The 1,153,433-nt window shown below is 45.2% G+C and overlaps 9 protein-coding genes, 5 long non-coding RNA genes and 1 other non-coding gene across 40 annotated transcripts; 6 read left to right on the top strand and 9 right to left on the bottom strand.

Annotated features, from left to right (window-relative positions):
- Positions 1-469: 469 nt before the first annotated feature.
- Positions 470-85,553, bottom strand: LOC131518948 (uncharacterized). Of its 2 annotated transcripts, none has more exons than XR_009265372.1 (4): positions 85,417-85,553; positions 16,738-16,796; positions 5,804-6,209; positions 470-882 (listed from the first exon to the last, which is right to left on the bottom strand). It is a non-coding gene; the product is annotated as an uncharacterized LOC131518948 (long non-coding RNA). The 2 variants fall into 2 exon arrangements; XR_009265373.1 differs by having other exon boundaries at positions 470-885.
- Positions 85,554-96,080: 10,527 nt separating this feature from the next.
- SYN3 (synapsin III) lies at positions 96,081-566,158 on the top strand. Of its 2 annotated transcripts, none has more exons than XM_058741475.1 (14): positions 96,081-96,210; positions 138,114-138,574; positions 157,409-157,466; positions 190,764-190,855; positions 252,016-252,172; positions 255,650-255,739; positions 489,736-489,798; positions 536,632-536,774; positions 541,489-541,563; positions 545,894-545,996; positions 550,346-550,480; positions 551,319-551,406; positions 557,222-557,513; positions 560,458-566,158. In XM_058741475.1, exons 2-14 carry the CDS (start codon positions 138,264-138,266, stop codon positions 560,588-560,590), a joined length of 1,740 nt encoding a protein of 579 aa, XP_058597458.1. In that variant the 5' UTR covers positions 96,081-96,210; positions 138,114-138,263; the 3' UTR covers positions 560,591-566,158. The 2 variants fall into 2 exon arrangements, with proteins under 2 accessions (XP_058597458.1, XP_058597459.1); XM_058741476.1 differs by lacking the exon at positions 96,081-96,210 and adding an exon at positions 103,065-103,251.
- Positions 257,784-317,224, bottom strand: TIMP3 (TIMP metallopeptidase inhibitor 3). The gene is made up of 5 exons (XM_058741492.1): positions 316,808-317,224; positions 271,579-271,661; positions 263,622-263,733; positions 262,794-262,915; positions 257,784-261,709 (listed from the first exon to the last, which is right to left on the bottom strand). The coding sequence occupies exons 1-5, from the start codon at positions 316,926-316,928 to the stop codon at positions 261,512-261,514; spliced, it is 636 nt and encodes a 211-aa protein (XP_058597475.1). The 5' UTR covers positions 316,929-317,224; the 3' UTR covers positions 257,784-261,511.
- LOC131518947 (uncharacterized) lies at positions 361,926-374,090 on the bottom strand. 2 transcript variants are annotated; one of them, XR_009265371.1, is made up of 5 exons: positions 373,674-374,090; positions 367,900-367,962; positions 365,546-365,647; positions 362,531-362,585; positions 362,037-362,177 (listed from the first exon to the last, which is right to left on the bottom strand). It is a non-coding gene; the product is annotated as an uncharacterized LOC131518947 (long non-coding RNA). The 2 variants fall into 2 exon arrangements; XR_009265370.1 differs by having other exon boundaries at positions 361,926-362,585; positions 373,674-374,078.
- On the top strand, positions 374,468-382,489 carry LOC131518946 (uncharacterized). Of its 2 annotated transcripts, none has more exons than XR_009265369.1 (3): positions 374,468-375,071; positions 375,255-375,373; positions 376,411-377,431. It is a non-coding gene; the product is annotated as an uncharacterized LOC131518946 (long non-coding RNA). The 2 variants fall into 2 exon arrangements; XR_009265368.1 differs by lacking the exon at positions 376,411-377,431 and adding an exon at positions 382,334-382,489 and having other exon boundaries at positions 374,469-375,071.
- LOC131518950 (uncharacterized) lies at positions 548,285-549,990 on the bottom strand. The gene is made up of 3 exons (XR_009265375.1): positions 549,693-549,990; positions 549,210-549,450; positions 548,285-548,495 (listed from the first exon to the last, which is right to left on the bottom strand). It is a non-coding gene; the product is annotated as an uncharacterized LOC131518950 (long non-coding RNA).
- A 527-nt stretch (positions 566,159-566,685) lies between the features above and the next one.
- FBXO7 (F-box protein 7) lies at positions 566,686-588,805 on the bottom strand. Of its 2 annotated transcripts, none has more exons than XM_058741477.1 (9): positions 588,547-588,805; positions 584,661-584,955; positions 579,752-579,979; positions 578,300-578,441; positions 576,091-576,174; positions 572,453-572,548; positions 570,513-570,689; positions 568,359-568,396; positions 566,686-567,378 (listed from the first exon to the last, which is right to left on the bottom strand). In XM_058741477.1, exons 1-9 carry the CDS (start codon positions 588,666-588,668, stop codon positions 566,989-566,991), a joined length of 1,572 nt encoding a protein of 523 aa, XP_058597460.1. In that variant the 5' UTR covers positions 588,669-588,805; the 3' UTR covers positions 566,686-566,988. The 2 variants fall into 2 exon arrangements, with proteins under 2 accessions (XP_058597460.1, XP_058597461.1); XM_058741478.1 differs by lacking the exon at positions 588,547-588,805 and adding an exon at positions 588,357-588,504 and having other exon boundaries at positions 584,661-584,803.
- A 187-nt stretch (positions 588,806-588,992) lies between these two features.
- Positions 588,993-643,666, top strand: BPIFC (BPI fold containing family C). 11 transcript variants are annotated; one of them, XM_058741481.1, is made up of 20 exons: positions 589,654-590,044; positions 591,668-591,769; positions 591,864-591,920; positions 597,676-597,776; positions 603,067-603,160; positions 610,111-610,234; positions 614,147-614,267; positions 618,284-618,412; positions 619,553-619,708; positions 619,832-619,895; positions 621,765-621,825; positions 625,568-625,659; positions 626,660-626,836; positions 628,010-628,063; positions 628,804-628,974; positions 629,652-629,719; positions 638,771-638,813; positions 641,241-641,304; positions 642,300-642,376; positions 643,085-643,666. In XM_058741481.1, exons 5-20 carry the CDS (start codon positions 603,143-603,145, stop codon positions 643,205-643,207), a joined length of 1,542 nt encoding a protein of 513 aa, XP_058597464.1. In that variant the 5' UTR covers positions 589,654-590,044; positions 591,668-591,769; positions 591,864-591,920; positions 597,676-597,776; positions 603,067-603,142; the 3' UTR covers positions 643,208-643,666. The 11 variants fall into 11 exon arrangements, with proteins under 11 accessions (XP_058597467.1, XP_058597464.1, XP_058597468.1 ...); XM_058741485.1 differs by having other exon boundaries at positions 591,671-591,769; XM_058741484.1 differs by adding an exon at positions 588,993-589,101 and having other exon boundaries at positions 589,905-591,920.
- LOC131518949 (uncharacterized) lies at positions 614,684-621,094 on the bottom strand. Its single transcript, XR_009265374.1, has 2 exons — positions 620,622-621,094; positions 614,684-614,922 (listed from the first exon to the last, which is right to left on the bottom strand). It is a non-coding gene; the product is annotated as an uncharacterized LOC131518949 (long non-coding RNA).
- Positions 643,667-645,365: 1,699 nt separating the features above from the next.
- Positions 645,366-668,224, top strand: RTCB (RNA 2',3'-cyclic phosphate and 5'-OH ligase). The gene is made up of 12 exons (XM_058741494.1): positions 645,366-645,550; positions 648,578-648,656; positions 649,844-649,911; positions 651,465-651,564; positions 654,573-654,729; positions 656,055-656,211; positions 657,455-657,614; positions 658,730-658,905; positions 659,399-659,587; positions 660,538-660,648; positions 662,258-662,377; positions 667,110-668,224. Exons 1-12 carry the CDS (start codon positions 645,458-645,460, stop codon positions 667,215-667,217), a joined length of 1,518 nt encoding a protein of 505 aa, XP_058597477.1. The 5' UTR covers positions 645,366-645,457; the 3' UTR covers positions 667,218-668,224.
- Positions 668,225-690,884: 22,660 nt separating this feature from the next.
- Positions 690,885-692,495, bottom strand: ASCL4 (achaete-scute family bHLH transcription factor 4). Its single transcript, XM_058741495.1, has 2 exons — positions 691,960-692,495; positions 690,885-691,715 (listed from the first exon to the last, which is right to left on the bottom strand). Exon 2 carries the CDS (start codon positions 691,576-691,578, stop codon positions 691,057-691,059), a length of 522 nt encoding a protein of 173 aa, XP_058597478.1. The 5' UTR covers positions 691,579-691,715; positions 691,960-692,495; the 3' UTR covers positions 690,885-691,056.
- Positions 692,496-708,229: 15,734 nt separating this feature from the next.
- On the top strand, positions 708,230-756,498 carry PRDM4 (PR/SET domain 4). 7 transcript variants are annotated; one of them, XR_009265376.1, is made up of 13 exons: positions 708,335-708,496; positions 708,698-708,964; positions 711,087-711,220; positions 714,216-714,401; positions 716,449-717,243; positions 721,153-721,302; positions 722,240-722,358; positions 723,356-723,441; positions 724,053-724,180; positions 725,016-725,330; positions 726,787-726,955; positions 738,165-738,254; positions 754,978-756,498. XR_009265376.1 is itself a non-coding variant. In XM_058741498.1 (13 exons), the coding sequence occupies exons 2-12, from the start codon at positions 708,954-708,956 to the stop codon at positions 727,301-727,303; spliced, it is 2,166 nt and encodes a 721-aa protein (XP_058597481.1). In that variant the 5' UTR covers positions 708,335-708,496; positions 708,698-708,953; the 3' UTR covers positions 727,304-727,348; positions 733,086-733,229. The 7 variants fall into 7 exon arrangements, 6 of the variants coding, with proteins under 6 accessions (XP_058597480.1, XP_058597481.1, XP_058597483.1 ...); XM_058741498.1 differs by lacking the exons at positions 738,165-738,254; positions 754,978-756,498 and adding exons at positions 727,231-727,348; positions 733,086-733,229; XM_058741497.1 differs by lacking the exons at positions 708,335-708,496; positions 738,165-738,254; positions 754,978-756,498 and adding exons at positions 708,230-708,328; positions 733,086-733,429.
- PWP1 (PWP1 homolog, endonuclein) lies at positions 753,938-778,521 on the bottom strand. Its single transcript, XM_058741503.1, has 15 exons — positions 778,317-778,521; positions 775,762-775,820; positions 774,969-775,153; positions 773,295-773,380; positions 773,098-773,194; positions 767,607-767,717; positions 766,619-766,749; positions 765,939-766,000; positions 760,343-760,439; positions 759,619-759,680; positions 758,071-758,182; positions 756,407-756,497; positions 756,195-756,316; positions 755,083-755,188; positions 753,938-754,297 (listed from the first exon to the last, which is right to left on the bottom strand). Exons 1-15 carry the CDS (start codon positions 778,386-778,388, stop codon positions 754,188-754,190), a joined length of 1,503 nt encoding a protein of 500 aa, XP_058597486.1. The 5' UTR covers positions 778,389-778,521; the 3' UTR covers positions 753,938-754,187.
- Positions 778,522-798,722: 20,201 nt separating this feature from the next.
- On the bottom strand, positions 798,723-1,116,132 carry ABTB3 (ankyrin repeat and BTB domain containing 3). Of its 5 annotated transcripts, none has more exons than XM_058741504.1 (17): positions 1,114,419-1,116,131; positions 931,728-931,877; positions 915,124-915,328; positions 877,548-877,700; positions 849,831-849,996; positions 847,110-847,199; positions 845,075-845,176; positions 843,030-843,123; positions 842,778-842,913; positions 841,837-842,057; positions 839,877-840,055; positions 824,764-824,869; positions 819,843-819,945; positions 817,457-817,538; positions 810,667-810,735; positions 808,786-808,899; positions 798,723-800,887 (listed from the first exon to the last, which is right to left on the bottom strand). In XM_058741504.1, the coding sequence occupies exons 1-17, from the start codon at positions 1,115,554-1,115,556 to the stop codon at positions 800,678-800,680; spliced, it is 3,318 nt and encodes a 1,105-aa protein (XP_058597487.1). In that variant the 5' UTR covers positions 1,115,557-1,116,131; the 3' UTR covers positions 798,723-800,677. The 5 variants fall into 5 exon arrangements, with proteins under 5 accessions (XP_058597487.1, XP_058597490.1, XP_058597488.1 ...); XM_058741507.1 differs by lacking the exon at positions 1,114,419-1,116,131 and adding an exon at positions 934,539-934,722; XM_058741505.1 differs by lacking the exon at positions 845,075-845,176.
- LOC131484147 (U6 spliceosomal RNA) lies at positions 1,090,288-1,090,393 on the top strand. The gene has a single exon (XR_009248058.1). It is a non-coding gene; the product is annotated as a U6 spliceosomal RNA (small nuclear RNA).
- Positions 1,116,133-1,153,433: the final 37,301 nt, after the last annotated feature.

Consider the following 1,153,433-nt stretch of genomic DNA (forward strand, 5'->3'; position numbering starts at 1 on the left):
AATTTTCCTATTATCACATGTTTTCATGAAGATTCATTTGTTCATGTATTTTGTAATCTTTTTCCCTAGTAAACTCAAGCTTTGGCAGAATGTTTTTTACATTTCCTTTTTGTTTGGGAATGGGAAGAGCAAATTATTACCTTGTATTGTGAAAATGTTCCCTCGGGGTAGTTTTACATTTAATCCTGCTTGAAACCTGTCCTATGGTTTCAATCATCTTGGGCTAATTTTATTTTTGGATTCTCAACTTGGGCCTCTCGTCACGCAGGTTTAATTCTTACATCCATGCATAGTAATGGAACTTTGCTATCTCACAGGTGACTTTCTCCCCACCTCCTCTGCCTACCACCAAATTATCTGGACAGAGAGCAAACTTCCTCACCACTGAGGGCTGGGCCTGTAACATGTTTATATGGTAGTGAGTTTCCTGTTAGTGGAGGCATATGGTAGAAGGATTTGACTCTAAGCATCCGTAATAATCTCTGCTTTTATTTGTTACATCTTTCAAAGCGTGTCCATATCCACTGTCTCAGTTCCCAATGAAATGCCAGTGATTCCATGGTCTTTAAGCTTCAAGCCTTAAATCTCAAATTCCTAGGTAACGGCTGAAGAACAGCTTCCTGAGGCATGTTCAGAAGACACAGGAGACTTGCAGAAGCCTCTTCAGTGCTTGGGACACACTCCATCTTTTCAGACCCATGAGTAGCTGTCAATATGCCCAGGTCCTGTGGTCTTCTAGCTTTGGGCTGGGTTGGCCTTGGTGCTTTGTGTGGAGAAGTGGCAGCAGCATCCACCAACCCCTTGGTGATTAACTATGGTTCCTTGATCTCAGCCACAGCAAGAGCTCAGAAATTGTCAAAGCTGTAGCTCAATCTTTACATCCTGCTGAGAAAAAGTTTGAAATTCAGTCCGGCAAAAATAACAGTGACACTCACGGGTTGAGGTGTAAGCTGTAGCCCTAACCCAGGGAAAAGAATGTTGTTGGTTTGTTCACACCCCAACACTTTCCAAAGAAGATACTGGAAGATACTGGGAGCCCTACAGCAAGACACACACACACACACACTCACATAAACATAGAACATACAAATTCTTAAAGGAAGAAGAAACCAACCTGATAGCTCCTGAGACTATTACCCTGTTTGGGGTATGAACACTAGTAGCAGGTGGTATTTTTCCCAGGATGGCCCTGATAATATCCGCCATCATTGTTTTTCTCTTCAGCAATGTGACTGTCACATTCCTCAGAAGGAGGAGTTATTTCTCCGCCTGTTTCTTAGTTTTCTAAGGCTGCTGTAACAAATTACCACAAATTGAAAGTCTTAAAACAACAGAAGTTTATTTTCTCACAGTTCTGGAGGTCAGAATTCCTAAATCAGGGTGTCTGTAGGGTGGGTTCCTTCAGAGAACTCAGGATGTTCCCTGCCTCTCCCAGCTTCTGGAGGCTGCTGGCAATCCTTGCTGTTCCTTGGCTCCCAGTGCATTGCTTCCATCTCTGCATCTCTGTCTCTGTGTCTCTCCTCTAATATGGATGCCAGTCACTGGATTTAGGGCTCATCCCACAGTCCCTGGATTTAGGACCCACCCAATCTGGTATGACCTCATTTGAACTTACCTAAGCACATCAGCAAAGACCCTACAAGATATGGTTACACTCCTGAGATTCTGCATGGACCTGAATTTGGGGGAACACTGTTTAACCCAGTTTAACCCTCTTGAGTTGGGCCAGGCCTTGTCATTTCTTTGACTATTAGAATATTGTGGATGTGATTCTGTGCTAACTCCAAGCTAGTTTCTGTTTTCTGCCTCTTGGAATGTTTAGTCTGGGACATTCCCTTTTGAAACCCCACTGTCATGCTGTGAGAAGTTCATGCTACTCGGAGAGGCCATGTGTGATATGGAGAGGGCATAGGTGAAGCCCCAGTTCAGCTGCCAGCCATATATATTGAGTGAACCATCTTGCACATCCAGTCCAGTGGATCCTTCATTGGACTGTAGCCTCAGCTGACATCTGACTGTAACTACATAAGAGGTCCTTTCATTTCCAAGCTTATCTTGACCTTGAGGCCTTGGAACTAACTGTTCTTTTTGGGCCAAATGCCTTTTCCTTCAAACATTCACATTGGTGGCTCTTTCTTGTCATTTGTGTCTGAGCTCAAATATCACCTCCTTAAAGTAGCCCCTTTATCATGTAACTCTCCATTTTCTTTTCATCATAGTATTATTATTACTCGATATCTTCTCGTTTACATAGTTGTTTCCTTGCTTTTTATTCTGGGTCTTCTTCCCTTATCCTAATTTAAGCTCCATGCAGGAGAGACCTTGCTGTATTCTCAACTTCATTATAGTGCCTAACACATAGTTGGCTCACAGTAGGTAACTGTAAAATGAATGAATAAATGACAGCATGTGTTTTAAAACTGGAAAGTGTTGGAGCCAGGCAGACAAGGGTTCAAATCTTAGCTGTAGTATTTGGTAATGTCCTCACGCAAGTTACTTACCATAGCTCAGTGTCCTTGTCTATAAAACAGGAATAAAATATCATCTTAAAGTGTTTTATATAATTATTTGATGAAATAATTTAAGTGTTGTATATATAAATATCATTTGAGGAACTCAGGTATTTTTTAAATACAATTACTTAATGTTATTAGAACTTGATTTTTTTATTATAAGTCCCCCATGTCAGAAGCATCATCTCAGAGGGTGCTTGGGTGTCTCAGGGTCAGTTAAGTGTCCGACTTCAGCTCAAGTCATAATCTCATGGTTTGTGGGTTTGAGCCCCATGTTGGGCTCTGTGCTGACATCTCAGAGCCTGGAGCCTGCTTCAGATTCTGTGTCTGCCTCTCCCTCTCTGCCCCTCCCCTGCTTGTGTTCTCTCTCTCTCTCTCTTTCTCTCTCTCAAAAATAAACATTAAAAAATAGGAAAAAAAAGGGAGCATCATCTCAGAACATGTAGGATTCTCAGCTTCCATGTGTTGTCACTAAGTGCTGGCCATGTGGGTTGCTCACCAGTGCTCTGTGCCAAACATTTCTACTTTCTTTCTTTTAGACACATGTAGGATTGGCCCCTTTGAAGATAGGCATGACCCCGTGATTCACACTGTCCACTGAAATGTATGTGGACATGACATATGTCACTTCCTGGTAGGAGAATTAAGAGTCAGCATTTGATATGCCACAGTCTGGTTCTCCCTTGGTATCTGTGTAAGCACACCTTAGGGTGGAGGCTTAATCAGCTGGGCCCCTGAGTGACTATGATGAGCAGAGACTCTTTGCTGACACATGCTGGACACGTAGCATGAGCAAGACTTTTTAGATGAACCCACTGGCTGTGGGGGCTGTGGCTACAGCTGATCCTGAATGATGTAATGTTTCCAAAGTATTGGTGGGGACATTCTGGCCCACAAGAGGCAATATGATACAGGGGTATAAGGCAGGACTAATGTTCAAGATATTTAAAAACCACTATGTGGTTTGTATATACAATGGAGTACTACTTGGCAATGAGAAAGAATGAAATCATGCCATTTGCAGCAATGTGGATGGAACTGGAAGGCATTATGCTGAGTGAAATAAGTCAGAGAAGGACAGATATCATATGTTTTCACTCATATGTGGATCTTGAGAAACTTAATATAAGACCATGGGGGAAGGGAAGGGAAAAAAATAGTTACAGAGAGGGAGGGAGGCAAACCACAAGAGACTCTTAAATACAGAGAACAAACTGAAGATGGATGGGGGAGGTGGGAGAGAGGGGAAAATGCGTGTTGGGCATTGAGGAGGGGAACTTGTTGGGATGAGCACTGGGTGTTGTATGTAAGCGATGAACCATGGGAATCTACCCCCAAAACCAAGAGCACACTTTACACACTGTATGTTAGCCAATTTCACAATAAATTATATAAAAAAAAAGAAGCACCACTATGGCACTGGGTCTCATCAGTCTGAATGGGACATGCAGAGCTGGAACAGGAGTCTGGCAGACCCTGGAATTAATTGTTAATGTAGGGATTCTGTTCTTGGGGTCCCAGGGGAGGGGTCTTGGTGGACAGGGCAGCAAGAAAGCATTAAGGAGTATTGGACTACCAGTTGTACGCCAACATATATAGAAGCATTTGATATTTTTATAATCAGTGTGGATATATTGCTGGGTAGTGATTAATCTTTGTTCTGGTCAAGAGCTTGGCCTATGGCTTGAATTCTGGTTCTTCACTTCCTTGTCTGTAACCTAGGGCAAGTTCTCTCTATGACTCAATTTTCTCATCTGTAAAGTGTGAGTAATAATAATAGCTATTTTGTAGGATTGATGATAGAATGCAATGATCTGATTCAAATGAAGCTATAACCTATAACAGAACCTGGCATATAGTAAGTGTTACACAAATGGCAAGATTGGCTATCAACATCTATACATGCTGATATTCTCTGAGATGTCCTTGTTCGTATCTTAGGTAGAATGCTATTGTTTCATTTTCCCTTTTTTCTGATGACAGAGTTTTTTAGAGCCTCCACCTATCTGTGCTTTGTCTGACCTGCTCTTTGGGACAAAGGGCTTGGCCACTCTGGATTTGACAAACTTTGTGAGGTGAGCTCATGCTTTCCTGCATAAATACAACACACAGCCATTTTTACTATTGGGTCTTATTGCTTTGCTATACTATTTGGGAAGACAATCTAGCGAATCCTCTGTACTTTCCCCTCTTTCCCCAAACTACCTATGGTTTTGTTGTGCTCCTTGTCCCTGAGACCATTGTTATGGGCTGAATGATTGCCCCCCAAAGTTTGTACGTAAAAGCACTAACCCCCAGTATATTAAAATGTGACTGTATTTGGAGATAGAGTTTTTAAAGAGGAACTCAAGTTCAAATGAGGTCATTAGGGTAGACACTAATCCAAAATGGCTGGTATCCTTACTAGAAGAGGAAATTAGAACACAGACACACACAAGAGGAAGAAGACACAGGAAGAAGACAGCCATCTATAAGCCAAGAAGAAACTAACCTCTCTTCTGGGAGGCCTCAGAAGAAACCAACCCTACCAACACCTTATCTTGGACTTCTAGCCTCTAGAGTCAGAAAATAAATTTCTGTTGCTTAAGTCCCCCACTGGTATTTCATTATGACTGCCAAAAACTTAGTGAAAAAACTAAGATAGCCAGCTCTCAGGGTGTCCAGCTAGAAGACTCTTTTCTTAGAGACCCTCATCAATACCAAAGCTTTGTGTCCCTTCTGAAACTCTCCCTCCACTCTAGTCTGAGAACTCTGTTTTCATCTGCAACCATACCTCTATCTCAGAAAACCTGATCATGTATTCTCCATGGTCTGACCCTCCCACAAACCAGACTTTTCAATCCTGAAGCCTAAAATAAAAAACAGGTAGGGGACTGAAAACAAAGTATGTAAGATGCCAGAGGCAGGAGAAAACATATGACACCTGTTGACATATGACACCTGTTGCCTATGAAGGCTCTTGGCATGGACTTGGCATAGAGTAAATGCTCTGCAAGTAGGAGGGGCTATTACTGTCATCGTTGTCATCGTCATCACCATCGTCACCACCACCACCATGTAGGCTTCTAACAGCCTGCCGTAGGCAACTCCCTTTACCTGGAAGTTTACCACTCCTACACCCTCATTATGCTCTCTCTCCCTAGAGCCTCTCAGAATTCCTCCTTGTCCCCTTTGTCTGCTAAGATGCTGGACCTACCTTAGAAAAGCAGCTCCCGATAAGATTTAGCAACCCTGTGGAAAATGAGAATTTGAATGAGTTGTAATAACTCAGAATTCAAAGCACATCCTACCTTTGAGGCTCTGCAGAGGTTTCCGAGGCCTGTGAATTCCCCAGCCCAGATGATGGATCGTGCACAGAAATGCCACATGAGGCATGAGCATGGGCTCCTGCTTCCTGCTCTCAGAAAGGTGGGTTATATTCGGTGTGCAGTCACTTGCTCATTTTTCTCCATCATTTTGAAGCACAATTGCCAAGTTCTAAAAGACTTATGAGTCCATAAGTCCTGCACCTTGCAAAATGGCTACCATCACTCTCCTGTTTTTCACACTGCCTTGTGAATAGGCCCCATTTATCTGTGGCTTCCAAGCTGCACACACAGCTTTCTTCTCCCCTTTACTGCTCTGAGTTCTTGTCAAATAGACGTCAGTGAGGCTCTGATCTCGGGATGCACTTCATCAAAATAATTACGCCAAGAGCTGGAACAGAAGAGCCAAAGTAAGAAAGCTGAAGTTTCAAGGCTTTCCAAATACCAAGAGGAAGACAAGACTTATCTAATCTAAAACTAATCTTCAGGCCATCCTCTGCCAGATTTCCAGCCCCATGGTGGTTTTATCTTGGTTGTTTTTTTTGCTCCCCTTTTCCCGGCAGATGAGCCTGACAGAGATCATCCTTGCCCTTGGTCCCCAGATGACGTCCACAGACTTGTCATTTGCAGGAAACATTGCAAGTCAGGGGGTGCACTCCACTTTGATGCTGTTAGAGTTCTTGGAACAGAGGCATCTGCTGGGTGTAGAAAAAGCCATCAGCCTGTGCTTTTTTCTAAATCATTAAAACTCCACTGGCATTTTGACAAATTGGCACCAATCATCAGGCTCAGCAACTGGGAACAATCTGTTTTGCAGGCTGAGAGAAACAGCTGTAAAACTGGTAAAAATCTGTTCTATTGTGCTCCAGTACATTTTAGGTAGAGAGGCAGGTTGGCAAAGTGGAAAAGGTATGGCCTTGAGAGCTAGCAGGATCTAGGTATGAATCCTGACCCTTCTGCCCACTGGCTGTGAATTTTGAACAAGCTCTTTAGCAATTTCCTCATCTGTAAAATGGGGAGAGAAATATAATTCTTGCAGAGTTGTTATAATGACTAGAGACTCCTTTTTTTTTTTTTTTTGAGAAAATACTTTTTTAGAGTGTTTGGCACAAGGCTGGTGCATCGTAAATGATTTCTACTGGGGAGGAAGCAATGATAACACAACAGTGGCATTAGTTATGGTTGTGATAATAGCAATGGTTGTCAGGTAAGTATTATCAGTGGAGTTGTTGTAAAAATAATAATGAAATGATGAAAGTGCTGGTTATAAGCCAGGAGACCTGTATTATACCAGTGATAGAGTTGATAGAATGAATGGTAGATTGAGGACCTGGTATCTAGTCTCAGTAGTTACTCCATATTTTGAGAATTGGTGTAGAATTATAGGAAATTGGAAGATTGCATGGTCCTCTCCAAATCTTCATTTAGATGCCCTTCTCTTACCTGCAATAATATATAAATCAAATAGCAGATGTTTCTTCCTTGTTCTGCATTTAAGCATTAATAAAAATAATGGCAATGCATGCTAACTTATATTAAGTATGTGCCAGTTATCAGGCACATTTTAATTTTACATATATTGCTTCATTAAATTCTTGCAAGTACTTTATGAGTAACGCCTTAATTTTATTCCTATGGTTTGCTATCAAGACGCAAAGAAATTAAATATCTTACCCAAGGTCACAGAGCTAATAGTAGAATGAGAATTAGATCTCAGGAAATCGGTCTCCAAAGCTGGCATCTAAACTTCTGTACTATACTACATGCTTTAACGAAAAGTTGTTGCAACCTGGAGGTTAGGTCACATGGCTTTATAACAGAGATTTCTCTTTCTATGTACAACCTGATTTATAATCTGTCCACAGCGGTTTAGCACAACTGAAATGTCAAGACATAAGGAGATCTGAATTGCTTTTGTTACTCAACCAGTCAACTAATCAACCAACAAACAGCCCATATTTATTTAACATGGGACTTTAATTAAAATGGGACTTGTTTTCAAGGGTTAGTGAAGAGTCCAATCATTTGGAGGGGAGTGTTAGCTTGGGGAGTAGTGAAAGATTATTTTGGAGAAGTTATGACAGGACATTATGGTGAAAGACATAGACTGTCAAGCTAAGTCTGAACTACAGACAATGAGGAGTCGGCGTCTTCTCTCTGAGTGGCCATGGCACCCCACTTCCCACCTTTAGAGCACACCCACTTTTTATAACAATTATAAACTTATCTACTTCATTCAGTATCCAATAAGCTCTTGGAAACTGTGACAATTTCAGAGTTTTCCTGACCAATGCAGACAACTATGTGTGTTTTCCATCAGGAATTCTCAGGCCAGTTCAATCACCTGCCTGTAATATGAACCCAGCTTGTCTTGGAGATTTGCGTTCAGAGGCTGGAGTAGGTTAAGAACCTAAAATCAGTCCTAATGGATTTCCCTTCTTTTTCTAGAAAGAAAAAGATGATTCTGTTTTCTTTTGGGAAATTCTAAGTCCACGAATATTGGTTTACAGGGATTCCCAGCATCCTTTTAATCTGCTGCTCCACGGGACCAAGGCTTGGACTTAATCATTCTAGAATGCTCACCAATGTAGTGTTTCACCACTGCTCTTGAATATGAGAGCTGGCACTGAATTTCAGGATGGCAGTTATTTTACTAAGAACTTTGAAGACATAATTTTACAGTTCTTTGGTTTCTTTTGCTGTTTATAGGAACTCTGCAGTCAATCTAATTCTAATTCTTTTGTAGGGTCATAGGGTCTTCTTTTTCTCTCCCATTGCTTTTAAGGTTCAGAAGTTTTACCATGGCATGTAAAGGTATAGGATGGTTTTTATTTTCTCTTCTCAGGACTCAGTGTGCCTTTCAAATCGTCTTTGAAAAATTCTCAGCCATTATCTCTTTATATATTGCTTTCTTCTCATCCTTTCTATTCTTTCCTTCTGAAATCTTTATATTCACTTTCTGAAATTTCTATTACATGTACACTTAAACTTTCTTCTTATGTCCTCATTTAAAAATGGCTTATAATTTTAACGTTTATTTATTTTTGAGACAGAGAGAGACAGAGCATGAATGGGGAGGGTCAGAGAGAGGGAGACACAGAATTGAAACAGGCTCCAGGCTCTGAGCTGTCAGCACAGGGGCCCGATGCGGGGCTCGAACTCACGGACCGCAAGATCGTGACCTGAGCCGAAGTCGGCGCTCAACCGACTGAGCCACCCAGGCGCCCCAAAAATGGCTTATAATTTTATTTCTCTATGACATAATCTACTTTATTTCCTGAGGTTTCTCTTCTGGTTTATTGATTCTCTTTGCAGCTGTATCTAATCTTCTATTTAAATTCAGCTTGCTGTTTTCAATTTTAATGTTATCTTTTATTCTTCAAAGTTTTATTTGCTTTTTTTCAAATATGCATATTATTTTGTTCATACTCCTTATTTTTAATATGATTTCTGATTCATCATTTTGTCTCTATTTTACATATTATCTTTTTTAAAGCTTGTTTTCTTTTTTTTTCCATGTTGTGTATTAATTCTTCTTTTTATTACCTGCTGGATTTCCCTGTGATAACTTTGTTTTTTAATTTATAATTTAATTGGGAACTTATGTTCAGAGATATATATATATTTTTTCCCCTGTGGGAGACCCATGTGTCCTGGAAGTATCCTTGCAGAGTGGTTTTGAATTTTTAGCTGCTAAGATCCTTGTGGTCACACTAATTCCAAAACAAATTTTGCCTCTATTTACTATTTGGGGTTTTTCTGAATTACGATAATAACGTGAATTCTGGTCATCTACTACACGTGCTTCAAGCTTAACATTTTTCTATTTCTTATGGTGACTTTGTTTTCTCACTCACGGTTATATAGAAACTTACATGAGATGGAGGATGAAGTTTTATCTCCTTTTTGTGGATTCTTTTTATGTTCCTTTTTATAGAATAGCATCCAAAGTTCCCAGCCTTATGCATGGGGCTTAGTTACAGCTCAATCTCTCTCTCTCTCTCTTTCTCTCTCTCTCCAAAGCCAAGTCTCTTGCCCTTGTGTGGTTGTAAAAATCTCAATCACTAGCTCATGTGACCTATATATAAGACCAGTAATCCTGCGGATGAGTACAGCATTATCTCTTAATGCTTTTGCCTCAATTTCTTATTTTTTTTCTAGCACCGAGGTATTTCTTTTTATACCGTTAGCACTCAACATAAAGCCAAGCACATGGCTGATGTGAGAAAGTGTATATATTTAAAAGACTATGTATTAGTTTTTTTCTAGTTTTAATTTAGCTAGGATTTGTTGCACTAAGGAAGTCCTGCAACATGAGCTCAGTCTGACATATTGTCAGAAGTTGCCCTCTCTCAACATCATGGACTCTTAATTTTCACCTAGAGCCAAGATTGAAAAAATATGCAGATAACTTCAGCATTGCTTCCATAGGATCCCTCTGATTTTGAGGCACTGGTCAAGAGACCGAAAACCATGCTGGGTAAAGTTTTACTCCCACATAACATTTGCTTAACCAAGTAGCAGTCATAGTTAAGGATGCACGTTCATCTCAGTTATGATTTAACTTGAGTTGCGGTCACACTACATTTATTTTTTATTTGTGTCACAGTACCTACTGTTATGGTTGGCAAATTCTAACTGTAACAACTAACATTTATTGAGCTCCTACCTATATGCCAGGCACTGCTATTAACACTTTACATATGTAATTCCGTTTTATCTTTACAACAAAGAATTGAAGCACAAAGAGGTTAAATAGCTTGCCGATGGTCACATAGCTAAGAAATGGTGGGCTCAGTATTCAAATCCAGACATCCTGATAGATGAGCACTTCCAATGAGCACCTAAATAAATATCCACTGGATGAACAGGGCTGTTGAAGGTATTATTATTACTATTGTCATCACCATATTTGGAGGAGATGAATGCCTTTGAGAGAGATCCTCACTGGCTGTGAGTGAATGGGAGGTTGATGGGCAAGAGAACCTGGAGGCAGAAAGCATGCTAAGGAAGCTGTGTAGGAATGTGCCTGGCCCAAAGACTTACACTCTAACTAGAACTATGGCAAGTTTCTTTTTTCCTTCACACAGAACTCAAACACATTACTTATGCAGTTGATCATTGCGTAAGCTTTTCTTTGAAATCTAGTTTTTCTCCTTCTGAACTCTTCAAGTCTTACTTAGCATTGTACGTAAAAGATTTAAAATGAGGAGCGCCTGGGTGGCTCGGTCAGTTGAACATCTGACTTCGGCTCAGGTCATGATCTCGCAGTCTGTGAGTTCGAGCCCCGCGTCGGGCTCTGTGGTGACAACTCAGAGCCTGGAGCCTGTTTCGGATTCTGTGTCTCCCTCTCTCTCTGACCTTCCCCCGTTCATGCTCTGTCTCTCTCTGTCTCAAAAATGAATAAATGTTAAAAAAAAAAAAAATTGGGGCGCCTGGGTGGCGCAGTTGGTTAAGCGTCCGACTTCAGCCAGGTCACGATCTCGCGGTCCGTGAGTTCGAGCCCCGCGTCAGGCTCTGGGCTGATGGCTCAGAGCCTGGAGCCTGTTTCCGATTCTGTGTCTCCCTCTCTCTCTGCCCCTTCCCCGTTCATGCTCTGTCTCTCTCTGTCCCAAAAATAAATAAAAAACGTTGAAAAAAAAATTAAAAAAAAAAAAAATTAAAAAAAAAAAAAGATTTAAAATGAGTCAAGTTAAAAAAAAATACTATCTTTAGTAGCATCATATAGACACAGTGCTCTGTACGGTGGAGAGAACATATTTTTTTATTTATTTTTATTTTTTATTTAATTTTTAAATTAAAAAATTTTTAATGTGTATTCATCTTTGAGAGAGAAAGACAGAGCGTAAGTAGGGGAGGGGCAGAGAGAGAGGGAGACACAGAATCTGAAGCAGGCTCCAGGCTCTGAACTGTCAGCACAGAGCCCGATGTGGGGCTTGAACCCTCAAAGCATGAGATCATAACCTGAGCAGAAGTCAGAGGCATAACTGACTGAGCCAGCCAGGTTCCCCTTTAAATTTTTTTTAATGTTTATTTATTTTTGAGAGAGAGAGAGACAGAATGTGAGCGGGAGGGGGGCAGAGAGAGAGGGAGACACAAAATCCAAAGCAGGCTCCAGGGTCTGAGCTGTCAGCACAGAGCCCAACGTGGGGCATGAACTCACCAACCTCAAGATCATGACCTGAGCCGAAGTCAGATGCTTAACCAACTGAGCCACTCAGGCACCCTGAGAACATACGTTTTTTAAAGTCAGCCAGGTTTGGGGTCAAATCCAAGCTCCACTGCCTACTGTGCCTCAGTTTTCCCAATTGTAAAATCAAGAGAACATACAACGAATAGGGTTGTTATGAAAACCAATTTGGATAATGTAACTGGGGGAGGGGCTTTAAGACAACAATATTTCTGAACCCTTGATGGTGGGAAGAGGGGACACACCGGACAGCAATTCTTTTCTTATGCCCCACTGTATAAGCTTGGGCTTGTCTTTGGGACTAGGTCTCCCTCAGTGCAGATGGGGACCACTGCAGAGAAGTATGGTCAAGTAGTTAAGAACCAACTACAGAGCCAACTGACCTGGTTAAATCATGCTCTGCTCCTTGCTGGCTGTGTGATGTCAGACAAGTTATTCACTCTCTCTGTGCCTCAGAGCCCTCATCTGTCAAATAGGAGTGAAAGTAGACACTATCTCGTATGACTGTTACACAGATTAAAGGAGCTAATCTTTGCACAGTACAGTGCCTGGCACTCAGCAGGTGTGATGCAGGTCTACTAAATAAATGAATACATACATAAATACAGAAATAATTTAGTCATTCAGAGGTAAAGGCAAATGGCAAGATTCAAATGCATATACTTTAGACAGGATGGTCAAACTTCCTGTTTAATAATTACAGGGCTGTCTTCATCACAGGTGATCTGTCTCTAGAGAGTTGTTTTTACCTTTTAAAAATTTTTTCTACTTCCTCTTGTGGGGTCCTGAGGATGGGGAAAAACAGAAGGGGGCTGGAATTATAAATATAGGAATTTTGAAGGAGGATTTTTGTCTGGGTAGATAAGTGAGCCCCTATGTCATGCCCTGAGGTCAGCAGCTATGGGTGACAGTGACAGTGACAGGAATGGGTACCTGGGAAGGGGCAGGGCTGATGTGTCCTAGAAGCAGTGACAACAGATGTCCAGCTACAGTGTAGTGTCCTCATGTCATTCCTACACTCTGATCAAACACATCTGGCATGGCAACCTTGTGTTTGCTGTGCTTTGGGGCTTCAAGGAGGACCCTGCATCTACTCTGGTGGTGAGGTGTGTGTGTGGCAATGTGCAAAGTGGTCTGAGAGACTGGACTGTGGAGACATGATTTCGACGCAGCCAACATGAATGAACTTAAATTCAGAAGGCACCCCAGAGGAAAGCAAATGGGTTTTGGGAACATAAAGCTGTCTTTGGGAACTCTCAGAAATGCCTGGGAAATTCCCTGGCCTTCCAGTAAGTTCAGGATGAGTGCTTTATTATTTGGTTATTTACAAATAAAGGCTTGCTCTAACATTTTGTAAAAGATGGATATACAATGTCTATCCTTACAGCAGCCAGCACAGTGCCTAGCACATTTTCTTCCCCTTATTTTTCTGATATTTTTGGTGGACTAAGGTATGTCCAAAGCACCGCACAGTTAGAACCAAGAGGGCAGTGTCTCCTCTAGCCCTGTTCCTGGGCCCAGAATGGCCTCCATAGCTTTGCTAGGCAAGTCAGCCTCACCTGCCTCTCCTGACTGGTGTTTATCACACCCAGGGCAGTACCACCCAGAGACACCTGTTCCCTGACAAGGAAGCAGATGTAGGAACGCAGTGTCTTCTGTCAGGATGCTGAGCAGAAGCTTTCTCACTGAGCCATCGGACAGCCCTGACAACTGATGCCAAGGGGACTTCATCGGGAAGTGCAGAGTCTGGAATTATCTGGGTTTCCAGACAGTGACTTGGCAGGTGCTAGCCTGCCCAGCAGGGTTCGTGCTTACCTAAGCATTTCCTGCAAACTAAGAAAAAAGTCTCTTCCCCCTTCCAGACAAATGACTCTGAATAATTGTTCTGATTCATTTCCTCTGGCTGGCAGGCGTGGCTCTGGGTTTTTTGTTTTGTTTCATTTTGTTTTGTTTTTGACAGGGTTGACAGCTTGCAAGCCTGTGAGCCTATGGCCAACCTCTCCTGGTGCTACCAGCTCTCCCTATCCTATTGCTAACAAGTGTCACAATGTGTACTGCCTTTGACAAGGCCTGCAGGTTGCATTATTCAGCTGGCATCTGGGAGTTTGTTGGATCTTGATTCAGCTCCTGGTGGACCCCAGGACCTAGGGCAATGCTTCCTGAGTTGTGATATTTGCACAATAGTCACTACACAACATGTTTTTCAGTGGTGTGAGGTTTGAACATTTTACCATAGCACAAAGATACCGAGATACTGTTTTTCACTCGATGAGGATTTTTACTCAAAAGATTTAAGGGAAAAAGTGAGCCAATTTAAAGAACACTAACAATATAATAGTTCTGGGAAAAGGCACAAAGGCGATATATGAATGAATACATTCTAGACAAACATGACTCAGAGAGGATGCTGTACTATGTATACAAATGAGGAATTTATCCATTCATTTATTCGTTCACCAGCTTTTTGAGTACCCACTATGCTAGGCTGTTGTGGAGATGGGGAAGACTGAGTGGTGACTGCACAGGAATCCTGGCCCGTGGCTGGCCTGCATAAGCATTAGTGAATTGTTTGGGGATTGGGTGACTGGTATTTAACAATAACAAGCTGTAGGGTCAGGTGCTTCTAAAAAAGATCTGGTGTCCAAGACCTAAAATAAGATAATGTTAGAGGCTGGTTCGTACAGAACTCAGATATCTTCAGATAGCTATAAAAGCATGGTTCCTTGAGCCCAAACTGAGTCACAGACAGGGCAAGACCAATCCAGTAAGGAGCTTTGAGGGCCCTATTTACTCGAGGGCTTCTTGCACTGAGTGAGGAAAGAAGGAACTTGGTGTATGGGTGTCCCCATTTTCCCAATACGGTGTGGGACACCAGCATTTACTGGTGCTGCCTGCAGGACAGGTAGCGCACTGCACAACTCTGGAGGGCACCAGTCTCATCTTAGACATCCATTTGCACCCAAATGTGGCAATTTCCAGAAGAATGATAGTCAACTGTCTCATTCTATGCAAATCAGCATCTTATGACCATTTTCTGGTAGATGGAAGTACAGTGTCTTAAGGAAGAGGCACCTTTGGCAAATGCCCAAGCAGTTTCACACCAGGCATTGTGTTCCTTTTCCAGGTAGACCTGGATTTGGTCTACCATCAAAATTCTTGGCCCATTTTCTGCTCATGGCTCTGCTTTGCCCTTTTAGCAATGATTGTTTCGAAGTTTTAAGAAGTGATTAAGCAACAGTCTGCTTTCTCCCCCTGAAAGATGGGCAAAAGAGTCAGGTAGATAGAGATAAAACTATCACCTTTATTACCGATGAAGCTGGAGTAAAACGGACCAGGCCTGGTGTAACGTGGTCTTGCTAATTAACCCTGAGTCAGACGTGCTTATTTATCCTGACACTGGCACAAATTGGTCATAGTCACATGCGTCCCCTGATAGGGGCAGCAGAGAGCAGATGAGAAGACACAGGTGGACAGATCCCAAGTAGCAGAGATGGGGGGGTTTGAAACCTCCATCACAAGTCATTTTGCCTTCTGTGGGGAAAAAGGCCGGGAATGTTGTTCCAATGTCCCTACTATACACAGTGATGTGCAGATTCAATGTCATCCCTACCAAAATTCCAATTGCATTTTTCACAGAAATAGAGAAGACATGGGGCGCCTGGGTGGCGCAGTCGGTTAAGCGTCCGACTTCAGCCAGGTCACAATCTCGCGGTCCGTGAGTTCGAGCCCCGCGTCAGGCTCTGGGCCGATGGCCCGGAGCCTGGAGCCTGTTTCCGATTCTGTGTCTCCCTCTCTCTCTGTCCCTCCCCCGTTCATGCTCTGTCTCTCTCTGTCCCAAGAAATAAATAAAAAACGTTGGAAAAAAATAAAAAATAAAAAAAATAAAAAATAAATAAATAATAGGGGCGCCTGGGTGGCGCAGTCGGTTAAGCGTCCGACTTCAGCCAGGTCACGATCTCGCGGTCCGTGAGTTCGAGCCCTGCGTCAGGCTCTGGGCTGATGGCTCGGAGCCTGGAGCCTGTTTCCGATTCTGTGTCTCCCTCTCTCTCTGTCCCTCCCCCGTTCATGCTCTGTCTCTCTCTGTCCCAAAAAATAAAATAAACGTTGAAAAAAAAAAATTAAAAAAAAAAAAAAAGAAATAGAGAAGACAGTCCTACAATGTGTATGAAACCACAGAAGACCCTAAACACCCAAAGCATCTTGAGAAAGAAGAACAAAGCTGGAGTGAACACACTGCCGGATTTCAAACTATACAAGAAAGCTATGGTAATCAAAACAGTATCTTATTGGCATAAAAAGAGACACACAGATCAATGAAACAGAATAGAGAGCACAGAAACAAACCCATGCATATACATATGGTGAATTAGTTTATGACAAAGGCACCAAGAACATACAATGGACAAAATATAGTCTCTTCAATAAATGGTGTTGGGGAAACCAGATGTCCATGTGGAAAAGAATGAAACAGGACTCCAATGTTACACCATACATAAAAATCAGCTCAAAATGGATTAAAGTCCTGAATGTAAGACCTGAAACCATAAAACTCCTAGAAGAACACAGAGGGGGTCAGCTCCTTGATGTTGCTGTGGGCAATGATTTTTTGAATTTGACATCAAAAGTAAGGGCAACAAAAGCAAAAATAAACAAGCAGGACTACCTCGAATGATACTCCTCTTTTATAATTAACATCTTTTTTCATACAAAGAAGAAGCAACATTTTTACCTCAAAATTATGTCCTGACCTTCACTCGGCAGGTAGCTCCTTGCAGGAAAGTATCAAGACTGGCAGGGGAGAGAAAGAGAGAACATAAGAGAAGAAGAGAGGGCACAGTCATTTCCCCTGGACATTCATAATTGACCCTCCTAACGATGTGAACAACATAATATTTGCAACCAGAATCGTATGTTGAAATAACCTTTTCACTTAATTCCTTCTTGCTCTCCCCTCTCTCTTTTCAACAAGGGCAAAGCCCTGAGCAGAAGAGAATACGTTGTAATACGTTTCCTAACAGTGGGAGGATGTCCCATACTTCTACTTCTAGGGGTTTGTGGTGGGGAGCAGAAACCCAGAGGTCCCATGGGACAACGTCCTCCCTGACCTTCCAATTTTTCAGTGTCTCACCCTCGTATGGGAGAGAGAGAAAGGAGAATGGGGCAGATCAGAGTCCAGAATCCTTGTTCTTCCCTCACAAGCCTGGGTACCTCTGCCCCTAAATAGCAAAGGGATTACATGCAGCGGTGTTTCCTTTTTTTCCTTTTTAACGTTTATTTATTTTTGAGAGAGGGAGAAAGCACTAGCGGGGGAGGTGCAGAGAGAGGCAGGGTACAGAGGATCCAAAGCAGGCTCTGTGCTGACAGCAGAGAGCCCAATGCTGGGCTCGAGGGCTCAAACTCGCAAACCGTGAGATCATGACCTGAGCCGAAGTCGGACACTTAACCCACTGAACCACCCAGGAGCCCCATGAGGCTGTATTTCTGACAGAGCGAGCATGAAGGATTCAGCTGAAAGCTTTTCCAGGAGACGCTGAGACACAGAGGAGGGCAGCCGGCATGGGCCGGACAAAGGCACAAGTCCAGAGATTTATTCTTCTGTGGCTGCACCCTCTGCTAGACAGCATTAGACTTACAGTAGTCTCTGGGGGGTCTCAGTGTTGTGCTCAGGCAATTTACAACTTTCTGAGATTATCCCTCAATACCTGTTTCAGGCTTAGAGGAAAGAAAAAACAGGGTCACTGACAATTTGGGGCGGGGTCAGGACAGTGCAAAGCTTACACACCGTACTCTCTTCAAAGGGAAAAGGAGGGAGGCAGGACCTAAATTCTCTTCCCCGTTCACTCTACCACATTCTCTCATCTGTGAATATACTCTGCTCACTTGCTCTTTGCTGACTCTCTACTCCCCTCCTTTTCTTTCTTTAGTCTTTTTTATTTGGTGCAATTTTTCATCTCCCTTGATTTCCCCACATTTTCAACAACCATTAAACCAAAACGAAAAATAAAGCTGACAAAAGAGCAGATAAATATTGTTTTATAACCTAACCTCTGAGCTTCTAACAATATTAGCATAATATCTCTCCCTTGAGAGACAGTCATTTTGAGAAAACAGCTTGAGCTGGCAGCAAACTCCGTAAATTCCATGCTGCCTGAGCTGTGCCTGACCTCACAAATCCAGAACTGGCCTTTCTTTGTCCCTTTCCATTAAGAGAGGTTAGAAGTTACCCCCCAAGAGCCCATGGTAGTAGAATTCAGGATTGAATTCAATCCACCATCAGCTGGATGATCCCAGGGGTTATCAGCCCTTGCAGAACGCTCCACAGAAATCAAGCTTAGCACAGACTTTTATTAGAAAGTAATCATAAAGTTGTCTCTCTTCTCAGGACAAAGGCTATTTGAGTAGGAGGATTTCACTCTTTTATGAAAGATGTTCTTGAGAACAACTGTCCCTGGTGACAGTGGGGAGTTTGACCTTAACTGCCTCTCGAAGCTTCAGGCCAACCACCTGCTCTGTGGACAGGCTGGGCAATGAGTCCAGCCGGTGTAGCGTCTGAGTTCTGGCAGCTTGCAGAAAAGCCTCCAGAACTGAGAACAGCAGAGGCCCATTTCCAACAACGGCTTAATGCCTTCCTAACTTAAGGAATCCCAAATGGTGCTCTCCAAGGGGGTTTAGGGAAACAGCACTGGATTTGGAATCTAGAAGATATGGAAGATGTGGGGTCCCTTTCCAAATAAATGCCTTATTGGCTCATACTTTTGTTCACCGACGTAGTCAATGCTTTTGGATCCCCATTCTGTGCAAAGCACTATTCTATTTGGACAGCATAACTTTAAAAAAAGCTCTCAATATTTATCATATACCAAATTCTCCTGAGGAGACTTGCTTTTAATTTTTTTTTTTAAATGTTTATTGATCTTTGAGAGAGACAGAGCATGAGCTGGGAGGGGGGTGGGGAGGACAGAAAGAGATGGAGACACAGAATCCGAAGCGAGCTCCAGGCTCTAAGCTGTCAGCACAGAGCCTAACGTGGGGCTCCAACCCACAGGCTGTAAGATCGTGACCTGAGTCAAAGTCGAACGCTTAACCAACTGAGCCACCTAGGCACCCCAAGCCTTTTTTAATGTTTATTTTTGAGAGAGAGGGAGAGGTGGGGGGAGTGGCAGAGAGAGAGGGAGAGAGACTCCCAAGCAGGCTCCACGCTGTCAGTATAGAGCCCAACATGGGGCTTGAACCCACGAACCATAAATCAAGAGTTGGACACTTAATCGACTGAACCACCCAGGTGCCCCTCCTGGGTGGGAGGGAGATTATTAATGATGCAGGTTCCTTGTCACAAATACTAGAGACTTTAATTCAGAGAAACTTGGGTGAGGTCCTGAGCTTACATCTGTTACAGACACCTCAGACGTTATCCCTTTCACAACTCTTACCATTTTGAGTTTTTAAGAAACTATTAAAATGTTAACAATAATTTCCCATTGTGTTAAAGCCATTTTTACTTATGCCTCTTCTAAAAGCCCTGTATTATCTATATCAAGTACCAGGCCTCATTCGGTTTTATACTTCTATATCCTCTTGTATATACTAAGTACTTAGGGTTGGCTATGTGGAACTGATCTGACACAACGCAAGGAAGCCAAATCAATGTCCAGCAACTTCTCGTTGTGCCTAAGCTTGGTGAAACCAGAGAAATTCATATGAAAGATGGGCACCGCTAGACTCTAGAAAGAAAATCTTACATGCAAACACTTCAGTAGGGAGCACTATCTGAAGTAAGTAGGAAGGAAACAGGGTTGTGTGACAAAGAAGAACAGAATGCATTACTGAGCTGGCCACAGCTTTTTAAGGGGCCAAAAGGTTACTTGGTCTCCAAGGTCAAGCTCAGAGAGGCTGCCTAAAATTACTGTGTCTCCAAATAGTCAACAGGGAAAAAGGGAGAAGAATTTATCTACTGGATTCCATCTCGCATATTAGCTAAACATGCTGGTCATTGGCTGAATTGTGTCCCCGCCTCCTTAAATTCATCTGGTGTAGCCCTGACCCCAAGTACCTCAAAATGACTGTATTCGGAGATGAGGCCTTTAAAAGGTGATCAAGTTAAGATGAGGTCATTAGGGTGGGCCTTCATCCAATATGACTGGTGTCCTTATAAAAGAAGAGATGGGGACACAGACACACACAGAGTGAAGACCATATAAAGACACGGGAAGAAGTCAACCATCTATAAGCCAAGAAGAGAAGACTCAAAAGAATCAACTGGACAACACTATTATCAAGACTTCCAGCCTCCAGAACTGTGAGAAAGTAAATTTATGTTGTTTCAGCCACACAGTCTGTGGTCCCTTGCTATGGCGGCCCTAGTAATCCAATATAATGCCCACAGGCATCAACTCCCCTACATTTGCTGGGAGCAGCAGAGGTATCGATGGAGGGAGGCACAGAGCATGAGGAGGGCCTTTGAGCACTTGAAAATCAGAGACCACCCCCACCCACACCCCCTGTCTGCCTGCCACCTGAGGGGCCTGGCCAGGTGAGCCATGTGCACACAAGCACTTAGTGGCAATGGGAGTGAAACAGGGAAAGCTTGGCATGCTTGCCAGGCTTGAGGCAAGGGGCTGTCAGGCTGTGCCTGTGAGTGATAAAAGGGCCATGAACAAGACCTCTTGGTAGGGTGGGCAAAGCACCCTGAAAGTGAAGACTGAGTTCAGCAGAGACCAAAACCTCTCCTCTGGTTTCCAAAAATGCAGTTCAGCCTGGTGATCTTCCCAGAATGTCATAAGTTACATGGGACAGAAAAGCACGGGTTAGCCAATGCAAGGATGCACACAGATCAGGTTCCACTGGTGACTTTCTCTTGTAATTTTCCAGGAAATGGGACAATTGACAAATTTATTTTCACCACTAGATGTCACCCTTGTGCCACCCAGGCTTCCGTCTTCACTATGGCTGTGTTAAACAGAGGGGCAAAGATCAGGGTCCCAGAGGCCTACGGAGGCTTGGGGTGGGGTGGGGTGGGGTGGGGGCAGGGTCAAGGACCAAGGATGAGAAGGAGTTAATGGGAAAAAGACAGACTCCTGGATTTGGAGCACACAGTTCTGGATTACTTTACAGCAGTGTTTCTCAACTTTGGCTGCATACCAGAAACTTCTGGAAAGCCTTAAAACAAAACAAAACAAAACAAAACCTGAGGTCTGAGTCCCACTCTCAAGATCCTCTGTGTAAATGGGTTGGGTGTGTGGGTGTGGGGAGCTTTGAAAGCTCCCTAGGCATTTTTTAAAAAATATTTTTAACTGTTTATTTTTGAAGAAAAGAGAGACAGAGCATGAGTGGGGGAGGGACAGAGAGAGATGGAGACACGGAATCTGAAGCAGGTTCCAGGCTCTGAGTTGTCAGCCTAGAGCCCGATGCGGGGTGAACTCACCAGCTGTGAGATCATGACCTGAGCTGAAGTCGGTCACTTAACCGACCGAGCCACCCAGGCGCCTCACCCTAGGCATTTTTAATGTACAACCAAGGTTAAGATGGGGAATCACAGCTGCAGACTATTATTGTGAATCCAGATATTGTATGTAAAGCAAATATCCATCAGTTGAATCATCGCTGAAATGCACTCTAGGAACTTGCTTTCATGAGCAAAACAGAATAGAGGAAAGTCAGTAGAACTGACCTTCACACTATCACATCTTCCTATGTTTGAATTCCACTTGAAAGATATCTAGTAAGTGCTTGTTTTAGGTCACATTGTGTATGGGATACACAACACACTATGGCTCTGAAGAGTACCAGTGGAGGAGGCAAATTACTACAGATTTCCATCTGCTACCTATGTAATCGTCAGTTCTGGAAAGCTGGGGTTGTGGACAAGAACCATAGAAAGGCACTTCAAACTGGGAACTGTAAAGAAAAGAGGTGACTAGATACACAGTGGTCTTTTTTGGGCATATGTTCTCTTGCCATTATTTTTCCAGAAGGACACTCGTAGGCTTCCAATGGCCATCACACTAGGAAAGTTTGGAATGCAGTGACTACAAAGAGTAAAGGTTACAAAGAACTACTACAAAGAATAACGAGGAAGAATAATGATGTAGTCACCATGTACTCCTCCTGTTACCTGCTAACTAAGGAGACCACACAGCTTCAAAATGCTGGATTGCTTGATACTTAAGACACACATGCAGGGAGAAGGGACAGACACATCCTTATTTTCCTGGAGCTAAATATCAAGAGACATCTTCCAGCCTGTTCTACATGGTTTGCAAAATTTCCTTAGATCTCATTTTCTTGGTCTTCCATTTCTAAGATCCTCACATTTAATTTCTTTTTTTCTAGACCATCTGCATCTATACAGGTATAACAGAAACCACAAACTGATGCCCTGAAACTGAGTGGAATCAGCCCTGAGCATCCTGCATTGTGAGCACTACACTCCTCTTCAGGCTTATTATGACGAGGCCCCTCCAGTACTATGATCAACACCCATCCATGCTCTCTCCTGTCTATAGAGAGAAAAGACTAAAAATTTGACAATGATTGCCTCAACTAAATGGAATTTGTTAGAATATGGAGTCATTGCTTTCAGGGGGAGAAAAGCTGTTTTTTTTTTTTTTCCTCCTCCCCTCTACTCTTTATGGTATTCACTCCCACCCAAGTCAAACTGGCGGGGGGGGGGGGGTGCTCTGAAAGGACCATTTGTAAAGCCTGTGTGTACCTGAAAGATGAAAGCCCAGCATCCCTTTGCCCTGTGGACATCTGTTGGAGTAGTGGCTTTGCCATCTTCCCTCCACATCTGCTTTTCCTCCCATCTTTATTGAGCTTTAATTGACAAGTAGGAATTATATACATTTAAGGTATATAACTTGATATTTTGATATAGGTATACATTGTGAAATGATGACCACAACCAAGGTAATTAACACATCCATCACTGTACATAGTTATCATTTCCTTCCTTCCTTCCTTCCTTCCTTCCTTCCTTCCTTCCTTCCTTCCTTCCTTCCTTTTGTTTGTGTGTGTGTGGTGAGAACGCTTAAGATCTACCCTCTTAGCAAATGAGTGCATAACACAAAATTGTTAACTATTGTCACCATGCTATGCATTAGATCTCCAGAAGTTATTCACCCTACAGAAGTGAAACTCTGTCCTCTTGACCAGCATCTCCCTGTTTCCCTCCTCTGTGTATATTTGAGTAAGGGAAAAAGGAAGAAATGGACTGGTGGCAGGGGGAAGAGAGGAGCTGGTAGCAGAGCAGCCTGCATCCTCACTACCTGGTGTGGGTCTCTTGGAAATCAAGAGTTGGCCACAGGTGAGACTGTCTTGCCAGCAACCCTCCTTCGCACCTGCATGGATCCTGGCCAACAGGTGAGGCTACCATAGTAATAAGGTACTCTGGAGTATGTATCCCCTGGGGCAGGAAGGAAGTGGTTGTTTGGAGAAGGTCAAGTCACAAGGTTCTCCCACATCAAGAAACCATGCAGTGAGGAGCCCCGTGGACTTCCGGAAGCTCTGAAATTGGCACCTCATATGGAAGTCCACCATAGCCAGGGAAGAACCATCAACCGACCTGTGAAGAAAAAATGATTTTACCACTTTCCTCGAATTCCTCCTTTCAGATCCTGATCTTGGAGAGGTCTGAAGCATCAGAAGGAAGAGAGAAGAGGCATGAAGGAGAAGCAAAAACAAAAGGGTCCAGTCCCCAATGAGCAAGGCAGGTCTTGGCTGATGGAGAGAGGAGATACTTTGAGTTGGATATAAGAATAAGATTTTAGACTGGCCTAGCTGGGCTGGACATTTTAACATGGGCAAGTGTCTGGAAAGCTGTGACATCTGCCCAGTATGCCACAAAGGAGCAGGAAAGGAAGAGCCAACAGCACTTGTTTGAAGACTGATGGGCAAAAGATAATAAAAAAATTTTCTCTTGTACCCCACCAAGCACAGACATATCTCATTGTATTGTGCTTCACAGATACTGCATTTTTTTTTTTTGTAAATTGAAGGTTTGTGACAACCCTGCATCAAGCAAGTCTACTGGTACCATTTTTCCAATAACATTTGCTTACTTTTGTGTCTCTCAGTCACATTTTGATAATTCTCCCAAAATTTCAAACTTTTACTTTAAACTTTTTTTCATCATCATTATTATATTTGTTATGGTGATCTGTGATCAATAATCTTTGATTTTATTATTTTAATTGTTTAGGGGCACCACCATAAAGTGTGCAAATATACAAGTGAACTTAATCAATAAATGGTATGTTCTGACTACTCCAAGTGTCTGTTCCCCCTTCTGTCTGCCTCCCCTTGGGCCTCCTTGTTCTCTGAGACATAACAGCATTGAAATTAATAACTTACTTTATTTATGTTTATGTCAATATAATTTATGCCAATAAATAACCCCACAAAGGCCTCTAAGTGTTCGAGGGAAAGGAGGAGTTGCATGTCTCTGGCTTTAAATCAAAAGCTTGAAATGGTTATGCTTGGTGAGGAAGACATGTTGAAAGCTGAGACAGACTGAAAGCTAGGCCTCTTGAGCCAAACAGTTAGCCAAGATGTGAATGCAAAGGAAAAGATTTTGAAGGAAATTAAAAATTTTATCCCAGTGAACTCACAAATGATAAGAAAATGGAAGAGTGTATTGCTGATATGGAGAAAGTTTGAGTGGTCTGGGTTTAAGATCAAACCAGCCACAACATTCCCTTAAGCCAAAGCCTAACCCAGAGCAAGGCCCTAATTTTCTTCAATCCTGTGAAGATGGAAAGAGGTAAGGAAGCTGCAGAAGAAAACTCTGAAGCTAGAAGGGTTGGTTTATGAAGTTTAAGGAAAGAAGCTGTCTCCATGATATAAAAGTGCAGGGTGAAGAGCAAGTCTGATATAGAAGTTGCAGCAAGTTATCTAGAAGGTCTAGCTAAGATCATTAAGGTGGCGACACTAAACAATAGATTTTAGTGTAGATAAAACAGCCTTATATTGGAAGAATATCCCATCTAGGACATTCATAGTTAGAGAGGAGAAATCAATGCCCGGCTTTGATGTTTCAAAGGACAGGCTGACTCTCATTCGGAGCTACAGCAACTGGTGACTTCAGGTTGAAGCCAATGCTCATCTACCATTCTGAACATTCTAGAGCCTTCAGAATGACACTAAATCTGCACTGCCTGTGCTCTAGAAATGGAACAACAAAGCCTGGATGGCAGCACATATGTTTACAACATGGTTTCCTAAGTATTTTAAACTCACTGTTGAGACTTACTGTTCAGAAAGAAAGATTCCTTTCAAATTAGTACCACTTGTTCACATTGGACCTAGTCATTCAACAGCCCTAATGGAGATATACAATGGGATTAATGTTGTTTTCATGACTGCTAACACAACACCCATCCTACAACTCATGGTTCATGGAGTAATTTTGACTTTTAAGTCTTAGTATTTAAGAAATACATTTCGCAAGGCTGTAGCTGCCATAGATAGTGATTCTTCTGATGGATCTAAGCAAAGAAAACTGAAAACCTTCTGGAAAGTTTTCACCATTCTAGATGTCATTAAAAACACTTGTGATACATGTGACCGACGTAAACAGGAGTTTGAAAGAAGCTGATTCCAGGCCTCATGGATGATTTCGAGGAGTTCAAGACTTCAGTGGAGGAAGTAACTGCAGATGCGGTGGGAACAGCAAGAGAACTAAGATTAGAAGTGGAGCCTGAAGATATGACTTCATTGCTGCCATTTCTTGATAAAACTTTAATGGATGGAAAGTTGTTTCTTACGAATGAGCAAAGAAAGTGGTTTCTTGAGACAGATTCTATTCCTGGTGAAGATGCTATGAAGATTGTTGAAATGACAACAAAGAATTTAAAATATGACATAGGGGCACCTGGGTGGCTCAGTCACTTGAGTGTCCAACTCTTGATTTCAGCTCAGGTCATGATTTCACAGTCGTGAGATTAAGCCCTGTGTCGGGCTCTGCACTGAGTGTAGAGCCTGCTTGGGATTCTCTCTCTCCCTCCCTCTCTCTCTGCCCCTCCCCGGCTTGTACTCCCTCTTTCTCCAAAAACATATAAAGAACATTTAAAAATATAAAATACTGGGGCACCTGGGTGGCTCAGTTGGTTAAGTGTTCGACTTCAGCTCAGGTCATGATCTCGCAGTCTGTGAGTTTGAGCCCCGCGTCGGGCTCTGTGCTGACAGCTCAGAGCCTGGAGCCTGCTTCAGATTCTGTGCCTCCCTCTCTCTCTTCCCCTCCCCTGCTCATGCTCTGTCTCTCTCTGTCTCAAAACTAAAAATAAAAAACATTAAAAAAAATTTTTTAAATAAAAAAATATATAAAATATTATGTAGACTGAGTTGATAAAACAGTAGCAGGGTTTGAGAGGATTGACTCCAACTTTGAAAGAAGTTCTACAATCCTATCAAACATCATCACATGCTACAGAGAAATCATTCATGAAAGGGAGAGTCAGTTGATGCAATGAACTTCACTGTTGTCTTATTTTAAGGAACTTCCACAGCCACCTTAGCCTTTAGCAACCACCACTCTGATTGGTCAGCAGCCATCAACATCAAGGCAAGGTCTCCCACCAGCAAAAAGATGACAACTCATTGAAAGCTCAGATGATGGTTAGCATTTTTTTTAAGCAATAAAGCATGTTTCAGTTAAGGTATGTATATTGTATTTTTAAACATAATGCTATCTTGCACTTAAAAGACTAGTATAGTGTAAACATAACTTTTGTATGTACTCGGAAACCAAAAAATTCATCAACATGTTTCATTGTACTTATTCACTTATTGCAATATCCGTTTTATTGCAATTGTCTGGAACAGAACCTGCAATATCTCCAAGGGAGGCCTGTATAAGTGTTCTGAGTTTTCAGTTAGTTGATAACTTTTGCTAATTATCCAAGATGTAACAATCTTGAAGTGGGTCTTATCATACCCTCCCCCTTATGATCACCCTAGTCCCCTCTACATTCGTGGCAGGAAAGTGGTTGTTCTTTAAGTCTACTGAGGGACAGGAGTGGTGTGGAAATTTAAGAGTTGGGTATGAAAAAACCCTGAAGATTAAATACTTGGAGATAGATTTTAGAATTAAAATTGCTCTCTGTGGTCCACTGCGCTTGAATGAGTTTTTCCCTCCCTTCTGATGACTGAGCAGGACATGTTGCCTGGACAGTCAGAGGAGGGAATTCAGGCACATACTTAGTCCTAGATCTGAGTCACTGGCATGTCTGGAATTCACTAGAGATTCATTGATGGCCCCACTGGAACACTGTCAACTGACTACCTGTACTCAAGAATAGAAGTGAATCTTTTTGTGCATCCTGCATGGCTCCCTATCTTCAGATACACCTGGGGATTTGGACATATAAGAGAACGCAATCAGAAAAGCGCATTACTAGGGAAGGGTGGGTTAAGAAAAACTGGATTCTCCCTTGCGTGTTCCCTCCCTCCACATCTCACTTGCTCCTGGCACATTCACTTTGCCCCAGCAGCTGCATAATGAGGAAAATCTATCTTCTTTCAAGAAGAGACAAATCCCTCTTCTGTCTCTAGAGGGTGCTCAGAATCCACTGATCTAGACTCAAGCAGCTTCAGAACATGACGTAAAGAACACTGAAGAGCCAGAGCAGGAATAACACAAAGAAGAAGCTGAGGGAGCCCCTCCCCCCCGCCCAAAAAAATCTCACACCACCACCAACAAAAAAACCCTCAAAAAAACAAAAAAAGACCAAAAACCAGAATATAGAGCAAAATCCTCCTCCTTCTGAGGAAAGAATCCATGACCATTGGTTCTCTGGTTTGTTGGTCCACAGTATTTCAGTGAGCACTTGGCCTTCACCCAGCAAGGAGCTTTGTAGACAGAAAGGATCTCTACATTCTTCAGTGCCAGACGCCAGCGGGACAGCAGTATGTAAGAATGGAATAAATATAACTACCATTAAATGTATATCCATTTTGTGTGTTACTCTCTTCAAGATGCTTTACCCACACACTATTTCTTATCCTCACAGCAACAAGGCGGGATGAGTTTTATTACATTCATTTATAGAGACATGGAAATTCAGTTGCAGAGAAGGTGAACAGCCTGCCCCAAAGGAACACAGTGTTTTGGTACCGGAACAAACTTCAAATCTACAGCCTCTCCAATACACCACTCAGCCCTTTTCTCAAGGTCTCAGGAAGTCCATAATTGAGTGAAGTAGGTAATGATTTACAGACATGATGCAAAATAGCAATACATGATAGAAATATTTAAATGCAGCATATGGAAGATCTAAAAGTAAGAGAATTTCAGGGCTACCTGACCTCAGAGGCCATTCAGTCCACAACACAAATCAAGGAGTCGATTTTCATCGCGTATTGTGAGGGGCCTCCCCAGCTTCTGTTTGAATGACTCTAATGAGAGAAGGAATCCACTACTTCACAAATATTATCCTTCCAGTGATGAACTACTCTGTCAGAAAAATCTGCCTCCTGTGAACCCAAATCTGCTGCTCTGAAACACTCAGCAATATGCTAAAGCCATCCTTTGTAGCCACACAGTACGAGACTATTCTTCATTTTAAAAACATGTTTGTTTGTTTGTTTATTTATTTATTTATTTAGAGACAGCGTGCTCATGAGCATGAGTGGAGAAGGGGCAGAGAGAAGAGAGAGAGAGAGAGAGAGAGAGAGAGAGAGAGAGAGAGAGAGAGAGAGAGAACTCCAAGTAGGCTCTGCACTGTCTGCTCTGAGCCTGATGCAGGGCTTGATCTAGCAAACCGTGAGATCATGGCCTGAGCCAAAATAAAGAGTTAGATGCTTAACTGAGTCACCCAGGCACCCCCGATCTTCATTTTCTATAGCAACATTTCACAGGCTGCATGCCTATGAAGCTGGCCCTACTCCTAGAATTTCTCATCTCTAGGTTAAAAAACAAAATCCAAGTTCCTTTTCTATTGCTCTTTATGGTTCAGGTTTGAGGTTTTCCCACTATTCTAGTTGTCTTACTCAAAACACATTCATAAAGGTGGCACCAAGAATGGGCAAATATCTATTAAATACACACATAAAACAACTCTTCTGTGTCCCACCCATTGCAACCCCTTCCCAGACACCCCTCTATGAGTTCCTTGTGCCTTTCTCAGAACAACTCCTCTTTCTAGAGCTAAAATGGCATTGTAGCACGTCTGGGTTGTAATTATAATTTCACATCTGTTTCCTTAACAAGAATTTGAAGGCAGGAACTCTATTCATCTTTACAGCCTTAACACTGTATCTGGAACATATTGGGTGCTCAGTGAATGTTTCAGCTGTCTTATGGCAGAGATTTTGTCTATTTTGTTCACTGATGTGTTCTCAGCACCTAACCAGAGCCTGGCTCTGGTTCTCAAAAAATATTTGCTGAATGACTGTGTGCATAACTCAACATAGTGTTCCAGAAAGAAAAAAAAAAAACATTAAATCATAAATTATTTAAGTGATATCTGCTGAGCATATACTATATGTGTAGCATTATTCAATTCAAAATAATTCTATAAATGCAACCAAACATGGCATTCCATTATTTTCACTGTTCAATATGTTCAACAGTCTATGTTGTTTACAATAAAGACAAGGTGTTAGTCTTTTTTTCTTTTTTTCCCAAGAGTCCTCGGTTAAGCCATCCCTCTCACTTACCTTCACAACAGTGTGTGGAGGTCTAGAGGCAATGTTTTAAATTTATTTCCAGCACAATTCAACTTGCTCTTTTCTTCCCTTCATGCCAGGCTATTGGTAGTTTTGTCAATCCCAATTCTATTATACAATCCATTTGTTTTTCCCTCAGCCTTGGTGCATCCTCAGATTTGATTAGAGGGCCATCAATGCTGTCATATGAGACACTGATAAAAATCTTGAATGGGACAAGACCAGACCAACCTGGAGCTCCTTCACAGAGATCATTTTTCTACGTTGACATTGATCCATTAGTGAGCATTGTCAGGACACAGCCATTCAGCTTTCATTCCACTCAACGATGATGCCATCAATATTTGGTCATTTGTTCACAGAGGCATAATGAGATTTTAGTAAATGCCACACTAAAACCCACATGCCCTGTGACTCTAGTAATCCCCCTCAGTAATTCATTTAGGAGCAAACAAACAAGGCAAGTTTACTATGATTTGTTCTTAGTAAACCTCTGATGTTTCTTTGTAATCACGGTTTTATTTTCTGAGTCTTTGTGTACTATCTTCTTGGTATTCTTACCTAGAAACTCTCCTAAAATTTCCATCAAGCTTATCAATGGTAGTTCATGACATCCATTTTCCTCCTGTATTTGAAAATGGAGACATTTTCCTGTATCTCCGGGAATCCAGTCTCAATACCCCCATGATTCCTAAGGCTGTTCAAACAAATTAAGCTTCCTTTGAACCTTTACATGTCAGTAAAAAAGGAGGGGAGGGGTATAACCTGAGAAAAGTATTTATAATATCCATGACTGAGGGCACTGTTTGTATCATTTGTCCAACATCCTCTCCTTTGATAATCTGCATCAGACTATCTGCTGGCAACTCAGTGCCATCACCTGCCATTTCCCTTCTGTGCTCTGTGTCACAGGGGCCAGAAAATGTGAAGGCAGACCACATATCCCAGAGTCCCTGACAACTAGTTTGTCAATGTGAGGAATTTTCACAAAATTTGGAAGACTGGAATGAATAGAAAGATAGATGATAGATAGATAGATAGATAGATAGATAGATAGATCATAGATAGTCACTGCTCCTTTGGAAACAGAAGATCTGTGGGCTGCAGCAGATGTGAGATTTTGAGTAGCCTCCAGGCATTTTCTTGCCACTCACCCACCACTGCACTGAAGATGTTTGTAGTCACCGCCAGCAGCTTCCTGCTGAGGTCCTGCGCCTTCCTGATTGCTTGAAAACTAGCAGCTTAACTGAAAACTAGCTGCCATCTTCCTTGGCTTTCTTCCCCTCTGGCTCTTACTGTAGTTTTATAAGCATCTAATTTTCTATATAAAATCCCTTACTGCTGGAGTGCCTGGGTGGCTCAGTAGGTTAAGCGTCAGACTTAGGCTCAGGTCATAATCTCACATTTCTTGAGTTTGAGCCCCACGTTGGGCTCTATGCTGTTAATGCAGAGCCCACTTCAGATCCTCTGTCTACTCTCCCTCTGCCCGCCCCCAAAAGTTAATAAACATTTAAAACCCCTTACTGCCCACAAAATAGGGAGTGTTTCCTGTTCTTCTAACCAAATTCTGATATAGGAAGCAATCCACCCCCACTCTATGTGACACTCATGGAATTGACAAGCAAGGAATCTTCTTTTTTCCTACCCCAAGAACAGGTATGTGCCTCAGACTTGCCAATGTACCCCATCGTCTAGTACAATGATTGATCTAGAGAGAAGTATCTAAACCAAGCAGAGAAAATCAAGAGTATTTTAAGTTTTGCTGTTAGGTCATTGGAAAACAGATTTCCCCTCATCTGCATAATGGACTGTATGGATGTAGGGCTGGGAGTGCCCGTGGGTATCTGACCTGCTTCACAGAAAGATCCTACCAGAAGATGAAGCCAACACAAGAGGAAGGTGGATCTAAAATATAGAAAGAAAAGTGTCCTGACATCATGGAAGCCCCTAAATCCAGATGATTCTGAAGCCAGATGTGTCCTGGGACTTCCAGTTTATATTGTCAATGCCCTCCGGCCAAAGATCCCCAGTGACATACCTGTAATTGAACAAGTTGGGGTTACTGATGATTGTGGTAGAAAATGAGGGACAGGAGGAACAGTGGACCTTTTCAGTAAAAGGACTTAGGAAGGACCTAAAAGATTTGGCTTTGGTTGGGTGATTTGGGAGGGTTATAAGGAAGTAGGTTTTGCTCTGAATTAGAGAAGTCAAGAAGCAGGGGTTATTTTCTGATTGGATATCTTAATAAATCTTATCTATAGGAAGGGAAGACAGGAGCAAGATTTAAGGGGTAATTGGAAAAGAAGCAGAAGTTACTCATATTACTCAGGATGTTTGGTTATTTTTGTAGTAATCCTTTTATCTTGTTCCATGATAGTTACAGAGTGACTTCACCTACTATTGGCATTTCTGTGAAATTGAATGAGTCCAACAGGCCTAGCTGTGAGTTTCAAGTTGGCTCCTAGAACATCAAGACCTCTCTGCCAGCACCTGGCCAACTCATAGACATCAGGATTGCTTTTCTTTTTCTCAACATGCACTCCAGTAACACATGATGTTTACTGAACACCAACTATATTACAGATACTCCTGGATATTGACATTCTCTGAGAGAGACATATAATATGTACACAAATAAAATGTAATCGGTAATTACAGATTTGGTTAGGTTCTATACAGGAAGGAACTAAATAGCAGGACCTTCAATTAGCAAGTAACTTCCAGTGGCCACTTTAAGTAAGATGGTTAGGGAAAGACTCATTGGGAAGGTGATGTATGGACTGAGACATGAAGCATGAGAATGAGGGAGATGTTTCAGGCAAAGGGAATAGTAAATGAAAAGTCCCTGGAGTGGGCAAAGCACTGGGAAGAACTCAGGAGCGACAGAAAGGAGATTCACATGCCTAGAGGGAGTATGGGGAGCAAGAAGGAGGGGAGGCCAAATAAGAGAAAGAGTCAAGAGGCCAATTATGGAAGGCCTTGTAGGTTCTCAGTAGGAACATTCCATCTTCCACCCCTGTGTCTCCACAGGATGCACCTGGAGTAATAGTTCTGGGCTCTTCGTCCTTCCCCCACTCTTCCTTAGCAGGAGGAGTGATTTATCCAATGTGTGACTTTTAGAAAATGAACCCCAGCCTTTACTCTCTCCTCTTTAGCATCTAAAGTATCTCCGGGGGAGAGCTATTCTTGGTTCCTCCTTGCCATAGATCTTATACAGTTAAACCCTTAGGGAAGAAGCCTGAGGTTGTCTACATCTGCCCATGAGCCTATAATCAGACTATTTCTTGGATGCTATCTTAGTAAGCCTCCTGTATTAGTGCCACCATAACAAAATATCACATATTGGGTGGCTTAAACAACAGAAATGTATTTTCTCACAGTTCTGGAAGCTGAAAATTCTAGATCAGTATGGTCACATTCTGGTAAACCCTCGGTTTGCAGATAGCCATCTGTTTGAGTGTGTTTACAGTCTTTCCTCTGTGTATGTTCATGTCCCGGTCTCTTTTTATTCTTTATAAGGAAGGGTCCGGCCCTTATGAATTCACTTAACCTGATTTAGCCTTTAACAACCCTGTCTCCAAATACAGTCACACTGAGAGTCAGGGCTTCAACATATGAATTTGGGGAACACAACTCAGTCTATAATTCCCTCAGATTTCAACTTATTTTTCCACATACTAATGCCATATACTCCAAACAAATGTACGAAAAATATTTACCTATAGCTTCATCAGTTCTGAATTCAAGTGGAGAATGAAAATAACATTTTCCAGACCACCAAAAACCCTCACACAGACCAAGGTAAGGCATAAGAACAGGAACATTTCATGCAGTGGAACACTTCAGAGTTTCAGCAGGAAAACAACACAATCTGATTTATAAGGATTACTCTGGCTATTGTGTGGAATATCTATTTTAAACCACTAAGTCTTTTTTAAACCTATGTGACAAAGCTCAGTTTTAAGTCTCTTAAATTATTGTATTTTGTCCTTACTACTACTCTATGAGATGGATGTTATTAGCTTCATTTTTGCAGATGAAGAAAGTAAGATGGAGGCAAATAGCCTACCTAACGTCATGTAGTCTATATACTACAACCAGAAATCACACCCACTACATTTACCCATAGCTAAAAGTGAAAATCACACAGAAACAAGTTCATATGCTTGTTTCAAAAATACAGAATGGGGCACATGGATGGCTCAGTTGGTTGAGCGCCCAACTTTGGCTCAGGTCTTAATCTCATGGTCCATGAGTTACAGCCCCATGTCGGGTTTTGCGCTGATAGCATGGAGACTGCTTTGGATTCTCGCTCTTCTCTCTCTGTGGCCTCCCCCCGCTCATGCACTGTCTCTCTCTCTCTCTCTCTCTCCCAAAAATAAATAAACATAAAATAATCAAAAAAAAGTACAGAAGAATGCAAGAGAAGCTGTTAACAATTTCTACCTCTGTGTTAGCCACCATAACGTAGTGTGAAGAAGCTACAAACAGCAGTTAAGAGCACATGTTCTGGGGCACCTGGGTGGCTCAGTTGGTTAAGTGTCCAGCTTCGGCTCAGGTCATGATCTCACCGATCCTGGGTTCGAGCCCTGCACTGGGCTCCGTGCTGAATGCCTGCTCAGAACCTGGAGCCTGTTTCAGATTCTACATCTCCTTCTCTCTCTGCCCCTCCCCTGCTCATGCTCTGTCTCTCAAAAACAAATAAATGTAAAGAAAATATTGTTGTAAAAGAGAGCATATGCTCTGGAATTTATAGATAATGAATAATGGACATCAACACTTAACTATTTTTCACAGCTGAGTGTTTTACAGGTGTTAGCCCTTTCATTCTTCAAAATAGATCTGCCTGCCCTTAAAATCCCATTCTTTTCCCTCTAATGAACCTTGCCTGGATAACTGACATTCTCCTAGCAAAATAGCCTAGGAACACTGCTACAACCAATAATATTAATATCAGTTAACAGTCACTATGTACCAGGTAATGTTCTAACCCCTTAATGTGTATTAGCTAATTGGATCCTCATGGCAACTGTGAGTACTAAAATGGTATTACCATTTTATAGAGGAGTCAGTAGGGCACATGGTTATGGGACTGTCCCAAAGATGTAATGTTATTGGAGAATCAGGTTTCAAACCAGAGCATGGTCCCATTGTTTGAATGCACAGATTGGTTGTTACCCTTCCTCAACAAGTGGAAACGACCAAGGCTTAGGGAGGAGGTGAAATAACTTTCCTCAACTAGCAAGTCATGGACATAGCTGAGTGCCTGTGGGCAAGTTGCTTATCCTCTCTTGGCCTCAGCTTCATTAGCTGTAAAATGGGTAAACACTACCTGTATGATAAGTTTGGGGTGATAATGAAATGACACAAATACATATAAAGCTCTATGCCAACTTCCTGCCACAAAATTAGTGCTCAAAATAGTCCCTATGGATATTTTGAGAGTTTTATAATGAACACACATTCCTTCAGAATTAGCAGAAACAATAAAAACAATCCCATGTTGAAATGAATGTCTAGGGGCGCCTGGGTGGCGCAGTCGGTTAAGCGTCCGACTTCAGCCAGGTCACGATCTCGCGGTCCGTGAGTTCGAGCCCCGCGTCAGGCTCTGGGCTGATGGCTCGGAGCCTGGAGCCTGTTTCCGATTCTGTGTCTCCCTCTCTCTCTGCCCCTCCCCCGTTCATGCTCTGTCTCTCTCTGTCCCAAAAATAAATAAAAAACGTTGGAAAAAAAAAAAAAAGAAATGAATGTCTAAACAATAAGACTTGTATGCATTTAACAGAACAAGACCCTCTCTCAACATTTTCTATTTCCTCCAACCAATTTTAGCTCCCACTCACCTGACTCAATGATTAATTTTCCTGACGGGGAGGACAGGGGCAAAGAGGGATCTGGTAACAGTTATGCTTCTTCTGTGGACTTTTTTTTCCTTAATTTATTTATTTTGAGAGAGACAGACACAGCAAGAGTAGGGGAGGGGCAGAGAGAGGGAGAGAGAGAATCCCAAGCAGGCTCCACTCTGTTGGCACAAAGCCTGATGCAGGGCTTGAACTCATGAAACTGTGAGATCATGACCTGAGCTAAAACCAAGAGTCAGATGGTTAACCAACTGAGCCATCCAGGCGCCCCTCTTCTGTGGACTTCTTGTGCCAAACTAAGAATAGCCTTCCTACCAACCTGGGTGTTTCTTCTTCCAGACCCTCTTCAAAGGGGCTCGAGCCTGCCCACCCCACTTGCCACCTTTTGGACACCTCCTATCTGTGTCCTACTTCTCAGGAAAGCTCACCACCCAGGTACGTTGACCTCCTTAGACAACAGCTCTCTCCACCTCTCGACTTCCTTCACACCAGAACCATTTGTACCTTTTAACCAGGATTTCATTTTCTAAAGGGCTTCTTCTTGTACTCATTCATTGGTTTCATCAGTTACATTCTCTGAGTGCATCCTGTGACCAGAGCTGCCACTGCTAACGATGACAATTACCCCTTCCACTTGCTATGTGGCAGACACTGTGTTGTGTCCTCTGCATGCATGATCTCATTTAATCCCCTAATAGCTCTGGGACAAGGCTACTTTTACTATCCTCCATAATGGTTGAAAATCAAAGCATAAGAAAAATGAAGGCTTAGAGGGGTTCGGTAGCCTGCCCAAAGTCACAGATCGAGCAAGCAGCACCGAGTTGTCCACTTTTCTCTAGACCCACCTGCACCTCCCCAGTCAAGCCTACCACTCCATCACTTGACTGGTTCCTCAGCCTCCTAACTGGGCTGTCTGTCTCCAGCCTTGACACTCTACAATCTATTCTCTACCTCAGCAAGGTGAAGCTGTACAAACATACATAAGCCATGTTGCTCCCTAGTTTCAAATCCTTCAGTGGCTCTGCAATTTTATGATAATGTGCTAAATCCTTATATGGCTTTGAACTATCTGGATTCCCTTGAGCTCTCCAGACTTAATTTACCTGCCCTCATTCTTAGTCTATGATCCAGCTCTATCAGACTTTGTTTGTTCCTAGGCTTTGCACGGTCTGTGCCCTCAGCTCAAAAAGTGTCCCTTGCCTTCTGCCTTCATCTCTGGGAGAAGATAAAGGCATCTCATTTGCTTCTCTGCTTCAAACTTCCTCCAAAAGCACATGAATTCCCAGGTAACTTAATGCATTTGCCAGATTTCTATTGCATCATTTAATTCATCCTCAACCCTCTACAGATGAGGAAACTGACGTCAAGTGACCTGCTCAAAATCAGAGTGGGAGCAAGCAGTAGGGTAAGTGTGCCAGCTCATGTCGGTCTGTCTCCAGACACTGATCTTTCCTCTGAGCTTTGTTGCCATGACGTTTGTGGAGGTTAGAAACAAGGGCAGGTAAACACAACTGGAGGGAGGGATTGTCTGTGAGGCTGGAACTAATCTAATAAATGGAGAGAAAAGGCATCTTAACCAATGCCCTTAGGGGTGGGAAGGTCAGGAATTGAGCCGCAGCTGGAGAGTGGGGTCCTGCTTTTTGACTGAGAGTAATTTCCTTGTCTACCTTTGTGTGGCTACAATGACAGGAGCTGATTTATTAATGCCGTTGGCAAAGCCCAGCAAGATTATCCATCCTTAGCAACGAAGGGGTAGCTGAGGTCGGTTCTAGGGAGTCAGAGGCTCAGCAGGGCACTTGCGAGAGAGCAGAAAGGAAATCTGCCAGGGAGGCAGGGATCCCGAGAAGCCAGGGTTCCAGAAATCGGCTCCAAAGAGTTCTTATCACCTCTCCTTCACCACTCTTTCACCCTGCACTCACTTACTCACTTGAAAACCCTCTAGGAAGGGTGGGTCCTCAGTATGCCACAAAACTCTTCTGAGTTCTTGCTATGCTATGGGACTTTCGCATGCCCCATCCCGCCAGCTTCAGTTTCCTCATCTGTAAAATATTAATAAAAGTGCTGCTACTGTAGAGGGTTCTTGTGATTTCCTTGAAATCATTATATTAAAAGGGACTATCACAGTGCTGGAACATGGACAGGCTTTTGTTTTTTTCTTTAACTTATCTATATGTTGCCACTGTCCTACACCTACAGAAATGGAATTAAGAAAATGCATGAGATTCCTGTGTAGGATGGGATGCCCAGAGCTTTGGGCCTAAACCTCCATCTAACGTGCCTGAAAGACCAGTGCTGATCTGAGCTCCCTCTTCCCCTATCCAAGTGTCAGTATGCTCACAACCACTGAGTGTCCACTATTTGCCATGCACCGAGAAAGACAGAGATGCATGTAACTGCTCATTGCCTACCAGCCCAGCAGATGGACAACTGTCCTTCTCATCTGCTAGGGCTCTTGAATCTATTAGGTTCCATGGGAACAGGAGCTGGGGGCGGGGGGGGGGGGGGACGAGCTTCCCAAGTGTCTAGGGAAATCCTTGAGATCTCAAATACAAAATTATTGGCTCTAGGGGCACCAATAACCTCAGTCGGTTACGTGTCCCACTCGGTTTCAGATCAGGTCATGATTTCACGGTCCTGAGATTGAGCCCTGTGTCAGGCTCTGTGCTGACAGCACAGAGACTGTTTAGGACTCTCTCCCTCTCCCTTTGCCCCTCTTACTCACGTGTGCTCTCTCTCTGTCTCAAAAAAAATTTTGTAATATATATGTATATATATATACATACATATATATATATACACACACACATATATATATATGTGTGTGTGTATATATATATATGTAGGGCGCCTGGGTGGCTCAGTCAGTTAAATGTCTGACTTCCACTCAGGTCATGATATTGCAGTCTGTGAGTTCGAGCCCCACATTGCACTCTGTGCTGACAACTCAGAGCCTGGAGCCTGCTTCAGATTCTGTGTCTCCCTCTCTCTCTGCCCCTCCCTTGCTCGCATGGTCTCTCTCTCTCTTTCAAAAATAAATAAACATTAAAAATATTTTAAAAAGAGCAGAATGGACTCTCCAGAGCCAAGCATACAAGAGGCCCACAGAAGAGGGTAGGAAGGGTGGAGAGGTGGTGGGTGCTACATGGACTGGTGGGAGGGAGCCGGGCAGTGGAGGGGCAGCCTGCCCCGCAAGGCAGAGCCCCCAAAGTCTGGCTTGCAAAAGTGGAGAGTTCTGACAGCCAGCGGGACCTAACATCTGGAATGTTAAAAGTCAACAGCTCTGCTCTCGGAGAGCAGGGAGGGCGAGAGGACGCCAGGAGGGAGAGTTGTTAAGTCCCGGAAGGACAGAGCTCCGCGGGGGAACAAAAGCGCTGGCCAGCGCCATCTCCCTCTCCCATCCCCCAGTCAAAATTCCAAAGGGAACCAGTTCCCGTCACCGAACTTGCTTGCACCATGCAAACGCCCAATGCTGTGCTTCTGTGGATCTAACCCTCTGACAGGCCTGCCTCCCTCCCGGTGCTGCAGGGCCTCTCCCGCAGGGGACCACCGAAGGCAAATCTAGCTAAGCTTGCCCCTCCTGCCCCTGTGCACCTTGTGGATCCACCCCTTCTAATACGCCCTTGGCCAGACAGATCCCATTGAAGCCGCACCACAAGCCTGGCAGTGTGCAAGCAGCCCAGACAGGGGCCACACCACTCCACAGTGAGTCCTGCCCCTGGGAGAGGGGAAGGTACACACCAGTCTGACTGTGGCACCAGTGGTGGGCTGGAGGCAGACATCGAGTCTGACTGCAGCCCCACCCACCAACACAAGTTTCTCCCGACAACACCAGGGAAGTGCCCTGTAGTTTGGTGCATGGTAGCACCACAGGGGCTACCTAAAAGGATGAAACGGAAGCATTCTCCTCAAAAGAAACCAGGAAGTAGCAACAGCTAACAAATTGATCAAAACCAACTTAAGCAATATAACAGAACAAGAATTTAGAATAATAGTCATAAAATTAATCGCTGGTCTTGAAAAAAGCATAAAGGACAGCAGAGAATCTATTGCTACAGAGATCAAGGGACTAAAAAATAGTCATGAGGAATTAAAAAATGCTATAAATGAGGTGCAAAATAAAATGGAGGCAGCCATAGCACGGATTGAAGAAGCAGAGAAGAGAATAGGTGAATTAGAAGATAAAATAATGGAAAAAGAGGAAGCTGAGAAAAAGAGAGATAAAAATCCAGGAGTATGAGGGGAGAATTAGACAACTAAGTGATGCAATCAAACAGAACAATATTCACATCATAGGAATTCCAGAAGAAGAAGAAGAGAGAGAAAGGGGCTGAAGGTGTACTTGAACTAATCATAGCTGAGAACTTCCCTGGTCTGGGGAAGGAAACAGGTATTGAAATCCAAGAGGCACAGAGAACTCTCTCCAGACGTAACTTGAATCCATCTTCTGCACGACATATCATAATGAAACCGGCAAAATACAAGGATAAAGAGAATTCTGAAAGCAGCTAGGGATAAACGGGCCCTAACATACAAAGGTAGACACATAAGGGTAGTAACAGACCTGTCTACTGAAACTTGGCAGGCCAGAAAGGAATGACAGGAAATATTCAATGTGATAAACGAAAAAATATGCAGTCAAGAATCCTTTACCCAGCAAGTCTGTCATTCACAATAGAAGGAGACAAAAAGGTTTTCCCAAACACATAAAAACTGAAGGAATTCATCACCACTAAACCAGCCCTACAAGAGATCCTAAGGGGGACTCTGTAAGTGAAATGTTGCAAGGACCACAAAGTACCAGAGACATCACTACAAGCATGAAACCTAGAATCACAGTGACTCTAAACTCGTATCTTTCAATGATAACACTGAATGTAAATGGACTAAATGCTCCAACCAAAAGACATAGGGTATCAGAATGGATAAAAAAACAAGACCCATCTATTTGCTGTCTACAAGAGACTCATTTTAGACCTGAGGACACTTTCAGATTGAAAGTGAGGGGATGGAGAACTATCTATCATGCTACTGGAAGTCAAAAGAAAGCTGGAGTAGCCATACTTATATCAGACAAACTAGACTTTAAATTAAAGTATGTAACAAGAGATGAAGAAGGGCATTATATAATAATTACAGGGTCTATCCATCAAGAAGAACTAACAATTATAAATGTCTATACAGTGAATACAGGAGCCCCCAAATATATAAAACAATCACAAACATAAGCAACCTTATTGATAAGAATGTGGTAATTACAGGGGACTTTAATACTCCACTTATAACAATGGATAGATCATCTAGACACAGAATCAATAAAGAAACAAGGGCCCTGAATGATACATTGGATCAGATAGACTTGACAGATATATTTAGAACTCTGCATCCCAAAGCAACAGAATATACTTTCTTCTCGAGTGCACATGGAACATTCTCCAAAATAGATCACATACTGGGTCACAAAACAGCCCTTCATAAGTATCAAAGAATTGAGATCGTACCATGCACACTTTCAGACCACAATGCTGTGAAACTTGAAATCAACCACAGGAAAAAGTCTGGAAAACCTCCAAAAGCATGGAGGTTAAAGAACACCTTACTAAAGAATGAATGGGTCAACCAGACAATTAGAGAAGAAATTTAAAAATATACGGAAACAAATGAAAATGAAAATACAACAATATAAATGCTTTGGGATGCAGCGAAAGCAGTCCTGAGAGGAAAATACATTGCAATCCAGGCCTATCTCAAGAAACAAGAAAAATCCCAAATACAAAATCTAACAGCACACTTAAGGGAAATAGAAGCAAAACAGCAAAGACCCCCCAAACCCAGCAGAAGAAGAGAAATAATAAAGATCAGAGCAGAAATAATATAGAATCTAAAAAGACTGTAGAGCAGATCAATGGAACCAAGAGTTGGTTTTTCGAAAAAATAGACCAAATTGATAAACCTCTAGCCAGGCTTCTCATAAAAAAAAAAAAAAGAAAGGCAGAGGACCCAAATAGATAATATCATGAATGAAGATGGAATTATTACAACCAATCCCTCAGAAATACAAGCAATTATCAGGGAATACTATGAAACATTATATACCAACAAACTGGACAACCTGGAAGAAATGGACAAATTGCTAAGCACCCACACACTTCCAAAACTTGAACAGCAAGAAATAGAAAATTTGAACAGACCCATAACCAGAGAAGAAATTGAATCAGTCATCAAAAATCTCTCAACAAGTAAGAGTCCAGGACCAGATGGCTTCCCTGGGGAATTCTACCAGACATTTAAAGCAGAGATAATACCTATCCTTCTCAAGCTGTTCCAAAAAATAGAAAGGGAAGGAAAACTTCCAGACTCATTCTATGAAGCCAGCATTACTTTGATTCCCAAACCAGACAGAGACCCAGCAAAAAAAGAGAACTACAGGCCAATATCCCTGATGAATATGGATGCAAAAATTCTCAACAAGATACTAGCAAGTGGAATTCAACAGCATGTAAAAAGAATTATTCACCATGATCAAGTAGAATTCATTCCTGGGCTGCAGGGCTGGTTCAATGTTTGCAAATCAACCAATGTGATACATCACATTAATAAAAGAGAAGATAAGACCCGTCAATCGATGTAGAAAAAGCATTTGACAAAATTCAGCATCGTTTCTTAATAAAAACCCTCGAGAAAGTCGGGATAGAAGGAACATACTTAAACATCATAAAAGCCATTTATGAAAAGCCCACAGCTAATATCATCCTCAATGGGGAAAAACAGAGCTTTCCCCCTGAGATCAGGAACACGACAGAGATGTCCACTCTCACCGCTGTTGTTTAACGTAGTGTTGGAAGTTCTAGCATCACAGACAACAAAAGGAAATCAAAGGCATCAAAATTGGCTATGATGAAGTCAAGCTTTCACTTTTTGCAGATGACATGATACTATACATGGAAAACCCAAGAGACTCCACCAAAAGTCTGCTGGAACTGATACATGAATTCAGCAAAGTCACAGGATACAAAATCAATGTACAGAAATCAGTTGCATTCTTACACACTAATAACGAAGCAACAGAAAGACAAAGAAACTGATCCCATTCACAATTGCACCAAGAATCATAAAACACCTAGGAATACACCTAACCAAAGATGTAAAAGATCTGTATGCTGAAAACTATAGAAAGCTTATGAAGGAATTTGAAGAAGATGCAAAGAAATGGAAAAACATTCCATGCTCATGGATTAGAAGAATAAATATTGTTAAAATGTCGATCCTACCCAAAGCAATCTACACATTCAATGCAATCCCAATCAAAATTGCACCAGCATTCTTCTCAAAGCTAGAACAAGCAATCCTAACACTTGTATGGAACCACACAAGACCCCAAGGAGCCAAAGTAATATTGAAGAAGACCAAAGCTGGAGGCATCACAATCCCAGACTTTCGCCTCTACTACAAAGCTGTAATCATCAAGACAGCATGGTATTGGCACAAAAACAGACACATAGACCAATGGAATAGAATAGAGACTCCAGAATTGGACCCACAAAAGTATGGCCAACTAATCTTTGACAAAGCAGGAAAGAGTATCCGATGGAAAAAAGGCAGTCTCTTTAACAAATGGTGCTGGGAGAGCTGGAAAGCAACATGCAGAAGAATGAAACTAGACCACTTTCTCACACCATTCACAAAAATAAACTCAAAATGGATAAAGGACCTGAATGTGAGACAGGAAACCAACAAAGCCCTAGAGGAGAAAGCAGGAAAAAACCTCTCTGACCTCAGCCGCAGCAATTCCTTACTTGACACATCTCCAAAGGCAAGGGAAGTAAAAGCAAAAGTGAACTATTGGGACCTCATGAAGATAAAAAGCTTCTGCACTGGAAAGGAAACAATCCACAAAACTAAAAGGCAACCGACGGAATGGGAAAAGATATTTGCAAATGACATTATCAGACAAAGGGCTAGTATCGAAAATCTATAAAGAACTCACCAAACTCCAGACCTGAAAAACAAATAATCCAGTGAAGAAATGGGCAGAAGACATGAATAGACACTTCTCTAAAGAAGACATCCAGATGGCCAACAGGCACATGAAAAGATGCTCAACGTCACGCCTCATCAGAGAAATACAAATCAAAACCACACTGAGATATCACCTCATGCTGGTCAGGGTGGCCAAAATGAACAAATCAGGAGACTATAGATGCTGGAGAGGATGTGGAGAAACGGGAACCCTCTTGCACTGTTGGTGGGAATGCAAACTGGTGCAGCCGCTCTGGAAATCAGTGTGGAGGTTCCTCAAAAAATTGAAACTAGATCTACCCTATGACCCAACAATAGCACTGCTAGGAATTTACCCAAGGGATACAGGAGTGCTGATGCATAGGGGCCCTTGTACCCCAATGTTTATAGCAGCACTTTCAACAATAGCCAAATGATGGAAAGAGCCTAAGTGTCCATCAACTGATGAATGGATAAAGAAGTTGTGGTTTATATACACAATGGAATACTACTTGGCAATGAGAAAGAATGAAATATGGCCTTTGGTAGCAACGTGGATGGAACTGGAGAGTGTTATGCTAAGTGAAATAAGTCATACAGAGAAAGACAGATAGCATATGTTTTCACTCTTATGTGCATCCTGAGAAACTTAACAGAAGACTATGGGGGAGGGGAAGAGGGAAAAAAGTTACAGAGAGGGAAGAAGGCAAACCATAAGAGACTCATGGGAACTGAGAATAGACTGAGGGTTGATGGGGGGTGGGAGGGAGGGGAAAGTGGGTGATGGGCATTGAGGAGGGCACCTGTTGGGATGAGCACGGGGTGTTGTATGGAAACTAATTTGACAATAAATTTCATATTAAAAAATGTTTTAAAAACTAGAAAGAAAAGTTAATGGCTCTGAAATATGAAAGCGGTATAATTTAAATTAATACATGTTTTGATTAGTGTTTCTGAAATGCATTATATCAATTTTTATAGTTTTATAATTTATCATATATAAATTCAATCTAATGTGGGGTGTGGGGGCAATTTAATATGTTTGAGGTAAGGAACCAAAGTCAGAAGGCCTAAAGTTAAAGAAGGCCTTAGAACAGTTGCATTAGGATCCCACAGTGGACAAACAACTCCATTTCCTGATAAGCCTTCACTCATTTGGTTTTCTTTCCAGAAATGACTGCTCCCTACTTTGCAGTTAGTGCTGATTGACACTGGGCAAGGCCAGTGCCCTCCTCCCCTCCTCGAAGGCTGTCCTCTCTTGGCTTCAACACCCCTCCATCACTCTGCCAATATGGTACAACCTCACAAACACTGGGTGTTAGGGGCTCTCTTTCCTCATGCAGAGCTTCTCTATCCCTGAAGATCTCACTGATGGGTGAGGGAAGTGGACAAAACCACACAAAAACACAGCATTAAACCAAACTTCTAATGGATGGCATGTATCCTCTCAGGCTTTCTCGGTCTGAAAATTACATGAACTTTTAGGACCTCTCATTAAAGTTCTTAAATTGAAGTGCCTGGGTGGCTCAGTCAGCTAAGCCTCTGACTGGCTCAGGTCATGATCTCACCATTCGTGAGTGCAAGCCCCACTCCACTCTCTGTTCTTAGCATGGAGCCTGCTTCGGATCCTCTGTCCCCCTATCTCTCTGCCCCTCCCCAGCTTGCGCATGCTCTCTCTCTCTCAAAAATAAATAAACATTTAAAAAAAAAGTAGGTCTAGAATCTCTCTTAGTTGGACCCATTGTCTTCAGAAGCTGTCTTGATTAGGACATTTCTCTGTAAGGTCCTCTATTGACAGGGGGAAATCAGGGAAGTTTGATAATAGCTACAACAAGCTCCTCCTAATTAATAATCAGGTCTCCAAGGGAACCTATCACACACTAGTGCGTGATAAAAGGCTCAGCGCCTTGCTCTGTCTTTGGCCCAATTCAGTTTAGCATTTTTTAAAACATGCCAGACGCACATCATACAGCTTTATCTTTATATAAGCCTTCTTTTTTAGCCGAGCTTTTTTATCTCTGCCTCACATGGAATTTTCCCCTTTGTTGTTTTTTATTATCTAAGCAATGCATATTTATTATGGGAGAATTAGACCAACAGATAAACAATGACTCAAACCACCATTACTTTGGCATTGTGACTGATGATCAAATCTGCCACTACAGCAGAATGCCAAAAGCCTTCTGCCAGATGGTAAACAACTTGGGTAGAAGAGCCATGCCTGCAGCCAAGCACTGTAGGAAGGCATGGATCAGGGAGTCGCCCTGGTTTGGACTTGCACTTGGAGCCCAGCTCTCTGTTTTGCTGGCTGTGCAGAAATTCTTAGTTGGACTGGTTGGAACAATAAGGACATCCATTGGCCCACATAGATGGTAGTTTCAGGGTTAGCTTCATCTGGTGGTCTCTGTGATTCTCTTGGCCATGCCCACCCCCTGCCATGGTCATCCTCAGGCTGGTGGTGAGAAGGCTACACGACCCCCAGACCTCAGACCCATACACAACGTCAGAGGACGAGATTGTCTCCTGTTGAGGATTTCTCGAAAGAGTGGAGACAACATTTGCAGAAGCTGCAGAAAATTTTCCCTCACTCCTTTTTGATCCAAATTACACTCATTTCTAAGCTAATCCTGTGGCCAAGAGAATGCTCTGCACTAATTGGCTTAGGACCGGGTTCTCCCTCTGGAAACTGGGATATGATTTCCATGATTAGCAGAGATGAATCAAGTGCTGCCCCTGCAGATGGTGTGGATTGGATGTTGGGAAGTCAACAGCAATTCTGTGGTCTTGGACAAGTTACTCAACTCCTCTGAACATGGACACTGTCACTTACAGAACTGGGAGAGTCATACACATTGTATGGTAGAGAGCACCTGAGATAATTCACCATGCTTGGCCCTTACTAGGGGCTTAATAAGTGAATAAATGTTTGATCAATCCATTAATTAATTAACCAGGGTCTTGAAGATGACAATGGCAAAGTAGATTCACATTCCCATTTGAAGCTAAAATTTGCAACTTATTCATAGTGTGACCTTGGAAATGTGACTCTCTCACCTGAAGCCTCAGTTTCCTTCTAGGTGAAATGGGTCAATAGTGGGTCAACACCCATTAAACATCATGGTTTGGACAGGCATTGTTGTAAACAATGTACAGGTAGAATCTCATTTAATCCTTTCTACAACCCCATCATCCTGGCACTTTTATTACCCCATTATAAAAGGAAGAAAACTGCATTATGGAAAGTTACCTGCCTAAAAGTACACATTTAACTAAGTGTGGAGTCAAGATTTTAACCCAGATGGTTTAGCTTCAAAGCATGGCTTCATGATAATGAAATTCTATGGCTTCTCAGTAATAATAGTATGTATCTTAGCAGACTTTTGTGGTGGTTAAATGATACAATGCACATACAGCGCTCAGAAGGCTCTAAAAATATCATGAACTATTATTATTTGTCACATGCAGTGATGAAATATATCTCTATGTAAGCCCCAAACTTCCACTCCACTGTCACAATCATCCCTCTAAATTTGATGAGCTTATAGGACTCTGATGATTCTCCTGTCCCTCAAGGAAAATGTCCCGCTCCTTCTTGGATTCTGCCCTCACCACAGTGCACCACAAGCCTGCTCACCAGGGCCTCCACACTCCACTCCTGGTGTTCCCTGTGGTGGAACGATCAGCTCCCCTCCCCCATGCTGACTGATGAACTCTGTCTGCTTCTTCAGATGAATCACTCCTTCCCCTAGGTCCTAGAACCAGGGCAAAGAGCTGTCCATTAGCAGAGACTGTAATTTATTTGTTTCATCTATTTTCATGTCTGTCTCCCTCTTAGTCCTGGAAAGGGACACCATGTGCCAGCCAGCTTCCTTCTTCAGTGCTTGATACAGAGCTGGCACGTGACACAAACTCGTGGATGTTTGTTGAATGAATCGCTAATCACAATTAGGATGAATACCTACTGAGCTCTGACTGTGTATGAGGTACCACCCTAGGTGCTTCACGAGCTGCATTACAGGTATGGTTACAGACAAAAAACATGTGATTCAGAGAAGCTCAGGAAAAGGAGGGGAATCTATAGGATGATATAACCTGACTCGTGGTTTTATATGTATACATACACATATACACATATATGGTTATATATATATATATATATACATACACACACATATATATGGTTATATATATATGGATACATACATGTTTTATTCAATCTTCTGTATGCCTGATATTTTATTCATTGTCCATAAGTATATATCAAATTTTTCTTAATTAATTTTTAAAGCATCAAAACATGGGGCGCCTGGGTGGCTCAGTCGGTTAAGCATCCGACTTCGGCTCAGGTCATGATCTCACGGTCCGTGAGTTTGAGCCCCGCGTTGGGCTCTGGGCTGACAGCTCAGAGCCTGGAGCCTGTTTCAGATTCTGTGTCTCCCTCTCTCTCTGACCCTCCCCTGTTCATGCTTTGTCTCTCCCTGTCTCAAAAATAAATAAACATTAAAAAAAAATTTTTTTAAATTAAAAAAAAAATAAAGCATCAAAACAAAAACTTGAAAGCAAAAAAAATCTCATTAATGAGAAAACCACAAAATTAAAAGAAGCCTCGCAATATTTGGAATATTAAAATATGTAATTAAATTTTACTACATGTTTTAAACGTGGTTTAAGATGCAATGTCTTAAATAAATGTTTTAAGATGACTGAAAGGCATATTGGAAGTCCTGGTTGTGGTAAGTGTATTGGATGATGAGCACAGTAGGACTAGAATCTTAACTCCTAGGCATTATGAAGTCTCCTACTCTTGGGCTTAAAAGTTTTCTCAGCTGAGGGGCCCCCATCACTGCATGTGAATGATTTTTCTCTCAATTTTGGAGAATTATCTCTTTGGGAATGGAAACCATCCTGAACTATTTTTCCTGTCTGGAGAACACTATATGGATATTAAAATGTTAGATAATCTGAAGAAAATGAATTTTGACCTCTCTGGTCATTTCGTACTGGGCTGTCTCTCATTAAAACCTTTGGTTGAGGTGGGGAAAATCTAGTAACAGATTAAAGCCCCCTTCCACTTGGGCTACCATGGACTGTTCCTCATTCTGAGCACTTTGTATATATCATACAATCAGGGCTTAGCAAAGCTGTGTGCTGCTGACAACCTTCTTGTCCATATCTCTGTGCACACCCTTATCTGCCGGACGGGTAGCTCATCAGGGAGACTTTCTCTTTCACCTCTCATCCCCAGCCGTCTCCCAGATGCCTGGCACAGTGGAGGTGCCCAATCAGTGCATGCTGATTGAGCCTGCTTCACATGAACAACGTCAGCCATTGGCCATGTGGGCGTTCCTTTCTCCACATTTAACATCTCACGCCCGTCCAGGAGACCTGACACTTGGGAAGCTGCTCAGATAACCTGAAAGAATTTGAGTCAGAGGGAAACTTGAAAATCATCTGGACTTACATTTTTATCTTGCATCTGAATAAAAGGAGACCCGGAGGGGTGAAGGGTATATTATCTGATTTGACATAGCTCCTCAGCAGTGAAGCTGGGACTAATCCTCATGTCACCTGGCTTCCAGCTCAGGCTCCTCCTCCCTTGTCACCAGGCTTCCCCAGCTCAGATGGATGCCCGCCCCTCCTTTATACTAGCATAGAAAGTTTCCATGCTATGAAGCACCCTGCTATCTCCAGGAAGGGGAGCTTGCTGCCACCCTGTCTTAGGAGAGCTCATTTCTCAGACTTACAGCTCTTGGCATAAACAACCCTGGGCCCACGGGGGACGTTTCTTACAAGGAGCTGCAATGCAGTGATTGTGCCACTCTGAAAGCTCTGACTCACCCCTTCCTCAGCCCCTGGGCTTATTTTAGCCCCACTTTCTGGAGGAGGAAATGAGAACATGATCAAGGATCCTGTGGGAAGAGCCTGGGGCCCTCCAGTTCTTATTGGGAGCCTCCAGCAGCAACTTGGCAGCTCCAACTTCATTAGAAATCCAACAGCCAGAGGCTCCTATAGAATTAGGGCTGCCAGCCTGGCCAGGTCACAGTGTCCCTGCTTTAAGAAAATCTGCCATCTGGAAATGAGAATTAGGCAAAAGGGATGAATGTGAGGTTGATCGTTGACCTAGCAAAGAGTTTCTTTTCTTTCTTCACTGAACATGGAGCAGTAGAATGAGCAAGGCTGAGACTGGGAAGGTGGGGGTGCGCAGGGAGGAGCCTTGCGCTGGTCTTGAAAGACAAGTATAGTGAAGGAGGAGAGGGAGGCACAGCAGGCGGAAGGGCACGTGGAAAATTCCCAGAGGTATGAAAGTACTTGACCTGTGCAGGGAATCATCCAGACCATCTGCAGCAAAGGGGGGAAAGTAGGCAGCATCCAGAGCACCCTTCTCCTCCCCAACATGCTCTTACATGTTTCCTTCAGTCAACCCCTTCACCTGGACGCTTTCTCTGATCTCTCCAACCGCCACATCCTACCATCCATGGCACGGTTGGGTCTCTTCTTAGGGTCTCACATGGCCAAAATCAAGGGGTCAGCCAGGCTGTGTTCCTTTTTGGATGCTCTGGGGCAAGAATTCACTTCCAAACTCATTGGAGTTGTTGGTCCTTGTGGTTGTAAGCCTGAGGTTTTCCTCATCAAGGGCTTCTCTGAGCTCCTAGAGGTCACCCACATTCCTCGCCATTTGGCCTCCAACATTGTTTGGTTTACAAGATGGCTGTTGTTTCTTCCTTAGGGCCAGAAGGAGCACATCTCTCTCACTTCTTTCTTAGTGACCAAGCAGAGAAAACTCTCTGCTTTTGTTTGCTTTGCCATATAGTTTATTATTTTTTTTAGTAAAGCACATTATAATTATACACATTGTATAATTGTACACAAATACACATTGTACACTATATAGATTATAATTTGAAAATTTAAAATTATATATATATACATATATATTAATTTTAATCTTTATTCAGTGATTTGTGTCTAAGAAGGTTATACCAATCCCTATTACCATTTGCAATGCTTTTTTTAAAATTTTTTTAATATTTATTTATTTTTGAATGGGAGAGATAGAGTGCAAGCAGGGGAGGAGCAGAGAGAGAGAGGGAAACACAGAATCCGAAGCAGGCTCCAGGCTCTGAGCTGTCAGCACAGAGCCCAATGCAGGGCTCGAACTCATGAAATGCGAGATCATGACCTGAGCCTAAGTCAACCATTTAAGTGATTGAGCCACCCAGGCGTCCCTGCAGTGTTTGAGAACATGTGTCTCCCCACATCCACACTAACTACTGAAGACAAGGGTTTTAAATGTTTTGTTTGGAGAAAAGTGACTGTATTATTATTTTATTACATATTTTCATTTTACTGTGAAATTTATCATTTTCACATGTTTCTTGGTTATTTGCACTTATTTAAATTGCCCATTCATCTTTTTTACTCATTTTTCTTTCGGGTTATTTATCTTTTCTTGTCCACTTGCTAGAGCTCATTTTTTAACTGTAGATATTAATCACTGAAGTCTCATTATGTGATCATTTTTTTCAACTTATCTTTGGTTTTGTTGGCATCAAACATATCTACATGTTTTTAATAACTTCTGGGTTTCCAATCTTGGTTAATATCTCCCCTGCATGAGATTATACACATAGTCTCTTAGATTATACTGTGAAACAATTTTATTATTACTACATTTATGTATGTGATATATCTAGAAGGTTTCTTTTAATGGTTTGAGGGCAGGATCCAATTTTATTTTCTTCCATTTGGATAGCTAGTTGTTAGGACCATGTATTAAATTACCCACACTTTTTGATTTTGTAAAATCACAACTTTAGTCAAATATTAAATGATCATATATGTGAGGATCTGCTTCAGGATTCTAAATTCTGTTCTATGGACTGATAAGTTAGTCCATCAATGTCATATATGTGAAAACCCTCTGCTTTTATTTTTATTTTTAATTTTTAAAAGTTTATTTGAGAGAGAGAGAGAGAGAGAGAGCAAGCTAAATGGGCCAAGGGAGAGAGAGAGAGAAAGAGAGGGAATCCCAAGCAGGTTCCACACCCAGTGTAGAGCCTGATGTGGAGTTCAATCCCATGACTCTGGGATCATGACATGAACCAAAATCAAGAGTCAGACACTCAACCGACTGAGCCACCCAGGCACCCTGAAAACCCTCTGCTTTTAAAGCACTCACTTGATTATATCAAGCTACCCCTGAGTGATCTCCTTCTTGAAATCAGTAAGCATGTAACACTCACCACAAGAGTTTGAATCTAACATATTATATAGTCCTGGACATAATGGAGGGTGTGTACCCCAGGAGGTGAGGATCTTTGGGAACACCTCAGAATTCTGTCCCCATACATTCCATGCTCTCTTTTCTATGGAGGAAGGAGTTTTGCCTTCAGGGTCAGTTTATAAGCTCTCCTCTGTAACCCGAGAACTGGAGAGATGTCCACCCAGAAACAGTGAGAGCTACAGCCACACTTCCTCTCCCAGCAAAATGTGGAGATGCCAGGAGTGCAGCTTTCTGGAAGGAAGTGGGCCTGTGGACATCAAGACAGGAGGAGGAGGAAGTCATAGGAAACCACTGATGAGTGAGGGATGGGCAGGTGAGAGAGGCAAGGTTTGGGTCTACTATGTGAGGGGGGAACAGCGAGAAGGAGGCAGGAAAGAATCATGGACTTGATTTCAGGTAAAGATTTGGTGGGAGATGAGAATGAGAAAGGGCATTGGGAGGAACAGGGAAAAAAAGATCCTAAGAAGCACTGTTATAAATTACATCCTCTGAGACATTCTTTAAGAGGAGCCAATAAAAACATGCATTTGTTTTTAATATTGTTAGTACTGGACTGTCTTTCCTTGACTATGACTCTGTGCAGAGACTGGGCCTGGTGACATATCTTCCAATTGCATATGTAGGTACCTTATCTTACTGGTTAAGCTACAAGCAAGGTTGCCCTACAATGTCAATGAAAATACCAAGCAGCGGAATAAAAGAGAAGCATAGATCTTCACAGAAATGTGCTATCTAACATCATGAGACATCTTTTTCTTATTAAACAAAGGACATAATATCTCATTCCCAAAGACCTATACAAATGCCAGACATCTACAGTTTTACCTGGGAACCCTTCAAGATAAGGATCACTACTGTATCTCCTAGTCCCTAGCATAGAGTAAATACATGGGGAAATATGCCTTGCAGCAAAACCTATTTGATTTATAAATATAATCACTAACACTTATAAGACACCTCCAGAGTTTCAGACATTCTAAGATATTATTCTATTTTGATGATAGACAGAAACTGAGGCACAGAGAGGTTAAGTAACTTGCTTAGGTTCACACAGCTAGTAGATTCTAAAGCCAGGAATTTAACATAGGCATTCTGATTCTTTAACCCATGCACTTGTCCGTAAGACATGAATTTCTAGTAAGGGACAGTGGGACTAATATGCCTCTACATCTTTTACGTTGGAGGGAGAAATAAGACCCAGGATGGGTGTGTGAGGAGTTACTGTAGAAGCTCCCTGGGCACCTCTCTTTCTTATGAGTACTGGAGAACATTCCCTGACTTCTAAGTCCCTGCTACTAAAGGTGGCTGGTGAACCAACAGCCTCAGCATCACTAGGGAGCTTAATAGAAAGAAATGCACATTCTTAGGTGCCACCGCCAGACCTAATAAATCAAAATCTGCTTTTTTAAATAAGATCTCTAGGCAATTTATATGCACATTCAAGTTTGAGTAGCATTTGAGCCACATTACCTAGGCTAGTGCAGTCAGAGCAAACTTTCTGCAATGATGGGAAAGTCCTATATCTGCACTCTCCAATGTAATAAGAACTGGCTACATGTGGCTAGTATGAATAAAGAAGTTAATTTTTTTACTGCTTTAAAAAATGTTTACTTATTTTGAGAGAGAGAGAGAGAGAGCAGGGGAGGAGCAGAGAGAGAATCCCAAGCAGGTTCCACACTGTCAAGTGCAGAGCCAGATGTGGAGCTCGATCTCAGGAACCAAGAGATCACGACCTGAGCTAAAATCAAGAGTGGGATGCTTAAAGGACTGAGCCACCCAGGCACCCGTGAATTTTTATTTTTACGTAATTTTGATACATTTAGATTTAAATAGCCACTCGTTGCTAGTGGTTACCTTTTTGAGCAGCACAGATTCTAGACTTGTTGTTCCCCTAGGTTTATTTCCCTGTGATCTCATAACCCTTTGTGAAGTCTCTTTAAAAGAGCCTTGTGTTGGGGCGCCTGAGTGGCTCATTTGGTTAAGCATCTGACTCTTGGTTTCAGCTCCAGTCATGATCTCATGGTTAGTGAGTTCAAGCCCCACATCAGGCTCCATGCTAACAGCACCAAGCCTGCTTGGGATTCTCTGATTCTGTCTCTCTCTCTCTCTCTCAATATGTCCCTTCCCTGCTCATACTCTCTCGCTCTCAAAAACAAATAAATGAACTTAAAAAAATAATCCTTATGCCAAAGTGGCATATTTGGGGGTGGCATATTTTGATCCCCTACAGATGCTTTATATTTTACTTGCTAATTTGTATGGTCTCACTTCAAAAAAGCTTCATGGAGGCAAATACTAAGTGCTAGGGATAGAAAAACAAAACATACATTCCATGGATTTCTTGTACCTAGTTATCTATTAATAGCTATCATATAATTAAGTTTGCCACTATATCCCATGACCATTTGAAGTACTTGACAAACATTACGTCATGTGATAATTTTATAGTAACTCTGAGAGAGCAGTGGTATTATTTTAGATGAAGAAACTGACAATCAGAATAAGTGCACCCACCTTCCTCTTCTTTGACCTAACCTCTTTAATTCTTTTTTTAAAAATTTTTTAATGTTTATTTATTTCTGAGAGAGAGACAGAGCATGAGTGGGGGAGGGGCAGAGAGAGAGGGAGACACAGAATCCGAAGCAGGCTCCAGGCTCTGAGCTGTCAGCACAGAGCCCGACGTGGGGCTTGAACTCACGAGCCATGAGATCATGACCTGAGCCAAAGTTGGATGTTTAACCGACTGAGGTACCCAGGTGCCCCACCTCTTTAATTCTTGAGTTGGCTATGCAAAAGATACCAAAAGATCTTCCTGTAGGAGGCACTGAAGCTCCTTATGCTAAGATTCAAAGAAAATGAGTTAATTCTCTTGGATAGAGGTGTCTTCAGAGGTCATTAAGATACAGTACTCTGTCCTGACTTATGCTTTTTTTGGGAAAAAGAATCAAGTTAAATTTGATTATCTCTTTTGCTGCCCCCTTCCTCTATGTTAGTAGTTTAATCTGCATGATAAGTGTTGGATGTGCACCAGGGGGCTGTTTACAGCAACTGGTGAAGTACTTAACATTCTAAAGAAATTAACTGTCTGGTGAAGAGGACTCCAGAGACAGAAGAGCAAGAGACAGAAAGACAGGATGTCTGATAATGCTGGTGTCCTTCTGTTAGGATGATAAATGAAGTAGCTTTCGCCTGGTTCTCCTCCAAACTCACTGACCTCTTTCATTTTCTTTCACTATTATTTCTTTCTTTGTTGACCTCTTAAATGTGGATGTTCCCAAGGTTTATGTCCAGACACCCCTTCTTCCAGTGCTGCGTTCTCTCCATGGGCCTTCTCACCTACCCAGTGTCTCAGGAGGCAAGGTTAGGAGGCTCAGGTAAAGAGCATAAAGAACCCGAGACACCTGGGGTGGCGTTTAAAGACACACTTCCCTCCCCTTCTCTCCCTTTCCTTTCCTTTCCTTTCCTTTCCTTTCCTTTCCTTTCCTTTCCTTTCCTTTCCTTTCCTTTCCTTTCCTTTCCTTTCCTTCCCTTCCCTTCCCTTCCCTTCCCTTCCCTTTCTCTTCTGTTCGTTTCCCCTTCCTTCCCCTCCCCTCCCCTCCCTTTCCCTCCTCCTCCCCTCCACCCTTTCCTTTCCTTTCCTTTCCTTCCCTTTCCTTTCCTCTCCTTCCCCTCCCTTCCCTTCCCTTCCCTTCCCTTTCTCTTCCATTCATTTCCTCTTCCTTCCCCTCCCCTTCCCTCCCTTTCCCTCCTCCTCTCCTCCACCCTTTCCTTCCCTTCCCTTCCCTTCCCTTCCCTTCCTTTCCCTTCCCTTCCCTTCCTCCCCTCCCACCCCCTCCCCCTCCCCTCCCCTCCCTTCCCCTCCTCTCCCCTCCCCTCCCCTCCCCTTATCTTTCATGTAGGAAATCCAGGAATTCCAAAATTATTAACCTTAAGAGAGTTCTTTGGGGGTGCCCCAGCCTTGCCCAAAACAGAACTAGAATCACTTGACTCCAGAAAAAGAACTGTGATCTGAATAGGGCCAGTCATCCCACTGAATGGACTCAGATACTTTCAAAACCCTGCAGAACTTCCAGAAGGCTACAAACCAAATGAGTCTAAAATCCGGACAGTTCTTGGGGATGCCCTGGCCTTGCCCAGCATAGGTTCTAAAACTTTGTCCTCCGAGTCTGGATGAACTGATAAAATATCACGAATAAGTGATGGATGGACAGCATGCTGCCACCATCTAGAAAGAAAAAAACATGCTTGGAATAAAGCCAACATACAGAAGGAAGCAGAGCAAGGAGAGTCGCAATAACAGCATCACTGGGACCCTTGATCTAGCCATGCTTGAAAAAGACTTTCCTAGGACTTTCTAGTGATATTGTTAGTAAAATTCAAAACTCCATCTTTTTGTTTTTACTGTTTTGTTTTAAGGTGCTTTGGATTGAACTCTCTATCCATTACCATCAAATGAATTGTAACAAATTTTTCATCTGTATGTAGATGATCTCCAAATGGACATCTACCTATGTCTGTTTCTGGAGCTTCCAACCTGGGTATTCAGTGACCTACTTATCTGGATACTTCTCTGGACATCCTTACAGGTCTCTCAGCTGTACATGGACCAGTTGAATCTGCCATCCCTTCTCCCCTGTCCTTTTGTCTTTCAGTCCCTCACTCCCCATCACCTGCTTCTGTGTCATTTATTGCCCCAGCTGCTGCTCATTTCGTTGCCCATTTTCATCTCCCACACACAACCATTCATTGGTTTTAGAATTCATCCTGTCCTCTTCAATCCTACTCATAGTTCCGTGAGTCAGTCTATCATCACCTCTTACTTGGCAAAAGCTTCTGAGTTGGTCTGCACTCTCCGGTTTTTCCTTCCTTTTTTTTTTTTTTAATTTTTTTTTAACGTTTTATTTATTTTTGAGACAGGGAGAGACAGAGCATGAACAGGGGAGGGTCGGAGAGAGGGAGACACAGAATCTGAAACAGGCTCTAGGCTCTGAGCTGTCAGCACAGAGCCCGATGCGGGGCTTGAACTCACGGACCACGAGATCATGACCTGAGCCAAAGTTGGCCGCTTAACCGACTGAGCCACCCAGGCGCCCCATGGTTTTTCCTTCCTAAGTGTAGCCTGTAATTATCTTACTCTGCAGATATTAAACTGTGTTTCTCTGACCTCACCCCACAACTTTAGAAGTGTTCCATGTCACCCTGTAACTCTCAGGATGAATTTAAAACCCTTTAGCCTGGCATTCAAAGTCACTTATAACCTTTCCAGTCTCCATCTCTGGCTACTGCACCCACCCATCCCCTCCATGCTTTGTGGTCTCGCTGTTCCCAGAATATTCCATGCAAGTTGGCACCTCTGTGCCTTTGCACAGGTAAAATTGCACCTGTCACCAGTACCTTCTCTCTGCAGGCATCTCTGACTACATCTCTAAATCTCTGAGACAGAATTAATTGTTCCTTTTGTGCTCCCCAAAGAACTATATGTGAAACTTCTTTAATGGAACTTTCCCCACTGGATTATAATTAATTTCTGTCCTATGTTTATCTCTTTCACTAGACTTCTGGGAGTTCCTTGAGCAACTGGACCAGGACTTAACCACTTTTGTATTCATGAACTTAACACAGTGTCAGACATAATAGATGCTCAATGAAAAATACTGACTTAAATTGAAATTGAGGGTGCCACTGACATCTGCTCTCAGCTTCTCCTGCTCCCTGTTCACAACCAGCCCTCATTTATTTGCCTGTCTTTGTATTAGGACATATACCTATTTGAAAAATTGTAATGTGCTATACATTTAGGGCAGAATCATAATTATAACTTATTAAGCAAAACAAAAAAAGAACATTGATCAGCTGAGTGTTTGATCACACTCTCAGGCCCTGCCAGAGCAGAAGGAATACTAAATAATATTTAGTTCCTGTACCATATCTACCATTTACTAGCTGTAGTAGATTATAAAGATAAACACAAATCTTCCTATCACTATATTCTTGCCCCGTTGTAAAGTGACCTTAAAGCTCCTCCCATCAAAAGGTGGATGCAATTTCCCAACTCCTTGAATCTAACTTTGACCTTATGATTTGCATTGACCAATGAAATAGTAGTAAATACAATCAATGCAAGCACAGGTTGTAAAACACTTGAACATTAGTTCTTCCCTTGTGGCTCTTGGAAATTCTGTGAGAGCTGCTATATGAATAAGCCTGGGTTGATCTACTGGAGACATGGCCCAATCATTATCACTCCAGCCAACAACAAGCACCAACCCCAGTTAACAACCAGGCATCTGAATGAGACTACCCTAAAACAACCAGTTCTCAACTCCATGAATGAGCCCAAGCAAGACCAGCAGAAGAACTGCCCAAAGGATCTTAAGTTAGAGTGTCAACCTGCAGGAACATCAGCTAATAAATGAGTGTTGGCCTAAACCACTAACTGTTGCAAGGGGTGTTATACAGCAAACACTAACTGATAAACTAGCCATGTGACTTGAGGAAGTCATGTTACTCTCCAAACCCAAGATTCTTTATAAATAAAAGGGCACAGCATCACCATCCTGGCTCACAGGACTGCTGTGAGGGTCAGCTGACATATGATTTTAAAATCCCTTTCCAAGTGAGGATCAATTTATAAGGCTAGCAGTTATTTTGATATATTTTATTTATTTATTTGTTTGTTTAATAGTTTATTTTTGAGAGAGAGACAGAGCACGAACGGGGGAGGGGCAGAGAGAGGGGGAGACACAATCTGAAGCAAGCTCCAGGCTCTGAGCTGTCAGCACAAAGCACAATGAGGGGCTCGAAACCATGAACCACGAGATCATGACCGAGCCAAAGTCGGACACTTAATCAACTGAGCCACCCAGATGCCCCTATTTTGATATATTTAATTAACATACATATTCAGCACTGCTTCAGGCTCTCTCTACAGACTCTGCAAAGTGTCTTAGAGAGTTCCCAGAAGCCAAGGCCAGTGTTTTATTTGCTCAGTAGCATACATAGTCTGAAGAAAGAGACTCATTAATAAGTGAGTATGGTACTAATGATGAGGTTTAGGATATCTGAAGTTACTGGACTCCAGTATGTCTAAACTCTGGGGCCTGTCTAGAAGGAAAGTGGGGTGTGCCATTCTTTAAGAGTCCTAAGGGAATATTTTAAAGCCTACTCTTGGTAGAACCACAAGAACAAGCACCAATATTCAAATGCTTTTCAACCAAGTGCTGGCATCATATTTGCTACTGCCTTATTGATCAATGTGAATCACATGGTCAAGGTGATGTTTAAGGAGCAAATGGTCTCTGCCTCTTGATGGGATCACCGTGCAAAGAAGTGAGGACACAGGGATAGGAAGAATATGTGTCAAAATACATTTTGAAAACTAAATAACTAAAAAATTACTTCCACGTCCACTATCTCAGCTACCTCAAGATTGGGTATTATCTCCACTTCACAAGTGAAGGAATAAAACTCAGAGCAAAATAGGGGTGAGAATTGGGGACTTGCTTCAAAAGAGTCTACAGGTTTATTCTCTGTATAGATGCAGAGAGTAAAACCCTCACTGCTGCTGAATGGGAGCAGGACCCAGTGATCCTGGGGTAATGGGGGTCCCAGCTGGATGCCCACACCCCTGAACTTACTGCCAGGAAGGTCCTCAATTAGTCATGAGCACTCTGGCATCAGAAACACTGGTAGATCTATTTAAAGTCCTTACTTGGGGTGAGCTGAGGACTGTAAAAGACATGGCCGGGGAGCTCAGGCACATCACGGGGAGGAAGTGATGGCAGGGGCCACATCTTACTCTCCTCTGTAACCTCAGCACTTAGCATAGGACCTCGCCTGGATGAAGGCACACAGGGAATGAGTGTGTATTGAGATGGCTTATTTTTCCTTTATCATTTATGCCCTCATCATTTAATGAACATTTTTATGTATCTCTTATATGCCAGGCAGTGACAATACACAAATACATAAAACCTAGCATTGTAGGTTGAATTGTATCCCTCAAACAAGATATTTTTAAGTCCTAACCGTCCTCAACCTGCAAATATGACCTTATTTGGAAATAGGGTCTTTGCAGATGTAGTGAAGTTAAAATGAGGCCATATTGCATACAGTGGGCCCTAATCCTGTGACTGCCATCTTTATAAGAGAAAGGAGAGGGAGATTTGGACAGAGGCACAGGGAAGAAGGTTATATGACAACAGAGGCAGAGACTGGAGAGATGCACCTGTAAACAAAGGAATGGCTAAGGATTGCCAGCAATTGCCAGGAGCTAGGAAGAGACAAGAAAGGATCCTTCTCCAGAGCCTTCAGAGGGAGTACAGCCCTGCAGACACCTTGATTTCAGACTTGAAGCCTCCAGAACTGTGACAGAATTAATATCTGTTGTTTTAAGCCAGTATGTGGTACTGTGTTACAGTAGCCCTAGGAAAGTAATCTCAGTCTTTCTTTTTTTTTTTAATTTTTTAAATGTCTTTTATTCATTTTTGAGACAGAAAGAGACACAGCATGAACAGGGGAGGGGCAGAGAGAGGGGGAGACACAGAATCTGAAGCAGGCTCCAGGCTCTGAGCTGTCAGCACAGAGTCCGACACGGGGCTGGAACTCACAAACTGTGAGATCATGACTTGAGCTGAAGTCAGACGTTCAACCGACTGAGCCACCCAGGTGCCCCATAATCTCAGTCTTTCTATTCACACTCTAGTGGAGGAGAAGGTGAACACATCATTGTAATACAATACACCAATTATAACGCAATGCAGCTATGTGAAAAGTGTTTTAAGAGCATGGGGGAGGGAGTAATAAACTCTTCCTGAAGGAACCAGGAAGTCCTCCTAAATAAAGTGATATTTGAGTAGGATCTCGAAAAATGGATGAGAATTCAGTAAGAAAAAAAAAAAGTGGAGAAGTTTATTTCAGGCAGAATAGCACATACAGAGGGTTGGCTGGGACTTAAACAGTATTTTTAGGGAATGGCAAATAATTTTGAAAGACCACAGCTAAGAGTGGGCTGGATATGAGGTTGGGAAGTTCCCCTGAAACCACACAGTTAAGTGCACAGGAGCCTCCTGATCACCAGGGGAGCTGTTGAGAGTGACGTCATAATCAGATCACAGAGACAAGTGAAGTGGAGAATGGAGGCAGGGCCCTGGTTAGGAGATTGCTAAGTACAATAGTCCAAGCAAGTGATGAGGAGCCTCTCAACCAGGATGGCAGAGAGAAAGGCTCAGTTTGGCTAAATACCAGTCCTCATGTTGGCCCAGACATGCTGCAGCCTTTTCCCCAATGCCCCACCTCCCACACCAGAATGGCTACAACCCTTAAGGGGCAGTGTCTGTCCTTATCCCTCAGCCTCAGATGGGCAGTGAAAGTCATATTCATTGCAGAGCTGTGTTCGTGGTGATGAGAGAGAGAGAGTTCTAGTTTCATTCTTTATATCATATTACAAAGAAAGAGCCTACTCTCCTGGATTTAGAATAAAAGCACATTTTATTTGTTACAAGGTTAGGCAGCCAGAATGTAGGTGATCACTCCATCTACTCTTTCTTATAGTACTTGCCCATGACCCCCTTGAATAACTCCCCAAACCACCTCTACAGCCTCTGAGGAGCTGGGCTTTGGGCCAATGAAACTGTTGTATTTATTAATTTTGGAAGGAAAGAAGGGGAAAAAACCTTAAAGACTCTACATATCACTTATTAAAGAACTAGAAAAAGAGCATCAAGAGTATTTCTACTAGGGACTTAGGAGGCCGTATTGTATAAGATCTGGCTCTGGGAATAAAATGCTACAACGGATGTGGAGAGAAAAACGTTGTCAAAGGCACAGAAGAGATTTTCAAAAAAATCAAACTTCACACCCTTACAAGGTGCCAGGCAACCATAAACTCATCAAACTACTAATTCTTGCAACACATCTCCAAGGTTGGAATTACTATCTTCACCTTACATATATGGAAACAAAGTTCAGAGAGACGAAACCCTCTCCAGAGCCACACAACAATGAAGGGGCAGTGCTGGGATCTGAACCCCTGTCTATTGATTTCAAAGTCTTTCTCCTTCATTACATGACTGCCAGGATGCAAGGCCAAGCCCTAAGCCAAGGATGGGATGGCTCTGGACTGTTATTCTCCAGCCAGGCACATCTGGGCTCCCTTCTGGCCATTGAATAAATAGAGCCAGAGCAGAATCAGAGGAGAAAGAGCAGGAATTGCATACATTTGTCATATGAGAAATGACAGGAGGAACTGGGTATTGGCTTCAGGAAGAGAAAACTCTAAGGATGTGGCAGCTGTCTTCAAATATTTGAAGGGCTGTCATGAGGAAGAAAAATTAGACTTATATTCTGAAAGGCCTACAGGGGGTAGAAATAAAGGTTATGGATGGCAGTGACAGACAGTCAGATGTCAGCTCGATCAAAGAGAAAATCTTCCACCAGGTAAAACTAGAAAGATGGATTGCCTTGGGAAGATGGGAGCTCTCTGTCACCAGGGTCCCCATGAAAAGGCAAGATGACTCTATGGTGACAATACTGTGGAAGGAATTCATAGATTGATGAGCAAGAAAACTCAATTCCCTTAAAGGTCTCTAATAGCTCAAAGAACATGCAGTCTATTTATACTCTCAGTGCCCAAACTGACTTGAAATCACTATGCAATTAGCAAGGCCAGGCCACACTCTTCACAGTGTCCTACAAGGCCATGTGTTATGGTCCCACCTCTGTCAGTCCATTCCAGACACATTGGCCTCCTTAGTGTGCTTTGAACAGGCCAAGTGCACTCCTTAGGTCCGTTCTAGTGGCTGCTCCATTTCCTAGCATTCTCTTCCCCCAAATAACTCTGTGCTTCTTTCCCTGACCTCCATCAAGTTATTTGTCCCCAAACTCTATTCTCAATGAGGTTCAACCTGAGAATTCTTCTTAAAGTTATTTTTCACCTCTATATCCTACAGTTCCAATCCTCCCTAGACTGTTCAATTTTTTTTCATGGTGTTCATAATTTTCTAACATACTGAATATTTTGCTTATTTATTATGTTAGTATTTATTGCCAGTCTCCTTTCACTAGGATGCAAGCTCCAGGGGGGCAGGATTTTTAAAAAAATCATTTTGTTTACAGTTGACTCCCAAGCACATTTAAATGTCTGTACACAAAGTAAGTACTCAATAAATATTTTTGGAATGAATGAATGAATGAGATTTTCCTTTCATTCTTATTTTGTCCTTCTTTGGAAGAGATTTTTTGGTAAGCCTTAGTAAAGAGGTAGAAACTGCCTAATGAGATAACACAGCTAAATTCAGCTATAAAATATAGTCAACATCAGCAGGAAGACTTAACATATTTCATTCTGCAGAAAATGGAAGACTTATTGTCTCCTCTAATGATGAGCTGGATCTTAAGGACTTGTGATTTTTTTTAAATCTTTTATTTTTTAACGTTTATTTATTTTTGAGAGAGAGAGAGAGAGAGAGAGAGAGAGTATGAATGAGGGAGGGGCAGAGAGGGAGACATAGAATCTGAAGCAGGCACCAGGCTCTGAGCTGTCAGCACAGAGCCTGACACGGGGCTCAAAGTCATAGACGGTGAGATCATAACCTGAACCAAAGTCTGACGGATGCTTAACTGAGCCACTCAGGCGCCCCTCTTTTTTTTTTTAATGTTTACTTTATTTTTAAGGAGGAGGTGGGTAGGGACAGAGAGAGAATCCCAAGCAGGCTCCATGCTGTCAGCACAGACCCCGATGAGGGGCTCAAACCCACGAACTGTGAGATCATTTCACCTGAACTGAAATCAAGAGTAGGACGCTCAACCAACTGAGCCACCCAGGTGTCCCACGACTTGCGATTTCTTAAGTTAGAACCAGGACACTGTGTGAAGGACAGAGAGATTAGGGAGGAGGTAGAGAGAGAGAAATCAGAAAAAGAAGGAAATTCCTGGAAAAGACAGTCTCTTCAATATTGGGAAAGCTGGTCAGCTACATGGAAAAGAATGAAACTGGCCCACTTTCTTACACCATATGCAAAAATAAACTCAAAATGGATTAAAGACTTAAATGTGAGTCCAGAAACCATAAAACTTCTAGAAGAAAACAAAGGCAGTAATCTCTTTGACATTGGCCTTAGCAACAATTTTCTAGATATGTCTCCCAGGGAAAGGGAAACAAAAGCAAAATTAAACTACTGGCACTACACCAAAAGAAAAAAAAAGAAAAAGAAAAAAAGCTTTTGCACAGCAAAAGAAACCATCAACAAAACCTACCAAATGGAAGAAGGTATTTGCAAATGACATATCCAATAAGGGGTTAATATCTAAAATATATAAAGAAGTTATATAACTCAACACCAAAAAGACCAAATAATCTGATTAAAAATGGGCAGAGGACCTGAACATTTTTCTAAAGCAGACATTCAGATGGCCAACAGACACATGAAAAGATGCTCACATCACTAATCAGGGCAATGCAAATTGCAAATCAAAACCACAATGAGACATCACGTCTCACCTGTCACAATGGCTAGAATCAAAAGGACAAGAAATATCAAGTGTTGGTGAGGATGTGGAGAAAAAGGAAACTTGTGCACTGTTGGTGCAAATGTAAAATTGGTGAAACCAGTGTGGAAAACAGTATGGAGGTTCCTCAACAAAATAAAAATAGAAATACCCTATGATTCAGTAATCCCACTACTAGGTATTTACGGAAAAGAAAAAATACTAATTTGAAAAGATATATGCTCCCCTGTGTTTAGAGCAGCATTATTTATAATAGGTAAGTTTGGAAGCAGCCCAAGAGTCCATCAATAGATGAATGAATAAAGAAGATGTGGTATGTGCACAGTGGATTATTACTCAGCCATAAAAAACAATGAGATATTGTCATTGGCAACAACATGGATAGATCTAGAGGGCATTAATTAGGCGAAGTGAAATAAGCTAGAGAAAGACAAACACCCTATGTTTTCACTTATATATGGAACCTAAAAAACAAAACAAATGAATAAACAAACCAACCAAAAAATGGACTCTTGAACACAGAGAAAAAACTAGTGGTCACCAGAGGGAAGGTGACGGGGGAGATGGGTGAAATAGATAAAGGAGATTAAAAGGTACAAACTTCCAGCTATCAAATAAAGAAGTCATGGACACGAAAAGTACAGCATAGGGTATACGTCATTAATATTGTAATAATGTTCTACAGTTGCACATGGTGACTACAATTACCCTGGGAGCACTGAGTATTATATGGAATTGTTGAATCAATATGTTGTACACCTGAAACTAATATTACTTCAATAAAAAAGAGTAAGAAGAAAATTCCTACGTGTTCATCCACAGTACACTTGGCATGCATGATAATTATCATTAACTATTTACTGAGAACTTAATATACGTCAGTCATTCTTTAAAACAATTTATATGGGTTATCTCATGCTGTAATCAACTCTAGGAGATAGGCCCTAATGTAACCCCCATTTTATAGATGACAAAACTGAGGCATGGCAAGTTAATTTATGTGCCCAAAGTCATACAGCTGCCAAATCCTAAATCCTAAATCTTTAAATCCCCTAGCAGCCGGGTAGTCTGCTAGGAGCTAGCAGGGGCCTGGACTCTTAACTATTTTCCACTGCTTGGAAAAAAAAAAAAATTAACAATTTAAGCATTAGTCTCTGAATTGTATGTGTCCCTGTGCTTGGCTAATAGTAAGACACCTCTGTGGTATCCACTGTGCCTACACATATTCTGCCAGCAGAATGGGTTTCCCTAGCTGCTTAACAGAGCTTTCTATTGACACAGATATTTTCTGATTGGTGTGGCATTCAGCCTGAGACAGATTTCCCACTGGCACAGACAAGACAAAAACACTAACATTTGGACAGTGTTTTAACATTTATAAATAGAAATATTTTTATTTGATCCTCACAGCAAATATGTGAAGTATTGAAAGCAGTCTCTTTTAAAGAGGAGTAATCTAGGGGTGCCTGGGTGGCTCAGTCAGTTAAGCAACCAATTCTTGATCTCAGGGTCACGAGTTCAAGCCCCGCATTGGGCAGGGCAGGAAGGAAGAAATCTAACACACCCAACTAAAGAGCTAGGGAGTGGAAACTACAATCCCAGTCATTTGGCCTTAAGTCTGATGATTTTCTCCATTGCACCATGCTGCCTTCAACTACACATGGTTGTCTATACTACTCCAACCTCTAGAATCTCCACTGGTCCGTTAAAACTTAAACAGTGTCTCCGTGCCATTGATCTTAGATTAGAGAGGAGTTGAGTATGATGCGACTCTGTGTAGGTCTTAACTGCCAAGGTTCAAATGTAAAGTTGGGGAAAGTTATATACCTGGGTCCATTAATTCAAAAGATAGTTGTTGACTGGATACAATGTGTTAGGTCTGTGCTGTCCAGGGCAGTAGCTCTTGGCCACATGTGATTTTTGAGCAGTTGATACGGGACTAATGTCAGTACTGAGGTACTGAATTTTTAATATTGTTTAATTTGTATTACTTAAAATTTTAATTTTAAAATGGAAATAATGTAAAATACTTTCTATTAAACACAGCTTTGTTTCAGTAAAAGAACACTTCACTTTAGCTTTTGTATTGCATAAGACAGTACTGTTGTATAGTAATGTATTTATTGGGTACATGGATTGTTTCCACTAATATATATAAACATATCACTGGTCTAGTTAAAGTTGATGGGTTGATTCAGCTTGAATGATTCTTTTTCTATACATGCAATATGGTAATGTGTTTCTTAGAATATTTTATGCTGACAGCTCCAGCCACTGTAAATTTCTTTGATAATTAAATTGAAATCTTGCTATTATTTTAATTGTAATACAATTAGATTTTTCAATATAAAAAAACAGGTATGGACAAATTTAAATTTTTTAAAACAAAAGCAGACTACTGATGCAGAATTAAGTGGAAATGCAAAAGCTAACACTATGATCAGAATAGAAAAGAAAAGAAAAGATTGGAAGAAAAGTTTACAATGAATGGCAATTGCAGTTTATTGCAGTAGAATAAAAAAAGATCTCTATTTAATTAATAAAAATAATAGACAATATTAGGAAAATTTACAGCAATATGATGAATTTGATGTTTCTTCTCAACAGTCAAAACATAACTGACTAAATTAGTCACCTAATATCAGAATTAAGCATTAATCAAAAATTTTTAAAGATTTTTAACAGAATCTGAGCTTGTAATTCTGGCCATAAGACAAATTCTTACACATACATACACAGAACTGTTTTTTGATAGGTAGTAAAATGAACTATTATTATACTTATGAAAATTTTTTTAGAAAATTATGAGGAAAATACTAAAAATGATACTTCACAAAAAATGGAAGATCTTCAATTAAGCCAGCAAACAATTGCCTAAGAACTGTAAGATCATTCTAACGGTATCAAAATCATTTAATCCAAAATTTGTAAAATTTAAAGTATTGTTTTCATCTTTCAATGAGTTGGTAAATGTGAGATACCGCCTAATTAATACTTTGGGTACATGTTGTCTCAGATTTACAATAAATGTTGTTAATACAGAACTGAAAATACGGAACTTATGGCATAGATCATTTTAAATCTTTTGTATCTGTCAAAGAAGAATTTTACTTAGATGTAATAAAAGTTCCTATTATGATGGATGATGCTCTAGCTTTAAAGTGTTTTTTAATTTAAAACACTTTATTTTTTTTAACTTTTAAGTTTTTAGAGAGAGAGCATGAGTGGGGTAGAGGGACAGGGAGGGAGAGAGAGAGAACCTTAAGCAGGCTCCATCCCATGATCCTGGGATTGTGACCTGAGCCAAAACCAAGAGTCAGACGCTCAACAGACTGAGCCATCCAGGTGTCCTGATACTTTATTTTTTTTCACTGTATGATATACATTAAAAACATACATAAAAAACATACAAAAAATGATATACATTTTTCACTGTATAATATACATTAAAAACATACATTAAAAAAATTAAGCTTCTAAAGCATACTCTATGAAAAGTGTTATTGTTTACAGTTGTTAAAATTCTTTAGTGCATGTATGTAAATGTTGTGAATCATTGCCAGTTTATACATCTGTTGAACAAAACAGAAGACAATGAAGTCAATTATCTGGTGGGGGGGTTTGCCAATACTTATCAGTTGAGTTGTTTTGTAAAAATCGACTCTATTGTTAACTCTAATTCAAGATTTTTTTGAAACAAAATTCAGTAAGTCAAAGACAAAAATGTCAGTCTGACTTAACTTTCCTAGCCAATATGACACTACAAAAGAACAGGCTAAATTTGAAGTTTAGTGAAAAGGAAAAGCTTATTTCTGACCCAGCATGACTAGTATGAGAATTTGCTGGAATTAAAAATTCCAATACACAGATCAATAATAATTTTATGTATTTTTCTAATGGGAGTCAATATGCAGAAGATTGTCATTGCAATTAACAAAATTATGTACATTGGCTATAAAAATGGCAAGAAAAATTTGAAGAATTTTTCTGTTACTGGTAAATTTAGAACTGCTTTTCAATTTATGCAATACCCTTTGAACCCACTGCTAACATTGAATTGACAGAAGAGTTGGTGAGTCTATTGTGGACATAGTTTTGAAATGGATATGCTTCAGCTTGAAAGTCTAATTGTTCTAAAAGTGATAAGCCAGTTTTGTCAATGTGGACTTGAATATTAAAGGAAGATGATATTTTTGTATTTATTTCAGTTTTTAGAAAACTTTTAAGTATGTTTGGAACAGTTTGAGCATGTGGTTATACTTTGAGAATAAATTTTGTAAAATCTAAACATAGACCAAGTATTTCTGATGGAAATTTAGTTTCTGCGTTGACATGGCTGTAAGCACAAAATACTCGCCAGATTTTGAAGACTTAATGTGATAAAAAGATTCTGAAACATCTCGTTGATTATTTTCTACATCAATTATGTGTTGAAATGGTAATGTTTTGAATATATTGGGTAAAGTAAAACACATTATGAAAATGAATCTCATCTGTTTCTTTTTACTTTTTAATGCGGCTACTAGTAAATTTTAAATTACATATATGGCTTGCATTATATTTCTATTGGACAGTGCTGAATTAGGCAAAGAGGATATAGAGGTGAATACGATCTAGTTCCTTGCCTCAAAAAGAAAATGAATCACAAAGATATCTCATGGTAAAACAGTATGGAAGTCAAGTGATAGGATCCAAAAGATGTGGAAGAAGTAACAGGGATTACTTAGGAATCTAACAGAAATCTAACTTAGACTGAGGAAAACAAGGAAGACTTCTCAGAGGTGGTGATAGCTGGATATGACCACACCAGGTCTAGCTGGTCCCTAACCAGAGGATTAGGGATTATATAAGTGAGAAAAAATTAAAATTGTTTCCCAATGTAGTAGTTATTATTAGCAAAAGCCTGAAGGGGTAAAACAGTATACTCATGTGGGGAATGAAAAGCAATATGGCTTATAAGGGTATAAAATGTGAAAAGGGTGTGGCCAGAGATCGGGCTAGAGAGGTCAGCTGGATCATAACGGGCCTAATAGAGCATGCTTGGATTGGGACTTATTTTGTAGGTGTTGGTACACTCAGCCAGTAAACTATGTAGACTCTAGTCCCAGGAGGTTTTTCTTTCCTAATCTGTTTCAATGGGGACATGGGAACGCTGATCATTTTTACTGGTTTGCCGAACAGAGTTAGTTGCAGGGACATTTCCTGAGAGATAAACTCTTACAGGGCAGCTGGTTTCATGTCACTAGAATATAACATATTTCAAACTCAAACAGCTGATGTATTTCAGAGCCTGAAGCCTCAAATTTCAGCATTTACTTATTCCACTGATCACTGTCTGATATATTATATATTTGCTTGTAGCTCAGATTTCCCCAATGGAATGGAAATGTCATGAAGCAGAGACTCTGTCTTGTTCATGACTATATCCCTAGCACCTATAACAGAGCCTTTCATATACTAGGTATTCATTAAATATTTTTGAATATGTAGTGCATTAGATAAGATAGTGGCACCTACTGGCAACATGTAGTATTGCAACCTAGCTCTATTGCTGTATGTAGATACTTGTGTAAGACACTAAAGAAGCCAAATTCCACCAATATGGTGTCATTATTTCTGAACGATGATGACTTTACTGGCTCAAAAAATTAATTTCAGCAAGTAGAAAGTCAAAGGAGGAAAATGCATATCTAGAAAAATGAGGCAGCCTAGTGTTGTGGAAGAAAAAAAACTTTAGACTCTGACAGATTTCAACTCTCAGCTCAGGCTTTTACTTGCTGTGTGACACTGTGAAAAGAAACTCACATCTCTGCGCTCAGTTTCTTCATCCTGAAAACTGGGTGATAAAACCAATAGCGTTTTGACATTGGAAATAACATAGAGTGTGTTCTTTAAAGGATAGCTAATATTAGCTTTAATAGAAGGCTGTAAGAGGTAAGAAAATGGAATGAATGGTTTGCTTATCCTCCTTCACGTTAGTCTAGGAGGATCCTTCCACTCATTCTCATGCATGTGGTTTTTCAGAGAAGGTAGTTTCTTTGCTCATCACATTATAGGTCATTTCCTGGCCTCATATGGTAAGTGAATAAGGAGACAAACAGATTGCTCAGGCTGCTGAGACCAGAAACCTCTCTCAGGAGGTTTTTCAGGCACTAGAAATCAATATCTATTGTCAAGCAGCTTCAAAGCTGATTATCTTGAAATGAATGGTCATGCTTCCTTTTCAGGTCACCATCCTCCTCTTGTTTAAAGGATTGGCTGTAATACATTAGGTTCCTAATTAAGAAAGATGATGCTTGACAAATGAGCTTTTTGAGCAGAATACTAAACCACTGGAAAACTCTTGGAGCAGGTCTTCTGGCATTCACACAGAGAGAACATATGTGGATAGAGTTGGTGCTGCCTTAATTGGTAGTGGTGTAGGGATTATATTTCACTGCTCTGCTGGGAGTAATAAAGACTGACGTTATAATCAGTGTGGCTGTAAAGAAATAGAAACAGAACCTGAGCTGCTCTGCTATTCAACTAGAGCGAGCTGAAAAGGAAATGGATACTGCCTCCGCTCGTTGAAAATACAGACCCTTCACCTAATAATAAAAATACCCTTGGCAGAATGAAACTGGACCCTACATCTAATAATAGTATCTCTGTTGTGAAGCCAACCTCAATTCAAATTCTTTGTCTGTCCTTTACTACCTGGCTAGCCTAAAGCCTATTGCTTAGCCTACCTGATACCTGGCTTCATCATTTATCAAATAAGATTTTGAAAAATATGATAAATAATTTATCACAACTGGCAAAGCTTCTGGCACAGAGAAAGCTTGCAAACAATGTCAGTTTCTTTCTCCCTTCTCTTTCCCTATGTGCTATTCAAAACATCTTTACATCTTCTACAAGTTTCCAAACTGTGGTCTAGACGGACAGGAGAGTTGGGGACTGTGAAACTCCTGATACTATATGTAAAATGTTCTGAGTGTTGTCTTTTCTGGTGAGCACGTCTGTGGTTTTCAGCAGATTACCAAAGGGGTTTTTAACCCAAAAACAAGGTTTAAAACTCACTGGTCCATATATTTCTTTTATGGTCTCATTCCTGCCTCCCTCTGCACCTTCATTACCTGCCATTTTCCTCTTCATTCATTATACTCAAACTACTCTAACCCGCTCTCTGTTCTTTACACATGCCATACTCATTCCTGCCTCAGAGCCTTTTGCTTATTATTCTCTCTGCTCCCTAGATGTGCACATGATAAACTCAGCTCAAATATTACTTCTTGAGATGGTCCTTCCCTGATCTCCCACTCTAAAGAGCACCTCTCCCACCCTGTGCCTTTCTATCATATATATAATCAGTCTATGCAGGATATAGACTGCTGCATAGACTGGGTGGCTTAAACAACAGCCATTTATTTCTCACAGTTCTGGAGCTGGGTAAGTCCAAGATCAAGGTGCTGGCTGATTCAGTTTCTGGTGAGAACCCATGGTTTGCTGATGGCTGACTTCTCACTGTGTCCTCACATGATGAAGAAAGAGTGATCTTTCTTCTCCTCTTGTTATAAAGCTACTAATTCCATCATGAAGGATTCATCCTCATGACCTCATCAAACCTAATTATTTCCCAAAGGCCCCATCTGCAAAGATTATCACATTGTGGGTTAAGGCTTCAATATATGAGTTTTAGGGGGACAAAATCCAGACCATAGCAATATCATTGTGTTTTATTTACCTCAGAGCATTTATCCTTGCCTTGTTCATTGATCCATTCCCTTATTTTATTTTTACCCAATGTTTCATACGGTATAGAGGAATGTACCCTCCACAAGCATAGGAACTTAGTCTTATTCACTACTGATTCACATCAATTAGAGCAATAATTGGCATGTCAATTGGCATGACAATAGGCATGTCAATTACTGCAAGAATGGATGGATGGATGCTTGGATAGATGCCTGGATGGATGACTTCTGAGTGTACCCTTGTGAGATACGGAAGAAAGCATTTTTCTCCCCATTTTTGCAGATGAAGAAACAAATTTAGACAGATTCAGTGCCTTGGAAAAGGTCTATGCACAGTTATTAAGAGCAGTCTCTGGAGCTGACCACTAGAGTTGAAATCCCAGCTTTACCATTTAAAAACTAGGTAATTTAAAAAAAATTTTTTTTAACATTTTATTTATTTTTGAGACAGAGAGAGAGAGAGAGCATGAACAGGGGAGAGTCAGAGAAAGAGAGAGACACAGAATCCGAAACAGGTTCCAGGCTCTGAGCTGTCAGCACAGAGCCCGACGCGGGGCTCAAACTCATTGAGAAGGAGAAGAGATAAGCAGAAGTCTTATCCCTACTTGCCAGCTGCCTCTGGTCCTAAGAAACCTAGTACTAGGAGGATGGCTTCTCCTGAAGACAAGTTCCTGAGCATTGGCCAGAGTGGGTCACTCTGGCCAATGATTTCAGTTTGGGGAGAAGGGCAGTGACTCGTTTCGATGGATTTTTCCTCCAGCAGAGCATCCATCCTTTCCTCTCCTTCTTTCCTTGTGGCCCAGAGTGAAACTGTGCCTTGAATGGAAATTTCCAAGAAGCACTAATTGCCTGGGATATCCTCAGCAGAACAGACAGTTCAAGGTTTGAAAGGAGAGTAAGGCCACTTCTTGCCAATTTGTTTTGTGAGGAAACTTGGTTTGGTAACAGTTGATGCCTCTGGATAGCTGGGACAGGCTTGAAAGGAGATGACAGTGTGTGGTCCAGTCTAGTTGGTATGATCTTTCATATAACAAGGAGAAACAGGCACCAAAAATAATAAAGTTTGTGGGTAATAAGAGTGATAACTAACTACTATGGTGTGCTTTTTAAATAAATATGCCAGGCCCTTCTCTGAGTGATTTGTGGACCTTAACCCATTTAATCCCACTGCACTATCAGGGAGTTACGAGTTTCGTCATCCTTCTTGTATAGATGAGAAACTGAGGCACAGAGAAGCTAAGGAGTTTGCCACCAGTCACGAGGTAGAGCCAGGATTCAAATCCAAGCAGTTGAGCTCCAGGGTCCGTGCTTCCAATCACTATGAGTTACTCTCACCTGTCTCATACTTCCATGCCTTTGCATGTGCTGTTTCCTGTGAATTTTTAAAACTTACATCCGGGACCATCTCACTGTGGAGCTGGCTCTGAGTTCTAATCCCATCCTCCCATTTGAGGGAGGTTTTCTTTCTTTACTTTCTCTTCTGTGAACTCTATGCCTTGATTACAATAAATTTCACATTAAGCCATGAGTGCCTTAGAGACTACATCTTAATAATCTTAGCATCTTTAGTATCTGGCACAGTCCCTGGCACAAAATAAAAGCTAATTTATTGTTAATGAGTTGATGTGCAAGGATTTGAAAACCATGAGCACATAGAAGACGGTAGAACATACCAATGGAGAGTATAGACTCTGGAGTCAGGCCACTTAGCCTCAAATACCAGCCATCAATTTTCATAACTCACAGGTATGACCATGGGAATGTTTGTGGGGTTTTTTTGTGTGTGTGCCTCAGTTTGTGTGTCTATACAATGGGAACAATAACAGTATGAACCTTAATGGGTCACTGCATGGATTAAATGAAATGATGTAGCAAAGAACTTAACCTGGGTCCTGGAACGTAATAAGTTAATGAGTGTATGCTTAATAAATGTTAGCTCCTTCTGCCTGAGCATCCTGGTACATGTCACAGTGAAGGTGCATTATAGCCATGCCTATCACTGACTGAAAAGAAAATAGCTCAGATGAACAAGGCTAAATGATGACAACTTGGCAGACTAAGGGGTATAAACCAATCTATCTGTAAAGCCGCTATACTCTAGTAATTTAGTACATGCCCAACAGCAATCAGCACATGCTTAACATTTTCCATTCAGATGGATGGAGGTTGAGCAGTCAAAAATGGGGAAAAAAGAAATAACCCTGAGAAAATTGATTACACCATTACCAGTTATCTTCTGGGACCATAATAATGTAGCTTTCATTATTTCTTTTATATGCCAGTCTCCTACTGCAAATTGAAAATAGTACATGCAATTCAGATATCTCTGAAAAAGAACCTCGTTTTGAAAAGAAATGGAAACAAAACAATGGTGTAAAAGCACATCCATCCTCATTGGACGTGAACTACAATTTATTATACTCAGCATGCAAGCAGAATTTCAGGTGAAGAATATTCAGTATTCAAGTTTACAATATTGACCCAATAAACTAAAAATGGGTCATTGAAATTATTTTAATAACTGGACTAGAGGTGAAGACAGTCAGCCAAAAAGCATAACATGTGCTAATCTCTGTGTCAAGATTAGCTGATAAGATATACACAGCATATGTTTAGGATCAACATGCTAATTGTGTTCATTGGAAAAGGAATGGAAAAAATACCCCTTCCCTTCCTATCTCCTCAAGGAAAAAAGACAGAAATGTTGGAAATTCATCATGTTTTCTGTGAGGTTAGTAGTATGGCTCAATACTGAAGGAAGATTTTTAGCTTAAAAAAATCTTTGAGCCTGCGAACTCTCTTTGAGCCATTACCTTCTCATCTACAGAAAATGCTGCTTCCAGACACAGACTGCCCTCCATATGACCAACTTGGGATATCAAAAATATTGAGAAGCAGTAAAGTGTTGTGTTCAAGGGTTCAGATTTTGGGCCTAGATAGCCTAGGTTCAAATCTTAGTTTTAAAATTGCTATGGGGCCATGGGAAAGTTACTTAGGTTCCTCACTTTATAATGGAGATAATAATAGCACTTAGATCATGGTACTGTCATAAGGAATTAGTCAATTAAAATGTTTCTTGCATAATAATCTCACAATAAATTTTAATTATTATGTGTCTAGAATATATTATTCATAAATATCCTCGACAAAAGGAATGAAAAGAAGTATAATAACAATAATAACGCACAGCACTTTCAAATAAACAAACATTTTTAAAAAATTTACAAAAAATAAAGGAGAGCCTGGGTGGCTCAGTCGGTTAAGCATCCGACTTCGGCTCAGGTCATGATCTCATGGTTCCTGAGTTCGAGCCCCACGTTGGGCTCTGTGCTGACAGCTCAGAGCCTGGAGTCTGTTTCAGATTCTGTATCTCCCTCTCTCTGCCCCTCCCCTGCTTGTACTCTGTCTCTCTGTCTCTGTCTCTCTCTCTCTCAAACATAAATAAACATTAAAAAATTAAAAAAATAATAATGCAGAGCACTTTCAATGTTACAGGTTCAGTTTTGAACAGCTTTTGTGTATTAACTCTTTTTTTTTTTTTTTAATTTGAGAAAGAGAGAGAAAGCATGCAAGCAGAGAAGAGGGGCAGAGGGAGAGAGAGAAAATTTTAAGCAGGCTCCATGCTAAACATGGAGCCTGACACAGGGCTTGATCCCACTACTCTGGGATCATGACCTTAGCCGAAATCAAGAGTTGGATGCTCAACCGGCTGAGCAACCCAGGCACCCCTGTATATTAACTCTTTTGTCCTCCTAATAGCCTTTGAGATAGTATTACCAGGTAGTGATGAAGCAACTTGTCCAGGGTCACACAGCTAGTGAGTAGCATACCAGGATGTGAACTCTGAGAGTCTGAATTTAGAGCTCCCATTACTTTCCTCACTTCTATCAAGGATTTTTATTTTTTTATTTTTACTTTTTAATATGAAATTTATTGTCAAATTGGTTTCCATACAACACCCAGTCCTCATCCCAACAGGTGCCCTCCTCAATGCCCATCACCCACTTTCCCCTCCCTTCCACCCCCCATCAACCCTCAGTCTGTTCTCAGTTCCCATGAGTCTCTTATGGTTTGCCTTCTTCCCTCTCTGTAACTTTTTTCCCTCTTCCCCTCCCCCATAGTCTTCTGTTAAGTTTCTCAGGATGCACGTAAGAGTGAAAACATATGCTATCTGTCTTTCTCTGTATGACTTATTTCACTTAGCATAACACTCTCCAGTTCCATCCACGTTGCTACCAAAGGCCATATTTCATTCTTTCTCATTGCCAAGTAGTATTCCATTGTGTATATAAACCACAACTTCTTTATCCATTCATCAGTTGATGGACACTTAGGCTCTTTCCATCATTTGGCTATTGTTGAAAGTGCTGCTATAAACATTGGGGTACAAGGGCCCCTATGCATCAGCACTCCTGTATCCCTTGGGTAAATTCCTAGCAGTGCTATTGTTGGGTCATAGGGTAGATCTAGTTTCAATTTTTTGAGGAACCTCCACACTGATTTCCAGAGCGGCTGCACCAGTTTGCATTCCCACCAACAGTGCAAGAGGGTTCCCGTTTCTCCACATCCTCTCCAGCATCTATAGTCTCCTGATTTGTTCATTTTGGCCACCCTGACCAGCATGAGGTGATATCTCAGTGTGGTTTTGATTTGTATTTCCCTGATGAGGAGTGACGTTGAGCATCTTTTCATGTGCCTGTTGGCCATCTGGATGTCTTCTTTAGAGAAGTGTCTATTCATGTCTTCTGCCCATTTCTTCACTGGATTATTTCTTTTTCGGGTGTGGAGTTTGGTGAGTTCTTTATAGATTTTGGATACTAGCCCTTTGTCCGATATGTCATTTGCAAATATCTTTTCCCATTCTGTCGGCTGCCTTTTAGTTTTGTGATTGTTTCCTTTGCAGTGCAGAAGCTTTTTATCTTCATGAGGTCCCAATAGTTCATTTTTGCTTTTACTTCCCTTGTCTTTGGAGATGTCTCAATTAAGGAATTGCTGTAGCTGAGGACAGAGAGGTTTTTTCCTGCTTTCTCCTCTAGGGCTTTGTTGGTTTCCTGTCTCACATTCAGGTCCTTTATCCATTTTGAGTTTACTTTTGTGAATGGTGTAAGAAAGTGGTCTAGTTTCATTCTTCTGCATGTTGCTGTCCAGCTCTCCCAGCACCATCTGTAGAGACTACCTTTTTTCCATTGAATATTCTTTCCTGCTTTGTCAAAGATTAGTTGGCCATACTTTTGTGGGTCCAATTCTGGAGTCTCTATTCTATTCCATTGGTCTATGTGTCTGTTTTTGTGCCAATACCATGCTGTCTTGATGATTACAGCTTTGTAGTAGAGGCGAAAGTCTGGGATTGTGATGCCTCCAGCTTTGGTCTTCTTCAATATTACTTTGGCTCTTTGGGGTCTTGTGTGGTTCCATACAAATTTTAGAATTGCTTGTTCTAGTTTCGAGAAGAATGCTGGTGCAATTTTGATTGGGATTGCATTGAATGTGTAGATTGCTTTGGGTAGGATCGACATTTTAACAATATTTATTCTTCTAATCCATGAGCATGGAATGTTTTTCCATTTCTTTGCATCTTCTTCAATTTCCTTCATAAGCTTTCTATAGTTTTCAGCATACAGATCTTTTACATCTTTGGTTAGGTGTATTCCTAGGTGTTTTATGATTCTTGGTGCAATTGTGAATGGGATCAGTTTCTTTATTTGTCTTTCTGTTGCTTCGTTATTAGTGTGTAAGAATGCAACTGATTTCTGTACATTGATTTTGTATCCTGTGACTTTGCTGAATTCATGTATCAGTTCCAGCAGACTTTTGGTGGAGTCTCTTGGGTTTTCCATGTATAGTATCATGTCATCTGCAAAAAGTGAAAGCTTGACTTCATCATAGCCAATTTTGATGCCTTTGATTTCCTTTTGTTGTCTGTGATGCTAGAACTTCCAACACTACGTTAAACAACAGCGGTGAGAGTGGACATCCCTGTCGTGTTCCTGATCTCAGGGGGAAAGCTCTCAGTTTTTCCCCATTGAGGATGATATTAGCTGTGGGCTTTTCATAAATGGCTTTTATGATGTTTAAGTATGTTCCTTCTATCCCGACTTTCTCGAGGGTTTTTATTAAGAAAGGATGCTGAATTTTGTCAAATGTTTTTTCTGCATTGATTGACAGGATCATATGGGTCTTATCTTCTCTTTTATTAATGTGATGTATCACACTGGTTGATTTGCAAACATTGAACCAGCCCTACAGCCCAGGAATGAACCCCACTTGATCATGGTGAATAATTCTTTTTATATGCTGTTGAATTCCATTTGCGAGTATATTGTTGAGAATTTTTGCATCCATATTCATCAGGGATATTGGCCTGTAGTTCTCTTTTTTTGCTGGGTCTCTGTCTGGTTTGGGAATCAAAGTAATGCTGGCTTCATAGAATGAGTCTGGAAGTTTTCCTTCCCTTTCTATTTTTTGGAACAGCTTGAGAAGGATAGGTATTATCTCTGCTTTAAATGTCTGGTAGAATTCCCCAGGGAAGCCATCTGGTCCTGGACTCTTACTTGTTGGGAGATTTTTGATAACTGATTCAATTTCTTCTCTGGTTATGGGTCTGTTCAAATTTTCTATTTCTTCCTGTTTGAGTTTTGGAAGTGTGTGGGTGCTTAGCAATTTATCCATTTCTTCCAGGTTGTCCAGTTTGTTGGCATATAATGTTTCATAGTATTCCCTGATAATTGCTTGTATTTCTGAGGGATTGGTTGTAATAATTCCATTTTAATTCATGATTTTATCTATTTGGATCCTTTTTTTTTTTTTTTTGGAGAAGCCTGGCTAGAGGTTTATCAATCTTGTCTATTTTTTCAAAAAACCAACTCTTGGTTTCATTGATTTGATCTGCTCTACAGTGTTTTTTAGATTCTATATTGTTTATTTCTGCTCTGATCTTTATTATTTCTCTTCTTCTGCTGGGTTTATGGTATCTTTGCTGTTCTGCTTCTATTTCCTTTAGGAGTGCTATCAGATTATGTATTTGGGATTTTTCTTGTTTCTTGAGATAGGCCTGGATTGCAATGTATTTTCCTCTCATGACTGCCTTTGCTGCATCCCAAAGCATTTAGATTGTTGTATTTTCATTGTCATTTGTTCCATATATTTTTTTTTTAATTTTTTTAACTTTTATTTATTTTTTTTACAGAGAGAGACAGAGCATGAATGGGGGAGGGTCAGAGAGAGGGAGACACAGAATCCCAAACAGGCTCCAGGCTCTGAGCTGTCAGCACAGAGCCCAACGTGGGGTTCGAACTCACGGACCGCGAGATCATGACCTGAGCTGAAGTCGGACGCTCAACCGACTGAGCCACCCAGGCGCCCCTGTTTCCATATATTTTTAAATTTCTTCTCTAATTGCCTGGTTGACCCATTCATTCTTTGGTAAGGTGTTCTTTAACCTCCATGCTTTTGGAGGTTTTCCAGACTTTTTCCTGTGGTTGATTTCAAGTTTCATAGCATTGTGGTCTGAAAGTGTGCATGGTACGATCTCAATTCTTTGATACTTATGAAGTGCTGTTTTGTGACCCAGTATGTGATCTATCTTGGAGAATGTTCCATGTGCACTTGAGAAGAAAGTATATTCTGTTGCTTTGGGATGCAGAGTTCTAAATATATCTGTCAAGTCCATCTGATCCAATGTGTCATTCAGGGCCCTTGTTTCTTTATTGATCCTGTGTCTAGACGATCAATCCATTGCTGTCAGTGGGGTATTAATGTCCCCTAAAATTACCACATTCTTATCAATAAGGTTGCCTAAGTTTGTGATTAATTGTTTTATATATTTGGGAGTAGAGCTCCCATTTTTGAGCATTAACTCTATCTTCACTTCTTTTGAGCACTATGCCTGAATTTATTCACTATTCACTCAAAATATATTCACTGAGAATCTACCCTGGGCTAAGTACCAACCCATTCTGAGATATATTACTAAAAAATAGAGACACAGAGTCTTTCCCTCACAAATATTTAATATACTTAATATATATTTGTTTCTTTTAGGTTTGTACATGTTCATTTTGTTCATATGGATAATACTATTTCCAGGTCTATAAGTCTTTATGAAGTCTAAACATTTGGTTTTATCTCTTTTACCTTTCCCCTACCAGCTGAAAATATACATTTGGAACCCTAATATCTTGAACAATTCAGCACCAGGGACAGCAGACAAAACCTATTAGAATTAGGAACATCCTTCCTCTCAGAATTCATAAAGATTTGATATTTCAGAACACACACACACACACACACACACACACACACACACACACAAATTAAATATCCAGAAAGATCTTAGGAAGAATCCTAGAAATTACCAAATACAAGTCCCTGGAACAGAGAGGGAAATTTGCATCCACGAGGCCACACATCTGAAGCCAAGAACTAAGTTCCTAGAACTAATCTAGTTATAATTCATCTCAAGTGTATTGGTATCACCAAGTAGAAAAATTGTGTATATATTCAGTGACATGCGTATGGCATGCAGTGACAATTCCTTAAACAGGAATCAAGAAAGAAGTCAGGTACTCTGGTTTTAGCTCCAAAAGATCCTGATTTAGTCAGTTAGAAGATTCATTTCCTAATATTGTTATTTACTATCTCCTATCCCCTATATCCTTCCTAATATATGTGAATTTGAAAGCATGGGTGGAAACAAGTTTCAAGGTTCATTAGAGGAGAAACAGATCCAAGTTACTACCGACCCCGATTCAGACACTGCATTTCTTTGACATCATTGAGTACATTAGAATTCTTTCCGGCCTATCAGTGTTTATTAGATTTGATGCTGCCTAATTCTGACGTCCCAGAGGAAGGTGACTCACTCCCAGTAAGCATGTTATCAGTCTCTAAGGACATGTCTAATCTGGATGACATCATCTTGTCTGGAAGATACATTTTAGGTAGATAGTTCTCAGAGCTGATGAAAGGAAAACTTTCCATTTGCGTGCTTCACTAATCCCATTCCATTAAAGCAGCTATGAGAGGCTGAAAGGGAAAAGAATGTGCCTCTGTGAAGGAATACAGAATTATAGATTTAATCACTGAAGACTACATTTATTATAATAGTCAGTGCAAAGGTCTTCAAGGAGTCTCTATTGATATAAATAAGGATCACCCTAAATCTTCCTCCTCCAAGATGCTTCCAACAATTATTCAAGTACTAGCTATGTAATCATGGAAAGTTACTCAAGTCCTCTGAGTCTCGGTCACCTCTTTTGTATAATGAGGACTGTCTGACTTGTGATTCCTCACTGGGGCACTGTGAGGAATAATGAGATAATTTGCCACCACATGGTATAAAACAGTGGCAGGCAGAAGCAGAGGAAATGGGGCACAGGTGACTTACTCCCCTAAGGGGGCTGAAATACATTTTTTTTAATAGAAAAAGCATGAAGGAAATCTCCATAAACACTGGCATAAAGATTTTCCTTGTCACTGCCAATGAATTTCTTCAACCGCCCAAATGTTAAAAAGCCATGAGATCTGAAGTCAGAATTAGCCTCAAATCTCGTATCTAGCATAGATTAGCTACTATTCCTCCCTTCTTTCCCAACTTTTACTTCCTCAGGCTACAAAAACATAATTATTGTGCTGGAATATAGCTAGCTGAGCCAGCTATGCCGGTAGAGCATACAACTCTTGATCTCGGGGTTGTGAGTTCAAGCCTCATGTTGGGTATAGAGATTATTTAAAAATAAAATCTTTTAAAAAAATTAAAGCAAAAAGAATCAATCTAGTTACCTGGATTAAAAGATGGATAATAATTCAGGGTCTAGCAGTGGTTTGGCTTAAATTCTGACTCTACCAGTCACAAGCTGAGCGACTTTGGGCAAGTATCTAAATCTCTCTGATCCTGGATTTACACATCAGTAAAATGTGGATAGTATCAACAACCATCTTATGAGGATGTTATGACATTGAAAATTTTAATAGGTATAAAGCATTGAGAACAGTATCTGACACATAATAGGGGCTCAATAAATGTCACAAGATAGAGAACATGCCAACCAGACATAAAGTAGCTAGGCCCTTCGAGTAGGTACCCCCTTTACTAACTTCCCAGACAGAAGACTAAAGACAGGATTTTTTTTTTCTCTTCTGTAGATCTGCTTATTATGAAACCATATCTTATTTTTCATTTACATATTTTTCTTAAGGCCATTTTGTGCAGTTGATAACTGTGATCATCAGTATGGGGGGAGATCTCATCAGAGATATTTTATTCTACATCACAAGGATGTGTGAAGGAGTGAATTCTATGGAAGAAAAGGAAAGGTGGGAGGCAGTGGGAGTGAAGGAGCAAGAGACCCAGGCATTAAAGAAAAGTGAGGAAGAAGGCTTGAAACAAAGCTTTGTCCTCTCCTCCTAACATTTACAAATGCTAACCTCAACCTTGGTTGATTCAGCCAGCTCACCATGCCTTCCTGTTGACATGAGTTCACAGCATAGAAACATAATAGGAATAGCTTGAATGAGCTTGTTTATGATGAGAAGGGGAGAGAGACACAGTAAGGAAGCCTCTAGTTAGGAGAGACAGGAAGTCCAAACGTCCTCAAGCTCTGTGGGACAATTATAGGAATACCATAGGAATATCATTACAGTGGCTGTCTATGGGACTATGATCTGTATGTAGTACAGATGATACCCCCAAACACACATGTGAAAGACACAAGATTTATCAGCATGTCTAGGTTCCCAGCCTCCATATGCTCTATATCACCCCCATTCAAACCCTTTTGTTTTTTTTTGTTTTTTTTTGTTTTTTTACTCTTCAGCAATTAGTTGAGTTTTGGCCTACTATTCCTGTTATTAGGGTTTTATGACACAAGTTCAGAAGAATTGAAAGAATGTGAATGGAGAGACGGATCTAGAGATCCAAAAGGAAGGAAAAGAGAAAAAAACTATAAAAGCCATAGGGGCTGGGTGTTAGGGTCTGAGGCATTTCATGAGGATGGATTCTGGAGCACCCATGGGGGTGAGACAGAATGGAGAGGAGGATTGAAGGGGATCTTAGAGAGTTGCTCTAGGTTGTAAAATGGACTCCTTTTATTGGTCCTCAAGAGGGCCAAGTATCATTTAAAATTCCTTTAAAATTACTTCTGATTGCTAGATTGGACTTTCAAAAACATGACTTTATTTAGAGATTAACCCACGGTCCAGTAATCAGGGTTATTTACAGGCAAACTTCAGTCTAGAACTTCACTCCCACTCACTAAAGACGTGGGTTGGGACACGCAAGCCCCTTTATTCCATTAAAGGCAAACCACTTTGCTCTTCTAAAGAAAGACTTGTTGGTGGGGGCACCAGAGTGGCTCAGTCAGTTGAGTGTCCGACTTCGGCTCAGGTCATGATCTCACGGTTCATGGGTTTGAGCCCCATGTCAGGCTCTGTGCTGACAGCTCAGAGCCTGGAGCCTGCTTCAGATTCTATGTCTCCCTCTCTCTCTGCCCCTCCCCTGCTTGCACTCTGTCTCTCTCCCTCTCAAAAATAAATATACATTCAAAATTTTGAAAAAAAAATTGTTGGTGAAGGCAAGTGAGAAAATATCAGCAAGTTTTATTTAAACTTTGGGAATAACATTTAAAGGGAATAAAACAAATCCTCAGTCTTTCCTTGAGCAGAAGGAGGAGGCATTTCGCTACCACCTTTAACTCCTAAGGGGAAGAAAAGCCAGTCAATAGATGACCTGTTTAAATTGGATGAGAGTTGACATGATGCTTACATCATCAGGGAAATTAACAACTCGAAGAATAGGAAACGCATATCCCTTGAGACAGTTGCAAGAAAAATTGCTCAGAAATGTCTGTGCTGGGGACTCATGGGGAGTGCAGCTGGAACAGAAGCCAGACCTGGAGTTTCCTAGACCAGTGTGTGACAGCCAGGATGGTGAACAGCCTTCCCTGGCACAAGCAGGGCCCAAAAGAATGAAAAAGGATCTGGGGTTACAAATTATGGTCTGGGATGGTGGACTTAGAGCTGGGCAGAGAGAATCAGAGCTGACCTCCTGAGAGGAGAAGGCTGTGCCTGGCTAGGAAGCAGTCCATCACCCAGCAAACCTTAGCCCAGCACCTGCTAGTCAGATTACATATCAGAATCTCTAGGGACTATCTTTAGAAATGCACATTCCTGCACCTTACCTGTGGAGACCCTGATTAAGAAGATCTCAGATGAGGCCTGGGCATGATTTTTCATTTTCACATAATTCTGGTGAAACTTATTAATATGCCAAAATTTCAGAACTGCCAGTTAAGGCAATCACAACTATTCCCTTTCTAACCAGACCATTAAAGCAATGATTCCACCTGTCACAAACTAGTCAATCAGGGACTTTTTTTTTTTTGTTTTCATTTCCATAGTAAACTCTTTTCAGGACAAAATGAAGAAAAGTCTCACAATCTCTCCTAAAAGACCATGCAATCTTCTTCTTCCTCCTCCTCCTTCTGCTGCCTCCCATCCTCCTCCTCCTTCTTTTTAATTTCACACCAAAAACAAAATAGAGCTATAATGTGTACACAACATACATCAAAACATAAATAGGTTTTGCCACATAGCTGTCTTCAAGCAGCTTTTGAGAGACAATCATGTAGACTCAGGAATGCATGAGGGAGTCATGAGTGTTTCAGAAAGAGTACTGAGAGGCGGAAACAAGAAGCAAACATCTCACTCAGTGTTTAGAGATGGTTCCCATTAGGATTTGGGCTATAAAGGACCCATAGCACTCCAAGCTCAATTCAGAGGATTCTAGCAGGATCAGGAAAGGCATGGTGGTGGCTCAGGGGCAATGAGACCGGGGGCTTTGAGGACCCAAGTGGCAAGAGTCAGGAACAGCCAGTGTCGGAAGGTTGGGGCCTTGATGTCAGCTGGCCAATCAAAGACACATCATCTGTGATTGACAGCATAGTGCTTCCCAAATACCAGCCCCTGGACATCAGAAGTAGCCAAGGAACTAGCTTAAAATACAGATTCCCAGGCCTCACCCCATTATGATCCTTGCCACTTCCTGTCTTATTTATGGTAATCATCTGCTCAGTCCATAAACATGTATAAAGTGCCTACTACATGCTCACTAGTCTGCTAACTGCATGACAACAGGAAATGCATCTGATTTGCTCAGCCTCCGTGGCTAGTACAGTGCCTAACTAAAAACAACATCCGTTTATTCAAAAAAATGCATGGAAGTGCTTACTATCTGCCAAGCTGAGCTACGCACTGGGCCACAATGATTAATAAGTATGCTCGCTATACCAGGTCCAGTGGGGGAGACAGCCCAGCGGTCAATAAGTCACATCAACTTGACAAGTGCTTGAACAATACACATAGATATTTCTTACCTTCTGAATCTACCCCACACAGGAGCCAAGGAGATTATCCTAAAACACAAATCCAGCCATGATACTGCTTGAAGAAAGTCAATAGTTCTCCTACGATTCCTCTTCCCAAAGAAGGTCTGTAGACTCCATGTAGACAGATGTCTAGAAAGGAAGTTTTCATGGTCAAATAACTGTGGAAGACTCTGGGATAAATTAAGTTAAATGAATCAAGTTTATTTTTTTTAAGTTTATTTATTTATTTTGAGAGAGAGAGAGAGAGCACGCATAAGTGGGGAGGGGCAGAGAGAGAGGGAATCCCAAGCAGGCTCCACACTGACAGCACGGAGCCCAATGCAGGGCTTGAACCCACGAACCATGAGATCATGACCTGAGCCTAAACCAAGAGTCTGACGCTCAACTGACTAAGCCACCCTGGCGTCCCTGAATCAAATTTTTTAAATAAAGGATTATGATACTAATGAGTCTTCTAAATCTCTAAAAGAGGGGATAAGTAAAAAAAAAGGGGGGGGGGAAGTAATATTCAGCACATTATCATTTAGTTGACTGTGGCCCTTTTTGGGCACATCTTAAATAACTGGTGCTTAGAGAACAGACTTTGGGAAATTCTGGCTGGCCACATCATGCCCAACATTCGCATTATCCCCATGACCTCCTGCACAAGCCTCTGCTTCCTGCTCTGGTTCTTGCACTTTACTAAAACCAAACTCCCTCTTACTTCTAAGACTTTATGCATGTTTCCTGCCCCCCAACACACACACACACACACACACACACACACACACACACACACACACACACACACACATTCTTCAAGCCCTGGAACATCCTTCAGGCGCACACAGAATTTGCCTGAAGACAATACATGTCCTTGAAGAGTCAGCTCAGACATCAGTTCCACCAGAAGTTTCTGCTGTTCAGCGGCTTCTTCTGTATGTCCTCAGAGTCCTCTCTCATGATTCCCACACAGCACTCAGTGTGCTATGTGATCATGGTCCTGCTAGACCATGAGTTTCTGAAGGGAAGGAGTCTTTATAAGGTTTTGTTTCTCTCCTACACCAGAATTTCTCAACCTTGGCACACTGGACATTGGAGCTGGGTAATTCTTTGTTGTGAGAGGCTGTCCTGGACACTGTAGGATGTTTAGTGGCATCCTTTGCCTCTATCCATTAGATGCTAGTAGCCTCGCTGTCACCTTACCCTCTTCCCCCAAGTCACAGGAATCAGAGATGCCTCCAGACATCGTCCGATATTTCCTGGAAGAACAAAACCATCCCTAGCTGAGAACGACTGTTCTATATCTAGTGCAGTGCCTGGCACTCATGAAACAAATATTTACTGAACATGTACCCCTTGTCAGGCCTTTTCCAGACACAGGTAATAATACAACTGTGAATAAAACACTTGCCCCACCTTTAAGCTGCGGGAGTCGAGAAGTAAACGGACATGATTACAAGTGTAATAATAAACATAGTTCTATGATGGCTGAGAAAGACTTGTCTATTTTGTTCATTTTTATACCTCCCAGCTCCTAGGACAGTACCTAGTACATCCTGAGAGCTCAAATAAATATTTGTTGATGAATCCTATTAGCTAAAATTTACAGAGCACTTATTATGCGCCAGAAACTGTTCTAAACATTTTATGTATATTAAATTATTTTAGCTCCATAATGAGCCTATGAGGGTCTATTACTGTACTCATTTATAGATAAGCAAACTAAAGCATAGACATTTTAAATCACTTGGCAATGATCATGTAATGAGTGCAAGGCAGGGTCAAGGCTTGAACTCTGGCAAGGTGCCTGGTTCCAGAGTCCAAGCTCAAGTGCCCCACATGTTTTTACCAAGGATGACCAATACTGATGGAAACTTCCTTTGGACAGGCTTAACAACAACACAGTCAAGTTATTTCTTTTATCTCATCCTTAGCACCATTTCATTTGAGAAAACTTGAAACACAGAAAGGTTAAGTAACCTGAATTCTCCCATAAATGGTAAGTGCCTGAGCTGACTTTTATGCTCTGACTGTGGGACCTGTGCCCTTAATCACTATGCTATACTGCCCTAAATATGGAAGCATAATAAGCATAACTGTTAGATGACTGAGGAACGGTCTACATGCCTTCTGCATCCCCCACACCACTACACAGAGAGCCTAATATATAGATGGTGCCCCATTAATGATTTTTAAATGAGGACAGTAAAGTATAAGGGATGGAATACTTGGTTAGGGATCAGATCTGACTTGTCCTGATTCTGCCTTGGAGTTGCTGTGCAACATTGAAGACTTGACTCCTACACAACCAGGCCCCCACTTAGCTACCTAAAATGGGAGGTTTGAAATTTCCGGAGTTCCCTTCAGCTCTGATGCTGATTCCAGCAGCCATAGTCCTGAGTGAACCCAGAGAGCCCTCTTTCCATCACCGAGGCCAACCAGGTAAAACTCCTCCCCTGACCGTCCTGATTGGTTTGCTCACCTCCTGATGCAGGTGCTGTTTTGGTTGCCTGGTAACATGATGATGGAGATTGCCAGTTCCCAGAGGAGAAATGAATGAATGATTAGAGATATTCACACCAGGAGCAGTGGCCACAGCCAGAGAAGCACATTGTAGATTTCATAACTCCACCTGTCTGGAATGTGCTTTTCATATAATGCTGATACAGCAGTCTCATGGGGAATCTGGAGGTGGCAAAAATCCTTATGCATGGTCCTATCTGCCCATAAGGACGTGACCCTATCACATAAATCATAAGCACAGAAGTGTATTTTAGTATCACTAATAAAAGATCTCCCTCTGCTCTCTTCCATGTAAAAAACTACTGTTTCCTGTGCTCCACCTGCCTTTAAATGTACATCTAGGTTCTGGATTACTGGACAGGTTGTATACAGTAGAACTGATCCCCATGATCACTCTGAAAAACAGGCAGAACTGAAGAACTGAACAGGCAGCAGATAGGGAATCCTTCAAAAAACTTAAGAGCGATGCTTCTGAAATAATGTAGATCTGGGTTTAATTCCTGGTTTTGCCACTATAAACTGTGCAACTTTGAGTGAGTTTCTTAGCTCCTCTGAGCCTTAGTTTCTCCATCTGTAAATTGGGGATATTAATACCTATCTCAAAGTCTCATTGAAAGAACTAAGTAAGATGTTAGAGGTTGAAGCACGAGACCAGATGCTGGTACATGTGCACACAATTTTTACCATTATTATTGTTACTGTTTAGGGTCACACACCACTTAAATGATAAAGCTGGGGTTTGAATACAGGTCTCGGGTAATGCCAAGGCCAACTTTTGTTATTATTACTTCATTCCTTCCCTGAAAGGAAAAGCCATAAGCATGCATTCTTTCAGCAAATACTTATGAGCCCCTATGTGATGGTGCTGAAAATGATACCTAACTCTTACACAGCAGTTTTTAGATCAAGCTGTGTTTTTGCATGGATCCTCTCACTTAATATGATGGTCATTTCCCTGATGTCTGGATGGAGATCGTTTTGGAGAAGGCAATGGTCTGTCAATGGTAGAAGTTAAACTCTACTCTTTTCTCAGGAGCTCGAAAGCCAGGAGGGGGAGCCCCATCCCCCAGGGCAGTGGAGCCAGCCCAAGGGCATGCTGGTAAAGGGCAATGAATTACCAGCTTAGGTCCCTGATCCCGTATGTATGAGATATGGGATCTTAGCAGGTTCATGTACCACTATAGGCCTCAGTTTTAATAATCTGTAAAATGGGAATGTGTTTATTATGCTTACTTCTCAGAGTTGTTGGGATAATTCAGTAAGCGGATGACTGCAGAATGCTCAGCCCAGTGCTCCCCATGGCAGCTGCCACAATGATGATGGCGATCACTATGCCATCCAGAGGCCTGCCTGTACTATGGGTACCTGCCAGGGAAGATGGGCCTAGGTGGAATGCCACAGCCAGCCCATAATCTCTAAGGGTCAGAGGAAAGAGAAGAAAGTGAAAGAGGGAGGAGAAAAGGACCACACTTTACTGTCTTTATAGCTGACTTTGAGAAGATAGGGACAGAGGTGGAAGCCACACACGGTGGATGCTGTTGTAAAACCCATGGTCCAATAAAGCAGTTGTAGTCTGGGACAAATAAGATAGAGACCAGTAGTGCTTAAGGCTGGGCTCCACACCTCCGGGGCACACTCCCTCATAACCCGGGGATCAAGGGGTCTGCTCATTGTCTGAGCTCTAAGTGGTAAGATTTATGTGTTTCTTTTTTGGGAAATCTAAGAGTTGATCATGTCAATGCAAATAAAATGGGGAACACTTGAAGAACACTTATTATATACCAGGTACTGCCCTAATTTGTATGTTTGAATAGATTTCATCCTCATGCAACTCCCGAAAGTAATTATTATTATTACCCTCCTTGGGTAGATAAGGAACCTAGGCAAACAGCTTGCCCAAAGTCAAAAACTAAGAAGTAGCAGAACAAGGATTCAAACACGGTATAGTTACAGCTTTCATGTTCTCAACAGCTACAGTTATTGCCTTCCCATGTAGTTAAAGGGGAAAAAAATCCATTCTCAGTGTGGCCTGGCTATTCCTCTGGTGATTGAGCTTGGCTGAAATGACCAGGGTCTGTTTAGAGGCCAACTGATGCAGCGTCATTATTATGTGGGATTTAAGATGGAAGGAAAATGACCTGGAAGGGGTAAGTTCTTTGTTGTGTTCCTGTACAGACAGAATCCAGACCCACAAAGTGGTAGAAATGGAGAGCAAGGGCGATTTTAATCGAAAAATTAAAAAATAAGAAAAAATAAAAAGTGGGTTTCCGAATTCCATGCTGGTTCTAAGTCAAATGCAACTAATATTGAAGTTATGGTGATGGTCAGGCACTTTCATGTTTAAGCCTCACAACTGTCCTGCAAAGCTAGTTCTATTACCTTATTTTATAGCAGAAGCACCCAAAGCTTGGAGAAGTGAAGAGGCCAGTCCAAGACCTCACAGCCAGACAGGAAGCTGGGGATGTAGGACTCAAAATCAGCTCAGCAGTGCTCAACCTTGACTACACAATGATGTCACCTGGGATGCTGACAAAATATATACCTACTAGTGAGAATATATGCCAAAATATATACCAGCAGTGAGAACTACTGCCTCGGTGTTTTCATTGCCCACTCCAGTGGACCTAGTACTCTCTCTGCCCTACTACAGCTGCTTCCCAGTGAGTTGTGGTGAGGGCAAATGTATTAGAACACTACCTTGAAAGTGACTTGATCAGCTAAAACCTTCAAGCACCCTTAACTGCAAAGGAACACCCACTGACATCTGCCTCCCCTTAAGGGGTACTCCAAGGATTTGGAAACTTATTTTTCTGGTTACCATGACAATTTTTTGCAACGTCAGCAAAAATGTTCTGTGCTACAAACAAGCAACCATAAAACCACTCAAAATCTTTAGCTCACAATCCACCTCAGCTCCAGACCATGCCATGCTCCTTCTGAGCATTTACCTAGGGATTCTAGAAAAGAACTGTAGATGTTACAGCATTCTAAGCACTCCCCTCATTTTACTAGGTAGGGCTCAGAGATGAACTGAATTGCCTCATGTCAGGAAGTAGATTAATATTTTCAGCTTTTCTTTTATTCTATACCCCACCTCCTCATCTTTCTAAGATGTTTTTTAATCCAAAGATGAAATTTATGAAACAAAAAAGTTCTCTCACTTTTACTTTTTTTTTAATTTCTTATAAGTCAAATTTATTTTTAATGCTTTTTAATTAATTTATTTAAAAATAAAAATTGTATCTATTTAAGGCATAGAACACGATTATTTGCATATACATAGTGAAATGATTACTACATCAACCCTTTTTGGATAGATTCCAGAGCCCTTTTATTCTTGCACATGTTAACACTTTGTGTCTTAACCCTCGCAGGCTAATTTGCCCTTGTACCCCCTAATCAATCTTTAATTATAGCAATTCATCTTTGTGCAGATTTTAGGCTCCCTGATAGGTAGAGAGGAGGAAATATTGCAAGATCTTTCTTGTGAGCTTAAAACTCTTGCCATGGATGGATAACAAAATTAACTTTGCCATGTTGTTGGCAACTGTGAAACTTTCCTGACTCAGGACCTAGGTTCCCACGGCAGCTCTGTCATTCACCAGCTGTGTTATGTGACACGAAGCTGTGCGTGTTAAAAGCAAATATGGCGTTCGTTGTCAGACAGAATTTTGAGTTCCCACCTCAACTATGTATCATCTAAGTGACTTTGTACAAGTCTGTTTCTTTCCCTATGAAATGGGAATAACATCTCTTTTTAAAAAAAAAATTTTTTTAATATTTATTTATTTTTGAGAGAGACAGAGAGACAGCACGAGAGGCAGAGGGGCAGAGAGAGGAGGAGACACAGAATCTGAAGCAGGCTCCAGGCTCCGAGCTGTCAGCACAGAGCCCGATGTGGGGCTTGAACTCAGAGAGTGCAAGATCATGACCTGAGCTGAAGTCAGCAGCTTAACCATCTGAGCCACCCAGGCGCCCCGGGAATAACATCTCTTTAACAGTGTAGGCCCGTGGGTATGAAAAGCATTTAGCACAGTGCCTGGTCACAAAAAGTATTCAATAAATGATAGCTACTATTACTCTAATCCATGAATACTATCTAATCTGCCTACCTCACAGGAGGGTATATGAAATGAGGGACTTTGCAAACTATAGAATTTACATAAAAAGGACTTATTGCTACAGTTGTTTTGTTATTATAAGAACTTGCTCATCTTTTTTTAGATAAGAATAGCAGATCTGAGTTCTTCTTATCAAAAATAAATATATTTTTTAGCCTCCACCACCACCACTCTGTGGGTTTGGATTTCGTACTGAGTTGTAAGACAACGTGTACACCTGTCACTGTGGGTGCATCCATATGCATGCAAATTCCTGAGCTGAATTGTTCCCCAGGGAAAAGATCCTATGACAATATATTTCTTTCCTTCCTGGACCCATCGGGAGGATTCTTGGTTAAAAGCAAGAGAAACAATGTAGGCTATTTAACACAAGAAGGGAATTTAGCAGAGATGGACGATTCACAAAATAAAATTAGATGGGGGACAGGGATGGCATGAAGGAGCAAGTTTGCGAAATGGGCAGAAATCAAAGGAATCTAGAGGTGTGCCAACAAGATTCAGGACTAAACAGCAATCACTGGTCCAGCCTCCTTAGCGGCGGCAGCTGCCGCTGCTGCTGCTGCTGCTGCCATCATTAGTCTGATCAATCTTGTGGTCAATCTCTCTCCATCCTTATCACTTTCTGGAGAGACAAAGTCCCAGGAGTGAAGATCTAACTGGCCCAACTCAGGTGACATCCCTCCCTCAAGTATTTTTGGGGACTAGGAGTTAGCAAGTCGTTGAAGGATCTGGCCCTGGGAATTTCCAGGTCTCCCCACCGTGAAAAACTCCCCCCAAAGAAATGTGGAGGCATAAATACAAATATCTTCTAGGAAGCCATCTTTGGTCCAGCTCTCATTTCATTGATGAAGAAGGTTCAGAGAGGTTATCCCATGACCAGGTGTCAAGTCTTCTGACTTCCAACCCACATTCACTCTCACATAAAAGTCAGAAATTTATAAAGTCGTGAGCTGTTTCTCCAGCTTGAAACACTATCTCAGGGCGGGGACAAAAGGGACTGACTATGGAGAGTCATTATCTGTTTCCAGGCTCTTTTCATTGCATAAGCTCAGCACATAAGAATAAATAATTCTGGAATGCAGCTGACCTCCAATACATGACGGGAGAATCTCATTACTGCTAAACCCTTGATGATAAATATAGAGAACTGGCTATGATACATTGAATTTTCAATAGAAACCACTAAGCACTTCTGCATCTAACTGCCTTTTATCCCCCTTATTCACAGTGCAATAAAAAATAATTTTCCATGCCATAATTTGCCTGGTTTCTCATCTACACTTTTATCCCACTAACCATTTCCTCTTTTCTTTCTTTGTTTAAAACTGATACTAGTGAAGGTTTTTGAATTTATAGGCCTAGACAAGAACATCCTTTCCATTTTTCTCCAAGCAACTCTCCTGTGCACATTTGAAGGCCAATATTCTTAAAAAACAACAACAACAAAAAAAACTACATATAAGTCCAAATCTTCGAGTTGAGAGAAGTCAGAGCTGTTCTCTGACCTCATTTCACAGGTAGGGGAGACAGAAGCTTAGAAAGGATATTCCAGGGTGGGTAGAGGCAGAGATGGGGCAAAAATCCATGCAGGGTTTATGAGCTGAGATTTTCTTGATCTTCTTCATCTTCTTATGTCCACTACTGTCATTATCCATGTCTGAATAGAAACTCAGGAAGGATCTGAGGTACTGCCTGATCCAGAGGTGGAAAGTAGTAGCCAAAGGGGCAAATCCTGTCTATGCATGGGTTTGATTTTGCTCAACAATCTTGGTTCACACAGTCCTTTACATTTTTTTTTTAATTAATCGCCAACATTTAAACACTTGCAGATGTAACATAATCTGAATTTTTCTTAATGAAAATTTAATGAAAATCAGATCATCTGGCAACTCAGGGTCCCTACTGCTATATGGCAAACACGAGTTGTTAAGTAACAGCCTGCCCCCTTAGGCAGATCTACGCACACCTCAGTGCACCACAGTCTCTACCCCGCCCTGTTCTATCACATCCTGCCAACTTCACTTATTACATTATTGCCCGTCCCCAACAGTATTAAAGTTTGTGACTCCTGAGCCAGTTTTCCTCCCTTGGTTACTGAAGTCGGGTTACTCCCTCTTATTGACTGAAGTCACTTACTAAGGGCCATGCAGTAAGCGGAGATGTTGGAAGACAAACTTCCAAGGGCTCTCAGTCCTTGGCTCTGCTTTCTTCTCACATTAGGTGGTCTCATATGGTCCCAGGTCAGAACACTCCCCAGTGCATATCTCCAGCCCCAGGCTCACATCTGTGCTTTCTACTTGGGTAACCAGCCCTCACTTTGGGCGAGTTGCTCAATCTTTTAGTGCCTTCATTTCCTCCACTGTGATACGGGAACAATGAGAGTCCTTTTCCACCACACAGTTACTATAAGAATTATGTATGCAATTGGTTAATATATGTAAAACAATTTGAAGAGAACCTGGCACAGTTGTTGTAGCTTGCCTAATAGGTTTCTCAAATGTCCATGGTGGAGCCTTCATTTCCATTCTGCTTCCAACCTGTCCCTTCCTAGTCTTTCCCCATGTTGGTAAGGGCACCATTATCTCAAGGATGGCTCAAGGTGAGCACCTGGGAGTCATTCTTTATTCATCTGTTTTCCACATTACTTAAAACCAACTCATCACCAAGGCTTTCCATGATATTCTAAAAATGTATTTCAGTTGGTCCACTCTCCCTATCTCCACTGTCACCACCTTGGTCTAAGTCACCATCATCTCTTGCCTGGACTCCTGCAGTAGACTCAAGTTACACACTGAACTATGCATCCCCCCCGCTCATATGTTGAAGCCCTAACGCACGACAAGATGGTATTTGGAGACAGAGCCTTTGGTGATTTAGGTGAAGTCCTGCAGGTGGGGACCTCATGATGGGGCTCGTGTCCTTCTAAGAAGAGACAGGAGAGAACTTGCTCTCTTTCTCCCTGCCTTATGAGGACACGGGGAGAAGGCAGTCATCTACAAGCCAGGAAGAGAGCTCCCACCAGAAGCAGGCCACGCTGGCACCTTGACCTTCACGTCCAGAACTATGAGAAAATAAATGTCTATTGTTTAAGCCAACCAGTCTATGGTATTTGGTTATGGCAGCGTGAGCCGACTAAGACACCTCCTAACTGGTCTCGCTGCTATTTCATTCCCTCTTCCAAAATCTATTCTCCACACAAGCAACAGTGGTCTTTTAAACATGTCGTAGCCTCCCTTCGATGACTTATTTTTGTTTTGTCCTTATAACGAACCGACGCTATTCAGGCTGCCCCCCCCCCACCCCCACCCCTCCGGGCTCTGGGGAAATCGGCCCCACGCACTCTCTCCAGCCTAGCGCACCTCTTCCTTGCTCAGCACTCTGGGCTATCCTAGTCTCCACTTGTGGCCTCAGAATCACGGTGCATCTACTGCCCCCTGCCGGCGATGCTCTCCTTCCAGTCCTGGAATCCCTTTTCTCTTTCAACTCTGTTCAACTATCACCTGCCCAAGTGGTCGCAAGAAACCCTCCTATTTACAACGTCCCAAGGCCCCTTTCTTATTTAAAATCACCTCTCCCTCCCATAACAATCTGACATATCTTCTTCGTGTACCTTCATTTAACCTGCCCCCATCCCGACTCCACGCAAACTACAGGAGGGCGACAGACTTTGTCTGGTTCCTGTTGCACCCCCCGCGCTGAGTGACCGGCACAGTACCTGAGACGCGAGCAGTGAGGCAGGGTTTCTCTGAGGCGCCTCCTGAAGTCCTGGAAGGTCAGGTGCCTTGCTCAAAGCTGGCTTCCAAGGACGCTGCACTCTTCGCACTCCCCAAGGGGCGTAGAGACGCTTTGGGGATCGGGAATGATCACTGCACTCGGCTGCCCGAGCCGGGGGAGAGCTCAGAGTCAGGAAGCAACTTTCCCGCGTGGAGACGTGAGGGGCGCCGTGGTGGGAGGCGCGGGGCGGGGCCCCAGGGGGCGGGGCCTGGCCGTCCGAGCCAATGGGGCGGTGCGGCGCGGCGGGGAGGCCGGGCGGCGGAGGGGAGACGCTGGAGCGCGGCCGGGTGCGGAGGCTGAGCTCGCGGACCCGGAGCGTATCCGCAGGCGGGCGCCGCGGCCGAGGCACTCCCCTGGCGCGGGTTTCCTGGCGGCTCGCACGGTAAGGGGAGCGCCGCCGCGAAGTAGACTTTGTGGGGTTTCCGGAAGCTGGGAGCCCCCCCGTCCCCGCCCGCGGCCCCTCAGACGGGGCTGCCGGTGGCGTCCTCGTCCCCGGCGCGCCGGCCCTGTGCCCGTGGGGTGCGGGCGCGCGGTGGGCCCGGGAGGGAGGCGACGAGCCGCCGCGCCACTCTCCCTCCACAGGCTGCCGCAGCCCGGCCCCGGCCCGACCCTGCGACGGACAGGTCGGCGCGCGGGAAATGCCGGGGGCCCGGGAGCCCCCGGCCGGACATGCGCTCGACCCAGGTCTTCGGACCCCTCAGGACCTGTTGGCCTGGGGCTAGGGGTCAGATTTGTCACGCCATTGCCTTTTTCCAGTCTTTCTGAGGCGCAGGAAGAAACCTCCGAGCGGCTCCCTGGCCGAGCTCGCAGCGGGGACTAGCCTTGATGCCGCGCCCCGTGTTTATTCGGCATTTATCGGCTCCCCAGCTGTGTGCCAGGCACTGTGCTGAGCCCTGGTGGCAGGAAGACGGGCTTTGGAGGGGCTCCTGGGGCCAAGAAGGACAGTAGGAGGAACAGTTTCAGAGCACCGTAGTACAGGAGACACGAGGTGTAGAGGAGGCGTGAGGCAGCCAGGACGGCTTTGGAGCGGAGGCGACCTTTGAGTGGGGACTGGAGGAGGCGGAGGGTTTGCCCCGCTGAGAGCTGGGGGGAGAGGGCCAAGGGGGAGGGCTGCTGGGATAGCGGGAATTCCAGAGGGAGGTAAGGAAGCTGAAAAAGTCTATTATCCCATTAAATAATCACGAAGGACCGGGGCTTACTGTGGGTAGGAAATGAGCTGTCGGCATGGCGGGGAACTAAACCATGCGCAGACCTTAAAATGCAGACTTTGACTGTCTTGAATTTTGTCCTGGGGTGGAGTGCAGTGGAGGAATTCTGATCAGTGACCAGGTAACTCTGGCAGCTCTCTGGAAAATGGATGGAGACTGGAGCATCAGAGAGCCGGTAAGTTGTAGTTGCTATTCGGACTTGGCTGCAAATGTTCTGGGCCCGGAAAGCAGCCCCAACTGCCCAGGAGCCCTGCTCCCTGGCCTCTGGACAAAGATTTGGGCCAGGAAATGTTGCCTCTGTGATACTTGCTTCTGCAACCTGCAGGTCATTTTTGTATTGTTTCAGGAGGCTTTGACCTCAACCTTGTCATCAGGCATGGACCCTGGAGGATTGGGAATGGTACCTCTCTCCTCCTCTTTCTGCCTTGCAGAGGCACAGTCTTGGCTGTTAGAGGCTGTAATAAAAAGCAAGGTGTCACTGGGGAGTCAGGCCAGAAAGTCACTTTAGCTGTGTGCTTTGGGGACATTAATCAATGTTTCTGAATGTCACTTTTCTGATTTAAAAGGAAATATCATAACTACCTTTAGAAGATCAAATTCCCTGGTAAAAGACTCAGAGATTCTGGGGTTTGTGTGTAGGGGGACTTGGGGGGAGTCGTCTCACTGTCCAAGGGGGTGACAGGTGAGGAAAACAGGATTGGGCAGAGGGAAGGTAGATCTGTGATGCAATGCAAAAGAGGCCTTAGTTGATCCCCTGAGGCCTGGGGGCCAGGCCTTGGAAGCCCCATGTTGGCCAGCCAGTAGATGCAGGGAAGGACATAACTTTGGTTGTCCCTTCCGCAAGACAGTTCCTGAAGAGGGACTCAGCCAACGGAACTGGCAGTAGGGCCCAGGGGAGGAAGGGGTGCCTCTGTCTTGGAGAGGGATTGAGAGCTGTCCCACAGCAGCCACCTCTGCAGGATGGGTTTGGGAAGTAAATGTGATAACTTGACAGAAACTGGTTTGCACTGAATCTGGTGCAGAGCAGGTATTTAAAAAGTGTTCATTTCTTTTGCCTTTAACCTTCTTGACTGCATCTGAAAGTAGATTTGGGAGTTAGAGTTGGGTAAATAGGCTTTAGAGGAAAGGATCTTTAATAATAATAGCTACAATGACTACCACTTCCTGTTATTGAGTGCCTATTATCTATATGCATTCTCTCCTAGTTGTCTAGTGGTATTCTGAGTCAAGTACTTTAACTCTTGTTTTACAGTCAACCCAGTCTTTTTTCTAAAACCCAACAGAGTATGTGTCCTTTTGCCATAAAATAATAGCAATAACAACAAAAGCAGCAATCAAAATGATATGATTTTTTTTTTTTTAATTTTTTTTTTCAACGTTTTTTTATTTATTTTTGGGGCAGAGAGAGACAGAGCATGAACGGGGGAGGGGCAGAGAGAGAGGGAGACACAGAATCGGAAACAGGCTCCAGGCTCCGAGCCTCAGCCCAGAGCCTGACGCGGGGCTCGAACTCACGGACCGCGAGATCGTGACCTGGCTGAAGTCGGACGCTTAACCGACTGCGCCACCCAGGCGCCCCCAAAATGATATGATTTTTTATAGTCTATGAGGTGATTTCTTTGGTGGTCTGATTAATTAATTAATTTATTTACCAATTATTAATTCAACACTGTGCATTGAGTGCTTCCTAAATGATAGGGCACTGTCCTAGGTGCTGGGGATACAGTGCAGTCTGTTAGGGGAGAGAGAGAGACAGACATTAAATGCTTTCATTCTTCAAGAGCAAACATTGAATGATAGCACATCCCATTGCCGAACCCTCTTGCACTGTTGGTGGGAATGCACATTGGTGCAGCCACTCTGGAAAGCAGTGTGGAGGTTCCTCAGAAAATTAAAAATAGACCTACCCTGTGACCCAGCAATAGCACTGCTAGGAATTTACCCAAGGGATACAGGAGTACTGATGCCTAGGGGCACTTGTACCCCAATGTTTATAGCAGCACTCTGAACAATAGCCAAACTGTGGAAAGAGCCTAAATGGCCATCAACTGATGAATGGATAAAGAAATTGTGGTTTATATACACAATGGAGCACTACATGGCAGTGAGAAAGAACGAAATATGGCCCTTTGTAGCAACGTGGATGGAACTGGAGAGTGTGATGCTAAGTGAAATAAGCCATACAGAGAAAGACAGATACCATATGGTTTCACTCTTATGTGGATCCTGAGAAACTTAACAGAAACCCATGGGGGAGGGGAAGGAAAAAAAAAAAAGAGGTTAGAGTGGGAGAGAGCCAAAGCATAAGAGACTGTTAAAAACTGAGAACAAACTGAGGGTTGATGGGGGGTGGGAGGGAGGGGAGGGTGGGTGATGGGTATTGAGGAGGGCACCTTTTGGGATGAGCACTGGGTGTTGTATGGAAACCAATTTGACAATAAATTTCATATATTGAAAAAAAAAAAAAAAAAAAGAACATCCCATTGCCTAGCCAGGAAGTGATAGAGAGTAATAGGCCCTTTTCCCAACTGAATCTTTTAGTATAATCTCCACAGCAAGGCCTTTTGGACCATCTTGTGTAAGGCAGGTCCCCTCCCTTTTACTCTCCCTTCATAGCACTTGTTCATTCATTTTATTTATTTCCTTGTTGTTTGCCACCCCCCCCCCCCATTAGACTGATGGCTCCAGGAGGTCACATATTGCTTTATCCCAAGAGCCCAGCACGGTGATTAGCACATACTTCTTGAATGAGTGAAATGAATGAGGTGTGGATCTGCTTAACAAGAGTGGCCAGGGAAGGTCATGTTGAGGAGTGATATTTATCCTGAGATCTGAAGGGTGAGAAGGATCCAGCAATGCTAAACAATGCCAGGATCAAGAGGCAGAAAGAACAGCTTGTTCAAGGACCAGGAGGTGGAGGAATGGAGCCCAGTATGATTGGGGAACAGCCTGAGATGAGTTTGGAGAAGTAGACGGGTCCTTGGAAGGCCATGCTGAACTTGGATTTTATTTGAAGTGCATTGAAAGGTCATTGAGGGATTTTAAGCCTAGTAATGACTTGAGGTTATACTATATATTTGTTTGTTGTCTGTCATGCCTCTAGGATGCAAGCTCCATAATGCAAAGTGTTCAGTAAATATTGCTAGAGTTGATGAATGATCTGGTTTATGTAGCTACCTGGTGAAAAATGGAGGAGGGAGAGGAATGGGATTTTGTCACCAATTAAGAGTTAGGTGAGAGGGATGTTGGTGTCTTGGCTGCAGAATAGCAATGGTATTGGAGGAAAGTAGAAGGATTAGAGTTATATTTGGTTACAAAATGGACAAGGACTTGCTGATAGATTAGATGTTGGGAATACAGTAAACGGAAGAACCAAAGATGACCCATGGGTTTATGGTTTAAGATTAGGTGGAGGGGCGCCTGGGTGGCGCAGTCGGTTAAGCGTCCGACTTCAGCCAGGTCACGATCTCGCGGTCCGTGAGTTCGAGCCCCGCGTCAGGCTCTGGGCTGATGGCTCGGAGCCTGGAGCCTGTTTCCGATTCTGTGTCTCCCTCTCTCTCTGCCCATCCCCCGTTCATGCTCTGTCTCTCTCTGTCCCAAAAATAAAAAACGTTGAAAAAAAAATTAAAAAAAAAAAAAAGATTAGGTGGAGCCAAATGTCCATCAACAGGTGAATGGATAAACAAAATGTGGTATATACTTACAATAGAATATTACTCAGCCATAAAAATAAATGAAGTACTGATACATGCTGCAATGTGAATAAACCTTAAAAACATGCTAAGTGAAAGAAGACAGACACAAAAGTTCACATGGTGTCTGATTTCATTTACATAAAATGTCCAGAGTAGATCAATCCATAGAGACATAAAGCATACCGGTGTTTGCCAGTGGCTTGGGGAAGAAGAGTAAATGAAGCATAACTGCTTAAAGGGTAAATAGTTTCCTTTTTGGGTTGATGAAAATGTTTTGGAACTAGATCGAGGTGGTGGTTGCACAACATTATAAATGTAGTAAATGCCACTTAGTTGGACACTTCAAAATGGTTCATTTTATGTGATATGAGTTTCATTTCAATTACAAAAACAAAAATAGATAAAAGCTTGGCTGGATGGGAGCACCAATAACAGAGTGGAGGAGACTAGGTGGGGAGCAGGTTGTGGTTCGGAGAGGAAATTCACGTGCTGTGTTAGAGATGCCTGTGAGATATCCACGTGGAGCCTGGGGTGGGGAGGAAGTCTGGGCTAGAGCTATAAATATGGGAGTTGTCAGCACTTAGATGTCAGCCAACAAAATGGATGAGATCTATGGAGAGACAGTATAAAGGAGCACATCACAGCCTAAATCATTCTTTAATTTGATCCTCATATCTACCTATGAGGGAGGTGCTGTTGTCTTCATTTTCAGATGAGGAAACCAAGCCCTCCCCACCCCCCCAACCCCCAGGACATGAACTTGCCCAAGGTCAGACACTATGTTCATGTGTATCCCTTGGCCTCCAGTGCTTTGCCATTCCCATCTCAGCATGATGCCATTTAGACCTTCACCAAGGGCCTTCCCTCCCCATCCCTCCTCGTCCTGATGGAGTACTCACATGTGGCAAGCACTGTGCTGGGCGTATGTTGGTGGAGAAAGTGGAAATGGCTCTAATTTTATGGAGTTTACCCACTAAGCAAGCAGCTGCAGTCCACTGATACAGGGGACCTTAGGAGCCTGGAGCAGGAGAATCTGCCCCAGATTTGGGAGTGGGAGGAGGCTTCCTAGAGAAAGTGACAGTGAAGCTGAGATTTGCAGCAGAAGCAGAAGAATGGAGCCTGAGAAAAAGAGGATTCTCTGGAGGGTTCTTGATCCCCGAACACCTACTATGGGAATTCACCATTCTCTTCATTCCACCATTCTTCATAGGTTACTGGCATTTTCCAACTCATTGAGAGGGTTTTCTACATTTTCTATAACCCTGGAATCAATAAGCAGGCAAATGGCTTAGTTTGATTTCAAGTGGGAGCTTCAGAGGGGGAATGAGGTAGGGTGCAAACAGCCGAGCTCTTAATTTTTTTTTTTTTAATATTTGATTTATTTTTGAGAGAGTGCAGGTGGGGGAAAGGCAGTGAGAGGGGGACAGAGGATCTGAAGCGGGCTCCGTGCTGATAGCAGCGAGCCTGATGTGGGGCTCGAACTCAAGAACTGCAAGATCATGACCTGAGCAAAAGTTGGATGCTCGCCTGACTGAGCCACCCAGGTGCTCCAAACCGCCTGGTTTTTAAAGCCAGGTCCCATCTCTGAGCAAGTGACTTATTCTCTCTGAACCTTACTTTTTATACCTATGAAATGTATCCAGTAGTGTTCATTGCTTAGTATAGTAAATAAATTAAATGATGCAGTAAATATTAGGTACATAATAAATGCTCAGACAACTGATTATCTCTTTTATCTTTTGGAGAGGAAGAGTTTCTGAATAGACCAGTAGTCCTCACATTCTGTACACTATTTAAAATACAGATATTCGTCTTCCCTCTGAAGGCTTTCATGGTTCTGGATGAAGCACAGAGATCTGTATGTTTAGAAAGCAGCCCACATGATCCTGATAAAAGGAAGTCCAGGAACCATTGGTTTGACCAAATACTTGAGTCATCGCTATGGTGAACATGAAAGGGTTAAGCACCTAGAAGCAGAATTTTGCCTTCTAGGAATTATTAGCCAATGACAGTGCTGACCGATGATGTAATGTCTTTGGCTGGCACTCCATTGGTTAAGTGTATTGTTTCTCTTGCTGCTTCAGCTGCGTGAGGAGCAAAGCTGGAGCCCAAGGGTTAATAATTCTGTGGCAACAGATCTCTTTTTTTTCCCCATTCCTCTTCTGCTAGGTGTGAGTATATAGCCCAGCTCAGCAGATTGCTGCCCTTCTCCTTCCAATAAACAGCTGCATCTTCCTCCTTACCTCCTCCCAAGCAGAGCACATGTCTCCGTAGTACTACAGAGGAGGAGGAAGGGGGAGAGGGAGTGGGGGAGGAAGAGGAGGTGGAGGAGGAGGAGGATCAGGATCGTTTAGGGAAGAGAGAGCCCTTTCAAAGTTCCACGCTGCAGTCTCTCCTTGCCACTGGGGACGGACACAGCCCCCCGCTGCTCTGGCCTACAAATGTCCCACTGGATGCATTGCTAAATTACCACCTGCTTCTGAGCATTGTTCAACCTGGCAGGATCCTCAGAACCAGGAGGTGAGCCCAGGGTTTTGGAAGAGGGAGTGGGCCTAGCAGAGAGGAGCTCTAGACTGGAGGTCTAAAGGGAGGGAACAGCTCTAGACTGAAGGTCAAGCATAGGCTCCATCCCATAGCCCTGGCACGTGGTATGAGCTCGGGCAGGACGGTTTCCCTCTTTGGGTCTATTTGCTCAAGTGCACAATGTGAGGCTTAGATTAGGGCCCTCTGAATTCTGGGAGACACTGACTGGGGAGTGTGCTGACCTGAAGCTGTAAACAAGCATACTGTTGGTGTAGCTTTCTGTCAAATGATCTGTGTAGATACATGCTTTGCTCTGGGAATCTTGGGCAGCAGGGGAGTGTCAGGTGAGAGCGGTCTCCTTGGAGCTAGCTGTAACCCAGGCTCCTCCTTATATTGTCTGGACTCCCTCTTCAGTGCTCCCACGTGGCCAAGAAGCCCTTGGTAGACTCTGGGCTGAGGTTTCTCCAGAAACACCTGAACGGTCTCAGGGATTTTGATCATGCCCTTTGGGAGGACCTTAGGGCCCCCGACCCTTGAGTTATCAGTGTGCCTTAATGAATTTGATTAATTGATTAATCGAATTGATTAATTCCTAGTTGTCCCATGCTGGAGCTCCTAAGCAGAGGAGAATTATTTTTGCTTTATCGAGTAACTTAGCTGTGACAGTTTTCTTGTGTGTGTTTAGTGGGGCATGCATTATTGCCCCAGCCTGAAACATCTCACCTTGTCCAAAGAGGGTCCTAATGCAAGCGTATTAGCCTCCGGGTGTAAACTGAAAAAAGGACAAATGGGGTGGGGTGAGGGAGATTGGAGCAGAATAACTGGGAAAGGCTGATAGCAAGGAAGTCTCACCTTCAATTCATAGGTAATTCAGTTTGAAAGCCTGCGTTTCACAGACAAGCTATGATGCTCCTTCTCTCTTGCAACACTCCAAAAAATACATAACTAAAAAGTTCTTTTATTTTTCAGAATTTAGTGATGTATGGGGAGTTACCAATTTCTTTAGGAAGAGTGGAGCCTGCAGTGTTCTCTTTGTGTCTTGTATGACCCTTGGTGCCTGCTGCCCTGTGTTCTGGGTCAGGCTTTGCTGCTGAAGAATATATGTATAGGTCCTTGGGCAAGTTACTGAGTCTCTCTGAGCTTGTTTTCTTCATTTGTCAATCACAGGGCTGGAGGGAGTTGGACTTAGCTGACTTTTAGAGCTCTCCTAGCTCTGTCTGTCTGTACTTTGGATTGCAAAAAGTCTTTGGAATCTGAGGTGGTTGATTAAGTGGGCTGGATAAAGAATCTTTGAATAAAGGAATATGCTGCATGTGCCCACTAGGTGTGAGGCTGTAAACATTTTAACATTTTGCCCCCTCAATAGCTCTGGAAGTAGGTGGTGTTTACCCCACTCTACAGATAGGAAATTACCCCAAATCATCATACAGTAAATGTTGATACTGGTATTTGTGCAGGTGATCATACTGGGATAGCGGTATGTGTCAGGAGAATGGAAGGGCTGGAGCTGGGGTCCTTACCTACCTTTGCTTCCATGCATGCTCTTCTTTCTACTATAAATCAAGCACTGATTTTAAAATTGACTAGTTCAGCCAGATTGATGTGAACTCTCCACATTAATATCTGAGACAGCAGAAGATTGGGGGACCCTGGATCTAAAAGGGACTTTACAGTCCTGTGGACCAGGCCCCTCAATTTATAGCTGAGAAAATGGAGGTCCAGAGAAGTTAGGTGACTTGTTTTCTGTCACTCAGTGAGTCAATAGATGGCAGGGGATGGAGTCCAAGACTCTGATTTAGGTGTTTGAAGGTGTATTATTATTAATGAGTTTGTTTTAAAAAAAAAAACCTTCATCTGAGAAATTTGGGATCATTTGAATTTAACTGTTCTGAACAGAACCTTTGTCTGTTCTCACCAGGCCCCTTTGAAATGCCAAAGGGTTGAAGTAAGAATCATTGGACACTTAACCCATGCTTGGTGTTGTGGCAGGTGTCTGAAACATGAAAGGAGGGTGGTAGGCAAGCTGAGTATGAGATGTGAGACATGGTCAGTCTCCTTCAGGAGACTCAGGATGAAAATTGTATTTCCTGAGAATCTAACTCACAGGTCAGCAGTCTTTCTTAGTGGATGAGCTGGGACTCTGACCCTTTTTCTCTATGTGTGACTGGCACCTAATTTATACCACTATAACCACTATAGGAATACTTGCTACACAGCACGTGGTCTCTGTTCTTTTTCTTTCCCACTAAGCTGCATGTTTCCCAAAATGTGGAACTTAATCAGTGGAGCTGCTTAATAGGGAGGTGGGTGTCAGTATCTTGGATGTGCAGAGATGTACACTCAGAAATAAACTCCATCAAATAATGATTTAAAAGCACAATGCAGATACTTGACTCCCTCCTTGATCACTGTAACATTAAAAAGGAATCATCTTAATACCAGGCTTCAAACATCCTAATGGTTATAGGAAAGAGGAGTTATCATTAGTTTGCAGGACTGAAGAGCAAAGCTAGCAGCAATGGGTGGAAATTGGAGGGGAGCAGATAGATAAATAGAGGTAGAGTGTACTGATGGTGGGGGCTTTGCAATGGGTAAGTCCACCTTCCACACTCTTGTCTTCAGAAGAGGGTGGTAACCCTTGGGGATTACTGCCCTGGCCAAGAGTAGCACTTGGTAGCCTCTAAAGCCCCTTCTAGACATAAGATTTGTTGATAATCTATCTACCAAGCAGGAGTAAATGAGAGGAGGCCTAGAGTATACCAGAGCTGCCTCTTAGTCTTAGTATGGGGTGGAAATCATTCACAGTCCAAACAACCGTTTAAAATATTTTAATTGCCAAAAAATTACATTACATATGTTTTTTGTGTATGCAATCCTGAACAGTAATTTGTATGCTAATTAGTGTGTAAAACACTGATTTAGGCTAAGAGAAGTAGCAACATAAAGCCTATATGCTGTTATTTGGGTCTTTCTACTGTTCTATCTTTAAGGTAACTAAAATTTCTCACTTGCATGGGGTAGGGGATGGAGAATTCTCAAGTGCCCTTGCTTCCTTGTATTATGCTATTCTGTTTGGTAAACAATCTCTAATACCATTAAATATGGTATTGTTTATAATAATACCATTAACAGGTTTTTTAAGTGATATTAAAAATTAAATGAGATAATGTATGTGGAAACCCCGAACCCAGGAACTGTTACAGACAGAGTAGATGCTTAGTACATTTGTACCGGAAGGAAATCAGCATCTTGCTTTAGCATACTTGTCTCTGCTGGTCTTTGAAAAGTTTTGGAGAAGAACCTGGCCACCTGTGTCCAGGCTGGCATTTCCTATTTGAGATTGGCATGTCCTGTTTGGCTCCTCTGCACAGTGCTCGCCCTCTTGTCCCTGACTAATGAGATCGTAAACTTCACAGACCTGAATTCAAGACACCAGCCCTTACCTATCATTCTGTGACATTGGCCATGTTACTTAACATCTCTGTGTTTGTTTTTTCACTTCTGAAAATTGGATCGGTAGGCCCACCCTGAAGGGTGGATGGGGGCTTAATTTAGAACCTTTAGAAAGGGACTGGAACATACATAGGGTAGGTGTTCTATAAATAGCTACTTTCTTTGTTCTCCACCAAAAGGTGTTACAGAAAGGTGGTTTTTTTTCCCCCTTTCACTCTCACCTCAAACTTATTTGCCCACATTAGTAGTATTTCTAGATACTTTTTTTCTAAATGTTTATTTATTTTTGAGAGAGAGAGAGAGAGCCCAAGCAGGGGAGAGGCAGAGAGTGAGGGAGACACAGAATCCAAAGCAGGCTCTAGGCTTTGAGCTGTCAGCGCAGGGCTCGAACCCACAAACCACGAGATCATGACCAGTACCAAATTTGAACACTTAACCAACTGAGCCACCCAGGCACCTCTGTTTCTAGAGAATTTTGTACAAACCTTCAGGAAACCTCTTGACATTGCTCTAAGAATGCATTGTCTTGCAGCCTTGTCCCCTTCTAGCTCATGTTCACGGCAGTCACCTAACCAAACACCAGAAAGCTGCACTCAGAAGGGAGATGTTGTGCTTAATCCATTTTTTTTTTAATTTTTTTTTAACATTTATTTATTTTTGAGACAGAGAGAGACAGAGCATGAACGGGGGAGGGTCAGAGAGAGAGAGACACAGAATCTGAAACAGGCTCCAGGCTCCGAGCTGTCAGCACAGAGCCTGACGCGGGGCTTGAACTCACAGACCGTGAGATCATGACTTGAGCCGAAGTCGGCCGCTTAACCGACTGAGCCACCCAGGTGCCCCCTTAATCCATTTTTTAAGTTTATTTATTTATTTTGAGAAAGAGAGAGGGAGACTGCATGAGTGGTGGAGGGGCAGAGAGAGAGGGAGAGAGAGAATCCCAAGCAGACTCTACACTGTCAGCACAGAGTCTAATGCAGGGCTCAAGCCCACGGAACCAGGAGATCACGACCTGAGCCGAGATCAGGAGTCAGACACTTAACCGACTGAGCCACCCAGGTGCCCCCATTTTTAAAACCCCAGTAGCTGATTTAAATATGCTTTACTCAGGGGTCAAGTGGACAGGTAATTTGAAGCGTGCTTCAGAAGCCAAAGTATGGCTCTGCATTCAAAGCATTAGAAATTTCACCATTGAATTTTCATCCCTTGGGTTTATTTATTCATCCATTTAATAAATATTTACGGAGTGCTTATGCTGTGATAGGCAGCATCCTAGGTGCTGGGGATATATCAATGAACAGTGTGGACAAGATCCCTACCCTCGTGGATCTTGTATTCTGGGGAAATAGAAAATAACCACAAAACAATTACATTGTGAGATGTCAGTGGTGAGGGCCATAAGAAAAAACAGTATAAGGGCATAAGAAGATGCCATTATAGAAAAGCCCATCAAAGGGCTCTAAGGAGTTGCTATTTCAGCAGCAGCATTTGAATGGAATTCATTTTAGCAGAGTGGGGAGGAGGAGGGGAGTTTGAGAAGGTAGAACTAGAGAGGTACCCAAAAGCAGGTCTGGTTGGGATTCATGGACTGTGGAGTGAGGTTTGGACTCTCCTCTTAGCTGGAGGTTTTGGGCAAAGAGTTTACATGGTTTGGCTTATTCTGTTAATTGGTTTTATTTTTTAAACTGCCATGTGGTAAAGTTGACTTTGTTTTGGTGTTCAGTTCTATGACTCAGCACACGTATAGACTCATGGAAGTACCAACATAACAGTGGGGGCACAGAACAGTTTCATCACCCAGAAACCTCCTTCCTAATGTCCCTGTGTAGTCACAGACTCCCCACTTGTAACGTTTGGCAACCACAACTCTACTTTCCATTGCTATCATTTTATCTTTCTGAGGACATGATACCAGTAGAATCATACAGTATGTAGCTTTCTGAGGCTAGCTTCTCTCCCTGAGCAGGATGCCTTTGAGAATTGTCCATGTTGTATCAATAGTTAGTTCATTGTTATTGCTGGCTAGTATCCCACTGTGTGAACATACCACCGTGTGTCCATTCCCTCACCCTTGAAAGACACTTGGGTTGTTTCCAGGTTTGGGCAGTTATGAAAAGAGCTGATATATTGGGGCGCCTGGGTGGCGCAGTCGGTTAAGCGTCCGACTTCAGCCAGGTCACGATCTCGCGGTCCGTGAGTTCGAGCCCTGCGTCGGGCTCTGGGCTGATGGCTCGGAGCCTGGAGCCTGTTTCCAATTCTGTGTCTCCCTCTCTCTCTGACCCTACCCCGTTCATGCTCTGTCTCTCTCTGTCCCAAAAATAAATTAAAAAAAAAACGTTGAAAAAAAAAAATTTTAAAAAAAAAAAGAAAAAAAAAAGAAAAGAGCTGATATAAACATTTGTGTTCAGGTTTTTGTATGAACACACATGTTTGGACCTCTAGGGTAAATACCCAACTGTTGGATTGCTGGGACATACAACATATTTACTCTCAACTTTATAAGAAACTGCCAAATGAGTTCCCAAGTGACTGTACCATTTTGCATTCCCACCAGCAGGGTATGAAAGTTCCAGTTACTCTGCATTCTTGTCAGCACTTGTCATTTTCAGTACTTTTTATTTTAGCCACTCTAATCGTTTAATTATATCTTGCCATGGTTTTAATTTGCATTTACCTAGTGGCCAGTGATACTGAATATCTTTCACATGTTTCTTTGCCATCCTTATATCCTCTTTAGAGAGGTGTCTGTTCAAGTCTATTACCCATTTTTAAAATCGCTTTTGTGTTTCTAACTGTTAAGTTTTGAGTATTCTTTGTATCTTCTGGATATCGGTGTTTTCTTGAACATGTGATCTATAAATATTGAACTTGTTTTTAAGGCATCATTCTGAATGCTGTGTGGGAGGGAAGCTCTAGTGTGGAGGGGTGGAAGCAGAAGGGCCAGTGAGTAGACCATTGCAGTAGTCCATGGGGAGAGATGATGGCAGTTTGAATGGAATTCATTTGGGTGAAAGTGGTGAGAAGTGGTCAAAATCAATGAAAAATTTAAAAGTAGAGCCATTTGAACTTGGTGATGGGTGGAATTGGAATATGGGGGAAAAGAAGAGTCACAGATAAGATAGCCATAGTGCTGTAGTGCTGGAGGGGCTGAGAATTTAAATGTAATTTAGGCATGGCATCTGCCCTCAAGAAGCTCACCATCTAGTGAGAGGAGATTTACTATAAGCAGTTCACCTGGAATACATCCGGGTGTGCTCTCAGAGGTCTTGTAGAAAGAACTGGGGGAGCTCAGCTGATGGAAAAATGACTAAGTGTAAGGTTTGCAAGGCCTGTGCTCTTGACAGCCACTCTCAAACTTTCATGTGTGTAAGAATCAGGTGAGGAGGTTATTAAAAATGTACCTGGCTAGGCTCCTGCCCCAAGAGTAAGAGGCCTGTGGTTAGCAACACCACAGATCATTGTGTGCAGGTGATTGGTTGACCAATGTGAGAAACCCTTGGAGGAACTGAGAGGACTTCGGAGAAGAGGTGATGTCTGCGGTCGACTTTCAGCGTTTAGTGGGAATTCTGACTTGGAGAAGGCTGTGGGAAGGGCAGCCAGGCACGGTACAGTTTTGTGAGGGAAGAGCGAAAGCAAAGGGTTGGAAGAATGATGGAGACTGGCTGGATCCTAGAGTAGCATAGGTGATGAGTGGGAGTCATGTGACTTCCTGTGCTCAATGAGTCTAATGTGATTACCACAACCTAGCAGCTCCCTGGTACTAACAAGGAGTCTGCCATGGTGAAATGGACCAGGCAGTCCAATGCTGGGTGTGCAGAGTGGCTGGCTTTCGAAGTCGCATGTGACCACGTGCGTTTGAGGAGAGCCACTGCCTGGGGAACAAGCCGGTTGGGGGTGCTGTGTGCAGAGGTTTGCAGAAGGATGCCCTGTCCCCAGGACCACTTTGGGCCTTCCTTGAAGTTCACAGACTCTGCGTCTCCTTTTCATACCTCATCATGCCTACTTCCCAAGGATGCTGAGCCACATCTTCCTGTGGCATAATTACTACTCACTGTGTGCCACACGTAGTTCAAAGCACTTTACATGGATTAACCCATTTAATTCTCCCAACAGCCTATGGATGAGATAGAACAGTTATTTCTGTGTTACGATGAGCAGCCAAGTCACAGACTGGCTCAAGGGCTCAGTGCTACAAAATAGAAGAGCTGGCATATTAACCCAGGTGGTTTTGACTTGAGCCCACGCTTTGAATTGTTATGCTGCATCCGCCCTCTAGGGGCATCTTTAGAGGATGAGTGGCTGCAATAACACAAGCACTGAACTTACTGCAGCCCCGTCACTGTTTTGCGGCCTTCCTGGGGTGATTCCCTGTAGAGACTATTTATTTATTTATTTATTTTTCTTATATATTTTTTAATGTTTATTTATTTTTGAGAGAGGGAGAGACAGACAGACAGACAGACAGACAGGGTGCAACCAGGAGAGAGAGGGAGACACAGAATCCGAGGCAGGCTCTAGGCTCTGTGCTGTCAGTACAGAGCCCTACATGGGGCCAAACTCACAAGCCGCAAGATCATGACCTGAGCCGAAGTTGGATGCTTAACTGACTGAGCTGCCCAGGTGCCCCTGGGGACTATGTCAATAATACACTTTTATGTTGAAAGATTTTTCTTTTTTGATTTTAGCTTTTGGGTTAAAACTTACTATTTTTATTCTTTCTTGCCAGGTTCATAACAATACGGTATATCTTTTGTGAGGTATGAAATAGCAACATAAGGTGTTATGGTATCATGATGCCCCTAAAAGTTGTTGTTATGTGTGGAACTTTTCGACCTTATGCTGAAATGGCCCTAGGGTATTATGTTTTTAGAGCTCTTCTAATTCTGTCTTTCTCCTTAACTTCCCCTGCTTCAAGCAGGTAGTGTACTTTCCTCTAGCAGAATTCTTTCTGATTTACCACATCTATTTGGCTGAAGTCAAAGAAAGCAGATGACCAAATATATGTGGATTGCTTCCTAAGGAAGAGTCAATAGGCTTGGACTAAAGGGCTTTTCTCCTTTTCTGTAAAGTTCAGAGAGAGGTGCTGCAGACTGATGGGTCTGGAGGCCTCTCCCCCTTATTTCAAGGTTCTCAACTGTGCTGGCATTTGTAACTTCAGGCTGCTGTAACCAATTACTGTAGACTGGGTGCTTAAACAACAGGCATTTACTTCTCACAGTTCCGGAGGCGGGAAAGTCCATGATCAGGGTGTCAGTGTACTGGGTTGTGGTGAGGGCCTTCTTCCTGGTACGCAGATGGCCATCTTTTTGCTGTGTCCCAGCATCTGGAGAACAGGGAGAGAGGAGGTAAGCTCTCTGAATGTCTCTTCTTAGAAGGGCACTAATCCCATCCCCATGAGGAGGGCTCCTCCCTCATGACTGGATTATCTCCCAAAGGCCTCATCTCCAAAGGCTGGGGATTAGGGCTTCAATATAGGAATTGGTGGGGTGGGGGTGGGGGGATGCACAAACCCTCAGCCCACAGCATCTGGGTAGCTGAGTGTGCTATGCAAGAGACCTCCAGACAGCGCAGAACAAATACAATGTGATCTAGAAGAGTTTTGAAGTTTCTTTTGGCAGAAGTAGAGAGGGAGCTCTAAGGAGGTTTTCGGAGCCTAGAGCTCAGTTTTGAAAGATGGAGTTCACTAATCCGGCGGGGGTGGGGAGGTGCTTAGAGAAGGATAAAACAGGATGCCATTCCAAGAAGCAAGAAGAGCATGTGCAAAGGCATATGACCACATGGCAGGGAAGCAGATACGTGTCAGTGAGTGTAATGGTGCCGGATGAGGCTGCAGCCCAAGCTGGCACCGATCAGAAAGGGCCCCCGTGCTGCATGGAAGGGCTTGGGCTTACATTAAGGAGCAGCTGCCTCGTTTAAGTAAGGTAGTGACATGGTCAGATTTTTGTTTTTTAAAAAATGTCTCTGACAGCCTATGCTGTGGAAGTGGATTTGGAGGACACCTAGCTGGATGCAGGGAGGCCAGGAGGGAAGGTTCTGCAGTGGTCCATGCAAGACATTACACTTTTCTGAGCTACAGGCTGAGAGAGGTGAAGCGAGTGTCAAAGCTTCCCTTTATTGAGTCCCACACCCAGAATAACCCCCTTTTCCCTGTGAAGGTGAATTTGATATGACCCTGTCCTCAAAAAGTTTATAATATAGAGACATCTCAGAAACCATTGGCAGTACAAGAGATGGGTTCATCAAATTTCTTTGATTCACAAATATCTTTTGAATGCTTACTGTGTGCCAGCCCTTTCTGGGTGGTGCTCAAGATACGAGAGTGAAAAAAATCAACAAAATTCTTGTCCTCGTGGGGTTCCCATTCAAGTTGGAGGGATCACAGAGGGGAGACACTGCAAAGGTAAGATAGATAATGTGTTAGATGGTAGTGGGCATTACAGACAAAGGAGGGAAGGAGGAGAGGGGTTTTGGAGGAGGGGCTGCCAGTTTTTAAAAGGCAGCTTTTGAATAAAGAGCTAAAGGGGGGAAAAGGAACATTATCCTAAGTATACAAATATAGAGGCAAAACTACCTACATGGAGGCATCACAGTGTAGCAACTTTGAACATGACCTTTGGGGAAAGGCAGACTTAAATCTGAATCCTGGTTCCATGCCATACTGGCTGGGTGACCTGAGACACATCATTTTACCTCACCTCCTTGAACATGGCTTTTCTGATCTCTAAAATGGGATAGAGGCCTGGCACGCTGAAAATGCTCACTATATGGTACATATTCATAATGGTGGGGATGATTCTGGCAGGGCATCACCAGGGCTTTACAGGAAAGGGGCCCTGGGAGGTACAGCAGGGGGGTTTGAAACAGATTTCCTGACCAGGAATCTCTGCTGTGCCTTTGCAGGCCCTGCAGAACCAAGTCAGGGAGCCTTAGGGGCAGAGAGGCAAAAGTCCCCAAACAGCCTCTTTGATAAAGAGGACAGGAGAGCCATGGGACCCAGTGTCATGCCTCGTGCTGTGGTCCTTGAAAGTCTCCATGCATCTTGGGAAGAATTCTGTCCCTAGGCAGGTCTCAACCCCCTGGGAAAGGATGTGAGAAAAAGCTTTTTGTGATTTAAAGAAATAATGGAGGTGAAAATTGGTGGGTGTGAAGGTGAGTCTGGCTTCTCACCTTCTCTGAAGGTGAGCAGTTTTACCTGTGAGCCCAACAGAAATGGCTCTTTTCTGCAGGGGCTGGAGGAGGCAGCTGCCAAGGCCGCCATTCCAGTCCTGGCTGTGAAAAAGCCCTTCCATGCCTGCAAGTGACAGAGGAGAGGGCTGCTGTCTGGAAGGAGTCAGCAGCAGCTGCTGGGGCTCCCTGGGTGGAACACAGCTCTGCTGCCCGTGGTGCTTCTCTTTCCTGTCATGTGTCATCAATCATTGGTGTCATGGTGCCTGCCTGAGGGGGCATTACTGCCGCCTGGCTAAGGCCAACCACTTCCCAAGGCTGCTTTTGGGGGAGAGTCTGGGGGCAGCAAGCCGCTGCCCAGCAGGGGAGTGAGTGAGAGCACAGCATTGATCGGGATTCCTGTAAGACGTTCCTTTTCCCTTTTTTCCTTGTCTGAGTCTTCTGTTTTCTTGTGTGTGTGTGTGTGTGTGTGTGTGTGTGTGTGTGTGTGTGTGTATTCAGTTTCATTATTTAATTCATCCACCCCCATTCTTTTTTTTCTTCTTCCATCTATCCTCATTTTTTTCTTAGATCTTTCTTTTTCTTCTCCCTTCTTTCCTTCTTTTCATCTACTCACTCATTTGTTAATTCATCATCCATCCATCAAGCATGTTCTCTGTGCAGCACTTAGCCCAGGGCACAGATAACACCTTCCCACACTCAGAAGCTTAGTTGCTGCCAGAAGAGGAGAAATACACAGGCAAAGCCTGTAGTAAGTGGTCTAATCTCTGGAGTCAGACAAACCTGGTTAGAGTTTGGCCACATCCTCAATGTGTTACCTTGGGCAAGTTACTGAACCTTTCAAGTGAGCCTCAGATGCTTCAGCTTTCAATCAGAGTACTAGAACCTTCTTCCTAGGATTGCTAGTGATGAAGTTTTGGGGTGATGTGGGGTTCGTGGTGTCCAGAGATGATGGCCAAAAAAGAATTCTGGTAGATGTCTTTGGTGCAAAAAGGTGATTTTATTAAAGCATAGGGACAGGATCCGTGGGTAGGAAGAGCTGTGCTGGAGTCCTGATGGGTAGCTAATTATATACCCTCAGGTTGGGAGGGGGACAGGGATAGAGTATGTTTCTAAGGAATTTTGTAAGCAAGTTTTCCAGGACCTTGAGGGGCTAGCTGTTGCTAGGGAAACACCATTTATCACCATTTAATAAAACCTCAGTCATGAGACCCCCCTCAGATGCATATGGGGGGGGCATAAGCTTGGAGCATGATTGCCAGCATATATCCTGGGGCAGTTGACATAAAGGAAGTAGACTTCTAGGATCCTTGAGGTTGGAACAATGTTAAGCCAATGTTCTCTTTTGCCCCCAGCAAAGTGTCATCATCAAGGGAGCTGAGCTCCTAGAGGGAGGTCACTCTGCTGGTTTCAAGGACTTGTCAATGGGCTGTAGGCAGTAAAGGAATTTAATTTTTCATTTGTCTTAGTTTCCCACGTCACCACGGCAAGCACTTAAACCCTCTTTCTTTGTTCTTGGGTAGCTGGGAGAGTCCAAGGAATATCACACAGATCCCACCCGGGGTGGGGGTTGGGTGCTAGCTTGTGCTTTGCCCCTCTGCCTGCCTCATGCTCCCTCATCACTAGGAGTATAGGAGGCAGTATAGGTAACATACTTAGCCTGGCATGTAGCAAGAATTCAGGCAATGTTGTTATGGTTATGAATACAGTCTAAGGGGCGCCTGGGTGGCCCAGTCAGTTAAGCGTCCGACTCTTGATTTTGGCTCAGGTTGTGATCTCACAGTTCATTTTGTGGGACCGAGCCCCACATCAGGCTCTGCACTGGCAGTGAGGAGCCTGCTTGGGATTCTGTCTCCCTTTCTCTCTGCCCCTCCCCTGCTCGTGCGCTCTCTCTCAAAATAAATAAATAAACTTAAAAAAACATATAGTCTGACAAATATTATTAGACATCTGGTAAAATTAAATTTCCTTATAACCTGCAGCCCATTGACAAATACTTGAGGCAGGCAGAGTATGACATTCCTCCAGGAACTTCCTACTGTCTTAATGTTAATGCTTTGTTAGAAGGAAAAACAACATTACCTTGACAATAGCTAGGCCTTCAGTATCTTGTGAGTCTTCTTTAGCATACGAAAATTGATACGGAAACTTCCCTTTGACTTTATCTTTCCCAGCTCGCAAGGATATAAATAGTCTGTCTTCACAATCCCCAGGGTGCTCTTCCTGCCCTTGGGTTCTGTCCCCGTGCTTTAATAAAATCACCTTTTTTGCACTGGAAAAAAGAAAAACAGAAAAAAAAAACCACATCAGTACAAAGGAAGGAAGAGAAAGAAACCACTTTTCTGTGTTTGGTTCTTAGTCTTGGAAGTGAGAATCGGAAATGTGCAATGGAGTCCCTCCCATCTGAGCCCCTCGTCTTATAGGTAAGTGAAGAAGCCCGTGGATAGAGAGGTGACTCAGCCTAGGGGGCGCTGATAGTGTGGAGTCCAAACCATCTGGGTTGAGTCCTCATCCCACACAGAATCATGGTGGCAACTGTTCAAGTTCCTCTCCCTTTCCAGGCCTCAGTTTCCTCTGTGTGTCAAGTGGAAGATAACAAACGATTACTGTTAGCACTAATTGGTTTAATATATGAACAGAGCTTAAAACGTGCCTAGATCATAGGAAACATTGTATAAATACTAGGTGCTGTTAACACCGTAATTAGTATTGCTGTCACTGTCACAACCACTGGTGTTAGGGTCACACAGTGGGCCAGTGGTGGTAGCCACCGACCGCCTTTAGTGGAAATGCATGCTAGTCTTGCCCACATCTGCCCCTTTACGCAAGTGGTGAGGCTGACAGCTTTCCTAGCCGACGAGAGGGAACCGTGTCCCTATAATCACAGCTGAGACCGCATAATTGAGCAGTTCCCAGAACCTTCGGAGCCAGTGCCTTCGGAGCCAGTGCCTGGGCTCAGGCTCTCCGTGGCGAAGGGCACTGCAGAGTCCATCACAGTGCTGCCCAGTAGGTGCCGGGTTACAAGCAGTATCCCACTGACGTTGAGCACCAGGAGAGCTGAGGGGAGGGTGGGCCAACAAGCCAGGGCGTCACAGTGGTTGAAGGGCTGCATCTGGGGATGGACTAGACTGATACAGAGGCAGGTTTTAATTCTGCCACTTACCTGGTACATGATGCTCCGCAGGTTGCTTCACCCCTTTCAGCCTCAGTTTTCTCATCTGTAAAGTGGAGTTAATGGTAGTACTTGCTTCGTAGGATTCTGTAAAGATTAATGAGACAATGCTTGTAATGAGCTCAGTGCTAGTAAGCAGTGGGCTGCATGAGGGCTATTACTTTCTGCTATTTAGGAGAAAAGTGCTCCCCATTTGGACAGGGTGAAGTGAGCAACTGGCAAGTATGCGCTGATTTCCAGAGAATCCTGTATTTTAATTGTGGTAATTTTGGAGTCAGAAAACAAAACAAACACACACTACCTGCAGACTCAGGAGACCTGCGTTCTGGGCCTGGCCTAGCTCTACTTCACGGAGTGACCTTGGACAAGCCACTTCCTGGGCTGTGCCTGGTCTCCCCATCAGGCAACAAAGTCATGGGAGCAGAGCGGCCACAGTGCACAGTTCCGTGTGTTTCCAGGGGTCCCCTCCAGGTCCAGCCCCACCAGGTGACTGTCTCTGCCAGGGCACAGCCCACACCCCCCAGAATCCCAGAGTTCTTCACTGGATCATTAGTGAGTGCCCAGCGTGCCAGTCTTGCATCCACATCCTGTACACGGTGCCAGGATGAGGCCTGGGTGGGCAGGGTCACCGGGGAGTCTGGCAGGAAGTGAACCCATTCTCAATATAAAGAAACTACTGCAGGATAATGGAAGAAGATGCGCACTGGGCCCCCCTTCCCGCGGTTTTACTTTCCGCAGTTTCAGTAACCTGTGGTCAACCTCCATCTGGAAGCGGATGGTCCTTCTTCTGAGGAATCGTCGGAAGTGCCACCGCAGCCTTTACGCTGCGTCACAATACCCGTGTCATCCCCTCCCTTCATCTCATCACCTAGCCGTTTTATCCTCTCCCATCATCACAAGAAGGGTGAGTACAGGACAATAAGATATTTTGAGAGAGAGAAGGAGGGACCATGTCACAAACTTTTATTACAGTGTACTGTAATAATTGTTCTATTTTATTATTAGCTGTTGTTAATCTCTTATAGCACCTAATTTATAAATCAAACTTCATCATAGGAAAAAACTTAGTGTAGAGAGGGTTTGGTACCGTCCGCGGTTTCAGGCATCCCAGACGGGATGTCTGGGAACAGACGCCTCATGGATAAGGGGGAACTGCTGTAGTTGGTGGGGGCCACTAGGGTCAACATTAAATGGAGTGGCCAGGAAGATCTCTGAGGAAGTAGCATAGGAGATGGGGCCTGAATGACAAGGAGGTGGCAAGGGGAAGAGAGAAGGCAGAACATTCTGGGCAGTGGGAACAGCAAGGGCTGAGGCCCATGGTGGGTGGGGCAGGGATACTGGAGAGTGAGGTCAGCTTGTGTGAGAAACAGAAGGGCCAGTTTGGGTGTAGAAAACGAGTGAGGGAAAGGGAGTCCAGGTGATGTCCCCCCACAGGCCATGAAGGAAGCTTAAATGAATCCAGAGCAGAGGGGTGTGAGTTGTGGGAGGGAAGGGGGTGCGGAGGCAGGGAGGCCAGAGGGGAGCTTCCTCCTTGGTCCAGGTCAGGATATCAGTGGCTTGGACCCTGGTAGTGGCTATGGAGTCGGAAGAAGTAGATGCACTGGGAGGCTGGGTTGGGGAGGAGGGTTGACGGCCCAGGGGTGGTGCTGCTGGAGAGGGAAGAACAGCCAAGTGCAGTATTTACTGAGATGGGAAGATGAAAAGGGGCAGTTTGGGGTGGGGGAGGACAGGAAATGGAGTTCTGTTTTGGACAGGATACATTTAAGATGCCTAATAGCGTGCCTTTGCTGCTCTGCAGAGTGCACTTGCTAAATTCCTCATTAGGGCGGCACCTGCCCGTCAGAAGCACCGCCAGGCTGGCTGTCTGCCCACGGAACTCAGGCAGGGGGCTGCGGGCAACTGAAGGGGATGAGTGACTGTGCAGCGCTCAGCCTGCTCTCATTGGTGTGTTCTCTTCCTGTGTGTTTCTCTCTGTCTCTCTGTCTCTGTGAATCTCTTTCTGTGTGTCCTTCTCTGTCTCCATGTCTCCCTGTCTCTCTTTCTGTGCGTCTCTGTCATTCCCTGTCTCTCTCGTCTTTCTTGTCTCTCTGTGTCTCTGTGTGTCTTTCTCTGTCTCTTTCTCTCTCTGTGTCTCTCTCTGTGTCCTTCTTGATCTCCATGTCTCCCTGTCCCTCTGTGTGCCTCTTTGTCTCTCTATCTCTCCCTGTCTCTCTATCTCTTCCTCTCTCACCTGTCAATAGCTTCATTCAGATGTTCCAGGTAGTCCCTCATTTCAGTCCTTCTTCCTTTGCCTGAGGGAGCCTCGCAAAAGTCTCCTGTGTCTCTAGGAAGAAGGTTACTTATTTGGCTCTGTGTGTTTTCTGATCTGGCAGAAGAAAACACCATGTCTGGTGCCTGGACCTTGGCAATGCTGGCATCTTTCTTGACTGGGTTCCCAGCTGTGTCTGCTACTGTTTCAACTCAATGAGCCCATCACCAGACATGGTCCCTCCCCCAAAACCATAGGGACAGGTGTGCACAAGGCTTTGCAGGGACACAGAGCAGCTCTCTAATCCCAGTTGGTTGGTGAAAGTAGTCAGGGAAGCCTCCGTAGGGGAGAAGGGAATGAGCTGTGTCAGAAGTAGCCAACTAAAGAACATAGGAGAGCAAAGGGAATGTCATGCCAGGTAGAGGGAACAGAGATGTGAAACCATTGCATGGGGGCCAGGGCGTAGGTAGCCAGGAACTCTAAGCAGCTCTATAGCTAAGCTATATTGTCAGCACCCAAGAAGCCAGATTCCAGGCTCATGGAGGCTCAAGGCACCATGATGTGATAGAAAATCAATAGGTCCTGGCCCCAGAAAGACCTGGGTTTGAATCCTAATATCATGAAGGGGCAGTGCTACCTAGTGATTAGGACCATGCCCATAGGAGCCAAGTTGCCTGGGTTTGAATTGAAGCTCTCCCACTAATCAGCAGTTTAACTTTGGGCCTCGGTGTCCATGTCTGTAAGTGTGGATGATAATAGCACACCTACCTCATAAGGCTAGAGGAAGGATGGCATGAGTTAATGTGTCCAGTGCTTAGAACAATGCCTGGGTGGCTCAGTCGGTTACGTGTCCAACTCTTGATTCAGCTCAGGTCATGATCTCACGATTTGTGAGAGCGAGCCCCAGGTTGGGCTCCATGCTGACATTGTGGAGCCTGCTTGGGATTCTCTCTCTCTCTCTCTCTCTCTCTCTCTCTCTCTCTCTCTCCCTCTCAAAATAAATAAAATAAACTTAAAACAAAACAAAACAATGCCTGACAGAAGCTGTAATGATTATTTACAAGTTGAATGATCACGAAAATTACTTGTCATCTCTGGTCCTCAGTTTTTTCCCTCTGTAAATTACGGTTGATGGCACTTTCTGAGCAGGGTATATCCTGCAGACGATAGCACAGTGTTTGGCACTTCATAGGTGCTCAATAAATGATAGCAGTTAGTTTTACATTGCAGACTCCTTAGAAGGGAGTTCTGTATGGAGTAAGAAATAGTATCAACTTCCAAGTCCCTTTCATATTCTAAATTAGTTTCTGAAAAAGCAGCTCTGATTTAATGGAGAAATGGAAAATAAAGAATTAGGAAGGGAAAGAAGGAAGGGAAGGAAGAAGAGATGGAGGAAAGAGGGAAGGAAAGACAGCTCAGATTTTAAGAAGGAGCCTCCGTGGCAGTGCTCTTTGTAAGTGGGACAAAGACAAGAAGGTTGGAGTTGATGCAGCCCAGATCAGAGCAATCTCAGAGCAGGTCCACATGCAAGATGAGGCACCAGGAACTCTGCTGGGGGAATCAGCAAGGATCCCCCACTGCATTCCCCTGCTCCCAGCCATACTCTGTTCCCCACTTGCATACCCAAACCTCAAAATTTCCTGACTTCATATAGAGATGATCCAAATGTTCTGTTTCTTGGCCTGTTGCTGCACAGTGAGGTGTGGGCAGGAGGACCTTCAGGCAGATGCCTCTTCAAGGGCATCATCACCGGGGAACACAGACACACAGTGATGTGTTCGGAGACTCAGATGTTCCCTTGGATACTAATTTTTTCTGATGTATACAACAACCTGGTTTTCTCAACAAAATCAGGACATAGGGGCTTTCTGGGTTTTCACTGGCAGGGATCAAGGGAGCAGAGCATTCTCAGCTCTGATCCTGGAAGTGGCTAGGACTTGGCTTTCCAGCCAGGTAGATGGGCATGACAGCCATAGTTCTAGGAGTTGGAGATGCTCTCCCAGGAGGTGGGAAGTGGATTCCCCTCTCTCCCCACCAGAGGTAACAGGACCCCAGCAAGGCCAATTTTTGAAGGAGGGCTCCAGAACTCTACTCATATATTCAAGGCAGACTGGATACTGGAGTCTTGTTGGATTTCTGGGGGCTGGTGAACCAGAGAGTCCAACTGGTCATAGAAAAGAAAATAGCCTAAACCAAGGTCAGCCCTTGCGCCACTCAGATATTTAATGTTAGGGGTAATAGGAAGTGGTATTTTGACCTCAGGATTCATACAGAAGCCTGGGGTACCCTTGGACAAGCTCTGCATATGACTGGCAGAAAAGGCGATCTGGGGACCCCAGGAACCCCAGCCCTTGAAGTTGGCTTTAGAGAAGTGAGTTAATCCTAAATCCTTTCAAAAGGGGCCACAGAGAGTATTTATTAGAATTTTTCTCAGGAAATAGAGAATCAATTAATTAATTAATTCTATTATTTACTGAGTTTGCATAAGGTGCTATGGATGCAGAGCTGAAATACAGCCTCTGCCCTCAGTGAGTCAGATCTAACCCTTCATCACTATAAGTAGGAGCCACTACTGTTACAAACAATCACAAACTCATTGGTATAGATGATAAGCATTTGTTTGGCTCATGCATCTTCGAATTGACTGGGAGCTGACTGATCTTGGCTGGGCTTATCCGGGTGGCTCTAAGGTACTGCTTGAGTCTAGGTCTTCTCCAAAAATATCCTTCTCGGATCCATGGGACATGTTCTCATGGCACTGGCAGAGGTACAAGAGGGCAAGTGGAAACATGGTGTCTCTTAGGTCTGTGGCTCAGAACTGGTGAGCTGTCACATCAGCCCAAACTGGTCACATGGCCAGACCCAAAGTCAGTGGGCAGGGGAGTCACTCAGCTACTAGTGGAAAGAAAGAACTCCAGAGTCACTTGATTTTGAACTGTGTAGATCCTGGGAGGAGTACAGAATTGAAACTATAGAACTGCTCACCCCAACATAGGTGTGTTCATCTATGTATAAACTAATAATACTTTACCAATATACTGTAAACATAAAATGCACACACAAAAAAGAAATTTAAGGGTGAGATTGAAAATAGGGAAATAAAAGTTCAAACAATTTTTTCCCTGCACTCCAGTGCATCATTTTGAAAAGCCCTCGGGGATGTGCTTCCTACTTTGGAGACTCTGGTCTGGAAAAGTATTTCTCAAAATGTGACACAGAGATCAACTGCAGCAAATCATTTGGATCATTTGGAGAGCTTGTTAAATGCATATTCTGGGCTACTTTTCCTGCCTACAAAATCAGAGCCTCTAAGAGTGAAGTCTGGGAATTTGTATTGTTAGGAGCTCCAGGGGAGGTGGGTGCATATTGGAGTTTGAGACTTGTAAACCAACAGAGCACTCAGCCTCTGATGGAAAGAAACCCAAGAGGGGTTTCCGAGAATACTGGAACCACCCCCCTTGCCCAGCCTGGAGTGTGCTGGGGGTGGTTAGGAAGGCCGTCCTGAATGAGGGGTGTGGGAGGTGAGTGCTGAAGGAAAGAGACACTTAACCATGATGTGTGGAGAAGGCTGTGCCCAGCAGAGGTCACTGCATATCAAAGAGCTGTCCTTGAGAGAGGACCTGCCATGTTCAGGGGTCCCCCCATGTAGTACATGTGGAGCAGAGGACCAGGGAAGGCATCCTGAAGAGTGAGTTAACAGACAAATAGGATGGAGCCAGAGAAAGGAAAGGAGCATGGGGGTGGGGACAGGAGTGGTCTATTCCAAGCTGGAGGGGAGAGGGCTGCAGTTTCCAGCCTGAATGTGAGGGACCTTAAGTTGGAGACCATGGGCAACCACAGGAAAATTTTCTGCAGGAAGTGACATGATCACGTCTAGTCTGAGTGCCCAAGAGGTCGGTTGGTGCCACGTGGGCAAGGAACTAGAGGTGGAAGCAGGTGTGTAGGATGTCACTCTTGCACCCGAGAGAGAGGAGGGTGGCCCGGCATTGCTGGGAGATGAAATTGGATGCCACGGCCATTTAGAGACCGAACCCATGGAGCACTGGAGAAGCAGCAGAAGCAAAACTGGGGAGGTATCTTCAGGGGTTGAGCCTGACTGGTGTGAATAGGAAGTGGGGAGGGAGGCAGAGCTATTCACCCTCAGCAGTGGGGCTTGCCCAGAGGGGCCTGTACTCTAGATGGTCACCAAAGTGGGCACATTTCTGGCCCCAGTTTAGAATGAAAATCCCTGGAAGTAATGTTGTGAAACATACCCCCAAAACCACATGTGGTTTGTTTTACAGTAAGGTAACATTGCTAAAAATCACCTTTATTTACTTAAGGGCCTATCATGGGCAGCCATCACAGAGGGGCCCAAGATGGCCATTTAGCTCCAGACCTCAGGTGATCAAGGGCTTCTGTTTAGAGTTTTGACATGACCTTCAGATGAAGGTCTAGATCAATCAGAGACAAGCCAGTGTGATTGTCAGATAACACTAAGCTTATGTCCCAATCCTACCTGGTGCTGCCTGGAGAGCTCTATAAATTATCTGTAAATAAACCCTGTGGTTATTTTGTGGATAACAGTTATAGTTGCTTTATAATTTTAGGTTAAAAACTTGAACTTATTTGGGGCGCCTGGGTGGCTCAGTAAGTTAAGTGTCAAACTTCAGCTCAGGTCATAATCTTGCGGTGAGTTGGAGCCCCGCATCGGGCTCTGTGCTGATAGCTCAGAGCCTGGAGCCTGCTTCAGATTCTGTGTCTCCCTCTTCCTCTGACCCTCCCCCACTTGTGCTCTCTCTCTCTCAAAAAATAAATAAACATAAAAAATGTAAAAAAAGAACTTGTTTGATGTAAGTGTTCATGTACATGCATATTTTTTATGACCCTATCTTGGCATTTCTCTGTTTGAATATATTTTGGATTGGGGTGGGTGGTCGGTCTCCAATAAATGGAAGATACTCACTTCTCTTGAGCCCTGGGAGACTCTCTCCCCTAAAATTTCCTGACACCCCAAGGTGCTCTCCAACAAGGGGAGGGGGTTGTTGGTGCAGAAGCCTGTCTCACCCACAAATCCTACCTCTGAAGCCTGAATCCTCCTTGGCTGGGGACCCACAGTGTCCCACCTGTGGGAACAAGAACGTTGCCACTCACAGGAGATCAAGGCCTGTGTGAGTGGATTTGAACTCATCAAAGACAGCACACACTTTCATGTAGATGTGGCTGGAGCAGAGCTCTGCAGATGAAAGGCCTGATGGGTCTGTCTGTATGTGGAGACAGAGCTGCTCCCTCAGCAGATGTGGGTTTGACCTTTTTTTCAGGAAGTTAAGTGTCTCTTAGCTTTGCAACTTGAGTGGCACAGCCTCTCGCTCCTTGGCTCACCCTCGACTCCCACACTGCCTGTGCTTATCAGTATATTGATGAGGTCCAGCCCATGTTGCCTGCATGAATTTTTAAACTTTCTGCTCATGCAGAAGGGGTTTTAGCAGCTGTTAACTACTCAAATGCTCGTTCCTAATGGGTAAGGAAAAGGAAAATCTTTTAACACACACTGAGCAGAAGATGGAGAGAGAATTTATAAGGCTTGGTGTGTTTCCGTGAGGGAGGAGCTCACTAGAAATTAAGTCAGAAATCCCTTTGCATTATTCCAGCTATGATTCAGCTTAGGCTTATGTGTCAGATGCTGTGATAGCTGCCTTCTTGTATATAATCACACATTTAGTCTTCACAAGCAAAAGGTAAGTGTGGTTTAATTTCATTCATGTTATTATATTTTATTTTTTTTAATGTTTATTTTGAGAGAGAGAGAGAGAACAAGCAAGGAAGGGGCAGAGATAGAGAGAGGGAGAGAGAGAATCCCAAACAGGCTCCATACTGACAGCCTGGAGGCTGATGCAGGGCTTAAACTCGCACACTGAGAGATCATGGCCTAAGCCAAAATCAAGAGTCGGTCACTGAACCAACTGAGCCACAAAAGCATCCCTATTTCATGTTATTTCATTTTATTTTATTTTATTTTATGTTATTTTATGTTATTTTATGTTATTTTATTCTATGTTATTTTTTGTTATTTTAATGTTTATTTTTGAGAGACAGAGACAGAGAGAGACAGAGCACAAGCAGGGGAGGGGCAGAGAGAGAGGAGACACAGAATCCGAAGCAGGCTCCAGGCTGTGAGCTGTCAGCACAGAGCCTGACGTGGGGCTGGAACTCACGAGCCATGAGATCATGACCTGAGCTGAAGTCAGATGCTTAATGAACTGAGCCACCCAGGCACCCCACTCATTCATGTTATTTTAAACAGAGTCACTCAACAAATATTTATTGAGCCTCTCCTACATGCTAGGCACTTTTCTAAGTGCTTGGGATACATCAGCAAACAAGTCAGAAAATGCTCTCTGTTCTTAGGGGACTTTATATCAGCAGGAGCAGAGAATCAACAAGCCAGGTAGATAAGTATACAGTTTTATAGAAGGTAGTGCATGCTATGGAAAAAAGAACAAGTAAAGGGCAGAAGGAGAGATCCAAAGTGCCAGACGGTTTAACATTGGGTGGTCAGGGGAGGCCTTGCTGGGAAGGTGACATTTGAGCAAAGATCTGAAAGACATGAGGGTGTGAGCCCTGCAGGTTTGTGTAGAAAGAGTGTTCCATGAAGGAACAGCCAGGGCAAAGGCAGCTGGTGAGCAGGAAGTTCAGTTGTTAAAATTCATCTTCATTTATTTTCTAAGAAATGTGCTGGGCCTTGAATGTTCCTTAGCCGATCTCCCCCCTGTAGGAGATCCACGTGTTAGCCCATGAAACATTATGCCATTGACATTTGCAGAGTACTTTAAAGATTAAAAAGCAATTCCATGGGGGGTGATGGAACCGTTCTGTACCCTGGTTGTGGTGATGGTTACATAAATGCGTTAAAATTCATAGAACTCTATGCCCAAAAGTCTGTTTTACTCTATGTTAACTTACAAAGTAAATATTTTGAAAAGCATCTTAAGGCATATTAATTTGATCTGCTCAAAGACCTGTGGAGTAGAAAGGGCAGGGATTAGTGTACTCCTGCTTTTTAGATCAAAAAACCGTGGCCTGGATGTTACTCAGCTGCAAGGATCTCAAAGTCAGATCCTTCCCAAAGCCAGTTCTCATATAAATACTGCAGTCCCTCCCACATTGCCTCCCAAACTAACACTGACCACGCTGCTCAGACCTTCAGGCAACGGGACACATACACTGTCTAAAAAGCAATCAGAATAGTAACAGCCGCTAACACAGATTGCTCATCAAGAGCCGGCACTGTTCTAAATATAAATATAAAGTTACTTAACACCCACAAGAACCCTATGAGGTAGATACTGTTACAATCCCCACTTCACAGGTGAGAAAACTGAGGCTAGATAGGTAGTAGGTAGCAGAGCTGGGATTAAGAACACAGGCCATTTGGCTCCAGGGTCTGTGAGCTTAACCTTCAGGCTTTACTCCCTCTGTCCTGCTGTGTCCAGCACCAGAATGCTGAGGCCATCATGGTTCTTAGCCTGGGTTTGGTAGCAGTCTTGCATTTAAGGACCCCCCCCCCCCCCGCTTTTTTTTCAGAAAGACATTTTTTTTTAGTTTAAGTTTCTCAACAAATTAAGGGGAAGGTACAGAGATTTCCCATATATCCCCTACTCACACACATGCATAACCTTCCCCACTATCAACTTCCCCACCTGAGTGGTACATTTGTCACAAATGATGAATCTACATGACACATGATAATCACCCAAAGTTGGTAGTTTACTTTATGGTTCACTCTTGGTGTTTTATATTCTATGATTTTGGACCAATGTGTAGTAATATGTATCCATGAGTATGGTATACAGAATATTTCTGCTGCCCTAAAAATCCTCTGTGCTCTGCCTATTCAATACCCACCCCCTTGCCCCAGCAACTCCAGGCAACCACTGACCATAATTTTGCCTTTTCTGGAGTGTGATATAGTTGAAATTATAATTATACCGTATGAAGCATTCCAGCTTGCTTCTTTCACTTAGTAATGTGCATGTCAGGTTCTCCATGTCTTTGCATGGCTTGATAGCTCATTTCTTCTTAGCACTGGATAGTACTCCATTGTCTGGATTACCACAGTTTTATCCATTCACTACTGAAGGACATCTTGGTTGCTTCTAAGTTTAGGCAATTATGAGTGAACATCCTAAGATAAATGCCCCTGGCAGGTTTTTGCATGGACATTAAGTTTTAAACTCCACTGGGTAAATACCAAGGAGCATGACTGCTGGATAGTACAGTAAGGGTGTTTAGTTTTATAAGAAATCACCAAACTGCCTTCCAAAGTGGCTTTACCATTTTGCATTCCCCTCAGACATGAATGAGTTTCTCTTGCTCCACATCCTTGCCAGCATTTGGTGTTGTCAGTGTTCCCTTCTAATAGGTGTATACGAGCATCTTGTTTTAATTTGCATTTCCCTGACGATATTCACTGTGGAACATCTTTTCATATACATATTTGCCATCCGTCTTATCTTCTTTGATGAGGTGTCTCTTAAGGTCTTTGACCCATTTTTATTTTTTTTATTTATTTTTATTATTATTTTTTTTAACATGTATTTATTTTTGAGACAGAGAGAGACAGAGCATGAACGGGGGAGGGGCAGAGAGAGAGGGAGACACAGAATCAGAGACAGGCTCCAGGCTCCGAGCCATCAGCCCAGAGCCTGACGCGGGGCTCGAACTCACGGACCGCGAGATCGTGACCTGAGCCGAAGTCGGACGCTTAACCGACTGAGCCACCCAGGCGCCCCTAACCCATTTTTAAATATAGCAGCATGTGAACCAACACTATGGTAAGAATAGTGGAGAAGAGAGGATGATATTAAAGATGTTGGGAGAGACAGCGTTGACAGGGTCTGGTGCCTGGGTGGCTGACATGGTGAGGTTCAAAAGGGAGCAAAGTAGGAGACTCCAGTTTCTGGTCTAAGTGAGTGGATGGATAGTGGTACTTCTGGGAGGAAGTGGGCGGGGGAGCAAGCAAGTGTGTAAACTCTTTTGAGAATGAGCAAGGAAGTGAATCTGGGGTGTCTGTGAGACATCTGAGCAGAGATGTTCACTCTGCTGTCCAGGCTGATCAATTGCTCATCTCTTCCCAAAGTAGCTAGCTGGTACTAACTACTGTGGAGCGGCTCTCATTCTTACGGAGTCTTTCCTGTTTTGATGCAAAACTTGTGTCCCTATGATTTACACTTTACTTCTGTCTTGTGGCTCAACCAACAATTCTGAGAACTATTCAATTTTTTTTTTTTTTTACCCTTCCCAGTAAAGTCTTGCCACAGCCTCCAAGAAGCAAGCTTGCAAAGTTGCTTTCTTTAAAATGTTTTTGTTGTATTTTTCCTTTCTTGTGTGGCCACTCCTGCCCTCTAGTGGCGACTATTGGGGCAGCATGGCCCACTAAGCTGGCCTACTGCATTGTCCCAGAGAGACTTCCTGCCTCACTCTTCTTTTCTTCCTTGAATCCCTCTCATCCCCACTTTGTCTCTCTATCACATTACTTTGGGCACTGAAGTGATATCCACTGTCTAATAGCACAAGTGAGTGACTTACAGAATAGGAAACCACCTTGCAAATAACATAATCCATCTCTCTTCTTTAAAAATTTTTTTTTTTTTCCAACGTTTTTTATTTATTTTTGGGACAGAGAGAGACAGAGCATGAACGGGGGAGGGGCAGAGAGAGAGGGAGACACAGAATCGGAAACAGGCTCCAGGCTCCGAGCCATCAGCCCAGAGCCCGACGCGGGGCTCGAACTCACGGACCGTGAGATCGTGACCTGGCTGAAGTCGGACGCTTAACCGACTGCGCCACCCAGGCGCCCCAATCTCTTCTTTTATAACCAAGGACCCGAAATGACTGCAACAGCCTCCTAACTGGGCTGCCTGCTTCTGTCCACATCTGCAGTCTGTTTTCCACTCAGTGGCCAGGTAGACTGGATCGTGTCTCTCTCTCACTCACTTTCACACTGGGATTAAAATCAAAATTATTCTCAGCATGGTCCTTCCTGATCTTGTCCCTCTACTTTTCTAAACATTTTCTTACAAAAATATCCTTCTTGTTTCCTGGTTGGGCTGGCCTTCCTTCTGTTCTCCAAATGCACCTAGCTCTTTCCTACTTCAGGGCCTTTGCATACATACTTCTCTTTCCCCTTATCCTTCACGTCTCAGCTTAAAGGTTGCCTTCCCTGCCCCACCGCCACGTTAATCTTTGCAACTGCACTCTGTGTATTCCGTACTAGCACTTGCCCCAATCCGTGAATATGTGTTCACTTGTTTATGATATGCCTTCCTCTGCCAGACTGTAAGCTCCCACTGGGGCCTGCAGTGGGGAGAAGTTACAGGAAGAGCCTTTGACTAACATTGGAGTTGGTCAAAGGATACTGAGGTGATTCTCCAGCAGGTGTGGAATTCCCACCAGCATAAAGATTGACCAGAGCTCCTAAGACAGGGTTGTTAAATGATCTCTGAAGTCCTGTCACCTCTAGTATTTTATTAACCTTTCTATCCAGTATTTTAAAAATGGAAGAGTTCAAACTTAGTAATGATTTGGTAGCTTGTGTTAGACTGAGCTCTCATAGATGATAATTACAAACTTGCGATAAAATATTTAAAAGAAACTAGGTTTCTCTAGGTTCCCAGAGAGAAGCAAAAAGTAGGTAGATTCTAGAGGGGATTTGACACTTGAAAGAAGCACTAGGTGAGATCTACATTTATGTGACTCTTTCTGAGAGCAATCCCCAATCCACATGACTTGGAGCAGCTAAACCAAAGCAGAAAGCTGCAGTTGTATTGGTTTGACAAGTCAGCAGAGTATAGACTAACAAAGTGGCCGGAAAATGAAGGAATCCAAAGAGATGCCCAGCTCCCTGCTCCCAGTGAGATTGACTGACACTTCTGTTAAAACTGTATTGCAGCTCAACTCATTTCTGCTTTTCATACTTGCCCAGAGTTGTTAATCTTGGGAGCATTCTCCAATAAACTTCCTGCTTGCAAATCACCATAGCGGGAGTCAGCTTCCTGGCTGAGGAACCTGACTTACAGCAATCTAATTGATATTTATAGAACATTACACTCAACAACTACAGAATATCCATTCTTTTCAAGTGCAGAGGGAGCTGAGCCATATATATACTGAACCATAACATTAATCTCAATGAATGTCAGAGATGTCAAAGGATTAAACCCTTATCGACTATGTTTATTATTCACAAATGAATCATATTAAAAGCAACAATAATAAATTATCAGAAGGAGTACTGGAATTTGAAAACTAAACACATGTTTAAATAATACATGAATCAAAAATAAATCACAAAGAAATTAAGAATTATTTGAATTGAACAATAATGAAAATAATGAAATGTCAAATTTCTGAGATGCAGCCAAAGCAGTGCACAGAGGGAAATACATTGCTTTAAATGATTATATTAGAAAAGAAAAATGGTTTAAAGTTAATGATTTATATTTTTAAGAATCTAGAAAGAAGAACAATTGAATTCTTAAACCCAAAGTAAGAAGAGAGAGAGTAGTAAACACCCCAATACAAATGAAATAGAAAACAAACAATGGAGAAAATTGAAAAGTCTGCAAGTTGGGTCTTCACAAGATTAACAAAATTTATAAATTCTTAGTAACACAGATTAATCCAAAAGACAGACACAGCAAATTTTCAGTGTCAAGAATATCTGGGAGGAGTACCTGGATGCCTCAGTCAGTTAAGCATCTGACTTCAGCTCGGGTCATGATCTTGTGGTCCATGGGTTCGAGTTCCGTGTCAGGCTATGTGCTGACAGCTCAGTCTGGAGCCTGCTTCAGATTCTGTGTCTCCCTTTCTCTCTGCCCCTCCCTTGCTTGTGATCTCTCTCTCTCTCTCTCTGTCTCAAAACTAAGTAAATAAACATGAAAAAAAAGAATATCAGAGAAAATCACTGCATATCCTAAACTGATAGGATAATAAAAAATGTTATGAATAATTTTATGCCAGTGTATTTCATAACTAAGATGAAATGGACAAATTGCTTGAAGTCACATATTGCCAGTACTGAATTAGAAACAGAGACTGTGAATAGATATATAAAATAGATTGAGTTCATTATTAAAAACTTTTCCACAAAGAAAACATCAGCCCCAGATGGCCTCACTGTTGAATTCTTCAAATAATTTAAGTAAAAAAGACAACACCAAATATTACATAAACTCTTTCAGAAAATAGAAAAGGCAGGAACACTTTTCAGTATATTTTGTGAGCTCAGTATTACACTGATACCAAAATCTAGCAAAGACAGTACCAGAAAAGAAAATTTCAGACCAGTGTTTTTCATGAACATGGATGCAGAAATCCTCAACGAAATAGTATCAGATTAAATACAGCAATACATGAAACTGGTAATTCACTATAACCAACTGGGATTTATCTCAGGAATGCAAGTTTGGTTTAACATTGGAAAATCACCACACTAAACAAAAACTATAGTCTTAATTGATTTAGAAAATCGCTGGGCAAATTCAACATCCATTCATGATAAAAACTCTCAACCAACTAAGACTACCAGGGAGCTGTCTCAGTCTGATACAGTGCATTTACAGAAACCTATAGCTATCATCTTAGTAATGTGAGATGGTAAACATTTTCTCCCTAAGATTGGGAAAAGAAAGGTGTCCACTTTCTATTCATTTCTATTCAGTGGTGGAGGTTTTAGGCACTGTAATAGAAGAGGTGAAAGAAAGAAAGGCACTAAGGTTGGAAAGATGTCTCTATTTGTAGATGACATGATTACTTAAAAAGAAAATCTTAGGAAATCTATAAACAACCACTAGAAGCAAAAATTGAATTAATCGCATCAGCATATTGACAATAATTGGCAAATACATGAATACATGATACTAGCAGCAAACAAATAGAATGTGAAACTTAGAAAATGGTGTCTTTTAAAATACAATAAGAAAAATACAAAAGAAATTATTAGGAATCAGTTAAATAAAATATGTACAACACTCCAAAGTTGGAAAATGCAAAATATTTCTGAGAGAAACTGAAAATTTATTTTATTTATTTACTTATTTTTAAAACTTTTTTTTTTTCAACTTTTTTTTTTAATTTATTTATTTTTTTATTTTTGGGACAGAGAGAGACAGAGCATGAACGGGGGAGGGGCAGAGAGAGAGGGAGACACAGAATCGGAAACAGGCTCCAGGCTCCGAGCCATCAGCCCAGAGCCTGACGCGGGGCTCAAACTCACGGACCGCGAGATCGTGACCTGGCTGAAGTCGGACGCTTAACCGACTGCGCCACCCAGGCGCCCCTAAAACTTTTTTTTAATGTTTGCTTATTTTTGAGAGAGAGACAGAGACAGAGAGCAAGCTGGGCAGAGAGAGAGGAAGACACAGAATCCAAAGCAGCCTCCAGGCTCTGAGCTGTCAGCACAGAGCCCAACGCGGGGCTCAAATTCATGAACGGCAAGATCATGACCTGAGCCAAAGTCAGACGCTTAACCAACTGAGCCACCCAGGCGCCCTGAGAAACTAAAGATTTAATAAGTAGAGTGCTCTACCATGTTCATGAAATGGAAAATTCAAGTGTTAAGATGTCACTTCTACCCAAACTGAGCTGTAGATTCTATACAATCCCAAATCATATCCCAAAACAGACTTTTTCATACAAGTTGATTTTAAAAATGCATATGAACTTAGGACCTAGATTAGCCTACACAATCTTGAGAAAGAAAATCTAAGTTGGAGGACTCATTTTCCATGATTTTAGGTCTTTCTATAAAGCCACAGTTATGAAGACTGTGTACAGACAAACAGATCAGTGGAGCATAACAAAGAGTCCAGAGATAGACCCATACAGATACAGTTCATCGGTGCCAATAAAGCCACCAAAGCAATTGATTAGGGAACAAATCTTTTCATAAATAGTGCTGGAAAACTGGATAAATGAACTTTACCTCACACCACTCAAATCAAGTTTGGGGGCACCTGGGTAGCTCAGTTGGTTAAGCATCTGACTCTTGGTTTCCGTGCAGGTCATGATCTCACAGTTCATGAGTTCCAGCCTAGCATCAGGCTCCAGGCTGACAGCGTGGAGCCTGCTTGAAATTCTTTCTCTCCCTCTCTCTGTCCCTCCCCCACTCACGTGTGCGTGCATGCATACTCTTTATCTCTCACTCTCTCTCTCTCAAAATAAATTAATTTAAAAAAATCAAGTTTGGAAGGATTATAGACCTAAACAGGAAAACTAAAACTATAAAGTTTCTTTAAGAAATTAAAAGACAATATCTTCATGATCTTGGGGTGGGCAAAATTTTTAAAAGCAGATACAGAAAGGTCTAATCATAAGAAAAATCTGGTACTTGGACCTCATAAAAATTTTAAATTTTTGTTTATCAAAACATCTGCAGATATATATATAACAGATTTCATATATGTACATATAAATATGTATACTTATATGTGTATATATACATTTTTGTATGTATATGAAAATATTCTTAATAACGAAGCTATGGAAGTATAGTCTTATCCTATGATACAATTTTTTTTCTCATTAGGATGTTTTTATTTCAAGGAAACAACAAACACTTTTTGTAAGAGTTATTTATTCTGTCAAACTTGTGTTCATGAAAGAAATGAAATGGCAAAGCAAACACTGAGAGAAAATGTTCATAGTATGCATATCTGACAAAGGACTTATATCCAGAATGTATGAAGAACTCCTAGTCAGATAATCCAAATCAATAATAAAAATATAAACAACTCCCATTTTAAAAATGGGCCTAAGACATCACAATCCTGTACTTCAAGCTGTATTACAAAGCTGTGATCATCAAGACAGTATGGTACTGGCACAAGAACAGACATTCAGATCAGTGGAACAAAATAGAGAACCCAGAAATGGACCCACAAACATATGGCCAACTAATCTTTGACAAAGAAGGAAAGAATATTCAATGGAAGAAAGATAGTCTTTTCAGCAAGTGGTGCTGGGAAAACTGGACTGCGACATGCAGAAAAATGAACTGGACCACTTTCTTACACCATACACAAAAATAAACTCAAAATGAATGAAAGACCTAAATGTAAGATAGGAAGCCATCAAAATCCTTGAGGAGAAAGCAGGCAAAAACCTCTTTGACCTCAGCCACAGCAACCTCTTACTCAACATGTCTCCGGAGGCAAGGGAAACAAAAGCAAAAATGATCTATTGGGACCTCATCAAAATAAAAAGCTTCTGACAGCAAAGGATACAATCAGCAAAACTAAAAGGCAACCAACAGAATGGGAGAAGATATTTGCAAACGACATGTCCGATAAAGGGTTAGTATCCAAAATCTATAAAGAACTTAAACTCAATACCCAAAAAATCCAGTGAAGAAATGGGTAAAAGACACGAATAGACACTTCTCCAAAGAAGACATCCAGATGGCCAACCGACACATGAAAAAATGCTCACATCACTCATCATCAGGGAAATACAAATCAAAACCTCAATGAGATACCACCTCACACCAGTTAGCATGGCTAAAATTAACAGCTCAGGCAATGACAGAGGTTGGCGAGGATGTGGAAAAAGAGGATCTCTTTGGCACTGCTGGTGGGAATGCAAACTGGTGCAGCCACTCTGGAAAACAGTATGGAGGTTCCTCAAAAAATAAAAATAGGACTACCCTACAACCCAGTAATTGTACTACTAGTTATTTATCCAAGGGATACAGGTATGCTGTTTCGGAGGGGCGCATGCACCCCAATGTTTATAGCAGCACTGTCAACAATAGCCAAAGTATGGAAAGAGCCCAAATGTCCATTGATGGATAATGGATAAAGAAGATGTGGTGTATATATATATATATATATATATATATATATATATATATATATATACACAATGGAGTATTACTCAGTAATCAAAAAGAATAAAATCTTGCCATTTGCAACGACGTGGTTGGAACTAGAGTGTATTATGCCAAGCAAAATTAGCCAAAGACAAATATCATGACTTCACTCATTTGAGGACTTTAAACAGATGAACATAGGGGAAGGGAAGCAAAAATAATATAAAAACAGGGGGACAAAAATAGAAGAGCCTCTTAAATATGGAGAACAAACAGAGGGGTACTGGAGGGGTTTTGGGAGGTGGGATGGGCTAAATGGGTAACGGGTATTAAGAAATCTGAAATCATTGCTGCACTATATGCTAACTAACTTGGATGTAAGTTAAAAAAATAAATTAAATAAAATTTTTTTTAAAAATGGGCCAAAGACCTGAACAGACGCTTCATGAAAGAAGATATATTAATGATAAGTAAACCCATGGAGGTTGCTCAATCTCATCGGGTATCAGAGAAAATAAATTAAAAACACAATTAGACACTATTTTACACCCTCTGGAATTGATGAGGGAAACAAAGGCAAGAGAAATGTAGCTCAAATTAAATCTCACAGCTGGCAACCCACTGAAAGACACCTGAAACATGACATTCCTCAAGTGACTCATGGCTGCCTTCCTTCCTTAATATTTTTGTTTTATTAAAGACTAAAAGCAAGCGTATCTTAATAGCAGCTAGCCCCTCAACATCCTGCAAGCCTTGCTTTGAAATTCCTTAGAAACTTAAGATATACCTCACCCCCCACTAACTTAAAAGTATATAATCAGTCACTCCTTACAAGCCCATTGCAGCTCTTTCTGCCCATGGGTCCTGTCCCCGTGCTTTAATAAAATCACCTTTTGCAACAAAGACGTCTCAAGAATTCTTTTTTCGCCATTTCCTCAAGAACGATCAGAATGGCTAAGAATAAAGACTGACAATGAAACGTTGATAAGGGTGTAAAGCTATTGGAACTTTCAAATAAAATGTGAAAACAGCATAACCACTGTGGGAAACTTTATGACAGTTTCTTGTAAAGGGAAACATGTTTCTACGCTATGATCCAACAAACTCACTTCTAGATATTTTCCCGAAGAAAAATATCCCTCTCACTCTCTTTCCCTCTCACTGTTTCTTTTTCCACAAAAACACTTAAATAAAAAATCCTTACAACAATTCTTTTCCTAATACCCCCAAATTGGAAACATTTCAAATGTCTGTCAAAAGGAGAGGGTATAAAAATTTGTCATTTATTCATCCAGTGGAATGAAAAACAGAATGACTCTTGATACATACAGTCTAGATAAGTCTCAAAACCACTGTGTTGAGGGCAGGAAGCCCTTCACAAAAGAATCCTACATATGATTACATTTATATGAAGTTCAAGATTAATATATGGTGACAGACATCAGCAGTGCATTTGCCTATGGGGATGTGTGGATTAACTGGAAGGGGGCACAAGACAACTTTCTGAGATGACATAAGTATAACAAATCTTGTACCGGTGTATTCATTTATCATAACTCAAAGAATTGTACACTTGAGGACTGTGCATCTCAGTTGAAGTAAATTTTACTTCAATAAAAATATAAAATCTCAAAAAAATATGAGGGGTCTAACTGCATCATTTGAATGATCATTTTTCTCAGTGGGATATTTCAATCTCAAATGAATAATCTGTTTGTTTTTTTTTTAACTTATTTTCTTCTGTTCAGAAAAGCTGTACATATGTGTATTAGTCTGCTTGGGTTACCATAATAAAATACCACAGACTGTGTGACTTAACAAATTTATTTTCTCACAATTCTGGAGGCTGAAAGTCTGAGATCATGGTGCTACCATGGCTGGTTTCTGGTGAGGGCATCTTCCTGGCCTGCAGACAGCTTCCTTCTCTCTGTGTCCTCGCCTGGCGGAGCGAGAGCAAGCTCTCTAGTGTATCGTCTTATAAAGCCACTAATCTCATCATGAGGGCCCCACCCCCATGACCTCATCTAATGTTAATTTTTTTTAATGTTTATTTGTTTTTAAGAGAGATAAAGTGCAAGCAGGGGAAGGGCAGAGAGAGAGGGAGACAGAGTGTGACCAGGGAAGGGCAGAGAGAGTGAGACACAGAATCAGAAGCAGGCTCCAGGCTCTGGGGTGTCAGCACAGAGCCTAACACAGGGCTCAAAGCCAAGAACTGTGAGACCATGACCTGAACCAACATCAGACGCTCAACCTACTGGACCTACCAGGCGCCCCCTCATCCAACTTTACCTCCTTAAGTTCACCATCTTCAATTAACAGCACATTGGGGGTTAGGGCTTCAACATATGAAAACTGGGGGGACGCAGTTCAGTCCACAGCAATATATATTCTAGAAAGTCTTGAAAAGATAGGTAAGTGGAAAAGAATAAAAAAGCCATGTAATTACATTACCCCAATGTAACTGTGGTTAACATTCCAATGTATTTTCTATTCAAAGTTATGTCATTTCATCTTTTATGTGGTTGTAGTCATTCTGTACCTATAAACTTGTAGCATGATCTTTCAAAGTACAACATGAAATTTTTTCTGTGGTACTAAAAGCTCTTTTTATGTTCCCTCTTTTAATAGCCACAAAAATTTTCACTGAGTGTGCTGTAGCTTATTTATTCATTATTTTGTGACTGAAGATTAAAGTTCCTTCCAATATTTTGCTAGTGTAAATAATGCTATGAAAAAATATATTTGTGCAGGAGGCTTTTTCTGTAACTGAGATTCCTTTCTTGGGGGGAGAATTCCAGAAAATGGAAATTGTGGGTTAAAAGGTTATGTTCTGATTACATGTTGCCAAATTCTTTTCCAAAAAGATGTCCCACTTTATACTGCCCCCAGCAGTGGGGCAGGAAGGCGCCATATCTGTTTGCTCTTACAGGGCAGAGGTCATTTCCACTAATGTGTGTGTTGGCCTGTTTCCACAGGTTAGCAAAGACAGCTGAAGCCTACTTGGGCAGGATTCCCCTGGCTCTTCCGGCTTAAGACCCTACCATCTCCTATCCCTGGCCGCCTGTGTTCTGGGCCTCACCTAGACAAGTCTGTGTGGGAACAAGCCACCTCTTCCATCTGTAGCCATGAATTTCCTCCGGCGGCGCCTCTCTGACAGCAGCTTCGTGGCCAACCTGCCTAATGGCTACATGACAGACCTGCAGCGCCCAGACAGCTCTACCAGCTCCCCTGCATCCCCAGCCATGGAGAGGAGGCACCCCCAGCCCCTGGCAGCCTCCTTCTCCTCTCCAGGATCCAGCCTCTTCAGCTCCTTCTCCAGTGCCATGAAGCAGACCTCAGCAGCCCCCTCAGGGCTGATGGAGCCTCCGGGTCCCTCTGCTCCCGTTGTTCAAAGGCCCAGGATCCTATTGGTGATTGATGATGCCCACACAGATTGGTAAGCCAGAATCTGCCTAGGGGCAAGAGAGGCGATGGGGGCTTATCTCACTCCTGGGGGAGGGAAGAGAGGGGAAAGCTGAGAGGTTTGATCAGAGTATCAGAGGCTGGCCAGAGGGCAGGAAACTACATTTACTATGTGGCTACTGCATGCCAGGCACCATGGCACCTGTTTCGTGCTTTACGTTTACAATCCCAATCCCTTGCCAGCAAATCCAAAAATCCAAAAAGCTCTGAAAACTGGAAAATATTTTATAATCCATGTGGCAGCAAAGCCTGATCTGAGGGAAAGTGAGACTCTAACAGTCTTCGTTATACCATTCACTGTGTGTGACCATAAATGATTTATGGCAATCTTGATTTACATCTTTTTTTAAAAAAATTTTTTTAAATGTTTATTTGTTTTTGAGAGACAGTGTGAGCACGAGAGGGGCAAGGAGAGAAGGAGACATAGGATCTGAAACACTCTCAAGTCTTTGAGCAGTCAGCACAGAGCCCGATGCGGGGATTGACCCCAGGAACTGGAAGATCATGACCTGAGCCAAAGTCGGATGCTTAACCAACTGAGCCACCCAGGTGCCCCCTTGATTTACATGTTAATACATTTGCAATGGGGTACTGCTCAGAGCTCACCAGAAGTGTTATATAATATATGGTATATATACCATATTACCTTCCTAAGAGTGGAAAACTTTAAAAACCCGAAATAACTCAGGCAAGTTGCTTAGCCTCTTTCAGCCTCAGCCATCCTCCATCCATTCAGTAAGGTTGTTATGAGGGTAAAAGAAATGAACAGAGACCCACAGTCCTTATCTAACACCCTTGAGACCAGAGTGCCTGAGTTTGTCCAGAACCTGTTCTCTTAACATCAAACATGGGCAGAAATGATATGCCTTCCAGTCTCTTGTTAGGCATGCTGATCCCTGGTAAGCTCTCCAGAGTCAGAGATTGGACATGTCAAGGTCATTGAAACTGTTCTACAAATAGTTACTGAGCACCAGTGGAGTGCAAGTCACAGCCTTAGGTGCTCAGGGAAGTGGTGAGCAGACCTTGCTCACATGGATCTGAAGTTGGAGGATAGGTCTCTACACCAAATATTTGGTGGAGAGGGTGCTAAATATTATCAGTCCTAGTTGGGGACATGGAATTTGCAGTCTAGAAAATAATGCCAGGTGTGGAGACCTAGAAGCACTCCATCCAGGGCGGTTCTGACAGTGGACTCATAAATGGTCATGGGGCTGGAGAGCAAGGTTGCATGCGTGTGTCTTCAAAGGCTGCCACGTAGTAAGCACATCACAGGCACCTGGTAAATAGGTCTTAGGTGAATAAGTTAATGCATTCAGTTCACTGAGCATGTCACAGGCTCTGTTATTCAAACATGCATGTGCACACTCACATTCACTTGAGAAGTTAACTCAGGTTGGGAATGACTGACCCTGTACTTTGGAATGGGAGATATTTATAGTGTATGATATTCAGTACAGTCAACATGGAAGCATGTTCAGCAGGTGTAGACAGCAGTCTTTACTTTCCTGCTAAAAAGTTAGTTCATCTTAAGCAAGGTGAGATCATGGGCATGGCCTCTGTTTTGATCCAGTCTGCATTATCTTCAGTGTTGCTGCTTGCTTGAAGCCGCTCCTCATGAAGCCTTGTTTATCTGTTTATGCGCTTATGTAAAGCAGCATCTTTAGGTTCTGAATTTAGTGGTTGATTTCTGCAGAGATTTTGCTTCCAGGCACTGCTGCCTGTGCAACCCTGCTGCTTGTCTGCCCACTAATCAAAATGCCTGCATGGCCTTTGCAGTCTTCTTGTTTCTTTTCAGCCCCATACTTGACCTTGGTTTTGACCGTATCGTGCTGACCATGTTTCCTTGGCCTCAGCCAGGGTTTGCCATGATATGGCTATGGTCAGGGGTTATTTAAAAACCTATTTATCAAGAAAGTTACTTTCTGTTTGGAGGGTGAGCTGATAAATGACAGCACCATACAATGGTGAGAAACACAGACTTCAGAGCTAAGTTGTCTATGTTCACATCCCATTTGTACCCCATAGTAGCCAAACGACCTTTGCAAGTTACTGTACCTAAATGGGAATAAAATAGTACCTACCTAGTAGAGTTAATGCATGTAATTGGGTTAAAATCTGAGTTAATATAAAAGTGCTTAGGATGTGTCTGGTAGACAGTAGATGCTACTTACGTGTGTGTTACTATTGCAGACTTTTGTGACCTATGCAACATTAATCATCAGCCCCTCATAATCATGTTTATTTAATCTCTTCATCCCCAATAATGGGCAGAGTGGATTAGGATTTATTCTATTGTGCAGTTTTCTATTGGTCACTTGTTCCTGTTAGCTCCTGAGTAATAAGGTTGGGTCTTATTAATTAATCTCTATCCTCCCGGTGCCCATGCGGTATGTAGTAGTATGGTGTGCGGGGACAGTGAACGAGGCCAAAATGCAATGGCCTCACCCAAGTAACGTTTATTATTTTAAGTCTTTATTTTAATTCCAGTTAGTTAACATACTGTGTTATGTTAGTTTCAGGTGTACAACATAGTGATTCAACAATTCTGTACATCATCCTGTGCATCATGACAAGTGCATTCCTTAATCCCCATCACCTATTTCACCCATCCAAGTAACATTTAAATTTGACTTGGTTTCCATCTCTCTAATCTGAAGACCATGTGTGAATGTGTGAATTTTAGGCTGTGTATGCTGATGGGGGGCATGATTTTGGCCAGAGGAGTGTCTCCCAGTCTGTGTCAATCATGCCTCTTATACCCACACTTTAATTAGGTCTCCAAACAGCAGTATTTCTCTTGCCCTTCAGTGAGTAAAAAAGGGGAGAATGGAGAAACTGAGGCACATTAACTTTCCTGGAAACTGGTTCTGCATCCACTGGATGTTTGTGATGGGGACTTGCTGCCTGCGGACACATCAGCTTCTGCAGAACTCCATCCTAGATTCTTCTTCAGCTTCCTAACCTCTCTGAATCTTAATACATTCCCAGCTTTCTCCAGATTGATGCTGGCTGCCTGGGAAATCCCAGTCGGCCCCTGCAGAGTTCCGAAAGATGTTTGTTCCCCACCACCAGGAGTGGCCAGCAGGTGGCGGGCCAGCCCCACTGTCCCGGGCAGCTTTGGCAGAGTGTGGGCTGCCTGGGTCAGCCCCCACCCGGCCCCTCCTCCATTGTGCAAACTGTCTCCTGAGAGGAAGAAGTTGTTAAAGGGGAGAAGCCAGCTCACAGGGCCCCTTTTTTACCCCCCTTTGAGATGATAATGAAGGGGGAGATAGCCACTGTCTGGACTGAGAGTGAACCCACCAGGAACAATGCTGCTCCCTTTTCTCTGTTCTCAGTCCCACATCCTCTGTCTTCCCATTCTGGGTCTTGGGCCTTCCTGCAGAATCAAGTTTCCTTGTGCTGAGGGAGTTTGCAGGAAGCCCTCACGCTCCCCCTCCTGGCAGAGGCCAGCTTGCAGACTCTCTGAACCAACCTGGGTCCCCCAAGGACTATCTGTTACCTGCTGAGTGACCCAGGGAGAAGGACTTCTCATCCTCTGAGGAGAAATAGAGGGCCCCAAAGCCACCTTTGCTGGGAAAAACAACTCATGGCTGAGCTTTGTAAGATCCTACCACCTTTTGGGATTGGCCATGGAGGTGAGCCCAGCTACAGCAGTGGTGTTTGGGGAACTTTGGGCCAGCCTCCATAAAGCCCCGTTCGGTAACAGGTCTGAACTCAAGTTGGTGCTATCCTCTGGGATGAGGGGAGACCAATCAATCTTGAAGAACCACAAGAACCAAGGGAAAGGAGAAATAAAATAAATGAATCTCAGGCTCAGTATTCTTCAGCCTTATTGCCTGTACACTCTTTCTCTTGCCTAGAATTTTCCAGCAGCTTCACTGGTCCCAGACCTCTAGTCTTGACCCCCTGGTTACCTTCCATGTTACCATCAAAGGGTCATTTTGTGAAACACAGACCTGATCAGTTTGCGCCCACCGTTCATCCCCTATTATAACCCTCTGTTGCTGCATCATTGTCCTCAAGTTCAGATTCATTCATCAGCTTGCCTGCCTCCCTCTAGTTCTGTCTCCAGCTCCACTTCCTGCTTTACAAAAAAACAACCTATGGTTCTCAAACACATTTGCCTTAGCACATTCTGCTTCCTGCTACCTGGAATGCCCTTCCCTATCTCATTCACTTGTCCAATTTCCATTCATCCTTAAAAGCCTGCTCAGGTGTCACCTCTTTTGTGAAGTCTTCCCTGACACCCTTGACCCTGCCAACATTGCTAACAACCACCTCCTTTATATAACGTAAAGTGTATTTCATGGTGCTATAGTAATTTCACACTGTATGATCATTGGTTAGCAGGTGGCTGTCTCTTGTGCCAGAACAAGGCCTGTGTCTTGTTCTTCCTCATATCCTTGGTGTTTAACACACAGTAAATGTTCAATTAGCATACCATTGCCCCCACTCCAGTCCAATGAGGATAACTTTTAATGAGCATAACGGGGCCTGAAAGTCACCTTACGTTAGGACTCAGCAGTATAATACATGCAGTCGAGGGGTGTCTGTTTTTACTCACCTATGTGTAAAATCTTGGCTCTTTATTTTCCAGTATGTGAGGATAACTGTAAGGCTGCTATTTGAGATTGTCTAAAAAAAAGTTGGCACAAAGTTTTATTATTGCCCACAGACTATACCAGAATTCCAGTTTTGATTTCAAAATCAAAACATTGAGTGTGACCAAAAAAACATTGCTCATAATCATGCTTGGATTGAGTGTACCTCCCTGCTCATGGTTTTACCTACAAAATCTCCAGAGGCTGGATGGGGTTGAGGAGCAGGGTGTTGGGGTGAGGGGGATAGAAGCGGCTAAGCCTTTGCCCCCAATCTCTCCCTCCAATGGCCTGTGGAACTCTGGCTCTCCTCCCCTCTTACCTCACCCATGGCCTTGTTCCCAGAATGTCTGCTATTCCATTTCAACAATGATCTATTGTTACCTTCCCTTCTATTCTCCACCCTTCCCTGCGTTTCTTTCTTCTTTTATTTGTTGGGGAGGAAATGAAAAGGTATTCTTGATTTGAAACACCCCTCTGCTACTATCCTTCCAGCCTGGAGTGTATCAGGCTATGCTGTCCTACTCAATAATGGTCAGTGGTACCCATCCAAGCACCTTGTGCATTTCTAGATTCACCAAGAAATGTTGTATAATAATTTGTGTCTCTCCTAGGACCACCCCACCTGTCCCACTCCCAGATGGTGTCTTTGTATCCCAACACCTACAACGGGGCAGGTAGTTTGTTAGGAAATGTCTGTTGATTGAGTGAGTAACTTTGGAGGTGATGAGTTATTAGTAATGACGGATGAGGATGGTGACAGTGACACTTAAGGAGTGACTTGAGTGACATTCTGAAATCCTCTTTTTCCCCTTTCATACTCAATCCAACAGAAAGTCACAGTGGCCACATGAGAGCATTTACACCATGGAAATTGGCAAATGCTACAAAATAGGGCTTTCAGTTCTCCCCAGAGAGCTGGTTATTAATCATTTGCCAACACAGCTCTGGTCTAATCACTTGCCAACATAGCTCTGGTCGTAGGCACTTCCTGTTTGGCCTGGAGGGCAATTGTACAGGTGAGGAAGCAGAACACAGAACACAGGCCCCTGCTCAGAGAACCAAAAACGGGTGGGTGGCTAGGTTGGTACTTGTTAAAGGCATTTCTGATGGAGCCACAGCTCCTGCTGACCCCTGCACAGGACTTCAGTGTTTGGCAAGAGATAGATGCTGAAAAATCTTGGTCAAAAAACGAATAAACACACAGATGAATAAACCATGAGCTCTTTGGGGTTGGGGTCATGTCTTCATCATTGTCATGTGGCAAACACTTGTGTACTTTGTACCACCAAAAAGGTTTCCATAGATGCTCTAAGTCAGTCCTCCCAACAACTGGATGGAGTACTTTCACTGCTCTCATTTTATACATAAGGAAAATGGAGGCCGCGAGCCCAAAATCGAAACAGATGTCAGTGGCATCTGGGAATCCAGCTCAGGCCATTCTGGACACCCTGTTCTCTCATCATTTTTCCCACCTGAGTACAAGCCCTCCAGTGCTGTGTGTGAGGGCATTGGCCGGCAGAGCCTGCTCAAGAGAGGGTCACACATGCACACACACCCACACACACCCCGTGTCTGAGAGCAGTGGGAGGAGACAGGGTGGCAGGACTCCATGTAACAGCACTGCAGCCAAGCACAGGATCCTGGTGACCTCACCCTCAGAGGAAAGTGCCCCACCTCAAGCCAGGCGGCCCCACCCTGCTGGAGCCCTGTGGGCAGCTGGAACGAGAAGATGCCAGGAGGAAAGGGGGTTCCTGTAGCCATCCAGACACTCCTGGTCTCAAGTTTGGGAATTGGATCCTTCACAGAAATTGCCTCTGGGCTATTTTCCTCAGTTTCAGGCTCCAACAGGATGTTTTCTGCTCTTTCCCCCTGTGTTTTGATATTAAATATGTGACTTCCTAACACATGTCAGACATGTTTCCTAAGAGAGTTAAAATGGGAAGGAAAGTAAAATGCAGAGAACTCAGGGCTGGCTGGTGGCAGGTTGGGGTTGAAGTCCCAGCTCTGCTGCTTACCAGCTCTTGGCCAAGCCACCTTACCTTTCTGAGCCTCAGTGTCCTCATCTGTAAAGTGGGGACCGTAATGCCACCACTGTCACCATACCAGTGAGCTCACAGGAATGTTCCAAGGCTCCAGTGAGAACACGCTGTTCCTCTCCCTTACAGGCGTTTTTCCATGTGTATGGTTTCTTTGCCTGTGCTGTGGTCCTGTGCTAGAGCATAGGCTCCAGGAGGGTGGAGTTTAGGCCTCCTTTGCTTGAACACCGTATCCTCAGAGGCCAGCACAGCACCTGGCACAAGGTAAGATAGGAAACACGGATGATTTAATTAACAAACAAATAGATGCTCTTGCCAAAGGCTGATCTTATTATTAAGGGAGAGTTCAGGATCGAGGATGCCCTCGGGGAGAGTCTTTCTCAGAAAATAGTCAATTGCCCTGGAATTCAGGAAGAGTACCTGATGCCCATGCTTTGCCCGAGCTCCCTCCCCACCCCCCACCCCTCATTGTTCAGCTGGTAACTCTGAGGCTCCAGCCTCCACTTGAGGAGCTGAACTGCTTCCGGCTGCTTTGAGTGAAGGCATGAGGACTTCAGGGCATGTTGGCAGGCCCCTCAAAGCCTTGCAGTGGGCCTAATTGGCCCCATGGTGACCAGAACATTCTGCTTCCTACTGTGTCACCTACAGGGGTATTTGAACGCCGAGCTGCCCTCACCGGCAGTGGCTTTGGGGCAGGGTTGCTGGATTCCACTCAGTTAATACTTGGATAAGCAATCAATTTATCCCCTGCAATATTTGGTATAGATTTATACTATCAAATTGTTGGTTGTTTATCCCAAATTCGAATTGAACTGGGTGACCCGTCTTTATCTAGATACGCTACTTATGGAGGATGGCAACGAGAGACAGTTGCCACCATCTGAGCCTGCTAACATGAGCCCAAGTGAGAGGCCGGTCTTTGCACTCTTGCTTCCTGGTCAGAGAACCAAAAGAGGCCCCTCAGTTGACCCCATTCTCAGCTTTCCCTGCCTGTGACAAGGACTGAGAGTTGTCAGTCACCAGCAGAGAGGAAATAAAACTAGTAGACAGTCTCAAGGCAGACTGCCCAGGTCTCTTCTCCCTCTCACTTACATGACCTTGGGAGGTCTGACCTCTGAACCTCACATTCCTGCCTGTGAGGCAGAATCATGGTATATCTTTTGCGAAGGGTCCTTGCCAAGATTAGAGATGATGGCACGGGTGGGGCTGGGACAGGGCTTAGCTTGTCATAACAGGCACTGAAATGGTAACTGTATTAACAATTAATTGCAATTACTAATTGCTGATGAATATAATAGTGCTGGAAGCCAGGGGAAGGAAGCCACTTGGCATGCTTCTCAGTTCAGCTGGATATGCTTGAGGGCTGTCTTCCAGAAGGCCTGGAGGAGGGGTGTCTGGATGCTGGTAAGCTGGCAGAACTCTACTGTGAAGATGACAAGATGGAGGCCTGAACTGGTCCCCTCCTCCTAGAGTTGCTCGGGGGTCTCACAGCTGAGACACACACCTTTCTGTTGGAGAGACTTGGCTCTGGGAAACAAAATCTTCACATCTGGCCCCACCACTTCCTCTACCCCCAAACCTCTCCTTGAACAAGGCAAGCCTTGGCTGTTTCCTATGGGGAAACACAGGGATGGAAGGGAGAGGAAGAAAGGGAAGGCCTAATGTCACCTTCCTCCTCACTTCATTCACCAATTCACACAGGCCACCCAATAGCACCTAGAGTGGCTCTGGATGTCTGGACTCAGACTCATCCCTCCCATTCTGGGCACCTGCCCTGCACTCCTGCCCCTCCCCCTTGCTTCCCTGGCCCTGGTGCCTGGGGGAGGGGAGGGGCCTTGGGCATTCCCCAGCAGCCTGCCTAGTCTCCTGGAGACAGGCTCCGTTTTCCCAGGCCCGGCCCCTTTTATCAGGGAGACAATGTACGCACACAGTGAGGGCCTTGTGTGGCACCCAAGCCCCAAGCCCTTTGACTTGAGGAATTTTTCAAGTGCTGACCTCTTTCCGTGAGGTCTTCCTGCTGTCCAATCCTGAGGCCTGGTGCCCCTGCTGCTTCCTACCCAGCTCTTTCAGGGAGAGAGAGAGGGAGGGGGAAAACAGTGAAGAGCTGTCTCTCGCTCTGGTAGAGTCTTCACCCTCTGAAACTGGCTAGAAAATCTGGGGGAAATGTCTTTGAGCAGAAGGGAATGTGGGGAGAAATCTGATAGATGCCGTTTCTTCCAGATTCCTTCCTTCTCTGTTGATGCTATGGGATCATAGTGGAGCCACTTTTCTCTTTGGGCCTCGTTTTTCTCATAAGTCAAATGATGATGGATTAAGATCATGTTCCCCCAAAGACCGTTTCTATCAGAACAACATTCAGATTCCCAGGAACCACCCTACACCTTCTGTGTTAGATAGAGTTCTTTGTTTGCAAGAAAAAGGAATAGACTTTGGCAGACTTAGGCAAAATGGGGATGTTTTGGATGTGGAGGCTCACAGAATCAAAAGAGAATATGAAGACTCAAGTCTCGGAGAGGCTGGGACCCAGGGCTCCCCTGGGATCTAGGAGGCTGGGACTTGTGTAGGCAGCCTTCTCTAGAGAAGCCAGCTCGTGTTTCCTCCCAGCCATGTGCCTCTTTGCTGACAAATCCAAATCTTGGGGAAACACAAACCTGGCTGGTTCCACAGTATGTCCTGGGACAGTTCCACCAAGACCCCGTGCAAGAGAGCTGCTTGGTTCCATCAGTGCAAATGCAAATGGAGGTGCTATTACTGGAAATTCAGATGGGTGCAGGACAGGCCACACTGCAGAGTGCCCTTGGAACTACTGACTCAGAATATCCAAAGTAGAGCTTGGGAAATTGTTTTTGTTTGTTTGTTTGTTTTTGTTTTTAATGATGATGAGCCAAACTTAGAAACCATTGAGTTACAAGACTTCTTTCATTACAAGACAAGACCTGGGAACAGTGGGGCCAACTAAGCAGGAGATCTATTTCAGCTCAATATGTAGAATGGAAAGTCATCCAAAGATCAAATGGGCTTCCTAGTGAGGGAATGATCTCCCCATCACTTGCAGGTGTTCAAGCACAACTGGGCTGGCCACTTGGAAGCAATGAGGCAGAAGAGGCTCCTACTATAAAGAGGTTGGCTTATAAGCCCTCGCAGGAGTCTTGAACTTAAAGCTTTTTGTTTTTTACTCTATGACTTTATGTCTCAGTCACTTCTCTGACTTTGCCTTGCTTTTCTCTGAAGAATTCAACTGTTTACCTTGTGAGTTTCTCCTCTTCCTCTAAAACGTGGTTTTCTCACCCAGGTCCTCTGAATGACCTTTCATGGAGTCCCTGAGATGCCATGACTTTCTTAGCAATAGCTGTTCCAGTGCTTGAGTCTACAGACTTCACCCCACCTGGTTACAGCCTTGCCCTGGCGGAGGCAGGTCACTGGGCAGATGCCAGCCTCATTACAGAACGTCTCTTCTCCTGGGGCCTGTGGAAGCCTGCCTAGGACATGTTTCCTTGGCAGGAGGGAGGCTATCTGTGATGGCAAGAGAGAAAATGGTGCTTTGTGTCCATTTTCCTGACCGCTCACCCTGGATGTTCAGGAAGGGTAAGGGTGTGGGTTTCCTGAAAATTTGCACTGAGCTGATTGCCATCTTCAGAATGGAATTAGTTAAATTAGGGGTTGCCTGTGCAGCTGCTCACAGGAGACAAGATGGTCTGTGAGTGAAGGGGCAGGTGGTAGGAAAAGGCACAGGCATAGAGAAATATTTCCCTGCTGTAAGGAAAACAACAGCACATGATTTATGACAAATGGTGTCTGCCACTTGGTTTCAGCTTCAACAAAATGACAGAACCATGGGGACTGTGTTGGGTGTAAGAACTGATGTCCCCTCTGAAGGCTGCAGCTTCAGTTCACTCACCTAGTTGTCACCATGCAGGAATAAGGGCCTGGTGTTGCTAAGTCATTGATTTTCCAAGGACAGCCAGAAATCTGAATTTTTTATATGAATCTTCTATTGTAAGTAGCCAATTTAAGTCCAAAAATAAGACTGTGGACTTCATGAAGTTTACCAGTTGGCAACTTCTGATAAAGAAGATAGGAGTCAGGATAAATATGTATTCTAGTTCCTCTTCTGGGTCTGTTTCCCAGATAGACTGTATATACTACAATGGCAGGAGGGCTGTTTTGTTTAGTGCAATACTTCGGGTCTAGCGCAGTGCTGGGCACATAGGGGACCTTGGGTAGATGGGTGGATGGATAGAAGCATGCATGCATGAGTAAGTGATTGGATGGATGGATGGATGGATGGATGGATGGATGGATGGATGGATGGGTGGGTGGATGGGAAGGAAGGAAGGAAGGAAGGAAGGAAGGAAGGAAGGAAGGAAGGAAGGAAGGAAGGAAGGAAGGAAGGGTAAATAAGTGGATGGATGGGAGTGAAGGAGGGAAGAATGGATGAAAAATAACTTCTTTCAGCCTTTTCCTTCTGTGCCCTGCCCTTCACACCTTGAAAGTCCTCATACCCCGTATGAGCATGCATGTTTCTATCCATCCACCCATCTATCCAAGGTCCCCTATGTGCCCAGCACTGCGCTAGACCATAGTATTGCACTAAACAAAACAGCCCTCCTGCCATTATGGTACATACAGTCTAGCTGGGAAACAGACCCAGAAGAGCTAGAATACATATTTATCCTGACTCCTATCTTCTTTATCAGAAGTTGCCAACTAGTAAACTTCATGAAGTCCACAGTCTTATTTTTGGACTTAAATTTTTCTATTTGTTTTAGAGAGGAAGAGAGTGTGCATATGGGGGAGAGAGGCAGAGGGAGAGAGAGAATCTTTCCATCCCACAACCTGGGGCTCCATCCCATGTGGGGTTCCAGGATCATGGGATCATGACCTGAGCTGAAATCAAGAGTTGGACCCTTAACCAACTGAACCACCCAGGCACCGCTGCCCCCTAACCCCCTGCTCCCCCTTTCTAAATCAAACACTCAATATTCTCATGGTCCCCTTCTCATCCTCCTTATACCATCTTTTCTTATACCCTTTTCTGGAATGATCAGATATTAGTCACTTGTACCTTGGTATGAATTATCTTTCAGTGTATTACCTTTCCATGGGCATTTCCCCAGCTTGGGCTCTTAGCAGATGCTCATTAAATGTTTGCAGGGGATGGGGGTGGGGAATGGCTTAGCCTTCTAAATGTTGACTAATTCTCTTTGTGTAATAAAGATTGTGGACTTTCAAATATATGTAGGAATGAAGGTGACACAGTGTAGTGTCTTTGGCAAGGAGAGGGGTAAGGACTGAGATGACATTCTAGCCCTATTTCTGCACTCATGATGAGTGGGTGGCTGATGACTTTGTGTACCCTAAAGGCCTATACTGGGGAGGAAGAGGAGATCCCAGGGAGAAGTCCAGGCAGGTTTCCATTAGGCTAAACATGAAGCAGGAGTTTCATTTAGAGCAAGGAAGATACTGCCACCTTCCTCCTCCTCTTGGAGAGAGAAAATGACGGGTCACTTCCCCAGGGACACACCCAACAGACTTCAGCCCTCTTCCCATCCTGGTGAAGGTCAGGAGAGAAAGAGGGACATTAAACATCTGCCATGTGTCAGGATATCATTCATGGGCACTTACAAATGAAACTGGGGCTTGGGAAGGTCAGTGTCTGTCTGAGGCAGTACAAGGAAATAAATAGAGCTAGACAGTACCTGAATCTGTCTCCAATGCTAGCAGTGCCCATCTACCTCTTTACCTGGAGAGGTGAAGTTCCACCCTCACAGCCCACCAGGGAGTAGCATACTTGCTAGCACGTTTTTGGCAGGTTCCCAGAGTCCTTCAAATCTGCATCCTTATGCTAACCTGTGGGTAGATCTTCCTATCCCTGTTCTACAGATGAGAAGGTAACGGCTTGTCCAAAATCGTGTAGCAGGTACCCCAGCTTCCAACTCAAATCTAGGTCTTCTGTACCATGCCTGCTACTCATTTTTCCTGCACATTTAGGACATGCCCCAGGAAGGTTTGTCCCCTCCCTGAGTACCCCCAGCATCTGCCCAACTCATTTGCCCTTGTCTGTGCCTTTCACACATACACACACATCCAGAGCCTCTCACAGTCATCTTTGTAGCCTTTGGCCTTGGCAAAGAATAGGCTCCAAATACTGGATTGGTTAATGGATGACCTGGGCCACTTTACCAAGGAAGTGGCTCCTGACCCTTAGACTAGATTGGGTGTCCCTTCTGTGGGCTGATCTGGATCTTTGGGCTGGTGCCCTGTGTGGTCATTGTCCATTTATGAGTCTCTCCCTCCTGTTAGGTAGTAAGCTCCCTGAGGCCAAGGACTATGTTTTCTTCATTACTTCCTTGGAGCCTATAGGCTCTGGCCCATAGTAGTTGATCAATAAATATGTGTTAAGCGTCTTTTGAAGAAGGCTTCCCTGACCAACCTGAGTCAGATCTCCCCTGCTCTTCACATCTTATCATCCATTGTGCATTTTATTCTTACCATTTGTGCATTTGTGCATTTTATTCTTACCATTTCTTTTTCACCTGGTTAGTCTTCTGACTTTTCTGGGAGCATGTGAGCTCCACAAGAGCAGGCACTTGTGGAGCAACCTTTCCTCTTATGCCTAATAGGGTGCCTGGTCTATATGAGGCCCCGGAAATGGTGGTTAAATAAGGGAGTGAATAGTGACCAGACCTACTCATGAAAATCTCCTTTTCTATTGCTGTCAGAAGCCAATGAGGGGCCATTTGTCATATCCAGTGACTTGGGGCTCTAGTTTCTTACCTGTAGAGATCCCTGTATGGGTGCAAGGGGCCTTGTCATCCTCAGAGGATCCCTCCCCTCCCTAACTCACTGGAGTTCCCTAATTGCAAGGTGGTATGGAGAGGCTGCCCCACCATTGGAAGGTCCCCGCTGGCAGTGGGAAGGGGCCAGGCAGGTTAGTTATTTTTTTCAAGTAAGTAATGGAGCTAGAATGGATCTCTGAATTGGACCTCTGTATTCAAAGGTCCTGCTTTTGCCACACCTCCATCCAACGGGCATGCCATGTGATTCTCATCTTGCTGACTGGGAAAGCCCTGAGCCTGTCTACCTTCAATGATTTCCTGCATGATCCATAGCCCATCTCCTCCTGCTTAAGTCCAGGCCACAAATAAGCAACCAATATGTTGCATCAGGAACATGAGACTCTCCTGGGCCAGATCCCTGCATCCCTGCCCTCCCTCCCTCCTCCTACAGGGGGGACCTGTGGGAAGAGGGCTGTGCCTGAGACAGAACATTCCTGACCCCTCCTCCCTGGGAAGGACATAGCCAAGGCCCAGCCACATTGACTCTACATCCCAGACACATTCATTAGGAGGGTGTCGCTTGGACACAGGTGGATCCTGTTTGTGCTAATTCTCCTCTTCCTTCTGCCCCTGCTGTCGCCATGAAAGAACTGAGTACCCGCTCCTCATAAATCTCATTCACACACCACATCCCGCCTCCCCAAACTTGGGATTTCCCACCCCAGGCAGCGCTGGTTTTATAATATTCTCCTTCCTGGTGCCTCTGATGTGGCAGTAAAATATGAGACCACCCACAGAGAAGGAAGCTTCCTGGAATCAAGAGTTTCCCCCACCCTCTTCCCAAGGCCAAGGCCTTGAGTGATTGGCTGGGATATTCAGGAGCTCATTATAAGAATAAACATATTGGGGCATTAGGAAGAAGTCTGCATTAGGGAGACAGCCTTCGGGCACAGTGAGGCCGTCCATTTTGCCTGAGGTCAAACAGCCACGCAGTTACAAAGGCAGCAATCCCAGCCCCCAAGGCATCTAGAATTCCAGACCATCCCTACCCTTCCCTCTGCCAGACAGAACTGTTCAGAGGCAGCTCAAGCCTGAATGAGCCCCCGGCAAGGAGGCAGCAGTCTGTGTGGCCTGTCAGGAGACAGACTTCTGACTCCCAGCCAGGCAGGGGGATGGACTGCCTGACCCTCAGCTTCAGCCCAAGTCCGTCTGCCAGGCTCTGCAGTAAACATTCCAGAGATGGGCAAAACAAGTGTTTTTCCTGGGAAGGTGAGGCCTTGTGAAGGCTAGAGCTGCTTGGGTGGTATTCGTATGGTATAAAGTGCTCTGGGTTCTGGTTAGAATCGAGTTGAGGGCTTCCAGTCATTCAGGTTGGACACTGTACAACGACCCCACACTGTAATCAGTGCAGATTTGTAAGTGTATTACAACAGTGTGCCAGTAGATGACAGTAAAGTGTCTTGAGGACAGGATACGTTATGGCTTATCCTTGGAAGACTGTTCATTTACCCAGTTAGCAAACATTCGTTAAACATGTGCCTTGTGCCCTGGCACTCTGTGCCAGACTCCGAATTCATTGAGCACTGACACACAGTATCAGGTTTCCAGGAGCTTGTAGACTAGGTGTATTGGGGCAGGGTACAGACAAACACTGTGCCATTACAACATGGACTGATGCATCCTGTAAAGTACAAGATGCTGTGGGAGCCCCAAGGAGGAACACCTAACCCAGCCTCATTAGGGGGGCACTTTCAAGGAAAACTTGATAAAGGAGGTGAGCGAGGATCTTGGAGGCAGCCAGGCAGAGAAGAGCAAGAAGCCATCCTAAGCAGAGAGAACAGCGGGTGCAAAGGCTCAGTGGTATAAAGTGTAGGACATGGCTAGGGAGTTGCAGGAAGTTGAGTGTGTCCGTGAGGTGGATAGAAAACTGGAGGAGAAATGGCCAATGTCAGCAGGGTCCTGCTGAATCCTGAAAATCTTGAAGCACAAGATCTAACTCACTGGTGCCACTTAGAGTTTTTATGTATCTTTGAACAGGGACTTCTCCATCTGGAATGTGTGGGGACTGATCCCTGCCCTACCTAGTAGGGTCTAATAGGAGGAGGGATATGAAGGTACTAGCAGGCCTTATATACCAACGATGTCTATTTATTATTATCATCATCACTCATCGCTCATTGCACTGATGGAACAGATCAAAAGGAGGTGAATCACATTTCTGTTTCGTAACCTCCATGAGGGTACAGAGAAAACACTCAATATTTCTTTGTTGTTGTTGATTCTGTTTTAGGCCCTGGGCTGTACACATTGGAGCTTACTATGTGCAGGAACTGTTCTCAGTGCTTTATACATCTTGTCTCAGTTAATCTTTACAACAATGCTGTGAGATAGTTACTGTTACTAACCCTACTTCCCAAATGTGGAAACTCAGGCACATGGAGGTTGAGTGAGTTACCCAAGGTTTCACAGTGAGTGAGTGGTAGAGCTGAGAGTCCATCCATGTGGTTGCCCTGAGTCTACTACCCTCTGTTGCCTTGTTGCATAGAGGATGAGGTGAATTGATCACTACAGGCTTGGCTGCAGATGTTATCACCGCTTGGCAAATGAGAAGACCATGTCCTAGAGGGGTTAAGTACCTTGGCTTAGAACATGTGGCGAGTGAGTTGTATGGCTCAGACTTTGCCCAAACCATGCTTTTTCCAGTATACCAGTGATTGTTCTCATTAGTTACTATTATGAGGTCCCAGGCCCACCTAGTACATCTTTTAAACCTAAGCTAGGGGGAACTTTGCCTTGAGCCACACAGCCTTGACTAGCTGTACCCCTTCTGACAGCAAAGGAGGGCCCTGTGCCAGGACCCCACAAATTGCACCCTTATACCATGCAGTGGATACAAAGAACCCTAGAATTCTTTGCCCAAAGGGACCCTGGCCCAATTCCATGCCCTGTGTAGGCCAGTTCCCTGGTCCATCCTTGGAAGGCATGGCCAAGGAAGAATGGTGGATGGGGGAATGAGTGAGGAGATGGAGTGTGGCCTGTGGGCTGAGCTATCCATGAGCCTGCACAAGAAGCCCAGGTGATTCAGGATTGAGAGGAGGGTGGGAGGAGAATCAGGGAAGACTGTAGGAACCAAGAGGAGGCAGTCCCCATGCCGCCTGGCTCTGGGTAGAACTCTAACAATTCCAAGAAGTTGAAGTTCTGACCCCTCCAGATCATGATGAAGTTGTCTTTGTCAAGGAAGGAAGACAGGCATGTTTTATTTAAATGTTTGCTAGCTTTGTTTATCAATTGTAAATATTAGACATATGATGCACAGGTGTCCATTTGTTCTCTTGCCCCAGGCCCCCACAGATATGAGAGGTGGACTTATCCCAGTGTCTGAAGTTTGCAGACACTACCTTTAAGGATTCGTGATAAAATTCACAAACTATGTGGAAAGGTTCCCTTTGTATGAGCCTCACTACACATTTTGTCAAACACCAGGTCTGGGAGAGATAACAAAACCATCCTTTCAAGTCACAACAAGTCACAACAGCTCCTATACCACTAAAGTTTTGCATGTCTAAGCCTGTCAACCTAGTAAGAAAAAATTATCTTAATATTAGAGCTATCAGTCAACGATTTGGGCAGTCTTGGAAAGAGGTGAACTCCACTGGCATTGCCTAAGTGTAGATAGAGACTCTTTGGAAGCAAACAGACTGAAGCTTGGTCAGAGAATCTGTAGGAAGGATTCTTTTTTTCACAAATGGAAGGCTGAAAAAATAGATGGTAACATGGATGTTCCAGGAAAAAGAATAGAGGAAACTAAGAAGATTCTTGGATGTACTACTTACAAATTATTGATTAGAACTCAGTCACATGGCCACCCCTAGCTGAATGGAGAGTTAGGATATTCATTCTTGTGTGTGTGTGTCCCAATCTGTAAACTCTCTTATTGTGGGGAAGAGGAGAATGGGTATTGGAACAAAAAGCTGTCTCTGCCCCAGAAAGGTTTATGGAAATGCTTAACACAGTGCTCGGTTTACAGCAAGTGACTAAGAACTATTAGTTTCTCCATACCAAAAATCCAAAAGAGCAAATGGAAACTTTTATTACTTTTGCCTTGTGTGTGGGAGGACATCTAAACCCAGAGTACCCCAACATTTGCTGCTTTTTTTCAGGGTTGAGCAAAAACATAGATGTGGAATTAGAAGTCCAGGACTCTAGTCCCTCAGGCAAAATATTTCGTTTCTCTGGGTTTCAGTTTTCTTTTTTATAGGATGGAAATAATAATGCCTTCTTCATGGTGGTGGTTGTAAGCATTAAATGAGAAAGGCTATATAGGCTCAAGCCTACAGCACAGTTTCTGGCACAGAATAAATACTCAACAAGTAGGTTTTTTTCCCCATCTATCTCCACTCATTTATTCATCCAGCAAATATTAATTGAGCTCCTACTCTGTGTTAAGCACTCTGGTAGGTATTGGGAGTATTTGTGCCTTACTCTAAGTAGTTGTGTTATAGTTTAGTGACACACAGGCATTAAACACAGTTACCAATTATAACTAACTGTAATTTTAATAAGTACTATGAAAGAAGAGTATGAAAAGAAAGTCTATATGAGAAGAGAGAGGAAGGGGGCCAAGATTATGGTGCTTACTGAGAAAAATGGGCATTTGGATAGATTTGGGAAATAACTAGAATGTAGAATCAATGGAGATAGGGAGAGAGAAAGGGGTAACAAGAATGATGTCTATGTTTCTGCATTGAGCAATGGGTAGATGGGATGCTATTTACTGATAATGAGAAGATAGAAGTAGGGATATAGAAGAAAGATGATGGATGGATGGATGGATGGATGGATGGATGGATGGATGGATGGATAAAAGGACAGATGAGGGCTGCTTCATTGGACAGATGGACAAATGGAGGAATGGGTGGATGGATAGATAATTTATGGAGTATGTAGAGTATAACTCAATACAATAATAAAATAATTCTGCATTATTTACTTTTGTAGGATTCTGTATGTATCTCATTTAATCTTTAAAATAGCCCTTAGAAATAAGTCACACAGATATTATCTTCCTTCTACAGATTATAAAATTGAAACAGGGTTGCCAAGTAGAAACAGAACCTGAGTCTCCAATCTTCCCATCCAGTATTCTTTCTCCTCTTGCACATAGTATATACAAATAATTAGAAAATCATAGTATATACAAATAATTAGAAAATACAAATAATTAGACAATAATTAGAAAAATAATTAGAAAAGTAGTCAAGGTGGGAGGAAAGAGCATGAAGTTACAAATGTGTCTGACATGTGCCCCTGGGGGTAAGGATTTTGAGAGAAGGGAGAAAATAATAAAGCAGTCTGCATCCTTACTCAGTAGTTTTCTTCCTCTCTTTAACAGGGCCAAATACTTTCATGGAAAGAAGGTGAATGGAGAGATTGAAATCCGAGTGGAGCAGGTAGGTTGGAGCTGGGTCTTTCGTGCTGTCACCCTGATGTTTTCCACAGCATGAGCCATTCCCAGGAGCAGCCTTGATCCTCATCTTATGTGGCTACCATGAGCCAAGATTACTAGAAAATCCAGGCTTATTCCTGGGAATTTTATTACATTTCTTTAGTTTAATGTTTTTTTGTTTTTTTGTTTTTTTTTTTAGCATCATAACCTTTCTTCAGAGGAAATCTCAAGTAGGAGCCCATTCTACAAACTAGAGACAAGTAGATGTTCTCTGACTAGATGGGCATGGGGAACCCAAAAGTCTGTCTGCTCCATCCTGCTCCACCTTCCCTATTCTCCCCATGGCCCCCAAGGCATCTCCTTGGAACCAGTTGGACTAGGGAACACAGTGGGTTTGAATCCCAGCTCTCTCATTTAATAGGTAATGGGCAGGTGACTTACTCGCTCTGTGCCTCAATTTTCTTGTATCGTTGTTGTTGGGATTAGATGATTTAAAACCTCAAAAGAGGCTAGAATTATGAATACTGACTCTTGTTGTTACTGTTAATATCAGCATCCAGGTACCTCATTTTATGGGGAAAGAAATACAGACTTGTTGAAGGCTATATAGGAAGTCAGTGGCAGAATTAGGACTAGAACTTGTGGTCTCCAGATCTAGGGCTCCTTCCGTTCATTCAGTGAACACTTGTTGGGGGCCTACTAAATGGCCACGCATGGTGCTCAGCCTTAGGAGAGCACATCAGAGCATGGGCTCTGGAGCCAGAGTCGAGGTTTGAATCCTGGTGCCACCCCTTGGTTGAGCAGTATTTAAGCTCTCTTCAACTCTGTTTATCTGTACAACTGATTGTTGTACAGCACCAATTTCATTGGTGTAACTCATTGGTGTAATAGCACCAATTTCATAGGGTGACTATGAGGATCAAATGAGTTAGTCCATGAAAAGTACTTGGAACAGCGCCTGGCACATACTGGGCACTTAGTAAATGTTATTCATTTATCATCGTCATAGCATCATCATCATCAAAGACAAATTGTTAATAAGATAGACAAGGTCTCTACTATAAGATGAACTCAGAAAAGTGCAATAAGAAAATAGAGGGGTGTGACATTTTCAGCATTCTTTGAGTTTGGTGTGTTGGAGGAACAGAAAACCTTTCTGAGCATCCAATTTGAGTTGGCTTAGTATTAAAACACCTTAAACTTGAATTTCAATTTGATCTTGTGGCTTTCAAGTCAGTCCAATGTCTACTGGTTTTCCTTCCATGGCAAAGAGCAGGTTATTTTTGTTCACTTAACAAATATTTGTCAAACGTCTGTCTACTACGCTAGCTAGCTAACATGGGGAATAAGGATATAGAGACAGAGGCTCTGTCCCCAAAATTTTGTGGTCTAGGAAGGGAGGCAAGATAAGTCTTCACAGAACCTCATTACAAGTGAAATCCAAGAAAGAGAGGTCCAAATTTGGTGCTATGGGCAGCAGAGACCACAACTAATTGAGGGAGTCAGGCTGGCTCTGAGGAGAGGGTGGTATTTGGAGGGCATCTTAAAGGATGGGTAGGATTTCCACAAGTGGAGGTGACAACATGAAGAGTACATGAGAAGGAAGCAGTGTGAGCAATTTTAAGGAGGCTGGAAGTACAGGTTATGGGATGGTAGGAGTCTAGTTTGGTTGACTTCAAAATAGGACACATCAGGGGCGCCTGGGTGGCTCAGTCGGTTGAGCGCCGACTTCGGCTCAGGTCACGATCTCGCGGTCGGTGAGTTCGAGCCCCGCATCGGGCCCCTGTGCTGACAGCTCAGAGCCCGGAGCCTGTTTCAATTCTGTGTCTCCCTCTCTCTGACCCTCCCCCATTCATGCTCTGTCTCTCTCTGTCTCAAAAATAAATAAACGTTAAAAAAAAAAAATTAAAAAAAAAAAAAAATAGGACACATCATCTTCCCCTAGCCCCAACCTACTTGTCCTCCCAAGTTCCGTCTCTCAATAAAGAGTGGCACCCTCTAACCTTCCACATTAGCCAGAAGCCTGTACATTCTCCTAGGTGCCTCCCCTCCCTCTGCCACTACACCTATTCAGGGACCAGAACCTGTTGACTCCACAACCCTGTCTCCAGTCCATCTACTTCTTTCCATCCTTACTATCTAGATCCTTGGCTGAACCATCATCAACTCTCATCCAGTCTACCTAATCAATAGCCTTCTAATTCTATCTTTTCACCCACTTCCCATTTATTTTTAGTATTAAAGCCAGAGTGATCTTTCTAAACAAGCAAATAGATTCTTTAAAGTGTTCACTTTTAAATCTCTTCCTCAAAGACTCCTTCTCTGAGCCCTCACACCTGGATCTAGATCGGCTAACCTGGTTATTCCCTATCATAACATCCAACTTGGCCTTCCTAGCCCTTATCCATATATTTAGGTGTGGGATGATTTGCATGAGTGTAGGGACAATGACTGTTTGGAACTCTCTTTGTTAAGTAGCACAGGGCCTGGCACATTCTAGAACTGAAGAAATATTTGCAGAATGAATAACTGATAGATTCCACAGATTCCAGGCTGCTTGTCAGTTTCCAAGGGAGATAAATCACTGTTTCTTAATCTTCTCTCAAAAATCTGGGTTTTCCATAAACCATCTGGTAAACGCTCAGTTGCCAATTCAGCTAGCCCTGTCTCCTCCCATTTGTGAAAACCCCAGAAGCATGTTTTAATTTTACCCACTTATCTCAGTGATGCCCCTAGACCCACTTATGGGTACAAAATCTATGAGTAGGAGTCATCAGGAGCATCATTGAGAATTGCCCTAAGAATAACTCACTCAGGGGCTCTGGGGACACTCAGCCAATCAATGAAGGCTACAATCATTCTGGAAAATGTTGGCTAATTTAGAGTCATCCTGATTTCCAGCCATCCCCCTCCATAGAAGCCGGAAGGGAAATTAGCCAGGCGACCAAATAGCAGGTTATTTGGGCATTTTTTCCCTGAAAGACATGCCTTCCTAAACCCATCTTAGAGTCTGAATTGTTTGCCTTTTTCATCTGGATGAATAGGTGGGACACATAAGCAACCCCCCAGGAATCTCACATGTATCCTCTCGCACTTGGGAAAAGTCTTAGGATGGAAGGCACTGTTTAGTCTGAGCTGGCCTCACATTTTGGAAGTCTGTCTCCCAACGAAGGGCCAAATTAACCAGATAATTGCACTGTCTGGGTTTTGCTGGACAGAGCAAATGAGTTAGTTGTGGTTGGCCTAGAGGAAGCCTCCGCCCCTTCTCTCCACCCTCTTCCCCCCAGTTCAAAAATTGCTTGCCTCAGCTCTTGCAGAGCCACGAATCAAGAAACTCTGAGGAGGCCAAAGGGGGGACTGCATCATGTTGCATTCTATTACCCAGAATGCCCTATTGACTCTGTGGGGCTTCACAGCAGTGTCCTCAGAAGGTCTGAGACGTTCCAGCCAGGGTGCCGGCATGTCAAATTCTCCTCTATTTATATTTGAGGCAAAGGGTCTTTTTCTCCACAGGTACAAGTTACCCCTCTGTGGGACTAAGCAATGAGGTTGATGAATGGATTAATATCAAACAGACTCAGTTCTGAGAAATTAGCAGACTAGGACTTGGTGGGACAGAGCCGTGGGTTTCATTCCTTTCTAATAAAAAAAGGCTGCAATTACAATGGTGAGACTTTCCTCCATGATAATAGAGGTACCAAGGCATAAGGAATGCCAATGTCTGCTCTAGCAGATGGAAAGAAAGGCAAGAGAAGGTAAAGAATCTGCCCTTGACTCTAGTGAAGGAAGCTGGACAAAGCCACACATTTACATACGAATGCCAGTGGCTCCCTTTGAGTCCTGCCTTTGTGTGATGTAGGAGTTGGGATGGGGTTAGGTGGATGTGTGTGGATCCCAGAAAAGGCTCTTGATTCAAGTCCTGTTCATCTTCTGCTCTTCATATATTTCCTCAACTCAAATGTCTTATGGAAGCAAAGGTGGGATTTTTCTCTTAAAATAGTTTAAACACTCAACACCATCATGTATATATTTTGCATACCCACGTCAGCCTTCCATCCACAGTTCTTTATGGGACAACCTTTCTTCGAATGGACCTTTGCTGTAGAGATTAACTGTAAAGACCATGTGACATTTCAAGAAATGATTATCAACAAGATAGAGAAATGAAGGTTGAATGTTAATTCAGATTGGTGAGTTGGGAACAGGCTGAACAGTACCCGGACTAGGAAATGATTACTTGGTAGAGATACACCTTGAGAGAAATACATGTAATGGCTTGCTTAAGGGCTGTGCCCTTGGCTTTGTTCTGTTCCTTAATAGAGACTTATCAAATTACATTTGCTGATGGCTTGAAGCTGAATGAGAGAGAGAATATGCTATATTAAATTAGATACAATCAAATTTCATATTGAAAACATGGAGTTTTCCCTATGGAAAGACTCAGCGGAAGAAGAACAAGACTAGAAAGACTTAGCTTACTAAAATCACGTGAGGAAAGGAAAGACCTAAGATTTGAACAAATTCTTAATATTTGTGGAAGAAGTATAGAGTGGAGGTTAAGACTGGCTTCAGGGTGGATCTCAGCTGTCTGGAGATGAATCTCAGCTCTACAGTATTTTAGTTGTTGACCTTCTATTTGTAACATCTCTATGCATGTTTCCTCATCTGAAAAATGAGGATAATAATATCTGCCCCCTAGAGTTTTTGTGTGGATTAAATGAGTCCGTGTAAATTACAAACTTAGCGTGGTTTCTGGCACATATATTAGGTTCTCGATAAACTACAGCTAATGGTTGCTGCTCCCCCAAAACCTGATGCTACTTCAGGCTACATTATCAAAGTACAGCATTTAGAACCCAGGAAGGCGATGGTACATAAGCACACATACGCACATACGCACACGCTCTTTCACACACGGCACATGCACACCCTGTCTCTGTCACAATACACTCTGTGACACACTCACACGTGCATGCACACACATACACACATGCAGATACTATGCTAGTCAGACTCTAGTGACAGATCCCATTTTGGTGTCACACCATAAGGAGGTATTCCATGGAATACCTTCTGAGGAGAGTGATTGGTGTAAGTGGAGTCTGACATCCCTGAGCAAAGTGGACCTGGAGACGTTTAGTGCAGAGGCAGAGCAGGCTTTGGTAGGATCCCATTTGCTTGCTCTGTGCAGAGTATCTGTCATCTGAAGGAGTAGGTGAGATAGTAAGTTACTGTATGTTGAATACTTGCAAGGTAAGGCTGAATGCTTTTCATTGTTGGGATGACACTGTCATTGCCTCCATCTTACAGAAACTGAGGCTCAAAGGGAATAAGTAGCTTTCCCAAGGTTGCCCGACTTTTAATTGGCAGGATCCTGTCTTTGAACCCAGGCAGCCTGACTTCGGGGCCCTCCTACTGTCTATTACATTTTTCTGCCAGTGTGCAGATGTCAAGGGCAATAACCAGATATGTTGGTTAAGTCACTTCACATGCATAACCTTATTTCATTCTCACCACCACCCTTTGAGATGGCTGCTATGAATGGCTCCCCCATTTGGCAGATGAAGAAAGTGAGGCTCAGAAAGGTTAAACACCCTGTTTGAAATGAGTGATAAAGGAGGAATTTGAACCCAGGCTTCATGTGCAGGTGTGCTGAAAAACCACCCTAGATTCTCTCGCTAGGATTAGAGTTCAGTCTAATAGTACAATTCTACAAGAACATGGATTTCAACTTGCTCTAAACAGAAACTATTAATCAGTAGAGTAATGATGACTGGGCCATGCCCCTTGGGTAGGTGGGGAGTTCCAGCAGAAACTGGGTGGTTATTGTTGGGAATATTTCACAGGAAATTTATGTACCTACTAGGAGATGAACCTTTATTATTTTTCTCTTTTATTTATATTTTGGGTAAAGGTAATATATACATATAGCCAAAAATTGAAAAGGTAAAAAATGGTATCTGATAAAAAGTCTACCTCCAACCTTGCCCCTACTAATCTGTTTTCTTTAGCCATTATTAACCAGTTCATTTAGCCACTAGTTTCTTGGGCAACTATCTGTTTTTTTCCAAAGTTTATTTTTTTTATTTTGAGAGAGAGAAAAAGCATGAGTTAAGGAGGGACAGAGAGACAGAGAGGGAGAGAGAGAGAATCCCAAGCAAGCTCCGTGTTGTCAGCATAGCCTCCAATGCGGGGCTTGAACCCACAAACCATGAGATCATAACCTGAGCCAAAGTCAGATGAGATTTTAATTTTTTTTTTTAATGTTTATTTATTTTTGAGACAGAGAGAGACAGATCATGAATGGGGGAGGGGCAGAGAGAGAGGGAGACACAGAATTGGAAGCAGGCTCCAGGCTCTGAGCCATCGGCCCAGAGCCCCACGCGGGGCTCAAACTCACGGACCGCGAGATCGTGACCTGAGCTGAAGTCGGACGCTTAACCGACTGAGCCACCCAGGCGCCCCTCAGATGAGATTTTAAATGCAATGATCAAATATACATATATGTGTATTTTCCTTTGTTTTTCATAAATAGCAGTTTGTTCAAAAAACATTAACCACTATAGATATTTCAGAAGAAAATTTAATGGGAGGATTGATTCCAAATGGTTCAAAAGGGAAAATCATATCCAGAGCCACAACAGCCCTGCATTCACTGCTGCTGTTGTCACTACCACTATGGCCAGTGGAGAACCCAGAGCCTGTGCTCCCACTGATGCCGTAGGAATTGCCACCAACCTGCTGTATCTGCTGAGGCTGTTGGGGAAGCTTTCATAACTACCACCAGAAGCAGAATGATTGCTACCTCCTTCCTAACTTCAACTCTTGCATAAATGGCTCCCATTGGTAGAAATTAACTGGAACCATGTGGCAAAAGAATCTGGGAAGTATAGATTTAGGCTTTCAGCCCCCATAGTGCAGGAGACAAGGATGGGTGTGGGACTGGGTGGCAATAGACAGTGAACAATAGTCTATCCCTTTAGCTGTTCAAAGTCCACACATACTTATCTGTTCTGTTCCGTACCCTTTCTCACTTAATGTATCCGGTTGTGATTCCGCAAGAGTATGTGCAGAGCTGCCTCATTCTTGTTAATGATTGCCAAGGGTGCTGTCATATGGATATCCAATAATTTATATTTCATAATTTTACTAATACAAATAATGCCGAACTTATGTCATTTCAAACATTTGGTAGCGTACCCGTAGGATTCCTTTCTGGAAATAGAACGAGCCCCAGGAGTATTGTATGCCGTGGGTGCTGTAATGCACCTTGAGGAATAAAGGACTTTCCCCAGCTGCTGGCATTGCTACCAGAAGCCAGCTCTCAGCAGTCAGCCCTCTTTTGGAAGTGCCTCAGGTGAGGAAAGCTGACTTGTCCAAGCTCACATCTCTTTCCTGGTGGCAGCCACATTCAGTGGCTGGACAGTATGAAGACCTTGCCCATTTACCTCAGTTTGGGACAACTCCAAAGGAGTTGAAGCTCCCAGCTCAGAGCTCTTTGGTGAGATGGCAGTGCAGCCTGCCTTCTCCTTCCCCCCAGTGCTGCTTTCTTCCTCTTACTGCCCATCCAGTGATGGTGATCCTCGGAGTGTTCCCTGATGGACCTCCCATAGGCTAGTGTCTGTCTCAGAGTGTACCTCCCAGTATAAGTATACACTTACCATTATGATAGCTATTGCCAAGTTGCCCTCCATAGAAGCTGTATAGATGATCTGTAAGACCCTTCTGGTGTGGAGTTCTAGGAGTGTGATTGATCCATGGTTTCTGGGGTCCTTCATGCACAGAATGCTCTCCTGGTTTCAGCCAAGCATTGATGCTGAACTCTGAAGTGCTCCATATTTTGCTCTTCCTATTTGACCTCCTTGTGTTTGAAATTCACCAGAGCTTGGCATTTCTCTGCAGGGCCTGAGTCCGGCAGAACCCTACCCGCTCTGATCCACTAAGCCTTGTTTTGTTAACACAATCCTGCAAGATTTATTTGTTTGGCTTGGCTTACCCTGACCTCAGACGTTCTGTTTTGTATTATTGTTAAAAGCGTGCAGGTCTCCATGGAGGCCTTTTTCTTTTCAAATCTAAGAACCAGCTGGGGGAATGAAAAAAGCAGGTGGGACACTAGGGAGTATTAGCTGAAACATAACTCATTAGAGGAGCAAGCGTCTCTCTTTTTAACCATGGCATTGATTAACATGGGTGAGTTTATCACCATCCTGGCTCTACATTTAGACTCACCAATTTAAGGCCGTAGAGAAATGGAGAAACAATAGGAATGGTGATGGTGGTTAACTTTGAACATTTTCTGTATGCTGGGTGTCATGTTAAATGCTTCCTGTGCCTTAACTTATTCCACACAGTGTGCCTGTTGGTGAGGAAGCTGAGGCTCAGGGAGCTTAAATAAATTGCCCAGCCAGGTCACATAGCTTGTATGAATGTCCTGCAGCTGGGATCTGAACCTGGGTCCAGCTGACTCCAGGGTCCTGCTTCTTAACCAAAGTAGATCTATCAGAGTATATGTTGGGTCTTGAATTTGTCTTCAACGAGTTTTTTTGTATTTCCTCTCTAACCCAGGTTCCTCGAGCACGTAATCCCACCGTCCTTTCCCATTTCACCCTACTCTTTTGATCTGCTGGGTAAATTACAAATTAAGAGATGTCCTTCCAGCCACACTCTTCCTTTCCTTACTAACCTGGATGGCTCTTACTTATCATTTGATGTTTCTGGCTTATTGCTGGATAGTTCCCCTGTTAATAGTTCTGTTTGTTCGTTGTTCCCCCCGCCCCAAGAGCAAATGTTTACTATTTGTCTCTAGGTGTAGCTGTACACTTTGGACTACATGAAGTGCATATTAGCTCCAACTGGAGCCAGACCACCTGGGTTTGAATCCCAACTCTGCCACTCCCTGAGCAACCTTGAGCAACTAACTTAACTTCTCTGTGCTTCAATGTCCTCATATGTAAGATGAAAGTAATAGTAGTAATAATAGCAATCACAAGATGTACCTACAGAGTTATACAATCAAAGTAAATTACCACATGTAGGGCACTCAAAGCAGAGCCTGGCATATAGAAAGTGCTAAGCGTTAGTAGCTAGTCTTACAATCATCTTTACATTGTTAAACACATCAACAGAATGATTTCTAGGTGTCAGTCTCTGGGATTATTCAGAAATGCAGAGTATATAATCCATGCTTAAAGAAGTTTGCTGTGTAGTTGGAGGGGTGGGATAAGAAATATAAAATGTCCATGTGTATGTGTGTGTTTTTTTATTATTTACATATATGTCCAATCATATTTCCCCAAAACATAATGGCATTCAACTGGGATCTGGTGCAAACTTCTAACTTTTCCTTGATAGCAAATATCCTGGTAGAGGTGTTCAATAAATGTTGAGTAGATGTGTGAGTGAATGGGTGGTGTGGTACAATCATAGTACGGTGGGGCTAGAAAGAGACCTTGGGGATCATCTAATCCAACCTGCTTGTTTAACATCTGAGTTTCAGAGCAGGGAAGTAACTGTACACAGCACACACATCACATTATGGCTGGAGTCCAGTGTAGAGACACCAGGCTCCCGTCTCCCATGTCACCATCTTTCCTATTACATCTCCACCTGCCAGTGTTATTTTTGTCTTCCACTTTTAAGAAGCCATTAGGCCCTTCTGATGGTTTTGGTAGCAAACAAGTTAATCTCATTCTCTAGTTGTGAAGTCTGTATTTTCCACATTTACCTGCAAAAGGCCTTCCTGTGGGGGCAGCCATGTCTAGGTTGGATGCTGAGCCACAGGGGATGGCCAAAGGCGAGCCCCAAATGAGGGCCGGGGCGAGCGGATATTGAGGGGGCAGGTGGATATTGAGACTGTGGCTGCATGAGCCCTGCTGATTCTAAATACAACACAGACTGCTTTATCACTTCGCGGCCCACCTCCCTGGTTTAGCTGTACTACTCAGCTCCTTAATCAACAATGAGAAGGCAGGAGCCATGAGAATGGAAGCAAGTCGATCTTCTCATGCTGGGCAATCCAGCTCATAGTTCTGTAGCCTCTACCTACTATGTGTGGTCACTTACCCTTCCTCACTGCCACCTCCCTCCATCAATATCTCCTCTGCCCCCTGTTAGTATCATGGATGAATGAGACTCCAGTGGAAATTAAGGAGCAGTTTTGAAGGAGAACTAAATAAACCCTTTAATTTCTTGAGGGCTGTGTATTAAAACAAATACACACAACTTGACTTATCTCAACCCTCTCCTTAATTCAAGAAACACATACTGAGCACTTGCTCTGCCCTTGGTCTTAATGACAGAGCTTTCCACTCTTACAGTGGAAAGATAGACAGTGGGGGGCAGTGACTGTAATGTGTCAGAGACCTTTGCAAAGCCTAGTGAGCACAGAAGAGGGATCACCACCCTTGCCTTGGAACATTCTTAGGAAAGGCTTCACAGAGAAGCTAATACTCTGTGGGGGGTTGGGGAAAATAATTAGCTTTGTATCAGGCTGCAAAGGAGGGAGATATCAGGCCTGCCAGCTAAAGACTGCATTTTAGGGGCATCTGGGAGGCTCAGTCAATTGAGCATCTGACTCTTGATTTCAGCTCAGGTCATGATCCCAGAGTCATTGGATCAAGCTCTACATCGAGGCTCCACCCTGAGCACAGAGCCTGCTTAAGATTCTCTCTCTCAATCTCTCTCTCTCTCTCTCTCTCTCTCTCTCTCTCTCCCCCCCTCTGTCCCACTTATACACCCTGTCTCTAAAATAAAATGCTAATAATAATAATAATAATAATAATAATAGGCATGTTTTAAATCTTAGTTTGTCACAGATGGGGAAAATGACCAGACTATAGGGTGCATGAGAAGGGGGAATGGGAAATCAAGCTAGAAAAGAAGACAGAGAATAGTTTCATCAGGATGGGCTTTGTGTGGCATGGCCTACCACTGGAAATCACGTCCTAGAGTCAGTGAGGACATACTTGTTAGATTTTTAAGTCATGGAGTGATGTGATCAGGTCTTTGTTTCAGGATGAACATGCTGATAGTAGTTTGGAAGATTAGCTGGATAGGAGTGGTGGCCTGAGACTGGAAGCAGAGAAGCTCAGCTCTGGGTTGGGTGAAAAAGGCATCTTATCCTTGAATATTGTGCTTGGGGCTGAGGTTCAGGGAAAGGACTTGGTAACTATCCAGTGAATGCATGTCAGTCCCTGCCACATGGTCTTTAGCTTCATTCTGTACCTGCAACTTGCATTTGAAAGGGGAAGAGATGACCTATTTTTTCTTTAAAGCAGAGACGATGGAACCAGAACCACATGATGTGTTTGCACTGGCATCCCATAAAAGCAAGCGCTGTCAACCGCTTCTTATTCACCACCTTTGTCAGCCACTTGCTGACCCATTTCACCCCCACATTCCAGTTTACTCTCAGTCTGCCTAATCTCTGGCCTTGTGATGCCTTCGACTGCTTATGATCTCCCTCCTCTGCCCCCTCCTCCCGACTTCTGCCCCTCCTCATACCCTCTCCAGCTTTGACCTTCAGCTTTTGCTCGGCCACTCTTTACATTTACTGAGCCGGCTCTGCTGTCCTGTCTACCATTTGGGGTCTGGCCCACTCCCTGATGAGAGGACCTCCCCCTGGCTTTTCACCCTGACTCTGCCAACAGCCTCTGCCCGGATGTGCTTACACACAGGATTTCAGCCTTGCATTTTAGTAGAATCCAGGGTTATTAATTAACCCAGGGTGGAGCCTATTATGAAACATCCCAGAAAGCTGGAACAGACCAAAGGGACTTCTGAACTCGCAGCAGGGAAAAATGCCTTTTAATTGACTGGGATGACTTCACCACAAAAATCTGTCTAGCTGTTATGCTAAACTGGAAACTAATCTATTAGATTGTCTAAGGAATCTCCCAACCCGCCCTGACCAGAATCTCCTGAGGAGAGAAGCCAGGCCCGCACATAAACAGGACTTCTGCTTTGAAATGGATTCTTTTGGATCCTATCCAGACTGGCTACATTTTCCAATCCTTGAGTAAAAGAGGGGATGCTGATACCTGAGAATGAGTTCATATATCCTACCATGTCTACCTTTAAGATCACATAGGAGCTATTCTAAGGAGCTGCTTACTTTAGAATTCAGCCCAGGCTGAACCTCTCTGGGACCACTTCTCTCAGGAAGTTTAGAGTGACATGAACGAATTTCCATGGATGGTGCTGTCCTGGGCTTGGAAGGGATCAATGGGAACAGCCACTGTCTGATCCCATGCTTACATGGCATGTGTACACTAAGCACTTCATATGGATTAGTTCATTTAATCGCCATCACTTCCTGTGAAGGTAGGTATTAACATGTTTCCCCATTCTCTAGCTGAGGAAACTAAGGCTAAGAGAGGTTATAAGGGGGCACAGCTTACAAGTGGCAGAGGTGGAATTCACAGTTATCCAGATGCTATTTTAGGGGGCAAGGTGTATTACAGAGAAGTAAAGTCTGGGCAAAACGTGGTGAATTTCTTCTCATGTGTGAAGGGCTGGCTTGTGTCTGAGACTTGTTCCATGGGACTCAAGCTTGGCCTCCAAGGTCCTCTGTGAGCTAGTCGCTGCCTACCTTTCTTTCTTCATCCCCTTCATTATCTAACTTAGGCTGTAGTCCCAGAAAACCCCTGGTAGCTCCCCACCCATCCTAAAACTAACGTCTTCTGTCTACATCCCATCCATGCCTGTGCTTATGAAATCTCTCCTCCTAGGACATCCTTTCCCAAATTTTGCTGCAACGTCTTCAAGATTTAGCCTTGGCCTTGTTTCTGTTCTGCTTCCCCTGACCACCCAGGGGAGGCAGGACCAGTTGCCCCTTATCCATGCTCTCACACAAGCATTTCTACCATTTTCTACCATTACACTTACCAGATTGCTTTGAGGTTACTAGTCCACCGGCCTGTCACTCCCTTTAGAGAACATGGACAGTATGTTTATTCATTCTATAAATATGTATTGAGTGCCTACTATGTGCTAGGGCTATTGGTGGTGATTGAAAACAGATGTGGTCTCGAGGAACCTGGCTGGCTCAGTCAGTTAAGCCTCTGAATTCAGCTCAGGTCATGATATCGTGGTTCATGAGTTCGAGCCCCACATTGGACTCTGTGCTGACAGCTCAGAGCCTAGTGCCTGCTTCAGATTCTGTGTCTCCCTCTCTCTCTCTGCCCCTCCCCTTCTCACACTCTCTCTATCTTGCTCAAAAATAAATAAACATTAAAAAAATTAAAACAAAAAACACAGATGTGGTCTCTACTGGATAGAGCTTAAAATCTAATGGAGAAGACAGATACGAATCGCATAATCAGTCTCTCTCTCTCTCTCTCACACACACACACACACACACACCATAATTACAAATTGATTAGGAGCTGTGAAAGAAAGATACACAGTGTTACAGGAGCATGTGGTGGGTAGGCTACCACTGGGTACTTATTCAGGTACTTAGTAGATGCTCCAAGTACCCAGATACATAATCTGGCATCATTTCATATCTCTCTAACTTCTCTGTGGTAAGGGAAAATCAAACAGTGACAGGGAAAATATTGGATCCACCATAAGAACTTCCCCGGAGATAGACTTACCAAAATACCCTATTGTCTGGTAAATGACACAGGTAAAGCACTAGTCTGACATGAATGATACATGTAAAGCAATGATACATTACAATACAGGTATTGTATTGTATTGTATTGTAAACGTGCTTGAGTGAGCACGACGTGCCAGCCACTGTCTGAGAATTCATGTAATCTCCCCACAACCCCACCAAGGAAGTACTGATGGAAATAAGACCCGACAGGATAAGTATCCTGCTGATGGCCCCACAGCTGGTAGGCGGGAGAGCTGAGATATGGAAGCTCCAAAGATGCCCTGGAGCCCACACTGCTGACCCTACATCTCACCGCCTCTCACCCTTCTATAGAACTGGGGCTCATCAGGCACACTTCCTCACCCAAGGTCGTGGTGCTGGTGAGACAGAGAGCCAAACTATGCCCACCCTGTCTCTTCTTTTCCAAGTCTGGCTTTGGAGTTTCTAGGGGAATGGGCGCCTGGGTGGCTCAGTCAGTTAAGCATCCGATGCATGATTTTGACTTAGGTCATGATCTCACGGTTCGTGAGATTGAGCCCCATGTTGGGCTCTGTGCTCACAGCATGGAGCCTGCTTGAAATTCTCTCTCTCTCTCTCTCTCTCTCTCTCTCTCAAAATAAATAAATAAACTTAAAAAAATAAAAACAAGAATGGAGTTCCCAGGGGAAGAACTTGGCAGTGATAAGAAGGCAGCACCAGAGAGGAAGTGGAACTGAGCCTCATCTGGGGGCATCAAGGGTTGCGCTTTGTAGGTTCTGAGTGCGAATTCAAGGAAAGAAGGAAGATTAGTTACTGCAGGTCAGCTGTGTGCTCCTCGTCAGCCTCATGCTTCCTGCATGCTGCTGTATTCAGCCCTTCAGCAGTGCCTGTGGTGTGAGTCTCATTATTGTCCTGACGAGGAAACTGAGGCCAAGAGAGGTGAAGTAGGTATTTGTGTAGTTAGTGGCGGAATTGCTACTGGAACCTATATCTGCCTGTTCCAAAAGCCCATAATTTTCCCCTTAACTCACCCATTGCCCAGCCAGCCCTGGAAAAAAAGAAAAAAAAAGGCTTGCGACGTCTGGCCTAATGCAGTTTTTCAGATTGGTTTTCTTGGAGACCATGGATAGCCCATGTGGGTTTTCTGAGCTCCCTGTATCTGTGTTGTTGGTACCTTTCTTTGCTCCCTGAGCAACAACCCTGAAGTTCCCCTCATGGGCTTCTGGGTGGGTTCTTAGCCTGTTTAAGATGGAATTGAACCAGGTGACCTCCCCACCCACCCCACCTCAGGGCCTACATTCTGTCCAGACAGGGAGGAGACCGGCAGCCCACCCCTCTGGCTGCCAGGAAAAGCAAGGGAAACAGATGGGTGAATCTCCCCTGGCGGGGCCAGCCACACACCAGGAACCCTAACTTTGCATTCATTGGACAGAACCAGGTTTTGATCATTTGTCTTAATTTGCTTATTCTCGTGCAGCTGCATTGGTCTGTCTGGCTCCCTTTGCCCTCCTTGGTCCAGGCTCCTCCATGTCTGTGGGATGAAGGCCAGAGTCCTTAAGCAGCCCCATGGCTCTTCCCAATCAGGCACCGGCCTGCCTTTCTCACCACCTCTCTTTTCCTCTTTCTGCTCAGTGGTGCCCCTGAGAGTCCTTGGAGGAGCCAATATTTAATTTCGATGGTCTCTTGTTTACAGCAGCTCTTCTCTTAGGTTCCACATCTCGCTTTCCAAAAATGTGATTTCTATGAATATCTATCCATCTGTCTCTTCTTCCATTCCTATACCTTTTTATTTATGTGTTCACCTTCTCTCTAAAACCTAGGTCATGCTCCACTCCTTTTTTGTGGTCTCTAATAGTTTAGAACTAGCCTTCTTTCCCCTAAACACCTTCATGAAATTTAGTATTTCATAGTACCAATAATAGTGATAATATAAGGACTCCCATATATTAAGCATTTGCTGCATACACACACATACACACACGCATGCCTGACACTCCACCAAGATTTGCTATACATACCCTCCCTTCATCCTCACAGTGGCCTTGTAAGTTATCTATTACTATCACAGGGGAAGAAATGAGGATTCAGAGAGGCCCAGCAGAGTAGCTTTCAGTTGGCAGAGTCATGATTCAACCCCTGGTTCCCAAGCAGCCCATACCCTATTCTCCTAACTCCCACTGCAACCTCACCCCTCATTTGGGGGGATATGAATCTACTGCTGTCCCTTCTGGTTTCTTCTAACCCTCACTTTAATTGTCCTTCGCTATATATTTATTGGGGAATGACATTAAGATTCTGAAGTAAACAGGCTCATTTTTACTAATTCTTATTACTATTCTGTATTTTACTCACGTGGAGGAAAATTTTTTGTTGCCTTAGAAGAAAGAAGAAATATTTTGGGGTGCATGGGTGGTTCAGTCGGTTAAGCATCCGACTTCGGCTCAGGTCATGATCTCATGGTTCATGAGTTCGAGCCCCATGCCTGGCTCTGTGCTGACAGCTCAGAGTCTCGAACCTGCTTTAGATTCTGGGTCTCATTCTCTCTCTACCCCTCCCCCACTCCTGCACATGCACACACTCTTTCTCTCTCTGTCTCTCAAAAATACGTAAATTTAAAAAAAATTTTTTTTAAATAAAGAGATATTTTGAGGCAATTTGGTGTGATGGATGAAGCTATGCCTCAGATCAGAAGAGCAAGGGATCAAGTCCTGGCAGTGCCTCTTATTACCTGTGGGACTTGGGGGATGTGACTCAAGGTTCTAAACTTCAGTTTCTTTATCCACCAAATGGAGAGATCATAGCACTACTACTGTGTTCAGCACACTGTAAAAATGTGGTCCATTTTCATTAAATCAGAGGGGACCCTGGATCTAGGTTGATTATTTGTAAAAGGAGGAACTGGCCAGTGTTTGGAGCACTTTCTACCTGCCAGCTCTCCCCAGCCCCAACAGATACCACTGCTCAATGAAGGCATGCTTCCCAGCCGAGCTTAGGGCAGCCTCATTATTCTCCACACAGCAACCAGAGCTGGCAGTAAAATGAAACCCATTGGGTGACCCCAAAGGAACTTTCAGTTCTCACATTCTGTGGGTTTGATACAAGCCTACTTAAAAAGGATTGTAAATTAGGGATAAGATGGTTGGATCCTGGAAAGATAAGCTCAGTTAATATACGATGGGAATGAAACCAAGAATACTGAACAACAGACCTCTGAATTTTCTTCTGGCGATCTGTAACCTGGAGTTGTCTACAGGAACAACTGTTTTCTGGTTATACCCCTTAGACCCATAGTGTAGGAATACCTGGGGGTGCAAACTACTGAGCATCTTTGGAAAGGCGGGGGAGGGAGGGAAGGAAGGAAGGAAGGAAGGAAGGAAGGAAGGAAGGAAGGAAACAAGGAAGGAAGGAAACAAGGAAGGAAGGAAACAAGGAAGGAAGGAAAGAAGGCAGGCAGGCAAGCAGGGAGGGAAGAGAGCTTAAGTCATTCCTTCTTCTCTATCAATAATTCCCAACCAGGGGCGATTTTGCCCTCCAAGGGACATTTAGCAATGCCTGGAAACATTTTTGGTTGTCACAAGATGGAAATGCTGCTGACGTGTATGGGTAAAGGCCAGGGACATCTTACAATACACAAGACAGCCACCTGCAACAAAGAATTATCCAGCTCAAAATGTCAAGGTGCCAAGGTGGAGAAACCCTGTTTTAGAGAGAAACAACTCAAAAGATGACCTTTTGTGCAGGGAGCCCCATGGTTCCCTAAAGACAGGTGATAGCAGTGTAGTGTATGATGGTGTGGGTTTCCCAGACCAGACCTCTCCAAAGAAGCTTCACCTTCACACTCCCTTTCAGTCAGCACAGTAGCATTGGGACAAGGACACGGCAGGGACCTTCTCCCCCATTCTTACCTGACAAAGACACTGAGGCCGAAATTCCTGTGATTTCCCCAAGATCGCACAGCTGAATGTTCCAAGAATGGAATTGGACCTGGGTCTCTCTTAGCCCATGCTGTGTGATTTTGCAACACAACCCCACATAATAAATGTGTCTCCTGGCTTGTACCAGTAACCCAGCAGAGGCCTAGAGTCTGTTGAAATCCTGAAAGGCTGGACCAAGCCTATTGTAAAAGTACTCAGGATTTGTTTTAGTTAAGTATGGAAAGATGACAGAAATAACTTACATGAAAGATGAAGTTCATTGTGTTCATAGTCCCCTAAAAGCAGGAGGCATAGCTTGCCACGTTTGGGGACCACATGAGGAAGCACCATGGCCAATCAGGAGGCAGAGGGAGGTAGGCGAAAATGTGGGCAAGAGCCTTTATTATGGATTTGCAGGAAGGAAAGGGCTAGCAGGGCAAGCAGCCTTAGGACTGACGAGTTGGAATAATTTCAGCAGGCTCTAGGGTGTAGGGGGCTGTCCCTGATTGTCTGGAACCTAGCCTTTGTTGGTCTTAGAGCAGGGGGATAGTGGCCTGGAGTGTGAGAGCCTGGTAGAGCAGGTAGTTAACCCCCGGGCTCTGGATTGGTTTCGGCTTGCATTTGAAAGACACTGTCTATGGAGAGTTGTTTACCATCTCTAGGAATTGGCTAACCGGGAGAGGCAGTCTTTCCAGGGTCAGCAAGTCCTCAAGATGTGAAAACATCAGAATATAGAAAATAAGACATGGCTAATACACCTGTCTAAGTCCCAAGCCTCATCGCGCTGTAGTTTTTTTCATAGTATTTATTTTATTTGAATTATTTTTAACGTTTATTTATTATTGAGAGAGAGACAGAGCATGAGCAGGAGAGGGGCAGAGAGAGGCGGAGACACAGAATCCAAAGTAGTCTCCAGGCCCTGAGCTATCAGCACAGAGCCCCACTCGGGGCTCGAACTCACAAACCATGAGATCATGACCTGAGCCAAAGTCAAACACTTAACTGACTGAGCCACCCAGGCGCCCCTTTTTAATAGTCTTTTAAAAACAAACTCTTTTATTTCCAATTAAATCTTATATAAAACCCCCAAATTTAAGCAAATTAAAACATAAAAATTACTGCTCTGTTTGATTCATAGCTGGAAAACCCTGAATCCTTTGAACCTCCAGAAGGTGACTAAGGCCCCTCCTTAGACTGCCTCTTTGGAGGTAATTCTCCTGCTGTCGTCCTACCATGACCTCCAGGCCTGCTGTTCCCCTTGTCTCAGGTACTGCTCTGGGTTGCAAGAAGCCTAGTGAAGTAGCTAAGAGCAGGGACCCTGGAGCCAGACTACTTGTGTTCACCTGGTCTGTAACCTCCCAGCTGTGTGACCTTGGGAACTGCATGTAATCTCATTGCACCACAATGCTCCCAGGTATAAAGTGGGCATAATAATTAGACGACCTCCCTTAAGTGGTTACTGCCCTTCGAACAGTGCCTGGCACATAGGAAGTGCTTAAAAACTGTGATACATTTTAATCCTAATATAAGTATAATTAATGATATGAAATCATAAATATCATTATTATATTGCCACCGGAAATACCAATTGTATTCCTACAGCTACCTCATCTAGTCCTATTACAGTTACTTTTGTTGGTGCTTCTCCAAAGACTACAGTCACTGATTCTTCTCCTTTAGCCTTTGTTGCTGCTGCTTCTCCTACTTTTGTTCCTACCGGGATAAACCATTTTCATAAACCATTGGGCATTACTACCGCCAAGTGAAAGTAATGTCAGCCAGGTTCTTAGAGTTAAAGCAGGTGTGAAGGTGTAGAAAAAGACATGAGCCATCACTGCTGGGCCACCACAGACACACTCATCCTGTTTCCCTTCTACCTTTGTCTGTATTCTCCTTGCTGTTGGTTTAGAGGGAGTTATTTATGAAGTCATGTGGGCCACCGATGAGGTTGTATGTGTGATTCTAAGCTTATGAGGTGTTTTCCCTGAGCCTGCAAAGTCAGAAATGACCCATTAAAATTCTTGGTAGTGCCTGACATGTGTGTGAGTGCCATTGTGAGTCAGCAGCTCAGAGGGCCACTCTGCTCCCTGGAAGTGGGCAGAGAACCCTCCTTTCCTTGGCTTCTTGACATGGAAATGCCTTGACTGCAAGTGGCTCTTTTCCCTGACACTGTCCCTTGCACTCCCCATTTGGGGATTCAGTTCAGGTTGGCTCTGAGCCTTATCTGGATCATGCTGTCTTGGAACTACTGTGGCCTCTTGGGAAGACAATGATCATCTGAGAAGATGAACTTGGCCTCTAGAAACAAGAGTCCCTATTGAGGAAAAGGAATCAAGGAACAGCTCCTTTGCAAGGAGAAAGTGGCCCTTGGGCTCCCCCTTTCCTGAGCCCCGCCTTACTTTGGAGATATTTCACAGTGGAGTTTTGAAGGGGTGACTGGTTCATACCAAGCTGCCTTAAATGCTTGGAGCAGAAGCCTATGGGGACTTGCAAATCAACCCCGGGAAGAGAAATTAGCTATGTCTTGTCTCAGAACTCCCAAAGCCTGCTCCAAAATAAACACATAAGCTGTGCCGGCAGGGAAAGCTTAGGCCTTTTTTCTTCTTCATTTTAGAAACTCCATGTGTGCATTATTTTAAATAGGCGCCAGCACACGAGGCCCTTTTAACAAGATTGAAAACAGATGGGGCCTCAGGCTGTTCAGTAGCTCTCAGAAACGAACATGGGAAGTGCTAAGCCATCTCGTGTCCAGGCGACGTTCATCTTCTTCTTGAAGCACAAGTCCGCCAGGCCTCTCCTGCACAGAGAAAACGAATCTGCTTCCTGCGTCAGGTCTGTCAGCCAGGGGAAGGAAATCTCTCCTTTCACTGCATTTACCCGTGTTTGCATTTACTTAACCCTTTGGCAGCTTGGGAGAAAGGAGGATGGGGCTACCCTTGGAGGCCCCATGCCTCTGGAGCTGGGAGCTTTGGGTTTACCTTCCTTACTATAAATGGGATGATGACCTTTCATGGTTCACATCTCTCTGAAGGCTCCCAGGCTCACTCCAAGTATTAGCCAGAGGCCTTCCCACAGCTATAGGCCCTACGTGGTTAGACTTCTCTGGCATTCTTCCTGCCCTTTCCTGCCTTGTCTTCCTTGCTTACTCTGAGCTAGGCATGCTGACCTTCTCACTGTTCTCTAAAATCCAGTGACAGAAAACAAGTGTTGGGGAGGTTGGGGAGAGATTGGAACCCTCCGTGCCTTGCTGGTGGAATGTAAAATGACACAGCCGCTGTGGAAACCAGTGTGGCAGTTCCTCAAGTTAAACACAGAATTACCTTATGACCGAGAAGTCCCACTTCTAGGTATATGCCCCAAAGAACTGAAAGCAGGGACTCAAACAGATGTTTTTAAATCCATGCTCACAGTGGCATTATTCCCAACAGCCAACAGATAGAAGTAACCTAATGTTCATTGACAGACGAATGTGTAGACAGAATGTGGTCTATCCATATAATGGAGTATCAGCCTTAAAATGGAAGGAAATTCTGACAGATGCTACAACATGGACAAACCCTGAAACCATGCTCAGTGAATTAAGCCAGACATAAAAAGACAAATACTGTATGATTCCACTTCTATGAGGTCCCTGGAGTAGTCAGATTCGAAGACACAGGAAGTAGGATGGTAGCTACCAGGGGGAAGGGGACTGGGGACTTCTTGTTTCACGGGTATTCAGCTTCTGTTGGGAATGATGAAAAAGTTCTGGGGATGGACGGTGGTGATGGTTGTACAACAGTGTGAATATACTTAATGCGTCTCAGCTATCCGCGTAAAAACCAGTTAAAATGGTAAATGTTATGTTTGGGTACCTTTTACCACGATGAAAGCAACCTTCCTTGCTTCCAGCCTTCCTCTTGGGGAAGTGGAACCCCCTTCCCCAAGGCGTCCTCACTGTATTCCTCACTGAGGTGCTTTGTGCCAGTGTCACCTCCTCAGCAATGCTTGGCCACTCTCCCTAAAGTGACACTACCCCTGCCTCCATGCACACTTCTCAGTCACTCTGTATCTCTTCACCGGCTTCATTCTCCTTCACAGCATTTAGCACCCTGAGTCCTGAAATGCTGATCTTCCCAAAGTATGTGGCACCAAGCTGGAGCTGCCTTAGAACAGCAGGGCCTCTGTGTCCAGGGTTCAAACGTCACTGTGTGTCCGGGGGCCCCTGTGGGAGGAAGTGGCAGGTCCTCATCTCTGGGTGCAGACTGGATTAATTGAGAGAAGGTGAGACACAGGGAGACAGCTGGGAGGCAACTCTGGGGAGAGAAGGGGAGCAGTGGGTAGGAAAAGAAGGTTGAATGCTCTTTTCTTTTAATAAAGTTTATTCATCTATTATTTCTGAGAGAGAGAGAGAGTGTGTGTGCACAAGTGGAGGAGGGGCAGAGAGAGAGGGAGAAACAGAACCTGGGGTAGGCTCCAGGCTCCGAGCTGTCAGCACAGGGCCCAGTGCGGGGCTTGAACTCATGAACCGTGAAATCATGACCTGAGCTGAAGTTGGACACTTAACTGACTGAGTCACCCATGCGCCTCTGAATGCTCTTTTAATTTCTATAACCCTGAAAATGGTTTTGTACCTTCCAAATGAAAAAAAAAAAGTGCATGAAGGCAGGATAAGAGCATTTGGATTTCTCAGAGCTTTGATGGATAAGACGTTCCTGCCATCACATTACAAGTTTCAATTTGGAGAAAGAAACTATAGAAATTAAATGCCATCAGCCTACTTAAGTTCTTTCAGTGTCTCCCCTGGGTTGTTCAGGGTCATGTGTGCTATGACATGTCAGCTCTTCTGACCCCGGACAGCCCCTCCCGGAGCTCCAGCCATCCAGTTTCACACATGCCTGTGATACAACTGGACACAGCAGCTGCCCAGCAGTGGCCTTTGCTTCCACATCCCAGTCTCCAAGTCCCCAAACTGTCCATCGTCCCTCTGGAGAAATGTGGGGAGACTTTCACACTGGTTTGCTTAATCCTATAAACACACTTTTCTGAACATTCAGCCAAATAGTGTTCAAACGTGTGGAGCCAGCTCGGCCAGGAAAAGAAGTAGATGTCAAGCGGACATTAACCATCATTTTTTTTCTGTGTAGTTAAGGTGTGGTCTTAGAATTTCTGAATGTTTGCCCTGATCTGTTGTAGGTAGGAAAAGTTTGTTGCAGGTGGCAAAATTCTTTCCTAGGTCTCTCAACCTTAAAAGCTTTGGAGGCTATGGTGGTCCCACCATTTTGTCCCCCTAAAGACTTCCCCTGCCTCTCCTTCCCTTCTCCGCCTTTCCCTTCCCTTTCTCTTTCCTTCCCTCCTCTCCTTCTTCATTTCCTTTCTTCCTCCAAGACATTATCAAAAGCTCTCCTCACCCTTAAAGCTGACCTAACAGAGGGAAAAAGACAATGGATGCAAAGGATGTTTTTCTTTGATTCTCAGTTGCTGTTGTTTCTTGTGGGTACAGCTTCCTTGGGAATCTGAGCAGGAAGGGGTGACTGTCAGGACAGAACTAGGGCATGCCTCCGTGCTCCGGCTTAATCTCTACCAAATGTACATCTAGGCTCTGGAGAACAAAACCTGGCTGTTAAAAAAATTCCTTAAAAGTGAGAGTGCCACATTTATTAGTGATTTTTTGCAAACTTGGCTTCTTGAGTTCTCTCATTGCCAAATGTGATGGCGGTGGTGGTGATAATGTTGGATCTTCATCATGATCTTCATTGGCAATGTGAAGATGATGATGTTGCTGAGGAGGATGGTGATGGTACTAACATCTTAACCCTCTCATCCAGAATAAAATCCTTATCATGATGGATCCACTGTCCCCTCTCTGACCTCATCTCCTTCCACTCACTCTTCACCAGCTCTTTTCCAGCCACACTGCCTTCTTTGCTGTTCTTTGAGCTCTGCACATATACTCCAGCCTCAGGGCCTTCTTCCTTGCTATTCCCTCTGCCTGCAAAGCCTTTCTCTCTCTTACTATATGATTTGCTCCCTCACTTTGCTTATAACACTGATAAATGCCACCTTCCCCTGACCCCCCACCCCCTTATTTGACATAACACCTCCCAGCACTTTGTCCTCTTACCAGAAGCTATGTTTCCTCCCCTGACATATTGTTTATTGTTAATGGTCTGTCTCCCTACTAAATACAAGTCCCATAAGAACAGGGAATTTTGCTCCATTTGCTGCTATGTCATCAGTTCCTGTCCTTGACATAGTAGTTGTTAAGTGAATGAATGAATGGGTGAATAGAGTCAGGGTCATAGCTCTCTTGCTCAGTAATTTTGTGATCTTGGCTGAGTCATTTGTTCTCTCTGCTCTTCAGTTTTCTTGTCAGCTGATGAAGATGCTAATACTTAACCCTCTTATCAAGAGGTTGTTGTAATGATCCAATTAAATACCGTGATAGGTAACATTCATTATGTACTTATTTTCACTTACATGCCTTGCTAAGGTCTTTTATTTTATTTATTTATTTTTGAGTAAGGCCTTTTTAAAAAATTTGTTTATTATTTATTTTGAGAGAAAGAGAGAGAGAGAACCAGTTTGGGAGGTGCAGAGAGAAAGGGGGACAGAGGATCTGAATTGGTCTCTGTGCTGACAGCAGAGAGCCCAATACTGGGCTTGAACCCACAAACTGTGAGATCATGACTTGAGCCCAAGTCACACACTTAACTGACTGAGCCACCCAGGCACCCCATTGAGTACAGGCTTTTAAACTGATTAATTCATTTAATGCTCACATCCACCCTTGGAAGGCACCATTCTTAGCCTCATTTTACAGATGTGAACTAAGGCATAGAAAGGCTAACCTGCCTAGAGTTGTACAGCAAGTAAGACGTAGAGCTCAGATTCAAACTTGTAGTCTGGTTCTGAAAACCACTCTATACCAAACTCTTTGTAAACTGCAAATCACTGTTGATGATTTGTTTTGTTTTGTTTTTAAAATGTGGCTAACTCCACCTAATTTTGGATTTTCCATTACTTGAACAGTTAAGAATGTAGGTTTGTCATTGCAATCTTTTTCTATATTTTTATATTTGTTTTGACATGTTTTTATGTATTTATCGCTCCCTGCCCTGCCTTCTCGCATGCACGCATGTGCACACACACACACACACACACACGCACACACACACACACACGAGTATTATGATGTTTTGATGAGCAGAATATGTCTTTGCATCTACCTGTCATAGCTGGGTGCTCGGCACAGCCTGACCCAGTGGCCCAGGCCTTCACTGAGCACTGCTCCTGAGTGAGATTTCCTTGTCTGGAAGGGGCCACTCAGAGAGTCTGCAGACTCTCAAAGCCTCTTTTGTCTGCAAGGTGAATCTGAACCCATAGAAAAGACTTCAGATGCCAGCCAAGGAAGTCACTGAGCCCACGGGGCCCTCAGAACTAAAAACACAGCCTGTGCCGGGAAATCTACAGGAAGCAGTTCTTGCCGACAGCAGGCCTTGGGCCACCTGCCAAGTGTTTGCAGCAGCGGGGTATTTGGAAGAGGCAGAGTGGTGAAGGAGGGGTAGGGGCCCGTGGGCTTTGCTGATGGACGCCGCACACTGATGTGGGAAGGTATGAAAACAAGGGCGGTCACAGCACAAGGAAAGCCCAAGGCTGGCAAGTCGCCCTTTAATTGACCCAGCTCTGTGAATTATAACACGCATCATCTCCAGTGAGCCACTTGGTGCCATGTGGAAGGTATCGGCCTGGGTTTGGGTCCCAGCTGACGTAATTACCAGGTTGTAACTTTGGGAAAGGTTGTTTGCCTCCCTGGGCTCACCTTGGACACCTACAATAGGCATTCACGTATTTGAGCATTGTGCTATAATGCAAGGTACTGGTTGGATGCTGAGATAGAGCCAGGAACGAAACAGACATCCCTGCCCCCTGGAACTTCTATTCTGGTGAGAGAGCTGGACCATTAAATATTAAATTGGGATGGATGTAAATCATGTCATATGCGGACAAATGTACAGTTTTGTCAGTGGGGATGAGTTCAAGCAAGGAAACAGGGCAGGGAGTACAGCAGGTGCTCTGTAAGGAGGTGCTACTGGGGGCTCCACTGAGCAAAGCTATGAGTGGAGTGAGGAAGGTGGGCTTGCTGCCATCTCCAGGAAGCTCTAGAGGTTTGGGGACTGGAGCAAGCCTGGAGCTTGCTCAGTGTGTTTGACAATGGAAAGGAGGCCAGTGTGGGGCACAGGGGATGGTGTCAAAGAGGTCATCACTTCATCAGTGTCTAAATCACACAGGATGTTAGAGGCCAGGCAGGACTTAGGTTTTCTGTATTTAGTGCTACTTTATTAGTATTGTTGTTGTTGTTTGTCCTTCTAATGAGCCTCTTAGACCCTGAGAGACTCTGTGAAAGAACTTAAGATGTGAAGATCACAGCACTTGCAGAATGTTGATTTTTTTTTTTTAAGAATTTGTTAATGACACAGTTTTGTTCCCAAGAGTAAACATAACAGTCTGTTAGGGATTAGAGTGGAATTTTGATGATAACTTGCTGGAGGATGCAGGAATGCCCTAATCCTACCTTGAAAATCACTACCAGCACCCCTGTTCTAGGTTCCTAAGGTAGCCAAATACACAGGGAGGAATAGCAAATAAGAGTAGAAACACCACTGAGCGTTAGCCGGCCTAGGTCCCCCAGCCCGAGGGCAGGGCTCTCTGCCAGAGCTGGCGTGAGTCCTATAGATTTGTGGATGTTACTTACTAAATATGTGGCTGTTATCTCTAAACAGTTCCAAGGTACAACAAACACGATTATGAAAAGAGAGAGCAGGACATCTGGGGCTTCTGGGAATCCGAATTGATGGTTGCCAACTCATGGAAGAGAGAGCAGCAGAGGGAAAGATGGGTGCTGAGATGAACCCCTTTGAGGAGCTACAGGCAAGGGAGGAAGTTGACATGATGACCATGCAGACCAGCAGGCACTCAGCTACAGAGAAGCCAGAATCCCACGCCGTTGCCTGCCTTTTCAGCCTAGCAGTGACCCTGCCTGCTGTCAACTGTAGCATTGTGATGTCCTGACCCATAGGTTAACAGTTCCTCTTTATGGGGTGTAATATGAAAGGTTGGAGAACAAGGCTGAGTGTCAGAAGTTGACCTAGCATTAGAAAAGGTACTGGATGGAGACTGCCCACCTTCTCCTATACACTCAGTATCTGTCTGTCTGTCTCTTTCTCTCTCTCTCTCTTCTCCTGAAAAATCTATGGAATACCTAAGGCTGTACAAGGGGGCACACTCTGAGGGTTTAAGAGTACAGTCTGGGCCAGATAGATTTCACAAACTGACAGGAATTTCTAGTATCTTATCAGCCACCCTCAGATTCCAGAACAGTCTGTCTGCCAGAATCTTGCCTTTCTCAGGACTCCGGACAACATCTTTTTGTGTCGAAATCCTCCTTTAGTTAGGCTTCATGGTCAAGGCGGATAGCTGCTACCTTCACATTCCCACACATTCTTGGTTTCTTGGGTACATTCTTGTCAGTCATCCAAATCCAAACCCCATTTTCAGTTTCTTTCCCATTGATCTGTTGACCTAATAGCATTCTTCAGCTTATCGTAATTATGATTACAATCACCATTTCCATTCTGTCATCAGATGTCATTATCATCACAAATGCAATTACTAGTAACTAAACATGAATACCCCATGCTTTCAGTAATATTATCTACTTGGCATCACATGCTCGCCAGGTGCCAGTTCCAGTGACAATGCAGCCAAAGACCCTACAGGAAACTGAATGCATTCCATCCTGTGTGTGTGTGTGTGTGTGTGTGTGTGTGTGTGTGTGTGTGTATGCATGCACGCACCTGCGTGCATTTGTGTTTTGTAACTGGATGTGAGTTTAATTATAAAAAGGTGCTTCTATTGCCTTCTGATCTAGGGGGCTGTTGAGGACATTTTGTTAGTGGATATGATTCCAGCCATATCTAGTACCTATAACAGCTTGGAAATTAGAAAATTCTGCAGAAATATTTGTTGTTAAATATGTAACCACTCCCCTCATCTGCAGCCTTTCCTGTTTCCCAGTAGCCCTCCAGAAACATTAATGCTTAGAGCCTGTGAAAGTGATACTCAAAAGGGACTCTGTAGATGCGACTGTAGTTATGTACCTTAAGATAGGGAGAGTGACCCTGGTTATCCAGGTGAGCCCACACAAGCCCTTAAAAACTGAATTTACTCTGGCTGGAGACAGAAATGTGGCAGGAGAGGAAGTTAAAAATGTTTAAAGAATAAGAAGGATTTAATGTGCCATTACTAGTTTGGAGATGGAGAGTCCTATGTGATGCTGAATGCAAGTGCCCGTAGCTGGCTGGGGGAGGCTTCCAGGGGACACCAGAAAAGACAGGACCTCAGTCCTACAACCACAAAGAGTTGAAGTCTGCCAGCCACCTGTATGAGCTTGGAAACAGTTTCTTCCCAGAGTCTTCCAGTAAAAGCTTAGATGCTTAACAACTGTGATTTGGGCCTCGTGAAACCCAGAACAGAGAAACCAGCCGAACTCACGTGGACTTCTGACCTACAGAGCAGTGAGATAATACACTTGTGTTGTTTGAAGTTATTTACCTTGTGGTAATCTGTAATGAAGTAACAGAACTATGAGTAACAGAAGATAAAATGCACTATACAGTGAAATTCATGTTCCTTCACAGAAAGTTCAGGATCCTCCTGGACTGGTCTCTGACCTACCTTTCTAGCTCTTTTTCCTATTCTGTTCCTCCATTAACTCCATGCCCCAGCTACTAAAGACATCTCACCATTCCATTGACCCGATAGCCCTGTATTTTTTACCTGTGCTTTTGTTACTAGCAACTTAGATTGGGCCTTTCCCCTCCTCTGTGCCTGGAAACATTCTCCTCAGTTTTGTGGTCTAGTGAATCTGGCAATGGACAGAGTTTCATAAGGCATGCTGCATAGCATGCATAGGTATCTGCTCATCAAAAATAAAAATAACACTTTATTCAACAAATATTTTTGGATACCTACTGTGTACCTAGAACTGTGTATAAAGCAGTGCCCAGCTTTCTAATAAAAATATTAGTGCATGGCATTCCTTTTTTTTAAATTAATTAATATATTTTGAGAGAGAGAGAGGGAGGGAGGGAGGGAGGGAAGAGCAGGGAGAGAGGGAGAGAGAGAATCCCAAGCAGAATCTGCACTGTCAGCACAGAGCCCAATGCAGGGCTCAAACTCACAAACTATGAGATCATGACCTGACCCCAAACCAAGAGTCAGACACTTAACAGACTGAGCCACCCAGGCACCCCAAAAATAAAAGTAACACTTTATTTAACAAAATTTTTTGGATACCTACTATGTGCCTGAAGCTGAGTATAAAGCAATGAACAGCTTTCTAATAAAAATATTAATGCATAGGATTCATTTTTCATAAGATGTGATAATAGATTTTGCCTTCAGTGATAACTGGGGAACACTAATTGAGAAAGGAAGATATTGACTCTATTGATAATGCTTTCATTTACTTTTTTTTCTTTTTTTTTAAAGTTTATTCATTTTTTTTTCTTGAAAGAGAGAGAGATAGTGAGTGGGCAGGGGGCAGAGAGAGAGGAAGAGAGAGAATCCCCAGCAGGCTCTGCAATGTCAGCCTGATGCAAGGCTCAAACCCATGAACTGTAAGATCATGACCTGAGCCTAAGTCAGATGCTCAATCTACTGAGCCACCTAAGGCTCCCCTTATAACTCTTTCATTTTAAAGTCAAAGGGAATACAAGTGGAGAGTGAGGGGTCTGCCTGCAGTCATTGTTATTGGGTCAAATCCAAGGTTTAGGTCAAATCCAAGGTTTAGGTCCCTGGTCCCTAGACTTAAAGACCGATTCCTTTTCCACTATTCTTTGATTCCTCCATGTACATGTTTTAAAAAGTCACAAATAGGAAAACTCAGATAATCCAGCACTTTCAGGTATCATTGAGGTCAGTGACAAAAACCTCCCATACCAGGTACCAAAAGTAACAAGAGTAACAAAATCCAAAGTCCCTATATGTGCCTCATATTGCAAAAACCTACCTGTCTTTAATGATGTCTAGAGAAAATCTCCCACGAATGTATAATATGACAGTTTTCCCTCTCAAAACAGAATCTTGACAATCAAAATTACACACAGCCTTTCTTCATTATGGTGTTATTTTTTTCTGTTAAAAAGAAGGGAAAGAAATTTCTTAAAATTCCCCCTCATAGCAGCAGACAGGGAAAAATAATGCAGATGAGATAGCGGGCTTGAGCTTTCAATAGGGTGTACAGAAGCTCAAATAAAAGATGATGTTTAGACCTGTCCTGAAACCCTAAAGTTCATTTATAAAGCCAAGAGAAATTTATGGGAGCAGGTGAATATGGCAATAGAATGCCACAGGCACCATTTCTCAGTACAGGTAAGACTCAAAGTCATGGAAGTGCTTGCTTCTCCATTTATTAGCCTCTCAGCTGGCCTGCCACACTGACAAAGCTGAAGGGGCTGAGATCTTGATTTGTTTTTAAACCTTTAAGAGAGGTGGGAATCCCCTGAGGAGCTCTTTGAGGGGTCTGGCCATGATGGTGGATTGCAGTGTGAATCAGAGGATAGAACACATTCTGTTCAACCAATCACATCACTAGGGAAACATTCAATAGGTTTATTCAGGATGGAGCCTTTGAGGTCACCTCGTTGCCCAGTGACTGTATTTTGGAGTGGGTTAGTAGGAAAACTTTCAATCTGCTTCAGCAGGTTGAGGAGACAAGAGGTGTGGTCTTGTCTTTGAACCTGTTATCACTGGAACCTAGTTGGGCTGCTTCCCTCTTATAATATTATACTACTTGATACCAAAACTCACTGTAAAGCTGCAGTAACTGAGACAACTTGGAACAGACTCAGAGATAGACAAATAGATCACATGTGAGGTGACTTGATGTCTGACAAAGGCACCAGCGCAACTCTATTGGGCAAGAAGAGTCTTTTAATCAATAGTGCCAAAGTATTTGAATAACCATATAGGAAAACTGAACCTTGGGTCTTACCTCCGATCTTACACAAAAAACTAAAATTCTAGATGGATTACGGATGTAAATGTGCAAAGACCCAATTTCCAACAAACCCACATTTGTGGGTATCAGGGCTTAGGATGTGGCCATATCTTTGGGGGGAGATAATTTAACCTACTACAGTTTCTGTGAGAGTTCTGAGGCTCTTCAAAAGCAGCTGCTCTTTGAGATTCTCCTCTCAGTAGAATCACTACCTTGAAGGAGAAGTGCTTGGATACCTCTGAGTTCATTTCCAGGTTTTGTTTATTGAAGTTTTTAAAAAGTAAAATACAGAAGAGAGCCCTTTCTTCACTACCCTCTCTGTACTTGATCCAACAGATGCTGGCTACCCTAACAACCCAGGTATTTGCCTCCTGTAATTACTCATAAACATAATTAGGAAATAATTCTAGACACCTTGCTCTGAACACCATGAACTTCTAACTTGTATATCCAAGCCTGAGTGTGTCTTTTATCCAGATTATCTCTTTCCATTTGGGCAGCAAGACAGCCCCTGGGGCTTGGCCACCTCGAAGTTGGAGATTCTATGATTCAAGATTCTTATTTGCTCCCTTTCTTCAAGTTTTTGGTGCCCAACTGTTCTGTGTTGCAACTTTCTTCTAACATCTTTTTCTCCTCACACTCAAGCAACAACTTTTATTGCTAATTCTTCTTTGTAATCTCGCCAGTGGAGTATCTTAAACATGATGGGACTGAATTTTTAAGACATTAGACTTAATAAACAGGTCATTACCACTATTTACTAACCTGGACTCATTATCAGAGCTCTTTGCTTTTCACCTTGCCACAACATAATGAGGCTATTAATTAAAGCAAGAGACATAAGCACTCTGGGTTTCCTTTAATGCCATCTAGGGAGATGACTAGGTCTTTGGTCATAATTCTGTTAGATGTTTCCAAGGGGATACATTTAAATCACTATGAAATGATATTTCCTTTCCATATAAGCTTGGTTTTCTCTTCAAATGGACTATTTTTAGGTCCCCAAAATTCCCAGTTGTAATCCACCCAGTGCCTTATTCAGCTAAACAGTGGGAGGAGTGGGGTGTAGCAGTCAAAAGCATAGGCTGGAACTGGACTGCCTGGGTTTAAATCCTGGCTCTGCTACTTACTGTGTGATATTGTGCAAGTTATTCAGTCTCTCTTTGCCTTGTTTTTTGGTTTTTTTTTTTTTTTAATCTGGACAAGTGTGAGGATTAAATTAATTCATACATGTAAAAAGCTTAGGACAGTATCTGGCACGTAGTTGAGTTTTTCATATGTATGAGAAGTTATTTTCATTCATTTAATCCAGAGAAATGGTTTTTGGCATTTACTGTGTGTATGGCACAGTTTGTTACTATGCATTTTCTAGCATGGGGTTACAAGTTGAACTGTGCCTCCCCAAGATTCACACGTTGAAGCATTAAGCTCCAGTCCCTCGAATGTGACTTATTTAGAGAGAGGGTCTTTAGAGAGTTACAGTGAGGTCTTTCGGGTGGGCTCTGGTGCAGTATGACTGGTTTTCTTATAAAAAGGGGGTCTTTGGATACAGAGACGCGTGTAGAAGGAAGACAGTGTGATAAGACATAGGGAGAAGGTGGCCATCTGCAAGCCAAGGATAGAAACCTGAAACAGATTTTACCTCATAGCCTTCAAAGGAACCAACCCTACCAACACCTTGAGTTTGGTCTTCTAGCCTCCAGAACTGTGGGAAAGGAAATTTCTGCTGTCTAATCCACCTAGTGCTGGTACTTTGTTATGGCCACCTTAGGAAACTAATACAGATGATTATAGTACCATGGAATCACTATCCCCAGGGAATATATAATCTGGCAGGAGGGATATCTTCCATAGGACTCTGGTCACAAGCAAAAGAAATGTAGCAGATCTTGCTTAAGCAAATAAGAAAAAAAAGAAGATGAGTTTATAAAGATATAGAGGTATTACATAACACCCAAGGACAGGATTGTAGCTGGCACATAAACATCAAGAGTGTTCCCCACCTCTTGCCTCTCTGCACCTCTCTTAGTGACTGTGACATCCACCCACCCCCACCAGTCCCCTTGTGTTCTATACTTTCCCAATCTAGATGGCAGAAAACATGGTCTTCAGTTGTACTCAGGTTCTATGTATTAAATACAGCCCCTAGAAGGAAACTGCATGAATCACTCAGCAGTTCCAAATTCTAATACAAGGGGACCTTATTCCTCCACCCTGGGTCAGGTGCCAACCCCATCAGCTGTGACTGAGGGAGCATTATTTCAGTGCACAGACATGGTGCTTCTACTGTAACCATGTAGGGGGGGTGAGGAGAAGGGCCATGACCAAAAGAGGTAAGAGTGGGCAGAAGACGAGGAAGGCTCCATTAACAGTGATAAGTGATCACACACCTGAAGCTGGAGAAATCTAGGGAAAATGTCATACTGAACAGCCTCTGGCCTTGTACAGTGCTGAAGCTAGAGTTACTTCTTCCACTTTCAAGGAAGTAGAAATTAGAAATGGTTAAAAGCATAGGTGCTTGAATCAGAGACATGTAGGTTTCAATCCAACTTGGCCTTTTATTAATTATGGGACGTGGCACCATGCCTCTACACCTCAGATTACTCACGTTTCAGAAAAGGAAGTAAATAATATCACCAACTTCCTAAGTTTCAGGCAAAGTATAAATGTGTACTTGGCACATAGAAGTACCCAATAAATGTTAGCAGTTTTTAGCATCGTTAGTTTTTGATGAATCCTTTTTTGTTTTCCTTTCTCCTTCAGGCTGAATTCTCAGAGTTGAACCTAGCTGCCTATGTTACTGGGGGCTGTATGGTGGACATGCAAGTCCTGAGAAATGGGACCAAGGTTGTGAGGTAAGGAGCACTGAGATACAGAAAACCGTCATTTGAGAGGCGTGTGTGGGATATCTCACAGAGCTACCCTCTGTCTGTTGCCTCTGACCCAACTCCTGCACTCCATGTACTTTTACATACCAAGGGTTACTTCCAAAGGGTTTTAGGTATCGTTGCGATACGAGCCCTGGGCTTGCAGAGAAAAGACCAGGTTCAATTTCTGTCTTTGTGACTCTATTTGGGTGTATTATTTAGTCCTTCTCACCCTCTGTTTCTCACCTGCAGCGGGATGATTGCAGCACTCAAGTAAGAGTCATGTATGTGAGAGTGAGTGCCCTATTTCTTCTAAAGCACCATAAAATGTCAGGGTTTATTAGAATGAGCTACTGCTTGCTTCCAGCATATGGCAGCCTAAATGTTCAAAGCCTCCCCTCTCAGGACATCAAACCTAAAAGTACTGCATATAACATTTTCCAAAGAATCTGTTTAGAATGTATGCTGAGCTTGAAGGGGAGTGAGGGAATTCTTCGTTAGCTGAGAAAAGTCAAGAAAGTGCAAATCCACAGAAGAGATAAAGTATTGTATTAATATATTTCTATCTAGTTAAGCAACCAGAGTAACACAGATCAGGTCTTGTGAGGGTTTAGCTGGGGAAGAAATAGGATTCAGATTTGGGGAAGTAGAGAAAACAGGAAGAATTTTGAGGAAGAGGTGGCCTTGGTTCTAAGCCTTGTCAGCGGTGGAATATGGGCATTCTGTGCATCGTAAGAGTAGGAAGCAGTCTTTGTAAATGCAGACGGGCAAAAAAAGAGCATGTTTGGGAAATTATGCTAATTCAATTTATTGAACCATTTTTGTCCTTTTTTGAAAAATGCTTATTTTATTTTTGAGAGAGAGCACACATGTACGAGCAGGGGAGAGGCAGAGAGAGAGGGAGACAGGGGATCTGAAGCTGACTCCATGCTGACAGCAGAGAGCCTGATGGGGGGCTCAAACTCACAAACTGTGAGAAGATGACCTGAACTGAAGTCAGATGCTCAACTGACTGAGCCACCCAGGCACCCCAGCCTTATAAAAAAATTTTTTTTTTAAATTTTAGAGAGAGAAAGGAAGAGAGAGACAGCAGAGGAGGGGCAGAGGCAGAAAGAGAGAATCCTAAACAGGATCCACACTCAGCATGGAGCCTGATGTGGGCTTGATCCCACAATCCTAGGATCATGACCTGAGTTGAAATCAAGAGTCAGAAGCTCAACTGACTGAGCTGCCCCAGCACCCCTTATTTACTGAGCCATTATTTACTGAGTACCTACCATGTGCCAAGACATATGTAGCTTTCTGTTTCTAATAATGATGGCCTAGATGATTTAGACCATCTTTTCCACTGAAAACAACTTAAAAACTGGTTTTAAATAATGATCACCTTGAAAGCCTTCAAAGAGTTGGCATGACAGTAAGGAATTACGAAGAAGAGAATGATGCGGAAATGGAAACCCAGAGAGATGAATGAGTACAAAAGTTACCTTTTTCCTAAGAGTATTTGCTAAGTCTGGCAAATTTAAAAATGGTTTGATAGCCTAGCAGGAGCAAAGGAGAAAGATATGAATGTTCAGGGACACTCAAGGTGGGGAACGTAATGATAGGCTCTCTCCACAATAAGCTGAGACCCAAAAGGACCACATCTTCAAGGTGAATGTGTTTTATAAGTAGATGAGCCCTCACAAGTATTTGCAGCTTGAATTGCAGTTTGATTGCTCTTCTGGGAGCCTCAAGCATTAAAATTGGTTTATGGTGATCCCAAACATGCTAGAAGTGAAAGGAAATCCTATATAGAGGGAGGTACTTTCATCCTAGGCTTCAAATAAATTTTTTTTACAATAGCTAGCACATAGTCAAAGATAACCAGGCACAGACACCATGAATGAGAAGAAACAGAAACAATAGACAATAGAGAAAACCCAGAAAGATATCACATATTGGACTTATCAGACACCAATTCTTAAAAAAAAAATAATTATTAAGTAGAAAAAAATCAGGTTTGAAGGTATCTTCCAGAAATAGAAAACAATAAAAAGTGACACAACCATTTTTTTAAGAAACCAAATAGAACTTCTAGAAATGAAAACTACAATCACTAAAATTATTGGATGTGTTCTATTTAGCAGCATATTACACACAACTGAAAAGGTGCTAATGAAGTGAAAGGTAGAGCTGAAGAAATTATCATAAATAAAGCACAAAGAGAAAAAGCTTGGAAATGCAGAACAGTTGATTAGATTTTGTGAGAAAGTAACATTTAAACAGACTCTTGAAAAGAGAATGGAGCAGAGGCAGCATTTTAAGAAACGATGGTTGTGAATCTTTCAGAAAGATACCAAACCACCAAAACCAGAAGCTTAACAGATTTCAAGCAGGATCGATAAAAAGAATTATACACCAACACGCAATAGTGTCAGTACAAAAAGATGAAGAAAAACATCCTTAAAATAGCGAGAGAAAAAGGCTGATTAATTTTATTGGAGTAACAGACTGACGGATCACAGACCACAGTAGTAGAATGACATCTTCAAGGTTCCAGAAGAAACTAATTGCCAAGCTCTAATTCCATCTTCAGGGAAAATTTTTTTTATGAATAAGGGCAAAATAAAAACATTTACATAAAATGTTTTTACATAAAATTTTTTTTTACAAATTTTTTTTTACTTAAAACATTTACATAAAATTACATAAAATAAAAACATTTAGTGAGGAGAATACCCTTACTAAGGAAGATTGTAAAGAACATGCTTTAGGCAAAAAGACAATGATTCCAGAATAACATAGAGCTGCAAGAAGATATGTAAGACAAAGAAGGTGGTAAATGTTAATAAACACTGTCTCCAAATAATAATAATAACACCTTATAGATTTAAAAAATACATGAAGAATTAAAATGCATGATAGTAAGATAGTAATGGTTGGGAAGAAATGGAATTAAGGTGTCCTGAAGTTTTTGTATTGTCAGGGAGGTAAGTAAATGTATTGATTAATAACAGGCTTTAAAAAGTCAGAGATGCATGAGGTAATTTCTAGGGTAATTACTAAAAAAAAAAAAAAAAAAAAAAAGAATGTAGTAAAACTTAAAAGCTACAAGAGAGGGAAAAAAATAGTAAAAGACATGAAAGGAGAGAAAAACCAACATCGAATGGATATTACAAATAAAATAAGGTGGTAGATTTACATCCAAATGTATAAGAAGACTGATAATCATTCTAAATGACTTGCACAGTAGTACTGGTTATTAAAATGTTGAAAATTTTCTATACAAGTTGGTAAATAGCTTCTGCCCTGAGGCAAATGAATGCCCTCAGCTACTCATAACCCATGGATAGGCATGACCATTGGATTGCTCTTTTGTCCCCCAGTTCACCAGACTTCTGTCCCCCAGCCCATATCCTTTGTTCTTCCCGTAGTCAGAGAGTGCCCAAACATTGTAGGGGATGCACACCTTGGGAAGCAATGGTGGAACCCCAGAGAGAATGTGCCTGGTTTCCTCTGTCCCTTCAAAGCTGTAAATGCTTATGAGTCCACTGGAGTCGCCCTCTCATGGTCACTTGTGAGAACTACAACCTCCACAAAGTAGAGCTATGAGTTGTTAAGTATTTATCATCACCAATATATATCATTACTTGCATTAAGTGTAAAAGGACTGAACACTCTACAGAGCATTTACATTGAATTTTTCAGAGTAGATTTTTAAAAATCCAGCTATATTCCATTCAAGATACTCATCCAAAACATAACAATATAGAAAGTTTGAAAGCCATATGTATACGTATACACACATATGTATATATGTGTATACGTATATATATGGCTACTGGTCAAAAGAAAGCTAGCTTATGTAGCTTACTAATATCAGGGGGAAAATAGACTTCCAGGTAAAAAGCATTACTAGGGAAAAGAAGATAATTCATTATGATAAATATAAGGAAAAGATAAAGATTCTAAATTTATAAGCACCAAACAAAACTGCCTCAAACTATACTTCAAAAATTATCAAATTTATTTGTGCTTCTGTCCTGCTTCTTTATCTGGAAAAGGAACCAAATTGTCTTATTTTGTAATATATAGAAATGAGAACGTCCATCCCATTAGTCTTCAAATTTGGCTACAGATGAGAATCACCTGGGAAATGTTTTAAAATCCTGATGGCAAGGAAATATGCACGACCAATTTCATTAGACTCTCTGAAGGTAGGATTTGGGCATCTCTAGTTTTAATTCTCCAATGGGCAGCCTGATGGAGAACCTCCCGAGATAGCTATCACATCATCCCTGCACTGGGGCTGGATCAGCTGTGCTGGGTGTGCTGCCTGAGCAAGAATCCCCTTGCAAAATAGATATCCCCAAGCCTCATTCCAGACATGCCATCTTCTTCCTGAATTTGCAAAATTGTTTGCAAAAATAAATTTTCAAAAATGTTCCAGGTGTTTGTTAATCAGCTAGTCTCCCAGCGTTTAGGAATGGCAGGCTTTGAAGACAGTTGTTTTGGGTTGAATTGTGTCCCTCCTCAGAAGATGTATTAAAAAGTCTTAAACCCCTAGTTTGTTAGAATGTGGTCTTATTTGGAAATAGAGTTGTTGTAATTAGTTAAGATGAGGTCACACTGGAGTAGTGTGGGCCCTTAACCTACTATGACTGGTGTACTTATAAAAAGAGGGAGATTTGGGACGCCTGGGTGGCTCAGTTGGCTAAGCGTCCGACTTCAGCTCAGGTCATGATCTCGTGCGATCCATTGGTTCAAGCCCCGTGTCAGGCTCTGTGCTGATAGCACAGTGCCTGGAGCCTGCTTCAGATTCTGTGTCTCCCTCTCTCTCTGTCCCTTCCTCACTTGGGCTGTCTCTCTCCCTCTCTCTCTCCCTCCCTTTCTCTCTCTCTCTCTCTCTCTCTCTCAAAGATAAATAAACATTAAAAAAAGAAAAAAAGAAGAGAGAGATTTGGACACAGAGACACAGGGAAAGTGCCATGTGATGGTGAAAGCAGATTCAAGTGATGAGTGTACAAGCCAAGGAATGCCAGTAATTGCTATCAATAAGCTAGGAGATAGGCATGGAACAGATTCTCTCTCAGCCCTCAGAAGAAACCAGTCCTGCCAACACCTTGCTTTCAGATTTCTGTCCTCTAGAATGGTGAGAGAATACTTTTCTGTTGTTTTAAGCCATCCAGTTTGTGCTACTTTGTTTAGGCGGCCCTAGAAAACTAATACGTAGTGCTTTTCAAATTATAATGTGCATATAAACCCCCGGAAGATCTTGTTCCACTGCAGATTCTCATTCATCAGGTCTTCAGGTAGGACCTGAGATTTTGAATTTCCTATGAGCTCCTAGATGCTGCTGGGGGTGGTGGAAGACCTTACCTTGAGTAACGACAGCCATGAGAGCAGTGCCAATTTAGCCAGAGACCTGGCATCAGGGGTCCATGAGGCTGCTGAGATTTGTTGTATCCATGCCCAGAATGGTGCTTACCATCTCACTAGATAGCTTGTTCTGGCAAGCCACAAGTTACAGACCTGGGAGAATGTGCACACAAACCATGTAGTTCCAGCCCAACTCACAGTGTGTTCTACAGACAGGGTGTCAGTAAGAATCTTCCCCAGGCAGGTAGTGCTGTTTTGAGCCCTAGCCATTGGTCTTCCAAAGTAGGAATGATGAACAGTGTGCTTGACTTGCAGTATATGCTTTCAAAGACACTCAGGTGTTGCACTGACAATGCCCTTGATCATTTATTTCCAAGTTTGCAGAATGAGCAAGGCCTACATCTTCTGAAGTCATGTTCGTAGGAAGTTCCTTTGTAAAAGTTGACCAGGATGTGTGGTAGAGCAGACCACTGCTGGTCTTCCCCAACATTCATTTTTTCTACTTTGGGGAACGGGACCTAGATTCTCCACTTGGGTGACCCCTCCCCAACTTACGGTCTGTGTGGTGTCTGGAGCTGATGCCAGCTGGTGTCAGACCGAATCAGAACACTGCAGTGGGATGTAAGCCAAACCAGGGAGAATCCATTGTGAGATTTTTACTGGAACCCTTGGCTGGCAGAAACATGTGTATTCTGCTGGGGCTGCTGAGCTGGTGGGATGGATACCTGGAGCTGCTGGTTGCCATCTCTTTTTCCCCTTGAGGGAAGGCTTTGCTGAGATTGAAGCCGAGGCAAAGGGAAACATGGCCAAGAGAGAGACAGTGAATGAATGACCTGATGATGTTATTCAAGGCCCTGGATCCAGATTCATCTCCAAACATTAGCCAAAAAAAAATCCCTTGTTGATTAAGCCAGCTTGAATTGCACATACAAAATTCATGAATTTTTATTTATTTAACAAACACTTTATAGCATTTCCTACGTGCTAGGCACTGCTCCAAGCACTTCACATGTATTGACTCATTTCATCCTTTCAACAACTCTATAAGGTATGTACTATTATAATCCACAGTTTCTAGATAGGAAGGCTGAAGCACCAATGAGTTGGGTGATAGAATCAAGGCCTCCAGCCGGTAAGTGGCAAAGCTAGTGTTCAAACCTAGGCAATCTAGCCCCAGAGCCTGTGTGGGGCACCACTGCCCTGGACCACCTCTTTAACAAAGGAGAGACTGTCTCATAGTAGGAGCTGCTTAAAAGGAGGCAGTAAGTTCCTCATTAGGAGTGGTGTGCAAAAGTTCGACAGCCATTTGGTAGAAAATATTGAGGGGATCCAAGCACCTGACTTTTAGTCGGTGGGAATTTAGCAAATGGAAGGATACTAATTAGTAACTTGAAAACATACGAAAGTATAAAATTCATTGATAAAGGTTAAGTATCTGGTCAGTTGTAGAATACTGTAATTGTGTAATGGTGGTGTGTAAATCACTTTTAACTCTAGTATAAAGACAAAATACTTTTATCTTTTAAATAACTATAGAACTGGGGCGCCTGGGTGGCGCAGTCGGTTAAGCGTCCGACTTCAGCTAGGTCACGATCTCGCGGTCCGTGAGTTCGAGCCCCGCGTCAGGCTCTGGGCTGATGGCTCGGAGCCTGGAGCCTGTTTCTGATTCTGTGTCTCCCTCTCTCTCTGCCCCTCCCCCGTTCATGCTCTGTCTCTCTCTGTCCCAAAAATAAATAAAAAACGTTAAAAAAAAAAAAAAATAATAAATAAATAAATAACTATAGAACTATGAAATAACTATGGCTATAATGATTTGCTAATGAATACAAAAAGATGGAAATTGCGACATCAAAAACATAAAATGTAGTGGGGGAAGTAAAGGAATCTGTATGTGATTGAAGTTAAATAAGTATTAGCTTAAAATGAACTGTTATAACTCTGTTTTATGTAAGCCTCATGGTAAGCGTAAAGCAAAAACCTATAGTAGATACACGAAACAGAAAAAGGATTCAAAGCATACCACTACAGAAAATCATCAGATCACTAAGGAACACAGCAAGAGAAGAAACAAACAAAAGAACTACAGACCAGCCAGAAAACAATTAACAAATGGCAATAGTTAGTCCTTATATATTAATAACTACTTTAAAAGTAAATGGATTAGGGGCACCTGGGTGGCTCAGTCAGTTGAGTGTCCAACTCTTGATTTCTCCTCAAAGTTGTGATCCCAGGGTCAGAGGATAGAGCCCTGTGTCAGGCTCGTTCTCTCTCTCTCTCTGTCTCTCTCAAATTAAAAAAAACAAAGTCAATGGATTAAATTCTCCAAAAGGCATAGAGTGGCTCAATGAATTAAAAAACAAAACAAGAAAAAAAAAAAAAACCAAGATCCAGCAATATGCTACCTACAGGAGACTTTAAAAACACTTACTTTAAAGACATGCATAGGCTGAAAGTAAAGGGTTTCTTTACTTTCCTATCCTTAGCAAGGATATTCCATGCTAATAGAAATCAACAGGGAACAGGGTCACTATACTTATACCAGACAAAATAGACTTTAAGTCAAAAACTGTAACAAGAGACAACAAAGGACATTATATAATGATAAAGGGATCAGTTCATCAGGAGGATATAGCAATTGTAACTATATCTGTGCACCCAACATCAGAGTACCTAAATATATAAAGCAAATATTAACAAGTCTAAAGGAAGAAAAAAGCAATACAATAATAGTAGAGAACTTCAGTACCCTACCTTCAACATTGGTTACATTGAGACAGAAAATCAGTAAGATAACATTGGACATGAATTACACTTTAGATCACATGGACCTAACAGACATACACAGAACATTGCATCCAATTGCAACAAAGTATACATTCTTCTCAAGTGCACAAGGAACATTCTTCAGGATAGATTATAAATTACAAAATGAGTCTTAGCAAATTTAAGAAGATTGAAATAATAATATCAAGTGTCTTTGCAGACCACAATTATATGAAACTAGAAAAAAAATATAACAGAAGGAAAATTAAACTAACACTAAGAAACTCTTGCACGGCGAAGGAAACAATCAACAAACAGAAGACAACATACAGAATGGGAAACTATTTGCAAACCACCTGTCTGATAATGGGTTAATATCCAAAATATATAAGGAAGTCATACAACTGCAGAGCAAGAGACCAAATATCCAATCTTTTTAAATGGCCAAAGGACCTGAATGGACATTTTTCTTTTTTTAAAAAAAATTTTTTTTCAACGTTTTTTATTTATTTTTGGGACAGAGAGAGACAGAGCATGAACGGGGGAGGGGCAGAGAGAGAGGGAGACACAGAATCGGAAACAGGCTCCAGGCTCCGAGCCATCAGCCCAGAGCCTGACGCGGGGCTCGAACTCACGGACCGCGAGATCGTGACCTGACTGAAGTCGGACGCTTAACCGACTGCGCCACCCAGGCGCCCCTGAATGGACATTTTTCTAAAGAAAACATACAAATAGCCAACCAGCATATGAAAAGATGTTCAACATCACTAATCAGGGAAATTCAAATCAAAACTACAGTGAGATATCATCTCACACCTGTTTGGATGGCAAAGAATAGAGAGCGTTGGAAAGGATGTGGACAAAAGGGAACCCTCATGCACTATTGGTGGGAAGGCACATTGGTGCAGCCACTATGGAAGACTGTATGGAGGTCAAAATTTTAATTAAAAAAAATTAAAATAGAGCTATCATATGATTCAGCAATCCCACTTCTGGGTGTATAGTCAAAGGAAATAAAATCACCATTTTGAAGACATATGTACACTCCCGTGTTTATTGCAGCCTTATTCACAGTAGCCAAGATGTGGAAACAACCTACATAATTGTCAGTGGGTGAATGGGTAAAGAAAATGTGGTATATATACAATGGAATGTTATTCAGCCTTAAAAAAAAGAAGGAAACCTGCCATCTGTAACAACATGGATGAACCTAGAGGACATTATGCTAAGTGAAGTAAGCCAGACACACAAAGACAAATACCACATGATTTCACTTTTATGTGGAATCTGAAATAGCTGAACCTAGAGCAACAAGGAATGAAATGGTGGTTATTAGGGGCTGGCAGATTTGGGGGAATGGGTAGACTTTGGTCAAAGGTACATGCTTTCAGTTATAAGATGAGTATGTTCTGGGGACAATGTACAGCATAGTGACCATGGTTGATAATAACGTATTGTGTATTTGAAATTTGCTGAGCACGTTGATCTCAAGTGCTTTTAGCAGGAAGAAAACTGGTTAACTATGTTTGTTAGATGAAGGATATGTTAATTAACTTGATTGTGGCAAGGATTCCGTAAAGTATACATATATGAAAACATGTTTACAGCTTAAATATATGCAATTTTTATTGGTCAGTCACATCTCAATAGAGTGAGAAAAAAGGAAGTGGCAGGCAGCATTTGGGGATTTGAACCCGGGTTTCTGGTTCTATGCCAAATGAGTTTCCAAATGTCTTTAAATCCTGAGATTTTGTTAATCTCTTCCTCACTTTACCCCTGTCCACTCCATGGCATTTGTCCCTCTCGAGTCCACCCCAGGCTGGCATGCGTGGACTCAGAGTCTGTACAGCGGGCAGCAGGAGTCAGAGATTTCTCCAGGGCGCTGAGTGTGGTACAGGCTCATCCAGGGTATAAGATGAGTGTGTTTTGCTCTCCCTTAGAAAGTCATTGCTCAGATCTGAGAACTTACCTCTCTGTGCCTTTACTTGTTTATCTGTAAAAGGTGATCATATTATTTTACACTGTTTTTGCGAAAAGTTTGCTCATTCATTTCACAAATATTTATTAAGGGCCTGCTAGGTTGCAGGCTGTTTTCCAGACATGGAGCATTGTATCAGACAGGGGCTAGGCAGAAAACAGAATTCATCCCCAAATGGTTTATATAAACATTTTTGTGAAGGAACCACTTAACAGAGGAGTGTGTGGGGCTCAGGGAACATGATGCATCCAGCATCTAACAACAGCAGGAAGCCATTATCATCCCCAGGGATGAAGGGGTGGGAGAGGAAATAGAATTAGTAGATTTAATCTAGTAGGGTTCACCTAGACTTGAGCAGGACAGTTAACCTGCTTGAACCAGCAGTGGTGGGGGAACACAGCTACCTTCAGAGTCCTAGTACTGAAGCAGGGTGGGCACTTTTGAGAAACATCACTACCTTTCCCTCCCCTGCCCTCCAGGCTTCTGTTGGGGCCTCATTTTGGCCAAAGCCAAGTAGAGATCAGGGAGAAAGAGAGCCGAGTCGATGCCATCTACAGATACCCCACAGAATGGGGGCAGGAGGCACAAAAAGAGATTAACTGTCTTAGGAAATTACCAGTGAACAAAGCAGATCAAGTCTCTGCTCAAGGTCAGATTCTAGCAGTGTTTTATAAATAGCAAAGTATTGCACACAAGTTGGTTAAATCATCAGTAATTGCAGCAGTTAAAATGATAGAGTCCCTTACTCTGGTTTCTGTCACACACCCAAACTAAGGGTGCACTGCCAGGCAGCTCAAGGTGCTTAAGAGCAACCCAGACATCCAGGTTCTCAGTAAAGTTGCAAAATTCTATTTAGAAAGCAGAGCAGGGGCCATCCCAGGGCATGTTAAGATTCATGCTTTGTGATGGCCGTGGCCATTCTGGGCCCAAATTCAAGATTGGCTCCACAATGGAGTGATAAAAAAAAAAAAAAAAAAAAAAAAAAAAAAAAAAAAAAAAGCAGTCATGCCTATACAGACAGATGGGATTAGAAATACAGGACAGGAGAAATCAGGAATGAAAAATACCCAAGGAGGCAGACGTTAATGAGGCCCCAGCCTAATTACACAAGTCCTACTCTCAGTTTCCAGCATTAGGCAACACTAAATTACAGGCACCCGTTCAAACCACAGAGGCTGATAATGTGCATCCGCTCATTAGAAGGTCAGACCTCAGAGTGGGTTGAAGAGAGGGAGCCAGAAAGCATAAGTAACACAAGACCTTGAGGAAAGCATCAAAGGCTCAGATATTCCCCCTGGTACCCGCCCCAGTCTTACCGTTTCCAGGGAAGATATTTGGGGCAAGTTGGAGATGTGTGGACCTGTCCCAGAGGAGAGGATATTTTATAAAATCTTAGAGGTTCAGAGTTAGAAGAGTCCCTCTTCCCTTTTCTGTGTGTCCCCATTTTACAGATGGGAAAATGGTGGCCAGGGAGGCAGGGAAGAGGGTGACTTTTTCAAACCTCCTAGCACGTTAGCTCCTGAGTCACAATCAGCTGTCAACTTCCCTGTCTCTGTCCTGGGAACTCTCAAACATCCCATCAGAGCACATTCTAAAATAATGTTCCTTTACTCTTTATTTTACACATAGTTTCCTAGAGTCTTCTGAACTTCATGAACCTGGAATTTAAAATTCCAGATATTCACTCATTCAACAAACATTTATTGAGCAAATTCATAGTGCCAGGCACACTCCAGCATGTGTTAGGAAATGCAGTTTCTGCTCTCACCCCAGTGCCTGTGTCTGTTCGGAAGAGTGTTAACCTCCCGAATGGTTACATACCCATCGAGCTCTGCCTGCTCTCTTTTCATCTCTTCACTAAAGATGTGCCAGGCACAGAGGATGCAGCAGTGAACAAAACAGACGATAGCCCTTGTGGAACTGAGGTCTAAATTGCAGAAAATGGAAAACAAACAAACAAATGTGCATTCTAATGGCAGGTTATGAGAAATGGTTGAAGCAAAAGAAGACAGAGGGACTGGTATCCGAGGAAGGGTGAGCAGGGAAGGTGACTTAAATAGAAATCCAAACAAACAGAGTGAGCCCTGTGGATTTGGGGGAAGAGCGTCCCTCTCTTTTCTCGTGACTGCAGGCAGGTGCACAGGTAAGGGACAGCCTTGAGGCCGGAAGAGGCAGAGAAGAAATGCTGAAGCCTCCCTTGGCTTGGTGTGCTTCCCATGTCCATCAGAGCCATGCTCCCACATCCTCTTCTCTGCCTTCTGCCCTGCAGTTGAATTCAACGCCCTCTGTGCTCACAGCATCTAGGACTTGCCTGGGTAGATGGCATGGCTTTCTGGTGGAGAGCCCACCTATCCCTATAAGAAGCAGAGGAGACTACCTGGGGTGGGTCCCAGGCCCATATTCCACAAGCCTCAAGTCCCTTGATAAGTCTGTGTACCTTTGTAGCTCTTGGTTTCCCGCATCTGTAAAGAGGGAAGAAGAGTGATTTGTACAGTGTCTGACGTACCATCTTTGTACTGGCTTTCTTTGTCCTAAAACACTTCTGCAGTTATTACCATGCCTTAACCCTCTGACTTCCTTTCAAATTTCTGATCAAATCCTGCCTCCTCAGGGGGACTTGCCAGAACATACTATCTCTGCCCCTGAGGCTCAGCTGTGCATTTTTTGTTCTTTAAGCATTTATCACTGCTTGAAATTATGGATGGATGATAGGTACCTAGCTATCTAGCTAGCTAGATAATCGGTAACTAATATAAATATGATGCAGTCTATTTTATTGTATTATTTTCTACAACAGAAAACTATGTAGGCAGGGACTTTGTTTTGTTACCACTGTGTTCTCAGGCCCTAGAACAGTGCCTGTCATATATCAGGTTCTCAATGTCTATTTGTTCAGTGAGTGAGGGAACGAACCAGCCCTTAACCCATCATCATTGTTTACTTCTCATGTCTCCCACTGGACTGGACCTTCCTTGAGGATCAGGTTAAGGACTGTTTTTCTGAATCGTACCCCTAGTGCCTGGCACAGTGCCTAAATCTTTGCTGAAAGCATTCAGGACCAGCCGACTCTTCGAATGAATAAGAACCCCACAACTTTGCAAAGTAAAAAGCTCAGGACTGAGAAGACTCCAGCCGTAGCTTGCACCGGGCGCGGACTTGCTGACCGGCACACCACCCACTGCCTCCTCTCCCTGGGAGGGGATGGGGTCTGGGAGGCCAGGGACAATGAATCATTGAGGGTCCCAGCAGAGCAGCCTTGGAGCGGGGAGGCCCCAGTCTATCTCTTCGCCCAGGGCCTCTGCCCTCACCACTGCAGGAAAAAACAGGATCCCTGGAGACTTGCAGAGGTGGGGCGTGGGAACGGGAAGAAAGCTGTACAAAAAAGAGACAGTGAGAGTCTGTAAAGAAATGCCAGGCTCTGCTGCCCATGCGTCTCCAGCCAGCGGGCCAGCGACAGGTCTGCCAGCTCCCCCAGGAGAAAGAGCGGCACTCTGACAGAGAAAAACAGTGTGGCTCCTGATTCCCAGAATCATAGAAATTGGGGTTGGGAGAAACCTGTGAGACCACCAGCCAGCCCTGCAGCCCTCTGCTCCTTCCCACGTGCTGTAACCACTCCTGGGAACAGCTCCAGCGCTGGGTTCCATTTCCCATTCCCTCGGGGGACTCATTCTCGACCTAACACAGTCCACTGTGGAAGAAATTGCCCCGATGGTCACTTCACCCTTTTGACTTTGGCGTCCTGGCCTTTTTTCATTCCTAACCAATTACACTTTACTAAAAGGCTACTGGGTACCCAGTACTTCTCAGTGGTAGGTAATTCCATCCCCTTTTGAAAGACATGGACACTTTCCAAGAAGGGGAATGCCTAGTCTGAGGCCACACAGCTAACGAGTAGAGGAGTGGGGTGCAAACTCCCCGTGATTTCATATCACACTATCCTACCACCTGATTGGCACGTCTATACTGGGAGAAACTCTAGGGCTGGAGTCACACAGTCCTGGGTTCCAATCTTCACTCCCCACTTGCCCTTTGTGCGACTACACAAGTAACCCCACCTCCTGATTCCCAGGCCTTTCAACTGTAAAATGGAAATAATGCCTTCTTGGAGGACAAAAACAGGGAAAGCCCGCCAGTGCCTGGAGCAGTGTCTGCTCTCCAAAAGTCCACTCTGCCCCTTCCTCACCCTGCCACCCCACCACTCATCTTGCACACGTCTTCCCTTGCTGGCCTCCAGGACAAGCCTGGGAGGGGGAGGAGGAGACTAGGACCGCTTCCCCACCCCACGCAACACGGTAGAGCAAGAGCCCCAGAGCAGGGATGCAGTGATTCATTTACTTCGCAGTTAAACTGTTTTCAGACCCTCCCTTCATTTAAACGAGTCCATCTGCTTCCTGAGGGTGTGTTGATCCACCAATTCAGTGACTTTCGAACTTTTCCATGAAGGCAAACAATTTAGGAACCTCCTGTCCTACTTACTAAAATACAGAGGCCCCATTACCAGAAAGCCTAATCTCTGGGTGGAGCCCAGGAATCTGCGTTTTGTTGATCGCTATCTTCAAGATTCTGATGCCAATTTCTTGGACCCCACTTTAAAAACCATTGCACAACTAGGGGCGCCTGGGTGGCTCAATCGGTTGAGCATCCAACTTCGGCTCAGGTCACAATCTCACAGTTCATGGGTTTGAGCCCCACGTCGGGGCTGTGCTGACGGCTCGGAGCCTGGAGTCTGCTTCAGATTCTGTGTCTCCCTCTCTCTGTGCCCCTCCCCTGCTTGCACTAAGTCTGTCTCTCTCTCTCTCTCAAAAATAAATAAACATTAAAAAACTAAAAAAAAAAAAACAACCCAGTGCACAGCTAGCCTATGGAGAGGAGCAGGAGGCAGGCAACTAAAACACAGTATGTAGTGGTTTTTTTTTGTTTAGTTAGCATATAGTGCAACAATGATTTCAGGGGTAGATTCCTTAATGCCCCTTACCCATTTAGCCCATCCCCCCTCCCATAACCCCTCCAGTAACCCTGTTTGTTCTCCATATTTAAGAGTCTCTTATGTTTTGTCCCCCTGTTTTTATATTATTTTTGCTTCCCTTCCCTTGTGTTCATCTGTTCTGTGTCTTAAAGTCCTCATACGAGTGAAGTCCTATGATATTTGTCTTTCTCCAACTGACTAATTTCACTTAGCATAATACCCTCTAGTTCCATCCATATAGTTGCAAACGGCAAGATTTCATTCTTTTTGATTGCCGAGTAATACTCCATTGTGTATATATGCCACATTTGCTTTATCCATTCATCCATCGATGGACATTTGGGCTCTTTCCATACTTTGGCTATTGTTGATAGCGCTGCTATAAACATGGGGGTGCATGTGCCCCTTCAGAACAGCATACCTGTATCCCTTGGATAAATACCTAGTAGAAACACAGTATGTAGTTTTAAAATAAATGTAGAAATTTTAGTGACATATACTAAAAAAAATTTAAATTTGCTGAGAGAAGTTACAGGTTCAAAGTGTAGCTCTACCCATTTCCTGCCAGTGGGGCTTTAGAACGTTGTTTCCTCTGTGAGTTTGTTTCCTCATTTATACATGAGGATGGACGATTGGTAGAATCAAAGGAGGTAATACGTATGCACATACCTGATAAATTACGCAGTCGTGTATAAACAGTAGATGTTATATTAAGATGAACTTTTTTTTTTTTTCCGGGGCATTTTTCCATTTTGCTAATAAATAATATTTCTGTCCCGTAACCCTATTTTCTGGCAGTCTGGAATGTGTCTTCTGTGGTGTTTATCCTGATGGAAGTGACGTGTCTGACAACCAAGTCAGCCCTCAGACAATCGGTCCTTCCTCGAAAGAAGTAGCCTCAGAGAGGGAACCAGTGCCAACACCATGGGGGGTGTAGGGTCTCCACAGCCCAGAGTTTCTCCCACTGGCGATGATGATGATATGTGTGTAACTTTCTCTTGCCTGCATTTTCTGATTCTTCCCTGCCGTTCCTTCCATAGGCCAAGTCACCTGTCTCTCTCTCCTGGATTTCTGCAGTCCCCTCCTCAGTGGTCTCCTTGCTTCTGCCATTACTCACGTCTCCATTGCCATGTAACAAACTTCCCCAAAAGTTAGTGGCTTAAAACCACAACTGTTTTATCTGCTTCCCGTCTGTGGGTCAGGAATCTGGACAGGGCCGGGATGGGCAGTTTTCCTGCTGTGTGCAGCTCGTGGCTTGGCTGGGCTGGAAGGTAGGCTTCGCGCTCATGCCTGGTGTGTCAGTGTCCCTCCACGTGATCCCTCTTTCTTCATGCGGCTGTTTCACTTCCTTATAGCAGTGTGGTCTCAGGAGAGTCAGATGGCAGCTGGTTTTCAAGAGGGCAGGTTACAAGAGGGGTGGAAGGTGTCAGTGTGTTAAGGCCAGAGTTAGAAGGTACACAGCATTACTTCTGCCACGTTCTAATGGCCAGAGACAGACATAGGGGAAAATTAGATTTAAGGAGACCACACGTCTCAATTAAAGGAGCAGCAGAGTTTGAGGACACGTTAATCCACCATGGCCCCCTTCAATCCATTCTCTGAATGGCAACCAGAGTGATTCTTCTAAAATTAAATCAGATACCAAGCCCATGTTAAAACTCCTCCAAGGACTTCCCATCCCTCTTAGAGTGAAATTCACAGTCCTAACCATGTCTGCAAGGCCCCTATGGAAAGTGTTCCTTGCCCATCTGCAGCATGAATATTTAAGTTCTTTGGGTACAGGGATCTCATCTGCTTTGCCAATCACTATATCTCTAAAGAATGGTGGCTGGCACTATTTTGGTTGAATGAGTGACTGATTCTTACATCCTGCCTTTTGTTTATTTTCTGCATTTGAGCCTACCTCCCTCCCACCACACTGAGAGGTCCTCAAGGGCAGACATCATGTTTTTTTTTTCATCCTTGCAGCCAGCAGCACCTAGCATGGTACTTGATAAACATTAACTGGGTGTTGGTTGGGTTGGAGCCTCACCCCTTGTTTGAAGCCCTAGGCTTTACTCTTTCAGAAATTCCTATTGTCCTCCTTTGCTCTGAAACATATATTGCGCTCTTAACTATTTTCATATAATGTGATAAGTTGTGAGTTACATGCATTTTATCATTTAATCATCAAAACAATTCCACATGATGTGGCCCGTTACTATCCCCCTATTACAGATGTGAAAACTGAGTCAAAGCATAGCTAAATAGCTTGCCCAAGGTCACACAGAAAGTGCAAGAGCCAGGATTTAAACCCAGGCAGGCTAATTCTAGTGCCATGCTCTTAATAGCTATACCGTACTGTTTCCCATGTGATTTAATCTTTAATCATAGCTAGTCTGTTTTGTGCCATTTTAAAGCTGGTTTCTGCTGGCACAGCCTATTATTTCCCCGGTTCACTCAGGTTTGCATCTTTTGATTCTCTTTTAAGCCAGCTGTCACTAACATTGGGCAGACTGATGAACTTTCCCATGACTCAGTTTCCCCAGATACAAAACAGAGATAGCAGCAGTACCTAACACAAGGCCTGGTTGAGAAAACAAAATGGGCTTAATCACATAAAGCAGTTACAATGATACCTGCCACATAATTAGCACTCAATAAAACTTAGCAGTTACTATTATTGATTGCCCCCAAAGCACAAGAACACAGCGTCAGCCCTGGGGCATGCATTCTGATAAATACTTTTGCCTCTGCTAATAAACAGTGAGATTTTTTTTTACCTACTATGCAGCTACCTGTGTTTTACCATCACAGGATGTCTGCTAGCCCCCACCGAGACTTTTTGTGTCCTTACACATTTTGCATTCTTTCCATGGCCACCCTCATTCTTCCACATTTAGCCAGTGTGAACTGAGTGCCCACCTTGTGCCAGGTTTTCTGTCAGGTGTTTCCTATACACTGTGTCACTTTATATGTTTGTCCCCATATCACAGATGAAAACCTGAAGTTCTCAGAGCTTATGTAACTTGCCCCAAGGAACTCAGCAAGAAAACAGAAAAACCTAACTTGTCCGCCCCATTCTCCCTGCCCACCTCCAATCCATTCTCCACACAGCAGCCAGTTTTTTTTTCTTTTTTTTCCTTCCTTTCTTCCTCCCTCCCTCCTTTCTTTCTTTCTCTCTCTCTTTCTTTCCTCCATCCCTCCCTCCCTTCTTCCTTCCTTCCTTCCTTCCTCCCTTCCTTCCTTTGCTTCTTTCTTTTTTTTTTTTTGTAATTAATAGACTTTACTTTTTTTAGAGAGGTTTTAGGCTCACAGCAGAATTTAGTAGAAGGTACAGAGATGTCCCAAATACCCACTGTCCCCACACATACACAGCCTCTGCCACTATCAACATCCCCCCTCCCCCCAGAGTGGTATATTTGTTACAACTGATGAACCTATACTGACATGTCATTATCATCCAAAGTCCGTAGTTGACATTAGAGTTTACTCTCGGTGTTGCCCATTCAATGGATTTTGACAAATGTATCATGGTGTGTATCTACCAGTATCCTACAGAACAGTTTCACTGCCCTAAAAATCCCCTGTGCTCTGCCCATCCATTCCTTCCTTCCCCTTTCCACCCTTGCCAGCCACTGATCTTTTTACGGTCTCTATAGTTTTGCCTTTTGCAGAATATTGTATAGTTAGACTCATGCAATGTGTACTCTTTTTAGAATGAGATTTTAATACTCTGATTTGATCATGTCACTCCATCAGTTCAAACACTTCCTGTGGCTTGCATGTGCCAGTCCTTGCCCACCTCCCTGGCCTCCACCTTGCTCTGAGTCCGCCACATCCACTTTTCCTTAGGTCTTCAATCCGCTCTTTCCTACCACAGGTCCCCACATATTCTGTGCTCTCTCCCTGTAAAGTTGTTTCCTCCCTCTTTCACCTAGAAAATTCCTGCCTATCTTTCAGATCTTTGCTCACGTGCCATTCCCCTAGAGAAACCAGCTAAACCCTCCTGTAGGATATTCATTCTGCCTGGTCCTCAGGGGCTTGCAATCTTCATTAATTATGTGAAAGAACTGATTTGTGTAGCTATTTTAAGCACTTACTATGCCTCAGGCACTATGCTGGGCACTTTGCATTTGTTATTTCTTTTTTCTTTTTTTTAATGTTCATTTATTTTTGAGTGAGAGAGACAGAGCACGAGCTGGGGAGGGGCAGAGAGGGAGACACAGAATCGGAAGCAGGCTCCAGGCTCCGAGCTGTCAGCACAGAGCCCAATGCAGGGCTCGAACTCACAAACCGTGAGATCATGATCTGAGCCAAAGTCAGATGCTCAATTGACTGAGCTGCCCAGGTGCCTCTGCATTTGTTGTTTCCAATTCTTACATCCTTCCTGCCTGGTCAGTATGACAAGCTATATTTTAGTAGTCGGGAAATTGAGACTCAGAAGAGGTTCAGTATCTAACCCAACGTCCAACAACTCGCAGGGGGTGGAGTTGGTGTTTGAATCCAGCTCTGGCTGAATGTAGACTATGCTCTGACAACTATCCCACACCCCCTGCTTTCCCTTAATGCTGGAGCCAGTGCTTGGCCCTCTGTTGGTGGCAGGGCACAGGGGCTCTCTGGGTGGGTGGGCTGGTGACTACCCATTTCCATGGGTCAGGGGTCAGGGGAGAGGTTGTTGCCATTTTAATAACACGCAACAGCAGCTCTGCAGTTGGGCAATTGGAGCATTTGTTCACCATATGACGCTTTGGCTCCCATTCAGCTCCCCAGAGAGAGCCATACAGCCATCTTTTATTACTACCCTCCATGCTGAGAGAAAGAAACATAAAGAGATAAAGTGACTGTGTGGCTTGCCTTTGCTTTGGGCGATCAAACAGAGATTCCTGACTACACAGCCTCCATGCTCCCTCCTCTCATCCGGGACTACCACATGCATCAGAGCAAGGCAAGAGACCATTCTTTATTTCTCACCCAGCCAAATTTACTTAAGAGTGAGGGTCATTGTGTAAGGGTATGCAGTTTGTGTACTGCTTCAAAGGCAGATGGTACCCTCCAAGTGGGAGCCGAGAGTCTGGTATTCTCTGTTCACTTGTAGTCTACCTTGGGGCTGCCTCTTCCCTTTTCCTAATTTACATGAAGATGTCTTATGTGTCAGTAGGAAAGGCTGGAGAATGTGACTTGGAGAAAGGACTGTCAGTAGACTTGGGCTCTGGCAACCACACACTTCCCAGTCTCTGCTTGGGACTCGCATTCACTAAGATGCCCAGACTCCAGACGCTGTGATACCAAAACTCCTAAGCATAAATTACCATAGTCATCATTAACTTCCCTTCCACTTAGACTTAGAACTTAAGTAAATTACCAAAACCAAGACCCTGACCTCTAGGGTCAAGAGCAAAGCAGTTTCGTCTGTGTTAAGACCACAGGCTGTGCAGTTGAACAAACTTGGATTCAGGTCCTCCTTCCATCATTTCTTAGCCGTGTGACTTAGGAGCACTCCCTTCACCTCTCCATGCCTCAGTTCCCTCATCTGTGAAACAAAGTCGTGCTTATAAATATTACATTTAATAATTTATGTAGTAATGATAAAATGGCAAACATCAATTGCTTACTATGTACCTGCTGCTGTTCTAGGTATTCTTACAGAGATTAGTTTCTTTAATCCTCTGAACAACCTGTTTTCCAGATGAAGAATCCGAGGCATAGAGAGGTGAACTAACTCGCCCAAGGTCACAAAGCTCCTAAATTGCTGAAGCTGGGATTTAAGTCATGGCTGTCTTTGAACTCTCAAAGTAAAGCACATCCAGCCCCTGGCACAAAGAAAGTTCTCAATAAATAAAAGCCATTACTTTTATCAGCAGTGGCAGCTGTAGCTACCAGGGTCAGAGGCTTCCAGGACATGAGATTCTGTAGATCTGCTATCATGTCATGTGTGTTTTTTATTTTTATGTTTTGAACCCTGTTCCACACAGGTACCTCCTAGTCTTTTTCAGATTGTCCGGGGTGGGGGCTGAGTGGACACGATTCCATCTCCCCCCTTCCCACAGCCACCGTCTTTACCCAGAGAATCAGTTCCACTTTTATCTATTTATATATCAAAATTCCAAGTGAAACTTTGTTTGAAAAAAAGCTCTGCTGCCAAGCAAGAGTTTAAAAACACACGGCCCACCTTAACCCATTTGTTTTTAAGTAAATATGCCATAGGGAGGGCAAGTATCTTGCTCAAAGATACACAGTGAGTGAGTTGAAGACCGTGCCAGGGCAGAGCTGTTTCTTGATTCCCAGAGCAGTGGCCTTTTGCTGAGCCTCTTTCGGGGTCTTGTTTTTTTCCCCTCAAGTGGCAACCTGGAGAATGCATTTTGCTCCCATTTCCCAGAGCCCCTCATTCCAATATGCCTCCTCACTATCTCTGAGTACACCTCCCATGTCTGTGTCTGACCTGGGCGCACCCCCTCACGCAAATGCTGACAGGTGCCCCCCAGTCCCAAGCAGACTGACCCTGGCACCACCCTGCTTCTCAAAGGCAAGTCCAGGAGGCTGACTTCACACTGCTGGCCCCATCTCTCGCTGTGCAGGTCAGACCTGAGCTCAGAGAGGAGGGAGGGCTGACAGGTTCATAGTGTTAATGGGATACATTTGAGAAATGCTAAACCGACAGTGTTTGGAAATCCAGGCCAACAGCCAGGCACAGAGCCGGCCAAATTTCAGTTGGGGTGGGAGGGGGTAGTTTTTCTGAGGCAGAATTAGTGTCTTTTAAAAAACTGGATGAAGACATTGTTTATTCAAGACCTTGGGAGCACAAAGATAAAACATGCATAATGGATTTGGGGTCTTTTAGCAGACAGCTCTCCCAAACTGTCTCCATCACAACAAAGAATTGCAGCCATCCTCTGAGGCCTACTCAGTGGCCTGTGCTTGCTAGCTATGCATAGATTCTTCCCCTGCAATGAATTGTGTGGCACAGCTTGGGAGGCTGAAGTTCACAGAGGTGAAGGAACGCACTCAAGGTCACACCGCTGATGGGTGAGAAGGAGCCAGGATTTAGCCAGGTTTTTCCAGCTCCCGGATCCCCACTCTTGATTGAGACAAGGTCCTAAGACTAGGACCCTGAACTCTAGTGCCGAGGGCACAGCAATTTAAGTTGAGTGTTTAGACTAATGATTATATTTCATTGGAGACCATTGAGATTCTCTAATCTGGGATGGACAGCATGCTAGGTACAGATAATGAAGACATCCTCAGAACACTTTAAGCCTACCAATCCATTTAGGCTATTGGGACAGATTACCATAGCAACAAGACCTCAAGAGTCTTGGCTCCTAATGGAGATAATAGGAAGACTGGATATTCCCGGGTAGGATCCGTCTAATTGTTTCTCTAGGCTTGATCACAATATAATATCCTAAGACTCGACCATTCATTCATTCAGTGAACATTTGTGGAGCACCTTTCCTGGGCCAGGCACCATGGTAAGCTCTGGGAAACAAGGAGGCATTGGCATTCATGGGGGAGTACATAACCAGGCAGAGATTGAAAAGTAATGGTCCTCAGAGACACAACTGGGTTCCTATCCCATCTCTGTTCCCTTCTAACTGTGCACATAACTTTACTCTCTGAGCTTCTGTGCTGATCACAGGTTATTCCATAGTACGTAAGGGCAGCGGTTATCAGACTTTTTCTGTTAAGGGTAAAAATAGCAAATATTTTGAGCTTTGCAGCCCATATGGTCTCTGTCACCACTACTCTACTTTGTCGTTGTGGCATGAAAGTAGACCTACACAGTACATAAATGAGTGAGTATAGCTGTGTGCCAATGAAACTTTATTTATAAAAACAGATGGTGGGCTGGATTTGGCCAGATTTGGCCTGTGGGTTGTAGTTTTACATATATACTTATTCTTCTGGTTAAGAGTATAGCCTTTGGAGTATGGCTGTCTGGTTCACATTTTAGCCCTGCCTTTTACTGGTTGTATTGACCTTGGACAAATTATAAAACTTATTTGTGCTTTACTTTTACCATATGTAAAATGGGGATGATGATGACCCTTTCTTTACAAGGAGGTTGTAAGGAATAAAATAATATTTGTAAGGTACTTATAAAACAGCATCTGGTATGTTGTCAGCCTTTATAATCATTAACTTTTATAATCATTAGCCACCCATGGGGAGGTTAGTGTAGGTGAAACAGTAATGATATTAATACCTGCCCTTTGGGGCCATTGTGGTAAAGATCGGATGATATCATTCATGTGAGCTCCATTAGGGTATGAGCGTTTGAGTGTTTTTTTTATATTATCCCTCTCTAATACAACTTTATTTACAAAGACAGGTGGCCAGCCCATAGACAATTTCTCGATTCTGGTTCTTTAAATATTGAATTTAAATATTATTTACCTTGGTTACTGAATTTTGGGTCACCTCTCCCTCAAATTTTGTGCCCAAGTTGAATACTTCACTTACTTCATCCTGGTCCCGGCCTGGCCAGACCTTGCTTTGAACAACAGTTCCTGGCACATAGAAGACATTCAGTGAATGTCTGTTTAATGCCCGAAGTGCCTGGGCAAGGCATCTGGCACCAAGTGGGTCTCCCATAAATGGAATCTCCCATAATGCTTGTGTGTCATAGGGGTTAAGAGCTCAAGTTTGAGAGTCAGATCCTGGGTCCATATTTGGACCAGCCACTTACTGTGTGACTTCTTAAAGTTTCTTACCCTTTCTGTGCCTCATTTTCTTTATATGCAATATGAAGCTAATGATAGTACTAATCTTATAAGGAGGCTGTGAAGATTTTAAATGAGTTGATCCATCTAGTGCTTAGAAGAATATGGGACAGATGATGAACACTCAGTAAAAATTAACCTTTTTATTATTTTTCTCCTGGGGTTAAGGATCACTGATGGACAAATTGGCAGAAATGAGTAGTGCATCTAAGGAAGAACTGGGTGTAATTGTTTCAGAGAAGTGAGGATTTCAGTTGTTAAACGTTGGTGAGCTTCAGAACCATCTGATGAGTTATTCTAACATGCAGATTCCTGTTCCCCCTTCCCAGGGATTTGGATTCATTATGTTTGTGACCTGAGAATCCCCTTTTTCCAAAATGCCAGGTGCACATGATGCAGGGGGTCTCAGGAGCACGGATTGAGAAATGCCAGATCTTTGGTTTCCAGGGAATGGCTTCTCTCAGGCCTTGTGGCTTCCTGAGAACAAGCAGATCAGCCACTTCCTGTCTCCTTCCCTCCCTCCTTGTCCCTGGAGGGGGCTCTGCTTCCAGATGGGGTCAGTTCATTTCAGCTGCTCCCAGGCCTTTCCCCAAGGCCTCCAGCTGTGCAAACCTCTGGCTCTCTTGTCTCAGGGACTTCTCAGCATGTGTTGGGGGCTATGCTGAGGATGCCTACCCTGCTGCACCCCTCAGCTGAGAATGGGACCTCTCTGCCAGGGGTGCCCTGCAAGCTGAGGTCTCCCCAGGGATCTGGCTTTGTCACTCTTGACCATCAAAGGGCAGGATGCCAGCGTCTCTTCTTTAAGAGCTGGAGAAGCCAGAACAACTGGAAGTTTGGGACAGAGGAGGGCAGAGACACAGGCCCTGCAGCCACACACACCTGTTCAGATGACCTGTGTGGGGGCCCTGGGCCTGTACTTAATATGCATGTGCCTCTTGTGTCCCTCCTCTTTGAACACGGACAGTCATGCCCTCCTGGCAGAGCTCCTGGGAGCGTGAAATGAAACATGAAGACAAAACACCCAAGCAGCGTCTGGCCTGCAGCAAGTGCTGAGTGCAGTTGTGTCTGTAGAGAATCAGTGATTGGAGGTGGGCGGGGCGAGGTAGGGTAAAGCTTTCCCCCCCTGCTACCTGACCATCTAGACTCTGCTCCCTACTCTCTACCATGTTTCTGGGTTTTGTATGTGTGGTTCTTGTCTTCCCAGCCAGGTTGTAAGCGTAGTGAAGTCACAAGCTCACATAATACTCTATGTCAGTTTGCCACCTACCTGGACCTTACTGAATACCAACTTCGTGGAAGGCAGCTGGCAGTGAGGAGTTCCAGCTGCTCTTTTATTCCCCCTCCCCCCAAATCTTACTCCTCTTGGTTTCACAACTGAATGAAATAATGTGGAAAACCTGTCTGACCCATCCTAGAACCAAAATATTGCCTTTTTTTTTTTTTTTAATGAGATTATAGAAAGTTATAGCTGGCCAGAAATTCTCAAGTTCATCGGATTCCACCCTGCGGTGTTAACAGATGAGAAAACCAAGACTCAGAGAAGGGAAGTGCCTTGCAGTTGGGGGAATCCTTCTATGAACCACAGCACACAGAAAACTCTGTGAATGTGTACTTTCACAGTTCTTCCAGGCCTGGTACATAACTTGTACCATTATAGATGGACAAGAGAGAAGTTAGTTCATTACATACAAGGGATGCCTTTGGATTTGGGGGCTTAATTTTGTCCCAGAACTAGTTGAGAAGGGTACCTGCTCTTGGGTAATGGGTGCCAGAGCTGTGGCTAGCCCCCACACCTTACCCCATTTGAAAACTTCCCACAGTGGGTGATAGTTACATCCCGGCGGTTAGTGGTGTGGAGGAAGAGCCTGGCCCATTACTTGTCCAAATGCTTTGTAAAATCCAGAGACCCTACAAACATAAGGGGCTTTGTCTGCTTGTTTGGAAAGAGGGTGGAAAAACACCAGGTGTAGAGGCCAAATGCCTCTAAAATCCATGTCCTGGTTTTACTGTGTATGTTAGGGTAGGCTAATTGTGGGAAAACAGCCTTGGTGGCCTGATACAGAAGAAGCCCATTTCTCACTCACTTAAAGTTCCATGTGGCAGAACTTCATGAGTTACTCAGAAGCCTAGGTGGGCCCCTTGCATCTTGTGGCTCCATCATCCCTAGGTCCTCAGAATCCTCTGCAGGCTGTCTGCATCTGCTAGCCGATAAGAAAGAGAGGAAAGAGGATTACTTGGAAAGATTTTTATGGGCCAGGCTTCTTCATCATTCTCACCAGTATGGCACGTGTTCCATCGGCCAGAACTCAGTCACATGCCAGCCCCAACCACAAAGGCTGCTGGGAAATGTAGTCCAGCTGGGTACCCAGGTGGCAAAGGAAACAAGTTTGGCCAACAGGTATCTAGTTTCTGCTGTGCTTGGTAATTTCCGCTGTTACCTGTCTTTACCCAGGAAATAAGGCCTGCTTGCACCGTAGGGTTGTGCCAAGGATCAAGAGAGATAATTGTTGTTATAGTGTGCAGAAGCAGTACAGACAGGTGAACTTCATTACCTCCTAAATGCCTGGCCCAGAGCCAAATATATAGTAGGTGCAAAACAAACCATTGTGCAATTGATGGTCTTCCCACCAGCCTCCTGAATGCACGCTTTGCCTCCGCTAGCTGGCATTTGATTCACACACACATCTTTTCGACAACTCACCCATTGCAATCAGTCATTACCAATTGTCTCTGCCAGCTATGAGCTGGAACACAGGAAGGGTTTTATCTGAAGCTTGAGACATCCTGAAAGGATGAGGCCTCCCTTCTTGGGTCCCTGGAAGACTGCCCGTGGCACCTCACATTCTTTTCAGCCTAGCGGCCGGTGGTAACCATGAGCTCACTGAGGGGCTTTTGCAGCCAGCTGTGAAGGCTGCTGCTGATGCATGAAGCTCGTGGCTTGTGGCCTGGAGATGTTGGTTCTTTTCCCTGATCCCTCCATGGACCCTGTTGTTACTCAAAAGGAGGAAGAAGAGGCTGCAGAGATGCTGTGCATCAGGGTGTTCCTAGCTCACCATACCATATTTAAGTGCGCATTAAGACAAAGTCATTGGTCAAATAGTAACAATAGTAACAGCTTACACTTATATAATGTTTACTGTGTTGTAGGCATGTTAGTTTCCAAGATAATCCTATGAAGTAGGCTTAATTATTATGCCCACTATACAGAAGATAAAAATGAGGCACATGACATTTGCCGGCCTTACCCAGGATCAATCACGGAAGCATTCCTTTAGTTAAGGCATGGACTCTGTAGTTCACCATAGTCCCCACTACTCCCTAATGTCTCCCAGACCTAGAGGCTGAGTGTCAGTTGCCATTGCTCTGTACAAAAACAGTAGAGAATGTGCTGCTTTAAGACCATGGACGTTAAGTCCAGACCAGCTTTGCTTAAATTCTGGCTCTGCCACATTTTAGCAATGCAAACTTGGGAAAGTAATGAACCACTCTAAACCTCATCTGTAGAGTTTGTCTAAAATCACTGGTTCTTGGGATGCCTGGGTGGCTCAGTCGGTTAAGCGTCCGACCTTGGCTGGGGTCATGATCTCGCAGTTTGTGAGTTCAAGCTCCGCGTCAGGCTCTGTTGCTGACAGCTCAGAGCCTGGACCCTGCTTCGCATTCCATGTCTCCCTCTCTCTCTGCCCCTCTTCTCATGCTCTCTCTTTCTCTCTCAAAAATAAATAAACATTAAAAACAAATTTTAAATCACTGGTTCTTTTTGCCTCCAGGGGCTGTATTTAATTCAGGCCACTGATGTGCAACTTCTGACTTGAGGCATAGTCAGATCTGCTCTGTTTGCCAATAGAAGTGAAACTGACCCTGAGGCAGATGCCAACACATGTGGAAATTGGAGCTCAGAAAGTTCAAGTAGCCTTTCCCAAGCACGGTCAGTGACAGTACCAGATCTTCCATTAGAAGCTGGGTCTATAAGGGTCTCTAAATCTGCCCACTAGCGCCCTCACCCTTTGATGTACCTGTTTCATAAAAGCTTCTATTCTCAGGTGTGGATGCTTTGGAACAATTACTTACTTGCAGAGTGACTTGAGCAAGGTGCTTCCTGAGCCTTCATTTTCTTATCTGAAAAATGGGCTAATAAAAACTATTTTCCATAATAAGGCTGTGGCGACGGAGGTGTCCGCCATTCTTGCCTGAAAAACCTGTTTTGCCACCTTCAGAGAATATGCTTGGCATGGCCAACTCCCACCCATCTTGCTCATTCCCTTCTAATGCTTGCGTTTAGAAGCCTCACTGTACGTTCTCCTTCAGTCAGCCCAGCCTGGGACTTGGGAGCTGCATGGGCTACCCTCACAGCACTGTTGTGAATGGCCCGTGTCCTTGCTTGTCTCCCAACACCATCCTGTACTCAAGGGCAGCAGATGTCTTGCTCAAGAATTTATCTCTAGCACCACGCCCTATGCTCATGCAAAAGAAATGTGTGTTGGGAACAGCAACAACCCAGAGGGTGGCGTGGGATGTGCCTTCTTTCCCTTCCCATTGGTGGGGAGTTCTGGGGAATTCAGAGCAGAGCTGGAATACCCTCTTTGACTAAGCCGTACAACCTCCCAGTTCTTATAGGGGTCTACGGGCCTCTCCTAACAGCTGGGCTGCACTATTACATGTCTCTGCTCACTTCAGAAGAACAGAGATGCTGGGAGGCAGGAGCCCACTTGTCCCTCCCGTAAGCAGTTTCAGCTCAAGCTGGCAGGGCTGCGCCTGGCTCAGAGAATGATTAGTGGACCTTGTGAGGCAGAAAGTCAGTGTGGCCCTTGGGTTCCAGAATTCAGCATTCAGTCAGACTGCCTGGGTTTGAATCCTGGCAGGACCACTTCCCAGCTGTGTGCCCTCAGCAAGTTACTGAAATCTCCTGGCCTCAATTTCCTCATCTGTAAAATGGTAACTGGCTGCAGAGGGTTGTCCTGGGAACTAAGGAATTAAAATCTGCAAACTTCCAGTTACAAGATAAATAAGGACTAGGGAGGTAGTGTACAACCTGATGACTATTCACCACTGCTTTGCACTATATATGAAAGTTGAGAGAGTAAATCCTAAGAGTTCTCATCAAAGGGAAAAAAATTTGTATTTATATGAGATGAATTTATTGTAGTTACCATTTCATGGCATATGTGAGTCAGGTCATTATGCTGTACATCTTAAACTTATACAGTGCTGGATGTCAATTATATCTCAATGAAACTGGAAAAAAATCTCAAGCATTTAGAATAGAATATGGTACATAATGAATATAATAAAAATACTTGTTAAATAAAAATCTAAACAGGAAAAGTAGGGTATATGATCAGTCCCTGTGAGAGAAACGAAAGTAGGGACAGTTAAATGGGAGCTGTGTGATGATAAAAAGAAAAAAAAAAAAGGTTTGCTGAGACAAAGGAACTTGACTCAGGGCTGGAGGATGTTGTGGGTCTGCTTTAATGGCAGGAAACAGTAAGAGCTAACACTTGTGCACCTTCAACTAAAAGCCAGACACTATACTATGTGCATAACATGCATTTGCTCATTCAGGGCTCATGTTTCCAATGAGGAAACAGATGTTCAGGTGGGTTAAGTATCACCCGAAGACTCAACTCAGCTGGTAAGTAGCAGAAATGAGATTTGAACTGAGATCTTATTGGCTCCAAAGCCCATTTTCTAACGTTTAATCTGTTAGTAGCGAGAATGCAGCCCTTTGTCGTTCACCGCCGTTTTAGCTGACTGTCAAGTGCTTGTTACTCTCCTGGAAGACCAGCTCCCATTCATAAGTGCCTTCTGATAAGCACATGGTATCTACTGTGCTTCTAGGACCCGCCTAGACTGATTCGCACTGAAGACTGCAACTCGCATGATTTTGCATCTCCTGAGTTTGCCCCTCCGTTCCCCAGTACTCATTCATTCAAATGTTTGAGTGCTGTGTGCTTAATACCTATATCAGATGCTGTTGCTACATCAGTAAACTAGACAGACCTATCTTTTGCTCTTGTGTAGCTCATAGTGTAATGAGCAAGGGGAAGATATTAATCAAATAATCAAACATGCCATCTTAAAATCTAAGTAGAAAAGTATTAGGTACTGAGTCTTGTCCAGAAAAGATACTCAATACTTAATAAATGTCAGTTTGTTGTTTGGGATGGAGTACTAATGACGGCATTATGTGCTCCTGGTTCTTTATATCATCAGGGGAAAAAAATGTATCAAGTGTACACCATCTGCCAGACATTCCAATGGAGAACTAGGGATGAAGGAAGGAGTATATATAGCCATTGTCCTCATAGAGTGGACAGTCTAATAGGAAGGCTGACGTGTAATTTAAAGCCTAATTGTGTAAATACAGGCGTCTGTGCAAAGGGCTGGATAGAAAACACCTTCCACATTAAAATAATAGGGCATAGATTGTGTTTTGTTCACTGTATAGCGTTTAGAAGAGTGCCTGGCACATAGTAGGTATTCAATAAATAGTCACTGAATGACTAAATGTCTGTGATAACTACACTGGGGTTTGAAGGATAAATAGAAGTTTGTGAGGAAATTTGCCTAGAACTTGGCAAAGACCAAGATGTAAGGGATTCCATCAGGGCTGAAAGATGGAAGAGGATCTTCTCAGAACAAGGATCTATGAAGAGGCCCTGGGCTGAGGGGCTGCTTAAGATCTATTCCATTTCAACCCTCTCTTGATTCAAGTGCATCGTTATGTACTGGTCTGGGTTTTGATTGGAAAGTTCCATCAGAGACAGAGCCAGAGACAGGAGTCACACCCTTCCAGAATATTTTAGCTAAAAAAGGCCTCAGAAACTGTTACATATCTAACTTCCTCATTTCACCTATAAAGGGACTAAGGCTCAAAAGGGGAACTGACTTGTTCAAGGTCTTGGGCTGGTTAGTGACAGGGCCAGGACCAGAAGCCAGGTTTTTAACTCCAGGCCTGTGTTCTTTCCATTATGTGAAGGATTTCCAGGCCTTTTAATTTTATTTATTTATTTTTATTTTAAGCAACAGAACCTTTTTTTTTCCTAAATAGAAGCTCATGTGGGTAAATGCAGAGCTGCCCTGGATAATGCCTCACGGAAGGCCCGTGGTGGACCCATAACCTCCATCACAGACCAGCTTTTCCCTTTCTACAAGCACAAGAGACAGTCAGCATTTTCTCTGTCTTCTGAGGGTATATGTAAATGCTGTCTCGATGCCCTAACCCCGTCCCTGCTTACAAAAAGACTCCTTCTCCTAAGTCTCACTTCAAAACCAGTGCCTTGTTTTAATGAGAAAGCTCTTACTGCAGTACCTGGCACAGAGTAAGTACTCAATAAGTGTTCATTATTATAATTTTTATTGTGCATTTGGCTCAATCCATACAAATCAGAGGAGTGGAGAAGGGAGCTGCCGTGTGTGGGCCACCAGCTAGGAAGTGGGTGCAGGACTGGATACTTACCATACCTGTCTTGGTTGATCTTCCTAAGCAGGTCAGTTCCACCGTCAACATTTTACAGTGGAGGGCTCTGAAGTTCAGACAGGTCAGGTACTCACTTGTGGTCACACAGGTAGTAAGGACTAGGCTAGGAAACCAGCCCATGTTTCTTGAGATTCCAAATCCCTCTTTAAGACACACAGAGAGACCTAAACACACACACACACACACACACACACACACACACACACACACAGAGTGAAATTAGGATTCCTTGTCAGACCAGACTGCATCTTATCGTTTCATTCAGTCCTGACAGCAATACCATTCCTCTGTCAAATGAATGTGGAGCACCTACTATGTGCTGAGCACTCTAGTCAGCCCTGCTGCGGGCATATGCAGCATGAATGAGGACAGACATCAGATGAATAATTACAAGTGTGATGACTATTACCAAAGGGAGAAAAGAGAGTGAATTCAGCATCGTGTTATTACTCCCCATTATACAGATGAGGAAACTGAGGCTTCAAGACCTGCTCAAAATCACAGGACAACAATTGCTGAAATTCATCATGTGCTAACTACATGCCAGGAAGTTTTCATGAACTCACTTAAGCACTCTTAACAACTCTATGAAGTACTGTTACTCTCTTCTGAGTCACAGAGCATGAAAGTTACTTGCCTAAAATCGTAGGGCTCGGAAGTGGCTAAGTGGGAATTTGAACCCAGGCAGTCTGGCTCCAGAGCCTACTTGAAATCCAGGTCTGATGGACTCTACTGCCATTTCTGCAGGAGGAGGGAGCTAGAAGTAGTTTCAGAGTCCCCACCCTTGTGGGCGTCCAAGTGTCACCGTGTAATTCTCATGACTGAGAGCTCTGCTCCTGGAAAATAAGGATGCCCTTTCCTGGGTGAGACAGCTCCAAAACAGCATCCTCCAGTGCAGCCTGGCCCGTGAAGCACCTCCTTGAATAAGTGGTGCTCCCCAAGGGTGGGCCTCAGATCGCAGGTGTTTAGAGGTAGGTTCATGCTTCAGGAATCTGAGACTTTAGAGGAAAGGAAAGCGATGCCGTCAGTGCACCTTTACCTCACACTGGCAGGCGCCAGGCCCAGGCATTCACATTCCTGAAGGGCACGGTGCTCAGAGGTGGGGCAGGCGGCTTGGCTGAGGTGGGGTCAGATCAGCTCCTTCACAACCTGCCTGAGAGAGTCTAGAGACCCAGAGAGAGCCAGAGAGAGTTCTCTGTGAGAGAAGTGTGTCAACAGGGCCCTAGGGAGGGTTGTGGGCCCCTTGCAGGGGTCTTGGAGGGGGGGTAGGAGTATAGGTTCCCAAACATCACTGGAGAATGTATGATTTCTGAGCTACCACGTGTGATAACCTCACACATTTTTAAACACCTGTTTTTGAAAAGTTAGAGTGTATTCACTTGCTACATCGCACGTGAGCGTCACAGTACCCCTGTGGTCTCTCATCTGTAAAACCAGAATTATGTTCATTATGTAATGCAGTGAGGATCAAAATTTGAGACCAGGTTTGGAAAGAATTTGACATAGTAATTGCCCTTTCCAAACACAATTGTTCAAATTCATGACAGTGCTTTAAAAACTGTTAAAAAATGCTATAAAGTATTAGTTTTTGCTATTTAATATTGTCACAATTAATGTCAAATCCTGAGGTTATCCCCAAATGCCTTGCTTCTTTTGTTAGCACATGGTTATGGTTTTGTCATCCACCAACTTATCAGAATCTTCCTTGAAGGCCATTAAGGTTTTAGCCTCTTCTGTCTCAGGATAATGAGCTGCTAGGTTTACTTTAGAGTGGAAGAAGAAAAGGGATTCTCCCTTTTTTTTTTCAATTGTGAATGTTCATCTTTAAAGTTTCTGTGTCATGTTTGTATGTGTGTGTGTTTCTTGACTTCCAAACTAAACTCCAAACCCCCAAGGGTCTGACCCATGTCTAATTCTTAGCTACGTGCCAAGCTTTGTTTGAGGTGCCTTCCATGAATTCAATGAATCCTCCCAAGAACCCCATTAAACAGTTCTGTTATGATCCCTACTTTACTCCCGAAGAAACTGATACACATAGAGACTAAGTAATGTGTTTAAATGGGTGGTGGAGCTAGGCTTCCAAGCCAGGAGATCTGGCCCCAGAGTCCCCACTCTTTGACACTAATGCCTTTGCCTCCCTGAAGCCCCTTGCTCAGAACCCTGCATTCGAGGGCACTGGAAAATGCTGTGGGTTTCATTTAAGGCCATTCCCTTCCCCTTGTCTTACTCTGTGTAGCTGAGGAAATGAAGCTCAGAGATGTGAGATAATTGGGTGGGTCAGGAATGCTTTCACCGCATGTAAGAGAAAACTTGACATGTAGCAGCGTAGGCAGTAAAGACATTTTTTTTCCCCTCACATAATCAGAGTCTAGATGGAGGTGTTTCCAGATTGGGTGCAGCGAGAGATTTTGCTGTCAAGGATCCAGGTGCTTCTTGTTTTTCTACCCTGCCATACTTAGCATGTTGGCTTTTTATTCTCATGGGGGAACACCTCAGTGTCTGCATTAGTCCTGGTTCTCTGGAGAAACAGAACCAATAGGAGCAATATGTAAATATGTATAATACATATATTAAATATTACGTACAAATACATGTAGATTACAAGGGTTGACTCACATGATTTTGGAGTCCAAGAAGCCTAAGATCTGCAGTCATCAAGCTGGACCCAAGAGAGCTGATGAGGTAGTTCTAACCCAGGTCCAAAAGCTTGAGCAGCAGGAGAGCTGATGGTAAAAATTCTAATTCAAGTCCAAAGCCGGGAGGAGGCTGGTGTCCCAGCTCAAAGTCCAGCAGAGAGAAAGCATTCTTTCTTATTCAGCCTTTTCTTCTACTCAGGCCTTCAACAGATTGGGTGAGGCCCACCCCACACTGGGGAGGGCAGTTTGTTTTACTTAGTTTACAGATTGAAAAGTTCATCTCATCCAGAAACACACACCCACACAGACCCCCCCCCCAAAATACTATTGAACCAGACATCTGGACACCCATGACCCAGTCAAGTTGACACATAAAAGTAACTGTCACAATTTGTCACAACTTGGCTGCCTGTAGTTGGAGGAATCGTGTCAATGTTTGGGTCAGGAAGAAGAGGTCCCAGGTGGCCCTTCTCCTCTCATGCCTCTTCTGTTTAAGGGAAGTAGAAACACCCCAGAAGCCCCTCCCAGATTTCCACTTTTGCCTCATTGGCTAGAATTGGGTCACATGGCTAGAACTAGCTATAAGGGAGGTTGGGAAAATTGAGGATCTGACTTTTCAGCCTCAACAATAGAAGGCCAAAAGAGAAGGCTGAGTTGTTGAGGTAACAACTGGCCATCCACTGGCCATCTATCATGGCAACCTGTGCCAGGGGCACAGGATCAATAACGGAAAAGTTCAAAGTAGGACCTTGGATCATTTCCTCCCCCTTTCTATATAATATGTAAAGGAGAGTAACATTCTATTCTCTAGACTACAGTTTTGCATCTGAAACCCTCACTCCACACTTGTTTCAATTTCTGTTTCTCAGCAGTGATTGGCCAGCCCCTACCTCCCAGCCTGTAAGTGTTACAAGATGAAACTTTCAGAGGGTAAATACACACAAGCAGGCCAGTAACAGGGGCCCAGGATCTAGTCTCACTCCAGAATAAGACTCGTCCAGTTGAACAAACACTTACTGAGCACCTACTATCTGGCTGTCACAATAATGGGCTGTGATAATGTTGCAAAAGAGAAGGTACTCTATGTACGCTGGACGTGTTTCCAACTGGTGGGAAACCAAGTTGTGAAATAAATGTGCGCCACCGGGGGGCTGAGGGCCATGAGGGAGAAGTGTATGAGATAACAGCGGAGCACAGCAGAGAGAGGCCAGCTCCCCTGCAGGGCTCAGGGAAGGCTTTCATTACCAGGAAGGTAGTATTTGAGCCAAATCTGAAAGGATGAGTAGGTATTTGTCCAGCAGGCCAGGCAGAGGAGGCCAAGGCAACAACATATGTAGTACGGGGTGAACCTGTCAGGTTCCCCTGACTCTGGAGTGAAAATGTCCCCTCCCCACACATGTATAATCAGGAAGCTACAAAATGCTTACACTTGCAGTCTCTCCCCACAGTGTCTTAATTTCTAGTCTCCTGCACTTAAGCACCCAACACACCCAATTTTTAAGACTCTGCTTAAGGGTTGACTCTTTTAGGAAACTGTTCCTGGCTGATGTAGGGCTCCCTTCTCTGGGCTTCTGTGTTCTCTCTGCCCTTTCTTTATCATTTTAGCAGTATAGGTGTATATGGGGGTCTCTTCCAATGCTCCCTGAGCTCCTTGAGAGCAAAGACTGTGCCTCGTTCATCTCAGTAGCCCAGTGCCCGGTGCTGCGTCTCGTACCAGATGAGCCAATAAGTAGCTGAGGAATGAAGAGAATGGGCAGCCCTAGAGGTGGGCATAGCAGACACGCTTATGCCCTCAAAGAGGGGAAGGAGCTGAGCTTCAGAGCATTAGGCCTATGGCCTCAGAGGTGGTAAGTGACACAGTGGGACCAGAACCTAGCTCAGCTGATCCAGTTTTGTTCTATTTCACCATGCTGCTTCCTGAAGGAAGTAGGGCCCAGTTTTCATTTTGTGAAGACCAGGAATTGATTCTAGGTTATCAGAATTCCTGGCCATTTCCCAGTATCCCAAGTACCTGCACCTTCTCCCACATGTTTCTCTAAATTCCAATTTCTCCAGTTCTCTAAGCTTCTCCTCTCCTTTTTCCTTAAACTCACCTCTCTGAGTTGTTGCCACCCAGTCATCCCCCAACCCCAACTCCACTCCAGCTCTTCCCAGGTAGTCTCCAGTCCCTGAGAAGTTGACATTCCTGAAGCACCCACAACCCGAGGGCAGAGAGCTCCTCATCATTGTCCTGGCCAAGACCTGCATTTCCACTTTCTGAGGATCTGACTTTCTCATCAGAAGGATAGATATGGATGGGCATGGGAGATGGGGCGGGAGATGATTCTGAGGGCTTAGGGTGGCTGGGACAAATGATCCTAAATGTCCAGTTATCAGAAATGAATTCCTAGACCACTTCTTTTTTTTTTTCATTCCTGATGGGTTTATTGAGATATAATTGACAGCATCGTGCAAGTTTAAGGTGTATATTGTAATTATTTGATATGCGTGTTTTTGTGAAATGATTACCACAGTAAGGTCAGTTAACACCTCCATCACCCTACATGGTTACTATTTTGTGTGTGTGTGTGTGTGTGTGTGGTGAGAACACTTAAGATCTACTCTCTCAGTAACTCTCAAGTATATAGTACAATATTGTTAGCTGTGGTCACCACGGGGTCCATGGCATCCCCAGAACTTAATTGTCTTGTAACAGGAAGTTTTCCCACCCCTATGCGAGCATCTGGTTTTCACTTCTTACAGACCCCCAACTATTTCCTTCATAGCACTCAGCACTATTTATCATTGTATGTGTGTGTTCACCTGGGTTGGTGTGCCCACCCCCTCTGCCATAAGAGCAGGGACCACATCTATCCTGTTCACCTCCATAACCTCAGCTCCCAGCACAGTACCTGGCATATAATAGGTATACAGCGAATCCTTGTTGAATAAGGAATGACTGTGTATTGTGTGGCTTTTGTTCTTAGCTAAGAAGTAGTCTTCAAGCAATGCCTGGTTTTAGGCCTAGAATTTACTTCCAATTGTACTGTCTCCTCTGATGGTCACAGCAATTCTGAAAGGTAGTTATTAGAGTCCCTAGTTTGCATGGAAGAAAAGTGAGGTTCAGAGAGCTTAGTAACCTGCCCAGAGTCATGCTAATACAAGGAAAGACAGCTCAATGCATTATATGGAGGAAAGTACTGGGTACCTGCTGCTTATCTGAGCATGTATGGCTCTGAGAACAGTCCCCTGCATCAGGTGTTATCATCCCTATGGTATGATTTTTACAGATAAGTCAACTGAGGCATCTAGAGTGTAAGCAACTTGCTCAAGCAGGAATGTCTGAGCCAGGATGTGAACCCAAGCACGATGGCAAACTCATCCTTTTCCGTTATATCACTTGCAAGGAAATCCACATATAAAGAATTACATAAAGCCTTAGAGGATGCTAGAGACACTGTAGTAAACACCTGCAGAGAGGAGGGGTGAGAAAAATCGTGAGCAAGTACAAAGAAGTGGTAGGATTTAGAAGCCATGGAAGATACTGGAAAAATCTATTGGAATTCAGTGCTGGCAACAGAAAATATTGTAGGAATTTTTAAGCAGAAAGGAGCCGGCTATAGGAATTTAGGTATGTAGACGACCATTGACAGGAATGGAGAAGTAGGCTCCAGGCTGGGCCTCTGAGAAGCTTCTGGAGTACCACAGAAGTGACCCACCAGATGTTTCCATTCAAGAGCACTCTGACGTCACTGGGATTCAGAAAGCCAGAATCTGGAAGCTTCTGCCATCTCAGCGGCCTCTCAGCACCCAAGAAGCTGGAGAAGGGCCCTGGAGAAACCACATTTATGCCTCCAGAAACTTGTCTGCCAGCAGAAAACAGACAGAGGGGGCAGGGAGATGATCACCACCTCACTTCTACTCTCCAGATTTCAGCAAGTGCTTCCAGTTGGCCAAATCTGATTTATATTCAGAATCTTAGCCACAAGAGAGTCTGAGAACAGAGTTCCCAGCATTTCGTCCTCTGCAGGACAAGAAGACACTCTACAAGAGGGTGGACTGCAAGTTGTGTGAGCATCCACCCCCAGTGGTACAGAGAAGCTCTGATACATCTCACACCAGTGGGACAGTAAGGGCCAGTAAAGTTAACGTGCCTCCTGGCTGCTACCATGGACCTCTCTGTACCCTCAACCCCATAGCTCCCTCGGGATAAAACCGCCTTTTCAGAGAAAATGATAGATGCGGAAAAAATACTGCAAACTATGACAAAGGATGACTACTCCCATATTTAAATAGTTCTTATAACTTACTAAAGATGAATATCCGAATATAAAAATAAACAGTGGATATAAACCTAATTCGTTAAAAAGAATGGCCTATGAACAAATAGGTAAAAAGATGCTAAATCTCGATAATTATCAAAGGAAACATGAAGGAAACTAGGAGACGTGTTTTTCAGATTTAAAAAGATTAAGAAGATTGATTTCATGTTACTGAGGGTAGAGGGAACTGGCCTTCCAACTAACCGTTCATATAAGTGAAGATTAATATGAGTTTTCTGGAGGACAGTATACACTTAAATGATCTTTGACCTGTAAGTTCCCTACTAAAGACCTTTGGTAAGGAAAAAGTTAAAAGTCCAAAGAGATAGAGTAATAGAGGCATTCTTCCCAGGATATTTTTTTTGTAATAATTTTTAATAATCTAAATAGGCAGCAAGTATACTGTGTAGTCAACAAAAAGGTTTAGATGTTTACATTTTGGCATGCAAAGATCTCTGTGCAACAGCAAGTGTAAAGAAAGAGTGCAAGATAGCATGTTTGTATACTTCCATCTTAGTTAGAAATATGTGCATTTATAGGTATGTTTACATATTGGAAATATGGGAGGAAATACTTTGGAATGTCAACATTGTCTCTGGATCTCGGGGCTACTATATTCTCTTACCCTGTTCCTTGCATGTTGCTGGGCTGTGGTTTTTTTTTTTTTTTTTTTTTTTCTTTTCTTTAAGCACATGTCACATTTATTAGCAGAAAAGTCCCTATAAAACTTTTTTTCTCCTCTTTGAGAGAAAATTTGGGCTTTGAGAAGCTTGTTTGGCACAGTCATTGCCTTTATTGCCTTCTCCAGATGCTTTAGAAAATCAACCTTCTGAGGCCCCTTGAAGCAAGGATGTTTAGATCTGAGGCCTGGAGCTTGGGGCCATGGGATTAATTAGAGCTGGGGCAGGAGGAGCAGTGAGGAAGGAGATGTGCTAATTTTAGCATCTCTGATAGAGAGTTGTTCCAGGATTCCTGTGATGTCCCCTTGCACGTGCTTAGCTCTGTCCTCCAGCCCCCTTCCCAGTGACTGCAGGGCCAACACACAAAGTAATACACTTTAGCTTGCAACAAAATGATCAAAATCTCTGCTGCCTTAAATAGTGGTATTTGGAACCCTTTGGATGACAGGTCAGGGGGGCCCTCAGCACTCACCCCAGTTTGAGGCTCTGCAATGAAGCCCCTCCGATGCCAGCTTTCCCTTCATCCCCAACATCTTTAAGACAAAGCTCCCCCACCATCCCTAAACTGGACAATACCTCCTGCCCATAAAGTCATCCAGCTCAAATCCTAGGGGCTCTGGCATTTCTGCTCCTCCCCCACTGTTACATAACCTCTTTCACTCTTTCTCCTCTTACCCTTCTTCAGGACAAGGATTTAGAATATATTATTAAAAGTATACTTTGTGGGCTCTTTATAGAATCATAGAGCTTTATTTCTTAAGTGTTGTTAAAGATAGCATAAGTCATAATAGCTTTCTTTTATTTGGTGTCTATTAAATGCCAATCACATTATATATGTATTGCTTTCTTAAAACAAGATGTTGGGATGGCAGTATCATAAGATTTAAACAGGTACTTGGCATGGGGCACCTGAGTGGCTCAGTCGGTTGAGCTTCCGACGTTGACTCAGGTCATGATCTCACAGTTCGTGGGTTTGAGCCCTGCATCGGGTGCTGTGCTGACAGCTCAGAGCCTAGAGCCTGTGTCAGATTCTGTGTCTCCCTCTCTTTCTGCCCTGCCCCTACTCACACTGTCCGTCTCTCTTTCTCTCTCTCAAAAATGAGTAAACATTAAAAAAAAATTTAATCGGGTACTTGGCAAAAGAAGATATATTAAAAAATGGCTAATAAGCCCATGCAATGAGGCCAGACATTTACTGTCAGGAAAACGCAGATAAAAACTATAATGAGATATCAAATTTAAAAGACTGACAATGCAAAAACTTTTGTCAAGGATGCAGAACAACTAGAACTCTCGTACATGGCTAGTAGGAGTGTGAAATGGTGCTGCCTCTCTACAGAACAGTTTGCCAGTTTCTTGTAAAGTTAACTATATGTCTCATATAATCCATCCATTCCCCTGCTAGACTTTTCCCCAAAGAGAAATAAAACATGTCTACTAAATGACTCATACAAGAATTTTCATAGCAACTGTATTCATAATAATCCCAAATTGGAAACAATCCAAATGTCCATCAACCGATGGATAGATAAACAAAATGTGATACATTCACATAATGGAATGCTTCTCCGTGACAAAAAGGAACAAACCACTGAGAGATACATATTAGTTTTCTACGCTGAGTAGCAAATCCCCACAAATATGTTGACTCAAGATAACACCTATTTATCATCTCACAGTTTCTGTAGGTCAGAAGTCTGGGCACAGTGTAGCCATGCCTTCTGTAAGACTGCAATCAAGATATCATCCAGGGCTTGGTTCTTATCTGGCGGTTTGACTGGCAATGGAACCACTTCCAAGTTCATGCAGGTTGTTGGCAGAATTATTTTCCTCGTGGCTTTAAAACCAAGGCTTTTTGCTGGTAACCAGCCGAGGCCACCCTCAGCTCCTGGAGGCTGCCCACAATTTCTTGTCACATGGCCCTTTCCATAAGCCCTTAAACAATATGGCAGCTTGCTCCTTCAAAGCAAGGGAAAAAGAGAGTGAGTCTGCTGGCAAGACAGAGACTTATATAATGTAATGCTGTCTCGAAAGTGAAAGCCCATCACCTTTGCTGTATTCTAGGAACAAGTCCCAGGTCCTGCCCATATTTAGAGAAGGGGATCATATAGGTGCATGAACACAGGAAGCAGGAGTCATGTTGGGCTATCTTCCGGTCCATCTTCCATAACACGTAACACAGAATCTCAAAGATATTATGTTGAGCAACAGAAGCTAGACACAAAAGAGTAAATACTTTATAATTCCATCTGTGTGAAATTCTAGAACAAGTCTAAGTAATCTATAGTCACTGAAAGATCAATGTTTGCCTAGGGAACAAGGGAATGGAGGAGGTTGACTACTGAGGGCACAAGGCAAGTTTTCTAGTGATAAAAGTATTTATCTTGACTGGCGTGATGGTTATATGGGCATATACATTTGTCAAAGCTCATCAAACTATACCTTTTAAATAGATACATTTTATTGTATGCGACTCATACCTCTGTCTTGTTTTTTTAAATAATTTTTTAAATGTTTTTATTTTTGAGACAGAGAGAGAGAGAGAGCGAGCGAGCATGACTGGGGGAGGGGCAGAGAGAGAGGAAGGCGCAGAATCTGAAGCAGGCTTCAGGCTCTGAGCTGTCAGCACAGAGCCCAATGCGGACCTCGAACTTGTGAACTTGAACTTGTGAGCTGCGAGATCATGACCTGAGCTGAAGTCAGATGCTTAACTGACTGAGCCACCCAGGGGTCCCACCTCTATCTTGTTTTTTTTTTTTTTTTTTAATTTTTTTTTTCAACGTTTTTTATTTATTTTTGGGACAGAGAGAGACAGAGCATGAACGGGGGAGGGGCAGAGAGAGAGGGAGACACAGAATCGGAAACAGGCTCCAGGCTCCAAGCCATCAGCCCAGAGCCTGACGCGGGGCTCGAACTCACAGACCGCGAGATCGTGACCTGGCTGAAGTCGGACGCTTAACCGACTGCGCCACCCAGGCACCCCTCTATCTTGTTTTTAATGGCCTTATGAATCTCACATTTTTATCACCATTAACCTATGAGGAAAGTGAGATCCAGAACTTTCCCATAGTCACACAGCTAATGAAGCTAGAATTCTGAGCCAGGTCCAACTGCAAAATCCATTCCTCTTTCCTCTGTCCATAACATCTTATTTTCCTCCAAGCTGCCAGTTTCACAAAGGAGAAAAGCAGAGGCTTGGGGGGCCGAGGAAACATTTGCTAGGTCTTGCCTAGAGTGGCAGAGAGTCTCAAACTTGTGTTTTCTGATTCCAAGTCAAGAGTTCTTTGTACCACTAGCTCTGCCAGACTTCATTAAAGCCTTGTAGCAGATTTTAAGCGTTATTAATGCATTTTTAAATTTATCCATATGTGTCATTGTAAATACACTTAATAATATTGTTCTCTGAAAACACATAATCCTATGAGCCAATTCCTTGAGAGAACAACATATGGTCGTCCATGAAAATAAAGTTTTCAGAAGATATGCTGTATGCTATTGGTTTCTTACCTTCTTTCTTCCCTGTCAAATCCTGAGTCTGTTCAGATGTTTGGTGGCCATATGTTTCAAGGAAACATAGGCCCCTCTCTGGTGCCAGGGGATGAATCTTGATTTCTTTAAGCCAGTTGTGGTCATTCTGTTCCCACTGAGAGAGATGTGTTTAGGTAAGAGCCCAAGATGCAGTTCCAACCAGTGAGGTCTGAGAGGCATCTGCCAGGGGATTCTGGAAAGTCTGTCAAACTTTTTAAAAGCAATACAAGAAAGGGGCCCTTTCCTGCAAGCACAGAGAGCTTGGGTGCTCACTGATAACGTGAAAGGGCAGTACGAGGACTAAAGCCCATCCCTAAGAATAAAAGGACGAAGCATTTAGGTCCTTGAGGATGGTGTTGAGCCCCTGATTTACTCACTTCTGTGACTCCCTCATTTCAGTGATATAAGTAATACACTTTATTGACTTTGTCATCGTTCTTATTTGTAGCCCAAATCATCTTGCATACAGAAGATATAAGCAGATACTGTCAAAAATCTTTTTCTTGCACCCAACTCCATGACACATAAAATTCTTATAAGCACTGATTGGCACTACATTACATTCAGAGTTGTATGGCAGGAGGGACATCTGGGTGGCTCAGTCGGCTAAGCGTCTGACTCGATTTCGGCTCAGGTCATGATCTCATGGTTCGTGAGTTCGAGCCCCACATTGGACTCTGCACTGACAGCATGGAGCCTGCTTGGGATTCTCTCTCCCTCTCTCTGTCCCTCCCCCACTCATGCTCTCTCTCTCTCAAAATAAATAAATAAACTTAAAAGTTGTATGGCATACATTGTGTGAATTAGTTTCATTCTCAGAAGTGTTTTTTGATAGCTAAAGATTAGAAACAACCTGTCCATGTGGATTGGACAAACAAATTAGCAAAAAGCCATGTAATGAGATACAATTAAAACTAAAGAAGTATATCCACTTGTACCGATATGAAATGATTTCTAAGGTGTGCTGCTATGTAGAAAAATGAGTCAGAGCAGTATAGAGAAGACTGAAGTCTCTGGTCATGGGAAAGCATCTGAAGTTCATTGCCAGGACTGGTGGTATAGGCAAGGAACTTGGAAGGTAGACACGACCCTAAGCAGAATTTTCACCAGGGATGGGACCCTGAGGTCCCCGAGGTCCCTGAGGTGTTAAGTGATAATGGCACTGTGAGAAGCATGTTACTAACAACAGCAGGAAGTCTGTGAAACCCACGGGTGGAGCTATAACATGGAAAGAGCTGGCAAGATCAGCTTCTGGAAGGCAAGCCTCAGGGACTGGGCGGGCACATAGCACTGTTGTATGTGTCTCATGTACATGAATTTTCTATGTTTAAGGTATTCGAGAAATTTTTTAACAAGTCATACTCATAGAAACTCTGCCAAATGTCACAAATGCTACCTACCTATCAGCATCAATGTTTAGCTAAGATAACATTTAAAAAAATTTTTTTTGAAGTTTCTTTCTTTATTTTGAGAGAGAGGCACAGAGAGAGGAAGAGAGACAATCCCAAGCTAATGCCAGGCTCGAACTCATGGAACCATGAAATCCTGACTTGAACACAAACCAAGTGTCAGACACTTACCCGACTGGGCCACTCAGGCACTCCCAGCTGACATAACATTAATCAAGGGCTCTCTATGTGCTGGACTGTCAGCCTCAACTCTATCTGAATTGGCTTCTTTGATCCTTGTAGCAACACTGTGAGATGCATGCTATTATTATATCCTATTTTTTTACAGCTGGGTAAACTGAGGCATCAACTACTGTTTCAGGATCACACAGTTGTGAAGTGGTAAAAGCAGGAATTAAGCCCAAAGTCCATGCCCATAACATTCCACTTATTGACCTCTAGGGTTATTGGAGGGTTTAAATGAGCTCATGTGTGCTTAGCCAGCATTTGCCTTAACCAGACATTCTCAAAGAGTAGTCCATGCAACAGCAGTGTTAAAATTTTGTTAGAAGTATATTTAAATACTTAGATACGTCGCCCAGGTCAGCCAGACTTGGCTTTATGTGATCACTGCATGCCGACATGTCGTCTCCTGAACAACACTGAGTATATGAAGTGCCCCCTGCCCCCCAGAAGCCGGGAAAAGAATAAATCCATGCCCCGCTGAACCTTGAGGAAACATACCTAAGGATTGTATATATAGTTACCACCTTGCTTTCTTGTTCCACTGCCACTTACTGACCATCACTATGGACTCAGCAGGGAATTATCCTGTGGTCAATCAGTGGTAGCTGATGTGGTCTCAGGAGGTACTCAGACCCAACCATTCCTAGTCTGGCTTTGTGATCTGTGCACACCAAAACTGGCTGAATAATTCTTCTGCTTTTTTTAGCCACTCCATGGGACAGAAATCTCAAACTCCTTCCTTCCTCCATGCCTGTCACATAATAGATGCTGAGTTAAGGTGCACTGAATGAAGGTGCCTTCACAGCTCACCTAGTGGCAGCTGTCTTTTTTGCGAAGAGCACCCAACAGTTCTCAGCCCTGGCTGCCCATGATATCAACCTGGAGAGCTTCTAAAACCTTCCAGCCCCAAGCCAAACACACCAGAATCTCTGCAGGTGGGGGGAGGGGGGCTGAAAAGAGGGAAGAAGAGGTGTGAATGGTTTTGAGAGCTCCCCCAGGTGATTCCAATGTGCAGTCTGGATCGAGGGCCCCTACGCCAGAAGGAAGAAGCCTCCGGCAGCTGCCAAACCAGCAGAGTCACAGTTTGAGATGCAATGGGTAAAGCCCAGATGGCTTCCTCGAAAGCTGCTTCTACCCTCTACGTCTTTGATGGGCGTGTGAGCTGGGCTGGAAGCAGCCAAGATCCTGTCTTAGGAAGTTTCTGTGCACAGAGAAAGGTGCAGCTGGAAGCATTTATGCTGGAAACCCTGACTGGGTGATAGTCCTAAAAATCATTGCCATATGTCTCCAGCAGGGAGGGCAGGGCCCACGTTTGTTCCCTCCACCCTCCACAGCGTTGCCTTCATCCACTGCTCAGTCCTCACCCAAGGGGGCCCCTGGAGAAGCTTCATTCAGTTTAACAATTTTATGGAGCATCTAGATTGCCCGCAGTAGGCCAGGCCCTGGAAATACAGATATAAATCCAACATCACCCCTTCCCTGGTGGAGTTCACAGCTCAGAGGGAGAAACGGGAAATAAATCTACAGCTCAGATAGGGTATGATAAGAGCCATGAGGGGGGATAGTACAGAGAAGAGAGATTAGAGGAGGCGGGTTAGGAGGGGGCTTGAGAAGGCTCCCAAAGGCTTCTGAGAAGTAGTAACGACACCGAGGGGTTTTTTTCTTTTTCTTTTGAAATATTCATATATATTTTTCAAAGTTAGGAATAACTTTAAACATGGATAATTGAACACCTCAATCTAACAAATATTAACATTTTGCCATGCTTACTTCAGATCCTTTAAAAAAAAACAATTCTAGGAGTGCCTGGGTGGCTCAGTCAGTTAAGTGTGCAACTTCAGCTCAGGTCATGATCTCACGGTTCGTGGGTTCAAGCCCTGAGTTGGGTTCTGGGCCAACAGCTCAGAGCCTAGAGCCTGCTTCGGATTCTGTGTCTCCCTGTCTTTCTGCCCCTCCCCTGCTTGCACTCTGTCTGTCTCTCTCTTTCTCAAAAATAAACATTTAAAACAAACAATTCTAAAGCATTTCAAGCATTAAAAAAGTACAGAGAGGGGCGCCTGAGTGGCTCAGTCGGTTAAGCGTCCGACTTCAGCTCAGGTCACGATCTCGCGGTCCATGAGTTCGAACCCCGCGTCGGGCTCTGGGCTCATGGCTCAGAGCCTGGAGCCTGCTTCTGATTCTGTGTCTCCCTCTCTCTCTGCCCCTCCCCCGTTCATGTTCTGTCTCTCTCTGTCTCAAAAATAAATAAACGTTAAAAAAAATTAAAAAAAAAAAGTACAGAGAATAATATAACAAACACCCATATACTGAGGTACACCCATTTTGAAGCCAGGCTACCTGCCTCTGCAGTGTGACACTGGAGAAGTTACTTAATATCTCTGTGCTGCTGTCTTGTTTTTAAAAACATCTACCTCAAAAGGTAATTGTCAGCATTAATTAAGGTCAATCTTTTAAAAAGACAAAAGGTCCTCACACACACTATGTGCTTAATAAACAGTTACCTGTGTGTTCTTGACCCTGCTTGTTGGAATCTTAACATTCTGCTGCATTTGTTCTAGATTTTTTTTTTTTATAAACAGAGGTATCATATTATAGATACTTTTAAAGAACCTTCTGTATACCCCTCCCTGCTCTGACTGCTAAGATAGAATAAATGTTAGCTGGGAGGTCAGCGTGGGCAAGTCCACGGCAGGGCACGGGGCAGGGGAGACCCTGGCTTCTGAGGACCACCTCCAGTCGGGTCAGAAAGGAAGGTGGGCTATGGTCAGGGGAGGAGACTGGAGAGATGGCCGGGGCTCGGAGGACCATGAAGAGCCCAGGTGTTGTCCATGAACCCTACCTGGGAGCCCATTTCCCTTCACAGACCTCACGTCCAACTCTCTCCTGCTGGGAAATCCTCAAGGTCCCTTTTAATGGCTCCCTTCAAAACATCAACAAAAGACAAAAGATAAAGAAACCTCAGCCACCACTCTTGCTCCCCAATCTGGGAAGTTCCGCCATGTATGGGCTAGCTTTGAGGAAAGAGGGGAGATCCAGGGGAGCAGCAGGAAGGGGACTTAGCCTTCCTGAAGCCATTGCCACCTGAGTGCCCCGGTGGCAGGAAAGAGTGATTTAAGGCTGTAGCCCAGCCAGGAGCATCTAGCTTCCCTGGGCCCCAAGACTCTTGCCCTGAGCAATTAGCTTGGGGAAGGAGGCTTCCTGGGAACCGTGTGCCCCACCAGGTGGATATTTCATGCCGAGCGAGCTGATGAGAGGGCCCCTGACTTGTTGGATCGTTAACCTGACAGAAGCACATATGTGGCTTGTCAGGCATGGATATTTGTGGAGAAGCCTCGGGTACAAGTACTCACTACCGCCCAGCCCGGGTTGCAAATGCGTTCTCCCGTCACCTCCCCGAAGTACCATCATTTTTTATCTCAAAATGGGCTGCCCCCACCTTCCCCTCCCCTCTGCTTCTCCAGCATCCGGTCCGGCCGCTGCAGAGGAACAGCTGCTCTGAGGTCCGTCTCTCATCAGCTGCCTTATCTCCCTGATGAATAATGTTCCCCTTCCCTGAGCAGCAGCCTGGCAGGAGGCCCACCCCGCATGGAGCAGGCCGCTGACAGCCGTCGGAGCCCAGGCAGCTGTGGGAGAGCGGGGCGGCCCCCTGGCCCCTGCATGGGGTGAGGGCCGAGCCCCCACCTCACAGACACATGCCGCCCCGGGGCCCCCCAGCACCAGCGAGCCGCAGCTCCCAGACTCCGCCATTCCAAGCACATCTCAGTCCCCAGTCACCGAAAACACAGGCACATGCATCCTGCCCCTCAGGGGTGGGGACTGTTTATGGTAGATGCAATTTGTACCTAGCAGTACAAACCTCTACACTGCATAGTTCTGTGACCCTGGGAGCATGTTTAGTCACTGCAGGTCTTGGTTTCCCGCATCTGCAGAATGGGTTAATGACAGTGATGTGTGGACGCTGTGGTTCTCTGCTCCGACCCACTTTGCCAGCCAGTGCTCCCATCCCCCAGCACTGTGAGTGCCATGGTAACAACTGTGCCACCAGCTTCTTCAGAGCCTTTGGCTGAGGGCACCTGTATCCCTGAGAGAGCCCAAAGGCTGACTCCCTCTGTTACCCTTCCCCCTTTTGTCAGGGGACTTGGTAACTGAGTGATACTGAGGGCATAAAAACCCAGGCCTCTCTCCTTAAGGTGGGACAACTTCAGAGCCCTGGAATTAGGCCAAGACTGGACTTTACCCACAACTACACCTCTCCTTGGCTCCTTCCCCTTCCTTTCCCGCTTCCCTCACTCCCTTACAGCTTTGCCTCAAGAGCACACCCTCCCTCCGTGAGTCATAGATTTTTGGAAGCTTGTTTTGGGCTTGGCTTCTAGGGGACCCAGCCCTAGATAAGTACCTACTTCACAGGGGCTTTATGTGAGGATTTGATGAGATAAGGCTTGAAAAGCCCCTTGGAGGTGCCCGGCACTCAGCAAGTACTCAGTAGCTGGTAATCTCGATTCTTACCAACTACTGCTATGTGACAGAATGTCCCAAGAGAACTCAGACAGACACAACAGAGGGGTGGGTGTTGAAAGCCTTGGTTCTGAGTCTGGAATTGGAGGCAGCCACCCCAGGAAGGGCCCTCAGAGGTCGCTTAGCCCAACTTCCTTTGTTCCAGTGAGGACGCTGAGGCCCAGAGAGAAGCAGCAGGTTCAGAGACCCACAGCAAGTCAGGGGCTGATCGGACTCGGTGATGTCTTGCTTTCTCCCCTCATTCTGCCTGCCATTTTGGCATCTTCACATCCTTTTCCCCTACTAGTTGCTGAAGTGTTGTTGACTTTAGATGGTCCAGAACCCTGAGAAGTGAAGTCAGAGAACAGCAATTTTTGTGGATCTCTTTAGCACCTACTATGTGCCTCAGGCACTCAGGGAAGGATCCACAAATGTCTACACCAACCGCTGGTTGTGGCAGAGAGCTCACCTGTTTTCACATGTGTATTTGGGGGGGGGGGGTGGTTAACTCTAACTTTCCCAAGAAATGAATAATGCCAGCCCATTCTACAGGGGAGGTATTATTAAAAGAGCAAGCTTTGCAAGACAGTAAGAGCAGGCAGGTAGGCAAGGGTATTTCTGGACTTGCTTTGTTTCCATTTTAAACACTTAGGAATATTCTTAATTTCCACAGTGCTCTCTCTGAATGCCACTTTGACATCCCCTTCCTTTTCCCCAAGTCTACAGAGTTACAAACATGAAACAGATCATGTCTTCTCAGGGGCAACTGTGGTCCCATGTGATTGGAGTATATAGTACCCCAGGGGACGGCCCTAGTGGAACTCAAGAAGTAGACCAAAACCACAGCGGATGCAGGACTTTCTGTGTCATTCAAAAGTATTTGGGCTTCAGTCTACAAATAGCGGGCAGCCTCCACAACCCTTTGTCGAGGACAGTGACACACTTGGATGTGGGTCCTACAAAGATCTCTCTGGGCACTGTGAAGAGGAGACTTGAGAGGCAAGGTGAGACCTCTGTCCCCAGAAGGAGACACCCTCAAACAGGTGAAGAGTTTGGTAGGAGGCCACAACTTGTGAGCTGCCAGGAGACACCATGTGGGTAATTTCCACATGAGTAAGACGCCCTGGGGGTGCTAGGAATGGAGGGTAAGGAGAAATCACTGAGGAATTTGGGGAGGCAGTTCCTGAGCATGGGGAGTGGCATGGACAGAGTGTACCATGAATGGATGGAAGATGAGTGTGGGAGGCAGCCGAGCCAGTGGACTCGTGCAGAGGAGATGGAGCTAAGAGGAGGCCCAGGCGACGTTCAGGGGGAGCACTGAATGCCAGGTGAAGAAGTAGGAACTCCCACCGGTACGCAGTAGAAGCCACTGGAGGGTCTTGAGCAGCAGAGTAGTACGAGGAAAGCAGGATTTGAAGATCAGTCCAGAAGAGGCATGCAGAAGAGATTGCTGGCAGGAGAGCTACCTCCCCAAGTTGGAAGTCATGCACTGACCACTTACAGGCCACACGCTCTGTCCAGACAAGTTGGGTTTGCCTACTCAAGGTGGTCAAGTACTTTTAAAAAGGGAGATTTCATGTGAAAGATTTCACATGAAAGGCAGGTTTCTAGCTTCATTTGAAAAACAGGATTTGGTAAGACTGGACCAAGTATTTCTACAGGGCCATCACCTGCTAGAGTTGGGTCACCATGGTCCCTTTAGGTACTGCTTTGAGTTCCATGAGAGTTTTCCCATAGAAATCCTGCTTCATTTATTTTTGGTGCCAGTCTGCATGGTGATTTTTAAAACTTCTCTTGAATGAGTCATCAAAATTTTAGTTTTTGAGAATTTCATATAAATATCCAGATTTGGGCTTTAAAAAAAAGTCATTAGGGCCATCTGGGACCTCATTCCTACGTGGCCATAACAACTAGAGCCCAGGCTGTTCTACCATTCACCAGCCCTCTCCATTCCCCCTGGTTCTCTACAGAGACCTGTGTTAGCTGCCATTTATCTAAGGGGTTGTCTTTGCCTACAGAAGAATGAAATGTTTCTTGAACTCAAGTCATTATGAAAAGTGGGAAAATGAAAGATGGAGTAAGTTGTGTGCAAAACAGTCCAGAGACAACATTGTGGAAATTAATAATAATCCTATGTGTTTACTACGGAAACAGAGAATATTAGATGCCACCGAAGGTCCTACTAGAACAGGCTAGCCCACTTCATCCAGCCCTGAGGTCACCCACTTGGGCCCTGTGGCATTTAACCTGGAAGTCCCTGGGGTAGAGGCAGGGAAAATGAGTAACACTCAACAGTTTGGACTCTGAGCCGGGACCTGTGCTACAGAGAGGAATAAGGTAAGGGACTGTGACCCCAGGGACTAGGAACTGAGGGTCTATTGAGATGTCCTGGGAATGAGGTAATGAGAGGAACACCAGAGGGAGAGGGAAACTCTTCTGGAGGGGAGAATCAGCAACACTGGTGGCTCTTTGCACAGCTGGTGTCAGAGAGAAGAGTTGCAGATGACTTTAGGGCGACAGATCCTGGGCTTCTGGGAGCATGGTGGGTAAGAGAGAGAGGGAGAGAGAGATCCCATTTTGAGGGAGGCTGATAACTTGAGGAGCTGAGTATTCAGGTGAGTGGATGGTGCTGGTTGCGGAGTGCTTATGCACGTTGACTTTGAATCACTCAAGTCTCATGTGGACCTTGTTCTTGCTGTGCTTAATCTCTCTGTGCCTTAGTTTCTTGAAAATACTCTCCTCCAAGCAGGATCCTGGTGGGGATTAAAGACAGCACAATTAAAAGCTTCAAACAAAAAAACCAAAAGCTTCCTCCTGGCTCAGAGGAAGTTCTAGGTAAATCCAAGTCATTTTCACTCTTGCCTGTGAGGACAAGATGGCCAACCCACTGAACGGAGATGATTCCACGGGCAAAGAAGCAACATGGAGACTTGGAGAAGAAGCACAGGAAGGGAGAAGATGGTGAAGTGAGGGGCCAGGAAGAAGCAGCTGGGAGAAAGGAGAGAGGGAGGAAAAGGTTTGGGAAGGAGGAGCGAGATCATGCTACAGAGGCCACTGAGGAGCCTTATAGCAGGGGTTCACCACTGGAGGAAATTTGCTCCCGAGGGCTCTTGACATGTCTCCAGACGTTTGTGGTTGTCACAACTGGGCTTGGGGATGCTATTGGATCTAGTGGGTAGTGGCCAGGAATTTCCAAACACCCTACACTGTACAGGACAACCCCCCACAACAAAGAATTATCCAGCTCTAATCATCAATAATGCCGAGATTGGGAAACCCTGCTCTAGAGCCAGGAGGCTATCGGATTTGACTCATGGGTACACCACTAACAGATTTGTGATCCTGGCAAGTTTTTTAACTGCTCTGTGCCTCAGTGTCCTTATCTGGAAAATGGGGGTGATGATAATACATACCTTGTGGGACTGCTGTCGGACTTACATGAATGAAGATATCCACAGGGCTTGGAATAGAGACTCATAGTACATTAGTGATTATTAGAAATCAGGAAAAGGGAGGGCATAGAAGCTTCATCTCACTTTGGCATTTTGGAGTGACCTCAGTGCAGTTTCACGAGGTGGAAAGAGGCTGGGCCAGATGCAGAGGGTTTTGGAAATGGTATATGGGAATTGGGGCTAGCAGGTATAGACTTCCCTGTCTAGCAGTTGTAGCAATGGAAGGAAGAAGGGGCTAATTATGACTGCCAGGCCAGTGTGGTTCACATCCATTTATTTGTTGATGCCAACCTAAAGTTTTGATTAATGCCCAAACCGTTTTATAGTCAACTCCTGAACATAGAGGGTGTTACAGGTGCTGATCCCCTGCACAGTCCAAAATCTGTATATAATGGTTGACTCCCCCAAACTTAAGTACCAATAGCCTTCTGTTGACTGGAAGCCTTACCCAAATAATATAAACAGTCAATTAACACCTATTATGTATGTTATATGTATTCTATGTTGTATTCTTACAACACAGTAAGCTAGAGAAAAGAAAATGTTATTAGGAAAGGAAGAGAAGATACATTTACAGTGCTGTACTGTAGTTACTGAAAAAAAAAACCTGTTTATAAGTGGACCTGAGCAGTTCAAACCCATGTTGTTCAAGGGTCAACTGTATAACAAAAGTGGAAAATTTCAAAACAAATCACCTGCAGCCTCACCACCTTATCAAATTAGGAATTTTCCATCTCCTCTTCCAGGACCATAATTTTTACTGTGTTATGATGGTCATAACACAGATTCCCTTTTCTGTTGTTTTATGTCACATGAAATTGTCCTATAAGCATTTTCCATGATGTTACATCATTGTTATATTTATCATTTTTTCCAAGATGAAGATAGCCTCATTGTTTTTTCCTGGTTGTAAAAATACTCTGTGCCTTTTGTCTTTTTTAATGCCAAGAGTACCAAAAAGTCTGAAGAAGAATATGATAACCCCTGTTTTCCATCCCACTCTTCAGAGATAACCAGGGTAACATTTTGATAAACATCCTTCCAAGCAAATCTCCATGCATTTATTGATGTGTTGATTTGTTCATTCTTTTACGTAAATACGAACATTACTTGTCAGTCCATCTTTAGCCTTAAAGTGGAAGTTTCTTTTTTGTTGCTGAGTAGTATTTCATTGTGTGTGTGTGTGTGTGTGTGTGTGTGTGTGTGTGTGTGTGTGTGTTATATATATTATATATATATATATATAATATATATACCACATCTTCTTTATCCATTCATCAGTTGATGGACATTTAGACTCTTTACATAATTTGGCTATTGTTGATAGCGCTGCTATAAACATTGGGGTCCATGTGACCCTATGAATCAGCACTCCTGTAATAAAATCTTGCCATTTGCAACAACGTGGATGGAACTGGAGGGTATTATGAATAAGCTAGTCAGAAAAAGATATCATATGTTTTCACTCATATGTGGGATTTGAGAAACTTAACAAGACCATAGGGGAAGGGAAGGAAAAATAAGTTACAAACAGAGAGGGAGGCAAACCATGAGAGACTCAAATACAGAGAACAAACTGAAGGTTGATGTTGGGGTGGGGGGGTTGGGGGAGAAGGGAAAATGGGTGATGGGCATTGAGGAGGGCACTTGTTGGGATGAGCACTGGGTTGTTGTGTGTAAACGATGAATCCCGGGAATCTACTCCCTAAGCCAAGACTACAGTGTATACACTGTGTGTTAATTAATGTGACAGTAAATTATTTTAAAAAATAATAATGGACACCTGGGTGGCTCAGTCAGTTAAGCGTCTGACTTAGGCTCAGGTCATGATCTCACAGTTCATGAGTTCAGGCCCCTCATTGTGCTGTGTGCTGACAGCTCAGAGCCTGGAGCCTGCTTTGGAATCTGTGTCTCCCTCTCTCTCTCTGCCCCTCCCCCCCAAAAAAAATGATAAACATTTAAAAAAAATTTTTAAGTGGTAGTTTCTTATTGTTGGGTTGGGGTTGGGGTTATTGTCTTGGGAAGTGGGGAGGCAGCAGGGGATAAGCACATACAAGAGCAAAGGAGGCCAGGAAGTTCTGAAAGTGGCGAGGAGGAGGAAATACTGGCGATGGGCAGTGTACCCATTTCCTGAGGCTGCTGTGGCCAAGCACCGCAGGCTGGGTGACTTCAGCAGGAGAAATGAATCCTCAATATGGTGATGGAGGCTGGAAGTGTGTGATCAAGGTGTCAGCAGCACCATGTTCCCTTCTCAAGGATGTAGGGAGGGTCCTTCCTGGCCTCTTCCCAGCTTCTCGTGGTTACCACCAATTCTTGGTACTCCTTGGAGTGTAGACCTATCGTTCCAGTCTTTGATTCCTTCATCACATGGCGTTCTACTCTTCCTCTCTGTGTGTCTGTATCCAAATTTCCCTCTTCTTCTAAAGACACCAGTCATTGGATGAGGGCCCAGTCTACTCCAGTATGACCTCATCTTAGCTTGATTAAATCTGCAAAAACCCATTTCCAAATAAGGTCACGTTCACCAGTAACAGGGATTAAGACTTCAGTGTACCTTTCGGGGGGACACAGTTTAACGCATAACATGTGGGGTTCCCCAGAGTGACGGAAGAGGAGGGTGGAGCAAGGAGAGAGCAGCAAGGACTCCTTCTCTGAAATGAAATGAGAGGGCAGGACAGAGAGATGGAGATTCTGAGTCTCAGAAGGGAGATGAGGAAGCCCACTTCCTCCAGCAACTCACGTCTGTGTTTTATTAACCTCCTAATGGTTCACAAAGGGGGCCACGGGATTCATCAGAGAGCCCGGCCGTCCAAAAGCCCCACTGGGCCCCTTCCCCACCATCGTTATGCTGCGCCGCTGGCAGCTGCCGTGCGGGCCCCACAGCCTCGCTGCAGCATCCTGTTGTCCTCTCCTTGCCAGACTGTTGGTTGGCTGCCACCTAATTTCTTTTCAGCCTGGACTAATTTCTTGCAGTCCTCAGGCTGGTGGGAAGCATCCCTAACTCCCAAAGTCCTTCCATATGGCTCTCCGTCTGCAAAGTGTGCACATCCTCTCTGTTCTATCCTTGTCACAACACGGTGGTCCATAAACACTCAGGGGTATGCAGACCATTTCAGTGTTTTGAACTCCCCCTGTCCTTTTTCTCTGGACACCTGTTTCTGCTGGTTTTTATCAGTTCTGTTGGTCTCACTTCTCCAGATTTGGTACCCAAGGTTGAGTTTTCAGATAGAGAAGGATTAAGGAGTGTGGAGACACTCCAGAGGGAACCTGAAGCCTCTCTCTGCTGGTGAACACCTATGTCAGAAAGTCTAGAGCCTTCCCAGGCACAGTTGAGGTCAGATCTGGGCGTGATGGGTCAGCATGGCCGAAATCAGCATCATCATCACCCTTTGTCATCCTGACCCTCGGGGAATGAGGGACCGTTACAAAATTGCAGTCAAGTGGCTGAGATTAATGAGGCTTCTGCTTATTAACTTAGGTCCCAGGCACAGCCTAGCCAAGATCTGTTCTTGCCACCACAGTTTCTGCATATTTGAGGAAATCATTACACTTCTTTGATGGTTAAAAGTCACTCAGGCTTTGCCGCCTGCCTCCTGACATTGCCTGAAGCACCCTGTAATCTCCCAGCAGTGCATCACCTGTCCCGTCTCTACCATTTATTTATATGTTGTCCTTGGTTTTCCTCTCCAATACTGACAACCACTTCTGACAAAGCTCTGGAACCAGGGACCCAAGTGATACAGCTCATATTAAGTCTAAAGCTGAAATAACGAGAAAACCCAGGCATAGGCTACAGCTGGGATGTGCTGATTTGTATGGTATTGAAGGAGGCCGCCTTGCCCAGGCATGAAAGATGCAGGGCTTGGACCCAGTGGGACCGTGGAGACAAGGGGGCAGGAAGGGGCTCATGAGAGCCATTGAGACTTTTTACCCAGCCTCATCTCTTGCCAACACCTCCTCAGACCTTATATTCCAGCCATGTAACCAATTGCAAACTTTGCCATTTCCTCCCAATATTAGAGCAAGAGTGATGGCAGGCAACAGACCCAAGTCAGGCCAGTGTAGGCATCAAAGGGAACTTAATGGTTCATATAACTCAGAAGAAAAAGATGGTTACAGGTGCCATTCCCTCTACCTGGAATACCTGCAAACCCCTGCCCACATGGCAAACCCCTACTTTCCTGTTAAGACCCAAGCCTCCCGGTACACACTTATCCACACCCACCCCCAGACAGAGTTGAATACACCTTTGGTCCGCCTTCATACCTTGTACATGCCTCTATTATTTCACTTACTCATGGGTGCATTTCGTGAGTCCTAGTCCTTTAGAATTGCACTCAACTCCTCTTGGACTGTGGGTTTCCTGAAAGCAGGGATCATGTCCCTGTCATCTCAGGGTCTCCGGCCTCTACCGGGGACTTCAGCCCACTGTCAGGGCCTGAGAACTGCTGGTGGCCACATTCTTGGATGTTGGGGTGACATCAGGGCATGGCCATTCCTTGACTGGATAGAGAGGCTGAGGTGCTGGGTATGGAGGGCAGAACTTCATGCCACAGGTCGCCTGACTCAAGTCACTAATTTCTCTGCATTCCTTGCAAATCCCTCATACCACAAACTGTCAGGAAGGACCCTGTGCATTCTATGTAGCAATGATTGGCAGTATTCAAACCATAACATGTGCCTGGTTTGCCCAGATATATCACTCATATTAAGTGTTTGTTTTTCCACATATTATACTTGAGGATGTTAAGAGGTCATGGGGTCCATCTTGAATTCCCTGGGGTTAAAACTTTCTTGATGATGCTAACATATCTCCAGAAGTATAGAACATGTTACCTTGTAAGGCAGTCCCTAGTTGTTAGGGGCCACATGCTATCTCCTGGAAATTCTGGCTGTCAGTCCCAGTTCTCTTCACTAGGACCACAAATAAAGAGGTCCCTCCCTTTTCCAGTGATCAGTTCACCTCGTTCTCATTCATTTGTTCACTCATTTATACATACGTTCATTAATTCAGTCATTCATTTAAAAACATTGGTATGGTCTATTTTGTTCAAGACAAGCATGTCCTCTGTTCTCATTGAGCTGTCATCTTTAGAGGGAAGAGACAGCAATAAAAGACTAAACAGATAAAACAGGAGAAATAAAGTTGCCACAAGAGCTGTAAAGAAAGGAAAATAGGGCAATATGGGGTTTGGGGCAAACTTCAATAGAGTGAGCAGGACAGGTGTCTTTGAGGAAATGCATCCAAGCTGATGAGTAAGTGAGGAGATCGAGGCCCCCTGGGCACCACTTGGGGAGGAGCATACAGGGAGAGAGTTAGAGGAAGAGAAGGTGTCAGTGTGGCTCAGGGGAGGTGAGGGAGGGAAAAAGGTAGAAAGTGAGGATGGAGAGGTGAGCAGGGGCCTTGTTGCCATGGTAAAGAGCCTAGGATCTGTTGTCAGAAAGAGGGAGCCTTCAGAGGGCTTTCAGCAAGGAACAGCTGTATAATTTTGAAAGAGCACTTTGAGTACATCTTGAGGTAGGTTTCCAAATCCTTAAAGACAAAGAGGAAGTGACCACTACTTTTATTTCAAAGAATCAGAAAGATTCCAATTTAGAGGTGAGTTCTAGAAGTCCTCGAGAGAAAGTGCCTCATAATATCTGGGACTGGAATTGGAGTCTCCCAAGATAGGCCCTAAGATACTCCTCTTGGAAGATGATCTTGGAAGGGCACCCTCTTTGTCTAGAGAGCCAGATCTGCTTCCCAACCCCAGCTCCGCCCCACTAGGCTATGTCTCTCTTACGAGTTCTCCACAAACAGTGAAAAACTGGCAGGCTAGCCAGCATGAGACCTTTAATTATTTCCTCCTGGGCAGAGTGGAGTTACCCCCAGTAAGACACCAAGTTTGCTGCCACTGTTTTCTCTGGGGAAAGTCACGCTGCTGGGTATAAGAGGTGTCTCATTGTGAGAACCAGGGCCCTAGAAGACCCTCTGATCATCAAAGCAGAGAAGTAAAAAACGGAGAGACTCATAGTTTTGACTAAGAGGAAATAGAAAATGAATTTATATGGTTTTTTGAAGGTGCGCAGCCATTAAAAAAAAAGGCAAGCAAACAGCTAGTAAATATTTTGCCACACAGGACAGTGTGATAAAGGGCAGCATCCTATACACAGAAATCACGTCAGTAAAGAGATGTGGGCAGAATTTTACAGAAAAGAAAATGCAAATGGTTAATGGAAGTACTCAAACTCACCTAAGTCAGAGATATGCAAGGTAAGACAGCTGTGGGGATACAGAGTATCTTGGGGAAAGTTGCTTATCAAATTTAAAACATGTATTTTTTTTAATGTATCTTAAAAAAACTGCTGTGCTGGTGGAGCTGCCGTGATATAGACACTGTCATGTACAATAGGTGGTATACACGTTTAAAAGATTTGGGTACGTTTGGGTACTTTAAAAAAATAATTCATACCCTTTGAGCCCATAATCCCACTTCTTAAAATCTATCTTAAGGAAATCGTTAAAAAGGAAGGCATTGATTTGTGTGCAAAGATATATGTGTGTGAAGTATTGGAAGTAGCCTACTTGATAATAGTGGATGATAATTTGACTTAATTATGGTATATCCATTCAGTAGACGGTTAGGTGGCCATTAGAAAGGATATTTTTGAAGATATTTTGTTAGGAGAAATGCCTACACTATAATATGTGGAAAATAGGAAAGTAATAATTAATAGAAAGCATGAAGTCAATTATGAGTATGAATGCATATTATATACATTAAAAATAGATCATTGGATTGTAATGTACATATAAGGAAGTACATACAAGGTTATTAGGGATTTTCTCTGAGTTGAGAATTACAAGTAATTCTGTTGACATTTTTGTGTTTTCAAGGGTTTTTTTTGTTTGTTTCACACAATGAACATGTGTTACTTTTACAATCAAATGAAAGCAGAAAATGGCTATATTTTGTCAGTGCTCTCTATTGTCATCAGATCCCTGTTAGAGACCCGCCACTCGCCCCTTCTTTCCTTCCCTCTGTTGCTGTAAGAGCCAATTAAGTGGAGCACAGGAGCAGGAAAACCAGAGGAGGGACCTGGGTGCGACCTCCTGCTCTGGCATGGTTTTGCCTGGTGTCCTGGGACACATCACTGCCTTGCTATGGGCCTCAGTTCCCCCATCTGTTAAATCCATTAGTTGGACTGGTTCAGCTCTAAGAATGCAATAAGGATATAGGCGTAATAATTCCAAGCCTCTAACCCAACTACAGAGTGATGTGATTGACCATTTCCATGAGCCCAGTGTCAGCCATACCCAAGATGTCACCATCCACATGTCTCCTCTGGGATGAGTTACAACTTCATGGGCGAGACCCTTGCCATTTCCTTTAGGGACGAGGAAGTAATATTCATGTACATCATTGATTCCTCCAACACATACTTACTACACCCCATGTATGCTCCATGGTGCCAGGCCCTGGGGTGTACAACGAGACCCAAGCTCAGAACAATTTGGGAAATGTCTGCACCTGCTGCACGTTCTTTCCTTCTGTCTCCACTGGGACAAGTCCTTCCATTTGACGGTTATTTTAACTTACATTTGAATTATTTTAAAGAGAAGCAGTTTATTTGAAGCTAAGTGTCTTAACTCTGGGTGAGACAAACAGATCATACCATTTTGAGTGTAAACCACCCACCCATTGGGAAGCTGATTATCTCATGTGAGCTAGAAGTGAGGAATCTAGAAATAGATGGAACCTTGGCAGTGTGAGCAAAACAGTGTGTGAATCCACCTGGAGCTATGTGATGGAGGGAAGAAGAGTATATGGACTTGGAGCGAGATCACCTGAGTTCACACATGGCTCCCCTGCTTCCCAGCTTTGTGACTTGGGGAAGTTTATGACTTCTCTGAGCTGTGTGTTCCCATCTATAAAGTGGAGAAATAGTCCCAACCTTACCCAGATCTGCTTGTAAGTGCTAATCAGGATCACGTCTCCAAAGGGGCCCAGCAAAGAGCCTGGCATGTTCTTGGCCATCATATTAATACTCTTGCTGCTTTCCAGAGGTTGCTACTTGAAAGGGACATGTTTGAAATATACAGGGTATATATAAATATATACATATTACGTATATATAGGTATATATATATACATACCATGCTGCATGGTAGTTGAGAACTAGGGCCATGAGGTTACACCTATCTGACCCTGCTATGTACCTGCAGTATGTCTTTTTGAGCAAGTGACTTAATCTTTGTGAGCCTCGGTGCTATGCACATAAAATGAGCAAACCTTTTGGAAATTTCTTTAAAAAAAGAGAGAGAGAAAGAGAGAGTTTTGTTCGAGCCCCAGTTACGACAGCTGCCAGGGACACACGGTTTTTAGAAACAGGAGAGTGCTCCAGTAAGGAAACATTTGATGGAGAGCTATATGCTTTTTTTTTACATAAAATTTACAAATTATTAGACAAAGAACATTTCAGAAAGTTGCAGACTTTATCTTAAGTTTCTAATAATTGCAGGGCTGTATGACTTTAATCTTACAGAAACCAGGGAATTTTCTTACTTTTTCCTATCTTTTGTGTTTAGAATGCTCCTTTTTTTGATTATTTTCTTTAACAAAGCAGATATACACAATGTGCACTCAGGACAGAAACAGATCCCATGCGTTGAGGTTTTGCTGAGTCATTTTGACCTTGGTAAATGTTAAAGTATAGCTTCCCTGGGAGCCTGGAACACACAAACATAAAGGTGAAAATTCCCTTTATCGGTGCTCATCTGTACAATGCAGTTGCTGGCAGCAATGCCCGCGTCCTTGGGAAGCTATGAGGATTCAGTGAGGCAATACATGCTGCCTAGTAAAAACGGCAGTGTATTCACTGAGTTATTTGATCCATTTTCCTCTGATTGTAAATGAACATTTGTTCAACGTAGAAAATCTAGAAAAACCACCTAAAAAAGAAAATGGATAAAATGTGAGTTGTTTTCAGCCCTTTGATTCTGTAGCTGCTGTGTGTTTGCATCCAACTGTCCCCCTCCACACTCCCCCACCTCCTCCCCATTCTGACCTGAGAGCTCCCTGCTGGCAGCAACCAGGCCAGGTCAGTGCTATATCCCCAGCAGGCTGTGGCCTGATGCCCTGGCCTTCCGTCAGTACCCAATGTGGTGACACTACTGCCAGCTCCTCTCTTTGCAGATCCTTCAAGCCAGACTTCATCCTGGTCCGCCAGCATGCCTACAGCATGGCGCTGGGTGAAGACTACCGAAGCCTGGTCATTGGCCTCCAGTACGGAGGGCTGCCTGCTGTCAACTCCCTCTACTCCGTCTACAACTTCTGCAGCAAGCCCTGGGTGGTAGGTGATGGGCCAGGCTGACCTGGAGTGAGGTGGGCGGCAGTGGGTGGCGTCCCAGCCCTGAAACGGGCCCGTCCCATCCTTCAGCATGGAGGCCTCAGTAATGAGTCTTTTTTAAGCAACTCAATAAGCAGGCCTCTTCTTGTAATTGTTGCCTAAGGAATACAATATAACAACATGGTATGATACAGTGTTATCTTATAAATAACATTAGTGGTACCATTAAGGTACCTTACTGTTCTTACTTATCTTAAATCATATCACTTTTGTTAACAGTAGGCATTGTTGAGCACTTACTGTGTATTAATCTGAAAATTGTGCTGCCTGGTGCTCAAACTATGGCTATCATGTGAAGTGGACATTACTTCATTTTACAGAAAAAGAATCTCAGTTTCTGAGCAGCTAAGGAACTCACCCAGGGTCATGTAGCCTGGGAGGGGTGAAACCAGAACTTGAAGCCATGTCTCTTCAACCCCCAAGACTGATTTTCCCTGCTTTGTATTCATTAATTTCATCTGTCCCTTGATTTATTAGTCTTCATTCAAATGTTACCTGTAAAAGAGGCTTCTCCGAGGATACCACTCCCCCAAATACTCTCAATTCCCTTACCCTGCTTTATTTCCCCCCAATACTTATCTCCATCTAGGATGATATATTTATCTATTCTTTTGTGTATTATCTGTTTTCCCTACCAAAGTAATTCATTCATGCAACAAATATTTATTCAATGCCTACTATGTTCCAGGCACTGTTCTAAGTCCTAGGAACATGGCAGTGGGCAGATCAGACCCAAATCCCTGCCCCATGGATCTTATATTCTAGTGACCAGGGGCACATGCAGTCTATTAATAAATATGCCCAATATATAATATGTCATAGAAGTGGTTCATAAGGGAAAATTTTTGAAATTTTGAAAATTTGAAAAATTTTCAAAAGGGAAAATAAAGCAGGGTAGGGAGATAGGAAATGTGGAGGCTGGGGGTACGTACTGTAGTGTGCTCTGTAAAGCTCTAAGCCATCTTGTCTCTTCCTTTATTTCCCTCTGCTTGGCCTCCTGGTGGGAGGGCAGTGGTCCAGAACATGGGCTCTGGAGCCGGATTGCCTTAGTTCCAGGAGCCTCAATTTATGAGCTGTATCATCTTGAACAACTTGTTTAATCTCTCTGAGTTTATTTTCCATATTTGTAAAATGATGATAATAATAGGGTCATCCTGGTAAGGTTGTGAGTTAATACAAGTGGCTGCCACAAAGTACACTCTCAATACATGGTGACAATTATTATATTCATTCAGTAAATAGTGAATGCCACAAGGTCTCTGCAGAGTTGGCGCTCAATATTTATTGAATGGATATATACATTAATTTAGTAGATATAGATAGTTTTTAACCACTGCTATCATGGCTCTGGTCTCTTTATTCTACCCTGAGATTTTTGGCCTATGGCATCCCAGATCCTGGAAAGGGACCTAGATAGCATTAGCCCACACCCCCCACCTTGTTTTTCCACATAGACATTGTGATGGTAGCAGCTACCATTCAGTAGCACTGTGTGCTATGCTGAACTCTTAACATACATATTATATTTGATCTTTAGAACCACCCTGATGAGTAGATTTTGCTAATGTCTCTATTGTACAGATAAGGAAACTGGAGCTGGACATCTCCAAAATTCGTGTGCTTGATCATAGAGTTACATATTCTCTCTAGATTTCAGCACCCTTATCTGTAAACTGAGAGATCCTCCATCATTTCTCATATTTCTGAGATCCCTCAAACCCTCTAACTGGACTCCATGTTGCATCACACCTGCAGACTATACCCCAGGAGTTTGCAGACCAAGTCTAGTTGTAGGAAGTTCTTAAGTTACCCATTCTCTCTGAGCCATTAGTGTTGACTTACTCCCAAGTCAAGTCTGGTACAAGACTTGGCATGCCTTCTAGCCATTGGACACCCACCATAGGCCACAAATTGTAGCATTCTTAATCCTGATTAGAATTTTCCATGCCCTTCCGACTTATGTCCACCAGGAGTTCCCTTTTGCTTTCTGGATAAATTCCAAGGCTCCCAGGGATCTGTCATGGATCACCCTTCGTCCTCCTCTCTCACTGTCCCCTGGATCCAGGGCCACAGCTATGACAGCCACTGAGGGTCTCCAGTGCATACCTGAAGTGCCCTTCCATCTTCTCTGTGTCATCTCTCCAGGGAGTCATCCTGACCCCTTCTCTGTTCCTCTTCTAGGCTTCTCAATCCCCTTGCTTTCCTCCAGCAAGGCATTGTTATCTCAACCATCTGCCCACGTTGTCTCCCCTCAAGGCCTGGTCTTCCATGCTTAGCTTGTTATCTCAATATTAAAGCACAGTGCCAAAAACAAAATGAGCTCCCAAGGGTGCTGGGTGGTGTGGGCTGATGGAGAAAAATTTAAGCTCAAGGCCTGCCTTTCAGAAGCTTACCACCCAGCTCTGGAGATGTTAGCAACCTCTATGGTGAAACCAGAAAGTGTTAAAGCAAAAGGAGCCAGGTGTGGAAGGGATGCGGCTCGAGCTGCTGGAGAAGAGCATGGTTGTAAAAACAGAGAAATCAGAGATGACCCTAGAACAATGCAGGAGTTGGAATGCCAACTCTGAAAATCTGTATAACTTTTGACTCCCCTCCCCAAACTTAACTACTGATAGCCTACTGTTGACTGGAAACTTTACCAATAATATACATGCTCAATTAACACATACTTCATATATTATATGTATTATATGTTGTATTCTTACAATAAAGTAGGTGAGGGAAAAGAAAGTGTTATTAAGAAAATCATAAGGAAGAGAAAATACATTTACAGTACTGTACTGTATTTATCCAAAAAAAAAAAAAAATTTGCATGTAAGTAGACCTGCACAGTTCAAACCCATGTTGTCCAACGGTCAGCTGTATTTATGATAAATAATAATATCTAACATTCAAGTGCCCCTAGGGACCAGGCACAGCTTTTAATACGTTGCATATTTAATCCTTACAACATTGGATCTCTTGCTTTCTCCACTTACAAATGAGGAAACTGAAGCTCAGAAGCCTGGAGCAACTTTCCAGGCTTATGGGGCTAGTTAAGTGGTGGAAAATTTGAATCCAGAGTCTACACCCTAAACTGTTAGGTAGTACTACCTCTCTAGAAAGAAAGGCTTTGCAGGCTGGAGACATGGCATGGGTGTCAGCACGTTGTGCTTGTGTGAAATGTTGAGGGGGTAGTAAATGCTCGTCAAATGTAAGCGAGCTGAACTCAGCGGCCTGGCAGGAATGAAGGGCCTATGCAACCAGATAATCGAGAGGATGAGATTCCAGCCAAGGAATCTGGTCTTCATCCTGCAAACAGGGAACAGCTACTGCCGCTCAGCTCAGAATAGTCTGATACTGGAGGTCTGGGATCAAGTGGGAAGTTCCACCATACTGGATAACAAAGATTGACCAATGTTCTTTCCTCTTCTCTCCTAGTTCTCTCAACTCATTAAGATCTTCCATTCTCTGGGTCCTGAGAAGTTCCCACTTGTGGAGCAAACGTTTTTCCCCAACCACAAGCCAATGGTGAGTGCCCTTTTTGACTCTGATTATCTTAATGATATGGAATGAAAACAGATGTCCATGTTTTCAGTCCTGTTGGATGGAGGAGTGGGCTGAGGGCCACTCCCTGATTGCCTGGGCTCTAAGGAAGAGTTGTGATGTCCTGTGAGAATACCTGGCTTTCTTAGGGAAAGAATAAAGTCTTCAGGTGAAATTTTAGGTAGCAGGACAAATGACAAAGGTGGATGGCGTCCCTTGGGATATTGGGAATTTTCAGCAAATTCGGGGACAACTTGAGCTGGCATTTTGGAGCAAAACGCTGGTAATAAAGATAAAAGATGTTTCAAAGGTTGGATGTTGTTTCCCTTGAGCCCTGGGCAGAACCTGGTTCCAACTTTTATTTTGATAAAAGCTGTTGTATTTTGTTTGCATTGATCATCGAAGGGCACTTTCCTTGTGTGTTCCCTTTGCTTTCTGACTTATGGATGTACCTGAGGTTGTCTCTGGGAAGTGGTTGGAGCTTAGCTTGGAGCACATGGTCAAGCCCATTCATAGGATAGCTGGGTGGGAGGGGTGACATCTTCCTGAAAAGGTGGAGAGCTCCTTATCCCACAACCAAAAGAAGTTGGGTGGAAAGAGTTCTGGGCAGCTGGAAATAGCCTGTGATATATCTGCTTGTGTGTTTGGTGGTCTTCTTAAACTGGTCAAAGGAATGCAGGGCCATGTCCCCATGCTTGCCATGTAAGGAATGTGAATCTTGGGCAACAGTGTAGTTAAAAAGGTATCCGAATGTCCCAGCTGGGGACTGGCCTGTTCGTAGAATCCCACGCTCAGGCTGCTGACCTGGAAATTCTACCACACGAGTGGTAGGACTGCAGGCCCCAGGTGGGGGCAGTCTAAACAGGCAGAGAGGTTTTTCCATTGATTATCTTTCCCTTATATCTGATCCAATGAGAGTCATAGAATCCAAGATATGCTGGTTGGAATAAGAAGGGTAAGTGGAGGGACGCCTGGGTGGCTCAGTCAGTTAAGTGTTCAACTTTGGCTCAGGTCATCATCTTGCAGTTTGTGGGTCCAAGCCCTGAGTTAGGCTCACGCTGACAGTGTGGAGCCTGCTTGGGATTCTCTCTCTCCTTCTCTCTCTGCCTCTCTCTGTCTCTCTTTCAAAATAAATTAATAAAATTAAAAAAAAAAGAAAGGTAAGTGGAACCTGGCATATTCCAACAAAGTATGAACACTATAGAGAAAATTCAGGGATTATCATCAAACCAGAATTAATTTAAATCCTAGTCTGCCAGCATACTAGGTCTTGAGCAATGAGTTAACCTGAGTCTTGGCTTCCTCAGCTAAAAACTATGGATGATAATGGGACAACCTCATTGGGTTGTGGAAATTTAATGCAATCATGTGTGTAGAGTGCTGTGCCTGATATATGATAGGTGATCAAAGTAGATTAGCTTGAAATAGGGGCAAAAGCTATACCCTGGATGATTGTCAACAATGGGATGAAAGTTGGGTGAGGGGTCTGCAGCCAACCCAACTCATTGAGGATGACAGGTCCAGCTGTAAGCTCTGGGAGGGGCTCACGGGTATAGTGGGACCTCTCGAGTTCCTAGCATTTCCAACTAGGCCAAGCCATACTTGGAATTTCAGGCAGGTGTTTGGCATCAGGCACTGATGTTTGCAACCTTCCCCTCTCAGTTTCATGGTGTGAGATTCTTAGATGAAAACAGGGAAAGCCAAGTCAGGGCTCCAGTCTGGGAATACTTGAACTACTAATAGTTAATTCGACAGGAATCCAGATTCTATAGAGCTATGGAGAACCCTGGCCATAGAAACAGGGAGCAAGGTCAGTGCTGGATTAGCAGTTGGGGGGAAATCTAGAATGCCTGCTCCTACCTTGGGAAAGGACTGGGGCAGGGTGGGCTCAAGCCCTAGAAGTGAATGAAGGGAGGGGAATGTTCATTTGCCTGCAGCCAGGACAGGTGGGACCAGCTCCCAAGGCCCTCTGCTGTCTATATTACCCCCAGTGGCAGTCAGGATATAAGGAGGCAAGGGACTACAGGTGTGTGATAGAAATAAAACCATTTTACTGTTTAGAATAAAGGACACACTATAAAAAGTGAACATTATGCAACATTACAGACAATATACATTCACGGAATATAAAATTCATAAATAACATGGAGGAAAACTGTAAACAGTGCTACAAAATTTAGCAACAAATACATTCCTTCCAGACAGGGTTTTCTCTGGTTGGTTTCTCTCCATCACTTCTGGGTCTCAGGACAGCAGACTGGCTAAGGGGAAAGGTGAGGGCATGGGAGGATCTGTGAAGCCCTTCCCCCGAGAGCACGAACCGGTCTTAAATTCTTTCCCTCCTCATGTCTCCCAAATGCTAATTTTTGGAGGCTGTTGATATCCACCTCCCCTACATTCTCACACTTTGTTTTGCTTCTATCATCAGATTTTTAAAGTGTTTTCCTTGTGTAAAACTACTGTAGTGATATTTTTACTTTTGGTAGCCAGGAGCCAAACTCTTGGGTGCCATCTTGGGGTAATCCATACTGATGATCATCAAACACAAGATGAAAGGCTGGGCAGGGGAGGGTACTTGTCTCCTAGGGGCCACAGTGTTTCTGAGACAGAGCTGTTCCAATAAATCATTTGTTTCTTTAACTGTTCAAGAACCATCATATGAAAAATGATATTCATGGGCTGTACCATGACTGCCATGATGTAGGTCTGGAGCTGGGTGATGGTAAAGGATGGGAGTCTCTGGTATTATCTACCCAGACAGGTGGAGCACAGGTCTGAGAGGAGAGAGCCCCAGGTATAATGCTTTCTGGATAGGGAGGCAGAAGAGATGGCCAGATGAAGCCAAGAGGTCTTGGAATCACAGCTCCCATGGCCCTGGGTTTTTAGAAGAAATCATGGCTTCCCAATTGAGTGGTCAAAAATAAGGGGGGAAAAAGAATGGGAATGACCAGCAGACTGCCCAGTGCCAGTTGATACAGAGCAAGGACATGGATGTACTTGCTGTTTTCCCTCCTCCTTCCTACTCCAGAAAGCACTGGGATGCTGATGAGGAGGAGGAGGGATTAGTGTCAAGTGGTAGTTCCTTCTCATTTCTCCAGTTCGCCAGTCTAGCTGCCTGCACAGTAGAAGTATTTTACCCTCCATTCCACTTTAGAATTTGATTCAGGAAAATGGCGGCATGTGGGTTTCATTTTTTTTTTCTCTTAAACACAATGTACACATATTAAAGCCTACACATGACACAAGATTTAGCAAAATAAAACGCTCACGATATGATTGAAATACGGAAGTGTCTCAGCTACATAAATGACTTTAAATTATACAGTAAGTGAACAGGTGAAATAAACAAAGCTATAGCTTATAGAAAGCTCAAAAACCGCCCTCTGCCAACATCGCTTTGCAAAGGACCCTTCTTTGCCCAGGACCTGCTATTCTCTTTGACAGGGCCTGACAGATGGGACTGTGGTTCCACCAATATTTCTACAGGGAAACTTCAGATGATTCATGCTCAGGCCTCACCCCAGGTCCCTCCTTGTGTGAGTGGAGGTGACCCCATGAAGGACCAAGAATGGCCAATGCTTCATAGAGGGGATGCTGATGTCCAATTGTGAGAGGGCACTTGTGTGGTTGGGTCAGGGGTTCCATCTTGTAAGACTTGGAGGTTGAAATCAAGAAAATCTCAGAACACCAAGGACTTGGGCTTACCCTTTAAAGACCACTGGTCCGCTGACCTCAGCTCCTTTTGCTTACACAGCTGCATTGAGAGGGCAAAGCCTCCTGTTTCCCACCTGCCAAATGGCATGACCATAGGGTGAAAGGTACAAGATAATCCAATGAATACCATGGAAACTGGATGCCTGCACTGCCTTCCCACTCAGGAGTTCTGCCAAATACCTTGCCTGGGTATTTGCGCGTGTGTGTGTCCGTGTGTGTGTGTCTGTGTGTGTGCAAGACATCACAATGTGTTGTCTGCTTCTTTTTTTAAATCCTGTTTCAATTGGCAGCTCTGTTTCCTAAAGTGGAATGAACTGAAGATACAAATACTAAGAGGAAAATAGCCACAATCTGAAAGAAGAGACAGAGTGATCATGTTAAATGTCACCATCCTACCACCCCCAACTCTGTGAAATATCCATTATCACCTACTCTTGGCATCTCACTTTCAACACTTAAACTGAAAATAATTTTATTTAATCAGAGAACTTATATTATAGTTTTATTTCAAAAAAAAAAAAAACAAAACAAAAACACAACAAAAACCCTACAGCTGATTGCAGAGTCAGGCTTCCCTAGTGACCACCGATTTTAATCCCATGAGGTGAGGACCTCAGGAGAGGGTGTTGGCCCACCAGTGAGCTGGGAGAAGAGCAGGCTGTCCCAAAATCCAGGAAAGTGGCTGTCTAGCCAAGGCAGCTTTCCCTCCTGTGCCCAGGCCCCTGACCCACACTAACTCTCATTTCTCATCTGAGCCAAGCCAGTAAGGCAGTTAAATGAAGGCCCCAAACATGAAGCAGGAGAAAAGGAGAGGGACAGAGGTCAGATGACCCCAGTTAAAGGGATGTCGAGGGTGTTCAGAATTTCAAATTTTAATTAAAATGAAAAAAAAAGTCAACTTGGAATGTCATGATTTTCTTCAAACAAGCAACGACAACAAAATAGAAGAGATTATACTACTGGCATATTTAACAGCATTGAACAGAATTCTGTGTCCTGTAAAAAATTAGCTTATATCCCCGTGTGGGTATATGCAAATGTGTATACAAACACATCCCCCTAGGTGAGCTAAACCCTACTTTGGAAATAGTATTCTCTACCCAGCTCTACTTGACTATATCTGTGGATAGTGTACGATGTGTGTATTCCTCCGATTTACATAAAGGCAAGCTCCCGGCCAAATCTACCAGAGTTTTCCAGGAGGAAGTCTTGTGGGAGATAGAGAGAGGAAAGACATTCATCTCAGTCTTTCACCTGAGCTTTTGTACAAGGCAGGCAAATTGCCTCCTGACCTCAGGCAGATGTTTAAGTCTTCATCAACTAAGAAAGTTCTGTTATTCTGTCCTGGCTGCTTGCCGGACTCAGAAACATCTGGTCAACCCCAGCATCACTGGGCTGGGGGGAATTGAGTGTGCTGCACCCTCTCAGACCCTCTCCTGCAGTTTCTTCCTTCCCTCCCTCACTCTTACGTGCAGACACAGACAGACATAGTCTGGTTGGACAATGCAGTAGCATCTCCTCAGTGTATATGGTCTTCTGCGTACCTTGAGTCTATCTGCTTGCTGCCCTGGACTCATCCTCAAACAGTTGACCTTTCAGCAACTTCCTTGTCTGTGTCTTTTATGTACTGGGATGGAGGACAAGGGTCGAGGGAAGCGGGTCTGGGAGATGGTGAGGTGGGGGAGAAGAGAGAGGGGTAGGTGTTACAATGCCCAAATGGGGTAGTTTTTCGGTTTCTGTTTTCCTAAAAAAATAGATTATATCATCACGAAGAAGAGGAGTGTGCATTCCTCATTCTTTCTGGCATGGCACCAAAAATTCCCGCGTGGAAATGGGTGATGTCAAAACCAAAAAGGGGCAGGGTGGGGCCAGGAGGATGGTTCCAAATAAACTCCATATGACAGCATAGACTTTTCCTTAAGTGTTCGAAGTGCTAAATTTGCAAGAAAACAGGCACTAATGTCATTGTCATCATCTGGGAAGAGTTAGTGTCCGAGGGAAGCTCAGCGGGAAGGGAGGGAAGGGTGGGGAAGGGTCTGGTGCTCAGGGGTCTGTGGCATTGATGATGCTTTTGTCTGGGGGCGCCCATCCTCGGTACCAGCTGCAGTAACCACCCTTCTGCCGGATGCAGGCATAGTGTTTGGACTGGTAGCCAGGGTAGCCGAAATTGGAGAGCATATCGGTCCAGAGGCACTCGTTCTTGGAGGTCACAAAGCAAGGCAGGTAGTAGCAGGATTTGATCTGCAATTAGATAACAGCCAAAGGTTGGTGGGCTCTGCCATGGTGGCCCCAGTCCTGATGCTTGCTCCAGTCTGGATTCAGAGCACTGCAGGTGGAGCCCAGCCACATCAGTCCCTTGGTGAAAATAATGTAAGTAACACCCACTAACACCTACCGAGTGCCACTGTGTGCTAGATATCCTGCTAAGTGCTTCTATGCTATTCTCTTTAGTTCTCATAACAGATCTATCTCCCTTTACAGATAAGGAACCAGAGGCTCAGAGAGGTTAAGGAACTTGCTCTGATTTACACAGCCAGAAAGTGGTGGAACTAGACATTTGAGAAAACTCTTCTTTCTCAAGTGGTAACAAGCAAGGATGAGAGATCTCAGCTGTTGTGGAAACTGAGGAATTAGAAAGATTAAAGCATAAACTTTGGGCATCTAGCTGCCATCGACTAGAAATCACATGAGCTGTGTGAAATCGGGGAGCTGTGTGACCTAGGGCGTGTTACTTAAGCTCCCTGAGCCTCTATTTTCTTATCTGCAAAATGAGCATAGTAATAATAAACACTACACAAAGTTGTGAGAATTCAGTGAGAGAACTGCCCAGCTCCCTCCCACAGCAGGCAGGCTGTGTGCCGTGGCATGAACTCTGTGCTTGAGTCAAGGAATTGGCCCTGGTTAGACCTTCTGCAGCATTTGGTATCAGTAGTCCTGTGCCAGCTTGCCCATCAGTGAGGCAGCTGCCCTGGTGAACTCACTTGGGACTGCTTGCAGGACCTGCCACTATAAGGATCTGGTACCAGCCACAACCTTGAGCCACAGGAGAGGCCAGGGACACTGAAGAGTCCTCATGCCCCAGCTGCTGCCAAGTGGGCAGCCTCGGGTGGACAGATTATAGCAGAAAGGCATTCTTCCCCCACCTTCTTCACCACTCAGCCAGGGGGCAACATTTCTCACCACCCCTGTTCACACCCGACCTTCTGCTCTGGCCCGACATGCAGACCCTTCTCAGCACAAGGGCCCAGTGCCCAGTACAGCAGGAACTGATGTTTCTGGGGGCCGTGAGCCAGCACCTCCCCTGCCTGCCCTCTCCAGGGATTACCTTGCAGTTACAACCCAGGTGATACCGGTAGTTGAGCCCCTTGCGCTGGGAGAGGGTGAGCTGGTCCCACCTCTCCACGAAGTTGCACAGTCCTGTGTACATCTTACCGTCGTAGACGCGGCCTAGAGGAGGAAAGAGGACAAGAGGAGAGTTGTTGTGTCCAGAGCCCAGCCACAGGGCTGGTAAGAAAGAATTCTCACCTACTGAGAACCCACCTTAGACCAGGTACTGTGCTAAATACTTTCCAATCCTGTGATTTTACTTCATCCTTCCTGATACGTTTTAGGGAAAACTGTGTCCCCATTTCCCAGGTGGGGAAAACAAAGCTCAGAGAGGTTAAATGATTTGCTTCTTAAACCCATGAAGCCCTAGAGTTGGGATGGAAATCAACCCTTCCCATCCCCATCAGTGGTTTCTTGGTTTTGTTCTTGTTTTTTCCTTTCCTACACTGACTGCCTGTAGGTGGGTAACTTTCACAAACAGACCTAATAAATAGGTTGACTGTGGGGGTATAGAGGAACAGGTCCTAGCAATCCCTTTTGATTTATATAGTAAAGCTGAGAATGTGTCAAACTAGACAAAACTCCGTTTCCGTCACAGGGCCGGTGGCGGCGTCCACACTAAAACCCAGCTCAGTGTAGAGCCTTGAGCTCCTACCATAGGCCAAGCCAAGTGCACTCAACACCAGACAGTCCTTATAATTCATTGGGTGAAAAGCCAAAGTCCTAAGGACACTTCTGGGTCAATCACTCCTTCTCTAGCCTTCTGAAGTGAAGGACTGCTGGACCTTGGCCAAACCCTGACCTAAATGCTAGAGTTGGCTGTTACCTGTCAGCAGGTACTGGTACTTGTTGACTTCTAGCTTGAGGCCACAGAGACTTTCAGAAGCTTCTGTGTGGATGTACTGCACGTGGGGCATCTTGGTGAAGCCTCGGTACATCTGTGGGCAGAAGGAACATCATGAGAGCAGGACCAGGGCTCGGAGAGCCTGCTGTCATTTGTTCTATGGGAATCTGACTCCCTTAATCCACTATCGTGTGGCCACTGACCTCCCCAGCCATTTCTCCTCCTCTTGTCTGAGCCACGGTGGTGCCATCCTGGAGAAACCTTCCCATACAGCCAGTCACACCTCCCATTTCAACACACCCACAGCACCGCACCAGACATATGCTCTTCTCAGATCCCAAACCTTTCTAGAAATCCATACAATTTGCTGTGAAAGGGGTCCTTGCCCACCTCACCAACCTTGACCCCCATGTTCCGAAAAGGCAGATGGCCAGCATTCTGATGACACCTCCATGACATTTTTCAGTGTATAAAAGCATTCCATTTACATTCCCCTCACTGTCTCCTCCTAAGAACCCAAAGAGGTAGGCATTCTTGTACCCATTTTACAGACAAGGACTCAGAAATTGTGTTTGGTTGGTGGAAGTTGAACTCAGGGCCAGGGTTCTCCATGCTTTTATCTTTCTGAGCATCTGTTGAAAGCACTGGTTTCCTTTACCCCAGGCAAAGCCTATAAACATGTATACAAAATTTCTAGATTTTTAAACTAAACACTTTATAATTGTTAAGTTGAACTGTATGAAAATGCTGATATCTGGCCATTTTTATCTACAACATCCTCTAAGACGGCGGTTCTCAACTGGAGGCAGTTTTATCCCCACCTCAGGAGACATCTGACAGTGTCTGGAGACATTTTTGATTGTCACAAACGGGAGGGGGTGTGGCTGCTATGGGCGTCTGTGGGAAGAGGCCCGGAATGCTCTTAAATATCCTGTAATGCATGGGATAGCCCCTGCAGCAAAGAGTTATCTGGCCCCAAATATCAGTGGTACCAAAGTTGAGAAATCCCACTCTAATATTAACCCCCATAACGTCCCCATGAGACAGGAACTATTTATGCCCATTTTATAGGTGAGGATCTTGGGCCCCAGGCAGGTTAAGTGGCTAATCTAAGGCCTTATGGTTGGCAAATGGCAGAAGCAGGACTCCAGATGGGCACATCTGCTCCAGAGCCCATGCTCTTAACCACTATCCTATGGTCTCTCTTCCTGTGGCCTCACAGAGTCATGCCCAAGGGCCTCTGATACAGGCAAATGCTATTTATGGCTGTTGCACCTCCTTTATGTGCATGTGCTCAGAGCCACTGGTATGACCGTAACGAGGCTGGACCCACTTGGTGATTCCAGGTCATGGCCACGAGTCTTACATGGGTTCAGATCTGTCAAGGAATCTCTGTTAACTGTGTGAGTGTGTGAAGGTAGAAGGGGGCAGTGAGGTGTTGCCCAATCCCATTATCCTCCCAGCTCTCAGAGCACACAGGCCCTGGATGGCTGGTGGTCTCCAGGGGTTTACAACAGGACAACGTCTCTCCTTTAGCTCCTGGCATGCGTTATTAATTTACTTATGGTAATTAATAAAAAGCTAGACATCGCCTCATTGGTGTCTCATCTAAGTGCCTCCCATTTGTACTAATGGGCCGGGTTTTCTCCTTACTTTCTATTAAGTGGGGACTGGATGGTGGGGGTAGGTGGTCCACGAGGACCTCCACCATCATAGAGTGTCTGTTGGACCCACAGAGTTTGGGAGCCTCTGCCTTTTTAAGGGGAACGCTGCCCTAATTGTGTGCAACCATCAGTGCAGATGGTTTTAATTTACCTGGCCTCTCTTTTAGCCCTCTTCTCCCGTGAGGCTCACCAGCTGAACAAGGAAACGCAGCCAAGCACTGTGAGAAGTGCTGTCCACACTCAGTTTTCAATTATGCCGTGGGGGAGCAGGGGCGGGTCAGATTGTACCCCCCACTTCCTCAGTGATGGATGGTGCCTCTCTGGCTTTAACAGGAACCATGCTTAAGAGCACTGCTGTGTGCATGCCATCCAGTGTGGCCTTCCAAGAACATTCCCTGCACTCCCCCTGTGCCCATCAGCTTCTCCTCTGGTGTGGATGTTCCTTGAGTTCCTGGCAAATGTTTCAACTTAGTCCTCGCTCTGAGATATTGCAGACCCAAGGCCATCAGAGCCTCAGTACATCCTTGTTGGTATTTCCCCTTCATCTCCTTTCTGCTTTATGAGTGAGGATCAGTCCCTGTCTAGGGTCCAGTGACTTCAGCTGCCCAGTTCTCACTCCTTTGGAATTTGAAGGAATCTTGATTTTAACAGGGCTTGTAGCACTTGCAAGCAGTATCAGAACTTTACTACATCGTAAGTGATTGGGTCTGACAGACACAGCACTGCCACTTAGCGTCACTTTTGAGTGTGACAATATGGTAAAGGCAGATGGTACTCATTTCGTTATCTTTTCTTTATAATGATCCCCTCTTGACCTAAATATTGATCCCAAAAGTATCATTAGGTCTATATGCATAGAGACTGAGAATTGGTTTGACAAATTTAGGAAGACTGTAATACATTTGTAGTGTCCTGCAATCAGAGAATCAGAGAATCTGAGAATTGGAAAAGATGTTAAAGGTAATCAAATCCAGTCAAAGCACTGGAGGATTAATGGTAAACTCTGGTTCTGGAGACAGACAGCCAGTCTGATTCTTGTCTCTGCCACTTATTAGCCATTTGGAAAGCTACTTTACCTCTTTGGGTCTCAGTTTCTTCACCTGTAAAATGGGGTAACGTATTACTCCATAAAATGTTTTTGAGAATTAAAGGACTTAGAATCGTGCTTGGTGCACATTATTCACTAAAAGTTTGCTTAAAACTAGTTCTACTGAAATTTCTATCAGCAGAGGGAAAGGTTTGTTCCTCTTCTTTCCATGGCTCTTTGCCCAACCTTATCTTTTAAAGCAGAGATTTAAAGCTGGATTGAACTTCAGACTAGGCAGGTTGTTCTCTCTCTCTCTCTCTATCTCTATCTCTTTCTTTCTCTCTCTCTCCAGCTTTAGTGAGGTATGATCAACAAATTAAAATGCATATATTTAAGGTATACAGCAGGCTGTTTTGTTATATGTATACATTGTGAAATAGTTACCACAATCAGGATAATTAACACATCCCTCACCTCCCATAGTTACCTTTTGTGTGTGTGTGAGAACACTTAAGATCTGTTTTCTTAGCAAATTTCTAGTATTCAATCTGGTATTGCTATTATTATTTTTAACGTTTATTTACTTTGGGAGAGACAGAGGCAGCGATGGTGAGAGAGAAAGGGGGAGAGAGAAAATCCCAAGCAGTCTCCACACTGCCAACACAGAGCCCGATGTGGGGCTTGAACCCATGAAAGCATGAGATCATGACCTGAGCTGAAACTAAGAGTCAGTCACTTAACCGACTGAGCCACCCAGGTGCCCCTCAATCTGGTATTATTAACTACAGTCACCATGCTGTACATCAGATCTCCAGAACTTATTCATCCTACAGAACGGAAAGTCTGTACCCTTTAACCAACATTTTTCCCCATCTCCACCAACCCCCAGCCCCTAGTGACCAGCATTCTACTCTGCTTCTGTGAGAGGTTCAACTGTGAGTTCAGCTTTTTTAGATTCCACATAAAAGTGAGATTATGCTCTATTTGTCTTTCTGTGTCTGGCTTATTTCACTTAGCGTAATGTCCTCCAGGTTCATCCATGTTGTCAAAATGAAAAGATGTCCTTTTTTAAGGCTGAATAATGTTCTATTGTGTGTAGACACACATCACATTGGACTCTATGAGCCTCTGGGCCTCCCCTCTTGGTAGTATGTACACAAAAGTTCTAAGAAGTTAGCTTCCCTTGGGGTAAAGAGACAAATAATGTAAGAAAGAAGTTTCTGGATCTGGGGCGCTTTGAGTATTTCTTATGGAATGCCTGCTCTTCACTCTACATTGACAGCATGAAATGTCATCACTATGTCAAATAATTCTGGCTTGGCTGCCAGAGATGAGAACTGTGCTGGGTGCTGTCTTACATCATGAACTCCTTTCAACCCACAACTTATTCTCCTTTGCAGACCAAGAACCTGAGTTTCAGAGACATTAGATGCTTGACTGAGATACCAAGTGTACAGCCTTTCTCTTACAGAACAGGCTGTCTAGCAAGGGGTGGGGGGCAGAGCACATGACAATGCAGGCAGTCTCTGCTGAGGGCTGGACGAGAGACCCAGACCAGAAAGAGTTACAGGCATTGAGAAGAGAACAGTTCCCTGTGGGCTGGAGGGTCAGAGAGGCTTCCAGCTGGAGCTTCAAAGGCGAGACCTTGCTATAGTGCTCATTTGATTAGACAGACCACTGAAGGAAGGAAGTCCCAGGGGCCAAGCATTCCAATTGCCCAGCAAATCTGTCCTGCCCAGAGTCAGGACATGCAAAGCACATGACCAGTGGGCCTCCCCATGGGACCCTCCCGGGACCAGCTGGGACATAATGTTCCCCACGTGCTGTCCCCCGCTGCGCCAGCCTGGGAGCATGTCTCCACTGTACAGACTGCAGCTCCTGGCAAAGCAGACCGCTTTCTCATGGTCCTGATGGGAGATAAGGTCCCTATAGATTAGAGCGACCAATTCTGGAAACTTCCACCTTTGCACTACAGCCCAGTGCCTCTGCTCCAGCTAATCTCCAACCTTAGGCTTGCAGTAAGCCCCCTTAACATTCAAACGCTCCCCCACACACACACCTGTGGGTCTCTGCACACTCAAGAGGGGCCTGCAAAGTGGGACCAGAGGTTCTGGAATTAGCATATGGGAGAGGGTCTGCCTGCCTTTCATCTGTGTAAGAAGTTCCAGGGGAGGGGGTGGGAACTCTGAGACAGAAGAGAGAGGTTAGACAGGATGGCTCAAATTCTCACGTTCTCAGAGTTCCTTCAGTCCTGCTCTAAGGGAGCCCTGGCTCACCCCGTCTGACTCTCTGGGGTAGACTCTCTAATCCACTAGTACAAAGCCACCCAGGGACCAGTGCCAAAACTCATGCAGGCTCGCCTCCCTGGCCTCTCCTCCTTCCCTCCTACAAAGAGTTTTCAGTACACCCTTTGCAGGATGTTGCAAGTCAAGAGCTACACTGCTGGAAGATAAACGACAAAGCCAAGCTAATGTCTTTTTGTTCCCTGGGGGAACTACATACAACTGGGGTGGGGGTGGGCAGGAGTGATGAATGCAGCTTGGCTGTTCTATAATCTCCTTGTTGGCAAAGGCTCTATAGCTTCCCTCCAGTCTGCCACTTTCTAGTGGTATGAACTTGACTATTACATGACCTTTCTAAGTCTCAGTTATCTCACCTGTAAAATAGAGAAAAATGTGTGTCTGCTTCACAGGGCTGTTGTGAGGACTGATCCATGCAAAGGCTTAGCAGAATGCCGGGTACATAGTAAATATTCAAAACATGTTATTTGAATAGAGTCTTATTTTCGTTATAACAAACATTATCTTTGTATCCCAGGCCTGAAGCATAGTGTTCAGCACAGAGAGAGGTGAGAAGGCAGGGGGAGCGGCGAGGGACAGTTGGATGAACTACTCCAGTTCCTACATCCCACACCTGATTAGCCAACTGCTACCTGGAGACCAACAGAATTCAGTGGCCTCTCAGGATAGAAGGGCAATGACCCTTCCAGGAGTAATCTAATATTGGGCTGGTAGGAGGGGCAGAGTTAATGAAAAGGCATTAGACAGTGATCAATGATCAAAGCGACATGGCAGGGAGATTTGAGGAGTCATGTAAAGAACACACAGGATTGGGAAGGAATCCCAACACCTTAGCTTGGGAACCAGATCTGTCTTTAATTAAATGCATGACTGGGCAAGTCATTTCCCCTTTGAGCCTGTGTCAGAAGTAAAACAAGGAATTTTACTTTCCCATGTCTAGCACCCTGGTTCCATGAACCTGGGTGAAGGATAGTGAATGGACAGTGTGACGCCACCAGCCCAGGAGTGAGTGTGTGCTCTGAAGCTGATGGGTGAACAAATGTAACTTGGCCTCTGAACACCCCGCAGAGGCCGGCCTGGCACCAGCCAGGGGGAAGTGGGACATTTTGCCCACAGGAAGGGCCTCTCATCACCCTGGCATCCGGGCCCTGAAGGAAGTGGGGAAGCTGGGCAAGCTTAGGAACCACTGCCTCTCAGCTTTTCCCTCAGATCTGCTGGCCACAGAGCATCCACAATGTGATGGATTGTTCCAGAGCAGGAGGGGGGTGTTTCCTGAACCTCTGCTTTGCCTAACATGCTTCGGCGTTTGCTCACTGGCTGCCGGGGGCTATACAGGGGGGTTTCTTTGGTTGTTGTTGATCTCGTTGGTTCCCCCCCACACACACACTCTTCTCTCCCCATGGCCATCTGAAGACATAAGCTGGTCCCATGACCAGGCTTGGGCAGCCAAGGGCACCTAGCCAGGGCTGACTCTGGACATTACATAACCAGAAGGCTGTGGATGTTTCCAAAGTTGAATTGAAAGCAACAGGTTCCACAAACTTAGTACATCAAACCTCAGGCCTCAGGACGCAGGAATAACGAGGCCTGGAGGTCTGCCTCCAGAATGGTTGGGTACCCCCCACAGGCTATCACTACTCTCATTCAGTTCTACTCTGGGGCTCAAAGGCTTGTCTCCTCTGGGGAGTTTTCAGGCCAGTAGAGTCCCACCCTCATTTCTCCATTAGATGGATAAACATCCACCAAGTCCCTGATGCGTGTCTGGTCCTGCTCTAGTTTTTGAGGACACAAATATGGGCAGTGAGTAAAAGGGCTGGCAGTCCCCTTGGACCTGAGCACACCCCACCTTGAACTTCTGCTTAGTCACGCACATGTGTCTTCTCTCCCAGCCTGACTATACTTCCTAAACATGGGAACCCCATCTTTCTCGTGGCCTCCAAGGCTCCTGACACAGAGTGCTGCACATAGGGAGGTGCTTACAAAGGTGGGGTGGTGGACCAGCTGTGCTCTTCAGGGTGAGTAAGTGCCACCAGCCCTCTCTGCGAAGGCAGACATAAGTACCCCCTTCTGGCACCCAAAGCAACTCCTCCTTAGATGTAATACCACCAGTGTCCCAGGGCACTTAGAATCCTGAAATGCCTGAGTTGGAAGAGCTCTTAGGGGAACCTAGCCCAACCCCACACTGTTAACAGATGGCAAAACTGAAGCCCAGGAAAGGGTGGTTCTAAGGGAACCAGGCTAGTCAGGAGTGGAGCTGAGACAAGGAAGCAAGTTTTGTAGGTTTCAAATCTGATGTTCTTTTTGTTAAGATGGACCTCCTTAGTGTGCTTCATGGTGCAAATATGCTCAGGAATATGTTCAGTTATATGAGGATGCTTAATAAACAGTGCTAACCAGCTGGGAGGCATGATCTGGGAAAATAGGGAAAGTGGGGGCAGTTCCTACACCAGGATAAGGTTCCTGTGATCAGCAGAAGTTCAGTGTAAAGATTCGAGGACTTAAACATAAGTTGTAACCTCAGCAACTGCATAAGACTGGTAGGAACTTTTGAAACTCAAAAGTCAGAGCTCAGAAGAACCTGTAAGACAAGCTAGTCACATCCCCTCATTTTACAGATGGGAAGACCAATGCCCAGAGAGGGGCAGTGACTTGGCCAAGGTCTCACAGTTGCCAGGGAACAAGGCTGTCTGCCGTGTGGTTCCAGAGTGGAGCCTCTTAACAATGGCCTCTGAGGGACTCCACCTGTGCTGGCCCTAGGGTGAAGCAGCCACCCCCCGTCCCCGCCCTCACCTCCTACCCATCCCTTTCTTCTGCCTTAGAAACACCCTCTCCAGCAGTGGGGAGGGGCTACATACACCCACCCTGCCTCCCCTGGCCAGGACTCTTCTGGCAAAAAAAAAAAAGACAACAACCCAGGAACTCTCCTGGTACGGGCTTCCGTCACTCACCTTCATCTGTTTGATGGTGTAGACCAGTGTGCCAAAGGGCCCCTCCTTCACCAACTTCTTCCCGACCACCTTGGCCCGGATCACTGCAGAAAAAGGCAAGATGCAGACAGGAATGAGGTTAGGGAGGCTTGAACCACATCAGGGACCATGTCTCAGGTTGGGCCATCCAACCCCCAGGGTGCCTGGAATTGCTTTCTTACCTCTGGGCCAAGTTGAATAGATGATTGTGTTTATAAAAGCAAGAATTCAGATGAGAGACACTGGGGGGGTGGGAGAGGAATGGAGGAAAGAAGGCAGGCAGTCATCATTCAAGTTAATTATCCCAAATGTTCACAATTGCCGACCCTGGAAATTCCTAGGCTGCACTCACTCCCGGAGGAGTTTCTTGACTCTGTGGTTTCACCGTAATCGAAAATCTACTTCTCTTGTTAGAGTCTCTTGCCTTTCCTCCACTGTCCATCTAAGCATTGCATGGTCTCCCAGACCTATTCTCTCCTACCAATGCATCTTTCTGAGTGCTGTCTCCTTTGGGGCTCTTCCTCTGCATGTCCTGGCATGCCTGCAGGGTTGCAATGCATGTGCACCCAGCCTCCTTCCATGCCCAGTCAGCATTCTGAGCGGGCCCTGGGTACCCAGCACTTAGATGGCATGGCACAGTTAAGATGTGGTGGGGGATGGAGCATATGGGAAAAGGGGGTGCCCAGGAGCCGACCGAACCGTTCTAACCCCAGCTCTGCTTTTATGGCTAGTAGGACTGTGGACAAGTAACTTTGTTTCTGGCCTCCGATTTCCTCTTCTGTAAAGCTAGGATGATAATGGTAGCAATCTCTTTAATTGAAAGGATCAGGTAAGATGATGCACATGAAACGCGGCACTGTGTCTCAGACATGGTGTATGCTACATAAACATGATTAATATCATCTCATCATCATCATCATCATCATCATCATCATCATCATCACCAAAAGCGGAATGGGCTGACCATGGAAGGATTGCTGCCATTAGAAGTCACTCCCATTTGTCACACACCGACTGTGTGCAGTAGTACACCTCATTTATTTACTCTTCATGACTACCTTTCAGGGACAGTATTAGCATCCACATTATACAGACAAGAAGACAGAGAAGGGAAGCCACCTCCTTTACTGAACCCCAATTTTCTCCTCTGTAAAGAGGGTGTGACTCTACCTACATTGAAGAATTGGAATAAGGATTCAACAAAAGATCTTCTGAAATTTCTTAGTACAATGTCTGGCAGAAAGGAGTTGCTCAGTAAATATTAATTGACGATGAACAAGAAAACAATTAGACAGACCCAGTGTGAGGAAGGCTGGAAGAGAGGCATTTACTACATGCCCTGAGAACACAGAGAGGGAAGGGATTTACTTTGAGATTATAAGAGGCTGTGTGTGCTCTTTATATTTTAAGTGAAGAAGTACCCAGAAGCTGTCTTAAAGTATTTATAGAATGGGCACATGGAGAAATAAATGGAGAGATCTTAAAGACACTACAGAAATTGCAGAGAAGTTGTATTCATTGACTCAACCAAAAATGTTCTCTAGTAACAAAACTGGCAACAAGAGATGGGGAAGCTTCCTTAGGGACAGAGAGTGTCTCGATCAAGGGAGTCTGGATGCTCTCATGCTAGGACCTTGCCCACGATGGAATGGATTTTGCACACATTAGCAGCCACGCGTTGAGCCACAAATTGAACCCTTTCAGCCCTAAGATCCTGTCACTCTTTCTTATCTCCAGTTGTACTTAGCCTCCCAAAAAAATAAGCACTCAATAAATGTCTGTTAAGCAGAATACCTTTCACACACACACACACACACACACACACACACACACACACACACACAGCCCTGCCCATTCTGGTAGTTCCATTATCCTCCATTTTGGATGTCCCACAGTGTTTCTCAATTCATTTGACTCTAATCTCTTAAGTTAAAACAAAATAGAACAAAACACCTTTATTAGGGACCAATCTCCCCCATCTCAACTGGATTCTGTCCTGTTCCTCCCCAAACAAATTTGGATCCTTCTCTCCCAGTCAGACATGAAGTCAGGACCCAGATGAACCAACAGACCCTCTAGACCTTCTTGCCAGGGAGGGTAAAACACAGAGCCCATTGGCAAAGTTAGCAATTTAGCTGAGGCAGTGGGAGGAGGCGAGTGTCTGTTTCCAAGTCTGCTGTAAAATAAGAGGTTGGCAAGATCCCAGGCCAAGCAAGCTCCCTCAAGATTCTGCTTCCACCTCTGTGTCTAACTTTGTTGCAGCATCCTCGGCAGGGAGCCAGCCTCCCAGAGGCCCAGGGACTATTTCCTCTACAGTAACTCCCACAGTCAGGTTGTAACAGCTTAACTGTTGGGCAGAAAGCATATCTGCCAGGACTTTACTATTGATTCTTCCTGAATTGATTTGGCTCCACCTTCTCCTGCTTCATTAACACAGAAGGTAAACTAGCAAATGAGTCTTTGCCTTAGGGGGGGGAGAAATAGCAAAAGGGGCTCCTTTAAATAGTAACGTCTACCCTTTCCTGGCTCAAAAATGGCTTGACTTCATTTAAACATAACACGTCATAAGCAGACCTGTCCCATAAAGGTAGGTACTTCTGGAAGCTTCTGCACACACAGTGAGCCAGTTCCTTCCTTACCCTGAAATGGCCTGAGCTTGGAACATTTTCATCTGAGAATAGTTCTTTGAAAAGGGAGTAAGTTTTTGCAGTCAGGAAGCCACATTTCAATTCCACCATTACCGTGTGGCCTCAGGCAAACCCCTGTGGACTGCCCTCCCCACCTCTTTTCGCCTAAATATTTCTGATTGTCTTGGCCCAGTGCCCATTATGTGGCTTACAAGTGATATACTTAATTCTAGTGGAGCAGCAATATGGCAAAGCACTGAACAGCCAGGGCTCTGGAGCCTGACTGCCCTGAGTTCAAATCCCAGCACTGGTGCTGCATGGCCTTAGGGAAGTCATTAAACCCTTCCGGGCCTTCATTTCTTAATCTATAACACTTCCTCCTAACCCTCATGCTGTGAGGGTTAAGTACAAACACTGAGAACAGTGTGTCTGCTGTCACTGCTGTTATAGTACCACCACCACCACCACTGTGACTTCTGTTCTTTGTCTATCTGAGCATCTTCAGCTTCTAACATACACTGTAAGCAAAGGCCTAGGGGTTCTCTCTGGGATGGGAAGAAAGGCAAGCCCCTCAAGATATCATGCAGAACTTCATGGAGATGTGGGTGGACACACATAAACTGGTCAGAACAAACGTACAAGGTGTTTTTAAGTCTGGAGTACCCACCTCATCGCAGGTACCTATCCTGTCTCATCACCCACATGTAATCCAACCGCAGCCAACCAGGACCAAATGAGATCACATGGTTATGGTCCAGAAAGACAAGCAGAAAAGGCCCAGCACAGAGACCACACCAGTGTTTTCTTTATAAAAACAAAACTGCACCCAACTGGACTAAAATTAAGTAACTTTCTGCTCTCCCAAAGAGATCCACAAAGTTCTTCCACAGCAAAAACACCAGCCAACCTCAAATCTGCCTATTAGGTCTATGAATTAACATGTCTTTATTTGCTTCGGTTTCTCTCTCTGCAATGCAAATGTGTGCTATTTTGTACTTTCTTGTTTGGCATTAAGGGTGCTTCCGAGGCATTCGCTGGCCTGGGGGCCACAGTGGACAGGGGAGGTGTGGGAGGTCACGGTTCTCCAACAACAACAGAAGACAGTTTCCAAACTTAGAGCTGGCAGCATGTGGGCCGTTCCTGCCACCTTGGTGTAGTGGCTGGAAGCCAGATTTATAGAGGGGCTGAGCTAGACACAGGTTTTCTTTATGCTCCTTCAGGCTAGAACATAGCCCCACACCGTCTACCCAGCGTCCCCCAGCAGCCAAACCAACATGGGTGTGAGCTGGGTTGGTGTGCTGGCGGGGTGATGACGAGAAATAGAAATCCCATTTCCTACCTCCACAGAGCACACCTAGTGGGAAGACAAAGTTTAAAAGTTCATGGCTAGAGGGCTAATCTCCAGGGTATGAAGGCATCAGTCAGAGAAGGGGGGAATGACAAACAGCCTGACTCTCAGTCTTGGAACCTCTTATTTCCCCTTGTGAAAGGAACCTGGGCTTCCAGAGGTATGGAGGTCAAAGGAAAACAGAGTAAACAGTATTTTCACTTAACGTCTATAAGAAGAAACTGACCAGGCTATGTGTGCTTATGTAATTGGTACATAGATCTGTAAACATATGTAGGGCCCTTTTAAATATATCATACACCTAAGGATCCAGGGGTAAAGGTAATATCTCTATATCATATTCTTTCTTTAAATAATTTTTTTGTGGGGAGGGCTAGTAAGAGCTTGCAAAAACAAAAGAAACAAGGCACCTCCCTTCCAGAAATATAATTGTGTGCCTTCTGCCCCCACCTCCATCCATAGTAATGTAGACCACAAGTGGCACAAGTTTTGAGCAAAAAAACAATTCCAGTGGCAAACAAGATTCGGCTTCTATTGCAGCTTACTGCTTGCTGTGTCCAGAAACTGCACATCCGCTATTCATCAGCATAGTCAGAGGGGGACAAGACACCCATGAGAAACCCCCTGCCTCACCCTCTCCTACTACCCCCCATCCAACCATCTTCAATCAAATCCAGACATTTCTACTCCGATCTGAGAGTTGAAGTTTCCTACTAGTAGGTTGGAACACTGAAAGTTTGGCTGGATTTTGGATCAAGGATCCCTTAACTGAATTAATGTATACCAACTTAAGACTATGGATTCTACCCATGTTAGGATCCTGTTGAGAACACTACAAATCCTCCCCACGGTAGAGGAGGTGATTCAGCCATCTAGTGAGTATGATACTTCCAGTGCCACACACATGCACACCCCCCACACACACACACACTCCCATTCCTGTCTCTCTGAAGGCCCTATAGAATGATTTTCCTGGCTTAAGGTATGATTTTTAGGAGGATAGCAGGGCTAAGGAAGGCCCACCTGGCCAGCAGCTAGAACGAATTTCTCCAAAAGCAGAAGTCATTGTTAGTGTCAACCCCAGGGAGGGGAACATTCTTCTGACAGGACCCTAGCAGGCAAGGTCTAGGTAAGCAGAAAGGCCTGTGCACTGTGGGCTCACTTGCCTTCCCAGACTTGGACTTTCCTTCCAGGGAAAGAGGGGTCAGGACGTCTCTGATACTCATTTGATGGTTATTTCCTGGTTGCCATCCACAGGGCCTTTCTGAGGCCGAGAGCTCCTAACAAAGACAAGCAAGGGACCCACCGCAAGGCAGGCCCACAGACCATCTGGCTCAGCCCACTAAGCAATTCCCTGGTCCTGTGCCCCATGGAGATGCTGCATTTTAGCTTGTCCAAATAGGGCAGGGTCAGGCTCTCTTGCTTCTCCAGCTGCCCACCCACTCATTAACCATCAGCTCCCTGCATTTCGTTGCATCACACCAGTAAGTGTAGAGGAGAGGGAGGGTCTAGAACACACTGATAACAACAACCACCATTTTTTAAGCCCCTCCTGTGTGCCAAGCTGTGCATGCATGCAGTCTTGCTCTATTCTCATGATAACTCTATGCAGTGGCTATTGTTGTCCCCCTTTTCCAACTATGTAAAGGAAGTCAAGTCCCCTGAGGCTGGTTTTGCTTCCTAGTGGAACAAAAGTTGGTGAGTCTCCCAGGAAAGCAGACTGCCTGAAAACCTTTTCATGGGATTTATACTGATTGAAAACCAGTTCGTAATTTCCTCCACCTCCCCACACCCTGTCAGGTCTGCTAAGGATCAGAGAGGAGGATTGGTCCCTAGGAGGAAGGCCCCCTGCTAAGCCCCCAGTGACTCCCTATCCTTTGGACCACACCACTACTCTTTCCCAATCACTGTCACACACAGGCCCTCTGATTAGTAACAAGAACCTGTAAGTAATCACCGTCAGCAATATAACAGAATATCATCTGTTTAGCATACTATGCTCCTCAGCAAGCTTTTAAGGAAGAAAATAAAATAATTTAGAAACCACAAAACCTGATGATCCCTGAGGTTTCTCACAACACCATGAGTCTGAGGTTAATTAGGCTGATTAATTAGATGAGACAATGTATATATAAACAGGCACGCTGTAACCCTGAAGCTAAACAGATGCTATACTGTTATGTTGCTGACGGTGATTACTTGTAGGCTCTTAAATGTGCTAATCAGAGGAAGGCAGCAAGAGACCCGACTCAGCATCCCCCCTTGGGAATCTTTCATATCTACCTCCAGTGACCCGTTTCCGAGTTCTTTTCAATTACCTGCTGCCTCTTTGGGGACGCTTTGATGATGTCCACGTTTGAGGAAAGGGCCTCAGGGATTAAGGGTGGAGGGCAGAGACCTAAAGGCTCTAACTGGGTCACCACAACCTCAAGCCCCAAAAGCCCCTCTACAAAAACTCCGAGGCTGAAAGGGCAGATCAAGCAAACCCCTGGAGGAGTGGCCATGATACACTGGAATGAACAAGCACGGAGCACGTGAGACCTGGATGCAGTCACTGTCCTGTCAGTGTGTAACACTGGGCAAGTCACTTCCCATCCCGGCTTACAAATTGGGGTGATGATTGCCAACCTTGAAAGCTTCTTGCCATGACCTCAACTCCCTCTTTCACTCCACCAAAGCAGCTTTCGTCAATGCCACCCATGACCTCCACGGTGCTCAATCCAGGCAGTGGTGGTTCCTCGTCCTCCTCTCACTTATACCCAGCTTGTGGCTTTATACCATCTGTACAGCTGGCAGCTCCCCTTTTTGCAACCTCCATCCCAGAACGTCCGCGACACAAGTCTACACGTAGTATACGTTTATGCTTGGAGGTCTAATAAGACATCTCCAACTCAAGCCATCCAAAACTGAGCTCCTAAAAATGCCCCTCACTCACCCCAGTCCTATTAACCCTCCTGCCCTTTGGAAACGGCAACTTGCTCTGCTCTGGGCCCCAGCCCCCTACCCCTTGTTCACCTCCCCTTTGCCCTTAAAGTTCCCCCACTGGAACACCCTTCGGTGGCCACAGGGCTCCCTCCCTCACCTCTTTCGAATATCACCTGGTCAGGAGGCCTCCACGATCCCCCATATCCCATCCTCATCCATTCCCTATAGCCCCTGGCCAGCCTTACTGTGCTCCACAGCACTGGCCGTCATCTGACATAGCCTATGTCCCTGTGCTTTTCACTAGAATGCAAGCCTCACCAGAGGGCAGGTTCTTTGTTTTACTAACAGCTATACCTGAGCAACCAGAGAGCCAGGCACAAAACAAGTCCCTAATATGTAGATGCTGAATACATGAAGCGGGAAGTGCCACATACGTGGAGGGTGATTTAAAAAAAAAAAAAAAAAATTAGATAACTCCTCTGGGTAAGCTCTGGCCTATGACCAAGTCTTTCTGAGCTTTATTCCATCAGAAGGGGATAATAGCAGTTCTCAGTTCACAGGGCCAGATAAACATCTGTTCAACAGTCATTTATGGAGTACTGTGCTAGGCTCACAGGGACGCGGAGATAAATGAGGCCCTGAGGAATTCAGGGGCCAAGTTTAAAAAGGCAGGCAAGGAGATAGGTAAATGATATTCAAGTATAGCAAACACAGCAGTAGGAGCAAGAACAAATTGCTGGCATGGCACAAAGAGGGGGGAGGTCTGTCCATGGGGAGAGGCATCTGGAACTCCCCTAGAGGCTGAAGCGGATCTCGGCCTCAGCCCATCCCGGAGGAGAGACTCCGTTTGCTTTATCTGAATCCAGAGGAAGCAGAAGCCTGGACCAGATCTGGTGGGGAGGGTCTACGGAAGGAGCTGGGAGTGAGGCAGAGTCCTGGGGCTCTGATGGGAGCCAGGACCTCGCCTTTCCAGGAAGAGGGCTCTGGAGAACATGAGGGGGGCAGGGAGGGGCAGCCTGTTGGAGGAAGAATGCCCCTTGGCGAGGTCTCACAATAGGCCCTTCCTGCATCCTACTCTGAGGGCACTTCTCTAGGTCAGTTTCAAAGGGCTTTTTCCTTGCTGTGGAAGCCATGGCCAGACAGTTAAGATGCACTCCCAATCAAGATAGGGAGTCTCCAGTTCAAAGCCTGTCCTGACTAACTCTTTCCGTTAAGTAAAAATATTAATCTTGGTTTTATTTAAGCAGGTTTTTTTGGCAAGGAACGAACCCCTGCGGCTAAAAATAAACCCAAATACACACACACACTCAGAAAAATCTGGAGAGCTGCAAATCATTTCAACCCAAGTTTCCATCTCAGGGAAAGCTATTAAAGGCAGGAGGATATTAAAACCTCTCTCTGCACAGAGCCTCTTTTCTCAGTGCCCGCCTTGTGCCCTAGGGTCCTCAGACAAGGCTGGCCGGGGATGCCCTGTCCTGGACCTCCTGGCCAAGGGGGAGGAGGGGCACGTGCCGGCTCCTAGCTCCCCTCACTCCAGCTTTCTGCTGGAGCAGTCTAGGAAACATGCTGGGGCCCCAGCTGACGTCGGTTATGTATGAAATGAAGGGGCCCAGAGAGATGAGCAAAGGGAACACAGGCCCAGAAAGGTCAAGTTGCCTGGAACTTTGAGATTATCCAAAAGGAACACAAGCAAAACCCACCTCTCACTCCCGCTTTCCCGTTTTAAGTGGTGATCTCAATTTTAAACTATTAAAAGACGAAATTTAAGAGTCACCACCCAGGCATACATCTGGACTTGGTATTATTACATTTCATTCGCAGCATAACCACTTTTAGAGTCAGCTACCCTCAATTTCTTCCTGTAGTCACAGCCAGCTTGGGACAGAGGTGTGGATCATTTGACCCAGGACAGGGCAAAAGTCGTAGGACTGGCTGGTTCCTGGATTCAGGACTGACTTAACTTGGGGAGTGAGGACCTTCTGAGAAGGGAGGTGGTGTTCCTGTGGTCCAGGTTTCTAAAAGGCTGGTAAGGCAACTGCCCCAAAGTGTTCACCAAGCATGATTAGAATTGCTGAGGCTTTTTTTTCTGCAAAGGGTGGCCAGAAGGGGAATGTCAGCACCCCAAAGCACAGGAAGTAGGAAGGGAGATCCTTTCCCCATATCCCCCTCGTTCTCCCAGGAAGAGATAGAAAGAGCAACCCTACCCACAGCAGCTCCTCCTCAAGCCTCCCCTGGTTTTGCAGCATAAGAAGATTACTTTGAATAGCTCAGTGACGTATACAGGGCTCTCTGGGGTTCAGGCCTCATCTCAGGTCCTACAACTGCAAAGCCCCCCCACCTCACTACACTATCACTCCCCCCCCCCCACTACACTGACCTGTCCTGTGATGCCCCTTGTCTCAGTAAGAATGACTTTCCCCTCAGTCATCTGCCTACATGTCTGTTTCCCTGTAAGACCCACCCAGCTAAAATGCCACCTCCTTCAGGAAGCCTTCTGCCCATCCCAGGCCTCACTAAATCTTTCCTGTCTTCTTGGCTTCCTTTCTTCCCAAACACGTTCTACCTTAATGGTCAGTTCCTTAGCACTCATCAGCCTGACTTAAAGACAATAGGACTGCATCTGTGACCCCTAGCGCCTGGCCGGTGCCTAGAATGTGCCAAGGGTTCTCAAAATGTTTCTTGAATGAAGGATGAGGCTACAGGAGGGAATCGAAGGTAACACAATAAAGGGAGACAGAGATGGTTTCCTGTTTAGCTCTTGTAGTGCAGGTCAGGAGTCTGAGTTCCTAAAGGTCATCCAGAGAAGAAGAGGGAGGCAGGTAAAATGTGATCTGAGATGCTAAAATGCAACCCTGATCTCCATATGCTGAAAATTCATGTCTAAAAAGGTGAGTCATGGGCTCTTGTTACAAGAGGCCTCAGTTCATAAATGCCTGTGGAGTGACAGCACCCATACTCCACCAACAGATGACAAACCCAAGGCTCAGCATCAGAAAGGAGGTCAGTGGTGCCACCTCCTTATTCTCCTCCCCCTCCTCCTGTTCTTCCTCCTCCTTCCTCCACCCTCCTCCTCTATCCTTGTACCTCCTCTATCCTCCTCCCTGACCCTCTTCCTTTCTCTTTCTCCCTGACCCTCCTCCTTTCTCTTCTCCCCTCCTCCCTCTCCTCTTCCTCCTCCTTTCTCCTACTCCCTCCTCTATCCTCCCTGACCTTCCTCCTCCTCCTTCCTCCTTCTCCTTCTCCTTTCTCTTCCCTGACCCTCCTCCTTCCTCCTCCTCCCTCCTCCTCCTTTTCCTCCTTCTAACATGAGTACTTAGAATTATTTCACTCATTCACCATTATTTCACAAGTGTTTGACTACATGCCTCAGATCCTGTGCTATGTCTTGGGGATCCAGTAGTCAGCAGGTGGACAAGGCCCTACCCTCAAGAAGCTTATTTCTATCTTAAGAAGATAAATGGTTATAGCCCAGGGAGCCACCGGAGCATGTATCAGACACACCCAACCAAGCTAGGCACTTTCTGTGCACTGGGGTGCTGACATTCCCTTCCTGATCACCCCCTGTGGAGCAAAGCCTCAGCCATTTTAATCACGCTTGGTGAGCACTTTGGTAGCAGAAGTTGCCTTACCAGCCATTTAGAAGCCCAGACCACAGAAACACCCTCTCCCTTCTAAGCTGGTGCTTACTCCCTAGGTAAGACCCTGGGGGTGCTATAGATGCGTGTTGTAGAGAGACATCCTGCCTAAGCTGGGATCTGAGAAATCACAAGTCAGCTGAGAGAGAGTGAAAAGGCCTTCAGATGGGGGAGGGAGCAAAGGCAAAGGCCTGGGGGCTGGACAGCCTAGCCCATCAGAGAAACAGAAAACAGAGTGTGTGACAAGGGGCAGGGGAACAGTGGAAGCCAAGAGTAGGCAGGGATACCCAACTTTATATAGGCTGGGTCTTGCCCCAACACATGACATTTCTCAGGTGGGCAGTGATAAACTCATCACTTTGTCCCTGCCAACAGCCCTTAGGATGATATCTGCCCAAATGGGTGCCCGACTGGTCAGCTGATTGGAGGGTGCCAAAGCCACAAGAAACCCCTAGAAACAAGTCCAGGCCTTGTTTGCCCCACTTTGCCCGAGACCCACCAATGGTCCAATTCCAGTTCACATCCTGTTTCTGATCTTCAGAGTTAAGATTTAAGGAATCCCTGTCTCCTCCAACATCCCCCTCCAAGCCCCTTAACTTCTCGCAGAGGTCTTACCTTGAGTGTTTTGACTGGCTCAGCTCAGCATGTGCCAGAGCCTAGGAGGCATGATGACCTCTAGAAGGCTCTACTCCACTTGGTTCAGAGGCACTGACCTGCTCACTGTCATGCAGGCACACACAGGTCAGGGGTGCTCAGAACACCCCCTGCTGAGCTCTCCAGCCCTCCCCAGGGGCCCATGGGAAACTTTATCCCACACAAGAGGCCACCAGAATAGCAGCCTGGTCTTCAACCATGGCCCCTTTGAAGCAGTGCCCAGAAAAATACCGTGCCGACGAATGGTTCTCAGAACTTAGAGCTTTCAGGTCAGGTCATTTTTGTGAGACCAGAACAGCTGGCAACATCTCAGGAGCTGTCTGTAGTATTTTATTTTTCTACTAATTGGGATTTTGTTTGCTAGGAGAGCCGAGGGACTCCAGGATAGGTCCAAGAGTAGGAAACCCAAGGAACTGTTAAGCAAAAGGACTTCTTCACTCGTTTGTACAGCAGACCTGCAGATGTGTCTTTGCAGACAGACAGCAAATCTGTTCTCAAAATGCAGCGAGGATGGGTGGGGGACTTTGTTGTGGTTTGAATAAGAAGTAACGTCCACTCTCTGTCTCTGGGGATTATATAGCACAGATGCCAAAAAGAACGTGGTACATTTGTAACTTACCCTTTGGGTAGCTTTTAAAACAGTCAAGACTCCCCCTTTCTCTCTTTAACTTCCCTAACGTCAGCCAGGAAGACTGTGGACACCAGGTGGACACAGCTCAGAGGCTCTTTTCGAAAGCAGTCTCCGCTGCTTCTCCTCTGCTCCGCTTACTCAGAACCTTCCAGTCAGCTCAGGACCTTCCAGTGGGCACTCAAACAAAAACAGGTATGAAGAAGAACAAGGCCAGACTATAGATCTTCAAGCCCCGAGGCACTTATCAAAGGTAGCTAATGTTGAGAGTGTGGAGGGATGGCTGGAGATTAGATACAAGTGCCTTTTAAGGAAGCCAACCTTTGTTTTAAGAAAATAAAGTGAAGAATGCTGACGGCTGCCCTCTTTGGTCAAAGTGGGTAACAGCAGAATTACAAAGCTTATGTCTGGTATTTTCGAAAGGCCTGCCCTGACCTGACAGTGTCATAGGAAATGGTGTCAGTGGTAAAAAGGAAAAGACTGCCTGCCCGGGGAACACCTTCTTAACGTAGTCCATGGTGCCTGAGCCTCTCACACATTCAGTAAATGTTTCTTGAGTGACTATTATGTGCCAGGCACTGTGTCAGGGTGGTAGAAACATACAGTAAGCAAAACAGACACACCATACAAATATTATAGCCAATGCTTAAAACTAACTTGCAAGAGCACTGTTTCCATTGGGTTGACCAAGAAAACAAGACTCTGGATAGGTAAGAAACGTGTCACAGGTTACACAGCCAGAAATTAAATCCACATATGCCCTGCCAGCCTGCCTACTACTTGACATTTTGTAAATCTGAAACAATTAGCCAAGTCAAATGCATCAGAAAGGCAGAGTAAAGGAAAATTCTCAAGGCTTAATTATCGAGGACTCACATAAGCCATAGATGGTGAGAACCTTGAGGTGAGGTTAACTCCCCAAAACTGAGAAGTCCAGCAATCAGCCTAAAGCCCCATGGTTTAAGGGTAGAGAGCACAGGCCTTAGAACCAAGGAGAGTGACAAAGAGGAAACAAGTGAACTTTACTGGACACCTGATTGGCAGCTCTGGTTTAACTCTGCTCAAGTGCAAAGCCTCAGGGCCTTTGAACATGTCATTCCCTCTGCATAAGAGCTTCTTCTGCTCCTCTTTACCTAGCAACTCCTATTCAACCTTCACATTTCAAGTCAAAGGACACTTTCTCAGAGGAAGCTTTCCCTGCCCTTCCCTCAACATCAGACTAGAACAGGACTCCTGCCAGATAGTCTCATATTCCCCAGTTTGTAAGTTTGTTTGTGAATTCAGTTGAATAATGTCTCATTTCCCAGCATTACACACTAGACTGGGATCATGACTTGTTTTGTCTCACACAGTGCCTAGAATGTAGTAGGTGCTCAGTAAATAGGTGTTGGATGAAGAAAGAGGTCTTTTCCACCCTGGCACCCACTGACTGCCTCTCAAGAGCCTCCAACTCCATCTTCCTTTCCTGCACAACTGCTGCACCCACTGTATCTAGCTGCAGCTGTCCAAGGCCAATTCTATTACCATGATCTGACCAAGAAGAAATGTGTTGGGTTTGAACATGGAAAGAAAAGAAGGGGGATATTCTAAGCTGTGGAAAGAAGCTAAGCAAGGCCATAACAAACTGAGTCTGGAGTGTGAGAGGTCATATAGCTAATGGACCATGGAGACCCCAACTGGCAAGAGCAGAGAGGCCCATTAGCTCATCCTAACCCAAGCAAATGTCAAGTTTCCTGGGTGATAGGAGCTTCAATGGGGGGACTTTTCATGACTGTCTCATGATCTGGGTCTATAGACAAAGATGCTGCTTCTCTGTACCCGGGATTCTCAGCCCCCCAATACCCTGCTTGGTCCAGTTCTGATAACCTTACACTGGCCATACACAGGCTCATGGGGGTCTTAGAGAATGGACTTCTGAACCCAGCCCACTGACTCATCCCAGCTGGGCAAGATGGTTCAACTCTTCAAGCCTCATTTCCCTCATTCTGAAAAAAGGTGATTATTATATTTATGAAGATGAAAAATAATGAAAATGGAAACAACCTAGCACAAGTTTTCCAAAATAAACCCAAGCGCCGATTTCCCTTATCCTCCCAGTTACTTCCCAGTGTGCAGGCTCCTTCCCTCCTAACAGAGTTGCCCATGAGCCCAATGCTCCTAACACTGTTAGGAACACAGATGACCCCAAAGACAGTTTCCACATCTTGTGGGGACCCCTATCCAGCTGCTGGGATGGCACCCTGCACCAGACCAGACTCGAGTCATGTTTTCTGGTTCTAGAACCACCCAGAGTGCGCCTCTCCCGACAGAGTAGGGGTCCGGCTGCACTCCACAGCTCTCCTCCTCTGAAGATGTCTGGCCAGATAAACAGTGCTTGTGCCTGGCAATAGCTAGCCCTGTTGCTGCATGCTGGGGGGCCCGCAAGGCCAGTTTCCGTGCCACAGAGCATCTGCAGAGCATTCCCAGCACAAACGACCACCCCTGACCACTTCTGCCGTACATCTGAGGGCTGGCAGGGCTTTGCAGAGTGACCGCTTGTGACCCCGAGCTTCTTAGTCTGTCCACGGAAAGCTCATACTGAAAGGTGGGCTGAGATAGTCTCTGAAGCACAGCCTCAACCAGTGCCCATAGATGTTCCCAACTGGAATAACACAGAGCCAACAGGGACATGTTATCCATGCTCTCAGAGAATAAGTAATGAGAATATCAGAGATTAACACATTTGGCCAGACATTGCCACAAAAAGCGGAATGGTCACTGGGGGCAGTGCCCACCTTTCCCTATTGATAAAAATACTGCTGTCATTGACTATAATGCTGATTCTAAGGATGTCATTAATTATAGTAGATGCCATCATCTAGCAAGCACTTACTATGCACATTCAGTGCCAAATGCTTTACATGGATTATTCCATTTGAGCTTCATTAAAACCTTATAAAGTAAACGCTGTCATTAGCCCCATCTCGTAGAAACTGAGGCATGTAGAGAGTAAGTGACTTTCCAAGGTCATGTAACTAGGAAGTGTTGGGCCCAGCATGCCGGTCCAGGGAGCCTGACTCTGGAGCTGCTGCTTTTCCCCAGTGGGTCCTATCTCCTTTCCAGAGCACACATTTGACTTCAGTGCGGTGGGACAGGCTCAGTTTGCAGGCTTGAGGATCTAGGTGGAGTGGGATCTTCATAGCCACTCAGTATAACCTCCCCTGAATTTCTTCTACAGTCCCAGCCCAGGATTAATCTGGCAACTATGCAAACATCTATGAGCCAGGTCAGCTTGTTCCATGTTGAGCCATATTTTGACTATACCAAAATTCTTCATACTTCCTCTCTGTGGCCTTCCCCCAACCGGTTGACATCTTAGGCTTACACAAAATGAGGTATTTGAACAGTATGGTCATGTTCCCTAAACCATCTGTAGAATAAATATTTTCATCAATGTTGATGGTCCCTTCCCCACTGTGACACACGGTCCCAAGCCTCCTTCCATCTTCGTCTCACTGGGGACCCCTAGCTCTCTAATCTGTTGGTGGGGATGAATGCAAGTTTCCTGGGAGTGCTGCCCAGCGTACAAAGTTGAGAGAGATTCACCGTCCTCCCTCCGGATCCTTTTACTGCTGGCAGTGCAGTCTAAGACTCTGCCACCATCCATGAGAACCCCTAGTATTTTCAAAACAGATTCTGTCTTTCAGCTTTGACATGATTTAATAAATTACCTACTCCACTAAATAACGGTACTTATGTGGGTTTGGAAGTAAAAGAGGTTTTTTAGGAAAAAGCGTCTTATTATATAGAAAGTATTGAGTAGTAGGAGGTTATTCTGGGCCAGGAGGTGGGAGCTGGATTTTCTTTCTGGTTTTCCTTTCTATCCATTTACTGGGAGTTTGACAAATCACTTCCCTCTTCAAGCCCTAGTTTTTTATGCTGCAAAATGGAGAAGTTGGACTGGATGTGTTCTAGGGTTCCTTACAACCTAAAGGTCTCCTTCTCCTTCATATGTTTCCCCCAAGTTCTACTTTCTCTTCATCAGCAATGATCCAGGAGGTCATGTTCTCCCTGCGTTCTGGGTCTCCAATCACATCTCTGAAAAGTTAATCAAACTTAAATAAGTGATTAAGGTGCTTCAGGTGCCTCCTCTGGCCCTGTCTTAAGGGTCTTCCGTCATAAGCGCCTTCCTGATGTCTGTCTGTCTGATTTGCAGTTGCCCAAACTGGCAACAGCAGCAAGTACACAGTTGGCTCCTCAGTCACCCCACCTGGTCCATCAGCTGGACGGCTTGAGCAAGCCATCTGTTTTCTTGATCAGCCACTGTCTGTTGTTGCTGTTGTTCCTGCAGCAGCAGCAGCCACAGCAGCAGCCTGTTTTTGAGGCTGGCAGTCCAGCTAAGAGTTCATTTCCCACATTTAAACAAACCTGGGATAATCTCAGTGGTTACAGCACAGTGTATGGGAGCACTGGACGTTACTGGCCAGGTAGGGTCTCCTGCTCGGCATGTCCCCGTATCTATCTACAGGAGAGTTCTAAAGAATGCCAAGCGGAGGGCTTCTGTCTGTAATCCCCCGATTGTATATTAATCCGAGGTAATAAAAATGGCATCTCCGTAGGGACTATGCTCTAATAACCTGACACATACCAAGTGGGGATATGCCATATGCTTGAAGATAAAATCCAGCCACCCTTGCCCTGATGAGTTAGTTTAACAGCAGCTAAGACAGTGATGGAAGAGCTACATTGATTCTCCAGCCCACTCCAGTGCTCTGAGTAGCTCGAAACCAGTCACCTCCACTTCTCTGGGACAGGGCGCCCTCTGCGCCCATCATCCCTGGATGGCTTATCTCAAATGCTCCTTGAGCTCCTCAGGAAAAGCTGAGTTTTAAAACAGGAGGGATCTCTCTTTTCTTCCCAGGCTTGGCCCTTATTACCTCCTGAAGGGTATACTTTGAGGTATAAAGGCAAGGCCGCCACCTTGATCCCAAACTTCAACCACAGCCCAACCTGAACTTGCCAAAACGCATCCCAGCCCCAGAGGTTTCTATCTTTGAAACAGAAGTAATAGTCAATATTTTTCACTCTGTCAATATTTTTACCTTCATTTGCCTTCTCCTCCCTCCTACCCCCATGCTCCTGGTTGCGGGGGGCGGGAGAGGGGGAAGGATTTTTTTAAGGCCAAACAAAAACAAAACTTGGTCCAGGCTGAAGCCAGCAGATCGTGATGTTCTGGACGGATTTTGCTACGTGCCAACAAAGACTGTCAGCAAGATCTACAGGAAACACCTTGCAGAATCCATCGGGGAAAGCAGAGGCCACCAAGAAGTGCAAGGCAGATATACTCTTGGTCCGTGTGACTGGCTTTCCAGGCCGGGGTACAGGAAGTGGCTGTGGGATTCCAGGCCTTGGGAGGGCAAACACACAGCTGTGGGGGGCCTTGCAGGTCCCTCTGGTGTTTTCCACTGGGAGTTCCTTCAACTCCCATCTGAGTGTGCATGATTGATGCTGAGGGGACCGAATAAGAAAGGTCAAAGGCAGCTTCTCAAGGGTTCCAGGGTTTAGCCAAGCCACGTTCTCTGTGAAAGAGGGATGCACAATGCAGTGGCCAAGAACATGAGGACTTGGGCACCAAAGAAGCTGGGATTGAATCTCAGCTCTGACTTGTCCAAGCTGTAGATTCTCAGGCAAATCATTTAACCCCTATTAGACTTGAGACTGGAGATGTGATCATCCCTGCCTCAAACGTGAGACACCCACGGTAATCTCTCAATAAACAGTGGTGATGATTATTATTTCATGACAGCCCCCACCCCTTTCCCAAAGCAGTGAAGAAGCTAGAGGGCAGTAGGAGAAAGAACAAAGCAGTTCCAAGAAGAGAGAAAAGAAAATGCAAAGTACTAGCTGGGACCCATATGGGGCATTGCAAGCTCCCGGCCTGGCTGCCAACCTTCTCCCCTCGTGAAGTGTCGGCTGCCCCACTTACTCTTGTTCAGGGCATTGCAATTTCAGGTCAGGTTGAAGCGAAGGACATTAACTGGTATCAGTCCAAGTGGAATGAACACCCCAGAGCAGTGCAAGAGACAGGGAGAGGAGGCATTGCTAGAAATGCTAATAAATAATTAATCCTTTCAGGATCACATCTTGGTCCCTTTCTACCCAGAGACAAGGAGAGTTTGGATGGGCCCAAAGTGGTCTGTCAGAGCGTGTGGGTGACCCTCCCTAACCTTCCTTGCAGAGAGGCCATGGGTATGGGAAGCCAGCCCTGATGTGCAAAGTGAGGATTGAGAGCCATGGAGTTGGCAGGCCTGCCCGGGTCCGGGTCAGCGGCCAGAGCCCGGCATTGTTCTGGCCGGAGGAGGGAACAGCCAGAAGCCAGCATTCTGTGGGGGGGGCCATGGTAGAGTGAAGGCCAGATGCAGTGCAATTAGGATATGATGGAAACCAGGGCTGTTTTTCATGAAACAGGAGGCGGGCGGCCCTGCCATGGTGAGCATGCTGGCTAGAGGGAGCATCTCATTAGCACCCATCAATCCCCAGGTCAAGCAGCAAACCTACGTGTGTGTATAAATGAAGTGCCAGGGGCACCCTCCTATCCTGTTATAATGAAGTGCCAATTGGGAGCCAGTGGGGCAAAGGGGGCATGTTTCCTTGCTCCATCCGCTGTTTGGTAACGATTATGGGTATTCTTTCAGCACTACCAGGAACAGTAAGCTGGGGGAATTCTTTGAACCACCAGGGATGATCAAGAAAGGAAGGTTCAGATCAAATAGGGTACCGGTTTTAATGTTCAACATAACTTGTCCCTCTCTGGGTTGGGACTGGAGTCAGTATTGGTGGTAGGGGCTGCTAAGCAGTGCCAAGCTGTATTTAGCAGTTCCTTTTTTATCCCTGCCCCCTCTTCTTCAGCAGTACACTCTGGCAGGTGGAAATGGTGCCAGTCTCAGTTGGTCCCTTACACCAGTTCAAGTCCACTATAGGGAGCAAGTCAGTGGTCTCCTCCTATCCCCAAGGCTACCTCTGGGGCAGTGGGCCAGTAAGGACTGATTTGCCTCAGAGAGCCTTATTTTTTTCCTCCGCTTTCCCATCATGGGGACCCCTAATAAGATAGGAAGAGTGTGAATTTCCTTATGTGACTATCTCCCTCCAACTTGGCCAATGGACACTTTGGCCCCAACACCACTCCCCTTCGTTGGCCCCAGTGTTCAATCTGGGAAGGCTCAATCCAGTGTGCTGATGAGCCAAACACATGGAAGCAATGTACGGAAGGGTGATGTATTCTGTCCCAGGGCCAGCCCCAGCAAGTCTGAAGCGGGTAGACAAGAAGTCTGGCTAAGTCAGGACACCTTGGTTCTGGCCACCTGGACCACTAAGTCATGGGGTAGCCTTTTGGGCAAGTTACTTCCCCGTCACTGGGAAGCAAAGAGATTGAATAAAGGTCCTTAAAAAATCTGTGAGTCCATATGCCCCTCTCTGTGGTCAAGAAAGCTTATCTAGATGGGCAGGAAAAGTTTCTTTAAATTCTGGTCCTTCCTTCCTGGATGGGCACCATTTGGCAAGTGGCTGGATTGCTGACCTCCTTCTGAGGCTCTCTAACACATCAACCGACAGATGGCAGAATCTCCCAGAGGCTTGTAGCACTGAAAGATCTGCTGCTTCACATCAACATAAAAGAATGTTGCCCTGAGAGGCTGTCTGCTCCTAAGTGGCCCTGGAAGAACTTTCCTTCTTGGGTTTCACCCACTGTAGGCTGGAACATAGGAGCTAAGTTGGAGTCCAGCATTGCTAGTCACTAGCTAGGTAAACTGGGACAAGACCCTTCAGCAGTCTGAGCCTCAACTTCCTTGTCTAGCAAAGGGATTCATTCATACATTTAACAAATATTAGAGTTGCAAACATATTCTAAGCAGTAAGTAAGACAAGTGATGTCTCTACTCTCTTGGTGCTTAAGTAATGATGTACAAGGCATCAAAACAATAAACAAATACCCAATTTGATGTCAGGTGTTAGGAGAAAAAAGGTGATAGGATTGGTGTTAGTGGGTGGTGATATTTAAGATAGGGTAGCCAGGGAAAGCCTCTCTGGGAAGGGGACAGTCAAGGTGTCACCATCATATGACAAGGAGCCAGCCAGTGAAAATCTGGGGACAGTGTGTTCCAGGGAGAGGGGGACAGCAGGTTCAAGGGCTGTGAGATAGGGACAGACTTGGAGACTGGAGCATTCAAGGAACAGGTAGAAGGCCAATGTAGCCAGAGCAGGGCAAGAGGAGACAGAGGCCAGATCCCATAGAGCCTTCTAGAACTCATGTAAGGAGCTGGGAAGCTTTGAGAAAGGCATTGAGAAGAGCATTGCTGAGATCTGAATGACATTTTGAAAAGGTCACTCTGATTGCTTTTTGGGAATGGACTGGAGGGGGGTGGCTGGAGTGAAAGCAAGGGAATTCATACTAGTCACAATCACCCCTTCCCTGCCCACCACCCAGGGTTACTGTAAGGTTCCCATGAGATTCATGCTGACACCTAGAGAAGTCCAGAGGCACGGGAGGAGGTACATATCCTCACATGTTTTTAAATCCACTTCTACAAGTAGAAGCTTGCAGAGCCTGGCACCAGCTATTTGGAACTGTGTTCCTGTATGGATTTCAAGGAAACAGGGTAGGGCGGCAGATTCTTCCCTGCCTGAGCTATGCAGCTGTCCAGGCCCAGATGAATTCACGTATTTAAACCCGGAGCCACGCCTGGCTCTGCTCTTGCTGCTGGTGCCGGACGGCGGTAAGCTAATACCCAGCAATGTGGAGAAGCTGACCCTCCACGCAAACTCACTCGCTGAATTCCTGGCAAAAGTTCATCTCTCCTGGCCCCACTTGTCAAGACCGGGAAGGAAAGAGCAAAAGAAAGGGAGATTCGTTCACTGAGGGACTTTTTATTTCAGAGTGGCCCCTTGCAAGGACCATGGTCAGCCAAGCCCTGGCACCCGAGAGAACGCATCCCAGCGCTCACAGCAACAGGCTTGAAAGCGGGATGGGTTCCAGCCCACTTCCTTCTGCTGGGGTTTGGAGCACCAGCTTGGAAGCCGGAGGTGTGGATCCAAATCCCATCTCTGCCTCTAGGTTTCCTCAGTCGTCATTAAGACACAAAGTCCAGCAGCAGCAGCAGCCTCTGAAGGCTGTCGTAGGGACAGCAAACGTGAGAAAGCCTGGCTGAGTGCCTGGCTCCATTCACTCGTGGGCTTCTTCCCAGTGACAGGTTTGGGACTGAACAGTGCTTAGTAAATGTTTGGGGCATCTGAAGATGCACAGGAAATTGCATTCCAGCTAAAACGTAATACTATCTAAAGTGCCAGGAAGCTCACAGAAGAGAATAATTAACAGGGTGACATGTACCAAGTGTCAAGTTAAAAAAAAAAAAATTGTTAACTTCTCAGAACCTCAATTCTCTGTCCTCTCTAGAGGAGCGATGTGGAAATCTAAGGCCTCACAGCTGGAATTTGACAAAATGAGATCAAAGTGTCTTTTTTTACTGTACTTCCTGGTCCACACTCTACCTTTTTGCTTTCTGGGACTTTCTCTATGATTTTTATTTTCGTGTGTTGTTTCTTTTTTACACAAGTAATCCAACTTTACTTAAGGAAAGTAAGTTGGGAGGGGCACCTGGGTGGCTCAGTAGGTTAAGTGTACAACTTCAGCTCAGGTCATGATCTCACCGTTTCTGAGTTCAAGCCCCGTATCAGGCTCTGATCCTCTGTCTCCCTCTCTCTCTGCCCCTCCCCTGCTTACATGCTCTCTCTCTCACTGTCTTTCAAAAATAAATAAACATTTGCATATATATATACATATATATATATGTAAATATAAGAAATACATATAAGAATGTATATATAAAAGAAAAGTAAGTTGGGAGAAAAAAGTGCTTAAAAAAAGAAAACTACATTTTAAAAAAATTGTCTAAATTACCTAAATTCCTACTACCCACTTATAACTATGCTCGTACTCATATGTCACCTTCAAGACCTTTTTCTGTGCTTACATATCCCTGTAATATATAATAGGGTCACATTCATATAGAACATACTTGTTGGCGATCCTGGGTTTTTTCACTCCTAATTTGTTCATATAGTCCTGCCTCATTCCCTTGAATAGCTGCATTATTTTCAATTGCATAGGTACACAGCAGTTCGTTTGACTTTTTCATAAATAACTCTGTGATAAACATCCTTGTGTGTTTGTTTACCTACAGCATACACATATATAAATGTTCGTATACACATACATCCAAAAACACATTATCATATCCATCATACATCTTAGCATACTTTCCTGATCATTTCCTATGGATCTAGAATTTTCAACACTTTTTAAACCTGCCATTTTAATATTAATTGAATCCAAGTCAGCAGACCCTTCCACTCATGAGCCAGGTAGCTACTCTGGAAACACCTAAGTTTTGCACTAAGCATAACTGATGAAGCATTGGGCAGTTTCCTACAACTTACTCCTACCTACCCGCCCCCCCCCACAACATCCTCCCACCCACAGCCCCTGTTCCTACCCCACCTAGGCCAGCTGGTGATCAAGCCTGAAAGAAATTCTGTTTGCCTGAGTTCCATCCCTTTTCTGCCTTACTGGACCCAGGCTGCTATTTCGGTTTTTACAAGGTCTGAGTAAACATCCCAGGACAGCCAGGACCAAGAGGAGCCCGATCTTTTATGTCATAAAGTCACTAGTCAAAGCCTCCTCCCCAAACAAGGTCTCTTCCTGCCTCTATGTGCCCCTTTCTACTTACAAAAAGTCTCGCTTGTAATGGGCAGTTTTAGTATGCTGTACGGGTAGGGGGCATCCCTTTTCGTCAAAGAGTGAATGCAAACTGCCTTCCCTTCTCTGTGCTTAGTATCAAAGGCATTTGCCTCAGACACTGGTCCTGAAGCAAAAGAATGACATCGAAAGGAGAGGAAACAGATCAGAATGTTTTTTGTAAAAAAAAAAAAAAAAAAAAGCTATGAGAATAACACATTCAACTAATAAAAGTAACTTCTATATGTGTACAGGGAATTTACACCATACATGCACACCTTTAACCAGTCTGAACTCAGTGATTCTGTTTGGCATAACTTAAATATATTTTATTGGAAAAAAAATATATATATATATATAATACCTATTCTCAGTTTTAAAAGGTCTGGCCAGTTCCTCCCACCCCTGATTTCTAAGTGAGCTCTGCCAGGGATCCTCTGCCTCAGTGGTGGCGGACCCTGTATGGCCAAGGAATTCAGAGACACAACAAGTGATTATCTTAGGTTGTGCCCTTCCCTCCCATCCCTCCAGAAACAACCCAGCCCCTCTATCCGAGGCTGAATGGTGATTCGTGCAAATGCTGAAGGAAGAGCTGGCTCAGATGGAATTATTGAAAGATAGCACTGTATTTTAGAGGGATTGAAGGGCTCTCAGACTTCCTAAATGTAGCTTTTTGCCTATGTGGTGACTTCCTAAGGCATCTCTCCATTACCTCTACATCCATAGGTGCCAGAAGACTTTCCCCTACCATCACCTTGCACACAGGACTGTAGGGACACCAATTTCCTAGGTATGGAGATGGGAGCTCTGAGGTAAAGTGACTTGCCTAAGATCCCATGGACAATGGAGGATTTCATTATTTCTTTTCCCTTTGAGTGGACCATTCACTCCCTGCCCCTGAAAGCCTAGCAAGTCTCTTCTGGCCTCAGCCGGTCACCAGGCTGCATGTCCAGAGCCCAGCCCTTATGGCCCAAGTTTCTCTTGGTGATGCTTCTCCTTCCCTCCAACTCTTCCTCCTGCTGGTGGTCGCTCAGCCGGTCCCAGACCCCACCCTGCCATGCTTGGCCAGCTCTGTGCCAGCCCATGGCACCCTTGCTGTTTCTGGACTGGGACAGGGAAAGTCCACTGCATCCTGGTTTCTCAGAGGTTGACACTCTGGCAAACCCCCAGGTGCAGATCTGGTGCATCTATTTAGAAGAGAAGTAGAGGAAACCCACCCTGCCCACAGCCCACAATGGGAACACCCCCTTCCCACATCCCCTTTGGCGAGTGCCAGCAGCCCTGCTCCCACCACCACTGCAGGTCACCCAGAGACATAGGGAAATCCAGCACAGGTCCCCGAAAGCAGGACAGATGAGCGGTAGGGGCTCCCAGGGAACCCATGAGGACAGAGTGGCCCCCACCCCCAGGAGCCAAAGGTGAGCACCCAGGAAAGGGGCAGGCTGCTACTGGCTTCCCACAGCAGTACTCTAGACCCAGTCGAGGGAATCAGCTGAGTCCTTACTTTCCCACCATTGTTTTTTTTTTTTTTTATCTCATTATAAAAATAATGTGTCACCATTGTGAAATTTCATTTTCCTGAAAATACTGGTCAGAATTAAAACCACCCCAGATCCCACAACTGAGAGGTAATGAGGGCTGATATTTGGTATATAGACATTCAGACTTTCTTGTATACATCTGTACTCATATTCATACCTTTTTTTTTAACTGTCTTCTGTTACCCAAAACTGTCTTCTATTACCCAGCAGCATGGAAATATTCCCACATAAATATTTAGGGACTACTTCAAGCTATTTTATGGCTAGCCAGTTGTCCACTGTATGAAGGCACCATAATTTAAGCAATCCGTTTGTGATAGACATTGAGATTAATCCTTTGTGTGTGTGCAGGATGAACAATGCAGCCATGGACCCCATTGCTTTATTAGTCCTTTGGACTTAATCTCTAGAAATGAGACTGCAGGTTAAAGGGTATGCACAATTCTGAGATTCTTGATTCTCAAGGCCACATTTTCCACCAAAGAGGCTACACCAGTTGCTTTTCTCATCAGTAGCATGAAGGTGAGAGACCAAACTCTATGAGGGTAGACAGTACAAGTGCCTGGATTCCCCACACCACTGTGCCCAGTCCGGGGACCCTATCCAGACATCCCTAAAGACATCAGCACACGAAACAAACTAGATGCTGGCAGTCAAGGAAAGGACAGGCAGGAGGGGCTCCAAAGTGCTGGGGGGCCACATGAGGCTCCAATTTTCTCCCCAAAGTGTCCTTCCATTGGGTGGGGCATAGAGTGACAAGAGGGACTCCATGGGGCAGTGAGATACCTGGCTCAGAAATGTAATCACCGGTAGCTGCCTCCCACTCCTCAATCAGCCCTGTGACCCCTGGGAAGGGCCTCACCTCTCTGGGCCTCTGTTTCTCCATCTGATCTGTCTGACATTCTTAACTCTTTGATCTCAGAACCAGCTTTAAGACTAGAGCAGAGGTCTCCACCCCATTTTCTCTCCATTCACCAAGTCATTTGCCTTTCTTTGATCTCTTCATTATACCCATTTATATAAACTACCTCCATGAAGAGCCACACCAACGTTTTTTGGCTTCAGTTTTTATTAGCATAGTATGGATGACATCTCAGTGGTTTGCAGGAGAGAGAGAGCAGCTCTTCATTGAAAAGTAAAGAACATGCTTTTCAAATTCAGCTTTAGCTCAGCATTTGCTGAGAGCCCAGGTACCGCTGACGGGGCTCACCCATCTTCCCATCGGCCCTGCATTGTAGATGGGGTTCTTCCCCTTTGCAGTTGGGAAAACCAAGACTCAGAATTTACATTGTGATCAAACTTATCCCATGAGTAAAAGGCAGAGCTGAGATTCAACCTCAAGTCTATTTGACTTCAACTTCCATCTCTTTCTAACGCCTTCCACTGCCTGTCCAACCAGCCCTATGGAAGGTTTCTTCATGCTCAGAAGTATGAAATTCTCTAGTGTAGGGCTGAAAGCTGGAAAAGCGTGAAGTCACCTGGATTTCTCAGATTGGTCATGCTTGGCTCAGGACCTCCAAGCCAATTAACGTGTCTCTCCTTTCCTTTTATCATCCATAAAATGAGCAGTGAGAGAATTAATTAGCAGTGTCTGGCAAAACCTGTTCAGCCTCTTAACCCTTCATGTAGTACTTCTCATCCAGCAAGTAAGCAGGAAGCCTCCTTTCCTCCTTCCAAGAACCAGCATCTACAGCCCTGGATTACAAATAGGTGTTCCAGCCCTGGATTACAAATAGGTGTGAGCAAGCTTCTGTGATTTCTACCCCAGAACAGAACCCAAACCCCAAAATCCATTCCTACCCTGGTCCCAGGTGCCTCCTGACACCTGGAGGTAGCCAGGTCCTGGTGATGCCAGGACTTGAACTCTCTGGGGACTGTTTTCATCTCTAAGCAAGCCTGTTCCAATGAAATAAGAGTCAGGAAATCTCAGGCTGACTCTGAAGACCATCTCTTATCCTAAAAGTAAATGGGGTGGATTAAAAAAAAGTCAACAAGTTAGATGCCCATTGGTCCCTTATGCCAGGCCTTGTCCCCGGGCTCAGCTTTCTCCGGCCACCAGGTAGTGCCAGGGTCTGCAGTGGATGGGGCTTACAGGCAGAGCAGACACATGTGTGTGTGTGTGTGTGTGTGTGTGTGTGTGCACGCGCGCACACACACACACACACACACACACACACACACACACAGTGGAGAAAGAAAGGAAGACTGGGGAATGACATGTTGTCATGCTCAGAAGGAATGAGGATGGCCTTGGGCATAGAGCCAGCCTCAGAGAGGGCCTGGCCAGGAAAGAGGTCTGATTCATTGCCCTTGTTAAGCCAGGAGCAGCACGTACCCTGTACCTCATGTGAATGAAGAAAAGGCACCCCTCTAGGTGTCAGCAGCCTGCACCCCACACCACCTCAAAAAAATACTTCTAAGGTCCAGTGCTCTTGGGATCCAGAAAAAAAAAATAAGTTTATGGTTTCTAAGGGAGCCACATGGTCAGATGGGTACCACAGAAAACCACTGTGGCGTGGTTGCAAGAACTCTCCATGGGCCCGTGGGCAGAAGAGAAAGTTGGGCAATGAGTGGGCTACAAGAGAGTTGATACACTGGCTGCTCCAGAAACCCCTTTTTTTGTTTGTTTTCTGAAAACAAAAGATGTGGTGGGAAATGGGGGCCCTTGAGCATGCGTCCTGCATGTCTTCAGTTGTCCAACCTGGAGCTGCGGGGAAGGGAGGGCAGAGCCACAGCAAAGAGGAAACAGGCCAAGCTGCAGCCTTGGGATGGGTCATTGGCCTATTCACCTGTGTGACCCTAGTACCTCTCCCTGTGCCTGGTATATAGTAGATACTCAATAAATCTTTGCTCAAGGAATGGATGTGCCCAGAGCAAATGTTTTCATGGGACCTTTACACAGTCAGGGAAACCATGTGCCCAGCAGGGCAGGAGGCAGCCAGATAGGAAGATGATGGTGATGGAGGCCCCGTGCCTGGTGTTCATAATGAATGACGTGGCTGATGGTTGAGGAAGAAAGTAGAAATTGGGACACAGATTTCTGCGTGTTTGGCCTCCCACATGGGGCCAAGCTGGGCTTGGGAAGGAGGCTACAGGTCCTGCCAACATGGCACCCAGCCCTCTGAGTATCCTGAGATGCCTTCTCTTTAAGCCTCTCCAAGCCCTGTGGCCCCGGCATCTACAGCCTAGACAGACAGCTCCTTGCAGGCGTAACCCAGCACCGGCCCAAGGGAGGTCAAGCCTCCTCAAGCCAACATAGATTATTTCCTCTTTCACTACCTCACTCATGAGTGGAAAAAACAAGAAAACAAAATTCCCCGGAGCAACCTGAAACCTTGTGACCCTCTGGCTAAGTGGCAGGACCCGGCTCCACCCTCGTCCCCTCCACTTTCCTCTGGCACACCTATGCTTAAGCCCAGAGGCCAGCCTTGGAGGTTATTTATAACTGTGTCAGAGGAGAAGGAGGCAGGAAATAGGAAATTATGAAGGAGGGGGCGAGGAGGAGTGGCAGGGGCCAAGTGACCCCGCTGGCTTGGATCCTCTACCCGCCTGGCCTGTGGCATCATGGCCCCATGACAGGGATTTTCCCCACACTCCCCTGGCCCTACCTGCTTCTCTCTGGACAGACACTTCCCTCTCTCCAGGCCCAGCTGGAAGCAGTTTCATCCTGAGGCTTCTCTGTCTAGCCACAGCCCCATGGGCTTTTCCAACTAGAGTTAAGGATGCAGGGGCTGGGGGGTCAGTCAGGAGGCCCAGAGCTGGGCATGGGTCAGGCTTTTGCCTTTTGGACCCAGCCTTTGCCTCCTCCAGCCCCACCCTGCTCTTTCCTTCCCTCTCTTGTTTAAATACCTTGAAAGCTAGAGTCTGAATGAATGGTCAAGGCTCAGGACCCAAGACTTCTCATTAACTGCATCAAGGGGCCTCAAAGTGGAGGTGACTCACCCAGAATCACACAGCCAGAGGGAGCAGAGCCAGGCCTGGGGCCCTATTCCTTGGGGGCACCAACCCCTTTTTCTATATCCCTATGCTAGCCCCTAGGACCCCTAGCCAAGACTCTTCTGGCACAAATGTGAACATACTTGATGTGCTGCATAGGCTGGGAGTGTCCATACTTGCTTAGCCCAGAGCCATGAACTAGGAGATGGAATCCCAGCTGGGGGACTCAGATCCTGTGTGGACTGAGGCAAAATATTCAACAATGAGTTCATGCACCAAAACATTCCAAGCAACTGTTGAATTTGCGGTGCCACTAACTTTCAGACAATTTTGGATTAAGTTAGGTTATTCTTGTTTTGTTTTGTTTCTTACTTTGTTACTTTGTTTTAACACATCATCATCAACTTAGTGATTTTCGAAGACAAGTGTTCTGAACTGGGTGGATGGGAGATGATTATAGATGGCCTTCAGGAAGGTGTCAGAAACCCTAGAAATTTGTATGTATAGCTTTAATCAGATTCTCAGAGATGCTCCCATCCATAAACTGATTAAAATGCCCATCTAAGAGGGGTGCCTGGGTGGCTCAGTTAGTTAAGCATCCAACTTCAGCTCAGGTCATGATCTCACGGTTTGTGGGTTCAAGCCTCACATCAGCTCAGAGCCTGTAGCCTGCTTCGGATTCTATGTCTCCCTCTCTCTCTGCCCCTCCCCCATCCACACTCTGTCTCTCTCTGTCTCTCAAAAATGAATAAACATTAAAAAAAATTAAAATGTCCATCTAAGAGAAGCATAGGCCAAGGAAGTGAGAACTCAGGCTAAGACCAGGGGGGTGGGAACCAAGGATAGGGACACATTGTATAGCCCCTCAGCTGCCCATTACCTTCTCTCCACAGTACTTTTCCCCTGGACTTTCAAGTCATAAATACCTCACATTCACACCAGCTACAGTTACCTTCCATAAAACCCCTAATGGTATAAATAAGATATCAGGATTTAAAAATCTGTAGCGTGCCCAGAACTGAGCCAAGTAAGATTGTAACACAAGTCACGAACTGAAGATCGATCCTTAAATCTGACCAATGTTTGGCCTTGAAGGTCACTCCTCCCTTCCTCCTCCTTCTTCCAGCACCTATAAAGGGCCCACTCACTGATGCAGCCATTCTGTTTGGCATCCCCAGATGAGCCACTTCCCTGTGCAATGCAAACAGTCTCACTTTCTGGAGACTTCCCCCCTCAGCAATCACAGTCCAGGCAAGTGGGCAAAAGTAGTTTCAAGTGGGCAAAAGTAGTCCTTACCTGGGCAGGGTCTCACCAGTGGGGCTTAGAGATGTTTCTGGCAAAATTGGTCCCTTGATCAGGGAAGCACTGGATGAAACAGAACTAAACAGGTTGCCGCACAGCAGGACTTCGCAGAGCCTTTACTATGCTAATGGTCATTGTGCATCTCCAAAACGGAGATACAATAAACAGCTTTCCTAAATGTGTTGGCTGAAAGAACATCTCTTAGGACTGGTGTTCAGAAGATCACACCCTGGGAAACACTGCTGTAGGCTTTCCCACAGTACATGGAAACCTTCCTTGCCCCTAACCTCAGAGCTCATCTGATAAATTACCAGAGGTGGCGTTGCTGAATTTCTGCCAGGAAAGCAACCTCAATTCTTCTGAGCCAGACAAAGAGGTAGCCAGCCTTCAGGAAGGACCTAGGAACTCGGTATCAGAGAATGGATAACAGTCTGATGACAAATTTGGAGGTTCAAGTCTTGAGGCTCCAAGGAACTAGAATCTGCAAAGTGTTCCAGAGAACACTAAAGTCATGGTGATAGAACAAAAGGAAGGAATTCACATCTTTCTAGCCTGGTGGGACAGCAGGCAACCAGCAAAGTGAATTTGTCTTTCTCTGACATTCTCATTGTCTGTTGTTTTCCTGGCCCAAAATAAAAGACATTGGCCTCAAGACAGCAAAAGTAGACAAGTAAAAGTAACATAGGTCTCCAGCCTGCAGGGAGACCCAAATAACCTAAGTCTGAAGTTCTTTTTATATAGAGCACAGCCTCACTGGCCAAGGCCCCCCAACCATGACCCGTTTTCAGTATTTGTTTATTCCTGTAGTTCACCCGCGTTTATTGAGCACCTACTAGGTGGGATGGCCTGTGGTCAGGAATACCCATCAATTTCCCGGCAGCAAGGCTATTCTTAGTTTTCTGGTGTCTATTTAAAGAGCGCTAATCCTCTCTGCCTCCCCCTCTGCAATTAGACACATACCACTTTCCAACCTGGTACGCTGACCTCGCCCAACTGGGAAGGCAGAATGGACAAGTGGCCTCATGCACCCTCTTCCCACCCTCATGCCCTGGGCCAGGAATTCGGCCTTCAGGGGCTCAGGCAGGCTGGGAATCAGCCAAGCCAGAGGAAACATGTGCCTGCTTTGGCTGGACCCTCAATCGGTGCTGGAGTCCAGAGCCTCCCTGTTCTGGTTCTCACTGGCAGCACAATGAGGCGGAAAGTGCCAGGAATCAAGAGGAGTATGATGCAGGCAGTAAAGCAGGGTGAGAAAGAAAGACTCTGGACCAGGGAACAGATCTCTCTGCTCAAATATCAGCTTTGCCATTGCACAGCTGGCTGACTTTGGGCACAATTTGTAATTGAGAGCTTAGACTCTGGGCTCAAATCCTGGCTCCATCATGTACTGGCTGCGTTTTAGGCACGTTACATAGCCTCTCTCAGCCTCTTTCCCCATCTGTAATGTGGAATGACAGTGACCATAATGATGATAATTCCTAATGTGTAGGTTTATAGTAAATAATAGAATTAATGTATATGCATATGAAGTCCTTAGAATAGCTGTCAGTAAATATTAGCTGCTTTAATATTTAATTCCTCTGAGCCCAGATCTCTTTATGTACAAAATAGAAATAAGAGTGCCTTCTCATTGGGTGGTTATGAGAGTTTAAGGAGATAATACATGAAAAAGCTCACGTAATACAAAAGTGATTCGATAAGTGTTAGATATTTTATCAGATACTATTATTTTTATTGCCTTTCCAGCTCTCTTAGGCCAAACTACTCCACCTCTCTGGACCTCAGTTTCCCATTTTGTCAAGTGAGAGAGAGCACTAAATCACATGGCTTCTCCAGTATCAGAGCATAGGGGCCCACTGAACTGGGGGTTCAGGGGTCCCCTGAACTGGGGACCCATGTGGCCTGAAAGTCACTTGCAGCAAAGCATGAAAGTCACTTGCAGCAAAGCGGAGTCAGTAGCCTCAGAGCCTTGATTGGCCCAATGCACCTCCAGTTCCCCCACATTTCTGTGCATAGCTCATTGAATAACTGGAAGGAGAAAAAAAGATGCCTTGCCTTTGCACGTATTATCTTGACCTGCACCATCCTATTAACACAGTGGCCCTTAACCACAGGTTCAGCACTCGAAATTTGACTAGGCCAAACTTAGATGAGCTATGGGTGTAAACTACATACCGAATCTCAAAAACTTAAAGATTTTAAAACCTTACTATACTTTTTTAACTGACTACCTGTTGAAATGATAATACTTTCGGTATATTGTGTTAAGATGGCATTAAAATTAATTTCACCTATTTTTTTACTTTTTTTAATGTGGCATTTTAATGAGAAAATTTAAGATTACATACATGTCCTGTGTTTGTGGCCCTCGATATTATCTCTCCTGGTTGGTACTGGTCTAGCCTTAGCTTCTCTGTCTCCCTACTTATGAGTTGCCTAATAAGAAATTCTTCTCCAAGGGACGCAGAAGGAATTTGAACTATTTGGGGTTAACTTTTTTAAAACAAAATAAAACACAGATGTTGACTATCCAGGTGGGGCATTAAATTTTAAGAGCCTCCAGGAATCTCCTCACTTAAAGGGGCCCTGAATAAATATTAAATCCGCCAAGCCGCCAAAGCATCCCAAGATGTTAGCAGACTTATGAGCACCTGAGGTCTGACATCTGGACTCTGGCTGCCCAACCCATCTCTTGTCTTCTCTGTTGGAAAAGGATGGGCAACAGCTTTGGTTTCCTTTTAAAAGACAGTCGCCACTGTTGAACACGCTTAGCGGTGTAGGACGGCTTTTTCTTACGGAGCCGGTCAGCGCTTAACATGTGAAACCAATTTCTCTTATCTCTGTCTCTCTGTGATACACCCACAGAGCTGGGTGCACTATTGCCTGGGAAGGCTGGAATGATATCTTCTTCAGATGTCCTCATTCATTCAAGATACTCTTATCTCATGCCTACTACGCGTCAGGCAATGAGCTGGTAAGACATGACTCTCTGTACTCCAGCTGGCTCACCATCCAGGAGGGAGGCACCAAGTAATAATAATCTGATGGTTGACATTTATCAAACCCTCACTACATGCCAGGCAATGAGCCAAGCCTGTGACTCCCATTATCTCAATGAATCCTCCCATAACCCTATGAGGTTGAGTACTGTTACGGTGTGGTCCATTTTACAGCTAAGACCAATGAGGCTGAGGATGACTGACTTGCCCCAGACACACAGCGAGCAATCAGTGGAGCCAAGGTTTGAACCAGGCATTCCAGCTCCAAACCTGTGCTTTGAACCTCCTCAGAAGCTGCAGAAATGTGATAACAAACATATAAGCAGTGTTCTCTGTAAAACAAGAGAACAGGGTACATCATTTTGCCTGAAAACAAATCAGTTGGTCTTATTCACCTAGAGATCCTGCAGTTCAGATTATCTAGACTCAGTGTCACCAGCTGGTAACTCACAGGGCTGAACCTGGCCCAAGGACGTTTTGTTTGCCTCACACACATGTGTGTGTTTCTCTTTAATTGTGCCAACATTTAAAAATCAGAAGATTTCACATTAAAATTTGGGGTATCTAGGGGCGCCTGGGTGGCTCAGTCAGATGAGCGTCTGACTTCGGCTCAGGTCACGATCTCGCAGTCTGTGAGTTTGAGCCCCGCATCAAGCTCTGTGCTGACAGCTCGGAGCCTGGAGCCTGCTTCCGATTCTGTGTCTCCCTCTCTCTCTGCCCCTCCCCTGTTCGTGCTCTGTCTCTCCCTCTGTCAAAAATAAATAAACATTAAAAAAATTTTTTTAATTTGGGGTATCTAGCTTCTCTCCTAGAAGACTGGCAATCTGGTGATACTAGGCTCAACATTCTGAGAGACTGGAGCACCAGCTGTCCCTTAGAGAAGGCACATGGACACTTCAGCTCACCACAGTTGCCACTGTGCTCTATTGCCTTCCCAACTCCAGTACCAATGATAAACTGCTACTAAACATCACATTTGTCCACTGCTTTTGCTGTGGCTTATAATAAAGAAATATTTTTAGTACCAAAGTGGGAAAACAAGAGACCAGGTAACCCCATGTACATTTTTTTTGGTACAAATGAGGCATGTTTCCATATGTTTCCCAGGCAGACATCAAGCTTCTGTGATGGGTGTCTTTAGGCATTAGGGTTTGTGATCTGACCTAGATGACAGGTAGGAAGACCTAGGCCAAGAGAGAATGAACGAACAAACTGGAACTCACACCTACACTTGCCTGTTTCGGAGGTAGCCTTTTGCCATTGTACTCATTTGCTTAGAAATGTACCCCAAGAGCAATATGGATATTGGGGCTCTCTTGCATCTCTCAGTACTTCTGGTAAACATTTGTAGCAAGAAGCTACAGTCATGGGAACCTGGGGTCTCTGTCCTATTGTTGGGGAGGGGAGTGGACTATGATTGCCCAATAGGGCACATGTTTGATCTGGGTCTTCTTTATTTTTTTTATGTTTATTTATATATTTTGAGAGAGAGTGTGTAAAAGGGGGAAGGGGAGAGAGAGAGGGAGACAGAGGATCCGAAGTGGGGTCTGTTTTGGCAGCAGAGGGCCGGATGTGGGGCTCGAACCCATGAACTGTGAGATCATGACCTGAGCCAAAGTTGGACACTTAACCAACTGAGCCACCCAGGCGCCCCTTGATCTGGGTCTTCTAAACCCCTTCGTCTTTCATATAAACCAAGTTCCATCAGATCGCACACATTTGAATCTCAAGTCTTCATCTGAGCCAGGCTTTCCCAAGAGAACTCTTCTCAGCTACAGAGGTTTGAGCTGAGCCATTAGCCACATTTCCTGGAGCTCAGGTAGACTGTGGATCAGGAAGACCTTATTTTGATGTATATTGAATCTAAATCCCACCTCTTTTCTGTCAGCTCCAGTGGTGGTGTTAGTGGGGATCAAAAGAATTTTTACCAAGCTTTCCAACCATCAATGACAGACACCAAAGTGACCTTGATTTTAAATTCCAGCCACCGACTAGGTCTGCAAGGTTGCTATCTGTTTGGCACATCAACTCTTCTCCAACAGGAAGTTTGATGGCCAAATATGTCATCCGATAAAGCATGTCAGCTCATCAGCGGTTTTGTTCAGTTGCAGCCCTCATCCGCTTTTACAACCACAGAGATCCTGGCTCTTATCTTAATAGACCATATTTCTAAAGAAGTTACCTCCTGAAAGGTGTTGTTGATGGATTTAGGTGCCCAATTATTCAGCCAGACTAGAGAGCCCCCTCGAAGGGAACTTGACACGTAGTAAGCATTCAGGAAAATACCATTACTAGAAGTATTTGCGGAAGAGATGCATACATACCACAGAGAGCCAATCCTGCTATTTTGCAGAGAGAAGCCTAAAATCCAGAGATGCTGACATCACCAAGGTGTTTCCAAAATCAGGTGGTGACCCAGATCTAGACCTCAGGTGTCCTGATTCCAGTGCTCACTCCTGTACACTGCACATCTCCCAGCCCCAGGATAGACGGGGGTAGATGGGGGCACAGGATATGCACTCTACATCCAACTTCAGTGCCACTGATCCATTTCCCAGGCCTTCCCATTGGCCACCCCAGCATCTTCTACCTGTGCCTGTCAGAGTCTAGGAGTATAGGACTTGGCCTCCCAATTTCACATGCAGGCTGTGTGGCCAGGTTCTGGAACCACACCAGTTCTGACTATCCACATCTGTTTAATTGGAACAGTGACCCTCACCATCCTGTTTTCCTGGGTGGGGTGTTGTGATCATCAAATAAGATCAGGTGGACTTAAGACTCTAAAGTAGGGAACTTGGTTGTTCCTCTGTTTTGTGGGAGTCAGTATGGTTGAGTGGGAAAGCATTAGACTGAGGAATAGGGGCCAAACAACCATGGTTTTGAAACTCAGCTCTCTGTATGTGACCCCAAAAAACATCTCATCTCTCCGAGCCCCATTTTCCATACCAAAATTAAGTGAGAACATGCATTCTGCCATATAATATAACAACACTATAACTAAAAGTCAATATTTATTGAGTTTTTAGTCTGTGCTAAACATTCTCCTTGAATTATTTCACTTATTTACCAACCCAGTGTGGTACTATTATTCCCCCTCATGAGGAAATTGAGGCCAGAGAACTTACCCAAGCTCAGGAACAGCAGAGCTCACAAGAGCTACTATGTTTCCAAATCTTAAAGGCTATGAGTCTATTCATGGTGATCAAGTCTAGGTCAAAAGGGAATCCCTCCTAACTTCTGAACCACAAGCACTTCAGCCAAACACTGATGATCCTTCAAGTCACAAAACCATGTCCTCATGAAGTCTGACTCGGGTTGCCAGGCTCACCTTCCCACGCTTTAATCTGGGGGATTACAGAAGCCCTGAATTTCTGAATGAAACCATCCTTCTCTGCAAGCAACTGGGCTATCTGATGCCTAACACCCTCATTCTGAGACAGATCAAAGATGGGAGGAGAGGAAGAGGGGAGGGAATAATTGTCATGCACTATTTAAGGTTTCTGGTTCCAGAATGGTTCTCGTCTGCTCAGGATTTCCTCTCCCTCCATCCCCCGCCCCGCTGCCCATCCACCCCCTGTCATTCAAGGGTTCTGTTTTTCCATTGGCTGACCTTTACCTTGGGCTTTCTGAGGCCAAATCTCACAGCTTTCCTTCGCTTCCCCACCCCCACAAAAAGCCAGGTGGCCACAGGCCTGGGAATACTTAGCGTCTCTCCTCTCTGTGCCGTGAATGCCACTGTTAGGGGATAAGGTTTACATGCACATAAATCAGAACTGGGTGTTGGGCCACATGGACCATTCTTTCTGTGGCAGCCAAACCATCTGGGGCTCACAGATGGCTATAAGTGCATCAGGAGAGGTTCTTTAGGTCCCCTTCCCTCCTCCAAACACTAATATTTTAGCCACTGAGCAAAACATCCTCTTAGTTCCACCATGGCTGAGATGGACACCTTGTAACCTCCTGTCAAACGCTATTTAATGAGTCCCTTTAGCTAGAATCAATACCTACCGGTCTACTCCAGCCTGTCAGAGATTAACATAGGAAAACAGATCCCTGAACCCATGTAACCTCTGAGAGGGTATACAACTCACCCAGGACGTGCTAGTGACCTGCCAGCTCTTCCAGCCCACTCCTAGCACTGTGGGTAACCAGGAAGATGGTAAGGGTAGTGAATGCATGGGCCTGCCCACATGGAGAAGGGATGGCAAAGTGGTGTAAAACTAAAGAACCACTCTCAGAAGAGTGAAGAATAGTGATCTGCTATGGTCCATGAGCTATTTTTAGCACTTCAGTAAGCCAACCCAAATCATACAATAAATCATCCAATAAAAAAGCTTCTCAGGCTTAAGAAGACACCAGGTTTCTTTGCTTTGGGCTGCAATTAGTTTGTGTGTTAGCTAATTATGTCAGAAAAATGACTGGCTGGCATCAGCCATTATAAATATCTTTTAACTGGTTTTTGTGGAAAAATAATTGACACACAAAAATGGGATGGTTAATTTATCCAAATATGGAATCCATGGAGGGAAAGGTAATAAAAATAGTCCTTGGCATTGACAAGGCTGGAATCGCTGGTTCAGTGGGAGGAGCACTGGCATAGGGATCAGACATAGGGTCTGAGGCTTGGTTTTGTTAGGACCATACGGCAATAAAATCGGGGGCAGCAGGGGAGGACAGAGCTGGCGAGGCTGGCTATGGAAGAAAACCAAAGAGAAGCATCCCGAGGGGAACCCTGGCAGCAGGGAGTCCAAAAACCCACGTGGAGGAAGTTGCAAAAGGAGAAGCTCCAAGGCTAAGGAGTCCTAGCCCTTGGTCTACACCGATTCAGAATACAACTTTTGCATAGACTCCATTTCTTAGAGGTATGATCTTGGACAAGCAATTTCATGCCTCTAGCATCAGATTGCTCCCCAGGCAGCTGGGATGGGTGGTATCCACCTCACAGGGTGACTGATACGCACGCAAGGATTTTGGTGCAGTGCCTGGAGCATAATACATACCTCTCAGGGAAAGGTAGCTGTCATTTTTGGTGATCCTCTTCTGAAGTGACATTTAGAGTCTCCAAGCTTTTTTTCCTCTGGAAGCATGATGGAGCATCATGGTCAGAAGATGGGACTGGACTTAGCAAGTAGTGCAGACAGCCCAACAGGTCCTTCCCCTCTCAGAGGGGTTAGATGTGTCCCTCTGGGTGGTACACAGCCCTTAGGTCTCTCCCAGCTCAAGAATGACTCACTCTGGGAATTTCCCATGCAGCTTTGGAGAATTTGATTTTTACTAAAGATGGTGTTTTCAACATGTTCACAATTTGGGCAAGGTGTGACTATTTTGCACCAGTGCTAGGGAGTGGGCAGGGAAATGGGACCAAATGAGACCTCAAGAACGGGAAGTTTGGGGCGCCTGGGTGGCGCAGTCGGTTAAGCGTCCGACTTCAGCCAGGTCACGATCTCGCGGTCCGTGAGTTCGAGCCCCGCGTCAGGCTCTGGGCTGATGGCTCAGAGCCTGGAGCCTGTTTCCGCTTCTGTGTCTCCCTCTGTCTCTGCCCCTCCCCCGTTCATGCTCTGTCTCTCTCTGTCCCAAAAATAAATTAAAAACGTTGAAAAAAAAAAAATTAAAAAAAAAAAAAAAAAGAACGGGAAGTTATTGAGGGTGTTCAAAGCTGAGGGGACAGCATGGGGCAAGACCCAGACAGAATCTGAACAGCAGGAGCTAGAAGGGCGTGGTGAGAGGGTGACGAAGAGGGAGGCAGGGGTAAGACTGGCCCTCTTTGGAAACATTTATGACACTTCATCCCAATAGTTCAATGAAGGGTTTTAAGCAAGACAGTGAAACTATCTCTTAAATCAGCACTTCAAGCTCCCATACTGACCCCAACATGTTTCTTGACTAGAACCCACCATGCTTGCCTCTCCGCAGTCCATCCATTCCCAGCCACGCACCATCCAAATGCACCAGCAAGGGCAGTACGGCGACACAAAGGGAGGAGTTCTCTCAATGTCACCATGAGTCTGGCCAGGGCCAGGCAACAAGGGGACATCTTTGAGGCAGCACGTGTCTTCAACATACAGCCACATGTGTCTAGACCTGAGCTCATGACAAACCCCAAAGCCAAGCAACTTAATGTGATGAAAGGCCCCTTGCTTACTGTGAAACCAAAAAAATAAAACCATCTTCAACTGAATGACTCCCAAGCTGCAACAAGTCAAGAGCCATGGCTTTTGGGGGCACTTAAGCCCTTCTCTCCCTATAAAAATGCTCCCATCAACTTGGTCCAAGTGGCCCTAGTTTCGTTCCCTTTCAGAGGGACAAAAGGATAAGCAAAAAGGAAAACCTCAGACAATCACTAAAAATGATAAACTGTGTTGCCATTTGAGAGAAGCATGAAGTCTCTCCAGCACAAGGCTGTAATAGTTCTATCCCTTCGTGTTGCACATCTGAAAAGAACCATGTGAACAAAGCCACTCGGGAGGGCAAACTGGCAGGTGCTGTTAAAATGTAAAATGCACCTACCTATGTCCAAGAATTCCAGTTGCACATCTGCCGTGAAGAAATATTTGCACACGTGAACAAGAGAATGAGACAACTATCTATTGCAGTGCTTTTTGTAAACATGAAAAGTTGTTAGAGGGGCGCCTGGGTGGCTCAGTTGGTTAAGCGTCCGACTTTCAGCTCAGGTCATGATCTTCCCGCTCATGAGTTTGAGCTCCACGTCAGGCTCTGTGCTGAGAGCTCAAAGCCTGGAGCCCACTTCTTTTTTAAATTTTTTTTTTTTAATGTTTTATTTATTTTTGAGACAGAGAGAGACAGAGCATGAATGGGGGAGGGGCAGAGAGAGAGGGAAACACAGAATCGGAAGCAGGCTCCAGGCTCTGAGCCATCAGCCCAGAGCCCGACGCGGGGCTCGAACTCACGGACCGCGAGATCGTGACCTGAGCTGAAGTCGGCCGCCCAACCGACTGAGCCACCCAGGCACCCCATCCCACTTCTGATTCTGTCTCCCTCTCTCGCTGTCCCTTTCCCACTCATGCTGTGTCTCATTCTCTCAAAAATAATTTAAAAAAATTTTTTTAAACATTGTTAGAAACCTAGACATCTGTCAATGGGGAAATGGCCAAACAAATACATCCTACAGGGATATATATTAGAGTAATATAATAGTATACAGTAATATATAACATATAGCATGACAAATGATATAATATAAGGCAATTAGCATATAGTATAGTAGTTGATTATACTTTAGAGCCAGGCTGCTGGATTTTAAATACAGGCTTTGCTACTATCTTGAACAAGTTACCTAATTTTTCTAAGCCTCAGTTCCTCATCCGTAAAATGGAGACGACAGAATAGCACACCTGCCTCATAGGATTATCGAGAGAATTAAATGAGTTAATGCACGTTACCTCCTTAGAATGGTGCCCAGCATACAGTAACCACTCTAAGCTTGTTAGCTTTTTAATTATAATTAATTACAATCCCTTGGAATACTATACATAGAAGAAGCAGATCTATATGTACATTTGCTGAGAATAAGACCTAATACATATTGTTTGGTTACAACAAGCAGAATGCTATATGCAATATTCCACTATTTATGGTATTCTACTGTTCCTGTGTCTAAGGGAAAAACTACTATAAATTTTCCTTGGGTACCTACATATGTAAATGCATCAGGAGGAAAAGATCCAGAGAAGCTAGAATGAGAGAAAGTGCTCAAAAAGGACGTTACCCTTATCTAATTTTAGACAGATGATAGATGATTAGATAGATAGATAGATAGATATGGATGGATGACTGGCGATGAATGGACGATGGATGGATGGATGGATAGATGGAGGGATACACATGTACACACAGATACATACATACATGGATGTAGAATGTATTCACATAATACTTGTGACTTTTAAAATGTGGAGAAAAAAATTAAAGGGCCAAGGTGTTGCAAATTATTATTCCCCTTTTATAAATGAGGAAACCAAAGCTTAAAGACGTCCAATAACATGCCTAAGTGCACACCACCAACAAGCCCCAGAGGAAGGATTTAAACCCAGCTCTGCCTGCCGCAAGGCCTTTCCACCACCCCAGGCTGCCTCTCAAGGCCACCCAGGAGGTGACGATGACAAAGGCTAGAAGAAGGGGCCTCCTTGTCCATACTGGCTGGAATGGTAAAAGCCAAATGCAATGGAGAATTGTGTTGTTGTTTTTGTTTTTAATTAATGAACCTGTTGGAATGTGCCATTCAGCAGTGGAGCTGAATAGTTCCTGCTGTTCCTGCAAAACAAACAAAAGTCCCTCCACCCAAGCCACTTCTGTGGCCACTTTTCTAGCCTTATCTATCCAGGGACTGTGAAAGGGACACAGAACCATGGGAGAGGCACCTTCTCCAGCCAGCCAGGACCCAGTCTCTGGTGTTCCTGCCACCACACCAGCCATCTACATAGAGTGGGCACCTCATCCTGGGCAGCCCCAACTCATCCCCATCTAGAAGAGGAAGGGTCATAAAGCCCAAGATGTCTGGTCTCCATTAGCTTTACTTCTCCTGGGTCTCGGGGTGATAAACTGAGTCATTACTTTACTTTGACTTGGTGGTTTTGAGGGTCTCTTTCATAGCCAAAGAACATTAGAAATTTTTCTTTATTTTTCTCTATTTATGCCCTAAAATGATAACAATAATAACAATAACAACAACAGTAATAATAATAATTTCTCCCTCCTAGAAGATGATGTTTACTTAAAACCTCAGGTCATTCTGGCTCTCTTCATACTTTTTTTTAACTTTTCTCTCTTTTTTAAAAAATTATTTAAATTCAAGTTAGTTAAAACACAGTATTGTACTGGTTTCAGGAGTAGAACCCAGTGATTCATCACTTACACATGACACCCAGTGCTCATCCCAACAAGTGCCCTCCTTAGTACGCATCACCCATTTAGCCCATCCCCCACCCACCTCCCCTGCAGCAACCCTCAGTTTATTCTCTGTCTTTAAGAGTCTCTTATGGTTTGCCTCACTCTCTGTTTTTATCTTATTTTTCCTTCCCTTCCCTTATGTTCATCTGTTTTGTTTCTTAAATTCCATATATGAGTGAAATTATATGACATACTTTTAATGACAACTTCCCCAAATTAATAAGTAAAGCATTCTTCAAATATTAACCCTTCATTCCACTTCAGTCCAAGGAAGGGTCGTTTGCCTTAGAATATCAAGAGTAAATGAAATTTGAAAAGGTTTTGAAGAACTGCATGACTAAGAAGGAATTAGCCTTAGCATTTAGTAACTGGGTGACCTTGGACAAGCACAACCTTTCCCAGACTTGATGTTTTCCATCTGAAAAAATGGGTGGATACCTACTCTTAAGGTTGCTGGGTGGATGAAAGACACAGGATCTGTGAAGTGCTTGCACCTAGTAGGGGTCTGGGAGATGTCTCTTCCTTCCTATGTAGTGCAGTTCTCCTCTTTCTAGAGTTCCCGAGATTCAGAAAGCCTGGGTCCTCTCCCCAAGTGGCTGGCTCCTCTCTGAAGTCTGAACCTTTTTATTTTCCTTAGGTCACAAAGCCCAGTGTGGAGTGTAATTGTGTGTGTGTGTGTGTGTGTGTGTGTGTGTGTGTGTGTGTGTGTATGAGAGAGAGAGAGAGAGAATGAGAATAGATCTGGCTTCTTTGAAAATGGCTTCTTTGCTAAAACCACAACCTCAGATCTGATACCAAAAGAATCTGCTGGCATTGGTCCCTGTCAAAACAATTTGGAGATATCCAGAGACTGTCCTCCAGGGCTGGCAGCGGGCCCCCAAGCTGAGCCTCACTCTTGAATTCCCAACAGTCTCAGGAGGCAGGCCCCCAACACTCTATGGCACAGCCCCATTCCTCTATGCAAAGGAGGCTGGAGAGAAGGGCTTGGCATTCTGAAGCAAAATTCTCTCTCTATTGCCCGCCTCCTGCAGAAACCACACACACACACACACACACACACACACACACACACACACACACCAATTTTCAGAAGGCTCTTGGCACTGCCTGCCCCTTCCTGAGCTGGACTGAGCTGCTGGAGCAGGATCTAGCCAGCCAAGGCTGCCTTCTTCATTCCCAGCCCCCTCCTCTCCCTCCTCCAGAGTCAAGGTTTTGTCAGGAGTTTCAGGGGCAATGACTGGTGGGGAGGGGGCCACAGACATCCTGGCTGCTGCCAAGTCCTTTTCTTTCCCCCACAGTATGTTTTATAAGCCAGCATGTAGTTTATTCTTCTCCTAAACACTTCACTAGGGTGCAGGGCCTGGAGTTGCCATAGAAACACCTTTTAACTCCTCCCCACCCAGAAAGCAGTGCCAATCCCCAGGGTTTGGGGGGAGAAAGGCAAAAAGAGACACCTGTGGATGAGGAGAAAAAAGAGGGAAGACCATTGGGGGGTTCTTTAGACAGGGCCAAGTCAGGCATGCGGCGCCCTTTGCCCGGCAACGTGGCAGCCGGCCACAAAGAGAAAACAGCCAGGAAGGTTCTGGAAGAGGAAGCTGGTGGTCTGGCTTGAGCGTCTTTAATGGGCTACAGCGTTGATTAGTGGTGTTGTAAGGGTCAAGAAGGATGGGGAGCTTCTACACATCTCCTTCACTGAGAGGACAGGCAGAGCTGCAACCCAGACTGGAAACCAGAAAGGCCACAAGCAAGAAAAAACTGGGAGCCACCTACTGGACACCGGCAGAGTAGTGTAAGGCAGTGGAGGTCAACAAGCAAGCAGCCCACATCCACACCTCCCATTTTTAAAAGCATTATCTCATCCCCACCACTAGTGCAGTGCACCAAAGCTAGGCAGGACGATTTGGAGTGGTGCCAGCATATCGAAGATTTTTTGTTTCTTTTTTATTTTTGCTACCACAATGTTCTGGTATGTGGGTACTTCCTGGCAACTTAGCTTTTTCTCTGGGCAGTTTTTTGAGGGAGGAGATTTCTTGAAGAAATCCAGAGAAATCACAAGAAACTTTCTGCATCAGCCCAGACCCACAGCAGGAAATCTAAACAATAAACAGAGTCCATCGGCACAGCCATTAAAAGCAGGGTCTCCTTGCTGCTCTTTCCACTGTTTTCTGGTGAACTTGCAGGGTGAAAACCCAAAAGCCAAGGGCAAGGGGGAGGCATGAGGTTCCCCTCTCCCTGCACACCAAAAAATCCAAGTGAACACACCCAAACCATTGTCAAGCAGAAGAGGACGCCCTGACTCCACCTGTCAGCCTCCTGGACTCCTCACTAACCCAAACCAGACCCCACCAGTGGCAGCAACAGTGGCTTCCAACACTACCCAGGTGGGAATGTCACCAAAGGGGTGAGGATGGAGGAGGGACAAGCCAAGTGGAATTTGGGTGGGGGCGGTCAGAGGAGAAAGAGGAAAACCTTTCAGGTCTCAGGCAGCCCGAAAGAATCCTTCAGGCAATCCACAAACCAAGGGGCCAGCCAGATTCCCCGGGGAATGGGAAGGGTGCACAGCATGGGCCCCAGGAAACTCTAACAAGGGTGACCCCAGGTCACATAAACACCCATGCCTGCCAACTGGACTGACCTTCTGGTCACCACAGCCACCTCCCTGACTTCTCCTAGGCTCAGCGGGGCCCACCAGCAGTGCCCCTCCCAACTCTAGCTGCCTCCCTTGCCAGGCTCCTGTCTCCTCCCCCTCCGCCCCTGCAGCACACTTGTGGAGGCCCTCACCCAGGACCCAGTGGAAAATTTTCCTTCTTCTTTATGACTTAAAACACACACGCTCCATTCTTCACCTCTGAATCGACACAGGCAGAGGGCAGCTAGACTGTGCCCCACCCCATCCCAGCCCAAGTACACACACACACACACACACACACACACACACACACACACAGCAGGGGCCACTGGACTTGCATGCTTTATGAGCTGGAAAGGAGAAGAGAGATGTTTTCCAGCTGCTACTCCACCTCTGGCCATCCAAACACAAGTGTCCCAAAACACTCCCAAACAAGTTCTCCCAGGACACTCGAAAGGCCCTGGATAGAAACTGGTTCTACTTCTTACTGAGTCTCTAACCAAGACACTAACTCCAGTTTGGAATCATCACCATGATGTGACCCTTGGCATCTTTGTTCTTTTGATGACAAATCTGTTTCCCACTGCTCCTTCTCCCCCTCCCCACACACAGTCAAGGGGGAAAAAAAATAGCCTTCCTGTGAATTCTCACAGCTATGTGATAAGTGATCCCTCACACACGCCGCCTCCTGCTTGCTATCAACACTCTCAAATACAGTTCCTCCAGGGAAGGGTCAACCCCACAGCTTTCTTCTCATTTTCCCCCCTTAAATCCACTGAAACTTGGCAGTCCAAGAAGCTCGGTTAGCAGTTGCTTGGGAAGTGGGAGACTGCGTTGGGTCTCAGTGAAAGGAATGAACTTCATGGGTGCAGGAGAAAATGCAAACTCAGAAAACTTCAAGATTCTCCTGCAACTTTGTGCACATGGCTGGCAACTTTTTTTCAAACTATTGAACATCCCAATACTTTAGTTGGTTGGCATTCCAAGTTTTAGGAATCCTCTCCCACCCTTCTCCCCCAGCACTGCCTCTCGTGATAGTGAAAAGGGAAATGTTCCAGATGTCAAAAGGACCAACAGGAGAGCAAAGGCTGCAAGGGGTTCCCTCAGCCACCGCGGGTTTTCTCTGCAGGGCATCTGCGCCTTCAGCCATGCCAGGTCCTCCGACTGAAGAAACTGGGTTTTGCCACCCCACCCCAAGCTCAGGCAGAGAAAAGGAGCCGGGCTCGCCATGCCACCCGGAGCTGCGCCGGGGTCAGGACTGCAGCGCGAGAGCGGGCACCGCGGGGGCTCTGGCGGGGACACCCGGAGCGCTTACCGATGTCAGAGTTGCAGAAGGCGTCCTGGGGGTGGCTGGGCGAGCATGTGCACGCCTCGGCGCCCCAATCCCCCAGGCTCCAGCTGCCCAGGAGCACGACTAGCCCGAGCCAGGGAGTCATCGCCGCTGCCGCTGCTGAGGCTGCTGCTCGCCTCTCCAAAGTTGAAGCGCGCGCCGCTGGAGGGGCCGCTGCAGCCCGAGCTCGCCTGCCTGGCCGTGCGGGGCAACTTTGACCTCGGGCGCGCTGCCCTCGGAGTGCCCACCGCACGGGATGGGGTGCAGCGAGGCTGCCTCGGAGCTGGCGCACGACTCTGCGGGCCGGCGGTCTCTCCGCGAAGGAGCAGGAGCTGGGGCGGAGCAGAAGGAGGAGAAGCCGTCTGAGCGCCCGCCCGCTGCCCGCTCTGCGCCGCTGCCGGGCGGCCGAGTGATATAGCGCGGGTCCCCCGGGCACCCCCTCTCGGGCACTCGGGGCCCGCCCCCACCGACCAATGGCAGAGCCGCATTACCTCATCGGCCCTCCGAAGGGGGCGGGGCCGGGGGCGCGGGCCGACGGGGCGGGGCCGCCCCGGACCGTTCAGATCCTTATAGGGAATAATGCGGCTGTGGGCACAAGAGTGGGTGAACCGGAACGCGCTCGGGACCTACGCTTCGCGGAGGGGCCCCCGGAGCGGCGCTCGCGTGTCCCATCTCTCTGGTACCCTGACCACACACCCACCCTTCTCTCTGCGCACTTCTGATCCAAACCACGGTCGACTGCCACCAACCCGTCCTCGGGTCAGAGGCGGTCCTGGCCTTGGAGACCCTGACTGTGCCTGGTGGAAAGGAAAAAGGCCAAATTCTCCGCCTTCTCTGGAGAGAGCAGGGTCAGAGGGGAAAGAGCCAGCTGACGACCTACGCCCCCACCCCCAACTTTCCTGGATGTGAGGAAGCCATCTGCCCTTTGGAGCTGGCTATAATGGACTGTGGTTTCTCCAGGCTCACCCAGAGTAAACCGTGAAGGCATTCAACAAACACTGTTCTGGATGTTGGAATGAACAAAACAGATTCCTTGCTTGCATGAAAGTTGCAGGCAATGCATCAGTGAATTCACGAATGCATTGGGTAATGTTCTATGGTGATAGTACCATGAAGAAACAAAACTTAGTAATGGGTTAGAAATCACTGGGGAGGGCACCGCTTTCTATGTGCCAGTAAGAGAAGGTATCTCTAAGGAGGTGATGTTCTAGCTGAGATGTGAGCAGGGAAAAAGGAGTGGGAGGAACTCCTGTGGAAATCTGGGAGGAGAGAACACCAGTCAAGGAGAACAGCAAGTGCAAAGGCCCTGAGTTTATTTGAAAAGTAGTGAGTAGAAAGGGCAGGAGGAATGGTAACCCCACCAAGGCCAGACAAGTCTCCATCCTTCAGAAAGGAATTTGGGGGTGAACTGATCCCACCCTGCGGTAACACCAGATTCTGGAGAGCTATCCAGGATCCTAGACTACTAGCTGTAATGGATAATTGCCGATAACGAATACTATAACTATCCTGATTATTGAGTAACATCTTGATTCTGCCTTATATTTTCCATGCCACACCTTGTTATCTCTCACAAAATTTCTTTTAGATAGGAAAAGCACAAAGTATTATTGACACTTTCCAGATGAGGAAACTGGCACAGAACGGTGGCATGACTTGGCAACCAGCCAGGAACTCAGTTCATTCATTTGCACCGAAAGAAAGGCTTGATTTCCCTGGACTTCATCAGTAACTAGCTGTCACCACGCAGATGCCCTTTTGCAGCTGGAGTCTTCTATCTTTCTCTTCGTGCTCCCTCTCTCCCTTTCTCTCCTAACTCATTCTGTTTAGAAAGACACTTGAATGTTTTGGCTATAGAAATGCTGAAAATTTGGAACAAAATAAGGACCGGGAATACTCCTCAGAAATGCAAGTTCAACTTCTTTCTCAGAAACCCTATTACATCTCAGAGAAGTGATACTGGGATGACAGAAGCAGAAAATTTCATTGAAAATGGTATTTCCAAGAACATTTTTTAAACTCCTTCATCCCCTCCCCCTTAAGAATTGTAGCTATAAAGAAGGAATCGAGTTTTCTACATTTTTCTGCCTTATCCCCTCCCCAGCTTTTAAGCCTCTTCCCACCTTAACTCTAGCCATGGCCTGGCCCAGATAGATCTTTCCCCTCTTTCAATGTTTACCTCAGCACTTGGCTTACAGTTTCATGGAATATAATTGTATCATTTCCCCCAAGCACACTAAAATATTTTGAGACCTGAGATATTTGGCCACACTGTTTTTTAGCCCTCTGAACACAATAGGGTCCCGGGAGACTTGGGTGGGGGTATGGCCAGCAGCCCATTGAGTCTGGAGCAATGGACACTCCAGAGTCCACTCCAAGGATCCAGGTTGAATAAGGGCATACTTGGTGGGATTTGAGAGTTTTACTTAACCTTGCATGATGCCAGTCATGTGGAAGGTTTTAGAAGCCTTTCCAGACCAAGTCCACTTTGGATAAGCATCTTATGTGATAAAGGCCCTCTCTTCTCTTTTTTTTTTTTCTTGTCACTTTATGGTTTTGTCCAAAATGCCAATATTTTCTCCAAGGGAAGACTTCCCTCGAACACGAGTATCAGGCAGGTAACTTTTGTTGAACTTCAAGCAGTAGATTCCTTATAGGAAGAATCTGAAGCATTTGATTATGGCAGGTACTTAATTACGTAAGCACCAAGAGTAATCTGATTGTTTTTCCAGCTGAAAGGTAATGAAATTGCCTTTTGGTTTATTTCCTCCTGCTCCCTATCCTAAGCTGGTTCACACAGCCTTTGGAGTTCAGCTTCCCTTTCAGTCAGGAAGTTGCCCATAATGTCGAACTCCAGGGAACTCCCCTCAGCCCACCCATGAGAATTCAGCTCAGTCCTCTCCCCGAGGAAGAGGTGCCTTACTGCTAGGGTCAGCCCCGTCAGCAAGCAGACCTCACAGGCATCAATCTAGATATCATGGTGTCCATAGACCTACGTAATAATATGTAAGAATTACTTTTTCAAGACTGTTTTATAAGCTAGACGGAGTGGACCTGCGGCTGGTGGTAACAATGACCATACGGGCTCACCTACTTTCTCTTAACAGCAAAGAACAGTGATAGATTTGTAAACCTTGAAAGAACTGCATAAGTCTCGAAATCTCTCTGGCCTATCCTCAAACTTACCAAGCTTACCTGATATCCCCTTTCCTGGAACTTTTCCAGGGAAGGTGGGTCCACGTCCACCCCCTTAAATCAAGTTACAGGATGCTGGAATCTATGAGAAGTCTCTCACAGACATTTAGAGGTCCTATAAAAGGACCCAAGAGACTATCTATCCTAATTTTATAGGTGGGGAAGGTAAGGTGATTCAGACAGGTGAAAAAACCGCCCAACCTATCACGGTCAGCTAGTGGCACAGCCAGAATTGGGTTACAGCTGCCTAATTCCTTACCTGGCTCTCTCCCACACACTCATGGGTCTCAGTTCCCCCAATCTGCAGCACATGACCTAATGCTTACACCCTAGTCATCAAAACTCCAACCACTCGTGGTCCTGAATCTGCATTTCAGATCTGTAGATGAGTTTCTTTCAGAGTCTCAGAGACTCTTTGCACAGTCTGTAACATGTGGAGAATTCCTCCTGCCACGTGCACTGGCTAAATGGTTCTCTATTATGATAATAATCATCTCTGAGCCAATCAGAATGCATACCGCTCTGTTCTCCCCAGAGGTTTATGTCTTGTGTGTTTATTTTTTCCCCTTTCTGTATTATTATTTAATACTTTTTGAAAACATTCCAAACATATTACTGCAAAGAAATGCATGAAACTTTATTTCTGGGGGACAAAGAGAGGCTGGGTGGAAGAAAAAAAAAAAAAGCAAATGATGTGAGATTGGTTCCAAAAGTCACTACAGAAGGACAGGTGTGTGTGTGGACAAGTCACGTCACCTGTCCAGACCTCAGTTTGTGTGTTTATTGGATGAGAGCTGTAACTTAATGGTCCCCAAGGTCCCCCTTGGCTCAAAAAGTCTAAGATCTCTTGGGAAACTCTCAAGGACAAGGAAGGGAAGATAGATCTTGCCATTTAAACAGGTTTGAGACAAATCAAATGTGCCCAAGACTGAAGCACAACCATCAATCTCTCAGTCAACACTTATTGAGTTCCTATTCTGTGCTCTCCTTCAAGACTCAGGCTGAAAACAAAGATGGTGATGGTGAAGTCATAGGAGAGACCGAAGCTCTTGTTTCTGACAGGGCCCCGTGTAAACTACTTGTTTATCTGTCTGTTTACCTCTTAGATGTTAAGCATGAAAAGGTCAGGAAATATGTCTCTTATTGTCTCTATACTTTATTTTCAAAATTCATTGAACCACTGTTGCAGTTGAAATGTCACCTCCTCCAGAAAGCCTTCTTTTTTAAATTTTTTTTTTCAACGCTTTTTATTTATTTTTTGGGACAGAGAGAGACAGAGCATGAACGGGGGAGGGGCAGAGAGAGAGGGAGACACAGAATCGGAAACAGGCTCCAGGCTCCGAGCCATCAGCCCAGGCCGTGAGATCGTGACCTGGCTGAAGTCGGACGCTTAACCGACTGCGCCACCCAGGCGCCCCCAGAAAGCCTTCTGTAATCTCCTCTCCCCAGTCTTCATCAATCAAGTGCAGTGTATCCCCACAGCACCCTGTGCTTTCTTTCACACCAGTTAGCTGACTACAGTGTGATTGTTTACCATCTGTTTCCCTTCCAGGATAGAGGAAGCCCCTTGAAGACAGTGTTAATAACCAAGACGTCAGCAAGTATTGGTTGAATGAGTCAAAATGCTTGGCCCCACTAACCCCTTCCCACTTTTCAGATAGGCAGGTGGTAGCTCCTTGGAGAGTTCACAGAGCCCTATCCCTCCGGCCAGTGCTAGGGGGCGCTGTAGGCCAGAGAACACCCATTCCATAAGCCCGCAGTCTCTGCCAGTCTCTGAGAAGGCGGGAGAGGCAGTTCCACACTAGTCACCCACCTTGAGTGGGTGAAGCTAACCCCTCCCGTCTGCAAGGGCCACAAAGCTGTCAGTCAGCATCCCATCTGGGTCCGCAGCTGCCCTGCTCCTCCACCCCCGAGCTGACCACATGTCAACCCAAGGGAGATGTGCTCTCAGAGAGCTACATACTTGTGAATCATGGGTTTGGAGAGATCGGGAAGATCTGGGAACACAGCAGACAATGCCACGATCCCACTCTCTCAGGGCAAAGCTAGCCTCTGAAAATTAAACCGGGAGAAGGTGCTGACAAGACACGTGTCGTTTCTGTTGCCTCATAAGGAAACACCTCTTTTCTTCCCTTCCCTTTCCCCTCTAGACCCTAGCCACAGTGCCTTCCCCCAAACCCACAGACCTCATCTGAAAGTCATTACATTCAAAATAGCCTTTTCCAAGCAACAGACAGCCCTGGTCCACCCATCGCCATGAGCCCTGGCCAGACCCTCAGTGGGGTTGCTGCCCAGCACTGGGAATTATGAACCTGAGATGGTAAGCACTTCTGGTTCTCTGTGTCTGGCACCGGCTGGGAGTAAACACCTTTTCTTATTTCCATCTGGAGCCAATTTCATGGCAGTAAAGTTGCACAGCGCCTCTTACCCCCGCTCCCCACTAGTCCTGTCATGGAGCAAAGACCCCCTCAGTAAGAGTCTCTGACTGCATTCACCTGAATCCTCAGCTTTTCACATTTCTTTCCACCCCCAGCTACTCCAGGGATTTTTAAGCCAGAAAACACATGTGTGCTATAGAGACATTTTGTGCCCCATGTTTTCTGGTGGTGAGAGCTGGGGAACAGAGTTAATATTCTAGCTCTTGCTTTTAAAAATTATTTTTTATTTTTTTGAAATGACTATGTGCTTGCTCGGTCAATTATTTCTGTGAAAGGTAATATTAAGTGGAGGGAGACCTTCTCCTCCTCGACCCTGTCTTAATGTCTTCCTTATGCCAGTGGAGTTCATGTGTTTTTCCTTTAAAAATGAGTAGCTCCTTTGTGGTTTCTTTGAAGGTTGCATGTGCAGCTTCACAGAGAAGACACATGTGAGTGTCTGCCGGGTTCTCTCGTGGCTTGGAGGGAATGGGGTGGACGTATGGCCAGTCTTCTGTCCGACGGGGCTGGAGATTCAATTTCTGGAAAGGCACTTGAGCTCTCCTCAGCAGAACCTGCTAGAACTGAAAACGACCCATCCTGTGTGGCGGGGAGGATCCAAAGAGCATTTGACGCCATTGACCACATCCTTCTTCAAACTTGGCTGCTGAGACTCCAGTCTCTCTGGGTTTTCGATTTCCACCTCTCCAACTGTACCTTTCTCAGTCTTCTTGGCAGACCCTTTGGACTCTTCTTGTCACTAAAATGTAGGTGTTTCCCAATTTTCTGTCCCTGGCTGCCTTCCCTTCCCTTTTAGCCTCCACACTCTCCCTGGCTAACTCTCCCCCCTGGGTTTAGCTACCAGTCTGCTGTGTGCACAGGAGTGGACACTGCAAGCAGCAATATCCCTCTGAGTTCCAGTCTATATCCAGCTTCCCCCTTGGATAATTTCATTTGGAGGTCCCATCACCTCCTCAGACTCCACTGTCTTTTCCCTGCTATAGTGTTACCCATCCCTGCTAAGGGCACCACCTTTAACCAAGTCCTATAAATTCTCACTCCACATATCTCTTCTTACCCTCTCTTTCTCCCCATGCCCACCATTTCTGCCTTGGATCAGGCCTATATAGATTCTTTCCTGACAATTTCAATAGTCGCATAATTGGTCACCCTCTCTAGAGTCTTTCTCTGTCAAATGCAACTTATGCCCTGCTGCTTGTGTAAAGTTTTTCTAATATAAATCTGAAATCATGATGTCCTTTGCTTAAAATGATTATTTGTTTCCATGGATTAAACTCCAAAAGAAAGGCATACAAGACCCTCTGCTGTGATCTGGCGCTTCCCAGGGCCCCAGAGTGGAAAAACCATTCCTGTAGAACACAGTGTGATTGCAACAGCAGACCCTGCTAGCTTATCTCTCCAAACCTATGCCCTCATTCCCATCTTCCAACCCAACATGAAGTTCCAGCTATCCATTTCCTGCCTCTGAGCTTATTCACACTATGCTCTTTGCCTGGAATCCACCTTCCACTAATGTTTTCCTCCACCCTTCTCCATCTCTTCTGTAAGGATTCTCTTATCTTTCAGGATTCACCTAGAGTCACCACCTCATGGATGTTTTTCTGAGTCTCTCTTCCTGAACAGAATTGACCACCCCTCCTTGGCCTCTCCCCCCTCATTCCTTTCCCAGATTTACCCAATGCTTCCCACACTCTGTTGCCCCTAGTGGTTAATATGTCTTTCTCTCAAAAATCTAGCACAGAATCTGCATAAGCACTTACTAAATATTGAAAGAATAAACTAACCATTGAATGGCAGGGAAACAAAGAGGGAGGTGATCAGAATATTTCCTTTACAAACTTACCATTACAGAGGTTCTGGAATGTAGCTTCTTAAATACAGAAACTCAATTAGATTCAGTTCCCAGACTTGATCAGTCCCAGGGATACTATGATTCATAAGAGACCAGTAAGCCGGTCACAATTCCATTGTCTTTGCTTCCAATGAAATATTTAATTGTGACATAGGTTAGCACATTTATATCAATGTGCCCCCCATGTTTTCCTCCTTAGAACCATAGAGAGCTTTGTGTGAGGCTAGTTTCTCATCAGAATGTTGCTTTGGTATATATGGAGTCAGAACACAGGGACTGAGGTCATCATAAGTAAAGTCTTTCAGTTGAAATGCTGTAGAACTCTCCTGACCGAGGCAAAGGCTTTTCTAAGAGAGTAATGTTGCTCACAGTCACTAGCAAGAGCCCCTCTCATAACAATGCCAGATACACACTGCCAACTTTGGACTCTTCGGTCTTCCCATTTCTCTGCTCCAAACAGGCCACTCTTCTCTTCTTTCACCCAGACTTTTTTCTTCACTGGGGATATTATAATCCGTTTGGTTTCTGTGTTTTAGATTACAGTCACCACCAATGATTACCTTCAGGTCAACTAGTTTGGGTTCTAGATTTTGAATGCTTCCTTTACTGTGTGTTAATTTGCTACCACAGATGGCCAAGCACTTGTGTGGTGTGTGAATTTATGGCTTCAGAGCTCAGTAGACAGATAGCCTTCTTTCCAAGTTGTGGGTGGACTCTTCATTATCATTGCTCCACCAACAGCTTCTATTTGCCTCACAACTTGTTTGTCCCAGTGTGATTATCAATTCTTTGGAAGAAAGGAACAAGATTGTCCCCTTCCATCCCTGCTTCCTTCAGATATTCCCCCAGATATTGACTAAGCGTCCACTGCTACATGGTAGGCACTAGAGATCTGACAGTGAGCAAGGAGTGCCCTCAAGGAGTTCCCAGTCTAGTGGGAGAGAAAGACATGAAAACAATAGTGGCTTGTACAAACTACAGCAGGAGGATCAAGGGTGCCAGGAGGTCGTAGCACTGGGTCACCCAACGAGGGAGTGGGAAGGATGTCTGAGAACCCATATCATGGTAAGAGCTAGCAGAGAACTGTAGGTCACCAAATCCAACCCTCTCGTTTTACAGATATAGAAAAAGGCCCAAAGAGGTGGGCTTTTATATGATCACATGGGATTATTGGCAAAGGCGAGACAAGAAATCAGACTCTTTAGTACTTCATCGTCCTCCCATCAATCTAGGCTTCTCTAATTTAATGTAAACAATTATTTCCCTGCCCTGTAACACACATCAACCTTGAGTTGGTAAGCTGAAAAAGATTTCTAAGACAAGAAAAAGGGAAAGGGACTCACATTAGTTGTGTACCAACCATGTACAATTAATTTCCAATCAAGTATTGTCTTCAATCTTCACAACCCTTAATAATAGGTACTATTTTATTTTATGTCTGTTTTATAGTTAAGAAAACTAAGGCAAAAACATTAACTAAAAAAAATATGCACGCCTATGTTCATTGCCACATTATTTACAATAGTCAAGATGTGTAAACAACCTAAGTATCCAATGAGGGATGAATGGATAAATTAATTGTGGTGTATATATATGATGGAATATTATTCAGCTGTAAACAAGAAAGAAATCTTGCCATTTGCGACAACACGAATGGACCTTGAGGGTATTATGCTGAGTGAAACAAGTCAGAGAAAGACACCTAACCATATGATCTCTCTTATATGTGGAAGTTAAAAACAAACAAACAAAACGAAACAAAACAGCTCATAGATACAGGTAATGGCACATAGATATTGGGGGATGGGAAAATGGGTAAGAGGGGTCAAAAGATAAAAGGAAAGAAATCTGAGACTCAGAGAAGTTAAATTGCACGTCTAATTTCTTTCAAGCAAGGAAGAAGCAGAGATGTGATTCAGACCCCGATATCTCTTTCAAAACCATTAGTATTTCTAGAGACTGAAAGTCACTATACCCTTAGGGTCATCAGGATATTGGAAGTGCTAGTGATTTCCTCTTTGTCTCTTGGGTTCTCTTTGAGGGCTCAGAGCTCTTGATCATTGTTGGAACCAAACAGAGGGAGTCACAGGACCTCCCACCAAGGACCAGAGAGGGAGCTTTATCAGCAGGCAGGTGAGATGCATCCCTTGTTTTTCCTGGTTAGCAGTGGAGAGAAGGCAGGAGCTATCAGAGAGCAGGCAATTTCTGGGAGCGTAGGTGTGCCCTTCCTTACTCAGGATTTGGATGGATGCCACAGGAGCATTACATTTGTATTACAAAGAAAGGGCCCACAATCCAGAAGCAAGCTGATAGAATACTGATCAGTACATTTTTAACAGCTATTGAGTATGGCTTCATTTCCTCTTGAAATTTCAAGCATGAGATTGAGTCAATGTACCAGGTTTTTCTTCTAGTTCTGCAACACAAAATATCTGGGTGACCATGAGTAAACCAATGAACCCCTTTTCTTCAAATGTAAAACCAAGGGGTTGGACTTTATGATCTCTCAAAACTTCCCAGTGGAGTATTTTGGAAGCAGACTGACAAAGGGGTCAAGGACCAAGGCCTGTGACATCAGTAAAACTGGGTTTTAATCCTTCACTTTTTCACTATGACCTTGAACAAGTTTCTTATCTTCTCTGAGCCTCAGATGTCTAGTGGTAAAATGGAGGAGAGGTTCATACCTCATTGGATTTTCTTAAGGATCAAAGGTATGGTGAGTGAGGCACTTGGCTCAGTGCCTGGCACATAATAAATTCTCACTGAGAACCTGTATGTACCAGGGTGTGGCCCTATAGGTATAGAGGTGAATGAGGCCTCTACCTTCCAGCAGCCTATAGTCTAACGATCTGTGTTGATTAAGGATGAACATAATCCCTTATCCCCTTTGACCATGTAAGTAATACCCAAAGAAGGGATGGGGTAAAAGGAAGAGGAAAACAAAACAAAACATTGATAATAATTGTTAATTCTTATTGCTACTAGGTGCCAGATGTTATCTTAAGCAGGTTGCATATATTAATTCATACAAAAACTGTGAGGTAGATGGAATTATCCTCACCATCCGTGTTTTCTTCGGATTTGGAAACAAAGATACAGAGAGCTTATGTAACTTGCCCAGGATGACATGGTCAAGATGCTGCAGTGCTGGGTTCGATGCCAGAGCCCATGCTCTCAACCACCCTGCTAGCCTCCCTCGTCCCGGAGAAGGGGAGCTCACAGAAAGTAACAAGGATGCAAAAGGCAGATGCCCTTGCCTGTCACCAGTGGGTCTTCTTTCCCAGAACACCTTGTGCCCTCAGATCAAGGAATGTCAGAACATGAATCAGATGTGGCCCCTATCGGAGGAAAGACTCAGTGAGGGCAGCGAGCACCTTGCGGGCCCTCCTGGAGTGTAATACTCAGTAGGTTCACTGTGATTTCCAGCCCTCAGGAAGAGCACTGAAGCTAGTGAATCAGACCTCTTGTTCAAGTCCCATCTTGTCCATCTACTAAGTTTCTCTCTAGCTTGTAGTTATTCTCTAAAAAGGGAAGACAAACATCTAATTTGCAGAGGTATTTTCAAGGATTAAGCAATAACTAACATTGAGCACTTCTTACGTGCCAGGCCCTGTTCTATGTACTTTAGGGATATAAATCTATTTAATTGTGCCAACTGTACAACACAGGGGCTGTTATTATCATGCCCATTTTACAGAAAGGAAAGCTGAGGCACAGAGAGGTTCAGTAACTTGGCCAAGACCACACAATTAGTAAGTGGTGGAACCAGAATCCAAAGTTTAGTGTTAGACTCTGTGCTTCTCACCACCTTTCTGGACTCTGATGGATGGTCAGAAACATTTTGTAAACACTAAATGGTATTGTTGCTCAATTCTCATGTCTGTGTCTTAGGTCTTTGTGCTGTTTCCTTGCCCTTGAGTGCCTTTCTTCCTCTCACCTAGCTGCCTCTTACTTGTACAGAGGGGTAAAGAGAGGGCTTCTGATGCCGGCCTGCTGGAGCTGGCTCACGCTGGCCTATGAGCGCCTGGTTGTTAGGTTTTCTAGGAATTTTCAAGTCTGTTATTAAACACAGCCATTATTAAGAATTTAATTATTTTAACATATAATCAAATTGTATTAATAACGTGGTAATGAATACGTGGAACTCATCACTTCCTAGTGACTTCATTACATCATATTCTCACCTGTGGTCTTGAGGCTCTTCCCAGCTATTGTGTCTGCGTGGGGGGGTGTTGTATCATGGTGTGCTGCTACTCGTTCTTCCCAACTCTGCACTCAGTGACATCACACTGGTAACTTAACGCTGGCCATATTGGGAGTATTTATACCACAGCATTCGGGAGATGGCACCAATGAGGCTTCTTCTCCTGGACAGCTAGGTGGTAAATACTCAGCCACGTGCCACTGCCATTTCTCGACTGAGATCTTGGACAAGTGATCTTCCCAAGCCCCAATTTTCTTATCTAATAACGTAATGACAGCATTAGTACATTAGCATATCTCACAAAGTTGTGAGGAGCAAACAAGGCGATACGTGAAAAGGATTTAGCAGAATGCCTGGCATAGAGTCAGCCATCAATGCATGGCCACTGTCAGTGTTAATATCAAGACAACGTTATTAGGAGGTATCATCTCCTACACGTAGCTTTTCCGTCCACCCAAGCTGGGTGAGCTCTGACTTGATAGTTACCACACTACATTAGGTTGTCTGTTTCTGTAGCATTTTCCCTCTTCAGAAAGTGAGCTAATGACAGAGGCTAATTGAGTTTTCTGAGCACTTACCACAATGCCTGACACTCAGTAGGTCCTCAGTAAACTGTTAGATTAAATTTTGAGGAAAGAAAGAGTTCAGTAGTGCCAAAAAAGATCACTAAAAGTCAAAATTAGGGAGGCACCTGGGTGGTTAAGCACCCAACTTTCACTCAGGTTGTGAGCTCACGGTTTATGAGCTTGAGACCCGCGTCAGGCTCTGTGCTGCTGATAGGTCATAGCCTGGAGCCTGCTTCAGATTCTGTGTCTCCCTTACTGTACCCCTCCCCCATTCATGCTCTGTCTGTCTCTGTCAAAGTGAATAAACATTAAAAAAAATTTGAAAAACAATAAATAATAAAAAATTAAAAAATTGAAGTCAGCATTAGGAAACTTGGAAGCTTCTCTAATCACATTACAAACTTTTAAGAAGTTCTCCATATCCAAGCATCAGTGGAGTATTCTGTTTGGGGTTCATGCCTTGGAGTACCTTATAATGAGACCATTTTGGAATTTCCAAAACTAAAAGCCCCCTACTTGGTGCCCAGACAGACCCACCGCACACTGAACTGTGTTTTACAATGAAGTTCTCAGTGTGTGTGATATGGAGCCCCTATGACAGTCTCAGTGTGTCAGTAGGGATATGACCAGTAACTTTCCAAAGCACTTGAAGGTAGCTGGAACTGCTTCTGCCTCAAGTATTTAGGAGAAAAAAAAGATCTTGATGTCACATCAACAAACTCTGAAAGAGATTGCACATACCTGGAGTGCTTTTCAAGGCCTGGGAGCCAGTGATTGGAGGCGATTTCAGGGGGAAAGGAGGGGAGAGGCTGAAGGCATGTTGAAAAATCATTTTTTGTCTGTTGTTCCTTTGTGTGAACCGGTTGCTGGCTTATGCAACGCCCAGTAATTAAAATGGCTGGAATGCTTTGCATTTTTACAGCAACGTGAAGGCGGCTCGGAAGCCTGCAGCTAGAGCCAGATGGAGGGGGGCCCAGTGATCCTACCCTGGCTGCCCCTTGGCTTGGCAGAGGTGGCTGGCATCTGCCTTGGGGTGGAGAGGGTGGCAGGGAGGAGGGAGGAAGTCAAGCACTTAGGAGTAGCTCCCACTACTCTCCCCCTCCCCTTGGCAGGCGCATCCAGGTGCACTGCCTCTAGAATGAAGATATTCACTGGCCACCCACCTTCTAGAAGTCCATAATGATTAGTGGTGCTGCCTAGGAATGATAAACAATGATAAAGCTTTCCTTTCTTAAGTGTCTACACTGTACCAGGTCCTGCACTAACAACATTGCATACATTATCTGCCTTCACACACACACAAAATCAGATCATGTCACTCTTCTGCTTAAAAGATCCCTAGTGCATTTAAAATGAATTCTAAATGCCTCACCCTTGCACACTCAGTGTGCTACAGTCCCTGCCGTCACGGCCCTTATATCCCCTGCTCTCCCTCAAGCTTACCGTGTTCCCATCACGCTGGGAACATGCTTTCACCAAGCTGATCTCACTCCCTTCTCCAGGGCTGCCCTAGACCCTTCCCTAGACCTTCCTCATGTCTTGCCAACACCGGTTTCTTCTTATTCAGCTTCCAGCTTAAATGTTTGTCAGCTTCTCAGAGACTTCTGCCATAGCTTCAGTAGCACACCCATCCCCAGTCACTCCTGGCTCCCATCGTGAAAATTTTTCAGATTTTTTTTTTCAGTACTTATTACTATCTGGAAAACCCTTGTTTGTTTTTATGTGTTTTCACTGCATTTTCAACTAGAATGGAAGGTCCTTGAGGGCAGAGCCTTCATCTATTTTGTCCAGTTCTGTATCTATAACACCTAGATCAGTGTCTAATAAATATCTGTCGAGATAGTAGATCTTTACAACAACCCAGAAAGCCAGACATCATTGTCCTCATCTTCCAGATGCAAAAACTGAAGCTCAGGAGGTTAAGTCACTTGCCCAAGGTTATCCCATAGGAATCGATGTCACCAAGGTCTAACTCCGAAATCCCTGTTTTAGGGTAAGTGTGCACAACCTTCCCCCATGGACATCTACTTTAGAAAATAGTGGAAAGATGGTGTATTTCAAGAGAAGGAACCAAGACTCAAGGCTAACTATTAGCCCTTTAGTAGTATAATGAAGACGGCACCAAGAAATAAGAATGTAAACACTTGATGGAAACCCACAACACTGGTGTTCTTCTAATCTCAGTTCTGCCACCTGTGTGACCTTAGATGAGTTAATTACCCTCTCTGGGTGCTTTTTTGGAATGTGCAGAGAATTTGTTCTTCTGTTTCCCCAGGGGACAATTACATGACAGTGTGTGAAGCCCCAGCACTCAAATGTCCCTCTCCTGTCCTGGGATGGAGAGGCTGGTGTGTTGTATGGATCACTAGAGCAGAAGTCATACCTTGGGGGAAGGATGCTTTCCCTGACCATGGGCATGAGCTGGCCTGGGGGTAACTTCAGGAGTAAGCAGCTGGATTGAGAAGTTGGCTTTTAAAGCCTTGGGGAGTATTAGAGGATGGGCAGGCAAGGTTAAATGACGATGTCATCACCACTCCTATCACTGTTCAAGCATCGTCTCCCTGAGAAAGCCTGACTGCCCAGCCTGGCCTTTTAGGTCCCAAAGTCTGCCCCAACATAACCCCTACCCTGACTTTGTTCTCACTAAGCAGGATCTGTACCTTCCTCATCATGATACAAATTGCATCTTCTTCCCACCATTGGCTTTTTTTTTAAGTTTATTTATTTATTTTGAGGGAGAGAGAGAGAGAGAGAATCCCTAGCAGGCTCCATACTCAGCACAGAGACAGATGTGGGGATTGATCTCATGAACCGCGAGATCATGACCTGAGCTGAAATCAAGAGTCAGACGCTTAACTGACTAAACCACCCAGGGACCCCTACTATTGGCTCTAAAAAATTTTTTTAATCCTTATTTATTTTTGGAAGAGAGAGAGAGAATGAGAGAGAGAGAGAGAGAGAGAGAGAGAGAGAATGCAAACAGAAGAAGGCAGAGAGAGAGGGAGACACAGAATCCGAAGCAGGCTCCAGGCTCTGAGCTGTCTGCACAGAACCCAACATGGGGCTCGAATCCATGAACCATGAGATCATGACCTTAGCCAAGGTGGGACGACTAACCAACTGAGCCACCCAGGCACCCCGACCCACCATTGGCATTTTAAAAGGCATTTTATGGGGCGCCTGGGTGGCGCAGTCGGTTAAGCGTCCAACTTCAGCCAGGTCACGATCTCGCGGTCCGTGAGTTCGAGCCCCGCGTCAGGCTCTGGGCTGATGGCTCGGAGCCTGGAGCCTGTTTCCAATTCTGTGTCTCCCTCTCTCTCTGCCCCTCCCCCATTCATGCTCTGTCTCTCTCTGTCCCAAAAATAAATAAAAAAACGTTGAAAAAAAAAATTTAAAAGGCATTTTATTTTGATGTAATTCCAATTTACAGAAAAGTTGCAAGAATACTTCAAAGAATTACCAGATACCTTTCACCCAGATTCCTCATTCATTAACATATACTGCATTTCCACTTTCCCTACTTCATTTCTCCCTCCTCTTTCTCCCTCCCTCTCTCTCTCTCTCTCTCTCTCTCTCTCTCTCTCTCTCTCTCACACACACACACACACACACACACACACATAACTTAAGAGTAAACTGCAGACTTGATGCCTTTTTACCTCTGAATATTTCAGCTTTCATTCCATAAAGGCAAGGCCACCATCGGCTTTGGAAATGCAGAGCAGCTCAGTCCCTAGGGCTTGCATTCCAAACCCCAACTCTGCCTGTTACTAACTGTATGCATTTACGCAGAAGATTTCACTTCTCTTGACCTCAGCTTTCTCATCTATAAATTGGGGACACTAAGAGCGACTAACTCATAAGGCCAATGTGAGAATGAAATGAAATACCCCATTTTGAGGGCTCAGCACTGTACTTGGAACATGAAAAGTGCACAGTAAGTAAATGGGACTGTGTTTTGCTAGAATGCTTTCTTTCTTTCTTTTTTTTTCCTTCTTTGAAGTGGTTTGGATTCTTCTTGTACTTCTTCTCCTTCAGACCAATTCTCATAGGAAAAAGCAACACAGGTTCTATCATTTCATTCACCCCTTATTTACTAAGCACCCATGCTGGGTGTGCCCCTGTTCTGGGTGCTAAGATAGGGCAGGAAACAAGACAGGTGTAGTCCCTGTCCTTAGAGCCTGTCTCTATGGCAGAGACAGAGAGTAGACATAGAAACAAATAGATGAACCATTTCAGTTGTTAAGTGCAATGAAGAGAAAAACCGAGTGGGAGCAGGGAGCATCCAGGGAACTCCTTTGGTCAGGATAACCAGAGAAGACTTCTCAGATGAGGTAAAACTTCTACTAGATACTTTTCATCTAAGAAAGTGCCTTCTGGGAAGATGTCAGACACAATTCAATTGCTCAATAGATGTTTTCCTCATGATCAAGTTCATGGTGGGATGCATGAGAGTTAAATATTCCCATAAGAACATAATAATAGGAGCATGCCCTTCTCTACCACTTGTTTGGAGCCATGCACTTTCCATATATTATCCCCTCAGCCTTCCTGAACTCCTGGTGAAGCAGGTGTTGTTAGCCTCATTTAATAGATGAGGAAACTGAGGTTTAGAGAAGCAAGTTCATCTGCCCAAAAGCAAAGAGAAAGTAAGGAGGGGCCCTCTGACAGCACATAGCTCCAGAACTCCACAGTGTCAACCTCTTACTACTCTCAAGTGAGAAAATGAAAGGTTTTAATTTGAGAAAAGAGTGCTGCACTAATGTTGGAAGGCATGATTCAACCCTGGCTTTTATTTATTTATGAGCAGTGGAGTCTTGGTATAAGCCTCCATAACACAAAGAGGCACTGTCTGGTCCCTCATGTCCCCTCCAGCTGTCACAGGGGAGTCCACCTTTTGTTCTTTTGTTTTGTTTTCTGTTTTTTTGTTTTGTTTTGTTTTAGTTCTTCTGACTCCTCTTTAAAGGAGAAAAGTTACACAAAGAGGGAGGAGAATTAGGAGGAAAACAGATGAGCTGCAGGTATCACCTGCCCCAGGTAATCACTCCTGGAGCCAGAAGGCGGGTTTGCCTTGGAGGGTGACGTGACTCCTCTACCTCATGACATCCAGCCCAGTATCTTCACAGTATAGGCTCAAGGCCTGCTCTTGTATGAACAGGTACCTTTGTTCTCTTATGCCCGTTAGAAAAGCCGTGAAGTTATTTCATGGCCACACCTCATGCAGCATGCAAATGATGCCCCCTGTGATATGCTGTTCTATTTCAGGACCCTATGTCAAGTAGGCCACTGACATATTAGAGGTTTCCAATGTAGGGTGAATGTGGGAGAACTACTGTTGTGACTAGTTGACTGTTTTAGTTGTCTGTTGCTGTACATTATCCCACACTTAGTGGCTTGTTTAAAATGACACTCGGGGCGCCTGGGTGGCGCAGTCGGTTAAGCGTCCGACTTCAGCCAGGTCACGATCTCGCGGTCCGTGAGTTCGAGCCCCGCGTCAGGCTCTGGGCCGATGGCTCGGAGCCTGGAGCCTGTTTCCGATTCTGTGTCTCCCTCTCTCTCTGCCCCTCCCTTGTTCATGCTCTGTCTCTCTCTGTCCCAAAAATAAATAAAAAACGTTGAAAAAAAAAATTTAAAAAAAAAAATAAAATGACACTCATGGATTCTGTGGGTCAGGAGTCCAGGCCTGGCTCTGCCGGGTCCTCTGCAAGGCGGCAATCAAGATGTTAGCTGGGGCTGCAGTTTCATCTGGAAGAATCCACTTCTTTGCTCACGTGATTGTTGGCAACATTCAGTTCGCAGTTTCTTTCTGGCTGTGGGCTGGAATTCACCCTCAGGTCCCTGCCATGTGAGTCTACAGGCAGCTTACTGTATGGCAACTTGCTTCTTCAAAGCCAGCAGTAAAGCATCTCCTCCCAAGATGGGCATTGCAGTCTTATACAATGTGGTCACATGGACATAATCACGTACATCCTGTCACCTTTGCCATATTCTGTTGGCAGAAAGCTTTTCATAGGCCCTGCCCACACTCGGGAGTGGGGAGGGATTATGCAAGAATGGGAATACCAGGAGGAGGGGATCATGGGAGCCACATTGGCTCATCCTCCAAACAGAGTGATCAGAATGTTGAAAGCCCTAGAAATCACGGAGTATGGAGAACACTTGAGGCACTTGAAATGTTCAACCTGAGAAAGAGGAAAATGATATTAACAAACACTGAAGATTTTTCATATATTGGTTCCCTTAGCCCTCATACAACCCTATAAGGTAGATACTATTATCGTCCCCATTTTAAAGGTTAAAAAACTGAGGCACAGGTAGTTCAACCAACACCTCAAGGTGACACAGCTACTGCATAGTATTGCTGGGAGTTGAACCCAAGCAGCCTGCCTCTAGAGTTCATGTCTAGCAAGGACTGTCAGTCCTTAGAAGATGAGGTTGAGTTTCCCCCAAAAGACTCTAGGACCAAAGGCTAATAGCTATTAGGTGATAGATTAGGGACTTATGATGATAAAGAGCAAATAAAGCTATGAGTTCAACACTTTTGTTTTCTTCTTCTTCTTCTTTTTAATGTAATCCACAAATGTTCAGAAAAATTCAGATTTTTAGCTTCTCCTGAAAAACCAGAAGCTCTGAGTCCACACTTCCAGGGCATAAGTAGCAGGTGCTGAGGAGCACCTATCCAGGTTAAACTAGGCAAATGTGCACACCACAATCCCCACCGCTCCCTGCTGTATCTTCAGCTGAGGCTACAGGTCTGTTATTTCTCATCCTGGCTTGTTTCAGGACCCCAGATGGCACCGTAAACTCCCAGGCCAGGCATTCAGGGAATCTAAACCATGGTCACAGGAGGAAGCAAAGAGGAGGTAGGCCTTAGTGACTATGAGAAGCTCAGCTAACATACAAAAGTATCAGGGGCTCAGCCTCTGCTGGGAACTGAGACTAAGCTCCTCACTTCACTGGGTCCTTAGCTCCCTTACCTGTATAATGGGAGACAGTTCTGGTCCCACAGGTCCTTGGGAAGATCCAGTGAGATCCTGAAAAATAGGACTAACTCCTAAAACAGCCTTTGGGGCCCAGATCCATAGCCTAAGGAAAGCCAGATTTTTTGTGTGTTAGAACGACAAGACCTGAAAACCCATTTGTTTTCCTTCTTATTCTGGAAATTTCCTTCAGAAATAGTTATAAAGGGGGGGAGAAACCCAACCTTTGAGAAAATAGGAAGGGGAGGACTCCTAGAGAGAAAACTTCACTGTGAGGTAAGGAGTTCTTTGCTGATGCTTTTTTGTTCTGTTTAAAAAAAGAAAGCTATTCTTCAAGAGAATGAAAAGGGAAAGGAGGGAGAGAAGCATTTTCTGCTGCAGATCTATTCAGAACTTTAAATCTCTGCCCAAGAATCCCAAGGCAGCCCCTGGAGAAAGGAAAATGCATGAGAAAAGGAGCTGGGAAACCCTTAAATAACAATTGTCCCTTGGGTCCACCTTAACCCAGCAATAACAATAAAGATAGCTGACACTTAAGTAGCCCTTACTATGTGCCAGGTACTAACAGAAGGACTTTATTATTGATTCTTTAGAGCTCAGCCCAGCTCTGTGGGGCAAACACATTATCATAATCCCATTTGGTAGGTAGGGAAATTGAAACTCAGAAAGGTTAGGTAATTTGCCCAAAGCCACACAGCCCATCCGTGGCAGAGCCAGGATTCCAATCCTTGTAGTCTTGCTGTAAGATTTACGCTCTTAACCACAACCTGGTTGAGCACTGATTGAGCAGGTGCATGGGAAAGGCATCATGCTAGGTACCAGGGGGGTGAGAAGGAGGAGGAGGGAGACACGAGGAAAGAGCAAGACCCTGGTTGAGTCTTCTGAGGCAGTCCACTTTCTGGCTACGGGACCCAGGCAAGACTGTGAGCAACTGGGTCTTGCAGGTCTTAGTAGTTTCAGTGCCTTATACAATTAAAAAACAGTTTATGGAAGGAGGGAGTAAGAGAGAGGAAAAAGGAGGGGCGGGGAGGGAGAAAGAAAAGAAATAGAAGCAATAACCAACAATAGCAGCCAGGTCTTATCAAGTGTTTATTAGGCCAGATACTGCTAAGTGCTTTTACCCACATTGTATCATTGTATTCTCATAATAATGCTCCTATGGTTAATATTATTACTTCCATTTGAGGGATAAAGAGACTGAGGCATGGAAAGCTCAGTAGCTTGTCCAAGGTCATGCAGCTGGTAAGTTGGAGAGCCAGGATTCTGACCAGGCAGTGTAATTGTAGTGCCCAGACTCCTAGCCGGTAATGAAAACAGTAAATATTTGAGGTCAAGGTGTCATTCCTCCCACTTGCAGGGTACTTGGTGGATTACAAAACTCTTGTGGCGAGGTTTCCAAGGGTGGAGATATGAACAGAAATTTCCGGCAACTTCTGGCGAGACTCCACCAGCAATTCGTAGCTAACATTCAGGTGCAAAATGCCAAGGCTTGCAGAGATGTGAAACAGAAACCAGAGCAGCCGATGGCGCACTGCTCAGAGGCCCACTAGTGGCCTTGTCCACTCAGGCACCGGCCCGTCTTGCACAGCAATACTGTGGTCATCTGTAGTTTTTACCCTTCAGGACACACTCTTGAGATCCCATCTCATTTGCTTCCTCATCCCCCCAGGACCAGCTGCAGCCCAAGCAATTTCAGCCCAGTTCAGCAAAGCACAAACCAGTTGCAGTGTTCCACACTAGTGAGCAGGCAGCTGCTTAATTTGCACCCAAGCAGGTAGGCAGAGGAAAACAGAATTCAGGGCAGAAAGCTTTAGGAGTTCAGTCACGGCACGCCATTCCCTTCCCATGTTGGACCCGGCAATGTTAGAAGCTGAACACTGAGGCATGCGCAGCCTTACCTGCAGAGGGAGCTCTGTGTTCCGACTCCCTCTGCCATGTTTCATTCCTCTGCCCTGGTTCTCCTGTTGCAAAATGGAGCCACCAGTACTTGCCCAACCTGATCATTGCCAGTGCTGAGGATTGAAGGGGTGGACAGAGATGACACCACAGCTCTAAGCTGCAAAATAATGGCTGGTAATACAGCTAATAGCCTTTTTTCCTATTTAGTGCATTTCCTGGAGAGGCAGTGTGCCTTGAGGGGGGAAGCACAACGTGAAGGTCACACAGACCTGGGTTTGATTCCCAGCTCTGCCAGTAGCCAGCTCTGTGCCCTTGGGTAAGTCATTACGCGTCTCTGTGCCAGGGTTTCCTCTCTTGCCAAGTGGGAATAATAATACCCACTTCAAAGAGTCACTGTGAAGATTGGCTAAGACAGCACCCAGCTCTTGGAAGAAACTTAATGAAGAGTAACTAGTAGGTCCTTGCCTCACATCCCTAGTTCTCTACCATTGTCCTCCTCTTAGGGCAGCCTTCTCTTACCTCCAGCACCAAATCACAATCCACTGTTACAAGCCAGCACCATATATCAGTTCTTTGTAGTATGCATCACACTGTACATTTATTTGGATGATTATTTGATTAACATCAGCCTCCTTCATTAGCTACATGGAGGCAGAGACTGTATCTATCTGTCTTAGGCCCTCACCATAACCCCACTGTCTAACACAGGCTTGGCACACAATAAGTGCTCAGTAAATATTTGCAGAGTAGATTAATACTATTAGTATCCCAATAGACTGGTGTGTTCCATTGGTTTGCAAGGGAGTGTTACAAATAAGTTTTTGTTAATAATGAAAGTCCCACAGTTTTCTGCTTATTTCCTTTTTAAGAAATAATTAAAGCATACTCAAGATTATCTGTATAATGGTGTCATCCTCTTTTGCATTTTTTTGACCTGTTTTTCTCTCGGGTGGGGCTGCAGTTAAATGCAAGCCCTGGGGATTACATTCCACCCGGCGTAAACCCATGAGAATGTCTCCCATGGGAATGTCATTTGTCATTGGGTCTGATGGAAGCAGAAGGTTGAAAAATGTGGTCTTACATCACAGATCCCCTCCGCTTGTAGTCTCTAGAAAACTGGTCTAGAAAATTGGAGACAAGAATGGCCTCTCTCTCCCTCAGATGGCGGGAACATTGAGAAGTTAATGCTTCTGAGATCCTGGGGTGAAAGCATAGAATTATCTGCTTCCTGCCATAAAACTTCCTGCCTTGAGATGCTGCTTATCAAACCGTTAACCCTAATGTGTCTTGACTAGCCGTGACCTGATAGGAGAAAAGCATTTTCCTCTTGATCTGGCAGCCTGCAGACCTCTAATGTAGCACGTATCACCCTCCTTTGCAATAATTTACTGTTTCCCACGTTTTAGGCAGTGTCCCCACGAACTTTTTATCTTACAGTTAACTTTTCAGCACATTATGTGGCATAAAAAATTTAACTAGCAAATTAAATCCACAAATTCATGGTATTGCTTAAATAAACCCAGAGCTGGCACATAATGAGAAAAAAAAAAATGAGTCGGTTCAAAGAAAATGCTAAGTAAATATTAATAGTAAACTGTTACAAGTAAATGGCAGAAATAAATGTGAAAAGCTAATGTGTGAGTTTCAGGATTGCTGCAGTTATTTACTTATTTGCCTCTCTTCCTGTTAATTTATGAATTTCTTTGGGGGAAGAGACTGTCTTTTGCTCTTTACATCTCAAGCACTAGCACAGTCCCTGACACATAGGAGCTCAACAAATTCAGTGAATGTGGGATGCATGGATGACTGAATGGTAGGACAAGCTCGGCATCTTGGGCCGAGTGACAAATTCACTGAGGTTGGGGTCTTCCCGGGGGCATTGGGAGCAATAGTATTTGTGTGTGATAATGATCGGTAGAAGAGTGTTGGGCTGGCTCCAGGCCATGAAATGAAAGCTAACGTGCCCAAATGCCAGCTTACCCCCTTCTTGGATTCTCCCCACCAGACAGAATTCCCAGCTTCCTGGAATGAAGGAGGAGCCACGAACATCAAAATCCACAAGCACTTTGGACAGAACACACTTGCTGTGTGGCCTTGGATAGGTCACTGAATGTCTACTTCTCTGTGGACTAAAGGAGTCATTACAGTGAATGAAACTGTATGATTCTGGGAGGGGTTGGTCTCATTTTGAAAAATTCAGAGAAGGCAAGTCAGAGGAGATACTAATAAGCTTAAGGCAGGGCTCAGGCTTGAAAAACTGATGCCTTGAAGTCCAGTGATCACCTGCAGGGTCGGCATCATGGGGGCTTTGGGGGTGACATCTGTGAGGTCACTCATGGGCACTTCTGCCCATGGGTCTAGAAACTTCCCTGTGTATGTTCCAGGGGGCAGGGGGTGGCTTCCACTTCTGGGGGCCCCACCTACCTCAGAGCAGTGTCCAGAGCAGCCTCGCCAAGCCCAGCCAGTAAGCAGATTTGCTTCTCCTTTGAATTCTTATGCTTCCCCCATGACTGCATTTTGTAGTTTACCAAACACTTTTCCTGTCCGCTGTCCCATCTGATCCCCACAGGACCCCAGAGGAGGCCACTTAGTTTACTGCCACTTAGGAAAGTGGGAATCAAATGCTCAAGGCCATGTGGTTCAGTAGAAAGAGCGCCATTGTGGGCAGGGAGCTCACCACAAGGTGGCCCAGGACGTGGAACTTGGGGCCAGACCTCTGTGTTCAAAGGCCAGCTCAACCAGGTGCCGGCTGTGTGACCTTAGAAGAGTTAGATCTCTTCTCTGGGCTACAGGTTTCTCATCTATAAAATGGGAAGATAACAGTATCTGCCTCCCAAGGCTGTTGTGAATACTGAGTAAAAACTCTCTGGCACATAATAAGTGATCAGATTTTATTACCTCCTCGTTACTTTGAGGATTTATTAAGATTTATTTATTATTTATTAAGATTTATTAAGATAATGGGTATGTTCATTTCCTAGAACTCCCATAACAAAATACCACAAACTGGTGGCTTCAAACAACAAAAGTTTGTTCCCTCACATTTGTGAAGGCCAGAAATCCAAAATCAGTGTCATTGGACGGGAACCAAGGTGTCTGCAGGGTTGAACTCCCTCTGGAGACTCTAGGGGAGAATCCCTTCCTCACCTCTTCCAGTTTCTGGTTGTCGCCAACATTCCTTGGCTTGTGGCCACATCTGCCCAACCTCTGTTTCCGTCTTCACGTGGCCCCCGGGGGAGGTTGCACACAGGCACACACGTGCTCGTGTGTGAGTGTTAATCCTCCCTCTGCCTTCCACTAATAAGGATCCATGTGATGACATTTAGGGCTCACCCAGCTAGTCCAGGATAATCTCCCTGTCCCAAGACCCTTATAACTTAGTCACATCTGCAAAAACCCTTTTTTCAAATAAGAAACTACAAGTTTTGGGGATTATGATGTGGTTATCTTTGGGAGACCATTTTTCAGCCTATCACATGGCCCTTTAAAAAGTTTGCTGACCCTGTTCTAGAAGGATAGGGAAGCCACTCCCAGACTCGTCAGCTCCCACCCCCTGATCTGCCTTCTAAGGCCCCACATCTCATCCTACATCTGCATTTGGCCCACATCAGGGTTCGCCATTTTGTAAACACTTCCAAGGACTGCCTATGTCTTCCTCACCCCTGCCGCCACCCTTTGCAAAAAAATAATAACAAAACAACGCCAACATCTGCAACATTTTTTGATCTTCGGGTCCTACTTTTATCTCTTCTATGGCCCTACACTGTCTTCAGGCACAGAAAGAATGAGAAAGGTCTTTGGCAAACAAGTTCTGTTTTCTAGTATAGGACCCTTTCTTTACCTTATTTTGCAGGCCCGATGGCCTTTCCAGATGTCCTAGGAGGATTTTGCCCATCCTCTCTGGGCTGAAAGTTCTCTCTAGACATCCTAGTCCATCCTTCCCAGCAAACAACTACCCTTCCCACGGTGAACTTTCTCAAGCAGCAGCTTGCTAAGAAATGTACTCTACTTCGCCTTTCATTGTCTGGTCATGGAAACAGATGTTAGTTTCCAGTGACCTCCTTGGCTGCTAAAACTAGCACAAGCATGGTGATCAGTGAATGTTTGCTGTGGGAATAAATGAATACCTCACAAGCCCACGGGTTCTGCTTCATGTGGACTGGGCATCCTTTTTGCACACTCCACAAGTTTGAAAATGAACAGAGGACATTGTTCATCTTTCCGTGGGGTATTTGAAATGGCTAATCATGTACCCTGAGTAGGGGCATCCGTTCTGGAGATCAGTATGTCATGTGATCCTCCCCTGCGAGGAGGGCAGACAGATGATATCTTCATTTTACAGAAGGGAAACTGAAGCTCAGAAAGGTCGAGTAACTGGCCTAACATCAGTAGGTGGCAAGCATGGTCCTGGAGCCCATTCCCCACTTAGTATGGTTTCTGCTGGCCTGGGCAGGGTCCATGGTATAACAGGCAGAATGGAGGGTATCCCAGGAGGGTGGCCTGGCTTGGGAGTTAGAAGGCTGCTTCTGGTGTCTTGTCCATCACTAATTCTGTGGGTGAACTTTTTCTCTCTGGTACTCAGTTTTCAGAATTTTAACATCCATGTGGGGAACAACTTAAGGAGGCCAGACTAGTTGTATAAAATAATAATGATAATAATAATAATAATAATAATAATAATAATAATAGCCATCATTGAATTGAGCCCTCATTATGTGCCAGGCACTGTTCTAATGCTTTACATGGATTAGCTCTAATCCTCACAGCATCCTTATGAATGCTCTTATTATAGTCAGGGGAGAAAACTGAGATGCAGAACACTTACTTAAGAACCTTGATTCAGGCCACACACATAATAATTGGGGAATATGAAATGTCAGGAATAAGGAAGTTGCTGTATTGTATAGGAAGGTGAGGGAACGTCTCTCTGATGAGGTGGGCACATGAATAAAAGCAGGAGAGAGCTGTGTGAATATCTAGAAGAATTTGTAGACTAAGGGACTATCAGGTGGAAAGGCCCCGAGATGAGGGTGTTCTTAGTGTGTTCAAGGAGCAGCAAGTGAGCAAAGGGAGTGAGAGGGAGAGTCGGGAGGCGAGATCAGAGATAGGATGGGCGTGAGGAGTGGCAGGTTGTATGGGACCTTGTAGCTCATGATAAAGAATTTCACTTTTGTTCAGAGTGAGACGGGAAGTCATTGCAGGGCTTTGAGCAGAAGAATGACATCCAACTTATGTTCGAAAGCAACACTCTGTCTGCCCTGAGGAGAAGAAATCGTGGGATAAGGGCAGAAACAGAGAGAGTGGACAGAGGTGATTGCAGTGATCCAGGAGAAGTGGTGGTGACTTGGTCCAGCAGGGGTTTGCAACAGATATGGTAGACTGTGGTCAATTCTGATCTTACTTTGAAGGTGTGGCTTATGGAGTTTGCCAATGAATTTGATGTGGGGTATAAGAGAAAGAGAAAAGCTAAGGGTGACACCAAGGCTTTGGGGCTGATCAAATAAAAGGAGTTGCCATTCACTGAGATGGGAAAGTCTACATGTCAAGCAGTTAGAGAGGTTGGCTGCTACCATATTTCACTAGCAATGCCTTTTGGGCATCTGAGTGGAGATGTTGAAGACGTTGAACCTGGGGTAGAGAAAGAGGATTGTGTGGGGATACAAATTTGGGGGAGTCTTCAGTATGTAGGTGATAGTTAAAGTCACAAGACTGAATGAGATCACTATGGGAAGGAGTGTGGAGTGAAAAGAGCATAGACAAGAGGACTTCAAAACTTAGAGATCAGGAAGATAAGGAGGAATCAACAAAGGAGATCAAGCAGTGGGTGAGAATCAGGAGTGATGTACCAGAAGCCAAGTGAGGAAAGTGTTCCAGGGAGCTGGAGTGATCGACTGTGTCAGATGCAACTGCTTGGTAAAGTAAAATGAGAGTTGCAATTTGGTCATCACATTTAGCATCACATTTAGCATCAGTGGAGGTCATTGAAGACCTTGACCTGTGGAGGGATGAGAGAGAGTTCAGGAGAAAATAGAAGAGGGGAAGCAGAAGTAGAGATTTTGCTATAGAGGCAAATAGAAAAATAGGCTGGTAATTGGAGGAGAATATAGGGTCAAGAAGAGGGTTTTCTGTTTAAGGGAGATACTACAGTAGCATGTTTGAATGACAACCGGAATGTTTCAACCATAAAGGAAAGGTAGATAACAGGAGAGAAAGGAGAAACTGGTGGAGCAGTGTCCTAAGATTGGTGAAAGGAAGTGATATCTGGGGCACAATGAAGAGTTCCTGTTGGTAGGAGCACAGAGTTCATCCAGAGGAACCTAAGGGAAGGCACAGTGTATGGTGACAGGTGTAAGGACAGTGTAAGGTGAGTAGAGGTGGTGGTGAGAACTTCAGCAGATCTCCTCTGGTTGCTTCTCGTGCAAAGCAAGGTCTTCATTACTGAGAATCTAGAATGAGAAGATGCTAAAAGTGTGAGAAGAAAGGGTACAATGTTAAATAGTTGCCTAAAAGAATGGGACAGTGAATGTTCTAGGGAGTATACTAGGATGACAGCAGTCCTGAGTCCTCAAACTAATGGTCTTATTCCTCTCCAGACGTGTTCAGACGTGGTATATTCAAATCGCCTCTGCAGCTGAGACCAAAATCAGATGAAACAGAATGACATGTGTAGTAGGAAGGCAAGATCAGTTTTGAACACGTTTGAGTGCCTATGGGTTTAAATGGCCACGAAACAGATTATATGTGTGATCTGGAGCTTAGGAGAAGGCATGGGATAAAGGTAGAGGCATCAGCAAAGAGGGAGTCATTGAAACTGAGAAAGTAGGTGTAAAGTCCAAGAAAGGAAGTATAAAGAGAAAAGCATAAACTTGGGAAACATTCCCATTTTAGGGAGTGGAAAGAAGAAAGTATTCATCAAAAAAGTCAGAGAAAGGTGCTGAAAAATTAAATGAAGCATATTCTTCCTGAAGCCTATAAATGAGACAGTTCAGTGAAAAGGAGGAAAAATCATTCAGGGAGGTGAGGGAGAAGGAGAAATACTTCTGGGTATGCCCAAAAGGAAGCCAGTACTGGATTACCTCAGAGCACTTAGTAGAAATGCAAAGAAAAGGAACTTGTGAGCAAAATATAAGGGGCATGAAAGAAAAGACCCAAGAGAATTATGTACAAATAATAGGAGCTTTGGAAAGAGAAAAAAATAGTTCCTGGAAGAGAAGGGATACTTTAAAGATAAAATAGAAGAAAATGTTCCTGAACTAAAGAAAGCCCTGAGTCATCTGATCAAAGGGGTTCTCTGAGTCCTCGAAAGATTGACAAAATAAATACAAAGACAAAATCTGATGATAAGTCTGAGCTGCAGAGTAAAGAGAAAAACCTGAAAAGTATTCAGAGAAAGAGAGATTACAGGCTACTTACAAAGGAAAGGGAAGGAGACTGACAATAGACCACTCGTCTGCAGCGCTGGCATCTCAAAGGCAGTGGAACAGTTTTCTCAGACTGAAAGAAATGTGCATTATACAGTATTCCCTTGCCCGGTCACAATGTCATTCCTATTAGAGGGGCTCTAACATGCAAGGACTCAAGGCATACCATCCGTATACTCTTTCAAAGGGAATAACTTAGGGATGTACTCTAGTGAAATGAAAATTTAACCAGAACAAAGATCTCAAAATGAGGAAAGAACAAACACGCAAATAAATGTGTATGCGTGCGTGCGTGCCTGAGTGTGTGTGTGTGTTTTAAAAAGTCACCAGCAATTCTTTGAGAGCACAAACCTAGAAAAGCAGTTGGATCAGAAGCTGGGTTGCAGAGGGTTGTAAAAGCAATAGTGAGAGAATACTCATTGAAGAAATACGGAGATAAAACAAGAAGGGAAGATTACTTAAGGGATAAAAAGAATACTTTGTTTATAAAAGCAAAGCTCAAGTATGTTTGTAGGCAGAGGAAGAGGAGTTGTGAGCAGGCAGAGGTGGAAAGTGTACAAATGTGGGACAGTCCTGAAATATAGTAGGGACTAAGTCATTGCTGATGATTTGAAAATAAGATCCCTTCTATTATGGATGGCACATGCCTTCCACTAGCTTGCATTTGAGAAGGAGGGAGAGATACTGGAATGGCCAGAAGAAGGAAAAAAGGAAGAAAGGGTGGAGGAGGGCAGAGAGGAGAAAGAAACCATTTTCTACAAATACCCAAAGATCTATCAGAACTGCATGCACAAAGCATGTACATAAAACCTTAGATTGCAAGTAACTTGTTCTGTGAGTGTTCTGCAAGACAAGCAAACATTTCTAACAAATTTTAACTTGATAAACAAGCGATGTCTTACTTTATGAATAGTATGTGATGCTGAATGTCACGTGATCACAACTGAGCCAATGGTTCTTGAAATTCGCTTTGATACACAAGTGCTTCGGATTGCAAGCATGCTTCCAGAATGAATTATGCTCACGAGCCAAGGTTTTACTGTATTTTAGTATACATGTATTTAATTCTGCAGTCTATGAGTGTAGACCAGTTAATGCATCATCCAGCTGGGATTATTACCCATAGCCACATAGCTAGAGTGACCTCTGAATGAAGAGTACAAAGGACTGATCAGTGTTTTGTTTGTTTGTTTGTTGTTTGTTTGTTTGAGGAAGGATTAATTAAAGCATATCTGGAAGTCGTGGACTAGGTTGGGTACCTGAGGAAAAGCATCAAGACATTTGGTTCTCAGTGGTATGGCAAAAGTGTGGGAGCCCCATGGAGGCTAAGATGGGAACCCAGGACAAAATCGCTTAACTTTATAAACAGTATAGCATAAGGATGAGGCTGGCTATGTGATGCGTTGGGCATGACCTTATGAGCCGCAGGGATTCAAACCTTGACTCTTACTCGCTGTGGGAGCTTGAGATATATATCATATATCTATCTATATCTATGTATGTATATGTATGTATGTATCTATATATATATCTATATATATATAGATATATAGATATATAGATATATATCTATATATATATAAAGAGGATATAATACAGGCCTTGCAGAGCTTTTGGAAGATCACATCCACTCAACAGTTTGTTTTGGAACCATGTGCCAGGCATTATTCCCAAGGGGATACTTTAGTAAAGTAGACATTCTGTACTTCTCCTCAGAGTTTCCATTCTAGGTGATTGTGAGGAGGAGAGCAAGAAAAGCTGCCTTTGGCATGAAAAGGGCAAAAGGTGCTCAATAGATCTCACTTCCACCCTGTCCCTTCCCATAGAGGCTTTCAGAAAAGCTCCATTGCTCACCCACACCCCTAGCCCTTCTCCCCATGGCTCTGAATACCTCCCCCAGTCTCCATACCACAAAGATGCAAGATTCCCTGGGTTTGAGCAAAAATCCTTGGAAACCAAGCTCTCCCATTTGGACAAGGAGCTGGAGGAAGAAGCCTAGTGCTTGGACCCCCTGGAACTCCAGGTCCCGAGTCTCAAGCCTAGCTTGTAAAGGATCACTCTACCGATTGCCTCTCCTGGACATTCTTCCCCATGGCCTGCGATTGGTACATGAGCTCTAGTCACTTAAAAATACAGGATCACACACTCACTAGTGTATGGTCTTTTCCAAAACAAAAAACAAACAACAACAAAGAAAACCACCCAATTGTATGTATGCAAAGGGGTGCACACAGCACAGCCCCCAGTTTCCCCCCCCCGCCCCTTCCTCAAGCTCTTCTCCAGTCTGCTGCCCCTGGTCAGTGTGCCTGCTGTCACACACGTGCCCAGCTCTCCCAGGGGGCCTTCCCGCAGGCCCTCGTTGCCATGTGACCTTCCTGCACTGTCACCCCCCCCCCACTTCAGTGGGCCTGTCATTTTCTCATTATGGTCACCACCCCAGACCCGAACTTGTCCTCCTCTTTCCTGTTTCCAATTAAACCTTGTCCTATCAGGGATCCTAGGCCACGTTGTTCTGCGGTCTCCAGAGAGGAGAATGACAGCGTGGGAGGAGAGTGGGGGGGATTCCCACTGATTGGCCTGGTGAGCCAGGCTGGAGATATTTTGGGGGTGGGTTAAAAGCTCTAGAGACCCCAAGGCAGATGGCGTGGGCGAGCAGTGTGCAGTGGGTGTGGGCAGGGTGCATTTTCCTTCCTTGTCTCGTGCTTTCTTTTCACAGCTGCAGTTCCTTGGAGCCCTAACATTCCAGTTCCCAGAGCTAATTTTAGGTTCTTGGGACTGGCTTGTTCTAAGTGACCCTGGCCCCCGCCTTTCCCCTTTGCTCGGCATAGTCATTCCGGACCTCTGGCTCACACAAGCCACGCTCTCTTGCTGGCTCTGGAATCAGTGAAGAGCAATTGTAGTCCCGGTCCCCCACCAGCTGAAAGACCCTCAGGAAGCAGGAAACTGAATAGGGGGGCGTGGAGTGGGAGTCCTGGGAGTGGACAGAAGAGGGTGGGGGTGGGGAGCAGCTTCCTGCCTCCCAAATAAGGAGATGATGTTCATCGCAGTCATGAGCTCAGGACTTCTGTAGAGCCTCTAAGAGAGAGCCTTTAAGAGAGAGGACCAAGGAACAGGAATGTGAATGAGGCCAGACAGATGGATGCCTGCCATTGCTTCGTCCACCACCAGTGCCCATTCAGTATTCATGCAGCAGGTGAACCTGGGCCTCCTGGAGTCACCATGTTCAGAGTCTCACCAGGTTCTCCACTCACGACATAGACATTCATGGAATTTTAAAGTGTAAGCCACAGATGTCATCTTCTTCATGCCTCTAATTCCACAGTGGGGGGATCCACAGCCCAGAGAGGAGATGCCACTTCCCCAGGGTTGGGCATGAGTACCAGGTTCTGTGAAGCCAGAGGTGGGACCAGGACTTGAACCAGGGCTTCCTGCCCTCCAGCTCAGAGCTCTTTCGGGCACCAAGCTGCCTTCTGCTGTGGTTCTGTTCACTTCCTATCATTTGGGGGCAGGTCGCCAATTCTTCCATCACCATCAGCGGTGGGGCAATTGGGTGCCTCCCAGACTTTCTTTCTCACCCCAGCCTTGGCCTGCCTCTTTACTGAGGGTGTAATGGAAGCTCTGGGAAGCAGTGCTGTCCCCAGGGAAATGAGTGCCACCTGCTCAGGGTCCCAGGTGGGGGGACCATGCCCACTTAGAAAGGGACAAATTCCATTTCTGAACTTGATCTATGGCTCTGCCACTTCACCAGAACAGTTGATCAAGAACTGGATTTTCTTTTTTTTTTTTAATTTTTTTAATGTTTATTTATTTTTGAGAGAGAGAGAGACAGAGCATGAGCAGGGGAGGGGCAGAGAGAGAGGGAGACACAGAATCTGAAACAGACTCCAGACTCCGAGCTGTCAGCACAGAGCCCAACGTGGGGCTCAAATTCACAAACCATGAAATCATGACCTGAGCTGAAGTCAGACACTCAACCGACTGAGCCTCCCAGGTGCCCCAAGAACTGGATTTTCTACATCAAATTTTAGAGCTATCAGTCATCCAAAACCCTCCCTGGCCATCAGCAGCCATTATCCCCTTGCTTCAAATCATTGCTTCTACTGTGTGAACTGCTCCTACTGCTTGAACTTGCTTTCCTAAGACTAGTTCTGCCTCCCACTTTCAGCTGCATTCATTTCCTTGCCCTCTGTTTCAGACCCTGGGCTCTCCTCACCTGGGCAGGTGAATACTAAGTTCCCTCTGAGCCAGAATCTTCCAATGGCCTCTTGGGGACCTCTCAGTCTCCCAGCCACTCTCCAGCCACTCTCTTGATGGACTAGATCCCTGAGGCAGTACCATGTGGCTATCAGCATGCAGTGTTTGCATCTCAGTGTGCCCCAGTTTCCATATCTGTAAAATGGGAATAAGCAGTGTAAGGTTCTTAGTGAGGATTCAGTGAGTTCACATGATATATACAAATGTACAAATTCATGAAGCAGTACTCTTAAGATGAGAGCACTTTATTTGCTGTGTATGTGATATACTTTAAAAAAAAGATTGAGTTTATATACTTAAATTAGTTTATACATTTGCACTCAGGGTGGCAGAGTAAACCCTCCATAATAATACTTGTTATAGTAGCTGCTATTATTTAAACTTGGGCTCTCTGAGGACTAATATTTCTTCCTCCTAAGTATTAAAAATTTTTTTAATGTTTATTTTTGACACAGAGAGAGAGAGAGAGAGAGAGAGAGAGAGAGCATGAGCAGGGGAGGAGCAGAGAGAGAGGGAGACACAGAATCCAAAGCAGACTCCAGGCCCTGAGCTGTCAGCACAGAGCCCGACATGGGGCTCGAATTCATAGACCGCAAGATCATGACGTGAGCCGAAGTCAGACGCTCAACCGCCTGAGCCACCCAGGCACCCCATCTTCTTCCTAAGTACTTAGAGTAATGATACCTCATATTTTTCCCATGCTTTCCCATTTATGAAGCACTTCCTTGTGCATTCTCTCACTTCCGGTTATCACAACAGCCTTTGAGATGGCTATTTCCCCCCATTTTGTTTTATTTCTTTTAATGTTTATTTATTTTTGAAAGAGCGAGAGAGACAGAGCATGAGTGGGGGAGGAGCAGAGAGAGAAGGAGACACAGAATCTGAAGCAGGCTCCAGGCTCCAAGCTGTCAGCACAGAGCCCAATGTGGGACTTGATCATGACCTGAGCCCAAGCCGGACGCTTAACCGACTATGCCACCCATGTGCCCCTATTTTCCCCCATTTTAAAGATGGGAAAGCTGAGGCTCAGAGGTACAGAGTTGACTTGCCCTAGATCATGCAGCCAGTAGTGGAGAGATGGGACTCAAGTCTGAGTGACTCTTCGGCAAGGACTTCCACCCCACCTTGCTCTGCCCATCAGCACCTCTGTTCTCAGATCTACCCAGACTTCCTGCTTACAAACACCAGGTTTCCCTGACCTCGGGCATTTCTGTGTCCTTCGGGAAGTGACCTACACAAGGTCCCATGGCTTAATAAACCAAAGCTGAAATAGAACCCACATCTTCTGAATTTCCAGTCTGGCACTGTTTCCTCCACAACCTTTTATCTTGTTGGCCCGATTCCAATTTAGATGCATTAAAGACTTTTTTGTTTTTCCCACTGAATTAAGGGAACCAAAGCATTGCCTCAAGAATTAGGATATTATAGCATGGGTGAAGAACATACAGACACAGGCAAGAAGGTTCCAATTCATATTCCACTGCTATAACCGTAGTGCCTATCACTCAAGTCACTTATCTTACACTGTAGAGTTCAGACCCCGACCCATTCCTTCTTCAGGAAGATGGCCCCCTCTAGAATCTGCAAGGTGGGAGAAACCAATGATAAGCCCTTGCTGTGGAGAAAAGGGACGGGCAGCTGTTGAGAGTCCTCACTCCAATTACCTGAGTCCTTCAGGAGCCCCCAGGACTCTGCCTTCAGGTCTCCTTCCTCCACCACCCCTCCCTGGACAATCTCCTGATGCAGTTATTTTAAGGAAAGTTCCACAAGGCAAAAACCTCACAGGATCACTGATATTTGAAGGTTTGGTTCTTCCTGCCTCCCAATGGAGACTGGTTTTGAGGTTGTTTTGCTGAATCACTAGGCAAAGAGTAAATAAATAAATGGAGGAAGGAAATCTTGCTCAAAAGGAATTCTGTTGGTTCTCCAAAAAAACAAAGCATCTGTCATCATCAAAGGAATCTGTAGGACCTAGCCTCTCTGGGACTAGACTTCATCCTAGGGGTTCTGAGGCACCCCCACCAGAGAAGAACTTGTCCAGCCCTTCTCAGCAGTGCTCAAAAATGATGCCAACCCTCAAGGGCAAACTGGCTACATCCCAAGGCCTCTGGGTGGCCTGACCTTGCTCTTGTCCTCTGTCCCCCACCAACATAGGAGAAGAACCAGGAGTGAACTGCCCCTAGGGCCTGATATTCTGTAATGTGCTGCCTTTCCTTTGGGGGTCACCACCTCTTCTGGTGCATGTGGCTTCCACCATCCACCCCTAGACTCTAGCTCATGTTTTGTTACTTCTCTGGAAGCCTCACCCCCATAAAAATAAAAGGAGAGCTCTTGATAATCCATTAGTCTAAGCCCATCATCTTGCTGCCGTGGAGACCAGGGCCAGGAGAGCAGCAGCTGACCCTGGGACACATAGCACCTTGTGTGCAAAGTCAAAGTAGGAATTGAAGACAGAGAGTCAGTGGACCCCACCATCTAGAGGCTGGCAGAGCCGCCATACTCTGGATGGGAGAACTGGCTGGGCCTCCCTGTCCCCTGGGAGCTCCCAGAGTTCCTGCTGGAATGAAAGAGTAGGGAGGTGAGAGATTGAGAGAAACACTCAAGGAGAACCCTCACAGCCACCTGACCAGTTTTGAAGTCTCCTGGTTCATCACTGGTGGACAGAGTCTTCTTAGAGCATCTCACTGAGCATCTTTTGCCCTGCTTGAGATCTTTCATTGCCTTAGTCCCAGTCCATCCCCATTATCCCTGGCATTCAAGGCCTTCTGACATGTTCTGACATCTTCTCTCCCAGTCCATCTTAACTCTGTGCCTCTGAACCTGTGGTGAGGAGCAGAGGAACCCCACTCTGTGCCTGGTAAATCCCAGGAGCTGGGTAGTGGGAAGTGGGCAGCCTGGGTGGACATATCCACGGTGCTCTACATGAGCCTCTGTCAAGCTGCCCCACTGTGATAGAAGGAAAGCCAGCTCAAGGAGGCACCACCCCACACTCACTCTAAGACCCAGGGCAAGTCACTCACCATCTCTGAGCCCCGGTCCCTCGTGCGTGGGACATAGCTCCCCACCTCATCCCAACTTAAGATCTAATGGCATAACTTAGGGGAAAATACAACTTCTGGTATGTAGGATGTGCTCAGTAAATGTTTGCTTCTCTCCTTCACCTAAACAACAGGGTGGAGGAGTAGAATGGAGGAAGCTCACTCTCCTGGAGTGTTTGGAGGGCCTCGGGGATGTGCAAGGCACTGGCCTGTGGTGGGCAAGTGTGGGTGGCAACGTGGCTCCTCACCACCGCCTCTGTCTAGACAAGGGCCTCAGAATTGCTGAGTCTCAAGGTTGAAAGGAACCACCTATCCAAAAGGTCAAGTAGTCTAGTCAGATGCTGATTTGAAAACACTCATCTGTTACCTTTTCCGTGATCCAGAATTTCATCCCAGCCACATCATAGCAGGACTTTGATTTTTATTGTCAACTAAATAACAATCAACAGTCAACAATGTTGTTGAGCTCATTCTACACATCTACAGGCTTTCCCCTCTTTGTTCATTTAATCTTCTCAAATTGAAGCCCCACAGTATGACCAGCATTTCATTGTGAGGGCATTGAGGAAAGTTAAAAAATTTTCCCAAAGTCACACAGCTAATAATTTCATTGCACAGATATTTGTTGATCAGCCAGTATGTACCAGATAGACCTGGAAACACAGCAGCAAGCAGTGTAACATGGATTCCTAACTGATTCTGGATCTTTCCACCTTCTTTTGCTTGCAGCCTTTTCCATCCAGATCCCACAGCTAACTCCAGGGCTTGAATACCTTAGAAAGATATTAAGAGGTTGGGATATAATCTTTGAGTAAAGCTTAAAAATATGATCATTGGTTCTCCACGGGGGCAGTACTGTTCCTCAGGATGCAGTTTGGAAACTTTGGGTTGGCCCTTACTGGGAGGGTGCAGGGATGTGCCTGGGACAGTCCTGTACCCCACAGGGCCATTGACTATCCCACCAGACACCACACAGATGAAAACCCATGTATAATAATCTAAGCCTAGGACTGAACTCCACATTATTTTGCACACAAAGCGTTTGAACAGGGAGCAGTTTTAATATATGCTCCCCTGCAAATGCAACCACCATGTAAATTCAGGGCAGACTTCACTTTGTGTTGTTGGAATCTTACCAAGAGTTGTTTCAACAAATCATGTCACCAATGGCAACCCCACTCCTGGCCTTTGAGTTGCTAATGAAACATCCAAATCAGTCCACATTTGTAGATGTTAAGATCATGGCTATTTTATGCATAAATGCAAGCATCAGACTATTTCATTATGTCTTCCAGTGTAGTTTATAAATGGAATCACAGGAGTGTTTATAAATGGAAACATGTTATTTTATTATAAATTATTGTTATTTAATTTTTATTAGGAATTATTTCTGCTTGATTTCTCATATTATATTTAGGGCACCCTATTAATTTTTTTTTAATTGTGCATGTAGGTTAACCAGGAATTTCATTTCCACATAGTAAAAGGGCATTGCACAACATTTGTTAAACAAACAGCATGGGTCTGAGAAGGTGGGGGTGGCATGCTACAGTGAGAGAAGAGTTACTATCTGCAACAGAAGGGCCATGAGCCCTTCCTTGCCACTCTGTCACTCCATCATTCCATCAAGGGCAGAATGGCAGCTGTGCTTCCAGAACTTGGAGTAGACTTGGGCATGATTACCTGGCCTTGAAAGCTGTCTGTTGTTAATGTAGATAACTGAATGGAAAGGGCAGAGATTGGTGTCAAAAGAGATGAACCTGAATCTTGGTTCTGCTATTTCCTGAAAATGAAACCAACCAAAACCTCCCTGGCCTTTGTTCCTACATGATGGAGGGAGTACTTTGAACCAGGATGAAGGTATCTTGTGGTATAACATTCCATGGCTCCAGGATCAGTCTTTGAGGGCTCTCAAGGTTCCTTATGCTTCTGGAAGAGTGCCTCAGTACAGTGGGTCTGGGGGCAGAGGTGGGGTGGAAGTGATAAGACATCTACCAGGTTTGAACCTGGATATGCCACCTTTGGGAAATGCCAAAATGACCTGTGATATTTTTTTTCTCTCTTAGCTTTAGTCTCAGTAAAATGGGAATTAGAATGGTCTTACCTTTTGAAGGTTAAGATGACAGTTGGGGTGGTAACAGATAAAATCTGCAATGGGTGCTGGAGCTCAGTAGTTCTCTGTAAATGTTAGATGTCAGTTCCCTTCCTCCAACCTCCACACCTTCCTCAGCCTCCCCAGACCAGTTCCCAACCTCTGCCCCCTGCACTGTTCTTCTGTCCCTCCCATCCCAGGATAGGGCTGGGAAGGGAAGGGAGTGGAATTGTGCTGAGTCTCCATCTTGTCCCTGCACAGAGAGTAAAGGTTAGAAGTCCCCCCACACTAGGGAGTTTCCACTTCCCTCTCTGGCCAGCTGTGGGGTCAATGGGGAGAAAAGTGACTAAGACAGGGAGAATTTCTGGAGTCCCTCTGGCCCTGATTCAAGACCTCACCCACTGGGAAAAGCAGAGGAAAGTAGTTTCTCAGCCTAGAGATTCTGGACAAGGGGTTGGCCGATAAGAAATGGAGACTCTCACCTCCCTTTCAGCCAATGTTCAAGGTGCAAGGCATCGAGGTGTAAAACTGTATTGTATGCTCAGAGAATGTTTGAGAACTTGCTGGAATGTATAATGTAGATGCAAGGGAGGGAAGGGAGATCCAGGTGGAAGAGCTGAGATAGGCCAGATATAGAAGAACCTTGTTTGGTCAGAGCTGGAATCTTCACATGGCAGGAGGTCTGTGGCAGCAGAGGATGGCTCAGTTGGCCATCTGGGACTGGGGGGAAACTAAACTGTATGGAAGGGGAAAGAAACACAGCCACCTTCCCCAGACAGCCCCTCTCCCACAGTGCTCCCTAGAGGGCATCCTTGGCAGCAAGACCTTCAGACAGGAGCTCCTCCTTACCCAAGCCAGCTCTGGAAGACTTGTTCCCGTGGAGGTATGAGTGATTCAAGCCAGCTCCTCCAGAAGCCACTTTATTTCAACAGGCACCAAAACTTTCTTCCAGGGGACTGGGTTTCCAACTATGCCATGCCCTGGGGAAGCATCTCAGGACAAAGGGGAGGTTGAACCGACAGGCCCTGATCCTCTGACCCAAATCACATTGGACATTGGTGACTCAGACCTGAGGAGACAATGGTGCTCACAGGGGCCCACCTTTCAGTAGAGACCAACAATCAAAGAAGGCCATGAGCAACTCCAGGCAAGGATATGGACCTGAGGTGTCTGGAAGTAGGAGGGGCACCTCTGCCAGCCCAGGGAGGAGGGGGTGTTGAGGTGGTGAGGAAGAGAAGGAGGTGAAGTTGAGAAAAGCCTGGAGGAACAAAAGGGGATCAGCTGGTTAGAGAAGAGGTAAGGAGGCCATTCCAGGCAGAGGGAGCTGCTCATGCAAAGCCCTGGAGGTATGACTCACCACCACGGTCTAGGGGCTTCAGGTGGCTACAGAAAAGTATAGGGATGGAAAGAACTGTGTTGGAGTTAGGCGTGTCCGTGTTCAAGTCACTGTTCTGCAGCCCAACACCTCTGTGAGCCTCAGTTTCTCAACTGTAAAACGGGGATGATTCCTCATCAGAGTGTCCATGAAGACAGGCACCCTATTGCTCTTGTTTGCCCAAGGCCTAGAACAATGCCTGGACCAGGATGATCCCTCAGTCTGTGTTTGCTGAATGGATGAAGAACATAATGCCTGTGAAGTGTCTGGCATAAAATAGATGTTCAGGAACAAGGATGTCTTTGAAGTTGGGGTCATAGAGCATAAGGTTGTAGATAAGAATGGTAAGGTGGTGAGGACCTTGGATGCCAGTGATCCAGACTTTTTTGGTAAGCAGTAGGGGCAGTGGAGGATCTGATGGGCCCCAGGGTCACTAGTCATAAGCCCCTGTTGGGGAGTCTGATTGTGCCTGAGGCCCTCCCTGAGGTGGAGCCAACCCTTCCCAAGACCCTTCCCCCGGGAAGCTCTCCATGATTCATTGTCACAGGGTGGTCAGGGTCTTCCAGAAGCTCCTCTGGAGACAGCCTGAGTCAGGGATTGGGAATTTCTGGATGTGATCAAATACTAACCCCTGCGGTTGGTCCTGGGACTCAGAAGAAGCACCCACCTGCCTGACTTGAATGTCACACACCGCAGGACCCATAACCTTTGACCCTTCCATGCACTCTGACCTATTGACCCTGCCTGGCTCTAATGTTTGGTTTGCTTTGCAGAAGGGAGGGCTTAGGCTGAGATGGAGCAGGGCAGTTCTGCCCCCTATAGCATGTCTTACTCAGGGGTCCAGAGGCTCCTGTTGGCCTCAGCTGGAGGTTCTGGGACTAGGCTCACCACCACCATAAGGAAATCTGTGTTGTTCAGGGCTTAAACAGCCCTGATTCCGGGGGAGGCCATGACTTTCCCCAGAGATCGCGACTTCTCCCTTGATGAGTCCTGGGGCTTTGGCTCACCTCCCTTCGTATCTCTGCTCCCCCCTCTACTCCTCTGTCAGCAAAGCCAGCTCGTGCACTTCCTACAGCAAAACATGGCATCCACTGCCCCTGGCACATCAGCCATGCCCGTGTCATCTCTGTCTCAGACCCTGTTCTAGATGCAGAAGAGATTGACAATGGAATCAGGACTCCAGAAGGAATATAAATTATTAGGCAAAGGTACTGACTGCTTGGCTGTCTGTAAGCTAGGAATAATAGAGCACTTCTGAAGGTTGCCGTGAGGATTAAGTGAGACAATGAAATACTGGGAAGAGATAGTGGAGAGCTAACACATGGCAAGCACTCAGTAAAAAGACAATAGTAGTAGTAGTATTTGAAATAGTAGAAGAGGCAGCCACAGCAGTAATGGTGGTGGTGGTGGTGGTGGTAGTAGTAGTAGTAGCAGTGATGGTGGTGGTGGTAGTAGTAGCAGTAGTGGTGGTGGTGGTGGTGGTGGTAGTAGTAGTAGTAGCGGTGATGGTGGTGGTGGTAGTAGTAGCAGTAGTGGTGGTGGTGGTGGTAGTAGTAGTAGTAGTAGTAGCAGCAGCCGTAGTAGCAGCAGGAGCAGGGATAGGGGTAGTAGTAGTAGAGACAGCAGCAATGGTAGTAGTAGTAGTAGTAGCAGCAGCAGCAACAGCAGTAATGGTAGTAGTAGTAGTAGTAGTAGTAGTAGCGGTGATTTTGGTGGTAGTAGTAGTAGCAGAAGTGGTGGTGGTGGTAGCAGTAGTAGTAGCAGTGATGGTGGTGGTAGTAGTAGTAGTAGCGGTGATTTTGGTGGTAGTAGTAGCAGTAGTGGTGGTGGTGGTGGTGGTAGTAGTAGTAGTAGCAGTGATGGTGGTGGTGGTAGTAGTAGCAGTAGTGGTGGTGGTGGTGGTAGTAGTAGTAGTAGTAGTAGCAGCAGCCGTAGTAGCAGCAGGAGCAGGGATAGGGGTAGTAGTAGTAGAGACAGCAGCAATGGTAGTAGTAGTAGTAGTAGTAGCAGCAGCAGCAACAGCAGTAATGGTAGTAGTAGTAGTAGTAGTAGTAGCGGTGATTTTGGTGGTAGTAGTAGTAGCAGAAGTGGTGGTGGTGGTAGCAGTAGTAGTAGCAGTGATGGTGGTGGTAGTAGTAGTAGTAGCGGTGATTTTGGTGGTAGTAGTAGCAGTAGTGGTGGTGGTGGTGGTGGTAGTAGTAGTAGTAGCAGTGATGGTGGTGGTGGTAGTAGTAGCAGTAGTGGTGGTGGTGGTGGTAGTAGTAGTAGTAGTAGTAGCAGCAGCCGTAGTAGCAGCAGGAGCAGGGATAGGGGTAGTAGTAGTAGAGACAGCAGCAATGGTAGTAGTAGTAGTAGTAGCAGCAGCAGCAACAGCAGTAATGGTAGTAGTAGTAGTAGTAGTAGTAGCGGTGATTTTGGTGGTAGTAGTAGTAGCAGAAGTGGTGGTGGTGGTAGCAGTAGTAGTAGCAGTGATGGTGGTGGTAGTAGTAGTAGTAGCGGTGATTTTGGTGGTAGTAGTAGCAGTAGTGGTGGTGGTGGTAGTAGTAGTAGTAGTAGTAGTAGTAGTAGTAAGTAGTAGCAGCAGCCGTAGTAGCAGCAGGAGCAGGGATAGGGGTAGTAGTAGTAGAGACAGCAGCAATGGTAGTAGTAGTAGCAGCAGCAGCAACAGCAGTAATGGTTGTAGTAGTAGTAGTAGTAGTAGTAGTAGTAGTAGCAGTGATGTTGGTGGTAGTAGTAGTAGCAGTAGTGGTGGTGGTGGTAGTAGTAGTAGTAGCGGTGATGGTGGTGGTAGTAGTAGTAGCAGTGATGGTGGTGGTGGTAGTAGTAGCAGTGATGTTGGTGGTAGTAGTAGTAGCAGTAGTGGTGGTGGTGGTGGTGGTAGTAGTAGTAGTAGTAGCGGTGATGGTGGTGGTAATAGTAGTAGCAGTAGTGGTGGTGGTGGTAGTAGTAGCAGTGATGGTGGTGGTAGTAGTAGTAGCAGTAGTGGTGGTGGTGGTGGTGGTGGTAGTAGTAGTAGTAGCGGTGATGGTGGTGGTGGTAGTAGTAGCTCCATAGTTTTGCCTTTCCCAGAATATCATATAGTCAGAATCATTCTGTATGTTGCTTTTTCAGACTGGCTTCTTTCACTTAGTAATATGCATTTAAGGTTCCTCCTCATCTTTTCATGGCTTGATAGTTCATTTTTTTTTAGCACTGAATAATATTCCATTGTCTGTATGTATCACAATTTATTTATCCGTTCATCTCCTGAGGGAGATCTTGATTGCTTCTAAGTTTTGGCAGTTATAAATAAAGCTGCAATCTGTGCAGGTTTTGGAGTAAACGTAAGTTTTGAACTCCTTTGGGTTAATACCAAGGAGCATGGTTGCTGGATCGTATGGTAAGACTACGTTTACTTTTGTAAGTAGTCACCAAAGTGTCTTCCAAAGTGGCTGTACCATTCTGCATTCCCGCTAGCAATTTGTGAGAGTTCCTGTAGCTCCACATCCTTGTCAGCATTTGGTGGTGTCAGCATTCCAGATTTCAACCATTCTAAGAAGTGTGTAATGGTATTTCATTGTTGTTTTAATTTGCATTTCCTTGATGACATATAGTGTTGAGCATCTTTTTACACGTTAATTTCCCATCTGTCTATCTTTTTTGGAAAAGTGTCTGTTCAGGTCTTTGGTCCATTTTTTAATCAGGTTGTCTCTCTTCTTACTATTGAGTTTTAAGAGTTCTGTGTTTGGGATAGCAGTCCTTCATCAGATGTGTCTTTTGGACACTTGCCTCCCTGGCTCTTCCTTCTCAGTCTCCTCTACTCTTTCATTCACGCTGTCTGGGGTCTGGGGTCTGTCAGGACTCAGTGCTGACCTCCTCTTTTCTCTACCTGAACCCACGCCTCTATTCCTTTGTCAACCTCACTTAGTATCATGATTCTAAATGAGTTCCAGACTCATGTATCCAAGACTGCTATGCATTAGACATCTCCTCAGGACATCCAACACTGATTCAATTTCACATGTCAAAACTGAACTCTGGTCTTTCCCCCAAATTTGCCTCCCCTCAGCCTTCTCCCATTTAACTTGGGAAGCTCCGTTTTCAACCTCAAACCTTAGGGTCTTCCTTGAGTGTTCCCTCCTTCACTACCCCTTCTCCCTCCTAATCAATCCATCAGGAAATCTATAATCCTTACTGTCAAAATCTATCCGGAATCCAGAATCCTACCATCTCTCACTTGGCTATTGCAGTCCCCTTCTAACTGGTTTTCCTGCTACTGCCCTTGCCAACTTTCAGTGTATTCTCAGCAGAGCAGAATGGTACTACAAAATGTGGGTTCACCCTCAGATGAACACAAAGGAAGGGAAGCAAAAATAATATACAAACAGGGAGGGGGACAAAACATAAGAGACTCTTAAATATGGAGGACAAAAGGGGGTTACTGGAGGGGTTGTGGGAGGGGGGATGGGCTAAATGGGTAAGGGGCATTAAGGAATCTACCCCTGAAATCATTATTTCACTATGTGCTAACCAACCTGGATGTAAATTTAAAAACTAAATTAAAAATATGTGGTTTCACCCTTCCACTGCTCCAAACCCCCAGTGCTTCGGGCTCTGTGCTGGATGTAGAGCCTGCTTAGGATTCTTTCTCCCCCTTCCTCTGCCTCTCTCTCTCTCTCTCTCTCTCTCTCTCTCTCTCTCTCTCTCTCTCTCTCTCCCTCTCTCTCTCTCTCTCCCCTCTCTCAAAAACAAAAACAAATAGATGCCTATTTGGCCCTGACTAGCTACCCTCAAGAAAAGCTCAACATCCCAAGTTTAACCTGGGACCAGTCACTTTGCGTCTGTCTCCAGCCAAATTTGAAACCCTACCAAATTAATGTTTATCATTTTCCAGAGAGAGGCTAGGATGGTGGTTAGGCCTATAGTATTGCAAAGCAAGGATCTTTACATAATGCCAAAGTGACAGAGTCCAAGAGAGATAAGCAGGGATAGCTATTTGGAGAGGGAATTAGGGGGAGGGTACAAAATGTTCCAGAGGTTTCAATAAACCATAGTGCATGGAAGCTCAGGAAAGGGAACCCAAGAGTGTCATCCTAATAGAATTCTGGTGATCCACTAAGCCAGAACAATCCCATGGAATGGCTCAGGGAGGCCAAGGGAGACAGGGGCTATGAGTATTCCTGGGGAGCATCTGAGCCAAAGAGCAGGGGCTGCTGATGTTCAATTTGAGGTGGCCCCATGACATCTAAGCCTCTGTGCTGGTGGAGAATAAGGCATGGGTCTGCTTGCCTACAGCTGTTCTGTTCCTTGCTTGGCAAGGGCACTTGGCACATAGTTCAGTCTAAGCACCTTCCAAGTTGTATCATGATTATATCTACATGGCAGTCAGTCTTCTCCTCAAAGTAGGGAAACCCTCAGAGCTCATTTTGGTATTCCCGGGAATAAGCCCAGGAGCTGTAGTGTAGATTCCTAAATGTTGGATGCATGAATCAGTGAGTGAATGAATAGATACACTCATTTCCCACTCCAAAGAATGGAAAAGGGAGAATCAACCTTATTACTGTTGGTGTTAGATGCTCTTCATTGAACTCTGATTGTACCCCAGTTCCTGTTTCACAACAATCCCTCTGAAGGTAGTTGCTGTCATCCTTCTTTTATTGATGAGAAAACTGAAGCTCAGAGAAGATGTCATCTGCCCAAGGTTACACAGCTTATCACTGGAAGAACAAGCATTTGAAATCAGAGCTGTCTAACCCCAAGCCCCATGCTCTTTCTCCTGGGCCACCCTCTCTTGAATAAAGAATTATTGAGTGTCCACTGTGTGCAGGCTACTGCCTTAACACACCTCAGGTCGTTTGCTGTGTTTGGTCTCCATATTATGAGACTCATATTATCATTTTTTACGAATGGGAAACCAAGGGTCAGTAAGTTTACCCACCTTGCCCAAGCCCATCCAGCTGCTAAGTTTAAGTGATGGATTGGAACCCAGATTTGACTCCAACATTAAGTCTTTCCCCGATGCCACAACGCACAGCATGCAAGGCAGTGTCCAGGCTGGTTGACTCCTAGTGATGGGCACAAGTTGTTGAGAGAAAGGCTTCAGTTTGCTTCTTCCTTGTGCCTGTTAGCTTGGGGCTGTCCGAGCTGTGCGAACTGTGGCCACTATACCCTCACCCTGGCCAGGGCCCAGGAAGAATCACAAGGATCAGTAGTCAGGGCAGGTCCAGGACTGTCAGTTTCCATGTCTGGGGAAACAGAACCAGCACCATGCCTCTCCTCTGACAATGGCTCCTGCAGGAAGCTACTTACTGCGTGATTCCTCGTTAGGTGCTGAGGATTAGATCTTAGCAGTATGGTGGGTGATTAAGAGCTCAGGCTCTAGAATCCAAGTTCTTGGGTTCAATTATAGGCTACTCACTGGCTGTCTGATCTTCATTTGGTTCTTCATTCATTCTGAGCTTCACTTCCATCATCTGTAGAATGAGGTTAGAAGTAGGACCTATCTCATAGGGTCACAGGTTGGGTTAAATGAGATAACGTGAATAATATGCTTTGAACAAAGCACTTTAACAAGGTTCCATCAATGACAGTCCCACTTACAACCACTTTTTAGTACACGTGGGTTAAGAAAAACTGAACAATTCATTAAGCCACAATGAACCACAGAAGTAATCTAGACTTCTCTCAGATATCACCCCCCACCTTTATCTTGGTCTTAGAAGAACACTGGATTCAAAGTCCAAAGATTCAACTTCAGATCTGGCTCTGTGGCCTCCAGCAAGCAACCTCACCTCTCAGCCTTGTTCTACTCATCCAAAAAAGAGAAACAGTGGTATTAGAACCTGCCCTACTTAGCCTTAGGATTCCCGTGAGGTTTAAACAAAATAGTGGATGTGGAAATATTATGTAAAGCGTAAAATGCTGGAGAAATGTTAGCTATTGTGTTAAGACGGCTTTTCTTTCTTGTCCCCCACCGCACCCAGGCTCTCCCCAGCCAGGAAGTCTACCTCCCACCCTTTCTGGCTCTCAGCTACCCTGGAATCTCAGTTGGCTCCCAGAAAGGATTCAGAGCACAGCACAAATTGTCCAAAGGTTGCTTCCAAAGCCTCCGGCAGCTAAGCCTGGCCCCAGCCCTTCCTCCTTGAAAATGTCTGGCCTAATGGGAAGGAATGTGGGCTGGCAGTTGAGTCTCATTCATATCCACAAGCATCCACGGAGTGTCTGCTCTGTGCCAGGCCCTGGGCACTGAGGACCCAGTGGTAGAGCAGGATGGTCTCTGCCCTCAGAAGCTCATAGTCTAGTGGGGAAACAGTCACATCACAGATGAAGACAATAGGATAGGGTAGCACTGTGTCCAGAAGCCCAGAGGAAGGCACTGCGCATGATATGGGAGAACCAGAGAAGGCTTCCTGGAGGGAGGGGGAGCATCCAACAGGAGCTCAACCCCCACCAGGTCACAAGTGAAGCCTTCACGTCACCAGTGCCTCCTCATCTTGGTGGTCACAGATTTGTCAACACTCTAAGCCAGAAGAAGTTTTAAAATATTCTTTCATTCAGCTGTCATTCTTAAGAGGCCCAGAGAGCTGAGTGGCTTTCTCAGGTCATCCAGGTAGGTCTATGGGACACATTAGGCAGCTTTTATGTGAAGATCAGTGTCTCTTGAGCACCCATTTCCAATCAGATCAGCTCCCTGGAAAAGGACACCAGCTGGTCTTGAAAAAAAAATCCAGAGGGGGATTCTTAGAGCTTCCTTTTCTTCTGCCCATTGTCTTTCCACAGCACTTTATAGTTTACACAGCCTACCATATGCCTCTCAACCTTCCATGTGAAGCCACTATCGTTTAACATATTTTACAGATAAGGAAACTGAGGCTGGACAACAATCCCTAAAATGTGATTCTGGGGCTGGGAAATTGATTTCAGAAGTTAGGGAGCCCTTAGTCAACATCATGATTTGACTTCTAAGTCCATTTTATTACTAAAAGTATGTAACTATTTCCTTGCCCTCTTCTCTTTTCTCTTCTTTTATGACATTGCCTTCTAGAAGCAGAAATTACTGGTTGGCATGCGGCTGAGTGTCGTCTCTGGACAGGTTCTATCCTTTCTGCCTTCTGGCCCTGCCTCTGTCATCCTGCTCTCTCTCTCCATAGCTCACTGTCCTCCTCTCTATGTCTCTCTGAGTCTTTCTCTCCAGTACTTCTCTGTCTCGCTCTCTGTCTCTGTCTCTTTCTCCCCTATTCTCTTCTCCTTCCCTTCTCTGTTTCTCTCTTTCCCCCTCTCTGCCCTGTCTCTATCTCTGTCTTCCTCTCTGCCTTTCTCCCCTACTCTCTCCATCCCTACTCTGTCTCTGTATTTTCTCTCTGTGGTGTCTGTTTCTCTCTCTTTCTTTCCCTCTCTCTCTGCTCTGTCTCTCCAATGCGTATATGTCTGTCTGTGTCTGTCTGTCTGTCTGTCTCTGTCTCTGTCTCTCCTTTCTCCCCTCCTTGCCCCTTCCCCTGTGCAAGAAGGCTATGCAGGTACTCAGAGGCACCACGTAGCTTTGCTCTGACTAGCCCAGGGCTGCACAGCAGCTGACTCTTGCAGACCTCTCTGGGTTCCCAGCCTCCAGTTCCTGGGCCAGTGGGAGGAGATGCTGCTGAGAAATCTGACAAAGCCCCTGCCCAAAGCTGCACATTCTCTTGGCAAGAAAGGAAGAAGAAGTTTCAGAGAAGAGACAAAAAGGAGGCATCAGTCAGTGACAGTCCCTCCCTCGAACTTGTGGTTTGAGGAAGGGTGGAGTCCACCCCTCCAGATGTGCAGCAGTTTGCAGGAATAGGCAGTGACTTCACAGCCAGCGTAAGTAAGGGGAACGGAGGGTGTGGATGGGGAAACTGGAGTCAGGATTAGTAAAAAAGCAAAGTCCATGCTGTCTATCTGCTCTGGATGAGGAGCTGGGTGCTGGGAGCTCGGGGTTTAGAGGAAGTACTTCTCTGTCTCGCTCTTATCCCCACTTAACTGGTTCCAATACTGGGTCCTCACACTGTCCTTTTCTGGCTCTTAATTCCTTACCCATCTGATGGGAACCAAGTTTCTTCCCTCATAGAGCAACCATAGCAGTCACTTCTCTAAAATACTTAGCACAGAGTGTGGCAGGGACTGGGCACTGGGAGCACACCAGTCCCTTCCTCCACCTTCCAGAAAGTCTTCCTGGACAAGCCCAAGTCCCACTGCAATCCCGCTGTCTGCTCCCTCCAGCCCTTTGTTGATCTGTATGGCCCAGCAGTCTCCCGCCAGACCTCCTTGCCGCAGCACAGGCAATAGCGACACCATCATCGTCACTGCTATTCCCATTGCTATCGTTAGTCCTCAGACTGTTGTCTGCTGACACCTTGTTTCCTCGCTGACACAGGGAGCCATCACTTCTTGGTGACGGTGTGGAAAAGGAGGCATTCACCACAGAGTATTGGGTGAAACCGTGGACTTTAGGGTCAGCTAGATCCAGGCTGGGATTTGACCTTCTCTACTTCTTAGTCATGTGCCTGGGCAATGACGGAACCTATAAAATGGTCATAGTGACAGCAGGATTGGATTCTGAAGATTAAATAGATGAAGAGCTTAGCACAGCAGGCACCCAGTAAGCCCTCTATGAATCAGGGGTCTGTTTGAACTGTTATTACATGGCATTTTAGCTCCCTCGGTACCTAGCACAGTCCTGAGTACAAAGTGCTAGGCATTCACTAAGTAGACATGGAAAGAATGGAACAGCTGTCAAAGAGCAATGACTTCCATTGGTGACTTTGCTATTACAGTTTAGTTTGGTGGGGGGGGGGGGGGGCGCTGCTGGGAGTGCTCGTAGTCTCAAACTCAGAAGGGTTTCAGGAAGCAGCTACCCATTTCCACATTTAGAAGGAAAAGATGAGACCCCAAAGAAGGAAAGAGATTTGCTTAAACTTCTGATAAACATGTTCATAGACTTGCTTGTTCTCTATTACAATGAAAGGACATAGCATCTGGAGTTCGCTGGTCCCTAACTTTTGAGAGTAGGGGAGTGATGGACAAGCCACTCTCTGACAGCTGGTTTGCACAGAAGAGAGGGAGTGGCCTGGGAGGACCCCAAGTGGGTCACCTCATTAATAATCCCTTCGCCACACTGGCAAAGTATATCCTAGTCTTCTTTTGCTCAAGATCACACAACTGGGGTTGCTCACAACCACACAATTCAAGATTCCAGCTGGTGAGTCAGGATTCCAATCTGGGTATGTCGGACCTCAGAACTGGGTTTTTTATGATACCTACTGCCCCTGGATACCACCTAGTAGGAAAGGGGCCCCAAAGGAGAGGCTTGGACCCCAGGAAGACCAACTCACTGCCTCCCACACACACCCAGGGGTGCCTCAGGTAGCTTGAAGTCCAAGAGGGAAGGAGCAGGGCAGAGGTGGGAAAGGTTGACAGTCCAGCTGGGCATTCAAGTTCACCTGTGTCAATTGGTATCTGTGGTGAGGAGGTAGCTGAAGACTTGTCACCTGCGACCCAGGGATGCTGAAAGCCCTCTATCTGCCTGAGGTGGGATAGTGGTTGATCTGCGCAGCTCTTATTTTCAAACACATGAAGACTTTGGTGAAATTCGTGGAACGCATGAGGTTTACATCTTTCCAAACAGGTTGGCAACAACCAACAACAGCTGGCTTAGCCATCAGCTTCTCTCTTCCATCCCTCTCTTTCCCTAACACTCCCCTCCCTCTCCTCTGCCTTCAGTCATGCTTCCCTGTGTGTTCTGCCCCCGGTGAGAAGGGGATCCAGGCTACTAGCTGGCTTGGGGCACCAGGATAGCTCAGAGTTGTCTGCAGAGGCCAGCCAACGATTGTACTGCTGATGAGATTTTTCCAAAACAGAGCTGGCATATTAAGCATTAGACCCTGTGACTTCCAACATGGGCCCCACCCACCCAACACCCTCCATCAGCCCATAGGAATCCATCAGCAATTTCCTATATTTCCCAAAGCCACATGTGAGGCATACCTTTATACTCATGCAGGGGGTCACTGAAATAGCCTTAAAAATACTGATCATCTCAGGGGCCTGGGTGGCTCAGTCTTTAAGCATCTGACTTCAGCTCAGGTCATGATCTCATTGTTCATGAGTTCGAACCCCACATCAGGTGAGCACCAGCCCCACTCTGGGTGAGCACGAGCCCCACTTCAGGTGAACATGAGCCCTCCTTCAGGCGAACACGAGCTCCACTCTGGGTGAGCCATGCTTCTCTCTCTCCTTCTCTCTCTGTCCCTTCTGGGATTCTCTGTCTCTCTGCCCCTTGCTCACTTGTGCCCCTTCCCTCTGTCTTTCTCTCTCTCAAAAAAAAAAAAAAATACTGATTATCTCATATTGATTAACTGATAGATGATTGTAGAAGTCTTTGATTAACCCAAAAGGTTTTATTGACTTGCAGTTATTCATTATTATTTAATAGGCAGTCCGATGTTACTTTAGGTAAGTTACTTAGTGTCTCTGATTCCTCCTCTATAAATGGAAGTTATCATACTTCACAGGGCCTTTGTGAGGATTAAAGGAACTAATACTTGTAAAATGCTTAGATCACTTCCAGACACCTGGTAACTTTCCATTGCTAGCTGTTTTTGTGGTTAGTGTTGCTGTTAATGTCATGAGTAGATGGAGTATCTTAAAGCACACTATGCATTGTGGGAGAGTTGTCAATAATGTAGACTGCTCAGTTTGCAGATGAGAAAATCAACCCAAAGAGATGAAATGGGCTTTGAAATCAGGTAGAGCTACATTCTAATCCCAGCTCACCTGTTTCCTCACTGGGCAACCTTCAGTGGCTTGCTTTTCTTCTCCGAGCCTCTGTGTCCTTATCTGTAAAGTGGCATAGAACATGTCTCTGGCTTGGTCCAAGAGTAGCATTCAAACACCTTCAAACAGCTTCCATGGTGATGATAATCACACCACTTCCCATTCCCCCTGACCTTTCTCCCTTTCCTTCACTGCTGAGCTAGCTAGACAGTTTGCTTTGACCAGGTCTTTTTCCCTTTCTGTGCACTGCTTTTCTGAAAGTTTCTGGAAGATCCCATGAGAGTGCAAGCTGAGGCATAGGAGCCATTGTGGGCTGTGTGGTCAGGTGCCTAGAGCTTTAACTTCCTATCTGGTAAAATGGAAGTTTTAAACTAGCAAGATAATTATGTGGCTTAAAAAACTAATTTCATATTTGCTTTATCATATTTATCAAGTAAGAGTTTGGAACCCTTGGCTTGGGTCACTGCTATCATCTGGTTATTACAAACCTTGGAGGGGACACCTGGGTAGCTCAGTCGGTTAAGTTTCTGATTCTTGGTTTCAGCTCAGGTCATGATCTCACGGTTTGTGAATTCAAACTGCATCGGCTCTGTGCTGACAATGTGGAGCCTGCTTGGTATTCTCTCTCTCTCTCTCTCTCTCTTTCTCTCTCTCTCTCTCTCTCTCTCTCTCTCTCCCTACCTACCTACCTCTCTCCCTCTCTCTCTGCCCCTCCCCCACATGTGTTCTCTCTCTCTCTCTCTCCCTCTTTCTCTCTCCCCAAAAATAAATAAACTTAATAAAAAAATTGTAATTAAATAAATAAAATAAAAATAACATACCTTAGAGAGGATGTTCCCTAAAGAGACCCTGTGAGAAATCCACCCATAAAGTGAATTCCATCTCCTGCTAATTTATCTGTGGGCAAATAAAGGTCGGTACTAATGCTGAGAGTTCTGTTTAATAATAAAAAATAGAAGCCTGTCCCACAAGGGCAGAACTCACACTATTGTGGTACAGTAGTTAAGAACTGAGCTCTAGAGTTAGAACCCTTGGGTTTGAATCCAAGATCTGGCACTTTCTGCAAGTTGCATAACCTCCCTCTGCCTCAGTTTCCTCATCTGTAAAATAGGCACAGTTTCAGTGTGGGGGCTGAATGAGCCAACCAACATAAAATGCTGAGAACAGTTACCATGTATGTACCAGCCTGTCATTGTCACCTCTTCTCCATGCCCCTCCTCCCCAGTGAAAGACATTTGGAACCTATTCTTGATTCCCAGAATAAAGACTAGACTCTCCCTTGTTCTCAGCCACATGGAAATAAAATTAGCGGAAGCCAGAATGGGAACATTTATCTACAGAACCACCATAGTGGGTCCAAACCTTCTCTTTCCATCCTTTGCTACCCCTCCCAGGACTGTTATCTTTAGTTCTCAGAAAAGCCCAAGGTTGTAGTGGATTATCAAGGCCATCACATCTGACCACTTTGGTTACTGGGTTGTGTTTGCTAACCTCCCTTCAAAGCCACCCTCCCATTGGCCCTTGAGTGCTTTCAATGACAATAATTTGTCACAACCTGCCCTTTCCTCATTCCCCTTGGGACTGTCTCCTTACTCCTCAGACCCCCTCACATTGTCTCCAGCTGCACCTCTATCCCACAAGCCTTATATTCCAGCCACAGTCCTGGTCTCATTGTAAATGTTGCACTGTTTTCTGGCTCCATTACTTTGAATGTGCTATTCCCTCTCTCTTCCATTCTCTGACTGACAGCCTCCTACACATTCCCTGACTCTGATCAAAACCTGTCTCCTCCAAGAGCCTTGCCAGGTCTCCCAATGGGCTTCAGGGTTTCCGAGCTCCATTCTCCAAATTTCTCCAACACTTCTGTTTACTTGTCTGTCTCCTCCATTAGTGGCAACCTCTTAATTACTTTCAACATTGTTGGGGCGCCTGGGTGGCTCAGTCAGTTAGTTGGGTGTCCAACTTCGGCTCAGGTCATGATTTCACGGCTTGTGAGTTCGAGCCCTGCGTCGGGCTCTGTGTTGACAGCTCAGAGCCTGGAGCCTGCTTCAGATCCTGTCCCTGTCTTTGTCTGCCCCTCCCCTGCTCACACACTGTTTCTCTCTAATACAAATGAACATTAAAAAATAAAATTAAATGAAATGTATTTTCAACATCGTACGCCCCAGCCCCCAGACCTAATTTAACACCTGCAAAGAAGAGGTACCTGGAAACTATTTACCCAGTGACCACATGAGGGCTGAATTGGTTGTTAAGTCCACCAATTGGTGCAAATTCCATCTCTCTTCACACAGCTGCCCTTCAAATATATGAAGATAGTCCTCCAGGTTCCTGTAAATCTTCTCTTCTCCAAGTTGACATCCCCAGTTCTGCATTCCTTTCTTTATATGATGTCGTTTCAAGTCCCCCTTCAACCCTGTCACTCTCTTCTGGACAAATTCCAGGTCTTCCCTGTCCTTCGCAAGTCTGTCTTCCAAAGCTGAACCCTAGTCCCTGTGGTGACCTGGCATGTGCAGGGGTGGCAGGACTGTTTTCCCATGTCTGGGTATGAAGCGGCTTATAGTGTGAAAGAGTACAGGCATTAGAAACAGTTGGATGTGGGTTCAGACTCTGCCATTGGTATCCATCAGCCATGTAACCAGGCTGATGTAACTCAAAATATTCAACAGCTGGCATGGCCCAGGAATTCACCAGTCAACTATAGCTTTATAGAGAAGGCAGAAAGCCCCTGCTGTGCCTAATGGTATTGTTTTAGCTTTTGAACCACAGGATGGGAGTGAAGACGAGGTAGTCAGAGTGGTAGCTAATTAATAACCGCTACAGAAATACCTAAATAATGTAACAGTTAGTACAGCCATACCTGCGTGTACCAGGTGGCTGTGAGTTCTGGCTGTCAGCAGATTCAAATGACTTCAATGCTCTGAGCCTTGGTTTCTTCATCTGTGATATGGAGTGGGAGCAGTACCTATTTTGGGGTCTCTGAAGGGACACAAAAAGTAACACCCCTCTTTTCTGACAAAATTCAGGAGTAATGAAGGAATAAGGAAAAAGAATGAGCAGATAGCAATGAAAATATCACCTTTACTACTCTGAGAATGGCTGGAAGGTTGGGCTTGTATGCGCAGGTGAGCGGGCTCCTAACTGACCCTAGGATTAGACCCATTCACCTTCAAGGTTACAGGCTGCACCAGACCAGGTTCAGCCTCCCCCAACAGTGCAGCCACCACCTAAGACTCCAGCTCTGCCTCTGTCATACCTTATGCTCCAGCCACACTGAGCTTTCTGACAGTCTCTAAACATGCCAAGCCCTCTAAATAACCCCATGCCTTGCCTACTGTTCTTTATGGAACGTTCTGTCCTTCATGTCTCTGGCTAACAACCTCTTATTCACTTATTAATACTAGCTTACATGTTCCCTCTTCCAAAGCCTAAGCCTACCTATAAACTTAAATTGGGGGCTCTGGACATCACACTTCATCCTGAGTGCAATTGGGAGCAAGCTATTCGGAATAACCTGATGGGATTCGTTTTTTACAGGAGATCAGATTCCAGGAAGAACTTTCTTCATATTCATCGTCATGCAGCAAGAGCTTCCTTTTGGCACCCTGCATTTACTAATGGGGAGGGAGAGAAGAAGTCTCCTTGGGGCCCCTTTTCTTTCCCATCCAGTACATTTAAAGGCCTTTCGATTTCTATTTCCCATGTGAGCCCTGTGTTTCTTGCCCCTTGATGAAATAAGTGTGGATTCTACTTTCTTCAGACTTGTTCAAATGTTTGTATTATCTCTGGTAAAAGAATTGCTTAGGCCTGAGAATTCTGCCTCCAAGGGAAAGTCTTTTTGGCTCATAGGTCATTAACAAATCCAGAGCCCACTGGAGCCTGCGTATCTCTTAAGTATGTAGATAAACTAGAAAGGTAAGAAATTTGAGGAACTGTCAGATGTGAGTGCTTAGTGCACAGTGCCTGGAGCAGAGTAAACATTAAATGGCATTAGTTGTGGTTATCATTACTGTATTAGTCAGGACAATTGATGTTCAAATGCTACAACAGACTAACTCTTGAAATCTCAGTGGCTTACCACAATAAAGACTAATTTCTTGCTCATGTGACCTCTGATGTGGGTCAGGCAGTTCTCCCCATCTGGTAACTACACCATGTAGAACAGGTAGTCTCTACAGTCACCACAATAGGAAAGAAGGGAGAGATGGAGGAGGTACCTCAGCTCTTAACTGTTTCCACCCGGAAGTGATGTCCCAAACCCTCTGCGCATAGTCTATTGGCCAGAACTGGTCCAAGGCCCCAAGCCTGGCTTCAGGAGAGGATGGGAAATGTGGGGAAGCACTGGGGTATTTGATGGTTAATAGCATCTCTGCCATAATTATTTAGGTGGGTTAGAATAGGTTGTTTCCTCACCCCATTTCAAGGACGATTTGGGAACAATGAGACCATCTATAGAAAAGATTCAAAGGGCTTTACTCAGTCACGGTACTTAGCCCCACTATTCCTTAGTTTCCTCTTTGGCAAAATGGAAAATACTAAGAGTACCTACCTCAAGAGATTGTTCTGGGTGATGAATATGACAATATATAGGATGGGGCTGACCTATAATGATTGCTCTGTAAAAATATCAGTTGGGTCTGGAGCTCGTTTTGGGTCTGTAACATCATTGAATGTGTTAAATTTAGCATACACATAAACCCAGAACTGTTGTTTGCAATTCTTCCTATGCTTCTGTAGCTGTTTTTTTTTTTTTGTTTTTTTTTTTTGGGGTTTTTTTTTTTGGGATCCATTGATTTATTTCCAGAGAGCTATGTCTGCTTGCTTAATGATGTGACCAGGGCCTAGCACATTGCCTGGCCCTAATCTGGTAATCAGTACATGTTTGAGTTTGGCATTAAAGAATGCACAGGCTTCAAGCAAGTAAGAAAGGGACTGGCTGGGTCTTTGAGCCTCTTTCAAAGGAGGCTACATGATATGCTAGAAATCTGGGCCCTTGGGTTCCCAAAATATTAAATACTCTGCTTCTGACTTGCAGCATAATGCTGACCAAATTGCTTCCATTCCTGCCTCTGTTTCTCTATCTGTAAAATGGGAGATAGTAGAGCATGATTCTCAAGACATAGATTCTAGAATCAGACTGCCCTGATTCAAATATTTGTTCCAACTTTTACACTGTGTTTGGAGGCAATTACATGATCTCTCTTGAGCCTCAGTTTTCCTATCCATGAAAAGAGCGTACTAATAGTACTTATAAGATTGTTGTGGGAATTTGGGAAGAAAATCTGTACAAATTATTAGCATTCTGTACAAATTATTAGCATGTATTGTTTTATAAGTATCCAATAATGTTGGGAAATATTATTAGAATGAGGGGGGGAGGTATTCTATACTACAGAATACTATTCAGCAACAAAAGAGAATTAACTATTGATACAAGCAACAATATAAATGAATTTCAAAAACTAGGCTGAGCAAAAGAAGTCAGATGCAAAAGTACAAACTAATTCTATTTTTATGAAACTCTAGAAAAGACTAGCCTAATCTACTGTGTCAGAAAAACCAGGTAAGTGCTTAAGGCCTGGAGTATGCGGTCTGTGATGATTAATGCTTTGTGTCAACTTGACTGGGCCAAGGGATGCCCAGATAGCTGATAAAACACTCTTTCAGAGTGTGTCTGTGAGGATCTTTCCAGAAGACATTAGCATTCGAATTGGTAGACTAAGTGAACAAGATCCCGCAAAAAGGCAGAGGAAGGGGGAATTTGTTCTCTTTACCTGAGCTGGGATATCCTTCTTCTCCTGCCCTCCTCCTTTGGCACTCCTGGCTCTTGGACATCCAGAATCGGATGGGGACTTATACCATCAGCTCCCCATGTTCTCAAGCCCTTGGACTTGGGTTAAATTACACCACTGTCTGTCCTAGGTCTCCAGTTTGCAGATGGAAGGTTATGAGAGTTATTGCCTCCATAACTGCATGAGTCAGTTCCTATGATGAATTTCCTTTTATGTCTATCTGTATATATCCTATTGGTTCTGTTTCCCTGGAGAATCCTGACTAATATGGGGTCTCACTGTAAAAGGGGCACAATGGAATTTGGGGATCATGGAAGTGTTCTATATTCTGATTGTGAGAATAGTCACATGGATGGATCCATTTGTGGACACTCCCAGACCTGAATACTTAAAATCAATGCTTCTCTCACATGTAAATTGTACTTCAGCAAAGTAGATTTTAAAACTAAAATAACAAAAAACTTTAAACAGTTGGGCTAGATGAGTTCTAAGTCCAATTCTCGGAGATCCTGACAGGTATGGCCCTGTTCCATCCTCCAAATAGGACTTGCAGGCCAGGAGCCCTTTTTCTCCATCCTCCCTTCCTCTGGGCCACTTTTGCACATCTTGGTCCCATTCCCTGCCCTCAGGTCAGCCAACTGCAGCTCTCTGCTGTTTCAGTAAACCAAGATAAGGATGCAGGCTGGAGCAGTATGAGGCCTTAGACATGAGTCGGAGACCCAGCTATTAGCTCATAATGGTGATGAAAATGTTTGCAGCCCCTACTCACCAGTGGGCTGGGGGACCCAGTGACCCTTCTGGCTGCTAGAGTCTGCTGACCATGATTCACGAGCCATCGTGGGAGGCAGCAGAGGAGTCAGCTGATGGTGACACTTCAGGATCTGGCCTTCTTTTTCTGATCATTAGCAACTATGTTGGGAATAAGACAGGGCCCCGTTTAGCTAATCAGAACTTCCAGGGCTAGATATGGAGAGAAGCGAGAAAGGAGATGGGAAGGTACCAGCCTGTGCTAGGTGATTTACACAAATTATTTTGCTTCCCACTGTGACATTATGGGTTTGAACTACTAATTGTAGTAATCATAATAACAGCTAGCATTAATTGAGGATTTACTTTGCGCCAGTCCCTTCCTTAAAGGACTTTATATTCATTATCTCAAGCTAACTTATATAACAATTATATGGCATAGATACCATCGTTATCCTCATTTTTCTGGTTAAAAAATTGGGTCAGGTTTTGGGTCAGGGCACAGAGAGAGGGCACTTGCCCATCTCACAGCTTTTAAGTGGCAGAGTTGGGACTTGAACCTACTTCATCTGATGCCAGAGCCTGCAGAACGCAGATGCCTTGATGTCCTATCCTTCAGCACATACAAAACAGGTAACCAGAACCAGAGTCCTCTGTGAATGCTTCCACAGAAAGATACAGGAATGTGGCCTTCCCCTGCTTCTGCCTCCCAAATCTTGTACAGGTGCACATAATCAGGGAGACCTAAACCACACTTAGACTCTAGCTCAAAAAGATGTCTATGGATATAGTTTTAGCTTTTCCTGATTCTTTCAGAACAAGCAAACACATTAGAATGAACGTGGAATGGATACGAAAGACCCTATCTACCCTGAGAGTCAACTTTGAGTGCAACTTTGAGTCAAAGACCACAGAGGAGATGCATGGAGTATTAGGTGGGACTCTTGGATAAGAAAACACAGAAACCAATGTAAGGAAGCATGCTTAGTCAGAGATTTAGCCTAAGACGCATAGGGAGTATCTCATGGAATCCAGAGACAACAATAAGTTCAGAAATGGTCTAGAATCAGGAAACATTCTCGCCTCTGGTCTCATCCCTGCTCTGTGCATTTGCTTTATCCTTCTTCTACCTTGAAAGATGGGCTTCCTCTGCTTCTCAGATCCATGCAGCATGAAGCATGCCTGCCCTTGCAAGGCCAGCCTCATACCGTAATTGTCTGTTTGTCAGTCTCTCTCTCTCTCTCTCTCTCTCTCCCTTCCTCCCTCTACCAATTCCAAGTGCCTAGAGTATTGATTTGGTTGAGCTTGGGTCAGTGCCTGCCCCTCGTCATATGTATGAAAGCTGGAATAGCTGGGAATATATTGTGTATAACAGCAGCTGCCCTTCCCCTCTCCCCACCTATTCCCTGCTTCTGGAGATAAAGGTGGGCAGTTAAGATGGTGGGGAGGGAGAAGTTTTTGGTCTTGGTTTGGCTACAAACACTCCCCAAAATATATCTTACATATATGTATCCACTATACACCATTCACTGGCCTAATCAAGGCTCAGGGATTTTTTAGATTACTCCTATGTGAAAAGATGCCCCCAAGTTGTTGACATTGAGACACCAGACAAGGGATTATATCTATTCACCTAGCTCAGGCCCTTTAAGGCAGCAGATTCAGCCACTCTGTATACACCCACAGACCATGGCAGCAATAACCCTAGAGAATCTACGTTTATTTTTGGACCTTTTCTCATTCAAATGACATCTCTGGAGTCTTGGCGCTTTACTCAACTCAATCCTGGCTTCTGGCCCTTTAGACTAATTGTCAGTTTTTGGTCTCCACACTGTACATTTCTGTTCTCTCAACCAGGCTTTGACTAGGCTTGGCCATGTGCTCCTATAGTGTCCCTCCATGTCCAGAGTGTCTCCAGGAAAGCCATAGCCCACTACCTTAAAACTAACCTCCAGCTCTTGTTGTCCAGCAGCCTGGCTGGACCAGTCTGAGATGCCCAGGTTGAAGACCTTAAGAACATCCCATGGGCTTTGGCCATTTGTATTTAGCCAAACTCTTGGGCTTTGGTTCAGCATTCTGTGAGTTTGAAATCTACACCAAACCCTGTGCCAGATGAAGGAACACAGAGATGAAGAATATAAGGCTGTTGCCTTCAAGAAGATCACAGATATGGCAAAGGTGGAGCTCCAGCAGGCACTGACCATGTTCAGCATTAAATAGCAACCAAAAGGAACTGCTCCCCTGTGCCCAGACAGCCAAAGGAGAACTCATGAAGGCCCAGAATATCAGAGATAATTCTGATTCTGGCATAAGAAGCTGGAAGATAAGAAGTCTTTGTTAGTTCCTCCTTCATGGGTACAATGAGGTATTCATGCTATTCCCCTCGGGACTTGGGAAGTCTTTTAGGCCCAAGAAAGGTCTGTGCGTCATCATAATTGTGTAATATGGCTGCCCTCTTTCCGCCCCACCCCTTGACATATCCTGGTCAGGCAAGTTAAAGTTCTGTTGATGCGCTAACTGTTGTGGCCACCATCAATCACACTTCCTTCAGTGGTCTTTGATATGGCCTTCCAAAGACCTGGAAATCTGGGGACCACTTCCTTCCATCGATCTCACCCCCTATTTTCTGCCACCATGTAAAGGGATTGATTCCATTTAAAGGCATTGTGACATGAGGACAAGGCACAGCCTCAGAAGTTTAACTGCCCTGAGTCTGAATCACTTACCAGCCATGAAGGCTTGGACAATTTTCTTAACCTCAGAACCTCAGGATTTTGTTTTGTCTTGTTTTTGTCCAATGTGGAAAATAAGACTTATGGAACAGCTTCATAGAGTTGATATCCAGATTAAATGGAACAGCATAGGTAAAATCCCCAGCACTTTACTGACACCTAGCCGATGCCCAATAAATATAGTTGCCATTTATCGGTTCTAGGCAGGTTTGGTGAAATAAATGGACATATCGAGCCCCACGTTGGGCTCTGTGCTGACAACATGGAGCCTGCTTGATATTCTGTCTCCCTCCCTTGGTATTCTGCCCCTCCCCCACTTGCCCTCTATATCTCTATCAAAATAAATAAAAATAAAACTTAAAAAAAAAGAGAGAGAGAAAGAAAGAAAGAAAGAAAGAAAGAAAGAAAGAAAGAAAGAAAGAAAGAAAGAAAGAAAGAAAGAAAGAAAGAAAGAAAGAAAGAGAGAGAGAGACGTGGTCCCCACCTTTGAGAAACTTAGGGTCTTTTCTCCGTATTTATGACTCTCTTCTGTTTTGTCCCCCTCCCTGTGTTTATATTATTTTTGTTTCCCTTCCTTTATGTTCATCTGTTTTGTCTCTTAAAGTCCTCATATGAGTGAAGTCATATGATATTTGTCTTTCTCTGACTGACTAATTTCACTTAGCGTAATACCCTCCAGTTCCATCCATGTAGTTGCAAATGGCAAGGTTTCATTCTTTTTGAATGGGCTAAATAAGGGGCGCTAAGGAATCTACTCCTGAAATCATTGTTGCACTATATGCTAACTAATCTGGATGTAAGTTTTAAAAAATAAAAAATTAAATTAGAAAAAAGAAACTTAGGGTCGTTATCATAAAGATAGGTGGTTCCTTATCGTAAATATGAGTGATTAGGCCCACCTGTGTAAAACATCCCCATCTGTAAATTGGGCAATAAGATCTACCTCATATGATGTATAGACACTGTTAACCCCCACTTTACCAATAAGATGATGAAGCACAGAAAGACTTAGTGACTCATCTGTGGTCATGGAGCTGGGAAGCAGTAGAGCTAGGATTTGAACCTGCTCTCTGGCTCCAGAGCCCATGTTCCTGCCACTCCATTCTGCTACCTGCATCATCTTACTGAGCTAAGTGAATGGGAGGAGTCACCAGGAAGCCGAAGGTGGTGGAAAGAGAGTTGGATTTGCAGTCAGGAAGGTTGGAATCTGACTTCACAATGATGGTAGCTGTGGGCAGATCACTCCATTTCCTTATTAGCAAATGACACGAATAACAACTTATGCCTGAGAGTTCCTACATAGATCTCATTAGACCCATTGGTTCAACACATGGTTGTCAGAAGCCTGCAGTGTGTCAGACACTGTCCTAGGTGCTGGGGATGAAGCTTGAGCAAGAGACAGGAGCTGGTCTCAGATCAGGTCCCTGCCCTGCTGTCTAATGAGAGAATAAGATCATGTGCTTGGAAGTGCGTCCTAAACACAAGTTTGTCGTTAGTGTTAAGCAAGTGGAAAGTGCTTGCAGCTCTTCTGATTAAAACAAAACAACAATAACCCTAACAGGTACAATGTATGAAGCATTTTCTCTGCACCAGGCACTATGTTAAGCTCTTTGTGTGGTTCTTCTACAGCAGTCCCCTCAAAATATCGCATGAAGCCATCATAATTGGTTCCCATTTTACACAGGAAAAAACCGAGGCCTGGAGAGGTTATTAATTAACAGCCAGTTAAGCACTGGAGCTGGTTTTCAAACATAGGTGGTCTGCCTTCAGAGCCTCTAGTCCTAAATATCACATCATGTGGCTTCCACTTCATGTTACTGCTGCTTCTGGTTATTTGTATCTCAGGAATATATTTAGAAACATCTGGAAGTCTTGTAAAGGGCTTTATCGTTAAGTATGGGGAATTTAGCCCACAAGCCTCCATCGTCTAGTCAAGCTTGGCCTTGATCCTGCACCTACTTTAGACATAAAGACAGATGCTCAGCTGAAGGGCTGGGGAGCAGAGCGCCATGGCATTCACTGGCGAGATCTCCCAGCCTTGGCAGTTACCTCACCACTGGCCTTTACATCACTGCTGGCCAAGCCAAGTGCCTGGGTTGTGTCCTGAATCTAAAAGCCTGACCATAGGCTTTTATGAAGCTGTATCTTGCTGAGAACTTCCTGGGCATTACCTCACTTGTCCTCTATCAACTTCCCCAGAAACTGTGGCTGGCAGCCTCATCCTAGATTTATAGATTGTGGAGCAGTAGGCTCCAGAAACAGGAAGTGACCTTTTCAAGTTGTCCTCGTACAGGTGGGTACAGGGATGTGACTCTTAATCCCCCAAATGTCATCCACAGCATTAATGGCCAGAGACCTCAGATCACACCACTAGGGGCAGCAGAGGTCAGACAGGAAGTCTGTGGAAGCCTTTTAATCCAAGACCCTCACCCTGCATGGTGTTGCATTCATTCTTTTACTGCACAGATATTTATTGATCACCTACTATGTGCCTCAGTAGGCACTAGGGATAGCAAGGTGGATAAGGCCGATGCAATTCCTGCTCTTATAGAACTCAAAAGGCCGGCAAGGAATAGACCTGGTTAACGAGTAATTACAACTGTGATGGATATTATGAAGAGAACAGCACAGAGGGCTCTGGGACCACACATTAGGTGACATACCTTGTGCAGGACATCAGAAGAGACCATCGTCGAAAGTGGTGTTTGTGGTGACACATAGGATGAGGGTGATTGTTTCAGGTGAAGAGGAGAGAGAACTCCAGGTACTTGAATATGCATCTTGAGAGAGATTCATGGAAGAAACTGAAACATAATAAAAGTGGCAAGAAATGTGACTGGTGTGGAGGTACAGGCAAGATGAGGAAGGCTTTGAGGTCTGTATTAATTTCTGTGCTGCCTAACAAATTACCACACATTTATCAGCTTAACACCTTATTACATCACAGTTTATGTGGGTCAGGAGGTACCAGAACCTCCTGATTCTCAGAACCAGGTTCTGCAGAACTTATCAGCAAACCCTAAACAAATACACTATTCAGGTGTGGGTTAACATGTTAACCAGACTCACAGCATTATTGTATAAAACTGAAATGAGAACCATATAGTTAACACTTAGATCAGAACACCCTTGAAGACATCATCAGTTCATCTTCTTCCATCAAAATATGTAGGAAATTTAATTGTAGTCATAATGCCAATCTATTGGGGCACCTGGGTGGCTCAGTCGCTTTAGCATCCAGCTTCGGCTCAGGTCACCATCTCACGGTTCATGAGTTCAAGCCCTGTGTCAGGCTCTATGCTGACAGCTCAGACCCTGGAGCCTGCTTCGGATTTTGTGTTTCCCTCTCTCTCTCTCTGACCCTCCCCCCCTAATCATGCTCGCTCTCGCTCTCTCTCTCTCTCTCTCTCTCTGTCTCAAAAATAAACATTAAAAAATTAAAAATAAAAATAAAAGAACTCCAATCTATTAATTCATAATGAGAAAATCCACTGAAATGATAAAAATCCTGGAATCTTCATGTCTAGCCCATCCTCTGAAAGCAGAAACACATGGGAAGCCATAGCATACTCAGGTGGCTGTTTAGCCAAGTGTCTTAGAAGTATATGAGTGAAGGGAATTAGTTTGATAGAACCAGACTAAGACATCCTGTTGCAGCCACTTTGCAGTAGATTCAATTGGGCCAATGGGATGGAACATTTTGGAGGTATACCCTCAGTAAATGCCAGCCAATAGGACAATGACTATTCTTTGTCTTAATATCACTGTCTAAGGACATTAAGTTCCCTTATGGTGCTAATGTGCTGTGATTCCAAAGGCAACTATTACTTATCCTGGATATAGTCCAGAGCCTGAGCACACATTGCCCTCCTGAACAATATAAGCCTTTACCATCATCATCATCATCATCATCATCATCATCATCATCATCATCATCAGTATGGAGAATGATCATTGTCTAGGGACTGATGCCTACATTTAGGACACACTACTAAGTGCTACTGGTGTTTTCCTATTGAATCCTCACAATAACCCTACTGGGTAGTTGTTCTCACTCTCAACGTGCAGATGAATAAAGAAGAAACTGAGGTTCAAATAGGTATTGTTGTTTGCACAAAGTCACCAAGCAAATGGAAGAGAAGGAATTCCAACTGCATTTAGCACACTGCTGTTCTGCCACACAGATAAAGTGGATCATGCTTTGCATGCCTGCTGAACAAATAAATGCATGCTGTAAATTCAGCCTCTTCCCTCCCATTCAAGAAAGTAGATTGTATTGAAAGTCTGTGAGAATGATGTCACTATAGGGGTAACCTTGAACCTACTTTAATTTATTGAAAGAGGAAGTGTTTGTACAAACATTGGTAATCTTACTAATATGATGACTGCTGGCTTAAAAGTTCCCAAACACCTGGTAGTCCCAATAGGTGTAGTCCCCAATTATTCTAGAGGGTCCCTCAAAGATACCTCACATCTACCAATAAAACAGCATATTAACTGTTATCATATGTGGGTATCAGTTACCTTTTTCTCTCTGTCTCTGCCTTCTACTTGATTATGTCCATCATCCACATGGCGACCTGGAGTCAATTTCCTACTGAACCAAGACCATGCTTTTGTACCAAGGTCATGTATCAGCACTTTCATTTATTCATTCATTCATTCATTCATTCATCCATTCAACTAATATTTACTGATGCTCTACTTTGTGCCAGGCACTGTTCTCAGACCTGGGGAAAGAATGGTGAATAAGACTAATAGGTCCCTGCTCTTGTGTAGCTGATGTTCTAGTTTGGGGTATGAAGAATAAACAACAAATGGGTAGCTGAATAAATAAGAAAATTTTAGATAAATATAAGAAATATAATGAAAATAAGACTGCCAGGGTAGAGAAGCACTAGATAGGATGGCATAGAAGACACTGTTGAAGCCCCACCCCACATCTTCTTGGCCCACCTTGACTTCACTAGCAACTGCAATGGTCAACTACCAGACACACAAACATTATCCCACATGCCTCTCTCCATCTCTCCTTCTGAGGGTGTTTTCTGGTGCCGTAGGAGTGTGCCCCAGCCACACATAGAGATTGTCCCCAGGCCAACCTTTAACCAAGGAGGGCAATAGCCAGTGGATAAATACTTCAACTTATCCATCTCTTTGCAGGACAATTCTGAGGCATGTTCTCCATGATATCTCAGAGGTCTCCAGTGGGACCGATCCTCGGTTTCCTGAAGAAGTAACCAACTCAGTAACACACCCTGCCAACATTCCCATCTCTGTCGTGACTCCCTCACTTAAGATCACCTTGCAAATAAGTCACCAAGTCTGTCTTTGTGTCTGGTTGTAGGGAACCCAACCTGAGCCATACATTCAAGGACAGCCTCACTGAGAAAGTGATGTTTGAGCTGAGACCCAAATTATGTGAAATAACCAAGATGTCAAGATCTGGAGGAGAGAGTTTTCCAGGGAAAGGGAGGAGCAGGAACCAAAGCCCTAAGACATGAAGGAGCTGGAAAACTTGGGGAACAGAGAAGGCTAGTGTAGCCTGAGCACAGGGATAAAGAGCTGGTAGGAGATGAAGTCAGAGAGGTAGGTAAGGGCAGGCCATGACACGGAGCTTGGATTTCACTCCAAGTTTAATCGAAGCATTGGGAAGGAACCCCACCTGATTTGCATTTTTGGAAGATTCCTCCTGGTGTGTTGTTGAGAAGAGGTTGTAGGATAGTAGGAGAGGGAGCCACAGCTGCTTAAGAGGCTGGTTCTGCTGTGACTAGAGTCTCAGAATCACTCTTAAATGGTTCCATTGGGGTTTGCCTCTAACACCCCCTCTCCTTTGAGGATGCAATCCAGACAGACCAGACAACCCCTTGGATCTTTAGATCTTTTGTTTTCCTAACCATGCCCTTCCCCCACCCAGTACCCTCCACCTTGCAAGACATAAGCTCCCATCTATGAGAATGCAGACTGACATAGGAGTATATGGTGGAGGAGGGAAATGTGAGCTGTATCAACAACAGCCAAACCACAATGTCTCATGTATTGTTAACCTGGGTGTCACCTACCTTTCTTCCAAGTCCTGTGTCACACACTCTGCTATCATGGCTGCCATACATGGCCCCATGATGGCAAATGACATATGACACTAAGGTCAACATGGATACAGACTTCAGAGCCCCTCTGGATATCTCAAAAGAATCCACATGGGCTTATTAGTGAGAAATATAGACTTCATTGAATATCTCATGGGAAAGGTGGAAAAGAAAGCTCACATTGCACACCTGTGTATTCCTGTTTCCCCCCAAGACCCTGTCCTAGGATAAGAGAGAGGTGAAAAGGAGACAGGTGCCAGGGAGGAGCCAGATCATGCAGGGCCTTTTATGTCATGCTCAGCAGCACTTGTGTTTTGGGGAGTTATGCTAAAAATAAGACCCAAACCACATATAACAAAGGACAAGGCTGAGGTGGCCAAGGTCACGTTAAAGCAGAATCAGGGCAAACGTTGACTACATGTATGAGTTCCTTGTGGCTGCTATAACAAATTACCACCAACTTAGTGGCTCAAGCCAACACAAGTTATTGTCTTGCAGTTTGGGTGGTCAGAATTCTAAAATAGGTCTACAGGGCTGGTTTCTTCTGAAGACTTTAAGGGAAAATCCCTTTCCTTATCTTTTCCAGCTCCTGGAGGCTACCTAGATTTCTTGGCTTATGGCCCCTTCCTCACATTACTCCAACCTCTGCTTCTGTCTTCTATCAGTCTCTGCTTCTGACTCTGATCCTCCCCGTATCTGAGGACCCATATCATTACATTGGGCCCATAATCCACAATAACCTCTCCATCTCAAAAATCCTTAACTTAATCACACCTGTGAAATCCATTTAGTGGTGGAAGAATGTATTCACAGGCTCTGGGGATTAGTATGTGGACATCTTTGTGTGGGGAGGAAGGGGCATTGTTCCGACTACCACCACACTAAGTGTGTTTTTAGGTGTAGAACTGGAACCTAAATTTTGTGCTGTGCTTCATAAGAAATAGATTCTGGTTTTGGCCTCAGATGGCATCCCAGCACTAGCCAGACAGTCAAGGTAGCAGGCAAAAAGAATAGGTCTGTGCAACATGTCCCCTCTCCTGGGAAATGAAGACATCATATTCAAAAGCAACAACAACAACAACAAAACATATAGTAGTGGAAAGAAGCCCCTGGACCTGGGATCTATACACGTAACACATGTTTGGCAAATATTGGCCCACTCTCTTCTCGGGGTCTGCCTGCTCTGTGGGGTCAGGACCTCCACCTGGGTCATGGCATCCTGCTTTCTACTATCAACACACTTTTAGTAATATATCAAAATTTACTTTCCTGTTTCTCCCACTTGACTGAGCATTTTGGGGGGAAAGTGGGTACTGCTAGGTATTTAATACATTAAAAATAAAAACTTTATTAAGCTCTTACCATTTGTCAGGCACCATACCAAGAGTTTCACCTGGATTATCACATTGACTCCTTCCAGCAATCCTATTAGATAAGTAGTCTTGTTATACCCAATTTTATTTACAACAGCAAAAAACACCGAGGCACACAGAGGTTAAGTAACTTGCTTAAGATCACCAAGGTAAGAAAAGGCAGAGCTGAGGTTGAACACTGGTCTTCTGACCCACAGTTTATGCTCTGGAACCAAGGACACTATTAACAGAAGGGGTGAATGAGTATTGCACAAGAGCAGAGAATTAGGTACTAGAAGATGTAAGCTCTTTTCCTGCTTCATCACTCTTTGCTGGGTGACTTAGGAAAGTTGCCTCCCCTCTCTGGGCCTCTGTTTCAACAGATAACAACACGAGGGGTGTGCAAAGAAAAGGGCAATTTTGCTCAAACACTAGCCTTCCATGTTTCTAATGCTGGTAGCCCATCTGACCATCTCACCTTGATTTGACCTGAAAATATCATGCCCACAAGACATGGCGTTTGCTGTCACATGGCCACATACGATCAGCAGCACCAGGGCCAAGCTCCTGAGGCCCCTTCACGTGGCGTGGCCAACATCTTCCCTATCCCCGGGGCCTCGGGCAAGGATGCAGGCAGCAGCCGGCAGCCGCAAGCATGTGCTGTTGCTGTGGTTTCTACTTAGAACAGTTTCCTATTTCAACCTGCCAGTTCCTTAAAAGCATTAGGCTGAGGTTTTGCCGAATGACTCCACTCTATTTTCATAAAGGGGTGGAGGGGCTCCTCCTGGGAGCCAAGCCCAGAGCAGAAATTCCACATGAATTAAGGGTATAGAAAGCTTGGAAGTCTGACTCCTTAAGAAAAAAAAAAAAATAGCCTAGTGGGTGGTGACTTTCAGAGAGTAAAAAGGGTTTTTCCACCAGCCAGGTTCATGGACCCAGTTTGCTTAGGTGGCTACCCTCTTCCCTTCTCTGGTCCTCAGTTTCCCTGTTACATGAGGGGCTTGGGTTCTCCCTCTAGGTTCTAAGCACCCCCAGGTCTCTCGGTTAGACTGTTCAGTATAGATTAAGGTAATTTTAACAATAGTAGTCAGCACTTCTATGGAATTTTCTGTGCTGTTCTAAGCACTTTGTAAGTATCATTTCTCTTAGCACTCATAATAACCCTCCAAAGTGGGCACTTTTACTATCCTTATTTTTTATATGGGAAATAGAAATAAGGTTGACAAGTCAGGATTTGAGCCCTAGCAGTTTAGCTCCAAAGCCCATCCTGCTAGTTCTCTGAAAATAAGGCCTTTCTGGAGGCAGACAGCTTAATATTGGGAAGAATGCAGTCACATCAGTCTCAGAGGGCCCAGGTTTGAGTCCTGGACCCACCATGTGGGTGGCCTTGGAGGTGTTGCTAAATTCTTTGAAGCCTCAGTTTCCTCATCTGTAAAATGGGGCCATTGACCCCACACTGCTAATCTCCCAGAGTCTGTGAGGAATTTGAGATGATGATTATTCATCAAGAAGCTCAAGAACAAGATAAGCAGTCTCCTAGCAGAGGTTATTACCATTGTTATTATTCCCATAGAAGTCTCTACCCACCTGTGCCTCCACCCCCACCCTCACGTAGGGCTGCCTCTACTTGGGAGGGCTGGAGGGGGATCTCCAGGAGGAAGGCCCGGTTGACATCTGACCGTTCCAAAGCCCCCTCCCCAGCCTGGAGGTGGGAGGGGAACAGTGTCTTCTCAGCAGCCTTGAGTCAGAGTCTACAGCCCTGTGAGGGCCGGGCATCTTCCCCAACCCTCTGAGTTTATGTACAGGCATCTGTGTGTGTGGGTGCCTGTATGACCAGCCTTGGCCACTGACTCCAGACATCTGTCCGTCTGCCTTCTGTCTAACAGGCATCTCCAATTTAATCCACCCAAACAGAACTCTTGATTTCCCTCTTGAAATTGCTCCTCCCAGTCTCCGTCTTAGGAAGTGCTCCAACTGTCTACGCAGACTGCTCAAGCCAATTAACACCTTCCAGCCCTTTCTTCTTTCAAAGCCCATATCCAGTCCACAAGCGAATTCTGTTGACTCTTTGACTGTGTCCCCCAGTGTGCCCTGACTCTGCCCTATCCTGTCCATCGTGATACCACCACCGTGGGCCAGGGAAGGCATGGTGGCCTCTCTCCATCTCGTGTTTTGTCTACCCCAGTAGCCTCCAACAGGCTTCCCTGTGTGCACCTTGCCCCTGCCTCTTTTGAATCTGTTCTTGACATAGCCAGAGGGATCTTTCTGAGAACACAAAACACTTTCTGTCAGCCTTAGCTTAGAACTTTCCTCCTCCATGGCTTACATAGTCAAAAATGAAAGTTCTGACATGATTTCTAGGCACTTTGGGAGGTACTTAACTATCTGGCCTCATCCTGTACCACTCTCCCTCTTCTTATTCATTCATTCCTGCCATACTGTCCTTCCTTCTGTTTCTCAAACAAGCCAAACCCGTTCCCACCTCAGGACATTTGCACAGGCAGTTCCTCTGCATACAATGCTCTGCCCTCACATGTTTCTGTGACTGACCTTTTGCCTAGATTTCAATTCAAATGCTACCTTCTCAGAGAGACTCCCCCAACTACCTTGTTTAAATGTGTTTCCTGCTCCACAACTACTCCTCTCAGAGAGGTGCCTCTGTTGGTTTTGTTAGAGCATTTACCATCATCTGACATTATTGGGTTTATTTATTTATTCATCATTTACCATCTGCCCCATCACTAGAATGATCATGAAGGCTGAGGCGTGTGCATTTTTTTGCAGTTGTATCCAGAGTGAACCTCTAGTAGGAGTGGGAATGGGGATCTGGCATGTGAAAAGGACTCAAAAACTATTTGTTGAATGAATCCAGGAGCTTGCTGTATGACCTGGAACAAGTTAACTTCTCCACTTCAGTTTCCTCATCAGTAAAATAAAGGAGAAGGAGACATTCTTAAAAAACTGTTTTTAAGTTAGGGCACCTGGGTGGCTCAGTCGGTTGAGCATCCGACTTCGGCTCAGGTCCTGATCTCACAGTTCATGGGTTCGAGCCTCACGTTGGGCTCTGTGCTGACAGCATAGAGCCTGGATCCTGCTTCGAGTTCTGTGTCTCCCTCTGTCTCTGCTCCTCCCCCGCTCATGCTCTCTCTCCTTCAAAAATAAATTTAAAAAATTTTTTAATTGTTTTTAAGTTTATTAACTTAGAGAGAGACAGGGAGAGAAAGCAGTTTAGGGGGAGAGAGAGAGAGAGAGAGAGAGAGAGAGAGAGAGAGAGAGAATCCCAAGCAGGCTCCGCACTGTTAGCACAGAGCCTGATATTGGGCTTGAACTCACAAACTGCAGGTTCTTGACCTGAGCCAAAGCCAAGGGTCAGACACTTAACCAACTGAACCACCCAAGTGCCCCCATTTCATTTTCTTAAAAGATTATTTATTTATTTTGAGAGTGAAAGAGAGCATGTGTGCAGGAGGGGCAGAGAGAAAGGAGAGAGAGGATTCCAAGCAAGCTGCACACTGTCAGTGCAGAGCCTGACATGGGGCTCCTTCCCATGAACTGTGAGATCATGACCTGAGCTGAAATCAAAAGCCAGACATTTAACTGACTGAACCACCCAGGCGCCCTGAGACAGATCATTTCAAAGGACTCTCCTGGTTCTGACTCTGGACTCTCAAGTTCCCATTGGGATGTATGGATGATGAGTGGTAAGTGGATGGATGGATGGATGGATGGATGGATGGATGGATGGATGGATCAATGAACAGGCAGATGGACAGACAGATGGATGATTTCTGGGGTTTTATTAAAGCCACCCAGGACAAAGAAAGTATCAGGAAGAAGATGGGGACAGGGAAAGAGGGAAAGTCCAGTGGGACTTTGCTTCTTTTACGCCAATTGAGAGAGGAGCGTGATCCCCTCCTTCCTTTCTTGCTCACCCTACAGACCACCTTTGCTCATGGCTGCCCTGGGAAGATGGCAGTGGCAGCAGCCGCCTGCCCAGAGCTCCACCCAGGAGATAAAAGGAACCAGAGGAATGTGCTGGCAAGGCTGGCGTCCCTGTCCTCTCAGGGGTGTAAATGGCTTTCCTGCTCCCACAGGTTCAAAGAGCACTTCATTTCACAGCAAAAGTACAGCTAATGAGAAACAGATTTTCTGGCTCTGGCCACAGCCCTGAGAACCCAGGAGGCAAAGGAAAGCCCCCAAGAACCTGGCTATGAACGTCTGTACTGAAGGGCCTTTTTCCTCTCTCTCTCTCTCTGGGGCCATGGAGCTGTCTCAGCAACAGAGGAAAGGGGCTGTTGATAAGTGGGGGGTGGGGCAAGAGCAGAATTCACATATAGGTGGTTGAGAAGGGCCCTCAGGAGAAGGGCTTTTGAACTGTGGGCCTTCCAATCATTCTTTTCTTTCTAGGTCTGGAAGCCAAGTTGGGCAACACCTAATAAGAACAATAGCTTTCTTGTTCTGGGGACTGCCAAGGTGCCAACTGCAGGGTAGCCCAGTAGGAAGGCCATTGGGTTGGAGGCCACAAGACCTGGTTTGTGGACTCTGGGCCTTAGTCTTTTCAGCTGTGCAATGAGCACACTGATGGTGATCAGTGAGAATCCCAACATTGCTATCTATTATACAGTGAAAATAGCACTAAGTTGAGGCCCAGAAGACCTGGGTTCTAGTCTTGGTTCTGCTGGGTGTGGACTTTGGGCAATGCAGGCTGGGACAGTAAGTCTTGGATGATTAAAAAAAAAAAAGAAGACCTAAGTTCAAATTCTGGTTCTTCCTTTCACTTTGCCAGTAGTGCTTGGGCAAGTCACTTGGCATCTCTGAACCTGTCTTCTCATCTGTAACCAGTACCAATAATATCAACCACATGGGCATGGGGTGAAGATTAAAAGAGAAGAGACACAAACTACTAGCACTAAATAGGTGCTTAAGGATAAGGGTGGAAACTTAGTTGCCCAAAGACCTTAGGAGGAACAGGGAAATCAGTGACCAAATCAGAAGACTAACCCAGGCTGGACTCATGGCCAAGCAATACAATAAAGGTAACAATAGTAGAGTGATTTCAATGTCCCATGCTCTGTTCTCAGAATCTTAAGTCTCTCCAAAACAACATGTGGGGCTAGTACTACTGTTTTCCCCAAAGAACTAGAACCAGGACTTAAAGAAAGAAGGTTGGGGGTGCCTGGATGGCTCAGTTGGTTAAGCGTCCAACTCTTGATTTCAGCTCAGGTCATGATCTCACAGTTGTGAGTTCAAGTCCCATGTGATGGGCTCCATGCTGGGTATGGAGCTGGCATAAGATTCTCTCTTTCCCTCTCCCTCTGCCCCTCCCCCGCTCAAAAATAAGAAAGAAAGAAAGAAAGAAAGAAAGAAAGAAAGAAAGAAAGAAAGAAAGAAAGAAAGAAAGAAAGAAAGAAAGAAAGAAAGAAGAGAGGGAGAGAAGGAAGGAAGGAAGGGAGGAAGGAAGGAAGGAAGGAAGAGAAAGAAAAGAAAGGAGGAAGGTTGGTTGGACTTTAGAATATATGCCAAGTCACACACCTATTCTTCAAAGTTTCTTCCTTGTAGCCTTCTCCCCTCTTCTCTGGGTGCCTGCCTGCCTCTGGGGGCCCAACCTGTGTCCAATCTTCAGTGGGCACAAAGTTCCCAATCCAGATTGCTAGCTGGTCTCTTTTGCCCACCTTCCTCTCCAGGGTATTAGAAGGAGTGTTTCCCTCCTTTAACAAAAATTTTCTGAACACTTGTTATATTCTGGGCATTTGAGCCACAACAGCAAACAGAACAGAAAAAGAAAATCCCTGTCCTCATGGACCTTATATTCTGGAGGGGTGGTGGAGTACAAAAAGAACAAATGAACAAATAAAAATATTAAACATTAAGTCACAGTTTCACTGGTATGAGTTTACTAAAGATTAGTAAGGTACTCATCTGTGGGGTCCTGAAATAATTTGGGTCTTGCATTATTCACTACAATATTTAATAGAGACTATGTTCCAGGCATTATGCTAGGAACAGGGATTTAAAAAAAAAGACGAATAACACATGTACCTTGCCTTTGATGAAGGTCTATTCTAGAACGAGAAATTGAAGTATTAAACAATTGCAATACATGGTGCTAAGAACTGTCTTAAAGAAATTCCCCCCAGTGTTTCAAAAGAGATGAGGAAAGAAACAGGAGAAGCCTGAGGAAGGCTTCACAGAGAAGGTAACCTCTGAGCTTGTCCTTGAAAGACAAGGATGAATTCACCAGACAGAAATGTAGGGAAATACTTCCTGGAATAAGGACAGTCATAGAAGCAAAAATATGCACAGCATGTTTGGGAATGCAGAATATACATTCCTATGTAGATAGAGCAGAGGGTGAATGCAGGGGAGAAATGAAACTGGAGACAATTATAGGAATTTGGGGTACCAGCAGGTAAACAGTGAAGAGTCATAGGGGATTCTCTATCTCACACGTGTTTTACTTACTGTCTTCATGATCACTAATCCTTTCTTCAGCTATGTCTAAACTAATGCTAAGCGTATCTTTTGGGTGCTTCAAATGGGTTATTTCATCTTTCAGTTCTAGAATTTCCTGTTGATTTTTTGTCAGTTTCATTTCTCAGTAGAAAGTTTTCATCTTTTCCTCTATTTTCTTAATATATTCATCAGTTATTTCCCAGTCTGTGGCTGATAACACCAATATATGGATCACCTATAGATCTGTTTATATTGCCTACCTTTGTTTTTTCAGTCTTTTGGTCTTGTCTCTTAGAATGCTTGGCTGCCTTCGGGTCAAGTGTCCATCAGTAATCACCTCTTGCTCAAAGAAGCAGCCTAAAGTCTTTACATTGGCAGACCTTTGAGGACAGAGTAGCATTCCTCCAAAGGGCATGGTGGACATAGCAGATACCATGATTGACATATTTGGTGGGGCAGAATCTGGAGAGATTCTTATGGGGAGGGTAGGACAGCAAGGAGGGTTCCATAAAGGGGATGTGGAAGTATGTGGGTGACAAGGGTGTGGACTCTCCAGCCTGGGCCCCCTCCATAGTAATTGCCTACCAGCCAGACTGGGAGTAGTACAGCATCAATCACTTTACCCTCCACCCTGCTCCAGCTGGGAAAGACATCCTGGCTGTGTAAACTAACCTTATGAGTCTAATTCCAAGAAGGCCAAGGAATTTGACAGGAAACAACACAAGCTAGTCATCTTAGATCTCTGTCTGGGCTTGACGTGATTGGGTCTGAAATAGCTACAGAGAGCCTCCTTATTAAACGTTTTGAATCCACAACGATACACACACGTTTGCATGCACAAACAGGAAGGTTTAAAATGAGGCCACCAGGGGGGTAAGGCCATAGAGGCCTCTGCACAGGAACTGAGACCAAGGCTTCAATTTCAAATCAGATCCCCAGTGGAGGGTGTTTGACAGGCCTTGTCACTCAGATTCCAAAAATCCATCTCCACAGCCAAGAATCCTTCATCTCTGTCCCCACTCTCCATCTTGACTATTCTTGTGCGTTGCAGGCGGCTCAGAGGTGGCTGTTTTCAAGTACGGAGCGAGCCATCTCTGCCAAGAGCTTGTCTTGCCAATCACTTCCTTGGCCTGGGCCCTCGGCTTGTCCAAGTCTGACATCACCCTTAACCCCCACCACCACCCCCAGAATAAAGAGCCACCTCAGAGGCTGTGACTGCCAGACACAGTCCCAATCTGCCCCAGACATTTCTAGCTGACAAATCTCAGAGAGACAGGATCCCTCCCAGCCATATGCACAGCTCTCACTGATCAGGGTGGTCTGAATACTCCAAATCTACTCTGCTGGGGGCTTGATCATCTGATATGGGAGGGATGGATGGTGTCAGGTGCTGTTCCCCCACAGGCTGAGGGGTTCTAGCCCTCATGCACCCAGGAGCCTCAAGGGGCCTTGCGGGGATGTTTTCTCTTGCTGAGTCTGGGGTGAGTGCAGTCTTAACCCTGAGGGAAATTAGGAGGTATCACATCATGGGTTCAGAGGTCAGGTCTTGCTGACTTCATATACTGGTTTTGCTGTTCCTAGCTCTATGGCCTTGGGCAAATTGTGTAACCATTTCTTCATCTTTTCATTATGTAAAGTGCCAATAGTTACCTTGTAAGGCTCCATTATGATGAAAGGAGTTGATACATGTAAGTCTCTTAGAACCGCGCCTAGGATCTAAGGAGTCGTCAGTAAGTAATGTCAGGAGAGGCAAAAGGGGAGTCGGTAGTTAACAGGGACAGAGTTTCAATTTGGGGAGATGAAAACCCCTGAAGATGGATGGTGGTTATGGTCACACAAGGTGAATGTACTTAATGCCACTGAACTATAAATACACTTAAAAATAGCTAAGATGGTACATTTTATATATGTGTATGTTACCATAATTTTTTTAAAAAGTAACAGCTGTTATTATTCCTTGATGGGGCTACCTTCAGCTCCTCATGGAGACAGACCTAAGGTAAACATGGTATTTTTGCCCCCAGGAAGGAAGAACAGCATTCTCCTCCAGTATGGAGTTTAGGTTCCTCACTGGGCTCCAGCACCTTTTCCCACTGAACAGAATTAAACTCTCAAGTCCTCCAGGGGTTCCACCAAGGAACTTGGTTACCTAAGAAGCCCTCTGAATTGCAGACAGTTAGACACGCATACACACAGACATATCAAAGAGATGGACACACAGAAACATGCCCAAGGAGGCAGACAGGAAGGGCTGCGAAGAGATGAGGTAATCTAAGAAAGGACTTTGGTCTCTGGAGATGGGTGCTCCAGGTAAGACCCTGAAGGAAACTGGATGAGGTGCAGGTGGGGAAACCAACCACATGGTCATTACGTTGTCCAGGCCTTGGTTCAGACTCTGCCTGCTTGGAGCAGCCACTCTCTGATCCTCTTCAAACTCTTCCAAGCCCTCCCATGCTCTCAGCCTTGGCCAATGGCTACCTCCAGCAGAGCCCCCCCGCCCAACCTCCCCACTTCTCTACCCTCCTAAGGGCCCATTCTCTGTGCTCAGCATCAAAGCCTCAATGTACTTCTCAGCTCTGGCTCAGCTGTTGTTCACCAATTATTTTGTGTATATGTCTTCCTTAAAGATGGGAGCTGTGGCTTTTCTTCTCTGCACTCCTCTGCTTTCACACTATACCTAATTGTGCAGACTTCACTCATACTTTTTTTAACTGATGGCATATTGATGAATTTGTTTTCGAAAACACACAAGCACGTGCGCGCATGCACACGCACACACACACACACACACACACACACACATCAGTAGTTCCCAAAAGAATACCAGTTCTGTGGGCTATCAAGAGGTATTATGAGAAAAGAGCATTCCATAGTCTAATATATTTGGGAAACAATGACCTAAGTTAAGTTAAACAGGTTTATTTATTATAGGGCATATCAGAGACTATAACATGCTAACAATTATTTTAGTAGTGTCTTGGGGCTGGCTCTTACCAGCTCAAGAGAGCCAGTTCTGTACATCTCTTCCCGATTTCACAATCAATGATGTAACATTGGTAACTTGAATCTGCCATGGTGGGACTATTTGCACCACAGAAATCAGCAAACACTACAAGTTTGGGGTTTTGTTTTTGTTTCAGAAAGCTGGCTTACCCGCACGTTACTAAATACCACTTCAGGAAGAGACTATTTCATGCAGGTTTTCCTAATGTATTTGACCATAACATTCCTTTGTCCTCCGGTGGGAAACATCTTGGGGGAAGTAATGTTCCACAGAACATTTTGTGGGGGAAGTTGTCTTATGCAAAAGTACTTTAACCAAATGCCAAGGGAGATGATTCAGAGGGACTTATATTAATTAAGCCTCTGCTGTGTGCTCAGCAAGATGTTGGTGCTTTTTGTACATTATCTCATTTAATTCTTACAACAACGCTGGGAAAGCTATAAATATGACCCACATTTTTAAAATGAGAAAACGAAAAATCAAAGAATTTTCCCAACTTCACACAGCCAGGAATTGGCAGCACAAAGCCCATCTCAATCAGGGATCACAATGTCTAATGGGGAAGTATTTGCAACAAGACTTAAGTAATTTTAGAAGGGTTTATTAAGTGATTAGTAGACAGGTCATGAGATATACTTAGAATGTAGTCATCTAGAATTGCCAGAGACACTTCTAGAAAATAAGAGAAAAGTTACTCAAAGTCTCAGCTGGCCCACATCTTGTCTTCTTCCTACTTGTCATCTGCCATGGGCTGACACTGCAGAGTATCCCAGATTTCAGAATCTCCAAGGAATTTAAGGAAAAATTCCAGTACCTGAGCTCCACCCTCTCAAGGGAATTATAACCTGCAGTCAGGATTGAGAACACTGAAATTAATATGGAAAGGCCCTTAGAGACCAGCCAGATTAACTCTCATCTTATATATGGGGGAACTGAAGCCCACAAAGGGGAAGTAGCCTGTCCAGAGTCACACAGCAGTCAGTTGCAGGACATTAGACCGGAGCCTGAGCTTCTTGGCCCCTGGGTGATTCCTTTTCCACTAAGCACAAAGGTCTTCAGAACTCATTGCCTAAAAGAGATATGTCAACTAAAACCCAAACTTACTTTTGATAACTGAGGGTTGGTTACTTTGCCATCAAGGAAAAGCTAACCTTATCAGCTAAGGATGTTCCAAGGGCAGTGGGAAGCCACTGAAAGGTTTCAAGCTGGCAAACCACACCAGATGTCCTGAGGAAATACATCAGAACCCCAGATCACAGCTTTATAAGCAAAGGAGCTCACACCTGGCTGCCTCAAACTGACCATGGTAAGACCAACCCACCTTTGCTGCAGTGACTTTTCTTCCCATCATTAATTAATTAATTCACTCAGTCCATCAGTACCTGCTCACCTGGGAGGCATTGTCCTCAACAATGGGAATACGGTGAGCAAACCATACCAGAGAAATCCCAAGGAGCCTATATCTAGTGGGGGAGACAAACAATAAAAATTAATCCTATAATATGAAATTGTAGTAAATTCTACAGGGAAAATAAAACAGTAATATTATGAAGGGTATATGGGGAGGTAGGGGGAGGAGGAAGACACATCAAGTGAGCTGGTCAGGGTAGGCTTCTCTGAGGAGCTGATATCTGAGTTGAAACCAGAATGAAAAGAAGCCCCTGGCCATGGGGTAAGTAGAGAGTGCTCCCAGCAGAGGGAAGAGCAAAGACAGCCCTGACTGGAGGGTCAGGCTGAGGTCCTTCCTGGTCAGCTACTCTGAGTGAGGTTATCAGACTGGGGTTAAAAAGCCAGAAGGACCAGGAGATAGGACAGGAGCCCACATGACCACAGTCAAGTCACCAAGCCAGAGTCCGTGCTGGAAAGGGGAGGCAGGTTGCCAAACTGAAGAGCCGGTATTGAACACCCATCAGAGGATACAGAAATTCTTGTCCCATACCTTATTCTTCACCTGCCCCTGGCCCACAAACTAATTTCTAGAAGCATGAATTTCTAAGAATGTGTTCAAACTTGGTCTTATTCAAGATATGCAAGTTTTAACATAATTAAATGAGAAGTCCATTTTGGTCAGTCAGGTTGATCGAAGATAAGAATGATGGGTAGTATCCAGGAGTATTGAACAGCCCCTCTTTGACTTGCAAAGAACTGAGATTCCCTTCAAGAGAGTTTCTAAGAGGGCATAAGCTATTATTGTGAGGATATTTGCACAGGAACTGAGAGGAGAACCAGAAAGCCCTGGGAAGTACAAAAACATTGAAGAATCTTGTTTCTTTATTAACACCACACAATGACTCTGCTCCCTTCTCTGCCTCCTACAACCATTAGTTTCTTACTCCTACTTTTTCCTCCCACATTACTTTGGCTGGTGCTTGGCTAACTCACCCTTTTTGTCCACTCGTTAGTTAGTGAACTTTCAGACCTATTTCCCACTATTCACTGATACATTCTTTCTCTATTCCCAAAGCAAATTCCCAAAAGAAGTCTGATTGGCCTCAGATCATCTCTTCGTGCCAAGTGATTAGATGCCCTTGGTCCAGGTGTCCACTCCTGGCCCAATCAACTGTCGCTAACCTCATGACTAGAACCATGTGGGCTCTCAGAAAACTCCTGACTGCACAGCTATCCAGTGTGTGGTGACCTACTCATCCTAATTTTCTCAGGACTTTCCAGGCTTCAAAACTGAGTTATGTCTCAGGACCCTCCTCAGTTCTGAACAAACTAGGACAGTTAGTCACCCTATGGTTGTGGGTGGGATGGTTCCCTTTGGAGTTCCTGGAAGGGCAGATAGAGTAACAGACATCTTCAGCATGTCAGTGGTAGACAGGGTATGAGAAAATCAGTATTTCTTACCCACTGACGGTAGGAGGGAAAATTGTTATGACCTTTCTGGGGGAAAATCTAGAAATATTTATGAAAAGTAAAAAATAAGTATATTCGTTGACTTAGAAACATTTTGATGATTTCTCCAAAGTAATCAGACCAGAGTGCAAAGATTCATGAGCAAAGCTATTCACCAAAGTGTTATTTGTAAAAGTAAAATAATGGATGTACCCAAGTAACTACAAATAGACAATTAAGTGAAATAAACCAGGATATGTCCAGTGAATACTTTGTGACCATTAAAAATAATGATGTGGCTTTCTAAATATTGATGTGGAATCTTTCTATGAGTTATTCTTAACAAAAAGGAGATTTATTATTCCATAAATAATCACATGTATGTAAAACAAGGTGGGGGGGAAGCACATTGAAAAATGTGGAAATATTCCAGTGGTGAGATTGCACATGATATTCATCTTTAAGCTGTTTCACTTTTTCTGAATGCCTTTCAATGTGTAATTATTATTTCCATATTTGGATTTTTTCCCATTTTTTAAAAAACATAAAACATCCTGGTCCAACAAAATCTGATGAAATGGTGTTTTCATTCAAAGATGTTTTTATTTTCCAATTTTGTTCTGGTCCATTAATTTTAGGACACACAGAGGTTTGATTCAGGTTCCAACTGATCCAGTTGGGTTTGGTTTTATTTAAAAACGAAAACAATGTTGATTCCATCTGAATTGCATTTATAGAAAATTAATATTGGGGTTTGGTTTAGGATTCAGCCTGTCGAGTAGTTGGTTGCTATTCTTGGTTTATAGTATATGTAGTTCAAGTCACTCCTCAGAATCCCCACAAGAACCTTGAATAATTGGAGTGAAGGCAGAGAGAGGTTTGGAAGCCTGAATTATCCAGAAAATTGCTGTGTCTCTCAGCCTGGAAGGGCCTGCAAGCAGCCATTTCCCAAGGGCACAGAACAAAGCCACAGCTGGGACATTTCCAGGAGGTCTGTTGGCCCTGACCACTATGTGGCCAGAGCCGTGCTGCCCCAGGACTTTGGTGTCACTGCAGCTCTTACCCTCTGCTTACTCCCATGAGGCAGGAACTGGCAGGAACAGGCAGGAACTGGCCCCACTGCCCAACAGTGCCTAGGGGCTTCCCTCTTCCAGGCCAGGCCCTTGCACGGTCACCCAGATAACTTGATCTGGGCTGTGCAGCCTGTGGTGACATTCCTGCAGCATGAAGCCATCCTTCAGCCAGAGCTGCTCAGACCAGGACATGGCTTCCTTGAGGACAGTGTCAGTGGTGACCAGAGCTCCTCACCAACAAAACCTCCGTCCTGCTCCTTTTTAATGCTTTTTTAAAGGTGGGCACCCTGGCTCTGTGGAGGACTCTTAGAATAAGCAGAGGGAGACAAACGTGGTGAAGACAAACTACTTCCATGAAGTGGGCTGGGGCAGCACACTCACCCAGCCACCAGACAAGCATCCCCAAAGGGCTCTGGTAGGACCCCGCTCCTTTGTGCTTTCCTAGAAACCATCAAAGCCTCACCTGGGATGGTTTTAGAGCCATACTCCCTGCAGCCACTAGGTAGGTGACTTGGGCAAAGGATCTTCAGCTGTACCTCGGTTTCCGTAGTTGTGAACGAGCAGAGAAGCATACATCTCTCCCGGTTGGCATGAATGTTATATGAAATCATCTTCCTGGAATTGCCTGCTCCACAGCCTGCCACCCGTCGAGCCCAAAGAGCAGGGTGAATGGTCCACCTGGGGTGCAGGCTAAAAGGGGCTGCAGTGCCTGTAGATAACTCACAAGCCATTATAAATCTGGCTAAAATCTGGTCTGCCTTGTATCCCCACACATCAACATTTCTAAACAACGCCAATGAGAAACACTCTGCATGTTGACTGCTTCAGTCACCCCCAACCCGGGCACACCATTGCCTGCCACAGGGGGCGCACTCCATGAATGGCACACATGTATTATTCGATGTTAGGAGCAACTGTACATAATTGGCTCTCATTCATATGCAAGAATAATCCTTTTTTCAGATATGAGTACTGAGCCAGAATATGATAGATGGAAGAGATCCTGAGAAGATCATCTAATAGTCCTAAATGTTAGTTTCTCTGCGTTGCGGAGCACTGGCCACATACAGAGTGTTTTCAAAGGCATAACCCCTCCTAATGCTCACATGGCCCTTTGAGGTAGGTGCAATTGTGCCCATTTTACAGGTGAGACCAGCCCAGGAGCATTTATGGAGATTAGACACAGTGCCTCCAAGCCCCTTCCCCACCAGCCCTCTGTGGGGCCCAGGGCTTAAAGCACTGTCCCCAGAGATGATCAGTAGGGAGAGAACAGAACAACCATAGCACTCGGAGCTAACTGGTAAGAGAAAGGGAAAGCACTCCTGTTTCCTACAGGGTCTTCCCATTCATCTCATTTGGGCATCACAGAAACCTCAGGGGCAGGTCCGGTCTCCCCAGTTCACAAGAAAGTATACCACATCTCTGGAAGATAAAGTTTACTTCCCTGGGGTCGCACAGACAAATAAAAGTCAGAGCCCAAAAGTGAACCCTGGTCAATGTGAAACTAATGCCTTCCCCCTCCCTCTTATCACCCCCCTGCCCCGGGGTGGGGGGGGGGGGGGCTGAGCAAAGGAAGGGCCTGACAGCATGGCTGACCGGAAAAGAGGTGAGGATTCTGAGCTTCTGAGCAAGGAGTATCTGGGAAAAGGGATGCTAAGTCCCATGCTTCTCAGAATCAGTGGTTCCGAGATGAGGGCTAGGGGCAAAAGGGATGACTCAGGTTTTCTCCATGTGGCCTGGGTTTTTCCTGCCTTACACTACCACAGGTCCCAGATCAGTTGCATGCAAGTGCCCGTAGCTCCCAGGGAGGCGGATGTTAATGTCCGCATCCACTCACAGATTCTTTTTTCTCTGATGTTTATTTATTTTGAGAGAGAGAGACAGACAGAGCATGCAAGTGGGAGGAGGAGCAGAGACAGAGGGAGAGAATCCCAAGCAGCCTCCATGCCGTCTGTGCTGAGCCAACAGAGGACTTCAACTCACAAACTGTGAGATCATGACCTGACACTCACAAATTCTAAACTTGTATCATTTGAGAGAGTCTGAGACTGAGAATCTTCATTCATTTGTCCATTAGTTCATTACCCGTCATGGGTTTTTATCAACAATATTATTATTGTTACTATTATTATTATTAAAGTAATATATGCTCATGTTAAAAGTTCAAAAGATACCTGAGGTGCCTGGGTGCCTCAGTCAGTTATGTGTCCAACTTCGGCTCAGGTTATTATCTCACAGTTTGTGGGTTCGAGCCCCACATTCGCTCTGTGCTGACAGCTCAGAGCCTGGAGCCTGCTTTGGATTCTGTGTCTTCCTCTCTCTTTGTCCCTCCCCCACTCACACTCTGTCTCTCTCTCTCTCTCTCTCTCAAAAAAGAAATGAATAAATATAAAAAAATTTTTTTAATTCAAAAGATACTGAAGGGAGGACAGCAAAAAGCAAGTCACAGAAGGAGATCGTCTTAAAGGGAGAGTGAGCATTCCAATATGGGTGGATGGCAGAGGAAGCAGCAGGAGGAAGATGGTCTCTTGGAGAAGTGAGGCAGGTTGGGAGAAGGGTGCAGACCTCCAGGGAATGACAGGGTCCAGGGAAGAAGGTCAAGGGTCAGTAGAGCTATGAAGTGAGTGATTTTGGAGAGGAGAGGAGAAGAGGGAGCAGGTTTGGGACCAGATGCAGGACTCTCCTGGAGAAGGGGCAAAAGCAAACAGTGGGGGTGTGATAAGAATGACTGGTCAGAGGCCAGAGAAAGCCTCAGCACCAAGGGCTCTAAGTCCATGAAATAAATGAACATCAATTTGCTGCAAATTAACTCCTTCTCAGTCTCCCTGCTCAGATCCTTCAGTCTTTCGTTCAGTCTCTTTTTTATCTCTTGGTCTCCCTCTTCTGCCAGAAGAACTTCCTTTAACATTTCTTTTCATACAGATTTGCTTATTAATGAATTACCTCGGCTTTTGTTGATGCGTAAAAGTCTTCGTTTTGCTTTAATTTTTTAAATATATTTTTGTTAGGCACTGAATCCTAATTTGACCATTTTCTGTTTCAGCACTTTAAAGACATTGTTCCATTCTTCTGGCCCACATGGTTTCTCTTCCCATTTAGCTCTTCATCCCTCTGTACTGAAGGTGTCTTTTTGCTCTGCTTCTTAAATGTCCTCTTCTTCACTGGTTTTTCTGCACTTTGATTAGAAGTTCCTCAGTATGGTTGTCTTTATGGGTTTTTTCTTTTTTTTAAGTTTATTTCTTTATTTTGAGGGGGGAGGGGCAGGAAGAGAGGGAGAGAGAGAATCTCAAGCAGGCTCCACACTCAGCACAGAACCTGACATGCAGGGCTCAGTCCCACAAACCATGAGATCATGACCTGAGCTGAAACCAAGAGTCAGACGCTAAACCGACTGAGCCACCCAGGTGTCACTGTTTTATTTTGTTTGCCTTTTTTTTTTCCTTCTATTTGAAGTTCATTGAGTTTCTTGTGTTTAAAATTAACATCAAATTTGGAAAATTTGTCTACTTATTTCCAAAATTTTTCCTGTACTCATCTCTTCTTCTGGGATTCCAATTGCACATATGTTAGACTGCATGATACCATTCCGTGGCTTGCTGGGGCAGTTTTCTTTTTCTCTCGGTGCTTTAAACAGGATACACTCTGTTGCTACATCTTCAAGTTCACTAATATTTTCTTCTGCAGTTACAATCTTCTCTTAATCCTTTTTAATTTTTTTTTCATTTCAGATATTTTATTTTTTACTCTAGAAGTTCCAAGTACATCCTTTTTACATCTTCCCCTTTTGTCTTCATCACATTCATGGTTCTTTTTAATATCCTTGGACATATATAGAAGACTTATAGCAGCTTTTTAGTAGTCCTTCTCTACTAATTCATACATCTCTATCATTTCTTTATCTGATTATATTGATTGGTTTTTATCCTGGGCACAGTTCATGTTTTCCTGCTTCTTTACTTATCTGGTAATTTTTTTACTGGATAATTGATATTGCAAATTTTTTTAATTGGGTGCTTGGATTTTGTTGTATGTATTTCAAGAGCAATGGATTTTGTGCTGGTGAGCAGTTAAATAACTTAGGGTCAGTTTTGTCTTTTAGGGGGTTTAAGTTTGCTATGACATATCCAGGTCAACCTTTATTTGGGGACTAATTTAGTTCTCATTATTAAGGTGTTACACTTTTGAGGACTCTATTCATGCCTCTGAATTACAAGGTTTCTCTGTTCTGGCTGCCAGGAACACAAAATATTCCCATCCTTGTGTGAGCTCTAAGAATTGTTTGGCCTACTGCTTTCCTGTGTCTTTTCCCCTAGTATCTGGTAGCTTCCTCTCATGTGTGCTCAAGTCAGTATTCAGTTAAAGACTCAAGGAGATTCCTTTGAAGATCTGGGGATTTTCTGTGTTTCTCTCTCTCTCTCTCTCTCTCTCTCTCTCTCTCTCTCTCCCTCCGTCCCTCCCTGTGTGTGTGTGTGTGTGTGTGTGTGTGTACAGTGTCCTCTTCTTCAAGTATTCTGTCCATAAATTCTAGCCTCAGCATCCCCTAACTTCACTCTCTGTCTCCTTAATTCAGTGAGACTGTCAGGTTCTGTTCCAGTCCCCCAAACCCTGTGCTGCAGCCCAGTAACTGGCTCCAAGCAGTAAACTGGGACAATCATATGGCTCACCCTCTTTGCTTCTTTTTTCTCAGGGATCATGGTTCTGTGCTGCCTATTGTCCAGTGTCCGAAAACCATCATTTTATATGTTTTGCCCAATTTTCCACTTGTTCGTGGAGTTGCTAGAGCAATTCCCATATTGATTTAAATCTTTCATGGGTGGAATCACAAGTCTCCACTGAGACTTATTAAGCAGGAGTGTGACCAAATCAAATGTGTGTTTTGAAAAAAAAATCAGTCTTACTGCTCTGTGGAGAGTGAATTGGAAGAAATAGTGGATTGTAGATGGCCAATTCTGAGTCTGTTGAGGCAAGAGATTCTGTTGACTTATACTCAGGGAAGCAGCAATTGAGATGGGACAATACGTGCATATTTAAAATGTTTTTAATTGATAGGACTCAGTGATTAGTTAAATGCAAGGGGCTGATGAGGGAGAAGCAATTATCAAGAATGACTCCCATTTCTGGAAAAAGCAACTCAGTAAATTATAGTGTCATGTACTCTGATAGAACAATGAAAATTTTGGGGTGAAAGACCAGGAGTTCTGTTTGAAAAAGTTATGTTGTCTGTGAGACATTCAAGCAGTTGATGCTGGTAGAGTCTGGAGTTCAAAAGAGGGATCTAGGAGCTGCTGGAGGATGGCAGAGACGTTTTTCACTTAGTGCCTGGGAACGTTAGCCGTATGAGTGTTTATCTAATCCACTTAAACTGTGAGGTTTTAGGGGGCAGGCTTGGTTTATTTTCTACTTTGTATCCCCCAAAGTTCCTGGTACATTGGTTGCACGTGGTAGAAGCTTAGTTGGTGTTTGTGAAGGGGACAATGACAGTCAGGGACTCCTTCTTTCATGCTTTGAGCTTCCCATTGCCTCCTTGTTATCTAAAAGGTTGCCTGAAGTTTCCTTGTCCCTGTTTGTTTTGCTGGTTGCAGGCAGATTTTTCAAATTAGCATGTTAGTCATCAGTAGAGGGTCGTGACTCTCTTGTTCATAATAAGGATGGTGTCATGTCAACTTGGGTCTCATGTCCTATCTTGGAACTGAAGTTGGGACCAGTTATGCAGAAGGCCACATTCTTTCCAGGGTGGCTGCTGTCCAAGGTTTGGGCTGCTTGGGGGAAATCTTCTGGAGCCCCAAGGGACACTTATGCTTTGGGTTTCACAGATTTCACATAAGCCTAAGACTGTCAGTCTCTTTGGTCAATCTGAGTTAACCCTGAAAGTTGCCCAATGGAGGAAAGAGCTAACCTCATTTTAAAATATCTGAAAGCTTTGGAATTCAGCCTTGGAATTGCAGAAAACTTCAACTATTAAAAAGTTTTATTTGGGGATGAGAGATTCTGAATTCTCGGCCTGCGATTTGTTGTATGATATTGAGAAAATAACTTCCTGTCTCTAAACTCCAGTTTCCTCATCTAAGAGGAAAAACTGAAAAGATTGGACTTGATGACATCTAACTGACCCTCCATTTCTAACATTCAGAAGAATTCTGTGTGCTGGGCAGTATGAACCATAGGCCTTGCTTCAAGATGCTTAAACTCCTAAAATTGAATTGAGAGGCAGACTGTCCCTCAGATATCTGAATAAGATATCCTATCTCCTACAAATATGCTTATATAGAAATCTGGAGAGGACTTGTACATTGAAAACAAAAATCTCATCTTAAACTTCACAACCAAAATAGCTCTTAGAATCTTAGAACTTTATCCTGAAATGAATCATATGTGTGTGTGTGTGTGTGTGTGTGTGTGTGTGTATATATATGCATATGTATATGCATCTATAGGTATATGCATATGTATACGCATCTATATGCATATATGCACGTATATGCACATATACATATATATGATTCATATATCATTCATATATGTGTGTGTATATATGTATATGTATGTGTACACACACACACACACACACACATATATACGCATAATCTATACTCATATTTTGAAGATGAAGAAATATGACTTGTCCAAGGTCACACAGTGAGTCTGTGATTGAACCTAACCCAGCATCCCTTCCCCTCCCCTAAATCCCACAAAGCTGTTTCTCCACCACCCCCTCCCTTTTGGCACCACCTCCTGTCTCTTCAAGCTCTGCTGTCTCTGCAGTGGAACATTCCTGCACATAGGGGATTAAAAGAGCAGGGGTGGAATGCTAAATCTCCCTGCCCATTGGCAATAGCTTCTCTCCTGAACTGAGCCCAGCGGGCCTTGGCTCAGGGAAAGCCACCAGCCCATGTGCAGCCCTGGGTTGTCAGAACCAACTTCAGTCCACATGCCAGAGGCTGTCCATGCACTGCCCTCTGTCAGGTAAAGCCCCCAAAACAAGTGTTCTGTGGTGGGGGCACTGCTGAGTTTGGGTGTTGTCCTGGAGCCTTTCTGGGCCAACTCTGTCAGGGTGCCCCGCCAAGCTCAGTGGAGCCATTGGAGACCCTGGGCCAAGCTTTGTGTGAAGGCAGGCCAAGTTTCAGAGTGTCCAGCGCTGAGGCTCAATGTCTGGTTCAGCAGAGAAAGTAAGAGGTCCAGATACTTGTCTCCAGTTGACCTCTTATTGGCTTTCTGACCTTGGACCTCAATGACCTGTTGGGGCCTCATGACCATGTGTGGATAAAATGGATACAATGTCACCTTGCAATCTTAGAGCACATTATCCATATTACTCCATCTTATGTCACAGAGTATTTACGTAAGTGTAATGTCCTATATCTTCCTCATGTGCACAGAAGATAAATAATGTTTACACTTCATAGTTAGCTCTCAGTTACCCATTAAAGAGTAGTATTGAGGATATGCTCTAAATTTTTAACAATAACATTGAGTATTTCCAAACCCATTTACTAAGTGCCTAAAATGATCCAGGAACCTTGCCTAGCTAACCTTAGCTTAGCTTCCACCAAGGATAACAAAATTAATAATGCACCATCACTGCCCTTGAGGGGCTTCCTAATAATGAAGAAAATCAAAGAATATTATTATTTTTTAATTTCTTTTAATGTTTATTTATTTTTAAGAGACAGAGACAGATCATGAGCAGTGGATGGGCAGAGAAAGAGGGAGACACAGAATCTGAATCAGGCTCCAGGCTCTGAGCTGTCAGTACAGAACCTGACACGGGGCTCGAACTCATGAACTGCTAGATCATGACCTGAGCCAAAGCTGGATGCTTAACCAACTGAGCCCCCTAGGCACTCCAAAGAATATTATTATTTACAGACCACTGGCATCTAAGGAGGATAGTTCCCACAGACAGAAGAACTGTGCCAGGTACTTAGGTCTGGAATATGTGGAACAAATCCAAATTATTCTATGGAAGGGTGGGAGATTTTAGGGAAAGGATGAACAGATGGGGAAAAGAGTAGCTATTACCTGGCAGAATAGTGTCCTGTGTGAAAGTAAAGGAGAAACTTTGGTTAACATTTCAGCCAAAGAAACAGGAAAGAAACCATATTAAGTGGAAACTCATGATGTGATGTGATGTGATGTGATGTGATGTCACACTCTCTTTAGACTTTCCCTTGAAATCCTCAGTTAAATCTACCATAGGATTTTTTTTTTCTGAGAGATGTGAAGAGGTACAACTTGAGGCCAAGACAAGGTATATCAATTATCCATTGCTACAATAATAGTGTGTAACAAACCACCCCCCCAAACCTCAATGTACAATAGCAATTGCTTATTGCTTAGCAATCTGTCATCAGCTAGGCTTTTGAGGCCCTTTTGATCTTGATTGTTCTTGCTCACACGTCTGGGTCAACTAGGTGTGGGCTGATTTAGAGTAGCCTTGATTGAGTGACCAGAGCATCTTGGCTCTGCCCCACATATCTCTCTTGCTCCAGCAGGCTAGTTTAGGCATGTTCTCATGTTGATGACAGAGTTATAAGAGCTCAAGAAGAAATATACAAGTGCTTGTTCAAGTCTCTACTTGTTTCAAGGTTCTTAACATCCCATTGGCCAAAGTAAGTCAGATGACCACACTCAGAATAAAGGAGTGGAAAATATACTTTGCCTATTAATGGATAGTGACTGACAACATTCCAGGTGGTGCCTGTTCCACTGGCCTGAGGATTACTTGGAGCAGAATCCCCACCTGACCCTCTGTGGACATGTAGCATGAGCAAGAAATAAGCCTTGTTTTTTTAAACATATGAGATGTTGAGGTTTTGTTACTGCAATAAACCTACCAAATCTAGCCTATCATTACTGATATAATCATCTAGTATTGATTGCTTATAATGTGGTACTATGTTAAGAAGTTTAGGTGCATTTGGTATTTATTCATTCAACAAATATTGAATTTCTCTTTCCTGTCTAATATTGAACTCAATTCATCTTCATAACAACCCAGCAAGATAGATATTATTTTATTAATGTTATAGATGAAGAAACTGAAGCTCAAAATTGCTTAAATAATTTGTCCAAGTTCATACATACAGCCTGTAAATGGCAGAGCAGGATTTAAATAGAGGTGTGTTGGATTATAATGATCAAGCTCTTAGCTACTCTATTCTACTATTTTTCTGTTAATGCCCCTTTCTGGGGACTGTCCACTTTAAAAAACAAGAACTTGCTATGAGGAAGTGGATTTGAATATATTGGACCACGTAGGTCAGGGCATTTAAAGCAGGGAAGAGTCATTTCTGTGGTTAGTCTTTTTCTCCTCACATATGTTTGATCCACACCCTAGCCCCACTTAATGTGCATTGACTTTTAACACCATCTGGAGTGGTAGCACACCTGGTGTCCTCACCAGAGAGTTATGTTTCCCCAGACAGGGAGCTTTTCTTTCCCCGGCGTCAAATCTTACAGCCAAGTTGCAAGGAAACACATTGTTAAACATTGCCTTGGCAGAAAGAAGCCTGCTGAGCCACAGGCCAGGCTCTAACTAGACCTCACCCAGGGGAAGGTTGAATCAGTGCAGGGAGACAGGAGACACAAGCCTTGAGCCAAACCATGAGGGGAAGGGAAAGTGGAGAAGAGAGAGTGGAGCAGCCCTGAGAACAGAGAGGGCGTAGGAAGATTAAGTTGAGAATAAGGAAGATAAAAAGAGCAGTTTTCACCCAGACAGGAATTCATTTTTCATCCAAGAAGCATTTATTGAGCATCTACTCTGTATCAGCCATCATGCTGGGTGCTGGAAAATATCAAAAGTCTAAGTCATGGCCCTTATTTAGAGAAGATCACAGATTAGTAGGAGAGATGGATGTATAAACAAGTTACAAGATGTTTACTGTACTCCCTTCTCTGAAACCCACTGAATACAACACAAAGAATGGAAATAGTAAAGAAAATTCCATCTTCAATTAGGAAATCACTGTGGGGCTGAGATGATTATCTGCTTGCCAGAGTTCATTCTTGTCTTTCCATAATAGAGAAGAGCGGGTGGGGAACGGCTGCCTAGGCAGAGACCACATTTCCCATCCTTTCCATTGCATTTCATTGAGCCATGTGACTAGTTCTCATAGTTAGAATATGAATAGAAGTGATCTGTGTCTCCCTTCTGGGCCAAGGTGGTTAAGATCCCTTCTCTTCTCTTTTCTCCTCTCCCTCAATCTCTCTCTCCACCTCCCTCTCTCTCCCCTTCCTCTTGCTGGATAGAGGGTCCTATAAGACCCCACTGAATAGAAGGAGCCCATGCCCCTGAATCACCATGTGGCAGGCTGCCCACTGACCAGGAATGTCTGCAGTGGACTCTGACACAAATAAGAAATGAATTGGGATATCTGGGAGGTTCAGTCGGTTGAGCATCCAACTCTTGATTTCAGCTTGGTTCATAATCCCAAGGTCATGGGATCAAGCCCTGCATCAGGCTCCATGCTGAGCATGGAACCTGCTTGAGATTCTCTCTCTCCCTCTGCCCCCCTCAAAATAAAAAAAATTAAAAATTTTTTAAAAAAGAAATGAACTTATGTTAAACCATTAAAAATGGGGGGTAAGGTTGTTGTTACAGAACGTTATTCTAAATAAAACAAGCTAAAACCCATATCTACCACATTCAGTGAAGCTTGGACTTCACTAAAGGAAGACAATAAAAGGAGTCACATACGTTGCCAGATTTCCTTGAAAGTAAGAAAGAGGATCATTTGCTGGAGAGCAAAAGAACAGAGGTGAGGGTGGTCCAGGGAAGAGTGAGGTCCCATATAGTGACTCAGGTCCACAGGTGGGAGGGAAGAGGAAGGGGAGAGAGAGGGAGGTGGAGAGAGAGATTGAGGGAGAGAAGAAAAGAGAAAAGAAGGGATCTTAAACACCTTGGCCCAGAAGGGAGACATAGAGCACTTCTATTCATAGGGCCAAAAGAGGCTCTATGTAGGTAACTAGTATTATTCTTTCATCCCTGACTCTCATTCCTTAGATGTCTTAGAGGTGAAGTAGAAGAGAGAGAGAGAAGCAACAATTAACCTTGCAGCCAATCACCAGAAGAGATACATAAACATAAAATGACCAGAGGATCAGTGAACTTTGGTTCTTCCTCATGACCCACACTGACCTTATCCATGGAGGGATGGTTGAAACCCCAGGATAGATGCATTCCCAGGACAGAGCATACTTGGGTAACAGATTCTAAGATAAGAAACTCAAAGGTAATCTGCTGGCAGCCCCAGCTCACTCCCCCATCACACCACATTATATCCCTGAGAAAATAACAGACCACACTAAAACATTTCCAAAGAAAAACTACAAATAAGCAGATAGGACTCAATGGAAAGAAAATTGTTAAATAAGGGAAAAAACTAGTATCAGTAGGATGTGGAATTTATTGAGAGAAGAGCCAATAATATAGAAGGTAGGGATAAAAGAAAATGGAAGAAAGGGGGAAATAATAAAGACAATAAAATAAAATAGAAGGTGATACCTACAAAATACAAAGGATATTCAAATATGCATACCAGGCATTCTTGAAGCAAAGAACAGAACAATGGGCTACAAACATATTCAAAGAAAACTTCTGAACTAAAGAAATGCCTCAATCTATAGAATAATTAAGGCTATTAATATGTCAATGGAATTTTGATGGAAAAAAATAGTAAAATTAGGAAATATTCCAAAGGAAAAGTCAGGCTGGCCTGTGACTTTATCCTTTAGCCCCAAAAGACGGGGTAGCAATGGGTACAAAATTCTGAAGGTAATGAGTTATGTTCTCAAATTTGGTAGCCAGTCTGGTTGTCTTTCATGTATAAAAGTAGCTGAAAGACATTCACCAACACATAGACTCAGAAAATGGCACAAAGCACTCAACTTTATGGGGAAGGTCAGGAAGTAGGGGACTTGATAATGAAACCTAGTCCCTCCTCAAATTATATCAAAATCACCAAGTTAGGAATGAAGAAGATGAAATGCGTGAGATGGTGGTGAATATTATATTCGTTTAAATATGGAACTAAGGCTGAACAGCTGTGGAGATTATGGTGACAGCACAGAATGTAAATGTTCCAAACCACAGGAGTACACAAGGAAAAGTTAAGCCAACAACAATGGCAGAGAAAGGATGCGGGGATGTATACATGCCCCAATTTCTATATCTTTTCGTGGTGGAGAGTATGTTGATTGGATATGGAACAAGACTGATAAATCCAGATGTTTATGTATACTGGTTAAAGTTATAAGGGTGATGACTTCAAGGATTAAAAACAGACTATAAACTTCCCGAGCCATTAGAAGAATAGAGGGGATAAAAACGTCACAACTAAAAACAGGAGTGGGGAACAGGGGGAGGAGGAGAAAAGAGAGAGGAAGAAGGAAGGGAGGAAAGAAGAAAAAGGAAGAGATTTCATAGCAAAAAAATAAAAAACAAAGTAAACGTATTAAAATAAATAAGATGACAGATTTTAGGTCAAATATATCTGGTAAACCATTAATGTAAATAGTGTTTTTCCACAAAAATAAAGATGTCCAATAAGGGAAAGGTGCAAGTTGCAAAGCAATAACTATATATGACCCATTTTGGATCAAATAACTAACTATACATCCCCACATCCTCATATATGCTTACTTCTAGAAATTTCTGGAAGCCTTCCAAAGAAATTGCTAATAGGGATTAGCTTTGGGGGAAGGTACTGGAAGGATGTGGGGGGGGTGGGGAGGGGGGTCTTCACTTTATACAGAAAACATGTGTGAGATCTGTGTTTTAAAATGTAACTTAGGGGCGCCTGGGTGGCTCAGTTGGTTAAACGTCCGACTTCAGCTCAGGTCACGATCTCGCGGTCCATGAGTTCGAGCCCCGCGTTGGGCTCTGGGCTGATGGCTCAGAGCCTGGAGCCTGCTTCTGATTCTGTGTCTCCCTCTCTCTCTGCTCCTCCCCCGTTCATGCTCTGTCTCTCTCTGTCTCAAATATAAATAAACATTAAAAAAATTAAAAAAAAAAAGTAACTTAAAGTCAAGCAAGTAGAATGCAAGTAGAAATGCCATCATGGCAGAATGTACAGAGGGCTTTGGGAGGTGACAGGAGGGAGGAACCAATTACGCCTGGAGTGTTGGAAAAGGCTTCAGAAAGTGGATGACCTGTGAGCTGGGCCTTAAAGAATGGCCATCATTTTTTGAGTACAGATCAAGCAGACAAGGCAGAGGTTGCCGAGTCAGAGAAGTGCACATATTTTTCACAAATGAGGAATTTTCCTGGGGTGGTGGGAGCTCACTGTGTGTGGGTCAGAGCTAGGGTCTGCTCCTCCAGGAGCCTGAATGCATGCTAACTGACAAGCCGTGTAGAAGTCTCAAAAGAGAGCAACAGAAAGAAGGGGCAGCTACCCAGGGAGGTGGAGGCCAGCCATCCTCTGAGCTCTGGCGGGAGGGCAGGCATGTGGAGGTGGATTCTCAGGGCCTCGCTGTGCCCTTGGCTGCACCGCCCTGCCACCCTCAGGAGCAGGCGAGCTGTGCAGCAGTTTCTGAAGGGGAGGACCCACTAACTTGTGTATTTGGTCAAACTCTTGGTTGCAGGTCTGCTTCATTCTTTTCTCTCAGCAACAGCTTTTTCTTATTTTTGTCTATTTTTCATTATCATTTTAATTTTTTCATTTTCATTTTATTTTATTTTTGCTTCTCTGTACCAAGGGCAAAAAATGGCCACTCTTACCCACTAGTTTTGCTGGTTTTGTTCCAACTTCTCAAGAGGGACTATCTGATGGACCAGTAGGAGTCAAGGATCCAATCTGGTTCAGTTGGCTATAGCCAGGGGCCTAAAGCCCAGGGAATAGAAATATGGCCCCAGGAACCGGCTCTTTATGCATGAAACTGAGGAATGGTTTTTGAAGTGAGGGCCTAAATCTGTCTTCTAACTCTGTCCCTATTGATGGGCATGTTCACAGGTGGCTACATCCCTTCCTATTTGGACTGGCTCTCTGACCCTGGCTGCACTTATGTTTAGATACCCCTTTACTCTCTCAGACTCACGCCTGGCTCACAGCATTCTGGAGGCAGCTTAAGCCAAGCGTTCTTCCCCCACAATTACCTCCTACTCTCTTTGTCCTAGGGTTTCAAGTGTTCCTGCAAAGTCTCCCTGTTCCTGGCTCTGCCATCATTGGTATCACTGAGATATCCTAAGATTATGAGAGGGTGGATATAGACATATTCACGCTTTTCCAAAATGCAAAAATCTATTTCCCTTGTGTTACACATGACCTTACCTATACCTTACCAGACATGTGAACACCTGGCTTCCTTTTAAAGTCTCCCAGAAAAGAACAGCCCATGGCCACCCATTTTGGGATGCATCCACTTCTAACCAGTAATTCAAGAGGGTCACTAGCTGCCTCTAGTGCTGCCTTCACAGTGGCCTCCTCCTGACCACTCTGACAAGCACAATGCTGTCCTGGAAAGAGTTTTCTTCCTGATTTTGAATCAAGCCATGTTGATGTTCCACAGAGTCCAGAATATGGGTTAAGGAGCTGGAGCCTCCAGCAAGGCACCCCTTGTCAGACTCATTGAGACTGCAGGAAGTTGGGGGGAAATTCTGGAGGAGACAGAAGAGGGCACAGCCATGGGCTGAGAAGCCAAATGTTAAGGAGGGGCTCATTCCACTGGTGCATCAACCACAACCTCCCTCTCCATCACCATTTTGGCTTTCCCTGCAGTCTGAGCACACATCTTCCCCATTTGGTGGGGCTCAGATTTAGTACCACGTCGTCTTTGCTGGAAGTCCAGCCTTCTGTCTCTGTACAGTTGCACATGTGGGTGTCTCTGTCTCCTTTGGAGGGAGCAGCCACATAAGCCCTCCCACATGGGCAGAGGAAATGGAGGTACATAGCCTCTGTCCTGAAATCACAGCCTTCCCAGGTGCCCTTCGCTGATAATCTATGACTTCTAACTCCCTGCCTTCCTGGGAGTGCCTGATCTTCCTCTGCTTGCCAGAGCTCCCACCTGGTGGAGGAATGCATGGAAGGTAGAGAATCCCCTCCTCCAAATCCCTGCTTGACATGCTGGGGATAGTGCAGAGAGTGAATCTAGGACACTGAGAGCTGGAAGGGGCTCCCAAGTGCAGGACCATAGTGAGACTGCTGCTCCCTCTGTGAGTGGCCAGAATCCAAATAAGGTCATAGCAGCTGGCGTGAGCCCATCTGAGCCCCAGGAATCCAGGAAATCCAGACCAGTGAGAATGGGGTCAGACAGGAGGTTGGTGTGGGGGAAAGCCAGACAGTCCACTCCCTCATCAACCTGCTTGGTGACCTTGGGCAAGTGACAGTCTCCAAGTTTGAGTTTTCTTCCCCTATAAAAAAGAACTAAGAAGACTTGGAACTCAATAAAAGGTAGTTGCTGTAATGTTTGTTCTTTAGGAAACAGGGAATGCAGGTAGGTATGGATCCCAATTCCTATCTGTGCCTTGCCAGGGAGATGCCCTGAAACAGGTTCAGAACCAGGTGGCCCCCAGGCCTTTAGGGCGGGAGAAGACACCAGAGCAAGGGTCACTGGGCAGGATGAATGGCTTCCTGTATATTGGCTGTATGTTTGCTCCAGTCCTCATGATGCCCTGTGACATGGGGATCATTGTTCCTATTTTACAGATTCATCAACTGAGACTCAGACCAGCTGACATGCAGTCACTCAGCTATTAGGTAGCAGAGCTGGGCATTGAATCAGGTCTGTCTAGCTCTAATGCCCAGAGGCCATTAACTTTCTGCCACCCACTGGCACTCAACACCCAAAAAGGGTGCCTTCCCTACTTCCCTAGACTCGACGTCTCAGCTGCCTGAACTTAGCAGAGACCCTCCCTTCCCTAACCCATGTCTCTATCTTTTATCTCCACCACCCACCCATCCCCATCCCCAGCCCTACCAAACGCTAGAGGAGGAAAGAAAATCCTTTTTTAGTGCCTATTATTTGCTGGGTTTTTCTACCACTAGCCCTAAAGGAGATATTATTATTCCCACTTTACAGTTAAGGAAATTGAGGCCTAGGGCCTTAGGTCAGTTGCCCAAGGCCTCAGCATTAACACAGGAAGAGCAAAGACTCAAAGCTGGCTTTGCTCACTCCCAGGCCATTATCTGAGTCTGCCTCTCCTGGGACACCAGCCCAGGTACTTCGCCTGCTGAGGACTGCCTCAGGATACACACAGGACTGAAAATACAGAAGCAAAGCCCAGCATGGAAACAAAGGGAGGCTTCCACTCAGTGAGTAAATTGGGAGGCAAGCATGGTTAGACAGTCCCCAGGTGGGGAATTGAGAAGGAATGGGGGCAACGGGGGACAGGCATCTGCCTGAGGACCAGGTATAAAAAGTCTTTCTGAAAAACTGGGTATAGAGATTTGGGGATAAAACATGGGCTACCATCCAAGCCTCGGGATTTAGGAGTTGTTTTCCAAATTCCTATCAGAAATCCCATAATTAAACAGGATTGAAAACAGGTCATTACATTCAAAGCAGCAGACAGTGGGGATCAAGAGTTTTCAGGCTGCCCAGAGCCAACTAACAAAGGGGAAAATAGTTCTCTTTCCCCAGATGCTAACCAAGTAGCATTTCCCCAGGGCAAGACTTCCTGCCACTGAAAACAAAAATGTGTATGTACATATGTACCAATTCTGAATCAGGACATAGCAGAAGTCAAAAATCTATCTAGCCATCAGAGCCAGAAGCACAGGAAAAGACACTAGGCTAAGGACTTAGGGGTAGGGGGGGATTATGTTCTCATGTGCCACAGACCATGGAGTCATTTATTGGCCCCATTGATCCTCAGTTTCTTCATCTGTAAAATGGGCAACATGGAAGTGGTATTGACGGCTCCACTGGATGTTCTGCTGGATACAGGTGTACAAATATAAGCAAGTATTTACTCAGCATCAGTGAGTAAATATTTATTGAATGCTATATGGACTCTGACAGTCACTGCAGTAAGGAGGTGAACAAGACAGGCACATTCTTTGTTGTGGGGGTGCTTGAAGTCTCATGGAGGGGTTAGATAAGAAACAAGCAAAAGCAGTTTGTTACAGAACTATGATTGTACTATGAAGGTAAGTCACAGGACAAGCTGACCAGGGAAGGAGTCCTCGAAAAGGTGGCATTTGGCTGAGATGATAACAGTGAAAATCATAATAGCTGTTACTTATATAGTACTTAGGGTTGGCCAGCACTGTTCAGAGACCTGGAAGATTAGTTGGGATTAACACCAAGAAGGAACATGGAGAAAGAGTTCCAGACATATGGAATGGCGTGGACAGAAGCCCTCAGAGGAGAGGAAAATGGCGGGTTAGAGGGGCTGAAAGGCTGGAGGAGAGAGATCCAGATTAGGGTCAGAGAGGGAGGTGGGGCCATGCTGGGTCTTATAAAACTTGGAAGGCAGAGGAGAGATGAGATTAGAGAATAGTTAGGAAGCTACTGCAATGGGCTCTGCAAGAGATAACAAGGGCTCAGACTGATGGTAGCAGTGGAAAGGGAGAGAAATAGGATGGATACAAGATGTACTCCAGGGGAAGACTTAATTTAGGGTCTTCATGCTTAATCCGTGCCAAGGATAACACCCAGCCTTCTGGCCTTGGTACCCAATGGGATGCTAGCGCCAGTTCCCTGAGTTGGGAAAAGTGAGAGGAGGCCTGGGATGGTAGTGAGAATCCCATTCTGTAACAGCATGGTCTGAGAATCAGAACTCCTTTGCTCTGGTTCTGGCTCTGCGAGATTTAGCTGGGTGGCCTGGGGTTAGTCATTTCACAATATTGAAGTCATATGTAGCAATTGGTCTAGATTACCTGCCACTGTCTTTTCCAGTTCTAATGCCTCATGGTTTTTCAGCAGGCATTTCAAATGGGTAGCTTGGGGGCTGGGTTCAGGCCACAGGAGTGTTTTATTGGGCCCACAGATAGTTTAATCACTGGTAAATTCCCATCACAATCCAGATTTCTGGCTTTTCTTGAAAAAGAAAGAAGATCCCCTTCACTGAGTCTGAATCCCCATGTGGTGACAGTGAGCCAGAGTTGAATGGCAGCTACCACTTTGGAGTGCTTGGGCTCTGCCTCTCACCCAGTGCCCAAAGGTCCTGTCCCACTCACTCAAATGCATAGGCTGCTTCAGGACTCAGAGCTCAAGGATCATAATTCAGTGCATTAAAGTGCAGGGAAGTTCTTTGTAAAGTGCCTTGTGCTATAAGAGTCTTAATGGCAATATTTAAAGATGATATGCTTCTTTTTGAAAAAAGCTTGATGATGATGGAAGGCAGCAGAATTCATAAACACTTTCAATAGAAAGTAACAGAATATTCACCTCCAAGTAGTTGAGAGTAAAAGGAAGTTCACTTGTTCCTGTATGTCAGAGGCTCAGAGGGTAATGGCATCAGGCACAGCTGGATCTAGGGCCTGAAACCATGTCACGAGGGTGCTGTCACTTTCCCTTCTCTCTACTCTGCTTGTCCCTCCATCAGTCTTTATGTGGCAGACCAAAGAGTCCTCTGCCAGGCCCAATTGAGTTCAAACGAAAGGGAGACACCCTTATGGGGCACCTGGGTGGTTTAGTCAGTTGAGCATCTGACTTCAGCTCAGGTCACGATCTCTCAGTTAGTGAGTTCGAGCCTGGCATCAGGCTTGCTACTGTCAGCGTAGAGCCCACTTCAGGTCCTCTGTCCCCCTCTCTCTGCCCCTACCCTTCTCATGTTCTCTCTCGAAAATAAATAAAACATTTTTTTAAAAGGGAGATACCCTTTTGATACCCTATTTCAAAATTTTACAGAAGGACTCTGATTGTCCCTTCTTGGGTCGTGTGCCCACCACTGGATCAATTATTGTGCCCAGGGATATACAACACTCTGATTGACCACTATTGTCAGGAAATCTTCCATCATGCTTGATGCTCCATTAGGATCATATGGGGTAGGAAAGGGCTTGTTCTCCTTGGGAATGAATAATAGCTACCAAAAGACCACTATAGAGAAGGACATTGTTATGAATTGAATTGTGTCCTCCCAAAAAGATATGTTAAAGTCCTAATTCCCAGTACTTCAGAATGTGACTTTATTTGGAAATAGAGTCATTGCAGATGTAACTAATTAAGATGAGGTCATACTGGAGTAGGGGGAGCCCCTAATGCACTATGACTGGCATTATTATATCATGGTCATGTGATGCACCCCAATGTTTATCACAGCACTATTGACAATAGCCAAAGTATGGAAAGAGCCCGAATGTCTATCGACTGATGAGTGGATAAAGAAGATGTGGTGTGTGTGTGTATGTATGTGTGTGTATGTATATATATATATATATATATATATATATATATATATATATATGCCATGGAATATTACTCAGCAATCAAAAAGAATGAAATCTAGGGGTGCCTGGGTGGCTCAGTCGGTTAAGCATCCAACTTCGGCTCAGGTCATGATCTCGCAGTTTGTGAATTCGAGCCCCACGTTGGGCTCTGTGCTGACAGCCTGCTTCCGATTCTGTATCTCCCTCTCTCTCTGTCCCTCCCCCACTCACTCTGTCTCTCTCTCTCCTTCAAAAATAAATAAACATTGGGGCGCCTGGGTGGCGCAGTCGGTTAAGCGTCCGACTTCAGCCAGGTCACGATCTCGCGGTCCGTGAGTTCGAGCCCCGCGTCAGGCTCTGGGCTGATGGCTCGGAGCCTGGAGCCTGTTTCCGATTCTGTGTCTCCCTCTCTCTCTGCCCCTCCCCCGTTCATGCTCTGTCTCTCTCTGTCCCAAAAAAAAATAAATAAAAAACGTTGAAAAAAAATTAAAAAAAATAATAAATAAATAAACATTAAAAAAATTTTTTTAAATAATGAAATCTTGCCATTTTCAATAATATGAATGGAACTAGAGTGTATTATGCTAAGTGCAATAAGTTAGAGAAAGACAAATATCATATGACTTCACTCATATGTGGAATTTAAGATACAAAACAGATGAACATAAGGGAAGTGAAGCAAAAATAATATAAAAACAGAGAGGGAGATAAACCATAAGAGACTCTTAAATACAGAAAACAAACTGAAGGTTGCTGGTGGGGTGTTGGGTGGGGGGATGGGCTAAATGGGTGATGGGCATTAAGGAGGGCACTTGTTGGGATGAGCAGTGGGTGTTATATGTAAGTGATGAATCACTGAGTTCTATTTCTGGAATCATTATTACACTATATGTTAACTAACTTGGACTTAAATAAAAAAATAAGTTCACAATTCATTGGGGACACAGATATGTACAGAAGTTATTGTGCAAGAGGCACCTGGGTGGCTGAGTTGGTTAAGCAACCGACTCTTGATTTTGGCTCAGATCATGATCTTACAGTTTTGTGGGTTCGAGCCCCACATCAGGCTTCATGCTGACAGTGCAGAGCCTGCTTGGGATTCTCTGTCTCCCTGTCTCTCTGCCCCTCCCCCACTTGCACTGTCTCTGTCTCTCTCAAAATAAATACATAAACTAAAAAAAGAGAAATCAGTGTGATGGATTAGTTTTGGACCTAAATGCTGTTAAACTTGAAAACATGTTAATTACTTTAAAGAAAAGATGGCCATGGGAAAACAGAGACACAGGAAGAACACCACGTGGTGGCAGAGGCAGAGAGCTTGGAGTGATGGAGCTGCAAGCCTAGAACACCCAAGATGGCTGACAAACCACGGAAGCTAGGAAGAGGCAAAATTTTGGACTCTCAGATTTCAGAGAGTATGTGACCCTGCCAACACCTTGATTTCAGACTTCCAGTTCCCAAAACTGTGAGATCATAAATTTCTGCTCTTTTAAGCCACCTAATCTTTACAGCAGCACTAGGAGAATATTATAGTCATTCGAAGCAGAAGAAATGACTTAAGTAATGGTTGAGGGGATAAAAAGTATGGCCATAGAAGCCTTGAGAAGAGAGTGCTCCAAGAAGTAGGGGCTCAGTCAGCCGGATCATCTACCCTAGGATGTGGAAGGTGATAAAGATGGGGGAAAGATACATTAGCACCAGTCCTCTCACCAGCAGAGGCAGACCAGGACCATAGTATTGATGTGACCATGGATTATGCCATTGGCATGACTAAGACAAGTTCACTCATCATCACCACTTAGTATGAATCACTGTTCTGGAATTTTATTGGCTCGGCTTCTTGCTCTCCTGCAATGCTCTGCCACCCCCCCCCCCCGCCCCGCTTATATCTGCTTGTCTGATCTTGTATGTATGACCTTTCAGTCTTTGGAGGAAAGACCCTAATATAGACATTTTCAAGTACTTGGCTCTGCTAGGAAGAATGGCATCAACTCTTTGAGGTGCCTGGTGCCAGTGTCTATTCTTAGCAGAATGTGTAATAGCCTCATCAAGACACCTCCCAAGGGCATGTTTGCTGAATGACAACATAAGGGGACCACAGGAGAGTTCCACCTGGGTGTCTCCAAAAGGTTTTTTCATGTGCCTCTGGAAGGGCATGTGCCTAACCTACAGCCAGGCCTCTACTCTCTTGGTAGAGAAATAACATCATCCAGAACAAATCTTCTGAATGGTCAGAAAGTGTGAAATAAAAACATTCTCTTCTTTCTGTTCAAACCCTTGCTTGCATTCAGGGATGTGAAACTAATTAGCTCCCATCTAAGTGTTGGGGCTAAGAAAGATCAGATGCAGTGTAAAGTGATAATGAACATGAAAGGTTGGCACCCTCTAGGTGCTCAGTAGTGTTACTTCTTTTTTACCTGGCTTCCAAGACCTGATACCCTAGAGGGGGATGGGTCACCCCAGGGATGTGGTAGTATGGTACCTTGTCACCATACTGGTATGGTGTCACCTCCAGGTTGGTCTCCCTAGTAGTCACCAGGGGTATGGTGGTCACCTCCAGGTTGGTCTCTGCTTCCTCCCTTGCCTCTTACCCACAGCCTATTTATTCTCAATACATCAGCTCCTTTCAAAGTATAAATCAGATGTCACTCCTGTATTCAAGATCCTCAACAGATGCTTCGTCTGACTCATAGCAAAAGCCAAAGTTCTATAAGGCTCTGCCCCAGAGTTTCTCAGTCTCAACCCTATTGATATTTGGGGTGGGATAATTCTTTTTTGTAGGGTGATGAAAGGGCTTTCCCATGCATTGTAGGATGTTTAACAGCATCTTTGGCCTTTGTTCACTAAATACCAGTAGCATCTACCCTTCCAAAGTTGTGACAACCAAAAATGTTTCCAGACATTGCCAAATGCCCTCCAGGGTCAGTATCACCCCTGGTTGAAAACCACCATTCTACACAACTGCAACCCTTGTGGCCTCATCTCCTATACTTTTTCCTCATTCCACCACACTACATTGGCCTTCTTGACATTCCTTGAGCCATCAGGCGGGCTCTCAGCCCAGAACCTTCGTATCATCTGCCTGTTTGGAATGCTCTTTCCCCAGCCTGAGTTCCTCAGACTCTTTTCCCCCCATGACTAACTCTCTTACATCTTTCAGGTCTTTGCTTAAACATCGTCTCAATGTAATTTCTCCTCAACAACTGTATTTTGAAACTGGATTTACTACCACATGCTCTCGGGACTCTTTAGCTCCCTCCCCCTGGTATTTTTTTCCATACCACTTTTTACTTTCTATTATTTTACACCTTTTTTATTCTGTTCATCATTTTTGTGTATCTCCCTCCACTAGAATATAACTTCCATGAAGGCAGAGCCTCTTGCTACATTCACTTGTATATTGACTCCTTAGAACAGTTCCTGTCACATATTGAGATGTTCGATAAATATTTGTTGAATAAAGTGATGTGCCACTGAGAACGGTGAATTGAGTCAGCAGCTGTGACAGCTTAATAAAGTAGGAGTAGCACAGTCTTCCCAGTCAGGCAGAGATGAACTTCAATCTTTCCCTGGTTGCCTCCTAGTTGGGTAACTGTGGTCAAGCACTTCTGCTTCTGTGAGTCTTGGTTTTCTCATATGGCAAATGGGATGCTATGTAAGTTCCATGGCTGTTGGGACGATCAGAGATTGTATAGGTGAAAGCATTTACAACAAGGTCAGGCACATAGTAGGTGCTCAATTATTGCAAAGATTATTATGACAAAAGTGATAAGTGAAACATGGAAAAGACTACATTGTGTGGAGCCCTAAAGGGTAAGTAGAATTTAATGAGTGAAGATGTATGGAAAAGCAGAGGAACCATATTTAGCTGAGCTTCACAACTTTCTTCTAGAAAGGGAAGGAGTTATTTTGCCCAGCCTCTATGTCTGGAACTGGGATACTTGATGTTACTGATAGCCTAGATATGTGGAAGGAACCTGAAAAGAGGAAAATTAAGTTTGGAAACCCTTCAGTTCTTGACTTTAGATGTTGATTTTGAAATGTAACATGAGCCAAGAGAAAGCAATGAATGGAGTTGGATTTGTGGTTTGGACATTGAAGTTTACAACTCTGAATAAATAATAAAATCTAAATCCAAAAGGATGAAAACCATCTAGCAAGTTGAGTAGAAAGTATTGCCTTCTGGAACAGGGAGTCAACTTTGACCAAAGGAGGCTTTGTTGGGCAAGGTAGGTAAAGGAGTTGGCCAGTCTACACAAGCAGTGCTGTGAGGGTGCTGTCAACCATATTCCATCCCATTCAACAAGGTACATTGAACTGAAATACACAATGAGCTCAGTGCTTGGAGGATACAGAGAGAAGTAGAACATGGCCTGTGTCGTCAAGACATTTGCCATCTGGTAGTGGAGACAAAGAAGGAAGTAACATATTCTACTGTTACATAGAATTAAAGAAGTGCAATAATTCAGGCTGAGGCAAAGTTTTCAGGAACATGGAGAAGGGAATGAAAAATTCTTCCAGAAAGAATTAAATAAGACTGCACAGAGAAGGTTGCACTTGAGCTAGAGCCACAGAAAAGCAGGAGAAATATTTGAGGACTTGGCTGGGATGAGAGATTTGTCCAAGGAACCACAGGGAGCTATGGTTTAGAAGTAGGTAATCCTAACATCTCCCTTCAGACATAGATAGAGCTCAAGGGTCATGTTTTCATTTATTCGGTTATAAAATATTTACCAAATCCCTCTTATGTGTAAGCACTGAAGTACTGAGGATAAAGTGGCAAATAAAACAGACTGGGGCCCTGCCCTCATGGAGCTTATATTCTAGTAGAGGAGAGAGAAAATAAAGATGTGGACAAATGAACAAGATAATTTTGGAGAGCAGTATGCATCAAGAATACTACTATGGAGGCTGAACTCTTCTCCCAAGCTCTCCAAGTAGCATTTCTGTAGGACAGAATTAGGAGTGGGGCAAGAAGCTCATAATATTCCAGAAATGTCCCTCCTTATGTCAACAGGAATAAAGGAGAAACATTCTTTGGCCTTTCTCACAAAAGACTAGATAGGATTGCCTGGGGAGAGTGTAGAGGGCTCATGATCATATCTAAAGCCGCCAGTATTAAGATTTCAGATAAGGAAAGAGAAGCCAGCAAATAAGATCAAGGCCAGTGTGAGAGAAGAAAATTCGGGAGAATATCCTATTATGTAAGTCAAGAGTGAAAAGCATTTTCATGAAGGAGGGCATGACCCCTGAATCAAACACTTCTGAGGGAAGAAGGAAGAAGAAAGAGAAAGTCTTTGGCTGACATCGATGATCTTAGCAAGAGCTCTTTCAATAGAGCAGTAGGGACGGAGATGTGGTTGTAGCTCATTGTCTTGCCTGGGCTAATTGTTAAAGGATCTTTCCTGGGTATGGCATGAGTATCATGTGGGATCTGGCACCCCACATTTTGAGAGATTTGGGAATAGTAAAAGTCTAGAGAGGGGAAGAAACTCTGGGAGTCCTCAGTGAGTCCGTGCTAGAGCCACAAATGCCCAGACTCCTGGACATTTCCCCTACTTCACCACCCGCTCTCTCATTCTAGGTCCAAATTAAGTTTCAACCCTCTCTCTACCACTGACCATTGCAACACCAAATCCTTGTTGGAACCTTGAGTCTCCCCAGCTCAGGCCAATGCCAGAAGATGTCTGTCCAATTGCCAAAGTAAACCCTAAACTCCAGCCACACCCGCTTTTCAACTCCTGGGAACCTCCTGCTTCCCACTGAGGGCTCGCCTTCCTTATGACACTCAAGCAGAACTGAGCTCTTGGTAGTTCCCCTAACAGTGGTTTACATCTCCTTGACTTTGACCATACTCTGTCTTCTGCAAGGAATGTGTACGGATATGTGTGTGTGCACACACACATTCAAAACACTTCTGCAACTTGCTGTTCACCCAACAAATCTTACGTCATTGTGATGTAACTCTAACCCTCTCTTTTTAATGGTTTCAAAATACTCCTTGGTGTGATTGGACCACAGTTCATTTAGCCATTCTGCTACCAATGAGCCTCCCAAATCTTCTGTGAACAAGGGTGCAGTACACATCCTAGAATGTATGTTTCACACACTGGTACATTTGGAAGGTACTTCTCCTGGCACATTTCTACTCATTGTTCAAAAGTCACTCCAAGAATCTCTGCTTCTGAAAAAAGCATCACTGATTACCCAGAAAGAGTGAATCCCCACTCCTCTGCTCCTAGTCCTGTATGCTTACATCTCTATCGTGTTTTCAGGGGTGTGTTGACATTTCTAGTAAAAGTCTATGTGACAGGAAGCAAATGAGTGCCAGGACAGTGCTATTTATCTCTGAATCCCCTGAGGCTGGCACAAGATGCATGTCTGATAAGTATCTGTTGAATTAAATTGCAAAGAATTTGGGTTTTTGAAACCAGACTGGCTGGAGGTTGAATCACCGTGGTTCTGTCATGCACTAGTTGTGTCGCTTAGCCTCTGAGCTTAGTTTTATCATCTGTGTGTAAAGGGGAAAAATCTCCAAATGTGTACAGTTGCTGGAAGGATGAAATGAGATCACGTAGCACTCGGCCTGGCGTATGGATGGTGTTAAAAAATGGGTGCCTGTGGGTGGGGAGCACCTGTGTGGCTCAGTCGGTCAGGCGTCCAACTCTTGGTTTCAGCTCAGGTCATGATCTCACGATTTGGTTCGGGAGATCGAGCCCCACATCAGGCTCTGCACTGATCCTTGGGATTCTTTCTGCCTCTTTCTCTCTGCTACTCACCTGCTCACGTTCTCTCTCTCTCTCTCAAAATAAATAAATAAACCTTTTTCAAAAAGGATGTTATGATTGTCCTTGAGAAGGAAGCCAGATTGAGATTGAGTTGGCACTGGGCCCTTTCCATGAACCTCCAGGGTTTTCAGATAGGGAACCTCCCTAGAACACGTTGACATTTCCCTGACAAATGTCCAGATAAATCTTGCAGGTGCCAAGCTGTCTGGAACCTGTTGCCTCTACCCGTTCTTCTAAATACTGAAGCAATAAATACCTAGGTGGAGATGACTGGCTTCCAATCCCCGTGGCACACCTTGATGGGCAAACATTGTGGACATGACCCAAAACTTCTCTCCAGGCCAACACACTGAGCTGTGAAGAGGGGGCAATCAGTATTGTTTTTGGTATAGGCGTAACTGGGGCAGGAGCTGGGGAGGGGTCCTCAGGGGAGATCTTAGGCTGGTGCAATCTAAGATAACTGTCAGGTATCGATTCAGATGAGGCTTTCCGGTTTTTTTTCCTGTTTCACTCCACATTTTCCTTAGAGTCTATTCTGGGGGCTTAAGAGTATCCTGGACCATTGAATAGGGATTGATCACACAATGGCAATTTGGATCAGAGCTGAACAATGTCTTGGGGACAAATGTCTCCTTCTGCTGGACAATGCACCTGGGTCCTCATGGAACAGCAAGATAAGGTTACCTGAACACTGATTCAGCTTCTGACCCCTCATGGGGCTTCCAGGGTAGAGGTGCCAGTCTGCCTTCCTCCCTGTCTGTGGTCTCACTTCTGTCCTCATCACTGTCACTGGGAAGTTTTCATCAAGTCTGCAGTAAGAACAAAAAGAACACAAGCAGGCAAGTGAATGTGTCAACCTTCACTTAACTTAGCCATCTTTTAGCTTAATACTCATAAATGTGGCACCTTCAGTCTCGGGTTCCATAATAACCCTCTTCCCCCAAAGATGTGACTCATCTCTGCAAAAGGTGTCCTTGGGTGTGAGAGAAGAAGTTCAATGTTCTGGGGCCAGAGTGAGGGTGGAGAATTATGTGAAGCACACTGTTTATAACATCTCCAGAGTCGCCCCAGCCTCAGCTGCTGGACAAGAATTCCAAGTGATCGCCCTGTGATCCCTGCAGAGAATATCCCAGGCACCTGCTCCTGGCTCTCCTCAGTGGGGTACTCAGAGTTAGAGTGGTTTTATAGAGAAACTAAGTGTTGTGTTAGGTGAGGGTTTCTTGGTGTTTTGTCAGGTTTGGAAACTGTATGACAAGGCCTGCATGTAATTTCTTGATAAACAAACCAACCAACAAGGTGCTACTTTCCGCTAACTGCTCAGATGGGCCAGGGCCCAAGCAGATTTCTCCAGTCTAGTTGGACTTTAGTAAACCTAGAGTTCTTTTGGGACATTTCAGGGCGTTTGCTCTGCCCGTAGTCTCTGCTGCAACCATATGTATATTTTTGTTTCTTACCTGAGATGGGAGCTTGGATTAGGGGAAAGGTGGCCTTAGAATCAGAGAGACCTGTGTTCATAGCAGGATCTACTCTCTTGAGCTACTCTAATAATTGAGATCATGTATATAAAGTGCCTATGAGTTTGGTTCCTGGTGCACATGGAGGTCTCGGTCAAAGCTGGGGATGGTGTGGTTGTTGTTGATGGCAATGATGCTCTTACTCAGCTATCACTGTGTGCATATTTACTTATTGAATACCTGGGCTATGTACGGCATATGCTCATTTGTACATACAAATGCCACCATCCTTGTCCTCCTCTTGTTCATTTCCCCCATCCTGGCCACCCTTTGATTAAAGAGAATGATGAAACCAGAGTCATTTTATGACATTTCTGTGACATCTCAAAGGAGTCCAATAATTTCATCCCACTAATTGGAATGGCAAATCTCCTGACGCTGTGTCTGTAGCCTCCACCATTTTTCCACTGAACAAATATTTTTTGTAAGTCTCCTATGTGCCAGGCATTATTCCAGCAACTGGGATACAACAGAGAACAATACAAAGTCTACAGTCATGGTGAGAACATTTTAGTGGGGAAGACAGATGATAAATATGTAAACCATAGTCTAGTCTTAATGTCAGGGCCACTGTCTTTATGGGAACATCCCTTCCCCTGCTCCCAACCCCAACCCCAGCTGCAGAACCATTCCTCAGGGACTCATGAGCTGCAGACTTGGCTTCATCAGAGCTATAAAAGTACAATTCACAGCTTGGAAATCCCAATCTCTACTGAGCCAGAAACCTGGCATCACCTTTGCCTCCCCTTTCTCCCTCCCCATCACCCTCCAGAGCCAGACTCTTCCTTACCCAGGGTCCAAATCCCACTGCCACTGACAGTTTATGTAATGCTGGGATGAGTCCTGAGCTCAAGTGGCATGGTAAGACATCTGCCTGGTCAGGCCCAGGTTCGTTTCTCTAACATCTTACCATCTTTCCTTGACTCACCTAGAGTGAAATCTTCAGCCATATTGAACTCCTGGAGCTCAACTTCTTTCTCTCACCACCAAGCTTTTGCATGTGCAATTCCTTCTTTCTAGAACACACCCACCCCTTGTTCATTTGACTAATCCCACCTCATCCTTGAACTCTCAGATTCCTCCCAAACGCCTCCCTGGTTCCCCCAGTCTTGAGGAGGCTCACCTGCTAGGACCTGCACAGCACCCTGTGCTCCTCTATCATGGTGCTATATCATGTTTGCCTGTTGGCTCATCTGCTTTCCCTACTGGACAGGGAACTCCTTAATTCAGAGGAAATCTCTCTCTCACGTATTGTGTCTGAAACATGGAAGGCAGACCCAGTCATTTCATCCATTTGCAGTGACAAAACAGCCAGTGCTTTGCATCAAGGCCCATGATGGTGAAGGTCTTAATTTGACAAACAACCCTTGACTCATGTTACTGGGTCCCTTTCAGGAGGAGGGGACAATGATGAAGGAAAAACAACCTGGCTCCTCTCTCTCCATTTCTGACACAGTGTCCTATATATGGAGATCTCCTGTCTTCTCTTGCCCTCACCAACTCTCCATAGAGCAACCCCCTTTCCAAAACATGATCCCCACTTTGCCAAAGAACATCCCACCCACCCTCAATCCCAAGAGATTTTGTTTGTTTTGCTAAACTTCCTCTACATCCCTGGAGGAAAAAGGAGTATTTTTTGGTTATTTTACATCACTCAGGGAGCCACATCAGACTCTCCATGGAGGTCCATTTCATGCCCCCACTTACACACTACCCAAGGCCCTCAAAAGGGGATTGTGCCCCAGCCTAGCCAAGTGATAAAACAGCCAGCCACTTTTCTCTGCCCCCATCAGTGTCAGGGGCCAATGAGTCTTGGCCTGATGGGAGGGGGCTCTCTCCACAAAGCTCTCTTTCTCTGGCCATTTCTGCATTATATAGAATTCCCAGGGAGGGGCCTAGGTCTGGCTCTTCAACCAAGGCCAAAGGGCTCCCCAGGCCCCACCCAGTTTCTCAATGTGGGAACCACCCAGCTGGCTGCCTCCCTGGCTCACAAGCTGCAGAGAGAAAGAAAGGGCCCTTGAGAGTGGCTTTGAGTTCCCACGCAGGAAGGTGCCAGCTCAAGACAGCATGGCTTTGTGCTTGAGAGAATCTGTCTTCTTACCAGGCAGAGGGGAATCATGTCCTGTGGAGGGATCAGAAGGATCAGTGAAGGATGGCAGGGCCACCCCTGCCCCAAGCGACAGACAAACTGGAAACATACCTGCTTAAGGGAAGAAGACTCCTGACCCAAAACCTAACTCTGAGAAAAGCTGTTCCCAACCTTCTCCAAGACAATCAAAACCCCACACACCAGAGTTTCTCTACTTTAGTTATTGTTCACTCAGAAAATAGCCTCAAACTAAAAAATACCATGCATCTTAATTTTGTTCCTAATCTATATATATTTAAAGGTAGAAATAAGGATAGAGATACCCATAGATGAGCAAGATACTGTGTATAAATAGGGCTTATGCAGACCTTTTTTTTTTTTTTTTTTTTTTTTGGTGAGTGCAGCTCCTCAGGGATCTACAGATTACACTTTGCCTTCTGCCTCTAGTGAGAAGACACAGGCTATGGCAAATAGGAAAGCAAAAGCAAAGGAGAGTAGAAAGTCCTACACATGTGTTTGAACCTTCATAATTATCACTTTTCTTTGTATCAACTGCTGTTCTCTAGAATTTTAGGTTCAAAGCCTCAGACAGTTCCCACTTTTATAGACTCATGAACATTTAGAACCTGTAAGGGACACTTGAGGTCATCCAATCCAGCAAACTCTGAAGGACAAACATGATTCATGGTTCACCATATGTGTATGTGTGAGTGTATGTGTGGGGTAGGGGGTGTAAGGTGTGCGAGAGTAAGTACACATGAGTGAATGTGTTAATGTGTGTGTGGGAATGAGGATTTTGTTTTTGCAGGGAATGGAAAGAAGGCCTAGTGAGGATCCCAAAAAGCCCTAACCAGTACCCCCAAGAACCTCTGTAAATTAAAAAACAAAACAAAACTTTGAAAACAAGGGAGCAAATTGAAGCTAATTTAACCTCATCACTTTATAAATGTGGAAACTGCAACCCACTGAAGAAAGAGATGTGCCAAATAGCTTTATATTGTCAGGGCTACGAACCAGGTCTCCTGACTTCCAGTTGGTCTACCATGCTTTGCTCCATTAGCAGAATTACTCTCCCCATTCTTGAACATCTGCAGTGGTCACCCAAGGTGTGTGCTGTCCAGCTTCATCTTTTTAGAAAGTGTGCCCACTCATTTATGCCTTCCTACTCCCCACTCCCTACACTTATCTCACTGCTCCAAAAATTTGCCTCATCGTTCATTATGAGAGTAACACATACTCAGTTGTGTAAAATTCAGTCTCCACGTTGTATGAAATCCACATATACACATTCTGCAGTTGTGGTTCTCTTGCATAGCATGCTTTCTGACAATGAGTCTCCAGGGAGAGCAGCTGAACCAAGATGGGCCAATCAGGGTTCCTCCCTGATAGTACTGAAAACAGAATGCAGAGGGTCATCCCTTTCTGCTGTAAGCTGTGAAACTTGTCTTGTGTTAAGAGTCAGTCTGCAGCAAGAGACTAAATCTGAAATACAGAGAAGTCGGGTTAAAAGACATGAACAAACCCTGTTTCCAGCTTTTCTGAGGTCCAGTTTCATCTCTGGGCATCCTGTAGCTTGAATGTTTAACCTTCCCTTGGATTTTGTGAACCAGTACACTCTCCTTTGCATTTAAATTAATTGATTGAAGGGAGGTCTCTTACCCCTTGTTACCCAAAGCCAAAGAACAACAGTATAACCATATCCCCTCAACCTTTTTGGCATTCACTTCTCAAATCTCCATTCTTCTTTTAATCAGATATATTTTACCATAAAAATCAATGCATGTGAAAATGCTATATTTAGTTCTAACTTCCAGGTTAGGAACAGGAGAACTTAGAAGCATATAAGAAAACAGAGGGAAAAGTGGAAATAAAGCAAGTCTTCTGACTACCAATGTAGACTCTTTCAAAGAAACCGTGATGATGTCTATTAATTGGTATGAGTAACAGAGAGCCAAAACATTATGCCTTAAATATGATGAAGGTTTAATTTTCTTGTGCATTGAGGTCCCAAAGTAGCCAGTCCACATCTGGATGGCTCTGCTCCATGAAGACCTGAGGACCCATCTCCTTCTAGCTTACTGCCTTCGTTCCACTCTTAAGTTTCCTTATCTGCAAAATGTAGATATTGATATATTATGGCCCAAGATGGCTGCTTCTGTCTCTACCATCACATCTGCATTTCAGCCAACAGGAAGGAGAAAAAGGTTGAAGAAGAGGGAAAAAATATTTGTGTCATCTCCCCTTAAGGAAGTTTCTCAGAGGCTGCCATATGATTCTTTCACTTAAATCGCAGTTGCCAGAACATAGTCATATGGCCACATCCCATTTGAAAGGAGCCTGGGAAATATATCCTTGAGTCTGGGCAGCCATATATACAACTACAAATTAATAGTTCTTTAACCATGGAAGAAGAGACTGGATATTAGAAAACAATGTGCCCACCATTATTGTTATAATTCTTACGTTTAGCAGTTCTGCCATTTTTCTAGAGGTTACTCCAACTGTTGCCAAGTGGAAAGCGTGGTTCTCTCAGAACCTGTTCTCTCCCCACTGTCCTCTTTACACATACTTCATCTTTATGACTCCAAGTGGTTTGCAGAAATGGGGAAAGTAGAGTGAACCTCACTTGGAGTTTGGGGCCAAATGGATCTGTTAAATAACTCTGGAACAGAACCTATGGTTCAGTTTGTCTCTTTCCCAAAGAATTTTGGCCCTAACCCTAGCCAGCCTGCCAGCTCACAAGAGATGACAAGCTAGAAAGTGTGAATGACTCAGTTCCTACACATGCTACTCCCACCCCCATTTTATTAGAGAAATATCTTCTGACAAGACTTTTTGTAAGGGCAAGTCTGATCCACTCATCATTCATTTATTTATTCAACACATAGTTTTCAGAAGCAGGATGGTGGTTAAAAGGACTGTCCCTACAGTCTATCTACCTGGCTTCAAATCCCAGATCTACAGGCTCAGAGAAATTACATAATGTTTCTACAACTGGGTACCCTTACCTTAAAAATACAGATTTATGTACCTGTTTCATAGGATTTTTGTGAAATTACAACAGGTAACCCAGGTCAGGCATGTAACAGTAAGAGCTCAATAAATGTTGGCTATTTTATTAAGTGCCTACTATGTGCCAGGACTGTGTTAAGAGTATGGGAAATACAAGAGTGAGTCCTTGTAGTCATGTGGTTCCTGGAAACACAGGTACCATGAGCTTGGACCCACTGGATCCCATGGGAGCAATTGGTAGCAGCGTCTGAGCACTGAGACCTTTAACAGAGCAGAGAGCAAGATCCTGGAGGGCAGAGGGATCATAGGAAGCAAAACCCCTACTTCCTTTTTCTTTTCCCTGCCCTCCTCCCAAAATAGATCACCTAAAGCATTTTTGTGCATTGTGTGTTGTGTTGGGATGGTCTTAATTCCATGCCCAGGAAGTCCCTTTACATCAGTTCTGCAAGGGTCTTGCTGCCTCCTTGAAATACTAGCAGCTTCCAGCAACAGCAAAAGCCACAGAAAGGAAAGAAGGTACAAGAGAGGGAGAAGAGACAAAGCTAATTGTCATTTTCATTGAAAAGCCAATAACAATTAACAGTGCCCCTTTTACCCCCATGATAAACAATTGATTACTTTTTTTAAAAAGCTAATTTAGAATCTTGACATATACTTTATTTTCTGCACCTACAAGGTGATTTTTCAAACATTTATCTCATTACTAATTATAAAAGTAATATGTGCTCATATAGAATTCAAACACTGAAAAGGAAGAAAAGTAAAGCAAATGACACACACATACATACAGTAGTCACACCAAACACATATTTAATGTGCTCAGAGAAAAGAGACAGAAATGGAGAGTGACAGAGACAAGCACTTTACATAGTGCAGGAAGTTCCTTCCCCATTTCCCCTCAATGAGCATACACTCCAGAGGAGGCCCAGGAAGAGAGATGCATCCCTGTTGTTCCCACAGGAACTGATACCGACTGAAGGGCATTTAGCATTTTACAACACAGTGGGTAGTTCTCATGTAGCATAGACCCAAAATACAGTCTAATAATTACTTTATCTGTGGTCAGTGGAAAAACAAGGACTCTGTTCCAGTATTGGAGGAAAGCATTGAAAGATGACAGAACTTTGATACTGTCTCTTATAGGTCATAGTAGGGGTTTTCTAGGGTAATTTTCACTATATGTATCATTTTTGTCTTATACTTTAGAATCAAATTCTACAACATACAACAGAACCAACAAACAATCCCTTCCTCCCTTCCATCTGCCTGTCTGTCCTTTCTTCCTTCTTTCCTTCTTCCCTCCCTCCTTCCCTTCCTCCTTCCTTCCTTCCTTCCTTCCTTCCTTCCTTCCTTCCACCCATCCTCATGCCCTCTCTTCCTTTCTTCTTTCCTTTCTTCCATCATGCTTTCTTTAATACCAGTGGGATAATGTCATGCATAGTGTTGGGCAGTTTTCACCTCACAAATATCTTGACATATTTTTCCATCAGCATGGAGTAGTCTATAGAAGTAAAATTTATTAAACCAGCCCCTGCTGACATACAAAAGTGCTACAAAGTCTTTGCACACGTATCTTTGTATACTTGGTGAGGATTTTTGTAGGATAAGTTCTTTGAAGTGCATTGCTGGATCAAAGGCTATGCACATTTTAATTTGCTAAATGGCCAGTTGCCTTCCAGATATACACCAGTGTATACTTCAGTGTGTATTCACTTTCTTCCCCATAAACAATCATATAAAGGCTATTCACCTGTTTCTTATTTTGCTTACTTTTCTGTTAGAGTGTAGTTAAATCAAGGTGAAGGAAGGTGAAGGTCAGGGAGGGCTTCTAAGAGGATATGACTGTTAAACCAAACCTTGAAAGATGGCCTGATTTTTCAACCAAGATAAATTGGCAAAGGACACTCCAAGTGGAGGCGAGAATAGGAGGTCAGAGAGGCTCATGGGGCATGGCTGAGTGCTCCATTATATCTGGGTAAATCATTGGCCGTTGGTCATCTATGACTTAACTCTCATGGCAGGTTCAGACACTTGAGTAAAATGCACAAAAACAGACAAATAAGCAGCTACATTCTAACGAGAGAAAACAGAAATTCCATAGCATATAAAGCCAACTACATGGCATGATAGATGGTGATAAGTGCTACAGGGAATAAAGACCAGAGAAAGGGACAGAGAAATGTGCCTACAGGCTTCAGTAGGTGATCAGGGAAGGCCTTGTGAGAAGGTGGCATTTAATAATAACGTGTAGGGAGTGAAGGAGTGAACCTTGCAGATTTCTGGGGAAAGAGCATTCCACAGAAAGGGTACAAAAGGAGAAAGGCCCGAAGGTGGGAGAATCTCAGGTGAATTGGAGGAAGAGCAAGGAGGCCACATGACTGGAGCAGAGCCAGTGACTGAGGGGGATAAGTGAGGGCTAAGGTCCAAGAGGCCCCAGGACTGGATGCTGGCAGGTTCTGCAGCCATTATAAGGGTTGGGCTGCTTTTCAGCATTAGATGAGAAACCATCGGGAGGTTTTGAGCAAAGGGGTGACACATTCTGGCATATGGTTTAAGGAGATCATTCTGGCTAAAAGAAAGATGAGGGCCAAAATGGGGAGACCAGTCCAGAAGTTATAGGAATAATCCAGGTGAGTGATGATAGTGACTTGGACCTCAAAGCAAGGCAGTGGGGTGGTAGGAAAGGGTAAAATTCTGGGTATATTTTGAAGGCAGAGCCTTTAGGATTTGCCCATGCATTGGACATGAGATATAAAAGGTTTTGACCTAAGCAACTGGAATGATTAAGCTGCCATTAACAGAGGTGGGGAGCACTTTTTGGGCAAAGAGGTATCCAGGGGTTGATTTTTTGTCTTAAATGTGTGATTCCTGTTAGACATTGGAGTGGAGATGTCCAGTAGGCCATCAGATATGTTGGAAGGAATTCAGGGAGAGGTCAGGGCTAGAAATATAAATAGATGAGTCATTAGCATGTAGATTGTTTTAAGGCTCATTAGACTAGATGAGATCACTAAAGGAATGAGCGTGGACATAAAAAGAGAAAAGGTCAGAGAACTGACCCCTGAGACACTTTAATGTTACAAAGTCAGGAAGGTGGAGACTAAGGGAGGTGGAATGTGGGAGGCCAAGCAAAGCAAGTGTTTGATTGAATAGTGTCTGCTAAGTCAAAAAACATGAGGACTCAAACACTGTCCACTTGATCTTCCCTAGAACACAACATCTTACTTTTAACCAAGTGCTGGTCCAGTCTCCCTGGCCTTGGATCAAAACCATATTAGTTTGCATATCAATCCCCATGTACTGAGCAGATGGTTTGACCTCCATAGGAGTATCTTATTTCCAAGTCCTAAGGTAGGATTCCTCACAGACGGAAGAGCACATATCATGTGCAGAACACTAGACTTAAGAAAAGAATGGGGTTGGGATGCCTGGGTGGCTCAGTCGGTTAAGCGTCTGACTTCGGCTCAGGTCATGATCTCACAGTCCGTGAGTTCGAGCCCCACGTCAGGCTCTGTGCTGACAGCTCATAGCCTGGAGCCTGCTTCAGATTCTGTGTCTCCTTCTCTCTCTCACCCTCCCCCATTCAGGCTCTGTCTCTCTCTGTCTCAAAAATAAATAAACGTTAAAAAAAAAAAAAAGAAAAGAAAAGAATGGGGTCATGTGACCTGAGTTCTAACCCTAGCTTAACCATTTGCATCTCAAGTGACCTTGAGACCACTTCTGGCTCTCAGCTTCTTCAAATGCAATATGGTGGGTGATGAACAGAGAAGGCCTGACCAGGGGACCACTGAGATGCTTTTCATATCCACTACTCAAAGCCAAAACTCAAAGACACTTCCCTCTCTCTCAATCCAGGCTAACTACATAATTTGCAAGGTCCCTTGTTCAAAACGCAGGGGAGATGTACCATCAAAGGTACTAAAATATAAAGCTTTTCCTTTTTCCCATGGTCTCTCTCTTTCTCTCTCTCCCAACTTGTATTTTTTTTTAATTTTGCTATTTAATAGCATTCTAACTACAAAAAGTTAATAAACAAATTTTTAAATCATAAGCATGGATTTTACCACTTGCTTTTAGATTGTGCAATGCCAAATTGATAGGAAAATGTAAGAGCATTTAACTCACATACAGAATCAATGAAATTCATATTTCATAGCCCACACATGTGTATTTCCTTTTTACCAGAATAGTAGAAAGGCATCACAAAACCAGACATTTTATTCCACTTCTCAATATGTGTGCAGTCTACCAACATTCTCTACTTTTGGCTTATTGATGGGTAGGGAAAGACTGGAAGGAGGAACTGTGGGTTGTCTTATCTTTCTCTTTCCTTCAGCATAAGTTTTTGGCCAATAGGAAAGATAAGGAGAGGACTTCTTGGTTGTTTTTCTTAGGACACCAGTGCCTTCTTTCTGCATTTGAGGCAAGTGCTGGTTCGAACAGCAAGTATAGCACTTCCTACTTACTCAGCTGTAGATGTTACAGACTTAACTTGTGCTTGCTATGAGTGTCAATGAACTCCCATGTGTCACAGGCCCACTGGGATTCCATTCTCGTGGGCTGTAGGAGGCTGTCTGTGAATGGGATGGCAAGGAACAGCAGAGGACACACACATTGCACATATCTCCTTTCCTAATGTACATGCTCCATTATCACCACTTACTATACACAATCTCACAGTCTCAAAGGTGAGATTATTAAGTACTTCAAGGTGGCAATAGCATAGAATTAAACCAAGCGGGGGGCCCTTTTGAGTGTGAGGCTCTGTGCACCTGCCTAGGTCATGCATCCAGGAAGCTCACCCTACTGTCAGTCTCCCTCTGCAAACACCATCATGGCACTGATCACATTGTCCATGAGGCTTGTTTTTTTTGTTTTTGTTTTTTGTGTCCATCTTCCCCATTAGACTGTAAGGCATTTGGCTCAGTTATAGTGCCAGTATCTAGCACAGTGCATGATACATAGTAGGTACTCATCAAATGTTTGTGGGATGAATATTACTACAAGTCATTCTCTAATGCCCTAGCCCACAACCACTAGTGGATCTTTTCCTTGACAGTTCCTATCTCCTCTCATGTTATTCATTCATCATCTTCAGAAGCTCACAGTCTGGAGCAAGAATAGACATTGAAATAGAAAATTCATTCATCCCTTAATGCAATTCAGTACCAAGCACAGTGCCTGGCACACAGAACATGTTCAATGAGTACTTGTTATGAGTAAGACACAGTAAAGTCTAATGGAGAAGGGAGATAATTCAGCATTGAAAATGGAGTCCAGTGAGTTATGTTACAGAAACTTATTGAAGGCACCATGGAGACACAAGGAAAAGACAACTAACTCAGCCTTCAACTTCCGAGAAGGTTTCTCAGAAGAGGCATCTTCTTACAGGATAATGTGCCCTGAAAAGAAAGGCCTTGCAAGCAGAGCAAGAAGCACATGGGAAGACCTCAAGATATGTAAGAATGTGGCTATCTTGGGCACTTGTATACTGTTGGAGCCGAGTGTGATGGGAGAGGCAGTGCGAGATGAGGGTAGAGAGGGAGCTAATTAGGACTCAGTGTATGCAGTAGCAGTGGAACAAAGTGCTCTATAAGAACAAAAGAATGAGCTGCTAATTTCTCTTAAGGGCAATGACAGTTGGACTCAGTCTGATGGGTGAGTAGGAGTTTGCCTGAGAGAAAGAGTATGAATAGTATCCTAAATGAGGAGAATGGCCTGGAGTAATAACAAAAGGGCCTTTTGTCTTTAGGAAATGGTAAGGATTCAGTGTGGCTCAAGTGGGGAGTGTGCTGAGATGCATAATAAAAATAACAGCTCACATTTATTGAGCATTTACTATGTACCAGGCATTGTGCTAATGCAATTGAATTAACTCATTTCCTCTTAATGGTAGTCTTATGAAGTAGGTATTTTTATTATCCCCATTTTACAGATGGGGAAATTGGAAGGTTAGGTAACTTGATCAAGGCCCCATAGCTAGTTAAGTGGCATATCTGGGAGTTGAGCCCAGGTCTGTGAGATTCCAAGGCACATGCTTCAAAGCATTAGCTATAGTCTTCCCATCTTGCTTGGCAATAAAGTCAAAGCGATCAAAGAACTTTGGAGGAAAATGGTGAGTTCAGTTTGGGGCATCCAGCAAAGATGCTGAGAAGGCAGCTGTACATACGTTTGTAGCTCAGATCTGGGAGTCATCAGCTAATTTTTAGGCACTGAAACCATGAACATGTTTATGGGCCTAGGACAGAACCTTCTGCAACTTGGACGTTTGAGAGCCAGATAGGGAGCAAAGGGTGCTGAAAAGGAGAAGCTAGAGAGGTAAGAAGGCAAAACAGAGGGGTGCTGACTGGAAGCCAGTGGGCACCAGCGTCACATACTGCAGAGACAGCCAGTCAGTCAAGGACTGCAAAACGGCCTGTAGATTTTGCAAATGACCTCAGAAGTGACCCTATACAGGCCAGTTTCCTGAGACTGGTAGATAAGGGCAAAGGGACAATTGATAGATTTATAATGAAACTTAGTATGACTTCTCATTTTTCACTACTCATGAAAAAAAAATCCATCCTTTGTCAAACTACATTTCCTGATTTGGGGTAGAGGAAAATGCAGTCACTGAAGCAAGACGTCAGATATAACTTGGCTGTGGGATCTTTGGCAAGCCTCTTCCCTTCTTGGGGCCTCAGTTTCCTCATCTGTAGACAAAGGTATTGGAAGAGACATACGCTAAGATTTTCTCCCGGGTCCAAAATTTGATTCTCCTCCATTCCAGATGGCCTTTGGGGATGCTGGTGTTGATAGGGAAGGTGAAATAGGACTCAGGCACAGGAAAAGAGAAGCCCCCTCCCCCTTAACCGCTGCAGTCCTCTCGTGGGACTTGTTCCCTCTCGGTCTTATTTTCTCCCCAGTCTTCCAAGGCAGCTATTGGAGCCAATGATGAGAAACACATGTTTCTGGGCAGCCCTCGTGTTGCACAGTGCCGCCATGGGGAGGGCAAAAAAGAAAGGAAAAAAAAAGAGGAAGGAAAGAAAAGAGCTTTGGTATTCACAGCCTCCACAGACAATTCCCCCATTGATGTGCTGTGAGTCACGGCGGGCCGCCAGGCCATCGCGGTTTCTGAATCACTTCCTCCAAGAGGGGCTCTCCACTTGTTCCCGGGCTGGCGTTGGCCAGGGCGGGAATGCAATGGGCCCTTGGGAGTGCCTCTGACTGCTTTCCTCTTTGCTGGAGCTCCAGCAGCAGAGGCAGAGGTGCCAGGAAGCAGGGGTCAGGGCCTCGACGGAAGGTGGCAGAGAAGCAGGTTGAACCTGCTCGTTCCAGTTGGTGGACCCTCTTACAGTGCTAAAACTCATGCCTCCCTCCCTGGGTAGAGATGTTAAGTGAGGCAGAAACCCAATTTAAAGGCCACACTTTTCTCCAACAGGCACCAGAGTCAACCAGATCTGGATTTTCCATCTTCTCTACCTAGACTTTCTGGCTATGGGGACAAGGCTGATCTCTTTTGGGCAGAGGTAGATGTAAAGTTGATCCTGGCCATTCCCCCAACAACTCACATTAGGATATTTTGGACTGTATCTCTTGGTCTCCCATCTTTTTAATTTCCATTTTTGAGGACAAGGATATTAATGGCCCAGAATGCCCTCACTAAGGGTCATGGTAGTCAAGTGAGAGTCTGTTTTAAGTTCTTGCTTAGGATAAACTCCATTCATTCAACAGAGGTTTGTCTTCATTCTGAGCCAGATTCTGTGTAGGCATCAGGTGTTCTGATAGGAAATGGATATGGTCCTAGCTGTACAGAAGATAAAGACTGATAAATCAACAATGCAAATTCAATATGGCAGGTGCTCTGGTGGAAGGGCCCAGAGATCATCAAACACAAATTTAGGGATGGGGGAGCCCAGGGAAGGCGTCCAGAAAGATCTTCTGGATTGAATAAAGTGACATTTAGTGTCATTTTCCTTTGTCAGCCACCATTGCTTCCCGTCCCCCCCAGGACTTTCCAGAAGGTCAGTACTTTGACTGAACACTGGAGATGAGACCTACTCTCAATCCTTCTAAGAGATGAAGTGACCTCTCTCCTCCACGTCAACAGAGGGCACTGTTCCCCAATGGCCTTAGCTGTTTGGGAATTTACTAGAATGCCGCCATCTTGTGGGCACACTGAGCCATATTCATTTTACAGCTCTACTGCTCCTGGGGCACTTAGAGATGGGTTGACCCTGGAAGCAATACCCAAACGAAACAGGGTCCGGTATGGCTACTTATCTAATTGTAAACAAGATCTTTTAAGTAGTCCTTCTGTCCATATTTAGCTGGCTGGTCTCCCCTTAAGGAGGTGGTTTTGGATAAAAAGCTTCTTTAGAACAGGCACTGTATCTTAACCTTCTCTATGTCTCTCATAGCTTCTACAAAAAGATCAGGAAACTAATAGGTGCTGAGAACATAGATGTTAAATGGAAACAATTGCTGTAAACAATCATCCTGAATGATGGCAAGGGCTGTGTCTGTCTTGTACCAGTGTGTCCATAGCATCTAGCACAGTGCCTGGCCCTACAAAAATACGTTGAACAAATGAGCAAAATCAGACACGTGAAAGTAAAGTTCCAGAAACAGCAAACATTGTTTGCTGGAGAATGGAGATACTGTCTACATTGTCTGATAGAACCCCCTTTTTCTTGGGTGCATCACAGAAAGGTACAATGCCTTGACCAAGGTCACACAGCTAGTCTCAGAGCTGGGACTGGTGGGCATGTCAACTGACTTGCCACTATGGTTGTCTGGCAGGCTCAGCCCACGCTTACATGAGGAACAAAGCAAAGCAGCCCATTTGTCTAGACCAGGCACTTGTCTAGAGTTATACCTGGTGGAAGAGCTTTCCAGGGAGAATTCTTGAAATACCTTTTCAAGGACTCTTATACTGGCCCATGCTTCTGGGGAAATAAGGAATCCTAGATAGTGTGCTGAATATAGAGATACAAGATGTCTGGCAATCCAAGGAATATAGAAACAGCTAAAACACAGTCACTGGACACAAGAGAATGTGATGCAGAAGGTGCCACAGCCATATCTTAGGGTCACATGTGTCCCTTGCCTCCCAGGAGAGCTTGTGAAATAACATAACCCATGTGCTGATGGTGTGTGAACTTGAACTTCAGGGTAGGTGGTGGTCATCCAGATGGAAAGAGCAGCCTGGTCCACATATAAGAACAAAGAGTCTGGCTGTCTCCCCAACACACCCCCAGTGACCTCATTCTCTCAAATCCACCCTCTGCCTGGTGCCACACTGATTTTTCTGACAATTCCCTGCTTAGACCATTGGTGCCCCCCCCCCCATTGCCAGTAGGATAGAATCCGAATCCCTTTGCCTTGCTTTATCATTTGGCCTCACTCCACCCCCCTAGCCATATGTTTCCTCCCTAACTGCCTAGCCCTTGACACCTTGATCACACTGTCTGCCTGTCTTGAGTGGATTAAGTGGAGTCCTAGCCTCACCACTCATTATCACTGTTACCTTAAGGAAATCACTTAACTCTCTGTGCCTCCATTTCCTCATCTGTAAAATGGAGATCCCAATAGCATCTTCCAGACTGGGTCATTGTGAGGATCAATTGAGTTCAGCTTGTGAAGCCTCTAACCAGTGCTTAGCACATGTGTGTTGTCAGTATATGTTAGGAATAGTTACTATTATTATCCCTAAATCCACCACGCTTCCTCATGCTCCCATCCCTTTGCACATTCTATTCCCTGTGCCTGAAAGGTCCTTCCCTACCCTGTCCCTCAGATGGACAACAGCTCATACTTCAAGAGCCAGCTTAATGGCCCCTTTGTTAGCCACAGATGAAGTTAACTTCACCCTCATCATTGTATACACTCTATTGCTTGTTCATCAGAAATTCCATTGACACCTTGAAACTCCCCATCAGTCACATGGGGTAATGGCACCTGTGGATCATGATGCCTCGTGGATCAGATGGATGACTCCGTAGTCATCCTACAGGCTGTGCAAATTACAGAGCCCTTGACAAGCATGAGAGATGTATGTTTTTGTGATTTCAGAAGGGATGTCAGCTGCCCTGCTTCTGACCTGCCATGGCAGGACCAACCAGTCCCTCACTGTAGTGACCCAAGCCCCAACTTCCAGCAGTGCCCCCTCCCTCTGCAGCTCCCTCTGCACTCCTGCTCACCCACACTTGCTTCCCAGGCGCTGGCAGCTCCTGCCCACCCTTCCAAGGAAGGCATAGGCTGGGGAGCCCTGGGGACCCAACATGCTCCTCACCCACCTACCCCCTCTGGCTTCTCCCCAACTCTGGGAGCCACCCTGACTGCCCTCCTCTCTCCAGTAAGGCTCTGCCTTAACTTTAAAAAGTAAATTCTGCTGTGTTTACCATAATAATGTAAAGGCCCCTTCCTGGGTCCCCACTAGCTCTCCCTTGTTCCTCCCTCCTCCCCCGCAGCTTGCTTTAATGTCCTCAAATCCATCTCAGGGCCTTTAGCAAGCCTTCCTCCATGCACTCATCAAGCATTGTGTGAGGTACTTACTCTCTGCAAGGAATTGTGGGAGATTTAGCAATGAATAGATGTAAACACCAGGCTGGGGGACAGAAGGGGATGGCAAACATGTGTTGAGGGTCTGCTCCTTACCAGCATAATGTCAGATACTTAGGTTATTCCCCTGAATTTGCACCCCTCGGGGTAGGTTCTATTACATAATCCCCACTTCACCGTGGACACAGCTGAGATTAGGGAATTTACCTAAAGTTAGTAAATTTTATCTCTGCCTACTCACTGGCAGAGATAAAATTGAAAACCTGCCTCATTTCCCTAAGCCATGCTCTCATACAGCAGACAGCACATGCAATACACTGGTAAGTGGGATACAGAGCCCAGTGATAAGCATTCTGAAGGTAGGATCAGGGCAGATAGGATCTTTGTCAACTGTCATCACACATGCCCAGGATTGCTGAATGTCTCCCGTGTTCTTTAGCCCCAGACTTGCTGAGGTAAACTACAAATCTGTCATTTGAGTTGTATGATGTCTCCCTGTTCCCTAAACCGGATACCAGGGGACTGGGCGGCACAAAGAATGCTATAGCAAAAACTTACAAAGAATGTGTTACACGTGAGAGTTTCGTCTTTATGTGCACTAACTCAGTGCCACAACCTGATGAAGTTAGTACTGTTGTTATCATCATTTCAGTGATAAAGACACAGGCACAGAGAGTGAAGGAACTTGCCTAAGATTACACAGCTAGAGGTGGCTGAGCTGGGACTTGAGCCCACAGAGGCTGGCTTTGGAGTTTGGGATCTTAGTGACTTTACTGTACTGCCTCTCAATGATTTAAGATGCAAATACCCTCTGGGCAGGACACTTGCTGTGTGCTGGACGCCATGCTAGATGCGGGGGATACAGTGGCAAGGAATTTTGCATGCTCCATGCCCTAAAGTAGCCCAACTTCTGAGGAGGGAACCAGGAAGCTATAAAACTGGCAGCTTCAATACAGTTCTGCCAGTGTCCTGGATGCCAAGAGGTGCAAGATTAGGAGTGGGCTCTAAATTCTGTCCAAGTTAGAATCTCTGTTCCCCCACTTCCCAGCTGTGTGATCTTGGGCATGTTAACAAACATCTCTGTGTCTCTATAATGTCAGCATCTATACCTCAGAGCATCACTCTGGGAATGATTACATGAGATAATATGGACAAATGGGTTACCTTAGTATGACATACTGCTTAGGTTTGATTCCTGATTCCATCAATTCCCAGCTCTGTGATCTTGAGCATGTTACTTCTCTGTGCCCCAGTTTCTTCATCTATAGAGTGGGAACAATAGTATCTACCTCACAGGGTCCAGTGTAGAATGGGTTAATGTAAAACATGTAATCTGAGCACTCATTGTAAAATAACTGTCATTAATAGTTAAGACTCTCTCCTCCCAGGTATCACCAAGTGTTACCACTAAGTATGCCCTGCTTCCTCATGCTTCCATCTCTTTGCACATGCTGTTCCCTATACCTGGAATGCCCATCCCTACCTTCTCTCTCAGATGGACAATGGCTCATTCTTCAAGGTCCAGCTCAATGTCGCCCTTTGCTGCCTTTCGTAGCCCTGGGGAAGTTAATTATCTCACCTTTGCACATACCCTTATTTTCACCATCCTCCTTTGTGCCTAGCAAAGAGATGTGGCTAAATTCTGAGGAGTCTGTGACACTTTTTTTCTATTTCTGCATTGAATTGTGTTGCTTAGGATCACAGAGGACTGCTGGTGGACTCTAAAGTTTAGTAATGAGCTTAAAAATTAGATGTCATATGAGGGAGTTATCAGAGACTATCCCCAAATATAGTGCCTATCTATACTGAATATGCAGTTTAATCCATATTTAATATTACCATTAGTCTACTGTGCAATGTTATATATTGGCTAATGCTCTAAAGCTTGTTGTTTTCTAACACACCTCATGTGTATTCTGCTGGGATGTATTTTGTTTGTTCCTGAGACCCTGAAGAAAGAATTAAAACAGGTATTTAGTAGGAACTGAGAAACAGTCTTACAACGAATCCTACATTCTTTCATGTGTACTCATGCTTGCATCCGTTCATTCACAAGGACTTTTTATTACTTCTATAACACAAGGTGCTATAAACACCTTTTCTAACAATTATATATCAGGCTGACAGGCTTTAGCTACACTCAGATGTACAAAGGAATTGTTCATTACTTATTTTCTAGAATTTCATAGGCATCCTCACCCCACGGATAGTGGGTAGAGAAACTTAGACTTGTCAATTAGTAATATCTCGGCCTATTATGGTTTGGATAGTCTCCTTTCAGTTTATGGGTTCAGTCTATCACAGGTATAACTCCAACAGAGCTGGGCTAAGTGGTGTCTTTGGGATGACTAGATCCCTTTGGATAAATACTCAATCTTTCAAATTCCCACCTCGTTCCCAAGACATGTCTGGGTATATTGGGGCTTACTGTGTCTTTGGGGCAAGGAAGGAGCAGGGGGAGAGAAGGTGGGGGTCTTCTGACCTCATAATGGTCTTTGGCTAGTCTGCACTGGGGGGTGGGGGAGGGCTGTGGGTCTGAACTTGGGCCATGTTTGGTTGGCAACTGAGGCAATCTTCCTCAGCAAGAGCCCCAGCCAGAGCCTCCACTAAGTTCTAAATGCCCCTCAGGTACTTATGGAAGCCCCTGGTTCCTTTCCACGTCACAGGAGAACTGAAGGTATCTCCAGAATGCGGACTCAGGCTCTCTCAAGCTGAGGCTGACAGAGTGGGAGTGAATGGGGGTGGGGAGGATGCCCATGAGGGTGTCTCTTCCCGGAAGTCCAAACGAGAATCAGGCAGAAGCCCCTTACCTTCCTCATCAGCTTTCTCCTCAACCCAGAGAGGTCCTGTGAGACGGCACTTGAGCTCAGAGGCGATGTTGGCACCTAGCTTCTCACCAGCCCCTCCTTCCGCTTCTCTCTCTCCCTGTCCTCCACTCACAGACCCTTGAAGTGGAGAAAGCCAAGTTTATTCTTCCTCCTCTCTGGAATTAACACATCATGTCATCCTCCCGCAGGCATTTGCCCTTGTGGTTCAGCCCCAAAAGCAACCTATACACAAGTAACTACAATATGAGGTAGAAAGTATAAAAGTCAAGAGAGGACAAGGGACAGGCACTGGGAAGTTCCAAGGGGTGGACCCCAACCCCAGCACAGAGAAGTAAACAGACGAACAAGTAGGAGAGAACTAGGCCCGGGGTCTTGGGAGAAGCATGCTTTACTGGATATTGACCTATGATCAGAGGCCCTTCTGAGAGCGACACAGCAGGGCAAAAGCTCATAGAAAGGCATGAGTCAAGTTTTCCTTTTGGATGGCATGTGGAGGACATGATGGGGGCCAGATCACAGGAGGTTTTGAATGTGGAGTCCAAGAACTCGATTTGGGGGTCCCTTTTTTTTTTAACATTTATTTATTTTTGAGAGACAGACAAGGAGTGGGGGAGGGGCAGAGAGAGAGGGAGACACAGAATCCAAAGCAGGCTCCAGGCCCCGAGCTGTAAGCACAGAGCCTGACACGGGGCTTGAACTGACAAACTGTGAGATCATGACCTGAGCTGAAGTCAGACGCTTAACCGACTGAGCCACCCAGGCGCCCCTGGGGGTCCCTTGAGGAGGTCACCATTGACAGATACATTTTCTAAATCAGGTATGACTGGAGCCAGGCTTTGAAAAGGTGAGAAGGCAGCAGAGTGAGCAGGATGGAGCTGAGACTAATAGCACAGTCCAGACCAAACATAGGGTGAGGGGAATAGATACATGGTAAGGAGGGATGAAGAATATGAAACAGACAATAAGAGCTCTAGGCAACCAGGTGGGTCCAGGCTGCTCCTCACAGACTTACCTCATTGCTGTGACCAGTCTTATCTCTCAGGCCTGGGCCTAGCAGCAGCCATCTGGGCAGTGTAGCCCCCAGTAGGGTCCAAGGAGCTGGCATTAAAGCCAGGACAGAAAGGTCCTCTGCACAGTCTAGGCAAGCAGTTTCTAGAAGAAGTCATGGGCAAGGTCGGGCAGGTACTGAAGGTTCAATGTCACTCGTTCACAGAAAATACCTATCTCTTATATTCCATGGGCCAGAGATCAAAGGTGGGGGTGGGGCACCTGGGTGGCTCAGTCAGTTGAGCATCTGACTCTTAATTTTGGCTCAGGTCATGATCTCACAGTGGTGGGATCAAGCTCCGAGTTGAGCTCCATACTGGGTGCTGCAACCTGCGTGGGATTCTCTCTGTCTGTCTCTCTCCCAAAAACAAACAAACAAACAAACATCAAAGGGTGGGAAAGGAAGCAGGGAGGTGGAGACGTATGTTTATTGAGCACTCCCTCTAATCTTCAGGTACTATTTGAAGATTAAAAAAATTGAGGCTCAGAGATGTTGAGCAATTTTCTCAAGGTCACAAAGCTAGCAAATGGCAGTGTAAGAATGTGCACCCAAGTCTTTCTGACCAAATTCACAGAGTATACTGTCTTCTCTAAAGCACACTTTCCCACCTCCTGACCCCTAACCTTTCTCTCTGTGTCTCCTGATTGGAAGCTGTCTGCCGTGTAAGAGCAAACTAAAATTGTCACCTACTGGAATACCCCCATAAAAACACAGCTGCTCCCTAAAGACAGACCCTGTGCCAGGATTTGGCTAGAATTAGGGTCCCAATATTTGTGTCATAACTTGTTTTCTTACCTTCTTCTTACTTTTTTCTTACCTTGTTTTTTAAAGGAGAGAGGGAGAACATGTATGGGGCTTGGAAAAAAAACAGTGGCGGGAAGGCAACTTGATAACTGATGATTTTCTGAGTGCTTCAGCCTGAAGGAAACCAACAGCTGCAACATATTGGTTACATGGAAATCATTAAGTCATTCTGGGAAGGAATGACAAATGTGTGTGCCTGTGTATATATGGTAGACATGTGTTTACGTATGGAGCGAGGCACCCACAGAGGGAGTTGCTTCAATGCTCTCTCCAGGCCAAGAGAAGAAAAAAGAAATTCAATTAAAGCCCCATTGCAGGAGATGATTCTGAAAATCAAATTCTTGTTCAGTGTGAAGCTTGAACTTAAAAGTTAGGTGGAAATCATCTATGCCTTGGCATCTAATCTGATAGGGACTCCCTTTCACAAGAGGCGTCATGGTGGGGTAGAACCAGCCTGGACAGGGTGTGAGGAGCCCTCAGTTGTGACTTTTCTGTCACTAAGATGTGATGCTGAGGAAATTTATCTTCCCGTTTGGGTCTCCATTTCTCAAATATAAAGTGAGGGAGTTTGACAAGATGGTCTCTGACATCACTTCTTGCTCTGACATTCTGTCAATGTGCAATAAATTTTTGTAGCATAAAGTCTGAGATTGAGCTACCGCTTCTTAGAATAGAGCTGCCTGTCCCCTCACCCACCCAAAAATGTGTTTCGTTTAGTAAAACCAGATTTTTATATAAATCTCATTTGCCTAGTTGAATGTACCCATTTACATTCACAATTATGTTATGCCCCAAAACTAACTCCTCAGGGTATAAGATGATTAAAGCAAAACAATTAGTTACTTCCAGCAAAGGGGCTCACATCCCAGACTTGGGTGCATAGAAGGGCTGGAGGATGTCATGGCTCATGGGACAAAGAGCTAGTTTCTCCAACCTTGGCCTCTGAACTAGTAACACATGGCCCTGGAGGCATCTGAACCCACACGAGGTCTGTCCCGGTGGCTATGGAGAAATCTGGCTGTCCACACTACTTTAAATGTGTGTGTTGGGGACTACAGGGAGGAGAGGGTAGGAGCTAGTTGTTGGCCAGACCCAGTTTGATCCCCTTGACCTTGAAGGTAGATAAAATTTTCATCTCTGTCTTAAAGTAACTGGCAGAGGCTGGACCCAAACCGTTCTCCTACATTCCAATAAATATACTCTTAACCATAACACTCTTATGCCGGGTCTCTCAACCTCAGCATCATGTATATTTTAGACTAAATAACTCTTTGTTGTGGTGTGTTATGGGCTCAATGTTCGTGTTTCCCCAAAATTCATATGTTGAAGCCCTAACCTCCAATATGATGGTATTTAGACATGTATTTGGACATGGTATTTGAGATACCCTATGAGATAATTAGGTTTAATTAGGTCAAGAGGCTGGTACCTTCATGATGGGATTAGTGCCCTTATAAGAGGAGAAAAAGAGAGATTTCTCTCTCTGTTCACACTCACACCTGGGAAAGCTCACAGGAGCACACAGCAAGAAAGCAGCTATCTACCAAGCAGGAAGAAGGCTCTCACCAGAAACTGAATCTGCCAGCACCTTGATCTTGGAGTTCCCATACTGCAGAACTATGAGAAATAATGGTCTGTCGCTTAAACCACCCAGTCTACGGTATTTTGTTATAGTAGCCCCCGCTGACCAAGACAGGGGGCTGTCCTGTGCATTGTAGAATGTCTAGAAGCATCCTTGGCCTCCACCCATTAAATGCCGGTATCAATCTCCCTAGTAGTGACAACCAAAAATATATCTGGATGTTGCTAAATGTCTGCTGAACAGGAAAACTGTCTCAAGGTGAGAACCACTGTTGTAATGTCAGCCCATGGTAGGAGGAGAAAATGGCAGCCACGAGGCCCATACAGCACCATGCTCAAATTCAAGTCTAAGGAATGAGTCCAGAGTTACAGCTGGGTGTGGCATCAGTAGCAGTTAAGAAAGCATGAAGCAGGTTGGGCGCCTGGGTGGCGCAGTCGGTTAAGCGTCCGACTTCAGCCAGGTCACGATCTCGCGGTCCGTGAGTTCGAGCCCCGCGTCAGGCTCTGGGCTGATGGCTCGGAGCCCGGAGCCTGGAGCCTGTTTCCGATTCTGTGTCTCCCTCTCTCTCTGCCCCTCCCCCGTTCATGCTCTGTCTCTCTCTGTCCCAAAAATAAATAAAAAACGTTAAAAAAAAAAAAAGAAAGAAAGAAAGCATGAAGCAGGTCAAAAATAGGGCAGGCAGGTCCACAACTTCACATATGAACAAACCGAGATATCCAGAGCACTTCCTTGTGATAAGATATTAAGAACGGCTGAGTTGATGGAGCACCTGTCTGGCTCGGCATGCAGCTCTTGATCATGGGGTCATGAGTTCAAGTCCCACATTGGGCACAGGGCCTCCTTAAAACACACACATACACACACACACAAAGAATGGCTGAGTTGGCATACATCTGCACAGGCACTGTTGACCCTTGTTCAAAGCCCATTCATTGATTCATTCAAGAACCATGTGTCAAAGGCCTACTCAGTTGCATACACTGAACTGGCCTTGGGAAGCCAAGATAAATGAACAGTGCCTTCCAGAAGCCTGCATTCCATAGAGAGGGAAAGGAATGTTAATAATGGCATTGGTAATAACAACCTCACCCAGATGTCAGTTGGAGATCTCCTGATCCTTTAGGATCTAAGGAAAATTCCTTGGCCTCCTTGGGATTTTTGCTAATCCCTAGTGGGCTCATCTTCTCTAATACCCAGTCTTTGGGAAACTGGCATCTCCAGGGCCATCATCCGACAGCACATCAACTGTAACATCAAGTTCAGCTGCTTCTCCTGCTCCCACCACAAACAACAATCTCTCCTGCTGGGCATGGTCTGTTTAACAAGTGCACTGACAGGGCGCCTGGGTGGCTCAGTCAGTTAAGCATCCGACTTTGGCTCAGGTCATGATCTCGTGGTCCGTGAGTTCGAGCCCCGCGTCAGGCTCTGTGCTGACAGCTCAGACCATGGAGACTGTTTCAGATTGTGTCTCCCTCTCTCTCTGACCCTCCCCCATTCATGCTGTCTCTCCCTGTCTCAAAAATAAAATAAACGTTTAAAAAAAAAATTTAACAAGTGCACTGATGACCTTAATCAGGTCCCAGGAAGGGGTCTCATCTCATGACAGAATCCTCCTCTATCTTGTTGCTCTTTCTTGCCCTCCTATCTTCATCCTCAACTCGCTCCAGTTCACCAAATCCCTGATTTCTTCTCATCTTCCTGTGCAGGGCATTTCCTGCCATGAGGCCTTGGTTCCAGCTGACGCCAGCTCCTGAGGTGGTTCATCTTCCATCCCAACCACTCACTGAAGTATTTTCCCCACAAAAAATTCCCCCCCTAAGGAGAACTATGGAAGCAGCTATTAGAAGGTAGTAAGTAAATTCATATCAATATAGTAGGACTTGGTATTAATAAGAATATTTGGGGATCTCTCCCTAATGTTGGACCATGAGCTAAGTGCTTGACGTGCATTATCTCATTTAATAATAGAATCAGATCATTACAAGGCTATGCAGTAAACACGCGGCATAGTAATTCAGACCCTACCCTACCCTCCAGCATTAAAATCTCAGCCTCTCAATAGCTGTACGAGCTTGGGTTTTTCACTTCACTGTGCCTTTTTCTTCTTCGTTTGTAAAATGAGGATAATAGGAATATCTCCTATTCCTATTAGGGTTATACGGGAGACTGAGAGAGTAAACAAAGGTGTAAAGTGCTGAGAACAGTGAACAGTGTCTGGCACTTAATACGTGTTCTGTAAATGGTTGTGATTTAATCACTGAAGAATGAGAGAGGGATTTGAGATTGGCCTATGATAGGGACAGATCTCATGGCAGGGGAACTAGGAAAGAGTTCTAAAGGATGAGCAAGAGTTTGCTCCCAGGAACATGTGATGCCTGAATTTTATGAAATCAAGCCCTGCTGGCCATGCCTTCTCAACCTGGTCAGCTTTCCCTCTCGGCTTTCCCCATCAATTTCTCATTCCCACAAGGCTCCGTGAGACACTTGGGAAAATATTTTCCAAAATAAATTTCAGTCATTATTTGACCCAAACCACCCCACTTTGCGACCCAGCCCTGTCTACTAATGTTACCACCCTGTCCCTATTTAGACTGAGGTTTTATAACCGCCCAGCCCTTCAGCAGGGCTTCCCTGTCCTGCCACCTCCTGTCTGAATCATCCTGTGATGTCACAGTCCTAGATTTATGATGTTGGCCAACATGGTCTCAGGGATGACTATAGATGGGACCAGCCTTTGACCAGGCTGTGAAACCAGTCACATTGTGTTCTACCTCTCACCATCCCAGTCTTCCATGAAGTAGTGAAAAGAGCACATTCTTGAAGTCATGGTTGCCTCCAAGTTCTGCTCTTTTCTCTGTGCAGCCGTGGACCAGGAGGGTTTTCTCCAAGCCTCAGTTTTCTCGGCTTTCTCCAAGTCTTAGTAAATGGGGATGTTTGAGGATCAAATTAAACAACTAAGAAAAAGCTCCCGTACAGGTGCTTATTAGTAGGGGGTCACCAACACCAACACAGTTATCGTGCATTAAAAGCCACCCTATGGGTGCATGAGTGGCTCAGTCAGTTAAGTGTCTGACTCTTAATTTCAGCTCAGGTCACGATCTCAAGGTTATGAGATCAAGCCCTGCATCTGGCTCAGCGATGGGTGTGCAGCCTGCTTAAGATTCTTTCTCCCTCTCCCTCGACCCCTCCCCCACTAGCACGTGCTCACTTGCGCTCACTCACTCTCTCTCAAAAAATAAAAATAAATAAAAAAAAATTTTAAAGCCATCCCCCCCCCAAAAAAAAAAAAAAAAAAGCCATCCCAAAACTCAGTGGCTTAAAAAACAACCATTGGGTGGTTAGCTGATGCAGACTGGGCCTAACAGGGTTTGGCTCCACAGAGACTAGCGAGCTAGCCAGGCAGTCCTCCACTGTCCTGTCTCCTCGACAGAAGAGCCCCCACCTAAGTGCACAAGCATATATTACCCCACCGTTTGCCTCATGCCAGCTAGTATTCCCTTGGCCAAAGCAAGTCACATGGCCACGCCCAAAATTAAGGGCAGGGGATGTGTACTTCCTTCTGTAGTGGAGGAAACTACAAAGGCACCTGACAAAAGGTATTGATACTGAGAGGGGTGAAGAATTCCTAACAACAGTGCAATCACCTCACTGACAATATATGGCCAGGAAATGTTTGTTTCCTTATTTCCCACTCTCCTCCACACCCAAAGCCTCTTGGTTTCATTTCATGCTCATCAAAACTCACGGGGGGGGGGGGGGGGGGGGGAGGGGAGGGAGAGGCGGTGGGGAGCAAAATAGGTCAAAGGGACTGAGCCATACAAACATCTAGTTATAAAATAAATAAGCCACAGGGATGAAAAGTATAGCATAGGCAATATAGGCAATAGTATTATAATCATGTTGTATGGTGACTACACTTATTGCACTAACTATTGTGTAATGTATAGAATTGCCCAATCACTATGTTGCACACCCAAAACTAATATAACACTGTATGTCAACTATACTTCGATTTTAAAAAAGGTTTTAGGGGCACCTTGGTGGCTCAGTCGGTTAAGCATCTGACTTTGGTTCAGGTGATGATCTCACAGTTCATGAGTTCGAGTCCTACCTCGGGCTCTGTGCTGACAGCTCAGAGCCTGGAGCCTGCGTCAGCTTCTGTGTCTCCCTCTCTCTCTGCCCCTCCTCCACTCACGCTGCTGTCTCTCTCTCTCTCTCTCTCTCTCTCTCTCTCTCTCTCAAAAATAAATAAACATTTAAAAAAGGTTTAAAAAAATTCACTTTGAGGAAAGAATGCAAAATTTGTGCTCATCACATAAGCAACCAATAAAGGTTGGGTAGCACCTCAGTGTTTGAAGGTGCTTTCCTTTTTTTTTTTGGTTTTTAGTTAGTTAGTTAGTTAGTTAGTTAGTTAGTTATTTTGAAAGAGACAGCACAAATAGGGGAGGGGCAGAGAGGCAGTGAGAGAGAGAATCCCAAACAGACTCTGAGCTGCCAGCCCAGAGCCCGAAACGGGGCTCAAACCCATGAAATCATGAGCTCATGACCTGACCCGAAACCAAGAGTCAGACATTTAACCAACTAAGACACCGAGGCGCCCCCTAAAGGTGCTTTTCTAACAACAACAAAAATCATAATTGCTCACCTTAGTATTTAGTGCAGCCGGCTCTGTGTTCAGCCTCTGCTTTGTGTGTATTATATCATTTGATCCTTGCAGCGACCCTATGAGATAGTACATTCTGAGTTTATAGCTAAAGAAACCAAGCCTTGAGAAGTTAATCAGACTTCCCCAAGGTCATGCCCCAAAGAGGCATGACTCAAAGAGTCAAGTCTCAAGTGCATATACGTTGCACCAATGCTTCCAATATACCCTTGAGGGCAGAGTTCTTACTAGGGACAACTTCTGGATGTCCCCAGACTTCAATCATCAGTTACAACCAGTACAATTTTTACTATATTTATTAACTTTCTATAACTATAATTCACATAATTATTGGTTCTTCTTTAAATCTCATCCATTTTAACTTAAATGTATTTTAAAAGAAACTCTATATGACTACCATACATGGAAAACCAATGCCATAAACAAAAGAAGGTAACCACAAAAATGTTTACAAAAACAAAGCAACATTAGGAAATTCATGCTAGAGACCTTTGTCTACTATGAGCTCCAAGAGCAAGTTAGAATTTGGCAGGTGTGGGAAGGCAATAAAGGGCACCAAGCTGAGACTGTCTTTGATGGAATCTGAAAGCTGGACAGTTACTTTGAAAGGGAGCAACCCTCTCATGATGTGTTCCAGTCTATTAGCTACTATATCCAAGCATCACTGATATCCTTGCAGGGGCCACCAGGAACTCCAGCTCAGCTTCATATGCCTGCAGCCTTCCAGGAAGAGCCCTCAGCAGGTTCAGAAAAAGACCACCAAGCAACCTTCTTACAGGTCCTTTGATCCCTTTCCTGCTGACATTGGGTTTGGTCTCCATAGACCTGGAGAAGGGGCCTTCTTGATGGGGTCTTCCAAAGGCAAAGGCCAGTTTCCTCATTACATTGAGAATAAGTGGAAGAGACAAAGCCCAGACAGACGAAACAGGTGACCAGACCAGCTGCAAGCCTGTAACAGTCCCAGGGCTATGCATACCTGAGCTGATTCAAGTCCAAGAGGGGTCCACTTGGCTGCCCAGCCACACAGGGCAAGGACTTCAGGGAAGTTAGCCCTTGTCTTCCACCCTGAGGGCTTCTTGCTGTCCATGCAGAACTGCTCACCAAAAATCCCTCCCAAAAGCCCAGAGGGTCTCCACTCGCACCACCTACTCCAGCTGAAATACCCACCATTAGCACATCTCTGAAATGGAACCACAAAGGGAAAGGGGCAGAGGTATGTGCTGTCCCTGTTTTCCTCCAGTATCCACCTCCATTCTTTGATTCTCAGACTTTGCTCACAAAGTGCAGTCCCATCAGAGTGCCTTTCACTCAAACCTGGGAAAACCTTACCCAGAGTTTGCAGAGCCTGGGGGAGACCTTCTCAAGGTCTTCCTGCTTCTGTAGCACTGCATTTGCAACCCTCCTGAAGCACCTCTTATAATACATTCTTCTCTGTCTTTATTTATCTATTATCCCAAAAACATCTAGCACAGAGAAATACTCAAGAAATGTTTAAAACTCAGATGTAAACCTTTATTAAAACTGCCAACACTAAGCAAGCATGTGAGTATGAATCTTTTCTGCACCATCCCAGAATGATTCAGATGTAAAGAAAGGGAACTGGATTTTTCTAGGGTTCAACTTATTTTCTATTTTCTCTTTCAAGCCCTGCCATGGACAAAACCCAGTCAATTTGTGGTTCCCTCTCATTCTCCTAGAGTTGTGCCAAAGTTTGGAGCTTCAATTAGTTCCAAGTATTGGGAGGGAACAGTCAGTGTCAGTGTCATTGGTCCAACTGGCATCCACTGAGATGTCTATCACCTTGTGTCCTGAGTTAACAGTCCACACGGGCTGAACCAAATCAATTCCATCCCTATGGTCCTTTTTCAGGTCTCTCTGCTGCTTCTGTGTCCCTTTTGGATGCACAGGAATCTTTCTGCTCTTCTAAGACCTCTCATTAGGCACAAGAAATTCTGCTGGAGGCTCCATCTACCTAGACATTTCATGCAACCATTCCCTCTCTGGAGTCTTGCTGCCTCCCCAGTGATATTGTTCTGCCAGAAAAGAGTATACAGGTCCCTCTGCACCTGAATCCCACAAAACTTCCTTGGGAGTTGCCACCTACTCCAGGGCCCATGCTCTGGAAACAGGGTACGGCTCCTTTTTCTCTCCCCACAAAAATCCACATTTATGGTTTTACCTCTTCATCTCACCTTTCCCCCAGACAGGGGGATTCTTTTTCTCATCTTAGAGGTGAGATGCTTTGCTCTCACTCGCCCTATTTCTCCCAGATCTATGGCCTACTATGCCAAGAGTGGTTTGGGTTTTCCTGAGGACTTAAGCTTTTGAAACTTAAAGGCCAGAAGACACTTCCTTTCCTCTGTTTTTTACCGTCACATCCCTTTCCTGAGGCAGTGACCACAGAACAGCCAAATGTCTCAAATCAGGGAGGATCTCAAGAGCAAAAGGAAAAACCAGAGCAAAGAAAAAAAAACAGTTAATTTTTCAGAACTATCATCCAGCCTCACAAACATTAAACAAACATGAAAGTGCATATTACTTTTACAGCAAATAGTTTAAAGCAGCCAAGTTTAAGATACAAGGAGGTATTTTTCTGCTATTCCTAGACACTTTGCTCTCTTTTGACTCTTCTTTGGTTTTAGGAAGAATCCTGGGTCCCTTGTATTTGACTCTTAATTTCTTTTTTTTAATGGTCTTTATTATTTTTTTAATTTATTTTAGAGAGAGAGAGGAAGGTGCAGAGAGAGGGAGAGAGAGAATCTTAAGCAGGCTCTGCTGTGTCAGCGTAGAGGCTGATGTGGGACTCGAACTCTTGAACCGTGAGATTATGACCTGAACTGAACCAAGAGTCAGACGCTTAACCCACTGAGGCACCCCTTGACTCTTTGATTTCTAATAAAAATGTTCTAGAGGAAGCAATGTCACTGTCAAAATACCCCTTTTTACCCCTGAGCCCTTTCCCAGTTCTGCTCCATCTGTATTTTCTTAGAACTGGAAACCTCTTCTCCCCACCCCACTTTGCCATCTTCCTATCCCCTAATGGTTTCACACCCTGACATTGGAAATTATTCTCAAGAATCGAGCTGGGCTCAAGTTGTGAGGCTCAGAGGTACAGAGGCTCAGTGATTCTGGAGACCCGAATCAAGTTCTCCCTTAGTCTTGTCACTGGGAGGCCCCCAGGCAGCCTCCCAAGAAAGGAAGGAGAGAGGAGGCTAGGGGTGGAGAGAGGCTATTCCTGAGCGGATTTCTTCACTTCCTGGCAGGCTCCAGGACACAAACGTGTTTGTTTAGGCGAGAAAGGAATGTCATTGATTGCCCCATGGTGGTGATGAGGGGAAAACAAAAATAATCTGCCCAGCAGTTCGCTCTACTTCCTGTGCATGTGTCTGTCTATCTGTTTGCATGCCTGGCAAACTCCCTGCTTGTTTGGGCCAGGAAGGATTCATTTGGGAGCATTAAATGGAGCCAGGGTCTGCTGAAAAGGCAACCCCCAGGTACCTGACACTCACCTGGAGGACAGCTCCTCCTGGCACCCAGGAGATGGATAGCTTCTGGGAGTGGAGGAGGCACCTCTCTCCCCCTCCTCCATTCTCCCCGCCTCCTTCCCTCCACTGTCAGCATCTGGATGCTGACCCGCTCTTTATGTCTCTTATCTTCCCTGTAAACTGTAGCCTCCCTGAAGGGTAGTAATTCAGTCGAATTCCCTCCGTATCTCACTCTGGGCACTCAGTAGGTTCTGGCACACAGAGGGTACTCAATATATGTTTGAGGAACTGAACTTGGTTTCCTACCTGCCTCCTTTTGTTTCTTCAATGGCATTCTCCCAGTTAATGCTCTGCACAATCCTGTGAGGTACTGTTATCCCCATTTTACAAATGAAAAGGCTAAGCTCAAGGTCGACTTCTCCCAGCTAGTGAACTATTGGAGCTTTGAGACATTGGGATGTGGACATGAGTCCTTCTGATTTCTTCAGCTAGAGCTTTCCCCGTTAGGCCCTCCTCTGATCTCCAGTTGTCCCCCCCCACATTTTTTTTAACGTTTATTTATCTTTGAGAGAGAGAGAGAGAGAGCAAGCAGGGGAGGGGCAGAGAGAGAAGGATACACAGAATCTGAAGCAGGCTCCAGGCTCTGAGCTGTCAGCACAGAGCCTGACGCAGGGCTTGAACCCATGAACTGTGAGATCGCAACCTAAGCCAAAGTCGGATGCCCAACTGACTGAGCCACCCAGGCACCCCTCCAGTTGTCCTCCCTTTATGAGCCTGACCTGACTACCCACACATATATCTTTAATTCCCCTCCTAAGTATTCTTACACACCTTGATTGTTGGTTTCAAAGACACTCTGGACCTCCAATCGCCAGGACGAGATTAGGTGGCAAGAAGAAAGTGTGAGCATAAACTTCATGTAGCTAACTCAAAGATTTCCCTGTTCCTTTTCAAACACACCTTTTAAAATGTAAATTGCATGCATATTTGATCATGCTCACAATGGATCTGCATAGTAATACAGGTACAATTTTTAAATACATAAACACAAATAATGTCATACATTGAGATATATGTGCAAATTGTTTTCATTGGGCATCTGATCAAAACAGCTTGGGATGGAACACTGACCATGGTTCCAGGCACCTCACAGCTTTGTGCCTCAGATTACCCTTCTAGAAGATGGAGGAAATCCTTAACTAGAAGCACAGGGAGAAGCTTTCCAGAGGAAATGCACTGCAAATAGAGGTTCCCATCTTTGGAAACCAAGGAGGAGCAGTCCATACCCCTTGAATCCAGCGCTGCTTAATTTGGGAAACCAGAAAAGGGTTTCTCAAACAGTGGGGGCCCCCCCACACTCCCTCAGAGGGTGTTTGTATGGCTCTTCTTCTAACAACTCTATGGGGATGTAATTCACATACCAGATAAGTCATCCATCTAATGTATGCCGTTCAGTGATTTTTAGGACATTCACAGATCTGTGCAACCATCACCACCTTCACTTTAGAACATTTTCCTCACCCTGAAAAGAAACCTCATAGCCATTAAACTCTCTGCCCCTCACCTGCTCTTGCTTGCTCTCTCTCTCTCTCTCTCTCTCTCTCTCAAAATAAATAAATAAACTTAAAATAAAATAAAACAAAATAACTTTCGGAATCACAAGTCAGAAGGAGGCTTGCCCTGCCTGCCATTCTGTAATTGAATCACCACTCACCGATGTTTGTGCACAATTTATTTATGCTTTTCTTATATGTGATGATGCCATGAAACCAACTGGTCTGAGAGACTAGTATGATTGCCCCCAGATTGCTGTAAAGAGACAGATGAGCCAATGCCCAGGCACAGCTAGCTATAAAAGCCACAGTGGCAAACCAGCGCTTCCTGACTTGAAGTCCCGTGCTTGTCCATAATACCTCTTCTGGCTCTGTTTTCTAAACCAAGGATGAACGCATGTGCTCTGACGGGTATGAGTGTATTTATGGAGACTGTGAGGGGCTAGAAGTCCTACCTGCTCAACCCCTTCCCTATCCCATCAGTGGCCCCTGCAGCCTCTTAATGGAACCCCTAGTGCTCTGAGGAACACAGTTTGAAAACCACTGGTCTGGGAATTCTAAATCATCCTTCAAGGAGGTTTTAATATAAATGAGATAACCATTTTATTAATTTACTAAACATTTTTAAACAGCTGCCTTGTGGCAAGCACTGTATGTAGTAGATTCTGGGCACATTAAAAAAAAAAAAAGTTCCCAAGGGGCTAGCAGGGGATCAAGTAACAATATAAGTGATAAATTTGTGATACCAGAAGTTCATACCTGGGAGTATGGGCAGAGGAGGCAGCTAACGTGGCCTGGGGATGAGAGGGAAGGCTTCCTGGAGGAGGTGAGGCCTGAACTGAGACTCAAAGACAGAATGGTCCTTCACCATGCAGAAGAGTGCTCTGATTTCCTGGATGTCTTTATTTCAAGTACAGCAAAACCTTGGTTTGCAAGCATAATTCGTTCTGGAAATATGCTTGTAATCCAAAGCACTTGTATATCAAAGCAAATTTCCCTGTAAAAAATAATGGAAACTCAGATGATTTGTTCCACAACCCAAAAATATTCATATAAAAATGATTACAATACTGTAATATAATATAAAATAGTAAAGAAAATACAAAATATTAAGAAAATGAAACAAATTAACCTGTGCTTAACCTTTGAAAACCTTCGTGGCTGGTATGAGGGAGACAAAAGAGGAGGATGATTGTATAGGACGACTTTCACTATCACTAACACAATCACTGTGATCTATTAGCTTGATGGAATCTTTTTCTACTTGGGGGCCATTGTATATGCTCATGCGGATGTTGACTACAGTACAGTATAAATAAACTCTTCTCATACACTGTACTTAATGCAACTGGCAATAAGGCAGCAGAGGAAAGGGTTTAAAGCCTGACCTAGAATGAAGCAAAGCATTCCTAAGCTTATTCTTGGATGGAAAAGCAAAAGACTGTGCATAGGTGCTTTGAAGAGACAACATATACACTAGTGCCAGTTGTGGGCACCTTCCAATGTTCTGAAAAATCATTGATTTCTGCCAAACACCATGGCCCGAGACCCAAGCATGGGAGATGATCACCCACAATCGTGCAGAGAGAGAGAGAGAGAAAGAGAGAAAGAACCATTGGCTTAGTTGTGATCATGTGACATTCGGCATCACGTACTATTTGTATTGCAAGACATTGCTCATTCATCAAGTTAAAATTCAAGTTATTAGAAATGTTTTCTTGTCTTGCAGAACACTCACAGAACAAGTTACTCGCAATCCAAGGTTTTACTGTATTTGGCTTCACTGTCTACAGATATGCCCTGATTTGGGTTGAGAAGATGAAAGTCAGTGGGGTGAAGCAATATCACCTATGATTAAATATCTCTATCAGAGTCACTGGGAATTCTGGTCCATTTATTTCAGCCAGTATCTATGGATCCCCCAATGTGTGCCAAATACAGTACCAGATTCTGAGGATGAAGAAAAAGAAGATGGAAGATAGAAAATAGGTGGATAGAAGATGGATGGATGGATGGATGGATGGATGGATGGATGGATGGATGATTGATAAATACGGAGCACAGAGTTGAGAATATGTGAGCACTCCCGATAAACATCATTTCTGCCCAAGGTGTGGGGTAGAGGTGGGCAGATAGTTCAATGGCATCAAAGAGGAGCCATGGAACCCAGCATGAGGAAACCATGGAGGGCTTCCTGGGGAGAAGGCAATGCCTGGGGGCAGTCCTGAAAGATGAGTAGTAGTTAGATGAGGGAAAGGGAAAAAGGAGAACAGATGAGCAAAAGCAAAAGCCATGAAACCCCTTGGGGTAAAGAGGAAACCACCATCGCTTCTGTTGTTGGATGCTGCCTGGTGAATTTAACAAGGGAGTGAAGCGGTCTGGTTTGTATTTCAGAGCCTAGCCAGAAATCCCTGTCAGGGATGTCTGTGTCACCTCTGTGAACAGAGATTCACAGTATTTTTACTCAATTCCATAGCATGTAGCAGATGCTGAGAATCATGAATTTATCTGGATAATCACGCTCCTATTGAGTTGGGCTATATAGCATAGTGATTAAGAACATAGATTCTGGTGCTAGACTACCCACCCAGGTTTAAATCCCCGGCTTCTCTCTATTCATCAGCTATGTGGCCTCAGGCAAGTTACTTTTTCCTTATCTATGAAACAGGGATAATATCAATCCCTATTTGATAAAGTGATTGTCAGAATTTAATAAGTAATTATCTATAGGCTGCTCAGAACAGTGCCTTATAAACATTAAGTAAACGTTAGCAAGTGTTGCTTCCATTCTTGTCTCCTGCAATTTTCTTCCAAGAATGCTCTGCCCCAAGTAGCAGCACCTTGCATGCTGTCTAAATAGGCTAAGTCGTTCTTGAAGTCAGGCCTTCAGTATTGTCAGCTCCCTCCCATGATGCTCTTTCCTCTCTTAATGCCATGGGTGTCCAAACCTGCTGTCTTCAGAGTCCCACCCAGGGCCTTCCCCAGTCACCAGGATCCCCCTGCTTTTCTTAATGCCGAAGCACTTGTTCTTGGGGACACTTCATCCAATACTGCCTTATTATTCCACAGAGAGGTCAGGGCCTTGGAGGACAGTGAAAATGGCCTTGGGTTCAGAAACTGGGGTATTGAAACCAAGGGGCTCTGCCACTTACTAACCATCTGAGCCAAAAACAGGGGTAATAAAACCCTGCCAGCTTGGCAGAGTCAATAGGTGTGTGAAATCAAAAAATGAGTATTAAAGGGCGCCTGGCTGATTGAGTAGGTAGAGCATGCGACTCCTCATCTCAGGGTTGTAAGTTCAAGCCCCACGTTGGGTGTATAGATTACTTTAAAAATAATAAAATCTTTAAAAAAGAGAGAGAAAGGAAATGAATAGGAAGTGTTTTGTATAAATAATATCCAATACATTAGATATTACCATGGGCCTATGCTAAATGCTTCACATGATGTCCTATCAATTAAGCCTCACAGCAGGCTTATATGCTATGATTGCTCCCATTTCACAGATAAAGAAATGGAGGTACAGAGCAGAAGAGATAATTGGCCTGAAGTCATACACCTCTCTGTGGAGGACCTGGGATAGAACCAGAGGGTTGTAGCTTCACAGCCAGCACTCTTGACCACTGTATAAACTGTCAAGTGCTGGCCGGGGGACGGGCTTCATATTATTATCCATAACTACTCAGTGAACAAATGGAAGTGAGTGCCAGAGTCATCCACGGCAGTCCGTTACTCTTGCAAGTCCTGCATGCATTACATAAATAGAAAATGAGATTAAGAAAACACAGTGAAGCAGTGATTGCCCTGGCCTCTTGGTTTATTTCTCTATCAGTAATATAATCAACCCTTGAGCCAAACTGAGAAATAGGAAGAAGGTTAAGGAGGGTTGTTTTGTTTTTTTGTTTTGTTTTGTTTTGTTTTGTTTTGTTTTGCCAGACAGCTGTTGAATGGCTTGAGAAGACTTTTGCCCCAGCACTGAGCTTCCTGCCCCAAACCCCTAAGCACAGGACTGCAGATTCACAGTCATAAAATCTTAGCGCAGGAAGGAACTTTGGAGATCATCTGGCCCTTCCCTGATCACAGATTAAAAAAACCTAAGGCCTCAAAGAGAAGGTATCTTGCTCAAGGTCACAGTGCTGTTTCCTACTAATTTAGGACTAACCAAATATTGCACACACATAAATATAGTCACATTTACAGATGAGACCCTGAGACTCTGAAAGAGGAAGTAATGTGCCTGAGGTCACATAGCTACGAAATGTCAGATCTGGGAATCCAAATGATCCAGCCACCGTAACACACTACTCAGAGCAGAACTGCACGTCCAAGTTGCCATTTCAAGTCTCTTAATGCCAAAATGCCACCTCCAATGTCCTGAGAGAGCCACCACTCCCTATTCCTCCCAAGTCACAGAAGCCAGCTCTGGAACACCCACAGCCCCATGATGTGCCTCATGATATGGGAGCACTCCCACTCACATACCCCAATGCTCCCACACTGTGCAATGATCCCATCCATCCAAGTGATGCTGTAATACCTTTATCTATCCAGGGCAGCCCCCATCTGCCAATCTGCAACATCTCTCTGGTGCCTGGTGAACCAACAGAAGGGGTGACATGATCCTGGCCCTTCGCTATCTGACTTGTTTTTGTAAGAAGTAAAAGCAAGAGCCAAAAGCAAATGCCTCACTTCCTAGACTATTCATTCGCTGCCTTTGGTGGCATAAAAAGGGCTCTGACTTGGGCATAGCAGGCTTTAGAGTGGAGATGCTGGAGTCTGATTACTCCGGGTTCAAATATTACATCACCTTTTGTTGCTGTGTGACCTCAGGCAAGTCACTGACCCTTTCTGGGCCTCAGTGTCTTCCTCCATAAAACAAAAATCTTAACAGTGCCTACCTCATAGCGTGGCAGGAAGATTAAATGAGATTATGAATATAAAGCATGTTGATGCCTGGCACATAGTAGCTGTTCAATAAGAAATGTAATGACTACTGAATCTTAGCAAAGACTCAGTACCTATAAGATTGCCCATCTTTGAAAGCCTAGGGTTGTGTCAGGTGGTTTCCAATGGTCCTTCCTGCTCTAAGGATCTGTGACTTACTTGACTCCAGGTAGATTTTAAATCTCTTCTCCTTGCCTCTGGAAGAACATCAGGATCTCCAGTCTTAAGCCTGAAGCAGAGCTATGCAGAAGATGTGTTCAGATGACTTAAGGGCCCAGAAAGCTAGGGATTTCAAAATAGGTGCACAAAAATCATCTGGCCTTTGAGGGCATCTGAAAATGCTCTCCAGCTAGGGTTAGAGGTAGGATTGGGATCAGTGTTGCTGTTGAATTCAAGGTCAAGTTCTGCCTTAAGAGTCTCAGCAGTGGGATATGCTAGACAGAGTAGAGTTTTTAGGCAAAACATACCTGTATCTGGCTTCAGACAGAAAGGTAAGGGATATACCCGCAGCCCAGGAAGGAGCCAGGACAAAGAAGTCTGATCTTTATCCTGGAAGCAGTAAAAACCTATTGAAGGGTTTTAAGCAAGAAAGGAGGTTCTAAGAGGGAACTTTCTGGAGTGCTAGAAATGCCCCATATCTTGATCAAGTGGTAGTCACACAGCTGTGCCTATGTAAATGTTATGTGCACTCTTTAGATATATTCCTTTTACTGAATGCAAACTATACATCAACTTTTTAAGAAAGAAAAGTGCCCAGCTAGTAAGAGGCAGAGCCAAGACTCAAATCCACAAAGGGCCAGGATCAGGGTGAGGCAAGTGAGGCAGGGTCATACAAATACAGGGTCAGATTCTGCCTTTATTTAAAATGTCAGTGTTTTGTTTGTCAAGGAGTTACTTGCATTGAATTTTATTTTTAAAAATATTACACTACATTTTTATTTTGGTTGCTGAGTTTGGGGCACCCCCTTACACTTTGTATCTGAAGCAAGTGCCTCACTCTCCTTACACTAGTCCAGGCCCTGATGGTCCAGCTCTGGCCCTCTCCAGGGTGCATGTTCTTAGCCACCCCACGGGTGGCCTCCCTTGCCTGGTCAGCCTCACTATCATGGTTGGAGGAACTTTGAAGAAGAACATGCCAAGAGATACTTAGACTGAGGAGCTGGTCAAGAAGGAAGATTGCAACAGAGGGACATATACAGAAAAACATTTAGAAAGTATCTAAATAAACCTGTGGATGACAGAAAAGAAAGTGAGAGGCAGAGGAGCTGTTTAGAGCCAGGCCGGTGGGGGAAGGTTAGCTGCTCAGGAAACAAGTGAACTTCCACTGGCCAGTACCTCCCACGCCCCCCGCCACCAACCCCCACATCATGCTCAACAAAACCCAAGCTGGGGGCACCTGGGTGGCTCAGTCAGTTAAGCGTCTGACTCTTGATTTTGGCTCAGGTCATGACCTCATGGTTTGTGACTTCAAGGCCCGCATTGGGCTCTGTGCTAATAGCTCAGAACCTGCTTGGGATTCTCTCTCTCTTTCTCTCTTTCTGCCCCTTCCATGTGCTCTCTCTCTCTTTCAAAATAAATAGATAAACTTAAAAAAAAAAAAAAAAAAGGAAGGGAAGGGAAGGAAGGAGGGGTAAGAGGAAGGGAAGCAAAGCGAGGAAGGAGGGAGGGAGGGAGGGAGGGAGGGAGGGAGGAAGGAAGGAAGGAAGGAAGGAAGGAAGGAAGGAAGGAAGGAAGGAAGGAAGGAAGGAAGGAAGGAAGGAGAAGAGGAAGGGAAGGGAAGAGAAAGGAAGGGGGAGGGAGGGAGGGAGGGAGGGAGGAAGGAAGGAAGGAAGGAAGGAAGGAAGGAAGGAAGGAAGGAAGGAAGGAAGGAAGGAAGGAAGGAAGGAAGGAAAGCCAGCTAGAGCTGGCTGTCCCAGGAATCTGACCCAGGGAGTCTGCCTTTCTGACCCAAAGAGTTCAGCCTCTTTCCTAGTTAATGTTCATTATTGTCAACCACTCAACCCAAACATTTTGAGGATGATTTTTGTGTGTGTTAAACAGGATAGAAAATGCTTCTTTGCATTACACAGTGCTTTAGAGTGTGTAGATGCTTTGACACATGTTGCCCAGATGTTGGTGGGGCCTCTTTCCTTGCCTCTCTGAGATCTAGATGTAATTTTCTTGAACCTCCATCTGCTTCACAACCTCCCAGGAGATTTATACCCTGGAGGACCAGGGGTGCTACTCTGCTGACACTGAGCCAAGGCCCTCACTGGAACCCTAAGCGATGCCTGAGTATACTGGCCGTCACCAAAGAGTTGAGGGGCACCCTGGAAAGGCTCACACCTGGGGCCTTCATCTTCCATCTCCCAGGCCCCACCCTCCCAGGCTTCCCAGATTTCCTGGAGAGCTCCAGATTCTCTAACAGGCAGAGCCATGACTCATCTGGGTCTCATCCCCTCCCTAGAGGGCCCCATAGCTCCCCTGGGCCTCTCTTCAGGGAGAAAGGAGCCTCTTTTTCCAGAGAAAGGCCCCCTCTTTTCCATTTCAGTTAGAGAAATGGAGGGCACACCAAAGCCAACATTCCCAGTGATAACACAGGTTTTAGAAGGGAGAGTCAGGCATCTCTCAGCTGGTAGTTAAAGATTCGAGTGACTTTTCATTTTCTCTTCTCCTTTTGTCTTCAGAGAGGTTGTGAAGCCCACCCCTCAGGTCTTCTCTTCAAGCTTCTTTTCTCCAGCCCCTTTGGGGCTACACTTGATCAGCACAATGAGAAATGTGCATGAGCTGGCTGCTCCAACCAGCCCCCGAAACCTCCTCCTCACAAGGCCTCCTCCTGCCTATCTCCTCTCACCTCTCCTTAATCATAAAGAGTTCACTTTGTGAAAAAATCATAAATTAAATGAGGACACTAAGTAGGACATTCTAAGAAACACAAATGCTACAGGGAAAGGGGGAAAGGCAAAAGGACTTGCTTTCTGCACCATGGAGCCTTTGGAAACTGTCTTGCCTGCCCACTGTCTCCAGAGGGCTGAGGCCCAAGGCTGAGTGAGCAGCAGGGGTGCTGGGGCAGGAGCTGCTGATCTCCTGTCTTTACAGGGGCAGGGGGCCAGCAGGCTCCCCTGCCCCTCAGAAAAATATTCCTCCATGTTTGTACAAGGGGTTCCTAGGGAGTAAGAAGAGATAAGTGTGTGTGTCTGTGTGTGTGTGTGTGTGTGTGTGTGTGTGTGTGTGTTCAGTCTGTGAATCTTTCTGTGAAAATGGCTAGCTCAGAGTTTCCCAGTGAGTCTCTGTGTCCGTGTGTCTGGATGTCTTGTGTATCTGGTGTGTGTCTCAGTGCATAGGGATCTCCACGTTTCTAGGTAGATGTGTGTATGCTTTCGTTTGCTGTCTGCATGTGTAGCTGTCCCTCCATTGTTAGGGAGGTGGTGTCTACATGTGCAGAAGCCTCAGCTTCTGGGAAGTCTGTGTCTCTGTGTGCCTGAGGCAGGTGTAGGTCAAGGGATGTGTGTGTGTCTGGATGTGCAGATACGCACATGTGAACAAGGACAGGAGTGCAATAGGACTTACAGAAGCCACAGCAACTGTACACGCTGTCTTTGCAAAGCAAGCCATCTGTTTTCCTGGTTTTGTTTTTCTCCTCCCCGTGGGCTCCAGACCCCACTTGAAAACAAAGGGAGCTTAAAAAACGCAGCCCTTCCTGTGTTCCCAAATGTTCAGAATGCTGCGGTGAGCTCAAACGGTGCCAGCTCGGATGCCCAGCCCTGCCGCTGCTGCAGGAAGTCACCAGCCTGCTGGGCTGCCACCACCCACTTACATAACCCTCCTGGGAGGAGAGTGGGCAGGAGGGAGGGGGCACACCTCCCCTGTACCCCAACTCCTGAGCCAGCACTAGGGCCCACATGGGAACTGACAGCCCACGTCGAGGCATAAGTATCTATGGGGTCTTCATCCAAAGAGGAGGGCTCCCTGGGAATGGTGGGAGCGGAGACACATGGAAATTTTTACCAAGCAGGTGTCCAGGGGCCTAACTTTCCCATTCACCAGGTCAGTTCTAGGCCGAAATCAACATTTTCATCATTCCAACAGACATTTACCAAATACCTACTATGTGTCAGAAACTGTGAAAGAGAAGACTACTCAGTTTTGCACTTTCAGGATTTGGGTCCCCCACTCCCCCTCCCCAGGGCCCTCGGCGTCCTCCAATGTAAAATGAGGAGGTTGAGCCAGACACCTCCAAAGCCTCTTCCAGATGGGAAATGCCATGATTCTTAGTATGGCAGCTTGATGACCATGCTCCCATGCTGCTTCTCCTTTCACCGTTCCCTGGTGCCCTTCCCTCCCACCTCTGCCCAGGTGCCCATCTGCTTTCCTCCCTCCCTTCCTTCCTTCTTTCTCCAAAACAAGCTGTCAGTCCTTCACTTGGAGGTATGAACTACTGGGATGCCTCTCCCTTGTCTACGCTTTCATGGGGCTCCCAACCTTCCTCTAATCAAGCTCCTGCCAGGGCAGTCAAGGCCTTCTCTGGCCTGGCTCCAGCCATCTTTCCAGTCTTAGGTCACACGTCGCCTCCGACCAACCTCTTCTCAATCCAGTCCCTTTGCTTGCCCAGAACACTCCTTCTTCCCCACTCCAACCAATTCCCATCTTTTGAGATTCTAGTGATCCTTCAAGTCCCATCTCAAACACTTTATCCTTTATCAGGCAGCTCCTGATCCCTCCTGTCCCTTCCCCAGCAGATGGGAGCTGTCCTTTTTGAAATCTTTCCTATGATGTAGCATTTTTGGCCTTCACTTTCAGTCATCCGTGTCACTGTCTATTGCTCACAACATGACCCAGATCCTTGAAACAAAAAGTCAGAACATGTGTCTCATGCTTGAATCCCCACACAGTACTTATCACAGGTGTCGAGCAAATGTCTACACAGTGCAGTGGTCTGGATGTGGCACTTGGCCACAGAACATCAGGAACTGGGTATCCTGGACGGAAAGAAGGGCATTGCTAGGGAAGGGGGTGGGCAGAGAGGAAGGATAGGAGCCTCAGAAATCCTAGCCTGACAGTCAACCAAAGACTGTCTCTGTGACGGGCCTGAGACCTTGAACATCTCCCATACCCAAAACAGCCTGAATTTGGACAGAAAGATCATGAATGCTAAAGTGGCCTGATTATTCTATCCAGATCACAACTTTTCCAAGGAACAAAAAGCAACTGAGTGTCATGTGGCAAGAAGACTCTGGGCCAGGGGTGGTGAGCCGAGAATGGTGGGCCAAGGGTGGCAACCTTGAGCACCTCTGGGCCAGCAGATGACGGAAGCCAGCTGGAGAGATGGGAGTGGGTAGTGGCAAACAGAAACACATGCCCTATCTAAAAGGGGCTGGCCCTTCCTGCAGAAACATGGGCACATACATGGCCAAATCCCTAACATTATTCAAGAAAAGCCTTGTATCCAAGTTTTTATACAAGATCTCCCACTTTGGCAACTTATTTAATTTTTAAAAATCAACAACACCGAGTGGGCCCAATGAAATAGATCTGCAGGCCACATTCAGTCCATGCGCTGCCAAATCGAGACCACTGCCGAGGCCCATGCCAAGTCGCTGAGTAACGTGATTATGACTGACTCCCTGCTGAGGCGAAGTCTCACACCCACTCAAGCTAGAGAAAATGTCTACTGTTCTGCTAAACTGACCATGGGTGCAGAAAGGGAGCCAATGATGGGTAGAAGAATGCTTGGAATGTCTTCAGGCTCTTTGAAGCCAAGATATTTGCTTGCCTCGGGTGTCAGGACGATGATACCTCCTCCTTTCCACTGGCATCAGTCTCTGATGGGCTCCTCTGAGCATTCAGGTTTGCTGTCCCTGCCCCAGAGTTTTCTCCAACATGGCACCATCTTTCTTTTTGTTTGGGAGAAAGTTGTGCTCTAAATGGAATATATAGACCACCTCACTACCTGTGATCTCTCTCCCCAAGTTCAGGCCCTTTGGGTTACCTTGGGTATCATAACCTGAAGGACAGACAGAAGGCTTGGATCAGTCACCAACTTGCTATGACTTGAACAAATGAGTTCCCCCCCCCCCCTTCTAAGCTGCAGATAGATGACTTCTGCACATAGAATGGACTGGACTAGAGCATCTCTAAGGTGCCTCCCAGCCTCAGGCAGAGGAAGTGTTCCCCCTTGATTTCACAAGGACCGGGCCCCACAGTGGTGAGAGGGAATTCCTGTTAGTGGTGCCCAGGCCCTGCCCCAAACTCACGTGGTCATGTGTGCCTACAGGTGTCTGGCCACCAACAAACCAGCCAAAGTCCTCACCTCCCTTTGCAAGGAGTAATAGCCACACTTTATCTGTAGTGTGGCACTGGCATCAGCCATCAGAGGGCTGCTGGCCAGGGCCTGGAGGTGCTCGGTGGCAGGAATGGTGAGGAGTTGGCCCAGGGGAGAAGCCAAGGCATCAGGGTGGCAGGGAGACACCCCAGCAAATGATTACCAACAGGAATGAAAGTTTCCCAATATTTTAACAACTGGTGTAGCCAGACAGGTGCGCATCTACTGATACGTACTCAGCCCTCATCAGAATGCTGCCCTTCCTCTGCACAGCAAGGCAGACCCAGATGCCGGCAACAGATTGGAAAGTGAATCCTCCTCCCAGCCTCTGGGGACCTCACGGAGTCCACTCCTCCCTCACAAGCTTGCTTCACTCCAGGGCCCCCACCCCAGGCCTCCCTGGGCATTGGCAAAGAGCAGGCACCATTCCAAACCCTGACTTCATGCTGACCATCAAATCCCCAAGCCAGGGAGGGAGCAATGATGTCATTGTCCCTGTGTTTCAGAAAAGCAATAATCAGACTCAGAAGAGGATCAACTTTCAAGGCAGAAGGCCAAACAGTTTATCTTGGCAGAGGCCTCCAAGGATTGCCTCATAGAAAGAAAGGGCTGGCATGCTCATGAGCATCATTTATTATGAGCTGGGAATCTGCAGTGTCCTTGGAGTCAGGAAAACCTCGGGGACCCTTTTGAGATGGAGGATGTTGAATCTTAAACAAATGACCATTAGTGTCATCTCTTCCCGTCAGAACCCTCTCTTGGGGAGGGAGGGGGCACCTCAAAGCTCAAGGAAGAGCCTCTTTCCACAGAGCTGTGCCACCGTACCCTGGGCTGGAGTCCCCTCTTATTATTACAAAGATGTCACTGGTTTTCTCAACTTGAACAAGTTCCATGAAGGCAGAGACCTTGTTCACTACCATATCCTGGCATCTGGTATGGGGTTGAGAAATCAATTCGTAGTGGCTGAATGAAGGGCGAGGAGGAAAGAGCAATGAATTGGGAAGTAGCATTTCTGGATTCCAGGCATCCGGGTGCATATCCAGGTTCACCAGCTGGGCTTATGCGGGCAGGTTGAGGAGGAGGGGTTTTGCCATTGATCAGTGCAGGTATGTGTTATATATTTTAAAGTATTTATTCTTTGACGACCTTTGACTCCCTTTACCCCCTGGATCATAAATCTTGTCTTTGCACTTCTGCTAGAGTCTTTAAGCTCACTCTATAGCTATCTGGTTGACACTTTGTGGTTAAACACTGTGGAAAAGGTCCCACTTTGGGCAAGTATGTTCAGGAAGAACAAGTCTCCCCTACCACCAGTCCCAAATTATACTTCTTCTGGCCTGTAATCTGAGCTCAATCACTTCAGTGACCTTGAACATGACATTTCCTCTTTCTGGGCCTCAGTTTCCCCTTCTACAAGAAATACAGATAAAGCAGAAGTGTTCATTGTACTTAACTTAAAGAGGGGCAGTGTCTCAGCCGCCTTTTAGAAACAGAAGAAGCCCATGGAGTCTCTCCTTGAAAAAATGCAGTTCTCACACTTAGAGAGGGACATTTTTGCACCTAGTTTCTGGAGGTCCACAGCCCCCTTGCAGCTGGTGAAGGAGCCCAGGGTCAGAGCCTTTTGGACTTGCTGAGCTGTAAGTCCCTCCTGGCTCTGACTTCCTGGAATGTTAACCCAAGTGTGGCTGTGGGAAAACACATTCCAGCTGCCCTTCTCCCAGGTCACCTCGAGTCTCCCTCTGAGCTGCCCCTCAGGAATGAAGAAGCTTGGGCTTCACTACTGGCCCCCAAAACAACCTCTACTTCCTCAACACCCAGGCCTCAAATCAATAAAGGTAGGCCTCAAAGAAATGAGGCAGGAAGCAAAAGGAAATCCAGGCAGCTCAGCCTAAAAGGAATTTCCTCCTCTCTGCTTCTCCTTCCGATGTGGACTTTCAAGAGTTTGACAGAGATGGGGATGGGGGAGGGAAAAATGCTGAGATTTTTTTTTTTTTTTTTGATTGAGGCCCTGAGAAGGAGGTGGAGACGGGCCGCAAAATAGAGAGGTCAGTCATGGGGATACAGGGCAGGGGGCACTGACGAGAATGGGTGGGGCCTCAGCACATTCTCCAGGACAAATTGGACTTTTCCAGCCCACTGATTTCTGAAAGCTATTTCCGAAGCTGGACTAATCCAGCCCAGCTGTGAGATGATAAGTAAACAGGGCCTTTTGTGGAGGTTCAGAACACCGCTTCTTGTACTTACAGAGCTCACTCCATCCTTTCTGCAGAGAAGGCAATGAGGTGTCAAGGTCACGCAGGTAAAGTTGAATCTGAGTCCAGGACTCATCCCTATCCGTCACCACTCTCAAACCTGGCAGGTCTCACCTGGGCATCAGGATGGTCACACAGATTTGAGTCAAGATGCCTGCTCCCCTACCCATTAGCTGGGTAAACTTAGGTGTGCTTCTTAATCTTCCCGAGCCTCAGTCTTCCCGTCTGCAAAATGGCCATAGTAATACCAACCTTGTAGAGTTACAGGACAGGATAAATGAGGAAATAAAAGTGAAAGTGCTCAACCCAGAGTTGGTTCCCAGGAGATGTTGCAAGGCTCTCTTGACCACCCCCATAGCCCCTATATCCTTCTCTCTGGAGTAGAGATTAACATATGTGGAGACCTTGAGTGAATTAGGAAAGAGGCACCCCCTATGCAGGGTCGGGGCGGGGGGGTGACTTGGAAAAGGTTGCATTCCTTCAAGCTGAAAAGCAGTCCCCACCCCCATGTGCATGCATGGCTTAGCAAATGGAACATGGGCTGGACTGAGTCCCCATTCTTGCCCCTCACAGCCCCCCACAGACCACCACTCACACAGCTGTGTGTGAACAGCAACCACAAAATCCAGCTGTCCTGCGGCACTTGGGCTGAGATATTTTTTTTTCTATTAGAGCTCCAGGCCTTTAGCTAAGTCACTGATCCCCTTTTAAAATTCCTGGCAAGGGTTAAAAATGGAGAAAGGCATTTTCACCTTGGTATGAATGAGTTCTTGGTTCCTTCCTGCCCTAAGAAGGAGGCAGAAAAAGACAAAGGTAGCCAGAACCCAGCCTTACCTGGCCCTCAAGACAGAGCTGCCCATCTCACTATCCTGAAGGATAGTGACAGCACCTGTCCTTGAACACCAGGGGCACCCCAAGGGAAAGCCTCCTGCTTCTCACATGCTGAGCCCGAGCACACACGGCTCAGGACCCAGCGTCATTTTGTGGCCCTGTGTTGGCCAAAGAAAGTCACAAGCCCATCCCAGATGCAAGGGGTGTGGAAAAAGAGTCCATCTCTTGCTGGAAGGACCTGTAAAGTCACATTGTAAAGGATGTGGATGCAGGGAAGCCATTAATTGGGAACATCAATGCAATCGATCTGCCATCGAGTTGGGACTGTGTCTGATGCTGCTGGAGCCTGTCTTTTCTAAACCTGAATTTGAGATTTAAGGGTTGATAATGTGACACAGTAGTTCAGAGGGGGCTGTCTGGGAGGCATGGTCATGCGTACACCTCCACATCACCCAAACACAGCCTGGCCCCGTAATCTCCCCTAACCACATGTTCACTGGTTACCTGGCCAGTTCAAAACCTGGTATTTTAGAACAGGGATGGAACTTTTGGGGGTCAAAGACTGGTATTTGTTAGCAGGACTTGGACTTTATAGGACTTCAGATCTAGAAGCCATTTAGATTAATACCTTTTATTTTATAAATGAATAAAGTCAAGAGGTAAAGTGACTTAGCCGAGATCACACGGTCAGAGAAACCAGTGTTCCTCAAACCTTAACATGTAGACAAATCACCTGAGCCAAACCTTAACATGTAGACAAATCACCTGAGCATCTTGTTAAAATGCAGATTCTGAGCAGTAGGTCTGGGATGAGGCTGGGGTTCAGCATTTCTCACAAGGGCCCAGATGACACCGAGGCCACTGGTGCCAGAACCACACCTTGAGCATCAAAGCTCAACACATCACAGATTCCAGAGAGAGGCAAGCCACAAAGAGATAGGTAAACACCTGCATTTAGGTCCTCTTTACTCTTTTGCATTCCTTCACTTAGACCCATTTTACCAATGGGTAAACTGAAGTTCAGAAAGGAGGTATCGGCATTGGACCATCTCCCTGAGACTTTGCAGAAGAGGACCCACTTTCCTCCATCCGTAAGCAGCTGTCAGAGAGGTGAGCTCAAGGAAGTGTGGCCCACTTTGAATTTCCAGTTCCTCGAGGTAGGGGTGGGTGTTCTTCCCGGCTGAGACCTCGGGCTGTGGGCCATCTTTTCACTTGTTGGGGACTCATGGTGCTGGCCCTGGGATCTCTAAGTCCCAAGAGCTGAGATTGTCCTGTCTGGTTAGTGATTTAGGAGCTTGGCAGCCTCTGTTGTTCTATTATGTGGCCTGTGAACATTCCGTCCAACGGCCCTTTGGCACGCCACGCATTTTCTAAATGAAAGGAGGAAAAAATGAACATTGCCCTTGCTCATTTGCCTAATTTAAAAGCATCAAGAAGCTTTTTTTAGAAGGGGGAAAAACACCATCCATCTGAAATGGAGGAAGCAACCCATCAAGGAGCCAAGAGAGAGATGGAGACATAAGTTTCAAGGGCTGACATATTAATGGGCAAACCCTGTGCCCGGCTTGTTTTTTCCCATCCCCTTTCAGCTTAGAAACCACGGCCTTTTTGGAAGCTCTTGTGCTGGGAGGAAATTGCTTTCTCCTAAGGGGAGATCTGAACTGTCCTCACCCACCTTGGGCACCGGTGTCCTGCAATTTCACATCAGTTCAGACCAACCCACAGACATTTGCTGAGGGGTTACCGTATGTCAGGTGCTGTGCTGGATTTATTCGTTCATTCCTCAGAGATTTAGTGATCAGAGACAGGCCCGTGCTGTACAGTCATCCATTCACTCAGCAGTTGGTGATTGCCAGGCATCGTGCCAGCTCTGGGATAAGGAGGAAGATGGCTTGGTCTGGCTATACCTAGTCTAGCCAGGGAGACAGTAAGTAATACTTATTGGCCGATTGCAATAAGTAATTACTTGTTGTGACAAGGAGCCACAAGAGAGCCCGATGCTGGGGAAACAAAGTTAAAAGAGGTCTTGCTCACATCCATCTCTCCTTTCTGTCCCGTGGCCACTGACTTAGCTTGGGTCCTTCCTGGTGGCACGGGCTGGGGACAGTGTGAAGGGGAAGCTGACCTGCTGTGTATAGGCCTCGGGCTAGGGCCTCCACCTGCCCCCATCTCTTCTCCCCAAACACACACTCATACCTCTCCATCTTCTAGACACCAGCTTTCCCAAATGCAAATCTAATGGCGTCAGTCTCCTGTTACAAATGTCTTCCTGGGCTCCCTGTCATTTGCAGGATTAAGTCCAAACCTCTCAGAACAGTTTATGAGGCTTTAAACAATTTGGCTCCAATCTACTTCTCAGCCCTTCCCCTTCATTCATCCTCTCTCACGACAAAGGACATCCAAGGAGTCCCCAAGACCACTCAGAGTAAGGGAGGGGAGCCTCTCTGAAATATATTGGTTTTATTATGGAAATGTTCAAACATACACAAAGTAGAGAAATATGATGAACATCCATGTACCCATCACCCTACTTTAGTACACACCCAATCTTTTCACCTCTACATCCCCATCCCATGTTGGATTATTTTATTTTATTTTATTTTATTTTATTTTATTTTATTTTATTTTAATTTATTGTCAAGTTAGCTAACATAATGGTGTATACAGTGTGCTCTTGGTTTTGGGGGTAGATTCCCATGATTCATAATTTACATATAACACCCAGTGCTCATCCCAACAAGTGTCTTCCTCAATGCCCATGACTCCCACATTGGATTATTTTAAAGCAAAGCCAAGATATGGTGTCCTTTTATCTGAAAATACTTCAGTGTGTATTTCTGAAAGACAAAGATAGTCCTTTTTTTTTTTTTTTTTTGAGACATCAGGTTTTTTCTTTTACTTCCAGGACAGGGTAACCAAATTTGTGGTGTAGTTTTAATGTGTACATTTAAAAAACATTGTTTTGGGGTGCCTGAGTGGCTCAGTCAGTTAAGTGTTCAATTTCAGCTCAAGTCATGATCTCACGGTTCATGGGTTTGAGCCCCGTATCCGGCTCCATGCTGACACCTCAGAGCCTGGAGCCTGCTTCTCCACAGGTTCTCCACAGATTCTGTGTCTCCCTCTCTCTCTCTGCCCCTCCCCCACTTTATGCTGTCTCTCTGTCTCTTGCTCTCACTCTCTCTCCCTCTCTCTCAAAAATAAAACATTAAAGAAATTTTTTAATAAAAAATTAAAAACCATTGTTTTTAACACACGTGCATACACACACACACACACACACACACACACACACACAACAACAATGACTGTGTATATCCTCATTTGGAGAAAGCATTAGAGATCCCAAATTTGAGGTCCATCTTAAATGTGAAGTCCTGGCCAGCCCTCTTATGCATTTTTCCTTGTGGACACTTCTGCCTACAAAGTCATTTCCTCTACCTGGAAAACTTCTGCTTGACCAGCGAAGCCCAGTGCAAATGGCCCATTGTCCGACTTCTTCCAAAAATCCCTCTCCCTCACAGATGACACTCACTCTTCCTTGCTTCTACAGAATTTTCCTCATAATTTTCTTGAATGTTTACACTGTTGGATTGAAATCACTTGTTTATAGATCCATGTGAGCCCCCCACCCCCACCCCGCTAGGGCCTGGGTGCTCTCTGTGTACCCGGAACTGATGGGAAAGACAGTGTGGTCCAAATCATGAACTCTGGCCTCAACCAGATGTTTACAGCAGTCTTGGTTTTCTCATTGGAAATCAGAGATAATAGTCGCACCATGACAGGGCTCTCATAAGGATTAAATGAGATGTGTCTATTCAGCTGCTGTGGAGCCTGTCTCGTGTAGACACTGAATAATTGTTGGCCTCTATCACGGGTGGCCAGCATGACTCCTTCCTTAAAGGGGGCCCTACATCCAGAGACATGTTTTGCCCTTTGGCTCAGGTCCTGATGGTGGTCCCCTCTGGGAGAGAGGGTGGAAATTTCCCTGCTCATCCTGACCGATGGGCCCTGCAGTGAAGGGCTTTGTAACAGCTCCCTGCAGTGCCGGCCTGAGCTCCTGCTCACCCCTCACGTTCTGTCTTTCCACGCAGAAGAACAAGTCCTGGGAACCCTGCCCCTTCCCGCAGGGTCCCCTCCGCCTCCCAGCTGGGTGCAAACCAGTGCTCCCTCCTTCTCCCACTTGCCCAGGATTCTCATCATCCAGCATTCCCTGGAAACCTCAGGTCCCAGGAATTGCCATCTTGCAGGCCAGTCGTGACCCTGGATGTCTCTCACAGCTTTGCCTTCAGCTGCATCGTCTTGTACACCTTCAACAGAGGGACTTATGGAGACTTCCAGGCCCTATTGCACTCTCCCAAAAATCGTTGAGATGCTGTCCCAGTCCTGCCTGGGCACCCACCCCTTCTCCCGGCACCCCTGAGAGGTGTGAAAGGGAGGGTGAGAACAAGCCCCAGAAGGGCCCTCCCCTCCCCAAATCTCCACTCCTGCAGGCAAATGGACGTGGAAAGTCCACCTTATATCTTCTCTGAACACTGGGGTGACGTTATCTGGGTTTAAAACTGCCTAAAGGCCAGTGTTTGAGACCAAGATCATTCCTTTATCCGAGTGAGTCCCCTTCCAACACTCCTCACACAGAGCAGCGTTTCCACCTGGTGGCTGTTCTCACTTCCTCTGGAGCAGGCAGAGCTGGATGGAACCGTGGCCCTGTGATCGCTGTGCCTGTGACAGACTCTGTTGTCTCACCCCCTTCCCTGTCTGGCTGCACGTCTTAAAGGTTTTTGTTTGGCTCCAGTGGGAAATGCACATCAACACAGAGTATCTGTCTCTGGCAACTCTCAATAAAATGCAGGCGCAGTTTTAAAGCTTCCCACCATTCTTCCTCGTGGAACAGTATTTTTTTTTCAACATTTGTCTGAAACTTGCAGAATGAAAGTCTCCTTGGAGGCAAGAAGCTGCTTCCCTGCGGCAGGCACGGCATGTGTTCCATAGAAGAAACTTTTTTTTTTTTTTAAGTGGAGAAGGCAGGGGCTGGGGCAGAAATACCTCTGAATTGGCTAGAGGCCTCAGCCCAGAGTTTAAGGCTTGGTTTTGTAGCCTTGGGTAAGCACCCTCTCTCTAAACCTCAGCTTCCTTATTTGTAAAGCAGAGGCAATTGCCTCCACCTTTTGCATCCCGTTAATAACCACGGAGGTCAGAGCAAAGTGGGGATTGAAGGGTGTTAGCTGGAGACATGACTCTGCGCAGGGTCTCTGCCTCTCTGACCTATTTCCTCATACAATGAAGGAGCTCTGTTGTGCTGAATTGGTCCCTTCCCACGTCTGACCCCCTTGGGTAGGACAAGGTTCCTGTCAGATCAGGCAGGAGATGTGGTATAGCGTGATGAAGAAGAGTGGGCATCTTGGTGGCTGGGGTGACCCTCAAGGGCAGAGCTCCTGACTCTAGGCCAGGAAAGGGCTAGAATGACACTTGTTCATCTCTGTATTCAGGCTGAGTCATCACCTCAGGACATCCTTCCCCATTGCCAACATACATCCATGGACTGCAGAGTTTGGGCATTGTGGGTAACTCATGAAACCCTTGCCAGCCTTTACCATGGAAACCTAGATTCCTCTTGGCAGGTGTCACCTTGGAAAGCCTGGAGCAGTGAGAGAGGAAGACACAATGGCTCTTGGAGAACAGCAAGAGGTTAATAATAACACCGACAGCCAGCATGGTTCTGGCCCCTCCCCACATTCACAGCTAAGCACTTTACATATATTAACTCACTTTAAACTCTGAGGCAATCTATGTGGAACATAATCTTTTTAGCTGTATATACCAATGCAGAAATTGAGGCACAGAAAAGTAAAGCAACTTGCCCAAGGACACAGCTCGGTGATGGTAGAGCCCAGTTCTCAGCCCAGGCAACTGTACTAATGCAGCCTCCTCCACAGATGGAAGGAAGCAGGGTAGAGAAAAGGAGGGTGCCCTGGTGGGGTCTGTACAAGGACAGAGATACCAAGAGAATACTAGGCACGGAATGACGGGGGTTCAGTACAGGGGAGAGGGCGCCTCTACAAGTGGCTCAATCAGTACATGATGATAACGATGATCGTGGGTCATACTGATAGCACCTATCATTGACACAGCTCTCAGCACTGTTTCTACATTCGTGCGGTGAATTCTATCAACAGATGCTGGATACCTGCTGTGTGCTGGGCCAATAATGAACAAAATGAATACTGGCCTTGCCCTCATGGAGCTCAACAAATAAACATGAAAATAAACATATAAGGGCAATCACAGTTTTAGCTTTGTTGATAGGATTATAAAATCCACACGTCAAGGCTTCCTCTCTGAATGGCTTCAAAGTTAGTCATGAGCATTTGGAAAAAGAAGGTCATTTTCAGAAGGGAAGCGATAATGGTCTGGTAAAGGGGAAGGAGAACCAGGGTTAATCTCTCTTATTCTGCTCAAGGATACCCAATACCGGCATTTCTTGAAACTTTTTTCTTTGACTCCCAAACATTCCTCTATCTCAGCCCTTGTCTTTATCAACTTGTTTGTGGGACAACAAAGTCAGTAAAAATGTTCTACAAGCTGAGGTCTTGCTGTCTCCAATGATCTGGCTCAGGCCCTGTGCTTGCAAGGGCTGAAGAAAGAGTGGGGGTGAAGCAGACAAGGTTTGATCCACCCAGGAGGCAGATGCCTGCAAGCTACTGTTGGCTTGCCAGTAAAAAATCCTCTTCCCTTGCAAATAATTATAAATTCATGAGATGCCCAGCTGGATAATTCGTTCTGATCCAAAGTATTATCCTTGTTCATTGAAACTTGCTAAGACATTCATTTGCCCTCGTGGTTTGCAGTCCCTGGAAATACACATCCAGGCCATTCCAAGATGTATGGGGGCGCCTGGGTGGCTCAGTCGGTTAAGCATCTGACTCTCGATTTCCGTTCAGGTCATGATCTCACGGTCATGAGATCGAGTCCCACATGGGGCTCGGCGCTGAGCATGAAGCCTGCTTCGGATTCTCTCTCCCTCAATCTCTGCCCCTCCCCTCCTTGCTCTCTCTCTCTCTCTCTCTCTCTCTCTCTCCCTCTCTCTCTCAAAAAATAAAAATAAATAAATAAAGATCAGGCACTGACACCTGATGGATGAACCTGAAAACTATGATGCTAAGTGAAAGAAGCCAGTCACAAAAGGTCACATACTGAATGATTCCATTCATATGACATTTCCAGAACATGCAAATCTATAGACACAAAGCATTGGCTGCCAGGGACTAAAGGGAAGGATGCCTGGGGAGTGACTGCTAATGGGCATGGGGTTTCTTTTTGAGTGACAAGAATGTTCTGGAATTAGATAATAGTGATAATGGTTGCACAGCTCTGTGAATATCCTACACTGAATTGTATACTATAAAATGTGAATTTTATGGTCTGTAAATTGTACCTCAATAAAGCAGTTATTAAGGAAAAAAAAAAAAAAAAGCCAGGCACTATCACTGCAGCTATGATGGGTCAGATCTCACTGTTTGTTTGTTTGGTTTGTTTGTTTGTTTGTTTGTTTGTTTGTTTGTTTGTTTTTGAGAGAGAGACAGAGCACAAGCAGGGGAGGGGCAGAGGGGCAGAGAGAGAGGGAGACACAGAATCTAAAACAGGCTCCAGGCTCTGAACTGTCAGTCCAGAGCCTGACACGGGGCTCAAACCCACGAACCATGAGACCATGACCTGAGCCGAAGTCAGATGCTTAACTGACTGAGCCGCCCATGTGCCCGCAGATCTCAGTGTATTAAACAGAAAACTATGTAAGATTTATAGGATAAAAAACAGGCAGCATGCAATCATGAGAGGTTGAATTTATTTCCGCACAAGAAAATAAGTATATAGAGTCATTCTTTATATAAGGAATATCAGAGTGACCCATTAATCAATTTCATGATAATTTGTAAGTAATTTCAAGGCAATTTTTTTACAATAAATAGTACAGAAATGAAAAATTAAAAAAAAAAACTTCATAATTGCATCCAGTGGTAATTAGGGATTGTTTTCTTCAATTGATTTTAAATGAATGCTAGTTCAAATGATCCCTGGAGAATTTCTGGCTGGGATCCAGCTATAGGTAGCATGTAGTTGACATACAAACTCAAATCTTCACAATTATTTATTTATTTTTTTTTTCAACGTTTTTTATTTATTTTTGGGACAGAGAGAGACAGACAGAGCATGAACGGGGGAGGGGCAGAGAGAGAGGGAGACACAGAATCGGAAACAGGCTCCAGGCTCCGAGCCATCAGCCCAGAGCCCGACGCTGGGCTCGAACTCACAGACCGCGAGATCGTGACCTGGCTGAAGTCGGACGCTTAACCGACTGCGCCACCCAGGCGCCCCTCTTCACAATTATTTAATTGCTGGTGTGCCTCTTCCCATTTACAGACAAAGCAGCCAAGACCCGAGGGGCTAGGAAACTTGCTCGAGGGTGCACCTGTAGGAAGTGACACCAACAGTATTTAAACCCTAGTCTGTCTGGCTTCAAAGCCTGAGTTCCCTCTTCTTCCTTCTGCTGTGTATGGCATTCCCCAAATACAGCTTCCCTGAACCAAAGAAAAGAGTACCTCCCTTTGCTTATAGCCCCAAGTAAGCAGTACTTATTCTGGGTGCCAGAAGTGTACCTTTAGCCAAAACTTTAGGTTTGTCTTTAATCTTAAGACATTGCATTGTGAGCATGAACTGAAACAAAGAAATGCAGGTACTAGAACTGTGCAAATACGATATTTAGCTATTTTCTGAAGTGACTAAGAAGAGGAACAATATTCAGGATCGTCAGACTTGTAACGGTCCCACCTAGAAATAGAACCTGGAACAGCCTCGAATGGAAGAAAATTACACAGAGAGGCCAGGGGGTTGGAGCTGCTGTGGCAGCATGTGTCCACGGGATTCAGAGTGGTCTTAGACACTTTGAGCCATTCAGACCATCCCAGAGTCTCCCTGGGGACACTGTCTGAGCGGTGAGCAGCGCCCAGGAGAATCCTCACGGGAGACAGGCTGGCGGCCGGAGCCTGTTCTGCGCCATAAACATCACAGGGGCAAGAACAAGAAAAGCCTATCTGCGGACAAATATTGCCATCCTATCGCTTTGTTTATTTTTGACGATTCCGTTTCTCAGGGAAACAGGAAATGTAAGAGAAAGGAATGTTTGTATTTTGGTAGGGCAGGTTTAGTTAAATTCTTCTAAATATGCCACCAGTATTTTTCCAAGACACAGTAACTGTAGGAGGACATGATGCAGAGGGTTCAGAGGTGGGATTCCAAGGGCAGAGAGCGTTAAGCAAGGGCGGTGAAACCACAGACCTCGCTCAGCAAACATTTCCAGGGCCCCTCCTGTGTGCCAGACCTGGGTCTAGGGCAGTTGTGAGAATGAAGAAGGCAGGCGGGGCACCTGGGTGGGTGGTGGGGCCACTGACTGAGGTCAGGAGAAGAGGGTATTTTGGAGGGGAAGTTTATGAGGTTGCTTGGAAATGTTGAGTTGGAGATGCCTGTGAGACCATCCCAGGGCTGGGTTCAGGAAGCAGGTTTATAATTCAGGAGAGGCCTGAGGGTTCAATGATAAGCAACAACAGACACAGACCCACAGCTCCTTATGGAGCTTATAGTCCAGTGAAGGAGTTACACATTTGTCCAACAATTACACAGATAAGTTTAAAATGGCAGAAGTGCTAAGAAAGAGAAAGACATGAGCAGGCCATGACTGAAGCAGGGAGGTGGGAACCAACTTTTTGGGTAAGTGACATTAGAGATGAGATCTGAAGCATGGCTCGGAGGAGCAGCGACAGTGTTCCAGGCAATGAGAAGAGCATGTGCAAAGACCCTGTGGCTGGAAGGAGCAAAGCCAGTATCAGGGTCAGAAAGAAATCCAGCAAGGCTGGGACAGAGAGGCTGATAGGGGAACATGGGTGAGATGGGGATGGGGAAGAAGACAGGGACCAGAATCCTCAGAGCCCTGTAAGCTGTTGTCCCCGCTTGTTTCAGTCATCTGGGTGGTAATTTATGGGTTTGTCACAACATTATAAAATTGGAAAGGACTGTCAAAGGTCATCTTATCCATTCTCCTCTCTCCAGACAGGAGTGTCTTTGTGTGCAGTGCTTAAACTCCGAGGAGATTCCATCAGATACTACATACCAAGGTTAAGATTATCAAGCAGCTGTTGGGATATTGCTACTCTCTCACTTGAATGAATCTTTTTTTTTTTTAATGCCCAAAACAAACCCCATTTCTGTCAAAGTCTTCATCATGCCCCCTACTCACAACCTGGGCATCAGGCTTCCCTCCCCTGTTTTCTCCCCTTCCTGTATCCGAGGACTGACTGAGTCCTATCGATCAGCCTTTGACATCCCCCTGCCCAAGGACCCCCCAAGGTCCCAGATGTGAAGGGAATAGGAGCTTGTGTGGTTTGCTGTCCTATGTTCCAGCTTGGACATCTCCTAACTCAGTGTAAGCCTCTTCACTGGCAGCAACTGTTTAATGACTGACATCTGTTATAATGTCAGTTCCTCGAGGATCTTCCGGTTTGGCGGATGAGCAGACTGAGTCACAGAGTGGTCAGTGACTTGCCCAAAGTCTCACGACCGTAGGTGCTGGAGCTAGATATGAACTCTAGGGTCCTCTGGTGCCAAAGCTCATGCTATCCCTGCATGCTCTGTACTGCTTTGCTTACTGCAGTAGCAGGCTGCTGGCCCCTGCCCACCCACCCGGTCAAATCAAATGAGCGGACACAGTTCTGGGCACATGGGAAGCAAGCACTCAATGGTGCATAGAATGATTATCCAGAAGCAGCACCATGTGGAAGCAGGGTGATGGGTTCTGACCAAATCCTAGCTCACCTGCTTTCTTGTTGAGTAATCCTAGTCAAGAAACTTCACTTCTGTTGGCCTTCATTTCCTGGTATGTAAAATGGGGCTAAAAATAGGAGCTATCTCAAAGAAGCGTCAAGATACTTAAATGAGGTGATATATGTAAAGTACTTAGCACCATGCTGGCTACATTCTAAGTGCTGCAAAAGTGGGAGCTGCTGTTACCATAGCCTCCAGAAGAGTCTTTCTAAACCTGTATATGTCTACCCTCTGCACACAAACCCTCAATGGCTGCCCAGTGCCCTCAGAATGCATCCCAACCTCCTCCCTCTGGTGTAAGGACCCCCAACCTTGCCACTTCCCATATTTCCACCCTCTTTCCCACTGCTTTCCCAACAAGGCTCTGCTCAAACCAACTTCATCAGCAACTTGTGCCCAAAATCTTTCTGACTCAGCCCTTCTGCACATGACATCTCTCCCTGTCGTGGGAGGCTTTGTCTAACACCCATCCGACAATATACTGCATACCCAGCACCTACTATATGCCAGTCCTTGTGTGGAGCCTGGAGATACGGTGGTAAACAAAACAAGCTAAGCACCTTGTTTCGTCAGAGCACCTACAGGGGAGCAGAGAGAGGGACACAAAGGAAATAAACATATAATCACAGTTGCTGCCTAGCACTATGAAGGGAAAGTTTAGGGTGTGATAGAAAAGACAACAGGAAGCACCTACTCTAGACCAGTGTCCAGGGGAACACTCTGGGGACAGAGAATTTCAATTGAGACCCCAAGTATGAGAAGGGATTGGACTTGTCTTAATCTTATGTGTGTCCTTCACAGCACAAAACACAGTGCCAGCCTCATAGTTCTTACTCAATTAGTGCCCACTGAATTGATTAGAATTAATATTATTTTATTGATCATTAGGTAGAGTCTTTTAGAGACGGAGATCAGCATGTGTAAAGGCCCTGTGGTTGGAGGGAGTGTGGCCCATTCAGTAAAGAACTGAAAGGCCTGTGGGGTGGTGCATAACTGGTAGGCAGGGGTTGAGGTGGGGAGGAGGGAGAAACACAAGATGAAACAGAAGAAGTAAGCAAGAACTAGATCAGGCAGAGCCTTGCAGGCGTGGGATGGAGGTCCATCTCCTCACTGAAATCTTCCCAGACTTCTTTAGCCCTTGATTTCCTCCCCCGGACTCTTCCAGGACTCGTTGTCTCCACTCTTAACCAGGAACAGACACTGAACGCATTGAAATCTCCAGAGCATCATGAATATAGAGGGGATTTCCTCCTTCAGGGGGAAGCTGAACCAGACCACTCAGGCCCCAGCTCTCCAACCCCGTGGCTTGAAAGTGAGGTTGATACAGCGCTGATCTGGACTCACTCTGCCCTGACTCCAACCCCCCAAGAGAACGGCCAGCATGAGCTCTAGGCCACCCCCACTTATTCTGGCTTCTTGGGAGACTTTTGAATAGGGCCCTTATCAGGGTGGGGATCTGTGGTTTCAAAAATTGATCTGCCCCTTCTAACAGGATGTCGGGCCTCTCACGCCATTGGACAGTGCTGAACTCTGGAGCACCCGGGGCATGTGAGCGGGACAAGGAGCCTGTGAGAGGCTGGTGCGGCCTCCCATCCCCAAGGGGACTAAATAAAGCTATTGTTGGGAAGGGAAGAGAGAAAATAGCCGACAAGATGTTTTTTGTCCTCTGTGACCTGTCTGTGTTCAGGGGAGGGGCTGGCATGTTGCAGATGAGTGGAAATGGGAATGGCCTCTGAAGCCCATTCGAACAGCTTGGGAAGGGAAAGATGGAAAGGGGAGGGAACATGGGAGGCGGTGGAGAAGCCCCACCAGTCCTTACCTGTCTGACCCTGGACGAATGGCTTGCCTCTCATCTCTTCTCTGTCTCGTGGGGAGGGAAAGATGCTGCCATACATAAAGTGCCCAGCACCATCCCTTGTTGTTACAAGACACTCCATACATGCAGTCGTCATTAGCCTGGGAGATTATATGGTGGGCGGTCTCAGCCAGGATGCAATACCATGGCACCACCTTCATTTCCTGAGCTCTTGGAAACCACTGGAGAAACCTATCAGAATGTCTCCATATTCTGCTGATTGTCCCCCGTGAAAAGTTCTTGGCCTGGCCTCTAGGAATGAAGACACTGGTTTGTAAGGACACCTGTACAAAGATATTTGGTGCTCTTGCCTGCAGTAGCAGAGACACAGAGACAGAAGCAGACACACGGAGAGAGAATGTTACACAAATGTCTACTAACAGGAAAGCGGCTGATTGTGGCACTGTGTCCTGTAGAATATTGTGAAGCTTCAAACCATTGGGTTAGGGGTGTACCTGCCATCCTGGGAGAGGGAGTGTGCATGGCGCGATATTCAGCGAGGAGAGCCACTTTTGAAAAAAAACAAACATCAGCCTCAACCATGTATGTCCATACGTGTTTACAAACCTGAGCATGACAAGCAGTGGGCAGGAGAACACATTAGATACACCAGGCAGGTGAGATCAGTTACCTGGGCTGGGGAGTGAGGGAGGGATAGGAGAAAAATAAAAAAGATTATGGCAAAGTAGGAAAAAACTTAGAGAAGACAGATGCAAAATTCTATCTCTAAGATGATTGCAGAATATCCCATTTTTTGTTTTTTTAATTTATTTAAATTCAAGAATATCCCATTTTTTAATTGGAATTCTAAATGAGCTTTATAAAGGAATAAGGACCAGTACAAACATTGATTTGGTTGATTTCTATGGTCATTTGAAGGCTATTATTTCAACTTTTTAAAGCATCACTTTATTTATTTTTAATTTTTATTTTTATTTATTTTGAGAGACAGTGTGAGCAGGGGAGGGGCAGAGACACAGAGAGACAGAGTCCCAAGCAGGCTCCATGCTGTCAGTGCAGGGGCCTCAAACCCACAAACAGGGAAATCATGACCTGAGCTGGAGTTAAGAGTCCAATGCTTAGCCCACTGAGCCATCCAGGCACCCAGAGAACCTTCCTCTCTTACGGAGACTTGCTCATGACTCCACCCACTCCAGACTTGCCCACCATGCCACCCTGTTCTGCTCGTTCATTGCACAGCCCACCCTCTAAAACAAGAGATCTTGTCTCAATCTTGTGTCCTGCACAGCATAACGCATAGTGTCACCACTTCGTCCTCACTCAATTCATGATTTGATTTGATATTATTTTATCGGTCGTTATAATTAAGAGAAAGAATTTATTGCACTCTAGATATGCACGTGGTCCCCAGAGACGTGTGCCTTGATAGAGAGGGTGCTTGACTGAGAGCCTAAACTCATGGCCTTGACTTCTCGTTCTGTTGTATGGCATGAAAACAATCACTTTATACTCTTTGGGCCTCAGTTTCTGGGAGGACACACACATGTGTTAGTTTCCTATTGCCACGCTAACAGATCAAGCACCTGAAAAGAACACCTCTTTATTACCTCACAGATCTGTAGATCAGAAGTCCGGGATGGCATGTCAAGGTTCTCTGCTTAGGGTCTCATAAAGCCAAAATCAAAGTGCCAGCATCCTGCATTTTCTTCAGGAGCTCAAGATTCCCTTCTGAGCTCATTCCTGTTAGGGCAGAATCCATTTCTTTGCCACAGTGTGCCTCTGGTCCCCACTTCCTGGCTGCCTATCAGCCAGGGGCCACCTTCAGCTCCGGCAGGCTGCCCACATTCCTTCTCAAGTGACCACCTCCATCTCAAAGCAGGAATAGTGTGCTGAGACTTTCTCATGCTTTGAATCTGTCTGCCTCCCTCTTCTTCCACCGGCCTGCGATGGTTCTCCGCTCTTAAGGGCTCATGTGATCTGATTAGGTCCTCCCAGATAATCTCTATACTTTAGGGTCATGTGTGCCATATGATGTAAAACAATCATTGTAAGACTTCATTTGATGATCTCATCAGCCTCCAGAGGTTAGAGGGGGACATCTCGGGGAGAATTCCTAGAAATTCTACCTACCACCACATGGCACATGGGGGTATACAAGATGATTGCTAGGTTCTTCCAGATTAAAAGTGCCACAGCCTTTAATTACCTCTGATTATTCCCTCTGGCGTAGCCCCCCCCCCCCCGATTTTCCTTTGTTGGATTTCATTTCCCCCTCTGCCAAGCTATCACATACTACCAAGCAGCAGCCTCTAGCTCTCCTTCCTCTTCCATCAAGCCTTCCTTCATCTCCTTACCCCACAGAGCAGGTGTTAGCTCCTTCCTCTGCTCAGTCCTACTCTACACTTTGAGTTCGAACCTCCCCTTGACGCTAAGCAGTTTTACACCCCTCATTTCATTTCTTCTTCCCCCCACACAGCCACATGAGTTAGGCATCATCATTCCCACTTTGCAGATCAGAGAGCTAAGTTCTGAAGAGGTTAAATATCTAGCCCCAGATGAGAGAGTAAGTTTAACTGCAACATCCACATTCTTTCCAGTACCCGTCAGTGTGTGGGGAGATAATCAGGCCAGGAGAGGAGGAGGGGGAGACAGAGCACACCCGTTCCCCCTCACCTCCCACTCCACCTTACAATGACATGGAGATGAAGCCCCAGTAGTGACCTGGGCAGTTCTTGGACTGCTGGAGGTCTCCAGGGTCTGTGAGTGGATGGCCGGGTGTGACAGCTCTACTGGGGAACAAAAGCCACTTGGTGAAAATGCATTAATTCATTTTACTTCACATCCCTCGGGTTGGTAAAATGCAGGTCTTTCCAACCTCAAGTGTTGGGAGCTCTTTCCCTGCCTGTGAGAGCATAGTCAGTACAGCCACTTTGGCGACCAAATTTGGCAATATTTGGCAAAAACGAGAGGAGCATTGCCCGGCCCCAGCAATTCCAGTCCTGTTACCCCTGCCCCAGAGAGACTCCCCTGCAGGTGCAGAGGGGATCGAGTTCAAGAATGTTTGTACTAGTCGAGGGGCACATAGGTGATTCAGTCGGTTAAGCTTCTGACTCTTGGTTTCGGCTCAGGTCATAATCTCACAGTTCGTGGGTTCAAGCCCCGCATCGGGCTTTGTGCTGACAGCACGGAGCCTGCTTGGGATTCTCTCTCTCTCTCCCTCTCTCTCTGCTTTCTCTCTCTCTCTCTCAAAGATAAATAAACATTAAAAAACAAATGTTTATACTATTATTATTTATCATTGGAAAAATAGAAATCGCCTAAACGTTCATCAGCAGGAAGTGAACAAATGGTAATGTGTTCATAAAATAGCAATAAAAATCCACACTAGATAGATGGGCACACGTGAATCTCACAAACATAATGTGCGAAAAGGGTTGTCAAGAATAGATTCTTTTGATGCCACTTACATATAAGGTTTAAAATTGTGGAGTGTGTGTTGTTTGAGAATCATATGTAGTAATTAAAATATGAGTAAATGCAAGGCAGTGATAAACATAGAATTTGTATAATGATTATAACCTCTGGGCGGGAGGGAGGGAGTGTGATAAGAAGGCATATCAGGGGCTTCATCTGTGTGGGCAGTGGTTTATTTCTTAAGTGAGGGGGTGTCCATGGTATTGCTCCCTAAGTCTTTTTTCATCTGTGAAATATTTTATAGTAACTATTAAACTATCAAGTAATCACCACGGGGAAGATGGTTATCACAGAACAGTAAGTGGCAGGAACAGGAAACGAAATTGGGTATTCACTACACTCACAATGTAGAGCAAATGAAAAAAATATATAGATTTATAAAAAAGAAGATCAGCAGATAATACACGTCTGAGGGTGATTTTTATTATCTTCTGTGTAATAACAACATAACACTTTATTATATTTTCCAAACTTTTTATAGTGAGTACATATTGCTTTTGGACTCAAAATCAAATATTGCTCTTTAAAAAAAAAAAACATGAATTTGTTCTTTCTAGGCACCAAGATATGCTCAATGGTAGCCAAAATTAAGAGGGAAATTTTTTTATTCAACATCTACTGCAGGAAGTCCTGAGCCAGATCTTAGGGGAAACAGTTCACATCAGGCTTAGAGGTCTGACAGGCCCAAGTTCAGGTCCTAATTCCACCCTTTCCTAGCACCTACCTTGAGTCTCAGTGTCCTACCTGTGAAATGGTGATTTAAAAACATACCTCCCCTGCTTGCCTGATGGAGCCCCTGCATGGGTAAAATAAGACGAGGCCCATCGAATGGCTCTGGGACCCACAGCAGACCCTTCCATGGCACCTACAGCCTCACCTCCAGGTCAGACTAGACTCTGGGCACCAAGAGAGAAGAGCCAGGTTCCTCCTCTCAAGGCACCCAGAGGGTCAGGATGGACAGCACTGTCAGGAGACAAGCCAGGACAGAATGACCAGCACCAGAACAGACAGCACAGAGAGTAACATGATCACCCCTGGCTGGGTTGATCCAAGTAGGGGGAGTGATATTATTACTAAGTAACTAAAAGGGATGACCTTTGCCCTCAAATACCTCCAAACAGACTTCCCGACACCAAACAAACACATCTCAAGCAACATAGGAACAGAATGAAGGAGGAGATGCCTAGCCTGGGTTTGAACCTAGTGCCCTCACTTCCCAGTAGAGTGACCACAGGTATGGATAGGTGAGCACCTAATGTTTGGAGTGCCCTGTCTTCCTCTGTGTCATAAGGAGAAGCATGTATGCCTCTAATAAGTCTTGCTGAGAAGACTGGGCACCTTCCCTGGGTCAGGCAGTGTTCTTGGAACTGAGGATTCTATAGGGAGCCAACTAGACAAGTAATGTGGCTCTCTAAAGGAGATGATACAGGACAGTCACTCAGAACAGCGCCCAGCACTGTGCGGCCAGTAAATGTGTGTGCCCATGTGGGCATGACCACTATGATTAAGACACCCCCTAGGGTGGCCTGGATAGGGACTGGGGGAGGGAATGAGTGTCCAGATACTTGAAGGTTTTTTTCAAGGATAATGTAAGGCAGAACTGTGATGGAGTAATGAAGCTTTCATTCACTGAGTACTTACAATGTCAAGATTTCCATGTAATAGCTTGTTTGATTCTCACAGTAACCCTATGGGATGGATACTCATCATCCCCATTTTACAGATGAGGAAACTGAGCCACAGATCCTTGCAGAGCTTGTCTGTGGTTGCACAAGTGGTAAAGCCAGGATCTGAAAGCTTCCTACCGTCTCTCCAGAATGGTGGGTGCCCCAGGCAGGCTGGCTTTAAATACTCAGAGCTTCCTTTGGAAGCCCAGTTCGCTGGTATGTAGGGTGTTTGAGCGGCAGCAGAATGACCATCTGTCAGAGCATTCTTGTGGGGATTCCTGGTAATAGCGGATGACTGAATCTTTCTCCAGAACAGGTGGTGCCCAGAGTCTTGGTGGCAATGCTTTGGGATGCTAATGAGCGATTTCCTCTGGTCTCTTACAGCTCACAGCCCCACACTTCCCCGTGGTGGTCAAGCTGGGACACGCCCACGCCGGAATGGGAAAGGTATGAGAAGCAGCTCTTATGCTCACACTAATACTCACACAGCCTCCCCAGACTACTTGTTCCCCTCTTCCTCTGTCCCTCTCCAGCCCCACCTTAGCTCAGCCACCCAGAACAGTGTTAGAGGAGCCCAGGATGCAGGAGGCACCCCCTCCTCCCCACCCCACCTTCCTCTGAGCTTGGAGCCTCTCTCCAGCTCGGCCTGTACCTGCTGAACCCTACCTGGATTTGCCAGCTTAATTGTTTCCTGTGATGGTGCATTTGGGGAAATGGATGTGAAGCATATTATAGACGATGATGCCTTTGTTCCGTCATCATCTCCACAGCTGCTCTCTAAGCTCATGTCTTAGTCATCTCCCTGCCACTTACAGGGCTAGTACCTAGAAGGAGGCGAATATGTATGGCTCCGTGGAGGAAACCCCTGGAATCACTTAGCTTCTGCAACAGTAAATCATATATTGGACACAGTCACAGCTGACATAGCATGACAAACTATATTGGTCAGATTCTTTCAGCTGCAAGTATAGAAACTCAAAATCAAGAGGCAAAGGATAATTCATTGGTTCAAACCACCAGGAAGTCTGGGATAGTTCTTGATAGGTTCAGGCAGAGCTGGATCCAGGAGCCCAAAGGATACCATCAGAGCTCAGTCTCCTGTATTTCTTGACCCTGTTTATCTCTGCCTAGTATTTACTTCAGGTAGTGAAGGTGGCTGTGGGTGGCCTACCCTGGTCGCCAAGCTCACTGTCCCAGAGGAAAAAGGACCTTGCCTCTTTCCAGCGTCTCTGTATAAATCCCATGGAGGGACACTGGTCAGCTTTCCCTGGGTTCCTGAGCCTAACAAGTGCATGTGGAGATGTTTGCAGCCCCACTTGAACTGTGTGGATCAGGGTTCCCACAGGAAAGGGAGATGTTCTCCTAAATAAGAGGGGTGGGAATGTGGGGAAGTGTGGGGGCTACCACAGGCCACCTCTCAAGACTCTGGCTCAAATAAATACAAATCTTGATCTGGGTGGGCCCAGCCCAGCCATCAATAATCCTGCACCTGGTACCTTTATTCTTTTCCACCCTATTATGTCTTCTGTGCCATCTGTTCCCACCTAAAGTCCACCTCCTTCAGGCAGCAAAGAGTGCGAAGGGCCAGATGGGTCAGGGCCTGACCCACGGCTCTGACATTGGTGTGAACTTGTACCAGTTGCCATCTGACCTGTCTTGGCCTTTCTCTGTCAAATGGCAATGATCCTAACAACCATCCTTAAAATGAGTCCTCCTTCTAAAATACTACATCTTCCAGGGCACCTGGGTGGCTCAGTCGGTTAAGCAACTGACTTCGGCTCAGGTCACGATCTCACAGTTCGTGGGTTCAGGCCCCTTGTCGGGCTCTGTGCTGACAGCTCGGAGCCTGGAGCCTGCTTCAGATTCTGTGTCTCCCTCTCTCTCTGCCCCTCCCCTACTTGTGCTCTCTCTCTCTCTCCCTCTCTCTCTCTCAAAAATTAATAAAATGTAAAAAACAATTTTTTACATATTTTTAAATAAAATAAAATACTACATCTTCCTGAAAATACACACCATGAGCGCAGGGATATTGCCTATGTGTCCACTACCATCTCCCAGGGCCCAACATGGCCCCTGGTGCCCAGTGGCCCCTCAGCTTTTTGGGCAAGTGGATAGATGAGTGACTCCCTCTTTAGACACTGCCCTCCTCCCGATCCCTCCTGCACCCCTGCCACTGGCTAGAGCCCCTCCACTCCACTGAGACTGCCCTCACCATAGTGCTCAGTGACCCTCTGCTGCTGAGTCAGCGGGCACTGTTCTGTCCATATAGGAGCTGACCTCCCTGTATCACTTAAAGCTGCTGGCCACCCCTTCTGTCCCAAAACTCCTTCTCCAGTGGCCTCTGATCCATGCCCCTCTGTCTCCAACTACCCCTCACAGTCTCCTTCATGTCGTTTTCTTGCTGCACCATCTTTAATGTGTCTGTGCCCACAGCACACGCGATCTGAGCGCTCATCTGCTCTCTCAGCTTCTGCGGCCACCTGCATGCCAACAGTCCTCTGTCCCATTTCCCAGCCAGAGCCCAAGCTCTTATATCCAGTTCCCTCCACTCCATCCCCACCTTGTCTCCTGTGGAAACCTCAGGCTCTAACTGTCCCAGCAGTGTGCTCCCTGTCCTGGTCTTTCCCCTCTTCCTCCTCCTCCTCTTCCTCCTGGGGCCGTCTCTGCAGCAGGAATTGCCAGCCCCTCTGTTGTCTCAGAACAGAAATCTTGGAGTCATCTCCCTCCTCCATTTCCAGACGGTTGTCAAGTCTTGTCATTTGCCATTGTTAAAGTTTCTCAAACCCGTCCCTTTCTTTCTGCCCACTGCCACCATCTTGGACAATTCTGGTAGAGTTAGAGACTTCCCAAGAATTAAAATTTTTTCTAAGACTTCAAATAATCCCAGACAGGAAATACTTAAAGACACTGATTCAATGCTTGGGGGAAGGGGTGCTCTGAGAAACTCAGGCCCAAAGGGATTCCCAAAACATGGAAAGGAAGATGCATACATATCCAAGGATAAAAAGTGCCACCAGCTAGAATAAACCAGGGTTTGCAGAAGTGCTGACATCAAGGGAAAAGGGCTTTTCTCCTTCAGTTTGGAATGAGAAAACTATCGGGAAAGGCCTGGACATGCCGACTGAGCAGATGATGTCATATTCATGTCTGAGAGGGAGAAACACAAAATTGGTACCTTCTGTGGTAGTTTGACTTCTCTCAAGGAAGAAGATTGTCTTCCTGGTGACCAGCAAGGAGAACATTCCTAAGAGGAAACTGGTAAAGAGGTTACCAATGGACTCAGTGTTGTTGGAAATCCACCTAGGTCCCCACTGACCCATCTTCAATTATATTTTGCTCCTTTGATCATATATATTGATTAGCACCTCCTCAGTGCTGAGAGTCAGAAGATGGACAGGACCTAGTTTCTGCTGTCAAGGAACTGGGGAGACAGGCACCTCAATAGGTAAAATGTGTGTTGCGAGTCTGATAGAAGGGTGTGCAGTGAGTATGGAGATTGAAGAAGAGAGCTTAATTCCACCTAGAGGATGGAAAGGTGGAAAGAAGTCCTCTACCTGGGGAACTGTACGTGGTTTGCTGTGCATGGAAGTAAAGGGAGTTCTAACAAACAAGACAAGAGATGGACTGGTACTCTCTTACAAAGAATAGAGGCTGTCACAAGGCACAGAAATCAACAGGTAGTGAAATGCTATGCAGTCTGGGGAGCATTCAGGTAGGAGGTAATCATGGGGAGCACCCTGAGTTCTTTAGAAATCAGGCCAGACCAGTGGTTCTTATGGGGGAGGGGAATCCTGGCTCCCAAGGGGCACTTTTGGTTGTCACAACTGGGAGCGGGGGCGGGGGGGGGGGGGTGGTACTACTGTCATCTGGCATCTACTGAGTAGAGACCAAGGATGCTGCTGAACATCCCACAACGCCTAAGACAAGCCCACAACAAAGAATTACACAACCCAAAATGTCAATAGTGTCAAGGTTGAGAAACCCTGGACAAAACTAATTTCATTTCCTTTGTTGAAATCTTTACCAGTCCAGAAACCAGAGGAAGCAGTGGTTATTACACAGTTCAACATGCTTCAAAGTCTGTTGCAAAGAATTATAATTATTCAGATGTTAAAGCCTATTTTGGTCAAATAGGCTTGGAAAATGCTGTGTTAAAGTAGGTTTTTAGTGTGGAACTTAAGAGTCATAAATTTGCTTATATACATTGTTGTGGTAAAAGAACATGAAAGGCGTGCTGAATTTCCCAGACGTACTTGACCCCAGAAACCTTTGACCATTTTTTGCATTGTGTCCTTTTGTTAATTTGTAAGAACTCTTTACTTACTCAGTACCTTAATCTTTCTCATACTTTGCAATTATTCTTCTCCATTTGACAGTTCCATGCCCGTTTTATTATTCAGTTTTTCAGCATTTTTTTAAGTTATTTTTTAACGTAGCCAAACGTTTCCATGTTTGGGAGGCCACGTGTTATAGTGGCTAAGGGTATCGATGTGAATCTAGGTTACACACCTTGTTATGAGACCTTAGGTAGGTTACTTAGCCTCCCCCACCTTAGTTTCTTCATATGTATAATGAAGATAATAACAGTAGCAACCTTATAAACTGGTTGTGAGGATTAGGAGACATTATGCATGTCAAGCACACAGCTCAGTGCCTTGGAACACAGTGGGACTCAATAAATTGTAGCTGTCATGAGTATTAAGAATGTTTAGGGGTATCTGGCTGGTTCAGTCAGTAAAGCATATAACTCTTCATCTCAGGATCATGAGTTCGAGCCCCATGATAGAGATTACTTAAACATTAAAAATTAAAAAAAAAAAAAAAAAAAAAAAAAAAAAAAGAATGTTCAGACCTGCTCTGGGGACCCAAAATCCAAATGAAGTCAATAAAGGAGATAAGAGTAACCAGCATCATCTGTCAGGGACTCTATTTCATTTGGCTGTAATTTCGGTATGAGTCAGATCAGTAAGGAGTTGCCGAGTTGCCAAAGCCTCTAATCCATAAATGGACAATAAATAGATGAAAACGGGCTCACCCTCATTAGTCATTAGGGAAATGCAAACTAAAACCGCAGTAAGATGCCATTGAATGACCACCAGAATAGCTAAAGTTAAAAAGATTAATAATGCTAAGTGTTGGCAAGGACATGGGAGAATTGGAGCATACACACACAGCTACTGAAAGGGTGAATCTGTACAACTGCTTTGGAGTACGGGTTGATATCACTCACTGAGAAGTTACGTAAAAGTTCTTCTTTTAGGGATAGCCAGCTTAAATGCATGCATGTATACACCAGTGTTTACAACAGCTTGTTCATAATTGCCAAAACCCGGGCACAGCCCATCATCCATTCATAATAGATTAGATAAATAAATTAAAGTATATTCAAGACAAATAGAAAGCTACCAGCAATGAGAATGAATGAACTACAACTATATAAAACAGCACACATACATCTCACATGCTTATTTCATTGAGTGAAATAAGTCAGATACAAAAGAATGCCTATTTACATCCTTCCATTTATATAAAATTCAAAAACCAGGGAAACCAAACTGTAGTGTTAAAAGGGGCACATATTTAGATTTTAAATTTTTTAAGAAAATTATTACCATAAAAGAGTAGAAGTTACCTTTGTGGAGGACGAATGAGTGGTATTGGAGATGAGGCAAGAGTGGGCAAAGTTCAGGGCCTTGACTTGAGTGATGGTTATGTGGATGTGTGCTTTGTGATAGCTCGTTGAACTGTTGCTTTTGTACTATGCAGTTCTGTGTATATGTGGTGTATTTCTTTTTTTTTAATTTTTTTTTAACGTTTATTTATTTTTGAGACAGAGAGAGACAGAGCATGAACAGGGGAGGGGCACAGAGAGAGGGAGACACAGAATCTGAAACAGGCTCCAGGCTCTGAGCTGTCAGCACAGAGCCCGATGCGGGGCTCGAACTCACGGACCGCGAGATCGTGACCTGAGCCGAAGTCAGCTGCTTAACCGACTGAGCTACCCAGGCGCCCCTGTGGTGTATTTCAAAGTAAAGTAAGGTTTAAAAATTGTAATCCACTCTTAGGACCTATTAATGGAGACCTGATACCCAGAACAAAGGGAGAGTCCTGCACTGCCCTGGTCAGTCCATGGCCAGAAGATTGTATTGGGTTCTGGGCTGTACCTCCATTCTGGATGTTTGAGAGAGCCGCTGAGGAATGAGTGTGTCCTGGGGGGAAATGAACTCAGCGGTGAAGGCAAGGGGCATCTAGCCTGTCACCAGCATCTTCAGAAATGTGGAGAATTGTCATGGGAAGATGGATGGGACCAATTCGAAACCGGGATCAAAGTTAGGAGGAAACAAACAAATGTCAATTGTGTCAATGATGCAGCTTTGTGAGCATTAATGAAATGGATGGTCCTTTAGGTAAGAGGTTCCCATCAATGCAGAGTCGGAGCAAGGATGAATACTTACTGGGAGGTTCCAAGAGAATTTAAACATCATGTGAGATGTTTGAAACCCCTGAAATTGAGTCAGATCTGTGTATATGTTTGTGTGCAGATATGGTACGAACTTTCTGGGTGGGAAGGGGTCCATAGTTTCTTTCAGCTTCTCACCCTTCCAAAGGTTAAAGCACCTTGAGATGATTCCTACATACCTTCCAATGATGAGAATCGGTGGTTACTGTCAGAGGATTAGAAGTCAACTTCAAGGCCAACTGCCAGTATAATGTGGGGGTAAAGTTTATAGAATCTGGAATTTTGGGTTTGGGTCGAGATTTACCGTTTCCTAACTGTGTGTCCTTGGGGATGTGTTCAATATCTCTGTACCTCAATTTTCCCATCTCCAGTATGGGGACAATATCGCCCTCCTGGAGTTATAATGAGGATAAAATAAACCAATCAAGCCTTGGAAGGGTGCCTGATAAACACTCAGTCGATAGGAACTTTTAAAACCCACTACAAATATAAACTGTTATTCTGATTACTTAACTGCTTATCTCGGCAACATCCCCTGGAGAGGCCAAACTGACACGCTAACTCCACCCTGGGACTTGCCTTACCCTCATTTCATAAAGTCACAGACTCCCATGGCTTGAGTCCTGACACCTCATCCAGAAGATACGAATGTGGGGCCCCAAAGAGAAGCCTCTTGCCCAAGGCCACACAGTGAGAGAGCATCCCCAAGAACAGAACAGGAAGGGGAAAGACCTTTGAGATTCTTTGAGCCTGTTCCTTATTTTAGAGATAAGAACAGTAATAACAACAGTAACCTAATAACCATAATAATGATAAAAGCTAATGCTTTATAGAGTTTACTCTGTGCAGGCACTGTTCTAAGTGCTTCTTATATATTCACTTATTGACTGTAGTCCTTAAAACTACCCTATGAGGTAGGTACAGTTGGTATCCCCACTTTACAGATGAGGAAACTGAGGCATGGGAAGTAAGTGGTGGAGTTGGGGTACAACCCCAGTCTGGTTCTAGCACCTGAGTTCACAGAGGTGAAGGACATTGACCAGGTCATAGGCTAATAAGCCCAGATATTCTAACACTTCCCCCAGTGTATACAGAGTTTGCTGTCCTTCTAATTCTGGAGTGGGGAGTGACAGGGTTGAGGTGTCCCTGCATCTATCTGGTCTGGAGGATCGAGGTGGCAGCTCCTAAACTTGAGGCTCCCAGCAGTCAGGCGGCTTGCACACCCCTCTTGGATACGGCTGCTACTGTCTGCAGCTCTGAACAACCAGGACTCTGGTATCATCTCTCGGGCTGACTCACTCAGTAAGCTTCCCCCAGTACCATCCACTTTTCAAGTAGGAGTAGTGGGCCAATAACACTGTCTGGAGAAGGAGGCTAGAAAATGAGCAAATGGACAAATGGAACCCAGGGGAACAGTTAAGAAACCAGAAGGTTCCCCAGCACCTGGGAGACTGCCAGAGAGCTCAGGAGAAGCCAAAGTGGGTGTGAGCAGGGGAAGGGAGCCAGCCAGCAAGGTGTTCCAGGGAAGGAGTGTTCAAGGTCCCTGCCCGACTATGAAGGGGGACAGGGAGGGACCCTCACCCACTCCACTGCCCTCCCTGTCAACTCCCACCTCCCCCATATCCTCTCTTACCTACCCTGCCACTCCCTTGAGACAGCCACTGGCTTCATTTATTCTCTGCTTCTCTTGAGCAAAATGGGCCCTTAGCAGAGGGTCTGTCAGTCCTTTTACACCTGAATAAAAATCTCAAGCACCGAGCTCCTTCTCACAGCCTCTGGCATGAGGTTGTCCTCTCGACAAGCACAATATATACCGCCATTCTCATTATTCATGCATTCCATGTGTACAAATTCGCCCACTCACTAAAATTTATGTGTAATCCCAAAATCAGTTATCATGGCACTTTCATGGTCATTCACAGACATGTGCAGAGCAGCAAATAATGAGCTCAAACAAGGCAACACTCTGCCTTATTTCAGTTCTGGTACTGTATACAAATGTCCTCTTCTCCATCTATTTGGAGCCACACTTACACAATCTTACACTTTTTCGTAGTGATTTCATTGTTTAAAATACACCCCCCCCACACACACACACACACACAAGTGTAGGGCTGAAGTGCTGTCTAGTGCAAGAAGTCCTAAGTTCAAGAAAGCTGTGATGTTTCTTATTGGGGGAAAAGAAAAAGTACGTGTTAGGTAAGTTTTGTTCAGGCACGAGTTATAATGCTGTTGGCTACTAGCTCAGTGTTAATAAATCAACAATATATGTTAAATAAGATGGTTTTAAACAGAAACACACATAAAACAAGGCTATGTATTGATCAGTTGATGAAAAGGCTTGTGACCAGAGGCTTTCAGGAACCCAGTATGTCCCCTAGGAGCGAAGGTTCAGTATTCACTAAATCAGTATTTGCTGCAATGTTATAGAACATAACTACCACAAATAATGAGGTTCAACTCTGCGTGCCCGTGTGTGTGTGTGCGCGCGTAGTATTTGTACATACATGTGTGTATCACACACACATACATATATATTCTGTAGAGTCCTAAAGTCTCTTCTTTTGGATGCCAAAATGCCAAGATTCTGAGCACAAACAGAAGCAAACTAAAACAGCCATTTTATGACTCTGTCTACCCTGACGTTTGTCATGTTGAAGGCAAAGTCACCAGGGTTATCAACTCATTTTTCTCATGAGGGCTTAAGGCTTAGATCTCTACTGGTGGCATTTCCCCTGCCAATTCCCACATCCCTGAATTGCTCTTGGTTGGCCTGGGTCCTCCAGTCAGCCCGCATTTCTGAGGCCAGCAGCATCCACCTGGGCAAGTCGTTGAAACACATAAGTGCTGTGTGTCAAATATGTGAAATAGTCCTGATTTTCCTCACCCCATCACTTGGAAGAGCTAGTGAGTAAAAGCATTAAAAAGTAAGAAGCCTCGTGTAAACATGAGATGGGAAGGTATGCAAGGGAGAGTATGGGCTTTGAACTTGAACTCCCTTGGGTTCTCATCTTGACTCTGCCATTTGCCAGCATTGTGACCTTGATCAGATTATGCGATTTCTCTGGGATTACTCGTAACTGACTAGGCGTGAGGATGGACAAGGATGAGAGAGGGGGTATTAACAATTCCAAGTGCCCCTGAGCCAAGTTATGTGCCTTTAACATCTCCTCTGATCCCCAGAGGCACCCTGAGAAGTATTTCTGATCCCAGCTTTGCAGAGTTTCCAAGAGTTGTTTTGCCCAAGGTCACTGTTAAGTGGTGAAAGCAGGATTCGAATCAAGGTCAGCAGGCCCTTCAGCCCTTTCCTCCAGGCTGCCTGGGACAGTTGGGAACACGCTGGTGGAATCATCTCTTCCCTTTGATAAGGCGACCCGCCAACTTAATTGGAGAGTTGATTTATAAAGAATTTCACAGGGCTCCACCCAAAAAACATGTCAGTACCTTGGAGACCAGCACTGACCTTTTCATATGAACTGCTCTTGTCTGGTGGACTGATCTCACCCCAGGCCCAAAGCCAAGACCAAGGACACTGATGCAAGACAATGAGGAGAAAAAGAAAACTATTACTATTACCAGGACTGTGTTTTAAAGACAGCGTGCACCCCTACCACCTACAAGACCCATTTTGTCAAGAGGGACAAAGGCCCAGGAACAGATTCATCTGGTAAGAATCAATTATCTGCTCTCGTATGCACTCACCACACAACTCCTCCATGAAAAAGCAGAATATTTTTGGACTGGCAAACATTGAGAAGAAGTAAGATTTCTTTTTTTTCTCTTCTCTGTTTTCCTGGTCCATTGACCATTGTCCATTGACCCATCTTGATATTGTATGTAACAAAGATCAGAGAAGTCATCACCTGAGGAGCCCCTCAGAAAGAGGAGGCCTGTTGAGGTGGGGAATGCTCTGTATAATTTACCACAGTCTGATTACTTGCTCCTTACTTTTCCCCCAGTATCAGACGGTCACATACAATTTATAAAATACATCCACAATGGAGGCCTGTTCAGGCTCCAGCAGTCCTTTGAGGTGGATAATGCTACCATGATACCCATTTTTCAGATGAGACAAGCAGAGATCAAGGAGGCAAAATTGTTTGCACAAGGTTGCACCCAGCATGCTGCGAAGGCTGCATATTCTTTCCACTGTTCCTGGCACCCAGGCCAAGAGGACACTGCCTCCAGACAGTTCCACTGGGAGAACAGCCTACGCATCCACTGAGGCCTCCCTCAGCCAAAATGTGCAGGTGCAACCTATTCTTACTATCACAGGCAAGACAAGCAATGTCTTGAGGCAAGCGGAGGCTGCCTGCCTCCCTGAAGCTGTGGCACAGGGCAGTCTCCCACCCAGCTTCCTGGAGGTGAAACCAGCCACACCTCTGCCTTCTTGGAAGTAGGTCCGTTTAGGGGAGCCGGCATTGCTGCTGACAGGTGGCAACAGCAGGGCTGTTTGTAAGGGAAAGCAAGCGAAGGGTGTAAACAGTGAGCTTAGTACATTTTGGAGTGTGCACCTTGTGTGTGTGTGTGTGTGTGTGTGTGTGTGTGTGTGTGTGTGTGTGTTTGGGGCAGAGTGAGCAGGCATCTTAAACACAATTTTCAGCAGTCTCTGTCAGCTTGGCAGACCGTATTCTCTTACCTCAACTCCTGGCCTCCAGTTCCAAGAAACCTTCACACCAACACCCCATATTCCAGGATCAAGGCCAGAAGATGCTACTAAGGAGGCAGTGTGGTGGGACTGTGAATGCTCTTCATGCCTTTTCATGTCGTGATACTTGTAGGAAATGGTTGTCGTTAGAGGAATCAGTGGAGTCAAGAGCAGAGGCTGCTGGCAACTGAGGAAAAGGGCCGAGGGGTTCCTGCCACCCTAAGGGACAAGGGAGCAGAAGCGAGAGCACCTGTCCAGATGCTCTGGCTGATGGACCAAGTGAGTGTAGCCCTGAAGTCAGGCCTGAGCTCCTCAACAGCCCAGCTACTCACAGTGGACTCTCTGGAAGGACTGGCAGCTTCAGCATCACTTGGGAGCCCCTTAAAAACAGAACACAGGCCTGTCCTCAGACCTGCTGAATCAGATGCAGCATTTTAACAAGATGCTCAGTGGTCAGTGCAGCTCTGTATACCCAGAGGATGCAAACTCAGATGCCCACTGGCAGTCACCAGAATGAGTCAAGAGCCCAGCTGGGGACTGTAATGACCCAGAAAGGCCAGGCCAACCTGCATGAGCAACCACAATTCAGCCCCAGCAGGAAAGCCCTGAGATACCATGCAGCCAGGGCAACCTGATCATCTGATTCTAATTCTCTGGGTCTCTGATATGAATTCCCTTGATTTTAAAATATTGGCAAGTAATTTTCAAATATTTGAAACACCATGTAGGCCAAATAAAACTTATCAGTTGGCCACTGAACACCGTGGAGCACCAGTTGGGTGCCTCCAACTTCCGATGGTGAGTGGGCTCTTGCCCTCTCTTCACTGGGGGCCATGGAGCCTAATAGTTAAGACCACAGGTTATGCAGTGGACCCAGAAGTTCATCTCAGTTCAGCCTAGGTATATAACTTTGGTTGAACACTTCACTTGGAGTCTTTGATTTCTTTTCTGTAAAATGACCTTAATATATATCTCCCTAGTGGGTGAGGGATTCCCCTGCTGACCGCTTGAGATAAAGCACTTGTAAAAGTTTGTAGATACTTGGGGCGCCTGGGTGGCTCAGTCTGTTAAGCATCTGACTCTTGATTTCAGCTCAGGTCATGATCTCACAGTTGTGAGATCGAGTCCTATGTCGGGCTCCGAGTCAGGCTCTGCATCAGGCTCTGTGCTGGGCAGAGAGCCCACTTAATATTCTCTCTCCCCCTCTCCCTCACTTGCAGTTTCTCTCTCTCTTTCTCTCTCTCTCAAGAAAAAAAAATATGCATAGATACTTAAGATATTGATTCACTTCCACTAGCACCTAAATGCTTCCTACATTTCCAGCTGCTTACAGATCACTTAGGGACCTTACTAAAATGTAGATTCTGATTCACTAGGCCTGGGTGGGGCCTGTCCGGGAGTCTAACAAGCTCCCAGGTGATACCAGTGCTGCTAGTCTGTATCAACTAGTCAAGCTAGTCAGGGCTCAGCAAACTTTTTCCATACAGAGCCAGATGGTAAATATTTTAGGCTTTGAGGCCATATGGTCCGTTGTGACTACTCCCCTCTGCGCTTGTAGTACGAAACCAGCCCTAAACAATACGGAAATGAATGAGCATGGCCGTGCTCCAATCCAACTTTATTTATGGACACTGAAATTTCAATTTTATGTCATTTTCACGTGTCATAGAATATCATTCTTCTTTTGATTTTTTTTTCCCCAACCACTTAACTGTCCTATACTCGGGGGCCGCACAAAAAATTGGCAGTAGCCCTCAGGCTGTGGTTTGCAGGCTCCTGTTCCGGGTCCTCTTAAAATCTGAACCAAAGCAGCTTCCCCTGCTGGATTATAAACTTGCCGGGCGCTGCACCCATGGACTCCACCTCCCCTCCCGGCCGAGGCTGAAGCCCTGGACAGTGGCAAGTCCCTGCCTTCACCCTGTGCAATGCACGAGAGCCTGGGAAGCTGAGGTGTGCCCTTCAGAGCTGACACTTGTCAATTGCCTCCCTTCCCTTCCACCCAATCTCACGGTCACACTGTTACTTTATAAACATGCAGGCCAAAGAATCAGTGACCTGGGAACTTGAGAACAACAGAAGGAGTTTTGATTTATTACGGGGAAGAGCAAAGGAAAGGGACCAGCCAACTGATAAGCAGAATAATTAGGCAGTTGCCTAAACAGCCCATCACTTGTTCTCATCACTTCCCACCACTCCTTCTGACCCCTGGCAACACATGACCCAAGCCAGCTGAGGCGAGGACATCCTTTGGGCCCTGGGTCTCAGCCTTCAGAAGGATTGGAGGAGGGGCAGAGGCTTTCGAAAACTTGAGGCCAAGGGCTCTTGTATTCATTCAACAAATGCTAATGGATTTGGTGCTCAGCTGTTCTGAGTTGGGGACTCCATAAATGTTTATTGAATATTCTGGCAAATATTTACGAACGTGTGTTATGTGCAAAGAGTGGGCTAGATTCTGGGATGGACGACTCTTGGTTAAGATCCAGAGATGAAACTAAAATAACCTTGTATGTTAACTACACTGGGATTAAATTTTTTTTAATAAAATAAATAAAAATCTTAAAACAAATAAATTTTTTAAAAAGACCCTGGGGTGTGGGGCACTTGGTTGGCTCAGTCGGTTAAGCGTCTGACTCTTGGTTTTGGCTTAGGTCATGAACTCACGGTTTGTGAGTTCAAGCCCCACATCGGACTTCATGCTGATGGTGCAGAGCCTGCTTGGGATTCTCTCTCTCTCCCTCTCTCTGCTCCTCCCCTGCTCTCTCTCTTTCTTTCTCAAAATGAAATGAATAAACTTAAAAAAAAAAAAAAAAAGACCCAAGATGAAAAAGACTTGGCTTCTGAGTGTAGGGAATTTATACACAAAACACATAGGCTCGCACCAGACTACAGTCTAATGCAGGGCTTGGCAAACTACCACCCACAAGCCAAACCCAACCCCTGACCTGGTCTTTTCAATAAAGTTTTATTGGAACATAGCCCTGCCTACTTGTGTACATATCTTCTATGGCTGCTTTCATACTACAACATCAGAGTTGAATAGTTTTTATGATCTGCAAAGCCTAAAATATTTCCCATTGTACTCTTCATAGAAAATGTTTGCCAATTCCTGGTCTAACGCAATGCTTTTCCAAAAATTGGTATAGCAAAACATAGTAAGTAGTAGATTTTGTCTTGCCTACTGATTCCCAGATATTAAACATATATTGCAATAAATTTGAAAGAATAAAACTTGCTCTATGTGCAAGGCATTCTGATACATATTGTTCCAGTCTATTTCATTTTTTCTTTTTTTTTTTTTTTTTTTTTGAGAGAGTGTGAGCAGGGAAGGGGCAGAGAGAGAGGGGACAGAGGATCCAAAGCGGGCTCTGTGCTGACAGCAGTGAGCCCAATGTGGGGCTCAAACTCATACACTGTGAGATCATGACCTGAGCCGAAGTTGGACATTCAACTGATTGAGACTCCCAGGTGCGCCCCATTTCATTTTTTAAAATGTTGTTTGTGACCCATTAAATTCATAACCCATTTCAACCCACAATTTGACAAGCCCTCAGTCACTGGAAAGCTCAGCATGTTTATTCATTCATTTATTCAAGAAACATTTATTGAGTGCTTTCTACATGCCTAGGACTATTCTGGACACTGGAGATGCAGTAATGAACATCCCAAAGTCCCTGTCCTCATGAAGCTTACATCCATCCTATGGTGGGAGGCAGACAATAAAAGAAGAAGCAAAACTAGGACACATCAGGTGATGAGAAGGACTCTGAAGACAAAAGAAACAAGATGAGCATGATGGTGGTATTATTAGGGAAGCCTTTCTGTGAGTTGACATGTAGAGGAAGGAAAGCATGAGCTATGTGGGTGTATGAAAGAAGAGCATAACAGCAAGAGAAGAGCACATACAGAAGCCCTGAGGCAGGGCCTCTGTGTGGTCCAAGAATGGGCAGAGGGCTAATGGGGCTGGAGTGAGTGCTTGAGGTGACAAGTGACAGGAAATAAGTCCAGAGAGTTGGGGAGAGGTGGTGGAAGGTCATGTAGACAGCTGACTACAATCCAAGCTGAATGAAGTAAACCCTACAGCAGAAATACCAGCCAAGTGCTAAGGAGGGAGTCCAGATAAAACTGAACAATGATGTAGGGGGAAATTTCATTGATCTACTCATTTGTCCTAAAAACCAGACATGTGTAGGCACTGTGCTGAGGCAACAAATAAACATGGACCCCCTTCAGGAAGCTCCCTTTCTAATAGAGATGACAGCCAGCTGATGAATAATTAAGTTGTGATTGAGGGAAATGTCAGTGGGAGTGGGAGCACCTGCATGGGGTACCAGGAAAACTTCCATGAGGCAGGAGCTATGTTGTGTCTCAAACGATAGGGACACATACAGCAGGTGGATAAGGCTGAGAAATACACCCATTCCAGGCAGCAGGACCCACACACACAAAGGTGTGATGCCCAGGAGAGCATCACAAGCTGCCAGGTATGGTGGGGACAGTGGTCGCCAGGCTTAACAGTGCCTTGGAAGCACCCAGGAAGCTCTGAAGTTATACCCTTGCTTGGGGCCAACTCCCAGAGACTCTGCCATGATTGGCTGGCATAGGGCCCAGGCACTGGCAATTTTTGATCCCAGGTGATGCTAATGCAAAGGCCAGTATTCCAGAGCTCTGGGCTGGAAGAGTAGGTGAGGCTGGGGAGGAGATAGGGCCAGACCCTAGATGTACTTTCTGCTGCTCTCTAGAATTTGCACTTTATCTTCCAGCTGAAAGCGTGCACCACTGGTGGGCTGTAAGCAGACAATGGGCATGTTTGGATTTGTAAGGCAGCAGTGTGAGAACAGAGAGGAGTGGGGGTGAAGAGGGGGAGATCAGTGCCCCTGGGATCCATTAGGAATAAACTGTAGCAGGTGCAGAGAAGAAATTAGGGGCTGAACCCAGGCGGGAACCAAGGCAGTGAGGCATGAAATACAGATGTAGGCAAGAGAAATGGGAAAGCAGATTTGGAAGAATGTCCTAAGAGACTGGATGCTGGGCCGGGGAGGATAATGGAGAATATGATGATTCCATCCAATGAAATGCAAATTTGGGAAGGATGAGCTCAGTTTTCAACATTTTGAGTTGGAGGTACCTATGGAAAAGAATAAGGGTAAGAATGGCCTCACACCATTCATTGAGCCCTCACGAGTGCCAGGCCCTGTGTTTTATTTGCATGTCTTGTGTGATTATCACGACAGCTCCATGAGGTGGGCAGTCTGATTATCTTCATTTTGCAGGAGGGAAGACTGAAGCCCAGAAAAGCTAAGTCAGTGGGAAGGTGATGCTGTCTGTGATTGTACACACATTCCACTCCACACTGAGCTGAGCACACGCTGAGTGCTCAGAAAACGTCACTCTTACCAATTATTACTATCTCCTCTCCCCCATGGGAAGGAAATGCAGGTCAAGTCTGCAGAGAGGGGAGCCAGTCATATTTTAGAACCTGTGTGTGTGTGTGTGTGTGTGTGTGTGTATATATATATATATATATATATATATATATATATATATGCCTTAGTGGGTGTATATATATCACTAGACCCATACCCAGTCTGTTGCTGCTTTTTATTTTTGGCTCTTTAATTAGGCATCTCAGATGCTTCTTGATCTTACTCATTTTCAAGCTCTATCCCATGCCCACCCCATAATTATTTTTTTTTTTTAATTTCTTCTCCCAAAGTTAAACTCCATCTACTCACATTTGTTCTGTTCTGTGAGGGAAATTGTGTGGCTGGCCATGCAGCCGGACTATGTTTTTTTCTTGTGGAGAGAAGGGGAACTTTATTTACTTTTTTAATATAGCTCCTCTCGCCTGCTCCAGCGCCAAATAAACAAAGCTGCTATTCATTTCAGCATCTCCCCATCTCTGTCATGCCCAGAGCCATTCTATCAGCAGAGCCCCTTGGGCATCTCTCTGAGAGCCTGGAACAGCAAATAAGAATGTTCTCGAAATGAGTGCTGTGAAAATAGAATCCCACTTAATGAGGCCACCGAGAGCAGGACTGTTGCTTTCTCGGGAAGGGCTGGAGCCAACATTATGTTTAAAGTCGTGGTTGGAAAATGCTGTGGCCTCAGCAAAAAGCCTATCACTAGTTTGTGACTCAGGGGCAAAGATCTGAGACAGCTGAAAGAATTAACTTAGAATCGGGTCACCACTCTCCCAAAGACCCCCGTCCTCATACCTGGGACCCCCAGATGATATGTCTGCCATGTCCTGCTCTTCCTGCTAGCACCCCTCAATATCACCGCCCGTGTCTTGTTCATGAACCCCTAAGTATCAGGTTTGAAGGTCTGGAGCCCAAGCTTCCACCCAGATGACCTGGCCTTGCTCTTTGGCCTCTGAGCCTTCTGTCCAATGAATGATGAAAACACTCAATATATAAACTATTTCCATGTGGGGCCATGAGGATGAAGGGATGAGATCTAGAGTCCTACCCAACTAGTCTCCTTGTATGGTCCCATCCCCAAAGAAGGGGCCCCCAAAACTTCTCTGTGGTGTCCAATTTGAAAACCACTCCCTTAGGTCAAAAGAGTGTTCAGAGACCATCCATTTGTTCATGTATTCATTCAGATAATAGTTCCCAAACACCTACTATGTGCAAGGAGCAAGGGATATGGTAGTGAATCTAAGAGACAAGTCCCTGCTCTCTTGGAGCTTCATATTTTTGTAGGTGTTATAGACAACTACAAGATCATTTGAGACCATAAGTGCAAGGAGAACACAAGCCAAGGTGATGTAATAGAGTATGACCAGGGAGTGAAAGAGCTGCTTTTGGTCAGATGATCAAAAGAGGCCTCTCCAAGTAAGTGACAACAGAACAGACACAAGAAGGTGCCAGTGATATGACTACAGAGAGGGCTTTGCTGACAGAGGGACTAACAAGTGCAAAGATCCTGGGGCAGCATTGAGTTCAGCAAGTTCTAGGAACTGAAAGAGGCAGGAAGCAGGTGTCAGGAGATGAGGTCAAAGAGGTCAGCAGGGTCAAGGCATGTTGGCCCTTGTAGGTGCAGACATGGGTTTACTTCAGATGTTTTTGGCACCCACCATGATGGTGATGTCGTCCCCTGCCGAGATAATGAGATTGGGACACATTCCCTTGTCACAAAGCAACGATGCTGGATGGGGGATCCAAGAGCCCTAACTCAGAAAATCCCTTTCCTCCCTTCCAGGTTTTCCTCTCCTCCTTTTTCTTTCTGGGAGCTGCACCACCAGAAGTGAACCTGTCCCTCTGGGGGCTTCAGTTTCCTTTTCTGTAACATGAGTTGACTGGGTGACATCAGAACTCTCCTTTCAGGTGAAATCCTATGGAGAGCTTGAAATTATAACAGACACAAAAGTAGTATTGTATTAGCTATAATTTTATTCTATAACTTTTAATTTAAAACATTTATCACCACATCCATCAGGAGAACACTGAAGGTCTTTCGATGAACTTAGTCTGTATCAGCCTCGGCACCCAAAGTACCTTTATACTTTGTGTCCTCACAGAGCACAGTTTTGAGAAAATCACCGGCCTCATGCCTGCTGCTCTGCAATCTCAGGTTACGTTCCAAATAGACCAAGATGGAAAGAGAAGTCTTACTCTGAGGGCTCCACAAAAAACAACTGCCCAGACAGCCCAAGTAAATGTATATGAAGCATCCGAGTGTGCTTTTTGCATGCTTTAAAACCAAACTTTTGAATATTTTACTTTAACCAAACAGTAATCCAGTGTTGATTGCAACACTCCAGATCCTTCCATGGGACACTGAAAGATGGTCAGCATAAGCTGTCTTCCAGCATGCTGGCAAACCGATTGTCTCAGGGGGTCGGGTGGGAGGTCCCTAATTTGTAGTGTCTGCCAATTTCTGGGGTGTAAACACTTCCACTGTGGACAATTTCAAGCTAGCAATGGTTTAATCACTGGCTCACAATATTTGTATTTAACAATTGCCTCTCATAAGCCAGTATGAGTCAGCTCCAGGACACCACCACTCCCAGCCCTCATACATAGTTGGTGTTTCTGAGTAGAGTAGAGCCCCCTTGAATGCCATCACCCCAAAGTAACACCTACAGCGGCAGGCACACAAGACCCTGAGGCCTTGGGCTGGAGCCCAGGAGGGGCAGCTAGAATAGTGTGGAAATAAAAGAATGGGAAGCCCAGGAGGCTAGTTTTTTGTCCGAAATGACTCAAGTATGACCCCAGGGACAGGCAGAGGGACACTTCCTTAAGTCAAGTCCTCCCAAGCCCACTTGCACTTCATGCATTTGAAATCATACATTAAGATCTCTCCCCCTTGGGACTCATGCTTCTAGGCTTGGCTAAAGCAACTTCTCCTCTTTAAAGCCTTCTCTGTCTTGCTCAAGCATGATGACTTCTGCCCTCCTGCCCTCCTGCCCTCCTGCCCTCCTGCCCTCATTTGAGCCAGCTCTAGACTAACACAGCTCTCTGTCATTGTGCCATCTTGCAGTCCTACAGTAAAGGTTCTAGGCTAGACCTTGTCAGTGTTCTAGGCTAGACCTTGGAGCAGAAACCATGACTGGGGCCTGACTTTTTGTTAATTTACTGAATAAATATTGATTGAGCCCCTTCTATGTGCCAAGCAGTGTTCTGGCCACTCTCAGTGTTCTCTCAGTGGAGAACAAATGAAAAGTCCCTGCCTTCATGAGGGTTTTGATTCTAGAAGACACTCAATACACATTAAATTATTTTCTCATAGCCGTCTATGATCACTGCTCTTAGGAAGACTAGGAGAGGAGGGATTTCGTTTATTTTATCTTAACCCCAGCAGAGAACTGGCACAGAAATTGGGGCCACCCATCACAGTCTTTTTAAATAGACTTGATTTTTTTACAACAGTTTTAAATTCACAGCAAAAGTGAGCAGAAGGTACATTTCCCACATACCCTCTCCCCCCACACATGTATACTCTCCCTCCACAATAAACATCCCCCACAGGAGTGGTACATTTGTCACAATTGGTGAATTTTATTCAGTGCTAAAAAGAAATGAGCTATCAAGCCACAAAAAGACATGGAGGAAACATAAATGCATATTACTAAGAGAATGAAACCAATCTGGAAAGGCTACATATTAAATGATTCCAACCCAATGACATTCTGTAAAAGGCAGAGCTATAGAGACAATAAAAAGATCAGTGGTGTCAGGGGCCAGGGGGAGGAAGGCATGAAAAGGCAGAGCACAGAGGATTTTTTAGGACAGTGAAGTTTTCTGTATGATGCTATAATGATGGATACATGTCATTATCCATTTGCCAAAACCCATAGAGTGAACCAACAGTGAGCTCTAATGTAAAAACTATGGACTCTGGGTGGTAATGATATGTCATTTTAGCTTTGTAGTCTTTTGATTTTATTTTTTATTATGACTTTGGGATATCTGAAGGCTATTAATGTACCATTGTCATAGACCAGGGTTTGTAGGAGGAAGCTACTGATTACATATTTACCCACTGTAACCCCTTAATATCTTACGCTGGGTTGCTTCACAGGTTAGGCAGCTCTGGCAAGAAAGCAGATGGGGTCACCTTGAAACTCCTGGAGACAGGACGAGAAAAAGGCCCCAGGCTCTGCTCCCCAGCAGCCAGGACCCTGTATGAATCCCAGCTCCTGGAATGGGGAAAGCTCACATATTAGCCCAGGATCAGCCGTTCTCACTGCTCACTGGTTATTCTGGGCATTGGGGATCAGAAGGAAGAAGACAAAGTAAGGAAGGTGAAAGTATAATGATAAGATGTTAGGTGGTGGAGAAGGGAATATAGGGGGTGGGGGCAGGAGCAAGGATTTGCCCTACACAGACTAAAATTACCAAATTCTAGGAGAACCTAAAAGGGTCTCCCAGTCTTCTCCCTATTGTACCATAAGCTCTAAAGAGAGGGTGGACTATAGTCATGATATATAACAACCCTACTGGTTACCTCCTGTTCTGTTCCTTATCCAACCTTTTAAAAACAACCCCCCCCCCCCAAACACACACATACTCTCTCTTTACTCAAATAAATGTATTTTTAAATGACATTTTATATGGGGACACCTGGGTGGCTCAGTCAGCTTAGCGTCCAAATCTTGATTTTGGCTCAGGTCACAATCTCAAGGTTCATGAGTTCAAGTCCCACCTCAGGCTCTATGCTGACAGTGTGGAGCCTGCTTGGGATTCTCGCTCTCTCCCTCTCTCTTTCTCTGCCTCTCCTTGCCTCTTTCTCTCTCTCCCTCTTTCTCTCTCTCTCTGTCTCTGTCTCTCTCTCTCTCTCTCTCTCTCTCTGTATCTAGCTAGCTCAAAATAAATATATAAACTTAAAAATAAAAAGAATTAAAATATTGAATGACATTTTATATGACTAACATATATTATGAGTTTTATGGGCCATATAATTTTGCCTAATATATATTGAAACAAATACCTGTTAAAATTTAAATGTTCATCTGTGTGCCCTCTAAGGCATCCTGTGGACCACCAGTGTCATGCACAGTGCCCTGTGACACAGCTAGTAGAAAGAAGTCAGCATCCCTGGTGCTCTGCAGACTTGGAGCCAGTCTTGGTCTTTGATTTATGAGCAAACCATGGGAAAGTCACCTGTTCCCCCCTGTGTGTCCACTGTTTCATCTATAAAATTAAAGAGTTGGCCAGATGCTATCTCAGGTCCCTTCACTGAGGCTCTGAGTGGTTCACTCCATAAGGGTAGAGTCAGAAGGTGGCATGCCTTGCCCTCCCCCCTCCCTCTTCGGGTTCCCACCACCACCCTATCATACCCCCTTTCCCTACTACAAGGCAGATCTGCATGGGAGACAAGCCTGCACAGATCCAACCCCCAAAATTAAAAGTAAGTTGTTAAATTAGAAGAAAAACACTCCAGATTTTCCAAACCTCAGCACAGCCCTCTTACCCCTTTAAATTTGGTGAAGTGAATGACACCCTTTTCCAGGGAGGCACATCCCAACCCACACAAAAGAAACCTCTTATTGTTTTTGGAAAATGTTTACAATGACCTTTAATATCTCAATATTTCACAAGAGAGCCAGACAGACGAGGAGTCTAACCATTCCCAGCCAGGACCCCTACACTCAGCATCCTCCTCCACTGTCTGGCTGTAGACAGACACACCCCCAAGTCCTTCAGAAAAGCCAGCACATTTCAAAGCCTCCCTAAAAGGGCAGTGTGTGGAGGGAAGGGGATTAAATACCATGTTTAATCGACCACAGAATCTGCACATGAGCAAGATTAGGTATGGCGTCACTATACCTAACACGCCCTCAGCATAGCCCCTGTTAAAACCTCTTTACAGACAGCTGGGAGAGAGGCCTCCACGCCCACAAAATGTGAGCCACCAGGTCCAGAAAAGTATAAGGAAATAGCTTGAATTCTATTAGTGTTTATCGGATTTTACGAAATCTCCAGATACGTTATTATCCATGAAAGTCCTTATAGTCAAATGACGAGCAGCCTATACGCATTGCTTTGTGCCAGGCTCTGCTGAAATTGTTTACAAAGTTTATTTCACTAAATTTTTGTAGCAACTCTGTGTAGCACGTACTGTTATAAACCCATTTTACAGACATGAAAATCAAAGTGTAGGGAATTTAAGAAATTTTCCAAGATTACACATAGCTAGTAAATGGTAAAGCCTGACTCCCAGACCCATGCTTGAAGCAATTCCTTGCATTTGTGAGTCATTTTGTATTTTTTTAGACCTCTTTGCATGTAATAGTAACCATCACTTAGAGAAATTGGTGGATTTTAGATTAATAGATTAAGACAGATATATAGAGATAATTTCTGATCCTCCCGATCCTGCAAGGAAGGATATAGATAGACATTATCAGCTTCGTTTTACACATGAGGAAATTGAGCCCCAGAAAGATTGAAAAACTCTTTCCAGGTCATGGCATTTATAAGTGCTTAAGCCAGGATCTGAACCTAGATCAGCCTGACCCCATAGTTTGTGCTTTGGCTATACCACCTGCAGAATTTCATCTGATTTTTTTAACAACTTTGTAACTTATGTAAGGAAAATAAAAGTGTGGTTTAGTAAAGCCCAGAGCCTATTAAATGGAATTCTATAAACCTAGCCTGATTGATCAGCTTCAGGGGGTCCCTAAAAATTCAATCAATACCCATCTTCTATCACCTTCTGGCTTGTGTCTTTCAAAACACCTGCACACTAACTGCTTCTTACCTGCTTCTTACCTGTCTATACATCTATCTAATATCTCTTTATCTGTCTGCTTATTTATTGTCTACTTCCCCAACTAAAATATTCCCTTGTATCTGTCTTATTTACAACCATCTTTCCAGCTCCGAGCACAGGACCCTCAATAAATATTTGGGGACTAAGTGAATGAGCACATGCTCAGAATGAAATGACTAGGAAGTACCCCCCAAATGGTATAGAGCCCTGTGAGAATTCAGAGGAAGAAGAAAACCCTATGAATTGGAATGAACTAGAAAGGCTTCCTGAAGGAGGCAATAGGTTTTGGGGCTTTGATGGGTGAATAGGTATTAGGTAGAGGATCAAGGAGAGCATTCCAGGAAGGAAGGAGACCAGAGCAAAGGCACAGAGAGAGCAGACTGGCATCATCCAGGACCCTGAGACAGAAGTGCCTCCAAGAAGCTAGAAACAAAGTCTGACCATCCTTCTGCCTCGGTAGCCCCAGGAAGACCCTAACAGCCTGGCCCTTACCATGAGAAGCTTGAATCATTCAGAAGGTTTCTTCACCTCTCACTGTCTAGTCCCCTCTGGAACTGGGGATCATCCTCATTAGCAAGCTTCCCCCCACCCGACCTCCATCTGTGTATAAAATGGCATGGCTCTGGCCCAAACCAGGGTTGGGAAGGGAGGGAAGAGGGAACAGGGAACCCATGTCAGCAAGGGACTCAACAAACCTGTTCTTCCTGGGGCTTCATCAATTTGGGAATATGGAAAAGTAAAAGCAGCAGGCTCTGGGCCCAGTCTTCCCACTTACTATGTGACCTCAAGCCGGTCACCTGCCCTCTCTGTATCTTGTCAGTCCCATCTGGGGATCTGGCAATGGCAATCCCTGCCTCCATGACTTCAGGATCAGGACCCACTGTCCAGAGCAGCCACCTGCTCCCCCGGTCACAAAGTGGGCCACATCAACTCCACATGTGAACTGTTCAACTTCAGTACATCCCAGTCTTACGTCAATCACACTGAGACCCAACACCTAACACTTCTATTTCCCTTCCATGGGAAAAACCAACTGAGAGTGTGGAGAGAACTATTCCCATCACACACCTCTAACTTCAAAGACTTACGTGCAGAAAAGGAGAGCATAATGAATCTCATTACTAATTTTCAATAAAGGTTACACCTGGAAATGATAAAAAAAAAAATTACATATGAGATTAAATACAGTATGTTCTTAAAATTAATTTCATCTGCTTTTATTTTTTTCCTTTTTAATGTGGCTAGAAAACTTAGAATTGCACACATGGCTGTAGGGATAGCGATGCCTTAGACAATCATGTCCATGCCCATGGGCCCACCTATATCACAGGGACGCCCAAGGCATTTCAGCATAGTGATAAGAAGTGTGGTCCAAGAGCTCCACCATTAGGTTTGAATCACAGATCTACCACGTACTAGCCTAATAACCTTGGGCAAGTTACTTGGAGCTATGCCTGCATATGGAAAGCACTCGATAAAAGTTATTTATTCTTACAGAGAGACAGCCCTGTGCAGTACTTATAGCCGGGAGCTCTAAAACCAGACTGCTAGATGGGCATCCTTCCTTGCTTACCAGCGGTGCAAACTTGAAGTTACTCAACCCTCCCTGGGCCTCAGGTTCCCCATCTGCAACATGGCAAGAGTCCCAGTGTGAATGACTCCCAGCCTCAGCTGCCATGTGGTCCGCATTCAGCAATCGGTTCTGTGGTCTGACTCCCCCATGGCCCCTACATCCACCGAATGCACCTCCTGCATTTCCCCGCCTCCTGTCTCTTCCCACTGCCTCTCTTCTGTCTAATCTGCAACAGTCACTGTCTAAATGATCTCCAGCCTCCTGGTTGGCCCCTTCCAACCATTTCCACTGTAGCTGCTAAAGCGCAGGTCCTAAATCCTAGAACTGGCTACCTCACTCCTCTGCTTAAAACCCAACAGTGGCTCCATGTTGTCCACAGGTAAAGCCTGCGAGATCCACCAGAGTCCACCAGATCCTCCAAGCCCTCTCTCAGCATGTACCCCTTCACACCCAGGGTTCTGGCCACACATAGCCCCTCTCTAATCCCCAAACATTCCAGGCTGTTCCAGGCCTCTCTGCTTTTCCCTTCTTCCTGTATCTTCCATGAGTGCCTCACACTCACGTGTCAGCCCCATCAAATCCAGACTCAGCTCAAGTTCAAGAGTTTCCTGAACTCCCAAAGCCCCTCAGTGGATGTCACATGCCCTCCCCCAACTTTGTGCCCATGCCGTGTTCATGCAGAATTCTGCCCCGCCTTGTCTGCAACCCACTAATGCACTTTCAGTTGGCATTCCTGACTTCCCATGTAGACAGACGGTAAGAGTCTTAGGAACACTGGTTATGATCATGAACTTATTGACAATATGCTCTGTGCCAGCACTCTGCCTGAGGACCAGACATGGTTAACTTACTTCACTTACCTATAGCACCTCTCAGTTGGGTACTAATTACCACCTTACAGTTCAGGGAACGGGAAGACAAAGAGATGGAGTAAGCCCCTGAGTATTAGGTGAGTCAGAGTTCAAAGTCAGGTGACCTCACTTCAGAGACCACACTCTTTTTTTTTTTTAACATAATTTATCATCAAATTGGTTAACATACAGTGTGTACAGTGTGATCTTGGTTTTGGGGGTAGATTCCCATGGTTCATCGCTTATATACAACACCCAGTGCTCATCCCAACAAATGCCCTCCTCAATGCCCATCACCCATTTTCCCTCCCACTGTCTCTGTTTGTAAATATTTTTTCCCCTTGCCTTTCCCTATGGTCTTCTGTTAAGTTTCTCAAGTTCCACATGAGTGAAAACATATGATATCTGTCTTTCTCTGACTGACTTGTTTCACTTAGCATAATACCCTCCAGTTCCATCCATGTTGCTGCAAATGGCAGGATTTCATTCTTTCCCATTGCCAAGTAGTATTCCACTACACACACACACACACACACACACATATATATATATATACACACATGCCACATCTTCTTTATCCATTCATCAGTTGATGGACATTTAGGCTCTTTCCATAATTCGGCTACTGTTGAAAGTGCTGCTATAAACATTGGGGTACATGTGCCCCTATGAATCAGCACTCCTGTATCCTTTGGATAAATTCCTAATAGTTCTATTGCTGGGTCATAGGGTAGTTCTCTTTTTAACTTTTTGAGGAAACTCCACACTGTTTTCCACAGTGGCTGCACCAGTTTGCATTCCCAGCAACAGTGCAAGAGGGTTCCCGTTTCTCCACATCTTCGCCAGCACCTACAGTCTCCTGATTTGTTCCTTTTAGCCACGCAGACCAATGTGAGGTGGTATGTCAGTGTGGTTTTGATTTATATTTCCCTGATGAGGCGTGACGTTGAGCATCTTTTCATGTGTCTGTTGGCCATCTGGATGTCTTCTTTGGAAAAGTGTCTATTCATGTCTTCTGCCCATTTCCTCACCGGATTATTTGTTTTTCGGGTGTTGAGTTTGGTAAGTTCTTTATAGATTTTGGATACTAACCCTTTATCCGATATGTCATTTGCAAAAATCTTTTCCCATTCCGTCAGCTGCCTTTTAGTTCTGTTGATTGTTTCCTTTGTAGTGCAGAAGCTTTTTATCTTGGTGAGGTCCCAATAGTTCATTTTTGCTTTTAATTCTTTTGCCTTTGGAGATGTGTCGAGTAAGAAATTTCTGTGGCTGAGGTCAAAGAGGTTGTTGCCTGTTTTCTTCTCTAGGGCTTTGATGGTTTCCTGTCTCACATTTAGGTCTTTCATCCATTTATTTTTGTGTATGGTGTAAGAAAGTGGTCTATTTTCATTCTTCTGCATGTTGCTGTCTAGTTCTCCCAGCACCATTTGCTACAGAGACTGTCTTTTTTCCATTGGATACTCTTTCCTGCTTTGTCAAAGATTAGTTGGCCATACATTTGTGGGTCCAATTCTGGGTTCTCTATTCTATTCCTTTGGTCTATGTATCTGTTTTTGTGCCAGTACCATACTGCAGAGACCACACTCTTAACCTCAGTGTACTTTTTTTTAATTGAGATATAATTGACATATAATTGACATTGTGTAAGTTTAAGGTGTATGATGTGTTGCTTTGGTATATTTTGTATTGCAATATAACTGCCACCACGAGGTAGCCAAAACCTCCATCACATCACATAATTATCATTTCTTTTTTGTGGTGAGAACATTTAAGATTTTTTTCTTGACAACTTTGAACTACTTGATATAGTACTGTGTCTATAATCGCTATGCTGTGCATTAGATCTCTAGAAATTATTCATCTTCTAGTTGCATATCGGTACCCTTGAACATCTCTCCAGTTCCCCATACCACCCCCAGGCCCGAATAACCACCATTGTACACTCTATTTCCATGAGTTTGGCTTTTTAAGATCCTACATATAAGTGAGATCATATGGTATTTGTCTTTCTGTGTCTGACTTATGTCACTTAATGTAATGCCCTCAAGGTCCATCCATGTCACAAAGGGCAAACATGTCCTTCTTTTTCCTAGCTGAATAATTCTCCAGTGTGTGGGGGGGAGGGTATGTGTGTGAGTGGTGCATGTGTGTGTGTGCTGTGTGGTGTACGTGTGTGTGTGCACACACACGTGCACAAAACATCTTTATCCCTTCCTCCAAGGACGGACACTTAGGTTGCTTCTGTAACTTGGCTATTGCAAATAATGCTGTCCTCGCCTTGCTTTTCTAAGCTCAGCTAGCATGGTTAATTCTTGAAGCCAGGAGTCCAGAGAGGGAAGGTTACTTGTCCAAGACCACCAGGGAGATCCCCTCCCAGTCAGAAGTGGGGTCTGAGCGTCGCGGTTCTGAGTGTTCTTATTCTCATTTTTTGATTGGCCACGTGTCCTTGCCAGGAAAGCCCAGGCTGATGCACCCCAACAACGAGGAGGAAGGACCCTGGGTGCTTGCCTGCAGACGTGGCCTGAAGCAATGCAGTGTCCACAGTGAGACTGAATAGTAAGCACAGCGGAGGGGGCATCTTCTTTGCTTGCTTGGCTTGGTGTGTTTTCATTACAAACAGTCTGGAATCTGATCCCGCCTGGGAGGCACAGAGGCTTCCTTTATTCTCCTGTCGGGCAGAAAAGAGAGTAGGGTGGAGCAGCTTAGCTAAGAAGTGCTGACAGGGAGGTAGAATGGGTCAAGTCCAGGGTCGGGGCCCTCCCTGTGGAAGCCCAGACGGAGCAGGGGCTGGGCAGAGAACCCTGGCAGACAGGCTCCCTGTCAGGGCCTGTCACTCAGGGGGCTGATCATTTCACGGTGAGTAATGCCCCTCCAAGCCAGCTGAGATGATGCCTTGCCTGAAGGTCGAGTCCTCAGGCCCCAAAAGGGAGATTTACTAAGCATCACGTTGGGCAAGAAAAGAAATCAAACCTTAAAGAGTTCTGAGAGAGAGGGCCCCGCTGCCTTCTCCTTAGCCCAAAAAGCAGGGCAAACAAGGAAGATAGGAAAGGGCAGGAGGTTCCAGTTGGGCCAGGGGAACTTTTGGAGACTTTTATAAAACCACTGGTAATAGCTCTATTTGTTATTCATTGTGCAAGCTCTCTTCTGAGGAACCACTAAATAAATGCCTTTCAGAATCAAGTGTTAGGGGACAAAAAAAAGTTGTCTCTTCCACAGGACTGGGCACTTCCCTTTGTCAGATAACAGAATCTTCGGGTGTCAGACTGGAAGAGACGTTAAAGGTCATCTGCCCACCTCATGCTTGACCTTGCTCCTACAACCAGTCAGCCATGTTGCAGGCTCTGTGTGAGGCATTGGGGTATAGTAAGGAATTTGAAAAGTAAAATGTAACACCTTAAGAGGAATAAAGATATCAAAGAATGTGGCTTTAGGTATGCAGACAAATGGGTTTCTCATTAGTGAACCCCCAAATTGGGCTTACCTGTCAAACACAATGTGGCTTCCCCACAGGGGAAGTTTTTCAGGGACCTTGCCTGAAAAATATGATCTGGGAAACATGCAGCAAATATGCTGTTTGTAGGAAAGACAGCTCCCAAAGAGAAAGGAAAGGAGAATGGGCTGGGCTCCGATGTTTGCCCCATTTCTCCTCCAAACTCTCTGATCAGAGTAGGTCACTCCCTGTGAGGAGGGGTGAATGACCCAGGGCAGAGGGGCCACGGGTGTTGCTCCCTGCACACGGAAGGAAGCCGCAGTTTGGAAATAAGAGATTTACACACACACCGACTGCTTTCCCCCACCGGAAGTATACTCTGCTGCTAAAGAAAAGAACTCAGGGGCCCCAAGTCCCTTCAGAGTGAAAAATTCTCCCTCAGACAGGAGCTTCAGTAAGAATACCTTCCCTCAGACACACCCACGGGCCAGCAAAGCAGGTTTGGGCAGCCAGTAGCCAGTAAATGCATCCACCCAGTATCAGGATTATTTTGGCAGCAAATAGCAGAAAATTCTACCTCGATCTGATTTAAACACTCTGAAGGCCTGGGGTTAGCATCTCGGTGAAGGCATCAAGGTCCTAGGCTCCTTCTGTCTGTGCCAGCTGGCCTCAGGTTCAACTTCCTTGTTGGACATTTCCCGCGTCCCATGCAGGCGCCTGCGGCCTTCTGAGTTATGTATTTCCTGCTTCCCTGCTCACATCCATCATGGAGTAGGATGTTCTCTTGTGTCGGATTGGGCCAGGTTATTCACATGTCCATCCCTGGGCCACTGAGAGCGGAGGACTGTGTTTTCTGATTGACTTAAGATAATCAGTATCTGCCTTTTGTGTCGAGAGGAGGGTCAGTTCTGCTGAAGCCCATGGCTGGCTGGAGAGAGTAGAAACCTAAACAGAACTGGAGTTCTCTTAGGATGGAGGAAGTGGGGAAATGGATGGTGGGTAGAATCTGAGGTGGGAATTGAATACCGGTTGTTTATTGGGGTCTGTTCTGGGATTAGTCTGCACCTGGGAACCCCAACTTGAGAAGTGAGGGAAGTAGGATGGGGAGGGGAGGGTGAACTTCAAGGCGGTGACAAGAGGGACCTCAGCTAATCCCACAGAGAGTTTTTAGAATGGTCACAAATCGTGGCAAGAAAGCCAGGCCTTTGAACTCCTGCATCAGTCAGTCACTGCACATGGACTACCCTGGGAATGTGGTATAATCTTGGGCAAGACCTTGCCCCTTCCTGGAGAGTCACTCAGCCACGAGCCACACCAGACAGCTGGGGGAATGAGCACTTCCATCCTGGAGGGGGGGTCCCAGTAGCACACCATGGCACCCAGCGCAGAAGGCAGCCACCACCGTGGAGGACCTGTCTTGGCCTTGCTTCTGTCCCTGCCGGGAGGGAACCCAAGATGGAGTCTGGGGATGACATGGCAGCCCTTCCCTGATGTCCTGCTCTGAGCACCTCTGGCTTGTCCTCAGCAACCTCAGGAGAGAATTGAACAGGAAGGTGCTTTGTAAACCACACGAGCACAAGAAATTCTAAGCTTCTGGACCACTTTTTGTTAGGATTCTTATCCTAACTGATTTCAGTTCATTGTTTCTGGTCTGCCCCTTTCCTCAACTACATTCACCCCCATGCCTAACACGGTGCCTATCACAGAGGAGGCATGAGGGGGCATAAGAGAAGGTGTAACCCTGTGTTTGGTGAAGCAAGGCAGGGGACGATGAAGGGTGAAGCAAGGTAAGGGGCGGGGAGAGAATGGAAGGAAAGGGTGAGAAGGGGGCAGATGAACGATCGCATGGCCCCTGAACGGCCACCCAGACCCGTTCTCCTGGACAGAAGTTAATGGCTCTGGGGTCCCTAAGCCCTGCTTGGCTTTCCAAACAGGATGGTGCTGCAGAGAGCACTAGGGCTCCTAAGGTTCTCCTCCTAACCCCTTTGCCATGCCTCTGCTAGTTCCCTCTGATGTCCCCAACCTCTAACTTCTGGATCCCCCTCCAGATCTCATCCCTCTCCATGGACTATTACGTTCAGTTCCACAGCTTTCTGTACCACCTGCACATCCATGACTCCTGAGTCTTCCCTTGTGAACTCCAGATTTGTATGTAGAAGTGTCCACCAGGACATCTGACAGTGGACGCAACTAGGCCCTCAGGTTTTCCATAGCCTTTCCCATCTGAGGAGGGAGCAAAGGGAGAGTGGGGACAGGGGGATCCATCCTTCCAACTGCTCTAACCGAAACCTTGAAGCCATCCTTCAGTCCCGCATTCCTCTGGCACCCCACATCCTACCCAGCAGCAAATCCTTTCCTCTCTGCCTTCAAAACCGTTCTAGAAACTACCACCCTGGTTTAAGCCCTGTCATCACTGTATTATTAAACTAGCTTTTCAACAGATCTCCTGCCTTCTTAGCCCTTGCGTTGGTCTCCTCATAGCAAAGTGATCCTTTGAAACCATAAGTCAGATCATGTCATCTCCCTACCCAAAACCTTCCCTGGGGCCCCATGGCATTCAGAGTAAAAACTGAAGTCCTCACGTTGGCTCTGAGACCCTACGTGTCTTGTATCCCTTCCCCACTGCCCTGACCTACATCCACCCCTCTGGCCTCAGCCCGTTGGCTACAAGCACACCTGCCTCCTCATGACTCGTCAAGTACACACAGTCTCAACCCTTGCTCTTCTGTGCCCAGGGTAGGCTTATGACTCATTCCTTCATTCCCTTCAGGCCTCTGCTCAATGCCACCTTCTTAAGGAGGGCTCAAAAAACCTCTGTGTGAAATAACATCCCCACCCTAACCTCCAGTAAGCCCTACCCACCTTAGCTTCATTTCTTTTCCCCGTAACACTTGTATCTGCCTAACATGTCATGTATTTGTCTATTGATTTCTCACCCAGCCTCACCATTGTAACAGTGCCTGGCTTGTACTAAGGGCACGAAAAACATTTGTCAAATGAATGGCTGGGCTTCGGAGTCCGAGAGACCTTGGTTGGTATCTCAGCTCTTCCACATGCCAGCCCTGGGTCCTGTAGCCAATTACATAACCTTGCTGGGCCACAGTTTTATCATGTGTGAAATGGGGAAATCATCGTACGTACTGCATAGGATTGTAATAAAGACTGAGTGAGTTAATACATAGTTGTTAGAATAGCACCTGGCACGTAAAGCACTCACTAAAGGTAGCTGTCATTGTGCATTATTGTTGTTACTACAATCATCATTATTATTTATTCATAGGATGAGACACACAATCCCAGCCCAGGGCCCCACCCCAGCCCCCCAGACTCTTCTTTCCAGCCAGAGGTGGAGCGGGTGATTCAGGTGGTGGCAGACTGCCCTGTGACTCAGCCCTGAGCCTCAGCCACACCGGGGTCCCCTGGCATGGGCTGCCTTGGCCAGAGGGCTCTTGGGTTGAATCATCAGGACCATGGTTCCAGCTGGGGGATACCTTGGCTGTGGAGTTTGGCTGGTAGAGCTTGCCCTCCCTGGGTCCTTCCAGGAAGAGACTGGCCATCTGCCCCACTGTGCTCTCAGGAACTGTACTTTGCCAGCCCAAATGCATCTGTCAGTAGAACTTGAAAAAGAGCCAGACAAGGATAAGTGGGGAAAGGAAAAGGTAGGAAAAGAGAAAAGTCGCTTCAATCCTTTACCATTAAGCAGGGCAGGGCAGTGTCATGAACAGATCATGGGGTTCTGAACTCAGCAGGCCTGGATGTGAGTGTCCATCCTTCCACTTACAAGCTGGGGAGTCCTGGACAAGTCGTTCACTTCTCTGAGCCTCATCTGTAAGAGGGGGAGGACAACATCTCCCTCTCAAGGTTACTGGGTGGCGGGGGCGTGGGGTGGTATACAGTGGACACATGCAGTCTTCAAGTTCCAAATCCTTCACGAACTTTTCAGGAACTTTTGTAAAAGGAGAGGAGGAGTTCCTTGTGTCTCCATCATCTTCCTCCTAACTCCCTGATCCCCCATGTCCCCCCAGGAAGGGGAGGGGACGATCTAATGTGTCCTTCCTCCTTCCCTTCCTTCTTCCCTTTATTGAACACCTGCTGCATGCCAGGTGCTGTGCCAGGTATAGAAGTCATGAGCTGGAACAAGAGGCAGACAGTATATAAATGAGCAGGTGATAGCTGATTGTAAACTGTACTCAGTACAAGGCAGGAGACCAGGCTGTTAAAAAGGAAACCAACATGGTGGAGCTCTCAGAGAAGATGGAGGTGGCGCCATTTAAACAGGGGCTTGAGGAATGGCAGCAAGCCAGCCTTGCGAGAGGAACACAAGGAAAGAACCTTCCGTGGTGGGAGAACAGCATATGCAAAAGCCGAAAGGCAGGTCGTGTTTAGGAGGTGCCAGGAGACCCTGTGTTGGAGCGTCGCGGGCCAGTGAGAGTAACAGATGAGGCTAGAAAAGGGGCCAGGAGAACATGGGTGCCCCCTCTGACTTTCCCTTCTCTCAGGGACTGCACCTCATTAGTACCTATTTCCACTGCCTCAAAACAGTCGCCTCGTACATTTTTTCTAGCTTTATATGTCTTTACAGAGACAGGGCTTGTGTGGCTACATCATGGCCAGACGCCCTTAGGGTTGTTTTTCTTTTTTCTTTTTTTTTTTTTTTACATTTTTTTATTTATTTTTGGGACAGAGAGAGACAGAGCATGAACGGGGGAGGGGCAGAGAGAGAGGGAGACACAGAATCAGAAACAGCCTCCAGGCTCCGAGCCATCAGCCCAGAGCCTGACACGGGGCTCGAACTCACGGACCGCGAGATCGTGACCTGGCTGAAGTCGGACGCTTAACCGACTGCGCCACCCAGGCGCCCCAGGGTTGTTTTTCCAGAGCAAATGACATAATATACGTAAGCTTTGTAGTACCGTTCCTGGCACATAGTTAGTAGTCATTAAAAAATAGGTAAGGTTTCTCGAAAGACTGAGTGATACAATATGGAGATAAATAAAGCCCAATAACAATATCACTGTGAACTGTTATTTTGCCATTTAAAAAAGGAGACAAGAGGCACCTGGGTGGCTCAGTCAGTTGAACATCTGAATCTTGATTTGGGCTCATGTCCTGACCCCAGGGTCGTGGGATCAAGTCCTGTGTGGGGCTCTGTGCTGAGCATGGAGCCTGCTTGGGATTTTCTCTCTCTCTCCCTCTGCCCTCTCCGCATCTTGCTCGCTCTCTCTCTCTCTCTCTCTCTCTCTTTCTCTCTCCCCCTCTCTCTCTCTCCCCCTCTCTATACATACATGCATACATACATAAAATAAAGAAGACAAAACTTCTAATTTAAACCCAAAAGAAGATAAAACTTTGAACTTAAACTCATCCTTCTCCCCATGATCATTACAAAGAAAGTCGGGTGGGTATCCAGCCCCTCATCTGGGAAAACTTTCCTGCCCCACTCACCCCAGAAGGCACCCGGGTCCCTCAGCTACACGCCCAGGGCAGCCCTCTGTTGAACTGTCCGTGTATCTGTCTCTTCCATGGACAATGAGTTCCTCAATGACAGGGACTAGGCCTTAATTATCTGTTTAATATGGCCTTTGGATGACATTTTATTTTATATCAGGTATGTTTAAGGACTATTCTAAATAACAAGCTTACTCTAAACCACCTTTGCACTAAGAACATGGGCCTTTTGAGCCAACATACCATCTTAAAAAGTGTAGTACCCTTTTAATTTTCCTAAAGCGTGGACTGGGTTGAAGTATAGGTTGGTTCATTGGATATTTCCACCCCCATTGGTTTCTCAGACCTCCATTTTCCATGAGAAACAGGCAGGCTTTCACCAGGGATATTGCACCAGAGATTTGTGTTATTTACTGCTGGGGAGAATGCCAAAAGTAGTAACATAGGTCCAGAGATCCCAAACCCTGCATTCAGACGCCCTGGGGCAGCACGGTATATTTTGAATTTTCAAGGGAACAGCAATTCTCGACATTTGTCAGACATCATGCAAATTACTAGCCAAGGTAGTTCGCAATTTCAACATCAGATTACAACATGTTCTGTTCAGTGACATCACGTCTTTGCAAAGCTGGGTTTTTGGTGGTGGTTGTGCTAAAAAAGCAAGTACCATGTGAACATCAGTGTGGAACAGGAAATGACGGTAATGGTGTCCGATCCAATTCCAAGGTTTGAGGATTTGTGCAGTGCCCAACAAGCACACATGTCGCATTAATAAGTAATTGTAGTTATTTTAAAGGAAGTAAAAACATTATGTGTGTTTTTTTCGAACCATTACCAAGTTGTTAGGAAATAAGTACTTAGTAAGCTGTTTATCTCTAAGTACTTAATAATTAAAAGTGCTTGGTATTTCTTTTGGCCTAGGAAGGTCGTGAAATAGTTCCTAAGATGGAAGCCATGAACCCAGAAAGTCTGGGAACTTCTCCATTAGGTTATAGCAACTCTTACCTACCTCTTTTGAGCTTGCAGTGCCTACCTCGGGAATTAATTCCGAGCTAACCTGTAAGCGTGACCTGACATTAGCGATACACTCACAGAACCTATACTTAATCCTGCCTCAAGAGTCCAGGAGCTGCAAGACTGGTAAAAATTTACTGGGAGGGAAAACGGAGATTCAGCCCATCCCTCTTCACCCCATCTAACTAGTTTCTTAATGAGTGAACGCCAGTCTGGAATGAGCTGGATGTATGCCTTCCTGTTATAAACACAGAAAAACAAGCATCCATTTGTGTGCCAGGTTACGGTTTATTATCTTAAGCTAGGAGTGGCCTGAATGTCCAGCTGGCCCTGCTAGCTGATCATCGCCAAAAAGAGAGACCACAGAGCAAGTGTTCTGAAGCTACAGTTATTACTTCTGGTAGCTTTCCTTCCAACTTTTAGCTTATTCATAAATGACCTGGTTCTGTAAATTGCCTCATGTAGTTATTTATCTTTGTTTGAAGAAAACAAGCTGGTCTGGGCCATCATACCAGGAAGAAGCATGTTCCACACCGGGCCTTCTATGGGAACTCAATGGAGATGGATCTGGCCGGGGTGAGCCCCTGGTCACATTTGCCTGAAATGTTTTCTAGGCTATTGAAATAGGGCAGTAGACTTCAGTCGCTCATGTGTCTCGGGTCGATTCCAGACCATTTTCTGGGAAGGGTCAGGACCCCATTGTTTGTGTTCATCTGTATAGGGAGATGGGATTGCCCCTGTTCAAAGCATGAAACCCTATTAGCTCCCAGCTTCCACAAGAAGATGTTAAGGCCCAATTATCTGTTGTTTGTGAGTCTCTTTTCAATAGGTACCATCAGCCTCAGGGCTATTGCACTTGCTTTTTCCTGCTGCCTAGACTCCCTTCACTCAGCTGTTACCATGACAGGCCCTTCCTTTGCTCTTTCAGCAAACATTTGTTGAGTTCCTACTGTGTGCCAAGCACTATACTGGTTGTCAAGGGTACAAGAGGGAATGATAATAATCATAAGAGCTTAACATGCATTGAATGCTTGTGAGGGACCAAGCATTCTTCCAGATCATTTACATGTGGTATCTTACTTAATGCACAACAACAATCCAATCACGTTCAATAGCAATCTGGCGAGTGATCCACATTTGAGGTGGAGTGACTACTTTACATCAACAAGTTATCCAACATTTTGCTGATAAGGAAAGTGAGACAAAGACGGGCTAAGTTACTTCCCCAAAGTCACACAGATAATAGATGATGAAGCTGGGATTTGAGCTTGCATTTTATATATATATATATATATATATATATATATATATATATATATATATATGTTTGTTTTACTTTTTTTAATTTTTTTATTATTTTTTTTATTTTTTGAGAGAGAGAGAAGCTTAAGCAGGCTTCACGCCCAGCGTAGAGCCCGACGCAGGGCTCGATCCCACAACCATGAGATCATGACCTGAGCTGAAATCAAGAGTTGGTTGTTCAACCGACTCAGCCACCCAGGCATCCCAGAGTTTGCATTCTTGAACACTGTTATATTGTCTCTCTAGCCAGACACAGAAGGTCCCTGGTCTTGTTGGTTTACATCTTTTGCAGAGGGGAGAAACAATAAACACAATAGCAGATAAGTAATTTCAGATAGTCAAAGATGTTAAGAAAAGAAGTAATAGTAATAAACCCAGGTAATTTGGTAGAGACTTCCTAGAGTGGGCAAGGAAGGGGTCCGCTTTACGTCAGAGAGTTGGAAAAGCCTCCACTAAGGGGTCATCTGGACTGAGACCTGAAGAGGCAGGCCATTAGAAGGTATTCAGGAAAAGTGTTCCAAGAGGAGGGAACAGCAAGGACAGAGGCAGTGAGGCAGGGACAAGTTTGGCTGGGTGCAAAAGAGAAATAAGCAGGACCCAGATCACATAGTGTCATGCTTTGCGACCTGGGCTGCACACAACTGCCTGGGGAGCTTCCAGAAATACTGATGCCTTGGCCCACACCCAGAGATGCTAAAGCAATCGATCTGAGGTTTGGCTTGGGCAAGAGGAATTTTAAAAGAAGATGACTACAGTGGCCCAATGAGGTATGATGGTGGCTTGGACCAGGGTGGTGACATTGGAGGTGGCAGTATCTCCTCTTCAGCCAGTGCTCCCTCCATGCAGGATTTTAAATGGCTCAGGGCTGGCCCTTCTCCCACACAGCTCACCTGTGGTTAACAGGAAGCACTCATTTTCTTAGCCTGGATACAGCATCGTCTGGGATGCTCAGCCACAGGTGGCCTGGGAGGGCATCAGCTCCAACGCACCAGCCCTGTCTTGCTGCTAAGACACATATCAGGCTTGCTGAGCATCCCACTGCTGCTCTTACCAGACGTATCAAGGGAGTAGTAGGCTGACACAGCTTTCTCCAAGGAAATCATCACCTCACAATCTTGACTCTCTACCCACCCAACCTTGCTATATCAGTGTGGGTAAGTCTACCCTATTGTTGGCCACAGAGGTCTCTGCCCCAGCTTACTTTGGAAGGTGGCACCTTGGTCTCTTCTTGCTTCAGCTGTAACTGAAACAGTGCATTTGTCCAGAGAGACAGAAGCAATAAGAAGTGTATATAGGTAGACAAAGAGGTTTATTTTAAGGAATTTGTTCACACGATTGTGGGGGATCAGGTAAGTCCAAACTCTGCAGAGTAAACTGGTAGGCTGAAGATGCTGAATTTTGATCTATTCAGGCCTTCAGCTGATCAGATGAAGCCCACTCAGATTATGGAGGGCAATCTGCTTACTCAAAAGCCCAGCGATTTAAATGTAAATCTCCACATAGTATCCCATTGTGTATATAAACCATATGTTTTCACTCTTATGTGGATCCTGAGAAACTTAACAGAAGACCATGAGGGAAGGAAAAGAAAAAAAATAAAAGGTTAGAGAGGGAGGGAGCCAAAACATAAGAGACTCTTAAAAACTGAGAACAAACTGAGGGTTGATGGGGGGTGGGAGGGAGGGCGGGGTGGGTGATGGGTATTGAGGAGGGCACCTGTTGGGATGAGCACTGGGTGTTGTATGGAAACCGATTTGACAATAAATTTCAAATAAATAAATAAATAAATAAATGTAAATCTCAACCAAAAGCCCCTCGCAGAAACACCCAGAATAATATTTGACCAAATATCTGAGCACCATGGCCCAGCCAACTTGACACATAAAATTAACCATCGCAGACAAGAGACTCATCTTATAGCCTCGTACACTATTCTATTCGTAGAATATTTCCAGAAGAGTACAAAGAGATCTTTTCACCAGGGGGCTTGGGGTTTAGAGTAAAAGACATACTTATTTTTTCCCAGATTTCATTTTTACATCTTTGACTTTTATTTATTTATTTATTTATTTATTTATTTATTTATTTTGCTGTGTGTGTATATATGTACTAGTTTTTCAAATAAAAATAAACTATAAAAAAGGGATCAAACCGATCATTGGATTGCACTTATTGGCCATCTGCAAAACTGCTTTCTTCAAACCACACTTTAAGATGACATAAGCACATGAGCCTCCACTAAGGGGGATCATAAGAAACAGCAAATATCAAGAGAGCGCTGTTGACGTTTGTTACACATCACAGCGCCCCCTATAGGAGGACCCCAGGAGATTTCACCTGGACTTTAACTCCAAGAATGGCTGTAATTCTCTCAGGCACCTGGTTTCCTCTTAGGGAGACTGAATTGAGTAACTGGCCAAAGTTTCCTACAATGAACACAACCAAAGGGGGTCACACACCCCTAGCCAGGTATTACCATATGGCTTGTAACCTCATTTGAAGCACAATTTTATGTTCTCACTTTTTGTCTTTCTCTTTTAGTCCTGCTTTTTTTTTTTTAAACACTTCATTGCAGAAATTTTCAAATACACATAACAGAAGAGAAAACGGTAGACTGTATCCCCCCTGTACCAATCACCCAACTTCAACCATTATTCACTAATGGTCAGTTAGGTTTTACATACCTCTCTACACTTCCTCGCAAATGCCACTCGATACTTTTTCCTTATTTTAAAATGAGATATAATTCTCATTCTATAAAATTCATCCTTCTAAAGTGTACGATTCAGTGGTGTTGAAGTATATTCACAAGGTGGAACCATCACCATCATAGTTCTAAGAAGTGTTTATCAGCCCATATCCAGCAAAAGTCATTCCTCATTCTCCCTTCTCCTCAGCTCCTGGCAACCACACATCTACTTTCTGTCTCTATGGATCACCCGATTATTATTTTTTTTTCCATCCGAATTCAAGTTTTATTTTATTTTATTTTATTTCCCAGTCAGCTTTATTTTTTTTTCAATATATGAAATTTATTGTCAAATTGGTTTCCATACAACACCCAGTGCTCATCCCAAAAGGTGCCCTCCTCAATACCCATCACCCACCCTCCCCTCCCTCCCACCCCCCATCAACCCTCAGTTTGTTCTCAGTTTTTAAGAGTCTCTTATGCTTTTCACCAGATTATTTTAAAGCAAATCTCAGATATCACATAACTTCACCTATAAATATTTTAGTATGTGTTTCCAACACATAAGGACTCCTTTTTTTTTCCCCTTTAACAAAGACAAATACCACTAGGATACAAAAAAATTAGTAATAATTCTTTAATATCATCTAATACATAGTCAGTGTTCAACAGTTCCCTGTTAACTGATTTATTCTCATTGTATCCAAACAAGGCCTTCATACGTGATGTGGTTGGTATGACAGAAGTCTCTTTTGATCTGTAACAGTTCCTTTTCCTGTGGTTGGTTTGTCACTTATTTATAAGGAGGAGGGGGGAGCTCTTTTCTCTGTAGAATTTTCTACAGTGTAAATTTGGCCAATTATAGATCCATGGTATTCTCTTATTGTCTGTATGTCATATAAACTGGTGGTTGAATATAGAGACTTGATCTGATTCAGGGTCTGGGTTTTGACAAGAATATAGCTGGTAGTGGGTGTATCTCTTCCCTATCTCTAGACACAGTCATGTCTGTCTTTTGAGATTTAAGACTGATCTGTGAGTTCAGGTATTGTCTGCCTGATCCACACATTAGGAAGTTCCCCATCAGCCTTTCCCAAAGGTCTTGCCTTGATCAATGTTGCCTAGATCCATTATTGCATTAGGGAGATCATTGCAGAAGGATGATGTCCTAGTTCTGCATTAATTAGCTAGAATTGATCTGAAAAAGACTTTTCCTCATCAATTTGGGTGATTATACAGGAGATAGATCTTGTAGCTGGATGAATAATTATGTAAATAACTATATAAAAAAGTATTGATGGTTCAATGTCAACAAAGAATCACAATGATTATTTAATTAAAGAGAATGGTCTTTTATTGAGTACCTACTAGGTGCCAGACACTATGCTTCGTAGGTCCTTTGACATTCATACTTTCATTGAAAAATCATAATCCGAGGCACCTGGGCAACTCAGTCAGTTAAGCATCCAACCTCAGCTCAGTTCATGATCTCACGGTTCATCAGTTCGAGCCCCGCGTCGGGTTCTGTGCTGACAGCTCAGAACCTGGAGCCTGATTTGGATTCTGTGTCTCCCCCTCTCTCTGTCCCTCCCTGCTTGCACTCTGTGTCTCTCTCTCAAAAAATAAATAAACATTTAAATAATTATTTTTAAAAAATAATAATAAATCATAATAATCCTGCAAGGTAGTTGTTATCACATTTAACAGATAAGGAAACAAAAGCTCAGAGAAGTGACTTAAATAAGATCAAACAGCTGGATCTAGGTGTGGGAAGGGTGCACCAAAACCATGAATGGAGCTGAGAGGGATAGTTAGCAGGTTCAATGACAGAGTAAATATTAGAAGATGACGGGATCGATGAACACATGAGAGCCTTACATTTACAGCGGGAAATATAAAGTCCTGCTCTGGGACTAAATCCACTCGAGTACACGCTCAGAGGGATGTGAATGATCAGGATCTTGTGTTTTAAAATGACCTCAAGACATTAGCTTAGAACAAGCCCCATATGGATCTTAGAAAAACTAACATTGTATGAAGGTACATTAATAGGAGCAAGTAATGAATAGGCTCAAAGCTCCATTTGGATAAAAATCATAAATCTCTTTTTCCCTATTGTACCCTAGCCTCCAGCATAGTATCTGGAAAAACAGTCAGTAATGATCTGGATATAATGGGCACTCCACACATATCTGTAAACACTTAGATGTAAACAGTTAGATTCAATCATTAACCGAATCTATCGGGGGCTTGTTGTTCCCTAAGTGCTGTTATAGGTGCTTGAAATCCAGCAGTGCTCTTGCAAGGCTTACATCCTAGTAGAACAGTAGGGAAGAGAGACAACAAACAAATAAATAGATAATGGTGTGAAGTGTGGTGGAAGCACCATGGACAAAAATTAAGCGAGCTATGATGGATGACAAGTACTGGGTGGGAGGAGTCACCCCACATCTGGTGGTCAGGGAAGATAGCTCTGCACAGGTAATGTGCAGCAGAGACCTGAATGTGAGGGTGTGAGCCATGCAAGCAAGGCACGGCAGGTGCAAAGGCACTGAGGCAGGAGTATGCCAGATCTATTCCACACAGAGGGAGGTACAGTCTTAACCAATCTCGGCTGGTGATTCCGGGCACCACGTAGTTTAAGACATTGTCAAATGAGAGCATTTCAAGGTAGTAAAAGGCTCTGGAACCTGCTCACATGAAGGTGAGTTAAAGAAGAGTGACTTTGGCATACCTGACTGGCTCTCCTCAAGTGCATGAAGACCAGACACAAGGCTGAGGGCTGAGAATTACCCTGTGTAATCAATAACTGGGACCATTCATTCACTCTGGCTGTAATATACCGTAGAACAAGTTCCCCCTTGCTCAGTAATGAGCTCCCTATTATTGGAGGTGTTCAAGCAAATGCAGACAATCTACCAAAGATGGAGAAAATGACTGGCCCATCTTAGGCTGGAATAGGAGACCTCTGAGGTTAAGCCCATCAAGGAGATTCAGAACTGTACCCTGACCCCCTCTCTCCAGTTTCCCTCCCTTTCCACCCTCTCTGTTTCCATGCTCCCACTTTGCTCACCCTCAGGATGAAACAAATGCATACACACAAACACACAACAGCAGGTAGAGCAGTGTAGGGGAGAGAGAGCAAAGACCAGGAAGGCAGAGAAAAAGGGAAAGAAGAGAAAGGACAGGGAAGGGAGAGGAGGGGAGTGGGAGGTGGGGACGTGGGTGTGAGGCTTCAGAGTCAGGGAGTCCATGGTGACCCCACTGCAGGTTCCCAGAGCAGCAAATGGGTAATCTTGAATCACAGCTCATTTAGGACTTCCTGTTTTCAGCTTGTCTCTGTGAATATTTGGAGGGGTTTCCAGCTAGTAAATAAAGCGGAGTGCCAAGACTCCCTCCCCAGGCCAACAACCATTTCACCATCCCTGTGGCTGCCCGTCCTCAATTCCCTCTGACCCCGCCTAGCCTCTTGCCTGAGGACCATGCCAGAGTCCCCTCCAGCACCCACCCACCCGGCTCCAGGCCCCCTGCCCACTTCTCCTGAGGTTCTGACTCAGTCAGGTTCTCATGACAGAAGGACAAACCTCGGAGAGTGCAGGATCCAGGCCGAGCATTTACAGAAAAATTCACCTTGAAAAAGATACGTGTTCCTGAGACACATTTTCTTGGCCTTTTCCCAAGCTCCCACATCCTTCCTTCCATTCTCCTGCCCCCTCCCAAGTTACAAGTGGATCTTTATCCAGCCTTCTTTTTTTCAACGTTTTTATTTTTTTTATTTTTGGGACAGAGAGAGACAGAGCATGAACAGGGGAGGGGCAGAGAGAGAGGGAGACACAGAATCGGAAACAGGCTCCAGGCTCCGAGCCATCAGCCCAGAGCCTGACGCGGGGCTCGAACTCACGGACCGCGAGATCGTGACCTGGCTGAAGTCGGACGCTTAACCGACTGCGCCACCCAGGCGCCCCTATCCAGCCTTCTTAAATGTGATCCCGCAAACATGTTTGGCACATCTGTAACGTGCCAGGCACCTGTGTTATGACTGGGAGGGAGACACGTCGTCTGTCCTTCAGAAGCCAACAGTGTGATGGGAGGCAGACATGGGTGGAGCCAGGGGTAGAGCTGAGCTTTTTTGGGGCCCAGACATCACACAATTCGGAGGCCCTCTGTTAGGAAAAGACCATAAAATGGCAAGGCACATCAGGTCGGGGCTTGTCCTTGGGTGTTAGAAGAGCCCATATACAAGAAACCTGAGTTACATCCTCACTCCTGGAGAGGGGAGGATGGGCATCCCCCACCCCGAAACACTCAAAAAGGAGCACAGGAGGAGGTTGGGCTGACCATTAATTAGCTAATTAATTAATTAATTAAACCCTTATGTCTACACTGTCTCTCTTTGTGCTCTTTTGTCTATCCTGTGAATAAATGAACGCATGCTTGAAGCATTCAGCAAATATGTACTTATATTATGTACTGTAATAATTGGGACAAAGTTCAGCTGTGTAACAAAGACCTAAGGTGGCTTCAGTAATCCAGGACTTTCTCACACAGTGGTCTGGGCAAGAGCAGCCCAGGGTTCCTGTGGAGCTTCCCTGGTTTTAAGGACCCAGGCTCCTTCCATCTTGTTGATCATGCGCTCCTGAGCTGTTGCTTTTCAGCCACAAGGTCATAGATGGTCCACACTCCAGCCAGCAGGAAGAGGAAAAGCCCTGCCCTTCCCTTTAATGATAGGCCTGGAAGTTCGGACCCCACTTCTGCTCACAGAAGCAGAAAACATGATCACATGGGCACACACAGGCGCCAGGGAGATGGGGAAATGTGATATTTATTCTGTGAGAGGTCATATGCCCCCAGGTTGGGTGCTTCATGACTGTAGAAAAGAAGGGACATTGTGGACAGCTAGAAGTCTACGAGACACTCTGCAGTGTATGCTGTGCTGTCTAGGAAACCGAGGAGCAGAAGAAGTTCTGGTTCTTTCCAGAGCCACCCATTGATAGAACTGAATTAAACAAGCTGTCTCCCACCCATTGTTTTATGTTGGTAACTTTAATTCTTTCTACCGGATCACAAATGTTGGCTGAAGAGGAAACACTCTGATCCTTAAAGGGGAAGTTGGAGGAAGAGGAGGCAATAAAGTGAAGAAGTTGGTGGGAAAAAAGAGAACCAGAAGAGAGTAGTGGGGTAGAAACCGAGTTTCAAAAAGCTCAGCAATTTCGGATGTCATGGAATGCCCAACGGAATGCCAGTCAAAAGAACACTATTGTATTTGCCAGTGAGGAGGTGACAGGTGACCTTTGCCAAATCAGTTTCAGCGGAATGGTAGGGAATGAAATCTGAAGACGGTGGGTTTAAGGGTGAGTGGGAAATGTGGAGGGACACACCGAGGACAGTGAGGCCCCAGGGTATTGAAAAGCAGGAACAATTCAAAGAGAATCTATGATTCCCATGATCATGTCGACCCAAAGGATAAAGCATCATCAGAGAGCCAAAGATAAAGAAGATAAGGCAGGAATGTAGTGTGACTGCCTCAGCAAACACCAACATAGCAGCGACTTAAACAAGATTAAAGTCTACTTTTTCATGTAAGAGTCTGAGCATGCTCAGTCAAGGACAGATTTGGGGACTCCATGGTGTTGGGAATCCAGGTTCCATCCACCTTATTACTCAGCCATCTTCAGCATGCAGCTTCCATCCTGGGGTCTGAGATGCCAGGTAGAAGAAGGAAAAGAGAAAGGGGAGATTCCCTTTGTCATAAAGGCAGCACTCAGAGGTTGCTCACAGCAACTACCACTCACGTGTTCATTGACCAGACTCTGAGACTTGGCCATATCTACCTGTGAGGGAGACTGAAACAAAGCTGTCTTTAGCTGAGAGACTAGATACCCAGATGAGTTTAAGGGTCCTCCTGCTGCAGGAGGAGGGGCCAGTGAGCAGTCAGTCTAGGAAGACCTAGAACAAAGGACAGGTTCAGCCAGGGTTGGGAGGCGGCACACAGCCACCTGGAGGAAGAAGCAGAAAGCTGGTGAGCTTGGAAAGGAATAGAAAATAGGGAACTCTTGCTTGGCCACTTTTATCTTCTCTGCAAAGTGGGACTCAGAGTCATGGCTGCGAGGCTGGGACTCTCCAAGAGCCAAAAAAAGGGAAGGTGCACCAAGCCTCACTCCCCGTCATTATTTCCCATCTGTGGGGGTGCAACAGCAGGTATGCACCTGTAGATACCCTGAAGATGGTTTGAAGAACAGTTGTGCTCTTGGAGTCCCGAGCTTCCTTCCCAGCTCTGTGCTTAGCTGCCATATAGCCTTAGACAAGGCAAGAGATATGTTTCTGTATCTGTTAAATGACCATACTAATGCCCATGCTGCCCACCTCGCAACCCTATTCTGTGTCCCAGGAGAGAACTGTGAAGCTTTTTTGTAAGTTGTGGGCTGTAGGTGGGCATTGTCCTGGAGGGATGGAGTTGTCAGGGCACTGGTTGAGCCTTGAGGAGAGACCGTAGGGACAGAACAGCCCCCCACAACCTTCCCGGCACTTGGCCAACCCCCACCAGGGAATTTGGGCTCCCCCTGCCTCTGGCCCAACATCAGAACCCTCTGCTGTCCAGGCGGAAGTGACACGGGAGGGGGCGGCCCTCCCAGCTGTTCATAGTCAGTTGCAGTCAGCCTCTGTTCTGTCTTGAGAGCACAAAGAGCCTTGGCTTGGTCCCCTGCATTTGGCCTTGGAAGTTCTCCTGGGATCTCTCCTTGACCCCAGGGCCCAAATTCGTGTTCCTGGCCTCAGCTAAGTAAACAGTGCGAGTTTCTCTCCCAGGCCTTAGGCCAAGCACAACTAACCTTGTCCAGTGTATACACACGCATGCACACATGCACACACACTGCTTGCACACACGAGCACCACATACAACACACATCTTACACATGCAAACACACCAAATACACCACAAACACTGCACCTGTGTGCCACACACATGTCCCCCACACGCTACATGCATGTCTCCCACAAACTACACATACATACAACCCACATGCACACACCCGGCACATACATACCATGTGCACATATACATACAGTCCCTTTTTCCTAACTGGTCTCTATCCCATATCACATTCAACCCTCCATTCAACCCACTATATAACTACTTGAGGGATTTTTCTAAAATACAGTGAGGCTACTTTCTTGTTTCAACTCCTCCAATTCTTCCAGTGGTTTTCCAGACCCTTCAGCCTCTTACCAAAGTGGCTGAAGTCCCCCAAGGCCTGCTTCCTGACAACCCACTTCAGCCATCCCTCACCATCCTGCCCTGTCGGCCAGTCTGAACCACTTGCCCATTCCTGCTCCCCAGTGGCTCCCCTGCCTCTGCTTTGCCCTCCCTCTCTATCCTCCAGAGAAATGCCCCTCCTGAAACATGTATTTATTCTTTCAAACTCTGTTCAGAGCTCACCTGTTCTATAAAGATTCTCCTGACCAGCCAGATGGAATGTTCCCTTCCTCCTCTACATTCTAGTGGAATGACTAGTTTCCCATGTCTGTCTCTTCTGCTAGGCAGGTGACTTTCTCAGTGTCACTATATACGGAACCCTGGGTCTTGGCGTTGGGTAGGTGCTCCATGAACGTTGGGCAGGTGGCACTCACCCCCTCATCTTCCCACACAGATCAAAGTAGAAAACCAGCATGACTACCAGGACATCACCAGCATGGTGGCAATGGCCAAAACCTATGCCACCACTGAGGCCTTCATTGACTCGAAGTACGACATCCGCATCCAGAAAATTGGATCCAACTACAAGGCTTACATGTGAGTCCCTGGGTGGGGGTTAGGGGGCTGGGAGGAAGGATGGGAGGAGAGTGTAGGAGGAACAGTGATTAGAGATACATGTTCAGGCCAGTCTCCTCCACCCCAGGGCAGAGACCCTTCAGCACATCATTATTCTCCCTTTATGTCTCCTTACTGCCTTCCTCTCTGGTCAGTACAGCTAAGCATCCCAGGGTAGACATCTGTCTACCCAAAAAGAGCTGTTTCTCCCAGAGCAAGTCAGACATTTGGCATGTTTGAGGGAACTTTGAGTATGTATGGGATGTAAGCCATAGGAGACCAAGCTGAAAGAGAAACCTGGGGACAAATCAAGGAGGGTCTTGAATGCCGTGCTGAGGGCTTGGGGCTTTTGTTCTATTCTCTTCTGAGCAGAGAAGTGGCATCATCTGACCTGTATTTATAAAAAGATGGTTCTGGAGCCATGGGCCACAAAGGGGTTCTCTGGAACTAATAAGACTAATTAGGAGATTACACCAGATCTCTCCAGCTGCAGGCAACAATAACCACATCTGACTAACCTGAGGGAGTTTTTCAAAGGAATTTTATTAGAAAACCATGAATGATCAGAAACTCTAAAAACAAAACCACGAAACTATCAATTTCAGAAAGGTAAGGATCCAGGGCAGCTCCAGGAATCTGGGTGGCCAGAAGCAACAGACAATCTTCATGGCACCCCCACTGGGACATGAATCTGCCCGAATCATTTTCAGTGCTTAACTCAAGGTTGTGATTCCATGGAAACAGTGCTGATTAATCCAACTTAGGTCACATGCTTACTGATTAGAGAAAGGCAGAAAACCAGTATGGAGAGTCCCACCAAGATGAATGCCATTTGGGTGGGGTCATTCCCCCAGGGGAAACTGAGGTGCCATGACAAAGGAAGGAGGAATGGATGCCAGAAAATCCAGCACACGTTCACCCCAGGGGTAGTTCTGGCAAAGGATGACTCACACTGGAGCTGATGCGGTCATGAGTCCTTAAATAGGTGGGAGGTCTTACCTGCTCCAAGGCCTCTCTGGGTCTCACTTTGGAATGTGGTTGTTGGTTCTGCTTAAAATGACAAGACCCCAGAGAGCCAACCAGTGCCGGGTTGCCAAGCATTAATGGAGCGCTGACTGTGTGCATGGCTCCATATGTGAGGACGACAATGGCTAGCCATGGACAGTTGGAAATCTCTCTGTATGCTGCTATACAGTGGAGCTTGTGCTCTAGGCCAGGGTCAGCAAACCACAGCCCACAGGCGAAATCCAGCTGCCACCTGTTTCTGTAAATAAAGTTTTATTGACCACAGCCAGACACATCCATTTATGTATTACCAAGGGTTGCTCTGGCACTACCTGGGTTGCCTAGACTAGGGGTCAGCAAACTTTCTGTGTGAAGGGGCCGGATGTTAATTTTAGGTTTTGTGGGCTGCACGAGATGCTGGCAGTTGACCTGGTAAAGAAAGATTCCCAGAGAAGGGATGGAGCCCGTTCTCCAGGAATTCTTTTGCTCTTTCTTCCACCCATGAGCCAGGCCAGACCCGTCACTGCTCTCAGATCCCTCAGGGTGATAAGATCGGCTCTTCCCTGCCCCCTCTGAGTTGGGGAACGTTCCAGTGCAGCAGTCCAGGGCATTCCTGAGGCCTGCAACCAATCCGTCATGATATCACTTCCCTCCTCTCCTCATTGTTCGCATTTCCACTTGACATTGACGACACCTTGTCCCAGTTTCTCTTCTTGAAGATTAGCTCATTGCCGCATTCTTTATGCTGAGCCTTTCTGCCCTGGCAGCTCCAATTTGTCATTAGTTACGGCTTTTCCTGGACCCTGGGTTGGCCCCGGTCCGAGGGAGGGGGTTCATGTCAGACCTCAGCATACAGCATCCTCTCCGCCCCCAACCTCCTTTCTGGCCCACTTCCTGCCCTGCACACAGGCCTTTGCCTTGTTGCTACTGGGCTGTCATTGTTTCCAAGGCCTCTCAGCAGACAGAGCTAGGAAATATACATGTGTCCCTTAACCCCTGTATGCTCACATATCTGTAATTATTTCTATATATAACCAGCTCTATCTAAAGCTAGAGAGAGTTCATGTCGATGTGTCTGACTCTCATCTAGTACCACATGAATCATCTCAGCCTTCCCAGATTGCTTATCTAGAACTTCCCCCCCCAAATAGGGAAATACCTGGCTCCTACCATCTGCCATCTATTTACTTATTTGTTTGATCCCAATACAATTGCAGAACCATTAACTTGGAGCCCTGTGGGAAAGAGCTTCATCCAGTGCAGTACAGTGTTCATGTATGGCTCCTTTTATATCTAGTCATACAACCTCCACTCACAACCAAGGTTACTTGGGGCCGCACCTTACCACCCACCCCCACTCTCTTCAGCAAGGGAGTCAACATCATACATTTGGAATATAGGTAGATTCTCCTGTCGAAGTCCTACATTCCAGCAGGTGCATCACATCTGGACCAACTGACTCTTTTCCCCTAGCCTGTGATGGGTTCCACCATGGAGAGTCATGGTGCAGAGCACGGAGTTTCTCATATATGGTTTGGTGGCTTCTGTCACTAAGTGGGAATGATAATAATAGTAAGTCTTCCTCATGAGGTTTTGTAAGCCTGAAATAAGTTAGTGCTTATAGAGACCTTAGACCCATGTCTCAGACATAGAAAGCACTCACTGAATAGCAACTCTCCCTATCATTGTCTTCTTGGAAGGAGAGCAATCTGGCTTGTGTTTCTGCTCCTTCTGGCATTGCAGTGCCTTCTTCTTGTGTCTCTGCTTACTGAAAAACTATAGTAGCACCCACTGTACTAAGATATTTATGGGAATATTTCCTTTAGCCCACACAATATATCGGGATGGAGATCACTCTCATTTAAAGACTCAGAGATATGCATGGTTATGCAGCTAGAAAATGCTGGAACCAAGATTCAAACTTGCATCTGTCTGACCCACATCAGTTCTTACCTTCTCTTACCACCATACAGATCCCACTATACTAACCCTACCATCCTCCAAGGCACATTCCGTGGTTACCTTCTGGGGTCACATTGAGTGAGTCTGGTTTCTCCTTTGCTTACCCAGGGCTCCCCGCTCACTCCTCAGGTACACTGCTAACCTTACCACCCCTCCACTCTGGTTTCAAACTAGTCCACCCTTCCAGGTAGAGACCAGCCTTAGGATGGGGTCATCTCTGCACACTGAGCCTAGTCCAGTATCCAGGACATAGGGTGGCCCAATGAGTGTTTGCCAAATTGAATTGAATCAAGATGGGCTGAACTGAACTGGCATAAAGGTTTTCGATGTCACTGCACCCCTTAGCAATTCTAGCTTCTGTTGGCCATTATAAATTCTCAGCATCTGTTGTCTTCAGATGCATTTTATTTTCTTTTAGAAGGGTATATTTGTGTAGCAATTCCTCCTCCCAGTTCACCCTTTCACTTTAACCACATGCCTTCCCTTGGCCACAAAACAGAAAACTTCACCTCTGCTACCTTGCTTGCACCCATTTAGGCTTTACTGAGTCCAGATCAGCCCCTGGATATCATTTGTCTCGATTCTTCCCCAATATACACAGTTCCTCACCCAGCAGTTAGTTACTGGGTACCTACTACATGCCGGGTCCCGCTGGACACTGGGGGGAAAGGGGATGAGTCAAATATGTCCCTGCCTCAGGGAAGACTGGACATGAAAGCAGTCATTCCAAGTGAGATAAGCATTACTAAACTTTGGTATAGGCATGTCTACTCTTGTCAGGGAGGTGGATAGTTGGGAAGCCACATACCACGAAACATGAAGGATGAGTAGGTTTTAGGGAGGCAAAAATGGAGACAAAGACTGGATCAGGCAAAGGGAAGAATATGAGTAAAAGCCTTGACAGGAGAAATCTGTGGCATTGGAGCACTGCAAGGGAGGTCAGCTGTTGCTGGAGCAGAAAAGGCAAACGAGGGGCGCTTGGGTGGCTCAGTTGTTTGGGCATCCAACTCTTGATTTTGGCTCGGGTCATGACCTCATGGTTCCTGGGTTTGAGCCCCATGTCTCATCAGGCTCCACACTGCCAGCACAGAGCCTGCTTGGGATTCTCTCTCTCCCTCTCTGTCTCTTCCCTTCTCCAACTCACACACACATATGCACATTATCTCTCTCTTTCTTTGCCAAAATAAATAAGTAAAGTTAAGAAGAAGAAGAAGAAGAAGAAGAAGAAGAAGAAGAAGAAGAAGAAGAAGAAGAAGAAGAAGAAGAAAAGGCAAACAAATAGAGAGGGTGTTGAGGCCACGAGGCCTTCCTGCCCTTCACTATGAAAAAGTGATCACTTCTCTCCATGGATCATTTTTACTACATTTTGGAGCCCTCAAGAAATTCCAGGATCACTAATGGCTCTACTACCCTAGTTCTCCTTTACAAAACCAAGAGGCCAAGTTTTGGGAGATTTCATTTGATGGTGTAGGCATTTTTGAAACTTAACTCTTAGATATCAGAGGTGGCTTAGAAGAAGACAAATAAAGTCCAACAAGTAAAGAAAACAACAGCATAAAGGAAAATTTTAAAAAGGCAAATAAAGCTGGGGACAAGATGTGTACCTAATAATACATGCCATCATGTGAGCCACATATATGAATCGGTGCCTCCTAACAGCCAAAACAAAGATGGAAAGCAGAGCAGTGACAGGTGTCCTAATGCCCTCAGTGTTATTTTTCTGCTACAGGAGAACCTCCATCTCTGGAAACTGGAAGGCCAACACAGGTTCTGCCATGCTGGAGCAGGTGGCCATGACAGAGAGGTAAGAGAGGAAGGAGGTGTAATAGGGCGATGCACCAGCCACAGCAGGAGGTGGGTGAGGGATACAACAGGAAGTCTGTAAGGAATGCCACCTCACCCTCTGGCCAGTGCCTTGCCACGCACAGAGCACTTTCCTGGGCACAACAGCTCTTTATTGCACAACAAGCTGCAGGGTAGATGTTTTATAATCCCACTTTACAGATGGGAGAAGACAGTTCAGAGAGGGAAAGTGACTTGTCCAGGGTCACAGAACTCATCAATGACAGAGCTGAGAGGTCTCAACCCCAAGTCCAAGGGTCTTTCCAGCCCTGCCCAGCTACTGCAGAGATAGCAGGGAGTCCTCACCAGTCCCCTCTGTGCTCTCACAGGTACATGAAAGCATCCTTATTAGGGCACCAGAGCTACTGGAATGTCCACTCTTCTCTCTGACTTATCTCCATCTCAGTGTCAGGAGGGAGAGGGTATTTCCAGTGAATCATGAATGTGGTATGTGCACTCTGGCTGAAGGTCCCTCAGGTCTTTCTGCCTGTAAACACTGCTGGGAGCTCCCTTCAGCTGAGGAAGGGCCAGTCACCTACGACCAGGGCCAGCAGCACACACACACGTTCTTTCCTGCAAGCCAGCTGACCTGCGTGTAGGCATGCAATGAGAGTGGATAGAGTGTGGGCTTTGGGGTCAGAAAGATCCATTGAATGAACACTTATTGAGTGCCTACTGCATGCCATGTTGTGCCAAGCACTGGGGAGGCCAAGATGAAAAGATCCAGCCCTTCCCTTTAGAGACTGTGTGACCTTGGCAAGTGTCAGAACACAAACATCATTTGTCAGAGACAGGGGGATTTGTTGACTTGTGGCAATGAAAATTCCAGAGGTGCAGCACTAGGTAAGACTTTAAAGCTCATTCTACACACCTCACTTCAGCTTTGTTCTATGTTGGCTTCATTCTGGACAGTACACTCATTTGGTGGCCCATAGTGGCTCCAGGCTCCCATCCTGAATGTCAAGTCCCACAGGACAAAACTCCTCTTTCTCAGACATTTCAACCGAAAACTGAAATTGAGCCTTATTCACTGATTGGCCTGCCTTGAGTCACATGACCATCCCTGAACCAGTCCCTATGGCCCAGAAAACAACACCGCTGTGATTCAATAGGCCTCTGTCTCCTCTCTGCCCCCTGGAGATTAGGGTGGGATCAGGTGGCTATAGCAGGAATGACTGGGGGAGACAGGAAGGGGTAGGATGCCAAGGAACATCAGGAAGGATAGGAGGGAAAATGAATGTTATGCAGACTAAAACAACAGTCCCGGCTCCCCAATCAAGGTAGAGACAGAGTGTGGTATGTCAGGGTGGAAGCGAGCTTTAGGTGCTTGCAGAGGGAGCACAGAGAAGGGGCACCCAATGCAAAAAGGGGTGAGATCAGGGAAGGCTTCCTGAAAGAGGTGGAACCACAATCCCCTGTAAAGAATGAGTAGGAATTGGGAGGCTTTCCTTCACTTCTCTGTCAGTTATCCATTGAGCACCAGCTGGGAGCGTTATTGAGCTAGGCCCTGGGAAAATGGTGGCAGACAGATGGACATGGTCCCTGTCATCATGGAACTTATGGCTCTGGAGCTCTAAGAAGAAGCAGGATGTGAACAAAAGTGAGTGGTCCTGTCCCTGCCAACTTATGTTCCCTAGGGTAAGTTAACTAACCTCTGTGAACTTCTGCAACTGTTCAGTGGAGGTAATAAGCCAGAGTGCTGAATGGGAGGGGGTTGTTCTGTACCTAACACAGAAGTGGCCCATGGCAGCCCCAGGTGGCAGTTGCGGCCTTCAATCTTGGAACCCACCTGTGCCAACTAGTCTCAGGGAAGGGGAGAGTGTGCTCATTACCTTGCACAACTGAATCATCTGGTCTGAGGCAATCATTTCCTTCCCCCAATGAGCATTCATGGGACATCATGGTCCTTTTCTCCGTGGCCTTTCCAGATCGTGAGCCCAGCCTTTCGCCATGCCTCATGAGCTGCTCACAAATCACTCCAGAAGGCCACCATATCCCTAACTGCACAGTTCCAAGCCACTTGAGCTATTCCTTCAAGAGCCTACAATAGGCATGAGTCCACTTAGGCCTGAATTCACTTTACCTTCTGTAAAGCCATGGGCAGTACTACTCCCAGAACCTGGGACAGAACTCCCCAATCCCACCTCCACAGGGGAAAATCTCTGGGGGCCCATAAATTTCCCTTGGCCCTCTTTCCACCTGGCCTGTTTGCCAGGTAGCCTGACTCCTTGGCAAAACCAATAATATGGCTTGGTTGGTGCTAGTCCCACCTGTCTGGAGGGGACTATGGACCCATGTTCTCCAGGCTCTCCCACACTGCCCCACCCTTGAAGTCCCTTCCTTGGACCTGGGAAGGCGGGGAGTGGGGAGAGCTGTGCCCCATGGGATGCGGCCAGTAGCTATTCCAGAAATTCATCATTTGAAAACAGCCTCTAGAAACCAGTTTTCTACAGACTGGTCTTGGTCCAGACTTCCATCTTCCTTTGAGAAGACACCTGATTTAGGAGTGTGTCTTAGGGCACAGGTCTTCCTAAACTGGAGTTAGCCATTGGTGCCAGATACAGCAACCCTGGTCAGAGAGCCCGGGGAGCTCTTAGAGCTCTGAGGACCAAAGGTTACCCTCAAATTGGGGCTGCACATGAGAATCATAGGAGAAATTTTAAAAACGTATAGAGATTATGCTAACGTAGGGCAGGGCCCCCAAATCTGAATGTTTACTCTGTGTTTGTGTGCTCAACTCTCCTGGCGACTCTGATGCACAACTAGAATCATACCTAGACCTTCCCATTTTTCAGATAGGGAAACTGAGGTTTCAAGAGGAAGAGGCTGACCCAAAACTATTGAGGAAATTAATAGCAAGACCCCAGGTCACTGGTATCCCATGCTGAGGGAGAACAGGCTGCAATGTGTCCCAAGGGAGAGGAAGGGTGGCTTGCTTGGACTGTGAAATCAGACAGACTCTAGGTTTGGAAGCCAGTACAGTGGCTGATTAACCTCTCTGAGCCTCAGTTTCCTTATCAGTAAGAATGGGCTAAAGCTTCCTGACAGAGTTGTGGTTGGGGTTAGAGAGAGAAAGAAGGGTCAACCCCCGCAGAAGGCCTGTAGGGGCTCAATAGCCATGAGTTTCCATCCTTCCTTTTCTTTCTGTGATCTCACATGCTCCTTGCTACAGCTGGATGCAAAAACTGAGAGCTAGGAGCCGGGAGATCTGTGTAATCCTGGCTCTATTACTGTCTTGCTGTGTGGCCTGGCCAAGCCACTCTCCCTCTCTGGGCCTCCATGGGCATTGGCGGTTAAGATGAGAGAGTTGGTTCGAAGAGCGCTTCAGCCATGATCTCTCCTCATCCAGGCCTTTTGGCTCAGAGACACAAATAGATCTCAGAGCAGGAGTGCCCCGTGTGACCCTGGAGGGTGAGGAGAGAAGCAAGAACATTGACACAAAGTCCCCTGTGACTCCCAAATCCAGCCACCACAAGGGAAGCCAAGTGCAAGCCCGGGGAAGACTTCTCCAGATACAACCATCCCCTTGTTGCAGGGTCAAAGTCCAGCGTTGAGATCTTTCCCCTGCAAAGCAAACTGGCCTTGCAGCCATCAAGTGGCTGGAAAGGGAACAAAAGCACTGGGTCCGGAGGGCCAGGCCCCAGCCGCGAGAGCAGCCTGCCAGGCTCCCCTGTCTGCCCGCCCCAGGATCTGGGGAGAATGCACCCTTTGTCCCCCCTAGGCTCTCATCTAGCATGGTCGCCGGGGCTTGGAGGGCGGCCTGGGAGGGATTGCTGAGCCCTTCAAGCAGCGTTCCCAAGGGAAAAGGGCTGCAGGAGTAGATGGCTCCGGATGGAGACCGGGTAAGCTCTCCACTACAAGGGAGCCAGCAAGGTCCTGGGGTGGGGGCGAGGGGCAGGTCTCTGAGATCTCCCTCACCCCTCATTCCTTCTTACCCTCATTCTTCCTCTCTCTTGCTTCCTGTCTCCCTTTGTATTCTCTCTCCCTTTCTCTGTCCCTTTCTCTATCCATCTATGTCTCTGCTTTTTTTGTATACCCATTCTGTCTCTCCCACTGCCTCTCTGTCTCCCTCTGTGTCTCTGCCTTTGTCTCTCTTACTGCATCACTGTCTCTTGTTATTTCTGACCATCTCTCTCCATCTCTGAATGGATACATATGTGTCACTGTCTGTACTGGGACCTATTGGTCCATGTGTCTCTCTGTGTCTCCCTATCTGTCCCTGCCTCTCTCTCTCTGCTCCCTCTTCCTGCCCTCTCCCCCCACACTCACTGTCTGTCTGTCCATCCCTGCAGGTACAGGCTGTGGGTGGACAGCTGCTCAGAAATGTTTGGCGGCCTGGACATCTGTGCTGTCAAGGCCGTCCACAGCAAGGACGGCAGAGATTACATCATTGAGGTGAGGGATGTCCTCCTGGCCTGGTCCAGCTCCTGGGCCAGAGTGCCAGAGGGAAGGAATCCAAGTGTGGTCTCCAGCATGGTTGGCTGTGTCCCAGCTCATGGCCTGGGCACATGTGGCTCCAGAGGCTTCTCCCCCACCAGCCTCACACCCCTCCCCATCTCCACCTGCAATAGCGTTTAGAGTCTCTGTGTTCTGGACATGAAGTTTGACAACCCATGGGCCTCATGGTAGGGAAAGAGCATTACCAAGAGTCAGCAAGACTGTGTCCCATTGGGTCTCTGAAACTCTCTATGTCCAAGCATATAAGAAGGACACACTCCCCTCATCACCATGCAGAGAGTCCATCGTCTGTTCGCTCAACAAACATGTCCTTAGGGGCTCCCCAGGGCTAGGCATGGGTCTGGTTCTGGGGACAGAGCTGTGAACCAGACCGACATGCGGTGTCCAGGCTGGTGGGGAAGAAGGATGAGACACAAGCAGTAGAGGACGTTGAAAGTTAGGAAAGGGAACTCAGGCCTGCGGGCCTGTGAGTGAAGGAAAGACGTAGGGAAATGTCATTGTCAGAGAGACGCTGGAGACCGGCTGCGGGTTCCAGAATCTGTCCCACAACCCCTGCCGCCCTCCAGGACTGTCACCTACCCACATACCTCTGACCCCATACTCTCCTTCACCTCCGACTTCCTGTCCATGCCTCCCCCAATCCACAATCCCCTCTCTCATGCAGGATCCTCCCTGCCCCATCCCTCCGGGTCCCACAGCCTCCCCCTTCACCCCACCTCCCTCCCCTGTCATGCCTCCCCCCGACATAGCTGTGGCTCTCCACTGCTTTTCCCTGAAAATGCCCCTCTGGCCTCAGAGTTCTCCCTTCTCTCCCCAACTGCTCCCCAACATCTCCACATTCACACTCCCCACAGCCCCTTCCAAGGCTCCCTTTCCATGGCCTTCTCTTCAAACCACAGCGGATGGGCGGTGCTGACACAAGGCCAAGACACGTGAGGGAGAGCCCTGCGGCCACCCCCTCCCCGGGTTGTGGGCGGCTAATGGGAAGCACATGGCTGGGGTGACCACGGGAGCCAGCCAGTCCTCCGGGCCCACGTGCCTGCCACTCCCCCGGACCCGCAGCGCGGCAGGCCCAGGTGACCCCATGGGTGGGAGTCCCGCTGTTTACTGCCAGCCGTGCCAGGAGGGCATCCGCACCGTGCCCAAGGAGTGGCCACCCTTGGAGGTGAAGGGGAGGGAGTCCAGGATGGACTCAGTCCCTCCACCCTCCCCGGAGAGGCCAGGAAGCTCCCAGGATGAATTGCGTCTATATTTGCAGGTTCCGTCCTGCTCCGGAAAACAGCTCTTCTCAAGTCCAGGAACTGCTTTCCCTCCATAGCTGAAACTCCTCCAGTAGCCCCTTCCCAGAGGAGGCCTTGGAGGAGTCAGGAGCAGTACTGGTGTGCAGACTTGCTTCTGAGCCAGGCTGCATCCGGGAGGAACGAGTGCCCCGCCTTCCTGCGGGTGCCCTGGGAGCTTTGGACCAAGGGTGGACGAAGCGCCCCCCCACCCCCAGCCTGAGAATTTGCATCTGTTGAGACCCTTCCTGTCCCTCCTGCCTCTGCATCAGCTCACAGGGACCACCAGCCATGAACTCAGCAGTGGCACTCAGTCATTCATCCATCCTCCGCTATGGAGCTTCTGTGCGGGGCGCGAGACCCCAAGCCAGGTGATGGGGATAGAGCAGTGAACATGGTAGCAGGGACCCTTCCTCCTAGAGCTTCCATCCAGAGAGGCGACAGCAATCGTGGAGGAAGGACTCCTTGGCTCCCCTCCCCTCCCTCCTGTGAGCGTAGCCCCTTTTCTCCCGCATTCTCTCTGCCCCAAGAGCTCTTGCCTATCTTGAGTTTCCTCAACTTTTGTTCTTAGGAAACAAAAGTCTGTACTCGTGGGCCCAGGCTCCCTGCCTCCAGACATTCAGAGGGTCAGGGATGAAAGCCCTCTTACATTTTTTTTTTTTTAAAGCAAAATTAGTGGGTTTGGACTTTAAAAAACAAGAAAACAACTTCTCACAATGTTCCAGGAGGAAAAAAAATCAAAACAAAACATGACTTTTCAGATTGTTTTTTCTCTCAGAAACATTGCAGAGTTGTTTCCCTTGCTTTTGGGTTTACAGTGGGGTCAAGGGAGACGAGGAACTCTGCTACCACGGAGACAAAAGGTATTTTTCCCCAGTCGAGAAAAAAAAGGCAGAAGAGACCCAAAACACTGTTTGCTTCAGCCACCTCTGTGGTGAGAACGTGAAGTTTGTACTTCATGTTTTATGAAGATCCTCACAGTGAAACACTTGGGGGAAAGACCCTTGAACTTGTCCTCCATGGCCTGTCCAGGGAATGATATTGCTCGCTGGAAAAATGTTTCCCTGGGGAGACCAGAGTGTCCACTTCCTTTGGCTTTGTCCACCATGGGGATTCCAAAATGCTCTGACCTCAGGTTCCTTGTGGCGGCTGTTTTCCACTGCAGGGAATGTAGGAAACAGAAACCAGAACAGAAAAGGGTGGGTAGGGTCAGGGGGAGAAAGGACAGGCCTGTGTACATTTAGACAGACTCCACAGTTAAAACTCAGTTCAGCCCACATAGACCGAGAGGCTGTCTGTGTGCCGGGCACTGAGATCTGGGGTGCCAAGAACTCAGGCCCCAACCCACAAGGAGCTCAATTTGAGGACAGTTTTCAGGACTGTGCTAGAATCAACATACGCATCCTTGAGTTTGCTTTTCAGCTTCCCAACCACAGTGGGTACTTTACACACAGAGCCCTAAACGTCCCAGCCGGAAGCATCTTCACAGACCCCTCAGTTTACAGTTGAGGAAAACATGGGCCCACCGAGGAAAAGTGACCTGCCTAAGATCACACAGCAAGTCGGTAGTAGAACATAGGATCGGATTCCAGGTTCCCATCCTGATTTTCACCCCAGAGAGCTAATTCAGTGCTCAGTGACAAAGGGAAGGACTGTGGCTTGTTAGTCCTGTGTCCTTGAACTTAGTACTTCTTTGACCCTCAGTTTCCTCATCATTGTGATGCAGATACTAATAGTACTTGCCTCCAAGAGCTACTCTGAGATTTGTATGAGATCCTCCACACCCGGTGCTTGGAACAGTGCCTGACACATAGTAAGTGCTTAATAAAACATAGTACTTATTAGTATACTTATCGTGATGAGCAGGACTTACTGCAAGGATCTTTCATCCCTCCACCGTAGTCGTTATTGAGGGCATATCTGTGGAACAGGACACAGGGCCCATCCCTGACCTCAGGGACTCACAGTCCAGTTGGAGAGACACAAGTAACCAGGAGATGTCAGCACTGTGGGTGAGCTCCCCACCGGGGCAGCCAAAGTGAGGACAGCGGGAGGACAGATGAGCAGCTGGTCAGAAGTTACTCAGAGAGAGGAAGGGCTTAGCTGGGTGTTCCCTGAAGAATGAGAAGGACTTAAGTAAAGAGTGAGAGGAGAGAATGGTATACACAAGGACCTGGTCAGAAGAGAGAACCTGGTGAGTCCAGAGCTTGGGAAGAGGGGAAACAATGCAGTGCATTTGGTGGGCATGGGATGAGTGAACAGGCTAGATTCCTACAGTGGAGGAAGGGAGAGAGAGCCCACCTAGGCCTCACTCCCCTTCTAGACCTTCTACAGCTGCCCGTGCCCAAGGAATCACCTAGATGGTTGGCCTGTGTGACTTTGGCCAAGTCCCTTCCCATTGCTAGGCCTCAGTTTCCCCATCTGCAAAAAAAAAGCAGGATGAGCAAATAGGATCTCTCAGGACCTCTCTCAATATAAGCACTTTGCTTCCTTTGAGAAGGCCATTCCCTCCAGGCATATGTCCTCCCAGAGCCTCTGAAAACAGGCCTTTCCTCATTCCTCTTCTCTCTGAACCCTGGGTCAACTCCAGCCCATGTCATTTTTTGGTCATAATTGAGCCCCCACCTTCACTGCTTCCGGCCTTGTGAAAGCCTTGACCTTGGGCCAAAGTTCAGGAGGTCGGCCCCAAGCCTGGGCAGGAGCCAAGGTGGGAAAAGACGGGGCGGAGACTGGCTCCCCAAAGAAAAGAGCAGAAAAGGTCAGCAAAGCCTTCCTGGCCCTTGGTCACATTTCTGTAGCCCAACAAATGTAGGCTGAATTGAACTGGATCCAGAGAGTTGATTTAGACTGAACTGCAGGGATCTGGGTGTCTCCACAGGAATCATTCCCAGCTGGAGGCACTGGGCTGGGTGTTTGCATGGACAACATCACCATCTAGTGGTCCCTTCTGTCCTGAGCCGTGCCAGCCCTTCTGGGACGCACTGCCCCAAGCCTCCTTTCTCTCTGCAGGTGATGGACAGCTCAATGCCCTTGATTGGAGAGCACGTGGAAGAGGACAAACAGCTGATGGCCGACCTCGTGGTCTCCAAAATGAGCCAACTCCTGATACCAGGGGGCACAGTGCCCTCGCCCCTGAGGCCTTGGGTGAGGTTTCCGGGAGCGCAGGAGACATCATGGCCATGAGAAATGCTGGGCTGTCTGGGAATGGGGAGCCCCTGGATCCAAAGGAGATCCCCTAGAATGGAAGCACTCTGGGGAGAAAGGAATGGGGTGTGGATGGAGGCTGGGCTTGGACAGCTTGCACCCTGTCCCGGACAGGGGAGTTTGGGGGGGCTCCGAGGAGACCTCCCCCATCCACCATCAGAGGGAGGAAAGCCTTGTCACAACCGCACTGGTGGGCAGAGATTATGAACATAAGAAGCCAGTTGTCCCTTCTGTGCCCTCATTCCTGGGCCTGCGCAGGGAGCAGCGGGCGCGTGTGGGTGTGTGCGTGCACGCACGGGTGTGTATACACACGTGCCCTTTGTGTGTTCCCAGGGCCCCGGTCAATAGAGACTATTGTGTCTTCTGTTTCTCCTTGCCCCAACCTCGACAAGCTCCCTCGCTCATTCTCCAAAGAATTTGCTAGCTCTCAGCTTTCTGGAAAAGCAAATCTCAAAACCTGCTTTCCCCCACCTCCACCCCTCCCCCACGAAAACAAATCCATGATAATAGCTGTGGGAAGGATGGTTCTACCGGAGGGGGTTGCTGGCTGGGAAGGGGCATGGGGTAGCCGTCTCCACTGGAGGTTCTGTCCTGACTCGGGTGGTGGTTACACAGATGTATACACATGTAAAAATCCGCTATGCTGTGCACTTAAGAATTGTGCACTTTATGTAAGTTTTACTCCAATAATAAAAAGATCTTTATAAAGCCTGCCCTCCCACCCGGGAAGCAAATGGCTGCGGCAATCCCAACAGGCCTCTCTTCTCTCCTGCTCTAGGCTCCACAGATGAAACCAGCAAAATCGCCGGGGCCAGCCCAGCTGGGACCTCCACTTGGACAGCCCCAGCCACGCCCACCCACACAAGGTAAGCCCCATGACAAGTCAGCAAGAGAAATTATGCAGTGAGGATGTCCAAATGCACTGAGGGATCCATGTGTGATTTCCAGAAGGTACTCTGGGAAAATCCATCCTAACACTTTATCCACAGAGTATGTGTGCTCACTCTGTGCGCAGAATGAGTGAGAATGTGAGGTCTGTCACCCCAATAAGTCAGGAATGAAGAAGGGAAAGACAGGTGAAGTCACTGAGTGCTTCATAGGTGCCAGGCACTGTGCAAGGGACTTTCCCCTCTATTTTCCTTTTTTTTTCTTTTTTATCTCCCAATCACTCCCCAGTGAAAACCATCAGTATTTTCTTTTTGCAGAGGTGGACATTGAGGCTTTGCCCAAGGAAGCACGAGAAAATGCAGGTTTACAAATATGGCCTTTCAGATCTTTGAACAAGTATCTGTTTCTTTTTTATAAAAAAAAAAATGTTTTAATGTTTATTTTTTGAGAGAAAGAGAGAGACAGAGTGTGAGCAAGGGAGGGGCAGAGAGAGAGAGAGAGAGAGAGAGACAGAATCAGAAGCAGGTTCCAGGCGCTGAGCTGTCAGCACAGAGCCCAACGCAGGGCTTGAACCCACAAACCGTGAAATCATGGCCTGAGTCAAAGTTGGACACTCAACTGACTGAACCACCCAGGCGCCCTGCAGGTTTCTGTTTCTTAGCCATCAGTGGTACCTGGTTGTAGATTTATGAGCAACCAGCCAGAGTGAGAAAGAAAAACGGAATATTATATATAACTGTTTATTGAAATTATTCTTCCTCAAAAAATATTCCAGCATTACTGTCTAAATGTTGCCATTTATTAGAGAATGGGTGAACTATTGATGAGTTTATGAAAGGAAGCCGTGGCAATAACTGTGTCACAAAATGTCGTGACCTGGGCGTTCTCACCTGCGGGGCCCGGAGAGAAGACCTGCCCACCGCCTCTCTCGCAGTCAGAACCTTCCAGACGCCAAACGCGTTCACTGCTCTAGCGCCAGCTTGGCTCTCCGGGGCAGCTCTACAGCAAGAAGCCCGCCAGGCAGTTTCACGGCAATCTCTTTAAGAATCTGCTAGGAACCTACCAGAAGAAAAAGCTTTACTCTCACATTTTGTGGCCTTTCCAGTCGCTGTTACTAAAGTAACATATTCACTGTTTCTTAGAAAAATCGGCCTTGGGCATTAAATGGCTTCCTCTTCCACAGGTCTTAAAGCACCCCATCCATCCTTCCTGTGTCTGCTTCTCTTCCCAGAAAAGCAGAAGGTATTTAAGAAAAGGGAAATTGTGTAACTTACATAACCGTGTAAATGGACATGGGGTTTCTTCTCTAGGCAGATAAATGTGTTTTTGTTTTTAATGTTTATTTATTTTTGAGACAGAGTGTGAGCAGGGGACAGGCAGAGAGAGACAGGCGGGGGTGGGGGGAGACACAGAATCAGAAGCAGGATTCAGGCTCGGAGCTGTCAGCACAGAGCCCGGCGCTGGGCTTGAACTCACAAACTGCGAGACCATGACCTGAGCCGAAGTCGGACACTTAACCAACTGAGCCACCCAGGCGCCCCAACAAATGTGGTTTTGAATCCACCTCTACGTCTCAGTACCTTTGCGGTCTTAGGCAAGTTACATTGGTTTCCCCAGTGATATAACACTCCCTCATTTAGTTATGGGCAGCTGTCCAAGACATAATGTAGGTGAAGCACTTAGCAAGGTGTCTGGCACAAGGGAATGCTTAGTAGGTGTTAGTTCTTACTACTAATAGTTTACTATTAATAACTATGTGACTTTTACTGTTAAAAACTTACTATCAAAAACGTGTCTTATTAACAATTAAAATATACATGCTGCTCTTAATGATCATTACCATTAACAATCCTTATAAGCAGCCCAATGCCCTCCTGCCTGGCGATAATTCTATCATTATAAGTGTTCAAAAATGATTTATTCATCCCGCTGCCCGGCTCCTGGCTGTGCCTCTGCCCTGCCCTCTCCTTTCCCGCTCTGCCCCAGGACTTACTTTTTAAAACACATTTGAACAGAGCACTTTTAAAACAGAGAGCTACTGTATTCTGGTTTCCTCTCCGGCCCAGAGTACAGACATGCTTGATAAAGAGATATTATTTTAAGGGACATGAGGCTAAACACACTATTAGTGAGTTGAAAAACAATCCATTTAAAGCCAATTAAGATAATTAAAGCAAACGCTCATTGGATTAACACTCAGATTAAAAATAACAAGGCTAGTTAATTAACTTGTTTTGAACTCACCGTAAAAAGTGAACTTTTCTTTTAGTGAACCTCATAATTTTTTAGCACCAATCCTGTGCTTCGGCAAATACTTTCTCTGTATAAGTCAGTGGTTTTCTGTATGTGCTGAAATGAAAAATACAAAATTGTTTGCTTTGCCAAGAAGCTGAAAGAAACAAGTACAGTGTCTCCTGAGGAATCCCAGGTGGATAATAGGGACTCAACAAAGAGTTAATAAATGAATGAACGAGGATCCAGATTTTCCAAGATATTACTGGCCCTGGGGTAGGAGAGAGGACAGGGAGAATTAAGTTAAAAGTAGAAAACAGATGTTTTCTTTGACCTGCAGTGGGGTTATTTTTATGTTTATTTATTTTTGAGAGAGAGAGAGAAGGAGGGAGGGGCAGAGAGAGAGAGAGAGGGAGACACAGAATCCGAAGCAGGTTCCAGGTTCTGAGCTGTCAGCACAGAGCCCGACGAGGGGCTTGAACCCACAAACCGTGAGATCATGACCTGAGCTGAAGTCGGACACTTCACCGACTGAACCACCCAGGCATCCCCCCGCCCAAATTTTTTTTTTAATGTTCATTTATTTTTGAGAGAGAGACAGAGGGTGAGTCGGGGAGGGGCAGCGGAGGGGGGTCGGTACACAGGATCTGAAGCAGGCCCCAGGCTGAGCTGTCGGCACAGAGCCTGACGCGGGGCTCAAACTTACAGACTGTGAGATCATGACCTGAGCCAAAGCCGGACACCCAACCGACTGAGCCACCCAGGCACTCCTAACCTGACACAGGTTTCAAACATAGAAGAGTAAGCCAGCATTTAGAAACCAGGAGGTTTTGCACAAATATTTCCATTCCCAGGTTCTCTAGATAGAGCAGAAGCTCTAGAAACAACGTGCCTGTGTCCCTCCTCAGCAGCTGCCTGCTGACTTGCAGTCACTGGGCTCCCGTGAACGACAGGACTCTGCCATTCGCCTCCGGCCCTGCTCCTCCCTGTTGTCTCTTTCACAGGGCTGTAGCATCAAGTGCAATTTTCTTCAGCTTGCGCCTCTTTAGAGTTCCCTGAACTGTGTTTTTATCTCAAGGAAAAAATGTTAAAGCCATATGGTTTTTTGGACACCTGCCTGCTTCATTTATTTATGTACCTGCCTGGCCCTATAGGTGTTTGAGATCAATGGGTTCTCCAACCCACTGGGACATACAGCGACAAAAGCGGCGAACAGCAGATCAAGGCCACGTGCAATCAGTTGCTAAATCGATACTTCAGTTCAATCCAACGTAGAAAGTGCCGCATCAGCCTCGCAAGAATGTTCACATGGGGCCGGATGTTCGGCGGCTGGTCCGAGGGCCTCATTTTACAAGCCAGGGCCCAGGAACCAGAGAAAACCCAGTCAAGTTAACGCAAGACAGGAGTTAAGAACTGGGGCTCCGGGAGCCAGTATGGTGTAATGTGCCAGCTGCGATGATTGAGGGCAGAAGTCAGCGGAAGTCAAGTCCCCCCTCCTCCTGCACCTGGCTCAGAGATGTCCTCCCCTGGAGGAGAGCGCCTTTTTTCACTTGCACAAAGATGTGAGGACTCAGGGCCACCCTGCATAGCATGGTTTTGTGATTTTTGTTTGGGGTTTTTTTGTTTAAGGAAGAAAGAGAAAATGAAACAGTGCTTTTGAGTCAGAGAGATGCAGGTTTGAATCTTGGCTCGTCCCCTTACTGGAAGTGACACCTTGAGCAAGTTGCAGCATATCTGGGACTCAAGTGGGGATGATGATAATGCCTAACCCACAGCACTACTGTGAGGAGGCCGAGCCCAAGGCCTCAGACTCAGGTGTGCTCAGTAAGACTTGTAGAAATCAGCATGAGCAAAGGGCCACAGACACAGGCTCCAGCCCCTCTGAACTCCAGTCTCCTAACCTGTCCACAGTGATCTCAACAAGCACAGCAGGGAGAGCCACGGGGTACCCCGTTCTCCCAGGAGCAGGTCCCAGTCTGTTTTGGCAAAATGCAATTCACAGCAGCCCTGATGCTCAGGCTTCGCAGATGAGGAGAGAGCGCCTTGCTTGGAGCCTTGGAACCCTGCTCGAAGTCATTTCTGGGTGGCTAAAATGTCCCCAAGCCTGTGATGCCCCTTTGCTTGTAGGTGAAAGTCTCCATGCTCTGTGCAGTGAGAGGGAAAAGCCAAGACCCCTGTGAGCTCTTTGCAGCTACTCTTTTCTCGTTAGGAGACCTTGAGGAGGCTCAGTTTCCAGCTCTATGTGACAAGAAGGATGGTATCTTCCCTACCAGCCTCTCTCTAGATCAAATGACATATTGCCTTTGAAAGTTCTTAGAAAAGTTTAAAGAGCTATCAAAAGGGAAGGAGTAATCTATTGTCTCAAGAGTAATGCATCTTCAGTGTGGAAAACATCCGTGAGCGAAAGAAAATTAACCCCACCACTTTTGTAATCATTCAGCACTGACTCATTACTCAAAGCGTGGTGAGCAGAAGCATCACCTGGGAACTTGCTAGAAATGCATAATCCCAGACCCCACCTGGAGCAGTCTGCCTGGGTCGCCATAACAAAATGCCACAGAGTGGCTTCAACAAAAGACATTTATCTTCTCGCAGTTCTGGAGGCTAGAGGTCTAAGATCAAGGTGCCAGCAGGGTTGAAAGTTCTCTCCATAGCTTGCAGACAATGCTTTCTCACTGTCTTCTCATGGCCTCTCCTCTGTGTGGCCCCTGGGGTCTCTGTCTCTTCTAAGGACACAGGTCCTATTGGGTGAGGGCCCCACCCTTATGACCTCACTTAACAATAGTTAGTTCCCGTAGGGCCCTGTCTCCAAATACTGTCACGTTGAGGATGAGGACTTCAAAATATGAATGTGGGGGGGGGGGGGGGGATGTGGGGGTACACAATGCAGTCCACAACACTCTCCCGGACCTACCGTATCCTAATCTTTATTTTAACAAGATCCCCCCAGTGATTCATGTGCACGTTAAAGTTAGAGACACACGGTTTGAGTGGACAACTTTCCAGTCTTTATTTTTTTAATTAATTTTTTAACGTTTTTATTCATTTTTGAGAGACAGAGTGCTAGCAGGGGAGGGGCAGAGAGAGAGGGAGACACAGAATCTGAAGCAGGCTCCAGGCTCTGAGCTGACAGCAGACAGCCTGATTCAGGGCTCAAACCCACGAATCATGAGATCATGACCTGAGCTGAAGTCAGATACTTAACTAACTGAGCCACCCAGGCACCCCTCCAGTCTTTATTTTTTACATAGCTATATACATATGTGCTAAAATGGAATAAAACCATATGTTGTTTTGTAAACTGCCTTTTCTGTTTAGCAGTATGTATTTAGCATATATTATCAACACTGTTCTATATCATTTAATATATGATAGCCACAGGGTATTCCATTACATGGATGTGTCTTAATGTTCCTGATCAGTTCTCCGATTGGGCACTTACACTGTTTTCAGCTTTTCGCTGTTATAAAAAAACTGCAGTGAACATCCTCGAAGCAATATTTGTGCACAGCCATATTTATCTCAAGAAAAACTTGAACGTAATCATTTTTCTCCCTGTAGGGGGCCCTCGCCAAACTCAGTCTCCTCAGCCCCCGCGAACCGGGAGCCCCTCCCAACAGAGGCTCTCCCCGCAAGGCCAGCAGCCCCTCAGCTCCCCGTCGGGGTCTCCACAGCAGCAGAGATCGCCAGGCTCACCACAGCTGTCCCGGGCATCCAGCGGGAGTTCTCCAAACCAGGCCGCCAAGCCAGGCGCTCCCCTCGCCTCACAGCCCCGGCCCCCCGTTCAAGGCCGCAGTGCCTCCCAACAGGGGGAAGACTCCAAGAAGCCAGCACCACCCCACCCTCATCTCAAGTAGGTGCTCTGGGATCCGGCAGGGTAGAGGGTGGGGTAGGGGTGCGGGCAGAGCTTGGCTGACTCAGGGGCTCAGAGACCAAGGAAGACCCACTGAGGCCTCACCCAGACTGTCAGTGGGTCGGAGGATGGAACTTGGATGGCAGGCAGGGCCCAGGAGGTCAGAGTACAGCTTGGCTCCCACCACGACCCTCCAGATACATACTCATCAGTTATCTCTTGCCACATAACAAACCTCCCCCAAAACCGCAGCTTAAGCAAACGACCATTTTCTTCGCTCATAATTTTTGGTCCAGCAATTTATTCTGAGTCTGGATCAGCTGGGAGATTCTCCTGCTGGTCTCTCCTGTGGAGTTGCCAGGTAAAATACAGGAGGCACGGTGAGATTTGCATTTCAGATAAGCAATGAATAATTTTGAGTATAAGTATACCCTCAAATATAGCATGGGAGATACTTATACTGGAAAAAGGATTTGTTTTTCAACTGAAATTCAGATTTAACTAGGTATCCTGGACTTTTATTTACTAAATCCAGCAACACTACCCTCCTGGGATCATTCAAGTGGCTGCAGTTATCTGGCATCTTAACTGGGGCTGGATAGTCCAAGATGGCCTTCCTTACCACACATCTGCTGTCAGCGGGGCCTGTCTCTCCACGGGCCACCAGCTCCGGCAGGCTGGACCCAACTTCCTCGCATGGTAGAATCCCATCCCAGAAGAGCAAAAGTAGAAGCCTCAAAGGCCTGGGCCCAGCTTTGAAGCCACACATGTGTTTTGGGTCAAAGCAACCTATGTGGCCATATTGACTCTTGGTAAGAGGGCCTCCAAAGCACATTGCAAAAGGCTAGACCCCAGGAAGAACCACTGCCGTCACGTCATGTCTGTAAACGACACATCACGACACACACCCGTCCCCTTCCCTCTGAAGCCCATCTCTCGCTTTGAGGTCAGAGAGTCCCAGCTGTGTTTTCTTGGGAAAGCCCCTCCCTTCCTTCCTTCACCGTCAAGCACTAACGTGCAGAAACAGAGCCTCGCTCCTAGCACCCACTGTCCGCTTACCACCTGCCAAGAACTTCACTTGGTTGGGGTTTTTTTAATTCTCACAAGCATAGGGGTAACTATTACTGTCCGCATTTTACAAACGAGGAGGAGATGAATTGCCGAAGCTCCACTGTTGGTGAGTAGAAGAGCTGGAATTGAACACAGGGCACTCAGCCCACGGATCGGGCTAACCAGGATGCGTCTGAATGGGTGATGCATTCACACGGTTCAAAGATCTACACGACATCAAAGGTACACACTGAAAAACCTTCCTCCCATCTCATTCCCGGCCAGTGCTCTCCGGCCCCCTGCTCCCCAGGGGTGACCACATTTGCTAGTTCCTTGTGTATTCCTCATGCAAGTACAAAAATGTATGTTGCTTCCCTCCCCCACTTTTGACAAACGGCAGTACTTTCTATCCACACCATTCTCGCTTTTTACATTTAACAGTAAATCCTAAAGCTCGTCCACTGCGTCCATTGACATTTTCCCCTTTTCACAGCTGTATCGTATGCCACAGTATAGTTGTACTGTGATCGAACCCACCACAAAGAGAAATTTGGTTGGCTCTTACAGAGAAGCCGGCGGCAAACAACCCTGAACACACACTGTTTGTCAGGTGTATAGGCTCAGCTGTGGAGAAAGCACCAGCGATGATATGGTAGGATCAAAGGATGAATGCATTTTCCATTTGATAGATATTAGCAAGTGTCCCTCCAGGCAATATGGCATCGTGGTTGACAGCACAGACTCGAGTCAGACTGCCTGGGTTCCAATCCCAGCTCTACCACTTAAAAGCTGCATGACCTCAAAAGCATTACACAACTTCTCTGTGCTTCTACCTGTATGGTGATGGCAAGACCATGTGTGGATCTCTTAAGCTTGGGGCCTATGTGTATCACCTCTTCCTGTGTCTATCACCTCCACTAGAATGTGAGCCTCCTGAGGGCAAGGCCCGAATCACATCCCTCTCCACAGCCCTGTCACCTAGCACTAGGTTGGCACAAAGGTTCAAACAGTGGACACCTTGAGAATCCCGAAGCAGGCCAGAGGCTTCAGCAAAGGCTTCACGGGAAAGGCAGGAAGTGAAGCCCAGAGTGACAGAGAAGAGGCCTGAGGGTGGGCTAGACCAGCCCTCCGTTTTTAATAAAAAATTTTTTAATGTTTATTTTTGACAGAGGGAGAGAGAGAGAGAGAGCATGAGCATGAGCAGGGGAGGGGCAGAGAGAGGGAGGGAGACACAGAATCCGAAGCAGGTTCCTGGCTCTGAGCTGTCAGCACAGAGCCCGATGTGGAGCTCAAGCCCACAGACCGCGAGATCATGACCTGAGCCAAAATCGGACGCTCAACCGACTGAGCCACCCAGGCGCCCCAAGACCAGCCCTCCTTTTTACCGATGAGGTGAAAGAGGCCCTGAGCAGTACGCCACCTGCTGAGGCCAGAGGGGTCAGATGGCAGGGTGGGGTCCAGAACACGGGCCTCCTGATTCCCAAACTCGTGCCAGAAAGTACAGGAGGAGCAGCCACCACCCAATGCTGATACAGCACTTTACGGTCGGCCCCACAGGTTTGTGCGCGGAGGCACGAGAGTGGTCAAGCTGCTGTCTAGTAACACCTGCCAGCGAGCAGCCCGGCTTGCTGGAACGAATGTGATCCTCGGGCACTCCCCTGCTACTCACTGAGAGCCCCAATTTCTGTACCTAAAATTGGAGGATACTGATAACCACCTTGCAGGTTAAAGAATGTGTGTGATGCAGTCAGCATCATGTAAGCGTTGGGATGCCAGGTTTCCGGTCATCCTATCATCGTGATGACTGGGCTCACCCAGCTTGGCTTCCGGGCAAGCCCTGTGACTCATTTCCCAGGCCTTGTCACCCCCAACCCCCTTTGCCTTTCTGTTTCAGCAAATCCCAGTCCCTGACTACCAGCCTCAGTACATCTGACACCTCTCAGCGCGGGACCCCAAGTGAAGACGAGGCCAAGGCCGAAACCATCCGCAACCTGAGGAAGTCCTTTGCCAGCCTGTTCTCTGACTAACCTTGTCCGGGCTGGGACAGGGGAGTGCTGTTACACTCTCCCTTTCCCTGCCTCTCTTCCTTCTCGGCCTTGGTTCCCGATGGGAACAGAATGGAGGGCCTGAGAATATACTCTCTAAATGCCTTTGATCCAGGAACTGAGTATCTATATGTGTTCCCACCTCCCTTGACCATGACATTCCAGCATCATCGTCCGAGTGGTGGGCCTTTGAGAGCCTCCAGGTTCATCAAATAAGGCCCTAACGGCATCACATCACCCTGCCCACCCAGATGCTTGCTCCCCTGCCTCAGATAACCAAGTGAAATGTCTGTGTGTGGCTAGTTTTCACATTTCTTGTTAGTGTTTTGCTCGCCTTCAGGTGAAGGTCCCCTCCAGGCCTTGCCTCACCTCCATCAAATGCAGACACTGTAGTCGGACCTCAGCAACATAGGAGGCAATAATCTTTTGACCATGTTTTGCAAACAAAAGGAGAAAAGCCCAGCCAGGGGAACATACTACCTACCCATGCTAGCTCCATCCAGGCTCGATCACCCCTCAGACCAGAAAGGCAAAGGTCCATCACATGTGGCTCCCGGTGGGATCTTAAGAACAGTGGAATGAAATCAGATCCTGTGTAACAAGTGGGGCCTTTCAGAGCTCAACAGAAATGGAGAGGAAATCCTGAAGTGCTGCTCACCCCCAGATTGGACAGCCAAGAGCAGACGACAGTTCTACGAATCATCCCTAGTTCCCAAAAGAAGATGCCCTCAACTTCCCAAGGAAGGAGTCAGGTCAGGGTTTCTCCACCCATTCTGTGTTACACCACCAAGAACTCCCCGAATTCCCGCCAGAAATGTTGTTCCCTCCTCAAGGACATATGAGGAACCGGAGAGAATCAGGAGATCAGTAACGCAGGCTGAGAAAGCGAAGTGGTGGTAACTTCCAGGTTGGCATTTCACCAACGGTTTACAGCAAGGCTTTGGTAGGTGACTCAGGTACAAAAGGGTCCCATGGTCAAACATGTTTAGGAAATACTTTGTATTTCTTGTTTTGAGATGGGTAGTACACATTACGTGTCAAAGGCTCTTGGAATTCCTGCAGTGAAGAAACGAGATTGAACCTTGCTTAAGCCAAGCTTACTTCACAGAACAAGTGGGCTACAGGGCTGGGCAATGCCGTGACTCCCTTTCCAAAGCTTTTTCCCTACATCGGACTGCTTCCCATGACCAGATGGGGTGCAGGGCTGCCCCCAAATCACCACGTGCCCGGTGCTAGAAACATTGTAGGTGCCAGAACCAGCCCCCTGGTCCCAAAAAGAGCCCAGGACATTTGAACGTAGCCACCACACTCTCCCCTTACAGCCTACATTGCGACTTGAGGCATGTCTCTCCCTCCCTGGTCACAGAGGAGAGAGGGAGGTAACAATGAAAGTGTCCGTGGCGTGGAGCTGCATTCTGAATAAAGGAGCAGGGACAACTTATAGGGCAAGGTGTGACATCATGGAGGCATGTTTGGGGAGATCAAGAGCATAGAAAACACCTAAGGCAGCCACTGCTCTTGTACATTGGAGATTAAGGTCGGAAAAAGTCAAGGTCACCTGATTCTCACATAGTAATAAAACACAACTGGAAACACACAACAGAGTGGTCATAGGCTGGACAAAGTTTCTCAAAGCGTGGGCACAGCTAGCTTCAATTCAGAGCAAAGGAGGCAGAATTCTGGTCATGAGGCCCAGACCCTTGTCTTTGTCAGTCTCCCCAAGTATTTTGCATGCAAATTGAAGTTAGACCAGCAGCCCTGAACTGAGCTCAGTGGGAAGGCCCCCTGCATGAGCTCAGTATTGGTATGGGCTCTTTACAGCCAGGCACCCACTCCTTCGCTGAGCAAAAATTCGTGGCTCCGCCAACTGTGACTGCGCGGCTTACATTTTCCCACTTTCTTATATTCTGTCCCTTGTCCCTAAAAACTTCTCAACATTCAAGCTGTAACTCCCAGATGCTCCCACTACAGTAGCACAAGATTTTTTTTTTTTTTTTTAATCAGGCCAGGCATCCTGATATTTATAACCGTGCACACATGTGATCCATGACATAACACTAGTTTATAACCAGCACATTTGAGTCAATTTCCCCACTGGTCTGAGTATGAATGTAGAGAACAGGAATGGTCTTGCAGAGACCATAGACCCCCAAAATGGACTGTTGCCACACATAGGCTAACACGTGTTCCTTCCAAACACTTAACCTTTAATAGCTGTGACATTTTTGAATGGGAAAGGGCAAAAAGAAGGGAGTAAAGGAGTCACTCTATAGAGATTCTGACAGGTGGTTTGGTTTTTGCTTTGTTGCACAACTTTGACCCAAAGAAAGGCTGGCATTTTCCCTCCAGGCTGACTTGGTGAGGCTGAACCATGGGTGCCAAGGGTGTAGCACAATGAACGGGGATTTAAGGATGCAGCTTCAGGGGACACTGCCACCAGCCAGAGAAAATAACTCGGTCCAGGTCTTCCCCCTCTCACCATGGCGAAATGGTGCTGTAGTTTAATTAGGTGTGAAGTCAGCTTTCCAGGGACACTGAATATGCATATCCTCGCTCTTCCATGGCCTCTCTGTGTTCTCTCCATTGTTACCGCACTCCCTCCTGACGTTCAGTCCCTGCTGGTGGGGCAGGGAGGAAGGGCCTTCACTCACATGGTAACAAATACAGTGGCACAGCTCAGGAGCCTAAACACCAGCTACCTACTGAAGTTTTCATCGGAGTCTGCAGTGGAAGGAGTTCACGGGGTAGGCAAGCCGGCATGGGTGTCTCGTGAATTTGCTACGTGAGTCAAGCACAGGGCACATTCCTTGGCACACAGGTGTTCAGGACATGTTTTAGGTTGGCCTTCCTAGAAAACTAATGAAATGTACACAAAGTGTTCAGGCTGGAGAAAAGGGCAGTCTTTACAAGAGTGTCAGTGTGAGGAAGTCACTTGCCCAGGAACAGAAGTGAACCCATATAATAGTAAAATGAGATAAACTGAAGAAAATCTACGGCGTTTTTTTGTTTTGTTTTGTTTTTTTAAGCCTCAGAAAGAGGTCTCAGATTCTAAACTGAGTGTGAAAAGGAACGGAGGTGAGCAGAATCAGGGGGGCCATGAGGCATCCCCCGTAGTGCACTTGACCATGGAGGTGGGGGGCCTCAGAGCCGCCACGGCTGGGAGCCAAACATCAGCCTCAGTCAGAAGAGGCTGTGGCATGGGCCAGGATGATGCCAAGGCTTGTACAGCAAAGACCCAGGGCCAAGGAGCCCCTTCCAGACACGGCACACAGCATACACCAGAGCTTCACAAACAGCCCTGGCCCGCAGATACACCGCCTCCTTTCGGAACCCGGCCCCTCCCAGGTCTGGGGAGCAGACAGCTGGTGTTTTATTCAGCTACATAAAGCAGGTCAGTGGTTCGTTCTGCTTTCAGTGCTTAGCGCTGGTGAAAGGTCAGAGTCAGGGTTTAGGCCGGTTAAGTCAGCCTGGCAGATCCAAGCAGTGGCTGAGTTATATGGAGGAGTAGCTCAGGGCCTAAGAGCACTTTTCTCATATCGCATGTTTTTCTTTATCCTGGAGAGCACGCCGGCTGGTTACTAACTGTCCCCGACTCCCACACAGTCACTGATAAAATTCAGACTTTGAGTCTAATATTAAGACTCTAAGAGAAGGCAGCCACTTGGAGTTTGGTTGGAGACAAATTGGAAGTTTGGGCAACAAGCAAGTCAGATCGGTCCATTAACCAAACACAATGCATAAAGGGCACAGAGCCTCCCTTGTGTTTCCGCAGACAGAATATGCAGCCCAGCTAGAGGAGACTGGGACTCTTAGATGCTGGGTTCAGAGCTCTCTCTCTCGATTGGCCCCAGCTGAGAGAAAGATGAAAATGGCTGGGACATGGTTCTTGAAGTCAGGGGGGTGTCCCTTGAAGGGAAGACCAATCAAAAACTGAATGCTCCTTCTATAGTGCGTGTGCGTGAATCTTTTAAAATCCCTTTTGTTTCCCATCGTTTGTGTTTTGATTGGTCCTCCTGCTTGTAATTTCCGTTTCCAAACTCCTATAGTTGAAGTATTTGCTGTCTACGGTCTTTATGGAGTCTAGGGCAGAAGCAAGTTGGCTCTTGGCAGCTACTGCCCAGGGAAGGAGGAAAGCCGACCTTGGCCCCGGGACCCCAGCACAGGGAGCAGAGGGAGGAGTGTCCAGCTCCATCAGAATAAGAATTACAGAGATACGGGGCTAAGCAGTGATCGCAGAAACTGGAGCACCAGGCCAGACAGAGAGAGGACAGAATGCAACTGCCTTTACATGAGGAATCCCAAAACCTTACACTGGAAGGAGAGGATACCTCCTCCCATGATTTGATGTCCAGCCTTGCCAAACCATAGCTTTCACTTATAAAGAGAAGGGGGAGAAAAAGGGCAAGCTCCCATTAATAAAAATAACTAAAGGGAAAAACACGGGGCCACAGAAAGCCGTTAAGGCTACAAGCCAATGGAGAACCGCATCTTCCCAAAACGCTTACCGCGGCACTCTCAACGAGCTTGCCTCCACAACATTCTCAGCGATGGTCACAGAGTCGCGCAGGGGACGTGCTGCTGCCAAACCATGACTTCATGCTCGTGACGCACCAGCAATATATAAAGCTCCACAGTCTCAGCCTAATGAAGAGAATGTAGGGTTTTACAAGCTTCTAACCATAACTGTAGGTGTCCAAGAGGAAAAGCTTTGAGGCTGTCTTAAGAATTTAGAACAAACTGCTGGAGGATTTAGGCGTGTGGCACACACTCTCAATTAAGAGATGTGTCGCACTGGCCAGGAAGTCCCAGATGAGGTGTCAGAAAGCAGCACCCACATCCATGGGACACCAGCAGTTCCCAGACCTCTTGAGAACCATTCAAAAAGGACACTTGGCAGACTCATTGTTTTACAGGATTTGGTGCTTCTGGTCATCACTACATCCTCCCGCCGCACACATACCCACACAGTGCAAACCTAACAGCACAGATGGCCACGGAGGGATGTAGAAGTAGAGAAGGGTGGACTTGGGCCCACCGAAGCTTCAGGTGATTCTTTCAGCCCAGACCCAGTTAGAGCCACACAGCATCTAGTGGACACTGTTTGAAAAGCTGTCCTATAGCTCAGACATTACAAAATACCACAGAAAGAAATGTCAAAGCCCCAATCCTTTGCCTATATACAGTAAGCTACTAAGGGTGACATGGCCTCTAGAAAATCCTAGTACTGACTGAATTTTCTTCACTGTGATGGGAATAAAGACTGTATGTGTAGCAAAAAAAAAAAAAATACCTTCACGTATATGTAGGACTCAAAATATTCTTGCAGCATATAACATTCCAAGCCATTTCCTTATATGCAAAACAGATTTTTTAAAAAGGAGGAAGACATCGGCAATATTCCTAAATATTGTCTGCAGATATAATAGTGTTTTATTCCTGGGTTGCGATTCAGATTTTTATTTGTCATGATAGCATGTTTCTATACTGTAAGATAAGACATTTGTGTTTGGCCTTTTTCTTGTATGAAGAATAAATCTTGAATTTTGTGTATTTTAAATCTTAAAAGCAAAATGTTCTTCCAATAGAGTAGTTAAGAGGCAACTTTGAAGAGCACTCAAAGCAGGAAAACTTTGTTGAAAGAGGTCATCTATTTAGATTACAAATTAGGTACCAAGCGTTGCAAACACAAGGAAAAAAAATCGTAACTCCACTCCAGAAGCAGCCAGAAACAAGAGTCCCCATAACCCCACAGTTGTCCAAAAATGCTGCTTCAGAGCCCAGAAGTTTCATCACAGAGCCCAGGAAAGAGCTGCAGAGAAAGGAGGTGGGTTGAGCAGGTGGGTGTCTAAGCACCCACCCTAGCTTGGCTTCTATTCATTTTATAAATCATGCTTCTGCAAACAGTTTTGTTTGGAGAAAGGGTGTAACTAAAAAATAATTTAAAAAAAAAAAAAGTGCAACAATCTGATGACCCTGAATAGGTGCTCTATCATTCTGAAATTGCCAAGTAATGTTGTGAAGCTGTTCTGAGTATTTTATCCCATTATCTTTCTGTAATAAAAGTCAAGATTGCCATATAATTTATACTTAATTTTTTTTAATCTGGTACAGAACATTATCAGTGAACAACCTTCATCCTAGAGGGAAATTCAGAGGGGGGGAGGTCAGTAGTCAACTATTTCCAAAGCCAACCTGGTCATACAGTGACCTCTGGGCCCTACCACCTCTGGAGCTTTAGATATATCTACCGAAAGGCCACTGTGTGCGTTCCTCACCATGGCACTCAGAACACACTAGAGATCAGCACCCCCAACAAGATGACATCTGCAGTTTTAAAAAACAAAAACCAAACAAGCCCCAGAAGTGAGATTACAAATCAATCACATGAATGGCAGCCGGCTGTCGGTGGGCCAGCCCCTACTGGGTCTTAAGGGAAATCTGTCACCGGGGCCACCTCGCCCTGGCAAGATGGGATTAGGTCCTGGCAGCGGGCCAACTGGATCAAAACGTGGTCTGAGTGGAGGGAACTGGCTGGGTGTCTCCCCAGGCCCAGGGATGAGTGAGTTGATCGGGTCCCCGACATAAGGAAGGGTTAGTCTTTCATCATATTCACCACCAATAATTCCCGGAGGAAGGAGCGAGCTGGGAGGAAAAGGCCTGGGGTGCAAGGGGTTGGGGTAGAATGGGAGGGGGTGGGGCGACGATGGAATGAACATCACATGCCGCCCTCTCTGAGCTTCTTTTCTTTGTTTGTACCTCTTCCTGTACAGCTGTAGAAACACAAGAACAAGATATGGTAAGCGATCTGGATGTTTCCCCAAAGTTCCAATTTGCTTCCACTGCTTTATCTACACTTTCCTCTTCCCACACTATGGAGCAAAGACACCAGTGCACACAACAGAAATTTTACCAGTTTCCATCTGCACGACTAAGGCAGTAGCTCTGAACACAATGCCGAATGAACTGTACTCTTTAACCACACTGCAACTGAACAACTGTGCCAATTCAGGGAAATACTCAATCCAAAGGAAGGATAACTGAGTGGAATGTGCTTTCAAGGCTGCAATCGACAGCTCTTGAGCTAATATGCGATTTTAGGCCCACCTTTCTTGAAAGTGGAAAATTTAAATATCTGTTGAGAAAATCAGGCCACATAATATAAAGTTAAGGTACTGGGGGGAAGGGGAGCAGCATTTAAATTCACTTCTTCACCTGAATCATGTTCCTAAAGGATCTCAATTTAAACAGCAACAAAAAATAGAAGCCCATTTCAGAGGACAGAACATCTTCCTAAGGAACAATGCTGTTCACTCAGGACACATTTGAGGACCCTTCTCTAGTCCACCCCGTTTCTCAGTCCTGTCAGTGTCTTTTAGAGTAGGCGTCTGTACATAAAACAAGCATGCACTGTTCCAACTAGCTGGACAGCTGAAGACCACTCTCTCACAAAAACTCAGCTTAAAAATTGTTTTGCAACAGAGGAAGAAAGAATGTTTTATATTAAGTAAAGTCAAAAAACAATCGCTGTGTTAATAAGACTTCTTTTCCTGTGTAATTACACAAGAAAATAAGGACTGAGTCTAAGATGAAAGTTAAAAATATTTTCACTTACTGAAAATTAGCAATAAATTTAATAAAAGCAGATTTCATTACATCATAACAAAAATGATAATATGGCTTTAATGTATTAATTCACTAGTTGCTTCGGCGCTAATACTAACATTAGCCTTGATATTTTAAAAATACCTACTTCTTTCCAATCTGTGTCTCGAACTCTCGCAGTACCATCTACAAAGAAAAAACAAAAAATAAGAATTTAAAATGCTTCATTCATCCAGGTTAAACAGCAATCTTGCTTCTGACCTAAGGAAACTGAAGCTTACACATGACGCACACGCAGGAACAGGAATCCTTTGTTCACAACACGCTGCATCCCTTGTAACCTTACCTCCTGCACCGACGCAGACCTCTCTTGCTGGCAGAAGGCAGCTGCTGCCGTTCTGTGCTCGTGAGGACACCAACTGGTGACCCCCTCGGGAATATGGAGGACCGGGTGGCCGCTATCTCTTCCTCAACTGCCCCACGCTGCACTGCGCCTCCTCCGCCAGTCTCAGCTGAGAGTGACAGCTCCTTCTAACCTCAAATCTCTGCGACACTGGGTGACCATCTCTTTGTATTGCAGCCCATCGTTACTGGAGGTAAAGCTGACTTGAAGTTCTCTTATTTGGGTTGTTTTCTCCCAACTTTCATCAGTATGACTGCAACAACTAAGTATTTTTTAATATACTCATTTACTTGAAATACATGAAATGAGGAAAGAGAAACCTCTTCAACTTAAATCTAAAGAAGAGTTGAGATAAAAGAGGTATCTTCCCTAGAAGCTATTATATGGGCATGGAAGGAAGATTTTATAAAAGCTCCTATGACGTTACATCCATAGGGAGATTCGTTATAAGATCTGAACAGCTTACAGATGAGCTTGTGGACCATAATCTGGAAATGAGAGAGAGACTGACTGTATTTTAAATCCAAATTTGAGTATGTAAGTAAAAAGGTTTTTATGCCTATTTTTATCATAGCCTGTTTTTTGGTTCATTCTTCTATATACTTTGGTCATTTTGTCTTTTCATTTCGACTACAATTTTTTTTTTTTTTTTCAACATTTTTTTTTTTTTTTTTTTTTTTTAATTTATTTTTGGGACAGAGAGAGACAGAGCATGAACGGGGGAGGGGCAGAGAGAGAGGGAGACACAGAATCGGAAACAGGCTCCAGGCTCCGAGCCATCAGCCCAGAGCCTGACGCGGGGCTCGAACTCACGGACCGCGAGATCGTGACCTGGCTGAAGTCGGACGCTTCACCGACTGCGCCACCCAGGCGCCCCTACAATTTTTTTTTTTTAATTTGAGATGACACTTGCTGCCTCCTAGAACAAAATAACATTTGAACTCTGCAGAGGCATAAAGGAATCAAGGAGGAATATGAAAGACCAGATCATTCACTTCTTCTATCTGAGGTTTTAAAGGAAAAAAGTCTTTAACAATCCTAATGACTCTACTTAATATTCTTATTAAAAAAAAAACAACAACGAAGGGGATCTACCAAGATTTTTACAGTTCCCAAGATGTTATACATAGCACATCAATTTTTTTTTGATGTGAACCACAAGTATTTTTTTTACAATGCAATGCAGTATATACTTACATATACATATACTGAAATAGAAGTTTACTCCTATTTTGTAAAAAAAAAAATACTGATTTTTTTTTTTAATGACCCAATATATTGATTTCATGACCCACTCCAGGGTCAAACCAGTTTAAAAAACAAAACAAAACACTGATACGCAGAAAAGAAATTCTACAATCGGGCACTAGGCTTCTATCCGGAAATCTTGATACAAAAGGCAAAGTGCTTGTACATTTGGGGTAACTTCTCTCCATCCCCAAGTCCCACTGCCATCACTGCTGCAACAATCACCAGGTCATCATAAATGTGACTATACAGAAATAAAGCTTCCCCAGCAATATACCACAGGGTAGCAAGCAGGGCGCTCCTAACTGGTACACTGGTCACAGCCATGGACATTGTTTAGAAATACAACAGACTGCAGAGTCAGATATGGAGGATGGTCTAAGAGAATAAACCTGAAATTTTTCTATCCTGAACTATTCTCAGTCTACGGGGATATTTGCGTTATACAGAACACAGAAATGAATGCGACGTTTTCGGGATATAGGCACAAGTATATGAGGCTTAGCATCTCCTTCCAAAAAGGCTGCAAGTTATGATTACTTGAAACTCTTAGACAAAGAGCCTACAACTAAAAACTTTTGGCAAGCTGAGTAATTAAGACCTCAGTAAGAAAGAGTCCTTTTCCTGTTAACATGTCACTGTGGCAATTACCTCGAAAATCCCGCAGATATAAACACCTCCACAGCAGTTGGTCATTTGAAGCAATAAAGAGATCACGACAAACTGCAGACAAAGACAGAACAGAACGAACATCCAAAAGTCGGAAGATCCGCAGTTTCAGCTCCAACGGCAAGACCACCAACCCGAATACATCCGGTAGGTTCAGCGCTATAAAGAAAAAGAGAACAGGTAGTGAGTAAAGAACATCTGGCTTTCCCCACATATTTAACGGAAGTTACCAACTTGTTCCTAAGTGACAAATTAGATGGTAGTCTCAATTACCCAAGTATGCATCACCTACAACAAAATTTTAACCCCAGGTTGGCTATATTGCTCTACTACTAAGTCCCTTATTCCCTCTATGTTTTAGGGGAAAGACAAATACTTTTTCATACAAACCAATGAATTGCTATGACAACTTCCAAATATTAGCCAATGGCCTTTGTTTCGAGCAGTATTCGATGAATGCAACAAAAACTTCTGTATTCAATTACAGAAAATGGATGCTTTGTTGGCTTTTAAAACTGGTTCCCAATGCTGCTACTTATTAGCTGTGTGCCTTTGGACACTTGGATTACTTAAACTACCATTCAATTTCCTTACCTGTAAAATGGGTTAGGAGTACTACCTAATTCATGCAGTTGAAAATTAAGTGTGTGAATATATACAGAGTGCTTAGAACAATGTCTGGCACATAACAAGCACTCAAGTGTTCGCAATTACTATTCTCTGAGGTCTAGCAGGCTGAAAAAAAAAAAGGGAGGTAGATAAATATCAGAGGCAAGCCAAGAAGGAAAAATAATAACATATAATCAAATGAGATTTATTAGCTCCTTTAAATATCTGTGATACTAATCTCCACTAGCTAAGACCATCAAAATCCAATAAAGCATTTTAAAATTCACATATTTCCCTTCCATCACCGGCACATGAAGAAGAAAACTATGGTGACAGCAGCCTAGGCACATGCAAGTGGACACCTAAAATACAAGATCCCTACACACAAATGGCAAATAAAAGCCACATATCTATATGTATAAACCTGAAGTTCTTCTCCAGCTAAGGGATTGTGGTAGATGAGGATTCTCATTTTCTAGCTTATAGTTGCGCTTCCCCTGATGGCCACACTGCCATCAGGCTTGGCCATTTTGTTGCGTCCAATAAAATGTGAGTGGATGTAGCGTATCATTTCCGAGCAAAAAAGCTGTAAGAACCCTCTGCTCCAAGGAGACCATGTCCTGAAGAAGGACTACTCCTTCAGCCAAAACTCACCCCCCCACACACACACACACAGCATGCATATGAATGAGAAAAAAGTGCTTTAAGTCATTGAGATTTTAACATATTTATTACACCACAAATAAGAGCCAACATAAGAATTCTGAATGAAATATACACCTCACTGAATTAGTTTCATCATCTATAAAATGAGGATGAAATCCCCTTCAAAGTTGTTAGCACTAAATAAAGATGCATGTAAATATCCAAAGGAGCTAGCATAGAACCCCAAGAAATAATGTTAAAAAAAAAACAAAAAAACTGAGACCTAATTTACAGACTATACATTACTTATATATTTGTCAAACACCTATTATGGACCAGACCCTATGTTAGGCCATGAGAATAAAGTGGCTAAGACATAGTCCCTGCTTCCAAAGTTATCTAAAACCTTAGGAGGTGGAAAGAATGCATATCAACACTTATGATACACTGGAAGAAGAGTTACAACAAAGACATGCCCAAAATGTTGTTGAAATACACACAAGAAGTAAATAACACTTGAGGAATTAACATTAAAGCTTAGTTTTAAAAGAACATAACTTCACTAGGGGAAAAGAGGCAAGAGTCATATGTCAGGGTCACAAGCATAAGACATAAACTTTTACTATTCTTTCCAGCCATCTGACCTGTGATCATTTGTCGTCTCTCACCTTGTCGGGTAAAAGCCAGAAGAGGATACACCAGCTGGTCTTTGAAGAGACGAGAGAGCTTCTGAAGATCTTTGTAGATCTTGGCCACATTTTCCCCTAGAATATTTTTTTTAATGAAAACTCAGAACAAAAGTGGCAAAACTTGAAATGGTAACCTTTACTTCTGCCAAACAAATCAAAGTTGTAAATTTTCATAAGTAATTCTTATATAGACAGACGTGAACCAAAGTCTCTAGTAGAAGCACTATATGCTGTGTGGCTCTGAAAACTCAATCTTAGATGTAAAGATAAAAATCTCATGATTTCAAATTAATAGAGCTGTACCCAACCTATATGATTCACAGACTACAGTTATAGTAGGAAAAACTGTGGTGAGAGAGCTGTACACACACCATGATTTACTGAGCACCTGCCCAAAGTGTCCAGGCACTGGGGGTACAGTGGGGAACCACTCTCCAGATCCCAGCAGAAGTAGAACAGTATTTGTCACATGACGACCAAGTGTCACCAAGTGTATTAAACATTCTTCAAAGCTTTCTTTCACATCAATGGTTCTCCCTAAGAGAGACATACTCTGACCCCCAGTTTAAAAACAGGACAAGATAATGGAAGCCCATCCAAAGCTTCAGAGTAAGTGGTAGGGCAGGGTACAAACCTAAGTCTGGCTCCAGCACACTCACTTTAGCCACTAAACTGCTGCTCAGACTGTGGCTCACAGATCACCAGAACTGACATCATTTGGGAACTGTTCGGAAATACTGAATCTCAGGCCCTACCACAGACCTACTTAATCAGAGCCTGCAATTTCATAAGATCCCCTGATGATTCACCTGCACCGTGCAGCATGGGAAGCACTGCCCAATACGACCTCAAGTTCCCACTGCAATTCCGCTGTACTGTGACCAGGTGTATGACCTTGAACCCTCGGATCCGCACCTGTTTGCTCACCTGTATCAAGGGGATACATACTACCCTGCACCAAAGAATGGTTAACGTAAAGCACCACACACAGTGCCTATGCCCCATTCTGTAACTAGGTACTCCACTGAGAAACAAAACACTATCACCTGACTGATAACAAACAAGAAAAGAGATGCAGCTAAACTTTAAATCCTTGTCACACGAACTACAATCTTGACTTGAAGTCAAATGTCAAGATATTTAAAAAGTCAATTTGGATATGGCCTTTTTTCAGTGTGAAAAACGATTTTTTTTAACAAGTTTTTTCTTTCGGTTATCTATTACAAAAGTAATCAGAAACTTACAAGAATAAAAACAAATAAAAACCAACAAATATGCATATAAATAAGTATATACTAGGTACTCTACTATAAAAGCCACCGTATAAAGTAACTAACATTACTTGTCAAATGGGCAGCATAACCCTACCCAACATAAAAATACTGTATTAAAAATATTTAATACAGCCCATAAACTTACTGTAATAGAACAGTATGAACTTTCTTCTTCCTTTCACTTCCCTTCTCTTTATTTAACAAAAACCACATAAAGAATACGAATCTGGGGGCGCCTGAGTGGCTCAGTCGGTTAAGCGTCCGACTTCAGCTCAGGTCATGGTCTCACAGTTCATGGGTTCATGCCCCTCACTGGGCTCTGTGCTGACAATTTGGAGCCTGGGGCCTGCTTCATATTCTGTGTCTCCCTCCCTCTCTCTGCCCCTCCCTCACTCATGCTCTGTCACTCAAAAATAAATACAGGTTAAAAAAAAATAAAAAAGAATACGAATCTAAACTACGTTCCTATAAGTTATTTTTAAAAAATAGTCTGAGGAGTCAAATCTATTCCAATTCTAGATTCCACCATTTATTAGCTCTGTGACTTTGAAGCACTTTAACCTCCTCTAGACTTGTCTCGTAATCTGTAAAATGGGCATCAATAACCTCCACTACTGTGGAGTGGAGTGTATTTCTAGCCCCCATAGCAAAGTACTCCCTAGTGTGGAGAGAAACAGTGTTGTGGCCAAGAATTTCAAGTTTTCCTGTTCCCAATGGTGAGACATCTTTACACATTTATCAGTCTAGTTCATGCTCCTCAAGAGGGGCAGTGCCACCCACAATGGGACAAAAACTGGTTCTCGGAAGGCAGAAACAAAACAAACCCTAGCTACACCATTGGTTTGTGACCCTCCAAAGGGCCACAGTACACAAATAAAAATGCACTATATATCTACAGTATTAAAATTTCATGGAAGAGAATGGAAGGGGGACAGATTTTCTACAAAGGTTCCTCAAGGGATGGATAAGAAAACGAAGGTTAAGGGGCGCCTGGGTGGCGCAGTCGGTTAGGCGTCTGACTTCGGCCGGGTCACGATCTCGCGGTCTGTGAGTTCGAGCCCCGTGTCGGGCTCTGGGCTGATGGCTCGGAGCCTGGAGCCTGTTTCCGATTCTGTGTCTCCCTCTCTCTGCCCCTCCCCCGTTCATGCTCTGTCTCTCTCTGTCCCAAAAATAAATAAAAAACGTTGAAAAAAAAAAAAAAAAAAAGAAAATGAAGGTTAAGAAACACTGGTGCAGTATGATGTTAAATGTCCAGAGATCATTATAAATATGTATCCAGATGTCCCCATTTCCCATCAGTTTTGGTTCACGGATGTTCACAGAACTCGGCCTGATCTGCCCGGGAAACTAACAAGAGTCAGTCTCTAGGCCTTCAAAGCAAAGACCTAGCTCTAGGTAGCCTTCCCTTAAAGACACCACTGCCAATGCCACCACCCCATGACACCACATTTAGATTTTAAAACCCTCCTAAGTTACTAGAAAGACGAAATGGAATAGCATCTGTCAAGGCACGTGTCCAGCACAAAACAAGCGCTTAGAGATGTGAGTTCTCTCTCCACCCATCTCCTCTCCTTCAACCACCTACCTGCTTCTCATACTTTGAATTTAACTAAAAAAATAAAAAGGATAACTTGTCTTTGCATCTATTAGTAATCTTACAGAATACAAGCAAAACCATGTCGTGGCGCCTGGGTGGCTCAGTCGGTTAGGCGTCTGACTTCAGCTCAGGTCACGATTTCGCGGTCCGTGAGTTCGAGCCCCGCGTCGGGCTCTGGGCTGAAGGCTCAGAGCCTGGAGCCTGCTTCTGATTCTGTGTCTCTCTCTCTCTCTGCCCCTCCCCCATTCATGCTCTGTCTCTGTCTCAAAAATAAATAAACGTTAAAAATTAAAAAAAAAAAAAAAAAAAAAAACCATGCCTAGAATGTAAACTTTTGGTAAATCTGATCAAACAGCAACCAAATCTATGTTGGTTTAAACTAACATTCTGAGTGGTTTTTCCTCCAATAATCTTCAATAATGAAGTTGCACTGTATGGTTTCCACAAAATGCAGATCCTCTCCATACTGATTAAATACGAGAAAAATCCAAAGATTAATTCATAAATTATGAAGCATCAACATCATAAGTAATGAATTACATACTAGTGTCGTTCCATAATGGCAGCATAAATATAATTCAGCATTCCAAGAGGAAAGCAGGAAAGAAACAGATACTCTGCAACACTGTCTTAAATTTGCTTTACTCTCATTCAGAAATTTTCAGTCACTCAAACATTACCATTTAGTTTTGTTAAAGCAAACTTCTCAAAGCTTCATCCCAAAAGTTCAACCATACTTATGTTACCTGGTTCTGTTTTGCAAATAAATGACTCTGGCAGCAGCTGCAATCTGTTCACACTTCTGAGCTCACTGTTAATCTTTAGTGTAGCTGTAAATAAGCAAAAGAGAGACAAATCATTTTTGTCAGTTCCTCAATTGCCTTCATTATCTAGCATGGGCTTGCACTTCCCTGTCCCAACATACGAAGGACACACTATACAAACTGCTCTACACTCATTTCCTTCCCTCACAACAAAGTCCAAAGTGGAAACCTGCCATCACATCAAGTAAAATCACTCTAAAACAAACACCTCTAAAAACTAGAGTATGCACTTCTATATAAAATCCAGTAGGTATTACCAACAACAGTGTATTACTCATTGAAAGATATGCAGCAAGGTTAGTAGGAGACAGTTAAACATAATAAAACCATTATTTCCAACAAGGTCACCAAAGACTCCATTTATTTTTTTTATTTAATCCTTGGCAATGAGTTTTGCCTTGTTTACTAAAAGAATCCTGCTAGTTTTCACAACATCATCTCTTTCTAGACCCAAAGGACCAATATTCTTGACACCACCAGAAGGTTCCATTTTAATCATATATACAAAGGCTCACTTCATCTCATGCCATGAAATAGCCAGTGACGTGCTCATGCACATGTGCGCTGAGCAGGAGGTCTTGGGCGAAGGAAAAGACTTAAAGACACACCGCTCCTTTTCAAAGAACCAAGCCTGGAATGGCTGGCTGCCACACAAGTCTGCAAGTAGCTGATCCGCCAGGAGCAATAAAAGAACAAAATACCAGAAACCCAGATATCTTTGAGACATTTAACAGCCGTTCTCTTTATGTTATATATCTTGAAACTAGTAAATAGAGATTGTCACACGCATTGTTAAAGTGCTTTTGTAAGAAACGGAGGCAAAAATGAAGTTGGTAGCTTCAACCTCGCACATTAGGATGTGACGGGGCAGGACGCCTGCAAGGAGGCAGAAACTGCTGGCTCTCTGTGTGTAAGAACACCCAACCGAAAGGCGTGCCTGCTAACTGTGATGAGTCGCTGAAGACACGTGGCTAGTCCACCTGCCATCAGACACATTCTGACCGGCACAGAGTACCACCAATACTGGTAAAGCTGAAATTTGAGACTTTTATGGAACATCGCAAGGAATCTAGTGACTAAAAGGAAATACCACAAATCACATCGCAGGGGACATGGAACCACCTTTCACTTCAAAGATCATGACCATGTATGCGAGTGGCTTTCAAAGTAAATTTCTGCAGAACAAACATGTTTCAAACAAACTCTCAGAAGGGACCCTGATAATGCAACAAAGAACGTGGTGCCGCTCAAGCTGTATGCGGCAATACACGTTCCGTGAAGGCTCCTCACTCATCCATCCTGGAGGAACCAGGGCCACAGAGCACAGGAAACCACGAGGCATCAAAGCAACTGCCTTTGCTACACAAAAGGTGAGCTGCACTGAAAAAACAAAAATGCAGCCATTGCAACCCCACCATGCTGTCTTAGCTAGCTGAAGGATAAAGAAATCAAAAATCAGAACAGAACGGAAATGAAAGATTCTAGTCACTCAAATGGCTCTCTAGAACACGTGATTATGAGACTATTCCATAGACCACTGGTAGATGTACAGACGTCTGGGTGGCCTCTGAGCGAAAATGAAATACACACAAATACAGGCACTGCTATCCCTGTGAAACTGCCACTATGAAAGAGAACTAGAAAAAGAAACTAGTCAGAGTGACTTTCCTGCAGGTCGAGGGATCAAGCACACACATACTACAGCGGTGCTTAGCAGTGTTTCTATGCATTACTGTTCAGACGCCAAATGGGATAAAAAGTGACCCCAGCTCAATCTCACCTCTTACCATCTCTCAGTTCGAGATCTCTGTTAAAAAAAAAACATAAAAAAGTCACCCACAGGCACAAAGTGGTCGAATGTAATAGATCATCTCACTTCAAAGATCACAACACTCCCCACAGCAATAATATCGCAAGGTCAAGACAGCTGAAGGCTACGGCTGCCCGGAGAGAGAAGGCTGCCAGCCTAAACATCTACCCACACATTCTACAACCTTTCAGGCTCGGGGTATCAGCGGCCTAGAGACTCAACAAAGTTGAGAAAGATGCAACTGTATCACGAGAGCCAATCACTGAAGCAGCTATAGTCTGGAAACATGTCAGTGTTGGTAAACCGACAGCCCTCCATTACCATTTATGACAATTAGGTTTCCCAAAGGCACACAAGTGAGAGCAGCAGAGCCGCCCTCGCAGAGAGGGTGTGTATACTGCAGCTTATACACACCGCCCGACCTCCAGTTCTCTGGCATGGACATGGCTTTGGCCTCAGGCCCCTGGGGAATGAAAGGAAAGAGAAACAAATAATGAAGAGAAGTGCTACTCTCAAAAAGGATTAAAAATCCAACAGGCCCCTAACTTGTCTGGAAATAAGCATTCCGTACAGTCCCCTTAATAAAATCTGTCACATCATTACTACAGCTAGTAATAAAATTTTGATAGAAAAACGTTTAAATATATTCTCCTCCATCAAATGTTCAAATGGATAAAGTCACATCAGAGACAGGGATTGATTTCTCTCCTCAAAGACTTACTTCTCTGCCTAGCAAAGCAGTATCATTATTGAAGACCATACCTCAAATAACAGTGCATTTGTGAAGCCTTTAAAAAAAACTCCCGTTTGTCATTCCCTCTCTTTTATCCCCTAACATTCTGTTCTTATTTCTATTGTTACACACTTCTATTGTAATACATTATAATTTTCTTTTTATCTACTTCTCTCCCCCACTTATGGACTCCTTAGGGACAAGGACTTGTCCCAGTATCTTTATATCCTAATTCCTGGCTCAGATCATGGCATGCTGCGGGTATTCAATGATCACTGCATTGTTCTACATCTTTGTTACTTATAATGTGGCCCACAGACCAGCAGCATTATTATTGTGTAGGAGTATCCAGAATCTCAGGCTTTACCCTAGACTTACTAAATCAGAATCTGCATTTTAGGAAGATCCCCAGGTATTCTTAGGCAAAGGTTTGAGAAACTCTAATTGTTCTTCTCCAGGACTCTCTGGCATCCCGTATACATATACGTCTCTCCTAGAATTTAACCAATATACTGATGGTTCGTAGACTGTCTCTCTCCCCCACTCCTGGACTAGAAGCAACCTGAGAGCAGGGACAAAGCACCGTACCTGTCAGTGGTAGATACTTATCAAACAGAGAATAAATGAATGAAGGGAATAATGTCCCTCTTCCTAACTGAATCTTACTAGACTACTGACAATTCGAAGCCATTAACATAAAAAATAATCCAGTGAGCCGTCCCTCTAGACATGCCCACCCCACACTCTTGACCACAGTTCATTTCATATTATCATAATCTTTTTACCATAATTGCCACCACTTCTATAATACAAACTGACAAAACTGACAACAGAAATGAAGGGAAAAAAAGAGAGAGGGAACGCTTATTGACCGCCTACTGTATACCCATCACTGCATTCAGCACTTTACATTTAACACTCAACTGCATTTAATATAGAGATCTAGAGTTCCACAACACCCTAGTGATGTTTGTTAGTACACCCCCATCCCCAATGGGAGGCTGAAACCCCAACACAATGTATTCTGTTTGTAGCCTCACCTGAGGTATGTAACCTGACTCCAGCATGAGCAGATGTATTGACACTATCAGAGCATCACTGGGACTGGAACAGTCGGCTGAGTGATACAGGACCTCTAATGAATGTGGCACTTGCCCCTCCACCGACTCACTGCAGAGCATCGGTTCTGAGGGACAGACACCTGTGCCCTCTTCCATAGCCACAACATCCTGAACTGACTCAGTTTCAAAAGTCTGGCTAGGCCCCGACTGAAAAAGATAACAAATCAATGAATTCATTAACGAGACTTTTATTTTTACAGTTTATTGTGTATCCTGAAGTGAACTCGGATTGGTGCCCAAAGCCAAAGCATGTTATTAGCTTCAGAAATGGGACACATTTTAAGTGAGCCTTCCTGAATAAATAAGCTGGCAATCTATTCCCCCATCCTGAATTCCTTATCTCCGTTCATCCTGGCCAGTATGCCAAAAACCTGGAAATCAACCTAGCCTCCTCCCTCTACCTCACTAAACTCTACTTTCGTCGTGATCAAAGTTCCACTGAATCTAAAATCTGCCCCTACTACCCCAGTGGTACTTTAGACTCATTTACCTCTTCACACCAAGGATCCCTGACTCCGTTTCGTCTTCCAAGACACCCACTGCTGCGAGAGTTTCTGACAATTAAGAATCCAATTATGGGAGGGCCTGGGTGGCTCAGTCGGTTAACCATCTGACTCTTGGTTTCAGCTCAGGTTATATATGATCTCACAGTTTGTGGGATCAAGCCCCGTGTTGGGTTCTGTGCTGTGAGCAGAGAGCCTGCTTGGGATTTTCTCCCCCAAACGATGCTTACATGGGCTCCCTCTCAAAAAACATACATACATAATCTTTTTTAAAAATCCAATTATGTCCCATAACCAAGCTTAAAACTTGCCAGTATTTCCCCAGTGCAGATCGCAGCATTCCCCTAAATTGTGCCTTGGGATGTGACCCTAGATGTCCTCAGGAAAAAAGAGGTCTACAATCAATTAAGTTTGGAAAATACTACATGCTATAGCCACCGAACCTCACCCTCCACATTCACAAAATACATCGTGGCATTACAGGGCTCTGAGAAGTCCAACAATAATAATGTGTGTGTAATATTTAGCCAAGAAACACTACTCTCCTTCCTTAGTACCCAGCATCCTCAGAACACTTACTTATAATCTAAGGGAAGAAGTGTTTCATAGAGGACATGCTGTGAGATGCAGGCGTAGAAAATGAAGTCCCAACTCCTAAACGCCTTAGCATACGAGGTCCTTCATCACTTCATCAGATCCCTGACTCTCAAGCCCACTTCCTGCCAGCCCCTTCCTCTCCACGCCAGTGTTCCCCACCTCTGCAAAAGAGGCAGTACAGACAGACTACCACCCTGACTTGCAAAGGCCTTGACTACTGCACTTTCCTGATTTCACACCTATATCCTACCAGGACTGCAAGCTTAGAAAGGAACAGAGTAGGGATGCCTGGGTGGCTCAGTCGGTTAAGCGTCCAACTTCAGCTCAGGTCATGATCTCACAGTCCGTGGGTTCGAGCCCCGTATTGGGCTCTGTGCTGACAGCTCAGAGCCTGGAGTCTGCTTCAGATTCTGGGTCTCCCTCTCTCTGCCCCTCCCCTGCTCACACTCTGTCTCTTTCTCAAAAATAAATTAACATTAAAAAAAAAAAAAAAAAAAAAGGAACAGACTACATGTCACACACTTTTCTAATCCCAATACAGTACCTGGCACACAGCAGGTGCTCAACAAATGCTTGTTGAACCAATGCTTAAGAACAGTATCTTAAAATTTCATAATTTGGTTTTGTTTTCAGTGTCTTCTCATTTGTACCATAAAAAAGTCTATAAAACAGTAAAGTCAGATGATGTTCCCTTTTCATACATGCTGTAACTGACTCAGATTAAGTAACACAATCAAGGTTACCAGCTAATAAAAACCTGAAATGAACCAAGATCTCCAGACTCACAGTTCAGGCTTTCAGACACAATACACTGCTTCAATAAAACCATGTTACTTGTATTAATTTTGCTCAGAAAGTTTGTCTCCTAAGCATGTGCTCAACTCTTAATGCAAAACACATGTTTCTTCAAGATCATCGTTCCATTAAAGAAAGGGCAGAGGAAATTAAAATTACATAGGATAAATGAAAGGATGGAAAAATATAAAAAAGCAAGAGGCAGTTCCTCCAGAATCCCTGAGGACATAGCCCTTATTGGCTTATGAAAAAGATCCAAATTCACATGTTAAAACCTAGAGGCCAATGACAATTCATACTACCAAAAAAAGGAGGCTCCATAATACTTCTAGGCAAACAGAAACTACTTATTAAAACCACTTATCACCAAAATTATGAAGCCTATAAGCGCTTTGCATCTTACTTATCTACTATACCTAACTTTGGGCTATTTGCTACTATTGACGGTTGTGTGGGAGAGAATCTATGTGAAGAAAATATTTTTAAAAAGAGTTACTCTAAACTGATAAAGCCATGGGAGCAAGGTATCAGAACTCCCTGGAGAGCTTATCAAACCCAACTCCCACTCCATAACAACCACTAACATTCTGAGCCATTCTGATAGGATATGAAATATCTATGATATTCTTCATACATGTGGAAATCAGGAGGAAAATGCTCAGCACCACCTCTTTATTTTTTTAATGTTTATTTATTTTTGAAGGAGAGAGAGACAGAGTATGAGCAGGGGTGGGGCAGAGAGAGAGGGAGACACAGAATCCAAAGCAGGATCCAGGCTCTGAGCTGTCAGCACAGAGCCCAATGCAGGGCTCGAACCCACAAACCGCGAGATCATGACCTGAGCTGAAGTTGAGGCTTAACCAACCGAGCCACCCAGGCACCTGTCTATCTTCCTTTTCTAATACATCATTCTACATTTAATGAGCAGATCATACTGTTTCAAGTACTTGAAGCACACTTAGGAGATTTCAAGCTTACTTACTTCAAGATTACAAGCTTAGTCACCCTATACAAGTCTGAGAATACAAAACAACACGCGTTTAGAACTAGAATTACTAACTTGAAGCAATATTAATTTCTCAGAATTTTTCAAAAGGAAACTAGTAAAGTAAGTATCACATATATTATGAAAAGTTCCATCTTACTGGACAATTTTATAAGTATACAGAAATAAAAGGAACGGACCCTTCCACTAGAATCTCTGAATGCGTCTATCAACAAAGATGATTCAGAAATATAATTTAAATATGTAGCTAAGTATTCTTACTTATTCCCTAAATTACCTCCATGAGACAGAAACACAGAGATACATAACACTTCCTAAAAAAAAAATCATAAAAATACTCTGAGCTTTATAAAGCCTTGTTAAAATTGCTTAATTTCTCTATATACTATTACTAAAAATCTCAACATATTACCAATCTATTAAAAAGCATTTCTTCTTAGTAACTGTCTATACTTATTGAGATTACAGGCACAATGAATACTTATATTCATAAGTGTTTAAAGCCTGAAAAAAAACCAAAATAACAACTAAGCTTAAGTAGTAAGTATACACACAAAAAACAATTAACATGATTGCATATGTATTAGTATTAAAAAATTCAGTAATAAATTTCATCATTTGTGCCACACAAGAAATCAAAAGGCAGGGTAATAACTAAGGGGGTGTTTACAAGGCAATACAGATGATCGATAAAGAAATTAAAGATGATCATTGGGGCTGTGGCTAGCAGGGCCTTGGAAGATGGGCAGAGACAGGAGAGGGAGGAAAGGCCGTGCATTCCAGGCTGGATGAATGGCAAGAGCAAAGACCTGAAGCAGTCACCAGTCTGTGTGTGTGTGTGTGTGTGTGTGTGTGTGTGCATGCGCAAACACATGAATGTGCTGGCTGGCACAGGGAAAATGATAAGGACTCTGATCTGACTGCAGGTGACAGTTTACTGAGGGAAGAACAGAAACTGGCCCTGAAAAGCCTTAAAGACTAGGGACAGCATTTTCTTCCTCTGTAGCATGACAGGGTTAGAAATATTTGGACTTTTCAGCTCAAAAATTGTAAGCACTGGTGTATCAAGGACACACAGCTACTACAGAACAAGGGAACAACAAAGTCAAAACCGTGTCAGGAAAAGATGAACGCAGAAAATAGACTGAAGGACAGACACTGGAAGCCTGGAATGGAAAGGAAACACTGACAGGGCTTGTTAAGGGGCTGGATATAAGTAGACAAAAATCATTCCAGGGTTTTAAGCTCAGGAAAACAGTGGTGCCACTGAGAGAAAGGGCAGCTAGTTTGGGAAAAGAACATTAGTTCATATTTCCAAATTTATGTTGGCACAGAGTCTGAAGTAACAACGTTTAAAATCCAGGTATAAATGTCCTGCAAACAATTTGGAAATAACTGGACTCCATATATCCTTAATGGGTGGAGCAGACCAGAGAAGCTAGGCTGGGAATCATGAACTCAGAGGCAACAACAGGAGCCAAAGGACAAACCATCTGAAGGAGTGAGTGTCTGAACAAAATAAATAGGTAAACACTGGGCTCTTCGGATGGTCCAACCATTTAGCAGTTTAAAAATTTCTACAAGAGGGGCGCCTGGGTGGCTCAGTCGGTTAAGCGTCCGACTTCAGCTCAGGTCATGATCTCGCGGTCCGTGAGTTCGAGCCCCGCGTCGGGCTCTGGGTTGATGGCTCGGAGCCTGGAGCCTGTTTCCAATTCTGTGTGTCTCCCTCTCTCTCTGCCTCTTCCCCGTTCATGCTCTGTCTCTCTCTGTCTCAAAAATAAATAAACGTTAAAAAAAAAAAAAATTTTTTTCTACAAGAATACGATCCGCAATCTACTAACAATAATTACCCTGATACAGAATTCAATCGAGGTGTTCAGTATCCTTTATCAATTACCCCTTTTCTCATCTTGATGTTAATACCTACCATATTTTCATCATTCCTGACATCAGTTTGGGCTGCCTGTCCTTGGAATGAATCACTTGGTTGTTCATCTTGTACGATGGACTGATTGGAGCTGGCGGCCAAAGAGGGTTGGTCATTATTCTGGAGTGAGGAATGCTCTGAATCTGTGGATGAAGGTAAGTTAGGTGCTGGAATGGCATCTTCAAGAATCAAACATATCAAGTCCCCAGAAACAATCCCATATGAAGCCAAGGTCTCTTCATCTCCAGTGAGGGCATCCTTGTTGTTCAATGTGATTGCAAACCGGGTATCAGAACTGCCAAGAAAGATGGATAAGGATAGTAAGAGCTACCTACCATTACCCATAGCTACCATTACCTTCAATACACTAGGAACATATATAAGATACATGGTATAGTCCTAGAAGAAATAAGTAACAAAAACAAACCAAAAATAAAAAGGAAGCCAAAGTTTTACAAAAAATATCAAAATTATTTGTTATCACCAAGTGCCTAAGTTATAGATTTCTAATGGCTACAATTCTAGCCTGGGTGATAGGATACAGTAACTCTCTATCATTAATCCATGTTTTCATCAATTCTAAGATACACACTTTACATCCTTTGTAACTTGGATATCTTTGAAACAGGGATGCTTCTTAAAACTCATAACACATCACAGCTTAACTGACATTTTTTTCCTTTAGTGTTACATAAAACAATACGCATCTTAAGAATGACAGTATCTGAGAGTCAAGGAAATACTCTCTTTTGAAAATTATGAGGGGTGCCTGAGTGGCTCAGTCAGTCGAGCATCCAACTTTGGCTCAGACCATGATCTCGTAGTTTGCGGGTTCAAGTCCCGCAATGGGCTCTTTGCTGTCGGCACAGACCCCGCTTCAGATCCTCTATTTCCCTCTCTCTCTGCACCTCCTCTGCTTGCACTCTCTCAAAACTAAACATTTTAAAAATAAAATACAAACTATGTCACATGATTCCTCTGCTCAAAATCCTCCTCCAATGGCTTGTATCTGAACTTGGAATGGAATCTTTAACATGGCCTCCAAAGCCCAACATGTGACCCCTACCCACTTCTCCTATCTCCTCCAGCTTCTCTTTACTGTTCCCTATTAACATAAGCTTTCTATCCCGTTTCTCAAAACAGATCAACCTCATTGCAACCTCTGGGCCTCTGCATTTACTCTTCCAGATCTTCAAAGGACTGACTCTCATCATTCTGTCTCAATTCAAATGCCATCTCTACAGAGATGCCTTCTGCCTAACCTCTACCACTCTACTCCATTTTATGTTTTATTTTTATTGTAACACTACTATGTGAAAATTCCATATTTATTGACCATCTCTCCTCCACCCCCACCACCAGAATTTAAGCTTCATAACATCAGGTATCTCATCTATCTAGTTCAAAACTGTATCTCCAGCTCTTGGCAAATAAAAGTATTAATGGAATAAACGCAACCAATAAAGAGTAGTTGGGAAAATGAAACTGAAATCGGGGTTACCTAGTCAATGTTCTTACAGGACAATCAGCTTATATCTGCTCCAAAATACTAGACCCATGTCTTAAATGAATATTCACAATCACAAAAAGATGAGTACAAATACATCCCTCCTGCTGATAAATACAAGGTCACCTTTCTTACTGATAACCTTTTATAGTAAGAATAGCACAAATCCAAAAACTCACTGCTAAACAAGCTAAGAGCTCAAATTAGCCTGAAGCAATGAACTCTCATCCCTTCCACATCACAGACTACCTGATTTGAAAGAATAACCATCATTTCACCACAAAGTGGTGAGGGGTAATTAACAAACTATTGCAGAACTTTTTACAAGACATTTACACTCAGCAATGCTGACTTCATTAACTTTTTGAGAGGTTAACCAAGGATGAAGTTCTTTGAAAATCATGTTCTATTTATTCTTACAATGCTGCATTTTCACAAATGTTCACAATTCATTTTTCTTTCACAAGTACATTTTTTTCTTACCAATTAAAGTACCTTTGGTAGAGAAATTACTGAAGTTCTAGAACCTACTCCTGCTTATCAGAAAATAAGTAGCTGTGTTTCTGTTTTCAAAGAATGCTGAACATCTGCCAGATGCCCCAAAAAACACCATCCTGACTTCAGCAGAAAAAAAGAAACACACTTCAAATGAACTATGTTCTTATGGATCTTCTGTCACAGCAAAAGTGTGGTTTTTTTTTTAAATAGTATCTAATACTCATTCAAACATCTCCCTGTAGAAAAACTAAAGAACTGTGTCATTAATAAAAATGCTGGCCTTCCCCCCACCCCAACCTTTAGAAAAAGGGAAGAGCTATTTCTAAAGTAACATAGAGCTTTCCAGGGGAGGAATTAAAAACTGGTGTTCTGAAACTGAAGAAATATTTAAATCCATCAGGAAAAGCCATCCTGGAAACAACAAGCCTTTTAAAGGTATTTTATGGCAATCCCAGATCCACTTGCTCAGAGAAGACATTTTAAAAATAATAATGTCACAGGGACGTATTTTAAAACTGCCTATTTATTACAAAATACTTTCAGAAGAACAAATTTACTTTCACAAGCTGAAGCTTACATTCCTTCCAGTTAACCAGCCTCAACTGTAAAAACAAACCCAAAGGAGAAACTAACTTGGGCTCTTAGATAAATAGTCTTTTCAAGACGGTCTCTCCTAATTAAAATAATAATAATAAATATACACATATATATGAAAAATCTTTTAGAAAGAAGTTACTTTTGAAATTGTCTGGTGGGCTAATGATACCAGCATACAAAACGCTTAGGTTTTAACACCAATAAATAATAGGCATGTCACTTAACATAATGTTCAAAAGTTATTATGTCAACACCCTCATTTTTAATTTGGAGAAAAACAGCCTTACTTTTAATATGGTGTTTTACCCTGAAAAATGAAAGGGTGAGAAGTTCATAATATGGCCTAATTTTACTGAATTCCCCCCAAATGAAAGTATGTAAGTCTTATAAAAAGGATCCACTTAATTAAGAGAAAGGTCTTATTATGAACAATTCACCTAAAAAGCCCCAGCGAACACGTTTATTTTTTCTTAGCACACTCAAATTCCAAATCTGCTAGCTCAGCAAGGGAAAAGGACTACCCTTATTTCTGTCCCTCTACTCCCAGTTTACTGTCCCCAGAAAATTCTCCCTTGGAAGCAAAGCCATCTCGTTCACAACCTCATAATAGCAAAATCTGATCCTTAATTTCTCAATGTCACTGTCCCCAAACTGCAAGCTCTCCAGGGACATCCCAAGGCCAACGTTTATCTTAGTTTTGGCAAAAACACAACATCTCGCCCAGGGAAGTAAAAGGAGATGACAAATGCCGACCGCCCGCAGTCTGTAACTCTGCGGAGGGCAAGCCAAAGTGCTCGCCGCAGCCCAGCACGTGAGCACTCAAAACGGCCTCGAGGTTACCGCGGCCCCAGCAGCGGCCCGCTCACAGGTGGCCTCGACGGAGGGCCGGTTTCTAACTTCTAGAACTTTCCAGACTTTTCCCTTGGAATACTGCGACAGCTGGGGACGGTGAACTTAAATCCCAGAGAGCCTGGAGAGGTCTACCCCACACCAAACCCCTCATTTCCAATTTCACACTTTAAAAGGGCGCGAGAAGTCTGCGCCCCGGCACGTCCCTGGTTTCTTCTGCACCAGAAGCGGAAGCGAGGGCTCACCCTGCAGGGGAACGGAGCCCCCGGGACGCCGGGCCATGTCCTCCGCGAGCCGGGAGCCGGCGAGCTGCAGCCCCAGCGCCCGCGCCGCGCCCGGCCTGCGCGCGTCACAGTCCCGGACCCGCTAAGCCCCGCTGTCGCCCGGCATCACGTGACAGCCCGGGGCGGGCGCGCCCCCCCACCCCCCGCCTACCTGAAGCCCCACGACGGCAGCAGGGCCTGGCTGAGGTGCGCGCGCAGCTGCCCCAGCGTCGGCTCCGCGTCTGGCATCTCCACCGGCCAGGTCCTCCTCTGCAGTCGGACCCGTAGCTTCATGGCGGCGGCGGTAGGGCCCGGAGGCCCGGACGCGGTGGCGGCGACGGTGACGACGGCGCGGCGGCGGGCCCGGAGCGGCAACCACCGGAGCCGTAGGAGTGCCGAGGAGCAGCGGAGTGAAGGCCTCGCCGCGGCCCCTGCCGGCAGGTCTCTAGAACTTGAGCGCCCCGCCCCTCTCTTGAGGGCGCCCCCTGGAGCTCACCCGGCGAGCGGGCGGCTGGCGGCCTGCGCCAACCCAGGCCGCTGGGCGTCATGCGATCGATGACTCGGCGCGCAACGGCGCCGCCTGGGAGCGGGAGGACCACAATGCGCAGGCGCCGAGACTGCCGCGGCGAGCGAGCTAGGCGAGGGTAGCCGCTATTCTGCGGCCGGGCGGTGCGGACCCCTTCCGGGCGTGCGTGGAGAATGTTAGCGCCGAGAGAGAGGCTGCACAGTATGTGACTCGCCCCTCCGCAAGGCCCAGGCGTGCCTGGTTCTTACCGCACTTCCTCCGTGGCGCCCAGCTCCAGCGGCAGGCATCTGTTCTGAGAAGCCTTAGGTTGAGCCCAGGCTCTGGTAGTTTCCTCGTGTTACTGCAAAATATGAAACAGCTTTTAGTCCGTCACCTAAATCAGAGGGTATAGTAGTAATCTGCTGCATAGCAGTCACCCCAAAGCTTAGCAGCTTAAAACAACGAACAGTTATGGTCCTGTAGATTCTGTACATCAGGAGTTTGGGCATGGAGTGGCTGGGTGGTTCTGTCTCGGTCTCTCGTGACATTGCAGTCAAGATGCAGGCCAAGGCTGCATTTGTCTGAAGTCTTGACTCAGGCTGGAAAACCTGCTTGCAGGATAAGCTCACTCACAGTCCCGTTGGCGGGAGGCCTGTTTTTCATGGCACGGACCTCTTGAGTGTCCCCAGGATATGGCATCTGGCTTCCCTCAGAACACGTGATCCCAGAGAGACCAAATCAGAAGCTACAATGTCTTTTGTGATGCAGCCTCGGAAGTCACACATCACTTCTGTCATTCTAACCAACCCGTCAGTGTGGGAGGATCAATCCAAAGGCATGAATACCAATAGACAGGGATCATCGGGACCCACGTGGGAGGCCCACTACCGTTGAGGGTCTGACAGTGATGATGATGATGATGATGATGATGATGATGATACCTTGGAGAATCTTCAGATCTCATCTTTGTGTGATAGCCGGTTGTCCAAACTATAGTAAGAGTCAAATGAAGTTTCTTCCACTAGGTGGCAGTACTTGTCCACATCCTGACCTTCATTAAATAAGCACGTCTTGGACACCGACTTTCTGACAGATACTATCCCAGGTGCTGGGGTCTCAGAGAACGGAAAAGGCATGTTCCTACCGGTGCAGAGTTAACAGCTGAGTGAGTCAATTCTTGTAGTAGAGCATAATAAGTGTTTTGTTTATGATAGAGATCAGAACAATGCTGGGCACAGGGGTACATAGAGAGGGGTTGTGCCAGTAGGGTTCTTGATTGGCAAGGAATATGAGATTGAGGAAGGGTGGCAGGACCAGGGTGGCTCAATGTGGCCAGAGAGAAGGACAGTGTGTACATCTCAGATAAAGAAGAGCCTTGAACTGAGCAAAGGATTTGGGACACATTCTAGAATGTTTGGTAAGTCAATGAAGAGTTTTAAGCAGAGGATTCTTTATCAGACGTTGCTTACTTCTGAGCAATAGAGACTAGCTTTGGCTAAGAAGAAAAGGAACATGTTTAAAAGGATTCTGGATAGCTCAGGGAATTTGGTGGAGGACTAAAGAAGTGGTTCCTGGATAATTCCAGAAATGGAACTCAACCACGCTGCAGAACTGGCCTGATGAGGAAACTATCATGACTGGGATTGCTGCTGCTGCCCCACCCGGCCCCGGAGGAAACTGTCACCCTGACAGGAACCACTGTGGAATGGCTGCCACCCTCATATGCCACATGTTTTTGCAGCCTCCTGCACCAACAAAATGCCAGGTTTCCAAAAGAACCTGTTTCCTCACTTTGCTCACTTCTAAATCAAAGGCTCATAGGGATGCATCTGCTTGAGGGAGATCGAGTCCCATGTCTGAGTCCTGGCTACAAAGGAGAATGAGATTGAGAGTCTGAACTCCTTCCTTGGGAAGGCAAGACTTCAAATAATTGGAATTTCTGCCAAGTGTAGACAGGCCATTCAAAAGATGATAGGAAGCCATGAGTCTGAATGGTGTACACCACAAGGGGCATAGGTCATATCTGAATTGTGAATCTATCGCTGGTCAAGTACGGGGGATATATATTAGATCAGAGTTCCTCAACCTTGGCACTGTTGACATTTGGGGCCTCGTAAGTCGTAGTTGTGGAGGACTATTCTGTGCCTTGTAAGATGTTCAGCAGCATCCCTGGTCTGTCCACAAATGCTACTAGAAACCTCTCTCTCAGTTGTAGAGCAAAAGATGTCCTCAAACTTTGCCCCATGTTCCCCAGAAGGCAAAATTGTCTTGAATGTAGGGACCAGCTCAGTTAGGAGACTCTTTTGGTAACTGAAAGAAGAAAGCAATTAGTGGGATGACAGTAAGAATGTAGACGATGGGTGAGCAGGGGTGATGTTACAGAGATAGACATAATAGAAGTTGGAAAATGGCTATATTTGGAGGCCTTATTGGTTAGGATACAGCTTCAGCTACCCTAACAGAGATCTGAATAGTAACCTAAGAAAGATAGAAGTCTGTTTCTCTCTGAGATACCATTTTTGGAGAAAACAGTGCAAGGCTAATATGGTGGCCATCTTTAAAGACCATCTACCACAGTCCACCTCTCGGTACTGCGTAACCCTGGATAAGTTACTACCTATAAAAATGAAAATAGTAACAAGAATGTATCAGACAGCCGTGTTGTAAAGGTTAAGTGAGAGAATACCTTTGGTTCTGTCTTTTGTTTTAAGCCACTACATTTGCGACCATTTGTTAAAACAACGGAAAACTAATCTACCTGGGATCCTTGTCTCAATCCTTTGCCCAGTAGGATGTAACCACCGGCATGGCAGAAGTAATCCAATCACAGGGATTTAGCAGGGTCCTGGAAGAGAACCAGAGCATCTTCAAGGCACTGCCAAGATTTAAGGTATTCTAGAGGATGATCATCCAAAACCTCAAAGATCCATGACAATGATCTCTCAACTATTTCTCTCCTTGAGAATTTTTTTTTTCTCTTACAGATCCCACTTTAATGTCTGCAAGCAACAGTTACTGCAACTTTCAAAGAGTTCAGAAATGTAAATTTCTTTTTTTTTTTTTAATGAGCCATTTCATAGAATACTACAAAGGGATAATGTCACTCTTCTGTGGGAATACATTGGCTCCCAAGGCTTTCTTTTTTTTTTTAATGTTATATTTAAAATGGTTTTAGGTTTATGGAATGATTCTGAAGACTTATATACCACATACTCAATTTTCCCTATTAGTAATATTTTAATGTTTATTTATTTTTGAGAGAGAGAGAGCACAGTGTGCAGGGGAGGGGCAAAGAGAAAAGAGAGACAGGATCCAAAGCAGGCTCTGTGCTGACAGCAGAGAGCCTGATGTGGGACTCAAACTCATGAACGAACCATGAGATCATGACCTTAACCAACTGAGCCACCCAGATGCCCGGTTGATGCATTTGTATTAACCAAAGTCTATACTTTATTCAGATTCTCTCTGTTTTTTCCTAATCTCCTTTTTCTGTTCCAGGATCCCACCTAGGAGACCACATTACACCTAGTCATCATGTCTCCTTGGGCTTCTCTTGGCTGTGACAGTTTCTTAGACTTCCTTTTTTTCTTTTTTTTTAAATGACCTTAACAGTTTTAAGAATTACTTGTCAGGTATTTTGTAGAACATCCTTCAATTTGTCTGATATTTTCTCATGATTAGACTGAGGTAATGTGCTCCTGGGAGGTAGACCGCAAAAGTCCAGGTTCCATTCTCATGTCAACAGTGCATACTGTCCATATAACTTCTCACTGTTGATGTTAACTCAGATCACTTGGCTTCTCCACTGTAAAGTTACTCCTTTTTTCTCCTTTTTATATTGTATCCTTTGGAAGAAAGTCACTGTGTGCAGCCCACACTTAGAGTGGGAGTTATGCCCTACCTCCTTAGGAGTGGAGTATGTACATACATTATTTGAATTTCCTCTATACAGGAGATTTGTTCTGTTTTCTATTTATTCAGTCCTTTATTTATATCAGTGTGGAGTTACATTTCTTTTATTCTTTGGCTTATAATCTAATACTACTTCATTTATCTGTTTTTGCTCAAATTGTTCTGGCTTTGACCACTGGGACATCTTTCAGTTGGCTACTGTATCCATTTGATATCACTGTGGATTTTTGTTCACTTCTTCTGTGTTTTCTTTTTTTTCTGGTTTTGAGCACTTTCTTATTTTCTGTTACTATAAGATGCTTTAGGACAATTTTGTATATTTCCTGCCCCAACCTTAGAATCAGCCATTTTTCCACAGTGCCCCAGTTCCTTTTACTGAAGAGTGGTATTAGAAACCAATATCTGGGGGGCGCCTGGGTGGCTCAGTCTGTTGAGTGTCCGACTTCAGCTCAGGTCACGATCTCACTGTCTGTGAGTTCAAGCCCCGCGTCAGGCTCTGTGCTGACAGCTGGGAGCCTGGAGCCTGTTTCGGGTTCTGTGTGCGTGTCTCTCTCTCTTTGCCCCTCCCCTACTCATGCTCGCTCTCTCTCTCTCTGTCTCTCTGTCAAAAATAAACATTAAAAAATTAAAAAAAAAAAAAAAGAAACCAATATCTGGGTGCTAGGTGTGCTCATTGCTGTTGGGGTATTATTGCTTCTAAGCCTTCTCAGCTGACACATCTGAGAGATATGTATATGTACATTTTCCATACATAACCATCTATATCTATGTATGAAGCTGAGCATGAGTTCATTCTCATGTTGCCAACTCTAATCCATTGCCACATGATCATTCTGGTCACCTTCTTTGCTTTGTCTGTAAATTCCCAATCCAACTGTGACAACTCTAGCTCCACCCCATCCACCATCCATTTATTTAATCATTCGTTTCCAGTATCTAGCAGTTTCACAGTTCTTAACCCATACCCTTGTCAAAAACAGACTTGTCAACTGCAGTACAATGCTTCATCAACAGTGCGTGTAGCCCTTCGTCTTACAGACTCCATTCTTTCCCAAACTGACCCAGGTCACCATCTTGTTCCCCAATCCCATTCAGCAAGGTTGTTTCATACATTTATAATACATTTAGATTCTTTTCTCACATTCTGCATTCTGTCATGGACCTCTCAATCTCCTACGTGATTTTTTTTTAAGTTTACATACATTAAGATTTACTCTTTGACCCGTAAAGTTTTATCAGTTTTGACAAATGCGTAATGTCTTGTTTCACCAACCTGAAACATCCCCTGTGCTTCAACTTACTTCACCACCACTCTTACGTGCCCCTCCCCCCCGCCACCAAACCTCTGGCAATTACGGGTCTCTTTACCATCACTTTACTTTTGCCTTTTCCAGAATGACATGTAATTGGAATCAGAATGTGGATAGAATTTTCTGGCTTCATGACTGGCTTCTTTTACTTAACAATATGTGTTTAAGATTAATCCATGTCTTTTTTGGCTTCATAGCTTATTTCTTTTTCATGCTGAATAACATTCCACTGTATGGTTGTATTATAGTTTATCCATTCACCTATTGATAAACTGGTTGCTCCTAGTTTGGAGCAATTGTGAACAAAACTTCTATAAATATTTGTGTTTGTGCAGGCTTTTATGTGGACCTAAATTTTCAAATCAGTTGGATAAACACCCAGGAACACCATTGCTGGATCATATGGCAAGACTAGGTTTAATTTTGCAGGAAAGTGCCAAACTGTTTTCCAAAGTGGCTGTACCACTTTGTATTCCCATTAGCAGTGAATGAGACTTGCATTAATTTGTATTGTCAGGTTGTTTTTCATTTTAGCCATTTTAACAGATGGTGTCTTGTTGCTTGATTTTGCAATTCCTGATAATGCTGAGCATCTTTCTGTATGTTTATTTGCCATCAATACATCTTCAGTGAGGTGTTTTCAGCTCTCTTGCCCACTTTTTAAAATGTAATTTATTGTCAAGTTGGCTAACATACAGTGTATACAGTGTGCTGTTGGTTTTGGGGGTAGATTCCCATGATTCATCTCTTACATACAATACCCAGTGCTCATCCCAACAAGTGCCCTCATCAATGCCCGTCACCCATTTTCCCCTCTCCCCTGCCTCCCTCCATCAACCCTGAGTTTGTTCTCTGTATTTAAGAGTCTCTTATGGTTTGCCTCCCTCCCTCTCTGTTTGAAACTGTTTTTTCCCCTTGCCTTCCCCCATGGTCTTCTGTTAAGTTTCTCAATTTCCACATATGAGTGAAAACATATGATACCTGTCTTTCTCTGACTTATTTCACTTAGCATAATACCCTCCAGTTCCATCCACATTATTGCAAATAGTAGGATTTTATTCTTTCTCATTCTTTCTCATTCCATTGTATATATAAACCACATCTTCTTTATCCATTCATTAGTTGATGGACATCTGGGCTCTTTCCATAATTTGGCTGTTGTTGAAAGCACTGCTATAAACATTGGGGTACATGTGCCCCTATGAATCAGCACCCCTGTATCCTTTGGATAAATTCCTAGTAGTGCTATTGCTGGATCATAGGGTAGTTCTATTTTTAATTTTTTGAGGAACCCCCACACTATTTTCTAGAGCAGGTGCACCAGTTTGCACTCCCACTAGCAGTGCAAGAGTGTTCCCATTTCTCCACATCCTCACCAGCATTTGTTGTTTTCTGAGTTGTTAACTTTAGCCACTCTGACTGGTGTGAGGTGGTATCTCAATGTGGTTTTGATTTGTATTTCCCTTATGATAAGTGATACTGAACATCTTTTCATGTGTCTGTTGGCTGTCTGGATGTCTTCTTTGGAAAAGTGTCTATTCATGTCTTCTGCCCATTTCTTCACTGGATTATTTGTTTTTCAGGTGTTGTTAAGTTTGGTAAGTTCTTTATAGATTTTGGATACTAACCCTTTATCCAATATGTCATTTGCAAATATCTTCTCCCATTCCATCGGTTGCCTTTTAGTTTTGTTGATTGTTTCCTTTACAGTGCAGAAGCTTTCTATCTTGACAAGGTTTCAATGGTTCATTTTTGCTTTTATTTCTCTTGCCTTTGGAGATATGTTAAGCAAGAAATTGCTGTGGCCAAGGTCAAAGAAGTTTTTGCCTGCTTTCTCCTCTAGGATTTTGATGGTTTCCTGTCTCACATTTAGGTCTTTCATCCATTTTGAGTTTATTTTTGTGTATGGTGTAAGAAAGTGGTCCAGGTTCATTTTTCTGCATGTTGCTGTCCAGTTCTCCCAGCACCATTTGCTAAAGAGACTGTCTTTTTTCCATTGGATATTCTTCCCTGCTTTGTCAAATATTAGTTAACCATACATTCGTGGGTCCACTTCTGGGTTCTCTATTTTATTCCATTAGTCTGTGTTTGTTTTTGTGCTAATACCATACCGTCTGGATGATTACAGCTTTGTAGTAGAAGCTAAAGTCCGGGATTGTGATGCCTCCCACTTTGGTTTTCTTTTTCAATATTACTTTGGCTGTTCAGGGTCTTTTGTGGTTCCATACAAATTTTAGGATTGTTTGTTCTAGCTTTGAGAAGAATGCTGGTGCAATTTTGATTGGGATTGCATTGAATATGTAGATTGTTTTGGGTAGTATTGACGTTTTAACAATATTTGTTCTTCTAATCCATGAGCATGGAATGTTTTTCTATTTCTTTGTGTCTTCTTCAATTTATTTTCACAAGTTTCCTATAGTTTTCAGCATATAGATCTTTTACATCTTTGGTTAGGTTTATTCCTAGGTATTTTATGGTTCTTGGTGCAATTGTAAATGGGATCGATTTCTTGATTTCTCTTTCTGTTGCTTCATTATTGATGTATAGAAATGCAACCAATTTCTGTACATTGATTTTGTATCCTGCAACTTTGCTGAATTTATGTGTCCGTTCTAGCAGCTTTTTGGTAAAGTCTTTAAGGTTTTCCATGTAGAGTATCTTGTCATCTGCAAAAAGTTAAAGTTTGACTTCTTTGCCAATCTGGATGCCTTTTATTTCATTTTGTTGTCCGATTGCTAAGGCTAGGACTTCCAACACTATGTTAAACAACACTGGTGAGAGTGGACATCCCTGTCATATTCCTGATTTCAGGGGGAAAGCTCTCAGTTTTTCCCCATTTAGCATGATATCAGCTGTGGGCTTTTCATATATGTCTTGTCCAATTTTTAATTATATTTTTCTTATTGTTGAGTTTCCTTTAGTTTCCCAAATATAAATCAAATTTCTTTGCATGATAAAAACCCTTCATAGTCCAGCTGGAAACCACTTTCTTCAATCTTCCCAATGATCCCTATTCACACTGCACTAATCCAAAATACATCCCCCCTGGCCCCCCACTTTACATCCTCTCCCACAAGTAAGTTTGTATGCCTCTGTGATTTTGCACATGCTGATCCTTCTACCCGGAATACCTTCTTCAAAGAAAAGTGTGTTGCTCCTTCCTTTTGCTCCAAGAGCACTTGGAACATACTTTTGAATGTTATCCATCATATTACAGTGCAATTATTTGCATATCAGGCTTTCTCTAGTCTTGGGTTATGAGTTTCTTAAGAGGACAAGGCAGGTTTTATCCATCTTCAACAACATCCAGTCCCCACCTCCATTGTTAGGCCCGGTTAAGCAAAATTTAAAATGGTATAAAGATATTCATGCTTATCTCTGAGTTCTTGGTATATCTGTTTGGAAAGTATGATCTTCATTCTGTCTCTACCTGAGAATGCCAGATTGGGCTTAGTTTGAGTGTTTACTTACAAATCCAATACATTTTCCAGAATCTTGAGCTTTAATTTGCACAGTTTCTAATTTAGTAGGTCTGGAGAAGGGCTTGAGAGTTTGCATTTCTAATGATTTCCAGGTGGTGCTGCTGTGAAACTACACTTTGGGAACCACTGGTCTGGACCATGTGATCTTGCTGTGGTTGTTTTGGGTTGTCTTAACAGTACGAAGCACTTTGAGGTAGGTGTGCTTGGTAAGAAATTGAAATGGACCTTAAATAAGTGTTGTGAGATGAAATTTGGACCATGCAAGCTAGAAAAAGCATCTTCAGAAGCTGTTAAGATGATTAAAACCCTATCCAAGGACCAAATTAAGATATATGGAATCTGTTGAAAGAAACAAAATAAAAATATAAAAATATTCTTGGAAAGCAAACTAGAAGGAAGCATACAAAAGACAGGGATAAGGGATGGGAGGAGCCCCAAGGATTTTCACCATTTGCTATGTAAACTTCAGTCTTGTTTGAATCTGTCACCTCTGTCACCAAGAGAATGTTTTCAAATATGTTTTGGATAATTAAGAATAATATTATTAGGAATATTAGAATCTGGCCCTCAAGAGGAGCCATGTTCTATAGCAAGGGCTAGATAGAATACTTGAATATACTTTATTTTCTTGATTCTCAACCAAGGTTGTCCAAGGACATTAGACAGGTATAGACTGGAGATATTTTGGTCACAACTAAGGTAGGAGAAAATGGTGCTACTAACATCAGGGCAGAGGCCAGGGATGCTGTTATATGTCCCACAGCACACAGGACAGCCCCCACATGAAAGAATTGTATGGCCCAAAATGTCAATAGCACTAAGGTGGAGAAACCCTTGTCTGTGTGATGTGGGCTCACACTGATGTTTCTCAGACATTTCAAAGTTGTATTACACTATCATGAGTGCTTGGTTCCACAATATCCCTCATGTCTCATAAGGGTCATGTATGTACATTTCAAATTTAACATGAATTTAAATTCACTTTGAACCGCAAATAATAAAATGTAGTTCCCTTTCACACAACTGATAATAAGTAGAGGTAAGTGGGTAAGTGGATTTGTTTATTTTTCAAAACCAGGAGGGAGATAGTGCCATAAACCATTCCAGAATGTGACTGGTGGGAGGGCCATGGTCTAGATAGATCAGTCACCACAGGCATCAGGAGAGGGTGGCCTGGAACAGATCTGGGAAGAGAGGGGGAGATGCTTCCAAGTGATAAGATGATTCTGCCAGATGTCTCCTCAGCCCTTCCAGGGTGAACTGTAGGGTCACTGATCTCTCTTGAGAGCCACACAAATTCCAGACAGCTTCCTCTGGTCAGTAATAGGCTAGCAACTTCAAACAAACACATGTATCTGTGTCACTGTCACAGATTCAGTTAGCAACTTGGAAAAGCAGATGTATTAACTAGCAACAGCATCCTTCTCTCTCCTCACCTTCCACATCCCCTGGGCTGTGGGCTGCCCTTTAACCACTTCCTGAAGAAGCAGTTTGGCATAGTGGTTAAGAGAACAGACTCCGGGAGGTAGGACAACTGGGTCCTGAGTCCTGGCTCTACAGCCTTAACTGTGACACCTAAGCTTAGGCATATACTTAACCTCTTAGTTTCCTCATCTATAAAATTTAGATAATATTAGTACCTCATACAGTCTTGGTGGGGATTTAATGAGGTAATATATGGTTGGTGCCCAGAGCATAACAAAAAATAGATGTTAGCTCTTATTTTTTCCTACCTCCTATTCCTTCTTCAGGGTGTCCTTTTAACCAGATTTCACCAATACAGAATGTTGGCACACCCCCCCCCCCAACCCCATATACAGATGATCCCTACCCCTCTCACTTTTCTCTCCTGCAAGAATAATATGATTTGTCTTCCAAGCTCAAATGAAGTCTGGTATTCAGATAGCTTTTTTCTATATGGGAATAGCGTGGACATTCTAAGAAGCAGGATGCTCAGTTCCTTAACACTGTTAAGGAACACTAACATCTTGACCTCTTTCTTTAATGAACAATTATTCTACCTAGTTAATTATAATGTTTCTTTGGAGTTTTAATTAAAAGCATCCCTTGATCTGTAGAGACTAACAGCAGTCAGCCATTAGTAAGTGAAATAATTAATCTTACCTTCTAGATTGCCATCGTGGGTAGGCTGGATAATCAGGATTTCCCAGCAAATTTTCAGTTAAATCTGAAAAACTAAAATAAATAATGAAACTGGGCACAGTGCTACTGGCTTTGTCATGATGACAAATTCAGCAAATTTACCCTAAAGCAACTCCTTTAGCAGAAAGGAGGCTAACTGAGCTGACTTCCCAGGTCCCTTCCAAATAAAATAAAACACACTAGCTGCACTCTCTTCTTCCATCTTTGTTTCCTAAACTTGAATTATTAGAGCCTCCTTTTCTAGCATTATTCCATGTCCCACCTGAGTTGCACCATTATTTCGTTTTCCCCATAAATCAACCCACTTCTTAAACTATATGTACATTTGTTTAAAAGGGGAAGCTATATAAACGGAAAACATACTCATTTCCAAATAGAGAGTAAATGTAAAAAATAAATACCATAGAAACTAAACTTTGTATGTTTTTTTTAAAGTAGGCTCCACACCTAATGTGAGGTTTGAACTCACAACCCCAAGATCAAGAGTCTCACGTTCTACTGACTGAGGCAGCCAGGCACCCCAACTTTGTATGTTTCTCAAAAGTTGTTTAAAATATCTTTTAAATTATTAATTTAAAATAAAAAAGAGAAAATATAGTAGTAACGCATCTTATTAACACTGTATGAAAAACTATGTGCTAGCTCAATCAGCTTAATTGCCTCAGCGACTCTGAAGTGTAAGCATGGTCTCCACTTGTACACAGGATGGTGGAGACCCAGACAAGTGGAGTACGTTGTCCGGGGTGCCGGGTGGGGTGGGCAGGGCAGGTCCCTGTAAGGCGAGAGCCCTGGAGCACTGCAGGACAGAGACCCCTGGTTCACTTTCTCCAGGCCACCCTTCCAGAAAACTCTCCTCAAATCCTGCACCAGATGCCCCAGAATACACAACAGTGACTCAGGTTTCCACCAGATCTTCTAGGACAAAAGGAAAAATTAATACTTGCGTCAGGAAAAGTACTGCTGTTTTACAACGTTCAGCTTTCCTGTAAGTCTAGCAGATCCTGTGCAGCTGGTTAATGGACAGGAGAGGCACATAGGAGGCCGAGTGGACTGGGGATCTTTGCGACAGAAAAAGAATGGGGCAGCAGGGGATGAAGGTGAAGGCAGGCAGCCGCTCTGGGCAGGAGAGATGGGAGGAAACCTGGGACCGTGAGGGAAGAGAGAGAGAAAGAGGAGAAACAGGCACTGACACCCAGGGAAGATTCTGAGGAAAGGACAGAAATATGAATCGTTTTCCATGTGATGTGTGATGTCACTCCTCTTCTCCCATGTCTACTTTTGTATTCTTTTTCCTCATATGCTAAAAACAATCACAATAAAATTTCAAGTGTTTAAGTTTCCAGCTCCTGAGATGATCCCACATCCCTCCAGTAGCACATGCACCACGGGAAACCGCCTCTCACATGCACCTGTCCACTTCTGTGGCTTTCACTTCGCCTCTAGGATGATGACTTAGAAATTCGTTATTTCCAGCAGACCTTTCCCCAAACTCCAACTCCCCACGTGACACCGCTGTTCGGATGTCCAGTATTTCTGCCCTTCCTACGTCACAGACGCACAGCCCACCTTTGCTGTTCCCTCCACCCATTCCCTTCTGTGCTTTGCCCACCTGGCTTCTTGTGCTTAGATCTCAGCTCAAATATACCTCCTCAGAGAAGCCCTCCTGGACCATCTTGCAGAGTAAACATGCCTCCACCAGTGACATCACCCTACCAATTACAAGACAACCACATTCCCTATTTCCTTCATAGCACATGTCACAATGTATACATTTTTATTTTGTTTACTTATTTATTTTGTGTCTTCATCTAATAAACTCCACATGGACAGAGATTCTGTCTTTTTTACTGAAGAGATCTTTGCACACCGTAGGTGCCCAATATTTGTGAATTTAATGCATGGAATCTGTGATGACAGACAATAAAAGATTCTATGAGGAAAATGTCTTCGGGCTTGTATCACCATTGATAAGGCCACATACTAATAAATAAAATTTTACAGCACTTTACCATTTTAAGAGCAAATTCTTACGGCTTATTGCTATGGTCTGAATGTTTGTGTCCCTCCAAAGTTCATATGTTGAAATGCTAGTCCCCGAAGGTGATAGTATCTGTAGGTGGAGATTTTGTGAGGTGCTCAAGTCATGAAGGTGGAACCCTGACGAATGGGATTAATGCCTCATAAAAGAGGCTCCAGAGAGATCCCCGCCTCCTTCCACTGCGTGAGGACATTGGCAGAAGGTGCTGGCTGTGAACCAGGAAGATGTGATCGTGCTGGCTCCTTAATCTTGGACTTCCCAGCCTCCAGAACTGTGAGCAATACATTTCTGTTCATACACTGTAGCAGCCCAAACAGACTGATGGCTGACAGCACTTTTTTTCACCAGAACCTATCAAGGTAGATACTATTCTTACTCCCATTTTGTCCCTAAGGAAACGCAAGTTAAAAAGGCAAATGTAACTGGAGGCACACTAGATGAGAAACCTGGAAACGTGCCTGTTCTTATTAGGGTTCCCAATCTCCTCGGTTTTCCCAAGACTGCCCTGGTTTTCGTACGGAAAACCCTGCATCCTGGGGAACGACGGCAGTTTGGTCACTGTATCTTACCCTGAAAACTGTAAGTAAGATGTTAGACACTTTATACAAGCAGATTCCCTGGCCATGTAAAATGTAATGAGTAAAATATGGGGATGGGAGTACAGACGAGGTTTAGAACCTACAGATGTGAAGTCACATGGTGGTGGCTGCACCCACCCAACCTACCTCAAAGGAATGCTGGGAGCGGAAGGCACTAACAACCTGAAAAGGAACAGACACTTAGAGATATCATCTGTGCTCCTACCCTGCAAGATAAAGGTGGTAACTAGATCAGCCCGGTTACCAAGCCTCATGCTGTCAGACTGAATCTGATCCACCAAAAGTCCAAAAGGTATTGTGAGCAGTGAGGGGCCACCCACTGCAGGGACCCTGACCAGGAGAAACTGGCTTATTTTCCCAGAGAGGAAAATTCTTCCTCTTCCAATTCAAAACAATTTGACACCTTTTCCAGTATCCTGGAAGTCTCAACTTAATCATTCTGGTAATGTAGTCGTAATAATTTCATGTGTGTGTGTGTGTGTGTGTGTGTGTGTGTGTGTGTGTGTGTTGGCAGGGGGTAATCATTGCATGGGTGGCATTGTCTACTCATCTAGGTAGAGGCTGTAGTGTTCATTCATGTTATTGGGCAATTGAAGTGTAGCAATTATACATTACATTTTGAAAGAGGCAGTTTAAAAAATCCACCACTAGATGATTCAGACTTAATTATCTTGTCTTTTCAGCAGCTGAGTTCAAGGCTCAAGTGGAGAACACATAGCTTCAAAGGCAGAAGGAATCAAAGGTGCTCCCCAGCGTTGGATGCTTCCTCCACTTGAGGTAAGAATCATGAACAAACTTCTCTGCCAGCACAACATCTCCCAACAGGGATTACCCTCTTAATGGAGATGCCCCGGATCTGGTAGAACACCTTGGACAGTCAGCTGTCACATAGCCTGAGTCCTTACTGTCTGCCTAGGTTTTTCTGTTTTGTGTTTGTTTTCCTGTCACTCATGCCTCCCCCAGAAGACTATGAATAGGCCTAAGAAAGAAAAGAGAGCTTGTTTGGAGGATAAACTTAGTTTTGCATCATTCAGCAATGTTGTATTAAGATGGTCGCTCAATCGTCTGGACTTACTTATGCCTTCATTTCAGTGAGGAACCCAGCTCAGTGGCAGAAAATTCTAGCTTACCTCTGAACTAGTGCGGATGTAGGAGTAAGGAATTGCTGTGATCTCTGTGCTTTGGGGCCAGGTCTTAAACCACATCAGTGACCTACATCTTGCCAGAGCAAAGGACACTCCCACTTGCCCGAATTGTTTAACCTGTTTGTGTTAAGTATAGAGTTTGGGGAAGACTAAGTAAATTTTCAAGGCCTTGTCATTAGAGATCTTGGTAAAATCAGATGTGTTGGCTGAATCCCTTGAAATTAGTCCCCAGTTCTGCCCATATTCAATACCTGTTGGTTTAGACTCCTTACACTCATTTTGTCTTAACCATTAAGTTGGAATATTCTGACAGCCTAGGCTTCTTTAAACCAATTGGCTTAATTTTTCAACCTTTCCCTTGTTTTAAAGGCTACATTTAATTCATTTATCACTCATTTAACTGATTTTTCCAAAGTCTGTCAGAGGTCCCCTCTGTGAATACTTATGGTAAGTCAACCTGTCTCAGGAATTTTCTAAGTTGTCCTGGAGTTTTCTTATTTCTGGTCATCAGAATGGCTTAGGCAAAGGTCATCTAATATATTTGTGTTTTTATTTATTAAGTTTTAACTTTAATTCCAGTTAGTTGACATACAGTGTTATATTAGTTTGAGGTGTATAAATAGTGATTCAACAATTCTACACGTCACCCAGTGCTCATCACAACAAGTGCACTCCTTAATCCCTATCACCTATTTCACCCATCCCCCCACCCACTTCCCTTCTGGTAACAATCTGTTCTCTTTAGTCAAGAGTCTTTTTCTTAGTTTGTCATGTACATATGACATATATATTATATAATATATATAATCTTTTTTCCTTTGCTCATTTGTTTTGTTTCTTAAATTCCACATATGACTGAAATCATCTGGTATTCATCTTTCTCTGACTGACTTATTTCCCTTAACATTATACTCTCTAGCTCCATTCATGTTGTTGTAACTGGCAAGATTTCATTCTTATTTATGGCTGAATGATATTCCATTGTGAGTGTGTGTGTGTGTGTGTGTGTACACCACATCTTCTTTATCCATTCATCTATCAGTGGATACTTGGCTGGTTCCATAATTTAGCTGTTATAAGTAATGCTGTTATAAACATAGGAGTGCATGTATCTCTTTGCATTAGTGTTTTTGTATTTTTTGGGTAAATATCTAGTAGTGCAATTACTAGATCATATGGTAATTCTATTTTTAACTTTCTGAGGATCTTCCATACTGTTTTTCCACAGTGGCTGTACCAGTTTGCATCCCTACCAGCAGTGCACAAGTGTTCCTTTTTCTCCATATCCTTTGCCAACACTTGTTGTTTCTTGTGTTGTTGATTTTAGCCATACTGACAGGTGTGGGGTGATATCTCATTGTGGTGGTTTTTTTTAAATTTTTTTTAATGTTTATTTATTTCTGAGACAGAAAGAGACAGAGCATGAGTGGGGGAGGGGCAGGGAGAGAGGGAGAACACAGAATTCGAAGCAGGCTCCGGGCTCTGAGCTGTCAGCACAGAGCCCGACGCGGGGCTCGAACTCACAAACCGTGAGATCGTGACCTGAGCCGAAGCCAGTCATTCAACTGACTGAGCCACCCAGGCACCCCTCATTGTGGTTTTGATTTGCATTTCCCTGATGATCAGTAATGAGCATCTTTTCATGTGTCTGGTTGGGCATCTGGATGTCTTCTTTGGAGAAATGTCTATTCATGTCTTCTGCCCATTTTTTAATTAGATTCTTGTAAGGTTTTGGGGTGTTGAGTTGTATATGTTCTTTATATATTTTGGATACTAACCCTTTATCACATATATCACTTGCAAATATCTTCTCCTATTCTATAAGTTGCCTTTAGTTTTGTTGATTGTTTCCTTAACAGTGTAAAAGCTTTTTATTTTGAAGTAGTCCCAATAGTTTATTTTTGCTTTTATTTCCCTGCCTCAGGGGACATATCTAGAAAAATGTTGCTATGGTAGGGCCATCTAATTTAGAAGTGTTATTCTGTCTGTTCATTGGTATAGTAATTTAATGAGGTTTTGAATCTTGGAAAGAAACAAATCCTTAGAACCAAAAAAATAGGTAACTAGTTGGCAGGGTATATAAGTCATCTTGGATTCCTTCTTTTAGGGCAATTTATCCTGCCCTTACTTGTCAGCCAAATTACTTAACCTTTTAGGACTCATCTCCTTGCTTGACAAGGTTCCTTCCCTCCCCTGTCCATAAATTATCATCCTAACAAACAATTCAACTGAAAGTTACATACAGTCTATCCTTTTATAGCCCAGTAATTTCATTCACTCATAAAATTTCCAGAGGAAAAATGTTTTTCTATGTGCAGTTTTGAGTTCCTGGATCTCCATCAAAGTAGACCATTTCAGAAACGTCCTTTAACCAAGAAGATAAATAGATTTTTGCTGCTGGAAAGGAATTTAAAATTCCATTTGTGCCCAAGAAAATACAAAAGCATTTGCACTTTGGTGCTTGAAAATTTCCAGATGCTTAATGATTTTTTTTCTACATAGAAAATGGCATCATATAACTCATATTTAAAGTTCCCAGATGAAGGGTCGCCTGGGTGGCTCAGTCAGTTAAGCAACCAACTTGGGCTCAGGTCATGATCTCGCAGTCTGTGGGTTTAAGCCTCATGTTGGGCTCTGTGCTGACAGCTCAGAGCCTGGACCCTGCTTTGGATTCTGTATCTCCCTCTCTCTCTGCCCCTCCCCAACTCACACTCTGTGTATGTCTCTCTCTCTCTCTCTCTCTCTCTCTCTCTCTCTCAAAAATAAATAGATGTCAAAAAAAATTAAGTTCCCAGATAAAAATGAAAAATCTAGCACTTATCAAGTAATTAAATTCATAAACACTAACATTGGGAGCCAGAAGAGCAAGTTGTGATTGCCAGGTGCCTGATTTACTACATGGTCTCAGATAGGTCACCAGACTAAGTCTCTGTGTCCATATGCCTAAGATGGAGGTAGGATAATAGCAACATCTACCTCCAAGAATTGTTGTGAGTTTTGTAAATGGTAAAAAAAAAAAATACAAATTTATTATTTTAGTTGTTACTCCATTAATAAGTAACAACTCTGCTTTGGCTTATTATGCTCTTTTACTGTAGTAATGAAGAACTATTTAGATGATGGTTTGGTTTTCTCATTTTTTTTCACACTTTTCTAGAACCTTTCTTAGTTAACCAAAATCTTGTAAGCCAGTCAGTTGGTCAGTTAGAAAATATTTATTGAGGTCCTATTATGTGCCCGGCAGAGAGATCATTTCAACCTTAATCTGGATACAGTGGAGTGTGTATAGAATTTTTGGTCTAACATTTTTTTTTCCTTTTGCTTTCCACTGCTTTGAAAATGTTTCCCTCTTTTTAAAAAATCCCTCTCGTGCCTGCCTGGGTATATGGCACATCCATTTACAATTATTTGCCCACAGCCATGTCAGTGTGCCTGCACATCAGCATGGCTTCACCATTTGTTAAAATGTGGAAATACTTTCATACTAGTTGGTGAATAGTCATTAACCTCAGCCCCAGGACTGTTCCCCTCACCCCCATAGCTTCATCCATCTCTGCCTGTCCCCCTCTCTGAGACCCCTGGACAACAAGGATCAAAGAGGGCCTAGTGCAGATGGTAATAGGACCTAACCCCTGCGTCCATTCTAACTGAGTATAAGATGTTGATATCACCATGCTCCCGCTTGCTTGTCCTACTCTCCACATTTCCTCCAACTCTCTGACCAGAGATCAGTCCCCTACTCGAGTCCCTCCCCCTTGGCTCTTACTGTCATTGCTCTGTGCTTCCCTTGGTGTCTTCTGCATCCTGACTATCCCCAAGCCACCCCTCTGTAGCCCCGCCCCCAGCACTGCTGCCCCTTTCTGCACATTGTCCTGTACAACCAAATCAACTCTATGGGGATGAAACATCACACGGAGTGCATAAGGCCATAGCAGTGTTAAGATACTGAAATGCCTCAGTTTCTAATAGTAAATAGTCACTGTGAATCCCTCACCCTATCCCCAGTACCCCAACCACACTGGCCAGTCCATCCAAGACTTCTCCTGTCCCCATGATCCAGTACCTACCCTCCCAACCCTGCCCCCAGACTGTGGCCAACATCTGTTTTAATGGGTGCATATGCTTCACTAGTGTACAAATGCTTTGTTAATCGCCTCTGCAAAGAACTGTATTATAATTCAGAGCGAGGTAAGGACTCTTCCTTCATTTAGAATTCATTGATTCATTCTACCAATGTTTACCCATCACTCTGTATCTGAGACACTAAGCTGGCTCTAGGACCTCCAAACCAGATGAGGTCTCTGCCCTCATGGCACTTACATTTTGGTAGGAGAGACAGACAATATGTGAGAAAATAAATGTACACACATGAATAAATATATATATTGACCAAAGATTCCTTCTCATTCAGAAGGAAATGAGATTAATTAACTTAGGGAAGTCAGAAATGCTTCAGAAAGAAGGCTGTGTTTAAAATGGACCTTAAGGAAGGGCGCCTGGGTGGCTCAGTCGGTCCGACTTTGGCTCAGGTGGCTTGGGTCATGATCTCGGAGTTCGTGAGTTTGTGCCCCACATCGGGTTCTGTGTTGACAGCTCGGAGCCTGGAGCCTGCTTGGGTTTCTGTGTTTCCCTCTCTTTCTCTGTCCCTCCCCCACTCACTCTCTGTCTTTCTCTCTCTCTCTGTTTCTCTCTCTCTCTCAAAAATGAATAAACATTAAAAATTTTTTTAAAAATAAAAAAATATAAAATGGACCTTAAGGATGCACAGGGTTTCTGCCGGCCTAAGTGAAGAAGAACAGTATAAGCGTAGGCATTAGGCATGAAGCATGGTGGGTGTTTAGGAACCAGGAGTCCAGTTTGTCTGGACAGTGGGGTACATGGAGAGGGCTCCTGGGAGATTGGGTGAGAAATGTAAACATGTTGACTGAGCCAGGCTCTTCTCACACCTAAAGGTGGACTTATGCACCACAGAACAGAGAGGTCAAGATCCCAGTTCTCAACCTCATGGCCCTCCAGCAAAATACCCACATGACCAATCACTAATCTGAACATAGGTCCTCTGTGTAGGTTGGGCAGTTTGTGCACTAGACAAAATGCCAGCCTAAGGGATGGGCGGGGGGGGCAGCTCCTGCTCTCCCCACCAAGCTGGGCACACTGGTGTGGGATTTTCCTAAAACATTTTCTGCTGGCCCCTTTGTGCCAGAAGCCTGGTATATCTCCAAAGGGCACCTTTTCCCATTCCAAACAAAAGACCAAGGTAGGCTAGCAACAGCCTTGCTTGGACACTCCTTTCCCTGGTCAGACTGCTCTGTTCCTCTCAAGTAAATTCTCTGGAATACCCCCTTTGTCTACATCATTCTATTCCCACCTCTATGGCCTTCTCCATAAAGCCCACACAATCCCCTTTATCAAACCTCTTGCTTGTCTTGGCCAAGCACCCCACACACACCCCTCTCAATGATCTTTTCCTTCATGCAGATTGCTCCTGAATTCTAGCCCTTCTTTAAATCCTTCCCTGCTCACCTGTCCTGACCCCTCCCTTTGCATGGCTCCCACACCTTCCTCTTCCTTGACACCCCCACAAATGCTTCCCTGGTTTGTTTCACATTTGTATGCTAACTCAGTGGGTATCTCTCACCTGTGGGTCTTTGGCACATATGAATGCAGCAATAGTCGCTCAACCAGATTGTAAACTCCCAGAACTAGAAACAAGACTTATGAATGTATTACTCACTCTGCTGTCATTAAAATAAACCCATGTCACTGTTGCTGTTGGTAACCTGTGCTTCATTCATCAGGAAAATGGGCTGGCATTAATTAATTGAGTCCATTAATTAAATAAGTATACATTGTATATTTAATATATGCCAAGCAATAGCAATATAGCAGTGAAAACATGTGGTCCCTCTCCTTGGAGATGTTGATTTAAGATTTTTTTGTGTGTATCTTCTATGTGCCAAGCATTGTACTAGACTCTGGGGTAAGCCAAGCATGTGTGTTAAGGAAGGAAGTCAATGAGGAAGTAGAGGTGTAGAGAAGGGCAGGGCCTTGCGGCTGGCCTGCGAGCTTAAACCCTGTCCTGTGGGCAACAGGGAGTCATTAAGGGTCTTCAAGCAGACGAGTGATTGTTTCACACCCACTGAAGCCACCTTTCTAAACTACTGACTCTTGTTCTAAAACTGTCAAGTATCCCGAATCCCCACCCCATTATCCTTTCCAAGGCATATCACAGTTGTTACATTTACGGCAAGGCTCTTGTGTTGCATTGCATTATGTTGTGTTGAGTTATAATCATCTGTGTGTATGTGTGTGACTCACCCACTAGTCTGTGGGAAGCAGAGGTTGAGAGCACACATAGGTCATCTCTGCATCCTCAGCACCTAGCACGTGTTCTGGTGTGTTCAATAAATGACTACTGAATGGGTGGATGGATGGATGGATGGATGGATATATAGACAGATGGGTGGGTAGAGTGAGTTTTGGAAGTAAGCAATGAAACAAGAAATCATAGAAAAGTTGGATGGAACTGACCAAAAAAAAGTCAAGAATAATAAAGGAACCATAAATGTTGGTTGATTGCAGATGCATACAAAGACAGTCGGAGTCCTCTGGGGATGTTTCTTCCTGTGGAATCTCTACACTTCATCCGCCCAGACCATTTACCCTGGCATCAAGGCTAGGGCTACTCAGCGGGCTCTGGACTATGGTGAGTGGGGTGCTCTCAGCCCTCCAAACCTGAAAGCTCATACTAGACTGTCTCATGACTGAGGCAAGCTTTACTGCAGGTGATCCAGCCCCTAATACAGAGGCTGCTAAGATGGCTGGGAAGGAAGTGGTGTCTAAAAAACAGTCATATTGGGGCGCCCGAATGGCTCAGTCGGTTAAAGCATCCGACTCTTCATCTCAGCTCATGGATCTCATGGATCGTGCATTCGAGTCCCACCTCAGTCTTTGCACTGACAGGGCAGAGCCTACTTGGGATTCTCTCTCTCCCTCTCTCTCTGCCTCTCCCCTGCTCACATATATGCATGCTTGCTCTCTCTCTCTCTCTCAAAATAAATAAATAAACATTTTATAAAAATAAAATAAAAGGACACCTGGGTGGCTCAGTTGGTAAAGCATCCAACTTCAGCTCAGGTTATGATCTCGCAGTTTGTGAGTTCAGGTCCCGCACTGGGCTTTCTGCTATCAGCAAGGAGCCCACTTTGGATCCTCTGTCCCCCTCTCTTGCCCCTCCCCACTTTGTGCACTCTCTCTCTCTCTCTCTCTCTTAAAAATAAATACACATTAAAAAAAATAAAATAAGACAGAAAACAATCACCTTGATGGTAGACCTATCCAAACACAGCCACAGATATTCATTCTCTCCCCTCCCCCACCTCTACCCCCCATGCACATACAATGAACATCTCTGCTCTAAAGGAGGATACATCATAGGACAGAGGGGAGGAGATGTGAGAGTGAAAGAAATAGCTTAGAGCTTCAGAAAGGTCTTGATCTCAAAAAGAACTTAGAGTCCCCTAAAACTGTGCCAAATTTAATGTGGATGATGATCATGTATTTTTCTTGAGAGAAGCTCCTTGCATTCATTAGATGCAAAAAGGGGCCTGAGATGCTGAAAGATGAAGAAAAACCCCTTCAGAGGTGTTTATAAATGTTGGGCAGAGCTGGGGCGAAGGCAGATTGTGTACAGCAGAGGGACTGCAAAATCAAAATGTGTAGGCCGATTTTTCTCCTATAAATTTTGGCCTGAGGTTAGCTGAATACGGGCAACAGAAATCTCCATCCCTTCTTAACTAAAGCACTGCTAGTCTCACTCAGAAATAGCAAAGTGTAACCAGGAAACTCCTCACCTGCAACACCAGAAAAGAAGTACAAGAAGGATGTGGGTGCCTGGGTGGCTCAGTTGGTTGAGCGTCTGACTCCTGATCTTAGCTTAGGTCTTGTTCTCAGGGTTGTGAGTTCAAGGCCCACACTGGGCTCCATGCTGGGCATGGAGCACTCTTTAAAAAAAAAATACAAATGATGGAAGAAAGGAAGGGAGTGATGGAGGAAGGAAAAACTGAGTTTGTGGCAAATCCTTGTCCTTCCTTCCCCCAGTACCTCATGTGGCACAGGGAATCTTAAATTATCCATCTGGTACGATTGTTATAGGAGCTGGCTATAATGAGAATTACATACCAGGTATTCCTGTGTGTATCCACATGTATATATGTACATATATGTGTATCTTGTTACTCTATTAATATGCTAATATGCACAGAAACAGATATCTTGAAACTGTATTAAAATTGTGAAAATAGCTTATTCCACCCTCGAGATCAGAGCAATTAAAAGAACAGAACTAGTCATCCACATGGGTATGAATCTCATTCAGTTCTGCCCCTTTCCTCAATACATAGTGTTGGGCCAGTGGGTTTTCTCCTCTGGAAAACAGGATGGGGGAATGACAACAATGGTGCCCCCGTGTAATAACATGAGGATCATGTGGGGTCATCTGTGGAAATATGGCATAGAATCAAGAAGGACAGGCTTTAAAGTCAGAACCATTTCTTGGCTATGATTTCTATCAGAACCATTTCTTGAGCCTCTATCATAGCTAGGCTCTTTGATATGTGTGTTATGGGCTCTGGGTTGATTTAATCCCAACAACCACCCTACAAAGAAGGGATAGTCATTTTACAGAGGAGGAATATGAGCCTCAGAGGGGCTGAATTAAATTTCCCAAGTCACACACCAGTAAGGGGGCAAGGCAAGATCAGATCTCAGGTTTGCTCTGCCGATTTCAAAACCTACACTTTGTTCTCTGCTCCCTATTCCTCCAAACTGTCAATAATGACACTAAGTACCTGTGAGCTCTTGGGCAAGCTGGTGAACCTCTCTGAGCCTCAACTGCCTCCTATGTGAAATAGGGATAATGATACCTATGTCACTGGGTTGCCATAAGGATCAAAGGAGAGAATATGTGTAGAGTATGGACAGTCCTGGCACATATAAGCACACAAACTAGCTATTCTTATTAATTCATCAAATATTTATGTTGCCACATTTTTCCAGAAAAATGTTATGTCCCTATTATCAGTAGTACCTTCAAGGTATTTCTTAAAATGGTGGTGATAATAATAGTTCCTACGCATGGGGCTATTGTGGGAAACACATGAATTGACATAAATTTTGGAAGAGGGTCTGGCAATAGCAAATGCCCAACAAATATCAATTACTGTTATTTTCACATGTGTGAACAGAAGCTTCCACAGTTACTAATGTTCCCATATTACAGATGAGGAAAGCAAGGGACAGCAAGATTTTGTAAATTGCAGAGTCCTGCAATGCTAGTGACAATGTTAGGATTCGAAACTAAGCTGTCTGATAGTGCCTTTGGTTCCATCTTTGTATCCTTTACACTCTACTCCTACATCCCTATATTACAGTATTATTCATGGTATTATAGAAGATAAAATCTGCTCTTCTCCATCTCCACAAGGACAGCCTAAGTGGAAATGAGCTTAAGCTGTAAAATAAGGCATAAGGGCAAAGCTTCCTCCTTAAGAAGGTTAAAATGAAGGGGTGCCTGGGTGGCTCAGTCGGTTAAGGGTCTGACTGGCTCAAGCCATGATCTCACTGTTCCTGAGTTTGAGCCCCGCATCAGGCTCTGTGCTGACAGCTGAGAGCCTGGAGCCTCCTTCAGATTCTGTGTCTCCTCCTCTCTCTGCCCCTCCCATGCTCATGCTCTGTCTCTCTCTGTCTCTCAATAATAAATAAACGTTAAAAAAAAATTTTTTTAATAAAAATAAAATTTTAAAAAGAAGGTTAAAATGAAAATCCTGTTCTTCATTTACTATGTAAGTTACTTTTCTCAAGCTCTTTATGTAGAAAAGGGCTCTTTCTCTCCGTGAACTCAGAAAAATGTGTCCTGGGATACTACCATGTAAACCTGGGACAGGTTTATTCCTGAATTGCACAAAAGCAGGGCTTACTAAGGACATTTTGGGGGTCCCGGGATCTTTTGAGAGTCTGAAGCAAACATGGACCCTCTCCCCTGAAATATGAGATACAAATGGACACATACACACACTACCTATTCATGGTATTTTACTGGAATTTCAGGAGGGTTACGAGCTCCCAACAGCCCATGCTGTTGCTGAGCTTAAAGAATCTAGGGGAAAAGGGAGAATGTGAAATAACTACCTAATAAGGCATGGAGTCTGGAACCAAACTGCCCAGATTTCACTCTTGGGCTCCCAGTTCTTGGCTGTGTGAATGAGGTGCGAATTCATGCCTTTTAGGTTCAGTTTGTTCATCTTTAAAATGGGGATAATAATGATAATAATTTTGTACTTTCCCCCTCACACTGCCTGTAGTAACAGGCCTTTAGTCTTGGCTACATAACGAGAATTTCTCATACAGTTAGTTCTGGGGTCCTGGGGTCGTCACTAGCCTCTCTGAGGACCAGTGCTTTCACCTGTAACACAGGGACAGTAACATCCACTTTGTAGGGTTGCTGTTTTCTAAGTTTCTAAGAGCACGTACTCTGTAAATTTCATGCGTATGTTTAATGGCGCTATGCCATTATCATCTCTGGCATGATCAATAAATGCTTTCTTTGGTTCCTTCATAGGCGTTCAAGCTGGGATGGAGATGATTGAGCAAATGCTTAAGGAAAAAAACATCCCAGACCTAAAGGGTTCTGAATCTCTGGAATTTCTGAAGGTTGATTATGTGAACTACAATTTTTCAAAGTAAGTAAAAAAGAACATTTCTAGCCGTGAAATTAATCTTTAAAACCTTAGGGTTGTGGATATGCCACCACGTCTTCTGGTGTGATACCAGGACCTGCACAGTAGAAGGTAGACCAAATTTGGTAAGAGGCTTATCAGATGAATGACCCAAGAAAGAGGGGTCGTGAAGCTGACAAAGATTGTGGCATTTGGGTCAGAACACCTGGGTCTAAGTCATATCCCTGCTGCACACTAGTTTTGTGTGTTGTGTCTGATGAAAATGGTCAGAGTCCCATGTCCTTGCCTCTTTCCTAAAATGAGAACTCCTTGCCCCTTGAATTTCTAAGTGAAATTCTTGTCCATCCTATTGCTGACCCCACACCCTAAACCTAGATGTAGGATTCAACCATAGTCTCAAAAACAAATCTACTCTCATCAAGGCTTTCCTTACTTTAGTAAAGTTTGGTTAAGGTTTCAGAGGTCGTAGAAATAGGCCACACATAAGAAGCTCAAAAGTAAGACTAGAGAAATCCTTTGGAAGTCCCATGATTTCATCAGAACCCAGGCTTCTTGTATTTCTCTGCCCCACCATCCTTACTTCTGGCTTCTGTCCTCAAAGTTGTCTCACGGTCCAGTATGGCCACTGCAGCTCAGCCATCAAATCCGTTTGTCAAGCCTGAGAGGGAACAACAGGCAAGGGTGAAAGTGTTCTTGTAAGCTGGGTTAGTCTCTTCACTGAATTTTTTTCTGAAGCCCTGCTCTAATAATACTCTGCCTATACAATAATAGAACTTAGTCTTATGGCCATACTTATTAGCAAGAGGGACTGGAATATTCATTTTCTAACCAGACACCTTTGACATCCTGAACAAATTCAGGGACGGTTAGGAAAGAAAGGGAAATGGCTGTTCAGACAACAACCGGCAACCTCTGCCGCAGTTGCCAACAAAAGCCCCAAAGACGGTGTACAGAGATGATGTCTTTGTCCATCTGGAGGTCAGTCTTAAAGGTAAAGCAGAGAGTCAAGATTTTATAAGGAATTATCTGTGATTCACAATTTGCCCCAAGGCTTTATCAATCCACTGATAATTCCCTGCTGGCTCCAACCCTTTGGAGTAATAATTTCCCTGCTATCAAGGATAATATTCTATAAAATCATGACTTTTTTGGGGCATAGGGTAGGGAAAAGGATGGTAATCTAGGTAAAGCTCCTGGCAAATGCTCTAGTTGTTAATAAAGGAAGCCATTCGACAAGTGTTTATTGAGGACCTACTGCTAGATACCAAGGCTTTGTTTTACTGATTGGGGATATTACAGTGAATGACACAGATATATCTCCTGCCCTTCATGTCCAGTAAGAGAGATGGACATGATATATTTACAAAATGAATGATTTAATTACAGTGATGATAATCCCACAGCAGAAAAATCCAGGGTGAATCATATATTATGAAGTGTGGTGAAGATGAGGAAAACAGGTATCCTCATGTGTTGCTAGTGGGAGCAGGTGAACTGGTACAGTACTTTCAGATCTGTGCTCCCCACACAGGAGCCACTAGCCACGTGTGGCTACTGGGCACTTGAAATATGACTAGTGCAATGAAGGCACTGAAATTTTACGTATTTAATTTCAATCAATTTTAATTTAAAACTTGGTACTCAGTTCAGTTATTGAAAAGCTTTTAAGTATGTGTGGGACAATTTGCGTATGTAAGTTTATCAGTTGAATATTTTATCCAATCAAATATAGGTCAAGTGTTTCTGATAACACTTGATAATTCTGATAACAAGTGTTTCTGATAACACTGATAATTCAGTGTCCACCTTGAGTCACATTATGAGTGTAAAAATACAGACCATAGTTTGAAGTTATTTTGAAAAAAGGAAAACAAAATATCCCATTAATCATTTTTATATTGCCTATGTGTTGAAATGATACCATTTTAGATTATGTTGGGTTAAGTAAAAAAAAAAAAAAAATACTAATAAAATCAGTCTTACCCATTTCTTTTCCCTTTTTAAAATGTGACTACTAGAAATTTTTAAATTACATATGTGGCTCACATTCTATTTCTGTTGGGCAGTGCTATTTTAAAAGGTAATTTACAAGGACCTTTTTTTTAATGCATGCCCTTTGACCTACTAATCCCACTTCTCAGCATCACCACTAGAAAGACACACACGTAAACAGCATGTAAGAATGTTCTGTGTGGCATTGTTTATAACACAGAAATACTGGAAATAACCTACGTGTCCACCAGCAAAGAAATTATCTCTTTCATGATACATCCATAGCTTGAATATAAAGAATGGGCTAGGCCCGGGGCGCCTGGGTGGCACAGTCGGTTGGGCGTCCGACTTCAGCCAGGTCACGATCTCGCGGTCCGTGGGTTCGAGCCCCGCGTCGGGCTCTGGGCTGATGGCTCGGAGCCTGGAGCCTGCTTCCGGTTCTGTGTCTCCCTCTCTCTCTGCCCCTCCCCCGTTCATGCTCTGTCTCTCTCTGTCCCAAAAATAAATAAAAAACGTTGAAAAAAAAAAAAAGAATGGGCTAGGCCTATAGGTACCAAACTGAAAATATTTCTAAGATCTGTTAAATGAATCTCCACCATCCTCTTCGCACAGTGGGACTCAGGGTGTGTGACAAAGAACAGGTAGGAAAGGATGCAAAATACAAGAAACAGTAGATAGGCATTTGTTATCAGCTATCACATGTATCTTTTACATTTTTCCTAACCTTGGTTCAGAACAATGTCTTTCTCCTGTGCCACAGTTATGCATAGATGATCTCATTTTGTCTTCTCAGCCTACCCATGAGTAAACCTTCCTCTGAGTGATTGCCTGAAAGAGGTTAAGTGCCTTACCTAAGTTTGCATGGCTGGCACAAAACTCATCTCCAAGTTGAGTGCCCCTTGCAGAACACATGAAGTGGCATAGCCCGGTGTTCAGCACACAGTCTGAAAACAGATTGAGGAGGGCTCCAGGTCTGGTTCTACCACTTACATATGACTTCAACCAAGTGCTCATGACTTCCTTATCCTCTCATCTCTGAATTGCAAATTGCAAAACCAGCAACAGCTTCATGGGATCATCATGAGGACTAAAATGAGCTAATGCACATAAAGTGCTTACCATGGTGCCTGGCATGGAGTAATCACTCAACACATGAGCTATCTACCTATGTAGATTACTTGTAGCCCATTGCCTCTTACGCTCAGAGAATCCTAGGGGAAGTTAATACTCTAACTAGGGAAGATTCTGCTCTAACTAGGGAAGACTCTAACTTTCTCAACTAGGGAAAATTCTGTCCATATAGAGGGCATCTGGGAATAGGAGAAAGGCACCCTTGCGATTGTCCAGTGATGGGGGAGGGGCACTACTGGCGTGTAGTTGGTACATATGCCAGGTACCCTAAAATGTATATAAAGTCCAGGGGCGCCTGGGTGGCGCAGTCAGTTGAGCGTCCGACTTCAGCCAGGTCACGATCTCGCGGTCTGTGAGTTCGAGCCCCGCGTCAGGCTCTGGGCTGATGGCTCGGAGCCTGGAGCCTGTTTCCGATTCTGTGTCTCCCTCTCTCTCTGCCCCTCCCCCATTCATGCTCTGTCTCTCTCTGTCCCAGAAATAAATAAAAAAAAAAAAAAAAAAAAACAAACAAAAAAAATGTATATAAAGTCCTCTCCAAAACTAATTGTCCCACCCAAAATACTAATTTCCCCACCCTGTTGAGAAGCACTGGAACAGCTGAAGGAAAAAATAATGATGGCGATGTTGTACTCGTATTGTATTGTCTTTAATGAAACTAAAGAAATGTATTATTTTCACATTTGTTTCTAAACTTGCTCACTTCCCCCTCAATTAGAAACAAAGGGCTTCCTGGCAAGGACCAAAGGGGAATTAGAAGGCAATGCCCAGAGGCACCGCAGACCTGAGGTTCCTTCCTCTACAGGAATTAGGGGTTCCACAAACTCCTTTCTGATTTTTGCCTCACTTAGAGAAGTGTTAGAAGATATGCACTGACCTCTCTGTTTCTTGTTCTACAGCATAAAAATCAATGCCTTTTCATTTCCAAATACTTCATTAGCCTTTGTGCCTGGGGTGGGGATCAAGGCACTGACTAACCACGGCACTGCCAACATCAGCACCGACTGGGAGATCAACTCTCCACTCTTGTGAGTATCCCACTGAAAAAAGTCTGCCGCCATTCTGGGAAGAAGTGGAACAAAAACTGGAAGTACATAAATTTGGTGATGTTTTTGACATTAGGCTTATTTCCCTTAGCCATTAGCAGTCTTTCTCAAGAGCATTTTTTTTTTCCAAGAGAGATTTAAATCAGAATTATCTCTGTTGGGGGCTGGGGGGGGGGAGGTTGTGGGAGGACTGAAAAGCATCCATCCCCTGAAGGCAGAGCAAAATGTCATTTAAGATTTCCTAAGAGCTAGAAGGAATGAACACGTACTCAAGATTTCAGACCTTCAGTGAGTCTGTAGGATCTCAGGTGATTCCACATACTTCCCCATCCACAGGGGCAACTGATTAAGAGATGGGACCTTCGTACCTCACAAGGAGGTAAGAGGATAATAGTCAGCTGGAGCCCAATTGCACCCTCCTAGAGAAAGGAGGTATCACATTCAAGGTACGCTTGCAGACCACCTACTACATGTCTTGGGTGTAATGTTTAGGTCTGTCTTGGTTGGCATCCCAGAATGGCACATTCACTCATCCACTTGGTCATTCAACAACCATTTATTGAGTGCCTACCAAGTACCATTTATCCCCATCTCAAGAACTCCAATCCTGTAGACTGTAGAGGAATGATATATTCTGCCATAAGTAACATAGATTCAGGGTTCATTCATTTCTTCACTGACTCATCAGCCACCTATTAAGTGCTTATTCTGTGTGCTTATCCTGGAGACAAGGGAATGAATAATATACACTCCAGTCCCTCAGAGAGTTCATAGACTGCATCTGTCACATCCCCATCAGTGCCTGTCCTAAATAAGGCTATCCAGTGTTCTCTCTCTCCAAGCATTGTATACACATAGTGCTTGATAGGTGCTCAGCCACTGTGGGCACCAGAAAGCACTCAGAATAAAAAAGCTAAACTAACACTGTCACCACTGACATATTCATTGCTTCATTTGTTTAGTAAATCCATTCAGCACCTACTCTGCTCTGACCCATTATTGGTGCCAGGAATCCAGAGGTGACAAAGCCCTCCAGGAGCTTAGAGGCTGTGAGTAGTCAGAGAAATGATCCCTCTCTCCCCTGCCCAGGCCTGGGTAACCTTGCACTTTTTCTGTCAACAGCCAAGACACAGGAGGAGCTGATCTGTTTCTCTCTGGGGTCTACTTCACCGGTATCATTGTTCTTGCCCGAAATGACTTTGGTCACCCAATCCTGAAGCTCCAAGACTGCTACGCCCAAGTGAACCATGCCCACGTCTCATTTTCCGGAGAACTCAGGTGAGTGATAGCACCGTGGTAGGCGGTCGCTAGTCTGGGGCTGGATTCTCCAGCAGCGCAGGAAGAGGTTTATAACCGGCAGATAAAGTTCCTGAATAAGCCCATATTTTCTTTCTTCCCCAGTGTCCTGTACAACTCCTTCGCTGAGCCCATGGAGAAACCCATTTTAAAGAACTTAAATGAAATGGTAAGTCTTTAGAGGTGACATGGCCACAGTAAAATGCTCAGCAGCAGTTCTGCCATGCTTTACTTACTTCTTACTCAATAAACCTTTATTGAGCACCTACTGTATGCTAGGCATCATCCAAGGCACTTTCACACACATCCTCTGCGATTTAAGTTTCGCAAATGCCTAGCATGTCCTGTGGTAAGTGCTGGGGATGCAGAGATAAATAAAACAGCATTCCTGCCTTCAAGCGCTCACCACAGGATGTGGCAACAATCAGCAAGAGTTTATTTACTGTGTACCTACTGCATGCCCAGCACTAGGCTACAGGCTGTTGGGAATGTAAGAAAGGGTTTTAGGAAAACCCAACTCAGTCTTGTGGAAAAATAACTGAATGAGTATTTGAATTTAATACATAATTACATGATCAGTAGATTGAACCTCTTCAGAGGTTCAATTGATTGAACAGAGGCTGTTCAATCAACAGCCTCTTCAGAGGCTCAGAGAAATGGAAAGATTACATCAAAAGGACCTGAAAGTTTCCTGGGGCGGGGGGGCGGGGGTATTCTTTAGAGGACGGAGGACTTGAACTGGGCCTCGAGGTACACGTATGATTTCGATAGGTAAGGAGTGGGGGAGAAGAATGGTTATTTCCAGAAACACTATAAGTGACAAGGAGGTGCTTAATGAATGTTAGTGAGGAAATCAACATGCAAACACATTCAGCAGCTCGTCCAAGGGAATTACCCAGCTGGTCGAGGGACTCCGAAGTTTCACGGTCTTTCTCCACCCTCACTTGACTGGTGCTGAGTGCCAGCGCACATGTGTGTTAGAGAGTGACTGGGAAAGTGCTGTCCCGTTCACAGGCCCCACACTCCCCATGGTTCCCCCGTTCGAAACAAGACATGGTTCTTTGGCCTCTGACGGAAGCCACTAGTCAAGCCGGCCTGGAGTTTATGTATGATTTAGAGACCACGGATGCTTTGCTTCTAGTATTCCCTCTGTGCCATGGGAATATAGAAAAGAATGCTCATGCCACAACTATCTAGGTTTCCAATCCTAGTAATGTAACTCCTGGCAACTCCCGGAGGCTCTCTAAGCTTTGGCTTTCCCATCTGTGAATAGGCAACAGTGGCGCCCATCTCTCTGCACCATTGTGAGGCAATGGGGTTGAAACACAACAGCTGACATTTACTGAATACTTGCCATGTGCTGGGCAATTTTACGTGGATTACCTCAATTTCTACTCACAGCAACATTATTGAGTGGGTACAATTATCATCCCCATCTTCCAGATGGGGAAACTGTGGACAGAGTACAAACAACTTTGCCAAGGGTGCCAACCCCAGATGGTCAGGCTCCTGAGCCTCTGCTCGTAACCACCATGCTGAGAGCTTGGCACACGCCTGGCACACGGTGGCTTCGTAAAGATGAGCTTGAGTCTGATTCAGGATTGATTTGCCAACCAGAGGGATCTCAAGCCAGCCAAGTAGGAAAGTGGAGGCCCTGGCTGTAGCCTCTCCCAGCAGAGCACGGCACAGCAGGAAGGCAGCTGTTCCAGCAGCAGGTTTCTCAGGTGTGACCGCACTAGCAGGCACCAGGCACATGTCCCATCATGCCTCAGAGAGAAAAGCCAAGGCCTCATTCTTTTATGGGGCTAACTGGGTGTCGTCCTGGCTGCTCTGAAGTTTAGCCAGCATTCAATGACATGCCAGCCATACGTACGTAACGTGAGGCCCAGGGGCATCGACTAATTTCAGGAAAAGTCCCGGTGACCAAAGGGAGAATGTCTCCTAACCAGAAGGCCTTTGTTTGCAGGGCCTAAGCCATAAATAGAGGTTTCAAGTGCAATATGATAACCTGCAATTTTTTTATTCCTGTTGTGGCCAGCTGTGTCCCATTATCATGAATGAGGTGGAAGCCCTGAATGCCAACCTCAGCACGATAGAGGGTGAGTCCTAGAACTGCCTCTTTGGGATGGGTCTCTTCCCACCTTCACACTCTGGTGCTCTCCAGGTTTGCGTTTGAATGTGAGATCCCCCAGCTCTCCTGCCTGCTTTACGCTCTGCAAACTTGAGCCACGGGAAGCCTGTGTATAGGGCCTGCCCTTTTCTTTTTTTATATGTAGTTTTTAAAAAGTTTTATTTACTTTTGAGACATAGAGACAGAGTGTGAGCAGGGGAAGGGCAGAGAGAGGGGGAGACACAGAATCTGAAGCAGGCTCCAGGCTCTGAGCTATCCGCACAGAGCCCGACGCAGGGCTCAAATTCATGAACCATGAGATCATATCCTGAGCCAAAGTCTGACACTCAACCAATTGAGCCACCCAGGTGCCCCAGGCCTGCTCTTTTCTGCTGCTAACCAACTTCAGAGCAGGAGGCAGGGGGCTGCTGGCGACTAGGTGTGGGTCAGAGAATTAAACTGTCTCAGGCTTCAGTCCCAGCTCTGGCACTAAATCCATCCTCTTCAGGAGGATTAATGCCAATCTCCACTGAGTAATACACCCCTGACCCCGTTCTAACCCCTTCAGTGGCTCCTTTCTGCCTCCGGATCAAGTCCAAATGCTCTAACATGGTCTACAAGACCTGCCCACCATGCTCTGGCTAAAGTTACCTCTCTCAGCCTCACCTTGCACCTTTCTCTGCTCCAGCAATCAAACTGCTTCTACTGTCCCCGAGGCCCTTGCTTGGCTCACACTAACCGCCCCCCCCGCCTTCCCCTCCCCTCCACCCATTTATTCATTTAATATATATTTATTGAACACCCATTTCTTTGCTAGCACTGAGCTAAGCCCTGAGGGGTCTGGTCCCTTCTACTTGCTGCTCCTGAGCCATCCCTTATCCTGTCCACTCCTTGTTATCTTTTAAGGCTCAGCTCAGACATAGTCTCCTCCAGCAGGTCTTACCTGATAGCCTGTACCCCAAGGTTTTGCCTCCTCTATGCTCACATGATACTTTGGGTGTATCTCTCTCTTTGCACTCTATTTGTTCATTCACCAAAGTTGTCCTGAGAACCTGTTACAGGCTGGATGCTGTTCTTGGTGCTGGGAATGCAGCAGTAAGCCCAGGAGATAGAAATCCCTGCCCTCTTCGGACTAGTCAGAGGAGACAGACAGCAAGATGGGGACTAGTCAGAGGAGACAGACAGCAAGCAAGATAACAAGTAAAATCTATGATACTGATACAATAAGTGATAAGAAGAAAGATAAAGCAGAGAAGGAGCTGCAAAGGCATTTCTGTTAAAAGAGCTTGGCCAGGAAAGACATCACTGAGCATGCGACATCACAGTAAGAATTTGAATGGAGTAGGGAGTGTGCCACTCCCAGATCTGGACAGAGAACACTCCAGGTAGAGGAAACCGCAAGCACAGAGGCCCATGTGGGAGCATACCAAGTATGTCGGGGAAACTACGAGGAGGCCATACTGGGAGTAGAGGGTGTGGGAGGGAAAGCAGCCAGAGATGAGGTCAGAAAGGGAGAAACCAATGGTCAGGTCTTCCAAGCTCTGCAGGTCAATACAAAGGCTGGCTCTTAGTCTGAGATGAAGATCTTTGGGAGAGTTCGGAGCAAGGCTTGCATGACCCGACTTATATTGTAAGAAGCTCACTCTGGCTTCCATCTATTAACAACAGACAGAAAGGGGGCAAGGGTGGAAGCAGGGAGACCACTTAAGAGGCTCCTGCAATGACCTATGAGTAATGATGGCAGTTGGCCTGGATGGAGTAATGAAGACATAGGACACATTCAGGTTCTGGATGTTCTTTGAAGGTAGGGACAGTGGTATTTGCTGACACCCTGAATGTGCATCATGAAGGGAGTCAAGGACAACCCCAGGTTTTCACCTGAGCAACTAGAAAATTGGAATAGTGGAATGGCCATTTGCCAAGGTGGGGTAGACTGTAAGCATAAGTCTGTAGAGGAGCTCGGTTTTAGACCTGCTCTCACTGTATTGTAATTTCCTGTTCATATGTCTGACTCTTCCCTCAGACGATGAGGTCCACAAGCACAGGCACTCTCTGACGATGTCCCCAGCACTAGGAATAGTGCCTAACCTGCACTCGGTGAATGAATATGAGGCCAATGAAGGGATGCATGGTGGTTGAACAAGTGGATCAGAGTGGGTGCAGATGGATGAAGATTGGGGAGGTCAGGAAAGAGAAAGATGTAGTAAGGAAAGAAGTGGTCAAGGACTCATGTTCTAGCTTCCCATGGGCAAGTTTCTCTATTCGTGGGAACCTCACTGTCTCACCTGTAAAATGGGCATGGTCCTGCTCCCCTCCTAGCATGGTGATGGGATCTGTTCAGACTGTGAATTTAAAAGCATTTTAGAAACTGTAGTGACATAGGGCAGCATTAGGCCCTCACCTTGCAAGTCCCTTCATCTCTGCTTCTTTCTTATCACCACCCATGGAATAAACCAAGCATGGCGCGCAAGAGGAGAAGATGTGGTTCTCAGATGCCTTCCTCTGGAACAGGGAGGGGGTCTTCGTATCACAGAACACAAGGTGGTGGTCAGGAGAGCAGCTCTCCCAGGCCAGGCTGGAACCCCGAGCGCCACACCCCTGTGTGTACAACCCGCCTCAGACTCTGAGATCATGCTTCCTGCGAACCCCACCTACTATCCCCTGGTCCCCTGGCCTTCTGCTGTGCTCTGAAAATTATAATACAAAACATGAATTGAATTAATAGATTCTGCATGAAAATTTTCTTGGCCTCTTTAACTTAGGGAATTTTATTCCTGTCTATCTGTCTCTCTCAATATTTCTTTCTAAAGATTATTTCTAATTATAATAATAATACATATTCATTGTAAAAGCTTAAAGTTCTAGCTATATAGAAGGCTATAATATAGAACTTGAAAGCCTCTCTTTATACCAGCCTAATATATGCAGTTTAATATTAATAAGTGAATTTTATTTGTCTAATTTTCTTTTTTTAATGTTTTTTTTAAATTTTATTTATTTTGAGAGAGAGAGAGTGAGCGAGCAGGGGAGAGGCAGAGAAAGGGGGAGAGAGAGAATCCCAAGCAGGCTCCATTCTGTCAGCGCAGAGTCTGATGCAGGGCTTGAACTCACAAACCACGAGATCATGACCTGAGCCGAAATCAGGAGACAGACGCTTAACCAACTGAGCTGCCCAGGCACCCCTGTCTAATTTTCTCTTTTAAAAAGAAGTATATATGCATTGTGTTCGTGTGTGTGTGTGTGTGTGTGTGTGTGTGTGTGTGTGTGTGTGTATAAAAGGCTATACTTGGGGTGCCTGGGTGGCTCAGTCGGTTGAGTGTCCAACTCTTGACATTGGCTCAGGTCATAACCTCACCATGTTGGGGCTCTGCACTGACAGTGCGGAACCTGCTTGGGATTCTCTCTCCCTCTCTCTCTCTCTCTCTGCCCCTCCCCTGCTACTGCTCACTCTCTGTCTCTCAAAATAAATAAATAAACTTAAAAAAAAGGCTATCCAACAACATTTTACTAATGTTTCCTTCAGTGTAATGTGATTAAGAAGGGTTTTTACTTTCTTCTTTTGACTTACCTACTTATCCTGTGTTTTGAAAAGTGAGCATGTATTACTTATAAATAAGGGTAATTCATTATTTTGAATAACAGAGAATTAAAATTATGTTGTTCTGGATGGATAATAATCATTTGCCATACTATGCTTTTAATATAAATTTTATTTTGTATTTGTTTTTTAGTTTTAACCAAGATAGACAACTATACTCTCCTGGATTATTCCCTAATCAGTTCTCCAGAAATTACTGAGAATTACATCGACCTGAATTTGAAGGTAACTTTATCATCATCAGAATTCTCATCCTGGCTCTCAACCACCAATATTCGAAGAACAAATATTATGTGCAAAAGGAAATATAACTACATATCTTTCATATAATTTAATTTCCCTTCAAGCAATTCCCTCATGTTTATGCTCTTTCAAAAGACTATTCAACATTTTCTTGATTGTATTACCCAACACATGTCTAGTGTTGGGTATCATGGAAAGTATCATGATGTCTTTGTTTCTGGGCACAGGTCTGATGCTAAGGGGAAGGAGGTAGAGTGGTTCTATGTGTATCAGAACTTAATACATCAGTAGATCATATGTATCGATACTCCTATTCCTGACCGGTTAGTCAATTTAACTGAGGGATGTTGACCTTGGTCAGGCCCATTCACAGATGAAAATGGTGTTTGCTGATTCTGGAAAAGAGATTAATTGTCTTTATGTTTAGTTTTGCCCCAAAGTTAATATCATTGTTTTCTTAAGCGCATATTGACTTTTATTTCAATTACTGAGAGTCATTCAAATCAGTTAAATGTTACTCAAGGCATATTTTGTGATAACACCACATAGCTAATGAGGGCAGCATTAGGAATGCCACAAAGATGCTTTAACCCATTGAGAGTCCTGGGTCCTTCTGAGTCTCACTGTGACACCCCAGATGCTCGCTAGTCATAGAGTTTGAAGGTGGAGGGTTTGGTATCTCTACGTGGCACCTCAGGAACTATGCAGAGCTGTATATCCAGTTAAATGCACCTGCCTTCCTTTTTCTGGGAGAAGGTCACATCCCAGGATGGACAGACATGTCCATATCTGCTCAAGAAGTTAGCAGAGCTGCGAAACCAAAGTCGCTGGTCAGGGAGTCAGAAGGCCTTGTCGTCTTTTAATCCCCAGAGAGTTTCTGGTATTTTCCTGATTCTGACATGAGTGGACCCATTGTCTTTAGTGCTGTATGTCTGAGTCTTCACCTGATACATTGATGATCTTTCTCTCTGTTTTCCCACAGGGCGTAGTCTACCCACTGGAAGACCTCACTGACCCTCCCTTCTTGCCAGTTCCCTTTGTGCTGCCGGAACGCAGTGACTCTATGTTGTATGTTGGAATCTCTGAGTTTTTCTTTAAATCTGCATCCTTTGCTTACTTTACAGCTGGAGCCTTCAACGTCACTCTCTCCACGAAAGAGGTGAGGAGAGTTAATGGATAGTGACAATCAGCGCCAGCATTTAGTCTTATTATAAGTAGCCCGTTACAGGAATTTTAAGTCATAATTTCTATTTCCTGGGCCTTTTTAGACCCTCAATCCTACCAGCACATGAATGAAGTAATTGTTAATTTAATGTTTTTATTAACTGGAAGTTGTTGGGTTTCCAGTTCTGCTATTTTCAGTTTTGTGTGATACCAGGCCACTGTTCTAGAATGATCTTAAATAAGGCCAGGACTCTCCTCACCACTTATGACCTGTGACTTCGGGCACTTTCAATTTATTTAACTTCTCTGTGCCAGAGTGTCATCATTTGGAAAATGGGGATAATAATAATTCCATTCTCCTAAAGTTGCTGTGGACATTAGGGAGGTTTAAATACACGTAAAGCATTCAGAGCAATGCCTAGCACAGAGTAAGTGTTGCTTATTATCTTTATTGTTATTATGGCTTGTGTTATGCCTACACAAAGAGGAGAAATTGTTGGTAATTGCAACCGATTTATCTATAATGACTGGTAATAGTACACATACTCATGGATTCTCTTTCCCGTGCCCCTCCCTTTTATGATGAGAATACTCTCTCCAGTCAACCAACAACTTTTATCAAGCATCCCTTACTAATCTTTTTATTCCATGGGTCCTAATTATACAAATGGTTATAAAACTTGTGTTCAAAACAGTAGGTGTGGCCACACCAGCTACCATAGAGTGCCGAGAATTAGAAAGGTTTAGCTTCAGATTTGAAAACCATTCATCTGTGAAGATAAATTACTTAAGCATCCTTTGTCTCGGTAATCTCTGAAAAGGTGGGCAATAATACAAGACTTATTGTTAACCACTGTAGAATGTTTACACATGGATCATACATGTATGACATACACAGTGTTGCCAAAGTTAAAAGGCACTCACTCAAAAGGAAAGTAATTACTCCAAAGGAACGTACTTCATGTGTGACCTTGGACAAGTCACTTTATTTCTCTGGGCCTCAGATTTCCTGTGGTTGGGCTATAAAGTGATAAGCTACCTTTAAACACTAATCATTTGTTGGTATAACAACTTCATGATTCCTAAAAATATAAGGAAATCTAGGCTTTCCCTGAAAAGAGAACCCAGGTAAAAATCTTACAGTGACATGATGGTCTTGATTTTCCAGATTTCCAACCATTTGGTTCAAAACTCTCAAGGTGTTGGCAACGTGCTCTCCAGGGTGAGTGCTGAGGGTTCAACTCCTAGATAGTTCTGGAAGGTTCGTGGGTTCTTTCTATTCCTTTCTGGTCCAAACCTGAATCCATTTTTCCATTCTGAAGAGGTTTTCTTTTCTTTTAATAAAATTTCCACAAATATTTATGAAACAAGTTAATATTAAAGGCATTATAAGTTTACAAAATAAATCAACTCTCCCTTCCATAAGGTTCCACCACACATCTGAAATAATTGGCTTAAATGGGAAATGAGGGAATAGTGCCCATGTTTGTACCTTTCGTGAAGCAACTATTAATCTCGTGCCTTTGTAGCACCTGCATTTGGACATAGTGTACTGAAAGGTTCAGGTTTGCTCTGAGAACAGAGAGATGTTCATAGAGCATCCTGGCTTTAGAGCAAGGATCTTGAGTCAGACAGTCCTAGATTTGAATCCCAGTTCTTCACTTGGAAGTTAAGGAAATTATTTAACCAAAGAAGACTCACTGTCTTCAGCTATGAAACAGGGATTCTGATAAAACCTGCCCACAGGGACTTTGTGAAGATTAAACCAGATAATTCTGATATGTTCAGTGAATGTCAACTGCTGGTATTCTTTGTTTTTTGTGTGGTATTGTTATAATTATTGAAGAGATTTGTTCCTAACTGCATGATGTAAGATTTAATCACCCCCATGCCACCCTGAACTGGTGATTTTCCCTCATCAACTCAACCCCCTTCTCCACTTCTTTCCCTGGACATGGGCAGATCGCAGAGATCTACATCTTGTCCCAGCCCTTCTTGGTACGAGTCATGGCAACGGAGCCTCCCGTGATCAGTTTACTACCGGGTAATTTCACCCTGGACATCCCTGCCTCCATCATGATCCTCACCCAGTCCAAGAACTCAACTGCTGAAGCCATCGTTTCCATGGACTTTGTAAGCCTGTGGGGGCAGGAGGGCAGACTGTGGACACAAGTCATGTTCCTACAGTGGGCCACTGACCAGCAGTGTTATACTCATTGTTTAGGGGCATGAGATCTGATGCGTCAGTTAGTGGTGAGGACAGGAGTGAGACTGGGGTGGGGGAAGTGTGGGAGGCCAGTGCTCATACCCCCTATGTGGTAAAATAACCTCTTCCCTTCCTCAGCTTCCTGTGTGCCATTCTCTCACTTCAGCTACATTGATAGCTGACTTTCTTTTTTCCCCAAAATAAATCAGGGTGGAAATGAAGGTTATTTAAGTAGATGAAGGCCAAATGCAACCCAATGGAAAGGGACTAATACACTGAATCCAAGTGAAATGTCACGCACACACACACACACATATACACACAAACACACGCATGCACACACAAACACACAGTACATGGAGAAGAGAGATTGGGGGAAAATAGAAAAATAATTTAAGAGAGGTCCCTAAAAAGTCTTTATAATTATTTTTCCTACCTGCAAGACAGCATTTACAGAGCTATTTTTTTTCTAGTACCTCTAGGAATGAAAGGGAAAGTAGAGCTTACAATATTTCCATTTCTTGTTTCCAAATAAGAAATGATATTTGTGGCCAAAACAGACAGATTCAGTTCTCTTAGTGATGAATGCTTTTGTTATCTCCAGGTTGCCAGTACCAGTGTTGGCCTGGTTATTTTGGGACAAAGACTGGTCTGCTCATTGTCTCTGAACAGGTAAGTTTAATTGATTTGAGTGTTGAAATCCTTAGTAATAAGTGAGTCAGCAGACCATAGAGACAAAGTGAATATTAACAGAGCAAGTGAAGTTACCATTGGCTAGAACATGAATCACACAGGCACTTCTCCTGTAATGACCCAGATAATTTCAAAGTATGGGCTTCACTAAAAACTGTGCTGTGGATTTTTCTTTTTCCTTCCCATTAGATAATATTCAGATAAAATAGGGAGCCATATAATTGTAAATATAAATCCATAATATAAATTCACATTCTAATGGTACACCAGTATAAATTAATGTTCCTCTTCAACCATTTCAGAAAGCATGCTGTTGAGGAAAGAGCATGAAACTTTGAGGTCAAGGAACAAAGTGTCAAATATCTGGTCATTTGTTCCATCACCATGATCAAGTCTGTTAACGGCTTTGAGACTCAGTCTCCTTGTCTGTAAAATACTGACGTTGGACTGGGGCATTGCCGAGGTAGTTTCAGTCTCTGAAACTCCAACCCCATTACTAGAATGTAGAGTTTAACAAAACCATGCCCCATAGCCTAGCTGGCTCTCAAATGAATGCCATGCAGTGTGAAAGGGATTCAGCAGGTCATATACATAGACCATTGGACAGTAATTCCCATTTGGAAGAACTGTCTGCAAAGCCCATTTTCCTCTGCCCTGTGAGGCAGATAGTTGAAGCCATGAATCAAACTTCCTGGGGGGAGGGGACATGATATTTGGAATGATTAGAGGGCCCAGACTAAATCCATGGAAGGAAGATGAAAAGCTATAAACAGGCCAGAGAAAGCAGAGTCTGGGAAGAACAGGAAACCGACAGAAGGGAAAAGTAAGTCAATAACCATAAGTCAACTGGATGGTTATGAAGACTATTGCAGAAACATAGTAGATGCTTTCAATAAAATGACACTAAATGGAACAAACAGAATACAAAACTGCATAAACACAGCACTCAGCTGTGTAAAATAACTTTCCATCCAGACAAGAAAGTGAATCACAGATGTAGAGTTATGTTAGGATATGAGATTGAGTGGGTTTTTCTCCTTAAAATTCTCTCTGTAACTATATTGTTTTCGCAATAAAAGGAACAACAACAAAAAAGGTAGTATGGTTTCCCAGAGAGAAAAGATTTCAAAAAGGCTTTATTATGTTTTACCCAGCTCTGCAATGCAGGACTAATTTCTGCATTAGTCTCAAAAGGCACAGATCCTAGAGCCCATGGATGCCTTAGAGACCCATGAAAATGTTTTGATATATTTTGAAAGAAGAATTAGAAAATGAATACAATCCAGGTTGGATTATACTTATCTTTATAACAACACGGTCTTCAAATATGATTTTTAATATTTTTTTAGGGAGGGAGGGCTCCTGGAGGCAAAAGTGCCTGAGGGCCCCCGAAGTCATAACTTGGTCCTGTCTCCACAAGGTCAAGGCTGATGAAACTCTAAACCTTGATGGGTCATCTTTGAAATGGCATCTTTTAATAGCTGAGGGGCTGGAAGCCAGAGAGCAGGAGAGGAGGAGGGGGAGGGTGGCAGCTGAGGGGTAGGAGCTAGGCCAGGAGAAAAAGCAGAGAATTCGCACTTCAGTTTGCCTGCGCAGCACTGCCACAAGTATTGGGGAGCCCTCCGTCTGCAGCCTGAGGACAGGGCTGCTAGGAAAGGGGGCCTGGAAATCTGGGGGAATGGGGAAGAATGGGGGCAAGGCCACTAATTGAGGCAGCAAGCTCTTGAGAAGGGAGAAACCCCATTTGTACTTGAGCAGGACTTTGGTTTACCGACAGGATTTGGAGGAAGGATTTAGTAAGGATGGGGCCTCAGGCTTGTGGCAAGAGGTAGGACAGACCTTAAGGAGCAGAGAGACTAGGTTCACTTCTCTGCTTAAATCGTGCTGACTCTCATCTCCAGTGTTCCTACTGGTAAGAAACTGCACGTTCAGAGGACATTAGGTTTATTTATGGGGAATAACTGCAAAAATGGATTACAAACTGCTAAGTTCACATCATCCAAAGAAACATGTGGATCCATTCTCCAGCTTCCTACAGCCCACAAGCGAGCTTTGACCTGGCAGGCACAAGCTGAAATCAAGACTCCTGCCTTCCTGGAGTCTCACCTTCCTCCCCACCTACCTCCCACCCCCGACGACCACCCCATTCCCCTGCTATCCCTATTAGATTTTCCTGCTGGGGAGGCTTCTTGCACCTTAGGCTTCCTGAGGCCTTAGTGGGGTCTGAGCAGAACTGGATACATAATTCGCAAAGCCCCACACAAAATGAAAATGTGGAGCCCCTTTCCAAAAACTTATGAAGAATGTCCAGATGGAGACAGCAAGGCATTAAACCAAGTGTGGGCCCTTCTGAGTGAGGCACTGTCCCACTGCACAGGTCACCAGCATTGAGTCTGCAGGTGGCTCCTGCAGGGGGTGCCATGGCAAACCTGGGGCAGTCAGAAGACAGTGGGCAAGGCAGATGGGCCAGGCATCACTCAGTCCCAAGGCAGCTGATACAAGGCTTTGCAGAGGAGCAGAGTCTGTGCTGAAGGAGTGCCTTGGCCTTTGGCTACGAGAATGGCAGCCCGACCTCCCCCACGACTGCCCCAGCCAGCGCCTCCTCTCCCGGTTCCACAAGCAGTGCTTTTCCAGATGGAAGGCCTGATTTGGTCTTAGGTGATTTCAGAGAGACACAGCACCGAGAGGTGTAAAGGAGGTAGAGATCAGTGAAGCATCCCTGATAAGAACCTGAGAAACAGGGTCTACAAAACAGGCTCCCAGAACACCAACCCCCAAAACATCTTTCTAAACATCCCCTGCCTGAATGTGTCTCCTTCTAGAGCTGCTCACTGCTGGCTACGTAGACAGGAGACACAGAAATTGAGGCGAATCCAGTGTGGTGAGTTTAAAGAGGCAGTGAGAGGGGTGCCTGTGTGGCTCAGTAGGGTGAGCATCCATCTTGGGCTCAGGTCATGATCTCACAGTTCGTGGGATTGAGCCCTGCATCAGGCTCTGTGCTGACAGCTCGGAGCCTGGAGCCTGCTTCGGATTCTATGTCTCCCTCTCTCTCTCTGCTCCTTCCTTGTTCACTCTCTGTCTCTGTCTGTGTCTCTGTCTCTGTCTCTCTCTCTCTCTCTCTCTCTCAAAGATAAATATGCATTAAATTTTAAAAAATAAAATAAAATAAAATAGGCAGTGAGATCACGGGCTTTGGAGTCAGACTAGTTAGTTCAGATCCCCACCCTGCCATTCATTAGCTGTGGGATCTCAGGCAAGTTACTTAACCTCTCTGAGCCTCCATTTTCTTCTCTATAAAATTAGGATATAATGTAAACCACTTCAGGGAGTTATTGTAAGGAATACATGAGTTAATACATGTAAAGTGCGTGTGAAGTGTTCAAGAAGGTTGGCTATGGCTATTATTTAAAATTTGGGGCCGGGGCGCCTGGGTGGCGCAGTCGGTTAAGCGTCCGACTTCAGCCAGGTCACGATCTCGCGGACTGTGAGTTCGAGCCCCGCGTCAGGCTCTGGGCTGATGGCTCGGAGCCTGGAGCCTGTTTCCAATTCTGTGTCTCCCTCTCTCTCTGCCCCTCCCCCGTTCATGCTCTGTCTCTCTCTGTCCCAAAAATAAATTAAAAAAAAATAATAAAAAAAATAAAAAAATAAAATTTGGGGCTGGCCTCAGCCAGGGGAAGGAGGTGCTCAATTATGAAAAATCATTTAAGAGTCAGGAAACACCTCATTGCCCTGTCTCCTGACCACTGATGGCAATTGGAGAAATTGCCTTTTATTTTACTATTCATGGTTACTTTTTAAATTTTTTTTTAATGTTTATTTCTTTTTGAGAGAGAGAGACACACAGAGCACAAGTGGGGAAGGGGCAGAGACAGAGGGAGACACAGAATCCGAAGCAGGCTCCAGGCTCCAAGCTGTCAGCACAGAGCCTGACATGGGGCTTGAACCCACAAACTGTGAGATCATGACCTGAGCTGAAGTCAGATGCTCAACTGACTGAGCCACCTTGGCGCCCCTATGGCTACTTTATTATTGAGGCTTTGCCATCTACTGGTCCCAGGCCAACAACTTCACCTGTATTACTTCATTTAAACCTCACAACCCTGTATCTCTAGGAGCTGGCACAGTGTTCAATTCATGTCTGAGACTGAATGAATAGACCTGGAGGTAGCTTATCACCCTGTTTTACAGTTTGTAGAGTTTCACAGGTCACAGAGCTATTAAAGAGCAGAGCCAGAACTTGAACCTGGGTGAGCAGTTTTCACACCCATGAGAGTTCAACTTAAGACATTATACTGCCTTTGATGTGGTGCATAGCCAAGACTTAGAAGATTTAGACAGCAAATACCCTTGTCCAGAAGAGGAACCCATGCGTGTGGAGTCACACAAAATTGAAGCAGGCAGTGTGTCCTTTCTCAAAGTTAAGAATTGATAACAGAGAAGCCGCTGGCAGTGGGTGACCTGTGATGGAAAAAGCACACCACCCTTTTCTCACTGCATTGAGAAATGGAGTGAAGGAAAAAATAAAGAAAGCAAAAGCAGGGATTACTAAGTAATCAACTTGACCTCTATGGGTATGTCTAATTAAGAGCACAGCCCCGTGGTCAGGCTTATCTGATTGTGAATTCCACCTCAGTCATTTGCTAGCTGTGTGACCCTGAGCAAGTTAATTAACCTCTCTGTTTCAGTTTCCTCATCAGCAAAACAGAGCACCTATCCACAGAGCTATTGTATGGGTAGATGAGAACCCATTCAATGAGAAAAACACGATGTTCTGCACATAATTGGGACTCAAGAAATATTCGTTACTACTAGTGGTGGTATTCTATTCTCTTTCCACCTTCTAAGATCACATTTTGACCAAATAAGAGGGAGAAATTGATCCCAAGAGACATGACAAGTCAGGACAGCCTTAAAAGCTATAGAATTGGCCTTCACAATCATAAACCAGATTTGTACCGGTCCATCTACAACTGAGGCTTTTATTCCAAACACAGTTCTATTTCAATGCTTTTTTTTTTTTTTTTTTTGGTCTCCATACAGGTGACTTAATTCTAACCCTTTTTCTTAATCACATGCAAAGCTCAAGGCAATCAGGTATACATTATTGTTGAACCATTTAGAACATTGGAAAAATTTTGACATTGACACGACTGAGGCATCGGACTCTCCCAAACTGCACCTCACACCAGTAATATCAAAACACACACACACACACACACACACACACACACCCCACCCCACCCCACAACCCCTCCCAGCCAACACCATCAGAGAATGCAAATATAGCTGGCCACAAGCAGATAGTGTCACCACCCAGTCCTACCCCTCACATCTGGGGCAGATAAACATTTCCCAATGTGAGCCCTCTGGAGAGAAACCCAGAAAAGAAAACAGGTCTGGAAGGATGGATTCAGTTTCTGTTGGAACAGTGCTTTCAACAGTCCATCAGAGCTGGGGCTTGGCACCCGGGCTGACCGCCATCGCCACCCTTCCTCTGAGGTTGTGGGGAAGCCTGGGCACAAGAGTGCCATAGGAGGACACCCTATCAGAGGAGGAAACCCCAAACGACTCCTTCCCCTTCTCCCAGACTTGTTGGGGCAATTTCCAGTCTGCAGAAGGCAATAAAGATAAAACATCAGGGAACTCTTCCTCATCAAGAGCGTTCTACAATACTGGAATGGGCTCAACACATTCCTCGCTTTAAAATCTTTCATTGTTGGGTTAAATCCACAGCCTGGGGTTGTCAAGCTCTTCAACGACCTTCCAAGCCAGCCAATCTTACCTCTCACAGCTCCTTAAAATGAACATTCTGCTTTAGACTGGCTCATCCTCAGAGTGACCCCAATTCCAATAAACAATTCCCACCCATCCTTTATCTGCTCATTTATCTATAGTCAATTCAATGAGAATTTACTGAGCACCTATTATGTGCTCTACACTGCTCTTGATACAGGGAGTAGAGAAAAAGGCAATTGTTTCTACCTTCCATGTCCATAGCCTGGTAAGAGAAACACTCAGATTAAAAGGCAAAAAATGGGGGTGGGGGGTGCCTGGGTAACTCAGTTAACCATTGTTATAAGATTTTGAGTGCAAAGATTGATTTTCAATGTCGGCTGTGGCCACAGCGTTGGAGGACTGGCATTGTGAGTGCCCGTACTTTGATCCACTTGAACTTCATTCTGTCCTATTTGCTATATCGACCCAGATCACGACCCCACCATCATCTGACATGCTTAAGAGTTTGCACTTTTGCTCCGGTTTTCAATCAGGGCAGTAAACCTTCTCCAAAACTTTTTAAATAGGCTCTACCCTTATATGTCTGCAAGGTAGGGCTATTTGAGCTCCCTTTCTCCCCAACTCTGTGGTTCTGTAATCGAACGAGTTTCTAGTAGGGGCACCTGGGTGGCTCATTCAGTTAAGCCACTGACTTCCTCTCAGGGCATGATCTCACGGTTTGTGAGTTGGAGCCCCGCGTTGGGCTCTGTGCTGACAGCTCAGAGCCTGGAGCCTGCTCCAGATTCTGTGTCTGCCTCTCTCTCTGCCCCTCACCCGCTCACGCTCTGTCTCTGCCTCTCTCTCAAAAATAAATAAACATTTTAAAAATAAAAAAAAAAAATTAGTTCCTAGTAGTTGTGCTTTAAGCAACAGGTTAGGGGCTCCCTACAGAATGAAAGGTCAAAACTGTGAACTCGGTCGCCACCTAGTGGCCGTAGTTGCGCTTGCGTGTTTTTCGGAACGAGGGCCCAGCGTTTTTGCTCTTTGCTCCACCTGTTTCTCTGCAGCTAGTAGGACGTGTCCATTAGCAAACTAACCTGGTAAGTATGCCTAGAGAACTAGGAAGCAGATAGAAGAAAGATGGCCTTAGGAGGAAAGGGTAATCAGTTCATGGGAAACTCCAGACAAGCTCTACTCACAGCAGGTGATCCTGAGACAGCCAGTCGTGGCTTGAAGTTGTGATGACAGAAATTCCAAGTGTGGAGCTCCTGGCTGGCTCAGTCAGATCATGCAACCCTTGATCTCAGGGTTGTAAGTTCAAGTCCCATGTTGGGTATAGAGATAACTTAAGAGATTACTCAAAAATAAAGTATTTAAGAAAAGAAAGAAAGAAAGAAAGAAAGAAAGAAAGAAAGAGAAAGAAAGAAAGAAGGAAAGAAGGAAAGAAGGAAAGAAAAGAAAGGAAAGAAAGAAAGAAAAGAAAGAAATTTACAGTGTTCCACCTCTCAGTCAGATGACTTTCTAAAACCTGGCCTAGGTTGCCCATCATAAATGGCAGTTTGGCCAAGAGGAGACACTTCTCCTCCTCACATTTCTCTGGCAATGCCTTCAAGTGTTTGTTCGACTGCTCACCTTCCTCCTTTAAAGATGCCCTATACTCTGGTTTCTCTTCAGATCGCATAAATCTTTCGCCTTTTACTAAAGATGCCCTAAGGGTTCTGGTCTTCGCTTCCCACTGAGATCCACTTGAGCCACGGTGCCACTGATGCCATCTCTGATCCCTGTCAGATCCAACCGCCTTTTTTGGTTGTTACTCTTGCCTGTCACTTTGAAGCAATCTCAAAACTTAATTCATAATAACAGGATATTGGCCGATAACAAGCAAGCTTACCTCTTCTATTAATATCTTTCCGCTCCTTAAATGTAATAACATAAAGATGCCTGGCAGAAGTAACACCGGAATTAAATCTTAAGCAATTAAAAGGAGTTAACCAAAGAAAAGGGGAGGGCCAACTTCAGAAAGAGGGAACAGCATGAGCGAAAAGCATGGAGGCCAGAAACATGGAATATGCAAGGAAATACTTTACAGTTGTTTTAAGATCTTTATGACCTTATCTACTCTAATTTTGGAGAATCCAGCCCAAAATATGTTGCATATATTCAAGTGCATTATTCCACATTTAGTATCTTCTAATTTTACCCATGAGTGGAGTTGAGTTAAAGTGCTGAGTGGCCATAATGTTACTGGTTGTGGGCATGTGTTAATTTTAGTTATTCACGATTTTTTGTTATGTGTTCTAAAGCCAATATATTTTTTTAACCTCAGATATATGGTGCCTGATTAATAAAACAGCATAGCACTAAGCAGTTCAGAGTTCTTGAATATAAAGTTCAAGGTGGAGAATGAACAGAAGTGAGAGCAGAGAGACTACTGGACACCAGAAAACAGAAAAGCTTGTGTGCCATATAAGTGAGTTGAATTCTATCACAAGCCATTAAAGAATATTGAACAGGAGCGTGTCCTCATCAGACATCCCTGTCATATAGCTGACTCTGGGCATGGTGTGGAAGACAGATTGGAGATCAGACTGGAGACAGGGAGAGGCATTAGAAGGCTGATGCAGAAGTAAAGCTCTGTACCTGGGCAAAAGTGAGCCATGGAAAGCTAAGGGGAAAAGCAACGTAAGACAATATCCTACAATGGAAGGGAGGTTTGGGATGGCCATCCAGAGATCTGAGTTCTGGTCCTAAATCTGCCATTAATATTTCCCCTCTTTGGGCCTCAGTTTCCCCATCTTTGAAATGATGGGATCCTCCCTGTTGACTACTGCTTCATATTACTATTACTATGCACAGAAAATCAAATGTGTACTCTGGGGGTTCAGACCAAGAAATTGTGCACACTATTTCTCCCCACCAAGTACTGACCAAGCCCCACCTTGCTTAGCTTCAGAGATCAGATGACACCGGGCACATTCAGGGTGGTATGGCTGGAGACTGAAAACTGTTTCTGAAGATTGTGCTGCATTAGAGTTGCCATCAGTAAGTCCCATATAGCAAATGCACTTGAGAAATCCATCCTGGTTACAAACCTAAGCCTTCTGCTACTCCTGCTCTGCTTCTTAAGTAGCAAATACAGGGATAAAGATGTAATAGAACATTATATCCTTACAAGTCTGTGCATCTTTTTTTTTAAGTAGTGGCTTAGGGACCTTAAAAAAAAATACCCTTTCCTTTTTGTGCCTTTCTACTGAGGTGGTCGTTTTTAAATCTTCCATCCTTTAAAATTTTCCTGTTTGTTTTGTTTTGTTTCAGATTCCGCCTCTCTTTACCAGAGTCCAATCGCAGCAACATTGAGGTAGGAGTCAAAGCTCTCAGGGTTCTCTGTCAAGGGAAAACTGAGAATTTTCCTATATTGTAGCTGGATGACTGTTTTCTAAGCCCCTGAGTACTTAGTTTCCCCTTGAACATAGGTTTTAACTTTAAAATTCCTCGTGTAGCTACTTGTCTACCAACTCCATTAACTTTTAAACAGGACAGGAACTCTCCAATTCACTTTTATCTATTCAGAAAGACTTAAAATAACTTTTTTAAAACTAAGACCTATGTAATGTGGGAGAAAAAAAAACAGGCATTTTCAGGGACATTTCATTGTTTGGATAAAGAATCTTTAAGAATTAAATATAAGATCCAAACTCCCAAAGATGAGGCTATCTGTAAATTCTTAGGCCATGATTAAGTTTGCTCTTTGAAGCCTTTCTAGCCATCTCCTAAAATCGTATCAAGGCTGGTCGTGCAGATACCTTTTTGGGGGCCCCAGCCTGGTGACCTCCTGATTGGAAGAGTATTATCTCATGGAAACAAGCCCCTCCCCAAACTTCCGGGAGATCATCCAAATCACTAATTGATGTCCCTATGCTCATGGTACACATAATCCAGAGCAGTGGTTCTCACCTAAGTCCAGTTTTGCCTCCCCCGCCCTGGGGACATTTGGCAATGTCTGAAGACATTTTTTGGTTGTCACAATCTGGGGGGTGTTATAAGCACTTAGTGAGTAGAGGCCAAGGATGCTGCTTAACATCCCACAGTGCACAGGACAACCCCCACAGCAGAGAATAATCCTTCCCAAAGTGTCAATACTGCCAATGATGGGCAGTCCTATTCTAGAATGTACGTGTGTGAGTGAGTGAGTGAGTGAGTGCGTGAGTATGCGTGTGTATATGTAAGTGAGACAGGGGTAGGGTGAGACAACAAGCAAATTTATATTGTATGTGCTGAAAAATATTATAGAGAAAGACAAGTCAGGGCAAGAGAGTGGGATTATATATGGAATTTATTTAGCGCGTTGAACACATGGCAGGTATTAAATAAATGATGGCCATTGTTTTTACAAAAGTTCATTTCAGTTACTACCACCTCTGTGTCAAGGGGCAGTATAGCATAACGGTTACCTATACAGACTCTGAGACCAAACTGCTAGAGTGAACTCCCACTTATTGGCTCTGTGGCCTTGGCCAGGTCGCTTAACCTCCCACAGGGCAGTCCTGGAACACAGTAAGTACTGAATTTATTACCATGTTCACCAGAAGCAGCCGCTAAGAGAGAAATAGAACTGCGGAAAATAGCGAAGAAACCAGAGAATTTATCCAGGAGACCAAACAAGATGTTTGTTTGTTTGTTTGTTTGTTTGTTTAATTTTATAGGAGCATCCTGATTTTCAGGTTGGGAACATGAGGAGCCAGTGGCAGCAGTGCTGGAAATAACATCTTTCATGCCAGACACTGAAATTTAGAATACCAAGATTGTCTCATACACTGTGGGTTAGCACCTCCGTGGCATAGCTCTTTGGTAGAAGACAAACTATAGTCCGTGAGAAAGTATAGCTGACTTTCTCATAAATATTTCCTGAGCCTAGAGAAGGCAAATGAGTCCCAAGTCTTCTAGGAAGACCCCCCAAAAAACTGCTTAGGATCAACAACAGAGAATGCTAACAATGACATTTCTGAAACAAATGACAGTGGTTAATACTGGACATTTTACATAATATTAACTTTTTAAACATGAGACCAACCCTGTGACATTCGTGCTGTTTATCTTTATTTTACACTTGAGGAAACCAAGACATAAAGAGGTTAAAGACTTTCCCAACATGACCTAAGTGGTAAAAACAACAGGTAAACCTAGGAAGGCAGCCTCAGAGCCCTCCTTGCTAGGCTGCATAGCTTGCTTAAGCATGTAGGATGTTCAAAATATTTTCATTGAGTGAATCGATGTTCATCATGTCCATTTATTTTTAATACCTGAACCTTCCCAGGAGCTGACACTCTGGTAAGATTTACTACCATAGTTTACTCAAGATAAACTGGATGTTCTGGTGAGACTGTTAAATATGGAGCATAACATAATGCAACGGACCTCAATTAGGGCAGACTACTTACTAATTGGGATATTTATCAATTGTTTAGATGGTCTTACTTGGTAAATATCTTAATTGCCATGTTTGCTGCCACCGTGTGGTCCCTCTACATTTGTTGTCACCATGATCTAGCATACCCAAGGAGCAGAAATGTCCATCCTCAAGGAGGAAAAAAGATTGGGAAACTGTTTAATATGCTTTCCTGCAAAATAGTGTTCAGTGTCTGGAAAGCGAGACTGTCTCTATGGGGAGATTGTAACTATCGCCCTCTGTCATGATAAGGTCTGGGGAAGTGCACATCCAGACCAGGCATGGTACTTTCAAAATGCCAGGATTTGGCAACTGATTTAGTATCCCCTTTCATTTTAGGTCTTGAGGTTTGAGAATATTCTGTCCTCCATTCTCCACTTTGGTATCCTCCCACTGGCCAACGGTAAGACATTCTGGGGAACATGTGACTTTGAGGTAATCAAACATTGGGGATTGTTTGGGACTTTCCACCCCAAGGCCTGTACTTGTAGCACGTTATTTTGTAAATCCAGACCAATGCCAGAATTTACAGTTTGTACCATCAATGATGTGATTGCAAAATTAGTTATTCCAGTCCAAGCCTTGTTAACAACACTACCTGCAGAACTCAGCAAGAACAGTCAAAGTCTGGTTGAGTTAAAGAGATTGAAACTGCCCTCCTGAGGCAGTAAAGAATCTCCTTCAGGTCAGGCAGAAATGAGACTATTCTCCCTAGAGGGCATCTCTGTGGTTTTATACACAGACCACCATCTGGATAGACAGTTTTAATGAAGGACAATCCTAGTCCCTCTCCCTGTATGCAACCATTCACAAACTGCAACATCTTTTTTTTTTAAAAATTTTTTTTAACGTTTATTTATTTTTGAGACAGAGAGAGACAGAGCATGAACAGGGGAGGGGCAGAGAGAGAGGGAGACACAGAATCCGAAACAGGCTCCAGGCTCTGAGCTGTCAGCACAGAGCCTGACGCGGGGCTCGAACTCACGGACAGTGAGATCATGACCTGAGCCGAAGTCGGACGCTTAACCGACCGAGCCACCCAGGCGCCCCATAAACTGCAACATCTTGAGTTTGTCTTGGTTAAAATACACTTTGTATCAGAGACCAAATGTTCTCAGACCTACAAATTACGGAATTTTCAAAATATAAACTGGACAAGTTGCCAGCATTTTTCTGCCATCCAAATGTACATAATTGCATGTGCATTTTTATTAAGCACTTCGTTAATTAAGTAAGCATTCATCTAGGAAAATGCTAGGGACAAAGAATGAAAACACAGAAATCAGGAAGAAGGAAAATATATATTATTTAAAAGCTGTTTATTTGTCCTTTACTAAAAAGTTTGCTAAAACTGCTATGTCTGTGCCTAGTTATCTTACACCTTGTTCTATATTTTAGCAAAATTGCAGCAAGGATTTCCGCTGCCCAACCCACACAAAATCTCCTTTGTCAATTCAGATATTGAAGTTTTTGAGGTAAGAATGTGAATATTCTCCTAACTGCCCAATTTCTTTCATACTAGAATAAGCCTCTTCCTAATTTGCTTCCTCTGTTTTACGCTGCTTTGTTCTGCTTCGTGTGTTTCCAGCCCACATTTTACAGACAAAACATTTAGCTCTTAAAGTTTGCAGTCAACTATGAAAAGCATTTAAACTTGAGTTGAAAAATCAACCCGAGTCTGATTTCCTTTCACAGCCAGACCTATTCACACCACAGTACGAGACGGTACACTGTGGTGTGTCTGTTTCATTTATTCTCTCATTGAACTTTGGCCTGAACCAAAGACCCTCCTCTAGGTTCAGGATCTGTTGTGAGCTATTTCTTCATTAATCGTGATAAACAAGCTTCAGAACACCTTTTTTCTTCCATTTTGACACTTCTGGGGGGGGGACGGGGGTAGAAGTAAGATTCTGATGGAATTTTCCAATCCTGTACACTATTGCCCACCCCCTTCCCTCCCCACCTCTCCTTCTATAGTCGCTTAAGTCTCATAAGGTGACAGTTATCCCAAGTGGCCTGCTCCTATGTCTGAGGCACTCACAAGGGGATGGGGGCGGGGTGGGTTTGACCCAGAAGAACCCAATAAAGAGACCATCTCTCCCTCACTCCTCAGCAAACTCGGATAGCCCATGGCTGCCGGTCCACAGAGTGTGATGTTGTCTTCACCCTTGCATCCTTTTCAGGGTTTCCTTTTGATTTCCACCGACCTGAAGTATGAAACGTCCTTAAAGCAGCAGCCAAGTTTCCATGGTTGGGAAGGTCTGAACTTCATAAATGGACAGTGGAGGGGGAAGCCAGCTGCTTGATTGCCTGTTGGGAGTCCACTCCAGGAAGTAGATGGCCCTTAATCCCACAGCTACTGTAAACCCGGAAGGGGCAGACAGTACACACTGGGTTGTAAGCCCTAGTGAAATGCTTAAACTGACAGTTTTCTTTCTCAAACCCTCAGGGAAGAGGGAGGCAAACCGGGTTAAAGAGTTAAATCAGGGTGTGTGTCTCCACATGTATGGAGGGGTGGGTGTTTGGATGTGTGTTCGTGTTTGAATGCACATTTGTGTGCTCCTGTGTTAATAAGGTGCTGCGGCCAAGAGCTAGCCCTGCACTTCTGAGGAGGTGCCTGAGAAACTCTGATTTGCTTGACAGCTCCCTTGAGCTCTTTCAGCAACCCAGGGTTTCCCACACTTCCCCGCATATTGGATTTTATGTTTTATATTTACTGCTACTGTCCTCTGTTTTTAATTAAACTTGTTTTCTATCAATGTCAACCCTGTCTTTTTTTGGAAAAATTCCCTGCCTTGGATTTTTTTTTAAATAAAATAAGACAAAGATGAGAGAATTAGCAACCTTAAGTTGATGAAAAGTGAGATTGTGCAGATTTCAAGGTTTGAAAAAGGAATACTTTAGGGGGCCTGGGGGGTTCAGTCCACTAAGCATCTGACTCAATTTCAGCTCAGGTCATGATCTTACAGTTTGTGAATTCAAGCCCCTTGTCAGGCTCTGTGCTGATTATGCAGAGCCTGCTCAGGATTTTCTCTCCCTCTCTCTCTGCCCACTCACACTTGCTTTTTTTCTCTCTCTAAAAATTAATAAACCTAAAAAAAATTTAATAAAAATAAATAAAAGGGAATACTTTGCCTCTTAGATGTTTCTGGTGAGAAACAGTGGTCATAGGAGACTCTGTAAGTTTAAGTTTTAGGCTGTTTTTCCTGCCACATTAAATGAAATGACAGTGCAGAGTACCAAACTTAGATCGTTGGTAGTTGATGATATTAAATTCTTAGAGACCTAATCATCGGGTGAAACTGAGGCAGAAAAGGAGGAAAGGAGAACCCATATGGATAACTTAAGAAATGAACAGAAACCGCAAACTTCGCCTTTGTGGCTCTGATAGTCCAGCCGAGGTGTGGAAGAGAGCCCTTTCGTGGATTGCCTACCACACCCCGTGCTGGTTACTCCACAAGTGTCACTCATTTCACAGACACTCTCAAGAATTGTGGTCCCATTTTACAGATGAGGAAACAAAGGTGAAGAGAAATGAATCACACAAGGCTGGTAAGTGGCAGAGGTAGAAATTGAATCCAAGTCTTACTGATTCCAAAGTCACTGCTATTTACGTGAGGTAGGACTAGAAGCCATAATCATGTAAAGATCACTTACTACTGCAAGCAAGTGACACGCGTATAAAAGAGCATGAGCATAGGGTCCCTAGTGGTCCCAGAAGGGAAGCCTGGCTGTCCACAGGGGCTTGGATTTACTCATCTTTGTCGTGCACATCGGCCACAGTTACCACCCTCATCAGTGTTTGGTGGAATAAATGATAAACTGTCACTTTCTTTCTTTGGAATGTGCGTTTCCGACAGAAAAGTTACTTCATTTGCATCCATAAATTCATTGAAACATTACAAGTCTCTAGATATACTTGTTGAAACATGTTTCTTTTTTTTTAAATTTTTTAAATGTTCATTTATTTTTGAGAGAGAGACAGAGAGAGTGTGAGCAGGGGAGGAGCAGACACAGAATCTGAAGCAGGCTCCAGGCTCGGAACTGTCAGCACAGAGCCCGACGCGGGGCTCGAACTCACGAACTGTGAGATCATGACCTGAGCTGAAGTCGGACACTTAACCAACTGAGCCACCCAGGAAGGAGCCCCAAGGGATGTTTCTCATGTCTAGATATTTTCTTCCCCTCTCTGCTGGGAATGTAAACCCCAGGCAGATATTCACTACAGCAGGTGGGCCCGATCCCGACAAGCACTTCCAAAACGAAGGATGACTAGATCTCACTTAAAACGACTGCATTTAGATTAGCTTTAAACCTGGAAGAGAAGGACAAGTAAATATCCGAAAAGGTAAGCACTAGAGGGCAGTCTAATTTTACGCGAGGAAAGCGATTGTTCCCACGAGTTTCGAGCCTCTGCGCTTGCCGTCGCCGGTCCTGCGACGGAGCCGGCCGCGCCTGCGCGTGGACTGCGCGAAGGTGGTACTTCAGGCTGCGGGACAGCGCGGCAGTAGCTCTTCAAAGCGGCGCCGGGAGTTTTCGCCACCGTTGCCGCCGCCATGAGTCGCAGCTATAATGATGAGCTGCAGTTCTTGGAAAAGATCAATAAAAACTGCTGGAGAATCAAGAAGGGCTTCGTGCCCAACATGCAGGTGAGGCGGAGAAGCAGGAGCCGGTGGGGTGGCGGGGCCTTCTCGCCTGGGGGCCCGCGGCGCCTCCCTGCCCACCCGGCCCGGCCTCCCCGTCGCTCTCCCTACCCCTAGCTAGCGCCCGGGCCGCCCCTGCCCCCCGGCAGTGTTCCGACCGCCCCCACCCCCACCCTCCGGCCGGCCCCACCTCCCGGCCGGAACGGTCCCTAGGCCACGAGGACCAGCAGAGCGGAGCGTGTCTGGGAAATGTACGTGAACACGAAATCGGCGCTTGCGAAGCGCTTTGACACAGAAGTCTCAAAAAACGCCCCGTAAGATGTTACACTCCCGAGCTTCAGAGACGTTAGTGGGTTGTTTTTTTTTTTTTTTTTTTTACCCGGTGGCACAGCCGGTCCGGGGTGGAGTTGCTGGGACACGAACTCCGTTCCTGAGTCATGCTGGTCATCTGGGTGACGTTTACAGAACGCTGAAGCGAGTTGCTAGCCTTCACTGTTCTGTGTGGGTTTTTAATGAGACGTTTTTTGTGTCTCAACAGTTTAAGTTCACAGATCAGGGTAGCCTGTTTTTAATAATCACCTCGCTAAGGATCGGGTGGTGACACGGCTTCCTCTACCCCCCCCCCCCGCCCACCCCACCCCCCAGCAAGAAGCCCAGCCAGGACTCGATACCCATTTTACTTCGCTTTCCTCTGGCGGAGTGATGTATTCCCGACGGAGACTTGGGGACCCAGTCCCAGGGAGTGTGAAAGCCCGGGCTCAACTGTATTTCTCGGCCTTCATTGCCATTTGTGTCTATTATCTTCCATTAAAGTGAAGGAAAAAAGGCATTTGTAAGCTTTTGGTGCATATGTTATTAAATAGCTTCTGAAATCCCTTAAGGTGCCTTGTAAGTGTATTGAAGGTTTGTGATTTGGTAAAAGTTCCTGATAGCCATTTCACTCTTTTACTCAACATCAAAACTTCCTGAGTGTCCTCCATTGAGCAAAGCACCTAGCTAGTCGCGGAGAGGAGAGAAAAAGCTCCGGTCCTAAGATTCTTTTTGGCTGTTTTCCATTTAGCCAGTTCCTGTTGATGGAATCTGGTTCCCTGAAAGAAGGAATAGGAACTAACCATGGCATGATCATGATAACACACTGTCCGTGTCTGGTAGTGATTCTGGCTTGACCTGGGATACACACGCGGCTGCTGATTCTGCCCAGGAGCAAGTCTCATTTTGCTAGGCACTTGTGGTTTAACTATTTGTACAACAAACACTTCACCACCACTTCTCGCCTGAGTTGAAATCTCCATATACTGCTCCTAAAAAGATACAGATTCTGCTAACCCTGAATTGTATTCCCATTCTCAATGAGATTAGTGACTTCACAGAGATTGCCCCATCCTACTTAATCTCCATTCCTCCCTTAAGACCTCTGGGCTGCACTAAAAATTCCTCTTCCCTAAAACACCCCCCTCCCACCTTTGTCATTATTGTGCCTCCTTTGTCTCCTAAGCTCAGGTCATGTCCCTGTTCTTTGAACGCTAGTTCAAACAGTGAACACCCGTGAAACCTCCGCGGTCTCCCTAGGCTGCTGAACCACCTCTGCATCAATTTCTCCCATGGGACGCGCCTGTCATGGCAATTGCCTCGTGGTACTCTTAATTTTCTAGTCTGAGCTGCATCCTGGACTGGAAATTCCTCAAAAATGGGATCTTTCATATTCTTTGTTTCTCCCCTAGTGGCCCAGTACAGTGCCTGAAACATAAGTCCTCGGTAAATGTTTGGTAAATTAATAAATGTGGCCCTTATGGGGCACCTGGGTGGCTCAGTCAGTTAAGAGTCCGACTCTTAATTTCATCACAGGTCATGAGCTCACAGTTCATGAGTTCGAGCCCTACATCGGGCTCTGCGCTGACAGCAGAGGATTGGGATCTCTCTGACCCTCTCCAGCTTATGCACATGCACACACACACTCTCTGTCTCTCAAAAATAAATAGCCATTAAGATATATGTGTATAAAAATAAATGTGGCACTTAGAAAATTGTACTGGAGACATTTTCCTTCAACTAGTATTGTTATTCATGGAGAAATCCTCTTATAAAAGAAAGAGATTTGTCCAGATGATTAAGTGTTAAGTCTTTATCCATTATCCATTAGTGGGCAGCTCCTTCATAATATTTGATCTTTGATAAAAATGTTCTGGCCTTTGGTGTTACATAATTATGTCCCCCATTGCCTTTTTATGTTCTATTATCAAGCTTTTTTATCCTATTAAAACTAACTATATAGATTATAGAACTAAACACACAGCTGCATAGCTACATGTTAAATTTTTGCTGTTTACCTAAGTATAGATCTGTAGATCAGCATAGGACACAATAAAGTGTAATGTGCTATTGTCTTAAGCACAAACAAAGTACACTAAGGTCAGATGACTGCATTTTTATGTTTAGAATCTTTTGGTTTTTTTTTTTTTTATTCATCTATTTATCAAGACCCACTGATTTTTAGAAGCACGAGAGCAGTAGGACTTTTGACCTTAGAGCATAGTTGGAAGACTGTGCTTTATCACACATGCAAAAAATATTTTACCTGTTGAATTTTTTTTTAACATTTATTTTTGAGAGAGAGCAAGCAGGAGAGGGGCAGCGAGAGAGGGAGGATCTGAAACGTGCTCTGTGCTGACAGCAGAGAGCCCGATGCAGGGCTCAAACTCACGTACCCTGTGCCCCTCACGAACTATGAAATCATGACCTGAGAGGAATTCAACCAACTCAGCCACACAGGCGCTCCTACCTGTTGAATTCTAAAATATGACTTCGAGAGTAGGAGAAAAACAAAATAATTTGTGAACATTGCAACATTAAAATATATTTAAAGATAGGAACATCTTATAGTCTTTGGAAGTTTTCTGCTTGCTTAAGGTAATGAGAAAGTGTTTTATAAAGAATAAAGCCAAAGTAAGTATTATATACAGTATTTATATTCTATCCATTGCCTAGACACTGGGCATGTGCTCAGACATAGTTTTTCCTTTTCTTTGGTACCAGGTTGAAGGAGTTTTCTATGTGAATGATGCTCTGGAAAAATTAATGTTTGAGGAATTAAGAAATGCCTGTCGAGGTGGTGGTAAGTACATTAGAATTTTACGTGTGGCCACATAAATAGTGTCTTCTCTGTGGTCTGAAAATAGTAACTCAGTGATAATTTAAAATACAAAAGTATTGTAGCTGATGATCAAGACTTAAATGAGACCAAAACCTGTTACTTATTTGTGATCACATTGTTAGCCACCTGGCTTTCTAGAAACTATTTGGAGCTGGGTGGATCTGGTTGGTTTCGCAGCTAACCTTGGGCAATAAAAGCTACCATTTATTGTGCACTTACTGTGTGCCAGGCAGTGTACATAGATGACCTCATGTAATTCTTAGAGTCACTTTAAGAGGAAGATGTTATCTCCATTTTACATATGTGTAAGTCGAGGCTCAGTGACATTAAGTAGTTTCAATTTGTCCAGGATTGCAGAGCTTCTTGGTAACAGAGCCAGAACTCAAAGCCAAGAGTATCTGATTCCAAAGTCCATATTCTTAACCAGTACACTGAGTAGCCTCACTGAACTTCAGCTAATCTCATCTATAAAAGAGAATTTTATTACATTTATCTTGCAGAACTGCAGTAATGTTTACAGATAAATGTATAAAGCTCTAATATAATGCTTTAATGGTGATGATATAAAAATGGAACCTAGTTTTAACCCTTTTATTTTCAGCTCGACAAACCAAATCCCACTCCTCTCCCCACCAGGACATCCTGACTTGCCTACAGTGACACAGCAACCAAGTGACAGAGCTGGGCCTAGAGCCCCCTATCCCCTGCCTCTCAATCCAGTGTTTTCCCAGCTTGTCCACATTGCCCTTCTTTGTCTCTTACAGTAAATCCAGTGTTGATTTTTTTTTTTTTTTTTTTTTTTTTTTTTTTTGGTAAATAATATAAACTGTTGAAAGAATACATTTTTTTTACATGGGCAACATAAAATTTAATAGTTGTTTTACATTTCCCAGTACAGTGTTTGCAAGTACCCTTCTCGTGGTATGCACAGAACACTGACGCCATGTTTCTAATCCCTGTGATTGACCTCACTACCTTCCTTTGTGTGTGCTGCCTTCCCCCTTCATCTCAAACATCCTTTCGTGTTTTGTTGTTCTGGTAGTCCTAACCACTTACCCTTCATTTCATGCAAGCTAGAAACATATGAATATCCTGAATGCTAAAAATCAACCGTGTCTCCTTTTCTAATACTGAATTTTTGTCTTCAGGTGTTGGTGGCTTCCTGCCAGCCATGAAACAAATTGGCAATGTGGCAGCCCTGCCTGGGATTGTTCATGTGAGTCCATGTTCAGAGTTTTAATCATTTATATTTCTCTTCGTCTAAAAACTTGCTGAGTGGGCGACTGGCCACATATAACTGATAGTGGTGTCATTTAGATAGTGACTTTCAAACACGTAGAAATAACCATGGGACTTAAGTCATTGAGTCTGGGTAACATCTCAGTTTCGGTTCCCTTTTGCTAGAATCTGTAAGCATTCAAAAACCTTTGAAGTAGTGTTGTTTTCTTGTTTCTTTGTCACAGTCCATCATTATTCCTGGATCAGTGTACCAACATTGAAAGTTTCACTCTGGCCCCATTCGAGAGGATGACTGGAGAAAGAATGGACAGAAGTTTCAGGGTTAGGACTGTGGAGCAGAAAAAAGGACAATGTAGCTGTTGTAGACGTGACTGGAAAAGGAGGGTGGTGGCGGTAACAGGGAGGCCCGGTGGAGCTCCACGTGGGGCCCCCTCCATAGTCTGACATTCAGGTTCCACCATCAGAAGAAGATATTAAGTCCTTACAACAGACTTTTTTTGAGGTCTTTATACCATTTTCTGTGCTGGCACTTGGCTTGTGTGTTTTTTAAGTGTGTAGGTGTCTCCATATGTCCTGACCATGTTTGACCTGCATTCTTCCTGGATCAAGGCTGTTTCCAGGCCCCAGATATAGACAGTATACAGTATTCCTACCATCAAATGGATTATATTTTCCTGTGATTGCTTAAGCACTAAGGATCTGTATAAATCAGATTATTTCCCTTCATTTAGCCTGACATGACCACAATTTGTCCGTGTCTAAAGATTATCTTTAAAATGTAATACTACCTTAGGGGCACCTGGGTGGCTCAGTCGGTTGAGTGTCCAACTCTTGATTTCAGTTCAGGTCATGATCTCATGCTTCATGAGTTCAAGCCCTACATCAGGCTCTGTGCTGATGGTGCAGAGCCTGCTTGGAATTCTCTTTCCACCCCCTACCCCGCCCCTCCTGCGCACTCTTTCAAAATAAACTTAAAAAAAAAAACAAAACATAATACTACCTTAAAGTTAGTATGTGGCCATCCTATATCATGTTACATTGAGGCTTTTCTGTTTTCTGTTACCTCAGTTAATGGTCAGAGTTTACTTTTTTTTAATTTTTTTATTTTTTTAACGTTTATTTATTTTTGAGACAGAGAGAGACAGAGCATGAACGGGGGAGGGGCAGAGAGAGAGGGAGACACAGAACCGGAAGCAGGCTCCAGGCTCCGAGCCATCAGCCCCGAGCCTGACGTGGGGCTCGAACCCACAGACCGCGAGATCATGACCTGAGCCGAAGTCGGAAGCTTAACTGACTGAGCCACCCAGGCGCCCCGGTCAGAGTTTATTAGAAAGAGTTTTTCTTGCTATAGCTAGCTTTATGATTAGGAGACTTTACACTTCTTTCCACCAATAGAGAAGATTTCCTGAAAACAGAATCTTGATTTGGGAAGACTTTGGCCTATAACCTATTTGAGAATTAATATGACTTGTCAGGCAACCAGAGAGCCAGGTTGAGAAAGCTGGATTTCATTTTCTGATTCTCTTTCAGCGATCTATCGGGCTTCCTGATGTCCACTCAGGTTATGGGTTTGCTATTGGGAACATGGCAGCCTTCGATATGAATGACCCCGAAGCAGTGGTATCCCCAGGTAAGGTCACACTGTGCACGTCTGCCATCAGGTGTGAAGCATAGCCCTTCTGGAACAGTATGGACATCTCTCAGTCTCATCATGTTCTGTCCTTTCTTGTTTTCTCATTTACTGAGGGAATTAATTGTGAGCACTCAGAAGCTATTAAAACATCAAGTAAAGCATACATTTATTGAAAATTATTTGGGCTCCTCTGTGCCAGGCACTTTTTAGACATTGGCTACAGAACGAACTGAAACACTTCACTGGCAAATTATGTGTCTTCTTTGTGTCCCAGTTAACTTTTGGGAAAATGGGAGCCAGTGTTACTTCCACGTAGCATCACCGTGAGGATTGAATGAGTTAAGCTGTGTAAGATACTTAGCACAGTACCAAGTACGTAGGAAGTGTTTGGGACGTGTTTGCCCTCATCATCATCATTATGATTGATGTCTAGTTGTATATATCTTTTCTGGTGTGGGGTGCTTTCACTGAAAATATGTCACACCAGATAATGTCTTTGCTTTCAGAGTCTGAAAAAGAAATGAAAGTTTAAATTATATCTGAAGAGTTCTGCCTTTTGCGATGGTGGATAAGCTTGTTTCCGAGCAATCCTCTGCCAAGAATAACAAGAAAGGCTGAATAAAATTTTTAAAACAAAATAAGAGAGAAAAACACATCTGATTGGAAGCGTAGGAAAGCTTTTGAAACAATAAGAATTTGTGAGGCAAAGACCAGAGAAAAAGTGCAAATATGTGAGCGCTGCATTTAGCTCTCTTTTTCTCCTGAGGTAATGGCAGATTTCAGTCAGTAAGGATATAGATTTGAACAATCCAGTTAGCAAACTTGACGCCTTGACCTCTAATATGTACGTGTGGTGTGTGTGCACACATGTCACAGTGCATCCAAGAACTGTGGAATACACATTTTTCCAAGTGCACACAGAATGTTCACAAAATTGGCCACACTGCTGAGCCGTAAATCGGGTCTCAAATTTTAAAGCATTGAAATTAACAACAGTTCTCAAACTTTTTGGACTCGACCCCTTTATCCTCTGAAAAATGATTGAGGGCTGTTCTCAAAGGCTTTTATCAGTATTTACCTTACCAGAAATTAAAACTGAGAAATGTGTAAAACAGTAACACACAAGTACGTGTTTCATTATCCATCATCTTTCACGTAGCCTTTGGAAAACTGCACAGAAGAGAAAAGTTTAAAATGTAAATAATATGTTAGCATTATTTTTTTAAGCTTATTTATTTTGAGAGAGACAGCATGAGTGGGGGAGGGGCAGAGAGAGAGGGAGAGAGGATCCCAAGCAGGCTCCGCACTGTCAGCATGGAGCCTGATGAAAGGCTCAAACTCACGAACCATGAAATCATGACCTGAGCCTAAATCAAGAGTCGGACCCTTAACTGACCAAGCCACCCAGGGGCCCCATAGCATTAATTTTTTTTAAGTAGGTAGGCTTTATGCCCAGCATGGAGCCCAGTATGGGGCTTGAACTCATGAACGCGAGATCAAGACCTGAGCTGAGATCATGAATTGGATGCTTAACCAACTGAGCCGCCTAGATGCCCCAGCATTATTATAGTTACTCTTACAGACCTTAAAGCTTTCCTGGACCACGCTTAAGTACTCCTGGTACCAAAGGTATTACTTATTACAGTGGAATTAAGTTAGAAGTCATTATCAACAAAAACTAGGGGGAAATCTCATATATTTACGAAGTAAGCATGTGTGTTTAAATAACCCACAGGTCAGGGGCGCCTGGCTGGCTCAGTTGGTTGAGTGTGTGACTCTTGATTTTGGCTCAGGTTGTGATCCCAGAGTTGTGGGATCAAGCCCGGTGTCAGGCTCTGAGCTGAGTGTGGAACCTGTTTAAGATTCTCTCCTTTGCCCACCCCTCATGGGCATGCATTATCTGTCTGTCTCTCTCTCTCTCTCTCTCTCTCTCTCTCTCTCTCTAAAATATAAATAAATAGGGGACCTTGGGCGGCTCAGTCAGTTAAGCGCCCAACTCTTGGTATTGGCTCAGGTCATGATCTCACAGTTCGTGAGTTCGAGCCCTACGTCAGGCTCCGTGCTGACAGCACAGAGCCTGCCTAGGGTTCTCTCCCTCTCTCTCTGCTCCTCCTCCACTCTCTCTCAAAATAAATAAACTTCTAAAAATAAATAATAAAATATAAATAACCCATGTGATCAAAAAAAGATCGTAATGGGAACTACAAAATAATTGTAACCGATGTTAATAAAAAATACTGTCTAAAAACTGGGTTATTATTAATGCCAAATGTAGATAGAAACACATGGTCCTAAATGTACAAATTAGAAAAGAAGAAAGGCTGAAATGTCAGTAATCTAAGCATTCATCTCAAAAAGCTAAAGAACAACAAACCCAAAAAAGGTAGAAAGATGGCAATAATTAACAAAATTAATGAAATGATATATAGTAGAAAGGATGAACAAAGCCAAATATTGGCCCTTTGAAAAAGCTAATAGAATTCATAAACCCCCAACAAGAATGATACACAGAAAAAGAGAAGCACATAATTCCCATTTTAATCTCTAGATAACACTCATTGCTCATTACCACTTTCCTGGCCCACCAAGTACCGGTAGTATGTACATCATTTTAAACATTTTGATGCCATCAGACTTTACCTACTTTGTGGGTTCCTTAAAAAAATAGTTAACCTTGGGGCGCCTGGGTGGCTCAGTGAGTTAAGTGTCTGACTTCAACTCAGGTCATGATCTCGCGTTCGTGAGTTTGAGCCCCGCATCGGGCTCTGTGCTGACCGCTCAGAGCCTGGATCCTGCTTTGGATTCTGTGTCTCCCTCTCTCTCTGGTCCTCCTCTGTTCGCACTCTGTCTCTCTCAAAAATAAAGACTAAAAAAAAAATGTTTTAAGTTCACCTTTGAAAGAATAGCTATCTTTCACACCCTGTATTAATGGTGAGAAACCACAGGTAACATTGTTCAACTACCTGGTTTTGCTGATCTTTGACTAACTTTTCTCTATTTTATAGGTGGTGTCGGATTTGACATCAACTGCGGTGTCCGCTTGCTCAGAACCAATTTAGATGAAAGCGATGTCCAGCCAGTGAAGGAGCAGCTTGCCCAGGCTATGTTTGACCACATTCCTGTTGGGGTGGGATCAAAAGGTGTCATCCCCATGAATGCCAAGTAAGAAGACAACTTTCCAATAAATAGAGTGAGAAAGAAAATAACCACAATGACCCTCGAATTCATATCTAATGTAGGACGCTGAGGAGATGGGGATTATTCAGTCACTTTTTAGGAAGTGGTAATGCATTATTCTTTTAAGCATGAGGTCCTGCCTATATTTTAGAGACATTAGTCAACAGATGTTCATTAGAACAGCTTTTGACATACAGAATTTATAATAGAATAATACCAACTGACAGTTATTGAGCACTTCCCACATGGAAGGCGCTGTGCTATAGCGTATGTATATCCTGTCGTTTCATCTAGATAGTAAACCTGGTATTATTCCCAATTTACACGAAAGGAAACTGAGGTTTAAAGAGATCATAGTAGGGGCGCCTGGGTGGCTCAGTCGGTTGAGCGTCCGGCTTCAGCTCAGGTCACGATCTCACGGTTCATGAGTTCGAGCCCCGCGTCAGGCTCTGGGCTGATGGCTCAGAGCCTGGAGCCTGCTTCCAATTCTGTGTCTCCCTCTCTCTCTGGCCCTCCCCCGTTCATGCTCTGTCTCTCTCTGTCTCAAAAATAAATAAAAACATCAAAAAATAAATAAATAAATAAATAAATAAATAAATAAATAAATAAAATTAAATAAAATAAAGAGATCATAGTAAGGGTGCCTGGCTGGCTTAGTCAGGGTCATGAGTTTGAGCCCCATGTTGGGTGAGCGTTCTTAAATAAATAATTTTTTTTAGAGTGTATTTATCTTGAGAGAGAAAGGGAGAGAGAGAATCCCAAGCTCTCTATCCTGCTGGCACACACTCTCACTCTCTAAACAAAAACAAAACAAGCAAACAAAAAACAACTTAAAAATTCTTAAAAATAATAAAACTATAATATCTCTTGTATGGCACTTACTATTTTTTTTTTTTAAATGTTTATTTATTTTTGAGAGAGAGACAGAATGCAGGTGGGTTAGGGGCAGAGAGAGAGGGAGACACAGAAGTAGAAGCAGGCTCCAGGCTCTGAGCTGTCAGCACAGAGCCCGATGCAGGGCTCGAACTCACAAACCGTGAGATCATGACCTGAGCCAAAGTCGGATGCTCAACCAACTGAGCCACCCAGGCGCCCCGACACTTACCATTTTATGTTGCAATTATTCATGTAAGTGCTTTCCTCAAAATACTGGAATTGCTGAGAGCATAAACTTTGCATCCAGCACAGTGTCTGGTACGCAGGTGACAGATAGTAAATGGGACTGCTTCCCTCTACCCTGTTGAGATGTGGTCATCGTAGCTTTTGCTCTGCCTTGGCTGTGAAATGACCAGACCTTATTACTCGCTCAGAGACTTGGAGGAGGCCTTGGAGATGGGTGTGGACTGGTCCCTGAGGGAAGGCTACGCCTGGGCTGAAGACAAGGAGCACTGTGAGGAGTACGGAAGGATGCTGCAGGCTGATCCCAATAAGGTCTCCGCAAGGGCTAAGAAAAGAGGCCTTCCTCAGGTAACACTTCGGAAGAACAACATGCTCATTTTTACCATATATTTTTGTTGAGGGCAAAAGTTGTCTTCTATGTGGCAAATATAATCCCCAGGTTTTTTTTTTTACAGTATATCAAAAAGAACACAAACTTGTTTATGTTTTGTTGTTACTCTTTTGGAAAGGTATTAGGATCTCGCAGATGTTCATAAAATAAAACAAAGTGTGCTGAATTAGAAATGAATGTGAGAAAAGTGGGATATGATTATAAGGCTTAAAATGTATTCCCAAATTGCGTATGAACATACTTTGACAATCTGCAGATTTGGCTGAATTTTCTGGAGCCTAAAGTGAGAAGACATACGTTGTCAATTTATGGTGTTCATGAGATCGTAATATACCACATGTTTGAAATCTACAGCTAATTGGGATGGCTTTCCACTAATTCGCTGTGACTGTGGGCAAGTCTCTTTTGCTTCTCTGGGTCGGTTTTCTTATCTGAAAATTGGAATAGTTAAAACCAGACACCCTCTAAAGACTCTTTCAGCACTTCTGTTCCATGGTCCCTACATTTATTAATTCCAGTTATGGAACATATTCTTTCAGTGGTGGATAGTGGTAGGTGTCAGTGAACTCATTGATGTTTCAAAAAAACATTTGAGGGGCGCCTGGGTGGCTCAGTCGGTTGAGCGTCCGACTTCAGCTCAGGTCACGATCTCACGGTTCGTGAGTTCAAGCCCTGCGTCGGGCTCTGGGCTGATGGCTCAGAGCCTGGAGCCTGCTTCCAATTCTGTGTCTCCCTCTCTCTCTGCCCCTCCCCCATTCATGCTCTGTCTCAAAAATAAACAAACATTAAAAAAAAATTATTTTTTAAATAAAAAAAAAAGGAAAGAAAAAAAAATTTGAATTTGGACCTTGTGTAGGAGTCCACATTCACCAGAGTTCATCTCAAAATTTGACCTTTCTCTCCACGATGTTTAAAGTGTCCTATGAGCCCTTTAATGGTCTGAGTTTTGGTTTATGAAGCTTTTTATATGTGCATACCTCAAGCAGATAATGATATACTAAACTTCAAGAACTACTGTACCATATTTTTTACTGTGTATTGCTTTAAATGCATGAAGCATTTCTAAGGCTCAGAAATGTCTTTGTTATATAAAACATTGTGATTATTTTTTGTTACTGGTTGTTTTTACCTATTTGCTTTTTAAATGGATTTTTTTTTAAAGCAGAATTGAAGCTATTTTTATCATTCTTACTTTTGCAGTTGGGGACCCTGGGAGCAGGAAACCACTATGCAGAAATCCAGGTTGTGGATGAGATTTTCAATGAGTACGCTGCTAAGAAAATGGGCATCGACCATAAGGGACAGGTGTGTGTGATGATCCACAGCGGAAGCAGAGGCTTGGGCCACCAAGTAGCCACAGGTATATTCTGGACCTGAGTTTTGACTTAGTGCTCAAACATGCGTTTATGGAAATAGAGATTTAAGAGAAAGCTCTCAAACTATACTGTGTAGGTTTTACTATTTCACGTCATGTTGAAGATTAAATGAAATAGTATATGTAAAGTGTTTATACATTTATGACATATACAAATATGTCTTACGTACCTATACTGCAAGATTAAGTATCATGGTGGATTCACTGAGGAAATGGGCAAGGACCTGCCCTCAAATTATCTCAAGAAAGCGATGTCACGTTCATTAAAATGAAAAGATAGTAGTTGATAAAATGCTGTAGAAGAGTCAGAGTCTGTAGGAAAAAGATTTTGGGAGTGGCGTGAACACATACTATTGCAGTTTGGACAATCACGCACAAAGGACATTCATGACCGAAAAACAACGCGGACAAAAGAGGAGGCAGGGGAATAGCACAGTCTCTTTGATGATAGTGTGTGTGAAAGGATTTATGAATATGTGGAAAGGTATGTAGACACATGGAAATTATTACTAACCTTAAGTTGCATGTTATATAGTTCATCCTTCTATGCATGTTTCATCCTATGGGAATTTAGTAATTTGGGCCAGACTGACCCATTAGAATCTTTAATCTAGCAAATATATGGAGCATTGACTAGTAATACTGAACTTTCTACTGAGTATTCTGAGCACTTCGTCGTGAATTTGGTTTTTCTGCAGTTCTAGCAACCTGTCTCCAACTCTTTTCTGTTAAGTCATTGAAAGATTATTTTTAAAAACCGTGATGGTAATAAAGTGTACTTTACTGCTTCTATTCATACATTCTCATGCCAAGAAAGGAATAACTAAGATCATATTGTTGCTGTTTGAGTACACATCTCATTCCCCTTAAAAAGTTCCTGGAGGGAAAGTGTTGTCTTCGTAGCCCACATAGCTTCTGTCACACAGCTCTGACAGAAGATGCCTAATAAGTATGTCTTGACCAAGATGAACTTAGAAACACTTCAAAGGGAAAGTTGCATTTTGCTTTTCAAAGAATGGGCTTGAGTGTAGCCTGCTTTTCTGCAATCTGAATTACAAAGGGAAAACTGGCTGGTTCAGACTTGCTTCTCTCTTGTCCAGATGCACTGGTTGCTATGGAAAAAGCCATGAAGAGAGACAAGATCATAGTCAACGACCGGCAGTTGGCTTGTGCTCGGATCGCTTCCCCAGAGGGTCAGGACTACCTGAAGGGAATGGCAGCTGCTGGGAACTATGCCTGGGTCAACCGCTCTTCCATGACCTTCTTAACCCGTCAGGTACAGTTGAAGTTGCTCTTCTGTTATTCACGGTGAAGTTTAAAACAGAGCTTACAGAATTTGGTTTTCAAAGTGTAACAAATATTGGAAATATTGGGAATGTCCAGGCTCTTGGTGTCTCCTCGAACCAAATCAGCAGGGTATCAGGCATGGGGAATGAGGGAAGAAGAGAGCCAGAATTGTTCCTAGAGTTTGCCTTGAGCAGCAGAGAGGATAGAAGTGCCATCCACGAAGACTAGAAGGCTGAGGAAGAAGTTCTGAGGGTGGGATCAAGAGTAGCCCAGCAGCTTTTCAACCAGCATTGGAATTTACAGAATGGAATTTGCGATGTGGTGTAAAACATAGTTTTTGTCTTTTATGTGAAGATTAATAATACTGCTGTATTTGAGCTCTTAAACCCCTTACTCCCTTCAGAAACAGATGAGCTGAAATCAGTTAGGTGAGTTCTAAAAAGCTGGTTCTGGCTGCTTTTAACTCAAGCTTTTCCCCTTAGGCTTTTGCCAAGGTCTTCAACACAACTCCTGATGACTTGGACCTACACGTGATCTATGATGTTTCTCACAATATTGCCAAAGTCGAACAGCACGTGGTGGATGGAAAGGAACGGACACTGTTGGTGCACAGGAAGGGATCCACCCGAGCTTTTCCTCCTCACCATCCCCTTATTGCTGTTGATTACCAAGTATGTACTAAGCCATTTGTGGTTTCAAGCCATGGGGGCATGATTTAGGTGGCTCTAAACATGGGTGAATTTAAACAGAAAGGCTGGGGTGCCTGGGTGCTCAGTCAGTTGGGCATCCAACTTCGGCTCAGGTCATAATCTCACAGTTTGTGAGATCAAGTCCCGCATCAGGCTCTGTGCTGACAGTGTGGAGCCTGCTTGGGATTCTCTCTCTCTCTCTTTCTCTCTCTCTCTCTCTCTCTCTCTCCCCCCCTCTCTCCCTCTCTCCCTCTCTCCCTCTCTCTCTCCCTCTCTCCCTCTCTCCCTCTCTTCCTCTCTCTCTCTAAATAAATAAACTTAAAAAAAATAATAAAGAGAAAGGCAGCAGTTGTGAAAAGAAAACCTGTCATCCATGAGAACAGTGATTTCCAGTCTTCTCTGAAGCAGTGACTCCCCCTATCATCTGCTTGCAGTGGGCTGTATAAAACGTCCTGCATGGACATTATTTTACTCCATAAAGGTGATCTTTTCAAGGCCTTTGAATGATTGGAAAGCAAGATTAAAATTAAAAGAAAAAAAATTTTTTTTCTTCTTCTCTTGCTGTCTGGCTGTGATAGAGGTAGAAGGGCCCTTAGTCTGCTCCCATTGTACAGATGAGAAAACCAGAGCTTGAAAAGGGCAAGTGCATTCCCTGGGATGGTTCTTCCTAATAACACTTCCCCAAATGTTTGGATTTGGCTTTGCTCTTACATTGTGTGTCTTCTGCTGCCTTCCTGGCCCTCACATTTTCACTCCCTTCCACTTCTCTCTTGATTATCAGAGAGTTAAAATAATTTCATAATACAGTTGTGAAAACAATGTATTTAGAGGCCCAGGTTTTTCCCACAGTCCTACAATGTGAGAGGAAGTGTAAATCTCAGGCATAAAAAGCTCATGCTTTTCTAAATTATATTTGATTTGTGTATCCTCAGCTCACTGGACAACCAGTGCTCATTGGTGGCACCATGGGCACCTGTAGTTACGTTCTTACTGGCACTGAACAGGGCATGACTGAGACCTTCGGAACAACTTGTCACGGAGCGGTAAGGAAAACAGAAACTTAGGTAGAAATGCTCTCTTCCATTTAATCGTCTTTTTGCATTTCGATAGGTAAATGTGTTTGAGCATTAACAAAGTTGAAGTTTGGGTCTGTCTTGTTTTCTACCTGAATTTATTCCCATAGAATACACTGTCTAATGAACTGACTAAAGTCACCTAGTGTCTCTACTTTAGTGAAGTCATTGTAGCGCCAGGGACTGTTCCTCATCTCTGCAGGTCTATAAAATCCAGACTGAGAAATTGTCAGACCGGCACAACGGATATAACTTTAACTGATGCAAGTTTACATCAAAGCTTATCTCAGTGATTCACTGGACCTAGTCATTTGCATAATTTGCTCCTTACTAGATAGGTCCACTCAAGATTTGGGGGATTTGCAAATCACAGCCCAGGCATAGACTGCATACACACCTATTTACCATATCTCCTCTTTCATTCTAAGTCAGGTGTCGGTAAACTTTGTAAAGCATCAGGTGGTAAGTATTTTAGACTTTTGGGCCATGGGCTCTCTGTAGTAACTATTCCCTTGTGCCATTGTAATGAAAAAGCAGCCGTAGACAATACATAAACAAATGGGAATTGCTGTGTTCCAATAAAACTTTATTTACAAAAACGGGTGGTAGACCAGATTTGGCCCACAAACCAGTTTGCCAACCCCTGTTCTAAGCCATGAGAATGCTTAGCTCATGATGGAGTAGAAAATGGAAACTAAAGTATCTTTTATAGGACAGACCTTCACAAATAATATTTAAATCCTCCTTTTTCTCTGATCCTTTCTCATGTCCAGCTGCCTCCCAATTCCTAATTTTAACCCAGTGATCAAAACCAGCACATCTTACACCATACATTAGCAACACCTGGAAGCACATTTTTAATTGTCACAGTGAGGGAGAGTAGCTTTGCTGCTGGCATTCTAGTACAGGCCAAGGATGCTGCTGAACGTTCTACACAAAGAAGTATCTGGTCCAAAATGTCAGTAGTGTTGGGGCGCCTCGGTGGCTCCGTTGGTTAAGCATTCACCTTCAGCTCTGGATCTCATGGTTCGAGCCCTGCTTTGGGCTCTGTGCTGACAGCTTAGAGCCTGGATGGAGCCTGCTTCGGATTCTGTGCCTCCCTCTCTCTCTGCCCCTCCCCGCCCCTCCCCCGGCTCATGTTCAGTCTCTTTCTCAAAAATAAATAAACATTTAATAAAATGTCAGTAGTGCTGATGTTGAGAAACTGTTTTAAATCACAAAGCATAAAGTTTTTGTGATAATAGACATACTGTTTATATTAAAATCAATGTATTTATATTGAATTAATAATAGTAGTTAGAAACACAAAACTGAATCTTTAAATACTGAATGTTTTGTATAGGTGGAAATTTGTTTTCCCGAAGGATATGATGAGATTTGTAACAATAGACACCTAATAAGGTTAAGAATACAGAAAAAGATTGTTTGTTTATTTATTTATTTATTTATTTATTTATTTTAATTTAAAAAGAAGTCAAGGAAAAGGCATAGAATCCCAAGGGCTTAAATAATTGCTGGAATTGAACATAAATTGTAGCTCAGAATTTATAAAGTGAAGTTCATTCTGTCCCCAATCCAGGGCCGTGCATTATCCCGAGCAAAATCTCGACGTAATTTAGATTTCCAGGATGTCTTGGACAAACTGGCAGATATGGGAATCGCAATCCGCGTTGCCTCGCCCAAACTGGTTATGGAAGAGGTAAGTGAAATTTTGATAAATATTCAGCATAAAACTGTCTCTGATTTATGCCACTACACAGAACAATTTTTAGTATTACTGTATTACATTTGTTTGTTTTTAAATAACCTCAGTTATAGTTTATCTTTGTCTTTTGTGTGGAGATTAATTATAAGCCAAATACATAAGAATGATTCTTACCTTTCTACATGTTAAACTTTAAAAATTGTTTGAGCTGACTCATTTTAACTTTTCTTTTGCACAGCTGTATACTTAAATTTGAAAGCTGGGCACCTGGGTGGCTCAGTCGGTTAAGCATCCAACTCTTGATTTTGGCTCAGGTCATGATCTCACAGTCATGAGATCAAGCCCCACATTGAGCTCCGCGCTGGGCGTGGCGCCTGTTTAAAATGTTCGTTCTCTCTCTCTCTCTCTTTCTCTCTCTCTCTCTCTCTCTCCCTCTCTCTCCCTCCCCCTCTCTCTCTCTCCCTCTCCCTCTCCCTCTCCCTCTCCCTCTCCCTCTCCCTCTCCGTCTCTCTCCCTCCCTCCCTCCCCCCCTCCCTCCCCCCCTTCCTCTCCCCCTTCCCATGTTTGTGCACACTCTCTAAATACATACAATACATAAATAAAATAAATTTGAAAGCACATTTGAAAAGGGAAGGGTAAGATGTTTAGGGAAATAGTTTGGATTCAAAAGGGAGCCAAGATTTTGTTTAAATTATATGTATGTTATGTACAGATATGTACATATTGGAAATAGAAACAACATAACTTTTTTTTTTTTTTTTTTTTTTAATTTTTTTTTTTTTTCAACGTTTTTTATTTATTTTTGGGACAGAGAGAGACAGAGCATGAACGGGGGAGGGGCAGAGAGAGAGGGAGACACAGAATCGGAAACAGGCTCCAGGCTCCGAGCCATCAGCCCAGAGCCTGACGCGGGGCTCGAACTCACGGACCGCGAGATCGTGACCTGGCTGAAGTCGGAAGCTTAACCGACTGCGCCACCCAGGCGCCCCAACTTTTTTTTAAACATTTACATTTTTTAACTTTATTTATTTTTTATTTTTTTTTTTTTAATGTTCTTATTTATTTTTGAGACAGAGAGAGACAAAGAATGAGCAGGGGAGGGGCAGAGAGAGAGGGAGACACAGAATCTGAAGCAGGCTCCAGGCCCTGAGCTGTCAGCACAGAGCCCGATGCGGGGCTTGAACTCACAGACTGTGAGATCATGATAGGAGCCAAGGCCAGACGCTCAACCAACTGAGCCACCCAGGCGCCCCAACTTTTTTTATTTATTATTGAGAGATAGAGCATGAACATGGGAGGGGCAGAGAAAAGGGGAGACACAGAATCTGAAGCAGGCTCCAGGCTCTGAGCTGTCAGCACAGAGCCCAACATGGGGCTCGAACTCACAAACTGCAAGATCATGACCTGAGCTGAAGTCAGACGCTCAACTGACTGAGCCACCCAGGCGCCCCATAACTTTTTTTTTTTTTTAAGTTTAAAAGAAAGGTAGTCATCCAGAAACTCAGTGCCCTAACACAACTGTTACCTCCTTTTTTAGGATGCTGACTGCCATTTTTTTCCCTAAATGCTTTTTTTAAAACTAATTATAATCATAGTTTACAAACATTTTGTAGTCTTTTTTTAAATTTAGCACATTACTGTAGTATTGCTTGTAAGGATAAAACAGTTATTAATGATTGCCAAATCATTAATTAATTAAGTTATTTTAATGATCAAATTAATAACTTAATCATTAAAATAATTTAATTAATAGTTGCCAAATAGTCTCCCAGTTAAGTACCATGAGTTTCTGCCCATATTTGACATTTAAGTGACTTCCAGATTTTGCTATTATAAATTAAGTTGTAATGTGTGTTTTCATGCGTGAAGCTTTTTTCCAGCTGTTTTAATAATTAGAATGAAGTCCCAAAAGTAGGTTGAGTCACAGAGTATTACAAAGCCTTATTTTTTAATAACTATTAATTTTTTCTGATTTTAAGAATAACACCTGTTTAATTAAGAGATTTTGGAAAATGCAAAGAAGAAAACAAGCCATGTAAAATTCCACCAGCCAGAGATAACCTCTATTAACAGTTGGTATTTTCCTTAGTTGCATGTTTTGCGTATGACTTTTTCATTGACTCGGGAAACACTTATTAAACATCTGCTATAGTTAGGTGCTGCTCTAGGTGCTGCAGAGAACAAAACCAACAAATCCCTTTCTTGTGAAACTCAGCACACAGTAAAAGATGTAGTGTGTTGGATGACAGTAAGTGCTATAAAGTACAAATGGGATGGGGATAGGGAAAAATCAGAAGTGGGTGTAGTTTTAAGTAGGGTGTAGAGGGTGATACTTGAGTGAAGACCTGAAGGCAGTGAGGGGGTGGGCCGTGTGGGTATATGTGGGGATCTAGGGGCAAGCTTTCCAGGCACAGAGAACAGCCATGTGCAGAAACCCTAAGGCGAGGTTATGCTTGGGTGTTCGAGACATAGCAAGGAGGCCACCGCGAGGGAGATGAGGTCAGAGAGGCGGGGGCACCATATCATGTGGGTCCTTGCCTTTTCCTTTACAGAAGGACTTTTGCTCTTCTTACTCTGAGTGAGATGATGGGAAGACATTGGAGAATTTTGAGCAGAAGAGTAACAGGGTCTGGCACCCTGATGAGAATATTCTAGAAGAGAAATTGATAATACAGGAAAGCAAGGGGAGTTACTGGAGCAGTGTCCTTGGGTAGAGGAGAGGAGATGGAATCGGATGTGCAGGTGGTTGGGCTTGGTTTTGCTAAGAGCTCAGATAATGAATTATTAATGAAAGGACAGAAGGTAGGATGCAGGTAGTCAGGGAGGATATGGTGAGAGTTTGTGGAGATTCTATTCTGGCTGTTTCTCTTGTTTTCAGTGTATAGAAAGTAGTACCAGCAACTAGGAGTAAGGCTGCAGGAGAAGGTAGGAGATGACCATTTAAGAGAAATAGTAATCAGCCTGGGGAAGTTTTGGGTGGTTGCCAGGACAGCAGCAGGCTCCTACTTGAGCTAAATTCAGTGATGGGGCGTTTTTCAACTACATTCAGCCGTGCAGGTGCAGGCATGAAATAGATGTTGAACTAACTTTAACCAGGTTTGCAAGTACGGTGCAGTGGGAAAGAAGCAAGGTTGTTATGGGTGTTGCAAAAGGATTATAGGTCTTGTTGGAGATGAAGCACAGGAGGGGAGTGAGCTGGAAACCTAGCTGTCGTCACCAGCATGACATGCTTGAAATTGAGATTATGGAGGAGTTGTGATCACTGGTAATGATAAGTTCTGGGGTATGGCCCTGGGTGGGAGTGAATGGCCAAGGTAAGCACTGAAGGAGCAAAACTCGGAGCGCCTGGGTTGCTCAGTTGGTTAAGCATCTGACTCTTGATTTCGGCTCAGGTCATGATCTCACGGTTCCTGAGATTGAGTCCCCACGTTGGGTTCCGTGCTAACAGTGCAGGATTCTCTCTCCCCCTCTCTCTCTGCCTCTTCCCTGCTTGTGCGTGCTCGCTCGCTCGCTCTCTCTCTTTCTCTCTCTAAAAATAAACTTGAAGGAGCAAAACTCAGGGAACTAAGAAGCCAAGATACTGAAAGGATCCTCTTCCTAGATACTGAAATCCTTTGGAATTATTAGCAGGAGAGAGGGACACTGAGCCAGGATCAAGAAATCTTCAGGTAATGCTAGGGAGTGATTCAGAGTCTAGCAGGGAACTACATCAAGAAGGGGTAGGAAAATGTTACGACTGTGAGACTCAAAGCTGAGAGTACTTAGGGAGAAAGGAGCACGAATGGTCTGGAAAGAATCAAGAACAACAAGTCTGAGCCTAATGATAGGACCCCATTTAGGAGGGAAAACAGCTACTACTTCAGAAAGTTGGAGGTGGAAGTAATATCCCTAGGGGAGATCTGTGTTTCAGCAAGAATGGGAAGGTAAAGGGAATGTTCAGAGAAGAGGGGAAGAGGGAAAGGATTCTGCACATGACTCTCTGGAGGGAGTTCCAGAGGCTGTGGTGGGGAAGTTAGAAGTTGGCAGGGAATGGGACATGAGCTAGAAAGGGCTATGTGCAGAGCCCTGTGGGAGTCAGCGGGAGGCCTGAGCGTCTGTGCTGACATGACCAGGAAGAAAGGGTATGTGTAAGGAAACTGGTTCTCATGGTGGCAGGACAGTGACCAGGTGGGAGGGGTGGGTGGTGGTTTTGCTGGCAAGTCAAGAGATAACAGTGTGTGTGTACATGTGTACACATGAATGTGTGCACATACACTGACAGTAATATACATGCATTGAACAGAACTTTCCCTTATTGTGAAGGTAGTATATGTGCGTTCCAGAAATTTTGACAACTGCAGAAATATATAAAGAAAGAAAATCAAAATGGCCAGTAACTACCATCCATAGATAATTACCACTAACAGGATTGTTTGGTGCGTGTCTTCTCTGTCGGGTATTGGTGTATATGTTTATTCAATTACTGCTTTTCCTAGTAATACAAGTAATATATGTTCTATGGGGAAATTATGAGAACTACAGAAAAAATATAAAACAGGATGGAAGTGTTTATCTTACCATCACCCTTACCAACACTGAGCTCGTTCATCATTTTAATCCTTATTTGACAGACAAAAGAATACTCAGTATTACTTTAATGTGCATTTCTTTAATCCCACATGAAGTTTAATGCTTTCAATGATTCCATTTTAATAGACTTTGATGATGTCTAACTCCTCCCTTGCAGGCTCCAGAGTCCTACAAGAATGTGACCGACGTGGTGAATACCTGCCATGATGCTGGGATCAGCAAGAAGGCCATTAAACTGAGACCAATTGCCGTGATCAAAGGATAGAGCACTGACCGAAGCTGCCAAACGCGACTGCCTCTCATGGAATGGAGGTGGACTGAAATGCTCCTCAGACGCCAGACTCGAGACCTGACGGGTTCCAAATTGTGCAGCTATAACTGCCTGTTGCAAAGTAGCTGGCGGGCGGCTGCTGCTTTCAGGAGCCAGTGTTGTAACATTACCTTCTGGGAGGAGTCCCACTGCCCTCCTTTGGAAAGGGTGGATATACTTCCTCCCTGATTGTCCCCCAGGTTTTAGGAAAATCTGTTGAGGGGTGCAGATAGGCCAAGATACTGCCTGACTCAGTCCTGTAAGTCTTTATTCATCAGAATGAACCTGTTTACACCAAGTTCTGTTTATATTCTGAGAGGTGTTGTGAAGAGCATCCTATTAACTAAGAATTTTGAAATGTTTTCCTTGCCCTCCTCCTGTTGTCAGTTTGTCCATTTATCCACACATCTTCCCCCTTCCCCTGAACCCAGCAAAACCCTGAACACCGCTCTCACTTGGAAAGTACCCATGGAGTCCTATGTGGATATTAGATGAATGGATAATGGGACACATTGAGCAGGGAGTGTGTATGGAGGTGTAGGAATAGGAGCCCAAAAGAGAACATAGTTTTTCATAGACTTGCTACTTTTCTCATTCTAAATGTGAGGCGGAGTTTTGACTTCCCTGCACAGTGGCACCTGCTGGTATCTGTCATTAATTAGGCCTGGTCTAGTAAACTGTTGTTGGGTGATGCCTTGCACAGCAGCAGCAGAGAACCCTCACATAATACTGAATGTCTTATGTTTGTGATTGAATTATTATAAAAACATGACATGACCACAGCTGCGATGTCAGTGGGTGCCGTGTGACAGGTTGACTGGTCTTGTGCCACCCAATCAGATTTTGTGTTCTGTACTGTGACACCTGAGGTGTTAAAGTTACAGGTTACTAAGGCCTTTCTTTGTTGAGTCCAAACAGCCAGTAAAATAGAAAAATCTAATAAAGTTACAATATGTTGTTTATATTTTGTGCTTAGTAGTTTATAGCCTAGGACAAGTAGTATTTTTGCTTGATTCACTTGGGTTAGCGTTGCTGTTCCCTCATTTTTCTCGCAGGTTACTTTCAGCAACTCACTCCAAAATATCGTATCCTAAAACTCATCCTTCAACTTGTAATAAAAACCCTCACTAGAGTATCTTGTACATGCTGCCGTTTGGAAGGCTGGAGAAGGTAGACATCCTCTGAAAAATGGATGTTCTGAAATAGCACGGCATGTCTTTACTCAAATATTTTGATGGTAGAGTTTGAAAATAAAGCAGTTAGGAATCTTAATGCAGTAATTCTAGGTTACTGATGCCTTCAGTCTGGCCTAGCCACTGTTGACAAGGATGCAGGTTACTGGTGAGCACTGGAGGGCACTTCAACACGAGGAACAGGCTTCCGGCAGGCGCTAGACTCTAGAGGTGAGACCATGTTGGAGTGGAGACTCCCTCCCTCTAACCAGGCCTTGCTTGGTGACATGTCATTTGAAACTAATTCAAAGCAAGATCACCTCCCAAAACTGATGTCATTGCAAGAAATGCTGTGCATCATCTTAAATACGTATGTTGAGTTTTATTAGATGCTTTGAAAGTTACTCTTCAGAGAAGTAAGAGGAGGAACAGGTAGGAGAACTACAGAGAATCCTTTATGCGATGGCATTTCTGCTGTATAAGCTTTTCTTGTCCGCCGCATTTGCAGTGAGCTTAGCCCTGTTAATGACCATAGGGGGTAATGGTTAATATTTTGAGTTCAGAAAGAAAGACACAGATACTGTTTTCCTTGTTCTAAAGATGTTATTTTCCCATTTGAGGCAGAAAGCCACTTAAAAATAAATGTTCAAATGAAGCGGACATTACCAGCTGTTTCGCCCTGAGTAAAAATACCCTAGGCCCGTCCCGTGCTCAGGCACAGCCAGAACACCCTTTGATAAGGCACCGTGTGGCTCCTTCAGGCATGGAGAGGAGTCATTAGCACTGCACATCTTGGTCCCTCACTGTGGACCTCTGAAGTCAGTCTGTTTATAACTAATATTCTCAAAACCTCACATTGGTTGTGGTGTATATTGGTACATCCCTGTCGTCAGTATATGGTTGGGAAAACCATTTCATGGGATGTAAGCAAAATAGGAACAATCACTAATTTTCTAATGTTACAACTTTCCTGGGGCAGCAAAGAGATGAAGGTTTAAATACTGAATTCATCTTGCAAATCCCACTTTGATCTCCAAATTATACTTCATATAACCTTCAAAAACCACTGAAGCACAGTGTTTTTTTTTTTTCTTTCAGCTTTTCCTGTTTTTCCTGCTTGAGACTGCATATTTTTTCCCCATGTTCATGATAAAGTTTTCCTCCCTCCTATTTCTGAAAGCTCCTCGCAGACCTCACCTGTGTTGCTGAGACACATGCCGCTCCCTGTGCCTATAATTCCAGCACACAATTCACACATCTGTACTCACGTCTTAACTTCCATCATTCTTTTTGCATCTGCTCCAGTGCTCAACTATGTGGGATTTTTAGATCCAGAGAACATGATCCGTGGCCATCTGGATTTGCTGATTATGAAGAGGCTGTTAATCACCAATCAGGCACATCGGGAATACTGCCAAGTGGTTTTAATAGATCTGGATCTTTAAAAGCTGTTGTTCTAAAACTGGTCTCTGCTATGTGAAACACCAGTGATCCAAGGAGAGGAGAATGTTACGGGAGAGGGTCATGTCCAGAGAAGTGAGTGGTGATTTCAGTTGTACCTCACAGAGAGTGCATAAACCAAGTGCCACGCATATAGTAGGTACTTAACAGGTTAAAAATCACCATTCCTGCTCTGTAGTTAACCCAATGCTTTTATATAAAGTTTTAGTTCTTACTGAATGAGGAAAGAAAGGATGATTATGTGAGCCATTCACTGGAGTTTAATGAGGTTGGCAATGTAGGTATTATCCCCTAATAACAAATTAGAATATGGCCTCAGAAAGGTCTAGCAGCTAGCCCAAGGGCACCCAACTAATGACAGAGGCATAGAGAACAAGGTCTTGTGACTATCCTGTTTATGCTGTTTTCCTGACGTCACACTAGCTCCTAGAACCATTTTGTGCTGCTTTTCCTATTCAATACTGGAACCAGCCAAGTCCAGTCTGGAACTTTTAATGTGGAGTACTCACAAACATCTCTTAAATGGGATTGCTCAGCCTTGCTGAGGCAGGTCAGAGATTCTGACCACCATTAAGGATTCTGTGATGAACTATAAAGGCTTTATTCTGCTGGATGAATGTGTGAAACAGTCCTCTCCTTTTGCCTTGTTTTATAGTCCACATGTCCGTAAAATACAGGGAGCCTCAAAATACCAAGCACCTCCAGGGACTCCAGCACCGTGGAACCATGTTCCCACTTTTAGAGTGTCAGCTTTAGAAGGTCTTCTGGACTTTGCCCACCTCAATTGCTGCACGTTTCTTTCCCAGGGTGGAAGAAAAACCGGGTAGTCTGGCATCAAGACAGGTTACTGATGTAAGGATACCCTTTGCTCCAGTTCAAAATTCGTGTTTTATCAATCGACAAGCATTGTATTTTTACTGTGCAGAGTACCATTCTTGGTCCTAATGAAGTTCATACAGTCTAGGGGAGCCTGGGTGATTCAGTCGGTTGAGCATTTGACTTGATTTTGGCTCAGGTCATGATCTCACAGTCACGAGATCAAGCCCCATGTTGGGCTCTGCACTGAGTATGGAGCCTGCTTAAGATTTTCTCTCTCTCCTTCTGTCCCCCCACTTGCATGTGTGCTCACTCTCGGAGAGGAAAGAAAGAGGAAGGAAGGAAGAAAGAGAAAGGAAGGAAGAAAGAGGAAGGAAGGAAGGAAGAGAAAGGAAGAAAGGAAAGGAAAAAGAGAAAAGAGAAAGAAAGGAAGAAAGAAAAAGTGCGAGGAGGGAAGGAAGGAAGAAAAAAGAAAAAAAGAACTTGGTCTAGTTGAGAATATAGAACAGATGTGCATATGCTTGAAATAAAAGGTACTAAAAGCAATTTAAGTGTGGATTGATAACCACAAAGAACGTGTGCTTTAGGGGAAAGACATTGTATTCTGGCCCATCTTCCATCACAGCCAAGCTCCTTCAGAGGAATACCTTTGCCCTAAGCCTGTGCTTCCTCGGCTCTCATCCCATCCTTGATTCTGCTTAATCCTGGCTTGTGCCATTACCATTCCAATGCAACTACTCACCAAAGTCACCAGTTATTTTGTAGTTGCTAATTAGATGGACCAATTTAGTTTTTATATACCTTCTGTAGTATTCGAGGCTGTTAACCACTCTTGGCACACTCCTTAAAATGTTTTCACTGGGCTAGGTCTTCGCCGTCTTCTCACTGTGGACATTACATTCATCATGGCTCATTTTCACCCATTTCCATGACTTACCATCACCTATGGCTGGTGACCCCACGTTCATCTCCAGCCCACATCTGCTGGACATTTCTACCTAAGGATTCATAAACCTCAAACTGAACATGTAAACTCAGTCATCACTTTTCCTCCTTTAAAATATGTTCCAGGTCTGGGGAAAGACGTTACCACCTACTGATCACCTAAGCCAGAAATTAGTGTCATCTTGGATTCCTGCCTCTCTCTCACCCTCATACAAGTTTGTCAGTTCTAACTCCTGGATATCTTTAAGATGCTTCTCTTCGCTTTCTGTGCCCACATCACTTACCTGTTCAGATCCTCATCTGCCATCTCTCAGACTGTGGCAGGTGTCTCCTTAGCTGGTATCCTCCCCCACATAAGTCCTCTTTGTTCCTGGTGACAGACCCATATGTTTCTCAGACAACCACTCCACCCCCAGTCTCTGTTCATGTGGTTTGGATGAATCGACTCCACTGCTAGGCCCAGACCTGGATACTCAGCATCGCTTCCTCCACCTCAAGCCCCCAGCCCCAGAAACTGAGGAATTTGCACATGATCCAGTTAGAATAAAAGCTAATCTGAGGCGGGGTTTCTGTATTACCCGACAACAGGGTGCTCTCTTTCCCCTGGTGTTGCTAGGAGGATGTGATGGAAGCCCGGACTTGCTGACAGCCACCGTGCCACATGGAGCAAATTTGCCTGAGAATGGGACCCACATAAAGGAAAGCAGAGCTGAGGGGTAGAAAAGCAGGAGCCCCTGTAACTTTGGACTGGAACTCCTGGACTCATCTGTGTGTGGAAGCAGGATATCCTTGGATTTCCCAGTTATGTAATAGCCTAAGCCAGTTTGAGTTGAAATTTCTTGCAACCAAAAGATTCCTAGCTCATACTGCAATAAGACGACGGAAGTGTAGAAAGACAAGTTGACAGTGAATCCAGGATTTTGTGCCCGGGGTACTGAACACAGGTGGTCCCCCTCTCAGAAACCAGGAAGTGCTGGGAAAAATTGATTTCCTAAGGGCTGTGAGTTTGGAGTTAGACCTGTTGAATTTAAGATGTTACAGGACATCAAGGCGACAGCTGAAGTTGTATTACAGGAGCTCAGAAAAGAGACTCAACAGATCATTGGATTTCAGAGAAAACGAGGTTTGCAGGAGAACCAGGTTGGAGATGAGTCTTAGGGTACAGCTCTGCTTACTGAGGAGAGGAGAATGAGAAGTCAAGGCCAGGACACAAGACTAGCAGAACTATCTCTGCCTTGGTGGTGCTCTCAGTCCTTCGGCAATTCCTGAGAACCACAATGAGCCGGACTCTGTCCTGATTGCTGGGGCTGGTGACCTGGTTCTTACCCTCAAGGCTCAGTCTGCAGGGACTGAGCAGGAACAGATCTATAGACTATTATAAAACAGCGTGGCCACAGAAATGGGAGCAAGTTTCTCAGTTAACCTCGTTCGGTGCTGCAGAGAAACGGAAATCTGAGAGTTGTTGGACTTAGTGACCAGCAAATCACTAACCAGTTTCAATAGGATATTTGGGCAAGTGACTATTTTGATAGCAAAACAACAGCTACCATTTCATAACATTTGCTGTGTCCCAGGCACTGGTGACAGACTTTTACATGTAGTTACTCCCTTTCACCTGAGAACAACTCTATGAAATAGATACTATTATTCCCATTTTTCATACTATTCTCATTTTATTCCCATTTGCCCTAAGAAAGTAAATATTCTCCTACCAAACTTGGAAGAGCGTGTGCTGCAAAGATCCTCAAAGTAACGCTTATGTGATTCTCACATGACTTATGCCCTTAACAAAGATTTCATGTCAGTACAAACCCACTGAAAATCCCCAGGAAGCTTAACTTGCTCAATGTAGGTTCAACTAAAGAATACTTTTTGGTGACTCATGGGTGCCTCAGTCAGTTAAGCACCCAACTCTTGATTTCCACTCAGGTCATGATCTCATGGTTTGTGAGATCAAACCCCACATCAGGCTCTGTGCTGACAGCATGGGGCCTGCCTGGAATTCTCTCTCTCCCTCTCTCTCTTTCTGTATCCCTCCCCTGATCACATTCTGTCTCTCAAAATAAATAAACATAAAGAATGTTCTTTGACTACTTTATGCCTCTATTTCTTTAATTGAGGTATAATTGACATACAAAACCTATTAGTACAAATCAAAACTACAATGAGATACCACCTCACACCTGTCAGAATGGCTAAAATTAACAACTCAGACAACGACAGATGTTGGTGAAGATGTGGAGAAAGAGGAACCCTCTTGCGCTGTTGGTGGGAATGCAAACTGGCATAGCCACTCTGGAAAACAGCATGGAGGTTCCTCAAAAAAATTAAAAATAGAACTACCCTACGACCCAGCAATAGTACTACTAGGAATTTATCCAAAGGATACAGGTGTGCTATTTTGAAGGGGCACATGCACCCCAATGTTTATAGCAGCATTATTGACAGTAGTCTAAGTATGGAAAGAGCCCAAATGCCCATTGACAGATGAATGGATAAAGAAGATGTGGCATATATACGGCATATATATATATATGTGTGTGTGTATGTGTGTGTGTATATATGTATATATGTATGTGTGTGTGTGTATACATATATACACACAATGGAGTATCACTAGACAATCCAAAAGAATGAAATCTGGCCATTTGCAACAACATGGGTGGAACCAGAGTGTATTATGCTGAACAAAATTAGGGAAAGACAAAAATATCATGACTTCTCTCATATGTGGAACTTAAGATACTAAACAGATGAACATAAGGGCAGGGAAGCAAAAACAATATAGAAACAGGGAGGGGGACAAAACATAAGAGACAAATATAGAGAGAAAACAGGGTTGCTGGAGGGGTTGGGGGTGGGGGGAAGGGCTAAATGGGCAAGGGGCATTAAGGACATGTGTTCGGATGAGCACTGGGTGTTATATGTAGAGAATGAATCACTGGATTCTACTCCTGAAATCATTATTGCACTATATGCTAACTAACTTGGATGTAAATTTAAAGAAGGAAGGAAGGAAGGAAAAGAAAGAACGAACCTGTTAGTATCAGGTGTACATCAATGATTCAATATTTTTATACGTTACAAAATGATCCTGATAAGTCTAGTTGGCGTCTGTCACCTTACAAAATTATTATAATGTATTTTTACCATACAGTATGTTTCAGGTATACAACATCGTGGCTGGTTTGACAATCATATACATCATGCAGTGCTCACCACGGTAAGTGTAGTCACCATCTGTCACCATAAAAGTTCTTACGGTATTATTGACTATATTCCCCGTGCTGTAGTTACTCCCATGACTTATTTATTTTATAACTGGAAGTTTGTACTTCTCTTTGTTTTGTCTTCCCCAGAAGAATGTGAACACCATGTAAGCAGGATGGTGCCCGCCTGGTTCACTGTGTCTGCGCTGTGTGAGTACTGTCCTGGGTCCTGGGGACCCAGCGGAGGACAAAGGCAGACGAGGTCCCTTCTCTCAAAGAGGAAACAAGTTTAAATGGTGTTCTTCATTTACACATGGGAACAAGATAAACATTTGCAAAGTCAACTATTGCAGGAACTAAATAAGGTAGAGTTACATAATACTGACTGTGACAGCCCATAATCCAGCTGCCTGTGACACATGAGGAAACAAAGCTCAGAGACCTCAATTAATTTGTCCAGTTTCGCACAGCAAGTTGCTGAGGGGCTGGGGCCAGAGTGAAGGGCTCTCATTTTTGGTTGAGAGCTTTTCCTACATTTCACATTGTCTTACATTTGACAGCAACAGAATGCCTAATCCTGCCTGTAGGAAGCTTCCAGTAAATATTCTGTGAAGTGTGATAAAGTGAAACGAACCCCACCAAACAATTCACAACTCACTGAAGATAAAACCGCACACGCTCTGGCCTTTCAGGAAAGAGAGAGCAAAATCGTCTCGGGTGTGGGATGTGTGGAAGAACACGTATTTTCCGTCTTAACTGAAAGAAACTAACCACTGACAGCCTAGGGGACTGGGAGGGAGGACACTGAAGCAGCCAGGACCATCTGGATAATTCCACGGGACATCTTCACATGCCAGGGCTGTCCCGGTGCTGTGTTGCTGAGTTCATAACACTGGAGAAACCTCTATTTGGGGCACAGTGGGAAGTAACACCCGCCTCCTCGAGGTCCAAGTGGCAACATTTTTTTTTCATTATCTTTACTTCACTAAGTTCTACAACCAGTTGGACTGGAAATTCCACTAAGATACTCAGGACTCAGACTCTGAACGGTCTAGCCCCCCACTGCCAGCAGAGGATCCTCCCTCACAGTCTTAACAACTAACATTCACTGAGCATTTCCCATAAGCTGGAGACTGTTTTCAGATGGAAGTAATTAAGGTAGCAAGAGGGCTAAAGCCCCTCCAAGCTGCCTGATGATAAGAAACCTGAAAAATGGCTGATCTGATAAAATCGCTAGGAATTCCTTGAGGTATTAGTGATGGTTTTTAAATTTTCAGAGGTTGGGGACCTTCTCTGAGAATCTGATGAAAGCCAGGCTCGACTCTCTCCCCAGAAAAACGTACACTCACACAAACGTTTGCATGTCATTTGTGGGTTTTAATCCTTGTTAGGTTTGTGTGTGTGTGTGTGTGTGTGTGCACGTGCACGCTCACACGCATATGTGTGTGTGTGTGTGTGTGTGTGTGAGAGAGAGAGAGAGAGATGAGAGTCATCTTGTACCGGAAAATAATCAAATGCTCAATTAATGACAGGACATGTCAAAAGGAACCAGTTTGAAGGGGCTCCTCCTCCCCCAGTCAAATTAGAAACAAGTTCAATAACTAGAAACAATATTTGTCAAAAATAATAAGATTAATATGTTACAACCCTCTGGAATGAGTCCAAACTGATAAAAATAAATGAGTAAATTAATAACAGAGTAGGGGAAGCCCTTCTTTAGAGAAAGCCCTTTATAGAAGAATGCCAGCTAATAAGTATGGAAGGACTAATGGAAATGGAGAATCATCATTTGACAGCCACTGTGGGGATGACTGGGGCAAATGGGAGTTATCATTGAACACCAAGGCTAATTAATTGATGGGGGTCTGGTGAAGAACAAGATATTGGCATAATATTGGGCTACCTCTCTCTACCCAAAAACTATTCAACTACAAAGAAGAAGAAGGTGAATTTGAGGTACAGAAACCAGAGCAGACACCAACATAAATAGGTGGTCATGGTTAACATGGCCAACGATAGGACTAGTCATATCTCCTGGCATGAAGCACTGGGAAGGGCACAGCAACGTCTCTGAGATGTTCTCTGCAGCGCATGGCCCGAGTCTGGTCGTGAGCAAACATTAGATGGACCCAGGCTGAGGGTCCTCCTACAGAATGAAGGTATGTACCCTCAAAACTGTCAAGGAAATGAAAGACAGGGAGAGGCTGTTCTTCAGACTGAAGAAGTCTGAACAACATGACAATATGTATTCCTGGATAGGATCCTGGACCAAAAAGGAAAAACTGACATCCTTGAGGCAGTGGTGAAATTTGAGCAGAATCTGTAAATTGGTCAGTAGTGACATATAAATGTTGACTTCTTGATCTGGTGTTTATGCATGTTAGTATCCTTGTGTGGGGTTATGATTTATAATAAGAAATACATATTTGGTCTCCATCCTGGTTTCTGGCACAGAGCTCCTAAAACCTTTGGAATTTCCTAAGACAATTGTGATAAAGGGGTCTGTTATTCACAACAAGCCCCTTTCAATCACACCTAGGTTTATGAGGGGACTTTGGAAAGCCCCAAAGGACAGGGGTGGTTGCCAGAGGAACCATCCAGATGATCAGAGGGTTGTAACTTTCAGCCCCACCTCTGATGTCAGGGAGGGGAGAATGGCTAGAGATTGACTTCAATCACCAATGACTGATGATTTAATTAATCATGTCTATGTTATGAAGCCTCCATAAAAACCCAAAAGGACAGAGTTCAGAGAGCTTCCAGGTTGGTGAACCAGAAAGCAGCCACATGTCAGGAGGACGGACCATCCCAAACTCCAAAGCAACAGAAGCTTCTCTGTCTAGGACCCTTCCAGACCTCTCCATGAATGTTTTCATGTGGCTGTTCATTCATATCCTTTAATATTCTTTGTAATAAATCAGTGATCTAGCCAGTAAACTGGTTTCCCAAGTTCCATGAGCCACTCTAGCAAATTGATTGATGAGAAGAGGAGGGTCCCCCTCTGAAGAGAGGAGTCAGAGGAACCTCTGATATACAGCCAGTGAGTCAGAATCACAGGCAACAACCTGGACTCACAGTTGATATCTGAACTGGGGGCAGTCTTGTGGGACTGAGGCTATCTCCAAGTAGTTAGTATCAGAATTGAGTTAAGTTGTAGGACACACGCTACTGTCCATTGAGAATTGGAGAATTGCTTGGTGGTATTGGAAAAAACACACGTGAGATCTCATTTGGGAAAAATATGTACTGGAGTGCTGAAGGGTGCTGGGACATCATGTTTGAAGATTCCAAAAATGACTAAAGATTATTAGCACGTAATCAGAGTGGGCAAAAGAACAAATGCAGTAAAATATGAACAATTAGGGGATGTGGGTGAATGGAGGTATGGGAGTTCTCTGTACTGTTCTGGCAGTATTAACGTAAGTCTGAAATAATTTAAAAATAGACTGTAATGACATATAAAAGTATTGGTATGACATATAAAAGTAGGGACGTCTGGGGGGCTCAGTTGGTTGAGCGTCTGACTCTTGATTTCAGCTCAGGTCATGATCTCATGGTTGGTGAGATAGAGCCCCACATCAGGCTCTGTGCTGTCAGCTCAGAGCTTGCTTGGGATTTTCTTGCTCCCTCTCTCTCTGCCCCGACCCCACTCGTGCACACTCTCTCCCCCCGCCTCCAAAAAATACATAAATAATAAACATTTTTTTTAAAAAAGGTATGTGTGGTAGGTCAATTACCAACATGGCCATGAAAATTTCTCCTACCCTGGACACCTCTCTGCAGTCTCTCCAATCTGCACTGGCTTTCTGACCGGCTTCGGCCAAAAGAATGCAGACACTGTGTGACTCCTGAGCCTTGGCCTCCAATGCCTGACAGCCTCCATTCTCCTGTTGTTGCTCTGAGATGATCATAGAGAGAAGCCCAGACTTCCTCGAGGATGAAGGACCACACGGAGAGAGGCCGTGCGGGGCCATCGGCAAGTCGGGCTGCATTCTGACAGCAACCGTGAGCCTCAGGGAGACCAGCAGATGAACCTCCCAGTCAATCCCACAGCCTCAATGGTGAGAGATAACAAGTTGCTGCCATTGTTAAGTCTAAGAATGGCTCATTATACAACGTTAGAAAACCTAGTATGTCACCATTTCCATCATTCTACTTCAGAATCTCATCAACCGACTTTATGTTGAAAAGAATTTTCCTCAGAGTGGATAGAGTAGCTGCACTTCTCTGCGAAGCTATCCCTATCTTCCAGAGAACGGACTTGCATATGGCTAGTGATGACAGCACTTTCTAGTTTATAGGAACCTTTCACTTATGTAGACTCATTTCCCCTTTACCACAGCCCTATGGGATGGAATAGGTTCTCATCCTTAATTTTACAGATGAGGAAAGAAGTCCAGAGAGGTAACGTCTCTTGCCCAAGGAAACACAGTCAGTAAGCACTGAAGTTAGGACTGGAATCCATGTTCTTTCTACTCTGTCAAGGTGAAGTCATGGGCCTTCTGTAGAGAACACTTTGCTCTCCCTTCAGAGCTCAAACGAAAATACAGGGAAATGTTCTACAGCCCCGCATCAAGCGTGGTGGCTGTGAATGTGAATGGCGGCTGACTGGGATCCCCTGGTCAGGCAGGATCCCAAATACACTTTGCTCTACTTGTCCCTCATTATTATTCTTTTTTTTTTACATACATATTCAGCTGTATGGTAACTATGGGTCTTAAACAAGAAGAGTTTACTTAATGTCAGTCTTCAGATTTGCTGTTATGATTCAAAGTTATCCAGTCGTTTACATCTGCACGGCCCTGCTTCAGGGCTGTGAAGATGTGTCTCCTGAACATAAGGATGCAAAGTAATTGAATTACAAAAATCTTTGCTCTATTTTTCTTCTTAGTCATTATCACCACCTGAAACATATATTCACGTTTGTTTATTGACTCTCTTCCTCCATGTAGATAATTGATGTTTGCTAATTGATGAATGGATGGATGAAGATGGTTTGCTACCACTTTTCTTTTTTTTTTTAATATGAAATTTATTGTCAGATTGGTTTCCATACGACACCCAGTGCTCCTCCCAACAGGTGCCCTCCTCAATGCCCATCACCCACCCTCCCCTCCCTCCCACCCCCCATCAGCCCTCAGTTTCTTCTCAGTTTTTAAGAGTCTCTTATGCTTTGGCTCCCTCCCTCTCTAACCTCTTTTTTTTTTCTCCCCCCCCCCCCACCATGGTCTTCTGTTAAGTTTCTCAGGATCCACATAAGAGTGAAAACATATGGTATCTGTCTTTCTCTGTAGGACTTATTTTACTTTGCTACCACTTTTCTGTGTACGTTATTTAACCTCTGAGCTTCAGTTCCTTGCCTTTTTAAAAAAAAATGTTTATTTTTGAGGGAGACAGAGCGAAAGTGGGGGAAGGGCAGAGAGAGAGAGGGAGACACAGAATCCAAAGCAGGCTCCAGGTTCCCAGCTATCAGCACAGAGCCTGACGTGGGGCTCGAACTCACAAACTGCAAGCTCATGACCTGAGCAGAAGTCGGATGTTTAACCGACTGAGCCACCCAGGCACCCCATATCACTTCCATTTTAAAGATGAGGAACTGGGGCCCCTGGGTGGCTCAGTCGGGTAAGCATCAAACTTCGGCTCAGGTCAGGATCTCATGGTTTGTGGGTTCAAGCCCCGTGTTGGGCTCCGAGGTGACAGCGTGGAACCTGCTTGGGATTCTCTTTCTCCCTCTCTCTCTCTGCCCCTGCCCCCCCCCCACCAAAATAAGTAAATAAACTTTAAAAACATAAAATGGGAGTGATATACAATACATACCTCGTAGGATGATTGTGATCAGGTGAGAATACTACATATAAAGGGCTAGCCTGCCATCTAGGAAGGCCCCCAGGAAATGTTAGCTGGTGGAGAATTTCTGTCAATTAGAGGTCTTTTAGGAGAGAAGAGATACGCTTTGACCCTGCACGGTTTAATCCTTCATTTCACTAAAACCCCCGGAGCTGCATCAGGACATTTTCCAAGGCTCTTTCTAGTCCCATGACCGGGGAGATAGGATTCCTCCTTCAGAGAGGTTTTTCCCCCACTGTCAGGGAAATGAGAAATGTCTTCAGGAGTGGCCCCCCTCAAGGCTTGCTCTGGAGGCAAAAACCAGTTTGGAGAGTTTTTATCGTCTGGACGCACTTCCCTCTGCAGCAGCTGTGGTTTCACTTTGGCCATGGTTAATGACAATGAGTAACCCAACATGAAAAGGCTGCTGACAGGCTTTCACCAGAGGACACAGCTAAATAACTACGGAAGGATTAAAAACCCATCTCACCACCCAGGGAGCCTGCCAGTGAAGCTCATACACAACACAGCGATAATAATCACAGAGCTAGAAATGGTTCTACGGTTTCACGGGCCAATAAGGAAAACACAAAGCCCTTTTAGGCACCTCTGCTGTCTCCCAGCAGCCTGTGTGCCTGACGAGCAGATGGCGGGGTTGGCGGTGGCTGACAGAGAAGGGTCCAGAGAGCTCGCCTAGGGAAAGAGTCTGCCTTTCTAGCGATCGCTCTGCAGAGAAGGACTCCACCAGTCCACATCTCCATCAGAAGTCTCATTGCCACCCATTTTTGGAGATGACAATGATAACTTTGGAAGCTCTGAAGAAAACCTTTGTCTAGACAGAAACAGCTCAAAAGCTTTTGAAAGGCACCATCTGAAACCTTGCTTGGCTTGGTTGTAGCTGGGTAACGCTGACTCATCCCATGAAATGCTGTCCTTGGCCTCGTGGGACTTTGCTCTCAAATTCCACTAAGAGCGGAATAACCCCTGGAGTCAAGACAATGAGAGGTAGGTTCAGGTCGCCAAGGTTGACTTTATATTCCCCACAGATCAAAAACTGTTGGCCAAAAGAGCAGACACTAACTCTACGCATCTGGGTAACTGAAGGGCATCCCAATTCTACTCTCCAGACTCTGTTCTTTTTCCCTAGGCTATTTTTTCTTTTTTAATGTTTTTAAATGTTTTATTTTATTTTTAAGAGAGAGAGAGAGACAGAAAGCTTGAGTGGGGGAGGGGCAGAGAGCGAGGGAGACACAGAATCTGAAGCAGATTCTGGGCCCTGAGCTGTCAGCACAGAGCCTGACATGGGGCTTGAACTCACAAACTGCGAGATCATGACCTGAGCCCAAGTTGGACACTTAACCAACCGAGCCACCCAGGAGCACCATCGTTGACTTTTTTTTTTTTTTTAATTTTTTTTTTTTTAATTTTATTTTAAGTTTATTTATTTTTGAGACAGAGAGAGACAGAGCATGAATGGGGGAGGGTCAGAGAGAGAGGGAGACACAGAATCGGAAGCAGGCTCCAGGCTCTGAGCATCAGCCCAGAGCCCGACGCGGGGCTCGAACTCACGGACCGCAAGATCGTGACCTGAGCCGAAGTCGGACGCTCAACCGACTGAGCCACCCAGGCGCCCCTCGTTGACTTTTCTTTTTAATGTTTATGTATTTTTGAGAGAGAGAGAGAGAGAGAGAGCGTAAGCAGGGGAGGAGGAGAGAGAGGGAGACACAGAATCTGAAGCAGGCTCCAGGCTCTGAGCTGTCAGCACAGAGCCCAACACCAGGCTCTAATTCACAAACCGTGAGATCATGACCCGAGCTGAAGTTGGATGCTTAACCAACGGAGCCACCCAGGCGTCCCACAAATATCATTTAAAGTGTTATGTCATCACAGAGGATTTTGTGCAACTTTTTAACCAAGTCGTTAAACACCATTATCTCAATGCTTTTAAAGCCAGGCAGTACCTAAGGATCAATACTAAACCCAGTGTCCTACTTCCACACAACCTTCTTCTCATTTTATTTGCCATTGCCTACACCTATTCCATCTTTTGAGAGACGTAAACACCTACCTTAGTCTTAACTTGTCAACTTCCAACCCCCTGCCCTTCCAGTTCTTCAATCTTCTTCCAATTCCTAGGACCCTCCCCTTACTTGAGACTCCTTGAAGCCTTGTCACCTATGAGCCTCTGAATCGACTAGAACTCTTTCACCTGTCAGACCGCAGGCTCAGAGCTGCCTTTGATACACCATCTTTTCCTCCCTTGGCTTCCCCTTTACATCATTCCAGCTGTGTTTTTCATTCGCTGAGAAGCATCTTGAAAGGGCGGGCTTCAACCTCACCTCTGCTTTCTCTTCCCGCCCCTGTTATGCCCTTACAAAGGTTTCTAGCCATCTTCTAGTGGCCGAATCCAATCAGTGCCCCTCACACCTAAACTCCCTGACTCCTCTGATTTATAAGATGCTGTCAGCCACTTCTTCCTTCTTATAAAATGATGCCTGCTTGTAAAAAAAAAAAAAAAAAATGACACCCGCTTGTAATTGCCGTGATCTCACACTAGCTTGGTTCTCTGTCCAACCTCTTAGTCCTCTTCAAAGCCGTTTCTTCTTCTGCCCCTCCTTCGGTGAGACCTGCCTCAGCTTTCTCCTAATGTTCCCCTCAGTCTCAGCCTGGGAGCTCGAAGCCACTCCTCTTACTGCCCAAAGGTGAATGACTCCCAAATCCACAGCTGTCTTGGTTTTCCCTCCCGACCTCGACACTGGCATTTCCAGCTGCTTGCAGACAGAAGTAGCCTGTCGGTGTTTGTAATCCAGCATCTCCAACAGACAACTTTTACCTTTAAAAATTTTTTTTTTTCAACGTTTTTTTTTTTTTTTTAATTTATTTTTGGGACAGAGAGAGACAGAGCATGAACGGGGGAGGGGCAGAGAGAGAGGGAGACACAGAATCGGAAACAGGCTCCAGGCTCCGAGCCATCAGCCCAGAGCCTGACGCGGGGCTCGAACTCACGGACCGCGAGATCATGACCTGGCTGAAGTCGGACGCTTAACCGACTGCGCCACCCAGGCGCCCCCAACTTTTACCTTTTAAATCTTCTCCTCTTGGGGCGCCTGGGTGGCTCAGTCGGTTAAGCATCCGACTTCGGCTCAAGTCATGATCTCGCGGTCCGTGAGTTTGAGCCCAACTTAGGGCTCTGTGCTGACAGCTCGGAGCTCGGAGCCCGGAGCCTGCTTCAGATTCTGGGTCTCCCTCTCTCTCTGCCCTTCCCCCATTCATGCTCTGTCTCTCTCTTCTCAAAAATAAATCAACGTTAAAAAAATGTAAAAAAAAAAATGAATAAATCTGCTCCTCTTTCTGTGTTCCTTGTTTCAGTTGATGGCAGCTCACAGGAGTTATCTCTAACTTCTCCCTCTTCCCTTCCCCCACCCCCAGCCTCTGAGGGGCCACACCACATCCCCTCCCAGCCCATCCCTCCCCCCCATTTCCAGGGCCACTGTGTTGGCAGAGACCCTCCCTCCCTCTCTTTTCATTACTGTAATATCCTTTTGGTCTGCTGATTCCTGCCACCAGACTGATCCTCAACCACAGTACTGAACAGTTCACCCTCTCTCCAAGAAACAAAAAATTCAATAGTTCCCCATTGTCTAAAAATTAAAGTTCAGCCTGGATTTCAATGCCTTCTAGAATCTTCCTAGTCTCCTGTTACTCAGCTTCTATTCTCCAAACATAGTTCCTGCCTCCAAGGCACCTGTTTCCTTACCCTTGGATCTTCTGCCTATAATCCTCATTCCGTTTCACCTATCAAGTGCTGCACCCCCAAAAGCATCTTCTCCTAGTTTTCTACTCACTTGAAGCTGAAATAACTCCCTCTCTTCTCTGTATCCTGATAACATTTTTCATTCTTTTTTTTTTTTTTTTTCCCAAGTAGTCTCCATGCCCAGCACAGGGCCCAGTGCAAATCTTGAACTCATGATCCTGAGATCGAGACCTGAACTGAGATCAAGAGTCAGATGCTTGGGGCACCTGGGTGGCTCAGTTGGTTGAGTGTCCGACTTTGGCTCAGATCATGATCTCTTGGTTCGTGAGTTCAAGCCCTGCATCGGGCTCTGTGCTGACAGCTCAGAGCCCGGAGCCTGTTTCGGATTCTGTGTCTCCCTCTCTCTCTGCCCCTCCCCCATTGTTCTCTGTCTCTCAAAAATAAATAAAATGTAAAAAAAAAAAATTTTTTTTTAAAGAATAAAAAGAATCGTACATGTAACTGACAGAGCCACCCAGGCACTCCTGTACCCAGATACCATTTTTCATTTTGGACATCAGATATACCACGTATAACTTTTTTCATACCACTTTTCCCTCCAGATTGCAAGGTTCTTCAAATTCCATTCAACAAAAAATTATGTAGTTTTTGTTTTGTTTTGTTTTGTTTTGTTTTGTGGCATTGTAACAACAACAAGGACTCAGAAAAGAGTAACTGCTGCTCTGGATCTGGATTTTTCTAGCAGGAAAAGATGATACAGAAACTGTCCCCGCACTATGTAGCAGGAAGCAGGCATGTCTTGCCGACACTTGTTTCCTCAAGTCCAGACCTGGCACATGTTAGCTGAATGGCATCCTAGAGCTGGAAGAGCCTAAAAGATCATGCAATCTAAACTTCACGTGTCCTAGCATAGAGAACTGAGACCACGGAAGTCAGGGGCTTGCCCAAGGTCACCAGGCTGGTGATGGCAGTGCTGAACCATGCCACAGGCCAGGCACACTCTGCCACAACCCACAGCCTCCTCCTTTGCACCCTCAGGGTGGTATGCTGTAGGGTGTCACAGAGATTCGACTAGTCAGAGTTACAAACCACAGGGAATATTCTAGAAGAAATACAGTATAATCAATGGGTATGTCTGGGCTGAGTGGCAAAAAAAACAAAAACAAAAAACAAAAAACAAAAAAAACAAACCCAGGAAAGATCTTAAAGGACATGTAAATGTTTCTTCTTTTGTGGATCCACTGTTTCCATAAAACTCTGCTTACCACATTGTTTCTACTTAACTTTTTTGTAATCTATTTTGTCCTTGTTAAGACTCAAATTGTCTAATGGTTAATTAAGCATTCATCCACAGGAAAGGGGAAGATTGAACATATTAAAGGTCTCATTCCTGGGGCACCTGGGTGGCTCAGTCGGTTAAGCGTTCACTTTGGCTCAGGTCATGATCTCACAGTTCGTGACCTCGAGCCCCACATCGGGTTCTGTGCTGACAGCTCAGAGCCTGGAGCCCACTTTGGATTCTGTGCCTCCCTTTCTCTCTGTTCCTCCCCTGCTCATGCTCTCTCTCTCTCTCCTTCAATTTTTTTTAAACTTTTTATTTACTTTTGAGAGAGACAGAGTGCAAGCAGGGGAGAGGCAGAGAGAGAGGGAGACACAGAATCTGAAGCAGGCTCCAGGCTCCAAGCTGTCAGCCCAGAGCCCGATATGGGGCTCGAACCCACAAACTGTGAGATCATGACCTGAAGACACTTAACTGACTGAGCCACCCAGACACCCCTGGTTTTTCTTTTAGAGAGAGAGAGACACAGAGCAGGGGCGGGGGAGGGGGGCAGGGGCAAAGAGAGAGAGACACACAGAATCAGAAGCAGGCTCCAGGCTCCAAGCTGGAGCCTTCAAAATAAATAAACATTCAAAAATAAACAAACATTCAAAAAAAATTAAAGGTCTCATTCCTGGATTAGTGCTCCTCCTATAAGTCATCAGGAAGGTTCCAGAAAAATGGCCTGATTTTTTTTTCTCTAAAAAAAGTTTTATGATTTTGATGGAATTTTATTGCTTTTTTTTTTTTTTTTCCCCAAAAGGCTTCTCAAAGTCATTGCCTTATTCTCAGTAGGGCTTTGAACAAAACCACATTAAAAATCTTGGGGCGCCTGGGTGGCGCAGTCGGTTAAGCGTCCGACTTCAGCCAGGTCACGATCTCGCGGTCCGTGAGTTCAAGCCCCGCGTCAGGCTCTGGGCTGATGGCTCGGAGCCTGGAGCCTGTTTCGGATTCTGTGTCTCCCTCTCTCTCTGCCCCTCCCCCGTTCATGCTCTGTCTCTCTCTGTCCCAAAAATAAATAAAAAACGTTGAAAAAAAAATTAAAAAAAAAAATCTCTCAAGGCATTTTTATCCACAATAAAGTTCTCCTTTAAAACTGCCTTTGTCCTTTTCTTTATAAACCGCTCATCTCAGCAAGGTATATTATATTTATTCACACATTTTACACATTTATTTTAGAGATGTGAATGAAGAAAAATCTTTATTTCATTTTCCCACATTTAAAAGCAACCACGGTATCCAGATTAAACAAAACATACTCTTTTATTGTTATTATTCCTACTGTAGAAAAGAGAATGTCAAGATGCTGATCGTGGCTAGAGCAGAATAAAGGAATGGAGAGTGTTATTACTGCTCATCGAAGACCCCTAAGAAGTTTCTCAAGGTTATGAACAACTTGGTTAATTAGCTGTTCCTCCAATCAAGCCAGGAAGTTTTCCAACTCCCCCCCCCCCCCCCCCCCAGTAGTAAATATATCTCATTTGGTCTTGCTTCACTGAAACCTTTATATAGAATAAGAACCTGCCTGGAGACCAAAGCGGATATATTACAGGTGTTGAGAGGCTGTAACTAAGTAACGGGTAAGAGCAGGGTTACATCTTGATCCTTCAAACTAAAAGACTCCATGTGGTTCTTAAGAAAAAGTAAAGTGGGGCGCCTGGATGGCTCAGTCCATTGAGCATCCGACTTCAGCTCGGGTCATGATCTCACAGTTCATGAGTTTGAGCCCCACATCGGGCTCTGTGCTGACAGCTCGGAGCCTGGAGCCTACTTCAGATTCTGTGTCTCCCTCCCTCTCTCTCCCTCCCCCACTTGTACTTTGTCTCTCTCTCTCTATCTCTCGAAGATAAACATTAAAAAAAATTTTTTTAAAAGAAAAAGTAAACATTTGTTGTGAATCACTGCAAAGCATTTATCTGTGCAGCCAGAAACACAGACACCACTATAACCCATTGTTACAAATACTAGTAATTACATGTTTTAACATGGATTCAGTTTCCACAGGTCAAGTCTTGTCCCCCGGAACCTTGCAATAGAAGGTAAAATCCTAATACAATGTGGTTACTCTGTCCTCTTTCTGACACACTGAAGAAATCACACTAATTCCACCTAGAGGTCATTGAAAAAAAATTTTTTTTAGGGGCGCCTGGGTGGCTCAGTTGGTTGAGCGTCCAACTTCACCTTGGGTCATGGTCTCGCAGTTCGTGAGTTTGAGCCCTGCGTTGGGCTCTGTGCTGACAGCTCCGAGCCTGGAGCCTGCTTTAGATTCTGTGTCTCCCTCTCCCTTCCCTGCTCATGCTCTGTCTCTGTCTCTCAGAAATGAATAAACGTTAAAAAAAATTTTTTTTTATTTTTTTAAATGTTAATTTTTAAGAGAGAGAGAGAGAGACAGACAGACAGATGGACAGAGCATGAGCAGAGAGAGAAGGAGACACAGAATGTGAAGCAGGCTCCAGGCTCTGAGCTGTCAGCACACAGCCAGACACAGGGCTTGAACTCATGAACCGTGAGATCATGACCTGAGCCGAAGTTGGACACTTAACTGAGCCACCCGGGCGCCCCCACCTAGAGATAATTTTTGGTCAGGCTTTACTCTCCATAGAACTGAGTAATAGTATTTTCTCCAAAAGATGATAGATACACTACTAACTTACCATTGATTAGTACCTTGCAGACTACCAAGGTATTCTATACCTTCTCCTGTGAAACAATACAGAAGAGGAAACTGAGTTGCTCACAGGTTAAGAAATGTTTGCTCTGTCACTCAGCTAGCAAAGGAGGGAGCAAGGGAGGGTATAGAAAGGGACACAGCAAGCCTGGGCTTTAGGGTCAGACAAACTCAGCATTCACAGCTCAAGTAACCATGTCAACACAAACCTGGACAAGGCCTCATTAAAAACAAACAAACAAACAAACAACAACAAAAACCTTTATTATATATTTTGAGAGAGAGAAGGGGCAGAGAAGGAAAGAGAGAGAGGAAGAGAGAGAATCCCAGGCAGGCTCCATGCTGTCAGCACAGAGCTCAACCTGGGACTCAAATCTCAGGACCTGTGAGATCATGCCCTTGAGGCAAAATCAAGAGTCGGACGCTTAACAGACTGAGCTACCCAGGCGCCCCTCATTATTTTTAACCACAAAATATGTGTAATATCCACCCCCAGATTTATGAGAATTTAAAAGAACAACATGTAAAAAGCACACACACACAAATTCCTGGCACATAAAAGATACTCATTGAACATTAACTTCTCTCAGTTGATACATCTGTAAAAAGTTGATACATCTGGCTTACCTCATGAGCCAGTGTGGGGGATGAAATCATACCCAGTTTTCTCTGCTTCCTGTGTCCTGGCCCCACTCCCCACCACCATACAGGACTGCCTCTGTGGAAAGGTCAATCCAAGTTATTAGAAAAGAGCTTTAGGGGCGCCTGGGTGGCGCAGTCGGTTAAGCGTCCGACTTCGGCCAGGTCATGATCTCGCGGTCCGTGAGTTCGAGCCCCGCGTCAGGCTCTGGGCTGATGGCTCGGAGCCTGGAGCCTGTTTCCGATTCTGTGTCTCCCTCTCTCTCTGCCCCTCCCCCGTTCATGCTCTGTCTCTCTCTGTCCCTAAAAAAATAAAAATAAAAATAAAAAAAACGTTGAAAAAAAAAAAAAGAAAAGAAAAGAGCTTTAGAAGGGCACCTAGGTGGCTCAGTTGGTTAAGCCTCCAACTCTTGGTTTCAGGGCAGGTCATGATCTACCAGTTCGTGAGTTCGAGCCTTGCATCAATTTATGAGTTCGAGTCTTGCATCAGTTTATGAGCTGTCAGCACAGAGCCCGCTTCCAATCCTCTGTCCGCCTCTCTCTCTGTCTCTGCCCCTCCCCTGCTCGTTCTCTCTCTCTCAAAATAAATAAATAAACTTAAAAAAAAAACAGCTTTAGAGAGAGGAAGTTTATCTTCATAGATCAACAAGCACTTGACATATCTACTTAAATCATAATAGTTTCTAAGACAAAAATGACCAGAATTAAATGTTCTTCAAAGACTTTTGAGAACAAAGCCAAAGTCGCTGGGTAATTCCAGTACATCTAGAAGCCCTCATGGGGATGAAAGTCTGAGAACATACCAACTTCAGTCCATCCTCTTCCACCATCTATGCATTTCTTTTTTTCTTTCTTTCTTTCTTTTTTTTTTTTTTTTATAAAGTCAGGGATGTCACTTTAATTTAACCAAAGGTTAGGTGGAGTGAGAAGTGGGGAGGGGAAAAAGGAAAATGAAAAACCAGTGGACAAAAACAACGGAGAGGAAAATAAGTTTTTATACAAATCTGAGTTCTAGCACACTAACATATGTTACTATTGCCTAAATGCTACGAAGTTTCCAAATGGCCACTTTAAAAAGAAACTTTTTTTTTTAATGTTTTTTTTTTTTTTAATTTTTTTCCAACGTTTTTTATTTTTATTTTTGGGACAGAGAGAGACAGAGCATGAACGGGGGAGGGGCAGAGAGAGAGGGAGACACAGAATCAGAAACAGGCTCCAGGCTCTGAGCTGTCAGCACAGAGCCGGACGCTGCGCTCGAACCCACGAACCGCGAGATCATGACCCGAGCGGAAGTCGGACGCTCAGCCGACTGAGCCCCCCCCAGGCGCCCCCCAGATGGCCACTTTCTGATAAAACCGGAAGTATCAAATTCAGCACGTGGCCCGCACCACCACCAGGCACGAACTCGGTCCGCAGCCTGCGCTGGGCTAGCAGCGGGCTCTGTGTGGGTGCTCAAGTGCCGGCTTGGAGTCCCCTTCACCCAAAGTGACCGTGTCAATTAAATCTCAAATACAACTCCCCAAGGAAGGAATGCAGGAAAAACGTTCCTTTCGTCTTAAGGGCTGTCTTTTATTTATTCATTTTTGGGATGTTCTTCGGTGAAGGTTGGCTTGAAGTCAATATTTATGTGCATAACGTACCCACAGCGCTGACTGGGAAATTCCAATCGCCCTCTGGGTTTTTAGAGTGAGGTGCTCAGGATCCGGTACAGTGTGCATTTGAGAAGTACCGTTGGAGAGTTTCCTTAATAAGCACCTTTAAGTCTGCAGGCACATACCCAATTGGGGCCTGGGTCGGGGGGCGGGGGGCGGGGGGCGGGGGTGGCAGCCAGAAGGTCAGAAGACACGTTCCCCGCCGGAAGACACGCATTTCTTTTTCCTAAAATTTAGCCCTGGATTAAAAAACCAGCTCAAAAATGCAAACCACCCTCGGAGGGGCTCCAAGGCTGCAGCGGGCGCGGAGGGCCGGGGCCGGGCCGGGCGCGCGCTAGCTGCCCGCCTCCTCGGCCTCGCTGCAGGGCGAGGGCGCCGACGAGGCCTTGGACTCGCCGTCGCTGTTGCACTCGGCGGCGCGCGGCGGACGGGTGCCGGCGGGGCCCTCCTGCCCCCGGGCGTGGCGCTCCAGCAGCTCCTGGAGGTGCTTGATGTAGCCGATGGCGGCGCGGAGCGTCTCCACCTTGCTGAGCCGCCGGTCGGCCAGCTCGCGGGGCAGGTGGTCTCGCAGGCGCGCGTACCCCTCGTTCACGCAGCGTACCCGCTGCCGCTCGCGCTCGTTGCGCCGGCGGAGGAAGGCGGGCTCGAAGGCGCGGTCCAGCGGCAGCGGCGGGCACGACCGCCTCGCGGCGCAGTCCCGGGGCGCCCGCTCCCAGCACGCGGCGTCGAGACGCCACGAGACCCTGAAGGGGTCCCCGAGGGGGAGGCGGGGCAGGGACCCCGGCAGGTCCGGGGGCTCGCCGCGGAGGTAGCACGACCGCAGGGGCAGCAGTTCGGCCGGCTTACGTTTCTCCATCCCTCGCCGGGAAGCAAACAAATCACCCAAGAGACCGATCTCTTGCAAGACGAGACTTCAGATCTTCAAAGCGTAGGTGCTGGTGCATTCAGACAGCCTGGCACAGCCGGGCTTTTAATTTCTGGTTCCAGGACAGACTGCAAGGAAACTTTGCATGATTTCCTAAATTCATTGCACTACTCGACCATTTATAATGATCCAGGCGGAGGTGATAAGCAAAGATTTAGGACCTCCTAATCCATACTTCAGATCCTGTCTTCCCCTCTGATCTTATTTCAAAAGGTGACAAAAGGGGTTCCTCTGCTCGGTCCCCTTAGCCTGGAAATGTGAGCGCACACCACACAGAGTAATCTTTCAAAACCACCCAAGCTTTTCAATTACCGTAATCCACCGCTCTGGGTCTTCGAGAGTGTAGGAATCTTCGAGGTTTCAAAAGAGCCCCTCCCAGGAACCAACAGGTCTGGCGGCTGAGCGAAAGTTTAGCGAAGGCTTTCCCCTTGAAAATCAAAACTTGACTGTCCTTTGCGGTTTCCGGCGTCCAGGGCTAATGGAAATCTCTTTCAGACGGTGTGCAAACTTACGCTTGTTCTGCCATTTCTGTGGAGGTGGAGGGAAGACCTCATCAAAGGAAAGACTGCTCCCTTGTGGTTGTAAGATGTGTCCAGCAAAGGAGGACCTCCGGGCAGGCTTGAGGGTTTTCTTCTCCAAAACCAAATCTTTTAAAAGCCCAGTTAGACATGTTTTGAAGAGAAGAGGAAAGGACTATACCTTAGCAACGAGTAGATGGATTCGAATGTTGTGTTCCCGCTTAAGTTGATCGCAAGGCGTTTTATGGATTTGTGCTACTTTTTAAGAGCACATCAAAAGGTTGAACAGTAACAAACACTTTCAGCCAGTTATTTCTCACAGTGCTTACTGTAAACACAGGTTAAACACTGCTTCCCGACCTCTTCTAATCCCACCCAGGATAGAAGAACATTTTTCCATAGTGCAAAGAATGTATTTCTATTGTGTTCTTTTTGTCTTCAGAAACAAAGATGCAATTTATTTTCTCCCTTGGGGGCAGGAAAGCAACATTTGAAAGGTGGAGATCCCCAACTCCAAGGATCAAGGATGATGGCTTTGAAGACTTGTCTTTTTAACACACAACCAAAAAAAAAAAAAAAAGAGAGAGAGAGAGAGAGAATAATTAATCCATCCGTGTTGGTGAAGGGCTTTGAAGATAAAAGTGTCATTAAAAATCCAACAGTGGTTAATGTCAAAAAATGCGTTATCACGCTGAAAATCAGATCTCTTGTTCCGCAAACCAGCACATTAAAGGCAGCCTCTACTTTTAAAAGTCCAACTTAAAAACAAGAGAAGCAAAAACCCCCTACGTTTACGATCAGACTTTCTGCCTGTTCTTCAGGAGCTGGGGTGTCGCCCTAACATGTTTTTTTGACAAGTGCTGCGCTTACCTGTTTACCCTAAATGATCTGCCCCAAGCAACTGCAAAAACACCTCCATCAAGGCAAATAAAATAGAAATAATGATTCCTTTTAGGCATTAGTTAGTCACATTTTAAAAACTCCCTGGGAGGCTTGTACCAGGAAACAACCTAATGTGTCACCTTGATTTCTCAGTAGAGTTGAGAACAATCCATAGAAAAGTCCTTCCTGTTGGGAGACAAGCCCACCATAGAGACAGAAAGACTATTAGACCACAAGATGCTTTGGGCCATGTTAAGGATTTTGCCCTTTGTTCTAAGAGTGAAGGGATATAGGGGCGCCTGGGTGGCTCAGTCGGTTAAGCGTCCGACTTCGGTTCAGGTCATGATCTCGCAGTTCGTGAGTTCAAGCCCCGCGTCGGGCTCTGTGGTGACAGCTCAGAGCCTGGAGCCTGTTTCAGATTCTGTGTCTCCCTCTCTCTGACCCTCCCCCGTTCATGCTCTGTCTCTCTCTGTCGCAAAAATAAATAAACGTTAAAAAAAAAATTAAAAAAGTGAAGGGACATAAATGATGTATTTTAAGCAGAAAGGTGACATGGTAAGATTTTGATTTTAAAAAACATTACTCTAGGGGTGTCTGGGTGGCCCGGTAAGTTGAGCATCCAACTTGAACTCAGGTGGTGATCTCATCACTTGTGAGTTCAATCTCCGCATTGGGCTCTGTGCTGACAGCTCAGAGCCTGGAGCCTGCTTCAGATTCTGTGTCTCCCTCCCTCTCTCTGCCCCTACCCTGCTCTCTCGCTCTCTCTCAAAAATAAATAAACATTTTTAAAAAATGTTTTAATTACTCTATTTGCAGACTGGAGAATAGACTAGAAATGAGGACAAGAGAAAACAGGTAAGCAATACCATTTTTCATCCTCAGATTGGAAAATGTAAAAAGATTGTTAACATCCAGGGCAGGCAAGAATTTGGGGAAGGGGCAAAAGTGTAATTGCTACAAGCTTTTGGGAAAATAACTATTAAAATTAATAGCATATATCACATGTCCTTTGACCAAAAGATACTACAGAAATAAATGCACTGGTGTGAATTTACCTGCACAATAATATCTATTGCAGCATTGTTTGTAGTGATTCTTAAAAGGAAAAAAAAAAAAAAAAAAAAGGAATAGCCTGAATGTCCGCCAATAGAGAGAGGGCTGGGTGTGCCTGGGTGGCTCAGTTGGTTGAGCGTCTGACTCTTGATTTTGGCTCAGATCTCACAGATCAAGCCCCATGCCAGGCTCTGCACTAATATTGTGGAGCCTGCTTGGGATTCTCTCCTCTCTCTCTGCACCCCCCTCCCCGACCTGTCTCTCAAAATAAATAAACATTTTTTTAAAATAGTGGGAGGACAAGGCACCTGGGTGGCTCAGTCGGTTAAGCCTCCGACTTCAGCAAAAGGTCATGATCTCATGGTTCACACATTCGAGCCCTGCATTGGGCTCTGTGCTGACAGTTCAGAGCCTGGAGCCTGCTTCAGGTTCTGTGTCTCCCCCTCTCTCTGCCCCTCCCCACTCACATTTTATGTGTGTGTGTGTCTCTCTCTCTCTGTCAAAAATAAGTAAACATTAAAAAAATTTAAAAACAAAAAAAAATAGAGGGCTAATACTTTAAGAATATTATGCTATTATTAAAAATAATGAACTAGAGCTATATATAAGAACTTGCAGAGCTATACATAATGTGTTAAGTGAAAAAAAAACAAATTAAGGATAATATATGCGGTGTGAATTTAAAACAAACTGTTCTACATGATATATATGTCTTTATATGTGTTTATGTGCACACAGAGAAGTGGAAAGATTCACAGTAAATTTCTGTCATTCGTTGCCAAAGAAAGGTGGCTTTGGGGAGAAGGGGTGTTATGCATTTTTCTTTATGGATCTTTCTACTGTTTAATTCGTTACCAAAAGCACATATTACTTGTGTATTTATCATTATAATGTAAAGGTCTTGGGCCAGGTTTTCTGGCTCCTTATAAATTCTGTCTCTGAGGAATAAATACCTACAAGACTTTTTTTTTTCTTTTCTTACTGAAATGTCATCAGAAAAAGTCAAATCCTGGTTCTCTACTCATCCTTAATAGGGTCCGAATACTGTTATGAGTTATGGATGTGGTCATGAAGAATGCTTAGTCTTCCTTAGGGTTTTTGAAGGTGCAAGTGCATTTGAAATAGGTAGCTTCTTCAGTGAGAAAAACGTTTTTTTGTTTCACAATGTGAAGTGGGGAGGGGCTGCGTTCTTGTTACATAAGAGATCAAAAGAGGAGGTTCTGACTCCCCATCTCTCTGGTCAGTTTTGACCCAGACAAATGTTTTCTCCAACTTTAAAGATGTCTCCCATCTAGATCAAGTCTAGGTATGTTATAGTCATGTCTAGATCAAGGGACTAAACACTAAACCTCCAAGGACAGTTGAAACTATGTTTGGTTGTCCTACTCGGATCTGCCTGTAAAAGGGGAAATGGAGATTCACTGAAGATCAGGCTCAGCAGATTCAAAGGTATCTCTAAGGCCAAGGTAGACTTCCACCCCTAAAATTCAGGCGGGCTCTTGCCACCTGCTTGAAACACGTGAGATGAAGACTTAGATCAGCTCTTCTTCCAAAATGTTTGATATCACATTATAGATTCTATTTTCCTAGGCTGGTGGCACAGAGGTATTACATACCTGTCTGTCCCCATACCTGCAGTCTGCATCAGCTGCCATAAGGGGACACAGAGAAACATATGTTATGACCTCATGATAGAAACAGGTGCAGATAACCATGATCAAACTGATCACGGAATCCGATTCTATTCCGTTGGTCCTGTTCTACATAGCTCAGGTATAAGCTATCTGTATTCTCATGTGCAACATCCTCGAGGGGTATTCTTAGATACAACTAAACACTGAGACTCATTAAGACTATGGGGGGGCCACATTTGACATCAGATTTTCTTGGAAGGATATAGATCAGGAACAGAGCTTGGAGCAGAGCAGAATTAGGCATTCTACCTCCCCAGGAGTCCTTGCCATAATCCGTGCAGCAATCCACGCAGGCGCTCCTCCCAAACCCCCTGGAGCCAAGTCTGTGCAGCAATCCACGCAGGCGCAGGCGCTCCTCCCAAACCCCCTGGAGCCAAGTAACAACTCAGATGCAAGGAAAGAAGACTCACATCAGACCCATGTGGCCAGCTGTCCTGACTTAGAAGTCGCACACCCCTCAGGAGCCAGTATTTCTTGTAACGACCCCACAGGTATAGCTTCCAGGGACCTCTCACGAGGGGCCAGTGGAAGAGGCTTCACATTCCGAAGCCCAGAGCTATACTCCCCCATCCGGTATTTATAGTTGTGCCAGTCCAGATGCAATCTACCAATCAGGTGATTGCTTTAATATAAGTTAAGGTTGCTTAATGACATAGCTGACATTCTCTCTTTATCATGTTTCAGAGGGCCAGAAAACAGAAAGTTAACTGAAGGTCAAATTGTCATCCAAAAGGGCAAAACTTTCATGTATCCTTTACCCACACCATTCCATTCTATTTTAAAGATAATTTATAGCAAGAGGAGCGCCTGGGTGGTTTAGTCGGTTAAGCCTCCACATTCGGCTCAGGTCATGATCTCATGGTTCGTGGGTTAGAGCCCTGCGTTGGGCTCTGTGCTGACAGCTCAGAGTCTGGAGCCTGCTCCGGATTCTGTCTCCCTCACTTTCTGCCCCTCCTCCGCTTGCACTCTGTGTGTGTGTGTGTGTGTGTCTCAAAAAATAAATAAACATTTTTAAAAAGATAACTTACAGCAAGATTTAAAGAAATGCAAATATTTAGGTACAATTTATTCCCAGCTTTTCTGTCCTTCTCAAATACTATTTGCATGTTAACCTTGTCTATGCACTCTTTGGTCATGCAACAATGTAATATTTTGCTGTAGTCAAATACATTCATCCTTTCCTTATGGCTTTTATCTTTTTTCTCTTCTTTAAGGCTACCTTCTCCTGCCCCAAGTTTCGCAAAGCCTTTTCCTTGTCTACGTCTGGCAGCTTGGTGTGAATTAGAGAAAGGGGACAAGCACAAGACTTGGTGAATAGATGGCTGACCGCCCAATTCATTTGGAGGAACAATTGTTGAACAGGAGGTCTAAATCTGGAAAGAAGAACAGAGAAGGTAACATGCAATTTTGACATCTGTAAAGAGACACAGAAACAAAATTTGGGATTCTAATTGGAATTGTGTTAAATATATGAATACGTTTGGAGAGAAGTGACTTTCTGAAACATTGACTCCTGTATGAACATAGTACAATTCCATTCATTCAGGTCTTCTTTTTTTGTCCTTTAATAAAGTTCCACAGATTTCTTAGTGTAGATCTCTTTTTCTATGTATTTTTTAATGTTTATTTATTTATTTTGTGTGTGAGAAAGAGACCAGGTGGAGGGGCAGAGACAGAGGGAGACAGAGAATCCCAAGCAGGCTCTGTGCTGTCAGTGCAGAGCCTGAGGAAGGGCTTGATCCCATAAACCTGGAGATCATGACCTGAGCCAAAATCAGGAGCTGGCGACTTAACCAACTGAGCCACCCAGGCAGCCCCTTAGTGCCGATCTTATGTGTTTCTTATTACATTTATCTCAAGACATTTGATAGGTCTGGTTGCTATTGTGAATAGAACTTTCTTTTCTGGTTTTCAAAGCTATTGATTTATTGCATGTTAATCTTTTTTTTTTTTTTAAGTTTATTTACCTATTTTGAGAGAGAGACAGAGAGAGAGAGAGAGAGAGAGAGAATGTGTGAGTGGGGGACAGGGAGGGGCAGAGAGAGAAAAAGGGACAAACAATCTCAAGCAGGCTTCATGTCACCAGTGCATGGAACCTGGCAGGGCTGGAACCCACGAACTACGAGATCACGACCTGAATGGAAATCAAGAGTCCTACACTTAACTGTCTGAACCACCCAGGCGCCCCTGAATGTTCATCTTTAATCCAGTCAGTTCACTTATTCTCTTATTATTTCCACTGGTTTTCGGTTGAGACAAAATCTACATACAGTTAAATGTACATACATTAAATATATAATTCAATGAGTGTTGATAAATGTGTTCACTTGTGAAATAACATCCCACTTAAGATAATTCTAATGGTTAATTTTATTTTTTTTTAATTTTTTTTAACGTTTTATTTATTTTTGAGACAGAGAGAGACAGAGCATGAACGGGGGAGGGGCAGAGAAAGGGGGAGACACAGAATCGGAAGCAGGCTCCAGGCTCTGAGCCATCAGCCCAGAGCCCGACGCGGAGCTGGAACCCACGGACCACGAGATCGTGACCTGAGCTGAAGTCGGACGCTTAACCGACTGAGCCACCAAGGCGCCCCCAATGGTTAATTTTAAAAAATGATTTTCTAGGATTTCTTAAACTATAATCATATTGTCTACTGACAATGATAGTTTTGTTTCCTCTTTTTAATGTAATTCACTTATTTTCCTTTTTTTTTTAAGTTTATTTTATTTATTGGCAGGTGAGGGCAGGGATAGAGAGAGAATCCCAAGCAGGCTCTGCACTGTCGGTGAGAAGCCCGATGCAGGGCTCGAACTCATGATCCATGACATCATGACCTGAGTTAAAGTCAGATGCTTAACTGACTGAGCCATCCGGGCACTCACCCACCCCACCATTTATTTTTCTTATTAAATTTCACCTCCTGAGAGACCCAGTCCAATGCTAATCACAGTAGTAATAGTTAACATCCTTGTATTTTTTATGGGAAAGCTTCTAATGTTCCACCGTATAGGAGATATTCTTTATCAAATTAAGGACATTTTCTTCTATTCTTAATTTGCTAAGAGTATTATCAGTATTTAATGCCTATTAAATTTCATCAAATGAATCTACAAAGATAATCATGTATATTTTCTTCTTTATTGTTGCCATGAATTATGACAATAGATTTGCTATGGTTGAGCTGTCTTGCATTCCTAGGATTAAACCTTATGGGGTCATAATTCTTTTAGTATACTGCTGGATTCAATTTGTTAACATTTCACTGGAAAAATTTTTTCTACAGTCCCAAGTCATATTGGCTCATAGTTTTATCTTCTTATGTTCTCCTTTTCTGGGATTTTTAAGGATTTTCTAGGATTATTTCAAACTCTTAAAAATTTTTTTGAATGTTTATTTATTTTTGAGAGAGAGAGAGAGAGAGAGAGAGAGAGAAAATGAGCGGGGGAGGGGCAGAGAGAGAGAGGGAGACACAGAATCTGAAGCAGGCTCCAGGTTCTGAGCTGTCCACACAGAGGCTGACACGGTGCTCGACCACAAACTGTGAGATCATGACCTAAGCTGAAGTCAGACGATTAACCGACTGAGGCACCCACGCGCCCCATCAAACTCTTAATAAGTTGAGTAGCTGTCCCTCTATTTCTAGGCTCTGGAACCATTGGTAAATGGTGGAAATTATTCCTTGAAGATTTGGTAAAACCCATATTAAAAAACCACATGGTGGAATTAAGCCTGGGTGGCTCAGTCAGTTGAGCATCCAACTCTTTGTTTCAGCTCAGGTCATGATCCCAGGGTCATGAGATTGAGCCCTTGCTAAAGATTCTCTCTCTCTCTCTCTCTCTCTCTCTCTCTCTCTCCCTCTTTCCTTCTCCCCTGCTCTCACACTCTCTCTCTCTAAAACAAAACAAAACAACCCCCCCCCCAAGCCAAAAAACAAACAAACAAAAAACGCACGGAACTTCTTTAGAGCTAAATTTTCAGGTACTTTAAAATTTTATTTTATCATTACTGTTGGAATTTTTGGAGGTCATTAGTAATGTTCTTATCTATTCCTCCCCAGTTTCCACCCTCCTTCAATGGCAACTATGACTCTTTTGTGTATCACCCTAGAATCACAGTCTAGTTTTTGCCCCTTAAAAATCCATAAAATAGGGGTACCTGGGTGGCTCAGTGGGTTGGGCATCTGACTCTTGATTTTGGCTCAGGTCATGTCTCATGGTTCATGTGTTCGAGCCCTGTGTAGGAGTCTGCGTTGACAGTGCAGGGCCTGCTTGGGATTCTCTCTCCTTCAATCTTTGCCCCTCCCCTGCCCTCTCTCTGTCTCTCAAAATAAACAGATAAACTTAAAAAAAAATCTCTAAAATAGATCAGAACAATACATTAGTTAAATGAACCCCAGAGCCTGGTGTGCTAGGGTTAACTCATTCCTGAATCTTTTCCTTTCTCTAATGGAGACCATTCCAATATAGCTTGCTGGAGGTTATATAATCAAATAAATCATCAGTAAGAGAGAATACTGCAAATTTAAAAAGACATCTCCCATTATCAAATTGCTAGGGATAAATTAAAACCCAAAGTTTAAATAACCTTAGCCTTACGCTTATAGGTTAAAATTTGAAGGTAACATCAAAATTTCTTCGGTTAAACTCCACAGATCATTCCCCCCAGTTTCTTCTTCTTCTCAGGCTCACCTAGAAGGGTCTTCCACCAAAGCCTGGGCAGAGTCAGGGTTCCTTCATCAGGCACAGCCTAGATGTTCCTGCACTGAAACTAGTAGAGTTCTTTCAGATCTGAGAAATTGAATTCGTTCAGTGCCACATGTGTTCTGCTTCTGAGGTCTCAAGAGTTAACAGAACACATAGGATTATGTCAGCTCCAGTTCTGCATCTGCTACCTTTGGAAAATAAGTCATTCTGCACGTTATAGAGTACCTCCAAGATCCTGCGGGTTCAGTTCCAGACCACCGCAACAAAACGAACATCACAATAAAGCAAGGCAGATGAATTTTCCCCAGAGCTTATAAGCGTTATGTTTACACTGCAGGCTAGTAAGTTTGCAATAAACAGCATTGTGTCTAAAAAAAAACCCAATGTACAGGGGCGCCTGGGTGGCTCAGTCGGTTGAGCGTCCGACTTCGGCTCAGGTCATGATCTCACGGTCCGTGAGTTTGAGCCCCGCGTCGGGCTCTGGGCTGATGGCTCAGAGCCTGGAGCCTGCTTCCGATTCTGTGTCTCCCTCTCTCTGCCCCTCCCCCGTTCATCCTCTGTCTCTCCCTGTCTCAAAAATAAATAAACGTTAAAAAAAAAACAAACCCGATGTACACACCTTAGTTAAAAAATATGTTATTGCTAAAAAATGCTAACCATCATCTGAGCTTTTAGCGAGTTACAGTCTTTTTGCTGGTGGAGGGTCTCGCCTCAATGTTGATAGCTGCTGACTGGTCGGGGCAATGGTCGCTGAAGGCTGGGGTGGCTGTGGCAATTTCTTAAAATAAGACAACAGTGAGATTTGCCACGTTGACTGACTCTTCTTTTCATGAACAGTTTTCTCTGCAGCATGTGATGCTGTTTGATAGGATTGTAGAACTTCTTTCAAGATTGGAATCAGTCGTGGGGCAGCTGGTGGCTCAGTCGGTTAAGCGGCCGACTTCAGTTCAGGTCACGATCTCGATCTCGTGATTTACAAGTCTGAGCCCCATGTCGGGCTCTGCACTGACAGCTCAGAGTCTGGAGCCTGCTTGGGATTCTGTGTCTCCTTCTCTCTCTGCCCCTCTCCCACTCACACTCTGTCTCTCTCAAAAATAAATTTAAAAAACATTTAAAAAATTGTTTTAATAAAAAAAAAAAGATTGGAATGAGTCCTCTCAAACCCTGCTGCTGCTTTGTCAACTCATTTGATGGAATATTCTAAATCCTTTGTTGTCATGTTAGCAATCTACATGGCATCTTCATCAGGAGTAGATTCATCTCAGTAAACCACTTTCTTTGCTAATCCATAAGAAACAACTCCTCCTCCATTCAAGTTTTATCATGAGATGGCAGCAATGAAGGCACATGTCCAGGCTCCACTTCTGATCCTGGCTCTCTTGCTATTTCCACCACGTCTGGGGTTACTCCCCTCCCTGATGTCTTGAACCTCACAGTCCTCCATGAGAGCTGGAATCAACTTCTTCAAACTCCTGTTCATATTGATGTTTTGACCTCTTCCAGTTACTCATGAATGTTCTCTTAGTGGCATCTAGAATGGTGAATCGTTTCCAGAAGGTTCTCAATGGACTTTTCCCTGATCCATCAGAGGAATGATTGTTTATAGTAGCTATCACCTTACAGAATGTATTGCCTAAATAATAAGAATTGAAAGTTGAAATCAAAACTTGGCCCATGGGCTGCAGAAGGGATGTTGCATTAAGCAGGCATGAAAATAAAATTAACCTGGTTGCCCATCTCCATTGGAGTGCTTGGGTGACCAGGTGCATTGTCAATGAGCAGGAATATTTTGAAAGGAATATTTTCTTCTGAGCAGTTTTCAATAGCGGGCTCAACATATTCAGTAAACCACGCTGTAAACAGATGTGCTGTCATCGGGCTTTGTTTCTCCACTTATTGAGCCCAAGCAGAGTAGATCTGGAACAATTCTTCAGGGCCCCGGGATTTTTGGAATGGCAAATGAGCATTGGCTTCAACTTAAAGTCACCAGCTGCATTATCTCCTGACAAGAGAATCAGCCTGCCCTTTGAGGCTTTGAAAGCAGGCTTTGACTTCTCCTCTCTGGCTATGAAAGTCTTAAATGGCATCTTCTTCCTTCCAACATCAGGCTGTTTTGTCTACACTGAAATCTGTTGTTTACTGGAGTCACCTTCATTAATGATCTTGGCTAGATCTTCCAGAGAACTTGCTGTAGCTTCTACATCAGCACTTGCCTCCTCACCTTGTACCTTTATGTTATAGAGACAGCTCATTTCCTTAACCTTCATGAACCAACCTCTGATAGCTTCAAACTTTTCTTCCAGAGCTTCCTCATCTCTCTCAGCCTTCACAGAATTGGAGGCTTAGGGCCCTGCTCTGGGTTAGGCTTTAGCTTAAGGGAATGTTGTGGCTGGTTTGATCTTCAGTCCAGACCACTCGTACTTTCTCCATATCAGTGAAAACTTTCTCCATATCCACTTTCTTACCATTTGTATGTTCACTGGAATAGCGTTTTTTAATTTCCTTCAAAATCTTTTCCTTTGCATTCACAACTTGGGTAAATGGTTCAAGAGCCCTAGCTTTTGGCCTGTCTCAGCTTTCGGTATCCCTTCTCCACGAAGCTTAATCAATCCTAGCTTTTGACTTAAAGGCAGAGACGTGCAATTCTTCTTTTCACTTGAAAACTTAGAGGCCTTTGTAGGATGATTTATTGGCCTAACTTCAATATTGCTATGTTTTGGAATAGGAGGCCCAAGGAGAGGGGGAGAGAAGGGGGAAGAGCTGGTTGGTGGAGCAGTCAGAACATATAACATTTATCAATTAAGTTTACCATCTTATATGGGTGAGGTTTTGGCCCCCAAAACAACTACAATAGGAACACCAAAGATCACTGATCACAGAGCACCATAACAAATATAACAATAATGAAAACTTTTGCATATTGGGAGTATTACCAAAGTGTGACAGAGACACAAAGTGAGCAAATACTGTCAGAAAAATGGCACCAACTGACTGACTGATACAGGGTTGCCACAGACCTTCAATTTGTAAAAAACATGGTATCGGCAAAGTGCAATAAAATGAAGTATGCCTGTGCTTGAACATTAACCCAAGAGAAATAATGTTCCAAATACTAGAGCTGAATCTTTCATACCCATGTAACAGTTTCCAAAGATCGTGGCAGAAAATCAGTGGCATCCAAGAAAAGGAAGCCAGCCTCCTTCAGAGTGGCCACCAAGTTTACTATCCCAAGGCTCAGTAGCTTAAGACAAGGAGTATTTATTTAGTTCTTGAGCCTGAAGGGCAATGATTCAGGCTGAGTTCTAGTAAATGTCTAGTATGGCCAATCAGAATCAAGGGGCAGAAACAAAGGATTCTACTTGATACTGAGATGAGCTGTAAAGTCACCTTGCAAAGGGCGTGGTCTCAAGGAGGAGTACAAAACTGGAGCCATTAACACAGTGGCTCTATTTTACTCTCTTGCCCTAAAATAATTACACAATTTGAACTAGGTACATTTTAGGGGCTTAATAACCACATGTGGCTAATGGCTGCCACGTAGGAGGTACAATTCTAGGGTCATTGGCATTCTTGCAATTCCTCAAACCTGCCAGACATTCTCTTGCCTCAGGGTCTTTGCATTTTCCCTTACCTCGGACTGAAACTCTCTTCTTCTAGATGTGCATATGGATCATTCTCTCACCTCCTTTGGTTCAAATTTCACCTTTTCAATGATGATTTCTCACTCTGTGTTATTTTAAATTGTAGCCCCTATCTGCCAGCACTTTCTTCCCTACCATACTTTTTGTCACGGTATTTATTGCCATCTAGAATGTTATATGTTTTCATTAGTTACTTGTTGGTTAGCTCTTTAGAGAGAGGCATTTTTTCCCCTGTTTAATTCACTGCTGTATCCCCAGTGCCCATAGTAGGTACTCAACAAATGTTTTTTGAATAAATTCTAGCTTTCCCATGCCTTTCTGCAAATATTAAATAAGGAAATGAGTCAGTTAGAATCCGATACAATAAATTATAATTGTTTCAGGCATATAGGGAGAATCTCAAAAAATGTCAAAGAACAGGTGTATCCACATAAAAAGTCATATTTCCAGACTGTCCCTAACATGGGAGGTCAGTAACAGGGCTTTGTACCTTAATTAGAGTTAAGTGAAAAAAGAGATAATCTGAGCAGCCCAATCCAGGCCCCAATTTACCCATTCTTGTCCATATCTTTAGTGATAGAAGATAATGTTTAAAGTTAATTTGCTTTCTGCCCCTGCCTTTTCCAGCAGAAATGTGAATGGTTGTTATCTTGTCTCTTCTTTTTAAAATTTTAATGCTTATTTATTTATTTATTTATTTATTTATTTAGAGAGAATGAGAGAAAGAGCATGAGCGTGGGAGAAGTAGAAAGAGAGGGAGACACAGAATCCAAAGCAGGCTCTGAGCTGTTAGCATAGAGCTCCATGTGGAACCTGAACCCACAAACCGCAAGATCACAACCTGAGCCGGTCAGATGCTTAATCAACCGAGCCACCCCAGGGCCCCATCTTGTTTGTCTTATATACACTTATCTCTAGGGTTCACTCTGTGGTTGCAAACCTACGTTTTTGTTCCACAGTCTTTTGAACACTTGGGTCCTAAAAGAACAGCTACACTCTTCATTTCTATTGATCTGATAGGTCAGTAATTCTCTCATTGTTTTTATTGCTTTACTGGGTCCTTGCTATCTCCTTAAAGTGACAAGTTACCTTAAATCATCTCCTTAGGCAACCTTTGGGCATTCATTGCTTTGGGCATCGTCCCAAGGAAGGCGATATGCAAGTTAATAAGCATAGTTTAGGATTATGCCAGTTTGACTTTCATTTATTAATCAAATATTTACTGAGCACCTAGTATATGTCAGGTATTGTATTATCTCATATAGCATTAAATCAGATAGATATGGATCTTGTTCCCAAAACTTAAAATCTACTTGGCAAGACAGAAAATGAAACAAGTAATTACAATCAAGATAAGAATGATGAGAGAGCACACAGTGAGTGAACCTAATCTAGTCTAGGGAATAGGGTTAGGATCCTTCAATTTTTGGTGACCAGGACTTACTTACTTACTTACTTTATGTATGTATGCATGTATGTATGTATGTTTATTTATTTTTGAGAGAGAGAGAGAGAGAGGCACAGTGCAAGTGGGGGAGGGGCAGAGAGAGACACACAGAATCCGAAGTGGGCTCCAGGCTCTGAGCTGTCAGCACAGAGCCCTCCACGGAGCTTGAGCCCATGAGCCATGATTTCATGACCTGAGACGATGTTGGATGCTTAACCAACTGAGCCCCCCAGGCGCCCCATGACATCATTTTTTAAAAGTTGACTTTTTGAGATATTTTTACATACAGTAAAACTCACCAATTTTAAGTGTGCGGTTTGACAAATTGTTATGAGTGGACGCAGTTGTGTAACCACTACCACAATCAAGATAATTTCCATTGCCCCTAAAAGTTTCCTCATGCCTCTTTATAGGCAGTCTCATCCTTCCCACTCATCCCCAAATCCTGACAATCACTTATGTGTTTTCTATTACAATAGTTTTTCCTTTTCTAGAATTTTATATAAACGGAAACACAGAATAGGTAGTCTTTTGTGTATGAAGGATGAAATTCATCCACATATCAATAGCGTGCCCCTTTTTACTGCCAAGTAGTGTTCCACTATGGAGATATACTCCAATTTGTTTATTCGTTCACCAGTTAATAGACATTTTGGCTGTCTACAGTTTGGGACTATTATACTATCAAAGTTTCTATGAGCATTTGTGTACAAGTCTTTGTAAATCTGCTTTTATTTTCTCTTGGGTAAATACCTACGTATGTGATTACTGAATCATATGGTATACAGAATTGCTAAGTTGTTTTCTGATATGGCTGTAGCATTTTGCTAGCAAAGTGTGAGAATTCCAATTATTCTGTATCTTCACCAACAGTTGTTATAGACTTTTAAACTTTGCCCATTTTACCTTATTGTGTTTTGATTTGCATTTCCCTAATAACTAATTCTGTTGGTTATCCTTTTGTGTGCCTAATTGCCATCCACTTATCTTCTTTGGTAAAGTGGCTATTCAAATGTTTTGCCCACCTAAAAAATTTGGGTTGCTTGCCTTCTTATTATTGAGTTTAAAGGGCTCTTTATATATTCCAGATAAGAGTCGCTTGTCAGATATTTGTTTTGCAAATATTTTATACACATTTCTGGTGTGACTTTTTATTTTGTTAATTGCATCTTTTCAAGACAAAAAGCTTTAATTTTGATGAAGTTCAATTTGTCAATTTTTTAGTGGTTCTTGATTTTGGTGTCTTATCAAAGTTACAAAGATTTTCTTGTATATTTTCTTCTGTAACTATTACAGTTTTAGTTATATGTGATCATGTATTATATGTAATCATGACTTTTTACACGAATTTTACATCTCTGAAATTAATAAAACTGTTCAAGGGGTGCTTGGGTGGCTCAGTCGGTTAAGTGTCCTAGTCTCAATTTTGGCTCAGGTCATGATCTCCTGGTTTGTGAATTTGAGCCCTGCATTGGGCGTCACACTGTCAGTGAGGAGCTGCTTGGGATTCTCTCTCTCCCTCTCTCTCTGCCCCTCCCTCCCTCAAAAATAAATTAATTAATTAAAAAAAAAAAAAGAATAGGCATGGAAAACCAGAGTGAAATTATTCAGCCTTTTATAAGACACATCATCAGTCTCTAGGTCCCAGGTTTGAAGTGGCATTTTACGGAATACTGTGTCTCATACACTTGTGATATGATAACTTTCCTGATTTAGACTTCTATTTGTTGTTACCAAGAGAGCAAAACCAGTATGACCTGTCAATGTTAAGTGCTTAGTTTCCTCATTTGGAATGTGTTTTCTTTTTATGAGAAGGTAAAGGACACATTATATTGAGTTGAGACCACTCCCACCTCTCATCCAAAACATTGTGCATGCCTTTGCCCTTTACCTGGGATTATATTTTCAAAACCCACCAGTCTCCACTAGACTACAAACTGTTCAAGGTTAAGACCTAGGTCTTATTTTGTATTACTATGTTTGAGATGAAACATTCAGTAAATGTTTCCTGAATGAAAGGAGGAATTCCTGGGTCTCTGCTGCTCTGCTGGTGTGGAAGCTACCAGGCTGCTTGTTTGTAGTTCTAATGTCAGTGCTCATGAACTTGGCTTTAGAGAAAAACTGTCCCGCCTCAGTATTCCCGGATTTAGCACAATGCTTGGGATGCAGGAGAGAAGAAGGGCAAAGAGACAAGGGGAAGAAAATTTGTACAAAATCCCACACACCCCTATTTATGACTTGAAGCAGGGAAACTGGGCAACCTTCAGGTGTAACATAAGGTGAAAACTGTTCAGGATAGAGTCCCAATTCCTCCTGGGCAACAGCGCCAACATCTTTGGGCTAAGTCCCTTACTTCGAATCTTTTGGGCTTGCGTGGACCCACGCTTCCCTAGCAGGAGAACGCTACGAACACTGAAACCGAGTCTGAGGATTTAGGGGACTCAGAACCCGCTCAAAACATGCTCTGCAGCGCTGGATGCCTAGCAACTGTGGGTCGATAGCTCGGCGCTCGACGCAATCCAGCAGGCCTGAGACGCGACGCTCCCTCCGGAGCCTCTCCGGGCCCCGCACCCCTCGGGCCTGGGTCCTCTCAGTGCGCACGCGCGGAAGGGGCTCGGCTGGGGGAGGGGCGCCGGAACGCAGTCGCCGCTAGCGGGCCACGGCCGGGAGGGGCGCACGCACGAGGGGCGGAGCGGCAGGCGCCCCGAGTGGCTGAGGAGCCGGAAACGCGCCTCGGAGGGTGCGGCCCTGAGGAGTCGGCGGGCTGGGCCGGGCCGGGCGGGAAACGTTAGGCCAGCGGCCCCCGGGGCGCGGGGGTCGAGCGGGCGGGGAGGGCCCGAGGCAAGCTCTGCCCGGATGAGGAACAAAGCGGTGGGGCAGGCGCGCGCGCCCCCCGCGCGGCCGGCAGGTGGGCTGCGCGCGGGCCCGGCCGGGGCTGGGCGAGGGCGGCTGGGCCTGCGGGCCTCACGCCGGCGGGCGGGCGAGTCAGTCGGCCGCCCCTGGGAGGCGGTGTCCAAAGCGCCCGGGCGCGCCGGTGGCGAGGGGACGGGGACTGCATCCACTCCGTCTTGGTGACCGCCCTTGTCCTCTCCTCCCTCCCATCCCCCAGGTTGGGCAGCCCCCCTCCCGAAGCTTCTGGAGGAAAAGCCCCGGGTGTCCCCCGGCATGCCCCATCTCGCGGCGGGGTGCGCGGCCGCCGGCCCTCGGGAGAAGTTGGGCGGCCCCGGGCGGCCGCGGGGCCGAGGGGCCGCGTTTGTGCAGCGGTTGTAAGCAAGATGCGGTAGCACGTGACCCTGGAACGCAAACCCTGATGCCGGTTCCCCGCCGCGCCTGTGTTCTTTTCTCTGACACTTGGCCCCAAGCAGATGCATCACAGGTGAGTGATGGGCCCTGTGCTGGTGACATCTTTGGGAAGCGTTTGGCACATCAGAGTTCAGAGTGCCTTTCTTTGGTTTTGGTGCCGCGAGGGAGGTTACAGGTGCGATTTGCAAATGGATTTATGTCCCAAAGGAGACCAGAAGTCCAGAAACCAGAGTTGGGTTGAATCCAGCCTCATGCAACCAAATTTACTCCAAATGCGAATCGTTCTAGATAGCCACACGTTAATTTTTGGCTCATTCACACCTTTTCCCTGTGCCTTTGAGTTATTTGAGCGTTTAATATCTTGATCTGGATTCTAGAGTGTATTTTTAGCTTAACACCATGCTTCACCTTGAATTTTGCTGGTTACCCTGTGGCTCAGATGGTAATGTGGGGGAATTAAGTTCTTAGTGTTGCAGGTTTCATGCAAATATTTCAGGTACTTTATGATACCATGGCAGTACAGATCGGTGCCAGATAGAGTTACATTTGGCTGTTGTTTTGGGACCCTTTCATAGGCTGTATGTTTAGGATGAGGAAGACGAATTCACTGAAGTTGCTGAACCTGTCCATGCCTTTTGCAAAGTGGGTGCATTTCAGTTAGCTTTTTATATGTCATTCTAAGAAAAAGTTGTAAGATTAGCAAGTGGCAAATGGTTTATTCTGTAAGTCAGTTAGAAACACACACACACAAACTGCAGAAGTGTGAAGGAAAGGATTTTACCAGGAATGAGTAGGAAAGAAGAGAGAGCTTGGTATCTTGATTTTTAGCTCTTCTTCCAAGCTTGCTTCCTAGAAACCCGTATGAGAAAGGTAGGTAGAATAGAATTGCCCTTTAGAATGAGAGTCTTCGGATCTTATTGTAAATTCCCTTCATCTGCTTGCTTTCCCTGGGATATTTGTTACCTTTGGTTTATGGCTGCTGAGGTCATCACATTTCAGTGACTCACGACAAAGCAGAAATCTGCTGAGCCTCACGCTAAACTCTGGTTTGAACTGGTTTGAGAAGAAGGCCTAGGAGTCAACCCAGAAACACCATTTTGATTTTTATCTGGAGATTAGGTACACAGATTAAATTCAGGAATTTTTAGACTGAGATTTGTAGCTATAGACTTTTAGCTTACTTAAAAAAAATATCGTAGCCATTTGTTACAGGTTATTACTGCTCTGGTGGTTGTAGAGTTTTAATTACATTTATAGCTGTAAGAAATTACAGGAAAAGTCCATTTTAAACAAACTCACCTAGAAACTTTCAGCATTACAGGTAGCTGTTGTTTCTTTAGGCTATAGGATTTTTTTTGCATTCTTTTATAGCATAATTAAATACTTGTACTGTTATTAATGTGTTGTCCTTGATGCACCTCATTTATCCTATGCTTCTAGTTGCCTTTCTAGTACGGATGAAGATGCATTGCGTCATCCAGATCACATATTTCAATTTTTTTTTTTTTTTTTTTTTTTTTAACATTTATTATTGAGAGACAGAGCATGAGCAAGGGAGGGACACAGAGAGGAAGAGACCCAGAATCTGAGGCAGGCTCCAGGCTCTGAGCTGTGAGCACAGAGCCTGATGCGGGGCTCGAGCTCTCAAACCACGAGACCATGACCTGCGCCAAAGTCGGACGCTTAACCGACTGAGCCACCCAGGTGCCCCTCATTATTAATAATTTAATTCAGACCCAGTATCGCTATAACTCCTGTAAAAAGAATTAGTAAAAATTCTTTTAAGTGAATTCAACCAAACCATCTGGAAAAGTCTGGTTTGAAGTAATAGGCCATTTGGAGAAAATACTGTGAAAGAAAAAGCTTCGGTATTTAAAAAAACAAAAACAAACTCTTATTGCCATGTGCTCTAAGGATTGTGCTTTGCTTCGGGTAGTGTGCGTAGGGTTTGAAACAAAGCACACCTGAGTTAAATCATATTTTTGCTTTGTGACGTTGACTGAGTTAACGTCTCTGAATCCCAGGGTTTTTATGATTAGAAAGAATATGACATTCGCTGAGAGCTGTGAGCATAAAAATGAATTAGTAGTTGGTCCGCTCTCATTTCCCTATCCTGATTGCCTCAGGTTGTGCAGTACCTTAAAACCGAATCACTGAGTTACGATTTTGCCTAACTCGTGTGTGCTCTTTCCTAGGATGAATGAAATGAACCTGAGCCCAGTGGGGATGGAGCAGCTGACTTCATCCTCTGTGAGCAATGCCTTGCCAGGCTCAGGGAGTCACCTAGGGTTGGCTGCCTCACCCACTCACAATGCCATCCCTGCCCCAGGTGAGTGGGAAGGGAGAGCGACTGGATTTGAACACTTAATTGTATTATCAGTTCTAAATGGAGCCTGCAGGGGGTCAAAGCCCCTTTATGAGTGTGAAGGGGAAGCCAGGCAGGTGTGAACAGCAGTTCCACGAGTGGCAGCATAATGGAAGGAATGTTTTTGTGGAGTCCTGGAGTTCTAGTGGACAGGAGTGGCAGCTTTTTCTGATTAGTCCTCTTATGGGGTGGGTGGCCTGTTACCTAGAGCTGTAATTTGCTTGGCATTTTTTCTAGGATTACCCATTCATCTGGTTCACTCCCTTGGCGCTCTGTCCCTGGGTTAATAGAAGAGAATGAAAGTTACTCTATTAAGCATTCTCAGTAAATAGGAGGAATTGAGCTTTATTTTCTATTACATCCAAAACCAGGAATAACCGCAAATGCATGAGGCTGAGAATTATAGGAGGGGATGCCAGAGATGGAGCTCCCAGGTAGGGCTCCCCGGGAGCCTCAGTATCCAGAGAGGAGTTGTACAGAAAAAGCTCCCATTTTCTCTATCGCTGTACATTTAAAACCTTTTTATCTGCTTTATTTTCTTTTTTCTACTGAAATAGAAAAGAGATAAGCTGTTCGTTCTTACAGTGGTAAGCTAGTGGTCGTTAAAGATTTGTGACATCGTAATGGACTTTCTTTATCGAAATAAGAATTAATGTTTAGGGTATTTTTTTCCCTAAAATTTATTTAATGTTTTTAAAATTTATTTTAGAGAGAAACAATGCAAGTGGGGAAGGGGCAGAGAGAGAGAGGAAGACACAGAATCAGAAGCAGGTTTCAGTCTCTGAGCTATTAGCACAGAGCCTGACATGGGGCTCGAACTCACAAACCATGAGATCATGACCTGAGCTGAAGATGGATGCTTAATCGATTGAGCCACCCAGGCACCCCTAAGGATATTTTAAATCTATAAGTTGTTTAAATAGTTCTCTGTAGGGAATTACCTGCTTAATTACTACTGTGCAGCAGTTAAATAAATTCATCTGAACTAGGGTCTCCACATTCCTTTCAGTGTCCACAAAAGAAATTAAACAATTTATTAGTGAGTTCATTTGATTATCTCTTAGGCATTCCTTTTAGTGAACACTCTCGTTAAGGAGGAAAAGCCTATTAAAAAATATTGCCATGGTCGGGGCGCCTGGGTGGCGCAGTCGGTTAAGCGTCCGACTTCAGCCAGGTCACGATCTCGCGGTCCGTGAGTTCGAGCCCCGCGTCAGGCTCTGGGCTGATGGCTCGGAGCCTGGAGCCTGTTTCCGGTTCTGTGTCTCCCTCTCTCTCTGCCCCTCCCCCGTTCATGCTATGTCTCTCTCTGTCCCAAAAATAAATAAAAAACGTTGAAAAAAAAAAAAAAAAAAAAAAAAAAATATTGCCATGGGCAAACATAAATCACTGCTCAAGTTGGTCAGTATTCATTATTATACTTAGGTACAGTAAGAGTCGTTTCCACACCTTGCAGATATAATCCAAGATAGATACAATCTAAAGTTTGAATTTTTTTAAATCATGAAATACAGCATATGTACAAAAGACTGTATATTTGTACAGTTTTGCACTTCCAAGTAGAAGCATATCTAAGAAATTTTATTTAAAGTTTTTTTTAAGTCTATTTTGAAAGAGAGAGAGCACGTATGCACGCACAAGTGGGTGAGGGACAGAGAGAGAGAGAGAGAGAGAGAGAGAGAGAGAGAGAATGCCAAGCAGGCTCCATGCTGTCAGTGCAGAGCCTGATGTGGGGCTCGATGTCACAACCTGTGAGATCATGACCTGAGCCAAAATTAAGAGTTGGATGCTTAACTGAGCCACCCAGGCACCCCTGTAAGAATTTCCTTTTTAATTTTTTTAATGTGTATTTATTTTTAAGAGAGAGAGAGAGAGAGAGAGACATAATGTGAGCAGGCAAGGGGTAGAGAGGGAGACACAGAATCCGAAGTAGGTTCCAGGCTCTTAGCCATCAGCACAGAGCCTGACTTGGGGCTCGAACTCATGAACTGTGAGATCATGACCTGAGCCTAGTCAGATGCTTAACGAACTGAGCCACCCAGGTGCCCCGGCTAAGAATTTTTAAACAGTAAAACATTCTCACCATATAAAATGGTAAATATAAATAATGAGGTTAAAAAAAATCTGTAGGGGTGCCTGGGTGGCTCAGTTGGTTAAGTGTCCGGCTTCAGCTCAGGTCATGATTTCACACTCTGTGAGTTTGAGCCCCGTGTTGGGCTCTGTGCTGACAGCTCAGAGCCTGGAGCCTGCTTTGGATTCTGTGTCTCCCTCTCTCGCTGCCCCTCCCCTGCTCATGCTCTGTCTCTCTCTCAAAAATAAATAAAAACATTATGGGGCGCCTGGGTGGCGCAGTCGGTTAAGCGTCCGACTTCAGCCAGGTCACGATCTCGCGGTCCGTGAGTTTGAGCCCCGCGTCAGGCTCTGGGCTGATGGCTCGGAGCCTGGAGCCTGTTTCCGATTCTGTGTCTCCCTCTCTCTCTGCCCCTCCCCCGTTCATGCTCTGTCTCTCTCTGTCCCAAAAATAAATAAAAAAAAAAAACGTTGAAAAAAAAAAATTTTATAAAAAAAAATAAATAAAAACATTAAAAAAAAATTAATAATCTGTAATATCATTACTCAAAGACTACTCCTGTGAGCTTTGGTATTTTTTCCCATTTTTATCTCTGTATGATTTATTCTTTTAAATTTTATTTAAACTAGGTTTTTAATTGTAATTAAATGTTTTAGTACTTGAAAGCAATACAGACAACTGGAGGATCAACTTGGCCATTTTAAAACTAACTTGAGAACTAACTTTAGGGCCTGTTTGTGGATATTTGCACAACACTTCCTGTCTGGGGATATAAAGGGCTTTTAGGTGAGATTTTTCCCCATTTGCAGAAACTTTCTTGAGTTTAGCTAGTGATTATTGAGAGAATTTTTAAGTACTTTCTTTTAATTGAGAAAAAAAACTTTTTTGTAGGCCTGCCAGTGGCAATTCCAAACCTGGGTCCCTCCCTGAGCTCTCTGCCTTCTGCTTTGTCTCTGATGCTCCCAATGGGTATTGGGGATCGAGGGGTGATGTGTGGGTTACCCGAAAGAAACTACACCCTACCTCCACCACCTTACCCCCACCTGGAGAGCAGTTACTTCAGAACCATTCTACCTGGTAAGTATTATAGTTATTTGGGAAATTTGAAGAAAGAATAGAGCCTCCTATTAACTTCACTTCTTGAAGACTTGAATAACCCTATTTCCTGTTTGTCAGTATTAGATATTAATCTCTAGGTGGGGAAAAAAATCTTTATATGTTTTTGTACAGATCACACATTATTAATACAGCAGTTTGACTAAGCATAATTTTTTTTTTTTAATTTTTTTCTTAACGTTTATTTATTTTTTGAGACAGAGAAAGAGTATGAATGGGGGAGGGTCAGAGAGAGAGGGAGACACAGAATCCGAAACAGGCTCCAGGCTCCGAGCTGTTGGCACAGAGCCCGACGCAGGGCTCGAATCCATGAGCCGCAAGATTATGACCTGAGCCGGAGTCGGACGCTTAGCCAACTGAGCCACCCAGGCGCCCCAGACTAAGCATGATTTCTTAATGACAGATGAACAGTTTTTTTCCTTTCTCCTCCAGTGTTTCCTTGATTGAATTTTTATAATTTTGCAGTTGTAATTCCTGTCAACCACACGTCCTGCTAGTGTCACTATTTATTATAAAGTAAGGTTTATTGGTTTTAAGTTTATTGACTTCTTATTCTCAGTGTATGTTTCAGAAAATTTAGCAAATGGGGAGAAGAACCACCAGTAGTCCTATCATCCATCTTCTTGGTGTACTTTCTTCCTGTCTTTTATTTTGGTATATAGATTTTTACTGTTTTTCATAACTAAGACTGTACTTTCTATATGGTTGTGTGTCCTTTTTTCCACTTAATATTTTCCTGTGTTTTTACATAGTTATTTTTCCTAACTTCTGCATGGTTTTTGTAATTATTCTTTTTAATGCTGCATTACAATCTACTGAATGGATATTCCATCGTTTGTTTATTATATCAATCTTTATTGTTGGACAGTTTGGCTTTTTCCAGGTTCTTATTACTATTATAGGAAAGTCTTTGTGTATAATATTTATGAAATGCATTTAGTGAAGATTACCATTAAGTGGAATTTCTTGTGCAAGAGCCTATGAAAGTGTTTTTGGGGTTCATATGCTCTTGCACATAAGTATATGTATTAAGTATGTATGTACTTGTATATATTTAATTTTATATATATATCTAAAAGTATATGTATACTTTTATATATTAAGATATATATACTTTCCAAAGAGGTTTTAGTAATTTACATTCCCACTGGCAGTGCAGCAAGTACCATTTGACCACATCCTTACAAGCATAAGTGTTTAAATGTTTCTTTCGGTTTTAATAAAGCAGATACAATTGTGACTTATTTTGAATAGACCATAATGTGTTATGATAGTTTAATAACTTAAAACTTAGTTGTATTTAATTAAATTTTATTAAATTAATTAACATTTTCATGTGGAAGATCTGCTTTTAAATCCTTTTACCTTTTAACTATAATAGAGGAAATTTCAGTATCTTAGGTTTCAGGAATTCCAACTATATACATATTAAAGGCGTCATTTAAATGTTCAATTTCCAGTGACTTCAAAGGAACATAGTTAATTTTTTTTTTTTTTTTACAATTTCTGAGTTTCACAGGGAAAACTGAATTATGGTATATGAATGTTGCTATTTATAAGGTATATATCAGTGAAACCAAATAGGTAGGAGATTATTTTATGGCCTATTTATGTTGCTATTTTTAAAGTTTTTTTTTTTTTTTTCAGTTTTTATTTATTTTGAGAGCCAGAGCAAGCATGAGTTGGGGAGGGGCAGAGAGAAAGAGGGAGACAGAGAGAATCCCAAGCAGGCCCTGCTCTTCAGTGTAGAGCCCCAACACAGGGCTGGAACTCATGAACCATGAGATCATGACCTGAGCTGAAATCAGGAGTCAGATGCTTAACCAACTAAGCCATTCAGGCACTCCTGTGTTGCTATTTTTATAAAGCATATATGTTAATTAAACCAAAGAAGTAGATAAGAGATTAATTTAGTTATATTTTTAAGGAAAGTAGCTTCTAAGATTTGGAATTCCTTATATTTAACAATGTACTAAAAAGTCTCTAAAATCTCATCTTCTTTTTTCAGGCATTTTATCTTATTTAGCTGACAGACCACCACCTCAGTATATCCACCCTAACTCTATAAATGTTGATGGTAATACAGCATTATCTATCGCCAATAACGCTTCAGCTCTAGATCCCTATCAGTCCAATGGAAATGTTGGATTAGAACCAGGCATTGTTTCAATAGACTCTCGCTCTGTGAACACACATGGTGCCCAAAGTCTTCATCCCAGTGATGGCCATGAGGTGGCCTTGGACACAACAATCACTATGGAGAACGTCTCTAGGGTTACCAGCCCAATCTCTACAGATGGAATGGCAGAAGAGCTTACAATGGACGGAGTTGCAGGCGAGCATGCCCAAATCCCAAATGGCTCCAGAAGTCATGAACCTCTGTCTGTAGATTCTGTGAGCAACAACCTTGCAGCAGACACTGTAGGACATGGTGGTGTGATACCCATTCATGGGAATGGTCTGGAGCTCCCTGTGGTCATGGAGACAGACCACATTGCAAGTCGGGTCAACGGGATGTCCGACAGTGCCCTCAGTGACTCCATCCACACCGTGGCCATGAGCACCAACTCTGTAAGCGTGGCACTCTCTACCTCACACAACCTCGCCTCCTTAGAATCTGTTTCCCTCCATGAAGTTGGCCTAAGCCTAGAACCTGTGGCTGTCTCCTCCATCACCCAGGAGGTTGCTATGGGGACAGGTCATGTAGATGTATCTTCAGACAGTCTTTCTTTTGTACCACCTTCACTGCAAATGGAAGACTCCAATTCAAACAAGGAAAATATGGCAACCTTGTTTACAATTTGTGAGTGTGCTTAGCCTTTTTCTTTTGGAAATATTGGTAGAAAGGGCTATCATCTCTAACAGATTTAATCACAAAGTCAGGTGTTGATTAAGGGAGTATAGAAAGTAATAGACTTTGGAATTTTTCTTTGTGCATTGTCCGTTATGTTAATGGCTTTTTCTTAAGTAAGTCAGATGACATACAGACATTTTGTTGGTTCTTACAGTATCCTGAAGTAATGAAACCATAGTCATTTCCTTCTGTATTTTACAGATACTCTCAGCCCAGTAATCAAGATCTATCCCTGTGTTTCAAAAATAGAGTTAATTATAGAACTGTAGTGAGGTGTTCTCTGAGGTATTCTGTGTGTCAGGTTGTGTGCTTTTTCAACATCAGATTTATTAGATCACATGTACTTCTTTATCCCTATGGAAATAGTAGGTAGATACAAATGCAAGTTTTATTTTTGCTCAGATTGCGTATAAATTACTGTAGTTGGGCATGTAAAAGTTCTTTTTATGGGTCAAGAATAACAAAAAGCAATAGAAAAACTGTTGGTTTGTTGATGTCATTACATGCGTCATTCATGCAGGAAACATGTTGAGTGCTTAGTATATGCCGGCCTCTGTGCCAGACACGGGGTAGAAAGCAGTCTGCAGCAGAGGACAGCTGCCTTTAACGAGCTTGTAATCTGATGGGAAGCGTGGGCAAGTAAAGGGGCTGTCGAGATATGGTATGATAAGTGGGAAGGTGGGGTTAAGTGCCAGGTCTGAAGGAGCCTGAGGTGGGCATCTAACAACGCCATGGAAGCAATAGGGAAGACTTATCAGGGGACACTGTGTATGTGTTAGCACAGACTCAAAGGACATCAAAGGTGTTGGCAGCAGAGGATCAGGAAGAACAGCATCCCAGACAGGAGTTGCCACCCATAAGTGCCTAGAACTAAGAGAATGTTACATGGTTCAGAATTGCTGAAGCATAAAATGGGGGTGATATGAGAAAGAAGTAGGAGCCAGAACACAAAGGGTTTTCTAAGACCAGTCAGGGATCTGAAGGAGTGAGGTTTGGGATGGGGGTTCTGCTGCAAGGTGAGGGCTAGTTTGTTAGAGGCAAGTAGCAGGTAAAGGAGATGATGCCATAATTTAAGTGAAAGGTGATTTTCTAACCTAAAATAGAAGGAATGATGGTGAGGAAAAGTGGGGTATATTTACAGAAGTTGGGAGAGAAAGGTTAAGGAGATACCCCTGGTTTCTGGCAGGAGACTAGGGGGTAGTGGTACCACTCCTTAGGATAATGAATGGCGGAGGAGGACTGTTGTTTTTTATTGTAGTTTTCTATTTTTTTGTTTGTTTTTTTGAGGAGTGATGGTGAGTCTGGTTTCAGACCTGTTGATTTTAGTGTCTATAAGATACCCAGTAGAGGTGTTTAGTGAGAATATTAATCTGGAACACAGAGATCTGTCTGCAGATATTTAGGGATCCTCAGCATTAGGACGTTAATCACAGCCATGGAAGTGGAGTGAAATTAGCTCCTAGTGCAAGTATGGCATATAAGAGGGTTAGGGATTTTAAGATGCGATGGCAGAGGAAGAGCTTCCAAAGTAGATTGAACAGGAGGGTCAGAAAAGTAGGACAGAGCTTCTGGTGCCTCAGAAGCCAAGCAGTGAGGAGGACTTTTATGTTAACCTTTTAAAGTCTGAAATTTATAATTTTGAAATAATTTAGGAATGTAGGCTCATTAACTTAGCAGAAGTTAAGAGGTGGCCTAAATAAGCCTATTGATCCTTTTTTACATGGGTATGCAGAACCTCTTGCTCCTATGTGTTTTTTTTTTAATTCATATGTACATTTTAAATTGTACAATTTAGTGGCTTTTAGTATATTGACAAGGTTGTGGAACCAGCACCACTATCTTATTCCAAAACAATTTTATCACCCCAGATACCCCACTAGCAGTCACTCGTCATTCCTTCCCTTCTAACCCCTCCTCCCCTCCTCCTTTCCCTGCCGTCATTCTCAGGCATCCATTAATCTTTCTATAGATTCACCTATTCTGGACACTTCATATAGTGGTAGCATACAACCTGTGGCTTTCCTTGTCTTGCTTCTTTCCCTTAGCATAATGTCCTGGCTCGTCCATGTAGCATGGATCAGTACCCCATTCCTCTTTATGGTTGAGTACTACTCCATTGTGTGGTGATAACCACATTTTGTTTATCTACCTTTCATTCTCGAACATTTAGTTTCTACTTTTGACTATTAAGAATAATGCTGCTATGAATATTCATATGCAAGTTTTTGTATGAACATGTTTTTAAGTCTCTTAGATACATGTTTAAGAGTAGAATTGCTTTGGGATGCCTGGGTGGCTCAGTCAGTTAAGCGTCCGACTTTGGCTCAGGTCATGATCTCATGGCTTGTGAGTTCGAGCTCCTCATCAGGCTCTGTGCTGACAGCTCAGAGCCTGGAGCCTCTTCAGATTCTGTGTCTTTCTCTCTCTCTGCCCCCGCCCCCCCCCCTCCCCCCCAACACTCTGTCTCTCTCTGTCTCTCAAAAATAAATAAACATTAAAAAAAAAAAGAGTAGAATTGCTTTATGTTTAACTTTCTGAGAAATTGCCAGATTGTTTTCTGAAGTAGTTGCACCATTTTCAGTTCTCAACATCCGTGTATGAATGTTTTAATTTCTCCACATCTTTTAAACACTTTCTGTTGTAGCCATCTTAGTGGCTGTGAGGTGGCATGTCATTGTGGATTAGATTTGCATTTCCCCAGTGACAACAATGTTGAACCTCTGTCCTTATTTGCCATTTGTGTATTTTCGGAGAAACCTTTAAGCATTTTTCTGGTATGAAATCTGAATCTCATTTGGAGATTTAACATGGATTCTTCAGTGCAATGGAGAATCAGTTCTCACCAACTGTAGGGGATCTTTAATATTCAAGGAATTTTTAGTCAAGTAGTAGTTGAAGTAAGATATTATCTCTGCTTTGCGTAAATATGAAAACTTTGATATTTTATGTCATATAAGTGGAAATGTGTAATGATTGCTTAGGAGAAAGACACTTTGATGGCTGTGGTCCTAAGGTTTATGTATTCCAACTATTTGTGGACGAATTCGGAAAGTTTGAACATAATCATTGACTAAAAGGGGTCATGTATGCTCTTCCTTAACAGAAATAAAAAAGCAGAAGATTTACAGAGAATGACACTTGTTGTAAAAGTGAAGTTACAGTAAGCATAGAGATCAGTATATAAAGGCAGCACCCTTTCTGACAATGCAAAAAGAAAGACAGTATGAACAGTAAGAAATTAAGAATTTTAAGCAAACATGTCTGCAAGAAGCTGATTCTACCTATCGTCCCAAAGAGCATTTTTTGCCCCCCCGCCTTTTTTTAAAAAGAATCTGTTATCAAAACCTGGTTGACCAATTTGTTGATAGTGAAAGAAAAGTGAACAGAGGCGCCGCTGTCTCTGACTCTGTTGACCTGTATTGTCCTCTCCGTTTTGGCCTTGCATGACAGCATTTCAACTCACTGTCCTCATATAGTTGGGTAGAGTTGGAATCTTGGGACTTTAGATATATGTAAAGGTATCTACCTAATGTAAGGAATAATGTAATTCATTTTTTAAATAATCTAGTGTAATCTACTTTTACTAGTGTAAAAAGTAATCTACTTTTCAATCAGTCTCTTATGGACTGAATAGTAAAATTGTCCTGTGGGATTAAAAAAACAAAATTCAGATCCTGTCAGAGATCTAAGACTGGGATATGTATTTTAGTGTAAGAAAGTGATTGATCAGAATATTTTTATTAGAACTTTGCTTCTTATTGGTTATGTTTTAGTAATAGCATTTAAATTAAAAAGCAGGTGGCAATTTAGGCTGCTTGAACTAACCCCGTTTGTATCTCTCAAATTTCCCATCCATAGGGTGCACGCTCTGTGACCGAGCCTATCCCTCAGACTGCCCTGATCACGGACCAGTGACTTTTGTTCCTGACACTCCAATAGAGAGCAGGGCGAGGCTTTCTCTCCCAAAGCAGCTTGTTCTTCGCCAGTCAGTTGTGGGAGCAGAAGTTGGTAAGAACCTTGGAACTCTCAAAGCCCATCAGTTCTCTTCTTTCTCTGTTAGTGTAGAGTTGTAAAAGTGGATAGGTATAATTTCATCATTATTTGGTTGATCAAAAGTTAATTTATGGCTTAAGCCTTCTTTTAGGAACATTTGTGTAGTAATAGCAATAAATCAAGTTGAAACTTTATTGAGAAAATTCCCCTTTCTTAGAATCAAAATTGAATAAAGGAGAAACTCTTGGCCTGAGTCTGAAGACTTTGATTCTTGGCTGTATCATCCTCTAACAATTATGACAAAACATTCCTCGAAACTTAAGTTTCTTCTCTAAGACATGGAAAATTCACCACTGATAACTTTTTGTCACAAAAAAAAGATCAAGTGTTTTTAAATTTCCTAATACTCCTTAGGAGAAAGGACTGCCAGAGTTGGGTTACCCATATTTGAATTTAAAATGGTTTCTAAATTACTGTGCCTTTTTGAAAATACCGAACTAGGTTCATGATTTTTCAGCTGTAGTTTGGGTATGAGTCAGTTGAAAGCATTAAAAAGCTTAGATAACATAGAGCAGTGCTTTAAGCACAGATGATTTCATAAGTTTGACTTACTGTAATTGGTCTTTGTTTTTATCATCAAGTAATGTTCTCTAGTCATTTGGGAAGGACTTGTTTTGGTTCCTTGTGTATAAAACTGGGTTTAGGAATTTCTGATAGTGGTTCTTACTCTGCATATTTCTTCTGAGTTTCCTTTAATCTGTTGATTACATTTTCCATATTTATAGGATAGAACCCATGAAACTTAGCTACCTCACTGTGCTGGAGTGCTGGAGTATCAGTTCTTAGGTTCACTGAGGATAAGATTCTTTACGTGAGCTAAGCTACTGTCTCTTGTATATCCTATTAGGTGTTTAAATCATTGACTGGGTAGTTGGTGTCTTTCCCCTGCTAGGTGTATGGACTGGAGAAACCATTCCTGTGCGGACTTGCTTTGGGCCTCTCATTGGCCAGCAGAGTCACTCCATGGAAGTAGCAGAATGGACAGACAAGGCGGTTAACCATATATGGAAGGTCAGCGTTCATGAAGTTCTTCTGTGACTTTTGGATGTTTTTATTACAGTGATGTAGTTAAAAGTGTAAAAGCAGTAGAAGTGACGTAGTAAAAGCCGAAATTGGGCAAGACTCATACGGTGCCATTCACCTGTCAGTCATTTGTTTAATATTATGTCCTTTTTGTTCTTTATAGCCAAATTGTAATATTTAGCAAAATACCAGTTATTGAATTTAGAAGGTAAACTGTTTTTAGTCTTTCTTTTGTTAGATAATCCAGTAATTCTTCATTCTAATTAACTTGTGGTAGCTGAGGCCATGGACTTTGTTTATATGATGAAAGTCTTGTTTTGTAATCAACGAAAACATTTCTCAAATAGCTTGAGAAACAGTTCTGGGATTGGAAGCTGAGACCATTTCTCTAGTTTTCTAATGGGAGGGGCTGGAAATGCAGGGTTTTGACATAAATAGCTATTCCTGTAACATGTTTGTAGAGATTCACTTGTAATCAATAGATTGGGAATGATGCCTGCAGAATTGGAGTGAGAGGAAGGTTGGTCTTGTGATCAGTGGAAAGGTATGGTGTTGCTGGCACTGGGGACTTGAATTTTGGTTTCCAGAAAGAACACAGAAGAACGCTAGGTCCAGTGGAAAAAGAATGAGAAGAGATGGTTCTCTGACCTTTTTGTCCATTCAGTGATCCACCTCCACCATATGGTAGGTGATAAAGACAAGTAGACTGTTTTGTGTTTTCCAGTCAAGCCAAAATGTGAATAATCAAGAGCAAGGTCATTCTATACCTTGAGCACTGTCAGTCTCTGATGGTATTTATGACGTTGCTGGAAATGGGGGACTGGTGGAATGACAAACGTGTGAGAAGGCAACCATGGATTTCCACACTGACTATGAAAGCTGAGATCTACTGCAGAGTAAATGCGATTGTTGCTAGCCTAAGTTTAATAGCGCTTTGTATTGTCTGTTAGTTCATTTGATATGTATGTTTACCTTCTGTTGACAGATATACCACAACGGTGTCCTAGAATTCTGCATCATTACAACTGATGAAAATGAATGTAATTGGATGATGTTTGTGCGCAAAGCCAGGTAAGAGTAGTCTGGATGAAGAAATAGTTACGATTTGAATGTTTTTCAGTAGGAAGCTTTGCATAAAATAGGGAAGAGTCAGGGTCCAGATTATACTGCTGTCTGAACATATGTTAAGGCCTAAGGCTTTTTACCTTCTTTCCTCCAGTAGTTGCTGATTAATGGCAACTGTAAGTCAAAACACAAGAAACTATCCTTTTTTAAACTAGTTTATTTAAACAATAAGGAATGATACAGTTATCATTGAATTTGCAAGTGGGTACCTTCTCTTTATTTCCACTATTAATCAGCCCTCAGGCTGTTGTAGTTCTTGTTCAGTTCTCTATCTCTGTGTCTTTGTCATATGCTCTTAATATTTCATTTTACTAACTTTCTTCTGGTGAAAGACTCTCTAGTGTTTCTGACTATAAAGGGCAATCAGCTGATGTACACAAGTATGAATTTTGTTTCTATATGAGTCCCTCCTAATCACTAGGGTAGGGAATTGGAAAAATAACCTAAAGAAAATAGTTATGTCTAAGTATTCATGTAGAGTTTTGTTCTAGGGATATGATGTGTTTAGCATATATTTCAAAATTGATATGCTTGATCTATTAAATGTGATAACTTAGGAACCGGGAAGAACAGAATTTGGTGGCTTATCCCCATGATGGAAAAATCTATTTCTGCACTTCACAAGATATCCCTCCTGAAAATGAACTGCTTTTTTATTACAGCCGGGATTATGCTCAGCAGATTGGTAAGTTATGATAAGACTTATTTCTCCTGAATCTAGCATGGTAAAAACACCAAGGACCAGAAGTAGTTTTGGTAATGGTTACATGTTAGGTGAACCAAATTACATACGTTCATATATATAAAAGTAGGATATTATCCTATGTTAGAAGTGTTAAAATCTGTGAGGTTCTTCATAAACTGAATGTTATTGATTAAGCAGTATTCATATGAAAGGAACTTTTGTGTTAGGATTTTGATTTGGGGTATTGGAAGTTCCTGAGGCTGCTTTTTGAGCCAGTACCATTGTAATTTAAATTCATAAAAAACAGACAATCTCCTTTAATGGATTTAATCTTCATAGTCTTTTCCTTTGCCCTGTGTCATGACAAGTTTAAAAGTTTTTACTGCCAAAAACATTTTTTTTAATGTTTGTTTATTTTTGAGAGAGACAGTGCGATTGGGGGAGAGGACAAGAGAGAGGGAGACACAGAATCTGAAGGCTCTAGGCTCTGAGCTGTCAGGACAGAGCACGACATGGGGCTTGAACTCACGAGCTGTGAGATCATGACCTGAGCTGAAGTCAGATGCTTAACACACTGAGCCACCCAGACGCCCCACTAAAAAATTTTTTTTGCCTGGGAAAGATGTATTATAATCCAGTGTTACCAAGTGCTTCCTTTGTGTCTGGCATGCTCTGTGAGATGCTGGGAGTATTGAACAAGACATTTTAGTTTTACAGGTAATGGACAAGGTGGAAATTTTGGTAGAACGGAGAATGCAAGCAACATTATTAATACCCAGAACGAGTTTTAAAATTTAACTACGAGAAGACATTGAGTAATTTTTTTTTTTTGAAGGTGTTCCTGAACACCCAGATGTGCACCTCTGTAACTGTGGCAAGGAGTGCAATTCCTATACAGAGTTCAAAGCTCACCTTACCAGCCACATCCATAACCATCTTCATAGCCAGGGCCACAGCAGCAGCCATGGACCAAGCCACAGCAAAGAGAGGAAGTGGAAGTGCTCCATGTGCCCCCAGGCTTTTATCTCTCCTTCCAAACTTCACGTCCACTTTATGGGTCACATGGGTATGAAGCCCCACAAGTGTGATTTCTGTAGCAAGGCTTTTAGTGATCCCAGTAACCTGCGGACCCACCTCAAGATACATACAGGTACGTTATATTGGACCATCAAAATGGAATTTCACGACAATTAGAAATTGCAGTAGTAAAGAAATTGCAACAAGATAGTCTTGCGGGTATAGAATTGAGATATTAGAGAATGAATCCAGCTGGCTCTCAGCAGGACTTCATTGGGTGATAAATCTGGGTGGAATAATTGTGCTTCCTCAGAGAGTGTTACCTCCAGTTATTACAGTGTTCCCCATTCCAGGTCCCCCCTCCCCACCCCATAGTGTGAAGGTGACTGGGAAAATGTACTGAATTAGAAAGGTGATCCATGTTTGGACTTTTTTTTAAGTTTATTTATTTTTGAGAGAGAAAGAGCATACTCGTGCACAAGCAGGGAAGGACAGAGAGAGAGGGGGAGACCCAGAATCCAAAGCAGGCTCCAGGCTCCAAGCTGTTAGCACAGAGCTCAGCACAGGGCTCAAACTCACCAACTATGAGATCATGAGCTTCCTGTGGAGCTGCTTTTTAATAATAGGCATGAAAAGAAAGATGTCTTCACTGGCTCCCACCATGCAGCTCATCCTTCTTCTAAGCCAAAGTCACTTAACCGACTGAGTCACCCCGGTGCCCCTGCGTTTGGATGTTACAGCAAAGGGAATTCTAAGGAAACACTCTGAGCCTTCATGAGAGCTCACTCCTAGACACCAGCCAGAACCAGTTTCTCTCCTGTGAATGGTGCTCAGTAAACACTGCCAAGTTCTATTTTCTGAGGTTCCGTTTTCTAAATTCCATGTAAACCAACCCCTTTGTTTTAACACTTTTTAAAATACATACTACAAAATATCTGATGAAGTTTTAGTTTTCTTGTCTGAGTCATTGGTTTTCCAAATCTTTGAAAGTAAAATTCTTTCTTGTCCTTTGCATTAAGACTGAGTAGTCATAACAGAGACTGTATGGCCCACAAAGCTTAAGATACAGACTAGACTTTAGAAAAAGTTTGCTATCCCCTGACTTAGAGTAATCTTATTTCTGCATTCTTAGTATTTTATTTCATCCCTGGTTTATGAGGTCATATGTTTAAAAAATGGAAAACTATAAATTTAGGTTGTAAAAGTATATTTGTCGACAGTGCTAGAATTTATGAGGTTTTTTAAACATAGTTGAGTTAGGTTGGTCTCTAGGCTTATAAGTAGTTTTTTTTTTTTTTTTCAGATTTTATATCCTGTGTCAGCTATAAACAGTAAAAAATTATTTATATACATCCAGGTAAGTGGTCCTAGAAGGAGGTCAGATTTATTAGCTTCCCTGGCTTTAGTCACAGAATAGAAGTTCATATTCTCTGACTGGTTCTTGGTAGATAGCCCTAGAAAGTGATGTTCCAGTTACCAGTCAGTTCTTTCATTTCTGCCTCTGCCACATGCCCATACATGTGCCTGGTCTTCTTGGGAGTGCTAATGATTGTGTTAGTCACAGTGTGGCAATTTGGGTTCATGTGCAGGTCAGAAGAACTACAGATGTACTTTGTGTGACAAGTCTTTCACCCAAAAGGCTCACCTTGAGTCCCACATGGTTATCCACACGGGCGAGAAGAATCTCAAGTGTGATTACTGCGACAAGTTGTTCATGCGGAGGCAGGACCTCAAGCAACACGTACTCATCCACACACAGTAAGTCCTCCAACAGCCAACACGCCCCTGGGGTGGTGAACTCGAGTGCTCGCTCGCACTGACCCGTTGTGTGCCTCCTGGCTTGGCACCCTGGTAGCCACTGCTTGTGTCCACACAGCCAAGCAAAGGTTGGAAACCTAAGTTTTTGGTTTTATCCTGGAAGGTTTTACTTGTTTGCTTTATTTTTCTTATTTTTCACTTCTCTGTATTTGCTTTTTTCCAACACATAGTGTGATTTGGTTTAACAAATATTTAAGTATCTCCTTGATGTCCAGCATTATGCCAACTGGTGAATACACAGAGATAAAAGACACAGACCTTGTCTTTAAAGAGCTCGAAGTCCGGTAAGAGAAGCAGAACAGTACAGCACTACCATACCATGCTGCAGTCAGAGTAAGCATCAGATCCTGAGAGGCTGTGGAAGAGGGTCACCGACCCGGCCAGGCTGTCTGGGAGAGCCTCCTGGTAGTCTGAGCTAAGTAGTAAAGAAGATTAAGTTAGAATTATTTAGGGAGGCAGAGAAGGATAAAGGATGGGAATAGTATTCTAGACCGAGGAAAGGCATATTTAGAAATACATGTACGAGAAGGACTGTGGAATGCAAGTGGTTCTTTACAGTTAGAGCACAGTGTGCGTGTGAGAACAATGGAGAGAGAGGCGGCAGTAAAGTCAGGAGCCTTTTATCCAACTAGGAAAATTAAATTTCATTCTGGAGGTAATGGGGAGCCACTGAAGGATTTTACCTCCCCATGTCGCAGGCACCGTTCTGTGCCGTGTGTGTGTTTTAATTATGGTAAAAACACATAAAATTTACTGTCTTAACTACTTTTAAGTGTACGGTTCAGTAATGTTAAGTGTATTCACACTCTTATACAAGTGTTGAAGGACTTTGAGGAAAAATGTCAAGGTGAGATATTCCATTTTATAAAGGATTGAAGGAGAAGGTCAAATATTAGGAGACTCCTTAAGAATTTATTGCATGAGGGGCACCTTGGTGGCTCAGTTGGTTAAGCATCGAACCTCGGCTCAGGTCATGATCTCATGGTTCATGGGTTCAAGCCCCATGTCTGGCTCTGTGCTGACAGCACAGAGCCTGGAGCCTGCTTCAGATTCTGTGTGTGTCTCCCCAGCCACCCCCCTCACTGCCCCTCCACTCCTTATGTGCGCACGCACGCGCCGTCTCTCTCTCTCTCAAAAATAAATAAGCAAACATTAAAAAAAAAAAATTTATTGCATGAGAGGCACCTGGGTGGCTCAGTTGGTTAATCGTCCAAGTCTTGGTTTTAGCTCAGGTCATGATCTCACAGTTGTGAGATTGAGCCCCATATCAGGCTCTGTGCTGATAGCATGGAGCCTGCTTGGGATTCTCTCTCTCCCTCTGCCCCTCCCTTGCTCCCACTCACTTGCTCTCTCAAAATAAATAAACTTAAAACTTTTTTTAAAAAAATTACATGAATCCAAGTGTAATTAAATGCCTGGGCTTTGTTAGTTACAGTATTGGTAAAGAGAAGAGAACAGATTTTGTGGTCCTGAGCTTTTAGTAAGTGTCAGAAGAAGGAGAAAATATTAGCTTATATTATGGGAGGTACTATTTAGAAAGTTATGTTCAATGGAAACTTGATATTCTGATAAGGCTTAGCAAAGATACTAGCTCTTTTGTCTGATTCCTAATCAAATGCAGCCTGAGACACTAAAACAAGGAGTCTAGGCCTACATTTATAATGCTCAAAATGACTTTTTAAAACAAAGTCTTCATGAAATAGTTTCATTATTAGTGTGAATTTTGGAAATTAGACACACTAATTATCAAATACTGTATAGAATATACATACTAGCACTGAAAGAGATCTCTGGCGTCATTTAATCCAGCTGCTTATGTTAGTCAGCTTGAGCTGCCATAACAAAATACCTTCTGGAGACTGGAAACCCAAGATCAGGGTGCCAGTATGGTTGGGTTCTGATGAGAGCCTTTTTCCTAGCTTGCAGATAGCTGACTTCCTGCTCTGTCCTCACATTGGGGAGAGAGCAAGCGAGCTCTGGTCAGTTTGCCTTTTCATGTGACACTTATCCATCATGGGGGTCCCATCCTCGTGACCTCATCTAAATCTAATTAACTCTCATAAGCCTCATCTCCAAATACCATAACATTGTGGTTTATGTCTATAACATGAATTTCTTGGGGGGTGGGGCACACAGACATTCAACCTGTAACACTGTTCATACTAATCACTTAGAAAATGTGAAAACCAGTTGGTGCCAGGACCCTACCTCCAGGGATTCTAATTTAGTTGGTTAGGGGGAGAGCCCTGGACTTTATTTTTTAAAAGCTCCCCAAGTGACGCTGATGTCCAGCCAGGGTTGAGAGCTACTGAGTTCATCCAAATGCTCCCCTTGTTTCCACAGTGTTTCTGACAAGTGGTTAAATAGTTTTTTCTTGAATACCATACAACTGATATACTTTGAGGGAAAGTTTTGCTTGAATCAACTTATGTCAGCCTCCATTCATGCTACATCTGTCTTCTGGAATGATACCCGTAAATTTAATATGTGTTTTAATTCACAGACTTTCATACTTGGGATTGCTGTCATGTTCCCTTTAAGCCCTCTTTTCATCAGCCTCCATGCCTCTAATTTCTGCAACTTTCCCTCATCACCTGGTTTCAAATTTGGTACCCAGAAATGAACATTAATAAAGTGGACTTATTTTCTTCATTGACCTTGACCTTCTCTTCTTTCACGTGATGCCTGAATTTGCACTTGCTTTTTCTGTAGCCATTTCACAGCATAATGCAATATGTAAAGTATTTTTTTAATGTTTGTTTATAATTTTTTTTAAACATTTATTTTTTCAGAGACAGAGTGTGAGTGGGGAAGGAGCAGAAAGAGAGGGAGTCACAGATTCCAAAGCAGACTGCAGGTTCTGAGCTGTCAGCACAGCTCCTTTCCTAGGGAGGTCACTGGTAAAATTTTCAGATGTTTATATTTTTACCTTTAGACATTTCAAAATGGATATAGTACTATTAGAATGCATTTTATCTTCTTAGAAAAAAACCCGGCTACAGCCCTAAAGCCAAATGCAGGAGGAGTTCCCTCCCACAGTGTGAGGAGAGTGTGAGGCACATAGCAGAGACTGACTTTGCCTGTCCTTTCAGAAAGAGGAACTTGAGAACAGGAGCAGGGACACTTACTCCCTAGGCCATCTTCTTAGTCCCATTGGTTTTTGGATATCAGCTTTAAGATTTATATCTCCAACCTTCTGTATCTAACCAGTCAGCATCTCTGAATTTTGGATGTCCACCAAAGCAACTCAAAGCTGATGTGGTTCAAAACTCAGCTCTTAATACTACCTCCACAAACTTGATTTTCCCCCAGTGTTCACCAGCTCGGTACATGGTACCACCACTCATCCTAGTGGCTCAAGTCAGACACCTTGGAGCCATCTTGAACTCAGTCTTCCATTCTTCATTCAGCTTTACCCAGTCCAGACCACCAGCCTCTTTTGTATGGACCATTTCAGTAGTCTTCCAGCCACCCTTTCTGCTCCTGTTCTCTCCTCATGCATTCCCTAACACAGTTACCCAGGCGCACACACACACACACACACACACACACATAAAAACACTGTATTCTGTCATAGCAGCCAGAGTGATCCATTTATTTAGCTTATTTTTATTTTTTTAATTTATTTTGAGAGAGAGAAAGTGTGAGTTGGGGCGGAGGGGGGAGGGTAGAGAATATCCCAAGCAGACTCCTCGTTGCCAGCACAGCCTGATGCGGGTTTCAAACCCACAAAGTTGGTTTGAAGTTGGATGCTTAACTGACTGAGCCCCCCAGGCGCCCTTGGAATGATCCATTTAAAACACAAGTCAGACCGTTAACGTTCTTTGCTCATAATTCTCCGTCGTTCCCATCATACTTGGGTTAGAAGGTTTTTACCATAGTCTGGAAGTCCCTTCATGGTGTGGTAGTGCCGTGTCTCCCACTTCATCTTTATTACTTTTCTCCTCATATTCTGCAGTAGCCACATTGCCTTCCCTTTGAAGATACTTCAGCATACTAAACACACTTCAGTCTCGGGGCCTTTGCACTGAACTGTTTGTGCCTAGACATCCCCCCACCCTAGATATCTCCCTGTCTTTCTGTCTCATTTCAGGTTTTGCTCAAAAATGTTGTCATCTCAGAATAGCCTTTCTTGACTACCTTATCTAAAATAGAACTCCATTGCTCTTACCTGATTTCATTTTTTCATAGTACTTTTTACTGTTTGGTATCATGTTTCTTATTTTTGTTTATGGTATAACTCCTCTATTAGAACATAAACTCCTTGAGGGGTGCCTGGCTCAGTCAGTTAAGTGTTAGACTTCAGCTCAAGTCATGAGCTCATGGTTCGTGAATTTGAGCCCCACATTGGGCTTTCTGCTGTCAGCACAGAGCCTGCTTTGGGTCCTCTGTCCCCCTGTCTCTCTGCCCGTCCTCCACTAGTTCTCTCTGTCTCTCAAAATAAATAAATAAACTTCAAAAAGTTTTTTTTTTTTTTAATTTATTTTTGGGACAGAGAGAGACAGAGCATGAACGGGGGAGGGGCAGAGAGAGAGGGAGACACAGAATCAGAAACAGGCTCCAGGCTCCGAGCTGTCAGCACAGAGCCCGACGCGGGGCTCGAACTCACGGACCGCGAGATCGTGACCTGGCTGAAGTCGGCCGCTTAACCGACTGCGCCACCCAGGCGCCCCACAAAAAGTTTTAAAGAAAAGAAAAAAAAGAACATAAACTCCTTGAAGGCAGGGACTTCGTTTTCCATATCCTGTAGCTACACAGAATCCCTCTTTGCCCTCTCCTGCTGGGAGAAGGTGGTAGAAATGCTAACGGGCTCAGGCTTCAGAACTTCTCATTGCACCCTACCTTTTCGAGGATCTTAACCTTCTTTTATCTGTTTTGTATACTGAGCCTTGTTAAGCTTTGTTCAACTAGAGTTAAAAAATTCCAGGTTTTCATGATCTCTGTTTTTTCTCTCTCAAATGTCTAAGCCAGGATTACTCAAACCTTGATACAACTGACAGTTTGAGCTGGGTAATTTTTGTTGTATGGGATACAATTAACACCATAGTGAGATCCCATTATGTATTGGCCAGGTGGCACGAATGTTCAAATTTGAATCTTCCAGCTGTTGAGAATGTGGGGCAACAGGAGCTCTCAAGTGGCTGTTGATGGACATGTATATTCGTACTACCACGTTGGAGGGGCGCCAGGCTGGCTCTGTCGGTAGAGCATGCACCTCTTGCTCTGCCACAGCAAGAGTTGTAAGTTCAAGCCCCATGTTGGGTGTAGAGATTATTTAAAAATAAATTATTACTGTTTTTTCTCTTTTTTTGAGGGAGAGCTTGTGAGAGTTTGCGCACAAACACTTGAACAGGGAATAGGCAGGGGGGGAGACGGAGAACCTTAAATAGGCTCCTCTCCCAGTGCCTAGTGCGATGTGGGGCTTGATCTCATGAGCATCATGAGATCATGATCTGAGCTGAAATGAGGAGTTGGATGCTTAACTAACTGAGCCATCCAGATGCCCCTAAAAATAAAATCTTAAAAAAAAAAAAAAAAAAAAAAAAACCCACCACAGTGGAGAAGAGTTTAGCATTATTCAGTAAAGCTAAGGATGTGCATATCCTTTCATCTAACTCTAGCGCCCTGAGTACATGCCCTAGAGAAACTCGTGCATATGCAGAACAACATGCGAGTGTAAAAATATTCATAGTACTGTTGCCTGTGATAATAATTGGAAAGCACCCAAACATCCATAAACAGTAGACAAATCCAGTACCACAGAGAAGTTGTGGTATATTTGTAAGTAGCGCACAGCAGTGGAAAGGAGCAAAGTACTCGTTCTCACAGCAGCTTGAATGCATTTCATAAACATGAAACACAAAGGAGATACATACAGGTAGGCAGAATCCATCTCTGCTGTTTAAACTATACAAATGTTTTATGACTCTGCTGTTTGCTATGAAAAAAAGCCTGATTTCCAGAAGAGTAGAGCTCCTCTAACAAAGACGTGAGGTTGTGCAGAATAATTGTGTGCCTCGGTTGTCATGTGTAACCCCAAGTCAAAGGTTTTTCCTTGTGTTCCTCTTAGAGAGCGCCAGATCAAGTGTCCCAAGTGTGATAAGCTGTTCTTGAGAACAAATCATTTAAAGAAACATCTCAATTCTCACGAAGGAAAACGCGATTATGTCTGTGAAAAGTGTACAAAGGCTTATCTTACCAAATATCATCTCACCCGCCACCTGAAAACCTGCAAAGGTCCCACCTCCAGTTCATCAGCACAAGAGGAGGAAGAAGAGGATGACTCCGAGGAGGAAGAGCTAGCAGACTCTGTGGGGACAGAAGACTGTCGAATTAACAGTGCTGTGTATTCGGCAGATGAGTCTCTCTCGGCACATAAATAAAAGCCAACCATTTTGGATGGAAAATGCAAAAGGGAAAAACGTACAACTAGCTATCCACTACAGTGGTTTTTGTATAAAATGGTTTCTGATTTTTTTCCAGCCGACAGTCAAAGCAGACTGGGAATGGATAAAGCACTTATAGAAGAGTATCCTAATGAAAACACTTTAGAACAGATTGGGAAAAGAGAGCAGGTAGCCTATTTTTAAGTGATGTATGGGGAGGAAAGCGTCAGCTTTTGAAGTCTGTTCTTTATTTGCATGGGAAACTAGGTGGTGCATTTATACCTGAGTCAGAGCTGTCCTCTGCCCAGACCAGTCAGATTTATTTTAGATTCTTCCATTGTTCCATTTTCCTCCCAGCCCCATGACTTGGTCCCTGCCTCACAGCCATCCTGATTGCTGATTGTGGTTCTGGTGTTTCGTTTTATGTAGACTATCGCGACTTAAGTCATCCCAGAGTGGATTGGAACACGGCAGTGTAAGCTTGTTACTTTGCAGCTAACAAGGTTAAAGCAACACCTGCCTTAATCTCTCTTGGCTTCTTGGGAATTTAGGGTAGACCTTGCTTCCCAAAATTTCAGCAGATGCCTAGAGAGGGCAGATTAAAAAGGACTAGCCAGGCAGCAGGCAATGGTGGAGAAAAGAAAAGGAGAGACACTTGGGCCACTGTCCAGAAAACTAGCTTTGGCGGAAGCCAGGTTGAGCCACCTGGTTATTATTCCTTAGAGATCCTTGTAGGTTCAGACATGTGTCTGTCTCCAGTAAAGCCTCCAGCCTCTAGACAAAGGGGACCCGGAGGTGTAGTGAGCCAAGTAATGCCTGCTGGATAATCTCCTGACAGCAAGCACATGTGGACTCAGCTGGCAAAGTGGTATCTTGGACCGTGGAAGGAAGGAGGGAAAGATCCTTTATATCTGATTTATCCTATGAAAAAGAACAAGACACCATGAAAATGTTGCCAGCACGGAATGACAAATGATTCCAAACACATTGGGGCATTTGCAAGGTTAGACCTCAGTTGTCCGTGGTGAAGGATCTCCTCTGTTAAGCATGGCAGGTGCCGAAGGATTTTGAAGGTATAGAAGGCTTAATGGTCACCACATGGGTGTGTTTCAGGATCCCAGCTTAGTTCATCCCTCCGGTCCTTCACTTGGTCTCACATGCGTACCCTGTTTACACAGCAAGAGGCAGACACATCCCTGAGCTGACGGTTGCTGGAACGTGCGCCTGCTCTAAGGTGCAGCCTTGGGGCTGGAGCAGAGAGGACTCTGGTAGGAAGGTTTTGCTGCTAATGTATTTATGGAATGAATGTATTTCATTCAAATCTGTATTCCTCTAGGAAGGATTAAAATAAAAGCAAATAAAAGCCTTTTTTAAAATACAGGATTCTGCTTGTAGTCTCATTTTGTGGAGGAAGAAGAATGAGTCATTTAGGGAAAAATCAGGTATAATTTTTTCCCCCTAAGGTTAGAAGTGGAGAAAGTATTTCCTAAGTAGTGTAACTTTGAGATCATGTATTTCTGCATAACAGGGCTTGATCAAACTATTTTTCCTGTGTTTCCCACTCTCCTCTCCTGCTTCTTTCCTCCCTGAGGGTCCCTGACTATGCTGCCTCCTTGGAGAACTGTGGCAGGTCTACGGTTGAGGGATGGGGTGAGGGCTGGCTGCTGATACTGGCTCATGAAGCCTCTGGCAGGCAGCACTGGTGGGACTGGGGCAGCTCCAAACTCAGCCTTCTGCTGAAGGCATCCTGGTGGCCGGCCACCTCTGTTCTCAGGAAACTGCTGGTGCTGGAACTACAGGCCCCCTTGCTCCTTCTGTCTCGGGAGCTCAGGCTGGGTTAAATTCCTTCATTTCCCAGCACTGGTTGAAATGCCATCACAGATAGTTAAGCCTGGTATGAAAACAGGAAGCCTGGAAAATAGTTTGAGAATGTAGCTGTTGCTTATTTTCAACTGTCTCTTCCATTTTTTACCTTTTTTTTTTTTTTTTTTTTTTTAATCTTTTTAGTTTCTTTTGAGAGAGAGCATGAGTGGGAGAAGGGCGGAGAGAGAGGGAGGAGGAGAGAATCCCAAGCAGGCTCTGCATTGTGAGCGTAGAGCCCAGTGTGGGGCTCGAACCCATGAACCGTGAGATCTTGACCTGAGCGGAAATCAAGATGCTTAACCAACTGAGCCACCCAGGAGCGCCGCCTCTCCTTTTTTACCTCTTCGATCTCAATGGCATGTTCTAAGTTGTTCCCAGAAAATGAGCCGCCTGGTAACTGCCCTTTTGACAAGAGTTTACTCTGCCTTCTCTACCTATTAAAGGTGGCTTCATCTGTTGCTGCTGTTGGGGTCAGTCTGTTGTTGGAAGATAGTCACATTGAGAGACAGGATAGGAGTGTGGGCTCTGGAGCCCTGCTGAATGTCTGCAGCGTGGGCCTTGCTGCATGATGGTTCGTATCCTTAGCCTAGTTTTGCAACCAGTTTATGCCTGTTTACTTAACTGTAAATAGAGAATAATAAGAGTTCCCATTTTATAATACTGTTCGATGTTAAAGTTATTTAATACTAATTACTAGTTATTTAATGTAAAGGGCTATTATAGTGCCCCACATACAGAAAGCAGTGTTAGCTAATAGTCTTTCAGTTTTGTTTTTTTTTTTAATTTTTTTTTTCAACGTTTTTTTATTTATTTTTGGGACAGAGAGAGACAGAGCATGAACGGGGGAGGGGCAGAGAGAGAGGGAGACACAGAATCTGAAACAGGCTCCAGGCTCCGAGCCATCAGCCCAGAGCCTGACGCGGGGCTCGAACTCACGGACCGCGAGATCGTGACCTGGCTGAAGTCGGACGCTTAACCGACTGCGCCACCCAGGCGCCCCAGTAGTCTTTCAGTTTTAAATTAGCCACACATAGATTTCTAGCCTTAAAGTCTGTCGTTGACTTGGGGCTCTGTCTCTCTCTGTCCCAAAAATAAATAAAAAACGTTGGGAAAAAAAAAAAAAAAAGTCTGTCGTTGACTCGAGATGCTCCAGGTTTTAGTGAAACCAGTAAAACTGGCATGATTGGAGCTGAAAAAAAAAAAAAAAAAAAGTCGTTGACTCAAGATGCTCCAGGTTTTAGTGAAACCAGTAAAACTGGCATGATTGGAGTCTTCAAGGCCAAGCCTAGAAGCTGGTTTAGTTTTCTTGTACGTGAGTGTATATAGTACTTGGTGTTTCCTTCTTTAAAAGGTGAGCTGCTTATAACCTTGTGTGTGTGAACTCAGGTCCTTAGCACATCAAAGGGCAAAGAGGTGACAAGAATTTGTTTCCTTCAACCTCTTCAGCTTGTTGGCCTATATATACACTTCCTCTTTTTTTGCTTTGTTTTTGAAGTTTGTTTTTGAGAGAGAGAGAGACAGCAGGGGGACAGGCAGAGAGGGGGAGAGAGAATCCCAAGCAGGCTCTACATTGTCCATGTGGAGCCTGATACGGGGCTCAAACTCACCGTGAGATCGTGACCTGAGCCGAAATCAAGAGTCATATGCTCCACCGACTGAGCCACCCAGGTGCCCCATACACGCTTCCTAGTAAACCCTCCTTTGTGTCTTGAGCGTACCAGAAGTGGTCAGTCTCTCATCAGGTTTGTAAACTTACGGTATCTGATCAGCAACGCTACCCCGTAGAGTCAAATACTCAATGAGTCTTCAGGTATACAAGTGATTACTATTATGGGTTGAATTGTGTTCCTCCAAAATTTCATACATTGAAATTCTAACCTGTAATACCTCAGAACATGAGCATATTCGGCAATAAAGTCTTCAAAGAAGTGATTCAGTTAAAAGTGAGTTCCTTCATCTGGTATGACTGATCCAATTAAGAAGAGGAAATCTGGATACAGGGAGACCGTGTGAAGACACGGGAAGGAAACCACTCGTCTGTAAGACAAGAAAAGAGACCTCAGAGGAAACTATGCTGATCCTTTGATCTCGGACCTTTGGCCTCCAGAATTGTGAGAAAATTAATTTCTGTTGTTTCGGTCCCCAGTCTGTGGTACTTATTGTGGCAGCCCTGGCGAGCTAGACACTGTCCACCTGAAGGTATCACCTTTATGATGGATGCTGAACAAACAGCTTTCAGTACAGTGATTGTAACTGTAACCTTAGCTTTACAGTTTATCACTTGCAACGTGAATGGCAGCGACAGTTCGTAGTGGAATGTATTGCCGCTGGCAGGTTTCTGTACTTCTGAAAGGGATAGCATCACTTCTCAGCTGTGTTTTTGTTCCTTCATTTTTCTCGCGTATACACACTTGAGAGTCCTGGAGGCCCCCAGGCCTGTGTAGTCCTCACACAAGGACAACTTTTCCAAAACCATTTATTGGGGCGCCTGGGTGGCTCAGCTGGTTAAGCATCCGACTCTTGATTTCGGCTCAGGTCATGATCCCACGGTTCATGAGATTGAGCCCACACATGGGGCTCTGTGCTGACGGCATGGAGCCTGCTTGGGATTCCCTCTCTCCCTCTCTCTGCCCTTGCCCTGCTCATGCTTGCCCTCTCTCTCTCAAGTAAACTTTACAAAAGTAAAAAAATAAAAAATCTTTAAAAACAAAACATTTATTAAGCACCAGCACAGTGTAAGGCTTTGTAGAGGACAACAGAACAGCCAGGACTCTGCCCTTGCCACCTGGAACTCAAAATTTTAGAGACCTGATTGCACAGTTGGCTCACCTAAGGAGCTAAACAATGTTGAGTGTCTGGGTCAGCCCCAGACCTACTGATGAGTCTCCTGGACTCCCCAGGTGATCCTGAACCCGTCCGCAGGAGTCTTCTATTGGAGACCACAGAAGATACAGTTGTAGACGTCTGTACCTGATGCAAGCCATACCATGGTGAGTGTTACAGGTATAAGTATTATTAAAATCTAAGAGCAAGAGCGAAAAAGTCGTAAGAGAAGCCTAGTAAAACGGGGGAGAACTGGGTCTAGGTGTAATAAATGAAGATGGGGCGATGCATTTGAGATCCAGGACTAAAAATTTTAGAGAATACCTAGCTTACCAAATCAATAGCTGCTTTTTGATTATTTTATTTTTGATTACAGTGATACTGTTTCCTTGTGGCAGGCATTGTTCTAAATGCGTTAGAAATAACATTTACTCTGCACGGTGACCTGTGATGATTTTTACGTAAGAAGAGGCTGAGGTGCAGAATTATGTGGCACACGGTTCCACGGCTAGTAAGCGGTTGTGTGTGCCTTGTTGGTTCTTCAGCAGTGGCTCGGTGAAAGTTGGGGTCTCACCATGGCATATATCCAGGTTACAAGTCTTGCAAGGAAATCACAAAATCTAAACTATTCTACTACACAAAGCATATGTGTATACACGAATTAGGGAACTCATGAAAAGCATGCTTTGGTCTCTGGTCTCTGCTGGAGCACCTCCCCCTGCCCTTTTGTCCTGGCTGCGTACCTGCTGAGGCACAGGCTGGAAGATGGGCTTTGGGGTAGGACGAACATATAATCAGTTTATAGCCAGAATAAGAGAAAATCACTTAAGGAGAAAGGTACTAATGTTAGGAAAAGTTGGTCAATAGACAACTTACAGCCCTTCTTAGCTAACATGGACCTAGGGCATTTTGACACATTTACTTGTACATCTAGTGTCTAATAGTGCTAGTGTATTTTATTAGGTTTTTCTTCAATGTTTATTTCTGAGAGGGAGAGAGAGGGAGAGAGAGCGAGCAAGCGAGCAAGCAGGGGAAGGGCAGAGAGAGAGGGAGACACAGAATCTGAAGCAGGCTCCAGGCTCCGAGCTCCAGGCTCTGAGCTCCAAGCTATCAACACAGAGCCCGACACGGGGCTCAAACTCACAAACTGTGAGCTCGTGACCTGAGCTGGAACTGTGAGATCATGACCTGAGGCTGAAGTCGGATGCTTAACCGACTGAGCCACTCAGGCACCCCAGTAGTAGTAGGCTATTTTAGTTTAATGTTTGTTTAGTCCTTAAGGAGCGTTATGAAAGTGGGTTTTATCCCATTTTATAAATGGTGAAAATGAAGTTCAGAAAAATTACAATTTTCTGCATTTCATATTCAATGATTTGCTACCTGGGAGCATTTCTTAAAATGTGTATATTTCTCTTCTAGCTTCTTTTTCATGTTAATCTGATGATGTGACTGCTCATTTCAGTGGGCATCACACTCTCCCTGTAGTAGTTGTATGTTTACCCTGGGGTTGTGAAATGCATTTTTATAAACAGAGAATGCCTTTGTGAGCCACTGTTCTTAATTGGCTTAGAGAACTGGCACTCTACGAAAGATGAATTATTCAAAAGCGTGGGAGAGGACACAGTGCTCTATTAGGGACTTTTTCAAGATGACTGACTCAGATATGCTGCAGCAAAAAGAAAGTGAACCAGGCTATTTTGTATCTGAAATTCCCCAAATGCAAGTAAGCGTGTCAGCATATATTCTCTTTGGGAAAGGAACATGTTAGACCTTAAGGGTGGCAAGGGGAGAGGTGCATGTGTAAGTAAAAACAATGGCTCTGACCAGGAAACCCAATTGCAAGCTTCTAAAAAGGAAGGAAAAAACAAAACGTATGGACAGCATCCTAGGCCTTTGTTACAGGTGTGTGGTTAGGATGAAGAACTACATCATTGTTTTAAACAGTAAAGATGGAAGAAACCTAAGTATCCTCCAGAAAGGTGATGTTGAGTAAGTTATGGCACATCCATATGAAGCATTACAGTGCTGCTATCTAAAAGGATGACGTAATCCATATGTTAACATAGAATTATCTCCAAAATATATTAAGTGAAAAAGTATGTTGTCTAACCTTCTATTATCTATCTATCTATCTATCTATCTAATATTTAAAAAACCCTGAATTGTATAAAGAATATACTATAGATTGTCAGTCCCGTTTTATACTTTCCTGTGCTATGCTAAAGCTAAAACCTGCTTCCCAGACTCCTCCAGAGCTAAGATGCCAAACAAAACCAAAGTTCCTCTGATCAGATGACTTGTATGAGATTTTGATTCAGAACTGAGTTAGGTGGGGAGAGAAGCAAGGCCTGAGGCATCTGTTTATTATGCAGGCTTGGCTCTTACCAAGGGTGATGTGATCTGGGAGCTAGTGGCTGTGATGGATGGAGGTTTTCTGACGTGGCAGGTAGCTCCTTGGTCATAAAAGCAGCTGTTGCGCCTGGCGAGTTTACTTCTACAGTTATGGGATTGGGAGACATTCCTAGAATCCAGCCTAGAATCCTATCGAACGTTTTCAATGATACTGTGAGTTTACGATACTGCTTAAACTAGATTGAGGAGATTCTGTTGTTTGAAAATACAAATATTGATTAAGTAATTGGTATCAGAAATATTGCAGGAAACATATCCTCAAGGAAATGTGATCTTAGTTTTAGTTATATGAGCTGGGTGCGTTTCAAGGCAGCGAGAACCCAGCTACTGTTAGAAGATGGGACACAGAATTGTGCTGGAATGGTGTTAGATCTTCACCTTTGATCACTTGCTATGAGATGTACTCAATCAATTCAGCTTGATCTAAACTATGTTTTTCTTCCCCTGGCTTAGTATCCTCAGAATTTTTTTGACATGTATTCCTCAAGAGCTAGAAAGTTGTTGCAACTCTCTTAATATGTCAGCCTTCTTTTCCAGGGTTTGGCTTAGTCAGAGGTCAGAGGCAGTAAGAGGTGTATGAATGGCAAACGAGAATTGGAATTTTATTTGGGTGTGGTCATTAGAGGGTATTCAAGAAAGTCAACCATTCTCATTAGATAGGGGAGGAGGAGGAGCTCCTGTTGGGGTACTTGGAGTTACACTATTGGAATTCTCTCAAGTATCACCATTCCCTGTTTCGGGATTGTACTTTTCCCACTGAAATATAATAATTTTCATTTAAGAAATCTGTTGAAACTGTGAGTCCAACACAGTCCAAACTGTGTGCTGTAAATCAGTAACTGGCTCAGACTCTGCTTCTGGCTACCAGAGGGAAGATACTAATCGGGACAGTCATGGATAATTCCTGGTTCTCTGACCTAGCGTATATGTCTGTTAGGCAGTTGGATAGGAATATGAAGTTTGCCTCAATATTAAGGTTTTCCATTTTTTCTTGTATCAGTTCTAGTAAACTATGCTTTTCTAGGAACTTGCCCATTTTCTAAACATGTTCAGATTTAGTTACGTGCAGTTCTATATCTTATCAATGTCTATAGGACCTGTAAGGTCCCTTCTTTTTGCTCTTGATGTTGATAACGTGTGTTTTTTTGTGATCACTACAGCTCATAGGTTTATCAATTATCTTAGCATTCTAAAGTATCTATTTTTTGCTTTGGTGATTTTCTGTAGTGTATGTTTGTTTTCTATGACATGATTTTCTTCTATTATTTCCTTCTCTCTACATTTTTGGATTTAAATTGCTGTTCTTTTTCATCTTACGAGGACTACTGAAAACTGACTTTTCTAATAGGCATTTGAGGCTGAAAGTCATCTCTTTGATACAGTTGTAGTTACATTCTACAAGATGTTACGAGCCTTACGTTCATTGTCATTCAGTTAAAAATGTTTTCTAATTTCTGCTGTGCTTTCTCCTTAGACAGTCTACTTAGATTATTTATACATGAATTCCTGAATTTCCAAATTTTCAGGAGTTTTCTAGTTTCTTTTCAAATTGATTTCTAGGTTAATGCCATGATCAGAAAACATACTCTGAATAATTTCAGTTCTTTAAAATTTGTTTATATTTGCTTAATGGCCCTGTATTGGGACTATTTTGGGAAATGTTCCTTTCATACTTGAAAAGAATGTGTGTTCTGTTATTTTGGGGTACATTGTTCTATGAATAGCTGTTAAGTCAACTTGATAGTTAACTTGATAATCAACTTACTTTTTTGTTTCCTTGTTAAATCAGTTACCAAGAAAGGTATATATTAAGTTCTCCCACTCTGATTGTACATTTGTCTATTTCTCTTTTTCTGTCATTTTTGCTTTACATATTTTAAAACTATGTTTCTGAATGTTTAAAAATCTAGAAATGTATCTTGTGGGACCAATCTTTTTATTGTTATAAGAAGGATGCTGTCTTGGGGTGCCAGGGTGGCTCAGTTGGTTGAGTGTCTGACTTTGGCTCGGGTCATGATCTCACAGCTCATGAGTTTGAGCCCCGTGTTGGGTTCTGTGCTGACAGCTCAGAGCCTGGAGCCTGCTTTGGATTCTCTCTCTCTGTCCCTCCCCCACTCTCACTCTGTCTCTCTAAAAATAAATAAACATAAAAAAAGAAAATAAAAAGGATGCTGTCTTTATGATGTGTCTTTCCTTAAAGTCTATTTTGATAGCAAAATAGCCATACCACATTAATTTTGGTACTTGCATAATGTATATTCCTCTACTCTTTCTTAAGTTTTTAATTTTAATTCCAGTATAGTTAATATACAGTGTTGTGTTAGTTTCAGATGCACAATATAGTGATTCAACATTTATACAATTACTCGGTGCTCATAATGATAAGTGTAGTCTTTAATACTCATTACCTATTTCACCCATCCCCCCACCCATCTTCCCTCTGGTAACCATCAGTTCTCTATAGTTAAGAGTGTGTTTTTGGAGTTGTCATGTTTTTATTTTGTTTTTGTTTCTGAAATTCTACATATGAGTGAAATTGTATGTATGGTATTTGTCTTTCTCTGACTTATTTGCTTAGCATTATACTCTCTAGCACCATCCATGTTGTTGCAAAAGTAAAGATTTTATTCCATTGTGTGGTAGAATATTCCACTGTATATATGTATACCTACCATATCTTCCTTATCCATTCACCTATCAACAGACACTTGGGCTGCTTCCATAATCTGGCTATTGTAAATAATGCTGCAATAAACAAGAGTGCGTATATCCTTTAAACATTCTTTTTAAAATATTTATTCATTTTTGAGAGACAGAGACAGAGGTGAGCAGGGGAGGAGCAGAGAGAAAGGGAGACAGTATCCCAAGCAGGCTCTAGGCTCTGAGCTGTCAGCACAGAGCCCGACGTGGGGCTCGAACCCATGAACCATGAGATCATGACCTGCCTGAGCCGAAGTCAGATGCTCAACCGACTGAGCCACCCAGACACCCCCATATATCCTTTTGAGTTAGTGGTTTTTGTTGTTTTGTTTTGTGTTTTGGTAAATACCCAGTAGTGTGATTACTGAGTTGCAGGGTAATTGTTAACTTTTTGAGGAACCTCCACTGTTTTCCACAGTGGCATTCCCTACAGTACATAAGGGTTCCTTGTTCTCCACAGTCTTGCCAACACTTAACTGTTTCTTACGATTTTGATTTTAGCCATTCTGACAGGTCTGAGGTGGTATCTCATTTTAGCTTTGATTTGCATTTCTGTGATGATGAGTGATATTGAGCATCTTTTCATGTGTTTCTTGGCCATCTGGATGCCACCTTTGGAGAAATGTCTGTTCATGTTTTCTACTCATTTTCAAATTGGATTATGTGTTTTTTGGGTGTTAAGTTGTATAAGTTGGTTATATATTTTGAATACTAACCCCTTATCAGATGTGTCATTTGCCAATATCTTCTTCCATTCAGTAGGTTGTCTTTTTTGTTTCATTGATTGTTTCCTTTGCTGTGCGGAAGCTTTTTATTTTGATGTAGTCCCAACAGTTTATTTTTGCTTTTACTTCCCTTGCCTCGGAGACATACCTAGAAAAATGTTGCTATAGCCAATGTCAGAGAAATTATTGCCAATGCTCTTTTCTAGGATTTTTACGGCTTCAGGTCTCACATTTAAGTCTTTAATCCATTTAGAGTTTTATTTTTGTATATGGTGTAAGAAAGTGGTCCGTTTTCATTCTTTTGCATGTAGCTGTCCAGTTTTCCCACCCCCATTTGTTGAAGAGGCTGTCCTTTTCTCATTGTATATTCTTTCCTCCTTTGTCAAAGATTAATTGACCATATAATTCTGTGTTTTCTTGTCTGTTCTATTGATCTATGTGTTTATTTTTATGCCAGTACCACAGTTTTGATTACTACAGCTTTGTAATATCTGGCTTCTTTTTGCTTTTTCAAGATTTCTTTGGATATTTTGGGTCTTTGGTGGTTCCATACAAATTTTAGGATTGTTTATTCTAATTCTGTGAAAAATGCTGTTGGTATTTTGATAGAGATTGCATTAAATCTGTAGATCGCTTTGGGTAGTATGTCAGTTTAACAATATTCTTTCAATCCATGAGCATGGAATGTCTTTCCATTTTTTTGTGTGTACGTTGTCTTCAATTTATTTCTTTTTTTATGTTTATTTATTTTTGAGAGAGAGAGAGTACGAGCAAGGGAGGGGCAGAGAGAGAAGGAGACAGAGGATCTGAAGCAGGCTCTATCCTGTCAGCAGAGTCTGATGTGGGGCTCAAACCCACAAACTGTGAGAGCATGACCTAAGCCAAAGTAAGATACTTAACTGACCGAGCCACCCAGGTACCCCATCTTCAATTTCTTTCATCAGTGTTTTATAGTTTTCCAAGTCTTTCACTTCTAATTGGTTAAGTTTATTCCTATATATTTTATTGTTTTTGGCATAATTGTAAATGGGACTGTTTTCTTTAAAAAACTTTTTTTTTACATTTATTTATTTTTGAGAGAGAGAGAGAGAGAGAGCAGGGGAGGGGCAGAAAGACAGAGGGAGACACAGAATCTGAGGCAGGCTCCAGGCTCTGAGCTGTCAGCACAGAGCCTGATGTGGGGCTCGAACTCACAAACCGCGAGATCATGACCTGAGCTGAAGTCGGATGCTTAACTGAGTGAACCACCCAGTTGCCCCTTAAAGTCTATTTTGTTTGGGGGTGCCTGTCTGGCTCAATTGGTAGAACATGGGACTCTTGATTTCAGGGTTGTGAGTTCAAGCCCCACACACACTGGGTGTAGAGATTACTTAAAAATAAAACCTTAAAATAAGTATTTTGCCTGAAAGAAGCATTGCTACCCTGGTTTTCTTTTGACATCCATTTGCATGACAAATGTTTCTTCATTTCCTTACTGTCCATCTGCAGGTGTCTTTAGGTCTGAAATGAGTATCTTGTAGACAGCATATAGTTGGTCTTTTTTTTTTTAAATATATTTTGTCACCTTATGTCCTTTGATTGGGGTGTTCAGTCCACTTACATTCAAAGTATTTTTTTCCACTATTTAATTTTTTTAAAAAGTAAGCTATACACCCAACATGGGGCTCAAACTCTGACCCTGAGATTAATAGTCTCACGTTCTACCAACGGAGCCAGCCAGGCACCTCAAAGAAATTGATAGATGTGTATTTATTGCCATTTTGTTACTTGTTTGTGGTGGTTTTTGTAGTTGTTTTTTTTCCCCCTGATCCTTCTCTTGCTCTCTTTCATGGTATATGGGCGTTCTTTAGTGATATATTTGGACTGCTTTCTCTTTATTCTTTGCATATCTATTACTGCTTTTTGATTTGTAGTTAGTATTAGATTTGCATACATCTTCTGCATATAGCAGTCTATATGAAGTTGATGGTTGCTTAAGTTTGAACCCATTCTTTCCTCCTCTCCCCTACACCCACGTTTTAGGTAGATGGCATCATATTTTACATCCTTTTATTTTATGAATCTCTTGACTGATTTTTACAGAAATGTTTATTATTCCTGCTTTTGTGTTTTTTTTACTTTTCATACTCTCACTTATGGTCTTTCCATTCAAAGAGTCGCCTTTAATATTTCTTGTAGAGCTGGTTTAGTGGTCATGGACTTGTTTAATTTTTGAGAAACTCTCTCTCCTTCTAATCTGAATGATAGCCTTGCTGGATAGGGTATTCTTGGCTGCAGATTTTTCCCTTTCAGCACTGTGAACATATTCTATCATTGCCTTTTGGCCTGCAAATTTTCTGCTGAAAAAAATCCACTGAGAGCCATATGGGATTTCCCTTGTATGTAACGGTCTCCTGCTACTTAAATTTTTGTCTTTGTTACTGCTTTTTGCCATTTTAATTACTATGTGTCTTATTGTGGATCTCCTTGGGTTTTTTTGTTTGTTTGTTTTTAGGGTAATCTCTGTGCCACCTGGATATGAATATCATTCCAGATTAGGGAAGTTTTCAGCTATTATTTCTTCAAATAAATTTTCTGCCTCCTTTTCTCTCTGTCCTTCCTATAATGCGAATGCTATTATGTTTAATGGAGTCACTGAGCTCCTTAAGACCGTTCTCAATTTGCATAATTTTCTTTCTCTCTCTCATTTGCTCAGTTTACTTTCCATTACTCTGTCTCCCAGGTCTTTAATTTATTCCTCTGCTTCCTGTAGCCTGCTATTTATTCCATCAAGTGTATTTTTAATTTCATTTATGGTGTTCATCTCTGATTGGTTCTTTTTTATCTCTTTGTTAAGGATATCACTCATGTTCTCTACTCTTTTCCCAAGTCCAGTGAGTACCTTTACGATTATTACTTTAAATTCTCCATCAGGCACGTTACTTATATCTGTTTTGCTTAGGTCTTTTGTGTGATTTGGTCCTGTTCTTTCATTTGGGACATACTCCTCTGTCACCTCATGTTGTCTACTTCTCTGCTTCTGTGTGTTAGGAAATCAAAAGATGGAGATCTTTTGCTCTTGAAAGGAATGGCCTTATGAAGACGAGGTCCGGTAGTGCCTTGCCATGCAGTGTCTCCTGTTCCCCAGTACCCGGCACTTCAGGGAGTGTCTCCCGTGTGTGTTGCGTGTGCCCTGCTGTTGAGTCCTGGCCTCTTTTTCTTTCAGCCCAGTTGTCTGCTGTGGCTCTCTTTGCCTGTTGTGGGCAGTGTTTGGTCGCTGGCTGCGTCGGGCCTGTTTTAAAGGAGTATATTGGCCTGCTTGTGAAATACAACTTGCTGCCACCACTGCTGCCAGAACTGAGGCCACGCAAAAGGCCTGGGTCAGGAGACGGGGTGTTGCTTGAAGTCATATTCCTGAATCACACAGGAAATATTAATGGTTCATGGACTGATAGCTCTTTTATCTGACTAAGTTAGGATCGGGTCCCCTAAGAGAACTTTTGTCCCTTAGCTAGAGAGCAAAGACTTTTCTTATTCACACTGAATCTCCCGTGCTCTATATGGCAGTAGGCACAGGATAGGCATTCGGTGTTTGAGAATGAATGTACAGCCTGTTTTTTAAGGTTTCCATTTATGGATTTTTTGTGCCACAACAGAGTTAAGTGTAGTGACAGATGCAACTAGATAGCTAAAAGGAATGTCTACTTTTTGGAAAATTTTTGGAACTTTGCCAACCCTGGTTTTAGGTCAGAGTAATCAGGAAACACCTTATGGCTAAGTATACTTCTGGGCATTTTCATTCTTTGGTTAAAGGTTTCTCTTTATCATAGAATTATTTTTCTTTGGTATATTTTAATATTTGCCTGTTCCACTTATTCTGATGTGGGTCTCCTAATAGGAAGTACTCTCATTTTATTTATCTGAAAAAACTTTCACTTGTTTTCATAAAGCATACTTTCACTTAGTATTAAAATTTGGCTGCTATTTTTTATAGCACTTTGAATCTATACATTATCTTCCAACTTCCATAGTTTTGTTAAGAAGTCATCCAGGAGTTGAATTGTTGCTCCTTTCAAGATAATACACTCCTTCGTGCCTCACATGGCTGTGCCTTACCTTTGCTTTAGCTTTTAGTTTACCACAGTACGTCTAGATGTGGTTTTCTTTGGTCTGTTCTGTTTGGGGTTAGTGGTTCTTCCAAATCTGGTTTGATGTCATTAGTTTTGGAAACTTTTTAGCCAGTATTTTTACACATATTTCTTCTGTACTATTAGCTTTTCCTTCTCAGAGAAATTACATGGCCTTTTGCTTCTCTTTTGTTTTATCTAATTTGTTGTTAATGCCACTTACTGAGTTTTCCATTTCTCATATTATATACCTTTTAGTTCCAGATTTTCCATTTTAAGATTCAATTTCTAGTTTTTGGTCAAAATTCTCAATTTTTAAATTTACTTGACCATATTGCAAAATATGTTTCTGGTAGGGCCTTTATTTAGATCTCTTGTATGTTCCTAGTGTCTGTATTTTTCAGTTTACAGTTGTGTTTTATTTCCTTATGTACATGGTTATTTTCATGCCCTGATTAGTACATGTCAAAAATTATAATAAAAGTGTGTGGCCCAATATGACATTTTCTTCCTCCAGAGAAGATTTTTTTTTTTTCAACGTTTTTTATTTATTTTTGGGACAGAGAGAGACAGAGCATGAATGGGGGAGGGGCAGAGAGAGAGGGAGACACAGAATCGGAAACAGGCTCCAGGCTCCGAGCCATCAGCCCAGAGCCTGACGCGGGGCTCAAACTCACGGACCGCGAGATCGTGACCTGGCTGAAGTCGGACGCTTAACCGACTGCGCCACCCAGGCGCCCCCCTCCAGAGAAGATTTACATTTTTGGTAGGCAGCTAAGGGTAAGAGTAATCCTGGATTACAGTAATGAATTATAATTCAGAAGATTTAAAGCTGGACTTCGGTTTGTCGGAGGAACAGTTTCTAGTTAGTCATTAGCTCTAGGCCAACTCAAAGCCTTGGGGAGGGGGGGCGGGTATTCAAGCACCACCTACTTGATCCTTCTCGATACCAGTTTTGTTTCCCACTAGCACTGCATGGTTAAAAAAAAAAAAAATCTATACTTTTTCTCAGGCCCTTAGCCACTTTCTGGAATCCACAATATTCTTAAGGAATAAATTGTCCCAAATGCCAGGTTCTTTTCTGGGTTTTAGGTTTTCTCCTGACTATTGGTGCGTTATTTTCTCAATGACTTCTTTCCTCAGTACCTCTGGGCTTTCTATGACCTGTATTTCCATCCAGCATCTGAGGAAATAGATGTTGAACTGTGTAATGGATGCTGGGATGTACCACCTAGAATCCTTTTCATGAATAAGCTCTTTCCAGAGGTACCACATACACTGGCTAGTGACTGCTCGCAGCTGAATTTTTCTCTGGAAACGGCTCAGCTTATGGCAGCTGCCTTGCCTGGGAAGATAGCCTGAACTAAATGATTAGTTGAGATGGGAGTATGTCTCAGCCACAGTGACTCAATTAGGACTTCTATGAAGGGTCATTTCAGGTTTGGAACTAGAGATCTGCAAGGGACATCTGTTGAAACTTCATAATGGTTCAGCTCTTCCCTCTGCCCGGTTCTGCTTTTCTGATTTCCTTACAGGTTTTGTTTTAGAATACTTCCCAATTAATCTACTGTAGAGTTCCCGTCTGTTTCATTTGCTTTTAATATAGTCATCATATACAATTTCTTTTTTGGTTATATTTAACCCCTTTGGGGGGAGAGGAAGTTAGTGTTGGAAGAAGTAGTTCATTTGAGAGAAGTAATATAGTTTGACCTTGACAGCAGCAGTTAAGATATACTGTCTTTTGCTTCAGAGAGCAATCTTTACTTTGTTTCACATTCACTGTTTAAAACTGAGATATAATTGACATATAACATTATACTGGTTTCAGTTATAGGACATTAAGATTAGATTTTTGTACATATTGTGTGCAATGTTCACAATTCTAGCGAATATCAATTCACATACATACTTACAAATGTTCTTGTGATGAGAACTTTCACAGTCTACTCTTAGCAACTTTCAAATATACAATACAGTATTATTAACTATAGTTACCATGCTGCACATTACATCTCCATACTTTATAACTGGAAGTTTGTACCTTTTGACCGCCTTCACTCATTGCACCCAACCCCCACCTGTAACAACCACCAATCTGGTCTCTGTATCTGAGCTCAGATTTAAAAGAAAAATTAGATACCACATACAAGGGAAATCATATGGTATTGTCTTTCTCAGACTTACTTCACTTAGCATAATTTATGCCCTCAAGGTCCATCCATGTTGTTGCAAATGTCAAGATTTTTTTTTTATGGCTGAATAATATTCCAGTGTGTGTGTATGTTATAAAGCTGTTATGAACATGGTAGTGTAGACATCCTCTTGATTTAGTGTTTTTGTTTCCTTTGCATAAATACTCAGAAGCAAAACTGCTGGATCATGTGGTAGTCCTATTTTTTATTTTTTGAGGATCCTCTAATGTACTGTTTTCTATAGTGGCTGCACCAAATTACATTCTCATCTACAGTGCACAAAGAAAGGTTCCCTTTTCTCCACTCTTGGAACCTTTATTTCTTTTTGACAACAGCCATTCTAATGAATGTAAGATACTGTCTCACTGTGGTTTTGATTTACATTTCCTTGATTAGTGATGGTGAGTACCTTTTCATGTACTTGTGGCCACCTGTGTATCTTTTTGAAAAGTGTTCAAGTGCTCTACCCATTTTTAAAAAGTTCTTTTTAACATTTATTTATTTTTGAGAGACAGCAGGAGTGAGGGAGGGTCAGAGAGAGAGAGGGAGACACAGAATCCAAAACAGGTTCCAGGCTCCAAGCTGTCAGCACAGAGCCTGATGCGGGGCTCGAACTCACGAACTGTGAGATCATGACCTGAGCTGAAGTCGGACGCTCAACTGACAGAGCCACCCAGGTGCCCCTCTACCCATTTTTAAAGTTTTCTTGCTATTAAGTTGTGTGAATTCTTTGGACACTAATGCCTTACCAGATGATTTGCAAGTATTTTTTTCCCATTGTGTAGGTTGTGTTTTCATTTTGTTGGTTTCCTTTACTGTGCAGAAGCTGAATTTGATGTTATCCTATTTATTTTATTGTTGTTGCCTTTGTTTTTGGTGTCAGATCTAGAAAATCATTGCCAAGACCAATGCCAAGATTACCACCTATGTTCTAGTTTTATAGCTTTAGGTCTTACGGTCAAGTCTCAATCCAGAGTTGGTTTTTATATGTGGTAGAAGATAGTGGCCCAGTTTTTTTCTTTTTTTGCATGTAGATACCCAGTTTAACCAACACCAATTATTGAAGAGACTCTTTTCCCCATTGTATGTTCTTTTCTGTTTCTAATTTTTCTATTCTGTTTCATTGATCTGTATACCTGCTTTCGTGCTCATACCATATTATTTTGATTACTGTAGCTTTGTAATATAGTTTGAAATCAGAAAGCATGATGCCTCCAGCTCTTGTTCTCAAGATTGCTTTGGTTGGTGGCTCCTGGCTGGCTCAGTCAGTGGAGTGTGCTACTCTTGATCTTGGGGTTGTGGGTTTGAACCCCATGTGGGGTGTAGAGATTACTTGAAAATAAAATCTTAAAAAGATTGCTTGGGCTATTTGGGGTCTTTTGTGGTTCCACACAGATTTTAGGATTCTGGGAAAAATGCCACTGAAATTTAGAAAGGGATTGTACTGCTGTAGGTTACCTTGGGTAGTGTGGACGTTGTTGTAGTTTTCGGTGTATAGGTCTTCCCGTTTGGTTAAATTCCTATTTTGTTCTTTTTGATGCAAATGTAAATGGGATGAAGAAACTTCTCTGCTAGCTCATTGTTAGTGTATAGAAATACAACTATATTCTATTCTGTGTATTGATTATTGTACACTGGAACCTTACTGAACTTTATTAGTTTCAGGTTTTTTTGGTGGTCTGGCCTGGTTGTTTTACTTTTTCCAAAGTCTAATTGCTCTGGTAAGGGCTTTCAGTACTATGTTGAATAAAAGTGGGGAGAGTGGACATCTTTGTCTTGTTTCTGATCTTAGAGGAAAATCTTTGAGCTTTTCACTGAACATATCACACTTGTGATATATGGCCTTTATTAGTTGAGGTATATTCCTGCTAACCCACTTTGTTGAATTTTTATAATGGCTATTCAATTTTCAGATATCATTTCTACATCTATTAAGATGACCCTGTTTTTATCCTTCGTAATGAGATGTATGATTAATTTGTAGGTATTGCACCACCCTTGCATTCCTGGAGTAAATCCCACTTGATTATGATGTCTGATCCGTCTAATGTTAAATTTTGTTAGTGTTTTGAGGACTTTTGCACCTATGTTCATGAGGATATTGGCCTATAATTTTCTTGTGATGTCCTTTTCTAGTCTAGTACCAGGGTAATGCTGGTTTTATCAAATGAGTTTGAAGTATTCCCTCCTCTTCAATTTTCTGGAAGAGTTTGAGAAGATTAAGTATGCTTATTCAAACGTTTGGTGGAATTCACGCGTGGTGCTGTCTGGTCCTTGATTTTTGTTTACTGGGAGGTTTTTGATGACTGAGTTGATCTAACTAGTAATTTGGTCCCTTTAGATTTTGCTTCTTGATACAGACTTGGTAGGTAGTATATTTTGAGGAATTTTCCATTTCCTCTAGGTTGTCTGATTTGTTGTACTATAACTATTCACAGAAGTTGCTTATGACCCTTTGCATTTTGGTGGCGTATCAGTTGTTAACTTCCTTCTCGTGTCTGAGTTTGCATCCTTTTTCCTTACCTTAGTCCAGCTAAAGGTTTGTCAATCTTTTCAAAAAACAAGCTCTTGGTTTCATTGATCTTTTCCTGTTTTTGTTTCACATGTTTCCTCCCTGATCTTTATTCCCTTCCTTTCTACTAACTTTGGGCTTCATTTTTTTTTTTTGTAGTTCCTGGAGTTGTAAAACTAGGTTGAGAGTTTCTTTTTTTGATCTAGGCATTTACTGCTGTGAACTTCTCTTAGAGCTGCTCTTGCTGTATCCCTGAAGTTTGGGTATATTGTATTTCCATTTGTCCCAAGGTATGTTTTAATTTCTTCTTTGATCTATTGGCTGTTCAGTAGCCTGTTATCTAATTTCCACATATTTGAAAATTTTCCAGTTTGCTTCATGTAATTTTCTAATTTCATACTATTGTCAGAAAAGATACTTGGTGTTTCAATTTTCTGCAATTTATTCTCTGCCCTAGTGTGGAAATTATTTTTTATTAAAGCTTTCTGTGGTACATGTGTTGTGTGCACCTGGGAAGAATGTGTATTCTGTTACTTCTGGAGGGAATGTTCTGTACATGTCTGTTAAGGCCAAAGTCCCCTACTATTGTTGTATTACTATTTCTCCCTTTAGGTCTGTTAATATTTGCTTTATATATTTAGGTTGTGATATTTTTTTTTTTTTTTCGTTTTTTATTTATTTTTGGGACAGAGAGAGACAGAGCATGAACGGGGGAGGGGCAGAGAGAGAGGGAGACACAGAATCGGAAACAGGCTCCAGGCTCCGAGCCATCAGCCCAGAGCCTGACGCGGGGCTCGAACTCACGGACCGCGAGATCGTGACCTGGCTGAAGTCGGACGCTTAACCGACTGCGCCACCCAGGCGCCCCATAGGTTGTGATATTTACGGATGTTCTAGCCTCTTGTTGGACTGATACCATCGTAATGTTGTGCCCCCTGTCTTTGATAACAATGAATACCATGCTGGGGGGCGGGGGGAGGCAGGCCACTTTTAATTTAGTGATTAAACTTTACGAGTAGCATAGAGAACACTCCTAAAATCATGAACATTAACTGGAGAACAACATCAATCAACTCAGGAAGAACAATTCCTGGGTGTTCATGGCTAGTGTGAAATCTTGGCCAAATCACTGTTCTTCTAAAATTCCATAAATGACTATTTTACAAACCTAGGTTACCTATGACAGATGGCATATTTAAGGAATTATTTTTTAAAGACTTTTTTTGTTTTTATTACCCTCTTTAAGAAATGCAGTGGGAGCCCTAAACACCACATTTAAAAGGCAAGCACAAAGATCAACCCTGTTTGTGCTGCCCCCATAGCTGCAGGAGAATGTCTGGCAGTAGGAGATGAAATTTGTTTCAGTCACTACATGGCTGTAGCCATACATGGATGTTTTTAGGCTAGCTTTTTAAAAAACGGAGTTAAAGTAGTAAAAAGTTTATGATCCTCATTAAGACTCCATTGGTGTGTCTGAGCTCCTGCTCCCAAAAGGGCCACTAATAGATGAACTTCTTGTATTGCCGAGAACAAGCCTCTCTCGTCTTCCAAATGCTTCATTTACTAAAACACAAATAGTTAAGAAATTACCAGATCAGAAAATTAAGAACCTATAATATAAAATAGAGATGTAGAGATTAACAGTATGATTCTCTGCCCTAGTGTGGAAATTAGTTTATGAAAATATATTTGATGCTTTATAAATGGGAAATGAAATTACCAAGAAGTCTAAGGTAACATTCTGAATGATGTTAATCGTGTTTTAGATTGGTCTACCATTTATTCTGTGTTTTGTCCTGGATTATGTAATCCACCTTGATAAAGTGTTTCTTCTTTCATCTTTCTCTGTATCATAACCAGCAGAGAACTTTTTATGGATTTAGGACCTTTTCTCTACATGGAAGATTCAGGAATCAGTGGAACTATGTCTTCTATGTTTATAGGACAAACCAGATTAACTCCAAATAATAAATAAGTGGCCAGGTTCCCCTGAAGGGAGGTGAGTGGTCTCTTGAGGAAGGCAGGAGTTTGTACGAAGTAGTTGAGAAAAGGCAGATGATTCACACTGGGAAGAGGAGGGCTATTCTTTGAGACCATGTTACATTTCCTTCCAGCTTTTCTAGAAATTCAAATTTTGTCATAAAATATTTTTAAAGCAGTTTACATTTAAATTATGAAGACAGATTTATTTGTGAATATGAACATCTCCAAATTAAATGTGATCTTGTCTATTTCCCAAGCAGACTATATTACAGGATGAACACTGGATCTACCGAATATACTCAAGCCACACACTCTGTGTTAGCCCACAGAGAACTCGTTCAGATAAAGGAAATTGAGATTCTTACCTGATGAGACTGTGCTTATGTCCCAGACCCGAAGTCCTTCCTTCTGACCTCCAAAAGCATAAATAAATGGCAAATCGGGGCAACAGGAAGAACAGAAGAGAACTCCCTGGGAAGAAGAAAACAGAAGGTTAATGATTTCAGTCTTTCCAAAAAACACCAATGTAAAGGCCTGTTCCTATCTATATGAACCTATCTGAATGGTAACAGAAAACCAATTCACCAGTATCTCTTTTAAGCCTATGAAGTAGTTCAGAGTCAAGGTGGAAGGAATATTACAAAATGAAGCCAGACAAGTTCGGCATGATACGGCTATTCTGTGAGGATATGTGCACTCTGACCACTCAGGTCTCTAATCTGCTCAGTATTCCCAGAAACTTTATTTTCCCTTTTAAGCAACGATGTTACTATGGGTCACCATTGAATCATTTTTTAAACTTCTAATTTTTTTACCTTTATTACTAGGTAATGCATATACATTATGGAAAATCTAAACACGAAAAAGTATAAAAATCACTAAGATAATCACCATCATGTTTTGGGACAAGATCTCGTAAGGACTTAAGCATTCAAATATAAGCATGGGATAGTACCATGTAATTGTGTGTGTAACCTACCTTCTCACATACGTTTGTAAACATCTGCATATGCAATTATATAACTCAGTGCCTGGCATTTAAATATTTGCTAAATGAATTCTGGTTACTTCTGAATTTTTCCTACTACATGCTAATCAATTTCAGTGTAGTCAAAACTAGTTATGCAAAGAGGCAGTGCTTAAATAAGCTGACCCTAATAGCTGCAATGCCCTAACGGTCCAAGCTTGCCTGGATTTTAACTCCTCAATTCAGAGTTAAAAAAAGAAAACCGTGGCCATTCCACTTGAGTCCCAGACAAGCCTCTTTCCACTCTTCTTACCAAGCAACTGTTAATCATGTCAGGTGGGAAAGGAGCCAGATAGGGGAAATCAAAGATTAAGTCATAAACCTGGCACCAAATTGAACTAAGCTCAAAATTAACTTCCCAACAAATCCACATTCTTTAATGCAGTGATTCCTAGGGAAAGATGACAATACAGGTCAAAAGCAGAAAAAATGCCCAGAGAAGAGTCTTACCATTTTCATGTCTCTAGAGTGAACCAGACTTGGCCTGTCTCCTAATATGTCCCAGATTTTCACATATTTGTCTGCTGATGCTGTCACAAGACAGCCCTTGATTTGACTACTTAGATCAAGACCTGAAGGAAGATAAAAGATCAGTTCAGACTCTGACATAAAGATTTACTTTATCATTAAGTTAAAAGAAATGAAACACTATTCTTGCTCACCGGAGATTTCATCATTGTGTGCATTGAGTGTAAAAACTGGCTTATCTGAACGTGCATCCAAATTATACACAAAGCCATCATCTGTGCTGGCCTGGAAAGAGAAGATGGGCAAGATCATGCTACATGGCAATAAAACTTAGCAATGGGTAAACAATGTAAGTTATAATGAAACCCAGCTATTACCTGAGGAGCTTATTACAAAATTTACTTGTGGACAAGCTGAATTTGTTCCTACGTGAACTAATCCACCTCTTAGACAACTCTGCAGTTGGGTATGAGGACAAAGTGCTGGTCATGGCATGGACTACAGTTAGAGATGTGGAAGCAGAGGTGAGATCCAAGAGAACAGAGGCCTGGGGGTGGGGGGCGGGTGGGCACAGTCATTTAAGGTACATGTTGAGGAGGAACTCACAGAAGAATCAGAGGGAGAAGGGCATAACAAAGGTCAGAGAAGCCAAGGAAATTGTGTTTCTGAAGAAAAGTGATGAATGGTGTCAACATTTTGGTGGAAAGGTTTAATCTGCTAAGGACTGGAAGGCAGCAGGGGGTTGTTACACTTCCAAGAAAGGGACAGGAAAGAAGGAACCAAGAGATAGACCTAGTCAGGATGGGAGAGACTTGAGCCTATATATGGGCTGAGGGCAAAAGAGCCATTAGAGGAAAAGGAGAAAAAAAGGACAAGTGACTCAGTCTTGAAGCCAGGGCTGCGGAAGGGGACAAAAACAGAAGAGGACAGAAGTCTCATCCTTGGGAGGCGTGGGAAGGTGGTTACACCATTTTATTGTAATCCCTTCCCATCTTCCTAAATATTTGTGATTTTAGTACCAATGACAACTTGTCAGCAAATAACCTCAGGAAATGTGTGCTGGAGTGTCGAGAGCCAATGTACAATACGGCATTCAAATACAACCGGGACCTCACTCCCGATCACAGTTAAGTGGAGTCTGGCTTTAGGTAACAGCTGGGAGCGACACTGCACCTCTGAGCACCTTTGAGATTAAATGTTCTCAGAATCACTGTTTCAGGAACCTTATTAAAACTGTCCACATATTTAAGAAAGCGGTTGTTCTCTCATTTATAAAGCACTAGATATGTACTTTACGAAAGTTAGGAACTATATGGATGTGCCACACTTTCTTTAATCTTCTGGATGAAAGCTGGGATGTTATTTCTCCATGGATTGAAATGTCAGTGGAATGTTATTATTTTTATCTTTAGATCTAAATACTTCACAAGATTAATACAGAAAAACAGGGCAGGCTCAGCGGGCAGAGCATGCCAACTCTTGATCTCAGGGTTATGAGGTCAAGCCCCATGTTGGACATGGAGCCTACTCAAGAAAACAAAACAACAGAAAAAGCTTTTCAGAAATTCTCTCTACAGTGGAATTAAAATGAGTCGTTACTAAGGCGCCTAGCCTACGTGGCTCAGTCAGTTGAGCGTCCGACTCTTGGTTTCCACTTAGGTCATAATCTCAAGGTTCTTGAGTTCAAGCCCTGCATTGCATTAGGCTCTGTGCTGGCAGTGTGGAGCCTGCTTGGGATTCTCCCTCCCTCGCTCTCTTTCTGCCCCTCCCCCCATAGTCTCTCTCTCTCTAAATAATAACCTTAAAAAAATAAGTCATTAGCAACCTGGATAAGCAAAACAGTAGTATGTAGTCTTACCAAAAAATGACAAGGTGAAAAGTGATTCCAAGTCACTCTCTCAATCTGCCCACTGAAACGCCACATCCGATGGCTTTCATCTGGACTTCGGCAGTCATACAAAGCCACTGACCTGAACACAGACAAGCAAAGTCAGGGTTTTAAGAGTTCAATTCTTCTATATGTTGTATGTTTATTTATAATGAAATGGTAATAAAACAACCCTGCAAACTCGAGATCCAATTATTTACAGACAGTTTTAAGGTTCTAAAAGCAGAAAAGAGGAATTGATTTTCACTAACTGGCAGACTCTGGTTCTATCACTTGAAGGCACTGGTGGCTCTGGATATCACAGTAGCCTTAATTGTCTCCAGGCTGAACCCTCCACTTACAAGATGAATCCTATCTGCAAAAGACAGGACAACTTCTTAATTTCCCCTTTCCCAGCAGTGCTCAGAGCCAGATAACCCATGTTTGAGCTACATTTACTCTCTACAAGTAGGTTTCTGTGCTGGGGGAAGCTAATGGATACACCTTTGTGATTCTGAATGAATCCCAACCAAAAAATATAAACCTATCACTCTTCAAAAAAATAAGAACCCCGGGGCTCCTGGGTGGCTTAGTCAGTTAAGCATCTGACTTTGACTCAGGTCATGATCTCTTGGTTTGTGGGTATGAGCCCCACGTCGGGCTTCACGCTGATAGTGTGGAACCTGCTTGGGATTATCTCTCTGCCTCTCTCTCTGCTCCTTCCCCAAGTACACTTGCTTGGGCTCGCTCTCTCTCTCAAAATAGATTAAAAAAAAAAAAAAGAAGAAGAAGAAGAAGGAATCAAAGACTGCTAATTGGTTTCTGCTTCTATTAGCTATCTCTACCTTCAGACCCAATCCATAAAAAGATGCAGACACATGACTAGAAACCCTCCGTGATGGACTGTAATGGGTCTAACTCTTCAGCTGTCCCTAAATCCATGCCCTCAGTCAATAATGTTGGAATCCTTCCATAAAGGCAGAGTTCATTTCCTGCTCCATGTGATCTCGCTCGGCCAAGAAAGCAAGACAGAAGTATACTAGTTCTGAGCCTAGATCTCAAGAGGCCTTGGTATCCCTGCTTAAACTTCTGACCTCAGCCTGAGAACATGTGTGGGCTAGCCCACTGGTCCCACGAGGATGGGAAACACAAGGAGAGATGAATCTTCATGGCCCTACCAAAACAAGCCAAGATTAGCAGACCTCCGATTGAATCTAGCCTAGATTAGCTCAATGTTGCAGTGGTATAGGAAATACATGTTTATTATTTTAAGTCACTGAATTTTGGGATAGCTTGTTTCGTAGCAATGGGTAACTCATACACCCTCTAAAAATCAAAGTAGCTGCTAGTTAGGAACTACATTATTATGACAAAAACACATTCCCATGCAGACTGAAAGAACCAAAGTTCAAAGGGAAAAAACTAAGTATTACTAAAAGTTTAAACACTCAGTAATATATTCTGAGCATCAAGTGATACTTTTTAAATCATATCAAGAGGATAAAAACAGTAGGGATAACTCCTACAGTATTTTCTTACTTATCATAGGATCCAGAAATCAGAGTCTGTGCTTCAAATGGATGAAACTGCAGAGTCTGGACCTAAAAGAAGGAAACATAAAAACAGATCTATGTTTGTTTGGTTTTGGTAAAACTGCTTAATACTCAACAGAATCAATTTGGCAATGTTTCCATAAATTTTTCCTTTGAAACGTAGTACTATTTAAAGAAACAAACGTACTACATAGTCAAAAGGACAAAACACATTTTCAAATAAAAGCAGTCACTTAAAAGACATAATGCAGCATTTCTCAAGTTGTGTTTCACAGAATGCAGATGTCCCTCAAATGCTAAATATGTGCAGAACAAAACAGGGAGTGGCCAAGCTTACCTGGACAACTCCACACACTCCGGAAGCCCCACAATGTACACCAGCACATTAGATCCCCGAGTTCTGCAGTAACACATCTGTTACATTCTTTAACCTCATCTGGTGACTGACACCCCTGTCTCTTTTTAGGGTCTTGGTAAACATGCTATAATGTACTAGTGTTTCCAGTCACTTCATCTTTTTGTCTTCATGTCTGCATCTCTAAGGTGGGTAATTAATTATATCATACGGGGCTCTGTGAGGATCCACTAAGACAGTATGTTAAAGCATTTTGTAATTCACAAAAAGCCATACATAAATGTTTGGGATTATTTGTAGCCAATATGTGTCCCAGATTTTTTTAGAATCCATTTTATCCACTCAATCACCATACCTTGTCTGTGTGTACGGCAAGGCTAGCTGCTGGTTTCCCCAAGGACATATCCCACAGAATTACAGTGTTGTCAGCTGATGCACTTGCCAACACGTTTCTGAGAAAGGGAGGAGAAAAATCAGGTAATCTTTTTTTAAAGTCAAGAGCACTAAATGTAAGAATTCCATTTTCAATAACGACAAAAGGAATGAAACACATAAGAATACATTTTAAAAAAGAATTCAAAATTTAAATACAAAACTAAAGATTATTGAAAGAAAGAGTATCTAGATGAATGGAAAGATATCCCATGTTCATGGATTGAAGACAATGTTGTTAAGACAGAAATTCTGCCATCTACACACTGATCTAGGTTCAATTAATCCCTTTCAAAATCCCTGCAAACTTTTTTTTTTTTTTTTTGGCAGAAAATGAACAAGCTGGTTTTTCAATTCATATGAAAATGCAAGGGACTCAGAATAGCCAAAATGATCTTGGAAAAGAAGAGCAAAATTGATAAGCTCACAGTTTGGATTTCAAAATGGACTGAAAAGCCACAATAATCCTAACAATATGCTACTGGCTTAAGGACAGACACACAGGTGAACAGAATAGAATGAAGAATAAACCCTCAAATTTATGGTCATTTGTTTCTGACAAGAAGGTTCATATTATTCACTGGTCAGTGGGGAAAAGAACAGTATTTTCAACAAATAGTTCAGGGACAACTGGATATCCCCACACAAAAGAATGAAGTTAGACCCCTATCTCACACTGTACTCAGAAGAGAGCATGGACCTACCAATGTAAGAGCTAAAACTATAGAACTCTCAGAAGAAAAGAGGTATAAATCTCTGCACCCTGGGTTAGGCAATGGTTTCTCAGATATAACACAAAAAGCCTAAGCAACAAGAGGTATAAATAAAACATCAACATGAAAAACTTTTGTATTGCAAATGATACCATCAAGAAATTGAAAAGACAATCCACAGAATGGGAGAAAATATTTGTAAATCATATATCTGATAATAAAGGACTTGATTCTAGAATATATAAAGAACTCTCAACTAAATAGAAGACAAATAACACAATTAGAATATGGGCAAAGAATATAAACAGACATTTCTCGAAAGATCTATATAGCTGGTGAGCATGTGAAAAGTTGTTCACTAGGGAAATGAAAACATGGGATAGCATCATACTCACAGGATGACTATAATGAGAAAGACAAACAAGAAGTGCCAGCAAAACAAAAATTAGCTACCTTGCTGGTGGGAATGTAAACGGTACACACATTACCCTATGTCCTAGCAATTAGGTATATATCCTAGAAAATGAAAACACAGGTCTGTGCAAAAGTCTGTTCATGAATGTTTACAGTAGCATTATTCATAATAGGCAAAGGGCAAATACAAGCCAATGTCTATTAACTGGTGAATGGATACACAAAATATGGTATATCCACACAAGAGAATATTATTCAGCAATAAAAAGGAATGATGTACTGATAAATGCTACAATAGGATGGACCTTGAAAAGATTATACAAAGTAACAGAATCCAGACCCAGAAGGCCACATATGGTATGATTCCATTTCTAGGAATGTCCAGAACAGTCAAATCCATAGAGACAGAAAGAAGATCAGTGGTTGCCACGGGCTGGAAGGACAAGAGAATGAGGAATGACTGTTAATGGTTTGGATTGCTTTTTGGATAAAAATGTTAGGGAATTAGACAGTGGTGATCATTGTACAACTTTGGGAATATACTCCAAATCACTGAATTGCACACTTTAAAGAGTGAATTTTAGGACATGTAAATTTATACCTCAACTTTTTTACAAAAAAAAAGCATTAAATGCTATTAATAGGAAAAACCAATTTGCCTATCTCTTAGGGATCAAGCACTAATAATGTAGTTCTATAAGTGAACACAGGCTTGGAGCCCAGGAAACCTGAGACGGATTTCTGGTGCTGCCATTTATTAGCTATAAGACTTAGCTAAAGACTTAAAAGTCAGTCACACCCCCTTGCCTACCAATGAGAATGCTACAATCAATTTAAAGTTATTACTATTCAAGCACATGGCTGAATGACCAGAATACAGTAGGCCCCTGATGTTAGTTGCCTGCCTTTTCTCCTTGTAAAAATATAGATATTCCTGAAATTGAAAGCTCATTCTTCAATATCTAGTTTGACATGGCTTGATACAGAATCAAGTCATTAGTGATAGTAGTTATTTGTTCAGAAAACTAGTATGCTGTTAAAATGTCAATGGGTTCATTTTTGGATATTATTTCCTCAAGAAGTATTTCCATTATACAAACTGCTTTCAGTTTTATTACTCCCATTTCAGTGACACGGGTAGGGTTCTCTTTAAGATGATCATGTGTATTCAGATCATGTTAGCTTTTTCCCCTACTCAATGAATTTCAAACCTTCTAACATTAAGTCCCATAAACAAGCCATTAATGTTTTAAGTCCTCGGCATGTCACAGACTAAATGTTAAATTCCCAATATTTTATTTATATTCAATGATTGCCAACAGCATTGAAAGTTAAGAATTTTATGGTACATTTGTTTCTCATCCTAGTCCTTTCTCAAACATCTGAGATTCCTTCCACATTAAAATTCTTCTTGTATGAGGCTTAAAAATAAATACCCTCCCCACAAAACTCCCAATTGCTACCCATTCCCAAGAAGGGCACTCTTCAATAAGAGTACGAGCAGAGAACATGCATTTGGTCACTGGGAGCATTTTAGGAGAAACCAAGGTCTCCAACGAAGACAACATCAGCATGTTGTTCTTCACCATGATCCCAAACCCTCTGCACCAGAAGATGGAAAGTATTTAAAAGCATTCTGCAGGGGCGCCTGGGTGGCTCAGTCGGTTAAGCGTCCGACTTCGGCTCAGGTCGTGATCTCGTGGTCCGTGGGTTCATGCCCCGCGTCGGGCTCTGTGCTGACAGCTCAGAGCCTGGAGCCTGTTTCGGATTCTGTGTCTCCCTCTCTCTCTGACCCTCCCCCATTCATGCTCTGTCTCTCTCTGTCTCAAAAATAAATAAACGTTAAAAAAAAATTAAAAAAAAATAAAAAAAATAAAAAAAATAAAAAAAATAAAAGCATTCTGCACCTTTTTGGTAAAGAAAGGGCAAAGGAAGACCCAGGCCTAAAATAAGATGGAGAAAGCAGAAGAGTTTCGGGATGAAGACACAGGAGGCACTGCAGTGAGGGAGACGTGAGCGCAGACGGGGCGGGACAAGAGCAGGGGGGCTGGCAGTATGTGAGCGGGAAGAGGGAGCCACCGTGGCTGGGGACAGGGACTGTGGAATCGACTTGATGATGAGGGGCTGTTCCATCAGAACAAACTTCCAGTTACCCAAAGTAACACCTGCTATATAATAAAAATTTAGTTTGTGTAATTACTGTGACAGCTCAGATCTGTAAATGAACAGGTTCCTCAAAGCACGGTACACTCATATTTGATCTCTTATTTATCTGCCCATTCATCAGAACAGGCCCAATTTAGACAAAGCTTGGAGAAGCTTTCAGAAACAAAATAAAACAAAGCACAACAGATTTTTGGTCCCTTGCTCCAGATCTGACTCAATCTTGAGAGGATGAGAGCCTAGGAACTGGTACCTTAAAGGGTCACCCAGAAGATTCTGACTGGCAGGTTAAATTTGGGAGATACTAACCTACATAACTTTCTTGGGTCCATTTCACCAAAAGGTTCTAACTCTGAAGAGGTCCGAACACAAACGAGATGCAGATGTCCCTTGGTAAGCTAGCACGCTGGGATTCTCCCCAGAATGCTCACAATTCCAAAGTATCCTGTGTAATAGAAATGCTAAGAAAATGTGCCTCGGACAACCCAGTTTGTTTTTACCCCTCAACCTAATGCTTACCTTCTTTGCCTTAGTAGCCCCTCAAGCCGACTATGCTATTAGGAAAATGGTCTTTTGGGGTAACTGTTAACGATGAATATAAAGGATATGCAGATGAAACATGCAAAAGAAGTAAGTGGAACTCTTACCTTAAACCGTGTGTAACAATTAACTCAAAATGGGTCAGACACCTAAACCCAGAGCTAAGACTGTAAAACTTTTTTTAAAATTTTTAACGTTTTTATTTATTTTTGAGAGAGAGAGAGAGAGAGAGAAAAATGAATGAGTGGGGGAGAGGCAGAAAGAGAGGGAGACACAGAATCCGAAGCAGGCTCCAGGCTCTGAGCTGTCAGCAAAGGGCCCGACCCAGGGCTCGAACTCGTGAACCGTGAGATCATGACCTGAGCCGAAGTCAGACGCTTAACGGACTGAGCCACACAGGCGCCCAAGACTGTAAAACTTTTAAGGGAAAAGCTTCATGACAAGGATTTGGCAAAGACTTCTTGGGTAGAACACTAAATGCACAGGCAACAAAAGTAAAAATAAATGGACTACGTCAAAATTAAAAACTTCTGTGCATCAAAGAACACTATCAAAGGAGTTAAAGGCAATCCACCAGATGGGGGGAAATATTTGCAAATTGTAAATCTGATGAGGGATTCTATCCAGAATAAAGAATTACAACTCAGTAAAAAAAACCCTAACAACTCAATTCATAAATGGGGCAAAGGACTTGAGTCAGCATCTCTCCAAAGATATACAAGTGGCCAATAAGCACTTGAAGAGTGGTCCTCAAAAAGGTAGACAGAATTGCCACATGATCCAGCAATTTCACTTTTGGGTATATACTCAAAAGAATTGAAATCTGGGACTGAAAACACATATTGGTACACCCATGTTATTTACACCAATGTGCAAAACAGCAGCATTATTCACAACAGCCAGGAGGTAGAAGCAACCCAAGTGTCCATAGACAGATTTATGGACAAACAGAATGTGGGCTATATGTACAATGGAGTATCATTCAGCCTTAAAGAGGAGGGAAAGCTGGCCACATGCTACAACACGGATGACCTCATACTAAGTGAAAGAAGCCAGTCACAAAAGGGCAGGTACCGGGATTCCACCCGTATGAGGTAATCGGAGGAGTCAATTCAGAGACACACAGTAGAGTGGTGGGTCGTAGGGCTTGGGGGTGGCCAGAATGGAGAGCTGGTTTCAAGGGCACATAGCTTCTGTTTCGGAAGACGAAAAAAGTTCTGGAGTTGGATGGCGATGATGGCTGCATAACAATAAACCATACACTTAAAACATAGTTAAAAATGGTAAATATTATGTATATTTTACCACAATTACATAAATTTTAACAAATGTGGGTGAGATTTTGTGAAAACTAAATGAAGTGAGGGCAACGTCTCCCAGGAGGAGATACAGTTTGGCACCGTGGATGCCGCAACACACACAATTTTCCAGTGGTGTTGGAGAGGGCACCTGCTCGCCACGTATGTAACGAGCCCGAACGCCCACCAAGCGTAGAGCTGGCAGGTGGTGTGGGGGCCGCAAGGATACAGACAACAGAGCTCTTGCCTTCAAGTGGACATACTGCAGGAGAGGGAAAGAAGACATGGACACAGAGACCCCCAATGCACAACACAGAGACAGGTGTAGGCATGAGGTGAGAGGACAGTGGTTACAGTCTCTAACAATCCTCCAAATGTTATTGCTTTTTACCTGATCAGCTTATTCCAAGAAAGGTCCAGGACAGCATCGGTATGCCCCTCTGCTGAGGAACTCTGTAATAATTGTTTAGTTACTTTTTGTATTAAAGTGCCCCTGTAATTGATGGGTTAATTTGAAAGATTCTTTCAATCTTAAGGTTATTGTTCCATCTTAAGCAAACTTGCTTGAAGACCTAGATAAAGAAATACCTTGTCTTCCTATTAGAGACCCATGATAAATACTCCTTACAGAAGAGAAACTGTAGTCGTTCTTAATCTAGGTGGTACAGTTCTATAAATATCACCCCCCACCCCCAAAGTCAAGTTTTCAAAGCTACAGGAATTAATACCATGGGTATTTGGAATTCAACATACTAAAGGCTAAATAGAAATTTTTCAAAAGTTCAAAACCAGCATATTAGCACGCATAGTTACCACCTATCAAAAAGGATCATAACCAAAGAGTAAGTAAACTGTTTTGTGTAAGGATGTATAATGTACCAATTGAAGTTTTGTGGGAATCAGAGATCAGTTTTTTCTTGGATGGGCTTTTTGAAACCAGAAACCACAGTAACTTCATAACTATCTGTCCTGTTCCACCGAAGTGTCTAACTGAAAAAGTGTATGCTCTCTTTGTCCCCCCAACCAGTAAATTTATCTGTCGTTGGAGTTTTAAGTAATTAACTTGTTTACCTTCTTTCCTTTCTTTTTCTTCTTTTTTGACAGTTTACTTCCAAGTGTGAAGACTGGCTCTAAAGAGTCCACTATATCAAGGTCCCACACTTCAATAACAGGAGTCATATTTCCCACAGCAATGTAATTTCCTACAGGAGGAAACGAGGTGTTTGATTTAAATAATTAAAAATACTGTACTGCAGACTGAGTAACGGCTCAGAGTAGTTTCTCTCAGACTTCCATATGCATGTGTTACCACCTGAATATTTTTAAAATCCATATTCTGTTTCAGAAATTCTTGAGCGGGGGGCCCTAGGTCTGCATTTCTGACCAGTTCCCAGGTGATGTCAATACTGTGCTGCTGGTCCTTAGACAATAATTTGAATAACGAGGGCTCAGTCTCTTGGCCCAGGGTCCTCACTTAAGTCAGGAGAACAAAAACCCTCTGCCACCTCCACCCGTGTTGTGAGGAGGAAGATCTAATCAGATCACGAATGTGAATAAGCTTGGCCAACAAGATGTAAGGTAGGAGTATTACCAGATTTCACCTTTCTTAGGGAGAAGGGGGTGCAACTAGCAATGTGCAGCTGTGGCCAAAAACACCAACATGAGAACCTAATTCTCTCTTCATTTTGGTTTTACCTGATGCTTTCTGAAAACAGTCACGCCATTAAACTCCTGGACACTTCATGCTATTTTATGCTGGGCTTTTTTTTTTTTTTTTTTTTTTTTTAAACTTCACCCAGTTCTACAGAGGCTAATGCTGTCAGGCCCTGTTCTTCTGCCCTCAGTGGAGCAGCCACCTCTTTTTTATCTGACGTCCAGACACATGCAGACTCAAAACAACTAAGTGATTATGTTTTAAGAACTATGTAACTTCATAAAGTAACATTAACTTCATAAAAAATCATCAACTGTGAAAACATTCACACAGGACACATGACTTACGCTATGGAATCACATACAGGACCAGGAAACACTGAGCCATCTGAGTTGTTCTAGTTACCTGTAGAATCATCTGGGCTAGGATCAAAATTCAGCCATTCCACGCTTAGAGGGTATGCAGACAGCAGTATATCATGATGCACATAAAAAGAATCTTCTTCCTGATTATAAACTGAAAATATTGGGATGAGACTTTATCGCATGAGAATAAGAAATCACATCCCACTGAACAGACTCTCCCTATTAAACCTACCGGAGCCATGGGCTTAAAGTGAGACACATTTGATGGCATTAAAAGGAGTCTCCAAAGATGTTACTGCTCAGCAAAACTTGTGCAAATCTCATATATTCCTGTCATCTGGTGCGCTCCAAGGAGCCAGGAGCAAGGACAGAGAATGGACATCTGCCTGAGCACTCTGCATGCGCACTGTTCACACAGTCCTACCTTCCGGTCTGCCCGCTACAGAAAACACTCATAAGGGCTCCGTAGGGAGTACTTCATTACGATCTTTTAGAGTTCTATCTGCTTATAAGAAGAAACAGAAAATAATACTGGAGAGAAAGAACTCGTACTTAGAAATCTCAAAGCTTGTCGAAAATTACTTACTTTTATTTTTTAAATTGCTTCTTTAATATTTAGAGACCAACAATGTAAATAAAGCTCTTGAGACTACTATTGGAATCAGACAAGTAAAAGAATCAGCTCCTTATCATTCTCAGTTATACTGTTAAGGAGCACAAAATACCATTAAAATCAGTGACTAAAAAGTCTTTCAAAAATTATATAATGAAACACTGATAAAATAGAACCCAATCAGAAATTCCTCCAAATATGCTTTTATTAGAAAGAAGCATTATTAAGAGAGGCCAAGGATTTTTTAAAAAGATTACTCAGACCACTTTCTAGGTATGTCTCCAGAGGCAAGGGAAACAAAAACAAAAATAAACTACTGGGACTATATCAAAATAAAAATTTTCTGCACAGCAAAGGAAATAATCAACAAAACTAAAAAGCAGGGGCACCTGGGTGGCTCAGTTGGTTGAGCGTCCAACTCTTGATTCTGGCTCAGGTCATAATCCCAGGATTGTGGGATTGAGCCCTATGTTGGACTCCGCACTAAGAGTGGAGGCTGCTTAAGATTCTCTCTCTCTTACCCTCTCCCCGCTCTTGCCCTCTCTAAAAAAAAAAACAAAAAAAACAAACTACAAAGCAACCTACAGAATGAGAGAAGGTATTTGCAAATGACATATCTGATAAAGGGTTAGTATCCAAAATATATAAAGAACTTATAAAACTCAACACCAAAAAGCAAATAATCCAAATTAAAAATGGGCAGAAGAGATGAACAGATGTTTTTCCAAAGACATCCAGATGACCAACAGACCCATGGAACGATGCTCAACATCACTGATCATCAGGGAAATGCAAATCAAAACTACAATGAGGTATCACCTCACACCTGTAAGAATGGCTAAACAATGACGTAAGAAACAACAGGTACTGGCGAGGATGTGGAGAAAGGAGAACCTCTTGCACTGTTGGTGGGAATGCAAACTGGTGCAGCCACTCTGGAAAACAGTGTGGAGGTTCCTCAAAAAGTTAAAAATAGAGTTACCCTACTATGATCCAGCAATCGCACTACCAGGCATTTACCCAAAGAAAACAAAAATACTAATACAAAGTGATACATACATGCACCCTGGTGTTCTGTACAGATGTTGTGTGACTTACGCATTTCTGCCTGGAGCCGCACATACACAATCATGGGGGCTTAGTTGGCTTACACTCTGTATCCGGCCTCAGGATCAAAACTGGCCCTTCTGTTCCTGACACTAAGAGGGATTAACGTGCCTCACATTCTTCCCTGAGCCAGACCAGCCTGTCCCCCTGGAATGGATCAGGGAGGGAAGAGGAATATGCAGACACCCGGGCTCCTAAGATTGTTGATACCATAAGAGAAACAGGAAAAAACAGCTTACTTGGGACTGCACTTAGGCAAACTTAATGACTAAACATAAATCACACCCGAGTGGTGTATGTATATGTGTATATATGTATATATATACATATATACACATATACATACATATATACATATACATATGTATACACACACACACACACACACACACATACATATATTGCCCCTAGGGAGCAGCTAGTTGGAAATCTCACCTGGGGGACACTCTGCCCAGGAACCTCAATTGGGACTCCAACCAGGCTGTTCGCCGCTGGGCTTCCCCAGCCGGAAGGCTGGCTATTATAAGTACCCGACTTGATGTATTAAGCCTTCTCTGTTCTCTATACCTCTCCCTCTTTGTTTACTGTAATTCTCTTCCTCTTGTTTACTTATACTTCCTTTTCCTTATAATTAATAAAGTCTTCCTCCACGAAACTGAAAATGCAGCTATGGTGAATTCTTATTTATAACACCTCTTGTTTATAGCAGCATTATCTACAATAGCCAAATTATGTAAACGGCTCAAGTGTCCATTGACTGATGAATGGATAAAAAAGATATGGTATAGGGGCACCTGAGTGGCTCAGTCGGTTGAGAGTCTGACTCTTGATTTCAACTCATGATCTCACATTTTGTGAGACTGAGTCCCCACAGAGGGCTCTGTGTTGATAGCACGGAGCCTGCTCAGGATTCTCTCTCTCCCTCTCTCTGCCCCTCCCTCGCTCAAAATAAACTTAAAAAACCCAAAAGATGTAGAGTGTGACACACAATAGAACATTAGCCCACCATAAAAAAGAATGAAATCTTGCCATTTGCAGTGACATGGATGGAGCTAGACAGCATCATGCTAAATGAAATATGTCAGATGGAGAAAGACAAATACTGTATGACTTCACTCATACGTGGAATTTAAGAAACAAAACAAATGAGCAACAGAGAAAAAAGAGAGACAAACCAAGACTCTTAACTACAGAGAACAAAGTGATGGTTAGCAGAGGGGAGGGGGGGTGGGGAGAAAGGGTAAAATAGGTGACGGGGATTAGAGTTCACTTGTGGTGATGAGCACCAGGTATTATATGGAAGCGTTGAATAACTACATTGTATACCTGAAACTAATATTATACTGTATATTAACTGGAATTTAAATTAAAAAAGAAAAAAGTCCTCAAACTTCTGCATCTGGGATAGATCCTGGGATCAGCAGATTCCATGTCATGTGACTTCCATATGACTTCACATTGAGACATATGTTCAAAATGATAAGCTTGTGATCCTGCAAGAATCTCAATTATGGTCAATGTACTCAGCTTACATTTTAGATAAAAAGGATAAGGATGCTTCAAAACAATCTTCTTTTAGCCATGTCAAATCAACATTCAGATCAGCTTTAGAGTGCAATTTTGAATTCTTTTTTTTTTTTAATGTTTATTTTTGAGAGAAAGAGAGCACATGTCCATGAGCAGGGGAGGTGCAGAGAGAGAAGGGGACAGAGAGGATCTGAAGCAGGCTCTGCACTGATGGCAGAGAGCCCACTGTGGGGCTCCAACTCACGAACCACGAGATCATGACCTGAGCCAAAGCTGGACACTTAACTGACTGAGCCACTCAGGAGCCCCTTGAACTCATTCTTGATTAGAGATATGCTGAATAATTTGGAGATCCAACCAAATCCAAAAAAAATATATATCCTTATTGACCTAGCTTAGAAGGAAGGGGGAACGCAACTGCTTTATTTAACTTAACTCCTGATACTAAATTCAAAGGAATGACTCCAGTAAGCTCTCACAGAATGTATAAAAATCGATGGCAAATGCAAACAGTTTCAATTTTCTGAAATTAGAATTGGTCTTAAAAAAAGAGAGAGAGAGATGGCGAGATATAGCTGCACAGAGCCAACATTAAAAAAAAAAAATGGTCTTTTAAAAATTTTACCAACATGGTTTTCATTTGAAATACATAAAGATCAAAGATCATTAGAAGAATAACTTCACACTGAGGTATCTGCTATTTAAAGCCTTTTCATTTTATAAATAGATCTACAATGGGCTAGGGGATTAAAATGGCTTAATCTACAGGCTTCCTGCAGGCAGCCTTAAAGAGTTCCAGAAATCCAAGCTACGAAATCGAATAAGTGACAAAGTAACCTAGAAGATGTCAAAAAACATTAAACATAAAGATCTTAATTTTTAAAAAATATATATATTTAAAAATGTTTACTTTTGAGAGAGAGAGTGAGGGAGAGCATGTGCATTCAAGTGGGGGAGGGTCAAAGAAAGAGGAGAGAGAATCCCAAGCAGGCTCTGCGCCATCAGCACAGAACCCAATGTGGGGCTTGGACTCACAAACCGTGAGACCATGGCCCGAGCCGAAACCAAGTCAGACACATAAGTGACTGAGCCACTCAGACACCCCTAATTTTTTTTTTTAAGTTAGTTAGTGTGTGTGTGTTTATTTATTTACTTAGAGAGAGAGAGAGAGAGATGGAAGGGCAGAGAGAGAGAGAGAGAGAGAGAGAGAGAGAGAATTCCAAGCCGGCTCTGTACTGTCAGTGCAGACCCTGAGGTGGGCCTTGAACTCGGGAACCGTGAGATCACGACCTGAGCTGAAACCAAGAGTTGGATGCTTAACCAACTGAGCCACCCAGGTACTCTGAAGATTTTAATTTTTGAGCTATGCAGCTATATTTCCTATAATAAAAGGCCTTCACCTAATAGTATCTGTAGAGCTTCGGATTTTAAAGACAGATGAATAGAAGACTGTTGGAGAAGGAAAGACATGTCTGAGGATGTGTGCACGGGAAAAGGGGCAAGAAAAACAAAAGGGAAAATCTAGAGGCAGAATATTGTAGACATCTTGCAAGGTCTATTTTTTAGAAAACAGTTATTTAATGTTTGTTGAATAAATATCAACATTAAATACATCTGATACAAAAATCCAAATGAAAATGAAAAATTCAAGTCAGTGCCTACTTCAGATTCAAAGCGTTCACCTCTGGCAGTGGTACAAACATTCCTTGAACTGGGAAAGGTGACCAGAGGAATGGAGACCTTAGCATTGAATTATTGTGAATAAATAACATGTTTTGCAAAAAGGGAAACAGTTGAATTGACTGTGGAAAGCAGGATAAAAACCTGTCTTTTAAAGGTAATCTTTACCACATAGAGAGAAAATACCCAAAAAAGAGAATGCAGTAAAAAACCAGGGCAACAAGTTACCGTAGGGTAATGAGACTATAATTGTTTCCCGCATTTTCATTCTGTTTTACTTCTAGGTTTTCTCCAGTGGGGGGTGGGGGGAGGATGGGAGGAGGGGAGTGAAAAACTGGCAAAAATGTTCTGATAAAAGATTTAAAAACCCCATTAGCACCTTCCAGGAAACCTATTTCCATAAATAAAGCCAGATACCAAAGTGACAGACCAGACCACACACGCCCAGGCACAATGACCAGAATTTCTGTAGACTATATGCAATTAACCACGTAACTGAAACGAAATCTAGTAGGACCTGGCACCTAAAAACTCATAATAGCAACTACTATAGTGATTATTTTAATCTTAGAGGACCTTTCTGCAAGCGATGTCCCCCACTTACCATGCACCTCTAAATTGCACTGGTCTTGCTCAGCTCTGCCACAGACTATGAGATTGTCACTGGGCTTGATCAAGAAATCTTCACGTTCATATTGTTCCTAAGTGGGAAGAAAAAGTCATTAACTAGAAGCATATATTTGGTAAGGTTCCCAAAGACTTACTAAGAAGCATAATTAGAAAAGCCATGTAAGTATTTACCGTATCCTTCAGAGTAACATAAGGATCTTGATCATTACTTCCATAGACTGTAAGACCCAAAAGAGACTCACCAAGAGTTTCAGTATCTGTAAAAATTCATAAATTGAAACCAGTAAGTCATTTTGACGAAAGCATTTTCCTACAGTATCCAATATTTAGACTAAACTCCAACTGTCTATTTCATAACTAACTGGATCATCCTTAGTCAGGAAAGGAAATACTGAGTAATCAACAGGAATTTAAAAGCCATTTATATGTGATCTTGGACTGCGTATCTGATAGTCTTGGTATTCACAATGTTCCAATAAAAGAATTAAACTGTGAAGCTCTCTCTTAGAAAATATTACAACTCTGCTCAGATTCTCTAACTTGCTCCTTGTAGTCATTATTAAAAAGTGCTACAGAGAGGTGGCCTTGAAAATGTGGAGATAAAATTACCCTAAAACACTAGAATTGATACAAATAAGGGTGGCCTGGTCAAATCAAATTTAAAAAATGGTGAGTTTCACAAAGTTAAATGGGCTTCTTTATTGCAAGATTTCTGAGAACTGCTGATATGCTAATTTGCCATATGACTCTGAAAGAACCACTACTGTGCCTTTTCCACTAAACGTACTTCCAACTGGCATTCTCTTATGGCATTATCTGCAAGGGTGACACAGAGTACACCCCAAATAATGGAAAACTCAGGAGAAGAAAGATACTCTAATTGCTGGGGGAAGCTACTTTAAGGAAGAGGACGATTCAGTCTTGAACATTTGTCCGGCAACAGACATGGGAATTTCAACTGGATGCTAAAGAGCCAACAGTCCACATAGTGTGGGGATAATGAGGAAGCAGCTTCTGAATGCCATTTCTGCAGGTTGGGTTAGCTCTTCCTTTCTTTGTATTCCCATGGCACTCTGTCCTAGCAGGATGGGAGCAAGGTTAGGGGCCCACAACCCCGAGTCCGAAGGAAAACACTATTCTCTGCATCTAATGAAGTACACGGAGAGAATAAAGGCTTTAGAGCAAGAGAATGTTCAACCCTCAGCTCCACTGTTCAGCAGCTGTGTCACACTGGTAATGTTACTTCATCTGTGTAAGCCTCAGTTTTCTCTGTAAAATGGGGGTAATAACTCCTCTCTCATTAACACAAAGAGAAACGAGTTACAGATTAAAACAATTTTTTTCTCATTCAGGTATAGTGGAAACACAGTATTACGTTAGGTTCAGGTGCACAACACAGGGATTTCCCATCTCTTATACATCATGCCATGCTCACAAGTGTAGCTACTGACGGTCAGCATACAATGCTATTATAGTACCTGCGACTATATTCCCCATGCTGTAACTTTCATCCCCCTCCCCATGACTTATTCATTCCATAACTGGAAGCTTGTACCTCCCACTCCCCTTCACCCATTTTGCCCATCCTCCAACCCAAGTTACAGGTTATATTCACTACTTACAATAAAATATATGATACTGTGTTTTTTTTAGATTTTAAATTAGTGGGTTAGCTTATTTTCTAAACTAGTTTAGGAAACACACGATCTTCCTGAGCCTTGAGCCAGATTATTTAACTGGCATAAAGGACAACGAAATCTCACAGTAAAGGTCTGCAACACTAGAAGCATGATCTAATACACGAAGCTTGTGATTAAAAACCAGAAGAAGTGAGTGAATTCTAACCTGGGTCACCTTCCTCATCGTATTTATCTAGGTCATACTCAGCCAGTTCATCGTCATCCAACGTCCTGTCGTCCTCTGGGTCACCATCTTCCAGGGGTTCCCTTGGTCGTGCCTGGGTACGTGCACTCTGCATGCCATCTTCCGAAGGATCGCCTGTCTCCTCTTCATCACTGCCACCTTCTTCTCTATGCCAAGGGAACAAAAAGATAAAGAAATCACCCAAATGGTACCATTCAATAACAAGACCACCTGTCATCACTGTTTAAGACTTCCACTTCACCTAGACTTTAAAGTCTACCTAAAGTAGATTATCAACAATCTTTTTATTTTTTTTTTATTTTTTATTTATTTATTTATTTTTAACATTTTTTATTTATTTTTGGGACAGAGAGAGACAGAGCATGAACGGGGGAGGGGCAGAGAGAGAGGGAGACACAGAATCGGAAACAGGCTCCAGGCTCCGAGCCATCAGCCCAGAGCCTGACGCGGGGCTCGAACTCACGGACCGCGAGATCGTGACCTGGCTGAAGTCGGACGCTTAACCGACTGCGCCACCCAGGCGCCCCTCTTTTTATTTTTTGAGAGACATAGAGACACAGAGCACAAGTTGAGGAGGGGCAGAGAGAGAAGGAGACAAAGAATCCGAAGCAGGCTCCAGGCTCCGAGCTGTCAGCACAGAGCCCAACGCGGGGCTTGAACTCACAAACTGTGAGATCATGACCTGAGCCGAAGTCGGACACTTAACCGACTGAGCCACCCAGGCGCCACAGATTATCAACAATCTTAAACTTACTGTAATTTTTCCTTTGCTTCAGCAATGAGACGTTTTACTTCTTCTTTACTAAGCTCTACCTGTAAGAGAGCAAACATTTCATTGAGACATGGCTAAGGAAATCATTCTAAATCTCTGAATTACAAAGAAGTTTGCAAACTAATGTAAAATATAACTTCAAAAGACATCAAGAATTAAACTTCAATCTAGACTCTCTAAATTCACTGTAAATGGGAGTTTTCACATGTCTTTATGTAATTAAATCCTTTCCTACCTCAAACTGTTAAAAAAAATTATGCTCAGTCTACCTCTTCCCAGACTTTCCAAAAAAGACTGACTTGCATAAACTGACTTCTATGATAGCTCATCTCATTTCTTTTAATTATTCTGTTTTCTTCTTGGTTACTTCTCATTTTCCCTGTGGGTATTCCTAAACAAACCATCCTTGCCTTGCTCCTCTGCTCGTTTTCTGGTTCTCACTGCCAACGATTCACTCATCATGCTGTTGCTTTCTTGTGAAACTCATTCATTCTGAAGACTAAAACTACTACTTACAAACTGATTACCCCAAACTCCCCCTTCTCTAGCCCCACACTCCAGTTCCATCTTTCTAGCTGCCTTTAAGACCCTCTCCACTTGGGAGATCCTGTACAAAGTTGGAATCATTCTCTTCAAAACTGCACCTTTCGCCTAATCAGTGCTTCAGTACCTTTTAAAACACCCCATCAGTGCTAAACTGTAAGCTCCCTGAAGACAGAAACCCACTTGTCATTGTGTGTTTATGCATATAGTTCAATGCTCAGCTTATGGTAGGGATCCTTGATAAAAGACTATGAATCAGTCACTCACTCAGTTTGCACTAAACCACCTCTAGTAATATGGAAATCCTCGAGGGGTGACATTCCATTGTTCCAGAAGCTAAGGGTTTTTAAGTTTAAAAGATAATTCTTTTTCTTTTTCTTTTTAACGATTATTTATTTTTGAGAGACAGAGTGTTAGTGGGGGAGGGGCAGAGAGAGAAGAGATGCAGAATCCGAAGTAGGCTCCAGGCTCTGAGCTGTCAGCACAGAGCCCGACGAGGGGCTCAAAAACTCATGGACTGCGAAATCATGACCTGAGCTGAAGTCAGACTCTTAAGGGACTGAGACAGCCAGGCACCGCCCCCCCCTCCCCTTTTAAGATACTTATTTTTCTAATTATTCTCATTGATCTGGGTTTCTCTGGAATTTTGTAGCATAAACTCACCTCTTCTTCCTATAAACTCTTCAAGCAGTTCCCAAACATGTTGGCAATTAGAATCACATGGGGGAAATCTTTTAACACTCCAAACCAATTACATCACGTATTTGGGAGTGGGGCACAGGCATCGGTATTTTTTAAGTAAGCTCTATGCCCAATAGGGGGTGGGGGGCGCTTGAACTCATGACCCTGAGATCAAGAGTCGCATGCTCCACCAATTGAGCCAGCCAGACATCCTAGGCATCAGTATTTTTTGAAGCGCCCCCAAGTGGTTCCAGTATGTAGACATGTTTGGAACTCATATAGCCTTTAAAAGCCTATATATCCCTTTTTACTAACAACTATTACCTCTTTCAATAACTCCTAATGAGATCATTTTCTGGCCCCGCTATAAATATGCACTGGAGCCAAATACTGGTGAATAAAACAAGCAAGTCTGTGCCTTAGTGGAATTTACACCTCCCGGGGACTATTCCAATCCCTCATTCCTGTTAATTGGACGTCCCCGCCACTTACATTCCTATCACTTCTCATCTCTGGTCATCACGGGTCCAATTACATTCAATCCAACGCCCCGCCCCTTCCTTTACTCCCACTGACATACTTGCACTTGTCAACTCCATAAAGGATGGGAATCTTTCTGTTTTGTTTATGCCTATCTCCAGACCCTGAACAATGCCCAAAACGCAGAAAGCACTTGTCAGTATCAGTTGAACAATTTAAGTCATACCTCCACTACAAACTCATTCTGTAACTTCTGTAGGTCTTTCCTTCATAATGTGTCACGTTTACCTCTCATCCCCCACTGCCGCATCAACATCTCACTTGGATCGCTGCAGGAAATTCCTCATTCAACTCCAGGCCTCACGGCATCATGGTCTCCACACCAGTTTTCCTACCCTACACCTCTCATCCCGCTCACTCCTCCGAACGCAGGAGTGGAAAGTGGTTTTACACACGTGCTCCCTCTTCCAGTTATGCCTGAAAACGCACTGGGGTGTGCGCGAAGCCAGGGTGCTGTCAAGAAGGCTTTGGGGAGATTTCCCACTCTGAGGAATACCCCGCCCTCCTCCCACCGAAGAGGTCCACGTGCCGGCCAATTCGGGGGTGGGGCTGGACTCGGGGGAGGGGACCGTGAGGGGGCGCGGCCCCCAACTCCCAGGCCCGGGGAGCCTCAGGCCTCCTCACGACAATCAGGCCAAAGCCGGCCTCACCCCGTCCAGTCACAGCAGCCAGGCCAAGGCCGCGCGTGTAGAGGGTCCCGGTTCTCCAGGCGGGGCTGACCGAGGATGCTGCAAAGAGGCCGCTCCCCCTACCTTCCAGTGACCAGGCCTCACCTTGTCCGGAGTCTCTTTGGCCACGCCGCAGCGGACCCAGGCCACGCACGTCACCTGGCGGCTGCGGTTCATGGTCTTCAGCTCAAGGGCGCCTCACGCTACAGACTCGCCCCCAGCAGCACTGGGACTCCCGCCGACTCCCAGCCGGCACGCTCAGCGCACAAGCCCCGGTGCGCTGCCTGCGCACGGCGCACGCGCGGGCTCTGGTTTCCGCGAGTCCGCGTCCACTTCTGACGTCATTCCAGGGCGCCGAATAGGAAAGGGGCGGGGAAAGGGGTGGAAGCGGAAGCAGCCGGGAGGGGACTCCACGTGGGTGGGTCGCGCTGTGTGACTTAAATGGGCTTTTTAGGACTGTTCCGCGTGGGACGGTCTCTGTAGGCTTCATGGAGGCAATAAATAAAACTGGAACTGTAGGGGTCAGAGGCGGATTTTCATAGGTCTTTATTTTGCCTGAAGTTCCATAGTCTTAAAGCTGACAAATGGTAGAAGTTTGTGGTTTTCTTCTTTTAAATCTTTCTCCAAAACGGATTTGTCATTTCAAGGAGGTACTTCCGCCATTACATCTCACCACATTCTTGGGTGTTACTTCCTCAGCTTAAAACATTTAGCACTTATTATATACTTAAGTACACAGTAGTGGTTGTAGCAACGGCAAACATAAAACGCTTGTTATGTGCAAGGCACTTTTTAAAAGCGTTCTGTTAATTTGCTTACTTAGCCCCATGTGGGAAGTCTTATTCCCACTTTACACATGGGGGAGAATTGATCTTTCCTAAGGTCACATAGCTGATGTAGTTAGAGTATAAACCCAGGCAGTGTTGAGTGGGGAAAGGGTTAACATTAGGCTGGGCGATATCAGGGATCTTCAGGGAGGCAGGCTGCAGCTGCAAGCGGGAGGCTGAAGAAGAAGCGGGGTTTGGGGGGAAAAAAGGGTAAAAGTATTCCAGACCCGCCATGCATGGAGTCTCACAAACTTTCTGATAAGGTCCCCATAGAGTCAGGAACAGAAATCCTCTGTGGCTACCTACTTGGGACCCTACTTGGGCTCTCACTCTAGAGCTTCATACTTTCCCTCAATAAACTCATCGCTTTGCTCACTCTGTTGTCCGGGAGATTCATTCTTCGGCTCCATGAGACGAGGACCAGCATTTTGTCCCACCCTCCTGTAACTGTGTGACTCTAGAAACTTGCTGTAATCCGTGTCATGCTTCTCAGCTAAAGTCAGAGTCACCTGTTGTAGAAAATGTCAGGGGCTGGGGCACTGTAGGATGGCAAGTCTTCGCATCCCAGAACAATCTGGGTTTTGACCTTTGTGGGCTGTGTGACTCTGTTTAGGTCATTTGCCCTCTGTGAGCTTCCATCTGCCGCTCCTATCTCTGAGATGGGCAAGCAAAACCAGGAGAGGGGCTGCAATTGGAGAGAGAGGTGGCAAAGATAAACGGGAAATACATGGCCTTCACCTGTTGCATTGCTAAAGTGGGCTGTCCACCTGGGGGTCAATTTGTGGGCATTTTTGCAACCTACTTGTCTTCACATAAAATATTTTACTTGGTTCTCACAACAACACTGATGAAACATGATCAAGAATTACCTCCATTTTAAAGATGAGGAAGTTAGAGTTCTCGGGGGTGAAAAGCCTTACTAGCCTGAGATTACACACAGTTGGGAATTGATGATAGAATTGCAACTAGACAGGACCATCTCTCTCCACTCAGCCTAATGCCCCGGGTGCTCTACCAGCCTGAGGAGAGATCCTCTCAGGACTTCATTTCTCAGACTATGTATTCATTAAGGCCTCTTCCACTGCTATTTCTCTAAACTGATTCTTCTGTGATTTCTTTGCTTTTGACACATTTAAAAAGGTGATTTGGCAGATTGTATTTTTCCAGAAATGGATGCAACAATATCTTCCTTCACACGTGTTTTCCTACAATGTAATTTGGATAGTCCCCCAACAAAACACGGAGTCTAATTCTTACCCACCTCCTAACCTTGAATCTGGGTAGTTTTATGGTTGCTTTGAGCAATAGAGTATGACGGTAGTGACATGTCCAAGGTTAGGCCATAAATGGGATACAGGTTTTGCCTTTCCTTCCTCCCTTTTCTGGAATACTCATGTTAGGTGCTCTGAGCTATCCTATAAAAAGTTTCACTACCCTGAGGCCACTATGCTGTGAGAAAGCCACAGATGAAGAGGCCATATTTGGGTGCTCCAATAGACAGTCCCTAGTTTTTGAGTCAACCCAGACATGTAAATGTCAGAGCCTTCAGATGATGCCAGCACCCAGCCACTGATTCACCCACAGCCTTCAAGTTTTCCTAGCTGAGACCCAGACACCATGGAGCAGAAATCAGCTGGCCCCACTGGGCCCCACCCAAAGTTCTGACCCCCAGAATCCGTGAGCTTAAATAGTTGTTTCAAAGTGTTAAGTTTTTTTTTTTTTATCCTTCCCTAGGTTTTTTATTATGGTAAAATACCATTTTAACCTTTTTTAAGTGTACTATTCCGTGGCATCAAGTACCAAACCACTAAATTTTGAGGGTTTTTAAATGCAGCAATAATAACGAACAGGCAAGAACCTGTGCCAAATTTAGGATAGGGCACATGCACTGATTTATTAGTAGAGGCTGATTTATTAACACTTGGCTGGGCTCAGTCAGGTGTGTGCATGGGAATACAAGGAATGGGTTTATGTTTGAATATTTGCTTCTGGATCTATTCCCTCTGGGGGCTGCACTCTTAGGAGCCAGCTGCTGCTGTATGATGGTGTTTGGTGCAGAGTGGGCACTTGGTAAATATTTGTTAAGCGAATGAGCAAATTAAATCACAGAAGGTGGACTAGGTCTCGGGTTATTTTTGGCCTGCTAAGCTTACACTCATATACTGGGCTTATTTAAGCCTGACATTCTGCCACTTCAACCCAAGTTGTGAATTCCCTTCAAAAATAATCCAACTGTGGTTGGCATTATTAATTCTTTGGGTTTTTTTTTTTAAGTTTATTTATTTTGAGAGAGAGGGAACGTACTTGTGTGTGAGCAAGTGGGGGAGGGGCAGAGAGAGAGAGAGAGAGAGAGAGAGTCCCAAGCAGGCTCCATGCTGTCAGCACAGAGCCCATCTTGGGGCTTGATCTCACGTTCGTGACCTGAGCCAAAATCAAGAGTTGGATGCTTAACCAACTGAGTCACCTAGGCACCCTGTCATTAATTCTTTGTAACAAGAAATGAAAGCAATGGAGCTTAAGTACCTCTGTTTCCAAGCCTGATTCTTGGGAACACTGATGAGCATATTTGACTCAAAAAAGTCTCTTTGCCAGAGGCCAGAAAAAATGCATGTTGACTATTCTTAGAGCTAAAAGTCCCAAAGGATCGGACCCAGGCCCAAGCAAGGCTCTTATACACTCTCTAGCTCGGTGCCATGTGTAATTAGGATCATAAACATTATATCCAATTGGCTGTGAGTTCTGGGAGGGAAGTGAAGTCTGGGTGCCCTCCTCCCCATTGTACTAGGCCCTGTTTCTTGCCCCTCCTCCAGCTCACCCCACGATAGTAGCTGATGAGGAGTGGAAAGAATAATAACCCTTACCAGTTACCAAGTGCTAGAGGCTTGTGCCACAAACAGATTTTTACAAAGTCAGGTATGCAAAATGTAAATTTTCTTTTCTAGGAGTGAACTTCATTTCCATTTTCATGAGAACAGGAAACTTACCACAGAAGAGTCAACACCTAGCATGGTGTCTGGCACAATTAATGCCAGTGAATATTTGTTGGATAAATTAATGGTTTCAGAGTTCTAAGCTGAAGTCCAGAGTCATCAGGCAACTTTCCCAGCATCACACAGTAAATGGCGAGACACTGTCTTGGCTCCCAGCGCAGAATCTTTCCTCTGTGCCAAAGTTTTCTGGTAGATTCATTCATTCATTCATTCATTCATTCGTCAGGACTGTTTTGGATGCAAGTGACAAGTAATTCTAATTGTCTTAGGCAAGAAATGGAAATTATATGCTCATATAATTCAAGAATCCAGTGACACAAACGGCTTCTGACTCAGCTGGATCCAGGGGCTTAAACCATGTCAGCAGGACTTGACCTCTCCCATCTTCTGTCTCCGTTTTCCACTGTGTTGGCTAATTCTAGGCCTTCAGCACCTTAAAACCTGCAGCATCCTTATGTCTTGCAGCCTTAGCAGAAGAGCACTTGTCTTTATCCCCACCTCTGTCTCCTTTGTCTCCTCGGTTCTGGAATGGTCACTTGCCCATTCCTGAACCAGTAAGTGTGGTCAGGAGAAAGGGATGTTTTACCTGGCTAGCTCTGAGCCATGTGTCCAGCTCTGGAGCCAGGGAGGGAATCGGCCCTTATGTGGAGCACAGGGGTGAAGGTGGGGAAGGGAGCACGCCCTAGAAGAAAATTGGGGTGCTGCTACCAGGCATGGCTGGCGAGAAGGATTGTGGCTCACAACGCTCAGCAAACGTTGTCCCTGCCATTTTTGTGCAGAGTTCTGTTCAGGAAGACAGGGAGCTACGAAGGAGAACGTGTCACAGGAGTTTAGACTCTCACAGAGGACCAGACCTGTAAGTTCAGGGAAAACCAGATAAGATGTGCAAGCAAATGTGGTCACACCAACCTGATTGGGGACTCACTCACCTGTTCACCATCTAGCTACGGGGCAACAGCTGAGGTTTCTGACCATTTAGCTTCCACCAGAAACAGCGTTTCTGCAGTTCTCTGCTCCTTCATGCCACCCCCATCTCCTCCTCTTAGAAAAACTTTTCTCCGCCAGGTTCCAGGAGTAGTTTCCTGTCTCCCCTAGCTCCTGGGTACCACTTCAGTGTTTATCTTGAAGTGAAACTTCATAAGCTTTCTGGCTCAGGTTCTGTCTTGATTTTTGGCTCCAGTCTCTCTAGAGATGACGAGCTGTGTGGTCCTCGGGTCACAGTCCCAGACTTGAGGCTGGCACAGTGTGAACAAGGGTAAGACAAACAGAGAGGTGGCGGGGAGCCAGACGGTGCCCAATCTTGCAGTTCGTGGGAAGGAAGGTGATTAGGGGTATGTGGCAGATGAAGGACTTATGTTTTCGTGTCATTTGATCTCCTGCGTGAAATGCACATATATTGGGGGCAGAGTGACTGCGGGAGAACCACTGGCAGGCTCCTTATGGCTAATCCAGGGGAGATGATGTGGTGTGGATTGGAGGATGGCTGACTCTGGGATCGAGGCAAGTGGGGAAAGACACCATCTCCTGCTGGGAAGGTCTGTAATTAACTGATGCCCATATTTAGGCTACCGCAGACGAGAAGACTGAGGCCAGAAAAAGGATGTGACTGATTCATGACCATGCGTCATGTTGGGCTCAGAGCCCGGGCCTCTCAATATTGGTCGATGTGGTTCCATCTACACCCATGCAGACTCTCATGGCAATATTGGTCTATGTGGTTCCATCTACACCCATGCAGACTCTCTTGGAAGGGGAGGCAGAAATGTGTGCCTAGGGAAGAGTGCACGCTTTCGTGTAATCCACTTGTAATGAAGTCAGTTTCATTCTTGCCATTTCAAGCCTCACTTGGGTGGCACTAACAGAGATTTCTGAAGTGAGGGGGACAGCAAATTGGAGCCAATTATTGACAAGAAGCAGAGAAAGGATCAAAGGTTTTGATCTCCCCCTTCAGGATGCCCAAGAAGAAAGGACATGAGTTTATGTTAAAGGATGTTGAAGATGAGTTCTGGGCTCCTCCAGCCAGCCTTTGCAAGTATCAGTCATCCTACAGGCCATGCTGACCACACACTAGCCACATGCCTGCCTCTTCCATTAGACTGTGTCTGATCTCCCTTACGGTTCCCAGAGCCTGGTGGAGAATCCATGCCAAATAAATATTTTAGGAAGAAGTGGGAGAATGACATCACTGGTCCCCTGATCACAATGGAGTGAATGGAAGGATCAAGTTGTTGCCTGGCTATGAGATTCATTACAGAAGCAGAGAAATTGTCAGGTTCTAATTACACTGTCCATAGCTACAGTGTTTATGTTGTATCATCGTGCGTAACACAGAGTAGGTGCTTAGTAGATATTTACTGAATGAATGAATGACTGAGCGAATGAGTGAAACCTCAGTCCCTCACTTAAGTGCCAAATTCACGCTTATCTAGAAGTTTGGGCCTCCTTGAATGCAGCAGTGTGGCTCCACCTAGTGGATTACGTTTGGAATTTAAACATTTTTCCCCACTTTTTTTTTTTGATGCTTATTTATTTATTTTGAGAGAGAGAAAGAGAGAGAGAGAGAGAATGAGCGAGCAATCACGGTGTGTGTGTGTGTGTGGGGGGGCTGGCATGTGGGCAGAGAGACAGGGAGAGAGAGCATCCCAAGCAGGCTCCATGTTGTCAGCATAGAGCTTGACTTGGGGCTTGATCTCACAAAATGGGTGATCATGACTTGAGCCGAAATCGAGAGTCAGGAGCTTAACCAACTGAGCCACCCAGGCGCCCCTTTCCCCACATTTTTTGAACTGTGTAGCTTCTATGATTACTTACTCCCATTCGTCCAGTTTGGCACAGATCACCAAGTATGACAGCATAGCCCTGCAGGTGAGAGGAGCCTATCTGGAGCTCTGAAATGGGCGATTTGAGAAAGACACTTAGGGGATGGAGGGGGCCAGATAGATGAAGTCGCTTAGAGCAGCTGATGTGTAAGGAACACTAGGCCAGGTATTCAGAGGCCCGTCAGTACTTTGCTGTGTGGCCTTGGGCAACACACTTGCTCTCTCTGAGCTTCGGTTTTATCATCACAACACTGTGTGCCTCTTGTGCTCCTGGGATAATGCACAGATCCCACCACAGTCTCATTGGACATATGGGGACACCACACTGCAGCTGAGGAAAGTGGCTTTAAATTAAGGAGCCCAGGACTCACAGTGAAGGGTCCAAACCAGAATTTGAATTCAGAGCCATATGATTCTAACACCTGTCCTGTTGGCACTGCATCTCCTCTAGATGCTTTCTAAAGCCCTTTTATGGTGCTACGCACACATCTTCTTGAACCTGTGTCTCTCTTTTTGAGAGGCTGTATATCCACAGAGTTACAGTGTGGTCTCTGGAATCCAACTGCCTAAGTTTACTTACATGACCGATTCCACTCACATATCTAGTTATAAGGTATGTGACCTTGGGCATGGCTTCATTTCTCTCCATTTGGGTTTTCCCATCTGTCCAATGGGATTAACAACAACAAAGTATTGAGATCACGTATACGTGTGTGTATGTATATGTATATTTAAAATTTTTTTTTAATGTTTATTTTTTTTTTTGAGAGAGAGACAGAGCATGAGTGGGGGAGGAGCAGAGAGAGAGAGGGAGACACAGAATCCGAAGCAGGCTCCAGGCTCCGAGCTGTCAGCACAGAGCCCGACGCGGGGCTCGAACCCATGAACTGTGAGATCATGACCGGAGCCAAAGTCGGACGCTCAACCGACTGAGCCACCCAGGTGCCCTGTATATGTATATTTAGATTATATATATTATATATCATGCACACACACACACGCTCATAATACTACCCAGGACAAGAACATCCAATAAGTATTTGTATGTTTTAACTATAAGTAAGTAGTTACACATATATAAAAATATATAAGTATTTCTGTGTTTTAACTACTATGCCTTGCCTTTGGACTTTCGCTGCTCCTTCTGACATAGCCTCAGAAAGCTGTACGTTTAGATCTTTAATATTATTCCAAGTAAGCCCTGTTCATAGTCACAGGGACACACTGGTGGGACTGCAAAAAGGAAAGCTTTCACTGTGCCCTTTCCAGGTTGAATCCCATAACAGGACCACCCTGCCTGTAGGGCACTATGAATTAATATATGAAATTTATAGATACTGCAGTTATATTGTACAAATATATTGATTCCATTATTTGGGGGTGGAAGTATTAATTTCTCATTTGCAAATATTTAAAACAAATTGAAATTTTTATAATCTTATTCTTGCCTTTCTTCATTTTTATACCTGGAGCTTCCAAAATAGACGTGACCTTGGTGGGTTTCTCCTGACCTCCCAGAGGCCAAAGTGCTCTATGCTAAAGTACGAAGGCTGGCAAAAGAGTAAATCTTGGAAATCCCCTGGAAGATGAAAATATAAAGCGGGCTCTGCTGTCTGAGGAGGCCCATGATCACCCAGCTGGATGCGGCTGGACTTGGCTCCGGGAGGAGGAGAATCTGAGCTCATTGCTAGAGACTGTGTTGACTTTCCTGTGATCCAGGAAACTATGGGGAAGAAATGCTGACCCAAATTCCTTCCAAACCACCGTGCTGAGCAGTGACTGGAGACCCAAACCCATCTCCCCAGAACAGAGCTTCTCAGCCTTGGCCCTGCTGACACTCGGGACAGGGTAATTCTGTGAGCCAGAGCTTCTCCTATGTACTGTAGGATGTTTAACAGCTTCCCGGCCTCTGCCCACTAGATGCCAGTAGCATCTCTCTCCCTCGGTTGTGACAACTACAAATGTCTCCAGACGCTGCTAAATGGCTCTGGGGGCAAAATCCTTCCCCCTCCCCCCCGCACAAGGCAGTGGCTTGCTAAACCAAGTCCTAGTCATGTGGTTAGTGCCCCTGGTCAGATATTTTTGCTGAAGGCCATGATGATGGTTTGTGTACAGAGAGGTAGCTGAAGTGGGAGGTTGGCCTTGAATTATCTAGATAATTGATCAATTCTCCTTCTCTATGCTGCATTGTAGGTAAAGCCTTGGTCTCCTTGGGATGAAAAGGTCACGTTTCATTAATAGGGATGTAGAAACAGAACCTAAGGACTGAAGTCCTAGGAGTTTGGGGCACTCTGTAAAAATCACAGTTTTTTCTTATAACCTTCATGCTCTCAAAGACATTTCTGAGAAAGCCATCTCAGACTGCCACATGGTCCCCTCCGTGTACCATTCAAACATCGTTTTTCAAGCCTTCACAATTCTTTCTGTCTACGCTCTTCTCTATTCCTGCCCGTCGTGGCCTGTCTGTCCCACTTGGGACACAAGCTGCTTTTGGCACACCGGACCCAAGTGTATGTGGTTTTACAAACAGCCCTTAACTTTCTGTTAACTTTCTGTTAACATTTTCCCCCAGAGTGGAATGACTTTTATCTAATGCTTGATAAAGAGTGGAATGGTTTTTATCTAGTGCTTGATAAAGAAGCTAATTCCTAAAGTTGTCAGCAGAAACAGGTGGCCGGAAATAGTGATTGCGGGCACACCGTTCCAAAGCTTTTGACACAACGTCCCCCCTGGTGAGAGACAGCAGGAAAGAAGCGGCAGAGGGTAAGGTAATTCACCAGACATTCACCGGCAGCTGGAGAAACACCTCCCACGTCTAGTCAGGGGAGAAATTGTTGGCGGGAGAAGAATGCACAATTGAGTCTCTGAAACTCTCAGAGAACATGGCAGTCTTAAAGTGACTCATTATGGCCTAATGCACAAAACAGCCTAAGGATCTTCTCCCACAGCCCACCCCGCTTCTCCCCGGGTCCTGATCCTCTTTTCAGGCATGTTTTCAGTGTCCTTAGGAGACAGAAGGGCCTATGGCAGTCACAGCCTTTCTCAGACCCTCCGTGTGCTCAGCAGTCGTCTGGGCCTCCGGTTAAAATGCAGATTCCAGGGCAGGAGGTCTGGGGGAGGGGGTGAGATTCTCCCTTCCCAACAAACTGCCAGGGAGGTCGATGCTGCTGTCTGTGGACCCCACTTTGAGGAGCAAGGGAGCAGAGCACGTCTCTTAGGAAAGGCCACAGATGCTTACATGGATGGAGGAGTGGCGGTGGAGCAGAGAGAGTGCCTGCCTTGCCCCCAGGTGCCAACAACAGCGAGGGCCACTGAGACGTGGGGCTGGCGCTTGGTTCCTGAGCCAGGGTTCAAGTCTCTGCTGGGCTGTTTCTCTTCTTTGAAATAGAAGAGGCCCCAGAAGGAGCAGCAGCTGGGCTGTAGCCTCTTCGCTGGACAGTTTAAAGGACTTTACCCAAACAGAGAACTCAGTTTGTGTCCCATCCGACCTACCGGCTGCCTACTACTTGGCTTTAACATGTGCGTATGTGACATCGGTGCAGGGAAGCGACCCCCACACGACAGATTCTAAACAAGGCCAGATGGTCTTCCTCAAGTCTGACGCTCCCGAAAGCCACACGGCTGACCCTCCAAATCCATGGCCCAGACCGTATGTTGTTCAATGTCCTGACTTCCCGCTGCCTCGACGACACCAGAGCTAGCTACCTATCTCCTGGTTTTACGAACACAAAACAAAACACAACCCAGGTCTGTCCCGGGCTTTCTCAGTCTGCTCCTGTGCTCTGCTCCCTTGAACATACCCACGGAAGGTGAAGATGCTGTGTGCATAGTATGAGACGGGAGCAAACAGAACCGGGTTGCAGCTCAAACTGGCTCATTAAAGAAAACACAACCCGACAACCCTGGAAAAACTGAGGGTCCTGAGCTTGAGGACTTTCTGGTGGCTTATTTTTGTGCTTCTGGAAGGTTGCAGCTGAAAGTGAAATTTGTTTCTCTAGCACCGTGGCAGGAGAAAGCAAACAAACATCTTGTCCTCTGTGGGGAGGCTGCTAGAAGAAGCCGGGTCCATGCACTGCAGGCAGAGGCCACGGGGTTCACCTTCTTCCCCCTCAGGAGCGAACGAGGGAGGCCTCGCTTTGCAGGCTCTGGGGGCCTTTCCTCTTTTAAAAAGCTGGATGGGGGCGCCTGGGTGGCTCAGTTGGTTAAACATCCGACTCTTGGTTTCAGCTCAGGTCATGATCTCATGGTCCATGAGTTCGAGCCCCGCGCAGGGCTCTGTGCTGATAGGGCAGAGCTTGCTTGGGATTCTCTCTCCCTCTCTCTGCCCCTCCCCTGCTCACATGCATGTGAGCACGTGCGTGCTCTCTCAAAATAAATAAATTAAAAAAAAATGCTCTATGAAGTTGTTGAGTGTTTGAGGTCCTTCTCAGCTCTAACAAGGGACTAAAACACAAACCTCCCACATTCAGATTATTCCCTGTGGTTGTGTTAATGCTGCTCCCTGCATCCCGGGTTGACAGAGCACGGATCTGGGAGGCCAGGAGATGCCCCCTAGGTGTGTGTGTCCCTGGTTCAGTGATGCCCATCACTGAGCTGCTGTTTGCGGGCAAACTCAGCCATTAGGAAACCTCCCCCTGATGCTGTCTCTACTTATCAGCAAAACAGAGGGACCCAGGCTGGTGGGAACTTGGCCCCATAAAAGCGAAAAACCTGAGACAGGAAACATGTGGACTCAGAGGCGCGATGGACCAAACGTGTCTCCTGTCTGACTCCTGGCCTCACTGAGCATGACCTTGACAATCAGGGCCCATCTGCCAAAGAGGTGTGGGGTTGGTGGTGGTAGGGGTGGTGGTCACTTCACACCAGGAGTCGGCCAGGCAGCAAGTCTGTCCCCAGGCTGTGTCTGTGTGTCTGTGTGTCAGGTCCCCTCGAGGGACCCAGTTACCTCTGTCCCCAGTGACAGTCAAGACCCATTAAATATTGGCCCATCTGAACTGAACTCAACACCCCTGTCTCGCCCAAACAAAACTCACGCACACACAAAACTGCATGTAGAGGAAGCTGACCTTGGCATAACAGCTCACCACAGATGCGCACGATTAACCTTCCCCTGAGCCCGGAAAGCTTTTTCTTCCTCTTCTGAATATGTGTCTGAATGGTCATTTTTTTTTAAAGCAGCAGAGAGGAGAAAAGCATTTCATTCCCCTACCTCCCTGGAAAGGAAGCATCTTATTTGTTTTTTCAATTAAAATTCTTGTCTTCCTTTTTCAGATTTTATTTTTAAGCAATCTCTACACCCAATGTGGAATTCGAACCCACAACCCTGAGGTCAGGATTCACATGCTCCATGGACGGAGCCGGCCAGGCGTCCCAAAAGGAGGCATTTTAAACAAAGAGGATGGTGAAGGGTTAGAGCTTGCTCATTAGTCAAGCTAACACAGTCTGCACTCAATCCCAGCACTGCATTTACTTTTCGCCTTGCCGTCTGCACCTCAGCTTCCCTATCTGTAAAATGGGAATACAAATCCCTATCATAGAAGAGGATGGAGATAATAATGCATACAAAGCGCTGGGTACAGTGGCTACCACATGATAGATGCTCAATAAACGTTAGTTCTCACTGTGATGTCCGAGTCAGAGCAATGTTGGATTTTACTTGTTTTCATATTTGTATACACTGCAGGGTGTCTTTCCACAGCAGGTATGTACAGGATTGAGCCGTGGCGGGCCTTCATCTGTCAAGATATCATTCTCTAAAGCCAACCCTGTCCTTACCTGCCAATTTCTGCCCTCATCGATGTAAAAGAAGGACTGGAAATGACATTTCAGTCAGAGAAGCATCTCGAAGCAGCACACAGAGGTATGATGCTCGGCACTGTTTCCATTGCCTCTGGGACGAGATGTGGCAGCCGGCTGACAGTCACCTAGTAGAATAGAATTCCCTACCGGAGAGCTCAGAGCAGGAGATGAACAAAGGGCTGGGGTCCCTGGGGGCTGCAGGGAGTGAGGCTGTCAAGGCAGTGTCATGAATTAAACTGGACCCTAGTGTGGTAGAAGGGGAGCTGTTCGGCTGCCGTGGGCAGGATGCTGACAGAACCTCTGCTGGCCTCCGGGGACCTGAGGCTGCCGGTAAGGCTGAGGTGGGGTAAGCCAATCAGCCTTGAGACTGGTGGCAGTCGCCCCAGGGCAGGAGCAAACCCAGCTTCCCTCCTGCTTCTCCCTGCCTGGTGAACAAGGTGTGCTGCGTTTTGACACAGCCCTCCCTCTCACATGGCTTCAACCACGCCTCCTCTCTCCCACCTGCTGTGGCAACACAGTGACATCCCCATTCTATAGGAGGGAAGACGGAGGCTGGAAGGGAGGGGCTCACTCACCAGGCACCTGTGGCCAAACTAGTGCACGACTCACGGTTTTTCTCTGTCGAGTCTGGTTTAAAAAATGCACAACGGATGCAGGGTTGACATGTGCAATTTCACATACCTGGGTTTCATTCTACTGTCAGAAATGGCCCTTCCCTAACTTGATTGCTTTACTGAAATCCATTTTTTTTTTTGCCTTTATAAAAAGAAGTCCCATTTTTCAGTAACTGAATTGCTCCTAGCTACTTTTTCTCTCCCCCAGCTGGTGAGGTTTTGTAGACCATTCCTCTTCCTCCTGTATTCGATAAGTAAGAGTAGTGAATTGATCAGCTGCCTCACTAACATGATGAGGATAAATGGGGTGGCAGGCTTTAATAAAATGCAGCAGTGGCAAAAAATGAAGGCAGGGAGGTCATCACAAATTCTACGTAAGGAGGTCATCACAAATTCTATATCAAGATTGATTGGTTTTCTGAGGCCAAATAGATGGATTAATATCAGAGGGAGAGAACTGATAATGACAATATCTGAGTTGTAAGGACCTTTAAATTCTACCCCCCCACCCCCGCATTTATTGCTTGAATCTCTATCAAGTGGTTGGCCAGTGTTTTTATTGAATGCTTCCTGTGGTGGGGAACTCACTACCCCTGTGTCATCTCATTCCATCTTTGGAAGGCTTTGCTCTGACTTTTAAACGTTCTTATTTATGCTTTGATGAAATCTGAATCGTTGAAGAGTGCATCATTAGAACAGCTCTAATCCCTGCAGCCATACTGAGTGAGGCTAATTCTTATCTACAAAACCTCTCTGGTTATTTTCTTCTGATGAGTCAGTGACCTTCATCAAGTGTAGGGGACATCTGTCAAGTTCATGGCTACCCCTCCTCTTTCTCCATAGGAATGCCGTGGTATTTGTCCTGTCTCCCTAATGCAACAATAAGAACCGAAGCCCCCAGCCACGCCCACAGCTAAGCACAGTCACGTGACTGAGGTTCTGCCAATCGGATGTACGGGAATGAAACTCTGATTGAGAAGCAGCACGGTGAAGGAATAAGTGGAGGTGGAGGCATCGCTCTTTGTGGCCGTTTGAATTCCTGAGCCAGGAATGGTGTTGGTGCTTGTGGCAGGAGCAGTCACGGAAATCAAGTTCCTGGTCACTGTGGAGCTGCCATCATGGATTTCTGCTTTCGTAGCATTTGGTGGCAGCAGTGACTTTATCGGGCCTTTCCTGTGTCATGGCTTGTAAGTTATTCCTAAAAGCCCTGCCTTTATTTGAGTTTTCTTTTTTTTTTTTTTTTAAGTTTCTTTATTTTGAGAGAGAGATCAAGAGATCGTGAGCGGGGGAGGGGCAGAAAGAGAGGGAGAGAGAGAATCCCAGGCAAGCTCCACACTGTTAGCGTGGAGCCTGATCAGGACCCCATCTCAGGAACCATGAGATCATGACCTGAGCAGAAATCAAGAGTCAGATGCTTAACCAGCTAACGCTCTGCCTTTAACATGATTTCTCTAGCCCATCAACAATTGTATGAGTTGTCTAATATCTTTGAATAAATCCCCTTTCTTCTTAAATTAGCCACAGTTGCTTGCTGCTGGGAACCCTGACTCATACAGGCCCTAAACCGAATGTACCACTCCAGGAGGGATCTCTGCAGTGCAGAGAGGAGCACCATCACCTCCTTATTCTAGTGATCATGCTCCTATTAATGTAGTCTATAGCTAAATGAGCTCTTGTAAGCAATGATATCACATAGCTGATTTTCATTAAACTCCCTGGTCAGTTGAAACCCTCACATGTCAGGAGTACAGACAGATTCATTCCCTTGTCTAAGGAATTTCTAGAAAAAAAAGACTTTATGTACTTTCTTATTATTTTCTTATTATTTGTTCAACAGAAAACAATGTCTGAGCGTCCCCCAACGATATTTAATGTGTGAGGGTGACTCCTTTGAAGTACTGGAAATGCAGTCATTCCCTTGACAAGGAAAGAGTAATTATGGATAAAATCTGCCCCTCTTTCTTCTTGCCACCCACTCATTCCCCACAGCAAACGACAGACAAGTCTCAAGGTCACCCAGCAGCCATTTCGAACCAGATGCTTCACTCATCCCATTCCACCATCAAGGTAATTTTCATGAAGGTGGAAGAGACAGCTGTCTTTGATTGTCCCTTCTTGATCCTCCTGTGTGTCCCTGCCACTCTCAGGAGGCCTTTGGGAGTGCAGAAAGAAGTCTCTTAAAAACAGTCTTACAATAAACAAGAGTTTTCTTCTTTGCTTCTCTGGCCAACACAGTAGGGAAAATGAAAACCAAAGCGGGAGAGGTTGGGTGCTTTAAGTCATAACAGGGAGGCGGGTCCCACATCAGTAAACACCCGTGAAATAAATACATTTGATCTGGACTAAAAGCAGACCAGGAAAAGTGAAGGTGGAGTGTGTGAATAATTCCTTAGGTTTGTGTGAATAATAAACACTCCACCTAGGAAAATAGAACTTGAAATGATTTCCCCAGATGTATTCCTTATTTATTTTAAAAGTTTTTTCATGTTTATTTTTGAGAAAGAGAATGAGAGAGAGCATGAGCAGGGGAGGGGCAGAGAGAGAGGGAGACAGAATCCGAAGCAGCCTCCAGGCTCCAAGCTGTCAGTCAGTACAGAGCCTGATGGGGGGCTCGAATCCATGAACTGTGAGATCATGACCTGAGCTGAAGTCGGATGCTCAACCGACTGAGTCACCCAGGTACCCTCCCCCCCAGATGTATTCCTAAAATGTCTTCATGGTCTGGGATGAAAGGAAAGGCTCATAACAACCCACAAGGTTGAGATTCCAAAGAGGCAGGTGACAAGATGAGAGCCACGGGTGAATTCTGGCAGCAGAAAGGATTGGAGATGAATCTGTGACTTCCATCCTTGACACCTTTGCTATGGGAAGGGTGGTCCCTGGATGGGCATCATGAGCACTGCCTAGATGCTTATTGGAAATGTGGCAGCACAAGCCTGACCCAGCCCTAGTTAATCAGAACCTGCATTTCAACCAGATCCCCAATGATGCGCATATAGAGTGAGTCTGAGAAGCACTTCCCTACACCATCCGTGAGATGTTTGGAAAAGTCAGTCAATGGTAGAAGGACCTCACTGCACAGCTGAAAGACCATTTAGACCAAGTGAGAGCGGTGGTCCTCCATGATCCATCACTGACACCGAAGTGCTGGACTAACAGCACAGAACGGTCGCACCCGGATGCTGCAGGATGAGAAAGTCCTGTCCAGCTCTCAGGAGACGTCACTGTTTTCTGGGAGCTATGGATGGAGAATCAGCTGCCAGAGCCAAGCTGTCTCACCGCCATACTTCCTGACATGCACGTGCATTTCATTAAAAGGAGAGGAGACACTGGGGAATACAACTCAGCAAGAAAAAGGAACCGACCCCTGATACACGCAGCAGCATCCTTGGATGGATCTCAAGGGCATTGTGCTGAGTGAAGAAAGCCACTTACTCTACAGTTCCATTTATAGGACAGAACTATAGAGGTGGAGCTCATATCTGTGTGGCTGCCAGGGGCTGGGTTGTATGAGAGCAGGAAGGGGGTGGGTGTGACTAGGAAGGGGTAGCACAGGGACACCTTTGTGGTGTAGAACAGTGATTGTGGTGGTGGTAAAATGGATTTATACATGTGATAGAATGGCGTCGAACTGGACACACGCATTGTTGCCAATGTCAAGCTCCTAGTTTTGATATTGTACTAGAGATCCTTAAGATGCAGTCATTGACAGGGAGTGGGTGAAGCGTACAAGGACTTCTCTGTACTATCTTTGCAACTTCCTATGAATCTGTCATTATTTAAAAACAAAAAGTGAAAAGAACAAAACAAAAAGGAGACGGTGGTCATGGGGCTATGATTTGGTGAGATGCATCCTCGTAGTAAAACATCCTTGGGGCCTTGTTGTAAGGCTTTTACTGGGTTTCTTGCTTTTTTTTTCTTTTTTTTTTTTTTTACCCCAAAGACATTGTACACTGAGCTCCCTTTTCCTAAGTCCTCCTGGATGCCATCTGGAATGTTTTATCACCCTAAATGGTGTTACCACAAGGTTCTGATACGTGAGCGTAGCAAGAAGAGTGTGACATGTCCAGTCTAGGCTCACAGAACATCAGCTCGGAAAGACTTTCATTTAGAGTTGAAGAGACAGGTGCAGAGTGGAGAAGAGGCCTGTCCAAGGTCACCAAGTAGCCAACAGCAGCAACAGGACCAAGGGCAGTATCCGCTGCCCAGTGCAGAGCCCCTTCATACCACCACCCCCCTCTCCCCCGGCAACTCTTCATCCCAGAGGTTCGAGGTGGCATTAAAATTCAGAACTCATCCGAGGTTAACTCTGAACAGCAACATCCAAAGAACGCATCAACGGCATCAGGGCATCTCTTTTAATTGCCTATTCACGCAGACAGATTGTCTTTTCATTTTCGGAGCTAAACTTGGAGGCACGTCCTTTCATAGGGCACTTGTTATCCCACTGCCTCATCAGTAATGGGAACTAATGTGCAACGTGATTGCTGAGTACAAATTCTATTTTTTCCTACCAAGCAGGAAGTTTAAAATCTGCGGGGTTATTTTTAAAGGGGGTGAAAAAATAGGCATCGTACCAGCTTCCCAATGGTCCTGTCCGAAGGCACCTGCTGCTTTATTCAAGGCATTGGCCAGGTTGGGAGGATGAAGTTTCACCAGGGGGATTTCTGGGTGGAAGGGTAGGAGAGGAGTGTCCACACACTCAAGTGGCAGGAAAGGATGTGGGCTGGCTGCTGGTTTGATGAGGACAGCGACCCCAGATTTTTCTGGAGTTGACATTCGGTATTGGTTTCCTTTGGGGATTTGTGGCTACCTACCTTCTCTTCAAAGAGCCAGGGTCCCCAGCCTTGGACTGAGAGTTGGGCCAGTAGGTCTGTCGCTGCTTGGTCATTTGTGGGACAGCCTTGGACTTATGCCATATGAGTCACAGAAATGTGAGTCTCACGTTTCTGAGTAGATGAGGAGTTTGAGGAGAGCGAATCCCCACAACCCTAATATTTAACAAATATAGTAATAACATGAAAGTATTTTTAGTACTAACATTTAGTGTTTACATGAAAATATTTTGTGTGAAATATTTATAGTACTTATATGAAAGAAATCAAGTTGAACTTGGCTTCCATTGACTTAAACATTTCTTGATCACTCACTTTGTGTGAGGCACCATGCTAGGAAGTAGGATTGCAATCGAGCTGTTTTGGGGGGAATTTCTCCATATCCCTTGGAATAAGTAGTACAACCCTAGAGATCACACACCTCCGTGGGTTGCTGCAGAATGGCTACAGTAGAAAGTTCTAGAAACAAAGGGCAAAATTCTTAACCTTCCCTTCCTTGTGTGAATCATCAGTTTCTCCTTCCCTCTGCTTAGTTTTAGAAGTTTGGGAATTACTTTCTCTGCTACTAACTGTGTAGGACCTGTGCAAACTGTCTCGCTTAATCTTTCCAATGACCCTTTTTTAAATATTTTAGAGAAAGAAACGTGGGTGGAGGGGTAGAGAGAGAAGGAGAGAGAATCCCAAGCAGAATCCACGCTCAGTACTGAGCCCGACACGGGGCTCGAACTCATGAACTGTGAGATCATGACCTGAGCCGAAAGTAAGAGTTGGATGCTTAACGCTTAACTGACTGAGCCAGCCAGGTGCCCTGAAACCAATTTTTCAAAAGAGAAGAACAAAAACTAGATGGAGTGACTCATCCAATATCTCGGTTCCAGTCAGGGGCTGTACTGGCTTCGTTATGTGAAAGTTTCCAGACTTGCATCGGAGCCTGAAGCCTGGCAGTGGTGAGCATCTCCCTGACTTGAACCCTCACGCCAAGAAGCCCAGGAAACGGTCTTGGAAAGGGTGTCTGGTAGGGCTGGTCGGAAAGGGAGTCAGAAGTGGTGGGAAGCGGATACTTCCGTGCCTGTCCACCTGGGACTCAAGCTAGTGACTGGCAAGGCGAGGGGAGGAGGGAGCGAGTGCTGAATTTGAAGAAGACAGGGAACCCAGGGCTGGTGAAATAAAAGTTTTTCTCAAGCTGCTGTCTGGGACGCTGACCCGATTATCCATCCTGCCAGCGCACGCTGCCTGAGGTCAGTGAAACACTGCTCAGCCACAGAGCCTTGATAACACAACCCTGGATGAGACGACGCCCGGCTGGAGTAACACTTTTTGCCTCGGGCTTCACAGGAACAAACAACGTGAGCAGGAGAAACAGAATCCCAGAACTACAGACTCTCAGGGGCGGAGATCTTAGAAGCCCTTCCTCTAACTGGACCCTGAGGTGTGCCTACGCTGTCTTCCAGCTTCTGCCTCCTATGATGGGCGCTCCCACCTTGTTCCCCCATTTTGGGTGCATGGGTGACATTTAAATACAGTACAGAGAAAACGAATTACACGTGTGCGCATTGGGGGCAGAAGCCAAGTCGAGGCCCTTGTGTTTATTCAAGTGGCTGCTCAACCACCCTCCTTCCAGTTCCTCATTGTAATGGAAGCAGTAGAAGGAGCTTTGTGGCTGGCTCCTGTCTCCCACAGGACTCATCCTGTCTCCCCCCAAGATGCTAAGGGCCTCGGATGCGACAGGCTTCACTGAAGACCAAATGACAACGCTGCCCATCGACAAGTAAAAGACAAACGTGGCAGCATACGCTTTATCTTTGCAAAAAGAATAAATCAAATGGTGTACTCACCCTGAGGCTACACAGGATGCACAAAAATAAATCGACCTTCTGTTCTCCCGGCCTCAGAGTTCTGGCCCCTGGCACACGGATGCTTTGGTTGTTTCTTAAAGAAGAAATGGAACTTGGCTGCTAAGCAGGGCTGGGCATTCTGGGGAGGGGCTCGTGATGTCAGTTGTCTACCGGGCCTCACTGGCCCAGGTCTCCCCGCCCCAGCTTCCCGTAGTCCCTGTGGATGATCCAGGGGGATTCATCTCCACCCAGACCTGAGCTGGGCCCAGGCTGGGTGAGGAGCCAGAGTGGATCAGGTGGGGACTTGGTTTGACCTCAGTGATGACAATACCCAAGGGGAGAGCCGCTTGCCCTGCTGTGACCCCCACCCCAGAATGCCACCACCATCCAGAAGCATCAGGTCATGCTGGCCCTTGATGGGAGCCAAACCATGTGGGCAGAACTCGTTTTTCTCCCATCTTCCCACCCCCACAAAGCTTCCTCGTGGCACACAAATGGCAGCCAGAACTCCACTCTCTGCAGGCGAATTAGCTCTCTGCATTAGGCAAAGTGGCACCTGTCAAGTCCTCCAAGGGTGGCACCCGGAGGTATATGCAGACCCAGGGGACTCGAGCCTGCACAGCCAACCCCTGGTTGACGGAGTGGACAGGTGGCGGCCCCTACCTTTTTTACCTTGTATCTCCATTTTCCTCGACTTTTTCTGCACGGCCACCTTTTCCAATCTTTTAACTGAACGAAGTTCTCAGGCTCCCCCTGTTGGGTAAAGAGCTCACTCGTACCATACACACGATGCACGGCTTGGGAAAATCATTTAATGACAGAGAAAGCACACCAAACTAGAACAGAAGCCCGTCAGGACTGGCCGCTGTACAAATCGAAGCCCAGAGGCCCCAAACTAGCACTAGACATTCACAGGGGGAAGTCAGTCGTGGTGAAGGGAACATCACGCAGCATTTCTGAGGACACAAAGGAGGCAGGAGGCAGCAGAGACTCACGCACGTGCTGTGTGTATCTGTAACTTGGACTCCTCTGCAGGCAGTTTTTTCCTGTCTTTTTTTTCTCCCTTCTTCATTTGATTGTAGGGCCTGCGGTGGTTTGCAAATGACCAAGTTGAAGAGAGGCCTCATGTATCCAAATCACGTGAGAGCCGATGTTGGAGGCAGATGTGGCCCAGGAGCTGCTCCAGGGATCACACCCATGTAACCTGGCCTCAGTCCTGTGAACAGTGGCTCAGGGAGCATGACAGCAGCTCTTTTAGAATCTGGGGTCTGTGCACAACTTCCCAAAGGCATGCTAGGAAATAGGGTTACCAAAGAAACTTTGCCAACCCCAAAGGGCAAAAGTCATTCTCGTTTCTATCTAGGTTTCCAAGGAAAGGACAAGAGAAAAAGGCAGCAACTGAAAAACTATTTGGAATATTGTGGCACTTCACCAATCTCTTTTGCTTATAATATATGGCAGAGAAAACGGAACCCTGTCGATAGGAACTTTCATCAGAGATAACCCTATACTGTACATTCTCAGAATACAGAAAGAATCCTTCCTATCATACATATTTCATCTTTAAAAATAATCTAACATAGTCATATTCTCTGGCTAGTAGCAAACTATTAACATCTTTTGAGAGTACAGAGAAAACTTTGGGATTCATAGTAAATTCTTGGACGTGCGCGCCCCTCCCGCCCCTGATCAGCATCATCTATGAACACATGTCTGCTAAAGCATCCCAGAATCATTGTTAAAGGAAAGGAATATGTTACAGTTTCACCGAATGGATTTTTAGCAAGAAGTGATGAAACATTTTTACCTTGGCAAAAATGAAGCACAAACATAATGTTTCACTGGCTCGGGCCCATGCAGATGCATGTTTGTTACGTGGGGCTGTTTTACTGTCACCCCGAAATCACAATTAGCATGCAAGTTGTTTTCAGCTATTGAGTTAGAGATAATTATTGGCAGTGCACCTCTTTTGTGTAACCATGATCACTAAGGCAAGATTATTATTTCACTTTGTATAGAATATCAGCAGTATCTTGTCAGATGCATGTTTATACGGTATAGACCTGCGACTTACTGTTTTTTTTTTTTTAAAAAAACCAAAACTCAAAACACAGATCCCTAAACACGATTCAATTGAAAATGAACTGTTGCGCTTTTAGAAATAGATTTTTAAACTACAAGGCTGCCCTGTTTTTGTTTTGTTTTGTTTTTTTATGAACATTTTAAAAAGTTCCCACCCCTAAAAATTTGCCAAATTATTTCTTCATTATTGGTAACAGTCTCACCAATTTGCTACCACGGTTGACTCTCGTTGAGCTGTAGCTGCTAAGGTCCTTGATGTGAGCACAACACTCTCTGGGGTCGGAACAGTTCAGTTCTCCAACTGTCCACCTGCAACCCGAATGACCTTTACTCCTCAATTCATCCATTTAACAGTGGTCCCGGCAACGGGCATCCAAGGGACCCAGGGGTGCTTTCGGATGGGGTTGGCTTGGCTGTCCCATGTTGACCTTCAAGCCCTGGACCCCACTGCAGATCTGATCTGCAGACCAGTGGAATGTCCTTTGTTTCTCAATAGGAACACACAGGAGCTGGAATTGCTTATTCAAGAAAAGCTCGGGCAGGAGAGGCAGCTCCTTGGCCTAGCCAAAAACAGATGCCAGGTGAACTTTGTATGTGTTTGTGTGAAGCCAGTGCAGCAGCAGAACTGGAAAGTCCCCAGGGGACTGTTCCCTGCGCTGGACGTTTCATACAACAGAACCTTTGGAGGATGACAAGTGGATTGACTGAATCCTGATGGCCAACGTCCTCTGTAAGTCCTGGAGCACATCCTGGCCCGTCCCTTCACCATTTTTGTCATAGAGGAGCTGCTTGAACGCTTCGTTTTCGATGAGGACCATCATGTTTTTGAGAAAGTAGCCTTCGCAATACGCGGAAAGCTCTGTGACTCCAAGAAACTGTGGAGGGCAAGAGGAAGCAGGAGACGGTTATGTTTCTGAAATGCACCTGGCTGCCTGCACAGCTAATAATGGTGAACACCTATTAAGGCAGATTGACTACAAAAATGGCCCCGATTCTCTAGCCTTTGCTGTATTCACCCTCATGGGACAAGACTTGGCAATTTCTCTCATGAGAGGGTTGGAGTCCATTTCTTCACTGCTTGGCCTTGTGACTTGCTCGGGCCAACAGAACACGGCAGAAGCCACAGTTGCTGATTCTGAGCTACCTTCAAGTGGCCATGTCTGTGCTTCTGCACTCTTGCTCAGAAACCTGCCTCTGTCACGGGAGCAAAAGCCCTGGTTAGCCTGCTTGGAGGGTTGGCGGCTCCATGAAACTGAGAAGAGAGAGTGACAGGGTCCAGCCACGGTCAACAAAGCCAAGCACAGCTGACCAGACAGCTGATGTCAGAAGCAAGGCCCATGGAGACCAGAAGAAACTTCCAGCTGTCCCGTTGACTCATGTGCCGAAGAAGGGTTTACTGTTTTATCCCCTGGGTTCTACGGTTCTTTGTTGTGGCTGTAGACAACTGGGACATGAATGGAGTTGCAGACACAGCTCTATGCTCTTGGGAGTATTGTTAACCTGTTTGACTGTCACAGCAACCCCGAGTGGGCACTGACTACCAATTCTCTGTATTTAGAGCAGTGGTTCTCAACCAGGGGTGATTTTTGCCCAGGGGACGTTTGGAAAAGTGTGGAGAGGATCTGACTGTCACGACTGGGTGGTGGCGGTGATGTGTGTACTATTGGCATCTAATGGGTGGAAGCCAGGGATGCTAACATGCCACGATGCACAGGACAGACTCTGCAGCAGAGAATCCTGTGGCTCAAGCTGGCAGTGTTGAGGCTGAGACACTGATCTAGAGATGGGGTTCCTCACAGACTGAGCCGATAAGGAAGGGATTACGTTGACCTAGCTCACCTTTATAAGCCCAAGCAGAGGGCTTGACAGATGGCAGACACTTGGTAAGTTGTTTGTTGAATGTATGAGTGAGCAGTTAACTCTCAGAATAATGAACAAAAAGTGAACATTTACTGGGGGCTTACAATGTGCCAGGCACCTTGGTAGGCACTTCAAGTACATCATCTCCTTTAATCTTCAACTTCCCTGAAGGAAGGCAGATTACCACCTCCAATTTACAGATGAGGGAACAGACAAGAGTGTAGGTTACAAAAAGTCACACAGCGTGTCAAGGGCAGAACCAGGAACTGAATCCTTAAGGCTGTGTGCTTAACCATTAAGACACTGCCCCCATTCTGACACCATTAATCAGAGGCCAGGTATTCAGCCTCATGTGTGCGTGGTGGAGGAACTCACGTTCGAAGCAAAGAAGTAAATGCGTATATGTGGGCTGGCTGTCTTCAGATCTTTTCTACAGTTTCCAAAGTCCCTCTATGGCAATGAACTGGAAGCTCAGAAGTTCTTAAGTGCTCCTTGAGATAACATCCCACTGCTTTATTTAAATGTTGATTTATTTAAATTATCCAAATGCTGAATCATCCTTCTGAACTATCCTGTCCTTTAAACAAGAGATGTGGAACACCTGGGTGGCTCTGTCGGTTATGTGTCTGACTCTTGACTTCAGCTCAGGTCATGATCTCGCGGTCCGTGAGTTCGAGCCCTGCGTCGGGCTCTGTGCTGACCGCTCAGAGCCTGGAGCCTGTTTCAGATTCTGTGTCTCCCTCTCTCTCTGACCCTCCCCCGTTCAAGGTCTGTCTCAAAAATAAGTAAACGTTAAAAAAAAAATTTAAAAAAACCCAGAGATGCACTTAATTGTTAGATGGGAAATGATAATGAGGCAGTGCTAACAGGGCTATGGTGGAACGAGCTGGAACACCTGGGTTTGAGTTGGGGCTCACCCACCTCCCTCAATATGTGACCAGGACTGGGCCACTTGGCCTCCAGCTTTAGGTGCATCATTTTCAAAATAAGAATTATGACACCTGCATCCCAGACCATGATTCTGCCGTTTGTCACACTTAGGAGAGATAGGTTAGGAATGTAGTTAAGGGATGGGCTTCTGGCTTCTGGGATCCTGCCCTGCCCCCCTCCCTGCCCCAGATTTACCACTAAGCTATTGGCTGTTGGGCAATTTATACAATCTCTCTTTGCCTCCAAACTCCTATCCATAAAATGGGGTTGATGATAATACCTACTCAACAGTCTGTTGTTGCGATTAAAATGAGATAATGCATGGAGTGACAGAACAATGGTCAATTGGGAGTCAGCACTCACTCAATATTAGTTGTCATTATAAATGTAAACTATTTATCACTCTCCTTCTCACCAACTGGTATCCAGTGACCCTCATGCACAAAGTAGGTGGCCAGGCTGGGAAAAAGGGAACTGACTGTGTCTATAGAACCTAGCCCAGCTAACGGACCAAGCTTGTGGCAATGAACTCACTGACACCATTCATTGAGCCAATGGCAACTGTATGTATAAAAACCACGTGCAACCTTGGGTACGTGAAATCACTTTTCTGTGCTTCAGTTTCCCCAGCCACAGAATGAATGGCGTGACTCAGAGGGTACCATGATCTTCAGTGCATTTAGGAAGCAGACACACCAGGTAATTATGCAGTCTCTGAGAAACTTAGAAGACGTGGTGAGGTTTATCAGGCAAGAGGGCTTGTTACCACCCAGGGTTCCCATAGCTGCACAGTACCCTGAAGTTGGGAGAGATCTTAGGATTGCTTTCATTCTTTCAACATGAACCCTGACATTAGAGTCACAGAGTACAAGCCCTCATCGTACAGGTGGGGAAACTGAGGCTCAGAATCGCCTATCTTTGATTCTGTGGACACAGAGAGCACTCCCCTTGACCACACCTGGCCACTTGCTTTGTATATAAATGTCACTCATCACAAGTTAGTGTAAGTAGAGAACAACAAGCACAGTAAATACTTACATTTATATTTGGTGATATTTATTCAGTGGTGACTATACATCAGACCCTTGCCTACCTCCACACAAATAATGACTGACAGAACTGGGGTGGGAACTCTCATCTCCTATGCCAACGATTGACAAACTACAGGCCTGTGGGCAAAATCTGGCCCACTACCTGTTTTTGTGAATAAAGTTTTATTAGAACAAAACCACACCCATCATTTATGCATCATGTATGGCTGCTTTTGCATTACTATGGCAACCATATGGCCTGTGTGAAAATATTACCTGGCCCTCCACAGAAAACGTTTGCTGGCCCCTGTCCTAGACTGTAATTTTTGCAAGAGCAGAGCTCATGTCTTACTAATTTTTTATTATATTCTGATGAATACAGTTCCTGGTAAATAGTGGGTGCTCAATAAACACTAATGAATGAATCCCTAGGTTTTGCAAACCTGTGTTCTTTCTAGCACAGTGCATGGTTGGGCTTATTGCATTAGCTTAGATTCAATTTGATGAACCAGCCTCTTCTTTTTCTCAGGTTGAAAGGGCCATCAGAAGCTTCAAGGCCCCCTTTTTACGACTGAATAATTTGGGACAGATTTACCAGGAAAAAAAAAAAAGATGGTTAAGCCATGCATTTATGGGATGGACTTCTCATCTGTATAAAATTCCACAGCTGTCTCAAACAGTTAGATGTAGTATAGAGGTAATGTTGCCAAGGTCTTGTTGACATTTGGGACACTGTTATTAGCATATAAACTCCTGTGTTTCCTGGGGTTCTGAACCAAGAGTTGGTTTTTTTTTTTTCCGTTTTTACTAAACTCGCCTCGATGTGCAGTACAATCTGCCAGAAATATAATCCACATGCATGTGCTCGTTAGTGGTGTTGCAGTATCTGTAGCACAGGGGCAACAGTATACAGAACGGGGAAAGGGCAGGGCTGGCTGGCTTTGCCTTGTTTTCTATGCAAATGTCACGAAAGGCAGACTTTTGCATTGGAAACACACCAGGATGTGGCCTGGGAGACCGAGGCAGAGTCTCGTGTCTGTAAAAGGCAGAGCTCTGGCTGCAAAGTTACATAAACAGAAGGGGCAGTTTCCTGCCATAGGTATTCAAAGCCCATAGCACTAATGTATTCCCAACCTGGGCTCCTCTTGCATCAGGCTGCAGTATTAAATACAATAGCTACGGAAGCTGCCTGCCGAGGAGCCTGAAGTGGTTAAAATGGATTGCTGACAATATGATAGGCCATGGCAAAGCCACTTGTGGATGCTGGGTTCACAGGACAATTGGAGTGTCTGTGGCCAGGAGAGGGGGAAGGACCACAAGATTCATAATCAGGCTCTCTTCTTGGGTAGAGAGCAGTCTCTGGATGCTTTTCTGCAGAGTACTCAGTTTAAAGATTAAAAAAAAAAATGTGCTGTGTCCTGAGAGACCAGATTTTGGTAAAACCCTCATTTAACCAAAGCACCTAGTGTGTGTGTGTGTGTGTGTGCGTGCGTGTGTGTGTGTGTGTAGTAAGTAGTGTGTAGGTTTTGATTTACTGATGACCAATGAGAAGATCTCTTCTGTGTATCAATGATTATTGCAAATATTTCAACCATTTATTAGGCCAGAGAGCAAGGTTAAGAGCCTGTGCTTTGGAGTAAGACAAATCTAGGTTTTCCCATCTGGGTATATACCTCAAACCCCAAAGAACTAAAAGCAGAGACTTGAACAGATATTTGTCCTGTGTTCACAGCAACATATTCACAGTAGCCAAAGGGTGGAAACCACCCTAAGTGTCCACTGATGGATGACTGGATAGACACGATGTGGTCTCTCCAGACAATGAGATATTATTCAGTCTTAAAAAGAAACGAAATTCTGACGCATGCTACAGCGTGGATGAACCCTGAGGGCACTGTGCTACCTGAAATAAGCCAGTCACAAAGGGCAAATACTGTACGATTCCATTTATATAAGGTCCCTAGAGTAGTCAAGTTCATAGAGACAGAAAGTGAGTGGTGGTTTCCAGGGCCTGAGGGGAAGAGAAATGATTCCCAAAGTTTCAGTTTGGGAAGATAGAAAGTTCTGGAGATAAATGGCGATGATGAGTTTACAACAATGTGAATGGGCTTATGCTGCTGAATGGTGCGCTTAGAAATGGTTAAAATGGTAAATTTCATGTTATGTGCATTTTACCACACACACACACACACACACACACACACACACACACACACACACACACACAAATCTCCATAGTAGCTGTGTGACCTTAAGCAAGTTCCTTCCCCTCTCTGTGCCTCAGTTTTCTCATTATGATATGAGACTAATGATAGCATTTACTTGAAAAGGTTGTAGTGAGCATTAAAAAAGAAGGTGTAATACACAAAAATAAATTCAAAATGGATGAAAGACCTAAATGTGAGGCAGGAAACCATCAAAATCCTAGAGGAGAAAACAGGCAACAACCTCTTTAACCTCGGCCGCAGCAACTTCTTACTCGACACATCTCTGGAGGCAAGGGAAATAAAAGCAAAAATGAACTACTGGGATCTCATCAAAATAAAACGCTTCTGCACAGCAAGGGAAACAATCAACAAAACTAAAAGGCAACCGACAGAATGGGAGAAGATATTTGCAAACAACGTATCAGATAAAGGGTTAGTATCCAAAATCTATAAAGAACTTACCAAACTCAACACCCAAAAAACAAATAATCCAGTGAAGAAATGGGCAGAAGATATGAATAGACACTTTTCCAAAGAAGACATCCAGATGGCCAACAGACATGAAAAGATGCTCAACACTACTCATCATCAGGAAGATACAAATCAAAACCACACCGGTCAGAGTGGCTAAAATTAACAACTCAGGAAAGATGTTGCCAAGGATGTGGAGAAAGGGGAACCCTCTTGCACTGTTGATGGGAATGTAAACTGGTGCAACCACTCTGGAAAACAGTGTGGAGGTTCCTCAAAAAATTAAAAATAGATCTACCCTATGACCTAGCAATAGCACTACTAGGAATTTATCCAAAGGATACAGGAGTGCTGATTTGTAGTGGCACATATACCCCAATGTTTATAGCAGCGGTATCAACAATAGCCAAATTATGGAAGGAGCTCAAATGTCCATCAACTGATGAATGGATAAAGAAGATGTGGTATATATATAAAATGAAATATTACTCAGTGATGAAAAAGAATGAAATCTTGCCATTTTCAACAAGGTGGATGGAACTGGAAGTTGTTATGCTAAGTGAAATAATTCAGTCAGAAAAAGACAGATGTCATAGGTTTTCACTCATATGTAGAATTTGAGAAACTTAACAGAAGACCATAAGGGAAGGGAAGGAGGCAAGCCATAAAAGGTTCTTAAATACAGAGAACAACAAACTGAGGGTTGGAAGGAGGCAAGCCATAAAAGGTTCTTAAATACAGAGAACAACAAACTGAGGGTTGATGGGGGTGGGGGATTGGGAGGGGCAGGGAAAATGGGTGAGGGGCATTGAGGAGGGTACTTGTTGGGATGTACACTGGGTGTTGTATGTAAGTGATGAATGACAGGAATCTACTCCTGAGGCCAAGACTACACTGTATTTTAGGTAACTTGACAATAAATTATTTTTAAGAAAAAGTAGGTGTAATACGGATCTTAGCACAGGCGCCTGCACACTAAAAGGGCTCATTGGATGTTGGCATAAGACAGAAAACAACATCTCAAATGCAACCTGAGTTTTCAGGATGGGCAGTGAGAGTGTAATGCACGTCAGTTGTCACTCTACAAAGCAGCGGGTGTGGGAGATGTCTCTTGAGCTCCACTTACTCAAAAGAAGACTTTTTTGTTCTAAATTCCTGATCTCAACTCATTTCACTGTTTCTTCCTAGCAAATGCTAATCTGCCCATCCTGAGCACATGAAACAAAAATAAAATGGCACCTGGACAAATTACTTGACTTCTCTCGGCCCCAGTATCCCTACATGCGAAATGGATTGGATGAGATGAGGTCAGTGGTTCCCAAAAATTGGAGTCATGACTGGCCTTAGGACTGAAGTCACAACAGTAGCCTAGGGAGCTTATTAAAAATACAGATTCCTGGGTTCCACTGCAGAGACCATTGTGGGTGGGGGGCTAAACACATTCAGGACTCTCCCCAGGTGATTCTGATTAGTCTACCTGACCAGGAGAATTCCTTGGGGGTCTCCAGGGCTGGTAATCTGTTCTCAACCTTGGTCACACTGGAAATCACTCGGGAAGCTCTGGAAAACACCTTTCCCCGGGCTCTACCACCAGAGGTGAGTTTAATTGGTCTGTGATAGGTCCCAAGCATAGGGATTTTAAGTGAGTGCCCAGATGATTCTACTGCACAGCCAGCACCAGGAACAGAGTTCTAGAACAGTGATTCTCGCCCTTGAGCATGCATCAGAATCACCTGGACGGCTTGCGAAGCCATAGGCGGTGGGTCTCTCCCCCAGAGTTTTTGATTCAGAGTAGGTCTGGAATGGGGCCCTAGAATATACATTTCTAACACGTTAGAAGATGCTGACGCTTCTGGACTGGAGAACACTCTTCGACAACCACTTGCTACTCAAGGTGTGGCTTAGACTAGCAGCAGAGGCTTCACCTGGGGCCTTGTTAGAAATGCAGAATGCAGGGCCCACCCTGGACCTGCTGAGTCAGGGTCTGCAATATGATTCGTGTTCACGTTAACATTTGAGAAGCACTGTCTGAGAACAACTTTGCTTTGGGAACTTCTGAGTTCCTGCTCTCATTGTATTTGGGAGGGGTGACATAAAAGGAAGGCATCTTTTCTAGAGCAGGAGGCTGATGGTGGGAGGGATGCAGGGGTGGCTCAGCCTGGAGCAAGCGGGTCAGCACCAGCTCTCTGCCTTGACTCCATGTCTGTGAAGGAAAAGCCTGACCCATTTCAGTACACGGCGCATGCTCAGGGCAGCCAGAGTGGGACTGATTACCTTGGCGTGGTTGTAAATATCCACACAGTTGTCGGTATTGATGCTCTTTGCGCAGATAATCTCACAGTGTCGCTGCAAAGCCTCCAGCTGGAAAAATTTAGCAGCAGACAGAAGCTAAAAACCATAAAAAGAGCCCGTTAGTGGCTGGGAGGTGGAAATAAAGGGATGACAATCATGGGAAAAATCCTTATCTTCCGCAGAAGTGTCCCAAGGTGAAGGGCTGGGAATATAGGCATTGGTAATGTCACTTTAAAGCCCAAAGGAAACACTAGCCACTAAGAGTGATCGAACTCTGTTGCGGGGGAAGATGGCAGAGGAGAGGGGTTTGAAGTGAACCAGATTCACATCTATTCTAGCAGGGGGTCGAGCAAAAATGCCTGAAGTTGTTACGTCCAGAAATATGGGTGAACACCATTAGTCAACAAGATGGATTTCAGCGCGGCTCACTCCCTCTGTTCATCCAGGTGTCCACACAAATGTCCCCTCAGAGAAGCCTCCCAGACCACCCCGCCTCAGGTCATCTCCCTTCATCACTGTCTGCCTTCCTTACCCTGTCTTAGTTTTCCTTAGAGCCCTTCTCTCCCCAGACATGATGTCATGCCTGTCGCCCTCAGTCCATGAGGGCAGAGATCTCTGTCCCTTTGCATTACTGCTGTAGCTTGGCCCTAAGTGTTCAGAGGGATTGCCTTTGGGGAAAGGATGGGGGCACGGGGGAATGAGGGGGCCTGGGTGAGCTGCTTTTTGTGACCAGCTCTTCTGTATTATTTACATGACGTACATGTATGTTCGTTATTTTGATTTTAAAATAAAAATAAATGTTAGAGAAGAGACTGCGTTCTCAGATGGTAGCTTGGTCCTGAGGTAGAGAAGTGTCAAAGGAGTGGTCCAGAGAGGCAAGAGAGGAACTGTGGGTGGGTGGGTGGGGATGACGATGGAAGGGTTCTCAGAGTATGATGGGAAGGATAATCACCTTATTGAACATAGGAACTCTTACAATCTTAAAAATCCAATGAGATAGACAATTATTCCCATTTCCAGGGAAGGAAACTGAGGCTGAGAGAGGTTAACTAACATGTCCAAGATCACACAGCTCAGAAGGGACAGAGCCTGGATTTAAACCAAGTTTGGTTCCGACTCCATGTTTTAACCCCTGTGTGGGGTCACCTTTTGAATGACTGATAGTGCTCTGACATCTCTAATCAGCCAGGCACCCTGGACTCTACAGACACCTGAATGGATCCTGGCTCCTTTGCTCAGGATTATCAGAGTAATCTTGGCTTCCGGTTCAAAGCTTCCAGTTTTGAATAGGAAAACCAACAAGGGGTCCAGGTTTAGGAAAGAGCAGGGACTCTTGGCTTTGGGCAGAAGGGAGCAGAAACAAGGCCCCTGGATTAGGGAGGGGAGACAGGCTTAACGGTGAGGTAGACAGCAGATGGGGGACAGCCAAGGAGACTCAGGAAGGGGGGATGGTCATCCTCAGCTGGTTGGGATGCTCCTGGCTTCTGTATCAACAGACGCACTGTGATTTGGGGAATGTTTTCCAATGACAGAAGTCACAAGGGTAGCTCCTGACGACGGTATCTGAGCCCTAGTTGTACCTAGAGTTAGCCTCCGCCTCCGCAGGCAACTTCCTTTACCTGCCCCCCCTGCCCCCCACCCCAAAGCCAATTAAAAGTGGATTTCACGGAGCTCCTATTGCAAGTGCACTGAGCACCCTGGCCTTCCGGAAGGGGCTCTGATGCAAAACCCTTGGGAGGCAGGACCCCAAACCCTGCACCCAAGTGAAAACCCAACACAGGTCCCCCCAGCCACCGCCAACACCTGCCAGTGACCTGAGTTTACAGAGGAGCCACCGACCCGATGACACAACAGTTTCCTTACCTCCATTATCTCGTTGTTTTTAATGAGAAGTGACTCTGGGCCACCGTAGTAGAGATACTGCATAACCAGCTGGAAGAAAGGATACAGCGAGCAAAGCATCAGTCAGTGTCAGCACACAGACACCGTCAGCTTACAGCCGGGCAGTCTATCGGTCCCTCTAGGACACCTGTCCCCAGTGTGGCCATTCCCGCTTGATCACTGCCTTGTAGGAGAAGTTCCACTTAGGATGCTTCTCCCGGCTGGATGTTTTTCCTTATGGCATGCTGACATTTGTCTCCTTGTGATTCTGCTGGGTTCCAGTGCATCCCCGGTATCACATTAAACAATTCTGAACAATTCTCTGTTCTCCATCTACAGATGGCAGTCGCGGCTTGTCTTTCCACCTCCCATGCCATCAGGCTGCCCCCAAACAGGCAGTTTAAGGAACCTATGGTAGGGGTCGCATAGGTTGGCATGGAAGCATGGCCCAGTTTGACAGGATTCTTAAGTCCCAGGGGATGACTCTGGGCTCCCATGGGACCACCTGCTCCTCATTACAGCTTGACAAGACCCAGGATGAAGCCATTAGGGGTACACAGTTTCAGTGTTTCACTGATGATGTGAACAGTCTGAGCCAGGCTGTTCTTTGTTCATGTATTAAGGAAGCCTGAATGGTGTGCAAAGTCCCAGAGCTTTGCAAATTGGTGTCCCTTTAGAATGAGGCCCCAGATGTGTAGAACTGGCTGTCACTACCTCCCATGAAGCCATTAATTTTTTCTTTTAATATTTTAAAAAATTTTTTATTTTTTTAAAATGTTTATTTTAGAGAGAAACAGAGCGCGAGCGGGGGAGGAGCAGAGAGAGAGAGAGAGAGGGAGAGAGGGAGGGAGGGAGGGAGGGAGGGAGACACAGGATCCGAAGCAGGCTCCAGGCTCCAAGCTGTCAGCAAGGAGCCCGACGTGGGGCTTGAACCCATGAACCATGAGATCATGACCGGAGCTGATGTCGGATGCTTAACCGACTGAGCCACCCAGGCGCCCCAAAGCTTTAATTTTAGGTGGTGAACATGCTCTTCTCCACCACTGTCTTCTGCCTTATGACACATGGACTATACCTGCCTCACCCCACGGCAGTTGTGCCGGAAACATCTATAGACTGGTTATGTCCCATCTTTGGACACTTGTAAAATGAGGCGCTGGGGCTGGGCTGTCCTCCACAGTCCCTTCAGGCTCCAGTGGTCTGTGACCAACATACGGCAGTGGTTAAGAGCAAGGACCCTGCACGTGGGCTCCCTCAGCTTCTGAGCAGCCCTGCCGCTTAAGATCTGAGGGACCTGAATTGAGTTAGGTTCTCTGTGCCTCAGTTGCATCATCTGCAAAGTGGGGATAACATTACCTACCTCATGGGGTTCTGAAGAGGGTTAAATTATATGTAACAGGCCTAGCAGGGGCCTGGCACATGGCAAGAACTGAATACATGTTAGTTCTTCAGTGTTCTCTGAGGTGGAAAAATCTTTCTCCGGTAGTGCTCTGCTGTGCACTGCCACGTTTTTATTCAGGCCATTCGAGGCCCTTTGTGACTGATCTCAATCTACCTTTTGCACGAGTGTTTAAAAGTCATCATTTAAAAAATATATATATATTTACAGCTTTATTGAGGTCTATTTTACATAATGCAAACGCATCAACTTAAAGCATACAGTTCAGTGGTTTTTAGTATATTCACAATGTCGTGCAACCATCACCACTCTCTAATTTTAGAACATTTCTAACACGCCCAGGAGAAACCCCGTACGCATTACCAACCCGTCTCATTTCCTCCTGGGCCTGTCCTGACAACCACGATGGATTCGCGCATTCCGGACATTTCCTATCAGTGGAATCACACAACACATGCTCTTTTGTGTCTGGCTGATGACACTTAGCGTAATATTTTCAAGGTTCATTCTTGCTGTCACTTCTCTCTCCTACATTCTTTATTGCTGAACAATGTATCACGTTTTGTGTATCCGTTCATCAGCTGAGGGACATTGGATGGGTTCCACTGCTTGGCTGTTATGAATACTGCTGCTATGAATCAATTTACTTTTTCAGATCTCCTCTGTCAACCAAACCTTCTCTCATCCTAATCTGGACAACATCTGCCTTTTATACTCTGATCACTCCCACCCACTTGCCTCTAACAGAACCTACCACTTCTCTTTCAGTTCCGCACTTTTGCCCATGCTGTTCCCTCTGCTTGGATGCCCTTCCCTTCTTCTCCACCTGTTGAACTGGGCCCCCTCTTTTGGGATCTCAGTGGTCACATGTGTGGAGCCTTCTCAGATGTCCTAGCTGTAACCCCTGGCTGGGCACACATCATCCACAACTGCAGTGTTACTTCCCACGAGAGCTTGATGGGACCGTCTATGTCTTGTCCTTCTCTGCATTCTCGTGCCTGCACTCAGCAAGCGCACTTTAAACAGGAACATGAGCCCTCGCCTCACCTCCTCTTTCGTGTTTGAGTCTCCCACGGACTGACTTTGGGCTTCTGTGCCCACCTGCCTCGTCACAGGGATGGCGGTGCATTGATGGTGGTGGCTGAGGCTTTGGGAAATGATAACACAGCATCGTTTACCCTCCCCTCCCTCATCCTGATGGGCCACAGGCATCTAACGTATCATGTCAGCGAATAGGGGGATCCTGGCCTTATGTAAATCAATGGGTCCCCCCAGCGCCTCTCTTTTACAATGGCCAAACCGATAATGACAACAATACGAGCCGTGACAATGACTACCCCGAATACAGGGCCTCTCCATTTACAAAGTGTGCCTCCATCATATTAGCTCATTCATTAGAGGTCGGGCTGTTGACTTAAAATGCTGCTCCTTAGCAGATGCAGATCCTGGGGCTCATGGGATTTAAACTGGGCTGTCCCTTGCCGTCAGACTCTGCCAACACAAGCCTTTTCTGCAAAGGGGGCAAAACGAACCCTTATTAGGCCAAAGGGCCTGTTTATGGAGTTGTTTTCCTTGGCAGCTGTCAACCTGCACGGAGCCGGGATTTAAATGGCATCCACGGCCTCACAGAGGCCCCCACTTCCACGTGTAGCCTCAGCTGCGTCCTGCTCTTGCCCGTGTGTGATGTTAAACAGTCTTGTGGGGAGGAAACTCAAAGCAGTCTCATTTAACTAAAATTCTTCTGTCAGCATGGAAGTGGAGTGAACAGGCTCCTGGGAGCCTCCTTCTGGGTCGGATTCAGCCCTCCTTGGCCTATTTCAAGCCACAAATGAGGCTTTTCTTCTTTTATGGGGAAGGGACAGGCACACAGAGAAGTCCCCAGGGCCTGCTAAATCTTCCTAACTCATTACAGTAACTCCAGGCTAATGTGGCCAGGAAACCTTCCCCAGGCAAAAGCAATTACAGGCCTTGGATTCCTCTGGGGCCACGCTTTCCCACGTAGGTCTCTCGTTCAATGAATCCGCACAGCAAACATTTATTGAATGCCTACTACAAGGTTCTTATTACAGGAACCTCCCCAATTAGTTCCAGGCTTTATGGCAAAAGCGCCCCCTTCACGAGCACTCAGGAGAGCTGGGGAGGCATGCATTTTCCAGCACTTAGTTCATACTCAAACTCGAATGGGCCTACGATTCTTTCTTCAGGGCCGGGTGATTTTTTTTTTTTTTTTGGCGGGGGGGAGAGGGGTGGGAGGGCCCAAGTCCCTGCAGTTGGGGGGCAACTAGAGATCAGGTCTGGAAGTCAGTCAGGCCCGGGTCTGAACCTCAGCTTGGCTGTGATGAGTAGCCGGAGCTGGGGCCACTACCTTCCTCCCTCTGGGTCTGTGTCCTGGCTGTAGGTGGGAGAAGAGCTTCCCGGAGGGGCGGCTGGAAGGACTGAAGGAGATGATGTATGGCAGTGGTTCTCACAGTGGGGTCCCTGGACCAGCAGCATCAGCACCACCTGGGCTCTTGTAAGAAATATAAATTCTAGGACCCCACCCTAGGCCTACAGAATCTAGGACTCTGGGGATGGGGTCCAGGAATCTGCATCTCAACAAGTTTTGTGTTTTATCGAGCAACCCCCTTCCTCCCCTGCCCTGGAGATTCTGGTGCCTGTTAAAGCTTGAGATCCACCCTAGTGCAGAGCACTGTGTCTCCACCTTGACTGCATGCTGGGACAATGGCAGATGCTCCAAAATACTGACACCTGAGCCCCAGCCCCTGTTCTGATTGGTAGCCTGGGTGCTGGGAATTTTCAAAGCTCTCCAGGTGACTCCAATGTCCAGCAGAGGCTGAGAAGCACCAGCTTTGAGCCTGACACATAGCTGGCGCTCAAGAAATGAGCACTGTTATGGGGCATCTGGGTGGCTCAGTTGGTTAAGCATCCGGCTCTTGGTTTTGGTTCAGGGCATGATCTCATGGCTTCGTGGGTTCAAGCCCTGCATTGGGCTCTGGACTGACAGTGTAGAACCTGCTTGGGATCCTCTCTCTCTCCCTTTCTCTCTGTCCCTTCCCGGCTCTCACTCTTTCTCTCCCTCTCTCAAAACAAATGAAAAAAAAAAAAAAAGAAAGAAAGAAATGGGCACTGTTATTATCACTGTTCCCCTGTAGAAAGTGTATTCTAGAACCAAGCATCCAGGCTTTGGCACCAGGAAGACTGGGCTCCAATCCTGGTGTCACTAAAGTAGCACTAAGACTTGGGGCACGTCATTTAAGTTTTCTGAGCCTCAGTTTATTCATCTCTAAAAATGGCAAGAAGTATCCAGATAACCAAGCAAGCAGAGGTTAGTGCCTCATTCATAGCTGGAGCCCCACAGAAGTTTGTTCTCTGCCCTCCCAACTCTAATCCTAAAACAAAGCAGCAGTTTCATGGAAAATTTCAAACTCAGAAGTCACCACCATTCTAGAAAGGGCTGTGGCCACTTTGCTCTCAGTAGAAAATGTGGTGAGGAATTGGGGTGAGAGGCTGGGTCTGGGGGGGCATGCCAACTCCCTGGTCCCACACTGGGGATCCAGCTCCTCTCTGCCACCCCCACCCCAATGGGATGGCTCCCCCAGACTGGCCTTGTCCCTGGAAACTGCTTTAATCCTTTCCCCAATGCTCAGTCCATAGTAACCTATCCTACAGGGTCTTGTGCTTAGTAGGGAGATGGTTTACCAGTTACGGGTTAGAAAAATAACCCACTTAAAAATTGCCAAGTTGAGGGGCTCCTGGGTGGCTCAGTCAGTTAGCCGTCTGACTTCAGCTCAGGTCATGATCTTGCGGTTTGTGAGTTCAAGCCCTGTGTCGGGCAGGCTTTGTGCTGACAGCTCAGAGCCTGGAGCCTGTTTCAGATTCTGTGTCTCCCTCTCTCTGTCCCCGACCTCTGCTCATGCTCTGCCTCTCTCTCTCTCAAAAATACATAAACATCAAAAAAAAATTTGCCAAGTTGTCCTACTTGCTAATCTCTTCAAGAACCCATGACATAGACAGAGGTGATATTAACTTGTTAAAAATGGAGAAAGTGAGGCTCAAAGAAGAGTGTCTTACCCATAGTTACTTGGGAAGGATTCTTTCATTTGAACTTTTAACATAACCAAAGAAATACATCTCTAATGGTGGAGATGCAGGTACCTCAATAGGCTTTAGGGGCCAGTGTGAGGGCATGGTGGCTTCCTCTGAACATCCATGGCAGCCCTCTGGACAGCAGGATCTGAGGGGCCAGGGAAAAGCCACCATCTGGCCTGCTTTCTTCCCACTTGGCTCATACTGAGTGGTCCCAGTGTCTTCTCAGTCTCCAATATACCTTAAGACCCGGCTGAATAGACTGATAATCACTTTCCCTCAAACACACCCCATGATTTCCCACTTTTGTCCGTTTGCTTATGCTGTTCCCTGCCTCCCACTGCAGTTTCCCCTTTCCTATCCACCAGATGAACAAACTGAGGCTTAGAAAGGTTGGTTCTTTGCCCATCATCATGTGATAGACACCAATTTTAAATAGGAGAATGCAGCATTTTAGTCCTGGGCTGCAGCTCTTTCCTTCCAAGTGCAGATTGGAAACCTGACCCGTGGCCCTGGTCATGGCCAGCCTTGTCTCCACCCCTCACCGCCCCCCCCCCCCATTATCTCTGAGTTGTCTCAACAACCCTCTTAGAGCATGAATCCCTGGCACACCTGTCTGAATCTTATCCACTCTTACTGCACTCCTCCCAAGGCCCTACTTCCTGAACTGAACCGCAGGAAACAACGTTCTGTTCAGAATTCCACGATCCCACCCCCAGGTCACCCACGTCGGGTCCCTGACCCTGGCTTGTGGGAGGACAGCATGGAGGGAGTGCAGTCGTTAAAAGTCCACTGGCTCCTGATCACATTAGGCTCAACCATGGTTTTGGGACTTCATCCTTGCTGTTCTCTGCCTAGAATCTTCTAACCCCCTTTTTAAGCCTCGAGCCTTCCTAGGGTTCCCCAGCTTCTCTTAAGCTTTCACTATTTCAGCTGACACCTCATAGGAGACCTTCTCCAACTTCCCTGGTCCTAGTTGTCACAGCACATCGCCTCCCTGCCCCCTACCGGTACCTCCCCACATTATATTGTAAGTGACTAATTATTCAGTTACCCGCTCTATCCTGTGACGCCCCAGGGGAGGAATGTCCTTTATCCTTGTGTCCCCAGGTCCCAGCAGAGGGCTAGGCAACCAGTAGGTGCTCAACTAATGCTGTAGGGATAAAAGGATGGTAAGCCGGAGGGGGTGTAAGGAGGGGCCCAGTGTGCAAGGAATTGAGGACTCTGCAGTGGCTAACCCACAGGTGGATGACCAGCACAATGCCCTAGGTCACAACTGGGGCTCACCTGAAAGATGGGGTACTTCACGTAACCGATCTCTATGCAGGTGCTGTCATTTGTTGGTTTGCTGGAGAGGAGTGCTTTGAACCTGAAAAAGAACACAAGAAAGGAGATAAAAAAGACCCACACACACATCCACAGTTTGTGAGAAACACCACTCTAATGAGAGAAACATGTAGTATCTTGTATTCCCCGCCCCCCACTCTGAAATACATCATCAGTACATCCACAGATGTCATAATGCAATGCCACCCCAGTAAGATACCATATTCAAATCTGAAGTTACAACTTTATTTTTTTTTAAATTATTTTTTTTAGGGGGCGCCTGGGTGGCTCAGTCGGTTAAGCTTCTGATTCGGCTCAGGTCATGATCTTACAGTTCGTGGGTTTGAGCCCTATGTCGGGCTCTGTGCTGACAGCTCAGAGCCTGGAGACTGTTCAGGATTCTGTGTCTGCCTCTCTCTGCCCCTCTTCTGCTCACGCTCTGTTTCTCTCAAACATAAATAAAGTTTGTTTACTTATTTGGGTGTAGGTAATCTCTACACGCAACGTGGGGCTCAAACTCACAACGCTGAGATCAAGAGTCGCGTGCTCTTCTGACTGAGCCAGCTAGGTGCCCTGAAGTTAAAACTTTAAAGTTAAAAATAGTAGTTTGAACTGTTATTTCTCAAACAGGTGACTGGAACAGAACAAATACCATTTAAAAGCCCATCTGTCTGTCCCACAGGACTTATCACGAAGGCTGCTTCCTTCATGGGGTCCTCTGATACCCGTGGTGCTCCCCATCTCCTGTGCACCTTTGCTCCTGGAGGGCAGGGACTCTGCCCTTCTGCTCTGCTGCATCTCCAGAGCCTGTGCCCTTCCAGATCTGCTGCATCGTAGGTAATCAACAACTGTTGACTACCTATCGACCTCCCCACGGATGACCTGCTGATGGGCTTCAGATGTGCTTTCCTGCGATCAACAAAACTGTAAGCTCCTAGTGGGTACAGATCCAGTCAACGGAACACCCTGACACTCAAAACATTTAGGCATAAGCTGTGTTCTTTTCTTCAACTTATAGTTTTGAAAAAATAAGATTCGCAGAACAGTCATAAAGACAGTACAGAGCTCCTGGATGCCCTCTACCCAGCTTTCCCGGATGTTAACATCCTACACAGCCATGGTTGTCAAGACTAAGAAATCAACACTGGTATGATATCTATCCTGCTTTTCTATGGCATCATAACCAAGAACCGTGTAAGGCATGGCATATTCCTCTTGTTGTGGCAAAGCAGACATCTGGGGGTTTGCATGTGATTTTGGGGAGAGGCAGTGGAGAGTCCAGGATGCTTTTAGGAACCCAGGAAGTGTTGGTCACATACATTCATTAGCAAATGTCCTGGAAGTGGGTTCTGTTTCTGGGTACCCAGTGTCCTGATCACTTTGTTCATCCTCCCCCCGCCCCCTCTGTTCCCAGCAGCCTGCCTCATTTCAGCATCCTGCCTTCCTCTGTGCCAGAGCTTTGCTGATCCCAGTTCAGCGCTTTGGATAATGCGGCTCTAAACAGCCAACTTAACTCCAATTGAAAGCAGAGAGAGCAGCAGCAGAGGAGGGAGTGATACCACTGTCAACTCCATAGTCAAGGAAAAGTCAGGTTCAAGACCTGTAAGTGTGGGATGGCTTACGCCAGAGTTCCTGGATATTTGGAGGACAGGCCATTCCAGGCCGCTTTGTACGACATTTCAGGTTGTACACTGCGTGAGGGCGCTGGGCTGGGGCAGCTAAAATCCAATTCACGCTCTGCTCTGAAGCCCTGGGCCTGGTACACACTCTGTCTGCCCAGAGGACCGGTGCCCTTGCCTGAGTCACACAAAGGCGCTGCTGTTTATACTACTGGCTGCTCTGTGCTTAAAAAAACAATCTCCAGAACTTGCTCTGTATCCATGGAACAACTCCCCCACCTTCCCCTGCCCCCGGCCCCAGGCCACCCATCCTACTTTCTGTCTCTATGAGGCTCACCACTCTTGGTTCTGCACATAAGTGGAATCATACAGTGTCTGTCTTTTTGTGACTGCCTTGTTTCTTTGCATCCCACCCCCAAGGTTTATCAGGTTGTAGCATCTGTCAGCTCTGCCTTCCTTTTTAAGGTTAAATAATATATGTATATACCACATTTTGTTTGTCCATTCGTCTCCTGGCGGACACCTGGGATGCTTCTGAAACCTGTTGGCTGCTGTGAATAATGTTGCTGTGAACTTGGTTGTACAAATGCACTTTGCTCTTGAATTCTTGATTTTGAAAAGATCATCTTCCAGTCCAGGGAAGATCCCACCAAAATTGAATTTCAGAGACTAGTAACAGCAACAGCCACACTCATAATTCAGCTGCTTTCAAAACTGACCATACATACCTCGGAGAGGCGGTAAATAACAGCACTTTGTGAGCGTAAAATGGTCTTCCTTCTACCAGAAAGGTAACATCAGACATTTCTTTATTGTTAAGGAAATGAGGATCTAGAATAGGAAGGGGAAAAAGGGTAGCTTTAGTGGAGAGAAGGGTGAAGTTTACATTTTTCTTCTGGAAAGTGCCAAGAAGAGCCGACAGGGGAAACCATGGTCATAAAATACTCACTGGTGAGACAGAGGCCAAACAGGAGACAGAACCAGTCAAAAGAACACTCAAATCACTGAAATTCAGTTTTTTTCATAGGAAATCTCCATAGCTTATTTGTGATTAGAAGTAGCATTTCCCCAGAGGAGACTCAGCCATGGCCTGATGCACATGATTTTCTGATGGGAAAGGCAAATGTATGCCCACCTCCCCTTTGCTCCTCCTACGTGGGCTCGGTGCTCTCCCTGCCTGATGGCAAAGGGGTCTAGAAACTCTGCCCCCTTACCACCGTATTCCAGGTGGTTCAAAATCCAAGCCCCTCTCTCCCAGAATCAGAGGCACGTGAGCCAGTCCCCTGCTCTCATCAACAGTGACAACAAAGGAGGTATATCACCACTCGCTGAGCACTTACGACGTGCCAGGCGCTGTGGAAGCTGGCACGTGCACATGCAAACTCATTCGGTCCTGGCAGACAGGGACCATCGTCAGTTGTGCAGTTAGGAAACAAGCATGCAGAAGTTTGAGCCAGTGACAGGTGCAGTAGCCAGGATCTGAACGTGGGCTTTGAACTTTGAATTCGGATTGGAGGGTCTGCATGATTAAGCACTAGGATCCCTAGCTCCACCCCCCTCGCCCCCCAATTTGTCTGTCCTTTTAGCCACTGAGACCTAGAGCTCCTGAAGGTGCCAGTCTGTCCTCAGCTCAGTGCTTTTGCTTGTTGGGAATATCCACCAACATCCCTGCCCCTACTGGGTTCTGCCCCGCTCTGCTCCTGAGTCAGTCTGGACCCCTGCACGAGGGCAAGGTGGACCTAACCTCTGGTGGGGCTTCCTATTACGTCACCCGCCCTGAACTGAGCTGCGGGGCCCGGCGGGGGGGGGGGACCTTTAGGAGTCTCTAAATGGGAGATTACCTCTCTGCGGTGTCTGCACCCAAGATTCTGAGTCTGAGGATACACGACGAACTGCATTCTCAGCTCACGTGAGAAAGATTCTTCCTTGCCTGTGGACGGCACCACCATCTACTGGTTGCCCAAACCAAGGATTCGAAGGCAACAAGACACCTTCCTCTCCTGGGCTTACCCAGATCTAGTCTATCACAAACACTGTCCCCTCTTCCTCCTAAGTGTTTCTCGATTGCCCCATTTCTCTCCATCCCCAATGCCCCTGCCCTTGCTAGGCCACAAGATCTTTTGTCTGGGGACCCGCAGGAGCCTCTGTTGGTCTCTGCCTCCAACCCGATGGTCCACCTCACCACAGTCATTCTTACTAAAGGCAGATCTGATCACGCCCCTCCTCTGCTGTAAACCTTTCCATAGCTCCCTAGCGCTCCCAGAATAGAGTCCAAACTTCTTAACAAGGCTCCTTGTGATTAGACTGCTGCCTTCTCTGGCCTCTCCCTAGTCACATCCCCCCGTCAACCCGCAGTGTGCTCGAGCTACACGAGTGCCACATACTCCCACCTCTGGTGCTTCACCTGGGACACTTCCAACTCCTTCCAAACCTGGTTCACCCCATGTGGGCTTCAAGATTCAGTGCAGACACCTTCTATCAAGAAGCCTTGCCTGACTCCCCCCACCCTCCTCAGACTGACCAAGCATCCCCTACCTGTGCTCTCATAGCCCCCTGGTGTAGCCTCATTTGCTATAGAGTATTCACTGTTACTTTGCCTCCCTGTAACTTTGCTTGGGAGATCAGGACCTTGTCTGTTCTTTTCACATCCTTGCTCTGTGTCTAGAACAGAAAGGTGGTAACGCATAGGAAGAGTGTGGGCTCTGAAGCCAGAAATCTCAGCTCTATGACCTTAGGCAAGTTATTTAGCCTCTCTGTGCCTCTGTTTCCCTTTCTTTATAATGGAAATGGTAATATCCATTATACATCTACATCATTTACAGTGAGCATTAAATGAGTTAATTTTTGCAAAGCACTTAGCAACATGGCTTACACACAGTACTCCTCAATAAACATGACTATCATAGTAGATGCTTAATTAATATTTTTCTGAATGAGTGAAGAATGCCTTGACCCTTGTTCTACAGTCTTGTTCTTAGATCCTGCCAAGGACATCAGGCTCCTTCTTAGCCTGGGGACTTGCTTGTTGATGGGCCCTTCCCCAGGGGTTAAACAGTTGTCCTGAAATAAAACTCCAGCTGCTTCTTTTGGCTGGGTTTAGGCTGTCCTAACCATTAAGAGTGGGGATCAACCCCCTGGATATCTGGGGGCCATAACCCCAACTGCTGGGCACACCCTGACAACTCTATCTTGGACTCCTGGCCGGCTCCATTTTGCCCAGACCCTGGACCCAGAATTTGTCTTCTAGGCCAACTCTCCTCTTCCAGCCCCTGAAGGTAGGATGGCCCCTCAGCCCCTGTACTGCCCCAGATGGTGGTCCTCCATTCATACTTCTGTCTGTACGTATAGCTACCTCACCTCTTCCCATTAAAAAAAGTTTTAATTTAGAACATATCATAAAAGCATAAAACAGTCAAAATCACTTACAATTCCACTATCATGAAAATATTTTATGAAAAAAAAAACCCCTCAAATTTCTAAACAATCCAGACGAAGAGAGAAGAGAGGCCACAGAAGTCCTCAGAGTTGACTAAAATTCACATCTCCGCTTGCTTTAAAGACTAAAAGTTTGGAGTGACATTCTCCCTCTTTTCAGCATCCACTCCCTCTCACTCTCACTGCCTACCTCCAGATAGCCATACTCCTGTTTCCCAAATTGCTAAAATCTCCTGCCTGTAGCCCTTTGAACCATCCTCTCCCAGAATTCACTGGGAGGCAAGAGGACAATGCGTCACAAAAAAATCAGGCATGTGGTCTCCAGTTTGCTACAGTCCCCACCACTCCCTATTGTCTCACATGGAAGCCATTTCACTCACTTATATGACCTGCCTGGCCCTTGTGACTGATCATTCATGTCTTCCCTTTAAAGCAGGTCCTTAAAGAATCACTATTTGACAACTTAGGAGTTACCCTAGATTGAAATGCTTTATTGAAGATGCCAACCCTACCTGGTTCATGCTCCACCTATTCATAAATACGTTCTGCCCCTTTTCTTCCATATTGTGAGCTTTGAGCTTCTCCAGTCTGCTCTTCTTCTGTTGATGCTATAACCCTTGGAATTCCAATGCTTGGCCTCAAAAACTAGGCCCTTTTGATTGCTGAAAGAAAGCTCAGCAAATCTGGAAGGAAAAAATGTTCCCTCCTCGCCTATAACTACAGGAAAGGAGATTTTATGCTGTGTCATTGAAACAGCCCTTACAAATGTTTGCTCTAACAAGGGTGTCTGTTAAGGCACCGAGATGTCAGATGTTGCTATGGCCTGGGAATGTAACGTTCAGTCTCCAAAGTCTGTTAATTTGCTTCGTCTTTGTGATGTGTTGCTCTGACAGCATTTTAATTAATACCTGTTTTCTACAAGGTAGAAATATTTGCGGTTTTGGTACTTCCTACTTTGCCCACATGAATGGGCAGAAAGGAAAACAGACAACATTTGACGTGGCTACTCGGGTTTTCACTTCAGCAAAAAGTTGGTGTCATTTCAATTAACAACTTTTTCACGACAGGAGCAAGAATACTTTACAACAGTTCCACGAATTCAGCCTTTTCACTAATTTAGATTAGCTCACCTGTTCCAAACGTAGTGATTTTGTTAAAGGATAGCATTTTCAGATGCTTCCATTTCTCAAATGTTTCCCAGTCTTTGCAGGAAACAATAGCCAAGTAGGAAAGTCCCCAACCTTCATCATAAAAGGATTTGTCTGTAATATTTTATCATTCCCCAGGAAGCAAGGAGAAAGGCCCTTGCAACAGAAGGCTGGTGTTTCGGGCTTCAAGGCAGTGAAGCATTTCTTTGCTTTATTTCCAGACTGATCAGCCAGGTTACGGCAGCCCCAGGATCCTTGGAATGAAATAATTGCCTGACGGAAAGTTTTCTCCTGGAAAATTCCAGAAGCTGGGACTGTAGAAGGAGGGAATCATGGCTTTGGGAGGAGGCGGGCAGCTCGTGAAGTGAATCTGAAGGCAGCACAGACCTTCCCTTTCTTCCGCTGAGATGTGGGGGGACTTGCAGTGCCTGCCTCCTGGGGCGGCCTGAGGGTTACCTGAGACGAGGAATGTCAAGTGCTAGGCTGGGGCCAGCCCAGCGCAGTGTCCAACCAGAAGAAAAAGTGATTCCTGGGACTCTGATGGCATTTCAGAGTGTCCAGTCTCTTCAGCTCGGGTGTGTTCCCCTCACTTGTGTATCTGTGTGTGTGAGGTGTGTGTGTGTTGCGGGGGGTGGAGGGGTCAGGCACTTATTTCCTCTCCTGGGTCCCTGCAGAAGGACTCCATTAGAAGAACACTGCGGGCCTGGCACTGTCCCCTGCTTGTTCCTCCTCAGGGAGGAAGAGGGACTTCTTAGAGGGGGAGCGGTGGGGGCAAAGAGCTGCCTGCACAGCTCTGCCCTCTTTTGGAACCAGAATCTACCTGCCTGCAGGAATTGCATGGGCTCTGGGGCTGTCGTCCCTGCGGGAGAAAATCCCTCGGTTAGAGGGACTGGTGGGTCTCCTTGTCCACATTTCCAAGGTATAGGCTCCAGTTATCATGTGAGGATACCCTGATCACTGTATCCATCTTAGACGTCCTCCGGTACTGTTCTTTTGGGCATTTGCTACCTCCGTGTCCTCAAACCACAAGGCAACAGCGAGGGGCAGGGCGCGGTGAGGCACTCACCCAGGCGCGAGGTCTGCTTGCGCTTGATCTCCGTGAGCTTGGGGATGGGGTAGGGCCCGTAGCAGTGAGTGAAGATGACCGACAGCTGCTGGCTGATGACCTCGTTCTGCGGAAAGGAAAGCACAGGTCAGGCTGCCAGGCCCTGGGCGGCCTCCTCCAAGCTGTCAGCAGGAATGCCTGTCCCCGGGCGAGAGGGGCCCACAAACTTCTTGCAGGTTCCAGAAGCAACCCCCCACCCCCCACCTGGACCTCACACCTTGAGGTTGCTGTCTGTTTCTAGTGGGTTCACTGGTGAAAGCTTAATTCGTAAATAAATCCTTCTTTCTTGCCCTACTCACATATCATCCTTTGGAGAGCAAGTTCGTAGCTCAGAGAATGGCAAGTAAGTTTTTACCCCAAACACACCTTTATCAATACTCCAGAATTCTGGAAGCAGCGAATTACCCTGAAAACAGCAGCAGGAAGCCCTTTTGATCCTGTGACTGTGCTCTCCATTACCCAGACACAAATGCTCCTGATTCAGCTTTCTTACGAATTTGATTTTGGTGCTGAAGCATTTCCGGATCCAGGAATGCTCAGCTGAATCACTTTCTCCAAGAAAAAAAAAAAAAAAGGGTGGGGGGGGGGGGTGGGGGACGAGTTCTGTAACAGCTGCCTCTGATTGCTCAGGGACAAAGGAGTGTTTCTGATCGCCCCGTGTCCTTCACGTTTTTGCCTCTTTCCCCTTGGGACCCACTGCTGTTCATTAGTCTCCCTTCAACTGCAGGTGTGTGGGAGGGAAGCCACAAATCACAGCACTTGATGCTTTTTATTGGGTGAAGGGGGCTGAGAATGAGGATGAGGTAGAAAGACATTTATAATATATTAAGAAAAGTAGGTTACAACACAGTTTGTACCATGTATTTTTGGAAAGAAAACCCCACATATATACTTGGATTGACAGGTATGTATAGAAAATGCCAGGGAAAACAGAATAAGCTACCTTTGGCTGGGATTACAATGTTTTCCCTTTTCTTTTTATCTGCATTTTCTACAACAAACGAGTGTTGCTTCTGTAATGCAAACAATAAAGCTCACTTTTCATCTTAAAAGATGGGTTTGGGAAAACTGATGATGTCAGTGGTTCGAGGTATTCTTGAATGTGCTTCACTGTGCTCCCGAAGCAGAAGGATACAGCTCAACACGTGAAAAGGAACTGACCATTTGATGAAAGTGGAGGAGATCCCACGAAGCAACAGGTTACCTCGGACGAGAGCCACAGAGGTGCCCACAGGTGCAATGGATATCGGACACAGGGACTCTGCTTTCAAAGATGACGCCTTATGACCTTATGACCAAATGGTCTTAAGTGTTCCTCCCAACACTCACAAAGTGATTGGCTGTCTCAATGGCGTTGTGTGGCAAAGGAATGAGAATTCGGAGAACCGCCGCACGAAGCCGTGAGACAGACCAAGTGTGGTCTCTGGACCAGCAGCCATCAGCATTGCCTGGGCTTGTTGGAAATGCAGATCCTCAGGTCCCATTCCAGACCTTCTGACTCAGAAACACTTGGAGAGGCCCAGCAATCTGTATTTTATTTAACATGTTTTCTGGTGATTCTGGTGTGGTTAGGTTTGAGAGCCACAGTTAAAAAAATTTTTTTTAATGTTTCATTTTTATTTTTGAGAGACAGAGCACAAGTGGAGGAGGGGCAGAGAGAGAAAGAGAGAGAGAGAGGGAGACACAGAATCCGAAGCAGGCTCCAGGCTCTGAGCTGTCAGCACAGAGCCCGACCCGGGGCTCGAACCCACAAACTGCGAGATCATGACCCGGGCCCAAGTTGGTCGCTTAACTGACTGAGCCACCCAGGGACCCCGAGCCACAGGTTTTATGTACTGATGTTTTTCTCTTGAGTTTGACCTCTGAGCTGGGGGCTGTAAATTTGCTACCCGTGGTCTAAAGCCTGCCACTCAAAATGTGTTCCCTAGACTACCAGGAGCAGGATCACCTGAGAGCCTGTCCGAAATGCAGACTCTCACTCCAGGCTCACTGAATCAGAATCTGCAATACGGTGCCCTGCAGATGATTCCCATGTACACTAATGTTCGAGAAACACTGTATGGTAGGCACAGCTATGGCCCCCTGGAAGACTGCATCCCCCAAATCCCTGGGACTGAGAATATCATGAGATACCGTGCCCGTGAATACGTTACATTACGGGGCAGAAGGGGCTTGGCAGGAATAATTAGGGATACTAACTATGGTTTAAATGGACCTTAACATAGGTGTATTATTCTGGATTATCTGGGCAGGCCCAGTGTAATCACACAAGCCCTAAAATTAGAGACAGGAGATGAATTCAGAAGGGATGGAGAAGAGGATTTGAAGCCTGAGAAGGACTTGATGTGCTGTCACCAGCTTCGAGATGGAGAAGACCGTGCGGCAAGCTAGAGGGGGAATGCAGGCAACAAGAGTGGGAGAAAAATGGGATCCCCAGCTGGCAGCCAGCAAGGAAATGGAGCCTCATCCTACAGCTATAAGGAACTCAATTCTACCCAAACCTGAATGAGCGTGCAGGTGGATTCTCCCCTGGAGCTTCCAGGAAGGAACACAGCCCTGTTGACGTCTTAATTCTGGGGCTCTGTAAGACCCTACACAGAGAGCCCAGTGAAGTACTGTGCCTGGCTTCCAACCCATGGAGACCATGAGATACTGAGCAAGTGCTGCCTTGAGCCTCTACACTGTGGTAACTTGTATAGCAATAGAACACTACTACATCCCATCTAGAGTCTGCCTCAGGTGGATTGCATTTCACCATCCTCGTGACCCCAGTCTGCCAGACGCACTGAGCATGCTCAGTGAGGACCTGCAGCTCACAGAAAAGAGGCGGCCCGTGTCTGCGAAATGTGCCGCACAGACTGGGTGATGAATGACGCTGGTCTTGCTCACTTACAGTAGGGGGCGTCTAACCACCTCGGGTGGGGGGATGAAGATCCACTTCCTGTGAGAGAGGCCTGAGCAGCCCATGTTCTTCTGTGGAGACTGACTGATCAACTCAAAAGGTACTTAGGAATCATCCGAGCAGTGTATTCAGAGTAACCCAAGCCGGCAGGGCAAGACCCCTCCTCTTGGAACCCACAGTTGGCTCGTGCTTGGTAACTTCAGTATGTGCTGTACCACCTGATGAGGTATAGGTAAGGGCTGACCATGTCTGTTCCAAAGTGACAGTCCCCAAATACTTACAACTTATCTGGAAGAGTGTCATTGCCCACCTAGCTAATGGCTGCACATAATGACTTGATTCCAAGGACAGCAGTTGGGAAAAGGGGGAACGAGTAAGCCTGCAGCTGAGGAACTTGGCAAGAGCCACCAGAGGCAGGTGATGAAGGTCACCTCCCATAGTGAACACTCATGTGGAGAGTGTGTGCCCTTGATGTGGTGGGAATGGCATCTGACCTCTGTCTGTAGTCCTCCTTCCCAAACCATAACCCCAGTCTAACCATGAGAAAAACACCCCGAATTCCGCTAGAGGGCATCCTACAGTAGTATGTCTGAGAAGTATTTCTCAAAATTTGTCAAGGTCACCAAAACCAAGTCTGAAACGTGGTCTCAGCCAACAGGACTAATGTGGTATCCTGGATGGGATCCTGGAGCAGAAGAAGACATTAGACAAAAACTAAGGAAATAGGAATGAAATATGGAATTTAGCTAATAATGTGCCAGTGTTGGCTCTTTAATTATAACAAATGTACAATACTAAGGTAAGATGTTAACAATAGGGGAATGTGGGTTAGGGGTTATATGGGGGAACTCTGTGCTATCTTCTCAATTTTTCTGTAAATCTAAAACCATTCTAAAAACCTGAAGTCTCTTCTTGGAAACAATCTGCCCAATAAGGAAACAGAATCATTATGATGGAAGTATTAGAAGTTCAGGAGAAGGGGAAAGAGGGGAGAGTCAAGGATCAAAGTGGACATCAACAGTTCTCTGGGTTTTATTTGTTGATCCCCTAAAGGTTTCATGAATGTGAACTTTACCCCATTTGCTAAGTGAGGCAGCCATTCGTGACTTAATTCCTTCTTGAAATATTTATTGGGCATCTGCTAAATACCGGACACCATGGGAGGGTTGTCAGTGACGCTCCGAATGTCAGGGTCCAAACTGCTGCCTCCTTTCCCAAGGCTTTCTGGCTGCCTCTCTTTCAGACACCGGAGCCCTAAGAGGAAAGTCTCCACTGTGTCCTTGAATTCACCTGTGTTTGTCAAGGTGTCTGCTTTGTGCCCTTTCCTGTGTGTTTCCTCCAGGGAGGGGGGACTATGGGTATCATTCACTCTAGTTCTCCAGCACCCAAAATGAATTGGGTCTCCAGGAGGGCTCCCCTAAGCAAGAAGGGGTGCTGTAATTAGTATCGGTTAAGAGCTCTAGTGGGGTGAGACCCGTTGGGTTAGATGGTCAGTTTGGAGCAGTGAACTGGGTTATTCTTTGGGTTTGGTTAGCTCTGGGCCCAAACCTGAAGATGGCAGATTGGAATTAACCAAACTTGAGGCTCAGTCTATTTTGGAGGCATGGGTAGGTGGGGTAGTTGTGCTGTGATAGGTACCTATATTCTCCTCTGAATTGTACATTTAAGAGAAGTGCTTTTAGGTAAAGGTGCCACAAGGCTTGACTGGTCTGTGCACGCCAGTCTGTGCCTGCAGGCTCTGAGCTGGGAGGCCAGAGCAAGTCCAAGGAGGAGGCGTGGGCTGGGGATGGGTGGGCATTTGGCTGGGCCCAGGTACATAGCACCTGGTTAGCGGTTGTCACTGGCACGCTGCTGGGTACCAGCCACTCAGGTCTCTCATGGAAAATGCTGGGTGTGCACATGGGGTGAACTCAGGTCCTCAGGACTCAGAACCGTGTGGCTACAGAGAACCAAAAGGGAATGAAGTTCTTAATACCACAGTTAGCAGGAGCCTCCTGAGATAGATTTCTGTGGATTCAGGGCTGACATCTTTCCTCTCTTCCTCTGACCCTCACTTCTCTCCTAAAAAGATACCAGAACATTTTCTTTTCTTCAGAAAGGAATGCTGGGATTGATCCCAAAGGTCCTTTTCAGGTGGGTTAGGCAGGGCTTCTACCCAGTGGTAAAAACATAGACAGCAGGGCTAGATGGTGTTGGGCCCCAGTCCTGACTCCTCACATACTAGCTCTGTGCCCTTAGGAAAGTTACTCAGCTTCTCCGGGTCTCTGTGTCCTCTTCCGAAGTGGATTAAAAATATCTGCTTGGTGAGGTTGCTAGGAGAGCTAAAAAGGATAGCGCATCACAACATGCCATTAGCTTGAATTAAAGGAAATTGCTGAGATTTGACCATTCTTTAACCCCCAAACAGCAATTTCCTATAATTCAAACCAATCTTTTTCTAGATTCTAAAATGTCATACAATTAATGACAGCTTTTAGGAAGAGAAAAAAAAACCTCACTGCATTAACAAACATTCATTTTTAAGACCCATTTCAAATTGTGAAATGCTAAAAGGTGAAAAAAGCCGCATCTCAAAATCAGGAGATGGTGGAAATACAGTTACTTTCTGGGGATACCGGCAGTGAGTTCTCTGCCTCAATCCATCATGAACAGTGGTTTGTTTTTAGACTGGCCCTCCTGTGTAGGATATGCTGGGCTGACCTATGAGCAGTGAGCCTCTTTTTGCTGTAGTACACCTGGAAAAGGTAAAGAGATGGGAAGGGCACCAGACAGAGTCCCATGAGGTCAATGCACAGTCCCACGTCTGTCACTGGAATTGTGTACAAAATGAAATTAAACAGATAATAAACTGAAGTGCTTTTAAATAGTCATCCATGTATTTTGATATGTACTCTCTATTCATTGCAAGTGATGTGGGCCTTCTGTTTATGGTAATACTATAGCATTTCCTTTCTAAGTACATTTAACATATGGTAAGGTGATTTAAAGGAAAATATCAAATAAATAACAACCAGTGAAAGTATCTCTTAGGAATGAAAGGGAAGCCAGACATTCTCAGATGAAGGAAAATTAAGAGAATCTGTCATCAGGAGACCTATCCTAAAAGAATGGCTGAAGAAATTTCTCTAAATTGAAAGGAAAGGATAAAAAAGGAAGCTTGGAACCACAGGAAGACATAAACAGTAAAAAAAGTATGGATAAAGATAATAGGCTTTCTTTCTTTCTCCTTTTGAGTTTAATTATGTTTGGTTGATGCAAAAATTATAAGAGTGTCTGATGTTCTAAATGTGTGTAGAGGAAATATTTAAAAACAACTATGTCATAAATGGAGGAGGATAAATGGGCATAAAAGGAGGTAAGATTTCTATATTTCACTTGAACTGGTAAAATGATGACACCAGTAGACTGTGCTGTTATGTATATATCATGTAATACTGCAAGCAACCACTAGAAAAGCTACTTGAAGCTATAGAAAAGCTATCAAAATACTACAGACAAATAAAAATGGAATTAAAAAATGTTCAACTATCCCACAGGGAGGCAGGAAGAAGAGAAACAAAGGCAGAGAAACCAAACAGAAAATAAAAAATAAGATGACAGGAACACCTAGGTGGCTCAGTCAGTTAAGTGTCCAACTTCAGCTGAGGTCATGATTGCACAATTTGTGAGTTTGAGCCCCACTTCAGGCTCTGCCCTGACAGCACAGAGCTTGCTTCAGGTCCTCTGTTTCCCTCTCTCTCGGCCCCTCCCCCAGTTACGCACATGTGCATACTCTCTCTCTCAAAAATAAACTTAAAAAAATAAGATGGCAGACTTAAGCCCTAAAGTATCAATAAAATGTGAATGGTCTAAATACACCAATTAAAAGAGACTGGCAGAGTGGATGACAGTATATGCTGTTTACAAGAAAATAACTTCAAATATAATGAAAATGGCAGCTAGTAAGTATAATGGTCCAAAAAAATCACAAAAACATTAATCAAAGGAAAGCAGGAGTGGCTACTGTAATATTAGATAAGGTGAACTTTAGAGCAAAAAAAAAAAAAATGAACAGAAGCAGAGAGGAGCATTGTATAATGATAAAAGGGTTAATTCACCAGGAAGACATTGTAGACCTACATATATATGCACCAAATAACAGAGCTGCATAATCTGTGAAGCAAAAACTGATAGAATTGAAAGGAGAAACAGACTAATCCATAATTATAGTTGGAGACTTAACACCCCTATCTGAAATGATAGAACAAGGAGGCAGAAAATTTGTAGGATATGGAAGAACTCAACAATACCATCAACCAACAGAATCTTATGGACACTTATAGAACACTTCACTCCACAATAGCAGAAAACTGTGTTTTCAGGTGTCCACAGAACATATCAAGATAGACCATACTTAGGGCCATAAAACCAACCTCAAAAACTTAAAATAATCAAAATAATACAGAAAGTATTCTCTGACCACAATGGAATCAAACTAGAAATCAAGAGCAGAAATATAAGAAAACCTCCAAACATCTGGAAACTAAACAACACACTTTGAAATAATTCATAAGTCAAAAAAGAAGTTATAAGGGAAAAATAAAAAGTTAACACTGAACTGAATGAAAAATGAAAATAACACATCAAAATTTGTGGTACACAGCCAGAGCAGTGCTGAGAAGGATATGTACATTATCAAATGCATATATAAGAGAAAACAAAAAGTCTCAAATCAATAATCTAAGCTCCTACTCAAGAACCTGGAAAAAAAAAAGCAAAATAAACCCAAAGCAAACAAATAATGAAGATAGGAGAAGCAACCAATGAAGGTTAAAACAGAAAAATAGTAGAGAAAATAATGAAACACAGAGTTGGTTCTTTGGAAAGATGAATAAAATTGACAAACCTCTAGGAAGACTGACAAAGAAAAAAGGGGACACAAATTAACAAAATCAGGAATGATACAGGGGTTATCATTATATCAGAAGAATAATAAGGGGATTATGATGAGCAACTCTACTCACATAAATCTGTTAACACAAATGAAATGAGTTTTTTCCCTGAAAAAAAAAAAAAGAGCAACTCACCTAATATTAAATAGATAATTTGAATAGCTGTGTAAAGAAATTGAATTCATAATTAAAAAAAACTCTCCCCAAAAGAAATCTTCAGGGCCAGACTGAAAAGGAAGAAATACAACTATCTTTAAAAAAATTTTTTTTTTCAACGTTTTTTTATTTATTTTTTTTGGGACAGAGAGAGACAGAGCATGAACGGGGGAGGGGCAGAGAGAGAGGGAGACACAGAATCGGAAACAGGCTTCAGGCTCCGAGCCATCAGCCCAGAGCCTGACGCGGGGCTCGAACTCACGGACCGCGAGATCGTGACCTGGCTGAAGTCGGACGCTTAACCGACTGCGCCACCCAGGCGCCCCACAACTGTCTTTATTTGTAGATGACATGACTACCTAAGTAGAAAATTCCATTGAATCTACAGAAAATTCCTAGAATAAACAAGTTCAGCAAGGTTGCAGGACACAAGATAAATATACAAAAATCAATTCTATTTCTTTGTGCTAGCAATGAACACATGGACAGAAAAATTAATATAATATTTATAATTTCTTAAAAAAAAGAAATATGTATATGTAAATCTAACAAAACAGGACTTGTATGCTGCCAACTCCACAATATTGATGAAAGAAACCAAAGAAGATCTAAGTACATGAAGAGACATACAGTTCACAAATTGAAAGATTTAACAGAGTAAAGATGTCAATTCTCCCTGAACTGATATAGAAGTTTGACACAATTCCTATCAAAATCTCAGCAAGATTTCTTTATTGTTGATAAAGCAAGTTTATTCTAAAATTTATATGGATGGGTGCCTGGCTGGTTCAGTCACTAGAGCATGCAACTCTTGATCCTGAGGTGATGAGTTTGAGCCCCATATCAGGGGTAGAGTTTAGTTAAAAAAATATAAAATTTATATGGAAAGACAAAGAACATAGCTAAAATAATTTTTAAAAGAAGAATAAAATGGGAGGAATAAGTCTACCTAACTTCAAGATTTAACTATAGCTACACTAATCAAGACTGTGTGGTAATGGTGGGGGGACAGACATATAGATCAATGGAACAGAGTTGAGAACCCAGAAATAGACCCACACAAATATGCCCAACTGACTTTTGAAATGTGCAAAAGTAATTCAGTTAAGGAGAGACAGCCTTTTCAACAAATGGAGCTGGAAAACTAAACATCCATTGGTAAAACAAACACACACACACACACACACACACACACACACACACACACACATCAAAAACCTTGATGTAAGTTCCACACTTCACCTCAGGCAAGATGAATCACAGACTTCAGTGGAAAACATAAAACTAAAATTTCTAGGAAAAAAATATGAGGAAATATTCATGATTTAAGGCTAGGCAAGAAGTTCTAATACTTGATACCCAAAGCATAATCTCCATAAGAAGAAAAGTTGATAAATTAGATTTCCTCAAAATTAAAAGCTTTTGCTCTGTGAAAGACTATAAAGAGGATGAAAAGATAAGCTATAGAATGGGAGAAAATATTTGCAGGCTGCTTATCTGACAACAGATTAGTATCACTCAAAATTCAACAGTTAAAAAGCAAACAACTTCATTAGAGCACAGACAAAAGACACAAAGAGACATTTCACTGAAGAGGATAGCCAGATGGCAAATAAGCTCATGAAAATATGTTCAACACCATTAGCTATTTAGGGAAATGAAAATCAAAAGTACGAGATATCACTTCCACATCTATCAGAATGGCTAAAAGAAAAAATAGCAATAACACCAAACAGTGAGGATGTGGAGAAACTGGATTATTCCTACTTTGCTGGTGGGAATGTAAAATATAAAATGGTGGGAATGTAAAACTTTAGCAGTTTCTTTGAAAATGAATCACACAGCTACCATACAAACCAGCAATTACACTCCTGGGCATTTATCCCAGAGAAAGGAAAACACATTCACACAAAAACCTGTGCACAAATGTTTAGAACAGCTGTATTTGTAATAGCTTGGACCTGGAAACAATTCAGATGTCCTTCAGTGGATGAGCACTTGTACAAACCACGGTATATCCATGCCATGGAGTACTGTTCAGCAATGAAAAGAAACAAACTATGGGATCATCCAACAATCTGATGAACCTTCAGAGAATTATGCAGAGTGAGAAAATCCAGTTCTAAAAAGTCACATACTGTATGATTCTACTGAAAGTACAGTCTTGAAAATGAGAGAAATGGAGAACAGATTAGTGGTTACCAGGGGGTGATAATGGAGTGAGGGCAGAAGGGAAATTGGTTTGGCTAGAAAAGTGCAACATGAGGAAATCCTGTGGGTGCTGGAAATTTTCTGCATGTTGACTATATCACATCAGTATCTTGGTTGTGATATTTTATGGTACTCTAGTAAGAAATTGCCAATGGGGGAAACCGAGTAAAGGGTACATACATAGTGCTATCTCTGTATTTTTTCTTACAACTGCACGTGAATCTAAAATGATCTCAAAATCAAAAGTTTAAAAAACTAAAATATTTCAATTAAAAAAGTGAGAAAAAAATTAAAAAGTGTACAAACCACAAGAACCCCCCCCCCCCCCAGATCATGTCTTGTCTCTGTCTAAAACCTCCAGGGGTGTTCTATTCACTGCACGTGGAGGGAAACCCAAGCTTTTCACCATGGAGAAAGACTCCGTGCAATCTGATTTTTATCTCCTATGCTTCTCCCTTTGTCCCACTGCACTGGTCACATTGCTTTTCTTCCTGTTGCCCCAACACACCAAGCACGTTTCCACGAAGAGCCTTAGCTCCTGCACTCCCTCACCTGGAATGTTTTTGCTCCAGACCTCTGCATGGCTGGAGCTTTTCCTCACTTCAGTGGTTGTTCAAATGCTACCTTCTCAGAGAGACCTTCCTTACATCTTGTCTAGATTAGGCCTTGGCTGCCCCATCCTCAGAGAGACTATATCATTTTCCAATTTCACTTTTTTTTTTTCATAGCATTTATCAAGCTCTCTCTCTCTTTTACTGATCCATTTCCTTGCTTACTGTCTGTCTGCCCCTCCCCTGCACATAGCAAGCTCCAGGAGGGTAAAGGACATTTCTCTCCCATAACCATTGCAGCATAGTGAGCACGTGTGACTCCTGAATGAATCAGTGCCCTGGGGAATTATGTGTGTGTGTGTTGGGGGGGGGGGGCGGGAAACAGGCTAGGAACTTTCTTGAAACAGATGTATATTGGGGCGCCTGGGTGGCGCAGTCGGTTAAGCGTCCGACTTCAGCCAGGTCACGATCTCGCGGTCCGTGGGTTCGAGCCCCGCGTCAGGCTCTGGGCTGATGGCTCGGAGCCTGGAGCCTGTTTCCAATTCTGTGTCTCCCTCTCTCTCTGCCCCTCCCCCGGTCATGCTCTGTCTCTCTCTGTCCCAAAAATAAATAAAAAAAAGCGTTGGAAAAAAAAAATTTAAAAAAAAAAAAAAAAAAAAGAAACAGATGTATATTAAGAAATGACTATATTGTTTGGCTCCTGGGAAATCTAGAGATGCTGAATTCTTTTGAAGTTAAAATTTAGAGAAGGGAGCAAAACACATCTGCAACTAGATTTCAAGTAATGTATGAATGAACACAAGTCAAGGATGGGAAGGCGTATGCTTCACTTCATAGTATAGCTGTATTTCTGGGAGTTAACGATAAAGTGAATTTCTTTATTGCATTTCTATGTTCTTATGCATTATTACTTATCTATCTGATGAAACCAGATACCTGCCCACACAGAACAGCAGATGAAATCTGAACAGGAACCCTTTAATGGACGGAGAAGGAACTAGGCTAGGCAGTTGTGTGATGTGTGGCTACTACTATCCTCCGATATGAAACACTGGAGGGCACAGCTTTGTAGCACTTTCTCAATACTCTGAATTTCTCTGCCATCATCTCTCTCTAGTCTTCTTTTGACCACAAGAACATCACTCATGCTTGGGGAATGCTTGGCTTCACATGGCAGCCATGGGAAATTAATCACCTCTTTTTCCTCCCACCAGGAATGTACATGATGTGTAATACCACACTTCACCAGTAGGGGTTGCCACTGGACCCTTATAAGGGCAAACCCCACTCTTGAATGCACTCTTCCCCAGACTGTCCTTCTGACAAGGAGCTGCTTCCTTTCCCTGGCTCCCTCCATTCTTGAAGATCAGTACAGCTGATGGGGGTGGGGTGGGGTCGGGTTGGGGGGAGATTCTAGTCTATATCTCCTGGCAAAGGCTCCTCCCTTCTTCCCAACTCCCAGCCACTGGCTGTCCTTTTGGGGGTAGTAGCTGAGTGGGGCATAAGGGGCCTACTGGGGTGCTGGTAATGTTCTCTTTCTTGGCCCGGGCGCTGATCACACAGGTAGGTTTAGCCTGTGAAGATTCACTGGGCTCTACGCAGTTATGATCTGGGCACTTTTCTGTACACATATCATACTCCAAAATTCCAGAACACAGTTTATTTAAAATTAAAAAAAAATTTTTAACATTTATTTATTTTTGAGACCGAGAGAGAGAGAGAGCATGAACAGGGGAGGGTCAGAGAAAGAGGGACACACAGAATCTGAAACAGGCTCCAGGCTCTGAGCTGTCAGCACAGAGCCCGACGCGGGGCTCGAACCCACAGACCGCGAGATCATGACCTGAGCCGAAGTCGGACGCTTAACCGACTGAGCCACCCAGGCGCCCCAATACAGTTTATTTTAAAAACCCATAGATTACGTTCACTTAATACACAGGATGCCTCAGTAATTTCTGGAATTCCCACTATAGTCTGAAAAAAGGAAACAAAAGCCAAGAAACCAAAAACAAGTTTGAACACCTAACCCTGGGAACAGACTTAGGAATGTTTTTCACTAAAGTGGTTGCTTAGGTAATTGCAGGTGAAAGCTTCATTCATTCATTCATTCGTTCGTTCGTTCATTCATTCACTCATTCATTCATGTTAGAGGGATGAAGGGTGAGGGGCAGGGAGAGTTTGGTTTTGAAATGCTTCCACAGGGTTTTGCGCTCTGTGGAATCACTGAGGCTCATTACCCAGGAGCTGCATTCTTGCTCCCACTTTGGGTCCTGTGGTGGGGCCTTCATCAAGTGCAAATCCAGCCTGCAGGGGGCCCTGAGACTCTGGGCCAGGATAGGCTGCTGAGAATACCTAAAGAGAGCTGCTTTGCACCCCAGGCCAGGTGTTCCGAGGCTCAGAAAGCAGACAGGCCCGGCCGTGTCGCTGCTGCTTTGCTGTGGGGCCATCCCTGCTGTCAGAGAAGGTGGCCCCATGCTTCCTTCTTCACTCTTTGGGAAGCCTGTCAGCCCAGCCTGGTGGGGGAACCCACGGTACCCTTTTAGTTCACAGGCCCATTTCTCCTGAGACTTCAGAGGTTCCCGTGTCTTAGAGGGACCCCAGACTTCTGCAAAGTCTGTTCTGGAGCAAAGGGGTAAGAGGCTGGTGCTGGAGCCAGGCTGCCTGGGTTCAAGCCCAGGTCTGCCACTTACCAACTGTGTGACCTTGGGCAAGTAATCACCCTCTCTGTGGCTCAGTCAACCCATCGGTCAAATGGGGGATAAGAACATCACCTCCTTCAAAGGTTGTGAGGATTAACTGAGTTAATCCTTATGTTGTGTTTAGAATAGTGCCAGGCATATAGTAAATATAAAAAATACATATTTTAGCTTAAAAATCCTCATTTGTGTCTTGAGACAGTTCATTATAAAAGGGTTCCGAGGTTAAATGAGTTCGGGAAACGCTTGATTGCCTTTGTGAATTAGGGTATTCAAGGCTCTCCGGGCAAGAAATTGGAGTAAACCAATGTTAGCCTGTAGAAGGAGCTGAAAGCCCTGCTCTCAGGCCAGTATTCGGGGCTGGTTGGTATGTGCACTGCAATGGGGTGTTAAACACTTTGGTACCAACCCCGCTGGGGGAATGGCTTTTACAGAACACCCTTTGGGAAATACTGGAGGTGCGTCATACTCCGGTGAGGCCAGCTTCGTGACAGGGTCACTTGTACGCACTCACCAAGATGCAGAGCCAGTTTGGAGGGCACGGACTCATTTTATCTTCACACCCACCCTAAGAGGTCAATATAGTTATTGTCCCCATTTTCAGGTAGGGAAACTGAGGCAGAGGAAAGTTAAGTAACTTGAGTGGGGTCATAAGGCTAGTACGTGGCATAGTGAGGTTTGGATCCCTATAGTTTGGCTCCAGAGTCCATGCTCTGACCCACTGTGCCATATAAATATATATTCATTCCCTCGTGGCCCACTGGGGAGCCCTCAGGTACGCGGTAGTTGATGCACAGACTCCTCAGAGCCTCTCAAGGCAGCCTGGCCACCCCTGGTGTTTCCATGGCCACAGTGGTGGGGCATTTGTCACAGTCTCCCCCTTGCCCTTGGCTCTCCACCCTTGATAGGATGGCTGGGGGATGGGCATGCCATGGCTGTCCATTCTCAAAGTTCTCCAGCAACACACGCAATGATGCCAAAGGCCCCCTGGCAGGGACGGAACATCTATACTATATCATCAAACAAGTGGCCCTGAAGAGATTTTTAAGAACTGATCTCATAATAGCATTTATTTCTCTGTTGTAGGAGTAAGGGGACCCAGGAGGAGGGGGGGGGGAGACTCATCTGATCTTCTGTACCTGAAAAATTTTCTCCAGGGCCCGGCTTTGTGGGAACCCTGGAAGGGTCTGTATCCCATGGATCTTGGGATCCATTTCCCTCTTCCCGCCGGATTCCTATCTGTCCGGCCAGGCCTGCTCACATCTCGGCACCTCCCTGACACCTTCCCTGACTGACTCACACCCCTCAGAGCCCATGCCACCATTCAACATTGTTTCATAAACCTCAGATGCCCTTGGGGCACATGTGTTGGCAGCATCTCCCCAGCTTTCCTGCAAATTCCCTGGGTTATTAGAAGTGTCTTGGGACATAGCAGGTGCTCAGTAAAACAGCTGCCCACAATGACTGCACAAGTAGCTTTAGTCAGCCACATACATATGCCACCAGTGGCCATGACTGCAGGATTCGTATCCAGAGGGCAGGATCAGGCTAAGGGGCCATTGAGGTCGGGGACCTCCCCGCTTGTTCTCTGCCGCCGACCGACACCACAGCGTTAAACTCCTCTTACCTTGCTCGCTTTCAAGATCTCGAACATCAGGGGCAGGCCTTGAGTAATGAGCTCCTCTGTGTACTCCTCCTCCTGAATGGTCTTAAACTCCTTCAACAGGCACTGGATAAGAGGCCTGCGGTGTTGCTGGAAGGCGATCCGCAAAGACTCCAGCCACGTGTGCAGTGTCCATGGGACACCTGAGAGAGGGAGGGGAGGGCATGGAGGGGAGGAGAGGGCGAGACAGAAAACAACCACAACAGAAGGTGTGTTTTTATCTGGAAGCTGGCCTTTCCCCAGGACATCACCAAACTACGAGACCAAGAGACTGACTTGGGATGAATACAGCCAGGGTAGTTTGTATTTTTTTTCTCCCCCCTGACGACTTGCAGATGTTGAAACTAAAGATCACAATTCAATTCCCTTAGCTATGGGTGTCCACCTCTGCATGCTCGTCACATTAGCGGGGGCTGCATTTTACAAGCTAGAACCACCGTGTAGAACGTGGAATTGTCACACGCTGCTTCTGCCTACTCCATACTTCTGAGTCCTGACTTCATTCACCTCCACCCCTTCTGCCTTCCGGGGAGACAGAAGCCCAGGGAGGGAAGTGTCTTGCCCAGGATGAGATAGCACCAGGCGAGAGCACAGAGCTGGTGAAACCCATCGGTGGACTTTGTCATCTACCGCACTGGCCAGCACGGACACGTATGTCGGAAAAAGACCCGGGAGGATTCTGCCGCTTCTCCCCTGTGCAAAACAACTTTCCCATCTGTGGGCACTTCATCAGGTTCTTCCTCCTTTAATAGAAACCCCTCCAGCAGCTGATTGCTGTGATTTGCTTCTCCCCTGTCGAGGTGAGGCACAGAGGAAGAATGCGTCTCACTACTGTTTATAACGAGCAGGCCATTCAGAGCCTGGAGCGTCATCATTATGGTAAACAGGCTCTCTGGGCAGTGGCATAAATATCCCACAGAGGGGCGCCTGGGTGGCTCGGTCGGTTGGGCGTCTGACTTCGGCTCGGGTCACGATCTCGAGGTCTGTGAGTTCGAGCCCCGCGTCGGGCTCTGTGCTGACCGCTCAGAGCCTGGAGCCTGTTTCCGATTCTGTGTCTCCCTCTCTCTCTGCCCCTCCCCTGTTCATGCTCTGTCTCTCTCTGTCTCAAAAATAAATAAACGTTAAAAAAAAAAATATCCCACAGACTGAACAGCTACCCTGAGAGAGGGGCCCACGTCCAGACCAGCAGCAGGGGGCCTCTCCTCAGGCCCTCAGCCCACCTTGACCTGCCACTCCGTGTGTTGAAGGTCCAGGCTAGGTCCTGCTGTTCTTGTGTGGGGCTGTTACCTCTAGACCGGGGAAGACTGGGCGAGCCTGTTCCCTGGACGCACGGAAGAGATGGGTGTGAGCTCGCTCATTCAAGGAAGAGCCACCCCCAACTTTTCCCGAGAGTGGCTTTGCCCCCGAAGCTCAGTGGGTGAGCCTGGCAAAGAGACGCCCTTGTCCTAGCTGTTGCCTGGCCGCTGCTTCGTGATTTGGGTGCTCTAAGGCAGTGATTCCCCAACCACTGGGAGCCACCTGGGATGATTGTTAAACATAAAGATTTCCGGCCTTTATCCATCCAGACCCTCAACAGCAGAGCCTCTGGGTGTAGGGCCTGGCAATCCGTATTCAGACAAGCTCCCAGGTGATTCCAATTCCTAAGTTCTCAGGGTCCAGAGTTTGGGAATCATGAGAAAATGACCCGAGGTCAGGCGTTTGGGGCTGGAAGGGTGATGCTGTCTTTGGGGATAGCTCGGGCAGTTTAGCCTGGAAGGGCTCCAACCAGCAAATGCGAAATTCCCTGGGCCTCTGTGTGTGTGTGTGTGTGTGTGTGTGTGTGTGTGTGTGTGCACACGCGTGTGTGGGTGTGTACACGTGTGTGTGAGTCACCTAGCACTGGGCAGTGATGCTGTGTCCAGTGGCGGAGGGTGCCCAGACTGACCTATGCTCCTGATATCAATTGTGACATCCACGTAGCCATGCTCAGCGCTGTGATACATGGCCTCCCTCAGGGCTCTCAGTTTGGCCTTGCTGTTGCGGCTGGCACAGAGGGGAGGCGGGGCTGTCTCCGCCAGGTCAGTCCCCTCGGCCAGAATCTCCTCCAGGGACAGGATATCACTCTTCTCCTTCTCTGGCTGAGCGAGCAGTTTGCGGAACACATTCCTGTCAATCATAAACCCAGAGAGGAAGACACTCAGAGATGGAAGGGTTTTGCCGGGGCAGGGATGGGGTGTGGGCAGTGGGGACACCACTCGTGTGAGACAAGGGAATGGCAGGAACAACTCTGGAGTTGTGGCTTCAGAGGCCTGACCACGGGTGCTATGTTTTAGGGCTGGGTGGAGGAGACGGTGGAGCATGACTGGCTTTGTTTCCTGGAGGACAACCTGGAGCAGCTAAATGCTTTCCACAAGTATCCAGAAGGCTCTAGAACTGTGCTCTTTTAACCATCAACCTGCACAGGGTCCCACATGAATTTGCTTTACATGGGGTTATGTGTAATAAAATTGGATGGGGTAAAACCTGAAGGCCATGTGACAAGAAATAACCAAACACGAGGGGTTTTATTATTTTTTAAATGGATCCTTGTCACTTCATGGCAGCTGATGTGACGGGCTCTGACCAATGCTGGCAAAGAGTGGCATCTCTGTGAGGCAGAAGCTGATCCGGGAAAGGACAAAGCAAGGCAGTCTGAGTGGATGTGCGCTGCACGAAGTTGGCTCTGAGCAGAAAGCTGGCAGTGAAGGCCACTGTGGCCAGGCCTGGTGTCTGGCCTGCCTCTGGGCCCCACATCCAGAGATATAGTGGGTCTGGGGTAGGCCTGGGAATCTGCATTTTTAACAAGCACCACTTGGGACCTTGTGGCTTTGGCCCATCCTAGCCTACCTGTGTCCGTGGGCTGCGGCCTGGCTGAAAGAGTTCATATCACCCTGGGGGGTTGTAGAAATTCCATTCCTGTACATGGTTCCTATCAGGGGATCCGCACCACGCTCCAACAGCAAACTAACCAGCTCAAAATTTCCTGCAAGCCCAGAGAAGGGGGGTTTATAAGCGAATAAAGCAAATACACGGTCATAGACACAGCGAGGGCCGAGGTGGTGGAGACCCTTGGCCGGGATGAGAATCAGCAACTCTTACCTACGGCAGCAGCCAGCTGGAGGGGCGTTTCTGAGTAGTTCTCCTCGCCGTGCTCCACGGAACCTTCCACCTTGGCCCCGGCGTCCAGGAGCAGCTGCAGAGGAAGAGTGGCCATTGAGACATTTAAAGACATGTGCTGTGAGGACACATCAGGAGAGCTGGTGGAAGTCAGCACAGTGCCAATGTTCCTGCCCTCCCTCTGGGTCAGTGGCCATGTGCACAGGGTGAGGGCAACTGTACCTTGGGGGATGAACTGATGGCCCCTCGAATCTACTAGAACCTCGGACTATCAAAGTGTGGTCCATGGAAAAGCAGCATCAGCATCCCCTGGGAGCTTTGAAATGCTGGCTCTCAGGGCCCACCCCCGACCAACTGAATGAGAGTGTTTGCATTTCAGCAAGATCTCCAGGTGATTTATAAGTACACTGAAGTTTCCAGAAGTGCTGACTGAGCAGCTCATGGCAGCAGAGTGCTGGAAGACTCCCTTTTCGGGTCGGTTACACAAAGCCTCGGAGAGAGCATTAGAGGGATCTCTTAGAACCACAGAATCTTGAGTTCTGAAGGACTCTGGAGACCACCTGGGCCAATGAGGGCAAGGATGCCTTCTAGAACACTCTGGATGGCTCTGAGTATAGTTTAGCCAATGCTAAATTTCCTGGCCAGCAATTAATAAAGAGGCAGAGTGAGAATCCAGGAGTTTACTCCGTTCTGTGCATTCCTGAAGGGCTTCTTCAAGATGGAGATTCTGTCTGTGCCGGATCTCACTCTCAGTGAATGTGCTCTCAGGACCACCAATGGAAAATGGGGGGGGGGGGCAATCTACCTTCTTTGTTACGTATCCAGGGCTCCCTCAGGGCACAGCCAGGAGAGGGCTGACTCCTGGCATTCCAGGACCTGTGTACCTGCAGTGAAGAGGTGGCCTGACTTCTTTTTGGGTTTGCCTGGCTGCCCGCTGCTCCTATTCCTGATTTAAAGGCTTGGGGATGCCACTGCATTTTAAGGGTGGCATTTGTGTCCACTAGGCCACCTCCCTATCCCTTCTTTCTTATATTCCTCTACCAAGAGTGAAGTGGGCAGAAGTTTCAGCTCTCAGAATAACACGTCATATTCTCAACCTCCTGAAACATGACTTTGGGTCTGTCCTAAGGAGTCCCATGACTGAGGAAACAACAAAAGATTCCTGTGGATTTCCAACATTGCCTCATGGTCCCTGGAACACTTATTTCCTGCTCTGTAAACTTCTAAGACGCTTGGAGCACATAAGAGCAAGTATTCCTGATGTACCCACAGCTCAGCACCATGAGGCCAGGTGTGATAATGGACCTGGATGCTGAGTTCTTTTTTCCTGATGAAGTGAAGAGCAAGTTTAAGATCTAGAATATATTTGATGGCTATTTGTTGAATACCAACTGTACAAGAGCCAGAAAAAGTATAACCAATACATACTTAAATGCCCAACGGCCCTCAGATGAGGACATCTCTCCGTACTTGGGGAGCCTTGGGTAGCTGTTTCAGAAGACACATCCAAAGGCCTTACTCTAGACCTCTTGGATCAGATTCACAATAATAGAATCCAAGCAAGTATCATTTAGAATCATTCCCTTGGCAACTTGGGGATGCTTCTTTCCACTAGTTAGAAACCACTAGATTCTACACAAACACCAGGGTCACACCTCAGGGGAGGTTCTAAGGTCTCACACCATCCAAGTCTTACGATTCACGTTGCGACAAGCAAAATGAACACATCCACAAAATTGCAGCTCAGGCCCCACCCCCGAGCAACCAGGAACAACTTCATAAGTTTGCCACTCTTCTGTGTGAGGCTGCATGTGGGTATGTGATCGTTTCATATTGGTTAAGGCCAGGCCATATAGATCATTACATATGATATTTTCACTTATATGATATGAATGTGCTATATTTAGTTGCAATTAACCAATATGAATCTCTTAGGGAATATGCATGCTGGGAGAGGTAACAGATTTGCATGATGGAAGAGGGTAAAATTAAAGGTCAGATGTGGATAGGGAAATACATTAATATACCTGAACTACAGGAATATGTCCATGCAACACAGCAAAAGTCAGAGCCGTCCAATGGCGGGTCTCAGGGTGGACGGATGGATATTTATGAGGAGTACTGACAACCTATAAACAAATTGAAGTTATTTTCAAAATGTGACCTTCACAATATTTTGACTAGCAAATCTGACCTATCTGTGGCTGGGCATGTGGGCTAGAGATGTACAGAAGGACATTCTGGAAGTGCTTTGGGAAATGTCGGTAATAGTGGGGTAGTGACTTTATGTTCTCTGTGCCTCATAAGGTCTCCTTTGCTTCTTGTCTGAAAGGAATTAAACCGATGATTTCTGACTTCCTCTGAGGTGTCTTGGAGAAGCTGTAATGGCAGCTACCACAAGCCAACTCCCCAGCCTGTCCCCTCTTTCTGCTTAAGGGTGGTGGTTCTGAGAGCCATAGGGTGTCAGACAGCATGAGATGCCATATCATTACATTCGCACCTTTAGGGGAAATTCTCAGCAGCAGCAAACCCCAGGCAAGGCAAGGTCTGCTTTGAGTTTTCAAGCCAGGGAAGACCACTACCCATCTGATGGAGTCACATTCCCATCTGGTCACAGCTCACCCTACCCTGTTCTCATTTCACTGTTTTTCTGGCTTCTCAGTTGACAAGGACCCTCATGCTACTGGAAACCTGGGCACAAAACCTTCCCTGGACATACCACGAGTGAGCAATCTGATACTGGTCCTTCAATATGGGGGGCATCAAAACACTAGGCCAAAAGAGAGGCAACAGGGAAGCTGAAGGTTGGGGCCCTTCAGGACTGGCACCCACACATGGCTTTTCTCCCAAACACCCCTGGGACCAAACAGCTGTGATGTCTGACTCATTCAGAGCAGCTGAATTCACTCGTCACCTGTCAGGGTAGGCCTTGAGCTGGCTAAGAGTCATGGAATGGGCTAGAGAGGATCAGAGAAGCCCACCAGGACCCAAAGATGAGGAGCCCTTGCAGGGGTCTGCATGGTGTTGGGGGATTCATAACAGGCAAGAAAATCCCCAGTACCTGAAACTTATAATATCCAAAATGGTCTGGATGCAAAACTAGGTCTATTGCCTGTTTTCCTCAGATGAATATAAAACTCACTAATTAAAAAAAGCACAGTACTAAGACTACAAGAACATCTAATTTTGAACTAAAAAAGTTTTATAGGGTTGCTGAGTTAGGACTGTAGCATGCCAACCTTCCTAGCCTCTGGGGCTGCCAGTTGCTGGCTGCCAGAAAGACAGGATAGGACGTGGTCAAAAAGCGTGATTTCACCTATCACAAGCCTCGTGGTGTGTGTGCGCGAACCAGTATTGACTAAGCCCCAAACTTATGCTAGGTCCTCTTTGTATTTATTTCTTCCAGCAACTCTCTGAGATGGGTGTGATTATTCTCCCCCTGTTGTGGATGGGGATGCTGAGGCTCAAAAAGGTTAAGCCACCTGCCCCAGCACAAAAGCAAGTTACTAAGACTCAGCAGTTTTGGAATTTGAGCTTAAGTGTCAAACTCTAAAGCCTGCGGGGGTGCACTTCCCACGATAAATACACCACACTGCCTCACGGAAGCTTTGCCATTAGCTTTAGGACCTGTGGCTTCAACTCAGCCAATAGGCGAACCAATCAGGATTTGGTTGGGAGGGGGTAGGATCTGAGGGAGCTACACCTTAGGTCAGGGTATGCGGAGCAGCTCTGTCTTATGTCCTGATGGCTCAGGAGAGAGCTCCCTGCCCTGATCCCAGAAGGAATGGATCAGTAATAAGAATCAGACTCAGTTCAGCTGAGATAAGGGAAGGCTGGTGCTTCATTGGTTGTTTTTAAATGAAACATGCACGTGGGCAGCTCCCTGGGATTTGGTTGGGCTGGGGCCTCCAGATGGAGGAAATCTACCGGCTGATTTGACCTATTTGCTGGACTGACCGCCCCCAGTGGTGGCTCTCAGGAGAAAAAGCCCCCCCCCCCCTTTGCTCATTTTCCCTGGGGGACTGCCAGGCCCAGGGGCCCTGTAGCCCTCTGCACCCTCACCTCGACATTCAGGTCAGCTCCGGCATCCAGCAGCATCTGAACCATTGCCTCGTCCCCACGGACGCAGGCATACATCAGGGGGGTCATGCCCTGTGGTGGGTTAAAAACCAGAGAATGGAGAAGGTTTACAAGGTAGCTGTGTCACTGGACGATAGCAAATGGAAAATCTTACTTGTGTGTAGGTGGCTATGTTTGTACTCAAAATCCAGCATTAAAAAAATAAATGTGCTGCCCTTATGACTCATAAAGTCACAATCCTCCCTATTTTGAAAACCAAAATGAAGGCAAAAAAAAAGGTGGGGGGTTGCCGTTTTTGCAATTATCTTTGCTTAAGTTGGAGTATTTTCATTTGTCTGTCCTAAGGTGCAAGAGACCTAAGGGGGTTTGCTAAAACACGTGGCTGATTTCAACTTACAGGTCTTGGGAACTTTCTGGATTCTGTGGTATCAGTCCTAAGTTATCTAACTCATAAACACTGTTTCCTTGACATTTTTCTCTTTCACAATGTAAGTATCATCTTTGCTCTACACAGCTGCTGGCCAGTGTCAAGGGAAATTGGATGCCTCTGAGCATGCCCCCATCACTGATGTCTGGTTTATCATTTACAAGCAAAAGGCAAGTGAATGAGGAATGGTTTTTAGGAATTCCATATTTGCCAGTGACTCCTGCTTATTTTGAAGTTCCACAACCATTAGAAGGAAGGGATGGATTTTTCAATAAACAGTGTTGAGAAGGTGGCTACTTGGGAAAACGTGCAAGTTAGAGCTTATCTCGCACCATCTAACTGGATCTGTTTCTAGGTGTAAAAGTAATGGAAGAAATCATGAAGGAAAAGCATTACGGTGTTGAGGACCTAAAACCGAAAGCATAAACAAAATTGAAAGGTAGGCAATAAATTGAGACATATTTGTCATAGTATAAGAATGGGTTTGGGGCGCCTGGGTGGCGCAGTCGGTTAAGCGTCCGACTTCAGCCAGGTCACGATCTCGCGGTCCGTGAGTTCGAGCCCCGCGTCAGGCTCTGGGCTGATGGCTCGGAGCCTGGAGCCTGTTTCCGATTCTGTGTCTCCCTCTCTCTCTGCCCCTCCCCCGTTCATGCTCTGTCTCTCTCTGTCCCAAAAATAAATAAAAAACGTTGAAAAAAAAAATTAAAAAAAAAAAAAAAGAATGGGTTATATGCCTAATATGTAAAGAGCTCTTCTAAATAAAGAAGACAATAAAAGCTCCAGTGAAAAACTGGCAAAAGGTAAGGAAAATATTAATAGGGAGGGGCACCTGGGTGGCTCAGTCGGTTAGGCATCTGACTTTGGTTCAGGTCATGATCTCACGGTTCATGGGTTTGAGCCCCGTGTCCGGCTCTGTGCTGACAGCTCAGAGCCTGGAGCCTGCTTCGGATTGTGTGTGTGTGTGTGTGTGCGTGTCTCTCTCTCTGCCTCTCCCCTACTCACACTCTGCCTCTCAAAAATGAATAAACAGTTAAAAAAATTTTTTTAAAGATTGATGGGGAAACACATATGTTGTTGGAGGGTGTGTACAAGGAAACAAAGTCTCTGCGAAAGTCAATTCAGAAAGGTTGATGTCTATGAGCCACTACGTCCACTTTTAAGAACTTCCCTAACGATGAACGCAGTGTAACGTACAGGATTGCAGAGTCACTATGTTGCACACCTGAAACTACTGTGTCAACTATACTTCGATTAAAAAAAAATTTCCCTAATGAAAAAAAATTCCCTAACGAAATAATCAGGGATTTTGAACAAAGACTTGTGTAAATATGTTTAACTCAGCATTATTGATATAAGTAGTGAGAAGCAACCTAAATATCCAACTGAGGTATGGTTAACTGAACAAATAATAGGACCATTTTATGTAGCCATTAAAAGTGATTTTAAAAAATAGTATTTATTGATATTGCAAAGTACCTATAATATAAATTGTCGAAAAAGGCAAGATATTATAAATCTCTGTTTTAAAAAAATATAAATGTGTGTGTGTGTGTGTGTGTGTGTGTGTGTGTGTGTGTTAGGGATCCTTGTTGCTCAAGAAAATTCTTAGCTGCTATTCCTTCCCTGGAACTCACTGCATGAGCTGCCCATATGAGAAACAGCTCCATCTGTCCCTTGTGACTTTCCATCTGGGGCTCACATTGAAAACTGCTGTTTGTTTCTCTGTCCATGACACCTTCATTCACATGGTGTCTCCCTGACTGGTAGATGCACGAGCTTCTCCCTGTACCTCAGTTTCAGGGACTTGGGGGATAGCTGCCTATATCTCTGAGGTGCCTCCCAGGGTTCCCCAGAATGACTTTTGTGTATCTCAAACATACCCTGAAAGTTTTGTAAAAATACTCCTGGAGTTGTTCTGTGATGCAGTAACAGACAGGCAGGCAGAGAACTAATTTTAACCATGCTGAAAAAAGGACTTGAGGGACACATACTAAATATAAATGGTGGCTATCTGGGTGATGGCATTATTTCCTTTCTGGAATAGGCCTATTTTTCTCAATTTTCCATTTCAGCTGCAATGATCATGTGCAATTTCTATAAAGATGAACAAGGATATTTTTATATTTTAAAAACCGAAACTAACTAAATAAATAAAAATCACCCTAAGTCACCAGCAGGGGGAGTGTGTGTCCAGTGCCTGCTGTTGGCAAAGTCGTGGGGCAGCGTACCTGGCGGAGGTTGGAGGGGTTGCCTGTTCAGAGACTCGGGCCCTGTACCTGTTCGCTCATGGTGTTGATCCCATCCGGCCCTAGGAGAGACACCGCCTGCTTCACCAGGTCCGTCCGCCCACAGTTCAGCATCCGGAAACCCAGGTCCTGTTTAAACTTGGCTTCGATGGCCACAGCGTCCAGTTTCCGAGAAGCACAAAAGCAGTCGTCGGCCCTAAGGAAGGGAGAGACGATCAGTGGGGTGCAGTGGCTTCCCCAGGAACTGGTCCTTGAGGACCAGTGAGAGTTAGAAAGCACCAAGGATCCTTTGCCTTTGTTTTTCATGTCAACTGCCTGTTCCTAGGCTCCAATTAAAATCTGGATGTCTCGATCCTTTGTCCTTTATAACTGCTGCTGATCTGTCTTCCTCTTTGCTTCCGCAGCATACTGAGCTAAGCATGGTGATAGCTAATATTTACTGAATGTTTACTGTGGGCTAGGCCCTCTGCTAAACTCTTCACATGAATCAGTTTGTTCGATCCCCACACAACCTCAAAAGGCAAGTACTATCACTACCCCTCTTTAAACCCTGGGGAAACAGACATAGATAAAGGAGTTGCCCAGGGCCACAAAGCCAACAAGCTGGAGTAAACACTGCCCCAGAACCTCCTTTCATCCCCTCCCCTTGCTAATTCAGAGAGTAGAAACTGAGGAAAGGAGCCAGGTGTTCAGAATTCCTGGTTCTGCTTCTCCCTAAGCCAGTCTGTGGCACAAGGAAAGGTTACGTTTGTGAGGGAACTACCTTCTTTTTTATCGTTGGAGGAAATGAGAGGGGCTATTGTTCCAGAAAGTTTACGGCACTGAGGCTCCCGTTCATCAGTAAGGCTAGGAGCTGGGGGAGAGCATTTGAGGGCTGAACCACAAAGGGAGCCTCAGGAAGTGGGGGGGGGGGGATAGGTATGTGCTTGACTCTTCATTGAGTTTCTGATATATCATTCATCTCTTCTGGCAGCGGAACCTTGGGCAGAAGTCTACCCTGAAATATAAACCTAGCTGTAGGAGATACAAGGGCTTGGACAGGAGACCATAAGAATTTGCTTCTGGCCACCAGGGGGAGCTGATACAGTGAAGATAGAAACCAGAGTAAAAGACTGGAAGCTTGGTGTTGATATGGGGTCTAATCTGCATGCCCACCTGAGCAGCTGGGTGTCAGGCTAGGTCTCCAACAGCCTATTTGTACAAGCACAGTTGCCCAGGACCCTGGACTCCGGGGTTAAGACCTTTTCATGGCAGGCAGGGGAGCCAAGACCACCCAACACTGTTGGAGGACTTTCTGGGCACGCCTGAGGTCTCCCCAGGTGGTGGGAGAGGACTGAAAGACCCTGGGCCTCAGCATCCAAGATGCAATCCCCTAGGGCAGAGAATGAAGCTATGCCATAAGGCATGGTACATGGGGCTTTGGACTTGGGACTCTTACAGCGAGGGTGGCTAGATTTAGCAAATCGAAGTGTGCCGTAGCAAATGTGGTGTGGAACAAATCTACACTAAGACACTGCTTACTTGAAATTGAAAGTAAATGTGTGTTTTTTTTTTTTTTTTTTTTTTTTTTACTTGGGAAAGGGCAGAGCCATCTGTCATGATTTGAAAAGAGTCTGAGGACTTAAAAACTGAGAACAAACTGAGGGTTGATGGGGGGTGGGAGGGAGGGGAGGGTAGGCGATGGGTATTGAAGAGGGCATCTTTTGGGATGAGCACTGGGTGTTGTATGGAAACCAATTTGATAATAAATTTCATATATTAAAAAAAAAAAATGAAAAGAGTCTGAGGAGAGACCATGGATCCCAGCATCTCCAGAGTTAGAGGAGAAACCCCAAGTGGGGTGGCAGGCTTCATCTGAGTTCCCTAAAAAAGTGGTTAAGAAAGAAGCTTCAGGCCAAATGGACAAGACAGAGCAAGGCGGGTGAGGGCAAGGTGCTGGGGCATACAGCAGAGGCTTCTGGAGGGGGAAAGGTGGGTGTTTGCATGTGTTGTGTTGACATGTCTGGAGCCTTGAATGGGTCAGGTGCATGTGCAGATCTTGGGGAGGTATCAGATTTGACTAATTGTAAGGAAAACTTTTCTTCGAAAAGACCATTATCTAGTTCAGAAAGAGGTTGGTTTGTGAACTCAAGAGCCTCCTTCTTAAGAGCAAAGATGCTATGAATTGTCATTGTCAGTGAATTTGCAATCTCCTCTCTCCTGTCTGCGTTGAAGTCCCTTCTGCTATCCTCCATGCTTGACTGATTCTCTCAAACAAGCATTTTGTTTTTTCTCTGGAGTCAAGCTGAATTCCACGTGACTGGCTAAATGTAACTGAGCACCTACTGTGTGGGGGCACCATGGCAGGGGGCTAGGAGGTGGAAGACACAGACCCCGCCCCGTGTTCCCCGAGCGCCCAGACTCATAAACCAATAATTCCAAGAACATCAGGACAAGTGTTTACCAGCTACAGAGGTCCTTGATTTTAATTAGAAAGAGACAAATGGCAAGAAAATTACTGTAGCAAAGATGATGAGAATTGTTATTATAGGAAGCTAATGTTTACTGAATTCTTGCTTTTGAAATCTAAGTTCTTTCTATGTATTAAGTCATACAATCCTCACGACAAGCCCATGACATAGGGGCCCCATTCCAGAGGTGAGAAACCTGCCCAAGGTTCATCACGACAAGCCCGTGACATAGGGGCCCCATTCTAGAGGTGAGGAACCTGCCCAAGGTTGACCAGCGATCTGACACCCCAGTCTGACCCTGCTCGGTGGGACCTGGCACTTTTCCATTGTGCTGGTGTGCCCACATATAGAGGTGCCTTCTGTTTTTTTTCTCAAGTGTTTATTTTTGAGAGAGAGAGAGACAGACAGAGCAAGAACACAAGTGAGGGAGGGGCAGAGAGGGAGGGAGACACAGAATCCCAACCAGGCTCCAGGCTCCGAGCTGTCAGCGCAGAGCCCAGCGTGGGGCTCAAACCCATGAACTGCAAGATCATGACGACCTGAGCTGAAGTCAGACATTTTATCCAACTGAGCCCCCCCAGGTGCCCCTATACAACTGCCTTCTTGAGCGCATCTCCTGGATGTCTCCCAGGGTCCTCACATTTAGTATGTCCAAAATGCAACTTGTTCTTAACACGTCCACCCCCTGCCCTCCCAACCTGTCCCCCAGTCATCCTGTCTCCATGAATGGCACCATTGTCCACCCAGGTGCTCAGGCCAGAACCTTCTCCCACACTCATGTCCATTCCATCAGCCGTTGATTTTGCCACCCAAATCCCAAATCCGTCCACTGCCCTCCAGCTCCACTGCCCACATACTGGTTCCAAACCCCAGCCTCTCTTGTCTAGTAGTGCAGTGGCCTCCTCACTGGTCTGTCACTTCTATTCTTTTTGCCGTCCAAACCAGTCTCTTACACAAGGCAAGAGTGAGCTTAAACTGTAAATAAAACTGTGTTGTGCCTCTGCTTAAATAAGACCTTCCAATGCCTTCCCATGTACTGAGAATAGAATCCAGCTCCCCCAGGATGGCCCACAGGACTCTGCAAGGGTGGGGTCTGTCCTGCTCTCCCACCCTTCCTTTGGCAGGGGCCACTCTCCACTGGCCAATCTCTCTCCTGACTTGAGGACTTTATTCTTGCCCTTCCCCCTCCTGGCCCCTTCTCACCCCTCAAATAGGAGCTTGAATGTCACGTCCAAAGGAGGCCTTCTATAACAATTTCATCCTTCCTTTTGTTAGCACCTTTTACAATCTGTGACTACTCTCTATTCATTCTATCTATCTATCTATCTATCATCTATCTATCTGTCTATCTATCTATCTATCTATCTATCTATCTGTCATCTATATATCTTCTTATTTCTTTTCTCCATGAGGCTGTCAGCCTCCTGGGGGCAGGACCACATCTATCTTATGCCTGTGTTATGTGCTTAAAGCATGTGGTATTAACTGATAGGTAACCCATGCACAGCCTGCCCTTTATTCGTGACAGCAGGCCCCAGGAAACACCTGTTTTTCAAGAATTCCTCAGTCATACAAAGTAAGTAATGATTCTGGTTACTGAATTTTACTGGCTAAAGCAGGTAAGAAACATCTTCTATAAAGGTTTCTGTTCAACTGGTTTGTTAGAGAATTAAACTCTGCCAAATTTAAATTCCTGCAGCATTCCTGTAAACACGACTCAGAGCTCGATTTACTGTCTCTGGAAAGCCTCGGAAGGATCTACCACCAAAGACCAATAGGTCCCCCTGTGCCTGCCTAAGTGTGGGACTTATTTATGCAGAAATCTACTAAGCCGGTCACCCTGGGGCTTCACCAGAAGGTGATCAGCTTTGTGGTTTCCCTTCCAGTGGCTTTCAACGATGCCATGAAAAAATCTGATCAATTTAAATAAGAGGTCAGCTACCGAGGTAGTCAATTTCTCTGATTTCTCAAGGGCCCTGGCCCCAAGAGACTGGCTCAGTATTTTCCACCACTTCAAGAATGTGACTTCAGAAAGATGTTTTCCAGGAAGCCTGCAGGCCTGAGCACACACACACGGCAAGTAATCGGGTTTTCTCCCCTAGGAAGGAGTCGGCATTGAGGCGGGATGTTGGTGCATTCTGCTGGTCTCTTGATGCACTCCCAGTGACGAATGGGAGCTGGTGAGGCCTCAGACACATTTTACTCACGTATGAATTTTTAAAGCTAGCACACATAGTAGTTGTGAGCATGAACTCTGATTCTCAGTTCTATTTAGCAGCTGTGTGATCTTGGGGCAAGTCACTTAACCTCTCTGTTTTTGTCTTCTCGTCGGTAAAATGAGTTTAGTAATAATACCTTCCTCACAGGATTTTGGGTGTGGATGAAATGAGATAAACCATGTATAGTGCTTAGAAGGAAACAGAGTTTAGCACACAACTCTCGTTAAATGTTACAGATCTCCTATTACGATCATTATTGTAAATCACCAAGCAAGGTGCATACTGGAGAGACCACACTGAATTTGGAAGAAGCAAATACAGAGACTCGGAGACTGAAGAACACTGTAATAACAGTGTTTCTTAAGGTCTCAAATAGACACCACATCTAACCATTTTCACCAGAATAAAGGCAGTCCTTCTCCCAGTGGGGAAACCCTGGCCCCCAGAGAGACTGCCATGCCCCAGCATGGTTTTGCCAGCAAGCTGTAAGGGAAGGAAGGGGGAACGGGGGTCATGCCTGATGAAAGTCCAGTTTCTGGAATAATTCAACAAGCAGGAAATGGCAGAACAGAGCCACTCAAGGTACTGTGGGCCTGCCCGGCCAGGCTTCCAGCCCCTCTTTTCTTTCCCACGACCTGGACCAATCCTGATCCCATGGGTGCTAGAAAGTGCCGGCGGTTCCCAGGCTCCCTGAGCGCTGACTCTGGGCTAACTCTGGGAAGCCTGTCCCCAAGGGTGTGGGCTCCGAAGTGTGACTGCCTGGGCTTGTCACCTGGCTCTACCTTCACGAACTGCTTATGCTGTGCACCTAACCCTGCACAGGTAACTTAAACTCATTTCATTTTCTCACCTGTAAAATGGGGACACTAACATTTATACACATTTTACTGATTTAATAAATATTTATTAGTTCTTACCATGTACCAGGCATATTATAAGCTTTTTTTTTTTTTTACAAATATGAACATGTTCAATGCTCACAATAACCCAGTGAAGAAGGCATTATTGTTATTTACCTATTTTATAGACAAGGAAAAATGGGGCAGAGATAGGTTAATTAACTTGCTTATTGTCACATAGCTAATAGGGGTCAGGATTTAAAGCCAGGCAGTCTGGCTCCAGAGTCTGTCCCAATAACCACTCTGTACAGCCCAGGTTTTAGCAATGTGCTGGCAATCACAGGGCATCCATGCATGATTCTGGGATCTGAACCTCAAAGGCCCAAACAGTCCCCTCAACCATGACCTTCCCTCATCAGTAATAAAGAAGCCACCCTTTAATGCATAGCTCACTGTGTGCTAGGCAGCATACTAGGTGCTCAATTCCTCCCACTTCAACTGACCTCTCCTTGAAGGTCTTATCATTATTCCCTTTCTACTGACAAGGAAACTGAGGCACAGGGCTGAGTGCTCGACCCCAAAGCCTGTCTCCCATGGGGCAGACGGAACCCAGCGCTCAAGACCAGAGTTCATATCCCTTTGTGCTTCATACTTGAAACCCGGGACAGGTGGCTTAACCTCTCTGGGCCTGTTTTCCCATCTGCAAAGCAGGGTTGACAGCAGCACTTCTGTCCCCAGCAGCTGTGACAAGGATCCAGAGGTCGTACTTTTGAACCACCCAGCACAACTGCCCGATACGGAGAACGCACCATTTTGTAATTGTAGGTCCTCTTTCCAGGGATTTAATCAGGCCATCTGGAAGTCCCCCACCTCCCCATCCTCCAACACCACACTTCTCCAGTCCTTTCCTTGCCCCCGAGGCCCTTTCCAGCTGCTGTGGGGCCCAGTGCCTCTGAGCGTGGCCCTCACTGCGACCCGACTTACAGAGCCTGAGACAGTTCTGCCGTGGCTCTCACGGCTTCTCACTTCCCCTTCAGGTTTTTGTTCTTGTTCATCTGGGTCTTACCAGTAGGCTGGCAACCCGGGACAGAGCAACTTCCCAGGCCTTTCTCAGAGGCTGTGGCCAGAGGTCAGCTTGGGAGGGGAGGCCATGTGAGGGGTGGAGTCACTTTGCTCTGCTCCCATGGAAGATACCAGTGCCCACCATGGTGGGGCACAGGCGGAGATATTTGGCCGCTGTGGGGATCACCCTGGGAAGGTGCAGCCCTCCTCTGCCCCCCGGACCCCAGGACCTGTGATTTGGCATATAGTACGGTTCCCAAGGGCTTGAGATCACATAAGTTGCCTTGGAACAGAGTAAAGATATTAATAGTAGTCAGAGAAATAGTGAAGATTTACAGTTTTCCTAACACATTCTAGTCAATTCTAATAAATGGCATTGACAGGTAGCTTTCCCTATGCTAACCATTTCCCATGTAATAGCTCACCTCATCCTCAAGATAACCCAATGGACTGGGCCCTGTTCTCTTTATTTTACAGAGGAAAAACCTGAGGCATGGAGGTTATGTCACTTGCCCAAGGTCACATAGAGCATAGGTGGTAAAACCGGCATTCGATCCCCTTGGTCCGACTCCTGAGCCCACGCTCACATCCTGCTTAAACCCTCACAGGAGCCCCCAAAGCAAGCATCCGTACCCCCATTTTACAGACGAGGAAGCAGAGACCAAGAGGAGTTAAGCATCCTGTCCTAAAGTCACTTGGCTCCTTCCACCTCCATTTCAGCCCAGACCTGTCTCATCTCAATGTCAGACTTGGGTGTGTGTGTGATCTCCCACACTCTGTCAGCCGAATTCCACAGAATCTGACATTAACGAATGCTTACTGTGTGCCATGCACAGTGGGGGGTCCAGAGAGCCCACCTGGATGAGATTTCTGCCCCGAGAGACTTGGAGGCTAGGGGACATGCCACGATTCATTCATTCCCACATACCGTTCACTGAACACCAGCAACAGGCAGGTACAGGGTTAGGTGCTGGGGTCCCGCAGCAAGCGAGCCAGATCAAGCCCTGCCTTCTCAGGCTACACGGACAGAAGGATACTGAGCAAGTTGTTGGCTCCACTGGTGACCACGTAATTGAAAATGGACGTGTCTTGGGAGAAAAATGAGAACAGAACCCTAACTCAAAGTAGTAACCGAGAATCGAGTCCCTGGCCTTTCCTGTTCCTCGGGGGGGATGCTAGAGAGATTTATGATGTCGAGAAGGAGACAACAGGTGCTGATTTCATTATCTGGATCTTCAGGAACTCACTGAAGGGTGGTGGAGACAACTAGTGATGTTGATGTATATGTAAATATAGCCTATTTCCTGGCTGCGTAACCTTGGGCAAGTTCCCCCATCTCTCTCTGGGCCTCCATTTCCCCACCTATAAGATGGGGAGAACCAGTACCCGTGTTCAGGTTTTGTGAGGAATAGGTGAGACAGTGCATACGAATCTATTTTGGCTATTCTGGAGGCCCTGTTCAAATACAGACACGTGGCTAGAGGATGTGGGATGTGGAACCCTGGTACAGACTATGGATTTCTAGATGTGCACATATTTCAGCCACCTGAAACACAGCACGCACATTACAGGCACTCAGTGCCCCTAGTACCTCTATGGGAACTAGGGTAATATGTTGGCTATGAAGCAACATGTAAAGTAGGCATGGAAAACAGGGTTAATCTCAGGCTCCAACTCTGATTCACTAGTGTGGCTGGTTGCAGTATGGTGTGGTTGGTTGGGGTATGGTGTTAAGGAAGATTCTGAGGCCATGTCAAGGCTTTGCCAGGAAAGAGGGGCATGTAGGACCCAACAGAACAGTTCTGAAAGTAACTGGTAAGGCAGAAATAGGGCCAAGATAAAGGCTCAGATGAATGTGACTTTAGGTCGTGGCTGCACCACCCATCAGCTGTGTGATCTTGGATGAATCCCATTTCCTTCAACAGCCTCAGTTTCCTTATCCCGAAAATGGGGGTGTTAGGCTGGTCAAGCTCTTGGGTGCCTCCAAGCATGGACATTCTCTGAGTTTATCCCATGTTTTCTGGTGCTCATGTATTATCCCTTACTAGGCAACAGCTTTCCTCCCTGGCTTCATCCCACCATTTTAGCTTCTCTGTCTTTGCTCTTATTTCATGCAAACACTTATTCGTGGCCAAGGGGATCATCTGGGAAAGGAATGTGTCGCAATGACCACCACCTTCCAGCATCCATTCTCCACCCCCTCCTTATAGTAATACAGCATCTTCTGCCCTCACTGAGTTTTGGCATGGCACATGGCTGTCCGGTTAGAAATTATATTTCCCCTTGTGGTCAGTGACAGCCATTTGACTAAGTTCCATTTCCCCCTCCCCAGCTGATAAACAGACTTGCCCATGTCCCAGCTCTGACTGTGCAGGTGAGCCCAATGCACTAAGGCAGGGCTGGCAAAGTTTTTCTTTTTCAAGTTTATTTATTTATTTTGAGAGGGACAGACAGTGTGAGTGGGGGAGGGGCAGAGAGAGAGAGAGAGAGAGAGAGAGAGAGGGAGACACAGAATTCCAAGCAGGCTCCGTGCTGCCAGTACAGAGCCCAACGTGGGGCTTGAACTCATGAAACTGTGATATCATGACCTGAGCTGAAACCAGGAGTTGGACGCTTGCTTAACCAGCTGAGCCACCTAGGTGCCCCAAGTTGGCCAAGTTTTTCTTAATGAATGAGGTAGCCGCTATTTTAGGCTTTAGGATAGATGGTCTTTGTTGGGACTACTCAGGTCTGCTGTTGGGGCTTGAGGACAGCCAGAGGCAACAGGCAAACAAATAGGTGTGACTGTGTTCCCATAAACTTTTGTTAAGAAAAAAGCCAGGCTGACTTACGGGCCATAGTTTGCCGATGCCTGCTCTAAAGGAATTGCAGAGCAACAAGATGGAAGGAATTTGGGTCTTCAGGGGGATCTTGTGAAGCAGAGGTGCCCCATGAGCTTGCACTGGCTGATCTATTACACGACGGAGAAATAAACATCTATTATAGTTACGTCACTGTACTTTGAGATACTCTTATCATTTGTCTAACTAATATAGGAGCTAAGAAAGTAACTGCCCTTTATGGCTACTCTCCGAATACATCAGAATGGAAAAATACCTTTCCTAGAATTTAAAGGGCCAGATTGGGCTGCCTTCTCCCATTTCCTAATTTCTGTGTCTCTAGATAAGAATACGAGAGTCTGTAGGTCCAAGGCAGGGGTTTACTGCTATAGAGTATGTAGGAGAATAAGGTTCTTGGGTTTCATTTATAAGGGTCTGGTGGCCCCCAGGATAAAAGCAAGACAATGTGCTCTCAGTGTGCCAGCGGCTGCACTGGCCAGGCTGCCTGGGGGGATCCTGAGGGTGTACCAGGGCCACAGGTGCCCGGCCCTAGTTTCCCAGTTTATTGACCTCCTACCTGGAGAAGGTCAGCCTGGGGGAAGTGGGGGATGGGGGCACAAAGCCAAGAATTGGCTGGTTTACACTTTTATGGAAAAGCAGCCCTGTGGTTCTCAAAGAGCCACGAAGACAGCCACGTTCTGTTCCTGCTGCAAGGCACAGGAGGTCTGACTGGAAGAGAGTTTCAGGAAGCAGGGAGAGGTGCAGGGTGTGGGTGCAGAGGGGCAAACTCTAGGCCAGGGCAGTCCTAAATTCCATACTGCTGGCCGGCACAGGGTTTGGAAACAGCCTGAAAACTTTCATGTGGGGAACCCACGTGCCCAGTCCTCTCTGTGGTCCTTCATCATGCTGGGTCCACTCATGTGTGTGCCCTGCCTGGCCTCGGCCTCAGAGTTTGGACCCGGGCCTAGCTAAGGATGAATGCGGTCAGTTATAGATATTAAGAATTTAAGATTTAAGAATTCTTCATTAATTCATTCTGATCACCTATTACTTGTCAGGCAGTGTGCAAGGCACTAAGTGCTTCCACACTCAGAATATTTTATTGGTTCCCTGGGGCGCCTGGGTGGCTCAGTCGGTTAAGTGTCTGACTCTTGATTTTGGCTCAGGTCACGATCTCACAGTTTGTAGGATTGAGCCCCCCGCAGCGGGCTGTGCACCTACAGTGCAAGGCTGCTTGGGATTCTCTCCTCTCTCTCTCTCTCTCTCTCTCTCTCTGACCCCACCTTGCTCATGTTGTCCCTGACAATAAGTAAACGTAAAAAGTATTTTTTTGGTTCCCTAATAATAATAATAATAGCAAACACATATCATTTATTGTGTGCCAGGAATGGTTTCAATTTTACATATATATATATATATATATATATATATATATATATATATATATCCTACACACACCTGTGAATGAGTGGGTGTCTGTATATACATGTAAAATATGTATGTATACACACACACAGATACTCATTCATATATATGATCTTACCTAATCCTTACTTTAACCCTACACAATTTATCTTCAGCTTTCAGAAGAAGAAACTACAGCACAGAGAGGCTAAGAAACTCACCGAGGTCACAGAGCCACCAGGTGGTAGGACTGAGATTTGAACCGGGAAGGCTGTTGCTGGAGCCCAGCTCTTATCGCCCCAGCCCACTGCCTGTGGGTTCTAGTAAAGGTCTTCCACAAACACATAGATTCTATGCTGACGCTGCCTGGGTCACTGCTAGATGCCAGGTGCTGTGCAGGATGCCAAAGAAACATAAATTCCCACTCACAGGCCTCAAACTCGAGGCCCTCTTGTAACCGCCCCTCCTGAGAAGTCCCCATCACCCAACCATTTCTTCTTTTATTTTTTACTTATTTTTTTTTAGTTTTGAGAGAGGGCCAGCGGGGGAGGGGCAGGGAGAAAGGGACAGAGGATCTGAACTGGGGCCTGCGCTGACAGCAGCGAGCCCCGTGCGGGGCTTGATCTCATGAACTGTGAGATCATGACCTGAGCCAAAGTCGGATGCTCAGCCAACTGAGCCACCCAGGCGCCCCCATTTCTTCTTTCTCGCCCTTCCAGCCAATATGGCCTGCCGCCCACTTGGCACACAAGCCTCCCGACTGCTTTCTGGTCTGCATGCACAGTGTGCCCCTCGCTTCAGATCCTCTCCCCGTATCCTGCTTTCCTTCAAATCCTATTCCAGATACAAGTCCCACCTAACAGCTTTTGGCTTGCAGCATCCCAGAATGTCGGTGCTGAAAGAGAGCACTGGGGCCAACTCCTAACCTTCCTAAGATCAGGAAACTGGAAGCCTGAAAAGGGTTAACTAATCTGAAGCAGTTACAGATGCATTTAGGAGCAGAATGCACGTCTTCGGCTAGGGTTATTTAGCAAGTCTCTCTATGGATACCTGTAGGCTTGTGTAGGGCAGCGATTCTCAATCAGGGGCGCTTTTGTCACCCAGGGGACATCTGACGATGTCTGGAGACAGTCTGGGTTGTCATGAATAATGAGGTGCTCCTGTTGTCTCGTAGGTACAGGAGACTGATGCTATTGCATAGGACAGCATCCCCCTTCCCCAAACAAAGAATAATCCAGCCCCAAATGTCCACAGTTGAGACGGGTTGAGGTTGAGAAATCCTGGGAGAGGGTAATAACATTTTTTTTTTTTTTTGCATTGTCTCTTCTATATCAAGCGGTTCCCATTACAGGATTCTGTAAGCGTGACAATAAAATGGTAGCTTCAGAAATGAATCGTGAAATGACAATTCAGAAGACGACAGGCCTGACTTGGATACCAGCCCCTGGCCCCCCTCCTCAACACACTTTCCCAAAAAAGCCACATTCCATTTCATAGGCTTCAAGTCCCCTAGTGGATGAGTTTTTCCTTTTCTTTTGGGTAGCAAAAAGATGAACAAATTGAGACTGTTCTGTGCTGAAGTAAGTCACACCAAGTTCTCTGTGCACCTTTCTAAGGAAAAAAAAGTATATATTATTGCAGCGAATGGAACATGTAACAGTGCAAAGTTCCTAGGAGAAATCTTTGTCCAAAAATGGTGTCTACCTGCTGTTTAATGCTGCTATACCAAAGTACAGAGAAGGGCCGGCTCATTAACCTGACTCGGATAAGGTAAAGAAAGTGTGAGTCCACGTGCTCCTCCCAGCTAATCTTTTCTGCCTTGGGAGAGATCCCAAGGGGCCTGGAACCTTTCTCCTCTTTAGAAGTAGATGGCCAGTTAGTGGCAAAACCCACTGTGTTTGCCTCCCTGCAAAACAAATTCTGGGTCCATTCAAATATGTGAAAAAAGATGTCTCTCAAATGCAAGGGCTACAAACACCCAGGAGAATGAAACTAGTGTGCTCATTTCTGAATGTGCTGTCATGTGATTTTGAGTAGAAAATGACGAAGCATCATTACACATCTCTTGCTTTGGCATCATGGCTTATTTTAAAAGAGTCGAAAATAAAGCCTATCCTTTAGAGAAAAGAGTCACCCCTAATTTTGGCAAGGCCTTAACGTATCCCTTTTTGGCAGAGACTGGTTATAGTCCCTCAGAGAGTTCTTTATCTCCTTCATGTATTGTTATAGGACCTGAATTTTTAGCTGCCCAGAGAAAGACGATAACTCCCCAGCTTCCTGACGAGCAGATGTGGCCAAATGACTAAGTGCTGACCAACAGGAAGTAAGGGGAAGTGATGTGTGCAGTCTCTGGGGTCTGCTCTATCCTTCTACTTTTCCTCTGCCCACGAGGGAGAGAGGAAGTCCCGGTGGGTGGAACCAGCCATATGGCACCACGCAGAGGAAGGTAGCACCTAAAGAATGGTGGAGCAACAAGAGGGAAGGTGCCTGGTTCCCTGAGGTGGAGACGCCATAACAGCCCCGACTGCTTATGCCTGGATTCTGGTACGAGGGAGAATTTTAAACTCCTCTCTTATCCAAACTACAGGTATTTTGCATGTCTGTTACACCTAATGAATCTGTATGCTAATGAATCCATTCCGCAGGTTTTTAAATTAAAATCAGTTCAGGAAAGCACGCAGCAAGTGCTAAGTACCCGCTACCTATTATGTTAGGTGCTGGAGATTCAAAGAGAAAAGCACACACCCCATCCCCCAAGGAATCTAGAAAGAACTAGTGGTCTTCTATTTAACAGTTTTCACACACACACACACACACACACACACACACACACACACACACACCTATTCCCGTGGTATGAGAGCAAAGTTTGAGTGTTACAATTCCAACATTCCCAGTGACAATAGCCCCATAGGATGCTCTATGATGGGTGCACAAATGATTTCTGTAAAAGGCCGACTAGGAAATATTTTAGGCTTTGTGGGCCATACGGTCTCTGTCATAAGTACTCAACTCTGCCACTGTGTGAAAGCAAAGTGTGAAAGCAGCCACAGGCTATAGAATAAGCAAATGGGTATGGCTGTTTGTCCAGGCAATTTTATTTGTAAAACTAGGTGGCAGACAGCTCTGGTTTGCCAACCCTCGTTCTATGGTAAAATATTTAAACAGGATAACCTTCTCTTTGGGATTTACAAGAAACACAGCATGTTAAAAGCATGGAGAAAGTTTTTTTTTTTAAAGCCTATTTAATTTTACTTTGCCAGTGTTCCCCAAATTTGAGCCTCTTAACACTTTTTTTTTTAAATAATGCTAATTAATATCCCATAACTGGCCTTCTAAATATGCTGTTGCAAACACTGGCTAAGTAACTTTTATTGTTAATAAATTAATTTAGGCACACATAAAAGAAAAAGCAATACAATGACCACCTATATGCTTACCATTATAATTATATTTATAAATATATAAAGCATTATAATTACAAAGTCCCTTAGACCCCCCTCCTGATTCCATCATTTCATCTACTTCCTGAGATTACCCTATCTCATCAGTTTGAATGTATCATCCTCATGCATGCTTTAGATGTTTTACTGCGTTTATTAAATTCCTGATAATATATAGACTGTTTTGCATGTTGGTAAACTTTATGTAAATGTTAGCACACTACACAAATCCTGTCTCAATTTGCTTTTTTTTTTTTTTTTTAACACAATATTACATTTCTGGGATTTGACTGTGTAATAACACGTAGATCTGGTTCATTTATTTTCCTTGCTACTTGGTATGCCATTGAATGAACATTTACTTCTTCTCTTGTAGACAGCTTGTTTCTTTTCCTCTTTCTTCATTTTTCAATTATAAACACAAGATGAACACCTGATTTCCATGTGGAGGAGATTCTCTAGGGTATAAACCTAAGAGTAGAATTATGTGTTTCCAAGTTTCCTTGAAAGTGGACTCAGAGTCCCCTTCAGTGCTGTATAGGAGTTCTGACTGTTCTAGATCTTTGCTCAAATCTGGTATCATCAGACTGTCACTTTTTTGCTGACCTGATGGGTGTGAAAGGCATGCCTAGGTGTGGTTTTTGAATGCACTTCAGGATTATAAGTGAGGCTCAGCCCTCTTCATAGATTTCTGGACCATGTGGTAGCATATTTCCACGTTAAGCCTTCACAGGCATCTTTGGCACTGGTCAACGCTATGTTAGATTTGCACAAGAGGCTGCCATGCACCTGAATTTCTTCTTCTTCTTTTTTTTTTAATGTTAGTTTATTTTTGAGCGAGAAAGAGAGAGACAGACAGAGCATGAGTCGGGGAGAGGCAGAGACAGAGAGGGAGACACAGAATCCGAAGCAGGCTCCAGGCTCCGAGCTGTCAGCACAGAGCCCAATGCGGCACTCGAACTCACAAACCTTGAGATCACGACCTGGGCCGAAGTCGGACGCTTAACTGACTGAGCCACCCAGGCGCCCGGCATCTGAATTTCTAAGAGATTCTAAGGCTGGAGACTGTACGAGGTGGGCCTCATTTAAAGTTACTTTCACACTTCCAGATGTTGATTCTTTGACTGGAGCTACCCCCTTCAGCAGAGAGAACGGGGCTTTGGAGTCTGTAGACAGACTTGGTTCAAATCCAAGACAGGACACATTCTACATGTGATAGTGGGTAGGTTTATGAACCTCCTGGAGCCCCAGTGTTCTCAGATGTGCAAAGGAAAATCGAGCCCTTTCAGAGAGCTGAATGGAGCAGAGCACGAGAAGCACCCAGGACAGTGTCTGGCCCAGGCAGGTTCTTGATTGTTAGTTCTTCTATCATCTGCTAACATACAGGAGAGACCATGAGCTGAACCTCTACCTGTTTCTTTCACCTTCTGCATGCCTCAGTTTCCCCCACAGGTAAAAGTGTCATTCCCATGTGCACGCCTAATGTTAGGCCACAAGATTGAATAATCTTCAGGGCTAGACAGGCCTTTGGAGATCATCAAGTCTGGTGATTCTTAATGTTTTATAGAGAAATTTAATGAGCTGATGAAAAGGAAGTTCATTCTGGAAAAATGGCACAGACAACAGAACATCGTGGTGCCTAGAAACTTGCTGAGTGATTGGGACCCGCTCCTTCGCTCTTACCCAAAGCACCTTTGTTGTCATGGTTTTGAACAAAGTACTTTGTACTAAGTACATGCCTTTGAATCAGTACCGGTTGCCTAATTGCTAAGGGAAGAGAATATTCCTGTGTTAAGTATTATTTTAAACTAGAATTTGAGAGATTTGCTAGCAGATAAGTAAATAAAGCACCCTGGACAGAAATTTAACAGACTCAAGAGGAGGCCAAACAAAACAAAACAAAAAAAGGTCCCTGTTCCCAGGAAGCCAAATCCCATATGGCAAACAAAGTACACACCCTCACAACTGCCAGCTGGGATCGGAAGCTCCAATTTGGAAGCGAGCCCCAAATGCCATTTAAGATGTAGTTCTCTGTGTTGCCGTGAAGCATCAACTGTGTTTCTGTTTTGCTTTTAACACTTGGAAAGCTCAGAACAAATTCCAAGTGTTGGCAAACTGTCTGTCGCCTGCAATATGGTTTCTGCCCCCGCCAGGCTGCAGAAAGCAAAGGGTGCTGTGCTCCCCTCACCGGCATGCCCGGTGACATCCTCTCGTCTGCATCTTCTGTGCTGGCACAGCAACCTGGGGTTCCGGTGAGCCCTCTCCGTCTCGGTTCCCTTGGTGACCGCTGCCTCTTCTCTGGCCTAGGGCCTCTCTTCCCTCGTGTCACGGTGAGGCCTCTTCTTGAGTCCCTTCCTTGGGACGCTCTCACCCGCACCTGTGACATCAGTGGCCACCCATCTGCCAGCGTTGTCCCCAAAGGCCTCCTTAGTGCGACCTCTCTTTGAGGTCCACACTTGCTTACCCACGTCTCCCATGTCGAAGCCTGTTCTCATCTGTGTCAGGCCAGGAAAAGTCTTAGTCATTTAGTACAGTAGCAGCACAGTAACAACCTTCTGCATCATTCATTCGTTCATTCATTCATTCTACTGGGCCCCAACTAAGTGTCAAGCTCTGTGGTAGGCCCCAGAATTCAGGTATCTGATTTCTTCTTCTTCCTCTTCTTTTTTTAAAATGTTTATTTGTATTTGAGAGACAGAGAGACAGAGTGTGAGTGGGGAAGGGGCAGAGAGAGAGGGAGACACAGAATCTGAAGCAGGCTCCAGGCTCCAGGCTCCGAGCTGTCAGCACAGAGCCCGATGCGGGGCTTGAACCCATGAACTGTGAGATCATGACCTGAGCCGAAGTCGGATGCTTAACTGACTGAGTCACCCAGGCGCCCCTCAGGTATCTGATATCTGCCCTAGCCAAGTAAGCCAGCTCTCTGAGATAAAGTCCATGCTGCAAGACCCTTTCTTCTAGAATATTCTATGCCCCCTAACCTCTTCCCTAACTTCTGCTCACGTGGGGCAAGGCCCTGCCAATGGGGAGCCATATCTGCCACATACATTCTCCTTTCCTTCTGCTGTCTCTCCTCACTACTGACCCCACCTTAGGTCACAAATGCAGCTGGTGACGGGCGCTCGATTGCTTTGAAGAAGTGTGGTTGTCTAACCATTGATGGCCTTCAAAATCTCCTACTTGTCACTGGGGTGTGAGAGTGTCCCCCTGGCCGGTTGGGCAGGTTGAATCTCTTCCTGCACCCTCGGGGGGCTGGCTCACCAGCAGAGAGAGGAGGGTAGAGGCCTCAGCCTGGGCTACAAACCATATCCCAGATGGTATACTACCACATGCATTGAGACACTTATTTCCGCTCTCTACCAGAGGAAGCTGAGGCTATTGTTTTTGGTAACCAGGAGGTAACCTTCTGGGTCCAGAGTGGAGAAATAAAGATAATCGCTAATATCCGATGTGCATTTACTATGACACAAGTATACTATGTGGTTTACATGCTACATGGTGCTAATAAATACATATTATTTTACCTGATCCTTCCTACAACTTCATGAGGTGGGCATATGGTTGTCCCCATTTTGCAGGTATAGAAACTGAGGGCCAGAGAGGTAAGCAACTTGCTTAAGGTCATATGGAGAGTAAATGGTCAAGCCAGGACTCAAACCCAGGTAGTCAGGCTGCAAGGCCTACACTCTTAACCACTGAGCTCTGCTTCCTCTCTGTTAGATGCTCGGGGAGCACCTGACTCACTGGCAACCTTGCTCTGGTGGAGAAGCCCTACATGGACTCTCTCATTTCTGCAGACAACCAGCTGGCATGGCAACTTGTCTTTGACATTTTCAAAACTGAATCCATTATTACTTAGCTCATATTGTCCTTGTCCTCTATTTGTTAAAAGCATCCCTAAGCTACACACCCTCCCAAGACAGAAACCTCAGGGTGAATCTTTAATGTAAAAAAATTTGGTGAGGGGAATAGGTTACCACATGCTACAGAATGCAACAGTCACATGGGTTTCCCTGCCGTCTCTGTCCCCCAGTGTGATGGGTTGAATTATGTCCCCTTTCAATATGTTGATGTCCTAACCCTCCACCCCTTTACATGTGAATGTGACTTTACTTGGAAATAGGGTCTTTCTAGACGTAAGCAAATCAAGATGTGGTCACGGGGGTGGGTCCCAATCCAACATGACTGGTGCCCCTATAAGATAAAAATCTGGACAGAGAGAAGGCCATGTGAGGAGGAGGCAGAGACTGGGGTTGTGTTGCCACAAGCCAAGGAATAGCTGGCTTTTCTAGAAGCTGGAAGAAGAAAGGAAGGATCCTCCTCCAGACAATCTGGAAGGAACATGGCCCTTGATTTTGGACTTCTGGCCTCCAGACCAACGTGTCTGTTGTTTTAAGACGTCCTGTCCATGGTATTTTCTTACAGCAGCCACAGGAGTCCCATACACTCATTTTCCAGTTCTCCTCCGCGAGTGTGGATATGACCCTGGTTAGTGGCTTCATATCTACCCCTCCAGCGACAGCCCAACATGGATAGCAAATACATGTGCATACTTCACACAAGGGTGACACCTTAGACACTATCTTGCATCGTCTCTTTCATTTGGTAACACACGACAGCCATTGAAAGAAATTGTGGTCAAATATATATAACACTGATTTACCGTTTTAAGCATTTTAAAGTGTGCGCATTCGGTGGCATGAAGTACATTCCTATTGTCATGACACCATCACCACTGTCCGTCCTGGGGACTTGCTCATCTTCCCAAACTGGATCTCTGTCCCCAGGAAACACCAAATACCCCAGCCCACGGCTGCCAGAGCCATGCCTGATACCCCTCACTCCCTCACCCCACATACATCACCAAGTCCTGCTGCTTCCACCTTCACTGGGTCTCCGGCCCTCCCCACCTCTCAGTCCGGCTGCCTGCGGCTCTCACCTGGGTTCCCGAAACAGCTTCTGGACTCTGGCCCCACCCCTGCGCGCCTCAGCCCATTATCCACACAGCCACCAGCCCTTCCTTCTAAACTACAAATCTGATGTCATCTCCCTGCTTAAAAGTCTGTGACGGCTCCTATGTCCTGCATATACAGTCAGATGAGCTCAGCCCTATTTTCGGTGCCTGGTCCGGAGCCTGGCCTGCAGGAGGTGCTCAGGGGGGTGGTGCTTGAATGGTGTGAATTCCTTAGGTTTCCTCCAACCCGAGCTCCAACGCTGAGGACCCCTGTGTGGTCCCCTCCGTGTAGACTGACTTCCCTTCCTCTCCTCTCTTCACTTTCTCCACCTGATCAATCTGTTCATTCGTCAGCATTCAGATTGAAGCTACCTCGTATGTTTCCAGCTCTCCCGGAGCCAGATCTTTACTGCCCTATAACAGTTACCAGAATTTTCTGTAATTACTTGGGGACATGCCTCTCCCCCGCCTGGCCATGGGGGACACACATGGGATGTCAGCCACACAGAAGGTGTTCGGTCTGTGCCCGCTGACAGCAGGACAGCCTTGCTAGCTCAGCTCTTGGAGCAGGCTTCATGGCCTGTCCCTGATACTGTTAGGGGAGAACAGCTAGCCTCACCGGGACTCTCCTGGGATCAGGGAGAGGGCAGTTTCCGGTCTTCCAGGAGGCGCTAATGCACTGACATCAGTGTGGGGACAGCAGTGGTTCCACCAGGTCACCATGGAGCCTGAAGCATAGATTTAATGTCCGCTGGAGGTGAGGAAGGGACTGGCATTCTGTGGCTGCCCTTCCAATGCCAGCCCCTCTGGAGAGGCCGTGGGGAGCTGCAGGAATTTTCCAGAGCCAATCAAGGACAAGGGCACTCCAAGGAAGAAAAGAGAACAGCTCTTGACTCGGTGAGAGGCTGGGGAGCCTTCCGGGGCCTACAGAGCCATGCCAGGGCCCAGGTGCTCCACTTCCACAGGTGACCTTCTGAGGGAGGGAATGGGGAGGCCTCCAGGTCTGGATTCAGAGGTGGATATGGAAATGACTGAGGGAAATGGCTGGCGTGGATGTGGCTCCGGATGGAACCCTTTCCCCCCAGTTTTTTTCCCGCTCTTCTGCCTAAGATACCAAGTGTACCTTTAAATCAGGAGTGTGGCACTGTCTTTCCCCCTTTGGGAGCCCAAGGTGCTCTCTGAATACCGACCGTCCGCCCCTCCCTCCTCAATCCCTATCTACCCCACACTGCTTCCCTGTCTTTGCAACACTCAGACTATGTGAGATCATCTTGCCCATTTGTCACTGCTGTTTATTGCCTGCATTTCCCCAGCGGTGCCTAAGTCCTGGGGTCCTTGTCCCCCCCCCCCCCCCCCCCCGCAACCCCGAGCCCAGAACAAGGCCTGGTTCCATACAGATGGGTGGAGAATGATGGAGAGCATCTCTCCTTCTGACACAAGGGCTGGAAGTCCCCTCACGGGGCGATACTCTTCTTTTTTTTTTTTTTTTTAAATTTTTTTTTCAACGTTTTTTATTTATTTTTGGGACAGAGAGAGACAGAGCATGAACGGGGAAGGGGCAGAGAGAGAGGGAGACACAGAATCGGAAACAGGCTCCAGGCTCTGAGCCATCAGCCCAGAGCCTGACGCGGGGCTCGAACTCACAGACTGCGAGATCGTGACCTGGCTGAAGTCGGACGCTTAACCGACTGCGCCACCCAGGCGCCCCAGGGGCGATACTCTTCTTAAAGGGCCACAGATGTTCATGGGAAAGAGAGCCAACAGCTCCAGCAGCACAATGCCTGTCTCCTAGGTGACTCGGTGATCACCAGATGCTGTGGCCCTGACGTGGCCTCCCTATGCCTCCCACAGGGCGTCACGGACCACCAGCACCCCCATACATATTGATAAACAAACCTGAACCTCCAGCTGTCATTAGAGGCTATGTGGGAGGCACCAGGATTTTAGGACAGGTACTGTTGGGGTGCAACCTTCACCTTAGAACCCAGTTTGACCCAAACTGGACAAATGGCAAAAGCCTGTTAACCTCAAAAGGTGTCCAGGAGACCTGAGAAGGGTTAAAAGCAGTAGATCAGGGGCGCCTGGGTGGCTCAGTTGGTTAAGCATCTCACTTTGGCTCAGGTCATGATCTCGAGGTTCATTGAGTTCGAGCCCTGCATCGGGCTCTGTGCTGACAGCTCAGACCCTGGAGCCCGCTTCAGGTTCTGGGTCTCCCTCCACCTCTGCACATCCCCAACTCGTGCTCAGTCTCTCAAAATAAAAAAAAAAAAATATTTTTTTAAAGTAGAGGTCAAGCAGGGTTCAATTCATTAAATTCATACTCGGCTCCCTTCTGGGGTTCCCCACCTCACGAAGCAAACTTGTCCTGTGAGATGGGCGAAGTCACCTGTTACACAGCAGCAGACCCAGATGAGAGCATCGAGAGTGTCATTTGGCACCCAGTAAGGTCTCAGTAAATGTAACAAAAGAGGGAAGGAAAGAACGTAACGACCCTGGTCTCCTGAATCCCATCCTGATACCCTTCGCACCTTACTGCTCCCTAAACTTATCCATTCTGGGACAGCTCAAAATCTGTTTTGACTTTAAGAAATACTTGCAAAAAGTGACTGTTTCCTGGAGTGAGCTCATCGTTCTAATAACCCCTAAATCCTGTTGGTAGATGCTGTTGATCAGCTAAGATAGGATTTGAGAACATCCCTTATTATCATTATTTTAACACAGCCCCACTCTGGAGCAGAAAAATTGCCTCTTACAAATACAGGGAAATAAACAGGATTTACTCTTTGTACTTCTAAACTGTTTCAAGACCAATTATTAATAAGAAAATGTAAAACCCTGCCCGCATGTATTATTTGTTCTTTCTTTTATTCTACGGGCCCCCTCCCCCACCTCCCAAAGGAGAGGAAAAAGAGAAGAAATAAAAGGCTGAATTTCCCAGGTTTACATTATCTGATATTTTAATTAAGGAAGAATAAATGGGTCACCCCTGTCAGCTTACAAACTGCAGCCGCATCAAATGGTGTTCCTTTTGAATAAACCCCATCACCATGGTGAGGCTTTACTGTAGCCGAATAAAGACAAAAGCAGAGCTCCAGCAGCATTTGGCCAAGGTCACTCTGAAAATCAATGGCTGTACTAGCATCAGACCTGAGAATCCTTGACTCTGGTTGCTCTGTCCCAGCTGGTATCCAGGCTGCCTCCCACCAGGAAACCTCGGCCAGCTGGTAGGTAATTATACGTGCTAATAGTCACTGACACTCTAGTCACCAACACCGAGATCCCAAGTTCCTGCGTTTGTTAGAAGCCCCAATGACCCGCACTTTTCTAGGGCTGTTTTACTTAGAGAAGCGGGCTCAGCTGGGCTGGGCTCAGAACCTGGAGCCTACCTGGCAACTTGGAAGGTGAATGTCTGGGAGTGGGGGGAGGGGAGAGAGCCAAGGAGACACTGTTGTTACCTCCACTGGCCAGGTCCTCCATTCTAGAACTCATCTGCCTCACAGTAGCTGTGTGACTTCAGGCAAGTTCCACTAACCTCCATTAGCCTCAGCCTTCCTATCTGTAAAATGGGATAAAAAAGTCTGCCTTGCACAATTGTTGGCGACTGTATGCCACGAAGACAGTGCCTGGAAAGTAAGGTGTCCAATACCTTACTTTCCCTGACACCCAGCAGACTCAGGACTGTTGCAAAGAGAAGAGCTTGAGCCTCAAGGTCAAGTCAGATTCCAGCTGGTGATGGCAGGCAAGGGTGGTGGGAGAAAGCAGACAGATAAGGTGCCACCCCGAGGACACAGGGAGCAGGGGAGTCTAGTGGGCAAAGGATGGGCTTTGGAGCATGAGCCACAAGGATCCCACCCCTGCTACCTCCATCTATAAAGTGTCCCACCAACAGCCTCCTAATCTGTAAAATGGGGAGAGAACTGGCACACAGTAGGTGCTAAATAAATAGCCGCCCCTTAGCATCTCCCCAAGACCTGCCGTTATTCTAGGTGACAAGGTCATCCCTTATGGGAGCACAGTGTAGGCAGGAGCTGCCTAGACAGAAACCTGAGTGGTTAGAACTACGGGCCTGGGGGTCTGGGGCACCTAAATCCACGTCCTGGCTTCACCACTTACGAGTCCTATGACCTGGGGCATGTTACTTAACCTATCTGTGCCTCGGTTTCCTTATCTGTAAAGTGGACATAATAACAGTATCCACTTCGTAAGGTTTGGAGAATATTAGATATTAATGAATCTGTGTAAAGCACTTCAAACAGTGCCCAGAATATGGTAAAGCATTTAATAAAGGCCAGCAATGGTGACTTGATCAGCCCCCCGTATGTTCCTGGGCCAAGGGGCATCTCTGGGGTCTCCGGGGTGGGGGCGGGCTCTGTTTTATGCTGTAAACCCTCTATTTCCTGGAAGACCCCAATCAGATCAGAAGGGTGGAAATCTCTGTGGCCTGGTCACACGATTGGGCCAGATGGATTTCAGAGGAAGGGCAGTTTCTCATTGGGTGCACAGTGGGGATTTGAAAATAGTGACTATGTATGAGTTCAAAGTCTTTCACAATGTGTGTTCAGTGTGTGAAGTCTCTAAGCTCTTTGAGGGTTTGTGTTCCAAGTTTGAATCTGTGGCCTCTGGGCTTCTGTATTCAAGGTATGAGGTCTGCAAACTCATTACGGTGTGGGTTTCAAAGTTTGCCTCTGAAGTATCTTGAGTATGTGTTCAGGGTGTGAGGCCTCTGAAATCTTTGAAGATGTCTGTCCTAAGGTGTTTTCTAAATTTATTTTTATTTTTTGAGGCATGACCGATGTATTATATTAGCTTCAGATATACATAATACAGTGATTTAACACTTGTTATACATTGTGAAATAGTCACCACCATAAGTGTGGTTACCATCTGTCATCTTACAAAGTTAATACATATTATTATTATTATTAAAATTTTTTTTATATGTTTATTCATTTTTGAAAGAGAGAGAGCACAAGCAGGGGTGGGGCGGAGAGAGAGGGGGACACAGAATCCGAAGCAGGTTCCAGGCTCTGAGCTGTCAGCCCAGAACCCAACGCGGGGCTCAAACTCACGAACTGTGAGATCATGACCTGAACCGAAGTCGGACACTCAATTGACTGAACCACTCAGGCGCCCCAGTTAATACATATTACTGACTATATTCTTCATCCTTGTGACTTACTTATTTTATAACTAGAAGCCTGTACTTTTTTAAAAATTGTTTTTGAACAATTCATTTTTGAGACAGAGTGTGAGTGAGGAAGGGGCAGGTTGAGAGGCAGACACAGAACCCGAAGCAGGCTTCAGGATCCCAGCTGTCAGCACAGAGCCTGACGTGGGGCTCAAACTCACAGGCCGTGAGATCATGACCTGAGCTGAAGTCAGAGACTTAACCAGCTGAGCCATCCAGGCAACCCAGAACCACTTAATCCCCTTTACCCATTTTGCCCGCTGCTCATTACCCTCCTCTGGCAGCCACTAATCTGTTTTTTGTATCTATGAGTCTGGGTTTTGTTTTTTTTTTTTCCCTAGATTCCACACATAAGTGAAAGCATGTGGTATTTGTCTTTCTCTGTTTGACTCATTTCACTTAGCCTAATACCCTCAAGGTCCGTCCATGTTGTTGCAAACCAAGATTTCATTGGTTTTTATGGCTGCATCGTATTCCACTGTGTATAAACACCACATCTTGTTTATCCATTCATCGATCGATGGACATAGGTTGTCTCCATGTTTTAGCTTATAAATAATGTGCAGTAAACATAGGGATATGTATTTTTTCCAATTCGTGTTTTTGTTTCTTCAGCTGGATACCCAGCAATGTGGCATTGCCGCATCCTGTGGTAACCCTAATTTTAATTTTTTGAGGCACCTCCATTACCGTTTTCCACGGTGGCTGCCGTAGTCTGCATTTCCACCAACGCTGCATGAGGGTTCCTTTTCCGCCACATCCTCGCCGACACCTGTTTCTTGTCTTTTTGCTAATAGTCATTCTGACTGGTGTCAGGGGATATCTCCCTGTGGGTCTGATTTACATTTTCTGGATGAGGAGTAACTCTTTATGTGCTTGGTGGCCATCTGGACGTCCTCTTTGGGAATATGCCTATTCAGATCTTCTGCCCATTTTATAATCAGATTGTTTTTTTGTTACTGACTTGTATGAGTTCTTTACATATTTTAGATTCGTATCTTGAAACACAGACCACCAAAAAGTTCAGAAACTCCACTCTTCCTCACAAATCCCCAATAGCAGATGGATGTGAAACATTTAACAAACAACTCAGAGACCTCAAACTCTGACATGAAGACCCTCAAACTGCTCAACAACTCACACCTCGGACAAGACACCCAAATGTCTCAGAGCTCTCATACTCTGAACAAAGATGCCCACACAGCTCATAAACATAGACCTGCAAAGACCTGCAAATGGCTCAAGGGATTCACTCTATCGGACGCACATACCCAAGTGTTCAGAATGCTATACTCTGTGTGCAGACTGGCTAATACTTCAGAGACCTCACAATCTGAAAACAGATACAGAAACAGCACAGAGACCTACAGATGGACATATCTTGGACACATACCTGAAGCTGCCTTGCAGATCATATACCGAGAATACAAACTCCCATATAGCCAGAGACCTTACACCTGGGGAAACAGCCAGCCAGTTCAGGGCCCTCAAGAACAAAGGCTCCAACCAGCCAGTAGATCTCACACATTGATACAGACCCTTTAAACAGCTCAGAGAACTCTCACTCTGGGTTCAGAGTCCACACATCCAGGATGCAGAACCCACAAAGAATCGAGGGACTTCCAATCCTGCGCGGGCCATATTAAATGGCTGGGAGACCCCAAATCTGGGATACAGACCCCCAACAGCTCAGAAACATTACACTCAGGGACACAGACACCCAAGAACTCAGAGACCTCACACACTAAGGGGAAAAAAAACCCCAAACTGTTTAGAAACCCCACATGCTCAGGAATGCAAATCAAAATCACAATGGGTTATCAGCACACCCTTGTTAGAATGGCTAGCTATCCAAAAGCTAAGAAATAACAAGTGTTGGTGAGGATGTGGAGAAAAGGGAACCCTTGGGCACTCTTGGTGGAAATGTATATTGGTACAGCCACCATTCCATGATAGAAAACAGTGTGAAAGTTCCTCAAAAAATTAAAAATAGAACTACCATGTGATACAGTAATCCCACTTGTGGGTTGATATCCAAAGGAAATGAAAACAGGATTGCAAAGAGACATCTGCACCCCCACGTTCAAATACAGCATTAGCCACAATAGCCAAGATATGGAAACAACCTAAGTATCAATGGATGAATGGAGAAAGATGTGAAAAAAAATATATACGTACATAATGGAATATTATTCAGCCACGAGAAAAAAGGAAACCCTAGCGTTTCCATCAACTTGGATGGATCTTGAGGGCATTATGCTAAGTTAAATAAGTCAGACAGAGAAAGGCAAATACTGTGTGCTCTCATTTATATGTGGACTCTAAACAGAGCTGAGAGAGACGGAGAGTAGAATGGTGGTTGCCAGGGGCAAGAGGGTGGGAGACATGGGGACATGTTGGTCCAAGGGTGCCAACTTCCTGTTATAAGATGACTAAGTTCTGGGGATCTAATGTACAGTATGGTGATTATAGCCATTAATACTGTATCATATACTTGAAAGTTGCTATTGCTAAGAGAGTAGGTCTTAAATGGTCTCACCACAAAAAGGAAATGGTCATCATGTGATGGAATGGAGGTGTTAGCCAACACTCTTAAAGGTGGTAATCATGTTGCAATATATAAATGTATCAAACCAACACCTTGTACACCTTACAGGTCCACAATGTTCTATGTCAACTATGTATTAATAAAGCCAGGGGGGAAGAAAGAAAAATAGAAAGAAAATAGTGACAATGACCACCCGGAAGACAGCACACATATGCATACACACCTCTGAGCTTCCTGCTTTTTTGCATTTAGACCCAGGTTTTGACTCAGCTGAGTGGTTTATTTTCTTTCTTTTGCTTTGGATAAAAATGAGCCCCCATGCACGGGGGGGGGGGGGGGTCCCTGAGTGGCCCAAGAAAAATTCCCACCCTGATGGGGGAGAGACCTGGTTACAGGCGCGGGAAATAGAGGGCTCCCGCCATCCCTATGGATGTGAAAAAGCAGAGATGTGCTTTCACCCAGCCAGCAATTTTACTGTGCAAGATTTTGTTGGAAAACTACAGGAAGACCATAATTTCTCTTTGGAGTGAGGGAAGAGGGAGAGAGGGAGGGAGGGAGAGGGAGAGGAGGAGAATGAGACTGAAAGAATGTGAACAGAAACAGGCAGGCCGGTAACTGGTCATCGAAGAGCGGAGCGTTCCCAACACGCCTTGCTCCCGTCCTCCTCCATCCCTGGAAGTGCGGGGACCCGCTTATCCTCAAGCCCGCGTCTGTCATTTCAACCGTCTGCGGGGCGCACGGCGGGCGCCGGGCGGGGCTCGATCGGCGGTCCCGCTCCCCCCGGGGAGGACGCCCCTCGCTGCGCCCCGACCCGGCCCTACCTGAGCTGGCGCGGCTCGCAGTCCACGCCGGGCAGCAGCAGCCGGGCCGCCTGGCGGACGTCGTCGCTGTCCATGGAGAAGCTGCGGCGGTGGCCGGCGTGCGCCACGGCCACCCGGATCCACTCCATCAGCGGCGGCAGCACGAGGAAGGGCCTGCGCGGGAGGACGCGAGAGCGTTAGGGCGGCAGGGTGGCGGGGGCTGCCGGCTCAGCCCCACCTCCTGCTCGCCGGCCCCCACCCCCCACCCCCGCCCCTGAGCCCCCCCACCCCCACCCCGCTTTCCCTGGGGACCCTGACTCTGAATCCCCGTGTGGTGGGAGAACCTTTGGAGACATCCTGATCGCACGGGTGACCGCACCGGCGACCCCGGGGCAGACTCTCCGGAGTCTTTGGGCCTCAGTTTCCTCATCTGCAAAACAGGGATACCGTGTGACTATCCTGCGAGTGTTATCGCCCTCAGAGATCATGTGAACACACAGGAGATGGCTCACTTAAAGCACCAAGCACAGGGGCTGGCACTTAGTAGAAAACCCAAAAAACGCCTGGGGTTATTGGTACTTGGGACTCCCCATTCTGGATCCGGCCCTAAGGTGTCCTCCAAATCTCCCCTCCCATCTCCCCTAGCTCCCCTCGTGGAGCTCTCCCAGCCCCAGCTCTGCCTGAGCACCACGCTTCCAACAGCAAAGATCCAAGACCCCACGCTGTCTTCCCGGAGCCAGGTGGCTCTGCCCAGCACAGCCAGCACAACTGCCGGTGCCTGGGGGCCTGGCCACACCCCCTGACGCTCCGGGAGTCTCAGGTTCCTCACCAGCTAAGGAGACCACAGCAGGGGCCAGCTTGTTGCAAGAATTAACTGAGACCCTGCCCCTGGCTGACCGTACTTTTGTAAGTGTAATACATTTGTGCCAACTTCCTGTTTCTTCCAGTGATGATTACAAACTCTGTCCTCCCATTAGGATCGCTGGGTTGGCCGGGGAGCCCTATCTCAGGGATTCTGATTGAATTCATCTAGGATGGGGCTGGATACTAGCAGTTTTTACCACCCCCCCACTCCCAACCCCCCCCCCCCCACCGCCCAAGGGGTGACTTCATTGCACATCAAAATTATCTGGAGGGCTTGTTAAAATACAGATTGCTGGGCCCCACCCACAAGGTGTCTGATCCAGTAGCTTGGGGAGGTAGACAAGAATCTGCATTTCTAATGAGTTTCTGTGTGATGTAGATACTGCTGGTTTGGGGTCACACTCAAAGAACTTCTGCTTTATGGGAATGCAAGCTGGTGCAGCCACTCTGGAAATCAGTATGGAGGTTCCTCAAAAAACTAAAAATAGAACTGCTCTAGACCCAGCAATTGCACTACTAGGCATTTATCCAAGGGATACAGGTGTGCTGTTTCGAAGGGGCACATGCACCCCCATGTTTATAGCAGCGCTATCAACAATAGCCAAAGTATGGAAAGAGCCCAAATGTCCATCGATGGATGAATGGATAAAGCAAATGTGGCATATATACACAATGGAGTATTACTCGGCAATCAAAAAGAATGAAATCTTGCCATTTGCAACTACATGGATGGAACTGGAGGGTATTATGCTAAGTGAAATTAGTCAGTCGGAGAAAGACAAATATCATAGGACTTCACTCATATGAGGACTTTAAGACACAGAACAGATGAACACAAGGGAAGGGAAGCAAAAATAATATAAAAACAGGGAGGGGGACAAAACTGAAGAGACTCATAAATATGGAGAACAAACTGAGGGTTGCAGGATGGGTTGTGGGAGGGGGGGATGGGCTAAGTGGGTAAGGGGCATTAAGAAATCTACTCCTGAAATCATTGTTGCACTATATGCTAACTAATTTGGATGTAAATTTTAAAAAATGAAAAATAAAAAAAATAAAATAATGCTATTATTATCACACACACAAACACACACAAAGAACTTCTGCTCTAGGGTTGGTGGAGGGCCTGGGAATGTGTGTGTGTGTGTGTGTGTGTGTGTGTGTGTGTGTGTGTGTTAAAATGCACACCCGCCCCACCCACCTCATCTCCAGAGATGCTGATTTTGTCAGGTCCACCAATATAATTTTTTATTTTTTTATTTTTATTTTTTATTTTTGAGAGAGAGAGACAGACAGAGTGCAAGTGGGGGAGGGGCAGAGAGAGACAGGGAGACACAGAATCCGAAGCAGGCTCCAAGCTCTGAGCTGTCAGCACAGAGCCTGACGCAGGGCTCAAACTCATGAACCATGAGATCGTCACACCTGAGCCGAAGTCGGACGCTTAACCGACTAAGCCACCCAGGCATCCCCCACAAATATAATTTTAATAAGCAGCCCCTATGATGCTGATTTAAGTAGACCAAAGAACACACTTTGAGAAATGCAGATTTCACACAAACCTGCAGACCAAAAATGTTTCCTGTATTCGGCAGAACCATGGTTAGGCTGAGGCAAGCAGGGCACTCAGGGTGCAAAATTGAAGGAGGCCAGGTCATGCAAATATGTTCTAGGCACCTCTCCTGCCTCACCTTGACCCCAGTGCTGCCATTCAGTCCAGCATGGCTGCCACGGGGTGGAAAAAGGGTCTTAAATGGAGGGTTGCCAAGGCAACAAACTGCTCACTGTATACAGGCATCCTGAGCTCCCTACCAAGTTTTTGGTGGCGAGTTCCAGTTTGCCTAGAAAGCAAGCTGTATATCCAATGTTAACATTCAACAGCTAAGCTTTTTACAGTCGTTCTCAATTAATCCCATTCATGATCTCATTGAAATGCTTAGGACCAACCTATAAGCTAGTTGTGACTACGCCTATTTTCTCCATCAGGAGAATGACGTTTATTGAGGTTAAGTAGCATGCCTTGGATTACAAGGTTAGCAAGTATGAGAGCTAGGAGTCAGAGCCAAGATGCCTGAGTACACAGCCTGTGTGCCATAACCCCATGTGGTACTGACATTCTCTTGTCTAACTTCCCAAAATGTGCTCTGTTACCAGCATGCACCTGTTGCCCCAGAAGAACGAGCTGATCTGGTCATGGAATTTCGATGGCACACCATTTTCATTTCCGGCCATGCAGCTCAGTCCCCTGTCTGTAAGGCCTCCAGCTTTTTAAAAATCCACACCCCACTTACCCTTCCAACTACAGAGCAAGTCCTACCCTACCCTAAACATTCCTCCTGATTATCCACTCCCAGTGGACCCCTCCTATAATAGACCCCATTCCACTGACCTTACCCACTGGCCTTGCAGATGCCCCAGTAGAAGAATGTAAACTCCACTGGGGGCAGGGACATGGGCCTGCTAGATTCACTGATTCAGCCACGGCCCCAGGACGGCCCTGGCAGGCTGGAAGCACTTAATAAATACTTGTTCACCAGACAGACAAAGATTTACCGATTTCCTACCGGGTACAATGGATACAATCGAGTTTCTGGACCCATGGATCTGGGAGGCAGTCTCCCAGGGAATTTCTGCCTGAGTCAGCCTGCTGCTTAGGCTGTCGCCCTCATTCTCTCGTTCTCTCCATCACCTAAACTGAATCAGGCACTCAATAAACACACACTGACTTGGAATTGAATTGGATTCTACTGTCTCAGGTGAGCCGGACTTATTTTTGTCACCATGTCTCCGTCGCTGTAGAAACCAGCCCCGAGCGCTCAGAGAACTCTCCTCTGGGTTGTTTTTCCAAGGCAGCCGCCATCCCATCTGGCCTTTCCTTTGCTCGGTGCCCCCCAAGCGCAGCCCAGAACTCTCAGCCCCTGGGGGGCTGCGTCCCGTCTCTACTGCAGACTGCCCTTCGGCTTCTGCCTTTTATGTGAGGTGCAAGGCCCAGGGCACGCCGCCAGCTCCTGACGAATACTGAAGAGGAGAGAAAGAGACACTGCTGTCTTCAAAATAACACCTGTACCAAGACAGCTGGCGAGCACCAGAAGAAGAAACCTTGAACCCTAGGATTCCAGCCTGCTCTGGACTTTTCTCTGTACCTACTCTCCTTTCACCATTGCCTTCTCTCTCTCCGTCACCCTGACCTCAATAGTTTATAAGCGCATGAATTCTTTGCCAGCAACTCATTTAAAAATCTTCTTATCCTGTCTACTCAGAGGGGGGAAAAGTGTTATTTTGTGATGTTTCTTTTGGAGGAGTTTGGAGACGGGAAAGAATTCTAGGGCCTTGAGTTAAGGAGAGGATGCAGGAAACGGAAGGAGAAAGGCTGCATTCTCCTGATGTATTTTTGAAGAGAACCGTGTTCCATTGACTACCGACTTTGTTCTGAAGTTGTCTGCAGTGACTAAAGCCTACAGGAGGCTTGTGAAGCCCATAGCTCAGTGAAGTGGTTAATCTTAGACTGTGTGCTCCACAACAGAATCACGGGGTACTGTGCGTATGTCTGAAAATTCTCCAGGCCCTGATTCACCCCCAGAGTTTTGGTTTAACAAGTCTGGGGTGGGGTCTGGGCATGTGCATTCTAAATTTTTTTTTTTTTTTTTTTTTAGCATTTATTTATTTTTGAGAGACAGAGTGAGACAGAGCATGAGCAGGGGAGGGGCAGAGAGAGAGAGAGGGAGACACAGGATCTGAAGCAGGCTCCAGGCTCAGAGCTGTCGGCACAGAGCCTGACGCGGGGCTCAAACCCACAAACTCACGTGAGATCATGACCTGAGCTGAAGTCGGACGCCCAACTGACTGAGCCACCCAGGTGCCCCAGGGCATGTGCATTCTATTTTTTTTTAATATGAAATTTATTGTCAAATCAGTTTCCATACAACACCCAGTGCTCATCCCAACAGGTGCCCTCCTCAATGCCCATCACCCACTTTCCCCTCCATCCTACCCCCCATCAACCCTCATTTCATTCTCAGTTTTTAAGAGTCTCTATGGTTTGGCTCCCTCCCTCTCTAACTTTGGGCACGTGCATTCTAAATAAGCTCCTTCTGGGGTTTGACAACTCCAACTGGGTGGCCTGAGGTGAACAGAGGGAGGGCACGGTCAACTCAACCAGGGCAGTGGCCATTGAAATCTTTGCTGTGGTGTTCGAAGAGAAGGTCTGTGCGGTTGGGACCAGGGATTCTAGAAGGGAAGAGAAAGCCTAGGGGTGGGCTTCTTGTAGCATCAAGAGAGCAAGTCGGTTAAGGAAGGTTGTTGGGCCCCAATTCGAGTGGTGGGAGATGGAGAAGATACATGGGTGGGGCCTTTCTGAGACACTGAAGAGAGAGCTGGTGAGGAGGGTGACCGCCGAGATTTGAAAGGGAGTTTGGGCAGGGAGGGGCTGGGCGCTAAGGGGGATGGTTGGGTATGTGGGAGAAGCCTGGTTTGTCTGGGGTTCGGCAGAACCGGATTCTAGCCCTGAATCTGCCAGAAGCCCACGGCAGGATTCTGGCTCTGGTCTGAAAATAGGTTCTCAGTGTTTTCATCGATAAAGTGGATGGGCTTGGATCAGATGGTCTGTTTCAGGAGTCAGCAAACCTTCTCTGCACAAGGCCAGATAGTAAATATATTAGGCTTTGTAGGCCATAGAGTCTCCGACTCAGCCACTCAACCCGGCCATTATAGTGTGAAAGCAGACCCCGACAATACATCAATGAAAGAACCTGGCTGTGTTCCACGAAAACTTTCTTCACAAAATCAGATGGCGGGTCATAGTTGGCTGACCCTGGGTCTATTCATTCAGTTCCTTCCTCCTCTAAAATTCTTGGAGTATATTGAAATATAGCCAGTTTCCTGGGGGCTGAGGAAGACGCCCTGAAGATGGGCAGAAGCACGTGAAGATCTCAATGATGGGGACAGAAAGCTTTGGAGAGATTAGAAAATAGGGCCCTCCCACAAGGAGGTCATGGTTGCATTTGGGGAATACTGAACCACAGGCATCCCCAGAGGCAGTACCTCAAGAATCAGGTCAAGAATACAACCCAAACCATGTCAGGGGTGTGTAACTGATGAAATGTCCTCTGTTAACGTCACTCATTCATCCAACAATCCTTTAGAGAGCACCCATGCTGCAGGCACGTTTCCAGGAGCCGGAGACAGAGCAGAGAACAGGACTTGTCAGGTCCTTGATCTCACAGAACTAACAGTCTAACAGGGATAACACAGATAAGGAACATATAAACCAACAAGTCATAAAGCAATTACAAACGCTGATCAGTGTCAGTGCTGGGACAGAGAATAAACAGGGTTTAGGTGGAGCAATGTGAAGGCCTCTCTGAGGAGGTAACAAAACCTCAAAGACAAGAAGGAATTGGCATATGTGAATGAGTGTGTAAAGACATGGATGTTCCAGGCAGCATTAACTGTGCAAAGGCCCTGAGGTGGAAAAAACCTTTGCAGCTCACCAAGGGCTTTCACTCATGCATCATCTCCTGTACTGGCCCTCCAGGGATGACAGGAGTGGCCAGGACATGAATGAGGAAAACTCATGGTGGTAGGCTGAATAATAGCCCCCAAGATATCAAGTCCTATCCCCTGGAACCTGTGAATGTTGGCGGCAAAAGAGACTGCTGATGTAATTCAGTTAAGATTGTGAAAAGGGAAGAGTACCCTGGATTATCCAGGTGGGCTCTACGTGCAGTCATCGGGGTCCTTATAAAAGAGAAACAGGGAGATTTGGCACAGGTGATACTGAAGCAAGATGCTCTGTTGCGGGCTTTGAAGATAGAGGACGGGGGCACAAGCCAAGAGGTGTAGCTCTAGAAGCCGGAAAGGTGAGGAAATGGATTCTTCCCTCAGAGCTTCCGGAAGAGAACAGCCCTGCTAACACCTGGAGAATAAGTGTGTGTTGTTTTAACCCACCAGGTTTGTGGGGACTCATCACAGCAGCCAGAGGAAACCAAGAGGATCACAAAGCCGGGGGACCGATAGGGTCGCAGCGGGTTAGTGTGGAAACAGGGTGATGAAGAACGAAGCACCAGCATTTAAGCTGAGAATGAAGGTGTCCACAGGGCTCTGGAATTCACCTCGGACACATAAACTGCCTTGTTTCTGAGGGCAGAGAATACCTCTGCATAAGGGCTGCACTGTATCCCCTCCAAATGCTTATGTTGAAGCCCTAATTCCCAGCGCCTTGGAATGTAATTTTTAAAATGAGGCCATTAGGCTGGGCCCTAATTCAGTATGACTGATATCCCCATAAGAGGAGGAGATTAGGGGACACCCGGGTGGCTCAGTTGGTTAAGCGTCCAACTCTTGATTTCGGCTCAGGGCATGATCTCATGGCTCATGGGTTCGAGCCCCACATCGGGCTCCACGCTGGCAGTGAGGAGCCTGCTTGGGATTCTCTCTCTCCCTCTCTCTCTGCCTCTCCCAGCTCACATGCGTGCTCTCTCTGTAAAAATAAATAAGCAAATTTAAAATTAAAAGAAGACGAGATTAGGACACAGAGAGACACCAAGGGTGTGTGTGCACAGCAGGGCACGATGTGAAAAAGGTAGCAAGAGGCAGCCATCTGCAAGCCAAGGAGAGAGGCCTTGGGGAAAAAAAATCAAACCCGCTGACACCTTGATCTTGGACTTCCAGCCTCCAGCACTGTGAGAAAATAAGTTTCCTTTATTCAAGGCGCCTAGCCTGTGTTAATTTGTTACAGAAGCCCTAGAAGACCAATACACCTGTGGTTTGACTTAAGTCCTGCCTTGCCCTTGAGGTTTTGGTCTGTGGTAGACAAATTTCACTTGGAAGCTCCAACTCTTTAGAGAGCTGATGGTTTTCAGTTCATTTCCTTGAACCTACTGACAACAGCGGGTGAGTTCAAAGTCATCTGGAGGCCGTGCAGGGCAGAGGTTGGAATTAGAACCTCGGGCTTTAGAGAGAAGCTGACCCAGAGCTGGATTCCAGCTCCACCTTCTGGCTGTGTGACCTTGAACAAGGTGTTTCAATTGTTGTGCCTGAGTTCTCTCATGGGAAAATGGGACAGTAGCTGCTCAACAGGGTGTGGTGGGCTGCATAATCCCCCCAAAGATGTCTCCCTCTTAATGCCTAGAACTCGTCAATGTTACCTTATCTGGCAAAATTGTCTTTGCACATGTGATTATAAGTTAAGGATTTTGAGAAGAAAAGGCTATCTGGAATCATCCAGGTGGGCCCTAAATGCAATCACAAGTCCTTAGCAGAGAGAGGAGAGAAGGTCAAAGAAGGGAGAATAGGACACCTGGGTGGGTTATGCGTCTACTCTTGGTTTTGGCTCAGGTCATGATCTCACGGTTCCCGAGTTCAAACTCCGTGTCCGGCTCCACACTGACAATGTGAAGCCTGCTTGGGATTCTCTGTCTCCATCTCTCTGCCCCTCCCCTGCTCTAACTCTCTCTGTCTCTCTCAAAATAAATAAATAAACATTTCTTAAAAACTAGAAGGGAGTAGGAGATGTGAGGACGTGAGAAGTAACTGGATGAATGGAGGAAAGGGGCCATGAGCCACGGAATGCAGGCGCCCTTCTGAAGCTACAACAGGCCAAGTGATCCTCCCCTGGAGCCTCTGGAAGGTACCAGCCCTGCTGACACCTTCACTTTAGCCCAGTGAGTCAGATTTCGTACTTCTGACCTCTTGAACCGTAAGACAATAAATCTGTATTGTCTGAAGTCTTCACGTCCGTGGCATTTTTTTTTTTTTAACAGCAGCCACAGGAAACTAAGACAGAGGGTACTATCAGAATTGAATGGATTGGTGTATACAGCCGGGCACCAAGAAATGTTCAGCAGGTGGTATCTTCACTCATCAGCATCACTGGGGTGGTTTTTAGCATCACTCAAGTGTTCTCTGGGCTGGCGGAGGGAGAACCTTGCTACACCACTCCTGTCTTTGCTTTTTAAATCAAGGCGAACCTCTGCAGTTGCTAGGCCTTTCCTTTATACATTGTGTGGCCTTGACTCTACATCTTTGTTATTTGTTAAGTCTTAGGCTGCAGAGAAATTTAGGTGTTCGAGTGTGATTTAGGAGCTCATAATTCCAGAGATGCAGGGAGTGAAGGAAAAGCAGCAAAATTGATAGCAGACAACATTCAAGGTTGGTTTCCATAGCAATATTCACTGTGATCTCCGTGTACTTGTGGGCACGAACGCTAGGAAGACGCCGAGGTCAGAGGTGGCCATGGCTCATTTGCTAGAATGACAGGGTCCCACTGTGCAAAGTACAGTTGCACTGCCCCCGAGGGTGGTTCTGGCAGAGGGTCTGGAGTGGGAGAAGCCAAGAGGGTGCTGTAGGTCGGTGCTTCTCGAACATGAACGTGCACATGAATCGCCTGGGATCTTGTTAAAATGCAGATTCTGATTCAGTGGGTCTGGGGCAGAGACTGAGATTCTGCATTTGTAACAAGCTCCCAGGTGATGATGCACCTGCCAGTGTATGGACCACATTTTGAGTAACCAGGCCCGAGGGCAGTATTATGACTCAAGCCAGAAACCGGGAAGGTGAATTCTCTTACCATGTTTAAGGAGGAGAAAGTGAGTCCAGAAGTGAGTCATTTGCAAAAGGGGGTAGAGGCCCAGGAGACAATGGAAGGGAAGAAGGAGCTCTTTTGGATCCAGACCTCCTGAGGCCTGTGTGAGCCTAGTTTATGAGCCTGTGCCAAACTGCCAGGGAGGCTGGGAGAGAAGGTGTCTGGCAATTTCTGCTTTTATCCTGGGAGGTGGGTTCTGCCTCCCATCAGGATTCCCCTTTGGTCTTCCAACAGTCTTACTAAACGAAAGTTCTCAGTCTCAGGGAGTTTGTTCTGACCCAAATACCCATCCCACTGTCTGGTAGGAATTTTGTATTCATGACAGTGTTTATCATCATCCTGGGAATGTATCCTATGTGTGTATTCTTATTCAAAAGAATATACCTTATGATGATTAATTTTACATGTCAATGTGGCTAGGTCACAGTACCCCCATATGTGGTCAAGCCTAGTCTGGATGTTGCCACGAAGGTATTTTTTTTAAGACGAGATTAACATTTAGATGGGTGGACTTTGAGTAAAGCGGATTATCTTCGTAAAGTGGGTGGGCCTCATCCAATCGGCCGGAGGCCTTAAGAGAAAAAGGCTGACCTCCGACCACCAGGGGGTTCTGCCCGCTAACCGCTTTCAGACCTGAGCAGACCTGCAGCCTCCTCCTTCTGTGCTGATGGGGGAACCCCTTCACCGTCACCCACAATCACCAGGGCAGGGAGGAAGCTTGGGTGCTGGGTCACACAGAAGACTGCTTCCCAACACCCGAGTGTGTAGACACATTGCCTGGGGGCTGTGAAACAAAGGCATCATGGGTAGGTTTATGCTTTTCGGGAAGAGCAAGCCATTTCACACCCAAAGGACAAGCCCTTTGAGTGTGGAAGTCAGCCCCATCAAGGGGTGATTATATAAATTCCCCAACATGGGGCAAGGGCCAAGGGTCCCTGAGTGAGGAGGCTGACCTCTGCTAATCATGCCAACAGGCCCCTGTGGCTGACCTTGGAACCTTCTTTGGCTTTCCTGTCACATATTCTGAAGCAGGTGATGTAGGGGGCTGGAGGGCTGCAAACGGAGGGTTGAGGTACCAGCAGGTTCAGGCAGAGCAAATATGATATATGAGTAACAACTCAGGTCCCCTCCCTGCACCCTCGCCCCGCTTTCAGCTCCCCTCCCATCCTGGGGAGGAAGGTTCCTCCTCTGCCTGCCTCCCTCTGCTTCCTGTGGGGAGGAAGCTCCATCACTTACCTCCCTGCCCCCTAACTCAGCGCCACCCCCCATTCCTCTGCACTTTCCCACCTGCATCTAAGCATCCAACGTGCTCCCGTCTCCCACCGTTTGAACAGGAGAGGAGCAAAAATGGGGGAGAGGAGGAATCACAGCTCTCCTGGAGTTTCAGTCTGCACTCTCCGTCTAGTGCTGCATCTTGGTGGTGGCGGGGGCCTCAAAATCACCCGGGGAACGGACTAAAATGCATATTCCTGCCTTCCTGCCTGATTGCAGGGTGCGTTGGTTTCCTGGGGGTGCTGTAACAGAGTACCACAAACTCGGTGGCTTAAACAACAGAAGTGTATTCTCTCACCGTGTCCGGGGCCAGAAGTCTAAAAGCAAGGTTCCAGCACAACTGTGCTCCCTCCAGAGGATCTAGGGAAAAGCTCATTCCTTGCCTCTTCCAGCTTTTGGTGGTCCCCAGCACTCCTTGGCTTGCGGCTATATCTCTCCATCTCTGCCTCCGTGTTTACATCATCTCCTCCTCTGGGGTGGGTGTCAAATCTCTCTCCCCTCTAAGGACACGTGGGATTGGATACAAGGCCCACCCAGATAATCCAGGATTATTTCCCCACTGTTAGCACCCAAGACTAAATCACATCTGCAAAGACCCTTTTTCTTTGTAAAATATAGGTTGCAGAGATGAGGGCCATTATTGAGACAAGCACCCTGGGCATCTGCCTGGTTTGTTCTCTGCAGGGGTTCTGATGCCCGCTCAAAGGGAGCCCGTCAGGTCTAGAGGATGCCGGCTCTGAGCTGCAAGATGCATGACAGCCCCGAAGTCCTTCCTCACACACCACGCAGGGACCAACAGACCAGCCTGGACCTCCCCACTCTGGGCTGCTGGCCGCACCGAAGCCAGGCCTGGCTTAGGGGCGCAGAGCCTCTGTGGTGGGAACCTGATCTCAAGTGGCTGGGATGATGGCAGGGCCTGGGATATAAATGGCCTGGGAGGGGAGCCGGGGCTTCAGAAGAGGGGAAGCCACAGGCTGTTTGAGGTGCCACAGAACCTTCCTCACAGCCTTGGGCACAACAGATAAACACTTGGGAGGTGGCAAATGATACGGGGACTCACATCCCAGGGGCAGTGGTTCCAGAAGCCTAAAAGGGCAGGGCTTGGGCTGTGGCAGGCTGAGAGGCAAAGGCCAGGGATGGGCCCACAGGGATCACCTGGGCCTGCCCCTGCTCCCAAAAGGATTATCATGAAAATCTGTAAAGGGAAGCACACAGCCTTAGGAGGGAAACCTTTATATGTGGCGCTGGTGTGGTGGGAAGGGCACCCGTTCTAAAGACAGAAGGCCCTATGTTGGAGCCCAGGCTCCATCACTAGCTAGCTGTGGGACTTGGGCAAGTTACTTAACTTCTCTGTGCCTCAGTTTCCTTGTATGTAAAATGGGAGAAATAGCAAGCATTTGTCTTTCATTGGCTCATTTGATAAGGACAAGAACTGTAAAGTAAGTACTATTATTATCCTCATTCTGCAGATACTTAAACAGACACAGAGAGGTTATACAGCTTGCCTAAGGGGACACAGGTATAAGGAACAGTACTGGGGTGTATATGTAGGCAGTTAGACCCAGAGCCAGGGCTAGTAGCCACACATACTATCATTCCAGGCAGAGGATACAGCATGTGCAAAGGCCCAGTGGCAGGCTGGGGCATAGTGCTTTCTGGGAATTCAGCTTGGTGTGGCTGGAGCTGAGATGAAGGAGAGAGAGTAATGCAGGGGAGGGATGGTAGGATCACACTGGAGAGATGGGGGGAAACACCACCTAGGGCCTTGTAACTTCTGAAATAAAAGTGTAAACTCCCAATACTTTACTTTTTCCCCAGAACTGCAGTGGGAAAACACAAAATCAGAAAAGTATTCGAAAAGAAATGTCAAGAATGGATCTACAAAAACACCTCTGAGAATGCAAAATGAAAGGTTCGCTGTAACTGTTCACAAAGTTAACAGAGAATATTTTTATACTCTGGCAGAGACCACTGGGTATCCCTCCATATGTGTTTTCTTCTTTTTCCTTAGTAATAAAACCCCCCACTAGTTAACTGGGCTCATAACCACCTGGCACACATTTTTCAGTCTCCCTTGTAGCTAGGGGACTGGTTCTTATGATAATATAAGCAGAAGTTTCTTTCTTTCTTTTTGTTAAGATTTGGAAGAATAAAGATTATTTTTAAGTTTTTATTTATTTATTTTGAGAGAGAGAAAAAGAGTGCACACAAGTGGGGGGGGGGAGAGGGACACACACACACACACACACAGAGAGAGAGAGAGAGATAGAGAGAGAGAGAATCCCAAGCAGGTTCCATGCTGTCCGCGCAGAGCCCGACGTGGGATTTGATCCCACAAACTGTGAGATCATGACTTGAGCTGAGATCAAGAGTTGGATACTTAACCTGCTGAGCCACCCAGGTGCCCCTAAGCAGAAGTTTCTTGTGAAACTTCTAGAAAGGTCCCTAAAAGGAGGAAGCCCAGTGTTCTCTGGTCTATGTCCATTCTGCTGGCAAGAACGTAGACACGATGGCTGTTGCTAAATCAGAAAAACTGGACAAGGAGGTGGAAGCCACATGTAGATGATGACAGAGCAGAAAACCTAGAAGCACTTGGATTTCTGACATTTGCTTAGGTGGCCACACCTGGTCCTGGATTCTTACTTCCAGACTTTTTTTATATGAGAAATAAACTCCTATCTTGTTAAATGCCTGCTATGTGGGTTTTCTATCACTCATAGCCAAATCTAATTCTGACACTAATATCCTTTCCCATACTGTTTAATGTTTATTTTTTGAGAGAGAGAGAGAGAGAGAGAGAGCGAGCAGGGGAGGGGCAGAGAGAGAGGGAGACACAGAATCCGAAGCAGGCTCCAGGATCTGAGCTGTCGGCACAGAGCCTGATGCAGGGCTTGAGCCCATGACCCGTGAGATCATGACCTGAGCCAAAATCAACAATCAGATGCTTAACCGACTGAGCCACTCGGGCACTCCAACTTTTCCTTTTAATAGTTATCGTCTGAAGACTACAAACTTGGAAACGTGAAACTATCTGTTCCCAGAAACCACATGTATCAAAATACTTGTTACAATGAACTGTTTGTTCATTTAAAGCTGTAAACTATGTCATAGGAAATGGAGTTTATTAACCTTGTGAAAATATACTGACAATGGCTTTGAGCTCATTATAATTAACGTAACCAATAAAAATAATAACACAGATGCTTTTGAAGTCAGAAACATATATCAAAGTCTTTATCCTTGCAAACGTTCTCTGGCAAGGAAACATTACACATTTAAAATTAACAAATCAGGTTTATTTTATTTTAGCTATTTCCCCCCAGCTTTATTGAGATGTAATTGACATGTGACATTGTGTCAATGCGGGGTGTACAGCGTGATGATTTGATACATATGTATTGCAAAGTGATTACCAGGGTAGGGATAGTTCACACCTCAGATCTACTCTCTCAGCCACCTTCAAATATGTAAGACAGTATGGTTAACTATAGTCGCTGTGTTGTACGTTATGAGATTCTCAGAACTTACACATCTTCTAGCTGAAGCTTGCACCCTTTGACCAGCCTTTCTCCACGTGCCCCCACCTCCCCACCCCTGACAACCACCGTTCTATTCTATCAGTTGAGCTTTTTTAGATTCCACATATATACGAGATCATACAGTATTTCTCTGTCTGACTTATTTCACTCAGGATAATGCCCTCGAGGTCCATCCATGTTGTTGTAAATGGAAGGATTTTCTTTATTTTTCTCATGGCTGAACAATATTCCAATAACAGATCAATTTTGAAACACCACGCGGAATCTCTTTCTTCCTTACAAAAAAGGAGGATAGGGGCGCCTGGGTGGCTTGGTCGGTTAAGCGTCCGACTTCGGCTCAGGTCATGATCTCATGGTTCATAAGTTCAAGCCCCGCGTCAGGCTCTGTGCTGACAGCTCGGAGCCTGGAGCCTGTTTCCGATTCTGTGTCTCCCTCTCTCTCTGTGACACTCCCCCGTTCATGCTCTGTCTCTCTCTGTCTCAAAAATAAACGTTTAAAAAAAAAATTAAAAAAAAAAAAGGAGGATAAAAGGGCGAGACCGAGCATGGTCCAGAGCCTCCCCTATGCCCTCCTCGGTGTCTGTGCCACTGGGCTATGGCTTTGAGAAAACGATATTCTTGTGCTCTTGTAATAAACCCTTTGAACTCATATTACCCTGCATTTGGCAGTAAGACAAGATGGATTAAATTCGTACTCCAGCCCTGATCAATCCGAACCCTATGGAAACAGACTTAAGACAGCTGATTCTGCGGGTCTTCTGGGCCACCACAGAGTGACTGAGTCGGAAGCGTGTTTTGGACCAGCTGTGACTTGTCTCCCCTTGAGGCTCTGTGGGCCTCCAGGGAACTCACCAGTAGAGTTAAGAGAACCTTCTCATGTAGCTTAGAAGAATAGTGTAATATTTTGAAATAAATACATAAATAACAAAATACTGACATCAGGAAGTTGCTGGGGGGTGGGGGGAGCCATGAAGGCAGCTTCCAGCAGAACTTTCTGCTATGATGCAAATGTCCTGTATCTGTATTGTCCAATACAATAGCCACAGACCACACATGGCTACTGAACACTGGGAATGGGGCTGGTGTAACTGAGCAGCTAAAATCCTAATGATATTTACTTATGTATGTATTTATATTTTAATTTTTTTATTTATTCTTGAGAGAGAGAGGCAACAGAGCATGAGCAGAGGAGGGGCAGAGAGGGAGACAGAGAATCCGAAGCAGAGGCTCCAGGCTCTGAGCTGTCAGCACAGAGCCCGACGTGGGGCTCAAACTCAAAAACCACAAGATCATGACCTGAGCCGAAGTCATTAACTTAACTGACTGAGCCACCCAGTTGCCCCTAACGATATTTATTTTTAATTAATCTAACTGTAAATAGCCACTGATGGTTAGCAGCTACCCTGTTGGGTAGTGCAGTTCTAAGGGATGTGGTTCAGGTCGGCATATAATTTCAGATAGGAACCCTGGTATAAGGGGGTAATGGAAAGAGGGCTACAGTAGATATTAGGCAACCTAAGTTTTGATCCAGGTTTTCCATTATCATGGTCTACGTCATCACCATCATTCTCAGGATTTTACAGCACCCACTATTTCTTGAGTGTTTACAATGTGTCACGCTCTGTGCAAAAAGCTTAAACATACATTATTGCATTTAATTATCAAAACAGCCTTGGAAGGTAATTATTATTATCATCCCTATTTACAGAGGAGCAAACTGAGGCTGAGAAACTTCAGAAGCTAAGTAACTTATATAGCATATTTAGATGGGAGATAGGATACTGTAGCTACTGGGCCAGAGATTTGATCTCAAGTCTGCAAGAATCCAAAGTGCACGAGCTTAGTCATTATATGGGTTGTCCAAAGAACAGTGAGGCACTAAGTTACCAAACATTGAGAAGCATCAGTTCCTCATCTGGGAACTGAAGAAGCTAGGCCAAATGAACTCTAAGATCTCCTTTTCCTCAAGGAAATGGTCATGATTTCATACTTGCTTTCTGGGGTGGGGTGGAGGGCACTTTATGTAATGAGTGCTATTATTTACAAATGGGACCATGTGACTCGAAAAGACCCTGACTGACCTGAGAAGAGTCAATAATTTCCCTAGATGTAACCTAGGTGTAGATCTTGTTATAGAGTGTTTAAAAAAAAAATCCCAGGTGACTGACTCAGATCACCAGAAAGATCTAAGAGTATTATTAGCCTTGGATAGAATGTGCTAAAGTCAGAAATAATTCTTCTGTGAACAGTTTTTTTTTGGTAAAGATTATGGTGTGTGTGTGTGTGTGTGTGTGTGTGTGTGTGTGTGTGTTTAAATTAGATGATGAGAGCTTTATAATGCATGTTTCCTTTTTTTGCCTTGGAGGCCAGGAAACTCAAAGCTGAGTTTTGCACTCAATTGCAGTAATAAACCTTAGGAGAGATTTTCCGGTATAGAGGTGTTCTTTAGTGTTAATAACATATATATTTTTTTTATCGCTATCCTTGTTTTGTGGTTCTGTTATGTCTAACTCACACTGTGAGTCTAGCTCAAATCCTTTTCAGAGTTAGATTACTTAAAAATTATTATTAGACAGAACATCATCTGTCTCAGATTATACCAAAGCCCCAGGAATAACTGGAATAATAAAGAAAAAAAGAGAGTGTCACCATGTAGAATGGGGAGGTCCTTTGAAAAGGTAGGGGATGGAAATAGGAATTTCCCAGTAAAAAGAAAATAGAAAAGGAACATGGGGAAAGGAAGAAAAGAAAAGAGAGATTCCCAGAGAGCCTTAAAAATCAAGGAAGAGACTAGGGTAAAAAGAGGCACTTTTGGTGACCACACAAAACAACCATTTGGCCTTTTAGCAGATTTATGGGACCTCCACATAATGAGAAGAAATCATATGTGCAATTTACTTCTCTAACTAAACGTTACCAATTTTCCATTTTGCTGAATCTGGAAGTGAGAGAGGACAGAAACCAGAAAAGAAGCTTCTGATTTTAACAAAAGGAAGTGCAAAAGGGCTATTTCGTAGGCTGGACTTTGGTACTATTTAGGAAAGGACTCCTTGTACAGGGCAGTGCTCCAGGGTGACCCTCTCCGCCTACACTCACAGAACATTCAGGGATGCTAATCACGTAGGTGGCAAGAAAACTGGGTGCGTCTATTACCTACCTACCACAACCTGTCCAGCCCCCCTCAGGAGAGGTCCTGCAGCCTGTCTCTCTAAATCAGCAGGTGAAGGGGTTGAGTTCTAGGGCCAGCCCCAGGGCAGGCAGAGAAATTACCAACCAGAGGAACCAAAGCACATCGCATTCAGGGATAAGCCTGGGCCAGGAAGGGAGGCCCAGGCATGCGGGGGCCGCCTTTCTCTGAGTTGGAGGAATGCAGGGTGGCAAGCAGGGGAGGATGTCTGGATTTGGCTGGGGTGTGGGTGCTGGTTCTGCATGGAAGCTGGGTGCACAGCGAATGGATGAGGCAAAGATGTCATCTAGCCCTTAGATCTCTCTCTCCTCTGAGGAGTGACATTAATGCCCACTGGTCCTTCCTCGTAGGGCCACTCAGAGCACAACAGGCAACAGGTGTGGAAGTACAATTATACGGAAGATACACATTCAGGCATCTTCATGTACATCACGCATCTAACACATTTAGTCTGAGTTGTTACCAATTTAAACATCAGGTTCAGAAAAACACAACTGGAAAGGTAAGTCGGCTAACAAAACCCTCACTTTGTCAGGGTCTTGTCCTTTTCCCTTAAGCCCTCCAGCCTAAGCTGTAGCAATACCACAGAGTGCCTAAAGGGGGAGCCCCTGCACACATGCTCAGTGCACAGGTTCTACTCCTGGTTTTTCTCATTGGTTCCTTACACCTGTCCTCATTTTGTTTCCAGGTTCTCAGTCTTGCTGTATTCCTCTCTGCTCACCACTGGGTTGTGTCCAAGTTGAAAGCTTTGCTTTCCTTAAATCTGATTATACACACTGGTCTCACGCCTTCCACCTTTCCAAGTAGATCTCCCTCTCGTGTCTTCCCAGGATATAGCCCTCTTCCCCCAGCATGGACTCTGTGGTGGTGGCTCCTGCTTGGGGCTTGTCCCAGTGCCACCAGCAGAAACTAGGCCCATGCAATGGACCAAATGTAAAACACCTCATCAGCTGCTTCTTCGGAAATAGCCACACCGCAAGCCCAAGCTAAGTACACGTGATCACAACACTTGGGTGTTGACTCCATTGTCCAAATCACTAGAATGGGGAGCCCTGGAAATCAATAACCATTTCTATCTACATTAGGTTACCCCTTCTATGTTACTGAGGACAGGGATTTTCATAGGAGCAGGTGCTAAGTAAATGTTTGCCAAGTTAAACTGATAGCTATTTCCAAGAGTGCAGGGCTCTGGAGTAGGACAGCTTTGGGTTTTTATCCTGGTGCTGCCAGTTAACTAGGTCAGTGGCCAAACCCCAGCAAGTCACATGAGCCCCTGGTTCCAATCTGGAAATCGGGGGAATACGTGCCCTGCAAACTTGCCTGCCACACAGAAGACGCTCAGTAAATTACAGCTGTCTTTAAACGGTGAAAAGTTCCATCTGAATTAGGAATTGGACGGATTCTAGAAGCCCCAAGGAGCAAACAAAGTAGTGGTGGTAGCTCCTGGGAGCAGATTTCAGCTCCAAATAAGTAAGACCTCAGAAGAGTGTGAGCAATCTGAAGCTGGAATGGGAGGGAAGTCTCTAGGGCTGGTGCCTTGGTTGGACAATCCCGTGGGGAGGATGTTAGGAAGGAGACACAAACATCTGGGGGATGGTTGGGTTAGAGACTCCCAGTCCTCCATACCCTATGAGTCCCACACTCCAAATTTAGCCAACTGGCTACCTCTACACAGACTCTTTCTAGATTGGACCACTGCATTGTTTTCATAACAATTTCCTCATTCTAGTTGTTCTCTCCAATCTTTTCACATTGCTGTTGAGATGAATGTGCTAACATGTAAATTTCGTCATCTGATAAAAGTATAAATTCCTTGGCCTGGCTGTTTATGAACTGGCCTCAACCCATGTATGTTTTCATTCTCTGATGCTCCCACTCCATGCCTGCCCAACGTCATGTGCTCCGGCCACAGGAAATGACCAGTCTTTTCTGGAACACCCGTGCGTGCTCACATCTCCCTGCCTTAGCTCTGCTCTCGTCTCCTCCTTCTTTCCACCCTCTCCATCCAGTTAAGCCCAAAGAGACTGATCAAACGTCACTTCCTCTGGGATGTATTCCCCAAGAGCTCCCCATACCCACAATATAGTTAGCTACTTGTTCTCATCGACCTCCATACAGCACTCATTCCATAATGCCCTGTTATCGGCATACTATGTTTAAACGGTATTATGACCCCAACCACATTGTAGAGGCATCAATTGTTCACCTTTGTACCCCCCAAACTTGCACGTAGTAGAGCTTGCCACTACTCGACATGACATTTTCTATTAGTGTCCTTGTTTCTTCTGTCTCCTCCATTAGATCATCAGCTTCATGGGAACAGGGGCTTATCCAGTGCTTTGCTATATCCCCAGTACTTAGTATAGTGCCTGGTTCATAGGCTCTCAACATTCTTTGAATGAATGCACAAGTGTTTATTTGCTTAGCTTAAATTCTGGTGGGTTTCCCATTTTATTGTGGGTGATGGTTCACTGGAATGTTTTCATAAGAACCAAGCAAAATTCTAAAAATAGCTAAGTGTGGTTTATTTTCAGTTGTGTTGAGGGTAGGAATCCACATAATTAAGATTCAGTGAGAACCAGGCTTGGGTAAAAACTATGCTAAAAGTCAGGTCCAAAACCCTGGCCAAGGGCCCAGAATAAATCCCAGTGACCCTTGAAGACTTCAGACTCTAGGAGAGTCAGAAATGAAACAGAAACGATGGGCAGGCATTAGCACCACATTGGTCTTGAGATTAGATGTTTCCTGTACCCCCTCTGCCACTACAATGAAACTAGTGTATGTGGGAGGGGCTGGCAAATGTGTCCCTGTCCACAAGGCTTTTGGCACAACGTACAAGACCGTGCCGGCTCCCGAACAGGTGAACTCACACACTAACGGGTTTTAAAGTTGCTAAAAGTTATTCATAGTGCTTTCCCGTTTGTAGGTAACAAGGACAGACTTGGGATATTGCGTTGTTCAGAAACTGTATGCTGTCCATACTAAGATGAGACCCAATTCTGTTCAGTTCAGTAAAACCCAATTCGGTTCAGTTCAATTCTTGACTCAACTCAAATAATTCTAGACATCTATGGAACATGTCATCACATATGGAATAGAAACCAAACTACGTCACGTGCCCAAAAGACTCTGCAAGATTTGAGTCCATATGACTTCATCTCCTACGCTCTCCCTGCTCACTTACTCTGTTTCAGTCTCACTGGCCCCCTTGCTTATCTTGCATGGCCAAGAATGTTCCTGTCCCGGGGCCTTTGCACTTACTATTCTCTCTGCCTGGCAAGATCTGTGTTCAGATATTGACATGGCTTACTGCCTTAAATGCAACCTCCTTAGAGGAACTTTCCCCGACCACCCCAGACCATATAAGTTGAAACAGCAACTTATATGACTTGTATGTAGTTTGAGGACCTAGTTTTATTTTTCTTTATGTTACTTATCCATGACTGATGCTTTATTATTTATGCATTTGTTCCCCATCAGGCATATGGTAGATGTTCTGTAATTGCTGAATAGATGAATAAATAAATGAGTGCCCGCTATGTACCAACTCGTACACTTGGTGATACTGCAACAGTCCCAGCCCTTAACAAACTCTTGGTCTAATGCAAAAGAAATGTGAAAGGAAGCTACCTAAAAAGCTTTATGTGCAAAGTCTTATGGGAGAATGAGTCAGAATAAGCTGCAGTTAAAGGGGTGGGAATATGTTGGGAAATGCCATCTCGAGCCTGGGAGCAGAGAGAGAGAGAGAGAGAGAGAGAGAGAGAGAGAGAGAGAGAGAGAATCGTTCAGAAGAAGACTCTAGGCAGAGGAACTTAGTTGAAGAAATGCAGGGCAAGTTCAGGGGAGTCTGTGGACTGAAGTGGCTGAAGAAAAAAGGGAGTAGGCGATATTGTGCACGCTGCTCACTTAACCTGTTCCCTGTTTGTTGGCCATCTTCTTGGAACAAGGGTCTGTGCCGAGTTTTGTGGAAGACATAAAGGTTTAAAACCTGGACCCTAGTGTTGGATCTAGCAGAGGAGTTTAGTGTGGGCACACATTCCCATCTTCCAGGGCAGCCTTGAATGCTAAAGTCTGTTTAACTGTCCTTAATTATCCTTGTATATTTGTTTGATTGGTCTTTGGATTGGTGGACTGGAGCATAAAGTGGTCGGCCATCAGGCAAGGAAGGACAGGTAACTATAATCCGAGGCCAACCGTGGAAAGTGCCTTGTGAGATGGTCTTATAAGGTCCTCTAAAGAGGGACAGTGCCTCCAGGGAAGGATTTTGGAGGCAGTGGAATATGCCATCAGTGTTGGTGTTTTCAACAAGTTGGTCCTTGGTTTTACCTATTTACTGGTTTCCTTTTTTCTTCACGGAATGTTCTTTCCACACTCTGCTGCCACAGGGTCTCCAAGTAAGGGGTGAGATTCTGCGTAAGGAACTAATAAGGGACAGTGTGACAGAAGACTGCCACAAAGGCTCACTCCAGCCTGGGAGTTTGAACTTTCTAGTGAAACAGAAGCCTGGGAAAATATCCACCTTCTTTTCTAGCATATTCTGCCTAAATTCCTGGGCAGGCCAGAACCTGACGGGCTGAATCTTGAAAGAATTCCTCACGCCAATCTGAAAGAGCTGAAGAAGCCCTCATCGGCAATGTTTCTTATACACAGGGAAAACAAAAACAGAGTGGTTTAAAATCCAGGATAATAAACAAACACGACCACCAAACAAGGGACTCCTGGAATTATGGAGACTTCCTAATCTACGGACATGGCCAAGGGCATACACAATGAACTTTGTGCATGGGGCCAGCTCAAAACTTGCATTCTGATGATGCTGTGTTAAGGCTTTCCCCCATTCTATTTTATTATTATTTTTTGAAGTTTTTTAATTTTTTTGAGATAGAGTACAGAGTGCAAGTGGAGGAGGGGCAGAGGGAGAGGGAGGGAGAGAATCTTAAGCAGGCTCCATACTCAGCACTCGATCTCACGACTGACTGTGAGACTGTGACCTGAGCTGAAATCGAGAGTCAGATGCTTAACTGACCGAGCTATCCAGATGCCCTAATGCTCTGCCCCATTCTAGAAACAGTATAGGACACAGGGTGGGGGTTCACCAGAGATTGCCCTGAGCAGCCCTTATGGTCTCAACGTGGTCACACACTGCGTGGCTTTGGGAAAATCTCATGACTTTACTAGAGCCAGTGTCTTTAAAGTTGTGTCTGGTCTTCCCACTCCCAGAATCTAGGGAGACTGTATGTGTGGAAGACCCTGGAAACCATGAAGTTTCAAGAGATCTTGATAATGACTGTGGCCAGAGACCTTGCAGACCAGGTGGAGGCCACTTCTCACATTTCCCATAAGGTGTTTCCTCCTGGAAAACACAATGACATGGGATCTGGGATTGGGCTGGGTAAGCTTTCCATCCAGAGCTCTCCTTTTCTGTAATTTCAGAACTCAGAGGAGCCATCAGAAGCCTCACGAATTAACCCCTAGGTGCTCTACTCCAAAGAGACTACTTTTGTTTTTTTACATCCATTCCCTCTCCATTGATGTTTTAGTCATGCTACTGTGTGTCATTTTAAAAGAACAGCAATTCACCAACTGGAAAGATCCAAATGACCAGCAACCTGGGAACTGTTAGGCAAATTACAGTGCATTCACAAGATGGAATATCTTGCAGTCATTAAAAGTGATGTTTATGAACGTTCTGTAGTGTACCAGGAAAAAGGCTTGTGGCATATTAAGTGAAATAAAAACAGATATAAAATTATATATACACAGTACAACTATTTTAAAAAGCCTCACTGTCTGCATTGAAAACAAAGATGAGAACAGGAACCCAACAATCATTTCGGTAGCAGAATTGTAGAACAATTTTAATTTTCTTTCTTATGTTTTTCTGTATTTACCAAAGTTAAAAAAAATGAGCAAAGGAACTTTTTGGTAAAAAAAAAATATATAATATAAAAATTTGACTTTATAGCACCTTGTATTACAGTTGTTAAAAGACGCAGCCCGTGAGGAGAGCAAAATGGAAGGAGGAGAGAAGGTGATTAAATCAATGAAAACCTAGGACGAAGGTCTACTAGGAGGCATGCAGACATGTGTGGGGTTCATGTGGGAAATCAGACTTTGAAGAATGCAAGATCAACTCAGATGCTAGGTCTCTTAGGCGAATGACCATATTTCTACTGCCCTGCTCCTTTCCATAACGTGTGAAACCCAGGTATGTGCTGGAAGCTGTCAATATCACTGTTTCTGAAAGGATAAAACAGAGTGGAAACTTGGCACAGGGCAGATGGTTTGAAAGCTGGCTGAACTCGGGGAGCGTTCCCTCTTGGCAGGCCTTTCTGTTCCCAGGCACCCTGGCTGCTACTGGCCCTTGCCATGCTGGGCCAGCCCCCAGTTTGCACTGGGCAGCTTCAAGGGCTAATTTTCACTAATGTTCTTTAAAAAAAAAATTTTTTTTTTTTCCCTGTAGCGCAGAACATTCAAGCACACTGTCTGAAGTCCCAGACATAGGGTATGCAGAAGGCTGGCAGTTTCAGGCAAATGAGGAGGCACCAAAAAATCCAAGGAGGCTAATATAGCTTCCCCTGGGATTGTTCAGGCAAAGGGAGGAGGCCAGTTGGTGACCTCTCTTGCTGGGGGACATGGGACATGGCACTCGGTCAAGCCACACGCTCGGGGACTCTTGCAGGAACCTTCCAACCAGCCCTCTGCGTCAGGCCCGGCTCCATGTTCCTGCTGCCTTGCACTCAGATTGGTCTTCATATCCCCACCCGGCTGTGCCAGGCCCTGGCTGCCTGCCAGAGAGAGCACGAGCTGATCAAAGCCCAGTCCCTGCCTCTGACCAGTTCAGTCCGGCAGTGGAGACAGACATGGAAGAAAAGAACGCTGCCGCGGCAATGGCCCCAGCCTTTGCCTCCCACGCGGGAGGTGATGAAGAGGACACGGGCTCGGGACTCACCCTGCGTGGGCTTAACTTCCAGCCCGGCCTCTCTCAAGCTTAAGCCGTGTGACCTCGGGCAAGTCCTTGAACTCTGTCGGCCTCACTCTCCCCATCTGATCTGAAACGAGGCAGAACTACAGCATCTCAGAGGGTGATGGGGACGTTTAAGTAAGGCAATCAGAAGCGGCGCTCATCCCAGGGCCCGGCACACGATGGCTCCGGGTGTTGTTATAATTGGGCGGGGGGGGAGGGGGGGGGGTTGTCCTGCTCGGGGTGGGGTGCGGCACAGGTTCCACAGCAGCAGTGAGGATGCAGCTGTCCCGAAGGCTGAGCAGGACGTGGCATCTGGCTAAGCCTTCTCCCTTTGTTCCAACCGTCACACGAACCCCACCATTGATGGAACAAAGGCCCAACACCTGTAGGACATAATTTGCTCCCACACACTTCCAACTCAGCAGTGACATTCTAAGTATTATTTAACTATCAGTAAGGCCCAGGCACCGCCTACCTCCTGTGGTCTTAATACAGGCAGGCCCCTCCCCCACCCCCGTGGACCTGGATGCCTAGCTGCAGGCACTGGACGGTGGGGACGTGGGGTGGGGGCATTTGGGGCAGTGGTTCTTTACCAATGCATCGAGAAGTACTCAGCATTTGAACAGCTGGCGTAACAGCTGTACCTCTGTGAGCCAGCTGAAGGTCAGCTGGCCCCTGCCGCGGTCTCGCTCGCTGCTCTATGGTACTCGGGAGACTTCCGACCTTGGAGCCACCTGGATTGCCTGATCTCATCCATGCCTCCGTCTGGCCCCAAAACTACCTTCCCGGATCCCCTTCGGGTGTTGATCTGCATGTCCCTTCTGACCCTTTGCCCTTTCTTTCTCTGATGGTAAATGAGCTGCATAGGGCAGGAGCCATGCGAGGTGCCCTGGGTCGCCCCCCTCCCTGGCATAGGGCATGGCACACAGCAGCCACGGGTAGAGGTTAAGGGAGTGAGCTCTGTGGCCAGGCTCCTGGGCATGAATCCCCACGAGGCCACTACTGAGCCCTGAGACCTCGGGCAAGGTACTTCTCCTCTCTGACTCATTTTCCCCATCTATAAAGTGGGGATGACAATAATACCTACCATCATGAGGTCATCCCGAGGGACAAATGAGTTCATTCATGTAAAGTACTTAAAATGGTGCCTGGCACATATAAAAACTGAGTCAACACTGGCTCTTCCTATTACTATGCTCGGGCACTCAATTCATGTTCGTTGAATAAATGGATGAAGGATGAACAACTGAATAAGAAGTTCAGTGATAAATGAGTAAGTTTTGGGGGGCCTGGGTGGCTCAGTCGGTTGAGCATTTGACTCTTGATTTTGGCTGAGGTTGTGATCCCAGGGTCACAGGATTGAGCCCTGCTTAAGATTCTCTCTCTCTCTTCCTCTGCCCCTCATGCCCCTCTCCCTCACTTGCTGTCTCTCTTTCTAAAAAATAAAAAAGCCCACAAGTTTTAAAAATTAAATAAAAACTGAAAAGTTCAAGTAGCACTGAGATGAAGACTGGAGAGGTAGGTTCTGGGTTTAAAGCAGTTCGTTCCAGGAGATAAACATGTTTCTCAAAGATGTTTAACTGCTGTCTAATCAAATGAAGTGATTTGATTATCATTATTCCACTTATATGAGCAATATTTATTGAGGCCTCAGCCAGGGAAAATACCAGAAGGAAAAGGGAAGAGGAGGGGGAAGCATATTAAAACAAGAACATTCCCTGGTTCGAGATTTTCAGGTTTTTAACCTTCAGAGGGACACTGTGCACTCCCCTTGGGACCCCCTGTCCTTCCCGTCCCTGTGGCATGGCACACGGTTGAGAGCGTGAACTCTGGACTCAAGCTTCCTGCAAGAGTCTGCCCCTGACTCGCTGTGTAACCTGGGCGGGCTACACAACCTCTCTGAGCTTGACCTTCTTCAAGAGAAGGAAGAGACAGCAATAGTGCAAGGGTGCTAACATGCTCATGACATTCTGCGAGGACTCAGTGAGCCAACGAGCTTAGAAGAGAGCCTTGCACGTCCCAAACACCTTATAAAATTTGGGGTGGTGATGGTGATGGTTGCTTCGAAGCACTTTGGCTCCAAGGTGATCAAAATAAGAGGATGCGGAATGCCCTTCGGCAGGTCAGCTGGTCCCTGGTCTCTTGTAGAGACTGTACTGCTTTGGGAGCGCGGGTTTCCATGGGCTGTTTTTCTATTTTTTTTTTTTTAATTTTTTTTTTTTTAACGTTTATTTATTTTTGAGACAGAGAGAGACAGAGCATGAACGGGGGAGGGTCAGAGAGAGGGAGACACAGAATCTGAAACAGGACCCAGGCTCTGAGCGGTCAGCACAGAGCCCGATGCGGGGCTCGAACACACGGACCGCGAGATCGTGACCTGAGCCGAAGTCGGACGCCTAACCGACTGAGCCACCCAGGCGCCCCCATGGGCTGTTTTTCTAAAAGGGAAGTGCTACCAGCCTTGAGTCTCCCATTCAGGGCTGTCCAAGAGAAGTTTCTGTGATGCTGGAGACAGCCTATCCGGGCGCTCTGTCCAGAGCGGGAACCGCTCGCCACAGGCAAGTATTGAGCATTTGAAAGGAGGACAGGGGTACTGAGGAGCTGAAGCTTTAGTTCTCTTTAATTTTTATTCATTTAAATTCAAACAGCCACACGTGGCTGGTGGTTACTACACTGGATAGTATGGTGCTAGCTCCCCAGTCTCTGTGCGCGAAGGTGAGGTTTTCCTTCTTTTCCAATAAAACAAAGAGAAGGTGTGTCAGAGCAGAGCGGACTGCTGGGGCAGCCAGTTAACCGGGGTTCAGAAATGGCCTGGATATTCAAACGAACAAGTGCAGTGCATGCATCTGATCAGACTGACGCTGCATGTTGGGAGGGAAGGTTGTTCTTAAACTCGAGTCCCTCAGCTTGTCACCTGTGGTCAGGAGCAATCTCTCTTCCTTGGCTGGAAAAAACTCCTGAGTCGAGGGGCGCCTGGATGGCTCAGTCAGTTGAGCCTCCGACTCTTGATTTCTGCTCAGGTCATGATTTCACGGTTTGTGAGTTTGAGCCCCACTTGGGGCTCTGTGCTGCCGGCGAAAGCCTGTTTGGGATTCTCTCTCTCTCTGCCCCTCCCCTGCTCATGCTCTCTCTCTCAAAATAAATAAATAAACTTAAAACAACAACAACAACCAGGAAACTCCTGAGTCGAAGCCATTTGGCAGGCCCTGGAGGCTGGAGGTGTTCAACAGTGTTAAGCCGGTGAGCATTCAGATTTGCCCTGCTGCCTCTCTCCAGACTGGACACCTGTGAAATCCCGCCTCACCTTTCCCTTGCACGCTTGTCGCTAATTTGCTATCCCTGAGCCACCTTAGAGGAGCCACCTTGTTAGGCTGAAGATGATCATTATATTCAGACACTCAGTGTCTTTCCTTGGCTGTTGCAGCCCCAAAGTTCTGCAGGCTGGCCATGTCTGACCTCTGGGATCTGCTCATGTCGTCAAATGGCACAGGGATCCAGCATCTCATGAGGCTCAATGCAGCCCCCAAAGCCTATTGTGTGCCAAGCTCGACCAGAGAGACAAAAATCGCCATAAAAGCTTATTTCTTGCCCTTATGTAACTTAAAAATGGGGGGTGGAGTAAGTTGGGGAAATGAATGACAAACACACAGAAAACTACGATGTGTTGTTATTCACAGCGTGGCCCATGACCAGCAGCATCACCTCACCTGGGAGCTTGTTAGAAATGAAACATCTTGGGCCCTCCCCAGACCTATGGATAGAATCTGCATTTTAATGAGATCCCAGGGGATTCCAATGCACATTAGTGATTACAGTTTGAGAAGCCCTGTTACATTGTATGTTCAGGTTACAAGCACCATGACAGAATAATAATGGGCATTATCTATAAAGAGCCTAATGTATGCTGGACTTTAAGTGCCTTATATAGATGAACATATCTATAAGACGTCAACCTGAATTAAGAGAGTAATAATCCCCACCATTTATGGATTCTCTGCTATGGGCCAGTGAGTGTATATGGCACTGACATAAGTTAGTTCATTAGTCATCGAAACAGCCCCATGAAGTAGGACTTATTATTTGTTTGCAGCTGAGGAAACTGAGGCCTGGAGCATGTGAAGCGTATAGCGGGTGCCAAGCTGAGGGCTGCCTGAGTTGACACTGTCACCACAGCTCTCTGGGCCAGAAGTTGGAACACATGGGTTTCAGACCCAGTTCTGTTCAGTTCTGCAAGCATTTATTGAGCACTTACTATATGCTGTGCACTGAGGTAGGCCCTCAACACCTACATGGCCTGAGGCGGTAGGGAAGGGTTCCTGGGGGAGGTGATGCCTAAAATCAGTACTGAATGATGAACTGACTCAGTGAGCCAGATGACAGAGGGGAGGCAGTGTTCTGGGAAGAAGGCAAAGCATGTGCAAAGGCACTGAGGCACTGCCTTGCAAATCCACTGCAAGTGCATTTATGACCCCAGACAAGTCCACTCATCCCGCTGGGGCTCAGTTTCACCTTCTTCATCATAAAACATGTTCAACATGCCTGTTCTTGGAGTTCTCTCAACTTTAAATGTCCAATGATGGAAGAGTCCCTTGAAAAATCATGCTTTTGAAGTCTACTCGATGACATAGATCAACAAAACTGCAGGTACTATATGGTCCTTATTTTGTGAAATAACAAAACAACTTGGATGTAGATACAGAATATATACCCTATATGGTCATGGTGCTTATGGGTGATTCAAAGTGTCTTTTTAATTTTTTTTGTAGTTACCATGTTTTATTTAATGCATGTACATATTAGTTTTATATAGAATAAACATTCATGAAGATGATGAACCAAATTCTAGGGATTAGGGATGAGGCTTCCAAATGTTATTTCTTCTAAATCAAATCCCATTGGTAGCAGAACAGCCTAATGAATGTGAGCACAGACCAGCACCTGACTCCAAGGGTTCAGACACTAGCTCTACAACTTTAGTTACATGACCTTAAGCAAATCAATCAACTCTAGTTAAATTCATATAACTTAAAAAAAAAAGTTCCACAAAACATACTTACTTTACCTCATGAAAACTTTTTTTTCCCCTACTATAGTTCATTTATTAAAAATTTAGGTCACAACCCACAACATTAGGGGTCAAAAAAACTTTTACTGGAAAGGGCCAAAGAGTATTTTCAGCTGTGTGAGCCATCTGACACAGCTAATCAAAAATGCAAAAGCAGCCATAAATAATATCTAAACAAATAGGTATGGCTGTGTCCCAATAAAACTTTATAAAAACAGGCAGTGGGCCAGATTTGGCCTTTGGGGCATAGTTTGCCAATCTCTACACTGCACTGATTTAATGGCCCATTAAGAGGCTGTAACCCACAGTTTGAAAAATATTGGGATTAGAGTTGCTTTCACCTTGTGCCAGATGCAGCAATGCTCAAGTTACGAATGGATCCTGTTTTAAAAGTTTGTCTCTCCAGTTAATTGTTTAGTATTCAACATGCATGTTTTCCCTCTTAGAACCATTTATATGGGTATTGGGATTCCAGGCCAATCCACCAAAGCCCACATACAGCGCTGCAAAAAATAGGTCTCCCCCTCTCCACGTGTCTCCATTTGTCCATTGACTCTGGATTTCTCCAGGACTCAGCAGCACTGGGCTGGGCATTTGATGGGACTTTTGTGCTGGACATGATAACTGGCCTTGGGAAGATGAGGAAGCAGCATTCCTCCTCTGGGAAAATGCATTCTGCATCCCTGCTTAGGATGTCAGGAACAGTCCTCTCTCCTCCTTGCTATCAAGGTTCCCAGAGTGTTAGGCTAAGGAGTCCTAATGTTGAGGCAGTATTTTGGTTCTCAGTTGTGGCGTGTAAGCCAATCAGTTGTGAGATGTGTGGCTAAAAATGGTCAGAAGTACTCAACTGAACACGTGATTCACTTGTGTGTTATTTATACAAAAACAAATAAATTAGAAGAGTGTGGTGAAACTGTCAAATTTTGCGGCTGCCTGGAGACACTGATGACCTTACTGTGTTTAGAGAATTTCCCATATTATTAGTCCGTGGTTCAACAAGGTAGAAATTCAACTTCCCAGACTCCTTTGCAGCTAGGGTGCAGGCATATAACCCAGGCACCGCTGATTTGGAAGCAAGTAGTATGACATAGATAGAACATGAAGCTGACAAGGGTGTTGGTAGAGACATTCAGCTTTCATGGGTAACTGTGACAGAGATCCTGCCAGGAGTGTCCAATGCCCAGCCTTGGTGGTGTGAGGTATCTGCTGAAGCAGTCCTGGGGTACAACTTGGACACTGCTCTAGGTTGTGCAGCCCCAAAGCCTGCTTTTCTGGCTTTAACACCCATCAGAAGTCTTCTTAAGCTCTACTAAACATTTAGATTCATGGGACTATCATAAGCCACACATGGCCCAGCAGGATAGCATCAGATGTTCCTTTCAGTAGGAGTCCTTATAGCAATTCACCCATCCATCCTAGAGCTATCTTCTGCCCGGGTGACACTCAGGTGAAAGTAGATGAGATCTACTTGGGTGACTGTGAGAACTATCCTGGTTTATGAACCCCACTATCTCTTGTAGCAACTCCACAGATATAGTTTCCAAGGTCCATGCAAGGACACTGTCAGCGACAAGAGCCAATGAAATCAGGGAGGCCCAAAGCTCTGGAGATTTATCAAATATTTATAGTACTAGCAGGTTAGATCAATTTTACCAATCTAGAGTTACTCTAACCATAAGCAATGCTGCTTAGTAATGTAGTTGATACTGAAATTTTTATCATATTTCCAGGAGAAAAGAGCTAGAGAATTAACCCAACGTCTAATTCTGATGCGGAAGAGGAAAGGATCTACCTAAACTGGGCCTCCCAGAGGTCATCTTTCTGCTTTAAGCAGTCATAGTAGGTTTAACCTTTGCAACACAGTATTTTTACTAATAATGCTGTTTGTGTCAAGGATATCTCTGTCCACTTGCATTCTGATATACACTCCTTAGCGGGAAGGAATGAGGAAGAGTTACAACAGAGTGCTTGGAATTCTACACAACCCTGGATATGTCCACTGGAGTATGTTAACCTTAGACTATCACCTGTCATATATGCCACAGATGAGAAAGCATCAAGAACTGATGTGTTGGAGTGATCCTTTGGTAGGGTGAGTGTCTTGGAAGATGTATTCGGGTACCATTAACTTCTAATGTCTGTTATGTTTGCTTTATTAGCTCTGTTTCTTCAAGTGTAAATTCTTCATTTGTTAAGATGGTTTCATTTCTTTCAAACAGTTGGTGATTGGTGATTATATACTCATGTTTTAGGTCCAGCTTCCCTGGTAGACAGTGAACCACATCTGTTTATACAGTTCTGCTTGCAAAAGGGATTGCCTAAGTATATGTTTTTGTTTGCTTTCAGTGAGACTGGGGGAGGACAGAACTACCTAATTGTCTAGTCTTCTGGTTAAAACACATCTCTGTACCTCTCAGGCATTGCCAGCTACCTCAGGCAACAAAATAGTCCAATTTATCCTGCTATTTTTTTTTTTTTCATTTTTTGGCCATTACTGAAATCATCCATGGCCAAACACATCTAGGAATCACTGATATTTCCAGTAATGATATAGGGGAGGAAAACCTTGTCCCAGACTTAAGATGATTCTATTTAAATTCAGTAGCCTCAGATCCTAGTTTTTTACATTTACATTAAGATGTTTACACTTATCATTACTAAAATAAATACTGCCTAATCATAAATCTTACAAAATAAACATTGCCTTATCATAAGTATATAATTATATATAAACATATAATAAAACAAATATTGCCTAATCATAAATCTTACAAAACTTATCTGAGTTTTTTGAGTAAAAATATCTGAAGTACCTGAAAGATTTTATTTATTGATTGATAGTATGATATGTTTATTCTGATATTGAATTTAAATTATTGAAGATTCTGTCCTAGGAAAAAATTAAGTAGAATTACCTATTTCTTAGAAAATTCTTCAAAATATTGGATAAATATTGAATAAATGAAAGCCAGAAATAAAGATGACATCTGAACTAAGATTTCTTTGTAAAACATCTGATGCTCCAATACAAAACAGGCTTTGTTGATGACATTGGTTGTATTTATTTTTAACTAACTTAACAAACACTTGTTAAGCCTGTGTAATGTCCCAAAATACTATGTTGGGTTCTAGAAAAACATATAAGAGGCAGATTGTTTCCCTCAGGGAGCTTTATTATAAATTGAATTAAGGGATTAAAAAAAATTAGGTCACAAACTAAGGCTGGGTACCATAATTAACAGCAATTTATTTTTTTCGATGGAATCTGAAGCTACTGTCTTCCTGGAGGCACTTGGAAGGTCAGCACTGTATTTCACAGAGCATCATAAATCTCCAGTGACCAGGCTTTGGCACATATCAGATTTAGTGATATCAAAGATTGGATTCTCCTTGATACAGAATGTTTTCCTCCTCTTCCTTCTCCACGTTGAATTTGCCAACACTTGACTTGAATAAGATTCTAAGTCTGACCTTTTAGTCTTAGTCTCTACTCCATGTGGTCTGGGTCATGCCTGTCTGTCTCACTCTGGACCTCCAGCTCTTTACAGGACCTGTTCCTGGTACATGCTTCCAGTGACCCAAAGAGCTGCTCGGAAAGATTTTAGAAGCTCAAAAACTAGTCGCCAAAGTTCTGGAAAAACTTAAACTATAGAAATTTCACACTGGCACGGAGCTCCTTCAAAAATCCCGCAGTGAAAAATGAAACTATCCAAAACAAATGTAGCAACTCTAAAGCTATGCCCACATGAAAGAGTAAAATAGTGCATGTAGGCCTACTTCCAAATACTCCAGCCAAGGAAGGCTCTTTTGACAAGCAGAGATGATTTGAGGTATAAAACAATCCATATTTCAGTCAACAAATGTTTCTGGCTTTCTGCTGGGCATGGACAAAAGCAAATAATATTCAGTCCCTTTTCTGAAGAATATAGTCTAGTGAAAAACCATATAAGCACCATGGCCCTACTTGACATTGCCAGAATAAAAATAAAGAGTTAAGGAAATGTTGTTTGATTTTGGGAGTGAGGAGAGAGAAATACAGAGAGAAAAACAACTCCAAATTAGAGTCCATATCCCACTGGAAACTTCTTATTTAGAAGTTTTGGTATGGAGCTGGTGTAAACCCTTCACTGAAAACAGAAGTCATCTCTCCTCTGAAGCCCTTCCATGTGTGATTTCAGATGCTAAATGCCAAGGCCTATTCCATCAGGGAGCAGGAGAAACAGCTTTCTGTCTAGAAGAAATACACACACAGGTTTCTGCAGGGACAATGGTAACAGCATTTTGGAGGCTCCCCCTAATAAAAAGATGTATGGTATCAGCTACTCTTTTGGGGGGTGAGAGGAGAGCTCCTTTTGTGCCAGCCATGGCACCAGAGTCTTAGCTACAATTTTGAATTCACTGCTTACACCAGTCCCATGAAACTTCTGTCACTCTCATTTTACAGTCAATGAGGTTCAATGAGGAAGGATGGCTTGTTCAAGGTCTCAGATAATCCAGTGAAGAAATGGGCAGAAGACATGAATAGACACTTCTCTAAAGAAGACATCCAGATGGCCAACAGGCACATGAAAAGATGCTCGATGTCACTCCTCATCAGGGAAATACAAATCAAAACCACACTCAGATACCACCTCACGCCAGTCAGAGTAGCTAAAATGAACAAATCAGGAGACTATAGATGCTGGAGAGGATGTGGAGAAACGGGAACCCTCTTGCACTGTTGGTGGGAATGCAAACTGGCGCAGTCGCTCTGGAAAACAGTGTGGGGGTTCCTCAAAAAATTAAAAATAGATCTACCCTATGACCCAGCAATAGCACTGCTAGGAATTTACCCAAGGGATACAGGGGGCACTTGTACCCCAATGTTTATAGCAGCACTTTCAACAACAGCCAAATTATGGAAAGAGCCTAAATGTCCATCAACTGATGAATGGATAAAGAAGATGTGGTTTATTTATACAATGGAATACTACTTGGCAGTGAGAAAGAATGAAATCTGGCCATTTGCAGCAACATGGATGGAACTGGAGAGTGTTATGCTATGTGAAATAAGTCAGGCAGAGAAAGACACATACCATATGTTTTCACTCATATGTGGATCCTGAGAACCTCAACAGAAGACCATGGGGGAGGAGAAGGGGGAAAAAAGTTACAGAGACAGAAGGAGGCAAACCGTAAGAGACTCTTAAATACTGAGAATAAACTGGGGGTGGGGGGGAGGTTGCTCTTGGTGGGCAGGAGGGGAAAGTGGGTGATGGGCATTGAGGAGGGCACCTGTCGGGATGAGCACTGGGTGTTGTATGGAAACCAATTTGACAATAAATTTCATATTTTTTTTTTTTTAAAAAAGGTCTCAGATCCAGAAGAAGCAGGGCTAGAATGCAAAGCCAAAGCATCCCAAAGCCAAAGGTCGCCTAGTTTCCAAATCCATATTCTTTCCAGAGGACCAAAGTAACACAACTCAAAAAATGTCAAGTTCCACTCGGCATTTTGTGATGACCTCTGAAAAACCAACCAAAGAAGAAGGGAAAGACGGAGACAGAAGTGACTCCATAGCATTTTGGGCCATCTTCTCTTTACTCTGTTCTCCCTCAAAGCTCACGCATCTTCACATCTTGTCCCAGAAAGTCTGGAAACCTCAGAAGGTCTCCCAGACTTATAGCCACTCCAGCTACACTCTGAATTCTGAAAGGGATTCCAGAAGAGAAGGTGGAAGCCGTGTAAGGGAAGATGTAATGGGGCCATGCACGGGTGTTGTGTGGGGGCAGGGAGTACATTACATGATGAGATTCCTATTCTAGAAGTTTCAGTCTGATGGCTATGAGGACGATGGAGCTGGTCAGAGGATATTAAGCCTTACTTCCTGGGAGACCATTTAGAAATCCAATGCAGTACAGAAGTAAGAGGGAACAAGGTACCCAACCACACAGTGGCAGCAATCTGGGAAGGAAGGGAGAGAGCAATGAGAGATGTTGCAGGTGTGGCATCAGTAACACACATTGACCAGTGGCTGCAGGACGGGGTGAGGGGGAGGAAAGAGTGTGGGGCGAGGCCCACTTTTCTGGGTTGGTGGTGATGCCACCCTTAGAGATGAGGGAGAAAGGAAGGACAGCTGGTTTCAGAGAAAAGATGATAACTTCAGATGTGGGGTAGTTGTGAGCACGCACAAAGGGACACGTTCCACGGGCAGCTAGGTCGATGGGTTCGTTCGTTCTCTCTACAAAAATTTACTGACTCCCCACCTAGCACCAGATGTTGAGCGTGGCATTAGGTGTGGAGGGACAACCAGAACAGATGTGTTCTCTGCCCTCATGAAGCTGACGGGCAATAAACGAACACGTAACGAAATTATGATTATCAACTGTAGTAAGTGTTATGTGGAAAAGAATAAGGTGTGATGAGAAGAACCAATCTGAGAGTGTGAGACTTGATGGGGAAACTGAGGCTGACTAGGACAAGGAGGTTCTGGAGCTCAGAGGAGGTGCTGTCTAGCTGGAGTTGGAAGGGAGTCATCTGGGGGTCAAGTGCATGTTGGCGGGAGGTAAGTCAGAGATGCTCACTGTCCCACAGGCTGTCAGGGGGGTATGCCTAAGAGCTAGATGCCCCACAGGCCGAGGCTGCTGGCTCCCATTCTCTCAGCACTAAGGTTGCACATTCACAGAAAGCACTCCTGGTGTCTCTGACTGAAGTTATTTTCTCCCCAGGGACAAGGAACATTTGGCCCCCTGAATTCGGGCATCTTCGGCATGTGGAAATACATGTAGGGTACCCACTGATTTGGCCTAGACCGTGGGATGCCTGATGAAGCTAACTCCAGATTGGATTGAAATATTCATGCTAACTTGAGATTCTTAAAAACAAAACAGGAACAAAAACTCAGCAACTTTTGTCTAACTCGTGCTCCATTCTCTTCCCTGAAATGAAAGCCAAGAGACGTGGTTGTAAAAGGGAGCCCAAGTAAGCCCCAGTCCACTCCTGCAGCAGCAAAGCAGCCAATGAGCATTTCAAAATTGCTTGGAACCATTTAACAGAGAAAAGAAAATTGCATTGAGTCCACCAAAATGCAGATAGTATCTACAACAGAAGCAAAAGTGAACCTTTACTGAGCATTTACCGTGTGCTGGGCACTGTTCAATTCACTCACTCCTCCAACAGCCTTTTGAAGGATTTACTTTTGGTAGCCGCATTTTTCAGATGAAGAAACTGAGGCATGGACAGGTTAGGGAACTTTCCCAAGGCCCTCCCCGTCCTCTGACTTTTAATTGGAAGAGCCAGGATTTGAACCCACTCTCTGGATCACTGAGCCCACTCTCTTAACCACTCTTTTGATAAATGGGTCACTACGAGAGTAGTTGCAGCAAACAGGCTCATGTGGAAGCACAGCCCGACTTGTGAGGTGCTGTGGGGAGATGGGCTCTGTGGGGTGTTCCCAGTGTGGTTTCTGATGCTCTGCCTCTGAGAGGGTGAAACCGTCCTGGGGCTTTCCAGACAGAAGGGGACCTGGGAACAACTTAGTTCAGCCACTGGTTTACAGAAAGGCAAGTTGAGGCACAGAGAAGTGGAGGGAATGTGCTTGGGAGGGACAGAAGCTGTGTCTGAGGAAGTGTCCCCTCCCGGAAACCCTCCCTTCTTCCCCTTCCCTTAATTCTGCTTGAGCCAGCCAGTCTCCTGGCCACCTCAGGACCCACTTCAGCTGAGCAGGTGTTTACGGTTCCCCAAGGGAGTCCCCAGGGCAGCCAGGAGGAAACGAAGACACCTCCCACCCAAGGAGCTGGTCTCCCCCGTAGCTGCCTTCACAAGGGAGCCACCCTGCACAGCAGAGTCCTTTACGCCTTCAGAATCTGCAGATCCACCTTTCTGACCCAGGCCGTTTTTAACCCAAACTGGATCAACCCTACGCAAACCCATTTCAAAGACCCCACCTGGGTCTCAGACACCCCTTGGAGCACAAGATTCCAACCTGGACCCCTCCAGCGAGTTTCTGGGCACTGTGCAGTTGTGACCACCAGCATGGCTCCCCTCTGGTACCCCTCTGCCACTCTGGAGAAAGCACCCACCCACTGCAAGGCGGTGTTGGCCAGAGGAGCTCCTCTCTTTGGCCATCCGGAGCCAAGGCAGATCTTACCTTTCCACCTGGAGGTTGACTTTGGAAGGCTCCACGTTGGGATTTTCCCATTCCATTTGCGGGCAGTGCATGAAATAGCAAAGGGTGTACAGGGCCTCTGGCTCCCAGTAGAGCGCCCCCTGCTTGTGGTGCAGGGGGGTGCCGTTGCCATGGTGCTTGGCATTGAGGGGCTGCAGGTGATGCATTGCTCGGGACACCAGGTCACCTGTGGACAGAAGTAAGATTTCAGATCCTTGTCAAGGCAGCCATGACTTGCAGAGAAGATGTGCTGAATATCTCTGCAGAGATTCCTTTTTTAAAAAAAAATTCTTAATGTTTATTTTTGAGAGAGAGAGAGAGAGAGAGAGAGAAAGAGAGAGGGAGAGAGAGAGAACAAGTGGGGGAGGGGCAGAGAGAGGGGGGAGACAGAATCCAAAGCAGTCTCCAGGCCCTGAGCTGTCAGCACAGAGCCCGATGCAGGGCTCGAACCCACAAACTGCCAGATCACCCTGAGCCGAAGCCAGATGCTTAACTGACTGAGCCACCCAGGCGCCCCTCTGCAGAGATTCTTAATCCTGGGACTCCCTCATTCAACTGGAGTGGTCCTCTGGGACCTCCAGGTCTCACATCGAGTAGAGAGGAAAGCATCTGTTCAGTCACCACATGACTGTCCCTGCTTGCCAGGTTTGGGCTGCACTTGAAGCACAGAGGGCTGCTAAGATAGAGTCCTGCCCTTCTGGAACCCACTGCTTCTAACAAGGCACAGGAAGCCCTTTGTGTACATCACCTTGGGACACACCTTCTGTCACATCCTTTGCTGTAGCCAGTACTGTCTTCCCTGCAGTCACAAGTATAGCCATGGACTACACTGTCTCTTGCCTCTGAGCCTGTGCATATGCTATTCCATCTATCTAGAATATTCTTTTTCTCCTCCTCTCCAGGCTAATTCCTACTGATCATCCAGGTATGAGCTTATGTATTAACTTCTCAAAGAAGTCCTCCTGGAATCTCCCCCACTCCCTGTGTGTTTATCACACTATACTTTCTTATCACAGCATTTAGAGCACTGTGTTAGGATTGCCATTTCTTTGTCAGTCTTTCCCAATGATAGAAACTCAGTCTTAAATGACACTTACTATATTGTACTTCAATTAATCCTCATAGCACCCTAAAGTGGGTACCTTCATATACCCATTTTACAGATGAGGAAACAGAGGCCCAAAGAGGTCAAACAACTTTTCAAGGGTACACAGCAGCCATACGTGGCAGAGCCAGGATTTGAACTCAGGTAGTCTGGCTCCAGAATCCATGCACTGAACCATGCTCCTTGAGGGCGGGGGCTTTGTCTTACTCTTCCCAGCACTAGCAAGTCCTGGGAACACTCTAGTCTTTCCCCTGCTTTCTCCAAAGGGAAGGAGCCTTTTCCTTCATCAGACCAATCTGCATGCCCCCAGGCTGGCCGCACAGGGAGGATCTTCCTGTGGGGAGGCTGGCTGGGTCTGGAATTCCTGTCTTTTCTAGGCTGAGATGGTGTTCCCCAAACTTGGGCCATTTTATACCACCTTCTCAAGTGCAACTACATCCAAGCATCATCTGTGCCATCATTTACTTAATTTTAAATGGATTCATTTAGTTTTTTTAAGTATGGGTCTGAAGGAAATGTTCTGTCACTTATAAATGGATGATCAGTATCCCTTGCCATAAACGGAAGATCACTATAAAAGTTAATTCAACGAAAACAAAACCATGTAATTAATTTATAGCTGAATTCTCATACTGTTTTTTTTTTGTTGTTGTTATAAACAACAAGTGTTAGAGAAGTGTTAGGAGTTCATACCAAATAGAGCCTTTCTTCTTGAAGCAAGGAGAATTAAAACAGAATTTTTCATTTTTTATTTTTTCCTCCAAATTTTTATTTAAATTCTAGTTAGTTAACATGTAGTGTACTATTGGTTTCAGGAGTAGAATTCAGTGATTCATCAATTACGTACAACACCTGGTGCTCCTCACAAGTGCCCTCCTTAATACCCATCCCCCATCTAGCCCATCCCCCACCCACCTCCCTCCATCAACCCTTAGTTTGTTCTCTATCGTTAAGAGTCTCTCATGGGGAAAAAAAATCTCTTACGGTTTGCTTCTCTCTCTCTCCTTTTTTTTTCCCGCCCATATGTCCATCTGTTTTGTTTCTTAAATTCCACATACGAGTGAATAAAAAAGAATTTAAAAGGATCACTCCATGACCCATGTTATTGAATGTACTTCTCTGTTCCACTCATCCAGTAGCATGTGTTGCACACTTTGGGAAACACTCAACTGATATATTTGCGATGATTAATTTTATGTGTCAACTGGGTGAGGCTATGGTACCCAGTTGTTGGATTAAACAGTAATCTGTAGGTTGTTGTGAAGGTATTTTTCACATTAACCTTTAACCTTTAAATCAGTAACTTCTGGGAAAAGCAGACTATCTTCCAAAATGTGGGTGGCGAGCCTCATCTAATCAGCTGAAGGCCTTAAGAGAAAAGACGTTGAAGAAGGAATTCTGCTCTCACACTAAGACTGAAACATCAACTCCTGCTGGAATTTACTGTCCCTCTACTCTGTCCAGGCAGCCCCTAGTGAGGGAAGGAGATTGTCTTCCCCATCCCCAATCCTTCACTGCCCAGCTGAAACCAGGCCTGCAGAGTCTATCACTTCTTTGTCATCCAGCTGTATCTTTTAACATGACACTTCGACCTAAAGTCCAAAGCCAAGAAAGTGAGGCCACTTCCTCAAAAGATTGACAAGAGGGCCATTCACCCCCCTTAGGGGAGTCAACTATGGAGATGAGGTCTCAGCTAAGGGTAGAAATGGCAAATATTCCCCTTTCCATTCCATGTCCATGGCAGACGTGGTTAATCAATTGCAGAGCTCTCATGCACTAAGTGTAGATGTAGCCTCTAAATCCTTCTTGAGACAAGATTCCAAGTGGCCACTATTTCTTATAGGGGTTTTCAGAGGAAAAGAAACTTCCATGTTGTCAGAGTCCTGAGGCCTTAGCAGGTCAACCTAACCAGAGTACAACCCACTATGCTTAATATCTGGACAGCAAGCAGATGCAGGGGTTGAACAGAGAGTAGTGGGGGGTCGCTTCCCTACTCCCCCCTGCATCTTACCATGCCTAGCTCAGAGCCTGACCCTCCTGTCTCCATCCACTCCCCACAGCAGGAAAATATGCCCAAGAAACTGAAAAAAAAAAAGAAAGAAAGAGTCAGAGAAGGAAATTCTCTTTTAGAAGTAGGTGGACAGGGAAGACCCCAAGGGGACCTGCAGGTGGAAAATATGGAGAACCAGTGCTCAAAGTTAGGTAAGAGGCAGGGGAAGGGATTCAAATCCCAGCTCTGCCACTCATCTGTGCACAGCCCAGCAAGTTGCTTAACCTCTCTGGTGGGAAGTGATACGCCCCCATCAGGTGGTTGTGAGGGTCACACGCAGAATGAGGAAATGCCTGGCACACTGTTGGCACCAAATAAGCAGCTCTCTTAGGCTCACTGCTCTTCCTTCTCTCTGGATGGCAAGACGGGAAGGTGGGTGCCTGGGACATGCAGGGACAGTCCAGCCCATGCCCTGACCCAGTGCCTGACTTGCAGCTTCATGCTGGGGTTGACATCATTAGGAATCAATGCTACAAAGCTGCTCACCCCAGGCATGTGTTTGGGGTGCAGTTAGGTCCTTAACTGCTTCTTCTTCCCTCTTCTGTCTACCCTTTGATCTTTTAGAAACAGGCTCCTCGGGAGGGAGGGAAAAAGGAAGCCAGAAGCCTGCTTCTAGGCTGGTCATGTCAGTCTGTCTCATAAGAGGCGGCTCTAAGCACTGGCAATGTAAGAGCCCAGTCGGCCAATGCTGAGCAGGAGTCTGGAAGAAAACAACAGGATGGCAGGTCCAGGGTGGGATTGGGCACAATGACAATGTGTTGACTTTTCTGATGAGGAGGATGATATGAGGTAGATGGAAGTGGCAGCAAAACTGGGAACCACGATACATTGAGAACCTGCTACCAGGCCACTTATACACTTTCCAGTTTAATTATGGAAATATAATTTCCATATGGGACATATGGGACATACACCCACTTCAGAGATGGGAAAATCAAGGCAAGGGGCAATTGGCCCAGGTGTCACTCAGGAAGTAGCAGGCTGTGACTCCAACTAGGCCTCCAGGGCTCATGTTCTTTGTCACTACACCACAGTCCCTCCATAAAGGCACTTATCTAGAATCTACCTCGGGGCGTGGCCTTTGAAAAACTCTGGTGAAGTGTTTGAGGGCTAAATCCCAAGTCTCCCAAAACATATGCCATTGCGGAGTCCATGGGCCGGGGCTCAGGAGATTGGTCAGCCTCTGCTGACAGAGTAGAGCTTCCAGCTGAGGGGTCTCAGAGTCCGACTGGTCTGCAGGAGGGTGTGGGGGCTGATGGGTCAATCCGCATAAATGACCCCGCAGCCTCTTGGAAGATAAATTGCCCTAAGGGAAGAGAGCCTGGAGGGGCACATAAGTAACCAGCAACGTATAGGCAGGAAGCTGGTTATGGAACCAACAGAAGCCTGGTCTCTCAAATCAGAATTCCAGCCCAGGTGATGGCAGAGCTGAAAGAGCTTTTCTTGGAAAGCTGTGAAAGTGGGTAGAAGCCAAGCAGCTGGGCTCTGGGGCCAGAGGATGAGGCTCTGATGGGCAACAGCAGACAGACATTTGGTGCTCCTGTGGGCACGACACTTCTGAGAGCTTTATACACATGATACCCTTTAGGTGCCACACAACGCAGTGAGGTAGGTCCTGATAGCATGTCTATTTTACAGTTGAGGAAGCTGAGTCCAGGGAAATCATTTGGCTAAGTCACACTGCTACTGAGTGCAAGAACTGAGCTTCAAACGACTCTGATTTGGGCCTCTTAGCCACTACATCACACTGCCTCCATGATGATAGGAGAGAAGGGGTCTTCATTCACTGGTAGCTCATCAGGAGCTCCAGAGATCATGGCTGACTTGGATACATCCAGAATTTTGGCAGAAAAGCTTAGCCCATGTTTAACTGGCATCTGTCAGTAACCACATCCTTGGTGGGCACAGAGTGGGGACAAGCACAGAGGCCATGGCAGACAGGGTCAATGGCCAGCAGCTTTGGAAAGTATTGCAGACTTCCCAGTTCTGCCCTTGGCTGTGATGTCAGGGTCCTTAAAGGTGGCCCTAGCTGTGGGCAGGGGCAAAGTGTGAGGTTTCACACAGATTCATGGGAAGCCAAGATTTCAGAGTGAGCCACAGCAAGGCCGGAGGAAGGGATGGCTATATGTGAGATGCTACCTGGGGACTCTCAAAAACTGCTGGGTGATTCTGTTGCCTCTGGTGATGTGTCTAGTAAGAAGTTGTTATGGCCAAAAGTCAAAGAGCCTGCTGCCCGTGTTCTCCTCTAGGACTTTGATGGCTTCCTGTCTCACATTTAGGCAGAGGAAAGGGAAACAAAGGCAAAAATGAACTACTGGGACCTCATCAAGATAAAAGTCTTCTGCATAGTGAGGGGAACAACAAAACTGAAAGGCAGCTTACAGAATGGGAGAAGATATTTGCAAATGACATATCTGGTAAAGGGTTAGGATCCAAAATCTATAAAGAACTTATCAAACTCAACACCCCAAAAAACAAAGAATCCAGTGAAGAAATGGGCAAAAGACATGAATAGACACGTTTCCAAAGAAGACATCCAGATGGCTAACAGACACATGAAAAGATGCTAAGCATCACTCAACATCAGGGAAATACAAATAAAAACCATGAAGAGATACCACCTCACACCAGTCAGAATGGCTAAAATTAACAACACAAGAAACAACGAGTGTTGGTGAGGATGTGGAGAAGGGGGAACCCTCTTGCACTGTTGATGGGAATGCAAACTGGTGCAGCCACTCTGGAAAACAGTATGGAGGTTCCTCAAAAAGCTAAAAATAGAACTATCTTATGACACAGCAATTGCACTATTAGGTATTTACCCAAAGGATGCAATAATACAGATTCGAAGGGGCACATGCACCCCAATGCTTATAGAAGCACTATCAACAATAGCCAAACTATGGAGAGAGCCCAAATGTCCATAGACTGATGAATGGATAAAGAAGACTGTGGTATGTATATACACTGGAGTATAACCCAGCCATCAAAAAGAATGAAATCCTGCCATTTGTAACAACATGGATGGAGCTAGAGTCTAAGCAAAATATGTCTGTTAGAGAAAGACAAATACCATATGATTTCCCTCATATGTGGAATTTAAGAAACAAAACAGATGAACATATGGAAAGGGGTAAAAAAGACAGAGGGAAACAAACCACAAAAGACTCTTAATGGTACAGAACAAACTGAGGGTTGATGGAGGGAGGTGGGTGGGATATGGGCTAGACGAGTGATGGGTATTAAGAAGGGCACTTGTTGTGAGGAGCACTGGGTGTTGTATGTAAGTGATGAACCACTGAATTCTACTCCTGAAACCGATAGTGCACTGTATGTTAACTAACTAAAATTTAAATAAAAAGTTAAAAAAAAAACCCAAAAAAACCTATTGGGTGAACTTTTCAGAGATGCTGGATTTCCAGTGAGTTTGCACTTAAGAGGCAGGGTCTGAGGGCCCCCCTCACTCCCAGGGGGGGTGCAGGTGGAAGGATTTGGGCTCCCCAATAACTGACTCAGCACATCACTCACAGTCCTTCAGGAGGAAAGCTGAGCTGCAAACAACAGGGGGGGCGGGGAGCAAGGGGGAAGAAATGAAGGGAGAAAGGCCCCCATTAGGAAAATCTGAGGAGCATTTCTGTTTCTAAATCGTAGGATGCATGGTAACCTCTGGAAGGAGAACAGTAAACTGCTGGGTGCTTGGCTAAAGAACCAAAGACCCAGAGACTCTGAGAGTTGGGTGTGGCCTCCAAGCTGATCCTGGGTGTCCTCTTGGGTGTCATCTCTGTAGCATCCAGTGTGGGAAATGTCACTGTCACTATTGTTATGAACAGTAGTAACTGGTGCCATTCACTGAGCACCTACATTGGGCCAGGGACAGTGAGTAAGCACCTCACAGGCACTGTTTCTAATCTTCATGTGCTCTGCAAAGCACGTGTTATGTTAGACCAGTTTTACAGCACTAATCTTCAGCTGGGGGGATTTTGCCTCCCAGAGGACACTTGTCAAAGTTTGGAGACATTTTTGGTTGTCATACCCAATGGCCTGATACTTGGTATCCTATGGATAGAGATCAGGGATGCTGCTAAACATCCTACAATGGACAGGACAGTCCCCACAACAAAGAACTTAGCTCCAAATGTCAATAATGCCAAGGATGAGAAATCTTATTTTACACATAAGGAAACTGAGGCAGAGACAAGAGTCCAATCTGGGTCTATCTGACTCTAATGCCTGTGCCCTCACCCTACATCCTACTCTTCTTCCAGAGATGGCCCAATGCAGCTGTGGTCAGCTCCAAGTCCATACCGAGGCAATCCGGTTAATGAATGCTCCATGCCCTGATTGAGTAATTCCATTTCTGGGAATCCTTCCCAGTGTTAGAACCCAAAATGCAGCAAATCTTTATGCACAAGGATTTTAACCCAACCTTCTTTATGGGATCCAAAATTTGACAAAGAAATCTATGTTTAAAAATAGCAGCATGGTTAAATAAGCTCTGGTACATCCATGTGATGAAATAATAAATGGATGCAGTCATTAAAAATGTTTACACAGAACTGAAATAACACACAAAAAAAATACTCCTGTTAAGTAAAGTTGAAAAACAAATGAAATTCACAATCGCATACTGTGAGATCAGGATTATGTTATTTATTTATATTTTATTTATCATTATTATTATTGTTTTTTAAATTTATTGTCAAGTTAGCTAATATACAGTGTATACAGTGTGCTCTTGGTTTTGGGGGTAGATTCCCGTGATCGCTGACATACAACACCCAGTGTTCATCCCAACAAGTGCCCTCCTGAATGCCCATCACCCATTTTCCCCGCCCTCCATCAACCCTCAGTTTGTTCTCCGCATTCACAAGTCTCTTATGGTTTGCCTCCCTCTCTGGTTGAAACTATTTTTTCCCCTTCCATTCCCCCATGGATTACGTTATTTAAAAACTCTGCACTGAGTAAACATCAAAAAAAAAACAAAAAACCCAACACTCCAAACAACCTCCAAAATATTGACCAAAGATTCCTCTGTCTAGTGGGATTGTGGGTGGCATTCCCTTCTGACTTGTCTATAGTTTCTGAATTTTGAGTTACGGCATGCATGACTTGGCATTATCAGGATAATAAGCTTACCAAGATGATATGCTTTCTTTCGTATACCTTCTATCTACGTCAGGCTGGAGTATCATCTTTCCATACATCTTTCTCAAAAGCTCTCATGAAAAAGTTCAGAACAAGAAAACTCACAAGGGAATGAAGAAGAGAAGGTCCATGATTTGGATCCCTGTACCACCTTTCTAGTTCCCCAAGATGCTGGGGCACCTCTGACCTTGGTTGGGCTAACCATCTCCTCTGAGCATCATTTAGCTAGCCCTGCACTTCCAGGTTCCTTGCTTTTGCTCCTCTTTTCTCACCTTGGAGTGCCCTTTCCCTCATTCTCTCAACTACTGAAGACCTTTAAGCTGTGATCAAGTATTACTTCTTCCATGCAGCTCTCCAGGATGCGCCCAGTCAGCATCCCCCCTGTGTACCCACAATACCTGCTAATAAAGTCTAACATGTTACTTGTTTCTGTCGTGTTTCATGGTTAATTGTTTGCACAGTATGCTTTCCCTACTGAGCCTCAAGAGCAGAGACTGTGCTTCATTCATTGTCCTGTTCCTGGAAGGGCAGGATGTGTGGTGGCTAAAAACATGCTGTCTGGACTCAGACTGCCTGAGTCTGAGCCTCCAATGTGCCACTAACTAGTTGCATGACTTTGACTGAGTTATTTAACCTCTCTGTAAATGGGGATTTTTATAAACTAATGGATTTATTGGGTGGATAAAAATAGTACCTACCTTATAATATTAAATGAAGTAATGCATATAAATCACTTAAAACACTTGAAGTCTAGCATATCCTAAGTGCTTAATAAATATTCAGCACTATTTCTTTTTTCTTATCACCATCACCATCACCACCATCATCGCCACCATTACCATCACCCTTACTACCATCATCTTCATCACCACCATCACTTCCATCATTAATGTCATCATCATCATCATCATCACCACACCATAACACCACCATTACCATCATCATCGCCACCACCACCACCATCATCACCACCACCATCATCATCACCATTACCATCATCATCGCCACCATCACCACCATCATCACCACTACTATCAGCATCGTCACCACCACCACCATCATCACCACCACCATCATCACCATTACCATCATCATCGCCACCATCACCACCACCATCACTTCCATCATTAATGTCATCATCGTCATCATCACCATCACCACACCATAACACCACCATTACCATCATTATTGCCACCATCACCACCATAATCACCACTACTATCACCATCATCACCACCACCACCATCCCCACTACCATCATCATCACCATTACCATCATCATCGCCATCATCACCACCATAATCATCACCATTACCATCATCATCACCACCATCACCACCACCATCACTTCCATCATTAATGTCATCATCGTCATCATCACCATCACCACACCATAACACCACCATTACCATCATTATTGCCACCATCACCACCATAATCACCACTACTATCACCATCACCACCACCACCACCATCCCCACTACCATCATCATCACCATTACCATCATCATCGCCATCATCACCACCATAATCACAACCACCATCACCACCATTACCATCACCATCATCACCACCACCACCATCATCACCACCACCACCATCATCATCGCCACCATCACCACGATAATCACCACTACCATCACCATCATTACCATCACCATCATCACAGCCACCATCACCACCACCACCATCATCACCATTACCATCATCATCGCCACCATCACCACCACCATCACTTCCACCATTATCGTCATCATTATCATGACCATCGACATCATCAGCCTAGTTCCTGACTGGAGGCCCTAAGGTCATCTCTGAGGAGGTCTGGCCACGGGAGATGGAATTGGCACGAGTATTCTGCAATCACTAGCCCCATCTCAACCACTACCCTACACGTATGTAGAGCACATATCTGTTGCTTCACCTGTCAGCTTCAGGAACTGAAAATAACAAACACACTTGTCACTAGCTGCTCTAAGTTTGGGCAGCTGCAGTTGGTTCCAGACACCTTATAGAATTCAGTTATAACCAGGTTTCTCAAATGTCAGCCATGGGGAAATCACCATCAGGACTTCTCTCATATCTGTGGGCTGCAGGTACAATTTATCTACTTAATGTTTTTCTTTAAATTAGCTCATTCTTTCACTCATTGTAAAAGGAAGCTTCATATCAGTGCCATAAATGGAAAACCAATATTTTTCTAGTGCTCATGAAAAATTCATAGCAACTAAAAATAAAAAGTGTTTTGTGTATCACCTATGATCATCTCCTGTCCCACCCTTGGGAAATGCTGCTGTAACCTGCCAGACTCAGGTTATCAGAGAAGCTCCCACTAGCCGTCCCCCTGCATGCCAGATGTGATCTCCCAGGACAAAGGGCTATACATTCCAATGGTAGGCTTCTTTTGACCAGAAGACAGCAATGGAGACAGCAACTTCACCTTCTTCTTTCCGCTCTGTCTCATCCACACTCAGCTGCCACTTACTACAGTACGTTTTCAAAACATCCTATAACCCTGGGAGAGAAAGTATCGTCACCCTTTTTCCATAGATGATAAAACCAGAGATCAGTGTGACCAAGTCACTTGCCTTATGTTACACAGCATGGAGGAGAAAACAGAGGCATTCTCCAGCATCATAAACTGCTGTTTAACCTGCCTCACCCAAACCCCTTCCCTTGAAAATGAAAGAATGAAAAGACCACGTGTAATCCAAGTCATTAGATGCAACAGAATACTGAACTCTGGATTCAGCAGGAAACTTACCATTCATTCACTCATTCATTCATCAAATATTTAGTGAGTCCTACTGTGTGCCAAGCATCGTTCCCGTCCCTAAGGACAGTGATATTAAAACAAAAATCTCTCAGCTGTCATGGGTTTACAGTTTTAGTGGCGTGGACAGAAAATACATAAATAAACATACAGTATGTCAGGTGGTAATAAGTGCCACGAAGAAAATTGGAGCAGGAAGAGTGTATAGAGAGCAGTCAGGGAGGGGGAGGTGGGTGGTCACAGGAGGACCTCTCTGAGGAAGTGACATTTGAGCAGAGGCCTGAATAAAGTGACAGAGGAGCTTTGTGAATATCAGGGGAAGAGCTTTACAGGCTGAAGGGGCAGCAGTGCAAAGGCCCTGTGGTGGAGTGGAGTATTTGAGAAATACCAAGAGGCCACTGGCCACTTTGCTACCTGAAAGGGTCACAGGTGCACCCCAGGGGCTAGAGGCAGCACGACTCTCTGAAAAGAGCCCAGCTACATTCCAAACAAGGAGAGAAACCCTCTTGTCAAAGCAAAAAGGACTGAGCTTTTTTTTTCTTTCTAGTGATACTGAGGAGAGATAACCCAGAAACTCTTTTTACTCACTGTTGTAAATTAATGGCCCCATTTTGACTGCCTCATTGAGTGGAAGAGACAAGTTCACAGTTTAGTGTGAAAAGACAATAAAAAGAGGCATTTTACAATGAGGCTCTCATTTTCTCCCCTTTAAACCACAGAAAGCAAACACTGTAATTAATGACTTTCCAATGGGGTTTCATTGAGAGCTTGTGGCTAAGGCTGGGACATCAGGCAGAAGAAATGAGGTAAGACCTCAGAGGACACAAATGTGGGATTGAATGGAGCCAAATGCAGAGGCAAGCTGATTCAAAAGTAAGACGATCCAGGACTTCTGCTTTTCCCATGGCCTTACTAGGAGAGACTGGATGGACCCAATTCCCTCAGATCTGCTCACCGGTTCAGGGAAGGAGTGCCTGAAGGAACTGCCCACTAGTCTCTAGGTCAACTGTGATGTTCAGTGCATCACTGTGTAAATTTTCTAGGGCTCAAAGTTAAAAAAAAATCCCAGCCTGTGTTAGTTTGGGCGTCTCTTAGCATCCTAATTTAGCTTTGTACTCAAATATTTTAGACACACGTAGGTTTAGTTCCAGGTCTCTGAGATCAAAATCCAGTTCCATAGAATATTTAATATTCGAGTGGACCTTCATCAAGAGTTCCCCTCATTTTCTTCGGATCTTTTTTTCACAGAGTCATTCGCTGTGTGCCATCCCGTTATTCACTGACATGCGACAGCGATTTCCCACACTAGGAGTGATGTGTTAGGTGTTCGTGATGCGAAGCTGAATTGGAACACAGTGAATCAAGTCAGAGAAAGAAAAAACTGGGTTTGAATTATCACTGCCACTTACCAGCTATGTGGCCTTGGGCAAGACACATATCCTTCCAAGTCTCAGTTTCTTATCTGTGAAATGGGAATACCTTTAATCTATTTCAGACACTTGGCACACGGTAGGTGCTCCAGAAAGAGTGGACGTATTTTCGCCCCAAGCCATAATAGGCTGGACAAAGATAAGTGCTCTGGACATCCTGACTGATTGATCAAGTTCTGAATTTTAATGTGATGCTCTGAAGCTATAGGCAGGGTCTGAAGCTATAGGGAGAAGTCTCAGCCCACAGGGTGGTCCCCATCTGGATAGAATCCTTTGTGACTTTTTGCACCTCCGATTATGTTTAGAGGAGAGCATCCACGATGCATCCTACAGAGCAAATGGCAGATCCTCAGAGCTGGAACACAGCCCTCACTGCACCTGTAACATGTAGAAACATCCAATGGGCTTCTCCCAGAGGGAGGGCAGTCTAGAGGCAAGGCGGAAAAGCTCAGTCCCAAGCCCTCCAGCTCATGGGTATGGTTGATCTTAGACAAGTTGCTCATTCTCCTCTTGCCTCCATTCCTGCCAGTGTGGACAACAGTCATTACACTGGAAATAACTCATGTGGATTTATCATAGTTCCCTGGTTCAGTAACATCAGCTGCTGCTATTATTATTACTGACTACTGAGAAGGCCATGGGTAGGGGCTCTGCCCTTGACCCTGGGCAGCCTGATTCCAGAAGAGCAGGGATGTCTGGGAACGAACTCACTGCATCTCGCCCTTGCAGAAAAACAGTAGTTTCTACAATCCACACTGGTAGGGTAATCTCTGAATATGAAGAACGGCTCTCTATGTACACAGAGACAGCAAGGCTTGTATTGATTCAGACCACAGAGCAAGCCACTCTAAATTACAGTCAGATCAGAAAAGAAGGCAATTTTATTACCTCCAGTTGCTGAGGTGGCTTATCAATGTGTTTCTGCACACACGTTCTGTGGGGCTGACTTAATGAATGTACAAAACCCCTTTGTAATTAGCAGCACCCCATTTGTATGCCAACAATTCGTATGTGAAAGTCAACATTCAACGAGAACGACAGCGTCTAGTGTACAGAGCAAATTGTCCTTAAAAACAGTTCATGCGGCCAGCCGCTCCTGTAGGCTGCCTGCTTTGGTGAAGTACAGATTTATTTAGCAAATCCTTTCTTAGAAGAGTGCCAGAAGTCGGTAGGGCCCCAGCCCAGGAGCTAGACTCCAAGAGGGATCCTTAACGTATCCCAGGAGAAACCTTTGGGATGCCAGTGCAGAGTCAGTGAGGGAGCTCTTCCCAGGTTATGTCCACACAGACACCACCCCACTCTGGGGGCCGCTTGGACCCGCTGCCACCAAATCCCTGGGGAGCTGTTAAAATGCAGACACTTTCTTATACCTTTCCAATTATTGAAGATTTCAAAATATCATTCACACACGTCACTACTTCAAAATAATGGACTCATCAAAACTGCTGCTAGATCCTGGTACATAATGTGCTAATAAAACTGTAGAATGACTCCATTGCAATTTTGATTAAAAAGATTTAGGGGCTGAATTTTACTTATTCATTTTTAATGTTTATTATTTTGAGAAGAGAGACAGAGCATGAGCAGCAGAGGGGCAGACAGAGGGAGACACAGAATCCGAAGCAGGCTCCAGGCTCTGAGCTGTCAGCACAGAGCCTGATGTGGGGCTTGCACTCACGAGCTGTGAGATCACGACCTGAGCTGAAGTCGGCTGCTTAACCGACTGAGCCACTCAGGTACCCCTCAATAGCTGAATTTTAATATAATCAGCCTCCATTGTAAATGTGTCCACTTATTTCATGCATTTAAAAATATTATTCTGAGGCAGGGTCCACAGGCTTCACCAGACTGTCCAAAGGGTCCGGGGCACCCAAAAGTTTAAGAACAACAGCCAACTGGTAGCTGGAGACCCTGTGACCGGTGGCATCTTGTGACTTCTGGGTCTGATAAGAATCAAGCACAATTTCCAAATTCAGGTGCAAGGAAATCAGCTCCCTAATGACCACAGGGCTCACAACGGCTTCAATCAGCTACGACTTCTCTTTCTGGAGGGGCAAGCTATGTGCCTGTCCTGTGTATACAGGAATTCCTTTGGGAAGAGGTGCAAGTTGCCTTCTGGACCCTGAATCTTTCATGGTTCAGAACTGTCTAGAATTTCACACCAACTCATACTTCAACATAATCCAGCATTTCTGACATCAATGCTCCGGTCCCATCAGGAACACAACAGTCAAGTAATTTGGCAATCAACGGAATCGTAAGTAAATACAGTTTTATTATTTTGTTCTGAATGGCCAGACTCAAAGAGCACAGCCCTGAATTAGAGGGTGCATAAACATGGCAAATCACTGCTCAAACTGGAGACACCCAACCTTCCTGACAATCCCTCCCTTCTCTCTGCCTTTCTGCTCCTCTCTCTCCCTCCCTTCCTCTCTTTCCCTCCCTCCCTCTCTCTTCCTCTCTTTCCCTCCATCCCTCCTCCTTCATATTTCTTGAAGGCGTACTATGTGCCGGGCAGTATTCTTGGCATTGGGATTACATCAGTGAACAAAATAAATATCTCAACTTACTCTCTGTAAGAATATATTCAGAGATAAATAATTTTAAAAAAGGAAATGAGTAAAAATATAGAGTGTGGCTAGATGGAGGGAGAAGGCAATGATTGCTAATGGTTATCAAGTTTCCTGTTGGGGTGATAAACACTGGTGTTCTAAAACTGATTGTAGTGATGGTTGGTATACCTTAGTGAGTAACTAAAACCCACTGAATTGCACACTTTGAAGAGGCAAACTTATCTCAGTGAAACTTTTGTTAAAAAACAAAAAAAAAATACAGGAGGATAAGGGTCTTCAGGGTATCATAATTTTGTGTGAGACTTGAAGGTAATGAGGGAGTCAGCCATATGGCTATCTGGAGGGGGAGTGGTTGAGGAAGAGAGAATAGTAAGTGCAAAGGTCCTGAGGCATGCCTGCTATATTCACGGGAAAACAAGGGGCCAGGATGGCTGGGGTGGGCCTTGGGGGAGAGTGGATGAATAGAAGGGATATGTGGGGTGGCTCAGAAGCAATTCTAAGGGCTTACTTTAACTTTTCCTATGGGTCTGATGGAAAGTCAGTGGAAGATTCTGAACAGAGGAAAGATGTGATCTGACATATGCTTTGTATAAACATTTTTTAAATTTCTTTTTTTTAATGTTTATTTATCTTTGAGAGAGAGACAGAGAGACAGAGAGTATGTGTGTGGCCGGGGGGGGGGGGGGGGGTGGGGCGCAGAGAGACAGGGAGACAGAGGATCTGAAGAGGGCTCTGCGCTGACAGCAGACAGCCTGATGCAAGGCTCAAACTAGTGAACCGCGAGATCATGACCTAAGCCGAAGTCAGCCGCTTATCCGACTGAGTCACCCAGGCGTCCCCCGGACATACGCTTTTAATGGATCTCACTGGAAATCGACAGTGACCAGCCACCCTTTATAGACCATTTACTGTGTGCCAGCCACCACGGCAAACCCTCTCTATGGGCATTAGCTCATTGAATCATCACAACTATACTATACTTTAAGTTAGGTACTATTTTTTCCTTTATTTTACTTTTTATTAAAAATTTTTCTAAGTTTATTTATTTTTGAGAGGGAGAGTACCAGCAGGGGAGGGGCAGAGAGAGAGGGAGAGGTGGAGCGGCGGGGGGGGGGGGGTGGTGGTGGAGAGAGACAGAGAGAGAATCCTAAGCAGGCTCCGGGCTGTCAGTGCAGAACCTGATGTGGGGCTCAAACTCACAAACTGAGATCATAACCTGAGCCGAAATCAAGAGTCAGACACTTAACCAACTGAGACACCCAGGCACCCCTATTTTCTTTATTTTATAGAAAAGGAAACTGAGGCTCAGAAAACTTACAACAGTGACAAAGCCAGGAAATTTACCAGGCCTGTCTGACTCGACCCCTTGCCTTCCCCACGCTATCATGGCACCGTTTTGTGCACACAGCATGTGCTCAATAAAAGGTGTCACCTGGTTGGTTACAAAGCACCATCCTGAGGGCAGTGGCACCTTGGGCACAGAGAGAGCCAGAGAACGGCATCCACTTACTCAGCTCTGCGATGCTGCCCACACGGGTGGCCAGCAAGGACTGTTCGATGGTCCTCAACTCCGACTGGCTGAACATGGGCATTTCCCCCGGCTTGTTCGTCCGCTGAGGGTCTCTGTGAAGGTTCAGGCTGTCTGGCAGGCACAGCACCCCTGCAGCGGGTGGGGAGAGAGAATGAAAGAAAACAGGCCGTTATTTTTCAGTTAAGCAGAGGAGGGGCGCGAAAGCCTTGCACAAGCTCAAACCACACCAGAGTTGGTACCGCAAAGCCAACACGGGGACCAGGGCTCTGAACTCCTTTTAGAAGTGATGACTAGTTATTTTAAAAGATTTCCTGAGAATCCTGACCTGCTGATTTTAACAAACATGTGGGTATTCATCTGCATGCACACATTGCTAGGGGACACAAAACAGAACACTCTTTCCCCCTCCAGCCTGGCTTCTATCCACTCAGAGATGCCTTTTGAGAAGCCAGCAGTCACCGTCCCATTCTCCCTCCCAGAGGCGGCTGCCATCCCTGAGCATCCCTGAGCAGCCTGCTGGCAGTTGCTATTTGCCCAGAAAACTTAACTCTGGGTGGTTGGGCTGTTATTCGCTAGACAAAACTCTGGCTTTCTCTGTGGAGATACATGTCAGGAGGTAGGAGAGTCCCCATGGACATTTATAACTGTATGGTGAAAACCTATGGGAAATCCCTGGAATCGAATAATTTCTTCCCTTCTTTTCCATTACATGAGCATTTAGCAAGAGCTTGAGAACTTAATTCGGTTTCTTATTTAGAAATATTCACTTCTCCCTTCACCACCCAAAAGTTCCTATGCAAAGCATGCTTTCTTGCTCCTTGACTTTGGGCTTGACGAACTGACTTACTTCGGCAGAAAGCATATGAATGCACATGATGGAACCGAAGGCCTGAAAGTGCTTGTATGGCCAAGCTTGCTCTCTTGTACCTCCGCCGTCATCGTGAGTGGAACATTCCCTTGCTAGTCTGCTAATCGAAGGGCGGTGAGAAGACACATGGAACAGATCTAGTGCCTCCCTGTAGCTTCGAGCTCCTCCACAAAAACAAACATGTATTTGGTATGCCTTTGAGGTAGTGTGGGTTTTTTTACTCCGCATTGTTTTGGTGATAACTAACAGATACAACTACCAAGTGCAGATCAAATGGGCAAGGCAGGCAGGTATTGTGCTGTGCTAGGGATTGAGGATTCGGTGATGGATAGAATACACACACTCTCTGCTCTCGGTGGGCTCATAGTCTAAGCGAAGGAGAAGACCGTTAACACACATAACCATGAAGCCGTATAGTACATGCTCTACTGTAGGAGAACAGGAGGAATGAAGGGGTGTCTTAGCAGGGATCTGAACAATGAGTAGTTGTCCATAAATAGGAAGCATTTATTGAGTGCCTACTCCACTCCCAACCCCGTTAGAGGGTTGCATTTTGGAGCTACAGAAGCAGCAGAAGACATATTCGAATAGTGCATAAACTAACCAAGGAGACAAGACTGCCAATGGGAAAATAACATGGGAACGATACAAGTGTTAATATACAGGTGCTGAGGGACTTAAGCCAACTGGTAGGGGGAGTGGAGACAGAATGCAGAGGTCAGCAGTTCAAGCCCACTGCTCACCCTGCTTGAACTACAAAGGCTCAGCAAACAAAGACTCCTGCTTTGCAGATGGGCAGGTGTGAGGTGGTACCAGTCACACACCAGTTCTGACCCGTGTTGCCCAATTAGTGACTCCAGACACACTGAGCCAGTCACTTGTTCCTGGGTGTTTCCCATTCACACCTAACAGGATGACACAGCGGAGAAGGCCATGCCAGTAGGTGATTTTTGGATGAATCCCGAAGAAGTGGATGAACAATGAAAATAAACGGTCACTGGATTTTAATATTTTTACAATCAGGAAACTGATCAATAAGTGTCTTTCTAAAATTTTTCTCTGTTATTTTTCAGACATTTGATTGTGACTCAGGATAAAAAAACCTTTTATATCACAGCCCAGTGTATACACACACACACACACACACACACACACGCACACCCCATACATACTTTGCATGTTTCCCACGAAAAAAAACCCCTCATGATCCTTACTATGTAGGACGCACGGTCATTTTTTCCCTTTTCACTTCTCTTCTATCTTATTAATAAAAATGCTGGTCTGCAGCCCCCAAAATGATCTCATGACCCGCTAATGGGCCATGATGAGCAGTTTGGAAAACACTGTGGACTGTCGTAGGACACAACTCGGCATTAAGTGGACAATACAGATTCACTGGGCACTCCTTAGTCCTGTGCGGAGCTCCATGTGGGATGGAGACGTGATGGAGAGCTGATCCCTGCAGTTCAGAAACCCTCAGCCTTGCAGGGAAGATAAGACCTTCACGGAGATGTCCAACATCCAAGGCGGGCCTCCTGCCTGTCTCCCTTCCCTCAATAGATGAGTCATCTTCCTGTTCACCCCAGGCTGGGATGCCCTGAGTCATCCTTGCTTCTTCCTGCTTGCTCACCTGCTGAGACATTTGGTCAGAGGCCAAGTTGAGTAGCCGTTGCCATGGCAATGAATGTTGGTCCAATCCCTCATCGGATGTCCTCAGTGTCCCTGCCTCTTATTCAGAACACTACTACCTGTGGAGAGCTCACTGCAGATGATCATGACCTAGTGTGGTAAGTAGCTCAAGGTTCCAGGGGATGAGGTGGTGGTCAGAGGGCTTCACAACAAAGGTGACCCATCTCCACAAGTGAGCCCTGAATGTCGGGGAGGACAAAAGTTTTCTAATTTCTAGTACAAGTGACACTTACATGCACTCAGAGGATTGCTTTCTTGGAATCTGCATTATAGGCAGCAAGTTCTCATTTCAAACATCCATGTGAAACATTGCTTCACACACTGCTTGAGGTATAAGCAACTGGGGTGGTCTGGAACCCAGAGAGCTTCAGTCCTGGCTCTGCCACTACCTATCGGTGTTTAACTTTGGCCAGGTCACAGAGCCTCTCTGGACCTCAGTTTCCTCTTCTGTGACGTAGAGGTCATAATGATGGCCTTGTCTCCCTCAAGGGGCTGCTGTGGGCAAGCAATGAAATGGGATAATGTGTATTAAAGCATTTTGCATGTGCTGAGCAAATAATAGGGGGTCAACATATGTTAACTGTGATGAAAATCACAGTTAATGTGTATAAACCCAGCTTTGGACTACTTTAGGCTTTATAATAAGAATAAATAATTTCCCTTGGAAGTTTTCCTCCTTTTTTCTTAGAGGGTTATCAAATTTACATGTGAAAATAGAATTATTCAAAGAAGCTTTGAAATCTAGATTACTAAGATTTAATAAATCTATAATGATCTATTATGCAAAGATCATACACCAGGGTTTTCTTTCTTTTGGAGGACTCTGTATGGGATATACACATAAACTGGAATTATTTGTTTTTTGTATAAAAATGAACTGGGTCAATAGGAAGGTCCTAGCATGTTATTTTAGTGTTATTTTAGTTAGTACAGGCCAGAGCTTTGGACTACTCATGAATTTCCATTACTGGAGCCAAGGATAGCCACAGCCTGGTGCTTGAGACTCAAGTTCAAAGACAGGGGAACCAACATTCAAACATGACTTCTCTGGATCTGGAGGGAATAACCTCCTTGGGGAGCAGGTGATCATCAGCTATGGTCAACAATGAGTGTGAAGGGGTTATGGTCTCCCTGAAATTCTCTTACCTTGGGGTGGGTTGTACATTTGTCTAAGAGGAGAAGTTGGTTCACTTTCTCAAAGGGGTCTGTGGGTCCTAAAAGATGATGGCCTTTGAATGTCCATCCTCCCAGCTACAACCAGGTCTCTCTGCTTTGGGACTGGCTGTAGGTGGGGTGCCGTGGTCTGGCACAACCATGAGCTCCAATCCCACAGCAGCCTCTGTGCAACCTGGACAAAGAACTTCCCAGGTCCCCAGATTCCATGTCTGCAAAGAGGGGTTAAAATATCTCCTTCATTGGTTTATTGCAGTGATTACACAAGATAATACGTATCCTTAAAGCCTCTGGCCTATAGTAAGCTCCTGCTAAATACCCTGTTCCCACAAATGTGCAGTTTTGTTTATTTAATGTCTGGATTCAAACAGTCTTGAGGATCATCTTTCCAAAATCTTGTGGGACTGGAGACAGACAACCTTTTGGTTAGGTTGCTTAGAACATAAAATATGAGAACTCCTCCCCTGGGCCAACCACATGGGCATTCTGTCTCCAATGGGGACAATCAGGGCTGCATTTCTGCCTTCCTACATGCCTACCTTCCTACATGCATAGGAAAGCCCCTCAGCAAATATAAAGTCCCCTCCCCCCATCCCTTCTCTCCTCTCAGCTTTTCTCCAAGTTCCATTCTATTATTGGATCTGGATGCCATTTACCCACCAAGAGAAAACCAAATAAGACAGCCACCAGCCCTCAGCCATCTTCCCCTCAATGACGATGGTGACGACAGTGATGGAGGAGTTCAAGGAGATTATGCACATCTTGGCACTCAGTACACAGGCTTGGGTTCTGCTTTGTCTGTCTGGCTGCAAGAGGAGAGAACAAACTCTCCAAGCCTCGCCTGCCAAGCTAGACCTTGTTTGCTGCTCAGTTATACCCAGAATTTAAAGTGGAGGGTCCTGGCACCAGGACCAGCTTTAAGAAACAGGAAGGAAGCAGCTGGCGTTCAGCAGACCAACCCTTGAACGGGTACCAGCGAGACCTGGCCAGGTTCAGATTTCTGTGGTGCCCAACCCCAGCTGTGTGGCACAGGGCTTGCGACTTGGCTCTTCTGAGCTTCTGTTTCTTCCTCTGTAAGCAGTCTGATGCTATCTACTGCCTAGCATGGCTGGGAGGCCATAATGGGATAATATATATGGACAACCTGGCACAGAAAAGGGGGTCGATGAATGTTTGCTAATAATCCAAGTGAAGTTCTTTGAAGCTAAAGATTTAGGAATTCAATAACATGATGCCAGAAGGCTTTCTTTTACCGTTAAACTTATTAAGGAGCAAGATAGGAAGTTATCAGATTTTTAAAAATATTTGCACAACTGGCTTGAAAACCCCTTTTTCCTTTAAGATACTTGGCAGTGGGAAACAAATTCAGGGCTGGCTTGGCGAACCCATTCATGTGTGACAGGCATGCCATACTCCAATTAGAATAAACCCAGACCATGGTTCATTTTTCCTTCATAATGAATTACATTCAAAGGGAAAATTCTTAGGACTTCTGAAGTCAAACCATCAAAAGAAATACGAGGTAGAAAACACAAAGATGGAGAATTTTCAGAAACGGGTTCAATAACATGCCCATAAATGGAGCCTGAAGTACTTAAATGGAATAAACATGCTGACCTTGAAAGAACATGAAGATACTTAGGGATAAACCACAAACATTGAGCCCCACAAGGACAACAGGACACATTTCTGCCCTCAAAGGCTCCTGGTTGGCAGGAGAGACAGACCCAGCACCAACGGAAACACTAAGAGGGATGGATTAGGGCAGAGGCGTGTATGAGGTCTCACTAGGGAGCACAGTGAGGTGAGCACACATTGGACCAGGAGTTTCAGGGAAGTTTCCCAGGGTAGCTTAACATGGGGGCTGGGACTTGGGGAAGCAGACACCCTATAGCTGTGGAGTGAGACTGTGGAATCTGGAGCCCAAATGAATACTTAGGTTGAATTGAAGCTCTGCCACTTTACAGCAATGTCACCCAAGCCTCCCTGTACCTCAGTTTCCTTGTGAATAACACAGGCATGGTCATAGTGCAATCCTCATAGGGCCACTGGGTGATCAAATAAGTAAACACATGTGAATCTTGGCCATATAAATAGCTCAGTAAATAGCTCACTATAATAGCTCACGATTGATGATGATGATGATGATGATAAGGACATTCCAAGGAATAACAAAGGCCCAGAGGCATGTGTTCTGCATGTAAATGGCTGGAGAAGAGGGAACAAGATGGAAACAGAGTGTGCAGGAGGAGGGACTGGGAGACAGGGACGGAGGGCCCTGGGTTACAAAGGGTCTAGATTTAAAAACTAAACCTTTGGGGCGCCTGGGTGGCGCAGTCGGTTAAGCGTCCGACTTCAGCCAGGTCACGATCTCGCGGTCCGTGAGTTCGAGCCCCGCGTCAGGCTCTGGGCTGATGGCTCGGAGCCTGGAGCCTGTTTCCGGTTCTGTGTCTCCCTCTCTCTCTGCCCCTCCCCCGTTCATGCTATGTCTCTCTCTGTCCCAAAAATAAAAAATAAAAAACGTTGAAAAAAAAAATTAAAAAAAAACAAAAAACAAAAAACTAAACCTTTACCTTCCAGCTACCGTGTTTTTCTCTCTCTTCCCTTGCACAGACAAAATCCTAGAAAGAGTGGTCTGCACCAACTATCTCCATTTCTTCCTGGTCCTCAGGATCAGACCTAGACCTAGTTATTGCCATTTCTGCTAAGTGCCCAGCAAGTTCACATTCAGCCTTCAAGGCCCAATTCAAATGTCACTTTTGAGATCCTAAGACTCAAAAAAGCTACAGGCCCTGTTCTTAAGGGAGTTCCCAGTCCAGAGAGGGAGATCCTGAGAAATGATGAAACCACAGCTTATTGTAGCTGGTATACCTACTGCATGCTGAGGCAGAGAGAGGCAGGGACAAGGTAGGGTCACAAAGGAGGAAGTGGCCCAAGGTGACACCATAGCCTGCCCTCCCCATATGAGCCAGGTGCAGCCAGCTTTCCCTAGCAGTCAGCTCAGGAACAAGGGAGCTAATTAGAATCTGAGTTTGGGTGTGTCAGCCTTGAGAGCAGGGCACAGAGGCAGCCATGCTGTTATTAAGGCACTGTGTGTGGTACGAGGCACACCAAAACAGTGAGGCGACACTAAGAGCATAAATAAGAAAATCAACTTGTTACAGGACTGTGAAGAAACAAAAGCAAAATATTCTGCTCATTCATTAATTCATCCATTCATTCAGCGAGTACTGGTTCAGCACCCACTAGATGCTGGGGTGCACTTCTGGGTACTAGGAATCCCGTACCAAAATACTGGAAGCCCTTGCTGTCTTGGTACGTGTGTTCCAAATATGTAAGTAGAATATGTAGCTGGTTGGCTGGTAAGTGCCATGGAGAAGAGAAGAGAGGGAGGATGGGGAATGCTGGGTCCGGGAGCAGGTCTGTCCTACTAAGAAGGGGGCATTTGAAGACAGACATGAAGGAAGTGAGCATGGGAGCCAGGCTGATATCTTGGGGGAAGAGCAAGCCAGCAGAGGGGATCATAAGGGTAAAGACCTCAAGAGGGGTGAGGTTTTCTTGCTGGAGGAAGGAACAGAAGGTGAGGAAGTAGTAGGCAATCGAGCCAGAGAAGTGCTGAGGGCAGTTTGGGTTGAGCCTCGTGGGCGACTCTAGACTTTGGTTTTTACCCTGAGGAGGATGGGAGCCACTGGAGGATTCTGAGTAGAGAAGCGATGTGCCCTGACCTTTCTGGAGGGCTGGTGGGTGGAGAACAGGTTGTAGGGAAAGGCCAGGGCAGAACCACAGTAGTAACAGCGAAGATGGTGCAAAAGTGATTCTCCACACGATGCGAAGGTAAAGCCAGTGGAGTTGCTAATCGGGTGCAGGGTGTCAGAAAAAGAGAGCAGCTGAGAACAGCTCCAGGGTTTTTGGTCTATACAATTGAATGGATGGATTTGCCATTTACCAAAATGCGAACATCGTGGGAGGGGCAGGCTTACGGAGAGGATCAAGAGTTCAGTTTTGTTCAATTTGAGATATCTGCTGGACACCCCAGAGGAGATGCTGGGCAGGCTTTCTTGCTGTCTCTCCTCACCTCCCATGAAGCAAAGCCTCATCATGTTAAGCCCCATGGTGACTTACAGCTTTCCCCCCATGTTTCTTCTTCCCTGTCCCTAGGGAGCATTATTAAATATCCTTACAAGATTGTTGGATGCCCCCTCCGTCCTCCCTCCTCTCCCAGCGTTCTCCCTTTATCGCATTATCCTTGCAACTTCTCCTATAGAGTCCTGAGCCACATGCATCTCATAGGGGCTTAGAAGGAGAAGGAGACTCATCTTCCCAGTGTCCTTGTCTCTGTAGGGATGAGCGCCTGGGTCCCTGCAGGGCTTGTGAGCAAGCCCAGGAGTCCCTGACTTCTCCTAAAGGGCATTTTAGACCTCCAGCTAGGTCTTGGGTAGCTGTGGAAATGACAGAGGTCAGATTTTAGAGATCATCTGGTTCCCAGGACATGGACTGTGGCTTTCTGGAAGTTCTCTGAAAAACCTCTCCCTTGCTCACTCTACAGCAGTGATACTAATGGGTATCGAGTCACATGGTAGTGATAAACCTCAGCTCTGGGTGTGACTGACAGGGAAGTTGTGTGTTAGAGTCTTTTGAGTTAAAAACTGGTCTCTGATGTTTCAATAAACACGTGGCAACAGGCCAGAGTAAAATAATGAGGAGACAGCTTTATGGACAATGGAGACTCTCTTGTCTTACATCAAGGTGCATGTTGCTCTTGAATACTTATAATGCAAATTCATCCACCAATCTATCTGCTCAACCATCCATTTATCCATCCATTCAAACTTCTGTTTATGTAATGAATCATCATTTAATCAATTAAAGGGTAATTAATTAATTAAGCTTTTTTCTGAGTATCTACTATGTGCTACACATTGTGCTAAGCAATGGAGATTCAGCAGGAAACAAAACAAAGTAGCAGCTCTTGTGGAGCTTAATTTCTATTCATCTATCCCTCCCTCCCTCCCTCCCTCCCTCCCTCCCTCCCTCCCTCCCTCCCTCCCTCCTTCCTTCCTTCCTTCCTTCCTTCCTTCCTTCCTTCCTTCCTTCCTTCCTTCCCATATAATCTGCCAGATTGGATTACAATGAAAAGTAAGACACAGACCCTGTCCTGAGATGTTATGAGAAACTCATAATCTAATGGGATAAGTACACATGCTCATGAGTGTCACAGGTGCTATAAGAGAAGTCCATACATGCTACACAGATGACACAAATAAAATCGGGATATTCCCCACCTGGGTGGTGTGTCAGGAAAGGTTTCATAGATGAGCTGATGTTCACTAGGTGAACTGGATTAGGGGTGAAGGAGAGAAGGGCAAACCAGACAAAGCAGCAAAAGCCAAGGCATAGAGGCAAGAAAACTCCTGATGCACTGTAGGGACTACAATCAGCTGGGGCGCTGGACTGAAAATCACAGTGAGGTGGTAGGGAGGTAGTGGAGACTGGATCATGGATGGGCTTGAGTGCCTTGCTGAGGGGCTTGTACATCATGAGAAGGGGGACAGTTGAGTCCTCTGGGAGGTAACTCTGATGCCTCATTTGTTGCCTCCAGGAGGTCAGGACTCATTGCTGGTGTTCTGGACAGAATAACCATCAAACACCCAGATTCGTCCATAGTCAGTGGGAGATACGACAGAGGCAGAGAATGGCATCCTGCTCAGGCTGCCACCAGACCGAGATCGACACGTCGCCCCATACCATTCTTTGCCTCTCAGATCTCCTGGACTCAGAGTGCTGCCTAAGGGTCTTTTCTGGCTCCGTGGGTGTCTCAAATTTGACCTCTGGCTTTCCTGGACCCTTGATACCCACTTGATCCTTCTCCGTTTCTGTCCGAGCCTCAAGATCTTATCCAGCCCCTTGGTGTGGCTGAGCAGGGCACGTGGCTGGATTTCCTGACCCCTCAGCACTGTGTTGACAGCATCCCACCTAGGCTGACTCTTTGCTTCCTTATCAACATATTGAGATAATGTAGGAAGTTGGAAGCTTGCCTCCATGCATCCTCTGTCCACTCTTCATCTTTCTCCCATCTTAGCCATTCATTAAAAAAAAATGTAAGCTATGTTAACTAACTTGAATTTAAATTAAAAAAAAATGTAAGCTACCTAATTTCAAAGCATTAATTAGAAAGCTATCCATGCCCATTTCAAAAACTTCAATGCTAAGAAGGGGATAAAATGGTAAACTGAAACCAACCTCCTTTCCTCTCCACCAGTAACCACTGTTCTCTGTCGTGTAAGTTTTCAGTCCATTCTCATTTATTGACTTATTCATTCACAAATAGCTACTGAGCCCAGACAATGTACAATTTGCAGACAAGACAAACAACACACAAGCCCTACCCTTACGGAGCTCAAAGTCTGGCTCCAGTAATCCCAAATAAATGTACAAGTGCAACTGTGTGAAGTGCTATGAAGAAAAAGTACATGTGTGTGCACCATACCCTAACCAATGTGACAGCTGAAAAATTGTGTCTAATTTGATCTCAAGTAATTACGAGCAAGACAACTTTTTCACAGCTACTAGCATCTGTTTTCCTTTGTTTGGGAAGTGCTTTTGCATACTTTTGCCTAGTGTTCTATAGAAATATCAGATCCTTACTGATTCGTATAATTCTTTCTATAATAAGGAAATCTGCCCTTTGTCTGACATGCGCCATGCACACATTTTCTTAGTTTGTCACCTGCCTTTGAGTATTTTTCAAGTAGGATTGTTTTTGTTCAACACAGGCAAATGTATTAGTCTGACTCTCTTTGAGTTCTGGGTTTGGGGTGGTATATTTTAAATTTAGGTGGCCCCTATTCATTTCTATTTCTTTCTTCTTTCTCACCACCTCCCCTTCTAATAGACTTTATTTTCCAGAGCAGCTTTAATTCACAGCCAGATTGAGCATAAAATACAGAGACTTCCCACATGTCCCCTATGTCCACTCATGCATAATCTCCCCCATTATCAATATCTCCATCAGAATGGCACATTTGCTACAATTGAAGAAGCTACACTGACACATCACTATCATTCAAAGCCCACAGTTTACATTAGGCTTCACTCTTGCTGTTGCACATTCTATGCATTTGGAAACATGCATAATGAATGACATGCATCTACCATTATGATGTCACACAGAGTAGTTTCACTGCTATTCAGTTGGTCCTCCTCCTTCATAAAATTAGTGCTGTACCTATTCATCCCTCTCTCCTCTTAATCCCTGCCCATCACTGATCTTTCAGCTGACTCCACAGTTTTGCCTTTTCCAGAATAATATAGTATTTAGCTTCTTCAGATTGTCTTCTTTCACTTAGTTCCTCATGTATTTTCATGGCTTGATACTCATTTCTTTTTACCGCTGAGTAATATTCCACTGTCTAGATGTACTACAGTGTATTTATCCATTTATCTAGTGAAAAAAAATCTTGGTTGCTTCCAGGTCTTGGCAATTATGAATAAAGCTGCTAGAAATATCCATGTACAGGTTTTATGTGAACATATCTTTTCTATTCCTTTGGGCAGATACTAAGGAGCTCAATGCTATATTAACCTTATATCTTGGAACTTTGCCATTACTGCTTAATACTTCCAGGAGTTTTTGGTCGGTTCTTTTGGATTTTCTACATAGATAATCACGTTATCTGTGAATGAAGACAGTTTTATTTCTTCCTTCCCAATCTGCATACCTTTTTATTTCCTTCTCTTGTCTCATGGTATTAGCTAGGACTTCCAATACAGTGCTGAAAATCAGTGGTGAGAGGGCACATCCTCACCTTCTTCCTGATCTTAGTAGGACAGATTCAAGCCTTTCACCATGAAGTATGATGTAGCTGTAGAGATTCTGTAGATATTTTGTCGATAGAGAGTTTTATCAAGTTGAGAAAATTCCGCGCTTCCCTAGTTTACTGAGTTTTTGTTATGAATGAGTGCTGGATTTTGTCAAATGATATTCTGTATCCATTGATGTCGTTATGTAATTTTTCTTCTTTAGCCTGTTGATGTGATGGATTACATTAATTGACTTTTGAATGTTGAATCAGCCATGCATACCTGGGATACATCCTACTTGATGTATAATTATTTTTATACATTATTGAGTTTGATTTGCTACTACTTTGTTGAGGATCTTTGCATCTATATTCATGAGAGATATTTGTCTGTAGTTTTCTTGTAATATCTTTGTCTGGTTTGGGTATTAGGGTAAGGCTGGACTCACAGAATGAGTTAGGAAGTATTCCCTCTGCTTCTATTTTCTGAGAAAGCTTGTAGAGAACTGGTATAATTTCTTCTTTAAATGTTTGGGACAATTCATCAGTGAATCCATCTGGGTCTGGTGCTTTCTGTTTTGGAAGACTATTCTGACTCAATTTCTTTAATAGATATAGGCCTATTCAGATTGTCTATTTCTTCTTGTGTGAATTTGGTAGACTGAATCTTTCAAGGTATTGATCCATTTCACTGAGGTTATCAAATTTGTGGGCATAGAGTTATTCATAGTATTCCTTTATTCTTCTTTTAATGTCCATGGGATCTGTTGTGATGTCCCCTCTTTCATTTCTAATATTAGTAATTTCTTTCTTTCTTAGTTAGCCATTAGCTTGACCAGAGGCTTATCAATTCTATCTTTTTCAAAGAAACAGCTTTTGGTTTCATTGATTTTCTCTATTGATTTCCTGGTTTTAATTTCATTTACGTCAGCTCTAATTCTTATTATGTCTTTACTTTTGCTTACTTTGGATTAATTTGCTCTTCTTTTTCTAGTTTCCTAATGCAAAAGCTTAGATTATTGATCTTACATCTTTCTTCTTTTCTAACATATGCATTCACTGCAATAAATTTCCCTCTAAGCACTGCTTTCTCTGCATCCCACGCATTTTGATAAGTTGTGTTTTCATTTTCATGTAGTTAAAAGTAGTTTTAAAATTTCTTTTGAGATTTCTTCTTTAACCCATGTGTTATTTAGAAGTGTGTTATTTAACCCCCAAGTATTTGGAACTTTCCAGCTTTCTATTTCTAGTTTAATTCCACTGTAGTCTGAGAACAGCCATTATATGATTTTTATTCTTTTACATTTGTTAAGGTGTGTTTCATGGCCCAGCGTGTGGTCTTACCTGGTGAGTGTTCCATGTGAGCTTGAGAAGAACGTGCATTCTGTTGTTGGATGAAGTAGTTCACAGATGTCCATTTTTGTCCAGTTGATTGATAGAGTTTTATCATTTATATTCATAACGAAGGCCCCCAAGGCCTGTAAGATCCTGAATCACCCAAGAAAGATTAAATCATGTTCAACCAAGCTTTAGTGTCAAGTATATCTAATTGTGTTCTAAGTCTTCCAAGATGAGTTCAACTGTGTCCTTACTGCTGGATCTGTTCATTGCTGATAGAGGGGTGTGAAAGTCTCCAACTATAACAGTGGGTTCATCCATTTCTCCTTGCAGTTCTATCAGTTTTTGCCTTTTTAAAAAAGTTTATTTGAGAGAAAGAGAGAGAGAGAGAGAGAGAGAGAGAGAGAGAGAGAGAGAATGAGAGGGGGGGAAGGGAAGAGAGAGAGGGAGAGAGAATCCTAACTAGGCTCTGCATTGCCAGCACAGAGCCTGATGTAGGACTCAGTCCCATGAACCATGATATCATGACCTGAGCCGAAATCAAGAGTCAGACCTTTAGCTGACTGAGCCACCCAGGCACCCCTTGCCTTTTGTTTTTGAAAGGTATGTTGAGGCTATTTTAGCTGTTTCTTTCCCATTTTAATTTTAACTCTAAATCTTGAGCATCTGAATATGATTCAACTAGTGAAGGTGGTCACGCTAGAAAGCGAAGGAAGGAGATGATGAATAGTAGAGGTGGAATGGAGGCGTATCTATTTACAAAAGCTTCTGGATTCATTATTTGCAGATGCGTTATGTACCCTGAAAAAAAATTTAGCTTTACTGCCTCTTGCCAATTCCCCACTTCTACTGTGTTTCACTCAGACTTGCTCGATAAACATTTACGCATTGAATTAATAAGTGAGTCCTGGGTAGAGTTCTTGATGGAAAAGAACGGTAAGTTGTAAAGAAAGGTGTTAATGATACATTAGCACCCCACTGAGGATTTCTCTCTGTTAGAGAGATAAAAGGGGGCCGCAAAATGAATTTCATACCAGTTGCCAGAGCATTTTATGCCAAGGACAAACATCCACAGATTTGTTATCCCCAGGATGTCTAGAAACCACTTCCAGGTAATTGTGAGGGTACCTTCCACGGTGGAAGCCCATGTGCTTGGCAGGTTTTCAACTAGAAATCTCTTTCCAAGGGAGCTTCTGCAAAGTAAGAGCATGAAGATCATTTATATTCATAACGAAGGCCCCCAAGGCCTGTAAGATCCTGAATCACCCAAGAAAGATTAAATCATGTTCAACCAAGCTCTAGTGTTAAGTATATCTAATTGTATTCTAAGTCTTCCAAGACTGATTATCTTTAATTAAACAGCCTGGTGACTATAGACTTATCACCTATTTGATATGATATAGTGAGGAACTATTCACTAGGATGTTTAATCAGTTGAAATACCCTATGGCTGACCACACAGAATGACAGAGGTGTGTGTGTGTGTGTGTGTGTGTGTGTGTGTGTGTGTGTGTGTTTACAGGCACAGAGGAGATTAGGCCAACATTCTGAGATCTGGCTAAATGCTGCTGTTAACATAGTGTAGATGTTAATGGCACATAAAAGCATAAATCTGCCATTCACAGCCTTCCACGTACACATTGATATAAATAACTAATAGGGCTTTCACAATCCATCCAAAATACAAAGATTACTAAATTGGCTTTTAAAAACATTAGAATCCCATTAGGTTAAATTCAGCAGCTGATTGCTGAGCAAAATAAACCACAAGAGGACTCTAAATTCTCCTTTGTTGCTGCTATTAAAAGGTATTGCACTTTGGAAGAGGCCATGGACCCCTGGGGAAGTGAGCACATGGTTCTTGTTGGCGAAGCAGGGCCGCATCCAGCTATACATCTGGATAAGGATGCTTCCAGAGAGAGTTCTCCCCCAGCGCCTGGTCTGGGAGTTCTATCAGGAATATATGAAGTAGCCCAGATGTCACTCAAGGTTTCTCACCCTTTTAATTATTATTATTATTATCATCATTATTATTATTTGTTATTATTCCCTTCCCCTCAATAAGCCTTCTTGGACCTTTTCTTCCCTCCCTGTCCCCCACCTCCACTTTTATTTTTGGTATTCTGACGCTCTGACGTCTGGGGCCTAAGGGACCATAGAGGGTCTGCCCCTCCCTTGGATAGCCAGTTCCTGACAGCAAACTACTTGCCAGTGAGAGTAATTTTCAAATGGGAACCAACCAGTCCAGAGCCCACACTCCTTAATTAGGCTCTCAAGCTCCAGGTCACTGTCCCCCTGCCCTAATCATCCCGGGGTCAGGTATCAGACAGCCAGGCACAGCCCCTATGCCCCAGAGCCCACTGAAATTCTTTAAACCAGTCAACCCTAAATCTGCTTCCCCTGCCTCACCAGCTCCTTCTAGTGGGAACCACAAGAAAGACTCATTTCAAAAAATTAAAAATAGATCTACCCTATGACCCAGCAATAGCACTGCTAGGAATTAACCCAAGGGATACAGGAGTGCTGAGGCATAGGGGCACTTGTACCCCAATGTTTATAGCGGCACTTTCAACAATAGCCAAATTATGGAAAGAGCCTAAATGTCCATCAACTGATGAATGGATGAATAAATTGTGGCTCATATACACAATAGAATACTACCTGGCAATGAGAAAGAATGAAATACGGCCTTTTGTAGCAACGTGGATGGAACTGCAGAGTGTTATGCTAAGTGAAATAACTCATACAGAGAAAGACAGATACCATATGTTTTCACTCTTATGTGGATCCTGAGAAACTTAACAGAAGACCATGGGGGAGGGGAAGGAAAAAAAAAAGGGAGGGAGGGAGCCAGACCATAAGAGACTCTTAAAAATTGAGAATAAACTGAGGGTTGATGGGGAGCGGGAGGGAGGAGTGGGTGGGTGATGGGCATTGAGGAGGGCACCTGTTGGGATGAGCACTGGGTGTTGTATGGAAGCCAATTTGACGATAAATTTCATATTAAAAAAAAAAGAGACTCATTTCCCTACATCTCCCCCTTCCCCTCTGCCTCCTGACCTGTCCTGGTGTACCCCATCCTGCCTACCCACCCACAGGGTGTGATGTGCCACACACGTGCTCTTGGGGACCGAGAGTAACAAACTGTCTTCTCAAACTATCTGCCTGATCTGTTGGCCTTACTGCACCTCAGATTTCATATTAATATACTACATTTTTAAACACCCCACCCCATGGAATTTTAATACCATAGATACACTGGTCCTTTGGAGGGTCACAAACCACTGTAATACTTAAGGGTTAATTTGTTTCCCACGAACCAATTTTTATCCCCTTGGCACTATATTGCCCTCACTGAAAACCTGGCAGTTAAGTAAACCCTTGCTACATGTGAGAACAATTTGGGGAGTTTTAGAAAGTGTCTACACCTGGTCCTCACCCCAGACCAATTAAACCAGAACCTCTGGGGACAGGGCCAAGGCACTGGTATTTTTCAGCATCCTCCTGGGTGATTCTAATCTGCATCCAGGTTGAGAACCTCTCAGTTATAACCCAACTCACAACTGCTGGCCCCCCCTCACTGAGCCTGGCCCCCATACACCCCCATCTACCTTTACAGATGAGAAGAGCCACAGGAAAAAAACAGCTGACTCAGGGCTCCATGCCACTCCCACACTTCTGGAAGCTCTATCCCATCTGATTGCAAGAATTTGGTGTTCAAGTGCAGACAACGCGCCAGACTATTGTTATAGCCACTTGTAGTAGGTTGAATGATGGCCCTGAAAAGACACATCTGTGTCCTAACCATGGAGCACCTGGCATGTGATCTTATTTGTTCAAAGGGTCTTACAGATGTAACTAAGGATTGGAGTGGACCTAACTCCAATGGCATGTGTCTCTTAGAGAAAGGCAGGGGAGGATCTGAGACACGGAGACAGGTAGAGAAGAAGGAAGCAGAAACCGTGGTGATGTGCCTACAAGCCCAGGAGCACCAGCCAGAAGCTGGGAGACGCATCGCACAGATTTACTCTCAGGCCCCCAGTACCAACTGACCCTGCGAGCACCTTGATTTCAGACTTCTGGCCTCCAGAGAATACATTTCTGTTGTTTCCAACCTCCCAGTTTGTGGTGATTTGTTTGGCACAGCCATAGGACTGATTTCTCCTTCTGCTTAGAGCAAAGACTTAAAGCTCATGACCACCCTCTCGACTACAACAACCGTCAGTGGCTCCCCACTGCCTGGAGGATACGATGGAAACTTCTCAGCCAGGCATTTAAACCTCCGTGACCTTCACCCTACCTAGCTGTCCAAGCAAATGTCCCATGACTTTTAAAGTGACAGAGGGGCTCGCTTCCCTTGATATGGCTCTCTATTTGCATGCCTCTGCTCACGAGATTCCTCCACCCAGAATGCCTTTCCCTTGGCCTCTTACAGGGAGCTTTTCCACTTCCCTTCAAGGCACAGCTCAAATGCTACTTCCTCCCGCAAGCTACTCCAGATTTCCCCAGATGGCTAGGATCCTTCTTTTTCCCACAGCAGGGTGACTTATGGAAATTCCACATCCGTTCAGCATCGTGTCAAGATAATAACAATGATGAAAAACAATAGTTAAGGTTTTGTGGCACCTGCCATCAGCCAGGCACTATTCTAAGCATTATGCACGTCTTAACTATTTTAATCCTTACGACACCGCTTTGCATTTGACATTGTTATTATTATTATATTAAATATAATTTATTGTCAAATTGGTTTCCATACAACACCCAGAGCTCTTCCCAACAGATGCCCATCACCCACTTTCCCTTTGGCATTATTATTATTAATGGTTAGACTCAAGCATGTGTGCATATGTACACACACACTTTTTCACCCTCTGTGTGTATATACATATACATGTTTACATACATATATATACACACACACATACACATTTATAGTGTCCATCCATTCATTTAATGTGCGTGTGTGTGTAATCACACACTGTAGTACAAAGTTTGCCCTGTAGTACAAAGATTTGTGCCACATAGAAAACTGACACACTTTCTGCCTAGGAGGAGTTTCTTGAGAGATATGAATACCCATTTTGAAAATTCGTGTTTTTTGTTTAGAACTGTGAGTCATGAAAGCCTTGAAATCTGGGAGGGCTTAGACGCCCTAGGTCCAGCCCCTGCCCCCGAGTCAGCACAAACATTTCCTGAGCACCTCTTATGTGCCAGACCCTTGTCAGGAGAGATGGTGAAGCCATGGCCACTCATCATGAGAGCTTACAGTTAAACTCTTAGTTTTGGAAATGAGAAAACAAAGGTTTAACCAGAGAGGTTAAGCGACTTTCCTGAGGTCACACTAAGTTGGTTGAGTCCCATTTCTGGGTAATAGAAAGCCACTTCCAATTCCAGGCATGAATTACTGATTAAAAAAAAAATCAGAATGCAATCCTATATTCCTAACATTGTGTGGTAGGCAAAATAATGGTCCCCAAAGATGTTCACATCCTATCCCCTTGAACCTGCAAACATGTTAAATTACCTGGCTGGGAGAGGGGGAACGGGAAGGGGGGATTAAAGTAGCAGACGGAATTAAGGTTGTTAATCAGCTGACTTTAAGATAGGGTGACTGTCCTGCGCTATCTAGGTGGACCCAACGTACTCATGTGAGTCCTACACATGGAAAGAGGCAGTGTCTGAGTTATGCAGTGCTCGACAGACTGAGCTGACCATAGCTGGTCTGGAAGATGGAAGGGGCCACCAGCCAAGGAATGGGGGCAACCTCTAGACACTGGAAGAAGCAAGAAAGGGGATTCTCCCCTACACCTTCCAGAAGGGAACACAGCCCTGACGACACCTCAATTTTACCTCAGTGAGACTCAGTTGGGACTCTGATCTCCAGAACAGTAAGAGAATAACTTATGTTGTTTTAGGTCACTAAGCTTGTGATTTGTTACAGCATCTACAGGAGACTGATGCACCCTATAACTTTAAGGCTGAGCCTTACAAAGCTCCTCAGGGGGCCTGATGGAGTCATTCTGAAGTGAACATCACTTATCTTTCTAGAAGCCCAGACAGCAAGTCTCACTTTAAATCTTGGGATCTGTCTGCAGCCAGGAAACTTGACTTTTTCCTCTCTAGGTAAATTCCAGAGTTTAATGCAGAAATAGAGATGACCAAAGAATGCCATTTTTTCATAATTTTCTTTCTCACTTCTTCCAGACACTTCTCTCTTTGCCTCGAGATCACGGTCTCTGTCATTTTATTTTTAGAAACACTCTTTGTGTTCGTTCCTTGCAGCCCACTGAAGAAGGGATTTTTTGTGGGCCCTGGCTCAGATTCTGTATGGAGACTGACTTCCGCTTTGGGGATGTGCCTGAGATTCCAGGCCCTCCTGGTGTGGAGGGAAACAAGAGGGGCTTACGGAGCAGGGCCAGGCTCCATGTTCTAGCGTGAGGAGGGGGAATCACTCCTGCCCACTGCGCCAGAGGGTTGAGGTGGGAATGAACCACTTCCAGGAGAAGGAAGGATGCGGCTTGCTTCAGGTTCCTAATTTGGCTTCTCCCCAGTTCTCAGCATTGAATTGGGAGTCCTTCCTGCCTCCATTCTTGCTGCCATCGTGGACACTAAAGTCCTGATTTCTGATTAAACGTGGTTTCCTATTTTGCATCTCGGTCTCTCCCCAGCCAAGGAAGACTTCACGTGACATTTGAGCTGAGATTTTTGGAGTGTGCGATTTTAAAAAGGGAAGGGCATTAATAATAAAGGGGGAAGGAGCTGGTCCAGGTAGAGGGAGAAAAGGGGTAGAGGGAACACTCCTGGTGGAAATTCTGGGCAGGAGGCTGTGCCCGAGGAGAAGACAGGAGCCTGGGGGGCAAGATGCAGAACTATATATGAAAAGTCTTGACCCCCACAGTAACGTTTTAGAAGTTCAATGGGAGACCACTGAAGTTTCCAAAGCTTTATAAACTTGGTAGCCATAACGGATATCCTACAGGGTGGTGTTTATCCCAGTGGGAGTATTAGTCCCAGCTCAGATAGTGGCTGCAGTAATAATGGAATTAAGAGTAGCAATAATAACAACAGTAGTAGCATTAGTACTGTAGTAGTAACAGCAGCTGTAGCGTAGCAGCAGGTGCACTGTGGGGACTGAGACATCTGCACCATCATTGCTACAATTAACTGTCATTTCATACTTACTCTGTGCCATTCTAAATACTTTGAGTCTTATCTCGTGGGATCTGCACGGTGACCAGAGGAGGTCACCACTGGTATTATCCCCACCTTACAGATAAGAAAACAGAGGCAGGGGAGCGTGATGTGTCCGGGGCAAAACCGCACAGAAACCCAGACACCCAGGACTCAGGCACAGTGAGAAGCTGCCCTGGCTTCCCCAGTGGGAAATGGATGTCAGGAACAGATAGCCCACGAGTCAGCACCAGCTGGGGACAGGAAGGGCTTCTCCAAAGTTCAGGGAGCACTCACGGAGGAGAGGCCCTGAGATGGGATTGTGGGGTCCTGGCTAAGCCTTGGAGGTAGGTGGTCATTGAGGGGGCAGCCAGTCCCAGCCTCTCTGATGCCCATCTGGCCTCTGACAGGGATGGGGCCCCAGGATGGCTGTGATTAGCCCACGGGGCTTCTGGCTGCCCCCTCTTCGGGCCTTTCACCAGGTGGGGCTGGCATGCCCGGGCCCATCACCCCCAGGGTGTGGAGTCCAAGCTGGGCCCCAGAGCCCCACTGCTGCCTGCCTGGAGTCTGGTGCACCTGCAGAGCACAGGTGCAGAGGAACACCACAGTGTGGCTAAGCCAGTACAAGTGGGCCTGCCTTCCCCCTGAAGGCCGGACACTGGCCAAGTGGTCCAGCGGGAGGCATGACTAAGGCAAAATGTAATTACCTCAACTGCAATTTAGCTCTGCTGCTGGCAAAACATGGCAGGTTCCCCCATCCTCTCCCCCTTCCCAGTCACCAAGGGAGAGGGGGTGGCATTCCTGTGAACAGCAAGCCTCAGTTTCCAAATGCCTCAGAGAGAGGACCCTGGGGCAGGTGGGGGTCCTGGCTGCCCCCTGCCTTCCCCTGGGTCCTAAGAAGCGACTGCCAGTCTGCTCCCTATCTAGTCGTTTCCCTGGCTCTGTTAGTGACAGCTCCCCTGTGTCCTCCACGATCCCCCCGCAGGAGACAGAGCTTAAAAGGCCTGCTCTGCAGGCTCCAGGGGGACTGTGATGCCATCTTTCCGTGCCTTGATTAAGAATGATCCTGGGGCCCTGCTGTAGGACAGGCAGACTCCCCTGACAGCACCAGATACAAGAAAGGGGGAGCGACAGTGCAGAGCAAAGGGGGGTGCTGCCTGGGGACAGCTGCTCAAGCTTGAGGGAGGGGGCAAGGGGAGCGGGAGGGCTATGGGGAATACCTCGGCGATTCTAGAGCAGCGGGGGAGAGGCACAGGCTTTGAAAGCCTGCAGAAGAAGAACATTAAAGAGAGGGAGGGGAAGGTTCCCCCAGGCCTCTGGTGGACACCCCAATGACCTCTTGGCTCTTGGCCCCTGCAAGGTCAAGCCTCAGAGCTGGGGCCACTCGGCTCCCTGGCCACACCCAGCCTGGGCTGGGAGAGTCTTCTGGCCCCTGGCCTTCGGTCAGCAGGCTGCGGGGCTCCCTCTGATGTCTGGTCAGCTCCCTACCTCTGACTTTCCCAGACACTTCACCAGCGACTCAGCTCGGAAACCCTTGGGGCTAGTCCTGCCTTTTCTTGCCCAGCCCCCACTATCCTGGGAGAAAGGAGGGACTTGGCAGGACTCATTCATAGGGCCCAGAACGCCTAGATGCCTAGTGCTTTCTGGGAATCTCACAGTACTTCTCAGATCCCTTTTCCTTCCAACCAAGATCCAGAATTCAATGCTCAAGATCCTATCATCTGTGTGTGTGCTTGTCACCAAACAGGGCTGGGCTCATATCTGCCCCCTTTCCTTAATTACGGTGTGGCTTTGAACAAGTCACTTGACCCCTCTGAGCCTCAATTCCTACATCTGTAAAGTGTGCATAACAATACCTCCCTTTGCAGGCTTGCTGTGAGGTCTAAGAAGGTAAAATACGGTTTTACTGTCCTGGGGCTGTCATAACAAAGTACCACAACCTTACTGGCTTAAACAACAGACTTACTGTCTCACAGTTCTAGAAGCTGAACATCTGGGATCATAGTGCTGGCAGGTTGGTTCCTTATTTATTTATTAATGTATGTATGCATCTATAAATTATTTTAGGGGAGAGAGAGAGTACAAGCAGGGGAGAGGGGCAGAGGGAGGGAGGGAGGGAGAGAGAGAGAGAGAGAGAGAGAGAGAGAGAGAGAGAGAGAATCCCAAGCAGGCTCCACACTCAGTGCAGAGCCCGACATGGGGCTCGATCCCACGACCCGGGGATCACGACCTGAGCCAAAATCAAGAGTCAGACACTCAACAGGTCGAGCCACCTTCTAAGAGCAAAGACAAAGAATCTGTCCCACGCTTCTCCCGGAGCTTCCAGTGATTTGCTGGTTTCTTGGCATTCTTGGAATGGAGAAATATCACTTTCATCATCACCTCGAGCTCTCCCTGTGTGCATGTGCATCTGTGTTCAAGTTCCCCTTTTTTGTAAGGATCCCAGTCATGTTGGATTAGCAGCCCACCCGACTCCAGGATGACCCCATCTTTAGCTAATTACCTCTGCAACAAACCCATCTCCAAATAAGGTCACGTTCTGAAGTACTGGTGGGGGGGTGTTTTAGGACTTTTGAGGGGACACAATTCAAACCATAACCACTATGTAAAGACACCAAGCTTGGAGTAAGTTCTCAAGAAATGCCAGACCCCTTTCCTTCCCCATAACAGAAGCTAGCCTCAGGGGCTGAGAGAAGTTTCCAGCATTCTGGGCTGCTTGGCTGAGGATGCAGATTCTGCTTGGAGGGAAAATGCCGCCCACAAGTGCCAGGGGTCTGCCTTCGTGCTCTGGCCTGACCTTCCCGTTAGGGATGTCCTGCCTGGAGAACACCTCCTTGTTCCAGGCTGAGACTGTCCTCGGCATGATTGCTCCACCCACCTGAGACAGGGAAGGGACAGGGGAGGCCAACCCCGCCTCTCTCTTTCTGTCCAGGCTTCCCTGCAGGGACCCGGGGTTTAGAGGCCCAAAGAGCTGCCTCAAGCCCCAGGTTACCCCTCTGGGCTAGCGCTTGGCCGTTTCCCTCTATTTTCTATCAGGAAGAGAATTCTTTTCTCTCCTGCTTGGCCCTGGGGAAGCAGAGCTCCTCTCTCCAGCACTGCCTGGGGGTTAACGTGCTTCCTGTTTATCTGATATCATTTTGATCTTAACAGCGGCACTGTGAAAACAATACCAACTAAACACTGATGCTGGGTGGCACTTAGTAATGTGGAGTTGCTTCCCGATTCTCAGCTTTCTCTGCACCAGCAGCCGACCTCGGCTGGGTTATCTCCGCTGGAAGGCGGACGGCAGCCCAAGGGCACAAAGCTAATAAATAAACGGAGAAGTCAGCACAAGGTTTTTCCCTGCGGCTGTCCCCAAATGGGGCTAGCTTGAACTGCGACACTGTTTCCTTTGGTTGTGTTGAGGGTGGTTGGTTGGCTTCTTCCAGAAGGACTGGGCAGACCTCACGGTGGGGAGAGGGAAGCATCTAGGAGGGAGGAAGAAGAGAGGACAGCAAGGGAGGCAGGGGACAGTCTGAGGGCCTGACGCACAGGACGGGGAAGTGGGTGCGGGTGGGGCTTGGCCACTGTGGCTAAACTGTGGCTGGGGGCACCTGTGCCACTAGCCTTGTGAGAGGTACTGGCTCTGGTGGGAAAGAGGCCAGCTCTGGAGCCTGGATGAGGCGAGTGAACATCCTGCCCTTTTGCCTGCCTTCCTGAGGGCACCTTGGGCCAGGCCCTCTCGTCTCTGATCTTCAGCCGCCCCATCTGTAAGACGGAGAGGGCTGGCACATGATAATTGGTAGCATCACCCCCATTTCTCAGATGAGAAGATGGTGCATGGTCAATGAATTATATTAGCAGGTGTGAACAGGTGGACATGAAAGGAAGCTTCCAGAAAGGGGGGGGGGGAGGGGCGGCAGGGAGAAGGGATTCTTTCTACTCTCAAAATCTCATTTCTCATCCAAGGGCTTTAGAAACAAAGTCTCCTCAGAAAATTGCTTCTTTTTACAGCCCTCTCCTGCCAAAGCCCCTGGACCCCAACTGTCAACAGCACCACGACTCATCCCATCATTGCATGAAATGGTTTTTCACTGTTAATCCTCTATTCCACCTGTTGGGCAAGGAGTGGGTTCCATTCCGTTTGCAGCTCCAGTTCTTAGCTCAAGGTCTGGGAAAAAAAACCAAACATCTTGCTGATGTTTGTTGAATGAATAAATGATTGAATCTGTGAAAGAAAGAATGACTGCCTTTAAAAGGAAACTGCGGAAACTGCCCACTTCTGTCACCACAGTCCCTCCGGTTTATTAATGTTGTGAGCAGACCTGAAGAACAGGGTGTGAAGACAAGGACTGTGCACCTGCTCTCATCAACAGGACACTGACATGCTGAGGCATGTAGCCAAGGGGTTATTCTTCGTGTTATATTATGAACAAATGACAAGCGTGGAGAGCTGGTCTTCTTCTCCACGGTCTTGGGAGCACCTGATTCCTTGGCCACAGGGGCCTGCCTACTCCGATGTATATAGTTCTATTAAGAGGCGTCAATGACTCTTGTAAAGGTGTGGCCCCAGCAGGCTTTGGAGCCAGGGAGATCTGAGTTCTAATCCCAACTCTGCCTCTCTCACAAGCTGTGTGGTCTTGGCCAGTGATTCAGCCTCTCTGCGCCTCTTTCCTCATCTACAAAAGGGGCTATCAATAGCCAAGTGTGGCTGTAAAGACTGAATTTAAGTGAGGCAGTTATTTAAAAGCTCCTAGCCCAGTCCCAGAAACACTGAGTGGCTAACATATGACAGCACTCTTTCTCCCCTGATCTTCGTTGTAGGTCAAGAAAGCAAATTGCTGGGGCGCCTGGGTGGCTCAATTGGTTAAGCATCTGACTTTGGCTCAGGTCATGATCTCATGGTTTGTGAATTCAAGCCCCGCACTGCTCTCAGCATGGAACCTGCTTCAGATCCTCTGTCCCCCCTCTCTCTGCCCCTCCCCTGCTTGCTCTCTCTCCAAAATAAATAAACATTAACGAAAGAAAAAAAAGCAAACTGCTTTGCCCAACTGTGCCTCAGTTTCTCCCTCTGTGAAGTGGGGCCAGTCACATCTGCCCAGCCTCCTTACAGGACTGTTGTAAAGAGATGAAGAAAGTAAAAGTGCTCTATAAACTTTATAAATGTACCAAGGGAAAAGGACTTTTATTTTGTAGTTAACTCCTATTGGGCATTTGTTCCAATTCAATTCCTAAGGGCGTGAGAGCTTCCTGGGCTGGCTTCCTCCTGGTGAATATCCACATGCTTCTCCCCTTGACACTATCATTTCTGATCCTGTCACCTAAGAAAGCTGGAGGCAGTGCTATGCCACCATTTTCCCAGTCCAGATGGAATAATATTCTTATCCAAGTGCATAGATGATGCTCCTTCCAACCCTTTTCATGGACCACTTTTGGTCTCAGTGATGACAGTCGGGCTATCACCCAGGATGGGATTGTCCACTATTTGCCCGCGATATCCGCCCTCTCAGGAGCACAGACTGGCCATGGGGACTGGAAATTCTCCCTAGGCAGGCCTGCTTTCACACAGTAAGCCACGGAAGGTGGAGGAGGGCTAAGGAACAGCTCCCTTCTTGCAGTCACTGGAATCTGGGGGTCACTCCCTCAGTCATGTCAGGGCAGCCAGGACAAGATTAGGATATTAGGAGTCTGTGGACACAGCTCCATCCACCTATGAGGGGACTTTTGCAAAGGGCCAATTATGCCCTGATTGTTGCATACAAATATAGTTTGTCAAAGCATAACTTAAATGCCTCAGGGTACCTCCCTATGCAATGGAGCCCTGCAACACATTAAAGGAAAAAATTTTTAAGGGTTCAAAACCTTGAACTGTTTCATTAGGTGGGGACAGACAGTCAGGTGGCTTCCACTTGGGAGCTATTACTCAAAATCCAACAACATTAAGTTCATGGATATCAACCCACACACAGCTTCTCTGAAGTCTGGATTATTCTGAGGATGGATTCCGGGAATTCAGAGCACTGGATCAGGATAAGAACCATTTTTTTAAAAGGCTTTTAACATGTATTGCCAAATTCGTTTTCTAAAGGTTGTACCCCAAGTGATATACGTAAGTGACAACTTCAGCATACTTTTACCAGCACTCTGTGTTATCAGGACCGCCAGAATCTTAAGCCAAATAATATGCTATAAATAAAAGTATTTCAAAGAGAGCTTGAGATGTCCTTTTATTTCTTTTTTTTTAATGTTTTTTTTTTTTTTGAGAGAGAGAGAGAGAGACAGAGCATGAGTGGGGGAGGGGCAGAGAGAGAGGGAGACAGAATCTGAAGCAGGCTCCAGGCTCTGAGCTGTCAGCACAGAGCCCGACATGGGGCTCAAACTCATGAACTGTGAGATCATGACCTGAGCTGAAGTTGGTTGGTTAACTGAGCCACCCAGGGGCCCCTCCTTTTATTTCTTCTTGGAAATTACAGTCATCTTTGATGCTTCCTTCTTCCTTATACAATTATTCACCAAATCATATGGTTTCTTCTGTGCTAAGTTCTCTTATGTATTTTTTCCATCCCTGTAACATCCCTGCATGCACAGTTCCAATGACCTCTCCAGGGGCCACCCGTGAGTATCTCTCTCCTCTGGGTCATCCCGCCTAATTCCTCTCTTAAAAACAAAATTTTGGATGACAGTGATGATTGAACAGCATTGTGAATGTACTTAATGCCACTAATCTGTATACTTTAGAAACGGTTAGGACGGTAAATTCTATGTTATGTTTATTTTACTGCAATTAAACAAAAAACCTTTTGATTTCTTCCCTGGTTAGAAAGCTTTCGAGGCTCCCTCTGCCTACCAGACACAAGTTCAAAGTGTTCAGCTTTGCTTTTAAGGTTCTACACAAGCATAACATAACAGTACTCCTAACTGACACTGAGCCAATACTGGGGTAAGCGGTTTACAGGCATTGTCCTGGTCAACCCTCACACTGTTCCTATGAAAGACGGACGACCAGATGAGGAAATCGGGGCGCAAAGAGGTCTTTTCCTTTTAAAATCAGCTATATTGTGGAATAATTTACTGACCACAAAACATCCATTTTAAGCATACAGCTGGATGAGTTTTGACACAGCTACAACTTGCGCAGTAGCAAAGACCCCAAACGAGTCATAGCCCATGTCCACCATCCCCCAAGCACGAAGAGATTTAGGTTGCCAGACAAGGATATACAGCCACCAAACGTAGTGGCGGAGAATTGAAGTCAGGTCTGATTCTGGAACCATGCTCTTGGCCTCCCTGTCCCCCTTGAATCTCCCAGTACTTTCCAGTTATAACTCCCCAGACGCGTCTCATTGATGGCAGCCCCCTGTACCTGAACCATACCGTTGATCTCCCACCTCTGCCCTGGGATGCTGTCCCTCCTCCTCTCCTTGACTGAATCGCATGCCTTCCTAGGAGCTGGCCTCTAATTTCTCTCCTCCACGAAGTCTTTCTGCCTTGCCCCAGCCAGCCCAAGGGCAGGCCCCCTCTCCCCTGAATGCCCATCACCTTGTAATCTGTGTAACCCTTTGGGTGCTGCTCAAATACTCAACTGATGGTGATCAAACACCATTTTTATTTTGGGGATTAAACAAAAATTGTCCTTTACCTCTCATGGACCAGATGATCACTGAGTCTTTCTGGCAATGACCAGGATTTTGTGACTGCAAAAATGTAGCCGGGGTCTTTGTCAATCAGTGGTTTTCCTCAAAGATCAACCCCACTGGAATGAAAGGAGTAAAATTACATGTGCCGACATATTTCCTGGTGCCGGCAGAATTTCATGCAGACATACTCCTCGTGAGCAATCAGTGAGGCCTTTGAAAATGTGGCCAGGTCTGAACACCAGCGAACGCGGCAGGTGACATCCCTTCCTTCTCCTGGCAATGCCTCCCAGCCAAGTTAAACAGATCCTGGCACAGAGCTTTGGCCAACCTTTCCCAGCCAAGAAGAATGAGGAAGAGCAGAGGCAGTCAGAGGAGGGCTTCCTATTCCCAGAAAAACTCTCCCCTCTCTCACCCCTTTGCTGAACCCACTTCTTTGAGGCAAATTCAGTGCTGGGCACTGGAGCTCCAGTGGTATATATGCTGACCTCCCTGGCCTCGAGGAGCTCACGCTCCAGAAAGTTGCTCCCACCTTAACCTTTAGTCCCTGAGCATCTCCTATGTGCCAGGCACTAGGGTGTGGGGTGAGGAAGAGCGTTTCTGCCCTCGAGGAAAAACTGTGAAGAGATAGACTTGGATGTACTTTACCATAACACAACAGAATGTGTGCTGTGTAACAGTCTCTGTTTTCCATCTGTAAAATGGGGATAATAACTACCTGTGGCAACATGGTGAACAAACTGACCTCCGAAGACACACTTCCTGGGTCTAAACTCCGACTCGCAGTTGTGGGACTATGGGAAAGTCACTTAACCTCTCTGTGCCTTGGTTTCCTCATCTGTAAAATAGTGATCATAAAGCACGTGACATGCTTAGAACAATGTCTGGCATGCATTGTTCCATGAAAAATGTCTATTTGCTCTTTGGAGCCCCTTGCGGGGCCTGAGAAGGATATGGTTAGCTTTGTCTTGGGCCTGGGTGCTTTAAGAGGTTTCTAGGCAGACAGACTACTTAAGCTGGATCTTGCAGGATTCACAGGAGTTTGCTAGAGAGAGAGAGAGAGAGAGAGAGAGTGTGTGTGTGTGTTACAGATCAGCCAACTTTTTTTTATAAAGGGCAGACAGTAAATACTTTCAGTTTTGTGGGCTGTATAATCTCAGTGGTAACTACTCAGTTCTGCTGTTGAATGAGTATGGCTCTGTTCCAATAAAACTTTATTTACAAAAACAAGGCCTCAGGCCATAGTTTGCCAGCCTCTGAGTTAAGAGGATTAAGGGGACACAAACCCGTATTTATGGCAGATAAATATGTCATATTTTTAATATGCCATGGTCCTTTAGATTAATGCTTTTGGGTTTTGTTGTTGTTGTTGTTGTTGTTTTGGTGCAGAACTGATCCTCAGGCTCTTCCACAGCGAAGTTGTAAACATTTCTTTAAAACTTCTTAAGACTAACTAGAGGGGAAATTAATGCACAGATAATCATCCCTTTATTAAAGCTGTGTGTGTGTGTGTGTGTGTGTGTGTGTGTGTGTGTGTGTGTGTGAGACAGAGAGAGAGAGAGAGAGAGAGAGAGAGAGAGAGAGAGAGACATAGAGATAGAGAGACAGAGAGACAGAGAGACAAAGAGGAAGAGACAGCATAGCTACATCCCAGCCCATGTCAGAGACAGCATTCCAGCATCTTCCCCTCCTGACTGACATTCCTGGGGGCCAAGAAATTTCAAGAAGAGGCAGCTCTGGATGGCACAAAGCCTGCCTCTTCCAGAAGTCCTCAATGTGTGCCACCTTAAGGAGGGAGGTAGGACAGACGCTGGTGCTCTGAACCTGCCCCCCTTCCCCCCCGCAGCCGTTCATGTCCCAGTCGGGTCACCGGACCCTTACATGGGTTCTACCAGGAAAGGCTGGGCTGGTGTGTTAAGGCCCATGTCTGTCAGCATCAGGGCCCTCACTGTGTCCCCTGACCCCACACCTGGGTAGACTTTTCAAATGTTGTCCGTGTGGCCAGGATGGAATTTACAAATGTGGGGTACTAAAAAGAACATGGGCTTTGGAGCATGACCGGGGCTCCACCCTGAACCCCAGTTTCTTACCTGTAAAATGGGTTGCTGTAAGGATTTTATGAGGCAATGGATACTAAGGAGCCATGTCAAGCACATTATTGAGCATCCGAGAATCTTGGTTACCTTTTTGCCCTCCGCACAAACTCCCAACCAGGTAGTTTTCCTGCTCCAGGCTTGGACATCTGTCCCCCCTCCACAGCTCACGTGTTCTGCTATTGAGAACACAAATCAGAAAGACTCTGCCACTAGGCATGCATCAGAGAAACACTGAAGGAGTCAAATGGATATATGAAGTCATTTCTTCAGATTAACCACAGAGATAGAGTTTTCTTTCATGAAAATAATTTCATCCCTAGTTTTGTGCAGTCCTGGAAACATCGCTTTCCAGACAAAGTTATGCTGTATGTCAAGAGAACATGGGGGGAAAAAAAAGAAGAAAGAAAACAATGATCTCATTTATTGCCTTGCAGGTGGATCCCCCCTTGGGCTGGTAGAACAGCTGATTTATTTGCAAGGTTGGGTTATTCGTCTTACGAGTCCAAACATTCACCCATTTTCATTGTTCTGGCCTCCAAGGTGCAGAAACACGCACAGATACACACAGACAGATACACCCAGGGTCCCCTAAAGAGGTCCCTCTTAGGAAGCAAAGGGCAGAGAGCCAGCAGAAAGAGGCATGAAAGAAAAAGCATCACGTGAACGAGATGGCCCTGTTGCTCTGATCTTGGGAGTGGTACCTGTGCCATTGTCCCCCACAGCCCCTGCCTGCCTGGGACACAGCAGTGGCAAGGTTAGGACTGGGGCCTGGAGCTGCAGATGGGGACTCTCCTCCCTTAGTGGGGACAAAGGTGATAGCGTTCACTGGTTTTCTGTTTCTCCACTGGCTTTTTTAAAAACATTTTTAATGTTTATTTTATTTATGAGAGAGATAGAGACAGAGCTTGAGTGGGGGGAGGGGCAGAGAGAAAGGGAGACACAGAATCCGAGGCAGGCTCCAGGCTCCGAGCTGTCAGCACAGAGCCCGATGCAGGGCTCGAACCCACAAACCATGAGATCATGACCTGAGCTGAGGTCAAACGCTTAACTGACTGAGCCACCCAGGCACCCCATCCACTAGTTTTCAAATCTCTTGAAATCCTGGGGGAGCAGCATGTGGAGAGGAAAGAGGAAATGGATTTGAAATCAGAGGGGCTGGGCCTGCTTTGCCATAGGTACATCCTGTGACTTTGGGCCAGTTACTTACCCCGTGATCCTCAGTCTCCTCATCTCTGAAATGGGCATAATCTAATCTACCAGCCTATGGTTCTTGTACACATTAAAGGAGAGAACGTGTATGAAGGTATTTCTGTAACCCCTAGAGCAGGCCTCCTGCAGGCTTCCTCGCCTCGGTGGATATGCACCGGACATCATCACTTGCTGTTAAAGGCATCTCACACTGAACATGTCCCATACTGACCTGTTGACCTATGGCTGCCCCAAATCTCCTCCAGCGTCTTCCTTGTGCTCCAAGCCCAAACCCCCCGAGCCTATCCTCAACTCCTCGGTCCTCTTATATCCACATCTAATCTGTCTGTTGCCTCTTCTTCAGAATAAGCTCAGAATCCCCACTGCCACCACCCTGGTGTCGCCATCCATCTCTGACTGGGACTATTGCCATGGCCCCAGGAGTGGTCTCCCTGCTTCCATCCCTGCTCCCTCCCCCACCCGGCTCTATTCTCAACGCAGCAGCGAGGTGATTCTGTCTTTAAAAAAAGTTGCTCAGGTCCCTTCTCTGTTCAAAAGCCTCCAGTGCCCCGCCACACTGGGGTAAAGGCTGAAGTCCTCACAATGCCTGGGTGTGTGGGGGTCCACGACCCCTGGGGCTCGTCTGCCCTCTCCCTCCCAGCTGGACCACTTCCATGTACCATGACCCGGCCCCTTCACTTCTCCTTGAACATGCAGGTAGACTCCTCCTTCGGCTTACCCTCCGGCGGGACCTGGACCTATCCTCTGCCTGGAGCCTCTCCCTGGACATCTCCCGCTCTCTCCCTCCCCTCCTTCAGGTGTCCCTGCAAATGCCACATTTTCGGAGGCTCTGGAACTCCTGGCAGAAGCCACAGCCCCTGCCCCTGGCATTCTCAGTCCCCCAACCCACGCTGTTTTCTCCCCAGTGAGCTTTTCTGATCTGACATACTATCTGCTTGACTTCTTACATATTCACAGTTAGCTCCATGAAGGCAGGGGTGGTTGTCTCTTGTGTCTCCTTCGCCATCGTCAGCACCCAGAATAGTGGATGGCACAGAGAAAGCACTCAATGGACACCCACGGAAGGACTTCCAGATGGTTCTCTACAAGAGGCACACTCGATATTCACGGTGTGTGTTGGATTAAAAAGAAACAGCCTGGGTCCATCTAACCAGCCATCTTGTCTATATCTGGAAAGAGCTTTGGGAAAGCAGTTTGGAATCAGACCAACCGCTTGTTCAGCTTTTAGCTGATGCCAGTAAAGGAGTTTCCAGAGATCTGCTGGGGAAGAGGAGGAGACTGCAGGGAGAGAGGCTGGGGGTGCCTGGGAAGGGCCAGGGAGTGTCTGCTGTGCAGGGTCTGACAACCTGCTGGTCCCTGGCAAAAGCAGGGGCCAAGGCATCCATATGGTGAGAGCCATCCTCTCCACACACACCCCCCCCCCCCATGTGCCCTACGATGAAATGGGATTAAAGTAAGCATCAGAGGGAGCTCGGGGTGGGGGTGGGGGGTGGGGAGGTAAGGGGTGTGTGTGCGTGGGGAGTCTCAGGGAGGAGATACCCTACACTCGACCCGTGGCCTGGAGTGGGAACTAACGAAGGCAATGTACATGCTATTCATATTTACCAGAGGGAAGGCACTAAGGGCATTAAGTCATTTCCCAAGTCCTGGACCCAGGCTCTTCTGTCCTCCACCTCTGAGTCACTGGCCAGTCACTGGGCTGAGCTCTCAGCCCTGGGCCATCGTCTCCCAGCTCTCCCCCACCTCTTGTTCCCTTGGGCCGGTGACAAGACCAGGGTGGGACCTTGAGAGGCAGCAGCTCTGCCTTAGGAGGCTGTGGCAGAGTGGAAAAGGCAGGATGCTTACCAGCTGGGGGTGGTGGCCATGTGTCCTTCTGGTCCACCCAGTGTCTACTCCCCCTGCTTCCAGCAGCAGCACCCCCAAATTCCCTGTGAAGGACCTTCCCCTTCCTACTCCCTCCAGCCAGAGAGGCAATGTGGACTCTCTGTCTGTTCTGGGCTGGTCATTCCTTCCAGCACCCGGAGGCTGGATCAGCGGTGGACATGTTCCCCAATTCAGAGCCACAATGTGCTTTCTCGGGGACCACAGGCAGAGAGGTACTTTATGTCCTCCTTACTTGAAGCTGTGAAGGTACAGCCTGGAAGGCCAGTGATTATCTTGTCTGCAAGAAGGGAGGCAATGCCCCAAGGAGAGAGCAGAGTTGAAGACAGCAGAGCAGAGTCAAGAGGTGGCGAGAGGCAGGATCTCATGACACTGTCAGTGTCCCCCCATCCAGCTGTGCCTGAGCTGAAACCTGGACGTTTCGGTTACTGAATGAAGACACTTGGTTTAATCTAGTCTGAGCAGGCTTTCCACTTGCCAGAGGATCCCACGTGGATACACACCCCCAGGCTTGGGCAAGTCAGCTCCTCTCCCTGGGTTTCAGTGCCTTAGCTCAACATGGGGGTGGGGGGAGGATTCAGTGAGGTCCCAGGTCTCCTCCAGGGCTGTGCTGTGAGTCTGCACTGAGGGCCACCACCTTCAGCCAACTCCAGAATTCCTGCTAATGGGAAAGAGATGCACCCTGGTGTCCAGAGAAAATCAGGCCAAGTGAGTGCCGGGCAGGGCTTCCTGGGTCAGACCTGGATCCTCATGGTCCCTTTTGTACTGAGGGTTAAGGGGTATCACGAAGCCTTCCATGCACCTGCTCACCACACACAATTCTATCACTCCATAGGATGCTAATTAGCCCTCAGCCTCTTCTGGAAGCTTAGCAATAGAAGGCATGCAGCCAGTAGCCCTGCTCAGCCTCTGTGCACATCCATAAGGCGGGACTTCCTTTGTTCTCTAAAGCAGGGTTCTGCATCCTCAACACTACTGACATTACGGGCCAGATCATTCTTGCTGTTGGGGGGCTGTTCGGTGTATTTCAGAATGTTTAGCAGCATCCCTGGTCTCTAAGCATGAGACGGCAATAGCATCACCCCTCACCCCCCAGTTATGACAGCTGTTCAGACACTGCCACGTGTCACTGGGGGGCAAAGTCATCTGTGATTGAGAACAACTGCTCTAAAATACTGGTTAGCCAAGGGGACAACTCTTTGTTCCTAAACCTGAAGTGTTCATTTTACCTCTATCCTTCCCTCTTCCCACCAAAATCAGTCAATTGATTTCTCTGTTTCTCTTTAGTCTTGTTTTTTGGTTCCAGGGATTGCCCCTGCAGAATTCTGGCCTTCACCTTTGGGTGTGATTCTCAATGCATCACGGTCACAGACTCATCTAAGATGCTGATGAGTGGGCCATCTCCTGCATCAAATGCCACCGGGGCACAAGGACACATGTACACACCATTCTGCCTACGATGTCAGAACCCTCAGACCCCTTATGGCTAGAGCGGCAATCCTTTCAAGTTCATGGGGCTTAACCCTTTCAGACCTTCTCATGGGTCTGAGCAGAATGAACACAGAACTTGGGGTCAGAAGACCTGGCTGGAGTTTGGGCTGTATTACTTAACTGGCCGTGTGACTTTGGACAAGCCATCTGAGCTCACTGAGCCTCGCTTCTGGAAAACTGGGGAGACCTCACTGCCTTAGGGCTGCAAGGAAAGTAAGGTACCATCAGATCCAATGATCTCCATTCTCTCTACTGTTCATTCCACCTGACGTTCCCTCTGCCAGGTTAATTTTCCTAGGGCACAGGTATGCGCGTGTTCTCCTCTGCTCAAAAAATTCCTTGGCTCCCTATTTCCCAGAGGATTGCATCCTTTTTCGGTTACCCAGTGCTCTTCACGACTAGGTCCTGTTTCAATTTTCCACCCTAGCTAACTACTTCAGTGCTTACACGTTTTCTGAGGTTTTTACCTATAAAGCTTTGTTCATGCGGTTCCTGTACCTGAAATGCCTTTCTCCATCCTCACTTCTATTTATCCTCTTTGAGGCCCGGCTCACAAAGGCCTCCTCCTCTGGAGGGAGACACAACCTGTGCCCATCCTGAGTTCCTGTAGCACCTGGCATCATAGGTTCTGTCTGTATCCCACAGCAGCGGCTTCGGACCCAAGGCCATTCCTCCAAGGCCAACCAGCGGTTGAGAGCCGGTTGAGTCCGCGGCTGAGGCGGACTATCCTGGATCAAGTCCTAGACACCACTTGCTTCCTCAGTTCCTCTCTGGGCCTTCTCTTCCTCAGCTGAAAAATGGAGCTAATAATAGTGCCTCCTTCCAAGAATTATTGCACGCATTAAACACAGTGTCAGGCACTAAGCCAGGCTATAGGATCTCATATGGGCTTATATATGTCAAATATATATCAAATGCTTATATCACAGTGCCTGGCACAGAGGAGGTGCTCAATAAATTTCAGTACCATCACTGCCATCATTAGTAGGCCCTGGGGAGAGATTAAGAAAAAAGACTTCCACAGGGCTGAGGCAAATTGATAACGACCAATTACAGGCCATGGACCAACTTCTAATTCCTTAGTGGCCTCCAGAGGAGGGGATCATTAGAAATAATAACAGCGAACACCTACTTTGTGCTCAGCAGGTGCCAGGCACTGTCCTAAGCATTTTATATGCATTTGCTCTATAATTCCCACTGCAGCCTGGAAGGCGGAGTCAATGAGCTCTCTTATAGAGACGTGCACATTGAATGCAGAGAGGGCAAGTAACTCACCTGAGATCACACAGCTGAGCTGAGCTGAGACTCAAGCCCAGGCCACCGGGCTCTTGAGCCCCTCTACACTTCTACCCTAACAGGGTATGTTTGTGACATCTCTCAAGGCAGAGACCCTGGGTAGTCCTTCAAGGGGCATCCTGGATCCGGAGAAGACAGTGGCAAAGCCCACACAGGAATCTAAAAGGTGCCTTTATGCGGGGTTATCTGTTGTTTAGTCTGAGCTCCGTCCGCAACCACCTGGGATTGGCTACCACACTGCAGGCCCAGAAAACATCTGGAGCCCAGATGTGTCTGCCATTCCCTGGGCCAAGAAAATGTATGCACAATTTTCAAAACTTGCTGGTTCTCAAAATATTTTAAAATCCTTTGTAGGGAGCAGGGAAGAAGTTGGGGGGCAGAGTTAGAAAGAACATCCCTGAGGAAGGGTCTCAAACAAATCCCATTTCCCCTATCAGTTTCAAATGTCTGCAGGTTCAGGGGTTCAAAGGCTAGCACTCCTGGTTCAGCGTGTATTAGGGCGTACTTAGGAGCTGGTTGGGCCCGAGGCCATTCTGGGGTGTCGGGGGCTGAGAAGGTGGGAATCTGGGACAGCCAAGGCACGGACTACTCTTGGATTCTAGATTATGATGAGACTAGAGTCCTCTCTCCAAGATATGAGATGAGAAGGGTGTCAAGGCCCCTGTACCCCAAAACACACTAGTTATATAAACTATAAAAATGGAGGGATGAGACTGAATTTTTACCTGAGATGATTTAAGTCATTGTCTCGTTATTCAAACTCTTCAGATGATGGAAAAGGAAAAATGGTTTGGCAGTGTCTACTCTCACTGTCTTAACATGGATTGATTGATTCTTTTCTTTAAACATTCATGTATTTGCTTATTCAAGCCACATCTCATCCCATTCATTCACCAAACGCCTACCATGAGCACCTACTGTGTACCAAATACCCAACTAAGCATGGGAGGCACAGCAGTAAACCAGAGTGATGTGGGGGCGCCTGGGTGGCTCAGTCGGTTGAGCATCCGACTTCGGCTCAGGTCATGATCTCGCGGTCCGTGGGTTTGAGCCCTGCGTCGGGCTTGCTGCTGTCAGCACAGAACCCGCTTTGGATCCTCTGTCTCCCTCTCTCTCTGCCTCTCCCCGACTCATGCTCGTTCTCTCTCTCTCTCTCTCTCAAAAATAAATAAACATTAAAAAAAAAAAAAAAAGAAAACAGAGCAACGGGGCCCTCCCTTCATGCCTGACCGTGGGGCCTGGTCAACAGGATCCCAGCCCCTGTATTCCCTTCCAGCTCCTCTCCAACCAACACTCCCAGCTTTCAAAACTCAAATAAGATCATGACTTTTTAAAATTTTTTTTTTTTCAACATTTTTTATTTATTTTTGGGACAGAGAGAGACAGAGCATGAACGGGGGAGGGGCAGAGAGAGAGGGAGACACAGAATCGGAAACAGGCTCCAGGCTCCGAGCCATCAGCCCAGAGCCCGACGCGGGGCTCGAACTCACGGACCGTGAGATCGTGACCTGGCTGAAGTCGGACGCTTAACCCACTGCGCCACCCAGGCGCCCCAGATCATGACTTTTTAAAAGCAAACATGTATGGCATATAACTAAAGACCAATTTAAAATCACTGCATATAGTTTCAGCTCTGGGACAAGAATCCCCATGCTAAACCAACCCAAATAATTAGCAGGAGCAGCATCTGTGCTTTGGGGAAGGCCTATGCTGAGTTATTACCACAGCAGACGAGCTATTTGACACAACACCAGGCTCTCTGTAAGGATTTTTCTAGGGAGGCTTTTCTTCTCCACAAAGGGTTCAGAGGAAATCCCTTCAGGTCATTTTCAGCCACAGTTTTGCTTGTTCTGATCAACGGTCTTGTTTGATTGCCACTGGGACAGTTTAACTGACTAGGTTCCCCTTTTCCTAATGCCTTCCAGGAAGCTCGGAGCCCTGTTTACGGCTCACCAGAGCAAGCATATAGAGAGTGGTAGAGTGTTCATTTCTAAATTCATCTCATTTCTGGCTCTTTTTTGTGTCTTCACCTCTGTTTTTCTTTTATTTCTGTCACTGAGTTCACATTTAGTTTATCTTTATATAACCTTGAAAGCAAACTTTAATCCTTTTTGGAACATGGTGGTAGATAAAACAGAATTAAGAATGGAATGAAATAAAATAAAGTAGAATGAAATAAAGTAACAGTTTTGAGCTTGAAGTTTTGAAAAATTCCAGGTCTGCCCATATACCAAGATGACATATATATAAGCATTCACAGTAAAATACAAAGAGTACATTCCAGCATCGTTTTTCCAAAGGCCTACCAACATGGAAATAGATTGATATTCCCATCCCAACTGATGCATCTGGCAGAAACAAATTTAATTGCCGGTGTGTCTGCTAATGACCTTCCCACCCCAAGAGAAAATCGCTTTCCCTGCCACCTTCCACTAACAAGTATTAAGAGGTGGTCAGCCTTCCATTCCTTTGCTTTTCACAGTGATGTCTCTTGACCTATTTGTTGAACTTTGTATCGTGGTCATGTGCAAAAGGCAACAGCAGGCCTCTCTCAGGCCACAGGCCCCCTTGGCCTTGCTTCAGTCAGAGGTGAGAGACGGAAGCGGCCTCGTGCCATCTTTCAAAGCGCGAACACCAGTGCCTCGAGTTTTAAGCACAAAGAACCAACACGCTCAGAGCCAGAGCACAGACCTATTTAAATGCCCCTCATGAGCCAGCACAGAGCACTGGCAGTCCTGGGGACACAGCTGATGTGGATTTCCTCGGAAGGCTGGACCCCCCAACTGGAAAACAAAACTGCCTTCCTTTAATTCAACTTAACATGTCTTTATTGAGCACCTACTATGTGAACAGCATATTAGGCACAAGTATACAGGCATGAAATGAACAAGGAGTAGGTATGTGCATTTATACATGCACAAATAAGCAAATTAGCAAGCAAGCAAATGCACGCACGCAAACTTCACGCATGCCCTCACACGTATATGTTCCCTGCCTTCAAGGAGCTCACAGTCCAGCTGGGGGTGAAGTTCACCTGGCCTACAGTCCTGGCTCACTACCTTCCACCAATTTCTACGGAGACTCTACAATGTAGCTTAAGCATCACCTCCTCTGAGAAGCCTGTCCTGATCTCTCTCCAGCCTGTGTCTCCCCAGGCAGGTCAGGTGTCCCGGGTGTTACTAGGCCTAGTAGCAGTACTGATGCTATGAGATACTCACAACACCCAGGCTGTGCTACATAAATATCTGCAGAACGGAAGAGGGGGCAAGGGAGTGAATGAATAAATGGGTAAGTGGACGATGTTGCTGTTTTCCCCAGTGAACTGAACCAGGACTATCGACTCTGAGCAGCTGCTGTGTGTCAGGCATGGTGTTAGATGCGTTTCACATGTTATTTACTTCTTCCGAGAACCTTACGATGGAGGAACTGTCATTATCTCCATTTTTCAGATGGCAAAACTGAGACCCTAGGAGGTTGTCTGCCATGTCTCGATTTCACCTTCAGGCAAAGGAGGAGCCAGGATGAATCCAGGCCCCTTGACACCCAAAGGGGAAGATGAGGGACAGATAGTTAGGTGATTTCCAAGGTGCTCATTTTCCACTTTGGCAGTGTTAGGATCCTTGGTTTTTCAGGACGCTCAAGTCTCTGGGTTACAGTTTAGAAGGAGGGCGTAGGGTGGTAGAACGCAGCTTGGTGGCTGCTGGCTCGCACCTGGCTCGCCAGGAATCGTCACCAGGGAGGGGCAGGCAATGGGCTGAGCGGCTGGAGTCAGCCCTGTCTCCGCCTGGACAGCAGGGGCCCCGGCCAGCCAGCCCGCCGCCTCTGCCCTTCCCCTCCTCCAGCAGGGCCCCTTCCTTTGCTTGTCTCTCTCCCCACCCAGTCTGCTGAAGGAAGTGGCGGTTTGATTCTGCAAACTAAGCAAATCAGGGCCCCAGCTGCTGGAGGAATGTTTGCATCTTGCCCCATCCGGCAGAAATGCAATCTATTGCTTTAATCCCCAGCCACCAAGAACCAACATCTCGATGCCAACACAGTGGCTCCAGGGGCCTGGGGAACTGTAAAGATGTTTTCTGGCCAGGCCAGACAGTCCTATCCTGAGGCATGGTGCAATCATCAGCTGGCATGGCATGCTGTCCTGTCAGACATTTACCCGTGGTGCCCGGGGGAAGGCCAGAGAACAAATCGGTACAAAGGAATGAATGTGGGCTTTGGTGTAAGATGCCCTGAGTGCAAGGCCCAGCTTCATCATGACTTCTTTGTGCCTCAGTTTCCTCACTTTCAAAAATGAGGACAACAACAGTGCCATCTGGTTTGCTGTGTGGAGGAAGTGAAACTGCTCGTGTAAAGTCCCTACATCCCAGGGTCTGGCACAGAGATGCGTACGATTCACCGTAGATCTCTTGAGGGGTCGCAGTGCAGGAGGGTCTGGGTCAGATCTGGGCTCTACTAGGATCCCTCTGTGCAGAAGGACTGGAGGGGACAAGACTGCAGCAGGGCTCCCAGGCAGGAGGCTGGGGACAATAAGCCCCGGGCAACAGAAACGGTTTGCACTCACCCTTGGGTTCCTTCTGTTACTGGTGCTCTGAGCACCCAACCCATCAGCTGAGTCATGCTCGGTCCCTTATGTCCACCATATCCTTCGGTAATCACAACAAATGAATCGAGGTCTTATTATTATTTTCCAGGCTGCAGGTAAGGAAACAGGCTGGGAAAGGTCAAGGTTTAGTCAGACTTCCATTGAGCCCATTAGCACACAGAGACTGCTTCCTGATCAGGGACCTGGGGTGAAGCTGTCCCTCAAAAGGCACCAGAGGTCAGTGTGAAGGCGTGTTGTTTAAAACCAAGCTGGGATGGACATTCCAGCAAATCCATTGCTGAGTGGAGTTAATGCTGCAGCCAGATAAGGTGCATGGGAAAAAAATGATCCTGAGAAGCCCGGTGTTGGGAGAGCCAGGTAAGTCAGGGAGTGGGCCAAGGCTAGGAGTTGTGAGTTAAGAAAGCTGAGTCCCTTTTTGATGGGGCCCAGCGCGGGTCAAAGAGGCTGGTGCTTTTCAACGGTAGTTTCCAGACCTGGCCAGGCATCAGAATCACTACTGGGGTTCGTACAAAAGTACTGTTTCCGTGGCCCCAGCCTGGGAGAATGTGATTCAGTGGAAGGATAAGATCTCTGTGTTAAACTCCCTCAGGGGCGCTTCTGCAGCCCTGGGGGGCTGGGAACCAAGCACTGTGCTGAAGGTTGGTAAAATGTGGTACCAAAGGCAGGTTTATCATATTATTCACCCTGATTCAATGTACGTTTGGCTGTCCCCTCCTTATCTGTCCTAGCGCCAAGGACATCCTAATCTCAAACCTTTCTGATTTCTCTAATGCCCTGCCTCCCTGCGTGGCTAACCACCTCCTTCCCAACATCACTGGTCCAGCGACAGGCCCACAGTCCCAGCCTGTCTGCCCCAAGGCTGAGCCATTTCAGGAGACAGGCTCTGATTTCTTAATCTTTGCTCAAGCATCCCTGCTTCCCATGGCTTTTAATCACTCGCAAAGGGCCTGCTGTTCGGAGCAGTTCTCCCTTAAATGTGTCGATATCTTGTTATAAATCTCTCACGCTGCTCCTTCCCAGGGGCCTGACTCAGGGTCACAACCGCATTAGAGAGACAGCGAGCTGAGGGGCTCCTGTCAAGCCTGATGCTGGAGGTCCAAGCACATAGAAATCAGCCATCCCACCCACAGTAATATACCCAACAGGACTGTGGGCAAACCATCACCAAAAACATGCTCTAGAATGTTCACAGCAGCACCATATATGGTAGCCCCCACCTGGAAACAATCCAATGCCCATCAATTGTCAAATGGATAGATCCAAGTGGGGTTTCTTCATGGAACATAATAAAATACAGTTATACGCAACAACGTGGCTACATCAAGTGAACATAATATTGAACAAAAGAAGCCGGGCACAAGAGTATATACCCTGCATGCTTCCATTTATGGGAAGTTCACAAACAGGTGCACTATGCTGCAGGAGTCAGGATGGCATTGCCCTGGGAAGGGGCAGTGACTGGAAGAGGATACAGGGGAGGAGCGGTCATGCTCTGAGTCTTGGTCTGGGGGCTGATCACACAGGTGTGTTCCAGCAGTGAGAACTCGTGGAGCTGTATACTTCTGATGTGTGCACTTTTTGTACGTATATTACACTTCAAGCTAAAAACAGTCTTGCCCCAGAGATGTCCATGAACGGAAACAAGAAAAAAAAAAGGTACGAGACGAGGGATCCAAAAAACTGCCACATGGGACTCCTCTGTCCTCATTCAGCTACTGGCTTGCTGTGGCCTCACCTTGATCCCTGGACGCACTGGAGTAGGATGGCCTCTGTCATCTGGCGGGGCCTGTCTCTGATGATGGTGCTAAGGGACACGCAGAGGCAAAGGTCATATCCAAATATCTCTGACTTCCTCAAAGAACTCCATGGAACATCCCCAGAGTCAGCTAGACCTCTCTCAGCGCTCAATTTTGTCGTTACGCCCTATCTCACCAGCCTGTGAGGTCCTCCGGGTAGCGCTCCTCTTTTTTGCCATGAGCACCCAGCCCCAAGTAGAGGAACAGATCAACTTCTGTTGACCTGAACAGCCCATGTTCCCACCAGGGGCAATAATGACAATAGGAAGAGCCGATGTTTGTACAACCTTTCCTGTGTTTGTGCCCAGCCTTGTTCTAAGCCCTTTCCAGAAGTATCTTATTTAATTATCAGAGCAGCACTGCGAGGCAGGTTCTATCCACTAGCCCATTTTATAGCTGTAATCTGAAGAACAGAGAGCCCAAGTAATCTGCCTGAGGTCACACAGCTAATAAATGGTAGGGCAGGGTTCCAAACTGAGCAGTCTGGCTCAGGATCCATGTTTTTACCCTCTCCCTAAAGATGTGCTTTGATTTGTCCTGGCTTCTGGCAAGACAGGGGCGTCTACTACCCTGTGTTTGCTCTATCTACCTCTTCCCTTTGACATTTTATAGGGTTCCACCTTAGCCTTTCTTGGCCTTAATCTTCCTGGATGGGAGAGGCCTTTGAGGTTTATCTGTTCACATCCACGGCAGCCACTCACAGCCCTTCGTCAATTTAACTGCCTTGCTCTGGACTTTTCCAGCCTGGATCTGCCTTTGCTGTAGAAACAACAGGGATGGATGGAGAGTCTGGGCTCTATCACACAAGACAAGTTCAAGAGCCCCGTGGTGTTTTCTCTTTGGTTCCCAGTATCCTTCCTGGTAATGACTGGCTACTTTACTTCTAGGTTTAGGAGGTGTTGAGGAGCCCCCAAACTCCACTGGGCCAGGAGCCGGGGTGACTAGTCACCCGAGTCCCTGTTCTAAAAAGCGGGGAGATGATGCTGTTCTGTCTACTCCAGGGGGCAGGGTTATAACCAGGTCCAAGAGGAAGGTGTGGGAGCCTCAATGATTGGAGCCCACGTGCAGTTGTCTAGGAAGAAAGCCTTAAGGCAAGGGAGCCAACATTTCAGAACTCCAGGCATGAGGGGTAATTTGGCACCCGCCATGCCGGTGAGCCTCACAGCTTCATGAGGGAGGCGTTCTGAGTCCCATTCTGTAGATGAGGATACTGAGGCACGGAGAGTTCACCCCACCATGGACTTCAGGATGGATGAGCCCACAGAGCCCCGCTGGCCCATCTTAAAGCCCGAGCTTCTGGATCGCAGACAGAGAAGCTGCTGCTATATTTCCCTCCCAGACTCCAGGGCCATTTGCAACGAGTCCCATTTGTAAAGACTACACATTGGGAACAAAACTGGAACAAACCTCTCGGTGCTACTGCCCTAAGGATTAACTAAGATGACACACCTCAACGGCTCAGTACAGAACTCGGCACACAGCAGGGAAATGGAGAGCAGACCCTGTAGTTTCACCCAGATAACCCCTCTAGTCCCAAATCTTGTGATCTTTCTCTCATCCCTAATACTCCTCAGTCCTATGACTTCACTCTGGTTACTTAATTTGCCTTGGTTTCCTCATTCATAAAACAAGGTGATAAAATCTTTCGTAAAGTTCTTACGAGAATCCATTGAGTTGCCATGTATATCTATATCTATCTATGTCTATATCTATATCTATATCTATATCGATATATACAAATGCTCAGAGTAGTACTTGACTCAATGCACCATGTAAGGATTTGTATTATAATTATAATCTACATATAATTATAATGTATGTGAAAAAACGTACTGAGCACCAACTGTATACATACAGTCCCATCCACCTATGCATCTGGCCATTCAACAATTTATTATTCATTGACTGCCTCCTTCATGTCTGGCACGCTGGGTCCTTCACATCTGTTCTCTGACAGCAACAATTCTCAACAACTGTTCTAAGGTGCTGGGGATGCCAGGGGGATTAAGACTTCCACACCTCACCCCCCCCCCCTTGTCTCTCCCCCATTAGACCAAGCTCTCATTTCACCCAGATGGCCAGTGAGGCACCCAGCTAACTCCAGCTTTCCAGATGGCTCAGTGCCTTCTCCCCTGAGTTTCCATTCTGGGTGGGTTTCCTCCTCTCTGGCCACAGTCCCAAGAAGCAGAGACAGCCCCTCTCAGCTGAGGTCCAGCCAGTCAGAGGCAGGCACTGGGAGAGGTGCCACCAGACTGGGGTCGGTTAATCTTGCCTTTAATTAGCATATGCGCTAAGTGACAAGGCCCAGGGGTGACCCCACAGATGGTAGCCTGCTTGGCCGCGAGTGATAAATTGGGTGTATCCAGTTCTGTGAAAGGCCGTGTCCATGCTGGTGAAGTCACTCTTCCTGTGACTGCACCTGTCACACCTGCTGCTCGGGGGGTACCATGGCTGGCCCAGGCCCTCCTCAATGCCCAGGGCCAACACCCAGGGCAGCCAGAGGAACATTGGGCCAAAGTGGAGGTAGGGAGGGTGGGAATCTCCATTTTCCCTGGGCCTCCAAGATTGGCTTAGTCCAACCAGACTTTTGGAGGAAGGAACGAAACATTTATTGAGTCCTTGCTAGAAGCACCTTGCTAAGAAATAGTAATAACTCCTGGGTCAGACCATATGAAATTGCCATTTCTGTAAGTCAAAAAGGAACTGGATACTGACAATCCCATACGGTTCAAACTACTATTATCTATCGAGCACTTGCTATGTGTCAGGCATTGTCCTCATATTAACCAGGTGAGTCTTTATAAGCTCACTCTTGCTGGTGGAAGGACCTCCTCTCTCTGGCTTTGTGCTTCAGAGTAGAAGGCTTTGATGGCAATAGCCAGCCTGTCACCTCACTGTTTCCCTCCTGGTATGTTCCAGGCCCTGTCCTAAGTGACTGACATGTGTCACCTCATTTACTCTTCACAGGAGCCCTATGAGATGGGGGCCAGTGTCATTCCCATTTTAAAGATGAGAAACTCGAGTCCCAGAAATGTCGAGCAGCTTGTTCAAGGTCATCATAACTAGTAAAGGGCAAAGCCAGCACTGGAACCCAGGCTATGCCGTGTTGGTGGTGAAGAAGCTCATCTCCTTCCTCTCTCCCTTCTTGTCTGTTTCTGGGAGTGAGTGGCCTACAGGAGACACAGATTCTGCCTGTGGGATCCCTTTATGTAAAACCTCACAGGGGTAGGCTCTGTGCCTCCGGGGGAAGGTCAAGTCTGTCCGGAGCTGCCAAGGGCTAGGGTCTGGCGTTAAGAAGCCCCCTGTGGCTCCACAGGGAAGCCACCTTCAACCCAGCCTCCCCCCATCAGAAGGGCGATATCGTTATCCTTGTCTGCCTGCCTAGTTGGCTCGCTCTCCCTCTCTCTCTCTCTCTCGGAGAGAGAGGGAGTATGGGAAGAGAGGTGTTATTTATTGAACCCCTAAGATCCCCACACGAACCATCCCCATTTCACAGATGAGGAGGCTGAGGCGTGGGAAGGTTGGATGACCTGGATGAAATTCTCTGAGGTCAGACAGCCCTGCTCATGTCTGCTGGACCCTGTTTCAGCAAGGTCACCTGGGTCTAGTGGCTCCAAGCCTCAACTATCCTGAAGGTGTCACAACAAAAACAGAGCACGGAGTGGCCACACTCTGTGGCCACAGGTGAACAACACCAGTCAGATTATAGAGTGGCCATGAGGATTAAATGTGATAAACCACAGGTTTAAGACTCCTAGAAAAAAATGTGTGGTGCAGAGTCAACACTCAATTAATGTTAACTATTAGGTCAAGAGCAGCAGGGAGAACACCCACCTCCTTCCTACTCCCATATTCTGCTTTTTTTTTTTTTTTTTTTTACCTAGCACTTATCCAAATCAGAAATGATAGTATTTATGTATTTGTTGACTTTCTTATTATTCCCCACCCCCCCCAACCAAAATGTAAACTCCACGAAGCTTACATTATCTTGTCTTCATTCTCTTGTTCATCACTGTATCTCCCTTGCCTAAAACAGTGCCTAACACATCGTACATGCTCAATAAAATATTTGCTGAAAAACCTAGTATATTAATACCTGATGGCTTCTTTCCCTTCACAGAGTAGGAAGAACCACTCAGCCCACAACCCATAACCCAGGGGCTGCTCCTCTTTATAGCTCGTCCTTCCCCACCCAGCCTCACCCACAGAGGACCTCTGAAGAGGCACCATTCATTTTCATGGTCATCTTCAAGGTCTCTCTCCCCCGCCTGCAGCCCCCAGCAATGTGTCGCTCACACTCACATCCCTGGCTCTCTGCAACTTCCACGGCCTCAGTGGCCCCTGCCAGAAGGCAGAGCCCCCTTAAGCCCTACCCGATCACAAGGCCACTGCCTGGCCAGCTTCCCTCTCTCTCAGCATAAAGGGGGAAGAAGCCCTTTTCCCGGTCAGGCCCACAGGAGTGAAAAATAAATATCCCACGCTGCTGGCTGACTCCAACTCTACCTTCACTGCTTCCAGGGAGCCCTTGGTCTTCAGATTTTCCCCTTTTTGGCTTGATTAACACAATGCCAGCTCCCTGCTGCCCAGCCTTCTGAGAGGCATGCTTTGCTTTTAATTCAGCTGACCTGCAGCTCCTGCAGGAAGGGCTCATACGTGAAAATCCAGGGGCAAAGGATGGGTCTGGCATGTCCCGGTTGTAAAAAGCACGGGCAAGTTTTGGCAAAGCCCAAGAACTTTTCAAGTCAAGGCAAAGACCAGGGGGTCTCTGCAGGCATCTCCTTTTGCCTCTTCCTGCACGTGGCTGGGGACTTCTGGTCCTTCAAGTGGATCACATCTGGAGGGATCGGCTGGTGGCCACATCTGGAGCCCTCTGAAGCCAGCCACGCCTCCGCTCTTTGTTTACCAGCCGATGGCAGGCAGCAGAGTGGCTCCAGAAAGGGGGAAAAATGCATAAGGAAACCGTTCTTCTCGTACACAAAAGGTGGGGTAACCTTTGGTGTAAAACAAAGCATTTTCTCCTTGTCCTTTCCCTAAAGTCCCTTTCTCTGAAAGAGAAAAGCAGGAGAAAAATGAGTGCCACTTCAGGAAACTGGTTTCTCCCGATCCCTGAGTGCATCAAAATACAGACTGGATCTTGGTGTGCGTGTGCGTGCATGTGTGTGTGTGTGTGTGTGTGTGTGTGTGTGCATGTGTGTCTCAGGGCTGCACACGAATGCAGCATCTTAAGCAGGTCTAGAGTTAGCATCTGCTTAGAGTCAATAGATGGGATTCAACTCAGTGAACAGTTATCGAGTGCCCCAGCTGGCGCTGAGGACGAGAGGGTGACAAGACAGCTCAGGCTGCCAGGAGCTTGTAGGCTGTCTGTACCACGCCAGGCTGGGCTGGTCTTGCTGCGGGCACAGCATGCCCACAGGGAGCACTGGCCAGAAGAGGGCATGACGGCTGCTCTCCGCAATTGCACAGCACAAAGACCCACTTTTATGTGGTCCCAGCTAAGCTGAGGCCGGCCGTCACGCAGATGGCTTCTCTACCCCACCTGGCTGTTCCATTCGCGGCCCCCCAACTCTGCAGACAGTGAGCTCTGGCTAAGACTCTAGCTCACAAAACTAACTGCACGGACAGCTGCCCTTTACTGAATGTCCACCATGTGCTGTGTGGCACTGTTCTAAGTGCTTTACTTGATTTTTATCTCCCTCCACAACCCTACGAGATTGACACTAAGGACACCCAATCCCTTTTCCATAAGCCCTTGGGGCCAAGACGCGGTTCAGAATTAAGAGATGTTTGCATTTCAGAAAGATGATACAGTGGACTGCTGTATGTTACTGACACACACAGAGGATCCAGGAAGAAGCCCGTGATCAATCACCTGCACACATCTGCAACAACTCGTAGGGATAACCTCACTTGGAATAATAAGACTACAAGAGCCCTGTGTCCTATGGGCCAGATTGAGCCACCGAACCAATTTCTGCCAATGTATGGAAAAAACGCCTCTGGTTTCCAGAGCTTTCTGGGTTTTGGAGTTGCAGATAATGGAGTATGAAGCCCTACTCTGCAGAGAAGAGTGACATGTGGAAAGGTAGAGCTGGGGAGGAGAGGCAGGCTTTATCCCCAAGCCAACCACCTCCCGAACTGGGCTCTCAGCCCCTGCACATCGCACAGCCTCGCTCATGCATATGTGGGAACTTCTGAAGAGTTAACCTCCACGGATGCAAAGACCTGCAGACGCTGCTCCCAGCACACCTCCCCAGACCTAGTGGTGTTCACCTAGTGGTGTTCACACGCTTTTGTTCCCACCCGAGAGCCAACCACGCAGGCTACTGAACACACCGGGGGCTTTCGTTCCTGTGGCTTTTGCAAATACTGTTCCTTACTGCCTTGAATGCCCCCCAATTCCTGTTACTGTTTGGCCAACTCCTATTCATCCTACAGAAGCCCTTCCTCGGTGAGGCATGTACTGATCCCAGTGGGCTCAGAATGAATTGCTGTGTCCCTCTTGGTCCTGCTCAGAGCTGCGAGGCTCCTGGTTAACTCTCTCGGGGCACTTTCCACTGAGCATTTGACCAGATGCTAGCAGACCCTGCCTGTTCTTTGGGATCTGGACAAGCCAGGCACCAGCTCCCAGTTCCACGCCCTTCTGAAGTCAAAGCCTCCCTCAAGTTGTCTGGAGATCGCAGAGTCCGCGGGCCTCTGCAGCCTCCAGTCTTCTTCCTCTGGGCTGTCTCATTCACACAAGGACCAGCACCTTCTCAAGGCCCACCACCAATCCGGCTCACAAGCACACATCAGCAGAGCAGACTATCCTAGACACGTGCAGTTGGGGTGGCTGGAAGGGAGGTGATGTTTCCACTGTAGAAATACAGCCCATCTCAAACTAAAGGGAGGGTCCTGTTCTTAAATGTCCCCCACGGGATGATGCCTTACTCCTCTACCCTTTGGGGTCCCAAGCCTCCGACCATCTCACCCCCCACCCCATCCCCTGGGCCTCAGGCTCCCACCTTCTACCGCAAGCTGCTCACCCAGACTTTTCCCCACAGCAGGCAGCATCCTTCTGGGGGATCGGTTATTTAATAGCCCCGTATAAAATGGCTCTGCTTATTACAGTTGTTTACTGTCTTCCCTGTGCTGTCTGTTTTGCCTAGCAGTGTCCTCTGTCTCTAGCACAATGCTGGATGCATAGTAGGGCTTTGATAAGTGACTTTGTGGAATGAATGAATGAATGAATGAATGATAAGCGAATAGCCCTGAGAGGCAGTACAAAATGCAGAGAAGAGTTATTTCCTACAAGAGCAGGGAAGACATAAACAGAGGAGAGTGTGTGTGTGTGTGTGTGTGTGTGTGCACGTGCATGCACATGTGTGTTTTCTGGGAGTGGGGATCATGGATGTCAGGCCTGGGAATACGTAAGGTAGGAAGTGACAAGACAAGCCCATGAGATCAGGTGGACAAGCCCAGAGCCTGAGGCATGAGCCACCAAGAGCAGCCTAGTGATCAAGGGACAACAGTGGTGAGCTTGACCTCAGCACAGAGCTCCTGGTTGTAACTTTTCCTCCCAGGCATGTAGATGAGGGTAGGCCTCACCTATCTGTCCTCCTGCCCTCTCCGTTCCTAAGCCTCCTAAGCTGGATGCCTCCACTTTCAGAATGAAGGGACCGAATTTTTTTTTTTTAATTTTTTTTTAACGTTTATTTATTTTTGAGACAGAGAGAGACAGAGCACGAATGGGGGAGGGTCAGAGAGAGGGAGACACAGAATCTGAAACAGGCTCCAGGCTCTGAGCTGTCAGCACAGAGCCCGACGTGGGGCTCGAACTCGCAGACCGCGATATCATGACCTGAGCCAAAATTGGCCGCTTAACTGACTGAGCCACCCAGGCGCCCCCGGAATTTGTTTTTAAATTTTTTTTTTTTTTCAACGTTTTTTATTTATTTTTGGGACAGAGAGAGACAGAGCATGAATGGGGGAGGGGCAGAGAGAGAGGGAGACACAGAATCGGAAACAGGCTCCAGGCTCCGAGCCATCGGCCCAGAGCCTGACGCGGGGCTCGAACTCACGGACCGCGAGATCGTGACCTGGCTGAAGTCGGACGCTTAACCGACTGCGCCACCCAGGCGCCCCGAATTTGTTTTTAAATCTGCGTGCCCGTTTGCATATAAGAGGCCATTATTGAGTCCCTACTATGCGCCAACTCCCATGCTGGGTGCTGGGGATACAAAGGTATTAAGGGGCTCACAGGTGTGGGGGAGGAACAGAGACATACACAGATGATCCTAACACAGAGAGTGGAGCCTGGTGACCGTGAGCTTGTGCTCTGGAGCCAGACTGCCGAGTCAGATCCTGGGCTCTATCACCTAAACATGTGACCTTGTGAAGGTCACTGCACCTCCTTGCCTTGGGTCCTTCATCCCTAACATGTGGATAGTAATGGTGTCTACCTCTCTGGGGGGGTCATGAGTTTTAAATGAGTTAATATGTACCAAGTCTTCAGACACTATATGGTTTGCAGCATATTCTGCGTGAGTTTGATATACTACCGCTACTGATGATTATAGCCCTTACTGTCACACTGTGACAAATGCTACTGCAATCCTTGCCATGGTCCTTGGGCCCCATCTAGCCCCTCTCTGACCTCAACTCTCAACACTCTCTCTCCTGCCCACCCCTCCACCCCTAGATCAGGGTTTCTCAATCTGAGCATGACTGATACTTGTGATCAGAGATCATCTTTAGTGTGTGTGTGTGTGTGGGGGGGAGACTGTCCTGTGCACTGTAGACATTTAGTAGCATCACCACCTCCCTCCCCTCACCCAGCTGTCATCTACAAATATTTCCAGACATTGCCAAATGTCCCCGAGCAGGTAAAACGGCCCCTGATTGAGAATCACCACTTTAAATACACTGCTCTCCTTGCTGTTCCTCAAACAGATAAGCCTACTCAGACCCCAGGGTCTTAGCACCTGCTGTTCCCTCTACCTGGTGTGCTCTTCCCTCAGGCAACCACATGGCTCAGATCCTCCCTTTTTTTCACATCTCTGCTCAAACGACACTACCTCATCAGAGATGCCTTATCTGACCACTGCAACATGCAATGCACACACACACACACACACACACACACACATACAATCCACATACCCATTTCATGGCCCTCAAATTCCTTTTCAACCTTCACCCTGTAGCTAACTACATCTGACCAGAGTTTGCACTGGCCCCCCTCAGAAGGCTGTGGATCCGACACAATGTAAGACGCAAAGCCAGACTGCAACTGTCCCCAAATGTGGCTCCACCAGCCCCTTGAGCCTGTGCTTTCCCCGCTGGGCAGACTCAGATGAACTGTGGCCATCACCTGGTCTCCCCCTTATTTTCGGATGCAACAGCAGAGGCCCAGAGATGGGGGCGGATCTTCCCAGCGTGGCAATGTAGGGACCAGAATCCCCATCTCTGCTGATGCCAGGCAGGGATGGCATTCTTTAGAAGCAGAAACGGAAAGGGAGGCTGGCTGAGGCCCCTTCACACAGCATTAGGGCAGGCTCTTTATCTGCAAAATGAGGGTAAGCCCCTTGTGGGGTTGTTGAGGAGATTAAACGAGAATGTTTATGAGGCACCCAGCACATGCCTGGTGCAAAGTAGCAGCTTAACAGATCACACCTGTTATTGCTGTTCTTATCATTATTATTGCAAGTCCTTATCGCATACCGAGTTTACGTGGCTTAGGTACAGGCTTTGGAGTCTGACTGTATTAGTGCAAATCCCAGATCAGTTGCTTACTGGCTGTGTGATTCTGGGCAAGTGATTTAACCCTTCTGTGCCTCAGTCATCTCATGCCTAAAATGGGGGGAATCACAGAACCTCCCTCATAGGGAGCTTGTAAGGATGAAACGAACTCATGTATGCAAAGTGCTTAGCACTGTGGCCAAGTACATAGCTGGTGCTCACTGAAGGTTACTAACACCAGCGTCCTCAAGGACCATGACAATGACCATCGCCACCGTCATTGCCTCCGCCACTGTCCCCAGTGCTACCACCATCATGTTCTCATTGTTCCAAATTGCCCATGCAGTGGGGCACGATGCCAGGCCCACAGGAGGGCTCCACAAATCTCCGTGTTGATCGGCTTTCACATTTCCACCCCTTAGTTCCCAGGGAAGCTTCTGCTTCTCCCAAAACACTCGCTCAGAGGATTTCTCAACTCTCAAAAACTGTTCTAACTACAAGAGAAATCACAGGAGGGCCCCAAAATGCACTCCAGACAGTTGTAGCCATTGAATATTAAACCAATATTAAAATCTCACTTCTTTCAAAGGTGTTAATGAAAATAAGACTTCAACTTTTCTGCAAATAAAAAGTGCAAAATTTACAGATTCCCAGGATCTGCAAAGCCCCACCAAACGGAAGCTGATTTAAGCCTTGCAATTTTCCCAGGGATCCTGAGGGCAACAGGAAACAGAAAGGGGCTCGGACTCCTTTCTCCCATTCAGACCATCTTCTCTTGGGGCACCCACTTCTTTGCCCCAACCCGAGATGCAAAATCAGACGGAACTCTCCAGAGGAACCATGGCTCCGGTTGGCCCTCCTTATTTATTCATTAGCAGCTTTAAGTCTGGCCGATGTTGGGATCGTGCCAGCAGGAGGACACTTGATTCGGCAGAGAGCTTCCCAGCTCCAGGCCTGGTTTATTTTCTTTCTCTGGAGGCTTCAGGGCTGCTGTGAATCTCTGAGGTTTGGGTTTCTGACTCCAGGCTTATCGGTGTCCTTCACCCCTCCTGCTTTCCTACCCTCAAAACCATCTTTTCTTTTTCAGGGCAAATGGAAAGTAGGAAGTTGATTATTCGGAAGCCTTAAGAGGCAAGGACTTAAAAACCAAAGGGGAGGGGTGGGTATTTGGTTCCCAGGGCTGTGGTGACAACCCCCCCCCCCCCCAAACTCGGTGCCTTAAAATAACAGAATCTGTTCTCAGAAGTCTGAGATTAAGGTGTCACCCTAGTTGTTCCTTCTGGGGGCTCGGAGGGAGAATCCGTCTCAGGCCTCGCCCTGCTTCTGGTGGCTTTCGGCAACTGTAGAGCTCCTTGGCTTATGGCTGTATCCCTCGTTTCTGCCTCCATCTTCACGTGGCCTCTTCCCCCGGTGTCTGTTCTCTGTGTGTCCTCTTTTCTTTTTATAAGGACACCAGATTAGAGGCCCACCCTAGTCCAGCATGACCTCATCTTAACTAATTATATCTGCAAAGCCCTTCTTTCCAAATAAGGTCACTTTCCGAGGCTCCAGTGGACACGAATTTTGGGTGGGGACAGTATTCAACCCAGTATAGGGGGAAAGGACTTAAATTATTTAGTACTTCTCCCCAACCCGTCCCTGGGACCCTCTCTCAGTGCCTCACGGAGCCCTCAGTCCCCCCAATGTAGCATGGGAAAGGAAGCAACACTGTGGCCCCTATTTGGGAGCACTTGGAGATTTCAAACCATTTTCCCAGCCAGTATGTCAGTGTAATCTCATAATGGCCATGGAGGGAGATGGAGTTTCCTCATCTTCCAATGAGAAAACAGCTCAGAGAGGTTAGGCCACTTGTCTAAGGTCACACAGCTGCTCAGTGGAGAGTGGGGCCTAGATCCCAGGCCTTCTCCCCCAAATCCAAGGCTCTTTCTGTCTTTCCATTTTCTTACCAGGGAAAAGGCAGGGGCTGGTGAGTTTGCAACAGAAAACAGGTGGCTTGGAAACCTGTTGGGGGTTTGGGGAGAAACTGCGGCTGAAGGCGGTAAGAAGGAGTAAGGGAGTGTCCCGGGACACAGGTGCAGGGCCCCGGCAGGGTGGAGGGAGCCAGCTTGTTTTCTCCCCAAAACGAAAACAATCAAGAGAAGCCTGAGTTTGTCGGGTCCCTCTTCCTGCAGTCCCCCCACATAAGCTCCCCGCAGGCTCCTCCCAAAGACTCCTGGCGCTAATTCCGTCTTCACCGCAGGCCCTGCGAGAGATGAAAGGGAGATGCGGTTGGGCGGCTGGAGCGCGGGAGGGAGGAGCTCAGCCCGCCTGCAGGGGGCGCTCGGAGGGCCGGGCCGCCTGGAAGGACATCTCAGCGTTCAGGGTCGGGGGGGGGGGGGGGGGGGGGGGGTTGGGGAGGGAAAGCGCAGGCAGAGCCTCGCCTGTTTGATAAATGGCTATAAACTAGAGTTTGATAACTGGCCTCCTTGTGCCTATCCGCCTGGGGGCTGCCGCGCACCTGCTGTTCCCTCTGCCCAGAACATTCTTCCCCAAGAAGGGCACATGGGCCTCACTTCAAGCCTTTGCTCAAAATCAGCTCATCTTTGAGGTTTTCTCTGACCAGCCGTCTTAAAATCTGACCCCCCAGCACTCTCTAGCTCCTTCCCTGAATCTTTCTCTAACATCTTATGTATTTTAGTTTTTATTTTATAGCCTATCCCTCTACATTGTAAGGTTCAAGAGAGTAAGGATTTTCATCTGTTTTGTTCACTGCTGAATCCCTAGTGTCTGCCATGTTACCCAGACCTCAATAAATATTTGGTAAATAAACTAATACATGAATGGGTGAATTTACTACAAGATTCAGCACGGGAACGTGAGGCTCTGGATTCAGATTTTCTAGAATCGAATCTGCCTCCTCACTGCCTGGTGTGGGACCTTCGGCCTATCACCTAAGTGTAGCTGGGCTTTACTTTTCTCATCTGTCAAATGGGGATAGATAATAACAGTGCCTAGCCCGTACGGTTGTGAGGAGGTCAAGTGAGTGAATCTGAAGTGCCTGACACATTGCCAAACTTTCACGTATACATCAGATGTCATTATTATTATTGGATTGTTATTATTATTTGGGAAAGAACACTGCAAAGTTCTGCAGGAGATGAGGTAAGGGAGACACGCCCCCTACCCTCAGGGTTCTTAAGAATTCCAAGGCATCCACCAAGCTACCAGCATCTATCCCAGTGCGGGGCACAGAGTGGGCAGCAGATAAAGGGCAAATGCCTCATTCTCCAGGGCCCCTGACAAAGGATGGTTCTATGTTCCATGGCCTCATTCATGGGAGGCAGCAGAGGGGAGGCGGGAGGGTGGGGCGTGCCCAGATGAACTGGGCTGTCTGCTGGCTTTCCCTCACCTTTGCCCGGCCACGGAGGCCCCCTCAGACATCTGGAGTTCAAGTTCTGGCTCTGTCCCCAGCTGGTTGCATGGCTCTGGAACAAGTCACTTGACCATTCTGGGTCTTGGTCTCCCCATCAGAGGCATGAGGGAGTAGAGCTCCCTTTCCCCAGCTGGTTGCATGGCTCTGGAACAAGTCACTTGACCATTCTGGGTCTTGGTCTCCCCATCAGAGGCATGAGGGAGTAGAGCTCCCTTCTAGTGGTGATGCTCTTGGGTCTTTATCTCCACGGGCCTGACCAGGCCAGGTTTCCACCTTGAGGACTTGCAGAGGGAGACACATCCCACCAGATTCCGTCCTGACCCATCAGATCAGCATCGATGGGGCTGCTCTTCTGGGTCCAACCGGACTGCCAAGTGCCTGAAGGGTGTGGATCTTGGTCTTAGTACCAACTGGGCTCCAGCCCCAGCTCTGCCCCTGCTTGCGTGACCTTACGTGAGCCACTCAATTTCTCTGAACCCATTCTCTTCATCTGTCAAATCACAGTAAAACCCCTTCATCCCACAGAGAGGTGTGACCACGAAATAACAGAGCCTGCATAAAACCCCCACAGCAGTGCCTGGCACACAGTAGGGGCTCAGTACACTGTACCCCCCCTTCTCATCCGGCCCGCAGGAAGGGGGAGATGAGGGGGAGGAAGGCAATGAAGACAGCAGCAGGGAGCAGTTACCACGTTCTCGCAGCCAGTGTTGTGCAGAGTTAGATGCATCACCTGTTTCAATTTTCACCACCTTATTATTCCCATTTTACACGAGAAGAAACTGGGGCTTGGCAAGGTCAAGCAAGCTGCTCAAGGTCACACAGACGCTAATGGACAGGGCAGGAACTCAAACCCATTTCTTTGTGTTGCCAAAGCCTTGGTTGTTACTGTAGTGCACTGACGGCCTCTCCCGGCCAAGCACTGAGCCACTGGCTCCCTTGGCCCACCCGGCCAAGCAGGAAAGTACAGGCAGAGGAACGGGGTGTGAGGCTTGGCACACAGCAGGCAGCTGAGGCCGTGCCTCCAGGGCTGTGGGTGACACTGCAGCTTTTTATCAAGTTCTTTGGGCCGTGTTCTCGCTGTCTGCCCAGAAAGGCTCTGCTCCTAGGCTGGGAGCTGAGACAACTCTGCTCACAGAATCCTTTCTGCTCTAACTAGATTGAACACTGTGTATCTGTACCCAGAGACCCCATCCATTAGTTGATTAAAAGCCATAGATCAGCTTGCCTGGGACCCGCCAGCGCCATTATGAATAAGAAGTTATCAGGAAGTCTCTCGGCATAACCAATGTCTTCGAAATTGCCATGGTGACAGTTAATAAAACTTCGGAGTCTGTCTTTCGGTTAGCCAGCTCTGCTGGCGGGCATTAACATTTGGGATAGCCTTTGAAACCATTTGTATTTAAATGAGGCTGTGAGTGCCATATCTCAAAGTTCCACACCCTCAGATTTAAAACAACCACTGCCATCAAAAATGAGCTTGTCAAACAATTATTCCCAGCCAGCAGAAGTGGCTCTGAACAGTCTTAAGGGCTGCCCAGGATTAATGAGAGGCAGTAAGATTACTGCAGTGGCCTTATTTATACATGATGACTAGAGCCAAACTGCTCAAGTTCAAGTTCAGGCTCCACCACCTCCTACCTGTGTGAACCTGGGCAAATTACATAACCTCTCTGTGCTTGTTTCTTCACGTATAAAATGGGGATAAAAAGCTTAGTAACTGTTTCAGGCAGTTAGTATCAGGATCCAGTGTGTTAATATTGATTACTTTATCCTGGGTGACTTATAAACAATAGAAACAAAGCTCACAGTTCTGGCAGCTGGGAGGTTCAAGATCAAGGCACTGACAGATTCAGTATCTGGTGGGAGCCTGCTTCCAGGTTCATAATGCTGGCTTTTTAGTATACCCTCACATGGCAGAAGGAACAAGGGAACTCTCTGGGGTTTCTTTTATGAGGGCACTAATCCCATTCATGAGGACTCCACCCTTCCTCAAGGCCCTGCCTCCAAACACTACCACGTTAGGGGTCAGGCTAAATAAATTTTGCAGGGGACACAAACGATCTCTAGCAATGGCAAAGGCTTAGACTGGTCCACGTGTTGAGTGCCTATTCATTTACCTACTAAACATTTATTGTACACTGACCGTGTCTCCAGTGCCTCAGGCCTCTCTGACCCATACTCTCTGGTAGTGCCCTTCCACGCTGACTCTGGGCCGGACCCCGTGACTTCATTTGGCCACAAAAATGCAGTGGATGTGACGGTGCTCCAGTTCTGAGCCTAGACCTACAGAAATCTCGTCAAGTTCTATTCCTTTCGTGGGGCCCTAGCGTGGCGACGTGAATGAGCCTGATTCGCCTGCTCCAGCCTGACGGACTGTGGGGGAGAGCCCAGCCCAGAAAACAGGACTGACTCCCTGACCTACACCTGACTCAGAGGATGCATGAGAAATCCCAGCGGAGACCAGAAGAACCATCCAGCTGTGCCCCCCCGAAACTTGTGAGTATTAATAAATCCTTATTGTTTACGTGATTTGGGTTTTGGGGTGGTTTGCTCTCCAGCAATACCTAACTGACACAGGACACACAACATACTGAGAACTGAGTGCGATACTGCTCACACCTCCAGGGGTTCGAGGTCCCGCAGAAGAAACAACACCAAAAAATAATCCCATCACAGCTGGGCCTTGCGGGGTCACCCACTGAGTGGGAGAAGGGCACTGCAGGCAGAAGGACCAGCATGGGCAAAAGCCGGGAGGTGTAAAAGGAGCGTGAATCTGACTCTTCGTTGGGTTTGGGGACAAACCCAGACGTTCAAGTATTTCTTCCCCACCTATTGCCATTCTCCGATGAGCAGGGGATCTGAGCATACGCCATCCCTGAACCAGGAGGCATTACATGAACCAAACAACCTTCCCCACGTCAGACACAGGAGACTCCCGTAATCATCTCCACCACCGAAGGAGGTAAGAGTTTTTCAAAGCGGTGAAGAGACTTGCCTAAGCCTCTCCCAGTCATGCGGCCCCCTGCCCCAGCTTTGGAAGCAGAGGGACAGCAGTTCAAACCACTCACTGGGTTTTGTGGGGGGTTTCCTGCCCCTCACTAGCTGTGTGACCTCAGGCTAAATACGACCCACTTGTAGATAAGGTGACACACTTGCCAAGAGCTCAGGACATTTGCTATTACTATTCATTATAATTCAAAGTAACCTAATTTAACAAAGGAGGAATTGAATGTTAACAAATATTAGAGGGAAGTGGGGAGTAAAGGAAAGCAGTGAAAATGCATCCCTTCCCCCAGCATGGGGGCCCTGGGGTCTCCATGCCTTTGGGGCCTGGAGTTTAGAGGTCAAGGGCTACTGCCTCCTCCTGCCCCAGGAAGGACACCAGCCCCTTCAGGGCCTGCCTTCCCACCCCCAATCCATCTATGGCCTGCTGCAGCATGGCCTGCCCTGGGAGGCAGTGAGGACACGTCACCCAGGACAGATGCACAGCTGAACTGCTCCCCAGGACACGCAGGCTGGGCTGCTCGCGTATCTGGGCTCCTGCTGCCTCTAAGGAAAGTTCTTCAGACTTTATCTCAGAAACCCTGGGTGGACTCACATTCACCTGCAAGAGGGAAGCTTCCTACTTAGGGGCAGGACCGGCTCCTGTCCCACAGCACCTCGTGCTTGGCTGAGGCTCTGCCGATACTGACTTGAATTTCTTAATACTTTAAAAAAAATTTAATGTTTATTTATTTTTGAGAGACAGCGAGAGAGAGAGAGAGAGAGAGTGAGAGAGAGAGAGAGAGAGACAGAGAACATGAGCAGGGGAGGGGCAGAGAAAGAGGGAGACACAGACTCTGAAGCAGGCTCCAGGCTCTGAGCTGTCAGCACAGAGCCCAACACAGGGCTTGAACCCACGAACCGTGAGATCGTGACCTGAGCTGAAGTCAGATGCTTAACCGACTGAGCTATGCAGGCGCCCCTTACTTCTTAATACTTCAGGGGCCCTGCATTGTCGTTTTGCACCATGGCCTGCAAATCACTTAGACTTTCCTGCTTGTGGACTATTCAAGTGTGGGTCCTTTGCGTATCCCCAGTCAGATCTGCATCAGCAGGGATCAAAACCGAAGCCCCCTCTGGTCAGATGGACTTCGATATGTACTCATTCAATAAGCATTTCCGAGCACCTGCTGTGCCAGGCACAGGGCTAAGTGCTGGGGGTCATGTGCAGGGAGTGAGGCATAGCTACCTGTAAGAACTCTGCGCATTCTGCCTGCACTCTTGACTTCCCTTCCTCCTGTCCCTGTACTCCTCCCACTCCGTGAACAATGCTGCCATCCCTCAATCTCTCCAGCTGGAGATCTGGGAGTCCTTGTGATCCCTCCAATGCCCCACCCCTGTATGCAGAACCACAGCAAGTCCTATGGGTTTTACCTTCAAAGCTTAGCTCTAATCTGTGCGTGTCTCTGTCCCCACTGGTACCCCTCCTCCAGGCCACCAACCCCTCTCATCTGGGGGCTCTGACAACTCTCAGCTGGTCTTCCCACCTCCATCCTTGCCCCATCCCATCCACTCTCTCCTTCCAGAGGAATTAGATGTAAATAAATCATATCACTCTCTTGTTCAAAGCCCTCCAATCACTTCCTAAAGCTCTTAGTATAAAATCCCTGCTCCTAACCTTGGTGTCAAGCCCCAGTATCTCCTAATGTCACCTGATGCAGCTCCCCCTTGCTCGTGATTATCTAGCCAACCGGGCCTCCTCTCAGTTCCCTGAGTACGACAAACTCTTTCCTGCCACAGGGCCTTTGCACATGCTGTTCCCAAGACCAATTTCCCCATGCTGTTCCTTTCTCTTCTTTTAGTTCTGAATATAAATGTCATATCTTCCAAGAAGCTTTCCATGACACTCTGTCTAAAGGTGTTTCAGCCCTTCCCCATTATCCTGTATCCCATCTTGTTTTGTTTTTTTTTCAACCATCACTTATTACAACCGGTGATTATTTTGTTGACACATTTTTCTAAATTTTTAAGAATCTCCCCTCCATGACCCACCTCTGAAGAGTTCTGTAAGCTCCATGAGGGCAGGGATATTTTCATCTGTCTGAGTCACTCTTAGCCCTAGTCCCAACATAGTGTCTGTCACACAATCGGTGCTCACTAATGACTGAATTCGTTTGCATGCCAAATGAATGAATGGGTGAATGAATGAATGAATGAGCTCACAGTCCTGTGCAGGAGGCAGAGAAGTAAGTCAATAATTATGATCCAGTCTATACCAGGGATGCTGCAGGAGCACAAAAGAAGCACATCTTTATCAAAAGGAGGGATCAAAGGCTAATAATGGTTTGGCCGTGAACACTCCACAGGCAGAAATGTATATAAAATGCTTAGCTCTGTGCCTGGTATCCAGTAAACACTTAATACCTATTGTTGGTTGTTGGCTATTGTTATTCTAGTAGTGTTATTCTTACCCAATATGTTGATAGTTGAGCAGAGTCTCAAGGGGCAAATGGGAATTAAACAGACAGCGTGGACATCCCAGCAGAGAGGTCGTGGAAAGCAGGGAGGCAGGACTGAACACGTGCATCTGGCTGGCTGGGAGGAGCACTGGGTGGGTGGAGAGAGCCCAGAAGGATGCATCTAGAGAAGCAGGCAGGGGTCAGATCCTGAAGACCTTGTCAGTCGTGCTAAGGGGCCCAGACTTTGGGGGCAGTGGGAAGCCCCTGGGGAATTTGCAGCAAGACTTGATCCGTTTTTGATAGTGCATTGCGGCATGTGTGCGGAGGATGAATTAGAAGGGGCCAGGTGAGGGGCGCCTGGGTGGCGCAGTCGGTTAAGCGTCCGGCTTCAGCCAGGTCACGATCTCGCGGTCCGTGAGTTCGAGCCCCGCGTCAGGCTCTGGGCCGATGGCTCGGAGCCTGGAGCCTGTTTCCGATTCTGTGTCTCCCTCTCTCTCTGCCCCTCCCCCGTTCATGCTCTGTCTCTCTCTGTCCCAAAAATAAATTAAAAAAAAAAAAAAAATGTTGAAAAAAAAAAAAAAAATTTAAAAAAAAAAGAAGGGGCCAGGTGAAGACAGTCATTTATGAACTCCAGGGAGCACATCCTTCCGTCTCACGCAGCCCTTCGAAGGGCTCAGCATCCCGAAAAGCAGCGGGAGGGTGACGGGGTGTCACAGACAGCCCTGCCTTCAACATGCTGCAAATGGGCTCACCTTTGGAGTCTCAGCCTCCAGCTGAAATAGAAACGAAGCTTCCACCACACGTTTTGCAAGGAAGAGGACAAAAATCCATCCTCTGTGGTGCCATATTCTTCTGTTTTTAATGTCACTTCTATCAAACCTACCAAAGCGAAGTGTGCTGTACATGACAGCCGCATGATATCTTGGGGGCTGCTCCACAGAGTCCATCCTCCCTGCAAAAGGGCACCATTTTTTTCTAATGTTGAATTCCTTGATCTGAGAATATTCAGAATTATTTCAATACTCTTTTTTTTTTTTTTTAATGATCGGTATCTTAACCCAGTGGGGGAATTTGAATTTTCTTCTGCCTTCTTATGGAGATAGATGAAAATGGGGAAGGAAGGAAGGAAGGAAGGAAGGAAGGAAGGAAGGAAGGAAGGAAGGAAAAGAAAGAAAGAAAGAAAGAGAGAGAGAGAGAGAGAGAGAGAGAGAGAGAGAAAGAAAGAAAGAAAGAAAGAAAGAAAGAAAGAAAGAAAGAAAGAAAGAAAGAAAGAAAAGAAAAGAGAAAGAGGAGGGAGAGACAGTGGGAGTGAGGGAGAAAGGAAGGAGAAGTAAAAAGTGAGGGAGGAAAGGAAGGAAGGAGAGGAGGAAGAGAGGGAGGGAAGGAGAGAGGGAGAGAGAGAGAGAAAGAGAGGGAGAGAGAGAGAGAGAGAGAAAGAGAGGGAGAGAGAGAGAGAGAGAGAGAGAGAGAGAGAGAGAGAGAGAGAGAGAGAGATCTGTAAGAATAAGATAGACCAGAATAGTGACTCCCAAGAAATGCTTCAAATCACTTCCTACCCATCCCGATGGGCTGGTCATGACTCAGAAATCCAGCAACCGTACATTAGTCATTTGGACAGCAAAAGTTTGCTATTAAGGGAAGACAGAGCACTGACATTTATTGAGCACCTACTGCATACCAGGCACGGTGCTACACTTGCCATCTCGGTTAAACTTAACATCTTTTCTTCAGAAATGACTATCTTATTACCCTTATGTTCAGACGCAAAAACAGCACACTGAAAAATTAAGCGATGTGGCTCAGGGTATGCAGACAGCACACGACTGCTGACGCTATCAGGCTCCATGGCCAACACAGGGTGGCGCTTGGAGAGATTCCAAAGAAGTAGAAGGTGGGGCCATCCCTTGAGAGGCTCGGTGCCCCCTGGGCCAGGGAGGAAGATGTAGGCAGTGCCACGAGAGGCAAAGGAGGTTCCCTGCAGCCTGTACTTTGGGACGTCCATTTGTTACTTGTCCCGCATGCCATGTGGAGACAGGATGCCGACGCGGGCAGCTTAGGTATCAGGAGTGCTGCTTCACTGGAGTGCACCGGGCCTGTCTGTGCTCCGACACAGGCCCACCAGCAGAGGAAGAGAAATCCAGCCGCAGAGCCTCTCCCTGGCCTGGGCCTCCTGGAGCCTTGCACACTGGCTGTAAAAGCTCTGGAGTCTAGCCGGCCCCCACTTACAACTTTACCAGTGGGAAACCTAAAGGCCCAGACACACGAGTGCCTCGCCCAAAGTCACACAACTGGCAAATGGCAACCCCAGAGTGGTCCCAGGTCACCTGGCTCAAGCCAAGGCTTCCTTGTACACCTCCTCATGCCTCTTACCAATCAGTACTAGGCTTCTGCACGATTCTCCAGATTCTGCTTGGATTCGTTCATTCATGCATTCATTCAAGAAACTTACTCTGTGTGGTCCCGAGGCCCCACAACGAATAAATGTAGGCTCTGCCCCGGTTCACAGATGCAGCTGACTTTGGGTGCTTTGCAGGCCCTGCCTTGGGCTCCGTTTGGAGTTCTGCTTTAAGTTTAAATGATCTTGTTCCGCCCTCTTCTAATTTCTTTGGAAACTGCCCTCTTTTGGCTGCCAACTACAGTGAAAGCAGTTGGGTTAGAGCTCCGACTCCGAATGGCGCCTCCTGGGGGCAGAGCGTGGAACTACAGGTCCGAGACTCTGGCTTCACGGAACCCTTCTCAGGTGGGATTTAGGCAAATCAGCCAACCACACAGATGTCACTCAGTGCAATTCCCACCATTCCACACTCTCATTCATTTACTCCTCACAGCAACCCCTGAAGTCAGTAAACGGTCCTCATTTTTGCAGGTGGATGAACGGAGGTTGAGAGGGTCACATTCTGTGCAAGTCACTGTCACACAGCGCACCCTGTGGGGCAGAGCCTGGCTTGGGAGATGGTTGCCAACTCGGGTTAGTCAGATTCTGGCTTCCATCCGGGCCTTGTTCTTCCAATCTCCAACATGGGGATTGCAGAACTTACTTTTACAGGGTTGCCCTGAAGTACATTGAAGACAGTTCTGGAAAAGTCTTCCACCCGTGTTTAGTTATCAGCTCTTTCATGAATACTTGTGAGAGAACAACATCCGAAGCCTAAGCGGAGCATGGGGCCCCTGGAGCATGCCCTGGCCACCATCACCAGGCCCATAGGGATGCCGGTCAGAGGCCAAGGCTCCATTCTCTCTTGGCCCTAATAAGCAAGTTCAAAATCACAATTTTTAGCTTGCAGGAGTACTTAACAAAGAGGCTGTGCTTGGTGCCTCTGGTCTCCCTCTCTCTCGGCAGAGGAGACTGGGGACGGGCCCATAATTCACAGGGACAAAACCAATACACGGGCTGACCCATGAGTTCCATCGTGAACCTTTCTCCCTGGTCATTGTGAAAGTTAATACAGTCTGGGGAAGTGCAGCAGCTATTTAAATTTCAAATGTGGCCGGCTGCCTGAAACATCCTGGCGTGCAGATCAGGGTACATTTCACTCTGTCACTATGCCTACCCCCAACCACTGGCTTGGGGTACAGGTCTGGGGGACTCGGATTCTCAGGTAACCACCAACACGAAGAACCAGGCAGGCCTTAGGGAGGTGGAGACAAGGTTTAAAAAGTCAACCTAACGGTCTCCATCTCTTCTTAGCCAGGGAGCAGAAGCCTGGGACCATACATTCTATTACCACTAATGTTCTGGAACAGACTGCTCCAGAACACAGAGTTAACTAAGAAGGGCTACGAGATCCTGAGTGGATGACCACCTTTCAAAGAATGAGACTATGCTTTTTAAAAAGTCTACTCTTTCAAAAATTACAAAGCTCTTTTTTGGAAGGCACTTTTCAAAGCATTACATCATCCAATCTCCTCACAAGTTATTATCCCCATGTTTCAGATGAGGAAACTGAGGCGCTGAGAAGTTAAGTAAACTTGCCCAGGGCCACTGTCAGTTTGGCAGCAAGATAGTTGGGATCTGGACACAAATCTTCAGAATTTGAGTCCAGCCTTATCCTGCCACCCCAAGTCTATCGGACACTGCATTTGGAAGGCAATTCTTTTCTCTGGGATTAGAGACTTCACCGGCGTCACGGGTCACTCTGGGGACAGATACAGAGGCTGAGGGAGCCTGGGATGAAGCTCTTTCAACCCACGAAGGACAGAGGGGCTTCTCTGACTTTCATATGGTCACCTGCAGTTTGCCTCCTTGCCCACACAGGGAGGGACACCAGAGGAGGAAATGACCCCGGTCTTTTGAGGTGTCTCATTTATTGAGTTTGGTGTCCCTGCTCTAGTGCACATTAGATTTCCAGTCTCTGTCATTTTTAAAACCTGACCCAAGATGTGCCTCTTCCCCATCCCAGTTTGCATGGTGCAAGGCCCTCCTGTCTCCAAACCATGCCCCTCATGAACCACCACTAACAAACACACCATTCAAGTAAAGACAGCAGACCCGACAGAATATGGCAGCTTTGGAACAAGTCCCCAGCCCACCTTTCTACCCAGACTAACCCCCAGCCCCTTCTATCTAGGAACTCCAGAGAGCCAAAACCCACTTCTCACCTAGGAGGGGAGCCTTTCTGAGGATGCATTCACACATCACCAACACTGCATCTGCTGTGCTTTAGTTAAAGCACTTTTTCCTGTCTGGGATGCCCTCCCATCCGTGGGAGGTAGAATAATGGCCCCCAAAGATGGGGCTGGAGCCTGGGAGGATGTCACCTAACACGGCAAAAGTGACTCTGCAGATGCGGTTACATTAAGGACCTTAGGATGGAGTGATTCTCCTGGATTACCTGGGGGGCCCAATATAATCACGTGGGTCCTTGTAAGAGGGAGGCGGGAGGATGAGGCACAGAGAAGGAAATGGGATGACAGAAGCAGAGGGGCAGAGAGAGATCTGAAGACACTATGCTATCAGTCTTAAAGATGTAGGAAGGGCCCGCAGGCTGAGGAACACAGCTGGCCTCCAGAAACTGGAAAAGGCAAGGAAGTAGATTCTCCCCTAAGGCATCTGGAAGTCACACAGCTCTACCTTGACTTTAGGGCCTCTGACCTCCAGAACTGTAAGAATCATAAACTAGTGTTATTTTGAGCCATTAAATTTGTGATGATTTTTCATGAGAATCTCTGTCTCAGAGGCGGCTTTTCAAGAACCCAACCCCCCACCAAAGCCTTTGCTCAAATGAAACCTTCTCAAGGACTTCTCCGGTCCCAGCAACTCTCTGCCTCACCTATTCTGGCTTTTTCTCCATAAAACTTATCACCATCCAACATGTTCTGCATTTATTTACTTATTTACCCAACTACCTATTTATGTATTTATGTATACATTTACCTTCTGTCTCCTCCCCTAGAATATAAGCTCCAAGAGGGCAGGGACTTTGTCGTGTTCATGCTTGTATTCTTTTCTAGATGCTAAGGCTAAGGGCAATCAACAAAACAATGCAAGGGTTGACAAACAGCTGTGGAATTAGTGCATTAATAATGAGTGAATGAGTGAGTGGCTTGTCCTTCTAATCACATGCTTCCTTGGTTGACTCCTCCAGTTTCTGGCGTCCCCACTGCCTGTTTCTCCCTGATGGCCTCCCACGGAGGCCAGTCCCTCTGCCAGGCCTGCTGCTTGGTCTTTCCAAGCTTCCTCTCTTGCTCTTGAGGAACCCAAGAGAACAAGTTATGCCATTCAATTTCCCGACTTCTGACCAAATGCATCCTACCCTTTTGAGGACGTGTAACAGAAACATGGCTGCCCTGGGAATCATGTACATCAGGTGGAGGAGAGAAGACTCCAGGGCGGCAAGCAGGCCAAATGCCCCCAACCCTTTCCTCTGCGCTCTTTACTTAAGAGTCTCCCTGGGCCTCTGGGAAGCACAATTATGTCACAGGATTTACATGCTTTATGCTTTTCATGAGTCCCTTACCACCTATCCTGGAACCATTACCAGCTGGGAGGAAAAGAAAGGAAGGAAAAATGGGAGAAAGGGGAAAAAAAAAAAAAACCTCATAGACCTCTTCCACTACTAAATTTCCACTACTCCACTTCCTAAAATTTTGGAGCCTGGTGACAAGACACTAGCAGATATTAAGATATTTGGCAAAATAAATAATAAGCCTTCAAAATCAATGCTCTGCAGTTAGCAGTAGGCAATTCAATGGCAACTAAGAAAATGTTTGGCTTCCAAAGGGCCCAAAAAATGAAGTGAAATCTGTAGTCTTCTCTACTTTTCAAACACAAATTAGGTTAGAGTCCAGAAAGGAGGGAAGTGACTGGAGAGAACATTCTATTAAATTGTAACAGGACCTGAATTACTTTAGAAATTTCTACCTTAATTGGAAAACAAGGATCCAAATTGAAAACCTTCACTCATTCATTCATTCACTCGTCTGTCCACTTAGGTAATGTTTACTGAACACCAGTTATGTAATCCATGCTGGACCCTATAAATGCAATGAAAGGACGACCCCTCACTGTCCTCAAGAATAACAAGACTATAGACCAAGGATGTTAAAAAGAAAAATTGATTCCAGGGCTCCCATTCCAGAACTACTGAAATCAGAACTTCTGGGGTGAAATCAGAATTCTGCATTTTAAGTAAATACCACAGGCGATTCTTAAGCTCTTAAGAATCTCAACTTGAAGTCTGAGAACCACTGGCTTATCATCCCCACAGGATCAGAGGCTGGTTCTGGCTCTTCCTCCAGCGCCCAGCTTCCAATTCAGAGTGTCATTCTCCTCATCTGTAAAAGGGGAGACATACTCAAAACTTGTACAGGTCATTGTGAGAATTTAAAGGAGACTAAACATGTCATGCCCTTGGTTCAGGGTCCAGCATGGTGTAAGCATCCACTCAATATAGCTATCATCGTTATTGTTCTCATACTGCTGGGGGCCACCCCTTCCATGCTCTTATGCTGTCTCTTTCTCCTCTTCTTCCTTTCCCTGCCCCCTTCTTTCTCTCTTCCATTTGAGAAATAATTATCATGTGACTTGTAGGTTCCCAGTGCTGTGTTAAGCAGTTGGGAAGTTCAAATGTGATCATCACGGACATGGATCCAGGCCTGATGGAGTAGACATTCTCCATGCAGGAGAGTTGATAATAACATGTGAGCAAACAAAGTAATCAAGACTGCACCAATTTCTATGAATGAAATAAAGAAGGCACCGAGATAGAGATTTAGGGAGGGACCCTAACTAGGACGCATGGTGAGGATGTCACCTCTGAAGTGGCAGCTGGAAGGATGAGAAAGGCTTGGAGACTGGAAACTCCCAGGCAGAGGGAATAACATGGGGAATTTTCTGGAAAGCAATAGTGAGCCTGAGGTATTTGGGAACTGAAAGAGATCAGTGTGGCTGAATGGAGGAGGCAAAGGGCTGAACCTGGAGGGGGAAGCTGGTCAGATGAGGTACAGCCTTATAGGCTGGTGATGGTCAGAATAGTTCACAGGCCTACACAGCATCCAAATGGATGTTGACCGTGGTGCTGAGGCAGGGGCCCCCAAGGCCCCAAATGCTCCAGGTGTTAACCCTTTGCTGATGGATTACGAGGAGCTGTGGGGTGGAGGGGTTCCTAGGTCATGAGCCAGACAAGACTTCTAATAAACCATATGGCCCTCCCAATGAATACCAGCTAAATATCATGCCAGCAAATAAGTCATATAAGGGCATTTAGATTTTATTCTAGGCACAACGGGAAGCCACTGATGGATAAAGCAATAGGGAAATAACGGCAGCAGGATGACATTTAAAAAACCCATTCTGTTTGCTCTGTGTAGATGAATGGGAGGGGCCAGAGTGTGAGGGGAGGCAGGGAGGAGACCTCTGTGCTGGTCCAGGAGAATGGGGGGCGGGGAGGGAGAAGCAGAGGATGAGGAGAGGTGGGGCCAGTTGGTGGTCTTAGCCCCTTCTGTACGGTCCCCAAGGCACACGGGAGCCCAGCCCACCGATGGGACCCCAGGCATCTCTAAGGGCTCACCAGAGGGGAATGTATAGCCCAAGCATCCCAGCCAACAACCGCACAGACAGGTAGAGGTGAGATTTCTGACCTGCAGATCCCTCTCTGGGAGTAAGAGGCCCAAGTTGAGAAATGAGAAGCTAATTGGTCTGAATGCTTCCTTACTCATTCCAAACATTCCCAGAGCTAAAGTTCAGACCCAGCTCATGTCAGATGGAGACAGCCAACCTTATTATTAAGCCAGGCATGCCTGGCTAAGGTTAAATCCTGGAAAAAGAAAAAAAACGCAGACATCTGAAGTGCTATTATCTACGAATTATAGCACCATTAAAGACGTGCAATTATTAGCCCTTCGTGTGTGTGGGTGACTGTCTATGTTCAAGTAACAAACAGTTTGTTCTTCAAGAGACAAATGTTAGCCACACTTCTATGGCTGTTAACAACCACAAGAATAAAATAAAATGTGTGATGCCTTATGTTTGCAAAACACATTACCATTGCTAATTGCCTAATATTGGCACAAGTAGGAATGCTTTCTTCAGCTAAACTGATATTAGATAAGAATTTTTTTGAAAGGTGGTGCGATTCATTGGCATTCAGAGCTATTTTACCTAGAGGAACTGCCCTCTGAGAGGCAAGCAGCTGTAGCCCCCTGATGCTGAAATGTATTTTTTCATCAAGATAATCATTACAAAGGACCTGGTGCTAATGTGCCATTTTGTCTCATCTTTGGTGAGAACTTGGGGGTCGCTAAATTAAATGGCTCCCAGAAGTCAAGGGGGAGTGGGGGCAATGATATGGCTTATTGTTAAAACAAAAAAGAGAAAAAGGGAGATGTTCTCAGAGGGCTGATGCCTTTTATCTGTTGGAAGATAGGTTTCCAGAAAGCACAGGTATTTTGCGTTTCCTGAGGATCAAGCACCGAGCATGTAAAGAATATCCTCGTGTCTCTCAAGGCTGCAGCACACAAGTTTCTGACTGGCTTAAGACAGGGGAAGAGCAGGAAAAGGGCAGGGTCCAGGTGAGGGTTCAAACAGCTCCATTGGAGATTTGAAACCACACTCCAGCCTCCATCACGAGATTCTGCGGAGTTGGGATAAGACTTTTTTGTTTTTTTTTTTTTTTTAAGGCAAACTCTTTTCTGTGGCCTGGAAAGGCACAATTTGATGGCTCTCCGTCCTCAGGGGAATGGCTTTCAGACAGTCCCCTCTACACCTGCTAATGCATGAAAAGGGGGGTGCTGTGTGAAACCTGCCCCCCCAGCCCCCCCCATCACGTTTCCAGAAAATAACATTCTATGGTGTTCACTGTAACCCAGAGAGAATCTGTGCCTTGGGGCCTGGTTGTACCACCTTAGAGCTGAGCTCAGAGCAACTCAGAGTTCCTGGGTCACCTTTCAATGGCCTCCCCGTTAAAGAATATCCTCCGGAGAGGCCAGCTGTGGTTTTCACTGAGTGGCTCCAACCAAGGTCAAGGCTGTTTGGGGGTAGTACTGGGACAAGGGTAAGAAAAGGAAAACAAGCCCTCGTCCCCAAAGGGGACAGTAGTCAGTTGAATGCTGCCCCCACACCACACACAAAGATATGTCCACATCCTAATTCCTAGAACCTGTGAATGTGACCTTATTTGAGATGTGATTAAATTAAGGATCTTGAGATAGGGGATCATCCTGGATTATCCAGGTGGGCCTCAAATCCAATGATTAGTGTCCTGATAAGAGAAAAGCAGCGGGGAGACTGGAGATAGACAGAAGAGGAGGAGGTAATGAGACCCTGGAGGCAGAAGCTGGAGGATGTGGCCGCAAATGAACATACGACTCAGCTGCCAGAAGCTGGACGAGGCAAAGACCCGATTTTCCCCTAGAACCTCTAGAATGACTGCGGCTCTACCAACGCCTTGACTTTGAACTCCTGGCCCCTGGAACTGTAAAAGAACAAATTTCTGTACTTTTAAGCCACCTAGTTTGCAGTAATGTGTTACTGCAACCGGAGGAAACTAATACACATAATCAGAAGATCTTACCCAGAGGAGCTGGGGTACTGCCTGGAGCCCAAGCTTTCTCAAGAAGGATCCATGGACCCCTAGATGCTCATCAGGGGATGGCTTTCCACCCCTGAAATCATACACAAAAATCTCTGTGACTGGGCACTTGGGCATTTTGGGGGGGGAAAGTGTCTGCTGTCATCAGCTTTCATCAGACTCTCAAAAGGGACAAGGACCCCCAAAGTACCAAACACCACAGACCTCCACGAAGGCCCAGAGCTGTCCAGGGTCACACAACTCATCACCCATTCACTCATTTATTCTTGCAATCATTCTGCAAAGATTTGTAAAGCAACTACTATGTGCCAGGAGCCCAGCTGTGTGCTAAATAAGCAGAACTAGTAGATTTCCCACTATGCACTGTGAAAAAAATAGAGAGAGACAATTCAACACCTGGAGTCTCTACCCACTAGGTCCAAATTCCCTTAAGCCTTGCCTGCTTGTTGCACCTGGAAGACTGTGGCAGGCAGGATAAGCCTCCTGGATGCTCTGAGTCAGTCATCGGCTTGACTGTGTTGCCATGGGAAACCCTCACACCCTTGCAAGTTACAGAAATTCCAATAGGGCAACCATACTCCTGACTGCCTATCTCGCCCAGAAGTGGCCCCAAATCCTTGTTTAGACCACGTGACCACATTAGTGGTGTAGAAAACAGTCCCAGAGCTAACTGCAGGTTATGCTCAAAGCCCCAAACCCAGCCTGTCCCTCCCTCTTCAGTACTCCCATTGGCCTTTGATTAGGCCTCTTAGCATTTGCCACCTCATTCCTGAAAGGAATCAATAAGCTGTTTGAGGGCAGAGGTTGAGTGTTACTTTTTTAAAAGTGTTTACTGAGGCGCCTGGGTGGCTCAGTCGGTTAAGTGTCCGACTTTGGGTCAGGTCATGATCTCCCTGCTCTTGGGTTCAAGCCCCACGTGAGGCTCTGCACTGACACCTTGGAGCCTGGAGCCTGCTTCTGATTCTGTGTCTCCCTCTCTCTCTGCCCCTCCCCTGCTCATGCTCTTTCTCAAAAATAAACATTACAAAATTTAAAAAAAAAAAAAAAAGAAAGATGACAACCAAAGAGGCATATTAGAAATGATGTGATCATTAAAAAAAAATTTTTTTTTTCATTTATTTTGAGAGGGGGAAGGGCAGAGAAAGAGGGGAAAAAGAGAAGCCCAAGCAGGCTCCACATGGTCAGAGGAGAGCTGGACACAGGGCTCGAACCCACAAACAATGAGATCACGACCTGAGCCAAAATCAAGAGTCAGATGCTTAATGACTGAGCCACCCAGGCACCCCAAGTGTCACTTTTGAATTCTCTTCTCTGAGTACCACATCTGACACCTTGGAGAGCATTTGGTAGGCATTTCCTGAATGAAGAAATGAGTCGGTGATGTGTCCCAGGTTCCCATTCCTTACACTGTGGCTGAGAAAAAACCATGAAAACTCCGTGTGGACAGACATGGGGACACGGGTGCGTGGGCGCCATGCTGCGGCACAGCAGTTGGCTGCATTTTGATGAAGATGCTCTGGAAATACAGAGAAAGAATCTAAAACGGTCTGTACCTGTGCTGTCCCGTGTGGCTCCCACTCGCCACAGGGGGCTACTTAAATTCAAATGAACTAAAAAATTTTTAAAGTTAAAAATTCAACTTCCCAGGCACACTAGCCACGTTTTAAGTACTTAATACGTGGCTAATGGCTGTCATAGCAGACGGCACAGCCATAAAACATTATCGTCAGTGCAGGAAGTTCTGGACAGCCCAGGGCTATGCCCTCTGGCCCCATATCTCCACTTCAGGAATTATATTCTAAGGAAATAATAAAGGAAGACCAAAGTATCTCGTAGAGAGGGCATCATTTAAAACAAGGGAAGGCTGGAAACATCCCAAATGCTTTTACACAGGAGACTGGCTGTGAAAGCTATATTAACAACAAAGGGAAAAATAATGGCCCCTCACATTTGTGTTTGTGTACGCACTCAACAAATATTTACTGGGCACCTACTGTGCACCAGGCCAAATGAGGCAGAAAGGATCTCTATCTTTGTGGTTCTTTCATTCCAGAGCGTGGGAGGCAGATGATAAAAGTCCACGAATGCATAAAGAAGATTATTTCGAAATGTGTTAAGTATCATCAAAGAAATAAAAAACCCTGAAACCACAGACGGTGATGGGGAGGGGGGAGGGTGCTATCAACAAAGGGTTCTCATGTGCCTGGGGTCCCTAACCCTGTGAAGACAACTTAGCTTCTCTCAGAGCATTTGGATTAAAGTTACGACCCAGGAATATGCACACACAAGTGTTTCGTGGAAGCAGCCAGGGAAATGGCCGGTGTAGGCCAATGACATTTCCATAAGAACACCTGTACGGGGGGAGCAACAGACGTTAGAAGAGAATCCAGACGCCTTGTGTTTAAGCCACATTCAGCAAGTATGGTTTTGGTTTGTTTGCTTTTGTAACACACTCAAAGCTCACGCTTTCAAAAAAGAAGCTTCAGCTAAGTTAGGGGCACACGGATATATTTATGGGGGACAAGGGGACCACCTAGGGATGGTGCTGGTCACACTCGAGAGCCACCTTGTACCTCCTAGGTTACCCATCCTGAGCAGAATTAGTTATTTTCTCTTCCACGTCTCCGTCCGCTTTTATTCCTAATGCAGAAATGGTTCCTGGACATGGAATTATAGTTAGCATCTGAATCCTGGGTCTGTCTGCTTTAAGTATTTTTGGATGGAGTATCTGAGGCTGATGGAAGCTGGCATATAAATACCCCAGGTGCCTTGCCCCACAGGTAGGATAATTCTGAGATGTGTGTTCTATGCTGGCTGGAAATAAGCTGTGGTCACCCACTGGTAGCTGGCTTGCTCACACATTCCTCATTGGTTCTCTTCCCTTCCTTAAGTCGTGTCTCCACTCCTCTACCTTCACCTCCCATGTAAATTTCTAGCACTCAAATTCTTTTTTTTTTTTTTTTGAGAGAGAGAGAGAGAGAGAGAGAGAGAGAAGGAACACAAGCAGGGGAGGGACAGAGAGAGAGGGAGACACAGAATCTGAAGCAGGCTCCAGGCTCCGAGCTGTCAGCACAGACAGAGATCATGACCTGAACCGAAGTTGGATGCCCAACCGACCAAGCCACCTGGGCACGCCCCTAGCACTCAAATTCTTGCTCAGAGTCTGCTTCTGGGGGCCTCAACCTAAGACTAGGTTAGGTCAGACACCTACCCTCTGTAGGGCTGTTATGAGGATTTAAAGACAAGAATAGGTATGTATCATAAACCCAGACTGGCACCCAGTAGGCACTTGGCAAATCGGACGTCCTTCCACGGGGGCTGCTCCCTGCTCAGGTTTTCTACCCGCTCCCAGCACTGCCTTGCCCATCAAGCCCTGTAGGGCCTTCCTAGGCTGCCTATGTCCTGCTTTACTATTTCCCCAACAGCTGTTTGGGTAATTACAGATTCTAATTATAACTCATCTTTGTGATTTGGATAAATCCATTAGAGCCACCTTCAACAAACCTCCATTGCTCTTCTTGTCTTGAACGTGTTAACCCTGCTCTGCCGTGAAGAAGAGGCAGGCAAATAGGTGTGCTTGTTAATGAGTGGGCTGTGAACAGGAAGCTTTTCATAACAGAATCTCATTAAGAATCACCACCTAGCGCCCGGGTCTCAAATTAAAGAGCGCGTCAGAACCTTTGGCGGGGTGGGGGTGGGGGAGCTTGTTAGGAATGCATATTCCCAGGCCCTTCCTGCAGAGGTTCTGATACAGAAATCTGGACAGCGCTCAGGCATTCGCATTTCAACAACTTCCCCAAGGGATCCCCCACAGCACACACTCAGAAACACCCGGTCCTTTTGTTCCTTACTTGCGATGACACTCACTGGCCCAGTGCTTGGCTCCCAGTGACCCCCCCATCCATTCAGCATCTCTCAGCGCACACCTCTGTCCCAGCCACAAAGCTGGGAACCGGGGCCACCATGAAGATTTGCCAAATGAGAGCAGGGTCCTACCTGCTACTTTCAGCACCTTGGAGGCCTGCTCTAAACACACAGTAGGTCCTTTGTGAAGACTTACAGAATGCCAGGGCCTTCCTAATGTAAGGGGCAGATGGTTCATGCCTCCACGGGAATTGAGGGGCCACCTCATTGAGGACCCCATAGTTTGATGGTGACTCCAAGACCCCAGGGTCTTACACACAAAATCAGCGTGCAGCCCACTTGTATCCTACCCTTTACCCTTTTCCCACAAGCAAAAAAGGTTCTGGCCCTCTCTCCCGAACCCTGTCAGCCTCCTAAGCCTGAGAGTGACCTCTGACCTCTAGGGCTTTCCACCCAGTGTACCACCTGGCTACACAAGGGAGGACGGAGTGGGTGGAGGGACATAATACAACCTCAGTTGCGGCTGCATGAACCTGACCTACATACTTGTCCAGGGGAAAAAACGTCACAATGTGTAGTTCTTTGGGTTGACTACTTAAAGTGCCTACTATGCGCCCGAACTCTCAGGAGTGCCGAAGTGACTAAGCTAATAAGTCCACTTATGAATCGGAATGAGCGTTTTCCTCCCACTGGTCAGTGTTTAACAAGAACAGAAATCAAATCGAGTGAGTCATGTTTCAGCACAGAATTGCAGCCTCCACCTTCCGTTCATCCAGGTCAGACAGACCCTGACTCATTTACTAGAAATATCCAGCAGGAGCACGAGCACTTACATGTTCATATGTTTATGGTGTGTGTTTCTGAGAATGGAGAGCCAGGAAGCTTCTCCGTGTATTTTATAAAGTTAACATAAACTTAAACCATATGCAGTGAGGGGCGCCTGAGTGGCTCAGTCTGTTAAGTGTCTGACTCTTGATTTTGGCTCATGATCTCACGGTTCCTGAGATGCAGCCCCATGTGGGGCTCAGCACTGGCAGTGAGAAGACTGCTGGGGATTCTCTTTCTCCCTCTTTCTCTGTCCCTCCCCTGCTCATGAGTGTACTTGTGTGCTCTCTCTCTCAAAATAAACAACCATTTAAAAAAAGAAAACAAGGGGTGCCTGGGTGGCTCAGTCGGTTAAGCGTCCGACTTCAGCTCAGGTCACAATCTCGTGGTCCGTGAGTTCGAGCCCCGCGTTGGGCTCTGGGCTGATGGCTCAGAGCCTAGAGCCTGCTTCCGATTCTGTGTCTCCCTCTCTCTCTGCCCCTCCCCCATTCATGCTCTGTCTCTCTCTGTCTCAAAAATAAATAAACTTAAAAAAAAAAGCTGCTGAGGATTCAACTCAGTTTGAAAGAAAGAAAGAAAGAAAGAAAGAAAGAAAGAAAGAAAGAAAGAAAGAAAGAAAGAAAGAAAGAAAACAAGAAAACCATATGCAGTGATATCTCCTAAAAATTATAATAAATCTTGACTAAGGGGATAGTTCATTCTAATAATAAAATATGGCTCAATATTAGGCAAAGAATATAGTTCAATCACACTGATAGATCCTAGGAGATAAACAAATGATTTTCTCTGTACATGACAAAAGATATTTTCATAATTTGCTCTAACATTTGAAAACCCAAGAGCATAGGACATTTTCTTACTGTTGTGGGCAGTGTGTCTCTAACTAATAATCAACATCATACTTAATGATGTAACTGTTGAGATATTCCCACTACATTCTAGTACAAGGAAAAGCGACCCAGCACCATTACTTGTCAACATTATTCTGGAAGTTGTAGCCGATACAATGAGAAAAGGATGAACGGATAGATAGGTGGAAGCAAGACAAGTATTGGAGAGAAGGGGCCCAAGTCGTGAATCTACTCTGGTGGTGACCATCCAATCCAGAAAAGCCAAAACTGTGAGGAAATGGGTGCTCCTGAACACTGATTATTAGAGTATAAATTGTGCAGCATTTTCAAGTGTAGCATTTAAACAACAAGCATCAAAAGCAAAAGGCTTTTTCACACCTTTTAATCTAGTAATTGCCCATCTAGAAACGTGTCTTCCTCAGAATGCCACTTCCTCAGAAATAATCTGAGATGCATGGGCAAATGTCCTGTTCAAGCACCCCAATCATTTTGCTATTTACAAAAGTAAAAAAGGAGAAACAACTTAAATGTCCAGCAAAATGTCCAGTAAATAAATAATCTTCCCTAAAAGTTGGATAAAATCTAAAACAGTACTTTAAGATGGTATTTTAGATAAGCAAGACTTACTGCAAGAAAGAAGGCATCACATCCTACTAAATGAAGAAGGGAACGGTACAAAGAGTGTGCTCCCTATAACCAGATTTTCTAACTAATAGCTCTAAGCATAGAACAGACTAGAAAGACTCCCACACAAACGTAGAAACTTACTATCTTGGTGTTTTGGGTTACCTTTTCTTCATGCTTATGAGTAAGTAGAAAAGTATTTAGAAAATACAATGTGCTATTTAAAGATTAATTAACCAACACTTACGAGCAGTAAGTGTGGCGTGCCATACTTGGTAAGGACATGCTTGTATCTCACAGGCCGCACCTGCCATGGGTACCCACTGCCAGAAACGGCAAGGCCCGTCCATGGACCAGTGACAGGCTAACAGCTTTTTATGTATTATGGCTGATTTGGACCATGTATATCTGTGAAGAGAAACCACAGGTACACAACCATGAAACAGACTGTTTTGTGCCCTGAGCTCCGGACAAAACCTAACTCAATGGCCGAATCTCTGAGAAACCCTCATTCGCTGAGGAGTAATGAGAAATGAGCAGTTTTTGCGAAGCTGACCTTGTGGTTCAAACCTGGCAGGTGAGGGCAAATGCCAGAGCTCCAGAGAGCCCAGCCCACAGGGTAAGGACGCGTTCGGCCCAGGTGAGCGGATGAGACAGCTGTGATTCACCACACACTCCACTTCCCTACCTCCCAGGGAAGAGGCCAGAACAGGCATGAGAATGAAAACTTAACCACTGGCGTGGGCTGACAAGTGTAGTCGGCCAGTTGTCAAGGCTGACGGCAGAGTGGTTCTCATCTCAAGCCCAGAGGAAGGAGGAGACAGAGGGGCTACTGACCTGGGCGTCCAGGTGGAGGCCCGGTGGTGGGTGGGAGGAGGTGGGGTGCAGCCCAGGGTCAGCTCGGCTGGTCCCGCCCCTCCCCTAGGCACCGCCCAGGCTGGGGCAGCTGACTCAACTCTGATGCAGAAAGAAGGCAGTGGAGGCTGCCAGCTGTTGCTGAGAAAAGTCCAGAGCTTTTCCTGTGCTTTAAACCACAGAAACAACTCCACACCTCCTTCTGCCCTCACTCTGGCAACAAATCTTCCCTTACCGATGGGCCTCCCCTCCCTCTCTTTCCCCTGGACCTCTGTGCCCTCTGCCCTAGGTGCTTGGATTAGGGAAGCAACGTGGCAGCTACGTGACTGGGAACACATCTCATCCCCTCTTGGTTCTCTCATCTATAAAGGAGGACCGACAGTAGCACCCGCTTTACAGTGCCTGGCACCTAACAAGCTCTCAGTAATGTTAGACTTTATTATTTTAACCCGATGCTGCCTCTTCACCATGTGTACTGTTTTCGTTTGGCTTCTCCAAAAGCAGGTCCTCAGGCAGGGACTTAGGTGGGAGTTGATGATTTGGGAGGTGATCCTGGGAGGCACCATGAGGAAGTGGGGAGAAAAGCCCAAAGAAGCCTCGATAAGAGGGTTACACTATGGGTAATTGGGGCTCAGCCTTGCTGGGAACCCTCTGAGAGGCTCTGAGCACACCCCAAAGCTGTCCCACCAAGGAGGCAAGGACAACGGGTGTTTTAGCCACCAATTCCCACCCTTCATTGGCAGAGGGTTGCTCCTGGGGTGTTAACTCCCAATACTTCCACCAGTCCACCCGGCTGCGGGCTGAAATGCCCCCATGGCCAGAGGACATGCAGGGCAGATATGCAGGAGTATGTGGGAGGGGACCAAGGACAGGGCCAGGTCACTGACAGCACCTGTCATCGGGAGTGAGAGGTGTTGGGCAGTGTTGATTATGCTAAAATCTACCAGGAATTTCAGGGCTTATTGGGTCAGCTGGTCTTCCTTAGTAATACATTAATTTGTTCATTTCTTCCATCTCTTGTTCAGCCATTCACCAAGCAGCTACGGAGCACCTCCTGCCTGCTGTGTGCCAGATGTTGCAAGAGTCAGAGGAAAGAGTTTGGTCTGAAAGGCAGAGAAGGTCAGGAGGGGAAGTCCAGGCACTCAAGGGACCAGCACAAGCTTCCTCCGGGAGAGAGGGAAACTTCGTCATGCCGAGGAGGGAGCAAGTGGGGTGGCCTGGCTGGACCTGGCACCCTCGGAAAAAAACGAGGTGGAGACAAGGAGAGTCAAGTGGGTTAAGGGTGTCCTGGGGGACTCCTACTCTCATGGGAAGGCGCTAATGTGCTGGGTGCAAGGTCAACACTCAGTCCATTGTGAAGGTTAGAATTAGACTGTGATCTGTAAACAATGGAGAGCCATCTTTAATTTCTAAAGAGAGACGTGGTGAGTATTTGAGGAAGCCGCTGTGGTGGGCTGAATAAGGATGCCTCACCAAGGCTACCTACATCCTTATCTTGGGAATATGTTACCTTGCAGGGCAAAAGGGACTTTGCAGAGGTGATTAAACTCAGGATCTCAGGATAGGGAGATGGTCCTAGATTATCTGGGTGGGGCTGATGTAATCATGGAGATCCCTAGAGGAGGGAGGCAGGAGGGTCAGAAGTCATGGAAGAGAAGGCAATGTGATGATGGAGGAAGAGACTGGAGGGGTACAGCCACAAGCCAAGGAATGCCAGCAGCTTTTAGAAGCTGGAAGAGGCAAGCAACAGATTCTCCCACGGAGCTTCCAGAAGGTACCAGCCCTGCTGAGCCTTGTCTGTAGCTCTGTAAATCTCACTCTGGATTTCTGCCATCTGCAACTGTGAGAGAATGCGTGTGTGTGTGTGTGCGGCTTTAAGCCACGAAGTTACAACGGCAACACGAAAACCACCACAGTGGCTCTGGGGACAGCAGGGAAAATGGATGACGCTGAGAGAGCAGCAGGAGAGTAAAGGGCCACTGCCAGGTCACAGGGGATGGTGCCCTAAGGGTGGGGCCACAGCGGCAGGCATGAGGGAGTGACGGATTAAAGAGGAATTGCCAGGTCAGAACCCCCAGAACTTGGCAGAGGCGGGAGTGGAGTGAGGAGGGGGCGAAGCTTTGCTCAGGTTTCTGGTTTGAGTGATGGAGCAGAATATGATGGGGGAAGAAGGCAAGCCTGAGCTCCAGGCCCTCTTGCCTCCCAGGGTCAAGGCAGTGCTGACCCTGCATCTCCATGACAGCTGCCTTTCTCCACGGGCTGACCCTCAACAAGGCTAGCGTGTGCCAGTGAGCTAATCCCGACAACCCACCTCGTCAAGAGGGGCAAGAGAGCCACCTAGGGGGCTGTAGGGGCCATCTGGATGTTGCCTTGGTGACCAGGGAAGGAAGGGAAATCGAGCCGGGTGGGCAGGAAGAGAGGCCAGCAGCGCCCCCTGCCTCCTAGCTTTGGAATTGGTGCCGCCTTAGCAGGGGAGGAGCCCACTCCACCTGTGGATTTGAGGTCCATGTCCCGCCAGGGATGGGGAAGGCCACCTGCTGGGATCCACACAGACTCACAACAGGCTGGCAGCCACCACTGCAGGTTTGGAGTCACCCCTCCCCCATCCTTGTCCCTATCCCTCCACCTACAGTCTGCACAGACACAATGGGGCCAGCGGGCCACTACTGGGCTCCAGTTCTGTCCTCCATCAGTCGAAACTGCTCCAAAAGAGGGACGTGGCACTGCTGTGAAGTGCTGATGGCACAAAATTGGAGGATAATAAATAAAAAGGAAGCACCCAGGAGAGGAGCCGAAAAGGAGACGCCAGCATTTATACAACTACGCCCAGAACTGTGAAACCCCCCCCCATTGGGGGTGGGAGGGAGGTGGGCCAGGAAGCCGTGGGGGAAAATGCAAAGGCCTTCTGCAGCCCAGAATAGTCCCCCCTGGGAAGAATGAACTGCCAGAGTCTCATTAGACAATGATAGGAAGTCAAACCCAAGTGGGTACAGGACTCCCCCCATCTCTAGACCAGGAGGACTTGAAAGCTTACAACCTTCCCGGAAGACAAGGCAGGGTGGAAGGGTTAACACCATCTGAGATGCCCCTGCATGCCTGGACCAGCGCTAGCTCCAGAGGGTGCAGGCTGGATAGAGCCGGATGGATGCTCTCAAGGAGCTCACAGGCCGCTGGGGGCACAGATGTGGAAATAAATGAGTGCAGCGAAGTCCTGGGGGACATCTGATGAAAATCTAGATGGCATATGGTGGGCACTGGGGCCGCTCTGGCAGAGGGGTCTGTTCCACCTGGATGATTCAGAAAGTCTTCTTGAACAGGCGACTCTTTTTGTTTGTTTAATTGAGGTGAAATTCACATAACATAAAATTAACCATCTTAAAGTGAACTATTCAATGGCATTTGGTATATTCCTAATGTTGTACAATCACCACCGCTATGTAGTTCCAAAACATTTCATCACCCCATAAGGAAGTTTTAGACCCACTGGGTGGCCCCCATTCCCCCTACCCCTAAGTCTCTGGAAGCCATCAATCTGTTTTTTGTCTCTATGGATTTACCTTTCCTGGCTATTCCATATAAATGGAATCCATACAGCATATGGCTGCTTGTGTTTGCTTTTATTCACTTAGAGTAATATTTTTGAGGTTCCCCTGCATCGTAGCATGCATGTGTCAATACTTCATTCCTTTTTATGGCTGAATAATAGAAGAGGTGATTCTTGAGCTGATCTTGAAGAATGAGTAGGTGTGTGCAAGCCAGGGAGACAAAGGCGGAATGGTGTTCCTGGGAGGGGGGGATGCTGGCAAAGGCACGGAAGCATGGAACATTAAGGTCTCCTCTGGGGACCTCACAGAGGTCAGGATGGCCAGAGGGCTGCAGGGCAGCCAAAGACGAGACTGGACTCTAGGAAGGGCCTAGCAGGTTAAGGGGGCTCTGTGCTTGGCTAACGGGAGCCACAGAAGGCAAACCAGGGCGCAATATGACTAGATCTGCATTTTAGAAAAGATGTTCTGGCTGCCGTTTGGACCAGCAGAGAGATGAATTGGATGCTCCTGGGAGGTGTTTGGGTCAGGACTAATTTTGGAGCCATAGGGACACAGAGGAGGGAGCAGCTGAAACCCGACAGGCTTGGCCCACCCACCTTGGGTAACAGATATATAGGAATCTTGGATAAGTTCCAGGAAGAGATGCCTTGAGGGTGGAAATGGGGGAGATGGGCTATCAGCTCTGATGGGTGAATTAAGTTTTAGGGTTCTGTGGGTCATTCAGGCAGACCCCTCCAGCAGCAGCTGGTGGTACCTCAGACTAGGCCAGGAGAGGTGTCTGGGCTGAAGAGGAAGGTTTAGGAATCTTGCTTCATGTAATTTTTACAGCAGTCTACGTCAGAGAATGGGTATGCGCCCATTCTAAAGATGGAGAAACGGAGACTCCCAGAGATGAAGCCACACACCTAAGGCCACGTAGCTGATTAAGTTCCGGAGTCAGGGTTTGAATCCGTGCTTGGCTGGTTCCAAAGCCTCAGAGCTTTCCGTTAAGCCAAACAGCTTAAATTCTCTCCTTGCACCTTCTATCCCTCTCCCCAAATCCTAAATTCACCCAGCACTTCCATGGGAAAAGGAATATGGGCCTGAACGTGCCACAGAGCAGCCATTCTGCCATCTTGATGTTCCACAGCAGGGGGCCGAGAGGGGAGAGGGAGGGAGGGGGGGCGTTGTTTTCCAAGTAAACACTTAAAATTCCTGAGGATGCCCTGGAGATACTGCTGAACCTGAATTAGACCCTAGCATCCACAGGGTGCAGCGGCCTCAGGTAAGGTAGCGGGGGAGCTGTCCCCAGGGCGGGGAGCTGGCACCGCGTGTGTCTTTTGGCAACACTTAAGGGCCCCCTCCAGCCTCTCAAGGTAATGGCATCAGCTGATCCCTCTCACATCACGTGGCCCAGCTTATGGTGCCACGGTGGGAAGGAAGATGCAAGTTAACAATTTCACGGGCAAATGTGGGGCTTTGGGGAGCTTCTTAACTGGCAAGAATCAACCAACCCCAGAGGCAAATGAAATCCAGGCAAGAGAAAAACTACCCAAAGCAAGTAACTCGGGGATGTGATCAGATGTCATTCTAAGCAAGAGAGGCGATGGAGGAACCGTTATTTTAATGAAACGAAAACAGCACCTTCTCAGAATGTTTCTTTAAACGAGTCCAGCTTGCATTCTCAAGGCCAAACCGCCTGAGCTGCTGAGGACAAGGCTTGGAGCTGTACCACGTTGTCGTAAAACTTGTGTCTGTGTAATTCAGTGTGACTCAGCCACTCTTTTTCACAGAAAGCCTGATGTCCAGAGGTCATTACACATCACTGGCTCGAAATTGGGAGCTCTGTGCCAAGATGGCCCACTGTGCTCTGAGCCGCCTCCTCTCCCGCCCCGCACTCAGCCCACCTCCCTGCTATTATGATTCTCCCTTCTCCACACACAATAGCTCCGTACAGTGTTCTGTCCCTTCTGAATGTAGGGAATATTGTGCTTCTTTCTGCTTTCACTGGGCTCATCGGGTGGCTAGAGAACATGTGACTGCCAGTTTTTCAGGCTCAGGTTCCTTTTCTTGGCATGCAGATATCATGTTCTGCAGCTGGATAATGTGTGGGGAAGTACTTTCAAAACCGGTATCCAGAACATTGTAGTTTTCATCCAGACAATTACTTTTTGTGTTTCTGGGAAAGCACGTTTTGTGACACGAGAAAAAACGAGAAGGAAAAATTCTCATTTAGTACAGAACATTACTTATTCCTAGGTGTTATAAACCGGTATTTTTGCCTACTCAGCACCCATTTTCCATCCTCCTAGGAATGCACAATTATTTTCTGGAGTGGGGGAGGGGAAGTATGTTTCTCCCGATTCCAGATTGGTTACATGGCAAGTGTTGCCAATCAGTGTATTCTACTTCCTTGGACACAGGGATTGGGTTAGGTATACCCAGCTGATGTAAGGTTGATGAACTGTCCATTTTATTGAATCCTTTAAGGAAGACCTATCCTTTTCCTACGGCAATTGCTAGCTGTACGGTTCATTTAAGGCTGGAGCTGCTGGGGGCTACCATGTGAGAAATGAAGCCAAACTAAGATATGAAAAGAAAAGTGACTAAATCCTGAAGGTAAGATCTGTGCTCCTGGAACCAGCCATACCTGAAACCTGTGTATGGCTATACTGTTTAGTTATGGGAGCCATCCTGAGTTGGGTTTCTGTACTTACAAGCAAAAGGATCCTGATTCCTGTAACCTGACACTATATTTTGTACAAAGGAGGTTTCAGAATTTCTCTTTTCATTTTTTAAATGTTTACTTATTTTTGAGAGAGAGAGAGAGAGACAGAGACAGAGACAGAGACAGAGAGAGACAGAGCATGAGTGGGATAGGGGCAGAAGGAGAGGGAGACACAGAATCCGAAGCAGGCTCCAGGCTCTGAGCTGTCATCAGAGAGCCCAACATAGGGCATGAACCCACAAGCCGTGAGATGATGACCTCAGCTAAAGTCGGACACTTGACTAAGCCACCCAGGCGCCCCTCATTTAATCTACTTGCAAATCTTGCTGGATCTGCCTTCAGAATATATCCCAAATCTTACCACTTCTCATCACCTACACTGCTACCATCAAGGTGCAAGCCACCAAGGCCTCTCACTTAAACTACTGGTTTCACCATTTCCCTGCTTATCCCTCATAGCTGATTCTCCACTTAGGCAGGCAGAAAGATCTTTCTGCAGTTTCACTCAGACCAGGTCACTCTTCTCAGAACCATTCAATGGCTCCCACCCCACTTTGGATAAAATCCAAAGGCCTTCCATCTGGCCGGCTCCCTGTCTGACTCCTCTTCCATTACCCCCTCTTCTCTCCCTGAGCCCTGGGCAGGCTGGCCTCCTGGCTGGTCCTTGCTTGCGTCAAGGACATTCTCACCTCAGGGCCTTTGCACCTGCCTCTCCCTGTCTGCAACACTCTTCTTCCCATATTTTCCTGCCTCTCTCTTTGCTCAAATTCCACCTCTTCAAGGCCTCCCTTTACCATCCCATCTAAAACAGCCCCCTCACTCTCACCCCCTGGCCTTACTTTATCCTGTCGCCTTTTCTACCACCTGACATTACATGTATTTCCATTTGTACACTGCCTGTGTTCCCCCACTGGACTGTAAGTTTCATGAGGACAGGGCCCAGCACAGTGCCAGGCATGTCGCAGGCACTTGGTAAACATTTGTTGAGAGTCCGAGTGAGGGCTGAGCAGGTAATGAATGAGCTTGGGCGATGCGCAGCTTCTTTGGCTCATCCATTTTCCCATGTGTGAAGGAAGCGACGGGACAAGATGTATGGCTTTCAAAGTACATTTCAACTTCAGGCTGAGTGGGGGTGGGGGGCACTTCGGAGCTGCCTCCCTGCTTCAATAGAGCAGCTCAACGTTTATTTTTAGACACTGGGGTTCCACAGAAGAAGCAAAGGCATACTGCTGTTAAGAGGTGGCTCCGATGGTCTTCTAGGTGACTTCAAGGCTAAGCTTGCAACCTTCCTCCCCCTCACATCATTCTGGCACTTTTCACATTGACTCTTAGCAGAAGAGCCTTGTGGTCTTTCTCCCTTTGCCTTAAATCCTGAAAAGTCTGAGCAGATTCTCTTTCTCTTCATTAAAGAAGCACAGAGGGGTTACTGTCCTCTGGCACCAATATATTATCTGGTCAGTACTGCCCTGGAAGACCCCAGCAGAGCGGTCCCCATGCTCTGCATGTTTAAGGGAAATCCCCTCCCTCCTCCTCACTTGGCAACAAATCTCTCCTTTTTCTTTTACCGCATGCAATTTAGAGAAACTGGCAGATTTTCTCTAAAACTACGGAGATGTTAAGTTTTAACAGGAAGGGAAAATCGATGCGTGTATGAGGCTAATTAAAAAAGCTCTCAGTAGGACTGTGCTTTTGTCCTATTCTTGCACCTTCTCTTGGAGCCAAAATTTTCCTCCGTAGACTCAGCATATTGAGAGATTCACCTGGGGGAGAAAAAGGCTCAGAGTAAACCTCAGACAGTAACCCTCCAGTGGACCTTCCCCAGGAAAGGGGCTCTGAGACCTCTCTTCTCTTTGAAAACTGGCTTAGAAAGTTGATAGAAGAGACAAGAAAAATTGGTAGCCAAGGCTTATGTAATCTGAGCAATACTGATTCAGGCAGCTCCACTGCAGGATTCCTACCTGTAGGGGCAGGAGGAGAGATGGAAGGCAGGAAAGAGAAGACATGGGTGTGGCAGGGGAGTGGCCTCGATGCCTTTAATTAACCGCAATTCCCAGGCAGGTCTTTTAATCTGCAGAGTACAAAGGAGCTTCTGAAGGTGAGTTAGCAGCCAGTCTTGCCTGAGACTCAACAATGGAGACCTCAATGGAGCCCTGGTTCCAAATCAGGAAGGTTCTCTCCAGCACACTGCACTGCCTCTCAGGACTTCTAGTCAGAGTCAGAGAAGCCAAGGGCGAAGAGACTCAGGAGGGACGGTGTGGGCAACGGTCAGGTGCGGCAGAAAGATCAAGAAGGACATCACCTTAAACCTCACCACTGGGTTGGCAAACTGGGGGCCCCTGCAAGGGCAGTTTCAGTGAAGTGATAGGGGCCCCTTGCCTTGGGCTCGACCCTTGTGTGGGGAAGACAGTGCAAGGTGGTTTCTCTGACATGCAAATCTGACCACTCTTTCTCTGCTGGAAACCCTTCACTGGTGTCCCTTGGCCAGCCTTCCAATCTGGCCCACAGGGTCTCCTGTGACCACCCACTGTCACCTCCCTCCTCAAACGGATGCTCTATTGCTGCCGTTCTGCCCGGGTCTCTCCGCTCTCCATGCTGTGTCTTGCCTTTGTCCCTGAGGCTCCCTCTGCCACGAACGCCCTTCCCCCAGCTCCTCCCCAGACTCTGTTCCTTCATCGGGTCCTCTCGTTCTTGCCGCAAGCGTGCAAATGAGTGTTCTCTGAGGCCTCAAGTGCTAGCAAATCTAGACCAAAAGTTAATGAGGGTGATAACGAAGTTCACTAACATTTACCCAGCACCTCCTCTGTGCTAGACTCTGGTCTAAGTATTCCTCGTGCAATAACTCACTCCTCCCATCCCATATGGTAAGGCCACGTCAGCCCACAGGAGAGAAGCCAAGGCACAGAAGGGGTAAGGAGCTGAGGGTATAACAGGACAGCGGTGGCGTAGCCACAGGGAGTGTTAGGGACTGAATGTTCAAAATTCATACGTTGAATATGTTGAAGCCCTAACCCCAGTGTATTTGGAGACAGGGCATTTAAAGAGGTAATTAAGGTTAAGTGAGATCATAAAGATGGGGTCCTGATCTGACCGGATGAGTGTACCTGTAAGAGGAGACACCAGTGGGCTCTCTTCCTCCACGCCCCGCCACACTCTTACCTGGACCACCCCCTCCACCATCTATCTGATGCCCAGGAAGAGAGCTCTCACCAAACACCAAACTGGCTGAAGCCTTGATCTTGGACTTCTATCCTCTAGAACTGTGAGAAAAATTAATTTCTGTTGTTTAAGCCACCCGGGCTATGGCTTTTCATTATGGTGGCCCAAGCTAATTTAGGGAGCAACAAAAACAGAGTGTTCCAGGCAGTTCTTTCCAACGGGGTAATCTTTCAGCTGAGGCCTGCAGGGGGTGGTCATAGGAATACCTGGTGGTGGGGAGACCAATCCAGGCAGAGGAAGTAGCAAGTGCAAAGATCCTGCGGCAGGAACCGTGCCTGCAGAGTGGAGAAACGGAAGTGCAGTGAACAAAGGAGGCTGGTGCTGGGAGGGTCTGGGGAGGCAGGCACGGGGCAGAGCGTGGAGGGCCTCTTCGGCCAGGAAACAGGATCTGGATTTTATTCTAAGTGCCCCCCACTGGCCTGCACCAATCTTACAAGGAGACCAAGGAGGACAGTGCCTAGAGGAGTGGCGTAAGAGAGAAGTTCACAGAACAAACATCTCTCCCTGGCACACAGGCCACTCACTGCACACAGCCATGGAGGCCGTGTTCCACACAACTCCATGGGAGCAGTTCACCAGGGCTCTGTTGTAAATGTAGCCCCTCAGGCTGTGTAACCCAGTGACCCTGCTCATCCAGCCCTCCAATTTGCTTCTAAGAACAAGCGTTCTCAAAGTGGTTCTGTTTTATAATTAAATTCCAGCAACCTGCTCCCCTTAACTGCATTAAATTACCAGGCCATCTGCTACCTGGGAACAGAGGAGCAAGGAAACAGCCTGGGTTGGGGGAAGCAGAGTCCCCAGGAGAGGTCTAGGCACCACCTCCTAAAGGCATTCCTCCTTATGCACATCCAATCGCTCCCGCCCAGAAGCACAGGGAGGGAGAGAAAAAAACAATCTGGAGAGTGCGGGCAGGTTTATTGACAATTCTGGTTGATGTGCAGACACCTGGGAATGGGTATGAGATGAAAAATAGGAACCTGTAGTTCCCATGGGCTCAGCTGTCTCCTGGAGGTGAGTATCTCAAGCCCTGGGTATGATTCTGTTCCGTCAGGGTAGTTCTGACAACGAAACCACTTTCCAATCCAACACCTGGGTGAGGTGTGGCTTCACTATGCAGATTGGAGGCCACAGGACACCGTCAGTGTCTCAGTATCCACTGAGCCCATGTGCTGCACCAGGATGGGGTCAGTGCTGGGCTTCATTAGAAGGGAAAGCATGTTTCAGAGGGAACAGAAGAGCATGGTGGGGGGTGGCACTTGAGATGCCTCTGGAAGGAAAGACAAATGCAACAGATTCCTCAAATATTTGACTATGGAAGACACTGAGTCCCAAAGATAATAAAGTCTCAGCATGCCGCTTACAAAGGGCTCACATTCCGCCAAGGGAGCAGGACCATGTTCAAGTACCAAGTACCATAAGAGCCGGCAGTACATCTGTTAACAGAATGATGCCCAAATGCCACGGAGTGAAAGAGATATGAAAGAGTAATTCTGTCTGGGAAACATAAGGGATGCTATGGACAGGAGCAAACATTTGACATGTCCCCAGAGGACTAATCCAATCCCTGTAAAAAGACAGGTGGGGTGGGGTACCTGGGTGGCTCAGTCGGTTAAGCGGCCGACTCTCGATTTCGGCTAACAGTTTCTGAGTTCGAGCCCCACATCGGGCTCTGTGCTGATAGTGCGGCGTCTGCTTGGGATTCTCTTTCTCCCTCTCTGCCTCTTCCCTGCTCATGCGCGCTCTCTCTCTCTCAAAATAAATAAACTTAAAAAAAAAAAAAAAAAGGTTGGGTAAGTGGAATAATGGGCCTCTAAAGATACCCATGGTCTAAGCCCTGGAACCTGTGGATATCTGACTTTACAAGGCAAAAGAGACTTTGCAGGTGTAATTAAATGAAGGATCCTAAGATGAGGAAATTATCCAGGTGAGTTCAGTGTAATCATAAGGGTCCTTATAACAGGAAGGCAGGAGGGGGAGAGTTAGGGAGAGAGAGAGATAGGATGTTGGAAGCAGTAGTCAAAGCAAAGCCACTTGGGAAAGACGGATCATTGCTGGCTTTGAAGATGGAAGAAGGTGCCACCAGCCAAGGAATGTAGGAGCCTCTGAAAGCTAGAAGAGGCAAGAAACAGATTTCCTCCTGGAGTCTGCAGAAGGAACACAGCCCTGCTACCCCTCACTTTTAGCCCATTAAGACCCACCTCAGACTTCTGACCTCCAGAATTGTTAAGATGATAAATTTGTGTTATTTTAAGCCATGGAGTTTGCAGTGATTGGTTACAGCAGCCACAGAAAACTACTACCGTGGGGAAGGGCATTCCAGACAGGAAGAACTGTGCACACAGAAGCACAGAGGCCTAATAGGTACAGCTGGGTTTAGAAAACCAAGCGGGGGACTTGGCCACATAGTACATGCAGGTTACATGCTGGAGAGGATGTTGAAGAGTAGTGGGGGCCTTTGAGGCCATGACTGAGATCTGGGAACATGCTGTGTAGACATTAGGGAGGACACCAGGGATGTTTAAGCCTGGTTAGGTGGGTGGGGGTGTTGGGGGGGGATGATCAGATCTATCTTTGAAAAAGACAACTCTAGTGGTGGTAGGGAAAATAGTCTGAAGGAAAAATGAGAAGAAAAGAACTAAATTAGCACCAGGAACCCCAACACCCATAACTTGTGGGTCATGGCTCACATCCAGCAGAAGTCTTGCTCCTGACAGGCTGTGGAGGCCAGGCCACAGCCCTGCAGTGATGTCCACCTGCCCCCGTCCCTGTCCTCCCAGTCCAGGGCTACCAGGGTTGTGGTCCCCCTGAGGCTCTGTGGGGGGAGAGTGCTGCGATGGATTAGTCATGTCTGCTCTGGGCCTGAGTGAAGTCCAACGTGGGCCAGGATGTGACCCCCTTCTTGTGGCTTCCTTACACCTACCATAAAGTCCACAAAACTTCCTGGAGTGAAGGGGAGTTCTTGAGAGAGAAAGAAGGGGGTGGGTTCTGGATCCTGAGACCGAGGAGGTATTGGCAAATGAGGAAGCAAACGCAGACACTTGGAGAAAATCACGGAGCAGCCACTGACCCTGAACGGGGGTAGGACTGGGGACAGCAGCTTTCAGTGGACACTGGGCTACACAAAATGGGATTCTGGGAAAGGTTTAAATTTTTGTTTTGTTTTATTTATTTTTGAGAGAGAGAAAGACAGAGCATGAGAGGCGGAGAGAGAGGGAGACACAGAATCTGAAGCAGGCTCCAGGCTCTGAGCTGTCAGCACACAGCCAGACACAGGACTCGAACTCCTGAGCCATGAGACCATGACCTGCGTTGAAGTCAAATGCTTAACTGACTGAGCCACCCAGGCATGCCTCTCTAGGAAAGGTTTTAAAACCTTTACTGCCTTTTTGTTTTGTTTTGTTTTAAATTAGAAAACTACTGCTCAAAACCAACCCCACAGATCTCTAGCTGAGTATCTGGGCCTTAAGGGAGCTCAAAGTCTTGCCCAAGGTCATAGGAGGGAAATGAAGGGCAGAGATGAACACTCCTGCTAGCTCTCTGTAATGCCAGCTTTCCATCACGCCAACTCCCTTCCTGGCTGCCTGGTTTCTAGGCCACAACATGCCATTCACTGCCCTTAGAATGTCTGCACCCCTGTCGCTCGTGGAATACCTACTCTGTGGGGGATAAGAAGTGTCCTCATCAATTCCAAACCCTGAGAATAAAAAACATGATGGCTAGGGTAGGTGGGCTGGCAGGGGTGGGAGGACAGGATGCGGGACCAGAGCGCTTTCCAATAGCCAGGCACTGATTTCTTCTATTTCCCTGAAAGGTCTCCTAGGATGAGCTGAGGAACTTTCTAGAAGTGTTTTCACAACTTTTCCCCACTGGTGGGTCCTTCCATACACATTCCGGAGAGCTAGGTTCTGCTGGGTACTCGCATAGCTGGTTAGGCCTCAGGTGGGCCTAGGAATTAACAGGTTCTGCCAGCTGTGTCATAAGGGGAGGGGTCTCACTTCTCAGGGGATTATCCTGCGAGCTCAGCACGGGGTCTTAGCACATGGTGGACACTCGGTGAGGAACAGTAACTGCCACTGATGGAACAGGAGCTCTGTACGGGCACTGATAGGGTTTTCCACATATTACCCCTGTGAGGTTTAGAATAGAGGCATCTCCATTACACAGGCTAAGATACTGAGGCTCATAGAGATTTAATAATATGTCTAAGGTCATACAGTGAGTGGAATGGTGAAATCTATGAATGTAGAAAGAGTCTTTGCAGATGTAATTAAGTTAAGGATCTTAAGACCATTCTGGATTATCTGCAGGGGGAGGATACTAAACCCAATGACAAGGGTCCTTATAAGAAGAGAAGTGGCCATGTGAAGACAGAGGCAGAGATTAGAGGTCTGCTGTTGAGGCTCCTGGGTGGCTCAGTCGGTTAAGCATCTGGCTTCGGCTCAGGTCACGATCTCGTGGTTCATGAGTCTGAGCCCCGTGTCGGGCACTGTGCTGACGGCTCAGAGCCTGGAGGCTGCTTCAGATTCTGTGTCTCCCTCTCTCTCTGCCCCTTGCCCACTCATTCTGTGTCTCCCTCTCTCTCTGCCCCTTGCCCACTCATTCTCTGTCTCTTTCTCTCAAAAATAAAACATTAGAGGTCTGCTGTCAGAAGCCTGGAGCCACCAGGAGCTGGAAGAGGCAAGGAAAGATTCTCCCGGAGAGCCTTCAGAGGGAGCACACAGCCTTACTGTCAACGTTTTGATTTTGGAGATCTAGCCTCCAGAACTAGGAGACAATACGTACATTTCTGTGGTTTCAAGGTCCTGAGTTTGTAGCAATTTGTTCCAGCAGCCCAAGGACACTAATATAGGTCACAAGGCCGGGGGATGGCCAAGGTGGGTGGGTCTGTCTGACCCCAAAGGCCGCACTTTTAACCATGAATGAATGGATCCACGGCTGGATGGATGGATGCAGGAAATCTCCTTATAGCAGAACATCGATACGGTTTCAGTGACAGGATGGGGAAGAGGGAGATCCAGCAGGAACAATCAATTGCTAATTTCTTTGCCATCAGGTATCACATTTAACCCTCTTAATTCTGCCTGTTCATTCGTCATTAGGGGTCCTGTGCTCAATAGGAAGGGGAGAAGGGGCCAGCAGGCCTTGCATGAAGAAGCCGTGCCGTGAAATGAAGATGGAAACACCTGCCTGAGCCAGACAAGTAGCTGTTTGTCAGCTCTAATGTGAGCGGGTCACTCCCAGAAAGAGAACAAGAGGTAACACAGGGAGGTGGCCGGTTCCTTAACAAACTATGCAGCAAAATGAACGATTTAGTCTTCAAAAGGTCATAGGGGTTCATCCTCTTTTCTGGGGACTCCTTGCCCTCCTACCTCCTTCCCCAGGCCCAAGGGATGGGTGTGGTGCCTTCATGGCAGAGGAAGGGCCAGCTAGTGGGATTTCCTGAATTTGCTAATAGGTTCTCACACTACAGGTGCTCAACAGAAGGCAGGAAGAAATTGGACATTCTAGATCTCTTTAGGCATTAGTTCTTTTTTTTTTTAATTTTTTCTAATGTTTATTTATTTTTGAGACAGAGAGAGACAGAGCATGAACGGGGGAGGGGCAGAGAGAGAGGGAGACACAGAATCCGAAGCAGGCTCCAGGCTCTGAGTTATCAGCACAGAGCCCGACGCGGGGCTGGAACTCACGGACCGCGAGATCGTGACCTGAGCCCAAGTCGGACGCTCAACCGACTGAGCCACCCAGGCGCCCCTAGGCATTAGTTCTTGACATCACGCTTCAAAACCGCACAGGCAATGGAAGGGGGCTGAAGGACCCTTTTTCCTACTACAATAAACACATCCACTCTGGTGGATCTGCTCAGATTCTGGGCTCCGTTAGGACATGTGAGCCAAGCACTTCCCCAGGCTGCATTCACCTACTGCGGTTCCTGACCACAGACTTTTCCAATTTGCAGCTGGGCCTGCCTGAATTATTTCAGGCTCCGGAATTTTTCCAAACTCCCATTACTGACTGGCTGTGAAACAGAGCGTAAAATGCCAGTCATTTTTTTTCTTTCAAATTCCATAGTCATCTGACATCATAACAGATTTCAAACTCAAACAGTCAGTCTGGATTCAAATACCTCTTGGCCGGCTCTAAAGGACAAGAGGCAGCTGGGCATGATGCAAAGCCCCTTGAACTTGAAGTCACAAGGGTTAAAGATCAAATCCTAGCTCTGCCATTTAGGGACAGCATGGCCCAGGCAAGTGCCCTAACCTCTGAGTCTCAGTGTGTGTGTTCACCCAGTAACTAGCTACTGAGCTCTCCCACTGTGGCCAGCACTGCTTTTCTGCCAAAGGAGGCAGGCTACCAGCAAGAAAAAAAATATCAGATGGTGATAAGTGGTACTCACACCATTTAAATGGGTAGTGTCAGAGACAAAGGCCGATTGCAGCTTTAGATAGAGTGGTCACGGAGAGCCTCTTGGAGGAGGTGACATTGAAAATAAGACCCGAGGGGCGCCTGGGTGGCGCAGTCGGTTAAGCGTCCGACTTCAGCCAGGTCACGATCTCGCGGTCCGTGAGTTCGAGCCCCGCGTCAGGCTCTGGGCTGATGGCTCGGAGCCTGGAGCCCGTTTCCGATTCTGTGTCTCCCTCTCTCTCTGCCCCTCCCCCGTTCATGCTCTGTCTCTCTCTGTCCCAAAAATAAATTTAAAAAGTTGAAAAAAAAAAAAAAGAAAATAAGACCCGAGTGTCAGGAAGCCAGCCTTGCAAAAGCAAGGGGAAAAGCATTCCAAGAAGAGGAAAGGGCTAATGCAAAGGTCTGAAGGCTGAACCACGCCTGGAGATCCAGACGGAAAACGTGTGACCAAAGCATAGTGTGTGGCTTAAGATGGTGACAGATGATGCTGAAGAAAGGCAGGCACCAGGCTGTGCAGGATGACCAATAAGGTGCAGGAAAAAATGTGACAACTTTTAGTTACATCTACTTCTGAATCTAAAGGCAGAAGGAAATCAAACTCAATCTCACCATATTATTGCTACTAGTAAAGGTATTTAATTTCTAAATGAACATACACAGAACGAGGGTACACGCTAAAATTATTTTCGTGGGGGAACACAATAAAAAAAGTTTAGATGCCACTAATTTAGGACTTTGTAAAGAGTGAGCAGTGGGATGGTGAGACTTTAAGGAGCTCTAACTGGGAGGGCAACAGGAGCTGGTTGATATTTTGAAAGTATCGCTCCCTACAGAATGGAGCTAACTTCCCTGGTCCATGTGACCCACACAGGGTGTTTAGAGCCCCCGCTAAGATAATGCTTGCAACACTGTTTTTATTGCTTACAGACCGGCTGTCTGCATAGCCTGAAATGTGTTACGACTCTTACCAAATACCATATTATCCCTATCACTCAAAAGAGTCTTACAAAAACTGATGCTCACTGGAATTCAAAAATTCTACCGGCCGCCGAATTTCACGCTGCCCTCCACCATTGGTTGCCCACAGCGTTAATTGTTGTGTCCCCCCCGGTACAGTTTGCATCTCTCTGGGCCTCGGTTTTCTCATTTGCAAACTAACAAAGAGATCTCCGAGGCCCTGCCCAGACCTCCTACATCTCCGTACTCCTCTGCTAATGCAATTTCACGACTGGCATTGCCACGGGAGACACAAAACACAAATGGCTCTCCTTCACTGTCTCTTTCAACCTTGCGAGACTAAGGTGTTCCTGCTTGGATATATAATATCCAATGGAAGTGTGTGGACTCAGGCATCGGAGCGAAGCTCAGACCATGAGCTACGTGGCCAGGAGCATCTTATGCTGAAGTTGCCAAACCTCAGCTTCCTCATCTGCAAAGTAGGGAGATACGTCATTCTGCCCACCACTCGGGCTGTTGCAGGAATAAAACGAGGCGTTGTATCCAGTGTTAGCGCCGTGCCTGGCATCCAATAAGAGTTCAATAAATGTCTGCTGTTGATGGCGGCAGTAAAGGAGAGTAATACAGGGCCGCCCTATAAACACTGTCAACTGTTGTCATAAGGCCAACAGGTCCCAAACGACACTGAAGTCGCTCATCTGTCTCAAGGAGTGAGAGTTCACATCCTCCAGGCAAGCACAAACTGAGTCACTGCCTCTTCAGCTCTCAGCACAACAGGCCACAAGGGAACTTACTCCCGGCCCTCAGAAACACTGGCCGAGCGTGGCTGGATGGAGCTCAGAAGTTCATAAACCACTCCATCCATTCATTGAATTCAATCTCGCCCCACAAGGCACAGCAGATCAGTCCTGCAGGGCTGAGGAACACAGTGAGAGGAGACTGGAGTCTGCACAGCTCCTTGGGGCCCTTGGGCTAGTGGACCCTTGACTCAGAGACGACGGGTCCAAGGCTCACAGTCCTACAGATGAGAAAAGCGAGGGCCGAGGCGTCCTAGCATTGAGTCCAGGTAATATACCCACGAGGTAGGCAGGAAATCTACACAAGACCGAAAAACCAAAGCTCAGGCAGGAGCCTGGGACCAAGGCTGGCTTTGCCACTCAGGAGCTGCATGAACTTGGGCAAGTTATTTAACCTTCTAGTGCCTCATTGCTCCCATCTGCAAAATGGAACTCACGGGTTTAATGTAAGATAAAATACATGTGTAAAACACTTAGAAACAGTGTCCATCACTCAGTGCTCAGTAAATATTGGCTATTCCCAGGTCTCCCTAAAATCCAGTCTGGCTCCCGTCCCCCCGCCCCCACCCCCCCACACACAATCTTCCCAGAGATGAGCCCTTGTCACTAACAGTCAAAGAGCTCCCCAACCATTGCCAGTGTTTAAACCATTTCCTGACTATCTTTAAATTTGCAAATTAGAAATGTCAACACATGCCTTGAATGAGCCAGATAAGGATGGGACAGGAATCCCTGGACTCCAGATTTTAATAAAAGAAAAATAACCAACAATATCAATTTCTTAAAAAAACACCTGCTGTACAGTTTCCAAATTCCTGCTCTTTGCATCTCTCCCCTCTATGCATGTTGCAGTTAAATTACCTTTCTCAGAAAATCTCGGCCACACAGAGCACGGTTGTCTCCTTACAAAGCTGCACACATTTTTAGCATCCACTTGGGGTTTTGTTGTGGAGAGTACAATACACAGCAAGAGACAGTTTATCATATTTGGTCGGCTTGCCCCTCATTTTTCCAGCTGACAGTTTTATTTATTCCATTGCAAGGACAGATTTCATGGAGGGGCGGGGGTGGGGAGAGGCATTCCTGGGCTTTGCCATCCAGCCCTCCTGCGCTCATCCTTCATTTTCCCACAACATTCCTGGGAAGAAAATCCCCTACTATGTCCCCGGGGCAATGTGGGTGCAGAAAGGAAGTCATCTTCTGGAGCAGCAACCCAATGAATGTTTCGGGGCTACTGTCCCCACGATATAATCGAAAATACCTACCCAGGGGTGCCTGAGTGGCATGGTTGGTTAAGTGCCTAACTTCGGCTCAGGTCATGATCTCGTGGTTCGTGGGTTCAAGCCCCGCGTCGGACTCTGTGCTGACAGCTCAGAGCCTGCAGCCTGCTTAGGATTCTGTGTCTCCCTCTCTCTCGGCCCCTCCCCCAATCCCCCCCCCCTCAAAAAAAATGAATAAGACATTAAATTTTTTTTTAAGGAACAGAAAAATGATACCTACCCAAATCACTGCCCCTCACTGCAGTTCTTACACTGGCCCTCTCCTGGGGCTTCTTGGGAGGCCCAACCGACCCCATTAATGCCCCTGATTCTCTCTCACTCCTGCTTTTACTCACACTCCCTTTCGTGTGACTTTGCAGTTCCCGCCACTGAAGGACCAGAGTCTATTTCTCTACCTCTTGACTTTGGGTTTGACCATGTGATTGCTCTAGCAACAGAATGAGGTGGAAGGGACAGTACTGTCCCAGCCTAAGCCTTAAGAGGTCTTGCATGTTTGCCCTCCTGCAGCTCTGCAGTGCAGTGAGAAGTGTAGCTACCGCTCTCTCAGACAGGTCCCAAGACAAAGACAGATGAAGCAGAGCCAAGCCCAGACCTCAGCAAGGAGCCACATCCTGCTGGACCCCCAGCTTAAAACGCACAGTGGCGTAGTCAAGCCTAGAGTAGTTCTGCTACCTCCCCTGACTCTCATATACGGAAGCAATTATAAATTGTTGTTTTAAGCTACCGAGTTTAGGGTAATTTGTTACTCAGCAATAATTAATCAATCCAAGAGAGGAGGAGGAGCATCTGATCCATGCTAAGCCAAGCCTTGTACATACATCATCACATTTCAGCCTTCCAAGTGTCCGTATGAATTAGGTACCATTTTATGCCCATTTTACGGGCAAGTAAACTGAGGCTCAAAGAGTAACGTGTTCAAAGTCATACAGGGGTAAACACTGTTCTCAATGCTTTACATTAACTTATTTTTATTTTTTTAAGTAGGCTTCACACCCAGCATGGAGCCCAACACGGAACTTAAACTCATGAGACTGAGATCAAGTCCCGAGCTGAGATCCAGAGTCTGATGCTTAACCAGCTGAGCCGCCCCGACACACCTACTTTGCATATATTAACTCCTTTAATCCCCGTGACAGTGCTAGGATGTGGGCAATGTTATTTTAAAGATGAGGAAACGGGAAGGGAAAGGCTAAGCGACTTACCCAAGGTCAAGCAGCTAGAGAGTTGGTGTAAGTAGGACTCAAAGCCCACGCCCGACTGATTCCAGAGCCCGAGTACTGGAGTAACGGAGTGAGGGCCTAGTTTGGGGGTGCGACTCAGAACTCCTGCAGGAATACAGCAGGACTTTAAAGATCAGGGAGTGTCAGCCAGGAATGGGGGTGGTGGGCATCAGAAAGTCACCTATGGTTGTTCCAAAGCGACGCCTGGAGATTCATGCTTACGCTCCGCTTGTTTATTGGTTTAGTGTCTGTCTTCCCCCATTAGGCTCTACACTCTCTAAGGACAGGGAGTCCTACCTGTTTTGTCACTCACATACGTCCAGCGCCTGGAACGGTGCCTGGCTCCTCACAGGTGCTCACTAAGCAGGCTGAATGAGCAAATGGAGGAGCGCTCCGTGAACGGCGGCTGTGGATTGGCTGAGGCGACTCTGGCGCTCTGAGCTGACTTTAGGCTGGGGAGGCTCCTGGGCTTAACAGCAACAAGACCCCGAATCCTGGGGTGATGGGCAACGTTAAAGAGCGGGTGGCCAAGTCACCAGCTCCATTGGTGGAGCCCCGCTGGTGCCAGGCACCATACTGAGCACTCTGCATGTATGAACTCAATCCTTGACACAACACCCTGGGACAGGTGCTATCACAACCCAACGGCCAGCCCGTTTTACAGACGATGAGACTGATACCCAGGGAGGTTAAGTAACTTATCCCCCAGCTAAGAAGTGGCAAAGTCAGTATTGGAACCCGGGAGTATGTATGACTCCTTCCCCCACCCCCCACCCCGACTCAACCACTACCTGACCCTGCCCCCCGCCATACACAAACCAGAGAGGGGAAAGAAGAGAACTCCCAGGTCATCCAGAACATGCCCTCGTTCGCAGATGGGGAAACTGTGGTCAGAGAGTGGAAGCATCACGCCCAAGGCAGGGAGCTGGACCCACACCTGGATCTCTAACCGCCCAGTTCGATCCCTGCTTCCCAGGACGTGCGGAGAGCAGGCCCGCGGAGAGCAGGGCGACGGAGGAAGCCGGCTCCACCAACTGCAGGCAGGGAGGCCTTCCTTGGCCGGGGTCCATGCCAGCGCGTGTGTCTATTTACAGCATGCCCCCCCACCCCCCCCCCCCGGGACTGGCTTCCCTTCCCGGTGTGAGCTGGCCGGTCAGACGCCCGCCTTGGCTCCGGCCCAGACTGGAGGATTTCACGTGTCTGCCATTAACACTGCTCTCCTGTGGCCGCATGGCCAGACGAGCCAGGCAACTGTGCCAGCACTGACCCCTGGCCAGTCCCTGCCACTCGGATGGTGGCTGCCTCCGAGAAGGGATGAGGCTCAATAAAGGACATGTGCCTAGATTTTTTTTTTTTTCAACGTTTTTTTTTTTTTAATTTATTTTTGGGACAGAGAGAGACAGAGCATGAACGGGGGAGGGGCAGAGAGAGAGGGAGACACAGAATCGGAAACAGGCTCCAGGCTCCGAGCCATCAGCCCACAGCCCGACGCGGGGCTCGAACTCACGGACCGTGAGATCGTGACCTGGCTGAAGTCGGACGCTTAACCGACTGCGCCACCCAGGCACCCCGACATGTGCCTAGATTTAAAGGAAAATACAATAGGGACCACTGCCACCCTTTAATGACTACTTACTATCCGATCCTTACGAGGACCTGGATAGGCTGCTGTTATCATTATCCCCATTAAACAGACGTGAAGAGCCAAAGTCATGCTGCTTAAGTAATAATCAGCCCTTAGTGTAGGCCAGGTACTGGGCCAAATGCTCTGCATGTTTTTTGTTTTTTTTTTAAATTTTTTATTTTTTTAATGTTTATTTATTTTTGAGACAGAGAGAGACAGAGCATGAACGAGGGAGGGTCAGAGAGAGAGGGAGACACAGAATCCGAAACAGGCTCCAGTCTCTGAACTGTCAGCACAGAGCCCGACGCAGGGCTCGAACTCACAAACCGTGAGATCATGACCTGAGCTGAAGTCGGACGCTTAACCGACTGAGCCACCCAGGCGCCCCGCTCTGCATGTATTAAGTCATGACAACACCACGAACACACCCCACTGTCACCCCCACCATCCAGAAAGGGACCCTGAGCTCCGAGAGATTAAGTACCTTGCCCAAGGCAGCAGGTAGTAAGTAGAAGAACTAGGCAGCCTGATTCCTAACCATCAGGCTCTCTTGCACCACAGATGTGGCAAAAATCATGGCTTAGTGCTCTGATTACTAGAATTTGGGAAACACTGCCCTGGTCCATTGTGGCCACTCTGGTGACCCCACCTCTCAGGATGACCCTGAGATCTGCTCTGTCCCAGCCCACTCATGGCTGACTTCTTTGGGGACCCTCTACCCCAACACTAATACAACCCCAGCACACAGGTCCAGACTCTCCTGGGGCTTGCTGGTGGGGAGTTCAGGGCTACTCCTCCAGACCTTTGGTAGCCAAAGCTGGGAGGCTGCCTAGTATCCAGTTGGAGCATTTTTTCGTGTTTACTTTTTTGTTTATTTATAACCGCCAGAAGCCTTTAATCAAAGTCTCCCACAGAAATCTGATAAACAGAACAAATAACAAGGTCACTGTTGTGGGGTCATAGGATGCCAGGAGTCCGTGGAACCCACTTTGAAAACCCTTGCTCTGTGCCAACCCCTCACTTTAAAGACAAGAACACCAAGGTTCAGAGAGGAAAACTGATTTGCCCAAGGTCACTCAGCAATGAGGAACCCAGCGAGGACCAGATCGGGACCACCTGGGCAGGGGGGCCAAGAGCAGGCTGGCAAAACCCCAGTTGTAGCCAGGGGGAAGCACGAGGGGCTAATGACCAAGGAGCTGGGCTCTGGCACCCCAAGCCTGGGTCCAGATCACAGCACCACTGCTTCCGGTGGTACGTCCTTAGAAGAGTAATTCCCAGGGCTTCATTTTCCTCTGTTGTAAAATAAAATTAATACCACATACGGTTGTTTTCAGGGAATGAATGAGACAGAGCATTTCCCAAGACACCGTTACATAGCAGGGGTTCAAGAAACATCAGACCATGGGGCGCCTGGGTGGCTCAGTCGGTTGAGCAAACGACTTCGGCTCAGGTCATGATCTCACGCCCTGTGAGTTCCAGCCCCACATCGGGCGCTGTGCTGACAGCTCAGAGCCTGGAGCCTGTTTCGGATTCTGTGTCTCCCTCTCTCTGCCCCTTCCCCGTTCATGCTTTGTCTGTCTCAAAAATAAATAAACGTTTAAAAAAAAAAAAAAGAAACATCAGACCTTATGATGCCCTCTGAGCCTGAGGCCTCTCAGGATGGAGCCCATGTACACTCATCAGTTAGCTCAGGGTCTGTCTGTCTTAGTCTCTGTCTCTCTCTCGCGCACACACACACACACACACACACACACACACACACACACCCCTGTGGGCCAGTTTAGCCCACCCTCTGGGGAAGAGACTGCTTCCCCTTCACAGCTTCAAATGGATCCTTTGGAAGCTGTGATCCTCAGCTTTCCGGGCCAAGAGACTTAGCTCTATCTAGAGGAATCATCAGTATTCTGGAAGGGGCCTGCCGCCCCGCCCATCTGCTGAAAGATCTGGCTGCAGTGTGGCCCTCGCCTCTGTCTTTTTGCAGGGGCTTCTGATATCCCTGACGTATGCAGTTTTCCATTTTGCCAGTCCTCTCACTTCACTCCTCCTCGAGACCCTGAAGGCCCTTACAGCGGTATGCTATCACCCCAGCCTCTGGTCCTGTATCCCCTCCCTTAAAAAGAAGCGAAGAGTGAGCCCCCTTCAGATGCTCAGCTATTGTCACCAGCACTGGCTATGCTCCACACACACCCTGGCAGAAGGGTCTGCAGCAGCTGTGTGCATCCTCAGAAGGGCTGGCCGTATGAACTTGTCACAGTGTGTGCAGAGTGTGATGGGCCCTCCCTGCCCAGCGCTCCTGGACAGCAGAGCATGGCACGTTCACTGCTTGCCCGGTCTCAGCTGGTGCTCCTGGCTGGTCTGCCCAGCCCCACCCTGGGACACACACTTGGTTTCTTCCATCCATGTCAATCCTCATGGACACTGGCGGGTAGCAGCCTCCTCGAGGCATCCGTGGACTGAATGTCAGGCTTTAGGTGACCCAGGTCTGAGAGGCCCACGATGTTGGCTGGTGTGGCCCAGGGACAAACAAGGTAGGAGAGCACCCCTATTCCATGACTGTCTGTGGCGAGGCTGGTCAGGCACGTGTTCTTTGGGAAGAAGAAAGGAGCATCTTTAATTAAGTGGATTCACTCACCTCCCAGAGGCAGCCACCACTGGCCAGTGGTATGAACACAGGCTCTAAAGTCACAGAAATGTGGGTTCAAATCCTACCTATCAGTTTCATGTCCTTAAGCACGGCACTTGGCATCTCTGAGAATCTCACAGAGCCCCAGGAAGATTAAGAGAAATCGCGGATAATGGGTATCTAGCCCCTGGGACAGAGCCCGGCACCTGGTGGACCCTATCAGATCATAAACCCTAGTCGTCTCATCACCCTTGGCAACAATCCCTTTCATGCTCTTTGCCTGAATGCACAGAAATATCAGGGGCAGCATGAAAAAGAGAACATGCACAGTAACTTGTACATGATTATATGTACAACATTATTCTCAATAGCCCAAAAGTGAAACAACCCAAATGTCCATCAACTCGTGAATGGAAAACGAAGCGGTGGTCTAGCCACACAGAAGAATATTATTCAGCCATAAAAAGGGGTGAGGTTCCCAATACATGCTACAACACGGATGAACCTTAGAAACAAGTGCCAGGAGGAAGAAGCCAGAAGCCAGAGGCAACATGCTCTATGATCCCACTTGCACAAAATGTGCAGAATAGGAAAATCTAGAGAGACAAAGTAGATTAGCGGTTGCTAGAGGCTGGGGGAGACTTGAGATGAAGATCGCTAATGAGCCTGGGGTTTCTTTCTGAGGTTATAGAAATGTTCTAGAATGGGACAGCAATGGCTGTGAACATGCTACAAACAACTTAAACGATTAAAAAGAAACCAAAAAGAAGAAAATGAGGTGAAATAAATGATGACAGTTTCTATTTTAAAACAAAAAAAAAAAAAAAAGAGGGGCACCTGGGTGGCTCAGTTGGTTAAGCGCCTGACTTCGGCTCAGGTCATGATCTCACAGCTCGTGAGTTCGAGTCCTGCGTCCGGCTCTGTGCTGACAGCTCAGAGCCTGGAGCCTGCTTCAGATTCTGTGTTTCCCTCTCTCTCTGCCCCTCCCCCACTCATGCTCTCTCTTTCTCTCTCTCTCTCTCAAAAATATATAAACATTAAAAAAGCAACAACAGCAAAAAAAAAAAAAAAAAAAAAAAAAAGAAACATCGTTATGTGCATCAGGTGCAAAGCTCCTGCTGTTAGGTGACCATTAGGAGGGCATTAATCTACCAATTCAACTAAAAACACAAACCATTTATTAAAGTTCTACCATGTGCCAAGCCTTGGGCAAAGCGGACTGAGAGGCAAGGTCAGACCACCTGGAGGGCCCTCAACCAGCTCGGAGTCTAGTGGGGGGGACACTTTATCCAGTGCCATGGCTGTCACATAAATGTAGTCATGGGCCATGTGCTGTGAGAGATCAGAGCAGAGGAGGGGGAGCTTCCCCCTGGGGAAATCAGGGAAAACCCCATGGAAGAGGCAGTACCCCGCTAGACCTTGTAAGTAGAATCCAGACATAGTAAAAACGTTGACGGTATTCTAGGCGAGTAGAGGCCCCGAGGTCGGAAAGGAGGAGGAATCTATGGGGAAAGAAAAGCCATTTGACTGGGCAAGAGGGTGTTGGGGGTGACAGAGACAGCGGAAAGCCAGGTTGTGCAGGTTACAAAAACAACAGCACAGGGGTGCCTGGGTGGCTCAGTCGGTTAAGCGTCCGACTTCGCTCAGGTCAGGATCTCGCGGTCCGCGAGTTGGAGCCCCGCGTCGGGCTCTGGGCTGATGGCTCGGAGCCTGGAGCCTGCTTCCGATTCTGTGTCTCCCTCTCTCTCTGCCCCTCCCCCGTTCATGCTGTGTCTCTCTCTGTCTCAAAAATAAATAAACGTTAAAAACAACAACAACAACAACAGCACACACACGAGCAGCCACCATTCATGGGGTGCTTACTGTGGGCCGTGATTGTCACAATCACTGTATATAGATGAACTGTAATCGTTGCACTAACCCTCGGAGAAAGACAACGTTCTCATTCCCTGCTTTATAGATGAAAAAACTGATGCACAGAAAGGTTAAGGATTTTGCCCCAGGTCACGTGAATGAAAAGTGGCAGAGCCAGCTGTCCAACCCAGAGCTGATGAAGCAGTGTGTACTCTCCTGAGCCCCCCCCTCTGACTAAACAGCTGAAAACAGCTAGGATCCCAGGGCTGACATTATGGCTGTGCAGCTTGTGCACTACACAATCCTAGAGGGCACCATGCACATAGATCACACTGTGACTGGTACCTTCTAGAGTTGTGCAGTGCACAACCTGGCCAACTGCATGCCACGGCCCAGACAGAGGTGCCTCCTAAGGCTGATGAATCATATCAACATGTGATCTACTCCCATCATTAACTTCCACTACTAACATCACTCCCAAGATCTGCTCGCCAAAGCACAGTGTTGTGGCAAAACAGCAGGGCCCCAGCTTCACACCAGCCCGGGTTTGCACCCTGGTTGGATCTGCCATCTCATGCTAATGTGAGGCCTGGGGAAGTAATACCAGTGCCTTCCTTGTGGGTGGCTGTGAAGTTTATACGAGCTCAGACACACAAACGATTCCTCAAACACAGCGGGCATCTGGCACATTGTAGCCACTGTGATGAATAAGGCTTGCAGTGGGGAGAGGGCGCCCCGATCTAGGTCGCCCCAGCCAGGGAAGAGGCGGTGCCATCCATCAGGGCCGGCAGTGGCAGTGAAAAAGCGCCTGCCTCCGATGCGCGTCACAGCACCATTAATCAGTGCTCCCCAAACCGGGAGAAAAACTGGGTAGGCATTATTCCTAGAAGCCAGAGGAAGTCCCAGGAGAACCGAAATCCAGCAAGTTATTCACAAAACACTCCATCTTTCAGGATACTATGTGAGCTGCTAGAGTTGCTTTCAAAGGCAATCTTGAGCAGATCTGTGTCTATTATGCATTTTAAAGAGATTGGCGCAGTGACAGGGAGGAACTCACGAGAGGCAGTGGGGCGCAGGCACAGCTGCTACACCGTCTTGAGGAGAAGCTCTGTCTTCACGGGGCCAATTCCAACTGCGGCATCGCTGGTTACTCTCCCTCTGCTCACGACAATATGGAAAGATTCTGCCGCAGAAATGAGTTCTTTCCAGCAGACGGGACACGGATCATTAAAATAAAATCTGGTTGCCACTGAATTTGTTTTCTACACCAATTCCAAAGATTCCGGGCATTTTATTGGGCCCCCTCTGTCTGCATACTTCTGATTTGGGGAGGGGGCCGGGAAAGGGTCATCTCTCGCTGACGTCCTTAGGGTTCCTACTAAACATGCTTGTTAGGCACTGTCTCTGCACTCTGGGATCTGGGATCACAAAGGACTCTCTATGAGTCCTCACAGACCCCAGCCTGGGCCCCTAGAGAGCTGTATTTTTTTTTTTTTAAACAAGAATGTAGCTACATTGATGGAGGGTTTTGTCAAGGGTACGGGGAATAACATTTTTTAAGCATCAACTGCTGGTGAGCATTTTGCAGACACGACCTCATTTATTCTCCCTACAGCCCTAGGAGGTATTAGTAGGTATCAGCAGGCCCATTTGAATAATGAGAAAACCAAGGCCCACTGGACAGGTGAAGGCACATCTGGGCAGAGGTAGCTGGTAGGCAGGTGGTGCCCGTCCCCCAAACTTTCCATATGGATTCTGGAAACAGACAGCCTGCTTAAACAACCCACCGCATTTCTGGCCTGTGTTGTGCCAGGCACAGAAATATCTAGAACCAGGAAGGCTTCGGCAAGTCCAGATCTGTCAGTAACAGACTACGGGTGATGTGCACATCTCTCCACCCTCACCAAGCCTTGCTTTGCTCGTCCACCAAATGGAAGTTAATGGGACCCACCTCACAAGCACTCAGGAGGATTTGCTTACATCTGTGATCTACAGACCATGCCTGGGACATGCCTGGGGCATTACAGGTGCCACACTGAAGGTCATCTGTGTAAGCAGAACACGTGATTTGCATCCAAGGCTCACAGGAGCTCTGGAACCTGGAACAAATTGAGACGAAGGGGCAAGGATCCATGCCTAAGGCATGTTGTGGCTGGGGTCCACCCACCCTGCTTCCCCTCCCAACACAGCTTGGGAAGGGGTGAAACGTGGCAAATGAGAGACTCAAGAGCCACAGCTATCATCCTAGAAACTGTTGGCCCCACATTTCCAATCCATGGGGCTGGCCATGAAGATGCAAACCCAGAAAGAGGAGGTATTTAGGGGTTAGTAGAGGGAACACGATGTCACTAGTTAGGAATTCTGTCTGCAAGGCCTTGGGGTAAGGTAAAGCAGGGGTGGGGGTGGGGTGGTAGCAGGCACCCCCACCTCTCGCCAATCAGAATCCTGGGGGAGGAGGCAGCAGCTTGGGGTGCTGGTCGTAACTTGAGAGAGGTAATAAAGCAACGTGTGGGGAAGCTGAAGCTCAGCTGAATCACTGTGAGAAGCAAGCTACAGGAATAGTGGTAAAGAATGGCGGTAAAGAAGTCCCAGGGGGCCATTCGGAGCCCAGCGGGTGTGGCCCGGTGAGGAGAAGGACAAGGAGATACCCATCCGGAGGGCCTTCCATTACCTCACTTTATCCTCAGCACATCCGGGGGAGGCAGCTGTTACAAGGACCACTTTACAGATGAGAGAGCAGAGGCTCGGAGAGGTAAAGATGTAGCCTGTTAAGTAGTAAAGGTGGGCTTGGAATCCAGGCCTACCTTTCTCCCTGGCCATGCTTTATCACGAGGGAGTGTAGTTAGTAGTTAAGCACATGGGCTCCACGTCAGGCTGCCTGGGTCTGCCTCCCAGCTCTGCCGTTCAAAGCTGTGTGGCTTCGGGTAAGTGACTTAACCTCTCTGAGCCGCACATTTCCCAACTGTAAAACAGGGATAGTATTCATAGTACCCCTCTCCCAGTATTGTTACAGAGACTCAGTAAAGTATGTCAAGTAGTTAGGATGTCAGAGGAAGGCTGCAGTTGATGGTGGCTGTTTATTTTTTATTTTTATTTAAAAAAAAATTTTTTTTAATGTTTGTTTATTTCTGAGACAGATTGAGACAGAGCATGAGTGAGGGAGGGGCAGAGAGAGAGGGAGACACAGAATCAGAAGCAGGCTCCAGGCTCTGAGCTGCCAGCACAGACCCCGACGCGGGGCTCGAACTCACAAACCATGAGATCATGACCTGAGCTGAAGTCAGTCTCCCAACCGACTGAGCCACCCAGGTGCCCCAGATGGTGGCTGTTTAATAGTGACTTTCTTACTCTTATCCTCACCAAGACTGGCTTAAGACTCAAGACAGGGCCGAGCCAAGGCTCCCAAGGACCTGGAGAGCAGATGGGGAAGTAAGGCAGGAGGAACACAGGCAGGTGTCTCTGAGCGGCTGTCACCTACTGTGTAAAGAGAAGAGGCCGAGGCTAAAACCGCTATGCATGTGGGATTAAAAAAGGAAAGAAGAACCCTTTTATACCACATTATTCTGTTTATTAGGTTATTCTTTTATAGAGAGAGCAGTGGTTCTCAGACCCTCGGATTTCAGAGATCAGGAATTTCTCCCCAAAGTAGAGAGCAGTATCAGGGACCAACTTTGAATTATATCAAAATGACAGAAGCAACCACTAATTAGTATCACCATCGTTTTGGATTTTTTAAAGGACATTGTTCACATCAGCTCAAGATCAAGCACCAGCCTTCAAACTGTACAGATTTTGCAGGTTGTTTTTTTTTTTTAACCTTATTTCTGTCTCATTTTGCCACAGACGGTGGAGACCCTTGGGCAGGGACCCGCGTGTAGGCCAGCGATGGGGCGTTCCTGGTATTGAATATCCTCATCCCGCCACTGGGAATACTGGTGGCTACAGAGGTGTCTATGTCCTCTAATTACTGAGTGTTAATGTAATCACCAAAGCGGAGAGCCAGCTGGAAAGGATGGAGTCTAACATCCCACAAAGACAGACAGCTAAATAAGTCATAGGGTTTGCAGACAGCCTGGCTGCCGGGGTTATGTAATCACCTCCCCTTGGCTCCCCTTCCGTTGGTCTATTTCTCCATTTGGCCTTTTTTGTGCTTTTGCTTTTGCCTTCTGAGGCTGAGGCTCTACAATAGGCAGAGAAAATATTGGACATGAAAGAGAACCCATTTGGGAACATGGTACAGACAGCCACCTCATTTGTCTTCAGGCTCAGAACCAAACCCCAGGTTTCCATGGGAGCCGGGATGCGGCCACAAGAGAAGGCCTGGCTCTGCGTGGTCCGGCATGTGAATGTGGCATGGGCGGCCACGGCCTGACACACGGCAGGCAGGAGGCAGGGGATGGGCCTTCCCAGATGGCTGGTAGCTCCTTGACAAACTCAGTTAATGCATTTTAATTTGACCAGGGCCTTTCGAAACAGGGCTGCGGAGGGAGGCAGGAAGTAATCCATTCTCTGCCAATCCATTTTCCTCTGGGCACCGGATCTACGTGTAAAGAACCAGAGAAAGGAGTTCGGCTTGAGCACATTCCCAGCAGTCAACTGGGTAAAGGCCACTCCACCAGGTAACACCAGTGCAGGGGTGTGAGTCTCTCTGTGTGCTCCGTGCACCCCCAAGTAACAGTAACGACAGTAACAGCGGGAGCACTGGCCACTTCCCAGGTACTGGACATGCCACTTTGAATACTTGATCTCACTGAATTCTCACCCACCCTGGGAAGTAGATCCTGTGACCATTCCCCTTTCACAGAAGAGGAGACTCAGGCTCAGAAAGGTTTGGTCCGGTGGGGTTTGCATGCAAACTGACACAAATTTCACCATACCAGCTCAGCGAAGGAACGAACAAAGACAGGGAAATAATGATTCCGCATGTCCAAAACCCATCTGTATATAAGGGGTGCCTGGAGTGCTTATTAAAAACACAGAGTACTAGGGTGCCTGGGTGGCTCAGTCTGGTTGAGCATCCAACTCGACTTTGGCTCTGGTCATGATCTCACAGTTTCATGGGTTCAAGTCCCGCATCAGGGTCTGCACAGCTTGGGATTATCTATCTCTCTCTCTCCCTCTCTCTTTCTGTCCTTCTCCCACTTGCGCTGTCTCTCAAAATAAATACATAAACTTAAACCACACACACACACACACACACACACACACACACACACACACACATACACACACACACACACAGAGCCTGGGCCCTGACCCAGATCTACTCAACCAGAAATTCCAGTGGAGGGGCTGGTAACCTGTCTGGTTAAGTAAGTGTCCCAGGAGATCTTATCTGGGGGTGCACACTGAGGTGTTTATTACACACATATTAGCAAGCAAGTTAATGTATATGAAGCATTTAGAATGGTGTTGGACACATCGTGTTAGCTGCTGGAATACTAGTGATATGATGACTAGTGTCATTTTGGGCACAGGTGTTTCTGCTCAGTCTTCAATCGATGAGCTCATGCCCAGAGTACAGGGGAGATGGGCATCTTGAGTCTGCTGCTTCCTCCAGGGATCCCAGCAGCTCAGACGGTCTCCTCTCTTGGCCCTGAGTATGAGTCCACTGTTCAAATACAGAGGCAGAGCCAGATTCTAACACTGGAGGGAATGGGTTTGGGGGTGGCGAGCCATGCCCCTGCTGGGGAAGCCTGTTTCCACATGGCTCCTTTCTTGATGGTCTTAACAGGCCACCGTGTGACTTAAATATTGTTGAAAAAAGTCACTCTCAGAGCACGTGCTCAGTGGGCACCTCAGCACCCCTCCTCCCCAGCCAGCTGTGCTTCTGTTTAAAGAGAACTGGTTTTCAAATGCATCCTCTATACACACACCCCACCTACTTCATCTGGTGCTCAAGCAAAGAAACAGCAATCTGCTCCAGCGACGGAAAAAGCTAGCTGTGATGGACCTGTTTTGAGAATGTTATACCTGTACATTTTACTTTACAGACAAATGCAAGGGATTTTTCCAGGATAAAACGGACTCTCACTTAATACATTGATGTTAGACTTAATCTCCGTCATCCCCACCGCATATAATATAGGCCTCCACTGTAACTGGTCTGGGATCACAGAAGTCAATGCCAAGTCTGGTCTGCAGAGTCCAGCATGTTAAGGTTTTACTGAGTGTACTGATTCTTAGAAGGTACTGGGGAGCCAAACTGTGCTTTGTAAATTGCACAGAGCTGTGTGGAGCCCCCTGTTAAATAAGTTCTGTGCTGTGTGAGTTTAGACCCTCTGCATAAACTGTAAACAACCACCTAGTTCTAGTTCCCCCAGCCCCGATTTATTGGTCTCCCAAGATGCACACACTGTATTTTAAAGACAGACTGAGCAGCATGGGAACTTTTCAGCCACATCCTGAAATGCAAGAACCAGAAGAGGAGAATGAAGAGACGTTTCTGAAAGCCTTGGAGCAGAGGCAAATGCTGCTGCACAGGGAGATGGCAACATGAAATGCAGTCCCTTGGAGTGGCGCAGGCAACCAGAGTGCTTGCTTTTCAATGCATGGGCTCTGCTCCTGGCCTGAAGAGAACCCATCCTGGGAATCTACCTCCAGCCTCCTCTTTCAGTCGGAAAATGCTAATCGGTCCTGCCAATGAGCTTGGAGACTCTAAATTTTTTTCTGGGAGCCAACTTGTGCTGTTGTGCACATGCATTACCTAATCTCTGTGTGGATGGGCCTGCGGCCACGTTGAAATTGCTCTGAAAAATGGCTCTATCCCAGTGAAGGCAGGCGTGCATAAACACCAGCTTCCACAAACAAACTTGGGACTTGCCTGCACACAGCCACCCACAGTGGTGTGGCATCTGTCACTGCTCAATGAGTCAGGCTTTCTTCTCCAAGTGGGTGCCCACCCCAGCCCCAACCCAGTGCCAGGGCATACAGTTCACACAAGGCAGCCAGGCTAGATAGTAAAAAGTCCATAATTCATATAAAAGCCAAGAAAGCAGCAGAAGAGAGACAGCAAAGAAATGAAAGTCCTGGCCAATGACCCTGCTGTAAGTTCTCACAGCATCCTAGGCTTTTCTATCATAGCATTTGCCACAATTAGGATTCAGTAATAATTTATATCCACGGAAAAACAAAACAATGAGCCTGGAAAAAGACCCACATATACGTGTCAAATCAGTATAGAACAGAACTTGCATTATAGAACAGTATGGAAAAGATGGGCTGTTTAAACCAAGGTATTGGGACAAATGGCTTTTCTTAGGGGAAAAAAATTAAATGAGACCCCTACCTCACACCACACACAAAAATAAGTTCCAAATCAATTCACCATCCACATGTGACTCTGAAACACAAACTTCAAAATTATAAGAAGGAAATATAAGAGAGTTTCTTTATGGTCTTAGGTCTTAACCAAGATAAGAAAATTATAATCATAAAAGAAAAGGTTGACCAATTTGACCATGACAAAGAAACCCCTAATGTATAAAGCCCAATGATAAGCAGTACACTGGGAAAAGGCTTTTGTAACATACGTAGTGGATAATCAGTCCCCAGGATTTATCAAAAAATTACACACACACACACACACACACACACACACACACACACACACACATATATAGAGTAATAAAAGGGAAGCATCCCAGTAGAAAAAAAATGGGTAAGGAATTTGAATAGGTATTTTACTGAACAGAAGACCTAAATATCAGAAAACTTGGAATAATATTCAACTCACTAGTGATCAGAGATATGCAGGTAAAGCCAAGTATGAGATGCCATCCCACACCCAATCAGATTAGCAAAAACTAAAAAGTCTAGTAATACCAAGCATTGGTGAGAATGTGGAGAAGCAAGAACTCTCATACGTTGCTACAGTAAATCAGAACAAACACTTTGGAAAACAAGTCAGCACTGGCCAGCCAAGCTGCAGACATGCACACCCTATGATTCAGCAATTCTACTTCTAGGAATACCTCCCATGGGAGCCCAAGGAGAGGCTTATCAGCTGGATCACTGAAGCCCTGGGGGATACCAAAGGTTGGGAATTTATAGAATAGCATGTGGCTATCAAAATCAATGAGCAGACTCAATGTTTCAACATGGATATACTGGAAAAACAATACTGGGTAAAAAAAAAAAAAAAGAGTTGCAGAATATCACCTACAGTTCCATGTTACACATGTAAACGTAACACGAAATAGACCATCTGAAGGGCGCCTGGGTGGCTCAGTCGGTTAAGCTTTGGGCTTCAGCTCAGGTCACGATCTCCCGGTTTGTGAGTTCAGGCCCTGCATGGGGCTCTGTGCTCACAGCATAGAGTCTGGAGCCTGCTTTGGATTTCGTGTCTCCCTCTCTCTCTGCCCCTCTCCCTCTTGGGCTCGATCTCTCTCTCTCTCTCAAAAATAAATAAACATCAAAAAAATTTTTTTAAAGACCATCTGTCATTTATGAACACACAGAGAAAGCAAAATATAAAGACAGACTGTAAGACTTGCCCCAAATTCAAGATGGCTGCCTCCAGGGAAGGAAGGAAGGAAGGACCAAGGGTGACCAACGGGGAATTTCAGCTTTAACTAAAATGTTTCCCTTCTTTCATTTCAGAAAATCATGCAAATATGTGAAATTCTTAACCACTGTTAATTCTAGTAGGGGGTTTTATATTCTCTGCACTTTTAATTACTGAAAAGAGAATTAATCCCCCAAATTAAAATTCATCACATGAGAAAAATCATCCAAGTCACTACTGATTTCAGGAGTACATCCCCCCGGGCAGATCCTGGGACCTTGTCTTGTCCAGTGCTCTGCACGCCCACCACAGTCTATCTGTGCTGAATGAATGAACCTTTCCAATGCGTTACACCTCATTCAGTCCTCACAACATTCTTAGAAGTGTCCCCATCGTACAGATGAGAAAACTGTGGTTTGGAAAGGTTAAATGACTTTCCCAGGCTCACAAGGCTAGCAGATTTTGAACCTGGGTCTACAGACACGGGTGGGGCAAGTTCAGGGCACACGAGAGAAGCAGGAATTTCGGGAGAAGGTGGGGCAGAGTGCATGAGTTGCAGGCATTGTTTTCCATTCTCCATGCGGATTAACTCATTAAAACAGCACGGCGACTTTATGAGGAATGTATTATTATTAATGTGCAGAAGACAATGAGGAGACACAGAGGCAGACTAGGCTGGGTTGCATAGGGTCTGCAGTGCAAGGGCTGGGCACACTTGGCCCTGGACCTCCCAGGTTTAGGCAGGGCAGTGCCAGGAGGACCTGAAGGGGTCAGGAGCTAACAGGAAACATGTGTTTGCCCCAGCCAGGGCCACACCTTCAATGCTTATCCCCACTGTGGGACGGTGCCCAGGCCCTGGTCCTATCACCTTGGGCATCCTTCCAGGCCCAGCTTCCTGGTGCACATCACACCATGCTCCGAGTGTCTCTGGTCACCACCCTTCTGTGAATTACTTATCCTGTACAGAAATGGTCACTCGGGAGACGGTGGGTGGGAGAGGGGAGGCAGCCAGGAATGAACAGCTGTAGAGTAAGGGATGTGACCCAAGCTGGCCCCTGCTTGTGGAGGGGGGAGGGGGGGAGATGTGACACTCTCACAGCACCTAGGGAGTGTGGCCAACGTGGGAGGCCATGGACACACCCAGAAAGATCCTCTGATGGGGTGGGTGGCAGCACCCACCTGACCAGGGTTGAGTGGGGGGTGCTTACAATGGAGACAACGCTTAGACACACTTGGCACAGGAAGCTGGCCTGGAACAGTGCACAGAGCACTGCTCAACACGTTTAACACAACTCATTTGGAGCTACTGGCTGGGGTGCCGGCAGCACAGGTGAATGCCCAGATGGGTGTGTGCACTGGAGGGAGGGGGTGCCAAGGTCAGAGGCAAACAGCCTGGACCCCTAGACAGCATTAGCAGGGAACCTAAATGCCAGGTCAGGAAACCAAGGCAGGAGCCCCAGCCTAAGAAGGAGCAAACCCAGAGGCAGCAGGGTAGAGAATAAAGCTCAGTAAGAGTGCAGGTAGGTGTTTGGGTCTGACAGGTGAGGACAACGAGAGAACTTCCAGAAGCCACCTGCTAATGAGGGTGGCAGTGGGCTGCAAATGCATTGGCTGCCTTGGTCAGACAGCAGGGGGGGACAGGTGTGCAGGTGGGGGTGCTCAGAACTCCAGAGAGAAGCCGGAGAGGAGAATAAGGACCCTGGTAAAAACCCCAGGACCTCTGCACAGAGTGGCCCTCCAGGGCTGGCCGCAGGGTTGCACTGGTTCTGCTGGGAGTCCCCAGGCCACCCTGACGGAAGTCCCTGGCCTGCCGCTATTTAGGGGAATAATGTTTTTGATGATGATCATCATCCTGGTGGTGATGACAACAGCTACCACGTATTGAGAACGTGCTCTGTGCCAGGCACCGTTCTACACGCTTCGCAGGCATGAAGTTCCTTCGGCATTACGATCACCCCATGAGGAAAGTGTTACCTTGCAGGGAAAGAAGATAAGGCACAACAAGGTGAGGAAACATGGCTGGTCTCAGAGCCGGGAAGTGAACCCCATCGTTTGGCTCTAAAGCCCATCCCCAAACAGGCTGTGCAGACCAGCCCACAGGTGAACCTAAAGTGATGCTGTACCCTCGTTATCACGGTGGCCGGGACCAGAATGGACAGAGATGGCGGTGCCAGAGGAAGTACAAAGCCAACAGGATGCAAAACTCCCTAATGAAATGTCTTTATAATTCTTAGTTCGACTCCAGAGCTCTGTCATCTATCACTCTGACCCCAGCTAAGTTGGTCATCTCCTCTGAGCCTTAGTCTCCCCCTTTGAGAAATGGGCCAACATGAGACATGTTCAACATCTACTGGAAGAATTATGTGAGATGCCCTGTACAAACTGCCTGCAGAAGACCCACTTTTGGGGGTTATTTGCGGGGCTTTGAGAAGCATCACTGGGTAAGTTCTATGCAAAAGGGCTCAATAAGCAATGGTTAAAAACCCTGGCTTTGGAGTCAGGCAACCTTGGGTGGGAATCTGGACCCCGCTTAGCTGTGCAACTCTGGAGAAGTGAATTCACCTCGCTGCGCTTTGGTTTAATCATTGGTTCAACAAACGTTTATGGAGAGCCTACTATGACCCAGGCAACAGGCATGACTCTGTAAAGTGGGGCCAGGGAGGGGGCTGTGGTGAGGATTAAATGGCATCACCTCTGGGGAGGGCATCACCTGGTGCCTGGCCACAGTCACTGCCACTGAGCAGCTACCGTAAGTGCTAGAGCTCAGGGCCCCGTCGTTATTTTTTGTCTCCTGTCTACACTGCTACGGAGCACAAGAATGGCAAAAGGGAGACTCCGGATGCTTAGGGATCCTCATTTCCCTGACTCTCCCTGGCAGCCCCTGCACCCTACGCACCTCTGCCGAGATGTGAAATGAGACCCAGAGATTGCCTCCTCAGCCCTGCTCCCTCTTCTTACTAGAAAGCAGTGTTGTTCCTGTGACCTCATTAGAAAACCACAAAAGATTTATTTTTAAGATGGGAGCTGATGATTGCATTTTGCAGAGCAGGAGCTCCTGTCACTGCCTGATCCCCCCGCCCAGCGCCCCTCAGGGAAGCATTTCCTGAGTTCCCCCCCCCACCCCCCCACCCCCCATGCCAATCACCAGCTTCTTCGACGGCTGCCGCAGAGGCACCGCCGAGGCCCGGGATGGGCACGTCCAGCACACCTGCTTCCCCTGTCGCCTCCCCAACGGTTCTTGATCTGAAGACTGCACCCTGAAGGAGCCAAAACGCCTCCTGGTTCCCCATCTGCCTACTTCCTCTGGCCTTTTAGCGATCTGTCCACCGTGAGTTTGTCAGGAGCTTCCACAGGGAGGTAGAGCTTTCCTGAGTCAGAGAAAGCTCTGAGCCCATAAAAAAGGCTGTGCCTTTTCTCTATGAACATGACCTCCACTTTTCACTTCAATTCAGTGCCTACTGTGTACTTGACGCTGGGCCCGGTTCATCGAAAGAACAGGATTCCTGCCCTCATGGGGCATACAGTCTCATAGAGGAGACGGGCTCTAATTGGAAACTAATCGGGCACCACTTAAGCACTAGTTAATGTGGAATGTTAACTAGTTAACTAGGAATGTTGTTCATTCCTCCCCCACAAGCACCCAAGGTTTTGGCCAAACGTTTTTGCCTGATATCCCCCCACCCCCACCCCATGAAGAGCTCCTCAAAATCAGCCCTCCTTCTGAAGGCTGGTAAAGTCACTCAGGAGCCAGACTGCCTGGCTTTGAATCCAGCTCTGCGACTTTAGGAGCTGTGTAAACTTGACCAAGTTACTTCAGTTCTCTGTGCCCCAGTCTCCTCATCTGTAAAGTGGCAATAATGATGGCACCCAGATCTTTGAGTTGTTTGAGGGTTAAATGAGTTAAATTAAAACTGTAAGTGCCCTGTGTAGCACATGGTATATATTATACAAATTCAGAACTCAGACTTTTTTCTAGATCCCAGTCACTTTTCAAGGTCCACTCCCTCCAAGAAGCTCTACCTGAGGTTGCCAGCCGTGGACTCTCTCTCCATCCTCAGAAGAACCAACCATATCGGCACGAACCCGCTTCACTGTGGTGGCTGGTCTCCAGAGGGGGCACTGACTGCTCTGATCCCCCTGGGGCCGTGCCTTTGGTTAGTCTCTGCCCATGTTGCGTCTGGACAGGACTTTGGCTTGGCAGCTTCTGCTTCTGAGCTTTTGGGGTCCCTGAACCTCCACGTAAGAAGGCCAGCTACCATGCTGGAAAGACCACGTGGGGAAACCACATGGAGAGATATATAGGAAAGGCCATGTGAAAAGGAAGCAGCCTTCTACCAGGGGAGGAGGACAGACACACGCTCCCAGGAGCCTCACTGTCCTGCCTGACCTCAGACTTGGCAACCCTCTCCCATGAGGACATCAGCCATGGCAGTGAGCCATCCTCAACGTGCCAGTCCAATAGAGCCTGAGCTGTCTCCAGTCCCAGCTGACATCACTGGAGACAAGAACCACTGAGCTGAGCTCCATCATTACCCAGAATTCCAGGATATAAGACGGTTGTTGTTTTAAGTCACTATGCTTCGGGTGCTTGGTTACATAGCAATTAATAACTGATATATTCACTCTGAGCCGGAGTATGGGAGGAGACCCAACCCAGGAGTTTGAGTAACCATGCCAGTGTCAGAGTGCAATGTAAAGGAGTTCTTGTTGAGGGCAGGATGTCACTGTGGGGCAGTGTGAGGCCTCGGATGTCAAATGGCCTTGCTGTGAATCTGGGTTCTGTCAATTATAAGCCACGTGATCCTTGGGTATATTCTTGTTGATACCTGTTTTCTTATCTGTGAAATGGGATTATAGGGGTTGTTGTGGGCTTAAATGAGATGAAAGATACGAAATGCCTAATACATGAGAATTAAGCATTTTGAGCTACTGCGGGGGAGAGACTGGAACAGTCTGAGTGATACAGCTTCCTCACAGAGTTCTGTTTAATTAACTTTTCCCCCCAAATATTGTTGCAAATGTGTCAAGGTGAATCGCATTAGCCTCTGGCTCCGTTTCCAACCCCAAGCATTCTACAAAGCTGGCTTGGGGTCCCCCAGGGGCACAGGTATAGTCCCAATTACCACAGGCCAGTTCCCTGCCTCTCACGTTGCTTCTTTGAAAAAGGAAATTTAAAAAATTGAACTCTGATGTTCAATGTTGATTCATTCCAATATGGAAAAACAAACTCTAAACGCTCTTCCTCCAAGGAACACAAAATCTGAGCAAACCCATCTGATCCTTGTTAAATTAATGTATCCACAAAAGGAAGGAAAAGCATGGGTCCTAATAACCCTCCCCATTGTCACCAACACGGTCATGAGCACCCTCTGTTTCTGAGCAGTGACTAGCACTCTACAGCTGTCACCAGAGCCTCGGTGGGCCCAGGTATGGAGGCTAGGGCATAAGGAACGCCCCAACAGAGGAGATACTTCGGTGTTATGCAGATGACACTCACGCGGTCCCCAGCCCAGGACTGCAAGGAGGCTGAGCCAGGGCTCAGGCAGGAGGAGGAGCACAGGGGAGGAGGGGAAGGAGGAATAGGAGGAGAAAGAGAAGGAAGGGGGAATCTCAAACTATTTGGTGAAATAAGGCCCTAAATCACAGGGGACAAAAAAAAGCAACAAAGCTCCCGTATGAGTGAGATGCTACAGGGCAGGCAGGCATCTTTTTCGTCTTCATCTGCCCATAACTTAGCCAAGTCCTGATATACTGAATGTTCTTGATATGTGTTTGTATCGGCACTAAACCGAAACCAATTGGAATAAGCCAAGAGCCCCCAAATCCCAGATGGGAGGGGCAGGTGTTGTGGGCCATTCAGAGGAAAGTCACTTCTGCCTGGTGGTCTAGGAAGGTTCCAGCGAGGAAACGCGCTCATTAACCTAGCACCCTGCCTGGCACAGATGCTTCTAGGTCCTTCAAGATATTGTTGAACAAATAAACAAATGGACTTTAAAATGAGACACCTATCCTGTCCCCATCTTTGCAGCACCTAGAACACATGTTGCCATGTCATTACTACATCTGCTGGTTCATTTCACGTGTCTCCCCACTGGACAGCTTGCTTTGCAAGCTGGCAAGGACCCTGCCTACAGTGTCACCACTGAGTCCTCAGCACCTAGCCTGACATTGGGCACACAGTAGTTGTTTGACAAATACTGACATCGGGACAGACTGACCAAGGGACAGAGCCTGCCTACTGCCAAAGAGAAGCAGGAGGGACCTGTCTGCAACAGCAGGCTTGTGAATGTTTAAAGTGGGCTTGGAATGCAGCTGCCTGTCTTATCCACACCATCCCCTTCTGCATTCTCATTCTCTCTCTCTCTCTCTCTCTCACATACACACACACACATACACACACACACACACACATACACACACACACACACACACACTTCCCACTTCCTGTGACTTCTCAGCCACCCACCTGGGGAGGCCCAGGCTGCTGTGACACACCAAGGATATCACTGTGACATGACACAATTAGAAAGCTGTGTGTGGCAACCTCAGGGAGAGGCTGAGCAAGTCAGTCTGCCAGGGGCTCAGGAACACCTGCTCTCGCCTGTGCTACAACAAAGGCCAAGTAATGATCAGTCAGGATTGTTGGCTCCCTGGGCACAGTGTGACTCAAGATAGAGCCGGGCAAATGCTCTTTCGGGTTCTAGAAGAGTTAACACAAATCTCTGAAGAAGCTGAGATGCTTCCCTGGGTGAATGCTACCATCCCGCTGATCCTAAAACACGTCCCTTTTATTTAGTGCTTTACATTTATAAAGGTCTTTACTTGCACCATCTCATTTGAATAGTCGTTCAGCAACAAAAATTTACTGAGCATCTATGAAACACCAAGCACTGTGCTGCATGTTGGGGATATAGCCACAGACAAGCTGACAAGATGCCTGCCCTCATTACGGCCATATAAGGATGTGCGAGACTCCCACAAATGTCAACTGACCGGTGACAAAGGGATGGAATATAGCCCTACATAGGCTGGTGAGAATGGATAATGGGGAACTGACCTGGTTCGGCAGGTGTGATGATTGACTAAGACCTGAAAGAGAAATGGAGTCCATTAGGTTAAAGGGAAAGGGGTGAAGAAGAACATTCCAGCAGATGGAAGAGTCTGTGCAAAGGCCCTAAGGCAGGAGAGAACCCGGAGAGGCAAACAAGAATATATTCACCTAATCCCCACTCTATAGAAAAAGGACTAAGACCCAGAGAACCACAAGGCAGAACCAGGACTGGGCCGAGCTCTGGTCACAAAGCTTAAACTCTGGCTTTGTGAAACTCGATGGAATCTTCAAAGCCCCCAGGGTCCCCTTCCCAGCCCCTGCCACGGGTCTAGCTCAGGCTGGGCTGGGCATGTGGGTGGAGACGGCAGGAGGGTGGGGGCAGGGCTGTTCTCACAAGGACTTGCAGGCCTGCAAGGAAATGGCACCACGTGATTGCCCAAGTTGGGGCAATGAACTTGGATTTGGGGGAGGTGGTCAGCCATCAGGCTCCGCGAGCTGTCATGGTGGCAGAGTCGATCTGATCCTCACCTCTACGGTATCGGGTCAAGCACCACGGGGGTGGTTTTCCAAGGAACAGGTCAACCCCGCCAGGCAGAGGCCAGCACACCTCAGGAGGAGCCGTGTGGAACCCCGCCCCAGCCAGCAGGGAGGAAAGACAGGCTCCTCAGCCCTGACCAGGGCATTTAAGCCAGACTGTCAGTTCACACAGCTGGTATTTGTCATACTCTAAGAAGGGACGTGAACATGTGGCAGTCACTGGCTCGTGCCCCCGGGAAGCCCCCCAGTGGCTCTCTCAACACCTTGCTGTGTCTTCATCACAACGCTCGTCACCACCGGAAATTATCCCACGTGGCAACATGTCTGCTGTCTGTCTGTCTGTCTGTCCAGGAGACGGCACACTCCGTGAGGACGGAGCCCATCCGTGCCCACCTTCTCGCTGCTCTATCTCAGAAGCTGGCACTCACTAAGTAGCGGGGGCGGGGGGTGAGTAACGATGAAAAGAACAAATGACCTCCTTCAAGGAAGGGAAAAGGAACTAGTGGGGTGTCTCTAAATGCACCAGAGCCTGGGCTGGGAGCTTTATTCTTCATCCTGCTAACTTCTGTCACCTCCCTGAAAGGCCAGGCTCATTCCCATCGCCCAGCACGTGAGCTCCGGAGCCTAAATGCAGCCCAGGAAGGGGTGCTGAAACCAGGACGGCAATCACAGATACACAGAAGGAGAAGCAGCCTGACAGGTGACGCCACGTGGGGGCTGAGAGAGAAACAAGGTCCTAGCTCTCACCTAGGTTCCTGGTTATGACTCCTGATTCCACAGTGATTCCATAATGACTCCACAGTGGTTAAAAAAAAACCCATAAAATTGGTCACAGTCAGCAATGCCTCGTGTAGTGGAGACTGTGGGGCTTCCTCCCACGGCTCTCTGGTTCAAGATACTCTGCCCCCAGAAGCTGAGTCCCTTCCTAGGAACTGCTCAGCCTAAGGGAGGGTCTTGCCCCAAGTCGCACACCGCCCTCCCCCAGGGACAGCTGTGTCTAATGGCGGGTCCATGTGGAGCTACAAAGGCCTGGCCCCCTTGCCTGAATTGAAGACAGGTCTGAAGGGACATTCCAGACTCAGAGCCACCCCCACCCCCCACCCCGTGTCACTGGCTGAGGCCTCTGTTGCAATTCAGCCACTCCCTCTGCTGCTGCTGCTCAGAGCTGATCCCAGGAGTTCCCTCCAATAATCCTCCTGCGTGCAAATCTCAGAGTTGCTTTTCCAGGAAGCCCAACCCAAGATGCCTCCCAAGATGCACCTTGGAAGCCAAGGAAACCCAACCAGGATCCCAATTTTGGGTCAGTGTCCTTGGCTTCCAGTCAACCTGTTTCACTGAGACTTGGAGAGCATTATTGTTCCTGGCTAGAAATGGCCATGTGCTGGTTAAGGATGTTGCTGGCTCTCGAGCTGGGCTGCCGGAGTTCAAATCCCAGCTCCACTCTCCCTAGCTACAGGGCCCCAAGCAAGGCTTCTTTTCTGTTTCCTCCTTGGTAAAATGGAATCCTATCTCCCAGGATGTGGAGTATCACAGACGTCAATACACAGAAGTCTTCAGAACACGACCCTGCGCTCTGCACGAGCCCCTGACCCATCAGCCCTCAGCCGCTGCTGATCTCACAAGGTGCACACTCGTCCTCTCTCGCGCGGGGACCACAGTGTGCAGGTCTGCGGCCCAGCAAGCCCAGCAGAGCCTGGCCCCGATGTGGATCGCTGGATGGACGGGCAAATGGGGGCATGCCTGTCTGCACTTGGATGGGGGCTCCCTTTCTCCCACCTTGCCTAGCCTTCTAGAAGCTTTCAGAATGAGGGACCCTGAGCAGATGGAAGACACTGTTATTATCTAAACTGTCTGAAACTTGCTTACCACTAATTCAGATCAACCAGGGACACACCATTTCCATAAATCAACCAAGCACACAATAGGCCCACCCAGCAAAGCATAAGATGACAATAATAATCATGTGTATTTATGCAGTGCTTTTGTTCTGCGAAGCTCCAAACAGTCGACAATCATTATTCCTGTTAATACTACAGCCGTCTCGGAGAGGCGGGCAGCGAACAGGCGCCTCTCCCCTTGAACAGGCAGGAAAATAATACTGATAGTAACAGTGAATACTTATTGATCCTTTATTCTGCGCTGGGCCGTATTTCAAGTGCTTTATAAATATTAACTCACTTGTAACTCTGTGAGGTAATTACTATTATTATCCTCATTTTACAGAGGAGGACACTAGAATGTAGAAAACGGAAAAGGAGCAGAAGAAGCAGGATGGCACCCCGTGCAGCCTGCCCCTGGAGCCCGCCTGCTTAGTCCCTAGACCAAGTCGGGGCGCCTGCGTGGCTCAGTCACTTAAGCGTCCGCCTTTGGCTCAGGTCATGATCTCGCGGTTTGTGAGTTCGAGCCCCGCATTGGGCTCTGCGCTGGTGGTGGGGAGGCTGCTTGGGATTCTCTCTCTCTCCCTCTCTTTCTCTGCCTCTTCCCCACTTGCACTCTCTCTCTTTCAAAATAAGTAAATAAAACTTAAAAAAAAAAAAAAATCCCCACACGAAGCTGCCACCCAAAACCCCAGAGTCAACAAGGCACGAGGGACAAATGCAAAAGTCCGAGCTGTTGGTAGAAGGCATCTCAGTGATGGTGATAGTCCTAGACTCGATAAGCGTGTAGGGAGAATGGGCAAGGCCCATGTACCCCGACTTCAGGAGTGGGTCTGCACCCCAAATGTGGCATATGCTTGCTAGCTTATCTCACCCCAAAACCAAGGGCCACCAACTAATCTACAGCAGTCATTTGGAACTTTGCCTGACTAAGCATCGGAGCACGACATGGGCTGGGGAGACAACATCTGGGCACTGGTAGCAATGGCAGACGAAGGTGCCACCCCGGGGCGGGGGGTGGGGGGGGTGAAGGAACTGAAGAACAAGGAAAGAGATAAGCCCAACTCTTTCTCCATCTCACCTTTCCCTCCTATTCTGCCATGAGTTCAGACCGTGCCCATGGGATCTTTTCTTTTTTTTTTTTTTTTTTTCATGGGATCTTTTCAAAAGGAGCCAAATCCCATCACTGCCTAAACCCTTAAGTGCCTTTCCACCCAAACCCCTGACCCTGGCAAGACCGGGTCCTGACCTACCTCTCCCGAATCATCCCCTTCCTCCCCTTTCCCTGCTACACCCAAACACACGGATTCTTTGGGGCCCTTGCACACTCCCAATCTCACCACAGGTAAGTGACCTCCTCCGGGAGGCCCTTCCCGGATGCCCACCCTCCCAGGCACCTCTACATATCCCTACTCCAATTCTCTTCCTAGCCTTCTCCCCGTATGATTTGTTCTTGTTAACTTATTTATTCATTTATCATTTTTCCCCCTGATTAGAATGCAAGTTCCATGCCAGTGTGGTTTATGTATGATTTGGTCACGACTGTATCCCCAGCCTGGAGAACAGCATGATGCTCAATTAATATCTGTTGAATGAATTATAATAAGTAACACTTGCTGAGCAGTTATCCCACGCCAGGAACAATCTCTGTGATTTACATAAATTAGCTCATTTAGTCCTCACAACACCCCGCTGAGGCTGCTCCCATTACCATCCCCATTTTACAGATGAGGGAGCTGAGGCAGAAGGGGTTAAACACTATTCGGAAATGACAGAGACAGGAGGCAAATCCAGGCAGCCAGGCTGCTAGGTCCTCACTCCACACACCACACTGAAGACCAACCTGTCCTCCCTGCCCTCGGGATATAGCCTCAATTCCTGAAAACAATGAGCAAGACTCTGGTGACCAATCTAATCTCCTTTCTTGCACCACTCTCTGATGCACAGACCAAGTTCCAGCCCTCCAGACCCTTCTGGAAGACCCTGCCCTCTCCTGCCTTTGCCTTGCTGTTCTCCACCTGGAGCTCTCCTCTTTCTTGACCACCTCCTTTCTTACCCATCAGGGTCCAGCTCAGGCAGCTCCTGCCTAAGAAGCCTCTCCTAAGTCTTGGGTCAGACACTCCCTCTCTGTCCCTTTAGCATCCTGCACTTGCCCTAACCTTGTATGTAGCCCACCGTGATGGGCATGTGTATTCACCCACCTGCAGTGACACCTGTCCACACCCATTCATTTGTTTCAGCAAATATTTACTGCAAGCCCACTGTACGGCCAGCCTTATAGGTGCTGGAGAGAGGCCTCAGCAGGCAAATCAGTCTCCAACCATGTAGAGCTTTCTAGTGGGGGAGGCAGACAAGAAACAAACAGAAATACAAGGTAACGTCAGGGAGACTCAAGGCAACAAGAGGCAGAGAGGAATGGGGTAAGATAATGAGGTAGGGCTAGCCTAGCCAGAGCGGTCAGGGATGGCTGTGCATCCATGAAACCAACAGTGTCCAAATGTTTTTTAATCACACACCATCCCAGTATATGGATATACAGTTACATTTAATTATAGACTATACCTAATCACTGCTGCACTCTTTTATCATATAGTTATTTATAAGATAGATACAAAATGTAGAAATACCAAAAAGATGAGCAAACAATTACTAGGAAGGGATGTTCTAGAATGTTCTTCTTGCCCCCTGGTGCATCACCTTACACACTCATGCATGCGCTCTGATTTAGAGACCATTGTGCCCGAATGTCAGCTCGGCTTAGTGTTAAAGAGGAAAAGTGCAAACAAAGAAACAAGGCTACTCTCGGATCCTAGCTAATCACACACAGCAGGTACCCAAAAATAATTTGTCAAATGACTTGGGGGATGGTGTTCAGTAGGTGTTAGCTAAGTCAGCCCCAGACAGATCATTTCCTAATTCTTGGTCTCAGTTTCCCCATCTGTAAATAGAGGGTGTGGTCTAAATAGCCAATGGTATCTGGGAGTCTACACTGGCACAGAGACTCAAGCTGCAATTCACTCAGCCTAAGCCATGCCACTGCTTCCTGAATAAGAAGGGGGCCCAGGGGCGCCTGGGTGGCTCAGTTGGTTAGGCGTCCGACTCTTGATTTCTGCTCAGGTCATGATCTCACGGTTCATGGGATCCAGCCCTGTGTTGGGTTCTGAGCTGACAGCATGGAGTCTGCTTGGGATCCCCTCTCTCTCTCTGCCCCTCCCCCACTCACGCTTGCTCTCTCTCTCTCTCTCTCAAAATAAATAAATTAACTTTAAAAAAAAAAAAAAAAAAAGGGAGCCCACTCTGTGGAAGTGTAACGTGCAGCCGACCTCTGGTGTGAGCAGGGCTTTCCTTTGCTGGCCTTTTGGTGATTTTCACTGGTTTGCACAGAAGGAAAAAGAATGCAAACAAGGAAACAAACGCACTCCATCTCCTACCCGAGCCAATTATGCAGAGATTCAAGAGAGTAATGAAAACCATAAAGCATTCGCTGAAATAAGAGCTCCCAATCTTCCATAATCTTTGGTGATAAAACGCAGAACAGCAGGCCAGTGACACCCATTCATAAATCCCAGGTCCGTTTACTAGTGCTCACTTCGGAGCACGCGTGCCAGTGCCGAGAACCCATTCTGTTGTTCTGCACGCTGGGAGTTAGAGCAGGTCCGCTAGGGTCACACAGGACTCTCAGCATCCTGCAAGACCCGGCAAGGGGCCTGAGGGTTCTGTGGCCACAGGCACCTGGATGGCGAGAGGACGCTTCCCCTCTGGACACAGCAGCCACACACACAGCACTACCAGGCGTTTGTGCGGATGGGAGCGAGCCTGCTGCCTGGTGAGGGAACCCGGGGCTCAGAGAAATCAACTTGTCCCCGAGTCGCAGGCTAGGAGTGGAGCCCAGCCTCAAGCCAAAGCTTCCTGGCAGCCTGATCCATGATCCTCATTCTTCTGGAAGGTTCTATGAACTCCTCAAAGTTGGGCCCTTCTTTGTCAATCTCTGTCTCCCGCTGCCCAGGCACAAGGCATTGTGCCCGACACTGAGGAAGGAAGAAAGGGAGCGAGAGAGGAAGGGATGCAGGGAGACAAGCGTGGGGAACTCAATTCATGGCTTGTCTGCCAATACTGAAACAATGCTGGAACAAAGACTGTTACAGAGCCTTTACTCTGCACCAGCTAGAGAAACCCGCGCTTTAAATGCAATGTCTCATACCTTCTCCAAACCAACGACCTATAGGGGAAGCCACTGGTGTTATTCCCATTGTATAGAAAGGGAATTGGAGGCTCTGAGAGATTCATTAACTTGCCCAAGGTCACTCACTAGGTAGGTGGTAAATCCAGAATGTCAACTTTGACAGCTCAGGTACTTCATTAACCACCACCCCACACTGCCTGCCACTGGGAACAGAAATCAACTTAAAAAAAAAAAAAAAAGCTTACTTATTTTTACAGATTCCTTTATTTTTAAGGGCTTTTTTAAAATGTTTATTTATTTTCGAGAGAGAGACAGAGTGCAAGCAGCGGGGGAGGGGTGAGGGGGTAGAGAGAGGGAGGGAGACACAGAATCTGAAGAAGGCTCCAGGCTCCGAGCTGTCAGCACAGAGACGGATGTGGGGCTCAAACTCACTAACCATGAGATCATGACCTGAGCGGAAGACATATGCTTAACCGACTGAGCCTCTCAGGTGCCCCAAAAAGTTTATTTATGTTGAGAGAGGGAGAGAAAGTGCACATGTACACACACACATAAATGGGGGAGGGGCAGAGAGAGAGAGAGAGAGAGAGAGAGAGAGAGAGAGAGAGAGAGAGAGAATCCTAAGCAGGCTCCACACTCAGCACAGAGCCCAACGTGGGGCTCAATCCCATGGCCCTGAGATCATGACCTGAGCTGACAACAGGAGTCAGACGCTCAACCGACTGAGCCACCCAAGCGCCCCTCATCTTAAATTCTTTCTGGCACCTTCTGTTACTCTGTGGAGTAAAGCAGGAGTGACCCTCACATCAGTGGATGCCACACCCTAGTGACTCCCATTTTACACCCTCCCGAGGACCCGGATGCCTGCCCACAGGGCAGGGTGTGCAGCCAAAGCCCCGTCATGGGCATTTTCACAAGTGACAGAAGATCCATTCTCGTTCCCAAAGGCAGAAGGAGCCAGTGCAGTTGTAGATTTGGGCATTAACAGTCAGGATGAGGACGAGAAAGAAGACAGAGGGAAGAAGGACCAGTATGTGGAGGCAGAACCAGGAAGCTCATGGGGAATGAGGGCCCCGCTATGGGGCATGTCAAGGTGCCAAGGTGGAAGCCAAAATGATGGGAAGGTGGGCACCCCCAGGTGGAGAGCCACCAGGAGAACGGGCTGTGTGGGTAGACAGTCCTGGCTCCACCATTTACTTCTACGAGACCTTGGACAAATGATCCTCCCAGAGCCTCCGTCTGTAAAATGAAGTTAATAATAGTACCTGCCTTATAGAACTATTGCAAGGATTAAATAAAATGGTGTATATAAACTGCTTTGAGCACAAGGCTTGGTGTATGGGAAACGCTCTGGTGGTAACACAGCCAGGCTGACTGATGTGTAAAGTAAGGGAGGTGGGGGTCCAAGGCATGAGCGGGTAAGATGTAAGGAGCGACCATCACATCACCCGTATCTCCTAGTAGAGCAACGTTAACAGACCATGTCTGAGTACAGCCAAGCCAGAGAAAGTGGTTAAGCGACGTGCCCAAGGCTGAGTCACAGCATTTTCTGGGCAGGGACCAGGCTGAATCATCTGATATTCCAGCCCCTGGCATCGGCTTTGCACAGGGTGGGCACCCCACTGATGGCTGAGAAAGCTACATGTGGCTGAGTCTCCTGAAGTCTCTAATGAGATTATACTCCCTACTTCCTCCCTTCTCCTGCTTCCTGCCCCTCCCCCCGGTGATTCATTTATCTTCTTCCACACTTCTTGACCATCTACTACATTTCATGGTCCTTCTGGAAACTAGGAGGGTATTGAAAGAAGTCCAGGGCAGGGCTGCAATTAAAGCAACCAGACATAAACAGTGAACAGGCAGAACACAGATTATGTATTAGGCTTGGCCAATGTCCCAGTACCTACCCAAAACAAGGTCTTTCCCTTGCCTGTGTGGGCTATGGTGAAATCTGAAAAGGGCGATCCTATTCTGTCTTTCCCTTTTCAGACCATCCAGTCCCCAGCAGGCCTTTGCCTAAGGCCACAGGGTGGGCTTACAGTGGCTCAGCAAAGACTTATCTCAGCAGTGGAACATCACAACTCAGAACCACAGCGAGAACCATATGGAGCCTGATGCTGGCCAGTCCCCTTCCTCTGGACATCACTGCCAGAAAACAGTTCCAGACCTTCAACCAACACATGCTGGCCCTCCGAGGCCCAAGACATTTCCAACGGGATGCAGGGGGGAGGGTATGTGGCAGGCTGGGTTCCCTGAGAAGCAGAAGAGGGGACGGATATGAGCATGCAGATTTACCTACATAGAGGATATCTATTTCCTATATATCATCTATATGACATCATATGTATATACATACACACACACAATATGTACACGCAGAGGAGTGCTCTTGGGCTTGACCCCTGGGTGAGGGGAAGGTGAGAGGCAGGACAGAGCAGAGGGAGAAACTAGGATAACTCTTCAGAACTGTCCTAAATTGGTGAGTGGGGACTGGCTTTTATATCCCTACGTTAATTGGTCACCGAGTATGGGCTGCCTAGGAAGGGCGCATGACTTCACCCCAGGTGCTCTCTTGAAGTGAGGCCATTTCCAAAAAGGACAGGAGCCAAGGGCTGTACCATCAACATGGAGCATCTTCAGGCCTGAGGGGGTCCCCACAGCTCCTCTCGGTGTCTGAGACAGTCCAGGTAATAGCCCTTGACTCTTTTTCCCCATTAAAGAGCGGGGAAAAGAAAAAGAGAAAGTTTTTATAATCTAAAAACACAAAAACAAAAAACAGAGCAGGAAAACACAAGGCCAGGGTTGAGATGTTGGCCTGAGCTCCTGTGGAGCACCTGTCCCTTACCCCTCTAAGCCCCTCATCTGTAAAATGGGTCCACTGATAGTATCTCGCACATCAGCTCCTATAGGCGTGACTACAACACCCGTGCCTGGCATCCGGCAATCACTCAATGGAAGGCAGCTGTGGCCTTTATTACACACCGGGCACAGAGGAGGAAATGGCTTGCCTCAGTCCACCACAGTGAGGTTTCCGTTTCTCAGCTCTACCCTAACACAGGTTGTGTATAGAAACATTTCGGGAGGTTCCTCGGTCATGGCAAGCAAGGTGGCAGTTGCTAAACAGTTTCTCTGTGTCCTCTTAGAAGCCTCTTCTGTTCCAAACACCAGGGGAGGCCAAAAAGGCTTAACCTCTCCCCAGAGGAACCTGTCCTCCATCCCAAAGCACTTACTCGGGGCCCAGGAGAGAAAATCAGTGCCATTCTCGGAGGAGTCTGGATACCAGGGAGTGTGGAATAATCAGATCATTCACCATGAAGGGAAACTACTCCTAAAGCCTTCAGCTGGGTGGTGGCCACAGAAAAACATGAGAAGATTCAGGGCCATAAACTAAGAGGCCACCAGCTTGAGTCTTAAACTTCTCCAAGGCCCGGGAAGCAAAAGCTGTCCTGGGGCTCGCTCTATGTACCTGAAGCATCGCCAGCGGGCAGGGAGGCCAAGAATCCTGTCCTGGCAGGCTCGGGAGGGGCTGCATCTGTTGGGGACAAAGAATGCAGCTCCTTTGGAAAAGGCCAAGGAGAACGGTGGCTGGAGAAAAGTGCCTCCCCCTGGCCCGCCAAAGCGCAGAGATGTGAAAGCGGGATCTTGGGTTTGGTGCGGGGAGGGTCCCAGTCTGGGAGGTTGAGGAGGCAGAGAGGACACCAGCAAGGTCTCAGAGCCCACCCGCCCTGTAGGGCAGGGTAGAAATCTCTGCAGCTCCAGGAGGGGCCTGGCCAGCGTGAGCAGCAGGGGAAGGAAATGTAGGTTAGACATCTAGGGCACTTCTGAAGCTGGGGCTGTGTCTGCCAGGAAGTCAGGCAGGGGCGGCACGGGGTGGGAAGCAGAAAAGGCAAAGGACCAAGCGAGCCTCAAAGCCTCCGATCTGGAAAAGGAGCACAGGGGGGAGAAGAAAGAATCCCTCTGATGAAGGAGAAGGGGGGGGGCGTTCTGGGGAGGCCGGCTGAGGAGGGGCACAGCTGACGGCAGCCCCCTGCTCTGCCCGCTCCTGCAGCGGACGTGGGGGCTAAGTGAGACAGTCCCCTTGCCGCCGCGGGGACTCATGGAGACCCGATCTCGGGCTCACCGGGCCTCTGCCCGGGAGACTCCCGGTAATTCCGCTAACGTCCTCTCTGCCAGAATGAACGTCTCCCTGCGGCGCGTCCTGAGTTCTCTGCATGGACTCCACTCCAGCATTTATCCTTGTCTGACTTTTATTTGCTGGGTTGTGCACTCAATTCTTCCACCAATATTTACTGAGCATAAATAAGGCGCTGGGCCGGGGGCTGTGTCAGATCTCCCCTCTCTCGAGGACTGCAGGGATCCCAAGGCTGATGCCACCCTCACTTGACCTCGGGCAATTCCTCCTGCTGTCTCACCTTCAGCTCTTTATCTACGAAAGGGAAGGGCTTGGGTGTGGGTGACAACACTAAAAGGGCAAATGGGGGTCAGGTGAGAGCCTCTGCATAATCATGACTGCCATTTATTAAGCACCCAGTACGAAGCGTCTGGAACTGCTTTAGAGGCTTTATGGCTATTATCACTAAACCTTACGACCAGCCCACAAGGTGAGAACTGTTCCACCCGCACACAGATGCAAACCTTGCCCAGTGACTGGCACATGGTGGGAGTGTGAATAAATGCTAACACCTGTGTTTACTCCATGCTAAACATTTCTAGGCCAGTGGTTCTCAACCAGAGGTGATTCTGTCCCTTCCCCAGAGGACATTTAGCAATGTGTGTGGGGGTGAGGCAGTGGTGCTGACATCTAAGTGAGGAGAGGCCACAGATGCCTCTCCCCAGCTTACAATACACAGGACAGCCCCCCACGATGGAGAATTATCTGGTCCAAACTGTCGGTAGTGCTGAGGTCGAGAAACCCTGCTCCAAGACTGAGGACCCACCAATGCAGCAAATGGACAATGTCCCTGGAGCTCACATTCCACAACAGTGGACAGTGAACAAATACCAAGGACATGGATAGATGTCTGTTGGTGCTAAGTCCTAAGGAGAAAAATAAGTAGGACAGGAGAAAAGAGTGATGGAGTCACCGGGGACAGAAGGTGACATTTGAGAAGAGACCACAGGGAAGTGACGGGGTGAACCAGTGGCTGCCTGATGTGATGAGAGAAGGCCCTGGGCAGGACACGGGCTCATCCTTAGGTGTAGTGGTAGGTCTGTGTGGCTGGAATACAGTGAGCATGGACTGAGTGGTCAGAGACAAGGTCAGAGAGTTACTCAGACAACTGAGTTAGCCGTGTGGACACTCTTTGAGGTGGTACACTCCTTGAGGACACAAGTCATGCCCTCGCACGCAACCTCTCGGCGCCACACATTTGCTGGAACTAAGGGGAAGAAGACGCCAAGTTGAGTTGCATTTTGGCTCAGGGGAGGCGGTTTCCTGTACCGCAAAATTTACATGAGACAAATTGTCCCCGCTTTGTTCTAGTTTTGGGCAGGAAATGGGTTTAATGTGCTGTCAGCTTTTATTGTATAATTACTAGTTGGCTTTCATTCATTTTAGGAGCAAGAGTATACAATGATAACTGAATCTCTGATGCTTGGTATTGTTAGGGCTGTTAGTACGGGTGCCAAGCGAGATGCCTGTGCACAGTGTAGACACACCCTCTGGTGATACGAAGGGCAACATATACGGTATCATCCCCCAGGGTAAATACCTAAGCCAGGGGTGGCACAGGTTCATGGGGGCCAAACTGCTACCATGTTGTTACTAAATGAGTATCTGCCAGACCTACTGCCTGCGAAATATTTGTCTTATGGTCCCTGGCCTTGCATTGCTGATATCCCTTCCTGCTGTGTCAGGAAACATCTCCCTGATGTTTCACAATCACTCTGACTGTCGGGGGGTCTGCAGAAAGGACCTCTTTACTGGGCCACTGGGGAACCCATATTTTCCTTGGTCTTATAAGTATGTCAGTATTGCTGCTGTGGCATCAGGATAAGTACCACCAAGAAGAGGGCAGCAAGACTTAGAGCTGACTCTGAGAAGAATTTCAACACTGTCCTCTTAGTCTCAGTGGGAAGGCAGTCATTCGTTGGCCCGACAAATAATCATTGGAGATGACCATAGGGCAGAGCTGGGATGATGCAGAGAGGAGTCAGGTACAGATTCTTTTCTCGAAGGACGTACGGTGTAGTAGTGAAGTCAAACATATACCTAATTAATAACGTAAGGTACAAAGTACCAATTGATAATTAACAAAGGACTGTGAAGAGGATGACCATTTGTCAGGCAGGACAGCATGAAGATTTCATTTCATACGACAACTCTGATCAACAGTGGTTGCCAAGAAGAGTGTTGAGGATTCTGAAGTCCCACCTGAGCTCGGTGAGAATATGTCATACATTCAATTAATTGTGTCTGCCATAAACAATGAAACCAAGAGGTTTCTTGGTTCAGAGACATATCAAGTCTCTTTGTCATCCAAGCTTAAGTAGAGACCAACTAAGTAGACATATAGCTTTAAGAGTGAATTATGTCCTTCCTTCTAACCTTGAACATAGAAATATAGTAGCTATGCTCCACTATTAAAGTGGAAATGGAAGAGAAGTAAAAAATGTAATTGCATAATGTTAAGTGTGTATTTATTTACCTCCTTAACTCTAGAAGTATTTAAAAGGCAAGAGAAAGAGACTCAGCCAAGGTGCCACCACTAGAAATCAGAGGGTGACTGGCTCTGAATCAGGGCAGCACTCTGGGCCAAGGGCCCCTCCCCTGCCCCAAAGCTCCACCAAGGCCATCCTGGGGAGCCTGGTAAGGGAGCGGTAAAGTCTCACCCTAGAACTGTATTTGCCAGTCAAATTCTCCCTTCCCAGGGACTGGATAGGCATAATGAAATAAACAGGAACCTTGGGGTCAGATGAACCTGCGTTCAGTCCTGGCTCTACGACTTTCCAGTCATGTGAACTTGAGCATCTTCTTCAACCCCTCTGAGCCTCTGTTTCTTCATCTGTAAAACAGGGATGGTAACACGTACCTCCTTGGAGTGCCCTAAGAATTGGGACCCTAGAGAGGGACCCTAGAGACCCCAGTCCTTCAAGAGACTGTTCAGCAACAGCTTTGGGGCAGACTTCCTGTCTCCTTTTGCGGGGACCTTGCCCACCACCGTTTTGTAGGCTGTTTGAAGAACCCTGTGGGCAAGGCAGAAGCAACCCAGAGAAGGGCTTGAGTCTCATTCTGACACAACAAAGCTCCAGAATGATATTCCCACTTGCTAGTCAAGCTTCAGTTGAACCAAAACGAGCACACAGGTCTCAGAATCCAGAGAGGAATAGAAATGCTTTATTAATATCACAAAGTGGAGGGGGGGGGCGGAAAGAGTGTTCTGGATTTGCTGTGCTAGCAGTGCTTCAAAGCACAGTGATTAGGGAGGAGAAGAGGAGGTGGGTCAGGGAGGTTCACACCCTGTGAGGGCCACCATATCAGGAGGAGGTGGTGGCCCTTCCTGGCCAGTGTGCTGTCAGGAGGAACGGCTATGTCCTCTCACCTAGAATGACAGTCCTCCAAGACTCAGGGAAGAAGGTAACAGAACAGAACCACAACCGAAGGAGCAAAAGCTTAAATTACACACAAAAAATTTTTTCAAGGCTTTTTTTTGAAAGACAGCCAGAAATGTGTCTTTCCAGAGCCAGCCAGCTTTGTGTGGCCTTTAAACCAAAGTACTACCAGCATCATAGGCTGAGCAGCCCCACCAGGCTGCCCATCCCAGAGCCTGGTCATAAAGTCTCTGGTACTTCCTTTACACCTGTGGCCCAGAGACTTGGCGTTATTTTGTTTTCATTTTTATTTTCACGTCACAGAAAAGGGATAGGGGTGGGGGAAGGAAGGCAAAGCAGAAATACTATATGTTTCTAAAGCCCCTGTGCAGAAATTGCAAGGCAGCAGGAAGATTCTGATGACTCATTCAACATGCTGAGCTAAGCACCTACCATGGGCCAAGCCGTTGTCTCCAAGCCTCATACCGCTCGACAAAGCAGGTGCCCCATGGAAACCTCAGCAGTGCCATGGCTGTGCTGGTGGGAAGGCCAATGGGAAGCTTTCATGAAGCCACGTGGGCCACCATGGGGACACCCAGAAACAAGTGAATGCAAGTGATGGAGGCAGAGGTAAGGCAGGTAGAGGTAAGGCAGATAGAGGTAAGAGGCAATGACATCTGGGGAGTTGGGGTAATATATACCTACAGCTTGGTGAAGCCTGGGGAACTGGCTTAAAGTATCATTATAGTTATTGTTGGAACATGATGATCAAAGAGGAAATAACATTTATTAAGTGGTATGCATTCACATATATTACAGCATTCAATTCTTAGGACACTCCTAGGAGGTACGTGTTACCATCCCTGTTTTACAGATGAAGAAACAGAGGCTCAGAGGGGTTGAAGAAGATGCTCAAGTTCACATGACCGGTAAGTCGTAGAGCCAGGACTGAACGCAGGTTCATCTGACCCCAAGGTTCCTGTTTATTTCATTATGCCTCACCACCTCTCAGCATTATGGGAAATCATCAAGGCTCCCCTACTCAAAACACACCACACAAATTCTGCAAAACAAAGCCTCCTTCTGCCTGTGGATGGTAAAGTTCAGAGCACTCACTAGAGAATCAGAATCTCAGAAATAAACCCATACAGAGAAGAAATGGATTTATGATAAAGGTTGTTCCTCATATCGGTGGAGAAAGGGATGATTCTCTAGTAATGTTGAGAAAACTGGATCACTAAATGAATTTGGATCCTTCCTGTACACCACCCATAAAGGTAGACTCCAAATAGATGAAAAACCTAAATGTGAAAAGACAACTCCAAGGCTAACACAATAAAGTATGAGACTATCTTTCTGAACTTAGGGTATGGAAGGGCTTCTTAAATAAAATTCCCAAAGCACAAACCACAAAGCAAAGTAAGTTGATAGATTTGATTACATCAAAATTAAGGGATTCTGTTCAGCAAAAGACACCGTGGACAAAGGTAACAGGGAAATGGCAGAGTGGAGAAAGATATTTGCAATGTAGCTGCAACACTAGAATGGCTTAATGGTAATGCTGAGTTGTATAGAGTGTTCGGGGAGGGATATGGGAACCCACATGCACTCCAGGTGATGGTTGAGATCTATGCAACCGTTCTAGGGACTCATTTGGTAGTGATCACTGAAACCAAGTACATATAAATCCTATGACCCAATAAACCCACACTTAGAGATAAAGCCCAGAGAGAGATTCTGTGCAGGTTCCTAAGGGGACAAGTAAGAGGGTATTCATGACAGCACTGTGTGTGGTAGTGGAAAAGTGGAAGCAACTAGCTATCCTTAAATGAATAAATACAATATATGGTGGGTACCTACTATGTGGTAGTTGTTAGCACCATTCATCAATTATTCAGTCTTCCTCCTTCTAGATTCATGGTAGGGTTACAGTTCCCAGCGCGTTTGAAGGTAGGAATGACCATGGGACCTATTTGGACCACTTCTGGGACCAGTGTGCTGTTTGCCACCTCTGTTTACAAGCCAGTGGGTGGCCACCTTGTCCTCACGCTGCTGTGGCAAAAGGAGGAGGCTCTGTCACCCAAAGTCCCCGAGTGAGATGTGAAACAAAGCTCTACTAACTGGACAGACATGGAGTATGGCCAAACAGTAAACCTTTATTATTTTAAGGCACTAAGATTTTGGTGCTATTGCTGCAGAATAACTTAACCTACCTTGAAAGATGCCCCTATGCAGCTGTTAGAGGCAATAAAGCAGATGTACAGCCAACCACAGGGATAGATCTTAAAACCATGGTGAGAATATGGCAAAACGGTCAGTACAGAAGAAGCTCCCAGGTGCAGTATCATTTCCATAAACACAAACACACAGCAACAACACATGTTTTATAGACACATACCTGTTCGAGGGTCTCAAACACCTTAGAGGGGTCCCTTTAGGAGAGGGAAGATCATAGAGGAAAAGAAAAAAATTAAGAACGAAAACAGGAGAGCGCCTTGCACTAAGGTTGATGAAACTTCCATGAATCTGTGAGCATGAATAACTCAACTCTCTATTCTATCTAAGATCAAAAAGAAAAGGAAAGAGGAAACAGTATAAATAACTCTCCTGGGTTGACTTAGTATGCATTTGAAAAAAATTTTTTAATGTTTTTATTTATTTTTGAGAGAGAAACAGAGCATGAGAGGGGGAGGGGCAGAGAGAGAGGGAGGCACAGAATTGGAAGCAGGCTCCAGGCTCTGAGCTGTCAGCACAGAGCCGGACGCGGGGCTCGAATTCTTGAACCACATGATCATGCCCTGAGCTGAAGTTGGCCGCTTAACCGACTGAGCAGGTGCCCCGACTTTGTATGCATTTTAAATACTGCATGCCAATCTGTCTTCTACTAGCACAGTGTATCCCTTTTCCCCACCAAGTTTTGTGTTTTTGGTTTTTTTGTTTTTTTTTAATTTTTGAAGCATAGCTGGGGAACCCTCATGCACTTTTGCTGAGAATGTAAACTGGTGCAGCCACTGTGGAAAACTGTACGGAAACCCCTCAAAATTTTGAAAGTAGAAATATCATAGGATCCACTAATTCTACTACTGGGTATTTACCCAAAGAATACGAAAACACTAATTCAAAAAGATACATGAACCCCTGTGTTGACTGCAGCATTATTTACAATGGCCAAATGATACAAGCATCCCAAGTGTCCACAGATGGATGAATGGATAAAGAGTGGTGTGTGTATATATATATATATATATATATATACACACACAATGGAGTATTATTCAGCCATAAAAAAAGAATGAACTTTTCCCCAAGTGTTCATTGACCCAGACAGGCTTCACCTCACAATCTCTGTAGTTCCCACACCTCCTTGGTACGAAGAGATAAACTACAGCCACAGCAGCTACCACCAATCTCCCCTTTCTCTGTAATCTGGGGGAAGATGCCTCCTGAGGGAACAGAGCAACAAGCAACCTGACTAGAGACACACAACGGAAATACACCAACAGTGGCAAACTCCAGGCCAATCGCTTTGATCAGCTGTATCCTCCCCAGTGGGGAGCAGTGGTGGCTCTTGACAAGATGTGAGCTGAGACCAATGGCCAGCTCAGGCCCACACCAGCAGGAGATGACACAAGGCTCTTAGTCAAGTGCTCCTGGCAGTCTGAGTTGGCTGGGTCCCAGGAGGACATAGGGTTCAGGAGGAGGAGGCTGAGATGGAAATCCACTCCCTCGCCACACCACAGCAATGACTATGCACAACACACTGAAAGACAAACAGCTCAGCTCAAACAGCTCATCAGAGAGGCTCACTGCCATCATTTTCCCTCCTTGGTGTGGTGCGAAAGGGCTGAGCCCGAAGTCAGGCAGACCTGAGTCCGAGTTCCCTGCCCGTCGGCATTGAATTAATTCAGGGCACTGAGCTATTTATCTCCATGCCTGGTATTGGATAAGGCACACAGCAGAAGCTTATAAATATCTGTTGAACTGAACTGTTTATGTGCTTCTTAGTTACTCTTTTTCCTCAAGAAACCACCAACTTCGATAAGTATATTCATTTTATTTGAGGCACCCCTGCCCAGAATGTAAATAATAGTAATTCCTTTCAATTATCAAACATGTGATACAAGGTGCTTGCATATTCAAGATTAATCCTTATATCAATTCTCTTATGATGCTCATTATATAGAGAAGTAGGCTAAAGCTCAAAGAGGGTAAGTAATCAACCTACGGTTTTCTGGAATGCAAACTAATCAATGTGGAAGGAACAACAGAATTAGAAAACCACCATGTTGCAGTCCTCAGCATAATAATCAGCTCAGGTAAGGATCAGCAACAGAGGCAAAAGACTTCTTTCTGGGAGAAAGACAGTTGGGGAACAGGATGTTCACATGCTCTCAAAGTATCACTCGCGAATTACTGAATAGCTACAAAGGGAGAATGAGTCTTTACAATGGAAAGATCTTATAGTCATCACCTTTAACCAAGACGTCTAACAGTGTTTCCAATTGTGAGGCAGCCAGCTATTAAATGCTCCCATGGGACGCAGGAATAAGTACACAGTAACACCTGTGGGTATTCCTGCCAAGCATCTTTCACGTACTATAACCGTGAGGAAGCCGTCAGAAAGCCGTCAGACAAATCCAGAACGTGGGATTTTCTACAAGACACGTAGTCCGTTCTTCGAGAACAGTCATGAAAATGTAGAAAGGCAGGGGAGCTGTTCTAGATTAGAAGGGACTAAAAAGATATAGCAGTCAAATGTAATGCATTGCTTTCTAGATGTTTAAATAGTTGTAAAAGTCATTCTTGGGACATTTGAGGAAAATTACAAAAGGACTGAATACTAGATGGTATTATTGCATTGGTACTAATTTGGGGGGGATGTGATAATATTATTAATGCTACATCTCTTGATTGTGATAATGGTTTTGGGATTATATAGGAGAATGTCCATGTTCTCAGGAAATGCAATTGAAACATTTGTAGTAAAGACTGGGGGTAAACGTATCATGATGGCTGAGACTCACTTGTAAACGGTTCAGCAAAACCAGAGTATGTGGGTGTGCAAAGAGAGAGCAAGGCATGGAGAGCTTGCAAATGAGACAAAATACTAACAGCTGGTGAATCAAGGTAAAGACAAAGGGTACACAGGTATTCATTTTCCTATTCCTTCAAATTTTCTGTAGCTTTAAAATTTTTCAGTTGGAGCAGCTGGGTGGCTCAGTCAGTTAAGCGTCCGGCTTCAGCTCAGGTCATGATCTCACAGTCCATGAGTTCAAGCCCTGCATCGGGCTCTGGGCTGACAGCTCAGAGCCTGGAGCCTGCTTCCAGTTCTGCGTCTCCCTCTCTCTCTGCCCCTACCCTGCTCATGCTCTGTCTCTCTCTCCGCAAAATAATAAATAAACATTAAAAAAAATTTTAAATTTTTCAATTAAAGTTGGGAGGAAAACACAGGTGTTCTGATTTTAAAGCCAAGCATCACCCAGGACCACGACCCACCCCTCTAGGAGGCTTCTGGTGTGTAAGCAGTGTCCCTCGTCCCTGTCCCTAGGACTGCCATCAACTCCTTTTCGAGCCAGAAAGAATAATCGATCATTCAGATATAGGGGGTTACTTTTCTTCTCATTCATTAAAAAAAAAAAAAATACTTTGTTGAGAGAGAACCAATATATACTCAGTACGGATTATAAAATGAAGTCTATTTTCCACCCCATTTTCATTTTAATAGTAAAACACATTTGCTAAATGTCCCAATTAAAAGTTGAAGAAAAAGCCATAGTTCACTGTTTAAGCTGCATTTTCACTAATTTGGCCGCTGGTTAAGGGTTTAGGAGAGATGGCAGCTGTCAGGCAAAGTGCTGTCCTCCTCCCAGCCCTCTCCCCAGCAGGCATGACTAATCAATCACCGTGTGCTTTCCCCCTAAGCCTGAACCTCTTCCGCAGACTCACATGGTACCCTGCAGTGCTTCCTGGTGGTAGAGTTTTCCTTTTTTCCTTGGCTTTTCCTTTATTTTTTTCTTTAAAGGCATTAGAAGAGAAAAATATGCACTCTTCCCTTCCCAGGAGACGCACATCCAAAGAGCTTATGTAAGAAGTTTTCTCTGGAAAACAGTTATTTCCAAGGTCCCTGATTTCCTCCCTTCATTATTTATTCAACCATCATCTGTTAACTGCCTACTGTGTGTTAGTGTCTTGGGTGCCAAGATGAACGAGGTCCAGTTCTCTTCCCGAAGACGTACCAACAGATACTGACAGAAGTCCACAAAGGGCGCAGAGCAAGGAATGGCCAACGGGCTGGGAAGGGGAAGAAAAGGCCTCAAAGAGAAGGTGGCACATTCTCAGACGCCTTCTGGAAGAGGGCGTGCGGCTTGAAAGGTGCTGGTGGCAGCGATGTTATTATCAGGGACGTATGGCGTGTTCTCATGATGCAGTATCCCTACTGTGGCTCATCATGTCCTGCAGGCACCATAGCTGACTGTCGCTGGATCCCAGCATGAGGTGGTCGTTGGCTGCCAGCATCCCTTTGCAGGTCGTCGAGTTCCTTGAGAGAGGAAAGCTACTCTCCCGTGAGTGCAATGTACCTTTAAGTTTGCGGTGGGTAGGTTCACTGTAGCAGGTAGAACGGGCAGTTCTCTGTTGGGGTTTGTGCAGTGCCCAGCTGGACCCACCTGAGGTCGTGAAACACCTCCCTCCCCGATGTCTGGAATTCTATGTCATCATGTGAATAGTGCTCTAGCAAGGAGAGGACATGGTGGGACAGGGGGAGGGTGATGGAAAACAACATTCACTGAGCAGTTACTATGTAACTGCTACGTAGGTGTTTCCATCCACTCACTTACCTCAACAACACTGGGAGTCTGGGAAAGGGTGAAGAAGATAACCCAGAAGGCTCCCTTCCGGCTAGCTCAGGACCAAAATCTGACATAATTAAGAAGCAGGTGGAGAGAAAGGGAAAAAAAATTTTTTTTTTTGGTGTTTACTCTGTGTATTAAGTGTCCACGTATGTGATGTGAAAAGCTCTAAAAGTATTATTATTATTCCTATTTCGCAGATGAGCAAGCTGAGGGTGCAGGAGAGTCTCTTAGTCATCACGTTGCTATCACAGCACAAACAGCAGGCACACTTATTTTGTATCAGGCTCTGCAAACACTTTATATCCATTACCTCACTCAATTAGCACAGCAACCCTGTGCCACGAGCATTATTATGACCACTTGAGCCGTGAAGACACTGAGTTAAGGAACAGTTCGATCACCTTTCCTAAGTCAAGGACACACTCATTTAGTAGGTGTTGGTCTGGAATTCAAACCCAAGTCCATCTGACTCTACGCCGGTGTTCTCGAACACTGCTAACACGAACTCTCAAACGTGTGCCGTCTATCAAGTGCCAGAGGGCTACAGCAGCCACCGTGACAGTGAGCTACCCCCACTGCCACCCAGGGGAATCTATTTGGACCTCTTGAAGTGTGTGCAAGCTATTCTTTAGACCCAATCTAAAAAGAAAAGCAAAGCAGCCTCAATAGCAATTAAAATTATATTTTGGCGGGAGGAGCCTTCAGCAACAAAAGCTTACGCGTATTTCATGCTTGCTACATGCCATGCACCGTTCGAATAAACACCACACATAAGGTGGTGGACACAGCACAGCTCACCCATATTCCTGGGCTTCTGGACCGTTTCTGCCATCTTGAATTTATGCACAGCCATGCAGTTTGCTCTGGCCAATGAAATGCAAGCAGAGTGATTCGTGTCACTGGCTGTTGAGCATTTGAAAGCCAGTACATAATTTCCCGTAATCTGTCTTCTTCGCTGTAGCAAGCATGAAAGCACAGTGATACGAAGGGGCTGTAAAACTGAAGCAGCCTGGAGGATGTTGAGCCAACACACGGAAGGCAACTGCACTGGAAGTCGTCCAGATCTTTGGAAGATTTTGCAAGAGTAAGAAATAAACTTTGGTTGCAACAAACTTCTGAGATTTAGGATTTGTCTGTTACTGCAGGGTAAGTAGCATAAGCTAGCCTGGTTTGACTAACAGTCAACAAATCCTGCTATCAGTTCTATGATGTGCGTGCTATTATCCCCAGTTGACAGACACGACCTACAGCACAGAGGGGCTAGGTAACTGGACAAAGATCACACAGCTAATAAAAGGTAGAGCCAACTGTGAACCTCACCAGCGGAGACTTCAGAATCCATGCTCTTTATCAGTACCCTGTATTTCCTCACTAACATTTTTAATCAGATATACTAGTGCATAAACATCGAGGTCTATAAGTTTCTTGATACATCTTAGCCAATGATTAAAGAATAAGAGAATTATAAGAACATCTAATTAAAGAAACACCAAAATTGCCTGCTTTAAAAAAGAAAAAAATAAAACCAGCCTAGCTTCTGCTTGTAAAAGCAGTTAAAACTGAAAATGGGTTACAACAGAGGTGACTGTTCTTTGGAGCATTGCCTGGAATGGGGGAAAACCACTTAAAGAAAAACTCAGTTTCTCTTTCTTTACCCAATCCCTTAGAGGTTACCCCAAAGGGCCATCGGCACAATTAAAAGTATAATTAGGGTTCTCACCCACCCCCCCCAATACATGTTTTTTCCTAATTAAAAAAATATATTTAACAGATTCATTAGATTCTTCCTAAATCAAAGCAAATCTTTAATGAGTTGCTGAGATCCTCAAGATAAAATGGAACCATCAGAAACCGCACATTGTGAACTCGAGTGTGTCTCTCTCGGCCCTCTTTGAAGCAAGGACACTTGTCAAGGTCCCCTCCGTTGTGTGCAGTCCGTTATAATCGCTGCTGGTTGCAATTTAGGACACTTGGTTAAGTGGTTCTTTCCAAAGCAATTAATGAATTTCATGGGAACAGGGCTGGTCAGAAGGTCTGCGGAATGCTGCGAGGGGCACGCCATTTCACCCCAGGGGCCCTGACGAGCTGGCCAGTCTGGCTCTTAGCTGACTCTTCCCTTAAGTTTAGGGCTTGTCAAACCTTTCAAAAGTGGGAGGATGCTGATGATGAGAGAAACATTACTAACAACTGAGAGAGAGTGGTCTCTGGAGTCAGCTCTTGTGTTCGTCCAGCTAGGAGATCTGGGACACAGTTGCTTAATCCTCTAAGCCTCATTTACAAGACAGGAATGGCCAAAATATCCATTTCATTGTTAGAAGGATCAAAGGAATAAATGCATGCAAAAAAAGCCTAGCATAGTGCGCCATACAAATTAGCTGTCATTTTAATAATAATTATTAGAGAACACTTATTGCCCTCTCCTGTTGTTTCCTGCCATGCAGGGGGACATCCATTTGTATAACACTCCTCGCTTTTCTTACCCTCTTACTCACTCCTTCCCTGGGGAGTCAGAGTGATTCATCTGGTGAGTTTGTAGGGAGAGCTGGGCAAGCACAGCTCAGCCCATCAGCTCACCTTCTCCTTGGAAGCGGGCTGCCTGTAGGAAGCAAGCATTCTGCTGAACTCCTGCATTGCCATAGCTTTCCGGGGGGAGGGCTGCCGTTTTCCAGCACGGTCCACGAGTAGGTACTTACGGCTGATTGGTTTCAGGGTCCAGTACTAGGAAGGGCATTGTTTCTGCATATCGAAGCCATGTTCTCCAAACTAGTCTTTATTAGGTATAAAAGCGATATTTTCATCTCCATCTGCCTGGCATATCCTATCTACATCAGCTGTATTAGAACTGGGGTAGAGAAAGGAGGTGTTATTTATTGGACTGCCTCCAACCTCAGTGATTGTTGTAGCAATCTAACTGGCAGGCGTTCAAGGCCTTTTATGAGCTGGCTGGTCCAACCCCTGCAATCCCACGTTTAGCAATTTATCCTTAGGATATAACCAATCACATATGAAAAGTTGTATTACAGGGTAATTCACTCCAGAGCTGTTTATAGAATCAAAAGAATGGGATACAACCTAAGTATCCAATATTAGGGAACTGACCATAAGATAGAACACAGTACAATAATTGAAAATGATGTTGCCAAAGAACATTCATGACATATACAGATGTTCATAATCTGAAAAGTGAAAAAGGCAAGCACAGAACAATATGTACTATTTTGTAAGGAAAATATTAAGCGCCTACAAACATTTGGAAAAAATATACAAGCTGTTAACATTTTAGGTGGTGGGATGGTGGGTCACTTAAATTTTTCATGTATTGATTATGTAAAAATGCTCCAATTTCTCCCTGATGGACATGTATTTCTTCTAAAGGGTATTTTTCATTTCTCAACAAGCCAGGTGCATGGTGGCTGATGGCGAGAACTCCTCGGAAGGGTTCGACCTCTGCTTCTTGCTTCTTTGGAAACAGAGCCATTAGGTCAATATGACTGTGTTCCTACAGCCATGTGTCTTCCCTGACTTCGCAGTTGAGGGTCTGGTCGTTCTGTCCTGAAAGAAGTTAGGTCAGGGTTCTGCAGGGCCCAGGAGCCCCCGCAGGACTGGTGTGCTGGCAGGCGAGGGGAGGTGATGACCCAAGCAAGGAGCCTGGAACAGCCTGGAAACAACTAACGGGAAGTGGGCACGTGGGGCTCGGGGGGCTTCCCTGCCAAAGGTTAAAGTCCCAACCGCTTGACATAGCATTTGAGGGCTTTCTGATCTGGCTCTCATACTTATCCCACTGGCTCCGCTCCTGACCAGCAAAACTCCTGTGACTCTTCAAATGGTCCACGCCCTGGTCCCTCAAAACTCCTGATGAGGTGTCTCCTCTCCCCCACCCTCCTCCAACCAGCTCTCATCTCTTTGTGATGCTCTCCTATACCACCAGCGTCCCATACACCTGCTTGCACTGCCAATGTCCCCTACGCCTACTGACCCCACCACCATCCCCTACGCCTACACCAGCAACATGCCCTACGTTCACCGATGCCACCCACACCCCTACGTCCACCTACACCCCCGACATCTGCCTCCACCATCAACACCTTCTACAGCTACCTACACCACCACCAGCTACACCACTAACACCCTCTATGTCTGCCTACACCACCACCATCACCTACATCTATCTAGTACCAGTGTTCTCTAGGTACTACAAAGCTCTCAGCCTGTGGGCACAATCTGAAAAGGAGCAGGTGCTTAGAAGTCCAGAGGACCCACAGGGACTCTACATGTATCTACTTAGGAGTCATTTCCCCCTTTGTAGGCTTTGGTCTTCTCTGACAAATTTGAAGCCAGGGTTGGGTGTCCTCAGGGTCTCTCTACTCTGACAATGATCCCACCTCCCGGGCATCAGTCCATGCACCCCTGCCTCTCGCCTTTTGTCCCCCCCAGTTTAAGCGTAGGCACAGCATCTGACCTTTTCCTTTTAAAAAAATTTTTTTTAACGTTTATTTATTTTTGAGACAGAGAGAGACAGAGCATGAACGGGGGAGGGTCAGAGAGAGGGAGACACAGAATCTGAAACAGGCTCCAGGCTCTGAGCTGTCAGCACAGAGCCCGACGCGGGGCTCGAACTCACGGACCGCGAGATCATGACCTGAGCCGAAGTCGGCCGCTCAACCAACTGAGCCACCCAGGCGCCCCTGACCTTTTCTATTAGTGTGAATATCAACTTCCAGAAACTAAGATGATGGCATTTCTTGAGGTCAGGAGGTTAAGTCAATGATGACTGCCCCTTCTGCCTTATCTCACCCACCAGAGGGAACATCGGACTCTGAGGGATGGTTAGGAATAGCCTAGATGTTTGATAACAGTGGATCTTACATCAGAATCCCCACAGGAGGGCTTGTTTGAACAAAGGTTTGGATCCCACCTCCAGGGTTTCTGATTCAGCAGATCTGGGGTGGTTCTGAGACTAAATTTTGAGAACCATTATTTGAGACCTTCCAAGGTCTGGCCCCTACCCCCATTACTCGTCTGAACTCATCTACACTTTCCACTTGCTCAACACACTCCAGCCAGACTCCTCGCTATTCTTCAAACATACCAGGCACATACCTGCCTCAGGGCCTTTGCACGTACTATCTCCACTATCTAGAAGACTCTTCCCCTGTTATCTGTATAGCTCTTCCCTAACCTCTTTGAAAATCTTTACTAAATTGTCACTCTCTCAGTGAGGCTTTTTCCCTGCTTTATTTTTCTCTGTAGGACTTATCCTCACATAGCATACTATACATTTACATCATTGGTTTTGTCTCTGTCTCTCTGACTAGACTGTAGGCTCCATGAGGGCAGGGATTTTTCTTGGTTTTATTTACTGCTGCATCCCAGAATAGCATCTGGCATACTGTAGGTAATCTAATATTTGTGGAAGAAAGAGAGAGAATGACAAAAGCATGGAGGGAAGGGAGGGAGAGATGGGGGGGGGGGGAAAGGAAGCAGAGAGAATGGGGAAGGCAGAGGAAGCAAAGAAGGAAGGAAGGGATTTTACAGACAAGTAAATTCTTTCAATAGTTGTAAATCAACAGCACGGGTGCCAACTTTGCTATTTTGCCAAGTAAGAGTTTTAAAACCTCAGAAACTTTGGCGTGCCTGCACGGCTCGGTCAGTTAAGCTTCTGGCTCTTGGTTTCTGCTCAGGTCGTGATCTCACGGTTCATGGGTTCAAGCCCCACGTCGGGCTCTGCACTGGTGGTGTGGAGCCTGCTTGGGATTCTCGCTCCCTCCCTCTCTCTCTGTATCTCCCCTGCTCACTCGCTCTCTCTCTCTAAATAAACTTTTTTTTTTTTTCAATCTCAGAAACTTCAATTACCATCTCCTACCCCATCAGGGCCCTGCAGGGTGGACCATAAGCTGCTGCTGAGCACAGGGCAGCCTGGATGAATGGCGGCCTGGCGTTGGATGACACGCAGCCTGTAAGGCACCAGACGGTGCTCTGAACACCGTTTCGGGAAATAAAGGACATTTTAGCCCCACTGCCTTTCAAGTAACGGAGCAGAGGCTTTAGATTTCCCTTCAGATACCAACTCGAATACCTGGCACATTGAAGGATGCTGAGGCCATCTCCAGGACACCTGCCATGGAATAGCTGGTAGGGGCAGAAGCACAGGTGTGCCAGACATTTGCTGCCCTTGCAAAAGACGCTCCATAAATACTGGCTGAATTCATGAATGACACTTGCCTGCCTGTAATATGCTGGCTGTCTAAGGGTACCAATACAGTGACATTTCAAGACACTGACAAACGCACATGCAACTTCCCAAGCTGTAACTCAGGAAGATTCCCCTGGATCCCCTGAACTCCTTGAGGGCAGGAACTTATTATCTGTGTATTCTCAAGAATAAATTCAAATTCCACCTTGGCAGGGCTTCAGTAAATATTTGCCCCCCCCTTTTTCTTTAATGTATTTGTCATTTCTGAGAGAAACAGAGAGAGACAGACAGAGGGCAGGGGAGGCACAGAGAGAGAGAGAAGAAGGGAGAGAATCCCAAGAAGGCTCTGCACCGTCAGTGTGGAGCCCGATATGGGGTTTGAACTCACAAGCTGTGAGATCATGACCTAAGCCAAAACCACGAGTTGGACAACTTAACTGAATGAGCCACCCAGGCATCCCTGTTTTTCCTTTTAAGCTCAGAAATCAAGTTCTGGCTTCAGTGCCTATGTCTAGAGGGTCTGATTCTAAAGTATGAGAGAATTCATGAGAGCCTGGATGGCTCTGTCAGTTAAGCATGTGACTTTGGCTCAGGTCATGATCTCGCAGTTCATGGGTTTGAGCCCCATGTCAGGCTCTGTGCTGACAGTTCGGAGCCTGGAGCCTGGAGCCTGCCTCGGATTCTGTGTCTTCCTCTCTTTTTGCCCCTCCCCCTCCTCTGTCTCTCTCTCTCTCTCAAAAATAAATAAACATTAAAAAATAAAATAAAAAGTAGGAGAGAATTCAGGGCCACTGAGCCCAGTGCTTGGCACATAGTAGGTCCTCAATAAATGCCGACTGATTGGTTCACTACAAGATCTCCCGACTTATCCAAATATGGAACACAGCTCTGTGGTGTGGACTGCTCCTGAGACTGCTGCTTTGTGCCCTCCTCAGAGGAGATGGTGTGGAATCTGTCTGGAGTGTCGTCGGACTTGGCGAGCACAGGTGGAGGAGGGAGGAAAGCAGCAGGTGGCACCCAGGATGGGAAGGAAGATCTTCGACTTGAGAAACAACCAGCTACTGGCTGACTTCCCCACATTCAGGGATCAAAGTGGGAAGGACAGTGGTTGAGATGAGAGTACCCACAGTCCCACAGGCCACAAGCGAGGGGGGCTGGATGGATGTGTTGCCAGCTTCCCAACATTTCCACCATGGCTCAGGCCATCATTGCTTCTACGCACCCCCCACCTCCCTGGTGCCAGGACCCAGCTCCCTGCCAGCCTTCCTTTCTCAAGGCTCAGGGAAAGAGGCTTCCTTCCAGTCTTCTCAGGAAGGAAGGGGGACAAGCCACTCATTCTTCACTGTGCCCCTCTTCCTCCCTTCCTTCTGTTGCTGAGTCATTAATGATGTGGCAAGTCCCAGTGATGGGTCTGTTACAGTGCCTGGTGCTGAGGATACCACGATAAAGAAAACACAGGCCCAGCCTACTTGTAACTCCCTGTCGAGGGAGAAAAGACCTGTAAACAGCTCATTCCACACCACGCCGTTTGCTTCTGCCAATGTGGCCGACCTATCGCTGGTGGACGTGAGCTGGTTTTATGTGATATGCAGATAAACACTTTTGTTCTGGGTTATGTGTTTATTTTCATATATATTAAAAAAAATACAACTAGCACATCAAACCCTCTGTGTCACATGCATTTGTGCAGTAGATGTGTATTTGAGAAATAAAACCTGTTCGTGAGTCGTTGATTACAATAAAAATGTGAGATAAAGCACAGGGGGTAGAAGGAACTCATGGAGGTGCCATGCAAATGACTGAGGTTTCAGACACACTGGTAGCGAATGAAACACTGGGGGTTCAAATCCCGGTCCTGCTGCTTACCAGCATGGTGACTCTGAATGAGTTATTTACTCACCCGGGGCCTTGATTTCTTCCTGCATAAAGTGATTACGTCTACCTCGTGGATGCTGATGTAGATAATTAACCTTGTAGGTGCAGATTCCTTGTCATTCTATTATCATGCCATCCTATTCTCCCTGTGCCTGTAATGGATGGTTGGAAAACTGCTGCACTTTTGGTTTGGGGGGGGGGGGGAGGGAAGTGGCAAGTGCTCAAAGCCCTGAGTGGAGAGCCAGCCACGAAAACAGGTAAGGGAATGAGAAGATGGCTTCATTTATGAGCCCAAGGAGCTGCGTGGGGGGAGGGGGGGGGGTGCCTGATGAGACAGGAGGCAGCCAGACAGCGGAAGCCCTGGCTTCCAAGCAGCAGCTGTTCCCGGGGCCCCAGCCCCACCGATCTCACTGGGCTGCAGCCCACCCGTGAAGGCACCGCACCTTGCCCTGAGCGGCACGTCAGAGCCACAGCACAGAAATTCTAACAGGCTGGGTCTCTTGTAACACGGAGGGCCCAGCAGGAGGGCCTCTGAGACGACCTCCAAACTCCAAACACCCCTGGCAAGGGGAGAGACTTAAGTCTTTGATTCAGGTGGGCAAGGGGGTCCCTCCAACTTTGCTGTGCATAAGAGCAGGGGCTCCTAGGGTGAAACATCCATGCAATGGAATGGAGCTCAGCGATAAACACAGCAACACGGATGAATCTCCAATTATGCGAGGTGCGTGAAGCAGAAGCAAAAGGCAGCCCCATGTATGGTTACAGCTCTCACGTTCCAGAGAAGGCAAAAACAAGAGGGCCAGAGACTAAGCCAGGGATTGCCTGGGGTTAAAGGTACGGATGTGGAGACGGTACATGGAGACATCACTTCATAACCATAAGCCTGGCTGTCATCAAAAAATACAGATAATAACAAATGTTGGCAAGGATGTGGAAAGGGGTCCTCAGACACTCACTGTGGATTTGAAAAATGGTGCTGCCACTGCAGAAAACAATCTGGCGGTTCCTCGAAAGGCACCCCGTGACCCAGTAATTCCATAGGAAAACACACGTGCCCACAAAAATGTGTATGCCAGTGTTCGTAGCTGCATTATTTACAATAGCTAAAAAGCAGAAACAACCCAAATGTCTATCACCTGGCAGATGGATAACCAAAGACAGCACATCCACACAATGGAAGATTGTTCATAGGGCGCCTTAACTCAGTTAAGTTCCGACTTTGATTTAGGCTCAGATCATGATCTCACTTCCTGCTGGGGGATCAAGCCCCGGGTCAGGCTCCGCACTGGGCGTGCAGCCTGCTTAAGATTCTCACCCTCCCCTCTCCCTCGCCCCCTCTCCCCACCAACCCCTCTCTGTTTCTCAAAACAAAACAATGGAACATTATTCATTCATAAGAAGGAATGAAGTACATATAAATGCCACGACACAGAGGAACCTTGACTTGCTGGTCAGTGAATGAGGCCAGTCAACAAAAGCCCAGACTGTATAGGATTCCACCTGTACCAAATGCCCAGAATAGGCAAATCCTAGAGACGGAAAGTACATGACTGGTTGTCAAGGGCTGGGGCAGGGGAGGAGGACACAGGAAGAGGGAACAGACTGAGTGTAGGGCTTCCTTCAGGGGGGATGAAGATGTCCTGAAACAGACTGTGGTGATGGTCATACAACCCTGTGAATATGTGCGCTAAAAACCATTGAATTGTATACCTTACACAGGTAAATTGTGTGGTATGTGAATTATATGTCAAAAAAGCTGTTATGGGGCACCTGGGTGGCTCAGTCAGTTGAGCGTCTGACTTCAGCTCAGGTCACGATGTCACAGTTTATGGGTTCGAGCCCCGCATCGGTCTCTGTGCTGACAGCTCAGAGACTGGAGCCTACTTCAGATTCTGTGTCTCCCTCTCTCTGTTCCTCCCCTGCTCGTGCTCTCTCTCTCTCTTCTTCAAAAATAAATAAAAACATTTAAACATTTTAACATTTAAAATGTTAAAAAACATTTAAATTAAAAGCTGTTACAAAAACCAAGAGATAATAAATTACCCCAAGTTAAAAACAATGTATGGGGAAGTCTTAAGTACAAAGGGATAAAACGAGGGAACTTGCGGGGGAGGTTACTAGAAGAGTCTCTTGTCTGGGGTATTGGTTACCTGACCATGCATTTGTCAAAACTCACAGGACCATACGTCAAAGATGCAAATAAACTGGCCCATCCCAATCAATATGAAAAACGGTTACCCTCTAGTAGACACTGTGCTAAGCCCTGTACGTGCCTTGAATTATTTAATCCTTAAGACAAACTACTAAGTATTCCTCTCTGCATTTTACTTTCCCCAGTTTACTCTGGGCAAACGGAGGCTCAGAGAGGTTATGTGACTTGCCCGGGATCACAGTTAGGAAGTGTTTTCCGAATTTGAACCGATTCTGTCTGACTCCAGATCCCACGTCAGTAACCACTGTGCTCTGCCTTCCTACACACTGATCATCTGGAACATTCCCTGGGCACCTCTCTCAGGCAGTCTTCAATGGTCACCTGTCTGCTCATTACTGCCCCACTGGTGAGTTGCTTGACGGCTGAGACTGTGCCTTAGGGTGCTCTATCGCTCAGAGCCAGGCACTTCAACAGGCACTCCACAAATGTTTGGGGGTCAGGGTATAATGAAAGAGAGGCAGGGAGAAAGCCATTTGGAAACGCAGACGAGCAGCCTAAGATGAGCTGAATTCCTGGGTCTCCTGACTCTTGGCCTCCAGCCTGGCCAGGATCAAATATCTGAGCTGGCGCTCTCAATAGCCTGGGGGCAAAACACTTATCCTCCAGGCTGCATTCCTCCAAGATTCAGTGTTTCTGCTCCTGAAATAATTTCCTCATCTCACTAACTCACAGGAGGCAATGAGAACCAGGTGGTTCATACAGGCCACAGCCTTCCTCCGTGTCTCTCAAACCCATTCCCTTCTCTCCATTTCAGCTGTCTCCCCAGGCTACCATCATCTCATTTCTGCCTACAGCCTCTGCCAGTCTCCTCCCCGGGCCTGATCCTTCACCCAAAAAGTCCCACAATCAGAGAAAAGGCTTGAAAACAGGAATCTGATCACATCATTCTCCTGATACCGAGGATAGCGTCGGCCCTTAAGGCTCCTTGATGAAAATGAGAAAAAGGCGCCCTCCTCCAGGCAGGCATAGGCCCTGTCCTGGGGCCCATGCCTTAGTGAGTTGAGGCACCCCCTTAGTTGGCACCCTTGTACAGGACACAACCTGGGTAACTGTACAGGGCAATCCTGACCTTCACTATCTGCCCACTGCTCTGAGGACAAACACTAACCTCCTGCCAGGGGCCTCTAAGGTCCTGCTCAACATGACCCTGGTCTATTTCTGCAGGCCTCTCCTCCTCCGGGCTATGCCCCACCCCTCGCTGTGCCCTCCCCCTGCCGCCCGCCCCCCCCCCCCCCCCACCTCCCACTGCACTCCACCCTCTGTCCAGACAGTCGGCACTGTTCTGGATTCCCTAAGGGTTCCATGTGTGCCCTCTCTTTGCGCAAACTGCTCCCTCTAAGACTATGCAACGCCTGCACCTCTTTCAGCTCTCACCTTAGATGTCCCTCCCTTCACCAGAGCCTCACCTGACCCCACCATGCCAAACACATGCCTCCCTCCTGATACCCTTCTTCGCCCTGTACCATAATAGCCTGTTTACTCAGCTGTCTGTCCCCTGGACCCCAAGTTCTGCAAGGGCAGGAGCCAGCTGCTTCTTCGCCAGTGTTATCTGGAGCACATATCTGGCATGAGGGAGATATTTATTGAATGAATGAATCAATCAATCAATCAACTAATGAAGAGGTGAATGAGTAGGACACAGAATTTCAGATCGGGAAAGGGCCCCTGCTCACTCAGCTGGACCACCATTTTACTGAGGAGGAGGCGGATGCCCATGACTTTCCTCAGCTCACACGCATGCGGTCATTAGAGGCCAGGCCAACCCTCCACCCGCTACAGCAGGCAGAGAAAAAAAAAAAAAAAACCCGCAGCAAAAGGGATGCTCTTTTAGGAGAAAGTCTGATGGCAAAATGCGGTGGAACACAGCGGTTAAGCCCAGGGTTTTGCATTGCAATCAGAAGGCCCAGGGCTACTTACTAGCTGTGTGGCCGTGGGCGGGTGATTCAAACACTTTGGGTCTCCAATCTGTAAAATGGGAACTGGGGGAACATACTGCATGACGTGTGGGTAGCGATGAAAGAGACTCAGCATGAAAAGTACTTAGCACAGGGCCTGGCACTTGCTGCTCAATTAAAATGAGCTGTGAATCCTGTAACTGAATAATGCTTCATATCTCCGTGATGCACCCTCCTTCCCCTCCCTGCCCCCATTAGGCCCCAGGCCCGGGCTTTCCCCTTTGCCAATCTCTTCAGCACAAATCCTACCTCTGGCTCCCTCCCATCCCTCGCTATTGTGCAAGGCACAACTCAGATCTCACTAAAAGCAAACTGAGGACTTTCAGGGCTTTCAAACAACCCCCCTCAATCTAAAATATCCCCTTCCATGTCTGGGAAAGAAGAGGGAGGCTTTAATAATGCGGATCAGACCATGTTCAATACCAGGTCATTCATTTGCAAGGGAAGACCAGAACGTCTGGCAGATAGCACCTTTTTAAAAATATTCCCAACCTGTTCCCCCAGTATCTTGATGCTTGCAGCTCTGGGTAGGTTTTATTTTGGAACCAAAGTCTCCAATTGTGTTTCTCCTTTTAGATCTCTGGGTGGCACGTCGCAAATTTACCTCTAGATCTCCAGGGAAGCAGAATAATGAATTATTAGCATTTTATCTGAGGGACGCACATCCCATAAAGTCGGGGAACAATGTGATTTTTTTCCCCCAAATTAATTTCATTTTATTCTAAAATGGCCTATAGAAAAGGAGTAGAAGAAATAGATTGTCTGTTTCCTGATCAACAAAGATCACCCTTTGCTTTGAGAGGAAAGAAAACAGTTCATTTTCCTGGATTACTGGATGGAAAGCAAACAGGAACTCTACCTCACCTAATGTGCATGCATTTTGTGCTCTCATGGCTTTAATCCCACAGTCACTGGGGATGGTCAACAAGCATGCCAGCAAGAGTGAGTCTGGATGTTTTTCTTAAGAGCCTGAAGGGGGCTGTCTGTGTTTCCACAGCACTCTGTCTATACCTCTGACATGGTACCTCTCACATTGCCCTTCACTGCAATTCTGTTCTTCATGCTTGTCCCACCACTAGGATATGCTTCTCAAAGTCAGGCATCTCCCCCTGCATCTTTATCCCCAGGTAGGATTGCCAACTACAATACCAAGTGCACCGTTAAAACTGAATGTTAGATACGCATGCAATATTCAGGACATAACTTACAGTAAAAAATATTCCTGGGGCACCTGGGTGGCTCAGTCGGTTAAGTGTCTGACTCTTGATTTCCGCTCAGGTGATGACCTCACAGTTCAGGAGACAGAGCCTTGCCTTGGGCTCTGTGCTGACAGCACAGAGCCTGCTTAGGATTCTCTCTCTCCCTCTCTCTCTCTGCCCCTCCCACATACCTGCTCTCTCTCTCTCTCTCTCTCTCTCTCTCAAATAAACTTTAAATAATCCTTATTTATCTGACACACAAAATTTCTTTGGCACCATTTTTTTAAAAATTTAATTTAATTTAAATTTTAGTTATCACACTGTGCAATGTCGGTTTCAGGAGTAGAATTGAGTGATTCATCACATACATACAACACCCAGGGCTCATTACAACAAATGCCCTCCTTAGTACCCATCACCCATCTAGCCCATCTCCCATCCACCCCCCTCCATCAACCCTCAGTCTGTTCTCTATCATTAGAGTCTCTTATGGTCTGTTTCCCTCTCTTCTCTTCCCCCCCATATCTTCCCCTATGTTCAACTGTTTTGTTTCTTAAATTCCATATATGAGTAACATCATAGGACATTTGTCTTTCTCTGACTTATTTTGCTTAGCATAATACACTCTAGTTCCATCCACGTTGTGGCAAATGGCAAGATTTCATTCTTTTTGATGGCTGGGTAATATTCCAGTATACACACACACACACACACACACACACACACAGACACACACACACATACACCACACATACATACACACACATCTTCTCTATCCATTCGTCAGTTGATGGACAGTTAGGTTCTCTCCACAGTTTGGCTATCGTTGACAATACTGCTATAAACATTGGGGTGCACGTACCCTTTCTAATCTGTATTTTTGTACCCTTTGGGTAAATACTTAATAGTGCAATTGCTGGATTGTAGGGTATCTCTAATTTTAGTTTTTCGAGGAACCTCCATACCGTTCTCCACAGTGGCTGCACCAGTTTGCATTCCCACCAGCAATGCAAGAAGGTTCCCCTTTCTCCACGTCCTCTCATTGGCACCCTTTTTATTTGCTAACTATGGCAATCTGAACCCCAGGGTTTCTTCTCAATTCATCCTCACGACTCTGAAAAATCATACCCATGTTTCCATTTTATAGTTGAAGAGACAGAGAAGCTAAATAACCTGCTGAGATTACACAGCTAGCGGTGGTAGATCCGACTGTGAAATTCTACCTTTCCATCTACGTGCTCCATCCATGTTGGGGATTGAATGAAAGAAGGCATGCATGCATGCAGACGGTGAGCGGCCAGGGAACCCGCTAGGCACCTTACTCGGAGTCATCACTCCCTCCCTGGAATCCCAGCCACACTTCCTTCTTAGCGAGATTGCTGCCCCACATTCTTCTTCTTGGGAAAGGGCCAGCTTCCTGGGAACAACACTGATGCGGTAGATGAGACCGGGTTCTCCCTAAGTGAAAACAAATCTCCTGGTGCCAGGAACAGCGGGGGGGCGGGGTAGGGGACTGGACAGAGCAGGCTGCTCACCATCCTGAGAAACGGTGGCGCTGGAGCTCAAGGCCTGGACACTGACCACCCGCACCTGCAGCCGCCCTCCTCTGAGCTCAGAGCAGACAGAGAGCACAGGGCGGGGGGTCCTACCTCCGCTCCAGCCCTGTGACCTCAGAAAGCTCACAGGGCAGCGGTTCACACCCTGGCTGCTCCCTCCGCCTGGTACTCTCGGCCCAAACCCCTCACTTCTGCTTGAGGGTCCCCACCCCCAGCGGCCTCCCAGCCGCCCCCTCTAAAAGAGCACCCCCTGCAGTCTCTACCTGGGATCACCATCCATTTGTTTACTGCAGGTCTCCATCACAGACCTGAAGTTCATGAACAGTCTCTCTTGTTTAGTGCTTTTGTTTCCTTCACTACTACAGCCATAGCGCCTAAAACACTCTCTGGCATACATTAGGTGCTCAGAACATACCTGCTGAGTGAAAGACTGAATGGAGGTCTCTGTTTAAAACAAAAATAATAAATATATATGGACATGGATACACACACACACACACACACGCGTACACACACAACATAAAAACCCAACTAAAATTAAATACAAGTAATGAAGTGCAGGGGCGGGGGGTATTTCTAGGTAAGCCCTTCAAGGACCCCACCACACGTCTTCACACATATACTATTCCCTCTCTCTGAAATGCACAAACCATTCATCTTTCACAGCCCAACTCAGTTGCCTCTTTCCCGCAGAGGATGTCTCTGACCATCTCCCCCTGCTTCCCACCCCGCTAGAGAGCCCATTACCCCACCCTCTCTTTTGACTCGCTAGTGCTGTTACGGTTGGGGTTATGTTCCCACATTATAATTTGTTAAATCACACGTTTTGCTGTCCTTGTGGCAGACTGCATTTTACCAAAATGGCTGCAGTCATCTGTCCCATGGCATGTGCTCCTCTGCAACGTGACCTTGCCACTCCCCCACCTGGATGTGGGGCTCCTCCCCATCCCTCGGAAGTGGGCTGTGTGCTGTGCCTTTTGGCCAACTGTGAAAGTGACTCCACACCAGCCTGGGATGTAGCCATTAACTGAACTGGAAGCTTCTACCTTCCACCTCTTGGAAGCCAGCCACCATGGCAGAAGGGCAATTACCCTAAGACCTCCATGCTGCGTTTAGTCCAAGCCATGTGGAGAGGCCCCAGAAGACAAGATGCTGTGTGGAGATGGGTGGAAAAGCATCAAGGCACCAAACTGTGTGTGTAAGGAAGCCATCTTGGGAGTGACTCCTCTAGCCCACCTCTTGGCAACCCCAGGGATGTGCAAGCCAGACGTGTGCATCGGAGATGAACTGCCCGACCGAGCCCTTTCCAGATCCCTACGCACAAAGCTGAGAGCAAAATCAATGGGTTGCTTTAAGCCACTAACTGTTGGGGTAGTTTGGCTTGAGCACTAGTTAATTGAAACACCCTTGAAGACAGGAACTCTATTTTATTTAGTTTTACATCCCCTAATCTAGAACAGCGCGAGGCTCACAGCTCAATAAAATTCTGCAGGGTTGAACTGGCTCAGATTGAATTTAATTTCCCCCAATTTAGAAGGACTACTTTAGTAAATAAAGCCAAAATGTCCTGAGTCATCAGCTGAAGGTACTACCTGGCCCATGTGAAAAACGGAAGGGTAGAGTTTACATGGAAATTTATAGAATATTACATGCTACTCTAGACAAAAGACTTTTACAGGGATGAAATAAAACTACGATTATCCCCAGTAAGTTTTAGGAATATTGCCGGTTATGACAGTCACTGTAAAAACATCGCATAAAAATACTCCAGTTTTGTGTCTGGTGCCAGGGAGCCCTGATGTATTTTTCTTCATTCCCTGCAGGACCAGAATGGGGGTGTGATCCTGTGGCCTTGGCTATTTACTCTCAGGCACCCGGGGATAGAGTCTGGGAAGCCAGCATCTTTGTCTTTAGTAAAAATTGCATTTACTTTGTATTGTCTGAAATTTAGGAGCAGTCTCAGTTTGAAGGACTTTCTGTTCTGTGATATTTCCTGTAACTGAGATCTGGCTATGGGATACCTTCATAGGACCGTCACAAAGGCCATTCTTGGGTCTGGGGTGCCCCTTCATGTACCTCCTAGCTTTCCTCAGTGGGAGTGCTTCTCCAAAATCCTCTCTGTCTTGCTCCCACCTAACTCTAGACCTTCCATCTCTCCCAAAATCATAAACTCAGACCCAAAGGGATCTCAGAGTTACCAATGTCATGCCCCGGTCAAATCCCTGCTCCAGAGCAAAGGCCTTTTTCTTCCACTGTGCAGGGCAGTTGATTGGGAATAGGTACGAACCACCTCAAAAGCCCCAGGTGTGAGTCATGATTCCACTATTTATAGACAATGAGACCTTAGACAAGTCACATGACCTCACTGGGTCTAATCAGGCCAAGGACACTCATGGGACTCCCATGAGGACTGCATGAGATATGTGTGTGCTGTGAATGAAAGAACTGGATGAATGGGTGAACAAAGGAATGAATGAACATTGCTGATGAGGACTGAGACCAGTATTAACCATCCATCAGCTTCGGCCTGGAATAATGGCTTTCTTGCTGCAGCCCCAGGAGCCCCATAAAAACTCCCCTCTCTGTCATTCTAGATCCCACCTTCATTCTCTGGAGTTTCTGGATGTTGCAACTGCATGGTTTCCAGCTTTCTGGGACCACCCTGCTTCTGGAAGAAGCCTCATTCTGGCATGGGCAAACCTTCACCTTAGTGACTGGGTCAGGGATGGGTTCCACCAACATGTGGTCAGAACCAAAGCGCATAGGACGTGTTTATGAGGAAAGGAAAGTGCTTTCTCGTCTCCTGATTTAACAGGAGGAAGTCAAGTCTGGGGTAGCGACAGCCAACTGGCTGGCACATGAGAAGCTGAGCTGAAGATAAACCCACGCAGGGAGGAAGCTACAGCTGAAAAGGGCAAGGGGCAGCTGAGGTCTGAGGTCATGATGGGAGTCCTCAATCAAGCAGCTCGTGCAGCCAATCATGTTCCTGGACTTCTCATTTACACGGGCCAATACTTCCCTTCTCTTTATGTTTACGTGAAGTCTGGGTTGGATGTTTTATCACTTGAAACTAATACCAAGCCCTTTCTCTCCACAGAAAAAAATCATTTCTCACAGAAGTCTACCTTCATGGAGAGTTCTAAAATCAGAGAAATGGGGCTCACTTAGGCAGCACACATACTAAACTTAGAAGGATACAGAGAAGATTAGCATGGCCCCTGTGCAGGGGTGACACACAATTCGTGAAGCTTCCATACTTTTTTAAGTAAAATAACATAAAATCAGAGAATGGAGCATCTTCTTGGTCTTGGGCCTTAAAGATGTATTTTTCAGGCCCACTGAAGTGTCCACTTATTTATAAAGGGTCCCTCTGTTCCCCTTCACACTTGACTTTGCCCATCTTTTCAACCCTGAGACAGTCCATGGTGATTCACCGACAAGATACTTCACACTCATCTCCAAACACTAAATATCCTGCAAACAGAGGCAAGTAAAAAGGGACTCCCCTTCCTGACAGACAGAACCTCCTGAGGGTCAGTAAAAGCAAGAGAGGTATCCGGCTGAAGCTTCTGGCAAGCCAGGATAAATGACCAGGCTGGAAGACCACTGTCTTCCATTGGAAATAAACAAGGTCTGACCATAAAATCACGAGTGCTTTTTAGAGCAACTGCAATTTCTTTTAGAGACCTTTTATGTACTAGAGTGATTTTAAAAGCAAATCAGTCATTTTTGAAAATCAGAATTTACTCTTATTAATATAATCAGGTTGTTCAATTAAAACATACAGAAATATTAAATCTGTATTGAAGCTCAAAATTGTGTGGAATCAAGATTATGCTCATTATCAAGTACAGGGACAATGGCTTTAACACAGAAGGCATGGCCTGTCTCCATGTTCGCTTTAGCAAATCTTTAAAGTGACCCAGAACACCAGGACCATTCCTCAGTGCTAAAGGATGAGCTGGCCATGACAAGAGTGTCAGCCATCACCCCTTTATGAGGCCAATTACATCCAGTGGTTTTGGGGGCTCAGGGTGAATCATTCAAGAAATACTCATCTGAGGATGAGATCTCAGAGAAACCCAACCTCTGAAGTCCTGGGATTCACTGGCAAAAAGTTGCAGGCATGAACTGGAAATATCTGTTGCCTTTTTTAACAGGCACTTCTTCAGCCTGAAGAACAACAGGTGCCATTCACCAGCTACAACGGGCACTGCTGGCTGCCAACCCAATCGATATCCCTTCCTGTTCTCTTCCATAGTAAGAGCACTCTGATTGGGTAGTCATGGTGGGAAAAATATGTCCAGCTAAAGAACTGAATTTCTCAGCCTCCCTTGGAGAAATGGTGGCTGCAGAGGGGCCAAGCGTTGGTTAAAGAGATATAAGCAGAATTAATAGATGGGGCCAACAGTGAGGCTCCTTAAAAGAAGGGCTTTTCTCCACCCTTCCTCATTCTTTATCATGCTTAAAATGCAGAAATGATGACTGGAGCTGTAGCAGCCATCTTGGGGCCATGAGGTACCTTGAGAATGCAAACCATGTCCTAAAGATGACAGGGCAGAAAGACAAAGGAACCTGAGATGCCGTAGAATCACCTACCTGACCTTGAACTGCCAACCTGCTTTGGGCTCTTATAAGAGAGGAAAAACAACTCCTTGCCTTGTTTAAAGCCAGTTAGTTTGGTCTCTGATACTAGCTACCAAACACAATCTGACATCAGATTGGCCAATTAAAATCAAGCTTATTGGTCAAGAAAGGCACCTTCAATTCTGGCCGCCTTTAGCAATCGGAATGCTCTAACTGGATACTACATAGGTTTGTGCTCTAATTCTGGAAGCTTTGAGCAAGTAATATCTTCACTGAGCACAGGGCAGGGAAAGGGGCAAAAGAACTGAAAGGTCCAGACTCTGCCCTCGAAGAGCTTATGGGTAATGGGAGATGCAGGTCAAAGCCACAGCAAAAGATTTCCAACAAAAGGACCCACGTGATCCACATATGAAGCATTTCAGACAGCAAAGGCAAGTGTTGTGGGATTTCAAAGAAGGGAAAATCTGCTTGTTCTGGGACAGCCCCAGGAAGGATGTAGGGCTTGACTTGCAGCCATGCAGCTGAGAGGAGGGGAAGAAAGAAGCCATTCCAGGTGGACACATTGCTCGAGCAGAAGCTTGGAATTAGGAACGAAAGTGTTTGGGGGAGGATGGGAGTAGCCTGGGAAGCTATAGAGGTTCCACTGAGACAGGTATTAGGATGTACCAGGATGAGAAGCTTGCACTTGACTCTGTAGCCAATAGGGAAATAGTACTCAGAGCGCGGCTGGGGTGCCAGGAGGGATGGACTGAACAGGAAGAGCAAGACTAAGGTGAGGCTCTAGTAAGGAGGCTGACTGTGGTCTGTATGGTCCTGAGACACTCTGGTCGGAGATGGGGGTCAGTGGCTCTGACCCATGTGGCATGTAGAATGATGGTGGCAATGGTACGACCACAATCCTTGTAGCTGAGAGTCACTCTGAATGGTGAGAGAGACAGAGCAACTGACCACGTGTCATCCCTCCTCCCCTCTCCTGCAAGCAGGCTTCTCGGATGGAAGCTTCAGCACTTAGACTCCTCCCATCCCCCAAAGGAAAACAGAACATGAATCTGGCATCCATAGGCAAAGAAGGATGATAGCTTCAGTCGATGGGTAGTTCGGGATTCCAGACACAGGATCATGATGACTGGGAATGGAAGGGAACTCACCTGTCATCAAGAAACCCCAGAATTCTAGAATAGCGTGGGCTCCTGGAAGGTTCCTCGGGGATAATCTCACCCACTGATGTTCAAACTGGGTTCCATACGGGAGTAGGGTCCACTATTCACAACAGGGATAGTGATCAAACAAAAACAGATCTGCTTTTTTGTGTTTCCTATATTTAGATTCCCAGAAAGGCTGCATTCCAAACCTGAGGGTTGCTACCAAGTCTGAAATCCACCAGCAACCCAACTCCCTTCCTCATCTTACAGATGAGGGTAATGCTGTTCCCATTCACTGAGGGATCCTCAGCTCCCAGCACAAGACCGGCCACAAGGTAAGTGCTTTAGAAACACCTTCCAAACAGAGCTATGAATGAAAGTGGTTACAGGTGGCTTTCAGTGGCAGGGCCCCAGTGACTCAATCCCCATCACGCCTTTGGCTCAGCGTGGCCCAGTTATGCAGGGGCTGAGCTCGGGCGTGTGCTAACAGCATTCTTAGCTCCTCTGCTCACGGAGTTCCCAGCTACCGGTGGCTTGGGAGTCTGCCTCCCTGCCCCCCATGTGGCCGGCTGTCTCCAGCCTCCACTGCAGCTCATATCATCCTGCACCTGAGGAATCGCACGAGCTTCCCAGGGGCATCAAGTGCGTCAAATTCATGGTTGTCTTTCCAGCCCCCAGCACTGCCCTTCTTCTCCTCACCAAATTCCTGATTAAAAAAAAAAGAAGAAGAAAACAACCCTGGGCAAGTCTTTGAAGACACACTTGGGAACGTGCAGACCGTTATAGTGACTGAGCTAGGGAAGGGCTCCATCCTGGGAAGTCTCTGGTGAGCCTCTCAGGAGTGTTTTTTCTGTCTGGTGCTCATTGTTCTTCTAAAATGGGAAGGTTGGCCGCTTAATCAGCCCCCCCCAAGGGCTGTGTCAGTGCCCGTGGAGCTGTAGGAAAAGGGACCGGTGAATTGTACAAGGAAGGAAACACACCGCAGGGCCACACCTCTAAGCCCAAACACCCATGGACCAAATTGCCTGTCCTGTCCAGATTTGTAGACAATGCAAGGCACCTTCAGCAGCGAGCAGGGAGAAGCCGGAGAGGGATCACTCTTTGGTTTTGTGCTAGATTCTAACTATCTCAACAACTGCATCACAGTATGAATGTGAGTGTGTATGTGAGACTGGGTGTGAGTGAGTGTGCATATGTGTGAGATGCGCAGTGCAATTCTCAGAGTGGTCTGAGGCTGATCTCAACTCGGTTTCTTAATGTCACCAGCACGGGATCATTTTTTCCCACTAGGCAACTCAGTTCCTGGGCCTCTTCTTGGGCCTACAAAAATACCCAAAGCCTTAAAAGTGAAAATTGTCAGCTCCAAAACATGAAAAGAAAACCGCAAAGCCATAATGAATAGCTGTGTAATTAAGTGGCTAAAACCTGTAACATGAAGTCAACATCATGAACTGCTGACGTCAACATTCATTACAATTTCATTACATTCGCGGGGGGGGGGGGGGGCAGGAAGGGCTAGTTAGATTTTTCTCATTTTGCAAGAATTCCTGAGGATATCAGAGCCCACCGAAAAATGAGATGTACGTGTGGCAAAACAATTCCAAAAGCAAAATCATTACAATTTTTTTTCCAGCCATAATATAAATTTGATAGGGTATGTCTGGGCGTGATGTGGGACGGTGCCTCCAAAGGCAGGGAGGCTGGAATAAGGAAGATGTTAAAACTACCTACGTGACAGTCTGCCAATTTTAGCTATCAAAACTCAACTAAGATCAGAAGCCTTGGCAAATGCCCGATTTCTGACAAGTCTGCTGGACTAATATAGGCCCGCATACACACACACATGCACACACACATGTGCTTGCACACACACACGCGCGCGCACACACACGCGCGCGCACACACACACACACACACAATGGCTGCCTGTTTTCCTGGTACTGCTGAAGTTAATAAACACTTGCCCTCACTTCTTCCAAATGGAAACAAACTGAAGCTTTCCTTGATATATGATGTACTATCAATAACCTCCTACTTCTCCTTTCACAGAAAACTCATTTTACTTTAAGGAAAACATGATGAATGATTAAGATCCATAACAGAGACCCTGTGCACAGAATACGTAAGGATTTCTAGTTGTGACAAGGCTTTGCAATGGAAAACTTTTGGCAAACTGAAAACCAAGGCAAGAAACATGTCCAGGAGCGTGTCTCCCACTTGGGCACGCCCCCTCTTTCCAAGTGCCCAGTGCAACACGGAGCAACTTCTTGTATACAAGAACAGGATGGATTATACAGCTGAGCTAAGGCACACCAGCCTTCGTGAGCCTCTGAACTTGTGCTTTCTTTCAGAAAGAGCTTGTTCAGGCTGGGCCATAGATTCCTCTAGAAAGTCCACAAGTGGAGAGGCTCTCATAGCCCATTCTTTCTGGGCCCGTGGGAAGCTGGCTAAGGGGCTGTGTCCTGCAGTGCACAGCAGGAACCCTCCTCCTTTCTGCGTGGACACCCCATGGACTTTGTGACCTTCAAGCAGCAGCATCTGAAGCCCATGAGAAGCCTCTTGCAATGGCTGAAGATGTAAAGGTAGGGGCCAAGGTCAGATTCAAGGCTCCATTGAACCTTGACCTGACAGGCTGCAGGGGAGGGGCACAGTAACCCCATACCTCCAACGGTTAGGAGGGCCAAAAGCTGGGGTAACCTCCAGATCCTGGTTAGTCTTCAGATAGGACCCCTATGTACTCTTCCTCCCTGCCTTGGGATATTCAGTCCAGTTTCTCAAAACTCTTGAGCACCCACAGGGGCGCCTGGGTGGCTCAGTCGGTTGAGCATCCAACTTCGGCTCAGGTCATGATCTCGCGGTCCGTGGGTTCGAGCCCCGCGTCAGGCTCTGTGCTGACGGCTCAGAGCCTGGAGCCTGCTTCAGATTCTGTGTCTCCCCCTCTCTCTGCCCCTCCCCCGTTCATGCTCTGTCTCTCTCTGTCTCAAAAATAAATAAACATTAAAAAAAAATTAAAAAAAAACTCTTGAGCACCCACAATGCACAAAGGGCCGACTTGGGATGCACAGAAAGAGCACCGGACTGGGATTCAAACAGCTGCCCCATGCTGCCACTTACTTAGCAAACTTGAGCAAGACAGGTCACCTCTGGCACCCTCAGAGTGAGGCCACTAATGCCTCCCACCCATGCTAATACGCAGGGCTGTTAGGAATACTGACAGAAATAACTGATGGAATTTTGTAAACTGTGGAGGCCTAAAGAATTAATAATAACAAGCACTGTGGGGTTCACAATTAGTTAGTGCAACCTGAAAAACAGCAAACATTTCCTCCTCTCTTCCAGGGGCCCCTTGCTTCAATGCTACTCAATTGGCAGATGAATTTGCTCCCTGAGGAAGGGGGAAGACGACACAGACCTGAGTTAGTCAATAGGAGCATCAGGTTAAACTGGCTCAGCTTAAGTATTTGAATCAATAAGTGTCACACTGTTCCAGGGAAAAAAGTGGTCCTGGTCTTTGTAATCACAAAACTGGACTATATACTGGTAGCGACGTGTGCTTTTCCTCCTATACCAGTGCCTAGTGTTTTGTAGTCGCTGAACTACTTCTCAAATGAAGGACAAAGAGAGATGGAGAGAGACCAACAAAACCACAAACACTGAGTCATGGTGGGGGGTACTGGGGTGGGAATAGATACACGGTTGCTTTCTCTTTACAATTCCACATTGCCAATCTGATTAAATTGATTATTCGTCTAATCGCTGATTCTTTTTTTTTTTTTTTTTCCCGCTGTGGAACTGACCAGCTGTCTTATCATGGTCTAGACACAGTCTTAGTGTTATTAGAACATTTAAGGAGTTCTCATGGGTCACACTGCACCCTTGTTGCCGACAGCCAGCATGGGTCACAGGACAGCCTGCCAATGGCCCGCCAGGTGGCCAGGGCGGGACTCCCAGCTCCTGCACCCTGACAGCACGGCTCTCAGTGGGTCTCTTCAGCCTCTCTGACTCAGTTCCCCAGGCTGTGCGGGGCAAACTAAAGATACCGACCTCATCGGTGGGGCTGGAGGGACTGAGCTGAGAGAATGTCTGGAGACTGCTCTACACTGATTCCGACCATGGTGGACCTCAATCAACAGGACAAAGGGTTGAATCACAGTTGAGTAAAGGAAACAAAGCCTTGTTTCTTTTTCCCTGGGGCAGCATGGCAGCATGGACGCCAAGCTGGGATTCAGGGAGCTACGGCCCAGGTCCAGCCGTGAAGTGAGGACCTTCCACTTTCTCTGACCCGCTCATCTGCCAACAGTGGTGCGGCCCCACACACATCTATTAATCCCCCTGGCTCTCAGATGTCTGGTTTGCAAACTCCACCTGACACCCATCTGAAGGCAGCAGGGCTATACCAGGAGCCTTGTGTGGCTTCTTCCAGTTCGAAGATCCAAGAGTCTATATGCAGATACAGCTTTCAGCTTTGAATGAGAGCAAGGTGCCGTCTCACAGGAGGAAAGTGGGTATAAAGGAATAATGAGGAACCATTCTTTTTCTCTTCTTCAAAGAGAGAGGCAAGCTTTGAAAAGGAGAGTTTTTCAGGGCTGGGAATTTAGAAATACAGGGGAAGACTCCCAGCCCGTTGGCCAGTGGTTAGCTCCAGGCTCTTGGTTTGCCTGTTAGTGAAGTTTCATTGATCCATGGCTCATTTCACAGACTACAAAATATTTACTCAGTGCCCACTATGTGTGGACACCGTTCTAAGTCTCGGGGTGATGGTGGGGAGTGAAATATACAAATACCCTGCTCGCATGGAGCTTGTGTTCCATGTCCTCATTCATTCATTGAACAAATCTGTGTAAGTGCCAACTATGTGCCCACTAGAGACCCAGAGATGAACAGGAAATCGCCTGGCCTATAAAGATGGACAGGTAAGTGGACTGTTCACAGTATAACCTGATGGGTGGTACAGTAGAGGTTTCAGGGGACTAGGGACTGAGAATTTCAGTAATAATAGCTGTCATGTGTCAAGTGCTCACTGCCCCACACTAAGTGCTCATAAGTATCATGGCATTTCGTCCCAGCCCCAAAACATTCCTATGCGCGGGGCGGGGGGGGGGGGGGGGGAACCTAAGGCCGGGAGAGAAGAACTCACCCAAGGCCACCAGCCAATAAGGGATGATGCCACGTTGTGAACCCAGGCTGTCTGATCTCAGACGTTTGGCTACATAGCAAGATACACCATACAGACTCCTCCCCAGAACATCAGCCAGATTAGACATTTTAATGAGCAAACAACTTAAGCCATAACATCCCAAAGCCCCCATCTTCTACACTGGGGTTTAGGAATTCAGGACTGATCCTTTGGTTGATGTAAAACTGATTTACTCCCAGAACTTATTAGGAAAAAAATATACATATTTCTTTAATACAGAGGCAAGCCAGCTTTAAACCTCAGACCTTTGAGAGCCATAGGTGAATGTAGCAACACTGACAAATGAAAGCAAGCACTTTGACCTGGAAGGTCGGGACGTGTCTGGCTGGACAGGGTTACTTTTGGTTCAGAGATGACTTTGATGAGTTCCACCTTTGCTCCCTTGTATCAAAAATGGCACCCAGGAGGTGAGGATACAACAGTGAAGGGGGGATAAAAAGAAGAGCTTTGCATCAGGAGAAAAGCAGAATTGCAAACAATAAGGAGGAGGGGGAGAGAGGAGGCATCTTAGACTTGGAAGCATCTAATTGGACCCTGCATGCTACCAGTTCTGTTTGTTGCCAATAATGGTTCTTCTTCTTTCTTCCATCCCCTTGGGATCCTGGAGCTCTACAAGGTTCCAGGCACAGCACCTACCTAACTCTCCCTTCCCTATTCCACTTGGCTCAGTGCTTCTCCCAGCCCCGGGGGGACACACCCTCCTGATCTCCACAGCCAAAGCCAAACAAAGCACAGAAACAGGCACAGGGTGGCATCCCTGCTCCCTGAGTAGCTGAGCCTCCTAGGATGTCAGAGCAGGAAGGACTTGCTAGTCTTCCAGACCAGTGCTTTGCAGACTCTATCTGGCAACAAACAGAATCCCTTTCTCAAATGCATCTTATGCAAAAGTCAAATATACTAAAACAGATGGAAGGGTAGCAGCTCTGGTGAAGTGAGTGTGCAGGGTGGGACGGGAAGCCTCCCCACTTGAATGCCCTTTAGAGAACTTTCAGACCATGAGAGTCCAGTCTGAAGTCAGTGATTCGGTCTAATCCCCTCAGTTTATAGATGACACACTGAGACCATTTTGCCTCCGTCCCTTTGAGAAAACATACCAAACATCTTCCTGGTTCATTATGGTTAGTGTGGTCCCCATCAGGCACCTTGATCCTGCTTGTTTTCTTCGGGCCCAAAGTGGTCCCTGGGGCGGCAGGCGAAAATACCCCCACAGCTCAGGATATGATGGTGGTGACTACCTCGCAGGCCACAAGGCACAGATGAGCCCTTCCTCCTCCTGGATGCTTTCTTCCATTGACCATGAGGACATTTCTGTTCTTTTTACTGGCTTCTGCTTCTCAGTGTCCTTTGCTGGCTCCTCCTCGGCCTGGCCCACGGAAAGGCCCAGCCCTTGGCCCACCTATCTCTTCTACACTCATTCCCTAGGGGACTTTGTCATGTCTCATGGCTTTAGAAACCATCTATATGCTTCTGACTCCTAAGTTTATACCTGCAAACCAAAGTCTTTCCTGAATGCAGCCATGATTATCCAACCACATAGCTGACATTTCTACCTAAGGATCTCAAAGCCTCCTTAAGCTTCGCATGTTCCAAACTAGACTCCCAATCTCTCTGCCATCTGCAAACCTGTTCATTCCCCAGGCTTCCCCGGCTCAGTTTATGCAATTCCATCCTTCCAGTTGTTCAGACCAAAAACCCTGCAGTTATCCTTGACTCCTCTCCTCTCCTGACCGCACCCTCCACCCCAACCCCCCCACTCCCCTGCAATGTGTCAACAACGTCTTGGTGACTCTTCCTTTTCATTATGACCCCAATCCGACCACTTCTTAGCCCACCTCCGCTACTGACACCCTGGTCTAGTGCACCACCATCTCCTGCCTGGGTTGTTTTAAGAACCTCTATCCGGTGGTCTTCATTTCACTCTTCCTCTTCTACAGCCTGTTTTTCAACCAGCAACCAAAGTGATCCTTTTAAATCGTAAGTCAGACCTACAAATCCTTACTGAAAATCCTGTAATGGCTTCCTGTTCACTAAAAGTAAAAGCCAAAGCCTACAATAGCCTATGAGGACCTGCCCAACCTGGCTTTCTATAATTTTCTGCTTTCACTTCTTATTCCTCTTGGCTCACCCACACTTCTCTGCCACAAGGGCTTCTTTGCTACTCTTGCCTCAGGGCCTTTGTACTGGCTGTTCCCCTGCCAACAGCACTCCTTCCTCAGGTACTCACACAGTTTTGTTTTGTTTTGTTTTGTTGTTTTTTTAGTATTTGCATTACCATTTTTTAATTTTTAAAATTTTTTTTGTTGTTTATTTTTAACAAAGAGAGAGAGTGCACACAAGCTGGGGAGGGGCAGAAAAAGAGGGAGACAGAGGATCTGAAGCTGGCTCTGTGCTGAGAGGAGAGCCAGATGTGGGGCTCAAACTTATGAACCGTGAGATCATGACCTGATGAAGTCAGATGCTTAACCAATTAGGCCACCTAGGCGCCCTGATTCTCACACAAAGTTCTCACCTCCTTCACCTGTCTGCACCAATGTCACCTTCTCAGTGGGACCACCCTAACCACACTATTTATAATTACAGCTCACCATCCCAGCCCTCCCAATCCCCCTCACTCTGATTTACCTTTTCTATGGCAGTTATCACTTTCTAACATCCTATATTTGCTTACTTACGATTGTTTAAGGTCTCCCCCAACTAGAATTCATGGTCTATGAAGGTCTTTGTCTGTCTGTGAACTGATATATGCTAAGTGCTCAGAACCATGCCTCCTACCCAGCAGGCCCTCAACAAATATCTGTCGAATGAATGAATGAATGGACAAATGATTATTTTGTAGTTTACAGATCGCTATCATAACTGATGATCCTTTGAGCCTTGAAACTCTTGGGATTTTTTAGACAAGAAGACAAGTCCAGGGGCTCCTGGGTGGCTCAGTAGGTTAAACGTCCATCTGACCCTTGGTTTCAAGCCCAGGTCATGATCTCATGGTTCTTGGGTTCGAGCCCTGTGTTGGGCTCCACACTGACAATAAATACAGAGCCCGCTTGGGATTCTCTCTCTCTCTCCTTCTCTCTCTCTCTGCTCTACCCCAGCTTGCTCTCTCTCAAAATAAATAATTAAAAAAAAAAAAAAAAGCCCAGGGGCACCTGGGTGGCTCAGTCGGTTGAGCCTCCAACTCGGCTCAGGTCATGATCTCACAGTCTGTGAGTTCGAGCCCCGCATCAGGCTCCATGCTAACAGCTCAGAGCCTGGAGCCTGCTTTGGATTCTTTGTCTCCCTCTCTCTCTGACCCTCCCCTGTTCATGCTGTGTCTCCCTCTGTCTCAAAAATAAATAAACATTAAAAAAAAATTAAAAGGAAAAAAGTCCAGAGAGGTTAAATCACTTGCCTGAGACCACACAGCTTGTTCTACAGTGGGCTTCATCCCCTCTTCTGTTTTTAAACCCTTAAGAGGATGGTATTTGACCACACTGGTGCTGATCTCTCCAAAGCCCAGACCCCATCCAGCACTCTCCGCCCTCCCTAAATTCGCACCCAGGCTTGCTGAAGACCACATCTACAGGTACAGTGCACAGGGTGCTAATTTTTCCCCAGAGGAGCATTTATATACTTTTACTCAAATGAATGTATATCTTGTCTCTAGGGACCATGTGACACAGATAGAAGCTTCCAGGCCAACTTCTGACCCTAAGACCCTCCTCCAGAACACAGGAGGGACACTGATATGCTGCCCCATCCCTGGCCTTCTGTTTACTCACATACCACAACTGGATGTTCGGTAAGGTGTGGGGGGGGGAGGGGGGGCGGAACAGACAGGGGAGAGAGACCCTTTGCAATCAAGAGGAGGCTCTCTTTGTTCTTTCTTAACAACTATGGGCTGAAATGTGAGGTTGCTAAGTGCCACTTAATAACTGCTTCTAGCCTCCTGCTGATAAATTTCGTTCAGGCCTAAATTGCAGGAAAAGTTACAGCAGCTAGTTTATTTCTGTCTCATCCATCATACTGTGAATTGTGTTATCTGCTCACGATGGCTCTTTTCACACAGGCCACTGGGAAGCTAAAGGGCAGCAAATCCTAGTTCTCAGGCCTTCGGACTCCAGGGCTTACACCAGTGGCCCCTGGTTCCCAGGCTTCAGGATTTAGACTGAATTATACCACCTGCTTTTCTGGTTCTCCATCTAGCACTGGCAAATTGTGGGACTTTCTGGCTTCCACAACCATGTGAGCTGATTCCCATAACAAATCACCTCATATATAATCTCTATATATCCTATTGGTTCTGTTTCTCAGGAAAGCCCTAATACAGTGATGAACACTCCGTAAATGTTACCTTTTCCCATTAGTAAATTCCAGGCTTTACTGTTTTCCAAAGTGTTGCCTTGTTTGACACTTATGGCAGCATGAATACCAGAACCTAGTATTATCATTATTTCCCATTCTTATAAGAAGAAACAGGTTCAGAGAGGTCAGGGGCCTGTCCCAGGCCACACAGCATATGTAAACCCGGTTAGGCCTGAGCCGAAGAAGCCCTCCTACTTGCTAGAGGGTTCAGGCACCTTCCTGCACCCCCTCCCTTTCGACCACCAGCCCCCACTCTGCAGGCTCCCAGCTGCCCCAAGGGGTTCCACATGCTGAGACCACCAGAGGTTGCAAAATTGCCAGCTTGCTCCTGGTCTGTCGCTCTTTCCTCCACAGCTCTCATGCTAAGGGAAAGGAAAACCTGGAACAGCAAGAGGGTCAGCGGCAGCAGCAGGACCAGGAGGGAAGGAGCCCGGGAGATGGAGAGGGGAAGAGAAAGAGGGGGCGCCCCACACCTGGCCACTTGCTTAGCCTCCCACCCACACCAGTCCGCCCCAGGAATGGGAAGAACAAGCATCTGGAGACTCAGCATCTGGCCTTGAAAATGGCAGCTGCAGAATGGAGAGAGTGGGTGGAGGGGCGGGGTAGGTTTCTAAAGAGAGTGGGGCACACACAGAATTCAGAATTGAGAGAGGAGATTCCCAGCTCCGTTCCCGGCCCCGATGACATGGCTCCAGGGTGGGAAGGTAACCACGAATCTTAACCCCCAATCCCACCCAGGATCCCCGGAGGTCTGGTATCCCCAGTCACCCCTGGAGGCACACAGGATGGCCAGCTGGGCCTCCCCAGACTTCACCCCACAGTCTGAGGAGACTCTGTCCTACAACCCTGTGAACCTCTGCCAAGGAGCTACGGTCACGGGCACAGTTTTACATTTGGGTGATTATCTGTGAATAAACTAAACCTACTTCAGGTCTGCAAGCTTCTCAGGGCAGGACCATGTCCATTGTTGCTCACAAGGGTGAGCCCAGGCCCTAGCCCTCAGAGTCAGCAAAGGTAAGGCTGCAAGGGGTAGGAGGGGCAGGAGGCCAAGAAAAGAGGCCAGAGGGGAGGCCGAGGAAAGGAAACGCTGTATCTGTTCCCCAGTATTTGAAATTCTCTGAGGCCATTGAGAGAGAGAGAGAGAGAGAGATTGGTAATTTGTGTCTGCCTACGCATGCACATCCTGACTTCTGGGTGGTGCTATGGGCTGGGATTAGGAAGAAACAATGACACACGCCACCCAAAAGAACCCAGTTAATCCAAGCACCCTCAACCTCTGACACGAGCATTGTTTTTTAAGGTATCAAACTGCCTCTCTGATTCGCTTTTGGATGTTAACGCACTGGGGAGCGCCTAATATGGTTCCGCATGGAGCATGCCTGATCTTCACAGTCAGTAACTGCTTCCGTGGGCTCAGTCGCAAGCGAATGGGGAACCTCCCCCATGCTCCTGGACTCGCATTTCTTTTACTGTGATACGCAGAGTAAAAGCTGGAGATGGTGTAGCCTGGCTGTAAATTAATCTCCAAAACTGCTGTCAACAACGCAGCTTCTCAGCCCTCTCTGCCCCCAAGGAGCGAGCTGGTCTGGAGGAAGCAATGCATCACAGAGAATAGGAGACGGGCTAAGAATCCAGAAGCCCGGGTACTGGTTCCAGCTCTGCTGTAAGACCTTGTGACGTTGGGCAAGGGGAGTCTCACTCTGAGCCTCAGTTTCCCTACCTGTAAAATTGTGAGGGTTGAACGGAATGCTCCCCAGGAATGCTACCACATGGGTGGGAGAAAGGGAGAATCTGGAGTCCCTCAGACTTGAGCTCAAATCCCCACTCTGCATTCATTGCCTCAGAGACTCTGGGCAAGTTACGAAGTGTCTCACAGCCTCAGATTCTTCTTGGGTAGGATGGGGCTGGTAACAATATCTAACTGGCCTTCCCACATTCACCTTTCCCTTCCTTCCTATCTGTTCTCAGGACTGCAGCCTACATGAGCTTCTTAGACCACAAGTCTGATCATAGCGCTGCCCTCCTTAAAACCTTTCAAAGGTTTTCCAGTGTCCTTGGGAAAAGAAGACTGTTTAATCTGGAAGATGGCTTGGTCCAACCTCCACCCAGCTCTCCTCACTTTGTTCTCCCATTCCAGCCATCCTGGCTGCTCTCCTCCTTACCATGCTCCCTTCTGCCACAGGCCCTTTGCACATTCTGCTTGCATCATGGAGTATCTTCTACCTTTTCAACCAAATGGGTCATTCTTCGACTTCACTCAAGCCTCACATCCTCATCAAAGCCTTCCCTTACTCCTGACTACCCCAGGTATCTCTCCTTTGTAGCAACCATCACAGTTGTATACCTACATGATTATTCATGATGAAAATAATTCACTACAGGCCTGCAAGCTCCATGAGGTCAGGGACCATGTTACTTAACATCTAACATAGTGCCTACAGAAAAAATCATAATGAACATAATAAAACAACACCAACATTTATCAAGCAATTTCTACATGTCAGACACTTCCCTAAGAATTCGCTTTTATTATTATTCTCACCTAACAAAGGGGAAGAATGAGTCACAGGGAGGTTAGGTAACTTGTCTGATATCATACAACCAGTTAAGTGGTCAAACCCCGGAAGCCTGGTTACTGGTAGAGTGTTTGAAGGTTTTTCCTCAATACATGAAGCAGGGTTCAAGAAGCAGAACTTTTCTGCACAGCAAAGGAAACAACCAACAAAACTAAAAGGCAACCAACGGAATGGGAAAAGATATTTGCAAATGACACATCGGACAAAGGGCTAGTATCCAAAATCTATAAAGAGCTCATCAAACTCCACACCCGAAAAACAAATAACCCAGTGAAGAAATGGGCAGAAAACATGAATAGACACTTCTCTAAAGAAGACATCCGGATGGCCAACAGGCACATGAAAAGATGTTCAACGTCGCTCCTCATCAGGGAAATACAAATCAAAACCACACTCAGATACCACCTCACGCCAGTCAGAGTGGCCAAAATGAAGAAATCAGGAGACTATAGATGCTGGAGAGGATGTGGAGAGACGGGAACCCTCTTGCACTGTTGGTGGGAATGCAAATTGGTGCAGCCGCTCTGGAAAGCAGTGTGGAGGTTCCTCAGAAAATTAAAAATAGACCTACCCTATGACCCAGCAATAGCACTGCTAGGAATTTATCCAAGGGATACAGGAGTACTGATGCATAGAGGCACTTGTACCCCAATGTTTATAGCAGCACTCTCAACAATAGCCAAATTATGGAAAGAGCCTAAATGTCCATCAACTGATGAATGGATAAAGAAATTGTGGTTTATATACACAATGGAATACTACATGGCAATGAGAAAAAATGAAATATGGCCTTTTGTAGCAACGTGGATGGAACTGGAGAGTGTGATGCTAAGTGAAATAAGCCATACAGAGAAAGACAGATACCATATGGTTTCACTCTTATGTGGATCCTGAGAAACGTAACAGAAACCCATGGGGGAGGGGAAGGGAAAAAAAAAAAAAAAAAAGAGGTTAGAGTGGGAGAGAGCCAAAGCATAAGAGACTGTTAAAAACTGAGAACAAACTGAGGGTTGATGGGGGGTGGGAGGGAGGGCAGGGTGGGTGATGGGTATTGAGGAGGGCACCTTTTGGGATGAGCACTGGGTGTTGTATGGAAACCAATTTGACAGTAAATTTCATATATTAAAAAATAAATAAATAAATAAATAAATAAATAAATAAAAATAAAAAAATAAATAAAAAAAAAGAAGCAGAACTTTAAGCAAGGAAGCTGGCACCTCTTAAACATTTGATAATAATAATAATTGCTACCAGACATTAAGTGTTTGTGATACGTCCAATACTGCCTATTCTAGGGACTTCTACATGAACTAACTCATCCTCCCGATGACACCATAAGGACGTACTACCATTATCGTCATTTAACAGATGAGGAAACCCAGGCTCAGAAAGGTTACCTGGCTTTCCCGAGGTCACCAGAGTTTACACCTTGGTCCACTAACTCTAAAGTCTGAGAAAACTCCAGCCCTGGGATTCTCAGGGGGGGCCAGAACAAATTCTCCATCATGCCACAGATTTCTGCACTCAGTTCTAGTGAGAAGGCCCGCCCTCCTTCTGGCACTGAGTCTACTGACCCAGCTAGGCAGGGTATGGACAGAGCTGTCCCCTGGAGACCACAAAGCCACCCACCGCCCCGAGGCCTCGGCTGAAGAGGCTGCACAGCAACCTCACGGGCAGCCAGGATGGGGAAAACCCAGCACGAGCTGAGAAAAGAGCTGGGATCACATATTACATGAAGGGCAATCCTCAACCAGGAGCACCAGCACCAAGGCAAGCTGTGCCTTCCACTCCACACACCCCTTGGGCTGTTCTGGGATCCCCTCAGAGGCTCATCTTCACCACGGTGCTTGTAGCCCTTCAGAGAGCACAGGTTCTGAAGCCCAAACCCCAACTCTACCCCTCAGTACCTGTGGCAACTCAGCCAGCCACTGAACCTGTCTGAGCCTGGGTTTCCTCCCCAGTAAAACGGGAAGAGGAAACACACACTTCACAAGAATGGGGTGAAGACTGCGGGAAGTATTCTGGAACGCCCTGCTAGCACACTACCTGGCCCAGCAAGTGTTAGCCCCTCTGCAAGGGGTGCTGGAGGGGAAGAGACAGGTACGTAATACACTTTTCCGAGGGCACCCACTCGTTTTGGATTCATATTCTTCCCATGCCTAAAAGGTTCATACTGATTCACCATGAATCCACACCACACCCCACTTCCGGATTAGGATGACAGTAACAATAATAATAAACGTAAAGCATGATAGGTATAAAGTATTTACTTACCATGAGACACTGGGAAAGACACTTTGTATACACTGTGTCATTTCTTTTATATTATTTTAATCTTCACAAATATCCTAAGGGGCAGTCCAGAGCCAGACTGCCTGGGTTCAGATCTGACCCAGCCATTTGTTAGCTGTGTCACCTCAGACAGATTCTTGAAACTTTTTGTTCCTCAACTTTCTAATCTAGAATTGTAGTTGGGAATGGCTACCCTGCCAGAGACCATAATTCCCAGCCCCCTCGTTTCTAGGTGAGGCCATGTGACTGAGCTCTGGTCACTGGAATGTGGAAGGAGTTGATATACTCACATCCAGACTGTCCTATAAAAACCTCCTACACTCTTCCACACTCCTGTTGTCCCCGAGCATGGAAGTTCTGGGGAGTCAAATGTTCCAGAAGGCAGAACCTCCGTCAACTTCTGTGGAACAAAGCACTTCCCTGCCCTGGCATCAACTTTTCTCAACATGAATGAGACGACCACTTTTCTTGTGTTTAGCCACTAAGATGTTATGGTTGATCTGATCTAACAGCTACCATCACCCTGACTACTAAAGAAATTGGTACCAGAAGTGGGGTGCTTAAATATGTGGTCCTGGCTTAGAAGTCAGATAGTAGAACCTGGGAAACTGGACAGCCTCATGTTGGACAGTGGTAAAATGTTAACTGTCACCTAGGACGACTCAGAGGCAGAAACTGGGCCAACTGAGCCTATAGGCTCTAGAGAAAGATGTTTAGGAAAAAAAAAAAAAATGGTAATAGTTTGCTTTATTGCTCCTGGCTGAGTTTAGCAAGGCATTAATAAGAAAGAGGAGCTGAAAAAGACAATGATTTCTAGACCCCAAACAATAAGAGTAAAGACTGAGAAGACTTTTAAGTGAAACAAATGATCAGATTAAGGGTATAAGCTTCCACATAAGCCTGATGGCTGCAAGGTAGCTGTCATTAAGGGGAGATAAAGAAAGGTATCCAGGTAAGAAAGTGAAGAAATAATCCAGTTTGATAATTAGCTCTAGGAAATGACTATGGGTGTGGCTATCGGCACATTCGATGTCACTGATGAAAATCCTACTAAGTTGTTAAGAGAACTGCATTGGCAACATCTCTAAGCGTGCATTTTAAAAATCTTTTACCGTTACAGCATTAAAACAATCCTTGGGCCCCTAGAAGTTCAAGGGCAGGAAGGAACTAGGTTACAAAAGATTTAGAGCTTCAGGTTGGTCATACCCCTCAGGACCTGCTTCAGGAAGGGCCAAGAAAAAAAAAAATGGACAAAGACAATCCTCCCACCACAAGGCAGAGCCAGGAGCATGGAGAACAAGAAACCAGGAAATTTCTCCCAGAAGCAGACTCAGGGCTTAAGCAAGGAACATCACCCATTTCCAGGGCACAACTACACAGTGCCTGCTTGCCAAGGTTTCAGAAGAACTAACCCAGTGACCTGTGTGTGTCTTCCACTACTGCTTTTTCTTAATGGGAATTTTACTGAGGTTACCCTGCCCTTTCCAATGTGGGAATATGGATGCAGAGGGGCAGATAACATGTCTCTGTTGGCTCATGGCTCCCTGGACCATGAGAAGCCATACGCAATCCAATGGCTAGAACTCAGCTTCACCCAAAGATCCTCAACTTTCCTCTGCAAGCAATGACTGCACAGAATATTAGTGTCCTCCCTTGGGAAGGGGAACATGTTTTAAGTGAGAGAAGAAGGATACACACAGATATTTGGTGGCTGGAGAAACCCTGGCACATCTGGCCAAGGATATATAAGCACAAACAATGGAGATCCCTTTCAGGCTTAGCCCGTAACACCTTTCGTAAGATCTCTACTCTCTCCTTTCTCTACCTATTGGCTAGATGAATGTCCAAGTATGGCCCTGAAGGCCACATACTAAAAGGTAAAGAAAGCCAAACACATCAATCTTGGTACCTAACTGACCTTCCTTCTCCTCCCCCATCACTCCTCTCCCAATCAGACTTTAGCAAGTAAGAAACAACCTTCTATTATGTTAAATTCCTGAGATTTGGGGGTTGTCTTTTATAACGGCGAATGTGATTATAATGATTATAATAAAGAGAAACCATGCCTGGCATGTAATAGGCACTACATAACTGTAGCTATTATTAGAATACCCATTTTACTGATAGGAAAGCTTGCAAGTTATGGGTGTGCCTGACTTCGAAGTCAGACCTCTCGGTAGACGATAATCAGACCAATTTTAGAGGTGATTTTGGTGCCTGGCTCAAGGTCACTAATCATGATAGACCCAGAATTGGAGGTCTTCCTCCTATTCAAAAGCCATCAGCATGCGGCTCCTGACACCAGGTCTCCGGGTTGATCCCTCCTCATTTTATTTTGCTGTTATTTTTATTTTCTGTTCCATGAAACACCCTACTTGCAAATGCCCCAGCACTGAACTGGCAAGTCTGCATAGGAAACCAAATAACCCTCCACTGACCCAAATTCCAAGTTTTCATTTACATTCAGCTAGTTAATTAAAAACGTGCTCTGTGAGCACAGACGCTGCCGTGGCTGACTCTTGAGATAGTTTTGCTATTCTTTGGAAGAAGCTAGGTTTCTTCTGTGACATTTTTGTCCAGCACAGCAACACTGCACCATGGAACAGTATGACCAGATAGGGGACAGGAAAGCTGCTGAGTAAGCCATTTAGTGCACAACAGAATCTAAGGGGGCAACGGCGAAGAAAAAGACCTGAAAACCATCCTACCCACCAAGCCAGTGTTGCCGGGGCTGGGGCCCATGTTAATTAATGTTTATAAAGTGATTTGGGATTCTTGAATGAAAGAGACTATTCAAAATCAGCAGCCTGAATAATCAGTTTTTTAAGGAAGCCATTATTGCTAAGTGCCTACTATGTGACAGGTGTTTTCACATACTTGATCTGATTTAATCCTTTAATCACTGTATGTGGTAGATTTGGATTTTCTTCCCTTTTTTTTAATGCCTTTTTTGTTTGTTTTGGTAATCCTCACTGTGCAGATGAGAAAACCAAATTCAGCAAAATTAAGTCATTTGCTGGAAAGCAGCAGAGCTGATATACGAGGCTAAGTCTTTCCCAGTATAAAGTCCTTATCCCTTTCATCACACCACACTGCCTCTTCCAGTCTTCCCTTCAAACTCTCTGCATTACAACAAAATTTCAGTCAAGGACGTCTATCTTTTTTTTCTTAATGTCTTTGTTGTTTGTTTTTACTAAAGTACATTTTAAAATATAGTGAAACACTATACAATGTTTAAATTTACAATGCAATGCCATTTCAACAAATGCATATACCTCTGAACTCTATTACCTGGAAAGTTCCCTAGCACTTCACTAAGCATGGCTTTTTAAAAATAATACAGCTTATTTAAAAATAAGGGGTGCCTAGGGGGTTCAGTTGGTTAAGCAGCAGACTTTGGCTCAGGTCATAATCTCACCATTTGTGGGTTCGAGCCTCGCATCGGGCTCTGTGCTGACAGCTCAGAGCCTGGAGCCTGCTTCGGATTCTGTGTCTTCCTCTCTCTCTGCCCCTCCCCTGCTCACGCTCTCTCTCTCTCAAAATAATAAACAAACATTAAAAAAATAAAAAATACAGCAAATAAAATAAGCTACTTTCTTTTGACCAAAACAATCTTTTTGTGACCTTGGCAGTGGGGGCTGAGCCCATGGAGCCAATCCGTGAGATGGGTGCAATGAATTATTTGACTTTGGGAATTTTGGGAAGGGGGATCCAAGTAAAATCCTGTACCTTGCTGGCTCTGTCCACACCAGAGAGGAGTTCATTTGGATGAGATAAAGATGTGTGATACCACTGTGCCTGGATTATCACAACTACCATGACCATTTTGGCCCCTACCATGTGTCAGGCACCAGAGTGTAATGCCTTTATACACGTAATCTCATTTAATCCTAATGATTACCTCTATTTTACAGCTGAAGAAAATGGGGCTCAGAGAGGTTAGGTAACATGCCTAAGAACACACGGCTAGAACAGGACACCTTGAAATTCAAATCCAGGAAGTCTGACTTCAGAGGCCTTTAGAGAGTTGATTATAGATGCTGATGGGTAAATTTTAAATCCCAAAGATTTAATGGGCCTCTTACATTCATTCAACAAATAGTACTCAGCATCTGCTAATAGGCCTCTTACATTCATTCAACAAATAGTACTCAGCATCTGCTAATAGGCCTCTTACATTCATTCAACAAATAGTACTCAGCATCTGCTATATGCTAGGTGTTAACAGACATCTAATAAGCTCCAGCTGTGTACCAGGTGCTCCCTTAGACTTTGGTAGAGATTATAAAAATGTAATAATCTAGCACGGCCCAGTTCAGTTTGAAAGAAACAACAAGAATAATGTGTTGGGACAGAAAGACTGTCAAGCTGTAAAGGGTCTCTGTTCAACTGGGTTGGATGGCCTAAGAGCAAAACAGTTAGGTTCCTTGTGCCTCAGTTCCTCCTCTGTATAATGGGGATAACAGCAGTAGCTTTTCAAGGGAATGTTGAAGATCAAATGGGTCATCTGAATAGCGCTGGATATATGTTGGCCGTTATTACCTGTGTACTGCATATTTGCGCAGTCCTTAAATTTACTAACAGCTCAATAAATATTGACGAATAAATGAATTCACAAATGAAATAAGTGATGCTGCGGAGTTAAAGGGGGAAAAAATCGATCATGTGAGGACTGGGCTCCTTAACAAGGCCGGCAGAGCAGAAAGACTGCCATGCAAAACAGTTTAATAGGTTTGATGTTTAATGTATGTTTCAGATACCTAAGAAATTAATTGCTCATTCCTTTCTCTTCTGCATAAATGACCTGCCATTTTGAACAAGCTCAAAGAAAAGAGATAGATCACAGTGAAATTACAGTATATCTCATACTAAGAAATGGCTGAAGGGGCCCTGACACCCAGGAGTTAAACTCTGTGGTGTGGTAAACGCCAGGATGGCTGCAAACCCCAATCACCACACACTCACCCTGCCCAAAACCAACTCTGTGGTCTTCTCCTTCCTTAAATTATACTCACTCCGAAAAGATAAACACAAACACTGTCTTTAAAAGATGTTATAGATCATAAAAGTAAAACCAATTTGAAAAAAATTTAGAGGTTACTAATACAGACAGAGCTACAGGACGCCCTTATTTTACAGATGAAGAAACTTGAGGCCCAAGAAGGAGAGTCAGCTAAAGTCTTAACTTCAAGAGAATGGCAAAGACGCGGGTGGAGCAGGTTGCCCAGATTCCCAGATCCCAAGACTGGCGCCCCCTAAGGGGAATGCTCCTTACTCGGAAGGAAACACTGTGAGAGATTACTAAAAGGAAGGTCCAGTCCCAGCAGGGGGCTAAAGGTTTGATGGGCCAGTAAGAATTAAGGATGATTGTAATGGGAGAGGTACGATCCGGGGAGGTGGGCGCACCTGGTGGGAGGAAAATTAAGCCCTTCTGTGTTTTGTTTTGTTTTGGGGGGGGGGGGTAGAGTTCCATACACAGAGCAGTCCAGTCCACAGGTCCCGGGGTTTTCAGGCGAATCCTCCCCCTTCTGAAGAAGCTTATACAAAGACCAATCAATAATAACCTTCTCCTGCAGGTTTCCGCCTCGGTCAGGATTTCATGTGTGTTTGGGGGGGAGGTAAGGGGGAGCCTCTGCGCCCTCGACTGGCAGCAGAGTGGGAAGGGCTCTGGCCAGGAGATCCTCGAGAGTCTCCAGATCAACGCGGAAGTCGCGATCCCGCCCCTCCCCCACCCCCACGCCCACTTTGCTCCTTCCCTCTCCTCCCCCAACGATGATCAAAACCAGGTGAAAGGACCGAGAGCTGGAGGGCCAGTTTCCAAAGGGCTTTTGCTGGAGCCCCGCGCGCCTGCCCTCTCCTGCGCACACTCACAGACACATTTAACATACACACGCACACACTCACAAGCACACACTTGGCACCCCCAGAGGCCGGGCCGCGCCCGCCGCATCTTTCCCTTCAGCCCCCGGGAAACCGACAGGCAGCAACATGAATGAAATCTACCCAGAAAGACTGCATTTCAGCTCCAACCACGCAATCTCCGGCCAAACCGCCGAATATGTAACAAAGTTTTATTTCGCTTTTAGAGTCTCCAGTTACGCTTCTACCATTTCCTGTGGAAAACTGAAGCTTTGAAGTGTCTAGCTCTGGCTTTCGCAGACAGGCAGGACCGCCAGCTCGAGCTCTCGAAAACAAGAGCCCCCGGCCCCACCCCCTCCGCCGCCAGAACTGCAGGTTCAAACCCACCCAGCTCCCGCCTCCAAAACGGGGGTTGTGGGAGGGGATGGCCGAACCTGCTGGAAACGACGCCCTAAACTGACAGCCCCCTGCAGAACCCCGCCCCACTCCCATCCTGCCCGGGTCTCGAGTGGCGCTCCTTAAGGCAAGTGGTGACAGCTGCAGCTCCCCGCCACAGGGAACGGAGAGAGGCAGGAGCTGGAAGGTCGGATATTGAGGAAGGGGGTGTCCGTCGAGCAGCACCCACCAGCTGTGCGCTCTAGCCTCCAAAAACTGCCCCGGGAAAACTTGGGACCTAGAAGTCTTCCCGCTCGACCCTCTCACCACACACACCTCTCCCCTACTGTTTCTAGGCCAAGCGATCTCTCCACTGTTCTGCCTTGACGGCCGCGGGGCCTCTCCTACACCCGCGCCCAGATAGGGTCCCGGAGGGCGCAGGGAAGTATGAGAACTGGGCGGCAGTAGGAGGAATGCACCTCTTCCGTAATTCCAAGCAGCCAAAGTCCTGCGCCCGAGAATTTGGCATCTTCAAGGTCAAAAACAAAACCAAACAAAGCACAGGGCTATGGCAGAAATACGTACTAGGGGCAAATGATCAAACCTGTGCCCCCATATGGTGATGGGTTCTTCCCACAGTCAGCAGGCGGCAGCCGCCGCCCCGCCCTGCAGTAGGGGCAGAACTGTGCTCTCCGGGACTTCGGAACCTTAGGAGCCGCGCGCGTAAAGTACGCGGATTCCGAGCGCGGGGGTGAACAGACGAGTTTCGGGCCGCCTCCAGCTCTGCGGTCCTCTCAGAGGCCTGGGACAGCAGTGGGTGGCCAGAATGACGCGGGGGGGGGGGAGGGTGCGAGGCAAACTTGCAACCGGAGTTGGAGGGGTTGGGTGGGAGGAGGCGGCACCCGCTCGGCCACTTACCGCTGGCATTCTTCCCGCAGATGAGGTGCTGGTAGGGCTGCAGGAGCCCCCAGATCTCGGAGTCGTTGTTGACTGTGTGCTCCAGCGTTTCCACGGTGAACCTGGGCGCCTCGTGGAGTGCGTGGTGGTGGTGATGGTGGTGGTTGGCGGCTGCTGCCGGTGGGGCTGCGGCGGCAGCAGCGGCGGCCGGCGGGGCGCAACAGCTGCTGCCCCCGCTGGCGCTGCTGGCTGCGCTGCAGGCGCCGCCGCTCGCCGCTCCCCCTCCCGGCGCCTCCCGCTCCTTATCCGCCGCGGGGGCCGTGCCGGGGCCCGAGCTCGGGCCTGGGCCGGAGCTGGAGCCCGGGCCAGGGCCGCTGCAGCTCCGGGGCAGTCCGGAGGCCACGACCCTCAAGTAGATGTCCCGGAAGAGGCTCTCCATGCAGGCTGTCAGGTAGATGGCGGCGTGTTCGTGGATGCGCAGCGCCACGCGGCTGTCCACCATCCAGCGGTACACGCGGCCCACAGAGAAGGTGAGGCCGCATCGCGCAGACTTGCCGCGGCCCAGGCGATCGCCGCCGGCACTGCTCATGTTGTAGAGGGACAGCGCGGCCAGCGCGGCCGCCGTGCAGTGCGCCGCCAGGCCCCAGGACAGCACGATCTCCATGGCGCTCTGGATCTCGTACTTGGTGCACTTAGCGAAGCGCAGGCTCAGGCGCTGCGCCTCTTTGGCGATGCGTACCAGCGCCCGGCTCACCAGCGTCGACAGCTTGGCCAGCGCGTCTTTGGGCAGGCCGCCGGGGGCCGCCGGGCCTGCCCGGGGATCCCGCGAGCGCAGCAGCAGCGCCTCCAGCTCCTGGAGGGTCCAGGGGACCTCGTCGAGGTCCGGCAGCAGCCGCGAACAGTGCTGGCCGGCGCAGTCCAGCCCCTCGGAGTCTTCCACCAGGGCAGTGTTGACGGTGTCAAAGCTGTTGTGCCGGCTGTGCATGGAGTCAGCTAGAGGCGGCCAGCAGCTCCCGCCATACGGAGACGCCGGGTGCGAGTCGGAACAGCACAGGGACAAGTTGGAGGAGCGCACCGAGTCCGCCGCGCCACCATAACCCGAGTCCAGCGTCAGATCCTCCAGGGTCCGCACCACAGGCTTCTTACCTCTCCTGGCCATCGCTGCGCCACTTCATGCTGCGGCCGCCAGGGAAGGAGCAGCGAGAGCAGCGGGAGCCGGCGCGCGGGGAGAGCCGAGTCCGCGCTGCTTCGGTTCACTTTTCCACCAGCCGCTACTACCAAGTGTTACTACTTTCGGCTGCTTCCCCGGGCCGCCGCCGCTGCCGCCGCCGCCGCCGCTGGTAGACACCGGGCAGACCCCGAAGTCATCTTCCAGAGCCCGGGCGGGAGCTGGGGCGCACTGGGGAGCGAGCGAGGCCGGGAGGAAAGCTCACGCCGGGACTCGCCCCTTTCTTCCAAAATAAAATAAAAAGTGTCTGACCCGCTCCTCCCTGGGCCCTGCTGAGCGCAGAAGCCGCCGGACGCCGGACTCAGTGTTCGTAGGACGGAAATGGACTCAGATGCCGCCGCAGCAGCAGCTCTGCCGGCAGCTGGCTCCGGGGTCCAGGCTCCCGGTTCCCGGCTCCCGGCTTCGGGCTCCCGGCCCGAGGTTCGCTAGAGCGCCAGCCCGCCCTGCACTGAAGCGCAGCAGTTACCGCGGCGGCTGCAAACCCTGCCGAACCCCGCAACACCCTGGCAGCCAGCAGGGCGGGCGTATGTAAAGCAGGGCCGACGGAGAGCCAATGGGATTAGAGGATGCTAATTACCTCGCCTTTTTTTTTTTTTTTAAAATTCCTCTGCTCCACGTAGCCCCGCCCCTCACACACGCCCCCGGCGGTGACCAAGGCTGCAGGAAGTAGGGGGCAGCGGCACGGCAATTACGGGGGGTCTGTGGGAACGAACAGCCGCGGATACTGTCCCTCTGCTGCTGTCCCTGCCCCTCAGTCTCCTGGCTTTGGTACCAGGACGGGAGGGTGGTAGGTTGGGCAGGTGACCCCCACCCACCGAGGTGTGCTACCCGCCAGTGGTTCACAAAGTGTCTGCCTGGGGTCACTTCCTGCCCCTGAGTTTCGGATTTCACTTTGTTTTTTTCTTTCATACGCAAAGCCTGTTTTTTTCTTCCTCTGCCCTTCCCCCACCTTTGGGTCCCCATACCAATTAATGCGGCCCTCTTTCAACCCTAGTTCGCCTCAACGTGGAGGGAAGGTTAGAAACAGGGCCAGCTAGCTGAGAGGCCAGGGCGATGGATACCACTAGAAGGCTGAATCTCAGGACCTGAGCCACCTGCCACCAGGGCACATGAACTAGGTTCTTTTCAATAGCCAGAAGGACGACCCTGCGCCCATCCGTCAAAGGCCCGGGTGGTGGTCGGCTGGAGGGAAGGCTCCAGTCCCACTTTGCCATCATGGTGCATGTAGTTCCAGACAGCTCAGCCTTAAAAGGGTAAATTTGCACGGATGAGAGGTTTGGTTTTTGACTAAAGAAAGATATCACATGTATGCATGACTTAGCTGCAGTTGTATCAAATGTCATGGGCTTGTTTATTTGTCTCCACCCACCAGGGCAGAATTGATACCCTTCCCACCAGGGGATTCCCAGCTCCCACACAATGTCTCTGCCTGAGGTTCGGGACCGTCTTCCTTCAGCTTAGAAGTCCCCTCCTACAGAAAGGTAGTCCAGATCCCCCAGTACCCACCTGGGGACTTCACCTGTCTACCCCCATTCTGAAGCTGTTGATTTCTGGGCCCTTTTAACACTAGGTGGTTACAATATGATAATGTTTCTAGATTGCACACTGGCCAAGGGGTTCACTGTGCATAGGCCTGTCACAAAACAGTCACTCAGTAAATGTGTGCTGTAAATGGGTGGATAAAGGAAGGAAGGACATGCGTTCGAACTGTTGGTTCAAATGGACTTTCCCAGATAACCCCATAGACCGTCTGATGTTTCTCCTATCGATCATCCCCAATCCACTCATCCCTTCACCCCCAACAAACCACTACCCTCTGTAGCTACCATCGTAGTACATGAGTACATATACTCATCACTTTTCACTTTGACTATTATAATGTTCTACCGCCTGTTCTTCTCTCCTGCCTCTTCCTTCTCCAAACCATCCAGTCCAGGATCTTCCAAAAGCCCATTTCTGACCTTGTCATTCCTTTCTTGAAAAAAAAAAAAATTCAAAGGCTCCCCATTGCCTTCCAGATAAATAAAGTTTGTACCAATTAGCTGGCCTTCAGGGATCTCTCCACTCTGTTTCCAGACTCTCTTTCCATAAAATTCCAAACCTTCTATAAAGGATTATGATGATTTTATGTGTCTGTCAACTTGAGCAGGCCACAGGTGCCCAGTTTAAACATTGTTTCTGGGTACGTCTCTGAGGGTCTTTTCAGATGAGATCAGAATTTGAATCTGTGGACTCAGTAAAGTAGATTGCTCTCCCCAATGTGGTTGAGGATCGTCCAATCCAAATAGAAGAAAAGGTAGAGGAAAGAGGAATTCACTACTTTCCCCCCCACCTCCTTGATTGAGCTGGGACGTACATTCTTCAGCCCTCAGACAGGGATTTACACCATTGGCTCCCCTGGTTCTCAGGTCTTTGAACTTGGACTGAACACCACCAGCTTTCCTGGGTCTCTAGCTCACAAACGTCAGGCTGTGGGACTTCTTAGCCTCTATAATTTACATGACTCAATTCCCCATAATAAATCTCTCTATTTTTTTCTCTGTTTTTTCAAAGAAGCAGAACACCAATAGGAGATATATATAGATATAGATATAGATAGATATATATAGATATATCTGATTCTCTGGAAAACCAACTAACACATGGATACATAGTCTTTAATGAGCTGAACCCTGCCCCCTGCCTTTTTCTCCAGATTCTGTATCATCAGGCTAACTTCCTAAGCCTATATTCACACTCACGTAGACACACAGATACACTCACACATGTACACAGAGACATGCAAAGATACAGACACACTCACACACATAATCTCTATGCTCAGCCATACTAAAATCACTTGCTGGTTTTCCAAATTACCGTGTTATCCCTTGCATCCCGTATGTTTCTGCAGATGCTGTTCCCTTCCTTTGCTCAGGACACTTGGCTCCCTGTTCTCCAGCTAGCAAACTTCTCATCCTCTAAGATCCAGCTCCAAGATTGCCATCACTGTGAAAATTTCCCCATGCTGCCTGCTCTCCACCCTGTCCAGACCTGGGAAAGCATATCCATCTTTATTGCTTGGGATTTGTTCTCAGGTCCTTTTTACTTCCCCTCTGCATGTTTCCCTGGTGATCTCACCCACTCATATGCCTTCAGTTAGCACCTATGTGCTGATCATGCTTGAGTGAGACCCACCCAGTGGTGCAGGTCGCAAGAAGACCAGAGAAAGCTACATGCATAGGGGGAAAAAGAAGCTGAAAGAATGAGCTTAGCACTAATTTATTTTCTTCTGTAGCACCAGGCCAACTTGGGTTCCAGTGCTGCCTCTGCCAATTTCCCAACCACGTACCCAGTGTTCACTCATTTAATCTCTTTTGTCCTCCCTTTCCTTGCCTTTGAAATACACAAAGTCATCACGTCCAGCTTTATAGGGTTTCTGGGGGTTAAGTAAGATTTTTTCCATATAAGAAATTAACACAGTATCCCACATGTGACAATAACCCTGTAAATGTCTGTTATCTTCCACATTTTCTGATCCTCCGCAATAAACGCCTGTGTCTTATAGAGTCAGAGGGGAGAATGACAACTGTTACATATAAAATCCAACTTCTTCCAGGATGGGCTGAAATACTGCCTCCTGTAGAAGGTTTTCCCGTATCTCAGCAAACGTGCTCGTCTCTCTTATGCTGTAGATGTTGCTCACAATGCCTCCTCTCACCTTCCAGGGGCACACTCCTCAAAAGCCAGGATCTGGCCTCTAATACAGTGCCAGCACTAATGGGCGTATTCCTTAGTATTATGGATAAATCAAAGCATATGTCCGTTTTGTACACTGAAATAAATCCTTAATGATAATGTTAAACATCTGTGGGTGAATGACCTCTAGACAGTGAGAATAGTGAATGCATCAACCAAGTGTTAAATATTAGCTCCATATATTAGAAAATTCACTGTCTGCAAAAATGTGTAAGGAAGAAAATTTAAATAATCCAAAATTCCACCTTACATAGGTCATCCACATTAACAACTTCTTGCATTTCCTTTCTAGTCTAATTTTTTCCCATCTTTCTTCTTCTAAACATATGTATTTCAATAGAGTTGGAATTTTCTGTAAATTATTTTGCATTTTGATTTTTTTCCTGAAAAAATTTCCTTAGAGCACCTGGGTGGCTCAGTCAGTTGAGCGTCTGCCTCTTGATTTCAGCTCAGGTCATGATCTCCTGGTTCATGAATTCGAGCCCCACATCGGGCTCTGTGCTGGCAGTGCAGAGCCTGCTTGGGATTCTCTGTGTCCTCTCTCTCTGCCTCAACCCCGGTCATGCACACTGTTTTGCTCTCTCTCTCTCTCTCTCTCTCAAAAATAAATAAACTTTAAAAAAGCTCCTCAAACTTTATAGTATAATCATTTCCACATGCTATTAGATATTTATCCAAAACATCTTTTTTTGTGTGGCTACAAAATATTCCAACACATGTTTGTATCTTAATTGGTGTATTGATTCCTCTCTTGGTTGTTTCTAACTAGTATAAGTAATGCTCTGATGGACCTCTTTGCACAGAAACAACTCTCTTCTTTGAAACCAGAAGTCTTACATAGGTTATCCTCTAAGAAATGCCAATAGACAGTAAACATATACTGAAGATTAAAGAATAAACAAAAAAAGCCCCCCAAAATTAAATTACTGGGATTATTTTGCCTATCAGATTAAAAAAGATTTATCAATTCAGTCATGATGAATGTGTGTCACGGTGGGGCATAAACTGGGGCAATCTTTTGGGAAGGCAGTTTGCCAATATATATCAAAATGTCAATGTGAATTCCTTGTGATTTCCCAGAAATCGTATCTTCTGATATTACCCAAAGTGATTCTTGTGAATTTTTCAGAAGTATACAGGATGCTCTTGGTAATTTTTTTTTCACATAGGACTTTGGGAAACAACCTAAATGTCCTTCAATTGGATCTGGTGAAATGAATTATAGTAATTCATACACGGGAACACTAAACACTTGCAAAGAATAATGGTGGTGGCCTTTATTTCCACGCTGTATTGGAGTGAAGAAGTTTTTGAAAATGGGTTTTGGAATTGCATATATAATATGATCCCATTTGTGTAAAATGCTTTGCGTAGAGCTAAATATGTATATAAGTATGTAAATTTGCCTAAAAAGATGGAGATAACAGCTATAACTAGTTTGGTGGATTTCTGGTGTTTTTTTTTTTTTTAAAGGAGTTTTATTTACTCTAGTTCTGTCCATTTTTTCCTTCTTTTTCTTTTTTTTCCCATGATTTTTAACTTTCCTCTTTGTATTTCTGAACTTTTTATGACAAAGACATATCATTTATACCAGAGCCAGAAAGCTATTTCCAAAAGAAAATTAAAGTATTTTCTGCGTACTGTTCTGAAGCCTACCTGTTAATCAATGTAGTAATATAATCCTTTGTCCTTCGGCATTCTAGAAGCCAAACAGCAAGCACAGCAACTGACCCAACAACCATAATGTGAACCAACCTCATTCAGCTGGATTCACACATGTTGGGTGCCTTGTCACACGCTCCCTACACATCTACTGTGCATGAGCTGCAACGCCACCTAGGATTGAAGCTGGCTCTGCTACCTTCTAGCAAATCCCTTGGCCTCTCCATGCCTCGGTTTTTCATCTTTGTTTTATTTTATTTTTATTATTTTTTTTTAATGTTTATTTATTTTTGAGACAGAGAGAGACAGAGCATGAACAGGGGAGGGTCAGAGAGAGAGGGAGACACAGAACCCGAAACAGGCTCCAGGCTCCGAGCTGTCAGCACAGAGCTGGACGCGGGGCTCGAACTCACGGACGGTGAGATCATGACCTGAGCCGAAGTCGGGCGCTTAACCGACCGAGCCCCCCCCCCCCAGGCGCCCCTTGGTTTTTCATCTTTAATTGGGGATAATAACAGCACATGCCTCAATGGTGGTCTGTGATGATTGAATGGGATCATTAGAGCAGCGTCTGGCCCCCCAAATGATACAGTTATTATTTTCCACCTGAAAGCCTCCACCTCCTAGACAGATTATCTGATGGGGGTCTCCAGGTAGTAACTCTAGGGAAAATGGGCAGACCCTTTCTTACCAGCGGCGTGTTGCTGCACCAAAGTCCTCTGCTCAAATGTAAGCTCTGCAAGGAAAGGATCACTGCTATATGCCCAGCACTTACTTGGCACTCAATACATGGTTGTTGAATGAATGATGAATGGGTGTGTGAAAACTGCACTGTAACCCAAACAAAGTACCAGGAAGACAGCTCCTTCCCCTTCCTTGTGTGTCTTCTTTCAGATTTCCACACAAGGATGCTAATGAAGATTATCGTTGGGATCCAAGGCCAAGATCAATCAAATCTTTCTTGAGTGATTACTGTATTCCTCCTCCTGCAATTCTAAAAATGGAGAGGTACAGCCCTTGTCCGTTAGGAACTTCTGCTTCAGGTGGGGGGGGGGGGATCCAGCCAGGAAACAGACACCACTCTATGTGTTTCCATCTGAGGGGATCTAATACAAAGAATCAGTTACAGAGGAAATGGGACAGCTGAGTAGCTAAACAGGACAGGAAGGAGACAACCGGGAAAGTAGCATCAGCAAGAAGGTGCTCTCCAACCCTGGAGGGAATGGGAGATAGTGTTACCAGAACTCAGAAACCAAGCCTTTGGACAGGCTCTAGAACCACAATGGAGGCAAAGCAGGAGAGGTTGCTGCATGTTGGGAGGGGCTACCTGGCAGGGTTTGGGCGCATGAATGAGACACAGCTGCTGCCAGGAACACAACCTGAGGCGGACAGATAAGGATTAAAAAACTCTGGGCTCCAAATGTCCATCGATGGATGAATGTATAAAGAAGATGTGGTATATATATATATATATATATATATATATATATATATATACATATATATATGTATATATATATATATAATGGAGTATTACTCAGCAATCAAAAAGAATGAAATCTTGCCATTTGCAACTACATGGATGGAACTGGAGGGTCTTATGCGAAACGAAATTAGCCCATCAGAGAAAGACAAATATCATATGGCTTCACTCATATGAGGACTTTAAGACACAAAACAGATGAACATAAGGGAAGGGAAACAAAAATAATCCAAAAACAGGGATGGGGACAAAACATAAGAGATTCTTAAATATAGAGAACAAACAGAGGGTTGCTGGAGGAGTTGAGGGAGGGGGATGGGGGTAAGAGGCATTAAGGAATCTACTCCTGAAATCATTGTTGCACTATATGCTAACCAACTTGGATGTAAATTAAAAAATAAATAAATAAATAAATAAACTATTTAAAAACAAAAACAAAAACAAAAAATCTCTGGGCTCTTCATGAACCCTCATCCCCCATCTTCTGCCAGTACCAAACCCACCAAGAAGCTGGAGGGTGAGGGAATTCTGGGAAAGGTAGTTCCTGAGATACAAAGTAGACAAAGCCGATCAGGAGAAGGGCAGGGATAGATATGAGTACAAACAAGTAAAGGACCAGTTCAGTCAGATAAAAAGATATTTCAAGACACGTATCTATTATGGAGTGTCCCAACATAACGCTACCGACATTCAGAAGTGGAAGCTTTAATTTGTCCCCTCTTCATTCCCACTGTCCTAAACCCGGTAAAATCATTCATCACCTCCTGTTAGGACCGTCCAGGAGCCCCGCACTTGGTCTCCCTGGTGCCACTCTCATTTTCCCATCCACTCACTTCTGTTCTGCTGCCTGGGATATTTTTCTGAAACAATTCCATTGCCATCAGAAAGGAGTAGTGTTGGATTCCGTCCAGTCTAATCTCATTCACTTCCATCTACCCTCATTACCTACCTACACACTCTCTACAAACTAATTATACTTTCTTAAGTTCACTATGTGTCTTCCTCATTCATGCTATTCTCTCTGTATTAAATGTCCCCCCCCCCTTTTTTTTCCTACTGGTCTCCTATGCATCCTTCAAAGCCCATCTCAAATGTTGCCACTTGGTAAGAACTAACACACTCATCCTGTCCTGCCCTGTAGGACTAGTCTTTCTCTTTGCTCTGCCTCTTTAACATTGAACATGGACTTCCATTAACCCTTACTGAAAACCATTAGCTACTGATACCATTGTCAGGAGCCGCAACAGCCTTCTGTTCTTTTCTCTGTGCAAAAGACTAGTAGTTAAGAGTGTGGACTTGAGGTCATAAAAATTCACGTTGACCAGTGGCTGGTTGTGTGGTTTTTAGATAAGTTTTTAACTTCTGAGTTTCTGACTATTAATTTTTTCTATCAGGAAAATCATAATGCCTCATAACTTTGTAGGGTTTTAGCTACATGAAACAATGCATTTAAATACTTAGCACAATGTCTTGCACATAGAAAGGCTCCGTCCAATAAGTATTTATCGGGGGTTATATAACAGCTACTGCTATAGTAATATTACTATTATTATTATTATTATTACATTGCATATATTGCTTTGAAAGCTCCTTTTTCTCTAAAACGTATCACTTTTCTCTGTCCCTAAGTGTTTTTTGCATTTTCCCAACTTTTAATTTGAAAAATTTTAATCAGAGAAGTTAATAGGCAAACACCCAATCCACCCTTCACCCAGATTCACTATTTCTAACATTTGCTTTCTCTCGCTCTTTCTCTCTGTGAAAGGTGTATGTGTGTGTGTGATATGTTGTTTTTTTTCAGAACCTTTTGAAAGTAAGCTGCAAAGATCATCACATTTCAGCATGCCTCCCACCGCATGTATATATACCACATTCTCCTACAAAGAGAACCATTATCATACCCAAGAAATAGTACTGATATATTAACATTATCCGACATACAATTCATATTTCACTTGTCCCCCAAACATCCTCTGTATTGTTTTTTCCATTAGCTCATCTGACACCTACAAAGAATTCTGAATGGATGTCCAATAATTTGTTCAATGAATCTATTATTTTTGGACATTTAGGTTCTTTCCAGGATTGCCTAATTGTACACAGCTCTAAAAAAAAAATCATTGCAGCTATTTTTAAATATATTTGACTTACTTCCTTGGGAAAACTTCCTACGGTGGAATTTGGTCCAAGGCAGTGCAACATTAGAAAAGCCTGATGCATGATGCTAAGTTGCCCTCGGAGAAGATTGTACCACTTTATACCCACTAACAGTGTACAAGAGTGCATCTCCGCTCCTTTGACACCACGGCTATTATCATTTCTATATTTATCAATTTAATAAGAGGAATAATAACTAACATTTATACGCCATTCCAAATGTGTAAGGTGCTATTCCGAGCATATGACATACATCACCTTGCCTCACCCTTGCAATCACTCTATAACCTTCTTGTTACAGATGAGCAAAGAGCTTCAGCAGCTTGCCCAAGGTCACACAGCTGGGGAGCAGCAACCCAGGGAGCCCTAATCCAGAGACTGTCATGATCTACCTTCCACTATTACCTCTCAAGAGAGTATCTAACACTTATTTGAATAATTTTTCATTTAGCTGAATATTTTTCACATATTTGTCTTTTATAGCTTTGCTTGTAAGAATACCCTGTTTACATCATTTCCTTTTTGGAGGGGGTGGTGTGAGGTAGATCCTAAGATATTTGTCTTTTTCTTAATAATTTTTAAGAATGACTTCTAGAGGGGCGCCTGGGTGGCGCAGTCGGTTAAGCGTCCGACTTCAGCCAGGTCACGATCTCGCGGTCCGTGAGTTCGAGCCCTGCGTCAGGCTCTGGGCTGATGGCTCGGAGCCTGGAGCCTGTTTCCCATTCTGTGTCTCCCTCTCTCTCTGCCCCTCCCCCGTTCATGCTCTGTCTCTCTCTGTCCCAAAAATAAATTAAAAAAAAAAAAAAGTTGAAAAAAAAGAATGACTTCTAGAATAAAAATATAACTTTCTCTGTAATGCAGATAATTCCCCATTGCTTATCATTTTTCCTTTTAAACTTGTGTAGGTATTTATATATGTGTCTATCTAGCATAACGTTTTTATTTTCTTTGTGGCTTGAATTTTCCCTTTATTTTTTAAAAAGTTTTTATTCATTTATGCACTTAAGTAATCTCTACACCCAATGTGGGGCTCGAACTCATGACCATGAGAGCAAGAGTCGCTTGCTCTTCTGACTGAACCAGCCAGGCACCCTGACATTTTCCCCCTTTTAATTCATTTGTTTATTTATTTCCTTGTCTGTTTATCTATCTAGCATAAGATTTTTCTTTTCTCATAGTTACATTAGTCAGTTCTTCCGTTTGAGTTTGCCAAGTGAAAAAAGTCTGCCCTATTTTCTGGCGGATAAATATTATCCTATATTTTATCTTATTATCTTCACATTTTATTTTGAAACCCCCAATCTCATTTCTCTGCACCTTTGCCAACACCAGCATTGCTTTAGCTCTAGACCAGACCTCAAATACCTTCCAGGGATAGAAATGGGACATTGTTTGCTGAGAGGTGGTCCCGGGACATTTACTACTTTATTAAATCTGGAAATGCCACGTGCATTCCAAGGGACAGTGCACCAAAGACAAACGAGGATTTCCATTTCAATCTTTTTCCTAAATGAGCTACCCCTCCTGCTTTCCACCCCAAATATGAAACACTTGGTCCATGTTAGATAGTTAAGAGAAAAGCCCTGTTTCCCTGGCCTTCTCTGAAGTGGGCTGTATGGGGACAGCAGTGGTAGTTGAGGGAAAAGCATGCCAAGAATTCATTTCACTTTGAAAGACCTTTTCAGGGCTTTATTTATTCCAAGAGTTCTTTAAACACTTTAAATACAGTCCAATGAAGTGTTTCAGGCACTAGTTCAATACCAATTATGTCTCCTCTTCTTGAGGACAATGCCTTGCTTCAATACACATTAGTGTTTTCAGCAAACCTTTGATTTTACCATTAGCCAATCCCATTCTTACTTTCCTTTGCTCTTTGCCCAAATATTGTGGCTGAAACCATTACTCACAAAATGAAACAATTAGTGAACTTCCAAAAATACTTCATTAGAAATACAGCAACCCCATCACCCAAGCAACAATTTGGTGTTCTCAGTGCCTTACAACACAGTAGATAATCAGTCGATGTTTGCTAAGCAAATTAGCAGAGTGTGCATGGGGTCCAGGGAAAGAATAGCTATTAAGCCTATAATGAACAAAAAGGGGCATACTCTGAAATTTTTGCAGGGGAGCTTAAGCCTCTGAAATTACAACTTTAATTCATTTACTCATTTAGCTAATAGAGAATTTTCCAATGTGTGTTCCATAAAACATTTGCCCTATAAAATGCAGAGGAAAAAGAGTTGAAAAGCTAGAGACCCATTCTCCCTCTCTTAGAGATTCATGATGAACATTTGCATATTAAAAGCTCTGTCTATTCCTACAACATAGAAACATGTTTAAATGAACTTAAACCCCATAAGGGCAGAAGTCAGTTCTGTTGTGCTCACTAATGTGTCCCAAGAGCTTCATATAATGCTATTAGATATTTATTGAATAAATGGAAGAATGTTCTAGATATCTATGGCTGATAAAGAATTACCCCAGGGGCACCTGGGTGGCTCAGTCAGTTGAGCATCCAACTCTTGATTTCAGTTCATGTCACGATCCCAGGGTTGTAGGATCAAGTCCCATGTCAGGCTTCATGCTAAGCATGGAGCCTGCTGAAGATTCTCTCTCTCTCTCTCTCTCTCTCTCTCTCTCTCTCTCTCTCAGCTCTCTCTCTCTCTCTCTCTCCCTCTGCTTCTCTCCCCACTCTCTCAATCAATCAATCAATCAATATTTTTTAAAAAAAGAATTACCCCAAGTCTCAGTGGTTTAAAACAACAAACACTGACTACCTCACAATTTCTATGGGTCAGGAATCCAGGTACAGTTAATGTGGGTCCTGGGCTCAAGATCTCACAGGCTGCAGTCATCTCAAGCCTCATTTGGAAAGGACCCACTTTCAAGATGACTCATGTGGCTCTTGGTGGCCTCAGGTCCTCACTAATTATTGGCTGAAGACTTCAGCCCCTTGTCACATGGGTAGCTCATAAAATGACAGCGGGTTTCCCTCTGAGCAAAAGGGCAAGAGAAGGTACCCAAGACGGAAGCCATAGTTTTTTTAATAACCTAATATCAGAATTGACATCCCATCACTTCCGTTATATTCTGTTAGATGTGAGTCAGTAAACCCAACCGACACCCAACAGTGTGATTACTGAGAGATAGGATCATGACCACTTAGCCTGTCTACCATAAAGAATGACTGACTGAACCCAGGGTTATCTGTTCTTATTTGGCCTCCTAACTTTTTTTCAAGTAATAGCTTTTAATTTAGAAAAACACTTCAGGAAACATGTAGAACTAAGATGTATTGAGTGCTATGTCCTAGGGCATAAAAATAAACAAGGCACAATTAATTTATTAATTTATTATTTAAAAAAATAAATATATTTTGAGTACCTAGCACTGTCTCCTTGAAGACCTTCAAGTTTGGGGCGCCTGGGTAGCTCAGTCGGTTAAGCGGCTGACTTCGGCTCAGGTCATGATCTCACGGTCTGTGAGTTCGAGCCCCAAGTCGGGCTCTGTGCTGACCGCTCAGAGCCTGGAGCCTGTTTCAGATTCTGTGTCTCCCTCTCTCTGACCCTCCCCCATTCATGCTCTGTCTCTCTCTGTCTCAAAAATAAAAATAAACGTTAAAAAAAAAAAAAAAAAGACCTTAGAGTTTAGGCCAAATCTGAGAATCCCTTTCAGAGGTATCACCTTAGGAGAAGCACGCTTAATTGATTCGCAGTACAGATTATAACAAAAAAAGAAAGGGGAGCATTCTGTCATGTTTGTGGTCTTTCAACTGACCAACATGTGCCCTCCCTCATGTCCCTCCTTGACAGAGCACTCACTGGACATGACCTAACTTTGGCTGGAGGATTGCTTCTAGCAGGATTTTGAACTTTTTTTTAAGTGTCCTCTATACCCAACATGGGGTTTGAACTCACAACTCTGAAATCGAGAGTCGCGTGCTCTACTGACTAAGCCAGCCAGGCACTCCAGGATTTTGAATTCTAAATGAGTCGCACAAAGTGCAGAGCTAGTGAGCAAGCATTCACGGTGGAAGTGGCATTGGAGCACGTGAAATCATCAAAGCTGATCGTAGATATAAAAAATTCTTAATCACGGCACTTCATAGAATTGCATTTCCCAACCCTCCCCTCCCCACCCCCAATACATTGGGCATGGTCATATGTCTTGCTTTGGCCAGTGAATGTGAGGGGACGTAGCACGCTACTGCAAAAAAGCTCTAAGAGCTGATTAAGTTGGTGGGCTGCAATTATCCTTCTCTGTTCCAGATTCTGGAATCATGGAAGCACAAGGCCTCCATTGGCTTGGGCCCTTGACTGACTCTGATGAGCAGAGTCACCCTGTCCACCACTGTAGAAATATAATAGAAATGCGAAATGAATCTTTGTCATTTAACACATTGAGATGCTGGGGCTGTTTATCACTCCAGTGTGGTACAGCAGTCGATGTTCAGCACCAATAGATCGAGTGTCCAATTGTGGTGGTGCCAGTGGTATCAGCCTAAGAAGCCATGACTTTTGCTATATTTTTTCCAACCTCTTTTTGTTCCACCTATGCTCTGAAGCTGGGTCTTTGAGCTTTCCCCTCCCAAATTCCCACCAACAAATCCCTCTCCTGCATAAATCACTCTGGGCAGGTTTCTGTTGCGTTCAGCCCCAAACCTTGCCTGATACTAATTCTGTTTCATCAAAAAGGTATCTATTGAGCCCAGTGTGGCCATCACTGTCCTAACTGTAGGCAAGCTTAACACTGAAACTCGGTAATAAATAAGACCTAGTCCTTCATCCTCAACCTCCAGGAATTTATAATCTCGTTAAACAAATAACATGCACATGAATGAAATCCATTGAGAAATTTAAAATAAGTCACATGACACTGGAGGCACAGGGGTGAGTTCTTTGTCTAGAAACTTTCAGAGGAAACACACAAATAAAAAGAGATAAGGCACATATATTTTAATCTCTTTGTATTACCCTTCACTGGTCCAGCGGCCATACATGTTTCAATTTGAAAAATATTTTCTCAACATAAGAAATACGATTATTACAACAGCACTTGGTACACTGGAAGCAGCAAGTACGTATTTGTTGAATGACTAAATGAATGAATGTGGCCAGGAGCACATGGGCTTTAGAACCAGCAACCTAGTTTTCAAGTCTTGCCCCTACTACTTGTTAGCGGTGTAGAGCGGAACACATTCCTTAAGGCCACTAAGCCTGGACACAGAGACTTCTATAATCCTCACCACAGAATGGAGATGCTGGTATTGGTTTCCCAGGATTGTTGGCAGAATTGAATATATATGATGGTATATAGGAAGCCTGCAATAAATGGAATATAGGCATTTAGACGCTCACATATATGTATCTAAGTGTGAAAATCAAATGCCCGATGTGGCACATGCTATAAGTCACCTCTACAATATCCATCTCTCCTTTCTCCTACCATTAGAACCTTGATTTTCTTCAAGATAGTCACATGTCCTGCTATAAGACCACGTTTCTAACCTTTCTGGCAGCTGAGAGTGGCTATGGGGCTCAGTTCTGGCCTAAGAGATGTAAGCAGAGATCTGTGAGGTATTTCTGGGGAAGATTTGCTTTCTTTTTTTTTTTTTTTTTTTTTTTTTTAATTTTTTTTCAACGTTTTTTATTTATTTTTGGGACAGAGAGAGACAGAGCATGAACGGGGGAGGGGCAGAGAGAGAGGGAGACACAGGATCGGAAACAGGCTCCAGGCTCCGAGCCATCAGCCCAGAGCCTGACGCGGGGCTCGAACTCACGGACCGCGAGATCGTGACCTGGCTGAAGTCGGACGCTTAACCGACTGCGCCACCCAGGCGCCCCAAGATTTGCTTTCTTGATGTATCACCTCCTCCTCGCCATCACTTCCTTCTTTCACCAGCCTGGAACATGAAAGGGAGGCCGGAGGTGAAGTGAACATCCTATGCCCACAAGGTCACCATGGGGAAAAGAAAGCCACCCATCAAAGATGGCAGAGAGGAAACCTGGAGGGGCTAAGGGGGCCCTGATGGCCTTGTGAGCCACCTATTGGCCTGAATGAGCCAACATTGTTTGGGTCTTCTGTGAGGCAGCAGAATTCTGAGCCTTTAACGTTATGTGCGATCCTTTGACAAACATTTATTGAGCACATACAATGTACAAGATACAATTCTAGGCCCTAGGGATACAGCAGACCAAAAAGATACTGAGGGGAAGAATATTCTCACAGAGGGACCAGCCAGTGCCACAGCCAAGGTGGAAGGATGTGTGCTGAGTCAGAGGAATAGCTTAGGGCTGAGTGTGGAGTGAACAAAGTGAGCAGGGAGGAGAGTAGGAGGAGATGGGGTCTGACAGGTGACAGTGGCAATGGGGAATTGAGGGGGATTAGGGCAGGGGTCAGCAAGCTTTTCCTGTAAAGGGTCAATAGATCTGAGCCTTTGCAAGCCATGTGGTCTCCACTGCAAATGCTCAACTGCTCAAGAAAGCAGCCGAAGACACCATGTCAACAAAAAGTGTGGCAGTTCCAAACCTTTATTTACAACAGGCAGCAGGCAGCTGGGTTTGGCTGGAGGGCCATAGTTTGCAGAACCCTCATGCAGGGCCTTGTAGATCACTGTAAGCGTCACTCTGGGCATTGGGTAGAGAATAAAAATAGAGGGTAGAGGGCATGACGGAAAGCAGGAAGACCAGTTCAGAGATGGCTGCAATAATCCAGGCTCGTGTCACATAAAATATTTCCTTGGTCTCCAAATCATCGACAAGAGTATGACAGCGTTCCTCAGATGATTTATTCAACCTGCCATACCCCGTGCATAATTAATGACACCCACCTTCCCTCCAGAGGGGAGGACCCCAAGTGTTTTGCAACCTGATTTGCCAAGCAGAACTTTTTATCTAATTGAAACAGTGGGGGAGATTTTAAATAGGCAACAAGCAATTAGCCAAATTGGAAGAGACACAGGACACCAAGGTTCACACACCCACAAAAATCAAAACCAAAAGCAGCCCAGCCCCCAGCTCAGGTGATCTACAGAGAATGAGACCTGGGATCTGGGCATTTTGTTGGCTTCACGGTCGAACAGGCTCATCACAAACATTGAAATTTGGATAGCAATAATGGAGAAGGTGTTTTCCTCCTGTCTACTTCACACATTATGCTGGCCTTGGGCACAGGGAAGGCTCTTGATAAAAAGCAGCCATGTCTGATACAGATAAAGCTGAGATGGACATGTTCAACAGCCACCTGTTGGTACAAGAGCCACGTAGGGTGGCGTGGAGGGAGGTCGGCAAACACTGTTGAGGCCTCCCCATCACCATTCCTTCCTTCCTTCCACTCAGAGGAATCCTCACTTTGTTCTCGCTGCTCTGAGTGGCCAAGTCCCCAGGCAGGCCCCTTCCCTGCCCCAGGGATGAATCCTTATTGGTCTCTGTCAGTCAGCTGTGGGGTTCTCATTCCCCTTGCTAAATGCAGTGGCCGTGAGAATATGCCTCTGAGATTCCCCTACTGTAGGGAGTGTAATTGGACATCAGCCTGTCTGCCGTGCTCGAAAATCCATCCCTGCTTTGGCCATGACTCACATTTCCCTTGGGCTGCTCTCAGCCAATGACAGAGTGTGGCAGGGATACTCAGGCAGGCTTGTTTCTGGGAGTCACAGGGCTCCTCCCACAGGAGGACCTTGCCGAACATTCCTTAGGCTACACTGCAGTGCAAGGTGCTTTCACCCAACCTCCCGCTTGCTCTCTCTCCTTCACCCAGGGTCAGACCCACGTTACTGTCTGCTGGCTCCCCTGTGCCTTCCAGCTCCCACCCATTTTGTCTCACAGACGTTCCCCCTGTTGCATTTCTAGCATGCTTTATCGTACCCCAGCATCTGCTTCTTAGAGGACCTGGGCCAACACACCAAGTAATAATTACAGCACGAGCATGTGATACAGTTTGGCCAATGAGATGCAAAGGGGAGTGTTGGGAGGGGAGCTTTTAGGAAGTTTGTCTTTATTCTTAGAAAAGGGACCCAAGTTAGGACAGGTTTTTGTTGTTGTTGTTATTGTTTTGTCTTTGGTGTGTTTTGTTTTGCTTTGCTTTGCTTTTTTTTTTTTTTTTTTTTTTTTTTCTGTCTCAGGACCAGGAATGGGTCCATATTTTGTGGGACATAAAGCGTATATAATTTGAAGTACCTTCTTCAAGTAAAAGAATGCACATACAGTTTCTTTCCAAAAATTTCGCAAAGGTGTATGGTCACCCGAGGACATTGCTGGGCTTTGAAGGGACCTGGGAAAGTGAGAGACCTTCAAGCTCAAGTTTTATTAGCTTCATGGAAATCTTCCTCTGTTTTTGATGTTGCCAGCAGCATGTGACGACTGGAGCTGGGGCAGCCATCCTGGGGTCATGAGCGAACACACTGGAAGGAAGCTGTCCTTATAAATGTTGCTGAGCTACCCAAGTACCCAACTCTGGAACTGTCCTACTTCTGGATTTAGGCTTATGAGAGCCAATGAATGAATAAATATCCTACTCTTTAAGCCAAACTTAGTTGGATTTTCTTTTATTTGCAGCCCAAAGCACTTTGACTGATTTCAGGTTTATTCTGAAAAGGTTTCTTCTGCCAGCCCCTTCCCAGGTTATGTACTAGATGGTGAAGAGTGATGTGGGATGAGAAAAGAAAGGAGAGGTAAGGTAGCAACTGCATAGCAATGGGGTCCCCACAGCTGATGTGTCCTTAGAAAATCCAGAAATTTTTCTAAGCAGACACTGTGAATGAATGTTAGAGTTAGAGAATACACTTGACTGTAGGGAAATGGTGAGTGTCCTGACAAACAGGAAAACGTTCTAGACTTTGGTTGTGGTATGGAATTGAGTCACTGGAGAGACAAGGGGGAGTACTTAATCACATCAAAACCCCTGAGCTGCCCCAGCTGTATCACCGTGAAATATAATGAGAACTTCTAAAGGGGCAAAGCACCAGCACCGAACCATGGAGTTTCACAGCGCATGTAAAATACTTCTACTTAAGCCAACAATATTTTAACCAAAAAACTGGTATCTTTGTAGCCGTCACCTGACAGCCATGTTTTGAGCCCTGGCTTTATGTCAGGCACTGTACCAGCACTTTACATAGAGCGTTTCATTTAATCCTTATAACAAATTTTATGATAGAAGAACTAGTATCCCCATTAACAGGTGAAGAAATTGAGGATCAGAAAAGTTGAGTAACTTGCCCAAAGGCACACAGTCAGGAAACGATGGAACCAGAATTAAATCTTAATAGTGTAGATCTAGCACTAGGTTTTTCTTACGTCATTTTTCTCATCTTCAAGACCTTCACAGTTTTCTCCAAACGTTTTTTTTTCTTTTTTTAATTTTTTTAAACGTTTTATTTATTTTTGAGACAGGGAGAGACAGAGCATGAACAGGGGAGGATCAGAGAGAGGGAGACACAGAATCGGAAACAAGCTCCAGGCTCTGAGCTGTCAGCACAGAGCCCGATGCGGGGCTCGAACCCACGCACCGTGAGATCATGACCTGAGCCGAAGCCGGCCGCTTAACCCACTGAGCCACCCAGGCGCCCCTCTCCAAACTTTTTTTTAAGTTTACTTATTTATTTTGAGACACACACACACACACACAGAGAGAGAGAGAGAGAGAGAGAGAGAGAGAGAGAGAGAGAGTATGAGCAGGGGAGGGGCAGAGACAGAGACAGAGAGAGAGAGAGAGAAAGAGAGGGATAGGGAGAGAGGGAGAGAGAGAACCCCAAGCAGGCTCCATGCTGTCAGCACAGAGCCTGATGTAGGATTCCATCTCACAAACCGTGAAATCATGACCTGAGCTGAAACCAAGAGTCTGACACTTAACCAACTGAGCCACCCAGGCGCCCCTCCCCAGATTTTTTATATAAAATGCCAGATCGTCAATATTTTCAGCTTTGTAGGCTAGAGAGTTGCTGTTGCAACTACTATTCCATGCTGCTGTTGCCACGCAAAACCCACCCAGACAGTAGGTAAATGAGTGAGTGTATCTCTGTTCCAATAAAACTTTATTTGCAAAAACAGGCAGTGGACCTGGCTTGGCCTGTGGGTCATGATTGCTGACCCCTGTACCATGTTATCACTCACTTAATTCTCTTAGCATTCCCATGCTTCTCCCACCCCTGATCTGCAGTGCTCATTGCTGCTAACATACAGAGTCCAGCTGTTCCATTTTGGCTGTGACAGCACAGGTGGGTTACCGTGAATTTGCTGAGGCTTCAGCTATGTAGGTACACATGTACACCACTCATGTGCTGGGTGAGCCCCTAGCAATGGGACTGCATATAAATGAATGAATGAATAAGGAAATATTTAATTTGCCTAAGGAAGGCATTTTTAAAGTTGATTTATTTATTTTGAGAGAGAGAGAGAGAGAGAGAGAGAGAGAATCCCAAGCAGTCTCCACACTGTCAGCGCAGAGCCTGACTCAGGGTTCAACCTCACAAACTGTGAGCTCATGACCTGAGGCAAAATCAAGAGTCAGACGCTTAACCGACTGAGACACCCGGGCACCCCAAGGAAGATCTTTTAATAATATTTCCTCTCTCTCTCCTATTTTCCTTCATATCAGATGGCATTGACATGGTCATGGGCATTTTGGAGATGTGGTCTAAGAAGAACCATTTAGTTTGGATCGAGTGGAATGTTATGCTGTTCACAGTCAGTGATGCGTATGGTTAAGCTATTGCTTGCCACCCCATTGTGGAAATGGCTTCCAGAGCATTCCTCCAACATACTGTGACACTCATCCCTCGTAACCTGAAGGTGCATGGCTGGTGATGGCACGGTACTATGAAACTGTCCCACAGAGCCTGGTACTGGAAGGGAGTGGGTGCTGAGGGAGAAACAAGGCTTAAAATGTAGGGAAACAGAATCCTGTCTGTGGAAAATTCCTTTCAGCCTCAGACATGTAAACTCCTAAGTGGAGGATTGGGTTCTCATCCATGCCTAATCAAAACAGAATTTCTCTCTTTTCAGGAAAATACTTGATTATGCCGCATACATGATTATGAACGAACTACACATTTTTTATGAGTCCTGCACAAAATAGTAAGGCACTTAAAGAATGTTAGCTATTTTATTTCATTTTCCCTTCATTGTTCTATAAAAATGAGTGGAAAACAGAAAATTGATGACATTGATATCAGCACTAAGAAATATAACTCTCAGAAATGTAACACTATTAAGAACCAACAGGGAGAACATGGAGTAGACAAATCAGCCCACTTTTAGCTTGAATTGGACACTTACTGATATAATCTGGCCAATCATATTCATTTGCGAAGGAAAAGAACAAAATGAAAAAATATGTACCAAGTACAGGAATCATATCATCAAAGACGATGCATAAGTAGGAATTCCAGTGTTTGTAACAAAGAAGACTCCCCTCTTTTGTCTCTTATAACATTTGACTTACACACACATTTTTCAGTAGCTCATTTGTATAAAAGTCAGACACTGACTAAGGACACTTCATGTCCCTGAGCCTTAGTTTCTTGATCTGTAAAATGGGGATGATACCATGATCATTGTGAGACCTCCATTAGGAAATGTTTGTGAACGTGACTGGCAGAGGGTCAGGCTCCAGTGAGGGCTAATACATTGAGCTCTCTTTCCCCCACCAGTTTGTTGGACATGGAGTGATAAGTTACGCAACGTGGAAGGCCTTGTTCGCCAGTGTTTGCCAATGTCTGCACCATTTCCCAGTCTGGCCATCGGCTTAGGGATATTGCTGAGTAACATCCTACACTTGTTCAGAAATGATTTCAGCCCTTGGCAGTAGATGCAGACCCGTGGTCTGAAATGAGAGTGTCTGGCCACCCTGTGCTGCTAGGAATTGGCCCGGAGTGATGTGCACTCCAGAGGAGTGTGAAAAGAAAGACAAGCACCTGGAAACTGTTTAGGAAAGAGGTAATAATGGAGAACCCGTCCTTATTGAACTGGCCTGAACTTGGTCCTCTGAGAGATGTGCTCAACCATGTACATTTCACCTTCATATCAATTCTATAAGCTGGAGATCATTACTCCCTTTCACAGATCAGGAATCTGAGGCACACAGATTCCAGAGAACTTGCTCAAGAATACACAGCAGGATAGTGGCAGTGTAGGTCGAGAGCCTCAATTCCTTGAATCCATCTCTTGTGGTCTGTGACACTTAACTCCTTCCCCATCACAGATTCCATGGCTCTCCCAAAACTTTGGGATGGCTTGCTGGTCCTGCTCTGCTCCTACCGCCCACTGCCCACCAAGCAAGTGGAAGGACATTCTGTAATGTTGCTCTTACCGATAAGCCAAGCATCTAGAAATTCTAAGGTCATGGAGATGCCTCTGGGGATGCCAGACTAAGAATTCCAAGTCCAGAGAGTTCTATTTTTAGTTTATCTGCAAGAAAAACTCTATCCCTGGGTGCCTAGGGGGTTCAATTGGTTGAGCGTCTGACTTCAGCTCAGGTCATGAGCTCACAGTTTGTGGGTTCGAGCCCCACATTGGGCTCTGTGCTGACAGCTCAGAGCCTGAAGCCTGCTTCGGATTCTGTGTCTCCCTCTCTCTGCCCCTCTCCTGCCCATTCTCTCTCTCTCTCTCTCTCTCTCTCTCTCTCTCTCAAAAATAAACATTAAACATTAAAAAAAGAGAAAACACTCTATCCAAGATCCTCATTCATTCATTCATTCATTCATGTGTCAATTGAGGATACACTATGTGTTAAGTGCTGTGCTGGGTGCAGGGAAATAATGGTGAATGGAAAGATATGGTTCCTTGCTTTCTGGACCTTACATTACAGTAGAGAAGACAGGTAAACAAATAAAGAATATTACTGCAAAAGGGGATAAGGGCTAAGTAGGAGTCCAAAGTTGAGGTAGAGACCAAAACTTTGGGTCAGGAGTCATAGAGAGTCCCCTCTGAGGAGGTGACACTGAATCCGACTCCTAAAGGATGAGGAGGGGGCAACCAAACAAAGGGTGAAGAGTAGGTTGGGATGAGGAAGCTTTCCAGGAGAAGAAAACAGCATGTGCCATGTCCTGAGACAGGAAAGTTGGGCCTGTTGGAGGCTAGTGTGGCTGGAGCATGGAGATAGCTGGAGAGAATGGTCAGAGTTGAGTTTTGGAGAAGTTGTCAGGGGTCAGGCAGTGGAGAGCCTTGTAGTCATGGGAACAAGCTTGGGTTTTACTCTGCCATGGGAAGCCACTGAAGTTGAAAAACATTGTCTTCTAGCTGCAATAGTCAGTGGATTAGTCAATCTGTAGAAATAAGAAAATCTCAATCTGGACGTTCATCTCCAAATGGTAGGCTGACCACGTTAGTGGTCCCTATTCTCTCCTCTCTATATTCATTCCCTTTGCCATGTGACTTTCCAATTTTCTCAATAAAGATTCACTTAGAATATGGACTGGATGTAAAGCATAAGAGACTTGTAAAAACTGAGAACAAACTGAGGGTTGATGGGAGGTGGGAGGAAGGGGAGGGTGGGTGATGGGTATTGAGGAGGGCACCCTTTGGGATGAGCACTGGGTGTTGTATGGGAACCAATTTGACAATAAATTTCATATATTGAAAAAAATAAAATAAAATAAAATTTTACCTCAATTTACAACAACAAAAAAAGAAAAAAAGAATATGGACTGGATGTGTGACTTTACTTTGGCCAAAGGACTGTGAGCAAATGTCATACAAGCAGGGAGTTGAAAAAACACTTGCAGGTTTCTACTTCCTCTGTCATCACCATAAAACATATCTGGCCTAGCTGGAAGAATAAACACACAGACCAGAGCTGAGACCCAGCCGTCTCATTTAAGGCCATTCTGGATCAGCAAACAGCAAGCCAACTCCCACACCTGTGAGTGAGCACAGGTAAATCAGCTAAGCTGATTATCCAAAATACACCTGATCACAGGCACAGGGGTGAGCCCCGCCAAGATCAGCCCAGTCCAGAACAGATGGACCATGCAGACTTGGGAGCTAATAAATGTTTATTTTTCTATGCTGCTGAGGTTTTGTGGTTGTTTGTTACACAGCATTACAGTGGCAGTAGATAACTGGTATACATTCAACTCAAAGTGCTTAAATCTAAACTCCTGAAACCTCAAAATCCATAGTTGAGATGGAATGTTTGAATGGCTTAGTTCCTTCTAGCAAGAACTCTGGAGTCTCAGAATCTTGGATTCACATCTCAGCTCTGCAATGTATTGCCTGTCAGTGCTTGCACAAGATAGTTCACTTCTCTGAGTTTCAGTTTCCTTATCTGTGAGATGGGTTTTAATCCCCATGAGTGGGGTTTCCCACCCCGTAAGGCTGTTAGAAGAATCAAGGAAGAAAACATTTTGTAGATAGTAAATATTCTCTCTGCAACTATGAGTTGTAATCATCATCTATATGTGTGGAGAAGAGAGAATAAAAGTGAAAAAAAGGAGCACCTGGGTGGGCTCAGCTGGTTAAGCACTGACTCTTGATTTCAGCTCACGTCATGATCTCATGGTTTGTGAGATCGAGCTCCGCATCTCGCTCTGCACTAATAGTGCAGAGCCTGCTTGGGATTCTCTCTCTCTCTCTCTCTCTCTCTCTCTCTCTCTCTCTCTCAAATAAATAAATTTAAAAAATTAAAGTGAAAAGGAAATAGAAGCAGCTATGGAAAGCACGGCATGGGGAAGGCGTATAAGAGCCTTCATAGAGCCTTGAGTTGAGAGCCGCTGTGGTTAGTAAGTTGAATCTGCTGTAAGGAAGGACCAGAGGACAGGGTTATCTGGGGCACAACATATTTTGGTTGTAAATCACTTTTCAGGTGGTGCATTAAAAAGGATAACCAGAAGTTAGAAAACTGTCAGGCTAGTGTTACCAGAGGCTCAGAGGGAGCCTCCTGGCTGGCACTTCCCAGGGGTGTTGCTTTTGGCAAATATAAATGGTCAAGGTGTCCTACCTGTTAAACACAGTCCTGAGGCCAACAGTGGCTGATTTGGGTGAAGATCCCGCTCCCTGGTCAGGCAACACTTGAGAGTATTTCCCTTTCCTGTGTTCTGGTCCCACCTTCTCCTTCCTAGGAGGCCCTCCCTCATTGATTCCTCTTCCTGCCCCTTAAAGCCCTGCCTGACACCGCATCCTCCTTAGAATACAAAGTGCAGTACAGATGTGCTCAAGCCTCCCTATTCTAAAGTCCTCTTTCCCCTGCCAGTCTCTCCCCCTTCCTTCCTTTGCAGCCACCCTTCTTCACAGTTGTCTACACTTCCCATTCCCTCACTCTCCATTTATGCCGTCACTTCCAGAAGCATTCAGTTCAAGTTGTTTCTTGGCCCCCAGCAATGAACTGCTTATAAAATCCCAGAGACTTTACATCCTTGGTATCACCCACTTCCATTGTCTCCTTGTTGTTCTGATGGCTATGACCTTGTTTGGATATCTATTACTTTTGATTTAGAAAATTACAGCAATCTCTGGTCTCTCTCTTTGCATTCCAGATCATTTCTGGACTCTTCTCGCTGAATCATAGCTCTGAGCCTGGCTCTCTCTGGCTCCAAATCTCTCAGTGGTTCCCCATTGTGCACAGAAATAGTTTAAACTCTCTCAAGTGCTTCACAAACCTTCATGCTTTGGTCTTATCCAACTTTCCACTTTTATTTCCTACCAATCTCATTCATGAATCCTACGCTCCCATGAAACTTAATTATTGGTCATTCATTGTACATATTGAGTACTTTAATACCTTCATTCCTTTGCCCATGCTGTTCCCCCTTCCTAGTCCATCCCCACAATTTCTATACACCTAAATCATACCAAACCTTCAAAGCCCAGCATAAATACTTCCTCCTCCAAGAAGCTTTATTTTATCTTCTCAGAGGAAATAAATCTTCCTCTTGTCCTTCCCTGGAAATTGATATTTTAGGGACTTTTCATAGAATTTTTGTATATATTATATCTCCCTTATTGTACTGAGGACTTTTTGGGAACACCATTCATTTTTGTGTCACCATAAATGCCCAGCACAGTGCATTGCACACAGCAACTACCCAATTGGCATTTTTGAACAAATAAACAAGTATATTTCAAAATATCATTGGCATAAAGATGATAGCCATAAATCGTAATCACCAACAATTATACCATGTACTAAAGTCATGTTTATCATGCTAGTTAAGGCAGGGGTTGCAAACTTAAAAGACTATTAGGGCCAGGCAAGTAGTGTAGACGGTAAAACAGCCTTGGGTAAGTACAGAGGCAAATGTTATAGTGTCTGTCACATCTAATGGGGGCAGCTGATACTCAGCACCAGAAAATCATTGGCAGTTGGAAATATGGGCCCAGCATTACAGGTCATTTGATTATTACAGAGATAGTAGAAATAAAAATATTTATATTCAAATATAAAATCTTCCAGTTTTTACATTTTATTTAAATTTTATAGACAGGGCACAAGTGGGGGAGGGGCAGAGCGAGAGGGAGACACAGGATTCGAAGCAGGCTCCAGGCTCCGAGTGACGCGGGGCTCGAACTCACAAACCACGAGATCATGACCTGAGCCGAAGTTGGACGCTCAAACGACTGAGCCACCCAGGCACCCCATTTTTTTTAATGAATCTTTTTTTAAAGATTTTTTTTAATGTTTATTTTTGAGAGAGAGACAGAGCGTGAGTGGGGAGGGGCAGAGAGAGAGGGAGACAGATCTGAAGCAGGCTCCAGGCTCTGAACTGTTAGCACAGAGCTCGAAGCGGGGCTCGAACTTGTCAACCGTGAGATCATGACCTGAGCCGAGTTGGAGGCTCAACCGACTGAGCCACCCAGGCGCCCCTAAAATCTTCCAGTTTTCAAAAGTTGGCAACTAGCTCAATTTTTTAACAGCTGGGCTGCCAATTTGCAAGTTCTGGGTTGGAGAATGCTATATTCTGTTTAAATGAAAACACTAGTTAATTGACTTACCAGATACAATATACCCAGTCAAAGATGGATGGCTCTCTGAGAATCAGAGCATCCCTACAATGCATTTAAGGCTGGCTCCATGGTTGATTCAGAAGGCACTTTGTGGCTTTGCCATGTCTAGGCATCTCATTTCCAACATCAGTCATCATCAAGGAAAACAGAGCTTTCTGGGAACTTAAATCCTCTGTTTGTCTGTATTCTAGAGACAACTGCATTGCTTTTTTATGACTGCATCTATCTGCAAGCCTGTTCTCATTTCCCCTCGGTCTCCTGCACTGGGCAATCGTCTCCTGGCCTCTGGGCAGGTATCAGAGAGCTCCAAGACCAGGTCTCCCAGAACTTCAGACTTCATATAACCTCAGTGGCTTGGCAGGGCCCAGAGTCAGGTAACTGAGGGTCAATCAGGAAACCACCATGCCCCCAAAGCCCCAGATCATCTGTATAGCAGCATTCTTATAGGAATTGTCAATAATCTTTTTTTTTAATTTTTTAACATTTATTTATTATTGAGAGACACAGAGTGTGAGCAGGGGAGGGGTAGAGAAGGGGAGACACAGAATCTGAAGTAGGCTCCAGGCTCTGAGCTGTCAGCACAAAGCCCGACCTGGGGCTCGAACTCACGAACTGTGAGATCATGAACTGAGCCGAAGTCAGTCGCCTAACTAACTGAGCCACTCAGGCGCCCCAGGAATTATCAATAATCTTGATGGTAACAATGACTATGTATTGAGCCCCTAAGCTAAGCATTTGATAAGCTTGCTGAACTGTCACAACAATCCTGCAAAGTAGATAACTGCATGAATCAGGAAAGTTAATGGCTATAACAAGACAATACCCAAATCCCAGCGCTTGAACACAAGGAAAGTTTATTTCTTGCTCACTTCACGATCAATGTGGTTTGGGTTAGGCAGGGGGAGCTCTGCTCCATCCAGTTATTTGGGGACCCAGAATCCTTCCACCTTGTGGCTGGACCCTCCTCTGGGATCTCAGGATTCTCTCTATTCAGCTGGAAGATGTGGAAAGAGAATAAGGATTGCACATGGGAGATTTTTGTCAATTGGTTCTAGAAAAGGCTTCCATCATTTCTTCTCCCATTCTATGGACCAGAACTCAGTCATGGGGCCATACCTAACTGCAAATATAGTCAGGCTCAGTGCTCAGGAAGAAGAGGGGAACCAGATATTGCTGAGCTCCCCAACCATAGTGGTCACCCCTATTTCCCTGCTGAGAAAAACAAGATTCCAAGAAGTTACATCATTTGCCTAAGGTGCCAGACCACTGCATGGCAGAGCTGGGCCTCAGTCTGGGCTGGCCTGGCACCGATGTCCTTTTTTCACTGCTCCACTTGGTCCTCTTTGCATCTCCCATTCCATCTTGTACTGCTGGCATTAATGAATGTGACATACTCCCATAAGACCACTTGCATCTGGAGAATGTCTTGTTGGCATATCCCTGTGGGATTTTGAGCTTTCCTAAAGAGGCAGACTCCTTTCTTCTAGGATAGAAAAGTATAAGGTGTGGGCCACAAGTGATGTGCACCTCACCTGTCCATCAGGGTTTACCCAAGACACTCTTAGACTAATGATGTGCCATTTCATATTGTTAGTTTGCCTGTATATTGCTTCCCCTGCCCCCAGGGCTTGAGAGCACATTGAATCTCATATTTCCATACTTATCAGTACCTATTCATGTATTTTTGTTGCTTAATTTCTCAGAGTTAAGGTAGCTTAAAGGCTCATACAAACGTGACAGTGTTAATTATGTGACAGAATTCAAGAGTAAAATTAATCAGCTACAGATAGGGAGCCTGAGTGTTACTCTTATCAAAAACAAAAACAAAAACAACTAGACCAGGTGCTCCTGTTACATACTCTCCCATCACTCTGTATTCTCATGACATCATCACAATTACAATTATTAAAGTTGCTTGTGTAATCACAGGTTTAATGTCTGTTTTTTTCTCTACACTATAAATTCCATGAAGGTAAAAATCATGTCTTTTTCATTCACTTGTATAGGTCAGCTAATGCTGTGTGATAAACAATACCCAAACTTAGTAACTTACAACAATGATTTATTATCACTTACATATCCACAGGTCGGCTGGGGTTTGACTGACTGAGGCTGTTCTTCACTGAACTTAACTCCAAGCTGACAGTGTTTCTTATTCTTTAGAGCCACTGGCATGTTTTTCTCATGGCAATGACAGAAGTGCAAGGGGCAGTGAAAGCAAAGTTGCTTAAGGCCTAGTCTTAGAATTGGCCATTCTGTCCACACTCCATTGACTAAAGTGAGCCACATGGCCAAGCCTGATCTCAGTGGAGTGGGAACATACACTCTGCCTTTAGCAGGGGCAACTGCAAAGTCACACTGCAGAGGGTGCAAATACAGGGATGGGTGAAGACCTAGGGTCAATAATGCAGTGTTTCACATGGCTGTATCCGCAGTAGCAGGCACACTGCATTGTATATCAGAAATGTGAAATAAATGTTGCTCAATAAATGTAGAGAGAATTCCTGTAAATTAATCTCTCTGGGTTGAATCCTACTGGTTGGTAAAGACTGTAGAAGGATAATATGTTAAAAGATTGATTTGTATTTGTTCCTCCCAAATTTTTCCCTTCCTGCAGTTCAAGCGGGGAGCTGGGAAGACTTGAGTGCCTGCTTCTAGGGAGGAAGAGTTGAAGAACCTGGAACCAGTTTTTTCCATCTTTTGTCCAAATATCAGCCATTTGAAGAGAAAATGTCAGTCTCCTCCTAAAAGAAGGGAGGGTAGAGAGACTTTTGAGAGAGGAAGGACTTAACCAGACAGGAAGAGGAACACTGACCATGGAATGTGGCAGAGACCCACAAACTGCTCCGTGGCCAATTCTGAGAACATACAAGAGCTTCTGGGAGGACAGCTGATCAGTGTTCCTGAGACAGAGACCCTGAGACCCTGGGCCCATCCAGCAAGATCCCCAAACCCTGTGAATGGCCCAGAGGCAAGTATTTCCCCTCAGACTAGGACAGTGAGAACACCTGACCACTTGAGCTTCCCAGATCCTGTTAAAGTTTGTTCATTTGTTTGTTTGTTTGTTTGTTCATTTATTTTTGAGGGAGGGTGTGTAGAGACAGAGGGAGAGAGGGAGTCCCCAGCAGGCTCCACACTGTCAGCACAGACCCTGATGGAGGTTCGAACTCATGAACTGTGAGATCATGATCTGAGCTGAAATCAAGAGTCAGATGCTCAATTGACTGAGCCACCCAGGAGCCCCTCCCAGGTTCTATTAAAACCCTGGGACCTAAAAGAGTCCGCAGTACAATCTGAGACTAAATTTCCCACAACCCAGTGGAATAAGGGCCCAGTGTCATAATTAAGGTGATTTAAAGAAAATAAAGAAAATGCTATTTCCTATACACGTGATTTAGAGAAGAATTATTTACACTCATTAAACGATGAAAATTGTAGCTGGGAGATGGCAAACCAAGGCTCTTTGAAAGCTTAATGTAATAATAGTATTTCAATATTTTGAGGACATCGGTTACCGTTTTCCTATGAAAGCTTACAGATCCATACAAAGGCCTGCAGAGAACTAGGGGAGAGATGCTGATAATAAACTAAAGGACCTTTTCCCCTACCGTGCAGCGTTTGAGGGCTCTTTTGTAAAAACCCACACAATCCCAGACTGTGAAGTTAGATTAGCAATAATGTTTAAATTATGCAGGCTCCCAGCTGTGCTGTGCTGTTTGCACACTTTCTAGGAAGTGACTAATTATAATTAGTGCTTAAATACAAAAGACATACCATCATTAAAAGAAAAGGAGAAAATAAATCTTACATGTTTAGATCCTGGTCTCCCAGCACTGGCTCTTTTCATTCGCTTATGCTGGGATTGCTAGCTGAAGGACAGGAGGGAAATGTTGGCTTGTGCACTACATGTGAGGAGATGGATTTAAATGTTTGTGGGTCAAGTGAGGACACCAGACACAGAACAATTCCCAAGACTGAGAATCTGATGTCAGCTGGTCACCTCACCAGGAAGGGAGGGAGGAGCAGAAACAAGGAGCAAGCCATCAGCAGAGCTGAGTTCTTATCCCGGCTCTGTTCCTTGTCGTTTGTACGAAGGTCATTTGTTTCTCTGGGTCTCAATTTCCTGATCTGCAAAGTGGAACCAACAATGCCTGCTCTGGATGTTTGGTAAGGTGTGTGTGTGTGTGTGTGTGTGTGTGTGTGTGTGTGTGTGAGAGAGAGAGAGAGAGAGAGAGAGAGAGAGAGAGAGAGAGAGAGAGAGAGAGAGGATATTTTTTTCCCTGAGACAAGGGCCATTATTTTTTGAGGGCTTATAAGGTGCCAGGCCCTGGACTGGATCCTGTGGATTTGAGGGTATAGAGCAACACAGCACCTCCTGTTCCCTGCCCCACTAGACTTCCTACTTACCTTTATTATGGTGGTTTTCCCTTTCATGTCTCCACTACCCTTTCACCATTAGGGACAGGATTCAAGTCTTGGTCCCATCCTCAGCACCTACCATTGTGTCTGCACATAGTAGACATTCAATAAGTATTATTTGGAAGAAGAAAGGATGACATATTGTCTCATAGTTATAGAAAATGACTTAAATGTGTTAGTTTTGCCTTATCCGCACTGTAAACTCTTTGAAAACAAGGGGTGTGTCTGACATTTCTTCTGATTTACTACAATGCACAGTGATTCTGTGCATGCAAGTGTTCATACATTTCCACAAATACTAATTGAGTGCCTACCCTGAGGAAGGCTCTGTAATAGGTACTGAGGGCACAGCACTGAACAACACAGCCACCCATCCTGACTCGTGTGATGTAAATTAGAAAGGTGGAAAGGAGAAGTCAGATTATTAATGAATCACAAAACCAAGAAAGACTCAATGGCAAATTGTGAGCAGCAAGTAATGCATCAAAACAAACATTAGTAGCTGCCTATTGAAGACCATCCCCCTTCTTTCTTTTGCTAACACAACCCTGAATTTGGTTGGGGGCCATATCCCTAGTTCCAAGTGACTCAACAAAATTTAGGCAAGTTGAACTAAACTGTCAACATACTTCCATTTTGCTCTGCCAGTCACTGGAATGGAGTGGACGTGTGACCCAGTTCTGGCCAATAGGCCATGAGGGGGAGTCTACTGGTGGCTTCTGGGAAATATTTTCCTCCCTGATAAAAGAATAGCCCTTTTGTCCTTTTTCCTGTCCTTCCTGCTTGGGATGCAGTCATGTGACAGTGTGATATTTGCAGCTGTGGCAGCCATCTTGTGACACTAAGGGACACTCTGGTCACACACATGGATGACGGCAGAGCAGCCATAGTTGGGTTCCTGATGGCATCATTGGAGTCTCTAAAGAAGCCCAATGAATAGCTTCCCTTTTCCCATTCTGAGTTCTGAACAGATTGAGAAATCAGATAATGGAGAAGGATGAAGGGGAAAATCTCATCTTTGGCTGCTGCTAAGTGCTAGGTATGGGATATAACTTAATGGGAGAACCAGTTAGGTTTGAGCCCCCAAGTTAGGCAGACTTGGCACTACAGATCACACCCAGAGCAGCAGAGAATGAGTGCTGCATGTGGCAAGCTCTGCCACAAGAGGAGCTTGACCAAATCTACCAGAGAAGCCACTCTTCCACCCCAGGGACAGAGACAGTAAAGGAGAATAAAGAGGCCAGGAGTTACAATGATTGAACTTCCTCCACATGGAAGGAAACTTCAGGGAGCACAAAGCTGCCCTCTCTCACCCCAACCACAGAGCTGAGCCACTGCACCAATTCTAGATTTACCTTCAATCCTCTTATTAAATGAGACTCATAAACCTCTATTATTTAAGTTACTTTTAGTCAGGTGTTCTGTTTATTACAGCTAAAGCATCTTAATGGATCTAAGCACCATAAAGGAAAAGTGGGGGATAGCGAAAGGGATTATGTAAAGGGGAATATCATCTTTTGGACAGGGGTGGAGGTAGTCATGGAAAATCATCTCCAGATTAGTGATGTTTAAGCTAATCCTGAAGGATGAGGGAGTGAAGGCTTCACAGACAAAAGGAACAGAAGTGAGCAGACCCTGAGGCATCAAAAGAAGGTCCATGTGGCCAAAGTGGACTCAGTGAGAGGGAGATTTATAAGATAGAACACCAGAGGGGGAGGCAGGTGCTGGATCATAGCTTTATAGGCAGGATGTGGCAGGTTGGACTCCTAGAAAGCAGGAACCCAGATGTTTTACATGCAAGGATGTTTATTAAGGAGTACCTTGGGACCTTTCAAGTGTGAGAGAGAGGGAGGAAAAGAAGCAGATTGAGCACAGATAAGCTGAGCTGTGATGCAGGCTCAACAGCAGCTTCTGTTGAACCTCTGGGGAGTACTAAATATAGACTAGCCCTTCATAGCTATACCAAGATAGGTCAAGCCAACCAGAACTTTGTACCCCGACCCCACATGGATCTGTTATTGCATGTGTGTTACCTAGGAAAGGTGGCACTGTAGCTGGGACAATGCCTGAAGGGGCTGACCACTGAGGGGGCAAAGTTGCCCCCATTAAGAACCACTGTTGGAGCCACAGATATTTGAATAATTACCTAAAATCAAAGGCACATCCTATATGGCCTTGGTCTAATTGTTCAAGGTGTTTGGGCTTCTACTTGGAGGTAGGGTGGGAGTTGGACTTAAGGAATGCTTAATGACTTCTTAGAGGGAGGATTAATGATTCCAGAAGACTTGCACACATTGAAAACCTGCACAAGTACAAACAGAGGCCACCTCCACTGTACTTTAACCTACTCACAAGCTGATGATTTACTAGTGCTTGATGAGTTTTGTGAATAAAAGCAAGATCACAGCTATCCGGTCTTTCTGCTCTCTTACTAAACCAGTTCATTGTCTTCCCTTCTGGGATTTTCCTTAGGCTTCTTATCAAGGCTGACTCAGCTATTGCCTTCCTTCAGAATTCTCCACCTCGCTTTGGACTCTTTGAATCAGGCCCCAGCACATATTGTGTGTCTTTACATACATTGTGTGTATGTAAATGTATGTATGTCTTTACATACTGTGTATGTCTTTACATATTGTGTGTCGTTACATATTGTGTGTCTTTAACATGCACTATGTTAACTTCTGTTCCTGAAAAAAAATTAGCTACTCAATTTTTGAGCCACTGCCTCTGTGATAAGAAGAAGCTCTCATAATTGGAAGGGATGCCTTACAGCAAAGACACTTAGACTTTGGAGACTGAGTTCTGTAGCTGGCATCTGATGGGTATTTGGGGGCCTCCACAGCTCCACCTTCTTCAACTGATAACTGTCCCTCCCATGTTTTGGGGAACAATCCTTTGGTATATGTTACCAGTCATGTTCCATACTATAGCCTCTGGGGTTGCCATGGTCACACAAGATGGACCAATAAGAGGGTCAATTTCTGCTGGTCATAGTGATTGGTTCAATGATGACCATGTGGCCTCAGCTGAACCAATCACTGCTCAGCTTCTTCTATTCTAGTCATGGATTTGAATGAACCTGGAGTTGCTGGTGGCCATCCACCCCACCAGAGGGTGAATAAAGCCCAGACAAGGAGAGATAGCAGAACAAGGAGTAGAGAGACATAACAGCATTTGAGATCCCCTGTGACAGACATCCTGGAAGCCAACCTGTCCATCCATCTCCTTGATTATGTGGGGCCAAAAATTCCATATCCCTTCCCTACCCCATGCTTTAAAAAAATTCTTTTAATGAGTTTGAATTGAGTTTATGTTACCTTCAGGGAAAGATTTGTGACCAATACAGATTAATTAAGCCATGACCCTGATATCTGTAGCCATATCAGATATTAGCACTGAAAGATTCATTTATTCATGTGATCATTCAAAAAAATATCTATCAAGGGCCTACTAATTTGAGAAGATATAAAAATAAAAAATAAAAAATAAACACAAAGAGTATCAGCAAAATATTGTAGAGAGCTCTATATCACCTAAGTCAGCCCCAGCCATTTTCTCTGCTATGCCTGTGCTGTAGGAGACAGTAAGTTTCTTTTCAGTGAGTATCCAGGCAGAGAGTGAATGGCCATCTGGCAGGAGAAAGATGCTATAGATATTTTCAAGCATTGGTGGAGAACCAGATTCAATGAGTTTTAGGGTTTATTTCAATCACAACATTCTAGGGTGGAGGTTTCCATGTCCTTTACCCTTTCCATTAGAGAATATTCCCAAACCAATTCTGATTCTGTCCAGTCCCAACTTATGGAATGAAGGTATTCTGCATGGCAGCACACAGTGGGTGAATAATGAAATGGTGGATAAGTGTTATGTGGGAACCTCCTTTCCCCATTGCTTCAAGTTTCCAAGTGGAGGGACTGCCATTAGAGTAACACTTTTGCCCTCTTTCACCAGAGGAGGAGTACCTTACCTGATGGGTGGATTTAAGCTGAAGTCAACATCGTCAGTTTCATCTTTCTCCCTCTCTCTCTTTGGGGGCCAGAGGCTCACAAAACATTCTCATCAGCTCTAAGCAGATCTGTCCCCACAGGAGAGGCCTACGTTTTGGGAATTAAGTTCAGTACCAGGAAGCATCAGCAAGCAATTTGGCCGGATCTAAGCCATGCTTATTGTTTTATCAGCAGTAAAGCTGACATTTTTATCTCCATATGCCTGACTCTTTGGGGTTTTTCTTAATTAATTAGGAATTCGGGTAGGGAACAGGGGTGTCATCTATTAGTTCCCTAAATCCCAACAGAATTCTCTTACTTGTAGATGAGTCCCACCCACCTTGTTGGCCTCATTCCACACTACCCCTTGCCCTCCTTTTCATCCTCCAAAAACTGTTAGGGTGCTTGTCATTTCTTTCATCTTCTTGCTATTTCATGCTTTTATGCCTTTGCTTGTATTATTCCTTCTGCTGGCATATCTTCTTACCCCCACCCCACTGCCTCATCAGCTAATGCTTATCCATTATCTGTCCATAATATCTCGTCTCAAGGAACACCTCACCCAGGAAGTCTTCCCTGGCTGGCACCTTCCCACCACTCCAGGCTCAGTTTGATGAATACATCTGCCATATTGTTTTAAAATGTCAATCTCTCACTGCTAGATTATGAGCTTATTGAGGTGGCTACGACCTTATTATTCATCTCTGAATCCCTCAGAATTCAGAACCTTTTGCAGAAGACATGCATGGTAAATGTGTGTTAAATTGATGCATAAACTCGCCAATAGTGGGTAATACCCATTCCTGAGGCTAGGCAGAACTGGGAAGTGTATCTATACCAGTCAGAGGTCAGGAGCAGAATGAAAGTTATAGCCAAGGAGACAAGGCCAACCATTTAGTCCTCAGGGCAAGGCAAAGCCAGAAATGACAAAGTGAACAGAAGTAAAAACAGACAGGTGGAAGAAGAGGCTGAAAAGGGATGCAGTACAAGGAATGGACCAGGGCAAAGAGTACATAACTAAGGCTGTGAAGGACAAATGAGCCTGGTACTCATCTATTACATGGTGCCAGGTGCATGGTCAAGGGAAGGGATAGAAACCCCTAAGGTCGCAGGTAAGAATTGGACAGTGGAGTGCAAGGGAAAATCATAAGAGCAGAAGAATGTGGAGCCTGGTCCTAGCTGTGCCACAAAATACTCAGGTGAGCTTGGACAAATCACTTCCTTTTCCTATGAAAGAATCTCCTCATCTATGGACCTGAATAGCGTGTCCTAGATCACTTCTCTCTTCTCTTCCAGGTCAAATGTATTGTGATTCTTCAAATACTATTCCATAGTATGATTGCAGAGGATTCCTCTATTACATAAATAATATTTAGTCACCATGTTATCCTTTATATTCAATCAATCAAAAGTACTACCTGTATTTTGATCTCAGTTCTGAAATCAAGATTAGACTGAATTATTTCAATTCAACTATAAACATTACTATAAAACAACTATAAAACATTTACTGTGCTATAATTTTCTCCATTCATTGAGTGCATACTTCTTGCTCTTCTCTGTGCTTGGCACTATGATACTCTCTGTTCTGAATGAATTTATAATCTAGTTGAAACAACAAGATTAACATCTTCAAAAGATTAAGAGAAAAATCCAAAAATCCCTTTTATAACTTAATGCTAAATTATGTGTTAAAGACTCCAAGGAATTAACAGAAATGAAAAGGATTAAGAGGGTTTGAAGATATCAGGGAAGATTTCCTGGAGGAAGTTGCCTGCAAAAGTGAAGAAGACATAGATAGGACAAGGGGGGATCAAGACAGACAGATGGATGAATGAATGGATGATGGATGGATGGAGGATGGAGGACATTCTTAAGAGGCAAGGAAAAGCAAGAACTTAAAGATGATCATGAATTTGCGTGGGGCTCACTATGGAAACCTGCTAGAGTAAGAATAAGGAAAAGTGATGGAAGGTAATATTGCTTGTGCTTCTACTGTATGCTGGGTGCTTGTAGCTGAGATGTCTGGTGTCTGCACTCCACAGGCCCTCTCACTAGGAATCACCCCCATCCAGAGCTGAGGGGGTGTGCCTACAGAGGGCTATGTTTATACTATGGGATGGGACACTGGGCCTAAACTCAGTCAATCCAATTCTTCTCCCAGAAATACGGCATTGGACACAAGGAAACTGAACAGCACTTTCTGTGGCAAGACTGGGGTGTAGAAAGTTCTAGAGAAAGGGTAAAGAGTGAGAGATGGAAGGGAACCCAGGAAAGCTAAGGACGCCAGGCTGCAGAGAACAAAGAGGAGAGAACATGCACAGAGGAAAAATTGGGACATCATAAACCGATTTGGTGGCCCCTGGGGATGAGGGATGTGCCTGGATTCTGAAAATCCAGTTCCTAGTTCCTCTTCCTGAAAATTCTGTACTGTATTTCCTGTTCCTTCATTTCAGCTGAACCAGTTTAAGTGGCTTCCTATTCCTTATAATGAAAAGAGCCTTGACTATGACAGTCTGTCCACAAACGTTTTTCCCACTTAATCCTCCCAACAATTTAATGAGATAGGTATTATTCCCACATTATTAATGTGGTTATCAAGGCTTAGAGAGGAAACATCACCTGCTTAAGCGCTCAGCTTAGTAAGTAATTAAACTGGGATCTGAACCCAGACCTGTCAGCCTCCAAAGTCCTTCTACTTCACCACACACTGTCCTGAGGGACATTTCACAGTATCAGAATCAACACATGATCTCAAGAACACTCTCTCTGTAACCTGCACAAAACATCTCCACTTTGAGGAGTATGCCGTGTTTACTCACAGGCCAGTTCAATAACTTTCCATAATTCTGAGATTCTCCTGTGGTGGCCTAGAAAGCCTATTTGAAATACACTAATTCAGAACTTATGAAAAGTCAGACACTGTTATTTGTGACTCTTATGGAGTCAAATTCAAAGCAATCTTGTTCTCTGAGAATATCCAGAGTCTAGTGAATAAAGAGAAGCTGGTTAAAATTAGTGGAATTTTTCCAAACCAAGAAGATTAAGAATTTCCTTAATTTGGGGGGTCATTCATTCTAAGCAAATTCCATGGTAGCCATGCCTAATTCTTACATTTTAATGACCCATTACAAATACACCTTCTTCATTCAGTCTACATTCTAGTCAGACTCAACTCTTATAATCCTCTCAAATACCATATTACTCCAACCTCTATGCCATAATATGTGTGAAAATTCATTTCCTTCTTCCTGTCCATCTGGAAAACATCCATTCTTCCTTCAGGATTCAGCTAAAGAGTCACCTCCTCCACTGAGCTGTCCTTGGCCACTAACTCTCTGCCCCATGCAGGTCAGATGTTTCCTCTATGACCCAGGAAACTCTGACCTTAACTCTCATCCTTCTATGTTGTGATTGTCTCTTTGC

The sequence above is a fragment of the Neofelis nebulosa genome, chromosome 8, assembly GCF_028018385.1.
Source record: "Neofelis nebulosa isolate mNeoNeb1 chromosome 8, mNeoNeb1.pri, whole genome shotgun sequence".
NCBI classification, from domain to species: domain Eukaryota; kingdom Metazoa; phylum Chordata; class Mammalia; order Carnivora; family Felidae; genus Neofelis; species Neofelis nebulosa.

Bases quoted from the DNA above. Each gene is read 5' to 3' on its own strand.
- SYN3 (XM_058741475.1), top strand. From the start codon at position 138,264: ATGAATTTCCTCCGGCGGCGCCTCTCTGACAGCAGCTTCGTGGCCAAC. The intron at 157,467-190,763 runs GTAGGTTGGAGC...TTTCTCCTTCAG, and splicing joins TTGAAATCCGAGTGGAGCAG to GCTGAATTCTCAGAGTTGAA. The intron at 252,173-255,649 runs GTAGGTGATGGG...CTTCTCTCCTAG, and splicing joins TCTGCAGCAAGCCCTGGGTG to TTCTCTCAACTCATTAAGAT.
- TIMP3 (XM_058741492.1), bottom strand. From the start codon at position 316,928: ATGACTCCCTGGCTCGGGCTAGTCGTGCTCCTGGGCAGCTGGAGCCTG. The intron at 263,734-271,578 runs GTGAGTGACGGA...TTCTGCCCACAG, and splicing joins ACACCATCAAACAGATGAAG to ATGTACCGAGGCTTCACCAA. The intron at 261,710-262,793 runs GTAATCCCTGGA...ATCTAATTGCAG, and splicing joins ACCTGGGTTGTAACTGCAAG to ATCAAATCCTGCTACTACCT.
- FBXO7 (XM_058741477.1), bottom strand. From the start codon at position 588,668: ATGAAGCTACGGGTCCGACTGCAGAGGAGGACCTGGCCGGTGGAGATG. The intron at 568,397-570,512 runs GTAATTGCCACA...TTTTCTTTGTAG, and splicing joins ATATCTGCGGGATTTTCGAG to ATGGTACTGCGAGAGTTCGA. The intron at 567,379-568,358 runs GTAGGTATTTTT...GTGTTTCTACAG, and splicing joins GAGACACAGATTGGAAAGAA to CTGTACAGGAAGAGGTACAA.
- BPIFC (XM_058741484.1), top strand. The intron at 626,837-628,009 runs GTGAGGAGAGTT...TTGATTTTCCAG, and splicing joins TCACTCTCTCCACGAAAGAG to ATTTCCAACCATTTGGTTCA. The intron at 641,305-642,299 runs GTAAGACATTCT...TCTATATTTTAG, and splicing joins TATCCTCCCACTGGCCAACG to CAAAATTGCAGCAAGGATTT.
- RTCB (XM_058741494.1), top strand. From the start codon at position 645,458: ATGAGTCGCAGCTATAATGATGAGCTGCAGTTCTTGGAAAAGATCAAT. The intron at 651,565-654,572 runs GTAAGGTCACAC...TCTATTTTATAG, and splicing joins CGAAGCAGTGGTATCCCCAG to GTGGTGTCGGATTTGACATC. The intron at 660,649-662,257 runs GTAAGGAAAACA...TCCCCAATCCAG, and splicing joins GAACAACTTGTCACGGAGCG to GGCCGTGCATTATCCCGAGC.
- ASCL4 (XM_058741495.1), bottom strand. From the start codon at position 691,578: ATGGAGAAACGTAAGCCGGCCGAACTGCTGCCCCTGCGGTCGTGCTAC.
- PRDM4 (XM_058741497.1), top strand. The intron at 725,331-726,786 runs GTACGTTATATT...GTTCATGTGCAG, and splicing joins CCACCTCAAGATACATACAG to GTCAGAAGAACTACAGATGT. The intron at 726,956-733,085 runs GTAAGTCCTCCA...TGTTCCTCTTAG, and splicing joins CACGTACTCATCCACACACA to AGAGCGCCAGATCAAGTGTC.
- PWP1 (XM_058741503.1), bottom strand. From the start codon at position 778,388: ATGAACCGCAGCCGCCAGGTGACGTGCGTGGCCTGGGTCCGCTGCGGC. The intron at 775,154-775,761 runs GTAAGTTTAAGA...CCCTTGGCATAG, and splicing joins GAAGCAAAGGAAAAATTACA to AGAAGAAGGTGGCAGTGATG. The intron at 760,440-765,938 runs GTAAAAAGCAAT...TCCCTTTCTCAG, and splicing joins TCTTGGAATAAGCTGATCAG to AAACGTGTTGGCAAGTGCAT.
- ABTB3 (XM_058741504.1), bottom strand. From the start codon at position 1,115,556: ATGGCCAGGAGAGGTAAGAAGCCTGTGGTGCGGACCCTGGAGGATCTG. The intron at 817,539-819,842 runs GTATGTATGGTC...GTTCTTTTTCAG, and splicing joins TTATTTACCGCCTCTCCGAG to GTTCAAAGCACTCCTCTCCA. The intron at 808,900-810,666 runs GTAAGGAAACTG...TATGGTTTTTAG, and splicing joins AAAACAACGAGATAATGGAG to CTTCTGTCTGCTGCTAAATT.